Source organism: Engystomops pustulosus, chromosome 4, assembly GCF_040894005.1.
Source record: "Engystomops pustulosus chromosome 4, aEngPut4.maternal, whole genome shotgun sequence".
NCBI lineage: Eukaryota > Metazoa > Chordata > Amphibia > Anura > Leptodactylidae > Engystomops > Engystomops pustulosus.
The window spans coordinates 35,147,334-36,300,766 of NC_092414.1; the positions used below are offsets into that span (position 1 = coordinate 35,147,334).

General features: G+C 43.4%; 2 protein-coding genes, 5 long non-coding RNA genes and 1 pseudogene across 63 annotated transcripts; 4 read left to right on the top strand and 4 right to left on the bottom strand.

Annotated features, from left to right (window-relative positions):
• Positions 1–164,460: 164,460 nt before the first annotated feature.
• LOC140128929 (uncharacterized) lies at positions 164,461–167,613 on the bottom strand. The gene is made up of 2 exons (XR_011855195.1): positions 167,428–167,613; positions 164,461–165,148 (listed from the first exon to the last, which is right to left on the bottom strand). It is a non-coding gene; the product is annotated as an uncharacterized lncRNA (long non-coding RNA).
• A 186,094-nt stretch (positions 167,614–353,707) lies between these two features.
• Positions 353,708–547,550, top strand: LOC140126348 (uncharacterized). Of its 4 annotated transcripts, none has more exons than XR_011854806.1 (6): positions 353,708–353,799; positions 354,270–354,359; positions 371,237–371,291; positions 436,603–436,687; positions 491,082–491,184; positions 547,429–547,550. It is a non-coding gene; the product is annotated as an uncharacterized lncRNA (long non-coding RNA). The 4 variants fall into 4 exon arrangements; XR_011854804.1 differs by lacking the exon at positions 547,429–547,550 and adding an exon at positions 504,043–504,407; XR_011854805.1 differs by lacking the exon at positions 547,429–547,550 and adding an exon at positions 498,363–499,095.
• LOC140126346 (protocadherin gamma-C5-like) lies at positions 499,901–931,555 on the bottom strand. 50 transcript variants are annotated; one of them, XM_072145710.1, is made up of 4 exons: positions 929,057–931,555; positions 532,470–532,528; positions 503,487–503,575; positions 499,901–501,211 (listed from the first exon to the last, which is right to left on the bottom strand). In XM_072145710.1, exons 1-4 carry the CDS (start codon positions 931,433–931,435, stop codon positions 500,997–500,999), a joined length of 2,742 nt encoding a protein of 913 aa, XP_072001811.1. In that variant the 5' UTR covers positions 931,436–931,555; the 3' UTR covers positions 499,901–500,996. The 50 variants fall into 50 exon arrangements, with proteins under 50 accessions (XP_072001811.1, XP_072001813.1, XP_072001817.1 ...); XM_072145712.1 differs by lacking the exon at positions 929,057–931,555 and adding an exon at positions 922,322–924,761; XM_072145716.1 differs by lacking the exon at positions 929,057–931,555 and adding an exon at positions 912,280–914,758 and having other exon boundaries at positions 532,470–532,525.
• On the bottom strand, positions 665,304–668,357 carry LOC140126345 (protocadherin gamma-C5-like). The gene has a single exon (XM_072145661.1). It carries the CDS (start codon positions 668,191–668,193, stop codon positions 666,118–666,120), a length of 2,076 nt encoding a protein of 691 aa, XP_072001762.1. The 5' UTR covers positions 668,194–668,357; the 3' UTR covers positions 665,304–666,117.
• Positions 723,015–725,869, bottom strand: LOC140125837 (protocadherin gamma-C5 pseudogene; annotated as a pseudogene).
• On the top strand, positions 887,227–942,851 carry LOC140126349 (uncharacterized). Of its 5 annotated transcripts, XR_011854811.1 has the most exons (6): positions 887,227–887,325; positions 893,685–893,771; positions 901,217–901,303; positions 929,101–929,164; positions 937,666–937,708; positions 942,727–942,851. It is a non-coding gene; the product is annotated as an uncharacterized lncRNA (long non-coding RNA). The 5 variants fall into 5 exon arrangements; XR_011854809.1 differs by lacking the exon at positions 942,727–942,851 and having other exon boundaries at positions 937,666–937,955; XR_011854812.1 differs by lacking the exons at positions 937,666–937,708; positions 942,727–942,851 and adding an exon at positions 930,346–931,677.
• A 16,833-nt stretch (positions 942,852–959,684) lies between these two features.
• On the top strand, positions 959,685–1,084,091 carry LOC140128930 (uncharacterized). Its single transcript, XR_011855196.1, has 3 exons — positions 959,685–959,779; positions 961,881–962,016; positions 1,083,932–1,084,091. It is a non-coding gene; the product is annotated as an uncharacterized lncRNA (long non-coding RNA).
• Positions 1,084,092–1,134,859: 50,768 nt separating this feature from the next.
• Positions 1,134,860–1,144,199, top strand: LOC140128931 (uncharacterized). The gene is made up of 3 exons (XR_011855197.1): positions 1,134,860–1,134,986; positions 1,142,085–1,142,226; positions 1,143,880–1,144,199. It is a non-coding gene; the product is annotated as an uncharacterized lncRNA (long non-coding RNA).
• The last annotated feature ends 9,234 nt before the right edge of the window (positions 1,144,200–1,153,433 follow it).

The window sequence follows — 1,153,433 nt, forward strand, 5'->3', positions numbered from 1 at the left end:
AGTCAGAGACAGAGACGATCTGAGTCAGAGACGGACAGCGACAGTCAGAGTCATAGACCAGCAGAGACAAAGACAGTCAAAGTCGGTCAGAGACACAGACGATCAGAGTCGGTCAGAGACAGAGGCGGTCAGAGTCAGAGACGGTCAGAGTCGGTCAGAAACAGAGACGATCAGAGTCGGTCAGAGACAGTCAGTCGGTAAGAGACAGAGACAGTCTGGGTCGGTCAAAGACAGAGACAATCAGTCGGTCAGAGACAGTCAGAGTCGGTCAGAGAGAGATGGTCGGTCAGAGACGGTCAGAAACAGAGTCGGTCAGAGACAGAGACAGGTCAGAGACAGAGACGGTCAGAGACAGAGTCGGTCAGAGTCAGAGACGGTCAGAGACAGAGTTGGTCAGAGACAGAGACGATCTGAGATGGACAGAGACGGACAGCGAGAGTCAGATTCGTAGACCAACAGAGTCAGAGACAGTCAGTCGGTCAGAGACAGAAACGATCAGAGTCAGAGATGGACAGAGACGGACAGCGACAGTCAGAGTCATAGACCAACAGAGACAAAGACAGTCAAAGTCGGTCAGAAACAGAGTCAGTTAAAGTCGTTCAGAGACGATCAGAGTCGGTCAGAGACAGAGACGATCAGAGTCGGTCAGAGACAGAGACGATCAGAGACAGAGAAGAGACAGAGACAGAGTTGGTCAGAGACAAAGACGGTCAGAGACAGAAACGGTCAGAGTCAGAGACAGTCAGAGACAGAGTCGGTCAGAGTCAGAGTCGGTCAGAGACAGAGACGATCAGAGTCGGTCAGAGACAGAGACGATCAGAGACAGGGAAGAGACAGAGACAGAGTTGGTCAGAGACAAAGACGGTCAGAGACAGAGACGGTCAGAGTCAGAGACAGTCAGAGACAGAGTCGGTCAGAGTCAGAGTCGGTCAGAGACGATCAGAGTCGGTCAGAGACAGAGACGATCAGAGACAGGGAAGAGACAGAGACAGAGTTGGTCAGAGACAAAGACGGTCAGAGACAGAGACGGTCAGAGTCAGAGACAGTCAGAGACAGAGTCGGTCAGAGTCAGAGTCGGTCAGAGACGATCAGAGTCGGTCAGAGACAGAGACGATCAGAGTCAGAGATCGATAGAGACGGACAGCGACAGAGTCATAGACCAACAGAGACAAAGACAGTCAAAGTCGGTCAGAGACTGAGACGATCAGAGGCGGTCAGAGACAGAGACGATCAGAGGCGGTCAGAGACAGAGAAAGTCGGTCAGAGACAGAGACGATCAGAGACAGAGGCGGTCAGAGACAAAGGCGGTCATAGACAGAGATGGTTAGAGACAGAGACGGTCAGAGTCGGTCAGAGACAGAGACGATCGGAGTCGGACAGAGATGATCAGAGTCAGAGATAGATAGAGACGGTCAGAGACGGACAGCGACAGTCAGAGTCGGTAAAAGACAGAGTTGGTCAGAGACATAGTCGGTCAGAGTCGGTCAGAGACAGAGAGAGTCAAAGTAGGTCAGAGACAGAGACGATCAGAGTCAGGGACGGTCAGAGTCAGACAAGGTCAGAGACAGAGGCGGTCAGAGACAGAGGCGGTCAGAGACAGAGTCGGAAAGAGAAAGAGAGAGTCAGGGTCGGTCAAAGACAGAGACAGTCAGTCAGTCAAAGATGGTCAGAGAGATACGGTCGGTCAGAGACGGTCAGAGACAGAGTCGGGTCAGAGACAGAGACGGTCACAATCAGAGACGGTCAGAGGCAGAGACATTCAGAGTTGGTCAAAGACAGTGGCGATCGAAGACAGAGGCGGTCAGAGTCAAAGTCGGTCAGAGACAGAGACGATCAGAGTCGGACAGAGACAGAGGCGGTCAGAGACAGAGGCGGTCATAGACAGAGATGGTTAGAGACAGAGACGGTCAGAGTCAGAGATCAGAGTCGGTCAGAGACAGAGACAGTCAAAGTCGGTCATAGACAGAGGCGGTCATAGACAGAGATTGTTAGACACAGAGATGTTCAGAGTCGGTCAGAGACAGAGACGATCAGAGTCAGAGACGGACAGCGACAGTCAGAGTCATAGACCAGCAGAGACAAAGACAGTCAAAGTCGGTCAGAGACACAGACGATCAGAGTCGGTCAGAGACAGAGGCGGTCAGAGTCAGAGACGGTCAGAGTCGGTCAGAAACAGAGACGATCAGAGTTGTAAGAGACAGATACGATCAGAGTCAGTCAGAGACAGTCAGTCGGTAAGAGACAGAGACAGTCTGGGTCGGTCAAAGACAGAGACAATCAGTCGGTCAGAGACAGTCAGAGTCGGTCAGAGAGAGATGGTCGGTCAGAGACGGTCAGAAACAGAGTCGGTCAGAGACAGAGACAGGTCAGAGACAGAGACGGTCAGAGACAGAGTCGGTCAGAATCAGAGACGGTCAGAGACAGAGTTGGTCAAAGACAGTGGCGATCGAAGACAGAGGCGGTCAGAGTCAGAGTCGGTCAGAGACAGAGACGGTCAGAGTCAGAGATCAGAGTCGGTCAGAGACAGAGACAGTCAAAATCGGTCAGAGACAGAGGCGGTCATAGACAGAGATTGTTAGACACAGAGATGTTCAGAGTCGGTCAGAGACAGAGACGATCAGAGTCAGAGACGGACAGCGACAGTCACAGTCATAGACCAGCAGAGACAAAGACAGTCAAAGTCGGTCAGAGACACAGACGATCAGAGTCGGTCAGAGACAGAGGCGGTCAGAGTCAGAGACGGTCAGAGTCGGTCAGAAACAGAGACGATCAGAGTTGTAATTGACAGATACGATCAGAGTCGGTCAGAGACAGTCAGTCGGTAAGAGACAGAGACAGTCTGGGTCGGTCAAAGACAGAGACAATCAGTCGGTCAGAGACAGTCAGAGTCGGTCAGAGAGAGATGGTCGGTCAGAGACGGTCAGAAACAGAGTCGGTCAGAGACAGGTCAGAGACGGTCAGAGACAGAGTCGGTCAGAATCAGAGACGGTCAGAGACAGAGTTGGTCAGAGACAGAGACGATCTGAGATGGACAGAGACGGACAGCGAGAGTCAGATTCGTAGACCAACAGAGACAAAGACAGTCAAAGTTGGTCAGAGACAGAGACGATCAGAGTCGGTCAAAGACAGAGGCGATTGAAGACAGAGATGGTCAGAGACAGAGACGGTCACAGACAGAGACAGTCAGTCGGTCAGAGACGGTCAAAGTTGGTCAGAGAGAGATGATCGCTCCGAGACGGTCAGAGACAGAGATCGGTCAGAGACGGTCACAATCAGAGACAATCAGAGTTGGTCAAAGACAGAGGCGATCGAAGACAGAGGTGGTCAGAGACAGAGACGGTCACAGACAGAGACAGTCAGGGTCGGTCAAAGACAGAGACAGTCAGTCGGTCATAGACGGTCAGAGTCAGTCAGAGAGAGACGGTAGGTCAGAGACGGTCACAGACAGAGACGGGTCAGAGACAGAGACGGTCACAATGAGAGACGGTCAGAGACAGAGACTGTCAGAGACAGTGACTGTCAGAGACAGAGTTGGTCAGAGACAGAGTCGGTCAGAGTCTGAGACAGAGTCGGTCAGAGACAGAGACGATCAGAGTCGGTCAGAGACAGAGACAGTTAGTCGGTCAGAGGCATGTCAGAGCCGGGCAGAGAGAGACGGTCGGTCAGAGACAGAGACGGGTCAGAAACAGAGACGGTCACAATCAGAGTCGGTCAGAGTCAGAGACAGTCAGAGACAGAGTCGGTCAGAGTCAGAGACGGTCAGAGACAGAGTCAGTAAGAGACAGTCAGGGTCGGTCAAAAACAGAGACAGTCAGTCGGTCAGAGGCGGTCAGAGAGATACGGTCGGTCAGAGACGGTCAGAGACAGAGTCGGTCAGGGACAGAGACGGTCACAATCAGAGACGGTCAGAGGCAGAGACATTCACAGTTGGTCAAAGACAGAGGCGATCGAAGACAGAGGCGGTAAGAGACAGAGGCAGTCATAAACAGAGATGGTCAGAGACGGTCACAGACAGAGACAGTCAGGGTCGGTCAAAGACAGAGACAGTCAGTCAGAGAGAGACGGTAGGTCAGAGACGGTCACAGACAGAGACAGTCAGGGTCGGTCAAAGACAGAGACAGTCAGTCAGAGAGAGACGGTAGGTCAGAGACGGTCAGAGACAGAGACGGGTCAGAGACAGAGACGGGTCAGAGACAGAGACGGTCAGAGTCGGTCAGAGACAGAGACAGTTAGTCGGTCAGAGACGGTCAGTATCGGGCAGAGAGAGACGTCGGTCAGAGACAGAGACAGGTCAGAGACAGAGTCGGTCAGAGTCAGAGACAGTCAGAGACAGAGTCGGTCAGAGTCAAAGATGGTCAGAGACAGAGTCGGTAAGAGACAGAGACAGTCAGGGTCGGTCAAAGACAGAGACAGTCAGTCGGTCAGAGACGGTCAGAGATGGTCAGAGACAGAGAAGGGTCAGAGACAGAGACGGTCACAATCAGAGGCTATCAGAGGCAGAGACATTCAGAGTTGGTCAAAGACAGAGGCGATCGAAGACAGAGGCGGTCAGAGACAGAGGCGGTCGTAAACAGAGATGGTGAGAGTCAGAGACGGTCACAGACAGAGACAGTCAGGGTCGGTCAAAGACAGAGACAGTCAGTCTCAGTCAGAGAGAGACGGTAGGTCAAAGACGGTCAGAGACAGAGACGGGTCAGAGATAGAGACGGTCACAATCAGAGACGGTCAGAGACAGAGACGGTCAGAGACTGAGTTGGTCACAGACAGAGTCGGTCAGAGTCAGAGACGGTCAGAGACAGAGTCGGTCAGAGACAGAGTCGGTCAGAGACAGAGACGATCAGAGTCGGTCAGAGTCAGAGACAGTCAGAGACAGAGTCAGTCAGTCAGAGACGGTCAGAGACAGAGTCGGTAAGAGACAGAGACAGTCAGGGTCGGTCAAAGACAGAGACAGTCAGTCAGAGACGGTCAGAGAGATACGGTCGGTCAGAGACGGTCAGAGACAGAGACGGGTCAGAGACAGAGACGGTCACAATCAGAGACAGTCAGAGGCAGAGACATTCACAGTTGGTCAAAGACAGTGGCGATCGAAGACAGAGGCGGTCAGAGAGAGACGGTCACACTTCTGTGTCTCATACCTCCTCACAGTACCCCTTATCCCTCTGCTGTGCCTAATACCTCCTCAATGTACCCCTTATCACACTGCTGTGCCTCATACCTCCTCACTGTACCCCTTATCACACTGCTGTGCCTCATACCTCCTCACTATACCCCTTATTCCACTGCTGTGCCTCATACCTCCTCACTGTACCCCTTATCACACTGCTGTGCCTCATACCTCTGCACTGTACTCCTTATCCCTCTGCTGTGCCTCATACCTCTGCACTGTACTCCTTATCCCTCTGCTGTGCCTCATACCTCTGCACTGTACCCTTTAATACACTGCTGTGCCTCATACCTCCTCATTATACCCCTTATTCCACTGCTGTGCCTCATACCTCTGCACTGTACTCCTTATTCCTCTCCTGTGCCTCATACCTCTGCACTGTACCCTTTATCACACTGCTGTGCCTCATACCTTTTCACTGTACCCCTTATCCCTCTGCTGTGCCTCATACCTCCTCGCTGTACCCCTTATCCCTCTGCTGTGCCTCATACCTCCTCAGTGTACCCCTTATCCCTCTGCTGTGCCTCATACCTCCTCACTGTATCCCTTATCCCTCTGCTGTGCCTCATACCTCCTCACTGTACCCCTTATCCCTCTGCTGTGCCTCATACCTCCTCACTGTACCACTTATCACACGGCTCTGCCTCATACCCTATCACTGTACCCCTTATCCCTCTGCTGTGCCTCATACCTCTGCACTGTACCCTTTAATACACTGCTGTGCCTCATACCCCCTCATTATACCCCTTACTCCACTGCTGTGCCTCATACTTCCTCATTATACCCCTTATTCCACTGCTGTGCCTCATACCTCCTCACTGTACACTTTATCACACTGCTGTGTCTCATACCTTTTCACTGTACCCCTTATCCCTCTGCTGTGCCTCATACCTCCTCACTGTACCCCTTATCCCTCTGCTGTGCCTCATACCTCCTCACTGTACCACTTATCACACGGCTCTGCCTCATACCCTATCACTGTACCCCTTATCCCTCTGCTGTGCCTCATACCTCTGCACTGTAACCTTTAATACACTGCTGTGCCTCATACCCCCTCATTATACCCCTTACTCCACTGCTGTGCCTCATACTTCCTCATTATACCCCTTATTCCACTGCTGTGCCTCATACCTCCTCACTGTACACTTTATCACACTGCAGTGCCTCATACCTCCTCATTATACCCCTTTTCCCACCTATATGCCTCATACTTTCTAACTCTACTTCTTATACCATTTGCTGTGCCTCTACTTCCTCACACCACCCTTTATCCCACAGCTATGCCTCATACCTCCTCACTGTACCCTTTATCACACTGCTGTGCCTCATACCTCCTCACTGTACCCCTTATCACACTGCTGTGCCTCATACCTCCTCACTGTACCCCTTATCCCACTGCTGTGCCTCATACCTCCTAACAGCCCCCGAATCACACTGCTGCGCCTCAAACCTCCTAACAGCCCCCGAATCACACTGCTGTGCTTCAGACCTTCTCACTGTCCCCTTATTTTACTGCTGTACCTCATACCTCCTCACTTCCTCCTTTTCCCATTGCTGTACCTCATACCTCCTCACTGTACCCGTTATCAATCTGCTGTGCCTCATACCTCCTCACTGTACCCCTTATCACACTGCTGTGCCTCATACCTCCTCACTTCCTCCTTTTCCCATTGCTGTACCTCATACCTCCTCACTGTACCCCTTATCACACTGCTGTGCCTCATACCTCCTCACTGTACCCCTTATCACACTGCTGTGCCTCATACCTCCTTTTCCCATTGCTGTACCTCATACTTCCTCACTGTACCTCTTATCACACTGCTGTGCCTCATACCTCCTCACTGTACCCCTTATCACACTGCTGTGCCTCATACCTCCTCACTATACCCCTTATCCCACTGCTGTGCCTCATACCTCCTCACTGTACCCCTTATCACATTGCTGTGCCTCATACCTCCTCACTATACCCCTTATGCCACTGCTGTGCCTCATACCTCTGCACTGTACTCCTTATCCCTCTGCTGTGCCTCATACCTCTGCATTGTACCCTTTAATACACTGCTGTGCCTCATACCTCCTCATTAAACCCCTTATTCCACTGCTGTGCCTCATACCTCTGCACTGTACTCCTTATCCCACTGCTGTGCCTCATACCTCTGCACTGTACCCTTTATCACACTGCTGTGCCTCATACCTTTTCACTGTACCCCTTATCCCTCTGCTCTGCCTCATACCTCCTCACTGTACCCCTTATCACACTGCTCTGCCTCATACCTCCTCGCTGTACCCCTTATCCCTCTGCTGTGCCTCATACCTCCTCACTGTACCCCTTATCCCTCTGCTGTGCCTCATACCTCCTCACTTTACCCTTTAATACACTGCTGTGCCTCATACCTCCTCATTATACCCCTTATTCCACTGCTGTGCCTCATACCTCCTCACTGTACCCCTTATCACACTGCTGTGCCTCATACCCTATCACTATACCCCTTATCCCACTGCTGTGCCTCATACCTCTGCACTGTACCCTTTTAATACACTGTTGTGCCTCATACCTCCTCATTATACCCCTTATTCCACTGCTGTGCCTCATACCTCCTCACTGTACACTTTATCACACTGCTGTGTCTCATACCTTTTCACTGTACCCCTTATCCCTCTGCTGTGCCTCATACCTCCTCACTGTACACTTTATCACACTGCAGTGCCTCATACCTCCTCATTATACCCCTTTTCCCACCTATATGCCTCATACTTTCTAACTCTACTTCTTATACCATTTGCTGTGCCTCATACCTCCTTACTCTACCCTTATCCCACTGCTATGCCTCATACCTCCTCACTGTACCCTTTATCACACTGCTGTGCCTCATACCTCCTCACTGTACCCCTTATCACACTGCTGTGCCTCATACCTCCTCACTATACCCCTTATCCCACTGCTGTGCCTCATGCCTCTGCACTGTACCCTTTAATACACTGCTGTGCCTCATACCTCCTCATTATACCCCTTATTCCACTGCTGTGCCTCATACCTCCTCACTGTACACTTTATCACACTGCTGTGTCTCATACCTTTTCACTGTACCCCTTATCCCTCTGCTGTGCCTCATACCTCCTCACTGTACACTTTATCACACTGCAGTGCCTCATACCTCCTCATTATACCCCTTTTCCCACCTATGTGCCTCATACTTTCTAACTCTACTTCTTATACCATTTGCTGTGCCTCATACCTCCTTACTCTACCCTTATCCCACTGCTATGCCTCATACCTCCTCACTGTACCCTTTATCACACTGCTGTGCCTCATACCTCCTCACTGTACCCCTCATCCCACTGCTGTGCCTCATACCTCCTCAATGTACCCTTTATCACACTGCTGTGCCTCATACCTCCTCACTCTACCCCTTATCCCACTGCTGCGCCTCAAACCACCTAACAGCCCCCGAATCACACTGCTGTGCTTCAGACCTTCTCACTGTCTCACTTATTTTACTGCTGTACCTCATACCTCCTCACTTCCTCCTTTTCCCATTGCTGTACCTCATATCTCCTCACTGTACCCGTTATCAATCTCCTGTGCTTCACATCTCCTCACTTCCTCCTTTTCCCATTGCTGTACCTCATACCTCCTCACTGTACCCCTTATCCCATTGCTCTACCTCATACCTCCTCACTGTACCCCTTATCCCACCACTGTGCCTCACATCTCCCCTCTTTTATTATAGCCAATCATATTGCAGCTTTCATTTCCATCCCCTTATGCTAATTGAAAGCAGTGCTGTGATTGGTTGCTATGGTCGTCTATGACACATTCTACATTCCATTTCCAACGGCCGTTTCATCCAACTGTCTCCTGGATGGAGAAGGAGAAGACGAGCTCCAGCGGCCGCCACAATGAGGAGACTCCTGCCTGGACCCCCAAATATGTGCCGAAAACTCCCCAAAATCATAAAGGTCAGATTTGGGGTTTGAGGTTCAGTTCAGCATGAAAAGAAGAGAGGGGAGTGGCTAATAGCAGATGAGGCGCATCAGTGGGCGGATCTTAGAGAGTTATAGGAGTTATATAGGGGAGGAGGGAGCACAAAACATGGGTGTAGTTGGTACATACATCACCCAGGGGGAGATTGAGATCAGTGCCCGAGCCCCGTACCCTCTACATGCCATGGCCGAGCCTTGTGGATATCCAAAACCCGGTGTAGTAGGACACAATAACCCAGATTATACCCGAGTATACTCCGGGGTATAAAATATCCTACGCCAAACTATACCCCCTCCAGGCCAGAATCTACCCCTCTAACGTGGGTATAGTCTAGCCCAGGACACATTATACCTGGTGGGTAAACTCTATGCCAGGTGGTGTAAAATTCACCTGTATAAGATAAAGTTTACATAAAATTTATATCATGTTGATATCAACCGTGTTTACGTAAACAAGTTTGAATGTCATGTTTATATATAGACAATGTGATCGCAATAATTACACAGCGTTTGGTTAACCAGTTCCTTACTGTTGAGCATCTCCATATGCCATGCGGTTGAAGCCGACAGCACCTCCTAAGGGTGAAGACATACGTGGCGTTTTTAGGCCGCTTTTAGATTGTTAAAAACGCATGCGTTAAAAAAACGCATCCATTTTTTAAAAACGCATGCATTTTTGTCTGGTTTTAATTGTGCAAATTCGAAAAACCGGACAAAAACGCATGCGTTTTGAACGATCTGAAAACACACTTACTAAAAACAGCCCAAAAACGCCACGTGTGTCTTCACCCTAAGGCTGGTGCCACATGCACCGCTTTGTCTGCGTTTGAAAATGCAAACGCAGACAAAGCCTCGCCTACTGGTGCGGGCCGCGGCCCGATCGCATCAGCGTTTCTATGGAAACCCTGCGATTGGGAACAAGCCGCCAGTGTTTTGTGGTAGGCGAGGCTTTGTCTGCGTTTTCAAACGCACCAGCCTAACAGTGCTTGAAATGGGTGCCATCATTTTGGTTGCCCGTCGGAGGGCACCGTCGTCGGAGGGCACCGATCGGTTGCCATGACAGCTGGGAACCTGCTTAAGGCTTCCATATCTGTCATTCACCAATCTGTATTACAGTCAGAGACAGACATATATACTACTGCACATTCCCTTATACAAGGGTAATCCAAATAACAAAACAAACAAACAAAAGTTCACTTTTAGATGGGTGTAATATGTGCGCCATTGTATTAGCAGTAGGACGGCATAATGTGTATAAATAATGGAATAAAAACTATATTCAGGAATGTGCGTTTCTTGTGTTACATGCAACTTTTTGGACAAGTTCTGGGTCGTGTTGTTTAATACCATTAATTGAAGAAATGTACGAATTACATGACTTGTGTGACCAGATAGGAATAGCACTTTTCACACGTTCAGGTTTGTAGACGCAGTTTTTGATGTCCAATCCAGGAGTGGAGTAAATAAGGGGAGGAACAGCATCTCTATTATATGTTCTCATGCATAAGGGAGCACACCTGCTTACAAAACTGGATCAGAAAACCTCAATGTGAGAACACAGCCTAAGGCCGGCGCCACACGTAGCGCTTTGTCTGCGCTTGCAAACGCAAACGCAGACAAAGTCGCGCCCACCGGGGCGGGCCTCAGCCTGATCGCATCGGCGTTTCTACGAAAACGCCTGTGATCGGGAACGAGCCACCGGTGTTTTGCTTTAATTTAACGCAACCACCGGCGGCTCATTCCCGATCGCAGGCGTTTCCATAGAAACGCCGATGCGATTGGGCCGAGGCCCACCCCGGTGGGCGCGACTTTGTCTGTGTTTGCGTTTGCAAGCGCAGACAAAGCGCTACGTGTGGCGCCGGACTAAGGGTGATGACACACATAGCGCTTTCACTGCGTTTGAAAACGCAGACAAAGACACACGCATCGGAAACGAGCCACCGGTGTTGTACATTAAATTCAACACCGGCGGCTCATTCCCGATCGCAGGCGTTTCCATAGAAACGCCAATGTGATCGGGACACGGCCCGCCCCGGTGTGTGCGACTTTGTCAGCATTTGCGTTTTCAACCGCAGACAAAGCGCTACGGGTGAAGCCGCACATGGCGTTTTGAACCCGTTTTAGGTCCGTTTTTAAGAAGTTAAAAAATGCATGCGTTTTTTGAAAACACATCCGTTTTTGATAGGTTTTACCAATTATCCTAATTAAAACTGGTCTAAAACGGATGTGTTTTCAAAACGCACGGACTGCTTAAAAACGGACCAAAAACGGGTTCACCTTAAGGGTACATTCAGACAGGGGGGTGTATATGCAGCCGCAAACATGGGTGGCACGGTTCCGCGCCGTACACGGGGAAAAGATAGAGCATGCTGTTCGGCTGTGTTAATGTACCCTCATAGCGATGGTTCTGTGTATGGATATAAGATTGCAGTTGTATCGGTTTCTAAAGTAAAGGGAACTCACTAACTACTAGACCCCTCAGGTAGGTATGGGATGTTCTTTCTGGAATTCCCTCTTTTATGTCAAATCTCACCATTTACTGATAAAAAAAAATCTCCCCCCATTATATGACTCTTCTCATCCTGTTTTCACATGAGTCAAGTTTAGTGGATGCAGGTGGAGCGTCACTTCAGAAGCCCCTATCTTACTAGCCCCTAGAATCATGCTGTTGGTGTCATATTAAAGATAAGAATCCAATCTAAAACTTCTGTCACCAACAGAACTGGACATTTAGGCAGTCAGAAAATAGGCATAAACGTTATCTTTATCTGCAGATTACATACCCAACTATGTATTTAGTTGCCTGTATCTTTGGTCCTGTAGTTCACAAAGCCAGACGGGATCTGAAAGATGAGATCTTTATCTTTAATATAACACCAGTAGTTTCAAGGTGCTATAGAACAGAAGATAGGGCATCCAACAACCATGAAACTTGACTCATCTCATGTGAAAATGGGATGAGAGGAGTCATAGTTCTGTTTGGAGGAGATTTTTTTTTATAGGTAAACAGTTGAGATTTTATACAAAAGAGGGAATTCTAGAAAGGACACTTCATCCCCTACCTGAGGGAGACTTGTGATCTATTGGGATAAAACCTGATAACAGGTTCCCTTTAACTTATTAGAGCTCAATCCCCAATAAAATGGTGAAAAACGAAGTAATTCTTGTGTATATCACAAAGTTACTAGATGGTAACATAATAGCCCCCCCGTGTAGTGTATCTATAAGGGCCTTCGTATAGCCAGAACAACCATGAATAATAACCCATCAAGCCCCGCCCACATGTCTTATATCCACCATTACATCCCATGATGCCTCATGTCCTTGCAGCCATTTCTCCCTATTATTTCCTGTCTGGGCCGAGGTCATTTCTTACATTGTGTAAAACTTCTCTAATACTTTACAAGAGTAAATGTAAAACTGTCCCCAAGTCCTTATTATCAGTCTGATAATCACTGCGACTACAGGAAGGGATAGAAATAGGAAGAGCTTTCATAGGGTCACGTAAAGCTTGGTGTATGGCAGCTGTAATATGCCTGTGCTCTAATTCACAGAATATTCCTGGAGCCTGTGATGGAGCAAAGAATCTGCACCCGATAACGAATGTGAACACCGGTCGAGTGACTGTAACTATATTCTGGGGAGGAAGGGGTTTTGTTAGGGGAGCACCTCCGGCTTTGATAAGTTATTTAGACCAGATACTGCTTTTCAATCCGTCTCACCATCTTCCCGACTCTTCCCCCATCAGCAACGCATCAAATGGTCATGTGACATCTGGGTCCGGACAGATGTGACGTGGTTGTGTGAGGGTCCGGCTGAGAGTTTCTTGAATGTGCAGGTTGTAAGTGGGTCTGGCCAGAAGTTACCCAGTGGTGTTTGGGTCTGGCTGCGAATCTCCTGTCCTTTGAATCTGGGGTTTGTAAGTGGGTCCAGCCAGAAGGGACCCAGATGTGTGAGGGTCAGTCTGCAAGCCCCCTGTCCTTTGAATGTGCAGGTTGTAAGTAGGTCTGGCAATAACTGATCCGTTTGTGCGGGGGTCAGGCTGCGAGTCTCCTGTCCTTTGAATGTGCAGGTTGTAAGTGGGTCCGGCCAGAAGTGACCCAGTTGTGTGAGGGTAAGGTTGCGAGTCTCCTGTCCTTTGAATGTGCAGGTTCTAAGTGGATCCGGCCAGAAGTGACCCGATTGTGTGAGGGTCGGGCTGCGAGTCTCTTGTCCTTTGAATGTGCAGGTGGCAAGTGGATCCAGCCAGAAGTGACCCGATTATATGAGGGAAAGGCTGTGAGTCTCCTGTCCTTTGAATGTGCGGGTTGAAAGTGGCTCTGGCCAGAAGTGACCCGATTATATGAGGGTAAGGCTGCGAGTCCCCTGTCCTTCGAATGTGCGGGTTGAAAGTCGGTCCGGCCAGAAGTGACCCGATTATATAAGGGTAAGGCTCCGAGTCTCCTGTCCTTTCAATGAGCAAGTTCTAAGTGGGTCCGGCCAGAAGTGACCCGATTGTGTGATGGTAAGGCTGCAAGTCTCCTGTCCTTTGAATGTGCGGGTTGAAAGTGGGTCCGGCCAGAAGTGATCCGATTGTGTGAGGGTAAGGCTGAGGGTCTCCTGTCCTTTGAATGTGCAGGTTGTAAGTGGGTCCGGCCAGAAGTGACCCGATTGTGTGAGGGTAAGGCTGCAAGTCTCCTGTCCATTGAATGTGCGGGTTGTAAGTGGGTCCGGCCAGAAGTGACCCGATTTTGTGAGGGTAAGTCTGCAAGTCTCCTGTCCATTGAATGTGCGGGTTGTAAGTGGGTCCGACCAGAAGTGACCCGATTGTGGGAGGATAAGGATGTGAGTCTTCTGTCCTTTAAATGTGCAGGTTGTAAGTGGGTCCGGCCAGAAGTGATCCGAGTGTGTGAGGGTAAGGCTGCGGGTCTCCTGTCCATTAATTGTACGGATTGAAAGAGGGTCCAGCCAGAAGTGACCCGATTGTGTGAGGGTAAGGCTGCAAGTCTGCTGTCCTTTGAATGTGCAGGTTGTAAGTGGGTCCGGCCAGAAGTGACCCGATTGTGTGAGGGTAAGGCTGTAAGTCTCCTGTCCATTGAATGTGCGGGTTGTAAGTGGGTCCGGCCAGAAGTGACCCGATTGTTTGAGGATAAGGCTGCGAGTCTCTTGTACTTTGAATGTGCAGGTTGTAAGTGGGTCCGGCCAGAAGTGACCCGATTGTTTGAGGATAAGGCTGTGAGTCTCCTGTCCTTTGAGGGTGCAGGTTGTAAGTGGGTCCGGCCAGAAGTGACCCGATTGTGTGAGGGTAAGGCTGCGAGTCTCCTGTCATTTGCATGTGCAGGTTGTAAGTGGGTCCGGCCAGAAGTGACCCGATTGTGTGAGGGTAAGGCTGCGAGTCTCCTGTCCTTTGAATGTGCGGGTTGTAAGTGGGTCCGGCCAGAAGTGACCTAATTTTGTGAGGGTAAAGCTGCAAGTCTCCTGTCCTTTGAATGTGCGGGTTGAAAGTGGGTCCGGCCAGAAGTGACCCGATTGTGTGAGGGTAAGGCTGCGAGTCTCCTGTCCATTGAATGTGCAGGTTGTAAGTGGGTCCGGCCAGAAGTGACCCGATTGTGTGAGGGTAAGGCTGCAAGTCTCCTGTCCATTGAATGTGCGGGTTGTAAGTGGGTCCGGCCAGAAGTGACCCGATTTTGTGAGGGTAGGTCTGCAAGTCTACTGTCCATTGAATGTGCGGGTTGTAAGTGGGTCCGACCAGAAGTGACCCGATTGTGTGAGGGTAAGGATATGAGTCTCCTGTCCTTTAAATGTGCAGGTTGTAAGTGGGTCCAGCCAGAGGTGATCCGATTGTGTGAGGGTAAGGCTGCGGGTCTCCTGTCCATTAAATGTATGGATTGAAAGAGGGTCCGGCCAGAAGTGACCCAATTGTGTAAGGGTAAGGCTGCAAGTCTGCTGTCCTTTGAATGTGCAGGTTGTAAGTGAGTCCAGCCAGAAGTGACCCAATTGTGTGAGGGTAAGGCTGCAAGTCTCCTGTCCATTGAATGTGCGGGTTGTAAGTGGGTCCGGCCAGAAGTGACCCGATTGTTTGAGGATAAGGCTGCGAGTCTCTTGTACTTTGAATGTGCAGGTTGTAAGTGGGTCCGGCCAGAAGTGACCCGATTGTTTGAGGATAAGGCTGCGAGTCTCCTGTCCTTTGAATGTGCAGGTTGTATGTGGGTCCGGCCAGAAGTGACCCGATTGTGTTAGGGTAAGGCTGCGAGTCTCCTGTCATTTGAATGTGCGTGTTGTAAGTGGGTCCGGCCAAAAGTGACCCGATTGTGTGAGGGTAAGGCTGCAAGTCTCCTGTCCTTTGAATGTGCGGGTTGAAAGTGGGTCCGGCCAGAAGTGACCCGATTGTGTGAGGGTAAGGCTGCGAGTCTCCTGTTCATTGAATGTGCGGGTTGTAAGTGGGTCCGGCCAGAAGTGACCCGATTGTGTGAGGGTAAGGCTGCGAGTCTCCTGTCCATTGAATGTGCGGGTTGTAAGTGGGTCCGGCCAGAAGTGACCCGATTGTGTGAGGGTAAGGCTGCGAGTCTCCTGTCATTTGAATGTGCAGGTTGTAAATGGATCCGGCCAGAAGTGACCCGGTCTTGTGAGGGTCCGGCTGCGAATCTCCTGTCCTTTAAATGTGCAGGTTGTAAGTGGGTCCGGCCAGAAGTGACCCGATTGTGTGAGGGTAAGGCTGCAAGTCTCCTGTCCTTTGAATGTGCGGGTTGAAAGTGGGTCCAGCCAGAAGTGACCCGATTGTGTGAGGGTAAGGCTGCAAGTCTCCTGTCCTTTGAATGTGCGGGTTGAAAGTGGGTCCGGCCAGAAGTGACCCGATTGTGTGAGGGTAAGTCTGTGAGTCTCCTGTCCATTAAATGTGCGGGTTGTAAGTGGGTCCGGCCAGAAGTGACCCGATTGTGTGAGGGTAAGTCTGCAAGTCTCCTGTACTTTGAATGTGCAGATTGAAAGTGGGTCTGGCCAAAAGTGACCCGATTGTGTGAGGTAAGGATGTGAGTCTCCTGTCCATTAAATATGCGGGTTGTAAGTGGGTCCGGCCAGAAGTGACCCGATTGAGGGTAAGGCTGCGAGTCTCCTGTTCATTGAATGTGCGGGTTGTAAGTGGGTCCGGCCAGAACTGACCCGATTGTGTGAGGGTAAGGCTGCAAGTCTCCTGTCCTTTGAATGTGCGGGTTGAAAGTGTGTCCGGACAGAAGTGACCCAATTGTGTGAGGGTAAGGCTGCGAGTCTCTTGTCCTTTGAATGTGCAGGTTGTAAGGGGATCCGGCCAGAAATGACCCGATTGTGTGAGGGTAAGGCTGCGGGTCTCCTGTCCATTGAATGTGCGGGTTGTAAGTGGGTCCGGCCAGAAGTGACCCAGTTGTGTGAGGGTAAGACTGCGAGTCTCTTATCCTTTGAATGTGCAGGTTTTAAGTGGGTCCGGCCAGAAGGGACCTGATTGTGTGAGGGTAAGGCTGCAAGTCTCCTGTCCTTTGAATGTCCTTTGAAGTCTCCTGTCCTTTGAATGTGCGGGTTGAATGTGCGGGTTGAAAGTGGGTCTGGCCAGAAGTGACCCGATTGTGTGAGGGTAAGGCTGTGAGTCTCCTGTCCATTGAATGTGCGGGTTGTAAGTGAGTCCGGCCAGAAGTGACCCGATTGTGTGAGGGTAAGGCTGTGAGTCTCCTGTCCATTAAATGTGCGGGTTGTAAGTGGGTCCGGCCAGAAGTGACCCAGTTGTGTGAGGGTCATTTTTCGAGTCTCTTGTCGTTTGAATGTGCAGGTTGTAAGTGGGTTCGGCCAGAAGTGACCCGATTGTGTGAGGGTAAGGCTGTGAGTCTCCTGTCCATTAAATGTGCGGGTTGTAAGTGGATCCGGCCAGAAGTGACACGATTGTGTGAGGGTAAGGCTGCGAGTCTCCTGTCCTTTGAATGTGCGGGTTTTAAGTGGGTCCAGCCAGAAGTGACCCGATTGTGTGAGGGTAAGGCTGTGAGTCTCCTGTCCATTAAATGTGCGGGTTCTAAGTGGGTCCGGCCAGAAGTGACCCGATTGTGTGATGGTAAGGCTGCGAGTCTCCTGTCCTTTGAATATGCAGGTTCTAAGTGGGTCCGGCCAGAAGTGACCCGGTCTTGTGAGGGTCTGGCTGCGAATCTCCTGTCCTTTGAATGTGCGGGTTCTAAGTGGGTCTGGCCAGAAGTGACCCGATTGTGTGAGGGAAAGGCCGCGAGTCTCCTGTCCATTGAATGTGCGGGTTGAAAGTGGGTCCAGCCTGTCCTGTGAGTGTGCGGCCTGTAAGTGGATTAACTAGATTACTCTGTTCATGTTAAAGAGGTTACTAACCTATGAAAGGACAGGCCAGTGGTGACCAGGCCTTTATAGATCCAGTCTTTGGAATATTCAACCCCTTTAATGCCAAGTCTGTGAGTGAGGAGGGATAGAAGTTATTAGATTTCATACACAGGTTATATGTAAATGGAATGAATTTTGCCTAAGTCTTTATTTTATCCTTTTATTTGGTACTATTAGTAACAGTCCCCAGTCTCTCCTATAGGGGGCAGTGTGCTTTCTCTCTTTCAGCAGTGGAGATGAATAATGTTCGGCCTGCGAGGTCCAGAAGAGAAGATGCTACCAGGAGCATCCACCATGTTCTGCAGTACTGGACTTATATTGCAGCCTTGGTCCAGGGTTTTATAACTGATCGCCTTTTCCAGGGGTCAAGAAGGAATTTTTTCCTGAGGCAAAAATTGTCCAGGTTTTTCGCCTCCTTCTGGATCAACAGCTTTAGGTATAGGACGAGGGTTGTAAATAATAAACCAGGTTTAACCCTCCATGTTCTTTGTCCTGTTATTTTTCAGTGATACATAACTCTCAGGTCATTCTGTATAATTATTCCTAGGCTTGTAACCTGTGGCGACGGCCATATAACACCACACAGATATATGGGAGGGTATTATGGGCCAGGTCTATTATTCTGCCTGCGCCATTTTTCTGTCTGAATTTGCACTAGAAATAACATGCAAACTGGTTTTATACGTACTTAAAGGAAATCCACTATCAGCTCCACTGACTTTGCACATTCATTTTAGTGCAACAGTTAATGAAGAAACACAGGTGACCGGCACCAGCCCTGCAACAAAGAAACTCCAGAGTTTAAGTTCTGCTGTTGGCATCCACGCGTCAATACCGACACGCTAACACGCTTTCTCCTGGGGTGCACACTGAACACCACTAAATGTGTAAAAATAGGAAAGCAGAGTGGCAATCACCAGGATTAAAAGCGGTAAACTTTATAGCAGAACATATCCAGGAAAGGGTGGGGGGGGGGCTGGGGTTGGGTGCAACAGCAAGGCTGTCGTGGCGTGCATCCCCCCGGTACTGGATATGTTCTGCAATAAAGTTTACCGCTTTTAATCCTGGTGATTGCCACTCTGCTTTCCTATTTTTACACATCATTTTAGTGCAAACTGATGGCACAGGTATTTAAGAATTGTCTGCACCACATTTGTGTCACATGTGACCCTTTAGTGGCGCGGTTGCACTAGTCATCATGCAACATAAATTAGAGGGCGTTCTGGTGCGCAGTTGGACCCTACGCTGGATTTAACATAAAAAGTCTGACAGAAGAGTGTCGCACACCCTATGTTAAAGGTGCACCCAAAAAAAAAAATGGTGCAGAGGGCGACAGATTCATAAAGAACGTGCGCCACAATTCATGAATCTCGCGCCCCCTGCACACTACAATAGCAACTGCACATAGTACACACTGCACTGTTGTTAGTAAATGTGCCCCAGTGTGTATAATTCCAGGTCATGAGGGGACCTTATTTGGAAAATGCGTAGAGGTGACAGTATATAAGATGTTTGGGGGGCAATATGCAGAAATAAAACTATCTATATTCAGAGGGAACTTGTCTGCAGGTAGTTTCCCAGTAAACCAGTGCCATGTGCAGCATGTGATCCACTTTCCTTATATACAAGCGCTGTTGTAGCCTGGAAAAAAATGACATTTTAATCTGTGTGTTTAGGAGCACCACATGGTCAGGGAGACGCAAGCTAAATGCCAAAGCTAGGCTCAGTGCTCCCCTGCATTGTGATTGTCCTGTATTTCTCATGTGTTTTGTGCATGTGTTGTGCACCCTGGGATTCCTGCGGATGCACGGTTCACACTCTGCAAACCAAAATGTATCACATGCAGCGGCACCCGGCATCCAGTAGACACATCACAGGCCTTAATCATCAGGAAATCTGGACAGTTTTAAACACTTGTATTTCATGGTTGTTGATCCAGCAAACAGGACACTTATATCCAAATCGTTGAAAGATAAAACTTCATGCTTTATTTTGGGACCGTCGTTATGTTTCAATAATCTAACATGACAGCTTAAAAAGTACAAAATCAGCAACGCATTTCAAACGTACTCAAAAAAGTATAAATAAAAGAAGCTGTATGGTACCTACTCAATCACAATTATTTTCTTTTCGATAACAAATATTACCTACAAGTATCAGGAGTATCCATCGGAGCCAAGTTCTCACCATCCCTGTCAATTTGGTCATGGCGTGGTGGGAGGAGTTTACCATTTACACAGTAGATAATCCATTTGGGGGGGACATCTTCTGGTACGGCATACATTGATGACATACTGATAGTGTGGTCGGGAGGTGCCAGAATTTGTCTCCTACCTCAACAATAATTCTATAAATCTCAAATTTACATACACTGTGAATAGGGACAGCATGGTATATTTGGACTTGGTGTTACAAGCAGAGGAGGGGAAACCAATTAGAACCACAACACATAGAAAGAGTAGAGCAGGTAATACTATCCTCCACATGAGAAGTTCCCATCCCAAGCATACAATACAAGCCATACACAGAATTAATGAGAGCGAAAAGGAACTGCTCACAAGAAGGGGATTACAATAGGGAAGATATGCAAGTAACACAGAGACTGAGAGGTGTTACCCTAAATGGACGCTTAATCGAGCTAAGAAAATTGTTGATAGTAAGAACAGGGAGGACATGTTAATAACAAAACAACGGGATAAACCCCCCTGCCCCTGATTTGTGTTGCGTGAAAGCCGGTGCCGATACGCCAAAATCCGATCGCATGTGCCAAAAACCCCTGTTAAATGCGACGCAACACGGAAATCATCGGGAAACCCAACGAAAATGCGTTCCGTGGTCTTTTAGTAAATGAGCCCCATTAAGTTCTTCTTTAGAGAATACAATAGATATAAACCCTGTTGTAATCTTAAAGGATAGATAGTATCCAATAGGGTGTGTGTATACATACCTGGAGGCGACATCTTCACAATGGTGTAACTATTGCAGCAATCAACAACCATGAAATACAAGTACGATTTTTCTTCAGCCCAGACCAAAACATATATGCTATGGATCGGTGAGCAGACTTTTTATTCTCTTTTTGGGACTTACAGTTTTAAACACTACAGAAATGTGATGGGGGGGGGGGGGTGCTGAGCTTGACTTGTGTTCAGATCCAGCTCCCCTGACTATGTGATGCTCCTTAACCCCTTCCCGTCGCAGCACTTATTATTTTTCACTCCCCACCTTCAAAAATCTATAAGCTGTGTGACGGCTTGTTTTCTGCGTAACAAATTGCACTTCATAGTGATGGTATTTAATATTCCATGCCGTGTACTGGGAAGCGGAAAAAAAATTCCATATGCCGTGAAATTGTTATTTGCCTTGGACCGTTTGGACTTGGATTTTACGGTTTTCACTGTATGCCCCAAATGACATGTCTACTTTTTTCATTTGGTCAGTACAATTACGGGGGAAACCAAATTTGTATAGGTTTTATAATGTTTTCCTACATTTACAAAAATTCAAACCTCCTGTACACAAAAATATTTTTTTTGCCATATTCTGGCACTAATAACTTTTTTATACAGGCGATCCCCTACTTAAGAACACTCTAGTTACAAAAGGACCTCTGGATATTGGTAATTTATTGTACTTTAGCCCTAGGCTACAATAATCAGCTATAACAGTTATCACTGGTGTCTGTAATGAAGCTTTAGTGTTAATCCTGATTCTTATGACAACCCAACATTTTTAAAAACCAATAGTCACAGAGACCAAAAAAGTTCTGGCTGGAGTTACAATGATAAAATATAAAGTTCTGACTTACATACAAATTCAACTTAAGAACAAACCTACAGACCCTATCTTGTAAGTAACCCGGGGACTGGCTGTACTTTGGTGTATGGAGCTGTGGGTGGTGTCATTTTTTGCAACTTTTGATGACGTTTTCAATGCTACCATTTTTAGGACTGTACTAGCTTTTGATCAGTTTTTATACAATTTTTTTTATTTTTTAAAATGTCAAAAAGTGCTATTTTCGACTTTGGGCGCTATTTTCTGTTACGGGGGTTAAACGCAATGAAAATCCGTTATTATATTTTGAAAGATCTGGCATTTTCGGACGGGACGATACCTAATGTGTTTAGGATTTTTACTGTTTATTAATATTTTTTTTAATTCTAGGGAAAGGGGGTGATTTGAATTTTTAGGTTTTTTTTATAAATTTTTTGTTTACACTTTTTAAATTTATATTATTTTTCAGACTCCCTAGGGTACTTTAACTTTAGGTTGTCTGATCGATCCTATCATATACAGGCAGTCCCCGGGTTACATACAAGATAGGGTCTGTAGGTTTGTTCTTAAGTTGAATTTGTATGTAGATTTGTATGTACTTTATCATTGTAACCCTCAGCCAAATTTTTTTTTGGTTTCTGTGACAATTGGATTTTAAAAATTTTGGATTGTCATTAGAACCAGGATTAACAATAAAGCTTCATTGTAGACACCTGTGATAACTGTTACAGCTGTTTATTGTAGTCTAAGGCTAAAGTACAGTAAATTGCCAACACCCAGAGGTCCGTTTGTAACTAGGGGTCGTAATTAAGTCAGGTGTTCTTAAGTAGGAGACCGCCTGTACTGACATACTACAGTATGGCAGTATCTGGGGATTTTCCTCCTCATTCATTACCATGTGCTGATCGCACATGGTAATGAAAGGGTTAAAACGAGACAGCTTCGGGTCTTCGGAAGACCCAAGGCTGTCATGGCGACAGATTGCTGCTCCCCGATAATGTCACGGTATGAAAAAAGACTAAAGTAGCTGATAATGATGCTTAAATTCACTTGAAGTATGAGGACAGTATAAAGAGTGAATAAAATGTAACTTTTAATGTTGATAATTAAAATTATTGATAAAAAATAACAAGTGTTGAAAAAATGAGAGCACTCATGAGCAATTAGACTGTCTAAAAGGAATAGACCAAATGTCTAGTTCTATTATAGACTGAAGAGTCCTATAAAGATATGCCATATTTGTGTGTATTTCAATGTTCCACTGAGATGGTCTATGGTTGAAAAAATATATGTAGGAAGCAGCGTCTCCTGTTCACCCGTCTTGGTGTTTACCTGGATTTTGATGAGGAAACTGGATCCCGTGTCCCGTGGAAACCTTTCAGCGGGTAGTGCGTACACAGTGGGGGCGTTGTGTGGAGGCGAGTGTCCAACAGGATATGGTCAAACTGTCAAAGAAACGGGGGATTGGGTAAAAGTACTAACCCTATTAACCCCTGACCAGACAGATTGCTGTTAATCCCTAAGTATCCTAACCTCGGAGCCGCAGCCCTATATGGCTGCCACCCCGACTGGAACCTTTCCCTATAAACACTAGCCCTGTTAAAGACCTACAGAGTCCAGGGAAGGTATATTAAATTGCTTTACAGTAGTGATGTCAGGTAGAGCATGTCCCTACATGCCATGTTTCGCCCTGCTTAGGCTCATCAGGGGACATCTCAAACATACCATAGTCACCTAACAAAACAAACGAAAGTAATATGGAGCAAAAATTAGTATCTACTAAATGGGGCATTAGGGGAAATATCCAATAATCAATGTATCCCTTCCCTTTGTAATTGATGACCGAGGTTTAAGAAGGGGTTCATATCAGGCATATAAGTGACCTGTACGAGTGATTCCCTGTGTCGGGAGCTCGTGGTAAAGAGCTTCCGTCGGTTATGTGAACCAGTGGGTCCATAACTGTGGTTACCTGGTGAGGTCTTTATAAAGGAGTGCTTAATGGTGCTGCGCCGGAAGTACTCGCCCTCTCATTGAGTCCCAAAGGAGACATCGCGCGCTGAAAGTACCAGTGTCCCGGCATGCTTACTGCGCATGTCATACAGGGATCTCGTCTGTGAGCGAGATCTCGCGATAGTTTAATCGAGATGCGATAACTGATCACGCATGCGTGTAATGCATGACGGAGTGTAGTGGGCAGTGTCAGGTATATGTGGGGAGGTGTGTCTTTTGTTTAAAGATACGCCTAGAGGCTGCTTGTCTTTGATCAAGGGGCGTGTCTAGAATGTGTGGACACAGGCTCGATCGAAACAGTGTTGCTGCTAGAACTAGATGAAGCAGTGTAATAGCAATAGGGGGAGTAACTGGACAGGAATGTATCATCCCGCGTCTTGCACATAAATTTGCACATATAAAATGTGCGAATGGAATCCAAGTACCTGCCGTAAATAATAAACTTAAAGCTTATGTGTACTGGAACCATAAAAAGAGATTTGGGGCTGGTGACTTGACATTTCTCAAAGTGTGGTAGAGGCAACATAATGTAGGAATCTCTGCTTGTGCTTCCAAGATAGAAGACAAAAAACAAAACAAAAAAAAAAAAACATGGGGGTGATAACGTGAGGGACCAGGGTGAGCAGTGTCAGAGGAAACAGGCAAAGCTCAGTTGTTCATTTAACCCCTGTGGTGTTGTTGTCTTGAGCCTAAAAATCCATTTTGTTTCCCTCTGTCTCAAAATATGGTCCCAGTCACCTCCTCTTAGGGGGGGTTTTACAAGGTTAATACCAATGAAGGATAACCCTCTCATGTCACCGTTATGTTCGTTGTGTATGTGTTTTGCTAAGGTCTTGTCACGATTATTGCGAATGTCCCCAAGATGGCCCCCTACTCTCCTACGGAATTCCTGATACGTCTTGCCTACATATTGTTTCTGGCACACGCAAGTTGCCAGATAGATGACACCTTTGGAGCGGCAGTTGATAAAGTTTCTGATGGAATATGTTATTCCAGTAGCATGACTTGTGAAATCCTTCCTACTCAAAATAACATTACAGGCTACACAGCCACTGCATCTAAAACATCCCTGGGTTTTATTATCAAGCCAAGTGCCTGCCGCCTTTGGTCTAGTATAGTGACTATGTATGACACGGTCACGGATGTTTTGCCCTCTTCTATAGGTTATATTAGGGTAGTTTGCGATGACAGGCGACAAATCTGGGTCCATTTGTAAAATCGACCAATGTTTGGTAAGTATATCGCGTATTGTTGAGGCTGAGCCGTCGTAGGTACCGATAAGTCTAATCTGAGGTGTCTGGGGTTGTTTAGGTTTGGGGACTAACAGGGTTGTTCTATTCTGTTTCAGTGCCCTCTGATATGCTGTGCGCAGGACAGCGTCCGGGTAACCCCTCGTTCTGAAGCGTGTTCGCATATCTCTGGCCTGGATGATGAACTCTCTGGTTGAAGAACAATTCCTTCTGAGTCTCAAATATTGGCCGAAGGGGATACCCCTTTTGAGTGGAGGTGGGTGGTTGGACTCCCACCTTAGTAGGGAGTTAGTTGCTGTCGGTTTTCTGTATATTGTGGTACAGATCTCCCCTCTCTCATTTTTCTGGATAAGAATATCCAGAAATGGCAGCTGTGCACAACGTATCTCGTACGTAAAATGAAGACCTAGATTATTATGGTTGAGTTCCTCTACCAGGCCAGTAAATTGCTCTGGGGTACCCTCCCATAATATGAAAATATTGTCGATATAGCGGGCCCATAGGCCCACCATACCGATGTTCAGAGGGTTGGCTGATCCTTCACCAAAGAGGTACAGGTGCTCCCACCAGCCCAGGAACAAATTTGCGTATGCGGGCGCACAAGAGCTGCCCATTGCAGTGCCCCAGAGTTGGTGGTATAGCCTGCCGTCAAAGGTGAAGAAATTGTGGGTGAGTGAAAATTCAAAGATCTGCAGTACAAATTTACTATGGGCTTTAAATTGGTTCTCTCTAGAATTAAGGTAAAATTCGACTGCCTGCAAGCCAAGGGAAGACCTTAAAGGCATAGACTGGGATAATGCTCTCAAGGACAAAAGCCCCCCCCAAAAATGGGACTTTTTCTCATATATTCTGAAAAAGTCCTGTGAGAAACACATACCTTATGGGAAAAAGCATAAAAGGAACAAGAAAAACCCTATGTGGCTAACTAGTCTTGTAAGGAAAGCAATAAGCGAGAAAGATAAAGCGTTTAAGGTGCTAAAACGTGAAGGTAGCGATGAGGCATTACAGGATTATAGAGAGAAAAATAAATCCTGTAAAAAGCAGATAAAGGCCGCAAAAATAGAGACTGAGAGAAATATTGCCAGGGAGAGCAAAAATAATCCCAAATTATTTTTCAAGTATATAAATGATAAGAAACTAAAAACAGAGAGTGTGGGTCCCCTTAGAAATAACATGGGGGTCATGGTGGAAGGAGACGAGGAAAGGGCCAATCTACTGAATGTCGCCTTCTCAACTGTCTTTACCCAGGAAAATCCCCTGGTGGAAGAAACAATGAGGAATAATGTAAATTCTTTTTATAATGTCAACAGTTTAACCCAGGAAGAGGTACGGCGCCGCCTCGCAACCACTAAGATAGATAAATCACCGGGGCCAGATGGCATACACCCCCGGGTTCTGCATGAATTATGTACGGTGATAGACAGACCGTTATTTTTAATATTTGAAGATTCACTGAGGACTGGTTATGTTCCACAGGAATGGCGCATAGCAAATGTGGTACCAATATACAAAAAAGGATCAAATAGCGATCCTGGAAACTACAGACCCGTAAGTCTAACTGCTGTGGTGGGGAAAATATTTGAGGGGTTTATTAGAGATGCTATCCTGGAGTATCTCACTGTGCACAACCTTATAACCCAGCGTCAGCATGGGTTTATGAGAGATCGATCCTGTCAGACTAATCTGATTGGTTTCTACGAGGAGGTAAGTTCAAGACTGGATCTGGGGGACGCTGTGGATGTTGTATATCTGGACTTCTCAAAGGCATTTGACACCGTGCCACATAAAAGGTTGGTATATAAAATGAGACTGCTGGGAATAGGAGAAAATCTGTGTATCTGGGTAAGTAATTGGCTTAGTGATAGAAAACAGAGGGTGGTCATTAATGGCACATTCTCAGATTGGGTTGATGTTACCAGTGGAGTGCCACAGGGGTCAGTATTGGGGCCACTTCTTTTTAATATTTTTATTAATGACCTTGTAGTGGGTTTACACAGTCAAGTTTCAATATTTGCAGATGATACTAAGCTGTGTAAAGTAATAAATACTGAGGTCGATAGTTTAGCATTACAGAGGGATTTGTGGAAGCTTGAGGGATGGGCAGAGAAATGGTTGATGAGGTTTAATGTAGATAAATGTAAAGTTATGCACTTGGGCCATGGAAACAAAAAGTATAATTATGTTCTAAACGGTCAATTACTTAGTAAAACTGAAGCTGAAAAGGACTTGGGCGTATTGGTGGATGGTAAACTTAATTTTAGTGACCAGAGCCAGGCTGCTGCTGCTAAAGCAAATAAAATAATGGGATGTATCAAGAGAGGAATAGATTCTCATGATAAAGACATAGTTTTGCCCTTATACAAATCCCTGGTCAGACCACACATGGAATATTGTGTACAGTTTTGGGCACCAGTGTATAAAAAGGATATAATAGAGCTGGAACGGGTGCAGAGGAGAGCAACCAGGATTATTAGGGGAATGGGGGGATTAGAATACACTGACAGATTACAAAATTTGGGATTATTCAGTTTAGAAAAAAGACGACTGAGGGGAGACCTCATTACAATGTACAAATACCTGAACGGACAGTACAAGGATCTCTCCAAAGATCTTTTTATACCTCGGCCTGTGGCCAGGACAAGGGGGCATCCTCTACGCCTAGAGGAGAGGCGATTTTACCATCACCATAGACAAAGGTTCTTTACTGTAAGAGCAGTGCGACTGTGGAACTCTCTGCCGCAGGAGGTTGTTATGGCCGACTCTATGTACATGTTCAAGAGAGGCCTGGATGACTTTCTGGAGAGAAAAAATATCACGGGTTATGGGGATAAAACATTTATTTAATTCTTGAAGGTTGGACTTGATGGACTTGCGTCTCCTTCCAGCCTTATATACTATGATATACTATGATACTATGACGTGTGGGATAGAAGAATACAAAGCTTCTACGTTGATGCTTGCTAACCAGGTATTCGGGCCAATAGTAAGGCCCTCCAAGCGTTTTAACAAGTCTGTAGTGTCGCGGGTATAGGAAGGGAGGGAGGTTACGAAGGGGGCCAGCACTCTATCAATGTAAATCCCGAGGTTCTGACATAATGATTGGACCCCTGAAACTATGGGCTTTCCTTTTAATGGATTTGTACCCTTATGTAGTTAATGTCACGGGGAGCAACAATGCTTGCCAAGATGGGGGCGCCCATGCGCCACCATTTTTTTTTAAGCCGCCGGCAGCTTTGCCGCTTGCAAACAGCGGGTGTTACCTCTCCAATCACACTCCAGCTTACATAACAGACACATCATTGGATAATCACCCACCAGCTAACTGTTGCCTTGCCAGGTAGTATCTACAGCTGCAATTACACAATACTCAGATTCTAGAACCTTCCTAGAGAGGTGATCAATCTCCCTAATAGCTCCTGACCTGAAGGGGTGGGGGGGTATTCCCAACTACCAGCCTGCCTATACAGAAGAAGATACAGCACCAAGGCCTAGACTCATTTACTAGACACTACACAGGTATTATGCAGTAGTGGCTGGACACACATCAATGTCCCGCTACTGGACACATGGTCCCCAGTATAGCATTCATTGGCTCCTTCACAACACAGGTGGAATCATTTTATTATTTTTTTATGGGGCTAAGCTTTACAGAATATGGAAACTCCCAGGCGGACATGGGAGGGTAAGAAGACTAAAAGAACACATTCATACCCTGCTCTGGCTCCGGCATCATTCCAGAACTTGCGCTTTTGGATCCACTCATCCAAGGAGTGGCCTCCTCGGACCAGGGAACAAGACAGGAAATAAGTCTCCTGGAAAACAAAAGTGATGTAACTTCTTTACTGACTTTACTTATTTATTCCCTTACCTTTATTACTACTATTTAGGCCCAATAATGTACTTGAACTCTATGGGGTCTGTTTTCTCAGACAATATACTCCCTGACCACAACAGGAACCTGGGATAATAGGGGCTATGTTCACTGACCCCACTGTCCTTGTGTCACCCAATTATAAGACCCCCATCTACAGAGCCATCCACAGATCCCCAAAACACTTTGACAGTTTTTTTTGGAGTTTTTTAAATTTTTTCGCTGCACCGTGTGCACCATATTTCTGGTGTGTTGACCCCCCAATATAGCTTCTTTCCCGTCACTCCCTTTTTTGCTTTTGCTTACTTTTTTACTGCGCCAGATTTGTCACTGTGATGATGAATAATAATTTTGGCCACACAGACTATTTCCCAAAAGAGATGCCCCTTTTCCGAACGCCCATGGAAAAAAGGTCCAAAAGCGTTGATAAATGTGGTGCAGGGCATTTTAAGCATTTGAACAGATTAGAATGGAGTCTCCTGCTTGGAGTCAGTGGGGAAGATTTCTCATGTACTGGCATGTGATGGAAGCCCTGTGCCTCTGGATACATAAAGAGTCTTCGCCTCCTATCAGCCATTGTCTTAAAACAATGCAGGGATCCTTACAGCAAAGTAATGTCAGAACCTTGCCATGATCATGTGATGTCATACCAGTGCACAGCCCCTGTCCTGATCATGTGATGTCATACAAGTGCACAGCTCCTGTCCTGATCATGTGATGTCATACCAGTGCACGGCTCCTGTGCTGATCATGTGATGTCATACCAGTGCACGGCTCCTGTCCTGATCATGTGATGTCATACCAGTGCACGGCTCCTGTCCTGATCATGTGATGTCATACCAGTGCAGGGCCCCTGTCCTGATCATGTGATGTCATACCAGTGCAGGGCCCCTGTCCTGATCATGTGATGTCATACCAGTGCACGGCTCCTGTCCTAATCATATTATGTCATATCAGTGCACGGCTCCTGTCCCAATCATATGATGTTATACCAGTGCACGGCTCCTGTCCTGATCATGTGATGTCATACCAATGCACAGCTCCTGTCCTGATCATGTGATGTCATACCAGTGCACGGCTCCTAACAGTCACTGTGCAGTAATGCCAGAGCAGTGTCTTGATCATGTGATGTCATCCCAGGCTTTTTACAATCACAGCTCTGCCCTGTAATGAGCTGTGCCCCTGCAGTTTAAGTAGATCAATGGACCCCAGTCACACAACTTTACCCCCTCTACCAAAGCATGAGGTGTAATATTAATCTCCCCTTCTTTGCAGATGTAGACAATCATCACATTGCCTCTGCTTGTTTCAGGGTGCATTCACACGTGGCGTTTTGGATGAGTCGGGAAGCGTGAATTTTTCAATGTTACAATGCGCTTGGCTACCCTGGAAGCTGTTTTTTTTATTGTTGTAAGTGTAAGCAGTTGTGTAAAACATTTTCATAGCTGTTTAACCCCTTAAGGACGCAGCCATTTTGTAGCTTAAAGGAAACCTACCATTTCAAATGGTAGGTTTAAGCTGTAAACACCGAGCACCAGCTCAGGGTGAGCTGGTGCCGGTGCTTAGTTTCGTTAGTGTTAAAACCGTGGTATCGCGGTTTTAACACTTTTTAAACTTTATAGCATAAACTGCTTCGGCGGACGGTCGCGCGCAGCGCCGAAGCGGCTTCTGCTATAAAGTTTAAAAAGTGTTAAAACCGCGATACCGCGGTTTTAACACTAACGAAACTAAGCACCGGCACCAGCTCACCCTGAGCTGGTGCTCGGTGTTTACAGCTTAAACCTACCATTTGAAATGGTAGGTTTCCTTTAAGGCTCAGTCCCATTTTTTGGATTCTGACTTGCGTCGCTTTATATGGTTATAACTTTTGAACTCTGTTACTTATCAAAGTTATTTTAACCAGTTCGCGACCGCCCGCGGTGTATTAATGGCGGCGGTCGGGTCGCGCTGCATGGAGACCCGAGGCTATTTCGTTTTAACCACTTCATTACAATGTGCTGATAGCACATTGTAATGAATGAGGAGCAAAATCCCCATATACTGCCAATACCGTAGTTTGGCAGTATATGATAGGATCGATCAGACAACCTAGGGTTAAAATACCCTAGGGAGTCTGAAAAATAGTAAAAATAAAAAAAAGTTAAAAAAAAAAAAATTATAATAAAAAAACCTAAAATTTCAAATCACCCCCCTTTCCCTAGAACTGACATAAATATAAATAAACAGTAAAAATCATAAACACATTAGGTATCGACGCGTCCGAAAATGCCCGATCTATCAAAATATAATAACGGTTTTTCACTGCATTTAACCCCGGAACGGAAAATAGCGCCCGAAGTCAAAAATGGCACTTTTTTGCCATTTTGAAAAGTATATAAAAAGTGATCAAAAGGTCGTACAGTCCTACAAATGATATCATTGAAAATATTATCAAATTTCGCAAAAAGTGACACCACCCACAGCTCCGTACACCAAAGTATAAAAAAGTTTTTAGCGCCAGAAGTTGGCAAAATCAAAAAAATAATTTTTGTACAAGAGGTTTTAATTTTTGGAAATGTATGAAAACATTATAAAACCTATACAAATTTGGTATCCCCTTAATCGTACCGACCCAAAGAATAAATTAGACATGTCATTTGGGGCGCTCAGTGAAAGACGTAATATCAAAGCCCACAAGAAAATGGCGCAAATGCGGTTTTTCACCATTTTCACTGCATTTGGATTTTTTTTCCCGCTTCCGAGTACATGGCATGGAATATTTAATACCATCACTATGAAGAGCAATTTGTTATGCAGAAAACAAGCCGTCTCACAGCTCTTTACGTGTAAAAATAAAAAAGTTATAGATTTTTGAAGGTGGGGAGTGAAAAATGGACATGAAAAAACAGGAAAGGGCCCGGTTTTCCGTATTTTCTGAATTGATCAATTTGGGGATAAATACAGTTTTGAATGAAATTTTACATATTTAACATCAAAACCCCCTATATCAGTGATGGCAAACCTTTTAGAAACCTAGCGCCCAAACTACAACAAAGACCCGCTTTTATTTATCTCAAAGTGCCAACACAGGAATTTAATTTGTGATTTATACTCCCTTCTCTGTCACAATTTTCATTGATACCAGCACCTGAGGACACCAATAAAGCAGAAAATAGTCCCAGGTAGAGCTGTTACTTTAAAATACCTCTGTGCACAGCAAGTCCTGGGCTGTCTGGGACTGCAGGAAGATACCTGGAGTCATCTCTGGTGATGGACTGAGTGCCCACAGAAAGGGCTCCGAGTGCCACCTCTGGCACCAGTGCCATAGGTTAGCCATCACTGCCCTATATAATCAACCCATTTTCAAATCTGCACCCCTCAAACTATCAGAAACAGCTTTTAGGAAGATTGTTAACCCCTTGAGATCTTCATAGTAATCAAAATGGAAGTGAAATTTAGAATGGTCACATGCATAGGCTGACACTGCCTGTAAGATGATGTCACAGACACAATGGGGGACATTTACTATGGCGTTTCCTCCAGTTTTGTGGCGCTCTCACCACATGTTCTGCTCTCCTACCTATTTATTAGCTGTCGGGGACAGAAAAAATGACTTTTTCCGTCTGCTCCGACTCTTCTCCGAAAAGGGGCGTGGCTTTGGCGGAGTGGAAACTCAGACAGAATTAACCCCTTAAGGACGGAGGGTTTTTCGGCTAATTTCTCGCTCTCCAACTTCAAAAATCCATAACTTTTTCATTTTTACGTGTACAGACCTGTGTGAGGGCTTATTTTGTGCGTAACAAATTTTACTTTCCCGTAATGTTATTTATTTTAACATGCCGTGTACTGCGAAGCTGAAAAAAAATTCCAAATGTGGAAAAATTGAAAAAAAACCGCACATGCGTCACGTTCTTGTGGGCTCAGTTTTTACGACTTTCACTCTTCGCTCCAAATAACACGCCTACTTTATTCTTTGGTTCGGTGCGATCGCGGTGATACCAAATTTATACAGGTTTTATTGTGTTTTAATACATTTTCAAAAATTAAACGAATGTGTACAAAAAAGAAAAAAATTTTTTTGCCATCTTCTGACGCTAATAACTTTTTCATACTTTGGCGCACGGAAATGTGTGAGGGGTCATTTTTTGCGAAATGAGGCGACGTTTTCATTGCTACCATTTTGAGGTCTGTGCGACATTTTGATCATTTTTTATTTCATTTTTTATGTTATGTAAAAAGGTGTAAAAGTCGCATTTCGGACATTTGGGCGCCATTTCCCGCCTCGGAGGTCACCGCCCGCCGTAACCGTTTTTATATTTTGATAGATCGGGCATTTTGGGACGCGGCGATACCTAATATGTCTGTGATTTTTAGTGTTTGTTATGTTTTATATCCGTTCTAGGGAAAGGGGGGTGATTTGAACTTTTAATATTTTATTAATTTTTTTTATTTTTTAAACTTTTTTTTTTCTTTTTTTTTTCACTATTTTTTAGACCATCTAGGGTACATTAACCCTAGATGATCAGATACTACAGTATTGCAATATATGGCGTTTTTGCAGGTCTTACATTACAATGAGCCACTGGCTCATTGTAACGAACCTGCATAAACCATGTAGCCTCGTGTCAAGAGAAGACCCGAGGCTACCATGGTAACCGATCGCCGCCCCCCGATGACGTTCGGGGGCGTGGCGATCGAAAAAAAGATGGCGGCGCCCGCGCGACGCCGTCTTTTAAACGCCGCCCGCGACTTTGCGGGCGGCGTTTAGAGGGTTAATAGCCGCGATCGGTGCAAGCACCGACCGCGGTTATTAGCGGTGGGGGTTTTGTGCAAAATGCAAAAACCCCCACCTCTGTATGAAGAGGACTCAGCCCGTGAGCCCTCTTCATACATCCCTTATACCTCTGCGCCGTAGAGCTACGGCGCAGAGCGTGAAGGGGTTAATATGTGTCACAGCCATTTTTGGGCGCTGTAAACTGGCGGAAAGTAGACCAAAAGAAAACTGGTCTAGCAGGGACTGTTGGACACATTTCTGGTGCTTGGGACAGATTTTGGTCCCAGGGACAGAAAATGGGCTCGGGGACAGAAATGTCTCTGCACAGCTCTACAATATTAAATGTGTATCTTCTTTCCGAGAGCAGGTCGGTAACAAAGCCAATGCAGACACCGACACTCTAAGTAAATGTCCCCCATTGTTTCAGGCAGTGCCTACAGGCAGCTCTGGGGTCCTGGCCGGATCACGGGGGAAAGACCCTCCAAAGGCATGTTAAATGTCGCGGTCGGGCTTAACAGGTTAAACACCCGCGGACTGCTGACAACTGCTGCTTTGGTGCAGCTGGGAAGAGTGTATTACAGGCGGTCCCCTACTTAAGGACACCCGACTTACAGACAACCCATAGTTACAGACAGACCCCTCTGACCTCTGGTGAAGCTTTCTGAATGCTTTACTATACTCCCAGATTGCAATAATCAGCTATAAGGTGTCTGTTATGAAGCTTTATTGATAATCCTTGGTCCCATTACAGCAAAAAAATGTTTCAATTCAAATTGTCACTGAGGCCAAAAATTTTTTATCTGGATCTACAATTATAAAATATGCAGTTTCGACTTACATACAAATTCAATTTAAGAACAAACCTCCGGACCCGATCTTGTACGTAACCCGGGGACTGCCTGTATATATATATATATATATATTTTCTCACGTTGAAAAACAGGTTGGGTGGGTTTTGGGTGCACAAATGAGTAAAGGCCAAATACAGGGGGACATTATATGTAGGGAGCGGGGTTTTTCAGAAAAAGTGGTATTATAATATCCCCTTTTCTGTAGCCCCTTTCTTATAAAGACAGATTAAAGAAAACGGTGCAAAAAAGGAGGGGAGTTACAGAAACGGGGTACAACAGAAATGAGGGAGTTGCCTTAAAGACAAATTATAAAAAGAGTATATTAGAACAGGGACTGCAGGAAAAGGGGCATTGCATGGGTTGGAGTTAGGTAGGAGCCAATTACGGAGCACACCATTTTGTCAGGGGGAACCTGAAAGTACCTGGAATTTTTTTTTTTGGGTGCAGCTGGCCCAGGTTACAAAAAGGTTGGGAACCGCTGCATTATACAGACAGAAAGTAACCTTCTACAAGTCATAAAACAGTAACAGTAACTATATTATAGGGGTTGTCAGACTATTTTAAAAATTTTACAGGTTGGCTGTACCTATATATTTACAGGGACACAGCCCCTCCACTTTACCAACTTCCTGCAGCCTGGTATGCTTCCTGTCTCAACGTCTGATACAGTGTGGGAACAGGGGAGTGATGGATGAGGAAAAATAAAGGGATTTGCACCCACATTATGATGTATGTCCCAATGTGGCAATATGCAGCCATAAGACCCTCACTGTCCATACATAACCCTCATCCTTCACTACATACCCTCAGGCTCCTCTGTGTGACCCGCTGCTGCCCTTGGAGCCCGGGCTTCTTTGCATATCACCCCCTTTCCACACTTGCAGACGGCAGCCGCCCGCCCATATTACACACAGCTCCCAGAACCCTCCATTAGACCCTGGAGCAGATCCCTCCACACACATCAGAGAGCAGCCCTGCAACTTCTCCACACACATACAGGCGAGAAACACGTAGCCCCGCCCCCGCCTATATCACCCCAGTGACATCACGCCTCATCCTTCCAACTCCATTCTAGCAGCTACCATGCACCTACAGGCTCCGCCATTTTTTAGCCACTCATGCGATGCAGATGCCCCGCCCACGCGTTCTACTTTGTAATGTCAGTCAGTGCAGCCGTTACTGGAGGAGGAGCTACAGCCAGAGAGGGAGCGGCCTGCACCCGATCGTAAGGAGGAGGAGCTACGAACAAAAACCCAGATGGAAATCGCCCGACAACAGGCGATAGGTAGGCAGAGCGTCTATGCAGGCACTAGCTCCATCTAGTGGTCACTTTGTAGTAAGCATGGGATGCCCGAGCACCCGGGGTCCTGTATCAGTTATATTTCATGCTGTGACGTCTTTCTCCTCCTCCTGTTCTAATATCTGACAGATTCCTGTGTATGTTTTACTTATGTCATACTAGGAGTATCATATAGGGGGCGATGTAAACCTGCAGGTATAATGTAGTGTAGATAGAAGATGTGATGGAACCTTCCAATACAAATGTCAGCAGAAATCCATAGGCTGCTCAGTGTCTGGTTGCTAAGGGCAACACGACCCCACCCCCTTTTAGATAGTTTTGTCATTCTGGACCGCTTAAATAACAGCTTAAATAACCCACAGCCCATTGCAACCAATCACATAGCAGCTATCATGTTTGTGAATGAGGAATAGGAAATGAAAGCAGTCCTGTGATTGGTTGCTACTGCCAGCAGAGGCCCTTACAGTAACCCTCGCGCCCATGTCCATGTAAGACAGGTTAACACTGAGATGAAACCCCGGGAGGCGGCAGTGGTGTCATATGTGGGGGCTTATTATATCATATAACACAGGCTCTGGGCTCATTCTCAGCACATACATTACACAGGCACAAAGCATACCTCCCAACTTTTGGAGGAAAGCAAGAGACAACAAGCCCCTCCCCTTTTTCTAAACCACGCCCATTGTCCCACCCACAAGCATAATATAATATCGAACTTGACGGTCCCCACCGCCTCCTCCTCCTGTTCCCCAGCCTCCCCCTCCTATCCTCCAGCATCCTCCTGTCCTCCAGCATCCTCCTGTCCCCCAGCCTTCTCCTTCAGCATCCTCCTCCTGTCCCCGGCCTCCTTCTGTCCTCCAGCCTCCTCCTCCGGTCCCACAGTCCCCTCCAGAATCATCCGACCTACCCCTCCAGCATCCTCCTCCTGTCCTACAGCCTCCTTCTGTCCCCCAGCCTCCTCAAGCATCTTCCTGTCCCCCAGTCTCCTCCTCCAGCATCCTCCTCCTGTCCCTAGCCTCCACCTGTCTTCCAGCCTCCTCCTGTCCTGCAGCCTGCTCCTCCTGTCCCCCAGCCTCCTCCTCCTGTGCTCCAGCAGCCTCCTGTCCTCCAGCAGCCTCCAGGATCCTCCTGTCACCCAGCCTCCTCCTGTCCTCCAGCAACCTCCAGCATCCTCCTCCTGTCCTCCAGCAGCCTACTCCTCTATTCTCCTCCTGTAGCCTCCTGTTCTCCAGCCTCCTCCTGTCCTCCACCATGCTCCTGTCCTCCACCAGCCTCCAGCATATTCCTGTCTCCCAGCCTCCTCTTTTAGCCTCCAGCATATTCTTGTCCCCCAGCCTCCAGCCTCCTCCTGTCCTCCACCTTCCTCCAACCTTCTTCAGCGTCCTCCTGTCCTCCAGCAGATTCCTGTCTCCCAGCCTTCTCCTGTAGCCACCAGCCCCCCTGTCCTCCTCATGTGCCTCAGCCTCCCCTGTCCTCTATTCTCCTCCTGGCTCCTCTTCCTGTAGCTCCCTGTCCCCTGGTAGTAAACAAAAAACCTCTGTTTCTTACCTTACCTCGTTCCCACGCAGTCATTCAGTCTTCTCCCGGGCTCGAGTTCGACTGACTTGTGGAGGGGGTGGGGCCAGTCGGGGGTGGAGCTACCTCCTCACATGACTCGTGCAGACATAATGTGAGGAGGTAGTAGGGGCTGGTCCCACCTCTGCAGCTCTAATCTACCGCATCTGGAGGAGGCAGGACAAACTGGGAAAAGTGGGCGGAGCAGAGCCCAAAAAACGGGACTGTCCTGCTAAAACCGGGACGATTGGGAAGTATGACAAAGGCTGTAATGTGACTATAACATCTACCATCACCCTTTATTATCTGTAAGCTGCAGGCTGACGCTTATATCCATTTATTATGTGTGATATTTATTACTAGCTGTAGATCCCTGCTAGCCCAGCACAGTAAATAGCTGCACTTAGTTAAGTGGTTAACAAAAAATCCCTGTCCCTGTCACTCACTCTGTCTGTCACTCACTCTCCCTGTCTCTCTGTGACTCTCCCTGTCTGTCTCTCACTCACACTCACTGGCTGTATCTCTGTCACTCCCTCATGCTCCCTACCTGTCTCTCACTCTCCCGGCCTGTTTCTCTGTCACTCACTCTCCCCACCTGTCTCTCACTCTCAGGGCCACCACTAGGAATTTTGGGGCCTGTAATATTTTTGCTGTCCCCCCTACCCCAGCCAGTGTCCATTCCCACATTAATACATAATATTGTATACACAATTTTTTTTAGTTGACCAAAACATTTTTAAGCCATGACAAGCTAGACAGGACTACTGCATCTGCCCACTCACTATATAGATGGCCCCTGCACGTGCGCACTCACTATATAGATGGCCCCTGCACCTGCCCACTCACTATATAGATGGCCACTGCACCTGCCCACTCACTATATAGATGGACCCTGTACCTGCCCACTCACTATAAAAATGGCGCTTGCACGTACCCTTCCCAGTCCACAGTCCAGCTCTGGCTCCCCTAGCCCACAGACAGCTCACACTCACTGGCTGACTCTCTGTCACTCACTATCCCTGGCTGTCTACCTCACACATAAGCTGTATTATACTCATTGCCTATAGTAACTAATCAAAGCTAAGAGCTCATATTAATGACCTGTGGCAAAATAGAAGCTGAGCTGTGATTGGCACAGAAACACAGTTATTCGTGGTGCACAGTTTTCCCCTTATGGAGCTACTCACGGTATAAGACCGGTCCACACACTCTTAGTAAAAGTCCAAAGTAATAGAGAAAATAATTTCACTATGACCGGAGCTCCCAATATTATTCTTCTCATTCGTTATTCCATCTTTAAAGTGTAACCGTCATTTAAAAAAACTTTTGATATGTTGTAGGGCAGGTAATTTTAAGCCCTTTTGCAATTGGATTAGTTACCCAAATCCTGCTCCTTCCTCTTGTATTCTGCAGACTTCCCCTAGATGGCAGTGAGTGCTCAGATAGCTGTTACTATGGACATTCTGTCTTCAGATAGAAGCCAGACTATGGAAAAGGAGACATGCCCCCATCCCCCTCTCTGCACACAGCTGATCACCTCATGTCTCCCTGCACACAGCTGATTACCTCATGTCTCACTGCCCAGCACTCAGCCATGTGCAGGGAGAAGCCCTCACTAATGTATTGACCAAGCACCTACATTCTTATCTCTCCTCAGCTTTCCCTACACTTGTGTATAACACATAATCCACACTGACAGAAACTGCAGCCCCCCTCCCTCCATCACCTCATACAAGGAAGTGGCAGGAGACGATCTCCAAGTCTACAAGCTGTCCTGTCATGTGCTGTGCTGGAGTGTTACTTAGGTAGGTAGATAGACCGATAGACATGGATACATAGATAGATTTGATATAGATAGGATATAGATAGATATGAGATAGATAGGAGGGATAGATAAATAGGAGATAGATAGATAGATAGATAGATACTTGGAGAAAGTCCAAAGAAGCACATGTAAACGATGGTCGGGTGCACGCCTATTAGGGCCGGGCGTCAGGTCCTCAAAGGTATCCTTATAGAAAAAAGGCAGCACTCCAGAGTAAAAGTGAAAAAATGTAGATTCCTCTTTATTGCATATCCCAAAACAGCAGCAACGTTTCGGCTCGGTATGAGCCTTTCTCAAGGGCTTGAGAAAGGCTCACACCGAGCCAAAACGTTGCTGCTGTTTTGGGATATGCAATAAAGAGGAATCTACAATTTTTCACTTTTACTCTGGAGTCCTGCCTTTTTTTCTAGATAGATAGATAGCTCTGGTGTAATTGGTGTGCTTGTGATGAGGGGATTGTAGTTTTTTGAGAGCTGGAAACCCTGGTTGCTGTGGGCCAAAAAAGATACTAAATGAGGACCAAGAGGCAAAATATTTTGAGGAACGTACCAACAAAGTTAAAATTTTTTAAGTTCACTATACTTGAGCAACGCCCCGGAAGAAGCCTTGCCGGTGAAACCGGTCGGGCGGACAGGAAAGCTAGCGTCCCGTTATTTGACTTGTGATATGTGCATTTTTGATTGACTCTTGTGAGTATGATGAACTTAAATAAATGTTAACTTTGTTGGAACGTACCACACCATCTGCCTGCATATTTTCTTCCAGCTACAATATAATTAAAGGAGGATAATGAAAGTGCGATGGTGCTAGTCTGATGGTTGACATACTTTCAGCAGGAGAAACTGCGGATTAGTGCTGTTCATCGTTGGTTAAAGATGGAATAACGAGGGAGAAGAATAATATTGGGAGCTCCGGTCATAGTGAAATTATTTTCTCTATTTCTGTGAGCTGTGATTGGTTGCTTATTGTCACAGCAATAATATTACCTCACATATTGGGGCAGATTTATCAAGTGTCTGAAAGTCAGAATATTTCTAGTCGCCCATGGCAACCAATTGCAGCTCAGCTTTCATTTTACCAGTGCTCATGAATATTTCAAAGGAGAGCTGTGATTGGTTGCCATGGGCAACTAGAAATATTCTGACTTTCAGACACTTGATAAATCTGCCCCATTATGTCACATATTAGTTCGCATCTTACCTCACACCTGAGGGTGATGGAACACGTGGCGTTTTAAACGTGTTTTTGGCCCGTTTTTAAGCAGTCCGTCAAAAAACGCAATTATCTTTATTCAAACTGGTTAAAAAATGCATGTGGTTTTTGATGGACTGCTTAAAAACGGACCAAAAACGCGTTCGAAGCGGCACGTGTGCCATCACCCTAAGACTGCGTTCACACGTTGCATTTTGTTTGTGTTAACGCATTGGGTTTTCAAATTTATCACAACAGTTTAGAGGAGACTTACCTAATTACATTGCTGTCAACATTGTGTTTACAAAATGTAATTTAACAAAATATTAACACATATGCTAACACTATGTTAACACTTATATACTGTATATATATATGTATAGATGTTAACACTTTGTTAACATTTGTGCTAACATTGCATTAACATTGCATTAACACTTGCATTTTGTAAATGAATTGTTGACAACAATGTAATTAGGCAAATTTCCTCTTTTTCAATAACGAAAAAGCGAAAATTTTATAGCCTTCAAAAGGCGCCAATGAGGAAACTAAAATCCTGGCAGCTGCAGGGTGCTCCTTCCCTTCTGCACCTCGCTGTGCCCCCATAAAACAAGTCACAGCCACATGTGGGGGGTCTTTGTACTCAGGAGAAATTGCAGAACAAATTGTATGGTGGGTTTTCTCTTTTTATATTTTGGAAATGTGTAAATTTTAGTGCTAAATGAACGTATAAGGGAACAATATGACCATTCTAAATTTCACCTCCATTTTGATTCAATTACTATGAAGATCTCAAGGGGTTAACAATCTTCGTAAAAGCTGTTTCTGATAGGTTGAGGGGTGCAGATTTGAAAATGGGTAGATTATATAGGGGGATTTGATGCTAAATATGTAAAATTTCATTCAAAACTGCATTTATCCCCAAAATAGTCAATTCTGAAAATCCGGAAAAGCGATATTCTATTTGTAGGCCGCGTGACATCAAAATAAATTATCCAGACATTTCAGAAATTATGAAAATGTAAAGTAGACAAATGGGAAATGTTATTCAGCAACTTATTTAGGTGGTAAATCTATCTGCCTGAAAACGCAATGATTTAGAATTTCGAAAATGGCAAATTTTTCAAAAAATGTATCATATTTTCTTTTTTTTTGTAAATAAACGCAAAACTTATCAGCCAAAATTTACCACTAAAATGAAGTACAACATGTGGGGAAAAAACAATCTCAGAATCGTTTTGATAAGTAACAGTGTTCAAAAGTTATAACCATATAAAGCGAAGCAAGTCCAAATCCAAAAAATCGGGCTGAGCCTTAAGCTACAAAATGGCTGCGTCCTTAAGGGGTTAAAGGGGTTGACTGACTTTGCTGGTGGGCTCCAATTCACATTGTGGCCTCCCTCCTCCATCCACCTCATATTGTAGCCTCCATCCACCTCATATTGTAGCCTCCCTCCTCCATCCACCTCATATTGTAGGCTCCCTCCTCCATCCACCTCATATTGTAGGCTCCCTCCTCCATCCACCTCATATTGTGGCCACCCTCCTCCATCCACCTCATATTGTAGGCTCCCTCCTCCATCCAATTCATATTGTAGGCTCCCTCCTCCATCCACCTCACATTGTGGCCTCCCTCCTCTATCCACCTCATATTGTAGGCTCCCTCCTCCATCCACCTCATATTGTGGCCTCCCTCCTCCATTCACCTCATATTGTGGCCACCCTCCTCCATCCACCTCATATTGTAGGCTCCCTCCTCCATCCACCTCATATTGTAGGCTCCCTCCTCCATCCACCTCACATTGTGGCCTCCCTCCTCCATCCACCTCATATTGTAGCCTCCCTCCTCCATCCACCTCATATGGTAGGCTCCCTCCTCCATCCACCTCATATTGTGGCCTCCCTCCTCCATCCACCTCATATTGTGGCCACCCTCCTCCATCCACCTCATATTGTAGGCTCCCTCCTCCATCCACCTCATATTGTAGGCTCCCTCCTCCATCCACCTCACATTGTGGCCTCCCTCCTCCATCCACCTCATATTGTAGCCTCCCTCCTCCATCCACCTCATATTGTGGCCTCCCTCCTCCATCCACCTCATATTGTAGCCTCCCTCCTCCATTCACCTCATATTGTAGGCTCCCTCTTCCATCCACCTCATATTGTAGGCTCCCTCCTCCATCCACCTCATATTGTAGGCTCCCTCCTCCATCCACCTCATATTGTGGCCTCCCTCCTCCATCCACCTCATATTGTAGGCTCCCTCCTCCATCCACCTCATATTGTAGCCTCCCTCCTCCATCCACCTCATATTGTAGGCTCCCTCCTCCATCCACCTCATATTGTAGGCTCCCTCCTCCATCCACCTCATATTGTAGGCTCCCTCCTCCATCCACCTCATATTGTGGCCTCCCTCCTCCATCCACCTCATATTGTGGCCTCCCTCCTCCATCCACCTCATATTGTGGCCTCCCTCCTCCATCCACCTCATATTGTAGCCTCCCTCCTCCATCCACCTCATATTGTGGCCTCCCTCCTCCATCCACTTCATATTGTAGCCTCCCTCCTCCATCCACCTCATATTGTGGCCTCCCTCCTCCATCCACCTCATATTGTAGCCTCCCTCCTCCATCCACCTCATATTGTAGGCTCCCTCCTCCATCCACCTCATATTGTGGCCTCACTCCTCCATCCACCTCATATTGTAGGCTCCCTCCTCCATTCACCTCATATTGTAGCCTCCCTCAAGTGCAAACTGCACTAGGAGCAGTTTCCCTGAGGAGTGTGTGGGGTGCACCAGATTTATGAAAAGTTTTGAAGTTCTTCATGAATGTGGTGGACCCTGGTGCATTCCTCTTAAAACACGGTGATGCAAAAACTGCTAATTTCTCACCCAATGAACCACATTGGCCCACAAGGGCTGTGCACCAGATTTCTGTCGGACTTGCACAGGTATTTAAGAAGTGTCCGCGCCACATATGTCACGGCTGCACTATTCTGCATGTAACACAAATTTCTTCACTGAAGTGGGCATTCTGGTGCTCAGTCGGACCATGGGCCAATTTAAAAGGCAAAGCCTGACAGAAATGTGTCACACTCACTGGGGCTTATTTACTAAGGGTCGCGGATCACACTTTTGTTGGACTGTTCTGCGGTTTCGGGATTTGCGCAGCTTTGACAGATATCTTACAGGGGTTTGCGCTGGGATTGTGTCACATGCGTTCCAATTGTGGCGCAGCTGCACTGGCTTTCATGTGACAGAAATCGGGGCGCCGGACGATCCGACTGATTTGGACTGAGCGCGGGATTTAAAATTCAAATTGTGTCACAAGACAATGCACTTACATGCACCAGGAAGAAGAAGGTGAACTCTACGGACCTGAGTGGGGAAGCGACACATGCAGGATATCGGGCAGGCAATCTTAGTGAATCGGGGCAGAGGGCATTATCGTCGGCAACTTCAAGGAACGGGTAAGTAAATGTGCCCCATTGTGTTAAAGGTACACCAAAAAAAGTGGTTCTCTCTGTCGGGGCATTGAAGAGGGCACCAGATTCATAAAGAAAGGTCGCAAGTTTTCTTTCGGACTTTGCACAGGTATTTAATTGTGTTGCACGCGACCCTTTTGTGGCGCAGCTGCACTAATCATCATGCGACACAAGTTAGGGGACGTTCTGGTGCACAGTCTGTCTGTGCGCCAGATTTAACATGCAAACTCTGACAGAATTGTGTTGCATGTCCTATGTTAAAATGTGCCCCCCCTCCTCCAAAAAAAAGAGGTGCACTCTGTTGGGGCAGTGCAGAGGGCACCATTAATATGATGCCCCCTGCACTGTCCCAACAGAGTGCACCACTTTTTTCTGGTGCACCATTAACATGGGGCCTACAATACAGTTCTGCCGGATTTTGCATGTCAAATGTGGCACACGAAACGACTGAGCATTAGAATGCCAATTTCAGTGCAGAATTTTGTGTCTCCTTAACCCCTTAATATCCTGGCTCTTTTTCATTTTTGCGTTTTCATTATTCACTTTCCACCTTCAAAAATCTATAACTTTTTTAATTTTTCCATGTAAAGACCTGTGTATGGGCTTGTTTTCTGCGTAACAAATTGAACTTCATAGTGATGGTATTTTATATTCCACGCCGTGTACTGGGAAGCGGAAAAAAATTCTGAATACAGTGAAAATGATGAAAAAACGCATTTGCACCATTTTTTTTGTTCTTGGATTTTACAGCATTCACTGTGCACCCCAAATGACATATCTACTTCATTCTTTGGGTCATTACGATTATGGGGCATTTTCCACTTACGTTATTATATTTTGATAGATCGGACATCTTGGGACGTGGTGATATATAAGATGGTTAATTAGGCCTCACCTTACAAAAGTCAAGAGGGCTGTTGGGGCCCTGCATAAAATATCCCTAACAGATGTTTATGATTTTTTACTGTTTATTTATATTTATATCAGTTCGATTTTTCAGACCCCCTAGGTCAGTGGTGGTGAACCTATGACACGTGTCGCAACAGAGGGCACGCAGAGTCCTCTCTGTTGGCATGCGGACCATCTGCCCTGCCGTCTATATATAAATCATTAGAAAACACGGCAGGTAGGAAATGCTGCCGCTGGCAGAGAGCTCCAGTGATCTCTCTCACTGAAGGCTGCGTCTGATTTGCTCTGTGCTCAATAGTGCTGCCTAGAGACACAGCAGCAGGTCAGTGCCCGCCCCTCCAGTCCCTCCCCCTGCAGATCGGCAACACAAGGAGAGAGACAGAACCGCCCGAGTACAATTCATCAGCGCCTAGTACAGATAAGTGCAGCAGGAGGGAGCAGTCAGGAGCTGCTCTGTGTGTTTGTCACAGGCAGCTTTGGGACACTAAACAACTATAGGTCCTTATTGTTTAGTGTCCCAAATTACCCTGTATGACAGACATCTATGTGCACATATATACCATCCTTGGCCCAGATCTCTTGTTGCTGTGGCTGGGTGCACTACACTGTCCTCACTGACAGCATGGCACAGGTGCCCAGGCGCCCCTGGACCAATATATATATATATATATATATATATACATATATGGCCAGACATGTGTCATATGTGGTGATTTGATGGCAAATTCACCTGCCTGATTCCCTGTAACTTTGCTATTCCCTCCACCCCACAACACACACTGTGTCCTACAAACCCAAATTGGATTCAACAATCCTTCATATTGCCCCTTTATGGGGGTAGTGTTCCTCACTGTATGGAGGTAGTGTCCGTCACTCGATGGAGGTAGTGTTCCTCACTGTATGGAGGTAGTGTCCGTCACTGTATGGAGGAAGTGTCCGTCACTGTATGGAGGTAGTGTTCCTCACTGTATGGAGGTAGTATCCGTCACTGTATGGAGGTAGTGTTCCTCACTGTATGGAGGTAGTGTCCGTGACTGTATGGAGGTAGTGTCCGTGACTGTATGGAGGTAGTGTCCTTCACTGTATGGATGTAGTGTCCGTCATTGTATGGAGGTAGTGTTCCTCACTGTATTTACTCCTGCTTTGTGATATAATTGCTGATGTTGGTCTTTCTTTAGTGGTCTGTTTATTATCATTATGGTGGTATTTATCTTGTTGTACTGGTAATGTTCATCATGCGTCAGTATTATATGTCCCTTATAGAGCGGTATTGTCGGTAATTTTAGGCTAAATAGCCATGTTGGCACTCTGGGATTATTACATGAACTTTGGTTTGCAGTTTGGGCACTTGGTCTCTAAAAGGTTCGCCACCACTGGCCTGGGGGATGTACGCCTGGAGTCCCTGTGAGCAGCAGGCGGCATAGATGAATCATCTAGAGTTTGGAGGGTAGCATTAAAGGAGTTAGAGGCTTGCGGCGAGAGGGAACTGCCTAGTAGCAGAGAGCCATGTGACGGGGGTGGCTGGGAATAGAAAGGGGAGAGGGCAGGGGATTCAGGCTGTGAAGCAGGCTGCTTGTTATGAGAGTGGCCCTGGGGGCCTTCCAAAGTGGAAAGTGGGGGGTGGATGCACGGGGCCTATTGGAGATTCGAGGTCTACTGTGGGAGGGGGGAGTTGAGGCTTGGGGCCTAGCGGAGGCTTGAGGCCTACTGTGGGAGGGGGCAGTTGAGGCTTGGGGCCTAGCGGAGGCTGGAGACCTACTGTGGGAGGGGGGAGTTGAGGCTTGAGGCCTAGCGGGGCTTGAGGCCTGTGGGGGGGGGGGGAGTTGAGGCTTGGGGCCTAGCGGAGGCTGGAGGCCTATTGTGGGAGGGGGGAGTTAAGGCTTTGGGCCTAGTGGAGGCTCCATTCCTACTTTGGGAGGGGGTTTTGGAAGCTTGGGGCCTACTGGGCTGATAAGGGGGGGTTACGGGCAGGGGAGTATCGCGCATTACTGCGCTGCTTACTTTGGGGAGCGTCAGGTCCTGTCCCGCAATGCTCCTTCCGGTAAATGGGCCTTGTTACTGGACGCGACGCCGGGGATGCAGGCTTCTTCAGCGCTGGGCCATGCCGCCTGCTGGTGGACGGAGATCCCGGTCTGAGGAGGTCCGCTGTGCGTGTGCGGAGGCCTCCGGGGAGCACTGCAGAATGGGGTCTGATGCAGCCTCGCAATGCTGCAATAAGGCATCCATCCATGTAGACCCCTCAGCAGCCACTCTTTCATACACCTGGGCCTCCAGGGATTTTATCACGAGGGTAGGCAAAAGCGAGCATGAAGAAAGGGGGTCTAGACTTCTCGCCGCTCGGTCCTGATGGCAGAAGGAAAGAGGACCCCCCACGTGCCCCCAAAGCGTATATCACCTTATACCCTCCCCATAGTGACCACCAAAAGGGGGCCAATCGCATCCTTTGCCACTTTCAAATACAGAAGCCAATCCCCAACACAGTCTCCCGCCCCTTCTCTATATCATTTGGGGCTAGTGATTCTTAAAGGCTGGACTTGATGGACTTACTTCTTTTTCCAGCCTTATATACTCTGATACTATGTTTACCATTTCTTTTGCTTCAACAACCTGAAGAAACAAACCTGAGGGCAGATTTTTAAAAGCATCCAAAACTCAAGTAGGAGAGGTTTGGCCAAAATGCGAATGTGTTTCCCATAAAAGTCTGACAGCCTGCTCTGGGGTTGTTCCAGGAGTATGACAGCCTGCTCTAGGGGTGGCCCATGAGACTGATAGCCTGCTCTGGGTTTGGCCCGAGAGTCTGACAGCCTGCCCATGGAGTAGCCCAGGAGTCTTACAGACTGATATGGGGGTGAAACAGGAGTCTTAAAGTCTGGCCTAAAAGTCTGACATCCTGATCTGGGGTTGGCCCAGATGTCGGACAGGCTGCTCTGAAGGCAGCCCTTGAGTCTGACAGCCTGCTCTGGGGTTAGCCTAGGAGTCTTACAGCCTGCTCTGGGGTGACCGAGGAGTTTGACTTCCTGCTCTGGGGGTGGCCGAGGACTCTGACAGCCTGCTCCAGGGTTAGATAGCCTGCTTTGGGGTTTCCCCTGGAGTCTGACAGTGGGGGTGGCCCAGTAATCTGACATGCTCTGGGGGTACCCAGAAGTCTTCCAGCTTGCTCACTGGGGGTAGAGTCTTACAGGGTCATGGAGTAGCCCAGGAGTCTTACAGCCTACACTGGGGATAACACAGAAGTATTAAAGCCTGTTTAGGGAGTGGCTCATGAGTCTAACAGCCTGCTCTGGGGGTACCCAGGAGTATGACATCCTGATCTGGGGTTGGCCCAGATGTCTGACAAAATGCTCTGGGGATGGCCCTACAGTCTGACAGTCTGCGTTGGGGGGTATCCAGGAGTCTGACAGCCTACACTGGGGTTAGCCCAGGAGTCTTACAGTTTGCTCCAGGGTAACCCAGGAATCTTAACAAGGGTTAAGCCCTGGTAATGTTAATGGAAAACCAATTTAAATTTATTGTAAATTGATTAAAGTTCACCTTCCTTTTAAAAAAATAAAAAAGCGGCCTCCTCCATATATCCCTTCAGTCGTCCTTGTTACAAAAAAATATGAGCAAAGTGACATGACAATATACTGTACATTTTTATGTGATTTTTACTTTTAACACAAACAAACAAGTGGACATGCGGTACATTTTGCACAGTATAAGCCACTGCATAAGGAGATTCTTACAGACATTACATAACATCAATTTGCATTGCCAGCAGTCACAGTAAGACATTATGATATTAATCTCCAACATGAAATAGAAAATACAGTGAAGCAATACACATGCCCAAAAAGAAATTTCACAGCCACCCTCCAGCCACCCCACCCACCCACCAGATTTAGCTCCCAAAGGCAGGGCCTGTATGCCCCGAAATACATAAGACTAATTATCCTTCTACGTGGCTAACGACAATTGGTACTGCAGGCTTGCTCTAAGTTGGACCAATAGCCTTGATGGCAATCCTGGTATATCCATCCATTTCTCCATATTTTTTCAAATTTTTTAAGAGAATTTCTCTTCAAATACGAACCATATTCCAATCTAACGACATTATTTACTCTATCTACATATTCCCTAAAAGATGGGGGCCTGGGCTTGATCCAATGCGCAGCAATTAATTTTCTAACCTGGTATAGAGATCGTTGGATCCCTATTATATTAGAGGATGATAGATCATTCAAATCCAGAAGTCCCAATAGACAAGCATGAGGTGTTGCTGGAATGTTAGTTGAGAACACTCTATCCAACAAATCTAATGCTTCCTTCCATAGACTTCCAAGGTCTCCACACTCCCACATCATATGTAAAATGCCCGCTCCTTCAATCCTGCAACTAGGACAGGCCGAGTCTCCCCGGACCCCTATTTTAAATAAATAAAGTAATTGCAGTGACCTGTATGCCCTGTGTAGCATAAGAAGGTGAGACTTCCTGTAGGACTCACTCGGAAATAGAGCGGGCACTATTTCTAAACAGTCAGACCACTGTTCATCTGAGATAGGTCCGATGTCCCTTTCCCACTTAGCCCTACATTTAATTGGTATATTATCCATTGTTTTATTAAGCAGCACCGTGTTATAAAAAGAGATCAGACCCTTGGTTGTATTAGTCGTAATATAATAGGTGTCAAGCGATGCTGAGCATCGTAAGCATGTCGTAATTGCAGATATTGAAAAAAACAGGCTCTAGGAAGTTGATAGGAAGTACTGAGATCATGAAATGTCTTGCATACACCATCACTACATAAGTTCTCTATAGTGAGAATACCTTTTTCCTCCCAGGGAGTGAAGCCCTCTAAACGAAAGATCTCCGGGAGCGCCAGATTTCTCCATAGGGGACTATAGGGGGTGAATCTGGATATACCCATAATGTCCTTCACCTTGTTCCATACCTTCCTCATAAGAATTAAAGTGGGTTTTTTGTTATGTAATCCTCCACCAAAATTGGCCCCCAAAGCGTGCGCAGAGGTGGGGCTGCGTTAAGCCCTTCTTTCTTACCCCAACCCACAAAGTGTTGGACCTGTGACGCTAAGAAGTACAGCCAGGGATTGGGAATTGCTAACCCCCCCTCTGTTTTACCTCTTTGGAGTGTGTCCAGGCTGATACGCGCCTGCTTACCTTTCCAAATCAGTTTACGGAATAAGCCTTTTTTTTATGAAAGTAATGTTGCGCCACCCATACCAGGGAATTGTGTAAGACATATAGGAGTTGCGGTATCAAGACCATTTTAATAAAGTTGCCTCTTCCTACTAGGGACAAGGGCAACTTACATCACGTTACTATTTTAGTAAGCGAGCGAGAAAGTAGAGGTTCTAAGTTATCTTTGATATAGTCTTTTGGTCGACCAGTCACCACCACTCCCAGATACTTCATTTTGGCTGTCACTTGCAGAGGGCCTAAGGTTTGGGGGTTCCCTGGAATTGGGTCTAATGGAAGCACAACAGACTTATGCCAGTTAATGTTAACTCTGGAGTACCTTCCAAAGGTTCTGACGATTTGCATGGCTTCAGTTAGTGATCTATCCGTATCTCCCAAATATATAAGAAGGTCATTGGCGTGAAGGGAGACCCGTTCCTCTCTCTCTCCTCCCTTAAAGCCCCGCAAGTCTGCGGTGGATCTGAGTGCAGCTGCGAGTGGCTCTATTGCTAATGCAAATAGAAAAGGGGAGAGTGGACATCCCTGCCTCGTCCCCCTCTCTAACTGAATTGCATCTGAGACCAGGCCATTGACCTTTATTCTCGCCAATGGATTGGCATATAGCAATTGAACCCAACCAATATATTGAGGTCCAAATCCCAGTTATCGCAGTACAGCCCATAAAAACTCCCACTCCACACTGTCAAAGGCTTTGGCAGCGTCGAGTGAGAGGACCGCCCTGCCAGTTCTATCACCTCTCTCAGCCTGGATGTTCAGGTATAATCGTCTAATATTGACCGATGTAGACCTATCTGGCATAAATCCAGATTGATCTGGATGTATAAGGGAAGTAATTACCCCTAGAAGGCGATTAGCTAGGGCTTTGGCTAATACTTAAATATCCACCGAAAGCAGCGAAATCGGACGATGTGAATCTGGATTCTGTAGATCCTTTCCCGGTTTTGGCACAACGACCACTATCGCATCTCGCATTGATGGGGGGAGACTATTATGTAATTTCAATTCCTCCAGCACTTTCAGCAATCTTGGAAACATAGTCTCCTGGTGTTTTTTAAAGAATTCCCCAGGTAACCCATCTATCCCTGGAGCCTTTTCATTAGGAAAAGATGCAAGTGCCTCCTCCAGTTCCTTTAATGTTAATGGGGAGTCCATCTGCTTGTTCCTGTGTTAATCTAGGCATATCTATGTCCTCCAAATAATTCAATATTTCCGTTGTACTACAGCCAAGCTGAGATTTATAGAATTCTTTATATACATTATAGAAAACCCCCAGTATTTCTTTGTCTCCTGTGACTATGGAATTGTCCGGAGCTCGTATTTCCCTAAGCTGAGTGTGACCTTTTTGGGTATTAATAATATTTGCTAACAAATGGCCTACTGCCTCCCCCTGGACAAAATATTTTTGTTTAAGGAAAAATCTCTTGTCCTCTGCTACTTGCTACACTTGATCTTACACAAAAGGTTTTTAGAAATGCTGTTTGTAGCCGGAGTACACTCTGGTTATATTGCCTGGACAATCGGTAGCCTGAGGCTGCGGCCGCTGCCTCCACACGTCGTCCACATAGCTGCCTCCATACATCGTCCCCTTAGCAAACGAGCTGTGTCAGGCAGAATTTTCGGGTGTTTCACCAGATACGTAATGGAACTCGGCCCATCTATCGCCGCCATGCTGGAGACCTGAAGTTTCAATCATAGCGGTGCAATATGGATGCCCCTATACCGTCGCTCTTAATCATGGAACCATTTCCGAAAAAAAAAATAGAACCGCAATGCTATTCCATTATTCGTAGATAAAGTATTCAAACGACCCCGCCTGCTTTGAAATTGATAATTTTTTCAAAGTAAACGCTTCGGGCCCCCATGTCCATTTGGGGTGGGGAGTAGCCGAGAGGCAGGGGCTTGGACAGGCGAAAGCTCGCCTGGCAGCGGACCGCCATCTCCATCCCAAGATCTAACTAACATCGTTTTAACTGCAGCAACTTTGATCTACTACTATAACCTTTTACCTCTAAAATCTATCTTTTCACTCCTCTTTTTTCACCTCCTTACATTCACCTCGGGTGCCATAAACATCTCCATTGCCTCTACATGTCGTCTCCATAGCTGCCTCCACATGTCGTCCCCTTAGCAAACGAGTTGTGTCAGGCTCATTTTTCGTTTGTTGCACCTAAACGTTATGGAACTTGGTCACTCTGTCGCCAACATGTTGTGTTATCGACTAAATATACCGTCAACCTTTTGTTCACATAGGTAATCATTTCAGCGCTTCTTGCTCACCTACTTTGGTTCCTCTCTGCCGCCATAACCAGGCCAAATACTGATACGTACAGTGCTACACATTATCCTTGCCAAAAGGAATTTTTTAAATTGGTTTGAAGCCCGAGTCCATTTTTGGGTATGTCGCCATGCCACTCTCTAGCCTGCCGCTGCCTCCGCACGCCGTCCCCTATAGTGTGAGGTCGCGTTCACACGTTCCGCTAGCGCCGCGTTCATAACGCGAAGCTAGCGCACAGGGGGTGGAGTTTGGGGCGATCGCATATGCATTTCCAGAGAAACGCATGCGATCGGGTTATTAATCGCATGCGTTTCCCGGGAAACGCATATGCGATCGGCCCGAGACCCGCCCACTGTGCGCTAGCATCGCGTTATGAACACGACGATAGCGGAACGTGTGAACGCACCCTCAGGGTCAATTACTGGGTGTTTTAGATGCTATCTCGCCTCACTCGGTCACTCTGACTTCGCCATGCTGTTGCCCATAATTTTGGCATAATGGTGCAATTAGGCAGCCTCATAGGCCTCCATGCATGCTGCCCCTGCTGTTTCCTGTCCATTTCTGTGGTGTTTCCATCATTTCCATCATTTCCAGGTTTTTGGCCAAGCTTCTCTGTGCAGAGCCTTGGTCCCCTTGAAAAAAGCTCGAGTCTCCCATTGACTTCAGTGGGGTTCGTTATTCAAAACGAGCACTCGAGCATCGGAAAAAGTTTGACTCCAATAATGAGCACTCGAGCATTTTAGTTAGTACCACCCACATTGGTTTGCAATGCTTTATGGGATATTGGCCAAGATAAGAGTATGTACAGGTGCTCACAAGAGCGCACCTAATGTGAATACATACCAAGATGCATATGTGCACAGAAAGGTGCATGCAGACAAAACACACCTCTTATAAACGCATTATTGCAGATGTGTAAGGTCATTCTCGTACTGGAATATTAGCCAAAATAAAAGTATGCACAGGTGTTCACATGTAGACAAAAACGTACCTAATGTGAATGCATGCCAAGATGTAAATGTGCACAAAGATGCTTATATGCACAGGGCCATGTATATAGACAAAAAACACCTCATACAGGAACATTGGTACAGATGTTAGAGGTTATTATTATAGTGGTATGTTAACCAAGATGAAAATATGCTCACATCTTTACAAAAATACACCTAATGTGAATACATACTGTGAGACACTGAAGGGGTTAACTTTGGATGGGCAGTATGTTTCCCCTGGGTTTTCCTACTATGCAAGGCCTTAGTGCGGAGGTTGTGTTGTCCAGCACCTTATACACAGGTGGTGGGAGCAGCCTAATCAGGCTGCATAAAGCTGCTGAGCAGAGCTGAGAGCGTTGTCTCTGAAAGGAGGCTGGAGAGCACACAGCCCTGATGCCTGTGCTGGGAGCAGCAACATCCCTTATGTTTTAGTGGTGAGTTAGAGGAACTCTGTTTAGATAGCACCCAGACGAGTAGGATTTTGTTTGTTTTATGCCTGTATGTGAAGGCTGTTTTATTTAGTACCTGCTGCTGGAATAAACGCAGACGAGACCTGTTTTGGACTAAACTTTGGTGTCACTGTCTTGGACTGCATCACGAATCACCGCTACCACGGTCTCTACTGGGCCAAATCTCCCACATATGGTGCAGTTCAAAAGACATACACCTGAAAAGGCTCGCTACATCCTGCAACATTACGTGGCCTGGATAAAAGCAGCAGGCAAATTGCAGGATAAAGCCAAGATGGAGGACTTTATAAAAATACCTGCAAGAGGAGTCCAGAGCTAATCGGCAGCTGCAGCATGAGGAGTCCCAAGCTAATCGGCAGCTGCAGCAAGCCATGCTCCAGCAACAGGAGGAGAGGTCCCGCCAGCAGCAGGAAGAGTCCCGAGCCATGTTCCAGCTGATGATGAAAAGGTTTAGTGGCATTATGGCAGCACTGCAAACAAAGACTACTGAGGGGTCCCATACTGGGTACCCGGTTGTCCAGCATTCCGCAAGGGCTGCAGTACAAAAGGCTTTACAAAAAATGATGGCGACCGACGATGTGGAGGCGTATCTCACTGTGTTTGAGCGAGTAGCTGAGCGAGAGGAGTTACCAGCAGAGCAGTGGGCAGATGTCCTGGCACCGTTCCTGACAGGCGAATAGCAGAAGGCCTACTATGACTTGAAACAGAAGCCCGTGAGTACCCCCAGCGAAAGGCGGAGATTGTGGCTCGTCTTGGGGTCACCATACAAGTTCGATCAAGCCGGGTCCACCAGTGGGCATACTCAGAAAAAATACCCCCGCCCTCCCAAATGCATAACCTGATCCATCTTGCCCGGAAGTGGTTACAATCAGAGGACTGTACTCCAGCACAGATGGTTGAGAGAGTTGTTCTTGACAAGTTCACCAGTGCTGAGAAGACCCGAGAGAAGATCCTGCTAGGGAGCTGTTCCAGGTATTCCCCCGCACAGGCCTCCCCAAGGAAATCTTGACTGACCAGGGGACCCCATTCATGAAGGAGATGTGTAAATTACTGCAGGTTAAACAGCTCCGCACCTCTGTATATCATCCTCAGACAGATGGCCTAGTCGAGAGGTTCAACAAGACCTTGAAGAGTATGCTAAAGGTGGTGGTCAGCAAAGATGGGAAGGACTGGGATTGTTTGTTGCCTTATCTGATGTTTGCCATACGTGAAGTTCCCCAATCTTCCACGGGTTTCTCATCCTTTGAGCTGTTATATGGCCGTTCCCCACGTGGGCTTCTGGACGTAGCTAAGGAGACCTGGGAACAAGAAAGGACCCCCCACCATAGTCTGATTGAACACGTCTCCATTATGCAGGACCGCATAGCGGCGTTAATGCCCCTTGTAAAGGAGTACATGACAAGGGCACAAGAGGCCCAGTGTAGGGTCTACAATAGATAAGCCAGACTCAGGAACTTAAGAGCCAAGGTACAAGCAGTTGTAGACCCCCTCAGGGCAGCAGGGTTGACGGCAAACCCCCAAAAATGTGCACTCGGTCTGGAAGAGGCTTGTTACCTGGGGTACCGTATTGGGTGAGGTGTCATCAAACCCCAAGTAAACAAAGTGGAGGCAATAGAGCAGTGGCCTCGACCTCTGAGCAAGAAACAAGTGAGGGCTTTCCTAGGCATAGAGGGCTATTATCGCCGATTTATTCCCGATTTTGCGACAATAGCGGTACCCCTGACTGACCTGACCATGGGTAACGGGTCAGTGATGGTAAAGTGAAGTGAAGAAGCTAAGGGAGCGTTTCAGAGACTTAAAAGGGTTTTGTGCAAGGGACCGGTACTGACTGTACTAGACTGACGCTTCTGACGTGGGCTTAGGGGCTGTCCTGTCCCAAGTAGTGGAGGGTGAGGAACATCCTGTGACATTCCTGAGCCGCAAGCTCACACCCCCTGAGAAGAACTATAGTATAGTTGAGAGGGAGTGCTTGGCGATCAAATGGGCCCTTGAATCCCTGAGATATTACTTGATAGGGCAACAGTTTACACTAGTAGCTGATCACTCTCCCCTCACCTGGATGAGTCAGGCTAAAGAGAGGAACGCCAAGGTAAGCAGTTGGTGGTTCCTAATGTTACAAAATTTCAAGTTCACAGTAGAACACAGAGCATGGAAACTACATGGGAATGCCAATGCCCTGTCTCGTACCCACTGTCTGATGGCTAAAGGTGTTCGTCAAACAGAGGGGGAGGGTATTGTGAAACATAGAAGGGGTTAACTATGGATGGGCAGTATGTTTCCCCTGGGTTTTCCTACTATGCAAGGCCTTAGTGCGGAGGTTGTGTTGTCCAGCACCTTATACACAGGTGGTGGGAGCAGCCCAATCAGGCTGCATAAAGCTGCTGAGCAGGGCTGAGAGCGTTGTCTCTGAAAGGAGGCTGGAGAGCACAAATCCCTGATGTCTGTGCTGGGAGCAGCGACATCTTTTAAGTTTTAGTGGTGAGTTAGAGGAACTCTGTATAGTTAGCACCCAGATGGGTAGGATTTTGTTTATGCCTATATGTGAAGGCTGTTTTATTTTGTACCTGCTGCTGGAATAAATGCAGGCGAGACCTGTTTTGGAATAAACTTTGGTGTCACTGTCTTGGACTGCATAACGAATCACAGCTACCACAGTCTCTACTGGGCCAAATCTCCCACAGTACCAAGATACATATATGCACAAAAATGTGCATGCACACATAATTCATTGGTACAGATATGTAAGGTCATTCTTATAGTTCATGCCCAAAGGGAACCTTGTTCCCTTAACAAGGATCCAGTATGCTTCCCTTGTGCGTAACCTAAGTCCAATCTCCGCCTCATAAAGGACCCAAGACCTGTTCTATTGGGACTACACCAAGGCTAGACATGTTGCCCCAGTGAACTGTTTTAAAATGTTTAGATTGCCCGGATGAACCCTGACCGGAGGTGAGAGTTTTTAGTGAAGAGGCATCTGTACAATGTTCTGAGATGCAATTTTTAGTTTCCTTATCGTGCAACCAATATATTGTCGTTGGCAGGTAACACATGTGGCCATGTAAATTACATGGTCACTTTCACAATTGAGGTGTGTTCTAATAGGAAATGTTTTGGAAGTTACCATTGAAGTGAAACTTGTAGTTTTCACCTTATATTGCTAGAGGTTGCACCGTGGATGACCTCATTTGGAATTGCCTTTAATGGTGTGTAACCATGTTTCTGAGTGATTTTGAGATTTAAATAAATTAGGTGAAGGTGCATTTTGGAGACATAACGTATGTCCCTGTACTTATGATGGTAGGTGGTGCTAAAAGTGATGGGAGGAATACCTTTGTTAGTATGCCTGTTGGAACAAGACTTTTTGTGTAAGAATTGCTTTCTATCTGAGGACTTGAGTGAGGATATCGTTCGGTTGATACTGTGTTTATTGTACTCTCTCTCTCTTGGAGCATATTTTCCTGGCCCTTATCAATTCACCTTTGGGTAGGTTGTTAGTAACATAGGGGGGATGGTTGCTGCTTGCAAATAATAAAGTGTTACCCGAGGTAGATTTACGGTATAAATTGGTTTGTATGATGTGAGATGTCAGATCACCTGTAAGGGTTAAGTCCAGGAAAGAAATGGTGTGTTTAGACATGTTAAAGGTAAAGCTGAGGTTATAGATGTTATTATTTAGGTAGGTGACAAAATCCTGTATGTGTGTCAGGGAACCAGTCCATATTAATAGATAGTCATCTATATAACGCCCCAGCCATTTGATATTGGTTAGATATCGATTACTGTTACTATATACCATATGTGACTCAAACCAGGACATATATAGATTTGCTAACGTTGGTGAAAATTTAGAGCCCATAGGGAAGCCCTGCTTTTGAAAAAAGAATTTACGTTCAAACATAAAGAAATTGTTAGATAATAGAAATAATAAAACATCCAAACATAACCAATAAGTTCAGATGAAAAATTACTGTATATCCTGATCTTGGGTTTGGCTCATGAGTCTGACAGCTTCCTTTGAGGGTACACAGGAGTCTTACAGCCTGCACTGTGGGTAGCCCAGAAGTCTAACAGTCTGCTCTGGGGTTTGCCTAGAAGTCTGACAGTATATTCTGGGGGTTGCTCAGTAATCTGACATCCTGCTCTGGGGGCACCCAGGAGTCTTCCGGTTTGCATTGGGGCTCACAGGGTAGTCTTAAAGCCTGCTCTGAGGGAAGATGCCAGTGTCTTACAGCTCGCTTTTGGGTTGGCCCAGAAGCCTTACAGCTCTCACTGGGGATAGAGTCTTACGGCCTGCTCATGGAGTAGCCCAGGAGCCTTACAGCATGTTTTGGGAGTGGCCCATGAGTATGACAGCCTGCTCTAGGTCTGACCCAGGAGTTGGTCTACCTGCTCTAGGGGTGGCCCAGAAGTCTGACATTCTGATCTGGGGTTGGCCCAAATATCTGACAGCCTGCTCTGGGGTGGCCCAAGAGTCTGACAGCCTGCTCTAGGGTTAGCCCAGGAGTCTGACAGTCTTCTCTGGGGTTTGCTTAGGAGTCTGACAGTATGTTCTGGGGGTGGCCTAGGAATCTGACAGCCCGCTCTGGGGGTGGCCCAGGAGTCTGACAGCACACTCTGGGGGAGGCCCAGGAGGCTGACATCCTGATTTGGGTTGGCCCAAATGTCTGACAGCCAGCTCTGGGGTGGCCCAGGAGTCTGACAGTATGTTCTGGGGGTGGCCCAGGAATTTGACAGCCTGCTCTGGGGCTGGCCCAGAATTCTGACAGCCTGCTCTGAGGGTAGCCGAGGAATCTGACAGCGCACTCTGGGGGTTGAACAAGGGGTGTGAACTGGAGCAGCTTGTAGCACACTTTTACGCCAAATGGCATAAAATGGAATGGTTTTTATCATACAATAGAGTACATTGTGCCATCGAATAATACATTCCCTCCATAGTGCAATGCAAAACTAATACAAGGTGATTGGGTTAAACCCTGGTAATGTTTATGGAAAACCAATTTAAATTCATTGTAAATTGATTAAAGTTCACCTTTTAAAAAAAGCGGCCTCCTCCATATACCCCTACAGCCGTCCTAGCCATCACCAGATAGGTGAATATTCTACCATTTTAGTAGACATAACCTTTAATCAATTTAGCAAAAATTTGAGCAAAGTGACATGACAACATACCATGGAACTCTGCGAACTCAAGCATTTAACTCTGCAAACAATTACAATTTATACACTCACTTTGCGCTAATCTAAACCTGGGGGTGGCCAAGTTGTCCAACAGCCCCACTCTGGATGTGACCCAGGAGTCTTACAACTCCTACTAAGGGTTGCCCAAGAGACTTACAGCTTGAACTGTGGGTCGACCTGGAGTCTTACAGCCTTCTCTTGGGGTGACAAAGCAGTGTCACAGCCTGCTCTTGGGGATGACGCTGGTGTCTCACAGCTTGCTTTTGGGTTGTCACAGAAGCCTTACAGCTCCCACTATGGGTAGTCTGACTGCCTGCTCACGGAGTCACCAAGGAGGCTTACAGCCTGCTATGGAGGTGAAACAGGAGTCTTACAGCCTACTCTAGGGATAAAACAGGAGTTTTAAAGCTTGCTTTAGGGTTGGCCAAGAAGCCTTACTGCTCTCACTGGGGGAAGAGTCTTATAGCCTGCTCACGTAGCAGCCCTGGAGTCTTAGAGCCTACTTTGGGGATAAAACAGGAGTCTTAAAGCCTGTTTTGGGGGTGGCCCATGAGTATGACAGCCTGCTCTGGGTCTGACCCAGGAGTTGGTCTGCCTGCTCTAGGGGTGGCCCAGACGTTTGACATTCTGATCTGGGGTTGGCCCAAATATCTGACAGCCTGCTCTGGGGTGGCCCAAGAGTCTGACAGCCTGCTCTAGGGTAAGCCTGGGAGTCTCACAGTCTCTTCTCTGGGGTTTGCTTAGGAGTCTGACAGTATGTTCTGGGGGTGGCCTAGGAATCTGACAGCCCGCTCTGGAGGTAGCCCAGGAGTCTGACAGTATGTTCTGGGGGTGGCCCAGGAGTCTGACAGCCTGCTCTGAGGGTAGCCCAGGAATCTGACAGCCTGCTCTGAGGGTAGCCCAGGAATCTGACAGCCTGGTCTGGGGCTTGCCCAAATGTCTGAAAGCCAGCTCTGGGGTGACCCAGGAGTCTGACAGTATGTTCTAAGGGTGGCCCAGGAATCTGACAGGCTGCTCTGGGGCTGGCCCAGGAGTCTGACAGCCTGCTCTGAGGGTAGCCCAGGAATCTGACAGCCTGCTCTGAGGGTAGCCCAGGAATCTTACAGCCTGCTCTGGGGCTGGCCCAAATGTCCGACAGCCAGCTCTGGGGTGGCCCAGGAGTCTAACAGTATGTTCTGGGGGTGGCCCAGGAATTTGACAGCCTGCTCTGGGGCTGGCCCAGGAGTCTGACAGCCTGCTCTGAGGGTAGCCCAGGAATCTGACAGCCTGCTCTGAGGGTAACCCAGGAATCTGACAGCCTGCTCTGGGGCTGACCCAAATGTCTGACAGCCAGCTCTGGGGTGGCCCATGAGTCTAACAGTATGTTCTGGGGGTGGCCCAGGAATCTGACAGCCTGCTCTGGGGCTGGCCCAGGAGTCTGACAGCAAGCTCTGGGGTGGCCCAGGAATCTGACAGTATGTTCTGGGGTTGGCTCCGGAATCTAACAGGCTGCTCTGGGGCTGGCCCAGGAGTCTGACAGCCTGCTCTGAGGGTAGCCCAGGAATCTTACAGCCTGCTCTGGGGCTGGCCCAAATGTCTGACAGCCAGCTCTGGGGTGGCCCAGGAGTCTGACAGTATGTTCTGGGGGTGGCCCAGGAATCTGACAGCCTACTCTGGGGCTGGCCCAGGAGTCTGACAGCACACTCTGAAGGTAGCCCAGGAATCTGACAGCACACTCTGGGGGTGAACCAGGGGTGTGAACTGGAGCAGGTTGTAGCACTTTTACGCCAAATGGCATAAAATGGAATGGTTTTTATCATACAATAGAATACATTGTGCCATCGAATAATACATTCCCTCCATAGTGCAATGCAAAACTAATACAAGGTTATTGGGTTAAACCCTGGTAATGTTTATGGAAAACCAATTTAAATTCATTGTAAATTGATTAAAGTTCACCTTTTAAAAAAAGCGGCCTCCTCCATATACCCCTACAGCCGTCCTAGCCATCACCAGAATTGGTGAATATTCTACCATTTTAGTAGAAATAACCTTTAATCAATTTAACAAAAATTTGAGCAAAGTGACATTACAACATACCATGCAACTCTGCAAACTCAAGCATACAACTCTGCAAACTATTACAATTTATACACTCACTTTGCGCTAATCTAAACCTGGGGGTGGCCAAGTGGTCTCACAGCCCTACTGTGGATGTGATCCAGGAGTCTTAAAACTCCTACTAAGGGTTGCCCAAGAGACTTATATCTCGAACTGTGGGTCAGTCACCCTGGAATCTTACAGCCTTCTCTTGGGGTGACAAAGCAGTGTCACAGCCTGCTCTTGGGGATGACGCTGGTGTCTCACAGTTTGCTTTTGGGTTGCCACAGAAGCCTTACAGCTCCCACTATGGGTAGACTTACCGCCTGCTCACGGAGTCACCAAGGAGGCTTACAGCCTGTTATGGAGGTGAAACAGGAGTCTTACAGCCTACTCTAGGGATAAACCAGGAGTTTTAAAGCCTGTTTTGGGGGATGGCCCATGAGTATGACAGCCTGCTCTGGGTCTCGCCCAGGGGTTTGACTGCCTGCTCTAGGAGTGGCCCAGGAGTCTGTCATCCTAATCTGGGGTTGGCCCAGATGTCTGACAGCCTGCTCTGGGGTGGCCCAGGAGTCTGACAGTATGTTCTGGGGGTGGCCCAGGAATCTGACAGCCTGCTCTGGGGCTGGCCCAGGAGTCTGACAGCAAGCTCTGGGGTGGCCCAGGAGTCTGACAGTATGTTCTGGGGGTGGCTCAGGAATCTAACAGGCTGCTCTAGGGCTGGCCCAGGAGTCTGACAGCCTGCTCTGAGGGTAGCCCAGGAATCTGACAGTCTGCTCTGGGGCTAGGCCAAATGTCTGACAGCCAGCTCTGGGGTGGCCCAGGAGTCTGACAGTATGTTCTAGGGGTGGCCCAGGAATCTGACAGCCTGCTCTGGGGCTGGCCCAGGAGTCTGACAGCATACTCCGAGGGTAGCCCAGGAATCTGACAGCACACTCTGGGGGTGAACCAGGGGTGTGAACTGGAGCAGGTTGTAGCACACTTTTACGCTAAATGGCATAAAATGGAATGGTTTTTATCATACAATAGAGTACATTGTGCCATCGAATAATACATTCCCTCCATAGTGCAATGCAAAACTAATACAAGGTGATTGGGTTAAACCCTGGTAATGTTTATGGAAAACCAATTTAAATTCATTGTAAATTGATTAAAGTTCACCTTTTAAAAAAAGCGGCCTCCTCCATATACCCCTACAGCCGTCCTAGCCATCACCAGAATAGGTGAATATTCTACCATTTTAGTAGAAATAACCTTTAATCAATTTAGCAAAAATTTGAGCAAAGTGGCATGACAACATACCATGCAACTCTGCAAATTCAAGCATACAACTCTGCAAACTATTACAATTTATACACTCACTTTGCGCTAATCTAAACCTGGGGGTGGCCAAGTTGTCTCACAGCCCCACTGTGGATGTGACCCAGGAGTCTTAAAACTCCTACTAAGGGTTGCCCAAGAGACTTACATCTCGAACTGTGGGTCAGTCACCCTGGAGTCTTACAGCCTTCTTTTGGGGTGACAAAGCAGTGTCACAGCCTGCTCTTGGGGATGACGCTGGTGTCTCACAGCTTGCTTTTGGGTTGCCACAGAAGCCTTACAGCTCCCACTATGGGTAGTCTTACCGCCTGCTCACGGAGTCACCAAGGAGGCTTACAGCCTGCTATGGAGGTGAAACAGGAGTCTTACAGCCTACTCTAGGGATAAAACAGGAGTTTTAAAGCTTGCTTTAGGGTTGGCCAAGAAGCCTTACTGCTCTCACTGGGGGAAGAGTCTTATAGCCTGCTCACGTAGCAGCCCTGGAGTCTTAGAGCCTACTTTGGGGATAAAACAGGAGTCTTAAAGCCTGTTTTGGGGGTGGCCCATGAGTATGACAGCCTGCTCTGGGTCTGACCCAGGAGTTGGTCTGCCTGCTCTAGGGGTGGCCCAGACGTTTGACATTCTGATCTGGGGTTGGCCCAAATATCTGACAGCCTGCTCTGGGGTGGCCCAAGAGTCTGACAGCCTGCTCTAGGGTAAGCCTGGGAGTCTCACAGTCTCTTCTCTGGGGTTTGCTTAGGAGTCTGACAGTATGTTCTGGGGGTGGCCTAGGAATCTGACAGCCCGCTCTGGAGGTAGCCCAGGAGTCTGACAGTATGTTCTGGGGGTGGCCCAGGAGTCTGACAGCCTGCTCTGAGGGTAGCCCAGGAATCTGACAGCCTGCTCTGAGGGTAGCCCAGGAATCTGACAGCCTGGTCTGGGGCTTGCCCAAATGTCTGAAAGCCAGCTCTGGGGTGACCCAGGAGTCTGACAGTATGTTCTAAGGGTGGCCCAGGAATCTGACAGGCTGCTCTGGGGCTGGCCCAGGAGTCTGACAGCCTGCTCTGAGGGTAGCCCAGGAATCTGACAGCCTGCTCTGAGGGTAGCCCAGGAATCTTACAGCCTGCTCTGGGGCTGGCCCAAATGTCCGACAGCCAGCTCTGGGGTGGCCCAGGAGTCTAACAGTATGTTCTGGGGGTGGCCCAGGAATTTGACAGCCTGCTCTGGGGCTGGCCCAGGAGTCTGACAGCCTGCTCTGAGGGTAGCCCAGGAATCTGACAGCCTGCTCTGAGGGTAACCCAGGAATCTGACAGCCTGCTCTGGGGCTGACCCAAATGTCTGACAGCCAGCTCTGGGGTGGCCCATGAGTCTAACAGTATGTTCTGGGGGTGGCCCAGGAATCTGACAGCCTGCTCTGGGGCTGGCCCAGGAGTCTGACAGCAAGCTCTGGGGTGGCCCAGGAATCTGACAGTATGTTCTGGGGTTGGCTCCGGAATCTAACAGGCTGCTCTGGGGCTGGCCCAGGAGTCTGACAGCCTGCTCTGAGGGTAGCCCAGGAATCTTACAGCCTGCTCTGGGGCTGGCCCAAATGTCTGACAGCCAGCTCTGGGGTGGCCCAGGAGTCTGACAGTATGTTCTGGGGGTGGCCCAGGAATCTGACAGCCTACTCTGGGGCTGGCCCAGGAGTCTGACAGCACACTCTGAAGGTAGCCCAGGAATCTGACAGCACACTCTGGGGGTGAACCAGGGGTGTGAACTGGAGCAGGTTGTAGCACTTTTACGCCAAATGGCATAAAATGGAATGGTTTTTATCATACAATAGAATACATTGTGCCATCGAATAATACATTCCCTCCATAGTGCAATGCAAAACTAATACAAGGTTATTGGGTTAAACCCTGGTAATGTTTATGGAAAACCAATTTAAATTCATTGTAAATTGATTAAAGTTCACCTTTTAAAAAAAGCGGCCTCCTCCATATACCCCTACAGCCGTCCTAGCCATCACCAGAATTGGTGAATATTCTACCATTTTAGTAGAAATAACCTTTAATCAATTTAACAAAAATTTGAGCAAAGTGACATTACAACATACCATGCAACTCTGCAAACTCAAGCATACAACTCTGCAAACTATTACAATTTATACACTCACTTTGCGCTAATCTAAACCTGGGGGTGGCCAAGTGGTCTCACAGCCCTACTGTGGATGTGATCCAGGAGTCTTAAAACTCCTACTAAGGGTTGCCCAAGAGACTTATATCTCGAACTGTGGGTCAGTCACCCTGGAATCTTACAGCCTTCTCTTGGGGTGACAAAGCAGTGTCACAGCCTGCTCTTGGGGATGACGCTGGTGTCTCACAGTTTGCTTTTGGGTTGCCACAGAAGCCTTACAGCTCCCACTATGGGTAGACTTACCGCCTGCTCACGGAGTCACCAAGGAGGCTTACAGCCTGTTATGGAGGTGAAACAGGAGTCTTACAGCCTACTCTAGGGATAAACCAGGAGTTTTAAAGCCTGTTTTGGGGGATGGCCCATGAGTATGACAGCCTGCTCTGGGTCTCGCCCAGGGGTTTGACTGCCTGCTCTAGGAGTGGCCCAGGAGTCTGTCATCCTAATCTGGGGTTGGCCCAGATGTCTGACAGCCTGCTCTGGGGTGGCCCAGGAGTCTGACAGTATGTTCTGGGGGTGGCCCAGGAATCTGACAGCCTGCTCTGGGGCTGGCCCAGGAGTCTGACAGCAAGCTCTGGGGTGGCCCAGGAGTCTGACAGTATGTTCTGGGGGTGGCTCAGGAATCTAACAGGCTGCTCTAGGGCTGGCCCAGGAGTCTGACAGCCTGCTCTGAGGGTAGCCCAGGAATCTGACAGTCTGCTCTGGGGCTAGGCCAAATGTCTGACAGCCAGCTCTGGGGTGGCCCAGGAGTCTGACAGTATGTTCTAGGGGTGGCCCAGGAATCTGACAGCCTGCTCTGGGGCTGGCCCAGGAGTCTGACAGCATACTCCGAGGGTAGCCCAGGAATCTGACAGCACACTCTGGGGGTGAACCAGGGGTGTGAACTGGAGCAGGTTGTAGCACACTTTTACGCTAAATGGCATAAAATGGAATGGTTTTTATCATACAATAGAGTACATTGTGCCATCGAATAATACATTCCCTCCATAGTGCAATGCAAAACTAATACAAGGTGATTGGGTTAAACCCTGGTAATGTTTATGGAAAACCAATTTAAATTCATTGTAAATTGATTAAAGTTCACCTTTTAAAAAAAGCGGCCTCCTCCATATACCCCTACAGCCGTCCTAGCCATCACCAGAATAGGTGAATATTCTACCATTTTAGTAGAAATAACCTTTAATCAATTTAGCAAAAATTTGAGCAAAGTGGCATGACAACATACCATGCAACTCTGCAAATTCAAGCATACAACTCTGCAAACTATTACAATTTATACACTCACTTTGCGCTAATCTAAACCTGGGGGTGGCCAAGTTGTCTCACAGCCCCACTGTGGATGTGACCCAGGAGTCTTAAAACTCCTACTAAGGGTTGCCCAAGAGACTTACATCTCGAACTGTGGGTCAGTCACCCTGGAGTCTTACAGCCTTCTTTTGGGGTGACAAAGCAGTGTCACAGCCTGCTCTTGGGGATGACGCTGGTGTCTCACAGCTTGCTTTTGGGTTGCCACAGAAGCCTTACAGCTCCCACTATGGGTAGTCTTACCGCCTGCTCACGGAGTCACCAAGGAGGCTTTCAGCCTGCTATGGAGGTGAAACAGGAGTCTTACAGCCTACTCTAGGGATAAACCAGGAGTTTTAAAGCCTGTTTTGGGGGATGGCCCATGAGTATGACATATACCCCTACAGCCGTCCTAGCCATCACCAGAATAGGTGAATATTCTACCATTTTAGTAGAAATAACCTTTAATCAATTTAGCAAAAATTTGAGCAAAGTGACATGACAACATACCATGCAACTCTGCAAATTCAAGCATACAACTCTGCAAACTATTACAATTTATACACTCACTTTGCGCTAATCTAAACCTGGGGGTGGCCAAGTTGTCCAACAGCCCCACTCTGGATGTGACCCAGGAGTCTTACAACTCCTACTAAGGGTTGCCCAAGAGACTTACAGCTTGAACTGTGGGTCGACCTGGAGTCTTACAGCCTTCTCTTGGGGTGACAAAGCAGTGTCACAGCCTGCTCTTGGGGATGACGCTGGTGTCTCACAGCTTGCTTTTGGGTTGCCACAGAAGCCTTACAGCTCCCACTATGGGTAGTCTTACCGCCTGCTCACGGAGTCACCAAGGAGGCTTACAGCCTGCTATGGAGGTGAAACAGGAGTCTTACAGCCTACTCTAGGGATAAAACAGGAGTTTTAAAGCCTGTTTTGGGGGATGGCCCATGAGTATGACAGCCTGCTCTGGGTCTCGCCCAGGGGTTTGACTGCCTGCTCTAGGAGTGGCCCAGGGGTCTGTCATCCTAATCTGGGGTTGGCCCAGATGTCTGACAGCCTGCTCTGGGGCTGGCCCAGGAGTCTGACAGCAAGCTCTGGGGTGGCCCAGGAGTCTGACAGTATGTTCTGGGGGTGGCTCAGGAATCTAACAGGCTGCTCTGGGGCTGGCCCAGGAGTCTGACAGCAAGCTCTGGGGTGGCCCAGGAGTCTGACAGTATGTTCTGGGGGTGGCTCAGGAATCTAATAGGCTGCTCTAGGGCTGGCCCAGGAGTCTGACAGCCTGCTCTGAGGGTAGCCCAGGAATCTGACAGTCTGCTCTGGGGCTGGCCCAAATGTCTGACAGCCAGCTCTGGGGTGGCCCAGGAGTCTGACAGTATGTTCTGGGGGTGGCCCAGGAATCTGACAGCCTGCTCTGAGGCTGGCCCAGGAGTCTGACAGCCTACTCTGAGGGTAGCCCAGGAATCTGACAGCACACTCTGGGGGTGAACCAGGGGTGTGAACTGGAGCAGGTTGTAGCACACTTTTACGCTAAATGGCATAAAATGGAATGGTTTTTATCATACATTGTGCCATCGAATAATACATTCCCTCCATAGTGCAATGCAAAACTAATACAAGGTGATTGGGTTAAACCCTGGTAATGTTTATGGAAAACCAATTTAAATTCATTGTAAATTGATTAAAGTTCACCTTTTAAAAAAAGCGGCCTCCTCCATATACCCCTACAGCCGTCCTAGCCATCACCAGAATAGGTGAATATTCTACCATTTTAGTAGAAATAACCTTTAATCAATTTAGCAAAAATTTGAGCAAAGCGACATGACAACATACCATGCAACTCTGCAAACTCAAGCATACAACTCTGCAAAATATTACAATTTATACACTCACTTTGCGCTAATCTAAACCTGGGGGTGGCCAAGTTGTCTCACAGCCCCACTGTGGATGTGACCCAGGAGTCTTAAAACTCCTACTAAGGGTTGCCCAAGAGACTTACATCTCGAACTGTGGGTCAGTCACCCTGGAGTCTTACAGCCTTCTTTTGGGGTGACAAAGCAGTGTCACAGCCTGCTCTTGGGGATGACGCTGGTGTCTCACAGCTTGCTTTTGGGTTGCCACAGAAGCCTTACAGCTCCCACTATGGGTAGTCTTACCGCCTGCTCACGGAGTCACCAAGGAGGCTTACAGCCTGCTATGGAGGTGAAACAGGAGTCTTACAGCCTACTCTAGGGATAAAACAGGAGTTTTAAAGCCTGTTTTGGGGGATGGCCCATGAGTATGACAGCCTGCTCTGGGTCTCGCCCAGGGGTTTGACTGCCTGCTCTAGGAGTGGCCCAGGAGTCTGTCATCCTAATCTGGGGTTGGCCCAGATGTCTGACAGCCTGCTCTGGGGTGGCCCAGGAGTCTGACAGTATGTTCTGGGGGTGGCCCAGGAATCTGACAGCCTGCTCTGGGGCTGGCCCAGGAGTCTGACAGCAAGCTCTGGGGTGGCCCAGGAGTCTGACAGTATGTTCTGGAGGTGGCCCAGGAATCTGACAGCCTGCTCTGGGGATGGCCCAGGAGTCTGACAGCAAGCTCTAGGGTGGCCCAGGAGTCTGACAGTATGTTCTGGGGGTGGCTCAGGAATCTAACAGGCTGCTCTAGGGCTGGCCCAGGAGTCTGACAGCCTGCTCTGAGGGTAGCCCAGGAATCTGACAGTCTGCTCTGGGGGTGAACCAGGGGTGTGAACTGGAGCAGGTTGTAGCACACTTTTACGCTAAATGGCATAAAATGGAATGGTTTTTATCATACAATAGAGTACATTGTGCCATCCAATAATACATTCCCTCCATAGTGCAATGCAAAACTAATACAAGGTGATTGGGTTAAACCCTGGTAATGTTTATGGAAAACCAATTTAAATTCATTGTAAATTGATTAAAGTTCACCTTTTAAAAAAAGCGGCCTCCTCCATATACCCCTACAGCCGTCCTAGCCATCACCAGAATAGGTGAATATTCTACCATTTTAGTAGAAATAACCTTTAATCAATTTAGCAAAAATTTGAGCAAAGTGACATGACAACATACCATGCAACTCTGCAAACTCAAGCATACAACTCTGCAAACTATTACAATTTATACACTCACTTTGCGCTAATCTAAACCTGGGGGTGGCCAAGTTGTCTCACAGCCGCACTGTGGATGTGACCCAGGAGTCTTAAAACTCCTACTAAGGGTTGCCCACGAGACTTACATCTCGAACTGTGGGTCAGTCACCCTGGAGTCTTACAGCCTTCTTTTGGGGTGACAAAGCAGTGTCACTGCCTGCTCTTGGGGATGACGCTGGTGTCTCACAGCTTGCTTTTGGGTTGCCACAGAAGCCTTACAGCTCCCACTATGGGTAGTCTTACCGCCTGCTCACGGAGTCACCAAGGAGGCTTACAGCCTGCTATGGAGGTGAAACAGGAGTCTTACAGCCTACTCTAGGGATAAAACAGGAGTTTTAAAGCCTGTTTTGGGGGATGGCCCATGAGTATGACAGCCTGCTCTGGGTCTCGCCCAGGGGTTTGACTGCCTGCTCTAGGAGTGGCCCAGGAGTCTGTCATCCTAATCTGGGGTTGGCCCAGATGTCTGACAGCCTGCTCTAGGGTGGCCCAGGAGTCTGACAGTATGTTCTGGGGGTGGCCCAGGAATCTGACAGCCTGCTCTGGGGCTGGCCCAGGAGTCTGACAGCAAGCTCTGGGGTGGCCCAGGAGTCTGACAGTATGTTCTGGGGGTGGCCCAGGAATCTGACAGGCTGCTCTAGGGCTGGCCCAGGAGTCTGACAGCCTGCTCTGAGGGTAGCCCAAGAATCTGACAGTCTGCTCTGGGGCTGGCCCAAATGTCTGACAGCCAGCTCTGGGGTGGCCCAGGAGTCTGACAGTATGTTCTGGGGGTGGCCCAGGAATCTGACAGCCTGCTCTGAGGCTGGCCCAGGAGTCTGACAGCCTACTCCGAGGGTAGCCCAGGAATCTGACAGCACACTCTGGGGGTGAACCAGGGGTGTGAACTGGAGCAGGTTGTAGCACACTTTTACGCTAAATGGCATAAAATGGAATGGTTTTTATCATACAATAGAGTACATTGTGCCATCCAATAATACATTCCCTCCATAGTGCAATGCAAAACTAATACAAGGTGATTGGGTTAAACCCTGGTAATGTTTATGGAAAACCAATTTAAATTCATTGTAAATTGATTAAAGTTCACCTTTTAAAAAAAGCGGCCTCCTCCATATACCCCTACAGCCGTCCTAGCCATCACCAGAATAGGTGAATATTCTACCATTTTAGTAGAAATAACCTTTAATCAATTTAGCAAAAATTTGAGCAAAGTGACATGACAACATACCATGCAACTCTGCAAACTCAAGCATACAACTCTGCAAACTATTACAATTTATACACTCACTTTGCGCTAATCTAAACCTGGGGGTGGCCAAGTTGTCTCACAGCCCCACTGTGGATGTGACCCAGGAGTCTTAAAACTCCTACTAAGGGTTGCCCAAGAGACTTACATCTCGAACTGTGGGTCAGTCACCCTGGAGTCTTACAGCCTTCTTTTGGGGTGACAAAGCAGTGTCACAGCCTGCTCTTGGGGATGACGCTGGTGTCTCACAGCTTGCTTTTGGGTTGCCACAGAAGCCTTACAGCTCCCACTATGGGTAGTCTTACCGCCTGCTCACGGAGTCACCAAGGAGGCTTACAGCCTGCTATGGAGGTGAAACAGGAGTCTTACAGCCTACTCTAGGGATAAAACAGGAGTTTTAAAGCCTGTTTTGGGGGATGGCCCATGAGTATGACAGCCTGCTCTGGGTCTCGCCCAGGGGTTTGACTGCCTGCTCTAAGAGTGGCCCAGGAGTCTGTCATCCTAATCTGGGGTTGGCCCAGATGTCTGACAGCCTGCTCTAGGGTGGCCCAGGAGTCTGACAGTATGTTCTGGGGGTGGCCCAGGAATCTGACAGCCTGCTCTAGGGCTGGCCCAGGAGTCTGACAGCCTGCTCTGGGGTGGCCCAGGAGTCTGACAGTATGTTCTGGGGGTGGCCCAGGAATCTGACAGCCTGCTCTGGGGCTGGCCCAGGAGTCTGACAGCCTGCTCTGAGGGTAGCCCAGGAATCTGACAGTCTGCTCTGGGGCTGGCCCAAATGTCTGACAGCCAGCTCTGGGGTGGCCCAGGAGTCTGACAGTATGTTCTGGGGGTGGCCCAGGAATCTGACAGCCTGCTCTGGGGCTGGCCCAGGAGTCTGACAGCAAGCTCTGGGGTGGCCCAGGAGTCTGACAGTATGTTCTGGGGGTGGCTCAGGAATCTAACAGGCTGCTCTAGGGCTGGCCCAGGAGTCTGACAGCCTGCTCTGAGGGTAGCCCAGGAATCTGACATTCTGCTCTGGGGCTGGGCCAAATGTCTGACAGCCAGCTCTGGGGTAGCCCAGGAGTCCGACAGTATGTTCTGGGGGTGGCCCAGGAATCTGACAGCCTGCTCTGGGGCTGGCCCAGGAGTCTGACAGCCTACTCCGAGGGTAGCCCAGGAATCTGACAGCACACTCTGGGGGTGAACCAGGGGTGTGAACTGGAGCAGGTTGTAGCACACTTTTACGCTAAATGGCATAAAATGGAATGGTTTTTATCATACAATAGAGTACATTGTGCCATCCAATAATACATTCCCTCCATAGTGCAATGCAAAACTAATACAAGGTGATTGGGTTAAACCCTGGTAATGTTTATGGAAAACCAATTTAAATTCATTGTAAATTGATTAAAGTTCACCTTTTAAAAAAAGCGGCCTCCTCCATATACCCCTACAGCCGTCCTAGCCATCACCAGAATAGGTGAATATTCTACCATTTTAGTAGAAATGACCTTTAATCAATTTAGCAAAAATTTGAGCAAAGTGACATGACAACATACCATGCAACTCTGCAAACTCAAGCATACAACTCTGCAAACTATTACAATTTATACACTCACTTTGCGCTAATCTAAACCTGGGGGTGGCCAAGTTGTCTCACAGCCCCACTGTGGATGTGACCCAGGAGTCTTAAAACTCCTACTAAGGGTTGCCCAAGAGACTTACATCTCGAACTGTGGGTCAGTCACCCTGGAGTCTTACAGCCTTCTTTTGGGGTGACAAAGCAGTGTCACAGCCTGCTCTTGGGGATGACGCTGGTGTCTCACAGCTTGCTTTTGGGTTGCCACAGAAGCCTTACAGCTCCCACTATGGGTAGTCTTACCGCCTGCTCACGGAGTCACCAAGGAGGCTTACAGCCTGCTATGGAGGTGAAACAGGAGTCTTACAGCCTACTCTAGGGATAAAACAGGAGTTTTAAAGCCTGTTTTGGGGGATGGCCCATGAGTATGACAGCCTGCTCTGGGTCTCGCCCAGGGGTTTGACTGCCTGCTCTAAGAGTGGCCCAGGAGTCTGTCATCCTAATCTGGGGTTGGCCCAGATGTCTGACAGCCTGCTCTAGGGTGGCCCAGGAGTCTGACAGTATGTTCTGGGGGTGGCCCAGGAATCTGACAGCCTGCTCTAGGGCTGGCCCAGGAGTCTGACAGCCTGCTCTGGGGTGGCCCAGGAGTCTGACAGTATGTTCTGGGGGTGGCCCAGGAATCTGACAGCCTGCTCTGGGGCTGGCCCAGGAGTCTGACAGCCTGCTCTGAGGGTAGCCCAGGAATCTGACAGTCTGCTCTGGGGCTGGCCCAAATGTCTGACAGCCAGCTCTGGGGTGGCCCAGGAGTCTGACAGTATGTTCTGGGGGTGGCCCAGGAATCTGACAGCCTGCTCTGGGGCTGGCCCAGGAGTCTGACAGCAAGCTCTGGGGTGGCCCAGGAGTCTGACAGTATGTTCTGGGGGTGGCTCAGGAATCTAACAGGCTGCTCTAGGGCTGGCCCAGGAGTCTGACAGCCTGCTCTGAGGGTAGCCCAGGAATCTGACATTCTGCTCTGGGGCTGGGCCAAATGTCTGACAGCCAGCTCTGGGGTAGCCCAGGAGTCCGACAGTATGTTCTGGGGGTGGCCCAGGAATCTGACAGCCTGCTCTGGGGCTGGCCCAGGAGTCTGACAGCCTACTCCGAGGGTAGCCCAGGAATCTGACAGCACACTCTGGGGGTGAACCAGGGGTGTGAACTGGAGCAGGTTGTAGCACACTTTTACGCTAAATGGCATAAAATGGAATGGTTTTTATCATACAATAGAGTACATTGTGCCATCCAATAATACATTCCCTCCATAGTGCAATGCAAAACTAATACAAGGTGATTGGGTTAAACCCTGGTAATGTTTATGGAAAACCAATTTAAATTCATTGTAAATTGATTAAAGTTCACCTTTTAAAAAAAGCGGCCTCCTCCATATACCCCTACAGCCGTCCTAGCCATCACCAGAATAGGTGAATATTCTACCATTTTAGTAGAAATGACCTTTAATCAATTTAGCAAAAATTTGAGCAAAGTGACATGACAACATACCATGCAACTCTGCAAACTCAAGCATACAACTCTGCAAACTATTACAATTTATACACTCACTTTGCGCTAATCTAAACCTGGGGGTGGCCAAGTTGTCTCACAGCCCCACTGTGGATGTGACCCAGGAGTCTTAAAACTCCTACTAAGGGTTGCCCAAGAGACTTACATCTCCAACTGTGGGTCAGTCACCCTGGAGTCTTACAGCCTTCTTTTGGGGTGACAAAGCAGTGTCACAGCCTGCTCTTGGGGATGACGCTGGTGTCTCACAGCTTGCTTTTGGGTTGCCACAGAAGCCTTACAGCTCCCACTATGGGTAGTCTTACCGCCTGCTCACGGAGTCACCAAGGAGGCTTACAGCCTGCTATGGAGGTGAAACAGGAGTCTTACAGCCTACTCTAGGGATAAAACAGGAGTTTTAAAGCCTGTTTTGGGGGATGGCCCATGAGTATGACAGCCTGCTCTGGGTCTCGCCCAGGGGTTTAACTGCCTGCTCTAGGAGTGGCCCAGGAAGTCTGTCATCCTAATCTGGGGTTGGCCCAGATGTCTAACAGCCAGCTCTGGGGTGGCCCAGGAGTCTGACAGTATGTTCTGGGGGTGGCCCAGGAATCTGACAGCCTGCTCTGGGGCTGGCCCAGGAGTCTGACAGCCTACTCTGAGGGTAGCCCAGAAATCTGACAGCACACTCTGGGGGTGAACCAGGGGTGTGAACTGGAGCAGGTTGTAGCACACTTTTACGCTAAATGGCATAAAATGGAATGGTTTTTATCATACAATAGAGTACATTGTGCCATCCAATAATACATTCCCTCCATAGTGCAATGCAAAACTAATACAAGGTGATTGGGTTAAACCCTGGTAATGTTTATGGAAAACCAATTTAAATTCATTGTAAATTGATTAAAGTTCACCTTTTAAAAAAAGCGGCCTCCTCCATATACCCCTACAGCCGTCCTAGCCATCACCAGAATAGGTGAATATTCTACCATTTTAGTAGAAATAACCTTTAATCAATTTAGCAAAAATTTGAGCAAAGTGACATGACAACATACCATGCAACTCTGCAAACTCAAGCATACAACTCTGCAAACTATTACAATTTATACACTCACTTTGCGCTAATCTAAACCTGGGGGTGGCCAAGTTGTCTCACAGCCCCACTGTGGATGTGACCCAGGAGTCTTAAAACTCCTACTAAGGGTTGCCCAAGAGACTTACATCTCGAACTGTGGGTCAGTCACCCTGGAGTCTTACAGCCTTCTTTTGGGGTGACAAAGCAGTGTCACAGCCTGCTCTTGGGGATGACGCTGGTGTCTCACAGCTTGCTTTTGGGTTGCCACAGAAGCCTTACAGCTCCCACTATGGGTAGTCTTACCGCCTGCTCACGGAGTCACCAAGGAGGCTTACAGCCTGCTATGGAGGTGAAACAGGAGTCTTACAGCCTACTCTAGGGATAAAACAGGAGTTTTAAAGCCTGTTTTGGGGGATGGCCCATGAGTATGACAGCCTGCTCTGGGTCTCGCCCAGGGGTTTGACTGCCTGCTCTAAGAGTGGCCCAGGAGTCTGTCATCCTAATCTGGGGTTGGCCCAGATGTCTGACAGCCTGCTCTAGGGTGGCCCAGGAGTCTGACAGTATGTTCTGGGGGTGGCCCAGGAATCTGACAGCCTGCTCTAGGGCTGGCCCAGGAGTCTGACAGCCTGCTCTGGGGTGGCCCAGGAGTCTGACAGTATGTTCTGGGGGTGGCCCAGGAATCTGACAGCCTGCTCTGGGGCTGGCCCAGGAATCTGACAGCCTGCTCTGGGGCTGGCCCAGGAGTCTGACAGCCTGCTCTGAGGGTAGCCCAGGAATCTGACAGTCTGCTCTGGGGCTGGCCCAAATGTCTGACAGCCAGCTCTGGGGTGGCCCAGGAGTCTGACAGTATGTTCTGGGGGTGGCCCAGGAATCTGACAGCCTGCTCTGGGGCTGGCCCAGGAGTCTGACAGCAAGCTCTGGGGTGGCCCAGGAGTCTGACAGTATGTTCTGGGGGTGGCTCAGGAATCTAACAGGCTGCTCTAGGGCTGGCCCAGGAGTCTGACAGCCTGCTCTGAGGGTAGCCCAGGAATCTGACATTCTGCTCTGGGGCTGGGCCAAATGTCTGACAGCCAGCTCTGGGGTAGCCCAGGAGTCCGACAGTATGTTCTGGGGGTGGCCCAGGAATCTGACAGCCTGCTCTGGGGCTGGCCCAGGAGTCTGACAGCCTACTCCGAGGGTAGCCCAGGAATCTGACAGCACACTCTGGGGGTGAACCAGGGGTGTGAACTGGAGCAGGTTGTAGCACACTTTTACGCTAAATGGCATAAAATGGAATGGTTTTTATCATACAATAGAGTACATTGTGCCATCCAATAATACATTCCCTCCATAGTGCAATGCAAAACTAATACAAGGTGATTGGGTTAAACCCTGGTAATGTTTATGGAAAACCAATTTAAATTCATTGTAAATTGATTAAAGTTCACCTTTTAAAAAAAGCGGCCTCCTCCATATACCCCTACAGCCGTCCTAGCCATCACCAGAATAGGTGAATATTCTACCATTTTAGTAGAAATGACCTTTAATCAATTTAGCAAAAATTTGAGCAAAGTGACATGACAACATACCATGCAACTCTGCAAACTCAAGCATACAACTCTGCAAACTATTACAATTTATACACTCACTTTGCGCTAATCTAAACCTGGGGGTGGCCAAGTTGTCTCACAGCCCCACTGTGGATGTGACCCAGGAGTCTTAAAACTCCTACTAAGGGTTGCCCAAGAGACTTACATCTCGAACTGTGGGTCAGTCACCCTGGAGTCTTACAGCCTTCTTTTGGGGTGACAAAGCAGTGTCACAGCCTGCTCTTGGGGATGACGCTGGTGTCTCACAGCTTGCTTTTGGGTTGCCACAGAAGCCTTACAGCTCCCACTATGGGTAGTCTTACCGCCTGCTCACGGAGTCACCAAGGAGGCTTACAGCCTGCTATGGAGGTGAAACAGGAGTCTTACAGCCTACTCTAGGGATAAAACAGGAGTTTTAAAGCCTGTTTTGGGGGATGGCCCATGAGTATGACAGCCTGCTCTGGGTCTCGCCCAGGGGTTTGACTGCCTGCTCTAAGAGTGGCCCAGGAGTCTGTCATCCTAATCTGGGGTTGGCCCAGATGTCTGACAGCCTGCTCTAGGGTGGCCCAGGAGTCTGACAGTATGTTCTGGGGGTGGCCCAGGAATCTGACAGCCTGCTCTAGGGCTGGCCCAGGAGTCTGACAGCCTGCTCTGGGGTGGCCCAGGAGTCTGACAGTATGTTCTGGGGGTGGCCCAGGAATCTGACAGCCTGCTCTGGGGCTGGCCCAGGAGTCTGACAGCCTGCTCTGAGGGTAGCCCAGGAATCTGACAGTCTGCTCTGGGGCTGGCCCAAATGTCTGACAGCCAGCTCTGGGGTGGCCCAGGAGTCTGACAGTATGTTCTGGGGGTGGCCCAGGAATCTGACAGCCTGCTCTGGGGCTGGCCCAGGAGTCTGACAGCAAGCTCTGGGGTGGCCCAGGAGTCTGACAGTATGTTCTGGGGGTGGCTCAGGAATCTAACAGGCTGCTCTAGGGCTGGCCCAGGAGTCTGACAGCCTGCTCTGAGGGTAGCCCAGGAATCTGACATTCTGCTCTGGGGCTGGGCCAAATGTCTGACAGCCAGCTCTGGGGTAGCCCAGGAGTCCGACAGTATGTTCTGGGGGTGGCCCAGGAATCTGACAGCCTGCTCTGGGGCTGGCCCAGGAGTCTGACAGCCTACTCCGAGGGTAGCCCAGGAATCTGACAGCACACTCTGGGGGTGAACCAGGGGTGTGAACTGGAGCAGGTTGTAGCACACTTTTACGCTAAATGGCATAAAATGGAATGGTTTTTATCATACAATAGAGTACATTGTGCCATCCAATAATACATTCCCTCCATAGTGCAATGCAAAACTAATACAAGGTGATTGGGTTAAACCCTGGTAATGTTTATGGAAAACCAATTTAAATTCATTGTAAATTGATTAAAGTTCACCTTTTAAAAAAAGCGGCCTCCTCCATATACCCCTACAGCCGTCCTAGCCATCACCAGAATAGGTGAATATTCTACCATTTTAGTAGAAATGACCTTTAATCAATTTAGCAAAAATTTGAGCAAAGTGACATGACAACATACCATGCAACTCTGCAAACTCAAGCATACAACTCTGCAAACTATTACAATTTATACACTCACTTTGCGCTAATCTAAACCTGGGGGTGGCCAAGTTGTCTCACAGCCCCACTGTGGATGTGACCCAGGAGTCTTAAAACTCCTACTAAGGGTTGCCCAAGAGACTTACATCTCCAACTGTGGGTCAGTCACCCTGGAGTCTTACAGCCTTCTTTTGGGGTGACAAAGCAGTGTCACAGCCTGCTCTTGGGGATGACGCTGGTGTCTCACAGCTTGCTTTTGGGTTGCCACAGAAGCCTTACAGCTCCCACTATGGGTAGTCTTACCGCCTGCTCACGGAGTCACCAAGGAGGCTTACAGCCTGCTATGGAGGTGAAACAGGAGTCTTACAGCCTACTCTAGGGATAAAACAGGAGTTTTAAAGCCTGTTTTGGGGGATGGCCCATGAGTATGACAGCCTGCTCTGGGTCTCGCCCAGGGGTTTAACTGCCTGCTCTAGGAGTGGCCCAGGAAGTCTGTCATCCTAATCTGGGGTTGGCCCAGATGTCTAACAGCCAGCTCTGGGGTGGCCCAGGAGTCTGACAGTATGTTCTGGGGGTGGCCCAGGAATCTGACAGCCTGCTCTGGGGCTGGCCCAGGAGTCTGACAGCCTACTCTGAGGGTAGCCCAGAAATCTGACAGCACACTCTGGGGGTGAACCAGGGGTGTGAACTGGAGCAGGTTGTAGCACACTTTTACGCTAAATGGCATAAAATGGAATGGTTTTTATCATACAATAGAGTACATTGTGCCATCCAATAATACATTCCCTCCATAGTGCAATGCAAAACTAATACAAGGTGATTGGGTTAAACCCTGGTAATGTTTATGGAAAACCAATTTAAATTCATTGTAAATTGATTAAAGTTCACCTTTTAAAAAAAGCGGCCTCCTCCATATACCCCTACAGCCGTCCTAGCCATCACCAGAATAGGTGAATATTCTACCATTTTAGTAGAAATAACCTTTAATCAATTTAGCAAAAATTTGAGCAAAGTGACATGACAACATACCATGCAACTCTGCAAACTCAAGCATACAACTCTGCAAACTATTACAATTTATACACTCACTTTGCGCTAATCTAAACCTGGGGGTGGCCAAGTTGTCTCACAGCCCCACTGTGGATGTGACCCAGGAGTCTTAAAACTCCTACTAAGGGTTGCCCAAGAGACTTACATCTCGAACTGTGGGTCAGTCACCCTGGAGTCTTACAGCCTTCTTTTGGGGTGACAAAGCAGTGTCACAGCCTGCTCTTGGGGATGACGCTGGTGTCTCACAGCTTGCTTTTGGGTTGCCACAGAAGCCTTACAGCTCCCACTATGGGTAGTCTTACCGCCTGCTCACGGAGTCACCAAGGAGGCTTACAGCCTGCTATGGAGGTGAAACAGGAGTCTTACAGCCTACTCTAGGGATAAAACAGGAGTTTTAAAGCCTGTTTTGGGGGATGGCCCATGAGTATGACAGCCTGCTCTGGGTCTCGCCCAGGGGTTTGACTGCCTGCTCTAGGAGTGGCCCAGGAGTCTGTCATCCTAATCTGGGGTTGGCCCAGATGTCTGACAGCCTGCTCTGGGGTGACCCAGGAGTCTGACAGTATGTTCTGGGGGTGGCCCAGGAATCTGACAGCCTGCTCTGGGGCTGGCCCAGGAGTCTGACAGCAAGCTCTGGGGTGGCCCAGGAGTCTGACAGTATGTTCTGGAGGTGGCCCAGGAATCTGACAGCCTGCTCTGGGGATGGCCCAGGAGTCTGACAGCAAGCTCTAGGGTGGCCCAGGAGTCTGACAGTATGTTCTGGAGGTGGCCCAGGAATCTGACAGCCTGCTCTGGGGATGGCCCAGGAGTCTGACAGCAAGCTCTAGGGTGGCCCAGGAGTCTGACAATATGTTCTGGGGGTGGCTCAGGAATCTAACAGGCTGCTCTAGGGCTGGCCCAGGAGTCTGACAGCCTGCTCTGAGGGTAGCCCAGGAATCTGACAGTCTGCTCTGGGGCTGGCCCAAATGTCTGACAGCCAGCTCTGGGGTGGCCCAGGAGTCTGACAGTATGTTCTGGGGGTGGCCCAGGAATCTGACAGCCTGCCCTGGGGCTGGCCCAGGAGTCTGACAGCCTACTCTGAGGGTAGCCCAGGAATCTGACAGCACACTCTGGGGGTGAACCAGGGGTGTGAACTGGAGCAGGTTGTAGCACACTTTTACGCTAAATGGCATAAAATGGAATGGTTTTTTTTATCATACAATAGAGTACATTGTGCCATCCAATAATACATTCCCTCCATAGTGCAATGCAAAACTAATACAAGGTGATTGGGTTAAACCCTGGTAATGTTTATGGAAAACCAATTTAAATTCATTGTAAATTGATTAAAGTTCACCTTTTAAAAAAAGCGGCCTCCTCCATATACCCCTACAGCCGTCCTAGCCATCACCAGAATAGGTGAATATTCTACCATTTTAGTAGAAATAACCTTTAATCAATTTAGCAAAAATTTGAGCAAAGTGACATGACAACATACCATGCAACTCTGCAAACTATTACAATTTATACACTCACTTTGCGCTAATCTAAACCTGGGGGTGGCCAAGTTGTCTCACAGCCCCACTGTGGATGTGACCCAGGAGTCTTAAAACTCCTACTAAGGGTTGCCCAAGAGACTTACATCTCGAACTGTGGGTCAGTCACCCTGGAGTCTTACAGCCTTCTTTTGGGGTGACAAAGCAGTGTCACAGCCTGCTCTTGGGGATGACGCTGGTGTCTCACAGCTTGCTTTTGGGTTGCCACAGAAGCCTTACAGCTCCCACTATGGGTAGTCTTACCGCCTGCTCACGGAGTCACCAAGGAGGCTTACAGCCTGCTATGGAGGTGAAACAGGAGTCTTACAGCCTACTCTAGGGATAAAACAGGAGTTTTAAAGCCTGTTTTGGGGGATGGCCCATGAGTATGACAGCCTGCTCTGGGTCTCGCCCAGGGGTTTGACTGCCTGCTCTAGGAGTGGCCCAGGAGTCTGTCATCCTAATCTGGGGTTGGCCCAGATGTCTGACAGCCTGCTCTAGGGTGGCCCAGGAGTCTGACAGTATGTTCTGGGGGTGGCCCAGGAATCTGACAGCCTGCTCTGGGGCTGGCCCAGGAGTCTGACAGCCTGCTCTGGGGTGGCCCAGGAGTCTGACAGTATGTTCTGGGGGTGGCCCAGGAATCTGACAGCCTGCTCTGGGGATGGCCCAGGAGTCTGACAGCAAGCTCTGGGGTGGCCCAGGAGTCTGACAGTATGTTCTGGGGGTGGCTCAGGAATCTAACAGGCTGCTCTAGGGCTGGCCCAGGAGTCTGACAGTATGTTCTGGGGGTGGCCCAGGAATCTGACAGCCTGCTCTGGGGCTGGCCCAGGAGTCTGACAGCAAGCTCTGGGGTGGCCCAGGAGTCTGACAGTATGTTCTGGGGGTGGCTCAGGAATCTGACAGCCTGCTCTGGGGCTGGCCCAGGAGTCTGACAGCCTACTCCGAGGGTAGCCCAGGAATCTGACAGCACACTCTGGGGGTGAACCAGGGGTGTGAACTGGAGCAGGTTGTAGCACACTTTTACGCTAAATGGCATAAAATGGAATGTTTTTTTATCATACAATAGAGTACATTGTGCCATTGAATAATACATTCCCTCCATAGTGCAATGCAAAACTAATACAAGGTGATTGGGTTAAACCCTGGTAATGTTTATGGAAAACCAATTTAAATTCATTGTAAATTGATTAAAGTTCACCTTTTAAAAAAAGCGGCCTCCTCCATATACCCCTACAGCCGTCCTAGCCATCACCAGAATAGGTGAATATTCTACCATTTTAGTAGAAATAACCTTTAATCAATTTAGCAAAAATTTGAGCAAAGTGACATGACAACATACCATGCAACTCTGCAAACTCAAGCATACAACTCTGTAAACTATTACAATTTATACACTCACTTTGCGCTAATCTAAACCTGGGGGTGGCCAAGTTGTCTCACAGCCCCACTGTGGATGTGACCCAGGAGTCTTAAAACTCCTACTAAGGGTTGCCCAAGAGACTTACATCTCGAACTGTGGGTCAGTCACCCTGGAGTCTTACAGCCTTCTTTTGGGGTGACAAAGCAGTGTCACAGCCTGCTCTTGGGGATGACGCTGGTGTCTCACAGCTTGCTTTTGGGTTGCCACAGAAGCCTTACAGCTCCCACTATGGGTAGTCTTACCGCCTGCTCACGGAGTCACCAAGGAGGCTTACAGCCTGCTATGGAGGTGAAACAGGAGTCTTACAGCCTACTCTAGGGATAAAACAGGAGTTTTAAAGCCTGTTTTGGGGGATGGCCCATGAGTATGACAGCCTGCTCTGGGTCTTGCCCAGGGGTTTGACTGCCTGCTCTAGGAGTGGCCCAGGAGTCTGTCATCCTAATCTGGGGTTGGCCCAGATGTCTGACATCCTAATCTGGGGTTGGCCCAGATGTCTGACAGCCTGCTCTTGGGTGGCCCAGGAGTCTGACAGTATGTTCTGGGGGTGGCCCAGGAATCTGACAGCCTGCTCTGGGGCTGGCCCAGGAGTCTGACAGCAAGCTCTGGGGTGGCCCAGGAGTCTGACAGTATGTTCTGGGGGTGGCCCAGGAATCTGACAGCCTGCTCTGGGGATGGCCCAGGAGTCTGACAGCAAGCTCTGGGGTGGCCCAGGAGTCTGACAGTATGTTCTGGGGGTGGCTCAGGAATCTAACAGGCTGCTCTAGGGCTGGCCCAGGAGTCTGACAGCCTGCTCTGAGGGTAGCCCAGGAATCTGACAGTCTGCTCTGGGGCTGGCCCAAATGTCTGACAGCCAGCTCTGGGGTGGCCCAGGAGTCTGACAGTATGTTCTGGGGGTGGCCCAGGAATCTGACAGCCTGCTCTGGGGCTGGCCCAGGAGTCTGACAGCCTACTCTGAGGGTAGCCCAGGAATCTGACAGCACACTCTGGGGGTGAACCAGGGGTGTGAACTGGAGCAGGTTGTAGCACACTTTTACGCTAAATGGCATAAAATGGAATGGTTTTTTTTATCATACAATAGAGTACATTGTGCCATCCAATAATACATTCCCTCCATAGTGCAATGCAAAACTAATACAAGGTGATTGGGTTAAACCCTGGTAATGTTTATGGAAAACCAATTTAAATTCATTGTAAATTGATTAAAGTTCACCTTTTAAAAAAAGCGGCCTCCTCCATATACCCCTACAGCCGTCCTAGCCATCACCAGAATAGGTGAATATTCTACCATCTTAGTAGAAATAACCTTTAATCAATTTAGCAAAAATTTGAGCAAAGTGACATGACAACATACCATGCAACTCTGCAAACTCAAGCATACAACTCTGCAAACTATTACAATTTATACACTCACTTTGCGCTAATCTAAACCTGGGGGTGGCCAAGTTGTCTCACAGCCCCACTGTGGATGTGACCCAGGAGTCTTAAAACTCCTACTAAGGGTTGCCCAAGAGACTTACATCTCGAACTGTGGGTCAGTCACCCTGGAGTCTTACAGCCTTCTTTTGGGGTGACAAAGCAGTGTCACAGCCTGCTCTTGGGGATGACGCTGGTGTCTCACAGCTTGCTTTTGGGTTGCCACAGAAGCCTTACAGCTCCCACTATGGGTAGTCTTACCGCCTGCTCACGGAGTCACCAAGGAGGCTTACAGCCTGCTATGGAGGTGAAACAGGAGTCTTACAGCCTACTCTAGGGATAAAACAGGAGTTTTAAAGCCTGTTTTGGGGGATGGCCCATGAGTATGACAGCCTGCTCTGGGTCTCGCCCAGGGGTTTGACTGCCTGCTCTAGGAGTGGCCCAGGAGTCTGTCATCCTAATCTGGGGTTGGCCCAGATGTCTGACAGCCTGCTCTGGGGTGGCCCAGGAGTCTGACAGTATGTTCTGGGGGTGGCCCAGGAATCTGACAGCCTGCTCTGGGGCTGGCCCAGGAGTCTGACAGCAAGCTCTGGGGTGGCCCAGGAGTCTGACAGTATGTTCTGGAGGTGGCCCAGGAATCTGACAGCCTGCTCTGGGGATGGCCCAGGAGTCTGACAGCAAGCTCTAGGGTGGCCCAGGAGTCTGACAGTATGTTCTGGGGGTGGCTCAGGAATCTAACAGGCTGCTCTAGGGCTGGCCCAGGAGTCTGACAGCCTGCTCTGAGGGTAGCCCAGGAATCTGACAGTCTGCTCTGGGGCTGGCCCAAATGTCTGACAGCCAGCTCTGGGGTGGCCCAGGAGTCTGACAGTATGTTCTGGGGGTGGCCCAGAAATCTGACAGCCTGCTCTGGGGGTGGCCCAGGAATCTGACAGCCTGCTCTGGGGCTGGCCCAGGAGTCTGACAGCCTACTCTGAGGGTAGCCCAGGAATCTGACAGCACACTCTGGGGGTGAACCAGGGGTGTGAACTGGAGCAGGTTGTAGCACACTTTTACGCTAAATGGCATAAAATGGAATGCTTTTTATCATACAATAGAGTACATTGTGCCATCCAATAATACATTCCCTCCATAGTGCAATGCAAAACTAATACAAGGTGATTGGGTTAAACCCTGGTAATGTTTATGGAAAACCAATTTAAATTCATTGTAAATTGATTAAAGTTCACCTTTTAAAAAAAGCGGCCTCCTCCATATACCCCTACAGCCGTCCTAGCCATCACCAGAATAGGTGAATATTCTACCATTTTAGTAGAAATAACCTTTAATCAATTTAGCAAAAATTTGAGCAAAGTGACATGACAACATACCATGCAACTCTGCAAACTCAAGCATACAACTCTGCAAACTATTACAATTTATACACTCACTTTGCGCTAATCTAAACCTGGGGGTGGCCAAGTTGTCTCACAGCCCCACTGTGGATGTGACCCAGGAGTCTTAAAACTCCTACTAAGGGTTGCCCAAGAGACTTACATCTCGAACTGTGGGTCAGTCACCCTGGAGTCTTACAGCCTTCTTTTGGGGTGACAAAGCAGTGTCACAGCCTGCTCTTGGGGATGACGCTGGTGTCTCACAGCTTGCTTTTGGGTTGCCACAGAAGCCTTACAGCTCCCACTATGGGTAGTCTTACCGCCTGCTCACGGAGTCACCAAGGAGGCTTACAGCCTGCTATGGAGGTGAAACAGGAGTCTTACAGCCTACTCTAGGGATAAAACAGGAGTTTTAAAGCCTGTTTTGGGGGATGGCCCATGAGTATGACAGCCTGCTCTGGGTCTCGCCCAGGGGTTTGACTGCCTGCTCTAGGAGTGGCCCAGGAGTCTGTCATCCTAATCTGGGGTTGGCCCAGATGTCTGACAGCCTGCTCTAGGGTGGCCCAGGAGTCTGACAGTATGTTCTGGGGGTGGCCCAGGAATCTGACAGCCTGCTCTGGGGCTGGCCCAGGAGTCTGACAGCCTGCTCTGGGGTGGCCCAGGAGTCTGACAGTATGTTCTGGGGGTGGCCCAGGAATCTGACAGCCTGCACTCGGGCTGGCCCAGGAGTCTGACAGCCTGCTCTGGGGTGGCCCAGGAGTCTGACAGTATGTTCTGGGGGTGGCTCAGGAATCTAACAGGCTGCTCTAGGGCTGGCCCAGGAGTCTGACAGCCTGCTCTGAGGGTAGCCCAGGAATCTGACAGTCTGCTCTGGGGCCGTGGCTAAATGTCTGACAGCCAGCTCTGGGGTGGCCCAGGAGTCTGACAGTATGTTCTGGGGGTGGCCCTGGAATCTGACAGCCTGCTCTGGGGATGGCCCAGGAGTCTGACAGCAAGCTCTAGGGTGGCCCAGGAGTCTGACAGTATGTTCTGGGGGTGGCTCAGGAATCTAACAGGCTGCTCTAGGGCTGGCCCAGGAGTCTGACAGCCTGCTCTGAGGGTAGCCCAGGAATCTGACAGTCTGCTCTGGGGCTGGCCCAAATGTCTGACAGCCAGCTCTGGGGTGGCCCAGGAGTCTGACAGTATGTTCTGGGGGTGGCCCAGAAATCTGACAGCCTGCTCTGGGGGTGGCCCAGGAATCTGACAGCCTGCTCTGGGGCTGGCCCAGGAGTCTGACAGCCTACTCCGAGGGTAGCCCAGGAATCTGACAGCACACTCTGGGGGTGAACCAGGGGTGTGAACTGGAGCAGGTTGTAGCACACTTTTACGCTAAATGGCATAAAATGGAATGGTTTTTATCATACAATAGAGTACATTGTGCCATCCAATAATACATTCCCTCCATAGTGCAATGCAAAACTAATACAAGGTGATTGGGTTAAACCCTGGTAATGTTTATGGAAAACCAATTTAAATTCATTGTAAATTGATTAAAGTTCACCTTTTAAAAAAAGCGGCCTCCTCCATATACCCCTACAGCCGTCCTAGCCATCACCAGAATAGGTGAATATTCTACCATTTTAGTAGAAATAACCTTTAATCAATTTAGCAAAAATTTGAGCAAAGCGACATGACAACATACCATGCAACTCTGCAAACTCAAGCATACAACTCTGCAAAATATTACAATTTATACACTCACTTTGCGCTAATCTAAACCTGGGGGTGGCCAAGTTGTCTCACAGCCCCACTGTGGATGTGACCCAGGAGTCTTAAAACTCCTACTAAGGGTTGCCCAAGAGACTTACATCTCGAACTGTGGGTCAGTCACCCTGGAGTCTTACAGCCTTCTTTTGGGGTGACAAAGCAGTGTCACAGCCTGCTCTTGGGGATGACGCTGGTGTCTCACAGCTTGCTTTTGGGTTGCCACAGAAGCCTTACAGCTCCCACTGGGTAGTCTTACCGCCTGCTCACGGAGTCACCAAGGAGGCTTACAGCCTGCTATGGAGGTGAAACAGGAGTCTTACAGCCTACTCTAGGGATAAAACAGGAGTTTTAAAGCCTGTTTTGGGGGATGGCCCATGAGTATGACAGCCTGCTCTGGGTCTCGCCCAGGGGTTTGACTGCCTGCTCTAGGAGTGGCCCAGGAGTCTGTCATCCTAATCTGGGGTTGGCCCAGATGTCTGACAGCCTGCTCTAGGGTGGCCCAGGAGTCTGACAGTATGTTCTGGGGGTGGCCCAGGAATCTGACAGCCTGCTCTGGGGCTGGCCCAGGAGTCTGACAGCCTGCTCTGGGGTGGCCCAGGAGTCTGACAGTATGTTCTGGGGGTGGCCCAGGAATCTGACAGCCTGCTCTCGGGCTGGCCCAGGAGTCTGACAGCCTGCTCTGGAATGGCCCAGGAGTCTGACAGTATGTTCTGGGGGTGGCTCAGGAATCTAACAGGCTGCTCTAGGGCTGGCCCAGGAGTCTGACAGCCTGCTCTGAGGGTAGCCCAGGAATCTGACAGTCTGCTCTGGGGCCGTGGCCAAATGTCTGACAGCCTGCTCTGGGGTGGCCCAGGAGTCTGACAGTATGTTCTGGGGGTGGCCCAGGAATCTGACAGCCTGCTCTGGGGCTGGCCCAGGAGTCTGACAGCAAGCTCTGGGGTGGCCCAGGAGTCTGACAGTATGTTCTGGAGGTGGCCCAGGAATCTGACAGCCTGCTCTGGGGATGGCCCAGGAGTCTGACAGCAAGCTCTAGGGTGGCCCAGGAGTCTGACAGTATGTTCTGGGGGTGGCTCAGGAATCTAACAGGCTGCTCTAGGGCTGGCCCAGGAGTCTGACAGCCTGCTCTGAGGGTAGCCCAGGAATCTGACAGTCTGCTCTGGGGCTGGCCCAAATGTCTGACAGCCAGCTCTGGGGTGGCCCAGGAGTCTGACAGTATGTTCTGGGGGTGGCCCAGGAATCTGAGAGCCTGCTCTGGGGCTGGCCCAGGAGTCTGACAGCCTACTCTGAGGGTAGCCCAGGAATCTGACAGCACACTCTGGGGGTGAACCAGGGGTGTGAACTGGAGCAGGTTGTAGCACACTTTTACGCTAAATGGCATAAAATGGAATGGTTTTTATCATACAATAGAGTACATTGTGCCATCCAATAATACATTCCCTCCATAGTGCAATGCAAAACTAATACAAGGTGATTGGGTTAAACCCTGGTAATGTTTATGGAAAACCAATTTAAATTCATTGTAAATTGATTAAAGTTCACCTTTTAAAAAAAGCGGCCTCCTCCATATACCCCTACAGCCGTCCTAGCCATCACCAGAATAGGTGAATATTCTACCATCTTAGTAGAAATAACCTTTAATCAATTTAGCAAAAATTTGAGCAAAGTGACATGACAACATACCATGCAACTCTGCAAACTCAAGCATACAACTCTGCAAACTATTACAATTTATACACTCACTTTGCGCTAATCTAAACCTGGGGGTGGCCAAGTTGTCTCACAGCCCCACTGTGGATGTGACCCAGGAGTCTTAAAACTCCTACTAAGGGTTGCCCAAGAGACTTACATCTCGAACTGTGGGTCAGTCACCCTGGAGTCTTACAGCCTTCTTTTGGGGTGACAAAGCAGTGTCACAGCCTGCTCTTGGGGATGACGCTGGTGTCTCACAGCTTGCTTTTGGGTTGCCACAGAAGCCTTACAGCTCCCACTATGGGTAGTCTTACCGCCTGCTCACGGAGTCACCAAGGAGGCTTACAGCCTGCTATGGAGGTGAAACAGGAGTCTTACAGCCTACTCTAGGGATAAAACAGGAGTTTTAAAGCCTGTTTTGGGGGATGGCCCATGAGTATGACAGCCTGCTCTGGGTCTCGCCCAGGGGTTTGACTGCCTGCTCTAGGAGTGGCCCAGGAGTCTGTCATCCTAATCTGGGGTTGGCCCAGATGTCTGACAGCCTGCTCTGGGGTGGCCCAGGAGTCTGACAGTATGTTCTGGGGGTGGCCCAGGAATCTGACAGCCTGCTCTGGGGCTGGCCCAGGAGTCTGACAGCAAGCTCTGGGGTGGCCCAGGAGTCTGACAGTATGTTCTGGAGGTGGCCCAGGAATCTGACAGCCTGCTCTGGGGATGGCCCAGGAGTCTGACAGCAAGCTCTAGGGTGGCCCAGGAGTCTGACAGTATGTTCTGGGGGTGGCTCAGGAATCTAACAGGCTGCTCTAGGGCTGGCCCAGGAGTCTGACAGCCTGCTCTGAGGGTAGCCCAGGAATCTGACAGTCTGCTCTGGGGCTGGCCCAAATGTCTGACAGCCAGCTCTGGGGTGGCCCAGGAGTCTGACAGTATGTTCTGGGGGTGGCCCAGAAATCTGACAGCCTGCTCTGGGGGTGGCCCAGGAATCTGACAGCCTGCTCTGGGGCTGGCCCAGGAGTCTGACAGCCTACTCTGAGGGTAGCCCAGGAATCTGACAGCACACTCTGGGGGTGAACCAGGGGTGTGAACTGGAGCAGGTTGTAGCACACTTTTACGCTAAATGGCATAAAATGGAATGCTTTTTATCATACAATAGAGTACATTGTGCCATCCAATAATACATTCCCTCCATAGTGCAATGCAAAACTAATACAAGGTGATTGGGTTAAACCCTGGTAATGTTTATGGAAAACCAATTTAAATTCATTGTAAATTGATTAAAGTTCACCTTTTAAAAAAAGCGGCCTCCTCCATATACCCCTACAGCCGTCCTAGCCATCACCAGAATAGGTGAATATTCTACCATTTTAGTAGAAATAACCTTTAATCAATTTAGCAAAAATTTGAGCAAAGTGACATGACAACATACCATGCAACTCTGCAAACTCAAGCATACAACTCTGCAAACTATTACAATTTATACACTCACTTTGCGCTAATCTAAACCTGGGGGTGGCCAAGTTGTCTCACAGCCCCACTGTGGATGTGACCCAGGAGTCTTAAAACTCCTACTAAGGGTTGCCCAAGAGACTTACATCTCGAACTGTGGGTCAGTCACCCTGGAGTCTTACAGCCTTCTTTTGGGGTGACAAAGCAGTGTCACAGCCTGCTCTTGGGGATGACGCTGGTGTCTCACAGCTTGCTTTTGGGTTGCCACAGAAGCCTTACAGCTCCCACTATGGGTAGTCTTACCGCCTGCTCACGGAGTCACCAAGGAGGCTTACAGCCTGCTATGGAGGTGAAACAGGAGTCTTACAGCCTACTCTAGGGATAAAACAGGAGTTTTAAAGCCTGTTTTGGGGGATGGCCCATGAGTATGACAGCCTGCTCTGGGTCTCGCCCAGGGGTTTGACTGCCTGCTCTAGGAGTGGCCCAGGAGTCTGTCATCCTAATCTGGGGTTGGCCCAGATGTCTGACAGCCTGCTCTGGGGTGGCCCAGGAGTCTGACAGTATGTTCTGGGGGTGGCCCAGGAATCTGACAGCCTGCTCTGGGGCTGGCCCAGGAGTCTGACAGCAAGCTCTGGGGTGGCCCAGGAGTCTGACAGTATGTTCTGGAGGTGGCCCAGGAATCTGACAGCCTGCTCTGGGGATGGCCCAGGAGTCTGACAGCAAGCTCTAGGGTGGCCCAGGAGTCTGACAGTATGTTCTGGGGGTGGCTCAGGAATCTAACAGGCTGCTCTAGGGCTGGCCCAGGAGTCTGACAGCCTGCTCTGAGGGTAGCCCAGGAATCTGACAGTCTGCTCTGGGGCTGGCCCAAATGTCTGACAGCCAGCTCTGGGGTGGCCCAGGAGTCTGACAGTATGTTCTGGGGGTGGCCCAGAAATCTGACAGCCTGCTCTGGGGGTGGCCCAGGAATCTGACAGCCTGCTCTGGGGCTGGCCCAGGAGTCTGACAGCCTACTCTGAGGGTAGCCCAGGAATCTGACAGTACACTCTGGGGGTGAACCAGGGGTGTGAACTGGAGCAGGTTGTAGCACACTTTTACGCTAAATGGCATAAAATGGAATGCTTTTTATCATACAATAGAGTACATTGTGCCATCCAATAATACATTCCCTCCATAGTGCAATGCAAAACTAATACAAGGTGATTGGGTTAAACCCTGGTAATGTTTATGGAAAACCAATTTAAATTCATTGTAAATTGATTAAAGTTCACCTTTTAAAAAAAGCGGCCTCCTCCATATACCCCTACAGCCGTCCTAGCCATCACCAGAATAGGTGAATATTCTACCATTTTAGTAGAAATAACCTTTAATCAATTTAGCAAAAATTTGAGCAAAGTGACATGACAACATACCATGCAACTCTGCAAACTCAAGCATACAACTCTGCAAACTATTACAATTTATACACTCACTTTGCGCTAATCTAAACCTGGGGGTGGCCAAGTTGTCTCACAGCCCCACTGTGGATGTGACCCAGGAGTCTTAAAACTCCTACTAAGGGTTGCCCAAGAGACTTACATCTCGAACTGTGGGTCAGTCACCCTGGAGTCTTACAGCCTTCTTTTGGGGTGACAAAGCAGTGTCACAGCCTGCTCTTGGGGATGACGCTGGTGTCTCACAGCTTGCTTTTGGGTTGCCACAGAAGCCTTACAGCTCCCACTATGGGTAGTCTTACCGCCTGCTCACGGAGTCACCAAGGAGGCTTACAGCCTGCTATGGAGGTGAAACAGGAGTCTTACAGCCTACTCTAGGGATAAAACAGGAGTTTTAAAGCCTGTTTTGGGGGATGGCCCATGAGTATGACAGCCTGCTCTGGGTCTCGCCCAGGGGTTTGACTGCCTGCTCTAGGAGTGGCCCAGGAGTCTGTCATCCTAATCTGGGGTTGGCCCAGATGTCTGACAGCCTGCTCTAGGGTGGCCCAGGAGTCTGACAGTATGTTCTGGGGGTGGCCCAGGAATCTGACAGCCTGCTCTGGGGCTGGCCCAGGAGTCTGACAGCCTGCTCTGGGGTGGCCCAGGAGTCTGACAGTATGTTCTGGGGGTGGCCCAGGAATCTGACAGCCTGCACTCGGGCTGGCCCAGGAGTCTGACAGCCTGCTCTGGGGTGGCCCAGGAGTCTGACAGTATGTTCTGGGGGTGGCTCAGGAATCTAACAGGCTGCTCTAGGGCTGGCCCAGGAGTCTGACAGCCTGCTCTGAGGGTAGCCCAGGAATCTGACAGTCTGCTCTGGGGCCGTGGCTAAATGTCTGACAGCCAGCTCTGGGGTGGCCCAGGAGTCTGACAGTATGTTCTGGGGGTGGCCCTGGAATCTGACAGCCTGCTCTGGGGATGGCCCAGGAGTCTGACAGCAAGCTCTAGGGTGGCCCAGGAGTCTGACAGTATGTTCTGGGGGTGGCTCAGGAATCTAACAGGCTGCTCTAGGGCTGGCCCAGGAGTCTGACAGCCTGCTCTGAGGGTAGCCCAGGAATCTGACAGTCTGCTCTGGGGCTGGCCCAAATGTCTGACAGCCAGCTCTGGGGTGGCCCAGGAGTCTGACAGTATGTTCTGGGGGTGGCCCAGAAATCTGACAGCCTGCTCTGGGGGTGGCCCAGGAATCTGACAGCCTGCTCTGGGGCTGGCCCAGGAGTCTGACAGCCTACTCCGAGGGTAGCCCAGGAATCTGACAGCACACTCTGGGGGTGAACCAGGGGTGTGAACTGGAGCAGGTTGTAGCACACTTTTACGCTAAATGGCATAAAATGGAATGGTTTTTATCATACAATAGAGTACATTGTGCCATCCAATAATACATTCCCTCCATAGTGCAATGCAAAACTAATACAAGGTGATTGGGTTAAACCCTGGTAATGTTTATGGAAAACCAATTTAAATTCATTGTAAATTGATTAAAGTTCACCTTTTAAAAAAAGCGGCCTCCTCCATATACCCCTACAGCCGTCCTAGCCATCACCAGAATAGGTGAATATTCTACCATTTTAGTAGAAATAACCTTTAATCAATTTAGCAAAAATTTGAGCAAAGCGACATGACAACATACCATGCAACTCTGCAAACTCAAGCATACAACTCTGCAAAATATTACAATTTATACACTCACTTTGCGCTAATCTAAACCTGGGGGTGGCCAAGTTGTCTCACAGCCCCACTGTGGATGTGACCCAGGAGTCTTAAAACTCCTACTAAGGGTTGCCCAAGAGACTTACATCTCGAACTGTGGGTCAGTCACCCTGGAGTCTTACAGCCTTCTTTTGGGGTGACAAAGCAGTGTCACAGCCTGCTCTTGGGGATGACGCTGGTGTCTCACAGCTTGCTTTTGGGTTGCCACAGAAGCCTTACAGCTCCCACTGGGTAGTCTTACCGCCTGCTCACGGAGTCACCAAGGAGGCTTACAGCCTGCTATGGAGGTGAAACAGGAGTCTTACAGCCTACTCTAGGGATAAAACAGGAGTTTTAAAGCCTGTTTTGGGGGATGGCCCATGAGTATGACAGCCTGCTCTGGGTCTCGCCCAGGGGTTTGACTGCCTGCTCTAGGAGTGGCCCAGGAGTCTGTCATCCTAATCTGGGGTTGGCCCAGATGTCTGACAGCCTGCTCTAGGGTGGCCCAGGAGTCTGACAGTATGTTCTGGGGGTGGCCCAGGAATCTGACAGCCTGCTCTGGGGCTGGCCCAGGAGTCTGACAGCCTGCTCTGGGGTGGCCCAGGAGTCTGACAGTATGTTCTGGGGGTGGCCCAGGAATCTGACAGCCTGCTCTCGGGCTGGCCCAGGAGTCTGACAGCCTGCTCTGGAATGGCCCAGGAGTCTGACAGTATGTTCTGGGGGTGGCTCAGGAATCTAACAGGCTGCTCTAGGGCTGGCCCAGGAGTCTGACAGCCTGCTCTGAGGGTAGCCCAGGAATCTGACAGTCTGCTCTGGGGCCGTGGCCAAATGTCTGACAGCCTGCTCTGGGGTGGCCCAGGAGTCTGACAGTATGTTCTGGGGGTGGCCCAGGAATCTGACAGCCTGCTCTGGGGCTGGCCCAGGAGTCTGACAGCAAGCTCTGGGGTGGCCCAGGAGTCTGACAGTATGTTCTGGAGGTGGCCCAGGAATCTGACAGCCTGCTCTGGGGATGGCCCAGGAGTCTGACAGCAAGCTCTAGGGTGGCCCAGGAGTCTGACAGTATGTTCTGGGGGTGGCTCAGGAATCTAACAGGCTGCTCTAGGGCTGGCCCAGGAGTCTGACAGCCTGCTCTGAGGGTAGCCCAGGAATCTGACAGTCTGCTCTGGGGCTGGCCCAAATGTCTGACAGCCAGCTCTGGGGTGGCCCAGGAGTCTGACAGTATGTTCTGGGGGTGGCCCAGGAATCTGAGAGCCTGCTCTGGGGCTGGCCCAGGAGTCTGACAGCCTACTCTGAGGGTAGCCCAGGAATCTGACAGCACACTCTGGGGGTGAACCAGGGGTGTGAACTGGAGCAGGTTGTAGCACACTTTTACGCTAAATGGCATAAAATGGAATGGTTTTTATCATACAATAGAGTACATTGTGCCATCCAATAATACATTCCCTCCATAGTGCAATGCAAAACTAATACAAGGTGATTGGGTTAAACCCTGGTAATGTTTATGGAAAACCAATTTAAATTCATTGTAAATTGATTAAAGTTCACCTTTTAAAAAAAGCGGCCTCCTCCATATACCCCTACAGCCGTCCTAGCCATCACCAGAATAGGTGAATATTCTACCATTTTAGTAGAAATAACCTTTAATCAATTTAGCAAAAATTTGAGCAAAGTGACATGACAACATACCATGCAACTCTGCAAACTCAAGCATACAACTCTGCAAACTATTACAATTTATACACTCACTTTGCGCTAATCTAAACCTGGGGGTGGCCAAGTTGTCTCACAGCCGCACTGTGGATGTGACCCAGGAGTCTTAAAACTCCTACTAAGGGTTGCCCAAGAGACTTACATCTCGAACTGTGGGTCAGTCACCCTGGAGTCTTACAGCCTTCTTTTGGGGTGACAAAGCAGTGTCACAGCCTGCTCTTGGGGATGACGCTGGTGTCTCACAGCTTGCTTTTGGGTTGCCACAGAAGCCTTACAGCTCCCACTATGGGTAGTCTTACCGCCTGCTCACGGAGTCACCAAGGAGGCTTACAGCCTGCTATGGAGGTGAAACAGGAGTCTTACAGCCTACTCTAGGGATAAAACAGGAGTTTTAAAGCCTGTTTTGGGGGATGGCCCATGAGTATGACAGCCTGCTCTGGGTCTCGCCCAGGGGTTTGACTGCCTGCTCTAGGAGTGGCCCAGGAGTCTGTCATCCTAATCTGGGGTTGGCCCAGATGTCTGACAGCCTGCTCTGGGGTGGCCCAGGAGTCTGACAGTATGTTCTGGGGGTGGCCCAGGAATCTGACAGCCTGCTCTGGGGCTGGCCCAGGAGTCTGACAGCAAGCTCTGGGGTGGCCCAGGAGTCTGACAGTATGTTCTGGAGGTGGCCCAGGAATCTGACAGCCTGCTCTGGGGATGGCCCAGGAGTCTGACAGCAAGCTCTAGGGTGGCCCAGGAGTCTGACAGTATGTTCTGGAGGTGGCCCAGGAATCTGACAGCCTGCTCTGGGGATGGCCCAGGAGTCTGACAGCAAGCTCTAGGGTGGCCCAGGAGTCTGACAATATGTTCTGGGGGTGGCTCAGGAATCTAACAGGCTGCTCTAGGGCTGGCCCAGGAGTCTGACAGCCTGCTCTGAGGGTAGCCCAGGAATCTGACAGTCTGCTCTGGGGCTGGCCCAAATGTCTGACAGCCAGCTCTGGGGTGGCCCAGGAGTCTGACAGTATGTTCTGGGGGTGGCCCAGGAATCTGACAGCCTGCTCTGGGGCTGGCCCAGGAGTCTGACAGCCTACTCTGAGGGTAGCCCAGGAATCTGACAGCACACTCTGGGGGTGAACCAGGGGTGTGAACTGGAGCAGGTTGTAGCACACTTTTACGCTAAATGGCATAAAATGGAATGGTTTTTTTTATCATACAATAGAGTACATTGTGCCATCCAATAATACATTCCCTCCATAGTGCAATGCAAAACTAATACAAGGTGATTGGGTTAAACCCTGGTAATGTTTATGGAAAACCAATTTAAATTCATTGTAAATTGATTAAAGTTCACCTTTTAAAAAAAGCGGCCTCCTCCATATACCCCTACAGCCGTCCTAGCCATCACCAGAATAGGTGAATATTCTACCATTTTAGTAGAAATAACCTTTAATCAATTTAGCAAAAATTTGAGCAAAGTGACATGACAACATACCATGCAACTCTGCAAACTCAAGCATACAACTCTGCAAACTATTACAATTTATACACTCACTTTGCGCTAATCTAAACCTGGGGGTGGCCAAGTTGTCTCACAGCCCCACTGTGGATGTGACCCAGGAGTCTTAAAACTCCTACTAAGGGTTGCCCAAGAGACTTACATCTCGAACTGTGGGTCAGTCACCCTGGAGTCTTACAGCCTTCTTTTGGGGTGACAAAGCAGTGTCACAGCCTGCTCTTGGGGATGACGCTGGTGTCTCACAGCTTGCTTTTGGGTTGCCACAGAAGCCTTACAGCTCCCACTATGGGTAGTCTTACCGCCTGCTCACGGAGTCACCAAGGAGGCTTACAGCCTGCTATGGAGGTGAAACAGGAGTCTTACAGCCTACTCTAGGGATAAAACAGGAGTTTTAAAGCCTGTTTTGGGGGATGGCCCATGAGTATGACAGCCTGCTCTGGGTCTCGCCCAGGGGTTTGACTGCCTGCTCTAGGAGTGGCCCAGGAGTCTGTCATCCTAATCTGGGGTTGGCCCAGATGTCTGACAGCCTGCTCTAGGGTGGCCCAGGAGTCTGACAGTATGTTCTGGGGGTGGCCCAGGAATCTGACAGCCTGCTCTGGGGCTGGCCCAGGAGTCTGACAGCCTGCTCTGGGGTGGCCCAGGAGTCTGACAGTATGTTCTGGGGGTGGCCCAGGAATCTGACAGCCTGCTCTGGGGATGGCCCAGGAGTCTGACAGCAAGCTCTGGGGTGGCCCAGGAGTCTGACAGTATGTTCTGGGGGTGGCTCAGGAATCTAACAGGCTGCTCTAGGGCTGGCCCAGGAGTCTGACAGTATGTTCTGGGGGTGGCCCAGGAATCTGACAGCCTGCTCTGGGGCTGGCCCAGGAGTCTGACAGCAAGCTCTGGGGTGGCCCAGGAGTCTGACAGTATGTTCTGGGGGTGGCTCAGGAATCTGACAGCCTGCTCTGGGGCTGGCCCAGGAGTCTGACAGCCTACTCCGAGGGTAGCCCAGGAATCTGACAGCACACTCTGGGGGTGAACCAGGGGTGTGAACTGGAGCAGGTTGTAGCACACTTTTACGCTAAATGGCATAAAATGGAATGTTTTTTTATCATACAATAGAGTACATTGTGCCATTGAATAATACATTCCCTCCATAGTGCAATGCAAAACTAATACAAGGTGATTGGGTTAAACCCTGGTAATGTTTATGGAAAACCAATTTAAATTCATTGTAAATTGATTAAAGTTCACCTTTTAAAAAAAGCGGCCTCCTCCATATACCCCTACAGCCGTCCTAGCCATCACCAGAATAGGTGAATATTCTACCATTTTAGTAGAAATAACCTTTAATCAATTTAGCAAAAATTTGAGCAAAGTGACATGACAACATACCATGCAACTCTGCAAACTCAAGCATACAACTCTGTAAACTATTACAATTTATACACTCACTTTGCGCTAATCTAAACCTGGGGGTGGCCAAGTTGTCTCACAGCCCCACTGTGGATGTGACCCAGGAGTCTTAAAACTCCTACTAAGGGTTGCCCAAGAGACTTACATCTCGAACTGTGGGTCAGTCACCCTGGAGTCTTACAGCCTTCTTTTGGGGTGACAAAGCAGTGTCACAGCCTGCTCTTGGGGATGACGCTGGTGTCTCACAGCTTGCTTTTGGGTTGCCACAGAAGCCTTACAGCTCCCACTATGGGTAGTCTTACCGCCTGCTCACGGAGTCACCAAGGAGGCTTACAGCCTGCTATGGAGGTGAAACAGGAGTCTTACAGCCTACTCTAGGGATAAAACAGGAGTTTTAAAGCCTGTTTTGGGGGATGGCCCATGAGTATGACAGCCTGCTCTGGGTCTTGCCCAGGGGTTTGACTGCCTGCTCTAGGAGTGGCCCAGGAGTCTGTCATCCTAATCTGGGGTTGGCCCAGATGTCTGACATCCTAATCTGGGGTTGGCCCAGATGTCTGACAGCCTGCTCTGGGGTGGCCCAGGAGTCTGACAGTATGTTCTGGGGGTGGCCCAGGAATCTGACAGCCTGCTCTGGGGCTGGCCCAGGAGTCTGACAGCAAGCTCTGGGGTGGCCCAGGAGTCTGACAGTATGTTCTGGGGGTGGCCCAGGAATCTGACAGCCTGCTCTGGGGATGGCCCAGGAGTCTGACAGCAAGCTCTGGGGTGGCCCAGGAGTCTGACAGTATGTTCTGGGGGTGGCTCAGGAATCTAACAGGCTGCTCTAGGGCTGGCCCAGGAGTCTGACAGCCTGCTCTGAGGGTAGCCCAGGAATCTGACAGTCTGCTCTGGGGCTGGCCCAAATGTCTGACAGCCAGCTCTGGGGTGGCCCAGGAGTCTGACAGTATGTTCTGGGGGTGGCCCAGGAATCTGACAGCCTGCTCTGGGGCTGGCCCAGGAGTCTGACAGCCTACTCTGAGGGTAACCCAGGAATCTGACAGCACACTCTGGGGGTGAACCAGGGGTGTGAACTGGAGCAGGTTGTAGCACACTTTTACGCTAAATGGCATAAAATGGAATGGTTTTTTTTATCATACAATAGAGTACATTGTGCCATCCAATAATACATTCCCTCCATAGTGCAATGCAAAACTAATACAAGGTGATTGGGTTAAACCCTGGTAATGTTTATGGAAAACCAATTTAAATTCATTGTAAATTGATTAAAGTTCACCTTTTAAAAAAAGCGGCCTCCTCCATATACCCCTACAGCCGTCCTAGCCATCACCAGAATAGGTGAATATTCTACCATCTTAGTAGAAATAACCTTTAATCAATTTAGCAAAAATTTGAGCAAAGTGACATGACAACATACCATGCAACTCTGCAAACTCAAGCATACAACTCTGCAAACTATTACAATTTATACACTCACTTTGCGCTAATCTAAACCTGGGGGTGGCCAAGTTGTCTCACAGCCCCACTGTGGATGTGACCCAGGAGTCTTAAAACTCCTACTAAGGGTTGCCCAAGAGACTTACATCTCGAACTGTGGGTCAGTCACCCTGGAGTCTTACAGCCTTCTTTTGGGGTGACAAAGCAGTGTCACAGCCTGCTCTTGGGGATGACGCTGGTGTCTCACAGCTTGCTTTTGGGTTGCCACAGAAGCCTTACAGCTCCCACTATGGGTAGTCTTACCGCCTGCTCACGGAGTCACCAAGGAGGCTTACAGCCTGCTATGGAGGTGAAACAGGAGTCTTACAGCCTACTCTAGGGATAAAACAGGAGTTTTAAAGCCTGTTTTGGGGGATGGCCCATGAGTATGACAGCCTGCTCTGGGTCTCGCCCAGGGGTTTGACTGCCTGCTCTAGGAGTGGCCCAGGAGTCTGTCATCCTAATCTGGGGTTGGCCCAGATGTCTGACAGCCTGCTCTAGGGTGGCCCAGGAGTCTGACAGTATGTTCTGGGGGTGGCCCAGGAATCTGACAGCCTGCTCTGGGGCTGGCCCAGGAGTCTGACAGCCTGCTCTGGGGTGGCCCAGGAGTCTGACAGTATGTTCTGGGGGTGGCCCAGGAATCTGACAGCCTGCTCTGGGGATGGCCCAGGAGTCTGACAGCAAGCTCTGGGGTGGCCCAGGAGTCTGACAGTATGTTCTGGGGGTGGCTCAGGAATCTAACAGGCTGCTCTAGGGCTGGCCCAGGAGTCTGACAGTATGTTCTGGGGGTGGCCCAGCAATCTGACAGCCTGCTCTGGGGCTGGCCCAGGAGTCTGACAGCAAGCTCTGGGGTGGCCCAGGAGTCTGACAGTATGTTCTGGGGGTGGCTCAGGAATCTGACAGCCTGCTCTGGGGCTGGCCCAGGAGTCTGACAGCCTACTCCGAGGGTAGCCCAGGAATCTGACAGCACACTCTGGGGGTGAACCAGGGGTGTGAACTGGAGCAGGTTGTAGCACACTTTTACGCTAAATGGCATAAAATGGAATGTTTTTTTATCATACAATAGAGTACATTGTGCCATTGAACAATACATTCCCTCCATAGTGCAATGCAAAACTAATACAAGGTGATTGGGTTAAACCCTGGTAATGTTTATGGAAAACCAATTTAAATTCATTGTAAATTGATTAAAGTTCACCTTTTAAAAAAAGCGGCCTCCTCCATATACCCCTACAGCCGTCCTAGCCATCACCAGAATAGGTGAATATTCTACCATTTTAGTAGAAATAACCTTTAATCAATTTAGCAAAAATTTGAGCAAAGTGACATGACAACATACCATGCAACTCTGCAAACTCAAGCATACAACTCTGTAAACTATTACAATTTATACACTCACTTTGCGCTAATCTAAACCTGGGGGTGGCCAAGTTGTCTCACAGCCCCACTGTGGATGTGACCCAGGAGTCTTAAAACTCCTACTAAGGGTTGCCCAAGAGACTTACATCTCGAACTGTGGGTCAGTCACCCTGGAGTCTTACAGCCTTCTTTTGGGGTGACAAAGCAGTGTCACAGCCTGCTCTTGGGGATGACGCTGGTGTCTCACAGCTTGCTTTTGGGTTGCCACAGAAGCCTTACAGCTCCCACTATGGGTAGTCTTACCGCCTGCTCACGGAGTCACCAAGGAGGCTTACAGCCTGCTATGGAGGTGAAACAGGAGTCTTACAGCCTACTCTAGGGATAAAACAGGAGTTTTAAAGCCTGTTTTGGGGGATGGCCCATGAGTATGACAGCCTGCTCTGGGTCTTGCCCAGGGGTTTGACTGCCTGCTCTAGGAGTGGCCCAGGAGTCTGTCATCCTAATCTGGGGTTGGCCCAGATGTCTGACATCCTAATCTGGGGTTGGCCCAGGAGTCTGACAGTATGTTCTGGGGGTGGCCCAGGAATCTGACAGCCTGCTCTGGGGCTGGCCCAGGAGTCTGACAGCAAGCTCTGGGGTGGCCCAGGAGTCTGACAGTATGTTCTGGGGGGGGCCCAGGAATCTGACAGCCTGCTCTGGGGATGGCCCAGGAGTCTGACAGCAAGCTCTGGGGTGGCCCAGGAGTCTGACAGTATGTTCTGGGGGTGGCTCAGGAATCTAACAGGCTGCTCTAGGGCTGGCCCAGGAGTCTGACAGCCTGCTCTGAGGGTAGCCCAGGAATCTGACAGTCTGCTCTGGGGCTGGCCCAAATGTCTGACAGCCAGCTCTGGGGTGGCCCAGGAGTCTGACAGTATGTTCTGGGGGTGGCCCAGGAATCTGACAGCCTGCTCTGGGGCTGGCCCAGGAGTCTGACAGCCTACTCTGAGGGTAGCCCAGGAATCTGACAGCACACTCTGGGGGTGAACCAGGGGTGTGAACTGGAGCAGGTTGTAGCACACTTTTACGCTAAATGGCATAAAATGGAATGGTTTTTTTTATCATACAATAGAGTACATTGTGCCATCCAATAATACATTCCCTCCATAGTGCAATGCAAAACTAATACAAGGTGATTGGGTTAAACCCTGGTAATGTTTATGGAAAACCAATTTAAATTCATTGTAAATTGATTAAAGTTCACCTTTTAAAAAAAGCGGCCTCCTCCATATACCCCTACAGCCGTCCTAGCCATCACCAGAATAGGTGAATATTCTACCATCTTAATAGAAATAACCTTTAATCAATTTAGCAAAAATTTGAGCAAAGTGACATGACAACATACCATGCAACTCTGCAAACTCAAGCATACAACTCTGCAAACTATTACAATTTATACACTCACTTTGCGCTAATCTAAACCTGGGGGTGGCCAAGTTGTCTCACAGCCCCACTGTGGATGTGACCCAGGAGTCTTAAAACTCCTACTAAGGGTTGCCCAAGAGACTTACATCTCGAACTGTGGGTCAGTCACCCTGGAGTCTTAGAGCCTTCTTTTGGGGTGACAAAGCAGTGTCACAGCCTGCTCTTGGGGATGACGCTGGTGTCTCACAGCTTGCTTTTGGGTTGCCACAGAAGCCTTACAGCTCCCACTATGGGTAGTCTTACCGCCTGCTCACGGAGTCACCAAGGAGGCTTACAGCCTGCTATGGAGGTGAAACAGGAGTCTTACAGCCTACTCTAGGGATAAAACAGGAGTTTTAAAGCCTGTTTTGGGGGATGGCCCATGAGTATGACAGCCTGCTCTGGGTCTCGCCCAGGGGTTTGACTGCCTGCTCTAGGAGTGGCCCAGGAGTCTGTCATCCTAATCTGGGGTTGGCCCAGATGTCTGACATCCTAATCTGGGGTTGGCCCAGATGTCTGACAGCCTGCTCTGGGGTGGCCCAGGAGTCTGACAGTATGTTCTGGGGGTGGCCCAGGAATCTGACAGCCTGCTCTGGGGCTGGCCCAGGAGTCTGACAGCAAGCTCTGGGGTGGCCCAGGAGTCTGACAGTATGTTCTGGGGGGGGCCCAGGAATCTGACAGCCTGCTCTGGGGATGGCCCAGGAGTCTGACAGCAAGCTCTGGGGTGGCCCAGGAGTCTGACAGTATGTTCTGGGGGTGGCTCAGGAATCTAACAGGCTGCTCTAGGGCTGGCCCAGGAGTCTGACAGCCTGCTCTGAGGGTAGCCCAGGAATCTGACAGTCTGCTCTGGGGCTGGCCCAAATGTCTGACAGCCAGCTCTGGGGTGGCCCAGGAGTCTGACAGTATGTTCTGGGGGTGGCCCAGGAATCTGACAGCCTGCCCTGGGGCTGGCCCAGGAGTCTGACAGCCTACTCTGAGGGTAGCCCAGGAATCTGACAGCACACTCTGGGGGTGAACCAGGGGTGTGAACTGGAGCAGGTTGTAGCACACTTTTACGCTAAATGGCATAAAATGGAATGGTTTTTTTTATCATACAATAGAGTACATTGTGCCATCCAATAATACATTCCCTCCATAGTGCAATGCAAAACTAATACAAGGTGATTGGGTTAAACCCTGGTAATGTTTATGGAAAACCAATTTAAATTCATTGTAAATTGATTAAAGTTCACCTTTTAAAAAAAGCGGCCTCCTCCATATACCCCTACAGCCGTCCTAGCCATCACCAGAATAGGTGAATATTCTACCATCTTAGTAGAAATAACCTTTAATCAATTTAGCAAAAATTTGAGCAAAGTGACATGACAACATACCATGCAACTCTGCAAACTCAAGCATACAACTCTGCAAACTATTACAATTTATACACTCACTTTGCGCTAATCTAAACCTGGGGGTGGCCAAGTTGTCTCACAGCCCCACTGTGGATGTGACCCAGGAGTCTTAAAACTCCTACTAAGGGTTGCCCAAGAGACTTACATCTCGAACTGTGGGTCAGTCACCCTGGAGTCTTACAGCCTTCTTTTGGGGTGACAAAGCAGTGTCACAGCCTGCTCTTGGGGATGACGCTGGTGTCTCACAGCTTGCTTTTGGGTTGCCACAGAAGCCTTACAGCTCCCACTATGGGTAGTCTTACCGCCTGCTCACGGAGTCACCAAGGAGGCTTACAGCCTGCTATGGAGGTGAAACAGGAGTCTTACAGCCTACTCTAGGGATAAAACAGGAGTTTTAAAGCCTGTTTTGGGGGATGGCCCATGAGTATGACAGCCTGCTCTGGGTCTCGCCCAGGGGTTTGACTGCCTGCTCTAGGAGTGGCCCAGGAGTCTGTCATCCTAATCTGGGGTTGGCCCAGATGTCTGACAGCCTGCTCTAGGGTGGCCCAGGAGTCTGACAGTATGTTCTGGGGGTGGCCCAGGAATCTGACAGCCTGCTCTGGGGCTGGCCCAGGAGTCTGACAGCCTGCTCTGGGGTGGCCCAGGAGTCTGACAGTATGTTCTGGGGGCGGCCCAGGAATCTGACAGCCTGCTCTGGGGATGGCCCAGGAGTCTGACAGCAAGCTCTGGGGTGGCCCAGGAGTCTGACAGTATGTTCTGGGGGTGGCTCAGGAATCTAACAGGCTGCTTTAGGGCTGGCCCAGGAGTCTGACAGTATGTTCTGGGGGTGGCCCAGGAATCTGACAGCCTGCTCTGGGGCTGGCCCAGGAGTCTGACAGCAAGCTCTGGGGTGGCCCAGGAGTCTGACAGTATGTTCTGGGGGTGGCTCAGGAATCTGACAGCCTGCTCTGGGGCTGGCCCAGGAGTCTGACAGCCTACTCCGAGGGTAGCCCAGGAATCTGACAGCACACTCTGGGGGTGAACCAGGGGTGTGAACTGGAGCAGGTTGTAGCACACTTTTACGCTAAATGGCATAAAATGGAATGTTTTTTATCATACAATAGAGTACATTGTGCCATTGAATAATACATTCCCTCCACAGTGCAATGCAAAACTAATACAAGGTGATTGGGTTAAACCCTGGTAATGTTTATGGAAAACCAATTTAAATTCATTGTAAATTGATTAAAGTTCACCTTTTAAAAAAAGCGGCCTCCTCCATATACCCCTACAGCCGTCCTAGCCATCACCAGAATAGGTGAATATTCTACCATTTTAGTAGAAATAACCTTTAATCAATTTAGCAAAAATTTGAGCAAAGTGACATGACAACATACCATGCAACTCTGCAAACTCAAGCATACAACTCTGCAAAATATTACAATTTATACACTCACTTTGCGCTAATCTAAACCTGGGGGTGGCCAAGTTGTCTCACAGCCCCACTGTGGATGTGACCCAGGAGTCTTAAAACTCCTACTAAGGGTTGCCCAAGAGACTTACATCTCGAACTGTGGGTCAGTCACCCTGGAGTCTTACAGCCTTCTTTTGGGGTGACAAAGCAGTGTCACAGCCTGCTCTTGGGGATGACGCTGGTGTCTCACAGCTTGCTTTTGGGTTGCCACAGAAGCCTTACAGCTCCCACTATGGGTAGTCTTACCGCCTGCTCACGGAGTCACCAAGGAGGCTTACAGCCTGCTATGGAGGTGAAACAGGAGTCTTACAGCCTACTCTAGGGATAAAACAGGAGTTTTAAAGCCTGTTTTGGGGGATGGCCCATGAGTATGACAGCCTGCTCTGGGTCTCGCCCAGGGGTTTGACTGCCTGCTCTAGGAGTGGCCCAGGAGTCTGTCATCCTAATCTGGGGTTGGCCCAGATGTCTGACAGCCTGCTCTGGGGTGGCCCAGGAGTCTGACAGTATGTTCTGGGGGTGGCCCAGGAATCTGACAGCCTGCTCTGGGGCTGGCCCAGGAGTCTGACAGCAAGCTCTGGGGTGGCCCAGGAGTCTGACAGTATGTTCTGGAGGTGGCCCAGGAATCTGACAGCCTGCTCTGGGGATGGCCCAGGAGTCTGACAGCAAGCTCTAGGGTGGCCCAGGAGTCTGACAGTATGTTCTGGGGGTGGCTCAGGAATCTAACAGGCTGCTCTAGGGCTGGCCCAGGAGTCTGACAGCCTGCTCTGAGGGTAGCCCAGGAATCTGACAGTCTGCTCTGGGGCTGGCCCAAATGTCTGACAGCCAGCTCTTGGGTGGCCCAGGAGTCTGACAGTATGTTCTGGGGGTGGCCCAGAAATCTGACAGCCTGCTCTGGGGGTGGCCCAGGAATCTGACAGCCTGCTCTGGGGCTGGCCCAGGAGTCTGACAGCCTACTCTGAGGGTAGCCCAGGAATCTGACAGCACACTCTGGGGGTGAACCAGGGGTGTGAACTGGAGCAGGTTGTAGCACACTTTTATGCTAAATGGCATAAAATGGAATGCTTTTTATCATACAATAGAGTACATTGTGCCATCCAATAATACATTCCCTCCATAGTGCAATGCAAAACTAATACAAGGTGATTGGGTTAAACCCTGGTAATGTTTATGGAAAACCAATTTAAATTCATTGTAAATTGATTAAAGTTCACCTTTTAAAAAAAGCGGCCTCCTCCATATACCCCTACAGCCGTCCTAGCCATCACCAGAATAGGTGAATATTCTACCATTTTAGTAGAAATAACCTTTAATCAATTTAGCAAAAATTTGAGCAAAGTGACATGACAACATACCATGCAACTCTGCAAACTCAAGCATACAACTCTGCAAACTATTACAATTTATACACTCACTTTGCGCTAATCTAAACCTGGGGGTGGCCAAGTTGTCTCACAGCCCCACTGTGGATGTGACCCAGGAGTCTTAAAACTCCTACTAAGGGTTGCCCAAGAGACTTACATCTCGAACTGTGGGTCAGTCACCCTGGAGTCTTACAGCCTTCTTTTGGGGTGACAAAGCAGTGTCACAGCCTGCTCTTGGGGATGACGCTGGTGTCTCACAGCTTGCTTTTGGGTTGCCACAGAAGCCTTACAGCTCCCACTATGGGTAGTCTTACCGCCTGCTCACGGAGTCACCAAGGAGGCTTACAGCCTGCTATGGAGGTGAAACAGGAGTCTTACAGCCTACTCTAGGGATAAAACAGGAGTTTTAAAGCCTGTTTTGGGGGATGGCCCATGAGTATGACAGCCTGCTCTGGGTCTCGCCCAGGGGTTTGACTGCCTGCTCTAGGAGTGGCCCAGGAGTCTGTCATCCTAATCTGGGGTTGGCCCAGATGTCTGACAGCCTGCTCTAGGGTGGCCCAGGAGTCTGACAGTATGTTCTGGGGGTGGCCCAGGAATCTGACAGCCTGCTCTGGGGCTGGCCCAGGAGTCTGACAGCCTGCTCTGGGGTGGCCCAGGAGTCTGACAGTATGTTCTGGGGGTGGCCCAGGAATCTGACAGCCTGCACTCGGGCTGGCCCAGGAGTCTGACAGCCTGCTCTGGGGTGGCCCAGGAGTCTGACAGTATGTTCTGGGGGTGGCTCAGGAATCTAACAGGCTGCTCTAGGGCTGGCCCAGGAGTCTGACAGCCTGCTCTGAGGGTAGCCCAGGAATCTGACAGTCTGCTCTGGGGCCGTGGCTAAATGTCTGACAGCCAGCTCTGGGGTGGCCCAGGAGTCTGACAGTATGTTCTGGGGGTGGCCCTGGAATCTGACAGCCTGCTCTGGGGATGGCCCAGGAGTCTGACAGCAAGCTCTAGGGTGGCCCAGGAGTCTGACAGTATGTTCTGGGGGTGGCTCAGGAATCTAACAGGCTGCTCTAGGGCTGGCCCAGGAGTCTGACAGCCTGCTCTGAGGGTAGCCCAGGAATCTGACAGTCTGCTCTGGGGCTGGCCCAAATGTCTGACAGCCAGCTCTGGGGTGGCCCAGGAGTCTGACAGTATGTTCTGGGGGTGGCCCAGAAATCTGACAGCCTGCTCTGGGGGTGGCCCAGGAATCTGACAGCCTGCTCTGGGGCTGGCCCAGGAGTCTGACAGCCTACTCCGAGGGTAGCCCAGGAATCTGACAGCACACTCTGGGGGTGAACCAGGGGTGTGAACTGGAGCAGGTTGTAGCACACTTTTACGCTAAATGGCATAAAATGGAATGGTTTTTATCATACAATAGAGTACATTGTGCCATCCAATAATACATTCCCTCCATAGTGCAATGCAAAACTAATACAAGGTGATTGGGTTAAACCCTGGTAATGTTTATGGAAAACCAATTTAAATTCATTGTAAATTGATTAAAGTTCACCTTTTAAAAAAAGCGGCCTCCTCCATATACCCCTACAGCCGTCCTAGCCATCACCAGAATAGGTGAATATTCTACCATTTTAGTAGAAATAACCTTTAATCAATTTAGCAAAAATTTGAGCAAAGCGACATGACAACATACCATGCCAACTCTGCAAACTCAAGCATACAACTCTGCAAAATATTACAATTTATACACTCACTTTGCGCTAATCTAAACCTGGGGGTGGCCAAGTTGTCTCACAGCCCCACTGTGGATGTGACCCAGGAGTCTTAAAACTCCTACTAAGGGTTGCCCAAGAGACTTACATCTCGAACTGTGGGTCAGTCACCCTGGAGTCTTACAGCCTTCTTTTGGGGTGACAAAGCAGTGTCACAGCCTGCTCTTGGGGATGACGCTGGTGTCTCACAGCTTGCTTTTGGGTTGCCACAGAAGCCTTACAGCTCCCACTATGGGTAGTCTTACCGCCTGCTCACGGAGTCACCAAGGAGGCTTACAGCCTGCTATGGAGGTGAAACAGGAGTCTTACAGCCTACTCTAGGGATAAAACAGGAGTTTTAAAGCCTGTTTTGGGGGATGGCCCATGAGTATGACAGCCTGCTCTGGGTCTCGCCCAGGGGTTTGACTGCCTGCTCTAGGAGTGGCCCAGGAGTCTGTCATCCTAATCTGGGGTTGGCCCAGATGTCTGACAGCCTGCTCTAGGGTGGCCCAGGAGTCTGACAGTATGTTCTGGGGGTGGCCCAGGAATCTGACAGCCTGCTCTGGGGCTGGCCCAGGAGTCTGACAGCCTGCTCTGGGGTGGCCCAGGAGTCTGACAGTATGTTCTGGGGGTGGCCCAGGAATCTGACAGCCTGCTCTCGGGCTGGCCCAGGAGTCTGACAGCCTGCTCTGGAATGGCCCAGGAGTCTGACAGTATGTTCTGGGGTGGCTCAGGAATCTAACAGGCTGCTCTAGGGCTGGCCCAGGAGTCTGACAGCCTGCTCTGAGGGTAGCCCAGGAATCTGACAGTCTGCTCTGGGGCCGTGGCCAAATGTCTGACAGCCTGCTCTGGGGTGGCCCAGGAGTCTGACAGTATGTTCTGGGGGTGGCCCAGGAATCTGACAGCCTGCTCTGGGGCTGGCCCAGGAGTCTGACAGCAAGCTCTGGGGTGGCCCAGGAGTCTGACAGTATGTTCTGGAGGTGGCCCAGGAATCTGACAGCCTGCTCTGGGGATGGCCCAGGAGTCTGACAGCAAGCTCTAGGGTGGCCCAGGAGTCTGACAGTATGTTCTGGGGGTGGCTCAGGAATCTAACAGGCTGCTCTAGGGCTGGCCCAGGAGTCTGACAGCCTGCTCTGAGGGTAGCCCAGGAATCTGACAGTCTGCTCTGGGGCTGGCCCAAATGTCTGACAGCCAGCTCTGGGGTGGCCCAGGAGTCTGACAGTATGTTCTGGGGGTGGCCCAGGAATCTGAGAGCCTGCTCTGGGGCTGGCCCAGGAGTCTGACAGCCTACTCTGAGGGTAGCCCAGGAATCTGACAGCACACTCTGGGGGTGAACCAGGGGTGTGAACTGGAGCAGGTTGTAGCACACTTTTACGCTAAATGGCATAAAATGGAATGGTTTTTATCATACAATAGAGTACATTGTGCCATCCAATAATACATTCCCTCCATAGTGCAATGCAAAACTAATACAAGGTGATTGGGTTAAACCCTGGTAATGTTTATGGAAAACCAATTTAAATTCATTGTAAATTGATTAAAGTTCACCTTTTAAAAAAAGCGGCCTCCTCCATATACCCCTACAGCCGTCCTAGCCATCACCAGAATAGGTGAATATTCTACCATTTTAGTAGAAATAACCTTTAATCAATTTAGCAAAAATTTGAGCAAAGTGACATGACAACATACCATGCAACTCTGCAAACTCAAGCATACAACTCTGCAAACTATTACAATTTATACACTCACTTTGCGCTAATCTAAACCTGGGGGTGGCCAAGTTGTCTCACAGCCGCACTGTGGATGTGACCCAGGAGTCTTAAAACTCCTACTAAGGGTTGCCCAAGAGACTTACATCTCGAACTGTGGGTCAGTCACCCTGGAGTCTTACAGCCTTCTTTTGGGGTGACAAAGCAGTGTCACAGCCTGCTCTTGGGGATGACGCTGGTGTCTCACAGCTTGCTTTTGGGTTGCCACAGAAGCCTTACAGCTCCCACTATGGGTAGTCTTACCGCCTGCTCACGGAGTCACCAAGGAGGCTTACAGCCTGCTATGGAGGTGAAACAGGAGTCTTACAGCCTACTCTAGGGATAAAACAGGAGTTTTAAAGCCTGTTTTGGGGGATGGCCCATGAGTATGACAGCCTGCTCTGGGTCTCGCCCAGGGGTTTGACTGCCTGCTCTAGGAGTGGCCCAGGAGTCTGTCATCCTAATCTGGGGTTGGCCCAGATGTCTGACAGCCTGCTCTAGGGTGGCCCAGGAGTCTGACAGTATGTTCTGGGGGTGGCCCAGGAATCTGACAGCCTGCTCTGGGGCTGGCCCAGGAGTCTGACAGCAAGCTCTGGGGTGGCCCAGGAGTCTGACAGTATGTTCTGGGGGTGGCCCAGGAATCTGACAGGCTGCTCTAGGGCTGGCCCAGGAGTCTGACAGCCTGCTCTAAGGGTAGCCCAAGAATCTGACAGTCTGCTCTGGGGCTGGCCCAAATGTCTGACAGCCAGCTCTGGGGTGGCCCAGGAGTCTGACAGTATGTTCTGGGGGTGGCCCAGGAATCTGACAGCCTGCTCTGAGGCTGGCCCAGGAGTCTGACAGCCTACTCCGAGGGTAGCCCAGGAATCTGACAGCACACTCTGGGGGTGAACCAGGGGTGTGAACTGGAGCAGGTTGTAGCACACTTTTACGCTAAATGGCATAAAATGGAAGGGTTTTTATCATACAATAGAGTACATTGTGCCATCGAATAATACATTCCCTCCATAGTGCAATGCAAAACTAATACAAGGTGATTGGGTTAAACCCTGGTAATGTTTATGGAAAACCAATTTAAATTCATTGTAAATTGATTAAAGTTCACCTTTTAAAAAAAGCGGCCTCCTCCATATACCCCTACAGCCGTCCTAGCCATCACCAGAATAGGTGAATATTCTACCATTTTAGTAGAAATAACCTTTAATCAATTTAGCAAAAATTTGAGCAAAGTGACATGACAACATACCATGCAACTCTGCAAACTCAAGCATACAACTCTGTAAACTATTACAATTTATACACTCACTTTGCGCTAATCTAAACCTGGGGGTGGCCAAGTTGTCTCACAGCCCCACTGTGGATGTGACCCAGGAGTCTTAAAACTCCTACTAAGGGTTGCCCAAGAGACTTACATCTCGAACTGTGGGTCAGTCACCCTGGAGTCTTACAGCCTTCTTTTGGGGTGACAAAGCAGTGTCACAGCCTGCTCTTGGGGATGACGCTGGTGTCTCACAGCTTGCTTTTGGGTTGCCACAGAAGCCTTACAGCTCCCACTATGGGTAGTCTTACCGCCTGCTCACGGAGTCACCAAGGAGGCTTACAGCCTGCTATGGAGGTGAAACAGGAGTCTTACAGCCTACTCTAGGGATAAAACAGGAGTTTTAAAGCCTGTTTTGGGGGATGGCCCATGAGTATGACAGCCTGCTCTGGGTCTCGCCCAGGGGTTTGACTGCCTGCTCTAGGAGTGGCCCAGGAGTCTGTCATCCTAATCTGGGGTTGGCCCAGATGTCTGACAGCCTGCTCTGGGGTGGCCCAGGAGTCTGACAGTATGTTCTGGGGGTGGCCCAGGAATCTGACAGCCTGCTCTGGGGCTGGCCCAGGAGTCTGACAGCAAGCTCTGGGGTGGCCCAGGAGTCTGACAGTATGTTCTGGAGGTGGCCCAGGAATCTGACAGCCTGCTCTGGGGATGGCCCGGGAGTCTGACAGCAAGCTCTAGGGTGGCCCAGGAGTCTGACAGTATGTTCTGGGGGTGGCTCAGGAATCTAACAGGCTGCTCTAGGGCTGGCCCAGGAGTCTGACAGCCTGCTCTGAGGGTAGCCCAGGAATCTGACAGTCTGCTCTGGGGCTGGCCCAAATGTCTGACAGCCAGCTCTGGGGTGGCCCAGGAGTCTGACAGTATGTTCTGGGGGTGGCCCAGGAATCTGACAGCCTGCTCTGGGGCTGGCCCAGGAGTCTGACAGCAAGCTCTGGGGTGGCCCAGGAGTCTAACAGTATGTTCTGGGGGTGGCCCAGGAATCTGACAGGCTGCTCTAGGGCTGGCCCAGGAGTCTGACAGCCTGCTCTGAGGGTAGCCCAAGAATCTGACAGTCTGCTCTGGGGCTGGCCCAAATGTCTGACAGCCAGCTCTGGGGTGGCCCAGGAGTCTGACAGTATGTTCTGGGGGTGGCCCAGGAATCTGACAGCCTGCTCTGAGGCTGGCCCAGGAGTCTGACAGCCTACTCCGAGGGTAGCCCAGGAATCTGACAGCACACTCTGGGGGTGAACCAGGGGTGTGAACTGGAGCAGGTTGTAGCACACTTTTACGCTAAATGGCATAAAATGGAATGTTTTTTATCATACAATAGAGTACATTGTGCCATCCAATAATACATTCCCTCCATAGTGCAATGCAAAACTAATACAAGGTGATTGGGTTAAACCCTGGTAATGTTTATGGAAAACCAATTTAAATTCATTGTAAATTGATTAAAGTTCACCTTTTAAAAAAAGCGGCCTCCTCCATATACCCCTACAGCCGTCCTAGCCATCACCAGAATAGGTGAATATTCTACCATTTTAGTAGAAATAACCTTTGCTCAAATTTTTGCTAAATTGATTAAAGTGACATGACAACATACCATGCAACTCTGCAAACTCAAGCATACAACTCTGCAAACTATTACAATTTATACACTCACTTTGCGCTAATCTAAACCTGGGGGTGGCCAAGTTGTCTCACAGCCCCACTGTGGATGTGACCCAGGAGTCTTAAAACTCCTACTAAGGGTTGCCCAAGAGACTTACATCTCGAACTGTGGGTCAGTCACCCTGGAGTCTTACAGCCTTCTTTTGGGGTGACAAAGCAGTGTCACAGCCTGCTCTTGGGGATGACGCTGGTGTCTCACAGCTTGCTTTTGGGTTGCCACAGAAGCCTTACAGCTCCCACTATGGGTAGTCTTACCGCCTGCTCACGGAGTCACCAAGGAGGCTTACAGCCTGCTATGGAGGTGAAACAGGAGTCTTACAGCCTACTCTAGGGATAAAACAGGAGTTTTAAAGCCTGTTTTGGGGGATGGCCCATGAGTATGACAGCCTGCTCTGGGTCTCGCCCAGGGGTTTGACTGCCTGCTCTAGGAGTGGCCCAGGAGTCTGTCATCCTAATCTGGGGTTGGCCCAGATGTCTGACAGCCTGCTCTAGGGTGGCCCAGGAGTCTGACAGTATGTTCTGGGGGTGGCCCAGGAATCTGACAGCCTGCTCTGGGGCTGGCCCAGGAGTCTGACAGCAAGCTCTGGGGTGGCCCAGGAGTCTGACAGTATGTTCTGGGGGTGGCCCAGGAATCTGACAGCCTGCTCTCGGGCTGGCCCAGGAGTCTGACAGCCTGCTCTGGGGTGGCCCAGGAGTCTGACAGTATGTTCTGGGGGTGGCTCAGGAATCTAACAGGCTGCTCTAGGGCTGGCCCAGGAGTCTGACAGCCTGCTCTGAGGGTAGCCCAGGAATCTGACAGTCTGCTCTGGGGCCGTGGCCAAATGTCTGACAGCCAGCTCTGGGGTGGCCCAGGAGTCTGACAGTATGTTCTGGGGGTGGCCCTGGAATCTGACAGCCTGCTCTGGGGCTGGCCCAGGAGTCTGACAGCCTACTCCGAGGGTAGCCCAGGAATCTGACAGCACACTCTGGGGGTGAACCAGGGGTGTGAACTGGAGCAGGTTGTAGCACACTTTTACGCTAAATGGCATAAAATGGAATGGTTTTTTTTATCATACAATAGAGTACATTGTGCCATCCAATAATACATTCCCTCCATAGTGCAATGCAAAACTAATACAAGGTGATTGGGTTAAACCCTGGTAATGTTTATGGAAAACCAATTTAAATTCATTGTAAATTGATTAAAGTTCACCTTTTAAAAAAAGCGGCCTCCTCCATATACCCCTACAGCCGTCCTAGCCATCACCAGAATAGGTGAATATTCTACCATCTTAGTAGAAATAACCTTTAATCAATTTAGCAAAAATTTGAGCAAAGTGACATGACAACATACCATGCAACTCTGCAAACTCAAGCATACAACTCTGCAAACTATTACAATTTATACACTCACTTTGCGCTAATCTAAACCTGGGGGTGGCCAAGTTGTCTCACAGCCCCACTGTGGATGTGACCCAGGAGTCTTAAAACTCCTACTAAGGGTTGCCCAAGAGACTTACATCTCGAACTGTGGGTCAGTCACCCTGGAGTCTTACAGCCTTCTTTTGGGGTGACAAAGCAGTGTCACAGCCTGCTCTTGGGGATGACGCTGGTGTCTCACAGCTTGCTTTTGGGTTGCCACAGAAGCCTTACAGCTCCCACTATGGGTAGTCTTACCGCCTGCTCACGGAGTCACCAAGGAGGCTTACAGCCTGCTATGGAGGTGAAACAGGAGTCTTACAGCCTACTCTAGGGATAAAACAGGAGTTTTAAAGCCTGTTTTGGGGGATGGCCCATGAGTATGACAACCTGCTCTGGGTCTCGCCCAGGGGTTTGACTGCCTGCTCTAGGAGTGGCCCAGGAGTCTGTCATCCTAATCTGGGGTTGGCCCAGATGTCTGACAGCCTGCTCTAGGGTGGCCCAGGAGTCTGACAGTATGTTCTGGGGGTGGCCCAGGAATCTGACAGCCTGCTCTGGGGCTGGCCCAGGAGTCTGACAGCCTGCTCTGGGGTGGCCCAGGAGTCTGACAGTATGTTCTGGGGGCGGCCCAGGAATCTGACAGCCTGCTCTGGGGATGGCCCAGGAGTCTGACAGCAAGCTCTGGGGTGGCCCAGGAGTCTGACAGTATGTTCTGGGGGTGGCTCAGGAATCTAACAGGCTGCTTTAGGGCTGGCCCAGGAGTCTGACAGTATGTTCTGGGGGTGGCCCAGGAATCTGACAGCCTGCTCTGGGGCTGGCCCAGGAGTCTGACAGCAAGCTCTGGGGTGGCCCAGGAGTCTGACAGTATGTTCTGGGGGTGGCTCAGGAATCTGACAGCCTGCTCTGGGGCTGGCCCAGGAGTCTGACAGCCTACTCCGAGGGTAGCCCAGGAATCTGACAGCACACTCTGGGGGTGAACCAGGGGTGTGAACTGGAGCAGGTTGTAGCACACTTTTACGCTAAATGGCATAAAATGGAATGTTTTTTATCATACAATAGAGTACATTGTGCCATTGAATAATACATTCCCTCCACAGTGCAATGCAAAACTAATACAAGGTGATTGGGTTAAACCCTGGTAATGTTTATGGAAAACCAATTTAAATTCATTGTAAATTGATTAAAGTTCACCTTTTAAAAAAAGCGGCCTCCTCCATATACCCCTACAGCCGTCCTAGCCATCACCAGAATAGGTGAATATTCTACCATTTTAGTAGAAATAACCTTTAATCAATTTAGCAAAAATTTGAGCAAAGTGACATGACAACATACCATGCAACTCTGCAAACTCAAGCATACAACTCTGCAAAATATTACAATTTATACACTCACTTTGCGCTAATCTAAACCTGGGGGTGGCCAAGTTGTCTCACAGCCCCACTGTGGATGTGACCCAGGAGTCTTAAAACTCCTACTAAGGGTTGCCCAAGAGACTTACATCTCGAACTGTGGGTCAGTCACCCTGGAGTCTTACAGCCTTCTTTTGGGGTGACAAAGCAGTGTCACAGCCTGCTCTTGGGGATGACGCTGGTGTCTCACAGCTTGCTTTTGGGTTGCCACAGAAGCCTTACAGCTCCCACTATGGGTAGTCTTACCGCCTGCTCACGGAGTCACCAAGGAGGCTTACAGCCTGCTATGGAGGTGAAACAGGAGTCTTACAGCCTACTCTAGGGATAAAACAGGAGTTTTAAAGCCTGTTTTGGGGGATGGCCCATGAGTATGACAGCCTGCTCTGGGTCTCGCCCAGGGGTTTGACTGCCTGCTCTAGGAGTGGCCCAGGAGTCTGTCATCCTAATCTGGGGTTGGCCCAGATGTCTGACAGCCTGCTCTGGGGTGGCCCAGGAGTCTGACAGTATGTTCTGGGGGTGGCCCAGGAATCTGACAGCCTGCTCTGGGGCTGGCCCAGGAGTCTGACAGCAAGCTCTGGGGTGGCCCAGGAGTCTGACAGTATGTTCTGGAGGTGGCCCAGGAATCTGACAGCCTGCTCTGGGGATGGCCCAGGAGTCTGACAGCAAGCTCTAGGGTGGCCCAGGAGTCTGACAGTATGTTCTGGGGGTGGCTCAGGAATCTAACAGGCTGCTCTAGGGCTGGCCCAGGAGTCTGACAGCCTGCTCTGAGGGTAGCCCAGGAATCTGACAGTCTGCTCTGGGGCTGGCCCAAATGTCTGACAGCCAGCTCTTGGGTGGCCCAGGAGTCTGACAGTATGTTCTGGGGGTGGCCCAGAAATCTGACAGCCTGCTCTGGGGGTGGCCCAGGAATCTGACAGCCTGCTCTGGGGCTGGCCCAGGAGTCTGACAGCCTACTCTGAGGGTAGCCCAGGAATCTGACAGCACACTCTGGGGGTGAACCAGGGGTGTGAACTGGAGCAGGTTGTAGCACACTTTTATGCTAAATGGCATAAAATGGAATGCTTTTTATCATACAATAGAGTACATTGTGCCATCCAATAATACATTCCCTCCATAGTGCAATGCAAAACTAATACAAGGTGATTGGGTTAAACCCTGGTAATGTTTATGGAAAACCAATTTAAATTCATTGTAAATTGATTAAAGTTCACCTTTTAAAAAAAGCGGCCTCCTCCATATACCCCTACAGCCGTCCTAGCCATCACCAGAATAGGTGAATATTCTACCATTTTAGTAGAAATAACCTTTAATCAATTTAGCAAAAATTTGAGCAAAGTGACATGACAACATACCATGCAACTCTGCAAACTCAAGCATACAACTCTGCAAACTATTACAATTTATACACTCACTTTGCGCTAATCTAAACCTGGGGGTGGCCAAGTTGTCTCACAGCCCCACTGTGGATGTGACCCAGGAGTCTTAAAACTCCTACTAAGGGTTGCCCAAGAGACTTACATCTCGAACTGTGGGTCAGTCACCCTGGAGTCTTACAGCCTTCTTTTGGGGTGACAAAGCAGTGTCACAGCCTGCTCTTGGGGATGACGCTGGTGTCTCACAGCTTGCTTTTGGGTTGCCACAGAAGCCTTACAGCTCCCACTATGGGTAGTCTTACCGCCTGCTCACGGAGTCACCAAGGAGGCTTACAGCCTGCTATGGAGGTGAAACAGGAGTCTTACAGCCTACTCTAGGGATAAAACAGGAGTTTTAAAGCCTGTTTTGGGGGATGGCCCATGAGTATGACAGCCTGCTCTGGGTCTCGCCCAGGGGTTTGACTGCCTGCTCTAGGAGTGGCCCAGGAGTCTGTCATCCTAATCTGGGGTTGGCCCAGATGTCTGACAGCCTGCTCTAGGGTGGCCCAGGAGTCTGACAGTATGTTCTGGGGGTGGCCCAGGAATCTGACAGCCTGCTCTGGGGCTGGCCCAGGAGTCTGACAGCCTGCTCTGGGGTGGCCCAGGAGTCTGACAGTATGTTCTGGGGGTGGCCCAGGAATCTGACAGCCTGCACTCGGGCTGGCCCAGGAGTCTGACAGCCTGCTCTGGGGTGGCCCAGGAGTCTGACAGTATGTTCTGGGGGTGGCTCAGGAATCTAACAGGCTGCTCTAGGGCTGGCCCAGGAGTCTGACAGCCTGCTCTGAGGGTAGCCCAGGAATCTGACAGTCTGCTCTGGGGCCGTGGCTAAATGTCTGACAGCCAGCTCTGGGGTGGCCCAGGAGTCTGACAGTATGTTCTGGGGGTGGCCCTGGAATCTGACAGCCTGCTCTGGGGATGGCCCAGGAGTCTGACAGCAAGCTCTAGGGTGGCCCAGGAGTCTGACAGTATGTTCTGGGGGTGGCTCAGGAATCTAACAGGCTGCTCTAGGGCTGGCCCAGGAGTCTGACAGCCTGCTCTGAGGGTAGCCCAGGAATCTGACAGTCTGCTCTGGGGCTGGCCCAAATGTCTGACAGCCAGCTCTGGGGTGGCCCAGGAGTCTGACAGTATGTTCTGGGGGTGGCCCAGAAATCTGACAGCCTGCTCTGGGGGTGGCCCAGGAATCTGACAGCCTGCTCTGGGGCTGGCCCAGGAGTCTGACAGCCTACTCCGAGGGTAGCCCAGGAATCTGACAGCACACTCTGGGGGTGAACCAGGGGTGTGAACTGGAGCAGGTTGTAGCACACTTTTACGCTAAATGGCATAAAATGGAATGGTTTTTATCATACAATAGAGTACATTGTGCCATCCAATAATACATTCCCTCCATAGTGCAATGCAAAACTAATACAAGGTGATTGGGTTAAACCCTGGTAATGTTTATGGAAAACCAATTTAAATTCATTGTAAATTGATTAAAGTTCACCTTTTAAAAAAAGCGGCCTCCTCCATATACCCCTACAGCCGTCCTAGCCATCACCAGAATAGGTGAATATTCTACCATTTTAGTAGAAATAACCTTTAATCAATTTAGCAAAAATTTGAGCAAAGCGACATGACAACATACCATGCAACTCTGCAAACTCAAGCATACAACTCTGCAAAATATTACAATTTATACACTCACTTTGCGCTAATCTAAACCTGGGGGTGGCCAAGTTGTCTCACAGCCCCACTGTGGATGTGACCCAGGAGTCTTAAAACTCCTACTAAGGGTTGCCCAAGAGACTTACATCTCGAACTGTGGGTCAGTCACCCTGGAGTCTTACAGCCTTCTTTTGGGGTGACAAAGCAGTGTCACAGCCTGCTCTTGGGGATGACGCTGGTGTCTCACAGCTTGCTTTTGGGTTGCCACAGAAGCCTTACAGCTCCCACTATGGGTAGTCTTACCGCCTGCTCACGGAGTCACCAAGGAGGCTTACAGCCTGCTATGGAGGTGAAACAGGAGTCTTACAGCCTACTCTAGGGATAAAACAGGAGTTTTAAAGCCTGTTTTGGGGGATGGCCCATGAGTATGACAGCCTGCTCTGGGTCTCGCCCAGGGGTTTGACTGCCTGCTCTAGGAGTGGCCCAGGAGTCTGTCATCCTAATCTGGGGTTGGCCCAGATGTCTGACAGCCTGCTCTAGGGTGGCCCAGGAGTCTGACAGTATGTTCTGGGCGTGGCCCAGGAATCTGACAGCCTGCTCTGGGGCTGGCCCAGGAGTCTGACAGCCTGCTCTGGGGTGGCCCAGGAGTCTGACAGTATGTTCTGGGGGTGGCCCAGGAATCTGACAGCCTGCTCTCGGGCTGGCCCAGGAGTCTGACAGCCTGCTCTGGAATGGCCCAGGAGTCTGACAGTATGTTCTGGGGGTGGCTCAGGAATCTAACAGGCTGCTCTAGGGCTGGCCCAGGAGTCTGACAGCCTGCTCTGAGGGTAGCCCAGGAATCTGACAGTCTGCTCTGGGGCCGTGGCCAAATGTCTGACAGCCTGCTCTGGGGTGGCCCAGGAGTCTGACAGTATGTTCTGGGGGTGGCCCAGGAATCTGACAGCCTGCTCTGGGGCTGGCCCAGGAGTCTGACAGCAAGCTCTGGGGTGGCCCAGGAGTCTGACAGTATGTTCTGGAGGTGGCCCAGGAATCTGACAGCCTGCTCTGGGGATGGCCCAGGAGTCTGACAGCAAGCTCTAGGGTGGCCCAGGAGTCTGACAGTATGTTCTGGGGGTGGCTCAGGAATCTAACAGGCTGCTCTAGGGCTGGCCCAGGAGTCTGACAGCCTGCTCTGAGGGTAGCCCAGGAATCTGACAGTCTGCTCTGGGGCTGGCCCAAATGTCTGACAGCCAGCTCTGGGGTGGCCCAGGAGTCTGACAGTATGTTCTGGGGGTGGCCCAGGAATCTGAGAGCCTGCTCTGGGGCTGGCCCAGGAGTCTGACAGCCTACTCTGAGGGTAGCCCAGGAATCTGACAGCACACTCTGGGGGTGAACCAGGGGTGTGAACTGGAGCAGGTTGTAGCACACTTTTACGCTAAATGGCATAAAATGGAATGGTTTTTATCATACAATAGAGTACATTGTGCCATCCAATAATACATTCCCTCCATAGTGCAATGCAAAACTAATACAAGGTGATTGGGTTAAACCCTGGTAATGTTTATGGAAAACCAATTTAAATTCATTGTAAATTGATTAAAGTTCACCTTTTAAAAAAAGCGGCCTCCTCCATATACCCCTACAGCCGTCCTAGCCATCACCAGAATAGGTGAATATTCTACCATTTTAGTAGAAATAACCTTTAATCAATTTAGCAAAAATTTGAGCAAAGTGACATGACAACATACCATGCAACTCTGCAAACTCAAGCATACAACTCTGCAAACTATTACAATTTATACACTCACTTTGCGCTAATCTAAACCTGGGGGTGGCCAAGTTGTCTCACAGCCGCACTGTGGATGTGACCCAGGAGTCTTAAAACTCCTACTAAGGGTTGCCCAAGAGACTTACATCTCGAACTGTGGGTCAGTCACCCTGGAGTCTTACAGCCTTCTTTTGGGGTGACAAAGCAGTGTCACAGCCTGCTCTTGGGGATGACGCTGGTGTCTCACAGCTTGCTTTTGGGTTGCCACAGAAGCCTTACAGCTCCCACTATGGGTAGTCTTACCGCCTGCTCACGGAGTCACCAAGGAGGCTTACAGCCTGCTATGGAGGTGAAACAGGAGTCTTACAGCCTACTCTAGGGATAAAACAGGAGTTTTAAAGCCTGTTTTGGGGGATGGCCCATGAGTATGACAGCCTGCTCTGGGTCTCGCCCAGGGGTTTGACTGCCTGCTCTAGGAGTGGCCCAGGAGTCTGTCATCCTAATCTGGGGTTGGCCCAGATGTCTGACAGCCTGCTCTAGGGTGGCCCAGGAGTCTGACAGTATGTTCTGGGGGTGGCCCAGGAATCTGACAGCCTGCTCTGGGGCTGGCCCAGGAGTCTGACAGCAAGCTCTGGGGTGGCCCAGGAGTCTGACAGTATGTTCTGGGGGTGGCCCAGGAATCTGACAGGCTGCTCTAGGGCTGGCCCAGGAGTCTGACAGCCTGCTCTAAGGGTAGCCCAAGAATCTGACAGTCTGCTCTGGGGCTGGCCCAAATGTCTGACAGCCAGCTCTGGGGTGGCCCAGGAGTCTGACAGTATGTTCTGGGGGTGGCCCAGGAATCTGACAGCCTGCTCTGAGGCTGGCCCAGGAGTCTGACAGCCTACTCCGAGGGTAGCCCAGGAATCTGACAGCACACTCTGGGGGTGAACCAGGGGTGTGAACTGGAGCAGGTTGTAGCACACTTTTACGCTAAATGGCATAAAATGGAAGGGTTTTTATCATACAATAGAGTACATTGTGCCATCGAATAATACATTCCCTCCATAGTGCAATGCAAAACTAATACAAGGTGATTGGGTTAAACCCTGGTAATGTTTATGGAAAACCAATTTAAATTCATTGTAAATTGATTAAAGTTCACCTTTTAAAAAAAGCGGCCTCCTCCATATACCCCTACAGCCGTCCTAGCCATCACCAGAATAGGTGAATATTCTACCATTTTAGTAGAAATAACCTTTAATCAATTTAGCAAAAATTTGAGCAAAGTGACATGACAACATACCATGCAACTCTGCAAACTCAAGCATACAACTCTGTAAACTATTACAATTTATACACTCACTTTGCGCTAATCTAAACCTGGGGGTGGCCAAGTTGTCTCACAGCCCCACTGTGGATGTGACCCAGGAGTCTTAAAACTCCTACTAAGGGTTGCCCAAGAGACTTACATCTCGAACTGTGGGTCAGTCACCCTGGAGTCTTACAGCCTTCTTTTGGGGTGACAAAGCAGTGTCACAGCCTGCTCTTGGGGATGACGCTGGTGTCTCACAGCTTGCTTTTGGGTTGCCACAGAAGCCTTACAGCTCCCACTATGGGTAGTCTTACCGCCTGCTCACGGAGTCACCAAGGAGGCTTACAGCCTGCTATGGAGGTGAAACAGGAGTCTTACAGCCTACTCTAGGGATAAAACAGGAGTTTTAAAGCCTGTTTTGGGGGATGGCCCATGAGTATGACAGCCTGCTCTGGGTCTCGCCCAGGGGTTTGACTGCCTGCTCTAGGAGTGGCCCAGGAGTCTGTCATCCTAATCTGGGGTTGGCCCAGATGTCTGACAGCCTGCTCTGGGGTGGCCCAGGAGTCTGACAGTATGTTCTGGGGGTGGCCCAGGAATCTGACAGCCTGCTCTGGGGCTGGCCCAGGAGTCTGACAGCAAGCTCTGGGGTGGCCCAGGAGTCTGACAGTATGTTCTGGAGGTGGCCCAGGAATCTGACAGCCTGCTCTGGGGATGGCCCGGGAGTCTGACAGCAAGCTCTAGGGTGGCCCAGGAGTCTGACAGTATGTTCTGGGGGTGGCTCAGGAATCTAACAGGCTGCTCTAGGGCTGGCCCAGGAGTCTGACAGCCTGCTCTGAGGGTAGCCCAGGAATCTGACAGTCTGCTCTGGGGCTGGCCCAAATGTCTGACAGCCAGCTCTGGGGTGGCCCAGGAGTCTGACAGTATGTTCTGGGGGTGGCCCAGGAATCTGACAGCCTGCTCTGGGGCTGGCCCAGGAGTCTGACAGCAAGCTCTGGGGTGGCCCAGGAGTCTGACAGTATGTTCTGGGGGTGGCCCAGGAATCTGACAGGCTGCTCTAGGGCTGGCCCAGGAGTCTGACAGCCTGCTCTGAGGGTAGCCCAAGAATCTGACAGTCTGCTCTGGGGCTGGCCCAAATGTCTGACAGCCAGCTCTGGGGTGGCCCAGGAGTCTGACAGTATGTTCTGGGGGTGGCCCAGGAATCTGACAGCCTGCTCTGAGGCTGGCCCAGGAGTCTGACAGCCTACTCCGAGGGTAGCCCAGGAATCTGACAGCACACTCTGGGGGTGAACCAGGGGTGTGAACTGGAGCAGGTTGTAGCACACTTTTACGCTAAATGGCATAAAATGGAATGTTTTTTATCATACAATAGAGTACATTGTGCCATCCAATAATACATTCCCTCCATAGTGCAATGCAAAACTAATACAAGGTGATTGGGTTAAACCCTGGTAATGTTTATGGAAAACCAATTTAAATTCATTGTAAATTGATTAAAGTTCACCTTTTAAAAAAAGCGGCCTCCTCCATATACCCCTACAGCCGTCCTAGCCATCACCAGAATAGGTGAATATTCTACCATTTTAGTAGAAATAACCTTTGCTCAAATTTTTGCTAAATTGATTAAAGTGACATGACAACATACCATGCAACTCTGCAAACTCAAGCATACAACTCTGCAAACTATTACAATTTATACACTCACTTTGCGCTAATCTAAACCTGGGGGTGGCCAAGTTGTCTCACAGCCCCACTGTGGATGTGACCCAGGAGTCTTAAAACTCCTACTAAGGGTTGCCCAAGAGACTTACATCTCGAACTGTGGGTCAGTCACCCTGGAGTCTTACAGCCTTCTTTTGGGGTGACAAAGCAGTGTCACAGCCTGCTCTTGGGGATGACGCTGGTGTCTCACAGCTTGCTTTTGGGTTGCCACAGAAGCCTTACAGCTCCCACTATGGGTAGTCTTACCGCCTGCTCACGGAGTCACCAAGGAGGCTTACAGCCTGCTATGGAGGTGAAACAGGAGTCTTACAGCCTACTCTAGGGATAAAACAGGAGTTTTAAAGCCTGTTTTGGGGGATGGCCCATGAGTATGACAGCCTGCTCTGGGTCTCGCCCAGGGGTTTGACTGCCTGCTCTAGGAGTGGCCCAGGAGTCTGTCATCCTAATCTGGGGTTGGCCCAGATGTCTGACAGCCTGCTCTAGGGTGGCCCAGGAGTCTGACAGTATGTTCTGGGGGTGGCCCAGGAATCTGACAGCCTGCTCTGGGGCTGGCCCAGGAGTCTGACAGCAAGCTCTGGGGTGGCCCAGGAGTCTGACAGTATGTTCTGGGGGTGGCCCAGGAATCTGACAGCCTGCTCTCGGGCTGGCCCAGGAGTCTGACAGCCTGCTCTGGGGTGGCCCAGGAGTCTGACAGTATGTTCTGGGGGTGGCTCAGGAATCTAACAGGCTGCTCTAGGGCTGGCCCAGGAGTCTGACAGCCTGCTCTGAGGGTAGCCCAGGAATCTGACAGTCTGCTCTGGGGCCGTGGCCAAATGTCTGACAGCCAGCTCTGGGGTGGCCCAGGAGTCTGACAGTATGTTCTGGGGGTGGCCCTGGAATCTGACAGCCTGCTCTGGGGCTGGCCCAGGAGTCTGACAGCCTACTCCGAGGGTAGCCCAGGAATCTGACAGCACACTCTGGGGGTGAACCAGGGGTGTGAACTGGAGCAGGTTGTAGCACACTTTTACGCTAAATGGCATAAAATGGAATGGTTTTTATCATACAATAGAGTACATTGTGCCATCCAATAATACATTCCCTCCATAGTGCAATGCAAAACTAATACAAGGTGATTGGGTTAAACCCTGGTAATGTTTATGGAAAACCAATTTAAATTCATTGTAAATTGATTAAAGTTCACCTTTTAAAAAAAGCGGCCTCCTCCATATACCCCTACAGCCGTCCTAGCCATCACCAGAATAGGTGAATATTCTACCATTTTAGTAGAAATAACCTTTAATCAATTTAGCAAAAATTTGAGCAAAGTGACATGACAACATACCATGCAACTCTGCAAACTCAAGCATACAACTCTGCAAACTATTACAATTTATACACTCACTTTGCGCTAATCTAAACCTGGGGGTGGCCAAGTTGTCTCACAGCCCCACTGTGGATGTGACCCAGGAGTCTTAAAACTCCTACTAAGGGTTGCCCAAGAGACTTACATCTCGAACTGTGGGTCAGTCACCCTGGAGTCTTACAGCCTTCTTTTGGGGTGACAAAGCAGTGTCACAGCCTGCTCTTGGGGATGACGCTGGTGTCTCACAGCTTGCTTTTGGGTTGCCACAGAAGCCTTACAGCTCCCACTATGGGTAGTCTTACCGCCTGCTCACGGAGTCACCAAGGAGGCTTACAGCCTGCTATGGAGGTGAAACAGGAGTCTTACAGCCTACTCTAGGGATAAAACAGGAGTTTTAAAGCCTGTTTTGGGGGATGGCCCATGAGTATGACAGCCTGCTCTGGGTCTCGCCCAGGGGTTTGACTGCCTGCTCTAGGAGTGGCCCAGGAGTCTGTCATCCTAATCTGGGGTTGGCCCAAATGTCTGACAGCCTGCTCTGGGGTGGCCCAGGAGTCTGACAGTATGTTCTGGGGGTGGCCCAGGAATCTGACAGCCTGCTCTGGGGCTGGCCCAGGAGTCTGACAGCAAGCTCTGGGGTGGCCCAGGAGTCTGACAGTATGTTCTGGAGGTGGCCCAGGAATCTGACAGCCTGCTCTGGGGATGGCCCAGGAGTCTGACAGCAAGCTCTAGGGTGGCCCAGGAGTCTGACAGTATGTTCTGGGGGTGGCTCAGGAATCTAACAGGCTGCTCTAGGGCTGGCCCAGGAGTCTGACAGCCTGCTCTGAGGGTAGCCCAGGAATCTGACAGTCTGCTCTGGGGCTGGCCCAAATGTCTGACAGCCAGCTCTGGGGTGGCCCAGGAGTCTGACAGTATGTTCTGGGGGTGGCCCAGGAATCTGACAGCCTGCTCTGGGGCTGGCCCAGGAGTCTGACAGCCTACTCTGAGGGTAGCCCAGGAATCTGACAGCACACTCTGGGGGTGAACCAGGGGTGTGAACTGGAGCAGGTTGTAGCACACTTTTACGCTAAATGGCATAAAATGGAATGGTTTTTATCATACAATAGAGTACATTGTGCCATCCAATAATACATTCCCTCCATAGTGCAATGCAAAACTAATACAAGGTGATTGGGTTAAACCCTGGTAATGTTTATGGAAAACCAATTTAAATTCATTGTAAATTGATTAAAGTTCACCTTTTAAAAAAAGCGGCCTCCTCCATATACCCCTACAGCCGTCCTAGCCATCACCAGAATAGGTGAATATTTTACCATTTTAGTAGAAATAACCTTTAATCAATTTAGCAAAAATTTGAGCAAAGTGACATGACAACATACCATGCAACTCTGCAAACTCAAGCATACAACTCTGCAAACTATTACAATTTATACACTCACTTTGCGCTAATCTAAACCTGGGGGTGGCCAAGTTGTCTCACAGCCCCACTGTGGATGTGACCCAGGAGTCTTAAAACTCCTACTAAGGGTTGCCCAAGAGACTTACATCTCGAACTGTGGGTCAGTCACCCTGGAGTCTTACAGCCTTCTTTTGGGGTGACAAAGCAGTGTCACAGCCTGCTCTTGGGGATGACGCTGGTGTCTCACAGCTTGCTTTTGGGTTGCCACAGAAGCCTTACAGCTCCCACTATGGGTAGTCTTACCGCCTGCTCACGGAGTCACCAAGGAGGCTTACAGCCTGCTATGGAGGTGAAACAGGAGTCTTACAGCCTACTCTAGGGATAAAACAGGGGTTTTAAAGCCTGTTTTGGGGGATGGCCCATGAGTATGACAGCCTGCTCTGGGTCTCGCCCAGGGGTTTGACTGCCTGCTCTAGGAGTGGCCCAGGAGTCTGTCATCCTAATCTGGGGTTGGCCCAGATGTCTGACAGCCTGCTCTAGGGTGGCCCAGGAGTCTGACAGTATGTTCTGGGGGTGGCCCAGGAATCTGACAGCCTGCTCTGGGGCTGGCCCAGGAGTCTGACAGCAAGCTCTGGGGTGGCCCAGGAGTCTGACAGTATGTTCTGGGGGTGGCCCAGGAATCTGACAGGCTGCTCTAGGGCTGGCCCAGGAGTCTGACAGCCTGCTCTGAGGGTAGCCCAAGAATCTGACAGTCTGCTCTGGGGCTGGCCCAAATGTCTGACAGCCAGCTCTGGGGTGGCCCAGGAGTCTGACAGTATGTTCTGGGGGTGGCCCAGGAATCTGACAGCCTGCTCTGAGGCTGGCCCAGGAGTCTGACAGCCTACTCCGAGGGTAGCCCAGGAATCTGACAGCACACTCTGGGGGTGAACCAGGGGTGTGAACTGGAGCAGGTTGTAGCACACTTTTACGCTAAATGGCATAAAATGGAATGGTTTTTATCATACAATAGAGTACATTGTGCCATCCAATAATACATTCCCTCTATAGTGCAATGCAAAACTAATACAAGGTGATTGGGTTAAACCCTGGTAATGTTTATGGAAAACCAATTTAAATTCATTGTAAATTGATTAAAGTTCACCTTTTAAAAAAAGCGGCCTCCTCCATATACCCCTACAGCCGTCCTAGCCATCACCAGAATAGGTGAATATTCTACCATTTTAGTAGAAATAACCTTTAATCAATTTAGCAAAAATTTGAGCAAAGTGACATGACAACATACCATGCAACTCTGCAAACTCAAGCATACAACTCTGCAAACTATTACAATTTATACACTCACTTTGCGCTAATCTAAACCTGGGGATGGCCAAGTTGTCTCACAGCCCCACTGTGGATGTGACCCAGGAGTCTTAAAACTCCTACTAAGGGTTGCCCAAGAGACTTACATCTCGAACTGTGGGTCAGTCACCCTGGAGTCTTACAGCCTTCTTTTGGGGTGACAAAGCAGTGTCACAGCCTGCTCTTGGGGATGACGCTGGTGTCTCACAGCTTGCTTTTGGGTTGCCACAGAAGCCTTACAGCTCCCACTATGGGTAGTCTTACCGCCTGCTCACGGAGTCACCAAGGAGGCTTACAGCCTGCTATGGAGGTGAAACAGGAGTCTTACAGCCTACTCTAGGGATAAAACAGGAGTTTTAAAGCCTGTTTTGGGGGATGGCCCATGAGTATGACAGCCTGCTCTGGGTCTCGCCCAGGGGTTTGACTGCCTGCTCTAGGAGTGGCCCAGGTGTCTGTCATCCTAATCTGGGGTTGGCCCAGATGTCTGACATCCTGCTCTGGGGTGGCCCAGGAGTCTGACAGTATGTTCTGGGGGTGGCCCAGGAATCTGACAGCCTGCTCTGGGGCTGGCCCAGGAGTCTGACAGCAAGCTCTGGGGTGGCCCAGGAGTCTGACAGTATGTTCTGGAGGTGGCCCAGGAATCTGACAGCCTGCTCTGGGGATGGCCCAGGAGTCTGACAGCAAGCTCTAGGGTGGCCCAGGAGTCTGACAGTATGTTCTGGGGGTGGCTCAGGAATCTAACAGGCTGCTCTAGGGCTGGCCCAGGAGTCTGACAGCCTGCTCTGAGGGTAGCCCAGGAATCTGACAGTCTGCTCTGGGGCTGGCCCAAATGTCTGACAGCCAGCTCTGGGGTGGCCCAGGAGTCTGACAGTATGTTCTGGGGGTGGCCCAGGAATCTGACAGCCTGCTCTGAGGCTGGCCCAGGAGTCTGACAGCCTACTCCGAGGGTAGCCCAGGAATCTGACAGCACACTCTGGGGGTGAACCAGGGGTGTGAACTGGAGCAGGTTGTAGCACACTTTTACGCTAAATGGCATAAAATGGAATGGTTTTTATCATACAATAGAGTACATTGTGCCATCCAATAATACATTCCCTCTATAGTGCAATGCAAAACTAATACAAGGTGATTGGGTTAAACCCTGGTAATGTTTATGGAAAACCAATTTAAATTCATTGTAAATTGATTAAAGTTCACCTTTTAAAAAAAGCGGCCTCCTCCATATACCCCTTCAGCCGTCCTAGCCATCACCAGAATAGGTGAATATTCTACCATTTTAGTAGAAATAACCTTTAATCAATTTAGCAAAAATTTGAGCAAAGTGACATGACAACATACCATGCAACTCTGCAAACTCAAGCATACAACTCTGTAAACTATTACAATTTATACACTCACTTTGCGCTAATCTAAACCTGGGGGTGGCCAAGTTGTCTCACAACCCCACTGTGGATGTGACCCAGGAGTCTTAAAACTCCTACTAAGGGTTGCCCAAGAGACTTACATCTCGAACTGTGGGTCAGTCACCCTGGAGTCTTACAGCCTTCTTTTGGGGTGACAAAGCAGTGTCACAGCCTGCTCTTGGGGATGACGCTGGTGTCTCACAGCTTGCTTTTGGGTTGCCACAGAAGCCTTACAGCTCCCACTATGGGTAGTCTTACCGCCTGCTCACGGAGTCACCAAGGAGGCTTACAGCCTGCTATGGAGGTGAAACAGGAGTCTTACAGCCTACTCTAGGGATAAAACAGGAGTTTTAAAGCCTGTTTTGGGGGATGGCCCATGAGTATGACAGCCTGCTCTGGGTCTCGCCCAGGGGTTTGACTGCCTGCTCTAGGAGTGGCCCAGGAGTCTGTCATCCTAATCTGGGGTTGGCCCAGATGTCTGACAGCCTGCTCTAGGGTGGCCCAGGAGTCTGACAGTATGTTCTGGGGGTGGCCCAGGAATCTGACAGCCTGCTCTGGGGCTGGCCCAGGAGTCTGACAGCCTGCTCTGGGGTGGCCCAGGAGTCTGACAGTATGTTCTTGGGGTGGCCCAGGAATCTGACAGCCTGCTCTCGGGCTGGCCCAGGAGTCTGACAGCCTGCTCTGGGGTGGCCCAGGAGTCTGACAGTATGTTCTGGGGGTGGCTCAGGAATCTAACAGGCTGCTCTAGGGCTGGCTCAGGAGTCTGACAGCCTGCTCTGAGGGTAGCCCAGGAATCTGACAGTCTGCTCTGGGGCCGTGGCCAAATGTCTGACAGCCAGCTCTGGGGTGGCCCAGGAGTCTGACAGTATGTTCTGGGGGTGGCCCTGGAATCTGACAGCCTGCTCTGGGGCTGGCCCAGGAGTCTGACAGCCTACTCCGAGGGTAGCCCAGGAATCTGACAGCACACTCTGGGGGTGAACCAGGGGTGTGAACTGGAGCAGGTTGTAGCACACTTTTACGCTAAATGGCATAAAATGGAATGGTTTTTATCATACAATAGAGTACATTGTGCCATCCAATAATACATTCCCTCCATAGTGCAATGCAAAACTAATACAAGGTGATTGGGTTAAACCCTGGTAATGTTTATGGAAAACCAATTTAAATTCATTGTAAATTGATTAAAGTTCACCTTTTAAAAAAAGCGGCCTCCTCCATATACCCCTACAGCCGTCCTAGCCATCACCAGAATAGGTGAATATTCTACCATTTTAGTAGAAATAACCTTTAATCAATTTAGCAAAAATTTGAGCAAAGTGACATGACAACATACCATGCAACTCTGCAAACTCAAGCATACAACTCTGCAAACTCAAGCATACAACTCTGCAAACTATTACAATTTATACACTCACTTTGCGCTAATCTAAACCTGGGGGTGGCCAAGTTGTCTCACAGCCCCACTGTGGATGTGACCCAGGAGTCTTAAAACTCCTACTAAGGGTTGCCCAAGAGACTTACATCTCGAACTGTGGTTCAGTCACCCTGGAGTCTTACAGCCTTCTTTTGGGGTGACAAAGCAGTGTCACAGCCTGCTCTTGGGGATGACGCTGGTGTCTCACAGCTTGCTTTTGGGTTGCCACAGAAGCCTTACAGCTCCCACTATGGGTAGTCTTACCGCCTGCTCACGGAGTCACCAAGGAGGCTTACAGCCTGCTATGGAGGTGAAACAGGAGTCTTACAGCCTACTCTAGGGATAAAACAGGAGTTTTAAAGCCTGTTTTGGGGGATGGCCCATGAGTATGACAGCCTGCTCCGGGTCTCGCCCAGGGGTTTGACTGCCTGCTCTAGGAGTGGCCCAGGAGTCTGTCATCCTAATCTGGGGTTGGCCCAAATGTCTGACAGCCTGCTCTGGGGTGGCCCAGGAGTCTGACAGTATGTTCTGGGGGTGGCCCAGGAATCTGACAGCCTGCTCTGGGGCTGGCCCAGGAGTCTGACAGCAAGCTCTGGGGTGGCCCAGGAGTCTGACAGTATGTTCTGGAGGTGGCCCAGGAATCTGACAGCCTGCTCTGGGGATGGCCCAGGAGTCTGACAGCAAGCTCTAGGGTGGCCCAGGAGTCTGACAGTATGTTCTGGGGGTGGCTCAGGAATCTAACAGGCTGCTCTAGGGCTGGCCCAGGAGTCTGACAGCCTGCTCTGAGGGTAGCCCAGGAATCTGACAGTCTGCTCTGGGGCTGGCCCAAATGTCTGACAGCCAGCTCTGGGGTGGCCCAGGAGTCTGACAGTATGTTCTGGGGGTGGCCCAGGAATCTGACAGCCTGCTCTGGGGCTGGCCCAGGAGTCTGACAGCCTACTCCGAGGGTAGCCCAGGAATCTGACAGCACACTCTGGGGGTGGACCAGGGGTGTGAACTGGAGCAGGTTGTAGCACACTTTTACGCTAAATGGCATAAAATGGAATGGTTTTTATCATACAATAGAGTACATTGTGCCATCCAATAATACATTCCCTCCATAGTGCAATGCAAAACTAATACAAGGTGATTGGGTTAAACCCTGGTAATGTTTATGGAAAACCAATTTAAATTCATTGTAAATTGATTAAAGTTCACCTTTTAAAAAAAGCGGCCTCCTCCATATACCCCTACAGCCGTCCTAGCCATCACCAGAATAGGTGAATATTCTACCAATTTAGTAGAAATAACCTTTAATCAATTTAGCAAAAATTTGAGCAAAGTGACATGACAACATACCATGCAACTCTGCAAACTCAAGCATACAACTCTGCAAACTATTACAATTTATACACTCACTTTGCGCTAATCTAAACCTGGGGGTGGCCAAGTTGTCTCACAGCCCCACTGTGGATGTGACCCAGGAGTCTTAAAACTCCTACTAAGGGTTGCCCAAGAGACTTACATCTCGAACTGTGGGTCAGTCACCCTGGAGTCTTACAGCCTTCTTTTGGGGTGACAAAGCAGTGTCACAGCCTGCTCTTGGGGATGACGCTGGTGTCTCACAGCTTGCTTTTGGGTTGCCACAGAAGCCTTACAGCTCCCACTATGGGTAGTCTTACCGCCTGCTCACGGAGTCACCAAGGAGGCTTACAGCCTGCTATGGAGGTGAAACAGGAGTCTTACAGCCTACTCTAGGGATAAAACAGGAGTTTTAAAGCCTGTTTTGGGGGATGGCCCATGAGTATGACAGCCTGCTCTGGGTCTCGCCCAGGGGTTTGACTGCCTGCTCTAGGAGTGGCCCAGGAGTCTGTCATCCTAATCTGGGGTTGGCCCAGATGTCTGACAGCCTGCTCTGGGGTGGCCCAGGAGTCTGACAGTATGTTCTGGGGGTGGCCCATGAATCTGACAGCCTGCTCTGGGTCTCGCCCAGGGGTTTGACTGCCTGCTCTAGGAGTGGCCCAGGAGTCTGTCATCCTAATCTGGGGTTGGCCCAGATGTCTGACAGCCTGCTCTGGGGTGGCCCAGGAGTCTGACAGTATGTTCTGGGGGTGGCCCAGGAATTTGACAGCCTGCTCTGGGGCTGGCCCAGGAGTCTGGCAGCAAGCTCTGGGGTGGCCCAGGAGTCTGACAGTATGTTCTGGGGGTGGCTCAGGAATCTAACAGGCTGCTCTGGGGTGGCCCAGGAGTCTGACAGTATGTTCTGGGGGTGGCCCAGGAATCTGACAGCCTGCTCTGGGGCTGGCCCAGGAGTCTGACAGCAAGCTCTGGGGTGGCCCAGGAGTCTGACAGTATGTTCTGGGGGTGGCTCAGGAATCTAACAGGCTGCTCTGGGGCTGGCCCAGGAGTCTGACAGCCTGCTCTGAGGGTAGCCCAAGAATCTGACAGCCTGCTCTGGGCTTGGCCCAAATGTCTGACAGCCAGCTCTGGGGTGGCCCAGGAGTCTGACAGTATGTTCTGGGGGTGGCCCAGGAATCTGACAGCCTGCTCTGGGGCTGGCCCAGGAGTCTGACAGCCTACTCTGATGAGGGTGAACCAGGGGTGTAAACTGGAGCAGGTTGTAGCACACTTTTACGCCAAATGGCATAAAATGGAATGATTTTTATCATACAATAGAGTACATTGTGCCATCGAATAATACATTCCCTCCATAGTGCAATGCAAAACTAATACAAGGTGATTGGGTTAAACCCTGGTAATGTTTATGGAAAACCTATTTAAATTCATTGTAAATTGATTAAAGTTCACCTTTTAAAAAAAGCGGCCTCCTCCATATACCCCTACAGCCGTCCTAGCCATCACCAGAATAGGTGAATAGTCTACCATTTTAGTAGAAATAACCTTTAATCAATTTAGCAAAAATTTGAGCAAAGTGACATGTTAACATACCATGCAACTCTGCAAACTATTACAATTTATACACTCACTTTGCACTAATCTAATCCTGGGGGTGGCCAAGTTGTCTCACAGCCCCACTGTGGATGTGACCCAGGAGTCTTAAAACTCCTACTAAGGGTTGCCCAAGAGACTTACATCTCGAACTGTGGGTCAGTCACCCTGGAGTCTTACAGCCTTCTCTTGGGGTGACAAAGCAGTGTCACAGCCTGCTTTTGGGGATGACGCTGGTGTCTCACAGCTTGCTTTTGGGTTGGCACAGAAGCCTTACAGCTCCCACTATGGGTAGTCTTACCGCCTGCTCACGGAGTCACCAAGGAGGCTTACGGCCTGCTATGGAGGTGAAACAGGAGTCTTACAGCCTACTTTAGGGATAAAACAGGAGTTTCAAAGCCTGTTTTGGGGGATGGCCCATGAGTATGACAGCCTGCTCTGGGTCTCGCCCAGGGGTTTGACTGCCTGCTCTAGGAGTGGCCCAGGAGTCTGTCATCCTAATCTGGGGTTGGCCCAGATGTCTGACAGCCTGCTCTGGGGTGGCCCAGGAGTCTGACAGTATGTTCTGGGGGTGGCCCATGAATCTGACAGCCTGCTCTGGGGCTGGCCCAGGAGTCTGACAGCAAGCTCTGGGGTGGCCCAGGAGTCTGACAGTATGTTCTGGGGTTGGCCCAGGAATCTGACAGCCTGCTCTGGGGCTGGCCCAGGAGTCTGGCAGCAAGCTCTGGGGTGGCCCAGGAGTCTGACAGTATGTTCTGGGGGTGGCCAAGGAATCTGACAGCCTGCTCTGGGGATGGCCCAGGAGTCTGACAGCAAGCTCTGGGGTGGCCCAGGAGTCTGACAGTATGTTCTGGGGGTGGCCAACGAGTCTGACAGCCTGCTCTGAGGGTAGCCCAGGAATCTGACAGCCTGCTCTGGGGCTGGCCCAAATATCTGACATCCAGCTCTGGGGTGACCCAGGAGTCTGACAGTATGTTCTGGGGGTTGCTCAGGAATCTGACAGCCTGCTGTGGGGCTGCCCCAGGAGTCTGACAGCCTGCTCTGAGGGTAGCCCAGAAATCTGACAGCCTGCTCTGGGGCTGGCCCACATGTCTGACAGCCAGCTCTGAGGGTAGCCCAGGAATCTGACAGTATGTTCTTGGGGTGGCCCAGGAATCTGACAGCCTGCTTTGGGGTGGCCCAGGAGTCTGACAGTATGTTCCGAGGGTGGCCCAGGAATATGACAGGCTGCTCTGGGGCTGGCTCAGGGGTCTGACAGCCTGCTCTGACGGTAGCCCAGGAATCTGACAGCCTGCTCTGGGGTTGGCCCAAATGTCTGACAGCCAGCTCTGGGGTGACCCAGGAGTCTGACAGTATGTTCTGGGGGTGGCCCAGGAATCTGACAGCCTGCTCCGGGGCTGGCCCTGCAGCCTGACAGCCTGCTCTGGGGCTGGCCCAGGTGTCTGACAGCCTGCTCTGAGGGTAGCCCAGGAATCTGACAGCCTTCTCTGGGGTTGGCGCAAATATCTGACAGCCTGCTCTGCGATGGCCCAGGAGTCCGACAGTATGTTTTGGGGGACAGTCTGCTCTGGGACTGGCCCAGAGGTCTGACAGCCTGCTCTGGGGCTGGCACAAATATCTGACAGCCTGCTCTGGGGTGGCCCAGGAATCTGACAGCCCGCTCTGGGGGTGGCCCAGGAGTCTGACAGCCTGCTCTGAGGTGGCCCAGGAGTCTGGCAGGCTGCTCTGAGGATAGCACAGGACTCTGACAACACACAGTGGGGGTGGACCAGGGGTGTGGACTGGAGCAGGTTGTAGCACACTTTTACGTCAAATGGCATAAAATGGCATGGTTTTTTATCATACAATAGAGCACATTGTGCCAGCGAATAATACATTCCCTCCATAGTGTTATGCAAAACTAATATAAGGTGATTGGGTTAAACCCTGGTAATGTTTATGGAAAACCAATTTAAATTCATTGTAAATTGATTAAAGTTCACCTTTTAAAAAAACAAAAAAGCGGCCTCCTCCATATACCCTTGCAGCCGTCCTAGCTGTCACCAGAATAGGCGAATATTCTACCATTTTAGTAGAAATAACCTTAAATCAATTTAGCAAAAATTTGAGCAAACTGACATGACAACATACCATGTAACTCTGCAAATTCAACTGGTCAAACACTTTTTTCTTTACATTATAAACACTATTACAATTTATACACTCACTATGCACTAATCTAAACCTGGGGTTAGCCAAGTTGTCTCACTGCCCCTCTCTGGATGTGACCCAGGAGTCTTACAACTCCTACTAAGGGTTGCCCAAGTGTCTGACACCGGCTCTGGGGTGGCGCAGGAGTCTGACAGAGATGTCTTACAGCTCGCTTTTGGGTTGGCCCAGAAGGCTTACTGCTTTCACTGGGCGAAGAGTCTTAGAGCCTGCTCACAGAGTTGCCTTGTAGTCTTAGAGCCTGCCGTGGGGGAGAAACAGGAGTCGTTCAGTCTGCTCTGGGGTGTTTGCAGAAGTCTCACAGTTTTCTCTGGGGATGGCCTAAAAGTCTGACTGCCTACACTTGGGGTGACAGGAGAGTCTTACAACCTAATCTTGGGGTGATAGAGCTGTCTTACAGCTTGCTCTGCGGAATGACGCAGGTGTCTTACAGCTTGCTCTGGGGTGACCAACATACTCTAGCTCACATATGGGCCAACCTATCATTAATGTGGCCCAATTGCAAAAAGTGAAGCTGATCAAGTATTAGAATTAAGCCGCTTTCTGGTGCAAATTATTCTAAAACTGTGATATCAATGTCAGAGGAGGCATCCAAATAATAAAAGTTCTAAACAGTTGCTGTGGCCATGGTCTGCATTTTTCTTTGCATACAATTTATACAGGGAAGTGGTCTAAAATGTATGTCAACATCTGCCCTCCCCCTCCAAGATAAGGGCCTAAGCACTTACCTTCTTTCCTGTGCTTTCATCATCCATGACATCTGGGCAGGTCTTGAGGTCTCCTAGAGTTCAGTTCTTGAAGTCTAATGGGGTTCAGGAGACCAGGTCTCCACATCCTTCTCCTAGCTCTTCCACCTGCAGAATGACTTAAGTGCCTGTGGTGCATCGGTATTTACACCCTGGAAGGTGGGCGGGGCTTCTACTGATTGGCTAGATCAGGGTTAGATGCGTCTATCATAGATGCGTTAGGTGCGTCTATGACATCATACACAATGGGGAACATTTACTAAGGGTCTGTTGGATGCATTTCCTTCGGGTTTCCCAACTATTTCTGATTTGAGCTGAATTGCCCCACACACGCGATCGGATTGTGGCGCATTGGCACCGGCTTTCATGCGACACAAATCGGGGGGCGTGGCCGTCGGAAAACCCGACTAATTCGGCAAACCGCGGAATGTAAAACTCAAATTGTGTCGCACAAATCAGCACTCAAATACAGCGGGAAGAAGAAGGTGAACTGCGGCGGACCTCAGCGGGGAAGCAACACATGCAGGAAATTGGACGCACAATCTTAGTGAATCACCGCAGCTCCGAATCCTCGTTGGACATTCCGGATCGGGGATCGCAACGGGATGGGTAAGTAAATGTGCCCCATTGTGACTACATAATAGCCAGTGTTCCATCCAAAGATGTTGCATGGCCATGTTTACGACACTACAGTTACCATGGCAACCATGGGCTACATGCAAAAACTGAGTAGTTTTCGTAGAACTAGGATAGGTGTACAACTAGGATAGGTTGTTTTTAATAGGTGTCTATTAAAGTTTTTATTGTCCTTATTACAGGACATTTAGTATTTATGAGTTATTTCCAGGAAAAAAGGAAACCCCTATAAATCCAATGAAATGGCAGCTGGTAGCAGAAACAATACTCCTATCCTGTACAGGCAGTCCCTGGTTTACGTACAAGATAGGTTCTGTAGGATTGTTCTTAAGTTGAATTTGTATGTAGACAAATGTTTTTTGGTCTCTGTGACAATTGGATTTTAAAAATGTTGGATTGTCATAACCAGGATTAACAATAAAGCTTAATTGCTTAATCTATCCAATAAACTCTTCCCCCAAAAGCACGGAAAATAGTTGCAGAAACAAGGCAGCACTCCAAAAATTGTGAAAAAAACAAAGTATTTTATTCCATCTCTGGCAACATTTAAGCTGTGAAGCACCTTGACAAAGGTTGGTTCACAGCTGAAACCTTGCCTGAGATGGAATAAAACACTTTGTTTTTTCACAATTTCTGGAGTGCTGCAGTGTTTCTGCAACTATTTTCCGTACTCTCAGTATATATAGTAGCTAGCATAGACAAGAATTAGAATTAAGCCTTTTCTGGAGGAAATTATACTAAAACTGTAATTACAGGAGGTAAGCAGGGGTCAGGAGAGGAACCATAATAATAAAAGTTCTAAGCATTTGCTGTGGCCAAAGTTTACATCTTTTTTTCATACAATTTATACCAGAAAGTGGTCTTAATTGTATGACAACCCCTTTTCTCCAATGCCACTTTCTGGCGCAAATTATACTAATTATATAATTACACTAAAACTGTGATAAAAGTGTCAGGAGTTGTGACAAATTATTAAAAGTTGTAAGTTTTGGCTGTGCACCAAAGTTTGCATCTTTTTCATGCAATTTAGACCACAAAAGTGGTCTAGAATGTATTTTTCCTGCTCAAGTTACAAATAGGCCCAAATCATAAAGCCATAAGTGCCCCTTGCTGATTATGTCAACTCTCCTCTGCCAAAAGCTGGCTTGGGCAAGAATTAGAATTACGCCACTTTCTAGTGCAAAATATACTAAAACTGAGAAAAGTGGTAGAAGAGGCGCCATAATAATAAAGTCGTAAGCTTTGGCCAAAGTTTGCTTTTTTTTCATACAATTAATACAAGGAAGTGCTCTAAAATCTCTTAACCGCCTAAAAGATAAGGGCCTGTGCACTTAACTTTTATCCTGTGCTTTCATCATCCATGACATCTGGGCAGATCTTAAGTTCTCCTGGGATTCAGGTCTTGAAGTCTTATGGGGTTCAGAAGACCAGGTCTCCACGTCCTTCTCCTAGCTGTGCCACCTGCAGAATGACTTAAGTGCCTGTGTTGCACCGGTATTTATACCCTGGAAGGTGGGCGGGGCTTCTCCTGATTGGTTAGATCAGGGTTTGGCTGCAACACCTTGCTCCTGATTGGTCAGTTTCTTGTGCATCTATGACATCATACACATTGTGAATACATAATAGCCAGTGTTCTATCCCAAGATCTTGCTCAGCCATGTTTACTGGACTGCAGTTACCATGGCAACCATGTAAAAACTAGTTTTAGTAGAATTAGGAAAGGTTGTTTTAAAAAGAAGTTATCTAATAACGTTTTTAGTGTCCTTATTACAGAACATTTAGCATTTATGAATTATATCCAGGAGAAAAAGGCAACCCCTATAAATCCAATGTAATGGCAACTGGTAGCATTACTATTACTCCTATCCTGTAAATATAGTATAGGTATATAATAGTACTACTACCCATATCCTTTATATTTAGAATGGGGATATCACAGTACTTCTCCTCCTATCTTGTATATATAATATGGAGATATCACAGTACTCCTCCTCCTATCTTGTATATATAGTATGGGAATATCACAGTATTGCTCCTCCTATCTTGTATATATAGTATGGAGATATCATAGCACTGCTCCTCCTATCTTGTGTATATATGGGGATATCACAGTACTACTCCTCCTATCTTGTATATATAGTATGGAGATATCAAAGTACTACTCCTCCTATCTTGTATATATTATGGAGATATCACAGTACTACTCCTCCTATCTTGTATATATAGTATGGGCATATCACAGTATTGCTCCTCTTATCTTGTATATATAGTATGGAGATATCACAGTACTGCTCCTCCTATCTTGTATATAAAGTATGGAGATATCACAGTACTCCTCCTCCTATCTTGTATATATAGTATGGAGATATCACAGTACTGCTTCTCCTATCTTGTATACATAGTATGGAGATATCATAGCACTGCTCCTCCTATCTTGTGTATATAGTATGGGGATATCACAGTACTACTCCTCCTATCTTGTATATATAGTATGGGATATCACATTACTGCTCCTCCTATCTTGTATATATAGTAATGAGATATCACAGTACTGCTACTCCTATTTTGTATATATAATATGGAGATATCACAGTACTGCTACTCCTATCTTGTATATACAGTATGGGGATATCACAGTACTGCTCCTCCTATCTTTTATATATAGTATGGGGATATTACAGGACTCCTCCTCCTATCTTGTATATATAGTATGGAGATATCACCGTACTGCTCCTCCTATCTTGTATATATAGTATGGAGATATCACAGTACTGCTCCTTCTATCTTGTATATATAGTATGGAGATATCACAGTGCTGCTCCTTTTATCTTGTATATATAGCATATGGATATCAGAGCACTTCTCCTATCCTGTATATATAGTATGGTGTTATCTTACTACTAGAGATGAGCGAGTATACTCATCCGAGCTTGATGCTCGTTCCAGTATTAGCATACTCGAAACGGCTCGTTGCTCGGACGAGTATTTTGCCCAGCTCGAGAAATGCAAATTGTCTTCTGATAAGTTGGCAGATGTATGGACACATTGCAGATGTTTCCGTACATCTGCTAACTTATCCGTAGACACACGTGCCGAACGGTGTTCTTCACAATAGTATGTGAAGAACAATATGTGTGAAGAACACATTGCTGATGTATGGAAACTTCTGCAATGTGTTCTTCACACATATTTTTCTTAACATACTATTGCGTAGAACACTGTTCTGCACTCGTGTCTTCTGGTAAGTTATCAGATGTACGGAAACATCAGCAATGTGTTCTTCAGTGAAGAACACATTGCAGATGTTTCCATACATCTGCTAGTTTATCAAAAGACAGTATTTCTCAATAAAATGACACTGAAAAATGCTTGAGTCTCCCATTGACTTCAATGTGGCTCGTTATTCGAAACGAGCACTCGGGCATCGGCAAAAGTTCATCTAGAATAATGAGCACTCGAGCATTTTAGTGCTTGTTCATCTCTACTTACTACCATTATTTATATCCTATGTACACTCACTGGCCACTTTATTAGGTACACCATGCTAGTAACGGGTTGGACCCCCTTTTGCCTTCAGAACTGCCTCAATTCTTCGTGGCATAGATTCAACAAGGTGCTGGAAGCATTCCTCAGAGATTTTGGTCCATATTGACATGATGGCATCACACAGTTGCCGCAGAATTGTCGGCTGCACATCCATGATGCGAATCTCTCGTTCCACCACATCCCAAAGATGCCCTATTGGATTGAGATCTGGTGACTGTGGAGGCCATTTGAGTACAGTGAACTCATTGTCATGTTCAAGAAACCAGTCTGAGATGATTCCAGCTTTATGACATGGCGCATTATCCTGCTGAAAGTAGCCATCAGATGTTGGGTACATTGTGGTCATAAAGGGATGGACATGGTCAGCAACAATACTCAGGTAGGCTGTGGCGTTGCAACGATGCTCACTTGGTACCAAGGGGCCCAAAGAGTGCCAAGAAAATATTCCCCACACCATGACACCACCAGCCTGAACCGTTGATACAAGGCAGGATGGATCCATGCTTTCATGTTGTTGGCGCCAAATTCTGACCCTACCATCCGAATGTCGCAGCAGAAATCGAGACTCATCAGACCAGGCAACGTTTTTCCAATCTTCTACTGTCCAATTTCGATGAGCTTGTGCAAATTGTAGCCTCAGTTTCCTGTTCTTAGCTGAAAGGAGTGGCACCCGGTGTGGTCTTCTGCTGCTGTAGCCCATTTGCCTCAAAGTTCGACGTACTGTGCGTTAAGAGATGCTCTTCTGCCTACCTTGGTTGTAACGGGTGGCGATTTGAGTCACTGTTGCCTTTCTATCAGCTCGTACCATTCTCCTCTGACCTCTGGCATCAACAAGGCATTTCCGCCCACAGAACTGCCGCTCACTGGATGTTTTTTCTTTTTCAGACCATTCTCTGTAAACCCTAGAGATGGTTGTGTGTGAAAATCCCAGTAGATCAGCAGTTTCTGAAATTCTCAGACCAGCCCTTCTGGCACAAACAACCATGCCACGTTCAAAGGCACTCAAATCACCTTTCTTCCCCATACTGATGCTCGGTTTGAACTGCAGGAGATTGTCTTGACCATGTCTACTTGCCTAAATGCACTGAGTTGCCGCCATGTGATTGGCTGATTAGAAATTAAGTGTTAACGAGCAGTTGGACAGGTGTACCTAATAAAGTGGCCGGTGAGTGTATATAGTACTAGCAGTAGTGGATTATAATATTTGGAGTTTGGGTGGCAACCCAGGGTACAAACCTTTTAGGGGCCCGAGGCCGCCTAAACCACCTATTAAATTTGATACAGAGAAAGAGCTTCACTCATGAAATCTTTGTATATCTGTTCCTTCTCTCAATACACATATAAACAAAAGAGCTATTTTAGGATCTTTGAGGGTGCGGTCACACGTCGCGTTTAACGCATGCGTTTAAAAACGCATTGCAATAGCTGGAGAGTGATTTGCCTAATTAAACAGCTGCTAACACCTGTGTTTACAAAACACAACCGTTAACGCATTGTTAACGCATGCGTTAACATCGCGGTTAACGCATGCGGTTGTTAACGCATTGTTAACGTATGCGTTAACATCGCGGTTAACGCATGCGTTTTGTAAACACAAGTGTTAAGAGGTGTTTCATTAGGCAAATCACTCTTCAGCTATTCCAATGCGTTTTTAAACGCATGCGTTAAACGCGACGTGTGACCGCACCCTGAATCTCTTCTACAGGTCCTTAGGGTGCTTTCACACATCGCAATCAGCTTTGAGGTAGTTTAGGTGACTTTTTGTCAATTGAACAGGTGAAAGACATGAACTGAATGAGTGAATTTGATTTTGAAGGGGAAACCTGCTCCACATATGTCATTCACTCGTTCAGTTCATGTCTTTCACCTGTTCAATTGACAAAACTGCACCTAAAACCACCTCAAAGTTTTAACTGCAACGTGTGAACGCACCCTTAAACCACAGATCGAAAGCTGGCAGAAGGGACCCATTCTCCATTACCCACAAAGCTTGATTCTAGCACCAAATGTAGAAACTGAATTCCAGACATGTATGGGTTATAATATTAATTAATCCCAGTACTGGGATATCACAGTACTACTCCTCCTATGCTGTATACTGTATATAGCATGGTGATATCACAGGACTACTACTCCTGTCCTATATACACTGCTCAAAAAGGAAAAACTTAAATAACACAATATAAGTCCACTAAGGAAGCAACACTGATTGACATTCAATTTCACAGGCAATTAGCAAGACACACACAATTAAGGAGTGGTTCTGCAGGTGAGGACCACAGGCTACTTCTCAGTACCAATATTTGCTGGGTGATGTTTTTGTCAATTTTGAAAGTTGGTGGTGCCTTCACACTCGTGGTAGCAGGAGATGGACTCTACAAACCACACAAGAGGCTCAGGTAGTGCAGCTCATTCAGGATGGCACATCAATGGGAGCTGTGGCAAGAAGGTTTGCTTTGTCTGTTTGGTAGTGACCAGAGGTTGGAAGCATTACCAGGAGATAGGCCAGTACACTAGGAGACGGGATGGGGTCATAGGAGGGCAACAACCTAGCAGCAGGACTGCTACCTCCCCCTGTGCAAGGAGGAACAGGGGGAGCACTGCCAGAGCCCTGCAATAGGACCTCTGCCAGACCACAAACGTGCATGTGTCTGCACAAACAGTTAGTAAACGACTCCATCAGGATGGAATGATGGCCCAACATCCACAAATGGGGGTTGTGCCCCCAGCCCAACACCATGCAGGATGCTTGGCATTTGCCAGAGAACATCAGGATTGACAAATTCGCCACTGGCGCACTGTGCTCTTCACTCTCCATGTGCTCGCCAGAGGTAGCCTGACTGCCATTAGGTATTGAGATGAGATCCTCAGACTCCTTGTGAGACCATATGCTGGTGCGGATGGCCCTGAATGCAGGATAATGCTAAACCTCATGTGGCTGGAGTTTTTCAGCAGTTCCTGCAAGATGAAGGCATTAAATCGACGGCCGCTCATTCCCCAGACCTGAATCCGATTGAGCACAACTGGGACATCATGTCTCACTCCATCCACCAATGTCATGTTGCTCCACAGACTGTCCAGAAGTTGACAGATGCTTTAGTCCAGGTCTGGTAGGAGATCCCTCAGGAGACCATCCGCAACCTCAACAGGAGCTTGCTGAAGCATTGTAGGAGGTCATTCAGACACGTGGAGGCCACACACAATACTGAGCTTTATTTTGACTTGTTTTAAGGACATTAGATCGAAGTTAGATCAGCGTGTAGTGTGTTTTTGACACTTGTGATTTTGTTGTCAGCACATTCAACTTTGTACAGAAAAAGAATTCAATGAGAATATTTCATTCATTCAGATATAGGATGTGTTACTTGAGTGTTCCCTTTTTTGAGCAGTATATTTAGTATGGAAATTTCATGCTACTTTCTATCCTGTATTCATAGTACTGGTATATCACAGTACTACTACTCCTATGCTGTATGTATAGTATGGGCAAAGTGATCTTTGTATATAGCTTAGAACAGCTTAACTAGAGATCAGAGCTATTTAGTAGTAATTGCATTGCCCTTAAACAGGGGCGGACTGGCCATTGTACCCACCGGGAATTTTCCCGGTTGGCCGGTCGGTCCTGGGCCGGTCCGCACTCCCTACAACATTTGATTTAATTTATAGTACCTGCATCGTACGATCGTGCGATGCAGGTACTATTAATTAGTGCACAGACGCAGCGCAGCACCGCTGCTTCTGCGTCTGTGTATACATTCAGCTACACAGGTCGTGCAATTGACTTCATTGCGCGACCTGTGTAGTGTGGAGGAGGCTGACACTTACCAGCTGTCAGCTGTCGCTGGCCTCCATGAAGCTCCGCGGCTTGGTGTAAGAGGCGCGGAGCAGTGACGTCACTATCCCGCGCCTCTACACCAAGCCACCGAAGACCGAGGGAAGACGGGAAGAAACCTGCTTCAAAGAGGTGAGTATTATGGTTTTTTTTTTTTAATTATAGCATGGGGGGCATTATTGTATATAGGGGGCTGGCAGGGGGAATTAATTATATGGCAGGGGGGCATTATTCTATATCTGGGGCTGGCAGGGGGCATTAATTATATGTCTGATGCGGGCAGGGGGCAGTATTATATGTCTGGGGCAGGCAGGGGGCATTAATTATGTGGCGGGGGGCATTATTGTATATCTGGGGCTGACAGGGGGCATTAACTATATGTCTGGGGCGGGGGGCATTATTCTATATCTAGGGCTGGCAGGGGGCATTAATTATATGGCGGGGGCATTAATTATTATTTGGGGCTGACATGGGGCATTTATTATATGGCAGGGGGCATTATTGTATATCTGGGGCTCGCAGGGGGCATTAATTATATGTCTGAGGCGGGCAGGGGGCATTATTGTATATCTGGGGCTGGCAGGGGGCATTAATTATACGTCTGGGGTAGGGGTGGGGGGATTATTCTATATCTGGGTCTGGCACGGGGCATTAATTACATGTCTGGAGCGGGGGGCATTAATTATATGTCTGGGGCGGGCAGGGGGCATTAATTATATGTGTGGGGCGGGCAGGGGGGCATTAGTTATACGTCTGGGGCAGGAAGGGGGAATAAGTTCTATGTCTGGGATAGGTTGGGGGCATAAATTCTATGTCTGGGGTAGGGGTGTTACATTATGGGGCACTATTTGTATGGTACTAATATTTCAGGGGGCTCTATTACAGTATTTGGGGCACAGTATAGGTGGTAGCAGAAAGCCCCTTCCACACTGGCGTTTTTCACGCGCGAGTTCTGCGCGTGCATTTGACGTGCAGAACTTGCATTGCACTCTGTCCCATTGTATTCAATGGGTCTTTCTTCATTAGCGTTGTTTTTCACACTCGTGCTTGCATTCGTTTTCACGCGCGTCAAAATCGCAGCATGCTCTACTTTTGCGAGTCACGCACGTTTTTCACGCCCCATTCAAGTCTATGGAGATGCATCAAGAACGCATTGCACTCGCAATCATTACAAGTGCAATGCGAGTGCAATGCGTTTTAAACGTAAGGGTTGCTAGGTGACCAGAATAACAGTATTTCCCCTGCTCGCGAACGATCATTTAATTAAAAAAACACAATGAAGAACAGTGAAGAATAGAATAAAAACAGTGAACACAGTGAACACAGGATCATTTAAGAGAAAAACACAGTGCAGAACACAGTGCAGAATAGATTACAGATGTTCGGCACATCTGCTTACTTGTCGGGAGATACGCGCGGAACGGTGCGCCCAAAATAGCATGTGAAGAACAATATATATGTGTGAAGAACACATTGCAGATGTATTTAAACATCTGCAATTTGTTCTTCACACACATATATATTGTTCTTCACATGCTATTTTGGGCGCACCATTCCGCGCGTATCTCCCGACAATTAAGCAGATGTGCCGAACATCTGTAATCTATTCTGCACTGTGTTCTGCACTGTGTTTTTCTCTTAAATGATCCTGTGTTCACTGTGTTCACTGTTTTTATTCTATTCTTCACTGTTCTTCACATCTGCTAACTTGTAGGGAGATAATATACACGGGGAACAGTGAAGAATAGATCGCAGATGTTTGCAACTTATCAGAAGACATTATTTTTCAATTAAATAACACATTTTAATCCCAAACCATGGTCCCTTTGAAAAATGCTTGAGTCTCCCATTGACTCGCGTGTGAAAAATGCGCCGAAAACGCAAAAAAACGCTAACAACACGCGCGTGAAAAACGCAAAAACGCTAATTACTCCAAGGAAAAATGGAACAAAAACGCAGCCAAAAACGTCAGTTTTTCACGCATTGCACCCTGACGTGAAACGCAACGCTAGTGTGGAAGGGGCCGAAGAAGGGACAATGGGAAAGTGCAGAACATAAGACGTCTGTGTGGTAAACTCTGCAGGAAAGCTGTGTACCTGGAGGAAGAGACAAGGTGATGGTGGAACTAATGGAGAAGAGGAACGAGAACAATCCGAGGAGACGTCACCTGATGTCACTGGATGCAATAGGTATGTATCTCATGTGTTTTCTGTAGCTGTATATGATACATACTGATTTTTTTCATGTTCGCTTCTGTTTATATATGTAGCATTATCATAGTTATATTCCTGTACATAGGGGGCAGTATTATAGTAGTTATATTCTTGTACATAGGGGGCAGTATTATAGTAGTTATATTCTTGTACATAGGGGGAAGTATTATAGTAGTTATATTCTTGTACATAGAGGGCAGTATTATAGCAGTTATATTCTTGTACACAGGGGGCAGTATTATAGTAGTTATATTCTTGTACATAGGGCGCAGTATTATAGTAGTTATATTCTTGTACATAGGGGGCAGTATTATAGTAGTTATATTCTTGTACATAGGGGCAGTATTATAGTAGTTATATTCTTGTACACAGAGGGCAGTATTATAGTAGTTATATTCCTGTACATAGGAGGCAGTATTATAGTAGTTATAGTCTTGTACATAGGAGGCAGTATTATAGTAGTTATATTCTTGTACATAGGAGGCAGTATTATAGTAGTTGTATTCTTGTACATAGGGGGCAGTATTATAGTAGTTATATTCTTGTACATAGGGGGCAGTATTATAGTAGTTATATTCTTGTACATAGGGGGCAGTATTATAGTAGTTATATTCTTGTACATAGGGGCAGTATTATAGTAGTTATATTCTCGTACATAGGGGGCAGTATTATAGTAGTTATGTTCCTGTACATAGGGGGCAGTATTATAGTAGTTATATTCTTGTACATAGAGGGCAGTATTATAGTGGTTATATTCTTGTACATAGGGGGCAGTATTATAGTAGTTATATTCTTGTACATAGGGGACAGTATTATAGTAGTTATATTCTTGTACATAGGGGGCAGTATTATAGTAGTTATATTCTTGTACATAGGGGCAGTATTATAGTAGTTATATTCTTGTACATAGGGGGAAGTATTATAGTAGTTATATTCTTGTACATAGGGGGCAGTATTATAGTAGTTATATTCTTGTACATAGGGGGCAGTATTATAGTAGTTATATTCTTGTACATAGAGGGCAGTATTATAGTGGTTATATTCTTGTACATAGGGGGCAGTATTATAGTAGTTATATTCTTGTACATAGGGGACAGTATTATAGTAGTTATATTCTTGTACATAGGGGGCAGTATTATAGTAGTTATATTCTTGTACATAGGGGGCAGTATTATAGTAGTTATATTCTTGTACATAGGGGCAGTATTATAGTAGTTATATTCTCGTACATAGGGGGCAGTATTATAGTAGTTATGTTCCTGCACATAGGGGGCAGTATTATAGTAGTTATATTCTTGTACATAGAGGGCAGTATTATAGTGGTTATATTCTTGTACATAGGGGGCAGCATTATAGTGGTTATATTCTTGTACATAGGGGGCAGCATTATAGTAGTTATATTCTTGTACATAGGGGGCAGTATTATAGTAGTTATATTCTTGTACATAGGGGCAGTATTATAGTAGTTATATTCTCGTACATAGGGGGCAGTATTATAGTAGTTATATTCTTGTACATAGCGGGCAGTATTATTGTAGTTATATTCTTGTACATAGGAGAAGTATTATTGTAGTTATATTCTTGTACATAGGGGGCAGCATTATAGTAGTTATAGTCTTGTACATAGGGGGCATTATTATAGTAGTTATATTCTTGTACATAGGAGCAGTATTATAGTAGTTATATTCTTGTACATAGGGAGCAGTATTATAGCAGTTATATTCTTGTACATAGGGAGCAGTATTATAGTAGTTATATTCCTGTACATAGGGGGCAGTATTATAGTAGTTATATTCCTGTACATAGGGGGCAGTATTATAGTAGTTATATTCTTGTACATAGGGGGCAGTATTATAGTAGTTGGTTTGTATATAGGAGAAGGTATTGTAGTAGTTTTATTTTGTATATAGAAGGCAGGATTGAATGTGTTATTCTAAATGTGTTATTGTAGCATTATTCTTGTACATAGGAGGCAGTATCAATATATTATTTCTCTGAATTGTACATGTATGGCACAGGGGAAAGCTATTTAAGGCTTATCTGGTCATGTGTTTGCATCATTTACTAATCGACAGGTCACATTCTTTGCACATTAGATTCACTTACTAGCAAAAGATGTTATTGTTTTGCATTAAGGCCATCTACCAACAATTTGTCTATTATAACCCCACCCACTTTGTCTGACCACACCCAATTGTTTTGACTCCGCCCGTTAAATGGGGCCACTTTTATAGTTTTTTTCCAGGGCCATTTTAAATTCCCAGTCCGCCCCTGCCCTTGAGACAGACTGAATAGCAGTATACCCTGCTGCACTCCACGGGGAATGTTTATCACTGGAGCAGTCCATAGCCTGCAAGGCGAATTGTCAATAGTATTGACCACTTTGTGATACAGTGATCCACCATTACATTACTAGTTGATCACTAGTATCTTGATGGTCCCGTAATGGTGACATCAGCCAGAAAATCAACTTTGAAGTGAGATGTGAATTAGTTGTATAAAGTCAAGGAGGCTGAGAATGTAGCTCTCCCTCAGAAAGCCACCTTCACTGTAATTAATAGTCCTGCATCCAGAAACATCACTAGGCAGATCTCCTGAAGTCCGGTGCATTATGTTAATCACATGGGAGGATGTGGGGAGAGCTTAACTTCCATGTTAAACTCTCCGCCTCCTTGACTTTATACCAGTTTACATCTAATTTCAAAGTTGATTTTCTGCATGATGGAACCAGCTGAGCCATGAAAAAAAAAGATCTGGAAGGTGTTAAAGAGGACCTGTCACCCCCCCCCCCCCAAAAGATCCCCACCAAATATGTCCCCCATAATCTTCTCCCCATGCCATTTTTTAAACAAATTTATGTTGGGAAAGTTGGTTTTAATCGATCCGACCTTTTACCAAATAAGAGGTCGGACCCTCGTATCCTGTCCGCTGCAGTCGGACTTATTCATGAGGGGGCCTGCCGACACTCCCCCTCCACGCCCCTGTCAGCGGGGACCTGTAAGAATAGCTGGCAGCAGCGCATATTTTGGACGGACGTCTTAAAAAAGAACCAAAAATGGCTTCAAAACGCGACGTGTGGCATTCCCCTTATAGTTCTCGTTAACCTTTACCGCAAACATTACCTAGACAACAAGCATGTCTCCCACTCCTTGACAATGAATATGTCACGGGTGCCCCTGCGATCCATACGCATGCGGTTTTTGACGGGCTGCTTAAAAATGGGCCAAAAATGCGTTCAAAACGACACGTATGCCATCATTTTTGAAAACCACATCCGTTTTTTGAAAATGAATCCGTTTTTGACAGGTTTTACCAATTATCTTAATTAAAAGTGGTCAAAAAGAATGCGTTTTCAAAAAACGTTTTTCAAAAACACATGCGTTTTTGGACGGACTGCTTAAAATCGGACCAAAAACGGATTCAAAACGCCATGTGTGGCATCACCCTTAGAGAAAGCTTCCTGGCTTTCCCAGTCCTTGTTTCTGCCTGAATTCCTGTTGTTGACCTCGGACCTGACCTGTGCATCTCTGCCGCCTGCCCTGACTACGTGCCTGACCTGCAGCCTGGACTGTGATTCTGTACTTCTACCTTGGCTGCCACCACGGGCTAGTCGTACCTGTTGAACAACCTGGTGGTAACACGCCACAGCAAAACCGTCCCGTTTTGCGGCAGGCTCTTGTAAAGACGAAGTGCCACTTAGATTCCAGTCCCAGGTGTCGGCTAGTACCATCTCCCGCAGTGGTCCAGGGGGTCCACTGACCCCAAACCCTGACAAAACGCAACCTCCTTCCCTTACAAACAGTATACACCATAAATACATCTGAATGTCAGAAGGAAGTTTATTTGGAGCAACCCAGGTTACATAATTGTAATGCAAGCCAAGGCCGGTAACATGGGGTTGTGTATCCATCAACCTGTTAATAAGAGTGAAATATATAGTAGTCAGATATGGGGTCTGGTCAGGGATGGACTGACGTAGTGGAGGACCTAAGGCCCCTTCCACACTAGCGTTGCATTTCACGTCAGGGTGCAATGTGTGAAAAACTGACGTTTTTGGCTGCGTTTTTGTTCCATATTTCCTAGGAGTCATTAGCGTTTTTGCGTTTTTCATGCGCGTGTTGTTCGCGTTTTTTTGCGTTTTCGGTGCGTTTTTCACGCACGTTTTTTAAGTCAATGGGACTTTTTCAAAGGGACCATGGTTCGGGAATAAAATGTTTAATTTAATTGAAAAAGAATGTCTTCTGATAAGTTAGCAGATGTATGCAAACATCTTTTCTTCACTAACCTGTCGCGTATATTATCTCCCGACAAGTTAGCAGATGTGAAGAACAGTGAAGAATAGAATAAAAACAGTGAACACAGGATCATTTAAGTGAAAAACACAGTAAAGAACACAGTGAAGAATAGATTACAGATGTTCAGCACATCTGCTTACTTGTCGGGAGATATGCGCGGAACGGTGCAAACAAAATAGTATGTGAAGAACAATATATATGTGTGAAGAAGTATATGTATGGAAACATCTGCAATGTGTTCTTTACACACATATATATTGTTATACATTGTCATTTACGGATAAAAAAACTCCCCCAAAGTCTGGCAAATATGACTCTTCTCATCCTGTTTTCACATAAGATGAGTCAAGTTTAGTGGATGCAGGTGGAGCGTCACTTCAGAAGCCCCTATCTTACTAGCATTATTTAGGCAGATAGAAAATAGGCATAAACTTTATCTTTATCTGCAGCTTACATACCCAACTATGTATTTAGTTGCCTGTATCTTTGGTTCTGTAGTTCACAAAGCCCTAAGCCTGATGTGATCTGAAAGATGAGATCGTTATCTTTAATATAACACCAGTAATTTCAAGGTGCTATAGAACAGAAGATGTGAAAATGGGATGAGAGGAGTCATAGTTCTGTTTGGAGGAGATTTTTTTTATAGGTAAACAGGTGAGATTTTATACAAAAGAGGGAATTCTAGAAAGGACACTTCATCCCCTACCTGAGGAGACTTGTAATCTATTGGGATAAAACCTGGTGACAGGTTCCCTTTAACTTATTAGAGCTCAATCCTCAATAAAATGTAGAAAAACTCCAAGTAATTCTTGTGTATATCACAAAGTCACTGGATGGTAACATAATAGCCCCCAGGTGTAGTGTATCTATAAGGGCCCGCGTTGGGCCAGAACAACCATGAATAATAACCCATCACTGCACCCGGTGACTACAGGAGGGGTAGGGATAGTAAGAGCTTTCATAGAGTCATGTAAAGCTCGGTGTATGGCGGCTGTAATATTCCTGTGCTCTAATTCACAGAATATTCCTGGAGCCTGCGATGGAGCAAAGAATCTGCACCCGATAACGAATGTGAACACCGGTCGAGTGACTGTAATTATATTCTGGGGGGAAGGGGTTTTGTTAGGGGAGCACCTCCAGCTTTGATACTGCTTTTCCATCCGTCTCACAATATTCTCCGACTCTTCCCCCATCAGCAACGCACCAGATGGTCATGTGACATCTGGGATGCATGTACAAGATGTTACTTGCCCATGACTGCGTCTCACCAGTGCACCCGCGCAAGCCAAGCTCCACTACACGAAACATGTCTGAGGGGGAGCGCAGCTCAGTCTGTACATCTTATACACATGTGCGACATATTGTAAGACCAGAGAGTGACGTAGCGGAAGGGTGAAGCCTCGGAGAAGCCAGTAGGCATTTCATACTGACAGTTAAAAGAAATCTACTAATAGTTAAAAGAAGTTTGACGTATACCCCCTCTGGCAGGATCCACTCTTCTATTAGCTCCATATGCTCTTGTTTTTATAAGTGCATAAGTAGACAAAAGAAGAGCGGATCCTGCCAAAGGAGCTATACGTCAAATAATATATATGTATAGGAAATTAATTACAATGCACATAAGAAGGAACTTATATCAGAAACTACCAGTCTATTATCCGCAGTAATAAAACAGAACCTGCTACATCCATGTGTGGACTCTTATTACTACGGATAATATATTTGGACTAGTAATAGTAATAGTGAGTTCTTACTTATGTGCATTGTAATTCATTTTGCATTTATTGAGAAAGGAAACCAATATAAGGAGGTGATGCATCTATACCCTCTGCCTGTGGCCTGTATATTACCTCTTATGACATTTTGTACTAATTAGAATTATATTTTCATGTGGATAAAGCAAGGCATATGCCTGCAGTGTGTATTGTAAGACCTACAAGACATTGCTGTACTTAGGGGAGGTGGAAAGACATGACAGATTCCTTTCAAGAAACTGGTCCTTAGTTAGTACAAAACCAGCCAATAGCAAACAGAGTGGGGCAGATTTATCAAGCTGTCTGAAAGTCAGAATATTTCTAGTTGCCCATGGCAACCAATCACAGCTCAGCTTTCATTTTACCAGTGCTCATGAATATTTTAAAGGGGAGCTGTGATTGGTTGATAAATCTGCCCCAGTATGTGTATCTGATACTGAGCAGATAGCCTGTGAGTGGGTCTGGCCAGAAGTGACCCGGATGTGTAAGGGTCAGGCTGCAAATCTCTTGTCCTCTGAATGTGCAGGTTGTAAGTGGGTCCGGCCAGAAGTGACCCGGTTGTGTAAGGGTCAGGCTGCAAATCTCCAATCCTTTGAATCTGTGGGTTGTAAGTGGGTACCACAAGAAGGGACCCGGTTGTGTGAGGGTCAGGCTGCGAGTCTCCTGTCCTCTAAATGTGCAGGTTGTAAGTGGGTCCAGCCATAAGTGACCCGGTTGTGTGAGGGTCAGGTTGCAAGTCTCCTGTCCATTAAATGTGCAGGTTCTAAGTGGGTTAGGCAAGAAGTGACCCAGTTGTGTAAGGGTAAGGCTGCAAGTCTCCTGTCCTTTGAATGTGCGGGTTGTATGTGGGTCTAGCCAGAAGTGACCCAGTTGTGTAAGGGTAAGGCCGCAAGTCTCTTGTCCTTTGAAGGTGCGGGTTGAAAGTGGGTCCGGCCAGAAGTGTCCCGAATCTATGAGGCAAAGGCTGCGGGTCTCCTGTCCATTGAATGTGCAGGTTGTAAGTGGGTCCGGCCAGAAGTGACCCAGTTGTGTGAGGGTCAGGTTGCAAGTCTCTTGTCGTTTGAATGTGCGGGTTGTAGGTGGGTCCGGCCAGAAGTGACCCAGTTGTGTGAGGGTAAAGCTGCGAGTCTCCTGTCCTTTGAATGTGCAGGTTGTAAGTGGGTCCGGCCAGAAGTGACCCAGTTGTGTGAGGGTCAGATTGCGAGTCTCTTTTCGTTTGATTGTGCAGGTTGTAAGTGGGTCCGGCCAGAAGTGACCCGATTGTGTGAGGGTAAGGCTGCGAGTCTTCTGTCCTTTGAATGTGCGGGTTGAAAGTGGGTCCGGCCAGAAGTGACCCGATTGTATGAGGGTAAGGCTGCCAGTCTCCTGTCCTTTGAATGTGCAGGTTGTAAGTGGGTCCCGCCAGAAGTGACCCAGTTGTGTGAGGGTAAGGCTGCGAGTCTCCTGTCCTTTGAATGTGCAGGTTGTAAGTGGGTCTGGCCAGAAGTGACCCAGTTGTGTGAGGGTAAGGCTGCAAGTCTTCTGTACTTTGAATGTGGGGGTTGAAAGTGGGTCCGGACAGAAGTGACCCGATTGTATGAGGGTAAGGCTGCCAGTCTCCTGTCCTTTGAATGTGGGGGTTGAAAGTGGGTCCCGCCAGAAGTGACCCAGTTGTGTGAGGGTAAGGCTGCGAGTCTCCTGTCCTTTGAATGTGCAGGTTCTAAGTGGGTCCCGCCAGAAGTGACCCAGTTGTGGGAGGGACAGGTTGCGAATCTCCTGTCCTTTGAATTTGCAGGTTGTAAGTGGGTCCGGCCAGAAGTGACCCAGTTGTGTGAGGGTAAGGTTGTGAGTCTCTTGTCCTTTGAATTTGCAGGTTGTAAGTGGGTCCGGCTAGAAGTGACCCAGTTGTGTGAGGGTAAGGCTGCGAGTTTTCAGTCCTTTGAATGTGGGGGTTGAAAGTGGGTCCGGACAGAAGTGACCCGATTGTATGAGGGTAAGGCTGCGAGTCTCCTGTCATATGAATGTGCAGATTTTAAGTGGGTCCGGCCAGAAGTGACCCAGTTGTATGAGGGTTAGGTTGCAAGTCTCCTGTCCTTTGAATGTGCGGGTTGAAAGTGGGTCCGGCCAGAAGTGACCCAGTTGTGTGAGGGTAAGGCTGCGGGTCTCCTGTCCTTTGAATTTGCAGGTTGTAAGTGGGTCCGGACAGAAGTGACCCGATTGTATGAGGGTAAGGCTGCGAGTCTCCTGTCATATGAATGTGCAGATTTTAAGTGGGTCCGGCCAGAAGTGACCCGATTGTGTGAGGGTTAGGTTGCGAGTCTCCTGTCCTTTGAATGTGCGGGTTGAAAGTGGGTCCGACCAGAAGTGACCCGATTGTGTGAGGGTCAGGTTGCAAGTCTCCTGTCCATTGAATGTGCAGGTTGTAAGTGGGTCTGGCCAGAAGTGACCCAGTTGTGTGAGGGACAGGTTGTGAGTCTCTTTTCATTTGATTGTGCGGGTTGTAAGAGGGTCCGGCCAGAAGTGACCCAGTTGTGTGAGGATAAGGTTGCGAGTCTCTTGTCCTTTGAATTTGCAGGTTGTAAGTGGGTCCGGCCAGAAGTGACCCAGTTGTGTGAGGGTAAGGCTGCGAGTCTTCTGTCCTTTGAATGTGTGGGTTGAAAGTGGGTCTGGACAGAAGTGACCCGATTGTATGAGGGTAAGGCAGCGAGTCGCCTGTCCTATGAATGTGCAGATTTTAAGTGGGTCCGGCCAGAAGTGACCCAGTTGTGTGAGGGTTAGGTTGCAAGTCTCCTGTCCTTTTAATGTGCGGGTTGAAAGTGGGTCCGGCCAGAAGTGACCCGATTGTGTGAGGGTCAGGTTGCAAGTCTCCTGTCCTTTGAATGTGCAGGTTCTAAGTGGGTCAGGCAAGAAGTGACCCAGTTGTGTGAGGATAAGGCTGCGAGTCTCCTGTCCTTTGAATGTGTGGGTTGTAAGTGGGTCCGGTCAGAAGTGACCCGATTGTGTGATGGTAAGGCTGCGAGTCTCTTGTCCTTTGAATGTGCGGGTTGAAAGTGGGTCCGGCCAGAAGTGACCCGATTGTGTGATGGTAAGGCTGCAAGTCTCCTGTCCTTTGAATGTGTTGGTTGTAAGTGGGTCCGGCCAGAAGTGACCCGATTGTGTGATGGTAAGGCTGCAAGTCTCCTGTCCTTTGAATGTGCGGGTTGTAAGTGGGTCCCGCCAGGAGGGATCCGATTGTGTGAGGGTCGGGCTGTGAGTCTCTTGTCCTTTGAATGTGCAGGTTGTAAGTGGGTCTGGACAGACGTGATGTGGTTGTGTGAGGGTCAGGCTGAGAGTCTCCTGTCCTTTGAATGTGTGGGTTGTAAGTGGGTCCGGCCAGATGTGACGTGGTTGTGTGAGGGTAAGGCTTCGAGTATCTTGTCCTTTGAATGTGCAGGTTGTAAGTGGGTCTGGCCAGAAGTTACCCGGTGGTGTTTGGGTCTGGCTGCGAATCTCCTGTCCTTTGAATGTGGGGTTTGTAAGTGGGTCTGGCCAGAAGGGACCCAGATATGTGAGGGTCAGTCTGCAAGTCCCCTGTCCTTTGAATGTGCAGGTTGTAAGTGGGTCCGGCCATAACTGATCCATTTGTGCGGGGGTCAGGCTGCAATTCTCATGTCCTTTGAATATGCGGGTTGAAAGTGGGTTCGCCTAGAAGTGATCCGATTGTGTGAGGGTAAGGCTGAAAGTCTCTTGTCATTTAAATGTGCGGTTTGAAAGTGGTTCTGGCCAGAAGTGACCCGATTGTGTGAGGGTAAGGCTGCGAGTCTACTGTCCTTTGAATGTGCGTGTTCAGAGTGGGTCCACCCAGAAGTGACCCGATTGCATGTTGGTAAGGCTGCGGGTCTCCTGTCCTTTGAATATTCAGGTTGTAAGTGGGTCCGGCCAGAAGTGACCCAGTTGTGTGAGGGTAAGGCTGCGAGTCTCTTGTCCTTTGCATGTGCAGGTTGTAAGTGGGTCTGGCCAGAAATGACCCGGTCGTGTGAGGGTCTGGCTGCGAGTCTCTTGTCCTTTGAATGTGCAGGTTGTAAGTGGGTCTGGCCAGAAGTGACCCGGTTGTGTGAGGGTCAGATTGTGGGTCACCTGTCCTGTGAGTGTGATGTCTGTAAGTGGATTGACTAGATTACTCGGTTCATGTTCCAGAAATTACTAAACTATGAAAGGACAGGCTAGTGGTGACCAGGCTTTTATAGATCCAGTCTGTGTGATACTCAACCCCTTTAATGCCAAGTCTGTGAGTTGGGAGGGATAGAAGTTATTCTGAGACTAGAATTAGATATCATACACGGGTCTTATAATTATATGTAAGTGGAATATATTTTGCCCTAAGTCTTTATTTTATCTTTTTATTTGCTACTATTATTAACAGTCCCCAGTCTCTCCCATAGGGGGCAGTGTGTGTTCTCTCTTTCAGCAGTGGAGATGAATAACGTTCGGCCTGCGAGGTCCTGAAGAGAAGATGCTACCGGGAGCACCCCCCCCCCCCCACCATGTTCTGCAGTACTGGAATTATATTGTGGTCTTGGTCCAGGGTTTTAGAACTTTTCCAGGGGTCAAGAAGGAATTTTTTCCTGAGGCAAAAAGTGTCCATGTTTTTCGCCTTCTTCTGGATCAATAGCTTTAGGTATAGGAAGAGGGTTGTATATAATAAACCATGTTTAACCCTTCATGTTCTTTGTCCTGTTATTTTTCAGTGATCCATAACTCTCAGGTCATTCTGTATATTCGTTCCTAGGCTTGTAACCCGTGGCGACGGCCATATAACACCACACAGATATATGGGAGGGTATTATGGGCCAGGTCTATTATTCTGCCTGCACCAGTTTTCTGAATTTTCACTAGAAATAACATGCAAACTGATTTTATACGTACTTAAAGGAAATCAACAATCAGTTCCACTGACGGTATTTGTGTTGCACTTACGTGTTCCTTTCTTTATGCAATGAACTGATTTTAGTGAGTAAAGAAAAATTAAAAGAAAAATGTGCACCTAAAGGGTTATGTTATTGCTTAGTGGGAGTTTGTTACACAAAAAAAGTTGGTGCACAATTCCCGAGCAGCGCAGAGAGTGCCAGATAAATGAAGACAGTGCGCCAATATTCAATATTCTGCTGCCCCGTGCACATTAGTGAGACAGCACTACTTGCAGATTGTACTACTTTTGATAAATCTGGCCCTATGTGCTGTGGCATAACTATTGTCGATTGGGACCCAATCAAAAATTCCTAACAGGGTCCCCACCTCAGGTTCCATCAGAATTTTTGACATTACAGACAGATTTATGGCATGAAAGCCCCTAGAATTGACTCCAGTACCCTACTGCCCCCCATTGTCAATTGTAGCAAAGCTGAGTGTTTTGGTGATGAAACATGCCTGCCACCAGGGCCACCATCAAGGGGGGTCTAGTGGAACTTTGCTCAAAAGTTCATAGGGGCAGGCAGTGTGTATAATTTATGAGAGGTTCCTGAAAGTAAAATAAGGGGGGGGGGCAATTAATGATGATGTCCAGTATATAAAATTCATCAGGGATCAGCGGGTCACATTTACTAAGGGTCGTGCAACAGTTTTCTGTCGGACTTTGCACATTCATTTTAGCTCAACAGTTAATGAAGAAACACAGGAGACTGGCACCAGCCCTGCAACAAAGAAACTCCAGAGTTTAAGTTCTGCTATTGGCATCCACGCGTCAATACCGACACGCTAACACGCTTTCTCCTGGGGTGCACACTGAATAGGCACGGTAAATGTGTAAAAATAGGAAAGCAGAGTGGCACTCACTAGGATTAAAAGCGGTAAACTTTATTGCAGGAACATATCCTGGACAGGGGGGATGCACGCCGCGGCTCATTTTAGTGCAAACTGATGGCACAGGTATTTAAGAATTGTCTGCACCACATATGTGCAGAAATGAAAAACGAAAAAGCATGTGTCAAGTCGCTACTTGACACATGGTTTTTCGTTTTTAATTTCTGCATGTGTGTAGCCCTTGACTGGGTTCAATTATTTTGTTAAGATCCCAATTCTGTTTATATGCACCACATTTGTGTCACACGTGACCCTTTAGTGGCGCGACTGCACTATTCATCATGCAACGTAAATTAGGGGGCGTTCCAGTGCGCAGTTGGATCATACACCGGATTTAACATAAAAAGTCCGACAGAAGAGTCGCACACCCCATGTTAAAGGTGCACCAAAAAAAAAAAATGGTGCACATTACAATAGCAACTGCACATAGTACACACTGCACTATTGTTAGTAAATGTGCCCTAGTGTGTAAAATTCCAGGGGGCCCAGTACTGAAAATTCACGAGGGGATCTAATTTGGAAAAACCGTAGAGGTGACAGTATATAAGATGTTTGGGGGGCAATATGCAGAAATAAAACATTTTAATCGGTGTGTTAAGGAGCACCACATTGTCAGGGGGGGCGCAAGCTAAATGCCAGATTAGGTTCAGTGCTCCCCTCCATTATAAATGACTTCTCTACTTTCAGATTGTCCGGTATTTCTCATGTGTTTTGTGCATGTGTTGTGCACCCTGGGATTCCTGCGGATGCACGGTTCACACTCTGCAAACCAAAATGTATCACAAACCGGCATCCAGTAGACACGTCACAGGCCTAAATCATCAGGAAATCTGGACAGTTTTAAACACTTGTATTTCACAGTTGTTGATCCAGCAAACAGGACACTTATACCCAAATCGTTGACAGATAAAACCTTATGCTTTATTTCGGGACCGTGGTCATGTTACAATAATCCAATGTAACAGCTTAAAAAGTACAAAATCAGCAACGCGTTTCAAACGTACTCAAAAAAGTATATATAAAAGAAGTTGTATGGTACCTACTCAATCACAATTATTTTCTTTTCAATAACAAATATTACCTACAAGTATCGGGAGTATCCATGGGAGCCAATTTCTCACCATCCCTGTCAATTTGGTCATGGCGTGGTGGGAGGAGTTTACCATTTACACAGTAGATAATCCATTTGGGGGGGGACATCTTCTGGTACGGCATACATTGATGACATACTGATAGTGTGGTCGGGAGGTGCCGGAATTTGTCTCCTACCTCAACAATAATTCTATAAATCTCAAATTTACATACACTGTGAATAGGGACAGCATTGTTTATTTGGACTTGGTGTTACAAGCAGAGGAGGGGAAACCAATTAGAATCACAACACATAGAAAGAGTAGAGCAGGTAATACTATCCTCCACATGAGAAGTTCCCATCCCAAGCATACAATACAAGCCATACACAAAATTAATGAGAGCGAAAAGGAACTGCTCACAAGAAGGGGATTACAATAGGGAAGATATGCAAGTAACACAGAGACTAAGTGAGAGGTGTTACCCTAAATGGACACTTAATCGAGCTAAGAAAATTGTTGATAGTAAGAACAGGGAGGACATGTTAATAACAAAACAACAACCCCCCCCCCCCGCCAATATGTGTCGCGTGAAAGCCGGTGCCAATGCTCCAAAAATTCGATCGCGTGTGCCAAAAACCCCTGTTAAATGCGACGCAACACAGAAATCGTCGGGAAACCCAACGAAAATGCGGTCCGCAGACTTTTAGTAAATGAGCCCCATTCATTTCTTCTTTAGAGAATACAATAGATATAAACCCTGTTGTAATCTTAAAGGATAGATAGTATCCAATAGGGTGTGTGTATACATACCTGGAGGCGACATTTTCACAATGGTGTAACTACTGCAGCAATCAACAACCATGAAATACAAGTACGATTTTTCTTCAGCCCAGGAGGGATATTCAGCACGGACCAAAGCCTGCATGCTATGGATCGGTGAGCAGACTTTTTATTCTCTTTTTGTGACTTACAGTTTTAAACACTACAGAAATGTGATGGGGGGGAGGGAGGGGTGCTGAGCTTGACTTGTGTTCAGATCCATTTCCCCTGACTATGTGATGCTCCCTAACCTCTTCCCGTCGCAGCACTTATCATTTTTCACTCCCCACCTTCAAAAATCTATAAGCTGTGTGACGGCTTGTTTTCTGCATAACAAATTGCACTTCATAGTGATGGTATTTAATATTCCATGCCGTGTACTGGGAAGCAAAAAAAATTCCAAATGCCGTGAAATAGTTATTTGCGCCATTTTCTTGTGGACTTGGATTTTACGGTTTTCACTGTATGCCCCAAATGACATGTCTACTTTATTAATTTGTTCGGTACAATTACGGGGGATACCAAATTTGTATAGGTTTTATAATGTTTTCCTACATTTACAAAAATTCAAACCTCCTGTACACAAATTTTTTTTTTGCCATATTCTGGCGCTAATAACTTTTTTATACAGTAATTTGGTGTATGGAGCTGTGGGTGGTGTCATTTTTTGCAACTTTTGATGATGTTTTCAATGCTTCCATTTTTAGCTTTTGATCAGTTTTTATACAATTTTTTATATTTTTTAAAATGTAAAAAAAGTGCTATTTTCGACTTTAGGCGCTATTTTCCGTTACGGGGGTTAAACGCAATGAAAAACCGTTATTATATTTTGAAAGATCTGAAATAAGACACTTGTCTATCAAGTTCAACCAAGGAAGGGAAGGGATTGGACGAGGAAGGGATTTAGGGGGAAACAATTCTATATAACATAACCATTGATGTTATTTAGGTGTAAAAAGGCATCTAGACCCTTCTTGAAGCTCTCTGCTGTCCCTGCTGTGACCAGCGCCTGAGGCAGGCTATTCCACAGATTGACAGTTCTCATAGTAAAAAAGCCCTGTCGCCTCTGGTGATTACACCTTGATTTCTCCAGAAGGAGACAGTGCCCTCTCGTCTTTTGATTTGATCTGAAACAATTTACCAACATATTTTTTGTATGGACCATTCATATATTTAAATAAATGAATCCTGTCCCCTCGTAGTCGTCTCTTTTCTAGACTAAATAAATCAAGTTGTTTTAATCTTTACTCATAACTGAGACCTTCCATACCCCTTATCATTTTTGTGGCTCTACGTTGAACCCTCTCCAGCTCCAGGGCATCCTTTTTTTTTTTTAAACAATTTTTATTTGGTTTTGCATTTTTCACACAAACAGAATTGACCATACAACAAAAGTGAGGGTATATCGCCCTCTTCAATGACATAACAGAATAAAACAAATTGACATTACAACATGGTGCTGTGTTTTACATGTTAGGGGTACCCGAAGTTCAAATGACAGAGTGGAACATCAAGAGTGGGATACATTTTATAAGACATTCAAGTACATATCAAGTTTTATGGTACTCTTAATGGACCCAAGGTGCCCTTCAGATTTTCCAGAAGGTACCACTGAGTGAGAGTGAAAGGTTGCATTAGCATTGTGATTTCCCTTTCATTCAAATAAGCAACAACCCATTTCCTCCATTTACCAAAGAAATGTTTAGTCTTTGTTTTTTTCCCCCTCTCCATCTCCAACCTTTCTATATACAATTGGTGCTTCATTTGTTATAATCTGTCGTATGGACGGAAGCTCAGGTTCCAGCCACATTCTCAATATACTTCTAACGGTCATAAGAGTGATGACGTGAAAGAGCTGGGGGATAAATAAGGGCTGCTGCGGGGAGTTATCCTCTGATTCCTCAAAATAATGAAAAAGGTACAATATTGGTTCTAATGGTATCATCCACCTCCATACTTTATGACACATCTCCTGGATTTGTTTCCATAACTGTTGTACATGTGTACATGACCATAGCCCATGAAACAGGTCAGTGGCATCTTCTTGACATTTAGGACAGGCCGTTTTCCTGTCTGGTTTTGCTGGAGAGGGAGGGAGATTAAAGGCATATATTGCCCTATGAAGTATGCGAAAATGTGTGTCCCTCCATGTTTCACTCAGAACTACTTTCCTGTTTGCCAGCCTTTCACTAGTTTCTCCCCTATACAGGGCATCCTTTTTATGGACCGGTGCACAGAACTGGACAGCATATTCCAGGTGAGGCCGAACCAATGCCTTGTACAGGGGTAATATTACATCCCTATCCCGAGATTCCAGACCACTTTTGATACATGACAAGATCCTACCGGCTTTAGAGGCAGCTGATTGACATTGCATGCTGTTACTCAATTTATGATCTACTAGTACCCCCAGGTCCTTCTCTACAAGGGACTCTCACAGATTTACTCCCCCAAGGACATATTTTGCCTTTGGATTATTGGCCCCCAGGTGCATAACCTTACATTTATCCACATTGAAGCTCATTTGCCAAGTGGATGACCAAACATTCAGTTTGTCCAAGTCACCCTGCAGCCTATGAACATCCACCATAGACTGTATTACACTACACAGCTCTGTCATCTGCAAAAATAGACACAGTGCTATTAATTTCTACCTCTATATCATTAATAAATATATTAAATAGTAGTGGGCCAAGCACAGAACCCTGGGGTACACCACTCATAACTGGTGACCATTCCGAATAGGAATCACAGGATCATGTGATGTCATACCAGTGCACGGCTCCTGTCCTGCTCATGTGATGTCATACCAGTGCACGGCTCCTGTCCTGATCATGTGATGTCATACCAGTGCACGGCTCCTGTCCTGATCATGTGATGTCATACCAGGCTCTTTACAATCACAGCTCTGCCCTGTAATGAGCTGTGCCCCTGCAGTTTAAGTAGATCAATGGACCCCAGTCACACAACTTAACCCCCTCTACCAAAGCATGAGGTGTAATATTAATCTCCCCTTCTTTGCAGATGTAGACAATCATCACATTGCCTCTGCTTGTTTCAGGGTGCATTCACATGTGGCGTTTTGGATGAATCGGGAAGCGTGAATTTTTCAATGTTACAATGCGCTTGGCTACCCTGGAAGCTGTTTTTTTTAATTGCTTTAAGTGTAAGCAGTTGTGTAAAACATTTTCATAGCTGATTAACCCCTTAAGGACGCAGCCATTTTGTAGCTTAAGGCTCAGTCCCATTTTTTGGATTCTGACTTGCGTCGCTTTATATGGTTATAACTTTTGAACTCTGTTACTTATCAAAGTTATTCTAAGATTGTTTTTTCCCCACATGTTGTACTTCATTTTAGTGGTAAATTTTGGCTGATTAGTTTTGCGTTTATTTACCAAAAAAAGGAAAAAAATGAATTTTTTTGAAAATTTGCCATTTTCAAAATCATTGCGTTTTCGGACAGATAGATTTACAACCTAAATAAGTTGCTGAATAACATTTCCCATGTCTACTTTACATTTTCATAATTTTTGCAATGTCTGGGTAATTTATTTTGATGTCATGCGGCTTACAAATCGAATAGCGATTTTCCGTATTTTCAGAATTGACCAATTTGGGGACAAATAGTTTTGAATGAAATTTTACATATTTAACATCGAAACCCCCTATGTAATCAACCCATTTTCAAATCTACACCCCTCAAACTATCAGAAACCGCTTTTAGGAAGATTGTTAACTCTTTGAGATCTTCATAGTAATTACATCAAAATGGAGGTGAAATTTAGAATGGTCAAATTGTGTCGGTTATACGTTCATTTAGCCCTAAAATTTACACATTTCCAAAATATAAAGAGAAATTTCATCATACAGTTTGTTGTACAGAGACCCCCCACATGTGGCCGTGACTTGTTTTATGGGCGCACAGCGAGGCGCAGAAGGGAAGGAGGGACCTGCAGCTGCCAGGATTTTAGTTTCCTCATTGGCCCCTTTTGTAGGCTATAAAATTTTTGGTTTTTCTTTATTGGGGCCATGTGAAAGCAAATTTTTTTGCGGGAGGAGATGCTTTTTCCAATTTTACCATTTTGGTAAAATATCGCCGATTTTTGAAAATTTAGGAATATCTTATTGACGGCAGGAGTAGAGAAGCATCAATTCTGTACTAGATTTTTACTTTATTTTGGTGCTCACCGTATAGCCTAATAATCATGTTATCTTTATTCTATGGATCGATACGATTACGGGGATACCATACATGAATATGTTTTCTTACATTTTACTAAATTTGACAAATAAAACCTAATGTGGGGGGGTGGGTGTTGGGGGAACTATCATTTTTGCATTGCCGTCTTCCAAGTGGCATAACATTGTTACTTTTTTGGCTACAGAGCTAGTTGATGGCTTGTTTTTTTGCGGGACATGTTGCACTTTGCACCAGTATCATGTCAGAGTACATAGGTTTTTTTGATCACTTTTTATTGCATTTTTAGTGGGATTCAATAGGTAAAAAATCATAATTTTTGGTGGGTTTTTAACAGGTTTTTTTAAACGGCGTTCATCGTGCGGATTCAAGAATTATTTACTTTTATTCTACGGGTTGTTACGGACGCGGTGGTACTATATATGTGGGGTTTGTGACTTTTAGCGTTATATGTCTCTTTATATGTTAGCATATGTGGGCATTTTGACTCATTTATTACTTTATTTTTTATTGAACTTTTTTTAAACTTTTGACTATTTCCACCATGGGACATGAACAAGCAATCATCTGATTGCTTGTTTACCATAATACTCTGCAATACTAATGTATTGCAGGGTATTAGCAGTGTAAGCCTACGCACATGGATAGGTTGACACTGTGCCTGTAAAATTACGCCACAGACGCAATGTTTCAGGCAGTGCCTACAAGCAGCTCTGGGGTCCTGGCAGATCATGGCGATCACGGGGGGAAAGACCCCCCAAAGGCATGTTAAATGTCACGGTTGGGCTGCTGACAACTGCTGCTTTGGTGCAGCTGGGAAGAGTATATATATATATATTTTTTTTTTTTTCTCACGTTGAAAAACAGGTTGGGTGGGTTTTGGGTGCACAAATGAGTAAAGGCCAAATACAGGGGGACATTATATGTGGGGAGCGGGTTTTTTTTTTTTTTTTTAGAAAAAGTGGTATTATAATGTCCCCTTTTCTGTAGCCCCTTTCTTATAAAGACAGATTAAAGAAAACGGTGCAAAAAAGGTGGGGAGTTACAGAAACGGGGTGCAACAGACATGAGGGAGTTTCCTTAAAGACAAATTATAAAAAGAGTATCTTAGAATAGGGGCTGCAGGAAAAGGGGCATTGCATGGGTTGGAATTAGGTAGGAGCCAATTACGGAGCACACAAGTTTGTCAAGGGGAACCTTAAAGTACCTGGAAATTTTTTTTTGGGTGCAGCTGGCCCAGGTTACAAAAAGGTTCAGAACCGCTGCATTATACAGACAGAAAGTAACCTTCTACAAGTCATAAAACAATTTGACAGTGTAACTATATTAAAGGGGTTGTCAGACTATTTTAAAAATTTTACAGGTTGGCTGTACCTATATATTTACAGGGGCACGGCCCCTCCACTTCCTGCAGCCTGGTATGCTTCCTGTCTCAACGTCTGATACAGTGTTGGAACAGGGGAGTGATGGATGAGGAAAAATAAAGGGATTTATTTTTATAGCACTTCTCAGCCCACGTGCAAAGTGAAATAGTCAGACAGCCCCTTTAAGGATAATCTTTGCAAAAAAAAAAAACCTTGGAAAAAATTGAACAGTCCTTCAGCTTTGGTTCTGTGGTTTCTTTATTTTCTATATTATTACACATGAAATTAATCATGAGAAAAGTGATTTAAGAAGTTTTTAATTTTATTATTTTATAAAACATTGCCTGGACATAGGAGACATAAAATGGTTTTACGCAACATAGGAATATCTACCCAATAGCAGCAGAGCATCCTCCTGCCTGTAGATCCCAGCCTCTGTTTGCAGCGGTGACGTCATAATGATGACACGTGCCTGGCGCGCTCTACTCCTGGCCTCAGAGGTGTCTGGCAGAGAGGAATATAAGGCTACAGCGGACATGACATCCCTGCTGCAGCCCCTGTTTGCAAACAAAGACCCGAAGGTACATGCACGAGTAGAATCCAGGGGAGGTAAATCGGACAGGTGGGGGTGTGACTTCTGGGGTCTCCACTGATCACAAGAATGTAGATCTAATTGATGGAGCAGTAGGGCGAGCACAGCGCTTGGGTATTTCCGGCAGTCGCCTGAAGATCTATGACAGGGCCAGAGATAACCAGGTGACCTGGCGCACTCAGGCAATTAACAGAGCACCGGGCGAAACTAGACCTGCTGCTCCATTCATCCATGAGAACAGAAAACCAGTTATTAGCGGGGGTCCCAGCATTTGATCCCCACCAATCAGATTACTACCCTCTATCCTTTCAAGCAGGTTTTGTTCTCAAATCCCAGTCCATGTTGCTGTGATCTTCTCCGATGACAAATGCTCCATTCAGGACCCAATACAGAATAGAATCTAAAGGGATCAAAAAAGAAAACATACAATATTACCACACACAGTCATACTAGCAGATTGTAAAACGAGAAAGAAGAGACATTGTGTGGGGGAAGCGAGGGGAGGTGGTCATAATGGGGAGTCACAAGGTGAAGGGGGAGGCGAGGGAGGTGAAGGGGCCACAATTCGATTAGTGGGGGATTATAAGTAGGGAACAATTGCTAAATAAAAGGGGTCGTTATATGCAAGAAGTCAACAATATAGGGTTTTACGAGTTGATGGGCCATAGAAAAGAGGTGTGTAGGGGGGGTGGATGTGTGTATGTGTGTGTGTAGGGGGGTGTGTGTTATAGTAAGTAGGGTTTTATATGTTGGGGCTAAAATGAAAGACAGTATAATCTGCTGGTGGGCCAAGAAGGGAAATTACACTTTGTGTGAATACTACCAGACTGCACCCCCACACATACAGCATGTACCCCCATGTTATAGACTACACCCCACACAGACAGCATGTACCCCCATGTTATACACTGCACCCCCACACATACAGCATGTACCCCCATGTTATAGACTACACCCCCCACACACAGCATGTATATAGACTACACCCCCCACACACAGCATGTACCCCCCATGTTATAGATTGCACCCCCAAACACACATACAGGATGTACCCCACATTTTACACCCCCCACATGGCAAATACCCCCATGTTATAGACTGCAACCCCACACACATACAGCATGTACCCCCCATGTTATAGACTGCACCCCCACACACATACAGCATGTACCCCCCATGTTATAGACTGCACCCCCACACACACAGCATGTACCCCCATGTTATAGACTGCACCCCCACACACACAGCATGTACCCCCATGTTATAGACTGCACCCCCACACACACAGCATGTACCCCCATGTTATAGACTGCACCCCCACACACACAGCATGTACCCCCATGTTATAGACTGCACCCCCACACACACAGCATGTACCCCCATGTTATAGACTGCACCCCCACACACACAGCATGTACCCCCATGTTATAGACTGCACCCCCACACACACAGCATGTACCCCCATGTTATAGACTGCACCCCCACACACACAGCATGTACCCCCATGTTATAGACTGCACCCCCACACACACAGCATGTACCCCCCCATGTTATAGACTACACCCCCCACACACAGCATGTACCCCCATGTTATAGATTGCACCCCCAAACACACATACAGGATGTACCCCACATTTTACACCCCCCACATGGCATATACCCCCATGTTATAGAATGCACCGCCACACACATACAGCATGTACCCCCCATGTTATAGACTGCACCCACACACATACAGCATGTACCCCCATGTTATAGACTGCACCCACACACATACAGCATGTACCCCCATTTTATAGACTGCATCCCCATGTTATAGACTGCACCCCACGCACACACAGCACAGACCCCCCCCCCCCATTAGACTGCACTCAAAACATATACAGCATGGACCCCAATGTTATAAACTGGACCCCAATGTTATAAACTGCACCCCACACACACACAGCACCCCCCTCATGTTATAGACTGCACCCCCCCCCCCCATGTTATAGACCGCACCCCCTGATGTGGCAGACTTCACCCGAATTAATGATGAATGTCCCAATTTGGCAACATGCAGCCATTAGAACCCTTACAGTCCATATATGACCCTCACCACGCACACATACAGTCTGTACCCCCATATTATAGACTGCACCCCCCCCCCCACACACACACAGTATGTACTCCCCATGTTAGACTGCATGCCACGCACACACAGCACAAACCCCCCCTCACACACAGCATGTACCCATGTTATAGACTGCACCCTCCTACACACACAACATGCACCCCCCCACAAACATACAGTATGTACCCCCCCCATGTTAGATTGCACCCCCCCACACACAGCATGTACCCCCGTGTTATAGACTGCACCCCCCCACAGCATGCACCCCGTGTTATAGACTGCACCCCCCACAGCATGCACCCCGTGTTATAGACTGCACCCCCCCACACACACATACCCCCATGTTATATACTGCACCCCCCACACACAGCATGTACCCCCCGCAACCCGTTATAGACTGCACCCCCCCCACACAAATACAGCATGTACCCCCCCCCCCCGATGTTATAGGCTGCACCCCCTAATGCGGCAGACTGCACCCACATTATGATGTATGTCCCAATGAGGCAATATGCAGCCATAAGACCCTCAATGTTCATACATAATCCTCATCCTTCACTACATACCCCCAGGCTCCTCTGTGTGACCCGCTGCTGCCCTTGGAGCCCGTGCTTCTTTGCATATCACCCCCTTTCCACACTTGCAGACTGCAGCCGCCCGCACATATTACACACAGCTCCCAGAACCCTCCATTAGACCCTGGAGCAGATCCCTCCACACACATCAGAGAGCAGACCTACAACTTCTCCACACACATACAGGCGGGAAACACGTAGCCCCGCCCCCGCCTATATCACCTCGGTCACATGATCTGGAGTGACATGTGACCAGTGACATCACGCCTCATCCTTCCAACTCCATTCTAGCAGCTACCATGCACCTACAGGCTCCGCCATTTTCTAGCCACTCACGTGACCGCATGCAGATGCCCCTCCTACGCGCTCTACTTTGTAATGTCAGACAGTGCAGCCGTTACTGGAGGAGGAACTACAGCCAGAGAGGGAGCGGCATGCACCTGATCGTAAGGAGGAGGGGCTACGAACAAAAACCCAGATGGAAATCGCCCGACAACAGGCGATAAGTAGGCAGAGCGTCTTTGCAGGCACTGGCTCCATCTAGTGGTCACTTTGTAGTAAGCATGGGATGCCCGAGCACCCGGGGTCCTGTATCAGTTATATTTCATGCTGTTACGTCTTTCTCCTCCTCCCTGTTCTAATATCTGACAGATTCCTGTGTATGTTTTACTTATGTCATACTAGGAGTATCATATAGGGGGTAATGTAAACCTGTCATACTAGGAGTATCATATAGGGCAGTGATGGCGAACCTTTTAGAGACCGAGTCCGAGTGCCCAAACTGCAACCCAAAACCTAATTACTTATCGCAAAGTGCCAGTACGGCAATTTAACCAGAAAACTGACGGTTTAGTTTAGAATCAATTTACACAGCACTGTCTGGGCTCGGATTACAGCAGTCCTATACACACTGAAACGCCACTTTTACACCATTTTACATCACATAAAAGAGTAATAAAAAGTTATCAAAAGGTCACGCAGTCCTCAAAATGGTAGCAATGAAAACAACGGCTCATTAAGCAAAAAAATCACCCCTCCCCAGCTCCGTGCACTAAAGTTATTAGCGTCACAAGATGGCGAAACTATTTTCTTTTTTGTACACTGTTTTAATTATAGAAAAAGCATTAAAACACAATAAAACCTACAAATCTGGTATCACTGTGATAGGACCGAACCAAAGAATAAAGGACACAAATGATTTGGAGCGCACAGCGAAAGTATTAAAATCTACAGCTTCCCAGTACACGACATGGAATAATAAATGAGAAGTAAAATATGTTACGCAAAAAATAAGCCCTCACACAGCTATAAATATATAAATGCACATATGCATATAAATTTATAATATAATATGCATATACATAAATACATACATAGAAATACACATGTTACTTACTCTTGCTCAGGTGTCTGTTGTTCCAAGGGGAGGGGGGGATGCAGCATCTGGAGTTCGGGGCAGTGTGGTTATGAGGCATGAGTTCCAGGGGAGGGGGTGATGGGGGGCAGAGTGACCGGAGTTGAGCGGGGGGGGGGGGAGTGAAAGCGGACGGAGTTCTTGCGGGGGGGGGGGGGGGGCGGCTGCGATAGCGGGCAGAACAGGCTGGGGTTCGGGCGCGGGGGGGGGGGGGGCGGCTTGTGGTAGCGGGCGCAGTTTGTGCCATGAGTGTCGGGCCGGTTGCGGGCGGAGTTTTATGGGAGGTGCGGGAGCTGGCAGGAAATCAGCCTTCCTCCTGATCTATTATGCCCGTGGATGCGCTGAATTAAAAAAATAAATAAATAAACTCACCTCAGACTCGGCGTTCCTCCGGCTGATCACTGCAGCGCACACGGAGTAAGGTTCCCCAGCGCTGGCAGCGTAATGACATCATTTCGCTGCCAGCGCTGGGACGCTTACCGTCCTGTGCGCTGCTGTGATAAGAGTGCCCTGCTCTGTCATGGCTGTTAGCAGTATCGGAGCGCAGCTCCGATACTGCTAACAGCCATGACAACCAGGTGTGGACAGTGGTTGTCCGCACCTGGCAGTGGTTGGGAGGATGGGGCGCGTGCCAGCCGTGAGGGCTCTGCGTGCCCTCTCTGGCACGCGTGCCATAGGTTCGCCACCGCTGATATAGGGGGTAATGTAAACCTGCAGGTATAATGTAGTGTAGATAGAAGATGTGATGGAACCTTCCAATACAAATGTCAGCAGAAATCCATAGGCTGCTCGGTGTCTGGTTGCTAAGGGCAACACGACCCGCCCCCTTTTAGATAGTTTTATATAATTATGGACCATTAGGTGAAAGATTTATGAGACAGCTTAAATAACCCACAGCCCATTGCAACCAATCACAGAGCAGCTATCTGCTATCTGAGCAGCTATCTGTTTGTGAATGAGGAATAAGAAATGAAAGCAGTCCTGTGATTGGCTGCTACATCCAGCAGAGGTTTTGGACAGCTTTATATTTCCCGCCAGGGTCTCTGTTTTGGCAGTTGTCGCCCTTACAGTAACCCCCGCTCCCATGTCCATGTAAGGCTATATTCACACTGCCGTTGCCCGCCCGTACTGTAGCGGGCAACGGCAGTGCACGGGAGAGGAGGAGGAGGTGAGCGCAGCTCACCCCCGCCCCTCTCCCATAGGAAGTAATGGCGCACGGCGGCGTACTACGGGTAAAGATAGGACAGGTCCTATCTTTTTCCCGGGTACGGAGCGGTACGGTGCCGCACGTGTGCAGCACCGTATCGCTCCCGTAGGGCGCCGTGCGCCCATTGCCGTCTATGGAGGACGTATATCGGCCGTATATACGTCCTCCATACGTTAGTGTGAATGCAGCCTAAGACAGGTAAACACTGAGGAGAAACCCCGGGAGGCGGCAGTGGTGTCACTTTGTGGGGGCTTATTATATCATATAAACACAGGCTCTGGCTCATTCTTAGCACATACATTACACAGGCACAAAGCATACCTCCCAACTTTTGGAGGAAAGAAAAAGAGACAAAAGCCCCTCCCCTTTTTCTAAACCACGCCCATCGTCCCACCCATAAGCATAGTCGAATATCGAACTTGACGGTCCCCACATAGTACTATGCCACTTACTTTGGCCACCCCCCCCCCCCCCTCCATGTACCGGTTTAATACCCCTAATGCAAATCTGCAACATATAAAACCCCTCTTTAATTTTATCCTCCCTTTACATTTGGTTTTCACTTTTATTTATCTCCCCAAACTTACATATAATACTATCTGTACCCCTACTCCTCCTCACATGGTGTGGTCCCTGTTCTCTACCCTCCACATAATGTAGCTGTCCTCCATCTTCCTCCAGTAGCTCCTGTCCTCCAGCCTCCCCATGTTCTCCAGCCTCCTCCTGTGGCCCCCTGTCCTCTATCCTCCTCCTGCAGCCCCCTGTCCTTCAGCCTCCTCATGTAGCCTCCTGTCCTCCATCTTCCTTCTGTAGCCTCCTGTCCTCCATCTTCCTTCCATCTTCCTAGTCTCCTCCTCCTGTCCTCCAGCATTGTCGTGTAGCCTCCTGTCCTCCAGCCTCCTCCTGTCCCCCAGCCTCCTCCTCCTCCTGTCCTTCTTCCTCCTCCTCCTAGTATAATATCGACCTTGATGGTCCCCACAGAGTACAATACCGCTTACTTTGGCCACCCCCCATAGACCCGTTTAATACCCCCTAATGCAAATCTGCAACATATAAAACCCAATAATAATTTTATCCTCCCTTTACATTTGCTTTTCCACTTTTTTTTATCTCCCCAAACTTACACATAATACTATCTGTACTCAGGGGCGGACTGGGAATTTAAAATGGCCCCGGAAAAAAATATAAAAGTGGCCCCATCTTATGGGCGGAGTCAAAACAAGTGGGTGTGGTCAGATAATATGGGTGGAGTTATAACAGACAAATTGTTGGTAGATGGCCTTAATGCAAAACAAGAACATCTTTTGCTAGTAAGTGAATCTAATGTGCAAGGAATGTGACCTGTCGATGAGTAAATTATGCCTTAATTACCCTTCCCCTGTGCCATACATGTAGAATTCAGAGAAAGAATATATTAATACTGCCTTCTATGTACAGGAATAATGCTACAATAACACATTTAGAATAACACATTCAATCCTGCCTTCTATATACAAAATAAAACTACTACAATACCTTCTCCCATGTACAAGCCAACTACTATAATACTGCCTCCTATGTACAGGAATATAACTACTATAATACTGCCTCCTATGTACAAGAATATAACCACTATAATACTGCCCCCTATGTACAGGAATATAACTACTATAATACTGCCCCCTATGTACAAGAATATAACTACTATAATGCTGCCCCCTATGTACAAGAATATAACTACTTTAATACTGCCCCATATGTACAAGAATATAAGTACTATAATACTACATATATACACAGAAGCAAGCATGAAAAAAATCAGTATTTATCATATACAGCTACAGAAAACACATGTGATCCTCACCTATTGCATCCAGTGACATCAAGTGACGTCTCCTCGGATTGTTCTCGTTCCTCATCTTCTCCATTAGTTCCAACATCTCCTTGTCTCTTCCTCCAGGTACACAGCTTTCCTGCAGAGTTTACCACACAGACGTCTTATGTTCTGCACTTTCCCATTGTCCCTTAACTGACCCTTCTTCTGCTACCACCAATACTGTGCCCCAAATACTGTAATAGAGCCCCCTACAATATTAGTACCACACAAATAGTGCCCCATAATGTAACTGTAATGGGAAGGAAAATTTATTTCTTCTTTCTCTCCTTTAACCCCCCCCCCCCACGACCCACCCCAGTATTGATAGAGCTCCTACTATGACCCAGACATATAACTAATGCCCCCTGCCAGCCCTAGATATAGAATAATGCCTCCCCCCGCCTCAGATTGTTAAAAACGCATGCGTTTTTGACCAGTTTGAATTAAGATAATTGGTCAAACCTGTCAAAAACGCATGCGTTTTTTACGATCTGAAAACGCACTAACCAAAAACGGCCTAAAAACGCCACGTGTGTCTTCACCCAAAGGCTGTAATGTGACTATAACATCTACCATCACCCTTTATTATCTGTAAGCTGCAGGCTGACGCTAATATCCATTTATTATGTGTGATGTTTATTACTAGCTGTAGATCCCTGCTAGCCCAGCACAGTAAATAGCTGCACTTAGTTAAGTGGTTAATAAAAAATCCCTGTCACTCACTCACTCTGTTTGTCACTAACTCTCTCTGTCTCTCTGTGACTCCCCCTGTCTGTCTCTCACTCACACTCACTGGCTGTATCACCTGTAATATTTTTGCTGTCCCCCCTACCCCAGCCAGCGCCAATTCCCACATTAATACATAATATTGTATACACAATTTTTGACCAAAACATTTTTAAGCCATGACAAGCTAGACAGGACCCTACTCTACTGCATATGCCTACTCATTATATAGATGGCCCCTGCACCTGCCCACTCACTATATAGATGGCCCCTGCATCTGCCCACTCACTATATAGATGGCCCCTGCACCTGCCCTTTCACTATATAGATGGCCCCTGCAAGTGCCCACTCAGTATATAGATTACCCCTCCTAGTCCATAGACTGCTCTCCTCCAGTCCACAGACAGCTCCCCCAGTCCAAAGATAGCCCCCATCCAGTCCATATCCAGATCCCCAAGTCCATAGACAGCCAGCTCCAGCTCCCCCAGCCCACAGACAGCTCACGCTCACTGGCTGTCTCTCTGTCACTCACTCTCCCTGTCTGTCTACCTCACATATAAGCTGTATTATACTCATTGCCTATAGTAACTAATCAAAGCTCAGAGCTCATTTTAATGACCTGTGGCAAAATAGAAGCTGAGCTGTGATTGGTTGCTTTTTGTCACAGCAATAATATTACCTCACATATTACATCACATATTAGTTCACATCTAACCTCACACCTGAGGGTGATGGCACACATGGCGTTTTAAACGTGTTTTTGGCTGTTTTTAAGCAGTCCGTCAAAAAATGCAGGCGTTAAAAAACGCATGCAGTTTTTGAAAACGCATCTTTTTTTGACAGGTTTGACCAATTATCTTAATTGAAACTGGTCCAAAACGGATGCGTTTTCAAAAAAAAGCATGCGTTTGTTTACGGACTGCTTAAAGGAAACCTACCACTTGTAGTGGCAGGTTTCTGATGGAAATACCGGGCACCAGCTCAGGGTGAGCTGGTGCCGGAGCTTATTTTCGTTAGTGTTTTAAACCGCGGTATCGCGGTTTAAAACACTTTTTAAACTTTATAGCCGGCGCAGGCAGGTACGCGCTCGGCGCTTACCATGCGCGCGGCTCTCCTTCACTTCCTATGTAGCCGCGCGCACGGTAAGCGTCTTATGTTCTGCACTTTCCCATTGTCCCTTAACTGTCCCTTCTTCTGCTACCACCAATACTGTGCCCCAAATACTGTAATAGAGCCCCCTACAATATTAGTACCACACAAATAGTGCCCCATAATGTAACTGTAATGGGAAGGATAATTTATTTCTTCTTTCTCTCCTTTACCCCCCCCCCACGACCCACCCCAGTATTGATAGAACTCCTACTATGACCCAGACATATAACTAGTGCCCCCTGCCAGCCCTAGATATAGAATAATGCCTCCCCCCGTCCCAGACATATAATTAATTCCCCCTGCCCGCCCCAGATATATAATTAATCCCCCCCCCCCCCGCCCCAGACATATAATTAATACACACAGCCAGCCCCATATATACAATAATGTCCCCCCATGTCCCAGACATATAATTTATGCACACTGCCAGCCTCATTTATACAATAATCCCCCCCACCCCAGACATATAATTTATGCCCACTGCCAGACCCATATATACAATAATACCCCCCCAGACATATAATTTATGCCCACTGCCAGCCCCATATATTCAATAATACCCCCCCCGACATATAATTTATGCCCACTGCCAGACCCATATATACAATAATACCTCCCCGACATATAATTTATGCCCCCTGCCAGCCCCATATATACAATAATACCCCCCTCCACATATAATTTATGCCCACTGCCATTCCCAAATATAGAATAATGCAGCCCCCCCCCCCCAGACATATAAATAATGCCCCCCGTTCTGTAATTAAAAAAAAAACATCATACTCACCCCTTTGGTGCAGTTTCTTCCCGTCTTCCTCAGTCTTCGGTGGCTTGGTGTAGAGGCGCGGGATAGTGACGTCACTGCTCCGCGCCTCTTACACCGAGCCGCGGAGCTACACGGAGGCAGGCGACAGCTGACAGCTGGTGAGTGTCAGCCTCGTCCACGCTACACAGGTCGCGCAATGACGTCGATTGCACGACCTGTGTAGCTGGGTGTATACACAGACGCAGAAGCAGCGGTGCTGCGCTGCGACTGTGTACTAATCAATAGTAACTGCATCGTACGATCGTACGATGCAGGTACTATAGATTATGTGAAAAGTTTTAGGGAGTGCGGACCGGCCCCGCACCAGCTCCGGACCGGCCCCAGACTGGCCCTGGTCCCTGTTCTCTTTACTCCTTATACTGTGGCCTCCTGTTCTCTAACCTCCTTCTGTAGCTCCTGTCCTCCAGTTTCCTCCTGCAGCTCCTGTCCTCCAGTTTCCTCCTGCAGCTCCTGTCCTCCAGTTTCCTCCTGCAGCTCCTGTCCTCCAGTTTCCTCCTGCAGCTCCTTTCCTCCAGTTTTCTCCTGCAGCTCCTGTCCTCCAGCCTCCTCCTCTATCCTCCTCCTGTAGCCTCCTCCGGTCCTCCATCCTCATCCTGTAGCCTTCTCCTGCAGCTCCTGTCCTCCAGGCTCCTCCTGTAGCTCCTGTTCTCTATCCTCCTCCTGTAGCTTCCTCCAAAATCCTCCTGCCCTCCAGCCTCCTTCTCCTGTCCCACAGTCTCCTCCAGAACCCTCCTGTCCTCCGACCTCCTCCTCCAGCATCCTCCTCTTGTCCCCAGCCTTCTCCTCCTGTCCTCCAGCATCCTTCTTCCCCCAGCCTCCTTCAGCATCCTCCTATCCTCCAGTATCCTCCTTCTGTCCCCCAGCCTCCTCCAGCATCCTCCTGTCCTCCAGCCTCCTCCACCTGTCTTCCAGCCTCCTCCTGTCCCGCAGCCTCCTCCTCCAATCCCCCAGCCTCCCCCTCCTGTCCTCCAGCAGCCTCCTGTCCTCCAGGATCCTCCTGTCACCCAGCCTCCTCCTGTCCTCCAGCAGCCTCCTCCTCTATCCTCCTCCTGTAGCCTCCTGTCATCCAGCCTCCTGTCCCCCAGCATCCTTTTCCTGTCCTCCAGCCTCCTTCTGTCCTCCAGCATCCTCCTGTACTCCAGCCTCCTCCTCCTGTCCCCCTGCCTCCTCCTTCAGCATCCTCCTCCTGTCCCCAGCCTCCTCCTGTCCTTCAGCCTCCTCCTTCTGTCCCACAGTCCTCTCCAGAATCCTCCGACCTACCCCTCCAGCATCCTCCTCCTGTCCTACAGCCTTCTTCTGTCCCCCAGCCTCCTCAAGCATCCTCCTGTCCTCCAGCCTCCTCCTCCATCATCTTCTTCTTGTGCCTAGCCTCCACCTGTCTTCCAGCCTCCTCCTGTCCTGCAGCCTGCTCCTCCTGTTCCCCAGCCTCCCCCTCCTGTCCTCCAGCATCCTCCTGTCCTCCAGCAGCCTCCAGCCTCCTCCTGTCCTCCAGCAGCCTCCAGCTTCCTCCTCCTGTCCTGCAGCAGCCTCCTCCTCTATGCTCCTCCTGTAGCCTCCTGTCATCCAGCCTCCTGTCCCCCAGCAGCCTCCTCCTGTCCTCCAGCAACCTCCAGCATCCTCCTCCTGTCGTCCAGCATCCTCCTCCTGTCCTCCAGCAGCCTTTTCCTCTATTCTCCTCCTGTAGCCTTCTGTCCTCCAGCCTCCTCCTGTCCTCCAGCAGCCTCCAGCCTCCTTCTGTCCTCCACCCTCCTTCAGTGTCCTCCAGCAGCCTCCAGCATATTCCTTTCTCCCAGCCTCCTCCTGTAGCCATCAGCCCTCCCTGTCCTCCTCATGTGCCCCAGCCTCCCCTGTCCTCTATTCTCCTCCTGGCTCCTCTTCCTGTAGCTTCCTGTCCCCTGTTAGTAAACAAAAAACCTCTGTTTCTTACCTTACCTCGTTCCCACACAGTCATTCAGTCATCTCCCGGGCTCCAGTTCGACTGACTTGTGGAGGGGGTGGGGCCAGTCGGGGGTGGAGCTACCTCCTCACATGTCTCGTGCAGACATAATGTGAGGAGGTAAAAGGGGCTGGTCCCGCCTCTGCAGCTCTAATCTACCGCATCTGGAGGAGGCAAGACAAACTGGGAAAAGTGGGTGGAGCAGAGCCCAAAAACGGGACTGTCCCGCTAAAACCGGGACGATTGGAAAGTATGACTTAGGGTGAAGACACAAGTGGCGTTTTTAGGCCGTTTTTGGGCCGTTTTTAGTTAGTACGTTTTCAGATTGTTAAAAACGCATGCGTTTTTGACCAGTTTGAATTAAGATAATTGGTCAAACCTGTCAAAAACGCATGCGTTTTTTACGATCTGAAAACGCACTAACTAAAAACGGCCCAAAAACGGCCTAAAAACGCCACGTGTGTCTTCACCCAAAGGCTGTAATGTGACTATAACATCTACCATCACCCTTTATTATCTGTAAGCTGCAGGCTGACGCTAATATCCATTTATTATGTGTGATGTTTATTACTAGCTGTAGATCCCTGCTAGCCCAGCACAGTAAATAGCTGCACTTAGTTAAGTGGTTAATAAAAAATCCCTGTCACTCACTCACTCTGTTTGTCACTAACTCTCTCTGTCTCTCTGTGACTCCCCCTGTCTGTCTCTCACTCACACTCACTGGCTGTATCACCTGTAATATTTTTGCTGTCCCCCCTACCCCAGCCAGCGCCAATTCCCACATTAATACATAATATTGTATACACAATTTTTGACCAAAACATTTTTAAGCCATGACAAGCTAGACAGGACCCTACTCTACTGCATATGCCTACTCATTATATAGATGGCCCCTGCACCTGCCCACTCACTATATAGATGGCCCCTGCATCTGCCCACTCACTATATAGATGGCCCCTGCACCTGCCCACTCACTATATAGATGGCCCCTGCATCTGCCCACTCACTATATAGATGGCCCCTGCACCTGCCCTTTCACTATATAGATGGCCCCTGCAAGTGCCCACTCAGTATATAGATTACCCCTCCTAGTCCATAGACTGCTCTCCTCCAGTCCACAGACAGCTCCCCCAGTCCAAAGATAGCCCCCATCCAGTCCATATCCAGATCCCCAAGTCCATAGACAGCCAGCTCCGGCTCCCCCAGCCCACAGACAGCTCACACTCACTGGCTGTCTCTCTGTCACTCACTCTCCCTGTCTGTCTACCTCACATATAAGCTGTATTATACTCATTGGGGGACATTTATTATGGTGTTTCCGCCAGTTTTGTGGCGCTCTCACCACATGTTCTGCTCTCAGACCTATTTATTAGCTGTCGGGGACAGAAAAAATGACTTTTTCCGTCTGCTCCGACTCTTCTCCGAAAAGGGGCGTGGCTTTGGCGGAGTGGAAACTCAGACAGAATTAATATGTGTCACAGCCATTTTTGGGCGCTGTAAACTGGCGTTAAGTAGACCAAAAGAAAACTGGTCTAGCAGGGACTGTTGGACATATTTCTGGTGCTCGGGACAGATTTTGGTCCCAGGGACAGAAAATTGTCTCGGGGACAGAAATGTCTCTGCACAGCTCTACAATATTAAATGTGTATCTTCTTTCCGAGAGCAGGTCGGTAACAAAGCCAATGCAGACACCGACACTTTAAGTAAATGTCCCTCATTGCCTATAGTAACTAATCAAAGCTCAGAGCTCATTTTAATGACCTGTGGCAAAATAGAAGCTGAGCTGTGATTGGTTGCTTTTTGTCACAGCAATAATATTACCTCACATATTACATCACATATTAGTTCACATCTAACCTCACACCTGAGGGTGATGGCACACATGGCGTTTTAAACGTGTTTTTGGCCGTTTTTAAGTAGTCCGTCAAAAAATGCAGGCGTTAAAAAACGCATGCAGTTTTTGAAAACGCATCTTTTTTTGACAGGTTTGACCAATTATCTTAATTGAAACTGGTCCAAAACGGATGCGTTTTCAAAAAAAAGCATGCGTTTTTTTATGGACTGCTTAAAGGAAACCTACCACTTGTAGTGGCAGGTTTCTGATGGAAATACCGGGCACCAGCTCAGGGTGAGCTGGTGCCGGAGCTTATTTTCGTTAGTGTTTTAAACTTTATAGCCGGCGCAGGCAGGTACGCGCTCGGCGCTTACCGTGCGCGCGGCTCTCATTCACTTCCTATGTAGCCGCGCGCACGGTAAGCGCTGAGCGCGTACCTGCCTGCGCCGGCTATAAAGTTTAAAAACTGTTTTAAACCGCGATACCGCGGTAGGTATGGTAGGTATTAGATGTAAACACCGGGCATCAGCTCAGGCTGAGCTGGTGCTGGAGCTTACCTTAGCTAGTGTTTTAAACTGCTATATCGCGGTTTAAACACATTTTGTTTTACAACCCCGAGGTAGCTTCGGCGCTGTGCACGGCCATGCGCACGCACGCCTCCATAGGAAGTGCCGGAGGCGTCACGCGCGCACGGCCGCGCGCAGTGCCGAAACTACCTCGGGGCTGTAAATCAAAATGTGTTTAAACCGCGATATAGCACCCTGAGCTGTCTCACCCTGAGCTGGTGCCCGGTGTTTACATCTAAGGCCGGCGCCACACAGGGCGCTTTGTCTGCGCTTGCAAACGCAAACGCAGACAAAGTCGCGCCCACCGGGGCGGGCCTCGGCTCGATCGTATTGGCGTTTCTATGGAAACGGCTGCGATCGGGAACGAGCCGCCGGTGTTTCGCGTTAATTTAACGCGAAACACCGGCGGCTCGTTCCCGATCGCAGACGTTTCCATAGAAACGCCGATGCGATCGGGCCGAGGCCCGCCCCGGTGGCCGCGACTTTGTCTGCGTTTGCAAGCGCAGACAAAGCGCCCTGTGTGGCGCCGGCCTAATACCTACCATCAGAAGTGGTAGGTTTCCTTTAAACGCCACATGTGCCATCACCCTAAGACTGCGTTCACACACTGCATTTTGTTTGTGTTAATGCATGGGTTTTCAACTTTATCACAACAGTTGAGGAGACTTGCCTAATTACATTGCTGTCAATATTGTGTTTACAAAATGTATGTTAACAAGATACTAACAAATATGCTAACACTTTGTTAACACATATATATATATATATATACAGTATATATATGTATATATATATATATATATATATATATTAACACGTTTTTAACATTTGTGCATTAAAGCTTGCATTTTGTAAATGCATTGTTGACAACAATATAATTAGGCAAATCTCCTCTTTTCAGCTGTTGTGATGCGTTTGAAATGCATGCGTTGATGCAAACAAAACGCAATGGGGCACATTTACTTACCCGGTCCAGTCGCGATCCAGCGGCGGGTTCTCCGACGCTGATTCGGGTTCTGCTGGGATTCACTAAGGTCCGTGCGCCGATATTCACCAGGTGTTGCTGCTGTGCCGAGGTCCGCTGGAGTTCACCTGCTTTTTTCTGGTGTATGTGAGTGCTTGATCTTACGACACAAATGGCTTTTTAAATTCTGCGGTTTTTCCGAATCCTTCGGGTTGTCCGGTGGCCACGCCCACGATTTCTGTCGCGCGAAAGTCGGCGCGATTGCGCCAAAAATCGATTGCGTGCGCCACAATTCCGTGAAATACAGCGCAAAGAGGAAATATTCGGGAAAAACCCGACGGATTCGCGGCTGCGGACCCTTAGTAAATGTGCCCCAATGTGTGAACACAGCCCAAGCTGTTTTATACTCATTGCTTATAGTAAACTATCAAAGCTCAGAGCTAATATTAAGGATCTGTGGCAGAACAGCAACCAATCGCGGCTCAGCCTCCAGCTGCCACAGCAGCAACAGCAGACAGCCTCATTCATAAGCTGTATTGTATTCATTGCCAATAGTAACCAATAACAGCTCATATCAATGACATGTGGCAGAATAGAACCTGAGCTGTGATTGATTGCCCCGTTAACGTGTGTTACCACTGCGTAAACACAATGGGGGTCATTTACTAAGGGCCCGATTCGCGTTTTCCCGACGTGTTACCCGAATATTTCCGATTTGCGCCGATTGTACCTGAATTGCCCTGGGTTTTTGGCGCACGCGATCGAATTGTGGCGCATCGGCGCCGGCATGCGCGCGACAGAAATCGGGGGGCGTGGCCGAACGAAAAGCCGACATGTTTGGAAAAACCGCCGCATTTTAAAAAAAAATTGTGTCGCGAAAATTTCACTCACCTTCATCCTGGATAGGCCGGTGTATTTCGAGGCATACCTGCGGACTTCAGCGCAGCAGCGCCACCTGGTGGACGGCGGAGGAACTGCTTTGATGAATCCCGGCCGGACCCGAATCCAGTGCAGAGAACGCGCCGCTGGATCGCGAACGGACCGGGTAAGTAAATCTGCCCCAATGTTTGACAGCAATGTAACTAGGCAAATCTCCTCTTCTCAACTGTTGTGATGTTTTTCAAACTCATATGTTAACACAAACAAAATGCAACGTGTGAACGCAGTCTTAGGTGTGAGGTAATATGTGAAGTAATATGTGAGGTAATAGATAACCACCATATACAGAAGCCATTGTCTGCTCTGGCAATAAAAAAAAATCAAACACAGCTCAGCTTTTATTTTGTCACAGGTCATTAATATAAGCTCTGAGCTTTTATTGGTTATTATAGTCAATGATTATAATACAGATTAAATGTGAAGTAGTAGTGAGTGAGAGAGAGACAGGCGGGGAGAGTGAGACATGCAGGGAGAGTGAGTGACTGACAGACACACAGCCAGTGAGTGTGAGTGAGAGAGAGACGGGGAGAGTAACTGAGAGACAAAGGGGGAGAGTGAGTGACTGAGTGAGTGAGAGACAGGCAAGGGCATGAGTGAGTGACAGAGAGACAGCCAGTGAGTGTGAGTGAGAGACAGACAGGGAGAGTCACTGAGAGACAGGGAGAGTGAGTGACAGACAGGCAGAGATATATGCATGGATAGAAATATTATTTTTTTGTTAACCAATTCTATTTTGTTATAGCAGTTATTTACGGGATCTACAACTAGTATATAAATATTCTCCATAAATATATATATACTATGTGTTGCCATTAGTAACCACTTCCATGGGAGTGTATATGATTGGTAAATGCCCTGCACATCAGTGAGGATGTCACTTCCGCTCCTCCTCTGCTCCAGACTCGGATCTGCTCTGGGTCTTGATGGAAGCTGATATACAATATATAACTAGCGTGGCCCAAAGGAACAACAGGGAGTGACCTTATTGATGTACAAGCCCTAAAATTGGCGCAAACCTGCAGTAATTGTGTAGACAAATTAGATTGTGTACTACCCTGTTTCCCCGAAAATAAGACAGTGTCTTATATTAATTTTTGCTCCTAATGAGGCACTAGGTCTTATTTTCAGGGCATGTCTTATTTTTCCATTAACAAGAATTTACATTTATCATTGAACAAAAAATCAACTTCTCTAACATTCTTATAACTCTCCAAACTCATGCTGTATTTCTTGTGACTCCATTTCTATTAGAATCATTGCCCCCAGTCTCTCATGTTTAGTAAAAGCACTTTCCATAAATGACCCTTCTTATCCTGGTAGTTGCTAGTATCACATTTGCAGCACAACAGTCAGGGCCGATTCTAGCATTTTTGCTGCCTGAGGCGAATATTAAAATGCTGCCCCCCCCCCTCCCGCTCCCTGTTAAGTAAATGCGGAAAACTTTACTAACAATTAACAACCCTACAGACAGCTCCCTGACACTGTGTGACTGACTACAGGATCTGAGAGGCATTAGTGGCATCTAGTACCTTATAGATGACAATCTCTTCCATCAGGAGAACTTTATTCCGGGTTCTCCAATCCATGACGTATCACTGCTGAATTCACGGCCAGATATCTTCAGCATCTCCACCCGGCGTCCCTAAAATTACCACAGTCACTTACAGTATGAAGTATATACCCCTCACAACACAACTGACCGCACTCTCCACACATATAAAACATCCCTTCATTATCCCTGCTCTCATATATTTAAAGGCCTCGTTATTTACCACCCAATTAAATTATATAAAGCTCCCATATACAGATCCCCTACAGCTTAAAATCTTGCCCCACATACACAGCCCCCCAGCTTAGTAATATACTGTATCCCATATACATCCTCCAGCTTAGTAATATACTGTATCCCATATACATCCCCCCCAGCTTAGTAATATACTGTATCCCATATACAGCCCCCCCCAGCTTAGTAATATACTGTATCCCATATACAGCCCCCCCAGCTTAGTAATATACTGTATCCCATATACAGCCCCCCCCAGCTTAGTAATATACTGTATCCCATATACAGCCCCCCCCAGCTTAGTAATATACTGTATCCCATATACAGCCCCCAGCTTAGTAATATACTGTATCCCATATACATCCCCCCAGCTTAGTAATATACTGTATCCCATATACATCCCCCCAGCTTAGTAATATACTGTATCCCATATACATCCCCCCAGCTTAGTAATATACTGTATCCCATATACATCCCCTCAGCTTAGTAATATACTGTATCCCATATACATCCCCTCAGCTTAGTAATATACTGTATCCCATATACATCCCCCAGCTTAGTAATATACTGTATCCCATATACAGCCCCCAGCTTAGTAATATACTGTATCCCATATACAGCCCCCCAGCTTAGTAATATACTGTATCCCATATACATCCCCCCAGCTTAGTAATATACTGTATCCCATATACAGCCCCGCAGCTTAGTAATATACTGTATCCCATATACAGCCCCCAGCTTAGTAATATACTGTATCCCATATACATCCCCCCAGCTTAGTAATATACTGTATCCCATATACATCCCCCAGCTTAGTAATATACTGTATCCCATATACAGCCCCCAGCTTAGTAATATACTGTATCCCATATACATCCCCCCAGCTTAGTAATATACTGTATCGCATATACAGCCCCGCAGCTTAGTAATATACTGTATCCCATATACAGCCCCCAAGCTTAGTAATATACTGTATCCCATATACATCCCCCCAGCTTAGTAATATACTGTATCCCATATACAGCCCCCCAGCTTAGTAATATACTGTATCCCATATACAGCCCCCCAGCTTAGTAATATACTGTATCCTATATACAGCGCTCCAGCTTAGTAATATACTGTATCCCATATACATCCCCCAGCTTAGTAATATACTGTACCCCATATACATCCCCCAGCTTAGTAATATACTGTATCCCATATACATCCCCCAGCTTAGTAATATACTGTATCCCATATACATCCCCCAGCTTAGTAATATACTGTATCCCATATACATCCCCCCAGCTTAGCAATATACTGTATCCCATATACCCATATATCCCATATACAGCCCCCAGCTTAGTGATATATAATATATAGCATCCCCCCAGTATAAAATAATTATAACCCCACATCCCCAAATAAAATATAGCATCCCCTCCCCCTAGTATAAAATAATTATGGCCCCATATGATATCTATAGCGTCCCCCCCTCCCCCAGTATTAAACGTTTTCTAGCCCTATATAGCGCCCCCCCCCCCAGTATTAATTATTAGCTACATTTTATTAAAGTACTTGAAAAATAATAAAATCATACTCACCTGCAGGCAGCTGCTCCCTCGGCGCGGCTCCGGTCTTCACGCGGCCTTCACTCCGGTCTTCCTGTGAGCCGCGGCTCCGCAGTGACACAGGCGCATGACGTCATGACGCCTGTGTCACTGCTTAGGACGGAGCGCGCAGCTGCCGGAAAGGTGCTGCGTCGCTCCGCATATAAATCGCGCCTGTGTCTTAAAGAGACAGGCGCGATTTATTTAGCTGGTGGGCGATTCGGGCGTTAATGGACGCCCGAATCGCCCACTTTAGAGCGGCAAATTTCGCCGCCCTTTACAGGGACCCGCATCTGCCGCCTGAGGCGAGATTTTCATCTCGCCTCATGGCAGATGCGGCCCTGACAACAGTCAGTGATTTTATACCATGAATTCTTTCCCATGTCACAACCTTGTGCAGCATCTAAAATATTTACTAATACTAATGTACGGTGTGGGGGTGGGGTGGGGGGGCTGCTGCAATGGCGGCCGCTGGGTCTTATTTTCAGGGGAGGCCTTATATGTCTAAGCCTGAACAAAATTTTACTAGGTCTTATTTTCTGGGGGATGTCTTATTTTAGGGGAAACAGGGTAGGTTTTGCCTTTTGATTGTTTTCTATTGTGATTTTAGATGAGCTCATCTTTTTAATTTTGGTTTCTAAATTATGTATTTATGATTAATGGTGCATTTGGTTACTCTGATAATTATACACTTGTCATTCTCATTATGGCCTTGGTATCAAAAGTGTATTTGGATATTTGCTGGTTTTTGGTTTTATTTGGTCTTGCATTATAGGAGTTTATTTCTTATCCTTACCATATACAATAGTTTGTCTCTTGGTTAAGATATTTTAATGTTGATATGTTGTATGCTTATATATGGAATTGTAGGACACAGTTAAGTAAGTGCCAAAGAATCTATTGCATTTTTAGACATAAGTATTCCTGCTTGGCATCCAGGTAATCTCTTGAGCACACTTTTACTGCTTAAAGGGAACCCGTCACCACTATTTTCACAAATACAGGTAGTGGCAGGTTCCTATAGAGTTCTAGTAACTATCTGACCTCCTGCTTGTAGCTAAAAGTAGTTTTCCTCAGATCCCCATAAAATCAGAGTTATAATCTTGCCTGGTATCTATGCAGCTTTGGAGCGAGTCCACGGGGGCGTGGCCTAATGTCAAGTGACCAGGGTAACATCATCAAAGGTCCTTGAGCTACTTAATATGAAAACTGTACCCCATGTACATATCAGACCACATAAAACAATCACATCAGCCTCCATGGACTTCTACTCCTCTGCATGCAGGCTGCTGTGATTTCATGTGATAAAATATGCTGTGATTTCATGACATATATGCTTAGTGTACAGTTCCTAATGCTACAAAAGCTATAGGACCCGCGATGATGTCACCCTGGTCACATGACATTAAAGCAGCATACAGAGATAGGGATGGGGAGGAGCTGCTGGATTCAGCCTGAGGAGGCCACACCCACCTGGACTCCATGTAACCATGCTTAGTTACCAGATAAAACTATAAAGTTGAATATATGGGAATCTCAGGGGAAGATTTTTTAGCTACAAGCAGAGTGTCAGATTGTTACTAGAAATCTATAGGAACCTGTCACTACCTGTATTTGTGAAAATAGTGGTGACGGGTTCCCTTTAAGTTGGGTCAGGGTGTGAGATTTAGGTGCTTCCATTGTATCTACATAACAGCGCAATTTCTTGTTGAGCACAATGGTTCACCCCTCATCCATTGCCCCACCCCTAAACACAGTATAATACTCACCTTAAAGGGGTTGGCTGACTTTGCTGGTGGGCTCCAATTCACATTGTGGCCTCCCTCCTCCATCCACCTCATATTGTAGCCTCCATCCACCTCATATTGTAGCCTCCCTCCTCCATCCACCTCATATTGTAGGCTCCCTCCTCCATCCACCTCATATTGTAGGCTCCCTCCTCCATCCACCTCATATTGTAGGCTCCCTCCTCCATCCACCTCACATTGTGGCCTCCCTCCTCCATCCACCTCATATTGTAGCCTCCCTCCTCCATCCACCTGATATTGAAGCCTCCCTCCTCCATCCACCTCATATTGTGGCCTCCCTCCTCCTTCCACCTCATATTGTAGGCTCCCTCCTCCATCCACCTCATATTGTAGCCTCCCTCCTCCATCTACCTCATATTGTGGCCTCCCTCCTCCATCCACCTCATATTGTAGGCTCCCTCCTCCATCCACCTCATCTTGTAGGCTCCCTCCTCCATCTTCCTCATATTGTAGGCTCCCTCCTCCATCCACCTCAAATTGTAGGCTCCCTCCTCCATCCACCTCATATTGTAGCCTCCCTCCTCCATTCACCTCATATTGTAGGCTCCCTCCTCCATCCACCTCATATTGTAGGCTCCCTCCTCCATCCACCTCATATTGTAGGCTCCCTCCTCCATCCACCTCATATTGTAGCCTCCCTCCTCCATCCACCTTATATTGTAGCCTCCCTCCTCCATCCACCTCATATTGTAGGCTCCCTCCTCCATCAACCTCATATTGTAGGCTCCCTCTTCCATCCACCTCATATTGTAGGCTCCCTCCTTCATCCACCTCATATTGTAGGCTCCCTCCTTCATCCACCTCATATTGTAGCCTCCCTCCTCCATCCACCTCATATTGTAGGCACCCTCCTCCATCCACCTCATATTGTGGCCTCCCTCCTCCATCCACCTCATATTGTGGCCTCCCTCCTCCATCCACCTCATATTGTGGCCTCCCTCCTCCATCCACCTCATATTGTAGGCACCCTCCTCCATCCACCTCATATTGTGGCCTCCCTCCTCCATCCACCTCATATTGTGGCCTCCCTCCTCCATCCACCTCATATTGAAGGCTCCCTCCTCCATCCACCTCATATTGTAGGCTCCCTCCTCCATCCACCTCATATTGTGGCCTCCCTCCTCCATCCACCTCATATTGTAGGCTCCCTCCTCCATCCACCTCATATTGTGGCCTCCCTCCTCCATCCACCTCATATTGTGGCCTCCCTCCTCCATCCACCTCATATTGAAGGCTCCCTCCTCCATCCACCTCATATTGTAGGCTCCCTCCTCCATCCACCTCATATTGTGGCCTCCCTCCTCCATCCACCTCATATTGTAGGCTCCCTCCTCCATTCACCTCATATTGTAGCCTCCCTCAAGTGCAAACTGCACTAGGAGCAGTTTCCCTGAGGAGTGTGTGGGGTGCACCAGATTTATGAAAAGTTTTTAAGTTCTTCCCGAATGTGGTGGACCCTGGTGCATTCCTCTTAAAACACGGTGATGCAAAAACTGCAAATTTCTCACCCAATGAACCACATTGGCCCACAAGGGCTGTGCACCAGATTTCTGTCGGACAGGTATTTAAGAAGTGTCCGCGCCACATATGTCACGGCTGCACTATTCTGCATGTAACACAAATTTCTTCACTGAAGTGGGCATTCTGGTGCTCAGTCGGACCATGGGCCAATTTAAAAGGCAAAGCCTGACAGAAATGTGTCACACTCACTGGGGCTTATTTACTAAGGGTCGCGGATCACACTTTTGTTGGACTGTTCTGCGGTTTCAGGATTTGCGCAGCTTTGACAGGTATCTAACAGGGGTTTGCGCTGGGATTGTGTCACATGCGTTCCAATTGTGGCGCAGCTGCACTGGCTTTCATGTGACAGAAATCGGGGCGCCGGACGATCCGACTGATTTGGACTGAGCGCGAGATTTAAGATTCAAATTGTGTCACAAGACAATGCACTTACATGCACCAGGAATAAGAAGGTGACCTCTACGGACCTGAGTGGGGAAGCGACACATGCAGGATATTGGGCACGCAATCTTAGTGAATCGGGGCAGAGGGCATTATCGTCGGACAACTTCAAGGAACGGGTAAGTAAATGTGCCCCACTGTGTTAAAGGTACACCAAAAAAAGTGGTTCTCTCTGTCGGGGCAGTGAAGAGGGCACCAGATTCATAAAGAACGGTCGCCAGTTTTCTTTCGGACTTTGCACAGGTATTTAATAAGTGTCTGCACCACAATTGTGTTGCACGCGACCCTTTTGTGGCGCAGTTGCACTAATCATCATGCGACACAAGTTAGGGGACGTTCTGGTGCACAGTCTGTCTGTGTGCCAGATTTAACATGCAAACTCAGACAGAATTGTGTTGCATGTCCTATGTTAAAATTTGCCCCCCCCCAAAAAAAAGAGCTGCACTCTGTTGGGGCAGTGCAGAGGGCACCATTAATGTGATGCCCCCTGCACTGTCCCAACAGAGTGCACCACTTTTTTCTGGTGCACCATTAACATGGGGCCTACGATACAGTTCTGCCGGATTTTGCATGTCAAATGTGGCACACGAAACGACTGAGCATTAGAATGCCAATTTCAGTGCAGAATTTTGTGTCGCATCGGTATAGTGTTTCCTTAACCCCTTAATATCCTGGCTCTTTTTCGTTTTTGCGTTTTCATTATTCACTTTCCACCTTCAAAAATCTATAACTTTTTTTATTTTTCCATGTAAAGACCTGTGTATGGGCTTGTTTTCTGCATAACAAATTGAACTTCATAGTGATGGTATTTTATATTCCACGCCGTGTGCTGGGAAGCGGGAAAAAATTCTGAATGCAGTAAAAATGATGAAAAAACGCATTTGCACCATTTTTTTTGTTCTTGGATTTTACAGCTTTCACTGTGCACCCCAAATGACATATCTACTTCATTCTTTGGGTCATTACGATTACGGGGGATTTTCCACTTACGTTATTATATTTTGATAGATCGGACATCTTGGGACGTGGTGATATATAAGATGGTTAATTAGGCCTCACCTTACAAAAGTCAAGAGGGCTGTTGGGGCCCCGCATAAAATATCCCTAACAGATGTTTATGATTTTTTACTGTTTATTTATATTTATATCAGTTCGATTTTTCAGACCCGCTAGGTCAGTGGTGGTGAACCTATGACACGTGTCGCAACAGAGGGCACGCAGAGTCCTCTCTGTTGGCATGCGGACCATCTGCCCTGCCGTCTATATATAAATCATTAGAAAACACGGCAGGTAGGAAATGCTGCCGCTGGCAGAGAGCTCCAGTGATCTCTCTCACTGAAGGCTGCGTCTGATCTGCTCCGTGCTCACCAGTGCTGCCTAACCCCTTAAGGACGCAGGTTTTTTTCGGCTCATTTCTCACTCTTCAACTTCAAAAATCCATAACTTTTACATTTTTACGTGTACAGAGCTGTGTGAGGGCTTATTTTGTGCGTAACAAATTTTACTTTCCCGTGACGTTATTTATTTTAACATGCCGTGTACTGCGAAGCTGAAAAAAAAATTCCAAATGTGGAATTTGTGGGCTCCGTTTTTACGACTTTCACTCTTCGCTCCAAATAACACGCCTAATTTATTATTTGGTTCGGTGCGATCGCGGTGATACCAAATTTATATAGGTTTTATTGTGTTTTAATACATTTTCAAAAATTAAACGAATGTGTACAAAAAAGAAAAAAAGATGTTGCCATCTTCTGACGCTAATATCTTTTTTATACTTTTGCTCACGGAGATGTGTGAGGGGCCATTTTTTGCGTAATGAGGCAACGTTTTCATTGCTACCATTTTGAGGTCTGTGCGACAATTTGATCATTTTTTATTTCATTTTTTATGTTATGTAAAAAGGTGTAAAAGTCGCATTTCGGACATTTGGGCGCCATTTCCCGCCTCGGAGGTCACCGCCGCCCGTAACCGTTTTTATATTTTGATAGATCGGGCATTTTTTGGACGCGGCGATACCTAATATGTTTGTGATTTTTACTGTTTATTATGTTTTATATCCGTTCTAGGGAAAGGGGGGTGATTTGAACTTTTAATATTTTATTAATTTTTTTTATTTTTTAAACTTTTTTTTTTCTTTTTTTTTTCACTATTTTTTAGACCATCTAGGGTACATTAATCCTAGATGGTCAGATCGCTCCTACCATATACTGCAATACTACAGTATTGCAATATATGGCATTTTTGCAGGTCATACATTACAATGAGCCACATTACAACGAACCTGCATAAGCCATGTAGCCTCGTGTCAAAAGAAGACCCGAGGCTACCATGGTAACCGATCGCCGCCCCCCGATGACGTTCGGGGGCGCAGCGATGGGAAAAAAGATGGCGGCGCCCGAGCGCCGCCGTCTTTTAAACGCCGCCGGCGACTTTGCCGGCGGCGTTGAGAGGGTTAATAGCCGCGATCGGTGCAAGCACCGACCGCGGTTATCAGCGGTGGGGGTTTTGTGCAAAATGCAAAAACCCCCACCTCTGTATGAAGAGGACTCAGCCCGTGAGCCCTCTTCATACATCCCTTATACCTCTGCGCCGTAGAGCTACGGCGCAGAGCGTTAAGGGGATAAAGACACAGCAGCAGGTCAGTGCCCGCCCCTCCAGTCCCTCCCCCTCCCCCTGCAGACCGGGAACAGAGAGAGAGGAGAGAGACAGAACCGCCCGAGTATAATTCATCAGTGCCTAGTACAGATAAGTGCAGCAGGAGGGAGCAGGCTGGAGCTGCTCTGTGTGTTTGTCACAGGCAGCTTTGGGACACTAAACAACTATAGGTCCTTATTGTTTAGTGTCCCAAATTACCCTGTATGACAGACATCTATGTGCACATATATACCACCCTTGGCCCAGATCTCTTGTTGCTGTGGCTGGGTGCACTACACTGTCCTCACCGACAGCATGGCACAGGTGCCCAGGCGCCCCTGGACCAATATATATATATATATATATATATATATATATATATATATATATATATATATGTAACTTTGCTATTCCCTCCACCCCACAACACACACTGTGTCCTACAAACCCAAATTGGATTCAACAATCCTTCATATTGCCCCTTTATGGGGGTAGTGTTCCTCACTGTATGGGGGTAGTGTCCGTCAATGTATGGAGGTAGTGTCCGTCACTGTATGGAGGTAGTGTCCGTCACTCTATGGAGGTAGTGTTTGTCACTGTATGGAGGTAGTGTCCGTCACTGTATGGAGGTAGTGTCTGTCACTGTATGGAGGTAGTGTCCGTCACTGTATGGAGGTAGTGTTCCTCACTGTATGGAGGTAGTGTCCGTCACTGTATGGAGGTAGTATCCGTCACTGTATGGAGGTAGTATCCGTCACTGTATGGAGGTAGTGTTCCTCACTGTATGGAGGTAATGTCCGTGACTGTATGGAGGTAGTGTCCTTCACTGTATGGAGGTAGTGTCCGTCACTGTATAGAGGTAGTGTTCCTCACTGTATTTTCTCCTGCTTTGTGATATAATTGCTGATGTTGGTCTTTCTTTAGTGGTCTGTTTATTATCATTATGGTGGTATTTATCTTGTTGTACTGGTAATGGTCATCATGCGTCAGTATTATATGTCCCTTATAGAGCGGTATTGTCGATAATTTTAGGCTAAATAGCCATGTTGGCACTCTGGGATTATTACATGAACTTTGGTTTGCAGTTTGGGCACTTGGTTTCTAAAAGGTTCGCCACCACTGGCCTAGGGGATGTACGCCTGGAGTCCCTGTGAGCAGCAGGTGGCATAGATGAAACATCTAGAGTTTGGAGGGTAGCATTAAAGGAGTTAGAGCAGTGGTTCTCAACCTTTCTAATGCTGGGACCCCGCAATACAGTTCCTCATGTTGTGGTGACCCCAAACCATGCAACTCGCAGTAAAAACACAATAAAATTGCAGCTCCGATGACTTTAGGTGACCCCCGGTTTTGGTCGTTAGAGGCTTGCGGCGAGAGGGAACTGCTTAGTAACAGAGAGCCATGTTACGGGGGTGGCTGGGAATAGAAAGGGGATAGGGCAGGGGAATCAGGCCGTGAAGCAGGCTGCTTGTTATGAGAGTGGCCCTGGGGGTCTTCCAAAGTGGATAGTGGGGGGTGGAGGCACGGGGCCTATTGGAGGCTCGAGGTCTACTGTGGGAGGGGGGAGTTGAGGCTTGGGGCCTAGCGGAGGCTTGAGGCCTACTGTGGGAGGGGGCAGTTGAGGCTTGGGGCCTAGCGGTGGCTGGAGACCTACTGTGGGAGGGGGGAGTTGAGGCTTGAGGCCTAGCGGGGCTTGAGGCCTACTGTGTGGGGGGGGGGAGTTGAGGCTTGGGGCCTAGCAGAGGCTGGAGGCCTATTGTGGGAGGGGGGAGTTAAGGCTTTGGGCCTAGTGGAGGCTCCATGCCTACTTTGGGAGGGGGTGGTGGAAGCTTGGGGCCTACTGGGCTGATAAGGGGGGGTTACGGGCAGGGGAGTATCGCGCATTACTGCGCCGCTTACTTTGGGGAGCGTCTGGTCCTGTCCCGCGATGCTCCTTCTGGTAAATGGGCCTTGTTACTGGACGCGACGCCGGGGATGCAGGCTTCTTCTGCGCCGGGCCATGCCGCCTGCTGGTGGATGGAGTTCCCGGGCTGAGGAGGTCCGCTGTGCGTGTGCGGAGGCCTCCGGGGAGCACTGCAGAATGGGGTCTGATGCAGCCTCGCAATGCTGCAATAAGGCATCCATCCATGTAGACCCCTCAGCAGCCACTCTTTCATATACCTGGGCCTCGAGGGATGTCATCACGAGGGTAGGCAAAAGCGAGCATGAAGAAGGGGGTCTAGACTTCTCGCCGCTCGGTCCTGATGGCAGAAGGAAAGAGGACTCTCCCACGTGCCCCCAAAGCATATATCACCTTATACCCTCCCCATAGTGACGACCAAAAGGGGGCCAATCGCATCCTTTGCCACTTTCAAATTCAGAAGCCAATCCCCCCACAGTCTCCCGCCCCTTCTCTATATCATTTGGGGCTAGTGATTCTTAAAGGCTGGACTTGATGGACTTACTTCTTTTTCCAGCCTTATATACTCTGATACTATGTATCGTGGCCATTTCTTTTGCTTCAACAACCTGAAGAAACAAACCTGAGGGCAGATTTTTAAAAGAATCCAAAACTCAAGTAGGAGAGGGTTTGGCCAAAATGCGAATGTGTTTCCCATAAAAGTCTGACAGCCTGCTCTGGGGGTGTTCCAGGAGTATGACAGCCTGCTCTGGAAGTGGCCCAGAAGACTGACAGCCTGCTCTAGGGGTGGCCCATGAGACTGATAGCCTGCTCTGGGTTTGGCCCGAGAGTCTCACAGCCTGCCCATGGAGTAGCCCAGGAGTCTTACAGACTGATATGGGGGTGAAACAGGAGTCTTAAAGTCTGGCCTAAAAGTCTGACAGCCTACTCTGGGGTGGCTCAGGAGTCTGACATCCTGATCTGGGGTTGGCCCAGATGTCGGACAGGCTGCTCTGAAGGCAGCCCATGAGTCTGACAGCCTGCTCTGGGGTTAGCCTAGGAGTCTTACAGCCTGCTCTGGGGTAGGCCCAGGAGTTTGACTGCCTGCTCTGTGGGTGACCGAGGAGTTTGACTTCCTGCTCTGGGGGTGGCCGAGGACTCTGACAGCCTGCTCCAGGGTTAGACAGCCTGCTTTGGGGTTTCCCCTGGAGTCTGACAGTGGGGGTGGCCCAGTAATCTGACATGCTCTGGGGGTACCCAGAAGTCTTCCAGCTTGCTCACTGGGGGTAGAGTCTTACAGGGTCATGGAGCAGCCTAGGAGTCTTACAGCCTATACTGGTGATAACACAGAAGTATTAAAGCCTGTTTAGGGAGTAGCTCATGAGTCTAACAGCCTGCTCTGGGGGTACCCAGGAGTATGACATCCTGATCTGGGGTTGTCCCAGATGTCTGACAGAATGCTCTGAGGATGGCCCTACAGTCTGACAGTCTGCTTTAGGGGGTATCCAGGAGTCTGACAGTTTGCTCCAGGGTAACCCAGGAATCTGATAGTATGTTCTAGGGTGGCCCAGTAATATGAGATTCTGCTCTGGGGGTACCCAGGAGTCTTCCAGCCTGCTCTGGGGGTCACAGGGCAGTCTTAAAGCCTGCTATTGGGGTGACTGAGCAGTCTAACAGCCTGCTCTGATGGATGACGCTGGTGTCTGATAGAGGTGTCTTTCTGCTTGCTTTTGGGTTGGCCCAGAAGACTTACTGCTCTGGGGATAACACAAAAGTCTTAAAGCCTGTTTTGGGGTTGGCTCAAGAGTATGACAGTCTTCTCTGGGGTAGGCCCAGGAAATTGACTGCCTGCTCTGTGGGTGACCGAGGAGTTTGACTTCCTGCTCTGGGGTTAGCCCAGGAGTCTGACAGCCTGCTTTGGGTTTTCCCCTGGAGTCTGACAGTGGGGGTGGCCCAGTAATCTGACATGCTCTGGGGGTACCCAGAAGTCTTCCAGCTTGCTCACTGGGGGTAGAGTCTTACAGGGTCATGGAGTAGCCCAGGAGTCTTACAGCCTACACTGGGGATAACATAGAAGTATTAAAGCCTGTTTAGGGAGTGGCTCATGAGTCTAACAGCCTGCTCTGGGGGTACCCAGGAGTATGACATCATGCTCTGGGGATGGCCCTACAGTCTGACAGTCTGCTTTGGGGGATATCCAGGAGTCTGACAGCCTACACTGGGGTTAGCCCAGGAGTCTGACAATTTGCTCCAGGGTAACCGAGGAATCTGATAGTATGTTCTAGGGTGGCCCAGTAATATGATATTCTGCTCTGGGGGTACCCAGTGGTCTTTCAGCCTGCTCTGGGGGTCACAGGGCAGTCTTAAAGCCTGCTATTGGGGATGACACTGGTGTCTGATAGAGGTGTCTTACTGCTTGCTTTTGGGTTGGCCCAGAAGACTTACTGCTCAGGGGATAACACAGAAGTCTTAAAGCCTGCTCTGGGGGTGGCCCAGGAGCCTGACAGCCTGATCTGGGGATGGCCCAGGAATCTGATAGAACACACTGTAGGTGCACCGGGGGTGTGAACTGGTGCAGGTTGTAGCACAGTTTTATGCCAAATGGCGTAAAATGGCATGGTTTTTATCATACACTGTAGCACATTGTGCCAGCGAATAATATATTCCCTCCATAGTGCAATTCAAAACAAAATACAAGGGTTAAGCCCTGGTAATGTTAATGGAAAACCAATTTAAATTCATTGTAAATTGATTAAAGTTCACCTTCCTTTTAAAAAAATAAAAAAGCGGCCTCCTCCATATATCCCTCCAGTCGTCCTTGTTATCACCAGGATAAGTGAATATACTACCATTTTAGTAGAAATAACCTTTAATCAATTTACAAAAAAATATGAGCAAAGTGACATGACAATATACTGTACATTTTTATTTGATTTTTACTTTTAACACAAACAAACAAGTGGACATGCGGTACATTTTGCACAGTATAAGCCACTGCATCAGGAGATTCTTACAGACTTTACATAACATCAATTTGCATTGCCAGCAGTCACAGTAAGACATTATGATATTAATCTCCAACATGAAATAGAAAATACAGTGAAGCAATACACATGCCCAAAAAGAAATTTAACAGCCACCCTCCAGCCACCCCACCCACCCACCAGATTTAGCTCCCAAAGGCAGGGCCTGTATGCCCCGAAATACATAAGACTAATTATTCTTCTACGTGGCTAACGACAATTGGTACTGCAGGCTTGCTCTAAGTTGGACCAATGGCCTTAATGGCAATCCTGGTATATCCATTCATTTCCCCCATATTTTTTCTAATTTTTTAAGAGAATTTCTCTTCAAATACGAACCATATTCCAATCTAATGACATTATTTACTCTATCTACATATTCCCTAAAAGATGGGGGCCTGGGCTTGATCCAATGCGCAGCAATTAATTTTCTAACAATCCAAAAGATGAACAAATCCAGCACTCCAAGTTTCAGGTAGACTGATAAAAAATCTGTAAAGGTTTATTTAATCCATTTGTAAAAAAGACAAAAAAGACATACGGTCCGGAGACCCAAAAAGACCTACGCGTTTCGAATGATTATATTACATTCTTAGTCATGGACCACGCGTTCCGCCTGTCTGGGCAGGCTTCCTCAGGGGTAATGTGCAGAAAGGAAGTTCAGGGAATATATAGGGTACTCACCCCCAGAGTCTAACACTCAGCAGCTGTGTCCAGTGAGTGCCTGCGTGTGGCGTGCGTTTCAGCTGGCCGGATGTGACGCAATGCGTTCCACCCGGTCAGTAAGATGTCACTTCCGGGGTTTGCGATCCACGATATTTAGGCGCTGCTGCGACAAATTAGGCGCTGCTGCGCCACAAAATCAACACATTCACACAGATACAAAGTGCATGCGCATAGGCGGTATAGCAATAAGTGAACAAGCGCCGAAAGCATTATAAGCCCCGCAATACCCTAGGGCTGGAAAAAAATGCTGGAAAAAAGTACGGTTTAAATTGTTTTGTATGATGTGAGATGTCAGGTCACCTGTAAGGGTTAAGTCCAGGAAAGAAATGGTGTGTTTAGACATGTTAAAGGTAAAGCTGAGGTTATAGGTGTTATTATTTAGGTAGGTGACAAAATCCTGTATGTGTGTCAGGGAACCAGTCCATATTAATAGATAATCATCTATATAACGCCCCAGCTATTTGATATTGGTTAGATATCGATTACTGTTACTATATACCATATGTGACTCAAACCAGGACATATATAGATTCGCTAATGTTGGTGAAAATTTAGAGCCCATAGGGAAGCCCTGCTTTTGAAAAAAGAATTTACGTTGAAACATAAAGAAATTGTTAGATAATAGAAATAATAAAACATCCAAAACATAACCAATAAGTTCAGATGAAAAATTACTGTATATCCTGATCTGGGGTTGGCGCATGAGTCTGACAGCTTACTCTGAGGGTACACAGGAGTCTGACAGCCTGCGCTGTGGGTAGCCCAGGAGTCTAACAGTCTGCTCAGGGGTTTGCCTAGAAGTCTGACAATATATTCTGGGGGATGCTCAGTAATCTGACATCCTGCTCTGGGGGCACCCAGGAGTCTTCCGGCTTGCATTGGGGCTCACAGGGTAGTCTTAAAGCCTGCTATTGGGGTGACTGAGCAGTCTTACAGCCTGCTCTGAGGGAAGATACCGGTGTCTTACAGCTCGTTTTTGGGTTGGCCCAGAAGCCTTACAGCTCTCATTGGGGAAAGAGTCTTACGGCCTGCTCAGGGAGTAGCCCAGGAGCCTTACAGCCTGCATTGGGGGTGAAACAGGAGTCTTAAAGCCTACTCTGGGAATAAAACAGGAGTCTTAAATCCTGTTTTGGGTGTGCCCCATGAGTATGACAGCCTGCTCTGGGTTGGACCCAGGAGTTAGACTACCAGCTCTAGGGGTGGCTCAGGAGGCTGACATCCTGATCTGGGTTGGCCCAAATGTCTGACAGCAAGCTCTGGGGTGGCCCATGAGTCTGACAGTATGTTCTGGGGGTGGCCTAGGAATCTGACAGCCTGCTCTGGGGCTGGCCCAGGAGTCTGACAGCCTGCTCTGAGGGTACCTCAGGAATCTGACCGCAAACTGTGGAAGTTGATCCAGAGGTGTGAACTGGAGCAGGTTCTAGCACACTTTTACGCCAAATGGAATAAAATGGAATGGTTTTTATCATACAGTAGAGTACATTGTGCCATAATACATTCCCTCCATAGTGCAATGCAAAATTAATACAAGGTGATTGGGTTAAACCCTGGTAATGTTTATGGAAAACCATTTTGAATTCATTGTAAATTGATTAAAGTTCACCTTTTAAAAAAAGGGCCCTCCTCCATATACCCCTACAGCCGTCCTAGCCATCACCAGAATAGGTGAATATTCTACCATTTTAGTTGAAATAACCTTTAATCAATTTAGCAAAAATTTTAGCAAAGTGACATGACAACATACCATGCAACTCTGCAAACTCAAGCATACAACTCTGCAAACAATTACAATTTATACACTCTCTTTGCGCTAATCTAAACCTGGGGGTGGCCAAGTTGTCTCACAGCCCCACTCTGGATTTGACCCAGGAGTCTTACAACTCCTACTAAGGGTTTCCCAAGAGACTTACAGCTGGAACTGGGGGTCACCCTGGAGTCTTACAGCCTTCTCTTGGGGTGACAAAGTAGTGTCACAGCCTGCTCTTGGGGATGACGCTGGTGTCTCACAGCTTGCTTTTGGGTTGGCACAGAAGCCTTACAGCTCCCACTATGGGTAGTCTTACTGCCTGCTCACGGAGTCACCAAGGAGGCTTACAGCCTGCTATGGAGGTGAAATAGGAGCCCTACAGCCTACTCTAGGGATAAAACAGGAGTTTAAAGCCTGTTTTGGGGGATGGCCCATGAGTATGACAGTCTGCTCTGGGTCTCGCCCAGGGGTTTGACTGCCTGCTCTAGGAGTGGCCCAGGAGTCTGTCATCCTGATCTGGGGTTGGCCCAGATGTCTGACAGCCTGCTCTGGGGTTAGCCAGGTGTCTGACAGCCTGCTCTGGGGTTAGCCAAGGAGTGTGACAGTCTGTTCTGTATTTTGCCCAGGAGTCTAAAAGACTCTTCTAGGGGTGGCCCAGGAGTCTTGACACCTGTTCTGGGGTGGCGCCGGAGTCTGACAGAGATGTCTTACAGCTTGCTTTTGGGTTGGCCAAGAAGCCTTACTGCTCTCACTGCGGGAACAGTCTTACAGCCTGCTCACGTAGTAGCCCTGGAGTCTTAAATCCTGCTGTGGGGGAGAAACAGGAGTCTTACAGCCTACTTTGGGGGATAAAACAGGAGTCTTAAAGCCTGTTTTGGGGGTGGCCCATGAGTATGACAGCCTGCTCTGGGTCTGACCCAGGAGTTGGTCTGCCTGCTCTAGGGGTGGCCCAGAAGTCTGACATTCTTATCTGGGGTTGGCCCAAATATCTGACAGCCTGCTCTGGGGTGGCCCAAGAGTCTGACAGCCTGCTCTAGGGTTAGCCCAGGAGTCTGAGAGTCTTCTCTGGGGTTTGCTTAGGAGTCTGACAGTATGTTCTGGGGGTGGCCTAGGAATCTGACAGCCCGCTCTGGGGGTGGCCCAGAAGTCTGACAGCCTGCTCTGGGGGTGGCCCAGGAGGCTGACAGTATGTTCTGGGGCTGGCCCAGGAATCTGACAGCCTGCTTTGGGGCTGGTCCAGAAGTCTGACAGCCTGTTTTGGGGCTGGCCCAGGAGTCTGACAGCCTGCTCTGAGGGTAGCCCAGGAATCTGAAAGCCTGCTCTGGGGGTGGCCCAAATGTCTGACAGCCAGCACTGGGGTGGCCCAGGAGTCTGACAGTATGTTCTGGGGGTGGCCCAGGAATCTGACAGCCTACTTTAGGGCTGGCCCAGGAGTCTGACAGCCTTCTCTGAGGGTAGCCCAGGAATCTGACAGCACACTCTGCGGGTGGACCAGGGGTGTGAACTGAAGCAGGTTGTAGCACACTCTTACGCCAAATGGCATAAAATGGAATGGTTTTTATCATACAATAGAGTACATTGTGCCATCGCATAACACATTCCCTCCATAGTGCAATGCAAAACTAATAAAAGGTGATTGGGTTAAACCCTGGTGATGTTTATGGAAAACCTATTTAAATTCATTGTAAATTGATTAAAGTTCACCTTTTAAAAAAAGCGGCCTCCTCCATATACTCCTACAGCCGTCCTAGCCATCACCAGAATAAGTGAATATTCTACCATTTTAGTAGAAATAACCTTTAATCAATTTAGCAAAAATTTGAGCAAAGTGACATGACAACATACCATGCAACTCTGCAAACTCAAGCATACAACTCTGCAAACAATTACAATTTATACACTCACTTTGCGCTAATCTAAACCTGGGGGTGGCCAAGTTGTCTCACAGCCCCACTCTGGATGTGACCCAGGAGTCTTACAACTCCTACTAAGGGTTGCCCAAGAGACTTACAGCTCGAACTGGGGGTCACCCTGGAGTCTTACAGCCTTCTCTTGGGGTGACAAAGTAGTGTCACAGCCTGCTCTTGGGGATGACGCTGGTGTCTCACAGCTTGCTTTTGGGTTGGCACGGAAGCCTTACAGCTCCCACTATGGGTAGTCTTACTTCCTGCTCGCGGAGTCACCAAGGAGGCTTACAGCCTGCTATGGAGGTGAAACAGGAGTCTTACAGCCTACTCTAGGGATAAAACAGGAGTTTTAAAACCTGTTTTGGGGGATGGCCCATGAGTATGACAGCCTGCTCTGGGTTTCGCCCAGGGGTTTGACTGCCTGCTCTAGGAGTGGCCCAGGAGTCTGTCATCCTGATCTGGGGTTGGCCCAGATGTCTGACAGCCTGATCTGGGGTTAGCCAAGGAGTGTGACAGTCTGCTCTGTGTTTTGCCCAGGAGTCTAAAAGACTCCTCTAGGGGTGGCCCAGGAGTCTTGACACCTGTTCTGGGGTGGCGCCGGAGTCTGACAGAGATGTCTTACAGCTTGCTTTTGGGTTGGCCAAGAAGCCTTACTGCTCTCACTGGGGGAAGAGTCTTACAGCCTGCTCACGTAGCAGCCCTGGAATCTTAAATCCTGCTGTGAGGGAGAAACAGGAGTCTTACATCCTACTTTGGGGGATAAAACAGGAGTCTTAAAGCCTGTTTTGGGGGTGGCCCATGAGTATGACAGCCTGCTCTGGGTCTGACCCAGGAGTTGGTCTGCCTGCTCTAGGGGTGGCCCAGAAGTCTAACATTCTGATCTGGGGTTGGTCCAAATATCTGACAGCCTGCTCTGGGTTTCGCCCAGGGGTTTGACTGCCTGCTGTAGGAGTGGCCCAGGAGTCTGTCATCCTGATCTGGGGTTGGCCCAGATGTCTGACAGCCTGATCTGGGGTTAGCCAAGGAGTGTGACAGTCTGCTCTGTGTTTTGCCCAGGAGTCTAAAAGACTCCTCTAGGGGTGGCCCAGGAGTCTTGACACCTGTTCTGGGGTGGCGCCGGAGTCTGACAGAGATGTCTTACAGCTTGCTTTTGGGTTGGCCAAGAAGCCTTACTGCTCTCACTGGGGGAAGAGTCTTACAGCCTGCTCACGTAGCAGCCCTGGAATCTTAAATCCTGCTGTGGGGGAGAAACAGGAGTCTTACATCCTACTTTGGGGGATAAAACAGGAGTCTTAAAGCCTGTTTTGGGGGTGGCCCATGAGTATGACAGCCTGCTCTGGGTCTGACCCAGGAGTTGGTCTGCCTGCTCTAGGGGTGGCCCAGAAGTCTGACATTCTGATCTGGGGTTGGCCCAAATATCTGACAGCCTGCTCTGGGGTGGCCCAAGAGTCTGACAGCCTGCTCTAGGGTTAGCCCAGGAGTCTGAGAGTCTTCTCTGGGGTTTGCTTAGGAGTCTGACAGTATGTTCTGGGGGTGGCCTAGGAATCTGACAGCCCGCTCTGGGGGTGGCCCAGAAGTCTGACAGCCTGCTCTGGGGGTGGCCCAGGAGGCTGACAGTATGTTCTGGGGGTGGCCCAGGAATCTGACAGCCTGCTCTGGGGCTGGTCCAGAAGTCTGACAGACGGCTCTGGGGCTGACCCAGGAGTCTGACAGCCTGCTCTGAGGGTAGCCCAGGAATCTGACAGCCTGCTCTGGGGGTGGCCCAAATGTCTGACAGCCTGCTCTGGGGTGGCCCAGGAGTCTGACAGTATGTTCTGGGGGTGGCCCAGGAATCTGACAGCCTACTTTGGGGCTGGCCCAGGAGTCTGACAGCCAGCTCTGGGGTGGCCCAGGAGTCTGACAGTATGTTCTGGGGGTGGCCCAGGAATCTGACAGCCTACTTTGGGGCTGGCCCAGGAGTCTGACAGCCTTCTCTGAGGGTAGCCCAGGAATCTGACAGCACACTCTGGGGATGGACCAGGGGTGTGAACTGGAGCAGGTTGTAGCACACTTTTACGCCAAATGGCATAAAATGGAATGGTTTTTATCATACAATAGAGTACATTGTGCCATCGCATAACACATTCCCTCCATAGTGCAATGCAAAACTAATACAAGGTGATTGGGTTAAACCCTGGTAATGTTTATGGAAAACCTATTTAAATTCATTGCAAATTGATTAAAGTTCACCTTTTAAAAAAAGCGGCCTCCTCCATATACCCCTACAGCCGTCCTAGCCATCACCAGAATAGGTGAATATTCTAGCATTTTAGTAGAAATAACCTTTAACAATTTAACAAAAATTTGAGCAAAGTGATATGACAACATACCATGCAACTCTGCAAACTCAAGCATACAACTCTGCAAACAATTACAATTTATACACTCACTTTGCGCTAATCTAAACCTGGGGGTGGCCAAGTTGTCTCACAGCCCCACTCTGGATGTGACCCAGGAGTCTTACAACTCCTACTAAGGTTTGCCCAAGAGACTTACAGCTGGAACTAGGGGTCAGCCTGGAGTCTTACAGCCTTCTCTTGGGGTGACAAAGTAGTGTCACAGCCTGCTCTTGGGGATGACGCTGGTGTCCCACAGCTTGCTTTTGGGTTGGCACAGAAGCCTTACAGCTCCCACTATGGGTAGTCTTACTGCCTGCTCACGGAGTCACCAAGGAGGCTTACAGCCTGCAATGGAGGTGAAACAGGAGTCTTACAGCCTACTCTAGGGATAAAACAGGAGTTTTAAAACCTGTTTTGGGGGATGGCCCATGAGTTTGACAGCCTGCTCTGGGTCTCGCCCAAGGGTTTGACTTCCTGTTTTAGGAGTGGCCCAGGAGTCTGTCATCCTGATCTGGGGTTGGCCCAGATGTCTGACAGCCTGATCTGGGGTTAGCCAAGGAGTGTGACAGTCTGCTCTGTGTTTTGCCCAGGAGTCTAAAAGACTCCTCTAAGGGTGGCCCAGGAGTATTGACACCTGTTCTGGGGTGGCGCCGGAGTCTGACAGAGATGTCTTACAGCTTGCTTTTGGGTTGGCCAAGAAGCCTTACTGCTCTCACTGGGGGAAGAGTCTTACAGCCTGCTCACGTAGCAGCCCTGGAGTCTTAGATCCAGCTGTGGGGGAGAAACAGGAGTCTTACAGCCTACTTTGGGGGATAAAACAGGAGTCTTAAAGCCTGTTTTGGGGGTGGCCCATGAGTATGACAGCCCGCTCTGGGGGTGGCCCAGAAGTCTGACAGCCTGCTCTAGGGGTGGCCCAGGAGGCTGACAGTATGTTCTGGGGGTGGCCCAGGAATCTGACAGCCTACTTTGGGGCTGGCCCAGGAGTCTGACAGCCTTCTCTGAGGGTAGCCCAGGAATCTGACAGCACACTCTGGGGGTGGACCAGGGGTGTGAACTGGAGCAGGTTGTAGCACACTTTTACGCCAAATGGCATAAAATGGAATGGTTTTTATCATACAATAGAGTACATTGTGCCATCGCATAACACATTCCCTCCATAGTGCAATGCAAAACTAATACAAGGTGATTGGGTTAAACCCTGGTAATGTTTATGGAAAACCTATTTAAATTCATTGTAAATTGATTACCGTTCACCTTTTAAAAAAAGCGGCCTCCTCCATATACCCCTACAGCCGTCCTAGCCATCACCAGAATAAGTGAATATTCTACCATTTTAGTAGAAATAACCTTTAATCAATTTAGCAAAAATTTGAGCAAAGTGACATGACAACATACCATGCAACTCTGCAAACTCAAGCATACAACTCTGCAAACAATTACAATTTATACACTCACTTTGCGCTAATCTAAACCTGGGGGTGGCCAAGTTGTCTCACAGCCCCACTCTGGATGTGACCCAGGAGTCTTACAACTCCTACTAAGGGTTTCCCAAGAGACTTACAGCTGGAACTGGGGGTTAGCCTGGAGTCTTACAGCCTTCTCTTGGGGTGACAAAGTAGTGTCACGGCCTGCTCTTGGGGATGACGCTGGTGTCTCACAGCTTGCTTTTGGGTTGGCACGGAAGCCTTACAGCTTCCACTATGGGTAGTCTTACTGCCTGCTCACAGAGTCACCAAGGAGGCTTACAGCCTGCTATGGAGGTGAAACAGGAGTCTTACAGCCTACTCTAGGGATAAAACAGGAGTTTTAAAACCTGTTTTGGGGGATGGCCCATGAGTATGACAGCCTGCTCTGGGTCTCGCCCAGGGGTTTGACTGCCTGCTCTAGGAGTGGCCCAGGAGTCTGTCATCCTGATCTGGGGTTGGCCCAGATGTCTGACAGCCTGATCTGGGGTTAGCCAAGGAGTGTGACAGTCTGCTCTGTGTTTTGCCCAGGAGTCTAAAAGACTCCTCTAGGGGTGGCCCAGGAGTCTTGACACCTGTTCTGGGGTGGCGCCGGAGCCTGACAGAGATGTCTTACAGCTTGCTTTTGGGTTGGCCAAGAAGCCTTACTGCTCTCACTGGGGGAAGGGTCTTACAGCCTGCTCACGTAGCAGCCCTGGAGTCTTAGATCCTGCTGTGGGGGAGAAACAGGAGTCTTACAGCCTACTTTGGGGGATAAAACAGGAGTCTTAAAGCCTGTTTTGGGGGTGGCCCATGAGTATGACAGCCCGCTCTGGGTCTGACCCAGGAGTTGGTCTGCCATTTCTAGGGGTGGCCCAGAAGTCTGACATTCTGATCTGGGGTTGGCCCAAATATCTGACAGCCTGCTCTGGGGTGGCCCAAGAGTCTGACAGCCTGCTCTAGGGTTAGCCCAGGAGTCTGAGAGTCTTCTCTGGGGTTTGCTTAGGAGTCCGACAGTATGTCTGGGGGTGGCCTAGGAATCTGACAGCCCGCTCTGGGGGTGGCCCAGAAGTCTGACAGCCTGCTCTGGGGGTGGCCCAGGAGGCTGACAGTATGTTCTGGGGGTGGCCCAGGAATCTGACAGCCTGCTCTGGGGCTGGTCCAGAAGTCTGACAGCCGGCTCTGGGGCTGGCCCAGGAGTCTGACAGCCTGCTCTGAGGGTAGCCCAGGAATCTGAAAGCCTGCTCTGGGGGTGGCTCAAATGTCTGACAGCCTGCTTTGGGGAGGCCCAGGAGTCTGACAGTATGTTCTGGGGGTGGCCCAGGAATCTGACAGCCTACTTTGGGGCTGGCCCAGGAGTCTGACAGCCTTCTCTGAGGGTAGCCCAGGAATGTGACAGCACACTCTGGGGGTGGACCAGGGGTGTGAACTGGAGCAGGTTGTAGCACACTTTTACGCCAAATGGCATAAAATGGAATGGTTTTTATCATACAATAGAGTACATTGTGCCATCGCATAACACATTCCCTCCATAGTGCAATGCAAAACTAATACAAGGTGATTGGGTTAAACCCTGGTAATGTTTATGGAAAACCTATTTAAATTCATTGTAAATTGATTAACGTTCACCTTTTAAAAAAAGCGGCCTCCTCCATATACCCCTACAGCCGTCCTAGCCATCACCAGAATAAGTGAATATTCTACCATTTTAGTAGAAATAACCTTTAATCAATTTAGCAAAAATTTGAGCAAAGTGACATGACAACATACCATGCAACTCTGCAAACTCAAGCATACACCTCTGCAAACAATTACAATTTATACACTCACTTTGCGCTAATCTAAACCTGGGGGTGGCCAAGTTGTCTCACAGCCCCACTCTGGATGTGACCCAGGAGTCTTACAACTCCTACTAAGGGTTTCCCAAGAGACTTACAGCTGGAACTGGGGGTTAGCCTGGAGTCTTACAGCCTTCTCTTGGGGTGACAAAGTAGTGTCACGGCCTGCTCTTGGGGATGACGCTGGTGTCTCACAGCTTGCTTTTGGGTTGGCACGGAAGCCTTACAGCTTCCACTATGGGTAGTCTTACTGCCTGCTCACGGAGTCACCAAGGAGGCTTACAGCCTGCTATGGAGGTGAAACAGGAGTCTTACAGCCTACTCTAGGGATAAAACAGGAGTTTTAAAACCTGTTTTGGGGGATGGCCCATGAGTGTGACAGCCTGCTCTGGGTCTCGCCCAGGGGTTTGACTGCCTGCTGTAGGAGTGGCCCAGGAGTCTGTCATCCTGATCTGGGGTTGGCCCAGATGTCTGACAGCCTGATCTGGGGTTAGCCAAGGAGTGTGACAGTCTGCTTGTGTTTTGCCCAGGAGTCTAAAAGACTCCTCTAGGGGTGGCCCAGGAGTCTTGACACCTGTTCTGGGGTGGCGCCGGAGCCTGACAGAGATGTCTTACAGCTTGCTTTTGGGTTGGCCAAGAAGCCTTACTGCTCTCACTGGGGGAAGAGTCTTACAGCCTGCTCACGTAGCAGCCCTGTAGTCTTAGATCCTGCTGTGGGGGAGAAACAGGAGTCTTACAGCCTACTTTGGGGGATAAAACAGGAGTCTTAAAGCCTGTTTTGGGGGTGGCCCAGGAGTATGACAGCCTGCTCTGGGTCTGACCCAGGAGTTGGTCTGCCTGTTCTAGGGGTGGCCCAGAAGTCTGACATTCTGATCTGGGGTTGGCCCAAATATCTGACAGCCTGCTCTGGGGGTGGCCCAGGAATCTGACAGCCTGCTCTAGGGTTAGCCCAGGAGTCTGACAGCCAGCTCTGGGGTGGCCCAGGAGTCTGACAGTATGTTCTGGGGGTGGCCCAGGAATCTGACAGCCTACTTTGGGGCTGGCCCAGGAGTCTGACAGCCTTCTCTGAGGGTAGCCCAGGAATGTGACAGCACACTCTGGGGGTGGACCAGGGGTGTGAACTGGAGCAGGTTGTAGCACACTTTTACGCCAAATGGCATAAAATGGAATGGTTTTTATCATACAATAGAGTACATTGTGCCATCGCATAACACATTCCCTCCATAGTGCAATGCAAAACTAATACAAGGTGATTGGGTTAAACCCTGGTAATGTTTATGGAAAACCTATTTAAATTCATTGCAAATTGATTAAAGTTCACCTTTTAAAAAAAGCGGGCTCCTCCATATACCCCTACAGCCGTCCTAGCCATCACCAGAATAGGTGAATATTCTAGCATTTTAGTAGAAATAACCTTTAATCAATTTAACAAAAATTTGAGCAAAGTGACATGACAACATACCATGCAACTCTGCAAACTCAAGCATACAACTCTGCAAACAATTACAATTTATACACTCACTTTGCGCTAATCTAAACCTGGGGGTGGCCAAGTTGTCTCACAGCCCCACTCTGGATGTGACCCAGGAGTCTTACAACTCCTACTAAGGGTTGCCCAAGAGACTTACAGCTGGAACTGGGGGTCACCCTGGAGTCTTACAGCCTTCTCTTGGGGTGACAAAGTAGTGTCACAGCCTGCTCTTGGGGATGACGCTGGTGTCTCACAGCTTGCTTTTGGGTTGGCACGGAAGCCTTCCAGCTCCCACTATGGGTAGTCTTACTGCCTGCTCACGGAGTCACCAAGGAGGCTTACAGCCTGCTATGGAGGTGAAACAGGAGTCTTACAGCCTACTCTAGGGATAAAACAGGAGTTTTAAAACCTGTTTTGGGGGATGGCCCATGAGTATGACAGCCTGCTCTTGGTCTCGCCCAGGGGTTTGACTGCCTGCTGTAGGAGTGGCCCAGGAGTCTGTCATCCTGAACTGGGGTTGGCCCAGATGTCTGACAGCCTGATCTGGGGTTAGCCAAGGAGTGTGACAGTCTGCTTGTGTTTTTCAGGAGTCTAAAAGACTCCTCTAGGGGTGGCCCAGGAGTCTTGACACCTGTTCTGGGGTGGCGCCGGAGCCTGACAGATATGTCTTACAGCTTGCTTTTGGGTTGGCCAAGAAGCCTTACTGCTCTCACTGGGGGAAGAGTCTTACAGCCTGCTCACGTAGCAGCCCTGTAGTCTTAGATCCTGCTGTGGGGGAGAAACAGGAGTCTTACAGCCTACTTTGGGGGATAAAACAGGAGTCTTAAAGCCTGTTTTGGGGGTGGCCCATGAGTATGACAGCCTGCTCTGGGGGTGGCCCAGGAGGTTGACAGTATGTTCTGGGGGTGGCCCAGGAATCTGACAGCCTGCTCTGGGCTGGTCCAGAAGTCTGACAGCCTGCTCTGGGGCTGGCCCAGGAGTCTGACAGCCTGCTCTGAGGGTAGCCCAGGAATCTGAAAGCCTGCTCTGGGGGTGGCCCAAATGTCTGACAGCCAGCTCTGGGGTGGCCTAGGAGTCTGACAGTATGTTCTGGGCGTGGCCCATGAATCTGACAGCCTACTTTGGGGCTGGCCCAGGAGTTTGACAGCCTTCTCTGAGGGTAGCCCAGGAATCTGAAAGCCTGCTCTGGGGGTGGCCCAAATGTCTGACAGCCAGCTCTGGGGTGGCCTAGGAGTCTGACAGTATGTTCTGGGGGTGGCCCATGAATCTGACAGCCTACTTTGGGGCTGGCCCAGGAGTCTGACAGCCTTCTCTGAGGGTAGCCCAGGAATCTGAAAGCCTGCTCTGGGGGTGGCCCAAATGTCTGACAGCCAGCTCTGGGGTGGCCCAGGAGTCTGACAGTATGTTCTGGGGGTGGCCCAGGAATCTGACAGCCTACTTTGGGGCTGGCCCAGGAGTCTGACAGCCTTCTCTGAGGGTAGCCCAGGAATCTGAAAGCCTGCTCTGGGGGTGGCCCAAATGTCTGACAGCCAGCTCTGGGGTGGCCCAGGAGTCTGACAGTATGTTCTGGGGGTGGCCCAGGAATCTGACAGCCTACTTTGGGGCTGGCCCAGGAGTCTGACAGCCTTCTCTGAGGGTAGCCCAGGAATCTGACAGCACACTCTGGGGGTGGACCAGGGGTGTGAACTGGAGCAGGTTGTAGCACACTTTTACGCCAAATGGCATAAAATGGAATGGTTTTTATCATACAATAGAGTACATTGTGCCATCGCATAACACATTCCCTCCATAGTGCAATGCAAAACTAATACAAGGTGATTGGGTTAAACCCTGGTAATGTTTATGGAAAACCTATTTAAATTCATTGTAAATTGATTAACGTTCACCTTTTTAAAAAAGCGGCCTCCTCCATATACCCCTACAGCCCTCCTAGCCATCACCAGAATAAGTGAATATTCTACCATTTTAGTAGAAATAACCTTTAATCAATTTAGCAAAAATTTGAGCAAAGTGACATGACAACATACCATGCAACTCTGCAAACTCAAGCATACAACTCTGCAAACAATTACAATTTATACACTCACTTTGCGCTAATCTAAACCTGGGGGTGGCCAAGTTGTCTCACAGCCCCACTCTGGATGTGACCCAGGAGTCTTACAACTCCTACTAAGGGTTGCCCAAGAGACTTACAGCTGGAACTGGGGGTCAGCCTGGAGTCTTACAGCCTTCTCTTGGGGTGACAAAGTAGTGTCACAGCCTGCTCTTGGGGATGATGCTGGTGTCTCACAGCTTGCTTTTGGGTTGGCACGGAAGCCTTACAGCTCCCACTATGGGTAGTCTTACTGCCTACTCACGGAGTCACCAAGGAGGCTTACAGCCTGCTATGGAGGTGAAACAGGAGTCTTACAGCCTACTCTAGGGAGAAAACAAGAGTTTTAAAACCTGTTTTGGGGGATGGCCCATGAGTATGACAGCCTGCTCTGGGTCTCGCCCAGGGGTTTGACTGCCTGCTCTAGGAGTGGCCCAGGAGTCTGTCATCCTGATCTGGGGTTGGCCCAGATGTCTGACAGCCTGATCTGGGGTTAGCCAAGGAGTGTGACAGTCTGCTCTGTGTTTTGCCCAGGAGTCTAAAAGACTCCTCTAGGGGTGGCCCAGGAGTCTTGACACCTGTTCTGGGGTGGCGCCGGAGCCTGACAGAGATGTCTTACAGCTTGCTTTTGGGTTGGCCAAGAAGCCTTACTGCTCTCACTGGGGGAAGAGTCTTACAGCCTGCTCACGTAGCAGCCCTGTAGTCTTAGATCCTGCTGTGGGGGAGAAACAGGAGTCTTACAGCCTACTTTTGGGGATAAAACAGGAGTCTTAAAGCCTGTTTTGGGGGTGGCCCATGAGTATGACAGCCTGCTCTGGGTCTGACCCAGGAGTTGGTCTGCCTGCTCTAGGGGTGGCCCAGAAGTCTGACATTGTGATCTGGGGTTGGCCCAAATATCTGACAGCCTGCTCTGGGGTGGCCCAAGAGTCTGACAGCCTGCTCTAGGGTTAGCCCAGGAGTCTGAGAGTCTTCTCTGGGGTTTGCTTAGGAGTCTGACAGTATGTTCTGGGGGTGGCCTAGGAATCTGACAGCCCGCTCTGGGGGTGGCCCAGGAGTCTGACAGCCTGCTCTGGGGGTGGCCCAAATGTCTGACAGCCTGCTCTGGGGCTGGCCCAGGAGTCTGACAGCCTGCTCTGAGGGTAGCCCAGGAATCTGAAAGCCTGCTCTGGGGGTGGCCCAAATGTCTGGCAGCCAGCTCTGGGGTGGCCCAGGAGTCTGACAGTATGTTCTGGGGGTGGCCCAGGAATCTGACAGCCTGCTCTGGGGGTGGCCCAGAAGTCTGACAGCCTGCTCTGGGGGTGGCCCAGGAGGCTGACAGTATGTTCTGGGGGTGGCCCAGGAATCTGACAGCCTGCTCTGGGGCTGGTCCAGAAGTCTGACAGCCGGCTCTGGGGCTGGCCCAGGAGTCTGACAGCCTGCTCTGAGGGTAGCCCAGGAATCTGAAAGCCTGCTCTGGGGGTGGCTCAAATGTCTGACAGCCGGCTTTGGGGAGGCCCAGGAGTCTGACAGTATGTTCTGGGGGTGGCCCAGGAATCTGACAGCCTGCTCTGGGGGTGGCCCAAATGTCTGACAGCCTGCTCTGGGGCTGGCCCAGGAGTCTGACAGCCTGCTCTGAGGGTAGCCCAGGAATCTGACAGCCTGCTCTGGGGGTGGCCCAAATGTCTGACAGCCTACTCTGGGGGTGGCCCAAATGTCTGACAGCCTGCTCTGGGGTTGCCCAGAAGTCTGACAGTATGTTCTGGGGGTGGACCAGGAATCTGACAGCCTACTTTGGGGCTGACCCAGGAGTCTGACAGCCTTCTCTGAGGGTAGCCCAGGAATCTGAAAGCCTGCTCTGGGGGTGGCCCAAATGTCTGACAGCCAGCTCTGGGGTGGCCCAGGAGTCTGACAGTATGTTCTGGGGGTGGCCCAGGAATCTGACAGCCTACTTTGGGGCTGGCCCAGGAGTCTGACAGCCTTCTCTGAGGGTAGCCCAGGAATCTGAAAGCCTGCTCTGGGGGTGGCCCAAATGTCTGACAGCCAGCTCTGGGGTGGCCCAGGAGTCTGACAGTATGTTCTGGGGGTGGCCCAGGAATCTGACAGCCTACTTTGGGGCTGGCCCAGGAGTCTGACAGCCTTCTCTGAGGGTAGCCCAGGAATCTGACAGCACACTCTGGGGGTGGACCAGGGGTGTGAACTGGAGCAGGTTGTAGCACACTTTTACGCCAAATGGCATAAAATGGAATGGTTTTTATCATACAATAGAGTACATTGTGCCATCGCATAACACATTCCCTCCATAGTGCAATGCAAAACTAATACAAGGTGATTGGGTTAAACCCTGGTAATGTTTATGGAAAACCTATTTAAATTCATTGTAAATTGATTAACTTTCACCTTTTTAAAAAAGCGGCCTCCTCCATATACCCCTACAGCCGTCCTAGCCATCACCAGAATAAGTGAATATTCTACCATTTTAGTAGAAATAACCTTTAATCAATTTAGCAAAAATTTGAGCAAAGTGACATGACAACATACCATGCAACTCTGCAAACTCAAGCATACAACTCTGCAAACAATTACAATTTATACACTCACTTTGCGCTAATCTAAACCTGGGGGTGGCCAAGTTGTCTCACAGCCCCACTCTGGATGTGACCCAGGAGTCTTACAACTCCTACTAAGGGTTGCCCAAGAGACTTACAGCTGGAACTGGGGGTCAGCCTGGAGTCTTACAGCCTTCTCTTGGGGTGACAAAGTAGTGTCACAGCCTGCTCTTGGGGATGACGCTGGTGTCTCACAGCTTGCTTTTGGGTTGGCACGGAAGCCTTACAGCTCCCACTATGGGTAGTCTTACTGCCTGCTCACGGAGTCACCAAGGAGGCTTACAGCCTGCTATGGAGGTGAAACAGGAGTCTTACAGCCTACTCTAGGGATAAAACAGGAGTTTTAAAACCTGTTTTGGGGGATGGTCCATGAGTATGACAGCCTGCTCTGGGTCTCGCCCAGGGGTTTGACTGCCTGCTCTAGGAGTGGCCCAGGAGTCTGTCATCCTGATCTGGGGTTGGCCCAGATGTCTGACAGCCTGATCTGGGGTTAGCCAAGGAGTGTGACAGTCTGCTCTGTGTTTTGCCCAGGAGTCTAAAAGACTCCTCTAGGGGTGGCCCAGGAGTCTTGACACCTGTTCTGGGGTGGCGCCGGAGTCTGACAGAGATGTCTTACAGCTTGCTTTTGCGTTGGCCAAGAAGCCTTACTGCTCTCACTAGGGGAAGAGTCTTACAGCCTGCTCACGTAACAGCCCTGGAGTCTTAGATCCTGCTGTGGGGGAGAAACAGGAGTCTTACAGCCTACTTTGGTGGATAAAACAGGAGTCTTAAAGCCTGTTTTGGGGGTGGCCCATGAGTATGACAGCCTGCTCTGGGTCTGACCCAGGAGTTGGTCTGCCTGCTCTAGGGGTGGCCCAGAAGTCTGACATTCTGATCTGGGGTTGGCCCAAATATCTGACAGCCTGCTCTGGGGTGGCCCAAGAGTCTGACAGCCTGCTCTAGGGTTAGCCCAGGAGTTTGAGAGTCTTCTCTGGGGTTTGCTTAGGAGTCTGACAGTTTGTTCTGGGGGTGGCCTAGGAATCTGACAGCCCGCTCTGGGGGTGGCCCAGAACTCGGACAGCCTGCTCTGGGGGTGGCCCAGGAGGCTGACAGTATGTTCTGGGGGTGGCCCAGGAATCTGACAGCCTGCTCTGGGGCTGGTCCCGAAGTCTGACAGCCTGCTCTGGGGCTTGCCCAGGAGTCTGACAGCCTGCTCTGAGGGTAGCCCAGGAATCTGAAAGCCTGCTCTGGGGGTGGCCCAAATGTCTGACTGCCAGCTCTGGGGTGGCCCAGGAGTCTGACAGTATGTTCTGGGGGTGGCCCAGGAATCTGACAGCCTACTTTGGGGCTGGCCCAGGAGTCTGACAGCCTTCTCTGAGGGTAGCCCAGGAATCTGACAGCACACTCTGGGGGTGGACCAGGGGTGTGAACTGGAGCAGGTTGTAGCACACTTTTACGCCAAATGGCATAAAATGGAATGGTTTTTATCATACAATAGAGTACATTGTGCCATCGCATAACACATTCCCTCCATAGTGCAATGCAAAACTAGTACAAGGTGATTGGGTTAAACCCTGGTAATGTTTATGGAAAACCTATTTAAATTCATTGTAAATTGATTAAAGTTCACCTTTTAAAAAAAGCGGCCTCCTCCATATACCCCTACAGCCGTCCTAGCCATCACCAGAATAAGTGAATATTCTACCATTTTAGTAGAAATAACCTTTAATTAATCAATTTACCAAAAATTTGAGCAAAGTGACATGACAACATACCATGCAACTCTGCAAACTCAAGCATACAACTCTGCAAACAATTACAATTTATACACTCACTTTGCGCTAATCTAAACCTGGGGGTGGCCAAGTTGTCTCACAGCCCCACTCTGGATGTGCCCCACGAGTCTTACAACTCCTACTAAGGGTTGCCCAAGAGACTTACAGCTGGAACTGGGGGTCACCCTGGAGTCTTACAGCCTTCTCTTGGGGTGACAAAGTAGTGTCACAGCCTGCTCTTGGGGATGACGCTGGTGTCTCACAGCTTGCTTTTGGGTTGGCACGGAAGCCTTACAGCTCCCACTATGGGTAGTCTTACTGCCTGCTCACGGAGTCACCAAGGAGGCTTACAGCCTGCTATGGAGGTGAAACAGGAGTCTTACAGCCTACTCTAGGGATAAAACAGGAGTTTTAAAACCTGTTTTGGGGGATGGCCCATGAGTATGACAGCCTGCTCTGGGTCTCGCCCAGGGGTTTGACTGCCTGCTCTAGGAGTGGCCCAGGAGTCTGTCATCCTGATCTGGGGTTGGCCCAGATGTCTGACAGCCTGATCTGGGGTTAGCCAAGGAGTGTGACAGTCTGCTCTGTGTTTTGCCCAGGAGTCTAAAAGATTCCTCTAGGGGTGGCCCAGGAGTCTTGACACCTGTTCTGGGGTGGTGCCGGAGTCTGACAGAGATGTCTTACAGCTTGCTTTTGGGTTGGCCAAGAAGCCTTACTGCTCTCACTGGGGGAAGAATCTTACAGCCTGCTCACGTAGCAGCCCTGGAGTCTTAGATCCTGCTGTGGGGGAGAAACAGGAGTCTTACAGCCTACTTTGGGGGATAAAACAGGAGTCTTAAAGCCTTTTTTGGGGGTGGCCCATGAGTATGACAGCCTGCTCTGGGTCTGACCCAGGAGTTGGTCTGCCTGCTCTAGGGGTGGCCCAGAAGTCTGACATTGTGATCTGGGGTTGGCCCAAATATCTGACAGCCTGCTCTGGGGTGGCCCAAGAGTCTGACAGCCTGCTCTAGGGTTAGCCCAGGAGTCTGAGAGTCTTCTCTGGGGTTTGCTTAGGAGTCTGACAGTATGTTCTGGGGGTGGCCTAGGAATCTGACAGCCCGCTCTGGGGGTGGCCCAGAAGTCTGACAGCCTGCTCTGGGGGTGGCCCAGGAGGCGGACAGTATGTTCTGGGGGTGGCCCAGGAATCTGACAGCCTGCTCTGGGGCTGGTCCAGAAGTCTGACAGCCTGCTCTGGGGCTGGCCCAGGAGTCTGACAGCCTGCTCTGAGGGTAGCCCAGGAATCTGAAAGCCTGCTCTGGGGGTGGCCCAAATGTCTGACAGCCAGCTCTGGGGTGGCCCAGGAGTCTGACAGTATGTTCTGGGGGTGGCCCAGGAATCTGACAGCCTACTTTGGGGCTGGCCCAGGAGTCTGACAGCCTTCTCTGAGGGTAGCCCAGGAATCTGACAGCACACTCTGGGGGTGGACCAGGGGTGTGAACTGAAGCAGGTTGTAGCACACTTTTACGCCAAATGGCATAAAATGGAATGGTTTTTATCATACAATAGAGTACATTGTGCCATCGCATAACACATTCCCTCCATAGTGCAATGCAAAACTAATACAAGGTGATTGGGTTAAACCCTGGTAATGTTTATGGAAAACCTATTTAAATTCATTGTAAATTGATTAAAGTTCACCTTTTAAAAAAAGCGGCCTCCTCCATATACCCCTACAGCCGTCCTAGCCATCACCAGAATAAGTGAATATTCTACCATTTTAGTAGAAATAACCTTTAATCAATTTAGCAAAAATTTGAGCAAAGTGACATGACAACATAGCATGCAACTCTGCAAACTCAAGCATACAACTCTGAAAACAATTACAATTTATACACTCACTTTGCGCTAATCTAAACCTGGGGGTGGCCAAGTTGTCTCACAGCCCCACTCTGGATGTGACCCAGGAGTCTTACAACTCCTACTAAGGGTTGCCCAAGAGACTTACAGCTGGAACTGGGGGTCACCCTGGAGTCTTACAGCCTTCTCTTGGGGTGACAAAGTAGTGTCACAGCCTGCTCTTGGGGATGACGCTGGTGTCTCACAGCTTGCTTTTGGGTTGGCACGGAAGCCTTACAGCTCCCTCTATGGGTAGTCTTACTGCCTGCTCACGGAGTCACCAAGGAGGCTTACAGCCTGCTATGGAGGTGAAACAGGAGTCTTACAGCCTACTCTAGGGATAAAACAGGAGTTTTAAAACCTGTTTTGGGGGATGGCCCATGAGTATGACAGCCTGCTCTGGGTCTCGCCCAGGGGTTTGACTGCCTGCTCTAGGAGTGGCCCAGGAGTCTGTCATCCTGATCTGGGGTTGGCCCAGATGTCTGACAGCCTGATCTGGGGTTAGCCAAGGAGTGTGACAGTCTGCTCTGTGTTTTGCCCAGGAGTCTAAAAGACTCCTCTAGGGGTGGCCCAGGAGTCTTGACACCTGTTCTGGGGTGGCGCCGGAGTCTGACAGAGATGTCTTACAGCTTGCTTTTGCGTTGGCCAAGAAGCCTTACTGCTCTCACTGGGGAAAGAGTGTTACAGCCTGCTCACGTAGCAGCCCTGGAGTCTTAGATCCTGCTGTGGGGGAGAAACAGGAGTCTTACAGCCTACTTTGGGGGATAAAACAGGAGTCTTAAAGCCTGTTTTGGGGGTGGCCCATGAGTATGACAGCCTGCTCTGGGTCTGACCCAGGAGTTGGTCTGCCTGCTCTAGGGGTGGCCCAGAAGTCTGACATTCTGATCTGGGGTTGGCCCAAATATCTGACAGCCTGCTCTGGGGTGGCCCAAGAGTCTGACAGCCTGCTCTAGGGTTAGCCCAGGAGTCTGAGAGTCTTCTCTGGGGTTTGCTTAGGAGTCTGACAGTATGTTCTGGGGGTGGCCTAGGAATCTGACAGCCCGCTCTGGGGGTGGCCCAGAAGTCGGACAGCCTGCTCTGGGGGTGGCCCAGGAGGCTGACAGTATGTTCTGGGGGTGGCCCAGGAATCTGACAGCCTGCTCTGGGGCTGGTCCAGAAGTCTGACAGCCTGCTCTGGGGCTGGCCCAGGAGTCTGACAGCCTGCTCTGAGGGTAGCCCAGGAATCTGAAAGCCTGCTCTGGGGGTGGCCCAAATGTCTGACAGCCAGCTCTGGGGTGGCCCAGGAGTCTGACAGTATGTTCTGGGGGTGGCCCAGGAATCTGACAGCCTACTTTGGGGCTGGCCCAGGAGTCTGACAGCCTTCTCTGAGGGTAGCCCAGGAATCTGACAGCACACTCTGGGGGTGGACCAGGGGTGTGTACTGGAGCAGGTTGTAGCACACTTTTACGCCAAATGGCATAAAATGGAATGGTTTTTATCATACAATAGAGTACATTGTGCCATCGCATAACACATTCCCTCCATAGTGCAATGCAAAACTAATACAAGGTGATTGGGTTAAACCCTGGTAATGTTTATGGAAAACCTATTTAAATTCATTGTAAATTGATTAAAGTTCACCTTTTAAAAAAAGCGGCCTCCTCCATATACCCCTACAGCCGTCCTAGCCATCACCAGAATAAGTGAATATTCTACCATTTTAGTAGAAATAACCTTTAATCAATTTAGCAAAAATTTGAGCAAAGTGACATGACAACATAGCATGCAACTCTGCAAACTCAAGCATACAACTCTGCAAACAATTACAATTTATACACTCACTTTGCGCTAATCTAAACCTGGGGGTGGCCAAGTTGTCTCACAGCCCCACTCTGGATGTGACCCAGGAGTCTTACAACTCCTACTAAGGGTTGCCCAAGAGACTTACAGCTGGAACTGGGGGTCACCCTGGAGTCTTACAGCCTTCTCTTGGGGTGACAAAGTAGTGTCACAGCCTGCTCTTGGGGATGACGCTGGTGTCTCACAGCTTGCTTTTGGGTTGGCACGGAAGCCTTACAGCTCCCACTATGGGTAGTCTTACTGCCTGCTCACGGAGTCACCAAGGAGGCTTACAGCCTGCAATGGAGGTGAAACAGGAGTCTTACAGCCTACTCTAGCGATAAAACAGGAGTTTTAAAACCTGTTTTGGGGGAGGCCCATGAGTTTGACAGCCTGCTCTGGGTCTCGCCCAGGGGTTTGACTGCCTGTTTTAGGAGTGGCCCAGGAGTCTGTCATCCTGATCTGGGGTTGGCCCAGATGTCTGACAGCCTGATCTGGGGTTAGTCAAGGAGTGTGACAGTCTGCTCTGTGTTTTGCCCAGGAGTCTAAAAGACTCCTCTAGGGGTGGCCCAGGAGTCCTGACACCTGTTCTGGGGTTGCGCCGGAGTCTGACCGAGATGTCTTACAGATTGCTTTTGGGTTGGCCAAGAAGCCTTACTGCTCTCACTGGGGGAAGAGTCTTACAGCCTGCTCACGTAGCAGCCCTGGAGTCTTAGATCCTGCTGTGGGGGAGAAACAGGAGTCTTACAGCCTACTTTGGGGGATAAAACAGGAGTCTTAAAGCCTGTTTTGGGGGTGGCCCATGAGTATGACAGCCTGCTCTGGGTCTGACCCAGGAGTTGGTCTGCCTGCTCTAGGGGTGGCCAGAAGTCTGACATTGTGATCTGGGGTTGGCCCAAATATCTGACAGCCTGCTCTGGGGTGGCCCAAGAGTCTGACAGCCTGCTCTAGGGTTAGCCCAGGAGTCTGAGAGTCTTCTCTGGGGTTTGCTTAGGAGTCTGACAGTATGTTCTGGGGGTGGCCTAGGAATCTGACAGCCCGCTCTGGGGGTGGCCCAGAAGTCGGACAGCCTGCTCTGGGGGTGGCCCAGGAGGCTGACAGTATGTTCTGGGGCTGGCCCAGGAATCTGACAGCCTGCTCTGGGGCTGGTCCAGAAGTCTGACAGCCTGCTCTGGGGCTGGCCCAGGAGTCTGACAGCCTGCTCTGAGGGTAGCCCAGGAATCTGAAAGCCTGCTCTGGGGGTGGCCCAAATGTCTGACAGCCAGCTCTGGGGTGGCCCAGGAGTCTGACAGTATGTTCTGGGGGTGGCCCAGGAATCTGACAGCCTACTTTGGGGCTGGCCCAGGAGTCTGACAGCCTTCTCTGAGGGTAGCCCAGGAATCTGACAGCACACTCTGGGGGTGGACCAGGGGTGTGAACTGGAGCAGGTTGTAGCACACTTTTACGCCAAATGGCATAAAATGGAATGGTTTTTATCATACAATAGAGTACATTGTGTCATCGCATAACACATTCCCTCCATAGTGCAATGCAAAACTAATACAAGGTGATTGGGTTAAACCCTGGTAATGTTTATGGAAAACCTATTTAAATTAATTGTAAATTGATTAAAGTTCACCTTTTAAAAAAATCGGCCTCCTCCATATACCCCTACAGCCGTCCTAGCCATCACCAGAATAAGTGAATATTCTACCATTTTAGTAGAAATAACCTTTAATCAATTTAGCAAAAATTTGAGCAAAGTGACATGACAACATAGCATGCAACTCTGCAAACTCAAGCATACAACTCTGCAAACAATTACAATTTATACACTCACTTTGCGCTAATCTAAACCTGGGGGTGGCCAAGTTGTCTCACAGCCCCACTCTGGATGTGACCCAGGAGTCTTACAACTCCTACTAAGGGTTGCCCAAGAGACTTACAGCTGGAACTGGGGGTCACCCTGGAGTCTTACAGCCTTCTCTTGGGGTGACAAAGTAGTGTCACAGCCTGCTCTTGGGGATGACGCTGGTGTCTCACAGCTTGCTTTTGGGTTGGCACGGAAGCCTTACAGCTCCCTCTATGGGTAGTCTTACTGCCTGCTCACGGAGTCACCAAGGAGGCTTACAGCCTGCAATGGAGGTGAAACAGGAGTCTTACAGCCTACTCTAGCGATAAAACAGGAGTTTTAAAACCTGTTTTGGGGGAGGCCCATGAGTTTGACAGCCTGCTCTGGGTCTCGCCCAGGGGTTTGACTGCCTGTTTTAGGAGTGGCCCAGGAGTCTGTCATCCTGATCTGGGGTTGGCCCAGATGTCTGACAGCCTGATCTGGGGTTAGTCAAGGAGTGTGACAGTCTGCTCTGTGTTTTGCCCAGGAGTCTAAAAGACTCCTCTAGGGGTGGCCCAGGAGTCCTGACACCTGTTCTGGGGTTGCGCCGGAGTCTGACCGAGATGTCTTACAGATTGCTTTTGGGTTGGCCAAGAAGCCTTACTGCTCTCACTGGGGGAAGAGTCTTACAGCCTGCTCACGTAGCAGCCCTGGAGTCTTAGATCCTGCTGTGGGGGAGAAACAGGAGTCTTACAGCCTACTTTGGGGGATAAAACAGGAGTCTTAAAGCCTGTTTTGGGGGTTGGCCCATGAGTATGACAGCCTGCTCTGGGTCTGACCCAGGAGTTGGTCTGCCTGCTCTAGGGGTGGCCCAGAAGTCTGACATTCTGATCTGGGGTTGGCCCAAATATCTGACAGCCTGCTCTGGGGTGGCCCAAGAGTCTGACAGCCTGCTCAAGGGTTAGCCCAGGAGTCTGAGAGTCTTCTCTGGGGTTTGCTCAGGAGTCTGACAGTATGTTCTGGGGGTGGCCTAGGAATCTGACAGCCCGCTCTGGGGGTGGCCCAGAAGTCGGACAGCCTGCTCTGGGGGTGGCCCAGGAGGCTGACAGTATGTTCTGGGGGTGGCCCAGGAATCTGACAGCCTGCTCTGAGGGTAGCCCAGGAATCTGAAAGCCTGCTCTGGGGGTGGCCCAAATGTCTGGCAGCCAGCTCTGGGGTGGCCCAGGAGTCTGACAGTATGTTCTGGGGGTGGCCCAGGAATCTGACAGCCTACTTTGGGGCTCTCCCAGGAGTCTGACAGCCTTCTCTGAGGGTAGCCCAGGAATCTGACAGCACACTCTGGGGGTGGACCAGGGGTGTGAACTGGAGCAGGTTGTAGAACACTTTTACGCCAAATGGCATAAAATGGAATGGTTTTTATCATACAATAGAGTACATTGTGCCATCGCATAACACATTCCCTCCACAGTGCAATGCAAAACTAATACAAGGTGATTGGGTTAAACCCTGGTAATGTTTATGGAAAACCTATTTAAATTCATTGCAAATTGATTAAAGTTCACCTTTTAAAAAAAGCGGCCTCCTCCATATACCCCTACAGCCGTCCTAGCCATCACCAGAATAGGTGAATATTCTACCATTTTAGTAGAAATAACCTTTAATCAATTTAGCAAAAATTTGAGCAAAGTGACATGACAACATACCATGCAACTCTGCAAACTCAAGCATACAACTCTGCAAACAATTACAATTTATACACTCACTTTGCGCTAATCTAAACCTGGGGGTGGCCAAGTTGTCTCACAGCCCCACTCTGGATGTGACCCAGGAGTCTTACAACTCCTACTAAGGGTTGCCCAAGAGACTTACAGCTTGAACTGGGGGTCACCCTGGAGTCTTACAGCCTTCTCTTGGGGTGACAAAGCATTGTCACAGCCTGCTCTTGGGGATGACGCTGGTGTCTCACAGCTTGCTTTTGGGTTGGCACAGAAGCCTTACAGCTCCCACTATGGGTAGTCTTACTGCCTGCTCACGGAGTCACCAAGGAGGCTTACAGCCTGCAATGGAGGTAAAACAGGAGTCTTACAGCCTACTCTAGCGATAAAACAGGAGTTTTAAAACCTGTTTTGGGGGAGGCCCATGAGTTTGACAGCCTGCTCTGGGTCTCGCCCAGGGGTTTGACTGCCTGTTTTAGGAGTGGCCCAGGAGTCTGTCATCCTGATCTGGGGTTGGCCCAGATGTCTGACAGCCTGATCTGGGGTTAGTCAAGGAGTGTGACAGTCTGCTCTGTGTTTTGCCCAGGAGTCTAAAAGACTCCTCTAGGGGTGGCCCAGGAGTCCTGACACCTGTTCTGGGGTTGCGCCGGAGTCTGACGAGATGTCTTACAGATTGCTTTTGGGTTGGCCAAGAAGCCTTACTGCTCTCACTGGGGGAAGAGTCTTACAGCCTGCTCACGTAGCAGCCCTGGAGTCTTAGATCCTGCTGTGGGGGAGAAACAGGAGTCTTACAGCCTACTTTGGGGGATAAAACAGGAGTCTTAAAGCCTGTTTTGGGGGTGGCCCATGAGTATGACAGCCTGCTCTTGGTCTGACCCAGGAGTTGGTCTGCCTGCTCTAGGGGTGGCCCAGAAGTCTGACATTCTGATCTGGGGTTGGCCCAAATATCTGACAGCCTGCTCTGGGGTGACCCAAGAGTCTGACAGCCTGCTCTAGGGTTAGCCCAGGAGTCTGAGAGTCTTCTCTGGGGTTTGCTTAGGAGTCTGACAGTATGTTCTGGGGGTGGCCTAGGAATCTGACAGCCCGCTCTGGGGGTGGCCCAGAAGTCGGACAGCCTGCTCTGGGGGTGGCCCAGGAGGCTGACAGTATGTTCTGGGGGTGGCCCAGGAATCTGACAGCCTGCTCTGGGGCTGGTCCAGAAGTCTGACAGCCTGCTCTGGGGCTGGCCCAGGAGTCTGACAGCCTGCTCTGAGGGTAGCCCAGGAATCTGAAAGCCTGCTCTGGGGGTGGCCCAAATGTCTGACAGCCAGCTCTGGGGTGGCCCAGGAGTCTGACAGTATGTTCTGGGGGTGGCCCAGGAATCTGACAGCCTACTTTGGGGCTGGCCCAGGAGTCTGACAGCCTTCTCTGAGGGTAGCCCAGGAATCTGACAGCACACTCTGGGGGTGGACCAGGGGTGTGAACTGGAGCAGGTTGTAGCACACTTTTACGCCAAATGGCATAAAATGGAATGGTTTTTATCATACAATAGAGTACATTGTGTCATCGCATAACACATTCCCTCCATAGTGCAATGCAAAACTAATACAAGGTGATTGGGTTAAACCCTGGTAATGTTTATGGAAAACCTATTTAAATTCATTGTAAATTGATTAAAGTTCACCTTTTAAAAAATCGGCCTCCTCCATATACCCCTACAGCCGTCCTAGCCATCACCAGAATAAGTGAATATTCTACCATTTTAGTAGAAATAACCTTTAATCAATTTAGCAAAAATTTGAGCAAAGTGACATGACAACATACCATGCAACTCTGCAAACTCAAGCATACAACTCTGCAAACAATTACAATTTATACACTCACTTTGCGCTAATCTAAACCTGGGGGTGGCCAAGTTGTCTCACAGCCCCACTCTGGATGTGACCCAGGAGTCTTACAACTCCTACTAAGGGTTGCCCAAGAGACTTACAGCTGGAACTGGGGGTCACCCTGGAGTCTTACAGCCTTCTCTTGGGGTGACAAAGTAGTGTCACAGCCTGCTCTTGGGGATGACGCTGGTGTCTCACAGCTTGCTTTTGGGTTGGCACGGAAGCCTTACAGCTCCCTCTATGGGTAGTCTTACTGCCTGCTCACGGAGTCACCAAGGAGGCTTACAGCCTGCTATGGAGGTGAAACAGGAGTCTTACAGCCTACTCTAGGGATAAAACAGGAGTTTTAAAACCTGTTTTGGGGGATGGCCCATGAGTATGACAGCCTGCTCTGGGTCTCGCCCAGGGGTTTGACTGCCTGCTCTAGGAGTGGCCCAGGAGTCTGTCATCCTGATCTGGGGTTGGCCCAGATGTCTGACAGCCTGATCTGGGGTTAGCCAAGGAGTGTGACAGTCTGCTCTGTGTTTTGCCCAGGAGTCTAAAAGACTCCTCTAGGGGTGGCCCAGGAGTCTTGACACCTGTTCTGGGGTGGCGCCGGAGTCTGACAGAGATGTCTTACAGCTTGCTTTTGCGTTGGCCAAGAAGCCTTACTGCTCTCACTGGGGAAAGAGTCTTACAGCCTGCTCACGTAGCAGCCCTGGAGTCTTAGATCCTGCTGTGGGGGAGAAACAGGAGTCTTACAGCCTACTTTGGGGGATAAAACAGGAGTCTTAAAGCCTGTTTTGGGGGTTGGCCCATGAGTATGACAGCCTGCTCTGGGTCTGACCCAGGAGTTGGTCTGCCTGCTCTAGGGGTGGCCCAGAAGTCTGACATTCTGATCTGGGGTTGGCCCAAATATCTGACAGCCTGCTCTGGGGTGGCCCAAGAGTCTGACAGCCTGCTCTAGGGTTAGCCCAGGAGTCTGAGAGTCTTCTCTGGGGTTTGCTTAGGAGTCTGACAGTATGTTCTGGGGGTGGCCTAGGAATCTGACAGCCCGCTCTGGGGGTGGCCCAGAAGTCGGACAGCCTGCTCTGGGGGTGGCCCAGGAGGCTGACAGTATGTTCTGGGGGTGGCCCAGGAATCTGACAGCCTGCTCTGAGGGTAGCCCAGGAATCTGAAAGCCTGCTCTGGGGGTGGCCCAAATGTCTGGCAGCCAGCTCTGGGGTGGCCCAGGAGTCTGACAGTATGTTCTGGGGGTGGCCCAGGAATCTGACAGCCTACTTTGGGGCTCTCCCAGGAGTCTGACAGCCTTCTCTGAGGGTAGCCCAGGAATCTGACAGCACACTCTGGGGGTGGACCAGGGGTGTGAACTGGAGCAGGTTGTAGAACACTTTTACGCCAAATGGCATAAAATGGAATGGTTTTTATCATACAATAGAGTACATTGTGCCATCGCATAACACATTCCCTCCACAGTGCAATGCAAAACTAATACAAGGTGATTGGGTTAAACCCTGGTAATGTTTATGGAAAACCTATTTAAATTCATTGCAAATTGATTAAAGTTCACCTTTTAAAAAAAGCGGCCTCCTCCATATACCCCTACAGCCGTCCTAGCCATCACCAGAATAGGTGAATATTCTACCATTTTAGTAGAAATAACCTTTAATCAATTTAGCAAAAATTTTAGCAAAGTGACATGACAACATACCATGCAACTCTGCAAACTCAAGCATACAACTCTGCAAACAATTACAATTTATACACTCACTTTGCGCTAATCTAAACCTGGGGGTGGCCAAGTTGTCTCACAGCCCCACTCTGGATGTGACCCAGGAGTCTTACAACTCCTACTAAGGGTTGCCCAAGAGACTTACAGCTGGAACTGGGGGTCACCCTGGAGTCTTACAGCCTTCTCTTGGGGTGACAAAGTAGTGTCACAGCCTGCTCTTGGGGATGACGCTGGTGTCTCACAGCTTGCTTTTGGGTTGGCACGGAAGCCTTACAGCTCCCTCTATGGGTAGTCTTACTGCCTGCTCACGGAGTCACCAAGGAGGCTTACAGCCTGCTATGGAGGTGAAACAGGAGTCTTACAGCCTACTCTAGGGATAAAACAGGAGTTTTAAAACCTGTTTTGGGGGATGGCCCATGAGTATGACAGCCTGCTCTGGGTCTCGCCCAGGGGTTTGACTGCCTGCTCTAGGAGTGGCCCAGGAGTCTGTCATCCTGATCTGGGGTTGGCCCAGATGTCTGACAGCCTGATCTGGGGTTAGCCAAGGAGTGTGACAGTCTGCTCTGTGTTTTGCCCAGGAGTCTAAAAGACTCCTCTAGGGGTGGCCCAGGAGTCTTGACACCTGTTCTGGGGTGGCGCCGGAGTCTGACAGAGATGTCTTACAGCTTGCTTTTGCGTTGGCCAAGAAGCCTTACTGCTCTCACTGGGGAAAGAGTCTTACAGCCTGCTCACGTAGCAGCCCTGGAGTCTTAGATCCTGCTGTGGGGGAGAAACAGGAGTCTTACAGCCTACTTTGGGGGATAAAACAGGAGTCTTAAAGCCTGTTTTGGGGGTTGGCCCATGAGTATGACAGCCTGCTCTGGGTCTGACCCAGGAGTTGGTCTGCCTGCTCTAGGGGTGGCCCAGAAGTCTGACATTCTGATCTGGGGTTGGCCCAAATATCTGACAGCCTGCTCTGGGGTGGCCCAAGAGTCTGACAGCCTGCTCTAGGGTTAGCCCAGGAGTCTGAGAGTCTTCTCTGGGGTTTGCTTAGGAGTCTGACAGTATGTTCTGGGGGTGGCCTAGGAATCTGACAGCCCGCTCTGGGGGTGGCCCAGAAGTCGGACAGCCTGCTCTGGGGGTGGCCCAGGAGGCTGACAGTATGTTCTGGGGGTGGCCCAGGAATCTGACAGCCTGCTCTTGGGCTGGTCCAGAAGTCTGACAGCCTGCTCTGGGGCTGGCCCAGGAGTCTGACAGCCTGCTCTGAGGGTAGCCCAGGAATCTGAAAGCCTGCTCTGGGGGTGGCCCAAATGTCTGACAGCCTGCTCTGGGGGTGGCCCAAATGTCTGACAGCCAGCTCTGGGGTGGCCCAGGAGTCTGACAGTATGTTCTGGGGGTGGCCCAGGAATCTGACAGCCTACTTTGGGGCTGGCCCAGGAGTCTGACAGCCTTCTCTGAGGGTAGCCCAGGAATCTGACAGCACACTCTGGGGGTGGACCAGGGGTGTGTACTGGAGCAGGTTGTAGCACACTTTTACGCCAAATGGCATAAAATGGAATGGTTTTTATCATACAATAGAGTACATTGTGCCATCGCATAACACATTCCCTCCATAGTGCAATGCAAAACTAATACAAGGTGATTGGGTTAAACCCTGGTAATGTTTATGGAAAACCTATTTAAATTCATTGTAAATTGATTAAAGTTCACCTTTTAAAAAAAGCGGCCTCCTCCATATACCCCTACAGCCGTCCTAGCCATCACCAGAATAAGTGAATATTCTACCATTTTAGTAGAAATAACCTTTAATCAATTTAGCAAAAATTTGAGCAAAGTGACATGACAACATAGCATGCAACTCTGCAAACTCAAGCATACAACTCTGCAAACAATTACAATTTATACACTCACTTTGCGCTAATCTAAACCTGGGGGTGGCCAAGTTGTCTCACAGCCCCACTCTGGATGTGACCCAGGAGTCTTACAACTCCTACTAAGGGTTGCCCAAGAGACTTAAAGCTGGAACTGGGGGTCACCCTGGAGTCTTACAGCCTTCTCTTGGGGTGACAAAGTAGTGTCACAGCCTGCTCTTGGGGATGACGCTGGTGTCTCACAGCTTGCTTTTGGGTTGGCACGGAAGCCTTACAGCTCCCACTATGGGTAGTCTTACTGCCTGCTCACGGAGTCACCAAGGAGGCTTACAGCCTGCTATGGAGGTGAAACAGGAGTCTTACAGCCTACTCTAGGGATAAAACAGGAGTTTTAAAACCTGTTTTGGGGGATGGCCCATGAGTATGACAGCCTGCTCTGGGTCTCGCCCAGGGGTTTGACTGCCTGCTCTAGGAGTGGCCCAGGAGTCTGTCATCCTGATCTGGGGTTGGCCCAGATGTCTGACAGCCTGCTCTGGGGTTAGCCAAGGAGTGTGACAGTCTGCTCTGTGTTTTGCCCAGGAGTCTAAAAGACTCCTCTAGGGGTGGCCCAGGAGTCTTGACACCTGTTCTGGGGTGGCGCCGGAGTCTTACAGAGATGTCTTACAGCTTGCTTTTGCGTTGGCCAAGAAGCCTTACTGCTCTCACTGGGGGAAGAGTCTTACAGCCTGCTCACGTAGCAGCCCTGGAGTCTTAGATCCTGTTGTGGGGGAGAAACAGGAGTCTTACAGCCTACTTTGGGGGATAAAACAGGAGTCTTAAAGCCTGTTTTGGGGGTGGCCCATGAGTATGACAGCCTGCTCTGGGTCTGACCCAGGAGTTGGTCTGCCTGCTCTAGGGGTGGCCCAGAAGTCTGACATTCTGATCTGGGGTTGGCCCAAATATCTGACAGCCTGCTCTGGGGTGGCCCAAGAGTCTGACAGCCTGCTCAAGGGTTAGCCCAGGAGTCTGAGAGTCTTCTCTGGGGTTTGCTTAGGAGTCTGACAGTATGTTCTGGGGGTGGCCTAGGAATCTGACAGCCCGCTCTGGGGGTGGCCCAGAAGTCGGACAGCCTGCTCTGGGGGTGGCCCAGGAGGCTGACAGTATGTTCTGGGGGTGGCCCAGGAATCTGACAGCCTGCTCTGAGGGTAGCCCAGGAATCTGAAAGCCTGCTCTGGGGGTGGCCCAAATGTCTGGCAGCCAGCTCTGGGGTGGCCCAGGAGTCTGACAGTATGTTCTGGGGGTGGCCCAGGAATCTGACAACCTACTTTGGGGCTCTCCCAGGAGTCTGACAGCCTTCTCTGAGGGTAGCCCAGGAATCTGACAGCACACTCTGGGGGTGGACCAGGGGTGTGAACTGGAGCAGGTTGTAGAACACTTTTACGCCAAATGGCATAAAATGGAATGGTTTTTATCATACAATAGAGTACATTGTGCCATCGCATAACACATTCCCTCCACAGTGCAATGCAAAACTAATACAAGGTGATTGGGTTAAACCCTGGTAATGTTTATGGAAAACCTATTTAAATTCATTGCAAATTGATTAAAGTTCACCTTTTAAAAAAAGCGGCCTCCTCCATATACCCCTACAGCCGTCCTAGCCATCACCAGAATAGGTGAATATTCTACCATTTTAGTAGAAATAACCTTTAATCAATTTAGCAAAAATTTGAGCAAAGTGACATGACAACATACCATGCAACTCTGCAAACTCAAGCATACAACTCTGCAAACAATTACAATTTATACACTCACTTTGCGCTAATCTAAACCTGGGGGTGGCCAAGTTGTCTCACAGCCCCACTCTGGATGTGACCCAGGAGTCTTACAACTCCTACTAAGGGTTGCCCAAGAGACTTACAGCTTGAACTGGGGGTCACCCTGGAGTCTTACAGCCTTCTCTTGGGGTGACAAAGCATTGTCACAGCCTGCTCTTGGGGATGACGCTGGTGTCTCACAGCTTGCTTTTGGGTTGGCACAGAAGCCTTACAGCTCCCACTATGGGTAGTCTTACTGCCTGCTCACGGAGTCACCAAGGAGGCTTACAGCCTGCAATGGAGGTAAAACAGGAGTCTTACAGCCTACTCTAGCGATAAAACAGGAGTTTTAAAACCTGTTTTGGGGGAGGCCCATGAGTTTGACAGCCTGCTCTGGGTCTCGCCCAGGGGTTTGACTGCCTGTTTTAGGAGTGGCCCAGGAGTCTGTCATCCTGATCTGGGGTTGGCCCAGATGTCTGACAGCCTGATCTGGGGTTAGTCAAGGAGTGTGACAGTCTGCTCTGTGTTTTGCCCAGGAGTCTAAAAGACTCCTCTAGGGGTGGCCCAGGAGTCCTGACACCTGTTCTGGGGTTGCGCCGGAGTCTGACCGAGATGTCTTACAGATTGCTTTTGGGTTGGCCAAGAAGCCTTACTGCTCTCACTGGGGGAAGAGTCTTACAGCCTGCTCACGTAGCAGCCCTGGAGTCTTAGATCCTGCTGTGGGGGAGAAACAGGAGTCTTACAGCCTACTTTGGGGGATAAAACAGGAGTCTTAAAGCCTGTTTTGGGGGTGGCCCATGAGTATGACAGCCTGCTCTTGGTCTGACCCAGGAGTTGGTCTGCCTGCTCTAGGGGTGGCCCAGAAGTCTGACATTCTGATCTGGGGTTGGCCCAAATATCTGACAGCCTGCTCTGGGGTGACCCAAGAGTCTGACAGCCTGCTCTAGGGTTAGCCCAGGAGTCTGAGAGTCTTCTCTGGGGTTTGCTTAGGAGTCTGACAGTATGTTCTGGGGGTGGCCTAGGAATCTGACAGCCCGCTCTGGGGGTGGCCCAGAAGTCGGACAGCCTGCTCTGGGGGTGGCCCAGGAGGCTGACAGTATGTTCTGGGGGTGGCCCAGGAATCTGACAGCCTGCTCTGGGGCTGGTCCAGAAGTCTGACAGCCTGCTCTGGGGCTGGCCCAGGAGTCTGACAGCCTGCTCTGAGGGTAGCCCAGGAATCTGAAAGCCTGCTCTGGGGGTGGCCCAAATGTCTGACAGCCAGCTCTGGGGTGGCCCAGGAGTCTGACAGTATGTTCTGGGGGTGGCCCAGGAATCTGACAGCCTACTTTGGGGCTGGCCCAGGAGTCTGACAGTCTTCTCTGAGGGTAGCCCAGGAATCTGACAGCACACTCTGGGGGTGGACCAGGGGTGTGAACTGGAGCAGGTTGTAGCACACTTTTACGCCAAATGGCATAAAATGGAATGGTTTTTATCATACAATAGAGTACATTGTGCCATCGCATAACACATTCCCTCCATAATGCAATGCAAAACTAATACAAGGTGATTGGGTTAAACCCTGGTAATGTTTATGGAAAACCTATTTAAATTCATTGTAAATTGATTAAAGTTCACCTTTTAAAAAAAGCGGCCTCCTCCATATACCCCTACAGCCGTCCTAGCCATCACCAGAATAAGTGAATATTCTACCATTTTAGTAGAAATAACCTTTAATCAATTTACCAAAAATTTGAGCAAAGTGACATGACAACATACCATGCAACTCTGCAAACAATTACAATTTATACACTCACTTTGCGCTAATCTAAACCTGGGGGTGGCCAAGTTGTCTCACAGCCCCACTCTGGATGTGACCCAGGAGTCTTACAACTCCTACTAAGGGTTGCCCAAGAGACTTACAGCTGGAACTGGGGGTCACCCTGGAGTCTTACAGCCTTCTCTTGGGGTGACAAAGTAGTGTCACAGCCTGCTCTTGGGGATGACGCTGGTGTCTCACAGCTTGCTTTTGGGTTGGCACGGAAGCCTTACAGCTCCCTCTATGGGTAGTCTTACTGCCTGCTCACGGAGTCACCAAGGAGGCTTACAGCCTGCTATGGAGGTGAAACAGGAGTCTTACAGCCTACTCTAGGGATAAAACAGGAGTTTTAAAACCTGTTTTGGGGGATGGCCCATGAGTATGACAGCCTGCTCTGGGTCTCGCCCAGGGGTTTGACTGCCTGCTCTAGGAGTGGCCCAGGAGTCTGTCATCCTGATCTGGGGTTGGCCCAGATGTCTGACAGCCTGATCTGGGGTTAGCCAAGGAGTGTGACAGTCTGCTCTGTGTTTTGCCCAGGAGTCTAAAAGACTCCTCTAGGGGTGGCCCAGGAGTCTTGACACCTGTTCTGGGGTGGCGCCGGAGTCTGACAGAGATGTCTTACAGCTTGCTTTTGGGTTGGCCAAGAAGCCTTACTGCTCTCACTGGGGGAAGAGTCTTACAGCCTGCTCACCTAGCAGCCCTGTAGTCTTAGATCCTGCTGTGGGGGAGAAACAGGAGTCTTACAGCCTACTTTGGGGGATAAAACAGGAGTCTTAAAGCCTGTTTTGGGGGTGGCCCATGAGTATGACAGCCTGCTCTGGGTCTGACCCAGGAGTTGGTCTGCCTGCTCTAGGGGTGGCCCAGAAGTCTGACATTGTGATCTGGGGTTGGCCCAAATATCTGACAGCCTGCTCTGGGGTGGCCCAAGAGTCTGACAGCCTGCTCTAGGGTTAGCCCAGGGGTCTGAGAGTCTTCTCTGGGGTTTGCTTAGGAGTCTGACAGTATGTTCTGGGGGTGGCCTAGGAATCTGACAGCCCGCTCTGGGGCTGGCCCAGGAGTCTGACAGCCTGCTCCGGGGGTGGCCCAAATGTCTGACAGCCTGCTCTGGGGCTGGCCTAGGAGTCTGACAGCCTGCTCTGAGGGTAGCCCAGGAATCTGAAAGCCTGCTCTGGGGGTGGCCCAAATGTCTGACAGCCAGCTCTGGGGTGGCCCAGGAGTCTGACAGTATGTGCTGGGGATGGCCCAGGAATCTGACAGCCTACTTTGGGGCTGGCCCAGGAGTCTGACAGCCTTCTCTGAGGGTAGCCCAGGAATCTGACAGCACACTCTGGGGGTGGACCAGGGGTGTGAACTGAAACAGGTTGTAGCACACTTTTACGCCAAATGGCATAAAATGGAATGGTTTTTATCATACAATAGAGTACATTGTGCCATCGCATAACACATTCCCTCCATAGTGCAATGCAAAACTAATACAAGGTGATTGGGTTAAACCCTGGTAATGTTTATGGAAAACCTATTTAAATTCATTGTAAATTGATTAAAGTTCACCTTTTAAAAAAAGCGGCCTCCTCCATATACCCCTACAGCCGTCCTAGCCATCACCAGAATAAGTGAATATTCTACCATTTTAGTAGAAATAACCTTTAATCAATTTACCAAAAATTTGAGCAAAGTGACATGACAACATACCATGCAACTCTGCAAACTCAAGCATACAACTCTGCAAACAATTACAATTTATACACTCACTTTGCGCTAATCTAAACCTGGGGGTGGCCAAGTTGTCTCACAGGCCCACTCTGGATGTGACCCAGGAGTCTTACAACTCCTACTAAGAGTTGCCCAAGAGACTTACAACTCGAACTAGGGGTCACCCTGGAGTCTTACAGCCTTCTCTTGGGTTGACAAAGTAGTGTCACAGCCTGCTCTTGGGGATGACGCTGGTGTCTCACAGCTTGCTTTTGGGTTGGCACGGAAGCCTTACAGCTTCCACTATGGGTAGTCTTACTGCCTGCTCACGGAGTCACCAAGGAGGCTTACAGCCTGCTATGGAGGTGAAACAGGAGTCTTACAGCCTACTCTAGGGATAAAACAGGAGTTTTAAAACCTGTTTTGGGGGATGGTCCATGAGTATGACAGCCTGCTCTGGGTCTCGCCCAGGGGTTTGACTGCCTGCTCTAGGAGTGGCCCAGGAGTCTGTCATCCTGATCTGGGGTTGGCCCAGATGTCTGACAGCCTGATCTGGGGTTAGCCAAGGAGTGTGACAGTCTGCTCTGTGTTTTGCCCAGGAGTCTAAAAGACTCCTCTAGGGGTGGCCCAGGAGTCTTGACACCTGTTCTGGGGTGGCGCCGGAGTCTGACAGAGATGTCTTACAGCTTGCTTTTGGGTTGGCCAAGAAGCCTTACTGCTCTCACTGGGGGAAGAGTCTTACAGCCTGCTCACGTAGCAGCCCTGGAGTCTTAGATCCTGCTGTGGGGGAGAAACAGGAGTCTTACAGCCTACTTTGGGTGAAAAAACAGGAGTCTTAAAGCCTGTTTTGGGGGTGGCCCATGAGTATGACAGCCCGCTCTGGGTCTGACCCAGGAGTTGGTCTGCCTGCTCTAGGGGTGGCCCAGAAGTCTGACATTGTGATCTGGGGTTGGCCCAAATATCTGACAGCCTGCTCTGGGGTGGCCCAAGAGTCTGACAGCCTGCTCTAGGGTTAGCCCAGGAGTCTGAGAGTCTTCTCTGGGGTTTGCTTAGGAGTCTGACAGTATGTTCTGGGGGTGGCCTAGGAATCTGACAGCCCACTCTGGGGGTGGCCCAGAAGTCGGACAGCCTGCTCTGGGGGTGGCCCAGGAGGCTGACAGTATGTTCTGGGGGTGGCCCAGGAATCTGACAGCCTGCTCTGGGGCTGGTCCAGAAGTCTGACAGCCGGCTCTGGGGCTGGCCCAGGAGTCTGACAGCCTGCTCTGAGGGTAGCCCAGGAATCTGAAAGCCTGCTCTGGGGGTGGCTCAAATGTCTGACAGTCTGCTTTGGGGAGGCCCAGGAGTCTGACAGTATGTTCTGGGGGTGGCCCAGGAATCTGACAGCCTGCTCTGGGGGTGGCCCAAATGTCTGACAGCCAGCTCTGGGGTGGCCCAGGAGTCTGACAGTATGTTCTGGGGGTGGCCCAGGAATCTGACAGCCTGCTCTGGGGCTGGCCCAGGAGTCTGACAGCCTGCTCTGAGGGTAGCCCAGGAATCTGACAGCCTGCTCTGGGGGTGGCCCAAATGTCTGACAGCCTACTCTGGGGGTGGCCCAAATGTCTGACAGCCTGCTCTGGGGTGGCCCAGGAGTCTGACAGTATGTTCTGGGGGTGGCCCAGGAATCTGACAGCCTACTTTGGGGCTGGCCCAGGAGTCTGACAGCCTTCTCTGAGGGTAGCCCAGGAATCTTAAAGCCTGCTCTGGGGGTGCCCCAAATGTCTGACAGCCAGCTCTGGGGTGGCCCAGGAGTCTGACAGTATGTTCTGGGGGTGGCCCAGGAATCTGACAGCCTACTTTGGGGCTGGCCCAGGAGTCTGACAGCCTTCTCTGAGGGTAGCCCAGGAATCTGAAAGCCTGCTCTAGGGGTGGCCCAGAAGTCTGACATTCTGATCTGGGGTTGGCCCAAATATCTGACAGCCTGCTCTGGGGTGGCCCAAGAGTCTGACAGCCTGCTCTAGGGTTAGCCCAGGAGTCTGAGAGTCTTCTCTGGGGTTTGCTTAGGAGTCTGACAGTTTGTTCTGGGGGTGGCCTAGGAATCTGACAGCCCGCTCTGGGGGTGGCCCAGAAGTCGGACAGCCTGCTCTGGGGGTGGCCCAGAAGTCGGACAGCCTGCTCTGGGGGTGGCCCAGGAGGCTGACAGTATGTTCTGGGGGTGGCCCAGGAATCTGACAGCCTGCTCTGGGGCTGGTCCAGAAGTCTGACAGCCTGCTCTGGGGCTGGCCCAGGAGTCTGAAAGCCTGCTCTGGGGGTGGCCCAAATGTCTGACAGCCAGCTCTGGGGTGGCCCAGGAGTCTGACAGTATGTTCTGGGGGTGGCCCAGGAATCTGACAGCCTACTTTGGGGCTGGCCCAGGAGCCTGACAGCCTTCTCTGAGGGTAGCCCAGGAATCTGACAGCACACTCTGGGGGTGGACCAGGGGTGTGAACTGGAGCAGGTTGTAGCACACTTTTACGCCAAATGGCATAAAATGGAATGGTTTTTATCATACAATAGAGTACATTGTGCCATCGCATAACACATTCCCTCCATAGTGCAATGCAAAACTAATACAAGGTGATTGGGTTAAACCCTGGTAATGTTTATGGAAAACCTATTTAAATTCATTGTAAATTGATTAAAGTTCACCTTTTAAAAAAAGCGGCCTCCTCCATATACCCCTACAGCCGTCCTAGCCATCACCAGAATAAGTGAATATTCTACCATTTTAGTAGAAATAACCTTTAATCAATTTAGCAAAAATTTGAGCAAAGTGACATGACAACATACCATGCAACTCTGCAAACTCAAGCATACAACTCTGCAAACAATTACAATTTATACACTCACTTTGCGCTAATCTAAACCTGGGGGTGGCCAAGTTGTCTCACAGCCCCACTCTGGATGTGACCCAGGAGTCTTACAACTCCTACTAAGGGTTGCCCAAGAGACTAACAGCTGGAACTGGGGGTCACCCTGGAGTCTTACAGCCTTCTCTTGGGGTGACAAAGTAGTGTCACAGCCTGCTCTTGGGGATGACGCTGGTGTCTCACAGCTTGCTTTTGGGTTGGCACGGAAGCCTTACAGCTCCCACTATGGGTAGTCTTACTGCCTGCTCACGGAGTCACCAAGGAGGCTTACAGCCTGCTATGGAGGTGAAACAGGAGTCTTACAGCCTACTCTAGGGATAAAACAGGAGTTTTAAAACCTGTTTTGGGGGATGGCCCATGAGTATGACAGCCTGCTCTGGGTCTCGCCCAGGGGTTTGACTGCCTGCTCTAGGAGTGGCCCAGGAGTCTTCAACCAAAAAACAAAAAAGCTCTGTAGCGTGTGACTCCTAGTGTGTACACCGGTCTACAAATGAGGGCTCTCATAACCCATTAACCAAGCATTTAGAGACATATGACCGGAGTCAGCAATATAAATCAATTTTTCTTTATATCCAAATGTGAAAAGACATAAAACACCAGTACATCACCATATCTTCGGCAAACAGTGTCAATTGTCCATAAAATTGTAGCACGCTAGGAGATCATGGCTTTTCACTGAACATGTCTGAGGAAGGAGGACACACCTCCGAAACGTCACACTAGACCATACGGGCGTCGGTTGCTCAGTGCAAAGCCATGATCTCCTAGCGTGCTACAATTTTATGGACAATTGACACTGTTTGCCGAAGATATGGTGATGTACTGGTGTTTTATGTCTTTTCACATTTGGATATAAAGAAAAATTGATTTATATTGCTGACTCCGGTCATATGTCTCTAAATGCGTGGCCCAGGAGTCTGTCATCCTGATCTGGGGTTGGCCCAGATGTCTGACAGCCTGATCTGGGGTTAGCCAAGGAGTGTGACAGTCTGCTCTGTGTTTTGCCCAGGAGTCTAAAAGACTCCTCTAGGGGTGGCCCAGGAGTCTTGACACCTGTTCTGGGGTGGCGCCGGAGTCTGACAGAGATGTCTTACAGCTTGCTTTTGGGTTGGCCAAGAAGCCTTACTGCTCTCACTGGGGGAAGAGTCTTACAGCCTGCTCACGTAGCAGCCCTGGAGTCTTAGATCCTGCTGTGGGGGAGAAACAGGAGTCTTACAGCCTACTTTGGGGGATAAAACAGGAGTCTTAAAGCCTGTTTTGGGGGTGGCCCATGAGTATGACAGCCTGCTCTGGGTCTGACCCAGGAGTTGGTCTGCCTGCTCTAGGGGTGGCCCAGAAGTCTGACATTGTGATCTGGGGTTGGCCCAAATATCTGACAGCCTGCTCTGGGGTGGCCCAAGAGTCTGACAGCCTGCTCTAGGGTTAGCCCAGGAGTCTGAGAGTCTTCTCTGGGGTTTGCTTAGGAGTCTGACAGTATGTTCTGGGGGTGGCCTAGGAATCTGACAGCCCGCTCTGGGGGTGGCCCAGAAGTCTGACAGCCTGCTCTGGGGGTGGCCCAGGAGGCTGACAGTATGTTCTGGGGGTGGCCCAGGAATCTGACAGCCTGCTCTGGGGCTGGTCCAGAAGTCTGACAGCCTGCTCTGGGGCTGGCCCAGGAGTCTGACAGCCTGCTCTGAGGGTAGCCCAGGAATCTGAAAGCCTGCTCTGGGGGTGGCCCAAATGTCTGACAGCCAGCTCTGGGGTGGCCCAGGAGTCTGACAGTATGTTCTGGGGGTGGCCCAGGAATCTGACAGCCTACTTTGGGGCTGGCCCAGGAGTCTGACAGCCTTCTCTGAGGGTAGCCCAGGAATCTGACAGCACACTCTGGGGGTGGACCAGGGGTGTGAACTGAAACAGGTTGTAGCACACTTTTACGCCAAATGGCATAAAATGGAATGGTTTTTATCATACAATAGAGTACATTGTGCCATCGCATAACACATTCCCTCCATAGTGCAATGCAAAACTAATACAAGGTGATTGGGTTAAACCCTGGTAATGTTTATGGAAAACCTATTTAAATTCATTGTAAATTGATTAAAGTTCACCTTTTAAAAAAAGCGGCCTCCTCCATATACCCCTACAGCCGTCCTAGCCATCACCAGAATAAGTGAATATTCTACCATTTTAGTAGAAATAACCTTTAATCAATTTACCAAAAATTTGAGCAAAGTGACATGACAACATACCATGCAACTCTGCAAACTCAAGCATACAACTCTGCAAACAATTACAATTTATACACTCACTTTGCGCTAATGTAAACCTGGGGGTGGCCAAGTTGTCTCACAGCCCCACTCTGGATGTGACCCAGGAGTCTTACAACTCCTACTAAGGGTTGCCCAAGAGATTTACAACTCGAACTGGGGGTCACCCTGGAGTCTTACAGCCTTCTCTTGGGGTGACAAAGTAGTGTCACAGCCTGCTCTTGGGGATGACGCTGGTGTCTCACAGCTTGCTTTTGGGTTGGCACGGAAGCCTTACAGCTCCCACTATGGGTAGTCTTACTGCCTGCTCACGGAGTCACCAAGGAGGCTTACAGCCTGCTATGGAGGTGAAACAGGAGTCTTACAGCCTACTCTAGGGATAAAACAGGAGTTTTAAAACCTGTTTTGGGGGATGGCCCATGAGTATGACAGCCTGCTCTGGGTCTCGCCCAGGGGTTTGACTGCCTGCTCTAGGAGTGGCCCAGGAGTCTGTCATCCTGATCTGGGGTTGGCCCAGATGTCTGACAGCCTGATCTGAGGTTAGCCAAGGAGTGCGACAGTCTGCTCTGTGTTTTGCCCAGGAGTCTAAAAGACTCCTCTAGGGGTGGCCCAGGAGTCTTGACACCTGTTCTGGGGTGGCGTCGGAGTCTGACAGAGATGTCTTACAGCTTGCTTTTGCGTTGGCCAAGAAGCCTTACTGCTCTCACTGGGGGAAGAGTCTTACAGCCTGCTCACGTAGCAGCCCTGGAGTCTTAGATCCTGCTGTGGGGGAGAAACAGGAGTCTTACAGCCTACTTTGGGGGATAAAACAGGAGTCTTAAAGCCTGTTTTGGGGGTGGCCCATGAGTATGACAGCCTGCTCTGGGTCTGACCCAGGAGTTGGTCTGCCTGCTCTAGGGGTGGCCCAGAAGTCTGACATTGTGATCTGGGGTTGGCCCAAATATCTGACAGCCTGCTCTGGGGTGGCCCAAGAATCTGACAGCCTGCTCTAGGGTTAGCCCAGGAGTCTGAGAGTCTTCTCTGGGGTTTGCTTAGGAGTCTGACAGTATGTTCTGGGGGTGGCCTAGGAATCTGACAGCCTGCTCTGGGGGTGGCCCAGAAGTCTGACAGCCTGCTCTGGGGGTGGCCCAGGAGGCTGACAGTATGCTCTGGGGGTGGCCCAGGAATCTGACAGCCTGCTCTGGGGCTGGTCCAGAAGTCTGACAGCCTGCTCTGGGGCTGGCCCAGGAGTCTGACAGCCTGCTCTGAGGGTAGCCCAGGAATCTGAAAGCCTGCTCTGGGGGTGGCCCAAATGTCTGACAGCCAGCTCTGGGGTGGCCCAGGAGTCTGACAGTATGTTCTGGGGGTGGCCCAGGAATCTGACAGCCTACTTTGGGGCTGGCCCAGGAGTCTGACAGCCTTCTCTGAGGGTAGCCCAGGAATCTGACAGCACACTCTGGGGGTGGACCAGGGGTGTGAACTGAAACAGGTTGTAGCACACTTTTACGCCAAATGGCATAAAATGGAATGGTTTTTATCATACAATAGAGTACATTGTGCCATCGCATAACACATTCCCTCCATAGTGCAATGCAAAACTAATACAAGGTGATTGGGTTAAACCCTGGTAATGTTTATGGAAAACCTATTTAAATTCATTGTAAATTGATTAAAGTTCACCTTTTAAAAAAAGCGGCCTCCTCCATATACCCCTACAGCCGTCCTAGCCATCACCAGAATAAGTGAATATTCTACCATTTTAGTAGAAATAACCTTTAATCAATTTACCAAAAATTTGAGCAAAGTGACATGACAACATACCATGCAACTCTGCAAACTCAAGCATACAACTCTGCAAACAATTACAATTTATACACTCACTTTGCGCTAATCTAAACCTGGGGGTGGCCAAGTTGTCTCACAGCCCCACTCTGGATGTGACCCAGGAGTCTTACAACTCCTACTAAGGGTTGCCCAAGAGACTTACAGCTGGAACTGGGGGTCAGCCTGGAGTCTTACAGCCTTCTCTTGGGGTGACAAAGTAGTGTCACAGCCTGCTCTTGGGGATGACGCTGGTGTCTCACAGCTTGCTTTTGGGTTGGCACGGAAGCCTTACAGCTCCCACTATGGGTAGTCTTACTGCCTGCTCACGGAGTCACCAAGGAGGCTTACAGCCTGCTATGGAGGTGAAACAGGAGTCTTAAAACCTACTCTAGGGATAAAACAGGAGTTTTAAAACCTGTTTTGGGGGATGGCCCATGAGTATGACAGCCTGCTCTGGGTCTCGCCCAGGGGTTTGACTGCCTGCTCTAGGAGTGGCCCAGGAGTCTGTCATCCTGATCTGGGGTTGGCCCAGATGTCTGACAGCCTGATCTGGGGTTAGCCAAGGAGTGTGACAGTCTGCTCTGTGTTTTGCCCAGGAGTCTAAAAGACTCCTCTAGGGGTGGCCCAGGAGTCTTGACACCTGTTCTGGGGTGGCGCCGGAGTCTGACAGAGATGTCTTACAGCTTGCTTTTGGGTTGGCCAAGAAGCCTTACTGCTCTCACTGGGGGAAGAGTCTTACAGCCTGCTCACGTAGCAGCCCTGGAGTCTTAGATCCTGCTGTGGGGGAGAAACAGGAGTCTTACAGCCTACTTTGGGGGATAAAACAGGAGTCTTAAAGCCTGTTTTGGGGGTGGCCCATGAGTATGACAGCCTGCTCTGGGTCTGACCCAGGAGTTGGTCTGCCTGCTCTAGGGGTGGCCCAGAAGTCTGACATTGTGATCTGGGGTTGGCCCAAATATCTGACAGCCTGCTCTGGGGTGGCCCAAGAGTCTGACAGCCTGCTCTAGGGTTAGCCCAGGAGTCTGAGAGTCTTCTCTGGGGTTTGCTTAGGAGTCTGACAGTATGTTCTGGGGGTGGCCTAGGAATCTGACAGCCCGCTCTGGGGGTGGCCCAGAAGTCTGACAGCCTGCTCTGGGGGTGGCCCAGGAGGCTGACAGTATGTTCTGGGGGTGGCCCAGGAATCTGACAGCCTGCTCTGGGGCTGGTCCAGAAGTCTGACAGCCTGCTCTGGGGCTGGCCCAGGAGTCTGACAGCCTGCTCTGAGGGTAGCCCAGGAATCTGAAAGCCTGCTCTGGGGCTGGCCCAGGAGTCTGACAGCCTGCTCTGAGGGTAGCCCAGGAATCTGAAAGCCTGCTCTGGGGGTGGCCCAAATGTCTGACAGCCAGCTCTGGGGTGGCCCAGGAGTCTGACAGTATGTTCTGGGGGTGGCCCAGGAATCTGACAGCCTACTTTGGGGCTGGCCCAGGAGTCTGACAGCCTTCTCTGAGGGTAGCCCAGGAATCTGACAGCACACTCTGGGGGTGGACCAGGGGTGTGAACTGAAACAGGTTGTAGCACACTTTTACGCCAAATGGCATAAAATGGAATGGTTTTTATCATACAATAGAGTACATTGTGCCATCGCATAACACATTCCCTCCACAGTGCAATGCAAAACTAATACAAGGTGATTGGGTTAAACCCTGGTAATGTTTATGGAAAACCTATTTAAATTCATTGCAAATTGATTAAAGTTCACCTTTTAAAAAAAGCGGCCTCCTCCATATACCCCTACAGCCGTCCTAGCCATCACCAGAATAGGTGAATATTCTACCATTTTAGTAGAAATAACCTTTAATCAATTTAGCAAAAATTTGAGCAAAGTGACATGACAACATACCATGCAACTCTGCAAACTCAAGCATACAACTCTGCAAACAATTACAATTTATACACTCACTTTGCGCTAATCTAAACCTGGGGGTGGCCAAGTTGTCTCACAGCCCCACTCTGGATGTGACCCAGGAGTCTTACAACTCCTACTAAGGGTTGCCCAAGAGACTTACAGCTTGAACTGGGGGTCACCCTGGAGTCTTACAGCCTTCTCTTGGGGTGACAAAGCATTGTCACAGCCTGCTCTTGGGGATGACGCTGGTGTCTCACAGCTTGCTTTTGGGTTGGCACAGAAGCCTTACAGCTCCCACTATGGGTAGTCTTACTGCCTGCTCACGGAGTCACCAAGGAGGCTTACAGCCTGCAATGGAGGTAAAACAGGAGTCTTACAGCCTACTCTAGCGATAAAACAGGAGTTTTAAAACCTGTTTTGGGGGAGGCCCATGAGTTTGACAGCCTGCTCTGGGTCTCGCCCAGGGGTTTGACTGCCTGTTTTAGGAGTGGCCCAGGAGTCTGTCATCCTGATCTGGGGTTGGCCCAGATGTCTGACAGCCTGATCTGGGGTTAGTCAAGGAGTGTGACAGTCTGCTCTGTGTTTTGCCCAGGAGTCTAAAAGACTCCTCTAGGGGTGGCCCAGGAGTCCTGACACCTGTTCTGGGGTTGCGCCGGAGTCTGACCGAGATGTCTTACAGATTGCTTTTGGGTTGGCCAAGAAGCCTTACTGCTCTCACTGGGGGAAGAGTCTTACAGCCTGCTCACGTAGCAGCCCTGGAGTCTTAGATCCTGCTGTGGGGGAGAAACAGGAGTCTTACAGCCTACTTTGGGGGATAAAACAGGAGTCTTAAAGCCTGTTTTGGGGGTGGCCCATGAGTATGACAGCCTGCTCTTGGTCTGACCCAGGAGTTGGTCTGCCTGCTCTAGGGGTGGCCCAGAAGTCTGACATTCTGATCTGGGGTTGGCCCAAATATCTGACAGCCTGCTCTGGGGTGACCCAAGAGTCTGACAGCCTGCTCTAGGGTTAGCCCAGGAGTCTGAGAGTCTTCTCTGGGGTTTGCTTAGGAGTCTGACAGTATGTTCTGGGGGTGGCCTAGGAATCTGACAGCCCGCTCTGGGGGTGGCCCAGAAGTCGGACAGCCTGCTCTGGGGGTGGCCCAGGAGGCTGACAGTATGTTCTGGGGGTGGCCCAGGAATCTGACAGCCTGCTCTGGGGCTGGTCCAGAAGTCTGACAGCCTGCTCTGGGGCTGGCCCAGGAGTCTGACAGCCTGCTCTGAGGGTAGCCCAGGAATCTGAAAGCCTGCTCTGGGGGTGGCCCAAATGTCTGACAGCCAGCTCTGGGGTGGCCCAGGAGTCTGACAGTATGTTCTGGGGGTGGCCCAGGAATCTGACAGCCTACTTTGGGGCTGGCCCAGGAGTCTGACAGTCTTCTCTGAGGGTAGCCCAGGAATCTGACAGCACACTCTGGGGGTGGACCAGGGGTGTGAACTGGAGCAGGTTGTAGCACACTTTTACGCCAAATGGCATAAAATGGAATGGTTTTTATCATACAATAGAGTACATTGTGCCATCGCATAACACATTCCCTCCATAATGCAATGCAAAACTAATACAAGGTGATTGGGTTAAACCCTGGTAATGTTTATGGAAAACCTATTTAAATTCATTGTAAATTGATTAAAGTTCACCTTTTAAAAAAAGCGGCCTCCTCCATATACCCCTACAGCCGTCCTAGCCATCACCAGAATAAGTGAATATTCTACCATTTTAGTAGAAATAACCTTTAATCAATTTACCAAAAATTTGAGCAAAGTGACATGACAACATACCATGCAACTCTGCAAACAATTACAATTTATACACTCACTTTGCGCTAATCTAAACCTGGGGGTGGCCAAGTTGTCTCACAGCCCCACTCTGGATGTGACCCAGGAGTCTTACAACTCCTACTAAGGGTTGCCCAAGAGACTTACAGCTGGAACTGGGGGTCACCCTGGAGTCTTACAGCCTTCTCTTGGGGTGACAAAGTAGTGTCACAGCCTGCTCTTGGGGATGACGCTGGTGTCTCACAGCTTGCTTTTGGGTTGGCACGGAAGCCTTACAGCTCCCTCTATGGGTAGTCTTACTGCCTGCTCACGGAGTCACCAAGGAGGCTTACAGCCTGCTATGGAGGTGAAACAGGAGTCTTACAGCCTACTCTAGGGATAAAACAGGAGTTTTAAAACCTGTTTTGGGGGATGGCCCATGAGTATGACAGCCTGCTCTGGGTCTCGCCCAGGGGTTTGACTGCCTGCTCTAGGAGTGGCCCAGGAGTCTGTCATCCTGATCTGGGGTTGGCCCAGATGTCTGACAGCCTGATCTGGGGTTAGCCAAGGAGTGTGACAGTCTGCTCTGTGTTTTGCCCAGGAGTCTAAAAGACTCCTCTAGGGGTGGCCCAGGAGTCTTGACACCTGTTCTGGGGTGGCGCCGGAGCCTGACAGAGATGTCTTACAGCTTGCTTTTGGGTTGGCCAAGAAGCCTTACTGCTCTCACTGGGGGAAGAGTCTTACAGCCTGCTCACCTAGCAGCCCTGTAGTCTTAGATCCTGCTGTGGGGGAGAAACAGGAGTCTTACAGCCTACTTTGGGGGATAAAACAGGAGTCTTAAAGCCTGTTTTGGGGGTGGCCCATGAGTATGACAGCCTGCTCTGGGTCTGACCCAGGAGTTGGTCTGCCTGCTCTAGGGGTGGCCCAGAAGTCTGACATTGTGATCTGGGGTTGGCCCAAATATCTGACAGCCTGCTCTGGGGTGGCCCAAGAGTCTGACAGCCTGCTCTAGGGTTAGCCCAGGGGTCTGAGAGTCTTCTCTGGGGTTTGCTTAGGAGTCTGACAGTATGTTCTGGGGGTGGCCTAGGAATCTGACAGCCCGCTCTGGGGCTGGCCCAGGAGTCTGACAGCCTGCTCCGGGGGTGGCCCAAATGTCTGACAGCCTGCTCTGGGGCTGGCCTAGGAGTCTGACAGCCTGCTCTGAGGGTAGCCCAGGAATCTGAAAGCCTGCTCTGGGGGTGGCCCAAATGTCTTACAGCCAGCTCTGGGGTGGCCCAGGAGTCTGACAGTATGTTCTGGGGATGGCCCAGGAATCTGACAGCCTACTTTGGGGCTGGCCCAGGAGTCTGACAGCCTTCTCTGAGGGTAGCCCAGGAATCTGACAGCACACTCTGGGGGTGGACCAGGGGTGTGAACTGAAACAGGTTGTAGCACACTTTTACGCCAAATGGCATAAAATGGAATGGTTTTTATCATACAATAGAGTACATTGTGCCATCGCATAACACATTCCCTCCATAGTGCAATGCAAAACTAATACAAGGTGATTGGGTTAAACCCTGGTAATGTTTATGGAAAACCTATTTAAATTCATTGTAAATTGATTAAAGTTCACCTTTTAAAAAAAGCGGCCTCCTCCATATACCCCTACAGCCGTCCTAGCCATCACCAGAATAAGTGAATATTCTACCATTTTAGTAGAAATAACCTTTAATCAATTTACCAAAAATTTGAGCAAAGTGACATGACAACATACCATGCAACTCTGCAAACTCAAGCATACAACTCTGCAAACAATTACAATTTATACACTCACTTTGCGCTAATCTAAACCTGGGGGTGGCCAAGTTGTCTCACAGGCCCACTCTGGATGTGACCCAGGAGTCTTACAACTCCTACTAAGAGTTGCCCAAGAGACTTACAACTCGAACTAGGGGTCACCCTGGAGTCTTACAGCCTTCTCTTGGGTTGACAAAGTAGTGTCACAGCCTGCTCTTGGGGATGACGCTGGTGTCTCACAGCTTGCTTTTGGGTTGGCACGGAAGCCTTACAGCTTCCACTATGGGTAGTCTTACTGCCTGCTCACGGAGTCACCAAGGAGGCTTACAGCCTGCTATGGAGGTGAAACAGGAGTCTTACAGCCTACTCTAGGGATAAAACAGGAGTTTTAAAACCTGTTTTGGGGGATGGTCCATGAGTATGACAGCCTGCTCTGGGTCTCACCCAGGGGTTTGACTGCCTGCTCTAGGAGTGGCCCAGGAGTCTGTCATCCTGATCTGGGGTTGGCCCAGATGTCTGACAGCCTGATTTGGGGTTAGCCAAGGAGTGTGACAGTCTGCTCTGTGTTTTGCCCAGGAGTCTAAAAGACTCCTCTAGGGGTGGCCCAGGAGTCTTGACACCTGTTCTGGGGTGGCGCCGGAGTCTGACAGAGATGTCTTACAGCTTGCTTTTGGGTTGGCCAAGAAGCCTTACTGCTCTCACTGGGGGAAGAGTCTTACAGCCTGCTCACGTAGCAGCCCTGGAGTCTTAGATCCTGCTGTGGGGGAGAAACAGGAGTCTTACAGCCTACTTTGGGTGAAAAAACAGGAGTCTTAAAGCCTGTTTTGGGGGTGGCCCATGAGTATGACAGCCCGCTCTGGGTCTGACCCAGGAGTTGGTCTGCCTGCTCTAGGGGTGGCCCAGAAGTCTGACATTGTGATCTGGGGTTGGCCCAAATATCTGACAGCCTGCTCTGGGGTGGCCCAAGAGTCTGACAGCCTGCTCTAGGGTTAGCCCAGGAGTCTGAGAGTCTTCTCTGGGGTTTGCTTAGGAGTCTGACAGTATGTTCTGGGGGTGGCCTAGGAATCTGACAGCCCACTCTGGGGGTGGCCCAGAAGTCGGACAGCCTGCTCTGGGGGTGGCCCAGGAGGCTGACAGTATGTTCTGGGGGTGGCCCAGGAATCTGACAGCCTGCTCTGGGGCTGGTCCAGAAGTCTGACAGCCGGCTCTGGGGCTGGCCCAGGAGTCTGACAGCCTGCTCTGAGGGTAGCCCAGGAATCTGAAAGCCTGCTCTGGGGGTGGCTCAAATGTCTGACAGTCTGCTTTGGGGAGGCCCAGGAGTCTGACAGTATGTTCTGGGGGTGGCCCAGGAATCTGACAGCCTGCTCTGGGGGTGGCCCAAATGTCTGACAGCCAGCTCTGGGGTGGCCCAGGAGTCTGACAGTATGTTCTGGGGGTGGCCCAGGAATCTGACAGCCTGCTCTGGGGCTGGCCCAGGAGTCTGACAGCCTGCTCTGAGGGTAGCCCAGGAATCTGACAGCCTGCTCTGGGGGTGGCCCAAATGTCTGACAGCCTACTCTGGGGGTGGCCCAAATGTCTGACAGCCTGCTCTGGGGTGGCCCAGGAGTCTGACAGTATGTTCTGGGGGTGGCCCAGGAATCTGACAGCCTACTTTGGGGCTGGCCCAGGAGTCTGACAGCCTTCTCTGAGGGTAGCCCAGGAATCTTAAAGCCTGCTCTGGGGGTGCCCCAAATGTCTGACAGCCAGCTCTGGGGTGGCCCAGGAGTCTGACAGTATGTTCTGGGGGTGGCCCAGGAATCTGACAGCCTACTTTGGGGCTGGCCCAGGAGTCTGACAGCCTTCTCTGAGGGTAGCCCAGGAATCTGAAAGCCTGCTCTAGGGGTGGCCCAGAAGTCTGACATTCTGATCTGGGGTTGGCCCAAATATCTGACAGCCTGCTCTGGGGTGGCCCAAGAGTCTGACAGCCTGCTCTAGGGTTAGCCCAGGAGTCTGAGAGTCTTCTCTGGGGTTTGCTTAGGAGTCTGACAGTTTGTTCTGGGGGTGGCCTAGGAATCTGACAGCCCGCTCTGGGGGTGGCCCAGAAGTCGGACAGCCTGCTCTGGGGGTGGCCCAGAAGTCGGACAGCCTGCTCTGGGGGTGGCCCAGGAGGCTGACAGTATGTTCTGGGGGTGGCCCAGGAATCTGACAGCCTGCTCTGGGGCTGGTCCAGAAGTCTGACAGCCTGCTCTGGGGCTGGCCCAGGAGTCTGAAAGCCTGCTCTGGGGGTGGCCCAAATGTCTGACAGCCAGCTCTGGGGTGGCCCAGGAGTCTGACAGTATGTTCTGGGGGTGGCCCAGGAATCTGACAGCCTACTTTGGGGCTGGCCCAGGAGCCTGACAGCCTTCTCTGAGGGTAGCCCAGGAATTTGACAGCACACTCTGGGGGTGGACCAGGGGTGTGAACTGGAGCAGGTTGTAGCACACTTTTACGCCAAATGGCATAAAATGGAATGGTTTTTATCATACAATAGAGTACATTGTGCCATCGCATAACACATTCCCTCCATAGTGCAATGCAAAACTAATACAAGGTGATTGGGTTAAACCCTGGTAATGTTTATGGAAAACCTATTTAAATTCATTGTAAATTGATTAAAGTTCACCTTTTAAAAAAAGCGGCCTCCTCCATATACCCCTACAGCCGTCCTAGCCATCACCAGAATAAGTGAATATTCTACCATTTTAGTAGAAATAACCTTTAATCAATTTAGCAAAAATTTGAGCAAAGTGACATGACAACATACCATGCAACTCTGCAAACTCAAGCATACAACTCTGCAAACAATTACAATTTATACACTCACTTTGCGCTAATCTAAACCTGGGGGTGGCCAAGTTGTCTCACAGCCCCACTCTGGATGTGACCCAGGAGTCTTACAACTCCTACTAAGGGTTGCCCAAGAGACTAACAGCTGGAACTGGGGGTCACCCTGGAGTCTTACAGCCTTCTCTTGGGGTGACAAAGTAGTGTCACATCCTGCTCTTGGGGATGACGCTGGTGTCTCACAGCTTGCTTTTGGGTTGGCACGGAAGCCTTACAGCTCCCACTATGGGTAGTCTTACTGCCTGCTCACGGAGTCACCAAGGAGGCTTACAGCCTGCTATGGAGGTGAAACAGGAGTCTTACAGCCTACTCTAGGGATAAAACAGGAGTTTTAAAACCTGTTTTGGGGGATGGCCCATGAGTATGACAGCCTGCTCTGGGTCTCGCCCAGGGGTTTGACTGCCTGCTCTAGGAGTGGCCCAGGAGTCTTCAACCAAAAAACAAAAAAGCTCTGTAGCGTGTGACTCCTAGTGTGTACACCGGTCTACAAATGAGGGCTCTCATAACCCATTAACCAAGCATTTAGAGACATATGACCGGAGTCAGCAATATAAATCAATTTTTCTTTATATCCAAATGTGAAAAGACATAAAACACCAGTACATCACCATATCTTCGGCAAACAGTGTCAATTGTCCATAAAATTGTAGCACGCTAGGAGATCATGGCTTTTCACTGAACATGTCTGAGGAAGGAGGACACACCTCCGAAACGTCACACTAGACCATACGGGCGTCGGTTGCTCAGTGCAAAGCCATGATCTCCTAGCGTGCTACAATTTTATGGACAATTGACACTGTTTGCCGAAGATATGGTGATGTACTGGTGTTTTATGTCTTTTCACATTTGGATATAAAGAAAAATTGATTTATATTGCTGACTCCGGTCATATGTCTCTAAATGCGTGGCCCAGGAGTCTGTCATCCTGATCTGGGGTTGGCCCAGATGTCTGACAGCCTGATCTGGGGTTAGCCAAGGAGTGTGACAGTCTGCTCTGTGTTTTGCCCAGGAGTCTAAAAGACTCCTCTAGGGGTGGCCCAGGAGTCTTGACACCTGTTCTGGGGTGGCGCCGGAGTCTGACAGAGATGTCTTACAGCTTGCTTTTGGGTTGGCCAAGAAGCCTTACTGCTCTCACTGGGGGAAGAGTCTTACAGCCTGCTCACGTAGCAGCCCTGGAGTCTTAGATCCTGCTGTGGGGGAGAAACAGGAGTCTTACAGCCTACTTTGGGGGATAAAACAGGAGTCTTAAAGCCTGTTTTGGGGGTGGCCCATGAGTATGACAGCCTGCTCTGGGTCTGACCCAGGAGTTGGTCTGCCTGCTCTAGGGGTGGCCCAGAAGTCTGACATTGTGATCTGGGGTTGGCCCAAATATCTGACAGCCTGCTCTGGGGTGGCCCAAGAGTCTGACAGCCTGCTCTAGGGTTAGCCCAGGAGTCTGAGAGTCTTCTCTGGGGTTTGCTTAGGAGTCTGACAGTATGTTCTGGGGGTGGCCTAGGAATCTGACAGCCCGCTCTGGGGGTGGCCCAGAAGTCTGACAGCCTGCTCTGGGGGTGGCCCAGGAGGCTGACAGTATGTTCTGGGGGTGGCCCAGGAATCTGACAGCCTGCTCTGGGGCTGGTCCAGAAGTCTGACAGCCTGCTCTGGGGCTGGCCCAGGAGTCTGACAGCCTGCTCTGAGGGTAGCCCAGGAATCTGAAAGCCTGCTCTGGGGGTGGCCCAAATGTCTGACAGCCAGCTCTGGGGTGGCCCAGGAGTCTGACAGTATGTTCTGGGGGTGGCCCAGGAATCTGACAGCCTACTTTGGGGCTGGCCCAGGAGTCTGACAGCCTTCTCTGAGGGTAGCCCAGGAATCTGACAGCACACTCTGGGGGTGGACCAGGGGTGTGAACTGAAACAGGTTGTAGCACACTTTTACGCCAAATGGCATAAAATGGAATGGTTTTTATCATACAATAGAGTACATTGTGCCATCACATAACACATTCCCTCCATAGTGCAATGCAAAACTAATACAAGGTGATTGGGTTAAACCCTGGTAATGTTTATGGAAAACCTATTTAAATTCATTGTAAATTGATTAAAGTTCACCTTTTAAAAAAAGCGGCCTCCTCCATATACCCCTACAGCCGTCCTAGCCATCACCAGAATAAGTGAATATTCTACCATTTTAGTAGAAATAACCTTTAATCAATTTAGCAAAAATTTGAGCAAAGTGACATGACAACATACCATGCAACTCTGCAAACTCAAGCATACAACTCTGCAAACAATTACAATTTATACACTCACTTTGCGCTAATCTAAACCTGGGGGTGGCCAAGTTGTCTCACAGCCCCACTCTGGATGTGACCCAGGAGTCTTACAACTCCTACTAAGGGTTGCCCAAGAGATTTACAACTCGAACTGGGGGTCACCCTGGAGTCTTACAGCCTTCTCTTGGGGTGACAAAGTAGTGTCACAGCCTGCTCTTGGGGATGACGCTGGTGTCTCACAGCTTGCTTTTGGGTTGGCACGGAAGCCTTACAGCTCCCACTATGGGTAGTCTTACTGCCTGCTCACGGAGTCACCAAGGAGGCTTACAGCCTGCTATGGAGGTGAAACAGGAGTCTTAAAACCTACTCTAGGGATAAAACAGGAGTTTTAAAACCTGTTTTGGGGGATGGCCCATGAGTATGACAGCCTGCTCTGGGTCTCGCCCAGGGGTTTGACTGCCTGCTCTAGGAGTGGCCCAGGAGTCTGTCATCCTGATCTGGGGTTGGCCCAGATGTCTGACAGCCTGATCTGGGGTTAGCCAAGGAGTGTGACAGTCTGCTCTGTGTTTTGCCCAGGAGTCTAAAAGACTCCTCTAGGGGTGGCCCAGGAGTCTTGACAACTGTTCTGGGGTGGCGCCGGAGTCTGACAGAGATGTCTTACAGCTTGCTTTTGGGTTGGCCAAGAAGCCTTACTGCTCTCACTGGGGGAAGAGTCTTACAGCCTGCTCACGTAGCAGCCCTGGAGTCTTAGATCCTGCTGTGGGGGAGAAACAGGAGTCTTACAGCCTACTTTGGGGGATAAAACAGGAGTCTTAAAGCCTGTTTTGGGGGTGGCCCATGAGTATGACAGCCTGCTCTGGGTCTGACCCAGGAGTTGGTCTGCCTGCTCTAGGGGTGGCCCAGAAGTCTGACATTGTGATCTGGGGTTGGCCCAAATATCTGACAGCCTGCTCTGGGGTGGCCCAAGAGTCTGACAGCCTGCTCTAGGGTTAGCCCAGGAGTCTGAGAGTCTTCTCTGGGGTTTGCTTAGGAGTCTGACAGTATGTTCTGGGGGTGGCCTAGGAATCTGACAGCCCGCTCTGGGGGTGGCCCAGAAGTCTGACAGCCTGCTCTGGGGGTGGCCCAGGAGGATGACAGTATGTTCTGGGGGTGGCCCAGGAATCTGACAGCCTGCTCTGGGGCTGGTCCAGAAGTCTGACAGCCTGCTCTGGGGCTGGCCCAGGAGTCTGACAGCCTGCTCTGAGGGTAGCCCAGGAATCTGAAAGCCTGCTCTGGGGGTGGCCCAAATGTCTGACAGCCAGCTCTGGGGTGGCCCAGGAGTCTGACAGTATGTTCTGGGGGTGGCCCAGGAATCTGACAGCCTACTTTGGGGCTGGCCCAGGAGTCTGACAGCCTTCTCTGAGGGTAGCCCAGGAATCTGACAGCACACTCTGGGGGTGGACCAGGGGTGTGAACTGAAACAGGTTGTAGCACACTTTTACGCCAAATGGCATAAAATGGAATGGTTTTTATCATACAATAGAGTACATTGTGCCATCGCATAACACATTCCCTCCATAGTGCAATGCAAAACTAATACAAGGTGATTGGGTTAAACCCTGGTAATGTTTATGGAAAACCTATTTAAATTCATTGTAAATTGATTAAAGTTCACCTTTTAAAAAAAGCGGCCTCCTCCATATACCCCTACAGCCGTCCTAGCCATCACCAGAATAAGTGAATATTCTACCATTTTAGTAGAAATAACCTTTAATCAATTTACCAAAAATTTGAGCAAAGTGACATGACAACATACCATGCAACTCTGCAAACTCAAGCATACAACTCTGCAAACAATTACAATTTATACACTCACTTTGCGCTAATCTAAACCTGGGGGTGGCCAAGTTGTCTCACAGCCCCACTCTGGATGTGACCCAGGAGTCTTACAACTCCTACTAAGGGTTGCCCAAGAGATTTACAACTCGAACTGGGGGTCACCCTGGAGTCTTACAGCCTTCTCTTGGGGTGACAAAGTAGTGTCACAGCCTGCTCTTGGGGATGACGCTGGTGTCTCACAGCTTGCTTTTGGGTTGGCACGGAAGCCTTACAGCTCCCACTATGGGTAGTCTTACTGCCTGCTCACGGAGTCACCAAGGAGGCTTACAGCCTGCTATGGAGGTGAAACAGGAGTCTTACAGCCTACTCTAGGGATAAAACAGGAGTTTTAAAACCTGTTTTGGGGGATGGCCCATGAGTATGACAGCCTGCTCTGGGTCTCGCCCAGGGGTTTGACTGCCTGCTCTAGGAGTGGCCCAGGAGTCTGTCATCCTGATCTGGGGTTGGCCCAGATGTCTGACAGCCTGATCTGAGGTTAGCCAAGGAGTGCGACAGTCTGCTCTGTGTTTTGCCCAGGAGTCTAAAAGACTCCTCTAGGGGTGGCCCAGGAGTCTTGACACCTGTTCTGGGGTGGCGTCGGAGTCTGACAGAGATGTCTTACAGCTTGCTTTTGCGTTGGCCAAGAAGCCTTACTGCTCTCACTGGGGGAAGAGTCTTACAGCCTGCTCACGTAGCAGCCCTGGAGTCTTAGATCCTGCTGTGGGGGAGAAACAGGAGTCTTACAGCCTACTTTGGGGGATAAAACAGGAGTCTTAAAGCCTGTTTTGGGGGTGGCCCATGAGTATGACAGCCTGCTCTGGGTCTGACCCAGGAGTTGGTCTGCCTGCTCTAGGGGTGGCCCAGAAGTCTGACATTGTGATCTGGGGTTGGCCCAAATATCTGACAGCCTGCTCTGGGGTGGCCCAAGAATCTGACAGCCTGCTCTAGGGTTAGCCCAGGAGTCTGAGAGTCTTCTCTGGGGTTTGCTTAGGAGTCTGACAGTATGTTCTGGGGGTGGCCTAGGAATCTGACAGCCTGCTCTGGGGGTGGCCCAGAAGTCTGACAGCCTGCTCTGGGGGTGGCCCAGGAGGCTGACAGTATGCTCTGGGGGTGGCCCAGGAATCTGACAGCCTGCTCTGGGGCTGGTCCAGAAGTCTGACAGCCTGCTCTGGGGCTGGCCCAGGAGTCTGACAGCCTGCTCTGAGGGTAGCCCAGGAATCTGAAAGCCTGCTCTGGGGGTGGCCCAAATGTCTGACAGCCAGCTCTGGGGTGGCCCAGGAGTCTGACAGTATGTTCTGGGGGTGGCCCAGGAATCTGACAGCCTACTTTGGGGCTGGCCCAGGAGTCTGACAGCCTTCTCTGAGGGTAGCCCAGGAATCTGACAGCACACTCTGGGGGTGGACCAGGGGTGTGAACTGAAACAGGTTGTAGCACACTTTTACGCCAAATGGCATAAAATGGAATGGTTTTTATCATACAATAGAGTACATTGTGCCATCGCATAACACATTCCCTCCATAGTGCAATGCAAAACTAATACAAGGTGATTGGGTTAAACCCTGGTAATGTTTATGGAAAACCTATTTAAATTCATTGTAAATTGATTAAAGTTCACCTTTTAAAAAAAGCGGCCTCCTCCATATACCCCTACAGCCGTCCTAGCCATCACCAGAATAAGTGAATATTCTACCATTTTAGTAGAAATAACCTTTAATCAATTTACCAAAAATTTGAGCAAAGTGACATGACAACATACCATGCAACTCTGCAAACTCAAGCATACAACTCTGCAAACAATTACAATTTATACACTCACTTTGCGCTAATCTAAACCTGGGGGTGGCCAAGTTGTCTCACAGCCCCACTCTGGATGTGACCCAGGAGTCTTACAACTCCTACTAAGGGTTGCCCAAGAGACTTACAGCTGGAACTGGGGGTCAGCCTGGAGTCTTACAGCCTTCTCTTGGGGTGACAAAGTAGTGTCACAGCCTGCTCTTGGGGATGACGCTGGTGTCTCACAGCTTGCTTTTGGGTTGGCACGGAAGCCTTACAGCTCCCACTATGGGTAGTCTTACTGCCTGCTCACGGAGTCACCAAGGAGGCTTACAGCCTGCTATGGAGGTGAAACAGGAGTCTTAAAACCTACTCTAGGGATAAAACAGGAGTTTTAAAACCTGTTTTGGGGGATGGCCCATGAGTATGACAGCCTGCTCTGGGTCTCGCCCAGGGGTTTGACTGCCTGCTCTAGGAGTGGCCCAGGAGTCTGTCATCCTGATCTGGGGTTGGCCCAGATGTCTGACAGCCTGATCTGGGGTTAGCCAAGGAGTGTGACAGTCTGCTCTGTGTTTTGCCCAGGAGTCTAAAAGACTCCTCTAGGGGTGGCCCAGGAGTCTTGACACCTGTTCTGGGGTGGCGCCGGAGTCTGACAGAGATGTCTTACAGCTTGCTTTTGGGTTGGCCAAGAAGCCTTACTGCTCTCACTGGGGGAAGAGTCTTACAGCCTGCTCACGTAGCAGCCCTGGAGTCTTAGATCCTGCTGTGGGGGAGAAACAGGAGTCTTACAGCCTACTTTGGGGGATAAAACAGGAGTCTTAAAGCCTGTTTTGGGGGTGGCCCATGAGTATGACAGCCTGCTCTGGGTCTGACCCAGGAGTTGGTCTGCCTGCTCTAGGGGTGGCCCAGAAGTCTGACATTGTGATCTGGGGTTGGCCCAAATATCTGACAGCCTGCTCTGGGGTGGCCCAAGAGTCTGACAGCCTGCTCTAGGGTTAGCCCAGGAGTCTGAGAGTCTTCTCTGGGGTTTGCTTAGGAGTCTGACAGTATGTTCTGGGGGTGGCCTAGGAATCTGACAGCCCGCTCTGGGGGTGGCCCAGAAGTCTGACAGCCTGCTCTGGGGGTGGCCCAGGAGGCTGACAGTATGTTCTGGGGGTGGCCCAGGAATCTGACAGCCTGCTCTGGGGCTGGTCCAGAAGTCTGACAGCCTGCTCTGGGGCTGGCCCAGGAGTCTGACAGCCTGCTCTGAGGGTAGCCCAGGAATCTGAAAGCCTGCTCTGGGGCTGGCCCAGGAGTCTGACAGCCTGCTCTGAGGGTAGCCCAGGAATCTGAAAGCCTGCTCTGGGGGTGGCCCAAATGTCTGACAGCCAGCTCTGGGGTGGCCCAGGAGTCTGACAGTATGTTCTGGGGGTGGCCCAGGAATCTGACAGCCTACTTTGGGGCTGGCCCAGGAGTCTGACAGCCTTCTCTGAGGGTAGCCCAGGAATCTGACAGCACACTCTGGGGGTGGACCAGGGGTGTGAACTGAAACAGGTTGTAGCACACTTTTACGCCAAATGGCATAAAATGGAATGGTTTTTATCATACAATAGAGTACATTGTGCCATCGCATAACACATTCCCTCCATAGTGCAATGCAAAACTAATACAAGGTGATTGGGTTAAACCCTGGTAATGTTTATGGAAAACCTATTTAAATTCATTGTAAATTGATTAAAGTTCACCTTTTAAAAAAAGCGGCCTCCTCCATATACCCCTACAGCCGTCCTAGCCATCACCAGAATAAGTGAATATTCTACCATTTTAGTAGAAATAACCTTTAATCAATTTACCAAAAATTTGAGCAAAGTGACATGACAACATACCATGCAACTCTGCAAACTCAAGCATACAACTCTGCAAACAATTACAATTTATACACTCACTTTGCGCTAATCTAAACCTGGGGGTGGCCAAGTTGTCTCACAGCCCCACTCTGGATGTGACCCAGGAGTCTTACAACTCCTACTAAGGGTTGCCCAAGAGACTTACAGCTGGAACTGGGGGTCAGCCTGGAGTCTTACAGCCTTCTCTTGGGGTGACAAAGTAGTGTCACAGCCTGCTCTTGGGGATGACGCTGGTGTCTCACAGCTTGCTTTTGGGTTGGCACGGAAGCCTTACAGCTCCCACTATGGGTAGTCTTACTGCCTGCTCACGGAGTCACCAAGGAGGCTTACAGCCTGCTATGGAGGTGAAACAGGAGTCTTAAAACCTACTCTAGGGATAAAACAGGAGTTTTAAAACCTGTTTTGGGGGATGGCCCATGAGTATGACAGCCTGCTCTGGGTCTCGCCCAGGGGTTTGACTGCCTGCTCTAGGAGTGGCCCAGGAGTCTGTCATCCTGATCTGGGGTTGGCCCAGATGTCTGACAGCCTGATCTGGGGTTAGCCAAGGAGTGTGACAGTCTGCTCTGTGTTTTGCCCAGGAGTCTAAAAGACTCCTCTAGGGGTGGCCCAGGAGTCTTGACACCTGTTCTGGGGTGGCGCCGGAGTCTGACAGAGATGTCTTACAGCTTGCTTTTGGGTTGGCCAAGAAGCCTTACTGCTCTCACTGGGGGAAGAGTCTTACAGCCTGCTCACGTAGCAGCCCTGGAGTCTTAGATCCTGCTGTGGGGGAGAAACAGGAGTCTTACAGCCTACTTTGGGGGATAAAACAGGAGTCTTAAAGCCTGTTTTGGGGGTGGCCCATGAGTATGACAGCCTGCTCTGGGTCTGACCCAGGAGTTGGTCTGCCTGCTCTAGGGGTGGCCCAGAAGTCTGACATTGTGATCTGGGGTTGGCCCAAATATCTGACAGCCTGCTCTGGGGTGGCCCAAGAGTCTGACAGCCTGCTCTAGGGTTAGCCCAGGAGTCTGAGAGTCTTCTCTGGGGTTTGCTTAGGAGTCTGACAGTATGTTCTGGGGGTGGCCTAGGAATCTGACAGCCCGCTCTGGGGGTGGCCCAGAAGTCTGACAGCCTGCTCTGGGGGTGGCCCAGGAGGCTGACAGTATGTTCTGGGGGTGGCCCAGGAATCTGACAGCCTGCTCTGGGGCTGGTCCAGAAGTCTGACAGCCTGCTCTGGGGCTGGCCCAGGAGTCTGACAGCCTGCTCTGAGGGTAGCCCAGGAATCTGAAAGCCTGCTCTGGGGGTGGCCCAAATGTCTGACAGCCAGCTCTGGGGTGGCCCAGGAGTCTGACAGTATGTTCTGGGGGTGGCCCAGGAATCTGACAGCCTACTTTGGGGCTGGCCCAGGAGTCTGACAGCCTTCTCTGAGGGTAGCCCAGGAATCTGACAGCACACTCTGGGGGTGGACCAGGGGTGTGAACTGAAACAGGTTGTAGCACACTTTTACGCCAAATGGCATAAAATGGAATGGTTTTTATCATACAATAGAGTACATTGTGCCATCGCATAACACATTCCCTCCATAGTGCAATGCAAAACTAATACAAGGTGATTGGGTTAAACCCTGTTAATGTTTATGGAAAACCTATTTAAATTCATTGTAAATTGATTAAAGTTCACCTTTTAAAAAAAGCGGCCTCCTCCATATACCCCTACAGCCGTCCTAGCCATCACCAGAATAAGTGAATATTCTACCATTTTAGTAGAAATAACCTTTAATCAATTTACCAAAAATTTGAGCAAAGTGACATGACAACATACCATGCAACTCTGCAAACTCAAGCATACAACTCTGCAAACAATTACAATTTATACACTCACTTTGCGCTAATCTAAACCTGGGGGTGGCCAAGTTGTCTCACAGCCCCACTCTGGATGTGACCCAGGAGTCTTACAACTCCTACTAAGGGTTGCCCAAGAGACTTACAGCTGGAACTGGGGGTCAGCCTGGAGTCTTACAGCCTTCTCTTGGGGTGACAAAGTAGTGTCACAGCCTGCTCTTGGGGATGACGCTGGTGTCTCACAGCTTGCTTTTGGGTTGGCACGGAAGCCTTACAGCTCCCACTATGGGTAGTCTTACTGCCTGCTCACGGAGTCACCAAGGAGGCTTACAGCCTGCTATGGAGGTGAAACAGGAGTCTTAAAACCTACTCTAGGGATAAAACAGGAGTTTTAAAACCTGTTTTGGGGGATGGCCCATGAGTATGACAGCCTGCTCTGGGTCTCGCCCAGGGGTTTGACTGCCTGCTCTAGGAGTGGCCCAGGAGTCTGTCATCCTGATCTGGGGTTGGCCCAGATGTCTGACAGCCTGATCTGGGGTTAGCCAAGGAGTGTGACAGTCTGCTCTGTGTTTTGCCCAGGAGTCTAAAAGACTCCTCTAGGGGTGGCCCAGGAGTCTTGACACCTGTTCTGGGGTGGCGCCGGAGTCTGACAGAGATGTCTTACAGCTTGCTTTTGGGTTGGCCAAGAAGCCTTACTGCTCTCACTGGGGGAAGAGTCTTACAGCCTGCTCACGTAGCAGCCCTGGAGTCTTAGATCCTGCTGTGGGGGAGAAACAGGAGTCTTACAGCCTACTTTGGGGGATAAAACAGGAGTCTTAAAGCCTGTTTTGGGGGTGGCCCATGAGTATGACAGCCTGCTCTGGGTCTGACCCAGGAGTTGGTCTGCCTGCTCTAGGGGTGGCCCAGAAGTCTGACATTGTGATCTGGGGTTGGCCCAAATATCTGACAGCCTGCTCTGGGGTGGCCCAAGAGTCTGACAGCCTGCTCTAGGGTTAGCCCAGGAGTCTGAGAGTCTTCTCTGGGGTTTGCTTAGGAGTCTGACAGTATGTTCTGGGGGTGGCCTAGGAATCTGACAGCCCGCTCTGAGGGTGGCCCAGAAGTCTGACAGCCTGCTCTGGGGGTGGCCCAGGAGGCTGACAGTATGTTCTGGGGGTGGCCCAGGAATCTGACAGCCTGCTCTGGGGCTGGTCCAGAAGTCTGACAGCCTGCTCTGGGGCTGGCCCAGGAGTCTGACAGCCTGCTCTGAGGGTAGCCCAGGAATCTGAAAGCCTGCTCTGGGGGTGGCCCAAATGTCTGACAGCCAGCTCTGGGGTGGCCCAGGAGTCTGACAGTATGTTCTGGGGGTGGCCCAGGAATCTGACAGCCTACTTTGGGGCTGGCCCAGGAGTCTGACAGCCTTCTCTGAGGGTAGCCCAGGAATCTGACAGCACACTCTGGGGGTGGACCAGGGGTGTGAACTGAAACAGGTTGTAGCACACTTTTACGCCAAATGGCATAAAATGGAATGGTTTTTATCATACAATAGAGTACATTGTGCCATCGCATAACACATTCCCTCCATAGTGCAATGCAAAACTAATACAAGGTGATTGGGTTAAACCCTGTTAATGTTTATGGAAAACCTATTTAAATTCATTGTAAATTGATTAAAGTTCACCTTTTAAAAAAAGCGGCCTCCTCCATATACCCCTACAGCCGTCCTAGCCATCACCAGAATAAGTGAATATTCTACCATTTTAGTAGAAATAACCTTTAATCAATTTACCAAAAATTTGAGCAAAGTGACATGACAACATACCATGCAACTCTGCAAACTCAAGCATACAACTCTGCAAACAATTACAATTTATACACTCACTTTGCGCTAATCTAAACCTGGGGGTGGCCAAGTTGTCTCACAGCCCCACTCTGGATGTGACCCAGGAGTCTTACAACTCCTACTAAGGGTTGCCCAAGAGACTTACAGCTGGAACTGGGGGTCAGCCTGGAGTCTTACAGCCTTCTCTTGGGGTGACAAAGTAGTGTCACAGCCTGCTCTTGGGGATGACGCTGGTGTCTCACAGCTTGCTTTTGGGTTGGCACGGAAGCCTTACAGCTCCCACTATGGGTAGTCTTACTGCCTGCTCACGGAGTCACCAAGGAGGCTTACAGCCTGCTATGGAGGTGAAACAGGAGTCTTAAAACCTACTCTAGGAATAAAACAGGAGTTTTAAAACCTGTTTTGGGGTATGGCCCATGAGTATGACAGCCTGCTCTGGGTCTCGCCCAGGGGTTTGACTGCCTGCTCTAGGAGTGGCCCAGGAGTCTGTCATCCTGATCTGGGGTTGGCCCAGATGTCTGACAGCCTGATCTGGGGTTAGCCAAGGAGTGTGACAGTCTGCTCTGTGTTTTGCCCAGGAGTCTAAAAGACTCCTCTAGGGGTGGCCCAGGAGTCTTGACACCTGTTCTGGGGTGGCGCCGGAGTCTGACAGAGATGTCTTACAGCTTGCTTTTGGGTTGGCCAAGAAGCCTTACTGCTCTCACTGGGGGAAGAGTCTTACAGCCTGCTCACGTAGCAGCCCTGGAGTCTTAGATCCTGCTGTGGGGGAGAAACAGGAGTCTTACAGCCTACTTTGGGGGATAAAACAGGAGTCTTAAAGCCTGTTTTGGGGGTGGCCCATGAGTATGACAGCCTGCTCTGGGTCTGACCCAGGAGTTGGTCTGCCTGCTCTAGGGGTGGCCCAGAAGTCTGACATTGTGATCTGGGGTTGGCCCAAATATCTGACAGCCTGCTCTGGGGTGGCCCAAGAGTCTGACAGCCTGCTCTAGGGTTAGCCCAGGAGTCTGAGAGTCTTCTCTGGGGTTTGCTTAGGAGTCTGACAGTATGTTCTGGGGGTGGCCTAGGAATCTGACAGCCCGCTCTGGGGGTGGCCCAGAAGTCTGACAGCCTGCTCTGGGGGTGGCCCAGGAGGCTGACAGTATGTTCTGGGGGTGGCCCAGGAATCTGACAGCCTGCTCTGGGGCTGGTCCAGAAGTCTGACAGCCTGCTCTGGGGCTGGCCCAGGAGTCTGACAGCCTGCTCTGAGGGTAGCCCAGGAATCTGAAAGCCTGCTCTGGGGGTGGCCCAAATGTCTGACAGCCAGCTCTGGGGTGGCCCAGGAGTCTGACAGTATGTTCTGGGGGTGGCCCAGGAATCTGACAGCCTACTTTGGGGCTGGCCCAGGAGTCTGACAGCCTTCTCTGAGGGTAGCCCAGGAATCTGACAGCACACTCTGGGGGTGGACCAGGGGTGTGAACTGAAACAGGTTGTAGCACACTTTTACGCCAAATGGCATAAAATGGAATGGTTTTTATCATACAATAGAGTACATTGTGCCATCGCATAACACATTCCCTCCATAGTGCAATGCAAAACTAATACAAGGTGATTGGGTTAAACCCTGGTAATGTTTATGGAAAACCTATTTAAATTCATTGTAAATTGATTAAAGTTCACCTTTTAAAAAAAGCGGCCTCCTCCATATACCCCTACAGCCGTCCTAGCCATCACCAGAATAAGTGAATATTCTACCATTTTAGTAGAAATAACCTTTAATCAATTTACCAAAAATTTGAGCAAAGTGACATGACAACATACCATGCAACTCTGCAAACTCAAGCATACAACTCTGCAAACAATTACAATTTATACACTCACTTTGCGCTAATCTAAACCTGGGGGTGGCCAAGTTGTCTCACAGCCCCACTCTGGATGTGACCCAGGAGTCTTACAACTCCTACTAAGGGTTGCCCAAGAGACTTACAGCTGGAACTGGGGGTCAGCCTGGAGTCTTACAGCCTTCTCTTGGGGTGACAAAGTAGTGTCACAGCCTGCTCTTGGGGATGACGCTGGTGTCTCACAGCTTGCTTTTGGGTTGGCACGGAAGCCTTACAGCTCCCACTATGGGTAGTCTTACTGCCTGCTCACGGAGTCACCAAGGAGGCTTACAGCCTGCTATGGAGGTGAAACAGGAGTCTTAAAACCTACTCTAGGGATAAAACAGGAGTTTTAAAACCTGTTTTGGGGGATGGCCCATGAGTATGACAGCCTGCTCTGGGTCTCGCCCAGGGGTTTGACTGCCTGCTCTAGGAGTGGCCCAGGAGTCTGTCATCCTGATCTGGGGTTGGCCCAGATGTCTGACAGCCTGATCTGGGGTTAGCCAAGGAGTGTGACAGTCTGCTCTGTGTTTTGCCCAGGAGTCTAAAAGACTCCTCTAGGGGTGGCCCAGGAGTCTTGACACCTGTTCTGGGGTGGCGCCGGAGTCTGACAGAGATGTCTTACAGCTTGCTTTTGGGTTGGCCAAGAAGCCTTACTGCTCTCACTGGGGGAAGAGTCTTACAGCCTGCTCACGTAGCAGCCCTGGAGTCTTAGATCCTGCTGTGGGGGAGAAACAGGAGTCTTACAGCCTACTTTGGGGGATAAAACAGGAGTCTTAAAGCCTGTTTTGGGGGTGGCCCATGAGTATGACAGCCTGCTCTGGGTCTGACCCAGGAGTTGGTCTGCCTGCTCTAGGGGTGGCCCAGAAGTCTGACATTGTGATCTGGGGTTGGCCCAAATATCTGACAGCCTGCTCTGGGGTGGCCCAAGAGTCTGACAGCCTGCTCTAGGGTTAGCCCAGGAGTCTGAGAGTCTTCTCTGGGGTTTGCTTAGGAGTCTGACAGTATGTTCTGGGGGTGGCCTAGGAATCTGACAGCCCGCTCTGGGGGTGGCCCAGAAGTCTGACAGCCTGCTCTGGGGGTGGCCCAGGAGGCTGACAGTATGTTCTGGGGGTGGCCCAGGAATCTGACAGCCTGCTCTGGGGCTGGTCCAGAAGTCTGACAGCCTGCTCTGGGGCTGGCCCAGGAGTCTGACAGCCTGCTCTGAGGGTAGCCCAGGAATCTGAAAGCCTGCTCTGGGGCTGGCCCAGGAGTCTGACAGCCTGCTCTGAGGGTAGCCCAGGAATCTGAAAGCCTGCTCTGGGGGTGGCCCAAATGTCTGACAGCCAGCTCTGGGGTGGCCCAGGAGTCTGACAGTATGTTCTGGGGGTGGCCCAGGAATCTGACAGCCTACTTTGGGGCTGGCCCAGGAGTCTGACAGCCTTCTCTGAGGGTAGCCCAGGAATCTGACAGCACACTCTGGGGGTGGACCAGGGGTGTGAACTGAAACAGGTTGTAGCACACTTTTACGCCAAATGGCATAAAATGGAATGGTTTTTATCATACAATAGAGTACATTGTGCCATCGCATAACACATTCCCTCCACAGTGCAATGCAAAACTAATACAAGGTGATTGGGTTAAACCCTGGTAATGTTTATGGAAAACCTATTTAAATTCATTGCAAATTGATTAAAGTTCACCTTTTAAAAAAAGCGGCCTCCTCCATATACCCCTACAGCCGTCCTAGCCATCACCAGAATAGGTGAATATTCTACCATTTTAGTAGAAATAACCTTTAATCAATTTAGCAAAAATTTGAGCAAAGTGACATGACAACATACCATGCAACTCTGCAAACTCAAGCATACAACTCTGCAAACAATTACAATTTATACACTCACTTTGCGCTAATCTAAACCTGGGGGTGGCCAAGTTGTCTCACAGCCCCACTCTGGATGTGACCCAGGAGTCTTACAACTCCTACTAAGGGTTGCCCAAGAGACTTACAGCTTGAACTGGGGGTCACCCTGGAGTCTTACAGCCTTCTCTTGGGGTGACAAAGCATTGTCACAGCCTGCTCTTGGGGATGACGCTGGTGTCTCACAGCTTGCTTTTGGGTTGGCACAGAAGCCTTACAGCTCCCACTATGGGTAGTCTTACTGCCTGCTCACGGAGTCACCAAGGAGGCTTACAGCCTGCAATGGAGGTAAAACAGGAGTCTTACAGCCTACTCTAGCGATAAAACAGGAGTTTTAAAACCTGTTTTGGGGGAGGCCCATGAGTTTGACAGCCTGCTCTGGGTCTCGCCCAGGGGTTTGACTGCCTGTTTTAGGAGTGGCCCAGGAGTCTGTCATCCTGATCTGGGGTTGGCCCAGATGTCTGACAGCCTGATCTGGGGTTAGTCAAGGAGTGTGACAGTCTGCTCTGTGTTTTGCCCAGGAGTCTAAAAGACTCCTCTAGGGGTGGCCCAGGAGTCCTGACACCTGTTCTGGGGTTGCGCCGGAGTCTGACCGAGATGTCTTACAGATTGCTTTTGGGTTGGCCAAGAAGCCTTACTGCTCTCACTGGGGGAAGAGTCTTACAGCCTGCTCACGTAGCAGCCCTGGAGTCTTAGATCCTGCTGTGGGGGAGAAACAGGAGTCTTACAGCCTACTTTGGGGGATAAAACAGGAGTCTTAAAGCCTGTTTTGGGGGTGGCCCATGAGTATGACAGCCTGCTCTTGGTCTGACCCAGGAGTTGGTCTGCCTGCTCTAGGGGTGGCCCAGAAGTCTGACATTCTGATCTGGGGTTGGCCCAAATATCTGACAGCCTGCTCTGGGGTGACCCAAGAGTCTGACAGCCTGCTCTAGGGTTAGCCCAGGAGTCTGAGAGTCTTCTCTGGGGTTTGCTTAGGAGTCTGACAGTATGTTCTGGGGGTGGCCTAGGAATCTGACAGCCCGCTCTGGGGGTGGCCCAGAAGTCGGACAGCCTGCTCTGGGGGTGGCCCAGGAGGCTGACAGTATGTTCTGGGGGTGGCCCAGGAATCTGACAGCCTGCTCTGGGGCTGGTCCAGAAGTCTGACAGCCTGCTCTGGGGCTGGCCCAGGAGTCTGACAGCCTGCTCTGAGGGTAGCCCAGGAATCTGAAAGCCTGCTCTGGGGGTGGCCCAAATGTCTGACAGCCAGCTCTGGGGTGGCCCAGGAGTCTGACAGTATGTTCTGGGGGTGGCCCAGGAATCTGACAGCCTACTTTGGGGCTGGCCCAGGAGTCTGACAGTCTTCTCTGAGGGTAGCCCAGGAATCTGACAGCACACTCTGGGGGTGGACCAGGGGTGTGAACTGGAGCAGGTTGTAGCACACTTTTACGCCAAATGGCATAAAATGGAATGGTTTTTATCATACAATAGAGTACATTGTGCCATCGCATAACACATTCCCTCCATAATGCAATGCAAAACTAATACAAGGTGATTGGGTTAAACCCTGGTAATGTTTATGGAAAACCTATTTAAATTCATTGTAAATTGATTAAAGTTCACCTTTTAAAAAAAGCGGCCTCCTCCATATACCCCTACAGCCGTCCTAGCCATCACCAGAATAAGTGAATATTCTACCATTTTAGTAGAAATAACCTTTAATCAATTTACCAAAAATTTGAGCAAAGTGACATGACAACATACCATGCAACTCTGCAAACAATTACAATTTATACACTCACTTTGCGCTAATCTAAACCTGGGGGTGGCCAAGTTGTCTCACAGCCCCACTCTGGATGTGACCCAGGAGTCTTACAACTCCTACTAAGGGTTGCCCAAGAGACTTACAGCTGGAACTGGGGGTCACCCTGGAGTCTTACAGCCTTCTCTTGGGGTGACAAAGTAGTGTCACAGCCTGCTCTTGGGGATGACGCTGGTGTCTCACAGCTTGCTTTTGGGTTGGCACGGAAGCCTTACAGCTCCCTCTATGGGTAGTCTTACTGCCTGCTCACGGAGTCACCAAGGAGGCTTACAGCCTGCTATGGAGGTGAAACAGGAGTCTTACAGCCTACTCTAGGGATAAAACAGGAGTTTTAAAACCTGTTTTGGGGGATGGCCCATGAGTATGACAGCCTGCTCTGGGTCTCGCCCAGGGGTTTGACTGCCTGCTCTAGGAGTGGCCCAGGAGTCTGTCATCCTGATCTGGGGTTGGCCCAGATGTCTGACAGCCTGATCTGGGGTTAGCCAAGGAGTGTGACAGTCTGCTCTGTGTTTTGCCCAGGAGTCTAAAAGACTCCTCTAGGGGTGGCCCAGGAGTCTTGACACCTGTTCTGGGGTGGCGCCGGAGCCTGACAGAGATGTCTTACAGCTTGCTTTTGGGTTGGCCAAGAAGCCTTACTGCTCTCACTGGGGGAAGAGTCTTACAGCCTGCTCACCTAGCAGCCCTGTAGTCTTAGATCCTGCTGTGGGGGAGAAACAGGAGTCTTACAGCCTACTTTGGGGGATAAAACAGGAGTCTTAAAGCCTGTTTTGGGGGTGGCCCATGAGTATGACAGCCTGCTCTGGGTCTGACCCAGGAGTTGGTCTGCCTGCTCTAGGGGTGGCCCAGAAGTCTGACATTGTGATCTGGGGTTGGCCCAAATATCTGACAGCCTGCTCTGGGGTGGCCCAAGAGTCTGACAGCCTGCTCTAGGGTTAGCCCAGGGGTCTGAGAGTCTTCTCTGGGGTTTGCTTAGGAGTCTGACAGTATGTTCTGGGGGTGGCCTAGGAATCTGACAGCCCGCTCTGGGGCTGGCCCAGGAGTCTGACAGCCTGCTCCGGGGGTGGCCCAAATGTCTGACAGCCTGCTCTGGGGCTGGCCTAGGAGTCTGACAGCCTGCTCTGAGGGTAGCCCAGGAATCTGAAAGCCTGCTCTGGGGGTGGCCCAAATGTCTTACAGCCAGCTCTGGGGTGGCCCAGGAGTCTGACAGTATGTTCTGGGGATGGCCCAGGAATCTGACAGCCTACTTTGGGGCTGGCCCAGGAGTCTGACAGCCTTCTCTGAGGGTAGCCCAGGAATCTGACAGCACACTCTGGGGGTGGACCAGGGGTGTGAACTGAAACAGGTTGTAGCACACTTTTACGCCAAATGGCATAAAATGGAATGGTTTTTATCATACAATAGAGTACATTGTGCCATCGCATAACACATTCCCTCCATAGTGCAATGCAAAACTAATACAAGGTGATTGGGTTAAACCCTGGTAATGTTTATGGAAAACCTATTTAAATTCATTGTAAATTGATTAAAGTTCACCTTTTAAAAAAAGCGGCCTCCTCCATATACCCCTACAGCCGTCCTAGCCATCACCAGAATAAGTGAATATTCTACCATTTTAGTAGAAATAACCTTTAATCAATTTACCAAAAATTTGAGCAAAGTGACATGACAACATACCATGCAACTCTGCAAACTCAAGCATACAACTCTGCAAACAATTACAATTTATACACTCACTTTGCGCTAATCTAAACCTGGGGGTGGCCAAGTTGTCTCACAGGCCCACTCTGGATGTGACCCAGGAGTCTTACAACTCCTACTAAGAGTTGCCCAAGAGACTTACAACTCGAACTAGGGGTCACCCTGGAGTCTTACAGCCTTCTCTTGGGTTGACAAAGTAGTGTCACAGCCTGCTCTTGGGGATGACGCTGGTGTCTCACAGCTTGCTTTTGGGTTGGCACGGAAGCCTTACAGCTTCCACTATGGGTAGTCTTACTGCCTGCTCACGGAGTCACCAAGGAGGCTTACAGCCTGCTATGGAGGTGAAACAGGAGTCTTACAGCCTACTCTAGGGATAAAACAGGAGTTTTAAAACCTGTTTTGGGGGATGGTCCATGAGTATGACAGCCTGCTCTGGGTCTCACCCAGGGGTTTGACTGCCTGCTCTAGGAGTGGCCCAGGAGTCTGTCATCCTGATCTGGGGTTGGCCCAGATGTCTGACAGCCTGATTTGGGGTTAGCCAAGGAGTGTGACAGTCTGCTCTGTGTTTTGCCCAGGAGTCTAAAAGACTCCTCTAGGGGTGGCCCAGGAGTCTTGACACCTGTTCTGGGGTGGCGCCGGAGTCTGACAGAGATGTCTTACAGCTTGCTTTTGGGTTGGCCAAGAAGCCTTACTGCTCTCACTGGGGGAAGAGTCTTACAGCCTGCTCACGTAGCAGCCCTGGAGTCTTAGATCCTGCTGTGGGGGAGAAACAGGAGTCTTACAGCCTACTTTGGGTGAAAAAACAGGAGTCTTAAAGCCTGTTTTGGGGGTGGCCCATGAGTATGACAGCCCGCTCTGGGTCTGACCCAGGAGTTGGTCTGCCTGCTCTAGGGGTGGCCCAGAAGTCTGACATTGTGATCTGGGGTTGGCCCAAATATCTGACAGCCTGCTCTGGGGTGGCCCAAGAGTCTGACAGCCTGCTCTAGGGTTAGCCCAGGAGTCTGAGAGTCTTCTCTGGGGTTTGCTTAGGAGTCTGACAGTATGTTCTGGGGGTGGCCTAGGAATCTGACAGCCCACTCTGGGGGTGGCCCAGAAGTCGGACAGCCTGCTCTGGGGGTGGCCCAGGAGGCTGACAGTATGTTCTGGGGGTGGCCCAGGAATCTGACAGCCTGCTCTGGGGCTGGTCCAGAAGTCTGACAGCCGGCTCTGGGGCTGGCCCAGGAGTCTGACAGCCTGCTCTGAGGGTAGCCCAGGAATCTGAAAGCCTGCTCTGGGGGTGGCTCAAATGTCTGACAGTCTGCTTTGGGGAGGCCCAGGAGTCTGACAGTATGTTCTGGGGGTGGCCCAGGAATCTGACAGCCTGCTCTGGGGGTGGCCCAAATGTCTGACAGCCAGCTCTGGGGTGGCCCAGGAGTCTGACAGTATGTTCTGGGGGTGGCCCAGGAATCTGACAGCCTGCTCTGGGGCTGGCCCAGGAGTCTGACAGCCTGCTCTGAGGGTAGCCCAGGAATCTGACAGCCTGCTCTGGGGGTGGCCCAAATGTCTGACAGCCTACTCTGGGGGTGGCCCAAATGTCTGACAGCCTGCTCTGGGGTGGCCCAGGAGTCTGACAGTATGTTCTGGGGGTGGCCCAGGAATCTGACAGCCTACTTTGGGGCTGGCCCAGGAGTCTGACAGCCTTCTCTGAGGGTAGCCCAGGAATCTTAAAGCCTGCTCTGGGGGTGCCCCAAATGTCTGACAGCCAGCTCTGGGGTGGCCCAGGAGTCTGACAGTATGTTCTGGGGGTGGCCCAGGAATCTGACAGCCTACTTTGGGGCTGGCCCAGGAGTCTGACAGCCTTCTCTGAGGGTAGCCCAGGAATCTGAAAGCCTGCTCTAGGGGTGGCCCAGAAGTCTGACATTCTGATCTGGGGTTGGCCCAAATATCTGACAGCCTGCTCTGGGGTGGCCCAAGAGTCTGACAGCCTGCTCTAGGGTTAGCCCAGGAGTCTGAGAGTCTTCTCTGGGGTTTGCTTAGGAGTCTGACAGTTTGTTCTGGGGGTGGCCTAGGAATCTGACAGCCCGCTCTGGGGGTGGCCCAGAAGTCGGACAGCCTGCTCTGGGGGTGGCCCAGAAGTCGGACAGCCTGCTCTGGGGGTGGCCCAGGAGGCTGACAGTATGTTCTGGGGGTGGCCCAGGAATCTGACAGCCTGCTCTGGGGCTGGTCCAGAAGTCTGACAGCCTGCTCTGGGGCTGGCCCAGGAGTCTGAAAGCCTGCTCTGGGGGTGGCCCAAATGTCTGACAGCCAGCTCTGGGGTGGCCCAGGAGTCTGACAGTATGTTCTGGGGGTGGCCCAGGAATCTGACAGCCTACTTTGGGGCTGGCCCAGGAGCCTGACAGCCTTCTCTGAGGGTAGCCCAGGAATCTGACAGCACACTCTGGGGGTGGACCAGGGGTGTGAACTGGAGCAGGTTGTAGCACACTTTTACGCCAAATGGCATAAAATGGAATGGTTTTTATCATACAATAGAGTACATTGTGCCATCGCATAACACATTCCCTCCATAGTGCAATGCAAAACTAATACAAGGTGATTGGGTTAAACCCTGGTAATGTTTATGGAAAACCTATTTAAATTCATTGTAAATTGATTAAAGTTCACCTTTTAAAAAAAGCGGCCTCCTCCATATACCCCTACAGCCGTCCTAGCCATCACCAGAATAAGTGAATATTCTACCATTTTAGTAGAAATAACCTTTAATCAATTTAGCAAAAATTTGAGCAAAGTGACATGACAACATACCATGCAACTCTGCAAACTCAAGCATACAACTCTGCAAACAATTACAATTTATACACTCACTTTGCGCTAATCTAAACCTGGGGGTGGCCAAGTTGTCTCACAGCCCCACTCTGGATGTGACCCAGGAGTCTTACAACTCCTACTAAGGGTTGCCCAAGAGACTAACAGCTGGAACTGGGGGTCACCCTGGAGTCTTACAGCCTTCTCTTGGGGTGACAAAGTAGTGTCACAGCCTGCTCTTGGGGATGACGCTGGTGTCTCACAGCTTGCTTTTGGGTTGGCACGGAAGCCTTACAGCTCCCACTATGGGTAGTCTTACTGCCTGCTCACGGAGTCACCAAGGAGGCTTACAGCCTGCTATGGAGGTGAAACAGGAGTCTTAAAACCTACTCTAGGGATAAAACAGGAGTTTTAAAACCTGTTTTGGGGGATGGCCCATGAGTATGACAGCCTGCTCTGGGTCTCGCCCAGGGGTTTGACTGCCTGCTCTAGGAGTGGCCCAGGAGTCTGTCATCCTGATCTGGGGTTGGCCCAGATGTCTGACAGCCTGATCTGGGGTTAGCCAAGGAGTGTGACAGTCTGCTCTGTGTTTTGCCCAGGAGTCTAAAAGACTCCTCTAGGGGTGGCCCAGGAGTCTTGACAACTGTTCTGGGGTGGCGCCGGAGTCTGACAGAGATGTCTTACAGCTTGCTTTTGGGTTGGCCAAGAAGCCTTACTGCTCTCACTGGGGGAAGAGTCTTACAGCCTGCTCACGTAGCAGCCCTGGAGTCTTAGATCCTGCTGTGGGGGAGAAACAGGAGTCTTACAGCCTACTTTGGGGGATAAAACAGGAGTCTTAAAGCCTGTTTTGGGGGTGGCCCATGAGTATGACAGCCTGCTCTGGGTCTGACCCAGGAGTTGGTCTGCCTGCTCTAGGGGTGGCCCAGAAGTCTGACATTGTGATCTGGGGTTGGCCCAAATATCTGACAGCCTGCTCTGGGGTGGCCCAAGAGTCTGACAGCCTGCTCTAGGGTTAGCCCAGGAGTCTGAGAGTCTTCTCTGGGGTTTGCTTAGGAGTCTGACAGTATGTTCTGGGGGTGGCCTAGGAATCTGACAGCCCGCTCTGGGGGTGGCCCAGAAGTCTGACAGCCTGCTCTGGGGGTGGCCCAGGAGGATGACAGTATGTTCTGGGGGTGGCCCAGGAATCTGACAGCCTGCTCTGGGGCTGGTCCAGAAGTCTGACAGCCTGCTCTGGGGCTGGCCCAGGAGTCTGACAGCCTGCTCTGAGGGTAGCCCAGGAATCTGAAAGCCTGCTCTGGGGGTGGCCCAAATGTCTGACAGCCAGCTCTGGGGTGGCCCAGGAGTCTGACAGTATGTTCTGGGGGTGGCCCAGGAATCTGACAGCCTACTTTGGGGCTGGCCCAGGAGTCTGACAGCCTTCTCTGAGGGTAGCCCAGGAATCTGACAGCACACTCTGGGGGTGGACCAGGGGTGTGAACTGAAACAGGTTGTAGCACACTTTTACGCCAAATGGCATAAAATGGAATGGTTTTTATCATACAATAGAGTACATTGTGCCATCGCATAACACATTCCCTCCATAGTGCAATGCAAAACTAATACAAGGTGATTGGGTTAAACCCTGGTAATGTTTATGGAAAACCTATTTAAATTCATTGTAAATTGATTAAAGTTCACCTTTTAAAAAAAGCGGCCTCCTCCATATACCCCTACAGCCGTCCTAGCCATCACCAGAATAAGTGAATATTCTACCATTTTAGTAGAAATAACCTTTAATCAATTTACCAAAAATTTGAGTAAAGTGACATGACAACATACCATGCAACTCTGCAAACTCAAGCATACAACTCTGCAAACAATTACAATTTATACACTCACTTTGCGCTAATCTAAACCTGGGGGTGGCCAAGTTGTCTCACAGCCCCACTCTGGATGTGACCCAGGAGTCTTACAACTCCTACTAAGGGTTGCCCAAGAGATTTACAACTCGAACTGGGGGTCACCCTGGAGTCTTACAGCCTTCTCTTGGGGTGACAAAGTAGTGTCACAGCCTGCTCTTGGGGATGACGCTGGTGTCTCACAGCTTGCTTTTGGGTTGGCACGGAAGCCTTACAGCTCCCACTATGGGTAGTCTTACTGCCTGCTCACGGAGTCACCAAGGAGGCTTACAGCCTGCTATGGAGGTGAAACAGGAGTCTTACAGCCTACTCTAGGGATAAAACAGGAGTTTTAAAACCTGTTTTGGGGGATGGCCCATGAGTATGACAGCCTGCTCTGGGTCTCGCCCAGGGGTTTGACTGCCTGCTCTAGGAGTGGCCCAGGAGTCTGTCATCCTGATCTGGGGTTGGCCCAGATGTCTGACAGCCTGATCTGAGGTTAGCCAAGGAGTGCGACAGTCTGCTCTGTGTTTTGCCCAGGAGTCTAAAAGACTCCTCTAGGGGTGGCCCAGGAGTCTTGACACCTGTTCTGGGGTGGCGTCGGAGTCTGACAGAGATGTCTTACAGCTTGCTTTTGCGTTGGCCAAGAAGCCTTACTGCTCTCACTGGGGGAAGAGTCTTACAGCCTGCTCACGTAGCAGCCCTGGAGTCTTAGATCCTGCTGTGGGGGAGAAACAGGAGTCTTACAGCCTACTTTGGGGGATAAAACAGGAGTCTTAAAGCCTGTTTTGGGGGTGGCCCATGAGTATGACAGCCTGCTCTGGGTCTGACCCAGGAGTTGGTCTGCCTGCTCTAGGGGTGGCCCAGAAGTCTGACATTGTGATCTGGGGTTGGCCCAAATATCTGACAGCCTGCTCTGGGGTGGCCCAAGAATCTGACAGCCTGCTCTAGGGTTAGCCCAGGAGTCTGAGAGTCTTCTCTGGGGTTTGCTTAGGAGTCTGACAGTATGTTCTGGGGGTGGCCTAGGAATCTGACAGCCTGCTCTGGGGGTGGCCCAGAAGTCTGACAGCCTGCTCTGGGGGTGGCCCAGGAGGCTGACAGTATGCTCTGGGGGTGGCCCAGGAATCTGACAGCCTGCTCTGGGGCTGGTCCAGAAGTCTGACAGCCTGCTCTGGGGCTGGCCCAGGAGTCTGACAGCCTGCTCTGAGGGTAGCCCAGGAATCTGAAAGCCTGCTCTGGGGGTGGCCCAAATGTCTGACAGCCAGCTCTGGGGTGGCCCAGGAGTCTGACAGTATGTTCTGGGGGTGGCCCAGGAATCTGACAGCCTACTTTGGGGCTGGCCCAGGAGTCTGACAGCCTTCTCTGAGGGTAGCCCAGGAATCTGACAGCACACTCTGGGGGTGGACCAGGGGTGTGAACTGAAACAGGTTGTAGCACACTTTTACGCCAAATGGCATAAAATGGAATGGTTTTTATCATACAATAGAGTACATTGTGCCATCGCATAACACATTCCCTCCATAGTGCAATGCAAAACTAATACAAGGTGATTGGGTTAAACCCTGGTAATGTTTATGGAAAACCTATTTAAATTCATTGTAAATTGATTAAAGTTCACCTTTTAAAAAAAGCGGCCTCCTCCATATACCCCTACAGCCGTCCTAGCCATCACCAGAATAAGTGAATATTCTACCATTTTAGTAGAAATAACCTTTAATCAATTTACCAAAAATTTGAGCAAAGTGACATGACAACATACCATGCAACTCTGCAAACTCAAGCATACAACTCTGCAAACAATTACAATTTATACACTCACTTTGCGCTAATCTAAACCTGGGGGTGGCCAAGTTGTCTCACAGCCCCACTCTGGATGTGACCCAGGAGTCTTACAACTCCTACTAAGGGTTGCCCAAGAGACTTACAGCTGGAACTGGGGGTCAGCCTGGAGTCTTACAGCCTTCTCTTGGGGTGACAAAGTAGTGTCACAGCCTGCTCTTGGGGATGACGCTGGTGTCTCACAGCTTGCTTTTGGGTTGGCACGGAAGCCTTACAGCTCCCACTATGGGTAGTCTTACTGCCTGCTCACGGAGTCACCAAGGAGGCTTACAGCCTGCTATGGAGGTGAAACAGGAGTCTTAAAACCTACTCTAGGGATAAAACAGGAGTTTTAAAACCTGTTTTGGGGGATGGCCCATGAGTATGACAGCCTGCTCTGGGTCTCGCCCAGGGGTTTGACTGCCTGCTCTAGGAGTGGCCCAGGAGTCTGTCATCCTGATCTGGGGTTGGCCCAGATGTCTGACAGCCTGATCTGGGGTTAGCCAAGGAGTGTGACAGTCTGCTCTGTGTTTTGCCCAGGAGTCTAAAAGACTCCTCTAGGGGTGGCCCAGGAGTCTTGACACCTGTTCTGGGGTGGCGCCGGAGTCTGACAGAGATGTCTTACAGCTTGCTTTTGGGTTGGCCAAGAAGCCTTACTGCTCTCACTGGGGGAAGAGTCTTACAGCCTGCTCACGTAGCAGCCCTGGAGTCTTAGATCCTGCTGTGGGGGAGAAACAGGAGTCTTACAGCCTACTTTGGGGGATAAAACAGGAGTCTTAAAGCCTGTTTTGGGGGTGGCCCATGAGTATGACAGCCTGCTCTGGGTCTGACCCAGGAGTTGGTCTGCCTGCTCTAGGGGTGGCCCAGAAGTCTGACATTGTGATCTGGGGTTGGCCCAAATATCTGACAGCCTGCTCTGGGGTGGCCCAAGAGTCTGACAGCCTGCTCTAGGGTTAGCCCAGGAGTCTGAGAGTCTTCTCTGGGGTTTGCTTAGGAGTCTGACAGTATGTTCTGGGGGTGGCCTAGGAATCTGACAGCCCGCTCTGGGGGTGGCCCAGAAGTCTGACAGCCTGCTCTGGGGGTGGCCCAGGAGGCTGACAGTATGTTCTGGGGGTGGCCCAGGAATCTGACAGCCTGCTCTGGGGCTGGTCCAGAAGTCTGACAGCCTGCTCTGGGGCTGGCCCAGGAGTCTGACAGCCTGCTCTGAGGGTAGCCCAGGAATCTGAAAGCCTGCTCTGGGGGTGGCCCAAATGTCTGACAGCCAGCTCTGGGGTGGCCCAGGAGTCTGACAGTATGTTCTGGGGGTGGCCCAGGAATCTGACAGCCTACTTTGGGGCTGGCCCAGGAGTCTGACAGCCTTCTCTGAGGGTAGCCCAGGAATCTGACAGCACACTCTGGGGGTGGACCAGGGGTGTGAACTGAAACAGGTTGTAGCACACTTTTACGCCAAATGGCATAAAATGGAATGGTTTTTATCATACAATAGAGTACATTGTGCCATCGCATAACACATTCCCTCCATAGTGCAATGCAAAACTAATACAAGGTGATTGGGTTAAACCCTGTTAATGTTTATGGAAAACCTATTTAAATTCATTGTAAATTGATTAAAGTTCACCTTTTAAAAAAAGCGGCCTCCTCCATATACCCCTACAGCCGTCCTAGCCATCACCAGAATAAGTGAATATTCTACCATTTTAGTAGAAATAACCTTTAATCAATTTACCAAAAATTTGAGCAAAGTGACATGACAACATACCATGCAACTCTGCAAACTCAAGCATACAACTCTGCAAACAATTACAATTTATACACTCACTTTGCGCTAATCTAAACCTGGGGGTGGCCAAGTTGTCTCACAGCCCCACTCTGGATGTGACCCAGGAGTCTTACAACTCCTACTAAGGGTTGCCCAAGAGACTTACAGCTGGAACTGGGGGTCAGCCTGGAGTCTTACAGCCTTCTCTTGGGGTGACAAAGTAGTGTCACAGCCTGCTCTTGGGGATGACGCTGGTGTCTCACAGCTTGCTTTTGGGTTGGCACGGAAGCCTTACAGCTCCCACTATGGGTAGTCTTACTGCCTGCTCACGGAGTCACCAAGGAGGCTTACAGCCTGCTATGGAGGTGAAACAGGAGTCTTAAAACCTACTCTAGGGATAAAACAGGAGTTTTAAAACCTGTTTTGGGGGATGGCCCATGAGTATGACAGCCTGCTCTGGGTCTCGCCCAGGGGTTTGACTGCCTGCTCTAGGAGTGGCCCAGGAGTCTGTCATCCTGATCTGGGGTTGGCCCAGATGTCTGACAGCCTGATCTGGGGTTAGCCAAGGAGTGTGACAGTCTGCTCTGTGTTTTGCCCAGGAGTCTAAAAGACTCCTCTAGGGGTGGCCCAGGAGTCTTGACACCTGTTCTGGGGTGGCGCCGGAGTCTGACAGAGATGTCTTACAGCTTGCTTTTGGGTTGGCCAAGAAGCCTTACTGCTCTCACTGGGGGAAGAGTCTTACAGCCTGCTCACGTAGCAGCCCTGGAGTCTTAGATCCTGCTGTGGGGGAGAAACAGGAGTCTTACAGCCTACTTTGGGGGATAAAACAGGAGTCTTAAAGCCTGTTTTGGGGGTGGCCCATGAGTATGACAGCCTGCTCTGGGTCTGACCCAGGAGTTGGTCTGCCTGCTCTAGGGGTGGCCCAGAAGTCTGACATTGTGATCTGGGGTTGGCCCAAATATCTGACAGCCTGCTCTGGGGTGGCCCAAGAGTCTGACAGCCTGCTCTAGGGTTAGCCCAGGAGTCTGAGAGTCTTCTCTGGGGTTTGCTTAGGAGTCTGACAGTATGTTCTGGGGGTGGCCTAGGAATCTGACAGCCCGCTCTGGGGGTGGCCCAGAAGTCTGACAGCCTGCTCTGGGGGTGGCCCAGGAGGCTGACAGTATGTTCTGGGGGTGGCCCAGGAATCTGACAGCCTGCTCTGGGGCTGGTCCAGAAGTCTGACAGCCTGCTCTGGGGCTGGCCCAGGAGTCTGACAGCCTGCTCTGAGGGTAGCCCAGGAATCTGAAAGCCTGCTCTGGGGGTGGCCCAAATGTCTGACAGCCAGCTCTGGGGTGGCCCAGGAGTCTGACAGTATGTTCTGGGGGTGGCCCAGGAATCTGACAGCCTACTTTGGGGCTGGCCCAGGAGTCTGACAGCCTTCTCTGAGGGTAGCCCAGGAATCTGACAGCACACTCTGGGGGTGGACCAGGGGTGTGAACTGAAACAGGTTGTAGCACACTTTTACGCCAAATGGCATAAAATGGAATGGTTTTTATCATACAATAGAGTACATTGTGCCATCGCATAACACATTCCCTCCATAGTGCAATGCAAAACTAATACAAGGTGATTGGGTTAAACCCTGGTAATGTTTATGGAAAACCTATTTAAATTCATTGTAAATTGATTAAAGTTCACCTTTTAAAAAAAGCGGCCTCCTCCATATACCCCTACAGCCGTCCTAGCCATCACCAGAATAAGTGAATATTCTACCATTTTAGTAGAAATAACCTTTAATCAATTTACCAAAAATTTGAGCAAAGTGACATGACAACATACCATGCAACTCTGCAAACTCAAGCATACAACTCTGCAAACAATTACAATTTATACACTCACTTTGCGCTAATCTAAACCTGGGGGTGGCCAAGTTGTCTCACAGCCCCACTCTGGATGTGACCCAGGAGTCTTACAACTCCTACTAAGGGTTGCCCAAGAGACTTACAGCTGGAACTGGGGGTCAGCCTGGAGTCTTACAGCCTTCTCTTGGGGTGACAAAGTAGTGTCACAGCCTGCTCTTGGGGATGACGCTGGTGTCTCACAGCTTGCTTTTGGGTTGGCACGGAAGCCTTACAGCTCCCACTATGGGTAGTCTTACTGCCTGCTCACGGAGTCACCAAGGAGGCTTACAGCCTGCTATGGAGGTGAAACAGGAGTCTTAAAACCTACTCTAGGGATAAAACAGGAGTTTTAAAACCTGTTTTGGGGGATGGCCCATGAGTATGACAGCCTGCTCTGGGTCTCGCCCAGGGGTTTGACTGCCTGCTCTAGGAGTGGCCCAGGAGTCTGTCATCCTGATCTGGGGTTGGCCCAGATGTCTGACAGCCTGATCTGGGGTTAGCCAAGGAGTGTGACAGTCTGCTCTGTGTTTTGCCCAGGAGTCTAAAAGACTCCTCTAGGGGTGGCCCAGGAGTCTTGACACCTGTTCTGGGGTGGCGCCGGAGTCTGACAGAGATGTCTTACAGCTTGCTTTTGGGTTGGCCAAGAAGCCTTACTGCTCTCACTGGGGGAAGAGTCTTACAGCCTGCTCACGTAGCAGCCCTGGAGTCTTAGATCCTGCTGTGGGGGAGAAACAGGAGTCTTACAGCCTACTTTGGGGGATAAAACAGGAGTCTTAAAGCCTGTTTTGGGGGTGGCCCATGAGTATGACAGCCTGCTCTGGGTCTGACCCAGGAGTTGGTCTGCCTGCTCTAGGGGTGGCCCAGAAGTCTGACATTGTGATCTGGGGTTGGCCCAAATATCTGACAGCCTGCTCTGGGGTGGCCCAAGAGTCTGACAGCCTGCTCTAGGGTTAGCCCAGGAGTCTGAGAGTCTTCTCTGGGGTTTGCTTAGGAGTCTGACAGTATGTTCTGGGGGTGGCCTAGGAATCTGACAGCCCGCTCTGGGGGTGGCCCAGAAGTCTGACAGCCTGCTCTGGGGGTGGCCCAGGAGGCTGACAGTATGTTCTGGGGGTGGCCCAGGAATCTGACCGCCTGCTCTGGGGCTGGTCCAGAAGTCTGACAGCCTGCACTGGGGCTGGCCCAGGAGTCTGACAGCCTGCTCTGAGGGTAGCCCAGGAATCTGAAAGCCTGCTCTGGGGGTGGCCCAAATGTCTGACAGCCAGCTCTGGGGTGGCCCAGGAGTCTGACAGTATGTTCTGGGGGTGGCCCAGGAATCTGACAGCCTACTTTGGGGCTGGCCCAGGAGTCTGACAGCCTTCTCTGAGGGTAGCCCAGGAATCTGACAGCACACTCTGGGGGTGGACCAGGGGTGTGAACTGAAACAGGTTGTAGCACACTTTTACGCCAAATGGCATAAAATGGAATGGTTTTTATCATACAATAGAGTACATTGTGCCATCGCATAACACATTCCCTCCATAGTGCAATGCAAAACTAATACAAGGTGATTGGGTTAAACCCTGTTAATGTTTATGGAAAACCTATTTAAATTCATTGTAAATTGATTAAAGTTCACCTTTTAAAAAAAGCGGCCTCCTCCATATACCCCTACAGCCGTCCTAGCCATCACCAGAATAAGTGAATATTCTACCATTTTAGTAGAAATAACCTTTAATCAATTTACCAAAAATTTGAGCAAAGTGACATGACAACATACCATGCAACTCTGCAAACTCAAGCATACAACTCTGCAAACAATTACAATTTATACACTCACTTTGCGCTAATCTAAACCTGGGGGTGGCCAAGTTGTCTCACAGCCCCACTCTGGATGTGACCCAGGAGTCTTACAACTCCTACTAAGGGTTGCCCAAGAGATTTACAACTCGAACTGGGGGTCACCCTGGAGTCTTACAGCCTTCTCTTGGGGTGACAAAGTAGTGTCACAGCCTGCTCTTGGGGATGACGCTGGTGTCTCACAGCTTGCTTTTGGGTTGGCACGGAAGCCTTACAGCTCCCACTATGGGTAGTCTTACTGCCTGCTCACGGAGTCACCAAGGAGGCTTACAGCCTGCTATGGAGGTGAAACAGGAGTCTTAAAACCTACTCTAGGGATAAAACAGGAGTTTTAAAACCTGTTTTGGGGGATGGCCCATGAGTATGACAGTCTGCTCTGGGTCTCGCCCAGGGGTTTGACTGCCTGCTCTAGGAGTGGCCCAGGAGTCTGTCATCCTGATCTGGGGTTGGCCCAGATGTCTGACAGCCTGATCTGGGGTTAGCCAAGGAGTGTGACAGTCTGCTCTGTGTTTTGCCCAGGAGTCTAAAAGACTCCTCTAGGGGTGGCCCAGGAGTCTTGACACCTGTTCTGGGGTGGTGCCGGAGTCTGACAGAGATGTCTTACAGTTTGCTTTTGGGTTGGCCAAGAAGCCTTACTGCTCTCACTGGGGGAAGAGTCTTACAGCCTGCTCACGTAGCAGCCCTGGAGTCTTAGATCCTGCTGTGGGGGAGAAACAGGAGTCTTACAGCCTACTTTGGGGGATAAAACAGGAGTCTTAAAGCCTGTTTTGGGGGTGGCCCATGAGTATGACAGCCTGCTCTGGGTCTGACCCAGGAGTTGGTCTGCCTGCTCTAGGGGTGGCCCAGAAGTCTGACATTGTGATCTGGGGTTGGCCCAAATATCTGACAGCCTGCTCTGGGGTGGCCCAAGAGTCTGACAGCCTGCTCTAGGGTTAGCCCAGGAGTCTGAGAGTCTTCTCTGGGGTTTGCTTAGGAGTCTGACAGTATGTTCTGGGGGTGGCCTAGGAATCTGACAGCCCGCTCTGGGGGTGGCCCAGAAGTCTGACAGCCTGCTCTGGGGGTGGCCCAGGAGGCTGACAGTATGTTCTGGGGGTGGCCCAGGAATCTGACAGCCTGCTCTGGGGCTGGTCCAGAAGTCTGACAGCCTGCTCTGGGGCTGGCCCAGGAGTCTGACAGCCTGCTCTGAGGGTAGCCCAGGAATCTGAAAGCCTGCTCTGGGGCTGGCCCAGGAGTCTGACAGCCTGCTCTGAGGGTAGCCCAGGAATCTGAAAGCCTGCTCTGGGGGTGGCCCAAATGTCTGACAGCCAGCTCTGGGGTGGCCCAGGAGTCTGACAGTATGTTCTGGGGGTGGCCCAGGAATCTGACAGCCTACTTTGGGGCTGGCCCAGGAGTCTGACAGCCTTCTCTGAGGGTAGCCCAGGAATCTGACAGCACACTCTGGGGGTGGACCAGGGGTGTGAACTGAAACAGGTTGTAGCACACTTTTACGCCAAATGGCATAAAATGGAATGGTTTTTATCATACAATAGAGTACATTGTGCCATCGCATAACACATTCCCTCCATAGTGCAATGCAAAACTAATACAAGGTGATTGGGTTAAATCCTGGTAATGTTTATGGAAAACCTATTTAAATTCATTGTAAACTGATTAAAGTTCACCTTTTAAAAAAAGCGGCCTCCTCCATATACCCCTACAGCCGTCCTAGCCATCACCAGAATAAGTGAATATTCTACCATTTTAGTAGAAATAACCTTTAATCAATTTACCAAAAATTTGAGCAAAGTGACATGACAACATACCATGCAACTCTGCAAACTCAAGCATACAACTCTGCAAACAATTACAATTTATACACTCACTTTGCGCTAATCTAAACCTGGGGGTGGCCAAGTTGTCTCACAGCCCCACTCTGGATGTGACCCAGGAGTCTTACAACTCCTACTAAGGGTTGCCCAAGAGACTTACAGCTGGAACTGGGGGTCAGCCTGGAGTCTTACAGCCTTCTCTTGGGGTGACAAAGTAGTGTCACAGCCTGCTCTTGGGGATGACGCTGGTGTCTCACAGCTTGCTTTTGGGTTGGCACGGAAGCCTTACAGCTCCCACTATGGGTAGTCTTACTGCCTGCTCACGGAGTCACCAAGGAGGCTTACAGCTTGCTATGGAGGTGAAACAGGAGTCTTAAAACCTACTCTAGGGATAAAACAGGAGTTTTAAAACCTGTTTTGGGGGATGGCCCATGAGTATGACAGCCTGCTCTGGGTCTCGCCCAGGGGTTTGACTGCCTGCTCTAGGAATGGCCCAGGAGTCTGTCATCCTGATCTGGGGTTGGCCCAGATGTCTGACAGCCTGATCTGGGGTTAGCCAAGGAGTGTGACAGTCTGCTCTGTGTTTTGCCCAGGAGTCTAAAAGACTCCTCTAGGGGTGGCCCAGGAGTCTTGACACCTGTTCTGGGGTGGCGCCGGAGTCTGACAGAGATGTCTTACAGCTTGCTTTTGGGTTGGCCAAGAAGCCTTACTGCTCTCACTGGGGGAAGAGTCTTACAGCCTGCTCACGTAGCAGCCCTGGAGTCTTAGATCCTGCTGTGGGGGAGAAACAGGAGTCTTACAGCCTACTTTGGGGGATAAAACAGGAGTCTTAAAGCCTGTTTTGGGGGTGGCCCATGAGTATGACAGCCTGCTCTGGGTCTGACCCAGGAGTTGGTCTGCCTGCTCTAGGGGTGGCCCAGAAGTCTGACATTGTGATCTGGGGTTGGCCCAAATATCTGACAGCCTGCTCTGGGGTGGCCCAAGAGTCTGACAGCCTGCTCTAGGGTTAGCCCAGGAGTCTGAGAGTCTTCTCTGGGGTTTGCTTAGGAGTCTGACAGTATGTTCTGGGGGTGGCCTAGGAATCTGACAGCCCGCTCTGGGGGTGGCCCAGAAGTCTGACAGCCTGCTCTGGGGGTGGCCCAGGAGGCTGACAGTATGTTCTGGGGGTGGCCCAGGAATCTGACAGCCTGCTCTGGGGCTGGTCCAGAAGTCTGACAGCCTGCTCTGGGGCTGGCCCAGGAGTCTGACAGCCTGCTCTGAGGGTAGCCCAGGAATCTGAAAGCCTGCTCTGGGGGTGGCCCAAATGTCTGACAGCCAGCTCTGGGGTGGCCCAGGAGTCTGACAGTATGTTCTGGGGGTGGCCCAGGAATCTGACAGCCTACTTTGGGGCTGGCCCAGGAGTCTGACAGCCTTCTCTGAGGGTAGCCCAGGAATCTGACAGCACACTCTGGGGGTGGACCAGGGGTGTGAACTGAAACAGGTTGTAGCACACTTTTACGCCAAATGGCATAAAATGGAATGGTTTTTATCATACAATAGAGTACATTGTGCCATCGCATAACACATTCCCTCCATAGTGCAATGCAAAACTAATACAAGGTGATTGGGTTAAACCCTGTTAATGTTTATGGAAAACCTATTTAAATTCATTGTAAATTGATTAAAGTTCACCTTTTAAAAAAAGCGGCCTCCTCCATATACCCCTACAGCCGTCCTAGCCATCACCAGAATAAGTGAATATTCTACCATTTTAGTAGAAATAACCTTTAATCAATTTACCAAAAATTTGAGCAAAGTGACATGACAACATACCATGCAACTCTGCAAACTCAAGCATACAACTCTGCAAACAATTACAATTTATACACTCACTTTGCGCTAATCTAAACCTGGGGGTGGCCAAGTTGTCTCACAGCCCCACTCTGGATGTGACCCAGGAGTCTTACAACTCCTACTAAGGGTTGCCCAAGAGATTTACAACTCGAACTGGGGGTCACCCTGGAGTCTTACAGCCTTCTCTTGGGGTGACAAAGTAGTGTCACAGCCTGCTCTTGGGGATGACGCTGGTGTCTCACAGCTTGCTTTTGGGTTGGCACGGAAGCCTTACAGCTCCCACTATGGGTAGTCTTACTGCCTGCTCACGGAGTCACCAAGGAGGCTTACAGCCTGCTATGGAGGTGAAACAGGAGTCTTACAGCCTACTCTAGGGATAAAACAGGAGTTTTAAAACCTGTTTTGGGGGATGGCCCATGAGTATGACAGCCTGCTCTGGGTCTCGCCCAGGGGTTTGACTGCCTGCTCTAGGAGTGGCCCAGGAGTCTGTCATCCTGATCTGGGGTTGGCCCAGATGTCTGACAGCCTGATCTGGGGTTAGCCAAGGAGTGTGACAGTCTGCTCTGTGTTTTGCCCAGGAGTCTAAAAGACTCCTCTAGGGGTGGCCCAGGAGTCTTGACACCTGTTCTGGGGTGGTGCCGGAGTCTGACAGAGATGTCTTACAGCTTGCTTTTGGGTTGGCCAAGAAGCCTTACTGCTCTCACTGGGGGAAGAGTCTTACAGCCTGCTCACGTAGCAGCCCTGGAGTCTTAGATCCTGCTGTGGGGGAGAAACAGGAGTCTTACAGCCTACTTTGGGGGATAAAACAGGAGTCTTAAAGCCTGTTTTGGGGGTGGCCCATGAGTATGACAGCCTGCTCTGGGTCTGACCCAGGAGTTGGTCTGCCTGCTCTAGGGGTGGCCCAGAAGTCTGACATTGTGATCTGGGGTTGGCCCAAATATCTGACAGCCTGCTCTAGGGTTAGCCCAGGAGTCTGAGAGTCTTCTCTGGGGTTTGCTTAGGAGTCTGACAGTATGTTCTGGGGGTGGCCTAGGAATCTGACAGCCCGCTCTGGGGGTGGCCCAGAAGTCTGACAGCCTGCTCTGGGGGTGGCCCAGGAGGATGACTGTATGTTCTGGGGGTGGCCCAGGAATCTGACAGCCTGCTCTGGGGCTGGTCCAGAAGTCTGACAGCCTGCTCTGGGGCTGGTCCAGAAGTCTGACAGCCTGCTCTGGGGCTGGCCCAGGAGTCTGACAGCCTGCTCTGAGGGTAGCCCAGGAATCTGAAAGCCTGCTCTGGGGGTGGCCCAAATGTCTGACAGCCAGCTCTGGGGTGGCCCAGGAGTCTGACAGTATGTTCTGGGGGTGGCCCAGGAATCTGACAGCCTACTTTGGGGCTGGCCCAGGAGTCTGACAGCCTTCTCTGAGGGTAGCCCAGGAATCTGACAGCACACTCTGGGGGTGGACCAGGGGTGTGAACTGAAACAGGTTGTAGCACACTTTTACGCCAAATGGCATAAAATGGAATGGTTTTTATCATACAATAGAGTACATTGTGCCATCGCATAACACATTCCCTCCATAGTGCAATGCAAAACTAATACAAGGTGATTGGGTTAAACCCTGGTAATGTTTATGGAAAACCTATTTAAATTCATTGTAAATTGATTAAAGTTCACCTTTTAAAAAAAGCGGCCTCCTCCATATACCCCTACAGCCGTCCTAGCCATCACCAGAATAAGTGAATATTCTACCATTTTAGTAGAAATAACCTTTAATCAATTTAGCAAAAATTTGAGCAAAGTGACATGACAACATAGCATGCAACTCTGCAAACTCAAGCATACAACTCTGCAAACAATTACAATTTATACACTCACTTTGCGCTAATCTAAACCTGGGGGTGGCCAAGTTGTCTCACAGCCCCACTCTGGATGTGACCCAGGAGTCTTACAACTCCTACTAAGGGTTGCCCAAGAGATTTACAACTCGAACTGGGGGTCACCCTGGAGTCTTACAGCCTTCTCTTGGGGTGACAAAGTAGTGTCACAGCCTGCTCTTGGGGATGACGCTGGTGTCTCACAGCTTGCTTTTGGGTTGGCACGGAAGCCTTACAGCTCCCACTATGGGTAGTCTTACTGCCTGCTCACGGAGTCACCAAGGAGGCTTACAGCCTGCTATGGAGGTGAAACAGGAGTCTTACAGCCTACTCTAGGGATAAAACAGGAGTTTTAAAACCTGTTTTGGGGGATGGCCCATGAGTATGACAGCCTGCTCTGGGTCTCGCCCAGGGGTTTGACTGCCTGCTCTAGGAGTGGCCCAGGAGTCTGTCATCCTGATCTGGGGTTGGCCCAGATGTCTGACAGCCTGATCTGGGGTTAGCCAAGGAGTGCGACAGTCTGCTCTGTGTTTTGCCCAGGAGTCTAAAAGACTCCTCTAGGGGTGGCCCAGGAGTCTTGACACCTGTTCTGGGGTGGCGCCGGAGTCTGACAGAGATGTCTTACAGCTTGCTTTTGCGTTGGCCAAGAAGCCTTACTGCTCTCACTGGGGGAAGAGTCTTACAGCCTGCTCACGTAGCAGCCCTGGAGTCTTAGATCCTGCTGTGGGGGAGAAACAGGAGTCTTACAGCCTACTTTGGGGGATAAAACAGGAGTCTTAAAGCCTGTTTTGGGGGTGGCCCATGAGTATGACAGCCTGCTCTGGGTCTGACCCAGGAGTTGGTCTGCCTGCTCTAGGGGTGGCCCAGAAGTCTGACATTGTGATCTGGGGTTGGCCCAAATATCTGACAGCCTGCTCTGGGGTGGCCCAAGAGTCTGACAGCCTGCTCTAGGGTTAGCCCAGGAGTCTGAGGGTCTTCTCTGGGGTTTGCTTAGGAGTCTGACAGTATGTTCTGGGGGTGGCCTAGGAATCTGACAGCCCGCTCTGGGGGTGGCCTAGGAATCTGACAGCCCGCTCTGGGGGTGGCCCAGAAGTCTGACAGCCTGCTCTGGGGGTGGCCCAGGAGGCTGACAGTATGTTCTGGGGGTGGCCCAGGAATCTGACAGCCTGCTCTGGGGCTGGTCCAGAAGTCTGACAGCCTGCTCTGGGGCTGGCCCAGGAGTCTGACAGCCTGCTCTGAGGGTAGCCCAGGAATCTGAAAGCCTGCTCTGGGGGTGGCCCAAATGTCTGACAGCCAGCTCTGGGGTGGCCCAGGAGTCTGACAGTATGTTCTGGGGGTGGCCCAGGAATCTGACAGCCTACTTTGGGGCTGGCCCAGGAGTCTGACAGCCTTCTCTGAGGGTAGCCCAGGAATCTGACAGCACACTCTGGGGGTGGACCAGGGGTGTGAACTGAAACAGGTTGTAGCACACTTTTACGCCAAATGGCATAAAATGGAATGGTTTTTATCATACAATAGAGTACATTGTGCCATCGCATTACACATTCCCTCCATAGTGCAATGCAAAACTAATACAAGGTGATTGGGTTAAACCCTGGTAATGTTTATGGAAAACCTATTTAAATTCATTGTAAATTGATTAAAGTTCACCTTTTAAAAAAAGTGGCCTCCTCCATATACCCCTACAGCCGTCCTAGCCATCACCAGAATAAGTGAATATTCTACCATTTTAGTAGAAATAACCTTTAATCAATTTAGCAAAAATTTTAGCAAAGTGACATGACAACATACCATGCAACTCTGCAAACTCAAGCATACCACTCTGCAAACAATTACAATTTATACACTCACTTTGCGCTAATCTAAACCTGGGGGTGGCCAAGTTGTCTCACAGCCCCACTCTGGATGTGACCCAGGAGTCTTACAACTCCTACTAAGGGTTGCCCAAGAGACTTACAGCTGGAACTGGGGGTCACCCTGGAGTCTTACAGCCTTCTCTTGGGGTGACAAAGTAGTGTCACAGCCTGCTCTTGGGGATGACGCTGGTGTCTCACAGCTTGCTTTTGGGTTGGCACGGAAGCCTTACAGCTCCCTCTATGGGTAGTCTTACTGCCTGCTCACGGAGTCACCAAGGAGGCTTACAGCCTGCTATGGAGGTGAAACAGGACCCTTACAGCCTACTCTAGGGATAAAACAGGAGTTTTAAAACCTGTTTTGGGGGATGGCCCATGAGTATGACAGCCTGCTCTGGGTCTCGCCCAGGGGTTTGACTGCCTGCTCTAGGAGTGGCCCAGGAGTCTGTCATCCTGATCTGGGGTTGGCCCAGATGTCTGACAGCCTGCTCTGGGGTTAGCCAAGGAGTGTGACAGTCTGCTCTGTGTTTTGCCCAGGAGTCTAAAAGACTCCTCTAGGGGTGGCCCAGGAGTCTTGACACCTGTTCTGGGGTGGCGCCAGAGTCTGACAGAGATGTCTTACAGCTTGCTTTTGCGTTGGCCAAGAAGCCTTACTGCTCTCACTGGGGGAAGAGTCTTACAGCCTGCTCACGTAGCAGCCCTGGAGTCTTAGATCCTACTGTGGGGGAGAAACAGGAGTCTTACAGCCTACTTTGGGGGATAAAACAGAAGTCTTAAAGCCTGTTTTGAAGGTGGCCCATGAGTATGACAGCCTGCTCTGGGTCTGACCCAGGAGTTGGTCTGCCTGCTCTAGGGGTGGCCCAGAAGTCTGACATTCTGATCTGGGGTTGGCCCAAATATCTGACAGCCTGCTCTGGGGTGGCCCAAGAGTCTGACAGCCTGCTCTAGGGTTAGCCCAGGAGTCTGAGAGTCTTCTCTGGGGTTTGCTTAGGAGTCTGACAGTATGTTCTGGGGGTGGCCTAGGAATCTGACAGCCCGCTCTGGGGGTGGCCCAGAAGTCTGACAGCCTGCTCTGGGGGTGGCCCAGGAGGCTGACAGTATCTTCTGGGGCTGGCCCAGGAATCTGACAGCCTGCTCTGGGGCTGGTCCAGAAGTCTGACAGCCTGCTCTGGGGCTGGCCCAGGAGTCTGACAGCCTGCTCTGAGGGTAGCCCAGGAATCTGACAGCCAGCTCTGGGGTGGCCCAGGAGTCTGACAGTATGTTCTGGGGTGGCCCAGGAATCTGATAGCCTACTTTGGGGCTGGCCCAGGAGTCTGACAGCCTTCTCTGAGGGTAGCCCAGGAATCTGACAGCACACTCTGGGGGTGGACCAGGGGTGTGAACTGGAGCAGGTTGTAGCACACTTTTACGCCAAATGGCATAAAATGGAATGGTTTTTATCATACAATAGAGTACATTGTGCCATCGCATAACACATTCCCTCCATAGTGTAATGCAAAACTAATACAAGGTGATTGGGTTAAACCCTGGTAATGTTTATGGAAAACCTATTTAAATTCATTGTAAATTGATCAAAGTTCACCTTTTAAAAAAAGCGGCCTCCTCCATATACCCCTACAGCCGTCCTAGCCATCACCAGAATAAGTGAATATTCTACCATTTTAGTAGAAATAACCTTTAATCAATTTAGCAAAAATTTGAGCAAAGTGACATGACAACATACCATGCAACTCTGCAAACTCAAGCATACAACTCTGCAAACAATTACAATTTATACACTCACTTTGCGCTAATCTAAACCTGGGGGTGGCCAAGTTGTCTCACAGCCCCACTCTGGATGTGACCCAGGAGTCTTACAACTCCTACTAAGGGTTGCCCAAGAGACTTACAGCTGGAACTGGGGGTCACCCTGGAGTCTTACAGCCTTCTCTTGGGGTGACAAAGTAGTGTCACAGCCTGCTCTTGGGGATGACGCTGGTGTCTCACAGCTTGCTTTTGGGTTGGCACGGAAGCCTTACAGCTCCCTCTATGGGTAGTCTTACTGCCTGCTCACGGAGTCACCAAGGAGGCTTACAGCCTGCTATGGAGGTGAAACAGGAGTCTTACAGCCTACTCTAGGGATAAAACAGGAGTTTTAAAACCTGTTTTGGGGGATGGCCCATGAGTATGACAGCCTGCTCTGGGTCTCGCCCAGGGGTTTGACTGCCTGCTCTAGGAGTGGCCCAGGAGTCTGTCATCCTGATCTGGGGTTGGCCCAGATGTCTGACAGCCTGCTCTGGGGTTAGCCAAGGAGTGTGACAGTCTGCTCTGTGTTTTGCCCAGGAGTCTAAAAGACTCCTCTAGGGGTGGCCCAGGAGTCTTGACACCTGTTCTGGGGTGGCGCCGGAGTCTGACAGAGATGTCTTACAGCTTGCTTTTGCGTTGGCCAAGAAGCCTTACTGCTCTCACTGGGGGAAGAGTCTTACAGCCTGCTCACGTAGCAGCCCTGGAGTCTTAGATCCTGCTGTGGGGGAGAAACAGGAGTCTTACAGCCTACTTTGGGGGATAAAACAGGAGTCTTAAAGCCTGTTTTGGGGGTGGCCCATGAGTATGACAGCCTGCTCTGGGTCTGACCCAGGAGTTGGTCTGCCTGCTCTAGGGGTGGCCCAGAAGTCTGACATTCTGATCTGGGGTTGGCCCAAATATCTGACAGCCTGCTCTGGGGTGGCCCAAGAGTCTGACAGCCTGCTCTAGGGTTAGCCCAGGAGTCTGAGAGTCTTCTCTGGGGTTTGCTTAGGAGTCTGACAGTATGTTCTAGGGGTGGCCTAGGAATCTGACAGCCCGCTCTGGGGGTGGCCCAGAAGTCTGACAGCCTGCTCTGGGGGTGGCCCAGGAGGCTGACAGTATGTTCTGGGGGTGGCCCAGGAATCTGACAGCCTGCTCTGAGGGTAGCCCAGGAATCTGAAAGCCTGCTCTGGGGGTGGCCCAAATGTCTGGCAGCCAGCTCTGGGGTGGCCCAGGAGTCTGACAGTATGTTCTGGGGGTGGCCCAGAAATCTGACAGCCTACTTTGGGGCTCTCCCAGGAGTCTGACAGCCTTCTCTGAGGGTAGCCCAGGAATCTGACAGCACACTCTGGGGGGGGACCAGGGGTGTGAACTGGAGCAGGTTGTAGAACACTTTTACGCCAAATGGCATAAAATGGAATGGTTTTTATCATACAATAGAGTACATTGTGCCATCGCATAACACATTCCCTCCACAGTGCAATGCAAAACTAATACAAGGTGATTGGGTTAAACCCTGGTAATGTTTATGGAAAACCTATTTAAATTCATTGCAAATTGATTAAAGTTCACCTTTTAAAAAAAGCGGCCTCCTCCATATACCCCTACAGCCGTCCTAGCCATCACCAGAATAGGTGAATATTCTACCATTTTAGTAGAAATAACCTTTAATCAATTTAGCAAAAATTTGAGCAAAGTGACATGACAACATACCATGCAACTCTGCAAACTCAAGCATACAACTCTGCAAACAATTACAATTTATACACTCACTTTGCGCTAATCTAAACCTGGGGGTGGCCAAGTTGTCTCACAGCCCCACTCTGGATGTGACCCAGGAGTCTTACAACTCCTACTAAGGGTTGCCCAAGAGACTTACAGCTTGAACTGGGGGTCACCCTGGAGTCTTACAGCCTTCTCTTGGGGTGACAAAGCATTGTCACAGCCTGCTCTTGGGGATGACGCTGGTGTCTCACAGCTTGCTTTTGGGTTGGCACAGAAGCCTTACAGCTCCCACTATGGGTAGTCTTACTGCCTGCTCACGGAGTCACCAAGGAGGCTTACAGCCTGCAATGGAGGTGAAACAGGAGTCTTACAGCCTACTCTAGCGATAAAACAGGAGTTTTAAAACCTGTTTTGGGGGAGGCCCATGAGTTTGACAGCCTGCTCTGGGTCTCGCCCAGGGGTTTGACTGCCTGTTTTAGGAGTGGCCCAGGAGTCTGTCATCCTGATCTGGGGTTGGCCCAGATGTCTGACAGCCTGATCTGGGGTTAGTCAAGGAGTGTGACAGTCTGCTCTGTGTTTTGCCCAGGAGTCTAAAAGACTCCTCTAGGGGTGGCCCAGGAGTCCTGACACCTGTTCTGGGGTTGCGCCGGAGTCTGACCGAGATGTCTTACAGCTTGCTTTTGGGTTGGCCAAGAAGCCTTACTGCTCTCACTGGGGGAAGAGTCTTACAGCCTGCTCACGTAGCAGCCCTGGAGTCTTAGATCCTGCTGTGGGGGAGAAACAGGAGTCTTACAGCCTACTTTGGGGGATAAAACAGGAGTCTTAAAGCCTGTTTTGGGGGTGGCCCATGAGTATGACAGCCTGCTCTGGGTCTGACCCAGGAGTTGGTCTGCCTGCTCTAGAAGTGGCCCAGAAGTCTGACATTGTGATCTGGGGTTGGCCCAAATATCTGACAGCCTGCTCTGGGGTGGCCCAAGAGTCTGACAGCCTGCTCTAGGGTTAGCCCAGGAGTCTGAGAGTCTTCTCTGGGGTTTGCTTAGGAGTCTGACAGTATGTTCTGGGGGTGGCCTAGGAATCTGACAGCCCGCTCTGGGGGTGGCCCAGAAGTCGGACAGCCTGCTCTGGGGGTGGCCCAGGAGGCTGACAGTATGTTCTGGGGGTGGCCCAGGAATCTGACAGCCTGCTCTGGGGCTGGTCCAGAAGTCTGACAGCCTGCTCTGGGGCTGGCCCAGGAGTCTGACAGCCTTCTCTGAGGGTAGCCCAGGAATCTGACAGCACACTCTGGGGGTGGACCAGGGGTGTGTACTGGAGCAGGTTGTAGCACACTTTTACGCCAAATGGCATAAAATGGAATGGTTTTTATCATACAATAGAGTACATTGTGCCATCGCATAACACATTCCCTCCATAGTGCAATGCAAAACTAATACAAGGTGATTGGGTTAAACCCTGGTAATGTTTATGGAAAACCTATTTAAATTCATTGTAAATTGATTAAAGTTCACCTTTTAAAAAAAGCGGCCTCCTCCATATACCCCTACAGCCGTCCTAGCCATCACCAGAATAAGTGAATATTCTACCATTTTAGTAGAAATAACCTTTAATCAATTTAGCAAAAATTTGAGCAAAGTGACATGACAACATACCATGCAACTCTGCAAACTCAAGCATACCACTCTGCAAACAATTACAATTTATACACTCACTTTGCGCTAATCTAAACCTGGGGGTGGCCAAGTTGTCTCACAGCCCCACTCTGGATGTGACCCAGGAGTCTTACAACTCCTACTAAGGGTTGCCCAAGAGACTTACAGCTGGAACTGGGGGTCACCCTGGAGTCTTACAGCCTTCTCTTGGGGTGACAAAGTAGTGTCACAGCCTGCTCTTGGGGATGACGCTGGTGTCTCACAGCTTGCTTTTGGGTTGGCACGGAAGCCTTACAGCTCCCACTATGGGTAGTCTTACTGCCTGCTCACGGAGTCACCAAGGAGGCTTACAGCCTGCTATGGAGGTGAAACAGGAGTCTTACAGCCTACTCTAGGGATAAAACAGGAGTTTTAAAACCTGTTTTGGGGGATGGCCCATGAGTATGACAGCCTGCTCTGGGTCTCGCCCAGGGGTTTGACTGCCTGCTCTAGGAGTGGCCCAGGAGTCTGTCATCCTGATCTGGGGTTGGCCCAGATGTCTGACAGCCTGCTCTGGGGTTAGCCAAGGAGTGTGACAGTCTGCTCTGTGTTTTGCCCAGGAGTCTAAAAGACTCCTCTAGGGGTGGCCCAGGAGTCTTGACACCTGTTCTGGGGTGGCGTCGGAGTCTGACAGAGATGTCTTACAGCTTGCTTTTGGGTTGGCCAAGAAGCCTTACTGCTCTCACTGGGGGAAGAGTCTTACAGCCTGCTCACGTAGCAGCCCTGGAATCTTAGATCCTGCTGTGGGGGAGAAACAGGAGTCTTACAGCCTACTTTGGGGGATAAAACAGGAGTCTTAAAGCCTGTTTTGGGGGTGGCCCATGAGTATGACAGCCTGCTCTGGGTCTGACCAAGGAGTTGGTCTGCCTGCTCTAGGGGTGGCCCAGAAGTCTGACATTCTGATCTGGGGTTGGCCCAAATATCTGACAGCCTGCTCTGGGGTGGCCCAAGAGTCTGACAGCCTGCTCTAGGGTTAGCCCAGGAGTCTGAGAGTCTTCTCTGGGGTTTGCTTAGGAGTCTGACAGTATGTTCTGGGGGTGGCCTAGGAATCTGACAGCCCGCTCTGGGGGTGACCCAGAAGTCGGACAGCCTGCTCTGGGGGTGGCCCAGGAGGCTGACAGTATGTTCTGGGGGTGGCCCAGGAATCTGAAAGCCTGCTCTGGGGGTGGCCCAAATGTCTGACAGCCAGCTCTGGGGTGGCCCAGGAGTCTGACAGTATGTTCTGGGGGTGGCCCAGGAATCTGACAGCCTACTTTGGGGCTGGCCCAGGAGTCTGACAGTCTTCTCTGAGGGTAGCCCAGGAATCTGACAGCACACTCTGGGGGTGGACCAGGGGTGTGAACTGGAGCAGGTTGTAGCACACTTTTACGCCAAATGGCATAAAATGGAATGGTTTTTATCATACAATAGAGTACATTGTGCCATCGCATAACACATTCCCTCCATAATGCAATGCAAAACTAATACAAGGTGATTGGGTTAAACCCTGGTAATGTTTATGGAAAACCTATTTAAATTCATTGTAAATTGATTAAAGTTCACCTTTTTAAAAAAGCGGCCTCCTCCATATACCCCTACAGCCGTCCTAGCCATCACCAGAATAAGTGAATATTCTACCATTTTAGTAGAAATAACCTTTAATCAATTTAGCAAAAATTTGAGCAAAGTGACATGACAACATACCATGCAACTCTGCAAACAATTACAATTTATACACTCACTTTGCGCTAATCTAAACCTGGGGGTGGCCAAGTTGTCTCACAGCCCCACTCTGGATGTGACCCAGGAGTCTTACAACTCCTACTAAGGGTTGCCCAAGAGACTTACAGCTGGAACTGGGGGTCACCCTGGAGTCTTACAGCCTTCTCTTGGGGTGACAAAGTAGTGTCACAGCCTGCTCTTGGGGATGACGCTGGTGTCTCACAGCTTGCTTTTGGGTTGGCACGGAAGCCTTACAGCTCCCACTATGGGTAGTCTTACTGCCTGCTCACGGAGTCACCAAGGAGGCTTACAGCCTGCTATGGAGGTGAAACAGGAGTCTTACAGCCTACTCTAGGGATAAAACAGGAGTTTTAAAACCTGTTTTGGGGGATGGCCCATGAGTATGACAGCCTGCTCTGGGTCTCGCCCAGGGGTTTGACTGCCTGCTCTAGGAGTGGCCCAGGAGTCTGTCATCCTGATCTGGGGTTGGCCCAGATGTCTGACAGCCTGCTCTGGGGTTAGCCAAGGAGTGTGACAGTCTGCTCTGTGTTTTGCCCAGGAGTCTAAAAGACTCCTCTAGGGGTGGCCCAGGAGTCTTGACACCTGTTCTGGGGTGGCGTCGGAGTCTGACAGAGATGTCTTACAGCTTGCTTTTGGGTTGGCCAAGAAGCCTTACTGCTCTCACTGGGGGAAGAGTCTTACAGCCTGCTCACGTAGCAGCCCTGGAATCTTAGATCCTGCTGTGGGGGAGAAACAGGAGTCTTACAGCCTACTTTGGGGGATAAAACAGGAGTCTTAAAGCCTGTTTTGGGGGTGGCCCATGAGTATGACAGCCTGCTCTGGGTCTGACCCAGGAGTTGGTCTGCCTGCTCTAGGGGTGGCCCAGAAGTCTGACATTCTGATCTGGGGTTGGCCCAAATATCTGACAGCCTGCTCTGGGGTGGCCCAAGAGTCTGACAGCCTGCTCTAGGGTTAGCCCAGGAGTCTGAGAGTCTTCTCTGGGGTTTGCTTAGGAGTCTGACAGTATGTTCTGGGGGTGGCCTAGGAATCTGACAGCCCGCTCTGGGGGTGACCCAGAAGTCGGACAGCCTGCTCTGGGGGTGGCCCAGGAGGCTGACAGTATGTTCTGGGGGTGGCCCAGGAATCTGAAAGCCTGCTCTGGGGGTGGCCCAAATGTCTGACAGCCAGCTCTGGGGTGGCCCAGGAGTCTGACAGTATGTTCTGGGGGTGGCCCAGGAATCTGACAGCCTACTTTGGGGCTGGCCCAGGAGTCTGACAGTCTTCTCTGAGGGTAGCCCAGGAATCTGACAGCACACTCTGGGGGTGGACCAGGGGTGTGAACTGGAGCAGGTTGTAGCACACTTTTACGCCAAATGGCATAAAATGGAATGGTTTTTATCATACAATAGAGTACATTGTGCCATCGCATAACACATTCCCTCCATAATGCAATGCAAAACTAATACAAGGTGATTGGGTTAAACCCTGGTAATGTTTATGGAAAACCTATTTAAATTCATTGTAAATTGATTAAAGTTCACCTTTTAAAAAAAGCGGCCTCCTCCATATACCCCTACAGCCGTCCTAGCCATCACCAGAATAAGTGAATATTCTACCATTTTAGTAGAAATAACCTTTAATCAATTTACCAAAAATTTGAGCAAAGTGACATGACAACATACCATGCAACTCTGCAAACAATTACAATTTATACACTCACTTTGCGCTAATCTAAACCTGGGGGTGGCCAAGTTGTCTCACAGCCCCACTCTGGATGTGACCCAGGAGTCTTACAACTCCTACTAAGGGTTGCCCAAGAGACTTACAGCTGGAACTGGGGGTCACCCTGGAGTCTTACAGCCTTCTCTTGGGGTGACAAAGTAGTGTCACAGCCTGCTCTTGGGGATGACGCTGGTGTCTCACAGCTTGCTTTTGGGTTGGCACGGAAGCCTTACAGCTCCCACTATGGGTAGTCTTACTGCCTGCTCACGGAGTCACCAAGGAGGCTTACAGCCTGCTATGGAGGTGAAACAGGAGTCTTACAGCCTACTCTAGGGATAAAACAGGAGTTTTAAAACCTGTTTTGGGGGATGGCCCATGAGTATGACAGCCTGCTCTGGGTCTCGCCCAGGGGTTTGACTGCCTGCTCTAGGAGTGGCCCAGGAGTCTGTCATCCTGATCTGGGGTTGGCCCAGATGTCTGACAGCCTGATCTGGGGTTAGCCAAGGAGTGTGACAGTCTGCTCTGTGTTTTGCCCAGGAGTCTAAAAGACTCATCTAGGGGTGGCCCAGGAGTCTTGACACCTGTTCTGGGGTGGCGCCGGAGTCTGACAGAGATGTCTTACAGCTTGCTTTTGGGTTGGCCAAGAAGCCTTACTGCTCTCACTGGGGGAAGAGTCTTACAGCCTGCTCACGTAGCAGCCCTGGAGTCTTAGATCCTGCTGTGGGGGAGAAACAGGAGTCTTACAGCCTACTTTGGGGGATAAAACAGGAGTCTTAAAGCCTGTTTTGGGGGTGGCCCATGAGTATGACAGCCTGCTCTGGGTCTGACCCAGGAGTTGGTCTGTCTGCTCTAGGGGTGGCCCAGAAGTCTGACATTGTGATCTGGGGTTGGCCCAAATATCTGACAGCCTGCTCTGGGGTGGCCCAAGAGTCTGACAGCCTGCTCTAGGGTTAGCCCAGGAGTCTGAGAGTCTTCTCTGGGGTTTGCTTAGGAGTCTGACAGTATGTTCTGGGGGTGGCCTAGGAATCTGACAGCCCGCTCTGGGGGTGGCCCAGAAGTCGGACAGCCTGCTCTAGGGGTGGCCCAGGAGGCTGACAGTATGTTCTGGGGGTGGCCCAGGAATCTGACAGCCTGCTCTGGGGCTGGTCCAGAAGTCTGACAGCCTGCTCTGGGGCTGGCCCAGGAGTCTGACAGCCTGCTCTGAGGGTAGCCCAGGAATCTGAAAGCCTGCTCTGGGGGTGGCCCAAATGTCTGACAGCCAGCTCTGGGGTGGCCCAGGAGTCTGACAGTATGTTCTGGGGGTGGCCCAGGAATCTGACAGCCTACTTTGGGGCTGGCCCAGGAGTCTGACAGCCTTCTCTGAGGGTAGCCCAGGAATCTGACAGCACACTCTGGGGGTGGACCAGGGGTGTGAACTGGAGCAGGTTGTAGCACACTTTTACGCCAAATGGCATAAAATGGAATGGTTTTTATCATACAATAGAGTACATTGTGCCATCGCATAACACATTCCCTCCATAATGCAATGCAAAACTAATACAAGGTGATTGGGTTAAACCCTGGTAATGTTTATGGAAAACCTATTTAAATTCATTGCAAATTGATTAAAGTTCACCTTTTAAAAAAAGCGGCCTCCTCCATATACCCCTACAGCCATCCTAGCCATCACCAGAATAGGTGAATATTCTACCATTTTAGTAGAAATAACCTTTAATCAATTTAGCAAAAATTTGAGCAAAGTGACATGACAACATAGCATGCAACTCTGCAAACTCAAGCATACAACTCTGCAAACAATTACAATTTATACACTCACTTTGCGCTAATCTAAACCTGGGGGTGGCCAAGTTGTCTCACAGCCCCACTCTGGATGTGACCCAGGAGTCTTACAACTCCTACTAAGGGTTGCCCAAGAGACTTACAGCTGGAACTGGGGGTCACCCTGGAGTCTTACAGCCTTCTCTTGGGGTGACAAAGCATTGTCACAGCCTGCTCTTGGGGATGACGCTGGTTTCTCACAGCTTGCTTTTGGGTTGGCACAGAAGCCTTACAGCTCCCACTATGGGTAGTCTTACTGCCTGCTCACGGAGTCACCAAGGAGGCTTACAGCCTGCAATGGAGGTGAAACAGGAGTCTTACAGCCTACTCTAGCGATAAAACAGGAGTTTTAAAACCTGTTTTGGGGGAGGCCCATGAGTTTGACAGCCTGCTCTGGGTCTCGCCCAGGGGTTTGACTGCCTGTTTTAGGAGTGGCCCAGGAGTCTGTCATCCTGATCTGGGGTTGGCCCAGATGTCTGACAGCCTGATCTGGGGTTAGTCAAGGAGTGTGACAGTCTGCTCTGTGTTTTGCCCAGGAGTCTAAAAGACTCCTCTAGGGGTGGCCCAGGAGTCCTGACACCTGTTCTGGGGTTGCGCCGGAGTCTGACCGAGATGTCTTACAGATTGCTTTTGGGTTGGCCAAGAAGCCTTACTGCTCTCACTGGGGGAAGAGTCTTACAGCCTGCTCACGTAGCAGCCCTGGAGTCTTAGATCCTGCTGTGGGGGAGAAACAGGAGTCTTACAGCCTACTTTGGGGGATAAAACAGGAGTCTTAAAGCCTGTTTTGGGGGTGGCCCATGAGTATGACAGCGTGCTCTGGGTCTGACCCAGGAGTTGGTCTGCCTGCTCTAGGGGTGGCCCAGAAGTCTGACATTCTGATCTGGGGTTGGCCCAAATATCTGACAGCCTGCTCTGGGGTGGCCCAAGAGTCTGACAGCCTGCTCTAGGGTTAGCCCAGGAGTCTGAGAGTCTTCTCTGGGGTTTGCTTAGGAGTCTGACAGTATGTTCTGGGGGTGGCCTAGGAATCTGACAGCCTGCTCTGGGGGTGGCCCAGAAGTCTGACAGCCTGCTCTGAGGGTAGCCCAGGAATCTGAAAGCCTGCTCTGGGGGTGGCCCAAATGTCTGACAGCCAGCTCTGGGGTGGCCCAGGAGTCTGACAGTATGTTCTGGGGGTGGCCCAGGAATCTGACAGCCTACTTTGGGGCTGGCCCAGGAGTCTGACAGTCTTCTCTGAGGGTAGCCCAGGAATCTGACAGCACACTCTGGGGGTGGACCAGGGGTGTGAACTGGAGCAGGTTGTAGCACACTTTTACGCCAAATGGCATAAAATGGAATGGTTTTTATCATACAATAGAGTACATTGTGCCATCGCATAACACATTCCCTCCATAATGCAATGCAAAACTAATACAAGGTGATTGGGTTACACCCTGGTAATGTTTATGGAAAACCTATTTAAATTCATTGTAAATTGATTAAAGTTCACCTTTTAAAAAAAGCGGCCTCCTCCATATACCCCTACAGCCGTCCTAGCCATCACCAGAATAAGTGAATATTCTACCATTTTAGTAGAAATAACCTTTAATCAATTTAGCAAAAATTTGAGCAAAGTGACATGACAACATACCATGCAACTCTGCAAACAATTACAATTTATACACTCACTTTGCGCTAATCTAAACCTGGGGGTGGCCAAGTTGTCTCACAGCCCCACTCTGGATGTGACCCAGGAGTCTTACAACTCCTACTAAGGGTTGCCCAAGAGACTTACAGCTGGAACTGGGGGTCACCCTGGAGTCTTACAGCCTTCTCTTGGGGTGACAAAGTAGTGTCACAGCCTGCTCTTGGGGATGACGCTGGTGTCTCACAGCTTGCTTTTGGGTTGGCACGGAAGCCTTACAGCTCCCACTATGGGTAGTCTTACTGCCTGCTCACGGAGTCACCAAGGAGGCTTACAGCCTGCTATGGAGGTGAAACAGGAGTCTTACAGCCTACTCTAGGGATAAAACAGGAGTTTTAAAACCTGTTTTGGGGGATGGCCCATGAGTATGACAGCCTGCTCTGGGTCTCGCCCAGGGGTTTGACTGCCTGCTCTAGGAGTGGCCCAGGAGTCTGTCATCCTGATCTGGGGTTGGCCCAGATGTCTGACAGCCTGCTCTGGGGTTAGCCAAGGAGTGTGACAGTCTGCTCTGTGTTTTGCCCAGGAGTCTAAAAGACTCCTCTAGGGGTGGCCCAGGAGTCTTGACACCTGTTCTGGGGTGGCGCTGGAGTCTGACAGAGATGTCTTACAGCTTGCTTTTGGGTTGGCCAAGAAGCCTTACTGCTCTCACTGGAGAAAGAGTCTTACAGCCTGCTCACGTAGCAGCCCTGGAGTCTTAGATCCTGCTGTGAGGGACAAACAGGAGTCTTACAGCCTACTTTGGGGGATAAAACAGGAGTCTTAAAGCCTGTTTTGGGGGTTGGCCCATGAGTATGACAGCCTGCTCTGGGTCTGACCTAGGAGTTGGTCTGCCTGCTCTAGGGGTGGCCCAGAAGTCTGACATTCTGATCTGGGGTTGGCCCAAATATCTGACAGCCTGCTCTGAGGTGGCCCAAGAGTCTGACAGCCTGCTCTAGGGTTAGCCCAGGAGTCTGAGAGTCTTCTTTGGGGTTTGCTTAGGAGTCTGACAGTATGTTCTGGGGGTGGCCTAGGAATCTGACAGCCCGCTCTGGGGGTGGCCCAGAAGTCGGACAGCCTGCTCTGGGGGTGGCCCAGGAGGCTGACAGTATGTTCTGGGGGTGGCCCAGGAATCTGACAGCCTGCTCTGGGGCTGGTCCAGAAGTCTGACAGCCTGCTCTGGGGCTGGCCCAGGAGTCTGACAGCCTGCTCTGAGGGTAGCCCAGGAATCTGAAAGCCTGCTCTGGGGGTGGCCCAAATGTCTGACAGCCAGCTCTGGGGTGGCCCAGGAGTCTGACAGTATGTTCTGGGGTGGCCCAGGAATCTGACAGCCTACTTTGGGGCTGGCCCAGGAGTCTGACAGCCTTCTCTGAGGGTAGCCCAGGAATCTGACAGCACACTCTGGGGGTGGACCAGGGGTGTGAACTGGAGCAGGTTGTAGCACACTTTTACGCCAAATGGCATAAAATGGAATGGTTTTTATCATACAATAGAGTACATTGTGTCATCGCATAACACATTCCCTCCATAGTGCAATGCAAAACTAATACAAGGTGATTGGGTTAAACCCTGGTAATGTTTATGGAAAACCTATTTACAGCTTGCTTTTGGGTTGGCCCATAAGCCTTACTGCTCTCACTGGGGGAAGAGTCTTACAGCCTGCTCACGTAGTAGCCCTGGAGTCTTACAGCCTACTTTGGGGATAAAACAGGAGTCTTAAAGCCTGTTTTGGGGGTGGCCCATGAGTATGACAGCCTGCTCTGGGTATGACCCAGGAGTTGGTCTGCCTGCTTTAGAGGTGTCCCAGGAGTCTGACAGTATGTTCTGGGGGACAGCCTGCTTTGGGCCTGGCCCAGAAGTCTGACAGCCTGCTCTGGGGCTGGCCCAAATATCTGACAGCTTGCTCTGGGGTGGCCCAAGAGTCTGACAGCCTGCTCCAGGGTTAGCCCAGGAGTCTGACAGTCTTCTCTGGGGTTTGCCCAGGAGGCTGACAGTATGTTCTGGTGGTGGCCTAGGAATCTGACAGCCCGCTCTGGGGGTGGCCCAGGAGTCTGACAGCCTGCTCTGGGGTGGCCCAGGAGTCTGGCAGCCTGCTCCAGGGTTAGCCCAGGAGTCTGACAGTCTTCTCTGGGGTTTGCCCAGGAGGCTGACAGTATGTTCTGGTGGTGGCCTAGGAATCTGACAGCCCGCTCTGGGGGTGGCCCAGGAGTCTGACAGCCTGCTCTGGGGTGGCCCAGGAGTCTGGCAGCCTGCTCTGAGGGTAACCCAGGAATCTGACAACACACACTGGGGGTGGACCAGGGGTGCGAACTGGAGCAGGTTGTTGCACACTTTTACGCCAAATGACATAAAATGGCATGGTTTTTATCATACAATAGAGCACATTGTGCCAGTGAATAATACATTCCCTCCATAGTGCTATGCAAAACTAATATAAGGTGATTGGGTTAAACCCTGGTTATGTTTATGGAAAACCAATTTAAATTCATTGTAAATTGATTAAAGTTCACCTTTTAAAAAAACAAAAAAGCGGCCTCCTCCATATACCCCTGCAGCCGTCCTAGCTGTCACCAGAATAAGTGAATATTCTACCATTTTAGTAGAAATAACCTTAAATCAATTTAGCAAAAATTTGAGCAAAGTGACATGACAACATACCGTGCAACTCTGCAAACTCAACTAGTCAAACACTTTTTTCTTTACATTATAAACACTATTACAATTTATACACTCACTATGCACTAATCTAAACCTGGGGGTGGCCAAGTTGTCTAACATCCCCGCTCACTCACTTTGCGCTAATCTAAACCTGGGGTTGGCCAAGTTGTCTCACTGCCCCACGCTGGATGTGACCCAGGAGCCTTACAACTCCTACTAAGGGTTGGCCAAGAGTCTGACACCGGCTCTGCGGTGGTGCAGGAGTCTGACAGAAATGTCTTACAGCTCACTTTTGGGTTGGCCCTGAAGCCTTACTACTTTCACTGGGGTAAGAGTCTTAGAGCCTGCTCACAGAGTTGCCTTAGATTCTTAGAGCCTGCCGTGGGGGAGAAACAGGAGTCGTACAGCCTGATCTGGGGTTTTTGCAGAAGTCTCACAGTTTTCTCAGGGGAAGGCCTAAAAGTCTGACTGCCTACACTTGGGGTGACAGGAGAGTCTTACAACCTAATCTTGGGGTGATAGAGCTGTCTTACAGCTTGCTCTGCGGAATGACGCAGGTGTCTTACAGCTTGCTCTGGGGTGACCAACATACTCTAGCTCACATATGGGCCAACCTATCATTAATGTGGCCCAATTGCAAAAAGTGAAGCTGGTCAAGTATTAGAATTAAGCCCCTTTCTGGTGCAAATTATTCTAAAACTGTGATATCAATGTCAGAGGAGGCATCCAAATAATAAAAGTTCTAAACTGTTGCTGTGGCCATGGTTTGCATTTTTCTTTGCATACAATTTATACAGAGAAGTGGTCTAAAATGTATGTCAACATCTGCCCTCCCCCTCCAAGATAAGGGCCTAAGCACTTGCCTTCTTTTCTGGTGCTTTCATCATCCATGACATCTGGGCAGGTCTTGAGGTCTCCTGGAGTTCAGTTCTTGAAGTCTAATGGGGTTCAGGGGACCAGGTCTCCACATCCTTCTCCTAGCTCTTCCACCTGCAGAATGAATTAAGTGCCTGTGGTGCATCGGTATTTACACCCTGGAAGGTGGGCGGGGCTTCTCCTGATTGGCTAGATCAGGGTTAGATGCGTCTATGATAGATGCGTTAGGTGCGTCTATGACATCATACACAATGGGGAACATTTACTAAGGGTCTGTTGGATGCATTTCCTTCGGGTTTCCCAACTATTTCTGATTTGCGCTGAATTGCCCCAGGTTTTTGGCGCACGCGATCGGATTGTGGCGCATTGGCACCGGCTTTCATGCGACACAAATCAGGGGGCGTGGCCATCGGAAAACCCGACTAATTCGGACAAAACGCGGAATGTAAAATTCAAATTGTGTTGCACAAATCAGCACTCAAATACAGCGGGAAGAAGAAGGTGAACTGCGGCGGACCTCAGCGGGGAAGCAACACATGCAGGAAATTGGACGCACAATCTTAGTGAATCACCGCAGCTCCGAATCCTCGTCGGACATTCCAGATCGGGGATCGCAACGGGATGGGTAAGTAAATGTGCCCCATTATGGCTACATAATAGCCAGTGTTCTATCCCAAGAGGTTGCATGGCCATGTTTACTACACTGCAGTTACCATGGCAACTATGGGCTACATGCAAAAACTGAGTAGTTTTTGTTGAACTGGGATAGGTGTACAACTAGGATAGGTTGTTTTTAGTAGGTGTCTATTAAAGTTTTTAGTGTCCTTATTACAGGACATTTAGTATTTATGAGTTATTTCCAGGAAAAAAGGAAACCCCTATAAATCCAATGAAATGGCAGCTGGTAGCAGAAACGATACTCCTATCCTGTACAGGCAGTCCCTGGGTTACGTACAAGATAGGTTCTGTAGGATTGTTCTTAAGTTGAATTTGTATGTAAGTCGGAACTGTATATTTTATAATTGTAGATTTAGACAAATGTTTTTTGGTCTCTGTGACAATTGGATTTTAAAAATGTTGGATTGTCATAACCAGGATTAACAATAAAGCTTAATTGCTTAATCTATCCAATAAACTCTTCCCACAAGAGCATGGAAAATAGTTGCAGAAACAAGGCAGCACTCCAAAAATTGTGAAAAAAACTAAGTATTTTATTCCATCTCTGGCAACATTTAAGCTGTGAACCACCTTGACAAAGGTTGGTTCACAGCTGAAACCTTGCCAGAGATGGAATAAAAGCTAGCATCAACAAGAATTAGAATTAAGCCTTTTCTGGAGGAAATTATACTAAAACTGTAATTACAGGAGGTAAGCAGGTGTCAGGAGAGAAAACATAATAATAAAAGTTCTAAGCATTTGCTGTGGCCAAAGTTTACATCTTTTTTTCATACAATTTATACCAGAAAGTGGTCTTAATTGTATGACAACCCCTTTTCTCCAATGCCGCTTTCTGGCGCAAATTATACTAATTATATAATTACACTAAAACTATGATAAAAGTGTCAGGAGCTGTGACAAATTATTAAAAGTTGTAAGTTTTGGCTGTGCACCAAAGTTTGCATCTTTTTTCATGCAATTTAGACCACAAAAGTGGTCTAGAATGTATTTTTCCTGCTCAAGTTACAAATAGGCCCAAATCATAAAGCCATAAGTGCCCCTTGCTGATTATGTCAACTCTCTTCCGCCAAAAGCTGGCTTGGGCAAGAATTAGAATTACGCCACTTTCTGGTGCAAAATATACTAAAACGGAGAAAAGTGTTAGAAGTCGTAAGCTTTGGGCAAAGTTTGATTTTTTTTCATACAAGGAAGAGGTCTAAAATCTCTTAACAACCGCCCTCCCCTTAAAAGATAAGGGCCTGTTCACTTAACTTTTATCCTGTGCTTTCATCATCCATGCCATCTGGGCAGGTCTTAAGTTCTCCTGGGATTCAGGTCTTGAAGTTTTATGGGGTTCAGGAGACCAGGTCTCCATATCCTTCTCCTAGCTCTGCCACCTGCAGAATGACTTAAGGGCCTGTGGTGCACCGGTATTTATACCCTGGAAGGTGGGCGGGGCTTCTCCTGATTGGTTAGATTAGGGTTTGGCTGCAACATCTTGCTCCTGATTGGTCAGTTTTTTGTGCATCTATGACATCATACACATTGTGACTACATCATAGCCAGTGTTCTATCCCAAGATGTTGCTCGGCCATGTTTACTGGACTGCAGTTACCATGGCAACCATGCAAAAACTAAGCAGTTTTAGTAGAATTTTTAGTAGAACGTCTTAGTGTCCTTATTACAGAACATTTAGCATTTATGAATTATTTCCAGGAGAAAAAGGCAACCCCTATAAATCCAATGTAATGGCAACTGGTAGCAGTACTACTACTCCTATCCTTTAAATATAGTATAGGTATACAATAGTACTACTACCCATATCCTTTATATTTAGAATGGGGATATCACAGTACTACTCCTCCTATCTTGTATATATAGTATGGGGATATCACAGTACTGCTCCTCCTATCTTGTATATATAGTATGGAGATATCACAGTACTACTCCTCCTATCTTGTATATATAGTATGGAGATATCACAGTACTGCTCCTCCTATCTTGTGTATATATAGTATGGGGATATCACAGTACTGCTCCTCCTATCTTGTATATTTAGTATGGAAATATCACAGTACTGCTCCTCCTATATTGTATATATAGTATGGGGATATCACAGTACTGCTTCTCCTATCTTGTATGTATAGTATGGGCATATCACAGTCCTACTCCTTCTATCTTGTATATATAGTATGGAGATATCACAGTACTGCTCCTCCTATCTTGTATATATATTATGGCGATATCACAGTACTGCTCCTCCTATCTTGTATATATAGTATGAGAACATCACAGTACTGCTCCTCCTATTTTGTATATATATATTATGGAGATATCACAGTACTGCTCCTCCTATCTTGTATATATATTATGGAGATATCACAGTACTACTCCCCCTATCTTTTATATATATTATGGAGATATCACAGTACTACTCCTCCTGTGTTGTATATTAAGTATGGAGATATCACAGTACTGCTCCTCCTATCTTGTATATATAGTATGGGGATATCACAGTACTGCTCCTCCTATCTTGTATATTCAGTATGGAGATATCACAGTACTACTCCTCCTATGTTATATATTAAGTATGGAGATATCACAGTACTACTCCTCCTATCTTGTATATATATTATGGAAATATCACAGTACTACTGCTCCTATCTTGTATATATAGTATGGGGATATCACAGTACTGCTTCTCCTATCTTGTATATATAGTATGGCCATATCACAGTACTACTCCTTCTATCTTGTATATATAGTATGGAGATATCACAGTACTGCTCCTCCTATCTTGTATATGTAGTATGGAGATATCACAGTACTACTCCCCCTATCTTTTATATATATATATTATGGAGATATCACAGTACTACTCCTCCTATGTTGTATATTAAGTATGGAGATATCACAGTACTGCTCCTCCTATCTTGTATATATAGTATGGGGATATCACAGTACTACTCCTCCTATCTTGTATATTAAGTATGGAGATATCACAGTACTGTTCCTCCTATCTTGTATATATAGTATGGGGATATCACAGTACTGCTTCTCCTATTTTGTATATATAGTATGGGGATATCACAGTACTGTTCCTCCTATCTTGTATATATAGTATGGGGATATCACAGTACTGCTTCTCCTATGTTGTATATATAGTATGGAGATATCACAGTACTGCTCCTCCTATCTTGTATATATAGTATGGGGATATCACGACTACTCCTCCTATCTTGTATATATAGTATGGAGATATCAAAGTACTGCTCCTCCTATCATGTATATATTGTATGGGGAAATCACAGTTCTACTCATCCTTTATTGTATATATAGTATGGGAATATCACAGTACTGCTCCTCCTATATTGTATATATAGTATGGGGATATCACAGAACTGCTCATCCTATCTTGTATATATATAGTATGGGGATATCACTGTACTACTCCTCCTATCTTGTATATTTAGTATGGAGATATCACAGTACTGCTCCTCCTATCTTGTATATATATTATGGAAATATCACAGTACTTCTCCTCCTATCTTGTATATTTAGTATGGAGATATCACAGGACTACTGCTCCTATCTTGTATATATAGTATGCAGATATCACAGTACTGCTTCTCTTATCTTGTATATATAGTATGGGGATATCACAGTACTACTCCTCCTATCTTGCATTTATAGTATGGGGATATCACGACTACTCCTCCTATCTTGTATATATAGTATGGAGATATCACAGTACTGCTCCTCCTATCATGTATATATTGTATGGGGATATCACAGTACTGCTCCTCCTATCTTGTATATATAGTATGGGAATATCACAGTACTGCTCCTCCTATATTGTGTATATATATATATATATATATATATATATATATATATATATATATATAGTATGGGGAAATCACAGTACTACACCTCCTATCTTGTATATTTAGTATGGAGATATCACAGTACTGCTCCTCCTATCATGTATATATAGTATGGGAATATCACAGTACTGCTCCTCCTATCTTGTATATATAGAATGGGGATATTACAATACTGCTCCTCCTATCTTGTATATATAGGATGGAGATATCACAGTACTGCTCCTCCTATCTTGTATATTTAGTATGGAAATATCAAAGTACTACGCATCCTATCTTATATATATTGTATGGAAATATCACAGTACTGCTTCTCTTATCTTGTATATATAGTATGAAGATATCACAGTACTACTCCTCCTATCTTGTATATTTAGTATGGAGATATCACAGGACTACTCCTCCTATCTTGTATATATAGTATGGAGATATCACAGTACTGCTCCTCCTATCATGTATATATAGTATGGGGTTATCACAGTACTACTCATCCTTTCTTGTATATATAGTATGGGAATATCACAGTACTGCTCCTCCTATCTTGTATATATATAGAATAGGGATATCACAGTAGTGCTCCTCCTATCTTGTATATATATTATGGAAATATCACAGTACTTCTCCTCCTATCTTGTATATTTAGTATGGAGATATCACAGGACTACTGCTCCTATCTTGTATATATAGTATAGAGATATCACAGTACTGCTTCTCTTATCTTGTATATATATATAGTATGTGGATATCACAGTACTACTCCTCCTATCTTGCATTTATAGTATGGGGATATCACGACTACTCCTCCTATCTTGTATATATAGTATGGAGATATCACAGTACTGTTCCTCCTATCTTGTATATATAAAGTATGGGGATATCACAATACTACTCCTCCTATCTTGTATATATAGTATGGAGATATCACAGTACTGCTCCTCCTATCTTGTATATATGAAGTATGGAGATATCACAGTACTACTCATCCTATCTTGTATATATAGTATGGAGATATCACAGTACTGCTCCTTTTATCTTGTATATTTAGTAAGGAGATATCACAGTACTGCTCCTCCTATCTTGTATATATATTATGGCGATATCACAGTACTGCTCCTCCTATCTTGTATATATAGTATGAGAACATCACAGTACTGCTCCTCCTATTTTGTATATATATATTATGGAGATATCATAGTACTACTCCCCCTATCTTTTATATATATTATGGAGATATCACAGTACTACTCCTCCTATGTTGTATATTAAGTATGGAGATATCACAGTACTGCTCCTCCTATGTTGTATATATAGTATGGGGATATCACACAGTACTGCTCCTCCTATCTTGTATATTCAGTATGGAGATATTACAGTACTACTCCTCCTATGTTGTATATTAAGTATGGAGATAACACAGTACTGTTCCTCCTATCTTGTATATATAGTATGGGGATATCACAGTACTGCTTCTCCTATTTTGTATATATAGTATGGGGATATCACAGTATTGTTCCTCCTATCTTGTATATATAGTATGGGGATATCACAGTACTGCTTCTCCTATGTTGTATATATAGTATGGAGATATCACAGTACTGCTCCTCCTATCTTGTATATATAGTATGGGGATTTCACGACTACTCCTCCTATCTGGTATATATAGCATGGAGATATCACAGTACTGCTCCTCCTATCATGTATATATTGTATGGGGAAATCACAGTACTACTCATCCTTTATTGTATATATAGTATGGGAATATCACAGTACTGCTCCTCCTATATTGTATATATAGTATGGGGATATCACAGAACTGCTCATCCTATCTTGTATATTTAGTATGGAGATATCACACTACTACTCCTCCTATCTTGTATATTTAGTATGGAGATATCACAGTAGTGCTCCTCCTATCTTGTATATATATTATGGAAATATTACAGTACTTCTCCTCCTATCTTGTATATTTAGTATGGAGATATCACAGGACTACTGCTCCTATCTTGTATATATAGTATGCAGATATCACAGTACTGCTTCTCTTATCTTGTATATATAGTATGGGGATATCACAGTACTACTCCTCCTATCTTGCATTTATAGTATGGGGATATCACGACTACTCCTCCTATCTTGTATATATAGTATGGAGATATCACAGTACTGCTCCTCCTATCATGTATATATTGTATGGGGATATCACAGTACTGCTCCTCCTATCTTGTATATATAGTATGGGAATTTCAAAGTTCTGCTCCTCCTATATTGTATATATATATATATATATATATATATATATATATATATATATATAGTATGGGGAAATCACAGTACTACACCTCCTATCTTGTATATTTAGTATGGAGATATCACAGGACTACTCCTCCTATCTTGTATATATAGTATGGAGATATCACAGTACTGCTCCTCCTATCGTGTATATATAGTATGGGGTTATCACAGTACTACTCATCCTTTCTTGTATATATAGTATGGGAATATCACAGTACTGCTCCTCCTATCTTGTATATATAGAATGGGGATATCACAATACTGCTCCTCCTATCTTGTATACATAGGATGGAGATATCACAGTACTGCTTCTCCTATCTTGTATATTTAGTATAGAGATATCACAGGACTACTCCTCCTATCTTGTATATATAGTATGGAGATATCACAGTACTGCTCCTCCTATCATGTATATATAGTTTGGGGTTATCACAGTACTACTCATTTTTTCTTGTATATATAGTATGGGGATATCACAGTAGTGCTCCTCCTATCTTGTATATATATTATGGAAATATCACAGTACTTCTCCTCCTATCTTGTATATTTAGTATGGAGATATCACAGGACTACTGCTCCTATCTTGTATATATAGTATGGAGATTTCACAGTACTGCTTCTCTTATCTTGTATATATAGTATGTGGATATCACAGTACTACTCCACCTATCTTGCATTTATAGTATGGGGATATCACGACTACTCCTCCTATCTTGTATATATAGTATGGAGATATCACAGTACTGCTCCTCCTATCATGTATATATTGTATGGGGATATCACAGTACTGCTCCTCCTATCTTGTATATATAGCATGGGAATATCACAGTACTGCTCCTCCTATATTGTATATATATATAGTATGGGGATATCACAGTAGTGCTCCTCCTATCTTGTATATATATTATGGAAATATCACAGTACTTCTCCTCCTATCTTGTATATTTAGTATGGAGAAATCACAGGACTACTGCTCCTATCTTGTATATATAGTATGGAGATTTCACAGTACTGCTTCTCTTATCTTGTATATATAGTATGTGGATATCACAGTACTACTCCACCTATCTTGCATTTATAGTATGGGGATATCACGACTACTCCTCCTATCTTGTATATTTAGTATGGAGATATCACAGGACTACTCCTCCTATCTTGTATATATAGTATGGAGATATCACAGTACTCCTCCTATCTTGTATATTTAGTATGGAGATATCACAGGACTACTCCTCCTATCTTGTATATATAGTATGGAGATATCACAGTACTGCTCCTCCTATCATGTATATATAGTATGGGATTATCACAGTACTACTCATCCTTTCTTGTATATATAGTATGGGGATATCACAGTACTGCTCCTCCTATGTTGTATATATATTATGGAGATATCACAGTACTGCTTCTCCTATCTTGTATATATAGTATGGAGATATCACAATACTACTCCTCCTATTTTGTATATATATTATGGAAATATCACAGTACCACTCCTCCTATCTTGTATATATAGTATGGGGATATCACAGTACTGCTCCTCCTATCTTGTTTATATAGTATGGGGATATTGCTGTACTGCTCCTCCTATCTTGTATATTTAGTATGGAGGTATCACAGTACTGCTCCTCCTATCATGTATATATAGTATGGGGTTATCACAGTACTACTCATCCTTTCTTGTATACATAGTATGGGAATATCACCGTACTGCTCCTCCTATCTTGTATATATAGAATGGGGATATCACAGTACTGCTCCTCCTATCTTGTATATATAGCATGGAGATATCACAGTACTGCTCCTCCTATCTTGTATATATAATATGAAGATATCACAGTACTGCTCCTCCTATCATGTATATATAGTATGGGGTTATCACAGTACTACTCATCCTTTCTTGTATATATAGTATGGGAATATCACAGTGCTGCTCCTCCTATATTGTATATATAGTATGGGGATATCACAGAACTGCTCCTCCTATCTTGTATATATATATAGTATGGGGATATCACAGTACTGCTCCTCCTATATTGTATATATATTATGGAGATATCACAGTACTGCTCTTCCTATCTTGTATATATAGTATGGAGATATCACAGTACTGCTCCTCCCCTTTTGTATATATAAATTATGGAGATATCACAGTACTGCTCCTTCTATTTTGTATTTATTATATGGAGAAATCACAGTACTGCTCCTCCTATCTTGTATATATAGCATGGATATATCACAGTACTGCTTCTCCTATCTCGTATATATTGTATGGAGATATCACAGTACTGCTCCTCCTATCATGTATATATTGTATGGGGATATCACAGTACTGCTCCTCCTATCTTGTATATATAGTATGGGAATATCACAGTACTGCTCCTCCTATATTGTATATATATATAGTATGGGGATATCACAGTACTACACCTCCTATCTTGTATATTTAGTATGAAGATATCACAGGACTACTCCTCCTATCTTGTATATATAGTATGGAGATATCACAGTACTGCTCCTCCTATCATGTATATATAGTATGGGGTTATCACAGTACTACTCATCCTTTCTTGTATATATAGTATGGGAATATCACAGTACTGCTCCTCCTATATTGTAAATATAGTATGGGGATATCACAGAACTGTTCCTCCTATCTTGTATATATATATATATAATATGGGGATATCACAGTACTGCTCCTCCTATGTTGTATATATATTATGGAGATATCACAGTACTGCTTCTCCTATCTTGTATATATATTATGGAAATATCACAGTGCTACTCCTCCTATCTTGTATATATAGTATGGGGATATCACAGTACTGCTCCTCCTATCTTGTTTATGTAGTATGGGGATATTGCTGTACTGCTCCTCCTATCTTGTATATTTAGTATGGAGGTATCACAGTACTGCTCCTCCTATCATGTATATATAGTATGGGGTTATCACAGTACTACTCATCCTTTCTTTTATACATAGTATGGGAATATCACCGTACTGCTCCTCCTATCTTGTATATATAGAATGGGGATATCACAGTACTGCTCCTCCTATCTTGTATATATAGCATGGAGATATCACAGTACTGCTCCTCCTATCTTGTATATATAGTATGGAGATATCACAGTACTCCTCCTCCTATATTGTATATATATTATGGAGATATCACAGTACTGCTCTTCCTATCTTGTATATATAGTATGGAGATATCACAGTACTGCTCCTCCACTTTTGTATATATAAATTATGGAGATATCACAGTACTGCTCCTTCTATTTTGTATTTATTATATGGAGAAATCACAGTACTGCTCCTCCTATCTTGTATATATAGTATGGATATATCACAGTACTGCTTCTCCTATCTCGTATATATTGTATGGAGATATCACAGTACTGCTCCTCCTATCATGTATATATTGTATGGGGATATCACAGTACTGCTCCTCCTATCTTGTATATATAGTATGGGAATATCACAGTACTGCTCCTCCTATATTGTATATATATATAGTATGGGGATATCACAGTACTACACCTCCTATCTTGTATATTTAGTATGGAGATATCACAGGACTACTCCTCCTATCTTGTATATATAGTATGGAGATATCACAGTACTGCTCCTCCTATCATGTATATATAGTATGGGGTTATCACAGTACTACTCATCCTTTCTTGTATATATAGTATGGGAATATCACAGTACTGCTCCTCCTATATTGTATATATAGTATGGGGATATCACAGAACTGTTCCTCCTATCTTGTATATATATATATAATATGGGGATATCACAGTACTGCTCCTCCTATGTTGTATATCTATTATGGAGATATCACAGTACTGCTTCTCCTATCTTGTATATATATTATGGAAATATCACAGTACTACTCCTCCTATCTTGTATATATAGTATGGTGATATCACAGTACTGCTCCTCCTATCTTGTTTATGTAGTATGGGGATATTGCTGTACTGCTCCTCCTATCTTGTATATTTAGTATGGAGGTATCACAGTACTGCTCCTCCTATCATGTATATATAGTATGGGGTTATCACAGTACTACTCATCCTTTCTTGTATACATAGTATGGGAATATCACCGTACTGCTCCTCCTATCTTGTATATATAGAATGGGGATATCACAGTACTGCTCCTCCTATCTTGTATATATAGCATGGAGATATCACAGTACTGCTCCTCCTATCTTGTATATATAATATGAAGATATCACAGTACTGCTCCTCCTATCATGTATATATAGTATGGGGTTATCACAGTACTACTCATCCTTTCTTGTATATATAGTATGGGAATATCACAGTGCTGCTCCTCCTATATTGTATATATAGTATGGGGATATCACAGAACTGCTCCTCCTATCTTGTATATATATATAGTATGGGGATATCACAGTACTGCTCCTCCTATGTTGTATATATATTATGTAGATATCACAGTACTGCTTCTCCTATCTTGTATATATAGTATGGAGATATCACAGTACTCCTCCTCCTATATTGTATATATATTATGGAGATATCACAGTACTGCTCTTCCTATCTTGTATATATAGTATGGAGATATCACAGTACTGCTCCTCCCCTTTTGTATATATAAATTATGGAGATATCACAGTACTGCTCCTTCTATTTTGTATTTATTATATGGAGAAATCACAGTACTGCTCCTCCTATCTTGTATATATAGTATGGATATATCACAGTACTGCTTCTCCTATCTCGTATATATTGTATGGAGATATCACAGTACTGCTCCTCCTATCATTTATATATTGTATGGGGATATCACAGTACTGCTCCTCCTATCTTGTATATATAGTATGGGAATATCACAGTACTGCTCCTCCTATATTGTATATATAGTATGGGGATATCACAGTACTACACCTCCTATCTTGTATATTTAGTGTGGAGATATCACAGGACTACTCCTCCTATCTTGTATATATAGTATGGAGATATCACAGTACTGCTCCTCCTATCATGTATATATAGTATGGGGTTATCACAGTACTACTCATCCTTTCTTGTATATATAGTATGGGAATATCACAGTACTGCTCCTCCTATATTGTATATATAGTATGGGGATATCACAGAACTGTTCCTCCTATCTTGTATATATATATATATAATATGGGGATATCACAGTACTGCTCCTCCTATGTTGTATATATATTATGGAGATATCACAGTACTGCTTCTCCTATCTTGTATATATAGTATGGAGATATAACAGTACTACTCCTCCTATCTTGTATATATATTATGGAAATATCACAGTACTACTCCTCCTATCTTGTATATATAGTATGGGGATATCACAGTACTGCTTCTCCTATCTTGTTTATATAGTAAGGTGATATTGCTGTACTGCTCCTCCTATCTTGTATATTTAGTATGGAGGTATCACAGTACTGCTCCTCCTATCATGTATATATGGTATGGGGTTATCACAGTACTACTCATCCTTTCTTGTATATATAGTATGGGAATATCACCGTACTGCTCCTCCTATCTTGTATATATAGAATGGGGATATCACAGTACTGCTCCTCCTATCTTGTAGATATAGCATGGAGATATCACAGTACTGCTCCTCCTATGTTGTATATTTAGTATGGAGATATCACAGTACTGCTCCTCCTATCTTGTATATATAGTATGGAGATATCACAGTACTGCTCCTCTTATCATGTATATATAGTATGGGGTTATCACAGTACTACTCATCCTTTCTTGTATATATAGTATGGGAATATCACAGTGCTGCTCCTCCTATATTGTATATATAGTATGGGGATATCACAGAACTGCTCCTCCTATCTTGTATATATATATATAGTATGGGGATATCACAGTACTCCTCCTCCTATCTTGTATATATATTATGGAGATATCACAGTACTGCTCTTCCTATCTTGTATGTATAGTATGGAGATATCACAGTACTGCTCCTCCTCTTTTGTATATATAAATTATGGAGATATCACAGTACTGCTCCTTCTATTTTGTATTTATTATATGGAGAAATCACAGTACTGCTCCTCCTATCTTGTATATATTGTACGGAGATATCACAGTACTGCTCCTCCTATCTTGTATATATAGTATGGAGATATCACAGTATTGCTCCTCTTATCTTGTATATATAGTATGGAGATATCACAATACTGCTACTCCTATCTTGTATATATTGTATGGAGATATCACAGTACAGCTCCTTCTATTTTGTATTTATTATATGGAGATATCACAGTACTGCTCCTCCTATCTTGTACTACTCCTCCTATCTTGTATATAAAGTATAGGGATATCACAGTACTGCTATTCCTATCTTGTATATATAGTATGGAGATATCACAGTACTGCTTCTCCCATCTTGTATATATTGTATGGCGATATCACAGTACTGCTCCTCCTATCTTGTATATATAGTATGGAGATATCACAGTACTGCTCCTCCTATCATGTATATATAGTATGGGGTTATCACAGTACTACTCATCCTTTCTTGTATATATAGTATGGGAATATCACAGTACTGCTCCTCCTATATTGTATATATATATAGTATGGGGATATCACAGTACTACACCTCCTATCTTGTATATTTAGTATGAAGATATCACAGGACTACTCCTCCTATCTTGTATATATAGTATGGAGATATCACAGTACTGCTCCTCCTATCATGTATATATAGTATGGGGTTATCACAGTACTACTCATCCTTTCTTGTATATATAGTATGGGAATATCACAGTACTGCTCCTCCTATATTGTAAATATAGTATGGGGATATCACAGAACTGTTCCTCCTATCTTGTATATATATATATATAATATGGGGATATCACAGTACTGCTCCTCCTATGTTGTATATATATTATGGAGATATCACAGTACTGCTTCTCCTATCTTGTATATATATTATGGAAATATCACAGTGCTACTCCTCCTATCTTGTATATATAGTATGGGGATATCACAGTACTGCTCCTCCTATCTTGTTTATGTAGTATGGGGATATTGCTGTACTGCTCCTCCTATCTTGTATATTTAGTATGGAGGTATCACAGTACTGCTCCTCCTATCATGTATATATAGTATGGGGTTATCACAGTACTACTCATCCTTTCTTTTATACATAGTATGGGAATATCACCGTACTGCTCCTCCTATCTTGTATATATAGAATGGGGATATCACAGTACTGCTCCTCCTATCTTGTATATATAGCATGGAGATATCACAGTACTGCTCCTCCTATCTTGTATATATAGTATGGAGATATCACAGTACTCCTCCTCCTATATTGTATATATATTATGGAGATATCACAGTACTGCTCTTCCTATCTTGTATATATAGTATGGAGATATCACAGTACTGCTCCTCCACTTTTGTATATATAAATTATGGAGATATCACAGTACTGCTCCTTCTATTTTGTATTTATTATATGGAGAAATCACAGTACTGCTCCTCCTATCTTGTATATATAGTATGGATATATCACAGTACTGCTTCTCCTATCTCGTATATATTGTATGGAGATATCACAGTACTGCTCCTCCTATCATGTATATATTGTATGGGGATATCACAGTACTGCTCCTCCTATCTTGTATATATAGTATGGGAATATCACAGTACTGCTCCTCCTATATTGTATATATATATAGTATGGGGATATCACAGTACTACACCTCCTATCTTGTATATTTAGTATGGAGATATCACAGGACTACTCCTCCTATCTTGTATATATAGTATGGAGATATCACAGTACTGCTCCTCCTATCATGTATATATAGTATGGGGTTATCACAGTACTACTCATCCTTTCTTGTATATATAGTATGGGAATATCACAGTACTGCTCCTCCTATATTGTATATATAGTATGGGGATATCACAGAACTGTTCCTCCTATCTTGTATATATATATATAATATGGGGATATCACAGTACTGCTCCTCCTATGTTGTATATCTATTATGGAGATATCACAGTACTGCTTCTCCTATCTTGTATATATATTATGGAAATATCACAGTACTACTCCTCCTATCTTGTATATATAGTATGGTGATATCACAGTACTGCTCCTCCTATCTTGTTTATGTAGTATGGGGATATTGCTGTACTGCTCCTCCTATCTTGTATATTTAGTATGGAGGTATCACAGTACTGCTCCTCCTATCATGTATATATAGTATGGGGTTATCACAGTACTACTCATCCTTTCTTGTATACATAGTATGGGAATATCACCGTACTGCTCCTCCTATCTTGTATATATAGAATGGGGATATCACAGTACTGCTCCTCCTATCTTGTATATATAGCATGGAGATATCACAGTACTGCTCCTCCTATCTTGTATATATAATATGAAGATATCACAGTACTGCTCCTCCTATCATGTATATATAGTATGGGGTTATCACAGTACTACTCATCCTTTCTTGTATATATAGTATGGGAATATCACAGTGCTGCTCCTCCTATATTGTATATATAGTATGGGGATATCACAGAACTGCTCCTCCTATCTTGTATATATATATAGTATGGGGATATCACAGTACTGCTCCTCCTATGTTGTATATATATTATGTAGATATCACAGTACTGCTTCTCCTATCTTGTATATATAGTATGGAGATATCACAGTACTCCTCCTCCTATATTGTATATATATTATGGAGATATCACAGTACTGCTCTTCCTATCTTGTATATATAGTATGGAGATATCACAGTACTGCTCCTCCCCTTTTGTATATATAAATTATGGAGATATCACAGTACTGCTCCTTCTATTTTGTATTTATTATATGGAGAAATCACAGTACTGCTCCTCCTATCTTGTATATATAGTATGGATATATCACAGTACTGCTTCTCCTATCTCGTATATATTGTATGGAGATATCACAGTACTGCTCCTCCTATCATTTATATATTGTATGGGGATATCACAGTACTGCTCCTCCTATCTTGTATATATAGTATGGGAATATCACAGTACTGCTCCTCCTATATTGTATATATAGTATGGGGATATCACAGTACTACACCTCCTATCTTGTATATTTAGTGTGGAGATATCACAGGACTACTCCTCCTATCTTGTATATATAGTATGGAGATATCACAGTACTGCTCCTCCTATCATGTATATATAGTATGGGGTTATCACAGTACTACTCATCCTTTCTTGTATATATAGTATGGGAATATCACAGTACTGCTCCTCCTATATTGTATATATAGTATGGGGATATCACAGAACTGTTCCTCCTATCTTGTATATATATATATATAATATGGGGATATCACAGTACTGCTCCTCCTATGTTGTATATATATTATGGAGATATCACAGTACTGCTTCTCCTATCTTGTATATATAGTATGGAGATATAACAGTACTACTCCTCCTATCTTGTATATATATTATGGAAATATCACAGTACTACTCCTCCTATCTTGTATATATAGTATGGGGATATCACAGTACTGCTTCTCCTATCTTGTTTATATAGTAAGGTGATATTGCTGTACTGCTCCTCCTATCTTGTATATTTAGTATGGAGGTATCACAGTACTGCTCCTCCTATCATGTATATATGGTATGGGGTTATCACAGTACTACTCATCCTTTCTTGTATATATAGTATGGGAATATCACCGTACTGCTCCTCCTATCTTGTATATATAGAATGGGGATATCACAGTACTGCTCCTCCTATCTTGTAGATATAGCATGGAGATATCACAGTACTGCTCCTCCTATGTTGTATATTTAGTATGGAGATATCACAGTACTGCTCCTCCTATCTTGTATATATAGTATGGAGATATCACAGTACTGCTCCTCTTATCATGTATATATAGTATGGGGTTATCACAGTACTACTCATCCTTTCTTGTATATATAGTATGGGAATATCACAGTGCTGCTCCTCCTATATTGTATATATAGTATGGGGATATCACAGAACTGCTCCTCCTATCTTGTATATATATATATAGTATGGGGATATCACAGTACTCCTCCTCCTATCTTGTATATATATTATGGAGATATCACAGTACTGCTCTTCCTATCTTGTATGTATAGTATGGAGATATCACAGTACTGCTCCTCCTCTTTTGTATATATAAATTATGGAGATATCACAGTACTGCTCCTTCTATTTTGTATTTATTATATGGAGAAATCACAGTACTGCTCCTCCTATCTTGTATATATTGTACGGAGATATCACAGTACTGCTCCTCCTATCTTGTATATATAGTATGGAGATATCACAGTATTGCTCCTCTTATCTTGTATATATAGTATGGAGATATCACAATACTGCTACTCCTATCTTGTATATATTGTATGGAGATATCACAGTACAGCTCCTTCTATTTTGTATTTATTATATGGAGATATCACAGTACTGCTCCTCCTATCTTGTACTACTCCTCCTATCTTGTATATAAAGTATAGGGATATCACAGTACTGCTATTCCTATCTTGTATATATAGTATGGAGATATCACAGTACTGCTTCTCCCATCTTGTATATATTGTATGGCGATATCACAGTACTGCTCCTCCTATCTTGTATATATAGTATGGAGATATCACAGTACTGCTCCTCCTATCATGTATATATAGTATGGGGTTATCACAGTACTACTCATCCTTTCTTGTATATATAGTATGGGAATATCACAATACTGCTCCTCCTATCTTGTATATGTAGAATGGGGATATCACAGTACTGCTCCTCCTGTCTTGTATATATAGTATGGAAATATCACAGTACTGCTTCTCTTATCTTGTATATATATTATGAAGATATCACAGTACTACTCCTCCTATCTTGCATATATAGTATGGGATATCACAGGACTACTCCTCCTGTCTTGTATCTATAGTATGGAGATATCACAGTACTGCTTCTCCTATCATGTATATATAGTATGGAGATATAACAGTAGTGCTTCTCCTATCATGTATATATTGTATGGAGATATCACAGTACTGCTCTTCCTATCTTGTATATATAATATGGGCATATCACAGTACTGCTCCTCCTATTTTTTATATATATTATGGCGATATCGCAGTACTGCTCCTCCTATTTTGTATATATATTATGGAGATATCACAGTACTGCTCCTCCTCTTTTGTATATATATATATATATTATGGAGATATCACAGTACTCCTCTTATCTTGTATATATAGTATGGAGATATCACAGTACTGCTCCTCCTATCTTGTATATATTGTATGGAGATATCACAGTACTGCTCCTCCTATCTTGTATATACAGTATGGGGATATCACAGTACTGCTCCTTCTATTTTGTATTTATTATATGGAGAAATCACAGTACTGCTCCTCCTATCTTGTATATATAGTATGGATATATCACAGTACTGCTTCTCCTATCTTGTATATATTGTATGGAGATATCACAGTACTGCTCCTCCTGTCTTGTATATATAGTATGGAGATATCAAAGTACTTCTCCTCCTATCTTGTATATATGGTATGGAGATATCACAGTACTGCTCCTCCTATCTTGTATATATAGTATGGGCAGGGGCGCACCTGCCATGAGGCGAGTTGAGAATCTCGCCTCAGGCGGCGCGCCACCTGCTGGACGGGGGGCGGCATTGTGCGCCCGGCCGTCCATGCTACCACCCGCCAGTCTGCCTATGCTGCCGCTGGAACCCCCACCCGTGCTGCCGCCAACCGGACCTTGCTGCCGCCCGCCGGCCTGTCCTGCCGTCCACCTGACCACCATCCCAGGCTGACCCCCCCCCCCCCCGCTCTCTCCCTCCTCTGCTCTGTTCCGCGCCGCTCACCCCCTCTCCTCCACTCTGCTCCGTTCCGCTCCCTCTGTCCCATTCATATCCGCTCTCCCCCTCCTCTGCTCCGCCCCCCCTCTCCTCCACTCTGCTCCGCTCCCTCTGTCCCGTTCATATCCGCTCTCCCCCTCCTCTGCTCGGCTCCCCCTTCTCCTCCACTCTGCTCCGCTCCCGGCCTCCTCCGCTCCGCTCCCCCCCTCCTCCGCTCGGCTCCCCCTTCTCCTCCACTCTGCTCCGCTCCTTCTGTCCCTTTCATCTCCGCTTCCTCCACTATGCTCCGCTCCGTCCTCCTCCACTCAGTCCTCCCCCTCTCCTCCACTCTGCTCCGCTCCCGGCCTCCTCCGCTCGGCCCCCCCTTCTCCTCCACTCTGCTCCGCTCCCGGCCTCCTCCGCTCGGCCCCCCCTTCTCCTCCACTCTGCTCCGCTCCCGGCCTCCTCCGCTCCGCTCCCCCCCTCCTCCGCTCGGCCCCCCCTTCTCCTCCACTCTGCTCCGCTCCAGGCCTCCTCCGCTCGGCCCCCCCTTCTCCTCCACTCTGCTCCGCTCCCGGCCTCCTCCGCTCGCCCCCCCCCCCTTCTCCTCCACTCTGCTCCGCTCCCGGCCTCATGGCGTACATGGCGATATGCTGTATGCATTATATACCACATGGCAATATTCTGTATTCATTTTATACTACATGGCGATATGCTGTATGCATTATATAGTACATGGCGATATTCTGTATGCATGTTATACTACATGGCGATATGCTGTATGCATTTTATACCACATGGCGATATGCTGTATACATTTTATACTACATGGCGATATTCTGTATGCATTATATAGTACATGGCGATATTCTATATGCATTTTATACCACATGGCGATATGCTGTATACATTTTATACTACATGGTGGTACACTGTATGTATTTTGCACTACATGGCGATACGCTGTATGCATTTTATACTACATGGCAATATTCTGTATGTATTTTTTACTACATGCCGTATACGCTGAATGCATTTTACACTACATAGCAATATGATGTATGTATTTTATACTACATGGGGGGGATGCTGTATGCATTTTATACTACATGGGGGGACGCTGTATGTATTTTATACCACATGGCAATATTCTGTATGCATTTAATACTACATGGCGGTATGCTGTATGCATTTTATACTACATGGTGGTATGCTGTATGCATTTTATACTACATGGTGGTATGCTGTATGCATTTTATACTACATGGCGGCATGCTGTATGCATTAAATACTACAGGGCGGTACTCTGTATGCATTTTTGCATTGCTTTATTTTCACACCAAACCAATATGATGGATCTGGTCCTGACACTCCCTGAAATATTACATATATGGGCGGGGGGGGGGGGGCGTCTCTCTATGGCTCGCCTCAGGCAGCAGACAGGCTTGGTACACCCCTGAGTATGGGGATATCACAGTACTGCTATTCCTATCTTGTATATATTGTATAGGGATATCACAGTACTGCTATTCCTATCTTGTATATATAGTATGGAGATATCACAGTAATGCTCCTCCTATCTTGTATATATAGTATGGAGATATCACAGTACTACTCCTCCTATCTTGTATATGTAGTATGGAGATATCAAAGTACTGCTCCTCTTATCTTGTATATATAGTATGAAGATATCACAGTACTGTTTCTCCTATCTTGTATATATTGTATGGAGATATCACAGTACAGCTCCTTCTATTTTGTATTTATTATATGGAGATATTACAGTACTGCTCCTCCTATCTTGTATATAATATGGAGATATCACAGCACTGCTTCTCCTATCTTGTATATATTGTATGGAGATATCACAGTACTGCTCCTCCTATCTTGTATATATAGTATGGAGATACACAGTTCTACTCCTCCTATCTTGTATATATAGTATAGGGATATCACAGTACTGCTATTCCTATCTTGTATATATAGTATGGAGATATCACAGTACTGCTCCTCCTATCTTGTATATATAGTATGGAGATATCACAGTACTGCTTCTCCCATCTTGTATATATTGTATGGCGATAACACAGTACTGCTCCTCCTATCATGTATATATAGTATGCGGTTATCACAGTACTACTCATCCACTCATCCTTTCTTGTATATATAGTATGGGAATATCACAGAGTGCTCCTCCTATCTTGTATATATATATTATGGAGATATCACAGTACTACTCATCCTATCTTGTATATATAGTATGGAGATATCACAGTACTGCTTCTCTTATCTTGTATATATAGTATGGAGATATCGCAGTACTGCTCCTCCTATCTTGTATATATAGTATGGAGATATCACAGTACTGCTTCTCCCATCTTGTATATATTGTATGGCGATATCACAGTACTGCTCCTCCTATCTTGTATATATAGTATGGAGATATCACAGTACTGCTCTTCCTCTTTTGTATATATATTATGAAGATATCACAGTACTCCTCTTATCTTGTATATATAGTATGGAGATATCACAGTACTGCTCCTCCTATCTTGTGTATAAAGTATGGAGATATCACAGTACTGCTTCTCCCATCTTGTATATATAGTATGGAGATATCACAGTACTGCTTCTCCTATCTTGTGTATAAAGTATGGAGATATCACAGTACTGCTTCTCCCATCTTGTATATATAGTATGGGGATATCACAGTACTGCTCCTCCTATCTTGTATATATAGCATGGAGATATCACAGGACTACTCCTCCTATCTTGTATATATAGTATGGAGATATCACAGTACTGCTCCTCCTATCATGTATATATTGTATGGGGATATCACAGTACTGCTCCTCCTATCTTGTTTATATAGTATGGGGATATCGCAGTACTGCTCCTCCTATCTTGTATATTTAGTATGGAGATATCACAGTACTGCTCCTTCTATCTTGTATATATAGTATGGAGATATCACAGTACTCCTCCTCCTATCTTGTATATATAGTATGGAGGTATCACAGTACTGCTCCTCCTATCATGTATATATAGTATGGGGTTATCACAGTTCTACTCATCCTATCTTGTATATATAGTATGGGAATATCACAGTACTGCTCCTCCTATCTTGTATATATAGAATGTGGATATCACAGTACTGCTCCTCCTATCTTGTATATATAGTATGGAGATATCACAGTACTGCTCCTCCTATGTTGTATATATAGTATGGAGATATCACAGTACTGCTCCTCCTATCTTGTATATATAGTATGGAGATATCACAGTATTGCTTCTCTTATCTTGTATATATAGTATGGAGATATCACAGTACTGCTCCTCCTATGTTGTATATATAGTATGGAGATATCACAGTACTGCTCCTCCTATCTTGTTTATATAGTATGGAGATATCACAGTACTGCTTCTCTTATCTTGTATATATAGTATGGAGATATCACAGTACTACTCCTCCTATCTTGCATGTATAGTATGGGGATATCACAGGACTCCTCCTCCTATCTTGTATATATAGTATATAGATATCACAGTACTGCTCCTCCTATCTTGTATATATAGTATGGAGATATCACAGTACTGCTCCTCCTCTTTTGTATATATATAGTATGGAGATATCACAGTACTGCTCCTCCTATCTTGTATATATAGTATGGAGATATCACAGTACTGCTTCTCTTATCTTGTATATATAGTATGGGGATATCACAGTACTACTCCTCCTATCTTGCATATATAGTATGGGGCTATCACAGGACTACTCCTTCTATCTTGTATATATAGTATGGAGATATCACAGTACTGCTCCTCCTCTTTTGTATATATATAGTATGGAGATATCACAGTACTGCTCCTCCTATCTTGTATATATAGTATGGAGATATCACAGTACTGCTCCTCCTCTTTTGTATATATATAGTATGGAGATATCACAGTACTGCTCCTCCTATCTTGTATATATAGTATGGAGATATCACAGTACTGCTCCTCCTATCTTATATATATAGTATGGAGATATCACAGTACTCCTTTCATCTTGTATATATAGTATGGAGATATCACAGTACTGCTCCTCCTATCTTGTATATATTGTATGGAGATATCACAGTACTGCTCCTCCTATCTTGTATATATAGTATGGAGATATCACAGTACTGCTCTTTCTATTTTGTATTTATTATATGGAGAAATCTCAGTACTGCTCCTCCTATCTTGTATATATAGTATGGATATATCACAGTACTGCTTCTCAAATCTTGTATATATTGTATGGAGATATCACAGTACTGCTCCTCCTATCTTGTATATATAGTATGGAGATATCACAGTACTTCTCCTCCTATCTTGTATATATAGTATGGCGATATCACAGTACTGCTATTCCTATCTTGTATATATAGTATAGGGATATCACAGTACTGAAATCCTATCTTGTATATATAGTATGGAGATATCACAGTAATGCTCCTCCTATCTTGTATATATAGTATGGAGATATCACAGTACTGCTCCTCCTATCTTGTATATATAGTATGGAGATATCACAGTACTGCTCCTCCTATCTTGTATATATAGGATGGAGATATCACAGTACTGCTCCTCCTCTTTTGTATATATATTATGGAGATATCACAGTACTCCTCTTATCTTGTATATATAGTATGGAGATATCACAGTACTGCTCCTCCTATCTTGTATATATTGTACGGAGATATCACAGTACTGCTCTTCCTATCTTGTATATATAGTATGGAGATATCACAGTACTGCTCCTCTTATCTTGTATATATAGTATGGAGATATCACAGTACTGCTTCTTCTATATTGTATATATTGTATGGAGATATCACAGTACAGCTCCTTCTATTTTGTATTTATTATATGGAGATATCACAGTACTGCTCCTCCTATCTTGTATATATAGTATGGAGATATCACAGTACTGCTTCTCCTATCTTGTATATATTGTATGGAGATATCACAGTACTGCTCCTCCTATCTTGTATATATAGTATGGGGATATCACAGTACTGCTCCTCCTATCTTGTATATATATTGTATGGGGATATCACAGTACTGCTCCTCGTATCTTGTATATATAGTATGGAGATACACAGTACTACTCCTCGTATCTTGTATATATAGTATAGGGATATCACAGTACTGCTATTCCTATCTTGTATATATAGTAAGGAGATATCACAGTACTGCTCTTCCTATCTTGTATATATAGTATGGAGATATCACAGTACTGCTTCTCCCATCTTGTATATATTGTATGGCGATATCACAGTACTGCTCCTCCCATCTTGTATATATAGTATGGAGATATCACAGAACTGCTCCTTCTATTTTGTATTTATTATATGGAAAAATCTCAGTACTGCTCCTCCTATCTTGTATATATAGTATGGATGTATCACAGTACTGCTTCTCTTATCTTGTATATATTGTATGGAGATATCACAGTACTGCTCCTCCTATCTTGTATATATAGTATGGAGATATCACAGTACTTCTCCTCCTCTTGTGTATTTATAGAATGGAGATATCACAGTACTGCTCCTCCTATCTTGTATATATAGTATTGGGATATCACAGTACTGCTATTCCTATCTTGTATATATAGTATGGAGATATCACAGTAATGCTCCTCCTATCTTGTATATATAGTATGGAGATATCACAGTACTGCTATTCCTATCTTGTATATATAGTATGGAGATATCACAGTACTGCTCCTCCTATCTTGTATATATAGGATGGAGATATCACAGTACTGCTCCTCCTCTTTTGTATATATATATTATGGAGATATCACAGTACTACTCTTATCTTGTATATATAGTATGGAGATATCACAGTACTGCTCCTCCTATCTTGTATATATAGGATGGAGATATCACAGTACTGCTCCTCCTCTTTTGTATATATATATATTATGGAGATATCACAGTACTCCTCTTATCTTGTATATATAGTATGGAGATATCACAGTACTGCTCCTCCTATCTTGTATATATTGTACGGAGATATCACAGTACTACTCCTCCTATCTTGTATATATAGTATGTAGATATCACAGTACTGCTCCTCTTATCTTGTATATATAGTATGGAGATATCACAGTACTGCTTCTCCTATCTTGTATATATTGTATGGAAATATCACAGTACAGCTCCTTCTATTTTGTATTTATTATATGGAGATATCACAGTACTGCTCCTCCTATCTTGTATATATAGTATGGAGATATCACAGTACTGCTCCTCCTATCTTGTATATATAGTATGGGGATATCACAGTACTGCTCCTCCTATCTTGTATATATATAGTATGGGGATATCACAGTACTGCTCCTCCTATCTTGTATATATAGTATGGAGATACACAGTACAACTCCTCCTATCTTGTATATATAGTATAGGGATATCACAGTACTGCTATTCCTATCTTGTATATATAGTATACAGATATCACAGTACTGCTCCTCCTATCTTGTATTTATAGTATGGAGATATTACAGTACTGCTTCTCCCATCTTGTATATATTTTATGGCGATACCACAGTACTGCTTCTCCTATCTTGTATATATAGTATGGAGATACACAGTACTACTCCTCCTATCTTGTATATATAGTATAGGGATATCACAGTACTGCTATTCCTATCTTGTATATATAGTATGGAGATATCACAGTACTGCTCCTCCTATCTTGTATATATTGTACGGAGATATCACAGTACTGCTCCTCCTATCTTGTATATATAGAATGTAGATATCACAGTACTGCTCCTCTTATCTTGTATATATAGTATGGAGATATCACAGTACTGCTTCTCCTATCTTGTATATATTGTATGGAAATATCACAGTACAGCTCCTTCTATTTTGTATTTATTATATGGAGATATCACAGTACTGCTCCTCCTATCTTGTATATATAGTATGGAGATATCACAGTACTGCTTCTCCTATCTTGTATATATTGTATGGAGATATCACAGTACTGCTCCTCCTATCTTGTATATATTGTATGGCGATATCACAGTACTGCTCCTCCTATCTTGTATATATAGTATGGAGATATCACAGTACTGCTCCTCCTGTTTTGTATATATATTATGAAGATATCACAGTACTCCTCTTATCTTGTATATATAGTATAGAGATATCACAGTACTACTCCTCCTATCTTGTGTATATAGTATGGAGATATCACAGTACTGCTCCTCCTATCTTGTATATATAGGATGGAGATATCGCAGTACTACTCCTCCTATCTTGCATATATAGTATGGAGATATCACAGTACTGCTCCTCCTATAATGTATATATTGTATGGGGATATCACAGTACTACTCATCTTTTCCTGTATATATAGTATGGGAATATCACAGTACTGCTTCTCCTATATTGTATATATAGTATGGGGATATCACAGAACTACTCCTCCTATCTTGTATATACACTCACCGGGAACTTTATTAGGTACACCATGCTAGTTACAGGTTGGACCCCCTTTTGCCTTCAGAACTGCCTCAATTCTTCGTGGCATAGATTCAACAAGGTGCTGGAAGCATTCCTCAGAGATTTTGGTCCATATTTACATGATGGCATCACACAGTTGCCGCAGATTTGTCGGCTGCACATCCATGATGCGAATCTCCCGTTCCACCACATCCCAAAGATGCTCTATTGGATTGAGATCTGGTGACTGTGGAGGCCATTTGAGTCCAGTGACCTCATTGTCATGTTCAAGAAACCAGTCTGATATGATTCCAGCTTTATGACATGGCGCATTATCCTGCTGAAAGTAGCCATCAGATGTTGGGTACATTGTGGTCATAAAGGGATGGACATGGTCAGCAACAATACTCAGGTAGGCTGTGCAACGCTCAATTGCTTAATTGGTACCAAGGGGCCCAAAGAGTGCCAAGAAAATATTCCCCACACCATGACACCACCACCACCAGCCTGAACCGTTGATACAAGGCAGGATGGATCCATGCTTTCATGTTGTTGACGCCAAATTCTGACCCTACCATCCGAATGTCGCAGCAGAAATCGAGACTCATCAGACCAGGAAACGTTTTTCCACTCTTCTACTGTACAATTTCGATGAGCTTGTGCAAATTGTAGCCTCAGTTTCCTGTTCTTAGCTGAAAGGAGTGGCACCCGGTGTGGTCTTCTGCTGCTCTAGCCCATCTGCCTCAAAGTTCGACGTACCGTGCGTTCAGAGATGCTCTTCTGCCTACCTTGGTTGTAACGGGTGGCGATTTGAGTCACTGTTGCCTTTCTATCAGCTCGAACCAGTCTGCCCATTCTCCTCTGACCTCTGGCATCAACAAGGCATTTCCGCCCACAGAACTGCCACTCACTGGATGTTTTTTCTTTTTCAGACCATTCTCTGTAAACCCTAGAGAAGGTTGTGCGTGAAAATCCCAGTAGATCAGCAGTTTCTGAAATACTGAGACCAGCCCTTCTGGCACCAACAACCATGCCACGTTCAAAGGCATCAAATCATCTTTCTTCCCCATACTGATGCATGGTTTAAACTGCAGGAGATTGTCTTGACCATGTCTACATGCCTAAATGCACTGAGTTGCCGCCATGTGATTGGCTGATTAGAAATAAAGTGTTAACAAGATGTTGGACAGGTGTACCTAATAAAGTGGCCGGTGAGTGTATATATAGTATGGGGATATCACAGTACTACTCCTCCTATCTTGTATATATATTATGGAAATATCACAGTACTACTCCTCCTATCTTGTATATATAGTATGGGGATATCACAGTACTGCTCCTCCTATCTTGTATATATAGTATGGGGATATCGCAGTACTGCTCCTCCTATCTTGTATATTTAGTATGGAGATATCACAGTACTACTCCTCCTATCTTGTATATATAGTATGGAGATATCACAGTACTGCTCCTCCTATCATGTATATATAGTATGGGGTTATCACAGTACTACTCATCCTTTCTTGTATATATAGTATGGGAATATCACAGTACTGCTCCTCCTATCTTGTATATATAGAATGGGGATATCACAGTACTGCTCCTCCTATCTTGTATATATAGTATGGAGATATCACAGTACTGCTCCTCCTATCTTGTATATGTAGTATGGAGATATCACAGTACTGCTTCTCCTATCTTGTATATATAGTTTGGAGATATCACAGTACTGCTTCTCCCATCTTGTATATATTGTATGGCGATATCACAGTACTGCTCCTCCTATCTTGTATATATAGTATGGCGATATCACAGTACTGCTTCTCCCATCTTGTATATATTGTATGGCGATATCACAGTACTGCTCCTCCTATCTTGTATATATAGTATGGAGATATCACAGTACTGCTCCTTCTATTTTGTATTTATTATATGGAGAAATCTCAGTACTGCTCCTCCTATCTTGTATATATATAGTATAGGGATATCACAGTACTGCTATTCCTATCTTGTATATATAGTATGGAGATATCACAGTACTGCTCCTCCTATCTTGTATATATAGTATGGAGATATCAAAGTACTGCTTCTCCCATCTTGAATATATTGTATGGCGATATCACAGTACTGCTCCTCCTATCTTGTATATATAGTATGGAGATATCACAGTACGGCTCCTTCTATTTTGTATTTATTATATGGAGAAATCTCAGTACTGCTCCTCCTATCTTGTATATATAGTATGGATATATCACAGTACTGCTTCTCCTATCTTGTATATATTGTATGCAGATATCACAGTACTGCTCCTCCTATCTTGTATATATAGTATGGAGATATCACAGTACTTCTCCTCCTATCGTGTATATATAGTATGGAGATATCACAGTAATGCTCCTCCTATCTTGTATATATAGTATGGAGATATCACAGTACTGCTCCTCCTATCTTGTATATATAGTATGGAGATATCACAGTACTGCTCCTCCTATCTTGTATATATATTATGGAGATATCACAGTACTGCTCCTCCTCTTTTGTATATATATTATGGAGATATCACAGTACTCCTCTTATCTTGTATATATAGTATGGAGATATCACAGTACTGCTCCTCCTATCTTGTATATATTGTACGGAGATATCACAGTACTGCTCCTCCTATCTTGTATATATAGGATGGAGATATCACAGTACTGCTCCTCCTCTTTTGTATATATATTATGGAGATATCACAGTACTCCTCTTATCTTGTATATATAGTATGGAGATATCATAGTACTGCTCCTCCTATCTTGTATATATTGTACGGAGATATCACAGTACTGCTCCTCCTATCTTGTATATATAGTATGGAGATATCACAGTACTGCTACTCTTATCTTGTATATATAGTATGGAGATATCACAGTACTGCTCCTCCTATCTTGTATATATTGTATGGAGATATCACAGTACAGCTCCTTCTATTTTGTATTTATTATATGGAGATATCACAGTACTGCTCCTCCTATCTTGTATATATAGTTTGGAGATATCAGAGTACTGCTTCTCCTATCTTGTATTTATTGTATGGAGATATCACAGTACTGCTCCTCCTATCTTATATATACAGTATGGGGAGATCACAGTACTGCTCCTCCTATCTTGTATATATATAGTATGGGGATATCACAGTACTGCTCCTCGTATCTTGTATATATAGTATGGAGATACACAGTACTACTCCTCCTATCTTGTATATATAGTATGGAGATATCACATTACTGCTTCTCCCATCTTGTATATATTGTATGGCGATATCACAGTACTGCTCCTCCTATCTTGTATATATAATATGGCGATATCACAGTACTGCTTCTCCCATCTTGTATATATTGTATGGCGATATCACAGTACTGCTCCTCCTATCTTGTATATATTGTATGCAGATATCACAGTACTGCTCCTCCTATCTTGTATATATAGTATGGAGATATCACAGTACTTCTCCTCCTATCGTGTATATATAGTATGGAGATATCACAGTACTGCTCCTCCTATCTTGTATATATAGTATGGGGATATCACAGTACTGCTATTCCTATCTTGTATATATAGTATGGAGATATCACGGTAATGCTCCTCCTATCTTGTATATATAGTATGGAGATATCACAGTACTGCTCCTCCTATCTTGTATATATAGTATGGAGATATCACAGTACTGCCCCTCCTATCTTGTATATATAGGATAGAGATATCACAGTACTGCCCCTCCTATCTTGTATATATAGGATGGAGATATCACAGTAATGCTCCTCCTATCTTGTATATATAGTATGGAGATATCACAGTACTGCTCCTCCTATCTTGTATATATAGTATGGAGATATCACAGTACTGCTCCTCCTATCTTGTATATATATTATGGAGATATCACAGTACTGCTCCTCCTCTTTTGTATATATATTATGGAGATATCACAGTACTCCTCTTATCTTGTATATATAGTATGGAGATATCACAGTACTGCTCCTCCTATCTTGTATATATTGTACGGAGATATCACAGTACTGCTCCTCCTATCTTGTATATATAGGATGGAGATATCACAGTACTGCTCCTCCTCTTTTGTATATATATTATGGAGATATCACAGTACTCCTCTTATCTTGTATATATAGTATGGAGATATCACAGTACTGCTCCTCCTATCTTGTATATATTGTACGGAGATATCACAGTACTGCTCCTCCTATCTTGTATATATAGTATGGAGATATCACAGTACTGCTACTCTTATCTTGTATATATAGTATGGAGATATCACAGTACTGCTTCTCCTATCTTGTATATATTGTATGGAGATATCACAGTACAGCTCCTTCTATTTTGTATTTATTATATGGAGATATCACAGTACTGCTCCTCCTATCTTGTATATATAGTTTGGAGATATCAGAGTACTGCTTCTCCTATCTTGTATTTATTGTATGGAGATATCACAGTACTGCTCCTCCTATCTTATATATACAGTATGGGGAGATCACAGTACTGCTCCTCCTATCTTGTATATATATAGTATGGGGATATCACAGTACTGCTCCTCGTATCTTGTATATATAGTATGGAGATACACAGTACTACTCCTCCTATCTTGTATATATAGTATGGAGATATCACATTACTGCTTCTCCCATCTTGTATATATTGTATGGCGATATCACAGTACTGCTCCTCCTATCTTGTATATATAATATGGCGATATCACAGTACTGCTTCTCCCATCTTGTATATATTGTATGGCGATATCACAGTACTGCTCCTCCTATCTTGTATATATTGTATGCAGATATCACAGTACTGCTCCTCCTATCTTGTATATATAGTATGGAGATATCACAGTACTTCTCCTCCTATCGTGTATATATAGTATGGAGATATCACAGTACTGCTCCTCCTATCTTGTATATATAGTATGGGGATATCACAGTACTGCTATTCCTATCTTGTATATATAGTATGGAGATATCACGGTAATGCTCCTCCTATCTTGTATATATAGTATGGAGATATCACAGTACTGCTCCTCCTATCTTGTATATATAGTATGGAGATATCACAGTACTGCCCCTCCTATCTTGTATATATAGGATAGAGATATCACAGTACTGCCCCTCCTATCTTGTATATATAGGATGGAGATATCACAGTACTGCTCCTCCTCTTTTGTACATATATTATGGAGATATCACAGTACTCCTCTTATCTTGTATATATAGTATGGAGATATCACAGTACTGCTCCTCCTATCTTGTATATATAGTATGGAGATATCACAGTACTGCTCCTCTTATCTTCTATACATAGTATGGAGATATCACAGTACTGCTTCTCCTATCTTGTATATATTGTATGGAGATATCACAGTACAGCTCCTTCTATTTTGTATTTATTATATGGAGAAATCTCAGTACTGCTCCTCCTATCTTGTATATATATACTATAGGGATATCACAGTACTGCTATTCCTATCTTGTATATATAGTATGGAGATATCACAGTACTGCTTCTCCCATCTTGTATATATTGTATGGCGATATCACAGTACTGCTCCTCCTATCTTGTATATATAGTATGGAGATATCACAGTACTGCTCCTTCTATTTTGTATTTATTATATGGAGAAATCTCAGTACTGCTCCTCCTATCTTGTATATATAGTATGGATATATCACAGTACTGCTTCTCCTATCTTGTATATATTGTATGAAGATATCACAGTACTGCTCCTCCTATATTGTATATATAGTTTGGAGATATCACAGTACTTCTCCTCCTATCGTGTATATATAGTATGGAGATATCACAGTACTGCTCCTCCTTTCTTGTATATATAGTATGGGGATATCACAGTACTGCTATTCCTATCTTGTATATATAGTATAGGGATATCACAGTACTGCTATTCCTATCTTGTATATATAGTATGGAGATATCACAGTACTGCTTCTCCCATCTTGTATATATTGTATGGCGATATCACAGTACTGCTCCTCCTATCTTGTATATATAGTATGGAGATATCACAGTACTGCTCCTTCTATTTTGTATTTATTATATGAAGAAATCTCAGTACTGCTCCTCCTATCTTGTATATATAGTATGGATATATCACAGTACTGCTTCTCCTATCTTCTATATATTGTATGAAGATATCACAGTACTGCTCCTCAAATCTTGTATATATAGTATGGAGATATCACAGTACTTCTCCTCCTATCGTGTATATATAGTATAGAGATATCACAGTACTGCTCCTCCTATCTTGTATATATAGTATGGAGATATCACAGTACTGCTCTTCCTATCTTGTATATATCGGATGGAGATATCACAGTACTGCTCCTCCTCTTTTGTATATATATTATGGAGATATCACAGTACTCCTCTTATCTTGTATATATAGTATGGAGATATCACAGTACTGCTTCTCCTATCTTGTATATATTGTACGGAGATATCACAGTACTGCTCCTCCTATCTTGTATATATAGTATGGAGATATCACAGTACTGCTCCTCTTATCTTCTATATATAGTATGGAGATATCACAGTACTGCTTCTCATATCTTGTATATATTGTATGGAGATATCACAGTACAGCTCCTTCTATTTTGTATTTATTATATGGAGATATCACAGTACTGCTCCTCCTATCTTGTGTATATATATAGTATGGGGATATCACAGTACTGCTCCTCCTATCTTGTATATATAGTATGGAGATACACAGTACTACTCCTCCTATCTTGTATATATAGTATGGAGATATCACAGTACTGCTTCTCCCATCTTGTATATATTGTATGGCGATATCACAGTACTGCTCCTACTATCTTGTTTATATAGTATGGAGATATCACAGTACTGCTCTTCCTCTTTTGTGTATATATTATAAAGATATCACAGTACTCCTCTTATCTTGTATATATAGTATGGAGATATCACAGTACTGCTCCTCCTATCTTGTGTATATAGTATGGAAATATCACAGTACTGCTCCTCCTATCTTGTATATATAGGATGGAGATATCGCAGTACTACTCCTCCTATCTTGTATATATAGTATGGGGATATCACAGTACTGCTCCTCCTATCTTGTATATATAGTATGGAGATATCACAGTACAGCTCCTTATATTTTGTATTTATTATATGGAGATATCACAGTACTGCTCCTCCTATCTTGTATATATATAGTATGGGGATATCACAGTACTGCTCCTCCTATCTTGTATATATAGTATGGAGATACACAGTACTACTCCTCCTATCTTGTATATATAGTATGGAGATATCACAGTACTGCTTCTCCTATCTTGTTTATATAGTATGGAGATATCACAGTACTGCTTCTCCCATCTTGTATATATTGTATGGCGATATCACAGTACTGCTCCTACTATCTTGTTTATATAGTATGGAGATATCACAGTACTGCTCTTCCTCTTTTGTGTATATATTATAAAGATATCACAGTACTCCTCTTATCTTGTATATATAGTATGGAGATATCACAGTACTGTTCCTCCTATCTTGTGTATATAGTATGGAAATATCACAGTACTGCTCCTCCTATCTTGTATATATAGGATGGAGATATCGCAGTACTACTCCTCCTATCTTGTATATATAGTATGGGGATATCACAGTACTGCTCCTCCTATCTTGTATATATAGTATGGGGATATTGCAGTACTGCTTCTCTTATCATGTATATATAGTATGGGGATATCACAGTACTAATCCTCCTATCTTGCATATATAGTATGGGGATATCACAGGACTACTCCTCCTATCTTGTATATATAGTATGGAGATATCACAGTACTGCTCCTCCTATCTTGTATATATAGTATGGAGATATCACAGTACTGCTCCTCCTCTTTTGTATATATACATTATGGAAATATCACAGTACTCCTCTTATCTTGTATATATAGTATGGAGATATCACAGTACTGCTCCTCCTATCTTGTATATATTGTATGGAGATATCACAGTACTGCTCCTCCTATCTTGTATATATAGTATGGAGATATCACAGTACTGCTCCTCCTATCTTGTATATATAGTATGGATATATCACAGTACTGCTTCTCATATCTTGTATATATTGTATGGAGATATCACAGTACTGCTCCTCCTATCTTGTATATATAGTATGGAGATATCACAGTACTTCTACTCCTATCTTGTATATATAGTATGGAGATATCACAGTACTGCTTCTCCTATCTTGTATATATAGTATGGGGATATCACAGTACTGCTATTCCTATCTTGTATATATAGTATAGGGATATCACAGTACTGATATTCCTATCTTGTAAATATAGTATGGAGATATCACAGTAATGCTCCTCCTATCTTGTATATATAGTATGGAGATATCACAGTACTGCTCCTCTTTTTTTGTATACATAGTATGGAGATATCACAGTACTGCTCCTCCTATCTTGTATATATAGTATGGAGATATCACAGTACTGCTCCTCTTATCTTGTATATATTCTTTGGAGATATCACAGTACTGCTTCTCCTATCTTGTATATATTATATGGAGATATCACAGTACAGCTCCTTCTATTTTGTATTTATTATATGGAGATATCACAGTACTGCTCCTCCTATCTTGTATATATAGTATGGAGATATCACAGTACTGCTTCTCCTATCTTGTATATATTGTATGGAGATATCACAGTACTGCTCCTCCTATCTTGTATATATAGTATGGGGATATCACAGTACTGCTCCTCCTATCTTGTATATATATAGTATGGGGATATCACAGTACTGCTCCTCGTATCTTGTATATATAGTATGGAGATACACAGTACTACTCCTCCTATCTTGTATATATAGTATAGGGATATTACAGTACTGCTATTCCTATCTTGTATATATAGTATGGAGATATTACAGTACTGCTCCTCCTATCTTGTATATATAGTATGGAGATATCACAGTACTGCTTCTCCCATCTTGTATATATTGTATGGCGATATCACAGTACTGCTCCTCCTATCTTGTATATATAGTATGGAGAGATCACAGTACTGCTCCTCCTCTTTTGTATATATATTATGTAGATATCACAGTACTCCTCTTATCTTGTATATATAGTATGGAGATATCACAGTACTGCTCCTCCTATCTTGTATATATAGTATGGAGATATCACAGTACTACTCCTTCTCTCTTGAATGTATAGTATAGGGATATCACAGTAGTGCTATTCCTATCTTGTATATATAGTATGGAGATATCACAGTACTGTTCCTCCTATCTTGTATACATAGTATGGCGATATCACAGTACTGCTCCTCCTATCTTGTATATATAGTATGGAGAGATCACAGTACTGCTCCTCCTCTTTTGTATATATATTATGGAGATATCACAGTACTCCTCTTATCTTGTATATATAGTATGGATATATCACAGTACTGCTCCTCCTATCTTGTATATATAGTATGGAGATATCACAGTACTACTCCTTCTATCTTGTATGTATAGTATAGGGATATCACAGTACTGCTATTCCTATCTTGTATATATAGTATGGAGATATCACAGTACTGCTCCTCCTATCTTGTATATATAGAATGGAGATATCACAGTACTGCTCCTCCTCTTTTGTGTATATATTATGGATATATCACAGTACTGCTATTCCTATCTTGTATATATAGTATGAGAACATCACAGTACTGCTCCTCCTCTTTTGTATATATATTATGGATATATCACAGTACTGCTATTCCTATCTTGTATATATAGTATGGAGATATCACAGTACTACTCCTCCTATCTTGTATATATAGTATGTAGATATCACAGTACTGCTTCTCCTATCTTGTATATATTGTATGGACATATCACAGTACTGCTCCTCCTATCTTGTATATATAGTATGGGGATATCACAGTACTGCTCCTCCTATCTTGTATATATATAGTATGGAGATATCACAGTACTGCTCCTCGTATCTTGTATATATAGTATGGAGATACACAGTACTACTCCTCCTATCTTGTCAATATAGTATAGGGATATCACAGTACTGCTATTCCTATCTTGTATATATAGTATGGAGATATCACAGTACTGCTCCTCCTATCTTGTATATATAGTATGGAGAGATCACAGTACTGCTTCTCCCATCTTGTATATATTGTATGGCGATATCACAGTACTGCTCCTCCTCTTTTGTATATATATTTTGGAGATATCACAGTACTCCTCTTATCTTGTATATATAGTATGGATATATCACAGTACTGCTTCTCCTATCTTGTATATATTGTATGAAGATATCACAGTACTGCTCCTCCTATATTGTATATATAGTTTGGAGATATCACAGTACTTCTCCTCCTATCGTGTATATATAGCATGGAGATATCACAGTACTGCTCCTCCTTTCTTGTATATATAGTATGGGGATATCACAATACTGCTATTCCTATCTTGTATATATAGTATGGAGATATCACAGTACTGCTTCTCCCATCTTGTATATATTGTATGGCGATATCACAGTACTGCTCCTCCTATCTTGTATATATAGTATGGAGATATCACAGTACTGCTCCTTCTATTTTGTATTTATTATATGGAGAAATCTCAGTACTGCTCCTCCTATCTTGTATATATAGTATGGATATATCACAGTACTGCTTCTCCTATCTTCTATATATTGTATGAAGATATCACAGTACTGCTCCTCAAATCTTGTATATATAGTATGGAGATATCACAGTACTTCCCCTCCTATCGTGTATATATAGTATAGAGATATCACAGTACTGCTCCTCCTATCTTGTATATATAGTATGGAGATATCACAGTACTGCTCTTCCTATCTTGTATATATAGGATGGAGATATCACAGTACTGCTCCTCCTCTTTTGTATATATATTATGGAGATATCACAGTACTCCTCTTATCTTGTATATATAGTATGGAGATATCACAGTACTGCTTCTCCTATCTTGTATATATTGTACGGAGATATCACAGTACTGCTCCTCCTATCTTGTATATATAGTATGGAGATATCACAGTACTGCTCCTCTTATCTTCTATATATAGTATGGAGATATCACAGTACTGCTTCTCATATCTTGTATATATTGTATGAAGATATCACAGTACAGCTCCTTCTATTTTGTATTTATTATATGGAGATATCACAGTACTGCTCCTCCTATCTTGTATATATATAGTATGGGGATATCACAGTACTGCTCCTCCTATCTTGTATATATAGTATGGAGATACACAGTACTACTCCTCCTATCTTGTATATATAGTATGGAGATATCACAGTACTGCTTCTCCCATCTTGTATATATTGTATGGCGATATCACAGTACTGCTCCTACTATCTTGTTTATATAGTATGGAGATATCACAGTACTGCTCTTCCTCTTTTGTGTATATATTATAAAGATATCACAGTACTCCTCTTATCTTGTATATATAGTATGGAGATATCACAGTACTGCTCCTCCTATCTTGTGTATATAGTATGGAAATATCACAGTACTGCTCCTCCTATCTTGTATATATAGGATGGAGATATCGCAGTACTACTCCTCCTATCTTGTATATATAGTATGGGGATATCACAGTACTGCTCCTCCTATCTTGTATATATAGTATGGAGATATCACAGTACAGCTCCTTCTATTTTGTATTTATTATATGGAGATATCACAGTACTGCTCCTCCTATCTTGTATATATATAGTATGGGGATATCACAGTACTGCTCCTCCTATCTTGTATATATAGTATGGAGATACACAGTACTACTCCTCCTATCTTGTATATATAGTATGGAGATATCACAGTACTGCTTCTCCTATCTTGTTTATATAGTATGGAGATATCACAGTACTGCTTCTCCCATCTTGTATATATTGTATGGCGATATCACAGTACTGCTCCTACTATCTTGTTTATATAGTATGGAGATATCACAGTACTGCTCTTCCTCTTTTGTGTATATATTATAAAGATATCACAGTACTCCTCTTATCTTGTATATATAGTATGGAGATATCACAGTACTGCTCCTCCTATCTTGTGTATATAGTATGGAAATATCACAGTACTGCTCCTCCTATCTTGTATATATAGGATGGAGATATCGCAGTACTACTCCTCCTATCTTGTATATATAGTATGGGGATATCACAGTACTGCTCCTCCTATCTTGTATATATAGTATGGGGATATTGCAGTACTGCTTCTCTTATCATGTATATATAGTATGGGGATATCACAGTACTAATCCTCCTATCTTGCATATATAGTATGGGGATATCACAGGACTACTCCTCCTATCTTGTATATATAGTATGGAGATATCACAGTACTGCTCCTCCTATCTTGTATATATAGTATGGAGATATCACAGTACTGCTCCTCCTCTTTTGTATATATACATTATGGAAATATCACAGTACTCCTCTTATCTTGTATATATAGTATGGAGATATCACAGTACTGCTCCTCCTATCTTGTATATATTGTATGGAGATATCACAGTACTGATCCTCCTATCTTGTATATATAGTATGGAGATATCACAGTACTGCTCCTCCTATCTTGTATATATAGTATGGATATATCACAGTACTGCTTCTCATATCTTGTATATATTGTATGGAGATATCACAGTACTGCTCCTCCTATCTTGTATATATAGTATGGAGATATCACAGTACTTCTACTCCTATCTTGTATATATAGTATGGAGATATCACAGTACTGCTCCTCCTATCTTGTATATATAGTATGGGGATATCACAGTACTGCTATTCCTATCTTGTATATATAGTATAGGGATATCACAGTACTGATATTCCTATCTTGTAAATATAGTATGGAGATATCACAGTAATGCTCCTCCTATCTTGTATATATAGTATGGAGATATCACAGTACTGCTCCTCTTTTTTTGTATACATAGTATGGAGATATCACAGTACTGCTCCTCCTATCTTGTATATATAGTATGGAGATATCACAGTACTGCTCCTCTTATCTTGTATATATTCTTTGGAGATATCACAGTACTGCTTCTCCTATCTTGTATATATTATATGGAGATATCACAGTACAGCTCCTTCTATTTTGTATTTATTATATGGAGATATCACAGTACTGCTCCTCCTATCTTGTATATATAGTATGGAGATATCACAGTACTGCTTCTCCTATCTTGTATATATTGTATGGAGATATCACAGTACTGCTCCTCCTATCTTGTATATATAGTATGGGGATATCACAGTACTGCTCCTCCTATCTTGTATATATATAGTATGGGGATATCACAGTACTGCTCCTCGTATCTTGTATATATAGTATGGAGATACACAGTACTACTCCTCCTATCTTGTATATATAGTATAGGGATATCACAGTACTGCTATTCCTATCTTGTATATATAGTATGGAGATATTACAGTACTGCTCCTCCTATCTTGTATATATAGTATGGAGATATCACAGTACTGCTTCTCCCATCTTGTATATATTGTATGGCGATATCACAGTACTGCTCCTCCTATCTTGTATATATAGTATGGAGAGATCACAGTACTGCTCCTCCTCTTTTGTATATATATTATGTAGATATCACAGCACTCCTCTTATCTTGTATATATAGTATGGAGATATCACAGTACTGCTCCTCCTATCTTGTATATATAGTATGGAGATATCACAGTACTACTCCTTCTCTCTTGAATGTATAGTATAGGGATATCACAGTAGTGCTATTCCTATCTTGTATATATAGTATGGAGATATCACAGTACTGTTCCTCCTATCTTGTATACATAGTATGGCGATATCACAGTACTGCTCCTCCTATCTTGTATATATAGTATGGAGAGATCACAGTACTGCTCCTCCTCTTTTGTATATATATTATGGAGATATCACAGTACTCCTCTTATCTTGTATATATAGTATGGATATATCACAGTACTGCTCCTCCTATCTTGTATATATAGTATGGAGATATCACAGTACTACTCCTTCTATCTTGTATGTATAGTATAGGGATATCACAGTACTGCTATTCCTATCTTGTATATATAGTATGGAGATATCACAGTACTGCTCCTCCTATCTTGTATATATAGAATGGAGATATCACAGTACTGCTCCTCCTCTTTTGTATATATATTATGGATATATCACAGTACTGCTATTCCTATCTTGTATATATAGTATGAGAACATCACAGTACTGCTCCTCCTCTTTTGTATATATATTATGGATATATCACAGTACTGCTATTCCTATCTTGTATATATTGTATGGAGATATCACAGTACTTCTCCTCCTATCTTGTATATATAGTATGGAGATATCACAGTACTACTCCTCCTATCTTGTATATATAGTATGTAGATATCACAGTACTGCTTCTCCTATCTTGTATATATTGTATGGACATATCACAGTACTGCTCCTCCTATCTTGTATATATTGTATGGACATATCACAGTACTGCTCCTCCTATCTTGTATATATATAGTATGGAGATATCACAGTACTGCTCCTCGTATCTTGTATATATAGGATGGAGATACACAGTACTACTCCTCCTATCTTGTCTATATAGTATAGGGATATCACAGTACTGCTATTCCTATCTTGTATATATAGTATGGAGATATCACAGTACTGCTCCTCCTATCTTGTATATATAGTATGGAGAGATCACAGTACTGCTTCTCCCATCTTGTATATATTGTATGGCGATATCACAGTACTGCTCCTCCTCTTTTGTATATATATTTTGGAGATATCACAGTACTCCTCTTATCTTGTATATATAGTATGGAGATATCACAGTACTGCTCCTCCTATCTTGTATATATAGTATGGAGATATCACAGTACTACTCCTTCTATCTTGTATGTATAGTGTAGGGATATAACAGTACTGCTATTCCTATCTTGTATATATAGTATGGAGATATCACAGTACTGCTCCTCCTATCTTGTATATATAGTATGGCGATATCACAGTACTGCTCCTCCTATCTTGTATATATAGTATGGAGAGATCACAGTACTGCTCCTCCTCTTTTGTATATGTATTATGGAGATATCACAGTACTCCTCTTATCTTGTATAAATAGTATGGAGATATCACAGTACTGCTCCTCCTATCTTGTATATATAGTATGGAGATATCACAGTACTACTCCTTCTATCTTGTATGTATAGTATAGGGATATCACAGTACTGCTATTCCTATCTTGTATATATAGTATGGAGATATCACAGTACTGCTCCTCCTATCTTGTGTATATAGTATGAAGATATCACAGTACTGCTCCTCCTATCTTGTATATATAGGATGGAGAGATCACAGTACTGCTCCTCCTCTTTTGTATATGTATTATGGAGATATCACAGTACTCCTCTTATCTTGTATATATAGTATGGAGATATCACAGTACTGCTCCTCCTATCTTGTATATATAGTATGGAGATATCACAGTACTACTCCTTCTATCTTGTATGTATAGTATAGGGATATCACAGTACTGCTATTCCTATCTTGTATATATAGTATGGAGATATCACAGTACTGCTCCTCCTATCTTGTATATATAGTATGGAGATATCACAGTACTGCTCCTCCTCTTTTGTATATATATTATCGATATATCACAGTACTGCTCCTCCTATCTTGTATATATAGTATGGAGATATCACAGTACTACTCCTCCTATCTTGTATATATAGTATGTAGATATCACAGTACTGCTTCTCCTATCTTGTATATATTGTATGGAGATATCACAGTACTGCTCCTCCTATCTTGTATTTATAGTATGGAGATATCACAGTACTGCTTCTCCTATCTTGTATATATAGTATGGGGATATCACAGTACTCCTCCTATCTTGTATATATAATATGAAGATATCACACTACTGCTCCTCCTATCTTGTATATATATATATATATATATATATATATATAGTATGGAGATATCACAGTACTGCTCCTCCTCTTTTCTATATATATTATGGAGATATCACAGTACTCCTCTTATCTTGTATATATAGTATGGAGATATCACAGTACTGCTCCTCCTATCTTGTATATATAGTATGGAGATATCACAGTACTGCTCCTCCTATCTTGTATATATTGTATGGAGATATCACAGTACTGCTCCTCCTATCTTGTGTATATAGTATGGAGATATCACAGTACTTCTCCTCCTATCTTGTGTATATAGAATGGAGATATCACAGTACTTCTCCTCCTATCTTGTATATATAGTATGGAGATATCACAGTACTGCTCCACCTATCTTGTATATATACTATGGAGATATCACAGTACTACTCTTCCTATCTTGTATATATAGTATGTAGATATCACAGTACTGCTTCTCCTATCTTGTATATATTGTATGGAGATATCACAGTACTGCTCCTCCTATCTTGTATTTATAGTATGGAGATATCACAGTACTGCTTCTCCTATCTTGTATATATAGTATGGGGATATCACAGTACTCCTCCTATCTTGTATATATAGTATGAAGATATCACACTACTGCTCCTCCTATCTTGTATATATATATATATATAGTATGGAGATATCACAGTACTGCTCCTCCTCTTTTCTATATATATTATGGAGATATCACAGTACTCCTCTTATCTTGTATATATAGTATGGAGATATCACAGTACTGCTCCTCCTATCTTGTATATATAGTATGGAGATATCACAGTACTGCTCCTCCTATCTTGTATATATTGTATGGAGATATCACAGTACTGCTCCTCCTATCTTGTGTATATAGTATGGAGATATCACAGTACTTCTCCTCCTATCTTGTGTATATAGTATGGAGATATCACAGTACTTCTCCTCCTATCTTGTATATATAGTATGGAGATATCACAGTACTGCTCCACCTATCTTGTATATATAGTATGGAGATATCACAGTACTACTCTTCCTATCTTGTATATATTGTATGTAGATATCACAGTACTGCTTCTCCTATCTTGTATATATTGTATGGAGATATCACAGTACTGCTCCTCCTATCTTGTATTTATAGTATGGAGATACCACAGTACTGCTCCTCCTATCTTGTATATATTGTATGGGGATATCACAGTACTGCTCCTCCTATCTTGTATATATAGTATGGAGATATCACAGTACTACTCCTTCTATCTTGTATGTATAGTATAGGGATATAACAGTACTGCTATTCCTATCTTGTATATATAGTATGGAGATATCACAGTACTGCTCCTCCTATCTTGTATATATAGTATGGCGATATAACAGTACTGCTCCTCCTATCTTGTATATATAGTATGGAGAGATCACAGTACTGCTCCTCCTCTTTTGTATATGTATTATGGAGATATCACAGTACTCCTCTTATCTTGTATATATAGTATGGAGATATCACAGTACTGCTCCTCCTATCTTGTATATATAGGATGTAGATATCACAGTTCTGCTCCTCCTCTTTTGTATATATATTATGGAGATATCATAGTACTCCTCTTATCTTGTATATATTGTATGGAGATATCACAGTACTGCTCCTCCTATCTTGTGTATATAGTATGGAGATATCACAGTACTGCTCCTCCTATCTTGTATATATAGGATGTAGATATCACAGTTCTGCTCCTCCTCTTTTGTATATATATTATGGAGATATCATAGTACTCCTCTTATCTTGTATATATTGTATGGAGATATCACAGTACTGCTCCTCCTATCTTGTGTATATAGTATGGAGATATCACAGTACTGCTCCTCCTATCTTGTATATATTGTATGGAGATATCACAGTACTGCTCCTCCTATCTTGTGTATATAGTATGGAGATATCACAGTACTTCTCCTCCTATCTTGTGTATATAGTATGGAGATATCACAGTACTTCTCCTCCTATCTTGTATATATAGTATGGAGATATCACAGTACTGCTCCTCCTATCTTGTATATATAGTATGGAGATATCACAGTACTGCTCCTCCTCTTTTGTATATATATTATGGATATATCACAGTACTGCTCCTCCTATCTTGTATATATAGTATGGAGATATCACAGTACTACTCTTCCTATCTTGTATATATAGTATGTAGATATCACAGTACTGCTTCTCCTATCTTGTATATATTGTATGGAGATATCACAGTACTGCTCCTCCTATCTTGTATTTATAGTATGGAGATACCACAGTACTGCTCCTCCTATCTTGTATATATTGTATGAGGATATCACAGTACTCCTCCTATCTTGTATATATAGTATGGAGATATCACACTACTGCTCCTCCTATCTTGTATATATATATAGTATGGGGATATCACAGTACTGCTCCTCCTATCTTGTATATTTAGTATGAAGATATCACAGTTCTGCTCCTTCTATTTTGTATATAAAATATGGATATATCACAGTACTGCTACTCCTATCTTGTATATATAGTATGGAGATATCACAGTACTGCTCCTCCTATCTTGTATATATATAGTATGGATATATCACAGTACTGCTCCTCCTATCTTGTATATATAGGATGGAGATATCACAGTTCTGCTCCTCCTCTTTTGTATATATATTATGGAGATATCATAGTACTCCTCTTATCTTGTATATATAGTATGCAGATATCACAGTACTGCTCCTCCTATCTTGTATATATAGTATGGAGATATCACAGTACTGCTCCTCTTATCTTGTATATGTTGTATGGAGATATCACAGTACTGCTCCTCCTATCTTTTATATATAGTATGGAGATATCACAGTACTGCTCCTTCTATCTTGTATATATAGTATGGAGATATCACAGTACTGCTCCTCCTATCTTGTATATATAGTATGGGGATGTCACAGTACTGCTACTCCTATCTTGTATATACACTCACTGGCCACTTTATTAGGTACACCTGTCCAACTGCTCGTTAACACTTAATTTCTAATTAGCCAATTACATGGCGGCAACTCAGTGCATTTCGGCATGTAGACATGGTCAATACAATCTCCTTCAGTTCAAACCGAGCATCAGTATGTGGAAGAAAGGTGATTTGAGTGCCTTTGAACGTGGCATGGTTGTGGGTGCCAGAAGGGCTGGTCTGAGTATTTCAGAAACTGCTGATCTACTGGGATTTTCACGCACAACCATCTCTAGGGTTTACAGAGAATGGTCCGAAAAAGAAAAAAACATCCAGTTAGCGGCAGTTCTGTGGGCGGAAATGCCTTTTGATGCCAGAGGTCAGAGGAGAATGGGCAGACTGGTTCGAGCTGATAGAAAGGCAACAGTGACTCAAATCGCCACCCGTTACAACCAAGGTAGGCAGAAGAGCAACTCTGAACGCACAGTACGTCAAACTTTGAGGCAGATGAGTTACAGCAGCAGAAGACCACACCGGGTGCCACTCCTTTCAGCTAAGAACAGGAAACTGAGGCTACAATTTGCACAAGCCCATCGAAATTGGACAGTAGAAGATTGGAAAAACGTTGCCTGGTCTGATGAGTCTCGATTTCTGCTGCGACATTCGGATGGTAGGGTCAGAATTTGGCGTCAACAACATGAAAGCATGGATCCATCCTGCCTTGTATCAACGGTTCAGGCTGGTGGTGGTGGTGTCATGGTGTGGGGAATATTTTCTTGGCACTCTTTGGGCCCCTTGGTACCAATTGAGCATCGTTGCAACGCCACAGCCTACCTGAGTATTGTTGCTGACCATGTCCATCCCTTTATGACCACAATGTACCCAACATCTGATGGATACTTTCAGCAGGATAATGCGCCATATCATAAAGCTGGAATCATCTCAGACTGGTTTCTTGAACATGACAATGAGGTCACTGGACTCAAATGGCCTCCACAGTCACCAGATCTCAATCCAATAGAGCATCTTTGGGATGTGGTGGAACGGGAGATTCGCATCATGGATGTGCAGCCGACAAATCTGCGGCAACTGTGTGATGCCATCATGTCAATATGGACCAAAATCTCTGAGGAATGCTTCCAGCACCTTGTTGAATCTATGCCACGAAGAATTGAGGCAGTTCTGAAGGCAAAAGGGGGTCCAACCCGTTACTAGCATGGTGTACCTAATAAAGTGGCCGGTGAGTGTATAGTAGGGGGAAATCACATTTCTACTCTGCCTATCTTGTATATATAGTATGGAGATATCACAGTACTGCTCCTCCTATCTTGTGTATATATTATGGAGATATCACAGTACTGCTCCTTCTATTTTGTATATAAAATATGGAGATATCACAGTACTGCTCCTCCTATCTTGTATATATAGTATGGGGATATCACAGTACTGCTCCTCCTATCTTGTATATATATTATGGAGATATCACAGTACTGCTCCTCCTATCTTGTATATATAGTATGGAGATATTACAGTATTATTCTGGCACCAAATGTAGAAACTGAATTCCAGACTTGTAGGGGCTATAATATTCATTAATCCCAGTACTGGGATATCACAGTACTACTCCTCCTATCCTGCATACTGTATATAGCAGTGGTGGTGAACCTATGGCACGGGTGCCAGAGATGGCACTCGGAGCACTCACTGTGGGCACCCAGACCATCACCCTAGCACATAGTTTGCCAGGTCTCAAAACCTCCTCCTGCAGTCCCTGTCCAACCAGGATGTGCTGTGATCAGTGCTATTTTAAAGCTACACATCCTTAGTTGCCTGGAACTACAGGTGGAGCAAGGAGCTGCATACAGGAATGCATTATTATTGGAGCTCCTGCTCTGGGCCCCGCAATTCTTCCTGTTCAGGGGCCCTTGAAAGGAAGCTACAATGTTAATCAGAATTTCATAGTATCATAGTATCATAGTATATAAGGCTGGAAGGAGACGCAAGTCCATCAAGTCCAACCTTCAAGAATTAAATAAATGTTTTATCCCCATAACCCGTGATATTTTTTCTCTCCAGAAAGTCATCCAGGCCTCTCTTGAACATGTACATAGAGTCGGCCATAACAACCTCCTGCGGCAGAGAGTTCCATAGTCTCACTGCTCTTACAGTAAAGAACCTTTGTCTATGGTGATGGTAGAATCGCCTCTCCTCTAGGCGTAGGGGATGCCCCCTTGTCCTGGTCACAGGCCTAGGTATAAAAAGATCTTTGGAGAGATCCTTGTACTGTCCGTTCAGGTATTTGTACATTGTAATGAGGTCTCCCGTCAGTCGTCTTTTTTCTAAACTGAATAATCCCAAATTTTGTAATCTGTCATTGTATTCTAGTCCCCCCATTCCCCTAATAATCCTGGTTGCTCTCCTCTGCACCCGTTCCAGCTCTACTATATCCTTTTTATACACTGGTGCCCAAAACTGTACACAATATTCCATGTGTGGTCTGACCAGGGATTTGTATAAGGGCAGAACTATGTCTTTATCATGAGAATCTATTCCTCTCTTGATACATCCCATTATTTTATTTGCTTTAGCAGCAGCCGCCTGGCTCTGGTCACTAAAATTAAGTTTACCATCTACCAATACGCCCAAGTCCTTTTCAGCTTCAGTTTTACTAAGTAATTGACCGTTTAGAACATAATTATACTTTTTGTTTCCATGGCCCAAGTGCATAACTTTACATTTATCTACATTAAACCTCATCAACCATTTCTCTGCCCATCCCTCAAGCTTCCACAAATCCCTCTGTAATGCTAAAATATCGACCTCAGTATTTATTACTTTACACAGCTTAGTATCATCTGCAAATATTGAAACTTGACTGTGTAAACCCACTACAAGGTCATTAATAAAAATATTAAAAAGAAGTGGCCCCAATACTGACCCCTGTGGCACTCCACTGGTAACATAAACCCAATCTGAGAATGTGCCATTAATGACCACCCTCTGTTTTCTATCACTAAGCCAATTACTTACCCAGATACACAGATTTTCTCCTATTCCCAGCAGTCTCATTTCATATACCAACCTTTTATGTGGCATGGTGTCAAATGCCTTTGAAAAGTCCAGATATACAACATCCACAGCGTCCCCCAGATCCAGTCTTGAACTTACCTCCTCGTAGAAACCAATCAGATTAGTCTGACAGGACCGATCTCTCATAAACCCATATACTCCAGGATAGCATCTCTAATAAACCCCTCAAATATTTTCCCCACCACAGCAGTTAGACTTACGGGTCTGTAGTTTCCAGGATCGCTATTTGATCCTTTTTTGTATATTGGTACCACATTTGCTATGCGCCATTCCTGTGGAACATAACCAGTCCTCAGTGAATCTTCAAATATTAAAAATAACGGTCTGTCTATCACCGTACATAATTCATGCAGAACCCGGGGGTGTATGCCATCTGGCCCAGGTGATTTATCTATCTTAGTGGTTGCGAGGCGGCGCCGTACCTCTTCCTGGGTTAAACTGTTGACATTATAAAAAGAATTTACATTATTCCTCATTGTGTCTTCCACCAGGGGATTTTCCTGGGTAAAGACAGTTGAGAAGGCGACATTCAGTAGATTGGCCCTTTCCTCATCTCCTTCCACCATGACCCCCATGTTATTTCTAAGGGGACCCACACTCTCTGTTTTTAATTTCTTATCATTTATATACTTGAAAAATAATTTGGGATTATTTTTGCTCTCCCTGGCAATATTTCTCTCAGTCTCTATTTTTGCGGCCTTTATCTGCTTTTTACAGGATTTATTTTTCTTTCTATAATCCTGTAATGCCTCATCGCTACCTTCACGTTTTAGCACCTTAAACGCTTTATCTTTCTCGCTTATTGCTTTCCTTACAAGACTAGTTAGCCACATAGGCTTTTTCTTGTTCCTTTTATGCTTTTTCCCATAAGGTATGTGTTTCTCACAGGACTTTTTCAGAATATATGAGAAAAAGTCCCATTTTTGGGGGGGGGGCTTTTGTCTTTGAGAGCATTATCCCAGTCTATGCCTTTAAGGTCTTCCCTTAGTTGATGAAAATTTGCCCTCCTGAAGTTTAGAGTGTTGGTTGCCCCTTCACTAACGTGCTTAGTAAAGCGTAATACAAAATCAATGATATTATGATCACTATTCCCCAGGTTCCCCCCAACCTGTAGTTTTGATACCCTATCAGGTCTGTTGGTAAGGATAAGGTCCAGCAGTGCCCCCCCTCTTGTTGGCTCCAGGACTAGTTGCGACAGGTAATTGTCTTTTGTTGTTGACAAGAACCTGCTACCTTTGAAGGACCTGCAGGTTTCTGCCCCCCAGTCAATATCTGGGTAATTGAAGTCCCCCATGATAAGTACTTCACCATGCTTTGAAGCCGCATCCATTTCACTTATCAGCATTTCCTCTGCTGCCTCCATTATATTTGGAGCCTTATTACAAACCCCTAGTAATATTTTATTATTCTTTTTCCATCCTCTTATCTCCACCCCTAGGGACTCCATATTTGCGTTACTGATGTCATCTCGCAAGACGGGCTTGAGGCAAGAATTCACATATAAACAAACCCCTCCCCCTTTTTTATTTATACGATCCTTTCTAAAAAGACTATAACCATCTATAGTAACAGCCCAGTCATAGCTACTGTCCAGCCATGTCTCGCTGATACCCACTGTATCATATTTTCGTTCCAACATCAAGAGTTCCAGTTCCTCCATTTTGTTTGTGAGGCTTCTGGCATTTGCGTACATACACTTTATATGGTTTTCCCTGTCCGTATTCCTTTTGTCCTTATTCCCCAATCTCATTCCAGCCCCCCTTCCTCCCCCATGGACTATGACTCTTCCCAGCTCTCTATGTACACCGTCTATTTGCCCTGCACAAGTGTAGTTGCCCTCCCCCAGGTCTCTAGTTTAAACACTCCTCCAACCTTCTAGCCATTTTTTCTCCTAAAATTTGTTCTATTTTGTTCAACTGTATTGGTGTCCTTAAGACACAGATACAATTAAAAGGTGCCATGTTGGCACTTTACATTTAAATAAGTGGGTTTGGTTGTAATTTGGGGACTCGGTCTCTAAAAGGTCCGCCATCACTGGTATATAGTATGGTGATATCACAGGACTACTACTCCTGTCCTCTATACAACTCAAAATAAAGGAAAAACTTATAAAACACAATATAAGTCCTGTGAAATCAAACTGTCCAATCAGGAAGCAACACTGATTGACATTTCACAGGAAATTAGCAAGACACACTCAATGAAGGAGTGGTTCTGCAGGTGAGGACCACAGACCACTTCTCAGTACCAATGCTTGCTGGCTGATGTTTTTGTCAATTTTGAAAGTTGGTGGTGCCTTCACACTCGTGGTAGCATGAGACGGACTCTACAAACCACACAAGAGGCTCAGGTAGTGCAGCTCATCCAGGATGGCACATCAATGTGAGCTGTGGCAAGAAGGTTTGCTTTGTTTGGTAGTGACCAGAGGCTGGAAGCATTACCAGGAGATAGGCCAGTACACTAGGAGACGGGATGGGGTCATAGGAGGACAACAACCTAGCAGCAGGACTGCTACCTCCGCCTGTGCAAGGAGGAACAGGGGGTGCATTGCCAGAGCCCTGCAATAGGACCTCCGCCAGGCCACAAACCTGCATGTGTCTGCACAAACAGTAAACGACTCCATCAGGATGGAATGATGGCCCAACGTCCACAAATGGGGGTTGTGCCCCCAGCCCAACACCATGCAGGATGCTTGGCATTTGCCAGAGAACATCAGGATTGACAAATTCGCCACTGGCGCACTGTGCTCTTCACCCTCCATGTGCTCGCCAGGGGGTGAGACCATATGCTTGTGCGACCATATGCTGGTGCGGATGGCCCTGAATGCAGGATAATGCTAAACCTCATGTGGCTGGAGTTTTTCAGCAGTTACTGCAAGATGAAGGCATTCAATCGATGGACTGGGCCGCTCATTCCCCAGACCTGAATCCGATTGAGCACATCTGGGACATCATGTCTCACTCCATCCACCAATGTCATGTTGCTCCACAGACTGTCCAGAAGTTGACAGATGCTTTAGTCCAGGTCTGGTAGGAGATCACTCAGGAGACCATCCGCAACCTCAACAGGAGCTTGCCGAGGCATTGTAGGAGGTCATTCAGGCACGTGGAGGCCACACACTATACTGAGCCTTATTTTGACTTGTTTTAAGGACATTAGATCACAGTTAGATCAGATTTTGTTGTCAGCACATTCAATGAGAATATTTAATTCACTCAGATATAGGATGTGTTACTTGAGTGTTCCCTTTTTTTGAGCAGTATATATAATATGGAAGTTTCATACTACTTTCTATCCTGTATTTATAGCACTGGTATATCACAGTACTACTACTCCTATGCTGTATGTATAGTATGGGCAAAGTGATCTTTATATATAGCTTAGAACAGCTTAACTAGAGATCAGAGCTATTTAGGAGTAGTAGCATTGCCCTTGAGACAGACTGAATAGCAGTATTCCCTGCTGCACTCCTTGGGGAATGTTTATTACTGGAGAAGTCCATAGCCTGCAAGGCGATTTGTCAGATAGTATTGACCACTTTGTGATACAGTGATCCACTATTACAATACTAGTGGATAACTAGTATTCTTGATGGTCCCGTATAGGTGACATCATGCAGAAAATCAGCTTTGAAGTGAGATGTGAATTAGTTGTATAAAGTCAAGAAGGCTGAGAATGTAGCTCTTCCGCAGAAAGCCACCTTCACTGTAATTAATAGTCCTGCATCCAGAAACATCACTAGGCAGATCTCCTGAAGTCCGGTGCATTATGTTAATCACATGGGAGGATGTGGGGAGAGCTTAACTTCCATGTTAAACTCTCCGCCTCCTTGACTTTATACCAGTTTACATCTCATTTCAAAGTTGATTTTCTGCATGATGGAACCAAGCTGAGCCATGAAAAAAAAAGATCTGGGAGGTGTTAAAGAGGACCTGTCACCCCCCAAAAAGATCCCCACCAAATATTTCCCCCATAATCTTCTCCCCAGCCCCTTTTTATTTATGCCATTTTTTAAACAAATTTATGTTGGGAAAGTTGGTTTTAATCGATCCGACCTCTTACCAAATAGAAGTTCGTATCCTCGTATCCTGTCCACTGCAGTCGGACTTATTCATGAGGGGGCCTGCCGACACTCCCCCTCCACGCCCCTGTCAGCGGGGACCTGTAAGAATAGCTGGCAGCAGTGCATATTTTGGACGGACTGCTTAAAAACGGCTTCAAAACGCGACGTGTGGCATCACCCTTATAGTTCTGGTTAACCTTTACCGCAAACATTACCTAGACAACAAGCATGTCTCCCACTCCTTGGCAATGAATGTGTCACGGGTGCCCCTGCGATCCATGCGCATGCGGTTTTTGACGGGCTGCTTAAAAACGAGCCAAAAATGCGTTCAAAACGACACGTGTGTCATCATTTTTGAAAACCACATGCGTTTTTTGCAAATGAAACCGTTTTTGACAGGTTTTACCAATTATCTTAATTAAAACTGGTCAAAAACTAATGCGTTTTCAAAAAACTTTTTTCAAAAACACATGCGTTTTTGGACGGACTGCTTAAAAACGGACCAAAAAACGGATTCAAAACGCCATGTGTGGCATCACCCTTAGAGAAAGCTTCCTGGCTTTCCCATTCCTTGTTTCTGCCTTAATTCCTGTTGTTGACCTCGGACCTGACCTTTGCATCTCTGCCGCCTGCCCTGACTACGTGCCTGACCTGCAGCCTGGACTGTGATTCTGTACTTCTACCTTGGCTGCCACCGCGGGCTAGTCGTACCTGTTGAACAACCTGGTGGTAACACGCCACAGCAAGACCGTCCGTTTTGCGCAGGCTCTTGTAAAGACGAAGTGCCACTTAGATTCCAGTCCCAGGTGTCGGCTAGTACCATCTCCCGCGGTGGTCCAGAGGGTCCACTGACCCCAAACCCTGACAGAACGCAACCTCCTTCCCTTACAAACAGTATACAACATAAATACATCTGAATGTCAGAAGGAAGTTTATTTGGAGCAACCCAGGTTACATAATTGTAATGCAAGCCAAGGCCGGTAACATGGGGTTGTGTATCCATCAACCTGTTAATAAGAGTGAAATATATAGTAGTCAGATATGGTGTCTGGTCAGGGATGGACTGACGTAGTGGAGGACCTAAGAATCTCTTATTGACTGCACTGTATGATAGCTGTATGATAGCTGCAGTGGAGATGGTAAAGGACCTTTGATGAGGTCAATACCATGTGACTCCTGCAGGAGGAGAAACACAGGAGGACCTGGGCTAGAGATTGCTGCCATGTGTGATGCTGAGGTATGGGAAGTCATACTGAGGCAGTGGAAGGAAAATGTAGGGGTGCAGTGTAACATGTGTATAAGTTGGGGGTTCAGGGGGTGTGGGGTGCAGTGAGACATATGTATTGTGTGGGTACAGGGGAGAATGTGGGGTTGCAGTTTGACATGGATCTCGGGGGGAATATTTGGGGTGCGTCCATGCAGGGTAACATAGATGTAATGTGGGGTGCAGCGTGGCACGGCTATTATGCGGGGGTGCAGCGTGCATGCTCTCTTTTCTATTGGATACTGGGGCAGCGCTGTGGCTACTTGGGGGGGGGGGGCAAGCGCTGTGGTTACTTGGTGGGGCAAGCGCTGTGGCTACTTGGGGACAAGACTATATCCACTGTAGGAGCATAACTGTTATCTCTAAGAGAATAACAGAACATTATTACATTTGTCATAAGAAGGTGGAGGTGATGATAACTTTTTGTGTATCTTAATCTCTAGAGCAGAGATCTGGCTGCTAGAAGCTGGCGTATCCTCCAGGTAGAAGGATAGAGACAGTAAAGAGAATTCCTCCGACTATAGACGTCATGTGTAAGTGCTGGCATTACACATTTTCTCACAATTATCTACTCAATACACAATACTGAGCTGGGTTGTGTTTCATATATATATATATATACTCATATACATTCACACACATGGCCTTTATTATTAAAGGGGTTGCCCAGGCTTGTATACTTTTCTTTACCAGTGAAATGGAGAGGTTGTAAAAACAAGAAAGCAGTTGTACTTACCCGCTGTGGCGCTCCGGTCCAGCGCCCTGTATGTATACTGAGATGCAGCAGTGATGTCACAACCACATGGCACTTCCCCTTCAGCCTTTGTAAGTGTTACACTGACCACAGCCAGGACATGCAGCGCTCCCGCTCTGGTTGTGATGTCACTGCTGTACCTCTATACATACAGACTGGGAGTGATGGGGGCACAGTGCTTGACGGCTGCACCAGAGGGGGGTAGGTACAACTGCATTCTTGTTATTACACCCCAAAACCCCTTTAATTATGAAGGACACTGTATATGTTAGTGGGTTAGTGGGGCTAGGTATAGTTGGCTTAGGGTTAGTGGCCACATTTATATGCAGAGGAAAAGAAGGAAGTTCACTCCGGCACCAAGGAATGTCCAATTCCAATTTCTTTTATTCACAAAATTCCAATGTTACAAGATAAAAACATCCATTATAGCAACACCTTGTATCTTTTGTGGGACAGGCCTACGCCTTTTGGATGTGATGTACACCCTTAGGCTACATTCACACTACAGTATGGGGGACGTATATACGGCCGACGTATATACGGCCGATATACGTCCCCCATACACTTCTATGGGCTCAAGGCCCTGTACGGGAGCAGTACGGTGCAGCACACGGGCGGCACCGTACCGCTCCGTGGCCCAGGGAAAGATAGGACATGTCCTATCTTTCCCCGTATTACGGCGCCGTGCGCCATTAATTCCTATGGAGAGGGGCGGGGGTGAGCTGCCCTCACCTCCTCTCCCCGCGCTGCCGTGTGCCCGCCGTGCTACGGTGCGGCGGGCTCACGGCAGTGTGAATTTAGCCTTAGTCAGGGCCGATTCTAGCATATTTGCTGCCTGAGGCGAATATTAAAATGCTGCCCCCCCCCCTGCTCCCTGTTAAGTAAATGCTGAAAACTTTACTTACAATTAACATCCTCACAGGCAGCTCCCTGACACTGTGTGACTGACTACAGGATCTGAGAGGCATTAGTGGCATCTAGTACCTTATAGATGACAATCTCTTCCATCAGGAGGACTTTATTCCAGGTTCTCCAATCCATGAAGTATCACAGGTGAATTCGCGGCCGGATATCTTCAGATCCATGCAGCGCATCTCCACCCAGTATATCCAGTATAAAGTCTCCTGGATAACAACATTGTGCTCCTAAAAGACATATACCCCTCACAACACAACTGACCACATGATCCACCCATATAAAACATCCCTTCATTATATATATATATATATATATATATATATATATGTCTACTGGAATTATAGCATGTACAGCAGCAATCAATATACAACACCCCCAATTTATTAATACAGATCCCCCCAACATTTGTTTTACATGATGCAAAGTAGTCTGTATCCTATAACTAATATATCCCACCCTGTTATTATGTTACATGTGACAGTATAAACAGTATCCGGCCCCATATAAATATACACAACCCCCCCCCCCCAGGAAAATAAGAATGTGGCCCCATATAAATATATACAGCCCCCCCAGAATAAACAGAATCTGGCCCCATATAAATATATACAGCCCCCCAGAATAAACAGAATATGGCCCCCCATATAAATATATACAGCCCCCCTAGAATAAACACAATCTGGCCCCCATATAAATATATACAGCCCCCCTAGAATAAATAGAATCTGGCCCCCCATATAAATATATACAGCCCCCCCCCCCCATGAAAAATGGGATCTGGCCCCTTATAAATGTACACAACCTCCCTAGTAAAAAAAAGAAAATCTGGCCTCATATAAGTATACATAGAAGACCCCCCCCCCCTACCCCGTTACAGCAGAAATCGCCCCCTAATATATGTATGGCCACATTTGATTAATTGATTGGACAGTAAAAATAATAAAGCTTATACTTCCCCCTCGCGGCAGGGTGCTCCCATGGCGCGCGGCACCCGTCTCCCCGCGGCTCTTCTGGCAGCCGCGGCTCCGCTGAGTGACACAGGCGGCGTGACGTCATCATCTGGCGCCTGTGTCACTGCATTGTACGGAGTGACGCCAGCAGCCGGAAAGGCGCTGTGTCGCTCCACATGTAAATCGCACCTGTTTCTTAAAGAGACAGGTGCGATTTATCTGGAGAGCAATTCGGGCACCGACGTGCGCCCAAATCGCCCACATTGGAGTGGCAAGGCTTTTAAAGAGGCCCGCATTCTGCCGCCCGAGGCGAGATTTTCATCTCGCTTCATGGCAGATGCGGCCCTGCCCTTAGTCATGGCACTAGGTTCCTGATGGTTGGGTTCGCACACTGCATTTGAATTACATTTAGGAACACAATTTGCGGAGGAGTTTCCCGATCTCATATGTACAATGCACATTACTAATCGCAAGAATTTACTGTGATCGCAGATGTAATCTGGAAAATCTCCTCCGCACTGTGCTGGAATTGCCTTCTGAAAGAGCGTGAACACAGTCAGAGGCCACATTCTGATGATGTGTTTGCAATTGAAATTCTTTGGGTAGAACACATGAAACACATCTGTGTTCTGCAAGTAGTAACATGTGTTTTGTCTTTTAACATGACTCATGGCAACCTATCAGAGCTCAGATTTAATTTCATAAGCTGCTGTGGGAAAATGAAACCTGATCTCTGATTGGTTGCCATGAGCAACTAGAAGTTCTGCTTTCAGATTTTCCTGATAAATTTGCCACAACGTGTTTAATACCGTACAACTGTATCTGCATGTTTTACACTTCCATTAGTATTCTGGTATTCTTTCTAGTAAAAACATAGGGTGGGCCCCAAAAATGATTTCTTCTGGTGGGTCCAGGGTACACCAGTCTGGGTCTGGTCTACACAGGAGTCTGCAGACTTTTATTATCCTGCTGAGTATTCAGGAGGATGTATCAGACATGGTCACAGAACAAGAATACAGATCTCACATCAAGTCCAAGATGTTTGTTTCAGTAAATACTTGTTTCTTCCATGAAGTAGCAATTCTAAATCACCTTTACTTTTTGGTAATGCTTCTGTTAGTCCATTTCTGCTGTCACAGACCTATGCTCAATATACAGACTGGAGGGCATGCAACAGAACACCTTATGTAAACCACCTGTAAGGGCACTTAAATTGATAAACCATAACACAAATATCAATAAACTTTAACTATATAAGTAACTTCCAAAATATGACAGACACTTTTTGCTGGGTGGAAAATTAGGTCACAGCTTTATTTATTTATTTATATATTAACCCGTGATTTCCAAAATCAGGCACTTGGGATAGAATCACACATTTTTTAGCTCTGGAAGCTGTATGCCAGCTGGACTCCCAGCTGCCAAGTCGGCCAACCGAGCAACCACCATCTCAAATCTTCCACCATTCCGCCTGCTGTGTGACAGCTTGAGTGTCGCCTCAAAGAGGGAGTTAACCTTGCGTTATCAGCCATATAAACCCCTACGTCCTGTAGGAGGTGAAGATGTCATGAGGTAAGCAACAGGGGAGGAGTGAGAACACTATTAAAGGTCAATAGTAACCCAGCTTTTACCCCTTTGCATCTAATAACATCAGCCCCCAGTCTAGGGGTACCTTCCTTGAACACTAAGGTGTACCACACACTCTGAAAGGGTCCAATCATTACTAAGAACACGAGAAAGAGAATGGAAAATAGACTGTGGCTGTAGCTCCATGTATGTCTGTATACTACGGCTGTAGCCCCTCGTGTGACTGTGTACTGTGGCTGTAGCTCCATCTATGGCTGTGTAATGTGGCTGTAGCTCAATCTATGGCTGTGTACTGTGGTTGTAGCTCCATGTATATCTGTATACTATGGCTGTAGCCCCTCGTATGACTTTGTACTGTGGCTTTAGCTCCATGTATGGCTGTGTACTGTGGCTGTAGCTCCATGTATGGCTGTGTACTGTGGCTGTAGCTCCATGTATGTCTGTATACTACAGCTGTAGCCCCTCGTATGGCTGTGTAGTGTGGTTGTAGCTCCATGTATGGCTGTGTATGGCGGCTGTAGCTCCATGTATGGCTGTGTACTGTGGCTGTAGCTCCATGTATGGCTGTGAATTGTGGCTGTAGCTCCATGTACGGCTGTGAACTGTGTCTGTAGCTCCATGTATGGCTGTGTACTGTGGCTGTAGCTCCATGTATGGAGTACATGTACTGTGGCTGTAGCTCCTGTGTCTGTAGCTTCATGTATGGCTGTGAACTGTGTCTGTAGCTCCATGTATGGCTGTGAACTGTGTCTGTAGCTCCATGTATGGCTGTGTACTGCGGCTGTAGCTCCATGTATGGCTGTGCACTGCTGGTGTTGCTCCATGAATGGGTGTGTAATACCCCTTAACTCCATGTAAAACTGTGTAGTATTGCTGTATATCCATGAATGACAGTGAACTATGTCTGTAGCTCTCATTATGGCTTCTTACTGCGGCTGTAGCTCCATATATGGCTGTGTTCTGTGGCTGTAGCTCCATGTATGTCTGTATAGTACGGCTGTAGCCCGTCGTATGACGGTGTACTGTGGTTGTATCTCCATCTATGGCTGTGTACTGTGGCTGTACCTCCATCTATGACTGTGTACTGTGGCTGTAGCTCCATGTATGTCTGTATACTATGGCTGTAGCCCCTCGTATGACTTTGTACTGTGGCTTTAGCTGCATGTATGGCTGTGTACTGTGGCTGTAGCTCCATGTGTGTCTGTATACTACGGCTGTAGCCCCTCGTATGGGTGTGTACTGCAGATGTTGCTCCATGTATGTCTGTGTACGGCGGCTGTAGCTCCATGTATGGCTGTGTTCTGTGACTGTAGCTCCATGTACGTCTGTATACTACTGCTGTAGCCCCTCATATGATTCTGTACTGTGGCTGCAGCCCCTCATATGACTCTGTACTGTGGCTGTAGCCCCTCATATGACTATGTACTGTGGCTGTAGCCCCTCATATGACTCTGTACTGTGGCTGTAGCCCCTCATATGGCTGTGTACTGCAGCTGTAGCTCCATGTATGGCTATGTACTGAAGCTGCTGCTCCATGTATGGCTGTGTACTGCCGCTGTTGCTCCATGTATGGCTGTGAACTGTGGCTGTAGCTCCATGTATGGCTGTGTACTGCCGCTGTAGCTCCATGTATGGCTGTGTACTGCCACTGTAGCTCCATGAATGGCTGGGTACTACAGCTGTAGCTCCATGAATGGCTGTGTAATACCCCTTAACTCCATGTAAAACTGTGTAGTATTGCTGTATATCCATGAATGACAGTGAACTATGTCTGTAGCTCTCATTATGGCTTCTTACTGCGGCTGTAGCTCCATATATGGCTGTGTTCTGTGGCTGTAGCTCCATGTATGTCTGTATAGTACGGCTGTAGCCCGTCGTATGACGGTGTACTGTGGCTGTATCTCCATCTATGGCTGTGTACTGTGGCTGTACCTCCATCTATGACTGTGTACTGTGGCTGTAGCTCCATGTATGTCTGTATACTATGGCTGTAGCCCCTCGTATGACTTTGTACTGTGGCTTTAGCTGCATGTATGGCTGTGTACTGTGGCTGTAGCTCCATGTGTGTCTGTATACTACGGCTGTAGCCCCTCGTATGGGTGTGTACTGCAGATGTTGCTCCATGTATGTCTGTGTACGGCGGCTGTAGCTCCATGTATGGCTGTGTTCTGTGGCTGTAGTTCCATGTACTTCTGTATACTACTGTTGTAGCCCCTCATATGATTCTGTACTGTGGCTGCAGCCCCTCATATGACTCTGTACTGTGGCTGTAGCCCCTCATATGACTCTGTACTGTGGCTGTAGCCCCTCATATGACTCTGTACTGTGGCTGTAGCCCCTCATATGGCTGTGTACTGCAGCTGTAGCTCCATGTATGGCTATGTACTGAAGCTGCTGCTCCATGTATGGCTGTGTACTGCCGCTGTTGCTCCATGTATGGCTGTGAACTGTGGCTGTAGCTCCATGTAAGGCTGTGTACTGCCGCTGTAGCTCCATGAATGGCTGTGTAATACCCCTTAACTCCATGTAAAACTGTGTAGTATTGCTGTATATCCATGAATGACAGTGAACTATGTCTGTAGCTCTCATTATGGCTTCTTACTGCGGCTGTAGCTCCATGTATGGCTGTGTTCTGTGGCTGTAGCTCCATGTGTGGCTTTTTGATTTATAGTAACAGGACACCTATAGCAGCCACTGTAGTAACTGGGCCCCCATAGCCGTCAATATAGTAACTGGGCCCCTAAGGCAGTCAATATTGTATCTCTGCATCCATGGTTGCCAATTCAGTAACAGGGCCCCCATAGCATTCAATATAGTATGAAGGACCACATAGCATGCAATACAGTAACACTGCATTCATAGCTGCCATTGTAGTAAAAGGGCCCCCATAGCAACCACTAATAGTAACAGGGTCCCCATAGCAACCACTAATAGTAACAGGGTCCCCATAGCAATCACTAATAGTAACAGGGCCCCCATAGCAGCCACTACAGTAACAGGGTCCCTATAGCAGCCACTACAGTAACGGGGGTCCCATAGCAGCCACTATAGTAACAGGGTCCTCAATGCTGCCACTATAGTAACAGGGCCACTATAGCATTCACTATAGTAACAGGGCCCCCATAGAAGCCACTATAGTAACAGGACTGCTATAGCAGCCACTATGGTAACAAGGTACTGATAACAGCCACCATGGTAACAGGGCCCCCATAGCGGTCACTATAGTAACAGGGCCCACAACAGCGGTCACTATTGTAACAGGGCCTACAGCAGCGGTCACTGTAGTAACAGGGTCCGCACAGCGGTCACTATAGTAACAGGGCCCACAACAGCGGTCACTATAGTAACAGGGCCTACAACAGCGGTCACTATAGTAACAGGGCCCACAACAGCGGTCACTATAGTAACAGGGCCCACAACAGCGGTCACTATAGTAACAGGGCCCACAACAGCGGTCACTATAGTAACAGGGCCCACAACAGCGGTCACTATAATAACAGGGCCCACAACAGCGGTCACTATAGTAACAGGGCCCGCAACAGCGGTCACTATAGTAACAGGGCCCGCAACAGCGGTCACTATAGTAACAGGGCCCGCAACAGCGGTCACTATAGTAACAGGGCCCGCAACAGCGGTCACTATAGTAACAGGGCCCGCAACAGCGGTCACTATAGTAACAGGGCCCACAACAGCGGTCACTATAGTAACATGGCTGACTTATGCCTCTATGGCTTAATAGTAGTCAAGGTGTTCTTAGTTATAGTAGATGTAGTGATGGCTAATGGTATTATTCAATATTCAGTGTACAAGCTGCCTATTGGGAATAAGTCCCCCAACACTCCCCCTGGTGTGGAGGAGGCTGGGAAAGCGCACATCCTCAAGATAATAATAATAAAAAAAAAACATTTTCTAACTGTTATTAACCCCTACGGGACTCAGCCTCTTTTGGCCTTAAGGACGCGGCCCCATTCTTCAAATCTGATCTGTGTCACTATAAGTGGTTATAGTTTTGGAACGCTATGAGATATCCAGGGGATTTTGAGATTGTTTTCTCGTGACACATTGTACTTCAAATTAGTTTAAAAATTTGGATGATATCTTTTGTGTTTAGTTATGAAAAAAAACAAAATTTGGCAAAAATTTGGAAAAATTCTTTATTTTCAACGTTCTAAATTCTCTACTTTTCATGCAGATAGTCATAGCTCCCAAATAAATTCATAACTTACATTTCCCAAATGTCTGCTTTATGTTGGCATGGTTTTTTAAGATTCCACATATTTTACTAGAATGTTATGAGGCTCAGAATTTAGGTATCATTTTTCACATTTTTTGTAAAATCACCAAAACCTGTATTTAGATGGACCTGCTCAACTTCTAATTGACACTGAGAGGCCTAAATAATAGTGAGACTCGTAAATTACCCCATTGTGGAAACTACACACCTCAACGTATGAAAAACCACCTTTAAGAAGTTTGTTAACGCTTTACGTGTTTTATAGGGGTTAAAACAAAATGGAGGTGCAGTCTGCAAATTGTAATATTTTTTCACAATACACCCATTTTGGGTGGAAAATTAAACATTTACAATGGATTAAATGAATAGAGGCTCCACAAAGTTTGTAACCCAATCTCTCCCGAGTACACGGATACTCTATATGTGGTGGTAACCTGCTGTATGGGCGCACGGCCGGGCATAGAAGGGAAGGAGGCGCCATCCAGAGCAGATTTGCTATGTCACATTGTACAGGCTATAATTTTTTTCTTTTTTTTAATGTGGACCTATAGGGGCTTATTTCTTTTGCCACATGAGATGCACTTTTCTGGTACGTAATTTGGGGGAATCTATAGGCTAATTGGTGAGATTTTATTAACTCTTTGTTGGTGGAGGAAATGAAAATCATCACTTTTCAGGAAGATTTTTTATGGGGTTTTTTTTTTGGCTGTTTACCATACCATAAAAATAGTATATTATTTTTATTCTACGGGTCGCCACGATTACAAAAAGACCTCATTTATATAGATTTTTTATTTTTTTCCCATTTTTACTGCATAAAAAGTAATTTGGCAAAAATGTTGTTAATTTTAGCATCACCGTCTTTCATATGCATAACTTTTTTATTTTTCGCCTCACAAATCTGTTTAAGGGCTTATTTTTTGCGAGAAGGATTGTTCTTTTTAGTGGTCTTATTTTAGAGTGCATAACATTTTTAAATCCCTTTTTAGAGCATTTTTATAGGGTATTAATTGAAAATGATCTTTTTTTCTGGAGCTTTTTTTTGTTTTGTTTTTTACGGGGTTCACTTTGCGGATCTAATAACGATTCTGTTTTATTATGCAGATTGTTACGGATGCAGGGATACCAAATATGTGGGGGTTTTGTGTATTTTATTCAATTGTACTGAATAAAAACCAATTTGGAGAAAATCTTGAGTGCATAACATTTTTTAAATAACTTTTTAGAGCATTTTTATAGGGTATTAATTGAAAATGATCTTTTTTCTGGAGCTTTTTTTTGTTTTTTTTTCTACGGCGTGTACCGTGCGGGTCCAGTAACGATTTTGTTTTATTATACAGATTGTTACGGACGCGGCAATACCAAATATGCGGGGTTTTTTGTGTTTTTGTGTTTTTTATACAAGTGTTTTTATGGAAAAGTGACATTTTAGGGGCTTATATTTTTATGTATTTATTTTTTATTTATTATAATGTGTAGTGTTTTTGCATATTTTTACTTATAGATACTTGAACTTGAACCAGTGATGCTCTGATCACTGGTTTAAGTTCAATACACTGCTCTACAATACTATTTTATTGTAGAGCAGTGTAAACTGTCTGAGCAAGCTTGCGCATGCTCAGACAGTTTACAGTCAGACCCGGAAAGGGTCTGTCTGCCATGGAGACCGGGCAGCTCCGGGGCACATGCCAGTCCTCGGAGCTGCCCAGAAGTGGATCGGATCCCCCGGTAAGCGGCACGGGGGATCCGATCCACAGCGCAAACACCCTTACACGCCGCGGTCATGTTTGCTGAACTTTGTCCTGGGGTGACAACCTGAGTGCCCACAGAAATGGCTCTGATAATCTCTAGATAATCCCCTCTCATAGTTTATTCTAATGTATAGGCAAGTGACATCAAATGATGCAAGAATGGCATTCTCAGGCATACTCACACCTTGAAAATCTGGTATCTTTAATATAGGATCTAACTGATGTGACATATCCGCATAAGATTCTATCAATCAAAATAGCAGCAGGTGACAGGACAGAACTTCTTCCCGGAGGTGACTCCATTCTCTTATCTATTTTTGGTAAACAGTTGAGAACTGGAGTCACAGGATTCTAACTGATGATGGATCTCAGGCTGTAATAGCACCATTCAGTTCAGTAATTGCAAGCAAGTGTTTGTTGCCTCCTTTTTTTAGTCGTATTTCTCCATTGGGCAAAAACAGTTGATTATCTGATTTCTTTGTTATAGACAATTTTTTTTCTTTTAGATGTCTTCTGTTTTTGTGTGCTATCCTCGTCTTGCTGCAAATTAAAGATTTTGAACATGATTGAAATATTGCATCCCACGTCACTTGTTGTCCATATAAATTTGTATCGGCATTTGCATTGTATCAGCATTTGCTAAGGTTGTGGGTTTTTTTTTTTTTGCCTCAGCATTTTTTGTCTGTTTGAACCATTTTAAGTTTGTTGTATCACCAAGGCCATAACAAGTTTAGAGCACACTTACAAAGAAGTCTGTATGAGGTTGTTTTTCTCTGTTATTCCAGGAAATAAGTCAATAGTTGTGTCCCTTTTTCGACTTTCCTGTCATTGCTCATGTGTCAATAAATGCCCCAATGTCAGGGAGGAAAGAAACATCCACTTGGCGATGCATTTGAATAAGGTGTGACTGGTGCATCGTGGGGTCCACTATCAAGGGGGACCTCTTTTGGGCTTTCAGAGCAGCCTGAATGCTCTAATATAGTAGACTTCTTCTTGCTCTCAATATTTTTGTTGTGTCTTGTTTGGCATAAAGAAGATTTTGACAGGTTTTTATTTGGCTTTTCCATACGATTTGAGGGGAACCTGTCAAGAGAAACCCTTTTTGAGCCTCCTCCATGTTCCCACAGACAATAAATATCTTATCTTGCTGTTTTTATATTACTTCTGGAAAACAACTTATAACCACAAATGGCAGAAGTTTTATAAAAACTGTTTGGGGATAAGCCATTTATTGTCTCTAGGAACATGGAGGAGGCTCAAAAAGGATGCCTGTTGACAGGTTCCTTATAATTATTAGCACAAAAGACCCCTTTCACAATTGCGAGTGCGATACCCTGAACTCGCATCACACTCGCAGCATGTGCTGCCTGGATTATCCGGCCCGAATGCTACAAACCGGAACTGAAATGACATGCTGGTTCAGTGCTGGCTTGCAGCATGCGGGATAGACGTTCCAGGCAGCACATGATACAAGTGTGAAAGGGGTCTTACTTCTTCTGGCAGCTGCTGGATGGTGGAGCGGACAGGTAACAGCAATTTGGATATAAGCCAGTGTTCACATTGGTATACAGAAAACCAACACAAGTCAGAAAAACGGCTTCAGGATGGAAGATACAAAACACTGAGGGACAAACAACAGATATAAACAGACAAGTGGAGGCAGACAAAATTGTGTCAAAACCAAGATGACGGCTAAGGTACAGAATTATATAGCAATAGAATGGACGGTAGGCCAAGCAGAGGTCAAGTACACAGGATAGCACACAACAAGATAGCAAGAGCACAAGGTAGCAGAGATCAAACTGAGTAGCCAGCACCCACTGAAGGAACTGGGCAAAATATAAAGAGAGTAATGGACTCTCCCCCAGCACTGACTGGTTCAGCTGTCCTTCACTCAAACCACAGCTGCAGACAAAACGAGCTCAAACTCACACCCAGCTTTCCCAAGGAAAGATCCTGAGGAGGAGCTGTAAATCACAGGAAGCTCTGGGTGTGGTTATTTGCACAAAAGCCTGAAACCTGATCCCAAACAGAGGAATTTGCAAGTTCTTACAGGGGGTTATTGGAAAGCATATTAACAAGGGGGGCTACTGCTGGACAGTATCTTAATAAGGGCTCCTGCTGCTGGACAGTGTAATAGATATATATGGTATATGAGTATGCTGCTATATGCATATATATATAAGTAGCATATACGTGTAGTCTAAATTGTAATATACAGGACAGGGGTGGCAGCGAGGATTTAGGCATTTGATACAAAGTTTACACCGCGGTACAAATGGGTGTTGTTACGTACCTAGAAGTGAATACAGGCGGTCCCCTACTTAAGAACACCTGACTTACAGACCACCCCTAGTTACAAACGGACCTCTGGATTTTGGTAATTTACTGTACTTTAGCCCTAGTCTACAATAAACAGCTATAACAGTTATCAAAGGTGTCTGCAATAAATATTAATATCATTGTTAATACTGGTTCTTATGACAACCCAACATTTTTAAAATCCAATTGTCACAGAGGCCAAAACATTTTTAACTGGGGTTACAATAATAAAGTATACAGTTCCGACTTACATACAAATTCAACTTAAGAACAAACCTGCAGAATCCTGTACGTAACCCGGGGACTGTCTGTAATGGTAAGATAAAGAACAACCATATTAGATGTAGGTATCGAATACTTTCCTGCTCAAAACCTCTTTGTGAGGACCTCTACAAATAATGGGATCTCTTGTTTGCCAGTTGTCTGGTGTACAAGCCCTGAAATAATTACACACTGCCAGGAATTGATATTATTTACCCCTTCACACCGCCTTCATGGCAAGTGAGCTTAGAGGGGCGTGAATTGGGGCACAGCCAGCGGCAGAGTGGGTTTGCACTGGTTGTTTCTGTTCTGCGCCAGTGCACTTGCTATAGCTTGTCTCTGTTCAAATCTAAGCTACACAGGCTACATTCGGAGGCTGGAGTCTCTTGGGGCATTTATCACATAATAAATGTCCCCCATGTTACCTAAATGTATGAAAGATGTGAAATTATTATGTCGTATATTGAATGAGGACTTATAAGCAGTAGATGGAATAACAAATGCAAGATTCCCGTCCTGTGTAACATGTGGGCTAGGGCAACACGCGGGTCCATTTCCATGGGTTGAACACGTTTGTGCAATTTGGATGCTCTACTGACTATAAGATAAAGGAAAAGTACAGGCAGTCCCCGGGTTACGTACAAGATATGGTCTGGAGGTTTGTTCTTAAGTTGAATTTGTATGTAAGTCGAAACTGTATACTTTATAATTGTAGAGCCAGACAAAAAAAACTTGGCCCTAGTGAAAATTGGAGTTTAAACATTTTTTGCTGTAATGGAACAAGGATTATCAATAAATCTTCATTACAGAAACTCTACAGCTGATTATTGCAGTCTGGGACTATAGTAAAGCATTCAGAAAGCTTCACCAGAGGTCAGAGGGGTCTGTCTGTAACTATGGGTTGTCTGTAAGTCGAGTGTCCTTAAGTAGGGGACCGCCTGTACAGGTATCTACTATCATGTGGTGTTTAGATTTCAAACATATGTAAGGATTTGGCGCCATCTTGGGATCAATTTGTAATACTGCAGTTGTTTGTGAACAGTGAGAGGGGAGTAACAAATCTTTGTGAAAATGATGATATAACCTTTTCAGTAATATAAAGTTCCAAGTTCACACTAAAGATCTTCTGCTATGTCAACTGTGTGAGCATTTAGGTCTAATAGAAATAAGGATAATAAGGACTACAAAGAACATATGTAACCCAGATTTCACATAAAGGTGTACAGGTACCAATGTCATAAGAACTGTCCTATACCATAAGTGTCCTAAATATGTTGCAGATTAAGCAGCAGTAGTAAGACTAAAGTATTGTATTAATGATCTTATGAATAAATGACCGTTGGTGAATTTTGAACAGACTGTGTTGGAGTTCTGGTGTATCATTTGCCTTAGTTTTCTGTTGTTGGGATATTTATTAAGAAAGAGCATCCTATATTATTGTCAGGGTATGTTACTTCCAAATTACAGTAGCCTTCAGCTGGTTCCCTATGGATCAACAAACAGTGAAGAAAAGAAAGACCGACTCCTAATTTTAAAACCGTGTAAGACTCACTCAAATTCTCTAGCTATGTTAATACTGATTGTACAACCCGATTACAATTTTTGCTTCTCTATAAATAGCCTAAGGCCGGCGCCACACGTGGCGCTTTGTCTGCGCTTGCAAACACAGACAAAGTCGCGCCCACCGGGGAGGGCCTCGGCCTGATCGCATCGGCGTTTCTATGGAAACACCTGCGATCGGGAACGAGCCGCCGGTGTTTCGCGTTAAATTAACGCAAAACACAGGCGGCTCGTTCCCGATCGCAGGTGTTTCCATAGAAACGCCGATGCGATCAGGCCGAGGCCCGCCCCAGTGGGCGCGACTTTGTCTGCGTTTGCAAGCGCAGACAAAGCGCTACGTGGTGATGCCACACGGGAAGATACTTCCCGACCCGAGTCAAAAGCCTCTCACTCAGCCAAACCAGTTCCCTACCAGTAGCCCTAGATATAGCACAGTGAGTAGCTGTAATCCTATATACAGCACAGTGAGTTGCTGTAGCCCTAGATACAGCACAGTGAGTTGCTGTAGCCCTAGATACAGCACAGTGAGTAGCTGTAGCCCTATATACAGCACAGTGAGTATCTGTAGCCCTAGATACAGCACAGTGAGTATCTGTAGCCCTAGATACAGCACAGTGAGTAGCTGTACACTATATTCAGCACAGTGTGTAGCTGTAGCCCTATATACAGCACAGTGAGTAGCTGTAGCCCTATATACAGCACAGCGAGTTGCTGTACCCTATATTCAGCACAGTGTGTAGCTGTAGCCCTATATACAGCACAGTGAGTAGCTGTAGCCCTATATACAGCACAGTGAGTAGCTGTAGCCCTAGATACAGCACAGTGAGTAGTTGTGCCCCTATATACAGCACAATGAGTAGCTGCAGCCCTATATACAGCACAGTGAGTAGCTGTACCCTATATTCAGCACAGTGTGTAGCTGTAGCCCTATATACAGCACAGTGAGTAGCTGTAGCCCTATATTCAGCACAGTGAGTAGCTGTACCCTATATACAGCACAGTGAGTAGCTGTAGCCCTATATACAGCACAGTGAGTAGCTGTACCCTATATTCAGCACAGTGAGTAGCTGTACCCTATATTCAGCACAGTGAGTAGCTGTACCCTATATTCAGCACAGTGAGTAGCTGTACCCTATATTCAGCACAGTGAGTAGCTGTACCCTATATTCAGCACAGTGTGTAGCTGTAGCCCTATATACAGCACAGTGAGTTGCTGTAGCCCTAGATACAGCACAGTGAGTAGCTGTAGCCCTAGATACAGCACAGTGAGTAGCTGTAGCCCTATATACAGCACAGTGAGTAGTTGTGCCCCTATATACAGCACAGTGAGTAGTTGTGCCCCTATATACAGCACAGTGAGTAGCTGTACCCTATATTCAGCACAGTGAGTAGCTGTACCCTATATTCAGCACCGTGAGTAGCTGTACCCTATATTCAGCACAGTGAGTAGCTGTACCCTATATTCAGCACAGTGTGTAGCTGTAGCCCTATATACAGCACAGTGAGTTGCTGTAGCCCTAGATACAGCACAGTGAGTAGCTGTAGCCCTATATACAGCACAGTGAGTAGCTGTAGCCCTATATACAGCACAGTGAGTAGCTGTAGCCCTATATACAGCACAGTGAGTAGTTGTGCCCCTATATACAGCACAGTGAGTAGCCCTATATACAGGCCACTGACTGCTTACAAGATTGTAGACACCTGTGATAATAATTAGTAAACACACCTTGATTTTACATGTCCTTTTGCTCACATTTTTTTCAGGGGTAACATAATTTCTGTCCAGGCCTGTAATTTTATAAAAATTCTGTTGAAGCATGGTTGAAAAGCTTAAAGTTTAAATTACTTTTACTTTTGTCAGATTAAAGTTATTTCTGTGACCATTATGGGTTTTTCTTTCATGAAACTAGGGACGGCCAACAATTTTGTCCACGTGTGTCTATATCTCTATCGCTATCAATTTTACTTCACACATGACCTGTCTTATACTTATTGGCAATAGTAACTGTCACGGGTGCTCCTTCGACCCACGTCCTAGGTCCCAGACGCACTCGTGCCCCTCTCCGCTGCCCCGAACCCTGTCGGATCACTCACCTCGCCTCGATCCAGCACTGACTCCCGCGGTAGGGCATGCGCGCTGGCTTCCTGAGACTTAGAGGGCCAGTGCGTTGAAAATTGGCGCTGGGCCAAATTCCAGTCCCTTCCTGTCTCCCCTGCCAGATCTTGGTGCCTTGTGCCCTAGAGAAAGCTGTGTTCCATGCCCTTTGCTGTTACTGTGATTTCCGTTGTGACCCTGGCTCCGTTCCTGACTACGCTGCTCCGCTGCCTGCATTGATCGATTGCTACGTCCCCGAATCTGATCCCGTACTGTTCGTGCTGACCTCCTGCCTTTCCCTGACTCCAATTTTGCTCAATGTTTTTGTATCAGTCTTGGATGCCACCACGGACAAAGTCATGCCTGTGGAACGACCTGATGGTACCACGCTGCAGCAAGTCCAACCTGCTTTCCGGTGAGCTCTGGTAAAAACCGGGTACCACTTAGATTCTGGTCCCAGGTGTCGGCTTACGTCATTGTCCGCGGTGGTCCAGTGGGTCCACTACCCCAGAAGTCTGACAGTAACCAATATAGCAACCAAATAGCAGAGCTCATATTAATGACCTGTGGTGAAATAGAAGCTGAGCTGTGATTGGTTGCTAACTACCACAACAGCAGTTGCAGACAATGGCTCCTGTATATGGTGGTTAATAAGTGAATTTTTTAAAGTGCATAGTGAAAACTTCCACTCAAAACCAAGTCTTACCTGAGTCACAGAGAGAGGCTGTGCAAAATTTGGTGATTGTAAACCTGACAGATAGTGGATATGCATATACACACACACATACACTCAGCTTTATATATTAGATATTGGTAGGAATAGCGTGGTTAATAGGTTGTCATATAGGAGTGGAAATTAGTAAGTCTACAAAAGTGGTGGCGACAAGGGTTTTTAGTATATTTAGTACATAACTAAAGTTCTTCAGATTTGGTACTATTAGGTTTTTCTCACTGTGTCTTTATTATTGTTGCTATTAGATGACTGAAAGCCTGTCAAGGATGGAGTAAAAACATGAAGCGCTGCTGACTAAAGGTATGTTGGACTTCTGGAAATGTCTGGCAATAGGACGTGTAAGGAGCAGAAGCAATGTGCACTATCATCTTCATTCAGCTGCCGGTCCTGCCTCATCCTTCTTCTAAGGCCCAGAACTAAATTATCCAGGGGTTATCCAGGGACTGGCATTGGGACTTGGCCTGTTGGTAGGGGAACACTACTCTACACCATGCTGTCATTACTTGCCACGAACTGCAACGATTCTATCGGATCCTCTTTCTTAACTTCATGTTGTTGGAATTCCCCGTTATCATATTCATTTCCATTGACACAATAAGTGGCACCACATTTCTACAAATTGAAACATTTATTTGTACTTTATTTTTCTCAGTAACATGTTACCACATGAGCAAACACAAAGCAATAATGGGTGAAGCAGACCGTGGTGCAGCCATAGGTGTAGCATAGTTATATGGACACTACAAAGAAGAATGCCTACATTCCCCCCTCAGAACAATATCAACTACCTTAATTTTTGGCAGTATAAGTATTGCATGTACCCCCAATGTTCTCTGCATTGTAAATCAGAGAAACTGGCCACAAAAGGAGCAGGATGCAAAATGAGTCTGACTAAGCGGGAACCCTTTAAGTAGTAGTTGCAAGCCAACTTGCAACCAGACAGGAGACCATGTATCTCTGCATGATACACAAGCTGCCAGATATACCCCCTTCCCCTGTCAGGAGATCATTAAAGGGAACCTCTCACTAGATTTTACCCCATTAAAGTACAAGCCCCTTTAGGTAGGATATAAAGTGTAAAAATGTATTTTCTATAAATCCCTCTTTTTTGTGAAATCTCATCCATTTACCTCTTCTTACTTCCGGGATCTTTATACTACTAGCACTGGATATATACTGCAGGGCTGGCTATATACTGGGGGTGGGCTGGTTATATACTGACTATATACTGTTCCATAATCATTTATCACTGGGGGACATGTATCTTAGTTAGTTTTCTTGGTATAATTGAGACTTTTGGTAGATCTTTTTTGAGCCTTTGCAAAAAACGCATTGCAAACGTCATGTGTGACCACATGCTGAAATAAAACTGAAAATTAAAACTTATATAAACACTTGCAATTAGGCAAAACAAATAACTGATACAAGCTGAATTTATAAGTACAGTAACTAATTTCCATACACGGTGAATGCAAAAATGTATAAAATAAACAAGAAAGCCCCATGATCAAAATTTTAAACATTAAAAGCATTTGATCTACTTACAATTTACATGTTAAAACGGGGTCCAAGGAAGAAAAAATAATGCCCTTGTGTGGCAAGTACCTCAGCAACTTCGATAGTGCCTACAACCCTTCCTCTGCACCTGCCCTGGACCACATGCAAATTTGCGTCTGAAAGTCACCAAATATGCAGGAAACAAATAATACATAAGGCAAATGTTGCACGGAACATCTGCAAAACAAATGTGCACAAGGTGCAGGCAAAGGTGTACTTGAGAAAAAACAGCAAAATTAAAGAAAATTAAAAGAGCAGTAATAAAGATACATGTCCCCCATTGTGTATTATAGAGGTATCTGCCATACACAGAGCTGAGTCAGTATATCTAAGTTCTTTAAAATCGTACAGTTTTGTCTTCTTTTTTGAGAGGGATAAGCAGAGGCAAAACATATATCGTGGAATTTTTACCACCTCTGCTGGTGCTGCATAATGCTGCCCATATGTATGGATGGGCAGCCACTCTCAGATGTGATGACAACTTTTGTTGGGTGCTCAAGTTGTACTGAATCCAGAAGACGTTTTTGTATCTGGGCCCCGGTGAGGGAGGGACCACATAGGCTCCTCTGTACAAAAGCATATACTTCTAATATTAATAATGGGGGAGGTAAGATTAGTTTCCCATTGGGAACCAGTAGCTTTAAGTATCAACTCCGTTCTTCCCCATAGAGGTCTATGGATACTGTTCAGTACAGTTTTAGGCTACATTCACACTGCTGTATGGGGGGCGTTTATATGCCGTATAGACGTCCCCGCAGACGGCAATGAGTGCACGCGCCGTACGGGAGCGGTACGGTGCAGCACACGTCCGGCACCATACCGTTCCATAGCCTGGAGAAAGATAGGACATGTCCTATTTTTCCCCGGAATACAGCGCCGTGCGCCATATATCACGTGGAGAGGGGCAGGAGTGAGCAGACGCCAACGTGTGAGTACGGTGGGCACACATTAGTGTAAATATAGCCTTATCATAATCTCCCTATACTAAAATTTTCTTTCTTCTCCATAATGCTTGTCTTAGGACTCCATGATTATTGGGGGTCCCATATATGTCCTATATAATATTCTCTCCATAATACTACAGATTGTTGTGTACTGGCTCTAGTTTGTTATCTAAAGTCAGAGGCTGAGGATGACAGACCAATTTCTCAGAAGTAACTGATATTAGCCCAGGTTTTCCGCCATTGCTATACGCAGCGCCACTATGGCTACACAGGATGTAGAGCCGCGCACGCTCAATATAAAATACCAGTGGATACAAGATGCTAAATGAATGTAAAACGCAACAATATTTCTTCTATTTCTCATTTCATATACAAATGTAAAATATAAGCCAATATCATGGTATTTCACAGTCTCTTTAAACAGAGATTTTATACTATTGAAAGATGTTTTAGTTTCTGAATTTTTGGTAACTTATTCCAAAAATATACAAGAAATTTACTGATATTTTTTTGTTGCGAGAAAAAATGTAATTTTATTATTTTTAATTTTTTTAGACATTTTTTAGGCATTTTTCTATCTCCTCCTGCAGTTACACCTTCCATACACCAGATGTGTGCCATTGAGCTAAGAATGATTTTCGGCACTGCAGTGAGGTCAGCACATTGTAATTGGTGGAGGCTGGCAGCTGACTTCCTATCTCCATGGTAACTGCTCGGCCTACTTCCACCGTAGTGCTCCCCCTCCTCCTCCCTGGTCCCCACCTTATCATGACGACCTAGTCTGTAGGAGGAAAAAGGAAAACAGACGCCATGTTTGCTGCAGGAAAAAAAAAAGGCGTGAATGGCAGATGCTGATGCTAAACATAGAATAAGTGTTATAGTCAGACATGTGTGACGGGTCAATGCACCTGAAAGAGACAGGGAATTTCTATAAAGAAGACAATTACATGACGTCATCTGTTTTATTATCTAATAATCCCCTGCAATCTGTGTCTGTCACGGTAATCCATTGTCTCTGCATCCTGCATTATTACATCCTTCCAGGATTTTCCTGCCATGAATAATACTGTCACAAGCTAGGACTGCAGACATTGAATAATGACGGCTACAAAATCTGCTGTTGTGGAACTACAGCTCCCATCATTCATTGCTACAGCCTGCTGAAACCTGTAGTTCTACAGCAGCAGCCACTTGTTTTACATCCCCAATAGGAATGACACATAAAAGGAGCAGCATTAATACAAAGACTGTAGATTTGTGGAACTACAGCTCCCATCATTCATTGCTAAAGCTTGCTGAAACCTGTAGTTCTACAACAGTGCTACTTGTTTTACATCATTTGCATTAATATGAAGATCTGCAAACTATGGATTTGTGGGACTACAAGTTACATGATTCTCTGTATGACAGGCTGTAGACCTGTAGTTCTGTCTTTAATGCTATATACACACATAAACATATATACCCCATGATCTGTACAGTGCTGCAGTATATGATGGCGCTACAGAAATAAAGATTTATTTTGCATATATTTACATAAATGTAAGCTCTATTTCATTACTGTCCCAAAGAAAACGAAAATAGTCTAAGTAAACTTTCTCTGTCTATGTATCTGTAATTATCCGTCTGCTGTATCTATAATATGTAGGTATGGGACAGGAAAGGAGCAGCATAGATACAGAGAACTGCAGACTATAGTTGTGTGGAACTACAAGTTACATAATTTATGACATATTTGTCTTGCTGAGACCAAAAGTTTAACTTTATTGTTAAATGGAGTGTTTCTATCTATCTATTTATCTATGAATATTGGTGTAGGCAAGATTTTATTACTTCACCCAATAAAACTAAGTGGGTCCCAGGTGTTGTTTTACTGCCTCTAGACCAGTGATGGCGAACCTATGGCACTGGTGCCAGAGGTGGCACTCAGAGCCCTTTCTGTTTGCACCCAGGCCATCACCAGAGATGACTCCAGGTATATTCCTGCAGTCCCAGACATCCCAGGACTTGCTGTGCACAGAGGTATTTTAAAGTGACAGCTGTACCTGGGACTATTTTCTGCTTTATTAGTGTCCTCAGAGTGCTGGTATCAATGAAAACTGTGACAGAGAAGGGAGCATAAATCACAAATTCAATTTCTGTGTTGGCACTTTGCGATAAATAAGCGGGTCTTTGTTGTAGTTTGGGCACTCAGTCTCTAAAAGGTTCGCCATCATTGCTCTAGACCCTCTGCACATTTTTCCCAGCTGTAAAACCACTATAACAGTCCCATTAGCACAGGGGTAACTTCAAATATACGTAGTAGTATACAAGTGTATACAGCTACAGTATACAGCTACATACAAGTGTCACATTTGGTGGTTGGTGTACTCTGTATTCATATTAAAAAAACCTGCAGCAATTCTTCTGTTACAAAGTCGGGTATTAATCAATTTGGACACAGGGTCTGTGTTTTGTGGCACAAAAATTGTGCTATAATTTTCAATGGGATGTAAGATTGTGGTGGAAGGAGTTAATGTTTTGGCGCAGGAGCGAAAAGGTTTAGAACTGTCTCCACATTCATATAAGTGATATAGAACTCTGTACACAAGCTTTTTGCAGCTCTAAGTGTGTGCCAAAAAAACTTGTCTGTATAATAGAAGCGCAAAGCGAAAAGTGTAAGATTCCCAAGCAGCACCCAAATTGTGCGCCCCCCAAAAAAAGACAAATTTATGATTGTCGGAAAACCACAGATGTTGTGGCTCCGAAACTTAATAAATATGGCATTTGGGTTTCCTCCGGGTCCTCCGGTTTCCTCCCACACTCCAAAACATACAGGTGGGTTAATTAGATTGTGAGCCCGATGGGGACAGGGACTGATTTGGCAAGGAAAAAAAAACACTAGTTTTCTATCTGAAAGTCAATACTGGATGCCCCTTAAAACTTGGGGGCCCAAAACCAATTCAAGGCAACAATGTGGTATTTAAAGACATTGCATCAATCTGACTTGTTCAATCCAAACATATCAGGATTGGATTTATTAAATAAGTTTTATTAACTCGCATGCGTTAAACATTTTTAACCGGGTTGGACTCAATAGGTCAGAGCTCTTCCATCTATCTATCTATCTATCTATCTATCTATCTATCTATCTATCTATCTATCTATCTATCTATCTATCTATCTATCTATCTAATATAAGAATCCCCCTATTGAGGGAGGTTTAAAAGAGCTCCATAGTTCAGGCAATGAACTCATAAAGAAAAGGGTTAACTACACTGAAACGTCGCCTCTTTGGGAATAAACTTTACCCAAATTTTCACTACTTTGGATTTGGAGTGCTGCCTCATTTTGTGTTGGATATCTATATCTATCTATCTATCTATCATCTATCTATCATCTATCTATCTATCTATCTATCTATCTATCTATCTATCTATCTATCGATGCAGGTTGTTCTGTCAGTTACTGACGTTAGTGAAATGAATCACAAGGGAGAAGCAGATCCAGGACTGAACATGTTTGAGGGAACCTCCCTGTGGTTTTGTTCTAACTGTAGATCTTTGTTCGCATTAATAGAACCAGTTTAATAAAACAATAGGCTTTTGTATATGATATATCCCACAGCGAAACAGATGTTTATTTAATATGTGCTTACTGTGTGCTATGTAGAATGAATCAGGAAAAATTATACTCTCTGGGAGGGTAAGGAGGAGGGCAGTGTGAGAAACTGTAAATTACTATGGAATATGATGCCATTTAGTGTCCAAGAAAAGCTGGGTTAAGGTTTGAAAACTGTGACTGCAATGACTAGAGACCTCTCTGTTAGTTGCGCCAATGTACAGTAACCAAGGAACGATGAACATGATGTGGATAGAATCTACTAAAAGCAAAAATACTTTTGTAATTGATGTCTCTTTATTAGAATAGGCCTCCTTTGCTATATTCTTTTTTTTGTAAAATGTTTAGTGACAAACTCTGGTAGAAGGCCCCCTTGTGGTGCAAATTGGTGTTACAGAATGCCAACCTGATTGGTCTAATAATGATTATCTTAGTGCTAGTTCACACTTGCATCAGGGCTTTTCTGTTTAGTAAGTATGGGCGCCACATTATTGTTTTTGGGCGGCACTTGGGAATCTGACACCTTTTCTACACATCTAGTTTTCCGACACGTTTTTGGGCGCAATTTTCGGGTCACAATTAGCGCTGCAGAAAGCCTGTCTACGGAGTTCTATTTCACCTTCATGAATGTGGAGACATTTCCCTTTTGTGTCCTGTGCCACTTCATTAACCACTTGCGCCACAGTCTAACGAAAAATAGTGAAAAATATAGCACAAATCATGCACAAAAAAAAAGATTTTTGCTCCAAAATTGATAAATGCCCCAAAAAGTGTTGAAGAAACACTTTACCACAATCCAACCCAGGGCCCCTTGCTGGTTGTAGCTATGGTAACTCTTCCCCTGTATGTACATACTGTATGACACTTATATAGGAACCTTAGCATGGTAAGATCCGGAGACCTGCACTCAACATGGGGCACAGCCAAAAGCACAGCACATGGGCCTTGTGTCACGGGGGCCTAAAGGCTCCTGTGTTACCTATTAACAAAAGAAGAAGTATGAGCTACTGAAGAAAAGAATCACCTGCAAGTCCTGGGTAGTGGTTAAAGGGAACCTGTGATCAGGAGCCCTTTTTCTGGCGCCCCCATTTCCCTGTAGAAAATTGTAAGCACGTTGCCATACTGATTTTATAATAAAACTGCCTTTTTCTGATATAAAAAAGTAAGATGAGTGTTTAACTTTCTCTCTGCAGAGCAGTGTCCCATGTCCTGTGGGAGTGTCCAGTGAGAAGTGGTTTCCCCCCACCCTTGGAAACTGCTCCGTCAAGTGTCTGTTTCCAACAGGAGAGATATGGGTGCTTCTTTTATTTGAAATAGACGCATGACGGAGTGGTTACCCGAGGGTGGGGGAACCGCTTCTCACTGGCGACTCCCATGGGACACGGGATACAGCTCCGCCCAGAGAAAAGTAAACTTTCATCTGACTTTCTGTTTAACGGAAAAGGCCACTTTTATTACCAAAAAACACTTTTGCAATGTGCACACTATTTTCTATGGTGACATGAAAAAGGGCTCCTGATGACAGGTTCCCTTTAAGACCAATGCACTTGTCACAGCAATTGTTGTAATAGGCATTGAACTACTATATAATTACTGGGTGCTTTTTCTGGAAGAAATCGGTCATGTTTTTCTACACTAAAGGTGCAGCACCTATAAACCCTGTTCCACTTCTGAATTTGTGAGCAGTTCAGGCCTTTATACCTATTAGTCTTTTATTAGTATTTTATCAACAGAATATAGCTGGGAAAGAACAATAAGTTACGATTCTCCCAGAAAACCGAACATCTCCTGTGCTTTGGAGATTAAGCTGCTTTTAGGAGGGAAATAAGGAAGGCTTTGTATAGCAGAAAGTTGTGAAATTGTAGCTAGTTCTGAAGCGAGCAGATCAAAGGGAGACGTGGATCACTTAATTTAGGCATGTGTGTTTAATACACTTACCAGTTAAACCATCAATCCATTCACAGCATTTCTGGGAAGATTTCCTCCTTTTGCAGCTGTTTGTAACATTAAACAGCGGTGAACATAAAGGAAGGGGCCCAAGTGAGCTAAAGGGACCATTCCATGGATGTGCTCATTATATGTATAGTATATAAACCACTACTTCTACTTCATAAATTATGATTTATTGTGGAAAATATATATATTTTGCAATAATACATAACACAAGTTTGCAGTTGAGCCACCTTGTGGTTATAAGAAAAACTGCATGCATTTTTGAAATTGTTCATATTTGTTCCCCATACAAGTCAATGCTACCTAAACCAAATATCTGAACAAACAAAATATAAGTGCAATGTGACTTTTGCAGTAAGGATTACATTGAATGTGGTACATTTTTACATCTGTTACATAAAAGTAGATTTCCAGGTTGTCATGAATGCAGATGTGCGGCTTGTGGGGCAGTAAAGCTACTTCTGATCTTCTCTTTAATAGGACTAGTCAGCCGAAACTTTAGTCTTGAATGAGCGGAGTAATCTTGCAGTCATATAGACTCCTGGAGAGCTGTGTTCCTGTGGCTGGATTAGAGCATGATAAATCACAGTGAGGGATGTCTAAGAAGTCAGGCAATTTATACTACATAATAAAGGATACCAGGAAGTGTTAATTTTCTTCACCCCCTGTGTTCTGGCACTTAAAAGAGACAAAGCTTTTACTGTGATAGGATGGAACTACTTTAAAGGAGTCATGAGTAGCAGACATCCCTTGTCATATGCTTTGTAATGGCATTTTTGGTTAATAGGAGTGGGGAAGGGTTGGGGGTCAACCATACTGAGGAAAGCTTTGTCCTAACCATAAATTTCTTTCACACAATGGGGCACATTTACTTACAAATTTGGACAGTTCACTAAAAGTGCTATTTCCGTGTATAATGTTGGGTGCGGCAATTCACAAAGATTGTGCGCCAGACACCATCTTTTTTGTGGTGCACCTTTAACATAGGGTGTGCGACACAATTTGAAAGTTAAATACGGCGCTCGGTTTGAATCAGTCGGACTGTTCAATGGCACGGCATGGAAGCCAGCGCAGATGCGCCACAAAAGGGTCGCGTGCGACACGAGTGCAGCGCAGACACTTCTTAAATACTTGTGCAAGCCGAAGAACGTGCACAGTCCGACAACAATGTGGCGCAAAGCCCTTAGTAATTGTGCACCAATGCCTTCCAAAATTCAGATATTTGCTGCAACACAGAATCAATAGTAGGACATGACTTATATGTGTAACGCTTAACAAAGTAAAATGTATAATTATTTTAGTAAGAAACCAAAGACTTGAATGAAGCCATTCTCCAAAAGGTGCTGTTCTTCAGAGCTCAGTATACAAAGCAGAGACAATAGGGGAAATTTGTCAGAACTTTTACACCAGTTTTTTTGGTGAAAGAATCACAATTACTTTTTAAAGCACCAGAAATTGATGATTTCCTCTTTTTGTATTAATTAACTACATGACTGTGGGTAGGTAGTGTGTACAGCTATTCAAATGTACAGTTACCTGCTCAAGTTATATGTCAATTTTTATATGGAATCCCCATTCTCATGATCAATGGGGGTCCCAAGATATCCATTAACAAGTCGTATTATAAGGTATCATATGGCTTCCTCTGTTGTTAACAGTGCAGACTCTGTGCACACAATGGGGGACATTTGTTAATAGTGTCACAGGGTCCTTTTCTTTTTGGCACACAAACTGTGTGATAAGTTGGACTGGGGTGCAAGATTGTGGCGCAAGGGCTTAATAAATTGACGCAAGATCAAAAAGGGTCAGAAATGACTCAACATTTATGCCACTGAAATAGAACTTGGTAGACTTGCTTTTTGTGGGTCTAAGGCCCCTTCCACACTTGCGTTGCAGATCACGTCAGAGTTTGATCAGGGTGCGATCAGAGTTTGGTCAGCGAAATACGCACATTTTGCATCAGAGTGCAATCAGTTTTCAGTCAGAGTTTGTTCAGTGTCTCAGTTTTTCACGCGCGTTTTCAATGCAATTTCAATGCGTTTTTCATGCGCAGGTAATGTGCGTGAAAGGACTCAGGACTGAGCTCTATCTTTTCTATGGCAATTGCTGCGTGAAAAACACATTGCACTTGCATGTGTCTCAGAGTGCAATGCGTTTTTGATGCCTCTCCATAGACTTGTATGGTGCGTTTTTCACGCGCGTGACTTGCAAAAGTAGGTTGGGTTAGGCCGCGGTCACACATACCCCTAGGCGTCCGTTCATAACGAGACGGTAGCGCACAGGGGGAGGTCCTCGGCCCCGCATGTGCGTTCGGGCCGAGGACCTCCCCCTGTGCGCTAGCCTCGCGTTATGAACGGATGCCTAGCGCTACGTGTGACCGCGGCCTCAGAGTGCAATGCAAGTTCTGTGCGTCAAAAGCATGCATTTTTTCACGCACTTTTTTTTTAACGCGCGTTTAAATCTCAGCATGCTCTACTTTTGCAAGTCACGCGCGTGAAAAGCGCACCATACAAGTCTATGGAGATGCATCAAAAACGCATTGCACTCTGAGACACATGCAAGTGCAATGCAAGAGCAATGCGTTTTTCACGCATCAATTGCCATAGAAAAGATAGAGCTCAGCCCTGAGTCCTTTCAGCACGTGAAAAACGCATTGAAATTGCATTGAAAACTGAGACACTAAACAAACTCTGACTGAAAACTGATTGCACTCTGATGCAAAATGTGCGTTTTTCACTGACCAGACCCTGATCGCACCCTGATCAAACTCTGACGTGATCTGCAACGCAAGTGTGGAAGGGGCCTAAGTGTGCGACACAAATTGCATTCAAAAAAGTGTTGGGATCCTAGAAGCGCAGGAAAAGTGTTGGTATCAAGCTGCACCCAAATTGAGCAACCCCCAAAATAAAAGTGCCCTAAATGTTGCCATGTGTATGAAGTCTTAATCCATTTCCATTGACATTATGTGTATTATTCCTTTTTATCCAGAGTTTGTATTTAAAAAATTCTAATGCTGTTCTTGTGCCTCTACTATTGTCCCCTGCAGTAGGAGTGCCCAAGTATCTTATTAGCCTTCGGTCTCGGGAGGTTTTGCTGCCTCGCACCTGTTGCTTAGCTGAAAGCTTATAAACTGTCAGCAGTTGTTACCTGCAACATAAAACACACTGGATTATGAAAAGAGAGAAAATCCTTTCTTGTACTTTGATGATTTGGTTATACAAATATGTAAAATATAGCAGAAAACATTAACCTCCAAAGTTCATGTTTTTTTTTACCTTTTTTATCCAGATAAATTTTGTGTTTTGCCTTTTCTCCTATAATTTCTTTGATATGTTTCTCTAGTTTTACAAAACATTACGGGGGGGAATATAATACATTGTGGCGCAAAGAGGTTTTTTGTATTGGGTTGCAAGAACTTAATTTTTTTGGCACGCCAAAAAAATGAGCATCAGAAATTCAGGAAGGGGTTTAGAAGTTGATAGACATCATTTTTTTTGTCTTAATGTGCACAAAAATTAGCATGCTAATAGGGAAACTGGAAGTGCAGCAAAAGTGTAGGGAAACAAAAGCTGCAACAAAAAGGTGTTTCGGACTGAGGTTTATGTGCGACATGATAAATATCTCACGAGGTGCAGCTTTAAAAAGGAGGGATGCTCACAGCAAAAAACAAGAGTAAACAACATTGAACATTGAATTTTTTTTTGTATCATATTTTTATTCCAGAATTTTTCATAACACAAGTAAAGTAATATATCACTCTTTAGTCACTCTGGGCACAGACATAGCCATGTTTTTATCTATATTTGTAAGGTTGCTTTCACACAGCCGTTGTGGGGACGTATATATGGCTGTAAGTTTGCGGCCGGATATACATCCCCATAGACAGCTATTGCGCCCGGAGGCAGTACGGTGCGCGCAGCCGGCCGAACATATGTGTGTGAAAGGAGCCTAAGTCTATCTGTGTCTAGCATTGATAGTCATATCATGACAACTGGGCGTTACCATTTCTACAACTGTCAGCAATGATTGGACAATGGCAGTGTACAGGGTAACACCCACTTACATGTAAAGTAGGAATAACAGAGGAAGGGTATAACACTTAGGCTACATTCACACGACAGTGTGCCCGCCATACACGCCGGCACACATCACCCCCGCCCCTCTACATATCGATGTATGGTGCACAGAGCCATATTAAGGGGAAAGATAGGACATGTCCTATCTTCTCCCCAGGTACAGAACGGTATGGTGCCAAATGCATGCTGCACTGTACCGCTCCAGTATGTTGCCCTGTGCCCATTGCTGTCTATATATCCGACGTACGTTGGACATATATATGTCTCACATTCAGCCGTGTGAATGTAGCCTAAATTAGAAGAAATGTACTAAAATCGACTAGTAAAGAGAGGTGATAAATCCTCTTCACATTTATACCAATGTTATATTTTATCCCATACCAATCCGTAGAAAGTACAGATTTATTAGTCTAGTTCCCTGCAAATGAACTTTCAGGAGTGGAAATAGGATAAAATTAGTTAATATTATAGTCATATCTCCCAAAGGCAGAAAATGATGCAAGAAGTTTGCTCATATGATAGTTACACAGGAAGTGTACGAGTCATGGAGATTACATAATACTCCGAGACCACATAGTGTAGCCTTAGGTTATATGACTCTCATGCTTCAGTATTGTTAGACATGTTTGTACATAAAATAGTATAGAAAATGCAAGGCCAGTGCCACATGACAAACCTTTAGCCATGTAATTAGATGCAACCATACAAGCAATAATAGTACTATCTCTGGAGACAACCCATTAAAGTCATGTGGGAGCGCTGCCTGCTGAGCCAGACCTCATGCGGATCATCTGGAGTACACACATTTACTACACAGTGCATAGCAGGTCATTGTACCAATAGATTTCTGATTTTATTGCTGTGGAGCCATAATTCTTTACATTTTCTCACTGTACATATTTTGAGGGGCATTCATTATTATTGGCGCTAGTTTTTGGGTTTTTTTGGCGCCAGATTTATATAAAATAGGCATGAGGGGGCTGATTGGTATGATAAACTATGGAATATTTTAGGGAACAAGAGACTGTTGGTTTCGGGATTTTTTATGCCGCCAAGTGAGCTCACTGCAAATGGGTCCACTGAGGCTGTGTCGCCCGGTGGCTTACTGAAACCTGGAGCCGACCCAGAGAATAATGATCCATGTTTCTTATAGATATAGCTGTGTCTCATCTGAACCACACTGCTATACGGTGAACAAAATTATTAATAATAATCAGGATATATCCCTTCATGCACTTCATGGTTTCCTTGATAGACCAGCAGCTAGCGTGTGCTGAGTGTGGTTAAGTCTATCATCTTACAATAACACCTATTTTAGGTTCCTACTTACAGTATAAGGTGACATTATATTATATATTCATATACATACATTACTGCAAATCACATTTATTAAAAAAAGCTTTCTGCTGTGTTTTTTTGTAATAAAGATAGGACTGTATGCCATGCCCTAGTCGTCCACCAGATGTCTCTATACAGTACAGTTGTGTATGAAGAATACTGTACCAGCCTGCAGATGGCATGGATTTCCTCTTGGAGATAAGTATTATACAATGCAAGGTTATGCCGTAATTTTGCTGATCATTAAATCATGTGGTTGCTATGTACAGTAGTACTTTCAGAATTACCGTTTTATTTATTTTTAAATTTTTTATACTATTTCATAAATACTGACTAGCCTGATATCTATTCTGCAGTGCCATATGGTCTGTGCATACTGTGAATATCATGTCTGCAGAAGACACCCTCAATATAAAAGGATATTCTCATGGTTATTCTGCAACACATGGACTTGGAGAGTTGAAGGTTAAGAATGTCATTTTTGTTCCCAGCATATAACAATTTCCTCATGAGGCCTATAGAGATGTGAACATTTTTCCAGATTTTCTCCGCAGTGTAATGTGCAACAGCTGTGCCAAACATCGTTGCCTTCCCCTAAACCAACGTAAACCCTCATTCTATATCCTCATGGGCTAAAACGACAAATTACACGCTATATTACTAAGCGCCACATACATAACAACAGGAAACGAAGCAGAGAGACACCATTACCAAGGGCAAATGTACAATAAAGAGTAGCCAGGTCTATGCCTGCCTATTGGATGTCTACAGTATCTACTTTTTATACCATCATTTTATAGAGAGAGATAACTTTGTACTGATTTTGGACACTTATCTGAATAACATATTACACAGATGTTGCCTTTATGTATTATTTAAAGTTTATATTGTGTCACTGCTGTAAAAGAAACTTGAAACGTAACCTGCTACCAGGTTTTACCCCATTGAACTATTGTCCCTCTCAGGTAGGGTGTAAAATGTCTTTTCTAGTACTCCCTGCCTTATGTGAAATTTCACCCGATTAGCTATAATAAATCCTCTCCAAAGGCATGTGAAAATGAGCAGAGAAGGGCCATATTTGCCAGAGATTAGTGAATTTTAGAGGCTGCAAGGGGATGGACGGTTCAGATGCTCCTATCTTAGGTTTTATAGTAGCTAGAAACATGCTTATGGTGCCAAATTTAAAAATAAGAGTTTCATAGCTTCAGTCTAGTGGTTCAGTAACGGGAGGAACAGGCAGTTGGAAATCTCCAGTTCTGTAGATCACAAAAGCACAAACCTGATGTGACATGGAGGATGGGATTCTTATCTTTAATATAACACCAAAAATGTATTTAGGTTCTATAGAACCAGGGAGATCTGAAGTGACACTCTGTTTGCAGTCTCTAGACTCATCTCAGGCAAAATGTGACTCTTCTGTGCTCATTTTCACACAAGTTTGGAGGAGATTGATTTTGTAGGTTAATAGGTGAAATTTCACATAAAAGTAGGAATTTTAGAAAGAACACTAGCCCTGAGGGGGCTAGTAGTATAATGGTGTAAAATCTGGTGACAGGTTCCATTAAAAATAAAAATAGCACAACCATGAGGGAAATCTGATGGACATTTAAAAGTCAATGGGATATTTAAGGTTTTCAATGAGATCCATTTCATTTTCAGTACTTAGTATTCATGTGTAGACAAAGCCAGAGACAATGCTGTATATTGTGATCATTTCGATGGGATTTTTTCCATAACCATTTTAAACCTACGTGTTAGTCACTGTATAAATACAAGAGGGAAAAATGAGAACTATGTGCCTCTCACAGCAAAGCCTTGTAGTTTACAAGCTTCTGAGAGAGCCAAGACATCTGAAGTATCCTGAAGGAACGAAGCCCATGAAAAATGTTTTCTTTGGAAAACGCACATGTTGTTTTTTCCATTCTTGTCTCCCAACAGTGGAGTGTTAAAGGTCTTCAGGTCAGGCACTCTGGGACTGCGGTCATTCATTATGTACTCTTCCTCTGTAGAGTTTACAGAAAAAGAGAACAGATAAGTACCAGGCTTTAAGAAGAAAAATGTAAGAGGTTGGTTTAGAAATGAGAACTGAGACTGCTTCATAAATCCCACATTTAAAGAATTGAGACTCCAACCAAGGAGATCCTAAAGAGCCAAGACATAGTCACCTAGCCAAAAATGCAGGTCTCCCCCCACTTCACATACAACATCTGACTCTAATCAGCCTGTATTCCCAAAATCCTTTGCTGTAATGGACAATTCAGTATTAGACAAGGATTTGTAGTGGATCCAGGCTCCTTTACGACTTTTGCTCCAGATCAGTGACATTGTTCGGCCTGTTATTGATGGCCATGTGACTGTGAGCTATAGAAGTCTTTCACATGACATTTGTGTGTTCCACCATTCACAGGAGTGGTCAGCCAAAGGAACAATAGGGCACATAACAATGCATCTATAAAAATAACAAAAACATAGTAGGCTTTTTATATGTATGTAGTACTATATATACAATGTCTGCCACAGTCTGGGACTCCCATGTGTAGTACAGATCATCAGTACTGATGGCACGCTACCTCTTTGGACTATTCTTATATATTAAAATGGACCCTAAAAAGGAACAGATAACACTATCCCATTAAAAGAAGTCTTGGATCAAAATCAAGGAAGATACTGTATATCTGGGGTACTTACTCATAGCTGAGTAACTGTGGTAATCTACTTATATGTGTTGTCCATGGCCTCCTTCCTTCTAAAATCAACTTTTATAATTATGTTAATGAGTCTGAGTGTGCACTTCATGCTGTAATCTCAGGGGGGAGGGTGAGACATCGTAACAGTCTGTAAGGCCAGATCACAGAGGGGCTAGGGTCGTTTTGGGCATCTCCCTATCATATGAATTAAATCAGCAATTAGAAAGTTACACCTAGAACAACAGGCATCTTCGCCTAGTCTAAAATGGTTTAACAATTTTGGAGTATAATGTACAGAATGGATTAAAAATAATTGAGAATTAACAGATGATTTATTACAGGAAATCTTATCAATCATATTCAATGCATTACTCCATTCTTCTAGAGACAAATCCTCCAGGGCTGCTTTCCATTTAAGATGGCCAGGCTATCAGCATCACCACCCCTCAAAAACCCAACGCTCCCTAAGTCCTAACACCAGAGTCCACTAATTCAAATAATGGATGACTTTCCGACCTAAACACATCCTCCTACTGGGCAGCCTCATAAGCCGATTGAATCTAATCATAATATCACCAACCTCTGGAATCAAGCCCATGTTCCAAACTTAATTCCTCATAAGACTTTAGTCCATTAACCCCAAATGCATGTTCCCAATTAATAATATCCCTCTGACATCACAAATACACATTCTCTGTAGATCCAAGGGACCACTTACCCAAAAAGGGGTCTCACTACAAACTCCATTAACACCAATTAATATTTTTACTTTATCCCATACTCCCTGAAACATAACACTAGTGGGATACCTTTTAACCCTGTGATTATAAGAAAGCAACACTATTATATTTGTGCAAATAAGTGTACCCTGCCATAAGATATAACATATAAGAGGCACATTCAAATCCATCAAATACTGTATTTAAGCCGCTAAAAAATATCTTGTCATAGTTCATACTGTACATTATACTGTAGGTTTGGGACACCAGACAATGCAGCGGGCCTGTTCTAGATGAGCAGCACAATAGGTTTTAAACAAAATCTTGAGTAAAAAAAGTGTCAGACCGCTGATATAAACAGATCGCACTGAAGATATTTCCATAGTCTAGAAGAATGCAACTTGTTATTCACAAGGCCAGTGATTTCCTGCTTGTCCTCCTGATTAGGGCCATCTGCTGACTCCGGCCTTTGTCCAGGAAAACAGATCCCCCTCATTCATCCGTGTAAATATCCTATTTCCTCACAGCACCAAGTTATATTACTGAATGACTTCACAGGCGGAAGAAGCTACAGGGGGGTCAATGAAAGAGTTTAAACAGCTCTTAGGTATAAAACAGCCTAAAAGTATTTTACATTTCTTAATAATAGAACAAAAAATATAACTAATGTTTAAAGATTGTACAAGACTACACACAGCAGATGCAAATACTAAACCTATCAATCTTATTAGGACGTGGTATATGCATGGTGCTCATATAGAGGGTGTAGTATATGATAGATATAAATCTGTATAATACGGAAATGACGAAGAATGAAACTGTTAATTTTTTCCTGAGCCTCTGATCCACTAATGTGGACATGATTGGCTCCCAATTTCATACGGCTCACAAATTTCATATGATAGTAGTAGACTTTGGAATGTATCAACTACAAGGAAACCTATGAAAAGACCAACCTTTAAGGAAGACCACCTCCTTATAGAGACCTGATTCCCTCTCTTCGCTTATTTAGGAGACCACATTTCCTGCAACTTCTGTCAGTGGTCTTAAAGATACATAGGATAGACAAGAATGTATACCATGTTGCAATATCATATTGAATTAATAATAATCTTTATTTATATAGCGCCATCAAATTCTGTAGTGCTTTACAAATCATAATATCGATTTGGTTAAAGGTTAAAGGAAATCTACCACCAGGATCAAGGTTTGTAAACCCAGCACACTGACATACTGTTGTGTGCCCTCTCTGTCAGGATCTGCTCCTCTTTTGGCTTCTTAAGCCCTTGTTTTTATGAAAAAAAGGTGGTAAAACCTTTAAATATGCAAATGAGCCTAACGGTTGACATCTATTGAACCTGGAACCGCTCAGCCTCATTTGCATAATTTTTAAAACTTTTTTTCATAAAAACAAGGGCTTAAGAAACTAACATAAGAAAAGGTTCTCAAAGAGGGGACACACACCAGTATGTCAGTGTGCTTGGTTTACCTATCCTTAATCCTAGAGGTAGATGTCCTGATAGAAGTCCAAATTCATGCTTGGGTAAAGGTGGACACATAAGTAATCGTATGGTGGGGCAGATGTGGGTCCCATGGAGCTTTGTTTTGCTCCATCCGTAGAAAGGTCTGTGCAGCTTGCAATCACCTCTATGACAAGTGCCTCCCTGGTCTAGGATGTAAGTGCCAGGAAGTTTATATTACTGCACTGGTGACGTACTGTACCTCATCATCTATTATACGCTTCTACTTCAAAGTAAGAATTGCGCCGAACCCTTTTAATGTTTAACAGTCCCATTAATGGGGCTCACAGTGACACCTCCTTTCCATTTCACTTATACACTTGTAATAATCGTAAGAAAGTAATTAACCCAGAATTGTGAAGTTTTTCTGATATACTTGACCCCCCACCGCCTGTGCCCATCCATCACATGCCACCTATTTAATGCTTTTAAGAGGATGTAGACCACACAGCTGCGGATGTATAGGATCTGGTTTGGGGTGGTATGTGATCCTAGCTGCTGAGACTGTGCTGCTCCTTAGAATAGCTCACATCGCCTGGAAAAAATCAGACTGATTCTACATCAATCACCGTGACAATATGTTTTGTATTAATGTTGTAATGGACCGTATATGCGCTCGACTCTCTTTACTCGGCACATGACCCTAAGAATGTTCCTAACTTCTGCAGCCAAAATTATGTTTGGCATTACTGTAGCATGACTAATGTAAAATATAGTGGATTCACATTTCAAGGCTGTTACAGACAGTGTTTTTTTTATTACAATCCAAAGACAGGGGCCACATTTTGGTATGTGCTATAAGCACTTCCTCAGTCCTGATTGTTATATACAGGCAGTCCCCGGGTTACATACAAGATAGGTTCTTTAGGTTTGTTTTTAAGTTGAATTTGTATGTAAGTCGGAACCATATATTTTATAATTGTAACCCCAGACAGATTTTTTTTGGTCTCTGTGACATTTGGATTTTAAAAATGTTAGATTGTCATCTAACAATAGGACTAACAATAAAGCTTCATTACAGACACCTTTAATAACTGTTATAGCTGTTCATTATAGCCTAAGGCGAAAGTACAGCAAATTACCAATTACCAGAGGTACGTTTGTAACTAGGGGTTGTATGTAAGTCGGGTGTTCTTAAGTAGGGGATCGCATGTATTGGGAAAAATTGATCAATAGCCACTACACTATTTTTATATCAGCAAGATCTGGTCTTAAAATGTAATTTGCTCACTATATTTTGAACCATTATATATAAAATCCTATAAAATCTGGGTCACAAGCAGTATCTACCTTTGCCCACCAGATGGTGCCATTGGCAATGCCTAGAATTTTCAGGCTTTAAACCTGTGACAGATGTTCTAATGTGCTTTTATAGATTTAGGTTTCATCGTAGCCGTTTCCTAGACAACAAGGAATCACAGGATGCCTATAAATGTAGCATTAACCCTTAACAACCCTCCGTCAGGAAAGGAAGGAATAGTCTCAGCTAGCAATTCCCTTTTCCCGTTTCCTCCTTTCTGTATGTGATGACAGATTCAGCTGTAGCTTCCTGTCATTCTGGGCTCCTCTGTTTGGAGGAAAACATATGAGCAATATTAGCATTTGGCAATAGCAGGATCTGTTTTTGTCTTAATATGGACAGAAAGGAAGGATAATAGAATAGCAACAGCTGCTGTAGTGCGGGAATACGGGGGTTACTGTGCTATGAAATCTTCTTACTGCTGGGTTTTTCACGCCTATTTACGAGTCTCCTGTTGCGGCAGAGACTATGGGGGTGGGGACTGTTTTCAGCTATCAACCTGGAATCTCATTCCGGCTAAAGGTTCCATCTTTAATTCCTTGTTGTGCGGAATAAGAGCGCAGGGTTATATTGTACGGCTGTTTAACACACAAAATGGGACTTAATCCATTTGGCAGGCACAAGAATCTGCACTTTATTCTAGTCCTTTATTGTCAGTTCCGAGAGGCTGGTAGAGCGTGCCAGCGCTCAGTGGGTGATAGATTGTTGCAGCATTAAAGTGGGTCATCACGGCCCCTTCCAACACTAAAAAAAAAATCCTTACCTTTAAATTTTTTATTTGAAGTTACCATTTCCTGCACACAGCCCTTCACATCAGACACAGCGGACAATGCTGGGCTTTATCGCTCCATTTCTGATCAATAACACATGAGCCGCGTGATAATTCGATTAAACACAGGAAAAGCTTTATCCTGTCGGTGGAGCTGCGGACACTGCATCCCAGGAAGCTGCGATTTCAATATTTTAACATATTCAGAAAATAGAATAAAAAAATGTATCAGGATGATGCAGCAACAAAGGAAACATCTGGCTTTTATTTAGCTCTTGCGTCCTATTGATTCCAGATTTGTGTTTGGTCTCTTTTGTTTGTACAAATAGTAAGATTTAAAGCAGAGCTTTGAGGAATTATACTGTACATAGCTCTTATAATCTCTAACAAAATGGGCGCATGATGCCCTTGATACAAAACAAGGGGGCACATATACTTACCCGGTCCCTGCGCGACGAGGATGAAGTCTGCTGCGATTCATGAAGATCGTGCGCCCGATATCCTGCATGTAATGCTTCCCCGATCAGGGGAAGTGCTTGGCTTGCGACACAATTTTGAAGTTAAATCAACGGTTTGTCCCTATCCACTGCATAGAGTCCAACTGAGGGTGAAGGTTATGACTTATACTTACATATATTCCAATGTACTAAATGGCTGCAGTATTATTGGTACCACACATCTACTATAGCATTTATGGGCAAAAATGCCCAGGTAGTAGGCATAGTAGCTGCAGTGGGCTCTCACAAATGCAAGGGCCAGTCACCACCAACATTTGCATGTATCTGATAAAATAAATCTAGCCAAATTCAAAGTCTTGCCAAGAGGACCCACGGATATAGTCATAATCATATGGTCATTATAGCATACAGACATAGGGGGGGGACTATGGCCTCCTGATTAGATATAAGCGAGCATACTCGTTCGAGCTTGATGCTCGTTCGAGTATTGGCGTACTAGAAACGGCTCGTTGCTCGGACGAGTATTTTGCCGGCTCGAGAACGAGTTTTCACTTAACGAAACACAGTGAACACAGGATCATTTAAGGATCATTAAGGATTATTTAAGTGAAGAACACAGTGAACTACACATTGCAGATGTTTCCGTACATCTGCTAACTTATCAGAAGACATTAGTGCAGAACGGTGTTCTTCATAATAGTATGTGAAGAACAATATGTGTGAAGAACACATTGCAGATGTTTCCATACATCTGCTAAGTTAGCAGCTGCTATTGAGCAGCAAATGGTTATCTTGAATGGTTGCAGATTACAGCAAGTATGAGGTGCAGGGTAGAAACACCCCTCGCTGACCACTTGGAGTGAAGGTGGTATAGTATAGGGCAAAATAATGCCAGGACGAGCCCCGATAAATGTACCCATTGTATCTATATGTGACATCATATACATATGTATTATGTCTGGTTAACGGGTTTAAGGAAATCTCACTGCGGAGGAAGTTTCAGCACACAGCAGGAGAAGGAAAGGGATCCTTGCACACAGTAACAGCCTGTGAATCCATCAGAGGCGTAATTTTCCATGGTTTTTCTTATCACATCCTGGAAAACTTTGCATATTTTCCCAGAATCCCCCTAGTGGAGCATCCATGGCTATAAGACTCCACACGCCTACATGGTGACCGTAACTGGCAGTCTCCATAAGGAGAACTCTTACCTTCCGACTCTAGTCACAAGCCTCTCACCGAGCTAAACCAGTTCCCTGCGCTGTACTGAGGAGACCCAAGCAGCTGGAAACATTGCTGTCTACAGTTGTGAGTCTGTTCCTTCTGAAATAGATATATTGGTTTGGTTTTAACCCCGCATCATGTCATAAGGCCTCTTATAGGTAATGCTTGATGTCAAGAGAACTGCCTTACAAAGTAACTAAAAGAGGTGTGGTATTCCTTATCCCATCTTGGAAAACTGCATATTTTCCACTGGATCTGGGACAGTTGGGAGGTAAGAGGTATTATAATGCAAATAATGGTGTTAGTAAAAATTTCAGCAGTGGGCATCTCATACGCAGATAAAGAGAACATCTACGGTTATGTATTGTATGGTGACGTAGAGACAGGGATGTAAAAGGGTTCTGTACAGTTACAGATTTGTCCTTCCTCATTGTGGCAGGAGATGTCAAGATACAGGTGTCACATGATGGCCAACTATTTTATACAATGGTGATTTAGGCTCAAAGTCACATTCTATATGTTATATGCTACAGTTGGTACGGAGCGTATTCAGACCCCTTTTAAATGTTTCCTCTTTGTTTCATTGCAGCCAATTGTAAGTTATATTTTTTTGCTCATTAATGTACTCTGCTCCCCATCTTGACAGAAAAAAACTGAAATGTAGATATTTTTGCTAATTTATTAAACAAGAAAAACAGAAATATCACATTATCCTAAATATTCAGACCCTTTGCTCAGTATTGAGTAGAAGCACCTTCACAGGTGCAGCCATGAGTCTTCTTGGGAATGATGCTACAGGTTTTTCACACCTGAATTTGGGGATCCTCTGTATCTTCCTTGCAGGTCCTATCCAGTTCCCTCATGTTGGATTGTGAATGTTGGTGGAAGCCATTTTCAAGTCTCTCCAGAGATGCTCAATTGGGTTTAGGTCAGAACTGTGGCTGGGCAAGTCAAGAATGGCCACAGAGTTGTTCTGAAGCCGCTGCTTTGTTATTTTAGGTGTGTGCTGAGGTCCAGAGCACTCTGGAAGAGGTTTGCATCCAGGACATATCTGTACTTGGCCACATATCATGATGCTGCTACCACCATGTGTCGCTTTGGGGATTGTATTTGGCAGGTGGTAAGCAGTGCCTGGTTTTCTCCATACATACTGCTTAGACTTAACACTAAAAAGTTCACTCTTCATCTCATCAGAGCAGAGAATCTTATTTTCTCATTGCCTGGTTTTCATATGTCTTGCACTAAGAAGAAGCCTCTGTAGGTAGACTCTTCCATAAACCCACAACTGGTGGAGGCTGCAGTGATTTTATGAAACTTTCTCCCTTCTCCTTACTGCATCTCTGGAGCTTGTCCACAGTGATATTTGGATTCTTTTTTTTACCTCTATCATCAAGACTCTTCTCCCATGATTGCGGAAGAGTTGTAGTCATCCTAAACTTCTTCCATTTAAGGACTACGGAGGTCACTGTGCTCTTAGTAAACTTGAGTGCTGCAGAAATTGTTTTGTAACCTTGGCCAGATTTGTGTTTTGCCACAATTCTGTCACTGAGCTCCTTGGAGAGTTCCTAAGACCTCATGATTCTTATGTGGTATGACATGCTGTCATGGGTGCTCCTGCAACCCACGTCTCGGGTTGTAGCTGCACCTGTATCCCTCCATGCAGTGGCACCCCAACCCAGCAGCCATTCTTACCTATCCATGCTCCAGTAACTGCTTGGGCGCGTGTACACCGGCTTTGTGAGATTAAAGGGCCAATGTGTCAATAATTGCTGCCCCTGATATATTACCTGCCTCAATAAATTGCCTGCCTCTTTCTTTGAGCCCTTCCGGATCTTCGCGCCTTGATGCCTAAGAGAAAGCTTGTTTTGAGACTTTTGCAATTATCTGTTATGACCTCTACTTCCGTTCTTGATATTGATTTCCTGCCTCCTGTCTTGATCTTCTGCTACGTCCCCGACTCCAATCCGGTGCTGCTTGTCTTAACCTCCAGCCTGACTATGACTCTGATTCTGCGTGCCATTTTTGTATCTTGCTTTGGCCACTACCGCGGGCAAAGTCGAGCCTGTGGAGCAACCTGGTGGTATCCTGTCGCAGCAAGTCCAACACGCTTTGTGGTGGGCTCTGGTGCATACCGGGTGCCACTTAGCCTCCGTTCCCAGGTGTCAGCTTATGTGTCATCGATTGTTCAGTGGGTCCACCACCACCAACCCTGACACATGCACTGTGAGCTGTGAGGTCTTATATAGACAGGTGTATATAGACAGGTATTTAATGAAGTCCAATCAGTTTAATTAAACACAGCTGGACTCCAATGAAGGAGTAGAAGCATCTCAAGTAGGATCAGAAGGAAATGAACAGCATGTGAATTAAATATGAGTGTCACAGTGAAGGGTCTGAATACTTATGAAAATGTTTTTCTTGTTTAATAAATGAGCAAAAATATCTACATTTCTGTATTTTTTTTTGTCAAGAGTGTACATTAATAAGCACAAAAAACAACTGCTTTGATCTTACAAATTGGCTGCAATGAAACAAAGAGTGGAAGGGGTCCGATTTTCTGTACCCACTGTAAATAATAGTTATTTAATACAAATAAGAAACTATTTTACTGTGAAAAATATAAATCAAAATAGAATAATATAGAGAGGTCTGGTTACTGCAAAAATGCAGTGTGGCAGAAGTGGTAAAAGGAAAAATGTTTTGGTTAGGCAGCACACTGTGCATACAAGTAGTATAGAGCCGCAGTAGCTTTCTGCACTTAAGAATGGCCTCCTATACACCATGAAGTAGCTGTAGGGCACTGTATGCCTATGTATGGTCTAACAAGGCCTTGTGATACAACCTCATGAAGGACTAGATTTCCTCATATGACTCTACTGTCCAGTCACATTTGTAAGTCAATATAACAAAAAGCAGCACAACATGGTTTTGAAGGAAGTAACCTTAACCTCTTAACGACCTGGCCCATTTTTGCTTTTTCATTTCCATTTGTCACTCCCCCAACAATTACATAGTGATGGTATTTTAATATTCCATGCTGTGTTCTGGGAAGTGGGAAAAAAATTCCAAATGTAGTGAAAAGGGTGAAAAAATGCATTTTTGCCATTTTCTTGTGCGCTTAGATTTTACGTCTTTCACTGTGTGCCCCATGACATGTCTACTTTATTCTTTTGGTTGGTGTGATCATGGGGATAACAAATTTGTAGAAAAAAGAAAACGAAAGGGAAATATCCGCTCACTCACGTTGTTGCAAACAGCGTGTTGAAGATCACATTCTCCTCTGCAGCCCCCGGTGCAAGGAATCAATCAGTCCTGCCGGCCGACCGGAACATGTTTGAAAAGTAGGGAAGTATTCCAGCACTCAAAAAATCTTCTAAAATGATAGCATTTTATTCTTTACATTAATAATTAATATTAATTATATTACATTAATATTTTGAGGGATTTTGCCATCCATCTGGCGCTAATAACTTTTTTATACTTTGGTGTACGGAGCTGTGGGTGGTTTCATTTTTTTAGACTTTTGATTACGTTTCGAATGCTACCAACAACCTTTTGATCACTTTTTATAGATTTTTTTTATATTTTTCAAAAGTGGCAAAAGTGCTATTTTCAACTTTAGGTGCTTCTTTCCATTACGAGGTTAAACGCAGTGAAAAAAAACATTATATTTTGATAGATTGGGCATTTTAAGATGCAGCGATCCATAATGTGTTTATGATTTTCACTGTTTATTTATATTTATATCAGTTCTAGGGACACTCGGTGAAAAAACGTCATTATATTTTGATAGATCGGGCATTTTAAGATGTAGAGATTCCTAATGTGTTTAGGATTTTCAGTTCTAGTGAAAACGGGGTGATTTAAATTTTTTCTATTTATATATATATTTTTTAAAATTTTTACTTTTACTAGTTTTCAGACCCCTAAGGGTACTTAAACCCTAGGTTGTCTGATTGATCCTACCATATACTGCCATACTACAATATGGTGATTTTACAACTCATTCATTACAATGTGAATACCGCACATTGTAATGAAATCGTTAAAACGAGACAGCCTCGAGTCTTCAGAAGTTCGCCAATGCACAGCCATCCTTTTGAAGCAGCCAGCAGCTTTGCCGGCAACGATCCGCAGGATAACAGAGATCACGGGTGTTACCGGTAAATCTTTGCTGCAATATGCAGCAAAGAATAAGGCCCCTTCCACACTTGCGTTTTTCACGCGCGTATTCTGCACGTGCTTTTGACACGCAGAACTTGCATTGCACTCTGACCCATTGTAATCAATGGGCTTTTTCAGACGTGCATTTTTTTTCACGCACACACGCAGGTTTTTTTTAACACGCGTTTAAATCTCGACATGCTCTACTTTTGCAAGTCACGCGCGTGAAGAACGCACCATACAAGTCTATGGAGATGCATCAAAAACGCATTGCACTCTGAGACACATGCAAGTGCAATGCAAGTGCAATGTGTTTTTCACGCATCAATTGCCATAGAAAGATAGAGCTCAGTACTGAGTCCTTTTCACGCGCGTTATCTGCGCGTGAAAAACGCATTGAAATTGATTGAAAATGCTTGTGAAAAACTGAGACACTGAACAAATTCTGACTGAAAACTGATTGAACTCTGATGCAAAATGTCAGTTTTTCACTGACCAAATCCTGATCGCACCCTGATCAAACTCTGACGTGTTCTGCAACGCAAGTGTGGAAGGGGCTTTACTGGCTATGGAGATGGCTCAGCCCGTACGCCCTCTCCCTGCACCCGCACCAGATGCATGCTGTACTACGGCACACGTTGGGAAGGGGTTAAATACAGTGCTTCAATGAAGAATCTTTAAAAGCATGTCAAACTAATATACAAAAAAGTTGATTACCGAAGCAGCGCGGACTGTGCTCTCCATGCTTGAGATCTCCTCTACATCCACTTAGTTATCCAGGAGTGATAAGCTGGTTTCTCACCTACTGTTTTCCTGACAAAATGATTTTGTTCTCAATAAAAACTGTTCATTACACTTCCAACAGTAAATAAAGTTGGAAAAAGACGCATCAAGTCCAACCTTTAAGAATGAAACAAATGTTTTTTCCCCGTAACCTGTGATATTTTGTCTCTCCAGAAAGGCATCCAGGCCTCTCTTGAACATATACATAGAGTCCGCCATAACAACCTCCTGCGGCAGAGAGTTCCACAGTCTCACTGCTCTTACAGTAAAGAATCCCTGTCTATGACGATGGCACTACTGCCTCTCCTCTAGGTGTAGAGGATGCCCCCTGTCCTGGTAACAGGCCTAGGTATAAAAAGATCTTTGAAGAGATATCTGTACTGACCATTCAGGAATTTGTCCATTATACCGAAGTATTCCCTCTGTCTTATTTTTTAATAACCCCATTAATCTATAATTATATTCTAGCCCCCCAACTCCCTTAAAAATCTTTGTTGTTCCCCTCTGCAACTGTTCCAGTTCTACAATGTCCTTTTTATACAATACATGGCATGTTTTTACTGCTGATCTTGCTTCAGATTACAGCTTGCATTATTCAACTACACTCACCGGACACTTTATTAGGTGCACCATGCTAGTAACGGGTTGGACCCCCTTTTGCCTTCAGAACTGCCTCAATTCTTCGTGGCATAGATTCAACAAGGTACTGGAAGCTTTCCTCAGAGATTTTGGTCCATATTGATATGAGGGCATCACACAGTTGCCGCAGATTTGTCGGCTGCACATCCATGATGCGAATCTCCCGTTCCACCACATCCCAAATATGCTCTATTGGATTGAGATCTGGTGACTGTGGAGGCCATTTGAGTACAGTGAACTCATTGTCATGTTCAAGAAACCAGTCTGAGATGATTCCAGCTTTATGACATGGCGCATTATCCTGCTGAAAGTAGCCATAAGATGTTGGGTACATTGTGGTCATAAAGGGATGGACATGGTCAGCAACAATACTCAGGTAGGCTGTGGCGTTGCAACGATGCTCAATTGGTACCAAGGGGCCCAAAGAGTGCCAAGAAAATATTCCCCACACCATGACACCACCACCACCAGCCTGAACCGTTGATACAAGGCAGGATGGATCCATGCTTTCATGTTGTTGACGCCAAAATCTGACCCTACCATCCGAATTTCGCAGCAGAAATCAAGACTCATCAGACCAGGCAACGTTTTTCCAATCTTCTACTGTCCAATTTCGATGAGCTTGTGCAAATTGTAGCCTCAGTTTCCTGTTCTTAGCTGAAAGGAGTGGCACCCGGTGTGGTCTTCTGCTGCTGTAGCCCATCTGCCTCAAAGTTCGACATACTGTACGTTCAGAGATGCTCTTCTGCCTACCTTGGTTGTAACGGGTGGCGATTTGAGTCACTGTTGCCTTTCTATCAGCTCGAACCAGTCTGCCCATTCTCCTCTGACCTCTGGCATCAACAAGGCATTTCCGCCCACAGAACTGCCGCTCACTGGATCTTTTTCCTTTTTCGGACCATTCTCTGTAAACCCTAGAGATGGTTGTGCGTGAAAATCCCAGTAGATCAGCAGTTTCTGAAATACTCAGACCAGCGCATCTGGCGTCAACAACCATGCCACGCTCAAAGGCACTCAAATCACCTTTCTTCCCCATACTGATGCTCGGTTTGAACTGCAGGAGATTGTCTTGACCATGTCTACATGCCTAAATGCACTGAGGTGCCGCCATGTGATTGGCTGATTAGAAATTAAGTGTTAACGAGCAGTTGGACAGGTGTACCTAATAAAGTGGCCGGTGAGTGTATATCATCTTTTATTAATCTAAATAATTAATCTAAACAGCTGTGGACATTACTGAGGATGATGAAGTACTGCAGATGGACCAGGAGGAGGTGGGAGGTACTATTGTTCAAGGCAAAGGGGGAGCACTGCCAAGATTCCCCAAGGTGCCAGTTGCCATTGGACCACCCACCCATATGCTCTGATGGGCTCTGCAGCCATCTTGCAAGCTGCTTTGATCAGTTTACAGGCGGGCAACCATGCTGAATAAGAGACTGCCCCTGCTAGTCCAGTGCTGCCGGAGAACCATGTTCTAAAGCTGCGGACTGAGGACTTCCCTCTGCTAGATAAAGGTACTGACTTGGACACCTTTTTGCTGGCTTTTGAAAACAATTGTCAACAGTACCATGTGCACCACCTTACCCCTTGTCCAGCAAGACCATCCTGACTTATGAGGATATCAAGCAGGCTCTGGTCCTTCAGTACAAACTGACCCCTGAGTCCTAACGGAAAAAGCTCCAGAGTTTGCAGCGGGGGTCTGCTGACAGCTGGACTGACCACATGAGGTCCCTCCTCAGAGCAGTGGACCAATGGACCTAAGGACTGGGACTTACCACCTTCCTGTAGCTGAAGGAGCAAATCGCCACTTGGCAGTTTTTCTTTAATTGGCCAGATGATTTACAGTAGCACATTCATGACCGGAAGCCAAAGGAGGCTTTGGAAACAGCTGGCCTGGCAGATGAGTACAGCAACATTCGGACTATGGAGGCCAGGGGGTAAGACAAACCTTTTACCCCTGTCCCTGAACCCAAGGGCACCTGCCCATGCTCCCCTCTCCACATCAGTCATCTGTGTAAACAGCCAGGACCCCTCAAAGCCATGTGTCCACAGCGCCACAAGGGCCCGGTACCTTCCCTGAAACCATGCCATGTGACTGAAAGACACTGGGGCTGAGCTGCTCCTCATATGGCCTGAACTGGTGTCTCCACAGGATTTGATACCCGGGAAAACCCTCACAGTGTCCGGAATTGGAGGAACTTAACTGGCACTGCCCATTGCCAAGGTGTATTTGGACTGGGAAGCGGGCGGCTATTGTCACAGTATGTGACCCCAGAATCCACAAGGACTGATCCCTCAGCCAGCAATATGCAGCCTACCACTGTAACTGATATTGAGATTGATCATTATGAGAGTGATGTTGGTAGTCTCTTCTATGTCCAGCCAGGAGTTTCAGGCAGCGTAAGAAGCTGTCGCCAGCTTGAAAACTCTTAAGGAGCAAGCTCTTAAGTCCTGAAAGTCCTTCGTACTTGGACCCTGAGCGTGTGGTCTAAGACCAAGGACAGCTGTGCCGGGTGATGGTCTGGAAGTATGCACCGGAGGCGTGGCCCAGGGACCGACAATTAGAGGTACCCTATCCGTTCTGGTCTGAGTTGTTGCGGATAGCTCATGAGATTCCGATGGCCAGCACCTAGGGATTATTATAACAGACTAGCCCTGAATTTCTACTGGCCAAAAATGGGGGCTGATGTGGCTGCCTACTGCCATTCATGCAAAACCTGTTGAAGGATGGGGAAGGCTGGGCTGTGCCTCTAAAGCCCCTCTGGTGCCTCTGCCGATAATTGATGAACCTTTCAGGAGGGTAACTAGAAATCTTCTCCTGGGTGGGTTTTCTCCAGGAAATGCTTACTGGCAGAGGAACCAAGTTCATGTCAATATTGATGGAATCCCTCTGTAAATAAATAGAGGTGCAACATCTGGTGGACAGCCCGTGCAATCTACAGATCAATGGCACTCTAAAACAAATGCTTTGGATGTTACCTGATGCCCTCCCACACCTGTTATTTGCCTACTGGGAGGCTACACAGGTCTCCCCCTTTCAGCTCCTGTATGGGCGACGGTTATGGGGACCTCTGGCTGTGGTGAAAGAGGCCTGGGAAGCAGAATTAACCACCCCTGAAGTGTCGGTTGCGCTGTCATGTCATCCGCTTCTGTGACAGAATGACGGCTTTAACGCAGCTGGTACATGACAATATGGTGCAGGCCCAGGTGGTATGACCAGAATGCCAATGAGAGGACATACCAGGAGGGTCAAAAGGTGTGGGTTCTGGACCGTGTACCACAAAACTACCTGGGAAGGCCCATACCTCGTGCATACCTCCTGGTCACCCTGGACCCAGCTGAAGGAAGGCGGAAAGCCTACCATGTAGACATGATGAAGGCACATCATGAGTGGGAGGCATGCGCCCTCCCAGTAGGTAATCTGACAGAGGAAGGGGAGGCAGAGATTCTCCGTAGTGTGCTTGCCCAGGTCTGGGCAGGTGGAACCCTTGCTGATGTGGAGGTAAGGCATTCACTCTTGGTGGAACAGAGATCCCAGCTGTGGACCACTGTACACCCCTTTCTGGAGTTATTTAGCAACCAACTGGGAAGAACCGAGTTGGCAGTCCATCATGTGGACACCAGGGATCATCCCCAATCCAGCATTCAGTTTATGGTCTCTGCGGAGGTGCAGCAGCACATGCGGCTGGAGATTGACGAAATGCTGAAGCTGGGGGTCATTCAGGCGTCTAACAGCATGTGGGGCTCCCCTGTAGTCCTCGTTCCAAAGAAATTCCCGGATCACTCGGTTCTGTGTGGACTACAGAGGGCTCAATGCTGTCACGGTCACTGATGCGTACCCAATGCCACACATCCATGACCTGCTCGACCAGTTGGCCAGGGCAAAGTACCTGACCATCATGGATCTGAGCCGGGGTTACTGGCAGATTCTCCTGACTCATGAGGTACAAGAACACTCTGCCACTCTTCACCGTAAGGCTTGTTGGCATGAAGATTGCCCCTGCCATATTCCAGCGGATGGTCAACACCCTGCTTAAGGAACTGGAAGGAAATGCAGTCGCCAATCATGGACAACATTGCGGTCTTCAGTTCCACATGGCAAGATCACCTAGAGCAGTGATGGCGGACCTTTTCAAGACCGGGTGCCCAAACTATAGCCAAAATCCACGTATTTACTGTGAAGTGCCAACATGGCATTTGAAGTAGTAACTACCTGCTACCTGTTTTTCCACATCTTTCAATTGTATTGCCCTTTTCTCTCTGTAGAGGAAGAATGGTTGATCCAGCAGGAGGACCTCCAAAGATATTGCAGTTCTTTCACCACTTCTCACTTTTCCTGCAGTTCCAAACAGCCAATCAAGTGTCGCTGTAAAATACCGTTAAAAGCAGCATTTCTTAAGTTTGATCCTATTTGGTGAACTCTGTCCTTGGGCGATGGCCCGAGTGCCCACAGAATTGGCTCTGAGTGCCACCTCTCGCACCCATGCCATAGCTTTGCCACCACTAACCTAGAGCACCTGATGCAGGTGGGACACCGAGTAGGTGGGGGAGTGCTGAAGCCAGAGCCAGGGAAAGGGGATGCCATTGCGTCCTGGCTCAACCCCAAAGCAACAGGGGATGTCCTTCCTGGGCATGGCCAGGGCACTATAGGAGATTCATGCAACACTATAGTTGAATGGCTGAGCCCCTGACAGACCTCACCAAGAAGAACTTGCCCTCCACAGTCAATTGGTCAAACAAATACGAGAAGTTTTTCCGAGCGCTGAAGACTGCTCTGTCTACCTTCCCAGTGCTACAAGCAGCTACAAGCCGGTGAACCGACGCAAGCGAGTTTGTGCCATACTCAGCCAGATCTAACGGACCATGAACACCCCGTTATGTACCTGAGGTGGTCTATTCCACAATGGAGAAGCAATGCCTGGCAATTGTTTGGGCCCTGCAGCGTCTGCAGTCCTACTTGTACGAAGACGGATCCCAATTCCCTCAGCTGGGGAAATCCTTACTGACAGAGGAACCCAGTTCATGTCGATATTGATGGAGTCCCTCTGTAAACAAACACAAGTACCAGTGGTATGGGCCAGCCCATACCACTCACAGACCAATGGCCTGTGCGAACAGTTCAGTGGCACTTTGAAACAAATGCTTCGGATGTTGGCAGATGCCCACTGGAGTGACTGGGAGTGGTACCTCCCACACCTGCTATTTGCAGGTTCCACAGGCCTCAACCAGGTTCTCCCCAGGAGGTGGCCTATTCTACCATGGAGAAGGAATGCCTGGCAATTGTTTTGGCCCTGTAGCGTCTGCAGCCCTACTTGTATGGGCGCCATTTCATGGTGGAGATCGGATCACAATCCCCTCAGCTTGTTACACACGGTATCCGGTACCATCGGGAGGCTGTTACACTGGAACCTTGCTCTCCAACAGTACAACTTTGCCATTCCTCACGAGTCGTGAACACAGTAATGCAGATGGTTTATCCAGGCAAGGGGAGATAGCTGATGGGCGTGCGGGTGAACACAGAAGGGTATTGCCCCCTTGTGCCCCCTATAGGAGGGAGGTGTGATGAACAAGGGGATTCACATGCCAGATTTTGTCCTGTTCATCAAGCCATCTGTGAATTCCCCATCAATATCCCTTACTTCCCCCCTAGAATTTTCTTGGAAACTTTCAAAGGCTACAAAGGGGTCAAAGCAACTCTGGTTCTGGGGGTGTTAGCTATTAACTAACACCTTTTGCAGCCACAGAGACTCCGAAAGGCTTGAGCAGGTTTCCCCCCCCCCCCCATTTTTAAACAAGAGAAATGGGGGACATGTATCACAGTTTTTTCTTTCTTTGGTGAATTTTTGAGACCTTTAGCAGCTCTTTTTTGTGCCTTATGTATGATCATGTCTTTTTACTTGTGATACTTGTTCAGTTTTGCCTGTCCTGGCAGGCGCAAATTTTGGCTTCTTTTTGAAATTTTTGTTGCAAATGTCTCAAATGTCTGTACTGTTTGTCTGGTGTTTCCTTAAGGCAAATAAATATAAAATTTAGCCTGTGTTGCTATTTTATCTCAATCCACAAACCCCCACGTACATGTCTCGGTTATATACATGCTACCGGGGTTGGTTCCTCATCTTATATAATCCAGGACCGAGCATATATTAAAGGACACTTACCATCAGGATGAAGGATTGTAATCCCAGCACACTAACATACTGGTGTGTGTCCCCTCTGGCAGGATCTGCTCTTCTTTTAGCTTCATATGCCCTTGTTTTTACAAAAACAAGGCTTTAAAATATATGCAATTGAGCCTTAGGGGCTCCAGGCTCCATTAACATCTATGGAGCCTGGAGCCCCTAAGGCTCATTTGCATAATTTTGAATGCCTTTTTTGTAAAAATAAGGACATAAAAAGCCAATAGAAGAGCAGATCTTGTGAGATACATCAAGCACCAGCATCCTTGATCTTAATGGTAGATTTCCTTTAAAGGAGAACTGGTGGCAGCTTACTTGGGTTGATAAGGTTCTGTTTTACTGAGGCCAGTGAAAGGGGTTTTATAACCATTCAGGGTTGTGATTTATTGTTGTGCCAAATCCAGAGGTTGTGTGGACAAATCTATATCACTTTCTGCCCATGTGTTCTGGGAGTGTCTATACAAGAATAATTGATTGACCTTGTGTAACCTTCAGGGGTCTTAAACGTCACGGTTTCCTTCACAAATAATGAGGGAGGCAGTTTGACATTTTATTAATCAGGGAAGCTTGCTGTACATGTTATTGGTCAGAGGAGGCTGCTGGACATTTTATTAATGGTCCAGGACCCACTGAAGTTTTATTATGCCACATGTTTTTATTGTTAGCCATCTCCTGCTGCAGTCGCTTCTTTTGAGCCTTATTCTCTGGGGCAAGTATGTTTGGAAACCCTATGTATTCAACATAAAGGCCCCAAGGCACATCCATTTCATAATTTTCTTTTAAAGATGATGTTTGGTATATTGCTATAAGCCACATAGACAGTTTTTAGACAGTTTACATGTTTGGGTGAGGTACATTGTGCATTTTCTCTAGAAAAATCTGTGTCAATATCCATCTTCCATTCATTTGAGTTAATTATATTTTTAAGCCGTTTCTGGTATCTTTAAAATAGTAGATGGCTGCAAATCAGCAAAATTTTTACTCATTGGATTCTTGAGGCCTAGTTTAACCACTTCAAACAAACCTATACATTATCCCTTCTCCACTTATCTTTGTGAATGTCACAATGGAGTCAGAGAGGTAACATTCCAACTTTGCAAAATTCCAACATATCCATCAGATGCAAGAAATGGAAATTTGTCTCTCTACAAAAAATGTTCTACTTCTCTGTAGTGCAGTGGTGGTCTTCTGCTTTACACCATTTGATCTGACACTTGGCATCTAGCTTGGACTGAGCCACAGGAGAATTCATCTATATATTTATTTAACCTTATCTCTTAACCATTGGACCATTTTACAAGTCAGCGTCCCTCCTTTATGCACATAGAATGCAAACTCTGGTGAGCAGGGTCCTCATTCCTATTGCTTCATCCGCCTATGTCATTACTCTTATTTTATTTGTGTACCGTATTTTTCGGACTATAAGGCGCACCGGATTATAAGGCGCACCTTCAATGAATGCCTGCTAAAACGTCTAGGTTCATATATAAAGCGCACTTGATTATAAGGATAACGGACCAGCAGGTGGCAGACCTGTGCACAGCTCAGGGCAGCTGTTGTCTGTAAGTGCGGACTATAAGGCGCACCTTTGGTTTCTGAGAGAATCAAAGGATTTTTTGTGCACCTTATAGTCTGAAAAATACGGTATGTACCCCATAATTTGTAAAACGCTGCAGAATATGATGGCGCTGTATAAATAAAGATTTATTAATTATGTAGCTGTACAGTGGTAGGCCCTAAGAAAAAATTCATCTGGTAGGCCAACACTCTTTAGCATAGAGTAAGGCTTGCACACAGCTGCCATGAAGACTCCATGCCAGGAAGCTTCCGGTTCAGTTTCTGTGCGGATGTTAATGCTGGAGCTCTGCAGATATCGAGTTAGCAAAGCGCTGGTAATCTTTATGCACTTTGTGACTTAACACGCAGTGAAGCTGCTCAGTAACAATTAACAGTCTTCTACATCACGGTGTAGATCATAAACTGAGATTTCAAGTATAAATTCTGTTGTCTCTGATACAGGCTGCTCTATGTGATGACATTTTTTTTATCTGTGCAAACGTTATAAAGATAAAAAGAACCTGAAAACCAAAAAATTATTGGTTGATTAAAATGTTCTGTGAAATGACGTGAGCTGAATGCTTATCTCAGGTTTTTATCCCAAGGTCCCTTTACTGTACAACAGCTTTCTGTTTGGTAGAACAAAAGACACATTTTATCATGCGACACCATCCAGCGTATCGGAAAATAAACACAGGAAATTGATCTGCACTGCAGCAAATCCACTGCTGAAGGTCAGCAAGAAATTCCCATAACTCACTCCCACTGCTGTGGATCTGGCCCCCTTCCCATCCACAATCATCTCGCTGCGTGCAGCTTACTTGATGATAAGAATAATGCATAGCAGGGACACGCTGTACTCTGTGGAAAGGACTGTTATTTCTTCATAATTAGGAAGAGAAACACTTGTGAACAGCCTGACCTACAGCAATAATGTATAGCTCCGAACAACCCTGCATGCTTCCTCCATCACTGCTATGAGGAGGCTCACAATGATGACCGCACAGTAAGACAGATGGATAGACAGATATTTACAATACAGATATATAAGAGATAGACATAGCTAAGACACAGATATGCCATAGATAGATATAGAAATAAATTGGATCAACCTCTTACAGGTTTTGAGGCAATGTGATTGGTACAATTTGTCAAAAATTGGTTAAATTGATTACACTATCTCACAATTTAACAAATAAACTTAAAGGCTGGCTATATAGTCCTCCACCAATTCCTGCTCACCTGGTTTGACTCACTGAAAGAGCAGATTAAAATAAACGCTACTCTGTACACATAGTTTCATAGTACTATATGTAAGGTTGGGAAAAGACACAGGTCCAATCTGTAATGTAGCCAAAAGAGGTGATGTCTTCCTTATAATATGCTAGAAAACATATTAGCATATTTCCCAGAATCCCCCATTGGAGTGTCAATTGCTGTATGTCTCCGTACACCTGCAAGGCAGCCCTAATTGGCAAAGTCTCTGCATGTCTCTCTTACTTGATTGGCAAAAGGTCCAACTTATAATTCCTACAGTGTTGATCCAGAGGAAGGGAAAAAAACAACAAGTCTGAAATGAGAAAAAATTACTTTCAATAATAATATAAATTTCAGATTAACTCCTTGAATAAACATCAAATTAATAAAATTATCTAACTCCAAAATCAGGGGTATACCGTACAACCTTTATCGGTCTGAGCACCTAATTTTCATACCACTCAACTAGTAACCAATATATAGCACAAATACTGTACAATAACTAATAGAATCCAGAGAAGACAAAAATAATAATAATGGAAATCGTCTTAGATAATAATACAGAACCCCCTAGAGCAGGTACTAATACTACTGGTGACCCCCTAGCAGGTATATAACATTGGAAACCCCAAAGTACGCTATAAGGACCCATGCAAACAAATATATGGGGGGGGGGCGTATATACAGCTGAAGATTTACGGGCGCATAAACGTCCCTCATAGTTGTCTATGGCGCTCGGGCTCCGTACGGTGAGCACAACATGTGCTCACCGTACCATGCCGTGGCCACAAAAAAGATAGTGTGTGCTCTATCTTTGGACGTAAGAATCGCTGTGCACCATTAGTCTCTATGGAGAGGGGAGGGCCGAGCGGGCACACGTATGTGTGCATGTACCCTAAAACTGGAGCACCCCCCACCAGAGCTTACTTTAATACACGAGACTCCCTACAATAAATCAGTCAGGAACACATGGAGTCATAACTTGGGGGACAAAGTTCTAGCTGTTTTCTTCCCCTCTCCTTCCATAGGTCTCTAGCAGCAATTTACAGGAGGGAGGCTCTAGCAGTGCAGCAAAGCCACAGAACTGCTCAAGCAACCAACGGGGGCTCTGATAGACCCTGGTATTGTGCCCTGCAGCCCCCCAATTATTCCTTATTATCTGCTGCAGGTCACAACTCAAGGCAGTGTGTGCCTGATCTAGAATATAGCATCTTTCTCAGCCGCAACTACATTATTTGGATAGTGTACTGTTTAAGCTTCGAGGTAGAGGACACGGTTCTTGCACTAAAAATCACTTACAACATGATCAACTGGGACCCCCAATGACTGGATATTGTGCTTTAAGGAAAGCACAAATGCATTTTCTGACACCCCCTCAAAATAATTCTACAAAAGCAAGATCAATCATCTGCAGAAAATGTGACAACTTTTAGTACTTTTCTTGGAAAGTCTTCTGATAAATGTGTACAATTCATAATTGCTTTGTGTAGCGTTGCCTCAGGAAAGACTGATATGTGCCAAATCTTTTCATGGAACAAAGGCCAAAACTCCAACTGGGTCACTCAAAGACCTCTATGTTCTTCACTTTTAATTGATCTTGTGCTTATCTTGAAATATGCTTTAAATTACCACTTAGTGGAGCACACTTCTTCTTAGTCTGAGCTTTTCTTGGCAGGAGGGAGGCAGTTTTGTCATTATTTAGGATCTAATATACATAAGGATACATATACCTTCCGTTTAAATACAACAAAAATTAACTGTGTAAAGACACATGGAAGCTAAATGTATATTGAAAGTACACTAAAGCTAAATTTATATCACAAGAGTTAAAAATACTAAATACTTTTCATATGCCGCAAATTTGCGTCCGGATAAACGCCCCCACAACGTCCATGTGAAAGTAGCCTTCTAACAAGACAATGACCCTAAGCAGAGGCTTCAGAACAACTCTGTGACCATTCCTGATTGGTCCAGCTACAGCCCTGACCGAAACACAATTGAGCATCTCTGGAGAGACTTGAAAATGGCTTCCACCAATGTTCACCATCCAACCGGAGGGAACTGGACGGGATCTGCAAGGAAGAGGCAGAGGATCCCCAAATCCAGATGTAAAAAACTTGTTGCATCTTCCCAAGAAGACTCCTGGCTGCACTTGCTCCAAAGGTGCTTCTACTCAATACTTAGAAATTTTACATGTTTTTCTTTATATATTTAAATAGAAAAGTTAAATGTATCTTTACACAGTTTTACCATATTTTTCAAAAGATGCTCATGCAATTGATAAATATTTTGCAGAGGAGACCAAGTTGTACAATATGTACCCTGGGTTTCTTTTATTAGGCTACATTCACACTAACGTATGCCCGCTGGGCCATAGCATGGCGGTCATACGTTCGCCACGATGGAGAGGAGGAGTGGTGACCCCTCCCCTTTGCATTGTGATGCATAGCGCAGGGCGCCGTAACGCAGGGAAAGATAGGACATGTCATGATCTTTTCTCCATGCATGCAGCGGTACGGTGCTGCACTGTACCACTCCGTGCGCCCATTGCCGGCTTATGGCGAACGTATATACGCTCCCCAACGGTCATGTGAATGTAGCCTTTTTTCTGTGACTGCTGTACAAACTTTTGACCAAAGAAGGCTCTAGATCATATATTGTAATATAGTAGTTTATTATTCTGTGTCCCTTTGGTTTGTCAGTCTAATCTGCTATTCAGAAAAAAGAAGACTAATTTGGTTAATAGCAGTAGTAAATGATCACTTAGAAGTGTAACAATAAACTTTGTCTTGGGAACAGGAAAACCTAGGACTTGCAGCAATGCACCAATGTAAGTAGATGACTACACACAGATGGATCCTCTCTACGTTATGATGAGTGTATTTTAATGTAAACTGCGATGTGCAAAAACGGTAAAACAGCAAAAAATTAGTAGTTACAAAGTTCATTGCATAAGGCCACATTACAAGATGTTTCATGTTTTTTTATTTTTCAATCTGCCGGCTTGTCTAGCAGGACAAGGAATCGGATGGAGTGAGAAGCCAAGCTGCTCCCATGGCCTAAAGGGAGCTCAGCATACGCATGGCTAGATGTGTATTCATACAGGTCCCCTATTCCCCTCACCAGAGGAGCACTGTGATAGTGATTGGGTCAGTGACTATTTGGGTCACTAAGCTGTTTTGCACTCGTCAGCTTCTAATGATTAAATTCGATTTTTATGACTGATTTCCTCCTGCGTGACTGTGACTCTATGTGTAGGATGAAGTAGGAGATTGTTGCTTGTGTGTGGTTGATGGCAGTAATATGAGTACTGGGAATGTATCCAAGTTTACCCCACGTTGTGTTCTTTGCTTTTCTTCACTTTTCCTTTTGAAAATAAATGTAAACTGTGATTCAATTATTATATAGAATGCAATATCTAAACACATCACCAAACACCACAGAAAAGCTAGTAATGAAACACAGACTTACAGTATAGGTCAAAGTAGCTGCAAATAAGAAAAAAAAACTGTACAAACTCTACATATTCTGTATATATAGCGTTTGTTTTATTTTAGCCATATATAAATCATTTAAAAAGTGGGATACAACAAGGACTTTAAAAGAGTGGGGCAATCATAGGGTTCTAATCCATTTATTCTGCAAAAATCAGTGATAAGTTGAGGACCTGGAAGATGGTGGTTTAACAGTGTCAATGACCTTGACAGGTACATTGGAAAAAGTTATAAGGTGAGCAAGAGGGGTTGTCAGGTAGTTTGAGCCTGGACATCTAAATCTAAATGCCATTTATGGGCATTTATCGATTTGGTCGCCGCGTGGCGCTGGAACCATGCTATATTTTTCAGTGGGATGTAAGTTTGTAGCTCAAGGGTTTAATGAATTGGTGTACAGACTAAAAGGTTTAGAACTCCCTAGACTTGCTTTTAGCTGTTTGAATTTTGCGCAACAAAACGAGTCGGAGAAATAGAAGCGCTAGAAAAATGTTGGAGCGCCACACTTTTGCACACAAAAAACTGTGTGTTGGAAAACATTGTATTGTGGCTCGATGCTTCAGATGCAGAAAGGCGGGGAACACCGCAAGTTTTCCATTTATAAGGTGTTAATAAATGACCCCAATGGCGTTTTGCCTGCCACAGGTCTATCCTTGTACTGGGGTCAGCAAGTAAGAGTTCTCCTTATTGAGATTTTTCCCATTAGCGTCACCTTGTAGGTGTGCAAATACTACCCTACACCCAGTATATAGCCAGCAAGCACATGCCCCCCGTTATATACCCAGTGCCTGCCCCCTAGTACATAGCCAGTAGCCCCCTCCCCCAAGTATATAGCCAGCAGCCCCCTTGTAAATAGCCAGTGCCTGCCCCCTAGTATATAGCCAGTGACTGCCTTCAAGTATATAGCCAGCAGTCCCCTGCCCAGTCTAAAAAAAAGAAAACTACTCACCTCCGATGCCCCCCGCAGGTCCTCTTCTGTCTCCCGCTCTGGCTCTGTCTTTGCGACCCGCACGGTGCATTGGATATATCATAAATGCTTGCTGACATCATAGTGTGTGTCGATGGCAGTGCATACTCTATAATGTCAGCAAACGGCTGACGTCATGGTGTGTGCGACGCAGTGCGGGGGGACCTGAAGATGGAGCTGAAGACAGAAGAGAACCTGCAGGAGGCGTAAGAAAGGTAAGTAGAGAGGGTTTTTGAGCACATTTTTTGTGCTGAAAAACAGGCTTATTCTTGAGTATACACGGTACATTTTCCAGGATGGGACAAGGAAAACGGTGCCTCATTCTGCTACCTTGAAATGCAGCCCCCTCAACCTCAACATGACTTTCAGGAAACCTAACAAAGTGATGTGGGATTAAAGCCAAACAGGTATATCTATTCCAGAAGGTACAGATTTCCATAGATAGACAGCACTGTTTTTTGCAGCCAGATCTTGTGCAGTGAGCTCTGCAGATTTTTGTGGCAGATAACTTTTAAAAAAGCATTAGCAGAGCGAGTGTATGAGCTTGGCGGTGAGTGTGCATTGATCTGAAGTGTGTGCAGTGTCTTAAGTGTGACTTACGTTTAAGGGAAGGAGTACTTTTTGGATCCAGCAACAAATAGATAAGTGCATCTACATTTTTTATTTCCTGATATTCATTGTGTGATTTTTATTGCAACCAAGTAGATCTGAAGGTATTTTACTTGCATAATCTGTATATTGTGTGGGGGGTATAGGGAGGCATTCACCTTGCTTATCTAGACAGTATAGTCACAGGTGCTGCCTAATTAATAGTGGGGTGTGGCTATCTAATTAGCAGCCTTTATATACTTCTGTGGTCAGTTTGTTTGGTGGTTTGCAGCCAGATCTTGTGCAGTGAGCTCTGCAGATTTTTGTGGCAGATAACTTTTAAAAAAGCATTAGCAGAGCGAGTGTATGAGCTTGGCGGCGAGTGTGCATTGATCTGAAGTGTGTGCACTGTCTTAAGTGTGACTTACGTTTAAGGGACTTAAGTTTGAGGGGCTTTAGCAGGTAACTTCTGTGTTCTGTGTTACTCTGACTGTAAATTCTTCTTTCTGTGCATAATTCTATTGTAATCCCCATTAGAATAATGGACTCCATAAGTGGCATTGCTACACGGTGTACATCCTGTGCCATGTATGCTTTCCTTGAACAGCCGTTCGAGGGGGAATACTGCTGTGTGGGGTGTGTGAAAATTGCTCATCTGGAAGCCCAGATTCTGGATCTAAATGAGCAAGTTTCAAGGCTACGGGCAATTGATAATATGGAACGAAGTTTGCTGCTCCTGGAGCACAAACTCTCTGGGGAAGATGGTTGTGGGGAGAGAAGTATGGAGGTGCAGAGTGAGGGGGCAGCTAGTTGGGTAACATGTATAAGGCGGGGTAGAGGGAAGAGTTGTAGAGAGTCTAGTCCTGATCTGGTGCACCCCAATAAGTTTGCCAGGCTGGCGGATGAGGGGGATATCAGCTCTGGGGTAGCAATGCTGCAGAAAGATGTGGCTGCTAGCAACCAGGGGAATGTGTGCTCCAGTAAGAAGGGTAATGGGAGCACAGGCAAGGTCAGACAGGTGCTGGTAGTGGGAGATTCCATTATTAGGGGAACACACAGGGCAATCTGTCACAAAGACCGTGCATACCGAACAGTGTGTTGTTTGCCGGGTGCTCGGGTTCGGCATGTTGCGGATCGGGTTGATGGATTACTGGGAGGGGCTGGTGAGGAACCAGCGGTCATGGTCCACATTGGCACTAATGACAAAGTAACAGGTAGGTGGAAGGTCCTTAAAAATGATTTCAGAGATTTAGGCCATAAGCTCAGGGCAAGGACCTCAAAGGTAATTTTCTCCGAAATACTGCCTGAACCACGTGCCACACCAGAAAGGCAGCGGGAGATCAAGGAGGTAAATAAGTGGCTCAAAAGTTGGTGTAGGAAGGAGGGGTTTGGGTTCATGGAGAACTGGGCTGATTTTTCTGTGGGCTACAGGCTCTACAGTAGGGATGGGCTGCACCTCAATGGGGAGGGGGCTGCTGTTTTAGGGGAAAAAATGGCTAGAAGGTTGGAGGAGTGTTTAAACTAGAGACCTGGGGGGAGGGCAACTACACTTGTGCAGGGCAACTAGACGGTGTACATAGAGAGCTGGGAAGAGCCATAGTCCATGGGGGAGGAAGGGGAGCTGGAATGAGATTGGGAAATAAGGACAAAAGGAATATGGACAGGGAAAACCATATAAAGTGTATGTACACAAATGCCAGAAGCCTCACAAACAAAATGGAGGAACTGGAACTCTTGATGTTGGAACGGAAATATGATATAGTGGGTATCAGCGAGACATGGCTGGACAGTAGCTATGACTGGGCTGTTACTATAGATGGTTATAGTCTTTTTAGAAAGGATCGTATAAATAAAAAAGGGGGAGGGGTTTGTTTATATGTGAATTCTTGCCTCAAGCCCGTCTTGCGAGATGACATCAGTAACGCAAATGTGGAGTCCCTATGGGTGGAGATAAGGGGAGGGAAAAAGAATAATAAAATATTACTAGGGGTTTGTTATAAGGCTCCAAATATAGTGGAGGCAGCAGAGGAAATGCTGATAAGTGAAATGGATGCGGCTTCAAAGCATGGGGAAGTACTTATCATGGGGGACTTCAATTACCGAGATATTGACTGGGGGGCAGAAACCTGCAGGTCCTTCAAAGGTAGCAGGTTCTTGTCAACAACAAAAGACAATTACCTGTCGCAACTAGTCCTGGAGCCAACAAGAGGGGGGGCACTGCTGGACCTTATCCTTACCAACAGACCTGATAGGGTATCAAAACTACAGGTTGGGGGGAACCTGGGGAATAGTGATCATAATATCATTGATTTTGTATTACGCTTTACTAAGCATGTTAGTGAAGGGGCAACCAACACTCTAAACTTCAGGAGGGCAAATTTTTATCAACTAAGGGAAGACCTTAAAGGCATAGACTGGGATAATGTTCTCAAAGACAAAAGCCCCCCCCAAAAATGGGACTTTTTCTCATATATTCTGAAAAAGTCCTGTGAGAAACACATACCTTATGGGAAAAAGCATAAAAGGAACAAGAAAAAGCCTATGTGGCTAACTAGTCTTGTAAGGAAAGCAATAAGCGAGAAAGATAAAGCGTTTAAGGTGCTAAAACGTGAAGGTAGCGATGAGGCATTACAGGATTATAGAGAGAAAAATAAATCCTGTAAAAAGCAGATAAAGGCCGCAAAAATAGAGACTGAGAGAAATATTGCCAGGGAGAGCAAAAATAATCCCAAATTATTTTTCAAGTATATAAATGATAAGAAACTAAAAACAGAGAGTGTGGGTCCCCTTAGAAATAACATGGGGGTCATGGTGGAAGGAGATGAGGAAAGGGCCAATCTACTGAATGTCGCCTTCTCAACTGTCTTTACCCAGGAAAATCCCCTGGTGGAAGACACAATGAGGAATAATGTAAATTCTTTTTATAATGTCAACAGTTTAACCCAGGAAGAGGTACGGCGCCGCCTCGCAACCACTAAGATAGATAAATCACCTGGGCCAGATGGCATACACCCCCGGGTTCTGCATGAATTATGTACGGTGATAGACAGACCGTTATTTTTAATATTTGAAGATTCACTGAGGACTGGTTATGTTCCACAGGAATGGCGCATAGCAAATGTGGTACCAATATACAAAAAAGGATCAAATAGCGATCCTGGAAACTACAGACCCGTAAGTCTAACTGCTGTGGTGGGGAAAATATTTGAGGGGTTTATTAGAGATGCTATCCTGGAGTATCTCACTGTGCACAACCTTATAACCCAGCGTCAGCATGGGTTTATGAGAGATCGGTCCTGTCAGACTAATCTGATTGGTTTCTACGAGGAGGTAAGTTCAAGACTGGATCTGGGGGACGCTGTGGATGTTGTATATCTGGACTTTTCAAAGGCATTTGACACCGTGCCACATAAAAGGTTGGTATATAAAATGAGACTGCTGGGAATAGGAGAAAATCTGTGTATCTGGGTAAGTAATTGGCTTAGTGATAGAAAACAGAGGGTGGTCATTAATGGCACATTCTCAGATTGGGTTGATGTTACCAGTGGAGTGCCACAGGGGTCAGTATTGGGGCCACTTCTTTTTAATATTTTTATTAATGACCTTGTAGTGGGTTTACACAGTCAAGTTTCAATATTTGCAGATGATACTAAGCTGTGTAAAGTAATAAATACTGAGGTCGATAGTTTAGCATTACAGAGGGATTTGTGGAAGCTTGAGGGATGGGCAGAGAAATGGTTGATGAGGTTTAATGTAGATAAATGTAAAGTTATGCACTTGGGCCATGGAAACAAAAAGTATAATTATGTTCTAAACGGTCAATTACTTAGTAAAACTGAAGCTGAAAAGGACTTGGGTGTATTGGTGGATGGTAAACTTAATTTTAGTGACCAGAGCCAGACGGCTGCTGCTAAAGCAAATAAAATAATGGGATGTATCAAGAGAGGAATAGATTCTCATGATAAAGACATAGTTCTGCCCTTATACAAATCCCTGGTCAGACCACACATGGAATATTGTGTACAGTTTTGGGCACCAGTATATAAAAAGGATATAGTAGAGCTGGAACGGGTGCAGAGGAGAGCAACCAGGATTATTAGGGGAATGGGGGGACTAGAATACAATGACAGATTACAAAATTTGGGATTATTCAGTTTAGAAAAAAGACGACTGAGGGGAGACCTCATTACAATGTACAAATACCTGAACGGACAGTACAAGGATCTCTCCAAAGATCTTTTTATACCTAGGCCTGTGACCAGGACAAGGGGGCATCCTCTACGCCTAGAGGAGAGGCGATTCTACCATCACCATAGACAAAGGTTCTTTACTGTAAGAGCAGTGAGACTATGGAACTCTCTGCCGCAGGAGGTTGTTATGGCCGACTCTATGTACATGTTCAAGAGAGGCCTGGATGACTTTCTGGAGAGAAAAAATATCACGGGTTATGGGGATAAAACATTTATTTAATTCTTGAAGGTTGGACTTGATGGACTTGCGTCTCCTTCCAGCCTTATATACTATGATACTATGAACATGGTTGTATCCCTTCAGCACAGTGTAGGGAACTTGTTAAACTGAGTGCAATTCTTTTGACTAGGGTTGGGAAGTAAGAGTTCCCTTATGGAGAGTTTGCCATATAAGGCTGCAGTCAAGATTTACAGCAATTTATGTTCCACTAGGGGATTCTGGGAAATTCACAACTACATTTTACATACATGGATGATTCTCTTCAGTACGGAACTGGTGTAGGGAACGTATTATTATTGGGGTTGTATGATTTGTTATTGTATTGTTTTTTCTTTTCTTTCTATTTGTGTTTTTTGGAGCATATTTGTACACTGTTATAGAAAGTGGGAAAAGATTTTGAAGTAGAATAAAAATGATCTAATTAAATAAAAGGGTCTGACTGATAGATAGATAGATAGATAAGTAGATAGATATATAGATCATCAGTCATACTCCTCTCCTCAGGCCCTACACCATGCATTATTCAATGAATTTGCTTCGATTGGAGTCAATGAGCAAATTACCCAAAAATTTCTTTTCAAAATATTTCATAATCCTAGTGTTTCCAATTATTTCCAATTATTAAGAACACCCACGTGTATGGTCAAGAAAAATGGGCAGCAGGCCCTTCAGCATTACTATAGTGTCCAATGGAAAACCAATCTTTTTTTATTCTTTTCCATAATTTTCATTGAAAAAAACAAAATAATTCTTTATTCAATATACAAATGTTATGAAGTTACATTTACATGTCAACTATAATTACATCTTTCTCTATTACATGGTATAATAGGTTTTTGTTAGCTGTATAATGTTTATGGGTTAGTAGCATGCAAACAAGTTAACATGCAGGCATGACCGCTGGTATTCAGACTAATTCAGGCAATAACTCCATGAGAACTGGTCCGAGGAGTTGTCGTGTGACTCTAATTTAGAACTAAACAAAAAAGTTTAACATGTCTAGAACAAAAATTAGCGGTCTTTGCTTTGTTGCTACTTGTAGACCGGGTCAATCAGTCCTTAAAATACTGGGCCTTCTACCAGGTAATAACTCTTCACTGGTTCCAGAACTTCAGACATTGCAATGCTTTTTCTTTCAAGGGAACTTGAATACTAGCACGTCATATAAGGTATAAAATGTCCTTTCTATAATTCCATATTTTATTTGAAATGTTGCCCTTTTACCTATAAAAAAAGTCTTTAGCCGCACTCATTCATACTGTAAATGAAGGGGCTGATGGGGCTAGTAGTTTAATGTGGTAAATGTTGGTGATACTGCAGATACCATAGACCATGGTATATAGCAGTAACAGTATCGGACGCACAATCTTGCGGCACAGTTCATTATTGTCGAACAATGCACTTTGTCGAACAATTGTCGAACAATGCAGCGGCCTCGTAAGCAAATGAGCCCCATTAAGTGGGCCGAGGGGCTAAGTGGAAAGCTTCTGATTCTTCATCTAATCCCCTCATTTGTGCCTTTTATGTCAGATAAATGTGTTTACGCGCTACTTTATTTGCTTTTTTGAAAATCGCAGCTGGGAAAAGAATAAAATGTACACTAATTATACCGTACAAGGGATGTTGTATCAACTATAGCCGCTCTGACTCATCTACTGTATGGGAGCACAAAATCAGCAGATTAGATGCAGAATTAGATGGGATTGAAGGTTCAACACATCACTATATATGCGTTTGTGATTCATTGAAATGTGTATTTAGCACTTTAATTTACAATTCTGCACTTCATGCATTATACTATACACTTGCATCACAGCAGAAAATCTTTACTAATTGACATGTGACCCTAAAATACCTATCCATCTATTCTCACTGCCATCATCTGCTTCACCTCCTACATTGCTTCAAGTTTCTGCTTACTTCAACATCAAATAGCATCGCTACCCACTGACATCATCCATTGCCAGCAGAACCCACTACCACCCGCACGATGAGCTGTCATCATTACAAGGTTACATAACATGTCATTATGAAGCTTCACTGTTGAGATAACTATGAGATAACTGTGAATCATTGCTGTCAATAAAAAGTATTAAAGAGAACGCAGGAGTCTGAAACAATATTATTAGCATGTGTATATATATAATATATATATAAAATATCAAGATAGGGACATATAAGTCCCTAAGGTGTCATGTAAGAAGTCCTGCCCTTGAGTTATCCGGGTCTATTGCAGAATGACACGTACCAACTTATAATTACATGTGACAAGGAAGTTACTATGAGGAATGAGCAAGACACAGACCCTTAATGTTGTATACCAGTGATGGCAAACATATAGCACCCATGAAGGTGGCACTTGAACCCCTCTCTGTGGGCTCCATCCAACACAAAGTTTACCAGACAGACCTCAATGTGCCCTCCTGCAACACATCACAGGCTGCAGTGGAATAGTGGAAATTTGCAGACAGGTTTGGATTATAATTAAAGCTATTGAAGCTTGTACTTTCGGCCTTGTGATTCTTCATGTTTGGGGAGGGAAGCAACAATGAAGATCCTCCCGTCTTTCTTCAAACAGTATTGGGGTCCTCAGGATGCTTATAACATTGAAAACGTGACACAGCAGGGACATAAGTTACTTCTTAAATTGCAGTAATGGCTCCCTGCGATAAACAAGTGGCTTTTGGGTAGCACTTTGGAAACGCTCGGGGGCATGCATCATTTGTGGCGCAGGTCCGTTATTTTGGCGCCCAAATTGTGTGGAAAGTTAGCTGGGATTTTAGATTTGGCCGCAAGGGCATAATGAACTGGTGCACGACTGAAAAGTTCTGAATTGACTCCACATTCATGAAGGTGGAAAAGAACTTGAAAGAATTATCTGTGCATAAAAAATTGTGCCCAAAAAAGTGTCAGGAACCTAGAAGCACAGAAAAACTTTTGGTATTACTAAGGTGCGCCCAAATTGAGTGACCAAAAAAAGACCAATATTGTGGCACTGACACTTCATAAATATGGTACACAAGGCGCTGCAAGAAAAAAAAACACCAAAAAAAATCCAATGCATACAAACACATGTTTATTTACTTGACATCTACCTTACCTTCAGCCATGTCTTTTGGGCCCCATGCACATGTCCGCATCATTGCTGCCATTGACATGCATAGCATGCGGGTACGGTGCGGGAAGCACATTTTTGTCTCACCGCACCTGAGGCAGGAAGCCATGCCGCAAAACATAGAGTAGGTCCCAGGGTCGTACGGGTACATAGGGCCCACTGGTGAAATTGATTCTGGTGGCCGACCCTACTACTTCATAAAAATACGACCTATAATGCAGAGTCCAGGAATTTGTAGGCACTGGACAGAGAGACATAATATAAAATTCGGCTTTCCCCTTCCCTTTCCACTAGTGCACAACTATTGGTTTATAAACTGAGGCTGCAATGATGACATAATGTCAGGGCAATAATATTAGGGATGTAATAAGTACTACCCCTGGTTTCCCAGGCGTTCTACTGGTGGGATGAGCTTTAAGTGATAGCAGCAACATTCCATTTACAAAATGTTGACAATATTTATAAGAACATATGACAATAACAGGACCCCCTTTTGCGTTCATAAGTGCAGTGATTTGGCCCCTTTAATAAATTAATTTACCTATTTAATGTCCCCTCTAAGTATTTTTACTATTTACTATTTTTTACTAAGAATTATGTTTACTATAATGCCCTTTTTTTCTTTCTTATATTCAGTGCCATTTTATCAATTATAGTATACAAAATGTCTTAATATATTTCTATACATTTCCCTCCAAATTATTATGTGCATATATGATATATGGGTATAAAAAAAACCTTGGGTGGCAGGATGAGGTGGGTTAAAAAAAAAAAAAAAGTACTTACCTCCCTGTGCCCTTCCGGCGTCCAGTGTTGTAATCTCTCTGGTCCATGCCCCATGTAAACAAACAGAGGTATAAAAGCCGCGCTACATTCAGGTTCCGAACGGACAAGGTGGCTTGACAGGCCCTCCGTCGGTGAGAAGCTGAGCGCAGGCTTCCATGCCTCTGTTTGTTTACATGGGGCGTGGACCAGAGAGATCACAGTGCTGCAGGCCAAGAGGATGCTGCAAGGCAAGTACAATTTTTTTTTTTTTTTTAACCTGCCCCATTGTGGCCACCCAAGCTTTTTTTTTTTTTTACCCTTGGGCAACCCCTTTACATTTATACAATACCTTATATTGATTCATTTACACAGGTGCCTCACGTTATTTTTTTAAATTATTTTTATATATGGCCTTCCAAATTATTAAGGGTCTCTTGTCAAAAACAATTACCCCAATAAACCAGTGCATTATGCAACTTGTAATCCACTTTCCTCTTTATCCACCTTTATTGTGCTGTTCAGGCATAGAAATATTGAATATTTAATCCGTAAATATTAGTCCATGATAAAGTCAGGGAGGCGGGGAGTTCAAAAAATTTACATCTCTATTTTAAAACTGTCCAGATTTTCTAATGATTTGTGCATGTGATGTGTATGCCGGATATTGGGTGCTGTTGTGTGTGACATATTCTGGTTGCAGTATTTGTACATTTCATGCACCAGAATCCAGTGTACATAATATGGGGCCGAGCCCTCTTCATACAGAGATGGGCATATTGCAGCTAACACCCGCGGTCAGTGCTAGCAGCGATCGCAGGTGTTAACCCCTTGATTGCAGCCGGCAAAGACACCGGCAGCATTTATAAGACGGCAACGCATGGGCGCTGCCATCATTGTTGAGATTGTCACCCCCCTGATGTCATTGAGGAACCGTGATTGGTTGTCATGACAGTCTCAGGTTTACGTCAGACCTGAGGCTGCATAGTTTCTGAAGATTTGTTACAATGAGCCAGTGGCTCATTGTAATGAATCCTATGTGAAAACACCATATAATGCAATATAGTAGTATCGCAGTATATGGTAGGAACGATCAGACCTTCTGGGTTTAAAGTACCCTAGAGGGTCTAAGAAATATAAAAAAAATAATAAAATATTAGAAATTCAAATCACCCCAATATCCCTTGAACTGATATTAAACTAATTAAACAATAAAAATCACAAACACGTCCCAAATTGCCCGATGTATCAAAATATAAAAACAGTTATTGCCGGTAGTGAAGCCCAAAATGGAAAATAGCGTGCAAATGTCCTACACTACTTTTGGACAGAGCCTAACTTGCTAATCGGTGAGGGTCTCAGTGATGGGATTCCATCAATGTACCCCAGTCGGACCCCTCGCTGCTCCCCGAGATGAGCGGAGTAGCAGGACATGCTCCTATGGAGCTGACAGAGATTGGCGAGTAAGGCAGACCTACCTCAACAGGTTTATTCTTGATGGTAGGTTTCCTTTAAAGTCATTCAGAAATATACTGCTCAGTATCTTCTACAGATGTAGTTGTCAGTCACTGACATTGTCAGTACATTGTGAATCAAAACTAGGCGTCTACATTCAGGGCTGTTGGAAAATGTGCAGAATATATCTACATATACAATATTCAAAGCTACTTGCTTTCAATAGTTTATCCTTTCCACTTTTAAACCATCATCTAGCGAACCAATTACTGACCATTTTGAGTTACTACCCCTTTATGACAGGTCATACTTGTTGCATGCACTGCAGATCAGCTGCTGAGATTTAAGGGGTTTTCAAACTTTAGCATATGTTTTGTGAAAAAGTTATTTTTTGAATAACAAAAAGTTATACTTGTCATTATCAATTCCACAAAGCAAATTGTCTAACATTTCAGCTGTATCAAGGTTGGGAATTTCAAAGGTTGTTTATTCTACAGAAATAGCTTTTCTACTCCCAGCATGAAGTCTACATGTGTATTTTATCTATTTACTTATGTCTACAGACTGGTCATTTCTCTTCATATGTTTTATTCCAAGTTGATTTTTATTCTTTTTTTATTTTCCTTGTGATGGAGTTTTTCATTTCCAGAATACAAACTCAATCTATTTTCTTCAGTTATATTTGATTATTTTGTAAATTGAATTTCATCTGAATTAGGTATCTGATATAGGTTTTATTTTTCCCAAACAAATCATTTCTTTTAGTGAAACCTCAAGGAGGCCTCATCGTCTTTTGTTCTATAAGAAAAATGCAGTTCATTTCCCGGTAAAGCATTCCTAATAAAATTAAGTCACTGGAAGGATTGCTGCAGTATTGTGTAAGCCCAGGCATACAGGATGGGGTCCTATGAATCAGAGAAGGGTGTGGCCCGATGCCGCTGATGCCAGCGTTACAGTATAATCAGGGCCAGTGTCAGCACTGGGAATAACCAGGCAAGTGCCGGGGCCCAGAGGAGGGGCCCACCTATGGCTGTACATAAGGAATCCATGGGGTAAAGCAGGGCTGTATCTAATGAATCCATAAGATGTGAGGGGGGCTTTATATAAAGTACCCATGAGGGTCTGCATATAAATTAACCAGGAGGGGGCTGATTGGTATGATAAACTAGGGAATATTTTAGGAAACAGGAGACTGTTTAAGTTGCAGAATTTTTAATGCCGCCATGTGAGTTCACTGCAAAGAGGCCTACTGAGGCTCTGTCGCCCAGGGGCCTAGTGAAACCTGGAGCCGACCATGTGTATAATGGTACTTATTAAGACTATCATGCAAGGAAAGTGGATATTTTAATGGTTATCACTGCAGTTCGCTTTATCTTCTTTCTCCTACATTAGAACCTGCTTCATATTAGTATTGTTATCGTATTGTCATTATGTGTAGGTGATAAATGTAATATTTCTCCTACATTTGCTATACACATAATACAGGCCTCAGCTGAACTATAGTTATTGATATCTGGAAGAATCTGAATGGGTCAGAAACAGCTCCATATCTCTCCATTGGCTTTAGCTCTTTAAGTTAATGAGCAAAGCTAAAATATCACACTGGACCTATGGTCAGGCATGGTGCTGTTAATGGAAGAAAGATGCCATGCTTTAAAAAATTCTGGAATATAAAGCATTTCTACACAAATGTGCATTGGCTCATAGATTTAGACCTGACTGAGTTACTCTCCTGCCTTTGGAGTATTTGTTATTGCAATTTCATTCCTATCCAGCACAGCGCTATGGTGGATCTGGTGGTTTTACTAGATATAAATTGACTCTTTATCTAATTGTAGACCACCCCTCTTAATATCTATTGTTGAAATAAAATGTATATGTTTATGGTAGGTACTTGGCTGTTTCCAACAGAAATTTAGATAGTAAATACTGTGCCTGAGTTACTTGACCACAGCACCAAGGTCCTCCCCACTTTGGTCATGCATGTTGTGGTAATAATAGAGATTCTACCCTGAGAGCCCCAAAGTATTCTGAATGACTAATGCTCAAGTATTGTGCATAGTAGAGAGCCAGCCTTCTGCCAGATATTCCTTGGACTGCACAATGCGCCTGCTGCTAAATGTTATTACAGATGGAGAATTTTTATTCCAAAACACAACACAACCTGACCCTGAGTAGGCTCCGCTAACATGGCGTGATGTGAATCATCCTCTTCATGACAGCATATGGTAGATTTGTTCAAAAAATATTTATTATCTTTTATCTGTCATTGGGAAATAATTGGAATGTAGGACACTACATGTGTAACAACCATGCACCATTACCATACATACATACAGATATATATCCTGAACAATTCAACTGTTAGACATAACAGGTATCTTCACATATGCAGTGACAATATTCTTGCATTAGTATATAATATGCCATTAATGTACTGTGTTTTTAATTTGTGTTTGTTTTATTTATTTTTACCATGAAGACTTAGTAATATTTGCTATCTTATACATGGCGACCATCACTTAAGATGGGGCTTAGTGCTAGTCTGCAGAGGCTAGCACAAACCCCAAAATAATTACCCCGGCACCCACTGTCAACAGAGGTTTCGAAAAGACCCACCTGGGCTGATGTTCTGGCCCTGGGGTGACAGCAGGCTGGTTTTGCTAGGCCAGGAAGGGCTGATAACAGAGGCTCTTCCTTCTCTGGTACTGCTAGGCTGCTGGTTGTATCTGGCTGGAGAAGGAATATGTGGGGGGGGGGGGGCAGTGATCAGTGTAGAAGGTCTGTTCCTGCGGGTACCCGGCTCTTCCCGACACCCCTGGTGGTGGTGGGTGCTGGGGTAATTACTCAGGGGTTGGTGCTAGCTTCTTCAGGCTACCACTAAGCCCCAGTCTTTGTAATTTTTGCTGTCTATAAGATAGCGAGAAGTCTAGAAGATGGTAAAAATAAATAAGTCACACACAAATTTAAAAATATTTTATTGAAATAAAAACTCCCCTGTTTTTTATTTTTATTAAATGTAGCAAAATCCTCTAGTTGAAAAATAATCCAAATGGTCCAGAAACCTGTGAAAAAAAAATAGAAAACATTAATGTGCATACTAAAAATATGTGAAACTCATGCACTTGGTGTTTTGCATTGTTTACACTGGGTGCTCCTTACTGATCACATGTGTTTCAACAGAAGCACAAAACAGAATAGGACAAGCCTTCTCCTGTTATGTTACTCTCAAGAGAACTTAAAGGGGTGCCCTGTCCACAGGATAAGGCCTAACTTGCTGATCAGTGGTGGTCTCAGTGGTGGGACTCACTGTGATAGATGAGTGCGGCACTTGGCATCAGGTATGACTAGCTGCTCCTGTCATCTCAGGTCCAATAGGGTTACAACAACAGACCTCTGTCTGTTGTTATAACCCCATTGGACCCGAGGTGACAGCAGCAGCCAGTGGCGCCTGGTGCCATGTGCTGCACTAGTCTTTGACATTCATCCGTGAGGGTCCCACCAGGGAGACTGCCACTGATCAGCAAGTTATGCCCTATCCTGTGAATAGGGCCTAACTTGCGATTACCAGACCACCCCATAACACTGGTGCTCTACGCACTACTCTCACGATACAATTATTTATCGTGAGAGGGTACATATTTACGGATGTATTTATCACACCAAATTATTTCAAACAAGCTTAATGATTCTCCAATTGTGCTCTGCGCTCTTTGGATAATTTTGTTTATCTTCTACCCTTTCCCTTTATGACGCCTCCCCAGAAAACAGAAGAGAAGAAAATTATAACTATATAATAAAACTATACTATAACTATATATATTTTTTATAATACCATATATATCCCTGTATTCTTTGATATAAGAGGTGTAACGGTCACACAGATAACAGAGCTAAAAGTCCTGAGGGGGGAGTCTATTGACCAGTGGACCCTCTGGTTTGTACTGTTTCCTGGATACTCTTTACCTTGGCTGCCACTGCGGGCCTCATACCATCTCCCGCGGTGGCAGCCACGCTGGCACAGACTGGAGACACCGCTGGACTGGAACCCTGGAGGGCACACTGGAACACGGAGGTGTCTGGGAACGCTGGAGACACACAGGAACACGGAGGCATCTGGGAACGCTGGAGACAAACAGGAACAGGGAGGTGTCTGGGAACGCTAGAGACAGGAACAAAGGAAAGCGTCTGGGAACGCAAATGGGCTTTCTCTTTCACAGGAACGGCTTAGGGAAGCCTGGTATGGAAACCATAGGAGATCCTAGTAGAAGATCCTGCGGGGAGTGAAGGGAGGTGCCGGATTATAAGGGCGAGGCCAGATTAGTGAACTCCAATCTGGAGGACGCTGGCCCTTTAAGTCTTAAAGAGGCCTAGAGGGAGAAGACAGCATGCGGCCTGGACGGGACCGAGGCAGCATCAGGAGCCAGGAGAGGTAAGTACGTGCTGAGGGGCGGAAACACAGCGGAGCACGGGTGTACCCCTGATCCGCTACATGGATCGCGGGAGAACCCATGACAAGAGGTTAGAAATTCAACAGGTAGTCTCTTGGGATAAAGCAACATGTCAAATATATAGGTAAAATTTTCCTCTTCTTTTTGCAAACATATTGTAGGCTCCTTGAAAGGTTCACTTGTGGTAGTTTGATATAACAGAGCTTTCATATTTTTCCATCCTTTCTACTACCATTTTACATATGACATGAATAGAAAGAAGAATAGTATTGACTGTTATGCCCTTATGTGGTACTTTTTAGGGTTTACTATTCCCTGACAAAGAGAAATTAACAAATGTATATTTTGGGTAAAACTCTAAGGGAATTCTCTTTTATACTGTAGATCTTTTATTAAAATATATAATATAAAACATAACAAAAACAGAAAACATAAAACAAACATAATGTACAATATGTACAAAATATTTACAGCAACTCACCTGCTGGTCCAGCCTCATTCACACCTAGCCAACATAAGATATCATTAACATAAATAAACATAAACACACCCTCCACACTTTAATAACAGACCACCCCACACAAATAACACATCCTACATCCAAAAACATTTTTTTTTAAATTAAACAAAATGTACCCTACACTAAACTGAATCCCATGCCCACTCCCTCCCTCAGACACTGGTCTAATGTCCAAAGTTTGCATTAAGAAGTCCAGACTAGTGTCCAATCCAGTGTCCAATATCAGTTCCAAACTCCCACCACCATCATCCCCCTCCCAACCTAACACTATATCCCAGACCACACTATATACAATATATAGATACTGTAATAGCCCCATACTGTTTCATGGACTGCATCTGGTGTTTTGAACATAAACAGTGTTGATGTACAATACCATTTATAGCCTATAAACATTAAGTGGCATTATTTCTGCCAATAAGCAAACTCAGGTTTTCCAGTTCTAGAGGTTACTTTCACAAACCTTGTGGTCTTTTTGCCATGCTGATATCCCAGTATTTATTCACAGCATAACCAGACTGAAATAATGCAAATTAAAAAAAATCCCTTAAGGTTGTCTACATAGCGTTTGTCTATTGTCCTAACAATGGAAAGCTTTCCTTTATTAACTTAAAGTACATTACAATGGAGCAGATGGCTTCAAACATCTGGGTATTCAGTGACATCCATTCAGAGATGTGAATCATGGGCCACACCCATATCAATAGTCATACATGCCGTACTAAATCTCTACATTATCAGCAACCTTGTGTAGTTGCAGTAAGTCTTATTGATGACTCGATAAACTCAGACTAGTCACAAGCATTTGCATACTTCATTTTTATTCTCTTAAGGTTGTAGAATCGGATGCAGAGCTAACTGCTCAACAAAGATAGTGATTGTCCGGGTCACTGGAAGGATTGTCCTAGACAGTTCATCAAAGCGGATAAAGAAGTCTTTAGCAGCAATAACAGAGACGTTTTTGTGCCCATTATGTGTTCCTACAATGCACCAGTATTGCTGGTGTAATTCAGCACATTTGAGTATAGTCACTGGCTTGAGCCAATGATTCATAGGGCTCGGATGTGGTATGATGAATCAACCCTTTAAATCACAGTGACCATCTGCACTTAGACCATAGTCAAACACATAAATATTCAGGAGACAGTTTCTACACAGAGCCATTTATATACATCTGTAGACAACTAAATTACAGTGAAATGACAGCAGTTTCTGTTAAAAGTCGTTTTCTTAAGAAAATCCAAAGTTACATTAGGGGAATGAAGAATTAGATATATACAGTCCAAATAATTAACATAAAAGACTGGAACGTATTCAAAGGCAAATGGTCAAGTTGTAAGACAATTCTGTTTATCCCGTCCACTGAGCCCCTGGCCTAACTTCTCTGAAGTAATGCTCAGATATCTGGCATAAACATAGGAGGTAGAGAACACCTAATTTCTCTATACGCAGACGATATAATCCTGACACTTCTAGCCCTGAGAGGTCTCCAGACTCCGCTTTGACAGCAATATCTTGTTTTGCTTCGCTGTCTCATTATTAGCTTATCTATAGACATTCCCAAGTTTGAGGAGGTAATGGCTTCTTTACACCAAACATGTCAAATTGAACAAATATGGTCCTTCAAAAACCACACACATCCAATATATAAGAAAACCTGGGAGCGTTGGCTGGAAATGCACCCCAACAGATATTGCCCCTCATGATCACCACCTTAAAACATCACAATAAGTTCTGGATCATGAGAAACGCAAAAGGGTTACCTTCGGAAAGTACTAGGCTAATATGGTTACTAAAACACATATCAGCAGTCAGCCTGGTGACTGTGTTTTAGTCACCGGGCATCCAACCCAGTGACTCGACTGCTGATATGTGTCACCGGGTTGGATGCCCCTATTTCCCCATCCCTCCCCCCGCAATTGCTTTGCTAAAGCAGTAGAGATACACTGTATGGAATGCCAAGCGGCAGTGCTGAGGAGAAATTGGCCTTGTTGGTAGCCCAGATATTCTTTCTAACACTTTCCCCTTTGAGACAATAGCAGCACTGGGTCATTACAGGTTTACAGGTATACATGCTAAGTACTAAACACTCAGCTCTCTAACCTAGAGATGATTGAACCTCCAATAAAATCCACTGTGTAATTTGCTATTATAGGATTCTAGAAATTGTATAGTTTTGATAATTCCTGATAATGCACTCCATGTATGTAGATATATCTGTACTGCTATATCATTACTTGCTCTTCTGTATATATGTGCATTGTTAAGTTTTACCTTAAAGACAAAATTTCAATAAGAATCTAACGAGTCAAAAAATTCTGAAAAAAATTTCTTCTCCTTTATTTTCCATATTTAATGACATGTTTTTTTTGTATGTTCTTAACATACTTTTGGTACTTACCAATCTAACCACTCCAGCACTTGAACAAAAAAGATACATGATATAAAGAGATAGATGCTAACCTTTGAGTACCTACAATGCATAAAGTGGAAAGATAAAGAAGTCATTTATGTTACTTTTATGCCGTTAACCTATTTAATTGTTTAAGCTTGAGTAGGAATATTTCTGTAGCTGGTGAAGGGACTGTTATGAAAATTTGCCAGTGGGATACCCAGAATATGGGGAGCCCCAATTCAAGAAATCAAATAGAGTCTCCTATAACCAATTTATGGGCTTATGCTAGACTGTATATAATGTCCTGATATATTTTTTCCTTTTTATGCTCCATCCATAATATTAATGTTGATTCCTAAACCGTTTTTGTTCTATGAATCTACTTCCTCTGAAAAGCAAAGTGAAGCACAAGTTCCCATAACCAAGTAGCAAAAAATAGGGTCATTATCTGAAAACCTTTTTCTGGCAGCACATTCATATAAATATAATATAAATCCATTGTTTTATTTTAAAGTTTTTACAAAATATGTTATTGATGATCAATCATTAGGATAAATCATCAATATAAGATTGGTGGGGTCTCTGAGTTTCCCATTGATCTTCTGTTCATAGTTGCCTCTAGCACTGGATGCAAGGGGCTTCATAACTACTGTGTGATTGCTGTCTTAATATTTAAAACTCAGGTTTCAAATCAGGTAAATGTAGCTGAGCTACAGTACCCTGCATGGACCGCTAAATTCATGGAGCCTTCTGCTTCTGTCCGCTGTGTAATTTCAATGTTCTACCACTTACAGAGGTCCTAATAGGCACTCATACAAATGCAGCACTATTCCGATTCCTAAAACTTGGAATAAGCATCACAATAAAAATTATATTGTGTGTATGTGTATCTACCCTCCTGATAATTCAAATTGAGGTTACCCTCACTTCCAATGATAACTTATGTTCTCTCATTCAGGAATTTTGTTGCAAATCCAGTGATATTGCTGCAAGTAAATACACTGAACACTGCATTCGGGATATATGTAGTGACTAGCCTTCCAGGTTTATTAACATGGAGGGACGTGCAGCCTGTAATAAGAAGTAGAAACCAGCACTGAGATAGTTACATCAAGTGTATAGTCAGTGCTGTGTGAGGACTGGGAGTTAACAGGTACTTGATGTCCAAGTGTTCAGAGAGTCTTTGACAAGGCACGGGGTGCAGAGAGAGATGAGAGAGACTCCAGAATTACAGACTGGAATGGAGGGACTGATAGGGAGCAAGGAACATATTGTACCTCACTATTCTGTGTAGCAGATTTCTGCATCTACATCACTTAACATAGTCAGCTCTGCTACTTCCCCTCCACTACACACAAAGAGCACTCTCAAATGACCTCCCTATCCTCCCTCCTGTGTGAGCATAGAATCAAAGGAGAAATCAGCACATCCAGGAGACACAGCTAGTACAGAGCCAGGCTAAACTGAGGAGGGCAGCAAAGAAACTGGTGCACATAGTTAAACAAAGTAATAGGCAAAGTTGTTTTACATCCCAAGAGTCATTAATTTGTTAATACAAAATGTCAGAGTTGCTCTTCAAATACTTTACTGATTTCCCATAATCCAAAGCTCTTCTTAAATGATCCCATATGTACCTGACTTACATTGGGAATTAAGATTCTGACCAGGTGTCAATTAGGAAATGTGAAATGTATCGTACCACTTGACAGAAAATTAAATAACCTTTTATGAATGCTTTGATAAACTTCGTTACTTCTAAAAAAAAGTAAAATTTTACAGTCTAGTGGACAATAAAAAAGCTCTACAGTAATTCTGAATCTGAAAGAAACTGGTTTATTTTAGGTAATTGAGAAGGGCCTATGATTTGTACAACGTAATGCCCTTTTGTTGCTATCAGTACATATACTAGGGGAATGGGGTCTTGCACACCCAAAAAAATAGGCCCCTCATCCAAAGAATCCATAAAATCCTCATGGTCTAACTGCTTGCATTCTTGTTCTAGCATCATGCTGTGAATCCTAGATTTATAACCTTGTAATTTCATTGGTGCTCCTTTTTGAATAGACCCTTGCTAGAATCTGTTCTGTGTCTCTATTGTTAGATGTTTCACCACCAGTGTCATTGACTTCTGTTCTCCTTCATGGTTCGAAAATCTCTACAATAAGACTTTTTTCCCGGAGCTAATTTGAGACATAATTACATAGAAGTTTGGAGAGCTGGAGAAGGGAGGTTGGTTCACAAATCCACCCACGTGAGGTTGCTGCGGGCTTGGAACAGCAGCTTTCTTTCAGAGAATTTCACAAGTCTTCTGTTAACAGCTCAGTTGTGCTGAATGACATCAGCTCTTTCTGGATATTTATATAATAATGTTCCAGCGCAGCCCGGAGCACAGGAAGTCCCTGCTGAGTCAATGATCGCAGAACATCAGAACACTGTCACATAGTCAGGGACAATGGATCCATCTTGGTGAAGGTCAAAGAGGTCAAGTTTCCTTCATATGACTGTACAACAGAAACCTCCATTCTTATGTATCTGACTAGGAGCACCAGAAGAATAGCAAGGCAACAGACAATATCGAAATACTTGAGAATGTACTTCTCCTGCCAGTGCCCAGCATTCGTCTTGGCATCCTACTTCTCTCATTTAGAGCACTCACTAGCTGTTCTTTATTTCATTACCTTCCCACGCTCTTCACAAAGGGGCACAACACTAACCGCCCAGCTACTGAATTTAGGATAGATCATTCATGTAAATAAGGAATAGTGATTTTATAAGCCTATAATTTTACTTCGTATCTTTTATATAGCCAACTTTACCTCTGAATGTGGTCACTTAGGAAACTTTTAACAATTTACTATGAAAGAGGTGAAGGACTTTTAAGAGGGGCCATGGTCTTGTGAAGCTTCCACTGACTAAACATCAAATCACCATCATAAAATACTAAAAATTTTAATACATGAAGACGCTTCTCCTTATCAACCCTGTAACACTATTTAGGGCAAACTCTCTATTAATTAAAGACGTTCTCCAGTCACAACAAGTTATTTAATATCCTTAGGATAGTGGCTAAGTTACTGATCGGTGGGGTCTCAGTGGATGGACCCCCATGGATCACAAGATCTGTTGAACCCTTAATGAGCAGAGCGGCCTGTCGTACTGAGCCCTACTGCTCTATTAATCCCTATGCACTGATAAGAGTCCCCGGATTTATAATTTTCCACCACACCTTTCTCCTGGTTTCACTAATAGTTAACCCCACTTAACCCGAGTCTCTCCACACTCTCATTGACACCCTGTCAGATTTCAGAGATCAAACCAGACAGGACTATAGTCTCTCATAAAATCGTTCTGTGGACCAGAGCTCTGCTATGCTATAATATTGTATGCAGTAAGCTGCTGTATTTATTCTGTATTCTGGTATCTTTGACCCTTTGCTTCGATTCTTTGATTATCTAGCGATTTTGATTCCATTGTCCTCTTCAATCTGAACTGTATTTGGTGACCATCCCTCTCTGTGTGATTTGTCACCATGTTGTATGGTTTCTTTTTTAGACTGTCTTGGTTGAAACTTTTTTTGTCTCAGCTAAGACAAAAAGGTCTCGAAAAGAGTATATGAACCAGTCAACATAATGATAAATCCCCCCATACTCTTTTATATGGTATCATAGAACTATGCCTGCTGTAATATCATGGTAGGAACCCGTATGATGTAGAAGGAACCCACACTGGATCACTGGACTGCAGGCTCAGAGACAACTTTATTCCATGCTTCTCCTTGCTCTGTCTGTAACAACTGCCCCAAACCAGACTGTTCCTCCTCCTCACTACATCACTGTTGCTGCGCAGAACAAGCAAAACACATTGGGGAATCGCGCGGGGGATTGTGTCGCACTCGATCGTTTTGTGTCGCAATCACACCGACTTTCACACGACACATATCAGGGGGCGGGCCGTCGGGCGATCCAACAAATCGGACTACACGTGGGATTTAACATTTAAATTTGTGTCGCAAGCCATGCACTTGCATGCACCAGGAAGAAGAAGGTGAACTCCGGCGGACCTCAGCGGGGAAGCGACACATGCAGGAAATTGGGCGCTCAATCTTCGTGAATCGCGGCAGAGTTCATCCTCGTCGGGCAGTCCGGATCAGGGATCGCGCAGGGACCGGTAAATGTGCCCCATTGTCAGTAAACATATTAGCAGAACACATATAACAACATCACACCCGCCTTCTTTCAAGTGCCTACGTGTTTTTCTGATTAAATTTTCTGCACCCCATTTCATTTAAAGATTGTGCCCATTTTTTTTCTTATAAATTGTCTGGACAATCAGTTTAGGCTAACGCTTCCTGGTGACACAATGGTTATGGTAAAATCACAACTTCTCTATGATAGATAACAACCCAATTTTCCATTGGAATATAATATCAGCAGTAATTGATTCAGAGGGGTGAGAACATCACAAAGCAGATCATAGTCCTCATACCCATGGGATCGGAGTACAATTATATTTCCATGTGCATTCAGTTTCCTGGGTCAAATCTGTGAAATCCATTTCCTTGAGAAAGTTCTTAAACACATAGTAAATAGGCTGGAGAACATCCCTACACTTTGTACAGGAAATAACAGGATCCTATATATTTATTTAAATGGTAAAGATTTTGATGAAAGCAAATCAAGAAAACTGTCCCACTCAAATGATAGATAAACAAATAATGGGACTATGTGTGAGTTTTTCTGTTTATATCGTAAAAATTGTTTAGCCATTTTTGAGGCTGATGTAACCATAAAGTAGTATCTATACATACAGATAGACGCAATGCACAAATATGTTGTGTTTGTTAGATTGCTATGTATAAATTATCTTTTATATATAAGTTCATGCTGTGCAAAACCACACTTTCCGTAAGACAGAGAGCTATATTTTACCTTGAAACACTTCCACATTTTAGGAAATAGTTTTAGAATAAGTCAGACACAGAAAGAATCTCCCCTCCCTCCTTAGGTTGTTGTTGCAAACAGTGATAAGCTTTTTAGTGTAGCTGGACAGCGAGGAAAAAGCTATATAATCAGAATTGGACTGACTCCCAGAGTGCCCAAGGATTCTCCACCAGGCCGAGAGCAACCCAATGGGGCTCATTCACTAAGGGTCGCGTTTTACTTTCGTCGGACTGTGTGCCTTTATCGGAGATTGCGCGGCTTGGACAAGTATTTAACAGGTGTATGCGCTGGCTTCCATGCAACACAAATTGGGGGAGGGGGGGGCGGCCGTCGGACGATCCGACTGATTCGGATTGAGAGCGGGATTTAACTTTCAAATTGTGTCGCAAGACAATGCACTTACATGCACCAGGAAGAAGAAGGTGAACTGTGACATCACTGTGTGTATTATCCCTGTACTGTGACATCACTGTGTGTATTATCCCTTTACTGTGACATCACTGTGTATATTATCCCTGTACTGTGACATCACTGTGTGTATTATCCCTGTACTGTGACATCACTGTGTGTATTATCCCTGTTTTGTGACATCACTGTGTGTATTATCCCTTTACTGTGACATCACTGTGTATATTATCCCTGTACTGTGACATCACTGTGTGTATTATCCCTGTTTTGTGACATCACTGTGTGTATTATCCCTGTAGTGTGACATCACTGTGTGTATTATCCCTGTACTGTGACATCACTGTGTGTATTATCCCTGTACTGTGACATCACTGTGTGTATTATCTCTGGACTGTGACATCACTGTGTGTATTATCTCTGGACTGTGACATCACTGTGTGTATTATCCCTGTACTGTGACATCACTGTGTGTATTATCTCTGGACTGTGACATCACTGTGTGTATTATCTCTGGACTGTGACATCACTGTGTGTATTATCCCTGTTTAGTGACATCACACTGGGATTTACCTCAGTACTGTGATTTCACTATGTGTATCATCTTTGCACTGTGACACCACTATGATCATTGTCTCTGTGCTGTGACATCACTGTGCGTATAATCCTTTTAATGTGACATCACTGCAATAATTATCTCTATACTGTGACATGACAGTGTGTATTATCCCTGTATTGTGACATCACTGTATGTATTATCCTTGTACTGTGACATCACTGTGAGCATTATCCCTGTACTGTGACATCACTGTGTGTATTATCCCTGTATTGTGACATCACTGTGTGTATTATCCTTGTACTGTGACATCCCTGTATGTATTGTTGCTGTACTGTGACATCACGGTATGTATTATCTCTGTTCTTTGATATCATTGTGTGTATTATCTCTGACCTGCAGACTGCATGTGCTCGGCACACTCCCCTCTCCATAGGGAGCCGGGCGGTGCTCACCGCACTATAACCGGCTGCCATAGACCTCTATGGCCACAAATTTTGCAGCCAGATCACAGCCCCAATATGAGTCATGTGGATGAAGTCTTTAAAGAAGGGCAATGTGACAATTATCAGTGAATGCCTTATAGAATTCTCATTGAAATGTGTGTTCTCTCCTGCCTTCTCTATCACCTTGCTAGATTTTGGGTTGCAGCTCTGCAGCCATACATCATTTTCATTGCAATATCTTGACATCTCAATCTTCCCTCCAGCAGCATCAATTATTTAAGTGCTCTTCCTCCTCCAGGCTTTTAACTCTCTCTCTCCATCTCTTGCAGATAAAGAAATAATGGGTTTTAAAGCCAGAGGTGACTTCTGCCATCAGAGGTGCCGCTCCTGCCATCTCCTGCAGGGAAGACATTAGTGAGTCAGCCATTACCTCCCCGGTGACACAGTTTGCTTCTGTACAAGCTGTCTATTATCACCGTACTGGGAAAATGCTGTCGCCTCAGTATATTAGAGCTGGTGATATTGTACACATCACTTCAGTGTTTACTCCCTGTCCAGTAAATGCACATTCATGACAACATGTCTATTATGCTGTAGTAGTATTCTATAGTAGTATACAGTGGTAAAGTTACCTTTGTATAGCAGTCATTGCTATGGCAGGGTAATGCAATTTGTGGCTCACTGGTTACAGTCTATTTTGCTTGACATTAGTTCTATCAACTATAAAATAATAAAAATAATGTTTAATAGTCATACTAATCAGACTCTAACTTAATGTAGGTTCCCAGCAGGGGTTAACTACAGGGGTAGCAGCCATAGCAGCTGCTCTGGGTCACAGTATCTGGAGTAATGGAGAGTATATGCAGTGAGTATGTGTGCTGTGCATATACTGTTTGTGGGTGTGTATATGTTAGATGTGTGTATATGGTATTGTATGTATGTGTGTATTTGCTGTATGGCTATGAATATGTGATGTGTATATGCATTATGTCTGTGTATATGATGTATGTCTGTATTTGAACGCATGTGTGTGTATGCTGCATGAATATATATTGTGTATGTACTGTGTGTGATTTTGACTCCCAAGTAAATCACAAATACCGTATGTATATTTTTTAAGGGCAAGTAGGGCCCCATTCAGAATTCTGCTATGGGGCCCAGTCTCTTCTAGTTACGCCACTGGATCCCAGAGACATAGCAGAAGACAACCTAATTTGAAGGCAATAAGGGTCTATTTCCAAGGGGATGAGGAAGGGTGGGCCCCAGTCCAACACTGACTGCAAGCAGTGGTGAGGAAATTAAAAGCATATAAGATAACCTCTTTTCTAACAGACTCCTCTGATCTTTGTAAATATCCATATACCCAAATTAGTATCACAAGAATAAAAACACAAACAGGTATGGACAGAAGTCGTTCACTTGATTAATGGGAATTGCATGAAATAGAATTGGATGTAGAATCCATATGATAACATTATGAAATTATTGGAGTGAGTCTCCAGGACACATTTACTCAATACAGCAAGTGACCTGTGTAACGTTATGTAGTTAGTAAATGCTTTTTCACGGTATACACAGATATACAGATTATAGCTATGATGAGATCAGGGGACACTATCAGCATTGACGTCCAATTCGGGTCAACAGCATAAAAAAGTCATAGGTTAAGCAGAGTGAACCTAGTGTCTCTACTGCAGGTTATAGAAAGACGCCACCCCACACGCACTGTCAAAGAGTTATATATTGTGCTTAGTGGAAAGAATTAATTGGGTTACCCACAGATTACAAAATCCAGGAGATATCAGGAGAGACCTTGGTCTAAAATGCCCCTTTCCTACAGCTGCCCCCTTTTCTGTGCCCCCTCCCCAGAGAGTGCCCCCCTTTTCTGTTGTCTGTCTTTAAAAGAAGGGGGCTACAGAAAAGACGAATCTATCCCCTTGTCTTCAACCTTTTCACAAAAAATATACATAACATATATACCCACATACAGGCAAAAGCACCTAATTTTACCCCCCCCCCCCCCAAAAAAAAAAAATAAATAAAAATAAAATAAAATTGTAAAATGTCTGTAAAAAGAAATGTCTACTGCAGAGCCCTCATTTAAAGAAATGTCCACAGCAGAGCCCCAAGGCGGCTAAGCAAGTTTCTCAAGTGGCCTCATGGGTGTTGCACCCCTGCATACAAGGCTTGATAAGGTGTGATTTCTGGCACACGCAATGGCAATTATCACTACCTGGAACCTGTGCAAATTTCGATGCCTGTTCATAGAGAAACCTTTGGTATCAAAACGCTTATTTTGCGTGGGAATAGGAGTCACTCTCGTGTGACCAATGGTGAAAATGGTAAATAGTTATTTCAGAAAAATCTCTTTAAGTATTGATTTGTAAAGCACTGCAGAATTTGATGGCACTGTATAAATAAAGATTATTATTATCATTAACTCATCTCGGATCTCCGCTGACTTTAGAAGTCAGTGGGTGAAGGTTCCGAGTTTCAAGCAACGTCTTTTTAGCAGTTTTCTACTGGTGCCGTGCTAGCCGCAGGAGCAAGACAGGGTCTCCGGTTGTCAGAGAGACCCTAGGGAGAAGGGAGATGCAGTTCATTATCGCTTCTCCCTTCTCCGCTCCTCACAGCATCGCGCTGAAGGAGACCGATGCACGGAGGAGCAGAGCCGGCACTGCCTCCGGCTTGGTTGTTTTCGAACAAGAGTCGTCTCTTAAAGCCGGCTCGTTCACAAACCACACATCACTAACATGGCTAGAAGAAGAGGTGTATGTGTGTGTAAGTTTCTGTGTATAGTAGTGCCCAGTCAGTGCTCCTATGGATGTGTGTGTGCATAGCAGTACCTAGTGTATGTAGCAGTGCCCAGTGTGTATAGCCATGTCCAGTGTTTGTAGCATTGGCCAGTGTATAGCCGTGCCCAGTGTGTGTATCCGAACTGTGTGTGTAAATGTATGAATGTAGCAGTGCTGTGTGTGTGAATAGATGGATGTAGCAAAGCTGTGTGTATAAATGTATAGATGTAGCATAGCTATGTGTGTAAATATTCTGTGCTGGTGTGCGACCAATAGGAATATTTTAGGGATATATTTTTCCATTTTTGAAAGACTAAATCTGGGGTGCATCTTATAGTAAGGTGCGTCTTATAGTCTGAAAAACACGGTAGTTAAAATCTGTAGAAGTGTTTCATGAAGTACAAATTTAGAAAGCCTGCAATTAATGATGACGTGTCTGCTTTCTGGCCCTATTATAAGTGAACTATGAGTCATATACTGAGGGTGTATTGTAGTGAATGTAATCTTGGAACTGGGAAAGAACAATAGATTATATTCTTATCTTCTTTCTTAGTATTTTTATTAGGTCATCATTTATGTAATTTCTCATAGCTCTAATATATCACTATTGAAAGACCAAAATCTGCTTCTGAATCACTTCATACACCGTCCTCCATGGTTACAAATTATAAGAAGAAACTTTCTTTGTGCTTGCTCCTTCTGCACCCTTACTCCCTTGGCAGACAAAGGAACCTCAATGTAGGTCCTCGCTTCTTTTGGAGGAAGTAGAAACCTCTGCAGGGTATCTATAGCAACCAGTTCTCACTGGCATATAAATGGAATATTATTACAAGAGGATAAAAGACATGGAAGAATTCACCCTGGTCCGGCACTGGATGTCTCGTTCTGTAGGAGACGGCTTGTTTTCGCTTCTGTCCACAGAACACAGTCTGTAGAATTATATGGAGCCTGGAATGTTTTGTCCCATTACTATCACGTAATATTTTGCATCATAAAACCGGGATGTATCGTGAATGTCTATATATCCCCAGAGTTCTAGGATATGGTTTCCTCGCACTAGAACCTTAAAAGGAGGTAAAACATAGATTCTACAATACAATCTGTTATAGTATCTCATGGAAGTGAGCTATTCAGACCAACTAACCTTCTCGATCTCTCCAGACTTTATTTTGAATACTGTCATTGTAGAGGGGGTTAAAATATGTAGTGTATTATACATAGAATACATAGGAGCACATTTATCACAACTTGTACACCTGATAACAAGCGCGCTAGCTTGGATTTTTGTGCAGGCGCCGTAAATTCCGACCTCCACTCTCTGCACACCAGGTGGGTGTGAAGGGGGTGGTGCCTAGCCGAGCTGTGGAACAAAACAGGGTGTTGCTGCCCCGTACCACCGTACTGTCTATAGCCTGCATCTACAGCCCCCCAGTGATAACTATATACAGTCCCACAGTAATCACTATATACAGTCCCACAGCATTTACTATATACAGCCCCCTATAACTATATACACCCCCCCATAATAACTATATACACCCCCATAATAACTATATACAGCCCCCTATAATAACTATATACACCTGCCATAATAACTATATACAGCCCCCTATAACTTTATAAAGTCTCCTATTTTACAATTTAAAAACCTGAACATTTTTATATATCGAGCAGGGTTTGTTTTAGTGGGGACATCAATTACCAACATACTGTTTTATGCCACCTCAGACTTATTTTACAGAGAAACCCGCTCTGTAGTTTATCTTTTTTTCAGATTTCAGGAATGAGAACAACAGGTTGTTAGTGAGTTCTCATTAGTATTTGCATTACATGACTCCAGTGGTGTTGAGTATTTAGAATTCGGCTCCGGAGAGGCTCTCCAGGGACTGCAGCAGGTCACATTGGAATGTCTTAGTAAGGCTCAGATATAACATCTACAGTATAACTGTGAAGTCTACATTACAGACCGTGTTAGGTTTATAGCAAACATTTTATGTCAGCTGGCCGACAGTATGAAAAAACAAAAGATATTAGAGAAGCCAAAAACATTGATGTACATATGATGGGTTATAGCAGAGCAGCTAACTATCTGGGCCCAGAACATTGGGGCACATTTACTTACCCGGCCCATTCGCGATCCAGCGGCGCGTTCTCTGCACAGGATTCGGGTCCGGCTGGGATTTAAGATGGTAGTTCCTCCGCCGTCCACCAGGTGGCGCTGCAGCGCCGAAAATAATCTTAACGCCCCGGAATGCACCATCCCATAGAAGGTGAAGGTGAGCGCTCCCCAAGCGACACATTTCGGTTTTTAAATGCGGCGGTTTTTCCGAATACGTCGGGTTTTCGTCCGGCCACGCCCCCCCGATTTCTGTCGCGCGCATGCCGGCCCCGATGCGCCACAATCCGATCGCGTGCGCCAAAAACCCGGGGCAATTCATGTACAAGCGGCGCAAATCGGAAATATTCGGGTAACACGTCGGGAAAACGCGAATCGGGCCCTTAGTAAATGACCCCCATTGACTTTATTGGTAGCAGGACACATTTTCATTTTAAATAGTTTTTTTTTCCTAAGGGTGCAACTAAACAGAGCGACCAGGACGTGGCTGTGATGTAGTGACCATAATTTATAGCAAAATAATTATTTAGTAACAGTTTCATGTACAGTTAATGTCAAACTTTAACTAAATAATAAGTTATAATAAGTTATTTAGATAGTACATCTCAGTGATGTCACGGCTGTGTCCTGGTCGCTTTATGTAGTTGCACCTTTGGTGATCAAGTTAATGATCAAGTGGAAACAATTGCCACTATCTAACAAAAAATAAATATATATATATATATATATATATATATATATATATACACTTTATTAAGTAATCATGTGTTACCTCTTCCCAGTACCTCAATGCTTTGACTAAGATGCTGCTTGGACCCCCTTTTGCTGTGCCATCCCCTAATGATTTACAGAGTAAACTTCAGATTCGGGTCCACTTGGCTTAGCTTTAACAACCATTAAAGGAGTATTCCCATGAAAGCGAATTAATGTTATTGTTTGTATTATAAAAAGTTATACATCTTTCCATTTTACTTTCTGTATAAATTCCTCACGGTTTTCTAGATCTCTGCTTGCTGTCCTTCTATAGGAAGCATCGCTGTTTACTTGCAGTGGACAGAAATCTGACCACAGCCGTGCACCTGTGTGACCATGGTCAGATTTCTGTCCACTGGAAGTAAACATAGAAGCTTTCTATAGAAGGACAGCAAGCAGAGATCTAGAAAACTGTGAGAAATTGATACATAAGAGTATATTGGAAAAATATTGAACTTTTTATCATAAAAACAACAACATTCATTTGCTGAAATGGGAATATCCCTTTAACCATGATAGGAAAAAGACATAAACTGGTGTTTCTTTGGCCCACCTCCCATCAGCCCCTTAGAAGCAGATCTTAGTAGCCTCTGAGTTGGGTTATCTAGTCCTAGCCCTAGCCCAGAGGATCCTCTGGTGCTTTGATGAGAATATCCAACACTGGTGATATTTTTAAAAGAAATGATAAAATATAATAAAAACCAAAAAAACTCATTATGTATAATAATAACCAATTTTGTCTGGAATTCTTGGGGAATGGAGGAATGAGTCTCTTCTGCTTTCAATCTGCAGTTACAGGACCTTTTGAGGACATTCAAGGGTCCTAAAATAACTCCTCTGTACATATGTATTGAGAGCAGGAACAGATGTACAAGGATTTTTAAATGCTACAGAATTTGATGGCGCTTTATAAATAAAGATTATTATTAGTGATCCAATGAAAGAATAGGAATGAAGGCCCTTTTTAAATTGAACTCCACTTCTTATATTTATTACCCATGGCCTCCTTCCTTCTAAAATCAACATTCATTTTGCTAATGAGGTGTTCTGGTGGTTGATTCCCCTGGTAATGTGAAATAAACAGAAGCAAATACTGTATATTAAAAGAAAAGTCCAATAAACAGTGTAATGACTCATGTGTAAAAGACAAATAAGCTGTATTGTTAAAATTTAATAAAAATAATAGAGATGAGCGAACATACTCGTCCGAGCTTGATGCTCGTTCGAGCATTAGCGTACTCGAAACTGCTCGTTGCTCGGACGAATACTTCGCCCGCTCGAGAAAATGGCATCTCCCGCCGTTTTGCTTTTTGGCGGCCAGAAACAGAGCCAATCACAAGCCAGGAGACTCTGCACTCCACCCAGCATGATGTGGTACCCTTACACGTCGATAGCAGTGGTTGGCTGGCCAGATCAGGTGACCCTGGAACAGACTAACCCCTGCCCGCGCTGCTCGGATCATTCTGTGTCTGGATGCCGCTAGGGAGAGAGCTGCTGCTGGTCAGGGAAAGCGTTAGGGTGTTCTATTAGAAGAGTGTTAGGCAGGAGTGATTCTACAAGAACCCAACAGCCCTTCTTAGGGCTACAATAACGTTATACTTTTTTTTTTTTTTATTTGCTTGTGGCTGGGCTTGCTAGCACTAGTAGTGCAGCTAGTACCATATTGTGAGGAATTTGCAGGGGGACTTGCTACCGTTGTGTTTATTAGGGGTTTGATTAGAATTAGGCAGAGTCTGCTGATTTATTTTTATTTTTTTACCTTTATTTCATTTTATAGCTCAAACTCATCTTGCAAAGCAGTGTGCTTTCAGTGTCGGCTACAAAATAGCCATAGGAGAACCCCAACGGCTTACTTAGGCCTACAATAGCGTTATATTTTCCTTTTTTTGGTTTGCTTGTGGCTGGGCTTGCTGGCATTAGTAGAGCAGCTAGTACCATATTGTGAGGAATTTGCTGGGAGACCTGCGACCGTTGTGTTTAGCTCTTAGTGACATGCATATCCACCTCAAACACCGAAGTGGGACAATTTATTAGGGGTTTGATTAGAATTAGGCAGAGTCTGCTGATTTATTTATTTTTTTTACCTTTATTTCATTTTATAGCTCAAACTCATCAGGCACAGCACAAAATCCAGTTGTATGCTGTCAGTGTAGGTTAGAAACTAGCCATAGCAATAGGATAGCATCGTTTTGTTAAAAAAAAAAATAAAAAAAAAAAAAAAAATAAACACAAAAAAAAAAAAAATTAAAAGTTTACACTTTAATTTGGAAAATGTTTAACCCGAGGGCTAGGGGTAGAGGACGAGGGCGTGGACGTGGGCGTCCAACTACTGCAGGGGTCAGAGGCCGTGGTCCTGGGCGGGGTGAGACACCACCTGCTGATGAGGGAGCAGGGGAACGCCGCAGAGCTACACTCCCTAGGTTCATCATGTCTCAAGTTACTGGGACTCGTGGTAGAGCACTGTTGAGGCCAGAACAGTGCGAAGAGGTGATGTCGTGGATTGCGGACAATGCTTCTAGCCATTTGTCCACCAGTCAGTCTTCCACGCAGTCCACCCATGTCACCGAAATCAGCACTCCTCCGGCTCCTCCACCTCAGCCTCCTTCCCCCCAGTCTGCCCCCTCCCAGGAAAATTTGGTATTTGAACCGGCATACTCTGAGGAACTGTTTTCTGGACCCTTCCCACAGTCACAAACCACTTGTCCGGTTGCTGCTGAGCAATTTTCCGATGCCCAGGTTTTCCACCAGTCGCAGTCTGTGGGTGATGATGACATTATTGACGTAGTGGAAGAAGTGTGTAAAGAGGTGTCGGACGATGAGGAGACACGGTTGTCAGACAGTGGTGAAGTTGTTGTCAGGGCAGGAAGTCCGAGGGGGGAGCAGACTGAGGGATCGGAGGATGATGAGGTGACAGACCCAAGCTGGGTTGATAGGCCGGGTGAACACAGTGCTTCTGAGACGGAGGCGAGTCCTATAGCAGAACAGGCTGGAAGAGGCAGTGGTGGGGCCAGACGGAGAGGCAGGGCCAGAGCTGGTGCATCAGCGCCAAATGTTGCCCGTAGTCAAGCTCCCGTGGCGAAGGCTAGATTTTCAGAAGTCTGGAGGTTCTTTAAAGAAACACCGGATGACCGACGGACTGTGGTGTGCAACCTTTGCCAAACCAGGATCAGCAGGGGTTCCACCACTACTAGCTTAACTACCACCAGTATGCGCAGGCATCTGAATGCTAAACACCCCACTCAATGGCACCAAACCCGTTCACCTTCGGCCGGGCACACCACTGCTCCTTCCCCTGTGTCATCTGCTAGTCAGCCCCCTGCCCAGGACCACGGCCCAAACACCTCCCGTGCGAAAACCCCATCTTCGCCTCCACGATCCTCCACAGCATCCACCAGCGTTCAGCTCTCCATACCCCAGACGCTGGAGTGCAAAAGGAAGTATAGCGCAACCCACCCACACGCCCAAGCCCTCAACGTCCACATCTCCAAGTTGCTTAGCCTGGAGATGCTGCCCTATAGGCTGGTAGAGACCGAGGCCTTTCGAAACCTCATGGCGGCGGCCGCCCCTCGGTATTCGGTCCCCAGCCGCCACTACTTTTCCCGATGTGCCGTCCCAGCCCTGCACAAGCACGTGTCAGAGAACATCATCCGTGCCCTGACCAACGCCGTTTCTGACAAGGTCCACCTGACCACGGACACGTGGACGAGTGCTGCCGGGCAGGGCCACTATATATCGCTGACGGCACATTGGGTTAACTTGGTGGAGGCTGGGACCGAGTCTGACCCTGGGGCTGCTCATATACTGCCAACTCAGAGGATTGCGGGGCCTACCTCGGTCCAGGTCTCAAAGGCCTACTATGCCTCCTCCTCCTCCCACCCCTCCTCCACCTCCTCCTCCGAATTACGATCCGTGGGCATGGCGCCATCAGTCGGTAGCTCAAGGCACAGCAGCAGTGCCGTCGCTAAGCGACAGCAGGCGGTGCTCAAACTGCTGAGCCTAGGCGATAAAAGGCACACCGCCCAAGAGCTATTACAGGGCATCACGGTGCAGACTGATCTGTGGCTGGCACCGCTGAACCTGAAGCCAGGCATGGTTGTGTGTGACAACGGCCGTAACCTGGTGGCAGCTCTGCAACTCGGCAGACTGACACATGTGCCATGCCTGGCCCATGTGTTAAATCTCATAGTTCAGCGTTTCCTCAAGACATACCCCAATCTGTCTGATTTGCTCACAAAGGTGCGCCACATCTGTGCGCATTTCAGGAAGTCCAGCACAGATGCTGCCACTCTCAGGGCAGCGCAGCGCCGCCTCCAACTGCCCGCTCACCGACTGTTGTGCGAAGTGCCCACGAGGTGGAATTCAACATTAACCATGTTATCCAGAGTTTACCAGCAGCGCAGAGCGATTGTAGACTGCCAGATGTCAACTTCCACCAGAACTGGTAGTCAGGTCAGTCAGCTTCCTCAAGTCTACAATGAGGAGTGGACGTGGATGTCTGATATCTGTCAGGTGCTGAGTAACTTTGAGGAGTCAACACAGATGGTCAGTGGCGATGCCGCCATCATCAGCCTCACCATCCCGCTGCTTGGCCTGTTGAAAAACTCTCTGGTCAGCATGAAGTCGGAAGCTTTGCGCTCGTCACAAGAGACGGGGGAAGAAGATTCCCTTGTTGATAGCCAAAGCACCCTTAGGTCTGTTTCTCAGCGCATATCGGAGGAGGTGGAGGAGGAAGAGGAGGAGAATGTTGGCGAGACAGAAGAGGGGACCATTGTTCAGTCCTTCACTGTTCAGCGTGTATGGGCAGAAGAAGAGGAGTTGGAGGAGTTGGAGGAGGAGGAAATGGGCAGTCAGGCCAGTGAGGGGAGTGAATTTTTGCGCGTTGGGGCTCTGGCGCATATGGCAGATTTCATGCTAGGCTGCCTATCCCGTGACCCTTGCGTTCAAAGAATTTATTCCAGCACCGATTACTGGGTATTCACTCTCCTGGACCCACGGTACAAGCAAAATCTTTCCACTCTCATCCCTGGAGAGGAAAGGAGTGTGAGAATGCATGAATACCAGCAGGCCCTGGTGCACAAGCTGAAACAGTATTTCCCTTCTGACAGCGCTAGCGGCAGAGGGCGTACTTCTGCGGGACAAGTAGCGAGGGAGAGTAGGCGAGCAGGCAGCTTGTCCAGCACTTGCAGGGATACGCTTTACAAGGCCTTTGCCAGTTTTATGTCACCCCAGCAAGACACTGTCACCTGTCCCCAGTCTCGGCAGAGTAGGGCTGATCTTTACAGAAAGATGGTGAGGGAGTACGTAGCTGACCATACCATCGTCCTAAATGATCACACAGCTCCCTACAACTACTGAGTTTCAAAGCAGGACATGTGGCACGAACTGGCGCTGTACGCCTTGGAGGTTCTTGCCTGCCCTGCCGCTAGCGTGTTGTCCGAGCGGGTTTTCAGTGCAGCTGGTGGCATCATCACCGATAAGCGTACACGCCTGTCGACTGACAGCGCTGACAGGCTGACGCTTATCAAGATGAATAAAGCCTGGATTTCTCCGGATTTTCATTCTCCAACAGGTGAAAGAAGCTCAACCTGAATAATGTATGCACTCCTCCTCCTCATTGTCCTCCTTCTCCTCCTCTTTGTACACTAAAGCATAGGAAACTGGCTATTTTTTGCCAGGGCCAACTGGCTCTAGATATAGTACTCTATGTATTTAATTTTTCTGGAGGGCCACCTACCCGGTCCTCTGTTTTAAGCAATTTTTGGGAGTGCCACATACAGGCACTAAATCTATTTAATTTTTCTGGAGGACCACCTACCTGCTCCTCTGGTTTGAAAACTTTTTTGGACTGCCACATACAGGCACTCAATTTATTTAATTTTTCTGGAGGACCACCTACCTGCTCCTCTGGTTTGAAAACTTTTTTGGACTGCCACATACAGGCACTCAATTTATTTAATTTTTCTGGAGGACCACCTACCTGCTCCTCTGGTTTGAAAACTTTTTTTGGACTGCCACATACAGGCACTCAATTTATTTAATTTTTCTGGAGGACCACCTACCTGCTCCTCTGGTTTGAAAACTTTTTTGGACTGCCACATACAGGCACTATCCAAATTAAATTGTCTCCATAGCAGCCTCCACATGTCGTCTTTTTAGCTGGCTCCACACGTTGTCTCCATTGCTACCTCCACACGTCATCGCCATAGCTGCCTCCAAAAGTCGTCCATATAGCTGCCTCCATACATGGTCTCCTTATCAAACGAGCTGTGTCGGGCAGAATTTTGGGTTGTTTTCATGGCTTCCACATCAAACTTGTTAACTTTGTCGCCACCCTGCTGTGTAATCCACAAAATATACTGACAAACTTTTATCATTTACCAATATTATTTCAGCGCTTCTTGCGCATCTGTTTACATTCCCCTCACCCGCCATATCCTAAACTTATAAGAACGCTACTACACTTGATCTTATACAAAAGGTTCTTAGAAGTGCTGTTTGGGGAGTAGCCTAGAGACAGGGGCTTGGATTGGCGAAAGCTCGCCTGGCTGCGGAGCGCCAGCTCCATCTCAAGATCCAACTAACATAGTTTTAACTGTAGCACCTTTAATCTACTACTAGTTCACTGCCTCCATACATCGTCCCCTTATCAAATGAGCTGTGTCAGGCAGAATTTTCAGGTGTTTCACCAGATACATAGTGGAACGCGGCCCATCTGTCGCCGCCATGCTGGAGACCTGAAGTTGCAATCATAGCAGCGCAATATGGATGCCCCATACTGTCGCTCTTAATCATGGGACCATTTCCGTAAAAACAATTAAAAATAGAACCACTATGCTATTCCATTATTCCTAGGTGAAATATTCAAACGACCCGGCCTGCTTTGAAAATTATAATTTAAACACTTCTGGCCCCCAGGCCCATTTTGGGTGGGGAGGAGCCGAGAGACAGGGGCTTGGACAGGCGAAAGCTCGCCTGGCAGTGGTCCGCCAGCTCCATCCCAAGATTAGGCAGCCTCAGAGGCATCCATGCATGCTGCCCCTGCTGTTTCCTGTCCATTTTGCCTTCACGATCCTCCACAGCGTCCACCAATGTCTCATTTCAACTCTCTATACCCCAGACGCTGGAGCACGAGAGCATATGCAGCACATCATCCCCTTATCAAACGAGCTGTGTCAGGCAGAATTTTCAGGTGTTTCACCAGATACATAGTGGAACTCGGCCCATCTGTCGCCGCCATGCTGGAGACCTGAAGTTGCAATCATAGCAGCGCAATATGAATGCCCCATACTGTCGCTCTTAATCATGGAAGTCGTCTCCATAGCTGCCTCCACAGGTCGTCCCCTTATCAAAAGAGCTGTGTCAGGCTCATTTTTCAGGTGTTTCACCAGATACATTATGGAACTTGGTCACTATGTCGCCACCATGCTGTGTTATCGACTAAATATACCGTCAACCTTTTGTTCACATAGGAAATCATTTCACCTCCTTTGGTCCTTTTAGTCCTTTAGTCCTTTTAGGGTATGTCGCCATGACACTCTCTAGCCTGCCACTGCTGCCGCTGCCTCTGCATGCCGTCCCCTATAGTGTCAGGGTCAATTATTGGATGTTTTAGATGCTATCTAGCCTCATTCGGTCACTCTGTCATGGCCATGCTGTTGCCCATAATTTTGGCATAATGGTGAGATTAAGCAGCCTCAGAGGCATCCATGCATGCTGCCCCTGCTGTTTCCTGTCCATTTCCGTGGTGTTTCCATCCTTTTCTGAGGTTCTCAGGTGTTTGGCCAAGCTTCCCTGTGCAGAGCCTTGGTCCCCTTGAAAAATGCTCGAGTCTCCCATTGACTTCAATGGGGCTCGGTATTCGAGACGAGCACTCGAGCATCGGGAAAAGTTTGTCTCGAATAACGAGTACCCGAGCATTTTAGTGCTTGCTCATCTCTAAAAAATAATAATAAAAAAAAAAGTCCAATACAGCTCCCCCTGGAGATCCTATCTGTCAGTTCAATCACATTTCAGGTCTGTGCCATGGAATAGGCTGTCCAGACACCAAAGTAACAAACACTGAAGAAAAATTCAGTTCCGGCACTGGAAAAATCTTCTTAGGTTACATATAAAGAGTTAAAAAAACTACCGAAATGTGTCAGCTTGTCTGCATGTATATAGTCACTCTTTGAATATAACCTAATAAAACATTGAAGATTCTTTTTAGTCCAGTGCTCGAACTCCTTCAGTTTTTCTCCAATGTGAAATAAAGTTTTATAAAGTAGTGGCAGTCAGAATGCCGACAAAGGCATTTTTAAAATCAGCATAGCGTAGGTTATTTGGAACCTGTCACCAAATAAAAATGACAGTCCTGGTGACAGGTTTGTTTTAAGGTGTTAGTTTAGGCTTTCTGAAGTCTTCAATGCATATGTATAGATGGGGAAAAAAATTCACAATGAGAGCTACTATTTAATGACTGCAATCAATGATATTAAAATTTTGGGAAGATTTTGCCTTTTCTTTTGTACTAGTAGGACTAAAGGAAAGTCTGTACTGGGAGCGAGTGTTACATAGATGACAAGTGACAACCCCTAAGGGAGATATAATGACTGCTTATGGTGGTTGTCGCTTTTGAATGGCTTGTCATTATAGTTGGAGAGGCAGTATCCAATATGACAACAAAAAGGAGCAAAATTTGTAATAAGAAGCCAAAAGATTTGCCTGTGAGGTTTTTTTTTACCTTAGGTTATTTATTAAAAAAAGGTGGGACAGGCTGTAATATGTATTGGGAAAGGAAGGGTTATATACCACTAAGTTCTACAATACCCTGATCAAATTTGCATCATAAAAAATGTTAAACCCACTTTCTAAAATCCTCTGGTTAGTTTAGTACAAATGTCAGTCCCGCTCAATGTATGCTGTCATCCAATATTTCTACAGCTTGAACATATTAGGAAGGTTGTACAGCACACAACATATATAATAACATTTCAATCAAAGACTTGGACTTTTTTTCTTCAATATATAGTCTACACGTTTGTCTTACTGAATAAGTCTATATTTGGTAAAATCTCTGCAAAAACCTAATAAAAAAGACTCCTTAAAGGACATCTAGGACATCAGGATGAAGGACCAAGCACATTTACATGCTGGTGTGTGCAACCTCTTGCAAGATCCACTTTTCTTTTTAGCTTCTTACACTTTGGTTTGTACAAAAAAGGCTCCATAGGTGTTAATGGAGCCTGCAGTCCCCCAGGCTCATTTACATAATGTTTGCATATTCATAATAATAATTCCTTTATCTATATAGTGCACACAGATTACACAGCACTACACTAGTTTTTGCCAAATCGGTCCCTGTCCCTAATGGGTTTCACAATCTAATCAACCTACCAGTATGTTTTGGAGTGTGGGAGGAAACCGGCAGACCCAGAGGAAACCCACGCAAACACAACAAACTCTTTGATTTGAGTTACTTGCATTACTCTGTCTCTTAGTTCCCGATTGACAAGTTTTAGTGTTGCAGAACTGCTTCTTTGTGGCGCATTGCATTAGAACTATGTTACATTATGTGAGCAGGGTGACATAATGTAAGGGCCTGTTACATTTGCAAAGTCTGATCACATGAAATCAAAGCAGCCTCCATGGAGGATGGGGAGGAGTAGTAGTCCACAGAGGCATGCTGCAATCATGCCATGATACTGCCATGTGATCAGATGTATGCATGGTGTACAGTTTGCTAATGTTAGAAGGTTAAAGGACCAGTGATGATATCAAACTGGTCACATGACATCCTGAGAAGAAGGATGGGGAGGTGTAGTTAGGAGGGGATGGCCGAGCAGGGCACGCCCCCTCTGATGCCAGGTAATATCAGATGATAAGTTGATTTATGGGAATGTAAGGGAAACTAAAAGAAGGGTGTTATTTAATAGGGCTCTTTAGGAATCTGTTACTAGCTGTATTTGTGAAAATGCGGTGACAGGTCCCCTTTAACCAAATTTGTGCTAGGAGTGCACACATTAGTAGGATTGGTAGAATGTAGAACTCACATATTGTTTATTACATTTTCAAGCGTATCATTGATTATAGTAAGGTCTCTGCACAGACCGCACATACCATATTACAGTATTTGAAATCTGATTCTGAGTTACAGTAGAATGTTCAGACTTTATGAGAAACATCTGTGAGTGTGATGTCCTCTAAACTTATTACACATGCCAAAACGATCCGAATGGAAAAAGGCGGGAAAAAGAAAATTGAAAAATAACAGATGCAAAACAATGGAAATAGTAATCTTGCCAACATCATTTTCCTATTTGTCTGTGTTGGGATTCTTAGAAGGTAATTTCTTTGGGATGGGATTATATGACAATATATGTGTAGCCACTAATTTATAGATGGAGACACTTGGCTGGAGAGGTCAAAGCGCATCTTGATCCTCTACAATTTGCATACCAACCTCATCTGGGTGTGGGGAATCTTCACCTGCTTCAGGTCTAGTATTAGGTCTGAGATTAGGATAATGTTCATCGACATTCAACAGAATAATCCCAGAGAGTTTGTGCCAGAAACTAAATAAAATGGGGGTCGGCACTAGTCTAATTCAAAGGATTTTCAACTACTTGATACTAAGACCACAGAAGGTGCAGATTGGAAATATTGGGGGACATTTATCGTGCGCTAGCGTGTGATTGCCCCGCCGCTGCACAGTCGCTGCGGGATACATCAAGGGGCAGGCAGGACAATCGGCGGCTTAAAAGCCGGCGCGGGGACAGTAAATCCATTGCATAGTACACCAATCGGACAGCCTAGTACATTCAGTGACAGGTTTCTGCAAATCAAATGCAGAACAAATATATTTAAAAACTCATTTCTACCCAGGGTAATTGGGTTAGTTAACCTGGGCCAGTAATTGATGCTACAAATACCCAAGGCATGTAATTCTTATCACTACCTTTTATTTATCTTGTGTTTTTTTTATTTCTTTACTCTTTTTATGTCTGTGTATTGTATGTATGCCATCATGATTTATTGTGTGTATCTGTATTACAAATCTTGCCTCATGGTGATGTGCTGCACCAGCTAAGGTGGGTATTATGAGGTTCTGCAGCCAATGAGATATGTATAATGAGGTTCTGCAGCAGCTGAGGTATGTGTTATAAGGTTCTGCAGCAGTTGAGGTATGTATTATGAGGTTCTGCAACAGATGAGATGTATATAATGAGGTTCTGCAGCTGCTGAGGTGTGTATAATGAGGTTTTTCAGCAGCTGAAGTGTGTATAATGAGGTTTTTCAGCAGATGAGATGTGTATAATGAGGTTCTGCAGCAGTTGAGGTGTGTATTACTAGGGTCTATGTAAGCTGTCAACATAACTGTGGTGGGGGACACATTTTGAGGTTGAGAATAGGAAACTAATGTGCCTGGGGAAGGGGGGGGGCACTAAATTTGCCAGTTGTCGACCCCAAAATTCCTAATGGCAGCCCTGAATACACTACAATGTCCAGCTGGATGATTGGCATTTTATGATCCTCCTAAAAAAGATTGGTCTTTATTTTTAATGTAAGAGGTTCCCTTAAGCCCCTCAATGTTGCGCTACACAGTGAACCCTCTATTGTTGTTTTCTTTTCAGTGTGAATTGGGTTAACATGCCTCTATCTGTATTATACAAGCTGGTTGATGCACACACTAGTCAGTTCACATTTTCCATTTCATGAGCTTGATTTTTTGATTATGCTTAAGCATTTTAGTAGATCCATAAAAAGTTAATTTCCTGTTAAATGTTTAATACTCATTTCTTCTAATTGTAGTCAGCCTCAGAAAAGTTTTCGTTTTACAGATACAATTTTACAAGCGTTACCTGATTAAAAAAAACCTAATTACATCCATGAAAAACACTAGGGCACATTTACTTACCCAGACCTGTTGCGATCCCCGCTGTGCGTTGTCCGATGATCATGTGCTCCGGCGCGACTCACAAAGACCATGCGCCTGATTTCCTGAATGTGTCACTTCCCCGCTCAGGTCCGCCGGAGTTCACATCTTCTTCCCGGTGAATGTAAGTGCTTGATCTTGCCACACAATTTTAAAGTTAAATCCCGTGCTCAGTCTGAATCCGTCGGATTCTCCGACAAGACAACCCTCCCCCAATTTCTGTTGCATGAAATTCTGCGCGATTTCGCCAAAATCCGATCGCGTGTGACACAATCCCCTTCCGAATAACTGGCACAGTGGTGCAAATCCCGAAAATCCTTGGATGAGATGTTCTTTACAAATGCTTTTTTTTACATTTTAGGGCACTTTAGTTAAATGGGCGGACAGTAAGCAATCTGACATATCTTATATACTCGAGTATAAGCCTAGTTTTTCAGCACAAAAATGTGCTGAAAAACCCAAACTCGGCTTATACTCGAGTCAAAAAAATAAATATATCTAAACTCACCTTTCCGGTGACCCCTGTATATCTTCTGTGCGATCTGTCTGGCAGCGGCGGCAGGCTATATACACTGGGGCAGGGTCTGGCAGGCTATATACACTGGGGCAGGGTCTGGGAGGCTATATACACGGGGGCAGGGTGAGGCAGGCTATATACACTGGGGCAGGGTCTGGCAGGCTATAAACACTGGGGCAGGGTCTGGCAGGCTATATACACTGGGGCAGGGTCTGGCAGGCTATATACACGGGGGCAGGGTCTGGCAGGCTATATACACTGGGGCAGGGTGAGGCAGGCTATATACACTGGGGTAGGGTCTGGCAGGCTATAAACACTGGGGCAGGGTCTGGCAGGCTATATACACTGGGGCAGGAGCTGGCTGGCTATATACACTGGGGCAGAGCCTGGCTGGCTATATACTGGGGAGGCTGTGACCAATGCATTTCCCACCCTCGGCTTATACTCGAGTCAATAGGTTTTCCCAGTATTTTGTGGTAAAATTAGTGGCCTCGGCTTATACTCGGGTCGGCTTATACTCGAGTATATACGGTATATTCACTATCCTGGCATTAAGGCATACACAGAATCAAATGTAATAGGGAAGATTTCTATCAATAGAGCACAAATAATTTTTGGGGAAAAGCTCATCATCTTAACACCTTCATTGAAAAAATATGAATGCATCATTAATAAAAATCTGTGAATATAAAAAACTACACAGTTTATACAGTATGAGAGTTTATTTAGTGCATTTTTAATTTACGGTATCTTCCATTTGTGGGCCCTGCAACATATTAAAAAATCTGATATTTTATAATGGATAAGGCAAACAACCTTCATTTGGACAGACAAGACCTCAAATCCTTTTCATGATTCAACAGTAAAAGATGGAACGTCTCTGTTACAGACACCTAATAGGATTCGTCTGTTGTTCCTTTTTTGCTTCTTGGAAACTCAGATCTGTCTTTTGACATAAAATTTCAATAAAACATTTGACCTAAAGATCAAAAATATGTTCTTTGTATAGCTGGGCATCTGGAGTGTGTATGACTTAAAAGGGATTCTGTGGTTTTATCACGTGCAAACATTACTTGAAAAGGTTGTCAGAGCCTTAATACGAAAAATTAGACGACCAGAAGACTCAAAACCGCTCATACGTACTAAATTACACATGGGGAAGTGCAACCTAATATACTACTGGAAACAGATTTTGGGTGGAATGTCCGATACTGTACCACCTGATATCATTGCAGCATCCAAGCTGTGGGAGCCACGTGATAAGGTCACAGCACAGGAATATTTTGTACTGACTGATAACATCACTGTGTTTAGAGATTAGTTGTGCAGATGCTGATATGAAAATTAAGTGATGACTAAAGAACATCCTGTACACGTTAGGTTTCCATGATGGAAAATTAGATGCCAAGTTAAGTCATGTTGATGGCCATGGGGAGGGGGTAAAGAATAAAATAGTAGTACCTACAGAAAAAGATCTGTGCTAAGTATAAGGAGATATTTCTTCCTCGCTTACTTGACATGTACAGGCGATCCTCTACTTAAAAACACCCGACTTACAGACGACCCCTAGTTACAAACGGTCCTCTGGATGTTGGTAATTCACTGTACTTTAGTCCCAGGCTACAATAAACAGCTATAACAGTTATCAGAGGTGTCTGTAATTAAGCTAACGTATATTGTTAATCCTCGTTCTTAAGACAGTCCAACATTTTTAAAATCTAATTTTCACAGAGATCAAAAAGAATTGCCTGGAGTTACAATTATAAAATATACTGTTCCGATTATATACAAATTCAACTGAAGAACAAACCTACAGAATCCTGTATGTAACCCGGGGACTGCCTGTATTCCTCATCTGTCCTTCCCTTTTTTGTTAGTTGTGCATTACTGTAAAACTGAGAGGCTAGCACTGGTCCATCTGGTATATTGCTATACTTCTTAAAACATTGTATCATAAAGTGAATATCTTCTAAGTGTTTATGTATTCCTATTTGGGGCCTAAAACCTACTTCTAAATGAAGCCCAAGTGGTCTTAAGCTTCAAACCTGGCAAAGACCCTACAGATTGTGGCTCCTATAGCCCCGTAGCATTATTGAACAGTGATTACAAAATACTCACTAGGATTTAAGGGACTAGACTGATAATATTGAATTATTCTATCATAAGTGGCTTCATGTCTGGGAAATCAACCTCTGATAATATACGCCAGGTACAGGTGGTAGCACAGATAGATCAGGCGATGAGGGTGGACTTGGACTTTGCATCCCTAGATACAGCTAGGGCTTTTTATTCATTTGAATGGAAATTCCTTAGACATTGGGGCAAATTTACTTACCCGGTCCTGTTGCGATCCAGCGGCGCGTTCTCCGTCGAGGATTCAGGTCTTCCGGCGATTCACTAAGATAGTGCACCCAATGTCCACCAGGCCGGAGTTCACCATCCTATTCTCGGTGCAGGTAAGCACGTGTCAAGCGACACATTTTTTCCAACGGCCACGCCCCCCCATTCAGTTGCATGCATGCTGGTGCCGATGGGCCACAGTCCGATCACATGCGCCAAAACCCGAGGCAATTGGGTGCAAGCCGGTAATTTTCGGGAAACCCAACAAAAAAGAGCGATTTGGGCCCTTAGTAAATGACCCCCATTGTCTGTGGACATTTTGCTTTGGACCGGAATTCTGAACATGGATAAATAACGTATATATTCTTCCCCAACCAGCAAATTTCTTGTTAATGGAGAACTGTCCCCTCTACCGGGGCACCCAAGAATAATGCCCGCTCTCTCCCTTGTTATTTGCAATTGCAATAAAGGCACTAGCCATAAAACTGTCAGGATATTGATTATGTGGAGATCACTATTGGAACTAGAGAGGATCATTTTGGACTATACACTGATGACATGATTTTGTTTTGTCTGATGTCTCTACTTCCCTACTGTTTCTCTTAAATAATAAGTTTGATACATAATTAGGTCTGTTAGTTAATTGGTCCATATGTGTGTTTATGCCCCAAAACCTTGTAATGGGACCACTACTGTAGAAAACATTACCCCTCTCAGAAGGATCAATTTAGTCAAACTCATTATTCTGCCTAAATGTCTCCAGTTCCAAAGAAATGTTTCAAAGAACTACACTCTCACAGGAGTGTGAGGCAGGTATGGTGCTGCCTGACTTTTAATATTAGTACATTATTATTATTAGGCAACTCAGGTACATAAGTCATTGAGTACTATGTCAGAGGCTTCCTAACGCTGACCACCATATCCAGCACCATCTTGGCCAGTATTAGATCCCCCTGACTTTGCTCCACCTCTTCTACTGTTACATAAACTGGCCAGACAATGTGGCAGGTGGGCTACAATTAAGTTTACTGATATTATTGCAGAGACCCCACTGTAGAATAACCCTTCTTTACGACACCTGCAGGTATTAGAGGGTTCGACTATGTGGAGCAAAAAGTGACTTTCTATTTTACTGCCACTTCCAATAACCCTCTCTCTCTCGGTATGCCTTTTGGGCCTAATTTCTGAAGAAGGTTGGCCTCTTTGCTTAAATATATTCCAACGGGAAATATTATTTATGGCTTGCCAAAAACCTGGGATAGGGGGCTCGGGACGGAGTGCAGCTGTCCATCCTCGGAAACCACATTCAGCTAGGGACCAGCAGTCCGGGGACATTGTGATATAGCATGTGGGACCTGAAGGAAAGCAGCGGAGCGGCGCTTTGTAACTCACTCGGGGGTCTGCATTGTTGGAACCAAATTGTTTATTAACATTAAAAGTTGCAACGTGTTTCAGCTCCGGACCGGAGCTTTCATGAAGCATAAAATACTACAGCAAATAACAGTGTTATAAGTGTGACTTAGTATGTTGGTACATATCGAGCATTTGTGACTTTTTAAAGTATTTTTTTAACCATCCATTTGTATAGATATATCTTTTAACTTATGTTAGTGTATCTAGAGTGTTTTTAATAATGTATGTTTTTTGATATCATGTCAGCGATTTCGGAATTCCATTTAAACTTTGACCCCCGGTAACTCACGTGATTGCTTTCACGTATTTCCGGGTCTCCTTTGACTGAGTTTTTATAACACAGCTATTTGCTGTAGTATTTTATGCCTGATAAAAGCTCTGGTCCGGAGCTGAAACGTGTCATAACTTTTAATGTTAATAAACAATTTGGCTCCAACGATCCGGACCCCCGAGTGAGTTACACTTTCCTACTTTCCTTCGGGTCCCACATGCTATCGCCCTAAGGTAGTACTCCCCTAATGCACCAACTCTAAGCATGTGAAAACGCCATGTCAATCAAATATTGCCATGCAAAAAACTAGAATAAAACACAGGAAATGGACACATTTGAGGGGATTTGGGGTATGTGGTGCGACTTACATGATGCCAACTACTCAATACAGTGATTTAGACATGCAATGAGCAATCAGCGCTCTGCCCCCTTAGGCCTCTTCCACACTAGCGTTGCGTTTCACGTCAGGGTGCAATGCGTGAAAAACTGACGTTTTTGGCTGCGTTTTTGTTCCATTTTTCCTTGGAGTAATTAGCGTTTTTGCGGAGATACTCGCGGAACGGCGCGAACAAAATAGCATGTGAAGAACAATATATATGTGTGTGAAGAACACATTGCAGATGTTTAAATACATCTGCAATGTGTTCTTCACACATATATATTGTTCTTCACATGCTATTTTGGGCGCACCGTTCCGTGCGCATCTCCCGACAAGTAAGCAGATGTGCCGAACATCTGTAATCTATTCTGCACTGTGTTCTGCACTGTGTTTTTCTCTTAAATGATCCTGTGTTCACTGTGTTCACTGTGTTCAATGTTTTTATTCTATTCTTCACTGTTCTTCATTGTGTTTTTTAAATTAAATGCTCGATCGCGAGCAGGGGATATAATGTTATTCTGGTCACCTAGCAACCCTTACGTTTAAAACGCATTGCACTCGCATTGCACTTGCAATGATTGCGAGTGCAATGCGTTCTTGATGCATCTCCATAGACTTGAATGGGGCGTGAAAAACGCGCGGGACACGCAAAAGTAGAGCATGCTGCGATTTTGACGCGCGTGAAAACGAACGCAAGCACGCGCGTTAAAACCAACGCTAATGAACAAAAGACCCATTGAATACAATGGGACAGAGTGCAATGCAAGTTCTGCGCGTCAAATGCACGCGCAGAACTCGCGCGTGAAAAACGCCAGTGTGGAAGGGGCTTTACTCTCCCTATTCGAGCTGTTCCAGCACCACATATAATGCTCTTCCTCGGGGTAAACTGGAGGAGACTTTACCTCTGTTATTATTTATATTTCACTTCTTGGGAGTGAGCTGGGGGAAAATAATCTAAAGAGGAGCTAATAATGCCTGATTAATTAGCCACTTGATGCAATGTATTGACATGTTATTGTTATGTACATATTGTGTTGTTTTCTGGATTATGTTAATGCTACACTAAATAATGGCCTCTAAGGGGTCGATATTACCTACACTGGATACGGTGAGGGAAAAAGAAATTGGAAAACAAATGGCAAGGGCACAAACCATGATCAGAAAGAGATAACAGCACAGTAGTGAGTCAGAATACACTTAAATGTTGGGTTACAGAGTGATGATGCTGGTGTTTGTCAGCAGTAAGCGCTAAGAGGTAGGAACCAACTGACACTGAGACACAGACAATTGGGAGATTAAATGCTAACTACTGGATATACTCGAATTTTTGTGCTGAAAAAAGCCAAAGAAATTTTATACTCAAGTATATAAAAAAACAGTTGGCACTTACCCTCCGGCGCTGTCCCCCAGCATCCTCTTCACCCCGCAGCAGGTCTTCAGGTTCCCAGGCCAGGCAGGCAGATACACTGGGATCGGTGACACTGCCACGTCTTAGGTTTTCTGCCGGCAGATCACATAGAAGTGCATCTGCTGGCCCGGCTGCGAACCCGAAAAACTGCTGGGGGAGGAGACTAACTTTTTTTATCAGGTACTCTTTTGTGGATGTAACATTAAGGTGGCACTCTGCTGTAGATGTAACTTCAAGGGGTCTCTGTGCTGTGCACATAACATTAAGGGAGCTCTGTGCTGTGGACATTTATCGATGAGGGGAAACTACTGGACATTTTATTATAGAGTAGCGGCTGCATTTCCCACCCTCGGCTTATACTTGAGTCAGTTGATTTTCCCAGTTTTTTGTGGTAAAATTAAGTGCCTTGGTTGATACTCGGGTCAGCTTATACTGGAGTATACACGGTAAATGAGCTGAACAGAATGATTCAAACTTAAACCCTTTACCATCCTGCAACCAGCAATTATCCCCATGTGATAGGTTAGGACCTACAATGGAAATTACTAAACTTATGGCAGTCTGAACATTCCTTATTGAAGGAAGCACATGGCAGTCATAACTTCTTTTTTTACAAAATGTGGGCTAGATCAAGTGTTTCTTCTATTAAGCCAGCACAAACGTTTCTCTATATTTTTGTTGGCAACCCCTTTTTAAAAGGTGTTTTACTGGCCCATGAACAATTAATAGTATTGGGCTGTAAAACCAACTAATTATTAGTTTGTGGAATACCTACTCAACGTATGCCACAATACTAACAATATTACACAGGCGCCTAAGACAATAAAGATTGCCTTATGAGGTCGTAAACAGCTTTAAAATCTGTACCAATAACTTCATCAAATATTTTTCAAGTGTGATTCTAGCTATAAACATTCTTTGTTCCACAGTTAAATATTGAACTCGAAACATTTTTAAAACACTCATGGAGAACACATTGCATCCTGTTAGTCATGTCGTATGTCTAACCATGCATAGCTTCCATATCCTATAGGACCATGAAATAAGTCTATTCGGCACATTCTTGGAAATCATCCATACTTCTCTTCTTTGTGAGTCTGCAGTCTAATAGTTACAATATGTTCTATATAATCTTTGATATTGAAAAATTAGCTACATGTGGCAATGAAATCCTGTTTAGTTAAAGTTTCCATGTGAAAACAATAGAATGGTTCATGGTTTTCCACTGCCTGCTTGACCCTCACCGAGGGTTTACTTATTAAAATACAATTTGTATAATTTTTCTTGCTAGCAATTTTCCTTCTAAAAAGCTTTTGTAACCCAAGTTATTCCAAAGTTACCCTAAGCAACACTTTAACTGAACATTGCTGAACATACGTATACAATATAACCTGCCTCTTCTTTACCTGCTTTGCATCGCGTGATAAAAATAATATAATAATAACAATTCTTTATTTATAAGGTGCACACATATTATGCAGCGCTGCACAGAGTTTGCCAGATCAGTTCCCGCCCCAATGGGGCTCACAATCTAATCAACCTACCAGTATGTTTTGGAGCGTGTCAGGAAACTGGAGGTCTCGGAGGAAACCCATGCAAACACGGATAGAACATAAAAACTCTTTGCAAATGTTGACCCTGTGCCTTAAACCCAGGACCCCGGCACTGTAAGGCTGTAGTGCTAATGGTTATAACATGTAATCTAACTTAGATCTCATTGTCCCTGACTATAATAGGCTGTAAGTGCTGATCATAAACAGCTACAGTCCTTTAGGTACTTCCACTGGCTAAAGAGTAACCAGAGAAGGATGCAATCATGTTGGTGATCAGGGCCGACAGCCTATGTTAGGCAAGTAAACTTTTGTTGAGGTGAAAGAGGGACCAAAGGTAATGTGCAATGCCTCAATTTTTTGCTTTAAGTACCGCCTTTTGCTTTGCCTCCACCCCAAACACTATAATTCCCCCTTAGTTCCCCCCATCAGCTCCTCATTAGTTTTAGGTGATCCTGAAAGCCTGGGTTAGCTGATATACCTCCAGGCCATAGTTGTTTTGCTCGGGTCTAGTGAGTCATCGACCACCAACTCCTCCATTCTGCGTATAAAAGGGAGCTCTTGTATCCACTCCACTGTAGTAGGTGGGTGGCGGCTCTTCCAGTGTCGAGAGATCACCATCCTCGCTGCTGTAAGGAATTGGCGAAAGAGGTCCTTTTTAATGGAGGAGATGGAACCTCAAGAGAAGGGCGAATCTGTGGGCTGAATTGTAGAGTCTTACCAGATACCCTGCTATAGGTGTCAAACACCATTCACCCAAAGACCTGTATCAGCGAGCAATTCCATCAGACATGCAGAATGCATCCCACCTCCGCACCTCCTGAAAATTTCTGAGACACCTGGACCTTGTGAAGTGTGATGGGGTATCTGTACCATCATGATAAAATCGCCACCCAGAGTTAATCTACCGTTACAGCAGGACAGAGCCAAAATCTGGGATAGTGCAAACACTTCTTAAATACTGTACATGTGCATGGAGTTTGCATGTTCTTTTTAGAGCAAAGTCAAACAGAAAGTCCCTGAAAATTCTCATTTTTTTGTACCCTAATTACCCCAAAGCTCTGTGATTAGGAAATTGGGTGTGAGTTAACGTGGCTCTGGTAATTGTAGGTACTGATGTATTTTTTATGGGGACCTGATTAACAGGTCATCCTATAAGGTACCTTTTCTATGCTGACAGCCACAGAGGATGCAAGATCTACACTGCAAATGGGACATTAAAAAAATAAATAAAAAACTAATAGAGTGTATGGAAACGTTAAAAAAATGTAGTTTTAAATCCTAAAACATGTCACTGCTTCCATAATGACCAATATTTATCCGAGCAAGTGTTATAATAAGTGCTAAAAATGTTATTTCTATCACATGTTGCCTCCAGAATATTCAATAAAATATCACCTGAATGTCATATGTCCTTCAAGATGGATAAACAAGCCATCAACTACTTCTATTGATAGAAGAAAATATGTTTTGTACATATTTTACATACAATTACATGACAATTTACATAATCCCTTTGTCACACTTCACGCTGGACACAGATTATTTTACATTCATGAGGTTTTACAAGGGAAGGTTTATTTCTAGTCTCCAGATGGTCGAATCAGCCTAAAGAAATCTCATTAAATTTATTGTTAGGAAGGAAATTAATTATTAATAATAAAAGTTGCTTCTCATCGCTGGATACATTTAGCAATTAACCCCTTAACGCTGAAGCCACTTTTCACCTTCCTGACACGGCCCATTTTTTAAAATCTGACATGTGTCTATTTAAGTGGTTATAACTTTGGAACGCTTTAACATATCCAGTTGATTTTGAGATTGTTTTTTCGTGACACATTGTACTTCATGTTGGTCGAGAAATTTAATCAATATGTTTAGTATTTATTTATGAAATAAATGGAAATTTGCCAAAAATTTTTTAAAAAACAATGTTTTCAAAATTCAAAATTTTCTACTTTTTGGAAAGTTAGTCATATCACTAAAATAACTTGATAACCAACATTTTCCATATGTCTGCTTTAACTTGGCATTATTTTTCAAACATCTTTTCCTTTTTTTAGGATGCTAGGAGGCTTATAACTTTAGGTGCAATTTTTCAGATTTTCACGAAAATCATCAAAACCTACTTTTGGAGGGTCAGTTTAGTTAGAAGTGACTTTATAAGGCCTACATGACAGAAACCCCCCACAAATGACACCATTTTAGAAACTACACCCCTCAAAATATTCATAACAACCTTTGGGAATTTTGTTAACCCTTTGAGCGTTTCATAAGGGTGAAAGATAAATGAAAGTGAAATTACAGAAATGTAATTTTATCTTACAATAGATTCATTGAACACTAAAATTTGCACCTTCACAATGGGTTAAAAAGGAAAATGCATTTTACCATGTTTAGGGCAATTCCTCCTGAGCATGCCAATGCCCATTTTGTCACTGTACCCTGCTGTACGGGCACAGGGGGGCACTTGGAATGGAAAGAGCGTTGTTTCGTTTTTGCAGGGCAAATATGGCTGAAAAAGTTTTCATGTGTCAGGATGAATTTGGAGAGCCCTAATGGTACCAAAACAGAGGAAAGCCCCAACATGAGACACCATTCTGGAAAGTACACCCCTTGGAGAGTTTAGCAACGTGTAATTTGTGTATTTGCCCAAACAGGTGTTTGATTCAATTAGGCCCCAAAAGGGAAAAAAGGTGAAAATATTCTCAAAAAAGTCACTTTTACCCCAAATTTTTGTAAGCCACAAGGGATAAAAGATGAAACAACTCCCATAAATGTGTAAAACTATTTCTCCTAAGCACAGAACTGCACCACTTTTGCATATAAAGTGTTGTATGGGTACACAGTAGGGCTCAAAAGGGAAGGAGGGGCTTTGGCCTTTTAGAAGCCAGATTTGACAATCATCCATTACATGTGTCAGGATGCATTTGGAGAGCCCTAGTGGTACCAAAAATGAGGGGAACCCCAACAAATGTCACCATTTTGGAAAGTGCACCCTTTGGAGAATTTAGCAAGGTGTAATATGTGTATTTTCCCCCACAGGTGTTTGCTTCAATTAGGTCCCTAAAAGGAAAAAGATGAACATTTTCCCAAAAAAGTCACTTTTACGGCTAATTTTTGTATCCCATAAGGCATTAAAGATAAAATAACCCCAAAAAATGTGTACTAGCATTTCTCCCGAGTATAAAATTGCCCCACACATGCAAATAAAATGTTGTATGGGTACGCAGTGAAGCTCAGAAGGGAAAGAGGGGCGTTGGCCTTTTAGAAGCCAAATTTGACAAACATCCTTTACATGTGTCAAGATGCATTTAGAGAGCCGTAGTGGTACCAAAACAGAGGGGAACCCCAACAAGTGTCACCATTTTGGAAAGCACACCCCTTAGAGAATTTAGTAAGGTGTAATATGAGTATTTGTCCATATAGGTGTTTGATTTAATTAGGGCTTAAATAGGACAAAGGTGAACATTTTCTTATAAAGGTCATTGTACCCCTAATTTTTTATAGCCACAAGGGATAAAAAAAATGTAATAACCCCTTAAAATGTGTAAACCTATTTCTCTCGAGTGTAGAAGTACCTCACATGTGTATATAAAATGTTGTATGGGCGCACAGTAAAAGGGAAGGGGAATGTTTGCCTTTTAGAAGCCAAATTTGACAGAAATGTTTGACATGCATTTGGAGAACCCTAGTGGTATAAAACAGATAAGAATCCGAAAAGTGACCCTAATTTTTGAACACACACCCCTTAGAGAATTTTGTAATGTGTAATATATGTATTTGACCCTACAGGTGAATGATGCAATTAGGCCCTAAACATTAAAAAGGTGAAAATTTTCCTATAAATGTCACTTTACTCCTAATTTTTGTAAGCCACAAGGGATAATATATTAAATAACCCCGAAAAAGGTGTAAAACTATTTCTCCCGAGTGTAGAAGTACCCCACATGTGCATATAAAATGCTTTATGGGCGCACAGTAGAGGAAAAGAGGGATGTTTGTCTTTTAGAGGCCAAATTTGCAAGAAATCCTTCACATGTGTCAGGATACATTTGGAGAGCCGTAGTGGTACCAAAACAGAGGAAAACCCGAAAAGTGACCCTAATTGTTGAATGTACACCCCTTGGGGAATTTAGCAAGGTGTAATATGTGGTGTAGTGTAATACACGTCGTGAAATGAGCATTTGAACATACAGGTGGTTTCCAAATACGATGTGCGATGGAGTCCAAGATGGAAATAGCAATTATTTCTGGAACGTTCAGTGCCAGTTATGTGGCGCCCCTTATGAAATAATGGAGGGGTATAGGGAGCAACGTGACCTACCAGTTGTTAAATTATTCATTTTACTGAATTCACAACAGGTTGGGCGTGAATTGTGAATGTGTTGCGTATAAGTAGGTAGAATAGACCAGGGGACCATCTAAACTTTTGTCACACTTGGAGTTGTCGCAGGTCTCTTAGTAGTATATAGTGTCCATCCTTAGTATATAGTGTCCATCCTTAGTATATAGTGTCCATCCTTAGTATATAGTGTCCATCCTAACTCCTCTTTTGGAACAAACTCTTTTCTGAGTCTGCAACACTTGAGAAAGGAAAAGGTTCGCAGCACATCCAGCAAAATAAAAGCACTTTATTCTTCATTCTTTAAAAGATACATCGTGGGGTGTGAGTAGGCACAAGAGACCTACGCGTTTCAGCTTATCTAAGCCTTACTCATGGTATGATAAAACATGATGACAACAAACATTAAATGCTCTACAAACACCTGATAATCAGGATACGTGTATCCGGTTGGTGTGGGAACAGAAACAGGTAAGACACATCATGGAGTGATCCATAGGGATCGGGAGCAGGTAAGATGCATCGTGGAGTGATCTGTAGAGATCAGAGATCGGGAACAGAGGAAAATAGTTCTAAAAACGGGTCATGCAAATGTAGGGGCATTATACACAATATTAGAGATCAGACAAAGGTGCAGCACAAAAGGAAACATCAGAAAACAAATATTGAGTAAGTATTGAGGCATATGCACGATATAATGGTAAACATAAATGTTTACCATTGTTTACCACTGTAAACATAAATGTTGAAATATATGTATTCTTATTTGAGGAGCATCTCGATATTAATATATATATGAAAGGTCGTTTTTGGAGTTCATGCCATCAGGATATCTGCATCCTAGGGCCAAGATCCAGTATGCCTCCCGTTTTTTCTCCAATCCCCCCCTCTGGAGGGACAGAAAACCCGTTCAAGTCCTAAAAAACGGAGGGAGGAGAAATCTTTATTGTGACGCTCAATAAAATGTTTGGCAGCACCTGAGGCATTAACATCCCCATTTCTAATGTTGGTAATATGTTGGCTGATTCTAGTTTTCAACTTTTGGACAGTGCAGCCAACATATATCTCTATACATTCAGTGCAGCGAATGGAGTAAATGACATGATGTGTGTCACAATTCATAAAGGCATTAATTCTCTGCATTTTCCCTTGACCAATAGGAAAGTCAAGAGTTTTATTTAAAGCATATGTGCACACATTGCACCTAGCTCCTCCGCATTTATAAAACCCTCTAACCGATAGCCAAGTTTTTTCAGTGGATTTAGTTTTTATCATGCTAGGGGACAAAATGTTGGCCAGTGTCTGCCCTCTTTTTGCTACACATCTATGTCCATCCTGCATAATTTTGTGTAAGATAGTGTCTTGATTTAAAATAGGAATGTACTTTTGTATTATTCTTTTAACTGCATTATATTGGGGGCTGTAAGCAGTACTAAAAGTAGGTATATTGTGTTTAATGCCATTGGCATGTCTCCTTTTATGCATGTTTCCTTTTAACAGTTCCTTTCTGTTAACTTTGTCTGCTTTATGTTGGGCTTCTATCAAAATTTGTTTGGGATAGCCCCTTTTGGAGAGTTTCTGTTCAATTGCAGTGGCCTGTATTTTGTATTCCTCCTCGTTGGAGCAAATTCTCCTGGCACGCAAAAATTCACCATATGGAATGGCTTGTATGGTATGAATGGGGTGGCAGCTAGTAGCCGCTAATATGGAGTTGCCTGCCAATGGTTTAGAGAACATGGTGGTGGTAACATGTTCGTCAGTGGGTGATGCGGATAGAAGAATATCAAGAAAATGTATTTTATAGGATGGTTTTTCGTGGGTGAATCTCAAATTGATGTTATTCGTGTTGATATATGTAACAAAATCATGTATCCTTTTTGTGTCACCCTGCCACACTAGAATGATGTCATCCACATAACGTCCATAGTAGACAATGTCACTGAAAAAAGGGTTAAAAGTTGAAAAAATGAAGTGTTCCTCCCACAATGCTACAAACAGAATAGCCAAAGATGGCGAGAATTTAGACCCCATAGGGGCTCCACATGTCTGTAGAAAATACTCATTATTAAACATGAAAAAATTATTTTTCAATAGGTAATCGATGGCTGTGATTAGAAACAGTTGTAAATTTGGTTCATAAGCACTGTATTTACCTAAATGGTACTGTATGGCAGTGATCGCCTCCTGATGGGGGATACAAGAATACAAATTGACAACGTCACATGTTGTAAAGCTATAGCGACTATGCCATTTAAAATCTTGGAACATGTTAAGAACATCAGATCCATCCCTGAGAAAACCAGGTGTGCGAAGGACCAGCGGTTGAAGGTATGCATCAACCCATGCACTAAGCCTCTCATTGAGGGATCCAATGCCCGAGATAATAGGTCGAAGGGGGGGCGGGAAAATATTTTTATGGGTCTTAGGTAGACCGTGAAAAATGGGCATGCATGGATTCTCGATGACCAAGTACCTGGCCACTTTGTCACTAATCACTCCAAGCCCCAATCCCTCCACAATAACTTGGTCCAGTGTACTCTTGACCATATTGGTGGGATTATTGCTTAAACGGCGGTACGTATTATGATCATACAGAATCTGATGAGATAGTTTGATGTATAATCCTGTATCAAACACGACCACCATACCTCCCTTATCCGATTTACGTACGACTATATGGTCGTTTCTCCTTAAATCTTGAATTGCTTTAAATTGTTTAGGGGTCAGGTTGGTGTTGTCGTGACCAGGATTAGACATGGTGTTCCTATTAAGCTCATGCAATTCCATCTCCACCAAACTTTGGAATTGGTCTAGCACTGTAGTTCTGGATTTCAAAGGGTAAAAATTGACGTTAGACATAGCTACTTTAACGTTTTCACTTTGCGCAAGAATTGTATCATTATTGCAATCTAAATCTTGTAATACTAACAATGCATTTTGTTCTGCAAAAGTGAGACCTGTAAATTCATTGACATGTGATTCTATATCATGAGAAATACCAGTGGATAGCAAATTGTCCTCGACAAAAAAATGTCTTTTGACTGTAATGGTTCGTACGAACCTATTCACGTCCAATAACGTTTGAAAAAAATCAAAATTCTTAGACGGGACAAAATTTAACCCCTTGGACAGGACCTCTTTTTCACTACTGGACAGGATTGTCCAGTAGTGAAAAAATCTTATTCCACGAGGTTTAAGAATATATAAGATGCCCACCACTGTCTTTAATGAAGAGTTCCAGAATAAATGGAATGCCATCCTTACAAATTGCTCAACGCAGTTGATGTCTCTTATTGTCTCATATGAGGAAGAAAAACTGGACACTATTAGGAAAGAAATCGAGGATTTGGAGACAAAAATGTCAGTTTTCTCAGAGGACACTGAATTCCTACAGCTTAAAACAAAGATACAAAATGAGCTTGATGCTGTGGAAAAGGACATTATGACTACGAAACGTAACAAATATGAAAGAGATACAGAAGATTTCGCAAAAAACCAGGTATACGACTGGAAGAATTTCAGAAACAAAAGTAACAATCAATATAAATCAATTTTAAAGAAAAGAAGATCATATTCAAGAGGGGCGGAGTCATCTGAAAATGAGAAAAAAGTCAATTTTACTTCGTCAGACGGAGATACTTCGGATGCCCGTGAAGATGTAGATTCTAGGAAAAATCCATCGGCTACTAAAAAGAAATACACGAAAAACAAACCACCTCAAAATGTGTCAAAAAACGGGGCAAACGAAACCGACGAGGATTGCGGAGGAGAGAAACGGTATACAACCAGGAAGTCGAAGAAATGAATAATGATGACCACACTCCAAGTTTGGACAATGTTTTAATTTTGTCACCTACAATCCTGTCCAGTAGTGAAAAAGAGGTCCTGTCCAAGGGGTTAAATTTTGTCCCGTCTAAGAATTTTGATTTTTTTCAAACGTTATTGGACGTGAATAGGTTCGTACGAACCATTACAGTCAAAAGACATTTTTTTGTCGAGGACAATTTGCTATCCACTGGTATTTCTCATGATATAGAATCACATGTCAATGAATTTACAGGTCTCACTTTTGCAGAACAAAATGCATTGTTAGTATTACAAGATTTAGATTGCAATAATGATACAATTCTTGCGCAAAGTGAAAACGTTAAAGTAGCTATGTCTAACGTCAATTTTTACCCTTTGAAATCCAGAACTACAGTGCTAGACCAATTCCAAAGTTTGGTGGAGATGGAATTGCATGAGCTTAATAGGAACACCATGTCTAATCCTGGTCACGACAACACCAACCTGACCCCTAAACAATTTAAAGCAATTCAAGATTTAAGGAGAAACGACCATATAGTCGTACGTAAATCGGATAAGGGAGGTATGGTGGTCGTGTTTGATACAGGATTATACATCAAACTATCTCATCAGATTCTGTATGATCATAATACGTACCGCCGTTTAAGCAATAATCCCACCAATATGGTCAAGAGTACACTGGACCAAGTTATTGTGGAGGGATTGGGGCTTGGAGTGATTAGTGACAAAGTGGCCAGATACTTGGTCATCGAGAATCCATGCATGCCCATTTTTCCCATAAAAATATTTTCCCGCCCCCCCTTCGACCTATTATCTCGGGCATTGGATCCCTCAATGAGAGGCTTAGTGCATGGGTTGATGCATACCTTCAACCGCTGGTCCTTCGCACACCTGGTTTTCTCAGGGATGGATCTGATGTTCTTAACATGTTCCAAGATTTTAAATGGCATAGTCGCTATAGCTTTACAACATGTGACGTTGTCAATTTGTATTCTTGTATCCCCCATCAGGAGGCGATCACTGCCATACAGTACCATTTAGGTAAATACAGTGCTTATGAACCAAATTTACAACTGTTTCTAATCACAGCCATCGATTACCTATTGAAAAATAATTTTTTCATGTTTAATAATGAGTATTTTCTACAGACATGTGGAGCCCCTATGGGGTCTAAATTCTCGCCATCTTTGGCTATTCTGTTTGTAGCATGGTGGGAGGAACACTTCATTTTTTCAACTTTTAACCCTTTTTTCAGTGACATTGTCTACTATGAACGTTATGTGGATGACATCATTCTAGTGTGGCAGGGTGACACAAAAAGGATACATGATTTTGTTACATATATCAACACGAATAACATCAATTTGAGATTCACCCACGAAAAACCATCCTATAAAATACATTTTCTTGATATTCTTCTATCCGCATCACCCACTGACGAACATGTTACCACCACCATGTTCTCTAAACCATTGGCAGGCAACTCCATATTAGCGGCTACTAGCTGCCACCCCATTCATACCATACAAGTCATTCCATATGGTGATTTTTTGCGTGCCAGGAGAATTTGCTCCAACGAGGAGGAATACAAAATACAGGCCACTGCAATTGAACAGAAACTCTCCAAAAGGGGCTATCCCAAACAAATTTTGATAGAAGCCCAACATAAAGCAGACAAAGTTAACAGAAAGGAACTGTTAAAAGGAAACATGCATAAAAGGAGACATGCCAATGGCATTAAACACAATATACCTACTTTTAGTACTGCTTACAGCCCCCAATATAATGCAGTTAAAAGAATAATACAAAAGTACATTCCTATTTTAAATCAAGACACTATCTTACACAAAATTATGCAGGATGGACATAGATGTGTAGCAAAAAGAGGGCAGACACTGGCCAACATTTTGTCCCCTAGCATGATAAAAACTAAATCCACAGAAAAAACATGGCTATCGGTTAGAGGGTTTTATAAATGCGGAGGTGCTAGGTGCAATGTGTGCACATATGCTTTAAATAAAACTCTTGACTTTCCTATTGGTCAAGGGAAAATGCAGAGAATTAATGCCTTTATGAATTGTGACACACATCATGTCATTTACTCCATTCGCTGCACTGAATGTATAGAGATATATGTTGGCTGCACTGTCCAAAAGTTGAAAACTAGAATCAGCCAACATATTACCAACATTAGAAATGGGGATGTTAATGCCTCAGGTGCTGCCAAACATTTTATTGAGCGTCACAATAAAGATTTCTCCTCCCTCCGTTTTTTAGGACTTGAACGGGTTTTCTGTCCCTCCAGAGGGGGGGGATTGGAGAAAATTGCTTTTAAAACGGGAGGCATACTGGATCTTGGCCCTAGGATGCAGATATCCTGATGGCATGAACTCCAAAAACGACCTTTCATATATATATTAATATCGAGATGCTCCTCAAATAAGAATACATATATTTCAACATTTATGTTTACAGTGGTAAACAATGGTAAACATTTATGTTTACCATTATATCGTGCATATGCCTCAATACTTACTCAATATTTGTTTTCTGATGTTTCCTTTTGTGCTGCACCTTTGTCTGATCTCTAATATTGTGTGCCCCTACATTTGCATGACCCGTTTTTAGAACTATTTTCCTCTGTTCCCGATCTCTGATCTCTACAGATCACTCCACGATGCATCTTACCTGCTCCCGATCCCTATGGATCACTCCATGATGTGTCTTACCTGTTTCTGTTCCCACACCAACCGGATACACGTATCCTGATTATCAGGTGTTTGTAGAGCATTTAATGTTTGTTGTCATCATGTTTTATCATACCATGAGTAAGGCTTAGATAAGCTGAAACGCGTAGGTCTCTTGTGCCTACTCACACCCCACGATGTATCTTTTAAAGAATGAAGAATAAAGTGCTTTTATTTTGCTGGATGTGCTGCGAACCTTTTCCTTTCTCAAGTGTTGCAAGCTCAGGCCAGAGCCTCGCGTGCACTCCAAACATCTGATCTCCACCACCTGGGACAACAGGGTATGTGAAACCTCTACCTATTCGGTTTTTTCTCTTTTATCTTTTTTTTTTTTTCTTCCTTTAGAAGCAGCAGAATTTACCGTGAAAATGCTGCCCTGACAAAACACAGGAACATCTAAACCAGAGGTACTGGGCCCCGTCCTTCTTGTCCCAATATTAGTTTCCTAATATCTTCCTCTTGAAAACGGAGAAATGATACGGCAGGGCATGCACATTGGAACAGCACATAAGAGTTGTACAGCGTAATCTGTACAATGTGCACGGCCAGCGCTTTTGTACCATATCTTCGTTTTTCGTAGGGAAATTATCGCCAAGTGTTGCTCTTATTCACCCTAGCAATGCCCATTGTGACGAATACTGCTGCTTTTAGCTGGACCAAATCGACCAGCCAATAGCGGCAAACATGGACAGAGGGGGGCAACAAAACCCCTCTGAACCACAAGGTAAAATCGGTGGCTGTCAGGAACAGCCACCACCCTGCCCCGATCACCGTGTCTACAGACATGGTGATCGGTATTACTGACGTCATAAGTAAATTCGCTGCTATTGGCTCGTCTGAATTGATGAGCCAATAGCAGCGATAATAAACTGGGGGTGTGTGGGGGGGACGTAACCCTTCTGGTCCATGGGGCAGGATGGATGGCTGTCAGGAACAGCCGCAGTCTTACCCCGATCACTGTGTCTGACCGGTGTTGGCAAGTCACTACCCGCCGCACCGTTCTATTACAACGCGCGTTGGGAATAGGCTATACAATCTTTATTTTTTAAGCAATTTAGACAAATAAGGGCTTATTTTTTGCGAGACGCGATGCACTGTAAAAAAAAACTTTATTTTAGAGGGTGTTTAGCTTATCAAAGCAATTTTATTAACTTTTTTCGTGTGGAGGAAAATAAAATCATCAATTCTTATTTTGGATTTTTAGCATTTTTTAGGGGGATGTTCGCTGTAGCATAACAATAATATATTATCTTTATTCTACGGATCACTACGATTACGGTGATACCTCATTTATATAGTTTTATTTTTATTTGTCCAATTTTATTGAAGGAAAACTAGAATAGAAAAAATTGCATTTGTTTTAGTATTGCCATCTTTATAGTGGCATAACTATAGTATTTTTTGGTTGACGGAGCTGGTTGTGAGCTTATTTTTTGCGTGACAAGTTGTTCTTTTCAGTGGTATCATTTTGGCGCTTGTAACTTTTTCGGATCACTTTTTAGAACATTTTTTGTAAAGCAATTTGATAAAAAGTTTTAATTTTTGGCAAGTTTTTGGGTTTTTTTTTTTACCACGTTCACCTAGAGGGTCCAATTATGATTAGGATTTATTGTACAGATTGTTACGGACGCGGCGATACCAAATAAGTGGGGTTTTTTTGTGATTTAGTGTATTTTATACTTTATTACTTGTGTAAAGGGAAATGTGGTGTTTGGGGGGACTTTCACTTTCTTTTATTATTTATTTTTATTTTAAAAAACCTTTATTTATTGTTTTAACTTTTTTTTACAGTTAATGACATCTAAGCTTGAACAAGTGATCTTCTGATCACTTGTTCAAGCTATTTTACAGGTTACACAGTGCAATACAGATGTATTGCACTGTGTAATGCCCAGTGTCTTACAGCCGGGTCCTGCCAGAAGGCAGGACCCGGCTTCCGGATGAAGATCTCGCAGCCCCGGGCACCGGCAGTCCCGGGGCTGCGATCGGAGCAGCGGACCCCCCCGGTAAGCGCCGCGGGGGGGTCCGATTCCCCTCACATTACATTTAAATGCCTCAGCGCGACCGCGGCGTGTTAGGGGTTAACACCCGCGATCGGAGAAATCTCCGATCGCGGGTGTTAGAGGCAGGTGTCGGCTATAATATATAGCCGACACCCGCAGCTTCTGGCGCCGGCTCCGTTCAGGAGCCGGCGCCAGAAGCTTGATGTAATAATACTGCATTTTGCGGGAACGCACCTCCCGCCATGCAGTACTATTACGTCAAATGTCGGGAAGGGGTTAAGGATGAGACCACAGCACTTACTTCACATTCTCTAGTCTGCGGCACAATAAAAATGTATTGCCTCTAACCACTGCACCTCACCTGCCCACTATATCCACTGCATGACCGCCATCATTTTTGGGTACAAAGACAGAATGAAATTTGCTCTCTTTGTCTTGGTGTTCTCCATCTTAAAGTTTTTATATTTTTGGAATGTACATTTTGGGAAGTTTTCTGCTGGGACAAGTGATCAGTGTCCGGCATTAAATGATTTCTACCATCCGACTCATGATTTATGATACATTGGGGCTCATTTACTAAGGGCCCCGCGGGCAGCACTTTCGTCGGACATCCCCAACGATTTCCATTTTGCGCCACTGGGACAGGGATTTAAAAGGGGTTTTAGGCGCACGCGTTTGGATTTTGCCGCAATCTTCAGCCAGCTTTCATGCGACAAATCAGGAGGCGGGCCAACGGATGATCCGACGGATTCGGACAAACCGCAGGATTTAACTTCAAAATTGTGTTGCAAGCCAAGCACTTACATGCACCGTGAGGAAGATGGTGAATTCCGGCGGACCTCAGCGGGGAAGCGACAGATGCAGGAAATTGGGCGCGCGATCTAAGTGAATCACGGCAGAGTGCATTCCGGACGGACAATGCACTTTCGGGAACTCCGAAGGACCGGGTAAGTAATGTGCCCCATTGTTGACAGAATCCACTTTGCACCCTAATGAAGTATGTAACTGAGTATGTAGTAATAGTCATAGAACAATAGTGGGAATGAACATCAATCTTCTACTTGGATGTTTTGGACTAATACAGGTGCCTATTGCATGTGACACTTTGTCTTGGGTAATAAAATTGCATTATGCACTTTTACGTCATCTTTATAGGTGCAGATTGTTCATAGGAATGCCTATTGGAGTTATGATATATTCATTAGATGTGGATACCTGCTTGGAGTAATGTGGATTCTCGGGTTGGATATGAGTGCACCTTTTTTGTGAATCATATTGGTTGTCTACCTACAATTGTTCAGGTTTTCAACATCTGTAGTAAAGGTGGCTTTAGCTTCACTGTTCCCTTAGTGATAGGTTGATGCTTTACCTCCATTGGAAGCCGGAAAGTTAAGTCCGCCTAGCAGTGGGTGTGGCTTTGATTGCTGTCTCACTGGGACTATTGCCTCCACCCACTCGCCCTCCTGGTCATGTGACAATGTCATGTGATATCCTGGGGGAGTGGCGCTTGGTTATGATGTGGAGGCTGTGGTCACATGATGGACTGATGTTCAGTGCGGATTGGGTGGATTGAGCACTATAAATATGGGCGGGCTGGGGGCGGGCCATGGATACAATCTAATGCCAGGGGCATGCTTGCACCATGTGGCCAAGTGTTGATAAGTTTGTTTGAAACTAAATCTGTAGACCTACTTTAACCCATGAAGAAATCATGTCTGAGTGAAATACGCATAGGGTTATGAAGTATTAGGGATTTAGGGTCTAGATGTAGTGACACTACAAGCCAGGGATCTGAATGGGGATGAGAATCCCTAGATGTAATAAATAATGAGATACTAGCACAAACCCTTAGTTACTGATTTGCCCTGAGGCTTATGTGAAAATTAAGGGACCAGTGAACAATGCACCTTAGTGACAAATACGTCTACACTAGCCCTACTCTTTAACTGTTGTGTTTGTGTGTGTGTTTTTATCCTAGTGAGCTCATTTTAATAATTAAAGATTAAATAAAAGCTAAGTTTTAGCGTTATCATAAAATGCCTATAACGTTTACAATGAATTTAATAGTTTTGTATGGTCTCCTTTTCCTAAAAAAATGTTTTAAAAATATGCTAATGAGCTGCAAGTTCTCTGGGAGAGGTCACCAAAGCCCTTCAAGGCTCCAGCTGCACAGGCAATATCATCCCCCCCCCCTCCCGGAGCACTAACTACACCCTGCTCCACCACCGATGCATCCGCTCGACCTCCAACAGCCTACGTCACTAGCAGTCTTCATTCAATTCCCAGGGTATGTGTGATATGTAACATCCTGAAAAACATATATTTTTTTAGAAAAAGGAAACCATAAAAACTATTGCAGATTCTGCATCCCCACCCCTCTGGTGACATAGGATACATCAAGAGGCTTAGGATTTCCAATGTATACGGCAGGGCTTGTTCACATCAGTGCAGAATGGTTGCAGTAAGTGCCTAGGCTCCCCCTCCGAGCATGCCCCCTTCACACCTCGAAATGCCCCGTTGGCATGGAGATGGCATAAAGGGTAATAATCACAATTGCTGGGGGATCAATCTGGATCGATCCTAATATCAAGACTTGATCCATTTAAAGATGCTATCCCACCAAAGCTACAGTTTCCTATATGACCCATTATGGTAATATTTTTTTTTCTGTTTGTACTGTACATCTATCTTTCACATTGAGATTGCTCAACAGCAGTATGAATTTGTTTTCTCAGACACTTTTTCTATACTTCTTCAGACTATGGAGATCTCATAGAAAGGTTTCTGTCACACAGTTACTGTACAAACTCCCTTACTGTATACTTATGCTATTCTGTATATAGATGTAAAGGCAAAACAGTGCATTCCCAGGTAGCAAAGTTCTGAGGCATCATGGGAATGATGGCAAAGCAGTCATAGAAAAAGGTAAGCATAGGGAAAATCTAAACAGTAAAAATCTATATTGAATATTTTAAGAAGAGGAGTGGCTATGCTTAAGAAGTGAGTGCAGTATTTATTTAAAGCCTAGCTGTAAAGTTATAATGATGTTTCCAAATTATTATATGTGATTCCCCCTTTGAAAACAAATAGAGTCTACTTTGTGCTGCTCACCCTTTTTTTTCCAAAGTTGTGGTATTTTCTCTTCTGAAAGTGTTTGACTAAAATCGCGGAGACTAATCTCTGTCTGTCTATGCCCACAAGCTGAGGCCTGTTAGATTGCCCACAGATCCCATGATCCCCTTGTGTTCTCTCTCAAAGTAATTTAGCATTAAATCCATTTAGTGTCCCGCAAGTAAATCCACTGCACAGTGCACATTCAGGATGTATATGGTGACGAGCCTGGCAGCTTCAATTACATGGAGGAGCAGGGAACATGTAATAAGTGGTAGAAGTCATAAGTAAACCAGTTACATGCAGTCTATAGCCTGTGCTGTGTCACCAATAAGAGTTAATAGCTTAACTGCACAGAGCGGATACTGCCGTTGACAAGGTGGAGGAAGGGTTGCAGCAGGAGGAGAGGAGAGAGATAGAGAAAGTTCTGTAGAATCATAGACTGGGATGGAGGGACTAATAGGGAACGGGGGATTTTGTACCTCACTATTCTGTTATTCAGTATTCAGCTATTGCAGCACTTAGATAATGTGAGGGGTAAAGCAAAGAATCTGATGGATTTTGGTAACAATACAATAGGAAAATTGGTTTCCCATCCCAAGAGCTATTGATTTCGGGAAAATAAAAAACCTTTACAGTTACAATTTAACCTGTTAACGCTCAGCGTCCGATATATCGGACACTGAGCTCAATGACTTAGCGCTCAGCGTCCGATATATCGGACGCTGAGCCCATGCCGGTTCAGCTCAAGATCTGAGCTGAACCGGCATCGGGAAACACGGGGTGCCGGCTGTGACTGATAGCTGGCACCCCAGTGTAACACCCACGATCGGAGTCGACTCCGATCGCGGGTGCTTAACCCGTTAAATGCCGCGGTCAGTGCGACCGCGGCATCTAACATGCATCTGGGGGGTCATTCCCCCACGATCGGCCCCCCCGAACCGTTTTCGGGGGGCGCCGATCGTTGCTATAGCAACTCTGGGGTCCGATCTGGACCCCAGAGTTACCTGCAAGAATTGCCGGTAAGATGGCGTCTGTGACGTCATCTTACTGGCACAGTGCCAGCCTATGCAAGTGTATAGGCTGACACTGATAATACTCTGCAATACATGAGTATTGCAGAATATTATCATGAACAAGCAATCAGAGGATTTCTTGTTCATGTCCCATGGTATAAAAGTGAAAAAGTAAAAAAAAAAAATGTTATTCAATAAAAAAATTAAGTAATAAATCACTAAAAATGCCCAAAACCCCCAAAACATATAAAGAGACATATAACTAAAAAAAAAGTCTAAATCATAACACAAACCCCACATATATAGTATCACCGCGTCCGTAACAACCCGTAGAATAAAAGTAAATCATTATTGAACCCCCACGATAAACGCCGTAAAAAAAAACTGCTATAAACCTTCCAAAAATTATGATTTTTAGCTATTCAATCCCACAAAAAATGCTATAAAATGTGATCAAAAAACCATGTGTACTCCGACATGATACTGGTGCAAAGTACAACATGTCCCGCAAAAAATAAGCCATCAACCAGCTCCGTAGCCAAAAAAGTAACAATGTTATGCCACTTGGAAGACGGCAATACATAAATGATAGATTTTTCCCCACATTAGGGTTTTGTTTGACAAATTTAGTAAAACGTAAGAAAATATATTCATGTCTGGTATCCCCGTAATCTTATCGACCCATAGAATAAAGATAACATGATTATTAGTCTATACAGTGAACACCAAAAAAATAAAAGTAAAAAATCCAGTACAGAATTGATGCTTTTCTACTCCTGCCCTCAAAAAAAGTTCCTAAATTTTCAACAATAGGTGACACTAACCCCAAAATAGTAACAATGGAAAAAGCATCTCATCGCGCAAAAAAAATGGCATCACATGGCCCAAATAACGAAAAAGCGAAAATTTTATAGCCTTCAAAAGGGGCCAATGAGGAAACTAAAATCCTGGAGGCTGCAGGGTGCTCCTTCCCTTCTGCGTCTCGCTGTGCGCCCATAAAACAAGTAATGGCCACATGTGGGTGGTCTTTGTACTCAGGAGAAATTGCAGAACAAATTGTATGGTGGGTTTTCTCTTTTTATATTTTGGAAATGTGTAAATTTTAGTGCTAAATGAACGTATAAGGGAACAATTTGACCATTCTAAATTTCACCTCCATTTTGATTCAAATACTATGAAGATCTCAAGGGGTTAACAATCTTCGTAAAAGCGGTTTCTGATAGCTTGAGGGGTGCAGATTTGAAAATGGGTTGGTTATATAGGGGGTTTTGATGCTAAATATGTAAAATTTCATTCAAAACTGTATTTATCCCCAAAATAGTCAATTCTGAAAATCCGGAAAAGCGATATTCTTTTTGCAAGCCGCGTGACATCAAAATAAATTATCCAGACATTTCAGAAATTATGAAAATGTAAAGTAGACAAATGGGAAATGTTATTCAGCAACTTATTTAGGTGGTAAATCTATCTGCCTGAAAACGCAACGATTTTGAATTTTGAAAATGGCAAATTTTTCTAAAAATTTATCATATTTTCTTTTTTTTTGTAAATAAACGCAAAACTTATCAGCCAAAATTTACCACTAAAATGAAGTACAACATGTGGGGAAAAAACAATCTCAGAATCGTTTTGATAAGTAACAGTGTTCAAAAGTTATAACCATATAAAGCGACGCAGGTCAGAATCCAAAAAATCGGGCTGAGCCTTAAGCTACAAAATGGCTGCGTCCTTAAGGGGTTAAAAAAAAGTGCTCAGTGTAATATACAGTCACATGGTGGGATGTGTGATGTGCTTCCATTGGCGTGCTTCTTTAAAGGATGTGTTCATGTAAAGTTAAAAACAAAGGTGTTATCTGATAATGTAATAATAAAACTGCCTATCCGGTGTCCCCTACATCTTATTAAGCAATCAAATAAATATATTAAGGAACAGGGGGATAATTGCTGTTATAATATATTTGTAGTATATCCCATATGAAAGTTTTTGCTTGTTTTCTGTGCCTCCTAAAATACCCACAGACTCATCTCTTATCTATGTTACATAATGCTCTGATATAGAGTAACTAGATTATACTTACATCAACAGCGGTGATATCTTGACAAGTACAAGGTAATGAAAGGTGTCCCATATTTAGTTAGAAGATGAACACTTTATTTTAGCATTCTCTTACTCATAAGTTTGCTCATTCATATGTGTGGGAGGAAACAGGTTTAGTTTAAACCTAAGAAATAATATATTCTCTACAATTAGATTGAATTCATTTTATCTTTATTCAATCATTTCTAAATATCATTTGTTTTGTGATGGGAAGTCTTGAATAAGAAACTCATATTTTAAGAGGACCTATTACCAAAGATAACACCCTCACATATTACCCATTTTTAAAATATAATCTAACAATTATGGCCCTGGTAAAGTATATGTAAATCAGCTCATACTAGTCAAATGGGCAGTGACCATTTTTATTTTCAATGGGGTTTGTTTTGTGTCCTATGAAAATACAAAGTTATCTCCACCTTGGATAATACAATTCACTTATTCACATATACCAGTATTTGATGCCAGGGTGGGTGGTGAACACCAATTCGATAGGGGCACAATAAAATCAGGTGTTTGGCATGGTTTAAACTGTAATAGTTATACGGAAGCCCATCCAGCTTTTATTGATTTGCTAAATGAATTTTTGGGTTTTAACCACAAAATGTGTCCTTTAAGTGTAGGGTCGGGATGTAAGAGTTCTCCTTATGGAGACTGCCAATTAAGGTCGCCGTGTAGGTGTGTGGAAACTTATAGCCATGGACACTCCACTAGGGGATTCTGGGAAAATATGCGAAAAAGTTTTTGAAGATGGGATAGCTACCTTTTAGCTACCTTGTAAGGCAGCTCCCTTGACACCAAACATGACCTACAAGAGGTCTTGTGACATGATGTGAGATTAAAATCAAACCAGTATATCTATTCCGGAAAGAACAACGGTTTTCCTTATCCCATCCTAGAAATGTTTGTTCCCAGAATCCCCTAGTGGAGTATCCATGGCTATAAGTCTCCACACGCCAACATGACAGACTTAACGGGTGTTCTCCGTAATGAGAACTCTTACTTCCTAACTCTACTCACAAGCCTCTCACTCATCAGTTCTCTTAAAGAGACTTCAAGAGGGTCTTGAAGAGACCCAACCAGGTCAAAACAGTGCTGTCTTCAGTTAGAAATCTGTTCCTTCTGGAATATATATATATATATATATATATCTCTTTCGCTTTGGTTTTAATCCTGCATTATATCACAAGGCTTCTTGTAGGTCATTCTTGATGCAAGAGAGCAGCCTTAGAAGGTGGATAAAATAGGTGTGTTTTTTATCCCATCCTGGAAAATATTTTTGCATATTTTCCTTTAAGTATAATCAGATCTTGGAATTCATTGGCAGATTGGGGCTCCTTGAGATATAGAGGAAATCAGAGGATCTGGAGCCAATGTAATAACACTTATATATCAAATTTAATTGAAATGTAATTCAATGTTATCATTGCACACACAAGAATATAAAATAAGGATAATGCATTTTTGTATGTGAATTAACCAAGTGCAAATAGATCCTAGATCATGAATGGTTCTAAATTGGGGTTGTCTTCTGCTAGACCTTTAAGACCTTGCTTTATTATGGTAACACCAGATTAGCCTATGACTACTGTAAATATTCTAGCAATATTTACAACATAATAAGTTATTTTCACGTCTTCTATTGGAATGTTAAACAATTATTTTCCCGGCCACCTTAAGTGTTTTTCTCAAGCCTCTCAGCTCCTTGCGTGCCTAATGCATCCATCGGGAGCTTTAGATATGAATTAAACATCATATAACTTTCAGCAGTCACATTCTTAATGTATTCAACTGAATATCTGAGCAGTAACATAGGGTTGCAATTAACTTGAGAGGAAACAAATGTCTACTGTTACTTTGAAGGACGCTTATTATTGATAATTTGGGAGTGTTACTTCTGGCTAAATACTTAAGTTAAAATTTTATGCCAAAATTATTTAAAATGCTGACTATGGAGCTCAAGAAGAGTAAAATTACATTGAGATTTATTGAGAAAAAATAACCAGAATGTTATTAAGGTATAAACATACAATGTGAACAGTTTACATAAAGCATGTATATTCCAAATTATGCTCAAGTGGTGTATGCTGTGCGCCAAATATGTTATTTTTTTTTAGATACTTTTTATGCCACACATAAAAAAATTCTAAAATATGTGCATGTGAATAAAAGAAATCATAAACTCTAATCTCTGGCTGTGCCATTATTATGGTGTAAAGTATTGTCGTGGCACATGCCATATAGTTGGTTAGTAAAGGAAGAGAGAAGAGTACCTAATTTTTTTGCAAAATATGTTACATGGATTAACCCTTGCTACTGTTATCATTTGGTACGTTCCTGTCCACATTTTAGTTATATATATAGTACTGTGATATTTGTTATATGATGGTTGAATCTGTAATTCAACATATCTGCAACACTGAAATTGCAATGCAGTGCCATGATGCCTGTGGAGGCCCAATGACCTCTACACATGCAGTGCAGCAATCTAGTTTGGACTGAGACCCGGAAACCTTAGTTTCATCCACATATTAGTTTTTAACAGACATGTACTATCCATGTTCTCCACAGACAGCAGAGGATAATACTATAATCTAGGTATGTGTGCTCACTTATCTGAAAAACAGAATAACCCTTTTTCTTTAAAAAAAAAATTACTTTTGCATAGTTTTTATCTAAAAACAAAAAAGACGGTTTTCTGTGAGATTCACTGGCCTATATTAATATTCAAAATAAACAGAAAAATAAAATCAAATCTGCACAAGCAGCTGTTGAATGGGGGAAAAATCTTCTTTAGAGCTTTATTGAATACATGTTAAAAAAGTGACATCACAAGAAAAAAGGGGAGAGATGCTGGTGACGCGTTTCGGACAATAGCGATTAATAGTCCTTAATCATATAGGTATGATTAGCAGTCCTTAGTCGTATAGGTATGATTAGCAGTCCTTAGTCGTATAGGTATGATTAGCAGTCCTTAGTCGTATAGGTATGATTAGCGGTCCTTAGTCGTATAGGTATGATTAGCAGTCCTTAGTCGTATAGGTATGATTAGCAGTCCTTAGTCGTATAGGTATGATTAGCAGTCCTTAATCGTATAGATATGATTAGCAGTCCTTAGTCGTATAGGTATGATTAGCAGTCCTTAGTCGTATAGGTATGATTAGCAGTCCTTAGTCGTATAGGTATGATTAGCAGTCCTTAGTCGTATAGGTATGATTAGCAGTCCTTAATCGTATAGATATGATTAGCAGTCCTTAGTCGTATAGGTATGATTAGCAGTCCTTAGTCGTATAGATATGATTAGCAGTCCTTAGTCGTATAGGTATGATTACCAGTCCTTAGTCGTATAGGTATGATTACCAGTCCTTAGTCGTATAGATATGATTAGCAGTCCTTAGTCGTATAGATATGATTAGCAGTCCTTAGTCGTATAGCTGTGATTAGCAGTCCATAGTCGTATAGGTATGATTAGCAGTCCATAGTCGTATAGGTATGATTAGCAGTCTTTAGTCGTATAGATATGATTAGCAGTCCTTAGTCGTATAGGTATGATTAGCAGTCCTTAGTCGTATTGGTATGATTAGCGGTCCTTAGTCGTATAGGTATGATTAGCAGTTCTTAATCGTATAGATATGATTAGCGGTCCTTAGTCGTATAGATATGATTAGCAGTCCTTAGTCGTATTGGTATGATTAGCAGTCTTTAGTCGTATAGATATGATTAGCAGTCCTTAGTCGTATAGCTTTGATTAGCAGTCTTCAGTCGTATAGGTATGATTAGCAGTCCTTAGTCGTATAGGTATGATTAGCAGTCCTTAGTCGTATAGGTATGATTAGCAGTCTTTAGTCGTATAGGTATGATTAGCAGTCCCTAGTCTTATAGGTATGATTAGCAGTCCTTAGTCGTATAGGTATGATTAGCAGTCCTTAGTCGTATAGGTATGATTAGCAGTCCTTAGTCCCATAGGTATGATTACCAGTCCTTAGTCGTATAGGTATGATTAGCAGTCCTTAGTCCCATAGGTATGATTACCAGTCCTTAGTCGTATAGGTATGATTACCAGTCCTTAGTCGTATAGGTATGATTACCAGTCCTTAGTCCTATAGGTATGATTAGCAGTCCTTAGTCGTATAGGTATGATTACCAGTCCTTAGTCGTATAGGTATGATTACCAGTCCTTAGTCGTATAGGTATGATTAGCAGTCCTTAGTCATATACGTATAGGTCATATAGGACAGCTCCCTATCCAGCCTCATCCTTACATGTTATACTGCAGGTTACTGCAGCTCAGTCCCATTTACTTGTTGATTGGACAAGATTTTGGTAAAATGTATTCCTGAATTTTTTGGGGGTTGTGCCACCTATTTCTAGGCTTAGAGACTTCCTATTTTAATTATAATGGAAATCTTCTGGCTTTACTGTAGTTTCCCTTTGCTACTGACTACTTGATAATTCCAGAGGAAACCCCCATCCTGTCACCGCAGGGTATATTGCCCATCTAGATGAAACCTAAGCTGTCCTTGAAATGGCTACCCTACTGAAATGTGTCTAGTTTTAACCTACAGCATATATTACATTGTACTAATTGAAAACATATTTTATCTTGAGATAAATCCTGGTCACTTGCCAGTCTCTCAAAGGTTGTTAGCATCACGCTGATGGAAATTCGGGGGAATTAAAGGTTATTATTAAAAAATGTGGGAGTGCGGCTGCATTATACATCAATTTGGTGGATTAACATGAAACATCAAGAACGGTCATAGACACAAGTAACACAAGTCTGCAGATCAGACTATATCAACGTTAGCGTTATAACAGCCCTTCATATATTTTATAGCCAAATGTTAAACTTTTTCTGTAGTATTCTTGGCAGGGGATGTAGCACTTTGTGTATGATATGGCAAGTATGAACTATGTGTTCTGGAAAATACAAGTTCCCAGTGGTCCTTCGCAGGCATGTTTAATACAGATGGAGCTGAGTTTCTGTTTCCAAAAGGAAATGGTTCTGCTTCTCATGTGAAATATTAAACACATTTCATAAAGTTTCAAGTATTCAGGAAGGGTTAACCATTTTGTGCCTGCAGAAATAAATAACAGAGCACAGACTGACAGTGACAGATGAAGCATGCAAGAATTTGTATAGGAACTTTCTATCCATGCCTTGCGCTATATTTATCAATAACTTTTGCCACTTTTTACAATTTGTCTGTTAAGAAGACTTGGCTTAAAAGACAAAGGCAGGTGTAAAGTATGCATTATCAACCACTGTGCACCTGGTGCATTTTAAAGGATATCTACTACCAGGATGAAGGATTGTAAACCAAGCAAACTGACATACTGGAGTGTGTCCCCTCTAGCAGGATCTCCTCTTCTTTAAGCTTTTTATGCCCTGGTTTTTACAAAAAAAGGCTTTAGAATTATGCAAATGAGCCTGATAGGCTTTATGCTCCATAGGTGTTAATGGAGACGGGAGCCCTTCACGATCATTTGCATAATTTTTAAAGCCTTTTTTCCTTAAAGACAAGGGTATAAGAAGTTTAAAGGAAATCTACCATTTTAAAATGGTCATTCTGACCTAAACATACCGTTACACAGCGCTAGGTAAGCCACTGCTGGAGGTGGTCGTGATAAGGCACGGAAATCTGCAGTTTCGATGAAATATCGATTTATCAATAGGCATATGACCCCATTCAGCACTCCAGGGCCACTGTCACAGGGCGCCTGTCCCGATCATAACAATGCACGCGCCTTGCCTGCTTGAAACTTCACTCCTACCTCCCTCGATCCCGAGAGCTGGTGACGCCATCGAGCTTTTGGAAGCACTGGCGCATACGCACTGTATCTTTATTTTGCATGGACGTGCATAATGAAGATACATTGCGCATGTGCCAATGCTCCCGAGAGATCGTGACGTCACCGGCTTTCGGGAGCGAGGGGGGAGAAGTTTCAAGCATGCAAGGCGCAATCATTGTTATGATTGTGCCCGCACATCAAGTGCCTGGTGTCGGTGGCCCTGGAGCGCTGAATGGGGTCATATGCCTATTGATAAATCGATTTTTCTTTGAGACTGCAGATTTCCGTGCCTTATCACGACCACCTCCAGCATCGGCTTACCTAGCGCTGTGTAACAGTATGTTTAGGTCACAATGACTATTTTAAAATGGTAGATTTCCTTTAAAGAAGAGCAGATCCTGCCATAGGGGACACACACCAGTATGTCAGTGTGCATGGTTTACAATCCTTCATCCTGGTAGTAGATGTCCTTTAAGGGTAATCAGTCATCAAGATTAACCTACTGGAACTAACTGCTATGCTAAATGCCCATATAATAATAATAATAATTATTATTATTATTATTATTATTATTATTATTATTATTATTATTGAGCTTCCCTTTTCCATGCCAAAACTTCACTTTAGTAAATTAGACTTTAGTGCTTTCACAGAGCTCTTTAGGTCTGCAGCTCCACATCATATTGGACCAAAAAGTGACTTTACTGAAATAAGAAAAGCCGCTAGGTGGTGGCAATGTAGCAGAAGGAACCTCAGCATAATATTGCATATAGTGGAGTGCTGGCATGAAAGGAGCAGCTGGATATTAAGAAAACAAAGAAATATGTGTCATTTGTCGTCAAAGCTCTACGTAACATAGCAGTTAGAATGGGTAGGACAATCTTTGTGTAGACGGTCTAGTCTAAGTTTCACTATCGAGCTATTGGACAGTATTAGTGATTCTAAATCACAGAAAAGGAAGTTTATGCTACACACTCTGCAGAAAATAAAGGAGTCTTATATCATAAAGAAAACTAAAATATCAATGCTCCTGTCTTCAATACTCCTGATAATTTGCAGGTAGAAACGAGGCTTTGTTTTTAAAGTTTGTAAAGTGTTTTTACTTATAAAATAAATATTCCACATGGTCTTTTTCAGACTGTATTCACATTTTTTTTATCAGGAATTAGGTTATTTTTTTTCTTTGGTAAAGTTGAGGTAATCAGATCCTGCCCACTAGGACATGATAAGGAAAATTTGCTAAGGTTGTTACTCATTCATCAAAAATACAAATTTGGAAGCAGAAAATAAAGTGGTTCATGGTACAGAACAAATTGTGAACTTTAATCTGACCTCATAGAAGAACCATCAATCTCACCTGGAATGGCTATTAAATCCCTCATATTTCATGTTTCAGGCTTTGCACCTAAAGGGAATCTGCCATCGATTTTTACCTTACAAAGTTGCAGATAGTGTAAGCTAGTAGTCTGTGTACCCATACCTACCTTACAAGTTGGCTAAAAGAGGCGTTGTTTTTTATTATTCCATCCTGAGAAATTTATTTTCTGGGATTTCTAGAATCTCCTAGTGAAACGTCAATGCCTATAAGCCTCTACTCGTCTACAAGGTGTCCTTAATTGGCAAAGTCTCAGTAAGGAGAACTCTTACTTCCCAGCCCTAGTCAAAAGCCTCTCACTCAGCCAAACCAGCTCCCTTCACTGTACTGAAGAGATGAAACCACATTGAAACATACATGTCTACAGTTGAGAACTGGATATGCTGGTTTGGTTTAGTCCCACATTAGGCTTCCTAAAAGTCATGCTTGATGTTAAGGGAGCTGCTTTACGAGGTAGCTAATAGAGGTGCATTTTTTCTTATTCCATCCTGGAAAACTTATTTGCATATTTACCATATATACTCAAGTATAAGTCTAGTTTTTCAGCACAAAAAAATGTGCTGAAAACCCAAACTCGGCTTATACTCTAGTAAAAAAAATATAGGTTTTACCAGGTTTTTGTGGTAAAATTAGGGCCCTCAGCTTATGCTTGGGTCGGCTTATACTCGAGTATATACGGTACTTATAACAGCAGGATTATGAAAAACTGATTTATGTTCTAGGACTGTAGCTTTGTCTTTTGGGGACCTTTTCCCATGCTCTTGAGCTTTTAACACTTAATCACTTAGTCCTCCTCTGGGCTCTGAGTAAAAGCTGTGCAGAAGGATACTGGTTTGAATTCAGCAGTCACTATGAGCAGAGAGGGCCGACGGAGCGGTTCAAGAGTAAATTAGTATAATTCTATAATATGATTTATTTTCTCATTTATACAGCTAAAACACAAAAGATTGAACATCCCACTCTTCAAGGCTACTTCCTCTGTGGCTGCTGACAGTTTCTCTTTAAAGCTTTAACAAAGGGCCTCATCTGTCGTATATTATAAAGCAGGAGCTCTAAACGCCTGAATGGCCAGTTACAATGTGCTGTGCAAAATTTATAGACCGTATATCATTAAAAACACATAAAGGAAGTTGAAATGCAATTTAATATTGGAACAAAGTACTGAGTGTAGATAGAAATCTCCACACTACCAAAGGCAAGAAAAAACAAACAAAAAAAAGTACACTTATTTGCACAAATCACTTTTTGTTGCTGATTTTTGATGCAGTGAAATTTTAATAACACGATAATGTTGCATGATCTAAGAATGGGCAACATCAAAGGCTCAATCAAAGAGAAAGTGTTCCATAGCAGTAGATCTTTTGATGGTGTGCCAGGACTGCAGATGGTAATACATTAAAGCCGTCACCGTCGCCGGCAGAGTTCTCCTAAATTTTATTCATGAAACATAGGACAAACACATACATGCATATAGGATGAAATATAATCATACAGTATATGTTATAATTAGGTCAGAACTGACAAAAGTAAAGACTCAAGTACATTAGACATAGTAGAAAGAAGTCATATTTTTGGTCATTGTAAAGAACGGCACAGAGGACGCATTGCAATCTGGAACAGGTCTAAATTATGAAAACTTTAAAAAAAAAATAGAATAAAGTTACAAGAATTGTAGAATTGGTTGAAATCATAGCTTGGTTTTCAACAGGGATCAGTAGTCAATTTTGTGTAGATGAGATGTAACTATGTCATTATGTGACTTGTATACTATAATATACTCTTCAAGTCATGTGACCAATGACACCAGAGAACCCTTGTCCAGACGGACCCCTCTGCCCACTGTGACCTCTGGTGAAGCTCTCTGGATGTTACTATAGTCCCAGACTGCTATGATCAGCTGCAAGGTGTCTGTAATGAACCTTTATTGATAATCCCATTACAGCAAAAAATTTTGAAACTCCAATTGTCACTGTAAAAAAAAAAATTATTTGGACCTACAATTATAAAATATACAGTTCCGACTTACAAACAAATTCAACTTAAGTACAAATCAATGGAACCTATGTTGTACGTAACTCAGGGACCGCCTGTACAGTAGTTTTTCTTATCATTGGAAGAAGTCATTGTGCATGTGTAAGGGTGAGTTCTCCGAACCTCAGGAGAAGTCCTACTTCTGTGTTGAGAGACACCACTGATAGGGTGGGGGGAGGCTGTGAGAGTGCATGTGTACCTTACAGAGCTCTCTTCTATCTGCTGGAAGCTCTACTAAAAGTTTATTTTCTTCTGTTATGTTTTCTTAGGGCCATTCAAGTACTGTTGGTAACTTTCTAACAAATAGTTAATCTCAATACAGTCAAGAGATGTAGACTTCACACTGCTGAAATAAAGATGTACAAATATGTCTCTTTAAAGGGGTTTACTACTTTTTAATAAATCTCTTCTATCAGGCATGGCGGACTCTATGTACATGTTTAAGTGAAGCCTGGATGCCTTTCTGGAGGCCTACAATATCATAAGTTATGGGGAAAAACAATTGTTTAATTCTTAAAGGTTGGACTTAAAGGGGTTATCCAGTTATACAAATTTACTTATGGACGGGCTGGGGCGGGCTATTTAGAAATAACAAACCTGTACTCACCTCCTCCAGCGCCGCTGATGCCCTGCGCCATGGTCCGTTTGACACATGCCCTGTTTGTTTGGGCTCCTCCCATCCGTCCCTATTTCACAGCATTGTAAGTGCTGGGAGATGGTGTCGGATGGGAGCTCCCTTTGCGCCCCTGTATACAAACTGGTGCACAGATGAAACGGGCCGACATCAGCGGCGCCTGAGGAGCTAAGTACACGTTTATTATTTTTAAATAGCCTGCCCCAGCCCGGCCATAAGTTTTAACCCTTTAATGGATTTTCCCAGCCTAATATACCCTGAATGTATATATACCTGTGTTGTTGCCTCTTTTAAAATCTGCAGCCTTAATCTATTCTTTTTTAATTACACCTGCCTTCTCTGCCTCTGCTCCAAGCTGTTCTCATGGCGTCGACCTCTGTGTCTCTCTCTTCACAGTCCGTTCACACTGACATAGAAGGAAAGGAGCAGATTAACTCATAACTCTACTGCTACAGAGATGTAAATAAAGAAGCATGGAGAGTCTGCACACAGTACAAAGGTAAAAAGAAGCACTGCTTAAAGAGATATTCCTACTTCGACAATTTAATGTTTTTATGATGAAAAATAATACAGTATTAATTAATAATCTGTATTAATTCCTCATGCTTTTCTACATCTCTGCTTGCGTTCATTGTATAGAAAGCTTCTATGTTTACTTCCAGTGGACAGAAATCTGACCATGGTCATACAGGTGCACGGCTCGTTAGTTTCACAGAGAGTAATCTAGAAAACTCAGAGTAAATTGCTACAAAAATTATATTGGAAATTTGTAAAACTTTTCATTATTCAAACAATGTCAATAACTTGTTGAAATGGGAATACCCCTTTAATCTCCTCATGAGCATTCAGGTATTATCTATAAGGCAGTAATGGCACAGGGGCAAGTTATGTAAAAAAAGTGGCAACTCCTTTAATACTTATGGAAATCCTTTGTTTTCCTAATGATATACGGAATATATCACTTGTTCATCACCAAATCTTCTAGGTCACAAGGGATTGCTTATTTGCCTGTAAGTGACTAGATCCATCTACAGTTCCTCTGCAGTTATGTGGCCATTTGCTGCCACTATGCTTGGAATTTGTGTGTAATTTATTAGGCGGTTAAAATATCAGCTTCTATTCCCCTTTGGTGGCATTCAATATTCATTTGTTTTGAAGGGAGTTGACTCCTGGTTATAGGTGTTATAATGGAAACTTGTCAGTATTAAAGGGAACATGTCACCACATTTTTCACAAATACAACTGGCGACAGGTTCCCATAGAGCCCTATTAAGTAAATGCCACACTTCTTTTATCTAAAAATTGTTTCCCTCTGATCCCAATATTGTATATTGCTTTACAGATAGCCACATTTAGAGCGAGTTGAGGGGGTGTAACCTTCTGGGGCTAAATCCAGCAGCTCCTCCCCATGCCTTCTCAGTATCAGCAATTAAAGTCATGTGACCCAGGTGATATCAACTAAGGACCTTTAGCCTCATAACATTTGCAAACTGTATACCATGCATGTAATTGATTACATGAAATCACAACATGTCTCCTTGGAGGATGCAGGGGAGTAGAAGTCCATGGAGACATGCTGTGATTTCATGTGATTAGATACAAACATGAGATATAAATTGCAATTGTTAGGGGTTAACGGACCTTAGATAATGTCACCCTGGTCACACGACATTACTTACTGATGTTAACAAGACATGGGGAGAAGCTGCTGGATTCAGCCCCAGGAGGCCACACTCCTGGCTATATGCAAGGCAAGGTTATATAGTTGATTTTATGGGGATGTGGGTAAACAATTTTAAGCTAAATGAAGGGTGGCATTTAGTTAATAGGACACTATGGGAACCTGTCACTGTACAGCGGCTGGGCTGTATTTGTGAAAAATATGGTGACAGGTTCCCTTTAAGTTTTACATATATATATATTTTAATGTTTTTTGTTTTCTTGTTTTTTGGCTATTTAGAATTTTCTACATTTTGGATTTTAACGGCTTAGCCTTAGGCATTGTTTCTTTTCCTCTCCCTGTTTTTTTTCTCTTCCTCTTCTGCATGTATCTTAGGTAATTTTCCTTTAAATATCGCCATCATTCATCAAGTGAGAAAATTGCAATGCATTACACGTTCTCCTGTCTATTGTAAACATCCGCATAGTGGTATCCCACAATGCTTTGCTTCGTTACACCCCAGATTATTCCTGACAGCAGGCTTGTTTTGTTTAAACCTTATGGCAAATCATCATCAATGAAATGTTCATAAGCAACTAGAGGGATAAGGAAGATGAATCTAAGAACCCGCTGCACAATGACCTCCTTGTCTCCACATCTCCTCATCATATCTGACAGCTCGGTTTGCTAATGACTGATATGCTTTTCCCTTCCAAATTCTGCATTGCTGTATTCCCCTGATAAAGAACTAAACCTATAGACGTCAAGCGTCATGAATGTAGAGACCGGCTCATGTTTTAATGGATTTGTGGATTTGTTCTGGGGGTTTATCCACCATGACAGTGATGGAATGTAAGAATAGATTAATGAGCGCAGATCATGTGGCCGCGTCGCTCTGCTACATAATGACTGGAGCGGTCACCGCTAATACTGTGTGGCTTATGCTTCTCCCATCTCATCGCTTCTGCCTTTGGCAACATAATTCACCGCTCACATTCCCCTCCCTCTCCTCTTCCTATTCAAACCTTTTTATAGGATTTTTTTTTTCTCCTTCTCTCGGTACGGCTTGTTTTTTTCCAGAGAATTTGTTTTACGCTCGTCTGTGACATTGCATAATAGCGATCGAAGGCGAGCGGCTGGGCCAGGAGCTGGAATTAGCGCTCTGCGGGGAGGCACAATAGTCATAGGAATATTCTGTCATTCTGGAGAATCAAAGGCACGTTCACAGTATATCGGGAGATGTTGCTGAGGATAACGTAGACAGAGGTGGAGTTACTGTTGCTCAAATTTGACTATAGCGTAGTCACTGATGATTGCTTGTCATACGTATAATTAATCCGTTCCTGGCCATACGACCTGTGTAGGGAATATGCGCAGTAGGCAGCTGTCCTCCATTTCTCTCTGTTTTGTGTACATACCCTAAGTCCTCTAAGTCCGCGGCACGCTCCCCCTCCCTACGCCAGCGCTGTTGCTAGCCAGATTTCTAATTTCATAAGCGTGGCTGCAGCTGCTGTTCTCCGGCCAGACGGCTCTCTGTATAATAAAATCAAATTAGCTCCCGAGCATTTGCCTACAAGGGATCGATCGTGATTGTGGAAACAAAGAGACACATTTCATGTCAACTATGGAGGCTCATGCTAACGACAAGAGGATTTATGGCCGTACATCCAAAATATAATTTAAGGGGAAATTTCTGAAACAATTTTATTTTGTGCCTTCACATGAAGATATTGTAAACTGATAGATATAGCATATCTAAGGATCCATGTTCTACCAATAGGATTAGATAGATCTTGTCCTTGTTTCCATTGTTGATTACTTTGCTTTTCAACCTTCTGTCTGTTTCTTGTTAAAATCTCTTCGGCATGACTATGTCTGTACATGCCATTATCTTCCCGCTTGCTCTCTGCAGCTTTTTCTATTCTCACCTCCCCCCTTTTTTTGGCAGCGTGTTCTCAGCTCTGAGCCGCACAGCTCCCTTGATGCTAAATGTGCTATACTGCAAATTAGCTGATGGATTTGCCGTGAGAACAAATATTCAGGATTATTATAACACTTTGCCTTAAAGGAATTCTACATGTCTAAGGATATTGTTTATTTTAACATGGTACTAAATACCAGTTTGCAATAAACAAACACCCTGAGCAAAATGCAACCTAGCCTTCACTCAATGATGGCCCTGCGTTTGTTTACAGTCCATGCAAGTGAATATTCTGTATCTGGGTTTGTGAATTCTAATGTTGTGGGTCAAGAGCTCAGAGACATCAGTTCACTGGATTCACAGTATGTAAAGAAATGTATTGATGCAATATTAAATTTAAAAATAGGGATACATATTTAACAAAATATGTGATTGATGTATTAGATCATATTCAGACATGACCCAATTGGGGCAGGTTTGGGCATGCACTTACAAAATATACCTGTTCCAACCTACATACAAATTCAACTTAAGAACAAACCTTGGGAATGCTGCTCCCTTATCATATCACACATGGAAATGTACAAATTCGTGGCAATTTGAAATCCTTAGCATACTTATTTCAGAGTGAAAAACACATCAATTTCCACTCCTGCAATATTAAGAGTGTAAAAAGGATCTTTAAAGGAAATCTCTTAAAGGAAAAATTTGTTTTATGCATTATGAACCAAACATACCTTGAGAATGCTGTAGGTACACTGATGCAGAAACATATCTTATTTAATCCCTGAACTGAGTGATTTTGATAAAAAAATAAATAAAATTATGACAATGAGGCTCTGTCGCTCCTGTGACTGCCCAGGCGCTTCTGCTAACGCTAGTTATGCACTGCTCCAGCCTTGTCCTGCCCAGCATAAGCCAAGAATACATCATCACTGTGTTGTCCCTTTAGAGGTAATCAATCGCTGCACCATACCCTAGCTGCTGTGTATGAGTCATCCAGCTTAGGTTGATTAGTCCTGTCTGGATAGTTCAGGCTGCTAATGTGTATGTGGAATTATTGGGTCTATCTAAGGCAGCCAGGGCACCCAGCTTTCCCAATGTCCTGAATATTCTAATTGTTTTTTGAGCAAACCCATTCAGTTCAGGGATTAGACAAGATAGGTTTCTGCTTAAGTATCGCTACAGCATGCTCAAAGTATGTTTGGCTCACAATGCATAAATACAAATGGTAGATTTCCTTTAAATTGCACTTTAGAATGCTGGTGGGTCAGTGGAGTGAAGATTTAGCAAGTATTCAGTGTAGAGCACTTCATTGGAATTTTGATCCCCTGATCCTTTGAGTTGAATATCTATAAATCTTAAATTAAAGGGGTATTCTCATCTGGGCATTTACATTCCACTTAATTCATCTGCCATATATATACATTTCTTCAATTGCATGTAATTAAAATTGCCTGTGTACACATAATTTCCCATATAGGTTGTCCTTTAGAAAAAAAATACATTTCCTTGGATACGATCACCCCTGCACCCTGGCAGCGGTGGCCAGACATACATTATTGACCACCTGCATTCAGCGTCCACTACCAGAAGACAGCAATAACTCCCGGACATTTCATATGCAAAAACTATTTTTTCTTTGTACAATCACTCCAGCAGAGGTGGTTGTATCCAAGGACAATGATGACGTTTATAAGGTACAACATGGCTACATTTATAGGAAATTATCTTCACACAAGTGCATTTTTTAAAAATAACATCTGATTAAAGAAATGTATGTTCATGGCAGATGAATTAAATGAAATGTGAATGCCAAGAGGAGGATACTCCTCATGTGTAAAGTATAGTATAGTGGGCACAACCCCTTTAAAAGCTATTTCCCAAAATAAGTAATATCTGATACTGGAGGTGTGGGTGCTCCATTTCCAGTCTTGTGGCTGCTCCAAATGCAAAGATGGACGATTTCCTTTTGATAAGTTTCAAATGGTTAAAGGGTGGGACAAGTATACAATGCCTATTGTATTGTTGTATTATAAATGGCTGCATTTATAGTGGTATATTCACATAAAGTCATCATTATAAAATAACCAGTATTATAAGCATCTATACATATATCTATACAGAGGGAAGCAGATGTTAGAAACCCGTGGAAAGTCTCGATGTATAGGTGGGGGGCAGAAATATTTATCGTGTTGACAGTTTTCTGGTAGACTTCTTCATAAATATTTCATTCAGCTTTCTGTATTGAATGCAGACTCTATTATCCCTAGAGCTTTCAAGGTATAACCTGATGGATAATTGTTTAGAATGATAATGTTTCATCCTTATTGTATTTCACGCGTAGAGGAAATAGGATCATCTGTTATATCACTTACCGGCTGCTTGGTTAGTCCATTGTCTGGAAAACGATCACAGATTGCAGACATGAGTCTAATGTTCATGCAAAAAAACACAAAAGTTCAATTATAAAAAAAAAAAAAGTACCCGAATATCCCCTGAGGCTTTTAAGATTAATCTTCCTGGCTTGCAAAATCTTGGAAATCACCTGCCCCTGCCAGTCACTGTGAACATGCAGGGAAGGGTATGATGGGAAATGGGGGCAGCACTTGAAGACTTTGATTAAGATACAGGTTACATGCCACAGCTGAAATGTTGCTACTCCATAGGTGAATAAATTCACTTTCTTCATCTACTTTTGTAGTGCTGTCTTTGTTTTTTAAAACTTCTAGATGCCAAATACCTATGATTTATTCTTATCTGTTGAAAATCAGAAAATGTAACATAATTTAAGAAACTGCACCTCATGGATTATCGCCAGTCTCTGCTGCCATCCACAATGGCAATCCACTGATTGGTTAAGAGGATTTCTTGTGATTTGTAAATGATCAGAAAGTAAGGACTGGAAGGGGAATGGGCTAGCTCCAGAATGGGATCGGTGAGGCATGCGTGACCATGACTTTATTAAAAAAAAAATTAACAGCATTTGTCTAATAACAAAAAAATAGTCCTGGGTTCAAGTCCCATCCAGATCGACATCTGCAAAGAGTGTGTATGTTCTCTCTGTGTTTGCGTGGGTTTTCTCCGGGTTCTCCCATTTCCTCCCACACTCCAAAACATACTGGTAGGTTGATTAGATTGTGAGCCCCATGGGGACAGGGACTGATTTGGTAATCTGTGTGCGCTATATAAACAAAGGAATTATTATTAATTCAGACTTTACATATTATGTTACTTTATTGCATTCAAGCCCAAAATGTTGTTCTATCCCATATTCTTTTCAATAAGGCTAGGTGCTTCTTGAGGTCCATGCTATGACTGCTATATGTAGTTTTGGTCAGTTCCTGTGGTCTAAGATCATGAAATTGTGTGTCTTCTTCATTTGTGTGCTCATAGATGCTGACTTTACACACTCTGATGGTCTGATAGTGAATGGAGTAACATATATATTAATTATGAAATACTGGTCCCCTATACAGATTAAGAGCTAAAATGATTGGTTATGCTCCAATTGCTGTGATATCCATAGGTCAAAAAAGTAAAGGTCCTGTGTGCCCCTATTTGAGTGAGTTGGTGGGTGTATAAGTGAGCCCCTACTCTATTTATCTCTATGGGCCTGGGAACAAGGGGCCAAATACAGTGCTTACTATCTCTAATAATGCCTTAAAATTTAATACAGCAGCAGGCATGGATGGAAACAGAGTTACTCGGTGGAGAACTTAGTAGTCAGACCTGCAGTATTGCAAACTTAGTCGCCATCAGTGGGGGGATTAGTTTAATATACGGTGTGAGCCCCTTTAACGACGAAAGCCAAAAAGAAGCTCTATGCTTCCTGGAGACCCTTTTTCCCAGTTTCGTCTACAATCTATTCATAATTATTGATCTATGAATCTTGAAATCTGAACCAATGTCTTGCAAGATAACAACAGGTGGCACTGAATTTTGCCATTTGCGTTATATGGTTGCCCATTGTCTTGTATCTAGTCACCCATTCAGCATGTGTCTTCATGGTAATTGTAGTCCAAGATATGAATGGTATTTTAATAAAGAAGTAAAATAGTCAAAAAAGAATGTTTCTCCCCCCTTTTCTCTCTAGAAGCGGCTACGGTGCCATCAGCAGGAGACGCAAAATAATTAAGGAAATATGGGTCAACTCTAACAAGCTTAACCAGACGGCAATCTCTCTAAGAATATAAGACTTCTTATCCTTACTTTGTGTAATACAATGCAAGCTGCAGAGGCAGCCGCGTAATTAAAACCCCCACACGCCGACAAGTTGAAGAAAACATTTTATTTATTTTTTTTTTCCCAAAGAAAGAAAGCAATATAAAAAACAGAGTATAAAACTTGCATGTAATACAGTGACATGGGTCTATATGGATACAGGGAGGGGAATAAGCATATATATATTTTCATATAATATGTAGGTATAATTCATTATTAGACACATTAAAAGGGACAGATGCATTTCAACTCATGTACATTGATATCACAAACCACACAGAAAGATAGGAGAATATTAAAATACTGCTGTCCACAAGTTAGCTACTGGGATGAGATAAGCACTGAATTGTTACACGACAATAGCATCTCTACAATGACATAACCTTCTGTTTCTTCAATAGAAAGGTAAAAAGAGCAAAAATGTATCTACCGCTAAAAGACTCACATGACTGCATTAGTTAATAGTATTACAAGCAGCGGGAATGATTACTATTACAAGAGATTAGGGGGAGGGTCATGAATAATTGTATTTGTTCCCAAAAAATTCTAGCTTTATACTGAGTTACATAGGTCGATGTTGATGTAAGTAGACTTAGCGATGAAGATCCTAGCCAGAAAAAAAAAAAAAAAAATTCTCTTCTGCTGAATTACTATTGGTTTAGAGGAGAAACTTGATCGTCATCAGTGGTCCAAAAATTAGGACTTATCAAAGTACATTAGTTCTTATAGGTTCTTTTGGCATTCGAGGCCGATGTTATTGGAGCCTTTTAGGTACACATTATTCATAATAACTATTGTTCACATGTTGTAAAAGTCTTTGTTATCGTATAAATCAGACTTATTCATTGGATTTTGAGTTGGGATTGAGATTGTCAATCACTTTGGGTTTGATTTAACCAAATATTAGGATTCTGCAGGGGATTACATCCAGGCCATGGGTGGTTATAGAGAATGGCCTCATATCCACTATCCCTAATGTAGGAAAATATTACACAAGTGTTTTATTGTAAAAATAGGGTTTCTCCTCCAATAATCCTTTTTAACTGTACACGATGAGAAACAAATGCTGAAGTTTTTTTTAAATTTTTAGGTCACCATCATTCCTTTCTTTGAGTTGTTTCTAGATACTGTTTAGCACTGTAGTTACTTCATGATGGTTGACTTCAGCCTCAGAAATGTATAATCTTTATATCATAGGTAAAAAAATTAAGGAAAATGTAATTTATGTACAAGTTAGAATTTTAATATTCTTGGCAAATATATGTCATAATCTCCTCCCCCGGTAAATCTACTGTTTTTAACCCTAGACTTTTCAGCCTGTACTTGACAGGTTTACTTTTACCATTCTATATAAAGAATGAAATACCCCCATGCTGGTTACATGCAACAAATTCCCTATGTCTGGTGGAGTTGCAGACAATTTTGTGAAAATTAGACATGCATTTTTTTTTTTGTGCAGAAGTGTAAGAAGTCGATCTTGTCACCCCGGAGGAGTGAAACAAAACGCGATTTTTCATTAGTGTTCCATGTACATTAAATTATGTGAATGTTCTTAATCCATATTTGGGGGAAACAAAAATCTCCAACATAGTCTTCTCATAGAAAATAAACAAAAACATCAATAAGTACAGTATTAAAATAAGTACTGCACAAGACCAATGACACTCTTTATAAGTAGTAGTTTTACGATCACTACATATATATAGAATTTTTTTACATACTTCAGGAAAAAAAAGTTGTGTAATTTTTTTTTATTTTTTTATGCCACACTATTTTATGAACTCAAACAATCTCCATGAAAACTTGACCCTTTAAGTAACATCAGTAGTATTTAGTCTTTGCCCCATACTTTGGTACATTCTTACTCCTCGTACATTCCCCAGTCATATTCTCATGAATAGTGTTGAGCCCACAATATGGCTGCCTCCATTGGGTTTATGTAATTACTATCCAGTTTTTAGACTCAATTTTTTGCTTAATTCAGGTCACTTGTTTCTGCTTACCCAAGTTTTGATGTCATTCAGTTCTCTTACTTATAGATTACTGCCGATAGTTAGTCAAGCAAAATAGAAATGGGTAAAAAGCCAAAATTTGCCCTGGAATACCTGAATGTTTATAAATTATAAATAACTACTTTGCTGGAATTATATACAATGGAAGAAGTTCCACAAGGTGTCTGTGTGGAAGCAAATCAAATCGAAACAGCTTGTAAAAAGAGTGCATATCATCATGAAATTATCTTGCACTGATACAAAATTTTTGTTAATATTGACAGGGCACTTGTCTCCGAGGCCTAGAATAATTCTCATTATCAGAGCTGGAGACAGAATTATCCACCGCTTTAGGGGACATCCCTGCATCCAGCTCTAATAATGACACATTTTAGCCATTGATTTTCTTACGTGTCCAAGATGACATTCAACTTCACCCTAATTTTTTTTTTACATTGGGAAGTGTTCAAAAAATTCTGCCCTGTTGGTGTAAGCAAATTCTTTAATGAAGTCGATTACTTCTTGTCCTTCTTGCCAGATTTCTTCTTGTTGCCTCCGCCTTTTCCATCACGTTTTCCTCCAGCGTTAGTTGGTGTTAGAGTGCTTCCTGGTATGTAGACGTTCTGTCTGTAGTCAGGAACATGCTGCAGGGTGAACTGCGGTCCGTAGCGAGCACTGAGGCCCATGGTGCCTGTTCCTCCTCCGAGGCCTGAAGTTCCCTCAGCAGCCTCTGCAGGATAGAATCAAAAGTATAAGTGTAAATTTTCTATTACATCACTTTTTTCCATTTATTTTGTGCAGAATATTTGTTCACATGAATGGCAGCTTTTAGGAAAAAGATTACATCAGAATTAATATGTAGGTATGAAGGTACGTTGTTTTTTTTAGGGGATTTTTTTTCCACTGCCTATTTCAATGGCACCTTCGTTCTCTTAGATTTGAAAGGAGGATTTGTGTCTATCCATTTCTGAATACATGTTGTATATGGGTTGTCCATAGAACAATATTAATTTTAAGGGGGCTTCCTAGAATTGCTATTGATGTAGATAATTGGGGTCGGACAACCTTACTGATCAGCTATTCAGTATAACAAAGTGCCAAAATTATTTCTCACTGTGTTTCCCAACTCCTAATAAAACTTGGAGCCACGGCTATAGTTACAACTTCTGCACTACAGAGGGATAGAGCCTCCTTTTTATAGCTCGGTGGGCTCCGTTTTTGCATCACCAAACAGCTGATCAGCATGAGGTTGGGTGTTCACCCACCAGAATCAACTAGTGATTGTCTATTTTCAGGATAGGTCATCTATAGTAATGACTAAAATGCTTGGTGAATTGTCATTACACGTAAAATAGTTAGTTAAATAACATACTAGTTAGCTCTACTACATATGAAGGTGATTGTAAAAGCAGTTTTGTTTCTTTAACAAACAGTATCTATGGTGTGTCTTAGCTGATGGGCCCGGTGCAAAGTCTGTGCCAGGCCCCCTGACTATAATGTATGGTTTATAATCCTAGTCTTCTCATATTGAAAACTGACACCTTATGGGCCCCCTAAACCTCTTAGGCCCGGTTGAGATCGCAGCCCCTGCATTGCTTCTTCTATTGCAGCCCCCAGTCTTTATTCATACAATGTTTATCCCTATTAACCTGATTCTGGATCATGACCTCAATGGAGGAATCAGAGTCCTGGAATTTTGAATGTTTTGCTGAAACCAGACATGACCATAAATGCTACAAGTATGTACTAAAAACCGTACCATCATTTTAAATGAAATCTGCTCAAGGTTCAAGATTTTTAAGACTAGAGATGTCAAGGTTATTTTATTTTCATATTAGATGAGAAATGTAGAATAGTTGTAATGGATCCTGACTCTCCTATATAATATAGTGATATATACATAGGGGGTTCACTGCAGTAATCAAAATCATTCCCTATTATGATGCCAGTTTTTGGCCTCTAGGTCTAAAGGGCGTTGTGTTTTATTTCTGCCTCTTTTTTAACCCTCTAGGACTGACTCTACAGCCATTGTATGATAGCAGTATGGCTCCAATGCAAAAATTCTCGCTAACCATTATAAATATGTATGTAAGGTACCGCTATAGGTTTAGCCCCCTCTCTTATAGTGCCCTTTCCCTACCTATAGGGTACATGCACTCTTTATAAAACTAAATCTAAACCAGACTAAAGTGAAACCTAATTATGGGGCACATTCTTATGATCTTAGTTACATTTGAGAACCTAAATATTTAACAATAGTATAGGTTTTTGAAGCTTATAATATACATTTTATGCTACTTGTACAATCACTTGGCAAATTCTGGGAATAATCTTGTCAATGAGAAAAACATCTTCACTCTCAGTGCCAACTAACAGATGGCAATTTTACCATCCAATGTAAGCAGTGCTGTCACACTATGCAGAATCAGTCTGTTCCTGGGTTTTATTACAGATTTTATTCCTGATTTGTAACTACAGCAAACACTTCCACTAATATTTCTTCTGTCTTTATACTGTGTTTCAGGGATACATAATACATTTTTGTTGTAGGCCACAGCAGCCTAGATGTGACCATTCGGTGTCTCACATTCTAATATGCCTTCTGGGAACTGGGTAAAATATATGTGCCTGTGTCTTATATAGCCAACTATCTTGCCAAGGGGCACACTACCCAAAAGTAGCCTTTAAGAGTAATTAATAGAGCAGTCGGGGAACTATTTTTACACACTACATAAACATTGTAAAACATAACATAGAAATTACAGTGAATGTTTCACCTCCTATTTTCCGCCCCTTGATATCATTTTTACCCTCAAGAAATGGCTTTCATTCCGTTCCTCTCACTAAGCTTTGTGTTTAGAAGATGTTTTATATTAATGATGTGTTGAGAGATGCGGATACTGAGAAACAACCTATTAATAACAATAAAATATGATGACATAATCTACAATGACATATCACGGAGTCAGCATTGATTAAATACACCACCAATGAAGAAGACTGACCATTAGCAGATGCCAGAATCATCGCCTGAAGTCTCTCGGTTTCGAACTGGTTGTTTGGCCACACTCCAGCTTCCTCTGTGGGCTGTGCTCTAAAGAGACCACAATGACACGACATGATGACTATTATATATTAGAGGTAATAAAAGCAAAGCACAACAAACAACCTGTAATTTAGAAGATTGCACAACAAAAGAAACATCTGTTCTTTAGTTACTATGAAGCAAACTGAAACAGGGGGTTCATTTTGGAAGCTGTTTAGTATTTGTCAGCAAAACATGTGCATTATGTGTATTAAGATGTTTTTAAAATAAACAATAAAAGTCAATTTAAATTACTGATTTTAAATAAACTGGGCAGGGAAAAAAAGCAAAACTGGTGAACCTAGAATGTTCCAATTTGGAATGTGACTCCAAGGGCGTTATTTATCTTCATTTTACTTCCTCTTTTTTGAGACTTTTTTGGCACATTGCAATTTTTGGGGGCTTTCTGAAAGGTGCACTAAAGTCCTCCGGACATTTGTTTAATGTCAGTAAGACACATTTATCTTCTATTCCAGATGACTCCCCCAGAAGAAGCCCATCGTGCGAAACACGTGTCGGGGTTGTGTACACGTTCAGGGTCTGTATGTTTTACTGGTGATTCCCTCTTTCGTTTTCCCTATTGACACTTGCTGGTATTTTACCCTACCATGGGCTTTACTGCTGCAGAATTTATGCCAGTATGGGTGTAATCTCCCGCTTGTGTATTTTATCTTGTGGGTGTGCTAGGGATTACCGTTGTATATTATCACACCTGATTCTGTGTGTACTGTTTTTCTCTGTTTGTTGGTCCTGTTTTAAACTGACGTCTTTTTTACCCCTTTGTGGGAACTTGACAATCTTGTATGTATAGCACTCAATAAAGTATTTGCACATTTATTCATCAGTGCTATCTGTAGTGTCTTTAGCACTTAGTGTCTTTCTATTCCAGATGTGCCAAATGTCCAAAATTTGTGACTTTAATTGGCGCATAAAAACTCCAGACGAAACCATACTTAAAAAGGACCTGTCACCTCTAAAAACGTCACTAGGAAAGTAAGCAGCTCCTAGTGCTAAAATAGACGCAGCAGTGTTACACTGCTAGCGTTATCGGAAACCTGATGTGCAGGAGGACTCTGATGTATCACTCTAGCATTATATCACTGTTCATCCAGTTTACGTGTCCACTAGACAAGGGGACGTATCTATATTCATTGTAGACTGACATACACTCCCTAATTTAGCGTCTCTAGTGTCCCTGAGTGATAGTATGATTCAGTCCTCGGACAGCAATGTCACTAACCTCCTGCTCCCTCTCAGCCGTCCTGTGTCCTAGTTCCTCTAGATTCCTGCCTGCACCCTTACGTCCTATGTGCTAGGCTGGCCCTTACACTATGGCTGGTTCTTCCTAGTATATTTCGTGCATCCAGGCTTATGCTAATCTAACACTAATACTAATCTGATTGCCAAGTCCAATGAGCCCCAAAAAATCATGACCCTACGCGTTTACTTTCTGCCTGGATTTCACAGGGGTCACATTGGCTGTAAAAGGTGCTATGTTTTAGCTATTATTACGATATATCATTTGGGGCAAAGTGCTGTGCGCATCTGGCAATGATATCAGCCGATACAAACTACTATATCTACCCCATTAAAGGGGTTTTTCAACAAACTAAAGTTAGGCCCTACCCACGGGATAGGACTTGCTGATCAGTGGGGGTTTCAGTGCTGAGACCCCCAGAGATCGAGAGAACAGACAAATGGAGCAGGCGGCCGCCCATGACTGCTCTGCTCCATTAATCTCTATGGAACTCACGGAAATTGGTGAGCGCCGATACCTAAGCAACAGAGAGCCCATAAAATTTAGAAATGGAGTAGTGGGAGATCAATCAGATAAGTGCTGCTTTTTTTTTTTTTTTTTTTTTTTTTTTCAAAAGAAATTAAATAAAAAACGACCCAGTCTGAGGTAATTCAATTTACTTTCCCTTGTTAGAAGACCACTTTTTTTACTGTACATAAAAAAATTTTAATTCTGAAAATGATAACTGTTGAGTCTATAAATAAGGGATTAATGGTTCAAAGAAATAAAGCAACTCTTATAGAGAAATGTGTAAAAACGCTCCTATATATAAAGGTATATACATACCATTTAGCAAAATACAGGCTATTGATCTCATTTTAACTGATAAATAATGAATGACTGAAAAATGTGGGTCCTAAGACAAAAGGGAAAAGATGTAGGGTCTAGAGATGAGCGAACATGCTCGTCCGAGCTTGATGCTCGGTCGAGCATTAGGGTACTCGAAACTGCTCGTTACTCGGACGAATACTTCGCCCGCTCGAGAAAATGGCAGCTCCCGCCGTTTTGCTTTTTGGCGGCCAGAAACAGAGCCAATCACAAGCCAGGAGACTCTGCACTCCACCCAGCATGACGTGGTACCCTTACACGTCGATAGCAGTGGTTGGCTGGCCAGATCAGGTGACCCTGGGATAGACTAGCCGCTGGCCGCGCTGCTCGGATCATTCTGTCTCTGGATGCCGCTAGGGAGAGAGCTGCTGCTGGTCAGGGAAAGCGTTAGGGTGTTCTATTAGCTTACTGTTAGGCAGGAGTGATTCTCAAAGAACCCAACAGCCCTTCTTAGGGCTACAATAACGTTCTACTTTTTTTATTTTAATTTGCATCTTTTACCATTTTGTGAGGAATTAGCAGGGGGACTTGCTACCGTTGTGTTTAGCTCTTAGTGGCACACATATCCATAGCAAAGACCGAAGTGGGAAAATTCAGTAGGGGTTGGATTTCTATTAGGCAATAACTCAGTGTCATCTCATCTGGCATAGTAGTGTGCTTCCTTTGATACTTGGCTAGAAAATAGCCATAGGAGAATACAAACAGCTTCTTGAAGCCTACAGTAGCGTTCTATATATTTGATTTCTGGTTGATCTGCTGGTGGCTTTAGTTTCTGCAGTGCATGTACTTGCCAATTCTGAGCAATTTGTAGTGAGACTTGCGACCGCTGTGTTCTGCGCTTAGTGGCGCACATATCCATAGCAAAGGCTGAAGTGGGAAAATTCAGTAGGGGTTGGATTTCTATTAGGCACTAACTCAGTGTCATCTCATCTGGCATAGTAGTGTGCTTCCTTTGATACTTGGCTAGAAAATAGCCATAGGAGAATACAAACAGCTTCTTGAAGCCTACAGTAGCGTTCTATATATTTGATTTCTGGTTGATCTGCTGGTGGCTTTAGTTTCTGCAGTGCATGTACTTGCCAATTCTGAGCAATTTGTAGTGAGACTTGCGACCGCTGTGTTCTGCGCTTAGTGGCGCACATATCCATAGCAAAGGCTGAAGTGGCAAAATTCAGTAGGGGTTGGATTTCTATTAGGCAATAACTCAGTGTCATCTCATCTGGCATAGTAGTGTGCTTCCTTTGATACTTGGCTAGAAAATAGCCATAGGAGAATACAAACAGCTTCTTGAAGCCTACAGTAGCGTTCTATATATTTGATTTCTGGTTGATCTGCTGGTGGCTTTAGTTTCTGCAGTGCATGTACTTGCCAATTCTGAGCAATTTGTAGTGAGACTTGCGACCGCTGTGTTCTGCGCTTAGTGGCGCACATATCCATAGCAAAGGCTGAAGTGGGAAAATTCAGTAGGGGTTGGATTTCTATTAGGCACTAACTCAGTGTCATCTCATCTGGCATAGTAGTGTGCTTCCTTTGATACTTGGCTAGAAAATAGCCATAGGAGAATACAAACAGCTTCTTGAAGCCTACAGTAGCGTTCTATATATTTGATTTCTGGTTGATCTGCTGGTGGCTTTAGTTTCTGCAGTGCATGTACTTGCCAATTCTGAGCAATTTGTAGTGAGACTTGCGACCGCTGTGTTCTGCGCTTAGTGGCGCACATATCCATAGCAAAGGCTGAAGTGGCAAAATTCAGTAGGGGTTGGATTTCTATTAGGCAATAACTCAGTGTCATCTCATCTGGCATAGTAGTGTGCTTCCTTTGATACTTGGCTAGAAAATAGCCATAGGAGAATACAAACAGCTTCTTGAAGCCTACAGTAGCGTTCTATATATTTGATTTCTGGTTGATCTGCTGGTGGCTTTAGTTTCTGCAGTGCATGTACTTGCCAATTCTGAGCAATTTGTAGTGAGACTTGCGACCGCTGTGTTCTGCGCTTAGTGGCGCACATATCCATAGCAAAGGCTGAAGTGGGAAAATTCAGTAGGGGTTGGATTTCTATTAGGCACTAACTCAGTGTCATCTCATCTGGCATAGTAGTGTGCTTCCTTTGATACTTGGCTAGAAAATAGCCATAGGAGAATACAAACAGCTTCTTGAAGCCTACAGTAGCGTTCTATATATTTGATTTCTGGTTGATCTGCTGGTGGCTTTAGTTTCTGCAGTGCATGTACTTGCCAATTCTGAGCAATTTGTAGTGAGACTTGCGACCGCTGTGTTCTGCGCTTAGTGGCGCACATATCCATAGCAAAGGCTGAAGTGGCAAAATTCAGTAGGGGTTGGATTTCTATTAGGCAATAACTCAGTGTCATCTCATCTGGCATAGTAGTGTGCTTCCTTTGATACTTGGCTAGAAAATAGCCATAGGAGAATACAAACAGCTTCTTGAAGCCTACAGTAGCGTTCTATATATTTGATTTCTGGTTGATCTGCTGGTGGCTTTAGTTTCTGCAGTGCATGTACTTGCCAATTCTGAGCAATTTGTAGTGAGACTTGCGACCGCTGTGTTCTGCGCTTAGTGGCGCACATATCCATAGCAAAGGCTGAAGTGGGAAAATTCAGTAGGGGTTGGATTTCTATTAGGCACTAACTCAGTGTCATCTCATCTGGCATAGTAGTGTGCTTCCTTTGATACTTGGCTAGAAAATAGCCATAGGAGAATACAAACAGCTTCTTGAAGCCTACAGTAGCGTTCTATATATTTGATTTCTGGTTGATCTGCTGGTGGCTTTAGTTTCTGCAGTGCATGTACTTGCCAATTCTGAGCAATTTGTAGTGAGACTTGCGACCGCTGTGTTCTGCGCTTAGTGGCGCACATATCCATAGCAAAGGCTGAAGTGGCAAAATTCAGTAGGGGTTGGATTTCTATTAGGCAATAACTCAGTGTCATCTCATCTGGCATAGTAGTGTGCTTCCTTTGATACTTGGCTAGAAAATAGCCATAGGAGAATACAAACAGCTTCTTGAAGCCTACAGTAGCGTTCTATATATTTGATTTCTGGTTGATCTGCTGGTGGCTTTAGTTTCTGCAGTGCATGTACTTGCCAATTCTGAGCAATTTGTAGTGAGACTTGCGACCGCTGTGTTCTGCGCTTAGTGGCGCACATATCCATAGCAAAGGCTGAAGTGGGAAAATTCAGTAGGGGTTGGATTTCTATTAGGCACTAACTCAGTGTCATCTCATCTGGCATAGTAGTGTGCTTCCTTTGATACTTGGCTAGAAAATAGCCATAGGAGAATACAAACAGCTTCTTGAAGCCTACAGTAGCGTTCTATATATTTGATTTCTGGTTGATCTGCTGGTGGCTTTAGTTTCTGCAGTGCATGTACTTGCCAATTCTGAGCAATTTGTAGTGAGACTTGCGACCGCTGTGTTCTGCGCTTAGTGGCGCACATATCCATAGCAAAGGCTGAAGTGGCAAAATTCAGTAGGGGTTGGATTTCTATTAGGCAATAACTCAGTGTCATCTCATCTGGCATAGTAGTGTGCTTCCTTTGATACTTGGCTAGAAAATAGCCATAGGAGAATACAAACAGCTTCTTGAAGCCTACAGTAGCGTTCTATATATTTGATTTCTGGTTGATCTGCTGGTGGCTTTAGTTTCTGCAGTGCATGTACTTGCCAATTCTGAGCAATTTGTAGTGAGACTTGCGACCGCTGTGTTCTGCGCTTAGTGGCACACATATCCATAGCAAAGGCTGAAGTGGCAAAATTCAGTAGGGGTTGGATTTCTATTAGGCAATAACTCAGTGTCATCTCATCTGGCATAGTAGTGTGCTTCCTTTGATACTTGGCTAGAAAATAGCCATAGGAGAATACAAACAGCTTCTTGAAGCCTACAGTAGCGTTCTATATATTTGATTTCTGGTTGATCTGCTGGTGGCTTTAGTTTCTGCAGTGCATGTACTTGCCAATTCTGAGCAATTTGTAGTGAGACTTGCGACCGCTGTGTTCTGCGCTTAGTGGCGCACATATCCATAGCAAAGGCTGAAGTGGGAAAATTCAGTAGGGGTTGGATTTCTATTAGGCACTAACTCAGTGTCATCTCATCTGGCATAGTAGTGTGCTTCCTTTGATACTTGGCTAGAAAATAGCCATAGGAGAATACAAACAGCTTCTTGAAGCCTACAGTAGCGTTCTATATATTTGATTTCTGGTTGATCTGCTGGTGGCTTTAGTTTCTGCAGTGCATGTACTTGCCAATTCTGAGCAATTTGTAGTGAGACTTGCGACCGCTGTGTTCTGCGCTTAGTGGCGCACATATCCATAGCAAAGGCTGAAGTGGGAAAATTCAGTAGGGGTTGGATTTCTATTAGGCACTAACTCAGTGTCATCTCATCTGGCATAGTAGTGTGCTTCCTTTGATACTTGGCTAGAAAATAGCCATAGCAATAGGATAGGATTGTTTGGTTCTAAAAACTCAAAAAAAAACAAAAAACACAAAAAAAAACAAAAAACACAAAAAAACACAAAAAAAACAAAAAAAAGTAAAAAAAAAAAAAAAGTTATAACTCTCATTTTAAAAATGTTTAACCCCAGGGCTAGGGGTAGAGGACGAGGGCGGGGACGTGGGCGTCCAACTACTGCAGGGGTCAGAGGCCGTGGTCCTGGGCGGGGTGAGACACCACCTGCTGATGAGGGAGCAGGGGAACGCCGCAGAGCTACACTCCCTAGGTTCATGTCTGAAGTTACTGGGACTCGTGGTAGAGCACTGTTGAGGCCAGAACAGTGCGAACAGGTGATGTCGTGGATTGCTGACAATGCTTCGAGCAATTTGTCCACCACCAGTCAGTCTTCCACGCAGTCCACCCATGTCACCGAAATCCCCACTCCTCCAGCTCCTGCACCTCAGCCTCCTCCCCCCCAGTCTGCCCCCTCCCAGGAAAATTTGCCATTTGAACCGGCATACTCTGAGGAACTGTTTTCTGGACCCTTCCCACAGTCACAAACCACTTGTCCGGTTGCTGCTGAGCAATTTTCCGATGCCCAGGTTTTCCACCAGTCACAGTCTGTGGGTGATGATGACCTTCTTGACGTAGTGGAAGTGTGTAAAGAGGTGTCCGACGATGAGGAGACACGGTTGTCAGACAGTGGGGAAGTTGTTGTCAGGGCAGGAAGTCCGAGGGGGGAGCAGACTGAGGGATCGGAGGATGATGAGGTGACAGACCCAAGCTGGGTTGAGAGGCCGGGTGAACACAGTGCTTCTGAGACGGAGGAGAGTCCTCGACCTGAACAGGTTGGAAGAGGCAGTGGTGGGGCCAGACGGAGAGGCAGGGCCAGAGCTGGTGCATCAGCGCCACTGTCAACTAGTGAAGCTCCCGTGGTGAGGGCTCTTGCGGCGAGGGCTAGATCTTCAGAAGTGTGGAGGTTCTTTAAGGAAACACCGGATGACCGACGGACTGTGGTGTGCAACATTTGCCAAACCAGGCTCAGCAGGGGTTCCACCACTACTAGCTTAACTACCACCAGTATGCGCAGGCATATGAATGCTAAGCACCCCACTCAGTGGCAACAAGCCCGTTCACCTCCGGCCGTGCACACCACTGCTCCTTCCCCTGTGTCAGCTGCTAGTCAGCCCCCTGCCCAGGACCCTGGCCCAAAAACCCCATCGTCGCCTCCACGATCCTCCACAGCATCCACCAGCGTTCAGCTCTCCATACCCCAGACGCTGGAGCGGAAACGCAAATATAGTGCAACCCACCCGCACGCCCAAGCCCTTAATGTGCACATCTCCAGATTGCTTAGCCTGGAGATGCTGCCCTATAGGCTAGTAGAGACCGAGGCCTTTCGCAACCTCATGGCGGCGGCCGCCCCTCGGTATTCGGTCCCCAGCCGCCACTACTTTTCCCGATGTGCCGTCCCAGCCCTGCACCAGCACGTGTCAGACAACATCATCCGTGCCCTGACCAACGCCGTTTCTGACAAGGTCCACCTGACCACGGACACGTGGACGAGTGCTGCCGGGCAGGGCCACTATATATCGCTGACGGCACATTGGGTTAACTTGGTGGAGGCTGGGACCGAGACTGACCCTGGGGCTGCTCATATACTGCCGACGCCGAGGATTGCGGGGCCTACCTCGGTCCAGGTGTTTCAGGCCTACTATGCCTCCTCCTCCTCCCACCCCTCCTCCACCTCCTCCTCCGAACTACCATCCGTGGGCACGGCGCCATCAGTCGGTAGCTCTAGGCACAGCAGCAGTGCCGTCGCTAAGCGACAGCAGGCGGTGCTCAAACTGCTGAGCCTAGGCGACAAAAGGCACACCGCCCAAGAGCTATTACAGGGCATCACGGCGCAGACTGATCTGTGGCTGGCACCGCTGAACCTCAAGCCGGGAATGGTTGTGTGTGACAACGGCCGTAACCTGGTGGCGGCTCTGCAACTCGGCAGACTGACACATGTGCCATGCCTGGCCCATGTGTTAAATCTGATAGTGCAGCGTTTCCTCAAGACATACCCCAATCTGTCTGATTTGTTTACGAAGGTGCGCCGCATCTGTGCGCATTTCAGGAAGTCCAGCCCAGATGCTGCCACTCTCAGGGCAGCGCAGCGCCGCCTCCAACTGCCCGCTCACCGACTGTTGTGCGACGTGCCCACGAGGTGGAATTCAACACTGACCATGTTATCCAGAGTTTACCAGCAGCGCAGAGCGATTGTGGACTGCCAGATGTCAACTTCCACCAGAACTGGTAGTCAGGTCAGTCAGCTTCCTCAAGTCTACAATGAGGAGTGGACGTGGATGTCTGATATCTGTCAGGTGCTGAGTAACTTTGAGGAGTCAACACAGATGGTCAGTGGCGATGCCGCCATCATCAGCCTCACCATCCCGCTGCTTGGCCTGTTGAAAAACTCTCTGGTCAGCATGAAGTCGGAAGCTTTGCGCTCGTCACAAGAGACGGGGGAAGAATATTCCCTTGTTGATAGCCAAAGCACCCTGAGGTCTGTTTCTCAGCGCATATCGGAGGAGGTGGAGGTGGAGGAGGATGAGGAGGAAGAGGAGGAGAATGTTGGCGAGACACAAGAGGGGACCATTGTTGAGTCCTTCACTGTTCAGCGTGTATGGGCAGAAGAAGAGGAGTTGGAGGAGGAGGAAATGGACAGTCAGGCCAGTGAGGGGAGTGAATTCTTACGCGTTGGTACTCTGGCGCATATGGCAGATTTCATGCTAGGCTGCCTATCCCGTGACCCTCGCGTTCAAAGAATTTATTCCAGCACCGATTACTGGGTGTTCACTCTCCTGGACCCACGGTACAAGCAAAATCTTGCCACTCTCATCCCTGCAGAGGAAAGGAGTGTGAGAATGCATGAATACCAGCAGGCCCTGGTGCACAAGCTGAAACAGTATTTCCCTTCTGACAGCGCTAGCGGCAGAGTGCGTAGTTCTGCGGGACAAGTAGCGAGGGAGAGTAGGCGAGCAGGCAGCTTGTCCAGCACTGGCAAGGGTACGCTTTACAAGGCTTTTGCCAGCTTTATGTCACCCCAGCAAGACACTGTCACCTGTCCCCAGTCTCGGCAGAGTAGGGCTGATCTTTACAGAAAGATGGTGAGGGAGTACGTAGCTGACCATACCATCGTCCTAAATGATCACACAGCTCCCTACAACTACTGGGTTTCAAAGCTGGACATGTGGCACGAACTGGCGCTGTACGCCTTGGAGGTTCTTGCCTGCCCTGCCGCTAGCGTCTTGTCCGAGCGGGTTTTCAGTGCAGCTGGTGGCATCATCACCGATAAGCGTACACGCCTGTCGACTGACAGCGCTGACAGGCTGACGCTTATTAAAATGAATAAAGGCTGGATTTCTCAGAATTTCCAATCTCCACCAGGTGAAGGAAGCTCAACCTGAATAATTGATCCACTCCTCCTCCTCCTCCTCATTTTCCTCCTTCTCCTCCTCTTTGTACAGTAAAGCAGAGGAAAATGGCTATTTTTTGACAGGGCCCACTGGCTCTTGCTATACTTCATGCATTTAATTTTTCTGGAGGGCCACCTACCCGGTCCTCTGTTTGAAACAATTTTTGTGAGTGCCACATACAGGCACTCAATCTATTCCATTTTTCTGGAGGGCCACCTACCCGGTCCTCTGGTTTGAACAATTTTTGGGACTGCCACATACAGGCACTCAATCTATTCCATTTTACTGGAGGGCCACCTACCTGCTCCTCTGGTTTGAAGAATTTTTGGGACTGCCACATACAGGCACTCAATCTATTCCATTTTACTGGAGGGCCACCTACCTGCTCCTCTGGTTTGAAGAATTTTTGGGACTGCCACATACAGGCACTCAATCTATTCCATTTTACTGGAGGGCCACCTACCTGCTCCTCTGGTTTGAACAATTTTTGGGACTGCCACATACAGGCACTCAATCTATTCCATTTTACTGGAGGGCCACCTACCTGCTCCTCTGGTTTGAAGAATTTTTGGGACTGCCACATACAGGCACTCAATCTATTCCATTTTACTGGAGGGCCACCTACCTGCTCCTCTGGTTTGAAAAATGTTTGGGACTGCCACATACAGGCACTATCCAAATTAAATTGTCTCCATAGCAGCCTCCACACGTTGTCTCCATTGCTACCTCCAAAAGTCGTCCATATAGCTGCCTCCATACATCGTCCCTTTATCAAACGAGGTGTGTCAGGCAGAAATTTGGGTTGTTTTCATGGATTCCACATCAAAGTTGTTAACTTTGTCGCCACCCTGCTGTGTTATCCACAAAATATACTGGCAAACTTTTACCATTTAGGGATATTATTTCAGCGCTTCTTGCGCATCTGTTTACATTCCCCTCACCCGGCATATCCTAAACTTATAAGAACGCTACTACACTTGATCTTATACAAAAGGTTCTTAGAAGTGCTGTTTGGGGAGTAGCCTAGAGACAGGGGCTTGGATTGGCGAAAGCTCGCCTGGCAGCGGAACGCCAGCTCCATGCGCATCATGCGCTTCTTGCGCATCTGTTTACATTCCCCTAACCCGCCATATCCCAAACTTATAAGAACGCTACTACACTTAACTTGGTGCAGGCTGGGACCGAGTCTGACCCTGGGGCTGGTCATATACTGCCGACGCAGAGAATTGCGGGGCCTACCTCGGTCCAGGTCTCAAAGGCCTACTATACCTCCTCCCACCCCTCCTCCACCTCCTCCTCCTCCGAATTACCATCCGTGGGCATGGCGCCATCAGTCGGTAGCTCTAGGCACAGCAGCAGTGCCGTCGCTAAGCGACAGCAGGCGGTGCTGAAACTGCTGAGCCTAGGCGATAAAAGGCACACCGCCCAAGAGCTATTACAGGGCATTCCACATCAAAGTTGTTAACTTTGTCGCCACCCTGCTGTGTAATCCACAAAATATACTTGCAAACTTTTACCATTTAGGGATATTATTTCAGCGCTTCTTGCGCATCTGTTTACATTCCCCTCACCCGCCATATCCTAAACTTATAAGAACGCTACTACACTTGATCTTATACAAAAGTGCTGTTTGGGGAGTAGCCTAGAGACAGGGGCTTGGATTTGCGAAAGCTCGCCTGGCAGCGGAGCGCCAGCTCCATGCGCATCATGCGCTTCTTGCGCATCTGTTTACATTCCCCTCACCCGGCATATCCTAAACTTATAAGAACGCTACTACACTTGATCTTATACAAAAGTGCTGTTTGGGGAGTAGCCTAGAGACAGGGGCTTGGATTGGCGAAAGCTCGTCTGGCAGCGGAGCGCCAGCTCCATGCCAAGATCCAACTAACATAGTTTTAACTGCAGCACCTTTAATCTACTACTAGTTCACTGCCTCCATACATGGTCCCCTTATCAAACGAGCTGTGTCAGGCAGAATTTTGGGTTGTTTTCATGGCTTCCATGTTAACTTTGTCGCCACCCTGCTGTGTAATCCACAAAATATACTGGCAAACTTTTATCATGTACCGATATTATTTGAGCACTTCTTGCTCACCTCCTTTGGTTCCTCTCTGCCACCCATTGGTTTGAAGCCTGAGTCCATTTAGGGTATGTCGCCATGACACTCTCTAGCCTGCTGCCGCTGCCTCTGCATGCCGTCCCCTATAGTGTCAGGGTCAATTATTGCATGTTTTAGATACTATCTAGCTTCATTCTGTCACTCTGTCATGGCCATGCTGTTGCCCATAATTTTGGCATAATGGTGCGTTTAAGCAGCCTCAGAGGCATCCATGCATGCTGCCCCTGCTGTTTCCTGTCCATTTCCGTGGTGTTTCCATCCTTTTCTGAGGTTCCCAGGTGTTTGGCCAAGCTTCCCTGTGCAGAGCCTTGGTCCCCTTGAAAAATGCTCGAGTCTCCCATTGACTTCAATGGGGTTCGTTATTCGAGACGAGCACTCGAGCATCGGGAAAAGTTCGTCTCGAATAACGAGTACCCGAGCATTTTAGTGTTCGCTCATCTCTAGTAGGGTCCTATTGCATTGACCCTGTTGTTCTGACTCTACAACTTGTTAACAAATACCGTATTCATCTGGCGGAAAAAAATAAATGTGTAACGCTTCCCATAAACCATAAATGTAAGGAATCAATAAAGTAGCTACACATAGATGTAACAAATGGGTCCTTTATAACTTTTAGGCCTAAGGCAATAGGGCAGAGGTGTCAGTGGGAACTGAGCTAAATCCATCTGAATGGAAGCAAAACTATTCTTATCTTGACGGTTTTCTTTGTAAAGAGTTAAAGGGGTAAGAGGGTATTCTCCCTACAGACATTTATGGCATATCCACAAATTCATATCCACTGCATCCTGGTCAGCAGTATGAATGGGGAAGGGGACCCCTATTCTAGAGATAAGTGTGGTTTTCAGAGGAGGACCCTCATCTATCAAAAGATCATGACTCTTTCAATGGAGTGGTCTTAGAGATACTTTAAAATACATCCAGATACCCAGCATACAATATATACTCTTCACTGTCAACCAGCCGAGGCTGACCACTGGAGACATAACCTCTCATTGATAGCAGCTCTTGAAAAAAGCAACAATGGCTCCAGATGACCCAAAATACAGGACTTGTGATTTGCAGTTTTGTCCTTGTATTGATGAGTCATCTCAAACTTTTCCTTGCGCATGTGCACTAAGCTGGTCACCCCCTGAGTCATATCATTTAGGGAAAGCAACAGGAATACAGGCTCTTGGTCTGCATCAAGTCAGTGGGGAACATTTAGCAAGGGTTGTATGCCAGTTTTCAGGCATACGAGCCCCAAAATAATTGAAAAGGGTAGTGAACCGCTGGGCATTGCAATTACATTCCTCATTACGGTGGCGGTGTGGCTGGCATCGGAGTGGCGGCAGGATTCTTGCCCTGCACCTGCATACTAGCTTTTGCCTGCGACCGTTCAAAACCGAATGGTCGCTGGTATTAGCGCAAATCTATGCCAGACTATGCAAGGGTTGAAATAAAACAGTCTGACCGGAGCTCCTTGTGTGTCCTTTTATATATCCTTTGATAAATCGACGATTTCACTCCTTTCCCAACTATGTTCCAAATTCTTCAGTACACTTCCACACAAACGGTATTTGGATGGGAATAGATCGCTATTCAGACAGTTTTAAGCTGCGTTTTCTTGCATCCTGTAGCCAAATAGTGTACAGCTAAAAATAGAATAAAATCATGCGCATATAAAATCCACCATGTGGACGCCAGACTCGCTAGTTCGCCCGACCCAGGGTTTCGCTACCACGGCTTCTTCCGGGGCGTTGCTGGCTAGTAACCTCTCAATCTTTTTATACCTTACACATAGCACAATTACTGTCTTCCATTCTATTACAAAATAGATACATCGGACCATTTAGCAACTATTTTGTATACATACAATATTAATATATAAAAAACTAACAAGAATATCTGTTGTTACACAGCTTTATCCAATCTAGTATACCTCAAGACTTCACACCCTCTTCCCCATATTGTAGACACACCCCCCATGTTTAATGTTTTACCCCTACCTTCTCACACATAACAAGCAGTGCGTGAGCAGGAGTAACTTAGTCCCTGTTCACACTACTACAAAAACAAGAATTTAGTTCATTATTGGCCAATCAATTCGAAAGATTAACATCTTGAAAGGTAAATTTATCTTCAATGAAGGCTATATGTTTCCATCCCTTATATTGAAAAAAAAAATAAAAAAAATAACTCACTTTATATAGAAATCATAAATATGTCAATACCCACAATTGATCCAATGTTAAAGGGGTTATCCGGGTTTAAATTTTTTTTTATGGCCGGGCTGGGGAGGGCTATTTAAACATAATAAACATGTACTTACCTCCTCCGGTGCTGCCGATGTCCCGCGCCGCGGCCCGTCTTCTCCGTGCGCCGGTTTCAGTAACAGTGCGCACAGGGAGCTTCCGGCCGGCCGGATGCTCCCATGCGCACCATCTCCCAGCGCTTACAACGCTGAGAGATAGGGACGGATGGGAGGAGCCGTCCACAACGCGGACCGGAAGCTCCCTGTGCGCGGCTTCCGTGCCCCTGTTTGTTTACAGGGGCACGGAACGAAGTGACCGTGGCGCGGGACATCGGCGGCGCCGGAGGAGGTAAGTACATGTTTATTATGTTTAACTATCCCTCCCCAGCCCGGCCATAAAAAAAAAATTAAACCCAGATAACCCCTTTAACAAAAATCATACCTATTATATTTATATCGAACTAGAGGGATATTCTTCCATATCCATATGTACACTGAAGTAGTGTTATTGCATATCTATATGTTCCATAAAGGAATATGAGTATCCTCCATGTCCATATTGACTTATCCTATTTATGTAGTGTTCATCTGATGGTTAGTAATCCATAATGGTTGGTACCCACTATTTTTCTAGATCTCCTTCAAAAAACATTTCAACTCAAAATCTATATTTAAACCACCCGGTGTTAAAGTCCCTAAATTATATATCCAGTGTCCCTCCCTTCGACTTAATTTTACGTTTATTTGTTCTCCCCGCCAATGTGTTTTTACCTTTTCTACTGCCATAAATCGCAGACCACTAGGGTCTGAATTGTGTACCCTTTTAAAGTGTGCAGAAACGCTATGACTCATGACCCCTTTTTTGATATTTCGGCAATGTTCGGCAATTCTTGTTTTAATCTTTCGGCCTGTTCTCCCTACATATCCCAAATTCCAGGGACACATTAAGATATAAATTACATTCATTGTGTCACAATTCATATCCATATTCAATTTAATTTTGTGCCCATTTACCTCCGTGCAGATTCTATTTTTAATTTTTACTTGTTTCGTTTCTTTGCATGCCTTACATATTTTACAATGTGCAAACTTATTAACTCTATCACAACCACATCTAGGATTGTCATCCATTGGGGGTCATGAGTCATAGCGTTTCTGCACACTTTAAAAGGGTACACAATTCAGACCCTAGTGGTCTGCGATTTATGGCAGTAGAAAAGGTAAAAACACATTGGCGGGGAGAACAAATAAACGTAAAATTAAGTCGAAGGGAGGGACACTGGATATATAATTTAGGGACTTTAACACCGGGTGGTTTAAATATAAATTTTGAGTTGAAATGTTTTTTGAAGGAGATCTAGAAAAATAGTGGGTACCAACCATTATGGATTACTAATAGAGATGAGCGAACACTAAAATGCTCGGGTACTCGTTATTCGAGACGAACTTTTCCCGATGCTCGAGTGCTCGTCTCGAATAACGAACCCCATTGAAGTCAATGGGAGACTCGAGCATTTTTCAAGGGGACCAAGGCTCTGCACAGGGAAGCTTGGCCAAACACCTGGGAACCTCAGAAAAGGATGGAAACACCACGGAAATGGACAGGAAACAGCAGGGGCAGCATGCATGGATGCCTCTGAGGCTGCCTAATCGCACCATTATGCCAAAATTATGGGCAACAGCATGGCCATGACAGAGTGACAGAATGAAGCTAGATAGCATCTAAAACATCCAATAATTGACCCTGACACTATAGGGGACGGCATGCAGAGGCAGCGGCAGCAGGCTAGAGAGTGTCATGGCGACATACCCTAAATGGACTCAGGCTTCAAACCAATGGGTGGCAGAGAGGAACCAAAGGAGGTGAGCAAGAAGCGCTCAAATAATATCGGTACATGATAAAAGTTTGCCAGTATATTTTGTGGATTACACAGCAGGGTGGCGACAAAGTTAACATGGAAGCCATGAAAACAACCCAAAATTCTGCCTGACACAGCTCGTTTGATAAGGGGACCATGTATGGAGGCAGTGAACTAGTAGTAGATTAAAGGTGCTGCAGTTAAAACTATGTTAGTTGGATCTTGGCATGGAGCTGGCGCTCCGCTGCCAGGCGAGCTTTCGCCAATCCAAGCCCCTGTCTATAGGCTACTCCCCAAACAGCACTTCTAAGAACCTTTTGTATAAGATCAAGTGTAGTAGCGTTCTTATAAGTTTAGGATATGGCGGGTGAGGGGAATGTAAACAGATGCGCAAGAAGCGCTGAAATAATATCCCTAAATGGTAAAAGTTTGCAAGTATATTTTGTGGATTACACAGCAGGGTGGCGACAAAGTTAACAACTTTGATGTGGAATGCCCTGTAATAGCTCTTGGGCGGTGTGCCTTTTATCGCCTAGGCTCAGCAGTTTCAGCACCGCCTGCTGTCGCTTAGCGACGGCACTGCTGCTGTGCCTAGAGCTACCGACTGATGGCGCCATGCCCACGGATGGTAATTCGGAGGAGGAGGAGGTGGAGGAGAGGTGGGAGGAGGTATAGTAGGCCTTTGAGACCTGGACCGAGGTAGGCCCCGCAATTCTCTGCGTCGGCAGTATATGACCAGCCCCAGGGTCAGACTCGGTCCCAGCCTGCACCAAGTTAAGTGTAGTAGCGTTCTTATAAGTTTGGGATATGGCGGGTGAGGGGAATGTAAACAGATGCGCAAGAAGCGCATGATGCGCATGGAGCTGGCGTTCCGCTGCCAGGCGAGCTTTCGCCAATCCAAGCCCCTGTCTCTAGGCTACTCCCCAAACAGCACTTCTAAGAACCTTTTGTATAAGATCAAGTGTAGTAGCGTTCTTATAAGTTTAGGATTAGAGATGAGCGAACACTAAAATGCTCGGGTACTCGTTATTCGAGACGAACTTTTCCCGATGCTCGAGTGCTCGTCTCGAATAACGAACCCCATTGAAGTCAATGGGAGACTCGAGCATTTTTCAAGGGGACCAAGGCTCTGCACAGGGAAGCTTGGCCAAACACCTGGGAACCTCAGAAAAGGATGGAAACACCACGGAAATGGACAGGAAACAGCAGGGGCAGCATGCATGGATGCCTCTGAGGCTGCTTAAACGCACCATTATGCCAAAATTATGGGCAACAGCATGGCCATGACAGAGTGACAGAATGAAGCTAGATAGCATCTAAAACATGCAATAATTGACCCTGACACTATAGGGGACGGCATGCAGAGGCAGCGGCAGCAGGCTAGAGAGTGTCATGGCGACATACCCTAAATGGACTCAGGCTTCAAACCAATGGGTGGCAGAGAGGAACCAAAGGAGGTGAGCAAGAAGTGCTCAAATAATATCGGTACATGATAAAAGTTTGCCAGTATATTTTGTGGATTACACAGCAGGGTGGCGACAAAGTTAACATGGAAGCCATGAAAACAACCCAAAATTCTGCCTGACACAGCTCGTTTGATAAGGGGACCATGTATGGAGGCAGTGAACTAGTAGTAGATTAAAGGTGCTGCAGTTAAAACTATGTTAGTTGGATCTTGGCATGGAGCTGGCGCTCCGCTGCCAGGCGAGCTTTCGCCAATCCAAGCCCCTGTCTCTAGGCTACTCCCCAAACAGCACTTTTGTATAAGATCAAGTGTAGTAGCGTTCTTATAAGTTTAGGATATGCCGGGTGAGGGGAATGTAAACAGATACGCAAGAAGCGCATGATGCGCATGGAGCTGGCGCTCCGCTGCCAGGCGAGCTTTCGCCAATCCAAGCCCCTGTCTCTAGGCTACTCCCCAAACAGCACTTTTGTATAAGATCAAGTGTAGTAGCGTTCTTATAAGTTTAGGATATGCCGGGTGAGGGGAATGTAAACAGATGCGCAAGAAGCGCATGATGCGCATGGAGCTGGCGCTCCGCTGCCAGGCGAGCTTTCGCAAATCCAAGCCCCTGTCTCTAGGCTACTCCCCAAACAGCACTTTTGTATAAGATCAAGTGTAGTAGCGTTCTTATAAGTTTAGGATATGCCGGGTGAGGGGAATGTAAACAGATGCGCAAGAAGCGCATGATGCGCATGGAGCTGGCGCTCCGCTGCCAGGCGAGCTTTCGCAAATCCAAGCCCCTGTCTCTAGGCTACTCCCCAAACAGCACTTTTGTATAAGATCAAGTGTAGTAGCGTTCTTATAAGTTTAGGATATGGCGGGTGAGGGGAATGTAAACAGATGCGCAAGAAGCGCTGAAATAATATCCCTAAATGGTAAAAGTTTGCAAGTATATTTTGTGGATTACACAGCAGGGTGGCGACAAAGTTAACAACTTTGATGTGGAATCCATGAAAACAACCCAAATTTCTGCCTGACACACCTCGTTTGATAAAGGGACGATGTATGGAGGCAGCTATATGGACGACTTTTGGAGGTAGCAATGGAGACAACGTGTGGAGGCTGCTATGGAGACAATTTAATTTGGATAGTGCCTGTATGTGGCAGTCCCAAACATTTTTCAAACCAGAGGAGCAGGTAGGTGGCCCTCCAGTAAAATGGGATAGATTGAGTGCCTGTATGTGGCAGTCCCAAAAATTGTTCAAACCAGAGGAGCAGGTAGGTGGCCCTCCAGTAAAATGGAATAGATTGAGTGCCTGTATGTGGCAGTCCCAAAAATTGTTCAAACCAGAGGAGCAGGTAGGTGGCCCTGCAGTAAAATGGAATAGATTGAGTGCCTGTATGTGGCAGTCCCAAAAATGTTTCAAACCAGAGGAGCAGGTAGGTGGCCCTCCAGTAAAATGGGATAGATTGAGTGCCTGTATGTGGCAGTCCCAAAAATGTTTCAAACCAGAGGAGCAGGTAGGTGGCCCTCCAGTAAAATGGAATAGATTGAGTGCCTGTATGTGGCAGTCCCAAAAATTGTTCAAACCAGAGGAGCAGGTAGGTGGCCCTGCAGTAAAATGGAATAGATTGAGTGCCTGTATGTGGCAGTCCCAAAAATTCTTCAAACCAGAGGAGCAGGTAGGTGGCCCTCCAGTAAAATGGAATAGATTGAGTGCCTGTATGTGGCAGTCCCAAAAATTCTTCAAACCAGAGGAGCAGGTAGGTGGCCCTGCAGTAAAATGGAATAGATTGAGTGCCTGTATGTGGCAGTCCCAAAAATGTTTCAAACCAGAGGAGCAGGTAGGTGGCCCTCCAGTAAAATGGAATAGATTGAGTGCCTGTATGTGGCAGTCCCAAAAATTCTTCAAACCAGAGGAGCAGGTAGGTGGCCCTCCAGTAAAATGGAATAGATTGAGTGCCTGTATGTGGCAGTCCCAAAAATTGTTCAAACCAGAGGACCGGGTAGGTGGCCCTCCAGAAAAATGGAATAGATTGAGTGCCTGTATGTGGCACTCACAAAAATTGTTTCAAACAGAGGACCGGGTAGGTGGCCCTCCAGAAAAATTAAATGCATGAAGTATAGCAAGAGCCAGTGGGCCCTGTCAAAAAATAGCCATTTTCCTCTGCTTTACTGTACAAAGAGGAGGAGAAGGAGGAAAATGAGGAGGAGGAGGAGGAGTGGATCAATTATTCAGGTTGAGCTTCCTTCACCTGGTGGAGATTGGAAATTCTGAGAAATCCAGCCTTTATTCATTTTAATAAGCGTCAGCCTGTCAGCGCTGTCAGTCGACAGGCGTGTACGCTTATCGGTGATGATGCCACCAGCTGCACTGAAAACCCGCTCGGACAAGACGCTAGCGGCAGGGCAGGCAAGAACCTCCAAGGCGTACAGCGCCAGTTCGTGCCACATGTCCAGCTTTGAAACCCAGTAGTTGTAGGGAGCTGTGTGATCATTTAGGACGATGGTATGGTCAGCTACGTACTCCCTCACCATCTTTCTGTAAAGATCAGCCCTACTCTGCCGAGACTGGGGACAGGTGACAGTGTCTTGCTGGGGTGACATAAAGCTGGCAAAAGCCTTGTAAAGCGTACCCTTGCCAGTGCTGGACAAGCTGCCTGCTCGCCTACTCTCCCTCGCTACTTGTCCCGCAGAACTACGCACTCTGCCGCTAGCGCTGTCAGAAGGGAAATACTGTTTCAGCTTGTGCACCAGGGCCTGCTGGTATTCATGCATTCTCACACTCCTTTCCTCTGCAGGGATGAGAGTGGCAAGATTTTGCTTGTACCGTGGGTCCAGGAGAGTGAACACCCAGTAATCGGTGCTGGAATAAATTCTTTGAACGCGAGGGTCACGGGATAGGCAGCCTAGCATGAAATCTGCCATATGCGCCAGAGTACCAACGCGTAAGAATTCACTCCCCTCACTGGCCTGACTGTCCATTTCCTCCTCCTCCAACTCCTCCAACTCCTCTTCTTCTGCCCATACACGCTGAACAGTGAAGGACTCAACAATGGTCCCCTCTTGTGTCTCGCCAACATTCTCCTCCTCTTCCTCCTCATCCTCCTCCACCTCCACCTCCTCCGATATGCGCTGAGAAACAGACCTCAGGGTGCTTTGGCTATCAACAAGGGAATATTCTTCCCCCGTCTCTTGTGACGAGCGCAAAGCTTCCGACTTCATGCTGACCAGAGAGTTTTTCAACAGGCCAAGCAGCGGGATGGTGAGGCTGATGATGGCGGCATCGCCACTGACCATCTGTGTTGACTCCTCAAAGTTACTCAGCACCTGACAGATATCAGACATCCACGTCCACTCCTCATTGTAGACTTGAGGAAGCTGACTGACCTGACTACCAGTTCTGGTGGAAGTTGACATCTGGCAGTCTACAATCGCTCTGCGCTGCTGGTAAACTCTGGATAACATGGTCAGTGTTGAATTCCACCTCGTGGGCACGTCGCACAACAGTCGGTGAGCGGGCAGTTGGAGGCGGCGCTGCGCTGCCCTGAGAGTGGCAGCATCTGGGCTGGACTTCCTGAAATGCGCACAGATGCGGCGCACCTTCGTGAGCAAATCAGACAGATTGGGGTATGTCTTGAGGAAACGCTGCACTATCAGATTTAACACATGGGCCAGGCATGGCACATGTGTCAGTCTGCCGAGTTGCAGAGCCGCCACCAGGTTACGGCCGTTGTCACACACAACCATTCCCGGCTTGAGGTTCAGCGGTGCCAGCCACAGATCAGTCTGCGCCGTGATGCCCTGTAATAGCTCTTGGGCGGTGTGCCTTTTGTCGCCTAGGCTCAGCAGTTTGAGCACCGCCTGCTGTCGCTTAGCGACGGCACTGCTGCTGTGCCTAGAGCTACCGACTGATGGCGCCGTGCCCACGGATGGTAGTTCGGAGGAGGAGGTGGAGGAGGGGTGGGAGGAGGAGGAGGCATAGTAGGCCTGAAACACCTGGACCGAGGTAGGCCCCGCAATCCTCGGCGTCGGCAGTATATGAGCAGCCCCAGGGTCAGTCTCGGTCCCAGCCTCCACCAAGTTAACCCAATGTGCCGTCAGCGATATATAGTGGCCCTGCCCGGCAGCACTCGTCCACGTGTCCGTGGTCAGGTGGACCTTGTCAGAAACGGCGTTGGTCAGGGCACGGATGATGTTGTCTGACACGTGCTGGTGCAGGGCTGGGACGGCACATCGGGAAAAGTAGTGGCGGCTGGGGACCGAATACCGAGGGGCGGCCGCCGCCATGAGGTTGCGAAAGGCCTCGGTCTCTACTAGCCTATAGGGCAGCATCTCCAGGCTAAGCAATCTGGAGATGTGCACATTAAGGGCTTGGGCGTGCGGGTGGGTTGCACTATATTTGCGTTTCCGCTCCAGCGTCTGGGGTATGGAGAGCTGAACGCTGGTGGATGCTGTGGAGGATCGTGGAGGCGACGATGGGGTTTTTGGGCCAGGGTCCTGGGCAGGGGGCTGACTAGCAGCTGACACAGGGGAAGGAGCAGTGGTGTGCACGGCCGGAGGTGAACGGGCTTGTTGCCACTGAGTGGGGTGCTTAGCATTCATATGCCTGCGCATACTGGTGGTAGTTAAGCTAGTAGTGGTGGAACCCCTGCTGAGCCTGGTTTGGCAAATGTTGCACACCACAGTCCGTCGGTCATCCGGTGTTTCCTTAAAGAACCTCCACACTTCTGAAGATCTAGCCCTCGCCGCAAGAGCCCTCACCACGGGAGCTTCACTAGTTGACAGTGGCGCTGATGCACCAGCTCTGGCCCTGCCTCTCCGTCTGGCCCCACCACTGCCTCTTCCAACCTGTTCAGGTCGAGGACTCTCCTCCGTCTCAGAAGCACTGTGTTCACCCGGCCTCTCAACCCAGCTTGGGTCTGTCACCTCATCATCCTCCGATCCCTCAGTCTGCTCCCCCCTCGGACTTCCTGCCCTGACAACAACTTCCCCACTGTCTGACAACCGTGTCTCCTCATCGTCGGACACCTCTTTACACACTTCCACTACGTCAAGAAGGTCATCATCACCCACAGACTGTGACTGGTGGAAAACCTGGGCATCGGAAAATTGCTCAGCAGCAACCGGACAAGTGGTTTGTGACTGTGGGAAGGGTCCAGAAAACAGTTCCTCAGAGTATGCCGGTTCAAATGCCAAATTTTCCTGGGAGGGGGCAGACTGGGGGGGAGGAGGCTGAGGTGCAGGAGCTGGAGGAGTGGGGATTTCGGTGACATGGGTGGACTGCGTGGAAGACTGACTGGTGGTGGACAAATTGCTCGAAGCATTGTCAGCAATCCACGACATCACCTGTTCGCACTGTTCTGGCCTCAACAGTGCTCTACCACGAGTCCCAGTAACTTCAGACATGAACCTAGGGAGTGTAGCTCTGCGGCGTTCCCCTGCTCCCTCATCAGCAGGTGGTGTCTCACCCCGCCCAGGACCACGGCCTCTGACCCCTGCAGTAGTTGGACGCCCACGTCCCCGCCCTCGTCCTCTACCCCTAGCCCTCGGGTTAAACATTTTTAAAATGAGAGTTATAACTTTTTTTTTTTTTTTACTTCTTTTTTTTTTTTTTGTGTTTTTTTGTGTTTTTTTTTTTTTTTTGTGTTTTTTGTTTTTTTTTGAGTTTTTAAAACCAAACAATCCTATCCTATTGCTATGGCTATTTTCTAGCCAAGTATCAAAGGAAGCACACTACTATGCCAGATGAGATGACACTGAGTTATTGCCTAATAGAAATCCAACCCCTACTGAATTTTGCCACTTCGGCCTTTGCTATGGATATGTGCGCCACTAAGCGCAGAACACAGCGGTCGCAAGTCTCACTACAAATTGCTCAGAATTGGCAAGTACATGCACTGCAGAAACTACAGCCACCAGCAGATCAACCAGAAATCAAATATATAGAACGCTACTGTAGGCTTCAAGAAGCTGTTTGTATTCTCCTATGGCTATTTTCTAGCCAAGTATCAAAGGAAGCACACTACTATGCCAGATGAGATGACACTGAGTTATTGCCTAATAGAAATCCAACCCCTACTGAATTTTGCCACTTCGGCCTTTGCTATGGATATGTGCGCCACTAAGCGCAGAACACAGCGGTCGCAAGTCTCACTACAAATTGCTCAGAATTGGCAAGTACATGCACTGCAGAAACTACAGCCACCAGCAGATCAACCAGAAATCAAATATATAGAACGCTACTGTAGGCTTCAAGAAGCTGTTTGTATTCTCCTATGGCTATTTTCTAGCCAAGTATCAAAGGAAGCACACTACTATGCCAGATGAGATGACACTGAGTTATTGCCTAATAGAAATCCAACCCCTACTGAATTTTGCCACTTCGGCCTTTGCTATGGATATGTGCGCCACTAAGCGCAGAACACAGCGGTCGCAAGTCTCACTACAAATTGCTCAGAATTGGCAAGTACATGCACTGCAGAAACTACAGCCACCAGCAGATCAACCAGAAATCAAATATATAGAACGCTACTGTAGGCTTCAAGAAGCTGTTTGTATTCTCCTATGGCTATTTTCTAGCCAAGTATCAAAGGAAGCACACTACTATGCCAGATGAGATGACACTGAGTTATTGCCTAATAGAAATCCAACCCCTACTGAATTTTGCCACTTCGGCCTTTGCTATGGATATGTGCGCCACTAAGCGCAGAACACAGCGGTCGCAAGTCTCACTACAAATTGCTCAGAATTGGCAAGTACATGCACTGCAGAAACTACAGCCACCAGCAGATCAACCAGAAATCAAATATATAGAACGCTACTGTAGGCTTCAAGAAGCTGTTTGTATTCTCCTATGGCTATTTTCTAGCCAAGTATCAAAGGAAGCACACTACTATGCCAGATGAGATGACACTGAGTTATTGCCTAATAGAAATCCAACCCCTACTGAATTTTGCCACTTCGGCCTTTGCTATGGATATGTGCGCCACTAAGCGCAGAACACAGCGGTCGCAAGTCTCACTACAAATTGCTCAGAATTGGCAAGTACATGCACTGCAGAAACTACAGCCACCAGCAGATCAACCAGAAATCAAATATATAGAACGCTACTGTAGGCTTCAAGAAGCTGTTTGTATTCTCCTATGGCTATTTTCTAGCCAAGTATCAAAGGAAGCACACTACTATGCCAGATGAGATGACACTGAGTTATTGCCTAATAGAAATCCAACCCCTACTGAATTTTGCCACTTCGGCCTTTGCTATGGATATGTGCGCCACTAAGCGCAGAACACAGCGGTCGCAAGTCTCACTACAAATTGCTCAGAATTGGCAAGTACATGCACTGCAGAAACTACAGCCACCAGCAGATCAACCAGAAATCAAATATATAGAACGCTACTGTAGGCTTCAAGAAGCTGTTTGTATTCTCCTATGGCTATTTTCTAGCCAAGTATCAAAGGAAGCACACTACTATGCCAGATGAGATGACACTGAGTTATTGCCTAATAGAAATCCAACCCCTACTGAATTTTGCCACTTCGGCCTTTGCTATGGATATGTGCGCCACTAAGCGCAGAACACAGCGGTCGCAAGTCTCACTACAAATTGCTCAGAATTGGCAAGTACATGCACTGCAGAAACTACAGCCACCAGCAGATCAACCAGAAATCAAATATATAGAACGCTACTGTAGGCTTCAAGAAGCTGTTTGTATTCTCCTATGGCTATTTTCTAGCCAAGTATCAAAGGAAGCACACTACTATGCCAGATGAGATGACACTGAGTTATTGCCTAATAGAAATCCAACCCCTACTGAATTTTGCCACTTCGGCCTTTGCTATGGATATGTGCGCCACTAAGCGCAGAACACAGCGGTCGCAAGTCTCACTACAAATTGCTCAGAATTGGCAAGTACATGCACTGCAGAAACTACAGCCACCAGCAGATCAACCAGAAATCAAATATATAGAACGCTACTGTAGGCTTCAAGAAGCTGTTTGTATTCTCCTATGGCTATTTTCTAGCCAAGTATCAAAGGAAGCACACTACTATGCCAGATGAGATGACACTGAGTTATTGCCTAATAGAAATCCAACCCCTACTGAATTTTCCCACTTCGGTCTTTGCTATGGATATGTGTGCCACTAAGAGCTAAACACAACGGTAGCAAGTCCCCCTGCTAATTCCTCACAAAATGGTAAAAGATGCAAATTAAAATAAAAAAAGTAGAACGTTATTGTAGCCCTAAGAAGGGCTGTTGGGTTCTTTGAGAATCACTCCTGCCTAACAGTAAGCTAATAGAACACCCTAACGCTTTCCCTGACCAGCAGCAGCTCTCTCCCTAGCGGCATCCAGAGACAGAATGATCCGAGCAGCGCGGCCAGCGGCTAGTCTATCCCAGGGTCACCTGATCTGGCCAGCCAACCACTGCTATCGACGTGTAAGGGTACCACGTCATGCTGGGTGGAGTGCAGAGTCTCCTGGCTTGTGATTGGCTCTGTTTCTGGCCGCCAAAAAGCAAAACGGCGGGAGCTGCCATTTTCTCGAGCGGGCGAAGTATTCGTCCGAGTAACGAGCAGTTTCGAGTACCCTAATGCTCGACCGAGCATCAAGCTCGGACGAGCATGTTCGCTCATCTCTAATTACTAACCATTAGATGAACACTACATAAATAGGATAAGTTAATATGGACATGGAGGATACTCATATTCCTTTATGGAACATATAGATATGTAATAACACTACTTCAGTGTACATATGGATATGGAAGAATATCCCTCTAGTTCGATATAAATATAATAGGTATGATTTTTGTTAACATTGGATCAATTGTGGGTATTGACATATTTATGATTTCTATATAAAGTGAGTTATTTTTAATTTATTTTTTTTTTTCAATATAAGGGATGGAAACATATACCCTTCATTGAAGATAAATTTACCTTTCAAGATGTTAATCTTTCGAATTGATTGGCCAATAATGAACTAAATTCTTGTTTTTGTAGTAGTTTGAACAGGGACTAAGTTACTCCTGCTCACGCACTGCTTGTTTGAGAAGGTAGGGGTTAAACATTAAACATGGGGGTGTGTCTACAATATGGGGAAGAGGGTGTGAAGTCTTGAGGTATACTAGATTGGATAAAGCTGTGTAACAACAGATATTTTATTTTCCTCCTGGTAGAACATTCTTGTTAGTTTTTTATATATTAATATTGTATGTATACAAAATAGTTGCTAAATGGTCCGATGTATCTATTTTATAATAGAATGGAAGACAGTAATTGTGCTATGTGTAAGGTATAAAAAGATTGAGAGGTTACTAGCCAGCAACGCCCCGGAAGAAGCCGTGGTAGCGAAACCCTGGGTCGGGCGAACTAGCGAGTCTGGCGTCCACATGGTGGATTTTATATGCGCATGATTTTATTCTATTTTTAGCTGTACACTATTTGGCTACAGGATGCAAGAAAACGCAGCTTAAAACTGTCTGAATAGCGATCTATTCCCATCCAAATACCGTTTGTGTGGAAGTGTACTGAAGAATTTGGAACATAGTTGGGAAAGGAGTGAAATCGTCGATTTATCAAAGGATATATAAGAGGACACACAATGAGCTCCGGTCAGACAGTTTTATTTTTACTAATTGCCAGATGTGGGATCCATCTGTGACTGTTTGGCAGCTCCTATAGGGGATAGTGTGCATCACAAAAACACTTTTTCTTTTATGCAAGGGTTGAATTGTACACGGCATATCCTGGCCATTGGATACATCAGAAAGCCAGAGCCATACACTGCCAGCATATAATAAATCCATACATACAGAATACATGCCATTAAGTAGATCAATCCAAGCATCAAAAATGTGTATCATTACACTACAGGAACCTAAATTAGCGCCAAGTAGACAAGTAGATGCTGAAGCCTCCAGGTGTTACCTGTGCTTACAATGACCTACATATAAAGCTTACTAAACATTACTCATTTATTCTAGTTCTGCCTATAAATATTGGCCCCTACAACCAAAACATTTACTATAAACATGTCTTATTTAGGGCTCATTCAGAGAGGCTCATTTTTGACATCAGTATGCTATCCGTTTAGCATACTGACCCATTGATTTCCATTGTTTTGGCAGATTGCATGCTGAACCATTTTTTTCACAACTTTTTTCCTGACGTGCAGAGCACGGACGTACATAGAAGCTAATGGACATCTCAACTGCTGCTAGGCAACCAATTTGGCAGGGCAGAGAATACATAAGTAAATCATTTGTTATTTTTTTTGCGGATGTGACGTAACTGATGTGAGAAAAACATGCAAATACAATACGGACCGCACAAAGATACCAAACATCCGCGTTTTTCCGCACACACAATTGACATGTCGGTCTGAAAGAGCCATAAACATGAATTCAATTTTGAATATTGTGACATTGTGACATTGAGTACAAACTTGAATTCTAGTAGCAATTCATAATGCAGCCATAGGCGTCCACAAATATAGCCAGCCGTAATCTGAACGCAGTGTTACTTCCGTGCCACTGTTTATTGACATGGGACACGGACCAGAGAGCTGGCAGCACGGGACGCCAGGAGGGAACGCAGAGGTAAGCAAATGTTAATTTTTTTTTAACCAGCCCCCTCCCGGCCACCAATAGGGTTTTTTATGCTGTCGAACAACCCCATTAATCCCCTCATGTCTTAACACAACATCACATGGGCAGCTAGAGACAATACAATTTCAGTCTTTATTATTCTAGATAATCTATGAGACTATGAGAAAAATTCAGAGGCTGACATGAGACATCTTCCCATTAGCACAGTAATTAATGCGAGAAGGGTCAACATCAGCTATCGGACCATGAGCGTTAAGTCACTGCGCTCAGTGTCCGATATATTGGATGCAGAGCGCTAACAGGTTATATAGCGCCATCAAATTCCATAGCGCTTTACAACTATGGGAAAAAATTGTGTAATTTTAATTCACTGTGTAGAAGTATTATTTTATTTGCTTTTGTAAAATTACAATTCTCTTACTGCCCCTTGCAAATCAGAATGTTACAGTAGGTGGTTCTGTAGAAGATATTGGATTAGGCTGCAGCATCTGGACAATTTACATTGTATGCATTTACTGTACAAGTGACTTTCATCACATGTAAATATACCACAAATACTTTCTATATATCTACACCCACACACAAGAAGATGTACTCACCCGCTTGGTCCGGGTCTCTGAGCCTGGGAGAAGCGCCAGTCAGCATTAGGTTGTGCCTGCTGGAAGAAAAACAGAAAAGTGCTTGTAATTGCTACAAACTAACATTGTAAGGAGATAGCAGAATAAGACATACACATTTTCATTTCATCTTCACTTGTCGCCTAGTCTGAAGGAAAGAAAAATATTATTGTTAGGAAAACAATAGCACATTCTGTACAGCAGTGTTTCCTTGAGGTGCCATAAACATGAGAATACAATGTTACAATTCACCATGAAAAAGTTCCAAACAAAAAAGAATATTTCCACAAAAATATTTTCTTGCAAGAGATAGTAGAACATACAATGAATAAATATTGCAGCATAAATCAGTATAAAACATATCTCAGTATAAAACAATATCTCAGAAATAAACCTAGTGTTCCCATCAACAGTGTGATCTGAAGAGGTTTCCTGGAATTAGATATTGCTGGTCTACTATCAGGATAGGCCATGAATATTTAAAGAACATCTACCACCAGGATGAAGGATTGTACACCCAGCACACTGACCTACTGGTGTTTGCCCTACTCATCTTTTAGCTTTGTTTGACATTGTTTTGACAAAAAAAGGTTTTAAAAAGTATGCAAATGAACCTGAGGGACCCTAGGTTCCATATGTGTCAATGGCAACTGGAGCTCTCAGGCAATAAAACCTTTATTTCTTAAAAACAATGTCCTAAGAAGCTAAAAGAATAGTAGTTCCTGCCAGAGGGGGCAAACACCACTATGTCAGTGTGCTGGATGTACAATCCTTCATCCTGGTGGCAGATGTTCTTTAATATGACCACCCTCATCCTCCACCAATTGCAGAGGTGCTCCAACATGCAATAGGTTCCTATCAAAAAAATGTTTTAGTGGTTAGGCTTGTATTGCAGCTCAGTCTAAGGCATTTTAAAAAGACCAAGCTACAGAAAGGGTGTAATATTGGGCACCTATAGAATACCGGAAAAAAAAAACTGGTGTTATACACATCCTTACATGCATTAAACGATGATAAGATGTAAGATCTTAATGACATGGCTTAATATACATAAGGGTCTATGAATTATATATATATATATATATATATATATATATATATACACCGTACATATAAAAAATTTACTGTGCACGATTCCTGGTTTACCAAGAAAAGCTCACATTTGGCTTATGCATTAGACTAGTTTCCTGGTTTCCTGGCAGTCATGCCAACTTTTTACATGTGTTCCACTTAGAAATGACTTCTTTCTTAAGGTAAAGGGGGTCCTGAGAGAATTGTAGTAAGATGCCTATGAGGAATACCCTCATTAAAAATAAACATGCAATGATGGCAGTCTCCCAGCTGGACAGACACCAGCTGAGATCCCGTGCAGGGATATACATTTCCTGTTATAGGAGCGTACAATGTGAGTATGGCATAAGCTACAGCAAGGCTTTCATACAGTAACTAGCAATAATAGCAATACTCAGCAATCTGCAAATATTACAAAAAAATTTGAATATGTTCATAATGATTACATAAGACTTTTACCCGTTTGGAATTCAGAAGGAAATATTCAATGTTCTGAATTACAAAAGAAGACTTTTAGTGTTCTGGATTAAAAAACAAAACGTAAAGGCCTATAGAAGACTTTTGGTTTTCTAGATAATGTAAAAAATATATTCACAGAATAATTGTTATCGTCTAGATCACAGTAGAAGATTTTTAAGATTTCTATAAGAGATTTTAGCTGTCAACCAGGGTGCAAAACCAACAAAAAGCACAGAATAGTACTGTTTGTGTATTAAGGGTTTATTCTTTACTAGTCTATGGGGCACATGTATCATAGTTTTTCGGCTGCCACTTTTCAAGTTTCCTGAAGTTGGCCTACTTAATCATTAGAATGTATCTTAGGTTTTTCCCTTTGTGATAAAGGTGATAAGTTGACTGTTTTGTCTCACTTTTGCAACTTTTTGTGGTGTACAACTTGTTACTCCCAAATAGAAGCTCCCAAAAATAAGCCTGGGTCTAGCATGCTCTGTTTTGGGACTTATGAGTTGCCAGAATGGGACAATTTCAGAGCCCAAAAGTCTCACAAGTTGAACAAACATCTGATCCGTCACACTGCATTAAATCCTTGAGGCAGCTAACTTTGGTAAACTGCTTGATTCTGCACCTAAAAAGTCTCAAACTGCGAAAAGTCACAACAAAAAGTCACACACACAGAAAAGGAAGCAATAGGAAAGATACATGTCCCCCTATGTGTATAGAATATGTTCATGATGACTGGTAGTAATCCCCTCCCAGAACTCCATTAGTGACTTCTCCATGACCTTCTCCAGGCACTTCATGGACCTCAGCTGGTCCAATTTTTGGCTCATTAATAAAATCTGGTAAATGGATTTTGACTCACATCCAGAAAAAACAACAGCACCATATGGGTAATGACCACCTTGTATTTATAATACAATACTATGGAGAAATCTCATGCCTAATTTATAGTAAAAGGAAACCATAAGCTTCATGTTGTTTCGAGGCCGGTTACAACAAAACAAAAGAACTTTGGAGAAGACAAAGACATCATTTCACATCTGGAAGTAATGGCTTACTGCAGTGCTACTTCCTCTAATCAATAATTTGAGGCTTTGAGGCTACATTTTAATAGTCAGCGCCATGGTTCTCTTACACCTTGGGGTCAGTAGGTGTTGGTCAGAAGCCACCATACGTACCTTTAAATTGCAAACATCTGTCCAGATACAAAGTAATGGACATTTCTTCTTCTCATTCAAACAAATCCCATCCTTGCCTTTTTATAACCTTATATAAATCACCACAACCACTTTTATCCCTGATGACTAACAAAAGACGAGTTAAATCAAATAGGTTCTGTGTTCACAGATTGCATATCCCATAGATGTAGTTTAAAGTGAGACTTCAGAGACTTTGGAAAATTTGCTTAATCAATTACACGCGGCGGTGGAAAAACAAATGATATCACATCATCAGTAACTCAGTCGTGTTATGCTAGGTCTGTATAAATAACCATTTGATGAATTAGGGACTGACAGATCTCTATGGGCCAAGGAAGAGGTAATGTAGAGGGTAGGATTTAAAGAGTCACAGAAAGTGATCCATTACTTATGTTCTTGGTAGACATGATTTGCAGTGCACACTCCACCCAGTGTGGTATTTCTTAATTTCACAGTTTTAAAATTACCTTCATGTTTGCATTAGGCTCTCATGAGACACCTACATCAGTGGGTGTCTTGGCACCGCGGCCAACACTAGTGAGAGATTTAAAGAAGACTACAGTTTACATGCACAAAGACCATAGATCAGTTCGGATTTAGTGGACACTATGGGGCAGATTTATCAAGCAGTCTGCAAGTCAGAATATTTCTAGTTGCCCATGGCAACCAATCACAGCTTCCCTTTAAAATATTCATGAGCACTGGTAAAATGAAAGCTGAGCTGTGATTGGTTGCCATGGGCAACTAGAAATATTCTGACTTTCAGACACTTGATAAATCTGCCCCTATATTTTATTCAAAGTTATAGCTGAGGAACTAGTTGCCAGTCGTATGTAATTTTTAACAATGGTTTTCAATGGCAATTGCAATTTATGAGGTCATGTATACAAGCATTGTTTGGAGATGTGATCTAGCTGTTTTGTTTGTAGTTGTATGTAGCCATGTATTTCTATGACCACGTGCCCATGGCCAAGTTTCGCATGATGTTCTGCGCTAGTTGTTCCAAGATGCAAATCTCAGGGCATGGACTACCCTTGCCTGAGTCTTCTTGTATTGCCATTGGTGCATGATGAGAGTTCATACACTGATGACACGTAAACTGCAAAAAAACGGACTACAAGCCTGTCGTTTGTGTGCTGAGACCATACAACATACAATTCAAGCATTGCCCTTTTTCCTAAATGTTTCCTTTCCTTGGCTGCAATGCTAAGAAATCAGTTTGTAAACTTATATGCAACTCATCTGATGTGGGTCCAATTTCACTACTTGAGTCTAATGAAGCCCTGCATATTACTTACATTGCTCTGCCTCGTAGTTCCTGATTGACAAGTCTCAGTGTGACAGAACTGCTGCTATGTGGAACACTGCGATAGAGCTCTGTTACATCATTTCCTCAAGCTTGAGCTCACATCACAGCTACGAGGGCCACATACAGAAAAATAGGGGGGATTTATCGTATGCCGGCGCTCATGCAACATGGCGTATGATAAGGGCCATGTTCCTTTCTGCTGTGAGATATATCAAGAGGGTTAGACCTCCTGATGTGCCCATCGGGCTGCTGCACCACTGGGCAAAACGGTACACAGGAACGGGGCACCGTGGGGCACTGTGAAAGAGCACAGGAACGGGGCAGTAACTCCCTCTGCCAGCCAATTCCGCTGGGGGCCATGTCCCTCTACGCACCCTCCATACCCTCATGACGTGCAGGTGGCGTAGTTGCAAAGTAATCACAATCTCTTGCTCTACTCAAGAAATTGTTATTATTTCGGTGCCTCTGTTCCTGAAAACTGGAACAGAACCACGGATAAATGTCCAATGATGATCCAAGACATAGGCTAAAGAACACATGTATATAATGAGTAGTATAACTGAATGTAATCCATTGTGTGTACTATACAATACAGGTCACAGGGATATGAACGCTGCCCAAAACTCAGCCACTTACAATAGATACTTTTTTCTCTTTGTTTGTTTGCACACAGCATTCAGTGGATGTTACAGAAATGTGAATGTTGGACAAAGGACAAAGGACTTCAATTCAATGTCTCCAGTTCATTACATTGAACACTTAATTTCCTATAACTCCTATAAGTATAAAAGTATAATATATGTGATTGCTGATTAAGCCTGTGCCCACAGAACTGTCAGGAATGAAACAAAACTAACATCATAAAAGATGTGTTAGATATAGTTAGTGCCTACAGAAACAGCCGTCTCATTTACACATCAATACAATCCTCGCCGGTTACTGTAGAAACCTGAGGTGGCACAGGGCACCGAGGAAAGGCCTAAGAGACCCTGGCATAAAGCTTTCTTCCTGCGCTCATCAAAAATAAATGTACAATCACGGAAAGACTTTTCTAGAACAACCTTGCCCTAGATTGTTATAGCTCATTTTTACTGAACTACTTAATAGAAATGAGAATTATCCACTGCAAATGGTTCAATGTAGCAGAGTGGAGGCTGTTATTGAGGTGGATAATACACACCAAGATATAATAATAATTATAATAATAATAATATATCTCCAATTATTTATGTATACAAACGTGAATAGGTTAGTAATATGACAGATAAGGTAACGTCAATGGGGGTGCACTTTATTTACCCTATACTGGTGTTTCAGCTCTCCTTCACAAAACCTTTCTCATATATATTTTTAGCGGATTGAAACTGGCACAAGCGTTAGCGGAATTGACCATCAAAGTCCATCATGATAAACCAGGGACACTTAAACGTAGATCCAGGCACCGTGTCTCTTCTTACATTTGTTATCAATGGCCTTTTAAAATCAACTTTTCAAATTTTGCTAATAAGCCAAAGGACTTTTCAGGGGTGTGACCAAAGCCCCTCCATGATGTAGCTTCACAGGCTTTGCTGGAGCACTTACCCCTTCCACTGTGTGAGATTACATCAGGCAGAGGGAGGGAGAAAGTGCTGAGGGAGCAGAGTGGAGGGAAGACCGTATAACAGCCTGTGAAGCCGCAGCATGAATGGCCTCTGGTACCTCCCCGCAGAGCCCTTCAGGCTCATTAACATCATTTTACACATTGATTTTAGAAGGAAGGAGGCCATAGATAACAAATATAAATATATTAGCTTTAAAGGAACCACTTCTGTTTACATCAAAGCATTTGTTAATTCTGGCTCAGCAGAAATATTATCTGGTTCATTTGGGCCTTTACAAACACCCATTTGTTGTGGATCTTTCCTTTTGCTATTCTGGTTTGGATTCAACTCACTTTCTCTCTTTAAAATATATATATTTATATATGTTATATTTATTTGTCTATCTATGTATGTTATATCTGTCTAAATCTATCTTCTTTAACTTTCTAGCACTCTCTCTCTCTCTCTCTCTCTCTCTCTCTCTCTCTATATATATATATATATATATATATATATATATATATATATATATCAGCCTATATTACATCTATCTGTAACGTATATTTATCCACATTTAGAAAAGGAAACTAATAACCCTCCAAATGGATGTCTATGAATGACAAGTCTACATATATTGATGATATACTTCAGTTTTACTGTATATTTCTTAGTAATAAGAATTTAGTGCTGAGGAGTAAGCTGACCCATACATTATTGGCCACAAGCTTTTACAACACTGATTTATTGATTGACTTTGCTTCTTCAAAGGCAAACTGCATTATTTATCACTAGGTTAGGCGGACATTATTCATATCCCTGACACTGACAAATGACTGAACTGATAAATGACAGACATGACATCAGTCTATCCATATTAGTGATTAGAGTAAATGCACTAGTGGGTAAAATAGTGGTAAAATAGAATGTCTCCCTTTAATGAAAATTAGAATATACAGATTCTCTATAGAAATTAAAGGGATGTTATAGAGAAATGTCCTCTTCCTGCTAGAGCGGAGATACTGTCATATATTACACAGCACTTCATTCATTGCTTCAGTTCTGAAAAGTTTTGGAAATCCCTAGAATAGAATATTTGTAATGAATTATACCAGCAGTTTTTGCTTGATTTAGCCCTATAAGATGTATACTTTCAATTTTAAAACCCATTATGAAGTCATGGATTAAAGGGGTCGTTTCTGACAGTCAACCACCCAGCTACACATTGTAAAGAAATGTAGCATTACATGGTGACCATCGAGATACATTATTTCCCTAAAGCGTTAGCTGATGATAATTAGTGGTTTTCCACTTCTTTAAATCTCTCCTACTGTCTATACCTCCTAATATGACATGTGGAAATACAATATAGGGCACATGCCCATTTAATATGTAATGGGACCTATGGAGTTAAATGCTAGCAGATTTCACAGTCTATTAGTAAAGTCTGCTGAGAAGATTGGGCTGTATCTCCCCTCCTCCACCATTCATCCCCATTAAAACAAATGGCTACACATCCATATAACAATGGAACAAATGACCAGAGGATTCCCATAATTAACAGATGGAGATGATACATGACGTAGGGAGTAAACCATGTTGAAATCCACAATCTGGAGGATTCTAATTGCAGAACAAATCCACATTTCACAATCCCCGCCGGGTTCCTTTTTTCTAAATTCTCCATTACGCAATCAAATCTATAAAATACACAATTCCTAACAAAAAGCAGCCCGAGCTATTATCTTTATAAGCCGAATGTGCACAAAGCTCAGCTTCAACAAAGAAAGGATGTGGAAATGGATAGATACATATATCAACTCCTAAAATGTTCCTAATAGGATTGCTATGAAAGTCAGCCAAAGTTTAGGGTCACTGGAAGAGGATGCAATATCTTTCAAGCCATTGCTTAATAGTCCAGGAATGCAACCAGAACAAAGAAATATACTGTCGAGCATCTTGTTGTGTGGTTGTTTTTCTGTAGAAGGAACTGGTGCACTTCACAAATTAAAAGAACTTTATGGGGCTCATTAACTAAGGGTCCACGGAGCGCACCCTTAGTTGGTTTTCCTGATGATTTCCGTGTTGCGCGGCATTTAACAGGGGTTTTTGGCACCTGTGATCAGATTTTGGCGCATCGGCGTTGGCTTTCACATGGCACAAATTGGGGGGCGGGCCGTCGGGATTTAACATTGCAAATTATGTCGTAAGACATGCACTCGCATACATTGGAAGGTAGAAGGTGAACTCAGCGGGGAAGCGACAGATGCAGGATCTTGGGCGCATAATGTTTTTGAATCGTGGTAGACTTCATCTTCGTCGGACCCCTATGTGTTAACACTGAAGCAACATCTCAAGACATCAGCCAGGAAGGTGAAGCTTGTATAAAGATTGGTCTTCCAAATGACCCCAAACTACTGCCAAACTGGTTACAAAGTGACTTATGGATAAGTCTATGTTTTGGAATGACCATGACAAAGCCCTGATCTCAATCATATTAAGAATTTATGGGCAAAGCTGCAAACGCGGGTACAAGCAAAGTGACCTACATACATGACTCAGTTACACCAGTTCTGTCAGGTGGAATGGGCCCATAGTCTTACCAACTATTGTGAGAAGCTCGTAGATGGATATCCAAAATGTTTGAGCCAAGTCATACAGATTAAGGCTAATGGTACCAAATACTAACCAAATATATATGTTAACGTTCGATTTTTGCAGAAAGTAATACAGTGCTGTAACAAATTCTCTTTCATTATTTTGGCATTTGGAAAATATAAATAATTTTGGTAAACTTAATTGACCTAAACGCTAAAGGTTTACTCTAGTTCTTGTCAGATAGTGGAAAAAACATGCATATGTGTCATATGCAGTAAGTAGACTATGAGATCAAAAACTCTCTTCAAATTTAGATCACCCATTTCTTGAGGTTCTAAAAATTAGACTGAATGAGGATCAACAGTCATGGTAATATATGGTATAATACCATATATATATATATATATATATATATATATATATATATATATATATATGTACATAGTAATATTACTACAGAGCATAGAAGGCATCTCCACCGCTTGCAGGGAATGGTAGCATCTACCAGAACAGTAATTCTAGATGTTTAATGTTCTATTAATGCCGTGTCAGATGAGTCTTCTTACTACTGTCCTTCAGGTATCGCTGGGTGAATTCACTACATGGTTAACAAAGCTTTAAAATGATCATCCACACCATTGATTTTTGTTCCTGATGAGTCATTGAAAACAAATATAGCTCCTCTGCGGGCGATTCACTCAGATCAAGACTTTGATGCTACCAACAGAGGCAGATGTCTATATATACTCTTGATACACTGTAAAGAAACAGCAGAGAACCATTACAGGCGGTCCCCTACTTAAGAACACTCGACTTACATACGACCTCTAGTTACAACCTCTGGATATTGGTAATTTATTGTACTTTAGTCCTAGGCTACAATAAACAGCTGTAACAGTTATCACAGGTGTCTGTAATGAAGCTCTATTGTTAATCTTGATTCTTATGACAACCCAACATTTTTAAAATCCAATTGTCACAGAGACTAAAACAGTTCTGGCTGGGATTACAATGATAAACTATACAGTTCCGACTTACATACAAATTCAAATAAGAACAAACTTACAGACCCTATCTTGTATGTAACCCGGGGACTACCTGTACATAAAAGTATAACATGCATGCAACATCTACTGCTGAAAACCACTGCAGCCAATCAGATGTCTGCATTCATCTACCCATTATATTTTAGGCAGTAATCCCATTCTATAATTGGTTGCTAGTATTATTTCTTGAAAATAACCTACAATGGTCACAGTTATTGGGATTCTTTGATAGAATATAGCTGCAATTTATTTTTCTTTAAAGTTGATGACACTATACACATAGAACAATAAATAAGAACACAAAATATATAATACTATACACATATAACACTAAATACAAAAATCATTTTGCAATAAGATTTCTTATTAGGAATTCATAGTGCACGTCCTTATTGATCTATTAGTCAGCACAGAGAACATCTTACTGGAGGACTCCATGTAATACTCTATTTGGCCTGTGGGGGTGCTAGAGAAAAAGTAGTACACCTGCTACCAGGTTCCACCACAGATCAAATCTGATCTTTGTAATCAGCTTTTCCTCAAAGCCATCTCGCCAAGGAACAATCCAAACCTGACGGACCCTTTAACTGTGAAAGTGCCTGAAACTGATATTTATGTGCACAAGAGGACATGTAAATATAAATGTGTTTAGCTATGAAAGTGGCCGGGCAAGACTAAACATGAACAAGTCACCACATGTGAAACACAAGATCCGAAATAGACCAACCCTCTGGAAACTTGCCAGTGAGATTTGTACATGCTCAGGGAAGGAGACTATTAGGTATCACAAACAATACTCTAGTATAAAACTGAACATTTTAATAATCTCTAACACGTTCAACTGATTTCCTGATTTTTATCTTATCATATCCCATGTTCTACTACATTCACATCCGAAGATTAATAAAAATTTATTTTGGGTAACACTCGGAATTCTTAACCAATTAAAATTCTGCCTAAAATCATAAACTCTTAGAGTTTAGCAATGGTAACCACTAAATGTGATAACAGGAAGATGCAGAATTTAACCTTCTGTATAAATACAGGTGGTCCCTACTTACAGACGACCCATGGTTACAAACGGACCTCTGGGTGTTGGTAATTTACTGTACTTTAGCCTTACACTACAATAAAGAGCTATAATAGTTATTGAAGGTATCTGTAATGAAGCTTTATTGTTAATCCCGGTTCTAATGACAATTCAATAATCTATACAGTGTCGACTTACATACAAATTCAACTTAAGAACAAACCTACAGAACCTATCCTCTACGTAACCCCCTTGAGGAAGCGATGGCGCAACGTACTTCAGGGTGCTGTGGTGGTGGTCTGGGGCTTGATAACTGCTTGTAAGGTACTAGGTATCATGTAACACCCGGTTGGGTAAAATTATTACTTGTACTTATTGCACAGCCCTATGTTGTATTTAACCTGGACGTCTACAGTGATGGTACATGTATATTATGGATTGACTACCACCATCTTTGTCTGTTTTTGTGGATTTTAACGTGTGTTTTAATGTTTTTTTGATTGCCTTGGTGTGTACAAATAAAGATTTGCAATATTTTATTGATACTGGTAATATGATTTATGAGCTATACCTTTTTGGTCCTATATACTATTGTTGGTACTCATCTTTTGGTTAGTATTGGGATTGTATACAGTGGAAGTGGGTGTTGCTGTTGGTATTTACTATCTTGTACGTAACCCGGGGTCTGCCTGTATAACAGTTTGCTATTTTACCAACTTTGGGGATTTTATGACATGCCCTATGTTCCTATAAACAGTTTAGTAGGGATCTCAGGAGCAACTGAGACCACATTGCACCTGTCACTGGAGAATGACCACAACCTTTATAAAACCAACTAGTCCTAGTTTCTAATTTCAGCAAAAAATAACCTAAAAATCACAGACACAGAATAGGGATATTTCAGGGCACGGTGCCATATGCTGCAATCTCCTGGACTAATGACAGAAGTGCTCCAACCTAATTTCTAGATGGGCTCAGAATAGCTGTTCATTAAGAACACAGACACCAGGGACTGTACTGACAATGCGGAGATCATTGTCCCTATTTATAGCACGCACCTGCGTTCAGTCCGGCATGTCAATACTGCAATAAAATAGGGCGCACACATCGGATATCTTCCAAGCTCACACACTGCCCATATAAAGCGATGATGTATATCACTGCAATCAGACTTATTAGTGTTACATCTCGTATTATTGATCTAAAGTCTCTTAAGCATCATCATTGACTAGAATAATCTATATAACCAAGCATACTTGATACTAGAGATGGCCTTACACATACATTTCTCATGGACTTGCTGAGAATGTAATGTATATTATGGTCTCCCAACTCCCCTGATGAAATGCCGTAAGATAAGAACACCCTGAAAACAAATGCATTTGCTGTTGAGCCGTGCATGGGGTTACAGGAGGAATAACAGGTTGGGAATTTGTAATGTGTATGGTCAGCCTAATATAGTAATAGTTTCTGCAGGATTATGTATATGGATTAGAAGATAGAACAATAGTAGAGTAATTATATACTGTTCTGAATATCACAATGCATAGCTATGGCTGCATTCACATATGCCTTGCCATGTTGTCAGTTTTCCTCCGATGCTGTGCACAAATCCAGGGGGACATTGGAACCAGAAAGAATCCCATAATTTTTTTATGTGACAATTTCTGCCATCTCCAATTGTTTCGACATTTCGATTTCATGTATTTCTTTGCCATTTGCTGTTGTACTCTATGGGCCACATTTATCAAAACAGTGGGGCACATTCACTTCCCCGTCCGGAGGAGTTCCCAAAAAAAAGGACCAAAGGGGGTGCATTACATACAACGACACAAAAGAGAGGATCCCTATCACCCTGCTTGAGACCTAAAATACAGTTTAGGCCTTCACAGAATCATTTGTCCATAGTGTCCTCCAAAATAGGCTTCTCACTCGGCTCCCCATGCAGTTTTTAAGTAAAGCTACAGACCTGTACAGACCTGGGATAATGCCAACTCTTCTAGAAATCCAGGTGTTCTCCTTCTTTTCCAGGAGTTTCTGGGACATTCTAGTGGAGTTGGCAAATATTTGTAAACCGTACAGGTTATAGCCGCAAGCGGTTACTGACATATACACAAAGTCAAATTAAAGGGATTTTCCAAGGTCTCAATTCATAAAAAAATCCCTTGCACTGTGACCACAATGCTAAGCTAAAAACCTAGACTGGATGTCAACATAGCAAGATCCTGACAGCCATGATGGTTTATCACAGGATAAGCAGCACAGTCCAATCAAAGCTTTTTATACCTATTTGTCTAAAAAAAAATCACCATTGTGTATTGAGGTTTTCTAATTTTTTGACTATTTGATTTTTTGGGGTTAAGAGGAAAAATGCACAGTTACAACTTTCCAGAAACTTGTCCTCCCTTTTATTTACAGGACACCAAGATCAGAATGACTATCATTGTCTGGAAGGTTGTGCTGTTTACTTAAGCGTGCAACTAAGAAGTCATTTGTATCTGGACCCGATCCAAGAAGATTTGCATCAGGATGGTAATGAGGCTGGTTTACTTATCAGTAAACCAGCCTCATTACCATCCTGATGCAAATCTTCTTGGATCGGGTCCAGATACATGGTGAATCGGGTCCAGATACATGGTGAATGGTGAGCGAGGCTGCGGTATATCCCTGCCATGTCCCATCTGTGTTATAGATGCGTATCATTGCTTACACAGAGGTCTAACTTGGTCACACATAATTCCAGATACACAACACATATGTATGTATACAACACACAACCCTGAAGCTACTGCACATAGTTCATCGACCGACCCCCTACAGAGAAAACCTCTACATCCAGGAAAAGCTCCGGAAATCATCACGATACTTTCCCTGACGCCAAAGAACATAAGCATCAGAACAGATGTATACATTTCTTTTAGATGTGGAGTTCATCAAGGGGTGTGATATCTTTACTGTTGTAATATATATGTAAAAACCTGTACATCATCCTGGCATCATTATAGCAATTTGAAGGAGTGCAGAAGTTCAAGAGTCTTAGTGGGGAGATAAGTTGTATCTTTCCCATATAAGAAGACTAGTACTATAAACAATTAGTAGTGGATTATAATATAGGTGGTTTGGGCGGCATCCCAGGGCCCAAGCCTTCTAGGGGGCCAATGGCAACCCAAACTAATCACCAAATTTTATACCGAGAAGGACCATCACCCATTAAATTCTCATACATCTGTTCCTGGCTATAATATTTATAATATATTCATAAAGATGCACTATGCATGGAGCTGTATGCATCGTGCATTAGCTGTAGCGTAGTATTCCACCAGCAGAATTGCACTCTGCACATCGCTGGGGTGCCAGATGTCATATGCCCTTCAATCACGTATCAATAATCAATCCTATGAATGGGTCTTAGGTGTGGGCCGCAAAACCCTTTGAAAGTTAGAGGGGTACATGTAGGTTTATCCATGTGTGCCTGTAAGCTATTTCCTACGCAGTTGTCTAAATGGTACAAGTCTTAACTTTCACACCAGGAATCGGATGATAACTCAAGGAAAACTTCAGAAAACTCAATCATGGCAAACTGTGAAAGGAAATGGTCTTAGGCGTAAAAAAACAGTCGCTCAAAAGCACGTGGGCCAAGAAAACATAGAAGAGAAAGGCAAAAATTGTATCCATGTGCCCCATAGAGTCAATGCAGTCACAGAGGTGCAGATTGTGATTGGAAGTGACCTGCTTGAATGGGATGTCACAGCCTAGAGCAAAGATAACTGTAGGAATCCACTGGAAATGGTGTGGGGGACTAATTTATTTTAATAATACCTCTAATTTACCTTAAAGAATAAACAAAATGAGGACAACCCCTTTAATACCAATAATCAAGCGCTGATCTATCACTTTTGCCCACGGTCATACAAACAATCTGTACACATTCTCTGGGACATAGTTTACTAGAGATAAATGGACTTATCCAAGGTCAGCATTTTGTTCCCGTAGTGTCCTATCAGGAAAGGAGGTAGATAAGCACCAGGAAATCTTAAAAAAAAACAATTTAGTATAGGCTGCGCAGAGACTTATCCAGCACAATAGCAATTCCCATACCTTATTGTCATATATATATATATATATATGGTTACATATTTGGGTATAGAATGAATTAGCATCACACTGTAAATAACCTATCCACAGACAATTACCAGAATGAAAACCTAATGATATCATTTACATCCAGACCAACCACTGTTTTATGGCGCATCCTTCCGTTTCAGCTCTGATCATTTGCTTCTCCAATTATAAGTGTAACACATTATCACAGCAGTGAATTACATGTGATTGTCTACTGATGAATTCCATAGTGTTCACTTACATAATGATCCCCCTTTAGGTTTAGCTACACATAGATATGTGCTATTCTACAGTATATAACAAAGTTGTACAACATGTTTAGAGGGGATGTCTTTTTAAATAAATCTGTGTTTCAAGACCCCATTTAGGAAGAGTGGTGAACCTTGGCCATGATTTCCACATTGACACAACTCTTTATTAATCTGGTCATCATCCAATGTTAGTTATGCCGACCTAATATGTTTAACATACCGTACTTAGAATTTGGAATTTGGCTGAATGCTTTTCCGGCTTAATATTTTTTCTTCCAGGACTGGAAATGTCGGAATGAAAATTGAAATGGAAAAATGGAGATTGGAAAACTCAACCCCAGTGGCGTAACTTGAAGTTGATGGGCCCCAGTGCAGGGTCTGTGCCAGACCCTTGACTGTAATGTATGGTTTATAGTGCTAGTTTTCTCATATGGGAAAGTGGCCCCTTATAGGCCCCTTAAGCCTCTAGGGCTCAGTTGCGACAGCACCCACTACACCCCATCAAGTTACTCCCCTTCTCAAACCTTTCTCACCTCTGACATTTGTTTTCATGCCAGTTATAGAAAATTGCCATACATATTAGATGGTTGGCCAATGACGCTAAAATTGAAGCCTCTTCAACATTAATATGTATGGCCAGCTAGCATTTCATTCCATTCATTCTTTTACATGCAAGATTTGTACATATAATTTTCTAATTATTCTAGGACTATGAAAAGTGGAACATGTTTTTTTTCTTGGAGAGGCTTTCCAATCCATGTATGCCCCACATGCGGATCCTACCTCCAGTGGACATGTCATGAATAAGATGGGAATATCCCTTTAAACTTTGGCATATTCATATGGCTCCACTTACTAAAGCACAAGTCATCAGTATAAAATTTGGTGAAGCTCCAACAGCAAACTGCTCAATCTGATATTCAGACAGGAGTATATAGGATACAGAACCAGAACTACTCCTAGCTTCTTACTGCTTACTCAGTATTGTTTTAGATTTACTGTATGTTTCTCCTACAGTTGTATAATACATCAATAGGAAATAATGGACACAATGATTATACAATTGGTTATTGTATAGAAAACAATAATATCTCACCTGGTCTGGACCATTTACAGGAGGGAATAAAACCTCAGTTTCACCAACCAAGCTTTTCAGCTGTGGAAAATTTAATGGCTTCATGAAGGTGAAATCATTTTTATCAGACATGGTAGAATAACAGGACTTGGGACATTGTCCCTGGGGATCCATAGGACCCATTCTAACTTCCATATATTTCAGAGTACCATCCGGGTTCAGACGAAGAGTTGGATACTGCCCTGTATAATGGGTTGGTGTGGATGTATCTCTACAGCAAAATCCACCACCACCATGATCTTTTTTCAGACATTTTATGAGCAGTATTGTAAAAGTGACGAATGACACACAGCTTATAGCCACAAGAGAAATGATTAAATACATGGTCATTTCCGACTTGTTTGGTGTGCTCTGGAATAAATCCTTGGACTTCATATTTTCTTGGACCATACCATCATCTAATGTGACAATGATTGTGACCGTGGCAGACAGAGGTGGTTCTCCATGGTCTTTGACTAAAATCAATAAACTCTGCTCAGGATTTTCATTTTCCAGAAAACTACGGGCTGTTCTGATCTCCCCGTTTTGTGAAGAAATAGAAAATAAAGATGAGTCGGTAGCTTTAGCAATTTCATACGATAACCATGCATTGTGGCCAGAATCTAGATCCATGGCAGTGACTTTTGTAACAAAATATCCACCAGGAGATGACTTGGGAATCTTCTGTTGGACAGTGAATTCATCAGTATGTTCCGGGTAGAATATTCTGGGAGCATTGTCATTTGTATCCAAAATAAAGATGAAAACTGTTCCATTGGAGAACTGTTTTGGAGATCCGGAATCTTCAACTTTTACATGGACCTGCAAAACCTGGACTTGTTCAAAGTCGAATGAACGTTGTGCATATAGACCACCAGTTTTTGTATTGATGTATACAAAAGAAGATATTGAAGAAGATCCTTCAACTTGACTGTCAATGAGTGAATAAACTAAGTTTGAGTTCTCACCTTCATCTGGATCAGAGGCAGATACTTCCACGAGAAGTTGTCCAGGTGTGTTGTTTTCCTGTATGCCAGCAGAATACATAGCTTGTGAGAATGTAGGTTTGTTATCATTGATGTCTGAAATTTTCAATGTGATTGTTTGCTGCGTCCTTAGTGGAGGAGAACCCATATCACTGGCTATCAGATCAATTACATATTGAGATACAGTTTCTCTGTCTAGAACATCATTGGTCACCAAGGAGTAATGGTCATGTGAATAAGTAAACTTAAAAGGTAAATTAGAAGGCAACTCCAATGTCACTTGCCCATTTGGACCAGAATCTTGATCTTTCACTCTGAAAAGGCCAACAACAGTTCCCACTGCTGTATCTTCAGGAACATCTGTCATTAAGGAGGTCACAAGGATCTCAGGAGCATTATCATTGACATCATCAATTTCTACTTGGACAATACAATTACCTTCCATTGCAGGTACTCCTCTGTCTTTAGCTCTAACCGGCAACTCAAAAGAACTTGTTTCCTCATGATCGATAGGTCCAATGATAGAAATAACACCAGTCTTTGGGTTTAAGGCAAACATTTTTTTAACAAAATCAGGCATGTGGTCTTCAAAGGAATATTCTATTTCACTGTTGACTCCTTCATCGAGATCAGTGGCATTAAGTTTTAACAACACGGTATTAGGAGGAGAATTTTCCTGTACATTAATTTTATATAATCCTTTATCAAATGTTGGTGCGTTGTCATTTAAATCCATAACAATGATGTTTATTTGGGAGGTTCCTGATCGAGGGGGATCACCGCCATCGACAGCTGTGAGGATCAGATGATGTTGATCTACTTCTTCTCTGTCTAAAACTTTCTCTAATACTAGTTCAGGAATGAGAGTTCCATCACTACGTTTCTTTACAGACAGCGAGAAATAAGGGCTTGAGTCCAGTCTATATTGTTTAATTCCATTGGAGCCTACATCTAAGTCGTGCGCACTTTCCAAGGCAAATCTGGCTCCGGGACTTGACAATAGTTCTGTAATTTTTATAGTCCTTTCAGCATTCGAAAATATAGGAGCGTTATCATTGATATCCACAATTTCCACCATGACACGATGCAGTTGTAGAGGATTCTCTATCACTACCTCCACCGGTAGTAAGCAGCTTGTGCTGGCTCCACATAGGCTCTCCCTGTCTATCTTCTCATTTACAATCAAAGCTCCATCTTCCCAGTTCACAGCAAAATGTTTTCTGCTTCCCTCCGTCCCCATCCTAAGTCTACGCTTAGACAAATCTGTGATTTTCAGTCCCAGATCCTTAGCTACATTTCCAACTACTGTCCCTGGGTCAGACTCCTCCACAACGGAGTAGCGAAGCTGCCCGGAGACCCAGCCCCAGCTACAAAGGAAAAAGAAGCACTTTACTTGCCATTTCCAAGTCTCTGCTGAGTTGTGAATGTCCATAACTTAAACCTTTCCTCCAAGCAGTGTAACTGCAGGCACAAAATCCACATGTAATCCCTGGAATGAAGTCACTCCATAGTGTAAACTGTAGCTCCAAACCATAGAAGAGTTGTATCCAACTGAGGAAATACATCCACGGGCGGGATTCTTGTCACAGCCCGAGCTCTCCCTTCTGTGTTGGTGGAGGAAGGTCTCACAAAACCAGAGGGGAGAGAGAGGATGACAGCACAATGTCTGTTATGTGCAGCAGCGGAGGATCAGATGTCAACTCTGCCCTCTACTGGTCAACACTATCAATTGGTATACAAGGATAATTTCACTTGGTGCTTAATACTGTACATGCTCGCATTTATACAACATACATTCCAGTAGATGTTGTATGCAATATATTTTGAATTATCAAAACATTTAAAAGTTAAAGACTGTTAAAAATATCTGTATGGTAATAATAAATAATACAAACAAATAGAACATATACTGTATATATTTATAATATGCATTGATGTGTGATTTTACACAAAAAGGAACACAGATATAAAAAAGCCTTTGAGTAATTAATTGTAACTTTGACCTTTATGACTTAATTCCCCACAAAATAGACTTTCAACACCGAATGGCAATACATACTGAGGTCACGTTAAGGTATATTATATCATCAGGTTATAATGTTAGATGGGAAACGACTTAATAAAATGTACCCGATAAGACTATAGATACAATATAAATGACACATATGGTCTGGGTTATATATCATCTACTGAATCCTTGGTATCATACATGCTTTAGGCTATTTAGACACATTAATGAAACTGAAAGCACACTATTCCTTTTTTATCTCTGACTTTGGTTAGGTCTGAGAACTCTGTAAACCACATGACTTATGGTCTGTTACAATATCACAACTACCCCTGGCTTGTCAGAGTTTTTTAAGGTGTTTTTCTACAATAACATGTCAAGGCTGTAGGTCTGGCTTCTTAAATCCCTGGAGAACAGCTGTTATCCCTGGGGACTTCTACATCAGCCCTGCAGCGGCCACTACTGGTGAAATGTAGCATTGCATACTGGCTATATGAATGAATGTCATGCCAGGTTACATGAGCTACCGGGCCTGAGTGACCGATGTTATGTACTGAAAGATCATATAAAAAGCTACATTACAAGCCCTTTACCACTTTACTGCAACTTTTATATGCTTTGAAATTAGAAATAATATTAAAAACTGATTCATGACTTAGCACTGACTTTACACTATTCACAAGTCTCATTACACTAGGGTCATTAATTCAATAATGGTAGAATAAAACCTCTGTGAATGTGTAGGCCACCATATAAAAAGATACAATAGAATGGGTCATCAGATTCAGTTTGGGTGCTTGTGAAAGCATGGTCCTGGATGTTCTACTGATTAGTAGGGAGAAGTGGGGTGGTAGTGGGGGTAACAATTGATAACAAGGTTTCTTTGTATTCTGATTAGAGATTGCTCCTTTCATTCTATATGGGACATCTTCAGATATTAGCCTACTGCACCCCTTTAAAGGAACTTTACCATTTGTTTTCATACATTGTGAACCAAACATACTCTGAGAATGCTGTAGCGACACTGGTCCAGAAACATATCTTGTTTCATCTCTGATCCAAGTGATTTTGCTCAAAAAACAATTATAAAATTCAGGGCCTAGGGAAAGCTGGGTTGCATGCTGCTTGCCATTCATAAACACATTACATGGAGCTTCCTGAACTGTCCACGGGACTAATCAACCGGAGCTGGATGACTCATACACAGCAGCTGGGGGATGGTGCAGCGATTTATTACTTCTGTCTGACAGGGACAACACAGTGTTTACATTATTCTCTGCAGCAGTAAGAGGAGAAGATCCGAACCAGCCACAGGAGGCGACAGAGCCTCTTTATCATAATTGTATAATTGTTTTTTCAGCAAAACCACTCAGTTCAGGGATTAAACAAGATATGTTTCTGCATCAGTGTAGCTACAGCAGTCTCAAAGTATGTTTGATTCACGATGCATAAAAACAAAAGGTAGATTTCCTTTAACATTAAAGTAATTCTGTAATATAGGAAGATGGATGGAAACATATTGTAATGTTATGGTTGCACAACACAGAAATGCATTAAAATCTCAATTACTTTGCTGTTGCTACAATACACAGTAAATTGCTAGTAATTCCACAATAGAAAATCCTTAGCATATCCACAATGCGTGAATATAAACTACATGAATCAGGATTGAGCAGTGATGAAGATCAGACCACCTAATGTACAAGTGTGGGAAGGTATCAGTTACCTCTCCATCTATTACAGCTATACAGTATGACCTTTGACATGGGGGAAGGTTACTGTCATTTTATTGTTATTGTGTAAGGGGTTGGATTTCATTCTCCTTCTTCAGAGTTGTGGCATGTTCTTTCTGCCAAGTGTTGCCATTAAGTGATCAGGTTACCAGGACATCTTATTATCTGCACACACTTCTGACCACACAACATGAATGTCTCTCTCGTCTCATTGCCATGATTTTATATGAGTTTTATCTATACAAAAGTTATAGCAGCCCATAACAGCACAAGATCAATCTGACCCACCACAGGCCCAGAAAATCCTCTATTGGACCCTTGTTCTAACATTACAATAGGCCTCGGAGGACCAGAATTAGACTGGCTACTATTTCCTAGGTGTCAATGTTAGGTAACCCCTCTTATTTCTCTAGTGAACCCAAGAAACCCAATCTGACATTGGATTTATAGCATTGTATTGCAGGGCTTTGTTACTTTGGTAGGATATCAAGTTAGGTCCTTTCTTCCATTACTACCAAAACAGATTAGAGTTTATCCAAAGTGAAAATCCATGTAATTGCTGATGATCGTTTTGTCATAGAAAGACTTTTCATATACACCTATTTAAGAATAATACACATTCTCCCACAATAATGTAAGCTGTGAGCAGAGACTATGCAAGTATGGTAGAGTTCTACAGATATTCCACATCGTAAGGAAAGATACAAACAAAATTGTTTTAGATGTATTTACATGGTCAATTGTTCACATTATTTTATCACCATGTGCGATAGTCATTATATCGAGTATCAGGTATTTATTGGCCTGTTAATCATTTATTGTTACAAAGACGGTGGTCCCTAAGATGATTATGGTCCTCAAACATTATAAAAAAAGTGTAAAAAAAACCAGCACAATACTTGGTATTTGGTAACAAACTATCCTTCTGTAATCTATCCAAAAGACCAACAACAAATTTTCCACAAAATCAGTTCCTCCATGTGTTATGCATACTGGCCATCCTCTTTGAGATGACCATCCCTATAGAACACCCCAATATATAATTTTGGGTGGTTGTTTGTAATTCAATCTTAGAACCACTTTTAAACATTTTAAATGCATCAAAACTGAATTATAGGAATATGAGGATTTGCAAAAAAAAAAATAAAAATAAAATAATAAAGTAAAAACTGCCAAAAAGTGCAAAAATGTAACAATTATTACCAATATGGACAAATTAAGAGTTTCCTCAAATTGTATATAAAAGATAATCACACTACTACACATAATATGTCTCAACTTTGTATAATAGATTGTAAGTAAATTACTGGTTATCTCACCTGATTAGATTCATTGAACCCGAAATTACCAGAGACCATCTCAGTCTCATTGACTATAGATCTTAGCGTGGGAAAATTAAGAGGTGTCAAACATGTGAAATCCAGTTTATCAGCTGTAGGAAAGCAGGGTTGGTAGCATTGGCTTTGGGGGTTGGGGGGCTGCATCCTAACCTCCATATACTTTAAGGTCCCATCTGTGTTCAAGTGAAGTGTTGGCTTATATTGTTCTGTGTTATATTTAGGTTGAGGTCTTGTTCCACAGCACATGTAGCCACCATAACTAGATTCTTTCCTTAGACATCTCACTATCAATATGATAAATGTAACTAGAGAAACTAGACTAATGGCCGCCAAGGAAATGATTAAGTATAGGGTCATGTTATCTTTGCTAGGGGAAGTTGAAAGAAATGTTTGAGACTTGTGCTCCTGTAGAGTTTTGTCTTCAAAAGTTAGAATAATAGTGACTGAGGAGGACAAACATGGTTCACCATGATCTTTAACCAAAATAACAAGTTTTTGTTCCAACTGATCGGTCTCCTGGAATGGTCGAGAACTTCTAATTTCTCCCGTATGGGGAGATATTTGAAACAAATATCGATCTGTAGCATCTTGTATGTTATAAAGTAGCCATGCATTACGACCTGAATCAGAATCCAAAGCAGATACTTTTGTAACCCATACTCCAGAAGACGTAAATTTTGGTATCTTTTGATGAGAGGTAAAATCCCTGGCATATTCAGGATACAATATCTTAGGAACATTATCATTTTTATCCTGAACAAAGATAAAAACATTAGTGGTTGAAGAGAGTCTCGGAGAACCTAAATCTTCTACCTTCACTGTTACATGAAGCACCTGGGTCATCTCATAATCAAAGGAACGTTGGGCATAGATATTTCCATTGTCACCGTTTATGTAGATGAAAGTTGATACAGGAGATCCTTCGATTTCTGTGTCCACAAGTGAGTAAACCAGATCTGAGTTTAACCCCTCATCTAGATCAACAGCAGAAACTCTGCAGAGTAAACTACTAGGGTCATTGTTTTCTGCTATGAAAGCATTAAAATACTTTTGTGTAAAGGCTGGAGAATTATCATTGATATCTGAGACATTCAAATTGATCGATACATGGCTTTTTAGTTGAGGAAAACCAAGATCTGAAGCAATTAACTTGAGGGTATACCGAGAAACTTTTTCTCTATCAAGAAGTTCATTTGTTATGATTGAATATCGGTTATTAAATTGCTTGATTTTAAAGGGCAGGTTAGGTGTTAATTCCAGATTGACCTCACCATTTTTTCCAGAATCTTTATCTTTTACACTTAAAAATCCAACTGCTGTTCCAACCGCTGCATTTTCAGGCACTGACTCCACCAGAGATGTTAGAGAGATCTCCGGAGGGTTATCATTAATATCTTCTATTTCAATAATCACAAGACAACGGCTTTCCATTTCTGGATTCCCTTTGTCCTTTGCTCTGATAGATATCTCATAGAAATCAGCTTCTTCATAATCAACCACACCCTTGACAGAGATTTCTCCTGTTTCTTGGTTTAGGTCAAATAATTGTTTTATGGAGTCCAATGTATGAAAGTCAAAAAAATATTCAATTTTTCCATTGAGACCTTCATCTAAATCTGTGGCGTTCAGTCTTAATATAGATGTTTTGGGGGTTGTGTTTTCTGGTAAGGTCACCTTATATGTAGAATGATCAAAAACTGGAGCATTATCATTGCTGTCAAGAACAATAACAGTAATTTCAGAAGTCCCAGATTTAGGAGGCTTTCCGCCATCGACAGCAGTGAGGAGAAGTTTATGACTTGCTTGTTCTTCTCTGTCTAAGTTCTTCTCTATAACCAACTCTGGAAACATAGTCCCATCCTTTCTTTTCTTTACAGACAAGGTAAAATATGGACTAGAACTGAGCAGATATTGAGATACTCCATACGTGCCTGTATCTAGATCTTGAGCACTTTCTAGGGGAAATCTGGTGCTAGGACTTGCTAGAGCTTCTGAAATTCTAATGGTTTGGACATTTGTGGAGAATTTTGGAGAATTATCATTAATATCAAGTACTTCTATTTCCAAACCAAAAAGCTCCAGAGGTTGCTCAGTTATTACTTCTAGAGTCAAGAAGCATCTCACCCCAGACCCACACAAGGTCTCTCTGTCCAGTCTCTCTTTAATTATCAAGTCTCCATTGCCCTGGTTCACAGAAAAATATCTAGAGGTCTTCTCAGAACCCAATCTCACCCGTCTTGCAGAAATATCTGCAATGTTCAGCTTGAGATCCTGAGCTACATTTCCTACTAATGTCTCAGGATCTGACTCTTCCGTAATGGAATAATGAAGCTGCCCAGAGACCCAGCCCCAGCTACAAAGAAAGAGGAGAGACAGTACTTGCCATTTCCAAAGCTTTGAGATGTCCATAACGTAAATCCTAAATCACCACAGATTATAAACCATTGTATAGTCCAAAAACAGCAATTGTTTTGAGATTTTGATCGAAGCAAAAACAAAATAGTAGATCCATATTTCTAAAATACATCCGCAAGGTTTTATCCGCGCGGCAGCCACAACGTCTGTGTTGCTGATATGCTGGAGAGGCGATTCACTGAGACAGGGGGAGGAGTTTATGAGATGGGCAATCCTTTTGTTGCAAATAACATGAGTGGTTGGTTATAATGCCCTCTGCTGGTCAAGTGCAATTATTGCAAGTGTTAGAACTCCTAGTTTTAAAATTCATATTCAGTGTTAATTGCTATGTTATTTAATTATGTTATTTCATTATCTATTAAACAAATATATATATATTTACACGAAGTAATTATATATAATTATATAAAGTAACAGACAACATGCTTTTCAGTTCATTTGAGAGAAATATGCAAAGATGTTGCAAGTAAAACCATTGTCTCTTAGCTACAATGTAAGTCATGTAACAAGTAGTGATGACTGGACCTTTTTAATTTAAAAAAAGCTGCCCGCTACCCAGATCCAGTCCCCAACCAGTGACTACAGCGATCTCTGCTGGCACCAATTGCAAATGTTAACTATTTAAATGATGCTGGCAAAGTCGCCAGTGGCAATCACATATCACATTCATAACCACAACTGCACCATGACGTCATAAGGGAGCAACGATCCTCCCTAAAATGGCAGCGCCACTGGCAGGGAAGTGCTGTCGCACACGGCTGGGTGTACTTAAACATACTTTTGAAGAGTTAACGCCCCAGATTGGTGCTAATGGTGGTGGGTTGAGGTCTTTTCAGTTTGCGACCACTCAACACTAGTAACAAGTCATTCTTAATGTTTATGCGGGCTGCCTTATACTGCAAGGCATTTTCCTTATCCCAACCTGAAAAAAGTATTTGCGTATTTCCCAAAATCCCCCACTGTAGGATGAATAGCTTAAGTCACCGTATGTTTTTATTGGCAAAGTCTCCTTAAGGCGCTTTCTTACTTCACGGACCCAGTTAATTTGATAAAAGAAACCCTAAACCGTACATCATCACATATTTGTGCCAGTCGCGTAGAGGCCCTGAAATAATCGGAAATGCTAGCTTAGCGTAGAATAGACGCTGCACAGCCACCTGCCCCGATACATCAAGAGGCTTTTGCACTGTGAAAATGCAGCGGCGGGCCTGTCATGATAAATATGCCCCAATGTCTTCAATTTGGCCTCAAGACAATTTAGGTGAACAACTCTTTAAACATTGTACTATCCAACAGACATCTATGATTACTGTAGGAAAATACAGTAATTTCATCCATGACTACTGTTTTTGTGTAACCTAAAAGAAGTGGTTATCGTGTTTGGGCCTACGTTTTAGATTTGGACTTTCTTTTCTCTTTCAACATCCAAATATGATGTACGGTTTAATGTTTCATTTATCAAATGAACTGCTAGCATATCCGATTTATTTCAGGACCTGCGTTGTTTTTCACATCCGTGGTTCAGTGATTCTCACGGATGCCTAACTGAGCCATTGATTTCTATGGATGCTTTCACATTGTCTTTTTTCTGTGGTCTGTGGAAAAAAAAAATTAAACCTGACTGTTGTTTTTCACTGATGCAGATCCCGGAAAGTAATAGAAGTCTATAAGTTTGCAGAAATTTACAAAAACTGATGGGAAAAGGGTGTTATGTATACAAAGCAATGTTAAACCTTTAGGTTTTTTTTGCGGACGTGGAATCAAAACAGAAGCAAAATGGAGACAAACCGCAACAGATGTGCAACAGACGCATGGCACAGACCAGAATGAGAAACCACTTTTACTGTTGGCTATACATACATACATTTTTCTTCAATATTTATTCATTCATTCATTCATTCATTTAACATGTACTATCTATTTCTACATAAAAGTTCCCCCCATCCTATGCTGAGCTCTCATTAGTGAATGTCCCGAAAAACCTGTGTAATCTCTATTCTTAGAAACTGTAATTAGCCCATATTTGTCCTCCGATAATTTGTATGATTCAAATCATACATGGTTGTATATTATCTAGAATTATAACTCTTACTGGAAACACAATCTGTGTCTACAACATAATGATGTGACTGTCTATATAACTTTGTTAAATGAACTGTCTCGTGAAAAACCAGCAAATAAAACTCTGACTAATGAGGCCTCCAGGGTTTGTAAAGCTGTCAGGAATCCATTACCAGAATAAAACTACTAAAGTAGTGAAGCTTGTTGACGTTTGCCTATATATATATACATCCCAATTGTAGGTGTTCTGTAACTATTTGTCTTCTATAAATCAACCAGTTATTGGACTATGATTATTCCAATGTCCATTGTATGCATCTGGCTGTAAATGTGGAATTCTTTCTGTGCTAGAGGAGACAGAGCTGCTCTTGTTTGCTTCCCCTTCCCTGTTGCATAGAGCTTCTATGTCAGTGGTGGCGAACCTATGGCACGGGTGCCAGAGGCGGCACTCAGAGCCCTTTCTGTGGGCACCTGGGCCATCACCCCCAGCACACCGGACAGGACTCAAAGAATCTTCCTGCAGTACCAAGCAACTTAAAAGATGCTGCTTTCAGTCATATATTTAAGTGATACGTACTTTGATACCTGGGTATGTAGGAAGAGGGAGAATGAGTAGACAGGGCCAAATTATCTTTGGAAGACCTTCTGCTGGCCCCACAATTCTCTGTGTACAGAGGGACACTGGAAAGAAGCTAAAATGATGTAAATTTTCCATCTTGTCCTCAGGAGGCCAATATGATCGAACGTTGTTGAAGATCAGGGAGCAATAAGTTACTTCTTTAATTTTTGGTTGGCACCTCGCCATCATTGTTCTATGTGATCTGATATCTCAGATTCTGTTTCTCTTGCTAGCAAGATGGAATTTAGTAGAGATTTTATTGTAAATGGCAGATAAGAAGGGAAGGAGGATGATAAAAGGCAAAATAATTGGAAGAATAAGCACTTTGCTTCTTTATATATTAGATGATTACAGTATCTTATTTTTACTTGTAATATTACTGCTATATTCACATTTCATTCCCTCTGTTGTAAAAATATGTCAGGAGAATTCTAAATGTATCCTAACAACGGAGGACTACAGCATATTCCAATTTATGCTGATACAGTGGGATACGTCCTCAGGTATGTTTCCTCCCCTGCTGAAAGCAAAAGGAGGAAAGAACATAGGAAACAGTCATAGATTTATTGTTGCTGTTGTCCCAGATGTTTCCCAAGTTACATAACTTATTTAGAAAGTTAGAATACCTGGGGAAACACTCACATTATATGATCAGCGGAGGCCAGGGATGGAGGCCATACAGTTGCAGCTTTCTTGGCATACATGTTAAACGTGTCCAGAAGACACAATGTGAACGCAGCCTAAAATATCTAAGGCTTCTTGAAACTTTAGAGACCATTTAATTGTCAACATTGTGCCAAGCAGCATCTCATTCATATGATCATAGGGGAGAATTTATCATACGCCGTCGTTTGTGTAATTGTGCAAGAGAAATCGAGATTGTTTCAATGCGTTTACGCCAGAAAAATTGCGCAGAAAAAGTACTAATAAATGTCCCCCATAATTTCCATCTTTACTGTAAGATTAAACCATTTACCTAGGAACAGTTTTTTTTCTCCTGGAAATAAGATTACAGAAACTGCCAAGATACACAATAATTTACCTAAAAACACTGAGCACACAATTGGTACTATATCAACTCTGACATGAACCAATTTGCTAAAGAAAAGAAAATAATAACCACGTTTAGTAGTTGAATCATTCCATCCCCATCATAACCTATGAACTATATGCATGAAGTGTTTATAACTAATTGTAACATACAATATTGTGATAACATCCACAATGAATTCCCCATGCTATAATGCCCCCATCATGAATTACCCCATTTAATTACAAAACTGTGCCAGCAGTACTTAGTAGTCACTGCTATGGTATATTTATTTCCTCTTTCCCACACACAGGAATTGGCAAGGAACTGGGCAAGGGCAATGCAAGAAAAATCTCCAGCTCTGCATTTATCTTTTCACTGTTAGCAAGTTATAATTCTTGATACATCACATCATTGAAACTTTATGATTCCAAATTCGAGCAAATATTTCAGTACTAAGTTGGAACATGTAAAAATTAAAATTTTCACTAAATCACTAAAATACAATAATAAAAAATTCTGCAGTAAAAAAGGATAAAAAAGTTAAGATCAGATTATGTATATATGCTTCTTTGTCTTTGTCAAAATAAAAAATATTTTGAGAAAAACTATAGGAATTAGGATATCCTCTCACCTGATTGCTGCCATTTACCAAGGTATTAGAAGATGAAGGATTAGCGTCACTAACCAAATCCTTCAACTGAGGAAAATCAAGAGGTTTCATAAAGGTGAAATCATTTTCTGTTGCTGAAGGAAAACAGGGATAACACGGTCCCTGAGCTTCTGGTGGAACCATTCGAACCTCCATATACTTTAATGTTCCATCATTGTTCAAGAAAAGAGTTGGTTGATATTGATCCACACAGTGGTCAGAATGTGATTTGCTTGGTTGACAAGCCCCGCAGCAGCTGCTGCCATCCTCCCGTTTCAGACATTTCCAAATCAAAATGAAAAATGTAACAAGTGAAACCAAACTAATGGCAACCAAGGAAATGATAAGATACAGTGTGACATCAGTAGTTGGCTTGAAATTTGTATGAAGATCTGGAGATTTAGGACTGTCAATCACCACACTGTCTAATATGTTCACAAGCAAGGTAACCGTAGTTGACAGAGAAGGTTCTCCATGATCGCTGACTAAAATCACAAGTTTTTGCTCTAAAATATCTACATCTTCCAGTCCTTGAAGAGTTCTTATTTCTCCTGTGGCTTCAGAAATTTGAAACAATCTAGAATTTGTGGAATCAATAATCCTATAATGTAGCCAAGCATTACGACCTGAATCTATATCCACTGCAGACACCTTTGTCACCAGATATCCAGCTCCTGACGATTTTGGTAACTTCTGCTGAGGAATATGCTCTCCTGAATAACCTGGATATAACACAGTTGGGTGGTTGTCATTTGTATCCAGAACAAAGATAAAAACAAAAGCCTCGGAAAATAATCTCGGAGATCCAGAATCTTCAACTCTCACTGTAATTTTTAAGACTTGAGTTTGCTCATAGTCAAAGGAACGTTGTGCAAAGATCTTACCACTTTCTGAGTTTATGTACACAAGAGATGATATGGATAACCCATCTATCTGTCCATCAAATATAGAGTATGCTAGTTTTGAATTAACCCCTTCATCTGAATCTGAGGCATACACTGTACATAATAAACTCCCAGCCTCATTGTTCTCCTGAATGAAAGCATTGTAAATTGATTGCTGAAATACTGGAAGATTATCATTGACATCTGATATGTTTAGGGTTATTTTTGTTTGCGTGTGCAATGGAGGAGATCCTAGATCAGAAGCCGTTACGATGATCTCATATTGAGCCTGTTTTTCTCTATCTAGTTGGCCATCAGTTACCAGAGAGAAACGGTTATTAAGATAATGGAATCTAAATGGAAGGTTTGGGGAGGTTTCTAGTTGTATTTCTCCATTCCTACCAGAGTCCTTGTCTTTGACAATCAAAAATCCAATAAGAGTACCCAAGGCGGCATCTTCAGGGACAGCATTGGAGGCAGAAGTAAATAGGATCTCAGGTGGGTTATCATTTTCATCCTGTATTTCCACTTGAACAATACAGCGCCCTTCTAGCTCTGGTGTTCCTTTGTCTACTGCTCTGATAGATAACTCCCAGTATTGACTCTCTTCATAGTCCACAAGCCCCTTAACAAAAATCTCACCAGTTTGCATGTCTATATCATACAAAGCTTTAGCTGATTCTGATGTATGATCATCAAAAGAATATTCAATCTCTGAGTTTGCCCCTTCATCCAGATCTGTAGCATTCATCTTTATGATGACTGTTTTCAGTGGAGCATTTTCCAGTAAACGGATCCTATATACAGATTCCGTAAACACGGGGGCATTATCATTTATATCTATAACAATTACAGTTATCGTGGTAGACCCCGATCTCTGCGGTTCTCCTCCGTCTATAGCAGTGAGAATTAGCTTATGTTCTTTTTTCTCTTCCCTGTCTAATATCTTTTCCAGTATCAATTCGGGCATCAGAGTTCCATCTTTACGGGTCTTTACAGACAAAGAAAAGAAAGGGTTTGCATTGAGCCTATACTGGGTAACACTATTCACACCAATATCTGCATCCTGTGCAATCTCTAGTGGAAATCGGACCCCAGGAATAGTCACCAACTCTGTGATCCTCAGAATACGGTGCACATTGGAGAAAGATGGAGAATTATCATTTATATCCATAATTTCTATTTCTACATGATAAATCTGCACAGGGTTTTCAGTTCTAGCCTCCAGATGCAGGAGACAGCTATGGCTAGACCCACAAAGGCTTTCTCTATCAATCCTCTTACTCACGGTCAGGGCTCCACTCCCTGGATCCACATGAAAATATCTGCTCTTGCTTTCAGGTCCCAACAATAATCTGTGTTTATTGTCTGAGATTCCCAGATCCTGCATTATATTCCCCACAAACGTCCCCGGCTCCAGCTCTTCATAGAGAGAATAGCGCAGCTGTCCAGAGACCCAGCCCCAGCTACAACACAGAACGAGAAACGCCACTTGCCATTTCCAAGCCTTCATTGAGCTGTGGATGCTCATCACTTAAATCTTTTTCTTCTTATAATAAGAAATGGAGGTCCTTTTATAATCCCATGAGGTTCTAGACTGGTCTTAAATCCTTTCAGAAAGAGAACCGTCATCCAGGGCATTTAAAAATATCCACGGAGATCCCAACAAAGCAGCAGCTCGGCTTTGTGTGCTGGTGCAAAGACGGAGGTTGATTCACTGAGCCAGGAGGAGGGCAGAGCTTCGACAGCAAGAGAAGCACAAAGAAAGATCAGAGGACAGGTGTGCCCTCTTCTGGCCAACAGAAGGAACTACTTCTATGACGGCAACTAGGTGAACAATGTTAACAATGAAAAAATTGATAAAGTACAACAAAAAAAGATTAAAAAAAGGAATAAAATAGAATTTGAATTAATGATTTCCTGCATTCTCTATTCTGTAATTGGGAAATAATTGATAAAATGTAATAAAATATTTAACTAATTAAATCTGATCGCAACAGTAAATAACTAAAGTGTTCAGCAAAAAAAAAAGTAAATGTGATATTTTTCCTGAGTAACCACAGTGATTCTCGAATAAAAAATTCAGGCACCGACCAGGGTTCATTCTGGCTGTTCATCTCTTTAAGTGGTGTGGACAATAGTCAACAATACATCTTATTAGCCTTAAAGGACATCGACCATCAGGATAAAGGATTGTACTGCTGTGTTCCCACTCTGGCAGGATCTATTCTTCTCTTCGCTTCTTATGCCCTGATTTTTTTTTTTAAAGGCTTTTAAAATTATGCAAATGAGCCTGGAAATAATTTGCATCATTTTTATTAAAAACAAGGGAATAGGAATCTTAAAGAAGAACAGATTCTGCCAGAAGGGGTACACAGCTGCATGTAAGTGTGCTTGGATTACAAACCTTGAACCTAGTGGTAGATGTCCAGGGCCGGCGCCAGCACTGGGCGTACCTGGGCAAGTGCCGTGTCCCAGAGTTGCTGGGTGGGTGGGGGGTGTTTGCCATGGGGGCAAGGGGGGCTTATATAAAATACTCATGAGAGGGCTGTGTGGTATGATAAACTAGGGAATATAAGGGAACAGGACACTGTTTTAGTTTCTGAATTTTTAACTTCCTACTTGAGTTCAAAGGGGCCTACTGAGACTCAGGGACCATATCAAACATGGAGCTGACCCTGTAGATGGCCTTTAAAGAGGGAGGTGGTTACTTCTTAAAGATCTGCAACACTTCATTAAAGTAGCTATTGAGTCATTCTTTTTCATTGCCTACCACAAAGAGAAAATAATTAAACAATCAGACCATGACACTAATAATAAATATACCCATCCTGCAAAATAACAGGCCAACAGGTCAATGGAAAAATAAAGCAATGCAGCACGACATAATTTGCAGAACATCATTGTTTTCTGAAGGCTCGGTTCTTTAAACAGGCACTTTCCTGTATGTATTCCAGAACATCTATTCGGAAAGCTTTTTGTTGAACCATTTAATTGCACAAAAAAAAATCATAAATAAATGGACAACAGGGTGTAACCATTTAAAATAGTATCCCTATACACTTTGATGTGTTCAATCAGGGCTGACACATCACTTTGACAAGAGGTACAAAGTTAACACCCAGTTGTACATTAATTTATAAATGTTCGGAAGGAATAAAAGAGGAATGTAGAATTCTATAGAAAGATGCTTCAGACTTTTATAGGATTATTATTATGATATAAGTTTTGCAGGACTATTATGAACATGTTGACTGTACAGTATACCAAAATAATCAGAGATATTTTGTCTGTGCTGCACCCCATCCTAAATCACTGAGCAATATCCGCTAATAGAATATCTAAACATCATGTATAAATTGGTAAATCACAGAAATACTGTACATAAAGAAACAAAAGCTGTGGAACATAAAGTAATAGCACTGCTGGTATGTGTTAATGAATGTGTACAATCTATACCACCATACATTGTAGTCCAGATAGGAAGCCAACAAAACCCAATTCAGGATCATTATATTTTGGGATGAATACTGAAAGAAGATATTAAACCATGTGTAACGATTCTGCCATACTTCAGGTTGACGTGTAGATGAAGAAGTGTCTGAGACACATTTGTGGCGCACGCTGCACTATACCAGGTGTGGCACAAATTTATGCACTGAAATGGGCGTTCCGGTGCTCAGTCGAACCGTGCGCCACATTTATCATGCAAAGTCCGACATAATTGTGTCACACGCCCGTGTTAAAGGTTCACCCAAGAAAGAAAAATGATGCACTCTGTCGCCAGATTCATGAAGAACGTGCACTAGAAATCCTGAATCTGGCACCCTCTGCACTATACACAGGCACATGTATACACAGGCAAATGTATGTGTGCTATGTGTACTGTATATGTACTAAAATACGGGATATACCGTATAAGCTGAGTTTTTCAGCACAATTTATGTACTGAAAAAGCCCTACTCGGCGTATACTCGAGTTAATATAAAAAGCACACCTAATACAGCATGTGTGAGGGAGCCGGGCAGCTATGTCAGCACGGTGTTGGAAGCTAAATCACCCGGGATATATCGATGGCTGAGAGGCAGAGCGGGGGAGGAAGGGGCAAGCTGCTGAGAACAAGAACTGAGCTCAAGCACGGGTACAAGGTTGAGCCTGCAAACAGGGGAGATACAGCACCTTTTGCCAGCCTGGGAAGGAGGACATAGGGAGCATCAAGCAGACAGAAGGTCGCAGGTCAGGTCAGCAGTGAGACTGCAGTGTAAATACAGGGGTTCTGTGTTGGCAGAGGGGAAGAATCTACACTACTTGCAGTGTGAAAGAATAGTCCGAGCTACAGCAGCTGTGTGTGTGCAGCCATAAGATGATTACAGGAGCTGATTCTGCAGGTACCTGAAGTGTGTTTTAGCTGCATTTACAACATTGCTTACTATTATAAAATCTTGTAACAATTAGATACACGTCTCCTTGCTGAGCAACTAGACTGCTCACTATCTTCAGGACATAATAAACTGACTGTACACAAGTAGAACAAGTGTGGTCCTGACACTATCTGTCCGTCTGTGCTCCTAACATATGTGCATACAAGGACTGTTACATCTGCACATTAAAGGGAACCCGTCACCATTTTCACTAATTGACAGGTTGCAGAAGCTTATTACACCTGCAGTGCACATCTGCCTTTTCTAAGCATTTGCATTACAATATAATTGTGTGTTATAACTTACCTTGTACCCTGACAAAATCCTGGGGTAGTCACAGGGGCTGGACTTTGGTTTGGACGCATTTCTAAAAACAACATGTGACTTGCCTGTGTTACTTCCTCCTCAGAGCTTCCTCCTCAGAGCTCCTCCTCAGAGCTCCTCCTCCTGCTCCTTCTCAGAGGTCACAGCCTGGTGAGCTGACATCAGTGGGAGAAGGAGGAGCTGTACAGGAGCACAAAGATGGAGGCAGCCTGCAGCTCAGACAAGTCACATGTTGTTTTTTGAAATGCATCCAAACCAAAGCCCAACCCCTGTGACTACCCCAGGTTTTGTCAGGGTGCAAGAGTAAGTTATAACGCACAATTATTTTGTAATGCAAATGCTTACAGAAGGCAGAGAGGCATCTTTGCACTGCAGGTGTCATGGGCTTTTACAACCTGTCTTAAGTGAAAATGAGGTCCCTGGTGACAGGTTCCCTTTAAGATCTAAACAAATTGAACTGAGGCTTAAAGTGGTGTAGTAAACCTACATGGAAGGATATATATACGCTGTTCATAGGATTCTGCTTTTAATGTATTGTGAGCAATTTAATATTACTACTATCTCTCCCTTTGAACGGCTCATTACATCAGCTTATACGCAAGTTATTAAGTTTTCCCATTTTTTGGGGGTAATATTAGGTGCCTCGGCTTATATTCGGGTCTGCTTATACTCGAGTATATATGGTACATCTAAACATCATTTACTAGATATAAAGAGGAAAGCTGTGCTTCCAGTACCATATTTTATAATGGAGCTTCCTATAAGTCAAGAGTTATAAGACTTTTGAGAAGCCATGTAAGTAGGGAAGAGTGGACCCAAACAGCAAAGTTTGGGTTCATACCAACCTTTGCTGGTTTGGGTCCCCTGGACCAGACCTGGACTTCTTTAGAGGTTTGGGTTTGGGTCCTGCAGAAATCCCCCAAATTCGTTGGTGATATTTAAATTGATCTGGTGCATGTGCGAGCATTTTGGGGAGAATCGTCGCTCCCCAATGACATCATGGGAGTACTCATCCTCCCCAAAATGATGGTGCATAGGTGTTGCATTGATTTACATAACATTTAAACAGTTAACACCCACGATGGGTGCAGGCACTGTGTGTAACTGGGGCTGATGTCCTTATCCAGTATCGTTTAACAGGCCCGAACAGGATTTTTAAGTTCAGGTCTGACCGAACTTGGATTAATTTAGTGAGAGTACGTACATGTAGTCAGGGGGGATTTTTGTAAGTTTGCATTGCCTAATAGGGAACTTACATACAAAAGGTGGTCACTGGAGGCAGCGTTTTCTTTTTTTATCATCCAGGGAAAATTATTTGCCTATTCCTATTGTCTCTCCCAGGAAACATTTTCCCTCTCTGCAAAAACTGCAGAAAAAGCATTTACTCTTTAACAGGTCATAAAATACAATCAGTCTTCAAGTGCAAATCACATCAGGCATTACAATGTCTCTACTTCATCTACGAGCGACTAGGAAACAACATAAAGTAGAGGAGTTCTCCCTGGTATAATTACCCAGAGCTTACACTGGATAATTATAGTATGAGGAGTGAAAACACGGAGCAGCCGCCTCCAGCAGGGAAGGGTTATTATGATTTTTACACTGCCTGCTGGTAAATGGAAGCAATCCTGGATTTATAACGTAGTCCTATGTCACGTATACTGAGCATCACCGATCCAGTAATACAAGATCTGCCTAGCCCCTCTGTGGGTAACCACACTAAAACAATGCTGCGAGTCATAAACAACCATCACGTACATTACACACACATACTGTACATAAGAGGAGGTTTGCATACCTAAATTTGTATATAAATGTAATTTTGTCTCAGTGACAATTGGATCAATAAAACTTGATTACAGACTCCTTACAGCTGATCATTGCAGTCTGGGAGTAAAGTAAAGCATTCAGAGAGCTTTACCATAGGTAACAGTAGGCAGTGAGGTCCGTCTGTAACTAGGGGTCGTCTGTAAGTCGGTTATCCTTAAGTAGGGGACCGCCTGTATAAGGCATGAAGAAAATAATAGATTCATGGGAGGATATATCATTGCAATTGTGTTAAAATGTCTCAAACTTTATCTTGACTACTAAACTTAAGTCACTGGATTATCATGTAAATCCAGATGGGGTGGACAGATTTAAGTTTGCCTGTTTGAAAACTCACAAATTTAGGCCCAAAATCAGTCCGATCCCCGAGAGCCCCAGATAAAAGTTTGGAAGTTATTTGTTAAATGGTAAAATCACTCCAGACATTAACACCTTGTGGCAGATTTATCAAGCTGTATCAAAGTCAGAATATTTCTAGTTGCCTATGGCAACCAATCACAGCTCCCCTTTAAAATATTCATGAGCACTGGTAAAATGAAAGTTGAGCTGTGATTGGTCTGCCACGGGCAACTAGAAATATTCTGCCCCCTTGTGTTGCACACTTATCAAGCTGCCTAAGCCCCTATTAGAAATCTGACGTGCAAATGACATGTAAAGAACTGCTAAGTCACTCTAAAAAACTGGAGTAAGATATCTGAGATCATACTTCACGTCACTGTTAATATAACTGAGATTCACATACTGTATACTGTAGCTTAGAAAGCAAAGAAACAAACACAATGATGGATGTTGTAGAACTGTACATAAAGTCATCACTCAAGTCAAATTCTTACATTACTTATTAGAGGTAAAGAATTACATGAAATTTGTGAGTGTTTACTGAACAGTATCTCATCTCACCTGACTTACTTCAGCCAAACTCCTAACAGTAGAAGATTCTGCTCCATTGACCTTCTGCTGAGGGACATCTAAAGATTTCCTAAATGTCAAGTCATTTTCGGTGTAAGGTGGTAAGCAAGCTGTGTAACAAGGTTCCTGGTGATCTGGTGGAGCCATCCGCACCTCCATGTATTTTAAGGTTCCATCTGTGTTCAGGTAAAGGGTTGGTTTGTACTGGTCTATATAATGACTAGAATGGGATCTGGATGTGAAGCAGGAGCCACAATCGCTGCCATAAGTGTCTTTTCTAAGGCATCGTACAATCAATATAGTAAAAGTTACAAGAGAAACCACACTGATCGCCACAAGAGAAATAATAAGATACAAAGTCATGTCTGCAGTGGGCTTCACAGTGGTCAAAAAGTCCTGAGGTCTGGGATTAGACTGCACAGCATTCTCCATAATATTCACAAGCAAAGTGACTGTGGAAGTCAGAGAAGGTTCCCCATGGTCCCTGACTACAACCACCAGTCTCTGCTCCGTGTTATCTGTCTCATGTAAACCTCGTAGAGTCCTGACCTCTCCTGTGTATTCAGAGATGTGGAATAAAGCAGGACTGGCAGACTGAAGCAGACTATAGAGGAGCCAGGCATTGTGCCCCGAATCTACATCCACTGCAGACACCTTACTGACTAGATACCCCGCAGCAGCAGATCTGGGAATGGTCTCCTGAGCCGTGGTCTCCCCTGTATTCTCTGGGTATAAGATAGTGGGAGAGTTGTCATTGGTATCCAGAATAAATATGAAGACAGACACATTGGAGGATAATTTTGGAGATCCAGAATCTTCCACTCTCGCTGTGATGTGCAGAACCTGGAATTGTTCATAGTCAAAAGACCTTTGTGCATAAATGTTCCCGGTTTCGGAGTTAATGTAGACAAATGAAGAGACAGGAGAACCATGGATGTGGCTCTCAGCGATGGAGTAGATGAGGTTTGCATTAGCTCCCTCATCCGGATCTCCAGCAGATACTGTACATAACAGTCTGCCCGCCTCATTGTTCTCTGCTATGAAGGCATTGTAGACATTGTGTAGAAATGCTGGAGGATTATCATTAACATCCGAGATATTAAGGCTGATTGTAATGTGGCTGCTGAGAGATGGAGACCCCAGATCAGAGGCCGTCAGTGTAATAGTATATTGTGAGAGCTTCTCCCTGTCCAGAGGTCCACTAGTGACCAGAGCATAACGCTGAGACATGGGCTGGCATGTAAAGGGTAAACCTGGGGACACTTCTAGTCTAATCTCTCCGTTCTTACCAGAATCTTTATCCTTTACTGTAATAAGCCCAACAACCGTGCCTAAGGGGGCGTCTTCTGGAACTGCATTATTTTTAGATATAAAACTAATTTCAGGTTTGTTATCGTTTACATCTTCTATTTCCACCTGGACAACACATCGTCCTTCTAATTGAGGAGAACCTTTATCAACGGCTCGGACAGAGAGCTCATAAAATTTGGCATCTTCATAATCCACAGTTCCTTTTATGAATATTTCTCCAGTTTGAGGATTTAAATCAAATATCTGCTTTTCTGACTCTAAGGTATGATGGTTAAAAGAATATAATATTTCTCCATTGGGTCCCTCATCTAGATCTGTAGCATTTAGTCTTATCAACACTGTTTTCAGAGGAGCATTTTCTGACAACTTCACTTTATATCTTGACTGATGAAACACGGGAGCATTATCATTAATATCTAGAACAATGACTGTTATCTGTGTGGATCCGGATCTTGCTGGTTCTCCCCCATCTATAGCAGTGAGGATCAACTTGTGCTCTGCGATCTCTTCTCTATCCAGAGATTTTTGTAAAACTAGTTCAGGAATTAGAGTCCCATCCTTACGGGTTGTAACAGACAATGAAAAATATGTATTTGTATTTAGATTATATTGCCTAATATCGTTAACACCGACATCTGCATCCTTTGCAATCTGTAGCTGGAATTGTACACCAGGATTTGTGAATATTTCTGTAATCTTTAGAATCTGATTAGTGCTGGTAAAAATAGGTGAATTATCATTAATATCCAAAACCTCTATCTCCAGGCTGTGCAGCTCCAGAGGATTCTCAGCCACAACCTCTAAATGCAGCAAACAGCTCAGGCTGGATCCACACAGACGCTCCCTATCAATCCTCTCATATACAACCAGAGCTCCATTCTTCTGCTCTATAGAGAACAATCTGCTGCTTCCTTCTGACCCCAAACTCAGTCTCCTTCTATTAATATCAGCCAGATTTACCCCCAGATCCTGAGCCACATTCCCCACCACAGTCCCTGGATGAGACTCCTCCGCAATAGAATAACGAAGCTGCCCAGAGACCCAGCCCCAGCTACAAAGGAGAAGGGAGAAAGCTACTTGCCATTTCCAAGCCCATAGAAACCTTTGATTGTCCATATCTCAAATCCTTCTGATGAAAATGTATAAAATACACATCCTTTTTATAATCCAAGATAGATTGTTGCTTCAAGAACAAAAAATTCCAGGAAAATATGTTCCTTTTGTTGCCTCAGAGAAATCCATAGCGTTTACATCTGAGCAGCAGCTCTTCTTTGTGTGAGAAGAAAGATGGGAGGGTGAATCACTGAGCCAGGGGGAGGAGAGCGTAGAGCTGACATGAGCAGATCCACTAATGTTACCAAATACTGGATAGGAGGGCTGGGGCTCCCTCTTCTGGAAAAACTTGATTATTGCACTTAAAATTTACGTATTTTCTGATTACGTTATAGTATTTAAATGTTTTACTAATCAGGTTTATTAAATGAACTATAAAGTTAGATGATGTTACAAGGTAAAGAAATCTATATATTATATTGGTAATAATGCCACATTGACTTCAAAATCCAGTGCGTCTAATGAAATAATCTAAGATGAGTTGAGAAGGGATGCCAAACATCACACATGTAAATTTATTGGCATATAGATGTACAGTAGTTCCTCATAGAATACATTTATCATGGTGGGACTTTTTAAACACATATTTACTATGATCTGCATTGCTATAACTTATATTATGAATTTAATCCTAAGACTTCTGTCCTAAGATGTTGCTACATTTTCCACGTGCTTGATTTTCTGATGAAAAAAGAGAAACTGGATAACAATGGAGTGCTGCTGCTCCTTCCACTACTGCTCCATTTTCCACATCACTTGTTTGATATTTAAATAATTTTTTGTCTATATATAAAGATTGATCACTGCATCTTTCATTTTTTCACTAATGTACTGAGACTCATATGAAAAAATGTAAATGGTTCATTAAGATGGCAATTAATCTCAACTGTACGGTACCAAACATCAACACACTCAGGTTGCCAAGAATTTAGTTATTCTTGTACAGGCCAATGGAATGCAAAAAATAATCTAAGAGGCTTTTCATTTTCATATGTCTAAAATATTTTGTCTATAATTTTTGCTGATTTTACCAAAAAATGGAAAAGATAAGCTTGGCAACCCTGAATCTTTACAATGGTTACAATAGTAGTGATTTATCCAAGATTAGTAGAAGAAAAATGTAATAACCTTTTGTCCTACTGAGCTGCAAATAGCAAAGTTAAATAACATCTATGCAAAAGTTATGAGAAAGAAATAATATTATAGCTGATACCAGCGATGCTGAAAACACAACCACACCTGAAATACTATTCTGCTTAGACACAGAAGGGGATATTTATCAGGGCTTCTATGTCAGAAAACTGTTGCAGAAGCACTGAAATAATCGCAATTCCTAGTGAACCTCCAGCAATTGTGATTATTTCTCCTTTGCTCCCTGTTCATGTCAAAGGGGAGTGAATGGAAGTGAAGCCCGAGGGGGAGTGCGCCACTGCGGGTTCCTGACGCACATCTTTGCATCCACTGCAGCAGGCAAACTTTTACCGGCACAAGTTTATCTGCCCCACATGTTTCTATGCCAAATAGGTCTTGGCGTAGAAATAAAATCTGCGCAATTCGGCAGGCAGATACATAAAGAAGGAGGAGCCTCAATATTCACTGGTGCACGAGTGCTGGCGTATAATATATACTCCCCAGAGTTTTCTTATAATAAACCTGATATACAGTTTCTAGAGTGTGTGTGTCGCACAGTCATCAGACTTGATTCTCCTCCAAAACAGCTGCACATTTATGTTACTCCAATAGAAGTAATAACCTTATAAAGAAGCTGTCAGCACCTGCTTGAATCAGGATGTTAAAAAGTTGGGCCTTGTTATATCATACTGAAAAAGTTCTCTCATTTTGTATAGACACACTGTTATTGCCAGGAGCGTAACTTGAGGGGGTGCAGAGGGTGTGGTGGCAACTGGGCCCAAGAGGTTTAGGGGGCCCTTATGGTGTAACTTTCCCATATGAGAAGACTATTACTATAAACCATACATTATAGTCGGGGGCCTGGCACAGACTTTGCACTGGGGCCCATCAACTTCAAGTTACGCCACTGGTTATTGCCATAGTGCAAAGAAATAATACTGTAATTCAGTTTGCCAACCTAGTAATACTTACATTAAGGGCCCTCCAAAAAAAATATAATTTGATTGGACAGAAGAGCATCCACCCTAAGCCTACAGCAGCTAATACAGGTGTAGGCTTCAGTAAATTGTAGGTTGGATCTACTTTATAAGCCTGAAACAGCTGGACATCAGTCTGATAGGTTGTTAACACATAAAAGGAAAGTACAGGCGGTCCCCTACTTAAGAACACCCGACTTAAATACGAAACCTAGTTACAGACAGACCTCTGGTAATTGGTAATTTACTGTACTTTAGCCTTAGATTACAATAAACAGCTATAACAGTTATCACATGTGTCTGTAATGAAGCTTTATTATTAATCCTGGTTCTTATGAAAATCCAACATTTTTAAAATCCAATTGTCACAGAGACCAAAAACTTTGTCTGGACTTAAAATTATAAAATATACTGTTCCGACTTACATACAAATTCAACTTAAGAAAAAAACTACAGAATCTTGTACATAACCCAGGGACTGCCTGTATTAACAAAACTAAAACATTATAAATTTGACACCCAAATTAAGACAAAAATATTATTATAGTGTAAAGTACAGCTTGAGGGGTTGTCTCATTGCAATATTAATGCCTGATTGTGACCGTTTCTCCATAAACTAGAGCTGGCAAGCGGCAGCTCTTGCTCCTGGACACCTGCTATATCCATATAATACATCACAAGACAGTTGAATGACAGCATCAATTATAATATCTGTCTATGCAGCTGCACAAGACACCAGTAGCCATGATCATTTCCAATGCCCAAAAAATCAGTTTCGCAGGAGTTACAGAGGCAGGGGGCATCAAATAGCTGAGCACAATAAAATGGCTATAGAAGATGAAATCACTGTAATGAAAACATTCGGGTAACTCATTTTTTATAAAATCACTAGTTACATGGTAAACCAGTATAAAACAGCAATAATTGGTTTTCTTATAAAGAGTTAACTGGGAAATCTTATACATGTTGGAAAAGTTACAAACCTGCCCCAATACTTTGTGGTTGTGGTATATAATTTTAGGATAACAGACCAACGACACAGTGCACTTGCTTGGTGGAAAAGAATATTATGGCTTCTTTTGGCATTGTAACAATAACAGATACTCAGTTATGTATTTGAAACACAAAGAAACCAAAGAACCATTGTACAACAATGTTGGTTTAATCTGAATTGTTTCCGGAAATCCCACTATTACTTTACTAAACGCCTTGTAATAAAAGGGAAGTTTTATGAATTGCTTTTTACATAATCTTTCAAAAACAATACTATCATTTAAATTATTTTGCCAACTTTTGACTAACAAATAGCAAAAACATATTTCTTACAATATTGTACGGCATTATCTCACCTGGTTTACTTCATTGAACCAGTCTGAATTAGATAATGGTGCTACCTCTTTGTCCCCTTCAGTAACTGGTTTTGTTAACGTCAGATCTGAAATGTTTGTTGGGGGGAAACAAGCTGAATAACAGGGAGCAGTAATTTCTGGTGGAGCCATCCGCACCTCCATGTACTTTAATGTCCCATCTGTGTTCAGGTAAAGGGTTGGTTTGTACTGATCCATATAGGTTGTAGAAAGTGATCTGTCAGTAAAGCAGAATCCACACCCAGAATCATAATTCTTCCTAAGGCACCGCACAAGTAATATAGTAAATGTGACCAGGAAAACTGCACTGATGGCCACAAGGGAGACAATCAGATAGAGAGTCAGGTCTGGAGTAGATTTGGCATTTGTGAGAAAGTCTTGAGATTTTGGATTTTCCAGAACCACAGTGTCTAATATATTGACAATGATAGTGGTTGTAGTAGTCAGAGAAGGTTCCCCATGGTCCCTGACTACAATCACCAGTCTCTGCTCCGTGTTATCTGTCTCATGTAAACCTCGCAGAGTCCTGACCTCTCCTGTGTATTCAGAGACGTGGAATAAAGCAGGACTGGCAGACTGAAGCAGACTATAGAGGAGCCAGGCATTGTGCCCCGAATCTACATCCACTGCAGACACCTTACTGACTAGATACCCCGCAGCAGCAGATCTGGGAATGGTCTCCTGAGCCGTGGTCTCCCCTGTATTCTCTGGGTATAAGATAGTGGGAGAGTTGTCATTGGTATCCAGAATAAATATGAAGACAGACACATTGGAGGATAATTTTGGAGATCCAGAATCTTCCACTCTCGCTGTGATGTGCAGAACCTGGAATTGTTCATAGTCAAAAGACCTTTGGGCATAAATGTTCCCAGTTTCGGAGTTAATGTAGACAAATGAAGAGACGGGAGAACCATGGATGTGGCTCTCAGCGATGGAGTAGATGAGGTTTGCATTAGCTCCCTCATCCGGATCTCCAGCAGATACTGTACATAACAGTCTGCCCACCTCATTGTTCTCTGCTATGAAGGCATTGTAGACATTGTGTAGAAATGCTGGAGGATTATCATTAACATCAGAGATATTAAGGCTGATTGTAATGTGGCTGCTGAGAGATGGAGACCCCAGATCAGAGGCCGTCAGTGTAATAGTATATTGTGAGAGCTTCTCCCTGTCCAGAGGTCCACTAGTGACCAGAGCATAACGCTGAGACATGGGCTGGCATGTAAAGGGTAAACCTGGGGACACATCTAGTCTAATCTCTCCATTCTTACCAGAATCCTTATCTCTGACTGTGATGAATCCAACCACAGTTCCTATGGGGGAATTTTCTGGAACTACATTTTTTTTGGAGTTAAAGCTGATTTCTGGTGTATTATCATTAACATCTTCTACTTCCACCTTTACTACACATCTCCCTTCTAATTTTGGTGACCCTTTGTCTATTGCCTTGACAAATAATTCATAGGATTTTGACATTTCATAATCTACTTCTTTTTTTAAATATATTTCACCAGTTTGTGAATTTATTTCAAATATTGTCTTTGTAGAATCCAGTGTTAATTGATCAAATGAATATAAAATATCACCGTTAGCACCATCATCCAAGTCTGTGGCATTTAATTTTATGATGGTTGCTTTCAATGGGCTATTTTCTGGAATGCTTATTTTATAATTTGGCTGATCAAACACGGGGGCATTGTCATTGATATCTAATACAATGACTGTTATGTGTGTGGATCCGGATCTGGCCGGTTCTCCCCCATCTATAGCCGTGAGGATCAGCTTGTGCTCTGCTATATCCTCCCTGTCTAGAGTCTTTTCCAATACTAATTCAGCAATGAGGGTCCCATCATTGCGCTTTGCTATGGATAATGAAAAAAAAGGATTTGGTGTCAATTTATACTGACTAACACCATTTATACCCACATCCTGGTCCTGTGCTGTTGGTAAAGAAAAATGAACCCCAGGAATTGACACCAGCTCTGTAATCTTAATAATTTGATCTATAGTAGTAAAAATTGGTGAATTATCATTAATATCCAAAACCTCTATCTCCAGGCTGTGCAGCTCCAGAGGATTCTCAGCCACAACCTCTAAATGCAGCAAACAGCTCAGGCTGGATCCACACAGACGCTCCCTATCAATCCTCTCATATACAACCAGAGCTCCATTCTTCTGCTCTATAGAGAACAATCTGCTGCTTCCTTCTGACCCCAAACTCAGTCTCCTTCTATTAATATCAGGCAGATTCACCCCCAGATCCTGAGCCACATTCCCCACCACAGTCCCTGGATGAGACTCCTCCGCAATAGAATAACGCAGCTGCCCAGAGACCCAGCCCCAGCTACAAAGGAGAAGGGAGAAAGCTACTTGCCATTTCCAAGCCTTTACAAAGCTCTGATTGTCCATATCTTAAATCCTTCTTCTAAAATGTGTAGCAAATAATCATCATCCCATCAATCCAGGTATGAAAAGAGCAAAAATATAAATCCTATGGAAGGGGAAATCCTGGTTTTCCTGCATTGAAATCAGCCACAGCGATCTCATCGGAGCAGCAGCTCTTCTTTGTGTGAGAAAAAAAGATGGGAGGGTGAATCACTGAGCCAGGGGGAGGAGAGCGCAGAGCTGACATGAGCAGATCTCCTAACAGGAATCTGGATGACGTGTCTGCCCTCTTCTGGCAATTCATGATAACTACATAATCTGTGGTACAGTAGTGTATTGCAATGGACCTTAACCCGATTAAATAATTTTTTCTAGCTTTTTGTAAAGTTTAGGAAACCATGAAGACAAGTTATAATTTTTCTTCATATGCCATAAATTGTTGTAAATTGAAGAAAATGTTATTTGATATTGAGAGGATAAGGATGGGGTTTAAATGCCAAAATTAGAACCAGAAAATAAATAACAACACTAATTACAAAATATATAATCCTCTATCCCATACTTTATCCCATCCCATCTATCCTATACTTTAAATGCAATAGAAATTATCGGCCAGATCTAAAGCATTAAAAGTCAGCTAAGTGCTTTAATATAATAATAATCTTTATTTATATAGCGCCATCAAATTCCGTAGCGCTTTACAAATCATAGGGGACATATACAACTATATTACATTACAAAGAACAAACAGTCATATGGAACAATAGGATTGAGGGCCCTGCTCACAAGAGCTTACAGTGATTGAATTGGTTTTTAGTAGTGACTTCACGTTATGGATATCATTAAGGCAGGGAGTAGTAACTGATGAGGGATGTCACTCGCTCTACCTGACCAGTCCAGTTACAAAAACTAAACTGTGTTCACATCTTACTCACTCCATGTCATAACTGGAGCTTTGCAATCCCTGATATTTTATGTGAACCTTGATTGATGACTGTATTTTCTAACTTATTTGTAACAAAATATAAACCATGGAAATATCCATAGTATTAACTTAACAGGAAATAAATTAATATGTACAACTGTGTCAGATCTTAATCCTAACAACTATGGGTGATCCATATTAATAATACTAACATTTACCTATTATACCTATTTATCCTTCCTTCCTTAAATTTTTGGTTTAATACTACATTAACTTTCTAGAAATGCCACAAGCTGTGATAAAGGATGGCAGTCTATATAGCTCTTCTTACAACATCTTCATAAAAGATGGGTCTCCAGCAATGTTAAAGATGCTTTGCTGTACAGTATATATTATTGTATTATTTTACTGTACATTTTTATCAATAAAAGTTTGAAATACAAGAGATAAAGAGTAGAAAAGTGTAATTACACAAATCTTGGTTCTCAGTACATTCATCAATGTCCAGCAAATATAAGAGGATACAGTTCGTTTTCTAAGAAACACTATTGCAATGGGCAAAGGACATCACATACAAGTACTGTATATACAGCATGAGGGTAGAGCCCAACAATCAAATTATTATTTTAGAAGGGAGAGGGCAATGTCCAATGGTTCCCCATTATGGTTGGGTTGTTGTATATTCTTGTAGTAAAGAAATAGACACAGTATTTAAGTAAAATAATTCACTTATATTTAGCCTAATAACAACAGGAGTACAGACAGTCTCTGACTTAAAGGGTATCTACTACCAGGATGAAGGATTGTATGGAAATGAGCCTAAGGGCCTTCAGATTACATTAAAACCTATGGAGCCTGGAGCCCCTCAGACTCATTTGCATAACTCATTCATCCTGGTGGTAGATGCGCTTTAAGAACAACTTTCTTACAGACGACTCCTCTTTGCTCACAGTGACCTCTGGAGAAGCTCTCTGGATGCTGATAATTTCCTATATTTTAGCACCAAGCTGCAATGGTCAACACATAAGTTATTAACGGTGTTTGCAATGAAGCAAATAATTGTTAATCTTTGTTCCCGAAACAGCAAAATATTACAAAAAATTCAGCTGTCACAGAGGCAAAAAAATACTTTGTCTGGAGTTAGACTTAAGACATATATCTGTTCTGACTTACATACAAAGTAAATTCAAGAACAAACCAACAGAACCTTGTTTATAACCTGGAGACTGCCTGTAATAGGTTTACTGCAACTGTTCTTCGCATTAATATATATTATATATAAGGTGCCTCAGCTTCAGGATTGATATATACTGTTAAACTCTATAAACAAAGCCTGTGTAGCGGTACACAGAGACCCCACTGGTCTACATTATATAATTATATAGTCACTGTTGGACTTGGCCAACTAGAAACATTTTTCTAAAGGCTCATTATCTATAAACTCCTGGTAAGTAGACCTAAGTATTCTCCAAATTAGGTTATCTTCTGGTAGTCAGGAGTCCAGTATTAGGTTCAACTTGGAGTCCACTGGAGGATTCTCTGCTGCTTTTGTAGGTCAGTCTGAGACTGTATATAGTTATTATTTACATTTTTGATGCAGTAGTAGGATTAAGAAAGCTATGTATGGCTGGGGATGGGGCTATAAAAACAATAAACATCTTATACTTACCTCTCTCCTCATTCCCATTGTTTTGTGGTGCTGGGCCTCTTTTTGTTATCAAAGGCTGATGTTGCCATCCTGACCACTGCTGCCCTGCTGCTACAGCCTGAAACTAATGCTGTAGCACAGTGATTTTCAACTTTTTTTGAGCCGCGGCACACTTTTTATACTTAGAAAATCCTGGGTCACACCACCAACCAAAATAGCACAAAATGACACTAAAACAGTCATGTTATACATATTAAACACAAAAGGGATATCCTGGCAGGAATGGTGGAAAGACACACACGAAGCTCTTCCTCAACAGTTCTCAGTTTCTCCCTGTTTTTAGTATATGGTGCTGATTATTATGTGGCTCATATACTGCAAAATAAAGGGGTACAATGAGAAGTACTATGGCCATGAGGCCAGAGTACAAGTGCCAGCTCGTATACTCAGCATATGAGTTGGTACTTGTAGTATCCCAGCCTCATGACTATAGTATTTTACATTTTACATTTCTCATTGTTATATGCAGTATACTGCTGGAGTACTAAAAGTAGCAGCTCATATGCTGAGTATTCTGCCAACAGTTCATATAATCAGGCAAAAGCTCATATAGTTAGCATTATTGGTGGGCATTACCTTGGCATTATTGGTGGGCAAATGCGAGAGTCTCTCTGCTCTCAGGATGATGCGCCGGCCTCGGTGACGTCATTTTGTCGCACGAAGTTCAAAGCTTGTGCATGTGTTATTGTACACGTCTCCTACATTGTAAGAAGCTGTGGCTGCGCATCGCTGCCGTTGCCGGGAAACAAAACACAGGGGGCACCATAGTTTGGGGAACTTTCCCCGCGGCACACCCGACCATGTGTCGCGGCACACTAGTGTGCCACGGCACACTGGTTGAAAATCACTGCTGTAGCAGATTAAGAGGAAGTTACCTTATTTAAAATTACACTGGCCAGGGGTGGACTAAAATTGACATAGGCCCTGAGCTTTATGAATATTATACCCGCTACATGTCCAGAATTCACTTCCTACGTATGATACTAGAATCAAGTTACTTGGGAAATGAGAATGCATCCTTTCTGGCTGCGTTCAATCTGCGGTTTTAGGACCTTTTGGCCTTCAGATATACATATGTATTGAGAGCAGGAACACATGTTAAAGTATTTCATTGTTTGAAGGTCCTTCTCAGGATAAATTTTGGTGGGAGGTCTCGGTGGCCACGGGCTTCCCAAACCACCTATAATATAATCCATTACTGATGTAGGCACAGTTTTCCTTTCTTAAGCTAGAAAACTTATCTGCATATACTTTACCAAGGGTCCCCAGTGGACAATATATTGATAAAGCATTTGCCAAAACATTGCACAGATTTTATGCCACATAAAATGAGAGGCATGTGGTGGAATGGTAAAGACGCTTAGATTTATATAATTATATGATACAGTATGTGATAGTATATATCATTAATTGACAAAAAAGGTTACTGTTCTGTCGATTACCCCTAAATCTATGGACACCAAAGAAGAGAGCCAACACGTGATCTAGATCCTTCCACAACATATTTTCCCTATAATTCGAAGTCATACACTGAGTATTTCAGGAAAAATGAAATATGAACAACAGATGATATAAATATGTGCATAAAAGATATATACTAATACATACTGCAGTTTAGGTTCTGTATGAATTAAACGATAATGAAACAATCTTCTTAATATGTTCCTTAATATCTAATCCTGTTTTAACTAAAAAAACATAAATGGAGAAAAAGCTGTTCACAAATATAGGCGTAAACAGATATATAGATATATCCATAAGCCTAGTACAGGTCCTGGGTAGGTATGATGTGCAGCCTTTTTAATAGCATTAAGGATTGCAGTAAGTAACAATACAGAAGGATTAGACATAATATGTATGTCTTGATCTATGTCTAGATCTGACAGTTATAAAATAATAATCTATTCATACGGAAGATCCATATCTAGAATACGTAACCTACAGAACAACGAAAATAACAAAGCATTAAATATTGCAGGAACAGTATCAAAGAGAAAGTTTTATACTAAACCACCATAATAGAAATGTGATGAAATAAAAAAGCAAAACACTGTTATATTGTATCCTCACCTGATTAGGCTCTTTACAACATTCTGAGGAGTCTGTGGAAGGATGAGGTTCCAGAAATGGTTCTGTTAATTGAGGGATATTTTGGGTTTTGCTGAGTGTAAAACCTGGAATATCTGCTACAGGGGGAAAACAAGGCGGATAACAAGACCCTGGAGCTTCCGGTGGCGCCATCCGCACCTCCATGTACTTTAATGTCCCATCTGTGTTCAGGTAAAGGGTTGGTTTGTACTGATCCATATAAGTTGTGGAAAGTGATCTGTCAGTAAAGCAGAATCCACACCCAGAATCATAATTCTTCCTAAGGCACCGCACAAGTAATATAGTAAATGTGACCAGGAAAACTGCACTGATGGCCACAAGGGAGACAATCAGATAGAGAGTCAGGTCTGGAGTAGATTTGGCATTTGTGAGAAAGTCTTGAGATTTAGGATTTTCCAGAACCACAGTGTCTAATATATTGACAATGATAGTGGTTGTAGTAGTCAGGGAAGGTTCCCCATGATCCCTGACTACAACCACCAGTCTCTGCTCCGTGTTATCTGTCTCATGTAAACCTCGCAGAGTCCTGACCTCTCCTGTGTATTCAGAGATGTGGAATAAAGCAGGACTGGCAGACTGAAGCAGACTATAGAGGAGCCAGGCATTGTGCCCCGAATCTACATCCACTGCAGACACCTTACTGACTAGATACCCCGCAGCAGCAGATCTGGGAATGGTCTCCTGAGCCGTGGCCTCCCCTGTATTCTCTGGGTATAAGATAGTGGGAGAGTTGTCATTGGTATCCAGAATAAATATGAAGACAGACACATTGGAGGATAATTTTGGAGATCCAGAATCTTCCACCCTCGCTGTGATGTGCAGAACCTGGAATTGTTCATAGTCAAAAGACCTTTGTGCATAAATGTTCCCAGTTTCTGAGTTTATGTAGACAAATGAAGAGACGGGAGAACCATGGATGTGGCTTTCAGCGATGGAGTAGATGAGGTTTGCATTAGCTCCCTCATCCGGATCTCCAGCAGATACTGTACATAACAGTCTGCCCGCCTCATTGTTCTCTGCTATGAAGGCATTGTAGACATTGTGTAGAAATGCTGGAGGATTATCATTAACATCAGAGATATTAAGGCTGATTGTAATGTGGCTGCTGAGAAATGGAGACCCCAGATCAGAGGCCGTCAGTGTAATAGTATATTGTGAGAGCCTCTCCCTGTCCAGAGGTCCACTAGTGACCAGAGCATAACGCTGAGACATGGGCTGGCATGTAAAGGGTAAACCTGGGGACACATCTAGTCTAATCTCTCCATTCTTACCAGAATCTTTATCTCTGACTGTGATGAATCCAACCACAGTTCCTATGGGGGAATTTTCTGGAACTACATTGTTTTTGGAGTTAAAGATGATTTCTGGTGTGTTATCATTAACATCTTCTACTTCTACTTTAACTACACATCTCCCTTCTAGTTTTGGAGATCCTTTGTCTGTTGCCTTGACATATAATTCATAAGATTTTGAGATTTCATAATCCACATCTTCATTGAGATATATTTCACCAGTATTTGAATTTATATGAAATACTTTAGCTACAGAATCTAAAGTATGGTGATCAAATGAATACAGTATTTCACCATTTGCACCTTCATCCAAGTCTGTGGCATTTACTTTTATTATAGTTGTGTTTAATGCAATATTTTCTGGAATACTGATCTTATATCGTGCCTGATCAAACACGGGGGCATTGTCATTGATATCTAATACAAGGACTGTTATCTGTGTGGATCCGGATCTGGCCGGTTCTCCCCCATCTATAGCAGTGAGGATCAGCTTGTGCTCTGCTATATCCTCCCTGTCTAGAGTCTTTTCCAATACTAATTCAGCAATGAGGGTCCCGTCATTGCGATTATTTACAGATAATGAAAAATATGGATTTGGAGTAAATTTATACTGACTAACACCATTTATACCTACATCCTGGTCCTGTGCTGTTGGTAGAGGGAAATGAACCCCAGGATTTGATAGAAGCTCTATAATTCTTATCATATGGTTGTTAGTTTTAAAAACTGGTGAATTATCATTAATATCCAAAACCTCTATCTCCAGGCTGTGCAGCTCCAGAGGATTCTCAGCCACAACCTCTAAATGCAGCAAACAGCTCATGCTGGATCCACACAGACGCTCCCTATCAATCCTCTCATATACAACCAGAGCTCCATTCTTCTGCTCTATAGAGAACAATCTGCTGCTTCCTTCTGACCCCAAACTCAGTCTCCTTCTATTAATATCAGCCAGATTCACCCCCAGATCCTGAGCCACATTCCCCACCACAGTCCCTGGATGAGACTCCTCCGCAATAGAATAACGCAGCTGCCCAGAGACCCAGCCCCAGCTACAAAGGAGAAGGGAGAAAGCTACTTGCCATTTCCAAGCCTTTACAAAGCTCTGATTGTCCATATCTTAAATCCTTCTTCTAAAATGTGTAGCAAATAATCATCATCCCATCAATCCAGGTATGAAAAGCGCAAAAATATAAATCCTATGGAAGGGGAAATCCTGGTTTTCCTGCATTGAAATCATCCACAGCGATCTCATCGGAGCAGCAGCTCTTCTTTGTGTGAGAAGAAAGATGGGAGGGTGAATCACTGAGCCAGGGGGAGGAGAGCGCAGAGCTGACATGAGCAGATCTCCTAACAGGAATCTGGATGACGTGTCTGCCCTCTTCTGGTCAATATTAATAAATACAACTAATATGCTTGTCGTGAAAAAACAACATTTTTCATCCTTTATGATGAATCCTTTTGTTTTTCCAATAATGTTGCCAGTAAGTACATTAATTAAGTTAAGTAAATACATTAATAAAGTAAAACCAGGTACCCTGTTTCCCCTAAAATAAGACATCCCCCTAAAGTAAGACCTAGTACAATTTTGTTCAGAATTAGAAATATAAGGCCTCCCCTGAAAATAAGACCTAGCTGCTGCCATTGCAGCAGCTCCCCCCATGCCACACATTAGTATTAGGAAATCTTTTTGATGCTGCAGAAGGTTGTGACGTGGGGAAGAATTCATGAAATTAAATTACTGGCTGTTGTGCTGCAAATGTGATACCAGGAGCTACCAGGATAAGAAGGGTCATTTATAGAAAGTGTTTTTACTAAACATGAGAGATTGGGGCCAATGATTCTAATAGAAATGGAGTCACAAGAAATACAGCATGAAATTCAGAGTTTGGAGAGTTATAAGGATGTTAGAAAAGTTGATCTTTTGTTCAACGATAAATGTAAATTCTTGTTCATGGAAAAATAAGAGATTGCCTGAAAATAAGACCTAGTGCCTCTTTAGGAGCAAAAATTAATATAAGACACTGTCTTATTTTCAAGGAAACAGGGTAATATCAGAAATAGTAGGATTGGTCCTATAAATCAGAGAATTTATATGTTTGTTTGAAAACTTCAAAAGTAAATGAGTAAAAAATATGGATTCAGAAAAATGTTATATTTGGTGATAATTTTACATAAGTGAATGTGAAAAACAGGACGTGGGAGAGAATATTGAAAATGGAGAAATAATCAATGAGTATGATCTTTCTTATGTAAGTAAACCTACGTGTCAGAAATTTTGGATCAGGTTCACTGTTTAGATGTTTATAAGTTAGAGTCCAGCGTCCTACAGTGCATGTAAATGGTATGATAGTATTGTACTAGATAGTAGGAAACATCTACATTTGTGTTAGAAAATTTTAATGACTTTGTCAATAATCCATATACAATAGTATCACACAGATCCATGTTTTAGAAGGATTTGGTTCTTGGTAAGCAACCATATAGGAAAAGGCAATGTGATAGATATTTGAGAAAAACTTAATATTTCTGGGTCCCAGTACAACAAAGGTCACAGGAGCGATTTTACAACAACCCATGAATTAGTTTAAATTTCTTTCAGTTACCAAATATAAGAGTTATCTACATAGGAAATACAGCGACCCAATATACTAGGTATCAGAAGCAAATTATTGACACCGAACTCCTTGGATTGGTCAGTCCATCCAGGGTCAGGGCCATACTGTACATTAAGCTATGGCAATATGGAGCATTTATGCTGCTACTATCTTTTATGTATTTTGATTTCTTCGACTTTAAACTTGAGATTTTGATTCCCTTATTTCACTAAATCCATGTATAGAATAACCTTTTTATGCAGAAAGCCATGATGACTATATATATATATATATATATATATATGTTGGATATGCCCCTTAGCTAGGTAGACCTTGAGCCCGTAAATGATCAGTGCATGGCAAAGGCCCATTACTGTATAAACATGTATTCCTGTCTATCAGAGCCATATATTCAAGGCAAGAGACTACTAGTAGTATAATAACAAACCTCCATGGACAAGAACAGTCAAAGACAAGCCTAAAAAGCAAACTACAACCAAAAAAAGGTAGAATTGGCTACAGCTCTGGTATCAGTTAATTGGTGGTAATATTTGCATAATGGATTTTACAGATGGGCCCTGGGCACCCCAATATTATAGGCTGAATTGCAGGAAATGCCCTAAAGATGTTTTCACTTTTTATAACTAAGAATTTTCACGAAAACAATCAAATTAAGAAAACATTCAATAGAACATTGAGAGATTAGAATACAATCCTCAGCAATTCTTCATTTTAAAATTCTTCATTGAGCTAATGTGTGGCTATATATACATATATTTGCAAAACCGAAAATGGCAGTGTTCCACGTTTCAGTTGAAAACTCTGTGTACTAGTTTATTCACAGGTGACCATCACAGCACAACGTTTTGGCTCCTGTAGGTTGGAGCCTTTCTTAAGCAAATACAAAGTGCACACAGGATGATATATATGACACATATGATATATGATATGTAAATAATAATATCATAGGATAATACCATGCTTAAATCATATAACATATAGTTATATGCACAGGGTGAGTAATATACGTAGTTCAGTGTAAACACCCTATAGGCTCACCAATACTGGGTCCAGAAGCAGTTAAATCATAAATCTATAAGAAACTAAAGAATTACTAGTTTCTCTGCACATGTTAATGGCATTTCTGGTGCTCCTCATGCCTGATACACAGGAGCACTCTGCACTGATTAAGAGAATATGTCTCGTTGTACTATATGATGCAGAGTCCTGGCAGGGCTTGCAGGAAGAGACAGACTTAAATAGTTTTCTCGGAAATGGCCAGAGCCAATTAACGCCGCACTGGCCCTTTAAATCTTCAGAAGCCGGCGCGCGCACCCTAGGAGCCGGGAACGATCACGCGGCTGAGGAGGACAGAGCAGGAGCCGGTAGCGGTAAGATATGTGGACAACACACTACCGGGGGGAGAGGAGAACGGGTGTACATGCACCTTGTGCATGCTTTCCTTATAAAATATAAAATAATATTCATTTGTGAATGATGAACTATGAATTATATTGAAAACTAATAATAAATTAGCAAAATTGATCAACATTATGTTTGATTGGTCCGTTCATTACTTTAAATTATTTCTTCCAGTTTATCTTTGCATACAATATGGAAGCCAAAGGTTGATGTCCAGAAGATACTATAAAGTCAATATTAATTAAATAATTGATAAAAATAAAGTAAAGTTCTTTCCCATTTTGTGAGTCCCTATAGTCAACATACAGATATTCAATTTAACAGCATCATATAAGACATAAAAACCACACAGCATATGCCCATCCAGTAGTTATCGTAAGCACCATGTCCACGTGTACAAGCCTACAATATGTACAGTAGAAACAGATTGTTACAATGTGCATTCTATCCAACTACATGCAAGGTTACTAAATGAACTTCTGACTTCATATACTGTACATGCCAGATGCACATTTACTCTATTAGACATATGGAGAATGCTGAGCAAAACTTAAACACAATCTTATTCACACCACAACTAATAAATTAAGAAAGCTAAATTACATGTTTATGATGGATTTTCTGACCTTCCATACACACTAAAGAAATACTTGAGACATTAACCAGCAGCATCTCACCTGGTTTTCTTCATTTAACCAACTGGAATCAGAAGAAGGATTTGTATGTTCAACTACACCAGACACATGGGGATTATTTAGTGATTTAGTCAAAGTAAAATTTGGAATATCCGTAGAAGGAGGAAAACAAGGCGGATAACAAGACCCTGGAGCCTCCGGTGGAGCCATCCGCACCTCCATGTACTTTAATGTCCCATCTGTGTTCAGGTAAAGGGTTGGTTTGTACTGATCCATATAGGTTGTAGAAAGTGATCTGTCAGTAAAGCAGAATCCACACCCAGAATCATAATTCTTCCTAAGGCACCGCACAAGTAATATAGTAAATGTGACCAGGAAAACTGCACTGATGGCCACGAGGGAGACAATCAGATAGAGAGTCAGGTCCGGAGTAGATTTGGCATTTGTAAGAAAGTCTTGAGATTTAGGATTTTCCAGAACCACAGTGTCTAGTATGTTGACAATGATAGTGGTTGTAGTAGTCAGAGAAGGTTCCCCATGGTCCCTGACTACAACCACCAGTCTCTGCTCCGTGTTATCTGTCTCATGTAAACCTCGCAGAGTCCTGACCTCTCCTGTGTATTCAGAGATGTGGAATAAAGCAGGACTGGCAGACTGAAGCAGACTATAGAGGAGCCAGGCATTGTGGCCCGAATCTACATCCACTGCAGACACCTTACTGACTAGATACCCCGCAGCAGCAGATCTGGGAATGGTCTCCTGAGCCGTGGTCTCCCCTGTATTCTCTGGGTATAAGATAGTGGGAGAGTTGTCATTGGCATCCAGAATAAATATGAAAATAGACACATTGGAGGATAACTTTGGAGATCCAGAATCTTCCACTCTCGCTGTGATGTGCAGAACCTGGAATTGTTCATAGTCAAAAGACCTTTGGGCATAAATGTTCCCGATTTCGGAGTTAATGTAGACAAATGAAGAGATGGGAGAACCATGGATGTGGCTCTCAGCGATGGAGTAGATGAGGTTTGCATTAGCTCCCTCATCCGGATCTCCAGCAGATACTGTACATAACAGTCTGCCCGCCTCATTGTTCTCTGCTATGAAGGCATTGTAGACATTGTGTAGAAATGCTGGAGGATTATCATTAACATCAGAGATATTAAGGCTGATTGTAATGTGGCTGCTGAGAGATGGAGACCCCAGATCAGAGGCCGTCAGTGTAATAGTATATTGTGAGAGCTTCTCCCTGTCCAGAGGTCCACTAGTGACCAGAGCATAACGCTGAGACATGGGCTGGCATGTAAAGGGTAAACCTGGGGACACATCTAGTCTAATCTCTCCATTCTTACCAGAATCTTTATCTCTGACCGTGATGAATCCAACCACAGTTCCTATGGGGGCATTCTCAGGGACCTCATTAGTTTTAGAGGTGAAAATAATTTCTGGTGTATTATCATTAATATCTTTCACCTCAATCTGGATTACACAATGTCCTTCTAATCTAGGTGACCCTTTGTCTGTTGCTTTAATATATAATTCATAAAATTTAGACTCTTCAAAATCTAAGCTATCTATAGTCACTATGTCACCAGTATTTGCATTCAGCTTAAATAATTTCTTTGCAGAATTTAATGTATGGTGATCAAAGGAATATGAGATTTCACCATTAGCCCCATCATCTAGATCTGTAGCATTTAGCGACATCACAAGTGAGTTCACTGGGATATTTTCTGAGACACTGATCTTATAATTTGATTGATCAAACATGGGGGCATTGTCATTAATATCTAATACAATCACAGTTATCTGTGTGGACCCTGATTTAGGAGGGTCGCCCCCATCTAGAGCCGTAAGGATCAGCTTATGTTCAGCTTTTTCCTCCCTGTCTAAGCTTTTTTCTAATACTAACTCAGCAATGAGGGTCCCATCCATGCGATTCTTTATAAGGAGGGAAAAATATGGATTTGGCTTTAGCTGGTACTGATTAATACCATTTTTACCATAATCTAAATCTATTGCTGTTTCTAATTGAAATCTTACACCTGGATTAGAAAACACTTCAGTAACATTTATTATTTGATTTTCACTTAAAAATGTTGGTGAATTATCATTAATATCCAAAACCTCTATCTCCAGGCTGTGCAGCTCTAGAGGATTCTCAGCCACAACCTCTAAATGCAGCAAACAGCTCAGGCTGGATCCACACAGACGCTCCCTATCAATCCTCTCATATACAACCAGAGCTCCATTCTTCTGCTCTATAGAGAACAATCTGCTGCTTCCTTCTGACCCCAAACTCAGTCTCCTTCTATTAATATCAGGCAGATTCACCCCCAGATCCTGAGCCACATTCCCCACCACAGTCCCTGGATGAGACTCCTCCGCAATAGAATAACGCAGCTGCCCAGAGACCCAGCCCCAGCTACAAAGGAGAAGGGAGAAAGCTACTTGCCATTTCCAAGCCTTTACAAAGCTCTGATTGTCCATATCTTAAATCCTTCTTCTAAAATGTGTAGCAAATAATCATCATCCCATCAATCCAGGTATGAAAAGAGCAAAAATATAAATCCTATAGAAGTGGAAATCCTGGTTTTCCTGCATTGAAATCATCCACAGCGATCTCATCGGAGAAGCAGCTCTTCTTTGTGTGAGAAGAAAGATGGGAGGGTGAATCACTGAGCCAGGGGGAGGAGAGCGCAGAGCTGACATGAGCAGATCTCCTAACAGGAATCTGGATGACGTGTCTGCCCTCTTCTGGTAATACATGATAACTACAGCTGATCTTAATCTATTTACTCTTTAAAAAGAGTTCAGTCATATTTAGGATATTCTTGCAATCTGTGTTTTTTCATTTTTAAACATATAACCATGCCTTCTGATTTGTTGTCAATGTTTCTTAAAGATTAACTTTCTTCTGACCATAATATGAAGTTTAAGCTTAGAACACAAAGTGTTATCTTTATTTTTCTTCCTGTTTTTCTGTCTTGTTTGACACATTTTTGGCGCATTGCAATTTTTGTGCCTTTTCAGGGACATTTTGAAATGTCCATCGGACATTTGTTTTTCATCAGTAAGACACATTTATGTTCTATTCCAGATAAATGTCTAAAATTTGCGTAATTTTTTGGCGCTAAAAACTACAGACTACACCTTACTTAAGGAAAACTTAGAAAATGGAAAGAAGTTTCTTGCAACATTTGTGCAACATTTTTGCAATATTTGTAACAACTGTCTCAAAAAGAGATCTTAAAAAAATCCCCCTTTTAACACAAGGAAAAAGTGAGATAAATTATCAAACAAGCAGACGGAAAAATAATCCAAACTAGCCAAAACAAACCGAGTTAAGAAAAATGACCTCCAAAGACAACTATATAGATTCCTATGCAATTTATTTGTCTGAAAAACAGGGAGTTGTGGGCAATTTTCTAGGACTAAATTGTCAAAATAAGATTTAATATGTTGGCATTGCTTTTTTTTTTAGCCCCTTTACACATTATGACGTAGATGTGGGTCATGTCACTATGTTTATATATAGACGTGGCTAAATGTTCTTCATACGTACTCTTCACATTCTGGCATTAGTTGTTTTCTTTTGGCGCCCGATCTTACTGGTGATTTGCATTCTGATGTTTTATTGGGGCCAACAGCCTCAATGTAGAAGTACAAATGAGTGTCAGAATTGTAAAACCACATTTGTTAGGGGTTAGGAGACTTGCTTTTTGTTGTTCTAATTATGCCCCAAAAAACGTGCCATTTTTTTCCTGGAAACTAGAAGTGCAGGAATAGTGATGACAATCAATGGAGTGACAAAAAAAATGGAGTGAGTATCATATAAGAAGCTAAATTGTGGTACCGACATATAGGAAATATGGCGCACAAGATGGAACAAACAAAAATAAACCTCCACCACAAACTGGTAAAAAGCAAATAATAAATGCCCCCCAATGTGATTATGCAAAATTATATATCCTCTTAGTGACCTGACTGGATAATGCTTACTTCACCTAATGTCTTATTATCAGTTTGTTAAATTCATTCTTCTTCTGTTACTTATTCTCAAACTGATAAGAAATAAAGCATTAAAAAGTAAAAAAGAATGCATATCAACATTTTCTTTTACTTATTTAAACCAAAATGTCAAAAATCACACAAAATCACGGGGCGGCCATTTTCTCCTTTTCTCTGCTCTCGTAACAGCATTTAGCGATATTCTTCACAGCAGCCTCATAGCCATAGATTGTAATAGTCAGGAGCTGACTCAATGAGGTCTATGTGTACAAGCTCTGTGTAGGGAGGGGCTGTAGATAAGCTGTTATTTTACCTATTGATGTAAGTATAGCGTTTTCTATAGAGGCAAGAGTGCTTGGGTTTTCTGACGTTTTTGCGCTGCTGAGACAGGTATTTAACTGGGGTTTGTATCGCATGCGATCAGATTGTGGTGCAGCTGCGCAGGCTTTCATGCGACAGAAATTGGGGGAGGGGGGTGTGCCGTCGGACGATCTGATTGATTCGGACTGAGTGCGGGATTTAACATTCAAATTGTGTCGCAAGGTCAAGCACTTAAATGCACCAGGAAGAAGATGGTGAACTCTGTCGGACCTGAATAAGATCAATTATATAAAAGAAATCCCATGATGCTGCTGTCAGCTCCAGTAATACAATGTGTATTAATAATAGCAGTAATTATATACATGTAACGTCCGTGCCTGAACGTTGCTCTATCCGCAGTTGGCGGAATACATGGCGTTTATTTGTGTGTGTGAACTGTGGCTTATTCTTGTGTTTGGATTAACTGAGCCACACCCTGCTCCTTGCATTTCTGTCCTGCCCAGCAAGGGTTACTAGCCTGGTGGACAGTTCCTCCAGTGTGCTGCTGGGGGCGTGTCCGGGATCGGCTTTATATTCCTGCCTGCTCCCATCATACCTTGCTGATTACTTTGAGTCTTGTCTTCCCTGTGTTTCTAGTTCAGTTTACCTGTCTCCGTTTGTCTGCCTGTATCTGTACCTGACCTGTATATTACCTGCTTTATCTTGACCTGACTTGTATATAACCTGTTTTATCCTGATCTGACCTGTGTATATCCCGCCTGTACCTATATCTGGATCTGACCTGTGATTATCTGCCTGAAGACTTGTCTTTATCTGTTATTTTGTCCCTGTCTCAGTCCTGTGTTTGTATTCTTTGCACCAGTGTGAACACTGGTCTATTCCTGTTACCTGTCTGTCTTGTGTTGGTTTCTGTGCGCCAGTGTGAACACTGGTCTATACCTGTATTCCCGTTACCTGTCCGCTCCACCATCCAGCAGCTGCCAGACGAAGAAAGTGTCCCCTGTCATGTTGTAGGGTCACTCAGGGACCGTCAGTTAGGTTCCTGATAGTGGGGTCGCCCTTATCAGGGCGGATCCTCTGCTTTAGGCAGGGCCTTAGCCCGCAGGGACGTCGCAGGGTGAGTTCGCCACCACTTACCCAGTCTGACAGCTAGCGCCAAGCCTGGTTGTGGTTGCGCGGTTTGCTGGATGGGTGCTGACAATACATTTCTCTAATTATATTCCTTTCCCAAAACTGTGTAGATGATAGCATGTTAGATGGAATGTGGTTGACTATGTCACCAATTGATTTCCATATGAAGACTTATGGAGGTACAGAATGGGAGCATAGTATTCCATTGCTAGCTTATTGTAAAGTAGTAAAGTCCATAATATAACCCAGTGTCATCTCTGCACATCCTTAATATGTTGATAGCATTGAAAAGAGAAATCAACTGGAATTATTACTTTTTCATGAAGCTGCCCTAATAACCAACTTATGATATACAGGAGATAGTTCCAGATATACTACTTTAATATGCTTTTAACTGGCAAAATCATATGCATAGATACCAAGTCTGCATAAGCCATAGATACGTTATAAAGCTAGCTATAGCAACAAACACAATATAGATTGTCTTATAAGATAGGATCTAAATGCCATCTATACAGCAGATACAGAAAGTATCTAGACCCCTTTAAATGTTTAACTCTTTGTTTTATTGCAGTCAATTGGTAAGATCGAAAAAGTTATTTTTTTGCTCATTAATGTACACTCTGCACCACATCTTGAAAGAAAAATATCAGAAATGTAGATATTTTTGCTAATTTATTAAACAAGTAAAACTGAAATATAACATGGTGATAAGTATTCAAACCATTTGCTGTGACACTAATATATTAACCATTTCATTGGACTTGATTAGGAAAAGCACACACCTCTCTATTTAAGAGCTCACAGCTCACAGTGCATGTCAGAGCACATGAGATTTAAGGAACTGCCCAAGACACTCAGAGACAGAATTGTGACAAATCACAGATCACGCCAAGGTTACAAAATAATTTCTGCAGCAATCAAGGTTCCTAAGAGCGCAGTGGCCTCCATAATCCTTAAATGGAAGACATTTGGGATGACCACAACTCTTTCTTGATCTGGCCATCCAGTAGAAATAAGCAATCATGGGAGAAGAGACTTGGTGAAAGAGGTAAAGAAGAGGCCTGAGTACTTTCCGTACCCACTGTAAATAATGAAATCAAGTGCCATCATCTTCTAACCTCTAGCAGATGTCCTGCATATACTATATGACTGTCGACACCAAGCTAATAATCATATATAACCACTCTTGTACTACAAGTCTTCCCCTATATGAAGAACCATCACTTGTGAGTTTAATACTTGTGACCTAGGATCTTTTTGTATGTATTTCTCCATAAAGCAGGAATAATCCCAGACAATCTGTTTAAAAAAAGCAGTTCAAAATAATTTTGACTTACATAAAATATATAGAACAAAGGACATCACTGTGTATCCAACCCTAACTAGATATATTATAATATGTAGAGCTTTCACATTTAAGATTCGTGTAAGCGTGTTCTGGATTCCTCACTGTACGTAAAACTATCTATCTCATTATTTTTGAAGTAAGACCTTAATTTTTGTAAATTTCTGAAATTTGAACAAAATTCTGAAACTAGGTCATAAAAGTAAAGCTGGTGGCAGAGAGTTGGTAAAGATTCAAAATTACAGAAAACCATCCACAAGATGTAGTTCTATATAAAAGTCACATAACGAATATGATTTGATATAAAAATGAAAACACTGTTATATTGTATCCTCACCTGATTAGGCTCTTTACACCATTCTGAGGAGTCTGTGGGAGGGTGAGGTTCCAGAAATGGTTCAGTTAATTGAGGAATATTTTGGGTTTTGCTGAGTGTAAAACCTGGAATATCTGCTACAGGGGTAAAACAAGGCGGATAACAAGACCCTGGAGCCTCCGGTGGCGCCATCCGCACCTCCATGTACTTTAATGTCCCATCTGTGTTCAGGTAAAGGGTTGGTTTGTACTGATCCATATAGGTTGTAGAAAGTGATCTGTCAGTAAAGCAGAATCCACACCCAGAATCATAATTCTTCCTAAGGCACCGCACAAGTAATATAGTAAATGTGACCAGGAAAACTGCACTGATGGCCACAAGGGAGACAATCAGATAGAGAGTCAGGTCTGGAGTAGATTTGGCATTTGAGAGAAAGTCTTGAGATTTGGGATTTTCCAGAACCATAGTGTCTAATATATTGACAATGATAGTGGTTGTAGTAGTCAGAGAAGGTTCCCCATGGTCCCTGACTACAACCACCAGTCTCTGCTCCGTGTTATCTGTCTCATGTAAACCTCGCAGAGTCCTGACCTCTCCTGTGTATTCAGAGATGTGGAATAAAGCAGGACTGGCAGACTGAAGCAGACTATAGAGGAGCCAGGCATTGTGCCCCGAATCTACATCCACTGCAGACACCTTACTGACTAGATACCCCGCAGCAGCAGATCTGGGAATGGTCTCCTGAGCCGTGGTCTCCCCTGTATTCTCTGGGTATAAGATAGTGGGAGAGTTGTCATTGGTATCCAGAATAAATATGAAGACAGACACATTGGAGGATAATTTTGGAGATCCAGAATCTTCCACTCTCGCTGTGATGTGCAGAACCTGGAATTGTTCATAGTCAAAAGACCTTTGTGCATAAATGTTCCCGGTTTCGGAGTTAATGTAGACAAATGAAGAGACGGGAGAACCATGGATGTGGCTCTCAGCGATGGAGTAGATGAGGTTTGCATTAGCTCCCTCATCCGGATCTCCAGCAGATACTGTACATAACAGTCTGCCCGCCTCATTGTTCTCTGCTATGAAGGCATTGTAGACATTGTGTAGAAATGCTGGAGGATTATCATTAACATCAGAGATATTAAGGCTGATTGTAATGTGGCTGCTGAGAGATGGAGACCCCAGATCAGAGGCCGTCAGTGTAATAGTATATTGTGAGAGCTTCTCCCTGTCCAGAGGTCCACTAGTGACCAGAGCATAACGCTGAGACATGGGCTGGCATGTAAAGGGTAAACCTGGGAACACTACAAGCTTTGTTTCTCCATTCTTTCCTGAATCTCTGTCTCTTACGGTGATAAAACCTACCACAGTTCCTATGGGGGCATTCTCAGATATTTCATTATTTTTGGATAGAAAAATAATTTCAGGAATATTATCATTCATGTCTTCTATTTCAATCTGGACTCGACATCTTCCCTCAAGTTTTGGAGTTCCTTTATCTATTGTTTTTATTAATAATTCATAAATGGTAGAAGCTTCAAAATCCACTGGTGCTTTCATATGAATTTCACCGGTAACTGGATTTATATCAAATGTTTGTTTTGCAGATTGTGTGGAACGTTGATCTATAGAATATGTAAACTCGCTATTTATACCCTCATCCGAATCTGTAGCATTGAGCTTTATTATCATTGTATTTAAAGGCACATTCTCTGGAACACTGATCTTATATCGTGCCTGATCAAACACGGGGGCATTATCATTGATATCTAATACAAGGACTGTTATCTGTGTGGATCCGGATCTGGCCGGTTCTCCCCCATCTATAGCAGTGAGAATCAGCTTGTGTTCTGATTTCTCTTCTCTGTCTAGAATTTTTTCCAGGACTAATTCTGCAATGAGAGTCCCAGAATCTTCTGTTACAGATAATGAAAAATATGGGTTGGGGTTTATCCAATAATGGCTGACACCATTAATACCTACATCAAGATCCTGTGCATTCTCTAAAGGAAATTGTTCACCTTGAAGTGTCACTAATTCTGTTATCCTTATCACCTGATGGGTATTTGAAAATATTGGTGAATTATCATTAATATCCAAAACCTCTATCTCCAGGCTGTGCAGCTCCAGAGGATTCTCAGCCACAACCTCTAAATGCAGCAAACAGCTCAGGCTGGATCCACACAGACGCTCCCTATCAATCCTCTCATATACAACCAGAGCTCCATTCTTCTGCTCTATAGAGAACAATCTGCTGCTTCCTTCTGACCCCAAACTCAGTCTCCTTCTATTAATATCAGCCAGATTCACCCCCAGATCCTGAGCCACATTCCCCACCACAGTCCCTGGATGAGACTCCTCCGCAATAGAATAACGCAGCTGCCCAGAGACCCAGCCCCAGCTACAAAGGAGAAGGGAGAAAGCTACTTGCCATTTCCAAGCCTTTACAAAGCTCTGATTGTCCATATCTTAAATCCTTCTTCTAAAATGTGTAGCAAATAATCATCATCCCATCAATCCAGGTATGAAAAGAGCAAAAATATAAATCCTATGGAAGTGGAAATCCTGGTTTTCCTGCATTGAAATCATCCACAGCGATCTCATCGGAGCAGCAGCTCTTCTTTGTGTGAGAAGAAAGATGGGAGGGTGAATCACTGAGCCAGGGGGAGGAGAGCGCAGAGCTGACATGAGCAGATCTCCTAACAGGAATCTGGATGACGTGTCTGCCCTCTGCTGGCCAAAAATGATAACTACAATATTGAATTAAATAATATAAGGGAATGCTGTATTCATACAAAAAGAAGAAGAAAAAGGCAGAACTTTATATAGCTAAGTAAACCAATGAGTTTGATTTATTATTATATTAAGACTTAAGATTGGATGATAAAAATAAAATATTCAATGTTAATAAATGTTTTCTTCTTTATAAAAATGGTTTTGAAATATGCAAATTTAAAGATACTTCAGTTTAAGTTTTATTCTGAGTATTGGATTGTATGAAGATGATTAGATGCCTGACAGATATACAGTAGTAATTAGTGATTACAAGCTTCCTTACAAATGTCCAAAAGCAGCAGTGGAGTAGCAAAGTTTTGGAGTGCCCATGTATACGCCATTATATGAATAGTAGGTAGGTAGGTAGGTTCTTATCTAAAGTAACATGTGTAAAGGTTTCACATACCACAGTTTATTGAATGGTACAGTTTTATGCAAAAAGAGATGTTATACAGACGGTAATATTGATAGCTGTAAAGCATGTGGCAGTAACTAGATTCGATTCTTTAATGATAAAAATGATAAGCTCTCATAGGTTGTAAGCTCTTGAGAGCAGGGCCCTAACACCTATTGTATCATATGGTTTTTGCTCTGTAATGTCTTATTTTATTTGTATATGTCTCCCATAATCTTTAAAGTGCTACAGAATATGATGGTGCTATGTAAAAATTTATTAGCATTATATATTTAGCCCCTGCTGGGAGCACAATATGTAGGACAGACAATGCAGTTAAGGGGAGGCATGAGATAAGCCCAGCAGTCACCAGCACTCATCCTCTAGTAGTGGACTGGACTACATTTCCCAGAACTACCTGCTTCTTTATGCCCCGGCCACTTAGAGGAGGAGCTGCACAGGAAAGGATTGATTAGCTGAGATTGTGGGTCTAGGCTCAGGAAGGACATAGTGGGACTACATGTCCAAAGGAAAGAGAGACTTGGAGAGCATGCCAGCCTTAGAGCTCAGCCCCTGCAGGGAGGAAGAACTGCTAGAGAAGATGTACCTCTGCAGAACAGCATAACTCCCATGAGGTTTTTATGTCTATCACCCTATCACTATCCAGGGATCTGTGTGCTGCAGCAACTAGTTGATTCCTGGAGTAGAGTCATCTGGGATGTAAGGAGTTAATCGCAAAATCATTGTCCAGGCCCAGCACATGCAGTATACTCTTTACTACTACTAAGGATTTATTAGATTGCATCGGTATTATACCATAGCACTATTTATGTTTTTTTTATCATATTTGTGTTTGTTGCTCTTGGCTCACCCTTGGCTTACTGCCCTTAAAATAAATCAGCCAAGTTTTTTTTACCTTTACCTCTTGCGCACGTAGAGTGGTGGTTCCCAAACCAACCATGAGCAGTAAGGAAAAACCCATGTTCCTACAGAGCACCCAGCAAGATTTGGGTGCAGGCACTGTTTCACAAACTGCATGATATAAAGGCATAAACTGAATTTAACTGCTTAACTATAGGAAATGTGATATTTACTGTCAGGGCCTGTGAATTTACCAGCACTGGTGCATTCCTGCAGCCATTTACAGACATGAAACAATTCTCTCATTTGAACAACTTCTTCTAGCTTCGGACATTATCAATAAGGAAAGTTATTGGTAGCTATATAATGCACATTAGACATATTTCATTCAGTTCTTAAGCAAATGAATCATGGTTACCCCTTCTGTGACATGCATATATACTAACTTTTCTAATCTGGGGAAACTGTTATGAAAATGTTAATTTTCTTTTATCAAATAATGTTTCATAATCAAAAAAGATGATCATGTAATATATTCAAATGTCTGCCTATCCTATGTTTAAATTGTAAAGGTAAAAATCCTTTGGCGTGTCTTACCAATGCACATACATCTCAGATGTCAGCTGAATGTTTGCTTTGCATGCAGCTCTCTATTCTGAATATACATGTATAAACTTAGTTTGGCTTAGCAAGTGTTCCCAATAGGAACAGTGGAGAAATCCAATGTCAGACATCTGGTTTAGCCAACGTACACCACTAATGCATGCTGCGATCAATGAGAAAAATAGATGTTCCAGCAAATTTAGAGCTAAACTTTATGTGGATAATTGTTCTAATAACGATATGTTGCATGTATGTTCTATGATTCCTATAATCAGTATTGGGTTTGGATGATCCATTGGGCCCAAGCCGTCTAGGGGGCCCATTGCCACCCAAACCACCCACCAAAGACATCTGTTCCTGCTCTCAATATACACGTACATAAGAGTCCAAGAAGCTGATTCTAGTACCATATGTAGGAATTGAATTCCAGAATTGCAGGGGTTATCATACTCACATAGCCCAAGGCCCAAAGAAGCCTTAATCCACCCGTGCCTATATCAATAGTAAGGCTCAGACCAGTGATCTAGGGGATCACATGCACAGAACATGAATGGAAGAGTTCAAAGTCCATATGACTCATTTATGAGGACCTATATGATCTCCGCATATTGCCATACATTCTCTGTACTAATAGTTCTGGAGATATTCTCCCCTACAAGCAATGGAAGCTTTTCTGATAATCAATTTATCTGATAAAAAAGCCACCAACAACCTACACATTAAGGCATCTTCTGCTAGATGCCTAGGGTCCATTTTTGCATTAGAGGTTGGGATCTCTGATGGCCAGTACCACCCTCATGGTATTACAACATCTGAAAAAGCCTTCAACAATTTGTTAATTTCTATATGAAATGTAAACTACATATAACTACCGAGACAAAGTATGACCTTGTGCATACAAATCTTCTTGCATTTATAGCACATAGATTATGCTCAGACCTAGGTTTTGTCATATGGGATGTCATTCTTAAAAATAACAAAATTATGGCATAGATTTATAAGCACAATGATATAGATCTTATCAACAATTAGAGTTCATACTTTGGCCAATAAGATAAACAGTATCAAAACGGAATTACTGAATCTGTGAACGTAGTGAACCATTAAATATGATAAAACTCTAATTCTCAGCACCTGATAAAGATATTTTACAGATTATACCAATTGTTTCCCTATAAAGAGTTATATAAAATAAGACAGAAATCTTATTAAAGCTATTAAAAGCTATGAAAACTAAAACACTGTAAATTACAACAATTCAAGAAACCAAAGTATGGACTATGTCTGATGGAATCAATTGCCATTATATACATTTTTTTTAGAAATTTGTGCTTAAAAATAATCAAAATATCCAGTAATATGTACAGAATATACACTATAAAATGTCAACATATACAAAGAGAGCTCACCTGATTAGATTCATGACACAAGCTGGAATCAGGCTCCCTAACCATATCATTTAGTTGAGTCTTAGTTGATAATGTAGAATGAGGAATATCTGCTACAGGGGTAAAACAAGGCGGATAACAAGACCCTGGAGCTTCCGGTGGAGCCATCCGCACCTCCATGTACTTTAATGTCCCATCTGTGTTCAGGTAAAGGGTAGGTTTGTACTGATCCATATAGGTTGTAGAAAGTGATCTGTCAGTAAAGCAGAATCCACACCCAGAATCATAATTCTTCCTAAGGCACCGCACAAGTAATATAGTAAATGTGACCAGGAAAACTGCACTGATGGCCACAAGGGAGACAATCAGATAGAGAGTCAGGTCTGGAGTAGATTTGGCATTTGAGAGAAAGTCTTGAGATTTAGGATTTTCCAGAACCACAGTGTCTAATATATTGACAATGATAGTGGTTGTAGAAGTCAGAGAAGGTTCCCCATGGTCCCTGACTACAACCACCAGTCTCTGCTCCGTGTTATCTGTCTCATGTAAACCTCGCAGAGTCCTGACCTCTCCTGTGTATTCAGAGATGTGGAATAAAGCAGGACTGGCAGACTGAAGCAGACTATAGAGGAGCCAGGCATTGTGCCCCGAATCTACATCCACTGCAGACACCTTACTGACTAGATACCCCGCAGCAGCAGATCTGGGAATGGTCTCCTGAGCCGTGGTCTCCCCTGTATTCTCTGGGTATAAGATAGTGGGAGAGTTGTCATTGGTATCCAGAATAAATATGAAGACCGACACATTGGAGGATAATTTTGGAGATCCAGAATCTTCCACTCTCGCTGTGATGTGCAGAACCTGGAATTGTTCATAGTCTAAAGACCTTTGTGCATAAATGTTCCCGGTTTCGGAGTTAATGTAGACAAATGAAGAGACGGGAGAACCATGGATGTGGCTTTCAGCGATGGAGTAGATGAGGTTTGCATTAGCTCCCTCATCCGGATCTCCAGCAGATACTGTACATAACAGTCTGCCCGCCTCATTGTTCTCTGCTATGAAGGCATTGTAGACATTGTGTAGAAATGCTGGAGGATTATCATTAACATCAGAGATATTAAGGCTGATTGTAATGTGGCTGCTGAGAGATGGAGACCCCAGATCAGAGGCCGTCAGTGTAATAGTATATTGTGAGAGCTTCTCCCTGTCCAGAGGTCCACTAGTGACCAGAGCATAACGCTGAGACATGGGCTGGCATGTAAAGGGTAAACCTGGGGACACATCTAGTCTAATCTCTCCATTCTTACCAGAATCTTTGTCTCTGACTGTGATGAATCCAACCACTGTTCCTATGGGGGCATCCTCTGGTATCTCATTAGTTTTGGATATAAAAATAATTTCAGGAATATTATCATTTGCATCTTCTATTTCAATATGGACACGACATCTACCTTCAAAATTAGGGGATCCTTTATCTATAGCTTTTATCAATAATTCATAAATGGTAGAAGCTTCAAAATCCACTGACCCTTTAACAAATAGTTCACCAGTAACCGGATTTAAGTCAAATATTTCTTTTGCAGATAGTGACGTACGTTGATCTATGGAATATGTGAACTCACTATTTATACCCACATCTGAATCTGTAGCATTGAGCTTTATTATTAATGTATTTATAGGCACATTCTCTGGTATGCTTATCTTATATCGTGCCTGATCAAACACGGGGGCATTGTCATTGATATCTAATACAATGACTGTTATCTGTGTGGATCCGGATCTTGCCGGTTCTCCCCCATCTATAGCAGTGAGAATCAGTTTGTGCTCTGCTATATCCTCCCTGTCTAGAATTTTTTCCAACACTAATTCTGCAATGAGAGTTCCAGAATCTTTTGTTACATATAAAGAAAAATATGGATTGGGGTTTAGTCTATACTGGCTGACACCATTAATACCTACATCAAGATCCTGTGCATTCTCTAAAGGAAATTGTACCCCAGGACTCGTCACTAGTTCAGTAATTTTTACAATCTGATTTATTGTAGAAAAAAATGGTGAATTATCATTAATATCCAAAACCTCTATCTCCAGGCTGTGCAGCTCCAGAGGATTCTCAGCCACAACCTCTAAATGCAGCAAACAGCTCAGGCTGGATCCACACAGACGCTCCCTATCAATCCTCTCATATACAACCAGAGCTCCATTCTTCTGCTCTATAGAGAACAATCTGCTGCTTCCTTCTGACCCCAAACTCAGTCTCCTTCTATTAATATCAGGCAGATTCACCCCCAGATCCTGAGCCACATTCCCCACCACAGTCCCTGGATGAGACTCCTCCGCAATAGAATAACGCAGCTGCCCAGAGACCCAGCCCCAGCTACAAAGGAGAAGGGAGAAAGCTACTTGCCATTTCCAAGCCTTTACAAAGCTCTGATTGTCCATATCTTAAATCCTTCTTCTAAAATGTGTAGCAAATAATCATCATCCCATCAATCCAGGTATGAAAAGAGCAAATATATAAATCCTATGGAAGGGGAAATCCTGGTTTTCCTGCATTGAAATCATCCAGAGCGATCTCATCGGAGCAGCAGCTCCGATGTGAGAAGAAAGATGGGAGGGTGAATCACTGAGCCAGGGGGAGGAGAGCGCAGAGCTGACATGAGCAGATCTCCTAACAGGAATCTGGATGACGTGTCTGCCCTCTGCTGGCCAAAAATGATAACTACAATATTGAATTAAATAATATAAGGGAATGCTGTATTCATACAAAAAGAAGAAAAAGGCAGAACTTTTTATAGCTAAGTAAACCAACGAGTTTGATTTATTATTATATTAAGACTTAAGATTGGATGATAAAAATAAAATATTCAATGTTAATAAATGTTTTCTTCTTTATAAAAATGGTTTTGAAATATGCTAATTTAAAGATACTTCAGTTTAAGTTTTATTCTGAGTATTGGATTGTATGAAGATGATTAGATGCCTGACAGATATACAGTAGTAATTAGTGATTACAAGCTTCCTTACAAATGTCCAAAAGCAGCAGTGGAGTAGCAAAGTTTTGGAGTGCCCATGTATACGCCATTATATGAATAGTAGGTAGGTAGGTAGGTTCTTATCTAAAGTAACATGTGTAAAGGTTTCACATACCACAGTTTATTGAATGGTACAGTTTTATGCAAAAAGAGATGTTATACAGACGGTAATATTGATAGCTGTAAAGCATGTGGCAGTAACTAGATTCGATTCTTTAATGATAAAAATGATAAGCTCTCATAGGTTGTAAGCTCTTGAGAGCAGGGCCCTAACACCTATTGTATCATATGGTTTTTGCTCTGTAATGTCTTATTTTATTTGTATATGTCTCCCATAATCTTTAAAGTGCTACAGAATATGATGGTGCTATGTAAAAATTTATTAGCATTATATATTTAGCCCCTGCTGGGAGCACAATATGTAGGACAGACAATGCAGTTAAGGGGAGGCATGAGATAAGCCCAGCAGTCACCAGCACTCATCCTCTAGTAGTGGACTGGACTACATTTCCCAGAACTACCTGCTTCTTTATGCCCCGGCCACTTAGAGGAGGAGCTGCACAGGAAAGGATTGATTAGCTGAGATTGTGGGTCTAGGCTCAGGAAGGACATAGTGGGACTACATGTCCAAAGGAAAGAGAGACTTGGAGAGCATGCCAGCCTTAGAGCTCAGCCCCTGCAGGGAGGAAGAACTGCTAGAGAAGATGTACCTCTGCAGAACAGCATAACTCCCATGAGGTTTTTATGTCTATCACCCTATCACTATCCAGGGATCTGTGTGCTGCAGCAACTAGTTGATTCCTGGAGTAGAGTCATCTGGGATGTAAGGAGTTAATCGCAAAATCATTGTCCAGGCCCAGCACATGCAGTATACTCTTTACTACTACTAAGGATTTATTAGATTGCATCGGTATTATACCATAGCACTATTTATGTTTTTTTTATCATATTTGTGTTTGTTGCTCTTGGCTCACCCTTGGCTTACTGCCCTTAAAATAAATCAGCCAAGTTTTTTTTACCTTTACCTCTTGCGCACGTAGAGTGGTGGTTCCCAAACCAACCATGAGCAGTAAGGAAAAACCCATGTTCCTACAGAGCACCCAGCAAGATTTGGGTGCAGGCACTGTTTCACAAACTGCATGATATAAAGGCATAAACTGAATTTAACTGCTTAACTATAGGAAATGTGATATTTACTGTCAGGGCCTGTGAATTTACCAGCACTGGTGCATTCCTGCAGCCATTTACAGACATGAAACAATTCTCTCATTTGAACAACTTCTTCTAGCTTCGGACATTATCAATAAGGAAAGTTATTGGTAGCTATATAATGCACATTAGACATATTTCATTCAGTTCTTAAGCAAATGAATCATGGTTACCCCTTCTGTGACATGCATATATACTAACTTTTCTAATCTGGGGAAACTGTTATGAAAATGTTAATTTTCTTTTATCAAATAATGTTTCATAATCAAAAAAGATGATCATGTAATATATTCAAATGTCTGCCTATCCTATGTTTAAATTGTAAAGGTAAAAATCCTTTGGCGTGTCTTACCAATGCACATACATCTCAGATGTCAGCTGAATGTTTGCTTTGCATGCAGCTCTCTATTCTGAATATACATGTATAAACTTAGTTTGGCTTAGCAAGTGTTCCCAATAGGAACAGTGGAGAAATCCAATGTCAGACATCTGGTTTAGCCAACGTACACCACTAATGCATGCTGCGATCAATGAGAAAAATAGATGTTCCAGCAAATTTAGAGCTAAACTTTATGTGGATAATTGTTCTAATAACGATATGTTGCATGTATGTTCTATGATTCCTATAATCAGTATTGGGTTTGGATGATCCATTGGGCCCAAGCCGTCTAGGGGGCCCATTGCCACCCAAACCACCCACCAAAGACATCTGTTCCTGCTCTCAATATACACGTACATAAGAGTCCAAGAAGCTGATTCTAGTACCATATGTAGGAATTGAATTCCAGAATTGCAGGGGTTATCATACTCACACAGCCCAAGGCCCAAAGAAGCCTTAATCCACCCGTGCCTATATCAATAGTAAGGCTCAGACCAGTGATCTAGGGGATCACATACACAGAACATGAATGGAAGAGTTCAAAGTCCATATGACTCATTTATGAGGACCTATATGATCTCCGCATATTGCCATACATTCTCTGTACTAATAGTTCTGGAGATATTCTCCCCTACAAGCAATGGAAGCTTTTCTGATAATCAATTTATCTGATAAAAAAGCCACCAACAACCTACACATTAAGGCATCTTCTGCTAGATGCCTAGGGTCCATTTTTGCATTAGAGGTTGGGATCTCTGATGGCCAGTACCACCCTCATGGTATTACAACATCTGAAAAAGCCTTCAACAATTTGTTAATTTCTATATGAAATGTAAACTACATATAACTACCGAGACAAAGTATGACCTTGTGCATACAAATCTTCTTGCATTTATAGCGCATAGATTATGCTCAGACCTAGGTTTTGTCATATGGGATGTCATTCTTAAAAATAACAAAATTATGGCATAAATTTATAAGCCCAATGATATAGATCTTATCAACAATTAGAGTTCATACTTTGGCCAATAAGATAAACAGTATCAAAACGGAATTACTGAATCTGTGAACGTAGTGAACCATTAAATATGATAAATCTCTAATTCTCAGCACTTAATAGAGATATTTTACAGATTATATCAACTGTTTCCCTATAAAGAGTTATATAAAATAAGACAGAAATCTTATTAAAGCTATTAAAAGCTATGAAAACTAAACACTGTAAATTACAACAATTCAAGAAACCAAAGTATGGACTATGTCTGATGGAATCAATTGCCATTATATACATTTTTTTTAGAAATTTGTGCTTAAAAATAATCAAAATATCCAGTAATATGTACAGAATATACACTATAAAATGTCAACATATACAAAGAGAGCTCACCTGATTAGATTCATGACACAAGCTGGAATCAGGCTCCCTAACCATATCATTTAGTTGAGTCTTAGTTGATAATGTAGAATGAGGAATATCTGCTACAGGGGTAAAACAAGGCGGATAACAAGACCCTGGAGCCTCCGGTGGAGCCATCCGCACCTCCATGTACTTTAATGTCCCATCTGTGTTCAGGTAAAGGGTTGGTTTGTACTGATCCATATAGGTTGTAGAAAGTGATCTGTCAGTAAAGCAGAATCCACACCCAGAATCATAATTCTTCCTAAGGCACCGCACAAGTAATATAGTAAATGTGACCAGGAAAACTGCACTGATGGCCACAAGGGAGACAATCAGATAGAGAGTCAGGTCCGGAGTAGATTTGGCATTTGTGAGAAAGTCTTTAGATTTTGGATTTTCCAGAACCACAGTGTCTAATATATTGACAATGATAGTGGTTGTAGTAGTCAGAGAAGGTTCCCCATGGTCCCTGACTACAATCACCAGTCTCTGCTCCGTGTTATCTGTCTCATGTAAACCTCGCAGAGTCCTGACCTCTCCTGTGTATTCAGAGATGTGGAATAAAGCAGGACTGGCAGACTGAAGCAGACTATAGAGGAGCCAGGCATTGTGTCCCGAATCTACATCCACTGCAGACACCTTACTGACTAGATACCCCGCAGCAGCAGATCTGGGAATGGTCTCCTGAGCCGTGGCCTCCCCTGTATTCTCTGGGTATAAGATAGAGGGAGAGTTGTCATTGGTATCCAGAATAAATATGAAGACAGACACATTGGAGTATAATTTTGGAGATCCAGAATCTTCCACTCTCGCTGTGATGTGTAGAACCTGAAATTGTTCATAGTCAAAAGACCTTTGTGCATAAATGTTCCCAGTTTCGGAGTTAATGTAGACAAATGAAGAGATGGGAGAACCATGGATGTGGCTCTCAGCGATGGAGTAGATGAGGTTTGCATTAGCTCCCTCATCCGGATCTCCAGCAGATACTGTACATAACAGTCTGCCCGCCTCATTGTTCTCTGCTATGAAGGCATTGTAGACATTGTGTAGAAATGCTGGAGGATTATCATTAACATCAGAGATATTAAGGCTGATTGTAATGTGGCTGCTGAGAGATGGAGACCCCAGATCAGAGGCCGTCAGTGTAATAGTATATTGTGAGAGCTTCTCCCTGTCCAGAGGTCCACTAGTGACCAGAGCATAACGCTGAGACATGGGCTGGCATGTAAAGGGTAAACCTGGGGACACATCTAGTCTAATCTCTCCATTCTTACCAGAATCTTTATCTCTGACCGTGATGAATCCAACCACAGTTCCTATGGGGACATTCTCAGGAACCTCATTAGTTTTAGATGTAAAACTAATTTCTGGATTGTTATCATTTACATCTTCTATTTCCACCTGGACAACACTTCTACCTTCTAGTTTGGGTGATCCTTTATCCACTGCTTTGATAAACAGTTCAAACACATTGTCGCCTTCATAATCCACAAATGCCTTATTTAATATTTCTCCAGTTATTGGGTTTAGATCAAATATTTGCTTTGCAGTTTCCAAAGTCCGATGGTCAAAGGAAAATGTGAAGTCACTGTTCACACCTTCATCTAGATCTGTAGCATTGACTTTTATTATGGTTGTTTTAAGTGGTATATTTTCTGGGACACTGACCTTATACAAAGGCTGATCAAACACGGGGGCATTGTCATTGATATCTAATACAAGGACTGTTATCTGTGTAGATCCGGATCTGGCCGGTTCTCCCCCATCTATAGCGGTGAGGATCAGTTTTTGCTCTGCTATATCCTCCCTGTCTAGAGTCTTTTCTAATACTAATTCAGCAATGAGAGTACCATCTTTCCGAGCTTTGACAGACAATGAAAAATATGGATTTGTGTTTAATACATATTTATTGACTCTGTTGATGCCTACATCTAAATCCTGAGCATTCTCTAAAGGAAATTGTTCACCAGGACTTGTTACTAATTCAGTGATTCTAATAATTTGATTAGCACTTGGAAAATCTGGTGAATTATCATTAATATCCAAAACCTCTATCTCCAGGCTGTGCAGCTCCAGAGGATTCTCAGCCACAACCTCTAAATGCAGCAAACAGCTCAGGCTGGATCCACACAGACGCTCCCTATCAATCCTCTCATATACAACCAGAGCTCCATTCTTCTGCTCTATAGAGAACAATCTGCTGCTTCCTTCTGACCCCAAACTCAGTCTCCTTCTATTAATATCAGCCAGATTCACCCCCAGATCCTGAGCCACATTCCCCACCACAGTCCCTGGATGAGACTCCTCCGCAATAGAATAACGCAGCTGCCCAGAGACCCAGCCCCAGCTACAAAGGAGAAGGGAGAAAGCTACTTGCCATTTCCAAGCCTTTACAAAGCTCTGATTGTCCATATCTTAAATCCTTCTTCTAAAATGTGCAGCAAATAATCATCATCCCATCAATCCAGGTAAGAAAAGAGCAAAAATATAAATCCTAGGGAAGGAGAAATCCTGGTTTTCCAGCATTGAAATCATCCACAGCGATCTCATCGGAGCAGCAGCTCTTCTTTGTGTGAGAAGAAAGATGGGAGGGTGAATCACTGAGCCAGGGGGAGGAGAGCGCAGAGCTGACATGAGCAGATCTCCTAACAAAAATTTGGATGACGTGTCTGCCCTCTGCTGGTTAAAAATTTTACTACACCCATGTTCTAATTTAAAGCAAATGTAGAACACATATTTATAACACAAATTAATATGTGACTTTTTTTTTTTTTTTTACTTTTCTCTGCTTTTAATTTGATGCTTCTTGATATCATATTCTTACAATCTGACTTATTTTAAGGAATATTCTGTTGCAATGAAACATACTACATCCATAACTATGTTTTATGAGCAAACAATATAGAAGAAAACGACTACATCTTTCTATGGAAAGCCAAGCACTAAACAACATACAGCATAAATAAATATTCAGCAAACTTTTACCAGTATTCAAAAATAAAAAAAAATATTATTATGTGCTGTTAGTAAAGAACAGGTATAACATTGCAAAACCATAGGCAAAAATAAACATGACGATGATACTTAATAATCTTAAGACTTATTTTATTTCTATTGTCTTTTCAAATGATTATGATCTAAGTAAATTAATCTCTGAATGTTACATTACTTGGTCTATCATTAAGTTTGTTTAACAAGAAACTCATAGTTACCATTACCCACAAATATCAGCTCATTAATAGTTTGTATTCCTAATGACTCCCTAATTCTTAATAAAGGGGTTTCCCCACCAAACAAGTTAGGCCCTATCCACAGGATAGGGCCTAACTTGCTAATCGTGGGGGTCTCAGTGATGAGAACCCCACAGATCACAAGAACAGGAGTCTGATGTGGCCCCAGGTACCTCCGTCGGACCACTTGTCACTCCCTGAGATCAATGGACCAAACAGTAGTGCATGTACATTCTGCTCCATTCATCTCTATGGAGCTGGTGGAGATTGCAGGGATCTCGGGGAGCAACTAGTGGTCCAACAGAGGTACCTGGAACCCCATTGTACCCCCTGTTCTTGTGATCTCTGGGGGTCTCATCAGGAGCTTGGTCATTAATACAAAACCTTAGCAGGGTAAGTACAAGACCCTAATAGGGTCATCCATCTAGTACTGAACCTGGTAAAATTTGCCATTCGCCTCCAGGACTGGCAGATGATATGACCCCAAGGCAGAAGGATTTGGGACTTCCTGTAACATGCCCTGTCCTTCTGCCTTCTAGCAGATGGAAGGTCCATGCAGTCATCACTGTATGCACACCCCCTCTGTCATAACCCCTCCCATATCAGTGGTTGTAAGGGCACGCCAAAAACATCTGCATGGATGCCAACAGGACATGGGATGTCACATTGTGCAAATAGAAACATCTAGTCATCAATCCTTTACACTTCAGAGGTCGAGGCAATGGATTTAATCAACAATCAATCAGGAATAACCAGCTAGTGGGGATTACCCTCCAGAGAGGAAAAGAGGTGATGCATTAGAAAACAATAAAATCAGTCTGGTAGATACATCAAAAGTTTAAGAAATACTATGAAAAGATATAATTGCAGTATTGTTAACTATAACCCCAATTGTATCCAGAAAATTCAAAGAAACTAAGAATTAAGAATTAGAATTATTTTTTTTCTTTGTTTACTCAGGTGTTTTAGATTGTACATACAACATTTCAGCATTGGGCTGTTAAGGCTTCCTTCCAACAATGCAAATACTGTAAATGTTTATATTTGGTTGAAATATAATTTAAAACGAGTCATCCCCCTTACTATTGCCTAATGTAGATGTATTATGTGCAGAGAGGCAGGTAAATACCAATGGGACAAGTGTTTTCTATAATGTCAATGATCTCATTCTCTATGGTGCTATGCATGGGGATTTAGGGTTTACTGATTGCTGTCGGACACTCGATATTACAAGTGGAACAAATGTAAAAATGTGCAAAAAATGAGGATAAAAGTATAAACATTGCACAATGTCTACCGTAAACATTATAAAATTCCCTGGTGAATGATGGATGCACCCAAGACATTGCAGAATATAGTCCTACTGTGAGGCTACATCACCTATGGCTTCTCATTGTACAACATATATAAAGGTGCTTTTCATTTTGACAGTTGCTTAGTTGAATCTGCTGTTCTATGGCATAAAATAGGTATCCAAAAATATTCCAGTGCAAAAATGAATAAAATGACACTTTTTTGGCTTTCATTGGGTCAATATAAATTTATGCTAGGATCTTATGTGTGTATAGGTTAAACATGCTGTACACCCTGTAAGGTCATGGCTACAAAAGTAGGTAAAAAAGGACTTTTATGACATTCTGGGCTGATGTGCACAACAATTTACAACATTTTGCATTTTTATACCAATTACTCAGGGCAAGTGGACAAAAGGTAATAATACAAGAGGTAAGTGAAAGAAGACAATGGAGAGAAAAATGGAATAAAAAGAAAAACTACAGTAAGTAATTCCTTTTAGTACATTTATCAAGAAAGAATAGAGTAATTATCTACACACTAATCAGATTAAAGCTTTTGTGACTACAGCATGCTTTATAAAAACATAAAAAAATTATATTTTTAAAAATATGAATTGCTTAATGATGATAAACACCAATAAGTAGCAGAGTAGCTGGTACTTTTTAATAAGAAAAAAAATATCCTTCCAAAAATATAGGCTATAATATTATACAAATACTGCAATCCAAAATTGCCTATAAATGTACCTTGTATACATAAGGGATAATATCGAAGGTCCATTGACCCAGCACAGAAGATATTCCAGGGTCCACTGTCAGACAACAACCTTATAACTATATTATGAGGTTACCACTGACTGAATGATCTGACAATTGAATGTAAAACTTAAATTCACAAAATGTAGATAATAAACTTAAGGATTCTCACCTGATTAACTCCATTAATCCAACTTGAATCAGCTATTGTAAGATCCCTGACAGCGTCAGCTGCCTCAGAGTTAGTAATGGGGTAAGATAATGTAGAATGAGAAATATCTGTTACAGGGGGAAAACAAGGCGGATAACAAGACCCTGGAGCCTCCGGTGGCGCCATCCGCACCTCCATGTACTTTAATGTCCCATCTGTGTTCAGGTAAAGGGTAGGTTTGTACTGATCCATATAGGTTGTAGAAAGTGATCTGTCAGTGAAGCAGAATCCACACCCAGAATCATAATTCTTCCTAAGGCACCGGACAAGTAATATAGTAAATGTGACCAGGAAAACTGCACTGATGGCCACAAGGGAGACAATCAGATAGAGAGTCAGGTCTGGAGTAGATTTGGCATTTGAGAGAAAGTCTTGAGATTTAGGATTTTCCAGAACCACAGTGTCTAATATATTGACAATGATAGTGGTTGTAGTAGTCAGAGAAGGTTCCCCATGGTCCCTGACTACAATCACCAGTCTCTGCTCCGTGTTATCTGTCTCATGTAAACCTCGCAGAGTCCTGACCTCTCCTGTGTATTCAGAGATGTGGAATAAAGCAGGACTGGCAGACTGAAGCAGACTATAGAGGAGCCAGGCATTGTGCCCCGAATCTACATCCACTGCAGACACCTTACTGACTAGATACCCCGCAGCAGCAGATCTGGGAATGGTCTCCTGAGCCGTGGCCTCCCCTGTATTCTCTGGGTATAAGATAGTGGGAGAGTTGTCATTGGTATCCAGAATAAATATGTAGACAGACACATTGGAGGATAATTTTGGAGATCCAGAATCTTCCACTCTCGCTGTGATGTGCAGAACCTGGAATTGTTCATAGTCAAAAGACCTTTGTGCATAAATGTTCCCGGTTTCGGAGTTAATGTAGACAAATGAAGAGACAGGAGAACCATGGATGTGGCTCTCAGCGATGGAGTAGATGAGGTTTGCATTAGCTCCCTCATCCGGATCTCCAGCAGATACTGTGCATAACAGTCTGCCCGCCTCATTGTTCTCTGCTATGAAGGCATTGTAGACATTGTGTAGAAATGCTGGAGGATTATCATTAACATCAGAGATATTAAGGCTGATTGTAATGTGGCTGCTGAGAGATGGAGACCCCAGATCAGAGGCCGTCAGTGTAATAGTATATTGTGAGAGCTTCTCCCTGTCCAGAGGTCCACTAGTGACCAGAGCATAACGCTGAGACATGGGCTGGCATGTAAAGGGTAAACCTGGAGATACATCTAGTCTAATCTCTCCATTCTTACCAGAATCTTTATCTCTGACTGTGATGAATCCAACCACAGTTCCTATGGGGGCATTCTCAGGAACCTCATTAGTTTTAGATGTAAAATTAATTTCTGGTGTATTATCATTAACATCTTTCACATCCACCTGAACAACACATCGTCCTTCCAGCTTTGGCGATCCTTTGTCTATTGCCTTAACAAATAATTCATATGATTTGGAAACCTCAAAATCTACAGATCCTTTTACAATAATTTCGCCTGTTTGTGCATTTATATCAAATACTTGTTTAGCAGATTCCAGGGTGTGGTGATCAAAGGAATAGAAAATGTCACCATTAGCCCCATCATCCAGATCAGTGGCATTGAGCTTGATAATGACAACATTTAAAGGTATATTTTCCTCCACTTCTGCCCTATAGCTTGGCTGCAGGAAAATAGGAGGATTGTCATTGATATCCAAAACTATAATTGTTATCTGTGTGGATCCGGATCTGGCCGGTTCTCCCCCATCTATAGCCGTGAGGATCAGCTTGTGCTCTGCTATTTCTTCTCTGTCTAGAATTTTTTCCAGGACTAATTCAGCAATGAGAGTCCCATCATTGCGTTTTTTTTCTAATAAAGAAAAATATGGATTTGGATTTAATCTGTACAGACTAACACTATTTTTACCTATATCCAAATCCTTAGCAGCTTCTAGAGGGAATTTTACTCCTGGACTTGTGATGAGTTCTGTAATTTTTATAATCTGATCTGAAACTGAGAAAATAGGTGAATTATCATTAATATCCAAAACCTCTATCTCCAGGCTGTGCAGCTCCAGAGGATTCTCAGCCACAACCTCTAAATGCAGCAAACAGCTCAGGCTGGATCCACACAGACGCTCCCTATCAATCCTCTCATATACAACCAGAGCTCCATTCTTCTGCTCTATAGAGAACAATCTGCTGCTTCCTTCTGACCCCAAACTCAGTCTCCTTCTATTAATATCAGCCAGATTTACCCCCAGATCCTGAGCCACATTCCCCACCACAGTCCCTGGATGAGACTCCTCCGCAATAGAATAACGCAGCTGCCCAGAGACCCAGCCCCAGCTACAAAGGAGAAGGGAGAAAGCTACTTGCCATTTCCAAGCCTTTACAAAGCTCTGATTGTCCATATCTTAAATCCTTCTTCTAAAATGTGTAGCAAATAATCATCATCCCATCAATCCAGGTATGAAAAGAGAAAAATATAAATCCTATGGAAGGGGAAATCCTGGTTTTCCTGCATTGAAATCATCCACAGCGATCTCATCTGAGCAGCAGCTCTTCTTTGTGTGAGAAGAAAGATGGGAGGGTGAATCACTGAGCCAGGGGGAGGAGAGCGCAGAGCTGACAAAGGGAGGTTGACTAGTGGAACTCTGAAATTCAGATGACGTGTCTGCCCTCTGCTGTTCAATTATTATCATTACATTTAAATTGTACTCACAAACACATACTATATATTGATACATGTAGATAAATATATATAAAGATAAAATGGCAGCATTCCAATGTAGTGAAAACCTCCACAGATATTTACACACATATATATATATATATATATATATATATATATATATAAATATATATATAGATAGATATTCTTTTGTTATAATTTAAGAAAAAAAAATCTAGCTAACTCAGAAATCTATCTGTAGTATTTTAAGACCAAAAGGGAAAATATTCTCATTATTTTCAAAGGATAGCAAAAAAGAAAAATTCCATCTGGCACCATGACTATAGAGCTTTTATCATCCAGAAAGCTCTGACAATAGATACAGAACTGCTTATATGAGGCTGTACTGTGCACTTTACACTGTACTTTACAAGTTTATAAATAATATAGTCAGTCAAGTAATATTTTCATCAATAAAGTTTTTCCACATTCATTTTATCTGGTTTCTTTTCAGTAGTGCAAATATAGTAGGAATTTGTGTGAGTTATTTTAGATATGGCTGGTCACATCTGTGCAGCTCTCCACTCAGTGGCGTAACTTGAGGGGGTGCAGTCGCAACAGGCCCCAAGAGGCTTAAGGGGCCCATAAGGTGTTGCATTCCCATATGAGAAGACTAGTACTATAAACCATACATTACAGTCGAGGGCCTGGCACAGACTTTAAACTTGGGTCCCATCAGTTTCAAATTATGTTATTGTCTCCACTGACTACAGGCGGGCCCCTGCTTAACAAAACCCGACTTACAGATGGTCCCTAGTCACAAATGGACCTCTGGATGTTGGTAATTTATTGTACTTTAGTCCCAGGCTACAAATATCAGCTGTAACAGTTATCAAAGTTGTCTACTGTTAAGCTTTATTGTTAATACTAGTTCTTATGACAATCTAACATTTTTAAAATTCAATTGTCACAGAGACCAAAAAAATTTTGGCTGGAATTTCAATTATAAAATATACAGTTCCGACTTACATACAAATTCAACTTAAGAAGAAGCTATCACATACGTTAGCCTGGGAAAAAGATCTTGCCTCCACATATTCAACCACCCAAAGGCAACAAACTCTAACATTAGTCGACAACACTTTCCGTAGTATTTCCCATATAGAGGCAATAATAAAAACCCACATGAGGTGGTACTTTACCCTTGCTAGACTAAACAAAATATTCCCTTCTACCCCTCTGGGATGCTGGCGCATTTGCGGACACAAGGGTACCTTATTACACACTCTATGGTCATGCCCTAAATCCAATGGCTGTGGAGCCAAACATTTGACTTAATCAGGAATCTTGGCATTGAAAATATAACCTTCTCTCCCGCAACTGCTTTGCTTTTAATGGACTTAAAGGAAACTCTACCTAAATATAGGACTACATCTGCCCATATACTACTCGCCACTAAAATGGTACTCACAAGACACTGGAATGAACCAGCATGTCCAGAGTTAGGTGAGGGGATCATCCAAGTCAACAGGATTTGTGGGTATGGAAAAGCTATAGCTATCCAAACAAACAAAATGAAAGCATTCCAACTACAATGGGATAAGTGGTTACAAAGCCCATATTATCAAGAATGACACAATATGCAAATATCTTTAGGCCTTGTCATCTGTTACTTGTCTAGAAACTGTTAACTTTTATTTAAAAGTTAATGTTTTATGTTAATAGTAAAGTAACCCTCAAGCCCCCTATGCTAAGGAGGTATATGCTGTTTAGGCTCTTGCAGTCTTACTGGCCTGAAGGGGATCCCAGTGGGACTGGAACAAATGAACAATAATACCTAGCAAGAAAATTGTGACTTGTAAACCCTTACTGTACTTTGATTGTTGTTCATTTGTTTATTATGAATGGTGACCCATTGGGTCGTAAACCTTGTATGTTATTATCTTTGTTATTATATGAAAACTTAATAAAATTCCCCCCCCCCTCAAAAAAAAAAATTCAACTTAGGAACAAACCTACAGAACATTTTATGTAACCTGGGGACTGCCTGTACTTCAATGTGTTCTTTGATTTGACTGCACCATCTCAGATCAGTTGTTAGAGAAAAATAATCCGTTAATATACTTATTAACATATTCTAAACACTGAATTGCAATCCTATAGTCAATAAAGAAGAAAGCACTAGTATACTAATTAAAAAATTCAAATACAATTTAGCAGATTAGGGGTATATTAGGGGTATATTCACACAAAGTATTTCACGCAAGGATGAACGCACACAATAATCCCTACACAAATGAGTTTAAAGCAATCTCCCATCGATTTCAGTAGGAGACTGCATTGGGTGGTTTTTCTCCTGCAGTTTTCTAAATATGGACAAAAATATGGAGATATGTCGCTTTTTCATGATTATTGAAACCAGACTGCTTTTAAACACCACAAAATATAAAAATCAGCTCATATACTAGCACCTCAAAACCTCAGCAGAATCCTAACGCTTCAACCTTTGCTTTCTTTGAAGGTTTAGGGGTATATTTTGGTGTTAAAAAATCTGCTCCAAAAAAATTAGGAGAGATTTATCTTTTTTTTCTTCTTAGTATGAAAAAGTCTCCTACTTTTGCACACTTGGGAACTTGCACATTTTTTGTGACTCTTCCTTATTTGTACTGCAATTCGTGGAACATGGGTCTAGGCAGGACTGTCTTAAATAATAATCTGTATTAATCTAAGAATTCCAGACTTTTAGCCTCATGTTGGCTTTATTGACTTTTCAAAAAGTCGCAAGATATGTGTAAAAGCTTGTCTTGTCTCAGGTGGTGTACTTTTCAGGAAGAAACAGGACAATCAAGTTTGTGACTTTCTTGTAGTAAAAAAAGGGGGACCCATCCTCCACATCAGACAACAATGTTGGAATAACAGGCACACATTCGATTTAACACAAGGCTAAGGCTACATTCACATGACCGAATAGGGGACGTATATATGGCCAATATCCTCCCCCCATAGACGGCAATGGGCGCACGGCGCCCTACAGGAGCGTTACTGTGCAGCACACGTGCGGCATCGTACCGCTACGTACCCGGGAAAAAGATAGGACTTGTCCTATCTTTTCCCATAATATGGCGCCGTGTATCCCTATGGAGAGGGATGCCCGCGCGCTGCCGTTGCCCGCTACAGTACGGTACGGCGGGCAACGACAGCGTGATTCCAACCTTAGACTAAAAAACAAGTCAAAAAAGGAAGTAGAGTGACAGGAAAACTAGAAAAAGAAAATATAAATCCCCACCAGATGTATTAACGTGTTTGTGCCAGTTTTGTCTGACTTTGCACTGAAAAGAACATACTAACTGCTTGCACATATATTTATGAAGTGTCTGCACCAGTTTTGTATTGCAGCTGGACTGTGTTTGACAGGACAGAAAAAATGTGAGCTAGTGCTTAGTTGGACAATTCGGCAGCAATTCTGTCAGAGCAGTATAAGGGGCGCTTGTGCTGTGAGATGCTGTGTGCTGACAATGTGCTTAAATTTTCATAGTACAGGGTCTATCTACACTTTTATTTAGTTTCTGAAGATTCTACTAGTATCTGACACACATAAAAATAGAATTTAGACAGATCAGAGATGGGAATGATGAGATCCATGAGATGGATATAAAATGCAATGACAGGGAATGGTCAGGAGGCAGAGAGCACTGCAGTGTGCAGACAAGAGAGACTCTTCTGACCACAGTCAGAAAATTTACAGTCAGATCAGGGGCAACGAAAACTGATTTGCTCCTCACGTTTTCATCTGTTTAGTTTTTTAAGTTTCAGCCTGTACATGACCTATATTTCCTAAAGCAATTTATAGAACACTAGTGTTAGGATCAGGATGTATTAAGAGGCATATTGTTTCCTATAACAAAGAAGAAAAATATGTGGCATTGTCTCACCTGGTTCTGGTCATGTCCAATGTTTGGGTCTGTGACTGTAGTTTCCCTGCATTTGTCAGTGAGCTGAGGAAAATCAGAAGGAGCTGGAAATGTAAAATCAGCCACATCCGCTGGAGGGAAACATCCAGGATAACACTGCAAAGGTGGATCTGGTGGAGCCATCCGCACCTCCATGTACTTTAATGTCCCATCTGTGTTCAGGTAAAGGGTTGGTTTGTACTGATCCATATAGGTTGTAGAAAGTGATCTGTCAGTAAAGCAGAATCCACACCCAGAATCATAATTCTTCCTAAGGCACCGCACAAGTAATATAGTAAATGTGACCAGGAAAACTGCACTGATGGCCACAAGGGAGACAATCAGGTAGAGGGTCAGGTCTGGAGTAGATTTGGCATTTGTGAGAAAGTCTTGAGATTTAGGATTTTCCAGAACCACAGTGTCTAATATATTGACAATGATAGTGGTTGTAGTAGTCAGAGAAGGTTCCCCATGGTCCCTGACTACAACCACCAGTCTCTGCTCCGTGTTATCTGTCTCATGTAAACCTCGCAGAGTCCTGACCTCTCCTGTGTATTCAGAGATGTGGAATAAAGCAGGACTGGCAGACTGAAGCAGACTATAGAGGAGCCAGGCATTGTGCCCCGAATCTACATCCACTGCAGACACCTTACTGACTAGATACCCCGCAGCAGCAGATCTGGGAATGGTCTCCTGAGCCGTGGTCTCCCCTGTATTCTCTGGGTATAAGATAGTGGGAGAGTTGTCATTGGTATCCAGAATAAATATGAAGACAGACACATTGGAGGATAATTTTGGAGATCCAGAATCTTCCACTCTCGCTGTGATGTGCAGAACCTGGAATTGTTCATAGTCAAAAGACCTTTGTGCATAAATGTTCCCAGTTTCGGAGTTAATGTAGACAAATGAAGAGACGGGAGAACCATGGATGTGGTTCTCAGCGATGGAGTAGATGAGGTTTGCATTAGCTCCCTCATCCGGATCTCCAGCAGATACTGTACATAACAGTCTGCCCGCCTCATTGTTCTCTGCTATGAAGGCATTGTAGACATTGTGTAGAAATGCTGGAGGATTATCATTAACATCAGAGATATTAAGGCTGATTGTAATGTGGCTGCTGAGAGATGGAGACCCCAGATCAGAGGCCGTCAGTGTAATAGTATATTGTGAGAGCTTCTCCCTGTCCAGAGGTCCACTAGTGACCAGAGCATAACGCTGAGACATGGGCTGGCATGTAAAGGGTAAACCTGGGGACACATCTAGTCTAATCTCTCCATTCTTACCAGAATCTTTATCTCTGACTGTGATAAATCCAACCACAGTTCCTATGGGGGCATTCTCAGGAACCTCATTAGTTTTAGATGTAAAACTAATTTCTGGTGTATTATCATTTACATCCTCTACTTCTACCTGTACAACACATCGTCCTTCCATTTCTGGAACACCTTTATCTACTGCCCTTATAGACAACTCATAATAATGTGATTCTTCATAGTCCACATCCATTTTAATGAATATTTCACCAGTCTGTGGATTTAAGTCAAATACATTCCTTGCTGCATCGAGAGTATGGCGATGAAAGGAATACTCGATCTCTCCATTGAGTCCGTCATCTGTATCTGTCGCATTCAGTTTTATGATAACAGTATTTAAAGGTAGATTTTCCAGGACCTTAATGTCATAAATGGATTGAGAAAATATTGGTGGGTTATCATTGATATCGTATATTGTGACTGTGATCTGTAAGGTCCCTGAACGAGGCTTTTCTCCCCCGTCCAGTGCAGTCAGCAGAAGCCTATGCTCCCTCTTATCCTCCCGGTCTAGAATCTTTTGCAGCACCAGTTCAGGAACAATCAATCCATTCTTATGATTAGAGACGGACAAAGCAAAATATGGATTGGAGTTTAGTTTATATTGGTTTATACTATAAATACCCACATCGGGGTCTTGTGCTGTTTCTAATGGAAATCGTGCACCAGGACTAGAAAGCTGTTCTATAATTTTTATTTCTTGCCTATCAATAGGAAATACTGGGGAATTATCATTAATGTCCAATATTGTGATTTCCAGATTAAACAGTTCTAGTGGATCATCTACCATGATCTCTACATGCAGCAAACAGCTCACAATAGCTCCACAAAGCTCTTCTCTATCGATTCTTTGTCTGACAAGGAGAAGCCTATTCTGATCAATAATAAAATACCTGCTTCCTGCATCTGTCCCTAAATGAAGCCTGCGCCGCTCTAAGTCCGCAAGATTTATCCCCAAATCCTGAGCCACATTCCCCACCAATGTCCCTGGTTCTGATTCCTCAGCAATAGAATAACGCTGCTGCCCAGTGACCCAGCCCCAGCTACAAAGGAGAAAGGAGCAGACTACTTGCCGTGCCCAAGCCTTTGATGATCTCTGATAGTCCATATCTTAAATCCTGGATGTGTAAATTCTGTATAAAATCCCTTTTTGTAGTTTCCATCAATGATAGGTAATGCAAGAAATCCTCGATTCATGGAATACACCCTTTATCTCGCATCCATAATGTCCTCTGGTCTGTCATTGTTGCAGCAGCTCTTCTTTGTGTGTGAGAGGAAAGAGGGGAGGGTGAATCACTGAGCCAGGGGGAGGAGAGTGCTGATGCAGAATGAATAGATATAGTGATGGAGCTAAAATTATTTTAGAAGACAAGTGTGCCCTCTGCTGGACAACTCTGTAAACTACAGATTGGAAATTTCATTCACATTCATAAGCATATACAAATACCTATACTACTGTATCTGCATGTGGCCATCCAATATAGGGGTTGCAAAGGAAATATATGTAAATTAAACACCTGAAACTATATGGCATGATAAGGAACAAAGCCTAACAAGCAAATTGAATCTTCCATCCATACAAGGGGTAAGTATTGCACATCCAGATCCCCCCTCGCCGGTGAACTCAATTAAGCCAGCGACTTCTCAAATGTGAAAGTCGCCGGCTGCGCTTATTTCTACGCCAAGTAAGAATTGGGACCTAAGCCTCTTGATGTATCCAGCTATGCCGGAGGGGTAGCAGGGCTATCATTCGCTGGTTTTAGAGTTCCAGCATATGATAAATACCTCCCACAGTCCTAGACAGAGGACATGAGACCAATCCACACAGAGTATTGATACATTTCATCCAATTGAAAGAGACCATATATGCCAGGTATCAAAGTACAATACATCATTAATGGAAACCTCAGATTTAAAAGGGGTTGTACACTTTAAGCAAATAATTGATATGGATTGTGTAAGGAAAAGTTAAACAATTTTACAAAATACTTTCTGCAGCAATTCCTCATGGTTTTCTAGATCTCTGCTTGCTGTCATTCTATAGAAAGCTTCTATGTTTACTTCCAGTGGATAGAAAAATGTCCATGGTCTTGTGATGGACCTGCAGGTGATTACTCTCTGTAATTATAACGACTTGTGCATCTGCCATAGGTTCGCCACCACTGGCCTAGACAGTCAAAAGGAATCATAATTGTAGTGTCTCATCTCCGTTTTTTCAACCTATTGGCCTATTGTTTTCAGACAAAAAGGAGTCATGATAAACCATTCCACTTTCCTACAGGAAATGCCCCCTTCTTGTTGCAGAAACACTTAATAAGTGAAGTGAAAACTACAAGTGCTGATATTTTTGAGAAATTTGCACCAAAATCCCTTAGAAAATAAGCCCCTATAAATTTTTGCTCTACTATGTAAAAAGCCAACCAAACATGAAAGGAGGAATATGAATATGAAAATCCTGTCATTGTAGAGCATGACAACCAATCACAGAACAGCTTTTATTTTACCAGAGCTCTGTAGGAAGAGAAAGTACTGATGTGATTGGTTGCTATGGGCACACAGAGTGGTTCATGAATTCAGGCCTATTTTTCCTGTTGGTGCCTGTGATCACTGAGAACATTCATAATATTAGAGCGTCCATAAAAAGGAGGCTACAGCTTGCAAGAGTAGATATATTTCAATAAGAAGATAACCAACAAAGATTCTGATATAGAACAGAATAGTATAGTAAATAAGTTAATAATATGATATACATAACATTAAGTGCTGATGAGGAAAGAACCACTTGTCTGACAAAGTAAAGTACATTCATTCACCCACATTAATGTCTACAACTGCACACTCCCATGAAGGGAGATTTATCATATCCCTGCATTTTGTGCGCCAACAAGCAACGAAACCCTGTCCTCCGCCACCACCAGATTTGTGCCATTAGTCTGAAGAAATTTGGCTTAAGCGGTTGCAGGCTATAGCAAGTGCACAGTACTCCGCCATTGAACCCTTCACCACCCTTCATACCCACTTTGGGAACAATGTGATTATTTCTGGGATTTCTCTATTTAATTAAAGGATATTAATAGGATACCAAATATTTTACATGTCTGTGAGTCAAAAATGTCTTGATAGGAATAAGTGTATACAGATTGGTTTCAGACGCAATATACTGTATAAATATATATATATATATATATATATATATATATATATATATATTGTGAGACACTGAAGGGGTTAACTGTGGATGGGCGGTATGTTTCCCCTAGGTTTTGCTTCTATGCAAGGCCTTAGTGCTGAGGTGGGTTTGTCCAGCACCTTGGACACAGGTGATGGGAACAGCCTAATTAGCCTGGATAAAATGACTCAGCAGAGTTGAGTGGGTTGTCTCTCTGTGGAAGGAGGCTGAGAGGACACAGCTCTGACCTGTGTGTCTGGAGCAGCCACGTGATCTTTGTTTAGTGTGAGCTAGTGGACTATTTGTATAGTTAGCACCCTGACGGGTAGGTTTTCTTTTGTTTATTCAAATACCTGAATGTAAAGGCTGGTTTTATTTTGCTGCAATAAACGCAGGCGAGACCTGTTTGGACTGTACCCTGGTGTCCCTGTCTTGAACTGCATCCCAGCACCCCGCTACCACGGTCTCTACTGGGCCAAATCCCCACATATGGTGCTTCGGATTGCGGGCAGTTCAAAAAGACACACACCTGAAAGGCTCGCTACATCCTGCAACATTGCATGGCCTGGGTGAAAGCAGCAGGCAAAGTGCAGGATAAAGCCAAGATGGAGGACTTTATTAAATACCTGCAAGAGGAGGCCAGAGCTAATCGGCAGCAGCAGCAGGCCATGCTCCAGCAGCAGGAGGAGAGGTCCCGCCAGCAGCAGGAGGAGGCCAGAGCTAATCGGCAGCAGCAGCAGGAAGAGTCCCTGGCTAATCGGCAGCTGCAGCAAGCCATGCTCCAGCAGCAGGAGGAGAGGTCCCGACAGCAGCAAGCCATGTTCCAGCAGCAGGAGGAGAGGTCCCGACAGCAGCAAGCCATGCTCCAGCAACAGCAGGCAGAGTCCCGAGCCATGCTCCAGCAACAGCAGGAGGAGTCCCGAGCCATGTTCCAGCTGATGATGGAGAAGTTTTCTGGCATTATGGCAGCACCGCAAGCGTCGACTACTGAGGGGTCCCATACTGGTCTACAAGGGTACCCGGTTGTCCAGCGTTCCGCACGGGCTGCAGTACAAAAGGCTTTACAAAAAATGGCGGCGACCGACGACGTGGAGGCGTATCTCACAGTGTTCGAGCGAGTAGCTGAGCGAGAGGAGTTACCGGCTGAGCAGTGGGCAGATGTCCTGGCACCGTTCCTGACCGGCGAGTCGCAGAAGGCTTACTACGACCTGAGTGAAACGGAGGCCCGTGAGTACCCCCAGCTAAAGGCGGAGATTCTGGCTCGTCTTGGGGTCACCGTTCAAGTTCGCTCCAGCCGGGTCCACCAGTGGGCTTACTCAGAAAAATTACCCCCACGCTCCCAAATGCATGACCTGATCCATCTTGTCCGGAAGTGGCTACAACCAGAGGACTGCACCCCCGCACAGATGGTAGAGAGAGTGGTCCTCGACAAATTCACCCGTTCTCTGCCCTCTCGGCTCCAGCGGTGGGTTGGACAGGCCGGTCCCACAAAAGCTGAGGAGCTTGTGTCCCTAGTAGAGAGGTATCGGGCTACGGAGGACCTGCTACTTACCTCTCCGACACGAAGCAGTGCCAGTGACAGGGTCACCAAACCAGCTGGTAAGACTGCTACTGCGGAAAAGGGGAGACATGTCAGGTTGGGAGGGGGTTCATTGGGGGGCGTGGAAACCCAGAAACCCAGTGAGGCTCGTGACAGAGGTCATGGCCGCATCCAGTGCTGGCGGTGCCATGAAATGGGCCATATTGCTGCCAACTGTCCACTGTCAGTGGAGCCAATGGACTGCAACCAGACCCGGCGAGTGTCACTGTTTGCCCGGCCAGTTCTGGCGGCTGAGTCAGTCACGGATGCAGAACCCCAAGTATGCATGGTCACAATCGGTGGTCACACAGTGGAAGCCTTGCTAGACTCAGGGAGTCTGGTCACCCTGGTGCGGGGAACTTTGGTTGATCCTGGACTATACAGTGGGCGGAGAGTGGGAGTGTTGTGTATACATGGGGACACTCGCGAATATCCCACTGCTGTCATCAACCTACATACCCCTTGTGGTACTGTTACCCATGAAGTGGGGGTGGTGGGGACCCTTTTTCATGAGGCTATTATCGGCAGAGACTTACCGGTGTTTTGGGACCTCTGGAGACGAAGACCCACCTCAGGTGCTGTTGCAGATAATGGACATCAGGTATGTCCGGCCTTGGCCCCTGAACCCTTTGAGGCCGATGTACACACACCAGCAGTAGGGGTGACCCCATGTGATGAATTCTCTCCCCTAGAGGTCCTAGCTGGTGAGGTCGAGGGCCACGAGGAGGTGGCCGACATGCTGGACCTTGAGATTTCCCGTGAAAATTTTGGGGCTGCACAGCTACAGGACCCTACCTTGGTTAAAGCACGGGAGAACGTTAAGGTGATAAATGGGGTACTCCAAATACCAGGGGCTGATAAAATATACCCCCGAATGGTGATTATTGGGGAACTGTTGTACAGGGTCGACCAGATACGGGGTGAGGAGGTTGAGCAACTTGTAGTACCCCAATCTCACCGTAGGCTGGTGCTAGAGTTGGCACACAAACATGTGCTGGGAGGGCACTTAGGTGCTGAGAAGACCCGAGAAAGGATCCTGCAGAGATTTTTCTGGCCCGGGGTGTGGGAGGAGGTAAACCGGTATTGTAGCTCCTGCCCTGAGTGTCAGCTTACTGCCCCGGTCTCCCACTTCAGGAGTCCTTTGGTCCCGCTACCGATCATAGAAGTGCCCTTTGAAAGGATTGCAATGGATCTGGTTGGCCCCATAGTCAAATCCTCCAGGGGGCACCAATACATCCTAGTTATCCTGGACTACGCTACGCGGTATCCCGAGGCGATTCCATTAAGGAACACCTCCTCCAAAAATATTGCTAGGGAGCTGTTCCAGGTGTTCTCACGCACAGGTCTCCCCAAGGAAATCTTGACTGACCAGGGTACCCCATTCATGTCTAGGGTAATGAAGGAGATGTGCAAGTTACTACAGGTAAAACAGCTTCGCACCTCTGTGTATCATCCCCAGACAGATGGCCTGGTCGAGAGGTTTAATAAGACCTTGAAGGGGATGCTTAAGAGGGTGGTCAGCAAAGATGGAAAGGACTGGGATTGTTTGTTGCCCTATTTGATGTTTGCCATACGTGAAGTTCCCCAGTCCTCCACGGGTTTCTCACCCTTTGAACTGTTATATGGCCGTTCCCCACGTGGGCTTTTGGATGTAGCCAAGGAGACCTGGGAGCAGGAGAGGACCCCCCACCGTAGTGTGATAGAACACGTCTCCCTTATGCAGGACCGCATAGCGGCGGTAATGCCCCTTGTAAAGGAGCACATGACAAGGGCACAAGAGGCCCAGTCTAGGGTCTACAATAGGTCAGCCAGACTCAGGACCTTTAACCCAGGCGACAGAGTGCTAGTTCTGGTGCCCACCGTGGAGAGCAAGTTCTTGGCCAAATGGCAAGGGCCATATGAGGTCATGGAGAGAGTGGGGAAGGTAACCTACAGGGTATCTCAGCCGGGGAGGAGGAAACCCGAACAGATATACCACGTGAACCTCCTAAAGCCATGGAGGGAAAGAGAGTCCCTGATGGCCATGGGAGTAGAGAAGGCGTCTGTCTCCAAGAAGGGGACACCGGAGGTAGGTGTACCAGATGCCAAGGTGCCTGAAGTACGGATCTCGGAGTCCCTCTCCAGGGCCCAGATTCAGGAAGCAAGGGAGTTTGTGCTCCGAAATATGGAGGTGTTCTCTAAGTTACCGGGACGTACTTCAGTCATCAAGCATGACATCATAACCGAACCCCACATCCGGGTACACCAAAAGCCATATCCGAAGAAGTCAGGCAGATGTTAGACCTGGGGGTTATCGAGGAGTCTAAAAGTGACTGGTCGAGTCCTATTGTGTTGATTCCCAAGCCTGATGGTTCCCTACGGTTCTGCAATGATTTTAGGAAGTTGAACGAGGTGTCCAAATTTGATTCCTATCCCATGCCCAGGGTTGACGAGTTGATAGAACGACTTGGACAGGCTAGGTTCTTCTCCACCCTTGACCTGACGAAAGGGTATTGGCAGGTACCCCTGACTGACAGGGCTAAAGAGAAGACCGCTTTTGTTACCCCTGATGGGCTTTTTCAGTACGTGGTACTCCCCTTTGGGCTACATGGGGCTCCCGCCACGTTCCAGAGGTTAATGGATCTCGTGCTAAAACCTCACCGGAGTTATGCCTCGGCCTACTTAGATGACATCATAGTCTATAGTAGCGACTGGGAGAGTCATCTAGCCAAAGTACAAGCAGTGGTAGACTCCCTGAGGGCAGCAGGGCTGACAGCGAACCCCCAAAAGTGTGCACTGGGTCTGGAAGAGGCCCGTTACCTGGGGTACCGTATTGGGCGAGGGGTCATCAAACCCCAAGTAAATAAAGTAGAGGCGATCCAGCAGTGGCCACGACCTTTGAGCAAGAAGCAAGTGAGGGCTTTTCTGGGCATAGTGGGCTATTATCGCCGATTTATCCCCGATTTTGCGACAATAGCGGCACCCCTGACTGACCTGACTAAGGGTAGCAGGGCGGTGATGGTAAAGTGGAGTGAAGAGGCTGAGGGGGCGTTTCAGCGACTTAAGACGGTTTTGTGTGAGGGACCGATACTGATCACCCCTAACTTCACCAAGACCTTTATTGTGCAGACTGACGCTTCTGACGTGGGCTTGGGGGCTGTCCTGTCCCAAGTAGTGGAGGGTGAGGAACATCCCGTGACATTCCTGAGCCGCAAGCTCACACCTCCTGAAAAGAACTATAGTATAGTTGAGAGGGAGTGCTTAGCGATCAAATGGGCTCTGGAATCCCTGAGGTATTATCTGGTAGGGCGGCAGTTTACACTGGTGACCGATCACTCTCCCCTAACCTGGATGAGTCAGGCCAAAGAGAGGAACGCCAGGGTCACAAGGTGGTTCCTAATGCTCCAGAATTTTAAATTCACGGTGGAACATCGAGCAGGAAAGCTGCATGGGAATGCCGATGCCCTATCCCGTACCCACTGTCTGATGGCCAAAAATGTTCGTCCCCACAGGGTCAAACAGAGGGGGAGGGTATGTGAGACACTGAAGGGGTTAACTGTGGATGGGCGGTATGTTTCCCCTAGGTTTTGCTTCTATGCAAGGCCTTAGTGCTGAGGTGGGTTTGTCCAGCACCTTGGACACAGGTGATGGGAACAGCCTAATTAGCCTGGATAAAATGACTCAGCAGAGTTGAGTGGGTTGTCTCTCTGTGGAAGGAGGCTGAGAGGACACAGCTCTGACCTGTGTGTCTGGAGCAGCCACGTGATCTTTGTTTAGTGTGAGCTAGTGGACTATTTGTATAGTTAGCACCCTGACGGGTAGGTTTTCTTTTGTTTATTCAAATACCTGAATGTAAAGGCTGGTTTTATTTTGCTGCAATAAACGCAGGCGAGACCTGTTTGGACTGTACCCTGGTGTCCCTGTCTTGAACTGCATCCCAGCACCCCGCTACCACGGTCTCTACTGGGCCAAATCCCCACAATATATATATATATGTATATACCAACAAAATAACTATAATACAATAGCTCAAATTATGGAAAAGAAAAAATGTGCAAGTAAATAATGAAATCTTTTTCTCATTTAAGATTTAACACATAAGAAAAATATCAATGCTATTATTTTATCATATAATGACTTACATTGTTTGGGTCATTCAGTGATTCCCCCTCAGATGAGGCTTCTTGACATAAATCAGTTAATTGAGGATAATGTAAAGGCTGCACAATACTGAAATCCTGTAGATCTGGAGCTGGAGGTAAATTAGTTTGGTAACTCTGCCCCTGGGATCCTGGAGGGACCATCCTGACCTCCATGTATTTTAAGGTCCCGTCTGTGTTCAGGTACAGAGTCGGCTGATACTGATCTGTGTACGGTTTGGATTGGGATCCACCAAGAAAACAGCAACTACTGCTGTAATCATAAGTGTCCTTCCTCAGACATCTCACCAATAATATCATGAAGGTGACAAGTGACACCAAGCTGATGGCCACCAGAGAGATGATTAAATACAGAGTCATATCTGATGGGGGCTTGGAATTTGTCAGGAGGTCACCAGATTTTGGTCTTTCCACTATCACCTCATCTGCTATACTGACAAGTACAGTCACTGTGGTGGATAATGGAGGATTCCCCTGATCACTGATAGAAATGACAAGTTGTTGCTCCATGTTCTCCATCTCCTGTAATCCTCGTACAGTTCTCACCTCTCCTGTGTGTTTAGACACTTGGAAGGATGAATAATTGATGGGGTCAATGAGAGTGAACACCAACCAGGCATTGTGACCAGAGTCCAGATCCACTGCTGACAGTTTGGTGACCAGATATCCAGCACTTGTAGACTTTGGGATCCTCTCTTGGACAATGAGGTCCTCAGAGTGTTCTGGATACAGCAGAGTGGGGGGATTGTCATTTGTATCCAGAATGAAGATAAAGACGGGAACAGTGGAAGATAACTGTGGAGATCCTGAGTCTTCTACCTTTATGGTGATTTGTAAAACCTGGATCTGCTCATAGTCAAAGGATCGCTGAGCGTATATATTCCCATCATTAGAATGAATGTAAACATAGGAGGACACAGAGGAGCCGTCAATCTGACTCTCAACTATGGAGTAAACCAGATCAGAATTCACCCCCTCATCTAGGTCAGTAGCAGATACTGTACATAGAAGAGTCCCGGGGTCACTGTTCTCCTTAATAAAAGCATTATAAGTAGACTGTGTGAAGAGCGGAGCATTATCATTAATATCTGACACACTGAGGGTGACGCTTGTCTTACTGTATAGAGGAGGAGACCCTAAATCAGAGGCTGTCAGCTCTATAGTGTATTGTGGGGTCTCCTCTCTATCCAGATTCCCATCGGTCACCAATGCATAGCGGTTTTTCATCTGTTGTATTCTAAAAGGCACATTTGGTGATAGATCCAGCATTATATCTCCATTCTTTCCAGAGTCCTTGTCCTTTACATGAATGAATCCAACAATTTCCCCTGTAGGTGCATTTTCTGGGATATTATTAGTCACTAAGGAAAATGTAATTTCTGGGGGATTATCATTGACATCTTCTACTTCCACATGGACTATGCAGCTTCCCTCTAATTGAGGAAATCCTTTGTCTTCTGATTTAATGGATAATTCATAAAAATTTGAATCTTCAAAATCTACCAGTCCATTGATATAAATCTCCCCATTTTGCTCATTTAAAGAAAATATTTTTTTTGCAGACTTGAATGTGTGATCATCAAATGAGAACTGTATCTCTCCATTTGCTCCGTCATCCTGATCTGTGGCGTTCAGTGTTAATATGACGGTTTTCAATGGGAGATTCTCCCTAATACTGATCTTATAGACCGACTGATTAAAGACTGGAGGATTATCATTAATATCTAATACAACTATTCTTATCCTGCAGCTCCCTGATCGGGCTGGTTCTCCTCCATCTATAGCTGTGAGGATCAGGTTATGCTCCTGTTTTTCTTCTCTATCTAAAACCTTTTCTAGTATCAGTTGAGGGATGAGTGTTCCGTCTTTGTGGGTTTTCACAGACAAAGAGAAATAAGGATTTGTATTCAGTGTATACTGACTGACTCCATTCACACCAACATCTGAATCCTCTGCAATCTCTAAGGCAAATCGAGCTCCAGGACTAGTAAACACCTCTGTGATTTTAATAATTCGCTCATCAGATGAGAATGTGGGAGAATTATCATTAATATCCAGAATCTCTATTTCTAGACTATAAAGCTGCACAGGATTCTCAGCCACAACCTCTAACTGCAGTAAACAGCGGGGACTAGATCCACACAGACGCTCCCTATCAATCCTCTCCTTCACAGACAACCCTCCATTTGCCTGATTTACAGTGAAATATTTTTGGTATTTGTCAGATCTCAGATGTATCCTGCGCTGAGAGAGATCTGCACGTTTTATCCCCAGATCCTGAGCTACATTTCCTACCAATGTCCCTGGATCAGACTCCTCAACAATAGAATAACGAAGCTGCCCAGAGACCCAGCCCCAGCTACAAAGGAGAAAGGAGCAGACTACTTGCCATTTCCAGCTCTGACAAAAGCCTCTGATGTCCATATCTTAAATGATTGTCTTGATATCTGATGTCATGTAGATCCTGTGTAATCCAAGCTACAAGGGGGTTATATTATCTGTCCATATTCCCAAAAAGATAATCCATATAAAGGAAACATCCAGAGCGATCTCATCTGCACGGCAGCTCTTCTTTGTGTGAGAGAAACGATGGGAGGGTGAATCACTGAGCCAGGGGGAGGAGAGCGCAGAGCCGATAGGTGCAGATTTACTTGCATTAATGTAGTTTTAGACTAGAGTACAAGACTGCCCTCTGCTGGATGTTAGTGAGAACTGCAAATGCTTGTCTGCTTAGATTCTATCTTTACTTTATATTACAAATACAATAACATCACAAAATATTTGGCAAAAATCCTCTATATAATGTGCTCAATATGTTCTGTTGGGTATGATTTTTAATTAAAATAATACAATAAATGATAAAATATTATTGGCAATCACATATTTTAATTATTTTGTTTTAATTACTTTTATACACTTTTGCTTTTGAGAAATTATATGGACTCAGTTGGTTAAATAAGAAGAAATTATTCTACTGCAACATGGAATTAAGTCACAATAGTAATATTATTGAATATTATATACAATTTAGATTTTACAGTGGGATCCATGAAGACGAGAAAATTTTAATCTTAATAAAATTGCTTAAAAACGGATGGATTTTGACTGTGCCTAGGTAGCATTTGGTTAGATGGATACTTTCAATAAAGGTAGTTTGTGTAATTTGTATTAAGAGTTATTTAAGGATAAAGTTATATTAGTATATGTGCACCTGTGCAAAGGGGGTAAAAAAACACATTGGAATATGTAAATTAAAAACACTGGAATGTTGCATCTATGGAAAATCTGTAATTTGTATCAAAATGTCAACCAAAAAAAAAAATGAAGTATCTACTTCTAATTCAGAACGCTTTAAGCGTTGCAAGAATTAAAAGCATAAAATCTTCAAGGTTTTAGAATGGGCACTGGGAACAGTAGTAACAAAATGGAATTATGCACGCATACCAGTAGTATTTAACCCTTTAAGGACCAGGTCTTTTTGCGTTTCCATTTTTTTACTGCCCACATTCCAAAAACCCAAAGTGTTTATTATTTTATTTTTCCATTTACATAAACATCCTGTAGAAGGACTCCTAACCAGCGGGACACATTGGTCCAGATATATCAAAAGTGGTGCAAAATGCCCTAGTGCAGTTTACCTCACTAATGTGCAGGTTGCAATAGATAATCCAATAGTGGCGCACAGTGTTCAATTATCTGGCACATTTAGCGCTGCTACAGAAAGTTGCACACAAATGCATCTTTTTCTTTTTGGTGCAGTTTCATTATACGTCGGCGGACTTCAGCACAGCAGCGACACCTGGTGGACGTCGGAGGAACTGGCTTAGTGAATCGCCGGAAGACCCGAATCCAACGCGCCGCGGGATCACGAATGGACCGGGTAAGTAAATCTGCCCCATTGTGCACAATTGTGTCGAGTCGCAGTAATAAATGTGTTACAAACTCTAAGAACTACCATGCCCCTTTAGGTGCAGAGGTTTTTACACTGGCGCAAACACTTCATAAATGCAATGAACAAGCTCTAAAGACGTTCTTTTATTTGCAAAAATAGACAAAAAATGGACGCAGGCACAATGATATATATGCCCCATTATGCTTCCTTGTGCCACCATTAAACATTCTGTGAAATGTTCCGGGAAAAACCGAGGAAAAAAATTGGTGAAACTGACAAAAAAAGCTTAAGTTCTGCCATTTTCTTATGGGATTTGTTTTTACTGCTCACTGCTTGGTCTTAATATCAAATCCCTTCTAATCTTTTGGTCAGTAGAGTTACAGAGTCAACACATTTATATTGATTTCCTATGTCATAATGCAAACATAATACATAATAATTTTATCAGATCCAATGAATTACATTTTTGAAATTATTATTTATTAGCTGACCTGCCAAGCTAACAAGATGTAAAAGAAAGTAATATGCAATAACAAGTTGGTGACAATCAGCGGGATGTCACATATCAGAGATAAATGACAATAAGGTTGTAGAAAGATTTCAGAGTTGTCACTTTGAGCATGTGACATGGATAATAGAAAGCTTTTTTACTTTATTTGAAAGTTTTATTAAATATCACTCATGATAATTTTGCTATTCTACTCAATATGCTCTATTTACAGCATACCGGATGTATATTTCCATGATGTAATCTTTAAGCAAACTAAATTGAATTTCAGTGACTAGACCTGGCAAACAAAACAAATTATTACACAATAAAAATTCTCAGGACTTGCTATAGAACAAATACTTTGATATATAAAAAGAATATTACAGAAACATAATGGCAACCTTTATCTCAAAACCCCCAAAATTGCTACATTTACATTACTTTCAAGCTGCATTTTAAAATGGACACCACAAAACTGTCAAGAGTAGACAAGAGGATAATAAATAATAAACCCTACACACTGCACATAACACAGATGGAGAAGAATAATGATTACATTAAAAAAATAGTTAACTAGGTATAACTTTCATGTACAATTGCTAGAAAAGTCTGATCAACTACCATACCCTTGGCAATATTCTTTAGTTTGAGAAAATCCATATGCTTCATAACATTTAAATCATGTTGTTCTGGGCTGGAGTTAAACTTATTTAGTAACTCTGCCACTGGAATTCTGGAGGAACCATCCAGCCCTCTGTGTATTCTAAGTATTCGTCATATTCAGATACATAGCCAGCTAATTCAAATCAATGTACAGTTTGGCCCCACAAAAATGCCCCCATAAGAATTACTGTTCAGACTGGCTACAATTTGTGTGTCAGCAAATCAACTACTATAATCAAAAACAGTAAGCCACAGTAGAAAATCATCTATGTTATTATATTTTAATATGATGACTTACATTGTTTGGGTCATTCAGTGATTCCCCCTCAGATGAGGCTTCTTGACATAAATCCTTTAGTTGAGGATAATGTAAAGGCTGCACAATACTGAAATCCTGTTGCTCTGGGTCTGGAGGTAAATTAGTTTGGTAACTCTGCCCCTGGGATCCTGGAGGGACCATCCTGACCTCCATGTATTTTAAGGTCCCGTCTGTGTTCAGGTACAGAGCCGGCTGATACTGATCCGTGTACGGTTTGGATTGGGATCCACCAAGAAAACAGCAACTACTGCTGTAATCATAAGTGTCCTTCCTCAGACATCTCACCAATAATATCATGAAGGTGACAAGTGACACCAAGCTGATGGCCACCAGGGAGATGATTAAATACAGAGTCATATCTGATGGGGGTTTGGAATTTGTCAGGAAGTCACCAGATTTTGGTCTTTCCACTATCACCTCATCTGCTATACTGACAAGTACAGTCACTGTGGTGGATAATGGAGGATTCCCCTGATCACTGATAGAAATGACAAGTTGTTGCTCCATGTTCTCCATCTCCTGTAATCCTCGTACAGTTCTCACCTCTCCTGTGTGTTTAGACACTTGGAAGGATGAATAATTGATGGGGTCAATGAGAGTAAACACCAACCAGGCATTGTGACCAGAGTCCAGATCCACTGCTGACAGTTTGGTGACCAGATATCCAGCACTTGTAGACTTTGGGATCCTCTCTTGGACAATGAGGTCCTCAGAGTGTTCTGGATACAGCAGAGTGGGGGGATTGTCATTTGTATCCAGAATGAAGATAAAGACGGGAACAGTGGAAGATAACTGTGGAGATCCGGAGTCTTCTACCTTTATGGTGATTTGTAAAACCTGGATCTGCTCATAGTCAAAGGATCGCTGAGCGTATATATTCCCATCATTAGAATGAATGTAAACATAGGAGGACACAGAGGAGCCGTCAATCTGACTCTCAACTATGGAGTAAACCAGATCAGAATTCACCCCCTCATCTAGGTCAGTAGCAGATACTGTACATAGAAGAGTCCCGGGGTCACTGTTCTCCTTAATAAAAGCATTATAAGTAGACTGTGTGAAGAGCGGAGCATTATCATTAATATCTGACACACTGAGGGTGACGCTTGTCTTACTGTATAGAGGAGGAGACCCTAAATCAGAGGCTGTCAGCTCTATAGTGTATTGTGGGGTCTCCTCTCTATCCAGATTCCCATCTGTCACCAATGCATAGCGGCTTTTCATCTGTTGTATTCTAAAAGGCACATTTGGTGATAAAACCAGCTTTATCTCTGCATTCTTTCCAGAGTCCTTGTCTTTTACATTCATAAATCCAACAATTTCTCCTACCGCTGCATTTTCTGGGATATAATTAATTACTGGGGAGAATGTAATTTCTGGGACATTATCATTGACATCTTCTACTTCCACCTGGACTATGCAGTTTCCTTCTAATTGAGGAAATCCTTTGTCTTCTGCTTTAATGGATAATTCATAAAAAGTAGAATCTTCAAAATCCACCAACCCATTAATATAAATCTCACCATTTTGCTCATTTAGAGAAAATATTTCTCTAGCAGATTCAGATGTGTGGCCATCAAAGGAAAACTGAATTTCACCATTTGCTCCGTCATCCTGATCTGTGGCGTTCAGTGTTAATATGACAGTTTTCAATGGGAGATTCTCCCTAATACTGATCTTATAGACCGACTGATTAAAGACTGGAGGATTATCATTAATATCTAATACAACTATTCTTATCCTGCAGCTCCCTGATCTGGCTGGTTCTCCTCCATCTATAGCTGTGAGGATCAGGTTATGCTCCTGTTTTTCTTCTCTATCTAAAACCTTTTCTAGTATCAGCTGAGGGATGAGTGTTCCATCCTTGCGACTCTTCACAGACAATGAGAAATAAGGATTTGTATTCAGTGTATACTGACTGACTCCGTTCACACCAACATCTAAATCTTTTGCAATTTCTAAGGCAAAACGGGCTCCAGGACTTGCAAATATTTCTGTAATCTGAATAATATGAGCATCAGATGAGAATGTGGGAGAATTATCATTAATATCCAGAATCTCTATTTCTAGACTATAAAGCTGCACAGGATTCTCAGCCACAACCTCTAACTGCAGTAAACAGCGGGGACTAAATCCACACAGACGCTCCCTATCAATCCTCTCCTTCACAGACAACCCTCCATTTGCCTGATTTACAGTGAAATATTTTTGGTATTTGTCAGATCTCAGATGTATCCTGCGCTGAGAGAGATCTGCACGTTTTATCCCCAGATCCTGAGCTACATTTCCTACCAATGTCCCTGGATCAGACTCCTCAACAATAGAATAACGAAGCTGCCCAGAGACCCAGCCCCAGCTACAAAGGAGAAAGGAGCAGACTACTTGCCATTTCCAGCTCTGACAAAAGCCTCTGATGTCCATATCTTAAATGATTGTCTTGATATCTGATGTCATGTAGATCCTGTGTAATCCAAGCTACATGAGGGTAATATCATCCCTCCATATTCCCAAAAAGATAATCCATATAAAGGAAACATCCAGAGCGATCTCATCCGCACGGCAGCTCTTCTTTGTGTGAGAGAAACGATGGGAGGGTGAATCACTGAGCCAGGGGGAGGAGAGCGCAGAGCTGAGACAAGCAGCTTCTCTAGTATTACTGCAATATGTGACTGGAGGACAAGACTGCCCTCTGCTGGATGCTAGTGAAAACTGCAATTTTTTTTTACTTAGGTTTCATTTGTACTTCATAGCATAAATGATATTTAGCAAAAATGTATACATTCAAATGTAACATTTTTAATAACTTAAGTAGTTTATTAACTAAACATTTATTATTATTTGTAATGTGAGACTACAGGCGGTCCCCTACTTAAGAACACTCGACTTATATACAACCCCCTAGTTGACCACTGGATATTGGTAATTTACTGTACTTTAGTCCTAGGCTACAGTAAACAGCTGTAACAGTTATCACAGGTGTCTACAATGAAGCTTTAGTGTTAATCCTGGTTCTTATGACAACCCAACATTTTTAAAATCCAATTGTCACAGATACCAAAAAAGTTCTGGCTGGGATTACAATGATAAAATATACAGTTCCGACTTACATCCAAATTCAACTTAAGAACAAACCTACAGACCCTAACTTGTATGTAACCCGGGGACTGCCTGTAATTAAAACAAATATTGTTGGCAATACCATATTTTATTGATTAAGTTATAATTACATTTTATACACTTTCTTTTGAGAAATGATATGAATAAGAAGAGATCATTCTGCTGCAGCATCTATTTAGTGACAATAGCAAAATCCAAAAGTATTGTATAAAATTTCGAATTACAGGGAGAACATTTTTAAATAAAATGCCTCACAAACTGATATATTAGCAAATTTAAATGGACTAGATTTTATATGGACCCAAGTAAATTCATGATATGGAAACTTTGTTTCTTAAGGAAAATATGTGATTGTTTTAAGACATGTCAACCACATTTCAAGTGCTTTAAGCTTTGCAGAAATACAAGGGATAAAATCTCCTAGATTCCAGAGCAGACACTGGGAACAGTAGTAGTAAAATGGGGTAACACTAACATGCCTGTAGTATGCAGGTAGTATTTAACCTCACAAAGATGAAGCCATTCTTCCTTTTTTCATTTCCAATTTTTTTGTACACATTCCAAAAGCACAAACTGTCTAGTATTTTATTTTTTCAGTTTGCATAAACAATCTGCTTGAGACCTTGGCGCTTTCTGGTGACACCATTTCATATTCTATGCAATGCTATGGGAAAAACATGGAGAAAAAGGTGAAACCACCAAAAAATCCCTTCCCTCTGCCTTTCTCCTTAGCTGCTGGTGTCCTGCTGTAGCTTGTACTGATATATTAACAGTATTCCTGTAACCCACAGGACAAGTACATGCAAAATCACAACATATTAAGAAGTCCACAAGGTTTCGTCCCATTCTGGAAGGCGCTGCCACACTCAAGGATAGAACCGGAATGTGGTATCCATAAAATGATTTTATTACAAAGTAAAACACTACGCGTTTCGGCTCCAGGCTGGAGCCTTCGTCAGGTGTATGTAATTGTCAAGGATAGAAACGGAATGTGGTATCAATAAAATGATTTTATTAAACACTAAAACACTATGCGTTTCGTCTCCAGGCTGGAGCCTCCGTCAGGTGTATGTAATTGTTCACCTGACGAAGGCCCCAGCCTGGAGCCGAAACGCATAGTGTTTTACTGTTTAATAAAATCATTTTATGGATACCACATTCCGTTTCTATCCTTGAGTGTGGCAGCGCTTTTCAGAACAAGACAAAACCTTGTGGATTTCCGATACAACGCCAGGTCCACCACCACTGACTGCACGGACCTTCTTCCACCTATGACATGCTATATTTTTCACTGGAGCAAGTGAGAATAATTTCATCACATATAACCACCTTAAAGACCTGTGGATCTCCACGCCAAAGCACCCAACGCCAGCCCCTTGTTTGTTAACATATTAAGAAGAGCATACTTGTCTATTGCATGCATGCAGAATCAATGTTGCACTGGGTTTCCCTTGAAAGTACGGTAGTAGGGTACAGCAGGTTTATACAGTATCTGTCAAGCGCGTCTAAAACAGAAAGATAGTAGTATATGAGCTTTTCTGTAGTATAGCTACTGAACAGTGCAAAACATAAAATATAGGTAGAGACGACAACAGTACAACAGTCTAACTACATGTAAGTTCAAACATACAAGCTGATTGGAAAAGCCTTTACATTGAAGATGAGAAGTGATGGCAGTATAATCCATCCTGCATCAGATGTTATAGTTTCAATTGTTGGGATTAGCATTGTGTAGCTGACACCCTGGTTAACACTTTGTAAAGGATTATACAATGTAATAAATTGGTGATAATCAGTAGAATATCACACATCACAGATAAGAGACAATAAGGTTGTTCAAAGATGAAAACGATGATGGTGACTATGATGAAAAAAGGCTAAGTTTTTTTATTGGAAAGAATTATTAACTGGCATGACAATTTTGTTATTCTACTGTATATGCTCCATTCATACCCAATGTATATTTCCCTGATTTAATATTCAATTTGATTTAAGTTAAAGATACACTGACATGTGACTGAACCTGGCAAACTATACATATTATAACACCATAAAAATTCGGAAGACCTGATATAGAACAAAGGACTGTGATATATAAAGAGAATAGTACAGAAACATAATAGCAACTTTTATCTCACAACCCCAGAAATTGTTACATTTACAATACTTTGAAACAATAATATAAAAATGAACAAAACAAAACTGTTCAGAAAACACAGAGAAAACATGAGGATAATCAACTACAAAACCTACACCCTGTTCATAATACAGATGAAGATGAATAATGACTATATAAAACAAAGAGATTACAAGGTATAACTTCCATTTACATTGCTAGAATTACTTGAGCTACTGCAGAGATATCCAGGATGACAAACCCAAAAACGTCATAAATTTTACATCATGTTATTCTGGGGCTAGGGGTAAATTAGTTTGGTAAATCTGCTACTGGGATCCCCGAGGAACCATCCTGACCTACATGTATTGTTAAATCTTGTTTGTATTCAGACACAGAACCGACTTGTACTGATCTGTGTTATGTTTGGAATGGGACCCACCAAGATAACATAGGGCAGTAAGACCAAATGACCTAATAAAATGCACTGTTCAGACTGGCTACAATATTTGTGTGCCAGCAAATGAAATACTATTACTAAAACTGTAGGAAAATAAAAAGGCTAAAAAATATCAATTCATTATTGTTTTAGGTTTCCCACAAAAAAAATAAAAATCTATGTTATTATAATATGATAACTTACATTGTTTGGGTCATTCAGTGATTCCCCCTCAGATGAGGCTTCTTGACATAAATCCTTTAGTTGAGGATAATGTAAAGGCTGCACAATACTGAAATCCTGTTGTTCTGGAGCTGGAGGTAAATTAGTTTGGTAACTCTGCCCCTGGGATCCTGGAGGGACCATCCTGACCTCCATGTATTTTAAGGTCCCGTCTGTGTTCAGGTACAGAGCCGGCTGATACTGATCCGTGTACGGTTTGGATTGGGATCCACCAAGAAAACAGCAACTACTGCTGTAATCATAAGTGTCCTTCCTCAGACATCTCACCAATAATATCATGAAGGTGACAAGTGACACCAAGCTGATGGCCACCAGGGAAATGATTAAATACAGAGTCATATCTGATGGGGGTTTGGAATTTGTCAGGAGATCACCAGATTTTGGTCTTTCCACTATCACCTCATCTGCTATACTGACAAGTACAGTCACTGTGGTGGATAATGGAGGATTCCCCTGATCACTGATAGAAATGACAAGTTGTTGCTCCATGTTCTCCATCTCCTGTAATCCCCGTACCGTTCTCACCTCTCCTGTGTGTTTAGACACTAGGAATGATGAATAATTGATGGGGTCAATGAGAGTAAACACCAACCAGGCATTGTGACCAGAGTCCAGATCCACTGCTGACAGTTTGGTGACCAGATATCCAGCACTTGTAGACTTTGGGATCCTCTCTTGGACAATGAGGTCCTCAGAGTGTTCTGGATACAGCAGAGTGGGGGGATTGTCATTTGTATCCAGAATGAAGATAAAGACGGGAACAGTGGAAGATAACTGTGGAGATCCGGAGTCTTCTACCTTTATGGTGATTTGTAAAACCTGGATCTGCTCATAGTCAAAGGATCGCTGAGCGTATATATTCCCATCATTAGAATGAATGTAAACATAGGAGGACACAGAGGAGCCGTCAATCTGACTCTCAACTATGGAGTAAACCAGATCAGAATTCACCCCCTCATCTAGGTCAGTAGCAGATACTGTACATAGAAGAGTCCCGGGGTCACTGTTCTCCTTAATGAAAGCATTATAAGTAGTCTGTGTGAAGAGCGGAGCATTATCATTAATATCTGACACCCTGAGGGTGACGCTTGTCTTACTGTATAGAGGAGGAGACCCTAAATCAGAGGCTGTCAGCTCTATAGTGTATTGTGGGGTCTCCTCTCTATCCAGATTCCCATCTGTCACCAATGCATAGCGGTTTTTCATCTGTTGTATTCTAAAAGGCACATTTGGTGATAGATCCAGCTTTATCTCTCCATTTTTTCCAGAGTCCTTGTCCTTTACATCAATAAATCCTACAACATCTCCCATTGGTGCATTTTCTGGGATATTTTTTGTCACCATTGAAAATTTAATTTCTGGAAGATTATCATTGATATCTTCTACTTCAACATGGACTATGCAGTTTCCCTCTAATTTTGGAAATCCTTTGTCTTCTGCTTTAATAGATAATTCATAAAAATTTAACTCTTCAAAATCCACCAGTCCTTTGACATAAATCTCCCCATTTTTCTCATTTAAAGCAAATAATCTTTTCGCTGAATCAAACGTGTGATCATCAAAAGAGAATTGTATTTCTCCATTTGCTCCGTCATCCTGATCTGTGGCGTTCAGTGTTAATATGACGGTTTTCAATGGGAGATTCTCCCTAATACTGATCTTATAAAGCGACTGATTAAAGACTGGAGGATTATCATTAATATCTAATACAACTATTCTTATCCTGCAGCTCCCTGATCTGGCTGGTTCTCCTCCATCTATAGCTGTGAGGATCAGGTTATGCTCCTGTTTTTCTTCTCTATCTAAAACCTTTTCTAGTATCAGCTGAGGGATGAGTGTTCCGTCTTTGTGGGTTTTCACAGACAATGAGAAATAGGGATTTGTATTCAGTGTATACTGACTGACTCCATTCACACCAACATCTAGATCCTTTGCAATCTCTAAGGCAAAACGAGCTCCAGGACTGGTTACTAATTCTGTAATCTCTATAATCCGTTCTTCAAATGAAAATGTGGGAGAATTATCATTAATATCCAGAATCTCTATTTCTAGACTATAAAGCTGCACAGGATTCTCAGCCACAACCTCTAACTGCAGTAAACAGCGGGGACTAGATCCACACAGACGCTCCCTATCAATCCTCTCCTTCACAGACAACCCTCCATTTGCCTGATTTACAGTGAAATATTTTTGGTATTTGTCAGATCTCAGATGTATCCTGCGCTGAGAGAGATCTACACGTTTTATCCCCAGATCCTGAGCTACATTTCCTACCAATGTCCCTGGATCAGACTCCTCAACAATAGAATAACGGAGCTGCCCAGAGACCCAGCCCCAGCTACAAAGGAGAAAGGAGCAGACTACTTGCCATTTCCAGCTCTGACAAAAGCCTCTGATGTCCATATCTTAAATGATTGTCTTGATATCTGATGTCATGTAGATCCTGTGTAATCCAAGCTACATGAGGGTTATATTATCTGTCCATATTCCCAAAAAGATAATCCATATAAAGGAAACATCCAGAGCGATCTCATCCGCACGGCAGCTCTTCTTTGTGTGAGAGAAACGATGGGAGGGTGAATCACTGAGCCAGGGGGAGGAGAGCGCAGAGCTGATACAAGCAGCTTCTCTAGTATTACTGCAATACATGACCGGTGGACAAGACTGCCCTCTACTGGCTAATAATGTGAACTATAGCAAATGAATGAAATAGAAAAGGAAAAGAGAAATGTCAACAGGATTTGGAGTTTTTATTTACAGTATGCCCTATGAACTGATATCAACCCTTTATTTTTAAAAATAAAGCTATTTAGTTGTAATTCTAATCTAAAGTAAGAGGACTTCAAAACATATGTGTGTAAATGGGTAATACACATTATGATATTTGTAGGTAAGGTATAATTATTGTTAAGAGTCCGTAACAGTAGGCTAAATAGGGAAGTTGCTCTTAGCCATATAGATACTAAATGATCCCTCGTATATATGTGACAGCACCGAACACTCCTCTTCACAGAAAAACTTTATAAAAGGCCTTGAAGGTTCCTATGTCTGTAACTTTGTGATCTATGTGTTTGCCTTTTCTATCCTGTATCCTCCTATCTACTGTATGGTGATATCACAGCGCTACGACTTCTATCCTGCATAGTCGTAGCACATAATAATGTGACTGCTAATATTCTTTATAAAGCCTGTGCTTTAATCAATACTATTTTTTGGGGTTGTTTCTATGGCTCCATCAGAAGACAGACATTAATACCTGCAGACTGACAGATATATGAAAGAAATTGCTTTTGTATTATCAAAGGATCAAATAGAGTGACCCCTCCATCAGCTTACTACTAAGTTAACTTACTATTACTTTCATCTATGAGGTAACTTGGGTTCTAGCAGTATATGGGAAATAACTACTATTCTAGTAATAAGAGATGCAACTTGGTCAATGGGGTTTGAAAGGACCTCTTTGTGTGATGTGAAGATTATACCTATTTTAATGAAAAATATATTTTAATCAAACCTTTAAACGGATCTATCTCATGAACATTTAACTGTGTGATTTAGCTACAAGTATATTTTTACCTGATCATAGCATTAATATTAATATTGGTAAAGAACAAAATTGTTAAAATCAAACTTTCTGGTCTTTAATGATCAGGCGTTTTTAGAGAATTTGTGGATGTCATGTTTTATGGGTAGCGCTCTTTTTTGTGTGCATGTTTGCAGTGTTTTATTTATGACACAAAGGCTTGTCAAAAATGAACAAATGTTAAATTCTCATTTTAAATTAGAATTGGGGCTTGTATTACAAAATATGGATAAAAGGCATTTCTTTGTAATGTATAGAGGTTTTTTAAATTTTCAAATTGACTCAAAATGAACAATATAATTTCATTTGCGATTGTGTGATTTTTTTTAACTTGTTTTTATTTATTTTTTCATAAACATACATATAATATTCCAACATAAAAATGTGTACATTGGGATTCTTGTCTTAGTCAAAGCAGGTTATTTTAATTTTATTTACAGTCCATCACCTTGAGTCCTGTTGCTAGATTTCTCTCTGCTTTAGTACAGGTTTAGTTTGCATATATATGTTCTGTATGTTAACCCCTTAACCCACTGCGCCGTAGCTCTATGGCGCAGAGGTACAGGAAATGTATGAAGTGGGCTCACGGGCTGAGTCCTCTTCATACAAAGGTGGGGGTTGTTGCATATTGCAGCAAACCCCCACCGCTAATAACCGCGGTCGGTGCTTTTATTAACCCCATCTTTATTACGATCGCCGCGCCCCGAACATCATCGGGGGGTGGCGATCGGTTGCCATGGTAGCCTCGGGTCTTCGTGGCTCATTGTAATGAATGAGCTGCAAAAATGCCATATATTGCAATACAGAAGTATTGCAGTATATGGTAGGAACAATCTGACCATCTAGGGTTAATGTACCCTAGATGGTCTAAGAATTAGTGAAAAAAAAAGAAAAAAAAAGTTTTAAAAATAAAAAAAATTAATAAAATATTAAAAATTCCCTAGAACTGATATAAAACATAATAAACAGTAAAAATCACAGACACATTATGTATCGCCGCGTCCCAAAATGCCCGATCTATCAAAATATAAAAACGGTTACGGCCGGTGGTGACCTCCGAGACGGGAAATGGCGCCCAAATGTCCGAAATGCGACTTTTACACCTTTTTACATCACATAAAAAATGGAATAAAAAATGAGCAAAATGTCGCACAGACCTCAAAATGGTAGCAATGCAAACGTCAGCTCATTTCGCAAAAAATGACACCTCACACAGCTCCGTGCGCCAAAGTATGAAAAAGTTATTAGCTTCAGAAGATGACAAAAAATTTTTTGTACACATTCGTTTAATTTTTGAAAATGTATTAAAACACAATAAAACCTGTATATATTTTGGTATCACCGCGATCGCACTGAATCAAAAAATAAAGTAGGTATGTTATTTGGAGCGAAGAGTGAAAGTCGTAAAAACTGAGCCCACAAGACCATGACGCAGGTGCGCTTTTTTAAAATTTTTCCACATTTGGAATTTTTTTTCAGCCTCGCAGTACACGACATGTTAAAATAAATAACATTACGGGAAAGTAAAATTTATTACACACAAAATAAGCCTGTACATGTAAAATTGAAAAAGTTATGGATTTTTGAAGGTGGAGAGCGAGAAATGAAAAAACCCTGCGTCCTTAAGGGGTTAAAGCTGGGATTAATTTGTTTTGACAAATAATATGTATTGTCTTGTGCAAACAGGGCAACTATGGAGATATTTTTCATAGTGTAGAGTTAGATGTATTAGGATTTGTTAATATGTATTTCTTCATATTTATTTCTATATAATGGGGCAGATTTACTTGCCCGGTCCGTTCGCGATCCAGCGGCGCTTTCTCTGCGGTGGATTCGGGTCCGGCTGGGATTCATCAAGGCAGTTCCTCCGACGTCCACCAGGTGGCGATGCTGCGCTGAAGTTCCATGAAATGCACTGAAGTTCACGATCCTATCCTGGATGAAGGTGAGTGCAAGCTCCGCGACACAATTTCCTTTTTTAAATGCGGCGTTTTTTCCGAATCCGCCGGGTTTTCGTTCGGCCACGCCCCCCAATTTCTGTCGCGTGCATGCCGGTGCCGATGCACCACAATCCGATCGTGTGCGCCAAAATCCCGGGCAATTCAGGTACAATCGGAAATATTTGGGTAACACGGCGGGAAAATGCGAATCGGGCCCTTAGTAAATAACCACCATTGTGTGTTTTTTTACACTTAATGGGGCACATTTACTAAGAACAGTGCAGTCTCTGCTTTGTGCAGTTTGCCTGTGTATAGTGCAAAGGGCACCAGTTTCCGGATTTCTGGCGTCCATTCTCCACTGCTCTTACACCCTTTTTTTTATGCACCTTTAACTTGTGGCGTGAAACACACTTCTGTGGGAATTCATGATAAATGTTGCGCGAACATGTAGAAACATGTAGAAACGGAAGTTGAGCTCCAGCACTCAATCGAATACAACATTTCTTTTTTATTATAATAAATAAAAGTCCGTAAAGCACTTACTATACAGCCTTTACACCGATACGTTTCGACTAAATGTAGTCTTAATCATGGTAATGAGCTAGAACATTTAGAAAGAAGCCAATCATTTAGAGGGTCCACAAAAATACTGTCAATTTTCTTAGAAATACCAAATCCACTCCTGAACACGGTATAAAGTACTAATCTTTCATGGGCACCCTGCCTGAACAATGATGAGCATTGTCAATCAGTTATTAGGGTACCACGGGGGTCTGACGCTTGACGATTATGGAATTCGCATCTTAATATATGCTCTTACTGAAACCATGTTAGGTGCAAAAAAACATGGATAGTAATGTGATAGAAACTATGTTACATGTCTATGAGTCAAAAAAATGAACAAATTGGTTACAAATATAATGTATATAGGCCAACAAAATAACTACAATACAATAGCTAAAATTGTAGAAAAGGAAAAAAGTCTAAGTACATAATTAAAATGTATTCTAATGCTAGGTTTACCAAAGAAGAAAAATATCAATTTTATTATATAATGACTTACATTGTTTGGATCATTCAGTGATTCCCCCTCAGATGAGGCTTCTTGGCATAAATCCGTTAATTGAGGATAATGTAAAGGCTGCACAATACTGAAATCCTGTTGCTCTGGGGCTGGAGGTAAATTAGTTTGGTAACTCTGCCCCTGGGGTCCTGGAGGGACCATCCTGACCTCCATGTATTTTAAGGTCCCGTCTGTGTTCAGGTACAGAGCCGGCTGATACTGATCTGTGTACGGTTTGGATTGGGATTCACCAAGAAAACAGCAACTACTGCTGTAATCATAAGTGTCCTTCCTCAGACATCTCACCAATAATATCATGAAGGTGACAAGTGACACCAAGCTGATGGCCACCAGGGAAATGATTAAATACAGAGTCATATCTGATGGGGGTTTGGAATATGTCAGGAGGTCACCAGATTTTGGTCTTTCCACTATCACCTCATCTGCTATACTGACAAGTACAGTCACTGTGGTGGATAATGGAGGATTCCCCTGATCACTGATAGAAATGACAAGTTGTTGCTCCATGTTCTCCATCTCCTGTAATCCTCGTACAGTTCTCACCTCTCCTGTGTGTTTAGACACTTGGAATGATGAATAATTGATGGGGTCAATGAGAGTAAACACCAACCAGGCATTGTGACCAGAGTCCAGATCCACTGCTGACAGTTTGGTGACCAGATATCCAGCACTTGTAGACTTTGGGATCCTCTCTTGGACAATGAGGTCCTCAGAGTGTTCTGGATACAGCAGGGTGGGGGGATTGTCATTTGTATCCAGAATGAAGATAAAGACGGGAACAGTGGAAGATAACTGTGGAGATCCTGAGTCTTCTACCTTTATGGTGATTTGTAAAACCTGGATCTGCTCATAGTCAAAGGATCTCTGAGCGTATATATTCCCATCATTAGAATGAATGTAAACATAGGAGGACACAGAGGAGCCGTCAATCTGACTCTCAACTATGGAGTAAACCAGATCAGAATTCACCCCCTCATCTAGGTCAGTAGCAGATACTGTACATAGAAGAGTCCCGGGGTCACTGTTCTCCTTAATGAAAGCATTATAAGTAGACTGTGTGAAGAGCGGAGCATTATCATTAATATCTGACACACTGAGGGTGACGCTTGTCTTACTGTATAGAGGAGGAGACCCTAAATCAGAGGCTGTCAGCTCTATAGTGTATTGTGGGGTCTCCTCTCTATCCAGATTCCCATCTGTCACCAATGCATAGCGGCTTTTCATCTGTTGTATTCTAAAAGGCACATTTGGTGATAGATCCAGCTTTATCTCTCCATTTTTTCCTGAATCATTGTCTCTTACATTTATAAATCCTACAACATCCCCAGATGGAGCATTTTCTGGAATATCACCAGCAATTAAATTAAATGTAATTTCTGGGGGATTATCATTCACATCTTCTATTTCTACTTGAACTATACAGTTTCCCCTTAATTTTGGAAATCCTTTATCTTCTGCTTTTATTGATAATTCAAATAAATTTTGATTTTCAAAATCCACCAACCCAACGATATAAATCTCCCCATTTTGTTCATTTAAAGAAAATATTTCTCTAGCAGATTCAGATGTGTGACCATCAAAAGAAAATTCTATTTCTCCATTTGCTCCGTCATCCTGATCTGTGGCGTTCAGTGTTAATATGACGGTTTTCAATGGGAGATTCTCCCTAATACTGATCTTATAGACCGACTGATTAAAGACTGGAGGATTATCATTAATATCTAATACAACTATTCTTATCCTGCAGCTCCCTGATCTGGCTGGTTCTCCTCCATCTATAGCTGTGAGGATCAGGTTATGCTCCTGTTTTTCTTCTCTATCTAAAACCTTTTCTAGTATCAGCTGAGGGGTGAGTGTTCCATCCTTACGATTCTTCACAGACAATGAGAAATAAGGATTTGTATTCAGTGTATACTGACTGACTCCATTCACACCAACATCGAAATCCTTTGCAATTTCTAAAGGATAATGAGCTCCGGGACCTGCAAAAATTTCTGTAATCTCTATAATATGAACATCAGATGAGAATGTGGGAGAATTATCATTAATATCCAGAATCTCTATTTCTAGACTATAAAGCTGCACAGGATTCTCAGCCACAACCTCTAACTGCAGTAAACAGCGGGGACTAGATCCACACAGACGCTCCCTATCAATCCTCTCCTTCACAGACAACCCTCCATTTGCCTGATTTACAGTGAAATATTTTTGGTATTTGTCAGATCTCAGATGTATCCTGCGCTGAGAGAGATCTGCACGTTTTATCCCCAGATCCTGAGCTACATTTCCTACCAATGTCCCTGGATCAGACTCCTCAACAATAGAATAACGGAGCTGCCCAGAGACCCAGCCCCAGCTACAAAGGAGAAAGGAGCAGACTACTTGCCATTTCCAGCTCTGACAAAAGCCTCTGATGTCCATATCTTAAATGATTGTCTTGATATCTGATTTCATGTAGATCCCGTGTAATCCAAGCTACATGAGGGTTATATTATCCGTCCATATTCCCAAAAAGATAATCCATATAAAGGAAACATCCAGAGAGATCTCATCCGCACGGCAGCTCTTCTTTGTGTGAGAGAAAAGATGGGAGGGTGAATCACTGAGCCAGGGGGAGGAGAGCGCAGAGCTGATACAAGCAGCTTCTCTAGTATTACTGCAATAAATGACTGGAGGACAACATTGCCCTCTACTGGCTAATATTGAGAATACATGGGAAAAAAATCGACAAAGGAGTCAAACTTTTCCTGTATGTAACCTGTATACAAATATACAAGATTTATGAGTATGAAAAATGAAGCATCACATACCAATCCATTTAGTGAAAAAAATGGTGGTAAGTTTAGTCCATATGTTTTATGTATTTGTATAAGAAATGCTAAAGCAGTGAAGCTTTAAACACAATTTTACCATCTTGTTAATATTTTATAACAATATAAAATAATGTTAGCAAAATATGTATTCAAAATGTTCACAAAAGAATATAGGTCTGTATTGGAATATACAGATAACAAATATATTCATAGTCAAGGTGACAACAATGATTTATTCTTATGAACCAAAAAGCTTCAATGGCAAGTATTGTACTGTATATGTTATCTAGGATAACAAACTCCGCGGAACATAGATACAAGAATTTCTTTTTTTATTATTGGCAATCAAATACCAAGACATTTAGCAAAACACATTGGGGCACATTTACTGATCCGGTTCCTCGGAGTTCTCCGAAAGTGCATTGTCCGACAACTATGCACTGTGCCGTAATTCACAAAGATTGTGCCCCCGATATCCTGCATGTGTCGCTTCCCTGCTCAGGTCTGACGGAGTTCACCTTCTTCTTCCCAATGTATGTACGTGCAAGTGCATATGTAAGTGCATTGGATGCGACACAATTTGAATCTGAAATCCTGCGCTCAGTCCGAATCAGTCGGATCGTCTGACGACCCGCCCCCTGATTTCGCATAAAGGCTGGCACTGCTGCGCCAAAATCCAATCGCGTGCAACACAATTCCCTGCTAAATCCCTGTCACAGCGGCGGAAATCCCGACAATGTTGAGAAGTCCGACGGAAAAGCGATCTGCGGACCTTTAGTAAAAAGCCCCATTAGCCCACATGATTTCTGGTGCACGTTCTGCCCGCTCTGCATGAATCTGTTGCTCTCTGCCCTGCTCCGACAGAGTGCACCTGTTTTTTTTTTTTGAGAACCTATAATATGGGGTGTGCAACAATTTTTTGTTGGACTTTGCATATTAAATGTCCAACATTTTAGTGCAGAATTTTCTGTCACATTAGGTAAAGTGCAGCGTACACCACAAAGTGTCGCATGTGCCACAAATGTGTCTCAGAAACTTCTTAAATACATGTGCCAGCAGTTTGCACATGAAAGAATGTGGAAAGTCAGTCAGAAAACTGGTTCAGGGGCTTTAGTAAATCTGGGCCAATGGCTATTCTAAATAAATGCAATTTAATATAAATTGTATAGCAAAGCAAAGTATGTGAGAGTAATAATAATACATTTAGAACACAATCAACTTAATGAAAATATAAAAAGTAATCTTTCAGTAAATAAATTGTATGATTTGATATATTGGGGCTCATTTACTAAGGGTCCGCGGAGCGCATTTTTGTTGGGTTTCCCGACAATTTCCGTTTTGCGCTGAATTGCCCAGGGTTTTTGGCGCATGCCGGCGGATTATGCATTGGCGCCGGCTTGCATGCGACACAAATAGGGGGAAGGGGCGTTGGACAACCCGACGGATTCGGACAACGCGCAGGATTTAACATTTAGAATTGTGGCGCAAGACACGCACTTACATGCACCAGGAAGAAGAAGGTGAACTCCGGCGGACCTCGGCGCAGAAGCGACGGATGCAGGAACTCAGGCGCACGATCTTTATGAATTGTGCCGGACTTCATCCTCGTTGGTCCATTCAAATCGGGATCGCGACAGGACCAGGTAAGTAAATTTGCCCCATTGTTCTTCACATGAGGGCATTGTTTGGGATATAGGCCCACATTTATTAAAGTGTTTGCACCCGTTTCCTGTCTGACTATGCACTAGAAAGAACGTGAAAACTGCTTGCACATGTGCCCAAGAAGACAGAAAAAAGGTGCACCAAAAGGGGTGCATTAGTATTTTGTCAGACCGTGCACCACACCGTGAACATAAGGCGCCAAACAAATGGTGTATACTACAAAAGCAGTGCAGGGGGCGCCAAATTCATGAAGACCGTGCACCACAATTCATGAATCTGGCGCCCCCTGCACACTACACAGGCAAAATGCACATAGTACAGACTGCACTGTTTTTGATAAATGTGGGCCATAATGTTTACAAGTATGGCCTTTATTCTCAACTCTACAACAACTCTATGTTGTCATATTCACTGGAAAAGTTCCTGTTTTTTGTAATCACCTTTCAGACAACACAAGTAGAAAATTAAAAGGGTTGTGCTACAAAGGCAGGATATGGAAAAGATGCTTGATTGTTTTAAATATGACCAGAATGACCCCAATACATAATGGCTGAACCAAAGTGCTTCATATCATATGAAGGGTAGTTCCATTAGCATAACCTACACTACAATGAAATCTATGAACACTCTGAACAGCTTACATCATGGCAGCCCTGAATGTCCAAACCATAAAACCGAACACCTATACTCCGTTCTGTATGGGTGTACATTGTAAAACTTTAAGAAGGTTTTTTATCCTTAGTCCGGAAATTTGTGCTGGTCTTTCATTTCTTTTGCTTTCTTATTTCTTTTGCTTTTTTGATTTATCTTAGGGGAACATATATTATTGCCATTTGAGTCTATTGGGGTCTTTTTGTGATTTCTTTTAAAAATAAGGTAGCACAAAAATTGTAAACTCTCCTGCAACCCCTTCAAATCTTTTTCCTACTCCTGTTAGGAAATGGACTTCAATTACACAACAATTAGCAACTTTGTACAGGGATTTCAAATGTGCACATTTGACTTGTAATGATACATCAGGTGCAACACTGAAAATCTATGTCTGTGCAAACTTTGCTGACGACTGGAAAAGTCGCAAATACAAGAGAAAAGAAATGACTAAGATAAATGACCTAAGACTTCCATTCTCCCAATACCAACAATAAGACCCAGCAAGCAGAAATTTTTATCTTGGCTTCAGAAATAATACACTTTGTGGGTTTAGGATCCAGCTACAGGAATTAGGCATCAATCTTTAAAGTTAAAAAAACTCCATGACTTTATTGGCGGACCTTGGTCACAAATACAAAAAACTTTTTCTGGCGTAACAGTTTAAAAATACATCAGCAACGCGTTTCAAACGCACTATGCGTCCTTCCTCATGGCTGTATGGTATACAAAAGACAACTCACGGACTAAGTACGATAGGAGGAAGTGGATTACGGTTGGATTATTTCCACCTGTTCATTAATACACCCTTTCCTCCCCGTGTGTTGTCACATGCTTAGAATTAAAACACAAACACATATACACTTTTAAATAAAAACAAACAAACACAGAAATAAACCGTGTTCCCTACTCGGTTGTATCACTGGAGATTCTAATGTTCGAGCACAAATATATTTGTATCAATTTATCTATGGACTATATATACATACGGCATTATAAATAAACAAAGAAGGGCGATAACACTGTTTCCATATGTGTATAAGATATAATATAACCCCAATGTATTTCAAGACACGGTTCCTTAACATACCATTGATATCGCAACCATGATGTTGTCTGTATGTGTGCACACGTCTCTAATGAGTCTTATATGTCCGTATATCAAGCACAAACACAGTACAATCCCAATGGTTAACGAGGCATAATTGTGTGATATACTATTAATACCGCAACCACGGCATCGATCTTATGTGTATACGTGTCTCTAGTGGGAATTATGTGTCCGTCTTGTATATCGTAGATGCCGCAGTCACGGCTTACTTCACAAGTGTGCATGCATTCCTAATAGGTATGATATGTCCGTCTTGTGTATCATGGATACCTGTCAGTTCTCATATGCTGTCAGCTGGAGGTAAGACCACATCGCGTGCGTGGTAACAATCTTGTGTCAAATTACCGATGTATATGAGAAAATAAATGGACTTAACTAGAAGTCCACAGATTGAACGTCTGCAAAAACAGTTGGAAGACAGAAAGTCCACTAACACAAGCGATATGTGAAGTCAAAAAAGTGGCATAATGAGCTATTTTGAGTAAATGTAATCCACTGCAGAATGCAATAAATATAGAGACACAGAAAAAAGTGCACCATAACTCATATCTTATGGGTCCCGTCATTGGCGAACTAAATGATGGACACAGTAAATATCCAACTCCCGTATTTTATATATCCGATAGACCACTATATCATGATTGCTAACCGGTGAGTTTTACGGTCAGAGTCCCAACCAGTAAGCCACAATAATAGATTAACATGATCAATAGTGAAACATCATTTCATTTTTAAAATTAAGTCCTGCGGGAAAGCTGGTGTTGAGATGGAATATCCAAAAAAATTCTCGGTCTCGCAATAATCTTTCTCTATCCCCACCTCTAGTATTCGTGTACACCTGTTCAATAGCATATACCTCTAAACTATTGGTGTTGCCATCATGTTTATCAAAGGCATGTCTTGCTACATTAGAGACAGCTTTAGTAGATTGACTTGGGTTTGATTCTATACATCTCATTCTTAAATACTTGATGTCATTCAAATGTTCTAAGAATCTCTTTTTAAGCTGCCTGATGGTGCTACCGACATACATTAAATTGCACATAGTACATCTGATCACATACACTATAAACGTACTGTTACAGTTAACATATCTCTTTATGTCAAATGTACGTGTGTTTTCAGTGTTTTCGAACGTCCGGGTAACCCTTGCATACCTGCAGGTTTTGCAAGGGTGACCTCCGCACTTAAAGAAACCGTTATGGTGCAACCAAGATCCCGAGTTGTTAGAGGACTTAAAATAGCTAGGTGAAATCCTATTTCCAATTGTGGTGGAACGCCTGGACACTATCTTGCACCCCTCACTCAATATATCACATAATTTTTCATCTTCCCACAGTACAGGTATACATTTTTGTATAAGTGATTTTATCTCTGTAAACTGGTCACTGTAATCTAGAACTAAATACGGCGCATTGCTGTTCTTGTTTTTATTTTTGGGGGATTTTCTGGTTAACATCTCATCTCTATTTTTGTGCCCCACAATTGCTTCTGCTCTATCGAGTAACCCCTTAGAATAACCCCTTTTCCTAAGTCTTTGCTTGATTTCGGAGGCTTCTTTTTTATAGTCCTCCGGGTGGGTACAGTTTCTTTTGGAACGCATCAATTCCCCTACAGGGATAGCCCTGATAGTATGTTTTGGATGGGAACTGTTGGCATGTAATATAGTGTTACCCGCTGTGCTCTTTCTATGAGTACTGGTCCTAACTTTTTCACCCTCCCGAGCCTGTAGCAACAGATCCAAAAAAACGACTTTGTCCTGACATAAAGAATAAGTGAATTTTAAATTAATCGAATTGTTGTTGATGTAGGAGACAAATTCTGGCACGGCAGGCACACCCCCCGACCACACAATCAATATGTCGTCGTACCAGAAGATGTCCCCCGCAAATGGATTGTTCACTGTGTAAATGGTGTTCTCCTCCCACCAAGCCATGACCAAATTGGCCAGGGATGGTGAGAACTTTGCCCCCATTGATACTCCAGATATCTGCAAATAATATTTATTATCAAATAAAAAATAGTTATGATTGAGGAGATACCACAATGCCTCTTTAATGAATGCCTGTCTGTCCCTATCGTACCCACTGTATTTGTTCAAATGGTGCGAAATGGCTTCCATTGCCACAAATTGCGGAATGGAAGTATATAAAGAAGTGACATCACATGTCAACCAAGCATAATTCGATATCCATGTGATGTCACTCATATTTCTCAACACATCTCCCGTGTCCTGCAGATATCCCGGTATCCTACGTACCAAAGGCTGTAATTGGGAGTCTAGCCATTCGCTCAGGGCCTCATTCACAGAACCTATTCCCGAGACTATCGGGCGCATAGGAGGGGGGACCATGCCGTTATGTACCTTAGGAAGTGCATGTAAAATAGGTGTCACTGGATTAGTTTTAATGAGATAGTCAGCCTGCTTCTCTGAGAAAATGCCTATACTTCTACCATCTTCTACTAGTAACCGAAGTTTTTTGATGAAACTATTCAAAGGATTACCAGGTAGGCATCTATAGGTGGCTGTGTCATTCAACATTTCACCAATTTGCACACTGTACATTGTTTTTGACATAACCACAATCGTACCCCCCTTGTCCGCCATTCGTATTACGATGTCTTGGTTGTTCTGTAGACTGTCAAGGGCGGACATCTGGATCTTGGTCAAATTACATTTGCGGTTGGTATTAGCATCATATAATTTTTTCAATTCCTTCTCCATAATTATTTGGAACCTGTCCATAGCCTCCACCCTAGAGTCTTTGGGGTAGAAGCTGGGATTCTTCAGATTCCAGGGCAATTCTTTAACTGTAAGTGTATTGTCCTCATCCAAATCCTGTAGGATCACAAGGGACAATTGATCCTGATAATTAAGACCTGAAAAATAATTAACTGGAGTATTAATATCAACTGGGGTTTCTGGGGCCTCCATTACAACATCCCCCAAAAAGTGTCTCTTGATCGTGAGACCCCTCACAAACTTATTAATGTCCTTTAATGTTGAAAAAAGATCAAATTTTTTGGTGGGAGTAAAATTGAGACCCAGAGATAGAACATCTATTTGGTCGGGGCTGAGTACAGTATCGGACAGGTTTAGTACATCCAAACCTGCATTCAAATCGTCTTCTTTTGGCTTCTGAGGTTCCTGTTCGGAGCTTCCTCCCCTCTTCTTTCTCTTTCCCCGCCGGGTCCATTTGTGTTTTGGCTTCTGGAGTTTTTTGAAGGATTTTTATAATATGAATTATTTTTGTTATTTTTAGATCCAGTAGACTCATTTTCAGATTGGTCCATATTCACATCCGAGGTTTCAGCCTCAGATGAACTGAAGCCCACTTTTTTTGGGCCATGTTTTTTCTTTTTATAAAGACGTTTTTTCAGAATAGATCTTGGGGTTGTACCAGCCGCTTCCCTTCTGCCCCATTCATAGACCTGATTGTTCGCATAGTCATATAGATCTCGTTGGAATTTTACTTTCTTGACCTCCATAATTTCATTCTCTAATCGATTAATATTTTCTTTGAATTTATCTGCTTGGATGGAGAATGCGTCTTCTTGTAATTTTGTTTTGAGCTCCTGAGTGATCACTTCAATATCTTTCTTGAGATCCGTTAGTTTTACAGTCTCATTCATTATTATTAAATCCATTAGTTTTAGTGAGCACTCCGAAAGAGCACACATACAGACAACATCATGGTCGCGATATCAATGGTATGTTAAGGAACCGTGTCTTGAAATACATTGGGGTTATATTATATCTTATACACATATGGAAACAGTGTTATCGCCCTTCTTTGTTTATTTATAATGCCGTATGTATATATAGTCCATAGATAAATTGATACAAATATATTTGTGCTCGAACATTAGAATCTCCAGTGATACAACCGAGTAGGGAACACGGTTTATTTCTGTGTTTGTTTGTTTTTATTTAAAAGTGTATATGTGTTTGTGTTTTAATTCTAAGCATGTGACAACACACGGGGAGGAAAGGGTGTATTAATGAACAGGTGGAAATAATCCAACCGTAATCCACTTCCTCCTATCGTACTTAGTCCGTGAGTTGTCTTTTGTATACCATACAGCCATGAGGAAGGACGCATAGTGCGTTTGAAACGCGTTGCTGATGTATTTTTAAACTGTTACGCCAGAAAAAGTTTTTTGTATTTGTGACCAAGGTCCGCCAATAAAGTCATGGAGTTTTTTAACTTTAAAGATTGATGCCTAATTCCTGTAGCTGGATCCTAAACCCACAAAGTGTGATACAACAATCTCCAGTCCAGGAGTGGATCTACAGCACGGAGGACATCTCTACATGCAAGATCCGGTGAGCAGACTGTGTGTTTTTTACTATTTTTAAAACACTTCAGAAATATTCCCTTTTTGCTATTTTATTATATTTTTAACTGAAACATGTGTGATACAACATTTATAATACAGCCATTATTACGGGTTGTTCTATTATGGAATCATTTGTATTGTTTTCATAGCACAAACTTAAACTCTTACTTTAAGTCATAAATAGGAGCCATTTATTAGCTCTGTACGTGGAAGAAATGCCAGATCCTGATAAAATAAAAAGAAAGTAATAAAAAAATTACCTCTTATGTACTCTGTCTTAACCATTCTAATATGATATTTAGTTTGTTTTTATTTCTCAATAGCTGATAGCTCGTATTCATAACTTGCCTGTACCCACCATTAATGACAGAGTGAATCCTAAGAAGAAACCTAATTTACATTATATAATACAGCACCATTATTACATGACTAATATTGTCATATTGGAGATGCCACTAAATGAAATTTCCCTGAGGGCGCAGAATCTACCAACATCTAGGAAATAGGCTTGTTAACTACTAAAAATCTGGGACCGACTACAGTCTGGACCCACCAGAGGACTCTGATCACTTATATAAATCTGGTTATATAAAATGAATCCAGTTAAAATATATAAACCGTTATAGTTATAACAACTTAACATAAAAGTACCTCAAAACAGGATATTAATAATATCATTGTGTAGAATTAAAGGTCTTAAGAAAACACAAAATATGAACTGTATACAATCAGCTGAATATTAATGCATTGGTTGTGAAGATTATATGTTTTAAATTTATTAGGTTAAAAAAAAGCAGTAAACTAAATCAACTAAGGTGTACTAGAACTCCCTAGACTTGATTTTAGCTTTTCAAATTTTAAACCAAAAACTAGAAAATTAGAATCTCTAATTCACAAGCGGTGCCACAAATTTTCACCCAATATTTTGGCGCCAATACTTCATAAATTACGCTGCTAGAGGTGCAGCAAGGGTAAAAGAAATTCCGCCAGTTTTCCTTTGAAAATCTGACACTGGGTCAAATTACATAACTGTACCGTTGATATCAATACGGGGACACGCTGTGCGAATGTGCACCCATGGAAATGTGTTATATCTTTAATTTAAAATGACAAATCTATTTGATCCCTGATGAGAGTTGTCAGGAAACGCGTAGGATCTTATCATCTTTAGGAGTGCTTGCTGAGGAGTTAGGGTTCTAGACAGCTTTTGAATTAGGTTAGCAGCTGATCTCAGTCCATTGTGGCTTCAGTCTAGCCGACTAGCTGACCCATCTCCTACATCATATCAGCCGACAGCCTCCATCATATTTCTTTCCCCTCCTGGTGCAGGGTGTATACCCCGCTTTGCATTTTGGTTGGGATTTGATATTTTTAAAAGGCTCTCTATCATCCACCAGCCTGTAACCCCTGCAATATTGTCTGACCCTGGTCTAGTCTGCTCTAGACTAGTGCCATGAACTGGGGCCAGTACGAATGTTTTTAACGTAGATTGAATTTGGTGTAGTACTACACATCCTCCACATTCGTTTGTTTATTTTTAAGTTATGAATTAAAATGTATATTTTAGTCAACATTGTTTAGTCGATACTCTCTAATCTCCCTTGTCAGTGATGTACTGAAATAGTTATACCTCAGCTTATAACAAGTTAATATACCATATAACTAGTTACTAATATCAAATATTGCAGTGAAAGCATATTGTATATGGTTCAACTATGTTCGGATTACTTACATTATTTGGGTCATTCAGTGATTCCCCCTCAGATGAGGCTTCTTGACATAAATCCTTTAGTTGAGGATAATGTAAAGGCTGCACAATACTGAAATCCTGTTGTTCTGGAGCTGGAGGTAAATTAGTTTGGTAACTCTGCCCCTGGGGTCCTGGAGGGACCATCCTGACCTCCATGTATTTTAAGGTCCCGTCTGTGTTCAGGTACAGAGCCGGCTGATACTGATCTGTGTACGGTTTGGATTGGGATCCACCAAGAAAACAGCAACTACTGCTGTAATCATAAGTGTCCTTCCTCAGACATCTCACCAATAATATCATGAAGGTGACAAGTGACACCAAGCTGATGGCCACCAGGGAAATGATTAAATACAGAGTCATATCTGATGGGGGTTTGGAATTTGTCAGGAGGTCACCAGATTTTGGTCTTTCCACTATCACCTCATCTGCTATACTGACAAGTACAGTCACTGTGGTGGATAATGGAGGATTCCCCTGATCACTGATAGAAATGACAAGTTGTTGCTCCATGTTCTCCATCTCCTGTAATCCTCGTACAGTTCTCACCTCTCCTGTGTGTTTAGACACTTGGAATGATGAATAATTGATGGGGTCAATGAGAGTAAACACCAACCAGGCATTGTGACCAGAGTCCAGATCCACTGCTGACAGTTTGGTGACCAGATATCCAGCACTTGTAGACTTTGGGATCCTCTCTTGGACAATGAGGTCCTCAGAGTGTTCTGGATACAGCAGAGTGGGGGGATTGTCATTTGTATCCAGAATGAAGATAAAGACGGGAACAGTGGAAGATAACTGTGGAGATCCTGAGTCTTCTACCTTTATGGTGATTTGTAAAACCTGGATCTGCTCATAGTCAAAGGATCGCTGAGCGTATATATTCCCATCATTAGCATGAATGTAAACATAGGAGGACACAGAGGAGCCGTCAATCTGACTCTCAACTATGGAGTAAACCAGATCAGAATTCACCCCCTCATCTAGGTCAGTAGCAGATACTGTACATAGAAGAGTCCCGGGGTCACTGTTCTCTTTAATGAAAGCATTATAAGTAGACTGTGTGAAGAGCGGAGCATTATCATTAATATCTGACACACTGAGGGTGACGCTTGTCTTACTGTATAGAGGAGGAGACCCTAAATCAGAGGCTGTCAGCTCTATAGTGTATTGTGGGGTCTCCTCTCTATCCAGATTCCCATCGGTCACCAATGCATAGCGGCTTTTCATCTGTTGTATTCTAAAAGGCACATTTGGTGATAGATCCAGCTTTATCTCTGCATTTTTTCCAGAATCCTTGTCTCTTACATCTATAAATCCTACAACATCCCCAGATGGAGCATTTTCTGGAACATCATTTACTACTAAATTAAATGTAATTTCTGGGGGATTATCATTGATATCTTCTATTTCCACTTGAACTATGCAGTTTCCCTTTAATTTTGGAAATCCTTTATCTTCTGCTTTTATTGATAATTCAAAGACATTTTGATTTTCAAAATTTACATCCCCAGTAATATAAATCTCTCCACTTTGTTCATGTAAAGAAAATATTTCTCTAGCAGATTCAGATGTATGATCATCAAAAGAAAATTGAATTTCCCCATTTGCTCCGTCATCCTGATCTGTGGCGTTCAGTGTTAATATGACGGTTTTCAATGGGAGATTCTCCCTAATACTGATCTTATAAAGCGACTGATTAAAGACTGGAGGATTATCATTAATATCTAATACAACTATTCTTATCCTGCAGCTCCCTGATCTGGCTGGTTCTCCTCCATCTATAGCTGTGAGGATCAGGTTATGCTCCTGTTTTTCTTCTCTATCTAAAACCTTTTCTAGTATCAGCTGAGGGATGAGTGTTCCATCCTTACGATTCTTCACAGACAATGAGAAATAAGGATTTGTATTCAGCGTATACTGACTGACTCCATTCACACCCAAATCCAAATCTTTTGCGATTTCCAAGGGATACTGAGCTCCAGGATATGCTACTAATTCTGATATCTCTATAATTCGCTCTTCAGATGAGAATGTGGGAGAATTATCATTAATATCCAGAATCTCTATTTCTAGACTATAAAGCTGCACAGGATTCTCAGCCACAACCTCTAACTGCAGTAAACAGCGGGGACTAGATCCACACAGACGCTCCCTATCAATCCTCTCCTTCACAGACAACCCTCCATTTGCCTGATTTACAGTGAAATATTTTTGGTATTTGTCAGATCTCAGATGTATCCTGCGCTGGGAGAGATCTGCACGTTTTATCCCCAGATCCTGAGCTACATTTCCTACCAATGTCCCTGGATCAGACTCCTCAACAATAGAATAACGAAGCTGCCCAGAGACCCAGCCCCAGCTACAAAGGAGAAAGGAGCAGACTACTTGCCATTTCCAGCTCTGACAAAAGCCTCTGATGTCCATATCTTAAATGATTGTCTTGATATTTGATGTCATGTAGATCCTGTGTAATCCAAGCTACATGAGGGTTATATTATCCATCCATATTCTCAAAAAGATAATCCATATAAAGGAAACATCCAGAGCGATCTCATCCGCACGGCAGCTCTTCTTTGTGTGAGAGAAACGATGGGAGGGTGAATCACTGAGCCAGGGGGAGGAGAGCGCAGAGCTGATACAAGCAGCTTCTCTAGTATTACTGCAATACATGACTGGTGGACAAGACTGCCCTCTGCTGGCTAATACTGAGAATGCTTTTGAGTCTAACAATATATATGTAAAATATAATATATATATATATATATATATATATATATATACACACACATACACACATATATATATATATAAAAGTATATATATATATATATATATATATATATATATATATATATGTATCTTATAAGTAAATAAGTAATACTAGAAATTGTATTGTAAATGAAGTTATATAACATTACCACCTTGTAAATATTTCATAAGAATTTAAATTTATATTAGCAAGAAATGTATTTGGGATTTAGCTTTTTTATTTATAATATATAAATTCAAAGAAAGAAACCATAAGATATATTTGATGTTGACAAAAAGGTTTCAGGTATGTATTGAATCATAGAGATAACAATTCTAATCATCGTTGACAACAATGATTTATTCTAATGAACCTAACAGCTTTATTAGCAAATACAGAATCCCTTTTTTTCTACTGGCAATCGAGACCTTTAGCAAGAGACATTGGCTATTCAAAACAAATACAATTCAATATAAATTATACAGAAAGAAATATTATAGTAAAGTATCTTAGAGTAAAAATAATAAATCTTACAAAAACCATTAACTAAAATGTAATAAATAATCTTTCGTTAATAAGATTGAATGATTTGATATATTGTTCTTCACATGAGGGCATTGTTAAGATAAAGTTTGTTTCAAGACATTGGGAGTCATTTATCTTTTCTCTGTGTTGTGTTGCTAGTTTTTATTTAGTTAGTCTTTTTTTACAGCTTTTTATGAAATGTCTCACAAATGTGGCATGAATGTCTCAAGTCACTTCTTTACATTTTCTAAGTTTTCCTTAAGTATTCGTTTGGTTGGAGTTTTTTGCGCCAAAAGTTGTTGCAAATTTTATACAATTTTAAAAGATAAATGTCATTTATGACATTTAGCACATTTGGAATAGCAGATAAATGTGTCTTTCTGGTGATACAGGTAGCATAAAGGTAGCAAAAAAGACAGAAAAATAAGAAAGTAAGATAAACGAGCCTCATTATGTTTATGTCTTTGGCGTTTACTTTCTGGTAGACTATCTATATAACAACTTTATGTTGGTCATATGCAGTGTTAAAGTTCCTTTCTTATGATTACTTTATCATAGTATCATAGTTATCAAGTTTAACCAAGGTAAGGGATTGGATAAGAAAGGAATTTAGGGGAACAATTCTATAGAACATAACCACCAATGTTATTTAGGTGTAAAAAGGCATCTAGACCATTTTTGAAGCTCTCTGCTGTCCCTGCTGTGACCAACGCCTGAGGCAGGCTATTCCACAGATTGACAGTTCTCACATTAAAAATGCCTCAGGTGATTAAACCTTGATTTCTCCAGAAGGAGACAGTGTCCCCTCATCTATTGATTTGATTTAATCTGAAACAACTTACCACCATATTTTTTGTATGGACAATTCATATATTTATATAAATTAATCAAGCCTTTATCATCAAAGCTTACTATACATGCTTACTATATAATGGTTTATAGATAGGTAGTAGTAGCTACAGGATTCTAACTTAAAATATTTAATAGAGCATAACACAAGCACAGAAATTTTAATCTTGGTGTTGAAGGGCTTGTGCCACAACAGACTTTAAGCCCCTAAGAACAAGATATGGGTTAAATGCTTGATGATCAAAGTCTGACCAGAGTGACTCCAATACGTAATGGTGGAATCAAAGTACTTCATATCATATGAAGGACAGTTCCTCAAGCATAACCTGCTCTTCCATGAAATATATGGTACATTCTGAACAGCTTACATGAGGGCAGTCCTTAAAGGGGTATTTCCACAAATACAAGATTCTTAAATGTACTCAGGATAACAAAATTACACATTTTCTAATTCACTAATGTAACAAAAATACAGCATTTCACAGATATAATTTCAACCTGTCTCTATCAGTGCTGGTATGCACAATTTTCGGTGCCTCTGGACCTGATCCTGGATCTTGTGAGTTTAGGGTCAGCAGACATATTGTTCTTCTGTCTGATATTGTACTGAGCAGCTCCCTGCCTCTAGCCCCACCCTTGCATTCCAGGACGATCCACATAGGGACTTCCTGCCGGAAAGCAAACACATCCTGAGGAGAGTAAAACTAGAAGCTTCAGGCAGATAAGATCTTTATCCAGGAGAGGGGATGAGGGAGGCATATAGCAGATCTTACAATTTGTAATAGCTGAGAAAGCAGGGCTGAGAGTGTCATTGTGTTTTATTTGCATCTCTTGGATCTCATCATCTCTTATCTCTGATCGGTCTCATCTAATTGTGCCAGAACCTAGTAGAATGTTCAGAAGCTCAATAAAGGTGGAGATAAACTCTGAACCATGATAATCTAAGCACATTGTCAGTACACAGCATCTCATAGCACAGAGGAATCATGAAGTGTCTGCTTAGAGAGTACACTGACCATCACTGAGTTATAAAAGCTAAAACATCAGTAAAATTGTAAAGTAAGGGAGTAAAAATGTATGTTTACATCTTTATTTTGTAAACATCACTAGGGTATTGACATTTTAGAGATTTCTTTCATGGGCTAACCCCTTTAATGTCCATACCATAAAACAGAACACATGTTGAGTAGACACACCTATGCTCCTTTCGGTACGGGTGTACATTATGAAACTTTAAGGGGGTCATTTATCTTTAGTCTGGAAATTTGCATTTGTCTTTTATTTCTTTAGCTTTTTGTTGTTTTGTTTGATTTATTTTAGAGGGTGATATATTTGCCATTTGAGTCTGTTGGGGGTTTTTCCGCAAACTTTGCTGGGCGACTGGAAAAGTAGCAAATATAAACTAAAGGACTAAGATAAATGACCTCCTAAGACTCCCATTCTACCAATACTAACTGTAAGACCCAGCAAGCTGAAATTATTATCTGGGCTTTAGTTACGTTCCCCTTTTTTTATTACTCTCATGTGTCTTATGATTTTTGGCTTCTTGGCATAAATCCGTTAATTGAGGATAATGTAAAGGCTGCACAATACTGAAATCCTGTTGCTCTGAGGCTGGAGGTAAATTAGTTTGGTAACTCTGCCCCTGGGATCCTGGAGGGACCATCCTGACCTCCATGTATTTTAAGGTCCCGTCTGTGTTCAGGTACAGAGCCGGCTGATACTGATCCGTGTACGGTTTGGATTGGGATCCACCAAGAAAACAGCAACTACTGCTGTAATCATAAGTGTCCTTCCTCAGACATCTCACCAATAATATCATGAAGGTGACAAGTGACACCAAGCTGATGGCCACCAGGGAAATGATTAATTACAGAGTCATATCTGATGGGGGTTTGGAATTTGTCAGGAAGTCACCAGATTTTGGTCTTTCCACTATCACCTCATCTGCTATACTGACAAGTACAGTCACTGTGGTGGATAATGGAGGATTCCCCTGATCACTGATAGAAATGACAAGTTGTTGCTCCATGTTCTCCATCTCCTGTAATCCTCGTACAGTTCTCACCTCTCCTGTGTGTTTAGACACTTGGAAGGATGAATAATTGATGGGGTCAATGAGAGTAAACACCAACCAGGCATTGTGACCAGAGTCCAGATCCACTGCTGACAGTTTGGTGACCAGATATCCAGCACTTGTAGACTTTGGGATCCTCTCTTGGACAATGAGGTCCTCAGAGTGTTCTGGATACAGCAGAGTGGGGGGATTGTCATTTGTATCCAGAATGAAGATAAAGACGGGAACAGTGGAAGATAACTGTGGAGATCCTGAGTCTTCTACCTTTATGGTGATTTGTAACACCTGGATCTGCTCATAGTCAAAGGATCGCTGAGCGTATATATTCCCATCATAAGAATGAATGTAAACATAGGAGGACACAGAGGAGCCGTCAATCTGACTCTCAACTATGGAGTAAACCAGATCAGAATTCACCCCCTCATCTAGGTCAGTAGCAGATACTGTACATAGAAGAGTCCCGGGGTCACTGTTCTCCTTAATGAAAGCATTATAAGTAGACTGTGTGAAGAGCGGAGCATTATCATTAATATCTGACACACTGAGGGTGACGCTTGTCTTACTGTATAGAGGAGGAGACCCTAAATCAGAGGCTGTCAGCTCTATAGTGTATTGTGGGGTCTCCTCTCTATCCAGATTCCCATCTGTCACCAATGCATAGCGGCTTTTCATTTGTTGTATTCTAAAAGGCACATTTGGTGATAAATCTAGCTTTATTTCCCCATTCTTTCCGGAATCCTTGTCGTTTACACTAATAAATCCCACAATTTCTCCTATTGGTGAATTTTCTGGGAAATTATTAGTCACTGGGGAAAATGTTATCTCTGGGGGATTATCATTGACATCTTCTATTTCTACATGAATTATACAGTTTCCAGCTAGTTTTGGAAGTCCTTTGTCTACTGCCTTGACAGATAATTCATAAAAATTTAACTCTTCAAAATCCACCAGTCCATTGATATAAATCTCCCCATTTTGCTCATTTAAAGCAAACATTTTTTTTGCAGATTTGAATGTGTGATCATTAAAATAAAACTGAATCTCTCCATTTGCTCCGTCATCCTGATCTGTGGCGTTCAGTGTTAATATGACGGTTTTCAATGGGAGATTCTCCCTAATACTGATCTTATAAAGCGACTGATTAAAGACTGGAGGATTATCATTAATATCTAATACAACTATTCTTATCCTGCAGCTCCCTGATCTGGCTGGTTCTCCTCCATCTATAGCTGTGAGGATCAGGTTATGCTCCTGTTTTTCTTCTCTATCTAAAACCTTTTCTAGTATCAGCTGAGGGATGAGTGTTCCATCTTTGTGGGTTTTCACAGACAATGAGAAATAAGGATTTGTATTCAGTGTATACTGACTGACTCCATTCACACCGACATCTAAATCCTCTGCAATCTCCAATGCAAACCAAGCTCCAGGACTTGTTACTAATTCTGTGATCTCTATAATTCGTTCATCAGATGAGAATGTGGGAGAATTATCATTAATATCCAGAATCTCTATTTCTAGACTATAAAGCTGCACAGGATTCTCAGCCACAACCTCTAACTGCAGTAAACAGCCGGGACTAGATCCACACAGACGCTCCCTATCAATCCTCTCCTTCACAGACAACCCTCCATTTGCCTGATTTACAGTGAAATATTTTTGGTATTTGTCAGATCTCAGATGTATCCTGCGCTGGGAGAGATCTGCACGTTTTATCCCCAGATCCTGAGCTACATTTCCTACCAATGTCCCTGGATCAGACTCCTCAACAATAGAATAACGAAGCTGCCCAGAGACCCAGCCCCAGCTACAAAGGAGAAAGGAGCAGACTACTTGCCATTTCCAGCTCTGACAAAAGCCTCTGATGTCCATATCTTAAATGATTGTCTTGATATCTGATGTCATGTAGATCCTGTGTAATCCAAGCTACATGAGGGTTATATTATCTGTCCATATTCCCAAAAAGATAATCCATATAAAGGAAACATCCAGAGCGATCTCATCCGCACGGCAGCTCTTCTTTGTGTGAGAGAAACGATGGGAGGATGAATCACTGAGCCAGGGGGAGGAGAGCGCAGAGCTGATACAAGCAGCTTCTCTAGTATTACTGCAATATGTGACTGCAGAATAAGACTGCCCTCTACTGGCTAATACTGAGAATTCTTTACATAAAAGACAAAGGTAGAAACTAGGAAATGTAGCTTCAGATATGTAAAGCACAAATTTATTTTGTATATTGCTTCTATTGTTTCATAACAAATGGACATTTTACAAAAACTGTAAGATTTAGGTTTTTCAATTTTATCAATATAGAGAAAGAACCCTTTTATGTCATACCCCCATCCCTTATCTCTAAAGCAGTGGGGTATAAGAAATATTCGATGCTGACATAAAGATTATAGCGATGTTTTAAAATATGTATTAGAAACCTAACATTGTTAACAAAATTAAAATGATTTATTCTCAATATCTTAAATGCTGCAAAGGCAGATGCCATATCAGACTGCCATGAAGATACATGCAGAAATCCCTTTCTTTCTATTTATAATCAAATACCAAGACATCTCGCAAGACATTTCTGCATTTGTTAATTGATTTATATAACTGGATAAATTATATAGTAAAGGAAGGAATCGGCAGGAAAAAAACATAAATTAGAAAAAATCATTAACTTAATCAAAAATATATAAAATTATTTTTCTGTAATACAAATTGAATTACTTGATTTATTTTACTTGATTTACTTTATTTTCTATATGAGGATATAGTTAATATAATGCTTTTTTAAAACTCCATATTTACTTGTTACACTATATCCAGGGTTTCATACTGTACTCTTGTTTGCCGCTTGTCATCCAGTAGGCTACACATACAACAACCCTATGTTTGTCATTTACACTGAAAAATATAACATTTTTGTGATCACTTTATCATCTATATATTTATTAGATTTCTATTCCAGGGTTAATAGATAGACAACAGTACAGTAGCTTCAGGATTGCATTATACAAGTACAGAAATTCTATTGACCGAGTTAAAAGGGAGGTTCCACAACAGGCAGGATTTTGGATATATGTCTGATTATTTAAGGTTTGACCAGAGTGACCCCCATAGCTAAGTATAAAGGGGGCCCCAAATTGCCACAGATTATATAATGGGCAGTTGCACATAGTTAACCTGCAGTTCCATAAGTTGTATTGGACATTCTGAACTACTTACCTGATGTAACCCTGAATGTCCATACTACTAAACAGAACATATGTTGAGTATATACAACTATGCTCCATATTGGGTACATCATGACATTTTTGCTTCGTAGTCTCCCAAAAGCTGGGGTGCCCAACTGCCAGACCCACAGGACTAAACCTTTTTAGCAATTATGTTAATGTATTCTTTTATTTTTAAATTGAAATATGTGTTGCATCATCTATAATACAACCATAAGACAAAATTATTCTATTTTGGAGTCATTACCCATAATTTTTTACATATAATATAAAAAAATATTCATTCAACCTTTGTCACCATATAAGAGCCACATATTATTAAGTACATGGAAGAAATTACAGTTCTTGTTAGAACATAAAACAACAAAATAGCACCTCCATATATACATTTTAAAAGCCTGCTTCATTCCAATATGTGGTTGAACTAGCAATAACTGACATCTATTTCTTGTCTATTCCCATGCAAAACATTTTATTACTGAATCCTAATCACGAACCTAATTTACACTATATAATATAATGCAATTGTTGTATTGTGACTTATATGGATATATATTAGAGTTGTTTCATATATTCAGGTATAGTTGTAACTACTCAAACTGTTTTAGATACAGAATACTGATATAATAATTATATGAATTAGAGATTATAAGAAAGCACTAAACATCAATTATATATACAGTAATATACAATAATGTATGCAATGCTCATAAAGGTTTATGTTTCAGTTTGAATCAGTAAAAAAAGGGAAAACACAAAAAAATTGGGTTCCAAATCCCCATTACATATATTGTATTTACAGTGTTGGGCATTCATCATTGCCTTTAAATCATACAAATGACAGAATTTTTTTTTTCCATTGCCGCACCTCTTGCAAATTAATTTATGAAGTGTCAGTGCCACAATTTTGGTCGTTTTCTGACACTCATGACTTAGTCTACTTCTGGGTGCAAAATTGTGGCACTGCTTGTAAATCCGCAACTTTGCCCCACTGTGTGTGTCTCATGAAACTGATGTATGTGTAGATTTATCTCATGTATATTATGAGTATGTCTAATGTTTGTCTTAAGCTTCTCATTGTCAGATGTGATGACGTTTGTGATATATATATATATATATATATATATATATATATATATATATATATATATATATATATATCGTGTGGGCGGTATTTGTCTAATGTGTCCATTATGTGTGATGTGTGCATCTGATGTGTATACATCTGTCATACACACTTTGTGTATAAATACCCTCATTTCTATGATTGTTCATATATTAAATAATGTCAGCCAGTGGTAAAGTTTTAGACTTGAATCCAAAATCTGCAACAAGATATAGCTACAAGGTCGTACCGTACCATGCTAAAAACTGCTATTAATGCATTGTTAATGTATGACCTCCTAGTTGGCTTGATCACACTAATGCAGCAATACATAAGTAAGAATACAACCTCTGACATATATTAAAATTCTCATAAAGATTTGCACCATCTAATCATATACATCAGGGACAAGTTATTATTATCTGCAGTATTTTAATATTGTAATATAAGTATGTTAAAGATTAGATGATATATCCATGTTAATTTTCATTTAGGATATGAAGCCTAAACTAGGGATTATTATTAAAATATAATATAACTTACATTGTTTAGTTCATTCAGTGATTCCCCCTCAGATGAGGCTTCTTGGCATAAATCCGTTAGTTGAGGATAATGTAGAGGCTGCACAATACTGAAATCCTGTTGCTCTGGAGCTGGGGGTAAATTAGTTTGGTAACTCTGCCCCTGGGATCCTGGAGGGACCATCCTGACCTCCATGTATTTTAAGGTCCCGTCTGTGTTCAGGTACAGAGCCGGCTGATACTGATCTGTGTACGGTTTGGATTGGGATCCACCAAGAAAACAGCAACTACTGCTGTAATCATAAGTGTCCTTCCTCAGACATCTCACCAATAATATCATGAAGGTGACAAGTGACACTAAGCTGATGGCCACCAGGGAGATGATTAAATACAGAGTCATATCTGATGGCGGTTTGGAATTTGTCAGGAGGTCACCGGATTTTGGTCTTTCCACTATCACCTCATCTGCTATACTGACAAGTACAGTCACTGTGGTGGATAATGGAGGATTCCCCTGATCACTGATAGAAATGACAAGTTGTTGCTCCATGTTCTCCATCTCCTGTGATCCTCGTACAGTTCTCACCTCTCCTGTGTGTTTAGACACTTGGAAGGATGAATAATTGATGGGGTCAATGAGAGTAAACACCAACCAGGCATTGTGACCAGAGTCCAGATCCACTGCTGACAGTTTGGTGACCAGATATCCAGCACTTGTAGACTTTGGGATCCTCTCTTGGACAATGAGGTCCTCAGAGTGTTCTGGATACAGCAGAGTGGGGGGATTGTCATTTGTATCCAGAATGAAGATAAAGACGGGAACAGTGGAAGATAACTGTGGAGATCCTGAGTCTTCTACCTTTATGGTGATTTGTAAAACCTGGATCTGCTCGTAGTCAAAGGATCGCTGAGCGTATATATTCCCATCATTAGAATGAATGTAAACATAGGAGGACACAGAGGAGCCGTCAATCTGACTCTCAACTATGGAGTAAACCAGATCAGAATTCACCCCCTCATCTAGGTCAGTAGCAGATACTGTACATAGAAGAGTCCCGGGGTCACTGTTCTCCTTAATGAAAGCATTATAAGTAGACTGTGTGAAGAGCGGAGCATTATCATTAATATCTGACACACTGAGGGTGACGCTTGTCTTACTGTATAGAGGAGGAGACCCTAAATCAGAGGCTGTCAGCTCTATAGTGTATTGTGGGGTCTCCTCTCTATCCAGATTCCCATCCGTCACCAATGCATAGCGGCTTTTCATCTGTTGTATTCTAAAAGGCACATTTGGTGATAAATCCAGCTTTATCTCTCCATTTTTTCCAGAATCCTTGTCTCTCACATTTATAAAACCTACAACATCTCCCATTGGTGAATTTTCTGGAATATTATTAGCAACTAGGTTAAATGTAATTTCTGGGATATTATCATTGACATCTTCTATTTCAACTTGAACTATACAGTTTCCTTCCAATTTGGGAAGCCCTTTGTCTACAGCCTTTATAGATAATTCATAAAAGTTCTGTTCTTCAAAATCCACAACATCATTGACATAAATCTCTCCACTTTTTTCATTTAAAGCAAATAATTTTCTTGCAAATTTGGATGTGTGATCATCAAAGGAATATTCAATTTCACCATTTATTCCATCATCCTTATCGGTTGCATTTAAGGTGAATATTATAGATCTTAAAGGAATATTCTCCCTAATACTTAATTTATAAATTGAATGATCAAACAGAGGAAGGTTATCATTAATATCTAATACAACTATTCTTATCCTGCAGCTCCCTGATCTGGCTGGTTCTCCTCCATCTATAGCTGTGAGGATCAGGTTATGCTCCTGTTTTTCTTCTCTATCTAAAACCTTTTCTAGTATCAGCTGAGGGATGAGTGTTCCATCCTTACGATTCTTCACAGACAAAGAGAAATAAGAATTTGTATTCAGTGTATACTGACTGACTCCATTCACACCAACATCGAAATCCTCTGCAATCTCTAAGGCAAAACGAGCTCCAGGACTTGTTACTAATTCTGTGATCTCTATTATTCGCTCATCAGATGAGAATGTGGGAGAATTATCATTAATATCCAGAATCTCTATTTCTAGACTATAAAGCTGCACAGGATTCTCAGCCACAACCTCTAACTGCAGTAAACAGCGGGGACTAGATCCACACAGACGCTCCCTATCAATCCTCTCCTTCACAGACAACCCCCCATTTGCCTGATTTACAGTGAAATATTTTTGGTATTTGTCAGATCTCAGATGTATCCTGCGCTGAGAGAGATCTACACGTTTTATCCCCAGATCCTGAGCTACATTTCCTACCAATGTCCCTGGATCAGACTCCTCAACAATAGAATAACGAAGCTGCCCAGAGACCCAGCCCCAGCTACAAAGGAGAAAGGAGCAGACTACTTGCCATTTCCAGCTCTGACAAAAGCCTCTGATGTCCATATCTTAAATGATTATCTTGATATCTGATGTCATGTAGATCCTGTGTAATCCAAGCTACATGAGGGTTATATTATCTGTCCATATTCCCAAAAAGATAATCCATATAAAGGAAACATCCAGAGCGATCTCATCCGCACGGAAGCTCTTCTTTGTGTGAGAGAAACGATGGGAGGGTGGATCACTGAGCCAGGGGGAGGAGAGCGCAGAGCTGATACAAGCAGCTTCTCTAGTGTTACTGCAATATGTGACTGAAGTACAAGACTGCCCTCTACTGGCTAATAATCTAAAGTACAGCAATTTAACGAGGCAATTGAAATAGAAATATAAGAATACTGTAATTTAGCGTCAATATATTAAAAATTTACATATCAATTTTGAATTCTTAGAATTATAAGTTATAGAACGTATTATACATATATGATTTTCAAAAGATAGTTTATAGATAGATAATATATAAACAGTACATATGTATATAGCTCAGGACATTTTTGTTACATCCTGGCATCATATGCTTTAAGATAGTGGTTAGAAAATTATTTCAGTTTTAATCGAGCCCAGCAAGTTCATAGACACTCACAGATGAAGTACAGTAAGTAGTAATGCCAATTTATGGAATAAACACATTGTAAACTAATGTGGATCTCAGCAATACAAAGGGTGAATGTAAACAATGTAGAATAAATGCAGGAGCATTAATTGTACAGGATGGGTGTATCTTGGAAAAGTGATGTAATGTGTGGAAGGGGCCTACAGTTTTGTCTTCTTCACCAAAGCTTCGAGATATTTATGCAGAAAGATGGGGAAAGTGGATTATTACAGTAATACTGCACATCTTTTACTCTGCCTACCAGATAATCTTCGGCGCGCAGCTCCTGGTAGCTGCGCACCCTTGTCCAGGCGTTCGGCTGCGCGGCTGCGGCTCAGGGGCCGGAACTACTGCGCATGCGCAGTAGCCGGGGGACTCGATGAGGGCGAGCAGCTACCAGGAGCTGCGCGCCGAAGATTTCCTGGTAGGCGGAGTAACGCGGCTACTGGGGCGTGGAGTAGCCGCGACTAGTAGCCTAATGTCCGGCTACTCCACGCCCCAGTAGCCGCATAAAAAAATTTGCATATAGATGTAATAAAGTTTTGTAAAAGGCACCCGGGACGTGAGGATTAGCCCAAAAAAGGGCTATCTTCACGTCCCATCCATCCACCTACCACCCCTTCTACCTTTATAGGTAGAATCGGGGTGGTAGGTTCCCTTTAAAAAAAACTGGTAAAAAAACCTCTGAGAGTTGGCAGTAGAGGGTAATGTAAGAAAAACACATTTCCCAATGAGAAGATGCTGTGGTTAAGGCTGCATTATGGAAATGAGCGACTGTTAGGGATTTTTTCTTATTTTACCCTCAACCTTTATCCTTAATTGTCGTGAGATAGTGACTGGGAAGGTCATCAAGGGGAAAAATATTTCTTATGTGTCTTAGGCACCAGGGAAATTGAAAAGCAGTGACTTTCCAATGCTGGGTTTTAGTAAAAGCCAGAATAAAGGGGCCATGATGCTGGATCGGCAAAAGAGCAGAAGGGATTCCCAATCCCTGGTCCATTTCAGGTTTTGTACATGTCTGTACAATCAGCTGTACATGCAGCATAAATCTGGCACAGCAAAGGACTAAATGTTTTCAATCTAGAGACTGGCAGAACCTGAGACACATTGTTAAATCCCCCACCCCATAGTGTTTTGAGTACTTCAGTAATCATATCTAAGTGTCATGGAATTGATATAATATGTCAGACTTTTAGCTTTTTATTTTTTTGTTGCCTAACTTTATAAATTAAGACCTAGAACAGTTTTTTAGCAAATGTCTAAATCTGGCTTTTATACCACAATTTTTTCTTCTTGCAGGGATCTGCTTGTCACTCATGTAAGCATAACTGCACGGATAACTAAAACTTCAAGGAATGTACCACATGGGCTCTGCATGTGGGGAGCCAAAGTTCCCATCACAGTTACTGTTGAAACTCATATTACACAGTAAAATGTATAAGATAACAGCTCCTCCTTCTTGAGTATATACTTTGACCATAGCTTTTTAGCTACATATATAAAAGATTATTTAGAGGAAAAATGAGCACTGTGACTTCTGAGCAGGCAGAAATGGTATATATGACTGCTTATGTAATACTGTGTTTACACATTATGGGATTGATATCATAGCACAGTGTATTATCAACTTTCCAAGAAAAAAGTAGAGTATGACCAGCACTCAAAAATTGCTAAAACTTCTTCTTTTATTTCATATCCATTAAAAAAGAGAGATTACATTGCACATCCCGGAGGACCTACGTGTTTCGAACATAAACATTTAGTTCTTAGTCATGGTCTGAGGAAATAGTACAAACACTCCATTTAAAAAGGCAGATAACAGGTGTATAGAGAGCTAGATAATTAGCGCATGTGCAAGGTCTCGGGATACATCCCATTCTAGCGCAAGAAAAACAATATAATATATCATATCAGAAAATGAGAAAGTTCTTATACATGTAGACAATATTCTATAGCTGGAGGTATTTCAAACAGAGAAAAAACATGCAGGAGCATACATGTATTTCAATACAGATACATAGGAATTGAAATGGTTACTGCCCCAAGGAGAGGAGGGGATAGGACCCAGAATCTTCGAAATCGAGAAATGCTGTGGATATTACAACTAAAATCGCATACCCAAGGGACTCAATTATTAAACGGTCACTATCAATGACAAGCTCATAGAATATATCATAGTTGTAGTAACAGCAGTGTTAAAAAATGACTTGCTTTTCACCAAAATTAGGTAAAATGTTGGCAAAATCTATTGAAAGGACTTACATTGTTTGGGTCATTCAGTGATTCCTCCTCAGATGAGGCTTCTTGACATAAATCCGTTAATTGAGGATAATGTAAAGGCTGCACAATACTGAAATCCTGTTGCTCTGGGGCTGAAGGTAAATTAGTTTGGTAACTCTGCCCCTGGGATCCTGGAGGGACCATCCTGACCTCCATGTATTTTAAGGTCCCGTCTGTGTTCAGGTACAGAGCCGGCTGATACTGATCTGTGTACGGTTTGGATTGGGATCCACCAAGAAAACAGCAACTACTGCTGTAATCATAAGTGTCCTTCCTCAGACATCTCACCAATAATATCATGAAGGTGACAAGTGACACTAAGCTGATGGCCACCAGGGAGATGATTAAATACAGAGTCATATCTGATGGGGGTTTGGAATTTGTCAGGAGGTCACCGGATTTTGGTCTTTCCACTATCACCTCATCTGCTATACTGACAAGTACAGTCACTGTGGTGGATAATGGAGGATTCCCCTGATCACTGATAGAAATGACAAGTTGTTGCTCCAGGTTCTCCATCTCCTGTAATCCTCGTACAGTTCTCACCTCTCCTGTGTGTTTAGACACTTGGAATGATGAATAATTGATGGGGTCAATGAGAGTGAACACCAACCAGGCATTGTGACCAGAGTCCAGATCCACTGCTGACAGTTTGGTGACCAGATATCCAGCACTTGTAGACTTTGGGATTCTCTCTTGGACAATGAGGTCCTCAGAGTGTTCTGGATACAGCAGAGTGGGGGGATTGTCATTTGTATCCAGAATGAAGATAAAGACGGGAACAGTGGAAGATAACTGTGGAGATCCGGAGTCTTCTACCTTTATAGTGATTTGTAAAACCTGGATCTGCTCATAGTCAAAGGATCGCTGAGCGTATATATTCCCATCATTAGAATGGATGTAAACATAGGAGGACACAGAGGAGCCGTCAATCTGACTCTCAACTATAGAGTAAACCAGATCAGAATTCACCCCCTCATCTAGGTCAGTAGCAGATACTGTACATAGAAGAGTCCCGGGGTCACTGTTCTCCTTAATAAAAGCATTATAAGTAGACTGTGTGAAGAGCGGAGCATTATCATTAATATCTGACACACTGAGGGTGACGCTTGTCTTACTGTATAGAGGAGGAGACCCTAAATCAGAGGCTGTCAGCTCTATAGTGTATTGTGGGGTCTCCTCTCTATCCAGATTCCCATCTGTCACCAATGCATAGCGGCTTTTCATCTGTTGTATTCTAAAAGGCACATTTGGTGATAAATCCAGCTTTATCTCTCCATTTTTACCAGAATCCTTGTCCCTCACAGTGAGGAATCCCATAATGTCTCCAGAAGGTATATTTTCTGGAATTTCATTAGTCACTGATATAAATATGATTTCCGGAGGATTATCATTTACATCCTCTATTTCTACTTGAACCATACAATCTCCCTGTAATTTGGGAAAGCCTTTGTCTTCTGCTTTAACAGATAATTCATAAAAACTTCTTTGTTCAAAATCCACATTGCCATTGATATAGATTTCACCATTTTGTTCATTAAGAGAAAATATTTTTCTAAACGATTCAGATGTGTGATCATCGAAGGAAAACTCTATTTCTCCATTTGTTCCGTCATCCTGATCTGTGGCGTTCAGTGTTAATATGACGGTTTTCAATGGGAGATTCTCCCTAATACTGATCTTATAAAGCGACTGATTAAAGACTGGAGGATTATCATTAATATCTAATACAACTATTCTTATCCTGCAGCTCCCTGATCTGGCTGGTTCTCCTCCATCTATAGCTGTGAGGATCAGGTTATGCTCCTGTTTTTCTTCTCTATCTAAAACCTTTTCTAGTATCAGCTGAGGGATGAGTGTTCCGTCTTTAAGATTCTTCACAGACAAAGAGAAATAGGGATTTGTATTCAGTGTATACTGACTGACTCCATTCACACCAACATCTAGATCCTTTGCAATCTGTAATGCAAAACGAGCTCCAGGACCTGCAAATATTTCTGTGATCTCAATAATATAATCATCAGATGAGAATGTGGGAGAATTATCATTAATATCCAGAATCTCTATTTCTAGACTATAAAGCTGCACAGGATTCTCAGCCACAACCTCTAACTGCAGTAAACAGCGGGGACTAGATCCACACAGACGCTCCCTATCAATCCTCTCCTTCACAGACAACCCTCCATTTGCCTGATTTACAGTGAAATATTTTTGGTATTTGTCAGATCTCAGATGTATCCTGCTCTGAGAGAGATCTGCACGTTTTATCCCCAGATCCTGAGCTACATTTCCTACCAATGTCCCTGGATCAGACTCCTCAACAATAGAATAACGGAGCTGCCCAGAGACCCAGCCCCAGCTACAAAGGAGAAAGGAGCAGACTACTTGCCATTTCCAGCTCTGACAAAAGCCTCTGATGTCCATATCTTAAATGAATGTCTTGATATCTGATGTCATGTAGATCCTGTGTAATCCAAGCTACATGAGGGTTATATTATCTGTCCATATTCCCAAAAAGATAATCCATATAAAGGAAACATCCAGAGCGATCTCATCCGCACGGCAGCTCTTCTTTGTGTGAGAGAAATGATGGGAGGGTGAATCACTGAGCCAGGGGGAGGAGAGCGCAGAGCTGAGACAAGCAGCTTCTATATTATTACTGCTATATGTGTTTGAAAGACAAGTCTGCCCTCTACTGGCCAATCAAGAGAAATTCAACAAATGTGTACTAGAAATATTAGAAGATTGCATTCTAACAAGCAAATATTTTAGTTTTCCAATATTATTTTGAATTACAGGCAGTCCCCAGGTTATGTACAAGAAAGGTTTCTAAGGTTTGTTTTTAAGTTGAATTTGTATGTCAGAAGTCAGAACTGTTTATTTTATTATTGTAGCTGCAGACAAATTTTTTATTTGTCCCTCTGACAATTGGATTTTTTAAATTTATAGCTGTAATGGGACCGAGGATTATCAGTAAATGAGCTTCACCAGAGGTCACAGGGGATAGAGGGGTCATCGTTAAGTTTTAAAGTTTTAATCTACCAAATATTCACCAAGCGTTCTAAGGAAAAGAATAATACTTTGAACTCTTAGAATTAGACATTATAGAACATTATATATTTTTTTTTTCCAAAAGATAGCTTATAGAAAGATACATATGTATATTGATTAGAACAATTTTGTTACATCCATCCTGTTGATATATGCTTTAAGATAGTGGATAGTGGTTAGAAATTTATTCTAGTTTTAACAGAGCCCAGCAAGTCCATACACACCCACACATAAATTACAGTAAGTAATAATGCTGGATTGTGGAAGAAACATATTTTAATACAAAAGATGATTGTAAACTTTCTAAAATAAATGCAGGAGCATAACTTGTAAGGATGAATACATCTTAGGCTACATTCATACGGAAGTATGCCTGCCGGACCATAGCCTGCAGGGCATATGTTCACCGCGATGGAGAGGAGGAGGGGTGACCCCTCCCCTCTCCACAGAGATACATGGCACATAGCACCGTAACACTGGGAAAGATTGGACATGCTCTATCTTTTCCCCATGTATAGAGTGGTATGGTGCCCCCATTGCCGGCCTATGGCTGATGTATATACGCTCCCTAAATGCATGGTGAATGTAGCCTATTATAGGTACTGTAATGTGTGGAAGGGCGCCTACAGTTTTGTCTTCTCCACCAAGCTTACAGATATTTATACAGGAAGAAGAGGAAATTAGATGAAGTGCTCTATGCCGTAATACTGCACATCCATTATTTAATACTAATGAAAAAAATCTTTCTTGTACTGACTAAGGCTACATTCACACGATGAATGGTACTGCAGGCATACATCAGCGCCGGGGAGAGGAGGAGGGGATGAGTGTCGCTCATCCCCACCCCTCTCCATAGTAATATATGGCGCACAGCGCCGTATTCTGGCAAAAAATTGAACATGTCCTATCTTTTTCCCGGCTACGGTACGGTTCCACATGTGTGCTGCACTGTAACCCTCCCGTAGGGCGCCGTGCATCCCTTGCCATGTATGGGTGATGTATATTTGCCATATATACGTCGGCTATCTATACGTCCCCCATACGTTTGTGTGAATGTAGCCTAAAACAAAGTTCCAAGCTGATAAACATGTATACTTAAAAATACACAGAAATTAAGTCAGTCTTTTTTGTGACACAACTGGGAATTTTGGCCATAACAACCTGCTGGTGCCAGAACCCTTTCACATTGCACTTTTCTTTGCCTACTAGAATGGGAATCACATTAATATTTGTTTCTAAGGCTAAAGCATGTTAAATGGGAGTTCTGGCTTAAAACAAGCAAAAAAACCTCCAATACTTCCAAGGCTGGGTTTTTAGAAAAAGGCGAATAAAGGGGCCCTGAAGCTGGATTGGAAAAACAGAGGTAAGGATTCCCAATCCTTAATCTATTTTAAGTTTAGGACCACATGTCTGTACAATCAACTGCACCTACAGCAGGTGTTTATAAAGGCGCAGACTGTGGGTCTTCATGTCTCATTGAGCTGATTGCTGAGTGCTGCGACCACAAAGTCTGGGCCTGTGAACATGGGTTTTAGTTTTTCAAGATATGGTAGGAAGTCTCCTGGTATAGTCAGGAATGAGCTCAGACAATCAGGTTTTGTGTTTTAGAACAGTTGTTAAGCAAAAGTCTAACTCTGACTTTTGGACCACAATTTTTACTTCTGGCAGGGATTTGCTTGTCACTCATGTAGGCATAAAAACTTCATGAACTACTAAAACTGCAAGGTTGTTCCACATATGCTCTGAATGTGGGGAGCCAAAGTTTCCATCACAGACATAATGCATAAGGCATAAGATAACAGTTCAGCCTCCTTGACTTTATACTATGACCATAGCTTTTCAGGATTTAAAAAAGATTACTTAGAGCAGAGCTAAGCACTTTGTCTTCCTGGAAGGAAAAGTGGATCAGACTATAACTGCTTATGTGATACGGTGCTGACACATCAAAGGACTGATATCATGGCATAGTGCATTTCCAATTTACAACCAACGCCAGAAGACATTAATTTCCAGAGACATTAAGGAAGAATTAAACATAAAATACACCAGATACCTAAAGTTCGGTATGTCTGTGGTTTAAAAACTTTTATTTTATGCTACTGAACTGATTAAAATATTTATATTATTTACATTTTACAAAAATATTTACAATCATGAAATCTTATTTGCTAATCTCTAATTGAAATATCTTAGTTCACTACTATAAATGAAATCACAACAGGCCCATATTGCTGAAAAAAATGAAACCTATTATCTCCTCTGATCATAAGGAACTGCTATAAAAACAGAAACATAACCAGAAGCATCAAAACTCTAAACAGCAAATTGTAGACATTACAACTAGTAGCAATTAGCATCACAAGGCATTAGAGAACAGATAAAACCGGCATATATACTGAAATCACACACAAAGATATCTAAGATGATGCTTTCCAGAAAAGATCTCCGTGATAACATGAGATACATTTAAAATTTTTACCTTACTGTTACAAAATCTGTAAAAAAAAGAGTCCAATTTCAATAAATTACTTTTTACCAAATTATGTAAAATATACATTATGAGGACTTACATTGTTTGGATCATTCAGTGATTCCCCCTCAGATGAGGCTTCTTGACATAAATCCTTTAGTTGAGGATAATGTAAAGGCTGCACAATACTGAAATCCTGTTGCTCTGGGGCTGGAGGTAAATTAGTTTGGTAACTCTGCCCCTGGGATCCTGGAGGGACCATCCTGACCTCCATGTATTTTAAGGTCCCGTCTGTGTTCAGGTACAGAGCCGGCTGATACTGATCTGTGTACCGTTTGGATTGGGATCCACCAAGAAAACAGCAACTACTGCTGTAATCATAAGTGTCCTTCCTCAGACATCTCACCAATAATATCATGAAGGTGACAAGTGACACTAAGCTGATGGCCACCAGGGAGATGATTAAATACAGAGTCATATCTGATGGGGGTTTGGAATTTGTCAGGAGGTCACCAGATTTTGGTCTTTCCACTATCACCTCATCTGCTATACTGACAAGTACAGTCACTGTGGTGGATAATGGAGGATTCCCCTGATCACTGATAGAAATGACAAGTTGTTGCTCCATGTTCTCCATCTCCTGTAATCCTCGTACAGTTCTCACCTCTCCTGTCTGTTTAGACACTTGGAAGGATGAATAATTGATGGGGTCAATGAGAGTAAACACCAACCAGGCATTGTGACCAGAGTCCAGATCCACTGCTGACAGTTTGGTGACCAGATATCCAGCACTTGTAGACTTTGGGATCCTCTCTTGGACAATGAGGTCCTCAGAGTGTTCTGGATACAGCAGAGTGGGGGGATTGTCATTTGTATCCAGAATGAAGATAAAGACGGGAACAGTGGAAGATAACTGTGGAGATCCTGAGTCTTCTACCTTTATGGTGATTTGTAACACCTGGATCTGCTCATAGTCAAAGGATCTCTGAGCGTATATATTCCCATCATTAGAATGGATGTAAACATAGGAGGACACAGAGGAGCCGTCAATCTGACTCTCAACTATGGAGTAAACCAGATCAGAATTCACCCCCTCATCTAGGTCAGTAGCAGATACTGTACATAGAAGAGTCCCGGGGTCGCTGTTCTCCTTAATAAAAGCATTATAAGTAGACTGTGTGAAGAGCGGAGCATTATCATTAATATCTGACACACTGAGGGTGACGCTTGTCTTACTGTATAGAGGAGGAGACCCTAAATCAGAGGCTGTCAGCTCTATAGTGTATTGTGGGGTCTCCTCTCTATCCAGATTCCCATCTGTCACCAATGCATAGCGGTTTTTCATCTGTTGTATTCTAAAAGGCACATTTGGTGATAAATCCAGTTTTATGTCTCCATTTTTCCCAGAATCCTTGTCGCTCACACTGATAAATCCTACAATGTCTCCAGAAGGTATATTTTCTGGAATTTCATTAGTCACTGATGTAAATGTGATTTCTGGAGGGTTATCATTAATATCCTCTATTTCTACTTGAATCATACAATCTCCCTGTAATTTGGGAAAGCCTTTGTCGTCTGCCTTAACAGATAATTCATAAAAACTTCTTTCTTCAAAATCCACATTGCCATTTATATAGATTTCACCATTTTGTTCATTAAGAGAAAATATTTTTTTGAAAGATTTTGATGTGTGATCATCAAAGGAAAACTGAATCTCTCCATTAGCTCCGTCATCCTGATCTGTGGCGTTCAATGTTAATATGACGGTTTTCAATGGGAGATTCTCCCTAATACTGATCTTATAAAGCGACTGATTAAAGACTGGAGGATTATCATTAATATCTAATACAACTATTCTTATCCTGCAGCTCCCTGATCTGGCTGGTTCTCCTCCATCTATAGCTGTGAGGATCAGGTTATGCTCCTGTTTTTCTTCTCTATCTAAAACCTTTTCTAGTATCAGCTGAGGGATGAGTGTTCCATCCTTGAGATTCTTCACAGACAAAGAGAAATAAGGATTTGTATTCAGTGTATACTGACTGACTCCATTCACACCAACATCTAAATCCTCTGCGATTTCTAAGGCAAAACGTGCTCCGGGTACTACAAAAATTTCTGTGATCTCTATTATTTGATTACCAGATGAGAATGTAGGAGAATTATCATTAATATCCAGAATCTCTATTTCTAGACTATAAAGCTGCACAGGATTCTCAGCCACAACCTCTAACTGCAGTAAACAACGGGGACTAGATCCACACAGACGCTCCCTATCAATCCTCTCCTTCACAGACAACCCTCCATTTGCCTGATTTACAGTGAAATATTTTTGGTATTTGTCTGATCTCAGATGTATCCTGCGCTGGGAGAGATCTGCACGTTTTATCCCCAGATCCTGAGCTACATTTCCTACCAATGTCCCTGGATCAGACTCCTCAACAATAGAATAACGGAGCTGCCCAGAGACCCAGCCCCAGCTACAAAGGAGAAAGGAGCAGACTACTTGCCATTTCCAGCTCTGACAAAGGCCTCTGATGTCCATATCTTAAATGATTATCTTGATATCTGATGTCATGTAGATCCTGTGTAATCCAAGCTACATGAGGGTTATATTATCTTTCCATATTCCCAAAAAGATAATCCATATAAAGGAAACATCCAGAGCGATCTCATCCGCACGGCAGCTCTTCTTTGTGTGAGAGAAACGATGGGAGGGTGAATCACTGAGCCAGGGGGAGGAGAGCGCAGAGCTGATACAAGCAGCTTCTCTAGTATTACTGCAATATGTGACTGGAGGACAAGACTGCCATCTACTGGCTAATACTGAGAAGTACAGAAAATTAATATAACCAAAAGCATAATAAAATGTTTAATAGATCATTTTTTTTACTACGTGTTAAAGAAATAAGCAATTTATACTGCAAATTTTTAAGTTATAGATGTTATCATATTAGTTTCATATATATTTATGTCACATAGATAGATAAATACATAAATGGTCAGTGAGATAGATAAATATACATTTATATAGTATTTATAAATATTGACAGATATGTTCAGAAATCTTTTTATTTTTTATTGTTTTTGAAAAAATATCTTTAATATCAGATTTTTATTCAGTGAAAGCATTACATTATCTTCCCATATCTAATTCTGCCACCCCTTTATGAGATGATATAAATGAACGTTCAATTTTTGAAAAATAAACTATGGGCCACATTTATCACTTTTGTGTGCCTAAGTGTAATAGTTGCGCCTAAATTCTGGCGCACTTGTTTTGCCAGAATTATCACAAGCTACAACCATCTGTGATAAGTTAATTTTCTGCCTCTTATTAATCACTTTACTCTAACACAGTTTAGGCGCAATTTTGGCGCAGTTTAGGCGTAATGTTAGATTCGGGCACTTACATGTGATCCTGCTTCAAGCTCCTCTCTGCTTCTCCCACAGCCTAGAATGAAGATAACACTCACAGCAGCACCCAGGGGTGTGACACCCTGCACCCAGTGACCTCCTCAGCAGTGGCTTCTCCTAGAGGGGATCCCCCAGTGCTGGTCTCCTGCTGCACCCCTGTAATTCTACACAGTTTCCCCCTCAGAAACACTGGTGATATTGTGCAAATTTGCGGCCGCATGTACATCCCCATAAACGGCAATAGCGGCACGGCGGGGATCCGGTGCCGTACATGTGTGGCACCAATCCGGGCCACACACCGCAAAAAGATGGAGCATGCTCTATCTTTTGGCGTTTGTGCGGCGGTGCGCCGCTATTCTCTATGGAGGGAGGAGGGGCCACCTCCTCCTCCTCTCCAGCACGGCGGGCATACCGCGTGTGAATGTACCCTTATCTGTTCTAGTGTCTGGCTGAGCTTTGCTACTAGAAATAAGCTGTTCTGCAAAGGGGCTCAGTGTCACTTTTCAGTTTACGCCACCTTCGGGCTGGAGTTTTTGCGCCTAAATGAAAAGTCGCCAGTGATGAATATCATTAGGCGCAGAAAAACATCTGGATTGGTAAGATAGATGAGGGAAAGCTGCTTATTTTTGCTGTGCGGCTAGTTTGGCGTTTAATTGCAAAAATGGCACAAAAACAGTGCGCCAGTATGAAAAGGCGCAAAAATAACAGAAAAAACGAGTGATACATGTGGCCCTATGACTTTACCTTCACTCAGCAATGGAATATAATAATAGTAAAAGGATAGAAAACAAATTATCAAAACATCATACATGTCAGGTTAAATTATGCTGTTATCATGGCATTTATAATAAAACATCAGATCATATTGTAAATTGTTGCAGTAGCCTTCCTAGTACATTAATTATTGACTAAATGAATTGATGCATATATATCTTGTATAGACACAATATTCAAGTAGAAGCTGAAACGTTGCGATGTGTTTGGTATAAATTCACTTGTTTTTTCAATGGAGGATCGCCATACCCTGTTGGCTTGGACCAGGATTAGGTATTTTTGTAATGCTGCTCTGGATTTAAGAATGTGCTGAAAAACACCACCTCGGGTTATACTCAAGTGTATAAAAAAAATTAATGCCCATACTCCCATCCGATGCTCCCCTCGGCACCTTGGCTCCTTGCGGCTCCTCTTCCACCGGATCTTCATCTGTAACTAAGTAGGCAGAAACGCATCCATGCGCTCTGCCCGCAGGCGCCCACTAAGACGTCAGCTGCCGCAACACTGCTGTATCATAGTGTGTGCTGGTGGCAGAGTGCATGGATGCCTCTCTGCCCGCTTAGTTACAGATGAAGAGCAGAGACACCATTTCTCCATGTTAATAAATTTATTTCACCAACAAATGAAAAAATAAAAAATAAACAATCTAAGCAAAAAAAAATATGCCATTATTTAAAAAAATAAAAATGACAATTTTGTGCTTTGTGCCTCCCAAAAATAAATGAAAGCAATCAAAAATATTCATATAAAAGAGTACACAAGCCATAATAACATTTTTGTGATTAAAAAATAAAGTTCTCCAAAGTTGTACTTCTCCAAATTTGATAACATAAAAATAAGCCTTTCCCAAATACAGGCGGTCCCCTACTTAAGACAACCCCTAGTTACAAGCGGACCTCTGGATGTTGGTAATTTGCTGTACTTTATCCCCAGGCTACAATAAACAGCTATAACAGTTATCAAAGATTTCTGTAATTAAGATTTATTGTTAATCCTGGTTCTTATGACAACCCAACATTTTTTAAATCCAATAGTCAAAGAGACCAAAAAATTTTTGCTTGGGGCTACAATTATAAAATATACAGTTCTGACATACATGCAAATTCAACTTAAGAACAAACCTGCAGAACCTATCTTGTACGTAACCCGGGGACTGCCTGTAATGTGTTTTTGGCACAATTAGTAAAATGTATTATATGTATTATATATTATAATATTTGATATTTAATTGAACATTTTAGAAAGTTGATTATAAGCTAAAGGCAACTGCACATCATTTTAAATTATAAAACAAGTGGCAGACTGTCTTTCTATTTTAATCCCAATACACAGTTAATAAATGTTTATATTATGATATAAGGCACCTTTGAAAAAGACAAAATATTCTATAAAAAAATGGTATTTGATTGAAAAATTATGTCTTCTGGATGGTAAGGATAATAAAATGAAAATAAATGCTGGGTACATAAGGGACAAACATTCTTAAAGTGTTGATCATCTCACTACTATCATGCTCCTCTCTCTATGAATCTGTTGCCCACTACAAACATTCGGTCCATATTATATACTGTATTATTATATGTTAATTATCCAAAAATGTAATAATCTTTTATTCTCCTAAATAACAAAGAGACAGACCCAAAATAGAAAATGCAAAGTTAGCGCCCCCTTGGTTAGTAAGAGCTGAGTATGAAGCAAGGCCGGATATGAGTTATCTCACTCAGTATTTTGTATTTGGGAACATGGCGTCTAATTCAGTCAATACAGATAAGATATCATATTATCAGATCATGTCCTGAAACTTTTATTATCAAATAGGCGGGCTGCTGTTAGAGGACTAGAAATGCAAACTTTATTTATGTCACCATCAGTTTGAAGCTATCACTTTGCCCAGATCTAGCTTCTTAATAGTGCAGTTTATAATCAGATATCATCATCATCATCATTCAACAAGGAAACCTGACATATATCCATAGTAACAATGATCTAGTTCAGAAAATAAATAGTCTTTTATAGATTTTAGTCCCAGCATTAACACATATTGTAGCTGGCGCCAATTGCATGTCATAAACTTGAATTTTTCTACATTACTATACCATTATTAATGTCTTAGCTGTCATCCAACAACGTTCTATTAGGTTTCATGTATCAATAATCTGTTTTGTAGGTTCTGTTTCTTGGCTTTGGGTTCTATTGTTAAACAAATTATTGAAATATACAACCATTTCTCCTGACTGTCACAGCTATATAGGTGGGCACCATATTATCTTATATACACCGATTATTGACCAAAACAAAATAAAATCATTACTTTGGTAAATATCATGAAAAGTACAGTATGAAAAAAATTGCTTACAAATATTTAATTCTATTCCACTGCAGCAAAGCATCATGTTATGCAGGTTATTAATTTGCTAAGCAGCATCACATTGTACATAAGTGATATAGCCAAGCCTGACATTGTTGATTCGATTGCTTTTAAGTATGATACCATAGCCCAGTATGTGGCAATATTTCAGTGAAATATGACTGTAAGAAAAAATATTATGACAAACTAATCTAAAGGGATCTAGAACCTTTTACATGAGACAACAAAAATAGTATATCAAAGTGGCTACATTGGCCATTGTGAAAGGATGCTCACTTCTATTACAGGTTTGGAACAGATATTAGTTAAAATTAGAATAACTTACATTGTTTGGGTCATTCAGTGATTCCCCCTCAGATGGGGCTTCTTGACATAAATCCTTTAATTGAGGATAATGTAAAGGCTGCACAATACTGAAATCCTGTTGCTCTGGGGCTGGAGGTAAATTAGTTTGGTAACTCTGCCCCTGGGATCCTGGAGGGACCATCCTGACCTCCATGTATTTTAAGGTCCCGTCTGTGTTCAGGTACAGAGCCGGCTGATACTGATCTGTGTACGGTTTGGATTGGGATCCACCAAGAAAACAGCAACTACTGCTGTAATCATAAGTGTCCTTCCTCAGACATCTCACCAATAATATCATGAAGGTGACAAGTGACACCAAGCTGATGGCCACCAGGGAGATGATTAAATACAGAGTCATATCTGATGGAGGTTTGGAATTTGCCAGGAGGTCACCAGATTTTGGTCTTTCCACTATCACCTCATCTGCTATACTGACAAGTACAGTCACTGTGGTGGATAATGGAGGATTCCCCTGATCACTGATAGAAATGACAAGTTGTTGCTCCATGTTCTCCATCTCCTGTAATCCCCGTACCGTTCTCACCTCTCCTGTGTGTTTAGACACTAGGAATGATGAATAATTGATGGGGTCAATGAGAGTAAACACCAACCAGGCATTGTGACCAGAGTCCAGATCCACTGCTGACAGTTTGGTGACCAGATATCCAGCACTTGTAGACTTTGGGATCCTCTCTTGGACAATGAGGTCCTCAGAGTGTTCTGGATACAGCAGAGTGGGGGGATTGTCATTTGTATCCAGAATGAAGATAAAGACGGGAACAGTGGAAGATAACTGTGGAGATCCTGAGTCTTCTACCTTTATGGTGATTTGTAAAACCTGGATCTGCTCATAGTCAAAGGATCGCTGAGCGTATATATTCCCATCATTAGAATGAATGTAAACATAGGAGGACACAGAGGAGCCGTCAATCTGACTCTCAACTATGGAGTAAACCAGATCAGAATTCACCCCCTCATCTAGGTCAGTAGCAGATACTGTACATAGAAGAGTCCCGGGGTCACTGTTCTCCTTAATGAAAGCATTATAAGTAGACTGTGTGAAGAGCGGAGCATTATCATTAATATCTGACACCCTGAGGGTGACGCTTGTCTTACTGTATAGAGGAGGAGACCCTAAATCAGAGGCTGTCAGCTCTATAGTGTATTGTGGGGTCTCCTCTCTATCCAGATTCCCATCTGTCACCAATGCATAGCGGTTTTTCATTTGTTGTATTCTAAAAGGCACATTTGGTGATAAATCTAGTTTTATTTCCCCATTCTTTCCTGAATCCTTGTCATTTATAGTTAGAAATCCAACAATATCCCCTATTGGTGCATTTTCTGGGATATTATTAGTCATTGGGGAAAATGCAATTTCTGGGGGATTATCATTGATATCTTCTACTTCCACATGAACTATACAGCTTCCCTCTAATTGAGGAAATCCTTTATCTTCAGCCTTAATGGACAATTCATAAAAATTTACTTCTTCAAAATCCACTAACCCATTAATGTATATCTCCCCATTTTGCTCATTTAAAGCAAATATTTTTTTTGCAGATTTGAACGTGTGATCATCAAAAGAGAATTGAATCTCTCCATTTGCTCCGTCATCCTGATCTGTGGCGTTCAGTGTTAATATGACGGTTTTCAATGGGAGATTCTCCCTAATACTGATCTTATAAAGCGACTGATTAAAGACTGGAGGATTATCATTAATATCTAATACAACTATTCTTATCCTGCAGCTCCCTGATCTGGCTGGTTCTCCTCCATCTATAGCTGTGAGGATCAGGTTATGCTCCTGTTTTTCTTCTCTATCTAAAACCTTTTCTAGTATCAGCTGAGGGATGAGTGTTCCGTCTTTGTGGGTTTTCACAGACAATGAGAAATAAGGATTTGTATTCAGCGTATACTGACTGACTCCATTCACACCAACATCTAGATCCTCTGCAATCTCTAAGGCAAAACGAACTCCAGGACTTGCTAATAATTCTGTGATTTTGATAATTCGTTCATCAGATGAGAATGTGGGAAAATTATCATTAATATCCAGAATCTCTATTTCTAGACTATAAAGCTGCACAGGATTCTCAGCCACAACCTCTAACTGCAGTAAACAGCGGGGACTAGATCCACACAGACGCTCCCTATCAATCCTCTCCTTCACAGACAACCCTCCATTTGCCTGATTTACAGTGAAATATTTTTGGTATTTGTCAGATCTCAGATGTATCCTGCGCTGAGAGAGATCTACACGTTTTTTCCCCAGATCCTGAGCTACATTTCCTACCAATGTCCCTGGATCAGACTCCTCAACAATAGAATAACGGAGCTGCCCAGAGACCCAGCCCCAGCTACAAAGGAGAAAGGAGCAGACTACTTGCCATTTCCAGCTCTGACAAAAGCCTCTGATGTCCATATCTTAAATGATTGTCTTGATATCTGATGTCATGTAGATCCTGTGTAATCCAAGCTACAAGGGGGTTATATTATCTGTCCATATTCCCAAAAAGATAATCCATATAAAGGAAACATCCAGAGCGATCTCATCTGCACGGCAGCTCTTCTTTGTGTGAGAGAAACGATGTGAGGGTGAATCACTGAGCCAGGGGGAGGAGAGCGCAATGCTGATACAAGCAGCTTCTCTAGTATTACTGCAATATGTGACTGCAGGATAAGACTGCCCTCTGCTGGCCAATTCGGTGAATGCAGCAGAAAATTAAGTCAATAGTAAAATCGAAGTATTGTCAGTATCTACCTGCTTTCTAACAATTTGTAATTTTGCAGTATGCTACAAAATATATCAGCCATGAAGTTAGAAATTGTGCTATTATATGTTTAAAGTATTTTTAAGCAAAAGTAATAATTCATAAATGTTTACCGATTTACAAACAATAATTTTGTATTAATTTGTAATTATTTCATACTGTGGTTTATGAATAAATAATCATATAGAATATCTGTCACTTACAAATATTACTTGCAAAAGATTTGATTCATATTGCCTTCATAACAAAAATATATTGCTATACTTCCCCCAAGGGGAAGCGAACAAGTTCCATGAAAATACTCAATTTAGACAGTAAGACGATAGAGACATATTTCATTACAAAGGTTATTTAACCTATTTATAAAAAAACTAAAATAAAACTGCCTGTTCTTGGGAACCTAATACCTGATCCTAATTATTGTTATAACTTATAAAATAAAGGCTGGACCATTGTCCAATCAATTTTACCCCTCGTCACCTCTTTTGCATTTTTTGTTTAATTGCAAGCTCTTGCAAGCTGGGCTCTTATTCCTGTTCTAGGCAATCCATTCAGCAACTATACAACTTATCATTATAGATATTCATCACAAGACTGTCTAACCAAACTATTGCTGTCTAAAGGCTCTTAATTTAATGTCAATATATAGCCTTGGTTGGATTCATATTTTGCTGAGGATCTTTCATCTCCTCCAGAAACTTAATTTTTTTTTTACCTTTAAAATGTGATACTTCACTAATTTCACTGCAGTTGAAATTATGTTTCTAGTCCCCAGTGCTTCTAATTTAAGGCAACTAAAATTCTATATATGCTCTTTATGGTCATCATTGGCAGTGTAAGGCTGTCTTTGTAGCTCAACCACCTTACAATATCAATTATAATATTGTTTACCAAAACTAATAAAACACATTATCCCACCTTGTTTTCTATGCCATGCTTTATAGTCAACTAACACAGGATGAAAATGCTTCATGCTTCACCCATGTTATACAGATATATAGCTCTCACTCACAAAATTATAAAAACCTATAAAACAAATAGATGTCCCCATAAAACATATAAAAAAATAGATGGCAATATAAAATAAAAATGATGAAAAACAGATGTTACAATTTTTCATAGAAAACAGGTTCTGGGAAGGGACAGGTGAAACAGACAGTGGGCCTTAATTCTAAACCCACTTCCCAGCTGACCCTTCCCACAATAGGTGGTGAGTAGACTACTAAAAATTGTTCCTTCCCTGCACCAAAGTGCAAAACACAGATATAAAGACAAGAATAACTAACATAGATAATTAGTCTCCTGATCTGCATCACAACCAGGAGGGCAAACACAGTACAAAATCACAAAAACAGTAGAGTAGTCTAATAAAGAGCCAATGCCAGGAAACCAGGAAATCACTGAACAATGTCTCAAGTAAGGTCTGGAGCTAGCTAAGAATCTCTATAACCATCTGTCTAAGAAGGATGGGCAGGAATCTTAGTGATCCCAGACCCTAGTCTTCATAGTGATTGGGCCAGAGTTTTGAAAGCCAATCATCACATGGAGCAGGTGACTAGTGTGAGGAGCTGTCGATCACAGCAGGTCAACGAGCTATGGAGCAAAGCTATTGGTACTTAACAGCATAGCCAGCTAAACCCATGTTCACACTGCTGAAGTGCAGAAAAGCACAAAGATTCACTTCTTGAGCAGCATTACCATGGACATAGAATGACACTTACACAGAAGATACAGTTTATTTAGTATAAGAATAATACTAATTGATTATAGACTTTCTCAATAGAAAATATAAGCATAAAGGGTTTTTCCAACTTATCTGGAAAACCTCTGGTGGCAAAGGGGGCAAATAAAAACAATTAAAGCTATTTACCCTGCTCCAGCTCCTTTTTTGGTGTCTAGAAGATGCTGATATTCACTGATTAGGCTGACAACTGCAGGGATGCATGTAAGGCAGGAAGGAGTAAATAAGGGAAGAAATCCAGCTTGATACAAGAAAATAAATTCATGGTTCGGTTGAGCTGCAAACACGAATACTCCTTTATTGTAGAATCATCATAAATACAAGACAATTGTGATGTGGATCCTCAGCCAATGCATTTTAGACAGTAATGAGTAAGAGCACATGTGTTGCTTGAAACTTTGTTGATTTTTTGCCCTAATATCCTGTGAGTATGCTTTGGATGCCACGTTATATCGTAGGAAACGCTTTCACCTCTATGATTGAGTCAGATCTGAATTTCTTTTCTACAATTATGTAAGGCAGCCCTGAGGTCCTTCATCGAACCCCAGGGATGCTGTGAAGAAGATAAGCACACCCAAATCCGGTGGGTGGGCGAACGCTATTACATACAGCCAGCCTCCTTCATAGATCACACAGGCTCAGAAGCAGAGGACGTTGGGGTACCACATGGTAAGGAAACAGAAGCTCACCATGACATTCCCCAAAATCATGGTGACTTAAGGAGTACATACAGTGGCAAAAAATTTATATTTTTAATACAGAAGCACAAATCTACTGAATTTCCAAAAGATAATTGCTTTCCTATAAACTGTGAAAGTTTGACATTGTATAGTTCTAAAAGTTAAATGGAAGCCCAAAAGCAGATTATAAAGACCAAGTAACAATCATAAAGTTTGTATTTTATACTACTTTGTTATCCAACATGGAGAAGATAAAATAGGGACCTCCTAAAACAGTCTTGGGAGCAAATATAAATTCTAAACTAAAGTACCGTAAGTTATTTACCAGCGATCATCAGCAAAATAAATTTACTCCAATAAAATCCTGAAAGCATTTTATAATTTATTTCTACATCCTAAGTTATATGATGAAATACACGAATACTTGAATCAAATTATCAATATATAATATATTTTCACTTCCATTTGGGATCTACAGACTAAACTAGGCAAAGCTAAAAAAATATAATATAACTTACATTGTTTGGATCATTCAGTGATTCCCCCTCGGATGAGGCTTCTTGACATAAATCCGTTAATTGAGGATAATGTAAAGGCTGCACAATACTGAAATCCTGTTGCTCTGGGGCTGGAGGTAAATTAGTTTGGTAACTCTGCCCCTGGGATCCTGGAGGCACCATCCTGACCTCCATGTATTTTAAGGTCCCGTCTGTGTTCAGGTACAGAGCCGGCTGATACTGATCTGTGTACGGTTTGGATTGGGATCCACCAAGAAAACAGCAACTACTGCTGTAATCATACGTGTCCTTCCTCAGACATCTCACCAATAATATCATGAAGGTGACAAGTGACACTAAGCTGATGGCCACCAGGGAGATGATTAAATACAGAGTCATATCTGATGGGGGTTTGGAATTTGTCAGGAGGTCACCAGATTTTGGTCTTTCCACTATCACCTCATCTGCTATACTGACAAGTACAGTCATTGTGGTGGATAATGGAGGATTCCCCTGATCACTGATTGAAATGACAAGTTGTTGCTCCAGGTTCTCCATCTCCTGTAATCCTCGTACAGTTCTCACCTCTCCTGTGTGTTTAGACACTTGGAAGGATGAATAAATGATGGGGTCAATGAGAGTAAACACCAACCAGGCATTGTGACCAGAGTCCAGATCCACTGCTGACAGTTTGGTGACCAGATATCCAGCACTTGTAGACTTTGGGATCCTCTCTTGGACAATGAGGTCCTCAGAGTGTTCTGGATACAGCAGAGTGGGGGGATTGTCATTTGCATCCAGAATGAAGATAAAGACGGGAACAATGGAAGATAACTGTGGAGATCCTGAGTCTTCTACCTTTATGGTGATTTGTAAAACCTGGATCTGCTCATAGTCAAAGGATCGCTGAGCGTATATATTCCCATCATTAGAATGAATGTAAACATAGGAGGACACAGAGGAGCCGTCAATCTGACTCTCAACTATGGAGTAAACCAGATCAGAATTCACCCCCTCATCTAGGTCAGTAGCAGATACTGTACATAGAAGAGTCCCGGGGTCACTGTTCTCCTTAATGAAAGCATTATAAGTAGACTGTGTGAAGAGCGGAGAATTATCATTAATATCTGACACCCTGAGGGTGACGCTTGTCTTACTGTATAGAGGAGGAGACCCTAAATCAGAGGCTGTCAGCTCTATAGTGTATTGTGGGGTCTCCTCTCTATCCAGATTCCCATCTGTCACCAATGCATAGCGGTTTTTCATCTGTTGTATTCTAAAAGGCACATTTGGTGATAAATCCAGCTTTATATCTCCATTTTTTCCAGAATCCTTGTCTTTCACATTGATAAATCCTACAACATCCCCAGACGGAGCATTTTCTAGAATATCACCAGCTACTAAATTAAATGTAATTTTAGGGGCATTATCATTGACATCTTCTACTTCAACTTGAACTATACAGTTTCCTTTCAATTGAGGAAATCCTTTGTCAATTCCATTAATATATAATTCATAAAAACTCTTTTCTTCAAAATCCACCAGTTCATTAATATAAATCTCACCATTTTGTTCATTTAGAGAAAATATTTCTCTAGCAGATTCAGATGTGTGATCATCAAAAAAAAACTGAACTTCTCCATTTGCTCCGTCATCCTGATCTGTGGCGTTCAGTGTTAATATGACGGTTTTCAATGGGAGATTCTCCCTAATACTGATCTTATAAACCGACTGATTAAAGACTGGAGGATTATCATTAATATCTAATACAACTATTCTTATCCTGCAGCTCCCTGATCTGGCTGGTTCTCCTCCATCTATAGCTGTGAGGATCAGGTTATGCTCCTGTTTTTCTTCTCTATCTAAAACCTTTTCTAGTATCAGCTGAGGGATGAGTGTTCCGTCCTTACGATTCTTCACAGACAATGAGAAATAAGGATTTGTATTCAGCGTATACTGACTGACTCCATTCACACCAACATCTGAATCCTTTGCAATATTTAGGGAAAATTGTGCACCTGGCGTTGCTAATAATTCTGTGATTTGTATAATTCGCTCATCAGATGAGAATGTGGGAGAATTATCATTAATATCCAGAATCTCTATTTCTAGACTATAAAGCTGCACAGGATTCTCAGCCACAACCTCTAACTGCAGTAAACAGCGGGGACTAGATCCACACAGACGCTCCCTATCAATCCTCTCCTTCACAGACAACCCTCCATTTGCCTGATTTACAGTGAAATATTTTTGGTATTTGTCAGATCTCAGATGTATCCTGCGCTGAGAGAGATCTGCACGTTTTATCCCCAGATCCTGAGCTACATTTCCTACCAATGTCCCTGGATCAGACTCCTCAACAATAGAATAACGGAGCTGCCCAGAGACCCAGCCCCAGCTACAAAGGAGAAAGGAGCAGACTACTTGCCATTTCCAGCTCTGACAAAAGCCTCTGATGTCCATATCTTAAATGATTGTTTTGATATCTGATGTCATGTAGATCCTGTGTAATCCAAGCTACATGAGGGTCATATTATCTGTCCATATTCCCAAAAAGATAATCCATATAAAGGAAACATCCAGAGCGATCTCATCCGCACGGCAGCTCTTCTTTGTGTGAGAGAAACGATGGGAGGGTGAATCACTGAGCCAGGGGGAGGAGAGCGCAGAGCTGATACAAGCAGCTTCTCTAGTATTACTGCAATATGTGACTGGTGGACAACACTGCCCTCTGCTGGCTAATAATGTGCACTATAGAAAACAAATAAAGCCAAAAGACAGACATTTGAAAGACTTCCCTCTAATAAATGATTTTTAGTGCTAATAGTTTATACTTATATGTGTTAAACTATACACATAGTTTTTCAAATTGTACAAAATCCAACAAGATACTTTACAAAGGTAATCAAATATGTTATGTTTGTATGTTTTTACAATATGAAATAAGTGAACTCCGCTTTGAAATATTTTAAGTTTGAAGAAAAATAAAAATATTTGAAAGATCCTGCATGCTCTCGGAGATCATTTTCAGTTTGTTATAGTGGTGCATTATGTGAATTAATAATTCAGATAAATGGAATGCCAAGTATGTATTTACAGTATATGTAGGGTTGTTTTATATCCAATATAAATAACTCTTACTTATCCAGGTAATGTTGTGGTACATATTCTCAAAAACGTTTGTGCTACGAATTCATTGTAATACAAATTAATTCAATTTTAATTAAACTTTTATTTTAAGCTTCTGTATTTGAACACTGAAGCATAAATAAAGTTTTATAAATGAATAAAGTCACTACAAAGTTTCCAACCCTTGTCAAGTCTTTATTAGGCTACTTCAGTGCCTATACTTGGGCGAAACATGATAGAACAAAGCTTTCCTTGTGCTGAGGGCTTTGGATTTCATTTAAGAAAACAAATGTTTGTATAACTTTTAACAACTTGATCCACAATTATATTATACACAGTGATACCATTTGCTACAAATGAGAACTTGATGTATACACAGACTTTTCTCCATCCATTGCATGTTGTCCTACAGACAAAGATTTACATCAGCGGGTTAATATTAAATGCGTAAACACCTGTTCTATATAAGGTGAAGGTTTTACAGTCTTCTTTATAATATTTAATGACTCTTTATAATATTTACTGTACATTGGTTCTGGATATAATTTTTCTACAAATCTGAAGTGTCTTTGTATTCCGTCCGGTAATCCATTTGTTGGTTATATACCTTTTTGTGTTCCAGTTGCTTTGGTCTTTAAATATAACAATAAAACAACTTGATATCAACAGTCTAGTTGATACTTAAATGACATGAGGCGTTCTACTTCAGTCTATAGTTATATAAGTGTCACACCACAACCTGTACAATGAAACTGCATGGAATGTACTCGCTTTCAGGAGAGAGAACAGAGAGAAATATTCCATCTTCTGTCACAAAGTTACAATAAAAAATATGCAGCCTCTCTGACTGTATACTTATGGACTTTTAGTTTATTCAGAAATAATCCCACTGTTCTCCTAGAAGGCTGTGTAGGCACTAGCTCTAGCTGCCCATGTGATGTTGTGATGGGCTGCACAGGATTGATAGTAATGCTTAAATGGAAAATAATGAAACAGTGAGATGGTATGTGACCATAAGCAGATAGAAGGATGAAATGCTGGGGAGTCATTGAAAATGTAATAGAGAAAAAGGTTAAGAAGTTTAATATAATGGAAAATGGAATTAAATCTATGACTTCTTGTTTGAGGCTGCTCTTGGTAATAATGGAGACTGAGTTCTGTTGAAGATCGGTTTAAACAAATAAATGCTACCAAAAGTAGCATTAACCCCTTACCAACACGCGCCGTAAAAATGCACGCTGCCTCCGGTGTGCGTCGGGTGCCGGGCCATGGAGAGGGCTCATGGGCTGAGCCCTCTCCATAGCCGGTAAGTCTTTGCTGCATATTGCGCCAAGTTAGTGCACAATGAAAGCCGTAAAATTTAACCCTACAAGAAAATGATGCAGATGCGTTTTTTTCACCATTTTTACTGCATTTGAAATTATTTTCCCACTTCCCAGTACACGACATGGAAAATTAAATACCGTCACGGTCAATTTATAACACAGAGAACAAGCCATCACACAACTTTTTGCGTTTAAAAAAAAAAAAGTTATAGTTATATTTTTGAAGGTGGGGAGTGAAAAATGGAAATAAAAAAACAAAAAAGTGCCTGGTCATTTAACGGGTTAAGCACCATATATATTTTTCTATGTATGCACACAGCTCTAAATCCTTTCCATGTTTTACCATTAACAAGTACAAATTATAAGATGTTTATATATAACATATGCTATGCTATATTCTTTATTATACAAACATCTTACCATTCCGAAAAAGATCCCACAAATGTCTTATGTAACAATAACTCGATTACCATTTAAGTTATTATTGTAAAAAGCCTTTATCGTTACATTTGATTCCCCTTTCGCCTCTGCTCTTGATATTATTATATAATAGGAAAGCAAAAACAGTACTGAGGTTTATTTATCAAATCTGAAAAACGAACATGGTGTTGTTTTACACCTATGAAGTGAAAATAAAACTTATAGCACATTGACTGCTTCAAAGAGGTGATTTAGTGGTTGCCAGTTGCTGGAGGGTGCAACCTTATGCAAAGAAGAGGTGATCAATATGTAAATCTTGGAACATCCCTCTAAGTCTACTACAATCCGAGACAATTGATGATTGTCTTCATATAGCATCAAAAAGCTCAAACCTTTATTTTCAATGTTACTTCTAAAATTTATGCAGACAGGTTGACATTAACTATGCCATGTGGAAAGGTATGAGCCAAAATCTTGTGCATTTAATTTTGGACTCCTTTTACAAACCATTATTAAGATCCACCATACATAAGGAGACATCATCTATAAAGTTGAAATACATATTTCAAGTATAAAACGTGGTACATATTAGATCCATGTAGAGTAGGATACATTGGGGGTCATTTACTAAGGGCCGGTTCGCGTTTTCCCGACGTGTTACCCGAATATTTCCGATTTGTACCTGAATTACCCCGGGATTTTGGCGCACGCGATAGGATTGTGGCGCATCGGCGCCGGCATGCGTGCGACGGAAATCGGGGGGCGTGGCCGAACGAAAACCTGACGGATTCGGAAAAAACGCCGCATTTAAGAACGGAAAATGTGTAGCTCGGGACGCACTTACCTTCACTCAGTCCAGCGCGGTCAGATGCTTTTCAGCGCAGCAGCGCCACCTGGTGGACGGCGGAGGAACTACCTTATTAAATCCCGTCCGGACCCGAATCCAGCGCAGAGAACGCGCCGCTGGATCGCGAATGGACCGGGTAAGTAAATCTGCCCCATTATGTCACATGTGGTCTACTCCGCATTAGCTATAGCTTGAACCAGTTCCTGGCAGAGGTTATAGTCCATTTCTATACCAGGTAGGACCTTGAGTAGAATTGTCCAGTTGGGTATTGGATAAACTAAGAGGCCAGAGCCATTATTTTCAGGTGCGATACAAAGGCATAATGTGCCAACACTTAATACATCTCCCCTAATTTCTAATATGATAAATAATAGTAAATGAGACGTTATTGCTAATATATTTTTAGACAACATATTTGTATCTTTATGTTAAAAAGACATTCAAGACATCAAATAATTCACCAAAGTTACAAAATCTGTGTACTGCGTTGCACACTCAAGTGACAGGACCTTTTATATTATTACATCATCATCTCTAGCAATTATTGTTAATAGTAAAATATAGTAGGAGTGATTATATTGTATCCATTCCTGTTCAGATCTAAAGATTAAAAGGTAATATGTTAACATAGTATAACTTACATTGTTTGGGTCATTCAGTGATTCCCCCTCAGATGAGGCTTCTTGACATAAATCCGTTAATTGAGGATAATGTAAAGGCTGCACAATACTGAAATCCTGTTGCTCTGGGGCTGGAGGTAAATTAGCTTGGTAACTCTGCCCCTGGGATCCTGGAGGGACCATCCTGACCTCCATGTATTTTAAGGTCCCGTCTGTGTTCAGGTACAGAGCCGGCTGATACTGATCTGTGTACGGTTTGGATTGGGATCCACCAAGAAAACAGCAACTACTGCTGTAATCATAAGTGTCCTTCCTCAGACATCTCACCAATAATATCATGAAGGTGACAAGTGACACCAAGCTGATGGCCACCAGGGAGATGATTAAATACAGAGTCATATCTTAAACAAAGGCAATCTATTTAGCACAGTACATAGTATAAATGAAGTATAAAAAATACAGGTGACAGAATTTGGCAATGTAAGGCTTTTTCTAAAAGGTATTAATACATAACTAAACTATTAAAATGTGGCATCTCTGCTATCCTGCTGAGCCAAGGAATAAAGGAGAGATTTAATGTCGACCATATATTGAAAGCCATAAAAATAAAGGCCATTAGAAAATGACCCAACTATGTAAATTCCACATTTGGAATTATTTTCCAGCTTCCCAATATATGGCACATAAATATTAATTATCACTGCTAGAAAGTGCCATTTGTTTTGCAGATACTGTAAATAATCCTGATAAAACTTTGTCAACAGGAAAACTAAAAAGATAATGCCAGTGAAAGGAGAAAAGTGAGAAACAGAAATGCAAAAATAGCTAAAGAACTTGGTCTTAAAGGGCTAATAAAGTATTAGGAATTATTGGAAGAATAACATGTTTGAAAGCAAAAATTAAGCTTAACCATTTAATTGCTTTTCATTTTAAATGCTTCAATGGATATGTCAGAATTTTCTTGCAGTGGCCTCCCCATCTTATCCCCTTATAGTCTGAAACACAATATTAAGTCCTTTTTGTACGCAGTTGTTTGCCCTAAAATGACATCTCACAAATCACATGACATTAGGGATGCAATTTCTATACAACGTATGTATCATTTTTCTATTACAACTATGTATCATAAAGGCGATAACTATTAATCATGGTTAAAGAATAGAAAACTATTCTCAAGAGTAATAATTTTCTCAGGTGCGAGTATAATTCTATCTAAGTAATTATGATACCAGAACCAATAAGTACAAATATAAAAAAGGCCTATCTAGAATATATATGGATGAATGACCTAGAGTGCTATTACTAGAACCAGAATTAAATTTGAAACATTCTTTGCTGTTTTAATTTCTGATTCTAGAAATTATACAGATTTTTTCTTTTCTTTTTTTTTTAATCAAAACATTTTTATTGATAATTTTGTGTTTTTTGAAACAGTAAGGTTACACGTAGACAGCACATACACTTATCCAATTACACCATAGGTACATAGTAACATAGACCAACCGGCCAGCTGTACATCTGGCATGACAGACGCAACATAACATATCAACCAACCCTCCCAGCCGGTCGCAGCCAGCTATCTTCCCTATCCCCCCCACCCCCCAGCCAGGTGTCTTCCCTGCTCTCTCTTTACAGCCATTATCATGTCGGCCTGGTTCTAAACCCATTGTTATCAAGCATTGGATTCCTAAATATTATTAGCTTCCTATGGGTTCCTGGTGTTTGCACTAGCTAGTAGATATGATAACCCCTGTCTGATAGATAATAATGCTCCAGGTGGAAGGCCTGGATATTTTTTATTTCCTGCATATGATAAAAGTTTTGGGACCATGATTTTATCTTAGTTGTTTGTTCATGCTCTCTACACCAGCTAAAAGATCTCCATAGAAATATGGAGAAATAACAGATTGCCTTCTATTAGAAAGGTCTTGGTAACGTTGTGCACAGTGGGAAGTCATTGGACAGGGAAGGGAAAGTGATCTACAGAACATGATCTATAGACATCTAATTTGCATAATTTTGAAGGACTTTTTTTCCGGAAAAACATTGGTATAAGAAGCTTAATGAAGAGCATATCCTGCCAGAGCCGGCACACGACAGTATTTCAGTGTGCTTGGTTTACAATCATGGATCCTGGTGGTAGTAGATTTCCTTTAAGAAGTGTCTGCACCATATTTGTGTTGCATGCTACTCATTTGTGTAGTGGCTGCACTATTCCCGATATGACACAAATTTCTGCACTAAAAGAGGTGTTCCAATACACAGCCCGACTGAGCGCTACATTTATCATGCAGAGTCCGACAAAAGTGTGTTGCAAGCCATTTGTTAAAGGTCCACCAAAAAAAGTTGTTGCACTTTGTCGGAGCAGTACAGAGGGGGCCAGATTCATGCTAAAGGTGCAACACAATACCTTAATCTAGCTCACCCTGTACACTACACAGGTTCACTGCACATAAAGCAGTTTGCACTGTTATGAGTAAATATGGCCCAATATGTTCATAATACAAACCTTTTAATAATATACAAAAACAATCATTTTCTGATGAGACATTCTTCTCAATCAAAACAATTAAAGATTTCTGTCATCATTAAGGGACTTCCCCATTTATGTCAACATGAAATAGAAACCAAGATTTGAACCTAAAACTTTTATTTATAATAATCATTTAATAATCCTTGAATTATATCTAGCCTACTGAATATATATGTATATATATATAAATATATATATACATATAGTTGTATAAGCAACATATCATTTTAAAACCTACTGTATATTATACTAATTCTGTCATTTAAAGACTCATTGCAAAAGCAATGGCAGGAACTATATCCCTACATCTTTATCATTAGACCCTTTCTCCTCCCTATAAACTCACCCTCGGAATCATATATTCATACACATCCATATAATTTTTAATAGTTAGTAATAAATCCAAAATATCTGAAAAATGTTACGTACAATTAAATTCCCAGGAATCAGCCAGTAAATACCCCTCTCTCTTGGTAGCAAGTGAATAATTCCAATAAAATAATCACATAAACAGAAACCAGTTTTGATATCATAACTAAGCAAAATATCTTATCACCACAATAATAATAGATTTAAATAGAATAAGCTAAATATTTTAGAAGCCTTAAATATAACAGCTCAGCCACAATGTGAATATCCTATAAAAGAGGTTATAAAACCATAACTTCAACTGAAAACAAACATAAAGGACATAATTAATAAATAGAGTCATTTGCACAGTAAAAGTGGCAGGGGGTTTTGTCAAGAAATTTACAACATCTTATTCTTGAAAAATATTATTCTTGGAAACTATGGATGGCGAACCTCCACCTCCTGAGTCTAATTCCATGGGCAATATCAGAATCCAATATCAAATAAAGTATAATGTTAAGAAGCATAGTCATGCCATGTGCCAGGGAGAGCATTGGGTAACCTCAAACAACAAGACCTATTGCAAATAAGGAAAGTAAACATGCACCAACTAGAAACAAGCCACTTATTTAATTAGAAAATAGCAATAAAATAAGAAAAAAAATATGTATTATATTAATTAAGTCTATTAATTCGCTTCCATTTCAGGTTTGGTATCCAAATTGACATGTTGTCAAATTATAATATGAGAACTTACATTGTTTGGATCATTCAGTGAATCCCCCTCAGATGAGGCTTCTTGACATAAATCCTTTAATTGAGGATAATGTAAAGGCTGCACAATACTGAAATCCTGTTGCTCTGGGGCTGGAGGTAAATTAGTTTGGTAACTCTGCCCCTGGGATCCTGGAGGGACCATCCTGACCTCCATGTATTTTAAGGTCCCGTCTGTGTTCAGGTACAGAGCCGGCTGATACTGATCCGTGTACGGTTTGGATTGAGATCCACCAAGAAGACAACAACTACTGCTGTAATCATAAGTGTCCTTCCTCAGACATCTCACCAATAATATCATGAAGGTGACAAGTGACACCAAGCTGATGGCCACCAGGGAGATGATTAAATACAGAGTCATATCTGATGGGGGTTTGGAATTTGTCAGGAGGTCACCAGATTTTGGTCTTTCCACTATCACCTCATCTGCTATACTGACAAGTACAGTCACTGTGGTGGATAATGGAGGATTCCCCTGATCACTGATAGAAATGACAAGTTGTTGCTCCATGTTCTCCATCTCCTGTAATCCTCGTACAGTTCTCACCTCTCCTGTGTGTTTAGACACTTGGAATGATGAATAATTGATGGGGTCAATGAGAGTAAACACCAACCAGGCATTGTGACCAGAGTCCAGATCCACTGCTGACAGTTTGGTGACCAGATATCCAGCACTTGTAGACTTTGGGATCCTCTCTTGGACAATGAGGTCCTCAGAGTGTTCTGGATACAGCAGAGTGGGGGGATTATCATTTGTATCCAGAATGAAGATAAAGACAGGAACAGTGGAAGATAACTGTGGAGATCCGGAGTCTTCTACCTTTATGGTGATTTGTAAAACCTGCATCTGCTCATAGTCAAAGGATCGCTGAGCGTATATATTCCCATCATTAGAATGAATGTAAACATAGGAGGACACAGAGGAGCCGTCAATCTGACTCTCAACTATGGAGTAACCCAGATCAGAATTCACCCCCTCATCTAGGTCAGTAGCAGATACTGTACATAGAAGAGTCCCGGGGTCACTGTTCTCCTTAATGAAAGCATTATAAGTAGACTGTGTGAAGAGTGGAGCATTATCATTAATATCTGACACACTGAGGGTGACGCTTGTCTTACTGTATAGAGGAGGAGACCCTAAATCAGAGGCTGTCAGCTCTATAGTGTATTGTGGGGTCTCCTCTCTATCCAGATTCCCATCGGTCACCAATGCATAGCGGCTTTTCATCTGTTGTATTCTAAAAGGCACATTTGGTGATAGATCCAGCTTTATCTCTCCATTTTTTCCAGAATCCTTGTCTCTTACATTTATAAATCCAACAATTTCCCCTAATGGTGCATTTTCTGCAATATCACTAGCTACTAAAGTAAATGTTATTTCTGGGGGATTATCATTGACATCTTCCACTTCAATGTGAACTATACAGTTTCCTTCTAATTTAGGAAATCCTTTGTCTTCTGATTTAATGGATAATTCATAAAAACTAGAACTTTCAAAATCCACCAGTCCATTGACATAAATCTCCCCATTTTGTCCATTTAGTGAAAATATTTCTCTGGCTGTTTCAGACGTGTGATCATCGAAAGAAAATTGTATCTCTCCATTTGCTCCGTCATCCTGATCTGTGGCGTTCAGGGTTAATATGACAGTTTTCAATGGGAGATTCTCCCTAATACTGATCTTATAGACCGACTGATTAAAGACTGGAGGATTATCATTAATATCTAATACAACTATTCTTATCCTGCAGCTCCCTGATCTGGCTGGTTCTCCTCCATCTATAGCTGTGAGGATCAGGTTATGCTCCTGTTTTTCTTCTCTATCTAAAACCTTTTCTAGTATCAGCTGAGGGATGAGTGTTCCATCCTTACGATTCTTCACAGACAAAGAGAAATAAGGATTTGCATTCAGTGTATACTGACTGACTCCATTCACACCAACATCTAGATCTTTTGCAATCTGTAAAGCAAAACGAGCTCCAGGAATGGCAAATATTTCTGTGATTTCTATTATTCGTTCATCAGATGAGAATGTGGGAGAATTATCATTAATATCCAGAATCTCTATTTCTAGACTATAAAGCTGCACAGGATTCTCAGCCACAACCTCTAACTGCAGTAAACAGCGGGGACTAGATCCACACAGACGCTCCCTATCAATCCTCTCCTTCACAGACAACCCTCCATTTGCCTGATTTACAGTGAAATATTTTTGATATTTGTCAGATCTCAGATGTATCCTGCGCTGAGAGAGATCTGCACGTTTTATCCCCAGATCCTGAGCTACATTTCCTACCAATGTCCCTGGATCAGACTCCTCAACAATAGAATAACGGAGCTGCCCAGAGACCCAGCCCCAGCTACAAAGGAGAAAGGAGCAGACTACTTGCCATTTCCAGCTCTGACAAAAGCCTCTGATGTCCATATCTTAAATGATTGTCTTGATATCTGATGTCATGTAGATCCTGTGTAATCCAAGCTACATGAGGGTTATATTATCTGTCCATATTCCTAAAAAGATAATCCATATAAAGGAAACATCCAGAGGGATCTCATCCGCACGGCAGCTCTTCTTTGTGTGAGAGAAACGATGGGAGGGTGAATCACTGAGCCAGGGGGAGGAGAGCGCAGAGCTGATATGAGAAGACAAGACTACCCTCTACTGGATGATAAGCAGAATGCAGCAAATAAGCAATAGGCAAAAGAAAAGGAAAAGTATGGGTAGTAAAAACCTTCATTTTAATAAGAAATCATTAATTTCTATGTAATCTAAAAGTATGAATATTATTTGCAAGCATATATACATGCTTTTTGTTAAAATAAAAATAAATGCATGAGTTTAAAGTTATAAAGTTATATTATACTAGTATTTATTATAACCACTGTAAGTATAGTTATTACATGCTAAGCTTTTCATTTTTAATGCTTGTGTCAAGAATGAGACCTCAAAATACAGCTCTTCACCTTTTCACCTCACCATGTACCCAAGTCAGGTGGGTAGTATAAAAATGTTTATACTGATGGTAGGGCTACAGGGACCATTTAGCTTACAATGAAAAATTAAGACTAGTCACCGGAAAGTACTTTACATTTAGATACAGTCAATAATTGTCGACAAATCATAGAGGAAGTATACAATGGCTGTGCTTCCACTGCAGGCATATACTGCAGGCTCATAGACCTGATTTAGAGGATATGACAGATACAGCAAATAACAGTAAACTTTTACCAATACAATGCTTAGTTTATTGTTTGTACTTTATCCTCCTGAACTTATAAAACACATAAAGTTATAAATGTTACTGGAATTTTCTTGCACTTACACTTTTAAGAATCTTTCTAAAGAGTAGTTTTTGTCACTTCCAAAAACAACTTATCCTTGCATTCTTTACTATGTGATTCTGATGATGTGGGATTTTTTTTCTCTAGTCTCTAGTTTTTGAGCAATTAGTGCTAATAATATGAGCATCCAAAATTCTGTTTAAAGGAAATCTACAATCAAAAACAAGCATCAAATAAAGTAGTGGCACTTACTTATAGATCCAGACGCTGGTAATCTTCTTATATTTGTTATCCAGGGCCTCCTTCCTTCTAAAATCCAGGTTTTAAATTTTGCTAATGAATGAGAAGGACATCTAGGGGTTTTACCAGATCCCCTTCATGCCCTAGTTTCTCAAGCCCACCGTCTTCAACCTTGTTCGCTCAGCACTTCCCCGTCCCTCTGCCTGATGTAATCTCACTGCAGCAGAGGAAGTATCAGCACATGGTAAGAGGGGGAAATGCTCCTAAAAAGTGTAACAGCCTATGAATCTGCGGGATGGAGGGGCTTTAGCTCATAATCGCTATTTTAAAAGCTGATCTTAGAAGGATGAAGTTCATGGATAACAAATTTGAAATTACCACACTAATAGTGTCTTTATCCATAAATGCCCCTGGTTAATTATGCTTGATTTGATGGTTGATTTCCTTCAAGTTTTTTAGCGTTTGGAGAGTGTCACAGTGATGTCTTTTTTTGCAGATTTTTTTTGCCAATTTGCATAGTAATTGGCAGTACAAATTAACGTATAGTTTACCTAAACTAATTGAGCTCCGTAATTAACAACAGTGTGGCTATAGCCCAAGATTTCAGCTGTTGTAGGTGGATGTGGTAAAAGGTCCTCTTAAATAACCAGTTTAGTAGTATACTGAAAAAAATTACTTTTTCTGAATGATAACATGCATCAAAATAGAGAGTAAAGTGAATGCTTATATTCACTTTATCTTCATCCTTTTATACACAATAGCCCACCAAATATACTATGTAGTGATGGTAATGGAAGAGGACCTTTGTATCTAGAGAAGCGCAAGAAATATCTCCAATTCTTCTTTTATACATACAATATACTATGACTTTATAGTTTAGAGCCATATACAGCACTGGTTAACATGACTTAAAGTGAGTTAATCCATTTAGTTATAAATAGACTAACAGTATGATATCAGTTTGCATCTGATCATGTTATTGTCGTGTAAGGTCTTATGTTGTTTGTATATGGACCCAGTGATCTGCACAGTGCTGCGGGATATAAGGATGAGATAAAGATTTATTGTTTATAAATACTATTTATATAATAAGATTGTATCAATAATGTCTATTAATAGCCAAAAAAGCATGACATTGAAAACATAATTGATAGGCCCAATATTAAAAAATTGTAATTGAAAACTATTTTCAAGGTTTATGATAAAGTCACATGACAGACACTTAAAACCGAAAATGATCTACTGTATTTTGAAAAAGATAATTTCTTGCCTAGATAGTTTTACTATATGACATTGTATGAATCCCAGAGGTGAATATTAACAACGTAAAGGTAAAACTAAAGACCTATCAACAATTGCGTGTTAAATACTTTGTCATAAAACATGGCAAACGACAGTGGTGTAACGAGAAGCTGATGGGCCTCAGTGCAAAGTCTGTGCCAGGACCCCGACTATAATGTATGGTTTATAGTAATAGTCTTCTCATATGGGAAAGTGACACCATAAGGGCCCCCTAAACCTCTTGGGCCCTGGTGCGACCGCACCCTCTGCACCCCCTCAAGTTATGCCCCTGGCAAACGGTTAATCTTTGACCTAATACAGCCAGACCTGACAGCAAATCAATCTCTGATCTAAAAAAGTTATGTTCCAGTTACAAAAAGCCATAAATATAAAAACAGTAAGCACTAAGACTATTTAAGTTTCAGCATACTCTCTTATGATAGCATAATATGATAACTTACATTGTTTGGGTCATTCAGTGAATCCCCCTCAGATGAGGCTTCTTGACATAAATCCGTTAATTGAGGATAATGTAAAGGCTGCACAATACTGAAATCCTGTTGCTCTGGGGCTGGAGGTAAATTAGTTTGGTAACTCTGCCCCTGGGATCCTGGAGGGACCATCCTGACCTCCATGTATTTTAAGGTCCCGTCTGTGTTCAGGTACAGAGCCGGCTGATACTGATCTGTGTACGGTTTGGATTGGGATCCACCAAGAAAACAGCAACTACTGCTGTAATCATAAGTGTCCTTCCTCAGACATCTCACCAATAATATCATGAAGGTGACAAGTGACACTAAGCTGATGGCCACCAGGGAAATGATTAAATACAGAGTCATATCTGATGGGGGTTTGGAATTTGTCAGGAGGTCACCAGATTTTGGTCTTTCCACTATCACCTCATCTGCTATACTGACAAGTACAGTCACTGTGGTGGATAATGGAGGATTCCCCTGATCACTGATAGAAATGACAAGTTGTTGCTCCAGGTTGTCCATCTCCTGTAATCCTCGTACAGTTCTCACCTCTCCTGTGTGTTTAAACACTTGGAAGGATGAATAATTGATGGGGTCAATGAGAGTAAACACCAACCAGGCATTGTGACCAGAGTCCAGATCCACTGCTGACAGTTTGGTGACCAGATATCCAGCACTTGTAGACTTTGGGATCCTCTCTTGGACAATGAGGTCCTCAGAGTGTTCTGGATACAGCAGAGTGGGGGGATTGTCATTTGTATCCAGAATGAAGATAAAGACGGGAACAGTGGAAGATAACTGTGGAGATCCTGAGTCTTCTACCTTTATGGTGATTTGTAAAACCTGGATCTGCTCATAGTCAAAGGATCGCTGAGCGTATATATTCCCATCATTAGAATGAATGTAAACATAGGAGGACACAGAGGAGCCGTCAATCTGACTCTCAACTATGGAGTAAACCAGATCACAATTCACCCCCTCATCTAGGTCAGTAGCAGATACTGTACATAGTAGAGTCCCGGGGTCACTGTTCTCCTTAATGAAAGCATTATAAGTAGACTGTGTGAAGAGCGGAGCATTATCATTAATATCTGACACACTGAGGGTGACGCTTGTCTTACTGTATAGAGGAGGAGACCCTAAATCAGAGGCTGTCAGCTCTATAGTGTATTGTGGGGTCTCCTCTCTATCCAGATTCCCATCTGTCACCAATGCATAGCGGCTTTTCATCTGTTGTATTCTAAAAGGCACATTTGGTGATAAATCCAGCTTTATCTCTCCATTTTTTCCTGAATCCTTGTCTCTCACACTAATAAATCCTACAACATCCCCAGATGGAGCATTTTCTGGAATATCACCAGCAACTAAAATAAATGTAATTTCTGGGGGATTATCATTAATATCATTTACTTCAATTTGAACTATACAGTTTCCCTTTAATTTAGGAAATCCTTTGTCTTTGCCAATAATATATAATTCATAAAAATTCTTTTCTTCAAAATCCACCAACCCATTAATATATATCTGCCCATTTTGTTCATTTAAAGGAAATATTTCTCTAGCAGTTTCAGATGTGTGGCCATCAAAAGAAAATTCTATTTCTGCATTTGCTCCGTCATCCTGATCTGTGGCCTTCAGTGTTAATATGACGGTTTTCAATGGGAGATTCTCCCTAATACTGATCTTATAGACCGACTGATTAAAGACTGGAGGATTATCATTAATATCTAATACAACTATTCTTATCCTGCAGCTCCCTGATCTGGCTGGTTCTCCTCCATCTATAGCTGTGAGGATCAGGTTATGCTCCTGTGTTTCTTCTCTATCTAAAACCTTTTCTAGTATCAGCTGAGGGATGAGTGTTCCATCCTTACGATTCTTCACAGACAATGAGAAATAAGGATTTGTATTCAGTGTATACTGACTGACTCCATTCACACCAACATCTAGATCCTGTGCTTTATCTAGGGAAAATTGGGAACCAGGACTTGTTACTAATTCTGTGATTTCTATTATTTGTTCATCAGATGAGAATGTGGGAGAATTATCATTAATATCCAGAATCTCTATTTCTAGACTATAAAGCTGCACAGGATTCTCAGCCACAACCTCTAACTGCAGTAAACAGCGGGGACTAGATCCACACAGACGCTCCCTATCAATCCTCTCCTGCACAGCCAACCCTCCATTTGCCTGATTTACAGTGAAATAATTTTGGTATTTGTCAGATCTCAGATGTATCCTGCGCTGAGAGAGATCTGCACGTTTTATCCCCAGATCCTGAGCTACATTTCCTACCAATGTCCCTGGATCAGACTCCTCAACAATAGAATAACGAAGCTGCCCGGAGACCCAGCCCCAGCTACAAAGGAGAAAGGAGCAGACTACTTGCCATTTCCAGCTCTGACAAAAGCCTCTGATGTCCATATCTTAAATGATTGTCTTGATATCTGATGTCATGTAGATCCTGTATAATCCAAGCTACATGAGGGTTATATTATCTGTCCATATTCCCAAAAAGATAATCCATATAAAGGAAACATCCAGAGCGATCTCATCCGCACGGCAGCTCTTCTTTGTGTGAGAGAAACGATGGGAGGGTGAATCACTGAGCCAGGGGGAGGAGAGCGCAGAGCTGAGACAAGCAGCTTCTCTAGTATTACTGCAATATGTGACTGGAAGACAACACTGCTCTCTACTGGCAAATAATGTGTAATAAAGAAAATTAGCAGTGCCAGGGCAAAAAATAGACATTTTTGCATATTTATTAAATGTATTTTTTTTTTATTTGAACTACAGTGCTATTCTTTATACCCAGCTATTTAAATAGCATCACGTAAAACTATTTAAAATTAATGTAATCTTTTATTTCCCACATAAACATTTAGTTTCCTTATCTGAAAATTTGAAAATAAATTGATACAGTGCAATAAAATACATACATGCTATATTATTGTTAATGTATAGGTTTAATAATTGTATTTTATTTTATATGCATAGTATTTATATTTGTAATATGTCTAAAATAATTATAGTTCGTGATAGGCTAGAAATTACATTGCGAGAAGCTTTCCTTATACTGAGGGCATCTGATTCCATGTTAGCATATAGTACGGTTCTTTGTAACCTTTCAATACTAATGAGAGACTATGCGATGAGAACTATTTTAAACTGTTTTCATTAACACTTTAGTAAACTTTTCTTTTAAATCATTGTATATTATCCAACTGACTGGAAGGAGAATTATAGCTTAAAGATGAAAAATCTGTAAAAATTGAAATGCTTGATCACCTTGATCACTCTGTAAATAGTGTAAGTCTTTCAAATTTCTATATAACATTTACAGTGCTGTAGTCCTTATTCAATATTATTTTTTTTTTCAAAATTTAATTTTGCATGTATTTCACATATTTTCATGTATTTGCAACAATGTGTTTGCTTTGTTCTCTCTCTCTGTCTCTCTCTGTCTCTCTCTGTCTCTCTCTCTCTCTATATATATATATATATACTAACTGTCTCATATCTTTTTTAACTTTAGTTTGAAATAACACTACTATGTAATGATACTGGAAGGGAAAATTAATTTCTAGCACAACTACTTATGAAGATCAGACAGGTTTTTGTAACACATCTTTTATAAAAATGGACAGATTCTCTAACTGGCTACTTATATTTTCCTTACTAACTTTGGAAATGTAGGGGAAAGGATATTGACACTGTCCTCCTTGATGGCAAGAAAGGTTCTCGTTCTAGCTGCCCATGTGACACTGTGATAGCAAGGATTGAAGTGAAAAGAATCTAAGTAGCAAGATGGTCTGGGGTCAAAAGTAGATAGAAAACAGAACTACTGGAAAGTTAGTAAAAATAAATTTAAGAAATAGATCAATAAAACAGATTATAGATTATCAGGTTGAAGTTGTTCATGTTGATGAAGTTTCTGATGCAGGACATTATTAACAAACACATTAAACCAAAATCTAAATACGTAAATCATAATAAGTCTACTCTATATAGCTAAATGCCCAAGGTTATAAAGCTTTTTTTATTTTTCACCATTAGCCTCTTGATTTATTTTGATGTAAATTGACATTGTCATTTTCTGAGGTATGTTTAATATGGAAAAGTCTCACAGGGAAAGCATCAGTTGTATTATACAGCAGAGAACTGATTCCCCTTCCCAGTAAACTGCATAGAATATTACATGATGCCACTAGGCAGTACAATTTGATCAGCAGACTTGTCCCACAGCCCCCAATATAGGTTTGTGAATTTAAAAACAAAAATGTTCTGCATTTTGGGAGGAAGGTTGCAAAGAAAGGAAATGCAAAAATGGAATACTGCAACAGGTTAACAAGCACAAATTGTGAAATGTCTTTATAGACCACCATTTAAGTTATCCTCATAAACGGCCTACGTTTTATACTTGATTATACCCCCTGCCCATGATATTGTTAGCTAATCCGAGAGCAAAAACAGTACCTTCACAATGACAAGTTACAGGTGAATGGGGTATACCAGAATTAGTTATAACTGATGAATGAACATAACATTGTAGACCTATGAAATAAAAACAGCACTTGTAGCACATCAACTACTTCAGACAGCTGATTGATGGTGTAGCCACTTATTTCACCCTTGTTAGAAATATTGAAGAGGTGAACAATATTTAAATCTTCACAATACCTCTACTTATACAACAATCTCTGAGATACCATGATTATTTATGGTGATATATATCACCATTTTCAACATTGGAGCACAAATGAAAGTAGACAATCCCAAAATCTTTAAGGCAAGGCTAATTTTTTGTGCCCATTTAAAGGGGTATTTCGATGTTATCTAGTTAGTGTCGCTCATTCGTGGCCGTACTCCATTTGACTTTATGGGAGCGCTGACAAGAGCTGAGATTATACACTTGGTGCCCATAGAGCTGAATGAAGAATGACCATGCTTGCACAGCACTTTCTCAATTTCACTCAGCATCAGGAAGGAGGTCAGTCAATTTCTGAGATACGTGCTTCTATCATGTATTTATGACGCGTCCTGTGGATATGTTATGAATTACAATAGGAATACACCTAGAAATATCATTAAGAGATTTTTGAATATTAAGAAATAAATTCATAATAAGATACACCTATCAACATCCCAGAAAATTTACATTTCTAGCAAAACAAACACATAGGTTGACCAAAAAAGATAAGATTATATGTATTGTTGTGATATAGTTATTGTCCAGCAAATTTGTACTTGATTTTTTAATAAAAGGTGTACTTTCTATTGTGGCACCCACTAGCAGCATCGCCTTTTACATTATTTCTATGGTAAGAAAACATCTTCATTAATGAAAGGCTATTATATGTTATAATATGTCATAACTGTTATAGAATTACTTCCCAAAAATATCATTTAACAAAAAAAATATTATAAAACTTACATTATTTGGATCATTCAGTGATTCCCCCTCAGATGAGGCTTCTTGACATAAATCCGTTAATTGAGGATAATGTAAAGGCTGCACAATACTGAAATCCTGTTGCTCTGGGGCTGGAGGTAAATTAGTTTGGTAACTCTGCCCCTGGGGTCCTGGAGGGACCATCCTGACCTCCATGTATTTTAAGGTCCCGTCTGTGTTCAGGTACAGAGCCGGCTGATACTGATCTGTGTACGGTTTGGATTGGGATCCACCAAGAAAACAGCAACTACTGCTGTAATCATAAGTGTCCTTCCTCAGACATCTCACCAATAATATCATGAAGGTGACAAGTGACACCAAGCTGATGGCCACCAGGGAGATGATTAAATACAGAGTCATATCTGATGGGGGTTTAGAATTTGTCAGGAGGTCACCAGATTTTGGTCTTTCCACTATCACCTCATCTGCTATACTGACAAGTACAGTCACTGTGGTGGATAATGGAGGATTCCCCTGATCACTGATAGAAATGACAAGTTGTTGCTCCATGTTCTCCATCTCCTGTAATCCTCGTACAGTTCTCACCTCTCCTGTGTGTTTAGACACTTGGAATGATGAATAATTGATGGGGTCAATGAGAGTAAACACCAACCAGGCATTGTGACCAGAGTCCAGATCCACTGCTGACAGTTTGGTGACCAGATATCCAGCACTTGTAGACTTTGGGATCCTCTCTTGGACAATGAGGTCCTCAGAGTGTTCTGGATACAGCAGAGTGGGGGGATTGTCATTTGTATCCAGAATGAAGATAAAGACGGGAACAGTGGAAGATAACTTTGGAGATCCTGAGTCTTCTACCTTTATGGTGATTTGTAAAACCTGGATCTGCTCATAGTCAAAGGATCGCTGAGCGTATATATTCCCATCATTAGAATGAATATAAACATAGGAGGACACAGAGGAGCCGTCAATCTGACTCTCAACTATGGAGTAAACCAGATCAGAATTCACCCCCTCATCTAGGTCAGTAGCAGATACTGTACATAGAAGAGTCCCGGGGTCACTGTTCTCCTTAATGAAAGCATTATAAGTAGACTGTGTGAAGAGCGGAGCATTATCATTAATATCTGACACACTGAGGGTGACGCTTGTCTTACTGTATAGAGGAGGAGACCCTAAATCAGAGGCTGTCAGCTCTATAGTGTATTGTGGGGTCTCCTCTCTATCCAGATTCCCATCTGTCACCAATGCATAGCGGCTTTTCATATGTTGTATTCTAAAAGGCACATTTGGTGATAAATCTAGTTTTATCTCACCATTTTTCCCAGAATCCTTGTCTCTTACATTTATAAATCCTACAACATCACCTGATGGGGCATTTTCTGGAACATTATGAACTGCTGCAGTAAATGTTATTTCTGGGAGATTATCATTAACATCTACTATCTCAATTTGAACTTTACAGTTTCCCTTTAATTTAGGAAATCCTTTGTCTTTGCCATTTATAAATAACTCAAAGAAGTTCTTTTCTTCATAATCCACCAACCCATCAATATAAATCTCACCATTTTGTTCATTTAGAGAAAAAATTTCTCTAACAGATTTGGATGTATGTCCATCAAAAGAAAATTCTATTTCTCCATTTGCTCCGTCATCCTGATCTGTGGCGTTCAGTGTTAATATGACGGTTTTCAATGGGAGATTCTCCCTAATACTGATCTTATAAAGCGACTGATTAAAGACTGGAGGATTATCATTAATATCTAATACAACTATTCTTATCCTGCAGCTCCCTGATCTGGCTGGTTCTCCTCCATCTATAGCTGTGAGGATCAGGTTATGCTCCTGTTTTTCTTCTCTATCTAAAACCTTTTCTAGTATCAGCTGAGGGATGAGTGTTCCGTCCTTAAGATTGTTCACAGACAATGAGAAATAAGGATTTGTATTCAGTGTATACTGACTGACTCCATTCACACCAACATCTAGATCCTGTGCTTTATCTAGGGAAAATTGGGAACCAGGACTTGTTACTAATTCTGTGACTTCTATTATTTGTTCATCAGATGAGAATGTGGGAGAATTATCATTAATATCCAGAATCTCTATTTCTAGACTATAAAGCTGCACAGGATTCTCAGCCACAACCTCTAACTGCAGTAAACAGCGGGGACTAGATCCACACAGACGCTCCCTATCAATCCTCTCCTTCACAGACAACCCTCCATTTGCCTGATTTACAGTGAAATATTTTTGGTATTTGTCAGATCTCAGATGTATCCTGCGCTGGGAGAGATCTGCACGTTTTATCCCCAGATCCTGAGCTACATTTCCTACCAATGTCCCTGGATCAGACTCCTCAACAATAGAATAACGGAGCTGCCCAGAGACCCAGCCCCAGCTACAAAGGAGAAAGGAGCAGACTACTTGCCATTTCCAGCTCTGACAAAAGCCTCTGATGTCCATATCTTAAATGATTGTCTTGATATCTGATGTCATGTAGATCCTGTGTAATCCAAGCTACATGAGGGTTATATTATCTGTCCATATTCCCAAAAAGATAATCCATATAAAGGAAACATCCAGAGCGATCTCATCCGCACGGCAGCTCTTCTTTGTGTGAGAGAAACGATGGGAGGGTGAATCACTGAGCCAGGGGGAGGAGAGCGCAGAGCTGATACAAGCAGCTTCTCTAGTATTACTGCAATATGTGACTGGAAGACAACACTGCCCTCTGCTGGCTAATACTGAGAATTCATTTCAGTAAAAGACAAAGGTAGAAAGCACCTAAACTAAAAAATACTATAGGAATTTTTAAAGACTTTTCTCTAGCACCAAATGTTGTATTCCTATTAAATTCAGTGCAATTCTGTAAGCTCATCAAATTATTGCATATATTAAGGAGTTTAAATGAACTAGTTTGCTTATTTCAATTATTTTGATTTATTGTATATTAGCTTATATATGGTATTTGTTTTATGATATATATATATGTGTGTGTGTTTGTGTGTGTCTTATAGGTATATTAGATGATATGAGTATAATTCTTATTATATCCTAATTAAATCATTTTATTTTGAGCTTCAAAATGCACCACAACATATTTGGTCTCAAATCTAGGTCACAGTCTATGAAAATCTATGGGAATGTATGTGTCTCACAGATGGACATCACAACTTCTTGTACAATGTGGTTTCTACAAGAGAACAGATATTTCTAGCACGGCTGCTGATGATGAAAATTAATAAAATCACCTTAATGATTGTATACTTTTTGTCTTTTACCTTAGTATGAAAACGTAGAGTTGAAGAATTTTTAGAGTGCAAAGCTTTTCTACTTGCTGATGGCAACCAATGAGAGCTCAGTTTGTATTTAAAAACTGCTGCAGGAAAATGAGAACTGAGCTCTGATTGGTTGCCATGCACAGCTTGAACAGTTTTGTTCTCAAACACTACTGATAAATCTCGCCCCATGTCTTTGTATGTCCAAGGTTCTGAAAGATTTCAATATTTCACCATAAACTTCTTGATGCATTCTGATTTACAGCTCCACCATAATTTGTCAAGGGGTGTTCAATCCTCTCCATACAGAGAATGTGTCAGCTGTTTTAAACAACAGATACCTGGTTTTAATTGAGGCGCTGACATTAAACATGGCAGGTAAGATGTTAGACACATTTTAAAAAAAGATACACAGCAGTTGCAATATAATTTGGGACAGTGGTGGCGAACCTATGGCACTGGTGCCAGAGGTGGCACTCAGAGCCCTTTCTGTGGGCACTCAGGCCATCATCCCAGGACAGAGTTCACCAAAAAGGACCAAATCCATTAAATCTTCCTGCAGTCCTAGGCAACTTATGAGATGCTGCGCTCGGCGCTATTTTACAGAGACACTTCATTGGCTGTTTGGAACTGCTTGAAAAGTAAGAAGGTGTTAAAAGAACTGCATTATCTTTGTGGTCCTCCTGCTGGACCCACCTTTGTTCCTAAACAGAGAGATCCTGGAGAGAAGCTACAATGATAGTCTGAATTTGCCACCTTCTTTCAATTGTATTGGTGGCCTCAAGTGGGCGATACAATTAAAAGAGGTGGAAGAACTAATAGCAATAAGTTACTGCTTAATATGGCACATTGGCACATCAGGGCAAATGAGTGGGTTTTGGTTGTAGTTTGGGCACTAGGTCTCTAAAAGGTTCGCCATCACTGATTTAGGAGCTCCCCATGATGTTCTTGGGAGTGCTGAACCGCTGTCATAATAGACTCTATAAGGCTCTTTGGCCTGTGTGTTCGACATAACCTATTGTAACCTATTACAGTCTGCAAGAAGCAAAATGTAACAGATTAACAATGTATAACAAATATACTGTAATACGGTGTATTTTATTAAAGAAAAGGGTTTGAGAACAAACCTTTCCTAGTTGCTCATCACAACCTAACATAGCTCAGCTTTCATTTTCTAACAGCAGTTTATAAAATGAAATCCGAGGTCTGTTATTAAAAAAAAGTTAGGCAGTTCTGTACATTGTAGCAATATGTTAATATGGAAAAATGTTTTATTCTTTGCAAGTTAAAAAGAAAATTGTAAAGACAAAATATATATAATACATTTGTTAAGTCATTGACTGTACTAACCTAACGATTCCCAAAGGGATTTGAAGTTTAGGCCACACATTGAAAGCCATAAAAAATCAGACCATCAAAAAGTTTTTGTTCATTCCATAGTATTGGGAATATTTCTACCTTCCCAGTATACTGCTCTGGAAATTAAATGGTGCAAATAGGAATAAAGGTTTCTCCAGCACAACACAAAATAATCACCATCATCATATTAAATGTTGTATATTATTACAATTGATACACATGTTACTGTTTTAAAATCCAAATGCAAAAACTGTTCCTTCACAATGTCAAGCTAAAGGTGAAGTGGTATACCGGGATTAGTTAGAATATCTGAAAAATAAGCATGGGATTTTTCACTTACAAGGTGAGAGCAGCATATTCACACTGGCCGTCAGATAAATATGTCGCAAGCGCGTTTAACTGAGTGCTCCAGAAAAAAAACAGGGGCACTCAGATGAAGTACTTTGGATGCCCGCAGGCTGTGCCAGATTCATGAAAATCGTGCTTCAGTCTTCATGAATCTTGCACATTCTGCAGGATAGTGAGGCAAACTATACTACGTGTAGTTTTCCCCACTATTAATACATATGGCCCAATAAGTGAAAACTTATGATGATCTAAATTTTGCATGGAAAAACTCAAGCTTTCTCTCTTTCAATACGACAGCTGAAATGCATTTAGACAGACCCAAATCTATTATGCCAAGATTAATATTTTTCTCATGTTTTGCAGATAAATCTTTGTACATCTCATTTATCGGCTTTGAACTAGTATTAGGATAAAGTAAAGGGTATAAGGTCAACCTTGAATATTCCCATTTCTAGATCACAATGTAAGCACAGTCAGCTAATGAGATTTATCTCATTTATGAAGTTGAAGTACTGTACACAATTCTGTTTCAAACGTAGCAAATTTTAGACAATTGTAAAGTTTCATAAATTATGTCTTTGGCGAACAGATTTTTTTGTTTCATGTGGAGAATTTTTCATTTTTTAAAAAAAGAATCTTATTGTAAGGCCTCTTGATCACAAAAGTGTGTGAATACGGCCTCAAACAACGATAGATATGTGCCTCTCACCCCCCCCCCATTCAATAAAAAGACATCAAGGAATTAAATCTGCTCTATGATTTGTGCCACGGTCGGTTTGCATGATCATGGTGTAGTGAGACACGATGGATACACCACACTGTGAACGATGCCTCACAGAAGGCTATGGGGCCTTGAGTTTGTATTGCGCTCACAGCCAGTGTAAAAATGGTTCAGTGCATGAGCCCAATGACTGTCTAACTTTAGAACAAAGACATGAATTGTAAAGCTTAACCAATATAATAAATATAATAATACAGCAATATATTATATGGTATTATAATATGATATTAATATAGTATATATCTCTCGTAGTAAAATAATAAATAAAAGATGATGTAGTTTACATGACTTGTGACTCATATTTTTGAAGTACATAATAACTGAAGACAAACATATAACAGCAACAAGGTACACAAACTGGAACAAGGATCATCATCAGTCCGACACAATAGCCAATAACAATCATCTTCATCTCCACTTTCAGTAAATAACTAATATTGTTTCTGGAGGGTATGTTAGAAAAGTTAAATAATTTTCCATTATACTTTCTGTATCAATTCCTCACCATTTTCTCATCTCTGCTTGGTGTCCTTCGAAAGAAAGCTGTTATGTTTACTCTCAGTAGGTAGAAATCTGTTCATGGTCTGTGATGAACATATACACTCACCAGCCACTTTATTAGGTACACCTGTCCAACTGCTCGTTAACACTTAATTTCTAATCAGCCAATCACATGGCAGCAACTCAGTGAATTTAGGCATGTAGACATGGTCAAGACAATCTCCTGCAGTTCAAACCAAGCATCAGTATGGGGAAGAAAGGTGATTTGAGTGCCTTTGAACGTGGCATGGTTGTTGGTGCCAGAAGGGCTGGTCTGAGTATTTCAGAAACTGCTGATCTACTGGGATTTTCATGCACAACCATCTCTAGGGTTTACAGAGAATGGTCCGAAAAAGAAAAAACATCCAGTGAGTGGCAGTTCTGTGGGCGGAAATGCCTTGTTGATGCCAGAGGTCAGAGGAGAATGGGCAGACTGGTTCTAGCTGATAGAAAGGCAACAGTGACTCAAATCACCACCCGTTACAACCAAGGTAGGCAGAAGAGCATCTCTGAACGCACAGTACGTTGAACTTTGAGGGCTACAGCAGCAGAAGACCACACCGGGTGCCACTCCTTTCAGCTAAGAACAGGAAAACTGAGGCTACAATTTGCACAAGCTGAGGCTACAATTTGCACAAGCTCATCGAAATTGGACAGTAGAAGATTGGAAAAACGTTGCCTGGTCTGATGAGTCTCGATTTCTGCTGCGACATTCGGATGGTAGGGTCAGAATTTGGCGTCAACAACATGGAAGCATGGATCCATCCTGCCTTGTATCAGCGGTTCAGGCTGGTGGTGGTGGTGTCATGGTGTGGGGAATATTTTCTTGGCACTCTTTGGGCCCCTTGGTACCAATTGAGCATCGTTGCAACGCCACGGCCTACCTGAGTATTGTTGCTGACCATGTCCATCCATTTATGACCACAATGTACCCAACATCTGATGGCTACTTTCAGCAGGATAATGCCCCATGTCATAAAGCTGCAATCACCTCAGACTGGTTTCTTGAACATGACAATGAGTTCACTGTACTCAAATGGCCTCCACAGTCACCAGATCTCAATCCAATAGAGCATCTTTGGGATGTGGTGGAACAGGAGATTCGCATCATGGATGTGCAGCCGACAAATCTGCGGCAACTGTGTGATGCCATCATGTCAATATGGACCAAAATCTCTGAGGAATGCTTCCAGCACCTTGTTGAATCTATGCCACAAAGAATTGAGGCAGTTCTGAAGGCAAAAGGGGGTCGAACCCGTTACTAGCATGGTGTACCTAATAAAGTGGCCGGTGAGTGTAGGTGCACGAGCTGTTAGTATCAGAAGGCTCTGCTAATATCAGCGTGTGTACCTGAGTGTCCCTCACAAGACAGCTTTCTATCCCCTGGAAGTAGTGTCCACTAACATATAAGTTTTCCATCGAAGAACAGCAAACAGAAATCTAGAAAATCGTAAGGAATTGATAGAGAAAGTTTAATGAACATGATTGGCTTTTGGGCAAGCTCCTGTAAATATTAAAAAAACATAGCTATAAAAGCATTGCTTCCAAGTTAAGTTTAATTTTGGATATGAAGCCTAAATTATGGATTATTAATAAAATAAAATATAACTTACATTGTTTGGGTCATTCAGTGATTCCCCCTCAGATGAGGCTTCTTGACATAAATCCTTTAATTGAGGATAATGTAAAGGCTGCACAATACTGAAATCCTGTTGCTCTGGGGCTGGAGGTAAATTAGTTTGGTAACTCTGCCCCTGGGGTCCTGGAGGGACCATCCTGACCTCCATGTATTTTAAAGTCCCGTCGGTGTTCAGGTACAGAGCCGGCTGATACTGATCTGTGTACGGTTTGGATTGGGATCCACTAAGAAAACAGCAACTACTGCTGTAATCATAAGTGTCCTTCCTCAGACATCTCACCAATAATATCATGAAGGTGACAAGTGACACCAAGCTGATGGCCACCAGGGAGATGATTAAATACAGAGTCATATCTGACGGGGGTTTGGAATTTGTCAGGAGGTCACCAGGTTTTGGTCTTTCCACTATCACCTCATCTGCTATACTGAGAAGTACAGTCACTGTGGTGGATAATGGAGGATTCCCCTGATCACTGATAGAAATGACAAGTTGTTGCTCCATGTTCTCCATCTCCTGTAATCCTCGTACAGTTCTCACCTCTCCTGTGTGTTTAGACACTTGGAATGATGAATAATTGATGGGGTCAATGAGAGAAAACACCAACCAGGCATTGTGACCAGAGTCCAGATCCACTGCTGACAGTTTGGTGACCAGATATCCAGCACTTGTAGACTTTGGGATCCTCTCTTGGACAATGAGGTCCTCAGAGTGTTCTGGATACAGCAGAGTGGGGGGATTGTCATTTGTATCCAGAATGAAGATAAAGACGGGAATAGTGGAACATAACTGTGGAGATCCGGAGTCTTCTACCTTTATGGTGATTTGTAAAACCTGGATCTGCTCATAGTCAAAGGATCGCTGAGCGTATATATTCCCATCATTAGAATGAATGTAAACATAGGAGGACACAGAGGAGCCGTCAATCTGACTCTCAACTATGGAGTAAACCAGATCAGAATTCACCCCCTCATCTAGGTCAGTAGCAGATACTGTACATAGAAGAGTCCCGGGGTCACTGTTCTCCTTAATGAAAGCATTATAAGTAGACTGTGTGAAGAGCGGAGCATTATCATTAATATCTGACACACTGAGGGTGACGCTTGTCTTACTGTATAGAGGAGGAGACCCTAAATCAGAGGCTGTCAGCTCTATAGTGTATTGTGGGGTCTCCTCTCTATCCAGATTCCCATCTGTCACCAATGCATAGCGGTTTTTCATCTGTTGTATTCTAAAAGGCACATTTGGTGATAGATCCAGCTTTATCTCTCCATTTTTGCCAGAATCCTTGTCTCTTACATTTATAAATCCTACAACATCACCTGAGGGAGCATTTTCTGGAACATCATTAACTGTTATAGTAAATGCTATTTCTGGGAGATTATCATTGACATCTTCTATCTCAATTTGAACTTTACAGTTTCCCTTTAATTTAGGAAATCCTTTGTCTTTGCCATTTATAAATAACTCATAGAAATTCTTTTCTTCAAAATCTACCAACCCATCAATATAAATCTCTCCATTTTGTTCATTTAGGGAAAATATTTCTCTAGCAGATTTGGATGTATGTCCATCAAAAGAAAATTCTATCTCTCCATTTGCTCCGTCATCCTGATCTGTGGCATTCAGTGTTAATATGACGGTTTTCAATGGGAGATTCTCCCTAATACTGATCTTATAGACCGACTGATTAAAGACTGGAGGATTATCATTAATATCTAATACAACTATTCTTATCCTGCAGCTCCCTGATCTGGCTGGTTCTCCTCCATCTATAGCTGTGAGGATCAGGTTATGCTCCTGTTTTTCTTCTCTATCTAAAACCTTTTCTACTATCAGCTGAGGGATGAGTGTTCCGTCCTTGCGACTCTTTACAGACAATGAGAAATAAGGATTTGTATTCAGTGTATACTGACTGACTCCATTCACACCAACATCTAAATCTTCTGCAATCTCAAGAGAAAATTGAGCTCCAGGATATGCTAATAATTCTGTGATCTCTATATTATGAGCATTGGATGAGAATGTGGGAGAATTATCATTAATATCCAGAATCTCTATTTCTAGACTATAAAGCTGCACAGGATTCTCAGCCACAACCTCTAACTGCAGTAAACAGCGGGGACTAGATCCACACAGACGCTCCCTATCAATCCTCTCCTTCACAGACAACCCTCCATTTGCCTGATTTACAGTGAAATATTTTTGGTATTTGTCAGATCTCAGATGTATCCTGCGCTGAGAGAGATCTGCACGTTTTATCCCCAGATCCTGAGCTACATTTCCTACCAATGTCCCTGGATCAGACTCCTCAACAATAGAATAACGGAGCTGCCCAGAGACCCAGCCCCAGCTACAAAGGAGAAAGGAGCAGACTACTTGCCATTTCCAGCTCTGACAAAAGCCTCTGATGTCCATATCTTAAATGATTGTCTTGATATCTGATGTCATGTAGATCCTGTGTAATCCAAGCTACATGAGGGTTATATTATCTGTCCATATTCCCAAAAAGATAATCCATATAAAGGAAACATCCAGAGCGATCTCATCCGCACGGCAGCTCTTCTTTGTGTGAGAGAAACGATGGGAGGGTGAATCACTGAGCCAGGGGGAGGAGAGCGCAGAGCTGATACAAGCAGCTTCGCTAGTATTACTGCAATACATGACTGCAGGATAAGACTGCCCTCTGCTGGCCAATAATGTAAATTTGAGGAAACTAGCAAAGACCAGATTAACCACAAATGTTTTTTTTGTAGCCTTAAATGTTTTTAAGGCTAGGTATATATTCCAGTGCGATACAGTACACCAAGCACTTATAAATATATTGAATCTTAAGTTTAGTTTGTATATTTTTTTTAAAACATAGTAACACCAAATAATCTTATTGGTATTGAATAATCTTCAATACAGAAATAGAAGTTTCTGAATCGTATCTGTAGTATATGTTTTAAATCCTTTACAAAAATTATGTTTTTTTTAAGGAGAAAAAGGAGTCACAAGTGACCAACTACCTTATAACAGTGTCAAAAACAAGAAAAGTAGAGAATGATATACTGTATATTTCAGATCATTTAAGAAAATATTAAAACAGCTCTTTCTCTTCCAGGTTATTGTTTGGTTCACATTTTCAAAACATTTTTACTTCTTCACGTTTAAGCAAAATATTTCCTACAACTTCCCCAATGTGTTGGAGAAACTGAGGCGGCAGAGGTTCCCTACTGCACATTCTATCGTCATGCCCAGTAATACAATCACTTTGGCAAGAAGCATATAGAATACTGTCCACCTTATTTAAAACAACCATACTGTTTTCCCCTGCTTTGGCCTTGCTTTTGATAGGAATGGTTAAACTCCCTCAACCCTATAGAGTGGTAACCACACACACCCTTATGGCCACTGAGCTTATAACTAGACATTGGAAAGAGATAAACTCCCCCAACATATATGAGGTAGTGAACCAAATGAACACCAACTGCATTTATGAAAAATACATACATCTCCAAGAAAACAGATACCACAAATTTAAAAAAGATTGTGACTTATGGATAGAGAGCCCTTACCACCAAGAGTAAATTTTGAGTTTTCTCAGGTCACTGTTGTTATTGTTACTGTTTTTGTGTTTATGACGGTTTACATGTTAACCTATGTCCAATATGCCTTTGAATGATATCCAATATAATATTTGATTGTATTATTAATGTCAGCTTTAACATACAGAACATATCTATGCAAATTTAACCTGTACCAAAGCAGAGAGAAATCTAGCAACAAGACTCAAGGTGATGGACTGTAAATAAAATTAAAATAACCTGCTTTCGCTAAAACAAGAATCCCAATGTACACATTTTTATGTTGGAATATTATATGCATGTTTATGAAAAAATAAATAAAAACAAGTTTAAAAAAAAAACAAAAAAACATTTTGAGCTTAGCTTTAGATATACAAAAATCTATCTAGTTATGGTCCAATAGCTCTCAAGTTGTTAAACAGATTCTCAAGTCACTTTTATTTTAAACGCAGAATTAACCAGAGAATAAGAGCTTGACAAAGTCGCAACTAAATTTCTGTAAACTAGTGTCAGGCCCTTATCTGATTACTGCTGTGTACTGGACATTTCTGCTGCTATACAGGAATAAATGACATCAGGTGTGTGTTATGGCATGTATACAGCTACCATGTGTACAACACATTAACATGAACAAAACTTTGTAGTAACTAAAAAAATCACCTAAAGTCAGTAGTAAGAGCATCTCACTCTAATTGTTATCTCCCAGAACACTGCTATTCCTGCCAGGGATGCTACTCTTTCTGTTAGATCATTATGAGAGTAAATTTGTTATTGTTTTGTTATGAAGGGTGAAACTACAGAACTTGTGAAGTAATGAAAAAAGAAACACTGATGCTCTGGGTATTGAAGACAAGAAAAATATGTGCCAACTGCCTCATTAGTATACGGATAAAACTGAGAATATCATAGTAATGGAATAATGGACATAAATAATAAAGGTATGTAGCAAATAACAGTGCTTTATTCTTTGAGACGCTAACAGCATCTTATAATGCTTGGTTGAGCTGGAAAACTCCCATGAAATATGATTGAAGAAATGAGATTTTACAACATGCATGACTACAATTTAAGCATAGTCAGAAATGGATTATATATTTCTGACTCTATATAACTTATTTTAGACTGTCTATAAGTCTACTTATTCGACAAATTAGACAGGATAAGTAAACCTGAGCCAATGTCTAATATGTGGAATAAGAATAGATGAAGTATACATGGAAGAATTTCTACACAACTGATTTTAATTTAAAATTAAATATTTAGTGAGACCAAATATAATAATAATAATAATCTTTGTTTATATAGCGCCATCAAATTCCGTAGCGCTTTACAAATCATAGGCTACATATACAAATATAATATCACATTACAGAGTACAAACAGTCATATGGAAATATAATGCTCGTAAATTATAAAATCAATAGTTTTTCATTGTTTAAAATAGCGTTTAGGTCAATTTTGCCCCATACCAGCCTCTTACATCCTAATGGAAAAACAGTTTACATCATTACTTGCATCAAGTATTGCCAACCAATTATGACAATAAAAAATGTGTATCTATTGTAGCTATACTTATTGTAAATGACATAATTTCAAGACTATTGACGAAGAAACCTAACTTACTTTGTTTGGATCATTGAGTGATTCCCCCTCAGATGAGGCTTCTTGACATAAATCCTTTAGTTGAGGATAATGTAAAGGCTGCACAATACTGAAATCCTGTTGCTCTGGAGCTGGAGGTAAATTAGCTTGGTAACTCTGCCCCTGGGATCCTGGAGGGACCATCCTGACCTCCATGTATTTTAAGGTCCCGTCTGTGTTCAGGTACAGAGCCGGCTGATACTGATCTGTGTACGGTTTGGATTGGGATCCACCAAGAAAACAGCAACTACTGCTGTAATCATAAGTGTCCTTCCTCAGACATCTCACCAATAATATCATGAAGGTGACAAGTGACACCAAGCTGATGGCCACCAGGGAGATGATTAAATACAGAGTCATATCTGATGGGGGTTTGGAATTTGTCAGGAGGTCACCAGGTTTTGGTCTTTCCACTATCACCTCATCTGCTATACTGAGAAGTACAGTCACTGTGGTGGATAATGGAGGATTCCCCTGATCACTGATAGAAATGACAAGTTGTTGCTCCATGTTCTCCATCTCCTGTAATCCTCGTACAGTTCTCACCTCTCCTGTGTGTTTAGACACTTGGAAGGATGAATAATTGATGGGGTCAATGAGAGTAAACACCAACCAGGCATTGTGACCAGAGTCCAGATCCACTGCAGACAGTTTGGTGACCAGATATCCAGCACTTGTAGACTTTGGGATCCTCTCTTGGACAATGAGGTCCTCAGAGTGTTCTGGATACAGCAGAGTGGGGGGATTGTCATTTGTATCCAGAATGAAGATAAAGACGGGAACAGTGGAAGATAACTGTGGAGATCCTGAGTCTTCTACCTTTATGGTGATTTGTAAAACCTGGAGCTGCTCATAGTCAAAGGATCGCTGAGCGTATATATTCCCATCATTAGAATGAATGTAAACATAGGAGGACACAGAGGAGCCGTCAATCTGACTCTCAACTATGGAGTAAACCAGATCAGAATTCACCCCCTCATCTAGGTCAGTAGCAGATACTGTACATAGAAGAGTCCCGGGGTCACTGTTCTCCTTAATGAAAGCATTATAAGTAGACTGTGTGAAGAGCGGAGCATTATCATTAATATCTGACACACTGAGGGTGACGCTTGTCTTACTGTATAGAGGAGGAGACCCTAAATCAGAGGCTGTCAGCTCTATAGTGTATTGTTGGGTCTCCTCTCTATCCAGATTCCCATCTGTCACCAATGCATAGCGGCTTTTCATCTGTTGTATTCTAAATGGCAAATTTGGTGATAGATCCAGCTTTATCTCTCCATTCTCCCCAGAATCCTTGTCTCTTACATTTATAAATCCTACAACATCCCCAGATGGAGCATTTTCTGGAATATCACCAGCTACTAAAGTGAATGTAATTTCTGGGGGATTATCATTTGCATCTTTTATTTCCACTTGAATTATACAGCTGCCCTTTAATTTAGGAAATCCTTTGTCTTTGCCATTTATAAATAACTCATAGAAATTCTTTTCTTCAAAATCCACCAACCCATTAACATAAATCTCCCCATTTTGTTCATTTAGAGAAAAAATTTCTCTGGAAAATTCAGACGTGTGACCATCAAAAGAAAATTCTATCTCTCCATTTGCTCCGTCATCCTGATCTGTGGCGTTCAGTGTTAATATGACGGTTTTCAATGGGAGATTCTCCCTAATACTGATCTTATAAACCGACTGATTAAAGACTGGAGGATTATCATTAATATCTAATACAACTATTCTTATCCTGCAGCTCCCTGATCTGGCTGGTTCTCCTCCATCTATAGCTGTGAGGATCAGGTTATGTTCCTGTTTTTCTTCTCTATCTAAAACCTTTTCTAGTATCAGCTGAGGGATGAGTGTTCCGTCCTTACGATTCTTCACAGACAATGAGAAATAAGGATTTGTATTCAGTGTATACTGACTGACTCCATTCACACCAACATCTAAATCCTTTGCAATATTTAGGGAAAATTGAGCCCCTGGACCTGCAAATATTTCTGTGATCTCAATGGTATCTGCATCAGATGAGAATGTGGGAGAATTATCATTAATATCCAGAATCTCTATTTCTAGACTATAAAGCTGCACAGGATTCTCAGCCACAACCTCTAACTGCAGTAAACAGCGGGGACTAGATCCACACAGACGCTCCCTATCAATCCTCTCCTGCACAGACAACCCTCCATTTGCCTGATTTACAGTGAAATATTTTTGGTATTTGTCAGATCTCAGATGTATCCTGCGCTGAGAGAGATCTGCACGTTTTATCCCCAGATCCTGAGCTACATTTCCTACCAATGTCCCTGGATCAGACTCCTCAACAATAGAATAACGGAGCTGCCCAGAGACCCAGCCCCAGCTACAAAGGAGAAAGGAGCAGACTACTTGCCATTTCCAGCTCTGACAAAAGCCTCTGATGTCCATATCTTAAATGATTGTCTTGATATCTGATGTCATGTAGATCCTGTATAATCCAAGCTACATGAGGGTTATATTATCTGTCCATATTCCCAAAAAGATAATCCATATAAAGGAAACATCCAGAGCGATCTCATCCGCACGGCAGCTCTTCTTTGTGTGAGAGAAACGATGGGAGGGTGAATCACTGAGCCAGGGGGAGGAGAGCGCAGAGCTGATACAAGCAGCTTCTCTAGTATTACTGCAATATGTGACTGGAGGACAAGACTGCCCTCTGCTGGCTAAAAAAGGAAACTAGAGAACTCAATCAGAGCCAAGCTTTGAACAGACATTTTTGAAAAATGTACAAATATATCAAACGTAATTCTGTGTTAAGAATATACTCAGTTCTATTCTTTAAACCTAGCTCTACAGACGCAGAAAATCAAGTAAGACTTTTTAAATGTAAAGCAAATGCAGCAAATAAAAAGCATTGAACACATCACCCGGTGTCGATAACAATCCATCTAGTCCAGGGGTAGGGAACCTACGGCTCGGGAGCCAGATGTGGCTCTTTTGTTGGCTGCATCTGGCTCTCACTCAGATCTTTAATAAATAGTGATGGCTGCTGTGTGTCTTAGACTGATCACTGGACACGGGCAGCAATATTACCGCCGCCTACGTCCTTTGTACGACCCAGGTGCCATCGTCTAAGTCTGGGTCAAAGAGAAGAGTGTGGGAGTGATGAGGAGCTGGCTGCAGGGCGCGCTGGTAAGTGAATAATCTTTTTTTTTTTTTTTTTTTTTTTGCTGTGGCTACCTATCTACTGGTCTGGGGTCGCAATGGGAGGTCAACCCTTGGGAAGAAAACACTGTGGAAAGCTTCCTCATAGGCATGAAGCACTAAGATCCGACGGGCAATACTGCGAGCCGCCGGGCTTTATAGTAACCCGGGAAGTGGGCAGCGGCGCACTAGCCCTTTAAATCTGCGAGTGCCGGTGCGCTGGCCAGCCGGGACGGGAGCCGGAAAGTGGTGAGCTCGGAAAGGGGAGGGGCACGAGACCTAGATCGCAGGGGCACCCGTAACACTGGGGTTACCTATCTACATAGGGACATGTGCATATGGTACGGCTCATACGGAATAACATTTTAAAATATGTGGCGTTCATGGCTCTCTCAGCCAAAAAGGTTCCTGACCCCTGATCTAGTCCATTCTAGCAAAGAAATCAAACCATAGATGTTTTGTATTTTAAGTTATGTGTAATAATGCCAAATGACGAATGGAAAATGTATTGATCACAAGAAGAAAGAAAGAGAGGTATAAAAAGTGATAGAAGGTCAATACCTCAACTGAAATCTATCTGTAACTAGAAATTAATCTGGCTACTTTGTGAAATATAAAATCACATGACTTTAAGTAGATGTTTCATTACCAAGGAACAACTGTAGTAGCCACACAGTCATCGTGCAAAAAAACCCCAGAAAGATTCATCAAATGTACACGAAAATCAGGGGGGCTACTAACAATGCACACCAGAATAACCAATTATATATTACAAAAAATTGACTTTGGTAATGGAAGCCCACAAGCAACAAAGATAATAAAATACCTAAAAGTAATCTAAAACATGGTAGTGGTCTGGTATGACTCATTTACCAAAAGGAGATTTCTAAAGGTATCTACACCCTGGATTCTGTATACAAATATACACAATTCAAAGATGTACAGGCGGTCCCCTACTAAAGAACACCTGACTTACAGCTGACCCCTAGTTACAAAAGGACCTCTGGATTTTGGTGATTTACTGTACTTTAGCCCTAGGCTACAATAAACAGCTATAACAGTTATCACAGGTGTCTGTAATGAAGCTTTATTGTGAATCCTGGTTCTTATGACAATCCAAAAGTTTTCAAATCCAATTGTCACAGAGATCAACAAAAAATTTCACTGGGGTTACAATTATAAAGTATACAGTTCCGACTTACATACAAATTCAACTTTAGAACAAACCTACACAACCTATCATGTACGTAACCCAGGGACCACCTGTATTGCGAATATTTGTATACAGCATTCTAGGTGTAGATACCTTTAGATGTACTCCTATTGGTTAGTGAGTTATACCAGACCTCTACCATATTTTTAAATTGCATATATGTATTTTAATATATTAAAATAGTAACATATTGGTGTAACATATTGTTTTTTTAGTCATTACCAAGGTGCCACACAAGAAACGGCAAAACCTGTGAGCTGTCTCAGGCAAGTTATAAGGAGGCAGCAGGAAAAGTTATAACACTGCAGGATTTCTGGAAACAAGTATGCATCTCATTAGAAGGACGCTGTCAGAGGTTCACAAAACAAATCCAAAAAAATATTTGTAGGGGAAAATAGAATTGGAAAATGTTTAGGGTGCCCCTTTACTTTGTATACAAAAATCTCTATACCTAGCTCATATATCCATTGCTGCCATGTGGATTAAGACTTTTGCTCCTTGTATCCAAGAATTTACCAAAAAAGTTAAAAATATCACCCAGTTAGAATAGGGAGTCAATTTATAGGGAAAGTGAAAAAATTGAAAAGTTGTGGGGATGGTGGATGGATAACCTAGGACTCCCGAGTAGAGCCCATGTGGACTTGTGTCTTTCTGTTGGCTCTGGTAAAGTAAAAGTACAGTTGACACAACATTTAGCAATTATAAGTATAATATAGATTTCAGTACTTTTACTGAAATCTATATTATACTTATAATTGCTAAATGTTGTGTCAACTGTTAACTGCTTGGTTTGAGAGCCTCTATCCTTACAGGTGCATGTGTATAGACTCACAATCTCATCCTCTAGCAAGGCTTTTCTGGACTCCTCTTTATCTACTAAGTTGGGGGGTTGTGGGAGTGGGGGGAGTTCCCTTGTAGTGCAAAGAATTTAAAGTCCTCTTGTCTCTTTTATCTAATTGTAAAATAAAATCGGAGAAAATCTCAATAAATATTTTCTGAATAAATAATAAGTGCTTTGGGGGGTCAAATTTACATAGGTATTATAGGTCGTTTTTTAGGATAAGATCAATAACTTTTTTAAAAAATATGCCGACGTTCAGATTTTTAACCTCTTCTAATCACTGCTGGTGCTTGTGGAGGTTACATAATATTGTAGACTTTCAAGGACATGGAACCAACATATAACTAAAGGAAGGTTTTATGAAAAAATGTATCAAGACGTTCCCTATAAAAATAAACCAGAATGCTGAAAATGAAAGACAATGGGGCTTATTTACTAAGGCTCGGAGGATGCATTTTCATTGTTTTTTCCGTCGTTTTCAGGATTTCTGCCACTGTCACACATATAGACATCAGAGCTTGTATAAAGAAACTGCAAAGTATATACCACACATGCTTTCTACAGGGGAACAAACATTTCTAGCACAGCTACTGGTATTAAACAGACACACTGTTATTATAAGAAAGAAAGCCACTCTGGCTGTATACTTATGATCTCTTAGCTAATTTAGAAAATCTAGAGAAGAGGATATTGACAATGTCCTTCTCGAAAGCTGGAATAGTATTGGCTCCAGCTGCCCATGTGATGCTTGGAGGGAAAGGAATCTAAATATCATGATGGTGTGTAATCAGTAGCAGGGAGAAAACTAAATTACTGGTAAGTCAGCAAAAATACACAAAACAAAAATTGCACCTGCACCTTTTCATGTTTTACCATTAACAAGTATGAATTATGATATTATAAAGATCACACCATAAAGAAACAATGACAATGTCAAGTTGTAGGTGAAGGGGTATGCTGGGAATTATTTATCAAATCTGTTGAATAAATATGGTTCATTCATCAGATTAGGTTTAAAGCCTATGAAGAGTAAAAACATTCACAGGTTCAAACAGCCGATCGGTCCGGCTGCCAACTGATGGACCCATGCCATGTGTAGAATGTGGACATATTTTTTTTTAATTCTATGGATGAAATTGTGATGCCTGTGAACAAATATTTAACATAAGTAAAACCAATAAATAGATGGTATAAATTAGATAAGAAAGTATAAAGATGTAGTATCTGTATTGTTGAGCATGTAACTAGGTTTAAGACTGTCAAACCTTGAAAATTATGTTCAATCTGATTTTTTAACATTTTTCAAGAATGGAGAAGAAAAACGATGAGATGAGGTGGTCACGAAATAAGGGAAGTGGTCACACAGGAATCTAAAACAGAACAATTATAGCGCACAACAATAGAGCGCAGAAAATGCTTCTATTCGTACTGCACACAAGTTTTAGAAATGCTTAACTTCCTTTTGGCTACCTATAGAGGCAGCACCATTTAAATAATTAGTGTTTTCTCAGACAAAAAGCATACCATCTTCATAAAAGTTACTATAAGTGTGAAAATCTCAAAACTACATTATAGTAGTCAAACCTAATAATATATCACAGAATTTCTCCTACATTTCAGAACACGTGCCTTAATAAATCGATATAGTGATAAAATATAATATAACTTACATTGTTTGGGTCATTCAGTGAATCCCCCTCAGATGAGGCTTCTTGACATAAATCCTTTAGTTGAGGATAATGTAAAGGCTGCACAATACTGAAATCCTGTTGTTCTGGAGCTGGAGGTAAATTAGTTTGGTAACTCTGCCCCTGGGGTCCTGGAGGGACCATCCTGACCTCCATGTATTTTAAGGTCCCGTCTGTGTTCAGGTACAGAGCTGGCTGATACTGATCTGTGTACGGTTTGGATTGGGATCCACCAAGAAAACAGCAACTACTGCTGTAATCATAAGTGTCCTTCCTCAGACATCTCACCAATAATATCATGAAGGTGACAAGTGACACCAAGCTGATGGCCACCAGGGAGATGATTAAATACAGAGTCATATCTGATGGGGGCTTGGAATTTGTCAGGAGGTCACCAGATTTTGGTCTTTCCACTATCACCTCATCTGCTATACTGACAAGTACAGTCACTGTGGTGGATAATGGAGGGTTCCCTTGATCACTGATAGAAATGACGAGTTGTTGCTCCATGTTCTCCATCTCCTGTAATCCTCGTACAGTTCTCACCTCTCCTGTGTGTTTAGACACTTGGAATGATGAATAATTGATGGGGTCAATGAGAGAAAACACCAACCAGGCATTGTGACCAGAGTCCAGATCCACTGCTGACAGTTTGGTGACCAGATATCCAGCACTTGTAGACTTTGGGATCCTCTCTTGGACAATGAGGTCCTCAGAGTGTTCTGGATACAGCAGAGTGGGGGGATTGTCATTTGTATCCAGAATGAAGATAAAGACGGGAACAGTGGAAGATAACTGTGGAGATCCTGAGTCTTCTACCTTTATGGTGATTTGTAAAACCTGGATCTGCTCATAGTCAAAGGATCTCTGAGTGTATATATTCCCATCATTAGAATGAATGTAAACATAGGAGGACACAGAGGAGCCGTCAATCTGACTCTCAACTATGGAGTAAACCAGATCAGAATTCACCCCCTCATCTAGGTCAGTAGCAGATACTGTACATAGAAGAGTTCTCCTTAATGAAAGCATTATAAGCAGTCTGTGTGAAGAGCGGAGCATTATCATTAATATCTGACACCCTGAGGGTGACGCTTGTCTTACTGTATAGAGGAGGAGACCCTAAATCAGAGGCTGTCAGCTCTATAGTGTATTGTGGGGTCTCCTCTCTATCCAGATTCCCATCTGTCACCAATGCATAGCGGTTTTTCATCTGTTGTATTCTAAAAGGCACATTTGGTGAAAACTCCAGGTTAATCTCACCATTTTTTCCAGAATCCTTGTCTCTTACATTAAGAAATATATGTATAAATATAACTGAAAACAAAGGTGGATTTTCCTTTATTCTGATTTTATAAAGCGACTGATTAAAGACTGGAGGATTATCATTAATATCTAATACAACTATTCTTATCCTGCAGCTCCCTGATCTGGCTGGTTCTCCTCCATCTATAGCTGTGAGGATCAGGTTATGCTCCTGTTTTTCTTCTCTATCTAAAACCTTTTCTAGTATCAGCTGAGGGATGAGTGTTCCATCCTTACGATTCTTCACAGACAAAGAGAAATAATGATTTGTATTCAGTGTATACTGACTGACCCCATTCACACCAACATCAGGATCTTCTGCAGTTTCTAAGGCAAACTGAGATCCAGGACTTGTAAAGATTTCTGTGATTTTAATGATTCGTTCATCAGATGAGAATGTGGGAGAATTATCATTAATATCCAGAATCTCTATTTCTAGACTATAAAGCTGCACAGGATTCTCAGCCACAACCTCTAACTGCAGCAAACAGCGGGGACTAGATCCACACAGACGCTCCCTATCAATCCTCTCCTTCACAATCAAAGCTCCATTCTCTCTGTTTAGGGTAAAATACTTGTCTTTTTCTGCCTCCAAATGTAACCTTCGATAAGAAATTTCCGAATGTTTTACCCCCAGATCCTGAGCTACATTCCCCACCACAGTCCTAGGTTCAGATTCCTATAGAATAACGCAGCTGCCCAGAGACCCAGCCCCAGCTACTAAGGAGAAAGAGATATGCTACTTGCCATTTCCAAGCCTTAGAGCTGCTTCTGTAGTCCATATCTCAATGTTATTCCTTGATATCTTTGATTGCATATATCATTTATAATCCCATTAGCTTGAGATGTGAACAGGCATCATTTGAAAGGAAAAATAAAGAGGTAGCATACAGAATCCACAAGGTTTTCATCGGAGCATCAGCTCCTCTTTGTTAGAGAAAGCAGAATGGGTGGATGTTTCACTGAGCCAGGGGGAGGAGAGCGCAGAGCGAATAACAGCAGTCTTCTTATTTTATTAGAAGACATGCCTGCCCTCTCCTGGCCACAGTGTTAACTTCATCTAGCAAATTAAATTTAACAAATGCAGTCATTTTATTTTTATCGACATACATTATTTTAATCCCTTGCAAAATACAATACTGTAAAAGCATGAGTGTAATATATTATTTAACAAACTGGTAGTTTAAAACAAAAAACAGTAATATCATAAGAATTATTTAGAAATACTAAAAGCAATATTAAAAAAAACACATTTCATTACTTTGGAAAGCAATAACTTTTTAAAGTGTACCTTAGTTTCAATCATATGTAACCCCTCAAAATCATCAATACATTGTATTGCTTTATCCCCTTGGTGACACTACCTGAAAAGGCTCTAGTGAGCATAACCTTTTTTTTGCATGTTTCCTTAAATTTGTTTGCAGTATTTTTTTCAGGACACATAGAGCTGGGTAAAAAGCTAATAAAAGTTTAAACACTTTTTTTTCTTTTTTTCTTTTGGGTTCAAAGTGTAAAAAAAGCCTCTTTTTGTAATTTATAGTACTTTTTTAAAAAATTTTCAAATTAAGTCAAAATGAATAATATTATTGAATTCCCTATTTTGTTTTGGTCCTAAACGAGTTAACAGAGGACGTTAAATTTCTTCATTGTATTTAGAAAAATTTGGGACATGTTTCCTTACACCTGCAATTGGCATATCATTGCTATCAGTGACATTGATCATCCCACAACATAGACAGTTACATGGAAGCATCAGAATTCTAGGGCCACCGCTTGCTACCAAATACTGACAATTGCCTTTTACTTGCAAGAAAACCTACTGAAGCCAAAAACATCAGCATGAAACATTCTGAACATATGCCAAAAAGGCCATCCGTTTGGCTTGTGTTCAGCTGTACACGATTGCATTGTCTGCTGTACTTCCATATACAAATAGACACTTTACAAATATATACCATATGTTACCCGTTTGAGTTTTGGTGGGAATCCATAACCAACATTGCTCACCGTATATACAGTGCTGTAAGTTATGCATTTTCTTTAGACACATCCTCAGCATCTTAAGCAAAGATAAAGGAGTGAACAACATTTTTACAGCTTTTGCCTGCTCTCTATGGTTGGCAAAACTAAGCTAATGATGTTCTACTCACAGCAATGATCCAAAGTCATGAACCTTAAGGAGAAAGAAACCCAGTAGCCAGTGTTAAATGACTCCAAAGTGCCACCAAAGGCAATCTCCACTTAGATCCAGATTTCTATTCCTTACAATGGGCACTCTTGGACCTTAAAGAGTATAGTAAGGCTAACATCAGATATTGGAATACAAACTGGTTGCTACAATAATAAGACAGTGTTAAATGTCAAAATGTAAATTTAGAAATCCAGTAGTGTACCTTAAAATAAAACACATGGACTATAGGATTCAGTCAACTAAAAGGTGCAAACATAATAAGACAAGGGAAAGCATATCTCATACATCATCATCATCATGCCAATAACAGTGCCACCTTATGTTGTCATCAAAAGTGTTTCCAAATATATACAATATGGTAGTACAATGTGAACATTGAAGTATTTTTTTTTGGTTTTGGTCAGCATTTTTCTAATTAGAAACCATAATGGAGTGTCAGATCCATCACATTTAAGGTACTAGCTGTGACTCATTTGCTTTTAATCAGGCTCTTTAGCTATGATGGTCACACTAAGTTTATACAATTTCAACATTTTCAACTTTGCAGCATAATAAGATGTTTATGAAAATCTGGATCTTGTTATCTCTAAAGTAATGTAAACTTTTTCGGTCTATAAATCTCTCCTGATTCTTACTGTCATTTGTGTTAAAAATCTTACTTTCTAGGCTTAGAGATCAATTTTAGTTACTTTCTCTTTATATATATTTAGGAAGCAGCTGGTATCTTTACACAACATCACTTGATCCTTTTGTCTTTCAGAGTGAAATATCCATTCCGCTCATTTATCATCCACTTGTTCCTTTGATTAAAAATATGACTATATTCCCTATATTCTAAAGTTAAATATTCTCTATAATTGAATATTGTAGAAATATAGTAGAAATTATGTTCTATAGGGCTTCACAATTCCATGGCTAACAAATATGTTTAAAGAACATCTATCACCAAGATCAAGGATTGTAAACCAAGCACACTGACATACTTGTGTGCGCCCCATCTATCAGGATCTGCTCTTTTTTAAGCTTCCTATGCCCTTGTTTTAAAGAAAAAAAGCTTTAAAAATGATGCAATTGACACCTATGGAGCCCAGAGACAATTAGGCTCATTTGTATAATCTTAAAAACCAGTGCATAATGAGCTAAAAAGAGCAAATCCAGCAAGAGGGGGTACACACCAGTATGTCAGTGTGCTCGGTTTACAATCCTTGTTCCTGGTGGAAGATTTCCTTTAATTCTTAAATTTTGTATGGTAAACATCCATAAAAGACTCATGCTTAGAGTATGATTCTCTAAGCCAGGGGGAGTGTGTGAAGTGAAAAAAAAGTAAGACATGTCCTAAGTGGGATACATACTCATATTTTTTTTTTGTGCAATAAACATAATTACAGTGAACAATTGTAAATAAATAAATTAAAGAGAACCCGTCATGCAAAATAACCCCCTAATCTTAACAGATTTTCATAAACTGCCATTAGGAAGCATTTCCTCTATCCCTTCATTGCCCCTCTACATGCCTGTAAACCTAAGCAATGAGGTTCTAAAGCAGCCAATCCCTGGCCTGTGGTTGCACGTGGCATTAATTGGTTAACTAGTGTGGTCATTGATGTTACAACATAGAAACAAGCTGAAACTGAAAGACTGGCCTGTTGAGAGACAGAACAGCTAAGTAATACCACTATTATTATTTATAAACCTCCCCCCATGTTGGGTCATTTTGTTTTGTATAATTTTAAATTTGCTTTGATGCAATGTTTCAGGATACTTAACTTACACTGGAACATAATTAAATCATCTTGCTGTCCCTATAATGCCTGGAACAGCAACTAATTGCATCTTTTCAGAATTTCACTCTAAAGTCATGTTGGTAATATCATATAATTAGTCAAGAAGTCATCTACAGGCGGTCCCCTACTTAAGGACACCCGACTTACAGACGACCCATAGTTACAGACGGACCCCTCTGCCCCCTGTGACCTCTGGTGAAGCTCTCTGGCTGCTTTACTATAGTCCCAGACTGCAATGATCAGCTGTAAGGTGTCTGTAATGAAGCTTTATTGATAATTCTTGGTCCAATTACACCAAAAATTTTGAAACTCCAATTGTCACTGGGGCAAAAGAAAAAAAATTGTGTAGAACTTCCATTATAAAATATACAGTTTCGACTTAAACATACAAATTCAACTTAAGAACAAACCTCCAGACCCTATCTTGTACGTAACCCGGGGACTGCCTGTACTGGTAGGAATATCATCATCTAATATAGAAGTATCATATCCTAATATAAAATAGATAGTAATGAAATCTACCACGTCATTAATGGCAAGTTGTCGGAGCTATCATGTCATTGTATCTTCTCGCTTAAAGCACAAAACCAGCCTGTGGCATGGAGTCACATAAGATATGAAACATGTCTTCAGGGTGTTTGGAGAAGTGCTAGTAGCAAACCTTATGAAGCGCTAATGGAGAAAACAGTTGACTTTGAAGTTTCATATAAATATGCATGTTCATATGCAAATTATTTTTTCTTAACATAAACAACATGGCTAGGATGAAAAATTTAGCATTAATGGACAAAAGAAAGACAAAATAAGCCACATATATTACGAGAACATTCTAGATAAACACTGTATATTTAATCATATAATTTATCATAAAAATATGTAACTGAGTTTCTGCAGATTTGTATTAATTTTTCAATCAAACTTCAGTAAAGGAATTATCATCAAGGTTCCTCACCTGAATCACATCGCTGAACTCACTGTTTATGGAGAAGGACTCCTCATCATTCAGAATATCCTTTAGCTGAGGAAAATCCAAAGGTCTTAAGAATGTGAAATCGGTTCTTTCTAATGCTGGTGAAATGCAGGTACTATAACACTGATTTGTAGGTCTAGTCAAGGTCTTAACCTCCATATATTTTAAGGTTCCATCTGAAGTCAGCTGTAGAGTTGGTTGGTGGTGACACTGGAATTCATTCCTTTCCGATCCACCAAAGCACTTGCAGATACTTTGGTCATTACTTGTCCTTAAACATCTTACTGTCAGAACAATGAATGTAATGACTGAGACTGTACTGACAGCAACAAGGGATATGATCAAGTATAATGTCATATCTGATGGTTCGGTGTAAGCAGTCTGATAGTCTTGTGACTTAGGAGTTTCATCATGAACCACCTCTTCAAAGGAAACATAGATTGTAGCTGTACTTGATAAGGCTGGATGGCCATTGTCTTTAACCAAAACCAAAATGGTGTACAAGCTTTCATCAGACTCAAGCAAACTGCGCATCATTCTGATTTCCCCTGTATGTGGAGCCACTTTAAACATAGAAGGATCAGATGACTCTAAGATGCTATAAGAAAGCCATGCATTATAACCTGAATCTGCATCTACAGCTGTTACTTTGGTGATTAAATACCCCGCAGATACCGGACGTGATATCCTTTGATGCTCAATAGCCTCTCTAGTCAAAACAGGGTATAGAATTTTTGGATGGTTATCATTTTGATCTAGTATAAATATATACAGTGTGGCATTCGTTTTCAATTTTGGAAACCCGGCATCTTCTACAAAAACTTTAACTTCTAGGAGTTGTATATGCTCATAATTGAAGGACCTCTGAGCATAAACTTTGCCACTATTTTCATTTATATATAGGTAGGAAGATACTGGAGAACCTGCAATGTAGGTTTCTGATACAGAAAACTTAAGTTTGGCATTTTCTCCTTCATCTGCATCAGTAGCAAATAAAGAGCAAAGTAAAATTCCAGGAACGTTATTCTCATATATGTAGGCATTGAAATAATGATGAGAAAAAACTGGAGGATTATCGTTGACATCTGAGATGTTGAGTACAATTGTTCTTTTTGTGTTCATTGGTGGCAAGCCTAAATCAGTGGCGACTAAGTATATGGTGTACTGGGGTTTCAATTCTCTATCTAAAACACCATCTGTGATTAAAGAATAGTGATTTTCAAATGATTTGAATTTAAAAGGAATTCCTGCTGGTAATTCTACATGTACTTCTCCATTCCTTCCAGAATCACGATCAATTATATTAAACAGTCCTACCACTGTGCCAGTAGGTGTATTTTCTGGAATTGAGTTTTCAAGGGAAGTCACATACACCTCAGGAGCATTATCATTGGAATCTTCAATTTCTACTTGAATGACACAGTGTCCTTCCATAACAGGAACACCTTTATCTCTTGCTCTTACATAAATTTCATAAAAACTAGAATCTTCAAAATCAATCCTACCTTGCACATGAATCTCTCCAGTATATGGATCAAGCTTAAACAATTTCCCCACTGAATTCATGCTGTGGTCTTCTAGAGAATACTCAATTTCACTGTTTGGACCCTCGTCCAAATCAGTAGCATTAAGTTTAATTAATAATGTGCCTGAAACAATATTTTCTAATAAACTAATCTTATAGACAGACTGATCAAATGTTGGAGGATTATCATTGTTGTCCAAGACCTGCACAGTTATTTTTGTTGTCCCTGATCTAACTGGATGGCCACCGTCTAACGCAGTCAGTATAAGCTTATGTTCAGCTATTTCCTCCCGATCTAAAGCACTTTCTAATACTAATTCTGGAAAAAGCTTTCCATCTTTTAATTGCTTGACATTCAGTGAAAAGTATTGGCTTGGGCTCATTTCATATGAATTGACAGCATTAGTGCCTACATCTTCATCAATGGCGTTCTCTAAAGGGAACCTTAACCCTGGCGCTGCAAGTTCAGCTATTTTTATTAATCTTTCATTATTGACAAAATGCGGCGAATTATCATTAATGTCCAAAACCTCAATAAACAAACGAAATAACTCTAAGGGCTTCTCTATAATTAGTTCCACAGGCAACATGCAGCTTGAGCTGAGACCACACAGGCTTTCTCGGTCTATCTTTTCATTCAGTAGCAGATCCCCAGTCTCTAGTCGAAATACAAAATATCTCCTGCTTTCTTCTGATCCCAGTCTCAGTCTCCGCTCAAAAATCTGTTCAGCATTCAGTCCCAGATCATGAGCCACATTTCCTACAAGTGTCCCAGGCTCAGATTCCTCCACAATAGTATAGTGTAACTGAGCACAGACCCTTCCCCAATATCCAATAAAGGAAACATATATTACTTGCCATATCCAAGCATTCCATTGCTTCTTAAAGTCCATTTTAATGAAAGTTCTCCTTGAGAATGATAGGTAGAAGATGCCAGGTAGTTAGATGAAATCCCAAATCATCCTCCAGTCTGGATTAATCCAATAATGCAAATTAAATCCTTACTAACTGATCCTTTTATCGAGGCGACTTTGCATAGCTTTGTTATTCCTACTGATCAAAGTGAGAGAGGGAGGGTGACTCACTGACGGGGGTGGAGAGAAGGAAGACAGCAAAAGCAGATATTATGTGTTAACTCTCTAGATTATTGGTTAAGAGTTACTCCCACTCTTCCAATGACTAAAACTGCTCTGGCATTACAATACGTACTAATATCATAGCATCAGTAAGTACAGAACAACTCGTATCTTCCAATCTCCATTTATGAACATAAGCCACAATCCTGCTGTAACACAGGCGAATGCAGAAATCCGCCGCCATCATACATTTATACACTATATTTTAAATATATATCCACAATATTTCCCCTACGGCAGATGGATCCTTGATACAGTTAACAAGATCGTCCCTACCATAAAAAGAAAATCGAGCGCTTGACATATTGTAATTATACATTTCTAACTCTACCATGGAGATATGCAAATCTTGGAAGAGATATTACTCCTTTGGAAAAAAAAATACTTAAGGCACATTTTACTGGACTGAAGACATGATAAAACTGTAATCTTCTTTAATGTGACAATGCAGAAAATAATCTATTTACACAGTTTTGTATAAACTAAAATGAATCCAAGACCGCTTTTGATCTTTTTCCAAGAACACGTGGGTACCAAATGCTCGAGCCCCGTCTGTTGCAATGTTGTTAAAAAAGGGACTGAGTAGGCAGCAATCTCAGATAATCCTACAGAATAACATACAAAATATTTCTGCTCCATCTGATATGATCATTTCAGATTTCTTCCAAGACTGACTACAAGTAACAAAACTTTAAAAAGCCAACAGTATTTTAAAGAAATTGTATAGAGTAAATACATGTCTTGGAAATGTTTTAAAGGGCAACATAATATCCAAATAAAGAAGCCCTAAGGAACTAATCATTTCAAAAGGTCTGGAGATCTGCCCCAACTACTTTCGAAGAAACGTGATTGTATCTCCTTAGGGTTTGTACTAAGGCTAAGAGGCTCTGGCCTCTTAGTTTATCCGGCACAAAACTGCATTACCAGATCAATTTTACGCAAGGCCCTGCCATCATGTTCTTCCACCCACAAGTCACATCGGACACAATAAGAGGCTCCACCAGATCAATTATATGCCATTCCGATTCTGGCATAGAATTGTGCTATAATCTGTGTTAGGAACTTGCAAAATCCATAGATAATGAGCTCCATGTTCCCCCCTGTCCACTTGGTGTGAAGTTGCCGTAAAGAGTGGAAAAGTCACAATTCCTAGTGCAAGGCTAGTGCGCCAGTACAGACCTTGATAAACCACTCAATAGAAAACAACTATCAAAAAGAGATATTAAAGTGCACTTGAATAAATTAGTAGTACAGTGCGCACATGAGAAATACCCCTTTTTTTCAAAATAATATAACTCGTAGTCTTCGTTATTGAGCAGCTTTCCTCTTTCTAGGCTACAAATGTGAATACCTCTCATGATAAGATATATTCCATAGACACTTGTATTTACTTCTACTTGATTTTTGGAAAATTGGTGACCATTATAGCACTGGTATAAACTCATCTCACTTTTCACATTTTGTTTCATTATTCTCTCTACATATTTCTTCAGGAATAGCCTACACTATAAACTATGTTAAAACACCTCAAGAGAAGACCATTAGATCATTAGGGAATCTATAATAATTATCAACAAATATAGAAGTTTTCTTTTCTACAATATGTTTTGCATCTATTTTGTACAAAAACAGTTTAGTCAAACTGCTTTTTTTTTTTTTTTTTTTTTTTTTAAAGCTGGTCATCCCTTGTCTATGAACATAGGGAGATGAGAAGATATGATACATCTGTATAGTGGTTTGAGGTCCAGAGAAATACCAGAAGGAAGCATTAACAGTACATAAACCACTAAAGGTAAATTCACATTGTGTTTTTCTGGACACGTTTAACATGTACAGCAGGAAATCCTCCAGAGTAAAAGCTGAACTAGTACATCCTTTTTTGCCTCCATCAGTAGACTTCACATCCAGCAGGACACAATGAATAAAAAAGTGTAGTAGACTATACTTTTCCATCCTCCTTCCTTCTGAAGAGAGTAGTTTATGCTCAGCAGACACCATTAGAAGCAACTGTATGGCATCCATCACCAGCCTCCGTTTAGGGTACACTGTCCTTGTTTCGCTGGTAATGTATATGTCCATATAAGAAAAGCTTCATAACTCAGGAGACACTCTTGACTTCGCAGCTGCAAATAAATGCCAGCTACCGATGTTCTCTCATTCTCCTGCTTTCAGAAGGAAGGGACTGAACAGAAAATATGACAAGTGGTACCAGCTACATTAGAAAAACATAACAATAGGGGAAATCTTTCCCTCCTCTAAAAGACTGCCTAAAGAATGTTTATTCTCAGCAGTAACACTGGACATACCATTGCTCTGTACACATTAGAATATAACTATTCAGCAGTCCCATATATGCATCAATGCGCAGACATATACTGTACATACGATGAGTTTCCTTACCCTGATTCAGACAAACCATTAATTTCCTTTACTCAGGCACATCATAGAGTGTCGATTGATGGGGTATACTACCCCTACCGTCACCCAACTATATAACTCCCGCCATTACAAGCGCAGTACCATGATTGTTCCTTCCCCTCTTGTGCCCCCCATCACTTCCCTGACTCGTTTCGTCTAGCACCGACTCCTCAGATGGGATTGTTGTGAGTAATTTACAAATGACATTGGGTGGTTAAATCAGGTTTAGCACTCACATGTTTTTGTCCACAATGGTGGAGGCGTGCACTCATTCTTCTGTGTAAACCTGGACGTTATTGATGTCCCTGGAATTTCTGCCCGGTTATAAAGAAAATGGAGCCATATAGATTTATACTGGGGTGAAGGTAGGGGTATTATAGTCTCAGTACCCCCCCCCCCCCACACAACATAGTGTGGTGTGCCTGAGTAAAGGAAATTAATGGTTCGTCTGAATCAGGGTAAGGCAACTCATCATGTAAAAATATGTCGCGTATTGAACCATATATGGGAGCACTGAATAGTTATATGGTATTATGTACAGAACAATGGTATGTCCGGTATAACTTCTGAGAATTAACATATGAAAATATTATTAAATGTTATGTTTTATTCATGTAGTTGGTACCACTTTTCATATTTGCTGTAATACAGATTGGAAAGTGCAGGTGAAGTTGAGCTATAATCATAAGTGACAATAAGTTGGACTGTGTACTCATTTAGACTAATATGGAGAAATAAATATATAGTATAGAATATAGTACAAAAGTATTACTTTTATTATCTTATAATTCTTTATAAATTGTATATTTCCTTTTTGTCAGTTATAAAGCTCTTTCTACAACCTTTCAAAGTAACCACATTGTTACTGCATTTTGTATCATAAAATCCTATAGTTTGGTTAATATGATGAGCAAGTGACATTGATTTTAAATGATGTATAGGAATATTACATTGCTTTTCATTTACAATATAAAAAAGTCTACACTTGAAAGGGACAAATCTGTAAAATGGTGGAATGGAAGGTTATGAAGTTAACCAAGCAGCAGGAAATAGTACAGCTTATAAAACAACCATTACTCGCCCTACGTTTCTATGCCAAAGTTCCTGCGATCCCTGCAGTTTTTTTCTTTATTCCCTATAGCTAAGACATTCTGTACATCCATTCCATCCACTTTAGTAGTGAAAAAGTAACATATAGCACAGGACCACTTAGGTCAGTGTCCCCAGCAGCCATGGGATGCAAGGCATCTCATAGCTGACAAAGCTACAGGACATTGACAGTGGAGCAAAGATTGATATAAAAGGTGAGTAATAAATATATATATAAAAAACATGTCTTATCGTTTGGTTTTGTTGCTTTTACTCCCACACAACCCCCTTAAAGAGTCATCATTTGTCTTACGGCAGCATGCGGGGTTCGCTACAGTACTTAGATGACAGTATGCATGTTATCAAACGTCATATAATTGTCTTACCTGTGCTGAACTAACTGACGGAGGATTGTTCATCAATGTGTCATCAGTGTCTATGAGATTGTCTGTGGGGACGTTCTGCACTGGCTTCAGATAAGCAATTTCATTCTGCTTGGAGTCCAGAGTCACACACACATCATATGAGAATGGGAAAGGTAAACTTGTATCACTGATCTCAGAGGGACATCCCAGGGTGAACTGAGGATACACATTCCTACTATATGCTCCAAGAGTAGTTGGGTAGTGTGTTTTTCTGCACTTTAAAATTATTATGACTATCACAGTCACAACAAATAACAGTGAAATAAAAGCAATGGAAACTAACAGGTAAAATGTTAGATTAGATGAAGAGTCAGAGTTACTTGGTTGACGTCTTATCTCAGGTGAAATTTCTTGAAAGTTCTCGGCTACGACCAAAGTTAATGTAACAGTAGATGATAATGAGGGAACTCCGTTATCCTTCACTAGAACCACAACTTTTTGTCTCAAAGAATCTAGGTCTTGAAATTCGCGTCCAATCCTGATTTCCCCAGTGTATTGGCCAATAGTGAATAATGTTGGATCAGGAACTTGTAGTAAGTGATAGGAGAGCCAGGCATTGTGTCCAGAGTCAGCGTCCACTGCAATCACTTTGGTGACTAGATAACCTTTCTCAGCAGAGTGAGGAATAAACTCAAATAATGCCGATCCCTCGGTGTCTGGTGATGGGTAGAGAATCTTAGGAGCATTATCATTCTTATCAATGATACATATCCTCACTGTGACATTACTGCTTAGAGGAGGAGATCCACTGTCTTTAGCCATCACCTGGAACTGGAATTCCCACAACTGTTCATAGTCAAAGGATCTCTGGGCATAGAGAACCCCAGTCATTGAGTTTATGGAAACATATGAAGAAACTGGAATATTCTCAATATCACTCTGTATAATGGAGTATGTTATCTGTGCATTTTCCTTATCATCTAGGTCTGTTGCATGGATAGTATATAAGGAGGAACCTGGTTGATTATACTCTGGGACATAAATATTATAAATTGTCTTATCAAAGAGAGGGGCATTGTCATTCACATCTGAAACACTGACATGAATAATTTTCCTAGCTGACATTGTGGGCGACCCATGATCTACCGCCATAAAAGTTACATTATAGTCAGATTTTGCTTCTCTATCTAGCTGACTTGCAGTTACAAGTTTGTAATAGTTGTGCGATGATGGAATTAACATAAGTTCTGGTATTTCTGTTATTTCACAAGTAACTTCTCCATTCTGTTCTGAGTCCAGATCATTAACGTTGATTAATGCAATGAGTGTTCCAGGTGCAGAATCCTCAGGGATTGATGTCATTGGTGATGCAAGAATAATTTCAGGTTTGTTGTCATTGACATCACTTATCTGTATCAATACAGTGCAATGGGAAACAAGCCCACCACCATCTTTAGCCTCCACTGTCATTTCATAACTTTTAGTTACTTCATAATCCAGTTCTCCAGTTGTTGTAATCTCTCCGTTATGAGGGTCTAGGGCAAATTTTTCCACAGCGTTTTTAGGAATGTGACTGAATGAATAGGTAATTTGTGCATTGGTGCCCTCATCTTCATCTGTAGCATTGACATGAAGAACATCAGAACTAACAGATATATTTTCAGAAATTGTGACTCGGTAAGTATCCTGACTAAACTTGGGAAAATTATCATTACTATCCAGAACGACAATTCTAATCAAGGCAGTTCCACTTTTTATAGGAGTTCCTCCATCAAGTGCAGTTAAGGTCAGCTCATACATGCTTTGTTTCTCCCGATCCACCGATTTTTCGAGAACAAGTTCCGGATATTTTATTCCTTCTGCATTTATTCTTTCCCCTAATTTAAAATGCTGGTTAGGACTTAAGGTGTAACCCTGGAGAGAATTTTTACCTAGATCAGGATCTCGTGCATTACCCAAAGCAACATGAGTACCTACAAAAGCTGCTTCACTAATTCCCACTTCAAAAACATTCTTCGAAAAACTTGGTGAGTTGTCATTGATGTCCTGAACATCAACATTGACATGAAACACATTCACAGGGTTTATAGCCAATATCTCCAGATGAAGAACACAGGTCTCTTCTTCCCCACAAATCACCTCTCTATCAATTCTCTCACTGACATAAAGATCTCCATTCTCCAAGCTGATATTGAAATAATGCTTCTTGATGTAGGAAGCAAATTGCAATTTCCTAATAGCTAATTCTTTAGTACTAAAACCCAAATCCTTAGCAATGTTTCCCACTACTGATCCCTGTCTCATTTCTTCTAATATTGAGTATTCAACTTGACCAGAAGAAGGTAAACACAGAAATGGAAGATAGAAAAAGATTACTTGCCATTCTATTGTCCTCCATTGAATAATCTGTGTCATTCTTGCCTCTATCTTGTATAAATATTCCTGATGTTTCTTTTTGATGAAAATTGCAAAGACAGAAGTGAGGTGGAGTAAGGTGTCGGTTTCCTTTCTGTCCTAGCTGTGCAGTGTCTTAGCAATGTACCTTCTTTGTGCAGCAGTATTATTTATTTTTCCCTTCTTGGTCAACAGTGCCACACTGAGTTCAATTTAGGGAACTGCTCGCAGAATGTAACTAAAGAGATGTTGGAAAATATCTAGTTATTTAAAGAGTAAAAAAATCTTATACTGTGAAAATGATCTATTTAAAAGAAAAAACTTCTTAAATTAAATAAAACTAAATTAAATGAACTCAAGGCATTTCAGTCTAGGACGTTTTAGCTGTCAGATATAGATAAGATTATGTTTAGTGATGCTCAAATCCCACAAACTTTACTCTGAATTCACTAGTGAAATCTCTGTTCTCACTAGTGCCATTTAAAAATAAACAAATGAATAAAAAAACAAAACCACAACATTCCCATCAATGACACAATGTTGCACCTGGATTAATGGCTCATTACATGAACTAACTGTTTATCTGGCTAGTACCCATGAAATCTGGCATACAAGCCCTGAAATAGTCACAAATATGGAGCCTATTTCCCGTCTTTCACCACCTCCATGCTAAGTGGGTGTGGAGGTCATGAAGGGGGTTTCACCTGTGGCGAAGTGGAACACAAGATAAAGACTGTCCCCGTTCAGGTGCAGGTTACGATGCAATTGTAGTCCAAGCCAGACCTGGTGTAGAACTGCCTCAGTGGCGCAGCCCGCCGGAGCCTCCTGATAAATCTGGCAGGTACCAGGAGTGGAGGGAATATCATATGCTGGAGCGCTTAGGAGATCCCTACTCTCCTAATCCATTGCGCCAATGACCCTTCCATTTGTCACAAAAGTTTTATTATCTTGGTTTATCCTAATGTATCACCTTGTTTATCTTGGTTTATCATTCCATATATATTGGGGTACATTAACTTACCCGTTGCGACACAATTTGAATATTAAATCCCACGCTCAGTCCGAATCAGCCAGATCGTCCTACAACAGCCCCCCGATTTTTGTCGCATGAAATCCAAGAAACACGCGTGACAAAATCCCCAGTTAAATACCTGTCACAGCGAAAATCTCTAAAATCTGACGTAAGTGCGAGCCACAGACCCTTAGTAAATAAGCCCCATTGTCTTCTTCTATTAGTTGTTCATTTGTAAACTTGTCTGAGCTTTTTGTGCTCCATATATATTTCTGGTTAGTCAAAAAAAAAGTATTTAACATCACTAAACTAACAAGGCACTGCTACTTTGTTGTCCAGCAGACTTACAAAGTTTATACATAAATGTTACAATTTAAGCTTGTCTTAGTCTAAATAAAAGCTCTAATAAAAATAATAATATACAGTTAACCATATTGATATTATATACTATTGTCATTCTCCTAAAAAAGCTCAATACAGTTTCCCAGGAATGCAAAAACTTCCCCCAATGACATCAAAAACCCTGTCACATCTGTGATCTGGCTTTGTAAGGTAAGAATAAGAGCTGAAAATCACCTATTCTGGCGATGTGGTCAGGGGACAGCTGTGGCGCTGTCCGCGATGTGAAGTCAACAGTGTACACGCCTTTACAGCCTAAAACTCCTGCTGTGGCATGCACATGGTTGTTGATGCCATGGGAGAAAGGGATTGCCGGAGGAGCTGACAACCCCATTAATGATACCAAGAGTAGATATGCAATTAGATGACCTCTCAGATATATCATAGTCCATAAATCAAGTTTTTAAGCATGTTTGTCAGGTCAAAGGGAGAGTGAGCACTAGTACTAACTCCCCACCTCCATACTATACCTGAAAATTGCCCTAGATGATGGTCCCCTACTGGGAGAGTTTCACCACACTAAATTATGTGTTGTAGAGGTAGAAGGAAAAGCCAAAAGTCAAGGTCTGCAAGTCATGAAGAACCAAGAGAGTTTTACATAAACAAGTTAGTAAATAAACTGGTATTTAGAGGAAACCTATTTAACAACTAGACTGTAACACAGTACAAAAGCAGGAACCAAAGGTTGGTCAGAAAATAAAGCAAACGGTAGATTACTCTTAACCAGGTCAATTAGAATAAACGCACAGTTGAGTCAACAGATAAATCCATGCACAAAAGGCTTTATAGCTGGCCAATGACACGGCTGAGAGATAGCTTAACAAAGCACTCAAAGTTTTAACTATTGAAATATGACCAATCAAATGGATGGTAAATTGTATAATTTTTTCCTATTTGCCCTATTTGCTTGGGTGATCAAATATTTGATTTATCATTTGATTTGCTTTATTCAAAGTTTTTTATAACGCTCGTGACTATTTCAGTATTATTGGTTTATACTAGCTGCTATACTTTAGTTGCAACCATGTTTTTGTAAGTTTGATCTAGTAGTTTGATTCCTTTTTTCAATATTTCTACTACAATGGTGACTATATTCTGACATTATATCACTTACCTGTGTTACTGTATTTTCTGGTAGCTTGTCTGATTGATCCTTTGCAACAGCTGAATCATCAGTGTCTATGAGGTTGTCTGTGGGGATGTTCTGCACTGGTTTCAGATAAGCAATTTCATTCTGCTTTGAGTCCAGAGTCACACACACATCATATGAGAATGGGAAAGGTAAACTTGTATCACTGATCTCAGAGGGACATCCCAGGGTGAACTGAGGGTATACATTGTGGCTAAAATTTCCAAATGTTGTTGGAATGTTTGTTTTCCTCAATTTTGAGATCACTATAATCACTACGCTTACAATGAACAAGAGAGAAATCAGAGCAATTGAAACAACTAGGTAGAATGTTGTACTAGATGATAAATTGGAATTAATAGGTTGATGTTTTATCTCTGGTATAACTTGTTGAAAATTTTCTGCCACAACTAAGCTCAAAGTAACTGTAGATGACAGAGATGGCACTCCGTTATCTTTGACTAGAACCACAACTTTTTGCCTCAAAGATTCCGTGTCTGGGAGATCTCTGCTGATCCTGATTTCACCACTGCGCTGGCCAATGGTAAATAAAAATGGTTCTTGAACCTGCACCAAATGATAGGAGAGCCAGGCATTGTGTCCAGAGTCAGCGTCCACTGCAATCACTTTGGTGACTAGATAACCTTTCTCAGCAGAGTGAGGAATAAACTCAAATAATGCCGATCCCTCAGTGTCTGGTGATGGGTAGAGAATCTTAGGAGCGTTATCATTCTTATCAATGATACATATCCTGACTGTGACATTACTGCTTAGAGGAGGAGATCCACTGTCTTTAGCCATCACCTGGAACTGGAATTCCTGCAACTGTTCATAGTCAAAGGATCTCTGGGCATAGAGAACCCCAGTCATTGAGTTTATGGAAAAATAAGAGGACACCGGGATATCATCTATGGTATTACTAAGAACAGAGTATGAAATTTTTGCATTTTCACTAATATCATTATCCGAAGCATGGATCCGATATATAGAAGTCCCTTGCAGGTTGTTTTCTTGCAAATAGACAACATAATTCTCCATATCAAAGAAAGGGGAATTGTCATTCACATCAGAAATATTCAGATGAATGGTCTTATTGGTAGATAGTTGTGGAAATCCATGATCCGTAGCTATAATGGTTATATTATAGCCAGAAATTTTCTCTCTATCAACATAAGTTGTCGTTACCAATTTAAAATAATTTCCAGAGGTGGATATTAATTGAAATTGTACATTTTCAGAAAGTTCACAAGTAACTTCACCATTTTCTTTGCTATCTAGGTCATGGACATTGACAAGTGTAATAATTGTCCCCGGTGGAGAATCCTCTGGGATTGTTGTGACTAGAGATGTGACTGTTATTTCTGGTGCATTGTCATTTATGTCAATTACATCAATATAGATCTTACAGTGGGCAGCAAGGTTACCCCCATCTTTAGCTTCCACAGTCAACTCATATCTTTCTGTGACCTCATAGTCTATTTCTGAAGTTACTGTGATGCTTCCACTTACAGAATCTATTCTAAACGTGGAATAGATACTTTCAGGAATGTCTCGAAAAAAATATGTTACATTCGCATTTGAGCCTTCATCTTCATCAACAGCATTTAACTGAAGAACCAGAAATCCGCTGGGGACATTTTCATTTAAACTTATTTCATAAAAGTCTTTGCTAAATTTTGGGAAATTATCATTAACATCTTGGATGATGATTCTTATGAGGGAAGTACCAGTTTTTGGAGGGGTACCCCCATCTAATGCTGTTAAGATTAGACTGTAAATACTCTGCTGCTCTCTATCTAGTGGTTTCTCTAAAATCAGTTCAGGATGTTTAATTCCATCTTTTGTCACTTTGATTCCCAATGAGAAGTATTCATTTTCATTGATCTTGTAGTCCTGTATAGAATTTATCCCAATATCAGGATCCTGTGCTACTCCCAATGCCAGACGTATGCCAGGTAGAGCTGACTCACTGATTGCAGTGTCAAAGATATTTTCAGAGAAACTTGGAGGATTATCATTTACATCCTCAATCTGTATTTTAATTGTATATAAATGTAAAGGATTTTCAATCACGGCTTCAAAGCTAATAAGACAATTTAGTTTTGTCCCACAGAGAATCTCCCTGTCTATCTGTTCAGCTACATACAATTCTCCATTCTCTAAGTTAATATTAAAATATTGAGTATTTCCCCTTGAAAATATATGAAAATTTCTTAATTGTAATTCCTTTGTTTTCAATCCTAGATCATTTGCTACGTTTCCTACTATTGACCCCTGCTTTAGTTCCTCGAGTATTGAGTAATGAAGCTGAGCCCTGATATGTCCTTGTAAAAGAGAGAGAAGAAATATAGCTACTTGCCATCTCATTGTCCATTTTCCATGATAGTCTATCTTCTTATCCATGTCAGAAGATATATTTCTTATTTGTAGTTTCTTTTAGTATATTCCACGAGCAGAACATAACATGCACAAATGTATCAGCAGGATAAATCCAGTTGCAAAGGATATATAGAAATGTGTTTTCTGCCACACGTTTTGACAATGAAACTATAGCAGGTACTGAGGGCTCTGAGAGCTGATTTCCAATACACAGTCAAACACTGGCACTTAGAGTCCACCTAAGGTACTGCAGCAACACTGTTTCTGCTTTATTATTTTAGAAAGTGCAACCAGATAGACTGTTTTCATAATATAAATAGAAAAAAAGGCGCAGTGGTTTGCTTTATGTAACTCTAATCATATGTATGTTCTTTGGGGGAAATAAATGCTAGACATATGAATCCATTTAGCTTAGCTTTAACACACATTTTTAACAATTCAGTTAAAAGGTTGTAGCTTTAATAATCAGCTCATACCTCAGGTGGTTGACTCCCAATACTGTGGACAAACAAGTCAGCACCAAGGGCGTAACTAACGTGATAGCAGCCATAGCAGCAGCTATGGGCCCACAGTGTCAAGGGGTCCCATCATTAAAAAAACTTTACGGATCCAGCTTTCTTACACAATAAAACCACCTTTATTGGTCAATAACATAACAGTGCTAGAAACGGGTTGATTTTGACCTACACACCTGTATTTTACCTGTAGATGCCATGAAGCCGGTTTTATTTAGCAAAAAGCTTTATCCGTTAAGTTTTTTGATTAGAAGTGTTGCCCAGCAGAGAGGAGGATTTATGCATGAAAAGGCATAGCCGTGGATCTAGGTGAGCTGGAGGTTTCCTTTTAATCATTGCCCATGTCATTCAACCTGAAACCCTCTCATTTCCACCATGGGGAGAAAGCTCGTATTATACGTAAACATTGGTCTATTTTATCTCATGACCCTTTGGATATCCCTGTATCCCTGCATTTAAGAATCCAACCTTACTTTCATACAGACAGAGTACAAATCTTGGGGATCAGGTGGTAAGGGCTCATTTAGGTTATAAAAAACAGACAAAAAAGGTTGCTTTTCATGCCTTTCGTGTGTAGATTGTTCATATATGATAAAAGGCAGCTCCTTTGTACATAAAGGGGTTATCTATAATATCAGACATCAGATGACCTTCAATAGTGACTGTGTGATATATATCTACTGTCTTGCCCTTGTCAATTATTATACATTGGGAAAACAATACGGGACTTAAAAACACAACTGAATCAACGTAGTTACACCATACATAAGGGTATTAAGGATTTACCAGTATCCAAACACTTTAAGGAAATTGGCCATTCTGAGGGATTATTAAAATTCAGAATTATAGACCCCCTCCACAGAGAGGTGGTGATCGAGAATTCGTAAGAAAAAAGAGTTGCAATGGATGCACAAATTGGGCAGTTTGAAACCTTTTGGATTCATTATAGATTTCAAATTAAATGTTATTTGCAATATTGGCAGTTGTAGCAGTTTCCCTATACTTAGCTTGCATAGCCGACTCTCTTTCCGAAGTTTAAGTGAAATATTTTTAGTATTTTTAAGGATATTGCTTAATAATTTATTTTTTCTGTTTTAGAACTTGTCAAGTATACAAATAAAGTTTGTGAGAACTGCATCTGGAATGGGATAGTCCTATCCATGTACATATTCTTTGTAAATTTAAAATAAAGAATCTTTTTCTAATTTTAGCATGCTCTCACTGTTACAAGGATTTGTGTATGTTCATGATTTCTCAGTCCTTAAGTAAATTTTGTTTTACACAGCTCTGCGCTGTGTAAGGTTGGTTTCCCTTTTCCAATATGGGACTTAGTGTAGCTGAAGATCTTTATATAATTGTAATATAAATGTAATATCTATATGATAATTATTATTACTATTATTCTTCTTATTATAACTTTTTGCTAAACTCAGTACACTTATAGTAAAAAAAAACGTAAGCAGAAGCAAAAAGTGGATTCACAAATCTACATCATACATACTAATTATGTTCTAATTGTTTATGCTTTTATGGGGTGACATGTATCTTTTATGGGGCGAATGGCTGCTCTTTTCATCTCGGCCTATGACTGGGGTACAACAGACCCCCCCATTCTCATAATCTGTGCGGGTACCATCTCTGAGACCCCACCGATCAGCAAGTTAGCACCTAACTTGTATGTCGTTGGATAACTCGTTTAATCCCTTCATTTTTTAAAATAGTTTTACATCTTAAAGGGGTTTTCCAAAGAAGACTAACTTGCTGATCAGTGGGGGTGTAAGTGCTGAGACGGACTCCTCACCGCTCCTCAGGCTAATGGAGCAGACGGCCGCGCATGACTGTTCTGCTCCATTAATCTATGGAGCTGACAGAAATTGCCGAGCGCCACGCTCGGCGATCTCCGTCGGCTAAATAGAGGTTAATGTAGCAGAATGATCTGTAGAGGTTTCAGCACTAAGACCCCCACTGATCAGCAAGTTAGGCCTTATCCCGTGGATAGGGCCTATTTTGTCTTCATAGGAAAATCCTTTTAAGTTTTTATTCAATTATTTTTTATAAAGATGTAGCAGGAATAAACTTAACAAGTTAAATAAACAGTTGCAACAGTTACTTCACTTTTCAGCAGTTTTAAATTGTAATAAGATACTATTTAATAAGTTATCAATTTCATGTAAATTACTTTGTGGAGTTCTGAGCCACATTTGATGTTTAACAGCAGTGGTCACTAAATGTTTTTATCCAGGAACTAGTTTGTCTTTCCAGAGACAGGGAATGGAAGTGGGGTACAGGTAAAAGAATGATGAAGCAAAAGGTGTGGTGGAGATGCCAGGCTACAGTTTTCATCCCACTGCCCATCAGTACAGTTTACAGAAGTGTGGACAGTGGGAAATGTGAACTTGCAACCTCTACACCTTCAGCACAAAATTACATTAACATTGTTATAACATGAGTTATATTGTCCGGTAGTTTTCAATAGTTTCGCTGCCACATTTCTCACCAGGAAACTATTTTGTTAATACACTACTACTACACTGTCTACTTTAAATGAAGAGCTTGCCAGAAAAAAAAAAAAACAATTTTACATTGACCATAATACTGCATCCACAACAGATTTTTCACTTCTCAACTTAAAGGGGTATTCTCGTCTGGGCATTTACATTCTGTTTCATTAATCTGCCATATATAAACATTTTTTCAATAAGATGTTATTAAAAAAAATGTTCCTAAGTGAAGATAATTTCTCATAAATGTAGTGATTTTGCCCCTTAGAAACGAGATAGCTTCCTCGGATACGGCCACCTCTGCTGGAGGGATTGCACTGAGAAACAAAAGGTTTTTATATATAAAATGTCCGGGAGTTACTGCATGTTCCACAGCCATCCTGTGGTAATGATCGCTGAAGCCAGGTGGTCAGGCAGGGCTCAATAGCGCATGTCTGGCCACTGCTGCCAAAATCTGAGGTGGTCGTATCTGAGGAAGCTATCTCGTTTCTAAGGGACAAAACTACTACATTTATGAGAAATTATCTTCACACGGAAACATTTTTTTAATGACATCCAATTGAAGAAATGTTTACAAATGGCAAATGAATTAAATTAATTGTAAATGTCCAGATGGGAATACCCCTTTAATTTGAAAACAATTAAAAAGTTCAATACCTCATAAAACCAGTTCAAAAAAACATAATGACCAGAACCCCTGAAGACTGCAATTCATAAAACAATCAATTCTGGCTAAAGAAAGACATATATAGGATAGTAGAGGATTATCTGTCCCTGAATGGGAACTGAAATAGGAGTTGCATCCAGTTAGAGTTACTGATCTCAAATTCAGGAAAAAGTGCAGTGCAATTGAGTAACTTAGGCCCCTTCTACACTTGTGAGAGTTTAGAACTCAGCATGTCAGTTTAGTTCCGGTTTGCAGCGTTCGGGCCGTGCGATCCAGGCAGCACGTGTTGCGAGTGTGATGCGAGTTCATTGCATCACACTCGCGAGTGTAGAAGGGCACTTAGCCTTCTTCTTTAACACAATCTCTAATTGGAAATACACACATACACTGTCCAGTGCTTAAAAAAGTATAAGCTGCATGGTACATGAGCCACAAATGAAGGAGCCCCATGTGTTTGAACTGATTCACAAAGCAGGGTCTTTACACAGTAGAGTGGTCGGCCACTGAAGAGAAGTTGGAGAAGCTGGGTCTAAGGAGAAAGTTAGTTTAGCAGAAATTGCACTCTGATGTTGCTACACTGTGAGGCTTTTCATTCAAGTAGCTCAATACTTTTAATACTCAATCTGAAATTATATAAATTTAGTAAGCTATTTCACTTACCAGTAGGACAGTATTTTCTGACAGCCTGTCCAATTGATCCTTTGCAACAGCTGAATCATCTGTGTCTATGAGATTGTCTGTGGGTACGTTCTGTACCGGTTTCAGATAAGCAATTTCATTCTGCTTTGAGTCCAGAGTCACACACACATCATATGAGAATGGGAAAGGTAAACTTGTATCACTGATCTCAGAAGGACATCCCAGGGTGAACTGAGGATACACATTGTGGCTGAAAGCTCCAAAGGTTGGTGGAAGGTTAGTTTTTCTGAATTTTGATATCACTATAATCACTACACTTACAATGAACAAGATAGAAATCAGAGCAATTGAAACAACTAGGTAGAATGTTGTATTAGATGATAAATCGGAATTAATAGGTTGATGTTTTATCTCTGGTATAAGTTGTTGAAAATTTTCTGCCACGACTAAACTCAAAGTAACTGTAGATGACAGAGATGGGACTCCATTATCTTTGACTAGGACCACAACTTTTCGTCTCAAAGATTCTGCGTCTGGAATATCTTGTCCAATCCTGATTTCTCCAGTATATTGGTCGATGGTGAATAATGTTGGATCAGGAACTTGCAGTAAGTGATAGGAGAGCCAGGCATTGTGTCCAGAGTCAGCGTCCACTGCAATCACTTTGGTGACTAGATAACCTTTTTCAGCAGAGTGAGGAATAAACTCAAATAATGCCGATCCCTCAGTGTCTGGTGATGGGTAGAGAATCTTAGGAGCATTATCATTCTTATCAATGATACATATCCTCACTGTGACATTACTGCTTAGAGGAGGAGATGCACTGTCTTTAGCCATCACCTGGAACTGGAATTCCCGCAACTGTTCATAGTCAAAGGATCTCTGGGCATAGAGAACCCCAGTCATTGAGTTTATGGAAAAATAAGAGGACACTGGGATATCATCTATGGTATTACTAAGCACAGAGTATGAAATTTTAGCATTTTCATTAATATCGTTATCCGAAGCATGGATCCGATATATAGAAGTCCCTTGTGGGTTGTTTTCTTGCACATAGACAACATAATTTTGTACATCAAAGAAAGGTGAATTGTCATTGACATCAGAAATATTCAGATGAATGGTCTTATTGGTGGATAGCTGAGGAGATCCATGATCCATAGCTGTAATGGTTATGTTATAATCAGAAATTTTCTCTCTATCAACAAAAGTTGTTGTTACCAATTTATAATAATTTCCAGAGGTGGATATTAATTGAAATGGTATATTTTCAGAAAGTCCACAGGTCACTTCAGCATTCTCTTTGCTGTCTAGGTCATGGACATTGACAAGTGTAATAATTGTCCCTGGTGGAGAATCCTCTGGAATTGTTGTGACTAGAGATGTGACTGTTACATCCGGTGCATTGTCATTTATGTCAATTACATCAATATAGATCTTGCAGTGGGCAGCAAGGTTACCCCCATCTATAGCTTCCACAGTCAACTCATATTTTTCTGTGCTTTCATAGTCAATATTTCCAGTAACTGTAATAGTTCCATTCATTGGATCTAAACTAAAAATTCTATGGATTTTTTCAAGAACATCACTAAATGAATATCTAATTTGTGCATTGGAACCTTCATCTTCATCTACGGCATTCAGTTGGAGAACCAGAAATCCAATGGGAACATTTTCATTTATACTAATTTCATAGATGTCTTTACTGAATTTAGGGAAGTTATCATTAACATCCTGAACTACAATCTTTATTAGGGCAGTCCCGGTTTTAGGAGGAGTTCCACCGTCTGAAGCAGTTAGAATTAAGTCATAAGTACTTTGCTTTTCTCTGTCTAGTGCTTTCTCTAAGATAAGTTCCGGGTGTTTTATTCCATCTTTTGTCACTTTGATTCCCAATGAAAAGTATTCATTTCCATTGATCTTATATTCCTGTACAGAATTTATTCCAATATCAGGATCCTGTGCTACTCCCAATGCCAGACGTACACCGGGTAAAGCTGACTCACTAACAGCAGTATTAAAAATGCTTTTTGTGAAACTTGGAGGATTATCATTTACATCTTCAATCTGTACTTTAATTGTATATAAATGTAAAGGATTTTCAATCACGGCTTCAAAGCTAATAAGACAATTTTGTTTTGTCCCACAGAGAATCTCCCTGTCTATTTTCTCTGCTATATACAATTCTCCATTCTCTAAGTTAATATTAAAGTACCGAATATTTTCTCTTGAAAATATATGAATATTTCTCAATTGTAATTCATTTGATTTCAGTTCTAGGTCATTTGCTATGTTTCCTACTATAGATCCCTGCTTTAGTTCCTCGAGTATTGAGTAATGAAGCTGAGCATTAATAAGTCCTAATATAAGAGAGAGAAGAAATATAGCTACTTGCCATTTCATTGTTCCTTTTCCAGGATAGTCAATCTTCTTATCCATGTCAGAAAATAATTTTGTAATTTCTTGTATTATATCTCCAATGTAAAAATAGGAACAGCCACAATTGTAACAACAGTATAAACCCAGCTGAGAAGGATGAATTGAAATCCCTTATTTTGTTTTCTCCTGCAGATATCAGAGAGCTGATTTCTAATACACAGTCAAACACTGGCACTCAGAGTCAACTTCAGGTATTGCATCAATACTGTTTCTGATTCATTTAGATAGATGAACAGGTCCCTGACTACAGCGACAGAATTGAACATTGCTTGTTAACAAGATCAAGGGAACTTATGACAGTGTTTAGGCAAATTAGGTAGATGAGGCACTCTACTAGGAAGGCACATTCACATATGCAAAGGTTTCCTTCTGCTATTATTATATAGCCTAATGATAATAATATTGATTTGGGAGATTTTTTTCTAGAATATTGTACACCCTTATCCCTACATCCTGGATTAATGTTCTGTATCAGGTTTCTAGCTATATATATGAAACATAAATTAAAAAAATTTTAAAAATATTATAGTAATTTATTATTGGGAGCAGTGTCCTTTAACCGGTTAAGGACTGGGCCCTTTCCCGTTTTTTCATTTCCATTTTTCACTCCCCACCTTCAAAAATCTATAACTTTTTCATTTTTACACGTAAAAAGCTATGTGACGGCTCGTTTTTTGCGTAACAAATTGCACTTCATAGTGATTGCATTGAATATTCCATGCCATGTACTGGGAAGAAGGAAAAAAATTCCAAATGCAGTGAAAATGGTGAAAAAACGCATTTATGTCATATTCTTGTGGGCTTGGATATTACGGATTTCACTTCACGCCACAAATGACGCATCAAATTTATTCTTTGGGTCAGTACGATTACAGGGATACCAAATTTGTATAGGTTTTATAATGTTTTCATACATTTACAAAAATCAAAACCTCATGAACAAAAATTTTTTTTTTACTTATAACTTCGTTGTATGGGGTTGAGGGTGGGATCATCTTTTGCGACTTTTGATGATGTTTTCAATGATATTATTTTTAGGACTGTCTGACCTTTTGATCACTTTTTATAGAATTTTAAAAATTTTTTTAAATGGCAAAAAAGTGCCAGTTTTGACTTTGGACGCGATGTGTTTATGATTTTTACTGTTTATTTATATTTATATCAGTTCTAGGGAAAGGAGGGTTATTTGAATTTTTAGGTTTTGTTATTATAATTTTTTTTTTTTAACTTTTTTTTTATTTTTATTTTTACTATTTTTCAGACTCCCTAGGGTACTTTAACCCTAGGTTGTCTGATCGATCCTACCATATGGGGATTTTACTCCTCATACATTGCAATGTGCTGATAGCACATTGTAATGAATGGGTTAACCCGAAGTAGCTTCGGGTCTTCGTGAGACCCGAAGCTACCATGGCGACGGATCGCCACTCCCCGATGACATCACGGGATGCGCCGCCACCTGTTTGAAGCCGCCGTCAGCTTTGCCGGCGGCGATCAGCAAGAAAACACCCGCGATCGGTGCCGGCACCGATCGCGGGTGTTACCGGTAAGCCTTTGCTGCAATATGCAGCAGAGACTTACCGGCTATGGAGAGGGCTCGGCCCGCGAACCGGTTAACCATGTAAAGATACATTTTATATGCATTATATATGTTACACCTGTGTCTTCTTTGCAGTTCATACTGTAAGGCTGAGAAGACACTGAATTCTATCTGGTTCTTTAAAGTTGGCAGTCTACAGAGGGCTCTATATCTGGACTTCTGGTTGAATACAACTCACACAGCTCTCTGAAAACTTTGTTCTGAACCAGCAAGGGTTAATTATCTCATTCCCAGAGCTCTGCCACTCTTACCTGAAGCAGACTCCCTACTCTATAAATTCCTAGTGTTCTCTATCCTGATTGCTGATTTTCTTACTAGTTCTCATGCCCGTGCTTGACTTTCTATGTGACTGTACTTCTGTTTTTTCAATATTTGACTTACATTCTTGACTATACTTCTGTGTATACGATTCTGTACTTAACATGCTATCTCAGTTGTTTCCTGGACTGTCAACCTCCCCTTTGTGTTATTTGTTTGGAGGGAGCGTCATAGTGGTTGTCTTGTACCACCTAAGAAATAAAGTGGAAAGTGGCATAGTGTCAGGGGGAAGGTGGGCGCTGGAGTTTTTGAGTTTACTGTCGTTTTTGTAGTCCCTACTAACCTACTAAAATGTAAGCTTTTAAATACACTGGAATATACTGGTATACTGGAAATTTTAGTTTTTTATGTTTTAGATTTTGGACGTTTTAATTATAGAGTAGTTCATCAAATAATTCCTAAGTGTGGTATTACAGTTATAAAATAAACAAGGTTAAAGAGAAAACAGAAATATATCCAGTAGGTTCAACTAACAGATACAAATTAGAGTTTGAAATCTGTAACTTAGCATCAAGATAATTTCTCTCCATGTTTCTCTCCTAACTTTATATTTCTTTTCAGATATGTCTTCTGCTGTTAACACCGAGTTTAAGTCCCCATGCTACTGTTTACAGAAAAGTCATTCCCGTCTTACCATTCATGTAAGGTTTAGTAATAAAAGACTTTAGAATATGAGAAAGTGAGACTGGACCACCAGAGAAAACTAAAACTTGGAAGTTTACAAAAAAGAACCTCTCAACAGACTAGTTAAATATATGTGTTCCCAGATCCTTGTTATTGAATGTTTAGCAGAGTATGGCAATATATACTTTATTGTATTTCTATATAGATAGATAACATAATTTGCAGAATTTAAACATGTGAGTTGGATATAGAACTTAAATGCTTTTGTGATGATTTAAGACTTACACCAAGATGTACACCAATAAGGAAAGTATAGCAATAAAATAAAGGTGTTATGAAGAAACTAATTAAATAAAATTAAAATAAAACAATGTTTACAGTAATTATGCCATTACAATATGTTGCCATAAAGCTTCCAAGCATGCTACAGGGGAATAGTTTGGATGGATTGGAAGGACAAACAAAGACAAAGAGCCTTAATGCTAAAACACAACTGTCCTTTCCTAATTGCCCAGCCTTCCTTAAGTGGAAGTCAACAAATAGTCGACGTTCCCTTACTGTGGCACAGAGCAAACATGGAGACAAGTAAAGGAAAGGACAAGGAAAGGACAATACAAAACACCAAGGAGAAGTCAATAGGATGTGTGTCCAAACCAAGAGAACAAATGTAGTAAAAGATCAATAATCAAAAAACACGCAAAGGATCAAAGAATCCAAAATACAGACGTCAATATTGCTTCCATTAAGATCAACATAAAACTGTAGCAAACAAGGTTGAACTAGTCATCAAACCTTTCGTGAAATGTGCCAGTTCACATAAAATGGGTGTTGTGGTAAACAATTGAGGATCCTAGGAAATTAGTGTTTACACTAGTAAGGACAGAAAGGAGTCCAAAGAGGCACAGATGTTACAGTAATTTGGCTCAACATAAAGTTCAAATTCGGATACATTTCTCCACAGCTGACCCACAATTCATCTGCGGCTACTTAAAGTACAACTATTTGTAAATGGCTCTAAAAAACCATTGTAGTTCAAAATTTATAATGATGTTATAAAAATATGGTAGATCATACTGAACTACAATATTTCAGTACTGCCTGATCCACATAATTTTGCCCCTTTAAAAAGGTACTATGTGCAAACATTAAAGGGTTATTGCGGGAATAGGAACGTCTGATACAAAAACCCATGATGCTATAAATAAATGAATGTAACAAAACTCAACGTCATTAGTCACAAAATGGAGCTTAAATAGTTTAATTTTATGATTCACAAAATGTTATGGCCTCTCTAAATTATGCAGTTTTCACCAAGATGGCCACCACTGGAAACGATGAGATATAAAAACAACATTCCAAAAAGAACTCATACTATGCTTAGCATACTACTTTTAAATGTATATTATTTCCTATTATATATTTCCAATACAGGCAGTCCCCGGGTTACATACAAGATAGGGTCTGGAGGTTTGTTCTTAAGTTGAATTTGTATGTAAGTCGAAACTGTATATTTTATAATTGAAGTTCTAGACAATTTTTTTTCTTTTGTCCCAGTGACAATTGGAGTTTCAAAATTTTTGCTATAATTGGACCAAGGATTATCAATGAAGCTTCATTACAGACACCTTACAGCTAATCATTGCAGTCTGAAACTATAATAAGGCATCCAGAGAGCTTCACCAGAGGTCACAGTGGGCAGAGGGGTCCGTCTGTAACTATGGGTCGTCTGTAAGGCGGGTGTCCTTAAGTAGGGGACCGCCTGTAAATTGAAATATTAGATTGCAGTCTCCCTTTTATGATGAAAGATAAGATAAAGATATGTCTTCATTCACAGACTACAGACACTTTCACCACTAACACTGATCAATTCTCTATTATGCTAAAGTGTAAGGACAAATCCTTCTTTAAGCTAATGCAGACAAATCCTTTTTTTAAGCTATTGTAGACAAATCCATGGAGATCTGAAAATCTAAAAAACAAAGGGACTTGCTGACTTGTGTAAAGAGTCCACCATGATCAATGAAAATTTTATTGCAATACGGTGATCAGTTTATCTATACAATTTTACATGAAATTGCTTCTATCCATAAATCACATAGACACTTTCATAGCAAAACTCTGCCTTCAATTATATCAATGACTACACCTGACAAAGACTATAGTCTCTTAAAAGGGTTGTCTAGATTATGAGTATTTTTATTGTAAAATATAGCACCCATCTGGTACAAGTGTAAATTTAGCATTACTCTATTGCAAACAGTAGGTTAGTCTATTGAATTTCATTAGGTTACATTGACACGAACATATGGGGGACATACGTATATATATGGCCGATATATGTCCCCCATACATCGCAATGGGAACACGGCGCCCAACGGGAGTAGTACGGTGCAGCATGAGCGGCACTCTCCTCCTCTCCCCCGGCACTGCTGTTGCCCGCCATACCATAGCAACGACATTGTGAATGTAGCCTTAGTCTGCTGCATACAGTAATAATAATAATAATAATAATAATAGTATTAATTCCTTTATTCATATAGTGCACACAGAATATGTAGTGCTACACAGAGCTTGCCAGATCAGTAGCTGTATGAAATTGATAATGCCTTACAAAGTTCTCCTTTTTTTGATTTCTTAGTATCATACACATAGTAAAAATGTACCACAAAAAATGAGTCTTCTTACCAGTAAAACAGAAGTAGTTGTAGGACCATCTTTTGTTACTGAATCCTCAGTATCTATGAGATTGTCTGTGGGGACGTTCTGCACTGGTTTCAGATAAGCAATTTCGTTCTGCTTGGAGTCCAGAGTCACACACACATCATATGAGAATGGGAAAGGTAAACTTGTATCACTGATCTCAGAGGGACATCCCAGGGTGAACTGAGGATACACATGTCCACCAATATTTCCCATATTTCCAAAAGAAGCTGAGGTGGTCGTTTTTCTGCATTTATAAACTGTTATAACAATAACAGTCACAATAAATATAATAGAAATCAAAGCTATAGAAACAATTAAATAGAATGTTGTATTAACTGGAGACTCTTTATAATTAGGTTGACGTTTAATTTCTGGTACAACTTGTTGAAAGTTTTCTGCTACAACTAAATTCAAAGATACAGTGGACGATAAAGAAGGTGATCCATTATCCTTAACCAAGACTACAATTTTATGCCTTAAAGAATCCAAATCTGGAAGGTCTCGTCCAATCCTGATTTCACCATTTTGTTGACCAATGGTAAATAATGTTGGGTCAGGAACTTGTAGTAAGTGATAGGAGAGCCAGGCATTGTGTCCAGAGTCAGCGTCCACTGCAATCACTTTGGTGACTAGATAACCTTTCTCAGCAGAGTGAGGAATAAACTCAAATAATGCTGATCCCTCAGTGTCTGGTGATGGGTAGAGAATCTTAGGAGCATTATCATTCTTATCAATGATACATATCCTCACTGTGACATTACTGCTTAGAGGAGGAGATCCACTGTCTTTAGCCATCACCTGGAACTGGAATTCCCGCAACTGTTCATAGTCAAAGGATCTCTGGGCATAGAGAACCCCAGTCATTGAGTTTATGGAAACAAATGATGAAACAGGTATGTCTTCAATATTATTATTTAGAATGTAGTAGGTTATTTTACTATTATCATTTAGATCAAGGTCAGAAGAGTAAAGATTATGTATCGACAGCCCAGCTTGATTATTTTCAGGAATATAAACAATGTAACTTTGTTTTTCAAAAATTGGAGGATTGTCATTGACATCTGAAATCAGCACTTGAATGGTCTTTTCCGAAGACAATTGAGGATTCCCGTTATCAACTGCAGTAATTGTTATTTTGTACTCAGAAGTCGTCTCTCTATCCATATAGGAAGTTGTTTCCAGTTTGTAATAGTTTGGGGAGGATGATACTAAGTGAAATGGAATTTTTCCAGAAATATGACAGAAAACTGCCCCATTTTCTCCTGTGTCTAAATCATGAACACTAATTAAAGCTACAACCATACCAGGTGGGGTATCTTCTGGGATTTCTGGAGTAAAAGATGTTACTTTAATTTGGGGTGGGTTATCATTGATGTCAATAATCTGTATTGACACCTTACAATGAGCAGCAAGACCACCACCATCTTTGGCTTCCACTGTAAACTTGTATTCCTCTGTCATTTCAAAATCTAAATTTCCAATAACAGTGATGTTCCCACTTACAGGGTCCACAGCAAACATCTGATGTACAGTTTCTGGAACATTTCTAAATGAATATGTTATTAATGCATTCGAGCCTTCATCATCATCAATGGCCTGGAGATGAAGAATCAGGGATCCTATTGGAGAATTCTCATATAAGTTTATAAGATATGTTTCCTTACTAAACTTTGGAAAGTTATCATTCACATCATGAACGGAAATGGTTATGAAGGAGCTTCCGGTTTTAGGAGGTTGTCCCCCATCTACAGCTGTCAAAATTAATTGGTGAAGATTTTTCTTCTCTCTGTCTAGACCCTTTTCTAGAATAAGTTCTGGATATTTTATGCCATCTGTCACCTTTTCTTCTAAGATGAAGTATTCATTGTCACTGATTTGATATTTTTGGATAGAATTAGTTCCCAAGTCATTATCTTGTGCATGTTCCAAAGTAAGTCGTACTCCAGGCAGGGCAGACTCACTTATAACTATGTCAAAATGGTTTTTCAGAAAATTAGGCGGATTGTCATTTACATCTTCAATTTCCACCTTCACAGTATATAACTGTAAAGGTTTTTCAATCACAGCTTCAAAGCTTATCACGCAAGGTTGTTTCATACCACAAGTAGATTCTCTGTCTATTTTTTCTGCGACACTTATGTCACCAGTCGCTAAATTGACATTGAAATATTGAATTTTACCTCTGAAGACAACATGAAATTTTCTGAGAGACAAATCCTTAGAATTTATGCCCAAATCTTTTGCTATATTTCCTATGACATATCCCTGCTTCATTTCTTCAGGTATGGAATAATGGAGCTGAGCTGCAATCTCTGTCAATGTAATGAAAATGAAGTAAAGGAATACCTGCCTTATCATTGTCCTTCTGGTGGAATTATTTATCCTCCTTTCCATAGACCTTGTCTTTTTTATTTTCTTTGATGCAGATAGAGTTGAAAAATAATATTTGTATTGTAAAAATTATCCTAATATTCCCAAAATGCAAGCTGAATGTGCAAGTCAAATCCTGCGTTGTATGATGTTCTGTAGATCTATGCTGTGTCTCTATACTGATGAGCTCTAGATTTTGAAGAAAAAGTATCTTGTATGGTCCTACAGTGGCGCTCTGAGGCTGCATGTGGAACAGCAACTCTGATTTCTAGAGTAAAACTGTATGTAAAGCATATACAGTATCTATGGTAAACATTCAAAAATATGCATCCTAAATGCAGCTTAGTTTATACTTTTTAAAATCTATTTTTCATATTCTATTTTTACACAAAATATTTCCATTTATATGTTAAATTATATAAGACAGAACTTGTACCTATGTTGTAATCCTTAAAATTACAATTTTGTAACAGAAAAGCATCCTAAGTTTATTTTCACGTATTTTATGTATCTGTACTGTTGTTAAAGGAAATGTTGAAAATGCATTGTATTAAAGTAGAAGTTTCATACATACCTGCACCACAACACAGTACATATAAAAGCAGTGCTAATAAAATAGCCAAATATAATTCGAATTATTAGATTATAATTCCGGTTTCTAATAACCACCTGGCACATCCACCCGTTCCCAATTTGCCGGTGTATCGCGGTCCCCATGGAGATCTATGGCAGTGGCTCAGGGTTGGGTGAGCACATTTACTAACAACAGTGCAAACTGCACTAAATGCAGTTTTCCTGTGTATAGTACAAAGGACGCCAGATTCAGTACACCACTGTTTTTTGGTGCACGGTTAACATGGGGCGTGCAAGACATTTCTGTCGACTGCATGATAAATCCGGCGCACGGTCCGACTGAGCACCGGAACACCCCCTAATTTGTGTTGCATGATGCCTAGTGCAGCTACACCAAAAAAGGGTCAAGTGCAACACAAAGGTGGCGGACACTTCTCAAATACCTGTGTAAGTAGTTTGCACTAAAAAGAACGTGTAAAGTCAGCCAGAAAACTGATGCACGGCCCTTAGTTAATGTGACCCACAGTCTTTCTATGGAGAGGGGAATTAAGCTTAAAAAAATGGTTGAACAGTTCCCAAAATGGTATCAATGAAAATGTCAGAATGTAACACACACAAATTATACCTTACACAGCTGCATACACCAGCGTATAAAAAGTTAGGCTATAAGAAGAAATGGGGTTTTTTTTGCAAAGTTTTTCATTTTTATATTTTATATTTTTATAAGGTATAACTCATGAGCAAATAATATAAATTTAATAGCTCTGTGATGGTACTGGCCCAAAGAATGGAAAGGATATGTCTATTGGATTCGTACAATGAAAGCCATATAAACAGAGTCTGCAAGAATGTGGCTCAGCTGCTGTTTTTGTCCACCACATGTGGAATTTTTTGCTAACTTAGCAAATCTATACATATAATATATGAAATAATAACTCTAGGAAGGACTATTGGCCCAGAATAATAATATAGTCTAACAATTAATAAGATTTTTCTGACCAACCATTACACTATCTATTAAATGAAAAATATGAATAAATGAAATGTATACCCTGCATGAAATTGGGAACCTCTCATTGAAGCATGCCAAATAAATGTGTCAAGAGTAAAATATTGAAAAAACACTACTTCCAAGTTCAGTTTGATTGAAGGAGGGTAAAATAACATCAGTACTGCCCCAGAAACTCATTTAGACTTAAAGTACATCAATGCCAGACAGAACAAATAGTAGCTTATTCTATATTTTGGTAGTGTCCATTTGTTGTTTTTCTTATTCTTATTAGTTGCACTATGGTTCCAAAATCAACTTTTATACCTCCTCTCATTTCCTTTCATAAAGTCAAGGAGGTGGAGGAATTCAACAATGCAGTCAAGTTCTCTCCACATCTTTATTGCCGCTTAGCTTCCTAACACCGCTCCTCAGCAACTGGACACTGTTCACATACAGTTTTTGGCGTTTATGTGGTAATGGTGAAGTGACAGGTTGGATCTAAAGACCCCATCTTAAGAAACATGTGTTAGGGATTTCAGCATCTCAGTGTATTCAAGTCAGGGTAGAGTCCACTTAGGCTTTAATTTGGGTCTCTCTATCACTGTATAGCTTAGCTTTTCTGTATTTATCTATTTTCTATACCGTTAGCTATATCACTTAGCTTTTGATGCTTATTTTTAAGAAAATGACAATGATACAAGTTACTAGAGTGAGGATACAGTATGAGGTTCCATGTGCGATTTTAATATTTCTTATATACTTGGATATTTGTTACATAAGTAATATATATTTTATCTATTGTAGCTCCAGATTTGATTACTTTTGCTGACTCATTTATATTTTGGAATCCTCTTTCTTTTTGTATATGTTATTGTACATATATATGTGTGTGATTGGTCTGTGTGATTTATTGTTTGCTTTTAATAGGATCAACAATTAACCCCTTCTCGACATGTGACATAATAGTACGTCACATGTCGGGTCCCGGTACATGGAGAGGGCTTGCCATCTTTCTGTGGTTTGCCGCTCCCCGTGACGTCATCAGAGAGCGGCGATCCGTCGCCATGGTAGCTTCGGGTCTCACGAACTTCGGGTTAACCCATTCATTACAATGTGCTGTCAGCACATTGTAATGTATGAGTAATGAAATCCCCATATACTGCCATACTGTAGTATGGCAGTTTATGGTAGGATCGATCAGACAACCTAGGGTTAAAGTACCCTAGGGAGTCTTAAAAATAGTAAAAATAAAAATTAAAAAAAAGTTAAAAATTATAATAAAAAAACCTAAAAATTCAAATCACCCCCCTAGAATTGATATAAATATAAATAAACAGTAAAAATCATAAACACATTAGGTATCGCCGCGTTCGAAAATGACCGGTCTATCAAAATATGATAACGGTTTTTCACTGCGTTTAACCCCGTAACGGAAAATCGCGCCCAAAGTCGAAAATGGCACTTTTTTGCCATTTCAAAAAAAATTACAAATTCTATACAAAGTAATCAAAAGGTCGTACAGTCCTAAAAATGATAACATTGTAAACGTAATCAAAATTCACAAAAAATGACACCACCCTCAGCTCCGTACACCAAAGTATGAAAAAGTTATTAGCAGAAGATGGCAAAATCCCCCAAAAAAATTTTGTACAGGAGGTTTTAATTTTTTTAAATGTATGAAAACATTATAAAACCTATACAAATTTGGTATCCCCGTAATCGAACCGACCCAAAGAATAAAGTAGACATGTCATTTGGGGCGCACAGTGAAATCCGTAAAATCCAAGCCCACAAGAATACGGCACAAATGCGTTTTTTTTACCAATTTCACTGCATTTGGAATTTTTTTCCCGCTTCCCAGTACAAGGCATGGAATATTAAATAACACCATTTTGAAGTGTAATTTGTTACGCAGAAAATAAGTCATCACACAGCTCTGTACATGGAAAAATAAAAAAGTTACAGATTTTTGAATGTGGGGAGTGAAAAATGAAAACGCAAAATCGAAAAAGGGCCGCGGCGGTAAGGGGTTAAAGCAGAATATTTTAATGAGTTGGATGTGTAAACTTCCTTTATTCTCTGTCAACCTCTAACAAACAGACACAAAAAATTTTCAAAACTTGCTGATACCAAAAGGACAAATTTGACATGCTTTATGCAGCACTGCATAATCTGTGTGTGCAATATAAATAAAGAATTATTATTATTATTATTATTATTAATACAAAAATAGTAAAAAATCTAGAAGGCAGCAAGGTTCAAAATGGCAAGGTAAGAGTAGTCAAGGTTTAGGCAAATGGTCACAATCACAGCACAGTATCTCTAAATATCACAAAGAGCAAGAAAATCATAGTCAATAACTCAGGCAGGTATAATACGCAGGAAGGTATACTAATGGAGTGACCAGATACCATGTGAAAAGCCTATTGGATCAGCCCACCATCACTTCAATAGGACCGGAGGGGATAGGACACATTTCAGGTCATTTATCACATTTTCCTTTTGTTTTGCTGTGATTTGCGCCTTTTTACTTATAATTAGTAATTCATACCAATGGTTTTCTAACACATGGTCAGGACTGGAATATTTTTGCACAAATATTTGTGGCCTTTGAGTTGCAAATCAATTTTAAATCAGGAGCAAAAAACTGGAAGCAGGAGAAATGCAGAGACAAATTAGGCACTACAAGGCGAACTCTGGCTAACTGCTTGAAAAAGGTGCACAAATACCCTAATGCTCCAAAAAATGTATTGCTAAAACATTAATTGATAATATGTTCAGTTTTTAATTAGAAAAGCTAGGGCAAAAAGCATTAACACAATTCGGCACAAACAAAGAAACAGAGAGAGCTATTATTAAGATTGCGATAGCAATGATTAATCATTATTGTTAAGTACCTGATGAATATGGTTGGGAGGAAAGTCAGAGTCTGCAGAATCATTCACTGCTGCTGTATCATTAGTGTCTATGAGATTGTCTGTGGGGACGTTCTGCACTGGTTTCAGATAAGCAATTTCGTTCTGCTTGGAGTCCAGAGTCACACACACATCATATGAGAATGGGAAAGGTAAACTTGTATCACTGATCTCAGAGGGACATCCCAGGGTGAACTGAGGATACACGTTCCTACTATAAGCTCCAAGAGTAGTTGGGGTGCTGGACTTTCTACATTTGAAGATGATTGTGATGATAACAGTTATAATGAATAAACAAGAAATCAGTCCTATAGATACAACCAGATAGAAAGTTACATGAGAAGTTTTATCTGAATTAGTCGGTTGTCTTTTTATCTCTGGTACAACTTGTTGGAAAGTCTCTGCCACAACTAAATTCAATGTAACCGTAGATGACAGAGATGGGACTCCATTATCCTTCACCAGAACCACAAGTTTTTGTCTTAAGTTCTCCACATCTTGAAGATCTCTCACAATCTTTATTTCCCCAGTATGTTGTCCAATTCCAAATAATGTTGGATCAGGAACTTGCAGTAAGTGATAGGAGAGCCAGGCATTGTGTCCAGAGTCAGCGTCCACAGCAATCACTTTGGTGACTAGATAACCTTTCTCAGCAGAGTGAGGAATAAACTCAAATAATGCCGATCCCTCAGTGTCTGGTGATGGGTAGAGAATCTTAGGAGCATTATCATTCTTATCAATGATACATATCCTCACTGTGACATTACTGCTTAGAGGAGGAGATCCACTGTCTTTAGCCATCACCTGGAACTGGAATTTCCGCAACTGTTCATAGTCAAAGGATCTCTGGGCATAGAGAACCCCAGTCATTGAGTTTATGGAAACATATGATGACACTGGGATATTATCTATGTTACTGCTCACAATGCTATAAGTAATTTTTCCATTTTCCCCTTCATCAAGATCTGAAGCAAGAATATTCTGTACAGAAGTCCCGGGCTGATTATTCTCCATAATGTAGACAATGTAGTTTGTTTTCTCAAAAACTGGAGCGTTGTCATTCACATCTGAAACAGTCAACTGAATGGATTTATTGGTAGACAGTGGAGGAGATCCATTATCCATACACTGAATTGTCACGTTATATAGAGATTTCCATTCTCGGTCCATGATGACTGCAGTTACAAGTTTATAGTAGTTGCTGGATGATGGTAATAGCTGGAAATCTCTTACTTTTGAGATCTGACATGTGATTTCTCCATTTACCCCAGAATCTAAGTCACGGACATTAATAATTGCTATGACTGTACCAGAAGGAGAATCTTCTGGAATTTTTGTGGTAAGAGTGGTGACTGTTATGTCCGGAGCATTATCATTCATATCAATCACTTGTATGGACACCTTACAGTGTGTGACAAGACCTCCACCATCTTTAGCTTCAACAGTCATTTCATAGTTATCAGATGCTTCATAGTCTAAAGTCCCAATTATCTTTATGTCACCTTTTAGAGAATCTATAGAAAATATCTCATTTGCATTTTCAGGAATATGGCTAAAGGAATAAGATATTAATCCATTTGTACCTTCATCCTTATCAGTTGCATTTAAGTGAACTACAAGAGAACCAATGGGCACATTTTCTGGTATTTTAAAATAATTTTTCACTTGAGTGAAAGTTGGAAAGTTGTCATTAACATCTTGCACAGTGATCTTTACTATGGCAGTGCCGGTTTTAGGAGGTTTACCCCCATCAGAGGCAGTTAAAATTATATCATAGAAACTCTGCATTTCCCTGTCTAAGGATTTTTCAAGTATAATTTCAGGGTACTCAAATCCATCCTTGGAGTGTTGTTCACGAAGTTTAAAGTAATCATTATTACTAAGAGAATAACTTTGTATAGAATTGGTGCCTATGTCTGGATCTTCTGCATTTCCTAATGGGAAAGATACTCCAGGAAGAGAGGACTCACTGATTCCTATTTCAAAATTGTTCTTAGAAAACTTTGGTGAATTGTCATTCACATCCTGGATTTCTATAGAGATTGTATAAAATTGTAAAGGATTTTCAATCACGGCTTCTAGGTTTATGAAGCAGCTCAGTTTAGCCCCACATAAAGCTTCTCTGTCGATTCTATCAGTTACAACCAAATCTCCATTTTCCAATTGAATGCTAAAATATTGCTTTGTATCATGAGAGACAATCTGGAATTTCCTAAACGCAAGATCCTTAACATTTAATCCAAGATCCTTTGCCACATTCCCAACGACAGATCCTTTTTTCAATTCTTCAGGTATTGAATATTGTAACTGGCCAGAGACATTATTAAAGTAAAATATCGATAAGGAGAAAAATACTTGCCATATCACTGTCCTATGTGTCCCTGTGGATCCTTTGTGATGTTTCATTCTTAGGATGTAAATTCTCCTTTCAGAAAATTCTGACAAAAATAAAATTGTAAGATTCCAAAGGCTTCTATTTCTAAGTATGTAACAATAAAAGTGTAAAGTCTTCCTAAAAAAAACAACGGATTCTCGAAAACAAGATTGGAAGAAAGCAATCTTCAGGATGCATTGAGGAGTGAATGCAGGATTTTCTAGAGATCTGAGCAGCTGAATTACTTTCCTCTTTCAGCTACAAAATAAAATACTACAGGCTAATGGCGCCACTCAGAGTCCGAAGTGAGGTACTGCAAGTAACTGTCTCAAATCATTTATTGTAAACTGTATAAATATTGTTTACAAAAAAATAAGTACAATTTCAAGTTTTTATTATAAAAAAAAAATTATATTTTTATCATTATTAACTCTTATCATAACTGCAGGTAACCTGATTGTGTAATTGTAGTTAATATTATTAACTTTATAACAAAATCACATGAACATGACATTACTGTTAAAATATTGTTAAAGTATTTTTGCTTAAAATAGTATAAGAAAGTATCAAACATGTTCTGTTTGAGTCATTAAAGTAAAAAAAATTGCTTGCAACCATTTTTTGATTGGTAGGTACATCGGCCCGAACACTGCACCGTGGGAGTGAACTCAGCATGTCAGTTCACTCCCGGTTTGCAGCGTTCGGGCCATGCGTTTCCGGCAGCTTGCGTTGCGAGTGTGATGCGAGTTCATCGCATCACACTCGCAAGTGTGGAACGGGCCTAAGAGTGTAAGGGACTCAACTTCCCTGCAGTGCATCCACCTGTCTGGTCTCCTCAAACACCAGCTGAATTTCTATATCCTTGTGCTTCTATGTTACATATGATGTACAGTAGCAGAAAAGCAGCTGTACCATCTCTGCCTGCTGGGAGGACATTATAATAATTATTCTCACTATATTCATTGAAAAAAGCAAGCACATCAAGGAGATCATCTCTATAATGATAACTGTTTCCTCCAAAACCTGTGTGGAACTGATCCAACATTTAAATTAACTGAGAAGGCTACATAGATATGGTACCAGAACATAAATTACTACTGTATATAGATGCAGGAACAAAACCAAGCCTACTACTTAGGTATAGCATTGCAACACACTTCATAGATATGATACCAGAACCAAGATTGACACATAGATGCACAACCAGAACCATGATTAGCACATACCGTATTTTGCGGCTTATAAGCCGCACCGGACTATAAGGCGCACTAATTACATATATAAGGCGCATCGGACTATAAGGCGCGGGGTCCGGGGGCGTGGCGGAGGTCCGGGGGCGTGGCGGAGACCCGACGGGACGCGACGCGACGGGACACGACGCTGAGACGCGACGCCGAGACGCGATGGGGAAGGTGAGCGGGGAAGGTGCAGGGAAGGTGGAGGAGGGCAGCGGACCATACTTACATAGGTCCCCGCTACCGGAGACCGCAGATCTCCAGCGGGAACTGCAGACCACGCGGCAGAAGTTGTTCATGCCGCGTGGTCTGCAGTTCCCGCTGGAGATCTCCGGTCTCCGGTAGCGGGGACCTATGTAAGTATGGTCCGCTGCCCTGTGCCCAGCGCCATACATAGGGCGCACCGGACTATAAGGCGCACTTAGGATTTTTACGGAAATCCAAGGCTTTTAAGTGCGCCTTATAGTCCGGAAAATACAGTAGATACAGAGCAGGATCAGGATAACTATATGAAAACAGGATTAAAACCAAAATTACAACACAGGTATGGGTCAAAATTTGCTGTACATAGGAGCTGCTGCACCTCACAGATAATGGAAATATTATGGCATATTTATCAGGGCCTCTGTGCCACGTCAGTGGTGTAGAGGCCATAAAATAATCGCAAATGCTAGCTTATTGCGATTATTTGCCCCAACCTGCCACCTTCACCCAAGTGAAGGGTCATAAAGGGGGATCACAGTCGGCCAAGCGAAGGGCGCAACTAACCAAGAGTGGGTCGAGGCGGGGCATTACTGTCCCGCGCCTGCACACTTGCTGCTGTCGGTGACTTTTGACATCTGAAAAGTTGCCGGCTGCATTTATTTCTACACCAGGCAGGGCCTGGCGTAGATTAAAGGCTGCACAACAACCTTCATGATACATCAAGCACGAGCACCAGTGTATGATAGATATGCTCCATTGACTTTATGTGTTACTAAATTTTGATAAGAGACAATATCAACTAATGTTCATGTTTAACCCTCTCCTATCCAGAACTAAGAACACACTTGCTATCTTATCACCTTTTATTTCGTAATTGTTTTTTTCCGAAAATTGAGTGATGTGATGAACATCCGAAACTCTTTGCCTAATGTGGCTACATATTAACACTGCAACCCAGAACATGTCCATAAAGCTTTATGTAACACTAAAAGCACATGTTCCTGATTGAAGTTTTTATATCACACCATCCTCCATTATTTACACCGATGTTATGACGTTCTCACTCAAATTGTTATGAACCGCGGTTGGTTCTGTTATTGAGTGGCTAATACAATGGCGCACATCTAAACAAGACTTTTGCTATCTCATTAGCTTGGTTTATGGATATATAGTTATTTATTTGGGTTACCATTTCATAATGGAGCATATAATGATAGATCTGTGTGAAGCTCAGTTCAATTTTGTTCCAAAAATAGTTTGGCATTCCCTGTGGATTTAACGTTCACTTTTCTGCATATTTTGATGTATGATGATCTCACATCTTGCTGTTTTAGGAAAGTATATTTTCTTTATATAAGTATTCTGGATTTGTACATATTTTAGAGGAAATTTTCATGCAATGTTTGCATTTTATTGATGTTTTCTGCAAAGTTGCAGGAAGGTGGTAGTGTATATGAATTAAAATGTTATTCTTGATTACATAGTGATTTCTGGAAAAAAAATAGATTTGGACAGAATAGGAACTTTTAATTTTGTGCGTTATATAGTTTTAAACACTTTTGTGGATAGCAACCAAATATGTAATGGCATTTTTGGGAGTATAAATTCTTGATATTGTGTATTGAGGTCTATATAAATCTGGTTACTTTGCGTTATTGTTTTTAAGTCCCTATTTGTACGTAAACCTCCACTTTAATGTGAGTTTTATGTAAAAACATACGTTATCAAGGCATTTTCAATGTACTTTTTGCTTAATAATTTGTGTTTGTCACGAAGTTACATGAGGACGGCCCGGGCTGTCAACTGTTAATTAAGGCAAATGCATTGCCTAGTTGTCTGCTTTATAAAATATACAGGATTTACAGGTTCCTTTCTCTTTAATTTGTTTTATTGCTATATTTTGCAGGTTGTGACTGTCTTAAAATTTCTAGCTGAAAACCAGATATTTAGTTTTTTCAATATTAGTGATATTATGATAATTTATTCATGTGAACATATCAATATGAGAAATTTGTGAACTCTACACATGTCCATCTATTACATTTAGGAGATGTGAAGGTAAATATTTTCTGTTTGGAGCACATTTATTGCCAAAGTAAAATTATAAGTATTTTTTTATAAAGTGTTTCAGTTTGAATCAAAATTGCATGAAAGCGCATATGTTTATAAAATATTTACTGCCATTTTGAAAATGGGGCAAGTGTCTTTTTTGTGGACATCAGTATAGGGGAATGTGACTTACCTCATCACAATACCATCACAGTAGCCAATATAGTCACATGGCCCCAATAGTAGCCAAGATTATAACATTTCCCTAACTGTAGCCAATATAGTAACAATGGTCATAGTAGGGCCAATAAAGTCTTGCATTTGATCATAGTGGGGAAGAAGGGAGAACATGGCAGGCTCTGTTGTAAGCACAGGCATAGCAAAATGGAGCCAATATAGTCACAGTGAACCCACAATAGCATATATAGTCACAGGGCCCTAACAGTAGCCAATATATTAACAGTGCCTCCACAGTAGCCAATAATATAAAAATGTTCCCACTGTCGCCAATACAGTAACTGTGTCCCCCACAAAAGCTAACAATAATATTGGTCATGCTGTAGTCTGTTTATTGACAATGGCCCCAACAGTAGCCAATGTAGTAAAAATGGTCATTCTGCAGTCAATATAGTAACAGTAGCCAATAGTCACAGTGGTCCTGATAGTCCATAGTTAGTGATTTTAGTGGAGATAAGGAAAAAACAAAATCTCTAGGCTCTGTTGTGGACATTGGAATAGGGGGATGTGGCCAATGTAATTACAGGTCCCCCACAGCAGACAACATAGTCACAGGGCCCCTAACAGTAGCCAATATAGTAACATTGCCCCCGCTGTAGCTAATATAGTAACTGTGCCCCCCACAGTAGTCAATATGGTAACAATGATTATACCATAGTGAATACAGTAACAGTGCCCCCACAGTTGCCCATAGTCTGTCATTTCAGTGTGGACAAATGGAAAACAAAATGACCAGGCTCTGTCAGGGGCATAGGGTAATAGCATGTAAACGGTGAAAGATTCTGGATGCAGTTGCTATGTTGGTAAATAAACATGTGATACAGCTGCCTGTAAAGTATAGGTTTAGGAGTTAGCTAATGGAACTTGACTATAGCTGTAGTGTATTCCTGTGGAGCAGAATAAAGCAGATAGTAGTTACCTAATCAGTATTGCTCTACTAGAACTAGTTTAAGCTGCAAATGGGGGCCCCCCTGAGCTGCCTGATTGCCCTTTTTTACAATCTGGCCCTGATGGCACGTGACGACTAAAGCAAAGAAAGCAAACTGTGTTATTGATCGACAACAGGGCAGTGCTGGAGATAAAGGTTGTTTCATTAGAAAATAATTCTTATGTTTATCAATGCTACTTTTCTTCAACTAACTTTTAAACTCAAAATTACCTTTAATGATTATTAACTGAAATTAGGAGTAATAAACATTATAAAATAGTCAGAATGCAGTACATAATGTACATCTAATAATCCACAAAATAATTTACTTATTTCAATGACAACAAAATTAGAGTTTTCTACAATGCCTTCTTAGCCAGTTGTTTAGTGAAGGCATGTATGCAGCCCAATCTATGTCTGTTTTGCGCTTTTGTGCCCCATATTGTATATAATGGGGTGGAGAACGGCATAAAAATTTTTAACCATGCAATTCTATTTCACGAATCGTAAACAGTTTCTCAAAGTCGGAAAATTTAGATTAATGATTGTGCTTGATACCGTTTTTATCCATGATGTACATTTTTTGTTTAATAAAGCTAAACAAAAAATATTTATAAAAGAAAAACCGTTAGTATATAAATTCTAAATACCTGATTAATGTTGGGAGGTAAGTCATTATTTGTAGAATCAATAGCTGCTGCTGCATCATCAGTGTCTATGAGATTGTCTGTGGGGACGTTCTGCACTGGCTTCAGATAAGCAATTTCATTCTGCTTGGAGTCCAGAGTCACACACACATCATATGAGAATGGGAAAGGTAAACTTGTATCACTGATCTCAGAGGGACATCCCAGGGTGAACTGAGGATACACGTTCCTACTATATGCTCCAAGAGTAGTTGGGGTGCTGGACTTTCTACATTTGAAGATGATTGTGATGATAACAGTTATAATGAATAAACAAGAAATCAGTCCTATGGATACGACCAGATAGAAAGTTACATGAGAAGTTTTATCTGAATTCGTTGGTTGTCGTTTTATCTCTGGAACAACTTGTTGGAAATTCTCTGCCACAACTATATTCAATGTAACTGTAGATGACAGAGATGGGACTCCATTATCCTTTACCAAAACCACAAGTTTTTGCCTTAAATTCTCCACATCTTGAAGTTCCCTTATAATCTTTATTTCCCCAGTATGTTGTCCAATTCCAAATAATGTTGGATCAGGAACTTGTAGTAAGTGATAGGAGAGCCAGGCATTGTGTCCAGAGTCAGCGTCCACTGCAATCACTTTGGTGACTAGATAACCTTTCTCAGCAGAGTGTGGAATAAACTCAAATAATGCCGATCCCTCAGTGTCTGGTGATGGGTAGAGAATCTTAGGAGCATTATCATTCTTATCAATGATACATATCCTCACTGTGACATTACTGCTTAGAGGAGGAGATCCACTGTCTTTAGCCATCACCTGGAACTGGAATTCTCGCAACTGTTCATAGTCAAAGGATCTCTGGGCATAGAGAACCCCAGTCATTGAGTTTATGGAAACATATGATGACACTGGGATATTATCTATGTTACTGCTCACAATGCTATAAGTAATTTTTCCATTATCCCATTCATCAAAATCTGAAGCAAGAATATTCTGTACAGAAGTCCCGGGCTGATTATTCTCCATAATGTAGACAATGTAGTTTATTTTCTCAAATACTGGAGCGTTGTCATTCACATCTGAAATAGTCAACTGAATGGATTTATTGGTAGACAGTGGAGGAGATCCATTATCCATACACTGAAGAGTAACATTATATAGAGATTTCCTTTCTCGGTCCATGATGACTGCAGTCACAAGTTTATAGTAGTTGCTGGATGATGGTAATAGCTGAAAATCTCCTATGTCTATAATCTGACAAATAACTTCACCATTTATTCCTGAATCTAAGTCACGGACATTAATAATTGCTATGACGGTACCAGGAGGAGAATCTTCTGTAATTGTTGTGGTAAGAGTGGTGACTGTTATATCAGGAGCATTATCATTCATATCAATCACTTGTATGGACACCTTACAATGTGTAACATAGCCACCTCCATCTTTAGCTTCAATAGTCATTTCATAGCTATCAGATGCTTCATAGTCTAAAGTCCCTATTATCTTTATGTCACCTTTTAGAGAATCTATAGAAAATATCTCATTTGCATTTTCAGGAATATGGCTAAAGGAATAAGATATTAATCCATTTGTACCTTCATCCTTATCAGTTGCATTTAAGTGAACTACAAGAGAACCAATGGGCATATTTTCTGGTATTTTAAAATGATTTATCACCTGATTGAAAGTTGGAAAGTTGTCATTAACATCTTGCACAGTGATCTTTACTATGGCAGTGCCGGTTTTAGGAGGTTTACCCCCATCAGATGCTATTAAAATGATATCATAGAAACTCTGTGTTTCTCTGTCTAAGGATTTTTCAAGAATAATTTCTGGGTATTTAAATCCATCCTTGGTGTGTTGTTCACGAAGTCTAAAGTAATCATTATTACTAAGAGAATAACTTTGTATCGAATTTGTGCCTATGTCTTGATCCTGTGCATTTCCCAAAGGGAAAAAGACTCCTGGAGCAGAGGACTCACTGATACTTATTTCAATATTGTTTTTAGAAAATTTTGGTGAATTGTCATTTACATCCTGGATTTCAATGGAGATTGTATAAAAATTTAAAGGCTTTTCAATCACAGCTTCTAGGTTTATGAAGCAGCTCAGTTTAGCCCCACATAAAGCTTCTCTGTCGATTCTATCTGTTACAATCAAATCTCCATTTTCCAAATGCATGCCCAAATATTGCTTTGTATCATGAGAAACAATCTGGAATTTTCTAATCACAAGATCCATAACATTTAATCCAAGGTCCTTTGCCACATTCCCAACAACAGATCCTTTTTTCAGTTCTTCAGGTATTGAATATTGTAACTGGCCAGAGACATTCTTAAAGTAAAATATCGATAAGGAGAAAAATACTTGCCATATCACTGTCCTATGTGTCCCTGTGGATCCTTTGTGCTGTTTCATTCTTAGAATGTAAATTCTGCTTTCAGAAAATTCTGACAAAAATTCAGTTATAAGTTTCCAAAGGCTCCTATTGGTCAGCAGGTATCAATAAAACACGGTTCAATTTTTACTGAAAAAAACATTTAAAATTCCAAAGGATTCTTAAAAACAAGGTTAGAAGACAGCAAACTGCAGGATGTAGTGAGGAGTCAGATCAGGATTTTCTAGAGATCTGTGCTGCACGGCTGCATTACCTTTATCATTCAGCTCGAAATAAAATAGTACAGTCTAATGGCGCCACTCAGAGTCTAAACTCAGGTACTGCAAGTAACTGGCGCAATTCAGTGTCTGTTTTAATCCAAATATTATATACAATAATAGTAATCTTTATTTTATTATTATCATTTATTGTTAACATTCCTTCAGTTATTGTATTTAATGAATTCAAGTCTCAGACTTTTTATGTGTAATCATTATTTATAACTAGTTGTAATTATCTTTATGAACTTTATAACAAAGAACAAAATATGAAACTGTACTATTAGTGCAGTTAAATATTGCTACATTCTTTTTTTATTACACAAACTCAAAAGAGATGGCATACTTTTTATTCAAATAGTATTTTGTTCCATAAAGAGAGAGTTTCAACTATTTTCTGTTTGACCATAACAACATGTTTTTCCATCCTTGCACTCCTTATCGGATTGCTATGAACATATAAGAGTGTGAATGCCTCTATTTTTCCTAAAGTTCAGCTTCAAGGTCTTCTCTCTAAAGGCACCTTCTTGATTGTCAGATTTTTTTCTGCCCCTGTGCTGTCGTCTAAGTTAACTATGATGCAGCACCAGAGTATTGTAAATGCAGCTAGCGACCTAACATTTCTGTCTGCTAGGAGGAGAGTATGATATTCCTTCTCACTGTATTCACATATAAAAATGGAGCATATGTGTTTATCCTTATGTTTTCTCTCTATTATCATAACTGTGTATTTTGTAATTCTCAATAGGTGTGGTAGGAATTATCCAGTTACAGAGAACCAGTGTACTACAGACAGAGGCATTTGTTCAGATACAGAAAGCGAGGCACTTCTGAGCACATGACATAATTGACAAGATGAGTGTCAAGAATCTTTCCACGAACAGCACAACCACAACCAGGCCTGGTGCAAGCTGTCTAAGACTGGGTAAGTGGTCGCGAACTGACCCTGAAACGTCCCTGCATACTAGAGCCCTGCCTACAGCAGATAAACTATAATGCTAAGGTTGAACCCACTATCAGAAACCTACTAATGGACCCTGAGACACCCTGCTAGGTGAAAAGGAAAACTTCCTTAGTCTAGAAGCTGCTGGATGGTAGAGTAGACACCAGAGTACAAAAAGGGTAGACAAAATAATGAGGGACAAACAACAGAAAATATACTGACAAGCTAAGTCAGACCAAATCCAAGATTGCAGTGCACAAAATAATATATTGAGAAAAGGGTCGAATTAACGTAACAGAGGTGGGATACACAGAATAGCAATTCAAAGCACTAGCAATAGACAAGAGTAAAAGGATTGTAATAACCAGCAACCTGAAAAAGAGTATGAAATATAAATTGTAGCAAAGGTAATATTATTATTAGTCACTGCACCTATGAGTTATCTGCTCCTATTGGGCCCTTAGTTGCTTTAGGTAAGCTGTAATAAGGCTTTCCATTGGTCACAGTATTTTATGTAAAATGCACCATTGACATCTTTATTATTTAATAAAGATGTTCCTAGACCATCAGTTTAATATTTTCTTTTATTGATTAGTTTGTGAGGTAAATATCATGGTGGTGCATGTTCTCTCCAGCTGGACTTATGCAAACTAGCTAGCACTTTTGGTGAGACACAATACTGCATGCTACCCATCACAAAACCTTTAGAAAAACCTACAAAGTATAACCAAGGACCAACAATTCAAAAGACTGCTGTCTCCACATGTTGTTTCTAAGTTGGTTGAAAAAAGAAACTCACATTACACTATGGGGAAAAAACGGTTAAGATAAAGAAACTGATATAGAAGTGTCAAAACAAGACTAGAGTTTGACTAGACACTCTTATGCTGCACCAGATTTATCACTGTGTTTGATGCTGGATGATAAATTTACCATAGTTTAGTCACACGCCTCCTGAGGAAGCAATAGGCTAAACGTGCGTCGGGGCGAGGGGCAGACAACAGCCATAGCAAGAAGGTAATAATCTGTATACCATTTACTATAGAAAGAGATGTTCTTTGTCTGATGCACTATTAAAAATGTGACACCGGCTTGCAACAGAGAGGGGCTGCTAAAGTCTCCCCTATTATCTTGGGATCATTTTAATTTTTGTACAAACGAGTTAATGTCTGTATTTGTTTTAATATATATGAAATAAAAAGTAAAAATGTTTTTAAACACATCACTTTTGAGTTCCCCTTCTTGTAGGGTATTTAAATTTACCATAGTTGTCTGGTTGTACTTTTCACCTGCTATTAAGTGGCTAAACTTAGACCTGAATACCCAAAATTCGGATGTATTTGCATAATTCTTGGCACATAAACTTATTCCTTTAGATCTCTGCCCCTTTGCAAAAGCCACACCACTTTGATGAACAAGTCCTAAAAGCATCTAGCAACTGTGTAAAACCTCTAATAAATGTGGCACATGGATCTGAGATCAATATATCTTCCCCATTGTGTCTAAGGTGGTTATTGTGTTGTACAGATTTGATAGAGAACCTTATAATAAAGGCTCTGTAACTAGTTATAATTATTCATTTTCAGATGAAATAGCTTAAAATATTTACATAAAAATGCAATAGACAATGTTCTTATAAGGTCTTTTCTAAAAATAATATTTCTTCCATCATGCAGACCAGGTACTTAAGGACATTTATCACCAAATGAAGGATTGTAAACCGAGTACACCAACATACTGCAGTGTGTGTGCCCCCTCTGGCAGGATCTTCCCTTCTTTTAGCTTCTTATGCACCGTTTTTTTTTTTTTTTAAAGGGCTTTTACAATTATGCAAATGAGCCTGAGGGGCTCCAGGTTACATGGAAGTTAATTGAGTCTGAAGCCCCTCAGGCTCATTATAAATAATTAATTATAATTTTTCAAGCCCTTTTTTCAAAACCATAGCATAAGAAGCTAAAATAACAGTGGAACCTGACAGAGGGGGGGGGGGGGGCATACCAGTATGTCTGTATGTTTGGTTTACAATCCGTGATCTGGTGATAGATATCCTTTAAATTAGAATAGGCTCTATTGTAGGGCTTCTAGAACAGAATCCACTTTGGAACATACTCCAGTCTCTAAACACAAAACTATTTGAAGTCCTTTAAAGAAAGGGGGATCTCTTTAGATTGGGGGGTCTGTAAGTTACAGTACATGGTAAGATGATTCTTTCATTTTGGTATAAAATATTATATGTAAATTTGCATTGTAACAGTTATATAAATTATAACTATACAATGCAGGGGGTACATAACATTATGGCATGTGATGACTAAAACAAAGAAACCAAACTGTGGTTTTGATTAAAAGTGCCGGAGATAAAGGTTGTTTAGCTAGAAGATACAAAATTCTGCTCCCCTTCAACTCCACTGTTTGTCGAAGAAGCAGCAGGGAGACAAGATTCGGAGGGACTCTAGTGACACACACGGAGCCATTCCACTTAATTTAAATAATACACTTTCTAAGTAAAGTAGCACAGTTCTTAATAGTTTTAACCCACTGTTGGTTAATAGTTCATAATGTATTGATAGATTCACCTTAAAGACCACAAGAATTAATGGTGATATAAAAATAAAATAAATAAAATTTTACATTTGATATAAATTCTCAATACCTGATCAATGTTGGGAGGTAAGTCATTACTTGTAGAACCATTTGCTGCTGTTGTATCTTCAGTGTCTATGAGATTGTCTGTGGGGACGTTCTGCGCTGGCTTCAGATAAGCAATTTCATTCTGCTTGGAGTCCAGAGTCACACACACATCATATGAGAATGGGAAAGGTAAACTTGTATCACTGATCTCAGAGGGACATCCCAGGGTGAACTGAGGATACACATTCCTACTATATGCTCCAAGAGTAGTTGGGGTGCTGGACTTTCTACATTTGAAGATAATTGTTATGATAACAGTTATGATGAATAAACAGGAAATCAGACCTATGGATACAACCAGATAGAAAGTTACATGAGAAGTTTTATCTGAATTAGTCGGTTGTCTTTTTATCTCTGGTACAACTTGTTGGAAATTCTCTGCCACAACTATATTCAGTGTAACTGTAGATGACAGAGATGGGACTCCATTATCCTTCACCAGAACCACAAGTTTTTGTCTTAAATTCTCCACATCTTGAAGATCCCTTATATTCTTTATTTCTCCAGTATATTGTCCAATTCCAAATAATGTTGGATCAGGAACTTGCAGTAAGTGATAGGAGAGCCAGGCATTGTGTCCAGAGTCAGCGTCCACTGCAATCACTTTGGTGACTAGATAACCTTTCTCAGCAGAGTGAGGAATAAACTCAAATAATGCCGATCCCTCGGTGTCTGGTGATGGGTAGAGAATCTTAGGAGCATTATCATTCTTATCAATGATACATATCCTCACTGTGACATTACTGCTAAGAGGAGGAGATCCACTGTCTTTAGCCATCACCTGGAACTGGAATTCCCGCAACTGTTCATAGTCAAAGGATCTCTGGGCATAGAGAACCCCAGTCATTGAGTTTATGGAAACATATGATGACACTGGGATATTATCTATGTTACTGCTTACAATGCTGTAAGTAATTTTTCCATTATGCCCTTCATCAGTATCTGAAGCAAGAATATTCTGTACAGAAGTCCCGGGCTGATTATTCTCCATAATGTACACAATATAGTTCATCTTCTCAAAAACTGGAGCGTTGTCATTCACATCTGAAATAGTCAGCTGAATGGATTTATTGGTAGATAGTGGGGGAGATCCATTATCCATACATTGAACTGTTACATTATATAAAGATTTCCTTTCTCGGTCCATGATGACTGCAGTTACAAGTTTATAGTAGTTACTGGATGATGGTAATAGCTGAAAATCCTTTTGGTCTAAGATGTGACAAATTATTTCTCCATTTATACCCGAATCCAAATCATGGACATTAATTATTGCTATGACTGTTCCAGGAGGAGAATCTTCTGGAATTGTTGTGGCAAGAGTGGTGACTGTTATATCTGGAGCATTATCATTCACATCAATCACTTGTATGGACACCTTACAATGTGAAACATGACCTCCATAATCTTTTGCTTTAACAGTCATTTCATAGTCAGCTGATGTTTCATAGTCTAAAGTCCCAATTATCTTTATGTCACCTTTCACAGAATCTATAGAGAATATTTGATTTGCAATTTTAGAAATTTGGCTAAAAGAATAAGATATCAATCCATTAGTACCTTCATCTTCATCAGTTGCATTTAACTGCACCACTAGCGATCCAATAGGAGAATTCTCAGGTAATCTTATCTGATATGTGTCTTTCATAAATGCTGGAAAGTTGTCATTAACATCTTGTACAGTGATCCTTATTATGGCAGTGCCGGTTTTGGAAGGTTTACCCCCGTCAGAGGCAGTTAAAGTTAAGTCATAAAAACTCAGCTTTTCTCTGTCTAATAGTTTTTCCAGTATAATTTCTGGATATTTGATCCCATCCTTACTAGTTCTTTCTCCAATATTAAAGTATTCATTACTAGTGAGGGTATAACGCTGTATAGAATTTGTGCCTATGTCCGGATCTTCAGCATTGTCTAATGGAAAATGTACTACAGGTAGAACAGACTCACTGATACTTATATTGTAATATTTGTTAGAAAATGTAGGTGCATTATCATTCACATCCTGGATTTCTATAGTGATTGTGTAAAATGTCAATGGATTTTCAGTCACAGCTTCTAGGTTTATAAAGCAGCTCAGTTTTGCCCCACATAAAGCTTCTCTGTCGATTCTCTCTGATACAATTAAATCTCCATTGTTCAGATGAATGTTGAAATACTGCTTTGTAGCATGAGAAACAATCTGGAATTTTCTAAACACAAGATCCTTAACATTCAACCCAAGGTCTTTTGCCACATTCCCAACTACAGATCCCTTTTTCAGTTCTTCTGGTATTGAGTATTGTAATTGCCCTGAAATATTCTTTATATAAAAAGAAGAGAAACAGAATAATACTTGCCATATCATTGTCCATTGTATTCCCATGTATCCTGTGTGTTGATTCATTGCTAGAAATATTAATTCCTCTTTAAACGATTCATAAGGAAGCAGAATTATAAGATCTTAAATGATTCTTGAAAAGAAGCATGTACTAAAGAGTGAATGCAATGATTTCTGTGCTGTAAGGCTGCAGTTAGTCCTCTCCCTCAGCTCAGAAATAAAATACAACAGTCTAATGGCGCCACTCAGAGTCCAAACTGAGGTGCTGCAGGTTACCTGTCAAAATCAGCTTCTGTTATTTATCAATATAGTATAGTAGTTATAATCAAATAGTAAACAATATTCAGTGTATGCTAATCATTATTCATAACTGCAAGTGATTTGCTTTAAGTATTTTAGTGTCAGACCCGGTAAGTATTTGGTATGTAATATGTTATGTATGTGGCATGGATGTAGTATGTATGTTCTAAAAACAATAATAATAAAAAGTGCCATCAGATATTTATTTCAAAATAGTTGAATAGTTAAATTTGAATTTGAATAAAGTAGAAGAAATTGGTATAAAATGGTAACCTACTGTTTTAAGTAAGCATTATAGATGCCGTGTTTTTAGACATGAAGTTTGTACTATAATCGGCAAAGCAAGGATGACAAGTGTGTGCATGTAGCTTTTTTCGTGTTTCATCAAAATTAGATATTTATAGATCTAACACTACATATTACATGACTGGCTTAAAGGACACCTGTCATCAGGTGTCTGTCACTAATTGTGTCACCACCTATTGGAGCAGCTCACAAGGATTCCACCCCAGGCTTCATCTAGTCAATGCATACATTAATCATTGTTATATAATCTTTTCTTTATTATGTAAATGAGGCTAGTCACATGGTCAGAGGCAGTGATGTCACCCCTGTTACCCCTCCCCTCTCCTCCCCTGCTCATGTCTGTGTGTCATGTATAGTACAGCATTGTTAGTGTCTGTGCTTTACCTGCTGTGTTCTATCATACACATGTGTGAGACCCAGACATCAGCTTCAGAAGTATATGACATGCTCTGCTGTACACATGTGTGAGACACAGACATCAGCTACACAAGTATCTGACATGTTCTGCCATACACATGTGAGAAACCCAGACATCAGCTTCACAAGTATCTGAAATGTTATGCTATACACATATGAAAGACACAGACATCAGTTACACAAGTGCCTGATATGTTCTCTCATACACATATGAAAGACACAGACATCAGCTACACAAGTACCTGACATGTTTTGCTATACACATGTAAGAGACACAGACATCAGCTACACAAGTGCCTGACGTGTTCTGTTATACACATGTGAGAGAAAAAGACATCAGCTACACAAGTACCTTCCATGCTGTGTTCTCCTATACATATGCATGACACAGACATCAGCTACACAAGTGCCTGACATTTTCTGCTATACATATGTGTGAGACACAGACATCAGTTACACAAGTACCTGACATATTCTGCTATACACATATGATAGACACAGACATCAGATACACAAGTACCTGACATGTTCTGCTATACACATGTGTGAGACACAGACATCCGCTACACAAGTATATGACATGTTCTGCTATACATATTTGTGAGACACAGACATCAGCTACACAAGTACCTGACATGTTCTGCTATAAACATGTGTGAGACACAGACATCCGCTACACAAGTATATGACATGTTCTGCTATACATATTTGTGAGACACAGACATCAGCTACACAAGTACCTGACATGTTCTGCTATACACATGGCTGCATCCAGTGTTGCATACTCACACAGGCTGCAAGGGGTGTGGCCTCCAGCACCAGAAAGCACATGGAAGAGCCAGCACCAGCATTATTATATAGACTGTCAGTCAAGCACTGGGGGTGTGGCTGTGCCTCCCACTCATGAATAAGCTGATACAGCTGAATATGACAATGATTCATTGGACATCTCACAGGTCATTTGCATACAGCTTTAGTACCTAATTGCTTAATTTTAAAGGCATGTAGAGGGACAATAAAGGGATAGGGGCAATGCTTTCTAATGGCAGTTTATGAATATATATTAAGTTTTGGAGGTTAATTTGCCTGACGGATTCTCTTTAACCCAATTTGATAGCTCAGTCTGTAATATCAATATTAAAGAGATCACATATTGCCAATTGTGCATGGCCATTTAAAAACATAGCAGAAGGTAAGTATTATGCTGACTCTTGTGACTTCTAGCAAAATGTATAAAGGAAGAATCGGTGCACTTTGTGAGACATACCACATATATAAAGACAAATGTTTGTACAAAACAACTTTACATTACTAGCGTCTAATATATAACTGCTAATAACAGCTAGGATCAACAGTTCTAAAAAGGCTGTCCTGTTGCATATAACAGTAACCATAGTATTACAGTATCTTCTACTTTGTACACTGTTATTCTCCAGAGATTGTGTTATGCTATATGCATATTGAAGAGACCTGCATAATCTTAAAAGCTTGCAATTGTCATCAACCTTCTTAGTTATTCAACATCTTAGTTAGTCTGACTTTAGTTAGTCAATAGAACAAATTTTCACACAGGATTCATTTTTATCCATAAAACCTACCCAACAGACACCCCTGATTTCTTTTTGAACATCTACTAATAAATCACCTTTAATTTTTCTTTAGTTATTTAAAACTAAGGCTACAAAAACTGTAAAAATGGCAATTGGTTTACACTCAGACAAAGAAGTTGAAAATGATGATTTTTTTAAGATGAAGCCATAATCAACTTAACTAAAAAAAAGTTCCAACTAAAACTAAATTTATAATAACCAAAGGGAAAAAAAACTGAGGGTGCTAGGTGTAAATAATTTGGGGGTTTATTGGATACATTTCATTTTGGTTGGCTCTGGATATAATTCAGGAATGCTGGATATAATTTATTTAAGGGATCCTAATGAGCTTCCCAAAATTTCTGTCCCTGCCTGCCTGGCGTGCTAAACTTCAGGAGGAAACTGGGTGATGGTCTCTACCCTGGTTATATACACAGAATAGAAAAAAAAAGATAAAGAGAAGAATAATGAGGTCAGACAATCCATGTCAAAATCAAGATGAAGGTGAGGTACAAAATCGTAAGTGAAATATTCAAAAGGTAGAAGCAAGGGTCAGAATCAGGGCATGTCGGGGTCATGTTAACTGTGCCGCTTTATGCCAAAAAGATCTTTGTCAATCCATTTAACAACACAAGTAATACATGAACTGTTAAAGCACAGGGGTAAATTACTTTATGTGTCAGAATCTTCATGTCCGCAATTATGCGTCTGAAAATCAATCCTGCAACTATGCAGAAGAACATCAAGGCAAATCAGTTCCAGCAACAACAAGAAGTAAAGCCCATTATCCTGACATATATCTAATTTATAGATAATGAAGACGAGACAGATGAGACTTTTGTGGCCTTGTACAGTTATATTTACACTATACTGCAATTGGCCCCCTGGATACATAGGATGCAGAGACCTCTCAATTGTTATTGATTTATGTTACTATCATTGTATATGTGGCTAGATAAGGAAGACAATTAAGAACCACTTTATGGTTTTTAGTTAGTCAATAGGATATTGATTCAATGTCCAGAAACACATCTGCATTAAGGATATACTTGGGTATAATGAGGTGGGGAGCATGGCTAGCAGGGGGGAAAAAATGTGAATGCATGGACCCAATGGGGCAGATTTATCAAGCTGTCTGAAAGTCAGAATATTTCTAGTTGCCCATGGCAACCAATCACAGCTCTCCTTTGAAATATTCATGAGCACTGGTAAAATGAAAACTGAGCTGCAATTGGTTGCCATGGGCGACTAGAAATATTCTGACTTTCAGACACTTGATAAATCTGCCCCAATGTATTTACTATCGTCACTGCCAAAAATGGGTGGAGGCTATAGTTAAAATCTTTATCAGGACAGACCTGGTGTTTACAGTTCTGAACTAGCGGAGATCCCATCTGGCTGGAGCCTCTTAGTAGGCCCGAGATGTTGTGTGCCAGCAGACGGGGTATTTAAAACACCAATCTTAATAAATTGCCCCTATAATGTCACATTCTATGATTAAGCTTGACAGAATGTCATTCCACATACTTATTCTTTAATACAGTACCTCTGTAAATGGATGTGAGTTTTTAACTTAGCATATGAGTAATCATACACTTCATCTGTAATGATTTGGAAGTTTAAAAATGAAAGTTATGTTTTATATCCTATGGTTTTTGTTTAGTATAAGGGCCTCCTTTATCTGATAAATATTAAGCATAGTAAGAAGGCTCTTTGATGTAAATTGTGCTTTAGTTTGGAAAAACTGTGTTGGTGACCTCACCGTTGCCAATTATGTTTTAAAAAGTTTGTGAAAAGAGAGTAAAAGCTTAACAGAGAACAATTTAAAATACTTATTACTACAACAACAATTGTTTGACTTTTTATCTAAATACCTGATTAATGTTGGGAGGTAAGTCATTATTCAAAGATTCATTTGCAGCTGTTGTATCATCAGTGTCTATGAGATTGTCTGTGGGGACGTTCTGCACTGGCTTCAGATAAGCAATTTCATTCTGCTTGGAGTCCAGAGTCACACACACATCATATGAGAATGGGAAAGGTAAACTTGTATCACTGATCTCAGAAGGACATCCCAGGGTGAACTGAGGATACACATTCCTACTATAAGCTCCAAGAGTAGTTGGGGTGCTGGATTTTCTACATTTGAAGATGATTGTGATGATAACAGTTATGATGAATAAACAGGAAATCAGTCCTATGGATACAACCAGATAGAAAGTTACATGAGAAGTTTTATCTGAATTAGTCGGTTGTCTTTTTATCTCTGGAACAACTTGTTGGAAATTCTCTGCCACAACTAAATTCAGTGTAACTGTAGATGACAGAGATGGGACTCCATTATCCTTCACCAGAACCACAAGTTTTTGCCTTAAGTTCTCCACATCTTGAAGATCCCTTATAATCTTTATTTCCCCAGTATGTTGTCCAATTCCAAATAATGTTGGATCAGGAACTTGCAGTAAGTGATAGGAGAGCCAGGCATTGTGTCCAGAGTCAGCGTCCACTGCAATCACTTTGGTGACTACATAACCTTTCTCAGCAGAGTGAGGAATAAACTCAAATAATGCCGATCCCTCAGTGTCTGGTGATGGGTAGAGAATCTTAGGAGCATTATCATTCTTATCAATGATACATATCCTCACTGTGACATTACTGCTTAGAGGAGGAGATCCACTGTCTTTAGCCATCACCTGGAACTGGAATTCCCGCAACTGTTCATAGTCAAAGGATCTCTGGGCATAGAGAACCCCAGTCATTGAGTTTATGGAAACATATGATGACACTGGGATATTATCTATATTACTGCTCAAAATGCTGTAAGTAATTTTTCCATTTTCCCCTTCATCAAGATCTGAAGCAAGAATATTCTGCACAGAAGTCCCAGGCTGATTATTTTCTATTATGTAGACAATGTAGTTCATCTTCTCAAAAACTGGAGCGTTGTCATTCACATCTGAAACAGTCAACTGAATGGATTTATTTGTAGACAGTGGGGGAGATCCATTATCCATGCATTGAATAGCTATATGATATAGAGAATTCTTTTCTCTGTCCATGATGACTGAAGTTACAAGTTTATAGTAGTTGCTGGCTGATGGTAATAGCTGAAAATCCTTTTGTTCTGTGATATGACAAATAACTTCTCCATTTATTCCAGAATCTAAATCACGGATATTTATTATTGCTATGACAGTACCAGGTGGAGAATCTTCTGAAATTGTTGTGGCAAGAGTGGTGACTGTTATATCCGGAGCATTATCATTCATATCAATCACTTGTATGGACACCTTACAGTGTGTAACATAGCCACCTCCATCTTTAGCTTCAACGGTCATTTCATAGCTACTTGATGTTTCATAGTCTAAAGTTTCTTTTATCCTTATGTCACCTTTTATTGAATCTATAGAAAATATTTGATTTGCATTTTTAGGGATATGGCTAAAAGAATAAGAAATCAATCCATTTGTACCTTCATCTTCATCAGTTGCATTTAACTGGATCACTAGAGAACCAATCAGAGAATTCTCAGGTAATCTTATCTGATATGTATCTTTCATAAATGCTGGAAAGTTGTCATTAACATCTTGCACAGTGATCTTTATTATGGCAGTGCCAGTTTTAGGAGGTTTACCCCCATCAGAGGCAGTTAAAATTAACTCAAATAAACTCTGCTTTTCTCTGTCCAGAGACTTCTCGAGCACAATTTCTGGATATTTGATCCCATCTTTAGTCGTCCTTTCTCCAATATTAAAGTATTCACTACTAGTAAGAGAATAACTTTGTATAGAATTGGTTCCCTGATCTGGATCTTCTGCATTTCCTAAGGGAAAATGTACTCCAGGCAGTGCAGATTCAGTAATTCCTATTTCAAAATATTTTTTTGAAAATGTAGGTGCATTATCATTCACATCCAGGATTTCTATGGAAATTGTGAAAAACGTTAATGGATTTTCAATCACAGCTTGAAGGGTCAAGTCACAGCTGACTTTATCCCCACATAAAGCTTCTCTGTCAATTCTGTCTGAAACAATTAAATCTCCATTTTCTATGTGAATGCTGAAATATTGCTTTGTGTCATAAGAAACAATCTGGAATTTTCTAAATACAAGATCTTTAACATTCAATCCAAGGTCTTTTGCCACATTCCCAACTACAGATCCCTTTTTCAGTTCTTCAGGTATTGAGTATTGTAATTGGCCTAAGTTATTCCTGATAAACAATGACACAAAACAAAAGAATACTTGCCATATCCTTGTCCATTGTTTTCTTCTGTGGTTTGTGGTATCCTTCATTATCAGAAGCAAAGTTCCTGTCTCTAAATCCTTTCTACAGAATTGTAAGATTCCAAAGGACTTTTGAGAAGCAGGTAAGAGTAACCAAACTGCAGGGTGAACCAAAGACAAAATGCAGGATTTTCTAGAGCTCTGTGCTGTGAGGCTGCATTAGTTTCCTTATTAAGCTACAAAATAAAATACTACAGTCTAATGGCGGCACTCAGAGTCCAAACTGAGGTACTGCAAGTACCTGACTCAACTCATGTTCTGTTATTAACAAAATAAACATTTCTTATTTATATTATTTTTTATAGTTATTTAAAGTTAAAGTTAATCTCCTCACATTTACAGTTTGATGCTCGAGTTGTTCTAACCACAATCAGTTCTCCATAAAGCCTCATTATTTTAACCCCAATAAGTAAAATGATTTTAATGAAATCACAGAATTGATTGTGTTTGGATTTTTGTGTTGCAAAAAAAAATTAAAACACATCTTATTGCAAGCACATTCGTTGTCAGCGTAACATTGACTGCATCTGAAACTTTATAAATCAACCATTTTCTACGAGCTGGTAATTGAATTTAAAACCAATTTCCAGATGTTTAATATTGAGCCCCTAGTCACATCATAGGTCATTATATATGATCAATGGGAACTGACATTCTCTGACTAACTTGCTTTGCAATAATACAGAGACCAGAGCTAGAAAAGGTTATTTTTCACAAACCTACTGACTAAAAAATCGGACACCGCAAGAGTGTCCTGACAAAACTCTTTTCCGTAGATGCTTATATTTGTGGTTGCACTTGAAGAACTCCTTCACTCGAACTCCTTCACCCTTGAATAATCTACACTGTGGAGTTGCCTATATTTTCTACCTAGTGGAATTGGGCGATTTACACGATTGGAACATTTAAGTGTATGAACAATCCACATAGAGGTGTGAACATAGGAGTGTTCTTTGTCTGCCACTACCCTGGATTAGGAATTGTTTCCTACCTTTCTTGTTTGATTTTCCACCTGTGCAGCGAGTGAAGGAGTTCTTCTAGAAAAGGTTATTGTAGTTCTTTGTTAAAGGGATATTCCCACAAAGACAAGATTCTTATGTATACTCAGGATAACAAAAGAATACATTCTCTATTTCACTGTTACAAACAAAAATACAGCATTTGCAGATATAATTCCAACCTGTCTCTAGAAGTCCTAGTGTTTACAATTTTGGTTGTCCCCGGATCCAACAGTAAATCTTCTGACTATGGTCGGACTCTTCTAGAATCAATCTAGTTATTTTTTATGCTGTGGTATACTGTTAAAACTCAGAAAACTGCATGATGATTATTATAATAGTCCTAGATATATGTCCCTTTTTTATAATAATTATAAATATAATAATAAATTTATAATACATTATAAATAATAAATAAAGTATTTACTTTGAAAAGAGTTTGCAATGCACTACCACTACCACAATTGACAAAAAGCTGTCCATACCTGATGGCTTTACAAACCCTAGCTGTAAGGGACAAATAGGAGACTTTTCTTCCCGTGTCTAGAGCAAAACGCAAAGACAAGACAAGAAGATACAAGCAAATAAGATGAATCAGCAGGGCTAAGTTGGGACCAAGAGCACAAACACAGTACAATATCACAAGAGCAGAGCTTTGTCAAAACACAAGCCTAGAGTCAGAATGCATGGAGAAAGTGAATAAAAGAAACATCTGGAGCTTGCTCAAATACCTCTACAGCAAGCACCCTCACAAGAGTGGATATCAGCACTCTCACCCCAAATAGTGATTAAGGAAGATCTGGACAAAACAAGGAGGAAGGGGGTGATATGACTAGAGAGAGATCAAGTTGATAAAATTGGGTTAACTATAGATGAACCAGAGCCAGAACCACCAACATTTATCTCAAGTGTCTGAGAGAAGAACGGTTCAACCCATCAGAGTTCTGATTGGTTTCCATGGACAACTAGAACAGTATTACCTAAGAAACTTCTGATAAATCTTACAGATAAGCTCATCCTCAGCCTCTGGCAGCTTTCACACTGATGTGTGCCTGGTGGCACTCTGGTGGAGCGCTGCCCAACCCTCTGCTCTCTATAAGAAACAGTTCCACATGGGCGCTCTGACAACTGAAGATAGATCCTACTCTACCCTATTTTGCTGCAATGGCACGGTATGGTGAGTACATCTTGCGCTAATCATACAGCGTCTGGGCGTCTATGGGGACATATATCCAGCTGCAAACTTGAGGCCGGATATACAGCCCCATGACGGTAATCTGAATGCAGCCTTACTCCACAGACAGAGGATGATGGCGACACAGATTTGTCACAGACATGTCCAACATTGTATGATTTTAACAAGTAGTGATGTAGAGTAGTTACACTGTTAGAGGTTGAAGTTGGAAAACACTTCATTTTCTTATGAACTTTGTTTTTACATCACTGAGATAAAAATAACATGTTCATTATTTATTCTTTGTGTCAGTATTATCATGTACTGAGAAAGCATATTTTTATAATTATGTTTTTACACTTTTAAAAATTAATATGAAAAATAAGTAATACATATTGTTTATATCACCACAATCTAAAAGCCTTAATCCATTTTTCGCTTGGAGCTTTAATTTTCGTTGATACCTTTTTTGCATTTGGGTGAACTTGGTGAAATAGCAAAAAGCATTAAAGACTTGGATGCCGTATGTCTGTATTGAAATAATGTTTTATGTTTTTCAAAACCAAGCCTACTAAAGAATAACATTTTTCCTTGGTCTACTTTATTAAATATTATTATAATTTGCACTGGACATTAGATTTCCATATAGAACGACAGGACCATAATCTGTTGACGTTTTACATTGAGAAAATTAGCTGTATGTACACTTTTATTTCTAATTCAATTTCATAAAATTGATGTAATCATTTAATGAAAAAAATAATATTTCTATGTATAAAATAGCATAGTTTTTGTTTTAGGATCACTGATTCTTTAAAAAGAAAAAAGCATAAAAGACAAAAAAGGCCAATTAAGCATGTCTTAAAAATAAAAAACTCTTCTCCCACCCTTGTGCAAACATATGCTGACCCTGTACTGCAACCAAATCTCTATTAGCTCTTATCTGCATGAGGGGAGGGGAAGGAGAAAGTTAAGTTGTAAGAGCAGTGTGCAGATAATGATGATGACTCCATGACTCAATGCAGTTTGTTAGGAGCCAGATAACTTTTATCAAGTTTTAAAAGTGACTGAATGCAGTAATGTTAATCATAAAAGCACATAGGGAATGATTATTAAACAGACTACAGAAACCTGCCATTAGGTGAAAATTTGATTTGATAGATCCTCACTTATAGAAAAAAATAAGGAGGAGTTTACTTCATCTACTGAGTCAAGAATCTGGCATAATATTAGCATAAATGCTAGTTAACAGTAAACAAAAGCTGTTTCAGTGCAGTAATATAATTAAACATATAATGAATAGTTGCTAGTCAAGTTTATGTATGAGATTACCATCATTCTATAGATAGTCGTCTTGGTTGCCTCAAGTTCAAAGCTGTAGTGAATAGGGAGATATAAAGCGTTAAATTCAAAAGATCAAAACAATGTTACCCTTTTGCTCATTTCAAACTCTACCTAAGGTTAATTGTCGTTTAGTGGGATAAAAGAAGCTGATAAGATCCATTAAAATTGATTAACTTAAAAGACTAAATATCATTAGGCAAATATTATATATACATTTTTTCTTAACACGTTATTAAATTGTTGCTAGATACCTGGTCAGTGTTGTTGGCAGGCAAGTTTGCAGAATCATTTACTACTGCTGTATCTTCGGTGTCTATGAGATTGTCTGTGGGGACGTTCTGCACTGGTTTCAGATAAGCAATTTCATTCTGCTTTGAGTCCAGAGTCACACACACATCATATGAGAATGGGAAAGGTAAACTTGTATCACTGATCTCAGAGGGACATCCCAGGGTGAACTGAGGATACACGTTCCTACTATATGCTCCAAGAGTAGTTGGGGTGCTGGACTTTCTACACTTGACGATGATTGTGATGATAACAGTTATGATGAATAAACAAGAAATCAGACCTATGGATACGACCAGATAGAAAGTTACATGAGAAGTTTTATCTGAATTAGTCGGTTGTCTTTTTATCTCTGGTACAACTTGTTGGAAATTCTCTGCCACAACTATATTCAGTGTAACTGTAGATGACAGAGATGGGACTCCATTATCCTTCACCAGAACCACAAGTTTTTGCCTTAAATTCTCCACATCTTGAAGATCTCTTATAATCTTTATTTCCCCAGTATGTTGTCCAATTCCAAATAATGTTGGATCAGGAACTTGTAGTAAGTGATAGGAGAGCCAGGCATTGTGTCCAGAGTCAGCATCCACTGCAATCACTTTGGTGACTAGATAACCTTTCTCAGCAGAGTGAGGAATAAACTCAAATAATGCCGATCCCTCAGTGTCTGGTGATGGGTAGAGAATCTTAGGAGCATTATCATTCTTATCAATGATACATATCCTCACTGTGACATTACTGCTTAGAGGAGGAGATCCACTGTCTTTAGCCATCACCTGGAACTGGAATTCCCGTAACTGTTCATAGTCAAAGGATCTCTGGGCATAGAGAACCCCAGTCATTGAGTTTATGGAAACATATGATGACACTGGAATATTATCTATGTTACTGCTTACAATGCTATAAGTAATTTTCCCATTTTCGTCTTCATCAATATCTGATGCAAGAATATTCTGTACAGAAGTCCCAGGCTGATTATTCTCCATAATGTAGACAATGTAGTTCTTCTTTTCAAAAACTGGAGCATTGTCATTCACATCTGAAATAGTCAACTGAATGGATTTATCAGTAGACAGTGGGGGAGATCCATTATCCATACACTGAACTGTTACATTGTATATAGATTTTCTTTCTCGGTCCATGATGACTGCAGTTACAAGTTTATAGTAGTTGCTGGATGATGGTAATAGCTGAAAATCCTTTATATCTGAGATCTGACAAGCAACTTCTCCATTTATCCCAGAATCAAGGTCATGAACATTAATAATTGCAATGACAGTACCAGGAGGAGAATCTTCTGGAATTATTGCGGCAAGAGTGGTGACTGTTATATCCGGAGCATTATCATTCACATCAATCACTTGTATGAACACCTTACAGTGTGTAACATAGCCACCTCCATCTTTAGCTTCTACTGTTATTTCATAGTTATCTGAAGTTTCGTAGTCTAAACTTCCAATTATTGATATTTCCCCTTTTGTTGATTCTATGGAAAATAATTGATCTGCATTGTTAGATATGCGGCTAAATGAATATGAGATGAATCCATTTGTACCTTCATCTTCATCAGTTGCATTTAACTGGATCACTAGAGAACCAATCAGAGAATTCTCAGGTAATCTTATGTGATATGTATCTTTCATAAATTCTGGAATGTTGTCATTAAAATCTTGCACAGTGATCCTTATTATGGCAGTGCCAGTTTTAGAAGGTTTACCCCCATCAGAGGCAGTTAAAATGAACTCATGGAAACTCTTCTTTTCTCTATCTAAAGATTGCTCCAGTATAATTTCTGGATATTTGATCCCTTCCTTACTGCTTTTTACATCAAGAGTAAACCATTCATTACTACTAAGAGAATAACTTTGTATGGAATTTGTCCCGAGATCTGGATCTTCTGCATTGCCTAATGGAAAATGTATTCCAGGTAGAGCAGATTCACTGATGCTTATATTGTAATATTTCTTGGAAAATACTGGTGCATTATCATTAATATCCTGGATTTCTATGGAGATTGTGTAAAAGTTCAAAGGATTTTCAATCACAGCTTCTAGGTTGATAAAACAGCTCAGTTTTGCCCCACATAATGATTCTCTATCAATTTTTTCCGATGCAATTAAATCTCCATTTTCTAAGTTTACACTGAAGTATTGCTTTGTCACACGAGAAACAATCTGAAATTTTCTAATCACAAGTTCTTTAACATTGATTTCAAGATCTTTTGCCACATTCCCAACTACAGATCCCTTTTTTAGTTCTTCCGGTATTGAGTATTGTAATTGCCCTGACATATTCTTGATATAAAATGAATAGAAACAGAATAATACTTGCCATATCATTGTCCATTGTGTCCTGGAGTATATTGTGTGATGTTTCATTGTTAAAAATGAAATGTCTTCTATGAATAAATCCGAAGTGATGTGATTTAATAATTCCAAAAGATTCTTAAAAGAGGAGATGAGAATAAAGCAACCTGCAGGGTGAACTGAAGGCAGAATGCAGGATTTTCTAGAGATCTGTGTTGTCTGGCTGCAATACTTTCCTCATTCAGCTACAAAATAAAATACCACAGTCTAATGGCGGCACTCAGAGTCCAAACTGAGGTACTGCAAGTAACTGGCTCAAAGAATAGTTTTTATAATAGTTGTTTTTATTATTATTTTCATCATGATTACCAGCAATTGCTCTAATACATATAAACAGTCTGTTTGAAGTATTACATTTTCAGATCTCTATAATAACTGTAATATCAATAGTTTTATATTTATTATGTAAAATTATTATTTATAGTACTTTATTTTATTTTCCTAAACTTTAATTAGGAACTCCTTAATTAATTTTAAAATAATAATTTTACAAATAATAATCAACTTAAATTGTAAAAGAAATTGGTAGAAAATAAAATTATTAAAATTAATATTTTATACTAATATGATACCACAAAGATAAATAAAACTATTCTCTTTAGAGTAGAATTGATGTTTACTAGATAAAACAGTCAGGACTGAGTTTAACCATAGGAATAGTATACTGTATTTACTTCTTACCAAGACAAGGGTATCATAGTATCATAGTATAAAAGGCTGGAAAAAGACACAAGTCCATCAAGTCCAACCTTTAAGAATTAAATAAATGTTTTATCCCCATAACCCGTGATATTTCTTAACATGCCCTACAATGTAAAGTACTTTATATATCTGTTGTTTATGAAATAAATTAATATAATATTATACAGATAATCTGTAATAATTTCTTATGATCTCATTTATTAAAAAAAAACTTCTACTACATGGTAGAACGCACAGGCCAATCCATTTATGGTACCCCCGTCTCTTACAGTCATTTCCTAATGGTGTGTCCTGGTCGCTTACGAAGAGGAAATTAGGCCTTTGTTATTCATACAAAAGCAGATTCATCAGAAGTGTTTGAGATAAAATTGTTTTAGTTGCCCATCGGAGCTCTACTTTCATTTTATAAACAGCTGTGAGAAAATGAAAGTTGATCTCTGAACCAATCAGATGAACACATATGAAAAAGTTGCAATTCTGGTGCAAACGTGGTTAAAAAGTTCCAAATAAACTCCAGTTCTGATCAGACATAGAGAAACTTTGGAAGGGGTTACAGCAGTGTTTGCGGTTTTTGTGCAACTTTTAAATAAAAAGTCTATATTGCTTGACACTGTCAGACAAGGGAGGAGAGTTTTGTTTTTAATGAACTAAAAGCTACTTTTGGGAGAGGCTACTTTTGTCTAACAACATACTGATTGAAGCATGATGAGGTGTGTCTAAAAACCACTTCTAATGAAACCAGGGTAATTTTTGTAAAACATTTTTCTGTTAAGAGCAGCAAGTTATGAAATATTTAACAGATGGTCACATGAATCAGAAATTTTAAAGCAAGTCACGTTATTTTCAACAGTAAAGGTTATAGTGCACTTTAGGTCCATCAGATTTCACCCACAAGGCAAATACACCTAGCTTTTTGTAACTAGTGTATACCCCACCATGATATGATTATTTTTGTATCCATTCCCCTTTACCATGCTAATTGCAAGTGCAATGATCAGACCCTCTCTAGCAAAGCCCTGCCTTTACTCACCTAGTGGAAAAGTGATATATAAGAAACAAATGTAACCAAATTGCTATTTTTTTTGGAAAATAGAGCTATGTTAATTTTATCATTGATCATTTGATACCCCTACAACATAGGGAAGATATTTACATTTAATTCAGAAACCTTGCAATCTGCATATTCTATTCAATACACAAATGTTTCCAGTCTTAATTTGGTAAAAACACTTAAAATGAAGCAAATTCAATATATAACATCACAACATGCTAAGGAATTCTCAACAGGTTCACCAAACTAAAACGTACCAATTTACCAGACAAATCTGAGCTGCCAACTGCAACACAGTGGATACTAATCCAAAATATGACTTACTTATGAGAGATCAGATAGACAAGTAAGTGCATTATCTTTTCGACTATGTGGATTATATTTACAGTATACACTTAATTTTAACACAAAAAACTGGGAAAACCTTTTGACTCGAGTATAAGCCGAGGGTGGAAAATGCATTGGTCACAGCCTCCCAGTATATAGCCTGCCAGCCCCAGTAGTATATAGCCAGCAAGCCCCCTGTAGTATATAACCTGCCAGCCCCTGTAATATATAGCTTACCAGCCCCCTGTAGTATAAAGTCTGGCAACCCCCTGTAGTATATAGCCTGCCAGACCCTGTAGTATGTAGCCTGACATCCCCCTGTAGTATATAGCCTGCCAGCCCCCTGTAGTATATAGCCTGCAAGCCCTCTGTAGTTTATAGACTGTCAGACCCTGCAGTATATAGCCTGCCAGACCCTAGTATATAGCCTGCCAGCCCCCTGTAGTATATAGCCTGCCAGCCCCATAGTATATAGCCTGCCTGCCCCCCTGTAGTAAAAAAACCCCACTGTACTCATCTTTCCAACGTCCCCTTTAGGTCCTCTTCTGCTTCCAATGCTCTGGTGGGTCCTTCGGTCCTCTTCGGGTGTTTCTGCTCCTCTTCGGCTCCTCTTTGGGACGTTCCACTCATCTTCAAGTCTTCCCGCTTGACTGGCACACAGAATGACGTCAGGCACTTGGCAACATCATTGTTTGTGAGCCGCTGGCATTGTGAGAGGACCCAAAAAGGAGCAGAATGGCGAAGGAGCCGAAGAACAAGAAGTGGATCCAAAGGACTCGAGGAGGGACATCGGAAGCAGAAGAGGACCTACAGGGGATGTCAGAGAGGTGGTAATTTTTTATAGACTCGAGTATAGACCGAGTTTGGGTTTTTCAGCACAAATTTTGTGATGAAAAACTCGGCTTATACTCAAGTATATACGGTAGCTCCATGACATAATTTGTAAATGAATGACATGCCAAAGCTCATATCAAAATAGGGATCAAACTAAAAGGAGCATATTTGTTTCCAACAGTTTAGTACTCAAGAGGTTTCATAACCCAAAAATGTTCCATCCAAAATACATTGTTTGAAAAACAAGACCTTACAATATACACTCTTTGAAAAACAACACTATTTATTTTAGTCTGATGCACCTTTTTTGGTTGTATTTTAGTGCCTTTTTTAACGCAAATGGGTACTTGCACAATTTTTTGTGCCTTTTTACAGGAGTTTGCTGTGTAGAAGTAACCTGTTTGCGTTTAATTTGTCTTTGTATTTCTCCAGCTTCCAGATGTTTGTGCCTTATTTAACATTGATTTGAAACTGTATGAGCAGAAATAATTGCACAATAACACGGCAGTCTAGAGCATGCTTAGAAAAATCAATGGTATGATTTGCGCAACAAAATTGCGCCTTTTCTGAAATTTGTGCCAAAATACTTGTCTGTCTGTCCTAAATAACAACCAATCATTAACCCCTTAAGGACGCAGCCATTTTGCAGGTTAAGGCTCAGCCCGATTTTTTGGATTCTGACCTGCGTCGCTTTATATGGTTAGAACTTTTGAACACTGTTACTTATCAAAGCGATTCTGAGATTGTTTTTTCCCCACATGTTGTACTTCATTTTAGTGGTAAATTTTGGCTGATAAGTTTTGCGTTTATTTACAAAAAAAAAGAAAATCTGATACATTTTTTGAAAAATTTGCCATTTTCGAAATTCAAAATCATTGCGTTTCCAGGCAGATAGATTTACCACCTAAATAAGTTGCTGAATAACATTTCCCATTTGTCTACTTTACATTTTCATAATTTTTGATATGTCTGGATAATTTATTTTGATGTCACGCGGCTTACAAAAAGAATATCGCTTTTCCGGATTTTCAGAATTGACTATTTTGGGGATAAATACAGTTTTGAATGAAATTTTACATATTTAGCATCAAAACCCCCGTATATAACCAACCCATTTTCAAATCTGCACCCCTCAAGCTATCAGAAACAGCTTTTACGAAGATTGTTAACCCCTTGAGATCTTCATAGTAATTGAATCAAAATGGAGGTGAAATTTAGAATGATCAAATTGTTCCCTTATACGTTCATTTAGCACTAAAATTTACACATTTCCAAAATATAAAAAGAGAAAACCCACCATACAATTTGTTCTGCAATTTCTCCTGAGTACAAAGACCCCCCACATGTGGCCGTTACTTGTTTTATGGGCGCACAGCGAGACGCAGAAGGGAAGGAGCGCCCTGCAGCTGCCAGGATTTTAGTTTCCTCATTGGCCCCTTTTGAAGGCTATAAAATTTTCGCTTTTGCGTTATTGGGGCCATGTGACGGCATTTTTTTTTGCGCGATGAGATGCTTTTTCCATTGTTACCATTTTGGGGTTGGTATCACCTATTGTTGAAAATTTAGGAACTTTTTTTGAGGGCAGGAGTAGAAAAGCATCAATTATGTACTGGATTTTTTACTCTTTTTTTTTTGGTGTTCACCGTATAGACTAATAATCCTGTTATCTTTATTCTATGGGTCGATACGATTACGGGGATACCAGACTTGAATATATTTTCTTACGTTTTACTAAATTTGTCAAACAAAACCCTAATGTGGGGAAAAATCTATCATTTATGTATTGCCGTATTCCAAGTGGCATAACATTGTTACTTTTTTGGCTACGGAGCTGGTTGATGGCTTGTTTTTTGCGGGACATGTTGTACTTTGCACCAGTATCATGTCGGAGTACACATGGTTTTTTGATCGCATTTTATAGCATTTTTTGTGGGATTGAATAGCTAAAAATCATAATTTTTGGAAGGTTTATAGCAGTTTTTTTTTACGGCGTTTATCGTGGGGGTTCAATAATGATTTACTTTTATTCTACGGGTTGTTATGGACGCGGTGATACTATATATGTGGGGTTTGTGTTATGATTTAGACTTTTTTTTTAGTTATATGTCTCTTTATATGTTTTGGGGGTTTTGGGCATTTTTAGTGATTTATTACTTTATTTTTTATTGAATAACATTTTTTTTTTACTTTTTCACTTTTATACCATGGTACATGAACAAGAAATCCTCTGATTGCTTGTTCATGATAATATTCTGCAATACTGATGTATTGCAGAGTATTATCAGTGTCAGCCTATACACTTGCATAGGCTGGCACTGTGCCAGTAAGATGACGTCACAGACGCCATCTTACTGGCAATTCTTGCAGGTAACTCTGGGGTCCAGATCGGACCCCAGAGTTACTATAGCAACGATCGGCGCACCCCGAAAACGGTTCGGGGGGGGGGCGATCGTGGGGGAAAGACCCCCCAGATACATGTTAGATGCCGCGGTCGCGCTGACCGCGGCATTTAACGGGTTAAGCACCCGCGATCGGAGACAACTCCGATCGCGGGTGTTACACTGGGGTGCCGGCTATCAGTCACAGCCGGCACCCCGTCTTTCCCGATGCCGGTTCGGCTCAGATCTTGAGCCAAACCGGCATCAGCTCAGCGTCCGATATATCGGACGCTGAGCGCTAAGTCACTGAGCTCAGCGTCCGATATATCGGACGCTGAGCGGGAAGAGGTTAATCAAAGCACACAAATTGTGCTTAATACATGTAAATTGGAGGCTGGGATAGGAAAAACAGGAGCATACAGTTTTCTCCACTCTGCCTCCTGTTTCCCACATTGCTCTGGTACTTCACTTTTTTGGGCCTATGTCTAGCTGGCAGTTCCTGGGTGTCACTTTAGCCAATGACAAGCCTTCTTAGAAAACAAAGACATCACTTTGGTTTTCCAGAAAACTTCACTTTTTTTGTTGTTAACTGGTCCTAGGATGCATGTTAACAGCCAAAGGGAGACTCTTGAACCTGTGGTACTTCTGGCCAGGTGCAGAACAAGGGCAAATATTGGCAGAACAAGGGCATTCTGGGAACCACAGGCTAGGTGCGATGTGTCTGAGTTCTTATTTCTTCTCAGACCAGCCCTAGCCACCTGATGGTTTTCAAGATACCTTGAATACCGCTTTTTTTTATATTCTGTGTAAGAAAGCTCCTCTAAAAAAAAAGCTTATTATTATATCCAATACAGGCAGAAGGACATTAACATTGTGATAAAGAGGTAAAAGGAGTTACGATATAGAATCATTTGGATTTCTTTCTAATGGGCCATTTTTTTCATTGTAAACACATGGTTCTGATATATAGGAAAGTTGTGACATATATGATATACTGAATTACAAATAATAGAGGAAGGATTTGGTTAAACATAAAATAATGTAAAATCTACTTTCAATGCAGAACAATATTTAAAAAAAAAAAAAAAGTAAAGGAAATATACATTTTAAATTAATATTCAAATACCTGATCAATATTGTGGGTAGGGAAGTCTATGTTTGTAGAATCGTTTGCTGCTGTTGTATTTTCGGTGTCTATGAGATTGTCTGTGGGGACGTTCTGCACTGGTTTCAGATAAGCAATTTCATTCTGCTTGGAGTCCAGAGTCACACACACATCATATGAGAATGGGAAAGGTAAACTTGTATCACTGATCTCAGAGGGACATCCCAGGGTGAACTGAGGATACACATTCCTACTATATGCTCCAAGAGTAGTTGGGGTGCTGGATTTTCTACATTTGAAGATAATTGTGATGATAACAGTTATGATGAATAAACAAGAAATCAGTCCTATGGAAACAACCAGATAGAAAGTTACATGAGAAGTTTTATCTGAATTAGTTGGTTGTCTTTTTATCTCTGGTACAACTTGTTGGAAATTTTCTGCTACAACTAAATTCAGGGTGACTGTAGATGACAGAGATGGGACTCCATTATCCTTCACCAGAACCACAAGTTTTTGCCTTAAGTTCTCCGCATCTAAAAGATCTCTCATAATCTTTATTTCCCCAGTATGTTGTCCAATTCCAAATAATGTTGGATCAGGAACTTGCAGTAAGTGATAGGAGAGCCAGGCATTGTGTCCAGAGTCAGCGTCCACTGCAATCACTTTGGTGACTAGATAACCTTTCTCAGCAGAGTGAGGAATAAACTCAAATAATGCCGATCCCTCAGTGTCTGGTGATGGGTAGAGAATCTTAGGAGCATTATCATTCTTATCAATGATACATATCCTCACTGTGACATTACTGCTTAGAGGAGGAGATCCACTGTCTTTAGCCATCACCTGGAACTGGAATTCCCGCAACTGTTCATAGTCAAAGGATCTCTGGGCATAGAGAACCCCAGTCATTGAGTTTATGGAAACATATGAAGACACTGGGATATTATCTATATTGCTGTTCACAATGTTGTAAGTAATTTTTCCATTATCCCCTTTATCAAGATCTGAAGCAAGAATATTCTGTACAGAAGTCCCAGGCTGATTATTCTCCATAATGTAGACAATGTAGTTTATTCTATCAAAAACTGGAGCGTTGTCATTCACATCTGAAATAGCCAATTGAAGTGATTTTTTGGTAGACAGTGGAGGAGATCCATTATCCATACATTGAAGAGTAACATTATATAGAGATTTCCTTTCTTGGTCCATGATGACTGCAGTTACAAGTTTATAGTAGTTGCTGGATGATGGTAATAGCTTAAAATCCTTTATATCTGAGATCTGACAAAGAACTTCTCCATTTATCCCAGAATCCAAATCTTGCACATTAATAATTGCTATGACAGTACCAGGAAGAGAATCTTCTGGAATTGTTGCGGCAAGAGTGGTGACTGTTATATCTGGAGCATTATCATTCACATCAATCACTTGTATGGACACCTTACAGTGTGTGACAAGACCTCCACCATCTTTAGCTTCAACAGTCATTTCATAGCTATCAGATGCTTCATAGTCCAAAGTCCCAATTATCTTTATGTCACCTTTTAGAGAATCTATAGAAAATACTTGATCTGCATTTTCAGGAATGTGATTAAAGGAATATGTCAATAAGCCATTTATACCTTCATCTTTATCAGTTGCATTTAATTGAACAATCAGTGAACCAACAGGTGCATTTTCAGGTATTTTAAAGTGATTTATATTTTCAGCAAATGTTGGAAAGTTGTCATTAACATCTTGCACAGTAATCTTTATTATGGCAGTACCAGTTTTAGACGGTTTACCTCCATCCGAAGCAGTTAAAATTAATTCATAGGAACTTTGTTTTTCTCTATCCAATGTTTTTTCCAGTATAATTTCTTGGTTTTTAAGACCATCGGTAGCGGTTTGTTCCTTTAATCTAAAGTATTCATTATTACTAAGAGAATAACTTTGGATAGAATTGGTGCCCTGATCTGGATCTTGTGCATTTCCTAGTGGGAAATGTACTCCTGGAACGGAGGACTCACTGATTCCTATTTCAAAATATTTTTTAGAAAATATAGGTGCATTATCATTCACATCCTGGATCTCTACAGAGATTGTATAAAAATCCAATGGATTTTCAATCACAGCTTCTAGGTTTAATAAGCAGTTAGGTTTAGCCCCACATAAAGCTTCTCTGTCAATTCTCTCTGATACAATCAAATCTCCATTTTCTAAATGAATGCTAAAATATTGCTTTGTAGCATGAGAAACAATTTGGAATTTTCTAAGCACAAGTTCCTTGACATTTAAGCCAAGATCTTTTGCGACATTCCCAACAACAGATCCCTTTTTCAGCTCTTCAGGTATTGAGTATTGTAATTGACATGAAACAGGCCGGAAAGAGAATGATACAACACAAAGTAATACTTGCCAAATTGTCCATTGTAGGCCCAGAAATCTTGTCTGTTTTGCCATTGTTAGCAGTATATTCATTTACAAGAAAATAAGACAGAACGCAAAGACTCCGGTGATTCTTGAGAGGCAGATAAGGAGTCTGTAAATCAGAGGATGCACTGAGGAGTGAATGCAGGATTTTAAAGAGATCTGTTCTGTGTGGCTGTAATTCTTTCCTCATTCAGGTACAATATAAAATACTACAGTCTAATGGCGGCACTCAGAGTCCAAACTGAGGTACTGCAAGTAACTTGGTTTGGTGACATCTAATTTTCTGTTTTATGCTTCATGTTGGTAAAATTTTGCACCATTAATACTCAAATCGCAACTAAAGTTTTGGCAACATTGCATATATTAGTAGCGCAGATAGCTATAGCAGATAGTACTGCAGATAACTTTGCAATTTATTTTACAAAAGAAATCTGTTCCTGTGCCATTAGACTTTTGCCTTTCTTCTTATTTAACCCCTCAAAGATTTGGCAATTTTATACCTTCCTGACACATCACAGGAAGATCACAATTTTTTTTTTTGAGGAACTAGCTTAGATTTCAAGTGACTTTGAAAAGTCTATATACCGTATATGTACATGTATACACTGAGTTTTTCAGCAGAAAAAATGTGCTGACAAAACACAACTCGGCTTTTATAACAAGTGTAAAAATGTGTAACAAAAATAAACTTGAATACTTACCTTCCTTTGCCCCCTGCGGCTTCTCTCTTGTCTTCATTTGTAACAGCATGGGCGGAAAAGCGTTCATGTGCTCTACCCATGCACACAGTTTGACATTATCAGTGGCAACACTGTTATAGTGTGTGCGTGGGCAGAACACATGGACTTTTCTCTCTCCATTCTGTTAAACATGAAGACAAGAGAGAAGAGGAGCTGCAGTGAGGATCTGTAGGTAAGTATGAAATTAAGTTTATTTTTTTTATATGAGGGGCTGCTTTAGTCTATTTCATTACTGGGGGCACTGCTGCAAGGCATTTCATGACTGGATCAGGCTAAATGGGACATTTAACCCCTTACAGACATTGGACGTAGTACTACATCATGGGCGGCAAGGACTTGCCGCATTGTGACATAGTGCTACGTCCAGCTTCTGGCACCGGATGCTGAATGGCACTGGTGCCAGAAGTTGTGGGTGTCGGCTGTATATTATAGCCGACATCTGCCACTAACATCCACGATCGGAGTTTCCTCCGATCGTCGCCGTTAACCCCTGAGGTCACTGGATGGGTCTGTGGCTCCAATCACACCCCCGAGGTCTGCCAGTGCCCCGGGGCTGCGTGATGCTGTCCTGGAGCCGGGTCCCTGCCTCCTGAAATGTTCAGTGCGTTATTAACACAGTGTAATACAACTGTATTACAATAGGAATGAGTGCTTGAACAATCAATCAGAGCATCGCTTGTTCAAGCCAACCTGTAAAGGTTAAAAAAAAAGTTAAAAACACTTAAATTTTTTTTTATTAAAAAATATTTTGCCCCCTGAACACCAACATTCCCTTTACATACCTAATAAAGTACAAAAAACACAAAATCATGAAAAAAACCTCACATATTTGGTATCGCCGCATCCGTGACAATCCGTACAATAAATCAGTACATTATTGGACCCACTTGGTGAACGCTGTAAAAACAAAACCTGAAAAACTTGCCAAAAATGTACATTTTTCATAAAATCCATTCACAAAAATGTTCCAAAAAGTGATCCAAAAAAGTTACATGCGCCAAAATGGTACCACTGAAAAGGACTCTAAACCTGCTCCGTCAACAAAAAATATAAAACTTACCTTATATACTCGAGTATAAGCCTAGTTTTTCAGCACAAAAAAATTTGCTGAAAAACCCAAACTCGGCTTATACTCGAGTCAAAAAAATAAATATATCTAAACTCACTTTTCCGGCAACCCCTGTATATCTTCTGTACGATCTGTCCGTCAGCGGCGGCAGGCTATATACACTGGGGCAGGGTCTGGCAGGCTATATACACTGGGGCAGGGTCTGGCAGGCTATATACTGGGGAGGCTGTGACCAATGCATTTCCCACCCTTGGCTTATACTCGAGTCAATAGGTTTTCTCAGTATTTTGTGGTAAAATTAGGGGCCTCGGCTTATACTCGGGTCGGCTTATACTCGAGTATATACGGTATGTCTCTGAAAACATGGCAATATGAAAATAAGTGAGATTTTCTCTATTACTCTATGGGTTTTCTTCAGTAAAATTGTAAAAATATATTTAAAAAAACTATATAATTGAGGTATCACCGTAATCGTAGTGATCTATAGAATAAGATAATATGTTAGTTTTATGGTGCGGTGTATGGCCCCCAAAAAATACAAGAAGAAAGGAAACCAGAATTTATGATTTTCTTTGCCTACATACATTTAAGACTTCATAAAATTTCGTCAATAAGCCAATAACTAATTAAAATGAAGTATTTGTAAAGTGCATCTTATGTTGCAGAAAATAAGCCCTTATTTGTCCAAATTGCCCAGAAAATAAAGATTGTATAGCTGTTATAAAGGGACGATGCATAAACTGCTCGGAATGGTGTATCTTCCCTTCAATGCCCTGGCGTGTGCCCATACAACAGGTTACCACCACATATTTGCACAGCAATAAACTGGGTATCAAAGTTTGTGGAGCATTTTGGTATTTTATCCACTGAAAATGTGTACAATTTTTTTAAAAACACATTCATTTAGCCAAAAAGATGAAAATTTAAAAATTTAACACATTTTTTTATCCCCTGTAAAACAATTAAAGGGTTAACAAACTTCAGTTTCTATAATGGGGTAATTTATAGGGTTTTACTTTTATTTAGTCCTCTTAAAGTGACTTGAAACCTGAGCAGGTCCCTCAGTAGCGTGATTGTGTGGTTTTTATGAAAATGTGAAAAATCGCACCTAAAGTTCAAAGCCCCATAACATCTTACAAAAATCAGAGGATGCAAAACAAACCATGTCAGCATAAACCAAACATTTGGATAATTTTAGTTATCAAGTTGTTTTGATGTTATAGGTATGTATGGAAAAATTAGAATGTATTGAATATCGAAATTTTTTTTTTTATAAATAAACATGAAAAATACCGACAACATTTTTCAACTAACATGAAGTACAAGGTGTCACGAGAAAACAATTTCAAAATTACATGGATATGTTAAAGCGTTCCAAAGTTATAACCACTTATAGTGACACAGGGCAAATTTGAAAAAATGGCCCGTGTCAGGAAGGTGAAAAGTGGCTTCAGCCAGGGGCGTAACTACAGTGGTAGCAGCCATAGCAGTCGCTATGGGGCCCACAGTGTCAAGGGGGCCCCGTCATCCAACCTGACAATAAAGAATAAAGAATATGCACCATTATATTTATGCTGTATGTTTGTATTAGGCAATGTATGTGTTTATATGTGATGTGTATGTGTGTAAGAGTCTATAAATGTGTGTTTATGAACTGTATATTTACATATATAGGTATATAAATGTAATATGCAAAATTTAAAACGGAAAGGGGGGCCCCATTCAGATGTTTGCTATGAGGCCCTGTCTGTCCTAGTTACACACCTGGCTTCGGCATTAAGGGGTTAATCACTAAGGGGGCTGCTGCAGAGAATTTCATTATTGAGGGTTTACATGGGGCATTTCTTTACTGGGAGAGGCTGCTGCAGGGCATTTTCATTACTGGGGTGCTGCGTGGGGCATTTCATTACTGGGTGATGATTACTCTGGTAGGCTGGGAGTATTTCCCACCCTAGGCTTATACCTGAGCCAATAAGCTACCCCAGTATCTTGTGGTAAAATGATGTGCTTACATTGGCTACATTTGAGCATATAATAATAGTGATATATAGTAATAATATAGTAATGTAAAAAGTGTAGCTCAATGGTTAAATATAAATGAATGTGAAATTTGGAAAATATAATTCTCTTTGATGAATGGTTTTATGTTGCCCTACAACTCTTACATTCACAAGTGGTTAAATGAAAAAGACACTGCACAGCTAGTTACACATTTTTTCCTCAATATGACAACCCCCCACATTTGTCTATATGCATAATAACCATTTTCAAGACCGAGGTCTTTTGATGCCTGAATACCCATAGCAAAAATAGAAAAATTTGTTTAAGTTCTGAAGTTTTTCTTTAATAATTTAAAACTATTTCTTTTAGCAAAAAAACATTATAGCCAAGCTCCTATCTTTACAATTATACCAAACATGTAGCTTTTGCCACTATACAAAGTAGCCATAACGCCTGGAAACTTGGATTATGAGCATAATTCATTTAAAGGAACATGTTTGTAATCCCAATGCCTCAAATATCAAAGCAAATAATTTTAATGCAGATGATTGATTCCACATCTCAAAAATATTTAGTCATGTGCAGTACAACATATAAACCATTTATTTCTTCTTCAATATTTTGTTGTACAATTTTGGAGAAAGGGATGCACAGTACAGTAGAGGGTGGGGAGGGCTCACAGTGCTTGCATCGTAAAATGTTGCTTGTAAATTAAGTTACATTTATAAAAGCTTGTGCTCCTTAAATTTGGTGTAGATGCCCTGAAAAGGGCACAAGTCCTGTCACGAGTCCAGAAGTTGCATCTATTTCTACCCTTACATCACCTCTACATTAATGGATGTGAACAGCAGTAGAGTGGCTTACTTACCCCACACCTGTGCGCAAACTATAGCATGCGCTATGCATGGATATGGCATAGAGCAGCTGCCCACAGGGATTTATTAGGAGACCAGAGCCTCCTGGGAAAACATGATACGCTGGAACACTAAATGTGCCATATGATGCATACTTTAAATGTGGGAAAAATATTTTAATTCTTGTTACCTGATTAGTACAGTTGGGAGGCAAATCCGAATTGCTTACTGCTGCTGTATCATCCGTGTCTATGAGATTGTCTGTGGGGACGTTCTGCACTGGTTTCAGATAAGCAATTTCATTCTGCTTGGAGTCCAGAGTCACACACACATCATATGAGAATGGGAAAGGTAAACTTGTATCACTGATCTCCGAGGGACATCCCAGGGTGAACTGAGGATACACATTCCTACTGTATGCTCCAAGAGTAGTTGGGGTGCTGGACTTTCTACATTTGAAGATGATTGTAGATGACAGAGATGGGACTCCATTATCCCTCACCAGAACCACAAGTTTTTGCTTTAAGTTCTCCTCTTCTTGAAGATCTCTTATAATCTTTATTTCCCCAGTATATTGACCTATGGTAATTAATGTTGGATCAGGAACTTGTAGTAAGTGATAGGAGAGCCAGGCATTGTGTCCAGAGTCAGCATCCACTGCAATCACTTTGGTGACTAGATAACCTTTCTCAGCAGAGTGTGGAATAAACTCAAATAATGCCGATCCCTCAGTGTCTGGTGATGGGTAGAGAATCTTAGGAGCATTATCATTCTTATCAATGATACATATCCTCACTGTGACATTACTGCTTAGAGGAGGAGATCCACTGTCTTTAGCCCTCACCTGGAACTGGAATTCCCGCAACTGTTCATAGTCAAAGGATCTCTGGGCATAGAGAACCCCAGTCATTGAGTTTATGGAAACATATGATGACACTGGGATATTATCTATGTTACTGCTCACAATGCTGTAAGTAATTTTTCCATTATCCCCTTCATCAATATCTGAAGCAAGAATATTCTGTACAGAAGTCCCAGGCTGATTATTTTCTATTATATAGACGATATACATCGTCTTCTCAAAAACAGGAGCGTTGTCATTCACATCAGAAATAGTCAACTGAATGGATTTATTGGTAGACAGTGGGGGAGATCCATTATCCATACATTGAACTGTAATATTATATATAGCATTTCTTTCTCTGTCCATGATGACTGCAGTTACAAGTTTATAGTAGTTGCTGGATGAAGGTAATAGATGGAAATCCTTTAAGTCTGAGATCTGACAAACAAGTTCTCCATTTATTCCAGAATCCAAATCACGGACATTTATTATGGCTATAACCGTACCAGGAAGAGAATCTTCTGGAATTGTTCCTTTAGAAGTGGTGAGTGTTATATCTGGAGCATTATCATTTACATCAATCACTTGTATGGACACCTTACAATGTGTGACAAGACCTCCACCATCTTTAGCTTCAACTGTTATTTCATGGCTATCCAATACTTCATAGTCCAAAGTCCCAATTATCTTTATTTGACCTTTTGTTGGATCCATAGAAAATATTTCATTTGCATTTTTAGAGTTATGGCTAAAGGAATAAGATATCAATGCATTTGTTCCTTCATCTTCATCAGTTGCATTTAACTGGATCACTAGAGAACCAATAGGAGGATTCTCAGGTAATCTTATCTGAAATGTGTCTTTGGCAAAGACTGGAAAGTTGTCATTAACATCTTGCACAGTGATCCTTATTATGGCAGTGCCGGTTTTAGGAGGTTTACCCCCATCAGAGGCAGTTAAAATTAATTTGTAAGAACTCTGCTTTTCTCGATCTAGAGTCTTTTCTAGTATAATTTCTGCATACTTTATTCCATTTTTCATTGTTCTTTCACCAAGACTAAAGTGGTCGCTTTCACTAAGGGAATAACTTTGTATAGAGTTTGTGCCTATGTCTGGATCTTCTGCATTTCCTAACGGAAAATGTACCCCAGAAACAGAGGACTCACTGATAACAATTTCAAAATTTTCTTTAGAAAATGTTGGTGCATTATCATTCACATCCTGGATTTCTATAGAGATTGTATAAAAATGTAAAGGATTTTCAATCACAGCTTCCAGGTTTATAAAGCAGCTCAGTTTAGCCCCACATAATGTTTCCCTGTCAATTCTCTCTGATACAATCAAATCTCCATTTTCCAAATTGGCTCTTAAGTATTCCTTGGTATCATGAGAAACAATTTGAAATGTTCTGGCAACAAGTTCCTTTACATTTAATCCAAGATCTTTTGCCACATTCCCAACTACAGATTTCATTTTCATCTCTTCAGGTATTGAGTATTGTAACTGCCCTGAGACATCACTTAGGCAAAATGAAAAGAAACAAAATAATACTTGCCATTTCACTGTCCTTTGTATCCACCTATACCCCGATTTATCATTCATTGTTTCTTGTTGTAGGTTCTTCTTTTAAAAATTCTTAAGATAATAGTAATAATGTACAATTCCAAAGGTTTCTTGAGAAACAGAAAAGAAGCAGATTCCAGGAAGCACTGAAGAAAGAATGAGCTCTGTCCTGTGCAGCTGCTGTACTTTCCTTATTCAGCTACAATATAAAATACTACAGTCTAATGGCGGCACTCAGAGTCCAAACTGAGGTACTGCAAATAACTGGATCAACTCAATGTCTCTTATCAATAAAATAAACTTTTCTTAATTATATTATTTTTTTAATATTTATTTTTAGTTAAAGTTATTTATAGTTAAAGTTAATCTCCAGTTTGATTCTCAAGTTGTTCTAACTACAATCAGTTCTTCATAAAGCCTCAATATTCGTCATGTAACCTTACAGAATTGATTGTGTTTGGATCTCTATGCTGCAAAAAGAAAATGTAAGACAAAACGTATTGCAAGCGCCTATTCACATCATAGGTCAATATATATGAGTGATGGGAATTGCCATCCACCGACCAAATTCCTTTGCAATAATACAGAGACCTGAGCTAGAAAAGGTTACTGAATTTCTTTGTTAAAGGGGTATTCCCATGAAGACAAGATTCTTATGTACACTGAGGATAATAAAATAACACAATTCACTGTTGTTAACAAATACAGCATTTCACATATATAATTCCAACCTGTCTCTATCAGTCCTAGTGTTTTTAAATTTTGGTTGATTCAACCTTAAATCTTTTGATTATCGTTGGATTCTTCTCATGAATAGCTTCTCTTGTCTGGACATTGCAATGCTCCCTGGCTCCAGCCCCTCCCCCTTCATTGCAAGACCAGCTCAGTTACATTACAGACATAGGCACTTCCTGTGGGCAAGCAGCATCATGCAGAGTTTATTCTATAAACTACAGACAAAGTGTTTATCCCAGGGGAGGGGAGGCATAGAAGAGCTGACTGTGGGTGTTACAGGTTAGATAGCAGAGCTGGAGTGTGTCATTGTGTGTTATATCCATCACATGACTCTTATCTCTCATCTCTCTTTTTCTATGTATTAGATAATAGTAGAATGTTCAGCTAAACCTGATAGATAAACCTGTACTCTGGTAATCTAAGCACATTGCCTGCACAATATAAAATCTGGTGTCTGGAAAAAATACACAACCACATAACTTAATGGGTCAAAATGGCCACAGCTTTATTTTAATCACTGGAATAAAACAAACAGAGGAGGAGGCAGGTGACATGCTAGTGGTGGAACTCGCCAATACCCCAATCCACAGCTGCCTGGCATACGTACCCGGTCAGACAGCAATAAAGGGGGCAACACGATCTGGCTTGCCATTCTAGCAGATCCAGTACACTTTACGGGCACCAATGACCCTAGTGAAGATCATCCATTGTGTGCTTCACCAAAGTGCCTGCCCCTGGCTCCTTTTGCCATTACCAGACCCTTTAGGCTGCCACTTCCAAAGCTCAGCCTGTTCACCAACATGAGGTTTTACATCCTCTATAAGTTAAATTAGTCCACCTAGCCTGCATATTCCACCTGACTCCTCCGCCGCCACAAAGAGGCCATTTGGCACCTTAAATGGAAATGACCGCCACCAAGCCACAAAATCCTATCAATAGGAATGAAGTGGGGAAATTAAGAAAGTGTTGAGAAAGCTACCAACACAACCAAACTGTCCATTGTGGGACTCCAAACTTGTACAAGTTTGTACTCCAAACTTGTCTACTAAACTGTGTCCAACAATATAGTAAAGCAGGATACCGTATAAGTATGATGTGGAATAATTGCCTGCGGAGCTTAATATATTTTCACCAGAATAAGTACTAATCACCAAAAGCATCTATTTACAACTCCCTCCTCCTCACCTTAAAGAAATATCTCTTACTGTATCTCCAATAAGTTTTCTGTTTCTGCATGCAGGCCTATGTATTACATTGCAAAACATGCATTGCCCTTATTCTAAACCACAAGAAATACTGTACCTGGTATCTAGAGAACAATGCTGAGCCGCTAAGCCCACTAGCCATACTTTAATAAATGTACCATTACTAATGCCAGAACAGACATGAATAACAAAGATAAAGAAGAAGAAACTTTACTTCAGTAACCAAGCAACTGTATAGTTAAAAGGGGGGACAACCACTATATGCGGCATAGCTTATACCCTGCCACCCGCAACTTTTCCAAGATGCTGTGTGTGTCTTCTTCACTCTTTGTGAGCTGAGCCATAATCCTCTAATACACATAGTCATCTGAAGCCGAATAACAATCCAACTGAAAATTTATTTTGTAGTTCATATTGCAGCAGTGCCATCTTGACTCCACCTGTTCCTTTATAAGCTGCATTGTGCATATCGAAGATAGGACCACTGGCTTCAACTCTAGCAACAAACAGTGGAATAACCCAGGTATAAAACCATCATATAACTCTTATACATACTCTTATACATACTCTACATATATCGGCCTTCCCAGGTATTACCCTTAGAGAAGGCACACATTGTGATACCTTAATATTAAAATTAATAATTATTTGTGTATTACATTTTTATTTATTTATTTTATATTTAATTATCTTGTTAATGACTAATGAATTGTGGAGTACTTGACATAAATCCCAAATATATAGCTTGCTAAAGATGCATCAGGTATTCCACGTCCATAAAGCAGGATAAGGTACGTTCAGCGTGCAGGTCAAATCTGGCTCCACCAACTGCAAACCTCCTGGCAGGTGGTAAAAAAACAGGTGTGACCGGAAAACCAAGACCATCTTCCCAAGGACTTTGCCCTCAGTGAAGTGCATATTTGTTTCCACATATATACAAAGCTTGCTCTGTGTGCTAACACTCTAGTATTCCACTAGATGTAGCTAACCAAAACCATCTTCTCAGGGACCACCCCTTAAAGAAGAGAATATAAGTCTCAACATATATACAAAGCATTCACCGTGAGCAAGCCAACCCTCTGGTGATACACCAGCCGCAAACCTTCCAGCTAGCAACGTAACTAGGTGTGGCTAACCAAAACATCTTATCAGGGACCGCTCCTTAGAGAAGTGCATATATAATATTTCTCCACATATAATCTATATCCGTAGGATCCATTTATCTTACAGAATTAGGTGCAGAAACACTGACCATGTGTCTGGTTAATTTTCCAGCTATTTCCTGGGGATAAATGTAATATAACATTACAATGCTCCATTATAGGCTGAGGCAGCATGTAATCCCCTCAGTATTGTACCATCTACCACTCATGTATTATAAAGTATATGAGTGCACAGAAGGTATACATGAACAGTCCATTATATGTAAGACAAAATAATATAATAAACAACTTGGTGCCATAACTACCATGAAGCAGTGAGATGAAAGTCACTTACACTGCACCAGGCACATAAGGATCTGAATGCAGCATGTAGTTATTGTAAGGGATGCGCTGCTGTAGAATCTATATATAAGTAATATGGAGGTTCTATTCAGATCATTAAAATCCCTATAACCAGCCACTGTACAGGTCAATGCTGGACCATATAGACCACGAATATGGGGGAACCGCACCTATCATGGTCAGTAAATATCTGTAAGGTGTAGGCCACCTAAATTATAGAGACCTGGATGACAGTAGAAGAGACTAGTAATAGCGCAGCCTCCATCTGTGATCCTGTACATGTGCTTTCTATGGCAGCTTCTCTCTCCCTAGTGTATAATACATTTGACCTCCACATAACATGCAGAGTAATGGAGGTTATCTGCCAGTAGTCCCTATCTACCTTATCCAAGGACAGGCCTCCTGAAAAAGCTGTGGATTAGTATACCTTAGTAATACATAAAGCGTGTGTACATGTGACATGAAGGTAAAAATGTTCCTGTGTAACATTGTACAGTATACATGAGGTAATTACCCTCATGCAAATAAGTGATATTTGCAAAGTGTGGTATCCACACCCTCATATAAATCAGCCATATATACAGTGTATGAGGTAAGTACACCCTCATATAAATCAGCGATATGTACAGTGTGTGAGGTAAGTACACCCTAATGTAAACCAGTGATATGCACAGTTTGTAGGGTAACTAAACCCTCAGATAAATCAGTGATATGTACAATGTGTGAGGTAACTACACCCTCTTGTAAATCAGTGATATGTACAATGTGTAAAGTACGTACTCCCTCATGTAAATCAGTGATATGTACAGTGTGTAAAGCAAGTAATCCTTCATTTCAATCAGTGATATATACAGTGTGAGGTAACTACACCCTCTTGAAAATCAGTGATATATACAGTATGAGGTAACTACATCCTCTTGTAAATCGGTGATATATATAGTGTGTAAGGTAAGTACTTAGCTTACACACTAAGCAGTGCTTAAAGCAATAATCTCACATATCAGCCATATATGTAGTATGTGAGCTGACACGGAGCATATACATGGATAATTATCTTACCATATACAGTGCTGCTCCCATATACATAAATATCTGTCTCTACCAATCATGGAGCAGGTATATAACATGTGAGGAGAAGGAAAATGAGGACCCTTGGACTCCCTTCATGTATACATTAAACTAGTAAATAAAGCTCCCATGTAGCATAAAACAGCCACATCTATAGTGTGTGAGGTATAATCTTACACATATCACAGCTATAGCTGCAGGGTATAAGATAGCTGGGAGCAGACTCCTGAGGACACATGGCTGAGGAGACATGGTTACTTCTTACATCCATGTGCACATTACATCAGGTAATACTGCTCCCCTGCAAAATTAACCAGTCATATCTACAGTGTGTGAGGCTGCAGCCATAGCTGCAGGATATAAGATAGCTGGCAGCTGTGGATACATGGCTGATGAAAAATTGCAACTTCTCACATACATTTAGCCATGTGTAAAATGGTTGGGAGCAGGTACATGAGGAGACATGGAGACACGATCTCCTGTGGTAATTATTAATTCCTGAGGTAAAAATCCTCTCATATAGGATGTGGAAGCTGAGTCTACCCTGGTACATGATGTGTGAGGTGTATGTGGTGACAGCAGAGTGATATAACATGGTAACCCCAGTGTTATACTTGCTGAGTCTGTCAGACATGTTTTTTACTGTTCTTCTAGGAAGAGAAAGAGAGGTACAGGACAGGAAATAATATTTACTCCTGAGCCCTGGCCTTCTTACATTACTACACTATACACCACCGACTCTGTTCTTTTAAAAAGGACCACCATCTTACCTCAATACTAGTATGTGAAATTCAGGCATTATAGGTACCCCCTTACCACCGTCATGTTCCCCCTTCACTTATGGCCTCGGAGTTGCATTCCCTGTAAGCTCACATTTTATGCATATGTATTTACATATAGGGAAGAGCAATGTTCTAATGATTTAAGCACCAAAGGATCTGCTACCACCACAACGATCCCAGATATATCAGGAAATGAATGCATCTTTATTAGAGATGAGCGAACATGCTCGTCCGAGCTTGATGCTCGGTCGAGCATTAGGGTACTCGAAACTGCTCGTTGCTCGGACGAATACTTCGCCCGCTCGAGAAAATGGCAGCTCCCGCCGTTTTGCTTTTTGGCGGCCAGAAACAGAGCCAATCACAAGCCAGGAGACTCTGCACTCCACCCAGCATGACGTGGTACCCTTACACGTCGATAGCAGTGGTTGGCTGGCCAGATCAGGTGACCCTGGGATAGACTAGCCGCTGCCCGCGCTGCTCGGATCATTCTGTGTCTGGATGCCGCTAGGGAGAGAGCTGCTGCTGGTCAGGGAAAGCGTTAGGGTGTTCTATTAGCTTACTGTTAGGCAGGAGTGATTCTCAAAGAACCCAACAGCCCTTCTTAGGGCTACAATAACGTTCTACTTTTTTTATTTTAATTTGCATCTAGTACCATTTTGTGAGGAATTAGCAGGGGGACTTGCTACCGTTGTGTTTAGCTCTTAGTGGCACACATATCCATAGCAAAGTCCGAAGTGGGAAAATTTAGTAGGGGTTGGATTTCAATTAGGCACTAACTCAGTGTCATCTCATCTGGCATAGTAGTGTGCTTTGATACTTGGCTAGAAAATAGCCATAGGAGAATACAAAGAGCTTACTTACGCATACAGTAGCGTTCTATATATTTGATTTCTGGTTGATCTGCTGGTGGCTGTACTTTCTGCAGTGCATGTACTAGCCAATTCTGAGCAATTTGTAGTGAGACTTGCGACCGCTGTGTTCTGCGCTTAGTGACGCACATATCCATAGCAAAGACCGAAGTGGGAAAATTTAGTAGGGGTTGGATTTCAATTAGGCACTAACTCAGTGTCATCTCATCTGGCATAGTAGTGTGCTTTGATACTTGGCTAGAAAATAGCCATAGGAGAATACAAAGAGCTTACTTACGCATACAGTAGCGTTCTATATATTTGATTTCTGGTTGATCTGCTGGTGGCTGTACTTTCTGCAGTGCATGTACTAGCCAATTCTGAGCAATTTGTAGTGAGACTTGCGACCGCTGTGTTCTGCGCTTAGTGACGCACATATCCATAGCAAAGACCGAAGTGGGAAAATTTAGTAGGGGTTGGATTTCAATTAGGCACTAACTCAGTGTCATCTCATCTGGCATAGTAGTGTGCTTTGATACTTGGCTAGAAAATAGCCATAGGAGAATACAAAGAGCTTACTTACGCATACAGTAGCGTTCTATATATTTGATTTCTGGTTGATCTGCTGGTGGCTGTACTTTCTGCAGTGCATGTACTAGCCAATTCTGAGCAATTTGTAGTGAGACTTGCGACCGCTGTGTTCTGCGCTTAGTGACGCACATATCCATAGCAAAGACCGAAGTGGGAAAATTTAGTAGGGGTTGGATTTCAATTAGGCACTAACTCAGTGTCATCTCATCTGGCATAGTAGTGTGCTTTGATACTTGGCTAGAAAATAGCCATAGGAGAATACAAAGAGCTTACTTACGCATACAGTAGCGTTCTATATATTTGATTTCTGGTTGATCTGCTGGTGGCTGTACTTTCTGCAGTGCATGTACTAGCCAATTCTGAGCAATTTGTAGTGAGACTTGCGACCGCTGTGTTCTGCGCTTAGTGACGCACATATCCATAGCAAAGACCGAAGTGGGAAAATTTAGTAGGGGTTGGATTTCAATTAGGCACTAACTCAGTGTCATCTCATCTGGCATAGTAGTGTGCTTTGATACTTGGCTAGAAAATAGCCATAGGAGAATACAAAGAGCTTACTTACGCATACAGTAGCGTTCTATATATTTGATTTCTGGTTGATCTGCTGGTGGCTGTACTTTCTGCAGTGCATGTACTAGCCAATTCTGAGCAATTTGTAGTGAGACTTGCGACCGCTGTGTTCTGCGCTTAGTGACGCACATATCCATAGCAAAGACCGAAGTGGGAAAATTTAGTAGGGGTTGGATTTCAATTAGGCACTAACTCAGTGTCATCTCATCTGGCATAGTAGTGTGCTTTGATACTTGGCTAGAAAATAGCCATAGGAGAATACAAAGAGCTTACTTACGCATACAGTAGCGTTCTATATATTTGATTTCTGGTTGATCTGCTGGTGGCTGTACTTTCTGCAGTGCATGTACTAGCCAATTCTGAGCAATTTGTAGTGAGACTTGCGACCGCTGTGTTCTGCGCTTAGTGACGCACATATCCATAGCAAAGACCGAAGTGGGAAAATTTAGTAGGGGTTGGATTTCAATTAGGCACTAACTCAGTGTCATCTCATCTGGCATAGTAGTGTGCTTTGATACTTGGCTAGAAAATAGCCATAGCAATAGGATAGCATTGTTTGGTTTTAAAAACTCAAAAAAAAACAAAAAACACAAAAAAAAAAAAAAAACACAAAAAAAACCAAAAAAAAGTAAAAAAAAAAATAAAGTTATAACTCTCATTTTAAAAATGTTTAACCCGAGGGCTAGGGGTAGAGGACGAGGGCGGGGACGTGGGCGTCCAACTACTGCAGGGGTCAGAGGCCGTGGTCCTGGGCGGGGTGAGACACCACCTGCTGATGAGGGAGCAGGGGAACGCCGCAGAGCTACACTCCCTAGGTTCATGTCTGAAGTTACTGGGACTCGTGGTAGAGCACTGTTGAGGCCAGAACAGTGCGAACAGGTGATGTCGTGGATTGCTGACAATGCTTCGAGCAATTTGTCCACCACCAGTCAGTCTTCCACGCAGTCCACCCATGTCACCGAAATCGCCACTCCTCCAGCTCCTGCACCTCAGCCTCCTCCCCCCCAGTCTGCCCCCTCCCAGGAAAATTTGGCATTTGAACCGGCATACTCTGAGGAACTGTTTTCTGGACCCTTCCCACAGTCACAAACCACTTGTCCGGTTGCTGCTGAGCAATTTTCCGATGCCCAGGTTTTCCAACAGTCACAGTCTGTGGGTGATGATGACCTTCTTGACGTAGTGGAAGTGTGTAAAGAGGTGTCCGACGATGAGGAGACACGGTTGTCAGACAGTGGGGAAGTTGTTGTCAGGGCAGGAAGTCCGAGGGGGGAGCAGACTGAGGGATCGGAGGATGATGAGGTGACAGACCCAAGCTGGGTTGAGAGGCCGGGTGAACACAGTGCTTCTGAGACGGAGGAGAGTCCTCGACCAGAACAGGTTGGAAGAGGCAGTGGTGGGGCCAGACGGAGAGGCAGGGCCAGAGCTGGTGCATCAGCGCCAAATGTGTCAACTAGTGAAGCTCCCATGGCGAGGGCTCCTGCGGCGAGGGCTAGATCTTCAGAAGTCTGGAGGTTCTTTAAGGAAACACCGGATGACCGACGGACTGTGGTGTGCAACATTTGCCAAACCAGGCTCAGCAGGGGTTCCACCACTACTAGCTTAACTACCACCAGTATGCGCAGGCATATGAATGCTAAACACCCCACTCAGTGGCAACAAGCCCGTTCACCTCCGGCCGTGCACACCACTGCTCCTTCCCCTGTGTCAGCTGCTAGTCAGCCCCCTGCCCAGGACCCTGCCACAAAAACCCCATCGTCGCCTCCACGATCCTCCACAGCATCCACCAGCGTTCAGCTCTCCATACCCCAGACGCTGGAGCGGAAACGCAAATATAGTGCAACCCACCCGCACGCCCAAGCCCTTAATGTGCACATCTCCAGATTGCTTAGCCTGGAGATGCTGCCCTATAGGCTAGTAGAGACCGAGGCCTTTCGCAACCTCATGGCGGCGGCCGCCCCTCGGTATTCGGTCCCCAGCCGCCACTACTTTTCCCGATGTGCCGTCCCAGCCCTGCACCAGCACGTGTCAGACAACATCATCCGTGCCCTGACCAACGCCGTTTCTGACAAGGTCCACCTGACCACGGACACGTGGACGAGTGCTGCCGGGCAGGGCCACTATATATCGCTGACGGCACATTGGGTTAACTTGGTGGAGGCTGGGACCGAGTCTGACACTGGGGCTGCTCATATACTGCCGACGCCGAGGATTGCGGGGCCTACCTCGGTCCAGGTGTTTCAGGCCTACTATGCCTCCTCCTCCTCCCACCCCTCCTCCACCTCCTCCTCCGAACTACCATCCGTGGGCACGGCGCCATCAGTCGGTAGCTCTAGGCACAGCAGCAGTGCCGTCGCTAAGCGACAGCAGGCGGTGCTCAAACTGCTGAGCCTAGGCGACAAAAGGCACACCGCCCAAGAGCTATTACAGGGCATCACGGCGCAGACTGATCTGTGGCTGGCACCGCTGAACCTCAAGCCGGGAATGGTTGTGTGTGACAACGGCCGTAACCTGGTGGCGGCTCTGCAACTCGGCAGACTGACACATGTGCCATGCCTGGCCCATGTGTTAAATCTGATAGTTCAGCGTTTCCTCAAGACATACCCCAATCTGTCTGATTTGCTCACGAAGGTGCGCCGCATCTGTGCGCATTTCAGGAAGTCCAGCCCAGATGCTGCCACTCTCAGGGCAGCGCAGCGCCACCTCCAACTGCCCGCTCACCGACTGTTGTGCGACGTGCCCACGAGGTGGAATTCAACACTGACCATGTTATCCAGAGTTTACCAGCAGCGCAGAGCGATTGTAGACTGCCAGATGTCAACTTCCACCAGAACTGGTAGTCAGGTCAGTCAGCTTCCTCAAGTCTACAATGAGGAGTGGACGTGGATGTCTGATATCTGTCAGGTGCTGAGTAACTTTGAGGAGTCAACACAGATGGTCAGTGGCGATGCCGCCATCATCAGCCTCACCATCCCGCTGCTTGGCCTGTTGAAAAACTCTCTGGTCAGCATGAAGTCGGAAGCTTTGCGCTCGTCACAAGAGACAGGGGAAGAATATTCCCTTGTTGATAGCCAAAGCACCCTCAGGTCTGTTTCTCAGCGCATATCGGAGGAGGTGGAGGTGGAGGAGGATGAGGAGGAAGAGGAGGAGAATGTTGGTGAGACACAAGAGGGGACCATTGTTGAGTCCTTTACTGTTCAGCGTGTATGGGCAGAAGAAGAGGAGTTGGAGGAGTTGGAGGAGGAGGAAATGGACAGTCAGGCCAGTGAGGGGAGTGAATTCTTACGCGTTGGTACTCTGGCGCATATGGCAGATTACTGGGTGTTCACTCTCCTGGACCCACGGTACAAGCAAAATCTTTCCACTCTCATCCCTGCAGAGGAAAGGAGTGTGAGAATGCATGAATACCAGCAGGCCCTGGTGCACAAGCTGAAACAGTATTTCCCTTCTGACAGCGCTAGCGGCAGAGTGCGTAGTTCTGCGGGACAAGTAGCAAGGGAGAGTAGGCGAGCAGGCAGCTTGTCCAGCACTGGCAAGGGTACGCTTTACAAGGCTTTTGCCAGCTTTATGTCACCCCAGCAAGACACTGTCACCTGTCCCCAGTCTCGGCAGAGTAGGGCTGATCTTTACAGAAAGATGGTGAGGGAGTACGTAGCTGACCATACCATCGTCCTAAATGATCACACAGCTCCCTACAACTACTGGGTTTCAAAGCTGGACATGTGGCACGAACTGGCGCTGTACGCCTTGGAGGTTCTTGCCTGCCCTGCCGCTAGCGTCTTGTCCGAGCGGGTTTTCAGTGCAGCTGGTGGCATCATCACCGATAAGCGTACACGCCTGTCGACTGACAGCGCTGACAGGCTGACGCTTATTAAAATGAATAAAGGCTGGATTTCTCAGAATTTCCAATCTCCACCAGGTGAAGGAAGCTCAACCTGAATAATTGATCCACTCCTCCTCCTCCTCATTTTCCTCCTTCTCCTCCTCTTTGTACAGTAAAGCAGAGGAAAATGGCTATTTTTTGACAGGGCCCACTGGCTCTTGCTATAGTACTTCATGCATTTAATTTTTCTGGAGGGCCACCTACCCGGTCCTCTGTTTGAAACAATTTTTGTGAGTGCCACATACAGGCACTCAATCTATTCCATTTTACTGCAGGGCCACCTACCTGCTCCTCTGGTTTGAAACATTTTTGGGACTGCCACATACAGGCACTCAATCTATTCCATTTTACTGGAGGGCCACCTACCTGCTCCTCTGGTTTGAAAAATTTTTGGGACTGCCACATACAGGCACTCAATCTATTCCATTTTACTGCAGGGCCACCTACCTGCTCCTCTGGTTTGAAACATTTTTGGGACTGCCACATACAGGCACTCAATCTATTCCATTTTACTGGAGGGCCACCTACCTGCTCCTCTGGTTTGAAAAATGTTTGGGACTGCCACATACAGGCACTATCCAAATTAAATTGTCTCCATAGCAGCCTCCACACGTTGTCTCCATTGCTACCTCCAAAAGTCGTCCATATAGCTGCCTCCATACATCGTCCCTTTATCAAACGAGGTGTGTCAGGCAGAAATTTGGGTTGTTTTCATGGATTCCACATCAAAGTTGTTAACTTTGTCGCCACCCTGCTGTGTTATCCACAAAATATACTGGCAAACTTTTACCATTTAGGGATATTATTTCAGCGCTTCTTGCGCATCTGTTTACATTCCCCTCACCCGGCATATCCTAAACTTATAAGAACGCTACTACACTTGATCTTATACAAAAGGTTCTTAGAAGTGCTGTTTGGGGAGTAGCCTAGAGACAGGGGCTTGAATTGGCGAAAGCTCGCCTGGCAGCGGAGCGCCAGCTCCATGCGCATCATGCGCTTCTTGCGCATCTGTTTACATTCCCCTCACCCGGCATATCCTAAACTTATAAGAACGCTACTACACTTGATCTTATACAAAAGGTTCTTAGAAGTGCTGTTTGGGGAGTAGCCTAGAGACAGGGGCTTGAATTGGCGAAAGCTCGCCTGGCAGCGGAGCGCCAGCTCCATGCGCATCATGCGCTTCTTGCGCATCTGTTTACATTCCCCTCACCCGGCATATCCTAAACTTATAAGAACGCTACTACACTTGATCTTATACAAAAGGTTCTTAGAAGTGCTGTTTGGGGAGTAGCCTAGAGACAGGGGCTTGAATTGGCGAAAGCTCGCCTGGCAGCGGAGCGCCAGCTCCATGCGCATCATGCGCTTCTTGCGCATCTGTTTACATTCCCCTCACCCGCCATATCCCAAACTTATAAGAACGCTACTACACTTAACTTGGTGCAGGCTGGGACCGAGTCTGACCCTGGGGCTGGTCATATACTGCCGACGCAGAGAATTGCGGGGCCTACCTCGGTCCAGGTCTCAAAGGCCTACTATACCTCCTCCCACCCCTCCTCCACCTCCTCCTCCTCCGAATTACCATCCGTGGGCATGGCGCCATCAGTCGGTAGCTCTAGGCACAGCAGCAGTGCCGTCGCTAAGCGACAGCAGGCGGTGCTGAAACTGCTGAGCCTAGGCGATAAAAGGCACACCGCCCAAGAGCTATTACAGGGCATTCCACATCAAAGTTGTTAACTTTGTCGCCACCCTGCTGTGTAATCCACAAAATATACTTGCAAACTTTTACCATTTAGGGATATTATTTCAGCGCTTCTTGCGCATCTGTTTACATTCCCCTCACCCGCCATATCCTAAACTTATAAGAACGCTACTACACTTGATCTTATACAAAAGGTTCTTAGAAGTGCTGTTAGAGTAGCCTAGAGACAGGGGCTTGGATTGGCAAAAGCTCGCCTGGCTGCAGAGCGCCAGCTCCATCCCAAGATCCAACTAACATAGTTGCAGCACCTTTAATCTACTACTAGTTCACTGCCTCCATAATAATAATAATAATAATCTTTATTTATATAGCGTCATCATATTCTGTAGCGCTTTACAAATCATAGGAAACAAATACAAATGTAATGTAACAGAGCACAACATTTGTATGGAACAACAGGAGTGAGGTCCCTGCTCGCCAGAGCTTACGGTTTATGAAGATGATGGGGTAACACGAGGTAAAAGAATATTTAATGGTCAAGCCATTCTTCTTAGGGAATAGAAAAAAATATAATAAATGGAATTGCTGTCGCTTGAACCACTCAGCCGTCATCTTATATACCAGGTCCAGGGTGAATGGGACTGCAGAGAAGTCTGGTGCCTGTTGGTTGCTGGATAACAGATGGGAGGACGACACAGGACGGGTTAGTAGAAGAGTTAAAACTTCATGCAGTTAATGAGTGTTATAGGCTTGCCTAAAGAAATGGGTTTTAAGAGCACGTTTGAAACTTTGGAGGTTAGGTATTAGTCTGATAGTCCAGGGCAGAGCATTCCATAGAATTGGTGCAGCTCTAGAGAAGTCTTGGAGACGCGAGTGGGAGGTCCGCACTAGGGTAGAGGTTAATCTAAGATCACTGGCGGATCTAAGAGCACGGGTTGGGCGATAGACTGAGATAAGAGAGGAGAGGTAGGGGGGTGCAGCATTATACAGAGCTTTATGGATGAGGGTTATTATTATTTTAAACTGTATTCGAAAGGAGACTGGCAGCCAGTGCAGCGACTGGCATGAACTGTAAGCATACATGGTCCCCTTATCAAACGAGCTGTGTCAGGCAGAATTTTGGGTTGTTTTCATGGCTTCCATGTTAACTTTGTCGCCACCCTGCTGTGTAATCCACAAAATATACTGGCAAACTTTTATCATGTACCGATATTATTTGAGCGCTTCTTGCTCACCTCCTTTGGTTCCTCTCTGACACCCATTGGTTTGAAGCCTGAGTCCAATTAGGGTATGTCGCCATGCCACTCTCTAGCCTGCTGCCGCTGCCTCTGCCTCTGCATGCCGTCCCCTATAGTGTCAGGGTCAATTATTGGATGTTTTACATGCTATCTAGCTTCATTCTGTCACTCTGTCATGGCCATGCTGTTGCCCATAATTTCGGCATAATGGTGCGATTAAGCAGCCTCAGAGGCATCCATGCATGCTGCCCCTGCTGTTTCCTGTCCATTTCCGTGGTGTTTCCATCCTTTTCTGAGGTTCCCAGGTGTTTGGCCAAGCTTCCCTGTGCAGAGCCTTGGTCCCCTTGAAAAATGCTCGAGTCTCCCATTGACTTCAATGGGGTTCGTTATTCGAGACGAGCACTCGAGCATCGGGAAAAGTTCGTCTCGAATAACGAGTACCCGAGCATTTTAGTGTTCGCTCATCTCTAATCTTTATGTGTCTATCAAATGACCCATGAATGGAAATTGTGCTGCAAGAATAAACAACATTACTGTATATCTGCACTTCTAGTTCCATTATCTGTGTTGCTTCTGGTGCAAGAGTTGGAATTTAAAAATTTGGGGGAGTCCCTTCATAATTTCTTAATCCTAGTTTTCACAATTGAATTTAATTAGCTTTATTTATATGACTATACTATGACAAACTATAGGGTATAAAGTACATTTAAAAAAAGTCAGCACACAACCTTTGCTCGAAGGACACATTGATAGGATATAAAATGGCCTTTGTTGGGGTAATCTTTCCCACACACGCACAGCCCACGGGGCACAAGCACAGTACTTACTGGTTATAAAAAGCAAAGCAGGAAAAAAAAAATCAATAAAATAAAGAAAAACGGACCTCTAAAATTAGACTGTTAAACAGATCCCTGGATGAGAACCAATGAAATCCTTGATCAGCTCTGTAAATTGTTTTGCCTCTCCTGAGTCTGACATAGAAAGGATGCTAGAATGTCCATTTGAATAACACCCTAATTCAGTTCCCCTTGTCATGTAAGAGGGGCACGGCCACACCTGTAACAAAGTGTGCATTTAGGGAACACGTTTCCTACATGTAACATATGTAACACCCGAGGGGTCGCCCAAAGAGAAGATAAGCCTAGCACTGAACACCATGAAGAAATGTTGATCAAACTATCCAATACTTTTTTGGTTGGCTTCCTGACACTTGACATAGCAGAAGATAGACCCTGAGAAATTCCACAGAGAAATTGAAATCTCTGGATTATGAATGAAGACCTTGTCTTCTGTAGACATCAGAATTTTGTACTCTATTTTAGCAAATTCTCAGTTTTTTTCCTTTATTAAATAATTAAATACATAAAGCCCATCATAAATCCATACAGGATTGTTTTGAAAAAGTGTAACTTTTACATTTTTTTTTCCAAATGAAAACATGAAATACATATTATTGTAAATTGTATGGATATGACAAACTATGCAAAAGATTGGTTGCAACAATATGGTAATGTAGCATCAAGATGGTAATTGTAAACAAACAAATAGAAATGACCTGACCTACAAAAGTTTGGGTTTGGCAGAGTTTGACTGGACCTGAACTTAAAAATCCTGTTCCAGAACCTGTACAGGAACCATGCCCCCAGTAACACCTGTCATCGGTGTTGGAAACCATAATGGCCGTTAACATGCGGGGAAGGGTGTGATTTAGACTTTGCCAATGGCTTTTAAACAGTTGCAGCCCACGATATCAGCTGTTTTTTTAAGCAGGACATGGACTTGGCTGTTTGGGTCTGCTTATGCGTACATACAATTTTAAAATAATTTCAAAGTAGAAAATAATAATTTAGTATAATATTAAAATACCTGTTCTGTATTCTTGACTGGCAAACCAGTAACTTCAGGACCATTGACTGGAGTTAAGACATCCGTGTCTATGAGATTGTCTGTGGGGACGTTCTGCACTGGTTTCAGATAAGCAATTTCATTCTGCTTGGAGTCCAGAGTCACACACACATCATATGAGAATGGGAAAGGTAAACTTGTATCACTGATCTCAGAGGGACATCCCAGGGTGAACTGAGGATACACATTCCTACTATATGCTCCAAGAGTAGTTGGGGTGCTGGACTTTCTACATTTGAAGATGACTGTGATGATAACAGTTATGATAAATAAACAGGAAATCAGACCTATGGATATGACCAGATAGAAAGTTACATTTGATGTTTTATCTGAATTAGTCGGTTGTCTTTTTATCTCTGGTACAACTTGTTGAAATGTTTCTGCCACAACTAAATTTAATGCAACTGTAGATGACAGAGATGGGACTCCATTATCCTTCACCAAGACAACAATTTTTTGCCTTAAATTCTCCACATCTTGAAGATCTCTTATAATCTTTATTTCCCCAGTATGTTGACCAATGATGAATAATGTTGGATCAGGAACTTGTAGTAAGTGATAGGAGAGCCAGGCATTGTGTCCAGAGTCAGCGTCCACTGCAATCACTTTGGTGACTAGATAACCTTTCTCAGCAGAGTGAGGAATAAACTCAAATAATGCCGATCCCTCAGTGTCTGGTGATGGGTAGAGAATCTTAGGAGCATTATCATTCTTATCAATGATACATATCCTCACTGTGACATTACTGCTTAGAGGAGGAGATCCACTGTCTTTAGCCATCACCTGGAACTGGAATTCCCGCAACTGTTCATAGTCAAAGGATCTCTGGGCATAGAGAACCCCAGTCATTGAGTTTATGGAAACATATGATGACACTGGGATATTATCTATGTTACTGCTCACAATGCTGTAAGTAATTTTTCCATTTTCCCCTTCATCAAGATCTGAAGCAAGAATATTCTGTACAGAAGTCCCAGGCTGATTATTCTCCATAATGTAGACAATGTAGTTCATCTTCTCAAAAACTGGAGCATTGTCATTCACATCTGAAATAGTCAACTGAATGGATTTATTGGTAGACAGTGGAGGAGATCCATTATCCATACATTGAACTGAGACATTATATAGAGATTTCTTTTCTCGGTCCATGATGACTGCAGTTACAAGTTTATAGTAGTTGCTGGATGATGGTAATAGCTGAAAATCCTTTTGGTCTGAGATATGACAGAGAACTTCTCCATTTATTCCAGAATCCAAATCATGGACATTAATTACTGCTATGACAGTTCCAGGAGGAGAATCCTCTAGAATTGTTGTGGCAAGAGTGGTGACTGTTATATCTGGAGCATTATCATTCACATCAATCACTTGTATGGACACCTTACAATGTGTGACAAGACCTCCACCATCTTTAGCTTCAACAGTCATTTCATAGCTATCAGATGTTTCATAGTCTAAAGCTGCGATTGTATAGATGTCACCTTTCATTGAATCAATAGAAAATATTTGGTCTGAATTTTTTGTAATATGGCTAAAGAAATAAGATATTATGCCATATGTCCCTTCATCTTTATCAGTTGCATTTAAATGTACCACTAAGAATCCAATAGGCACATTCTCAGGGAGACTTACACGATATCTGTCCTGATTAAATACTGGAAAATTATCATTTATATCTAGAACAGTGATCTTTATGGTGGCAGTGCCTGTTTTAGAAGGTTTGCCTCCATCAGAAGCAGTTAGGGTCAACTCATACAAACTTTGTTTTTCTCTATCCAAAGACTTTTTTAGTACAAGTTCTAAGATTCTATTTCCATCATCGGAATTTTTTTCAACAAGGCTGAAGCATTCATTATCACTGAGACTATAACTCTGAATTGAATTGGTGCCTGAATCCGGATCTTCTGCATTTCCCAATAGGAAATTGACTCCAGGCAGAACAGACTCACTGATTCCAATTTCAAAATGTGTTTTAGAAAATGTAGGTGCATTATCATTCACATCCTGAATTTCTACGGAGATTGTGTAAAAAGTCAATGGATTTTCAATCACAGCTTCAAGGTTTAAAACACAAGTCAGTTTAGCCTCACATAGAAGTTCCCTGTCTATCCTCTCTGATACAATCAAATCTCCATTTTCTAAGTGAATGCTGAAATATTGCTTTGTAGCATGAGAAACGATCTGGAATTTTCTAAACACAAGATCCTTATAGTTTAATCCAAGGTCTTTTGCCACATTTCCAACTACAGATCCTCTTTTCAGTTCTTCAGGTATTGAGTATTGTAACTGCCCTGAAATATTCTTGATATTAAATGAAAATAAACAGAGTAATACTTGCCATTTCACCATCCATTGTGTCCCCCTGAATCCTGTGTTAAATTGCATTGTTAATATTTAAGTTCTTCTTTTCCAAATTCAGCATTAAAAAGAATGATCACATTCAAAAAGTATAGAAGCAAACCGAATCAGACGATACACAATATGCAGGATTTTCTAGAGATCTGTGCTGTAAGACAGCATAAGGTCTTTTATTCAGCTACAAACTAAAATACTACAGTCTTATGGCGGCACTCAGAGTCCAAACTGAGGTACTGCAAGTAATGGAAGAAAAATATTTAACAATTTCTGTTTTATTTAGAAATGTTTGTAGTAAGCTGACAATTCAGATTTATGATAAATTATATACATAAATACTGTTTGTAAGTCTATGTTTACTGCTTATGTATATCTCTCTTTATGTATATATAGTCCAAAGGAAATTTGAGGAAGGCTCGGGTTTGTAATAGCCAAAACGTCGTCAGCTATGGCCTTTTCATTCAGGTGCACCGTTTTTGCGCCATTTTTGCGATTAAACGCCAAACTAGCCGCGCAGCAAAAATAAGCAGCTTTCCCTCATCTATCTTACCAATCCAGATGTTTTGCTGCGCCTAATGATATTCATCACTTGCAACGTTTTCATTTAGGCGCAAAAACGGGCGCAAAAACACTACAGCCCGAAGGTGGCATTATCTGAGAAGAAAGCATTGAGCCCCTTTGCAGAAGAGCTCCTTTCTAGCAGCAATGCTCAGCCAGACACTAGAACATAAAATAGATACATTAGATACACTGCAGACAGGAGCTGCAGACTCTATTTACAGTTCATCACCTTCAATTTACAAAATATTCTGCAAAACGCTGAGCTCAAAGCAAGAGAAGAGAACTTTGCACAAGTTTGCAGAAGCTTGCAGAAGTTTGCAGATACTACAAACAAGTGTCCCCCATGTAATTCTGCACAGTGTCTGAGGGGGATACTGTGCAGAATTACAGGGGTGCAGCAGGAGACCAGCACTGGGGGTTCCCCTCAGGAGAAGCCACTGCTGAGGAGGTCACTGGGTGCTGGGTGTCACACACCTGGGTACTGCTGTGAGTGTTATCTTCATGCTGGGCTGTGGGAGAAGCAGAGAGGAGCTTGTAGCAGGATCACATGTAAGTGCCCGAATCTAACATTGCGCCTAAACTGCGCCAAAATTGCTGTGTTAACTGTGTTAAAGTAAAGTGATTAATAAGAGGCAGAAAATATACTTATCACAGATGGTTGTAACTTGTGATAATTCTGGCAAAACAGTGCGCCAGAATTTAGGCGCAACTACTACACTTAGGCGCACAAAAGTGATAAATGTGGCCCTATGTTAGAAATGTTTTTTAATTGAAAGAATTTAACTTCTTTGTGGCAGTATTCAATTTTCCATGCCTTGCACTGGGAAGCTGGGAAAAATATTTAACTTCAGTGAACTTAGTAGTAGACATGCTGGAGCTCTCTCAATAGTGTAACATGAGTCAGGTATCTGTATTATTGTACCAGGGATTTGGTTTGTTCTCTTATGCACATATATCTAAACACAATGGAGGTATTCAGTACGTTTTTATCACCCGTCTTAAAATCCACCCAGAAAGCTATGATAATCTCCACAAGGCCAGACATGCTTAGACTGGGTCTGACCAGGACTACTATAGACTCTGCTGGTTTTCCAGCAAAAGCAATGGGCTGGGGCTCACATCCATGCCTGCCCACTGCCGACTCCCTGACATGTCCAAAGTGGCAGAGAAGAGGAGGTTAGCATGTCTTTTCTGCCAGAAAACTTTGGATGAAGCCAAAGTAAAATAACCACAATATCATGCACATAGGTTAGCGCCTGGTATAAACAGACATCCAACAGTTCCTAGACATCTCAATGGGGGTCATTTATCTTTAGTCTGGACCTCGTGTGTATTTTTTTGTCTTGTCCGAGTTTTGGACTTGTTTGATTTTCCTTAGAGAGGGTAATATCAGGCTGGGTCTGTTTTGTTTTGCACACAAAAGCCACACAAAAGTTGCTAATTTTTCTTCTAAACTTTCAACCAAGCCTGCTTATACTGGAGTTTATTTATGTGAAAATGTTGACAGTTTACTACAATTTGCACCTAAAGTGCAACTTTTTAACCGGTTAAGGACCGGGCCCTTTCCTGTTTTTTCATGTCCATTTTTCACTCCCCACCTTCAAAAATCTATAACTTTTTTATTTTTACACGTAAAGAGCTGTGTGATGGCTTGTTTTCTGCGTAACAAATTGCACTTTATAGTGATGGTATTAAATATTCCATGCCATGTACTCGGAAGCGGGAAAAAAATTCCAAATGCAATGAAAATGGTGAAAAAATCCATTAGCGCCATTTTCTTGTGGGCTTGGATATTACGTCTTTCACTGAGCGCCCCAACTGACATGTCTACTTTATTCTTTGGGTCGGTACGATTAAGCGGATACCAAATTTGTATAGATTTTATAATGTTTTCATACATTTACAAAAATTAAAACCTCCTGTACAAAAATTATTTTTTTGATTTTGCCAACTTCTGGCGCTAATAACTTTTTTATACTTTGGTGTATGGAGCTGTGGGTGATGTAATTTTTTGCGAAATTTGATAATATTTTCAATGATATCATTTTTAGGACTGTACGACCTTTTGATCACTTTTTATAGATTTTTTTATATTTTTCAAAGTGGCAAAAAAGTGCCATTTTCGACTTTGGGCACTATTTTCCGTTATGGGGTTAAACACATTGAAAAATCGCTATCATATTTTGATAGATCGGGCATTTTCGGACGCGTCGATACCTGATGTGTTTATGATTTTTACTGTTTATTTATATTTATGTCAGTTCTAGGGAAAGGTGGGTGATTTGAAATTTTAGGTTTTTTTATTATAATTTTTTTTTAAACTTTTTTTTATTTTTATTTATACTATTTTTCAGACTCCCTAGTGTACTTTAACCCTAGGTTGTCTGATGGATCCTATCATATACTGCCATACTACAGTATGGCAGTATATGGGGATTTTCCTCGTCATTCATTACAATGTGCTATCAGCACATTGTAATGAAGGGGTTAAAACGAAATAGCCTCGGGTCTTCGGAAGACCCGAGGCTACCATGGAGACGGATCGCCGCCCCCCAATGACGTCACGGGGAGCGGCGATCCCAGGTAAGATGGCGGTGCCCATGCGCCGCTGTCTTTTTGAGGCTGCCAGCAGCTTTGCCGGCAGCCGTCGCTGTGAAAACACCCGCAATCGGTGCTAGCACCGATCGCGGGTGTTACCGGTAAGCCTTTGCTGCAATATGCAGCAAAGACTTACCGGCTATGGAGAGGGCTCAGCCCGTGAGCCCTCTCCATGCACCGGGACCCGACCGCCACCGTGAATACACGGCGGGCGGTCGCGAACTGGTTAATACATCCACATCTGGATTGTAAAGTTATATCAGGCATGTAGCAAACTTTGCTAGGCGAATGGAAAAGTCACAAATATTGGCGCAAACATGCAATTGTGCCAAAAAAGTTGCAAATATCAGAATATATGGCCCATGTTTCTTGGTTTAAATTAATGGTCATCGTTGTACTCCAAGGCAGAGTGATTGTGGCGAATGTTGGATTGTAGTGCACACCAGTAAATTTTTTTCATTAGGCCCACCACTGTACAGCTACATGAAAATATCATATTGCATTAATTTGCAATTTTACTATTAATACTAAAATATTGGAAGGGTATACATTTCCAATATTCCATAAGTATTGCCATCTAAGGGCTCTTTCACATTAGCTTTGATGTTCAGCTTCAGGTGCGCATCCGTTCTGTTTTGTCTCCGTTGTGTCTCCATTTTGTCTCCATTTCCGCAAAAAAAAAAGGTTTACTATTGCTTTGAAAACATCACACCTGGTTTTTCAACCTCATCGGTGAAAAGAATACAGAAGTTGCATTTTTTTTGCAGACCCATAGACTTCTATTGCCTTCCATGATCCTCATCAGTGAAAAAAATAGGACATGTTTCATAGTTTTTTCCATGGACAATGGATCAGTGAAAATACAAGCCAATGTGAAAGCACCCATAGAAATAAATGGCTTAGTGAAGCATCCGTAGAAATCACTGTACTGCGGACATGAAAAACAATGCCGATGTGAAAGAAGAATGTAGGACTAAAGGTTATATTAGAAGGGCACATGTTATTTATCCTAGAGTTATCATACCTCATTAACCATTTAAGCCAGTTATATTAAATACTGCTATATCCACATAAGAGCTACCTAAGGCTTCACTGTTTCAGGGACAAGATTACAAAGTAAAAGATCACCCAATTTATCAGCACTAGGAACTGCTTACTAAAGTAAGCAGCTCCTAGTGCTTGATCAAACGCCGTAGTGTTAGAGTGACAGCGTTACCGGAAACCTCCGGTAACGCTATCAAACACTGCGGCGGGGTACAGTGTAATTGTCGGACAGCTCGCAAAGCTGTCCGACGTATTCATGAGGGGGCGGCGCTCCTTATTCCTATATGCAGGCGTTGGCCCTATAAGATTATTTATTTTCCTTTTTAGAGTGTGAGCAGTGGCTCCACTCAGCCTAGATCAGGCTGTCTACACACTAGGTTTGTGTCTGGCGTTGGCGCCAAATTCTGCGTGCGTGCGCCTAAAAATAGCCGTGTTGGCCCACCCACTGACCTCCTGCAGGCCGATCATGTGACCTTGCAGTGATCACGTGGGGTCGTGGGCAGAGTCAGTAACCAAGGGAGCGACAGACTAAGCGTCATCACTCCTCCATCGTCACTGACAGTGTTCCCTCCCCCCAGCGTTTCTCAGATCAAATCTATTGTTGCTATTGGGTTGGCGGGAATAAGGGAACACTTCTTCTCTAACAGCCCAACCATGTCTATAACCTGCAGTAGAACGTTCAAGGGGCAATTTTTTACACATTTGTCCCTCGGCTGGGCTGTTAAAGGATCCACAAATGGCCATACTTTGGATAATGGCTAAATCATTTTTTACTTCTTAATGTGGTTATGGCGGAGCATTATATGCTTAAACAAATATACACACACAACAAGGTTATTAGAGGTACTACTTATCTTATGGTGATGGAGGGTTCTATGACAAAATGGCGAAATGACATGGGTCACAATGCCAAGAATGTGAAAAAGTTATTATTTTACAAAAAAGAAGTAAAGTTCAACAGTTCATTGAGGCCTTTGGGGGCGACCGTATCTAGAAGAAAAATCCATTTCGTCTCCCGTTGTAAAATGAATCTGTCCCAGTCAACCCCCCTCACTGGTTTCTGAACTGCTTCAATGCCATGAAATTTATTTTTGCTTACATCCCCATTGTGAACCTGATTAACGTGACGGGCCAGAGGTGTATCTCTTTTATGTGCAATGTCCCCTAACCGCGCACCTACTCTCCTTCTCAGCTCGCAGATGGTCTTCCCAACATATTCAATCTTACAATCGCATACAGCTCGATACACCACCCCTTGTGTTTTACAGTTAATGAACTGTTTAATTTTATAGGTGGTACCCGTCACTGTAGATGTAAAGGAGTCGCATCTTAGCATCTGGGGGCAGGCGACGCAACCACTACACTTAAAGTTGCCAGTAATTCTGGTTGATCCACCAAGCCATGTGTTGTTTTGACTTTGAGTGAAGTGACTATGGACCAGCCTATCCTTTAGTGATCGCCCTTTTCTATAAGTTACCATTGCATATGGGCTCACTACTTTGATAGCGTTACCGGAGGTTTCCGGTAACGCTATCACTCTAACACTGCGGCGTTTGATCAAGCACTAGGAGCTGCTTACTTTAGTAAAAATTTAGGTGACAGGTCTTTAAATGGAAATGATTCTGTAATGTGTATGGAGTCTTATTATATTGTAACTTTATGTAATTGTTACTGAAGACAAATTACGTAAATAACGATGATCGACGTATCAATCTATATATCTTACAATATAGTACATCGTTATATTCTCTATTATAATAAAATATTAGATATTCCCCAATCAACTTTGTTACACAGAAAAAGATCAAAAAATCTGAATAGTTTTTCAATAACCATAAAATATGAATAAATAAGTTAAATAACAGCGAAACTTTTTTCTGATTCCAATATCCTTAATTCTAAGCATAAAATGAAAAAGATATCCAAATACCTGTTCAGAATTGTTCTGAGGCATGCTGGTGTTTGCAGAATTGTTCTCTATTGCTAGGTCATCAGTATCTATGAGATTGTCTGTGGGGACGTTCTGCACTGGCTTCAGATAAGCAATTTCATTCTGCTTGGAGTCCAGAGTCACACACACATCATATGAGAATGGGAAAGGTAAACTTGTATCACTGATCTCAGAGGGACATCCCAGGGTGAACTGAGGATACACATTCCTACTATATGCTCCAAGAGTAGTTGGGGTGCTGGACTTCCTACACTTGAAGATGACTGTTATTATAACAGTTATGATGAATAAACAGGAAATCAGTCCTATAGATACAACTAGATAGAAAGTTACATTTGATGTTTTATCTGAATTAGTCGGTTGTCTTCTTATTTCTGGGAAAACTTCTTGAAAAGTCTCTGCAACAACTAAATTCATAATTACTGTAGATGACAGAGATGGGACTCCATTATCCTTCACCAGAACCACAAGTTTTTGCTTTAAACCTTCTGCGTCTTGAAGATCTCTTTCAATCCTGATTTCCCCAGTATGTTGACCAATTCCAAATAATGTTGGATCAGGAACTTGCAGTAAGTGATAGGAGAGCCAGGCATTGTGTCCAGAGTCAGCGTCCACTGCAATCACTTTGGTGACTAGATAACCTTTCTCAGCAGAGTGAGGAATAAACTCAAATAATGCCGATCCCTCAGTGTCTGGTGATGGGTAGAGAATCTTAGGAGCGTTATCATTCTTATCAATGATACATATCCTCACTGTGACATTACTGCTTAGAGGAGGAGATCCACTGTCTTTAGCCATCACCTGGAACTGGAATTCCCGCAACTGTTCATAGTCAAAGGATCTTTGGGCATAGAGAACCCCAGTCATTGAGTTTATGGAAACATATGATGACACTGGGATATTATCTATGTTACTGCTTACAATGTTGTAAGTAATTTTTCCATTATCCCCTTCATCAAGATCTGATGCAAGAATATTCTGTACAGAAGTCCCAGGCTGATTATTCTCCATAATGTAGACAATGTAGTTCATCTTTTCAAAAACTGGAGCGTTGTCATTCACATCTGAAACAGTCAACTGAATGGTTTTATTATTGGACAGTGGAGGAGATCCATTATCCATACACTGAACTGAGACATTATATAGAGATTTCTTTTCTCGGTCCATGATGACTGCAGTTACAAGTTTATAGTAGTTTCTGGATGATGGTAATAGCTGGAAACCCTTAAGGTCTGAGATATGACATATAACTTCTCCATTTAATCCAGAATCCAAATCACGTACTTTAATTATTGCTATGACAGTACCAAGAGGAGAATCTTCCAAAATTGTTGTGGACAGAGTAGTAACTGTTATATCCGGAACATTATCATTCACATCAATCACTTGTATGGACACCTTACAATGTGTGACAAGACCTCCACCATCTTTAGCTTCAACAGTCATTTCAAAGCTATCAGATGCTTCATAGTCTAGAGCTGCGATTGTCCTGATGTCACCTTTTGATGAATCTACAGAAAATATTTGACCAGCATTTTTTGTAATATGGCTAAAAGAATAAGATATTAAGCCATATATTCCATCATCAATATCAGTTGCATTTAATTGTAACACTAAGAAGCCAATAGGAGCATCCTCATGGAGACTTACATGATATCTGTCCTGAATAAATTTTGGAAAATTATCATTAACATCAAAAACTGTGACTTTAATTTTGGCTGTTCCACTTTTTGAAAGTTTACCTCCATCAGAAGCAGTTAAGATTAACTCATACAAACTTTGTTTTTCTCTATCCAAAGACTTTTTTAGTACAAGTTCTGGGATTCTTATTCCATCATCTGTGATTTTGTCTCCAAGACTGAAGTACTCGTCATCACTAAGAGAATAACTTTGTACTGAATTTGTGCCTAAATCTGGATCTTCTGCATATCCTAGCAGAAAACTTGCTCCGGGTAGAACAGACTCACTAATGCTTATGTCAAAATATTTCTTAGAAAATACAGGCAAATTATCATTCACATCCTGGATTTCAATAGTGATGGTGTAAAAATTTAAAGGATTTTCTATTAATGCTTCAAGTGGTAAGTCACAACTGAGTTTAACTCCACATAAAGCTTCTCTGTCAATTCTATCTGATACAATTAAATCTCCATTCTCCAGATGAATGCTGAAATACTGCTTTGTATCATGAGAAACAATCTGGAATTTTCTAGTTGCAAGTTCCTTCGCATTTAACCCAAGATCTTTTGCCACATTCCCAACTACAGATCCCTTTTTCAGCTCTTCGGATATTGAGTATTGTAACTGGCCGGTTATATCTTTGAAATAGAATGATATAAAAATGAATACTTGCCAGATCACTGTCCAACGTGCCTCTCTGTATCTTGTGTGATGTGCCATTGTTTAAAATATAAAATATTAGAGAATTTTCCGGTTTCAAAGGATCATTGAGAATCAGACAGTAAAGCAGGATGCACTGAAGAGTAAATGCAGGATTTTTTGGAGATCTGTGCTGTGAGGCTGCATTGGTTCCTTTATTCAACTAGTTTAAAATACTACAGTCTGATGGCGACACTCAGAGTTTAAACGGAGGTACTGCAAGTAACCTTCATTTTACACTAAAATAACATTTATTTACACATTTGTTGTATAACCATAATTAATTTGTATGTTTTACTCTTTCCATATATATATATAAAAAACCTTAACAACACTAAGAAATAAGTTGTCTACTACTTCAACATCTAACATAGTTAACCAAATTTGAATAACATACTACTTCGAACTTACTACAAATTATATGCCGGACATGTAATACGTATATACTGTAATTTCTGTTCCAAACTTTACTTAGTTTTGTAAAAATTACTACTGCTGTGCCATTTCAAAGCTTCTTTCCAATAAACCACAGAACAAAACAGGACTAAATCTCATTATAGATTTATAAATGTGACCTTAAGGGATACTACAAGCCAAACTAAAGAATACATGTACTTCTTCATGGTAACCGATGTATCATGCCTTGTTTACCAGTTTTTTTGTGCTCAGGGCATGAAAAACCCATGGCACATACCAAGGAATTTGCTAATTTTGCTCTGTGCAATCCTTTTAAAAAAGTAGCCATGGCATGGTATGTACCAATTTACCATAACCTGCAAAGAAAAACTGGTACAGGTTTTAGCCAAAATCTTGAACAGGCCAGACCTGAGCTGTAATGCAAAAAATTAATGAACCGTATAAACTTGAGTATAAGCCAACTCGAGTATAAGCCGAGGTAACTAATTTTAGAACAAAAAACTGGGAAAACCTATTGACTCGAGTATAAGCCAAGGGTGGGAAGTGCATTGGTCACAGGTTCCACCCAGTTTACAGCCAGCCAGCCCCCTGACCACCATTATATATGCAGTCAGCCCATGCCCCCCGGTATGTAGCCAGTCAGCTCATGTCCTCCAGTACATAGCTAGTCAGCATATGTCCCCAGTATATAGCCAGCCCATTCTCCAAGTATATAGCCTTCCAGCACATGCCCCCGGTATATAGCCAGCCAGCATATGCTTGCAGGTCTTCTTCTTCTTCATTGCTGTTGGCGGCCGGTCACTGGTCCTTGAGCGATGGCCGGGCGTATACAATAACATTGTCCGCCTGCTGACATCATATAGTGTGCGCCACCCTCATGCAGGGACCTGCCGCTGCCAACGCACACATATTAATTAATTCTTGACATGCCATAAATGATAAAATATCAAATCTTACACATATAAAAATATACTACTGCTGTAAGAAAATATATAAATATCAATAATGACCGAGTAAACTTTCATCATCTTTAGCCTATTCATAGTATCACATCACATAATAATATGTATTGAATATACACTATCTGTATTCATATGCAATAGCTGAATCACATCTATAGCATATACTTGCACATTTGCAGAGCAGGATATCGGTGAAGGTAAAATTTGAGCAGCGGCTCTGAAGGTATGTTGTTGGCATAGTGCTGTTCTTATATAGCTACATGAAAGTATGGGAGGGAGGGTGTACTGCTAACAGATGTGGTCCATTTACAATTCCTAAACTATAGAGGTCATAGTTGTGACTGGGCCCTTATGTCAGAGAGCTCACAAGCAGCAGTACAGCATGTTGATCTCCTTTGATGTCTCACATTTTAAGCATTTCAAAGGGAACCTGTCGCCAAAGTGCTATTTTAATCAGGGGACCGGTTGCTATAGATAAAGTGCTCTATATGCCAAATATGTTTTTAAAAAGTGTCTGTGCTATATGGTGTTTAGAATAAACTATGTGAAACTTTACCTGGCTACCAGACAGATGCCTCAGCTGAGTCCCAGGGGAGAACATTTCAAATGACAACTTCCATCTGCTCTATAATATATTCACTGCTCTCATGGTCACTCCTGGCTCCTGCCCCTCCCATATCCTCTCCTTGCAGATCCTGGAGGGATAGATTGTCTGCAGTGAGCTGACATATCCACAGGGGGAGGGAAAGGCTGAAGCCAAGATAGCAGTAAAGATATCACAGAGCAGACAGAGGTTATCATTAAGAATTTTCCTCTCTGGGACTCATCTGAGACATCTGGTAGGGTGCGAGGTAAAGTTTCACGTACTTTATTTCAAACATTTTATAACACAGATATTTAAAAATATATATATTTGCCATATACAGTACTTTGTCTATAGGAACCTGTCCACTAATACAAATAGCACTCTGGTGACAGGTCCCCTTTAATTCTTCAACCTTATTCTGTGCACTGAGAGTTATAACACAAGCTGCCATATGTGTTGCGAAGCAACAGCAGGTCTATATATAGGCAAGAAATTGAGGTTACATAGAAATACGAAGATTCAAGGGTTACAATTTGTATCTTTTACTGCATTCACATTGCATTCCGAGGAGACATCCATGCAGAGTAATCACTGATCATCTGTCTAGTGCTGATATACATACAATCTTATAGAGGAGTCCTAATACATAAAGGGAGCTACTGTATATAAGCTGAAAAGATGAAATGCACTGGTAGAAAAGTTGCAAGGGTAAAGATTTGCTCTATGGCCCTGACTGTCTATATCTAGCTTCAAAGATGATGTGTTGTCATTCTTGCTTCTAATACGATTATGACTACACTTTCTTTTGGACATTCTAACCCTCCCAAAAAGTACAATTTATAACAGGATACTGACTATTTATCTAGAAAATGCATACATATTGGAAAAAGAACAAATGTTAACCATTTAATCGAATAAATGATTAAAAATGAATACCTGATTAATACTGCTGGTGGTTATATCCGAATCATTTAGGGCGGCCAAGTCATCAGTATCTATGAGATTGTCTGTGGGGACGTTCTGCACTGGCTTCAGATAAGCAATTTCATTCTGCTTGGAGTCCAGAGTCACACACACATCATATGAGAATGGGAAAGGTAAACTTGTATCACTGATCTCCGAGGGACATCCCAGGGTGAACTGAGGATACACATTCCTACTGTATGCTCCAAGAGTAGTTGGGGTGCTAGAGTTTCGACATTTTAAGATGACTGTTATTATAACAGTTATGATAAATAAACAAGAAATCAGTCCTATGGATACAACTAGATAGAAAGTTACATGAGAAGTTTTATCTGAATTAGTCGGTCGTCTTTTTATCTCTGGTACAACTTGTTGGAAATTCTCTGCCACAACTAAATTCAGTGTAACTGTAGATGACAGAGATGGGACTCCATTATCCTTCACCAGAACCACAAGTTTTTGTCTTAAGTTCTCCACATCTTGAAGATCTCTCATAATCTTTATTTCCCCAGTATGTTGTCCAATTCCAAATAATGTAGGATCAGGAACCTGTAGTAAGTGATAGGAGAGCCAGGCATTGTGTCCAGAGTCAGCGTCCACTGCAATCACTTTAGTGACTAGATAACCTTTCTCAGCAGAGTGAGGAATAAACTCAAATAATGTCGATCCCTCAGTGTCTGGTGATGGGTAGAGAATCTTAGGAGCATTATCATTCTTATCAATGATACATATCCTCACTGTGACATTACTGCTTAGAGGAGGAGATCCACTGTCTTTAGCCATCACCTGGAACTGGAATTCCCGCAACTGTTCATAGTCAAATGATCTCTGGGCATAGAGAACCCCAGTCATTGAGTTTATGGAAATATATGATGACACTGGGATATTATCTATGTTGCTATTTAGAATGCTATACAAGACTTTTCCATTTTCGTCAGAGTCACGATCTGAAGCATGAAGTTTCTGAATTGAAATGCCTGGTTGACTATGTTCGTCAATGTAGATGACATAGTTTGTTTTATCAAATATGGGAATATTGTCGTTCACATCTGAGACAGTCAATTCAATGGCTTTACTGCTGGATAGTGGGGGTGTTCCAGTATCCACACACTTGATTGTAATGTTATAAAGGGAATTCTTTTCTCTATCCATATTACTTGCTGTCACTAATTTATAGTAGTTGTTGGATGATGGTATTAGTTGAAAGTCCAGGGTATCTGAGATATGGCAATGAACCTCACTATTTATTCCTGAATCTTTGTCATGAATATTTATTATTGCTATAACAGTTCCTGGAGGGGAATCTTCTAGAATAGTTGTAGAGAGAGTAGTTATTATTATTTCTGGGGTATTATCATTCACATCTACTACTTGAATATGAACCTTGCAATGTGTGACATGACTCCCTCCATCTTTAGCTTCCACAGTCAAGTCATAAGCATCTGATGCCTCATAGTCTAAAGTTCCTATAATTTTTATTTCCCCATTTAAGGGATCAATAGCAAATATTTCATGAGCCTGTTCAGGTATATGGCTGAATGAATAAGTTATTAAAGCGTTAGAACCCTCATCCTCATCAGTTGCATTTAATCGAACTACCAGAAAACCTTTGGGAACATTCTCAGGTAATTTTATATTATAAATGTCCTGAGTGAATATAGGAAAATTATCATTGTCATCTTGTACAATAATCTTAATTATGGCAGTGCCAGATTTAGGAGGTTTCCCCCCATCAAAAGCGGTTAGTGTCAATTCATAAAAACTTTGCTTTTCTCTGTCCAGAGTCTTTTCTAGAATAATTTCTGGATACTTAAGTCCATCTTTAGTGATTTTTTCTCCAAGAGTAAATAGTTCATTGCCGCTTAGTGTATAACTTTGTATAGAGTTGACACCCAAGTCTGGGTCTTGTGCATTTCCTAAAGCAAAACGTGCACCAGGTGAAGTGAGTTCACTTATCTCTACATCAAAATATTTCTTGGCGAATATTGGCGCATTATCATTGATATCCTGGATTTCAAGAGTAACTGTGTAAAACATCAATGGATTTTCTATCACAGCTTCTAGGTTTATAAAGCAACTCAGTTTAGCTCCACATAAAGTCTCTCTATCAATTCTTTCTGAAACGAGCAAATCTCCGTTTTCCACATTTATACTGAAATATTGCTTAGTAGCATGAGAAACTATTTGGAATTTTCTTAATGCTAATTCTCTAATATTCAATCCAAGGTCTTCTGCCACATTTCCAACTACAGCTCCCTTTTTCATTTCTTCGGGTATTGTGTAATGCATCTGGCCTGAGATATTCCCAAACCCAAATGAAACAAAACAAAATAATACTTGCCATATCACTGTCCATTGAGTCCCTCTGTACCTTGTGTTATGTTGCATGGCAAAATTATCCTTTTTATGGAAATCTTCAAGAGTAAATTTTATAGAAAATTGCAGAATCCTTATGAAATCCAGACAAAATGAGTAATACAAGATGCTAGTAGCAGTGTGATGACACTAAAGATCTCTGTAGATCTTCACTGTTCAACTGCTCCAATTCTCTACATGCTACAGCTAGAAATAAAATACTACAGTCTTAGGGTGACACTCAGAGTTCAAATTGAAGTACTGCAAGTAACTTAAGTATTACGTGTTTCTGGATTAATCTTTTAAATCTTTATTTTGACCTATAAAAACTAATCTTATTTTTAACAAACATTGCTTTTTAAAAAATTAACCCTTTTCAAGTTTACTGTCTTTTATATGTAATCATATGGCTAATATGTATATTATTACATTAAATTTCTTTATTCAGGAAGCATAAGCCCAGTGCACTGTACTTTTTATGTTTCTTGTTAAGTTCACATTTTAGGCCTCTATAGATATCTTTAAATTTAAAGGTCCTATTAGGAAAGCAATTACAAAAACCAATATGGTTTTTGAATTGGTGACCAATATAATGAATAACACAATTTAATCATCTGGCTGCTGACACAATATGAGTCAGGGTTATTTAAAATCTAAGACCTTTTAATCTTTCTGGCAAGCCCAGAGCTCCAGTGAATAACAAAGACTTAAAGTATGACTCTGATTTCAATGGGATTCTCCTTTTTGAAAAAGCAAACATGGTATTGACCGGCCTAAGTAAAGTCCAAGTTTTGGTTAAATGAAGAAGCACTAAAACACATGTTCTAACCTAACTAACCAGCATAATTGCTAACTAGCATAACTACTGTTGTATCGGGATAGACATGTAAAATGTTTATTATATACAATTACATGTATACTTCCTTTTTTTATTCCAATAAAATATTTCTTTAAAAAAAAAAGAAAAGCAAACATAACCATATCGTGTCGCTTGCTCTTTTCTTTCTCTTTTCTCAAATCTGACCGCCCACTGACTATAGACTTATAGACTATAAATGGGTCTCCAATCGGCAGCGACATCTTCTGACATTGCTACAGTTTTCCTCTTCTCCCGCATCAGTCACGGGAGCAGGACAGGCTCTACCGGTGTCAGAGACAGCCAGAGGCCCTAAGGAGAAGGGAGATGCAGTTTATTACCACACCTTCCTTCTCCGATCCTAACAGCATCACACTGAAGTAGTGCAATGCATTGAGCAGGAGAGTCAGCACTGTCACCATTGCTTTAGACCCGGCAATCACATGATCTCTGGGTCTGTAGGGGTGAATTAGAGCTGCTGGGTCTGATTAGACCCAGTCCAGCTCTGATCTTCCCCCACAGGGGATTGTTTCCCCCTGTAACTGGGGCTCTTATAGATAATTAAGTTACAGGTGAAAACAAGAAAGTATAGAAAAAAAAAAAAAAAAACAATCAGCATACACTAGGGAATTTTAAGTTAATTTGAAAACTTTAAAAAATGTACTATATATTGCAAAGACAAAATATTTTTCTCCCATCTTTGTAACTTTAACCACCACAAAAATTAAAAATGGAAAAAAAGGTCCCTTAACGTTTTCATTGTTTTAAAAAAATGTTGCAAAAACTTACAATATTGCACAAAAAAAAGTTATGGCTCTTAAACAAATAAGTATGAAAACATATTAAAAATGCTTTGATCATTAAAGCTTTTTAAAGCCTGGTCAAGAAGGGGTTAAAAGAGTTATGACTTTTTTTTCTCTTTGAAATCTGTGTGCCAGAAACCTTTAACATCAGTAAAGTTGGAAACAACTAAACTATTCCTTTCTTTGCCTTAAAGCAGTTATAAGCTCCCCTGAATTCCCATGATGTTTTGTGTTCTCTCATGAAGTAACCCCATTGAGAAGTAACAGATATATTTAACAAATTATGTGAGATTCCTAAATCCACTAAGCTTAGCATAGTATGTACATACAGGAGCTATCCAGTGACTAGCCTGGCAGATTTCATCAAATGGAGGAACATGGGATAAGTAGTAGAATCCAACTGTGAAAAATTTACCTAAAGTGTTGAGAGATTACTGTGGGTTAACAGCTTTCCTGCTATGTTGCTAGTGCCAGAGAGCCGTGAGAAGGGATGAAGAGCCTTTGATACAGCTTAAGGTTCAGAGACTGACACAGAAAGTTGCACTGATTCACAGGGTTTAATAGGAAACAAGAAAGATCTTGTACCTTACTATCCTTTGCATGAAACCTCTGCACTCACAAAGTTGCAGACACAAGGCTTTCTTTATAGCTAACACAGAGCAACATCACATAAACTCCCCCTCCTCTCCAGCAGTTAGACTCCATCCAATTTCTTGTGTAAAAACTGTTGTATAGACGTAAGCAACAGAACCAAGGGAGATAGCTACTGCAGTGAGAGGCTAAACTGAGGAGAATAGAAAATAAACTGATGTACATAGATAAGGAATGTAATAAGCAAAGTTGTCCTACATCATAAAACCTATTAATCTGTGAGAAAAAAAGCACTTTAAGTTACAACCTGGCACACGGTATACTAAACAAGTGGGGCCAAGGTCATTCTTAAACCACACAATCATCCATTTTTTAAAAAAAAATTGTTAAGATGCTTACAAATGACAAAGACATTGCAATTTTGGGAGTATTAATAACATTTTTCTGCCATACATGATCTAATATTTTTATTCATTCATTTCATAAATAATTCTTTACAAAGTTGTTCCTCCATTTGTAATTTACATAGTAAGCTACCTCTTTAGATATATTACTTCTTCCTTGTACATTTACTATCTCCTTAGTTAATAAAGTAATACATAAATATTTATGATAAAATTAGATTCATACCTGTGTTATGATTCCAGATGGCACAATGGTTTGTGAATTTTTATTTGCTGATACAGAATCATCTGTTTCAATAAGATTGTCTGTGGGGACGTTCTCAACTGGTTTCAGATAAGCAATTTCATTCTGCTTGGAGTCCAGAGTCACACACACATCATATGAGAATGGGAAAGGTAAACTTGTATCACTGATCTCAGAAGGACATCCCAGGGTGAACTGGGGATACACATTTCTACTATAAGCTCCGTAGGTTGCCGGATTATCCGATTTTCTGCATTTTAAGACTATGGTAATTAACACAGTTGCAATGAATAGAATTGAAATAAAAGCAATGGAAACCACCAGATAGAATGTTGTATTGGAAGAAGTATTTGATATATTTGGTTGACGTTTAATCTCTGGTACAATTTGCTGAAAATTTTCTGCGACAACTAAACTCAGTGCAACAGTACATGATAAAGATGGGACCCCATTATCCTTCACCAGAATGACAAGTTTTTGTCTCAAAGTATCTGTATCTTCAATATCACGCGCAAGTTTAACTTCTCCACTGTAATGGTCAATAATGAATAATGTTGGATCAGGAACTTGTAGTAAGTGATAGGAGAGCCAGGCATTGTGTCCAGAGTCAGCGTCCACTGCAATCACTTTTGTGACTAGATAACCTTTCTCAGCAGAGTGAGGAATAAACTCAAATAATGCTGATCCCTCAGTGTCTGGTGATGGGTAGAGAATCTTAGGAGCATTATCATTCTTATCAATGATACATATCCTCACTGTGACATTACTGCTTAGAGGAGGAGATCCACTGTCTTTAGCCATCACCTGGAACTGGAATTCCCGCAACTGTTCATAGTCAAAGGATCTCTGGGCATAGATGACTCCACTTATAGAATTAATAGAAATATATGATGACACAGGAATCTCTTCTACATTGCTATTCAGAATGCTATAACTTATTTTCCCATTTTCATCACAGTCCAGATCTGTAGCGCGGACGCTCTGGATTGATGTACCTGGTTGATTATTTTCTCCAATATACACAATGTAGTTCATCTTCTCAAACACTGGAGAATTATCATTCACATCAGAGATATTTAGCAGAAAGGTTTTATTAGTAGAGAGCGGAGGAGATCCATTATCCATACACTGTATTGTAACATTGTAGGAGGGATTTCTTTCTCGGTCCATACTTGATGCTGTTACTAGTTTATAATAACTACTAGAGGATGGAATAAGCTGAAAAGCCAATGTGTCAGAAATGTGACAAACAACTTCACTATTTATCCCAGAGTCCAAGTCATTGACATTTAGTAATGCTATGATAGTACCTGGTGGCGAATCCTCTGGGATAGATCCTAAGAGAGATGTGATGGTTATATCTGGAGCATTGTCATTCACATCAACCACTTGTATTGAAACCTTACAATGTGTCACATGACCTCCACCATCTTTAGCTTCTACAGTCATTTCATAAGTATCTGACACTTCATAGTCCAAACCTCCTGCTACTTTGATGTCCCCATGTAATGAATCAATAGTAAATAGTTGTTGTGCACTCTCAGAAATATGACTAAAAGAATAAGTTATTTGGGCATTAGAACCTTCGTCTTCATCCGTTGCGTTTAACTGAATGACAATGGAGCCAATAGCTGCGTTTTCATGTAATCTGATATGATATGTGTCCTGGGTGAATAGAGGCAGGTTGTCATTAAAATCTTGGACAACAATCTTTACTGTAGCAGTGCTTGATTTCTGTGGGTTCCCTCCATCCAGAGCTGTTAGTATTAGCTCAAAGAAACTTTGCTTCTCTCTATCCAGGGATTTTTTAAGTATAATTTCCGGATATTTAATCCCATCTGTTGTAGTTTTTTCTCCAAGGCCAAAGTTTTCATTGCCGCTCAGTGTATAACTCTGTATAGAGTTGGTGCCTAAATCTGGGTCTTGTGCATTTCCTAAAGCAAAGTGTGCACCAGGTAAGGTGAGTTCACTGATTTCTAAATCAAACTCTTTCTTTGAAAATATCGGAGCGTTATCATTTACATCCTGGATTTCCGTAGTGATTGTGTAAAAATTCAGAGGATTTTCAATCACGGCCTCCAGGTTTATAAAGCAGTTTGGTTTATTTCCACAAATCTTTTCTCTATCAATCCTGTCTGATACAATGAAGTACCCATTTTCTACATTAATATTGAAATATAGTTTTTTAGCCTTAGAAATAAGTTGAAATTTTCTATTTGATAAGTCATCTATATTTAGGCCAAGATCTTTGGCCAAATTTCCAATTATAGTCCCTCTTTTCATTTCTTCTATTACTGAGTATTGTAATTGGCCATATATACCATTGAAAAGGAAGACAAGAAAGCAAAATACCTGCAAATAATGCTCCCTTTGGTTTCTTCTTTGTTTTTCTGTAGCAGTCATTGCCAGAAAGCTGTGATTCTGTTTATCAACTATATATAAAAGCCTTTACTATAATCCATAAGGTGGTAAAAGTTGAAATGGACAATCACTTCTAAAGATCTTTAGTCCAGTCTGCACTGTGATCTGTGGAAATGTTGCTGTGTATCCCTGTATCCGGTCTGGTGAGACGACAGTACATCAAACTGACTAAATTATCTTTCTAGTTTAAGTAAAAAATTAAAACACAGTCTTATAGTGCCACACAGTGTTCAAAAACAAGAACTGCAACTATTCTGCAAATAGATTTGTAAGTTACTTTTCTATAATTTTTAAATATATTTCATATCACTACAAGTAAAACACACAAGGAAACATAAGGGGCACTGTTATAAGTTCTATCTGTTTTAATAAGGTTTAGTAATCCTATACTTACAGTATAATGCAATGTATAACTGTGGTTATGCATATATATTTGTTACTTTCTTAAAATAATAAAAATAAAGACACAAAAAAAATATATTTAAATTAATATAAATGTTTAGTGGTAATTGAATACCCCAACATAGACAATGGCTAAAATATATACAGTTTTAATTAAATAATGAAATAATTAAATTATAATACATAGAGCAAATAAAGAATAAGTTTAGTTTTTATTTCTGAAATGTTATTTTAAGAGTAGGTTGTAGCATGAAATAAAATAAGGGCACCTTACAATGTTTATTAGACATTGATTTTGGTTTCTAGGGTTATGTCTGTATTTGTATTGGAAATGTAATACATTAAAATTTTCTCACATTTTTAATTTCACCCATTCAAAATCATGTTTAAAATTTGAATAGAAAATTCAATTAAACATAAAACTTTCCAGCAAATGAAAAAAGTAGATATTATTTATTGCAGATATACTTATACATATCATACCACTTTATCTTATTTCTGCTTGTTTTGGCTAGTTTTGCCTTTCATATTTCCTTCTGCTACTTTGGTAATTTATCATTCAACCATTTTACAGTTTCCTCCCACACTCCAAAACATACTGGCAGGTTGATTAGATTGTTAGCCCCATTGGGGACAAGTATATGGCAAGCACAGTGCTGAGCTGCGTAATCTGTGTGCGCTATATAAAAAAAGGAACTAGTATTATTATTTACTAGTGTTGCTGCCCCCACATCAATAACAATATACAGCCTACTCAGTAATAACTATATACAGCCCCCAGGTAATCACTATACACAGCTCCCAGTATGCACTAAATACAGCCCCAAGTGATCACTGTATACAGCCCCCCAGTAATTACTATTTACAACCCCACAGTAATTACTGCATACAGCCCCCCATAATCACTGTATATAGCCCCCAGTAGTCATTGTATGCAGCCCCCAGTAATAAATATATTCAGCCTACAGCAATAAATGTATTCAGCCCCCCATATTCTCTGCATAGAACCCCCCAGCAATCACTATATACAGCCCCCCCAGTATACAGCTCCTGGTAATCACTGTATTCAGCTCCCAGTAATCACTATATACAGCCCCAAGCAAGCACTGTATACAGCCCCCTATAATCACTAACTATATATACTCCCTCTATTATAACTATATACACCCCCCATAATAACTATATACAGCCCCCCTATGATAACAAACTATACTCACCTTCCTCTGTTCCCTGATTCGTGCGGACCTCATCTTCCGTCACGCTGTCGCAATCTTGGTATACCTCTGATTGTCTATGGCAAAGCAGGGAACTTATTGTTCCCTCGCTCTGCCATAGGCTGAAGTCAGGGCATGCCAGATGTGTGCCGTTTACGACCCGGGGAGCCCAGATTCAAACATACTATGGGTGATTCGGGCGGTCACGTGACTGCCCGAATAGCCCACATTGATGGGGGCCCCAGTGCGCAGCCCTGATCTAGATACACACTCCTTCAGGTACCATACTACTTATAGCTAACTGCTAGAACATAGACACTCAGGGGGGAGATTTATCATGAGTTTCTGAGGTAAAACTGTTCAAGTTGCTCATAGAGCATCAGAGCTCGGCTTTCATTTTATAAACAGGTGTGGGAAAATGAAAGCTGAGCTCTGATTATTTTCCATGAGCAACTAGAACAGTTCTGCTCTAAGAGACTTATGATAAATCTCCCCCATACAGTGTAACACAGCTTAGTCGTAATTTACCTCTACAAAGGTATAGGGACATATAGAGCCACAAGAAATAACTTATAAAAGGACAGTAAATGGACATACACAAGGAAAAACTTGTTAAATGACATGCAAAATAGGCACAATGCTTAAAGGTTACAAAAACGGTGAAATAAACAGACATAATAAAAGCAAACAGTAAAATAAAAAGGGATAAAATAAAGAAAAACAGACCTCTAATGAATTGGGTTGGCATAGAGATCCTCCGAGGAGAAAACAATGAAAAAACTGTACTAGCCACCTAGTCCCCTTGGTCATGTGAGAGGGGCGTGGCTACACCTAGATTTTGGGGACATATTTCCTAATTATTTCATATCGTATCCATAGGGCTCTCCTAAGAAGAAGATATACATAGCACATTCCCAAGCAAGAATTTACAAATCTAGTAATGACAAACACCATGAAGAAATGTTGAGCCAACTGCCTAATACTTATTTTTTGGCTTTCTGAATTCGAAATCCATGGTACTTGACAGCCTAGAAATATTGGACAATGTTGATCAGAGGTTAATTGACAAGGGGTTGCGATGGTGCGGGGACAGGAAAGCCCCATGCCTGACCACTGCCCTGCCACACACTCGTCGGTCACACCCACTTCCTTCCCTCGATGCCCTCTTGGCATGGAGGTGGCGGAAAGGGGAAAATTATTACAAGTGCTAGTGATGCACTTGCATTTGAGATTATTTCAAGACTTATATGTCATTTTTGTGGCATAGAAGTCCTGATAAATACTATGGTGACACAGTCTACATCAATTAATATTTTCTATTCATTAGACAGAGGCCACACAGAGGGGGTAGAGGAAAACATTTAGCCTAGTAGCTAGGTGTAAAATAGTTTTTAAACAAAGGTGGTTTCCTCTCCACATTTAGCTGTGGATGTATCATAACATATAACTCATAATGGTCACCAATGCCATGTAAAGCTGCGGCAGAGCAGTGACCAATAAGTTACTGCTGAAATTGCAATGTTGGAAGTGTGCAATGAATACATGGGTTTTGGGCTGCTGTTTAGGCACTCCGTGTCTTCACTATCACAGTGATAGGAAAACAGGACAAGGTGAAAGTGCACACCAGTGACCATGCCAACATTTTATACAAGAGGATGTCCTAAAAGCCCTAATATTGCTCTTTTGGAGTATATCATTTTTTTTTACGAGATTTTTTTTTTTTTTATAATCGATGTAAACATAAAGGCACTATGTTGTGGAGCATACAATATTAATAAACTTTTACAACTTTTTGAAAATACAAAGGAAGACAAATAAAAGAAAATGTTATCAATGTTTTTGTGCCTGGCATAATGGCAGCCTTGATAGGAGATGCATGTGCAACTGTGGTGGTCCCTACCGAATACAAATATTTGGTAGGGAAAATAAGAATATAAAAGTATGATACCTTCCCCTACTCCTTTCTACTATTGCATTTCCTTCTACTCTTGGAGTATACAGTTTTAGTTGCAGCAGGTGCCAACTCCACAAGCTTGTGGGCCTAAAAAATATGCAGATTACAGAATATTCTCAATAATCACCTGCCTAGATTTCAGATTAGAATTAAACAGTAGATTAAAACACATGTATGAGTATTTTTGCCTAATTTTTGCTGCCTTAAACATGGGTGCTAAGACTGAGGGCACACATTTTAGTTATTCTTGAAAACATGCCATCTTATTATCTATTTGGCAGTGAATGTATAGATATTTTAAATAATGTTTCAATAAAGATTTGGGGAATTTACACCCTCAATTCCTCCATAATTCTAGAAGCATTTGTAATACCCTCCTTCAAAAATATCATCCACAAGCCAACAGTAGTTGCCATTCCCAACTCTTGGAATGTGTCCAGAAGATAAACGGGATCACTCCTCTGATGGTTTAACGAAAAGTCATTTTTAATGGTAATGTAAGGGATAGAAATCCATTCTAGGAGCCTGACCATGGTGGAACCATTCAGTTGCATGTAAATGAGAGGTAGATGGCAATGAAACCTCTCCAATACAAACTGCATAATAGAATAATAAGAGTAGTTATCATATCTGTAACCCGAGGAAGAATTCCTTTCTAAAATTCATATTTCCTCTGCAAGCAAAAACTAGAAATATGAACTGCTGTAATGTTGTAGAGAAAGTGTTGAAGTTATTCATAGTAGTAATGATTAATACATAATTTAACATTTAAATAACGGCAGTAGTGTTCATTAAATATAATACTTCATACCTGGTTAGAATTGCTGGAATTCAGATCATTCTTGGAAGCCTCAATAGCAACAATTGACTCGTCAGTGTCTATGAGATTGTCTGTGGGGACGTTCTGCACTGGTTTCAGATAAGCAATTTCATTCTGCTTTGAGTCCAGAGTCACACACACATCATATGAGAATGGGAAAGGTAGACTTGTATCACTGATCTCAGAGGGACATCCCAGGGTGAACTGCGGATATACATTCCTACTATATGATCCATAGGCTGTAGGTACATTAGATTTCCTGCATTTTAAGACTATGGTGGTTAGCACTGTGAAAATAAACAAAATGGAAATGAATGCGATAGAAACCACCAGGTAAAATGTTGCATTAGAAGAAGAATTTGATTTATTAGGTTGCCTTCTTATCTCTGGAACAATCTGTTGAAAGTTTTCTGCCACAACCAAATTCACTGAAACAGTACATGACAAAGATGGGACACCATTGTCATGTACCAGGACCACAATCTGTTGTCTTAAGATATCCGTATCTTTAATGTCTCGGCTGGTTTTAATTTCCCCAGTATGTTGGCCAATAGTGAAAAATGTTGGATCAGGAACTTGTAGTAAGTGATAGGAGAGCCAGGCATTGTGTCCAGAGTCAGCGTCCACCGCAATCACTTTGGTGACTAGATAACCTTTCTCAGCAGAGTGAGGAATAAACTCAAATAATGCCGATCCCTCAGTGTCTGGTGATGGGTAGAGAATCTTAGGAGCATTATCATTCTTATCAATGATACATATCCTCACTGTGACATTACTGCTTAGAGGAGGAGATCCACTGTCTTTAGCCATCACCTGGAACTGGAATTCCCGCAACTGTTCATAGTCAAAGGATCTCTGGGCATAGATGACTCCACTTATAGAATTAATAGAAATATATGATGACACAGGGATCTCTTCTACATTGCTATTGAGAATGCTATAACTTATTTTCCCATTTTCATCACAGTCCAGATCTGTAGCGCAGACGCTCTGGATTGATGTACCTGGTTGATTATTTTCTCCAATATACACAATGTAGTTCATCTTCTCAAACACTGGAGAATTATCATTCACATCAGAGATATTGAGCTGAAAGGTTTTGTTAGTAGAGAGCGGAGGAGATCCAATATCCATACACTGTATTGTAACATTGTAGGAGGGATTTCTTTCTCGGTCCATACTTGATGCTGTTACTAGCTTATAGTAACTACTAGAGGATGGAATAAGCTGAAAAGCCAACGTGTCAGATATATGACAAGCAACTTCACTATTTATCCCAGAGTCCAAATCACGGACATTCAATAATGCTATGACAGTACCTGGTGGTGAATCCTCTGGAATTGATGTTGAGAGAGTTGTGATAGTTATATCTGGAGCATTGTCATTCACATCAACCACTTGTATTGAAACCTTACAATGTGCAACATGACCTCCGCCATCTTTAGCTTCTACAGTTATTACATAGGCATCTATGGCTTCATAGTTTAGCTTTCCAATTACTTTGATGTCCCCATGTAATGAATCAATAGTAAATAGTTGTCGTGCACTCTCAGAAATATGACTAAAAGAATAAGTTATTTGGGCATTAGAACCTTCGTCTTCATCAGTTGCGTTTAACTGAATGACAATGGAGCCAATAGCTGCATTTTCATGTAATCTGATATGATATGTGTCCTGGGTGAATAGAGGCAGGTTGTCATTAAAATCTTGGACAACGATCTTTACTGTAGCAGTGCTTGATTTCTGTGGGTTCCCTCCATCCAGAGCTGTTAGTGTAAGCTCATAGAAACTTTGCTTCTCTCTATCCAGGGATTTTTTAAGTATAATTTCCGGATATTTAATTCCATCTGTTGTAGTTTTTTCTCCAAGGCCAAAGTTTTCATTGCCGCTCAGTGTATAACTCTGTATAGAGTTGGTGCCTAAATCAGGGTCTTGTGCATTTCCTAAAGCAAAGTGTGTGCCAGGTAATGTAACTTCACTGATTTCTAAATCAAACTCTTTCTTTGAAAATATCGGAGCGTTATCATTTACATCCTGGATTTCAATGGTGATTGTGTAAAAATTCAGAGGATTTTCAATCACGGCCTCCAGGTTTATAAAGCAGTTTGGTTTAATCTCACATAGTTTTTCTCTATCAATCCTGTCTGATACAATGAAGTCTCCATTTTCCAAATTAACATCACAATATTGTTTATTTGTCTGTGAGACAAGTTTGAATCTTCGATTTGATAAGTCGTCTATATTTAGCCCAAGATCTTTTGCCACATTCCCAATTACATATCCCCTCTTCATTTCTTCAAGTACTGAATATTGTAACTGGCCATAGATATCATGGATAAAAAAGAGAATTAAGTAAAATACCTGATAAAGCAGCTTCAATCGATTTGTTCTGTGTCTTGATGTAAGATTCATTGTTAGAAGGATTTGTTATATAAGCTGCTTCTGCTTCAAGAAGAGAGGTATTATTGTTATGATGCTAAATTCTTTCCAATGATGAGTTCTGATTGCAATGTGTTCACTAGAAATATTGCAGTGTTCCTATGTATCCTGTATTGTGAGATTACAGTGACAATTCATAGATTTTTTTCAAGTTGGAGTAAAAGATTATTACACAGTCTAATAGTGCCACTTAGTGTCCACATTTAGGAATTGCAGGGTTTCTGGAATAGGCAGATTTTAAGGCAATGTTTTCTTTACATTTTAAGAATATTCAAATTTAAATGTAGATGGATTAATAAAATTAAAGCCCTATAGATTCAATATTCAATTACTAAAAGTTCACCAATTCTGCTTATGTCCACCAACAAAAGAAAACTTATGTACTTATGTTATATAGTGGATTGCATTGTTCTAGTTTAAATATAACATATATACCTATATATACATATATATATATATATATATATATATATAGAATAAGAAAAATGGCAGCACTCCGAGATTCAATGTGGTCAAAAACGTACTATTTTATTCCAGCATGTGCCATGCAACGTTTCAGCTCCCAAAGCCTGGAGCCTTTTTCAAGCCTCCAGGCTCCAGGCTTTGGGAGCTGAAACGTTGCATGGCACATGCTGGAATAAAATAGTACGTTTTTGACCACATTGAATCTCGGAGTGCTGCCATTTTTCTTATTCTATACGTTGGATGAACTGTGATCCCGGTTCTGGGAGCGTGCACCTGAGTAATATTTTTCTTTTTTGAGTGCTGCTATATTTTCTTTTTTACTATTTATATATATATATATATATATATATATATATATATATATATACACTTAATAAAGTCAGTATGTAATAAAGAGTTTACGTTCATTACATACATTTCATTTTCTGGAATATAAGCAACATTTTCATTTATTATTTTTATAATTGTTCTATTTTTAGTGCTTATTTTATTTTTTATAAAAGACATCTATGCAGGTCACAGAATATTTATATACTTATACACTCACCGGCCACTTTATTAGGTACACCTGTCCAACTGCTCGTTAACACTTAATTTCTAATCAGCCAATCACATGGCAGCAACTCAGTGCATTTAGGCATGTAGACATGGTCAAGACAATCTCCTGCAGTTCAAACCAAGCATCAGTATGGGGAAGAAAGGTGATTTGAGTGCCTTTGAACGTGGCATGGTTGTTGGTGCCAGAAGGGCTGGTCTGAGTATTTCAGAAACTGCTGATCTACTGGGATTTTCACGCACAACCATCTCTAAGGTTTACAGAGAATGGTCCGAAAAAGAAAAAACATCCAGTGAGCGGCAGTTCTGTGGGCAGAAATGCCTTGTTGATGGCAGAGGTCAGAGGAGAATGGGCAGACTGGTTCGAGCTGATAGAAAGGCAACAGTGACTCAAATCGCCACCCGTTACAACCAAGGTAGGCAGAAGAGCATCTCTGAACGCACAGTACGTCGAACTTTGAGGCAGATGGGCTACAGCAGCAGAAGACCACACCGGGTGCCACTCCTTTCAGCTAAGAAAGGTTACAATTTGCACAAGCTCATCGAAATTGGACAGTAGAAGATTGGAAAAACGTTGCCTGGTCTGATGAGTCTCAATTTCTGCTGCAACATTCGGATGGTAGGGTCAGAATTGGGCGTCAACAACATGAAAGTATGGATCCATCCTGCCTTTTATCAACGGTTCAGGCTGGTGGCGTTGGTGTCATGTTGTGGGGAATATTTTCTTGGCACTCTTTGGGCCCCTTGGTACCAATTGAGCATCGTTGCAACGCCACAGCCTACCTGAGTATTGTTGCTGACCATGTCCATCCCTTTATGACCACAATGTACCCAACATCTGATGGCTACTTTCAGCAGGATAATGCACCATGTCATAAAGCAGGAATCATCTCAGACTGGTTTCTTGAACATGACAATGAGTTCACTGTACTCAAATGGCCTCCACAGTCACCAGATCTCAATCCAATAGAGCATCTTTGGGATGTGGTGGAACGGGAGATTCGCATCATGTATGTGCAGCCCACAAATCTGAGGCAACTGTGTGATGCCATCATGTCAATATGGACCAAAATCTCTGAGGAATGCTTCCAACACCTTGTTGAATCTATGCCACGAAGAATTGAGGCAGTTCTGAAGGCAAAAGGGGGTCCAACCCGTTACTAGCATGGTGTACCTAATAAAGTGGCCGGTGAGTGTATATGTTTTCAAATATCATATAGTAACTAATCATAAAAACATATAAAGCTCCAACTACACTGTCAATAAGTAGAATATATCCTTTCTAGAAAACTAGGTAGAACTGTAAGTCTAGGTGTACAGGTACCTTGAATACCTGGGGTACAGTTATGCCTGGATGAATGTAAAGGCTCAGATGTCTGGGAGCCTACTCTAAGTTGTATTTTACAAGGATTGCCGCCATTTAAGACGCTAAAAAGTCTTGAAAGAGGGAATTCTATTTCCTGTACCTTCGTCAACTGTGACAAATTACCAGTGATAGTTACAGTACCTGGGAGCCTGAAAAAGTCACCCAGGACTGCCATGAATCAAGTAGGATATGCCAGAAGCAATGAAAATCCATAATACTTTGTTGTACTGAGATTACAAATACATCATATAGGTGATCAGGAGATAAAAATGGGATGTCCTATAGTGGGACTAAAAAAAAGTGAGTAAAATAAATGTAAACAATTACGGTAAAACAAATAAAAAATTTACAGATCACACTGAAATAACATTACACTCTTGTCTCATTTTTTGGCAAACACTGCAACCATAACTAAACAAGGCAACATTAATAAAATGTTAATAAAACAGTACAAACACATGTCGAGAAAAAGCAAAATGTATTAAAAATATTTCCATTAAATAACCTCTCAAAAAATTTAAATTAAGAAAATAATTTCTTAATTAAGAAAAAAAAACTCATTAAAAAAATCTTGCCATCAAAAAACTGCAATATACAAAGAGTGACCAAACTGTAAAAAGTAATGTCCTTAAGAATTTAGCTATAGTAAAATGAACTATTCTAACCCCTTTTCCCACTATGGCCCACAAGTGCACGTAGTGAAGTTTGCCTTGCTATCGTGCCATCGTGCGTGCAGCTATCGTTCCTTTCAAAATACAATCAAAATGCATTGTGTAAATGTGGCCTAAGAATATAGAAGTAATATTTCAATGTAGCTGTAGGTGGGTCCCGAGAATTAATTTCACTGGTGGGCCCTAGACTCCCAGTTTGACCCTGGTAAAAATAAACACAAATTACCCCATTTTAGAAAATACACCTTTTATAACAATTTTTGAAGAGGTGCAATGAGCATTTTAACACCACACTTTTTTTTTTCGTGGAACTTAAATAACTTCGGATCAGATTAGTGAAGAATATTTTTTTTTTTAAAACAATATTCCTTTGCTCCCAAAATGTTTATTTTTACAAGGGGTTAAAGAAGAAACTACACCTAGTGGTTCGCTACTCTATTTTTCCTAAATACGGAAATACTTCATATTTACAAGGCATTGGTTCGGCCTCACCTGGAATATGCTGTCCAGTTCTGGGTACCGGTTCATTAAAAGGATGCCCTGGAGCTGGAGAGGGTTCAACAAAGAGCCACAAAAATGATAAGGGCTATGGAGGGTCTTAGACGAGGGGGCACTGTCTCCGTCTGGAAATATCAAGGTTTAATCACCAGAGGTGACAGGGCTTTTTTACTATGAGAACTGTCAATCTGTGGAATAGCCTGCCTCAGGCGCTGGTCATAGCAGGGACAGCAGAGAGCTTCAAAAAGGGTCTAGATGATTTTTTACAACTAAATAACATTGATGGTTATGTTACAAAGAATTGTTTCCCATAAATCTCTTCCTCATCCAAATTCTTCCCTTCCTTGGTTGAACTTGATGGACTAGGTGTCTTTTTTCAACTGTATAAACTATGATAAACTATTATACTATGTGGTCACAAACTGCTATAGGAGCACATAGAGGGGTTAAGAAAGGATAGATTGTCTTTTGGCTTTGTAAGGCTTTTCCAAATCCATTCCATTCTGACTGCTGATGTATGGTGGTTTTAGGCAAGGGAATATGATTGGTAACCAATCATAAATGGCTTTTTACAAGAACCCTAGAAAAAAATAAGGTAATTCAGAGGCAGTGGGGAGGAGTCCTAATCACAGATCGGTTCACAATAACGATTCATAACAGTTAGCAAAATTTCATCAATGAAGTAGCAACCAAAGACCTGTTTCAAAGATTCCTCACATTAGGAAGGTTGAGATCCACTACCATAAAGGATGTTACAATTTTGGGGGGTTTTCATAGGTGCATCATACAAGCTAGAACATTTTTCTTTTTTGGGTATATTATAAGATAAAAGCTTACTTTCTGTGGGATGAGATTAACTTTACAATGATACCATTTTGGGGTGGTGATTTCTCATTGATTTCTCATTGATTCCTCCCTTACTTGGCGGATGCAAAAAAAATAAATTATGGAATTGATATTTATCATTGTTTGTTCCTGCTGTTCACTGTGTAGCAAAGATAAGATGTTAGTTTTATTCTATGGGTTAGTACAATTACATCAATATCTGATTCATATAGCTATTTTACATTTGAGGTTTTTTATGAATAAAAATTCATTTGGCACTAGCTTACATGGAGTAAGAAACGGTTCTGCCCCAGTCATCGGAATGGTTAGTATTCAGTTTATTTATTTTTTTATATACCCAATATAAGCTGAGTGGGGAATTTTCAGCACAAAAATTCTGCTAAGAAACTCGGCTTATAACTCGAGTATATAAAGTTTTTAGTAAAAAAATGTTATTTGTGCGATCCATTGAAAGAGACAACTTTAAAAAAGAAAAAAAATGCTAGAATTGCTAGTTTTTATACTCCCCATTAAAGTGTCGATGAAAGTGATTCATTAGTTTTTTGTATCCCAAATATGATATCATTCACAACTGATCCAGAAATAAATATTTGCTCCTACTATATCACTTTTACAGTTGTAAACTTTATAAATAAAGTTATGGGTATCATGACGACATTTAAAAAGTATAAAATAAAACACTTGGCACTCAAAGTCAAAAATAGGTTGGGCCTCCATGAGGAGAAAGTAAATAAACAAGATTTAAAGGTATTGTCTGAGATTTTTAGAAATGTTATCTATGGTTATACATACAAACCACTTATGCTCATCTCTGCCAGAGCAGCCACGATTCTGCCTGCCACTGCTGGGCCTCTGTTGATATACAGAGGTCCTTAGTACCATACTGCTGGTAATTGATTGTAAGATTAAAGCAATTGTGTGGCAGAGATCTGGCTGTGAAGGAAACTGACAGTGGAGAAAAGGAGCACTAGAGGAGGTGAGTATAATTGGTTTATTGTTTTACGTCCACTTTCATTTTAACAAATCAATGTTTAAGGTAAACATGGATTTAAGTTAATATCAGTTATAACATAACAAATATATTTAGGTAAAGAAAGTAAATATATCTAAAGCCATCCGTTTCCTAGTCGCCTTCTCCTTTCTTCATTTTATAGAATAGAATAGAATAGAATAGAATGCTTTATTGTCCCCACAGGGGAAATTGACTTTGTCACAACGACAACAACAACACCTCCATTCATGATCACAATTATACATATACAAACAAGTAAAATACAACATACATATACAAATAGATAATAAAAATTATTTTAAAAAACAGTAAAAAGTAAAAAAAAGAAAAAACACCATGGTTACGGATATTAATTACGTGCCCATGTTCACTAATGCAATTGCCCTAGGTATAAAGGAGTTTTTAAAACGATTCGTTCTACATTTCATATGCAGAAACCGATCACTAAATGTACTACGTTGACCCATCAGTGTGTTATGTAACGGGCTTTTCACATTACATACAATGGACTTAAATTTGGAGAGCATACGTGCACACAAGATTGACTCCCAATCCTCTGTCTTAGTGCCAACAATTGAGTTCACCTTCCTAACCAATTTCTTAAATTTGTTTAAGTCAGTCGTACGAGCATTGTTTCCCCAACATACCACCGCATAGAATAAAACACTTCCAATTACAGACTGGTAAAAGGACAGCAACATCCTACGGTCCACATCAAAAGACCTGAGCGATCTTAAAAAGTACAGTCTCCCAGACGCCTTTTTATACAATTTCTCTGAATTTATATGCCACAATAACTTATCATCCAGATAGACGCCCAGATACTTGTAGTTGGTGACACGTTCTACTGCGACACCCCTAATCTTCGTAGGCTCAAGATCAGTATCACGTTCTTTTCGGAAACTGATTACCATTTCCTTGGTCTTAGATAGATTCAATTCCAAGCCATTTGAGTCGCACCACTCCGAGAACAAGTCAATGGTCGACCAATATTCAGACAAATCTCCCTCTTTTATGCACCCTATTATCGCAGTGTCATCCGAATACTTCTGCAAGAAACACTGACTTCTATTTTTTTGAAAGTCTGCAGTGTAGATGGTGAATAGAAACGGGGCAAGAACAGTCCCCTGTGGGGCTCCAATGTTACTCACAACCACATCCGACACCGTGTTTCCAATTTTCACCTTCTGCGGTCTTAATATCAGATAATTAAAGATCCACTGAATTAGGCCAGAACCAACCCCCATTTTACCCAATTTCTGACATAGACGTTTCGGGATAATCCTATTAAAAGCACTCCCAAAGTCGAAGAACATTATTCTGATCTCAGACCCCGGCTCGTCCAGATGCATGTATACTCTGTGGAGCAAAGAAAGAATCGCATCCTCCACACCCAGACGTGGTTGGTATGCGAATTGTAGAGGGTCAAGATACAGTCCAACTACTTCAGCAAGATGTCTCAAAATAAAACGCTCAAAAACCTTCATAATTATCGGAGTTAACGCTATCGGGCGGTAGTCATTTGGTTCTCTCGGAGCCCTGACCTTTTGTACCGGAATAATACACGACGTCTTCCATAACGTAGGAACCACAGCAGCTGAAATACTACGATTAAACAGTTCACAGAAAACAGGGCCAAGTTCCCCAGAGCACATTTGAAGGATCTTCGCGCTTACGCAGTCCGGCCCTGACGACTTTCTAACCTTTAATTTCTTTAGTTCACATATTACATCCTCTGCCAAAATTGAGAAACCAACATTATTATTGGCCATACTTCCCAATCTAACATCCTCCTCGTCAGTGTCCCCATCACAATCGGTACATGGGTTCCCTTCCCCTGTACTAAACTGATTAAAAAAGGAGTTCAAGGCATTCGCATTATCTCTATCCCCTGAAAAACCACCCATCTTTGCTTGCATCCCTGTTATTAGTTTCATACCCTTCCAGACCTCACTGACCTGGTTGGCAGCCAATTTGCCTTCCAGTTTCTCTTTATATCTATTTTTACATTCATGAATCATAGTTTTAACCTGCTTCAGTGAGTCCCTATACAGGTCCCCATCCTTTACCTGGAATGCTTTATGTTGCTTTATAGTGCTGAATTAGCTGTAGAGATCCAACAGTCACATGATTGCAAGGTCTGCAGGGGTTAATCAGACCAAGTACAGCTCTCATCTGACATCAGCCTCCACAGGGGATTATTTTCCCTGTAACTGGGGCTTTTATAGATGTCCAGTTACAGGGGAAAACTTGAAAGAAAAAAAAAAGGAATAAAAATTAAAAAAGTGAATGTGTTCCCCAGGGGTCTTTTATGACCACAGAGGAAATTTAAAAAGTTAAAAAAAAAAGGATTACATATCTATAAACAAATATAAATAAATACACATTTAATAATTCCCAATAAATTGTAAAAAATCCCCAGTACACTATAAAGACATCAACTATACATATTTATACATATTTTAAAATGACTGTTACATGGTAGTGAATTCATTTATAATAGTTATTTAGTTATAACTTAAACTTATTACAAAAAATGAAAAAAAAAATACTTTTGATCGGTTAACTTTTGACAAGCCCTATGTGTTACAAAATATACCACACAAAAAAAGTTGTAGTACTTAAACCCACAAAAATTTGCCAACAAATGCACAGTGATTAATGCCGCTTGAGGCATTGTCATTAAGGGGTTAATATCTTATTAATATATTAGCGCACTAAACTAACTATATTATAGACTAAGCAAATCGAATGTTGTACTTTATTTTGATGTAAATTTAATTAAAAAAATCATAATATTTAATTTTTTTTGTTTCACATATTTATTTTGATTTATGTTGTGTTCACTTTTTACACTTTCAATATCAACATACTTTATCAAATGTCAAATGAAATAAATATGAAAAGATTTTTATTAACATTTTATAAAATTGACCAAACAATCCTCAATGATTAGTAGGGTGAATCTAAAAATATACTATACTTTACAAAATGCTGTAGATAAACAATCTTAACACACAAGCCAAAATATTAATGGTCCATTACTTTTTCACAAACTTTGCAACTACACAAGTTATATGTCCAAACAGATTTACTCATTCTCTCTCCTCTTCTTTCGACTTACCCTTCTAATTTTCTAACAAAATTGACAGAAGCTTGCAGAGATATCAAGTTTCCACAGAACCTGAAATATCTTTCAAATTCTTTAATTTTATAAATCAAGTCTATCCAAGTGGAGGGATGAAATCAGTCAAAACAGCTCAGTCTTTACCAACCAGCACAGAGAGGACTATAAACTAGAGTTAGAGAGAGAGGGCTCTAGAAGATTACAAGTCATAAAATGTTCGGAATTAGTATCTCAACCTAATTAAGATTTGTATATACCGTATTTTCCGGACTATAAGGCGCACTTAAAAGCCTTGGATTTCCGTGGAAATCCAAAGTGCGCCTTATAGTCCGGTGCGCCCTATCTATGGCACAGGGCACAGGACAGCGGACCATACTTACATAGGTCCCCGCTACCGGAGACCGGAGATCTCCAGCGGGAACTGCAGACCACGCGGCATGAACAACTTCTGCCGCGTGGTCTGCAGTTCCCGCTGGAGATCTGCTGTCTCCGGTAGCGGGGACCTATGTAAGTATGGTCCGCTGCCATCCTCCAGCTCCCCCTCACCTTCCCCGCTCACCTTCCCCGCGTTCCCCGTCGCGTCTCGGCGTCGCGTCCCGTCGGGTCTCCGCCACGCCCCCGGACCTCCGCCACACCCCCGGACCCCGCGCCTTATAGTCTGATGCGCCTTATATATGGAATTATTACATATATAAGGCGCATCGGACTAATGCGCCTTATAGTCCGGTGCGCCTTATAAGGCGAAAAATACGGTACAGTATAATCACTGCTTATCAACATAAAATACTTAATATAAAATAAAATATATAAAAAAATAAAATACTTTACAGCTTTTTTTTCTAATTTGATAACATCTATATAATTTGTATAAGATCGACCTACATTTAATGCTCAGTCACAAAATGTATACAATTTATACACATGTAATAAATTATTGTATTATAAAGGAAGAACATGTAGAGTAAACTTTGAATCTTTAATGAGAACATTTGATTGTATTCTAATCTCTCAGCATTCCACCACTTACATCTACTGCAAGGTTATGACTCTTAGCATGCCCTTAAAACCAAAGGCCACATGTCAGAAACTACTGTTTTAGTTGTTCATAACAATTTTAAACTAATTTTGTTTTTAACTAGCAAAAACTTTAGACTCTTTCACACTGGTAGCATTTGCTTAAGCTACTAGAGGAAAAGAAATAATACAACCTTATCCTAATAATGAATATCAATATATATGGTTTTAGTAAATAATACTCCTTCATACCTGGGCAATATTCCTAGGATCCAAATCATTGATGGAAGAATCATTGACAGCTGTTGATTCATCAGTGTCAATGAGATTTTCGGTAGGGACATTCTGCACTGGCTTCAGATACGCAATTTCATTTTGCTTTGAGTCCAGAGTCACACACACATCATATGAGAATGGGAAAGGTAAACTTGTATCACTGATCTCAGAGGGACATCCCAGGGTGAACTGAGGATACACATTCCTACTATAAGCTCCATAGGTTGTTGGATTGTTAGATCTTCTACATTTCAAGACTATGGTTACCAGCACAGTGCCAATGAAGAGAATTGAAATAAGAGCAATGGAAACCACCAGGTAGAATGTAACATTGGATGAAGTGTTTGATGTATTGGGTTGTCGTTTTATCTCTGGGACAGCCTGTTGAAAGTTTTCAGCCATGACTAAGTGAACTGAAACAGTACATGATAAAGATGGGACCCCATTATCCTTCACTAGAACCACAATCTTTTGTCTTAAGATATCTGTGTCATGCAGATCTCTTCCAATCCTAATTTCTCCAGTAAACTGTCCAATGGTGAATAATGTTGGATCAGGAACTTGCAGTAAGTGATAGGAGAGCCAGGCATTGTGTCCAGAGTCAGCGTCCACCGCAATCACTTTGGTGACTAGATAACCTTTCTCAGCAGAGTGAGGAATAAACTCAAATAATGCCGATCCCTCAGTGTCTGGTGATGGGTAGAGAATCTTAGGAGCGTTATCATTCTTATCAATGATACATATCCTCACTGTGACATTACTGCTTAGAGGAGGAGATCCACTGTCTTTAGCCATCACCTGGAACTGGAATTCCCGCAACTGTTCATAGTCAAAGGATCTCTGGGCATAGATGACTCCACTTATAGAATTAATAGAAATATATGATGACACAGGAATCTCTTCTACATTGCTATTCAGAATGCTATAACTTATTTTCCCATTTTCATCACAGTCCAGATCTGTAGCGCGGACGCTCTGGATTGATGTACCTGGTTGATTATTTTCTCCAATATACACAATGTAGTTCATCTTCTCAAACACTGGAGAATTGTCATTCACATCAGAGATATTGAGCTGAAAGGTTTTGTTAGTAGAGAGCGGAGGAGATCCATTATCCATACACTGTATTGTAACATTGTAGGAGGGATTTCTTTCTCGGTCCATACTTGATGCTGTTACTAGCTTATAGTAACTACTAGAGGATGGAATAAGCTGAAAAGCCAATGTGTCAGATATATGACAAGCAACTTCACTATTTATCCCAGAGTCTAAGTCAAGGACATTTAGTAAAGCTATGATAGTACCTGGTGCTGAATCCTCTGGGATTGATCCTAAGAGAGATGTGATGGTTATATCTGGAGCATTGTCATTCACATCAACCACTTGTATAAATACTTTGCAATGTGTCACATGACCTCCGCCATCTTTAGCCACTACAGTCATTTCATAGGTATCTGACACTTCATAGTCCAAACCTCCTGCTACTTGGATGTCCCCATGTAATGAATCAATAGTAAATAGTTGTCGTGCACTGTCAGAAATATGACTAAAAGAATACGTTATTTTGGCATTGGGGCCTTCGTCTTCATCTGTTGCGTTTAACTGAATGACAATGGAGCCAATAGCTGCATTTTCATGTAATCTGATGTGATATGTGTCCTGGGTGAATAGAGGCAGGTTGTCATTAAAATCTTGGACAACGATCTTTACTGTAGAAGTGCTTGATTTCTGTGGGTTCCCTCCATCCAGAGCTGTTAGTATTAGCTCATAGAAACTTTGCTTCTCTCTATCCAGGGATTTTTTAAGTATAATTTCCGGATATTTAATTCCATCTGTTGTAGATTTTTCTCCAAGGCCAAAGTTTTCATTGCCGCTCAGTGTATAACTCTGTATAGAGTTGGTGCCTAAATCAGGGTCTTGTGCATTTCCTAAAGCAAAGTGTGTTCCAGGTAATGTAACTTCACTGATTTCTACATCAAAGTAGTTGTCTGAAAATATCGGAGCGTTATCATTCACATCCTGGATCTCTATAGAGATTGTGTAAAAATTCAGAGGATTCTCAATCACTGCCTCCAGGTTGATAATGCAGTTTGGTTTAATCCCACATAGAGTTTCTCTGTCAATTCTCTCTGATACAAATAATTCCCCATTTTCCAAATTAACATTGAAATACCTATTTTTTGCTTTTGAAATTAGTTGAAATTTCCTATTTGCTAAATCATCTGCTAACAATCCAAGATCTTTGGCCACATTTCCAATAACGGATCCCCTCTTCACTTCTTCTATTACTGAATATTGTAACTGTCCATAAGTATCATTTATAAGGAAGAAAATAAAGCTGAATACCTGGTATATCCATTGTTTTCTTCTATTCCTTGCTGTATCCTTCATAGTCAGATTGCTATGATCTTACGATCTTCTTCAATGTGATCCACAAGAAATATTCTCTTTCACAGTGGTAATTCTTATGGAGAAGTCTGCATTGTGTCCTCTCTGAATATATTCTAGTGTTTCCTTATATTCTATACTGTGAGATTTTCTGCTGGGTTTTGAAGGAATTCATTCTCAGTCTTATAGTGCCACCCTGTGTTCACAACTCAGAACTGCAACCTATCTTATGTGAGCACATTATTGAGATACAATAATTAAATACCTTATTTAAATTATAATGTTTATATCATTTCAATAATTTCATTATTGTAATAGATTTGGGTATTGATGCATTTAAACATATATTTAAACCTACCTTGCAAAATATAATTTAAATTGTACCACTTCAATGTTAGCATTGTATGTTTAACACATTTTTGAAAAATTATGCTAATGACAAATTAAATTATGGCATTTCTTTTTGTCCAATGTAAACTAATATATGTCAGGTGTAATGTATGGATATCAAACTCCAGCATTAAAAAATATTCCTGAACTTTACTTCCACAAGACAATGATAAAGCACACTCCATATGACTATCCAGTTTGTCAAATTACTAATAGATTGTTAAAAAAGGGTTAAATTTTTTTTGAAAAATAATCCAGATTCTTGCAGATTTTATACTTCAATATTTATCAGTTAACATTGTTTTAAGTTATCAACTATTGTTCCTTGCAAAACAGAATGGTAAGGCACATGTTGTGGCCTAAATAGGATAATAACAAAGGGGGACATGTGAAATGAATACATTAACAAGTAAACCATTTAAAGTAAGCAATTCTTCAAAATAGAAATTCAATTGATTTAATATGTTGCTTATTAGACTTGTGACTAGTTAACATTTTTGATTTTGTTATGCTTTAGCATTGAGCTTATTCAGTTTTTTTTTTAACAAAACGTAGCATTTTTAAAGATAATATATATTTTTAAGTAATTTTTAAAAAAAAACTGCTGATATAATTATGGGCAGCAATGGTCTGAAGTTGTGTAGAAGATGTCCATGTCGCCTAACGAAATGATAAAAAAAAAAACATCTGTAATTTGTTTACAAAAGTAAAACAAAATAGCTATTGTTTATTCCTTAATTCCTAACAAAATATGCAAGCTTCACACCTGAATGCCTGCTTTAAATATTTAAATGACTAACATAGGAATGTGGTTAATAAGGCTAAATAAATATCTATATTTAGTACAAGCAATTATGCAATGTTGCTTCAAAAGAAGGAAAAAAAAAAACCAAAAAGCTAATTTTCCTTATATAAAACTTAAAACAGAATGTACCTTAAGCAAGGACCCGTTTCCAGAATACTTACAACTACAACTTTTTATAGTATCCAAAAAGAAAGGTACTCAGGCCCCTCTGGAACTTGTTCAGTGTATAAACTATCACAAAATCTTGCGGCAGAAAATTTGTATAGCTTCATTACGCTTACAGTGAACAATCTCTGTCTATGGTGGAATCATCTTTTTCACAAATTTCTACCTAGAATTTTATTTAAATTTTTTTTAATACATTCTTCCTTTTCTTAAAAAATATTTTACGTTTCCTTACAAACTTTTTAAAAAGCTGTTGTCAAGACAGGGAAAAAGGTCAAGTCCTGCGCTTCCTATGCCGTCTGTCCTGGTATGATTGCCAACATTGCGCTAACTCTCAAGTGACAACTGGAAAATGGACCTAACCCTGGGTAAGTGCACAGAACAGTCAAATAAACAAACAGAGACAAACAAGAGCAAAGTCAGGCGAAGTCCAGGTGAAACCAAGATGGCACCGAGGTACAAAATAGTGAGGAAGATAGAATTGTCTAAGCAAGGGTAAGAAAACACAACAAAAGCAGAATAGAGTATATAGAACAAAAGAGTCAGGAAAAAAATCTACCTAGTACTGAATAGAGTAAGCAGTGGGCTAAAGCAGCAACTGATTGGATCAGCCGTCGGTCACCCCTACTGCACCTGTGACCACCCCCAGCTCGTAGATGTAGTAAGATGAATACAACTGGGTGTGGCTTAACAATGAGAAGTTTTAGCTGCAGGAGTATTGGCAGCTGGGCTTTCATATGATGATCCTTTTGGCCTACACAATCCCTAGTACTGAACACAATGACTTTTTTTACCATGCATTTCTTGCGAATTGTATTTCCTTTCCTTACATATATCACACAATTTCATCACACCTCTCCTTCCTATTATGTAGGACAAGCAAAACTACTAGCTTCTGCAAGATAAAAATACTACTTTTTTTTTTTACAAATAATAAATTTGCCACACTCCATCTACTTGTTTTTAGACAGATATTAAACCTTTTGCTATGCATGTTAAATAATAGGGACAACATATATTCAATTAATCTATTTGAAGACATGAGCACATTATGTGGTGATGATACAGTATGCTGTGCAGTATTCAGTAGGAATTACACCTACAGGTATTTCTAATTTAAATATTACACTCCTAATTTACAGTTAGGGGGACACAATACTCAAAAATGACATACAAAAGTGTTCCATATTACCAGTAAAAAACCTCACAAATTTCTCAAGACACATGAAAGTAAAACGTAGAGACTAACTTTTTCCCAAACAGACATGAATAGGAAACAGTAAGATTTGTGATTTACATCACTGAAGCATAATTTACAATAAATTCTGACACATGGTATCTTCTGCACTCTAAGATTTGCAAAAACCCTAAAGAGAGCTTTGACATGTCTAAATAATGGATGTCATTGGGATAGGTCCCAAAGGGTTCTCTTTGTAGCATTCATAAATAAAACTAATATAAGATGTTATATGCAAAGCTCCTGCACAAATCAAGTTATAGGGCCTAACTTGCTGATCAGTGGGGGTCTCAGTGATCACAGATCACAGAAACGTGGGGTCCGATGGGGTCGCATGTACCTCAGACGGACTCCCTTATCGCTCCCGGAGATTAATGGAGCAGATGGCTGCACATGACCGTTCTGCTCCATTCATCTCTATGGAGCTGACAGAAATTGTGCTGTGCTCCATAGCTCCATCAGCTCCACAGAGATTAATGGAGCAGAGCGGTTATGTGCGGCTGTCTGCTCCAGTAATCTCTGGGAAGAATGAGGGGTCCAACTGAGGTACGTGGGACCCTATCGGACCCCTCGTTTTTGTGATCTGTGGTGGTCTCATAACTGAGACCCCCACTGATCAGCAAGTTAGGCCCTATCCTGTGGATAGGGCCTAAATTTGATTTGTGGGAAAACCCCTTTAAGTAAGTGTGCAATAGTAGAAGACTTGCAAGTTACAGTGAAACAAAAATAATACCAGCTTATACAAATAACGCAAACATTACTCATAGGTATGATTTAAGGAAATAATATTTCAAACCTTTGTAATATTGCTTGGATTCAGATCATTGCTGGAAGAACCATTGATAGCTGTAGATTCATCAGTGTCAATGAGATTTTCCGTAGGGACGTTCTGCACTGGCTTCAGATACGCAATTTCATTCTGCTTGGAGTCCAGAGTCACACACACATCATATGAGAATGGGAAAGGTAAACTTGTATCACTGATCTCAGAGGGACATCCCAGGGTGAACTGAGGATACACATTCCTACTCAATACATCAAAGGATGTTGTGCTATGAGTTTTTCTGCACTTATATATGACTGTTATCAGCACTGTCATAATAAATAATAAGGAGATGAAGGCAATAGCTATTACAAGGTAGAATGTTGTATTAGATGTAACAGGTGAGTTATTGGGTTGACGCTTTATCTCTGGTACAACTTGTTGAAAATTATCTGCCACAACCAAGTTCAAAGTAACTGTAGATGACAGAGATGGGACTCCATTATCCTTCACCAAAACCACAAGTTTTTGTCTCAAAGATTCCATGTCTGGAAGATCTCGTCCAATCCTGATTTCTCCAGTATATTGGCCAATGATGAATAATGTTGGATCAGGAACTTGTAGTAAGTGATAGGAGAGCCAGGCATTGTGTCCAGAGTCAGCGTCCACTGCAATCACTTTGGTGACTAGATAACCTTTCTCAGCAGAGTGAGGAATAAACTCAAATAATGCCGATCCCTCAGTGTCTGGTGATGGGTAGAGAATCTTAGGAGCATTATCATTCTTATCAATGATACATATCCTCACTGTGACATTACTGCTTAGAGGAGGAGATCCACTGTCTTTAGCCATCACCTGGAACTGGAATTCCTGCAACTGTTCATAGTCAAAGGATCTCTGGGCATAGAGAATCCCAGTCATTGAGTTTATGGAAACATATGATGACACTGGGATATTATCTATGTTGCTGCTCACAATGCTGTAAGTAATTTTTCCATTATCACCTTCATCAAGATCTGAAGCAAGAATATTCTGTACAGAAGTCCCAGGCTGATTATTCTCCATAATGTACACAATGTAGTTCATCTTCTCAAAAACTGGAGCATTGTCATTCACATCTGAAATAGTCAGCTGAATGGATTTATTGGTAGACATTGGAGGAGATCCATTATCCATACATTGAAGAGTAACATTGTATATTGGATGTTTTTCTCGATCCATACTAACTGCAGTAACAAGTTTATAGTAACTACTCGAGGATGGAGTTAGCTGAAATGCAAACATGTCTGAAATATGACAGGCAACATCACTATTTACTCCAGAATCCAAGTCACGGACATTAATTATTGCTATGACGGTTCCTAGAGGGGAATCCTCTGGAATTAAGGCTGATGTAGAGGTGACTGTTATTTCAGGTGAATTATCATTGACATCAAGAACCTCTATTGACACCTTACAATGTGTCACTAGTCCTCCACCATCTTTAGCCTCCACCGTCATTTCATACGTTTCTATTGTTTCATAATCCAAAGTTCCTATTATTTTTATATCTCCAGTAAATAGATCTAGATTAAATAATTCTTTAGCTTCTTCAGGAATATGACTAAATGAATAAGAAACTTGCCCATTAGAGCCTTCATCTTTATCAGTTGCATTTAAGTGGATCACTAGAAAATCCTTTGGTGCGTTCTCATGTATTCTTATTGTATAAGTATCTTGGGTGAAGGTTGGGAAGTTGTCATTAACATCTTGCACAGTGATCTGTATTACGGCAGTGCCGGATTTAGGAGGATTACCCCCATCAGATGCAGTTAAAATTAGCTCATAAAAACTTTGCTTTTCTCTGTCTAAAGGTTTTTCCAGTATAATTTCTGGATATTGAATACCGTCCTTAGAAGTTCTTTCTCCAAGCCTGAAGTATTCATTACCAGGAAGAGAATAACTTTGGATAGAATTGGTGCCCTGATCTGGATCTTGTGCATTTCCTAGTGGGAAATGTACTCCAGGAACAGAGGACTCACTGATTCCTATTTCAAAATATTTCTTGGAAAACATAGGTGCATTATCATTCACATCCTGGATTTCTATGGAGATTGTATAAAAATTTAAAGGATTTTCAATCACAGCTTCTAGATTAATAAAACAGATTGGTTTAGCCCCACATAATGTTTCCCTGTCAATTCTATCTGATACAATTAAATCTCCATTTTCTAAATTTACTGCAAAATATTGTTTCTTTGTTTGAGAAACAGTTTGCATTTTCCTCAATTGCAGTTCCTTAACATTTATTCCAAGATCTTTAGCCACATTCCCAACTATAGACCCCCTCTTCAATTCTTCATATATTGAGTATTGTAGCTGGCCCATAATCTGATGGAAGCAAACATGCAGTAAAAACAATACTTGCCAAGCCACAGACCTAAGGATGATTTTTTCTCCTTTGAATTTCTTCATTGTAAAGCCAAGTTGCCTATGGTGCTTGTCTTCTTGTTGAACTCCTCAAACAGATATAACATGTAAAATGTACAAGGTTTTTTATCGGAAGATGATCCAGGTAACTCTCAAGACCAGAGAATGAAATCTAGCAACAACGCAGGATTTCCATAGATCTTTCACTTTAAGATCAGGGTTGGTTTTCTTATTCACATACAATAAAAACATTTATGGTCTTATAGTGACATCTAGAGTTTAAAACTAAGTATTGCAGTCTTCTTAAATTCAATTCTATGTACATGCAGTCCCCAGGTTACAAACAAGATAGGGTCTGTAGGTTTGTTCTTAAGTTGAATTTGTATGTAAGTCGGAACTGTATATTTTATCATTGTAATCCCAGCCAGAACTTTTTTGGTCTCTGTGACAATTGGATTTTAAAAATGTTGGGTTGTCATAAGAATCAATATTAACACTAAAGCTTCATTACAGACACCTGTGATAACTGTTATAGCTGTTTATTGTAGCCTAGGACTAAAGTACAATAAATTACCAATTTCCAGAGGTCCGTTTGTAACTAGGGGTCGTATGTAAGTCGAGTGTTCTTAAGTAGGGGAATCCATTGTTAAATCCATTAGAGGTCTGATGTAAGTATTTAAACTACATTTTTTTATACTTATAAACTTTTACAAATGTCTATGAATATTCAGTGATTTTTATTCTAGTACAAATGTAAATAAAATCCTATAAATCTTTATGTGATATCCTGTACCCAAAATACTCATTATTTAACTATTTGTCCAATTTCAAGTGATAATACTATATAAATATATTGGTAAATTTTCCAAGTTTTTCCAGTGTTTAATTGGTCTAGCATGTATTTCTGTATTTCATGTATTTAAATAATTCTTCTTTCTCCACTAATACAGTAAAGGTTTTTGTCTGTCAATATCAAAGTATTTATCGTTGATACCTATCATATCAATTTTACTCCCTTAGCTCACTTTTCACGTGTTGTTGTTAAAATATTAATTTACCGTATTTTTCGGCCTATAAAATTTTTCGCACCAAAAATCCTTTAATTTTCTCAGAAATCAAAGGTGCGCCTATAAGCCAGTGCGCCTTATATATGAACTTATACAGAAATGTACTACAGACAAGATGTACTGTACATTTACCAGTGTTTAATAGCTCCATCCCCAGAAATTTCCTGCACCTTCCCACACAGTATACAGGGTCCCTAGCTCCTGAAGTGCTCCCACCCTGCCCTTCCCTAGCACGGAGAGACCGGAGCTACCATAGTGCCGACCACGAGGCAATCATCATCATCAGTAAACAATATACTGTAAACATCATATACAGTAAATAATAAAATTCTATACTTTCTTATTTCTAAGTACTATGTGGTTTTAATTATATCTTATATAACAGATAATAGATGGTACCAGTTCTAACATGGCACCTTGGAAGTTTGGACACCATGTTCATTGGAACATGTTGGGGGGATTGCTTGGAGTTTTATTAGTAAATAAGAGCTCCTGTGGGCTCAACTACATTAGCATCAGCTACATGTACCCCAAGCATTATTGTGCACTTTCTGATCACAGAGATTATGAATAAGTGATATCTGGTGCCAGGCCCGGCGCCAGCACCCGGCTAACCCGGGCAAGTGCCGGGGCCCCGGGGTACTGGAGGGGCCCACGGATCTCCCCGGGTCAGCAGGACATCTGCCCCGCTGCCCGGGAGATTCCTTTCCTCTCTCATTGCGATCTGTGTCCTCCAGACACAGATCGCGATGAGAGCATTTGCACTCACTGCTTTCCCACAGGCTGAAGGCTGAAGGACCTTTGATGATGTCATGGTCACATGACATGCCGGGGAAAGCAGTAACAACACGGAGAGAGCTGCATCAGGTGAGGGGGAGACATGACAGGGGCCAGGGAGGGGGTCAGTGTGTATACAGGAGGGGGTCAGTGTGTATACAGGAGGGGGGCAGTGTGTATACAGGAGGGGGTCAGTGTGTATACAGGAGGGGGGCAGTGTGTATACAGGAGGGGGGGCAGTTTGTATACAGGAGGGGACAGTGTGTATACAGGAGGAGGGGGGCAGTGTGTATACAGGAGGGGGGGGCAGTGTGTATACAGGAGGGGGGGCAGTGTGTATACAGGAGGGGGGGGCAGTGTGTATACAGGAGGGGGGCAGTGTGTATACAGGAGGAGGGGGGCAGTGTGTATACAGGAGGGGGGGGCAGTGTGTATACAGGAGGGGGGTAGTGTGTATACAGGAGGAGGGGGGCAGTGTGTATACAGGAGGAGGGGGGCAGTGTGTATACAGGAGGGGGTCAGTGTGTATACAGGAGGGGGGTAGTGTGTATACAGGAGGGGGGGGGTCAGTGTGTATACAGGAGGGGGGCAGTGTGTATACAGGAGGGGGTCAGTGTGTATACAGGAGGGGGCAGTGTGTATACAGGAGGGGGTCAGTGTGTATACAGGAGGGGGGCAGTGTGTATACAGGAGGGGGTCAGTGTGTATACAGGAGGGGGGCAGTGTGTATACAGGAGGGGGGGCAGTTTGTATACAGGAGGGGACAGTGTGTATACAGGAGGAGGGGGGCAGTGTGTATACAGGAGGGGGGGGGCAGTGTGTATACAGGAGGGGGGGCAGTGTGTATACAGGAGGGGGGGGCAGTGTGTATACAGGAGGGGGGCAGTGTGTATACAGGAGGAGGGGGGCAGTGTGTATACAGGAGGGGGGGGCAGTGTGTATACAGGAGGGGGGTAGTGTGTATACAGGAGGAGGGGGGCAGTGTGTATACAGGAGGAGGGGGGCAGTGTGTATACAGGAGGGGGTCAGTGTGTATACAGGAGGGGGGTAGTGTGTATACAGGAGGGGGGGGGTCAGTGTGTATACAGGAGGGGGGCAGTGTGTATACAGGAGGGGGTCAGTGTGTATACAGGAGGGGGCAGTGTGTATACAGGAGGGGACAGTGTGTATATAGGAGGGGGGGCAGTGTGTATACAGGAGGGGGGGCAGTGTGTATACAGGAGGGGGTCAGTGTGTATACAGGAGGGGGGCAGTGTGTATACAGGAGGGGGTCAGTGTGTATACAGGAGGGGGGCAGTGTGTATACAGGAGGGGGTCAGTGTGTATACAGGAGGGGGGCAGTGTGTATACAGGAGGGGAGGCAGTGTGTATACAGGAGGAGGGGGGGGTCAGTGTGTATACAGGAGGGGGTCAGTGTGTATACAGGAGGGGGTCAGTGTGTATACAGGAGGGGGGCAGTGTGTATACAGGAGGGGGTCAGTGTGTATACAGGAGGGGGTCAGTGTGTATACAGGAGGGGAGGCAGTGTGTATACAGGAGGAGGGGGGGCAGTGTGTATACAGGAGGAGGGGGGGCAGTGTGTATACAGGAGGGGGGCAGTGTGTATACAGGAGGAGGGGGGCAGTGTGTATACAGGAGGGGGGCAGTGTGTATACAGGAGGGGGGGGCAGTGTGTATACAGGAGGGGGGCAGTGTGTATACAGGAGGGGGGGGCAGTGTGTATACAGGAGGGGGGGGGCAGTGTGTATACAGGAGGGGGGCAGTGTGTATACAGGAGGGGGGGCAGTGTGTATACAGGAGGAGGGGGGCAGTGTGTATACAGGAGGGGGGCAGTGTGTATACAGGAGGGGGGGGCAGTGTGTATACAGGAGGGGGGGGGCAGTGTGTATACAGGAGGGGGGCAGTGTGTATACAGGAGGGGGGGCAGTGTGTATACAGGAGGAGGGGGGCAGTGTGTATACAGGAGGGGGGCAGTGTGTATACAGGAGGGGGGGCAGTGTGTATACATGAGGGGGGGCAGTGTGTATACAGGAGGAGGGGGGTCAGTGTGTATACAGGAGGGGGGGCAGTGTGTATACAGGAGGGGGGGGCAGTGTGTATACAGGAGGGGGGCAGTGTGTATACAGGAGGAGGGGGGGCAGTGTGTATACAGGAGGGGGGCAGTGTGTATACAAGAGGAGGGGGGCAGTGTGTATACAGGAGGGGGCAGTGTATATACAGGAGGGGGGCAGTGTGTATACAGGAGGAGGAGGGGCAGTGTGTATACAGGAGGGGGACAGTGTATATACAGGAGGGGGTCAGTGTGTATACAGGAGGGGGGGCAGTGTGTATACAGGAGAGGGGGGCAGTGTGTATACGAGAGGGGGGGGCAGTGTGTATACGAGAGGGGGTCAGTGTGTATACAGGAGGAGGAGGGGGGCAGTGTGTATACAGGGGGAGGGGGGTCAGTGTGTATACAGGAGGGGGGGCAGTGTGTATACAGGAGGGGGGGCAGTGTGTATACAGGAGGGGGGGCAGTGTGTATACAGGAGGGGGGGGCAGTGTGTATACAAGAGGGGGTCAGTGTGTATACAGGAGGAGGAGGGGGGCAGTGTGTATACAGGAGGAGGAGGGGCAGTGTGTATACAGGAGGAGGAGGAGGGGGGCAGTGTGTATACAGGAGGGGGGGCAGTTTGTATACAGGAGGGGACAGTGTGTATACAGGAGGGGGCAGTGTGTATACAGGAGGGGACAGTGTGTATATAGGAGGGGGGGCAGTGTGTATACAGGAGGGGGGGGCAGTGTGTATACAGGAGGGGGTCAGTGTGTATACAGGAAGGGGGGCAGTGTGTATACAGGAGGGGGGGCAGTGTGTATACAGGGGGAGGGGAGGAATGTGTACACGGGGATGGGGGGGGGGGCAGTGTGACTACTGGAGGGCGGCCCATAAAGGGGCCCACTAGGGCTCTGTCGCCCAGGGGCCCACTAAAACCTGGAGCCGGCCCTGTCTGGTGCAAACAGACTGTGAAATTTTGGGCATCATGTCTAATAATGCTTAGGCCTCGTCACGTCTGCGCCTGCTGTCTCCTCTGTGCTGGTAGGATGAGGGTGAAGACACACGTGGCATTTTTAGGCCATTTTTGGGCCATTTTTAGTTTTCAGAGCATAAAAAACGCATCCGTTTTTAAAAAACGCATGCGTTTTTTGAAACCGCATGCATTTTTGTCCGTTTTTAATTGCGCAAACTTGGAAAACCAGACACAAATTCATGCGTTTTTTAAAAAAGCATGCGTTTTTAACAATCTGAAAACACACTAACTAAAAATGTCCCAAAACGGCCTAATAACGCCACGTGTGTCTTCACCCTTAGGAGACACTGAGTTTTTCGGCATCCTGCAGTCTGAACTAGGTTCTATGGCCTCACTGATTCTGTCTTGCAAGAGTTAACACTGTGGATCTGTAATTGCTTGCTCCTTCCACCTGTGGCAGGGCTGAGTTTCCAGTTTAGCCTTGACTCCTTGCTGGACAAACTGCTATCTTGCTGTGTTCGCTAGAATTTCTTCCAGTTATTGGCTTCCGTTAAGGGGGGACCCAATAAGTAAGTAGGGACAGATTGGGGGTCTCGGTGTCAGGGCTCACTGTCCTTGTTTGTGTCCTGCCATTATATCGTGACCAGCCCAAAAATGATATTCTTACTGGGCCAGTATTATGGAGGCTATTAGCAACCAGATACATGGCTTAGTTCAGATGGTACAGAACCTTGCTGAACGGGTTCAGTTGCAGGAACAGCGCCCCCTGCTACCTTAGGGTGTGTTCACACGTTGCGCTTTGGTTGCGTTGAGATGAGGTGATTTGCCTAATGTAACTGTACACAGTAATGTAACTGTTAATGTTTCCGTTTACAAAACGCATAGACAACACGATGTTAACGCATGCGCTAACAATGCGTTAACGCATGTGTTTTGTTAACACATGCGTTAACATTGCATTAACAAATGTAAACAGTAATGTAATTAGGTAAATCACCACTCCTCAGCTGTTGTAATGCGTTTCAAATGCAATGAAAACGCAGGACAAAACGCAATGTGTGAATGCGCCCTCAGGTTTGTCATTGTGTGAACCTAAAGTCAAGCTGCCTGATCTCTTTAGTGGTGGTAGGAAGCTTTATTTCTCCTTCAGGAGAGTGGGCATTTTCATTAGCCTCTGATACACCTGAAGTGACCTCTGTGGATCTTTTCTTTTCAGCCTTAGGATCTCTATATGAGGAACCTAAGAGGCTTAATCCTAGATAGGCTCGTTGGGCTTAGTTTTTCACTACTTTTGACTTTATTATAACATATCGTCCTGGGTCTAACAACACTAAGGTTGATGCTCTATCTCGTAGTTTCCAGATGGTTCCAGAAAAGATCCTGTCACCTGATGTTGTAATTTCTGTCATTGACCAGGATTTAGCCGCTGTCATTGCTGATGCCCAGGATTCTGCTCCTGATATTGTACCTGTAGGGAAACTTTTTGTTCCCCCTAACTTATGACTCCACGTTCTTGAAGAGATACATTGCTCTGTCCTGGCCGGTCACCCAGGTATTGCTGGAACAAAGTATCTGCTGTCCAGGTCCTTCTGCTGGCTGTCATGGTCCCGTGATGTCAAGGGTTTCATGGCTGCTTGTGAAGTCTTAGTCAAGAAGGACTTCTACATCCTCTCCCTCTGCCTAGAAAACCCTGGACTCGCATATCTATAATATAATAAATATCTATGGATTTTATAACTGATTTGCCTGATTCCCAGGTAAAAACTGTTAGCTGGGTGGTATGTGATAGGTTCTCTAAAATGTGTCACTCGATTCCTTTGAAGAAGCTTCTTAGTGCTAAGATATTAGCCACCCTGTTTATCAATCATATACTTCGTCTTCATCGGATCCCAGAGAATATTGTGTCTGATTGAGGTGTTTAGTGTGTATCCAAATTCGGGAGGGAGTTCTGTGGTCGTCTAGGTGTCTAAAATATTTGTGTGAAAGGTGCCTTAATATGTATTCTCTAGAGAAATTTAATAAAGTGTTAGTAAATAGCCCAGTGCAGAGTTCTGTTATCATGTTGGATGATTTATCTTGAATAGAAACAGTGGAGCTGTACTTTAGACCCGTTATAATAGTTGGTCAAGTTTACTTCAGTATTTTCTGGCGCTTAGACTCAATTTTCTGACACCGTGGTCAAGGCAAGCTACCTTTTCCAAAGGCCACAGACAAGACAAGTCACAATAGTCCCTAGAAATACTCTAAAACCCATAAAGGGGTTGTTCGTGCCGGGAGGGGGATGATGAAGAAAAATAAACATTTACATATCTCCGTGCTCCCTCCCGTCATCCCGTGCTGCCATTTCTACAGTATGTGCCCCATGTAAACAAACAGGGGCACGGAAGCTGCACTGCTCTCAACTTCCGCCCGGCCGAGGTGGCTGGCCACACCCCCCTCTTCCGCATTATAAATAAATTGTTGGGAATAGGGAAGTGTGGGTAAGGCTGGCCGAAACCTGAGCGCAGTGAAGCTACTGTGCCCTTGTTTGTTTACATGGTGCATGTAACGGAGAGAGATGGCAGTGCGGGATGCCGGGAGGGACCACAAAGTTAAGTAAATGTTTCTTATTTTTATGCATCCCCCTCCCAGCCACCAATTTTTTATTTTTAACATCTCGGACAACCACTATAATAAATGTGTTGCACAGCATTTAAGGTGCAAGTTGCTTCGGAATTCTGACGTAGACAGATTGATAAATCTCCTCCAATATCTATTTTCCCAAGAGCCCTATTCATATTTGAGCTCTTGATTATTGTTGGTATTTCTCCTAATTGTTAGTATACTAGTAAAACCAATAATAGTTACATTACCAATTAAATAAGAGGTGGGTAATCGGAATTTATTTGCTATTGGGCAATTAAAAATGTTGACCTCTATATTAAAATGTGGTTCTTCATCTCTCTCAATATGATTTTGCTTTAATATTCCTAAGTATAAAAACTAAAACAACACATTATATACAAATCACAATCCCGAGGAATAAGAGTGTGTTTAAAACAGAAAATATAAACTTCTAATAAAATGTTGTTCTAAAAAATGATACAAAATTGTCTATATCCTAACTACAGTTCTGCCAATAATTATGATTTAAACATAAAAAAATAATTGCAAATAAAACAATAAAATTAAAAATGGATCCTATAAACATCAGTCTTTTCCATACAACATGCACAGACAATAAATAAATCATCTGGAATGAGATTGAATAATACACCTGATTTGGCCAGTAAAGCATACTTTTTACTTACAGAATTTATAGTTACTAATGTTTATCATTTACCCTTTAAGAACCACATATGGACAATAAAGTACTATCCACAGGCAGCATGTTATGTCACAGGGAAAGCTAAGCCCAGGTGATTTGGGGTCCATACAGTGTCTCTTACCTATACAAACAGTGCTAAAGACTATTTTTGAGTGGACACGAACTGCAAATTTAGGGTTTCGGGTTCGTACCAAACTTTGTTTGTTCGGGTCCCACCGACTCGCATGCTGAAGGCAATGCCAATTTGAGGAGGATCAATGCTCCTCGATGACATCACCAATCACGGGTGTAACTGGTGGGAACCCAGACAGATTTTTAAAATTTGAGTTTGGCTGAACCCCAATTTTAATGGTCGCTCTACACCACTAAAAACAGTACTTCAATGATGAGGTGCCTGGTACAGTTTTTGCATTATGCCTACTTTTATAAAAGTATTTAATTTGCAGATTTAGTACCTGCAGATACATGTTTTTAACCTTTCCCTCACATTTTCCATAAAATGTAAACATTTAAATAAAACTTATATTATTAATAAAATAATAAATATAAGTTTTATTTAAATGTTTACATTTTTAAAAATCCTTTCAGCGGATTTCATTGTTTAAAATATCTTTAGGAAAAATTATAACAGACGGTGATAATTGAATGTGAAACTATAGTACTGCTTTGATACAGGCATCTATTTTCCATGAAGTATGTCCACACATGCAGTATTTTTGTAGAGCACTGCAGGCTTCTGGAAGGCTCCAGGATTTCCATATTAAAAATTGATACCAAGTAAGCTCAATGATGGAGGAAGTAGGTAAAAGACATAAGGAGCCCCACAATGTGTCAGCAACAGAGAACAAGTGCCAATAAACAAGTCAACTGGCCTTGTTATGAATAGGCATGTGCCTAGGATGTTGGTAGCGACAAAATTTGGGAGTTTGGGAGCACTAGAAGCAGAGAGAAGCATAAAAGTAAGAAAGTAATCAAGCACTTGTGGAAAGTGTCACAGTCTATTACCACATGAATAGTCAGTACAGTATTGTGATAGAAAGCATTAAGATGGGTTTCCATTAGAAATTTATAGATTCTGTAATCGAAAAGATACAGCAAAAGTATTGGTCATTTGCAGGTCCAACAACTGAGACCGTCACCATTATCTGGAAAATGAAGGAAGTTCTATAGACCATCATTCACCAGTGTCTGGGTACCACACCTCCCATATGCTTTTGCAGTGACTTCATACTTGTCGCTTGTACATCACAATCTCTAGTTCACCCTCTAGCAAATGTGAGAAGGGGCAATAAAATATGATGATACAGATACAATAGAATACAATAATACCAGAAGATTGAAACACTTCCATAATATTGCAGATGTCCGTTCTTAACCGTCTTTATAACTTGGGTAAAAGTAAAGATACAAGGTAGTCTGCTTTGAAAAAAAAAGTAGGATTCCTTTTCAAAGCTGTTGGAACGGAATATCGAATCAAAAAAAGGCAAGGATAAAAATTTTATAGGCTACATTTTTCAGCACAATTTTTGCCCAAGCAAAGGCTATGACATGGCCTCTGCTTGGCCAGGAACCAGAAGACTTGCTGTGAGGAGAAGAGGTAGCCGGTGTTAAAAGTAAGCACAACATTTAATATTTTTAAGGAGGCTCTGCTAGACATGTCATCAATTGGGGGCTGCTGTGGATATTTCATTATTGAGGCAACACTGTTGGACATTTATTAATTGGGGGCTGCTGTGGATGTTTCATTAATGATGGGTTCTGCTGGCCATTTCATTAATGAGAGAAGACTATTGGACATTTTTAACAGCGAGAGGATATTGGACATTTTATTAAAGAATAGTGGGTAAATTTGTTCACCCTAGTCAATAAGTTTTCCCATTTTTTTGTAATAATATTAGGTGCTTCGGCTTATACTGTACTCGAGTTGGCTTATACTTGAGTACATTAAATAACTAAACTTCAATATGTTATTGTGCAAATAAGGTTCTTAAAATACTAATTAAGACGTACAACACTAATTTCACAATTAATCAAAATACTTCAAACAAATCCTTCCTACCTGTACAACGCTGCTTTCAGAAAAGTTGGCGTTTGTTGAATCTGCTCCAACAACTGTATCATCCGTGTCTATGAGATTGTCTGTGGGGACGTTCTGCACTGGTTTCAGATAAGCAATTTCATTCTGCTTGGAGTCCAGAGTCACACACACATCATATGAGAATGGGAAAGGTAGACTTGTATCACTGATCTCAGAGGGACATCCCAGGGTGAACTGAGGATACACATTCCTACTCAATACATCAAAGGATGTTGTGCTATGAGTTTTTCTACACTTATATATGACCGTTATCAGCACTGTCATAATAAATAATAAGGAGATGAAGGCAATAGCTATTACAAGGTAGAATGTTGTATTAGATGAAATTGGTGAGTTATTGGGTTGACGTTTTATCTCTGGTACAACTTGCTGAAAAGTCTCTGCCACAACCAGGTTTAATGTAACTGTAGATGAGAGAGATGGGACTCCATTATCCTTCACCAGAACCACAAGTTTTTGTCTCAAAGATTCCATGTCTGGAAGATCTCGTCCAATCCTGATTTCTCCAGTATATTGGTCAATGGTGAATAATGATGGATCAGGAACTTGCAGTAAGTGATAGGAGAGCCAGGCATTGTGTCCAGAGTCAGCGTCCACTGCAATCACTTTGGTGACTAGATAACCTTTCTCAGCAGAGTGAGGAATAAACTCAAATAATGCCGATCCCTCAGTGTCTGGTGATGGGTAGAGAATCTTAGGAGCATTATCATTCTTATCAATGATACATATCCTCACTGTGACATTACTGCTTAGAGGAGGAGATCCAGTGTCTTTAGCCATCACCTGGAACTGGAATTCCCGCAACTGTTCATAGTCAAAGGATCTCTGGGCATAGAGAACCCCAGTCATTGAGTTTATGGAAACATATGAAGACACTGGAATGTCATCAATATTTTTACTAATAATAGAATATGTGATCCTAGCATTCTCATTCTCATCCAGGTCAGATGCTTGGATACTCTGGATTGATATTCCTGCTGGGGTTTGCTCTGGAATGTAGGAAATATAAAGGGTTTTTCCAAAAACTGGTGGATTGTCATTGACATCTGAGACAGTGATATGGAGAGTTTTCTCAGTTATCATTGGAGGAGAACCTTCATCTTCTGCTATTACGGTGATGTTATATGCTGAGGTTTCTTCTCTATCAAGTGGTCCTGCTGTCACAAGCTTGTAATAATTATTGGTAGATGGAACTAATTTCAGGGCCTTTATATCTGTTATATGACAGTTCACTTCTCCATATTTCCCAGAATCCAAATCCTTCACGTTAATTAAAGCCACAAGAGTCCCCGGTGCAGAGTCCTCAGGAATTGGTGTAGACAGTGATGCAATTGTTATATCAGGGGCATTGTCGTTGACATCCACGATTTGTATAGAGACAATGCATTTGGCAACTAGGCCTCCACCATCAGAAGCTTTAACTGTGATCTCATAAGCTTGTGTGGTTTCATAGTCCAGTTTTCCTATTGTCTTAATGACTCCTGTCTGAGGATTAATAGAAAATATTTGTCTTGTATTTTCAGGAATTTGACCAAAGGAATATGAGATTTCAGCATTGGATCCTTCATCTTTATCACTGGCATTTATATTTAGCACATCATATCCAATTGGTAGGTTTTCTTCTATATTAACTTTATACACTTTTTGACTGAATACTGGATAATTGTCATTGGCGTCCTGTACATCAATCCTGATAAAGGCAGTTGCAGTCCTGATGGGTTTTCCTCCATCAAACGCAGTTAACATCAGTTCATATTTTTGTTGCTTTTCACGATCTAAAGACTGGACCAAAGTGAGTTCTGGATATTGAATTCCAATCTCTGGTTTCTCCACCAATGAGAAGTATGGGTTGGGACTTAGGCTATAACTCTGTATAGAATTGCTGCCTGAATCTGGATCTCTTGCATGCTCCAGAACATATTGTGCTCCAGGCAAAGCAGATTCGCTTATTTTTATATGTAATATTTCATTAGAAAAACTTGGTGGGTTATCATTTACATCTTGTATTTCAATTTTAACTGAATAAATATTAACTGGATTTTCTGCCAAAATTTCAAGTCCCAGAAAGCAGCTAAGTTCTGACCCACAAATTTCCTCCCTGTCTATCCTGTCACTGACATATAAATTGCCATTATCTGTGCTGATATTGAAGTAGTTTTTGTTATTATTAGAAACAATTCTTAACTTTCTTATTTTGAGGTTGCTGCTGTCCAATCCTAAATCTTCTGCAACATTCCCAACCACAGAATTGAGCTTCAGCTCCTCTAGAATTGAGTAGTAGAACTGATTAGAATCAGCGATAGAAAATAAGTAAAAGTAGAAAAATATTACTTGCCATGCCATGTCCAGTGTTTGGTAGTGGACTAAATCCTTGCAGCAAAGTAGAGCTGATAACTGAAGATTACAATCCACAATACATGGAAGACACACTGAAATAATGTCTTGCTTCTTCACCAGATCCCCAGTGTATGTGTGTTTTAAATGAATCTTTAGCACCACTTGCTGTTTAGAGAACCTGTTTGTATCCTTAGGCAACAGCACCATCATGAGGATTTATGTATCAACTACAAGTAGGAAATATGTTTCAACTAAAAGTGTTCAAAACATTTTTTGTGTTTATTTGTAATAAGTTAGCAATTTGTTTGAAAATATTTGACAGGTTTATTTTTGAAGAATAGTGGTAAAGATTGTCAAAATTTATTAAGAAACCTTTATCTTGCTTAGTACCTTGAAATCTTAAATTGGAAAGAATATGTAAGGATTACTTAGCATTAAAGTACATATATAAAACAATTTTTACTTTGTGAAGCCCTGTGTCAATCATCTAGCATAATAGCATTATTTTTTAATGTATAAAAAAATATTTTTTTTTATTTTGCCAGAAAAGCAAAAGAATTAGAGATTTAAGAGAACATAAAAGGTTGAAGGCAGACAAGGATTACATTAACTATACAGACAATGCTTGTATTATTTACTATTAATTATTATCGTACAATAAATGCAGTGTATAATAATCATATTTAAACTCGCTATTCATTTACCAATCCTGTCTACTGGAAGTTTGTTCCAAGAATGTACTAAACTTCAAGTATAACAATATATTCTGACAGTAGTTCCATTTAAAGGGGTCATTGTTCAAAAGAAATTTCTCAATTCTTAATCCACTTGTGATCCTAACACGATAGCGATAATGTCAGGACCAGTGGTGGTGGACCCACTGAACCACCGCAAGCAATGAAATAAGCCGACACCTGGGAGCAGAGTCTAAGTGGCACCCGGTATTCACCAGAGATCACCACAAAGCGGGTTGGACTTGTTGCGGTGGGATACCACCAGGTCACTCCGCAGGCACAACTTGCTTGCGGTACTGGCTAAGGCGAGGCACAGGGGTGGCAGACAAAGTCAAAGTCAGGCGGGAGGTCAGGACGGGCAGCCCAGGATAGCAGTAGGGGACATAACAGATGGTCAAGCCAGGCAGCAGAGAATCAAGGACAGGAAATGAAGCAGAGGTCACAACAGATCGATCACAAGTCTCTCAATAACAATACTTTCTCTAAAGCAACTGGGCACAAAGATCTGGCAGGAGTCCTAGGAAGAGGTAGGCTATATAGCAGGGCAGTGGCCGGCCAGTGCCAATTAGAAGCATGCTTACACTTTAAGTTTCACAGAGCCGACGTGCCCGCCATACCACAGGCACCGTTGCTGGAGCATGGATGGGTGGGTATGCCTACAGCCTACGCAAAGATATACCATAACCGCAGGTCCAAAACAAGGGTTGCAGGAGCACAGATAACTGTGCAATTTTAATTGGTTTTGCTGCTTTTGCTTCTATACAAGCACCAGCAAACTCAGTGTAAGATTTAGATCTGTGGGAGTGGACTAGTTGAGCTGTCACATGGTGCAGAGCAGACACAATTCTTCTTGCTGCAGCGCTTGTGCACACTTCCTGCTCTTGAGTGCTGAGGTTTCCTAGATTATCATGGTACAGGATCTAGCACTAACACTTTCATTCAGTCTTCTATATCTATCTTCTAATAATATCTGACATATAGAAAAAGAGAAACATAAATACAGAAAAATAGGTGTCCCCCCAGCCTGGATAACAAGCTCAAATGGCAACCTAAAGGCTTTACAAAGGCTTTATCAGGGTCAAAATCCTCATTTACTGCTTCTTACATGTGTTCTATTTAATATCCCATGGAAGAAAAATTAAAGGCAGGAGGACTGCAAAGTATAGGGGACTAGCAAGATAAGGGGCAGGAGAGGGTTTTGTGCCACCAAGTCACCACATGGCACAGTCCACGTCGGCACCATAAATCACTGGTACCAAACCAACTAACATCTGCACAATCCTCTCCTGAAAAGCTCTGTTATGCTGTGTACCCATGTTCACCAACAGCATCAGCATCTCATGAAATATTTTGTGCTTCTAAGACATTGAGACAAAAACACTTCAGCACAGTCCCCTCCTGAAAAAACATTTGACAGACTTGAGCAGACTTGCACATATACAGTAAGGCACACTGGGCAGTAGGAAATTACCTTATCAGTGGTGGGAACCAGGCAGGATGACTGGCACATACAAGAAGTCCATGGGAAGACACATGGGGCATGTCCTGGCATATATTTTGATATGCACAGGGCACACATATACAGGCCAGGAGGAGATGGAGGATAGAGCTGTACCCTACCAGATTTCAGACAATCAGTGCCAGCGTGTGCCATGTCAGTGGCAGCAGATGCCTTTTGATCCCAACCTGCTTCACTCCTATGGGGTTACACAACCTCTGTATGGTCCCCCATCAGCTCCCCCTTCTCCAGAGCCCCTCCTTACCTTCCACATCCTCCATGTTATCTCCCCTCTATTTGTCTCTTCGATGCACTCTCCAGCTGCCTCAGCACTGAGGAGGCTGCCCGGCACCCAGGAAACAAGACCGTAATTGGCTGCACCATGCACTGAGCGCACAACAGTGCTGCTGTCAGAGCGCAGTCACATGTTCAGCTCGCCAATATATTGTGCTCCTGCTCTGGACACAGGAAGCAGAGCGGGGTGAGACTGGGGGCAGAACTGGAAAACACTGGGGGCAGAGCAGGCTGTAGCTGCACAATGTGATGACAGAGTGGGGGACAGGAAACAACACATGCTCCATTACAGGAGAAGTGCTTTTATTTGTGGGAATCCGACCAGAGAGAAAGACCTGTGCAACCATAGTCAGGACTGAGTTTATGGTTGTATCCAGTGAAAACCAAAACACATAGCATCAGGACTGATAAACACAGGTTAGAATTATATCCGTTAAATGCTGTATTTTTGTTAATGGCATCGAATTACAGAATATGTTATTTTGTCATTGTGAGTCTTTTAAGAAATTTGCCTCAGTGGGAATACTCCTTTAACCAATTTCAAATGATAAACCTTAGTTGTTAAGTTTTTTTTATTCTTAACACCTATTAATACAGTCATAGGGGCATATTTATCAGGACGTCAGCGCCACACCAGTGCAAGCATTTGCAACTATTTTGCCCTCTCTGCCACCTTCACGCCATTGGGGTGAGAAGAGGCGTGAAGGGAGGGCAAAAAGTCGCCGGCTGTTTATTTCTACGCCAAGCCCTGCCTGCTTCACAGCCTCTTGATGTATGCCGCTGCGAATATGCAGCAATGGGGCGCACGAGTGCCAGCGTATGATAAATGCCCCCCATAGTCTTATTAAAATAAGTTTTCAAGTGCTTTTCAAACATCAAATCCCTCATAACCCACAAATTTCGATATTGAGGACTTATGTTTAAACCCCTTAAATGGCCCACAATTACTAATAACAGTGCAGTCTGCACTATATGCAGTTTGCCTGTGTAGTGTGCTGAGGGCAATGCCAATTCTTCATGAATCTGTTGCCCTCTGCACTGGTCCGACAGATTGGACCATTTATTTTTGGTATCTCGTGCGCCAAAAATGTGTCAGACACTTCTTAAATTCGTCTTTATATGTTCTTTCATGTGAAAACTGTTTAAAGTACAACATAAAACTGCCACAGGGGCTTTAGTAAATCTGGGCCAATATCTTTAAAACAAACAGCACAGTACAATTACTGACATTCGTTTTCTGTCCCATACTAAAATCTAAATTTAGAAACATACACAGAGCCGGGTCCGGGTGCTTGGAAATAGTATTAGAAATAGAGGTGTCCACTGGATGAAGGTTGGGGAGAGAATTGAAGAGTATGGAAACTTCTTTATTTTTAAAAGGTGCCAGGTGATGCTATAATTCAGCATTTTTGTACCTTTAATCATCTCAGTAATGATGAGTACAGGGCGGACAGAAGATGTTTCATATAAGCCATCGGTGCACAGCAGTGTAGCAAAAGCACCCTTCCCCCTAGTACAGTAGGGCCGGGTGACAGCTAGTGAGAATAAGCCATTTCCCTGGCCATAGTTATGACTTAGTATGTGGTAGAAGCCAAGGGCAACCAAAACAGTAAACAGAAGGACTGGTAGAAACAGGTTAGAATCATATGTTTGAAATACGTCAAATTATAGAAAATCTTTTCTTGACATTCTGAGCAAATGTTTTTTTTCTTTGTTGGAATTTCCTTTTAACTGCACCTGCATGAAAGACGCCTGTGCACACACTCAATCAAACTGCAAAATCTTAAGCACGTCCATAACCAAAAATCTGTCTAAGAAAACCAGCGGCAATATTGTAGACCTGATAAGTCTTGGGTGGTTTACAGGACAATACGCAAGCAGCTTGGTGAGAAGGCAACAACTGTTGGCACAATTCTTCGAAATTAGAGAAAAACACTACATGAGTATTAATCTTACTCAGTCTGGAGCTTGATGCGTGATCTTGTCTTGTGGGGTTTGGACAAGTCTGACAAAGTTCAGGAATCAGCCCAGAACTAAACAGGAGGGCTTGGTCAATGACCTGAAGACAGCAGGGACCACAGCTTTAAAGATTACCATTATTAACACACTCCAGGCCTGTTTGAAGTTCTTCAGAATAGGCATTAGAGAAAGTTATGTGTACAGATTAAACCCAAATAGAAATTTCTGGTATCAACTTCACTTGCCATGTTTGGAGGAAAAAGATATGAGTACAACCTCAACCATGAAATATTACTTTTGGGTTGCCATTCTGCAAAGGGAATAGGACTACTGTATGGTATTAAAGAGAGGATGGGGCCATATATCATAAGATCACTGAATTTGGGATAACAATGACCAGAAGTGCATGAGCTGTCTCTAGTCAGAGTACATATTAACGTACAAGTCACATTTACATATATGACACATTATTCAGAGGTTAAATCCAAGACCTGTTATTTAATACAGCAATACTATGCTACCTGGAAGAAAAATAGTAGTACAGCTTTTAACACTATAGTTACATTACATAGACAAACAAAATACAATTGTTTTCATATATAAAATTCATACTTATTTGTTATGGTCAATCTGTCTATAAAGGAAGTGAGTAGGTTTAAAAAGGGAAACAAACTATACCTTACCTGTGTAGCTTGTTCATCTGAGTTATTTTTATCAGCGGATGTAGGCTCATCAGTACCTATGAGGTTGTCTGTGGGGACGTTCTGCACTGGTTTCAGATAAGCAATTTCATTCTGCTTGGAGTCCAGAGTCACACACACATCATATGAGAATGGGAAAGGTAAACTTGTATCACTGATCTCAGAGGGACATCCCAGGGTGAACTGAGGATACACATTCCTACTATATGCTTCAAAGGATGTTGGACTATATGATTTTCTGCACTTATAAATGACTGTGATCAACACTGTCACAATAAAAAACAAGGAAATAAGAGCAATAGCTATTACAAGGTAGAATGTTGTATTAGATGTAACAGGTGAGTTATTGGGTTGACGTTTTATTTCTGGTACAACTTGCTGAAAAGTCTCTGCCACAACCAGGTTCAAAGTAACTGTAGATGACAGAGATGGGGCTCCATTATCCTTTACCAGAACCACAAGTTTTTGTCTCAAAGATTCCATGTCTGGAAGATCTCGCCCAATCCTGATTTCCCCAGTATATTGGCCAATAGTGAATAATGTTGGATCAGGAACTTGCAGTAAGTGATAGGAGAGCCAGGCATTGTGTCCAGAGTCAGCGTCCACTGCAATCACTTTGGTGACTAGATAACCTTTCTCAGCAGAGTGAGGAATAAACTCAAATAATGCCGATCCCTCGGTGTCTGGTGATGGGTAGAGAATCTTAGGAGCATTATCATTCTTATCAATGATACATATCCTCACTGTGACATTACTGCTTAGAGGAGGAGATCCACTGTCTTTAGCCATCACCTGGAACTGGAATTCCCGCAACTGTTCATAGTCAAAGGATCTCTGGGCATAGAGAACCCCAGTCATTGAGTTTATGGAAACATATGATGTGACTGGAATGTCATCAATATTTTTACTAATAATAAAATATGTGATCCTAGCATTTTCATTCTCATCCAGGTCAGATGCTTGGATACTCTGTATTGATGTTCCAGCTGGGGTTTGCTCTGGAATGTAGGAAATATAAAGGGGTTTTTCAAAAACTGGTGAATTGTCATTTACATCTGAGACAGTGATATGAAGGGTTTTCTCAGTAATCATTGGAGGAGAACCTTCATCGTCTGCTATTACTGTGATGTTATATGCTGAGGTTTCTTCTCTATCAAGTGGACCTGCAGTCACAAGCTTGTAATAATTATTGGACGATGGAACTAATTTCATGGCCCTTATATCTGTTACATGACAGTTCACTTCTCCATATTTTCCGGAATCCAAATCCTTTCCATGAATTAAAGCCACAAGTGTCCCTGGTGCAGAGTCCTCAGGAATTGGTATAGACAGTGATGCGATTGTTATCTCAGGCGCATTGTCATTGACATCCTCAATTTGTATTAATACAGAACATTTTGCAACTAGGCCTCCACCATCAGCAGCTTCTACAGTCATCTCATAGATCTGTGTTGTCTCATAGTCCAGTTTTCCTATTGTTTTAATGACTCCTGTCTGAGGATTAATAGAAAATATCTCCCTTGCACTTTCAGGAATATGACTAAATGAATATGAGATTTCTGCATTGGATCCTTCATCTTTATCACTGGCATTCAAATGCAAAGCTACGTATCCAACTGGTAGGTTTTCTTCTAAATTAATTTTATACATTTTTTTACTAAATACTGGATAATTGTCATTGGCATCCTGTACTTCAATCCTGATAATAGCAGTTGCGGTCTTTATAGGTTTTCCTCCATCAGAAGCAGTTAAAATGAATTCATATTTTTGTTGCTTTTCACGATCTAAAGACTGGACCAAAGTGATCTCAGGATAATCCATTCCAATCTCAGGTTTCTCCACCAAGGAGAAGTATGGGTTGGAGCTAAGGCTGTAACTTTGTAAAGAATTGGTGCCTATATCTGGATCTCTTGCATGCTCCAGAACGAACAGTGCTCCAGGCAATGTGGATTCACTAATTTTTATATTAACTATTTCATTGGAAAAACTTGGTGGGTTATCATTTATATCCTGTATTTCAATTTTTACTGAATAAATATTTACAGGATTTTCAGCTAAAATTTCAAGATCTAGGAAGCAGCTCAGTTCTGACCCACAAATCTCCTCCCTGTCTATCCTGTCACTGACATATAAATTGCCATTATCTGAGCTGATATTGAAATAATTTCTATTGTGATGAGAAACAATTCTTAATTTCCTGATTTTGAAGTTGCTATTGTCCAATTCTAAATTATTTCTAATATTCCCTATTAGAGAATTTAGCTTCAGCTCCTCTAAAATTGAGTAGTGAAATTGAGTAGAAGTAGCCATTGACAATGAAACAATGTAGAAAAATAGTACTTGCCAAGCCATGTCCTGTTTATAATAAAATCCTGAAATCTTGCAGCTGGTCCCCTAGAATGCAAATAGAGGTGGGTACTGAAGAATATTATCCAAACACAATATGAGGGAGAGATACAGGCTTGCTTCTTGATCAGACCTGTTATGCCTCTGTATTGAAAAATAGCACCAGCACCACTTGCTGTTTAGAATTTTTGCGAAAAGTTAGACAACAGCACCATCATGAGGATACTTTACTGTAATACAGTACATTTTCTCTGTAAAAAATATTTTTATTCTGTTGAAGCAGGTTTGTATTTGGGTGAGTTTAAATTTGTAAGTAAGTTTTTAAAAAATATTTCATGTTTGTTTCTAAGGTCCTTTTATATTTCTTTGATTTATTTTTAATAATTCTTTATTTTTTTCTTTACAAAAAGACATGACATAGACATATACTTAATTGACTAAACAAATGACATCTTTATAATTACTACATAAAAGGTTTGTAGCGCATGTAACATACAGGCATATATCTCACCAAAATTATTAAACAAGTATTTTAAAAAATTTAAGCACTCCTTATAAGGAAAGGAACCCTTCTTAGATTGTTTAAACAGTTAAAATCCCAATTTACCTCAACCCTCCACCCCTCCATTACCCTTCCCATTATTTTTCCACTTTTTAGTTATGTTATATTGTGCACATTCAATTCTCCAATATTTTTCAATACTTAAATCTATTTCTACTGCCATAGTGTATCCTCTCATATCTCTTCACTCTATTTTCTAGGCCCAGTGTGTTATGTTTGGAGAATTTATCTGCATCCAATTCCTAGCAATAACTATCTTGGCTAGGAGAGAGAGTCTACAAATAGTTACCGTATTTTTCGGACTATAAGGCTCATCGGAGTATAAGGCGCACCATCAGTAAATGCCTGCTAAAACATCTAGGTTCATATATAAGGCACACCTTAATATAAGGATGAATGACCAGCAGGTGGCAGATCTGTGCACTGTTCAAGGCAGCTGTTGTCTATAAGTACGGTTCATATATAAGGCGCACTGGACTATAAGGAGCACCTTTGAATTCTGAGAAAATCAAAGGATTTTTTGTGCGCCTTATAGTCCAAAAAATATGGTAATAGTTATTTGTATATTCGTCATACTCTGGTATTCTTCCCTGTTGAAATCATTAAGAATAAGAGAATTTACCAAAAATCAAGAGAGCTTCAATTTCACAATGAATCTCCTCCTAAAAAAAACTTTTCCTAAAACAACTTCAACTTATATGCAAAAAGTCAGCATCGATATCTCCACATCTCGGGGAAAACAGAATCATCAATTAAACCCCTTCTTGACATGGATAGGGGGTATAGTATAATGTCTGAATAAAACTGTATTGTATCAATACTTGATTTATTTTCAAAGATGAAGAATTGATATTACAATCTCACACCTCCCAGTGTCTCAGAGTTAAATTCATTGCCTATATGTTTTCTATATTCAAAATCTTATATAATTTTGAAGTTGTAGGTTTAACCTTTAATCTGATTATATGGTTTATGGTGATATGATATACAATGACACATATTTTAGTATACTATAACATAAAGAAATGTAGCAAACAGGAACATAACTTGAGGGGTGCAGAGGTTGCAGTTGAAACTGACCTCAAGAGGCTTATGAGAAGACCATATGTGACTAGTATTATAAACCATACAGTGTAGTCGGGACCTGGCACAGACTTTGCACTGCGGCCCATTAAGTTACACCATTGGTTGCAAATCCATTTAGTGAAACAAACCATCTGTTAAGTAGGTCTCACTGGTTTCGGACGCCGTCTTGACTTAAGAAATCCCACAATAAGGGACTGTCCGCCATTTTTGATACAGTGGCCATGTTCCCTGACCACTGTCAATTTAATGTCATGATTTAAACTTCATTTTATGTAACCTATTTGCTCACCTGCCAACTAATTCCCTTTGACATTTAATGAGAAGCCGGTCTGTCGTTGATGCTACATTATATTATGATTCTGGAGTCCGCTTATCATCTTCTTCTCAGCAAATTAGTATAAACAATATCTGTGTACAAGGTCTCTGAGAACTGAGCACAATTAATTTTTTCCCAGAATGTGCTGATGACCAATAGCTTTGCAGTATACTATTCTCGCCTTTTTGGTGACTCTTCAGTCTGTGATATTATTCATTTGAGAGATTAAACGGAAGAGAAGATCTTTACATACACTAAGAGACTGACGTGTCTTGGTTTTACGTTCAAGTTCCTGGTACCAGGACAACCATGAAAGAGTTAATTCGAAAGTCACTATACAACATGAAGTAAGGACTGTTTGAAGTCCTAGATAGAAATCTCTAACACCATCACTATTTCTATTAACTAAAAATGTTGCAATGATTCTTATTGCAGTTAAATCTTTGTCTAGTAAAATGCATTTTATTTATATTATTTTCAAACACTTTAAAATGTATCACCAATTTCTAAAATGACTGGGAACTATTTTATTGTTATTGTGACAATTATACATGATAGATGAGTTTAAATGCACATTTAAAGAATTAAAGTCACAGATGAAAATATAAAGGACAGATTTACTAAAATTGTAAACCTTTTTACATTGTAAAATGTTAAGAGCTCCTTTAATGGCTCCTCATATTCAAAAATGCAATGTTAAGACAACTCTGCAATTTAGACACTGATACTAAATTTCATTATTCTTATTTGCTTAATTTACTTTTACAACAGCTGCAATGAAAAAGCACAGAATTAAAAAGTGCTAATTATCAAATACAGATGTAATTTTTGAAATATAAGAAATAAATAGAAAATAAAAACATTGCAATATACAGTGTATCTGTGCAACCCTTTGCTACTACTGATTGGAATACATTTTTATATTTTCTGAAGTCACTGATACAGGTGAAAATGGTTAATTTGTCTGATTATTTTTCCTGTCTTCTAAATCATCTTTGTTTCTCACACTTACACAGACAGCTAATAGATAAGGAGAAGTTAAAAAATAGAACAAATAAGTATTTATCTTTTATTAGAAAGTTTACTTCTGCACTGTTTTCTGAAATTAAAATTCAAATGACTGAGGCTGTGACCACAGGTCACATTTGTACTGTGTTTTCGAACGCAATGCAAAAACCCAGGGGCAGGGCTTATGCAATCTGACGAGCTCCACCCCTGGAAACACAATACAGACGTTATGTGTCGCCCGTCAATGAAAACATTTTCCTTTATAAATTTCTATGTTTCCAATAAAAAAAAAAAATATATAAAACAACGCTTTTTAGTCAGTCAACTTCTTTATACCTATATGGGAAGCCGACAACAAACTTTCATGTTAGCACCTTCTGAAATGTAAATATTTCTACAAAACCATCCTGTGCAGGGATAAACTGTCAACATACCTACCCTGTGCAGGGATAAACGGGTAACAAAACCACCCTGGGCAGGGATAAACTGGCAAAATGTGTCAACAACACAATGAATGAATTTAGGAATGGCCTTATTTATTTTCCTTTTTCATGTTTGTAGAGGATTTATATGTAAAACCCAAAGAAAACTTTAATAAATAAAAATAAAGTTCCATTGACTCCCTACTTTTTATTAACATAAATTTGGTAGGTTAGCCATAGGTGACACATAGATAGCAATAAATCTATCCAGTCAGACTATGCAGGGTTTGTTTGTGGTTTGTTACCTGGCTATATATATAAGGTGCAATTTCCAGTACTAACTTCAGAAAACCATCCAATGTACATAAGGGCATCCTAACTCCGTTAGGATAGATAAAGTTTTCTATCCCGATTTTGAGTACTTGATTGGTTTGTGTACTGGGAAGTCAGTGGCATTTAACTGAAAGTTCACAACATACATTGCTTTTATAACAACACAATAGTCCCTCCCGCCACTTTGCATATACCTAGAGGCTCCAGCCTCCTGATGTATCCTATGACTGGCGAGCAGTAGGGCAGTTCTATCCTATGTGCTATAACCTGTAACAGTTTCTGCATTTGGCGTGGAGGTGGCGTAAGGGGGGGAATTGTTTTAACCCCTTCCCGACATTTGACGTAATAGTACTGCATCGCGGGAGGTGCGTTCCCGCAAAATGCAGTACTATTACGTCAAGCTTCTGGCCCCGGCTCCTGAACGGAGCCGGGGCCAGAAGCTGCGGGTGTCGGCTATATGTTATAGCTGACACCCGCCTCTAACACCCGCGATCGGAGATTTCTCCGATCGCGGGTGTTAACCCCTAACACGCCGCGGTCGCGCTGACCGCGGCGTGTCAGAGGCATTTAAAGTATTTTAAATGCGAATCGGACCCCCCCGCGGCGCTTACCAGGGGGGTCCGCTCCTCCGATCGCAGCCCCGGGACTGCCGGTGCCCGGGGCTGCGCGATCCTCCTCTCGGTGCCGGGTCCGTGCCTCCTGGCAGGACACGGCTGTAAGACACTGGGCATGCGCAGCATGCTCAGTGTCTTACATTACACAGTGCAACACATCTGTATTGCACTGTGTAACCTGTAAAAAAGCTTGAACAAGTGATCAGAAGATCACTTGTTCAAGCTTAGGTGTCATTAACTGTAAAAAAAGGAAAAATAAATAAATAAAGGTTTTTTACAGTAAAAATAAATAATAAAAGAAAGTGAAAGTCCCCCCAAACACCACATTTCCCTTTACACAAGTAATAAAGTATAAAAAACACTAAATCACGAAAAAACCCCACTTATTTGGTATCGCCGCGTCCGTAACAATCTGTACAATAAATCCTAATCATAATTGGACCCGCTCGGTGAACGTGGTAAAAAAAAAAAAACCCAAAAACTTGCCAAAAATTAAAACTTTTTATCAAATTGCTTTACAAAAAATGTTCTAAAAAGTGATCCGAAAAAGTTACAAGCACCAAAATGATACCGATAAAAAGAGAAACTTGTCACACAAAAAATAAGCTTACAACCAGCTCCGTAAACCAAAAAATACTAAAATTATGCCACTATAAAAATGGCAATACTAAAACAAATGCAATTTTTTCTATTCTAGTTTTCCTTCAATAAAATTGGACAAATATAAATAAAACTATATAAATGAGGTATCACCGTAATCGTAGTGATCCGTAGAATAAAGATAATATATTATTGTTATGCTACAGTGAACAACCCCCCAAAAAAATGCTAAAAATCCAAAACAAGAATTGATGATTTTATTTTCCTCCACACGTAAAAAGTTAATAAAATTGCTTCAATAAGCTAAAAACCCACTAAAATGAAGTTTTTTTTACAGTGCATCTCGTCTCGCAAAAAATAAGCCCTTATTTGTCTAAATTGCTTAAAAAATAAATAAAGATTGTATAGCCTATTCCCAACGAGCGTTGTTATAGAACGGTGCGGCGGGTAGTGACTTTCCAACACCGGTCAGGGTAAGACGGCGGCTGTTCACTGATCGGGGTAAGACGGCGGCTGTTCCTGACAGCCATCCATCCTGCCCCATGGACCAGAAGGGTTACGTCCCCCCCACATGATCGCTGCTACTGGCTCATCAATTCAGACAAGCCAATAGCAGCAAATTTACTTATGACGTCAGTAATACCGATCACCATGTCTGTAGACACGGTGATCGGGGCAGGGTGGCGGCTGTTCCTGACAGCCACCAATTTTGCCTTGCGGTCCAGAGGGGTTTTGTTGCCCCCCTCTGTCCATGTTTGCCGCTATTTGCTGGTCGATATGGTCCAGCCAAAAGCAGCAATATTCATCACAATGGGCATCGCTAGGGTGAATAAGAGCAACACTTGGCGATAATTTCCCTACGAAAAACCAAGATATGGTACAAAAGTGCTGGCCATGCACATTGTACAGATTACGCTGTACAACTCTTACGAGCTGTTCCAATGTGCAGGTCCTGCCGTATCATTTCAAGAGGAAGATATTAGGAAACTAATATTGGGACAAGAAGGACGGGGCCCCAGTACCTCTGGTTTAGATGTTCCTGTGTTTTGCCAGGACAGCATTTTCCCGGTGAATTCTGCTGCTTCTAATGGTAGGACTCAATAAAGAGTCTGTTCCAAAAGAGAAGTTAGGATGGACACTACATACTAAGGATGGACACTACATACTACTAAGAGACCTGCGACAACTCCAGAGTGACAAAAGTTTAGTTGGTCCCCTGGTATATTCTACCTCCTTATACACTAGACATTCACAATTCACGCCCAACCTATTGTGAATTAATTTCGGTAAAATGAATAATTGTAACAACTGTTATGTCCCGTTGCTCCCTATACCCCTCCATTATTTCATAAGGGGCGCCACATAACGGGCACTGAACTTTCCAGAAATAATTGCAATTTCCATCTCGGACTCCATTGCACATCGTATTTGGAAACCACCTGTATGTTCAAAATGCTCATTTCACCACGTGTATTACACTACACCACATATTACACCTTGCTATATTCCCCAAGGGGTGTACATTCAACAATTAGGGTCACTTTTCGGGTTTTCCTCTGTTTTGGTACCACTACGTCTCTCCAAATGTATCCTGACACATGTGAAGGATTTCTTACAAATTTGGCCTCTAAAAGACAAACATCCCTCTTTTCCTCTACTGTGCGCCCATAAAGCATTTTATATGCACATGTGGGGTACTTCTACACTCGGGAGAAATAGTTTTACACCTTTTTTGGGGTTATTTAATATATTATCCCTTGTGGCTTACATAAATTAGGGGTAAAGTGACATTTATAGGAAAATTTTCACCTTTTTAATGATTCGGGCCTAATTGGATCATTCACCTGTAGGGGCAAATACATACATTACACATTGCAAAATTCTCTAAGGGGTGTGCATTCAAAAATTAGGGTCACTTTTCGGATTCTTCTCTGTTTTATACCACTAGGGCTCTCCAAATACATGTCAAACATTTCTGTCAAATTTGGCTTCTAAAAGGCAAACATTCCCCTTTCCTTTTACTGTGCGCCCATACAACATTTTATATACACATGTGGGGTACTTCTACACTCGAGAGAAATAGGTTCACACATTTTGAGGGGTTATTACATTTTTTTATCCCTTGTGGCTATATAAAATTAGGAGTAAAATGACCTTTATAAGAAAATGTTCACCTTTTATCTATTTAAGTCCTAATTAAATCAAACACCTTTACGGACAAATACACATATTACACCTTGCTAAATTCTCTAAGGGGTGTGCTTTCCAAAATGGTGATACTTGTTGGGGTTCCCCTCTGTTTTGGTACCACTACGGCTCTCTAAATGCATCCTGACATATGTAAAGGATGTCTGTCAAATTTGGCTTCTAAAAGGCCAACGCCCCCCTTTCCCTTCTGAGCTTCACTGCATACCAATACAACATTTTATTTGCATGTGTGGGGCAATTTTATACTCGGGAGAAATGCTAGTACACATTTTTTGGGGTTGTTTCATCTTTAATGCCTTATGGGATACAAAAATTAGCCGTAAAAGTGACTTTTTTGGGAAAATGTTCACCTTTTTCCTTTTAGGGACCTAATTGAAGCAAACACCTGTAGGGGTAAATACACATATTACACCTTTCTGAATTCTCCAAAGGGTGCACTTTCCAAAATGGTGACACTTGTTGGGGTTCCCCTCTGTTTTGGTACCACTAGGGCTCTCCAAATGCATCCTGACACATGTAAATGATGATTGTCAAATCTGGCTTCTAAAAGGCCAAAGCCCCTCTTTCCCTTCTGAGCCCTACTTTACACCCATACAACACTTTATATGCAAAAGTGGTGCAGTTCTGTGCTTAGGAGAAATAGTTTTACACATTTATGTGGTTGTTTCATCTTTTATCCCTTGTGGCTTACAAAAATTTGGGGTAAAAGTGACTTTTTTGAGAAAATTTTCACCTTTTTTCCCTTTTGGGGCCTAATTGAATCAAACACCTGTTGGGGAAAATACACAAGTTACACGTTGCTAAACTCTCCAAGGTGTGTACTTTCCAAAATGGTGTCTCATGTTGGGGCTTTCCTCTGTTTTGGTACCACTATGGCTCTCCAAATGCATCCTGACACATGTAAACTTTTTCAGCCATATTTACCCTGCAAAAACGAAACAACGCTCTTTCCATTCCAAGTGCCCCCCTGTGCCCGTACAGCAGGGAACAGTGACAAAATGGGTATTGGCATGCTCAGGAGGAATTGCCCTAAACATTGTAAAATGCATTTTCCTTTTTAACCCATTGTGAAGGTGCAAATTTTAGTGTTCAATGAATCTATAGTAAGATAAAATTACATTTCTCTAATTTCACTTTCATTTATCTTTCACGCTCATGAAATGCTCAAAGGGTTAACAAAATTCCCAAAGGTTGTTTTGAATATTTTGAGGGGTGTAGTTTCTAAAATGGTGTCATTTGTGGGGGGTTTCTGTCATGTGGGCCTTATAAAGTCACTTCTAACTAAATTGACCCTCCAAAAGTAGGTTTTGATGATTTTCGTGAAAATCTGAAAAATTGCACCTAAAGTTATAAGCCTCCTAACATCCAAAATAAAGGAAAAGATGTTTGAAAAATGATGCTAAGTTAAAGCAGACATATGGAAAATGTTAGTTATCAAGTTATTTTAGTGATATGCCCAACTTTCCAAAAAGTAGAAAATTTTGAATTTGGAAAACATTGTTTTTTTCAAAATTTTTGCCAAATTTCCATTTATTTCATAAATAAATACTAAATATATTTATTAAATTTCTCAACCAGCATGAAGTACAATGTGTCACGAAAAAACAATCTCAAAATCAACTGGATATGTTAAAGCGTTCCAAAGTTATAACCACTTAAATAGACACATGTCAGATTTAAAAAAATGGTCCGTGTCAGGAAGGTGAAAAGTGGCTTCAGCGTTAAGGGGTTAATACCTGGTTGGGGGCCAAGGAGGAGCTTAATAAAGCCTAACACTGATTGGCTGAGGATGAGTGTTAAATTTCACTTAGGTCAAGCACAGAAAACACCTTCTGTGTTTACCATCCGTTCCTGTTGATCTGCATGTAAGGTATTAATTTATATTGCAAAAAAAAATGCAGCAAGTATTATTTTTGCCATTAAAAATAATAGAATTAAGTGAGACTCCATGAACTTGGTGTGAACTGGGACTAAGTTGTTAGTTTTTAACTGTACCATTTCAGTAGTTATGTAACTTACTAATGAACTTTGATTAAATCTTTCTGGGTGGTAAAAGTATACAATATTTTTGGACAGTTTTTCGATAGTTTCATTTCAATTTATTGTGTGGCAATAATAATTTGTGCAGATCATGACAATCTCAACAATATAACAATAATAATATATGTCTTTAGGTTTTATATTTAACCTGCATTGCACAATAAAAATAATTTATTACAAAATAGAATATCAATTATTCATTTTTTAAAACAGATAATTAAATATTTATGGTTTGCATTATTTATGTAAAAAACTAATTTTGGATAGACCACCTTCTGACTTATAAAAAGTAACCTTCCCACATCCTCCCAGGTGCAGATGTGGTGAGGGTTTACTGTGCACGCGCGAGGTTTGCTGCGTGGTGAGCCAAGGTCAGAGAGGGGGGGTTAGGAATAAAATATTAACAAGCGGGGTCAGTGCCTAGAATTAAGCTAATTAACCAATGAACATTAGATTTGAAAAGAACCATTAGCTCGGGACTTGGCCAGAATTTCTTGGCAGGTAAGCCAGGTATCAGTGGATATTTCAGGAATGGAGTGGAGCAGAGATTTGAAACTAACAGTTATGTAATGTGGTAGGCTATGCCTATTGCAGCCTGTCACCAGTGAAATTGTGCCTTCTGGTGACAGGTTCCCTTTAAGCTTTACATAATCTACAGTCCTATTGATGTCTTCTGTCTGCATAATGGAAGACCGGACACGTCAACAGGAGAAAGTCTCAAGACTGGTCAAGACTTCTGAACAAGGGGCACAAAATGCAAAAGGAAATAGGGTGTTTTCAAAATGGACAACCCAAGTAACAAATGAACAGTGAAATCACATACTGTAGTTTTGACACATTGGGGTCATTTATCAGAGGCTTTTCTCTTTTGCTTATACTATATTTGTAATCTTTTTAGGCATATTTGCATAATTTTAGTGCCGCAATTTGTGACTTTTAAACATTTATAACACATCCAAAACCAATAAATAGAAAAAAAGATGCATACAAGTGTCCTGACAGAGAAAAATTAACCTCAAGAAAATAAAATAATGTATTATTGAAAAACCATGTACATTACCTGTGAGACTTGTTCAGGGGAAATATTTTCACCAACAATAGCAGAATCATCAGTGTCTATGAGGTTGTCTGTCGGGACGTTCTGCACTGGTTTCAGATAAGCAATTTCATTCTGCTTGGAGTCCAGAGTCACACACACATCATATGAGAATGGGAAAGGTAAACTTGTATCACTGATCTCAGAGGGACATCCCAGGGTGAACTGAGGATACACATTTCTATTAAATGCATCAAAGGATGTTGGACTATATGATTTTCTGCACTTATAAATGACTGTGATCAACACTGTAACAATAAATACCAGGGAGATGAAGGCAATAGCTATCACAAGGTAGAATGTTGTGTTAGATGAAATTGGTGAGTTATTGGGTTGGTGTTTTATCTCTGGTACAACTTGTTGAAAATTATCTGCCACAACCAGGTTTAAAGTAACTGTAGATGAAAGAGACGGGACCCCATTATCCTTCACCAGAACCACAAGTTTTTGTCTCAAAGATTCCATGTCTGGAAGATCTCGTCCAATCCTGATTTCTCCAGTATATTGACCTATGGTAATTAATGTTGTATCAGGAACTTGTAGTAAGTGATAGGAGAGCCAGGCATTGTGTCCAGAGTCAGCGTCCACAGCAATCACTTTGGTGACTAGATAACCTTTCTCAGCAGAGTGAGGAATAAACTCAAATAATGCCGATCCCTCAGTGTCTGGTGATGGGTAGAGAATCTTAGGAGCATTATCATTCTTATCAATGATACATATCCTCACTGTGACATTACTGCTTAGAGGAGGAGATCCACTGTCTTTAGCCATCACCTGGAACTGGAATTCCCTCAACTGTTCATAGTCAAAGGATCTTTGGGCATAGAGAACCCCAGTCATTGAGTTTATGGAAACATATGATGTGACCGGAATGTCATCAATATTCTTATTTATAATAGAATATGTGATCATAGAATTCTCGTTCTCATCCAGGTCAGATGCTTGGATACTCTGGATGGATGTTCCTGCTGGGGTGTTTTCTGGAATGTAGGCAATAAAAAGGTTTTTTCCAAAAACTGGTGGGTTGTCATTGACATCTGAAACAGTTATGTGAAGAGTTTTCTTAGTGATCATTGGAGGAGAACCTTCATCTTCTGCTATTACTGTGATGTTATAGGCTGAGGTTTCTTCTCTATCGAGTGGACCTGCAGTCACGAGCTTGTAATAATTATTGGAAGATGGAATTAATTTTAGTGTCTTTATATCTGTTATATGACAGTTCACTTCTCCATATTTTCCAGAATCCAAATCCTTCACATGAATTAAAGCCACAAGGGTCCCTGGTGCAGAATCCTCAGGAATTGGTGTAGACAGTGATGCAATTGTTATATCAGGGGCATTGTCATTCACATCTTCAACTTGTATTAATACAGAACTTTGTGCAACTAGGCCTCCACCATCAATCGCTTCCACAGTCATTTCAAAAGTCTGTGTTAGTTCAAAGTTCAGTTCACCTTTTGTTTGGATGATCCCGGTTTGAGAATCCATGGAAAATACTTGCTGAGCATTGTCAGGAATATGACTAAAAGAATATGAGATTTCTGCATTGGATCCTTCATCTTTATCACTGGCATTCAAATGTAAAACTATATATCCAACTGGTATGTTTTCTTCTATGCTCACTTTATATTGCTTTTGATTGAACACGGGATAATTGTCATTGATATCCTGAACCAAAATCTGGACTTCTGCAGTTCCAGATCTTAAAGGTTTTCCCCCATCAAAAGCAGTTAATGTCAATTCATATTTTTGCTGTTTCTCACGATCTACTGGCTTCACCAATATCAATTCTGGATATTCTTTTTCAGCTTCAGATTTTTCTACCAATGCAAAATATGGATTGGGAGTAACACTATAACTTTGTAAGGAATTAGTTCCTAAATCCGGATCTCGCACATTACCAAGAACAAATTGTGCACCAGGTATTGAAGACTCGCTTATTCTCACAGTAAAACTCTCCTTAGAAAAACTTGGGGAGTTATCATTTATATCTTGTATTTCAATTTTTAAAGGAAAAACAATTACTGGATTTTCGGCCAAAATTTCAAGGTCCAGAAAGCAGTTCTGATCTGACCCACAGATCTCCTCCCTGTCTATCCGATTACTGACATATAAATTGCCATTTTCTGTGCTTATGTTGAAATAATTTCTGTTGTGATGAGAAACGAGTCTTAGTTTTCTCATTTTCAGGTTGCTGCTGTTTAATTTTAAATCATCAGCAACATTTCCTATTACAGAATTGAGCTTCATTTCCTCTAGAATAGAATAGTGGAATTGAGTAGCAGCAGCCATTATAACCCCAAAGTAGAGAAATAGTACTTGCCATGCCATGTCCAGTATGTAGGAAAAGTCTCAATCCTTGTAGCTGTTCCCTTAGTATCAAAAAATATTTAAAAAATTAAATCCAAATCACAATATAAGGAAGAAATCCTGGAAAGAGTCCTTAGCTCCTTGTTTAGATCTGCAATGACTATGTAATAAGAAATAGACCACTAGCTCCACTTGCTGTTCAGAGAGATTTCATCAAAAAGTTAGGCAGCAGCACCATCATGAGGATTTATTTAGGTATTACAACCTGTGTTCAAGTACCACTTTTCATTTAAAAAAAAGTAATTATAAAAGCTTTAAACCTTCTAAAATTCACAATTATTTTTCATGTAATACAGTATTTTTAAATGTTAAATAAAATTATTGCTTACCTTATTTATATGTAGTAGTGTTTAGTGTATTTTGGTAAAAAGTTATTGGATCTCATTTGTTATTATTGATGATTTCTAAATTTTAAATTAGTCAAATATGTAAAAAATTATATGTGACAAAATAAATACTGGAGAAATAAAAGAAAAATGACATGTGAAGCTTAACTGAAATTAGAGAACTTATAGGTATATAATGGAAAAACATGCATATCATGGTTATTGTTGTTTCAATTGTTGCTAAATGTTTTTTCTTTAATATTGGTTTATAGTGATTTATAATCACAATTTAATTCCTTTCTAGAAGTGATTTTATATGTACTTGAATCCTAACATTAATTTAAGGATTATACCTTTTTTTTATATATCAGCAGCAGAAAGGTTTAAAATATTACACATTTTGGACACAGTATTGTTCTACTGTGTACTTGTTCTTTAGTTATTTTTAACTGAGCATTGGGAAATAGAAAGTTTTTAATTTACAGAAGTTCATTGAAGGCTTTTAACAGATACAATTCCATTGCTCAACTTTTTAATGTCCAAAAAGTGCAAAATTACAAATATAAAATAACAATAAACAGATAATTTTTAATTAATAAATTATGTTTATTTTCTAATTTCAACAATGTGACTTCATTAGAATAAAATATATTAAATACACAATCCAAATGAAAAAATGTATATAAAAAAAGATATTGTGAGTTTTATTTTAGATACATAGGACTGCTTTATGATGGCTTTTATTTTAGTTATTTGCAGTGCATGGCATAAAAACAGACTGCAAGACTGACCAGGGTGGGAAAATTTCAGTCAATCTGAACTAGTGTAAGTCATAGCTCCAAATGATGCACCAGAATTATTCAAAGGTTTTAATCTCTTAAGATTAGCATGCTCAAAGCACTGGTCTAAATATATTTCTTTTCCATTTCAGTGTTTACATTCTAAAAAAATTTCATTAGATTTCATTAAAATCATTAAGCCTCCATACGCTTAGATATACTATGTCATGCAAGTTAAAGTGTAACCGTCATTCAAAAAAAGCTAAAAAACATAATTTTGCTCCAAGTGTCCCTGGGAATCATTCCTGAAAGTATTTTGCCTCTCGGTCCTCATTTAGTAACTTTTTTGTCCCATAGCAACCATGCTTTCCAGCTCTCAAAAAACTACAATCAGCAAGGAGGGGCGGGACCTACCTCCTGTCACCTCATCACAATGCTGACCAATGACACCATATCTATCTACCTATCTATCTATACCTTCAGAACAGCAAATGATGGGACAGCTTAAAGACATGCAGATTCTCTCCTGCCATTTCCTACTGTGGAGTGTGAGGTGATGGGGGAGGGGGGTTGTGATTGCTCTTCATCTTATGTCTGTGTAGAATGTTTGTTTAAATAGAAGTGTAGGGAAAGCTGAAGGAGAGATAAGTGTAGGTGTTTGGTCACTACATTAGTTAGTGTTCCTGGCAGCAAATGACTGATAGCTGTAGCACTGAGCTGTGAGGTAAGCAGCTGATTGCAGGGAGAGGAGAGATAAGGGGTATGTCTCTACCTCCATAGTCAGCTCCTCAGTGAAGATGGAATGTGCCTAGCAACAGCCATATGAGGAGTCACTAACAACAGGGGGAAGGCTGAAGAATACAAAAGGAAGGAGCAAGATTTGGATAACTAAAGTCCACGAATATTCAAACTGTTTCTTTGTTTCCAATTCCCAATGCAGGAAGGGGGGGGGGGTGACCATATGTCTTTTGAGATCAGCACAGACCAGTCTTCAGGTCAGAGTTTATCAAGCTGTAAATACTCCAGGATGTTTAAAATGCTACCTGGACACTTCAAAAGATGCCAATTGTTCTATAGTTCAACAATTCCCTGGTCAGACCACACATGGAATATTGTGTACAGTTTTGGGCACCAGTGTATAAAAAGGATATAGTAGAGCTGGAACGGGTGCAGAGGAGAGCAACCAAGATTATTAGGGGAATGGGGGGATTAGAATACAATGACAGATTACAAAATTTGGGATTATTCAGTTTAGAAAAAAGACGACTGAGGGGAGACCTCATTACAATGTACAAATACCTGAACGGACAGTACAAGGATCACTCCAAAGATCTTTTTATACCTAGGCCTGTGACCAAGAAAAGAGGGCATCCTCTACGCCAAGTGGAGAGACGATTTTACCATCAACATAGACATAGGTTCTTTACTGTAAGAGCAGTGAGACTATGGAACACTCTGCCGCAGGAGGTTGTTATGGCGAACTCTATGTACATGTTCAAGAGAGGCCTGGATGGAGAGGCCTTTCTGGAGAGAAAAAATATCACGGGTAGAGATGAGCGAGTATACTCGTCCGAGCTTGATGCTCGTTCGAGTATTAAGGTACTCGAAACGGCTCGTTGCTCGGATGAGTATTTCCCCTGCTCGAGATCGAGCATTTATTAAAAAAACACAGTGAAGAACAATGAAGAATAGAATAAAAACAGTGAACACAGGATCATTTAAGTGAAAAACACAGTGAAGAATACAGTGAAGGATAGATTACAGATGTTCGGCACATCTTCTTACTTGTCGGAAGATACGCGCGGAACAAAATAGTATGTGAAGAACAATATATATGTGTGAAGAACACATTGAAGAACACGGGGAGCAGCACAGAGACACCGGGGAGCAGCACCATGGAAACATCGGGGGAGCAGCACCATGGAGACATCGGGGGAACGGGCAGAACGGAGACATCGGGGCTGGGGCAGCATGGAGACATCGGGGGAACGGGCAGAACGGAGACATCGGGGGAACGGGCAGAACGGAGACATCGGGGGAACGGGCAGAACGGAGACATCGGGGGAACGGGCAGAACGGAGACATCGGGGGAACGGGCAGAACGGAGACATCGGGGCTGGGGCAGCGCGGATACATCGGGGCTGGGGCAGCACGGAGACACTCGGGGAGGGGCAGCACGGAGACACAAGTAAGCAGATGTGCCGAACATCTGCAATCTATTCTTCACTGTGTTTTTCACAGCGTTTTTCACTTAGTGATCCTGTGTTCACTGTTTTTATTCTATTCTTCACTGCTCTTCACATCTGCTAACTTGTTGGGAGATAATATACGCGCAGAACAGTGAAGAATAGATTGCAGATGTTTGCATACATCTGCTAACTTAGAAGACATTCTTTTTCAATTAAATAACACATTTTATTCCCGAACCATGGTCCCTTTGAAAAATGCTCGAGTCTCCCATTGACTTCAATGGGGTTCGTTATTCGAGATGAGCACTCGAGCATCAGGAAAAGTTTGTCTCGAATAACGAGCACTCTAGCATTTTAGTGCTCGCTCATCTCTAATCACGGGTTATGGGGATAAAACATTTATTTAATTCTTAAAGGTTGGACTTCATGGACTTGTGTCTTTTTCCAGCCTTATATACTATGATACTATGAATTATACACACTTGATATTAATTTTTCCATGACATTAATGTAGGAATATAACACAGGATCAATCCCTGATGACAGGTGATGGAACACATTTTCTTTTGCCTACATTTTTCAGTACCAAAACTACAACAAGTCACACAGCTTATACACACAACCTAGCACTTTATTAGCTTTCTAGAAACTACCTGTTTCCTATTGACCGTTTTCTATGACCCTGGCAATAGATCTCACCTGTAGAAAAAGTGTCCAAAGTCCTGTCCAATTGACTAATTTTGTTTGCAAAATAGTTGAAAATTGCCTGCCTACTATCAAACCAAATGTATATCATATAAAAAGTAATATAAAATGATCACAGTTATGTAAGTTATAGATAAAGATACAGTTTATAATTGGATCTGTTAAATGCCTGCGGCTCATGCAGGCTTGATGAAAACGGGGTTGGAGATTTGTGGATAGGATAGCCAGAAGTCTCTCCAAGTCTCCCATGGTTGTAATTGAACAAACTGAATTAGAACATGGCAATGTCTAATTCAGATAACACAAATTCACAATAAACTGCAATAAATAAAAATTAAAAGAAGTGATCCAAAATGTTGTACAGTCTGCAAAATGATAGCAATGAGAACATCAGCTTATCCTGCAAATCCTGCATCTGAATGTTGTGATAAAGCTAAATTTTACTTGAAAATGTATTCAAATGTAGTAAAACCGATTAACATTTCAATCTTTGTGATAATATATTACCCAAAGAATAAGGAGATGTGTAATTTGGACCTTAAATTAAAAGTGTTAGGAACAAAGCCTACAAAAATATGGAGCAAATGTTTTTTTTGCAGTACACTGTTATATTAACCACTTATCACCGACTCTTGTTTTCAGCTTAAAGATGAGACTCGATTTTTTGTATTTAGTTGTACGATTTTTCCAATTTTCATGAAAATCGCCAAAACTCACATTTTGAGGGACAACTCCACTTTCAAGTGACTTTAAAAGGCCTAAATAATAGTAAACCCCCCAAAACTACCCCACTATAGAAACTACAGCCCAAAACATATGTAAAACAACTTCTATTAAGTCTATTAACCCTTTAAGTGTTTCACATGGGTTAAAACAAAATGGAAGTGCGATTTAGAAACTTAAAATTTTTTGGGAAAATGCATTCATTTAGGCCAAAAATTACACTTTCATAATGAATACAATGATGCAATGCTCTGCAAAGTCTGATGCCTAATTTCTTCTGAGTGTAACGGTACTCCATATGTGGTGGTAAACTGCAGTATGGGCAGACGGCCGGGCATAAAATGAAAGCAGCGCTATTTAGAGCAGATGTGTATTGTCACAATGTACAGGCTATAAAATGTAAATTTTTTTGGTAATGTGAACATATGAGGGCTCGTTATTTGTGATGTGAGATACAATGTATAGATAATTCTATGTACCGTATATACTCGTGTATAAGCCGAGTTTTTCAGCACAAAAAATGCGCTGAAAAATGTCCCCTCGGCTTATACACAAGTCACAGGTCACTTAAAAAATACTTTAAAAGAAATAAACTTATACACTCACCCTCCGGTGGCCCCGATGTGCAGCGCTGCTCTCCCGATGTCCGCACGGGTCCTCTTCTGGCTTCCGCGCCCATTTTCTATCTTCTGTACATCGCGCTGGGCGCCGCCATTGCTCACTCCCGAGCGGCGCCTAGTATGACGTCAGCAGCCCAGGAGAGAGAAATGGCGTCGCCCAGCGCGATGTACAGAAGATAGAAGACGGGCGCGGAAGCCAGAAGAGGACCCGCGCGGACATCGGGGGAGCAGCGCTGCACATCGGGGCCACCGGAGGGTGAGTATATAAGTTTGCTTTTTTAATGCTGGGGTGTGCTATATACTACTGGGGGCTGGCTTGGCTGTGCTGTATACTACTGGGAGCTGGCTGGGCTGTGCGGTATACTACTGGGGGCTGGCTGGGCAGTGCTGTATACTCCTGGGGGCTGGCTGGGCTGTGCTGTATACTACTGGGGGCTGGCTGGGCTGTGCTGTATACTACTGGGGGCTGGCTGGGCTGTGCTGTATACTACTGGGGGCAGGCTGGGCAGTGCTGTATACTACTGGGGGCAGGCTGGGCAGTGCTGTATACTACTGGGGGCAGGCTGGGCAGTGCTGTATACTACTGGCGGCAGGCTGTATACTATAGGGGGCTGGCGAGCAGGAAAAAAAAAGGTGCTAAAAATCCAAAACGAAAATTGATAATTTTGTTTGTATCCCCCTTGAAATAGTTAATAAAATCTCATTTATAAGCTATAGATCTTATTAATGAGATTTTATATTTTATTAACTATTTCAAGGGGGATACAAACAAAATTATCAATTTTCATTTTGGATTTTTAGCACCTTTTTTTTTCCTGCTCGCCATAACATAAAAATAATATTTTATCTATATTGCCCAGTGATACCTCATTTATATAGTTTTCCTAATCTTTGCCCAATTTTACTGAGCAAAACCAATATTGGTGAAATTTTTTTTTACTATGGACGACTTTTCAGGGGCATAACTTCTGTATTTTTGTTGACAGGTCTGGTTGGGGGCTTATTGACTGGTCTGGTCGTTTCATATTGGGGCACGTAACCTTTTTTGAACATTTTTTGTGAGGGTATTTGAATAAAAATTGAATATTACAGGAAGTTTTTCATGTCTTAAGTTGTTCACTGAGTGGGTTCAATATTGTTTTAGATTTATTGTACATATATCACCACGGCTGTATCAAATATGTACTTTTTTGTGTTTTATAAACTTTATTTGGATTTATATGTAATTGGACTTATTAGGAGAATTTTACTTTAATTATTATAAAATGATTTTTACTTTTTGTTTTACATTTTTTAAGTTTTCCAGACTTGGGCTTGAACAAGTGAATGCTTATTCAAGCCCTTACACTGCAATACACTTGTACTTCAGTGTACAAAGTAAGTAACTGTGCATTACTTACAGCCGGGTCCTGTCCAGAGGTGGAACTTGGCGTGAAAAGGAGCCGGTAGCCTCGGTGCACATGCCACACCCCTCGAATGCCGCAGGATGGATCAAATCCCCTGATAAGCTCCAACCCATGGGGGACACACTTACACACCACGGTCAGGCTTGATCATGGTGTGCAAGGGGTTAAACACCCAGGATCTGAATTTTTCCGATCCCGGGTGCAAGTGCCGGGTCTGGACTGTGATGTCATAGCCTGACACTGGCACTTGCAGCACCCGATGTCCCAAAATCATCTTCTGACGCGCGAACGTAAAAAGGTGGCACATCCGAAGAAGTACTCTTAATGACCGCGGTAGGATAGGATGGTCATTAAACGGTTAATCTTCGTAGATGAACAAATTACTAAAATTTAAAAAACGAAAAGGAAATTGGCAGCAGGAAGTTAAATCTTTCTGGGGTAATGCAATTACTTTTTAAAATACAATTTTGTGTAATTGACCGGATGGCAGTAGAATCTTAGGGTTATTATTGGTCTGAACATAATTATGCTCTACATTCATAATGTGAGTTATATTTGCTATAATTAAAGTCACAGCTCTGATGCACAAACCCAAGTACAGTTTTTATGCAACTTTAAAGGTATTGAGCTTTGCAGGCGCAAAGTAAAATAATAAAAAGTCACTTCCTATTCCCTGTTGCTGTTGTACCCAGTGTCTGCTGACAACCACACAGGACTAAGAGAGGCCCATTTGCATCAGAAACAAAGATAAGGGATCAATGACTGGTTCCAGCTGTCAAACCATTTCACCAACCATATCAAGAAGCTAAAAACACACACTTGCTGCACAATTGCAAATATGAGTGATTAATAAGAACCCAAATTGTAAAACATACTAAAACATCTTACCTGTGCACCTTGTTCAGTGGAAATATTTTCACCAACAGCAGAATCATTGGTGTCTATCAGATTTTCGATAGGGACGTTCTGCACTGGTTTCAAGTAAGCAATTTCATTCTGCTTTGAGTCCAGAGTCACACACACATCATATGAGAATGGGAAAGGTAAACTTGTATCACTGATCTCAGAAGGACATCCCAGGGTGAATTGAGGATACACATTTCTGCTATATGTTCCAAAAGATGGTGGTATACTAGACTTTCGACACTTGGAAATAGCTGTAATTAATACTGTTATAATAAACAACATGGAAATCAGACCTATAGCTATAACCAGGTAGAAGGTGGCATTAGAAGGATCATCTAATTTACTAGGATGGTTCTTTATCTCTGGTAAGACCTGTTGAAAGTTATCTGCTACAACCATTGTTATTGTGGCTGTAGCTGACAAAGATGGGGATCCATTATCTTTTACCAGAACTACAATATTTTGCCTCAAAGATTCCATGTCAGGAAGATCTCGTCCAATCCTGATTTCTCCAGTGTATTGGCCAATAGAAAATAATGTTGGATCAGGAACTTGCAGTAAGTGATAGGAGAGCCAGGCATTGTGTCCAGAGTCAGCGTCCACTGCAATCACTTTGGTGACTAGATAACCTTTCTCAGCAGAGTGAGGAATAAACTCAAATAATGCCGATCCCTCAGTGTCTGGTGATGGGTAGAGAATCTTAGGAGCGTTATCATTCTTATCAATGATACATATCCTCACTGTGACATTACTGCTTAGAGGAGGAGATCCACTGTCTTTAGCCATCACCTGGAACTGGAATTCCCGCAACTGTTCATAGTCAAAGGATCTCTGGGCATAGAGAACCCCAGTCATTGAATTTATGGAAACATATGATGTCACAGGAATATTATCTATATTCGTGTTCAGAATGGAATAAGTTATCTGAGAATTCTCATTATCATCTGGGTCTGATGCATGGACAGTCTGCAAAGAAGTCCCTACTGGCGTATGCTCAGGGATATAAGTAATGTAAAGGGATTTATCAAACAGTGGGGTATTATCATTTATGTCTAATATGGTTATAAATATAGTTTTCTTAGAAACTATTTGAGGGTTTCCTCCATCCTCAGCGATAATTGTGATATTATATGTAGAATTTTTCTCTCTATCCAAGGGAGTTGCAGTCACAAGTTTGTAGTAATTGTTAGATGTTGGTGTCAATGTAAATGCAGCCGTTTCTGAGATTTGACATGTAACTTCACCATTTTGATTTGAATCTATATCCTTAATGTGGATTAATGCCACAAGTGTCCCAGGTTCAGAATCCTCTGGAATAGGTGTAGCCAGTGAAGCGAGCGTTATCTCAGGTGCATTATCATTGACATCCATTATTTGGATTATTATGGTACATTTGGCTGCAAGGCCTCCACCATCAGCAGCTTCCACGGTCATTTCATAATTTCTTGTGGTTTCGTAATCCAGTTCCCCTTTGGTTTTAATAATACCTGCATCAGGATCCATACTGAATAAATTTTTGGCCTTTTCAGACATATGGCTAAAAGAATATGTAACTTCTGCATTGGATCCTTCATCTTTGTCGGTAGCGTTAAGTTGAAGAACAAGCAAACCAACTTGTGAATCTTCATTTAAATTAATTTTATAAGTGTCCTGACTAAATACTGGATAGTTATCATTGACATCTTGTACTTCAATAGTTATATACGCAGTCCCCGATCTCAGAGGTTTTCCTCCATCAGACGCCGTCAGAATTAATGTATATTTCTGCTGCTTTTCACGGTCCAGACTTTGCTCCAAGATCAACTCTGGATGTTTTCTTCCTTTACTGTCAGTTTTTTCTCTTAAAGAGAAATGTAAATTTGGGCTCAAACTATAACTCTGTAAGGAATTAGTCCCAATATCTGGATCAAGCGCATTTCCCAATATAAAACGTGCACCTGATGAAGCAGACTCACTTATTCCTAATTCAAATATGCTCTTAAAAAATGTTGGTGAATTATCATTTATATCTTGGATTTCGACCTTCACAGGATAAACATTCACAGGGTTTTCAGCCAGAATCTCCAGGTCTATAAAGCAGCTTTGCTCTGCTCCACACAGCTCTTCCCTATCTATCCTGTCACTGACATATAAGTTGCCATTGTCTAAGCTCACATTGAAATAATTCCGGTTGTTATGAGAAACAATCCTCAATCTTCTGATTTCTAACTCATTAGTATTTATTCCCAAATCCTTTACCAAATTCCCAACAATAGCATTTATCTTCATCTCTTCTAGTATTGAATAGTGAAGTGGATTAGAAACAGCCACAGAACATAAGGTAAAACATAGAAATATTACTTGCCATCCCATGTTGTCTGTAGAAGAAAGGTTTTTGCTTTAAAATCCTAGTTCAGTAGAGGAAAAGAGGAGGGGATCAAAATATCACTGTCCTTGGCTAAGATCTTCTGCTTATAAGGATTTTAAGCATCACCAAATTCATATAATATTCAGTGTGTCTGCTATCTTATCCAATACTGACATCATGAGGAAAAATATGTGAACTACAACACTATTCTCACAATTTAAAATATGTTGTATATATATTTTATATACACTATTTTTAGTTAGAAACCATAACTACACAGCTTTGAAATATATCTATCTATCTATATATATATATATATATATATATATATATATATATATATATATATACAGTATGTGTGTGTTATAGAGTTTTTACAATGCTCCATATCATAAATATAAAGCATTTTATTTGTTGTTATTGTGGATTTGCAATGAAAATTTAAGCTGTGTTTTATGTTTTTCTAATGTGCTAGGTTTTTATAAAGTGATATCACAAAGCTACATGCCCTAGAGTTTTAAAGGATGTAATGACAGTACAACATTTTGTGACACATCTCCACCATCAGGTGTTGTCATTCACAGGGTTGGCTAATGCCAGAGAGTCTTGCAATTTTAACATAACGCCCGCCCACCAATGCAAGATGATTCTGTTACGCTAAATTCTTGTCTCTTAACCCTGTCACTCACTCAATCTTTACCAGAAAACTGTGTAACTGGTAACTGTGGAGACCAGATCATCTGGCGTAGCACGCCATCACTCTCCTTCTTGGTCAAATAGCCCTTACACTGCCTGGAGGTGTGTTTGGGGTCATTCTCCTGTTGAAAAATAAATGATAGTCCAACTAAGACGTGGTTGGAACCAAAGATCTCAAACCACAGATTTCCACTGGTCTAATGTCCATTCCTTGTGTTCTTTAGTGCAAACAGGGGCGGACTGGCCATAAGACCCACCGGGAGAAATCCTGGTGGGCCGATTGGTTTAGGGCCGGTCCTGGAGTGGGGGGCCGGTGAAAAAATAAAAACACATGAAACTCACCTCTCCGACGCCCCGACGCTGCGCCCCTGCTTGATCCAGTCCGGCCGCGGTGACAGCTCCGTACGTGCCGGCGTCGCACAGACCATGACGTCAGACGCTTGCCGACGTCATGGTCTGTGCGACGCCGGCCCGTACGGAGCTGTCACCGCGGCCGGACTGGATCAAGCAGGGGCGCAGCGTCGGGGCGTCGGAGAGGTGAGTTTCATGTGTTTTTATTTTTATGTACTGGGTTGGGCAGGCTGTATACCGGGGGCTGCTGTATAAAGGGGTGAGCGACTGGCAGTATACACTGGGGCAGGGGCTGGCAGCTGTATACACCGGGGCAGGGGCTGGCAGCTGTATACACTGGGGCAGGGGCTGTCTGGCTGTATACACCGGGGCAGGGGCTGTCTGGCTGTATACACCGGGGCAGGGGCTGTCTGGCTGTATACACCGGGTCAGGGGCTGTCTGGCTGTATACACCGGGTCAGGGGCTGTCTGGCTGTATACACCGGGGCAGGGGCTGTCTGGCTGTATACACCGGGTCAGGGGCTGTCTGGCTGTATACACCGGGTCAGGGGCTGTCTGGCTGTATACACCGGGTCAGGGGCTGTCTGGCTGTATACACCGGGGCAGGGGCTGGCCGGCTGTATACACCGGGGCAGGGGCTGTCTGGCTGTATACACCGGGGCAGGGGCTGGCCGGCTGTATACACCGGGGCAGGGGCTGGCCGGCTGTATACACCGGGGCAGGGGCTGGCCGGCTGTATACACCGGGGCAGGGGCTGGCCGGCTGTATACACCGGGGCAGGGGCTGGCCGGCTGTATACACCGGGGCAGGGGCTGGCCGGCTGTATACACCGGGGCAGGGGCTGGCCGGCTGTATACACCGGGGCAGGGGCTGGCCGGCTGTATACACCGGGGCAGGGGCTGGCCGGCTGTATACACCGGGGCAGGGGCTGGCCGGCTGTATACACCGGGGCAGGGGCTGGCCGGCTATATATGGCAGGGGGCAGTATTATAGTAGTTATATTCTTGTACATAGGGGGCAGTATTATAGTAGTTATATTCCAGTACATAGGGGGCAGTATTATAGTAGTTATATTCCTGTACATAGGGGGCAGTATTATAGTAGTTATATTCCTGTACATAGGGGGCAGTATTATAGTAGTTATACTCTTGTACATGGGGAGCAGTATTATAGTAGTTATATTCTTGTACATAGGGGGCAGTATTATAGTAGTTATACTCTTGTACATAGGGGGCAGTATTATAGTAGTTATATTCTTGTACATAGGGGGCAGTATTATAGTAGTTATATTCTTGTACATAGGGGGCAGTATTATAGTAGTTATATTCTTGTACATAGGGGGCAGTATTATAGTAGTTATATTCCTGTACATAGGGGGCAGTATTATAGTAGTTATACTCTTGTACATAGGGAGCAGTATTATAGTAGTTATATTCTTGTACATAGGGGGCAGTATTATAGTAGTTATACTCTTGTACATAGGGGGCAGTATTATAGTAGTTATATTCTTGTACATAGGGGGCAGTATTATAGTAGTTATATTCTTGTACATAGGGGGCAGTATTATAGTAGTTATATTCTTGTACATAGGCCGCAGTATTATAGTAGTTATATTCCTGTACATAGGGGCAGTATTATAGTAGTTATATTCCTCTTCATAGGGGGCAGTATTATAGTAGTTATATTCTTGTTCATAGGGGGCAGTATTATAGTAGTTATATTCCTGTACATAGGGGGCAGTATTATAGTAGTTATATTCCTGTACATAGGGGGCAGTACTATGGTAGTTACATTCTTGTTTATCAGAGAAGGTATTGTAGTATGTTTTTAGTGTACATATATGGCAGTATTAAGTTGTGTGCTTTTAAAATAGAAGTGTTATTCCTCTATAAAGGAGGCAGTATGAGTCTCTTTCTCTGTGGTGTACATGTTGATTTAGACCATCTATACAGTTTTTATCGAGTTTAGTAACTCCACCCACATCACAAGGCCAAGCCTACTTGTTTTGACCCCGCCCACAGAATGGGGCCACTTTTACAGTTTTTTCCAGGGCCACTTTAAATTCCCAGTCCGCCCCTGAGTGCAAACAAGTCTCTTCTGCTTGTGGCCTGTCCTTAGCAGTGGTTTTCTAGCAGCTATTTTACCATGAAGGCTGCTGCACACAGTCTCCTCTTACCATTTGTTGTGGAGATGTGTCTACTGCTAGAACTCTGTGCAGCAGTGACCTGATCTCTAATCTGAGCTGCTGTTAACCTGCGATTTCTGAGGCTGGTGACTCGGATGAACTTATGCTCCACAGCATAGGTAACTCTTGGCCTTCCTTTCCTGGGGTGGTCCTCATGTGCACCAGTTTCTTTGTAGCGCTTGATGGTTTTTGCAACTGCACTTTCAAAGTTTTCCAAATTTTTTCGGACTGACTGATCTTCATTTCTTAAAGTAATGACGGCCACTCGTTTTTCTTTACTTAGCTGCTTTTTTTCTAGCCATAATACAAATTCTAACAGTCTGTTCAGTAGGACTATTCAGCTGTGCATCCACCTGACTTCTGCACAACACAACTGATGGCCCCAACCCCATTTAGAAGGCAAGAAATCACACTTATTTAACCTGACAGGGCACATCTGTGATGAGAAAACCTTTTCTGGTGACTACCTCTTGAAGCTCATAAAGAGAATGCCAAGCGTGTGCAAAGCAGTAATCAAAGCAAGAGTTGATTACATTATAAGAGATTTAAAAGACACATTTTCAGTTGTTAACACTTTTTGTCAAACATATTATACCATTTGTTAATTCATAGTTTTGATGCCTTCAGTGTTAATCTACAATTTTTATACTTAAAAAAGTACAAAAAAATCTTTGAATGAGAAAGTGTGTCCACACTTTTGGCCTGTAATGTATGTTTTGTCCCCTCTTTCCCACAAATAAATATAGATACTGGAGAAAGCAAATCTATAAAAGACTATTTTTTAAAATATCAGTGCAGATACAGTGGCCTAGTCAATGTGATACAGCTATAGCTGATATAACAAGCCATTTGCTGTTTAGTTTGTAGTTCTACAATAGAACTTGTTAAACACTTCTACAGTACTTTTGGTGTAGAAAACATTACATAATAGACACTTGATCCATATTTTACCTTTGCCTAATAAAACGATGTACAATAGAAGAACTTTTTATAACAAAAGTGGTGGTCGTTTACGAGACTTTACATATTTTAATTCTTAGGACCAACCAATATTTTACATTTTGTGTTAAAGATAAGTATAAAATTAGAAACTAGCAAAAGTGATTAGTTGCTTAATTCCATAATATAAATGCTTTACCTGAACATTGTTGGTTGTTGATGAATTTCCATTAACTGAATCAGTTCCAGGAGCTGTATCATCAGTGTCTATAAGATTGTCTGTGGGGACGTTCTGCACTGGTTTCAGGTAAGCAATTTCATTCTGCTTGGAGTCCAGAGTCACACACACATCATATGAGAATGGGAAAGGTAAACTTGTATCACTGATCTCAGAGGGACATCCCAGGGTGAACTGAGGATACACGTTTCTATTAAATGCATCAAAGGATCTTGTGCTATTAGTTTTTCTGCATTTATATATGACTGTTATCAGCACTGTCATAATAAATACCAGGGAGATGAAGGCAATAGCTATTACAAGGTAGAATGTTGTATTAGATGTAACAGGTGAGTTATTGGGTTGGCGTTTTATCTCTGGTATAATTTGTTGAAAATTATCTGCTACAACCAAATTCAAAGTAACTGTAGATGACAGACATGGGACCCCATTATCCTTCACCAGAACAACAAGCATTTGTCTCAAAGATTCCATGTCCGGAAGATCACGCCCAATCCTGATTTCCCCAGTATATTGGCCAATGGTGAATAATGTTGGATCAGCAACTTGTAGTAAGTGATAGGAGAGCCAGGCATTGTGTCCAGAGTCAGCATCCACTGCAATCACTTTAGTGACTAGATAACCTTTCTCAGCAGAGTGAGGAATAAACTCAAATAATGCTGATTCCTCAGTGTCTGGTGATGGGTAGAGAATCTTAGGAGCGTTATCATTCTTATCAATTATACATATCCTGACTGTGACATTACTGCTTAGAGGAGGAGATCCACTGTCTTTAGCCATCACCTGGAACTGGAATTCCCGCAACTGTTCATAGTCAAAGGATCTCTGGGCATAGAGAATCCCAGTCATGGAGTTTATGGAAACATATGATGTGACCGGAATGTCATCAATATTTTTATTTATGATAGAATATGTGATCCTAGCATTCTCATTCTCATCCAGGTCAGATGCTTGGATACTTTGTATTGATGTTCCTGCTGGGGTGTTTTCTGGAAGGTAGGAAATAAAAAGGGGTTTTCCAAAAACTGGAGGATTGTCATTGACATCTAAGACGGTGATATGAAGCATTTTCTCAGTAATCATTGGAGGAGAACCTTCATCTTCTGCTATTACTGTGATGTTATATACTGAGGTTTCTTCTCTATCAAGTGGACCTGCAGTCACAAGCTTGTAATAATTATTGGATGATGGAACTAATTTCAGGGCCTTTATATGTGTTGTATAACAGTTCACTTCTCCATATTTCCCAGAATCCAAATCTTTCACATGAATTAAAGCCACAAGGGTCCCTGGTGCAGAATCCTCAGGAATTGGTGTTGACAGTGATGCGATTGTTATCTCAGGCGCATTGTCATTCACATCAGCAATTTGTATTAAGACAGAAGTTTGTGCAACTAGGCCTCCACCATCAACAGCTTCCACAGTCATCTCATAAGTCTGTGTTGTTTCATAGTCCAATTTATCTTTTGTACGGATGACCCCAGTCTGGGAATCCATAGTAAAAACTTTCTGAGCATTTTCAGGTATGTGACTAAATAAATATGAGATCTCTGCATTGGATCCTTCATCTTTATCACTAGCGTTTAGATGAATAACTTCATGGCCAACACGTAAGTTTTCATCTATTCTTACTTCATAATGATTATTACTGAACACTGGATAATTGTCATTAGCATCCTGAACCAAAATCTGGACTACTGCAGTTCCAGATCTTAATGGTTTTCCTCCATCAAAAGCAGTCAAAGTCAATTCATATTTTTGTTGTTTCTCACGATCTACTGCCTGCACTAATGTAAGTTCAAGATATCCCCTTTCTGGTTTAAATTTTTCTACCAATGAAAAATATGGATTGGGACTTAAATTATAGCTTTGTAGAGAGTTAGATCCTAAATCCGGATCTCGTGCATTACCAAGAACAAAATGTGCTCCAGGCAATGTAGATTCACTTATTCTGACTGCAAAACTTTCCTTAGAAAAACTTGGGGAGTTATCATTTATATCTTGTATTTCGATTTGTAAAGGTAAAACAACTATGGGATTTTCTGCCAATATTTCAAGATTCAGAAAGCAGCTCAGCTCTGACCCACAGATCTCCTCCCTGTCTACCCGATCACTGACATATAAATTCCCATTTTCTGGGCTAATGTTGAAATAATTTCTGTTGTGATGAGAAACAAGTCTTAGTTTTCTCATTTTCAGGTTGCTGCTGTTTAATTTTAAATCATCTGCCACATTCCCTATTACAGAATTGAGCTTCATCTCCTCTAGAATAGAATAGTGGAATTGAGTAGCAGTAGCCAGAATAAGCCCAAAGTAGAGAAATAGTACTTGCCATGCCATGTCCAGTATGTAGGAAAAGTCTCAATCCTTGGAGCTGTTCTTTTAGTATCCAAAAAAAGCTTGGGAATGAATTTTAATCCAAATCAAATCGGATGATATCCAGGAAAGAGTCCTAGCTTCTTGCTTAAATCTGCAATGTATGTGAATAAGGAACAGGACCAATAGCTCCACATGCTGTTCAGATTGCGTGTCTGAAAAGTTAGGCAGCAGCACCATCATGAGGATTTGTTTAGGTACTACAAAAAAAACTCTATAAAATATTTAGCAAAATTATACTAAACAATATATTGAATAACCATTTCATGTTTGCAGTTAACAATGCAAAAATGTTTATAATTTCATGTATTAGTCTTATTTATATATTGATCTTAATATTCATTATTGCTAATTGAAAAACATATATATATACACATGGAAACGTAATATAAAATATGTGAAACTTTTCATTAACCACAACAAAATCTAAATTATTTTATGCCTGTATTATATGGAATGATCTTGCTTACAATTGCTTATATATAGGCTATATAACTTGATTATACAGTAATTAATTGCAAAAATCAAAAAATTAATTATTAGAAGATTTGTTTTTTTGTTTACAAAATTTACTTTTATAATAGTTAACAAAATGTGATACTGTATTTTATACTGAAAAGTTTTAAACTTTCCAAAACAATAAAATAAATATATAATTATTTTTTAATTGCAATTTTTTTAAATTGTAGTAGTTGTTAAGCGTTATGTTATATAAATTTAGTTTAGCTAAAATACTCTTCCACAACAGTACTGTCATAACATCACATCTTTGATTTAACTTTTGTTGTGTATTTTAATTATTATAGCTATCCCTTGATATTGAAACTACTTGTATTAAATATATAAAATATTAAAATCCTGAGCTATTAAAATATAGTATTTCCAAACATTTCTTTAATTATATTTTAACTTTTTGCATTGATTTAATTTTTTTAACTGCAAATTCTTTTGTAGGTCAAGTTGTGCTGTTGTCTGTGTTCAATAGTGATGCTTTTTAACTTTAATGACATTTTATTACTTTTTTATGGGTTGTAAGTAAAAAAAAACACACACTGGCGTTTCATTTTTAAGATTTAATTTCACTAACGCAATAAATAAAAAATTTAATTTTCCATTGTGTCTAAAGGGATAACATTTAAATAATTTTTTTTTGGCTTGTTTGAAACAATAACTTCTTTTTGCATTGCCATCCACATAGCAGTTTTTCCATCAATTGAGTATGCCAAAGGCTTGTCTTTTTATGTTATTTCCTCTGATATTCTGGGGTGTCTGCAACTTTCAATCACTTTATATTTAATTTTTTTGCAGTTTGCAGACACTGTGATCAGAAAATAAAAATGTTTCCATTGTTTTTCGCGCTTGTTTTTAAAAAAAGATATGTGATTAAAGGGATAAATAATGGGTTAGATTTATAGTCTGTTACAAATCCAATGCTATCAAATCATTTTCTTAACATAATCTAAAAAGTAAAGACAAATAATTTAGGGAGGGGGACGGGTGAACATTTATATCTCTTTAAATATTCTTAAACATTTTGTCCCAGGAGAGGACTAGAATGAGCAATACCCGACTGCATATGTAATGCACTGTTTATCATATACTGCAATATAATATGTTTGTCAGCATAAACCCTCTCACAGGGCCGAATCATTGGGCCTCTATCTGAAAAGCACCAGGCCAGCCAAAACAAATCCCTTTACCCCTTGTTGATACTTCTGGCTGGTTCAGCTGGTTTTACACAGAACACAGATTTTGTGGTCCCATACAATTTTGTAGCCACCACTTTTAGCCATGTAATGACCTTGAAATTTTGCATGGTCTTTGTGTAATCGTCTTTGTGTAAACTGCGCCTGCTAGCAGCTAGCATAGTTTTGGCCACCAGCTGGTGATGTGTCCGATAGCAAAAGAGGGGAAAGCATCTATCATACAGCAACGTACAGCCTGTGTATGATCAATCTCCCCCATTGTATCCATTTGTGTGCTTTATAAAAATGTGTTCTAATTAGATGTTGTCTTATACCAATGTTATCAAACATAAGGCTGTGTCTTATCCGGCCCCTATCCCTGCTCCTATGCGGCACCAATCGTATTACATCAACATATCACGTCTGACGGAGTCAGAGCCATATACAGTCACTGCACAGAGAAGAAGTTAAGCAGACTGCTGCTGCTTTGGGTACATACATCATGGGCAGGGGATTCTACAAAAAGAGGACCAGTATATGTAAATGGGCTAGAGAATAGAGGATATTATAATGGCCCAATTCGGTGTCTGTGACTATACTGTGAGGGCACTATGACTATTAGCTACTGTGTGGGAACATTGGGGCAGATTTACTAAGGCCTTTGCGCCAGTTTTCTGTCAGACTTTGCACATTCTTTCTAGTGCAAACAACTTGCACAGGTATTTAAGAAGCGTCTCAGACCCTTTTGTGTCGCACACAATCATTTTGTGGCGCAGCTGCACTAGGTATCATGTGAAACAAATTGGGGGCATTCCAGAGCTCAGCATGACCGTAAACCAGATTGCAAAAGTATGTTACATGCCCTATGTTAAAGGTGCACCACAAAAAAGTTGGTAAATTCTACCGGGCCAGTGCAGGGAAGCAACGGATTCATGATTTCTGGCGCACATTGTTAACCCCTTAGTGCTCTGTGCCGTAGCTGTACTGTGCTGAGTCCTGCGAATAGCGCTCAGCGGAGTACAGCTACTGTGCAGAGACAATGCTGGTTCAGCTCTGCACAGGAGCCGGCTAACACCCACGGTCGGAGTGGGCTCAGATCGCGGGTGTTCAACCTGTTAAATGCCGTGGTCAGGGCGACCGCGGCATTTAACATGCCTTCCGAAGGTCATTCCCCCATGATCAGCACCCCTCGCCATTTTTGGGGGTGCCGATCGTTGCTATGAAGAGATGCCTGAAAGCGGTGCCTTTAAGATGGCGTCTGTGATGTCATCTTAAAGGTACAGTGTCATCCTATGCATGTGCATAGGCTGACACTGCTAATACCCTGCAATACATAAGTATTGCAGGGTATTATCATGAACAAGCAATCAGATGATTGCTTGTTCAAGTCCCATGGTGGATCAAGTAAAAAAGTGAAAAAAAATTGTTTTTCAATAAAAAATAAGTTTATAAATCACTAAAACCGTGTTCAAAAGTTATCACCATATAAAGCGACAAAAGTCAGAATACAAAAAATGGCACTGAGCGTTAAGCTACAAAATGGCTGTGTGCTTAAGTCGTTAATAAATCTGGCACACACCTCATTACACAAAGGCTTTTAGTGCAGTTTTAACCTCTATCAGTAAATGTTCCCCTATTGTGACTATTTCATATTATCATAAATAGGGTTTGAAAAATATGTCAGTCCATCAAGTCCTGGCATCTCTGGGTATTAAACAATATGTTTAGCGTCACATGGTGTGACACCCAGTCTTATACCATGCCTGATGAAGAGCACACGGGTAGGAAGAAAAAGGGGGACAAATTTATATTAAGATATCCCTTAAATGTTGTAAACCACAGCCCATGAGTTTATAGCATTTTTTTTTGTTTGTTTGCGTTTTTGAAGCTCCTATTTATTTATTACAGAAGGTGCAAGCAGGCCTTGTGATAGAACAGAGAATAAATGACGGATAAAAAAAAAGTTATATTAAGCAGTTCTTTGTCTTCCATTAGAATCCTGAATGATAATTATGCCAACTTTAAAATAACCAAACATAAGCCTGAACACATTTAACATAGCAAAAAAATCCCTTATGATAAATAAGCACAAAAAGAAGAAGAAAGGAGCCATCACTGTGATAAATGACCCCATTGTATCAAATATTTTTCTAAATAATATAAAGGAAGCATACTATAGACATTTCCAAAGTGATCAAGAAAAAAATGTTTCCTTACCTCGGCAACTTCTTCAGTGGAAATATTTTCACTAACAGAAATATCAGTGTCTATAAGATTTTCTGTGGGGACATTCTGCACTGGTTTCAGATAAGCAATTTCATTCTGCTTGGGGTCCAGAGTCACACACACATCATATGAGAATGGGAAAGGTAAACTTGTATCACTGATCTCAGAGGGACATCCCAGGGTGAACTGAGGATACACATTTCTGCTATATGTTCCAAAAGATGGTGGTATACTAGACTTACGGCACTTAAAGATAACGGAAATTAATACGGTTATAATAAACAACATGGAAATCAGACCTATAGCTATAACCAGATAGAAGGTGGCATTAGAGGAAACGTCTAATTTGCTGGGATGGCGCTTTATCTCTGGTAAAATCTGTTGAAAATTATCTGCCATGACCATAGTTATCATGACTGTAGATGATAGAGATGGGGATCCATTATCTTTTACCAGAACTACAATATTTTGCCTCAAAGATTCCATGTCTGGAAGATCTTGTCCAATCCTGATTTCTCCAGTATATTGGCCAATGGTAAATAATGTTGGATCAGGAACTTGCAGTAAGTGATAGGAGAGCCAGGCATTGTGTCCAGAGTCAGCGTCCACTGCAATCACTTTGGTGACTAGATAACCTTTCTCAGCAGAGTGAGGAATAAACTCAAATAATGCCGATCCCTCAGTGTCTGGTGATGGGTAGAGAATCTTAGGAGCGTTATCATTCTTATCAATGATACATATCCTCACTGTGACATTACTGCTTAGAGGAGGAGATCCACTGTCTTTAGCCATCACCTGGAACTGGAATTCCCGCAACTGTTCATAGTCAAAGGATCTCTGGGCATAGAGAACCCCAGTCATTGAGTTCATGGAAACATATGATGTGACTGGAATATTATCTATATTTGTATTGAGAATGGAGTAAGTTATTTGAGAATTCTCATTATTATCCAGGTCTGATGCATGGACAGTGTGAAATGAACTGCCTGCTGGCATATGCTCTGGTATATAAGCAACATAAATGGATTTGTCAAAAAGTGGAGAATTATCATTTATGTCATTTATGGTTATACATATAGTTTTCTTGGTAACTATTTGAGGGTTGCCTCCGTCCTCAGCCATAATTGTGATATTATAAGTTGGATTCTTCTCTCTATCCAAGGGAGTTGCAGTCACAAGTTTGTAGTAATTGTTAGATGTTGGTGTCAATGTAAACGCAACTGATTCTGAGATTTGACATGTAACTTCACCATTTTGCCCAGAATCTAAATCCTTAATATGGATTAATGCCACAAGTGTCCCGGGTGCAGAATCCTCTGGAATAGGTGTAGCCAGTGAAGCGAGTGTTATCTCAGGTGCATTATCATTGACATCCATTATTTGGATTTTTAAAGTACATTTGGCTGCAAGGCCTCCACCATCAGCAGCTTCCACGGTCATTTCATAATTTCTTGTGGTTTCATAATCCAGTACCCCTTTGGTTTTTATAATACCTGTATCAGGATCCATACTGAATACATTACTGGCCTTTTCAGACATATGGCTAAAAGAATATGTAACTTCTGCATTGGATCCTTCATCTTTGTCGGTAGCGTTAAGTTGAAGAACAAGCGTACCAACTGGGGAATCTTCTTTCAAAGTGATTTTGTAAGTGTCCTGACTAAATACTGGATAGTTATCATTAGCATCTTGTACTTCGATAGTTATATACGCAGTCCCCGATCTCAGAGGTTTTCCTCCATCAGACGCCGTCAGAATTAATGTATATTTCTGTTGCTTTTCACGGTCTAGATTGTGCTCCAAGATCAACTCTGGATGTTTTGCTCCTTCACTATAATTTTTTTCTCGCAGAGAAAAATTTAAATTTGGGCTCAAAATATAACTCTGTAAGGAATTAGTCCCAATATCAGGATCATGTGCATTTCCAAGGATAAAACGTGCACCTGATGAAGCAGACTCACTTATTCCTAACTCAAATATGTTCTTAAAAAATGTTGGTGAATTATCATTGATATCTTGGATTTCGACCTTCACAGGATAAACATTCACAGGGTTTTCAGCCAGAATCTCCAGGTCTATAAAGCAGCTTTGCTCTGCTCCACACAGCTCTTCCCTATCTATCCTGTCACTGACATATAAGTTGCCATTGTCTAAGCTCACATTGAAATAATTCCTGTTGTTATGAGAAACAATCCTCAATCTTCTGATTTCTAACTCATTAGTATTTATTCCCAAATCCTTTACCAAATTCCCAACAATAGCATTTATCTTCATCTCTTCTAGTATTGAATAGTGAAGTGGATTACAAACAGCCACAGAACATAAGGTAAAACATAGAAATATTACTTGCCATCCCATGTTGTCTGTAGAAGAAAATTCTATTCTTCAAAATCCAAGGAGAAATGTATTGCATGAACCTAATCAAAGGAAGTAAATCATCCAAACAGAAAGAGGAGCTGATGTAGAGATGTTCCTATCCTTCAACAATATCTTCAGTGTATGAGGATTGTAACTATCACTAGATTCACACACAGAATATTCAGCTTGTTCACCATCTTATCCAACGCTGCCATCATGAGGTAAAATATAGGAATTGCAACACTATTCCCCCAATACTAAATTTACAAAAAGTTTTGAATGATAAAACCTATTACATAACCTGCTTAACAAATATATTTTTTATTTTATAAACATATATATCTTAATTGTATGTATATTTATGTATATATTGTATCTTTATATATGTGTATATATATGTGTATATATATATGTATGTATGTATATATATATACACATACCTACAGTATATATAGTACAGCCAAATAGGAATTTAATAAATGTGATATTGTATGCTGTAAGATGTTAGTTTTGTCCTCTTCTTTGGTATTATACTGTGATGCCATAAGGTTTACAGTAATTTAGTAACTGGTATTCTTTAAATATTAATATAACTATACTATTTTAATATTATCTATGTTTTGCCTTTAGTAGCTTTTTGATGAATCTTTTAAAAGCAATGTTTTAATAAATGTAATTCATGTAACACAGAACTTGTAATTTGTAACAAATTATCCAGTTGATTTCTTGTAAAATGCTTTATGTACAGTAAAAAATGGCTAACAGGTTCTTTCTACCTTGTATTATAAACAAGACTTATAAAATCATAGTACACATTGTGACTCACTCCTCCCCTTCCTCATGCAGTGAGCTTCTTTGTGATCTGATTACTCAGTGAGCTTCTGTCCATCCTCCTACTAAAATATCAGAGGAAGAAGCAGATATGGAGGGGGAAGATGGTTTTCTTCAATTATCAAAATCAAATAACCTATTCTTAAATATATGTTTTATGTTTAATGTACAAGGATTATTTTTAATTATGTTTCAAAAATGTTTCCTACATGATAAAAAAATTTTAATATATTCTTGCACTTGTACAAGAAAATTGTTTGTGGGCACAGGACCTAAAACTGACACTTGGAGTTTTCTTTACAGAGACAAACTACTTTATATCATGAACATGATCTCACGGGGGTCACAGGTGCTCCGGCGACCCATATCGCAAGACGCGGGCTCACCCGTGCCCCTCCATGTTCGCAAGCCCTCACGCTGCTCACTTCTCATCGCTCCTGATTCCCGTCAATGGTCCATGTGCTCGTGTCCTCATCTCCTAGGGCGTAACGCTGGCCATTTCCCAGAAGGCTAGTTAAATCTGCCTCTCCCATAACACCCTGCCGGATCTTTGAGTCTATGCCATAGAGCAAGCTCTCCCTGAGTATTCCTGCGTTCCTGGTTGTTCCTGTTCCTACTTTCCTGTGTGTTACTGCTCCTGAGTTCCTGTGCTCCTGTGCTCCTGTTCTCCTGTGTGTTCCTGGTCTCTAGTTCCCGTGTCCCTCCATTCCTGCTCCCGTGCTCCTGTGTGTTCTTGCATTCTTGTTCCCCTGCTCCTCTATGTTCTAGTCCGTTCCTATGTTCCCGTTGATGACCCCGAATTGGACTTGACTTTGCATCTCTGCCACCTGCCCTGAACCTTACCACAAGACTGTTTCCTGCAAAGGTACCTTGACCTTGGCTGCCACCGTGGGCTAATCGCACCTGTGGAACGACCTGGTGGTATCCTGCCGCAGCAAGAATATCCCGCTTTGCGGCGGGCTCTGGTGAATACCAGGCACCACAAAGATTCCAGTCCTAGGTGTCAGCTAGCACCACCTCCCTCGGTGATCCATAGGATCCACAGATTCCGTGCCCCGACACATGACAGGCAGCATTACAATAGAAAATCAAACCAACCATCATACAACACTAATGACAACTGGTCATTTTAGAAAACTCTCCACAGACATCAAAGCAAAGATTGGAAAAAGTTGTCCATAATCACATACACTCTCTTTAATGTGTTACTTACACATTTGCTAAAATTATAACTTCATATCATTTAAATGTTTTTTTTTGTGCTAAATGTCATTAATAATTTGGCATTTATAGTTTTTAGACATTAAACAAAAGATAAGTTAATCATCTTACCTTATTCTTAGAAGGAATTTAAAATTAATTACTTCATACCTGAACATTGCTGCTTGTTGAATCAGTTCCAGGTGCTCTATCCTCAGTGTCGATAAGATTGTCTGTGGGGACGTTCTGCACTGGTTTCAGATAAGCAATTTCATTCTGCTTGGAGTCCAGAGTCACACACACATCATATGAGAATGGGAAAGGTAAACTTGTATCACTGATCTCAGAGGGACATCCCAGGGTGAACTGAGGATACACGTTTCTACTAAATGCATCAAAGGATGTTGGACTATATGATTTTCTGCACTTATAAATGACTGTGATCAACACAGTAACAATAAATAATAGAGAGATAAGAGCAATAGCTATTATAAGGTAGAATGTAGCATTAGATGTAACAGGTGAGTTATGGGGTTGGCGTTTTATCTCTGGTACAACTTGTTGAAAATTATCTGCCACGACCACGTTCAAAGTAACTGTAGATGAGAGAGACGGGACCCCATTATCCCTCACCAGAACCACAAGTTTTTGTCTCAAAGATTCAGTGTCTGGAAGATCTCGTCCAATCCTGATTTCCCCAGTATATTGGCCAATGGTGAATAATGTTGGATCAGGAACGTGTAGTAAGTGATAGGAGAGCCAGGCATTGTGTCCAGAGTCAGCGTCCACTGCAATCACTTTGGTGACTAGATAACCTTTCTCAGCAGAGTGAGGAATAAACTCAAATAATGCTGATCCCTCAGTGTCTGGTGATGGGTAGAGAATCTTAGGAGCGTTATCATTCTTATCAATGATACATATCCTCACTGTGACATTACTGCTTAGAGGAGGAGATCCACTGTCTTTAGCCATCACCTGGAACTGGAATTCCCGCAACTGTTCATAGTCAAAGGATCTATGGGCATAGAGAATCCCAGTCATTGAGTTTATGGAAACATATGATGTGACCGGAATGTCATCAATATTCTTATTTATAATAGAATATGTGATCCTAGCATTCTCATTCTCATCCAGGTCAGATGCTTGGATACTCTGGATTGATATTCCTGCTGGGGTTTGCTCTGGAATGTAGGAAATATAAAGGGTTTTTCCAAAAACTGGTGAATTGTCATTGACATCTGAGACAGTGATATGAAGAGTTTTCTCAGTTATCATTGGAGGAGAACCTTCATCTTCTGCTATTACGGTGATGTTATATGCTGAGGTTTCTTCTCTATTAAGTGGACCTGCAGTCACAAGCTTGTAATAATTACTGGAGGATGAAACTAACTTCAGTGCTTTTATATCTCTTATGTAACAATTCACGTCTCCATATTTCCCAGAATCCAAATCCTTCACATGAAGTAAAGCCACAAGAGTCCCCGGTGCAGAGTCCTCAGGAATTGGTGTAGACAGTGATGCGATAGTTATTTCAGGAGAATTGTCATTCATATCCATAATCTGTATTGATACAGAACACTTTGCAACTAGGCCTCCACCATCAGTGGCTTCTACAGTCATCTCATAACTCTGTGTTGTTTCAAAATCTAGTTTTCCTTTAGTTTTAATAATTCCATTCTTTGAGTCAATGGTGAACACCTGCTGAGCATTTTCTGAAATATGACTGAATGAATAGGAGATTTCTGCATATGATCCTTCATCTTTATCACTGGCATTTAGATGTAAAACTTTATAACCAGTTGGTAGGTTTTCTTCTAAATTGACCTCATACATTTTTTGACCAAACACTGGATAATTATCATTTACATCCTGGACAATAATCTTTACACTGGCAGTTCCAGATCTCATTGGTTTGCCACCATCATAAGCAGTTAAAATGAATTCATATTTTTCTTGCTTTTCTCGATCTAGAGGTTGCACCAATATTAGTTCTGGATATTCCTTCTGTGAGTCAGATTTTTCCTTCAATGCAAAATGAGAGTTGGGACTTATCTCATAACTCTGCAAGGAATTGGTGCCTAAATCTGGATCTCTTGCATTCTCAAGAGCAAATTGTGCTCCAGGCAAAGCAGATTCACTTATTCCAATATTAAAAACATCTTTATAAAAACTTGGTGTATTATCATTTATATCTTGGATTTCAACTTTAGTAGAATAAACATTTACTGGATTTTCAGCCAATATCTCAAGATTCAGGAAGCACCTCTTCTCAGACCCACAGATCTCCTCTCTGTCTATCCTGTCACTGACATATAAATTACCATTATCTGTGCTGATATTGAAATAATTTCTGTTGTGAGGAGATACAATTCTTAGTTTTCTCATTTTGAGGTTGCTGCTATTCAATCCTAAGTCTTCTGCAACATTTCCAACAACAGAATTGAGCTTCAGCTCCTCTAGAATTGAGTAGTAGAACTGATTGGAAGCAGCTATGGCTATGAAACCAAAGTAGCAAAATATTACTTGCCATGCCATGTCCAAGATGTCAGAAGAGTGGAATCCTTGCAGCTGTTCCCTTTATATCCAACCAAAGATAAGAATTGAATGTTAATATCCAAAGCTTAATTCATGGGACAAATATAGATATACCCCTTGCTTCTTGTTCAGATCTGAATTTTTATGTTTTACACAACAATCACTAGCTCCACACAGTGTTCAGACTGTTTCTCTGTAATGTTATTCAACACTGCCATCATGTGGATAAAAGTAAGCACTGCAATGTTTGTTTTACTTCACTATCATTTGTTGTTTTTTTTAATAAAATTAATTTTAAAATGTATTTTTATTTAAATTCCATTTTATGTTAAAAAATGTCATTTTCAAATTTTAAAAAAATACTACTAATAATATCATAAATATTTTTTGTTTTTGCTAACATCCTTTACTTTTTTACAGATGCCTATATATCCTAAATAATCCAGTTATTACCACAACAAGTACAATTGAGAGTTATTGGAAACAAAATATTAAGCCTTTCCACTAGAAGATCATACATATCAAGTTGTATATTTAAAGTGTGGCTTTTTAAAATTTTAATTATAGTTTTTATAATTTACTTTTTTTTAAATTTACTTTTGTACCTTATCTTTTTAACATTTTATATAAATATTTAGTTAACATTCTACAAATTTTTGCATCCAGGTTTGCCATAAAATAATATAATACGTGTCGGTGATAGTAACGGCACACATTTTATAGCATACAAATATATTTGCTTAATATTATTTTCAAAGATTTGTAAATTACTTTTACCATTTGTAATTGTAATTTTTTAAACAATATACAATATAAATGTTTAAAGATACTTTCAAATATACTCTTACTATGATCTGCCTTAAATTTTTATTTAAAATGACACAAGTACATTTTCTATAGATGAATATGTTTAATAAAAAAACACAGAGAAAAGTTAAATGTTACAACTCTGCTTTCTTGCAAATCAGAATCTTTATAGCCACAAGGACAGGCTAATTTATCCACTTGAACTTACAAATGCAACAGTGTGTAAAGCCACACATGCCACATATTGCACAATGTCACGTTATGAAATACAACACATTAAATCAAAAGTTTAAGAATTAAAAAAAACACAATTGTCATCGGTATGAAATACTTATTAGGTGTCACCCACAAAGACTCACATTGCAAATAGTCTTATGGTAACCCCCAGTAAAATTCGAAAAAACTAATTACAACTTTCAATAACCCAATAAAACTACACAATCTTGATTTTATAAATACAGTCCAATTAAGCCATCAGGCACAACAACCCATAAACACACCATAGGTTGGCATAATATATCAGTGAGCTTTTGCATTTATGAGGTCCTTAAGATAATTTTTATATTATATTTTTTTAGTGTTGTGGGGTTTTGGCCCAGTAGAGACCGTGGTAGCGGGGTGCTGTGATGCAGTTCACGACAGTGACACCAAAGTACAGTCCAAAACAGGTCTAGCCTGTGTTTATTTCAGCAGGAAAAATAAAACAGCCTTTACATTCAGGCATCAAAAACAAAATAATATCCTACCCGTCAGGGTGCTAACTAAACAATGGTTCTCTGACTCACCACTAACAAAAACACTTGGCTGCTCCAGGCACAGAGGTCAAGGCTGCATGCTCTCCTGCCTCCTTCCAGAGAGACAACACTTCCAGCTCTGCTCAGCGGCTTTATGCAAAACTGATTAGGCTGCTCCCATCACCTGTGTCCAAGGTGCTGGACAACACAACCTCCGCACTAAGGCCTTGCATAATAGCAAAACCTAGGGGAAACATACCGCCCATCCACAGTTAACCCCTTCAGTGTCTCACATACCCTCCCCCTCTGTTTGACCCTGTGGGGGCGAACACTTTTGGCCATCAGACAGTGGGTACGAGACAGGGCATCGGCATTCCCATGCAGCTTTCCTGCTCGATGTTCCACCGTGAATTTGAAATTCTGCAACATTAGGAACCACCTTGTGACCCTGGCGTTCCTCTCTTTGGCCTGACTCATCCAGGTGAGGGGAGAGTGATCGGTCACTAGTGTAAACTGTCGCCCTATCAAGTAATACCTCAGGGATTCCAGAGCCCATTTTATCGCCAAGCACTCCCTCTCAACTATACTATAGTTCTTCTCAGGGGGTGTGAGCTTGCGGCTCAGGAATGTCACGGGATGTTCCTCACCCTCCACTACTTGGGACAGTACAGCCCCTAAGCCCACGTCAGAAGCGTCAGTCTGCACAATAAAGGTCTTGGTGAAGTTAGGGGTGATCAGTACCGGTCCCTCGCACAAAACCATCTTAAGTCGCTGAAACGCCCCCTCAGCTTCTTCACTCCACTTTACCATCACCACCCTGCTACCCTTGGTCAGGTCAGTCAGGGGTGCCGCTATGGTAGCAAAATCGGGGATAAATCGGCGATAATAGCCCACTATGCCTAGGAAAGCCCTCACTTGCTTCTTGCTCATAGGTCGTGGCCACTGCTGGATCGCCTCTACTTTATTTACTTGGGGTTTGATGACACCTCGCCCAATACGGTATCCCAGGTAACGGGCCTCTTCCAGACCCAGTGCACATTTTTGGGGGTTCGCTGTCAACCCTGCTGCCCTCAGGGAGTCTACCACTGCTTGCACCTTGGCCAGGTGACTCTCCCAATCGGTACTATAAACTATGATGTCATCCAGGTAGGCCGAGGCATATCTCCGGTGAGGTTTTAGCACGAGATCCATTAACCTCTGGAATGTGGCGGGAGCCCCATGTAGCCCAAAGGGAAGTACCACGTACTGAAAAAGCCCATCAGGAGTAACAAAAGCGGTCTTCTCTTTGGCCCTGTCAGTAAGGGGTACCTGCCAATACCCTTTCGTCAGGTCAAGGGTGGAGAAGAACCTAGCCTGTCCAAGTCGTTCTATCAACTCGTCAACCCTAGGCATGGGATAAGAATCAAATTTGGACACCTCGTTCAACTTCCTAAAATCATTGCAGAACCGTAGGGAACCATCAGGTTTGGGAATCAACACAATAGGACTCGACCAGTCACTTTTAGACTCCTCGATAACCCCCAGGTCTAACATCTGCCTGACTTCTTCGGATATGGCAAGCCGACGTGCTTCAGGGACCCGGTAGGGTTTTTGGTGTACCCGGATGTGGGGTTCGGTTATGATGTCATGCTTGATGACTGAAGTACGTCCCGGTAACTTAGAGAACACATCCACATTTCGGAGCACAAACTCCTTCGCTTCCTGAATCTGGGCCCTGGAGAGGGACTCTGAGATCCGTACTTCAGGCACCTTGCCATCGGGTACACCTACCTCCGGTGTCCCCTTCTTGGGGACAGACGCTTTTTCTACTCCCACGGCCATCAGGGACTCTCTTTCCCTCCATGGCTTTAGGAGGTTCACGTGGTATATCTGTTCGGGTTTCCTCCTCCCCGGCTGAGATACCTTGTTGGTTACCTCCCCCACTTTCTCCATGACCTCATATGGTCCTTGCCATTTTGCCAAGAACTTGCTCTCAACGGTGGGAACCAGAACTAGCACTCTGTCGCCTGGGTTAAAGGTCCTGAGTCTGGCTGACCTATTGTAGACCCTAGACTGGGCCTCTTGTGCCCTTGTCATGTGCTCCTTTACAAGGGGCATTACCGCTGATATGCGGTCTTGCATAAGGGAGACATGTTCTATCACACTACGGTGGGGGGTCCTCTCCTGTTCCCAGGTCTCCTTGGCTACATCCAAAAGACCACGTGGGGAACGGCCATATAACAGCTCAAAGGGTGAGAAACCCGTGGAGGACTGGGGAACTTCACGTATGGCAAACATCAAATAGGGCAACAAACGATCCCAGTCCTTCCCATCTTTGCTGACCACCCTCTTTAGCATCCCCTTCAAGGTCTTATTAAACCTCTCGACCAGGCCATCTGTCTGAGGATGATACACAGAGGTGCGGAGCTGTTTTACCTGCAGTAACTTACACATCTCCTTCATTACCCTAGACATGAATGGGGTACCCTGGTCAGTCAAGATTTCCTTGGGGAGGCCTGTGCGTGAGAACACCTGGAACAGCTCCCTAGCAATATTTTTGGAGGAGGTGTTCCTTAATGGTATCGCCTCGGGATACCGCGTAGCGTAGTCCAGGATAACTAGGATGTATTGGTGCCCCCTTGAGGATTTGACTAAGGGGCCAACCAGATCCATTGCAATCCGTTCAAATGGCACCTCTATGATTGGTAGCGGGACCAAAGGACTCCTGAAGTGGGAGACCGGGGCAGTAAGTTGACACTCAGGGCAGGAGCTACAATACCGGTTTACCTCCTCCCACACCCCGGGCCAGAAAAATCGCTGCAGGATCCTCTCTCGGGTCTTCTCAGCACCTAAATGCCCTCCCAGCACATGTTTGTGTGCCAACTCTAGCACCAGCCTACGGTGAGATTGGGGTACTACAAGTTGCTCAACCTCCTCACCCCGTATCTGGTCGACCCTGTACAACAGTTCCCCAACAATCACCATTCGGGGGTATATTTTGTCAGCCCCTGGTATTTGGAGTACCCCATTTATTACCTTAACATTCTCCCATGCTTTAAACAAGGTAGGGTCCTGGAGCTGTGCAGCCCCAAAATTTTCATGGGAAATCTCTCAAAGTCCGGCATGTCGGCCACCTCCTCGTGGCCCTCGACCTCACCAGCTAGGACCTCTAGGGGAGAGAATTCATCACATGGGGTCACCCCTACTGCTGGTGTGGGTACATCGGCCTCAAAGGATTCAGGGGCCAAGGCCGGACATACCTGATGTCTATTATCTGCAACAGCACCTGAGGTGGGTCTTCGTCTCCAGAGATCCCAAAACACCGGTAAGTCTCTGCCGATAATAGCTTCATGAAACAGGGTCCCCACCACCCCCACTTCATGGGCAATAGTACCACAAGGGGTATGTAGGTTGATGACAGCAGTGGGATATTCGCGAGTGTCCCCATGTATACACAACACTCCCACTCTCCGCCCACTGTATAGTCCAGGATCAACCAAAGTTCCCCGCACCAGGGTGACCAGACTCCCTGAGTCTAGCAAGGCTTCCACTGTGTGACCACCGATTATGACCATGCACACTTGGGGTTCTGCATCCGTGACTGACTCGGCCGCCAGAACCAGCCGGGCAAACAGTGACAATCGCCGGGTCTGGTTGCAGTCCATTGGCTCCACTGACAGTGGACAGTTGGCAGCAATATGGCCCATTTCATGGCACCGCCAGCACTGGATACGGCCATGACCTCTGTCACGAGCCTCACTGGGTTTCTGGGTATCCACGCCCCCCCATGAACCCCCTCCCAACCTGACATGTCTCTCCTTTTCCTCGGTAGCAGTCACCAGCTGGTTGGTGACCCTGGCACTGCTTCATGTGGGAGAGGTAAGTAGAAGGTCCTCCGTAGCCCGATACCTCTCTACTAGGGACACAAGCTCCTCAACTTTTGTGGGACCGGCCTGTCCAACCCACCGCTGGAGCCGAGAGGGCAGAGAACGGGTGAACTTGTCGAGGACCACTCTCTCCACCATCTGTGCTGGGGTGCAGTCCTCTGGTTGTAGCCACTTCCGGACAAGATGGATTAGGTCATGCATTTGGGAGCGTGGGGGTAGTTTTTCTGAGTAAGCCCACTGGTGGACCCGGCTGGAGCGAACTTGAACGGTGACCCCAAGACGAGCTAGAATCTCCGCCTTTAGCTGGGGGTACTTACGGGCCTCCGTTTTGCTCAGGTCGTAGTAAGCCTTCTGCGACTCGCCGGTCAGGAACAGTGCCAGGACATCTGCCCACTGCTCAGCCGGTAACTCCTCTCGCTCAGCTACTCGCTCGAACACAGTGAGATACGCCTCCACGTCGTCGGTCGTCGCCATTTTTTGTAAAGCCTTTTGTACTGCAGCCCGTGCGGAACGCTGGACAACCGGGTACCCTTGCAAACCAGTATGGGACCCCTCAGTAGTCGTCGCTTGCGGTGCTGCCATAATGCCAGAAAGCTTCTCCATCATCAGCTGGAACATGGCTCGGGACTCTTCCTGCTGCTGGCGGGACCTCTCCTCCTGCAGCTGGCGGGACCTCTCCTCCTGCAGCTGGAACATGGCTTGCTGCTGGCGGGACCTCTCCTCCTGCTGCTGGAGCATGGCTTGCTGCAGCTGCCGATTAGCCTGGGACTCTTCCTGCTGCTGCTGCCGATTAGCTCTGGCCTCCTCTTGCAGGTATTTAATAAAGTCCTCCATCTTGGCTGTATCCTGCAATTTGCCTGCTGTTTTCACCCAGGCCATGCAATGTTGCAGGATGTATCAAGCCTTTCAGGTGTATGTCTTTTTGAACTGCCCGCAATCCGAAGCACCATATGTGGGGTTTTGGCCCAGTAGAGACCGTGGTAGCGGGGTGCTGTGATGCAGTTCACGACAGTGACACCAAAGTACAGTCCAAAACAGGTCTAGCCTGTGTTTATTTCAGCAGGAAAAATAAAACAGCCTTTACATTCAGGCATCAAAAACAAAATAATATCCTACCCGTCAGGGTGCTAACTAAACAATGGTTCTCTGACTCACCACTAACAAAAACACTTGGCTGCTCCAGGCACAGAGGTCAAGGCTGCGTGCTCTCCAGCCTCCTTCCAGAGAGACAACACTTCCAGCTCTGCTCAGCGGCTTTATGCAAAACTGATTAGGCTGCTCACATCACCTGTGTCCAAGGTGCTGGACAACACAACCTCAGCACTAAGGCCTTGCATAATAGCAAAACCTAGGGGAAACATACCGCCCATCCACAGTTAACCCCTTCAGTGTCTCACAGTGTATTATGTACAACAACTTTAATTTGAGATTGAAATTTACATATTAAGTTTCTTTTTTTTTGGGCTTTGAAAACTAAGCATTAATAAATTACAATTCCCTAAAACAGTGACCCATGTTTAAAATGTTTGTCAAATAACAAATTCTGTGAAGAAAATTAGGGTGAATATGATTTCTTAAGAGTTACTGTAGTGGAATACAGAAAACATCTAGTGCAGATCTTCTTGAAAAAGAGTATTAGAAAAATTTTCACAACACTCTGCCCAACACAACATCAATTATTATTTAAATGATAGTTACACTTTGAGTCTTCAATATCAAAACACTTTTAAATACTGTCACAGTGCTCCCGCAATCCATGTCATGGATCGCGGGCACACCGATGCCCCTCTCCGTAGCGCTGCCCTTGCTCTCTCTCCTGACTTACCTTTCCACGCTCCCACTCCTGTCTGGCCTAGGCCCCGAGGGCGTGCCCACTCCCTAGGGTGCACCTGGCGGTACTCGGAGATTTAAAGGGCCAGCGCACAGGTGATTGGCGCCGGCCTCTTCCGGGTCTGCTATATAATCCGGTGGCTCACATCATTCCCAGCCGGATCTTCAAGCCATATCCTGTGAAGAGAAAGCTCCTCTGTGTTTCCAGTGTTCCCGCTCCTGTGTTCCTGTGCTCCTGTTCCTGTGTTCCAGTCAGTTCCTACATTCCTGTTCCGTTATCCTATTCCTGTTTTCCAGTCTGTTCCTGCATTGCAGTTCCATATTCCTACACCCGCAATCCTGCGTGAGTTCCAGTATTCCATCCTGTGCTGTTCTCCTGCTGTCACCGCAGTCTCAGACTGTGTCCTACATTTCTACCTTCTACCACCGCGGGTTAGTCGCACCTGTGGAATGACCTGGTGACACCCCGCTGCAGCAAGACCATCCCGCTTGTATCGGCTTGTGTCATTGTGTCAAAATATTACTTGCCATTCCATTGTCCTACGTCATTTTCTGTAGTCAGTTGCTCTGCATGATGATGTTGAAATGACGTGGCTTTTGTGAACTGAACCCCCCAGTTTGCATTGTTGTGAATAGTGTCACCCTGGGTATTTATGAGCTGAGCTTAGTCAGGCTGCAGCTATTCCTTCCTCCTTTGTCCTTTGGTACACATGCCCCCTGCACATATAATTCATACCCCTTTCCTGTTCACAAGAACAGACAATGAAGAACAGATTTATAAAAAGAAAATATTAATAAAAAAGTTTTTATAAAACTCAATTAAAAGAGTATACAATACCTATTAAATGTTAAAAAAAGGTTTATCTTCAGTGTTTATGAGATTGTCTGTGGGGACATTCTGTACTGGTTTCAGAAAAGCAATTTCATTCTGCTTTGAGTCCAGAGTCACACACACATCATATGAGAATGGGAAAGGTAAACTTGCATCACTGATCTCAGAGGGACATCCCAGGGTGAACTGAGGACACGCATTTCTGCTATATGCTTCAAAGGATGTTCATATATTAGGTTTTTGGGATCTATAGAAAGCTATGATCACCACTGTCACAATAAATAGACCAGAAATAAAGGCAATAGCTATAATAAGGTAAAAGGAAGCATGAAATGTCTCAGAATTCTTAGGTTGCTACTTTATTCCTGATGGAATGTCTGGAAGATCTCTTGCAATCCTGATTTCTCCAGTATATTGACCAATGGTAAATAATGTTGGATCAGGAACTTGCAGTAAGTGATAGGAGAGCCAGGCATTGTGTCCAGAGTCAGCGTCCACTGCAATCACTTTAGTGACTAGATAACCTTTCTCAGCAGAGTGAGGAATAAACTCAAATAATGCCGATCCCTCAGTGTCTGGTGATGGGTAGAGAATCTTAGGAGCATTATCATTCTTATCAATGATACATATCCTCACTGTGACATTACTGCTTAGAGGAGGAGATCCACTGTCTTTAGCCATCACCTGGAACTGGAATTCCCGCAAATGTTCATAGTCAAAGGTTCTCTGGGCAAGTCCCAACACATGACAAAAACTGGTGCATTGTCATTTATGTCTAAGACAGCTACATAGATTGTTTTTTTTGTAACCATTGGAGGAGAGCGTTCATCTTCTGCAATTATTCTGATGTTATATGATTATGTTCCCAGATCAAGTGGATCTGCAGTTACAAGATTGTAATAGTTCTGAGATGATGGAGCTAATTTCAGTGCTCAAGTATCACTTACATGACAGTTTACTTCTCCATCTTTCCATGAATCCAAATCCTTTACATTAATTAAAGCTACAAGTGTCCCAGGTGCAGAGTCCTCAGGAATTGGTGTAGACAGTGATGCCATGGTTATCTCAGGAGCATTGTCATTCACATCTACAATGTCAAGCAAAAAATTGCACTGATCAACCAGACCTCCTCCATCTTTAGCTTCTACTGTCATCTCATAACTCCTGCTTGTCGCATAGTCCAGTTCTCCAGTGGTTGTAATAACTCCAGTGTGAGAATGCATAGTAAAGACTTGACCAGCATTTTTATGAATACGACTGAATGGGTAAATGATATCTGCATGGGATCCTTCATCTTTGTCAGTGGCATTCAGGTGAAGAAAAAAAAACAATAGGAATATTTTCATAAAACTGCTTTTATATATTTTTTGTGAAAATATGTGATATTTGTCATTAACATCTTGTACCTCAACCTTAATAACAGCAGTTCCAGTTTTTGCTGGTTTTCCTCCATCATACGCAGTTAGAAGCAGCTCATATATTTGTTGTTTTTCGTGATCTAGAGGCTGCTCTAAGACCAGTTCTGGATAACCAGCTGCTCCTTTGTCATATTTTTTAACTAACGAGAAATGTGGATTTGGGGTTAAATTATAACACTTTAATGAATTGGTAAGCAAGTCTGGATCATGCGCATTCCCCAGGATAAAACGGACTCCTGGTAAAGCAGATTCACTTACTCCTATCTCAAAAACATCCTTGGAAAAACTTGGAGAGTTGTCATTTATATCTTGGATTTCAATTTTCACAGGATAAACATTTACAGGGTTTTCAGCCTGAATCTCAATGTCTATAAAGCAGCTGTTCTCTGCTCCACACAGCTCTTCCCTGTCTATCCTGTCACTGACATATAAATTGCCATTTTCTATATTAACATTAAAATAATTCATTTTGTCATTAGAAACATTCCTTAATTTTCATAATTCCAATTCATTAGCAATTCAATCCCAAATCCTTTATAATATTTCCCACCACAGCATTGTTCTTCATCTCTTCTAGAATTGAGTAATGAAGCTCAGTAGATTCAACATCCAGAAACAAATTGAATTAAAAAAGTAATACTTGCCAGGCCATGTCCCTTGTATAACGGTGATGAGTACTATGTTTCTCTTGGATTCACAGATAACTGAAATCTTTTGTTTAAGATCCCATATGTTATAAATGTAACCGGGGTAGAGTTTAGACATTCCTTCTTTCTGACTGAGTTCTGTTATATCATATGAAGAAGCAGTAGCAGCTACTTCTTGTATATAATCACCTTGTGTGGCACTTGTATACAACACTACCACCTTGAGGCAATTTTAGGGTATTACAACCGTGTTTATTTCCAACTGTAACTGTTATCAGTTAACTGTAATAAATGAAATGAAAACTTTTACAGTACATTTTAAATAGTAACTTCGTGGTAGAAAAAAAGAGAAAAGTTGGCACTCACCACCTTTAGTAAAATTCTTCACTTTTATTAATCCATTTTAAAATTCGGCGTACACAACAGGGGAGGGTAGCGAGGTGGATGCCTTCTTTCACCAGGGACAAATCATTTCGCGCTCTTAGTTAGCGCTTCATCTTGCCTGCCTCTCCGTGCGTCCTCATCTGCTTTATAGGTGAGGGCGCTAGGAGACTCCGCTGCCTGTGCAGCCACACCTACAATCTAAAGGTAACACATTGGCTAAAAACAATCTGGGGTGGGGAGGTCGGTTTTAATCCCGCCCCAATTAAAAGGCAATAGCGAGCATGGAGCTAAGTAGGAGAATAGAAGCGAACCTGAAGGAAGACTGGGGACTACTTATCAGACCAATCAGGTAAGCATACTAGTGGGGGCAGGGTTTGTACGAAACTCGGCCAATCAGAAGGACCGCGCTGGTGGGGGCGTGGTCAATGCGAAGGCGCATGCTAATCAGCTGTACCGGCAAGTACTGCGTGTATGCAGGCGGACAGCCCTAATGCGCCGCCGCCTACATTTCTGTCAAGCAGGAGGGGTAGGTGGGAGGGAAACAAGAGGACGCTATTCATGTGCGTTCGCTGTTGCTATGGCGATGTCAGCTAACAGACGAGAGAGGAAGAAGAAAAGAAAAGGGGAAAAACGAGGAGCAAAAAGGAAGGCAATGAAGATACATCGTAACATTATCAGGGTAAGGTATTTTGAATCTAGGATGTAAACATTAAGAGATGGCATTAACTCCTATACAGTGATTAAACATTATGACCATTCAGTTGGTACTCATATACAGAGGAGAGATGACATGTTTGCTAATACAGTAAATTGACATGCTGATCTAAGGGGTCACATGCATTATAGAAAACCCCCCATATTGTTTCTGTCATTAAGCCCAAGTGCGCCCATTGCCTCTGTTCGTATAATCCATTGGGCTTCTTTTTTGAGTAGTAGCCTGTGTCTATCACCTCCGTGCATAGGTATTGGTACCTGCTCGATGTCTGCAAAAGTGAGTATATTCGTATCTCCATTATGAATTTTATTAATATGTTCTATTAAGCGGGGGGCACCTTTGCCGGTAGTCACCGAGTGTTTATGTTCTCTAAAACGTGTGAACATGGCCCTAATCGTATTTCCTATGTAGAAATGCCCGCAAGGGCAGAATATCACATAGACAATGAAACATGAACGGCATGTGATAAACTGCCTGACTTTATGTTCCCAACCACCTATTTTTAGGATTCTGCCTCTCATCATTTGGGTACAGTGATTGCAGTTTCCGCATCTATGATTACCCGGCGGAGCAGCCTTTCTTACGAATCATCTCCCCGGGACGTGGTAGGGAGCCTACTACGAACTAGATGATCTTTCAATGTTTTACTCTTGTGGAAGGTAATTAAAGGGCCGTTCTCGGCAATATCTTTTAGCAAGGGGTCTGATTTTATCATAAACCAGTTCTTATTGATCGCTTTTTTAATTTGTGATGCTAGGGGGTTAAACTCGAAGGAGAAAGTAAATCTTTCTTTCTTATCCCTTTTCTTGGGTTTTTTGAGTAGTTGCCCTGGTGCCATTTTAAAGGCCCTTTCTTTAGCTTTTTTGAGGAGGGATAGTGGATAACCTCTTTTGTAAAGGCGGTCGGTTAGTTCTTCCGCTTGTAGCAAGAATAAGTCATCATGATTATTAATTTGTCGGAGGCGTATAAACTGCCCGTAGGGAATAGCCTTTTTTACGTTATCCGGGTGAAACTGGTGTAGTGTAGGTATGAATTTGTGGAGGTAGGTTTCCTGTATACTGTGGTGATGATTGAACCTTCCACATTGCTAACCTCTACATCAAGGAACTCTATACTTTTAGTATCTAGTTTGTGGGTGAAAAGCATGTTCATGGTGTTATGATTGAGATATGTCATAAATTCTGAGAAGGCTTCTTCTGTACCGGACCAAACCAAAAAAATGTTGTCCATATAGCGATGATAAGTAAGTATATATTGAAGAAAAGGGTTGGTGGGAGCAAAGACACATTTATCTTCAAAATAGCCTAAAAAAATATTTGCATATGTACATGCCGCTGGGGTCCCCATCGCAGTACCGATGAGTTGTTTAACCCCTTAAGGACGCAGGGTTTTTTGGCTCATTTCTCACTCTCCAACTTCAAAAATCCATAACTTTTTCATTTTTACGTGTACAGACCTGTGTGAGGGCTTATTTTGTGCGTAACAAATTTTACTTTCCCGTAATGTTATTTATTTTAACATGCCGTGTACTGCGAAGCTGAAAAAAAATTCCAAATGTGGAAAAATTAAAAAAAAAAAACGTCACGTTCTTGTGGGCTCAGTTTTTACAACTTTCACTCTTCACTCCAAATAACATGGCTACTTTATTCTTTGGTTCGGTGCGATCGCGGTGATACCAAATTTATATAGGTTTTATTGTGTTTTAATACATTTTCAAAAATTAAACGAATGTGTACAAAAAAGAAAAAAAAAATGTTGCCATCTTCTGACGCTAATAACTTTTTCATACTTTGGCGCACGGAGATTTTTGGGGGGTCATTTTTTGCAAAATGAGGCGACGTTTTCATTGCTACCATTTTGACGCCTGTGCGACATTTTGATAATTTTTTATTTCATTTTTTATGTTATATAAAAAGGTGTAAAAGTCGCATTTTGGACATTTGGGCGCCATTTTCCTCCTTGGAGGTCACCGCCGCCCGTAACCGTTTTTATATTTTGATAGATTGGGCATTTTGGGACGCGGCGATACCTAATATGTTTGTGATTTTTACTGTTTATTATGTTTTATATCCGTTCTAGGGAAAGGGGGGTGATTTGAATTTTTTATATTTTATTAATTTTTTTTATTTTTTAAACTTTTTTTTTTCTTTTTTCACTATTTTTTAGACCATCTAGGGTACATTAACCCTAGATAGTCAGATCGCTCCTACCATATACTGCAATACTTCTGTATTGCAATATATGGCATTTTTGCAGCTCATTCATTACAATGAGCCACAGGCAACAATATGCAACAACCCCCACCTCTGTATGAAGAGGACTCAGCCCGTGAGCCCTCTTCATACATCCCTTATACCTCTGCGCCATAGAGCTACGGCGCAGAGCGTTAAGGGGTTAAACCAGGTGTCCATGAATTTAAAGGTGTTGTTTGTTAATATAAAGAGCATAGCTTCACAAATAAAGGATATAACATCTGGGTCTTTACCCGCTTTCTCTAGTACCTTTTTGATCGCCATTATTCCTACTTCATGGGGGATCCTGGTGTATAAACTCTCGACATCAATTGTGGCGAGGAGTATCTTATCAGGCCATGTATTATCTCTTATGGACAGGAGAAAGTCATTAGTGTCTTTTAGGTATGCAGGGATTTTTGATAAAAATGGGCATAGCAACCAATCGATATATTGCGACAAAGGCTCGGTGACCGAACCCACTCCGGCGACAATAGGTCGTCCGGGGGGGGGGGGGGTCGTCAGAGACTTATGTATTTTAGGTAAAAAGTACCATCCCGGTTTTTGAGGATGCTTAGGGAAAAGCCTCTCTGCTGTGCGGCACGAAATGGTGCCTATAGTGACATGGTCTCTAAGGAGGGTGGCCAGTTTGGTCTTAATTTTCTCTGTAGGGTCGGCTAATAGCTGTTCATAATTTGTAGTATTTTTTAATTGTCGTTCAGCTTCCTTTATGTATTGTTCCCGAGTCATGATGACTGTATTACCCCCTTTGTCTGCTCTTTTTATAATGAGCTCCTTATTCCCTTTTAGCCAATCTAGTACAGTTTTTTCCTCTTTTGAGATATTATCCCTATCCGTTTTATAAATAAGAGCTTTAACATCCCGTAGCACTCGCTGCTGGAAAATATCCAGGGAGCTTCCGGGTGCCACAGGGGGGTTAAAGGTGGAGGGATTTCCTCCTTTAAAGTGGTCGAATTCAAAGGTAAATGGTTCTTCGTGCTCAGTGAGGGCTAATAGACATTCTGCCTCTTCGGAGTTTGGGGGGTTATGAACAAAAAAACCCAGGGGCCCTATATTAACGGGAATCTCTAATTTTTCTATAGCCTCTTCTTTATACGAAACAACCCAAAAGAGAGTCGAAAAGACCATCAAAGATAAAATTAATGATATCTTTTATTATAAATACAATGCACAATATGCAGAAAGTGAAATCACATAGGGAAAGAAATAAGGGGAAGTACCACGAAAACCATAAGTGTCCTGCAAACACCCCAGACCTATAGGTAAATGATAATGTAAAGACCAAAGGGTCTAATATATAATGAATAATGCAGACGGGAACATAAGTAAAAGGATAATTCCTTGGTAGGATCCTATGTGAAGTGGGGGACCGGAGGTACCATCCGGCTCCCACAGTACACAAAATCAATTTCGGTCCTTACCCGTAAGCATGGTGCTAGGTACAATGGGGGTCCTCAGGAGACCAATAGGTTACACCCCGACGCGCGTTTCGCTGATGCTTCGTCAGGAGGTGAAGTGTGTGTGTAGCGCCTCCTGTTTTATATTTACCATCGGACGTCCGGCTTGAAGACGCGCTCGTCACGTGACGCGACCGCCACGTGGGGACGCGCACCGAAACACGTCACCACGACACGCCCACCCGAATCACATGATCGGAGGGGAGTTGCCATGGGAACGCGCCCGAAGCGCGCACCACCACGCGCACGGCCGCGGCGCACGCGCACAAGAACGTCAACCGGACATCGTAGGCAAACACAGCCAGGTAGGTGCTAGAAGGGTACAATACAAAAGGATAGAAAAATATATGAACAAGGTGTATATTAAAATCAATTGATAGCGCCTACAACCCACATAGTAGTATATAGAGGATCCCAAGTCATGACCGAACTATGGGTATCGCCAAGATATATTAATTAAAAAAGACACATTGCAAATCCTGCATACAAGATAGTTCTTACTGTGTGATGTTTAGATAAAGTGCTATACAATGGACAGTCCATAGTTGATATACATGGAAAAGTGCATAAGTGCCATACATTACAAAGTGTCAACATAAGAAATATCAATATAAACTATATTTCATATTCTATACATATAAAAATCTGTATGATATATAAATAAAGTGCTTGTAATGGACCATCCATAATTGACAAACATAAAAAAGTGCATAGTGCCATACTGTACAATATTAAGAAATATGGACTATATTCCATATTTTATACATATAAACATCTGTATTAGACATACAAGAAATGACAATTAGTGTCATTTCTTTATACGACCCTTGATTTGAGAACCATTTCTTTAAATTCATCTTTCTAACCCCTTTAAACACATCGACTTCAAAATTGACCTGGTCAAAATTTTGAACCAGGCCAAAGTTAAGGCCCTTGGATAACACAGAAATACATTCCTTGCTCAAATTATAATCGGTAAGGTTAACAACTAGTGTCTCTTGTTCTTCAGTTTCCTCTGTTATCGTCTCCAGGACACCTGTTTTCTTTTGCGGCCTATTTCTCCTCTTCCGGCCTCTCCTGGTTGGTTTCCTAACGGGATTTCATCCCGTCTGGTAGCCTCACTCCTTTCTGTTTGGTTATTAAAGTTATTGGGTTCTTCTGAGGCACTGGATTCAGAGTATGTGTTCCAGTATTCCTTTTGTTTCTTCTTCTCGAAGCGCTTCCTGACCCTTTTCTGGCGACGGGGATTCCAGTCGAAAACTCTTCCAGTATCGTAGTCATACTTGTCTCTGATGTACTTATCCCATTTACGGTCTATTATATATGAAAAAGGTAGGTGCCACCACCGAAACGTTGCTGCTATGGAATAAACTTCACCCTTGAACTTTGATTGCTACCACGGAGTGCTGCCTATTTTTTGTATGTATATATATATATATATATATAAGTAGTAGAAAAATGGAAGAACTCCGAGACTTCAATCTGTGCAAAGCATACTGGTTTTTTCACACATCTGGTCTTCAAGGTCTGAAAAAGCCTCCAGGTCTGAGGAGCCGAAACGTAGTGTTTGGACACATGTGTGAATAAACCAGTACGCTTTGCTCACCTTGAAGTCTCGGAGTGCTGCCATTTTTCTATTACTTTCATTTGGATGGTCCCTGGTCTAGGCCCTGAGATGTCCACCTGAGCTGTGTTTACTCTGTTTTTGAGTGCTGCGACATCTCTGGTTCATTATATATATATATATAATATATTATGCACACAAAGAGTTTGAGCGTTAGTACTATTATATCCCCGCAGTATATTTACAGGATAGTAGTAGTATTCTGATATCCCCAAACTATGAATAAAGGATGGGAGGAGTAGTGTAATGTATATGATAGGATATTGCTATTTATAGGATAAGAGTAGTAGTACTGTGATATCCCTATAATATAGATACAAGATAAAAGAAGTAATACTGATATTTCCATACTATATTTATAGGACACGTGGTAGACCAGTTACTACCCCATTGGAAAATGGGCTTCCTTTTTTTCTGGAAATAGTTCATAAATGGTAAATGACAACTTACATCCTAGTTCTACTAAAACTGCTCAGTTTTTGCATGTTGGTCATGGTTGCCATGGTAACTGCAGTCTAGTAAACATGGCCAAGGAACATCTTGGGATAGAACACTTGCTATTATGATGTCACAATGGGTGTGATGTCATAGACCCACCAGAAACCGACCAATCAAAAGCAAGGTGTTGCAGTCACACCCATCTAATCTAACCAATCAGGAGAAGCTATTGTTACTGGCCAATCAGAAGTAAGATTCTACAGCTCTGCCAAGCTAGACCGACCAATCAGGAGCAATCTTCTGAAGTCCCGCCCACCTTCCAGGGTATAAATACCGGCGAGCGACAGGCACTCAGGTCATTCTGCAGGTGGCAGAGCTAGGAGAAGGACGTGGAAACCTGGTCACCTGTACCACAGGAGACCCCAAGACCTTCCCAAAAGGCATAGATGAATAAAGAACAGGAATGAAGGTAAGTGCTCAGGCCCTTATCTTGGTGGGGGATGGCAATTGTCATAGATTTTACACAATTTCCTTGTATACATTGTAGTAGTAGTATGATAGTACTATAATATCCAAGTACTCAGGTCAGATTAAGACTGCCATGGGCCTTGGGCTGTATGAGTATTCTAACTCCTACAAGTCTTAAATTCACTACATTCTGGAATTCACCTACACATGGTGCTAGAATTAAGCTTTGCAGGAATGGAGAATGTGTCCCTTTTGCCTGCTACAATCTGCCGTTTCAGTACCTTTAGAGGACCTTCAAAGGTCCTGAAATGGCTCTTGCGTACATGTGTATTGAGAGCTGGAACATGTATATATGATGGTTTCATGAGTAAAGATCATTCTCAGTATCAAATTTAATTGGTGGTCAGGGTGGCCTAGGCCCCCAGGAGGCTTGGGACCCGAGCCACCACTCAAACTGCCTATATTATAATCAACAACTGCCAGTACTATTTATAATATGATATCACCATACAGTATATACAGGATATGAGTAGTGGTATTAGCCCCCATACTATATATAAAGTATAAGACTAATAGTACTGTGATATTCCCATGATATAGAAAGGATCGGAGTAGTAGTCCTGTGACATCCCCATACTATGTATACAGGATAGGAGAAGTGCTGTGATATCTCCATCCTATATATACAGGATAGAAGGAGCAGTACTGTGATATCTCCATACTATATATACAAGATAGGAGTAGTAGTCCTATGATATCCCCATACTATGTATACAGGATAGGAGAAGTGCTGTGATATCTCCATGCTATATATACAAGATAGAAGGAGCAGTACTGTGATATCTCCATACTATATATACATGATAGGAGTAGTAGTCCTGTGATATCCCCATACTATGTATACAGGATAGGAAAAGTGCTGTGATATCTCCATCCTATATATACAAGATAGAAGGAGCAGTACTGTGATATCTCCATACTATATATACAAGATAGGAGTAGTAGTCCTGTGACATCCCCATACTATGTATACAGTATAAGAGAAGTGCTATGATATCCATACACTATATATTCAGAATAAGAGAAGCAATACTGTACTCTGGGCAGATTAACATTGCTATGGGCCCTGGGCTGTATGAATATTATAGCCTCTAGTGGTTTCAAGACCTTTAGAGGACCTTCAAAGGTCCTGAAATGGCTCTTGTATACTTGTGTGTTGTGAGCAGGAACATATATATATTTACAAGGATTTCATGAGTGAAGGTCTGCCTTGGTATCAAATTTAATTGATGGTTTAGCAGGCCGTGGGCTTCCATAAGGTTTAGGCCCCTTGGCTACCATCCAAACTGCCTATTTTACAATCCACTAATGCTAGTACTGTATATACAGGATATGATAGGATACAATAACACCATAGTATATAAACACAATAGGAGTAGTAGTCCTGTGATATTCCCAAACTATATCTAAAGGATGGGAGTAGTAGTGTGATATCTCCATACCATAAATACAGGAGGAGTAGTAGTACTGTGATATATCCCAGTACTATATATACAGGCTAGAAAGTAGTAGTAGAAATTAGTATGCTATTTCCATAATATATATTCAGGCTAGGAATACTAGCACTATGATATCACTAAATATACAGAATAGGAGGAGTAGAACTGTCACCAGCTACCACCACATTAGATTTATAGGGGTTCATTTTTTCCTGGAAATAAGTTATAAATGGTAAATGTTATGTCATACTGACACTAAAATCTTTATTTGACAACTTATAATAAAAACAACTTATCCTAGTTCTACTAAAACTCCTTAGTTTTTGAATGTAAGCCATGGCCGCCATAGTAACTGCAGTTCAGTAAACATAGCCAAGCAACATCTTGGGATAGAACACTGGCTATTATGTAGTCACAAAGTGTATGATGTCATAGACGCACCTGAAACTGACTAATCAGGTGTTGCAGCCACAGCCATGTGATCTAACCAGGAGAAGCCAATCGGCACTCTATCAATGGCCAACATGGAGGAAGATTCTACAGCTCTGCCAAGCTGAACTGTTCAATCAGGAGCAATATTCTGAAGTACTGCTTACCTTTCAGGGTATGAATATCGGCGCATTCGAGTCATTCTTTAGGTGGCAGAGCTAGGAGAAGGACGTGGAGACCTGGTCTCCTGGATCACAAGAGACCTCAAGACCTGGACTGAACTCCTAGATGATGAAAGAACAGGAAGCAGGTAAGTGCTCAGGCCCTTATCTTGGCGGGGAGGGCAGTTGTTGTCATACATTTTAGACAATTTCCTTGTATAAATTGTAGTAGTAGTATGATATCTATCTATATATACAGGATAGGAGTAGATGAAATTGTGATATATATACTATATACTATACTATATATATATATATATATATATATATATATATATATATACACTATATATATACACTATATATGAAGGATAGGAATAGTAGTAGTACTGTGATGTCCCAGTACTCAGAGCGGATTAAGACTGCAACAGGCCCTGAGCTGTGTAAATATTATAGCCTCTACAAGTATTAAATTCACTTCCTACATTTGGTGCTAGAATCGAGCTTTGTGGAGAAAGTAAGATTTGTCCATTCTGTGGGCTACAATCTGCGGGACCTGTGCCACCAACTAAACTGCCTATATAATAATTGACTACTGGCTGTACTACTTTTACAGGATATAGATAGTAGTAGTGGTATCTGTATAGATAGATAGATAGATAGTATATTGTATTATAATAGTAATAGCACTTTGATATTCCCATGATATATATATACAGGATCCTAGTAGTAGTCCTATGACTATATCCCTATACTACACAGTATATAAAGGATGGGACAAGGGCTGTGATATCCATGTACTACATATTCAGAATAAGAGAAGCAGTTCTGTGATATCCATAAAGGAGTAGGATAGGAGTAATAGTACTGTGATAATCACAAACTATGTTTATACAGGATCTGAGTATTATTTCTACTAAAATGGTAGAATATTCACCTATTTTGGTGATAGCTAGAACTGCTGTAGAAGTATATGGGGGAGGCTGTATGTTTTGTTTTTTAAAAGGTGAATTTTAATTACTTACCAATTAATTTTAACTGGTTTTCCATAAGCATTAACACGGCTTAACCAAATCACTGTGTGTATGGTTTTGCATTGTAGTATGGAGGGAATTCATCATACACTGGCACATTACCCCACATTTGACAAAAACAATGCAAACTGCACTATGCACCGTTTGCCTGTCAAGTCTGCAAGATGTGCCAGATTCATGGATGTGGTGCACATTTCTTACAAATCTGGCGCACCCTGCACTGCTCCCACAGGGTTGTACCAACTTTTTTTTGGTGCACCTTTAACATAGAGAGAGCAACACTCTGTAAAAAATGTCCCACAGACCAATTGTGCAACCCAACGTTTTAGTGCAGAAATTTGTGCTGGGCAAGCCGTGACACATAGTCGTATGCCACACATGTGGCACAGACACTTCTTGAATACATGTGCAAGCATTGAATAGTAAATATAGTGCAATGTGCGCTAATTTATAATGAAAATCCCGTCCTACTCCAAGCCAAAAAAAAATTTTAGACTATCGGCACTGGCATACTACTTTATGCAAGGCCCTGACCGACACCTAGTTTCCGCTATCAAACTCCAGGGCTACTGCCAGAGCACGCAGTAAGATTCCTGGTCAAACAAATTAGTGGGACTAACTTGTATGTCAACGGAGAACCCCTTTAATTGGTTTACCATGCTAATGGTTTACCATTTTTTAACATTACAAAGCTTAACCCAACATTATCATCACCAGCTTTTTGTATGATAAAAACCCCACTATTACTCCTCGCCAAAAATATCAGGGATACACTTGAATTATCCAGAGGGTAGCAGCGACGGCATAAAACTATATGCAGAGCCCTGCCTGGTATAAAATTGCACTAAAACTTGCGGCAGTTCATAACCCTGGTCGAACACCAGTTTGCGCTTTCAGAGAACCATAGGCAACGCTGAGAGCAGGCTAGGTCTGTCACTACAGAAAGGAATGGAGCAGCCAGTGCATATGTGACTGGCACTTCTCCTCATCACAGGTTTCGACGTTCTCAGTTTTCGTGTTCCATACGAGACCATTAATGATCATGAAGTTAGACCCTATACTTTGGATAGGGTCTAACTTGTATGTACCTGGAGAAATCCTTTAATTGGTTTTCCATAAGCAATAAAAAACATAATCAATGACCTTGTAACTGGTTCTGTATTGCACTATGGAATAAATTTATCATACTCTGGCACATTTAATAAGGGGCCCCGTGGACCGAACTTTCGTTGGACATCCCGATGATTTTTGATTTTCGCCATTAAGACATGGATTTAAAAGGGGTTTTAGGCATATGTGATTGAATTTTGGCACCACAAATTGGGGGAAGGGCCATCGGACGATCCGACGGATTCGGACAAACCGCAGGATTTAACTTCAAAATTGATGCAGGTGCTAAATCCTGCATCAGTTCATATAGCTGTTCCAGCCCTAGTGTGCACTGTCAGACTACTTGGCTGCTCCCAGAACTGGCTGTCAGACTCCAGGGCCACCACCACAGTAGGCTGTTAGACTCCTGGGCCACCCCTACAGTCAGCTATCGGTACCACTGGTCACTCTGAGCGCAGGCTATCTCTGTCAGCGTCATAGAACTAGATGGAGCAGCCAGTGCATGCGGGACTGGCTGCTCTCCTCTTCACGGTTACGACGTGCTCCGTTTTCGTGTTCCATATTGAGTCCCCTCACTGAGATGTTTAACGATCAAGAAGTCACCCCCAGTCCTCTGGATATGTGCTAACTTGTATGTCACTGGAGAACGCCTTTACTTTGTTTTCCGTTAACCTTTCAAAGTGTAACCAAATGACTTTGTATCTGGTTCTGTATTGTACTATGGGAGGATTTTATCATACTCTGGCACATTGTGCGCTATTGTATGATGAAAACACTGGCATCGGATATATCAGTATACCAGATATATCAGAAGGGTCCAGCCTCTTTAATTATTTAACATTTGGCGGCATTGGAGTACATCTTTATGAAATACCCTACCTGACTTAAAGTTGTGCTAAAACCTGCGCCTGTGCGGACCCCTGGAACACCATCGGGGCCGGATGGAAGACTTCTGCGTCACCCCCAGATCGGCCTGTAAGGCTCTGAGGCCTACCACAGTGCGAGCTGTTAGACCATTGGGCTACCCCAAAAGCAGGCTGGAAGACACCTGTGTCAGCCCCTGAGCAAGCTATAAGACTGCTGTTTCATATCCCATTTCCAGCTGTAAGTCTCCTGGTTTAACCAACAGTTCGAGCTGTAAGTCACCAAGGTCCAACCCAGTATGAGCTGTAAGACTCCTGGGTCACCTCAAGAGTAGGGCTAAAAGACACCTTGCCCACCCCCAGTACGAGCTGTAAGACTCCAGGGCTACCACCAGAGCAGGGCTGTAAGACACCAAGGCCACCCCCAGGTTCAGCATAGCGCAGGTTGAGTGTAGAAATCATAATAGTGTTTAGAATGTAAAGTAGAAAGTCTTTGACCAGTTCAGTTAGCAGAATTGCAAGGTATATGGTCCTGTTACTTTGGCCACATTTTTGGTAAATTGATTAAAGGTTATTTCTACTAAAATGGTAGAATATTCATCTATTTTGGTGATGGTTAGGACGGCTGTAGGGGTTTATGGAGGAGGCCGTACTTTTTGTTTTTTAATAGGTGAACTTTAATCAATTTCCATTTCATTGTAATGAGTTTCCTTGAAATATCTACAGGGCTTTACTCAATCACCTCGTATATGGTTTGCATTGTACTATGGAGGGAATTTATCATACGCTAGCATCATGCTCTGTTGTATGATGAAAACCCCAAACCTCCTCCTCCCAAAAACATCAGGAGGGTTCCTCTTAATTTACCCAGAGGCTAGTGGCACTGGCATACATCTCTATGCAGGGCCTTTGCTGGTGTAGAATTGCGCTAAAACCTGCATCAGTTCATAACGCTGTTCCAGCCCTAGTGTGCGCTGTCAGAATACTTGGCTACTCCCAGAGCTGGCTGTCAGACTCCAGGGCCACCACCATAGAAGGCTGTTAGACTCCCGGGCCACCCCTACAGTCAGCTATCGGTACCACTGGTCACTCTGAGAGCAGGCTATCTCTGTCAGCTTCATAGAACTAGATGGAGCAGCCAGTGCATGCGGGACTGGCTGCTCTCCTCTTCACGGTTACGACGTGCTCCGTTTTCGTGTTCCATATTGAGTCCCCTCACTGAGATGTTTAACGATCAAGAAGTCACCCGCAGTTCTTTGGATAGGTGCTAACTTGTATGTCACTGGAGAACCCCTTTACTTGGTTTTCCGTTAACCTTACAAAGTGTAAAAAAATGACTTTGTATCTGGTTCTGTATTGTACTATGGGAGGATTTTATCATACTCTGGCACATTGTGCGCTATTGTATGATGAAAACGCTGGCATCGGATATATCAGCATGCCAGATATATCAGAAGGGTCCAGCCTCTTTAATTATTTAACATTTGGCGGCATTGGCGTACATCTTTATGAAATACCCTACCTGACTTAGTTGTGCTAAAACCTGCGCCTGTGCGGACCCCTGGAACACCATCGGGGCTGGATGGAAGACTTCTGCATCACCCCCAGATCGGCCTGTAAGGCTCTGAGGCCTACCACAGTGCGAGCTGTTAGACCATTGGGCTACCCCAAAATCAGGCTGGAAGACACCTGTGTCAGCCCCTGAGCAAGCTGTAAGACTGCTGTTTCATATCCCATTTCCAGCTGTAAGTCTCCTTGTTTCACCAACAGTTCGAGCTGTAAGTCACCCAGGTCCACCCCAGTATGAGCTGTAAAACTCCTGGGTCACCTCAAGAGTAGGGCTACAAGACAACTTGCCCACCCCCAGTACGAGTTGTAAGACTCCTGGGCTACCTCCAGAGCAGGGCTTTAAGACACCAAGGCCACCCCCAGGTTCAGCATAGTGCAGGTTGAGTGTAGAAATCATAATAGTGTTTAGAATGTAAAGTAGAAAGTTTTTGACCAGTTCAGTTAGCAGAATTGCAAGGTATATGGTCCTGTTACTTTGGCCACCTTTTTGGTAAATTGATTAAAGGTTATTTCTACTAAAATGGTAGAATATTCATCTATTTTGGTGATGGTTAGGACGGCTGTAGGGGTTTATGGAGGAGGCCGTATTTTTTGTTTTTTAATAGGTGAACTTTAATCAATTTCCAATTCATTGTAATGAGTTTCCTTGAAATATCTAAAGGGCTTTACTCAATCACCTCATTTATGGTTTGCATTGTACTATGGAGGGAATTTATCATACGCTAGCATCATGCTCTGTTGTATGATGAAAACCCCAAACCTCCTCCTCCCAAAAACATCAGGAGGGTTCCTCTTAATTTACCCAGAGGCTAGTGGCGCTGGCATACATCTCTATGCAGGGCCTTTGCCAACGTAGAATTGCGCTAAAACCTGCATCAGTTCATAACGCTGTTCCAACCCTAGTGTGCGCTGTCAGACTACTTGGCTACTCCCAGAGCTGGCTGTCAGACTCCAGGGCCACCACCATAGTAGGATGTTAGACTCCCGGGCCACCCCTACAGTCAGCTATTGGTACCACTGGTCACTCTGAGAGCAGGCTATCTCTGTCAGCTTCATAGAACTAGATGGAGCAGCCAGTGCATGCGGGACTGGCTACTCTCCTCTTCACGGTTACGACGTGCTCCGTTTTCATGTTCCATATTGAGTCCCCTCACTGAGATTTTTAGCGATCAAGAAGTCACCCCCAGTCCTTTGGATAGGTGCTAACTTGTATGTCACTGCAGAACCTCTTTACTTGGTTTTCCTTTAACCTTACAAAGTGTAACCAAATGACTTTGTATCTGGTTCTGTATTGTACTATGGGAGGATTTTATCATACTCTGGCACATTGTGCGCTATTGTATGATGAAAACACTGGCATTGGATATATCAGCATGCCAGATATATCAGAAGGGTCCAGCCTCTTTAATTATTTAACATTTGGCGGCATTGGCGTACATCTTTATGAAATACCCTACCTGACTTAGTTGTGCTAAAACCTGCGCCTGTGCGGACCCCTGGAACACCATCGGGGCTGGATGGAAGACTTCTGCATCACCCCCAGATCGGCCTGTAAGGCTCTGAGGCCTACCACAGTGCGAGCTGTTAGACCATTGGGCTACCCCAAAATCAGGCTGGAAGACACCTGTGTCAGCCCCTAAGCAAGCTGTAAGACTGCTGTTTCATATCCCATTTCCAGCTGTAAGTCTCCTGGTTTCACCAACAGTTCAAGCTGTAAGTCACCCAGGTCCACCCCAGTATGAGCTGTAAGACTCCTGGGTCACCTCAAGAGTAGGGCTACAAGACAACTTGCCCACCCCCAGTACGAGCTGTAAGACTCCTGGGCTACCTCCAGAGCAGGGCTGTAAGACACCAAGGCCACCCCCAGGTTCAGCATAGTGCAGGTTGAGTGTAGAAATCATAATAGTGTTTAGAATGTAAAGTAGAAAGTCTTTGACCAGTTCAGTTAGCAGAATTGCAAGGTATATGGTCCTGATACTTTGGCCACCTTTTTGGTAAATTGATTAAAGGTTATTTCTACTAAAATGGTAGAATATTCATCTATTTTGGTGATGGTTAGGACGGCCGTAGGGGTTTATGGAGGAGGCCGTACTTTTTGTTTTTTAATAGGTGAACTTTAATCAATTTCCAATTCATTGTAATGAGTTTCCTTGAGATATCTACAGGGCTTTACTCAATCACCTCGTATATGGTTTGCATTGTACTATGGAGGGAATTTATCATACGCTAGCATCATGCTCTGTTGTATGATGAAAACCCCAAACCTCCTCCTCCCAAAAACATCAGGAGGGTTCCTCTTAATTTACCCAGAGGCTAGTGGCGCTGGCATACATCTCTATGCAGGGCCTTTGCTGGTGTAGAATTGCGCTAAAACCTGCATCAGTTCATAACGCTGTTCCAGCCCTAGTGTGCGCTGTCAGACTACTTGGCTACTCCCAGAGCTGGCTGTCAGACTCCAGGGCCACCACCATAGTAGGAAGTTAGACTCCCGGGCCACCCCTACAGTCAGCTATTGGTACCACTGGTCACTCTGAGAGCAGGCTATCTCTGTCAGCTTCATAGAACTAGATGGAGCAGCCAGTGCATGCGGGACTGGCTACTCTCCTCTTCACGGTTACGACCTGCTCCGTTTTCGTGTTCCATATTGAGTCCCCTCACTGAGATGTTTAATGATCAAGAAGTCACCCCCAGTCCTTTGGATAGGTGCTAACTTGTATGTCACTGGAGAACCCCTTTACTTGGTTTTCCGTTAACCTTACAAAGTGTAACCAAATGACTTTGTATCTGGTTCTGTATTGTACTATGGGAGGATTTTATCATACTCTGGCACATTGTGCGCTATTGTATGATGAAAACGCTGGCATCGGATATATCAGCATGCCAGATATATCAGAAGGGTCCAGCCTCTTTAATTATTTAACATTTGGTGGCATTGGCGTACATCTTTATGAAATACCCTACCTGACTTAAAGTTGTGCTAAAACCTGTGCCTGTGCGGACCCCTGGAACACCATCGGTGCCGGATGGAAGACTTCTGCGTCACCCCCAGATCGGCCGGTAAGGCTCTGAGGCCTACCACAGTGCGAGCTGTTAGACCATTGGGCTACCCCAAAAGCAGGCTGGAAGACACCTGTGTCAGCCCCTGAGCAAGCTGTAAGACTGCTGTTTCATATCCCATTTCCAGCTGTAAGTCTCCTGGTTTCACCAACAGTTCGAGCTGTAAGTCACCCAGGTCCACCCCAGTATGAGCTGTAAGACTCCTGGGTCACCTCAAGAGTAGGGCTACAAGACACCTTGCCCACCCCCAGTACGAGCTGTAAGACTCCTGGGCTACCTCCAGAGCAGGGCTGTAAGACACCAAGGCCACCCCCAGGTTCAGCATAGCGCAGGTTGAGTGTAGAAATCATATTAGTGTTTAGAATGTAAAGTAGAAAGTCTTTGACCAGTTCAGTTAGCAGAATTGCAAGCTATATGGTCCTGTTACTTTGGCCACCTTTTTGGTAAATTGATTAAAGGTTATTTCTACTAAAATGGTAGAATATTCATCTATTTTGGTGATGGTTAGGACGGCTGTAGGGGTTTATGGAGGAGGCCGTACTTTTTGTTTTTTAATAGGTGAACTTTAATCAATTTCCAATTCATTGTAATGAGTTTCCTTGAAATATCTACAGGGCTTTACTCAATCACCTCGTATATGGTTTGCATTGTACTATGGAGGGAATTTATCATACGCAAGCATCATGCTCTGCTGTATGATGAAAACCCCAAACCTCCTCCTCCCAAAAACATCAGGAGGGTTCCTCTTAATTTACCCAGAGGCTAGTGGTGCTGGCATACATCTCTATGCAGGGCCTTTGCTGGCGTAGAATTGCGCTAAAACCTGCATCCGTTCATAACGCTGTTCCAGCCCTAGTGTGCGCTGTCAGACTACTTGGCTACTCCCAGAGCTGGCTGTCAGACTCCAGGGCCACCACCATAGTAGGAAGTTAGACTCCCGGGCCACCTCTACAGTCAGCTATTGGTACCACTGGTCACTCTGAGAGCAGGCTATCTCTGTCAGCTTCATAGAACTAGATGGAGCAGCCAGTGCATGCGGGACTGGCTACTCTCCTCTTCACGGTTACGACGTGCTCCGTTTTCGTGTTCCATATTGAGTCCCCTTTCTGAGATGTTTAACGATCAAGAAGTCACCCCCAGTCCTTTGGATAGGTGCTAACTTGTATGTCACTGGAGAACCCCTTTACTTGGTTTTCCGTTAACCTTACAAAGTGTAACCAAATGACTTTGTATCTGGTTCTGTATTGTACTATGGGAGGATTTTATCATACTCTGGCACATTGTGCGCTATTTTATGATGAAAACGCTGGCATCGGATATATCAGCATGCCAGATATATCAGAAGGGTCCAGCCTCTTTATTTAACATTTGGCGGCATTGGCGTACATCTTTATGAAATACCCTACCTGACTTAAAGTTGTGCTAAAACCTGCGCCTGTGCGGACCCCTGGAACACCATCGGGGCCGGATGGAAGACTTCTGCGTCACCCCCAGATCGGCCTGTAAGGCTCTGAGGCCTACCACAGTGCGAGCTGTTAGACCATTGGGCTACCCCAAAAGCAGGCTGGAAGACACCTGTGTCAGCCCCTGAGCAAGCTGTAAGACTGCTGTTTCATATCCCATTTCCAGCTGTAAGTCTCCTGGTTTTACCAACAGTTCGAGCTGTAAGTCACCCAGGTCCACCCCAGTATGAGCTGTAAGACTCCTGGGTCACCTCAAGAGTAGGGCTACAAGACACCTTGCCCACCCCCAGTACGAGCTGTAAGACTCCTGGGCTACCTCCAGAGCAGGGCTGTAAGACACCAAGGCCACCCCCAGGTTCAGCATAGCGCAGGTTGAGTGTAGAAATCATATTAGTGTTTAGAATGTAAAGTAGAAAGTCTTTGACCAGTTCAGTTAGCAGAATTGCAAGCTATATGGTCCTGTTACTTTGGCCACCTTTTTGGTAAATTGATTAAAGGTTATTTCTACTAAAATGGTAGAATATTCATCTATTTTGGTGATGGTTAGGACGGCTGTAGGGGTTTATGGAGGAGGCCGTACTTTTTGTTTTTTAATAGGTGAACTTTAATCAATTTCCAATTCATTGTAATGAGTTTCCTTGAAATATCTACAGGGCTTTACTCAATCACCTCGTATATGGTTTGCATTGTACTATGGAGGGAATTTATCATACGCTAGCATCATGCTCTGCTGTATGATGAAAACCCCAAACCTCCTCCTCCCAAAAACATCAGGAGGGTTCCTCTTAATTTACCCAGAGGCTAGTGGTGCTGGCATACATCTCTATGCAGGGCCTTTGCTGGCGTAGAATTGCGCTAAAACCTGCATCCGTTCATAACGCTGTTCCAGCCCTAGTGTGCGCTGTCAGACTACTTGGCTACTCCCAGAGCTGGCTGTCAGACTCCAGGGCCACCACCATAGTAGGAAGTTAGACTCCTGGGCCACCTCTACAGTCAGCTATTGGTACCACTGGTCACTCTGAGAGCAGGCTATCTCTGTCAGCTTCATAGAACTAGATGGAGCAGCCAGTGCATGTGGGACTGGCTACTCTCCTCTTCACGGTTACGACCTGCTCCGTTTTCGTGTTCCATATTGAGTCCCCTCACTGAGATGTTTAATGATCAAGAAGTCACCCCCAGTCCTTTGGATAGGTGCTAACTTGTATGTCACTGGAGAACCCCTTTACTTGGTTTTCCGTTAACCTTACAAAGTGTAACCAAATGACTTTGTATCTGGTTCTGTATTGTACTATGGGAGGATTTTATCATACTCTGGCACATTGTGCGCTATTGTATGATGAAAACGCTGGCATCGGATATATCAGCATGCCAGATATATCAGAAGGGTCCAGCCTCTTTATTTAACATTTGGCGGCATTGGCGTACATCTTTATGAAATACCCTACCTGACTTAAAGTTGTGCTAAAACCTGCGCCTGTGCGGACCCCTGGAACACCATCGGTGCCGGATGGAAGACTTCTGCGTCACCCCCAGATCGGCCTGTAAGGCTCTGAGGCCTACCACAGTGCGAGCTGTTAGACCATTGGGCTACCCCAAAAGCAGGCTAGAAGACACCTGTGTCAGCCCCTGAGCAAGCTGTAAGACTGCTGTTTCATATCCCATTTCCAGCTGTAAGTCTCCTGGTTTCACCAACAGTTCGAGCTGTAAGTCACCCAGGTCCACCCCAGTATGAGCTGTAAGACTCCTGGGTCACCTCAAGAGTAGGGCTACAAGACACCTTGCCCACCCCCAGTACGAGCTGTAAGACTCCTGGGCTACCTCCAGAGCAGGGCTGTAAGACACCAAGGCCACCCCCAGGTTCAGCATAGCGCAGGTTGAGTGTAGAAATCATATTAGTGTTTAGAATGTAAAGTAGAAAGTCTTTGACCAGTTCAGTTAGCAGAATTGCAAGCTATATGGTCCTGTTACTTTGGCCACCTTTTTGGTAAATTGATTAAAGGTTATTTCTACTAAAATGGTAGAATATTCATCTATTTTGGTGATGGTTAGGACGGCTGTAGGGGTTTATGGAGGAGGCCGTACTTTTTGTTTTTTAATAGGTGAACTTTAATCAATTTCCAATTCATTGTAATGAGTTTCCTTGAAATATCTACAGGGCTTTACTCAATCACCTCGTATATGGTTTGCATTGTACTATGGAGGGAATTTATCATACGCTAGCATCATGCTCTGTTGTATGATGAAAACCCCAAACCTCCTCCTCCCAAAAACATCAGGAGGGTTCCTCTTAATTTACCCAGAGGCTAGTGGCGCTGGCATACATCTCTATGCAGGGCCTTTGCTGGCGTAGAATTGCGCTAAAACCTGCATCAGTTCATAACGCTGTTCCAGCCCTAGTGTGCGCTGTCAGACTACTTGGCTACTCCCAGAGCTGGCTGTCAGACTCCAGGGCCACCACCATAGTAGGAAGTTAGACTCCCGGGCCACCTCTACAGTCAGCTATTGGTACCACTGGTCACTCTGAGAGCAGGCTATCTCTGTCAGCTTCATAGAACTAGATGGAGCAGCCAGTGCATGCGGGACTGGCTACTCTCCTCTTCACGGTTACGACGTGCTCCGTTTTCGTGTTCCATATTGAGTCCCCTTTCTGAGATGTTTAACGATCAAGAAGTCACCCCCAGTCCTTTGGATAGGTGCTAACTTGTATGTCACTGGAAAACCCCTTTACTTGGTTTTCCGTTAACCTTACAAAGTGTAACCAAATGACTTTGTATCTGGTTCTGTATTGTACTATGGGAGGATTTTATCATACTCTGGCACATTGTGCGCTATTGTATGATGAAAACGCTGGCATCGGATATATCAGCATGCCAGATATATCAGAAGGGTCCAGCCTCTTTATTTAACATTTGGCGGCATTGGCGTACATCTTTATGAAATACCTTACCTGACTTAAAGTTGTGCTAAAACCTGCGCCTGTGCGGACCCCTGGAACACCATCGGGGCCGGATGGAAGACTTCTGCGTCACCCCCAGATCGGCCTGTAAGGCTCTGAGGCCTACCACAGTGCGAGCTGTTAGACCATTGGGCTACCCCAAAAGCAGGCTGGAAGACACCTGTGTCAGCCCCTGAGCAAGCTGTAAGACTGCTGTTTCATATCCCATTTCCAGCTGTAAGTCTCCTGGTTTCACCAACAGTTCGAGCTGTAAGTCACCCAGGTCCACCCCAGTATGAGCTGTAAGACTCCTGGGTCACCTCAAGAGTAGGGCTACAAGACACCTTGCCCACCCCCAGTACGAGCTGTAAGACTCCTGGGCTACCTCCAGAGCAGGGCTGTAAGACACCAAGGCCACCCCCAGGTTCAGCATAGCGCAGGTTGAGTGTAGAAATCATATTAGTGTTTAGAATGTAAAGTAGAAAGTCTTTGACCAGTTCAGTTAGCAGAATTGCAAGCTATATGGTCCTGTTACTTTGGCCACCTTTTTGGTAAATTGATTAAAGGTTATTTCTACTAAAATGGTAGAATATTCATCTATTTTGGTGATGGTTAGGACGGCTGTAGGGGTTTATGGAGGAGGCCGTACTTTTTGTTTTTTAATAGGTGAACTTTAATCAATTTCCAATTCATTGTAATGAGTTTCCTTGAAATATCTACAGGGCTTTACTCAATCACCTCGTATATGGTTTGCATTGTACTATGGAGGGAATTTATCATACGCTAGCATCATGCTCTGTTGTATGATGAAAACCCCAAACCTCCTCCTCCCAAAAACATCAGGAGGGTTCCTCTTAATTTACCCAGAGGCTAGTGGCGCTGGCATACATCTCTATGCAGGGCCTTTGCTGGCGTAGAATTGCGCTAAAACCTGCATCAGTTCATAACGCTGTTCCAGCCCTAGTGTGCGCTGTCAGACTACTTGGCTACTCCCAGAGCTGGCTGTCAGACTCCAGGGCCACCACCATAGTAGGAAGTTAGACTCCCGGGCCACCTCTACAGTCAGCTATTGGTACCACTGGTCACTCTGAGAGCAGGCTATCTCTGTCAGCTTCATAGAACTAGATGGAGCAGCCAGTGCATGCGGGACTGGCTACTCTCCTCTTCACGGTTACGACGTGCTCCGTTTTCGTGTTCCATATTGAGTCCCCTTTCTGAGATGTTTAACGATCAAGAAGTCACCCCCAGTCCTTTGGATAGGTGCTAACTTGTATGTCACTGGAAAACCCCTTTACTTGGTTTTCCGTTAACCTTACAAAGTGTAACCAAATGACTTTGTATCTGGTTCTGTATTGTACTATGGGAGGATTTTATCATACTCTGGCACATTGTGCGCTATTGTATGATGAAAACGCTGGCATCGGATATATCAGCATGCCAGATATATCAGAAGGGTCCAGCCTCTTTATTTAACATTTGGCGGCATTGGCGTACATCTTTATGAAATACCTTACCTGACTTAAAGTTGTGCTAAAACCTGCGCCTGTGCGGACCCCTGGAACACCATCGGGGCCGGATGGAAGACTTCTGCGTCACCCCCAGATCGGCCTGTAAGGCTCTGAGGCCTACCACAGTGCGAGCTGTTAGACCATTGGGCTACCCCAAAAGCAGGCTGGAAGACACCTGTGTCAGCCCCTGAGCAAGCTGTAAGACTGCTGTTTCATATCCCATTTCCAGCTGTAAGTCTCCTGGTTTCACCAACAGTTCGAGCTGTAAGTCACCCAGGTCCACCCCAGTATGAGCTGTAAGACTCCTGGGTCACCTCAAGAGTAGGGCTACAAGACACCTTGCCCACCCCCAGTACGAGCTGTAAGACTCCTGGGCTACCTCCAGAGCAGGGCTGTAAGACACCAAGGCCACCCCCAGGTTCAGCATAGCGCAGGTTGAGTGTAGAAATCATATTAGTGTTTAGAATGTAAAGTAGAAAGTCTTTGACCAGTTCAGTTAGCAGAATTGCAAGCTATATGGTCCTGTTACTTTGGCCACCTTTTTGGTAAATTGATTAAAGGTTATTTCTACTAAAATGGTAGAATATTCATCTATTTTGGTGATGGTTAGGACGGCTGTAGGGGTTTATGGAGGAGGCCGTACTTTTTGTTTTTTAATAGGTGAACTTTAATCAATTTCCAATTCATTGTAATGAGTTTCCTTGAAATATCTACAGGGCTTTACTCAATCACCTCGTATATGGTTTGCATTGTACTATGGAGGGAATTTATCATACGCTAGCATCATGCTCTGCTGTATGATGAAAACCCCAAACCTCCTCCTCCCAAAAACATCAGGAGGGTTCCTCTTAATTTACCCAGAGGCTAGTGGTGCTGGCATACATCTCTATGCAGGGCCTTTGCTGGCGTAGAATTGCGCTAAAACCTGCATCCGTTCATAACGCTGTTCCAGCCCTAGTGTGCGCTGTCAGACTACTTGGCTACTCCCAGAGATGGCTGTCAGACTCCAGGGCCACCACCATAGTAGGAAGTTAGACTCCCGGGCCACCTCTACAGTCAGCTATTGGTACCACTGGTCACTCTGAGAGCAGGCTATCTCTGTCAGCTTCATAGAACTAGATGGAGCAGCCAGTGCATGCGGGACTGGCTACTCTCCTCTTCACGGTTACGACGTGCTCCGTTTTCGTGTTCCATATTGAGTCCCCTCACTGAGATGTTTAACGATCAAGAAGTCACCCCCAGTCCTTTGGATAGGTGCTAACTTGTATGTCACTGGAGAACCCCTTTACTTGGTTTTCCGTTAACCTTACAAATTGTAACCAAATGACTTTGTATCTGGTTCTGTATTGTACTATGGGAGGATTTTATCATACTCTGGCACATTGTGCGCTATTGTATGATGAAAACGCTGGCATCGGATATATCAGCATGCCAGATATATCAGAAGGGTCCAGCCTCTTTAATTATTTAACATTTGGCGGCATTGGCGTACATCTTTATGAAATACCCTACCTGACTTAAAGTTGTGCTAAAACCTGCGCCTGTGCGGACCCCTGGAACACCATCGGGGCCGGATGGAAGACTTCTGCGTCACCCCCAGATCGGCCTGTATGGCTCTGAGGCCTACCACAGTGCGAGCTGTTAGACCAATGGGCTACCCCAAAAGCAGGCTGGAAGACACCTGTGTCAGCCCCTGAGCAAGCTGTAAGACTGCTGTTTCATATCCCATTTCCAGCTGTAAGTCTCCTGGTTTCACCAACAGTTCGAGCTGTAAGTCACCCAGGTCCACCCCAGTATGAGCTGTAAGACTCCTGGGTCACCTCAAGAGTAGGGCTACAAGACACCTTGCCCACCCCCAGTACGAGCTGTAAGACTCCTGGGCTACCTCCAGAGCAGGGCTGTAAGACACCAAGGCCACCCCCAGGTTCAGCATAGCGCAGGTTGAGTGTAGAAATCATATTAGTGTTTAGAATGTAAAGTAGAAAGTCTTTGACCAGTTCAGTTAGCAGAATTGCAAGCTATATGGTCCTGTTACTTTGGCCACCTTTTTGGTAAATTGATTAAAGGTTATTTCTACTAAAATGGTAGAATATTCATCTATTTTGGTGATGGTTAGGACGGCTGTAGGGGTTTATGGAGGAGGCCGTACTTTTTGTTTTTTAATAGGTGAACTTTAATCAATTTCCAATTCATTGTAATGAGTTTCCTTGAAATATCTACAGGGCTTTACTCAATCACCTCGTATATGGTTTGCATTGTACTATGGAGGGAATTTATCATACGCTAGCATCATGCTCTGCTGTATGATGAAAACCCCAAACCTCCTCCTCCCAAAAACATCAGGAGGGTTCCTCTTAATTTACCCAGAGGCTAGTGGTGCTGGCATACATCTCTATGCAGGGCCTTTGCTGGCGTAGAATTGCGCTAAAACCTGCATCCGTTCATAACGCTGTTCCAGCCCTAGTGTGCGCTGTCAGACTACTTGGCTACTCCCAGAGATGGCTGTCAGACTCCAGGGCCACCACCATAGTAGGAAGTTAGACTCCCGGGCCACCTCTACAGTCAGCTATTGGTACCACTGGTCACTCTGAGAGCAGGCTATCTCTGTCAGCTTCATAGAACTAGATGGAGCAGCCAGTGCATGCGGGACTGGCTACTCTCCTCTTCACGGTTACGACGTGCTCCGTTTTCGTGTTCCATATTGAGTCCCCTTTCTGAGATGTTTAACGATCAAGAAGTCACCCCCAGTCCTTTGGATAGGTGCTAACTTGTATGTCACTGGAGAACCCCTTTACTTGGTTTTCCGTTAACCTTACAAAGTGTAACCAAATGACTTTGTATCTGGTTCTGTATTGTACTATGGGAGGATTTTATCATACTCTGGCACATTGTGCGCTATTGTATGATGAAAACGCTGGCATCGGATATATCAGCATGCCAGATATATCAGAAGGGTCCAGCCTCTTTATTTAACATTTGGCGGCATTGGCGTACATCTTTATGAAATACCCTACCTGACTTAAAGTTGTGCTAAAACCTGCGCCTGTGCGGACCCCTGGAACACCATCGGGGCCGGATGGAAGACTTCTGCGTCACCCCCAGATCGGCCTGTAAGGCTCTGAGGCCTACCACAGTGCGAGCTGTTAGACCATTGGGCTACCCCAAAAGCAGGCTGGAAGACACCTGTGTCAGCCCCTGAGCAAGCTGTAAGACTGCTGTTTCATATCCCATTTCCAGCTGTAAGTCTCCTGGTTTCACCAACAGTTCGAGCTGTAAGTCACCCAGGTCCACCCCAGTATGAGCTGTAAGACTCCTGGGTCACCTCAAGAGTAGGGCTACAAGACACCTTGCCCACCCCCAGTACGAGCTGTAAGACTCCTGGGCTACCTCCAGAGCAGGGCTGTAAGACACCAAGGCCACCCCCAGGTTCAGCATAGCGCAGGTTGAGTGTAGAAATCATATTAGTGTTTAGAATGTAAAGTAGAAAGTCTTTGACCAGTTCAGTTAGCAGAATTGCAAGCTATATGGTCCTGTTACTTTGGCCACCTTTTTGGTAAATTGATTAAAGGTTATTTCTACTAAAATGGTAGAATATTCATCTATTTTGGTGATGGTTAGGACGGCTGTAGGGGTTTATGGAGGAGGCCGTACTTTTTGTTTTTTAATAGGTGAACTTTAATCAATTTCCAATTCATTGTAATGAGTTTCCTTGAAATATCTACAGGGCTTTACTCAATCACCTCGTATATGGTTTGCATTGTACTATGGAGGGAATTTATCATACGCTAGCATCATGCTCTGCTGTATGATGAAAACCCCAAACCTCCTCCTCCCAAAAACATCAGGAGGGTTCCTCTTAATTTACCCAGAGGCTAGTGGTGCTGGCATACATCTCTATGCAGGGCCTTTGCTGGCGTAGAATTGCGCTAAAACCTGCATCCGTTCATAACGCTGTTCCAGCCCTAGTGTGCGCTGTCAGACTACTTGGCTACTCCCAGAGATGGCTGTCAGACTCCAGGGCCACCACCATAGTAGGAAGTTAGACTCCCGGGCCACCTCTACAGTCAGCTATTGGTACCACTGGTCACTCTGAGAGCAGGCTATCTCTGTCAGCTTCATAGAACTAGATGGAGCAGCCAGTGCATGCGGGACTGGCTACTCTCCTCTTCACGGTTACGACGTGCTCCGTTTTCGTGTTCCATATTGAGTCCCCTCACTGAGATGTTTAACGATCAAGAAGTCACCCCCAGTCCTTTGGATAGGTGCTAACTTGTATGTCACTGGAGAACCCCTTTACTTGGTTTTCCGTTAACCTTACAAATTGTAACCAAATGACTTTGTATCTGGTTCTGTATTGTACTATGGGAGGATTTTATCATACTCTGGCACATTGTGCGCTATTGTATGATGAAAACGCTGGCATCGGATATATCAGCATGCCAGATATATCAGAAGGGTCCAGCCTCTTTAATTATTTAACATTTGGCGGCATTGGAGTACATCTTTATGAAATACCCTACCTGACTTAAAGTTGTGCTAAAACCTGCGCCTGTGCGGACCCCTGGAACACCATCGGGGCCGGATGGAAGACTTCTGCGTCACCCCCAGATCGGCCTGTATGGCTCTGAGGCCTACCACAGTGCGAGCTGTTAGACCAATGGGCTACCCCAAAAGCAGGCTGGAAGACACCTGTGTCAGCCCCTGAGCAAGCTGTAAGACTGCTGTTTCATATCCCATTTCCAGCTGTAAGTCTCCTGGTTTCACCAACAGTTCGAGCTGTAAGTCACCCAGGTCCACCCCAGTATGAGCTGTAAGACTCCTGGGTCACCTCAAGAGTAGGGCTACAAGACACCTTGCCCACCCCCAGTACGAGCTGTAAGACTCCTGGGCTACCTCCAGAGCAGGGCTGTAAGACACCAAGGCCACCCCCAGGTTCAGCATAGCGCAGGTTGAGTGTAGAAATCATATTAGTGTTTAGAATGTAAAGTAGAAAGTCTTTGACCAGTTCAGTTAGCAGAATTGCAAGCTATATGGTCCTGTTACTTTGGCCACCTTTTTGGTAAATTGATTAAAGGTTATTTCTACTAAAATGGTAGAATATTCATCTATTTTGGTGATGGTTAGGACGGCTGTAGGGGTTTATGGAGGAGGCCGTACTTTTTGTTTTTTAATAGGTGAACTTTAATCAATTTCCAATTCATTGTAATGAGTTTCCTTGAAATATCTACAGGGCTTTACTCAATCACCTCGTATATGGTTTGCATTGTACTATGGAGGGAATTTATCATACGCTAGCATCATGCTCTGCTGTATGATGAAAACCCCAAACCTCCTCCTCCCAAAAACATCAGGAGGGTTCCTCTTAATTTACCCAGAGGCTAGTGGTGCTGGCATACATCTCTATGCAGGGCCTTTGCTGGCGTAGAATTGCGCTAAAACCTGCATCCGTTCATAACGCTGTTCCAGCCCTAGTGTGCGCTGTCAGACTACTTGGCTACTCCCAGAGATGGCTGTCAGACTCCAGGGCCACCACCATAGTAGGAAGTTAGACTCCCGGGCCACCTCTACAGTCAGCTATTGGTACCACTGGTCACTCTGAGAGCAGGCTATCTCTGTCAGCTTCATAGAACTAGATGGAGCAGCCAGTGCATGCGGGACTGGCTACTCTCCTCTTCACGGTTACGACGTGCTCCGTTTTCGTGTTCCATATTGAGTCCCCTTTCTGAGATGTTTAACGATCAAGAAGTCACCCCCAGTCCTTTGGATAGGTGCTAACTTGTATGTCACTGGAGAACCCCTTTACTTGGTTTTCCGTTAACCTTACAAAGTGTAACCAAATGACTTTGTATCTGGTTCTGTATTGTACTATGGGAGGATTTTATCATACTCTGGCACATTGTGCGCTATTGTATGATGAAAACGCTGGCATCGGATATATCAGCATGCCAGATATATCAGAAGGGTCCAGCCTCTTTATTTAACATTTGGCGGCATTGGCGTACATCTTTATGAAATACCCTACCTGACTTAAAGTTGTGCTAAAACCTGCGCCTGTGCGGACCCCTGGAACACCATCGGGGCCGGATGGAAGACTTCTGCGTCACCCCCAGATCGGCCTGTAAGGCTCTGAGGCCTACCACAGTGCGAGCTGTTAGACCATTGGGCTACCCCAAAAGCAGGCTGGAAGACACCTGTGTCAGCCCCTGAGCAAGCTGTAAGACTGCTGTTTCATATCCCATTTCCAGCTGTAAGTCTCCTGGTTTCACCAACAGTTCGAGCTGTAAGTCACCCAGGTCCACCCCAGTATGAGCTGTAAGACTCCTGGGTCACCTCAAGAGTAGGGCTACAAGACACCTTGCCCACCCCCAGTACGAGCTGTAAGACTCCTGGGCTACCTCCAGAGCAGGGCTGTAAGACACCAAGGCCACCCCCAGGTTCAGCATAGCGCAGGTTGAGTGTAGAAATCATATTAGTGTTTAGAATGTAAAGTAGAAAGTCTTTGACCAGTTCAGTTAGCAGAATTGCAAGCTATATGGTCCTGTTACTTTGGCCACCTTTTTGGTAAATTGATTAAAGGTTATTTCTACTAAAATGGTAGAATATTCATCTATTTTGGTGATGGTTAGGACGGCTGTAGGGGTTTATGGAGGAGGACGTACTTTTTGTTTTTTAATAGGTGAACTTTAATCAATTTCCAATTCATTGTAATGAGTTTCCTTGAAATATCTACAGGGCTTTACTCAATCACCTCGTATATGGTTTGCATTGTACTATGGAGGGAATTTATCATACGCTAGCATCATGCTCTGTTGTATGATGAAAACCCCAAACCTCCTCCTCCCAAAAACATCAGGAGGGTTCCTCTTAATTTACCCAGAGGCTAGTGGCGCTGGCATACATCTCTATGCAGGGCCTTTGCTGGCGTAGAATTGCGCTAAAACCTGCATCAGTTCATAACGCTGTTCCAGCCCTAGTGTGTGCTGTCAGACTACTTGGCTACTCCCAGAGCTGGCTGTCAGACTCCAGGGCCACCACCATAGTAGGAAGTTAGACTCCCGGGCCACCCCTACAGTCAGCTATTGGTACCACTGGTCACTCTGAGAGCAGGCTATCTCTGTCAGCTTCATAGAACTAGATGGAGCAGCCAGTGCATGCGGGACTGGCTACTCTCCTCTTCACGGTTACGACCTGCTCCGTTTTCGTGTTCCATATTGAGTCCCCTCACTGAGATGTTTAATGATCAAGAAGTCACCCCCAGTCCTTTGGATAGGTGCTAACTTGTATGTCACTGGAGAACCCCTTTACTTGGTTTTCCGTTAACCTTACAAAGTGTAACCAAATGACTTTGTATCTGGTTCTGTATTGTACTATGGGAGGATTTTATCATACTCTGGCACATTGTGCGCTATTGTATGATGAAAACGCTGGCATCGGATATATCAGCATGCCAGATATATCAGAAGGGTCCAGCCTCTTTAATTATTTAACATTTGGCGGCATTGGCGTACATCTTTATGAAATACCCTACCTGACTTAAAGTTGTGCTAAAACCTGCGCCTGTGCGGACCCCTGGAACACCATCGGTGCCGGATGGAAGACTTCTGCGTCACCCCCAGATCGGCCTGTAAGGCTCTGAGGCCTACCACAGTGCGAGCTGTTAGACCATTGGGCTACCCCAAAAGCAGGCTGGAAGACACCTGTGTCAGCCCCTGAGCAAGCTGTAAGACTGCTGTTTCATATCCCATTTCCAGCTGTAAGTCTCCTGGTTTCACCAACAGTTCGAGCTGTAAGTCACCCAGGTCCACCCCAGTATGAGCTGTAAGACTCCTGGGTCACCTCAAGAGTAGGGCTACAAGACACCTTGCCCACCCCCAGTACGAGCTGTAAGACTCCTGGGCTACCTCCAGAGCAGGGCTGTAAGACACCAAGGCCGCCCCCAGGTTCAGCATAGCGCAGGTTGAGTGTAGAAATCATATTAGTGTTTAGAATGTAAAGTAGAAAGTCTTTGACCAGTTCAGTTAGCAGAATTGCAAGCTATATGGTCCTGTTACTTTGGCCACCTTTTTGGTAAATTGATTAAAGGTTATTTCTACTAAAATGGTAGAATATTCATCTATTTTGGTGATGGTTAGGACGGCTGTAGGGGTTTATGGAGGAGGCCGTACTTTTTGTTTTTTAATAGGTGAACTTTAATCAATTTCCAATTCATTGTAATGAGTTTCCTTGAAATATCTACAGGGCTTTACTCAATCACCTCGTATATGGTTTGCATTGTACTATGGAGGGAATTTATCATACGCTAGCATCATGCTCTGTTTTATGATGAAAACCCCAAACCTCCTCCTCCCAAAAACATCAGGAGGGTTCCTCTTAATTTACCCAGAGGCTAGTGGCGCTGGCATACATCTCTATGCAGGGCCTTTGCTGGCGTAGAATTGCGCTAAAACCTGCATCAGTTCATAACGCTGTTCCAGCCCTAGTGTGCGCTGTCAGACTACTTGGCTACTCCCAGAGCTGGCTGTCAGACTCCAGGGCCACCACCATAGTAGGAAGTTAGACTCCCGGGCCACCCCTACAGTCAGCTATTGGTACCACTGGTCACTCAGAGAGCAGGCTATCTCTGTCAGCTTCATAGAACTAGATGGAGCAGCCAGTGCATGCGGGACTGGCTACTCTCCTCTTCACGGTTACGACGTGCTCCGTTTTCGTGTTCCATATTGAGTCCCCTCACTGAGATGTTTAACGATCAAGAAGTCACCCCCAGTCCTTTGGATAGGTGCTAACTTGTATGTCACTGGAGAACCCCTTTACTTGGTTTTCCGTTAACCTTACAAAGTGTAACCAAATGACTTTGTATCTGGTTCTGTATTGTACTATGGGAGGATTTTATCATACTCTGGCACATTGTGCGCTATTGTATGATGAAAACGCTGGCATCGGATATATCAGCATGCCAGATATATCAGAAGGGTCCAGCCTCTTTAATTATTTAACATTTGGCGGCATTGGCGTACATCTTTATGAAATACCCTACCTGACTTAAAGTTGTGCTAAAACCTGCGCCTGTGCGGACCCCTGGAACACCATCGGGGCCGGATGGAAGACTTCTGCGTCACCCCCAGATCGGCCTGTAAGGCTCTGAGGCCTACCACAGTGCGAGCTGTTAGACCATTGGGCTACCCCAAAAGCAGGCTGGAAGACACCTGTGTCAGCCCCTGAGCAAGCTGTAAGACTGCTGTTTCATATCCCATTTCCAGCTGTAAGTCTCCTGGTTTCACCAACAGTTCGAGCTGTAAGTCACCCAGGTCCACCCCAGTATGAGCTGTAAGACTCCTGGGTCACCTCAAGAGTAGGGCTACAAGACACCTTGCCCACCCCCATTACGAGCTGTAAGACTCCTGGGCTACCTCCAGAGCAGGGCTGTAAGACACCAAGGCCACCCCTAGGTTCAGCATAGCGCAGGTTGAGTGTAGAAATCATATTAGTGTTTAGAATGTAAAGTAGAAAGTCTTTGACCAGTTCAGTTAGCAGAATTGCAAGCTATATGGTCCTGTTACTTTGGCCACCTTTTTGGTAAATTGATTAAAGGTTATTTCTACTAAAATGGTAGAATATTCATCTATTTTGGTGATGGTTAGGACGGCTGTAGGGGTTTATGGAGGAGGCCGTACTTTTTGTTTTTTAATAGGTGAACTTTAATCAATTTCCAATTCATTGTAATGAGTTTCCTTGAAATATCTACAGGGCTTTACTCAATCACCTCGTATATGGTTTGCATTGTACTATGGAGGGAGTTTATCATACGCTAGTATCATGCTCTGTTGTATGATGAAAACCCCAAACCTCCTCCTCCCAAAAACATCAGGAGGGTTCCTCTTAATTTACCCAGAGGGTAGTGGCGCTGGCATACATCTCTATGCAGGGCCTTTGCTGGCGTAGAATTGCGCTAAAACCTGCATCAGTTCATAACGCTGTTCCAGCCCTAGTGTGCGCTGTCAGACTACTTGGCTACTCCCAGAGCTGGCTGTCAGACTCCAGGGCCACCACCATAGTAGGAAGTTAGACTCCCAGGCCACCCCTACAGTCAGCTATTGGTACCACTGGTCACTCTGAGAGCAGGCTATCTCTGTCAGCTTCATAGAACTAGATGGAGCAGCCAGTGCATGCGGGACTGGCTACTCTCCTCTTCACGGTTACGACGTGCTCTGTTTTCGTGTTCCATATTGAGTCCCCTCACTGAGATGTTTAACGATCAAGAAGTCACCCCCAGTCCTTTGGATAGGTGCTAACTTGTATGTCACTGGAGAACCCCTTTACTTGGTTTTCCCGTAAACCTTACAAAGTGTAACCAAATGACTTTGTATCTGGTTCTGTATTGTACTATGGGAGGATTTTATCATACTCTGGCACATTGTGCGCTATTGTATGATGAAAACGCTGGCATCGGATATATCAGCATGCCAGATATATCAGAAGGGTCCAGCCTCTTTATTTAACATTTGGCGGCATTGGCGTACATCTTTATGAAATACCCTACCTGACTTAAAGTTGTGCTAAAACCTGCGCCTGTGCGGACCCCTGGAACACCATCGGGGCCAGATGGAAGACTTCTGCGTCACCCCCAGATCGGCCTGTAAGGCTCTGAGGCCTACCACAGTGCAAACTGTTAGACCATTGGGCTACCCCAAAAGCAGGCTGGAAGACACCTGTGTCAGCCCCTGAGCAAGCTGTAAGACTGCTGTTTCATATCCCATTTCCAGCTGTAAGTCTCCTGGTTTCACCAACAGTTCGAGCTGTAAGTCACCCAGGTCCACCCCAGTATGAGCTGTAAGACTCCTGGGTCACCTCAAGAGTAGGGCTACAAGAAACCTTGCCCACCCCCAGTATGAGCTGTAAGACTCCTGGGCTACCTACAGAGCAGGGCTGTAAGACACCAAGGCCACCCCCAGGTTCAGCATAGCGCAGGTTGAGTGTAGAAATCATATTAGTGTTTAGAATGTAAAGTAGAAAGTCTTTGACGAGTTCAGTTAGCAGAATTGCAAGCTATATGGTCCTGTTACTTTGGCCACCTTTTTGGTAAATTGATTAAAGGTTATTTCTACTAAAATGGTAGAATATTCATCTATTTTGGTGATGGTTAGGACGGCTGTAGGGGTTTATGGAGGAGGCCGTACTTTTTGTTTTTTAATAGGTGAACTTTAATCAATTTCCAATTCATTGTAATGAGTTTCCTTGAAATATCTACAGGGCTTTACTCAATCACCTCGTATATGGTTTGCATTGTACTATGGAGGGAATTTATCATACGCTAGCATCATGCTCTGTTGTATGATGAAAACCCCAAACCTCCTCCTCCCAAAAACATCAGGAGGGTTCCTCTTAATTTACCCAGAGGCTAGTGGCGCTGGCATACATCTCTATGCAGGGCCTTTGCTGGCGTAGAATTGCGCTAAAACCTGCATCAGTTCATAACGCTGTTCCAGCCCTAGTGTGCGCTGTCAGACTACTTGGCTACTCCCAGAGCTGGCTGTCAGACTCCAGGGCCACCACCATAGTAGGAAGTTAGACTCCCGGGCCACCCCTACAGTCAGCTATTGGTACCACTGGTCACTCAGAGAGCAGGCTATCTCTGTCAGCTTCATAGAACTAGATGGAGCAGCCAGTGCATGCGGGACTGGCTACTCTCCTCTTCACGGTTACGACATGCTCTGTTTTCGTGTTCCATATTGAGTCCCCTCACTGAGATGTTTAACGATCAAGAAGTCACCCCCAGTCCTTTGGATAGGTGCTAACTTGTATGTCACTGGAGAACCCCTTTACTTGGTTTTCCGTTAACCTTACAAAGTGTAACCAAATGACTTTGTATCTGGTTCTGTATTGTACTATGGGAGGATTTTATCATACTCTGGCACATTGTGCGCTATTGTATGATGAAAACGCTGGCATCGGATATATCAGCATGCCAGATATATCAGAAGGGTCCAGCATCTTTATTTAACATTTGGCGGCATTGGCGTACATCTTTATGAAATACCCTACCTGACTTAAAGTTGTGCTAAAACCTGCGCCTGTGCGGACCCCTGGAACACCATCGGGGCCGGATGGAAGACTTCTGCGTCACCCCCAGATCGGCCTGTAAGGCTCTGAGGCCTACCACAGTGCGAGCTGTTAGACCATTGGGCTACCCCAAAAGCAGGCTGGAAGACACCTGTGTCAGCCCCTGAGCAAGCTGTAAGACTGCTGTTTCATATCCCATTTCCAGCTGTAAGTCTCCTGGTTTCACCAACAGTTTGAGCTGTAAGTCACCCAGGTCCACCCCAGTATGAGCTGTAAGACTCCTGGGTCACCTCAAGAGTAGGGCTACAAGACACCTTGCCCACCCCCAGTACGAGCTGTAAGACTCCTGGGCTACCTCCAGAGCAGGGCTGTAAGACACCAAGGCCACCCCCAGGTTCAGCATAGCGCAGGTTGAGTGTAGAAATCATATTAGTGTTTAGAATGTAAAGTAGAAAGTCTTTGACCAGTTCAGTTAGCAGAATTGCAAGCTATATGGTCCTGTTACTTTGGCCACCTTTTTGGTAAATTGATTAAAGGTTATTTCTACTAAAATGGTAGAATATTCATCTATTTTGGTGATGGTTAGGACGGCTGTAGGGGTTTATGGAGGAGGACGTACTTTTTGTTTTTTAATAGGTGAACTTTAATCAATTTCCAATTCATTGTAATGAGTTTCCTTGAAATATCTACAGGGCTTTACTCAATCACCTCGTATATGGTTTGCATTGTACTATGGAGGGAATTTATCATACGCTAGCATCATGCTCTGTTGTATGATGAAAACCCCAAACCTCCTCCTCCCAAAAACATCAGGAGGGTTCCTCTTAATTTACCCAAAGGCTAGTGGCGCTGGCATACATCTCTATGCAGGGCCTTTGCTGGCGTAGAATTGCGCTAAAACCTGCATCAGTTCATAACGCTGTTCTAGCCCTTGTGTGTGCTGTCAGACTACTTGGCTACTCCCAAAACTGGCTGTCAGACTCCAGGGCCACCACCATAGTAGGAAGTTAGACTCCCGGGCCACCCCTACAGTCAGCTATTGGTACCACTGGTCACTCTGAGAGCAGGCTATCTCTGTCAGCTTCATAGAACTAGATGGAGCAGCCAGTGCATGCGGGACTGGCTACTCTCCTCTTCACGGTTACGACCTGCTCCGTTTTCGTGTTCCATATTGAGTCCCCTCACTGAGATGTTTAATGATCAAGAAGTCACCCCCAGTCCTTTGGATAGGTGCTAACTTGTATGTCACTGGAGAACCCCTTTACTTGGTTTTCCGTTAACCTTACAAAGTGTAACCAAATGACTTTGTATCTGGTTCTGTATTGTACTATGGGAGGATTTTATCATACTCTGGCACATTGTGCGCTATTGTATGATGAAAACGCTGGCATCGGATATATCAGCATGCCAGATATATCAGAAGGGTCCAGCCTCTTTAATTATTTAACATTTGGCGGCATTGGCGTACATCTTTATGAAATACCCTACCTGACTTAAAGTTGTGCTAAAACCTGCGCCTGTGCGGACCCCTGGAACACCATCGGTGCCGGATGGAAGACTTCTGCGTCACCCCCAGATCGGCCTGTAAGGCTCTGAGGCCTACCACAGTGCGAGCTGTTAGACCATTGGGCTACCCCAAAAGCAGGCTGGAAGACACCTGTGTCAGCCCCTGAGCAAGCTGTAAGACTGCTGTTTCATATCCCATTTCCAGCTGTAAGTCTCCTGGTTTCACCAACAGTTCGAGCTGTAAGTCACCCAGGTCCACCCCAGTATGAGCTGTAAGACTCCTGGGTCACCTCAAGAGTAGGGCTACAAGACACCTTGCCCACCCCAATTACGAGCTGTAAGACTCCTGGGCTACCTCCAGAGCAGGGCTGTAAGACACCAAGGCCACCCCCAGGTTCAGCATAGCGCAGGTTGAGTGTAGAAATCATATTAGTGTTTAGAATGTAAAGTAGAAAGTCTTTGACCAGTTCAGTTAGCAGAATTGCAAGCTATATGGTCCTGTTACTTTGGCCACCTTTTTGGTAAATTGATTAAAGGTTATTTCTACTAAAATGGTAGAATATTCATCTATTTTGGTGATGGTTAGGACGGCTGTAGGGGTTTATGGAGGAGGCCGTACTTTTTGTTTTTTAATAGGTGAACTTTAATCAATTTCCAATTCATTGTAATGAGTTTCCTTGAAATATCTACAGGGCTTTACTCAATCACCTCGTATATGGTTTGCATTGTACTATGGAGGGAATTTATCATACGCTAGCATCATGCTCTGTTTTATGATGAAAACCCCAAACCTCCTCCTCCCAAAAACATCAGGAGGGTTCCTCTTAATTTACCCAGAGGCTAGTGGCGCTGGCATACATCTCTATGCAGGGCCTTTGCTGGCGTAGAATTGCGCTAAAACCTGCATCAGTTCATAACGCTGTTCCAGCCCTAGTGTGCGCTGTCAGACTACTTGGCTACTCCCAGAGCTGGCTGTCAGACTCCAGGGCCACCACCATAGTAGGAAGTTAGACTCCCGGGCCACCCCTACAGTCAGCTATTGGTACCACTGGTCACTCTGAGAGCAGGCTATCTCTGTCAGCTTCATAGAACTAGATGGAGCAGCCAGTGCATGCGGGACTGGCTACTCTCCTCTTCACGGTTACGACGTGCTCCGTTTTCGTGTTCCATATTGAGTCCCCTCACTGAGATGTTTAACGATCAAGAAGTCACCCCCAGTCCTTTGGATAGGTGCTAACTTGTATGTCACTGGAGAACCCCTTTACTTGGTTTTCCGTTAACCTTACAAAGTGTAACCAAATGACTTTGTATCTGGTTCTGTATTGTACTATGGGAGGATTTTATCATACTCTGGCACATTGTGCGCTATTGTATGATGAAAACGCTGGCATCGGATATATCAGCATGCCAGATATATCAGAAGGGTCCAGCCTCTTTAATTATTTAACATTTGGCGGCATTGGCGTACATCTTTATGAAATACCCTACCTGACTTAAAGTTGTGCTAAAACCTGCGCCTGTGCGGACCCCTGGAACACCATCGGGGCCGGATGGAAGACTTCTGCGTCACCCCCAGATCGGCCTGTAAGGCTCTGAGGCCTACCACAGTGCGAGCTGTTAGACCATTGGGCTACCCCAAAAGCAGGCTGGAAGACACCTGCGTCCGCCCCTGAGCAAGCTGTAAGACTGCTGTTTCATATCCCATTTCCAGCTGTAAGTCTCCTGGTTTCACCAACAGTTCGAGCTGTAAGTCACCCAGGTCCACCCCAGTATGAGCTGTAAGACTCCTGGGTCACCTCAAGAGTAGGGCTACAAGACACCTTGCCCACCCCAATTACGAGCTGTAAGACTCCTGGGCTACCTCCAGAGCAGGGCTGTAAGACACCAAGGCCACCCCCAGGTTCAGCATAGCGCAGGTTGAGTGTAGAAATCATATTAGTGTTTAGAATGTAAAGTAGAAAGTCTTTGACCAGTTCAGTTAGCAGAATTGCAAGCTATATGGTCCTGTTACTTTGGCCACCTTTTTGGTAAATTGATTAAAGGTTATTTCTACTAAAATGGTAGAATATTCATCTATTTTGGTGATGGTTAGGACGGCTGTAGGGGTTTATGGAGGAGGCCGTACTTTTTGTTTTTTAATAGGTGAACTTTAATCAATTTCCAATTCATTGTAATGAGTTTCCTTGAAATATCTACAGGGCTTTACTCAATCACCTCGTATATGGTTTGCATTGTACTATGGAGGGAATTTATCATACGCTAGCATCATGCTCTGTTTTATGATGAAAACCCCAAACCTCCTCCTCCCAAAAACATCAGGAGGGTTCCTCTTAATTTACCCAGAGGCTAGTGGCGCTGGCATACATCTCTATGCAGGGCCTTTGCTGGCGTAGAATTGCGCTAAAACCTGCATCAGTTCATAACGCTGTTCCAGCCCTAGTGTGCGCTGTCAGACTACTTGGCTACTCCCAGAGCTGGCTGTCAGACTCCAGGGCCACCACCATAGTAGGAAGTTAGACTCCCGGGCCACCCCTACAGTCAGCTATTGGTACCACTGGTCACTCTGAGAGCAGGCTATCTCTGTCAGCTTCATAGAACTAGATGGAGCAGCCAGTGCATGCGGGACTGGCTACTCTCCTCTTCACGGTTACGACGTGCTCCGTTTTCGTGTTCCATATTGAGTCCCCTCACTGAGATGTTTAACGATCAAGAAGTCACCCCCAGTCCTTTGGATAGGTGCTAACTTGTATGTCACTGGAGAACCCCTTTACTTGGTTTTCCGTTAACCTTACAAAGTGTAACCAAATGACTTTGTATCTGGTTCTGTATTGTACTATGGGAGGATTTTATCATACTCTGGCACATTGTGCGCTATTGTATGATGAAAACGCTGGCATTGGATATATCAGCATGCCAGATATATCAGAAGGGTCCAGCCTCTTTAATTATTTAACATTTGGCGGCATTGGCGTACATCTTTATGAAATACCCTACCTGACTTAAAGTTGTGCTAAAACCTGCGCCTGTGCGGACCCCTGGAACACCATCGGGGCCGGATGGAAGACTTCTGCGTCACCCCCAGATCGGCCTGTAAGGCTCTGAGGCCTACCACAGTGCGAGCTGTTAGACCATTGGGCTACCCCAAAAGCAGGCTGGAAGACACCTGTGTCAGCCCCTGAGCAAGCTGTAAGACTGCTGTTTCATATCCCATTTCCAGCTGTAAGTCTCCTGGTTTCACCAACAGTTCGAGCTGTAAGTCACCCAGGTCCACCCCAGTATGAGCTGTAAGACTCCTGGGTCACCTCAAGAGTAGGGCTACAAGACACCTTGCCCACCCCCATTACGAGCTGTAAGACTCCTGGGCTACCTCCAGAGCAGGGCTGTAAGACACCAAGGCCACCCCTAGGTTCAGCATAGCGCAGGTTGAGTGTAGAAATCATATTAGTGTTTAGAATGTAAAGTAGAAAGTCTTTGACCAGTTCAGTTAGCAGAATTGCAAGCTATATGGTCCTGTTACTTTGGCCACCTTTTTGGTAAATTGATTAAAGGTTATTTCTACTAAAATGGTAGAATATTCATCTATTTTGGTGATGGTTAGGATGGCTGTAGGGGTTTATGGAGGAGGCCGTACTTTTTGTTTTTTAATAGGTGAACTTTAATCAATTTCCAATTCATTGTAATGAGTTTCCTTGAAATATCTACAGGGCTTTACTCAATCACCTCGTATATGGTTTGCATTGTACTATGGAGGGAATTTATCATACGCTAGCATCATGCTCTGTTGTATGATGAAAACCCCAAACCTCCTCCTCCCAAAAACATCAGGAGGGTTCCTCTTAATTTACCCAGAGGCTAGTGGCGCTGGCATACATCTCTATGCAGGGCCTTTGCTGGCGTAGAATTGCGCTAAAACCTGCATCAGTTCATAACGCTGTTCCAGCCCTAGTGTGCGCTGTCAGACTACTTGGCTACTCCCAGAGCTGGCTGTCAGACTCCAGGGCCACCACCATAGTAGGAAGTTAGACTCCCAGGCCACCCCTACAGTCAGCTATTGGTACCACTGGTCACTCTGAGAGCAGGCTATCTCTGTCAGCTTCATAGAACTAGATGGAGCAGCCAGTGCATGCGGGACTGGCTACTCTCCTCTTCACGGTTACGACGTGCTCTGTTTTCGTGTTCCATATTGAGTCCCCTCACTGAGATGTTTAACGATCAAGAAGTCACCCCCAGTCCTTTGGATAGGTGCTAACTTGTATGTCACTGGAGAACCCCTTTACTTGGTTTTCCCGTTAACCTTACAAAGTGTAACCAAATGACTTTGTATCTGGTTCTGTATTGTACTATGGGAGGATTTTATCATACTCTGGCACATTGTGCGCTATTGTATGATGAAAACGCTGGCATCGGATATATCAGCATGCCAGATATATCAGAAGGGTCCAGCCTCTTTATTTAACATTTGGCGGCATTGGCGTACATCTTTATGAAATACCCTACCTGACTTAAAGTTGTGCTAAAACCTGCGCCTGTGCGGACCCCTGGAACACCATCGGGGCCAGATGGAAGACTTCTGCGTCACCCCCAGATCGGCCTGTAAGGCTCTGAGGCCTACCACAGTGCAAACTGTTAGACCATTGGGCTACCCCAAAAGCAGGCTGTAAGACACCTGTGTCAGCCCCTGAGCAAGCTGTAAGACTGCTGTTTCATATCCCATTTCCAGCTGTAAGTCTCCTGGTTTCACCAACAGTTCGAGCTGTAAGTCACCCAGGTCCACCCCAGTATGAGCTGTAAGACTCCTGGGTCACCTCAAGAGTAGGGCTACAAGACACCTTGCCCACCCCCAGTATGAGCTGTAAGACTCCTGGGCTACCTCCAGAGCAGGGCTGTAAGACACCAAGGCCACCCCCAGGTTCAGCATAGCGCAGGTTGAGTGTAGAAATCATATTAGTGTTTAGAATGTAAAGTAGAAAGTCTTTGACCAGTTCAGTTAGCAGAATTGCAAGCTATATGGTCCTGTTACTTTGGCCACCTTTTTGGTAAATTGATTAAAGGTTATTTCTACTAAAATGGTAGAATATTCATCTATTTTGGTGATGGTTAGGACGGCTGTAGGGGTTTATGGAGGAGGCCGTACTTTTTGTTTTTTAATAGGTGAACTTTAATCAATTTCCAATTCATTGTAATGAGTTTCCTTGAAATATCTACAGGGCTTTACTCAATCACCTCGTATATGGTTTGCATTGTACTATGGAGGGAATTTATCATACGCTAGCATCATGCTCTGTTGTATGATGAAAACCCCAAACCTCCTCCTCCCAAAAACATCAGGAGGGTTCCTCTTAATTTACCCAGAGGCTAGTGGCGCTGGCATACATCTCTATGCAGGGCCTTTGCTGGCGTAGAATTGCGCTAAAACCTGCATCAGTTCATAACGCTGTTCCAGCCCTAGTGTGCGCTGTCAGACTACTTGGCTACTCCCAGAGCTGGCTGTCAGACTCCAGGGCCACCACCATAGTAGGAAGTTAGACTCCCGGGCCACCCCTACAGTCAGCTATTGGTACCACTGGTCACTCAGAGAGCAGGCTATCTCTGTCAGCTTCATAGAACTAGATGGAGCAGCCAGTGCATGCGGGACTGGCTACTCTCCTCTTCACGGTTACGACGTGCTCCGTTTTCGTGTTCCATATTGAGTCCCCTCACTGAGATGTTTAACGATCAAGAAGTCACCCCCAGTCCTTTGGATAGGTGCTAACTTGTATGTCACTGGAGAACCCCTTTACTTGGTTTTCCGTTAACCTTACAAAGTGTAACCAAATGACTTTGTATCTGGTTCTGTATTGTACTATGGGAGGATTTTATCATACTCTGGCACATTGTGCGCTATTGTATGATGAAAACGCTGGCATCGGATATATCAGCATGCCAGATATATCAGAAGGGTCCAGCCTCTTTAATTATTTAACATTTGGCGGCATTGGCGTACATCTTTATGAAATACCCTACCTGACTTAAAGTTGTGCTAAAACCTGCGCCTGTGCGGACCCCTGGAACACCATCGGGGCCGGATGGAAGACTTCTGCGTCACCCCCAGATCGGCCTGTAAGGCTCTGAGGCCTACCACAGTGCGAGCTGTTAGACCATTGGGCTACCCCAAAAGCAGGCTGGAAGACACCTGTGTCAGCCCCTGAGCAAGCTGTAAGACTGCTGTTTCATATCCCATTTCCAGCTGTAAGTCTCCTGGTTTCACCAACAGTTCGAGCTGTAAGTCACCCAGGTCCACCCCAGTATGAGCTGTAAGACTCCTGGGTCACCTCAAGAGTAGGGCTACAAGACACCTTGCCCACCCCCATTACGAGCTGTAAGACTCCTGGGCTACCTCCAGAGCAGGGCTGTAAGACACCAAGGCCACCCCTAGGTTCAGCATAGCGCAGGTTGAGTGTAGAAATCATATTAGTGTTTAGAATGTAAAGTAGAAAGTCTTTGACCAGTTCAGTTAGCAGAATTGCAAGCTATATGGTCCTGTTACTTTGGCCACCTTTTTGGTAAATTGATTAAAGGTTATTTCTACTAAAATGGTAGAATATTCATCTATTTTGGTGATGGTTAGGACGGCTGTAGGGGTTTATGGAGGAGGCCGTACTTTTTGTTTTTTAATAGTTGAACTTTAATCAATTTCCAATTCATTGTAATGAGTTTCCTTGAAATATCTACAGGGCTTTACTCAATCACCTCGTATATGGTTTGCATTGTACTATGGAGGGAATTTATCATACGCTAGCATCATGCTCTGTTGTATGATGAAAACCCCAAACCTCCTCCTCCCAAAAACATCAGGAGGGTTCCTCTTAATTTACCCAGAGGCTAGTGGCGCTGGCATACATCTCTATGCAGGGCCTTTGCTGGCGTAGAATTGCGCTAAAACCTGCATCAGTTCATAACGCTGTTCCAGCCCTAGTGTTCGCTGTCAGACTACTTGGCTACTCCCAGAGCTGGCTGTCAGACTCCAGGGCCACCACCATAGTAGGAAGTTAGACTCCCGGGCCACCCCTACAGTCAGCTATTGGTACCACTGGTCACTCAGAGAGCAGGCTATCTCTGTCAGCTTCATAGAACTAGATGGAGCAGCCAGTGCATGCGGGACTGGCTACTCTCCTCTTCACGGTTACGACATGCTCTGTTTTCGTGTTCCATATTGAGTCCCCTCACTGAGATGTTTAACGATCAAGAAGTCACCCCCAGTCCTTTGGATAGGTGCTAACTTGTATGTCACTGGAGAACCCCTTTACTTGGTTTTCCGTTAACCTTACAAAGTGTAACCAAATGACTTTGTATCTGGTTCTGTATTGTACTATGGGAGGATTTTATCATACTCTGGCACATTGTGCGCTATTGTATGATGAAAACGCTGGCATCGGATATATCAGCATGCCAGATATATCAGAAGGGTCCAGCCTCTTTAATTATTTAACATTTGGCGGCATTGGCGTACATCTTTATGAAATACCCTACCTGACTTAAAGTTGTGCTAAAACCTGCGCCTGTGCGGACCCCTGGAACACCATCGGGGCCGGATGGAAGACTTCTGCGTCACCCCCAGATCGGCCTGTAAGGCTCTGAGGCCTACCACAGTGCGAGCTGTTAGACCATTGGGCTACCCCAAAAGCAGGCTGGAAGACACCTGCGTCAGCCCCTGAGCAAGCTGTAAGACTGCTGTTTCATATCCCATTTCCAGCTGTAAGTCTCCTGGTTTCACCAACAGTTCGAGCTGTAAGTCACCCAGGTCCACCCCAGTATGAGCTGTAAGACTCCTGGGTCACCTCAAGAGCAGGGCTGTAAGACACCAAGGCCACCCCCAGGTTCAGCATAGCGCAGGTTGAGTGTAGAAATCATATTAGTGTTTAGAATGTAAAGTAGAAAGTCTTTGACCAGTTCAGTTAGCAGAATTGCAAGCTATATGGTCCTGTTACTTTGGCCACCTTTTTGGTAAATTGATTAAAGGTTATTTCTACTAAAATGGTAGAATATTCATCTATTTTGGTGATGGTTAGGACGGCTGTAGGGGTTTATGGAGGAGGCCGTACTTTTTGTTTTTTAATAGGTGAACTTTAATCAATTTCCAATTCATTGTAATGAGTTTCCTTGAAATATCTACAGGGCTTTACTCAATCACCTTGTATATGGTTTGCATTGTACTATGGAGGGAATTTATCATACGCTAGCATCATGCTCTGCTGTATGATGAAAACTCCAAACCTCCTCCTCCCAAAAACATCAGGAGGGTTCCTCTTAATTTACCCAGAGGCTAGTGGTGCTGGCATACATCTCTATGCAGGGCCTTTGCTGGCGTAGAATTGCGCTAAAACCTGCATCCGTTCATAACGCTGTTCCAGCCCTAGTGTGCGCTGTCAGACTACTTGGCTACTCCCAGAGCTGGCTATCAGACTCCAGGGCCACCACCATAGTAGGAAGTTAGACTCCCGGGCCACCTCTACAGTCAGCTATTGGTACCACTGGTCACTCTGAGAGCAGGCTATCTCTGTCAGCTTCATAGAACTAAATGGAGCAGCCAGTGCATGCGGGACTGGCTACTCTCCTCTTCACGGTTACGACGTGCTCCGTTTTCGTGTTCCATATTGAGTCCCCTTTCTGAGATGTTTAACGATCAAGAAGTCACCCCCAGTCCTTTGGATAGGTGCTAACTTGTATGTCACTGGAGAACCCCTTTACTTGGTTTTCCGTTAACCTTACAAAGTGTAACCAAATGACTTTGTATCTGGTTCTGTATTGTACTATGGGAGGATTTTATCATACTCTGGCACATTGTGCGCTATTGTATGATGAAAACGCTGGCATCGGATATATCAGCATGCCAGATATATCAGAAGGGTCCAGCCTCTTTATTTAACATTTGGCGGCATTGGCGTACATCTTTATGAAATACCCTACCTGACTTAAAGTTGTGCTAAAACCTGCGCCTGTGCGGACCCCTGGAACACCATCGGGGCCGGATGGAAGACTTCTGCGTCACCCCCAGATCGGCCTGTAAGGCTCTGAGGCCTACCACAGTGCGAGCTGTTAGACCATTGGGCTACCCCAAAAGCAGGCTGGAAGACACCTGTGTCAGCCCCTGAGCAAGCTGTAAGACTGCTGTTTCATATCCCATTTCCAGCTGTAAGTCTCCTGGTTTCACCAACAGTTCGAGCTGTAAGTCACCCAGGTCCACCCCAGTATGAGCTGTAAGACTCCTGGGTCACCTCAAGAGTAGGGCTACAAGACACCTTGCCCACCCCCAGTACGAGCTGTAAGACTCCTGGGCTACCTCCAGAGCAGGGCTGTAAGACACCAAGGCCACCCCCAGGTTCAGCATAGCGCAGGTTGAGTGTAGAAATCATATTAGTGTTTAGAATGTAAAGTAGAAAGTCTTTGACCAGTTCAGTTAGCAGAATTGCAAGCTATATGGTCCTGTTACTTTGGCCACCTTTTTGGTAAATTGATTAAAGGTTATTTCTACTAAAATGGTAGAATATTCATCTATTTTGGTGATGGTTAGGACGGCTGTAGGGGTTTATGGAGGAGGACGTACTTTTTGTTTTTTAATAGGTGAACTTTAATCAATTTCCAATTCATTGTAATGAGTTTCCTTGAAATATCTACAGGGCTTTACTCAATCACCTCGTATATGGTTTGCATTGTACTATGGAGGGAATTTATCATACGCTAGCATCATGCTCTGTTGTATGATGAAAACCCCAAACCTCCTCCTCCCAAAAACATCAGGAGGGTTCCTCTTAATTTACCCAGAGGCTAGTGGCGCTGGCATACATCTCAATGCAGGGCCTTTGCTGGCGTAGAATTGCGCTAAAACCTGCATCAGTTCATAACGCTGTTCTAGCCCTTGTGTGTGCTGTCAGACTACTTGGCTACTCCCAAAACTGGCTGTCAGACTCCAGGGCCACCACCATAGTAGGAAGTTAGACTCCCGGGCCACCCCTACAGTCAGCTATTGGTACCACTGGTCACTCTGAGAGCAGGCTATCTCTGTCAGCTTCATAGAACTAGATGGAGCAGCCAGTGCATGCGGGACTGGCTACTCTCCTCTTCACGGTTACGACCTGCTCCGTTTTCGTGTTCCATATTGAGTCCCCTCACTGAGATGTTTAATGATCAAGAAGTCACCCCCAGTCCTTTGGATAGGTGCTAACTTGTATGTCACTGGAGAACCCCTTTACTTGGTTTTCCGTTAACCTTACAAAGTGTAACCAAATGACTTTGTATCTGGTTCTGTATTGTACTATGGGAGGATTTTATCATACTCTGGCACATTGTGCGCTATTGTATGATGAAAACGCTGGCATCGGATATATCAGCATGCCAGATATATCAGAAGGGTCCAGCCTCTTTAATTATTTAACATTTGGCGGCATTGGCGTACATCTTTATGAAATACCCTACCTGACTTAAAGTTGTGCTAAAACCTGCGCCTGTGCGGACCCCTGGAACACCATCGGTGCCGGATGGAAGACTTCTGCGTCACCCCCAGATCGGCCTGTAAGGCTCTGAGGCCTACCACAGTGCGAGCTGTTAGACCATTGGGCTACCCCAAAAGCAGGCTGGAAGACACCTGTGTCAGCCCCTGAGCAAGCTGTAAGACTGCTGTTTCATATCCCATTTCCAGCTGTAAGTCTCCTGGTTTCACCAACAGTTCGAGCTGTAAGTCACCCAGGTCCACCCCAGTATGAGCTGTAAGACTCCTGGGTCACCTCAAGAGTAGGGCTACAAGACACCTTGCCCACCCCCAGTACGAGCTGTAAGACTCCTGGGCTACCTCCAGAGCAGGGCTGTAAGACACCAAGGCCGCCCCCAGGTTCAGCATAGCGCAGGTTGAGTGTAGAAATCATATTAGTGTTTAGAATGTAAAGTAGAAAGTCTTTGACCAGTTCAGTTAGCAGAATTGCAAGCTATATGGTCCTGTTACTTTGGCCACCTTTTTGGTAAATTGATTAAAGGTTATTTCTACTAAAATGGTAGAATATTCATCTATTTTGGTGATGGTTAGGACGGCTGTAGGGGTTTATGGAGGAGGCCGTACTTTTTGTTTTTTAATAGGTGAACTTTAATCAATTTCCAATTCATTGTAATGAGTTTCCTTGAAATATCTACAGGGCTTTACTCAATCACCTCGTATATAGTTTGCATTGTACTATGGAGGGAATTTATCATACGCTAGCATCATGCTCTGTTGTATGATGAAAACCCCAAACTTCCTCCTCCCAAAAACATCAGGAGGGTTCCTCTTAATTTACCCAGAGGCTAGTGGCGCTGGCATACATCTCTATGCAGGGCCTTTGCTGGCGTAGAATTGCGCTAAAACCTGCATCAGTTCATAACGCTGTTCCAGCCCTAGTATGCGCTGTCAGACTACTTGGCTACTCCCAGAGCTGGCTGTCAGACTCCAGGGCCACCACCATAGTAGGAAGTTAGACTCCCGGGCCACCCCTACAGTCAGCTATTGGTACCACTGGTCACTCTGAGAGCAGGCTATCTCTGTCAGCTTCATAGAACTAGATGGAGCAGCCAGTGCATGCGGGACTGGCTACTCTCCTCTTCACGGTTACGACATGCTCTGTTTTCGTGTTCCATATTGAGTCCCCTCACTGAGATGTTTAACGATCAAGAAGTCACCCCCAGTCCTTTGGATAGGTGCTAACTTGTATGTCACTGGAGAACCCCTTTACTTGGTTTTCCGTTAACCTTACAAATTGTAACCAAATGACTTTGTATCTGGTTCTGTATTGTACTATGGGAGGATTTTATCATACTCTGGCACATTGTGCGCTATTGTATGATGAAAACGCTGGCATCGGATATATCAGCATGCCAGATATATCAGAAGGGTCCAGCCTCTTTAATTATTTAACATTTGGCGGCATTGGCGTACATCTTTATGAAATACCCTACCTGACTTAAAGTTGTGCTAAAACCTGCGCCTGTGCGGACCCCTGGAACACCATCGGGGCCGGATGGAAGACTTCTGCGTCACCCCCAGATCGGCCTGTAAGGCTCTGAGGCCTACCACAGTGCGAGCTGTTAGACCATTGGGCTACCCCAAAAGCAGGCTGGAAGACACCTGCGTCCGCCCCTGAGCAAGCTGTAAGACTGCTGTTTCATATCCCATTTCCAGCTGTAAGTCTCCTGGTTTCACCAACAGTTCGAGCTGTAAGTCACCCAGGTCCACCCCAGTATGAGCTGTAAGACTCCTGGGTCACCTCAAGAGTAGGGCTACAAGACACCTTGCCCACCCCAATTACGAGCTGTAAGACTCCTGGGCTACCTCCAGAGCAGGGCTGTAAGACACCAAGGCCACCCCCAGGTTCAGCATAGCGCAGGTTGAGTGTAGAAATCATATTAGTGTTTAGAATGTAAAGTAGAAAGTCTTTGACCAGTTCAGTTAGCAGAATTGCAAGCTATATGGTCCTGTTACTTTGGCCACCTTTTTGGTAAATTGATTAAAGGTTATTTCTACTAAAATGGTAGAATATTCATCTATTTTGGTGATGGTTAGGACGGCTGTAGGGGTTTATGGAGGAGGCCGTACTTTTTGTTTTTTAATAGGTGAACTTTAATCAATTTCCAATTCATTGTAATGAGTTTCCTTGAAATATCTACAGGGCTTTACTCAATCACCTTGTATATGGTTTGCATTGTACTATGGAGGGAATTTATCATACGCTAGCATCATGCTCTGCTGTATGATGAAAACTCCAAACCTCCTCCTCCCAAAAACATCAGGAGGGTTCCTCTTAATTTACCCAGAGGCTAGTGGTGCTGGCATACATCTCTATGCAGGGCCTTTGCTGGCGTAGAATTGCGCTAAAACCTGCATCCGTTCATAACGCTGTTCCAGCCCTAGTGTGCGCTGTCAGACTACTTGGCTACTCCCAGAGCTGGCTATCAGACTCCAGGGCCACCACCATAGTAGGAAGTTAGACTCCCGGGCCACCTCTACAGTCAGCTATTGGTACCACTGGTCACTCTGAGAGCAGGCTATCTCTGTCAGCTTCATAGAACTAAATGGAGCAGCCAGTGCATGCGGGACTGGCTACTCTCCTCTTCACGGTTACGACGTGCTCCGTTTTCGTGTTCCATATTGAGTCCCCTTTCTGAGATGTTTAACGATCAAGAAGTCACCCCCAGTCCTTTGGATAGGTGCTAACTTGTATGTCACTGGAGAACCCCTTTACTTGGTTTTCCGTTAACCTTACAAAGTGTAACCAAATGACTTTGTATCTGGTTCTGTATTGTACTATGGGAGGATTTTATCATACTCTGGCACATTGTGCGCTATTGTATGATGAAAACGCTGGCATCGGATATATCAGCATGCCAGATTTATCAGAAGGGTCCAGCCTCTTTAATTAACATTTGGCGGCATTGGCGTACATCTTTATGAAATACCCTACCTGACTTAAAGTTGTGCTAAAACCTGCGCCTGTGCGGACCCCTGGAACACCATCGGGGCCAGATGGAAGACTTCTGCGTCACCCCCAGATCGGCCTGTAAGGCTCTGAGGCCTACCACAGTGCAAACTGTTAGACCATTGGGCTACCCCAAAAGCAGGCTGGAAGACACCTGTGTCAGCCCCTGAGCAAGCTGTAAGACTGCTGTTTCATATCCCATTTCCAGCTGTAAGTCTCCTGGTTTCACCAACAGTTCGAGCTGTAAGTCACCCAGGTCCACCCCAGTATGAGCTGTAAGACTCCTGGGTCACCTCAAGAGTAGGGCTACAAGACACCTTGCCCACCCCCAGTATGAGCTGTAAGACTCCTGGGCTACCTCCAGAGCAGGGCTGTAAGACACCAAGGCCACCCCCAGGTTCAGCATAGCGCAGGTTGAGTGTAGAAATCATATTAGTGTTTAGAATGTAAAGTAGAAAGTCTTTGACCAGTTCAGTTAGCAGAATTGCAAGCTATATGGTCCTGTTACTTTGGCCACCTTTTTGGTAAATTGATTAAAGGTTATTTCTACTAAAATGGTAGAATATTCATCTATTTTGGTGATGGTTAGGACGGCTGTAGGGGTTTATGGAGGAGGCCGTACTTTTTGTTTTTTAATAGGTGAACTTTAATCAATTTCCAATTCATTGTAATGAGTTTCCTTGAAATATATACAGGGCTTTACTCAATCACCTCGTATATGGTTTGCATTGTACTATGGAGGGAATTTATCATACGCTAGCATCATGCTCTGTTGTATGATGAAAACCCCAAACCTCCTCCTCCCAAAAACATCAGGAGGGTTCCTCTTAATTTACCCAGAGGCTAGTGGCGCTGGCATACATCTCTATGCAGGGCCTTTGCTGGCGTAGAATTGCGCTAAAACCTGCATCAGTTCATAACGCTGTTCCAGCCCTAGTGTGCGCTGTCAGACTACTTGGCTACTCCCAGAGCTGGCTGTCAGACTCCAGGGCCACCACCATAGTAGGAAGTTAGACTCCCGGGCCACCCCTACAGTCAGCTATTGGTACCACTGGTCACTCAGAGAGCAGGCTATCTCTGTCAGCTTCATAGAACTAGATGGAGCAGCCAGTGCATGCGGGACTGGCTACTCTCCTCTTCACGGTTACGACGTGCTCCGTTTTCGTGTTCCATATTGAGTCCCCTCACTGAGATGTTTAACGATCAAGAAGTCACCCCCAGTCCTTTGGATAGGTGCTAACTTGTATGTCACTGGAGAACCCCTTTACTTGGTTTTCCGTTAACCTTACAAAGTGTAACCAAATGACTTTGTATCTGGTTCTGTATTGTACTATGGGAGGATTTTATCATACTCTGGCACATTGTGCGCTATTGTATGATGAAAACGCTGGCATCGGATATATCAGCATGCCAGATATATCAGAAGGGTCCAGCCTCTTTAATTATTTAACATTTGGCGGCATTGGCGTACATCTTTATGAAATACCCTACCTGACTTAAAGTTGTGCTAAAACCTGCGCCTGTGCGGACCCCTGGAACACCATCGGGGCCGGATGGAAGACTTCTGCGTCACCCCCAGATCGGCCTGTAAGGCTCTGAGGCCTACCACAGTGCTAGCTGTTAGACCATTGGGCTACCCCAAAAGCAGGCTGGAAGACACCTGCGTCAGCCCCTGAGCAAGCTGTAAGACTGCTGTTTCATATCCCATTTCCAGCTGTAAGTCTCCTGGTTTCACCAACAGTTCGAGCTGTAAGTCACCCAGGTCCACCCCAGTATGAGCTGTAAGACTCCTGGGTCACCTCAAGAGTAGGGCTACAAGACACCTTGCCCACCCCAATTACGAGCTGTAAGACTCCTGGGCTACCTCCAGAGCAGGGCTGTAAGACACCAAGGCCACCCCCAGGTTCAGCATAGCGCAGGTTGAGTGTAGAAATCATATTAGTGTTTAGAATGTAAAGTAGAAAGTCTTTGACCAGTTCAGTTAGCAGAATTGCAAGCTATATGGTCCTGTTACTTTGGCCACCTTTTTGGTAAATTGATTAAAGGTTATTTCTACTAAAATGGTAGAATATTCATCTATTTTGGTGATGGTTAGGACGGCTGTAGGGGTTTATGGAGGAGGCCGTACTTTTTGTTTTTTAATAGGTGAACTTTAATCAATTTCCAATTCATTGTAATGAGTTTCCTTGAAATATCTACAGGGCTTTACTCAATCACCTTGTATATGGTTTGCATTGTACTATGGAGGGAATTTATCATACGCTAGCATCATGCTCTGCTGTATGATGAAAACTCCAAACCTCCTCCTCCCAAAAACATCAGGAGGGTTCCTCTTAATTTACCCAGAGGCTAGTGGTGCTGGCATACATCTCTATGCAGGGCCTTTGCTGGCGTAGAATTGCGCTAAAACCTGCATCCGTTCATAACGCTGTTCCAGCCCTAGTGTGCGCTGTCAGACTACTTGGCTACTCCCAGAGCTGGCTATCAGACTCCAGGGCCACCACCATAGTAGGAAGTTAGACTCCCGGGCCACCTCTACAGTCAGCTATTGGTACCACTGGTCACTCTGAGAGCAGGCTATCTCTGTCAGCTTCATAGAACTAAATGGAGCAGCCAGTGCATGCGGGACTGGCTACTCTCCTCTTCACGGTTACGACGTGCTCCGTTTTCGTGTTCCATATTGAGTCCCCTTTCTGAGATGTTTAACGATCAAGAAGTCACCCCCAGTCCTTTGGATAGGTGCTAACTTGTATGTCACTGGAGAACCCCTTTACTTGGTTTTCCGTTAACCTTACAAAGTGTAACCAAATGACTTTGTATCTGGTTCTGTATTGTACTATGGGAGGATTTTATCATACTCTGGCACATTGTGCGCTATTGTATGATGAAAACGCTGGCATCGGATATATCAGCATGCCAGATATATCAGAAGGGTCCAGCCTCTTTATTTAACATTTGGCGGCATTGGCGTACATCTTTATGAAATACCCTACCTGACTTAAAGTTGTGCTAAAACCTGCGCCTGTGCGGACCCCTGGAACACCATCGGGGCCAGATGGAAGACTTCTGCGTCACCCCCAGATCGGCCTGTAAGGCTCTGAGGCCTACCACAGTGCGAGCTGTTAGACCATTGGGCTACCCCAAAAGCAGGCTGGAAGACACCTGTGTCAGCCCCTGAGCAAGCTGTAAGACTGCTGTTTCATATCCCATTTCCAGCTGTAAGTCTCCTGGTTTCACCAACAGTTTGAGCTGTAAGTCACCCAGGTCCACCCCAGTATGAGCTGTAAGACTCCTGGGTCACCTCAAGAGTAGGGCTACAAGACACCTTGCCCACCCCCAGTACGAGCTGTAAGACTCCTGGGCTACCTCCAGAGCAGGGCTGTAAGACACCAAGGCCACCCCCAGGTTCAGCATAGCGCAGGTTGAGTGTAGAAATCATATTAGTGTTTAGAATGTAAAGTAGAAAGTCTTTGACCAGTTCAGTTAGCAGAATTGCAAGCTATATGGTCCTGTTACTTTGGCCACCTTTTTGGTAAATTGATTAAAGGTTATTTCTACTAAAATGGTAGAATATTCATCTATTTTGGTGATGGTTAGGACGGCTGTAGGGGTTTATGGAGGAGGACGTACTTTTTGTTTTTTAATAGGTGAACTTTAATCAATTTCCAATTCATTGTAATGAGTTTCCTTGAAATATCTACAGGGCTTTACTCAATCACCTCGTATATGGTTTGCATTGTACTATGGAGGGAATTTATCATACGCTAGCATCATGCTCTGTTGTATGATGAAAACCCCAAACCTCCTCCTCCCAAAAACATCAGGAGGGTTCCTCTTAATTTACCCAGAGGCTAGTGGCGCTGGCATACATCTCTATGCAGGGCCTTTGCTGGCGTAGAATTGCGCTAAAACCTGCATCAGTTCATAACGCTGTTCTAGCCCTTGTGTGTGCTGTCAGACTACTTGGCTACTCCCAAAACTGGCTGTCAGACTCCAGGGCCACCACCATAGTAGGAAGTTAGACTCCCGGGCCACCCCTACAGTCAGCTATTGGTACCACTGGTCACTCTGAGAGCAGGCTATCTCTGTCAGCTTCATAGAACTAGATGGAGCAGCCAGTGCATGCGGGACTGGCTACTCTCCTCTTCACGGTTACGACCTGCTCCGTTTTCGTGTTCCATATTGAGTCCCCTCACTGAGATGTTTAATGATCAAGAAGTCACCCCCAGTCCTTTGGATAGGTGCTAACTTGTATGTCACTGGAGAACCCCTTTACTTGGTTTTCCGTTAACCTTACAAAGTGTAACCAAATGACTTTGTATCTGGTTCTGTATTGTACTATGGGAGGATTTTATCATACTCTGGCACATTGTGCGCTATTGTATGATGAAAACGCTGGCATCGGATATATCAGCATGCCAGATATATCAGAAGGGTCCAGCCTCTTTAATTATTTAACATTTGGCGGCATTGGCGTACATCTTTATGAAATACCCTACCTGACTTAAAGTTGTGCTAAAACCTGCGCCTGTGCGGACCCCTGGAACACCATCGGTGCCGGATGGAAGACTTCTGCGTCACCCCCAGATCGGCCTGTAAGGCTCTGAGGCCTACCACAGTGCGAGCTTTTAGACCATTGGGCTACCCCAAAAGCAGGCTGGAAGACACCTGTGTCAGCCCCTGAGCAAGCTGTAAGACTGCTGTTTCATATCCCATTTCCAGCTGTAAGTCTCCTGGTTTCACCAACAGTTCGAGCTGTAAGTCACCCAGGTCCACCCCAGTATGAGCTGTAAGACTCCTGGGTCACCTCAAGAGTAGGGCTACAAGACACCTTGCCCACCCCCAGTACGAGCTGTAAGACTCCTGGGCTACCTCCAGAGCAGGGCTGTAAGACACCAAGGCCGCCCCCAGGTTCAGCATAGCGCAGGTTGAGTGTAGAAATCATATTAGTGTTTAGAATGTAAAGTAGAAAGTCTTTGACCAGTTCAGTTAGCAGAATTGCAAGCTATATGGTCCTGTTACTTTGGCCACCTTTTTGGTAAATTGATTAAAGGTTATTTCTACTAAAATGGTAGAATATTCATCTATTTTGGTGATGGTTAGGACGGCTGTAGGGGTTTATGGAGGAGGCCGTACTTTTTGTTTTTTAATAGGTGAACTTTAATCAATTTCCAATTCATTGTAATGAGTTTCCTTGAAATATCTACAGGGCTTTACTCAATCACCTCGTATATAGTTTGCATTGTACTATGGAGGGAATTTATCATACGCTAGCATCATGCTCTGTTGTATGATGAAAACCCCAAACTTCCTCCTCCCAAAAACATCAGGAGGGTTCCTCTTAATTTACCCAGAGGCTAGTGGCGCTGGCATACATCTCTATGCAGGGCCTTTGCTGGCGTAGAATTGCGCTAAAACCTGCATCAGTTCATAACGCTGTTCCAGCCCTAGTATGCGCTGTCAGACTACTTGGCTACTCCCAGAGCTGGCTGTCAGACTCCAGGGCCACCACCATAGTAGGAAGTTAGACTCCCGGGCCACCCCTACAGTCAGCTATTGGTACCACTGGTCACTCTGAGAGCAGGCTATCTCTGTCAGCTTCATAGAACTAGATGGAGCAGCCAGTGCATGCGGGACTGGCTACTCTCCTCTTCACGGTTACGACATGCTCTGTTTTCGTGTTCCATATTGAGTCCCCTCACTGAGATGTTTAACGATCAAGAAGTCACCCCCAGTCCTTTGGATAGGTGCTAACTTGTATGTCACTGGAGAACCCCTTTACTTGGTTTTCCCGTTAACCTTACAAAGTGTAACCAAATGACTTTGTATCTGGTTCTGTATTGTACTATGGGAGGATTTTATCATACTCTGGCACATTGTGCGCTATTGTATGATGAAAACGCTGGCATCGGATATATCAGCATGCCAGATATATCAGAAGGGTCCAGCCTCTTTAATTATTTAACATTTGGCGGCATTGGCGTACATCTTTATGAAATACCCTACCTGACTTAAAGTTGTGCTAAAACCTGCGCCTGTGCGGACCCCTGGAACACCATCAGGGCCGGATGGAAGACTTCTGCGTCACCCCCAGATCGGCCTGTAAGGCTCTGAGGCCTACCACAGTGCGAGCTGTTAGACCATTGGGCTACCCCAAAAGCAGGCTGGAAGACACCTGCGTCCGCCCCTGAGCAAGCTGTAAGACTGCTGTTTCATATCCCATTTCCAGCTGTAAGTCTCCTGGTTTCACCAACAGTTCGAGCTGTAAGTCACCCAGGTCCACCCCAGTATGAGCTGTAAGACTCCTGGGTCACCTCAAGAGTAGGGCTACAAGACACCTTGCCCACCCCAATTACGAGCTGTAAGACTCCTGGGCTACCTCCAGAGCAGGGCTGTAAGACACCAAGGCCACCCCCAGGTTCAGCATAGCGCAGGTTGAGTGTAGAAATCATATTAGTGTTTAGAATGTAAAGTAGAAAGTCTTTGACCAGTTCAGTTAGCAGAATTGCAAGCTATATGGTCCTGTTACTTTGGCCACCTTTTTGGTAAATTGATTAAAGGTTATTTCTACTAAAATGGTAGAATATTCATCTATTTTGGTGATGGTTAGGACGGCTGTAGGGGTTTATGGAGGAGGCCGTACTTTTTGTTTTTTAATAGGTGAACTTTAATCAATTTCCAATTCATTGTAATGAGTTTCCTTGAAATATCTACAGGGCTTTACTCAATCACCTCGTATATGGTTTGCATTGTACTATGGAGGGAATTTATCATACGCTAGCATCATGCTCTGTTTTATGATGAAAACCCCAAACCTCCTCCTCCCAAAAACATCAGGAGGGTTCCTCTTAATTTACCCAGAGGCTAGTGGCGCTGGCATACATCTCTATGCAGGGCCTTTGCTGGCGTAGAATTGCGCTAAAACCTGCATCAGTTCATAACGCTGTTCCAGCCCTAGTGTGCGCTGTCAGACTACTTGGCTACTCCCAGAGCTGGCTGTCAGACTCCAGGGCCACCACCATAGTAGGAAGTTAGACTCCCGGGCCACCCCTACAGTCAGCTATTGGTACCACTGGTCACTCTGAGAGCAGGCTATCTCTGTCAGCTTCATAGAACTAGATGGAGCAGCCAGTGCATGCGGGACTGGCTACTCTCCTCTTCACGGTTACGACATGCTCTGTTTTCGTGTTCCATATTGAGTCCCCTCACTGAGATGTTTAACGATCAAGAAGTCACCCCCAGTCCTTTGGATAGGTGCTAACTTGTATGTCACTGGAGAACCCCTTTACTTGGTTTTCCCGTTAACCTTACAAAGTGTAACCAAATGACTTTGTATCTGGTTCTGTATTGTACTATGGGAGGATTTTATCATACTCTGGCACATTGTGCGCTATTGTATGATGAAAACGCTGGCATCGGATATATCAGCATGCCAGATATATCAGAAGGGTCCAGCCTCTTTAATTATTTAACATTTGGCGGCATTGGCGTACATCTTTATGAAATACCCTACCTGACTTAAAGTTGTGCTAAAACCTGCGCCTGTGCGGACCCCTGGAACACCATCAGGGCCGGATGGAAGACTTCTGCGTCACCCCCAGATCGGCCTGTAAGGCTCTGAGGCCTACCACAGTGCGAGCTGTTAGACCATTGGGCTACCCCAAAAGCAGGCTGGAAGACACCTGCGTCCGCCCCTGAGCAAGCTGTAAGACTGCTGTTTCATATCCCATTTCCAGCTGTAAGTCTCCTGGTTTCACCAACAGTTCGAGCTGTAAGTCACCCAGGTCCACCCCAGTATGAGCTGTAAGACTCCTGGGTCACCTCAAGAGTAGGGCTACAAGACACCTTGCCCACCCCAATTACGAGCTGTAAGACTCCTGGGCTACCTCCAGAGCAGGGCTGTAAGACACCAAGGCCACCCCCAGGTTCAGCATAGCGCAGGTTGAGTGTAGAAATCATATTAGTGTTTAGAATGTAAAGTAGAAAGTCTTTGACCAGTTCAGTTAGCAGAATTGCAAGCTATATGGTCCTGTTACTTTGGCCACCTTTTTGGTAAATTGATTAAAGGTTATTTCTACTAAAATGGTAGAATATTCATCTATTTTGGTGATGGTTAGGACGGCTGTAGGGGTTTATGGAGGAGGCCGTACTTTTTGTTTTTTAATAGGTGAACTTTAATCAATTTCCAATTCATTGTAATGAGTTTCCTTGAAATATCTACAGGGCTTTACTCAATCACCTCGTATATGGTTTGCATTGTACTATGGAGGGAATTTATCATACGCTAGCATCATGCTCTGTTTTATGATGAAAACCCCAAACCTCCTCCTCCCAAAAACATCAGGAGGGTTCCTCTTAATTTACCCAGAGGCTAGTGGCGCTGGCATACATCTCTATGCAGGGCCTTTGCTGGCGTAGAATTGCGCTAAAACCTGCATCAGTTCATAACGCTGTTCCAGCCCTAGTGTGCGCTGTCAGACTACTTGGCTACTCCCAGAGCTGGCTGTCAGACTCCAGGGCCACCACCATAGTAGGAAGTTAGACTCCCGGGCCACCCCTACAGTCAGCTATTGGTACCACTGGTCACTCTGAGAGCAGGCTATCTCTGTCAGCTTCATAGAACTAGATGGAGCAGCCAGTGCATGCGGGACTGGCTACTCTCCTCTTCACGGTTACGACGTGCTCCGTTTTCGTGTTCCATATTGAGTCCCCTCACTGAGATGTTTAACGATCAAGAAGTCACCCCCAGTCCTTTGGATAGGTGCTAACTTGTATGTCACTGGAGAACCCCTTTACTTGGTTTTCCGTTAACCTTACAAAGTGTAACCAAATGACTTTGTATCTGGTTCTGTATTGTACTATGGGAGGATTTTATCATACTCTGGCACATTGTGCGCTATTGTATGATGAAAACGCTGGCATCGGATATATCAGCATGCCAGATATATCAGAAGGGTCCAGCCTCTTTAATTATTTAACATTTGGCGGCATTGGCGTACATCTTTATGAAATACCCTACCTGACTTAAAGTTGTGCTAAAACCTGCGCCTGTGCGGACCCCTGGAACACCATCAGGGCCGGATGGAAGACTTCTGCGTCACCCCCAGATCGGCCTGTAAGGCTCTGAGGCCTACCACAGTGCGAGCTGTTAGACCATTGGGCTACCCCAAAAGCAGGCTGGAAGACACCTGCGTCCGCCCCTGAGCAAGCTGTAAGACTGCTGTTTCATATCCCATTTCCAGCTGTAAGTCTCCTGGTTTCACCAACAGTTCGAGCTGTAAGTCACCCAGGTCCACCCCAGTATGAGCTGTAAGACTCCTGGGTCACCTCAAGAGTAGGGCTACAAGACACCTTGCCCACCCCAATTACGAGCTGTAAGACTCCTGGGCTACCTCCAGAGCAGGGCTGTAAGACACCAAGGCCACCCCCAGGTTCAGCATAGCGCAGGTTGAGTGTAGAAATCATATTAGTGTTTAGAATGTAAAGTAGAAAGTCTTTGACCAGTTCAGTTAGCAGAATTGCAAGCTATATGGTCCTGTTACTTTGGCCACCTTTTTGGTAAATTGATTAAAGGTTATTTCTACTAAAATGGTAGAATATTCATCTATTTTGGTGATGGTTAGGACGGCTGTAGGGGTTTATGGAGGAGGCCGTACTTTTTGTTTTTTAATAGGTGAACTTTAATCAATTTCCAATTCATTGTAATGAGTTTCCTTGAAATATCTACAGGGCTTTACTCAATCACCTCGTATATGGTTTGCATTGTACTATGGAGGGAATTTATCATACGCTAGCATCATGCTCTGTTTTATGATGAAAACCCCAAACCTCCTCCTCCCAAAAACATCAGGAGGGTTCCTCTTAATTTACCCAGAGGCTAGTGGCGCTGGCATACATCTCTATGCAGGGCCTTTGCTGGCGTAGAATTGCGCTAAAACCTGCATCAGTTCATAACGCTGTTCCAGCCCTAGTGTGCGCTGTCAGACTACTTGGCTACTCCCAGAGCTGGCTGTCAGACTCCAGGGCCACCACCATAGTAGGAAGTTAGACTCCCGGGCCACCCCTACAGTCAGCTATTGGTACCACTGGTCACTCTGAGAGCAGGCTATCTCTGTCAGCTTCATAGAACTAGATGGAGCAGCCAGTGCATGCGGGACTGGCTACTCTCCTCTTCACGGTTACGACATGCTCTGTTTTCGTGTTCCATATTGAGTCCCCTCACTGAGATGTTTAACGATCAAGAAGTCACCCCCAGTCCTTTGGATAGGTGCTAACTTGTATGTCACTGGAGAACCCCTTTACTTGGTTTTCCCGTTAACCTTACAAAGTGTAACCAAATGACTTTGTATCTGGTTCTGTATTGTACTATGGGAGGATTTTATCATACTCTGGCACATTGTGCGCTATTGTATGATGAAAACGCTGGCATCGGATATATCAGCATGCCAGATATATCAGAAGGGTCCAGCCTCTTTAATTATTTAACATTTGGCGGCATTGGCGTACATCTTTATGAAATACCCTACCTGACTTAAAGTTGTGCTAAAACCTGCGCCTGTGCGGACCCCTGGAACACCATCAGGGCCGGATGGAAGACTTCTGCGTCACCCCCAGATCGGCCTGTAAGGCTCTGAGGCCTACCACAGTGCGAGCTGTTAGACCATTGGGCTACCCCAAAAGCAGGCTGGAAGACACCTGCGTCCGCCCCTGAGCAAGCTGTAAGACTGCTGTTTCATATCCCATTTCCAGCTGTAAGTCTCCTGGTTTCACCAACAGTTCGAGCTGTAAGTCACCCAGGTCCACCCCAGTATGAGCTGTAAGACTCCTGGGTCACCTCAAGAGTAGGGCTACAAGACACCTTGCCCACCCCAATTACGAGCTGTAAGACTCCTGGGCTACCTCCAGAGCAGGGCTGTAAGACACCAAGGCCACCCCCAGGTTCAGCATAGCGCAGGTTGAGTGTAGAAATCATATTAGTGTTTAGAATGTAAAGTAGAAAGTCTTTGACCAGTTCAGTTAGCAGAATTGCAAGCTATATGGTCCTGTTACTTTGGCCACCTTTTTGGTAAATTGATTAAAGGTTATTTCTACTAAAATGGTAGAATATTCATCTATTTTGGTGATGGTTAGGACGGCTGTAGGGGTTTATGGAGGAGGCCGTACTTTTTGTTTTTTAATAGGTGAACTTTAATCAATTTCCAATTCATTGTAATGAGTTTCCTTGAAATATCTACAGGGCTTTACTCAATCACCTCGTATATGGTTTGCATTGTACTATGGAGGGAATTTATCATACGCTAGCATCATGCTCTGTTTTATGATGAAAACCCCAAACCTCCTCCTCCCAAAAACATCAGGAGGGTTCCTCTTAATTTACCCAGAGGCTAGTGGCGCTGGCATACATCTCTATGCAGGGCCTTTGCTGGCGTAGAATTGCGCTAAAACCTGCATCAGTTCATAACGCTGTTCCAGCCCTAGTGTGCGCTGTCAGACTACTTGGCTACTCCCAGAGCTGGCTGTCAGACTCCAGGGCCACCACCATAGTAGGAAGTTAGACTCCCGGGCCACCCCTACAGTCAGCTATTGGTACCACTGGTCACTCTGAGAGCAGGCTATCTCTGTCAGCTTCATAGAACTAGATGGAGCAGCCAGTGCATGCGGGACTGGCTACTCTCCTCTTCACGGTTACGACGTGCTCCGTTTTCGTGTTCCATATTGAGTCCCCTCACTGAGATGTTTAACGATCAAGAAGTCACCCCCAGTCCTTTGGATAGGTGCTAACTTGTATGTCACTGGAGAACCCCTTTACTTGGTTTTCCGTTAACCTTACAAAGTGTAACCAAATGACTTTGTATCTGGTTCTGTATTGTACTATGGGAGGATTTTATCATACTCTGGCACATTGTGCGCTATTGTATGATGAAAACGCTGGCATCGGATATATCAGCATGCCAGATATATCAGAAGGGTCCAGCCTCTTTAATTATTTAACATTTGGCGGCATTGGCGTACATCTTTATGAAATACCCTACCTGACTTAAAGTTGTGCTAAAACCTGCGCCTGTGCGGACCCCTGGAACACCATCGGGGCCGGATGGAAGACTTCTGCGTCACCCCCAGATCGGCCTGTAAGGCTCTGAGGCCTACCACAGTGCGAGCTGTTAGACCATTGGGCTACCCCAAAAGCAGGCTGGAAGACACCTGCGTCCGCCCCTGAGCAAGCTGTAAGACTGCTGTTTCATATCCCATTTCCAGCTGTAAGTCTCCTGGTTTCACCAACAGTTCGAGCTGTAAGTCACCCAGGTCCACCCCAGTATGAGCTGTAAGACTCCTGGGTCACCTCAAGAGTAGGGCTACAAGACACCTTGCCCACCCCAATTACGAGCTGTAAGACTCCTGGGCTACCTCCAGAGCAGGGCTGTAAGACACCAAGGCCACCCCCAGGTTCAGCATAGCGCAGGTTGAGTGTAGAAATCATATTAGTGTTTAGAATGTAAAGTAGAAAGTCTTTGACCAGTTCAGTTAGCAGAATTGCAAGCTATATGGTCCTGTTACTTTGGCCACCTTTTTGGTAAATTGATTAAAGGTTATTTCTACTAAAATGGTAGAATATTCATCTATTTTGGTGATGGTTAGGACGGCTGTAGGGGTTTATGGAGGAGGCCGTACTTTTTGTTTTTTAATAGGTGAACTTTAATCAATTTCCAATTCATTGTAATGAGTTTCCTTGAAATATCTACAGGGCTTTACTCAATCACCTCGTATATGGTTTGCATTGTACTATGGAGGGAATTTATCATACGCTAGCATCATGCTCTGTTTTATGATGAAAACCCCAAACCTCCTCCTCCCAAAAACATCAGGAGGGTTCCTCTTAATTTACCCAGAGGCTAGTGGCGCTGGCATACATCTCTATGCAGGGCCTTTGCTGGCGTAGAATTGCGCTAAAACCTGCATCAGTTCATAACGCTGTTCCAGCCCTAGTGTGCGCTGTCAGACTACTTGGCTACTCCCAGAGCTGGCTGTCAGACTCCAGGGCCACCACCATAGTAGGAAGTTAGACTCCCGGGCCACCCCTACAGTCAGCTATTGGTACCACTGGTCACTCTGAGAGCAGGCTATCTCTGTCAGCTTCATAGAACTAGATGGAGCAGCCAGTGCATGCGGGACTGGCTACTCTCCTCTTCACGGTTACGACGTGCTCTGTTTTCGTGTTCCATATTGAGTCCCCTCACTGAGATGTTTAACGATCAAGAAGTCACCCCCAGTCCTTTGGATAGGTGCTAACTTGTATGTCACTGGAGAACCCCTTTACTTGGTTTTCCCGTTAACCTTACAAAGTGTAACCAAATGACTTTGTATCTGGTTCTGTATTGTACTATGGGAGGATTTTATCATACTCTGGCACATTGTGCGCTATTGTATGATGAAAACGCTGGCATCGGATATATCAGCATGCCAGATATATCAGAAGGGTCCAGCCTCTTTAATTATTTAACATTTGGCGGCATTGGCGTACATCTTTATGAAATACCCTACCTGACTTAAAGTTGTGCTAAAACCTGCGCCTGTGCGGACCCCTGGAACACCATCGGGGCCGGATGGAAGACTTCTGCGTCACCCCCAGATCGGCCTGTAAGGCTCTGAGGCCTACCACAGTGCGAGCTGTTAGACCATTGGGCTACCCCAAAAGCAGGCTGGAAGACACCTGTGTCAGCCCCTGAGCAAGCTGTAAGACTGCTGTTTCATATCCCATTTCCAGCTGTAAGTCTCCTGGTTTCACCAACAGTTCGAGCTGTAAGTCACCCAGGTCCACCCCAGTATGAGCTGTAAGACTCCTGGGTCACCTCAAGAGTAGGGCTACAAGACACCTTGCCCACCCCCATTACGAGCTGTAAGACTCCTGGGCTACCTCCAGAGCAGGGCTGTAAGACACCAAGGCCACCCCTAGGTTCAGCATAGCGCAGGTTGAGTGTAGAAATCATATTAGTGTTTAGAATGTAAAGTAGAAAGTCTTTGACCAGTTCAGTTAGCAGAATTGCAAGCTATATGGTCCTGTTACTTTGGCCACCTTTTTGGTAAATTGATTAAAGGTTATTTCTACTAAAATGGTAGAATATTCATCTATTTTGGTGATGGTTAGGACGGCTGTAGGGGTTTATGGAGGAGGCCGTACTTTTTGTTTTTTAATAGTTGAACTTTAATCAATTTCCAATTCATTGTAATGAGTTTCCTTGAAATATCTACAGGGCTTTACTCAATCACCTCGTATATGGTTTGCATTGTACTATGGAGGGAATTTATCATACGCTAGCATCATGCTCTGTTGTATGATGAAAACCCCAAACCTCCTCCTCCCAAAAACATCAGGAGGGTTCCTCTTAATTTACCCAGAGGCTAGTGGCGCTGGCATACATCTCTATGCAGGGCCTTTGCTGGCGTAGAATTGCGCTAAAACCTGCATCAGTTCATAACGCTGTTCCAGCCCTAGTGTGCGCTGTCAGACTACTTGGCTACTCCCAGAGCTGGCTGTCAGACTCCAGGGCCACCACCATAGTAGGAAGTTAGACTCCCGGGCCACCCCTACAGTCAGCTATTGGTACCACTGGTCACTCAGAGAGCAGGCTATCTCTGTCAGCTTCATAGAACTAGATGGAGCAGCCAGTGCATGCGGGACTGGCTACTCTCCTCTTCACGGTTACGACATGCTCTGTTTTCGTGTTCCATATTGAGTCCCCTCACTGAGATGTTTAACGATCAAGAAGTCACCCCCAGTCCTTTGGATAGGTGCTAACTTGTATGTCACTGGAGAACCCCTTTACTTGGTTTTCCGTTAACCTTACAAAGTGTAACCAAATGACTTTGTATCTGGTTCTGTATTGTACTATGGGAGGATTTTATCATACTCTGGCACATTGTGCGCTATTGTATGATGAAAACGCTGGCATCGGATATATCAGCATGCCAGATATATCAGAAGGGTCCAGCCTCTTTAATTATTTAACATTTGGCGGCATTGGCGTACATCTTTATGAAATACCCTACCTGACTTAAAGTTGTGCTAAAACCTGCGCCTGTGCGGACCCCTGGAACACCATCGGGGCCGGATGGAAGACTTCTGCGTCACCCCCAGATCGGCCTGTAAGGCTCTGAGGCCTACCACAGTGCGAGCTGTTAGACCATTGGGCTACCCCAAAAGCAGGCTGGAAGACACCTGCGTCAGCCCCTGAGCAAGCTGTAAGACTGCTGTTTCATATCCCATTTCCAGCTGTAAGTCTCCTGGTTTCACCAACAGTTCGAGCTGTAAGTCACCCAGGTCCACCCCAGTATGAGCTGTAAGACTCCTGGGTCACCTCAAGAGTAGGGCTACAAGACACCTTGCCCACCCCAATTACGAGCTGTAAGACTCCTGGGCTACCTCCAGAGCAGGGCTGTAAGACACCAAGGCCACCCCCAGGTTCAGCATAGCGCAGGTTGAGTGTAGAAATCATATTAGTGTTTAGAATGTAAAGTAGAAAGTCTTTGACCAGTTCAGTTAGCAGAATTGCAAGCTATATGGTCCTGTTACTTTGGCCACCTTTTTGGTAAATTGATTAAAGGTTATTTCTACTAAAATGGTAGAATATTCATCTATTTTGGTGATGGTTAGGACGGCTGTAGGGGTTTATGGAGGAGGCCGTACTTTTTGTTTTTTAATAGGTGAACTTTAATCAATTTCCAATTCATTGTAATGAGTTTCCTTGAAATATCTACAGGGCTTTACTCAATCACCTTGTATATGGTTTGCATTGTACTATGGAGGGAATTTATCATACGCTAGCATCATGCTCTGCTGTATGATGAAAACTCCAAACCTCCTCCTCCCAAAAACATCAGGAGGGTTCCTCTTAATTTACCCAGAGGCTAGTGGTGCTGGCATACATCTCTATGCAGGGCCTTTGCTGGCGTAGAATTGCGCTAAAACCTGCATCCGTTCATAACGCTGTTCCAGCCCTAGTGTGCGCTGTCAGACTACTTGGCTACTCCCAGAGCTGGCTATCAGACTCCAGGGCCACCACCATAGTAGGAAGTTAGACTCCCGGGCCACCTCTACAGTCAGCTATTGGTACCACTGGTCACTCTGAGAGCAGGCTATCTCTGTCAGCTTCATAGAACTAAATGGAGCAGCCAGTGCATGCGGGACTGGCTACTCTCCTCTTCACGGTTACGACGTGCTCCGTTTTCGTGTTCCATATTGAGTCCCCTTTCTGAGATGTTTAACGATCAAGAAGTCACCCCCAGTCCTTTGGATAGGTGCTAACTTGTATGTCACTGGAGAACCCCTTTACTTGGTTTTCCGTTAACCTTACAAAGTGTAACCAAATGACTTTGTATCTGGTTCTGTATTGTACTATGGGAGGATTTTATCATACTCTGGCACATTGTGCGCTATTGTATGATGAAAACGCTGGCATCGGATATATCAGCATGCCAGATATATCAGAAGGGTCCAGCCTCTTTATTTAACATTTGGCGGCATTGGCGTACATCTTTATGAAATACCCTACCTGACTTAAAGTTGTGCTAAAACCTGCGCCTGTGCGGACCCCTGGAACACCATCGGGGCCGGATGGAAGACTTCTGCGTCACCCCCAGATCGGCCTGTAAGGCTCTGAGGCCTACCACAGTGCGAGCTGTTAGACCATTGGGCTACCCCAAAAGCAGGCTGGAAGACACCTGTGTCAGCCCCTGAGCAAGCTGTAAGACTGCTGTTTCATATCCCATTTCCAGCTGTAAGTCTCCTGGTTTCACCAACAGTTCGAGCTGTAAGTCACCCAGGTCCACCCCAGTATGAGCTGTAAGACTCCTGGGTCACCTCAAGAGTAGGGCTACAAGACACCTTGCCCACCCCCAGTACGAGCTGTAAGACTCCTGGGCTACCTCCAGAGCAGGGCTGTAAGACACCAAGGCCACCCCCAGGTTCAGCATAGCGCAGGTTGAGTGTAGAAATCATATTAGTGTTTAGAATGTAAAGTAGAAAGTCTTTGACCAGTTCAGTTAGCAGAATTGCAAGCTATATGGTCCTGTTACTTTGGCCACCTTTTTGGTAAATTGATTAAAGGTTATTTCTACTAAAATGGTAGAATATTCATCTATTTTGGTGATGGTTAGGACGGCTGTAGGGGTTTATGGAGGAGGACGTACTTTTTGTTTTTTAATAGGTGAACTTTAATCAATTTCCAATTCATTGTAATGAGTTTCCTTGAAATATCTACAGGGCTTTACTCAATCACCTCGTATATGGTTTGCATTGTACTATGGAGGGAATTTATCATACGCTAGCATCATGCTCTGTTGTATGATGAAAACCCCAAACCTCCTCCTCCCAAAAACATCAGGAGGGTTCCTCTTAATTTACCCAGAGGCTAGTGGCGCTGGCATACATCTCTATGCAGGGCCTTTGCTGGCGTAGAATTGCGCTAAAACCTGCATCAGTTCATAACGCTGTTCTAGCCCTTGTGTGTGCTGTCAGACTACTTGGCTACTCCCAAAACTGGCTGTCAGACTCCAGGGCCACCACCATAGTAGGAAGTTAGACTCCCGGGCCACCCCTACAGTCAGCTATTGGTACCACTGGTCACTCTGAGAGCAGGCTATCTCTGTCAGCTTCATAGAACTAGATGGAGCAGCCAGTGCATGCGGGACTGGCTACTCTCCTCTTCACGGTTACGACCTGCTCCGTTTTCGTGTTCCATATTGAGTCCCCTCACTGAGATGTTTAATGATCAAGAAGTCACCCCCAGTCCTTTGGATAGGTGCTAACTTGTATGTCACTGGAGAACCCCTTTACTTGGTTTTCCGTTAACCTTACAAAGTGTAACCAAATGACTTTGTATCTGGTTCTGTATTGTACTATGGGAGGATTTTATCATACTCTGGCACATTGTGCGCTATTGTATGATGAAAACGCTGGCATCGGATATATCAGCATGCCAGATATATCAGAAGGGTCCAGCCTCTTTAATTATTTAACATTTGGCGGCATTGGCGTACATCTTTATGAAATACCCTACCTGACTTAAAGTTGTGCTAAAACCTGCGCCTGTGCGGACCCCTGGAACACCATCGGTGCCGGATGGAAGACTTCTGCGTCACCCCCAGATCGGCCTGTAAGGCTCTGAGGCCTACCACAGTGCGAGCTGTTAGACCATTGGGCTACCCCAAAAGCAGGCTGGAAGACACCTGTGTCAGCCCCTGAGCAAGCTGTAAGACTGCTGTTTCATATCCCATTTCCAGCTGTAAGTCTCCTGGTTTCACCAACAGTTCGAGCTGTAAGTCACCCAGGTCCACCCCAGTATGAGCTGTAAGACTCCTGGGTCACCTCAAGAGTAGGGCTACAAGACACCTTGCCCACCCCCAGTACGAGCTGTAAGACTCCTGGGCTACCTCCAGAGCAGGGCTGTAAGACACCAAGGCCGCCCCCAGGTTCAGCATAGCGCAGGTTGAGTGTAGAAATCATATTAGTGTTTAGAATGTAAAGTAGAAAGTCTTTGACCAGTTCAGTTAGCAGAATTGCAAGCTATATGGTCCTGTTACTTTGGCCACCTTTTTGGTAAATTGATTAAAGGTTATTTCTACTAAAATGGTAGAATATTCATCTATTTTGGTGATGGTTAGGACGGCTGTAGGGGTTTATGGAGGAGGCCGTACTTTTTGTTTTTTAATAGGTGAACTTTAATCAATTTCCAATTCATTGTAATGAGTTTCCTTGAAATATCTACAGGGCTTTACTCAATCACCTCGTATATGGTTTGCATTGTACTATGGAGGGAATTTATCATACGCTAGCATCATGCTCTGTTGTATGATGAAAACCCCAAACCTCCTCCTCCCAAAAACATCAGGAGGGTTCCTCTTAATTTACCCAGAGGCTAGTGGCGCTGGCATACATCTCTATGCAGGGCCTTTGCTGGCGTAGAATTGCGCTAAAACCTGCATCAGTTCATAACGCTGTTCCAGCCCTAGTGTGCGCTGTCAGACTACTTGGCTACTCCCAGAGCTGGCTGTCAGACTCCAGGGCCACCACCATAGTAGGAAGTTAGACTCCCGGGCCACCCCTACAGTCAGCTATTGGTACCACTGGTCACTCTGAGAGCAGGCTATCTCTGTCAGCTTCATAGAACTAGATGGAGCAGCCAGTGCATGCGGGACTGGCTACTCTCCTCTTCACGGTTACGACATGCTCTGTTTTCGTGTTCCATATTGAGTCCCCTCACTGAGATGTTTAACGATCAAGAAGTCACCCCCAGTCCTTTGGATAGGTGCTAACTTGTATGTCACTGGAGAACCCCTTTACTTGGTTTTCCGTTAACCTTACAAATTGTAACCAAATGACTTTGTATCTGGTTCTGTATTGTACTATGGGAGGATTTTATCATACTCTGGCACATTGTGCGCTATTGTATGATGAAAACGCTGGCATCGGATATATCAGCATGCCAGATATATCAGAAGGGTCCAGCCTCTTTAATTATTTAACATTTGGCGGCATTGGCGTACATCTTTATGAAATACCCTACCTGACTTAAAGTTGTGCTAAAACCTGCGCCTGTGCGGACCCCTGGAACACCATCGGGGCCGGATGGAAGACTTCTGCGTCACCCCCAGATCGGCCTGTAAGGCTCTGAGGCCTACCACAGTGCGAGCTGTTAGACCATTGGGCTACCCCAAAAGCAGGCTGGAAGACACCTGCGTCAGCCCCTGAGCAAGCTGTAAGACTGCTGTTTCATATCCCATTTCCAGCTGTAAGTCTCCTGGTTTCACCAACAGTTCGAGCTGTAAGTCACCCAGGTCCACCCCAGTATGAGCTGTAAGACTCCTGGGTCACCTCAAGAGTAGGGCTACAAGACACCTTGCCCACCCCAATTACGAGCTGTAAGACTCCTGGGCTACCTCCAGAGCAGGGCTGTAAGACACCAAGGCCACCCCCAGGTTCAGCATAGCGCAGGTTGAGTGTAGAAATCATATTAGTGTTTAGAATGTAAAGTAGAAAGTCTTTGACCAGTTCAGTTAGCAGAATTGCAAGCTATATGGTCCTGTTACTTTGGCCACCTTTTTGGTAAATTGATTAAAGGTTATTTCTACTAAAATGGTAGAATATTCATCTATTTTGGTGATGGTTAGGACGGCTGTAGGGGTTTATGGAGGAGGCCGTACTTTTTGTTTTTTAATAGGTGAACTTTAATCAATTTCCAATTCATTGTAATGAGTTTCCTTGAAATATCTACAGGGCTTTACTCAATCACCTTGTATATGGTTTGCATTGTACTATGGAGGGAATTTATCATACGCTAGCATCATGCTCTGCTGTATGATGAAAACTCCAAACCTCCTCCTCCCAAAAACATCAGGAGGGTTCCTCTTAATTTACCCAGAGGCTAGTGGTGCTGGCATACATCTCTATGCAGGGCCTTTGCTGGCGTAGAATTGCGCTAAAACCTGCATCCGTTCATAACGCTGTTCCAGCCCTAGTGTGCGCTGTCAGACTACTTGGCTACTCCCAGAGCTGGCTATCAGACTCCAGGGCCACCACCATAGTAGGAAGTTAGACTCCCGGGCCACCTCTACAGTCAGCTATTGGTACCACTGGTCACTCTGAGAGCAGGCTATCTCTGTCAGCTTCATAGAACTAAATGGAGCAGCCAGTGCATGCGGGACTGGCTACTCTCCTCTTCACGGTTACGACGTGCTCCGTTTTCGTGTTCCATATTGAGTCCCCTTTCTGAGATGTTTAACGATCAAGAAGTCACCCCCAGTCCTTTGGATAGGTGCTAACTTGTATGTCACTGGAGAACCCCTTTACTTGGTTTTCCGTTAACCTTACAAAGTGTAACCAAATGACTTTGTATCTGGTTCTGTATTGTACTATGGGAGGATTTTATCATACTCTGGCACATTGTGCGCTATTGTATGATGAAAACGCTGGCATCGGATATATCAGCATGCCAGATATATCAGAAGGGTCCAGCCTCTTTATTTAACATTTGGCGGCATTGGCGTACATCTTTATGAAATACCCTACCTGACTTAAAGTTGTGCTAAAACCTGCGCCTGTGCGGACCCCTGGAACACCATCGGGGCCGGATGGAAGACTTCTGCGTCACCCCCAGATCGGCCTGTAAGGCTCTGAGGCCTACCACAGTGCGAGCTGTTAGACCATTGGGCTACCCCAAAAGCAGGCTGGAAGACACCTGTGTCAGCCCCTGAGCAAGCTGTAAGACTGCTGTTTCATATCCCATTTCCAGCTGTAAGTCTCCTGGTTTCACCAACAGTTCGAGCTGTAAGTCACCCAGGTCCACCCCAGTATGAGCTGTAAGACTCCTGGGTCACCTCAAGAGTAGGGCTACAAGACACCTTGCCCACCCCCAGTATGAGCTGTAAGACTCCTGGGCTACCTCCAGAGCAGGGCTGTAAGACACCAAGGCCACCCCCAGGTTCAGCATAGCGCAGGTTGAGTGTAGAAATCATATTAGTGTTTAGAATGTAAAGTAGAAAGTCTTTGACCAGTTCAGTTAGCAGAATTGCAAGCTATATGGTCCTGTTACTTTGGCCACCTTTTTGGTAAATTGATTAAAGGTTATTTCTACTAAAATGGTAGAATATTCATCTATTTTGGTGATGGTTAGGACGGCTGTAGGGGTTTATGGAGGAGGACGTACTTTTTGTTTTTTAATAGGTGAACTTTAATCAATTTCCAATTCATTGTAATGAGTTTCCTTGAAATATCTACAGGGCTTTACTCAATCACCTCGTATATGGTTTGCATTGTACTATGGAGGGAATTTATCATACGCTAGCATCATGCTCTGTTGTATGATGAAAACCCCAAACCTCCTCCTCCCAAAAACATCAGGAGGGTTCCTCTTAATTTACCCAGAGGCTAGTGGCGCTGGCATACATCTCTATGCAGGGCCTTTGCTGGCGTAGAATTGCGCTAAAACCTGCATCAGTTCATAACGCTGTTCTAGCCCTTGTGTGTGCTGTCAGACTACTTGGCTACTCCCAAAACTGGCTGTCAGACTCCAGGGCCACCACCATAGTAGGAAGTTAGACTCCCGGGCCACCCCTACAGTCAGCTATTGGTACCACTGGTCACTCTGAGAGCAGGCTATCTCTGTCAGCTTCATAGAACTAGATGGAGCAGCCAGTGCATGCGGGACTGGCTACTCTCCTCTTCACGGTTACGACCTGCTCCGTTTTCGTGTTCCATATTGAGTCCCCTCACTGAGATGTTTAATGATCAAGAAGTCACCCCCAGTCCTTTGGATAGGTGCTAACTTGTATGTCACTGGAGAACCCCTTTACTTGGTTTTCCGTTAACCTTACAAAGTGTAACCAAATGACTTTGTATCTGGTTCTGTATTGTACTATGGGAGGATTTTATCATACTCTGGCACATTGTGCGCTATTGTATGATGAAAACGCTGGCATCGGATATATCAGCATGCCAGATATATCAGAAGGGTCCAGCCTCTTTAATTATTTAACATTTGGCGGCATTGGCGTACATCTTTATGAAATACCCTACCTGACTTAAAGTTGTGCTAAAACCTGCGCCTGTGCGGACCCCTGGAACACCATCGGTGCCGGATGGAAGACTTCTGCGTCACCCCCAGATCGGCCTGTAAGGCTCTGAGGCCTACCACAGTGCGAGCTGTTAGACCATTGGGCTACCCCAAAAGCAGGCTGGAAGACACCTGTGTCAGCCCCTGAGCAAGCTGTAAGACTGCTGTTTCATATCCCATTTCCAGCTGTAAGTCTCCTGGTTTCACCAACAGTTCGAGCTGTAAGTCACCCAGGTCCACCCCAGTATGAGCTGTAAGACTCCTGGGTCACCTCAAGAGTAGGGCTACAAGACACCTTGCCCACCCCAATTACGAGCTGTAAGACTCCTGGGCTACCTCCAGAGCAGGGCTGTAAGACACCAAGGCCACCCCCAGGTTCAGCATAGCGCAGGTTGAGTGTAGAAATCATATTAGTGTTTAGAATGTAAAGTAGAAAGTCTTTGACCAGTTCAGTTAGCAAAATTGCAAGCTATATGGTCCTGTTACTTTGGCCACCTTTTTGGTAAATTGATTAAAGGTTATTTCTACTAAAATGGTAGAATATTCATCTATTTTGGTGATGGTTAGGACGGCTGTAGGGGTTTATGGAGGAGGCCGTACTTTTTGTTTTTTAATAGGTGAACTTTAATCAATTTCCAATTCATTGTAATGAGTTTCCTTGAAATATCTACAGGGCTTTACTCAATCACCTTGTATATGGTTTGCATTGTACTATGGAGGGAATTTATCATACGCTAGCATCATGCTCTGCTGTATGATGAAAACTCCAAACCTCCTCCTCCCAAAAACATCAGGAGGGTTCCTCTTAATTTACCCAGAGGCTAGTGGTGCTGGCATACATCTCTATGCAGGGCCTTTGCTGGCGTAGAATTGCGCTAAATCCTGCATCCGTTCATAACGCTGTTCCAGCCCTAGTGTGCGCTGTCAGACTACTTGGCTACTCCCAGAGCTGGCTATCAGACTCCAGGGCCACCACCATAGTAGGAAGTTAGACTCCCGGGCCACCTCTACAGTCAGCTATTGGTACCACTGGTCACTCTGAGAGCAGGCTATCTCTGTCAGCTTCATAGAACTAAATGGAGCAGCCAGTGCATGCGGGACTGGCTACTCTCCTCTTCACGGTTACGACGTGCTCCGTTTTCGTGTTCCATATTGAGTCCCCTTTCTGAGATGTTTAACGATCAAGAAGTCACCCCCAGTCCTTTGGATAGGTGCTAACTTGTATGTCACTGGAGAACCCCTTTACTTGGTTTTCCGTTAACCTTACAAAGTGTAACCAAATGACTTTGTATCTGGTTCTGTATTGTACTATGGGAGGATTTTATCATACTCTGGCACATTGTGCGCTATTGTATGATGAAAACGCTGGCATCGGATATATCAGCATGCCAGATATATCAGAAGGGTCCAGCCTCTTTATTTAACATTTGGCGGCATTGGCGTACATCTTTATGAAATACCCTACCTGACTTAAAGTTGTGCTAAAACCTGCGCCTGTGCGGACCCCTGGAACACCATCGGGGCCGGATGGAAGACTTCTGCGTCACCCCCAGATCGGCCTGTAAGGCTCTGAGGCCTACCACAGTGCGAGCTGTTAGACCATTGGGCTACCCCAAAAGCAGGCTGGAAGACACCTGCGTCAGCCCCTGAGCAAGCTGTAAGACTGCTGTTTCATATCCCATTTCCAGCTGTAAGTCTCCTGGTTTCACCAACAGTTCGAGCTGTAAGTCACCCAGGTCCACCCCAGTATGAGCTGTAAGACTCCTGGGTCACCTCAAGAGTAGGGCTACAAGACACCTTGCCCACCCCCAGTACGAGCTGTAAGACTCCTGGGCTACCTCCAGAGCAGGGCTGTAAGACACCAAGGCCACCCCCAGGTTCAGCATAGCGCAGGTTGAGTGTAGAAATCATATTAGTGTTTAGAATGTAAAGTAGAAAGTCTTTGACCAGTTCAGTTAGCAGAATTGCAAGCTATATGGTCCTGTTACTTTGGCCACCTTTTTGGTAAATTGATTAAAGGTTATTTCTACTAAAATGGTAGAATATTCATCTATTTTGGTGATGGTTAGGACGGCTGTAGGGGTTTATGGAGGAGGACGTACTTTTTGTTTTTTAATAGGTGAACTTTAATCAATTTCCAATTCATTGTAATGAGTTTCCTTGAAATATCTACAGGGCTTTACTCAATCACCTCGTATATGGTTTGCATTGTACTATGGAGGGAATTTATCATACGCTAGCATCATGCTCTGTTGTATGATGAAAACCCCAAACCTCCTCCTCCCAAAAACATCAGGAGGGTTCCTCTTAATTTACCCAGAGGCTAGTGGCGCTGGCATACATCTCTATGCAGGGCCTTTGCTGGCGTAGAATTGCGCTAAAACCTGCATCAGTTCATAACGCTGTTCTAGCCCTTGTGTGTGCTGTCAGACTACTTGGCTACTCCCAAAACTGGCTGTCAGACTCCAGGGCCACCACCATAGTAGGAAGTTAGACTCCCGGGCCACCCCTACAGTCAGCTATTGGTACCACTGGTCACTCTGAGAGCAGGCTATCTCTGTCAGCTTCATAGAACTAGATGGAGCAGCCAGTGCATGCGGGACTGGCTACTCTCCTCTTCACGGTTACGACCTGCTCCGTTTTCGTGTTCCATATTGAGTCCCCTCACTGAGATGTTTAATGATCAAGAAGTCACCCCCAGTCCTTTGGATAGGTGCTAACTTGTATGTCACTGGAGAACCCCTTTACTTGGTTTTCCGTTAACCTTACAAAGTGTAACCAAATGACTTTGTATCTGGTTCTGTATTGTACTATGGGAGGATTTTATCATACTCTGGCACATTGTGCGCTATTGTATGATGAAAACGCTGGCATCGGATATATCAGCATGCCAGATATATCAGAAGGGTCCAGCCTCTTTAATTATTTAACATTTGGCGGCATTGGCGTACATCTTTATGAAATACCCTACCTGACTTAAAGTTGTGCTAAAACCTGCGCCTGTGCGGACCCCTGGAACACCATCGGTGCCGGATGGAAGACTTCTGCGTCACCCCCAGATCGGCCTGTAAGGCTCTGAGGCCTACCACAGTGCGAGCTGTTAGACCATTGGGCTACCCCAAAAGCAGGCTGGAAGACACCTGTGTCAGCCCCTGAGCAAGCTGTAAGACTGCTGTTTCATATCCCATTTCCAGCTGTAAGTCTCCTGGTTTCACCAACAGTTCGAGCTGTAAGTCACCCAGGTCCACCCCAGTATGAGCTGTAAGACTCCTGGGTCACCTCAAGAGTAGGGCTACAAGACACCTTGCCCACCCCCAGTACGAGCTGTAAGACTCCTGGGCTACCTCCAGAGCAGGGCTGTAAGACACCAAGGCCGCCCCCAGGTTCAGCATAGCGCAGGTTGAGTGTAGAAATCATATTAGTGTTTAGAATGTAAAGTAGAAAGTCTTTGACCAGTTCAGTTAGCAGAATTGCAAGCTATATGGTCCTGTTACTTTGGCCACCTTTTTGGTAAATTGATTAAAGGTTATTTCTACTAAAATGGTAGAATATTCATCTATTTTGGTGATGGTTAGGACGGCTGTAGGGGTTTATGGAGGAGGCCGTACTTTTTGTTTTTTAATAGGTGAACTTTAATCAATTTCCAATTCATTGTAATGAGTTTCCTTGAAATATCTACAGGGCTTTACTCAATCACCTCGTATATAGTTTGCATTGTACTATGGAGGGAATTTATCATACGCTAGCATCATGCTCTGTTGTATGATGAAAACCCCAAACTTCCTCCTCCCAAAAACATCAGGAGGGTTCCTCTTAATTTACCCAGAGGCTAGTGGCGCTGGCATACATCTCTATGCAGGGCCTTTGCTGGCGTAGAATTGCGCTAAAACCTGCATCAGTTCATAACGCTGTTCCAGCCCTAGTATGCGCTGTCAGACTACTTGGCTACTCCCAGAGCTGGCTGTCAGACTCCAGGGCCACCACCATAGTAGGAAGTTAGACTCCCGGGCCACCCCTACAGTCAGCTATTGGTACCACTGGTCACTCTGAGAGCAGGCTATCTCTGTCAGCTTCATAGAACTAGATGGAGCAGCCAGTGCATGCGGGACTGGCTACTCTCCTCTTCACGGTTACGACATGCTCTGTTTTCGTGTTCCATATTGAGTCCCCTCACTGAGATGTTTAACGATCAAGAAGTCACCCCCAGTCCTTTGGATAGGTGCTAACTTGTATGTCACTGGAGAACCCCTTTACTTGGTTTTCCCGTTAACCTTACAAAGTGTAACCAAATGACTTTGTATCTGGTTCTGTATTGTACTATGGGAGGATTTTATCATACTCTGGCACATTGTGCGCTATTGTATGATGAAAACGCTGGCATCGGATATATCAGCATGCCAGATATATCAGAAGGGTCCAGCCTCTTTAATTATTTAACATTTGGCGGCATTGGCGTACATCTTTATGAAATACCCTACCTGACTTAAAGTTGTGCTAAAACCTGCGCCTGTGCGGACCCCTGGAACACCATCAGGGCCGGATGGAAGACTTCTGCGTCACCCCCAGATCGGCCTGTAAGGCTCTGAGGCCTACCACAGTGCGAGCTGTTAGACCATTGGGCTACCCCAAAAGCAGGCTGGAAGACACCTGCGTCCGCCCCTGAGCAAGCTGTAAGACTGCTGTTTCATATCCCATTTCCAGCTGTAAGTCTCCTGGTTTCACCAACAGTTCGAGCTGTAAGTCACCCAGGTCCACCCCAGTATGAGCTGTAAGACTCCTGGGTCACCTCAAGAGTAGGGCTACAAGACACCTTGCCCACCCCAATTACGAGCTGTAAGACTCCTGGGCTACCTCCAGAGCAGGGCTGTAAGACACCAAGGCCACCCCCAGGTTCAGCATAGCGCAGGTTGAGTGTAGAAATCATATTAGTGTTTAGAATGTAAAGTAGAAAGTCTTTGACCAGTTCAGTTAGCAAAATTGCAAGCTATATGGTCCTGTTACTTTGGCCACCTTTTTGGTAAATTGATTAAAGGTTATTTCTACTAAAATGGTAGAATATTCATCTATTTTGGTGATGGTTAGGACGGCTGTAGGGGTATTTATGGAGGAGGCCGTACTTTTTGTTTTTTAATAGGTGAACTTTAATCAATTTCCAATTCATTGTAATGAGTTTCCTTGAAATATCTACAGGGCTTTACTCAATCACCTCGTATATGGTTTGCATTGTACTATGGAGGGAATTTATCATACGCTAGCATCATGCTCTGTTTTATGATGAAAACCCCAAACCTCCTCCTCCCAAAAACATCAGGAGGGTTCCTCTTAATTTACCCAGAGGCTAGTGGCGCTGGCATACATCTCTATGCAGGGCCTTTGCTGGCGTAGAATTGCGCTAAAACCTGCATCAGTTCATAACGCTGTTCCAGCCCTAGTGTGCGCTGTCAGACTACTTGGCTACTCCCAGAGCTGGCTGTCAGACTCCAGGGCCACCACCATAGTAGGAAGTTAGACTCCCGGGCCACCCCTACAGTCAGCTATTGGTACCACTGGTCACTCTGAGAGCAGGCTATCTCTGTCAGCTTCATAGAACTAGATGGAGCAGCCAGTGCATGCGGGACTGGCTACTCTCCTCTTCACGGTTACGACATGCTCTGTTTTCGTGTTCCATATTGAGTCCCCTCACTGAGATGTGTAACGATCAAGAAGTCACCCCCAGTCCTTTGGATAGGTGCTAACTTGTATGTCACTGGAGAACCCCTTTACTTGGTTTTCCCGTTAACCTTACAAAGTGTAACCAAATGACTTTGTATCTGGTTCTGTATTGTACTATGGGAGGATTTTATCATACTCTGGCACATTGTGCGCTATTGTATGATGAAAACGCTGGCATCGGATATATCAGCATGCCAGATATATCAGAAGGGTCCAGCCTCTTTAATTATTTAACATTTGGCGGCATTGGCGTACATCTTTATGAAATACCCTACCTGACTTAAAGTTGTGCTAAAACCTGCGCCTGTGCGGACCCCTGGAACACCATCAGGGCCGGATGGAAGACTTCTGCGTCACCCCCAGATCGGCCTGTAAGGCTCTGAGGCCTACCACAGTGCGAGCTGTTAGACCATTGGGCTACCCCAAAAGCAGGCTGGAAGACACCTGCGTCCGCCCCTGAGCAAGCTGTAAGACTGCTGTTTCATATCCCATTTCCAGCTGTAAGTCTCCTGGTTTCACCAACAGTTCGAGCTGTAAGTCACCCAGGTCCACCCCAGTATGAGCTGTAAGACTCCTGGGTCACCTCAAGAGTAGGGCTACAAGACACCTTGCCCACCCCAATTACGAGCTGTAAGACTCCTGGGCTACCTCCAGAGCAGGGCTGTAAGACACCAAGGCCACCCCCAGGTTCAGCATAGCGCAGGTTGAGTGTAGAAATCATATTAGTGTTTAGAATGTAAAGTAGAAAGTCTTTGACCAGTTCAGTTAGCAGAATTGCAAGCTATATGGTCCTGTTACTTTGGCCACCTTTTTGGTAAATTGATTAAAGGTTATTTCTACTAAAATGGTAGAATATTCATCTATTTTGGTGATGGTTAGGACGGCTGTAGGGGTTTATGGAGGAGGCCGTACTTTTTGTTTTTTAATAGGTGAACTTTAATCAATTTCCAATTCATTGTAATGAGTTTCCTTGAAATATCTACAGGGCTTTACTCAATCACCTCGTATATGGTTTGCATTGTACTATGGAGGGAATTTATCATACGCTAGCATCATGCTCTGTTTTATGATGAAAACCCCAAACCTCCTCCTCCCAAAAACATCAGGAGGGTTCCTCTTAATTTACCCAGAGGCTAGTGGCGCTGGCATACATCTCTATGCAGGGCCTTTGCTGGCGTAGAATTGCGCTAAAACCTGCATCAGTTCATAACGCTGTTCCAGCCCAAGTGTGCGCTGTCAGACTACTTGGCTACTCCCAGAGCTGGCTGTCAGACTCCAGGGCCACCACCATAGTAGGAAGTTAGACTCCCGGGCCACCCCTACAGTCAGCTATTGGTACCACTGGTCACTCTGAGAGCAGGCTATCTCTGTCAGCTTCATAGAACTAGATGGAGCAGCCAGTGCATGCGGGACTGGCTACTCTCCTCTTCACGGTTACGACGTGCTCCGTTTTCGTGTTCCATATTGAGTCCCCTCACTGAGATGTTTAACGATCAAGAAGTCACCCCCAGTCCTTTGGATAGGTGCTAACTTGTATGTCACTGGAGAACCCCTTTACTTGGTTTTCCGTTAACCTTACAAAGTGTAACCAAATGACTTTGTATCTGGTTCTGTATTGTACTATGGGAGGATTTTATCATACTCTGGCACATTGTGCGCTATTGTATGATGAAAACGCTGGCATCGGATATATCAGCATGCCAGATATATCAGAAGGGTCCAGCCTCTTTAATTATTTAACATTTGGCGGCATTGGCGTACATCTTTATGAAATACCCTACCTGACTTAAAGTTGTGCTAAAACCTGCGCCTGTGCGGACCCCTGGAACACCATCGGGGCCGGATGGAAGACTTCTGCGTCACCCCCAGATCGGCCTGTAAGGCTCTGAGGCCTACCACAGTGCGAGCTGTTAGACCATTGGGCTACCCCAAAAGCAGGCTGGAAGACACATGTGTCAGCCCCTGAGCAAGCTGTAAGACTGCTGTTTCATATCCCATTTCCAGCTGTAAGTCTCCTGGTTTCACCAACAGTTCGAGCTGTAAGTCACCCAGGTCCACCCCAGTATGAGCTGTAAGACTCCTGGGTCACCTCAAGAGTAGGGCTACAAGACACCTTGCCCACCCCCAGTACGAGCTGTAAGACTCCTGGGCTACCTCCAGAGCAGGGCTGTAAGACACCAAGGCCACCCCTAGGTTCAGCATAGCGCAGGTTGAGTGTAGAAATCATATTAGTGTTTAGAATGTAAAGTAGAAAGTCTTTGACCAGTTCAGTTAGCAGAATTGCAAGCTATATGGTCCTGTTACTTTGGCCACCTTTTTGGTAAATTGATTAAAGGTTATTTCTACTAAAATGGTAGAATATTCATCTATTTTGGTGATGGTTAGGACGGCTGTAGGGGTTTATGGAGGAGGCCGTACTTTTTGTTTTTTAATAGTTGAACTTTAATCAATTTCCAATTCATTGTAATGAGTTTCCTTGAAATATCTACAGGGCTTTACTCAATCACCTCGTATATGGTTTGCATTGTACTATGGAGGGAATTTATCATACGCTAGCATCATGCTCTGTTGTATGATGAAAACCCCAAACCTCCTCCTCCCAAAAACATCAGGAGGGTTCCTCTTAATTTACCCAGAGGCTAGTGGCGCTGGCATACATCTCTATGCAGGGCCTTTGCTGGCGTAGAATTGCGCTAAAACCTGCATCAGTTCATAACGCTGTTCCAGCCCTAGTGTGCGCTGTCAGACTACTTGGCTACTCCCAGAGCTGGCTGTCAGACTCCAGGGCCACCACCATAGTAGGAAGTTAGACTCCCGGGCCACCCCTACAGTCAGCTATTGGTACCACTGGTCACTCAGAGAGCAGGCTATCTCTGTCAGCTTCATAGAACTAGATGGAGCAGCCAGTGCATGCGGGACTGGCTACTCTCCTCTTCACGGTTACGACATGCTCTGTTTTCGTGTTCCATATTGAGTCCCCTCACTGAGATGTTTAACGATCAAGAAGTCACCCCCAGTCCTTTGGATAGGTGCTAACTTGTATGTCACTGGAGAACCCCTTTACTTGGTTTTCCGTTAACCTTACAAAGTGTAACCAAATGACTTTGTATCTGGTTCTGTATTGTACTATGGGAGGATTTTATCATACTCTGGCACATTGTGCGCTATTGTATGATGAAAACGCTGGCATCGGATATATCAGCATGCCAGATATATCAGAAGGGTCCAGCCTCTTTAATTATTTAACATTTGGCGGCATTGGCGTACATCTTTATGAAATACCCTACCTGACTTAAAGTTGTGCTAAAACCTGCGCCTGTGCGGACCCCTGGAACACCATCGGGGCCGGATGGAAGACTTCTGCGTCACCCCCAGATCGGCCTGTAAGGCTCTGAGGCCTACCACAGTGCGAGCTGTTAGACCATTGGGCTACCCCAAAAGCAGGCTGGAAGACACCTGCGTCAGCCCCTGAGCAAGCTGTAAGACTGCTGTTTCATATCCCATTTCCAGCTGTAAGTCTCCTGGTTTCACCAACAGTTCGAGCTGTAAGTCACCCAGGTCCACCCCAGTATGAGCTGTAAGACTCCTGGGTCACCTCAAGAGTAGGGCTACAAGACACCTTGCCCACCCCAATTACGAGCTGTAAGACTCCTGGGCTACCTCCAGAGCAGGGCTGTAAGACACCAAGGCCACCCCCAGGTTCAGCATAGCGCAGGTTGAGTGTAGAAATCATATTAGTGTTTAGAATGTAAAGTAGAAAGTCTTTGACCAGTTCAGTTAGCAGAATTGCAAGCTATATGGTCCTGTTACTTTGGCCACCTTTTTGGTAAATTGATTAAAGGTTATTTCTACTAAAATGGTAGAATATTCATCTATTTTGGTGATGGTTAGGACGGCTGTAGGGGTTTATGGAGGAGGCCGTACTTTTTGTTTTTTAATAGGTGAACTTTAATCAATTTCCAATTCATTGTAATGAGTTTCCTTGAAATATCTACAGGGCTTTACTCAATCACCTTGTATATGGTTTGCATTGTACTATGGAGGGAATTTATCATACGCTAGCATCATGCTCTGCTGTATGATGAAAACTCCAAACCTCCTCCTCCCAAAAACATCAGGAGGGTTCCTCTTAATTTACCCAGAGGCTAGTGGTGCTGGCATACATCTCTATGCAGGGCCTTTGCTGGCGTAGAATTGCGCTAAAACCTGCATCCGTTCATAACGCTGTTCCAGCCCTAGTGTGCGCTGTCAGACTACTTGGCTACTCCCAGAGCTGGCTATCAGACTCCAGGGCCACCACCATAGTAGGAAGTTAGACTCCCGGGCCACCTCTACAGTCAGCTATTGGTACCACTGGTCACTCTGAGAGCAGGCTATCTCTGTCAGCTTCATAGAACTAAATGGAGCAGCCAGTGCATGCGGGACTGGCTACTCTCCTCTTCACGGTTACGACGTGCTCCGTTTTCGTGTTCCATATTGAGTCCCCTTTCTGAGATGTTTAACGATCAAGAAGTCACCCCCAGTCCTTTGGATAGGTGCTAACTTGTATGTCACTGGAGAACCCCTTTACTTGGTTTTCCGTTAACCTTACAAAGTGTAACCAAATGACTTTGTATCTGGTTCTGTATTGTACTATGGGAGGATTTTATCATACTCTGGCACATTGTGCGCTATTGTATGATGAAAACGCTGGCATCGGATATATCAGCATGCCAGATATATCAGAAGGGTCCAGCCTCTTTATTTAACATTTGGCGGCATTGGCGTACATCTTTATGAAATACCCTACCTGACTTAAAGTTGTGCTAAAACCTGCGCCTGTGCGGACCCCTGGAACACCATCGGGGCCGGATGGAAGACTTCTGCGTCACCCCCAGATCGGCCTGTAAGGCTCTGAGGCCTACCACAGTGCGAGCTGTTAGACCATTGGGCTACCCCAAAAGCAGGCTGGAAGACACCTGTGTCAGCCCCTGAGCAAGCTGTAAGACTGCTGTTTCATATCCCATTTCCAGCTGTAAGTCTCCTGGTTTCACCAACAGTTCGAGCTGTAAGTCACCCAGGTCCACCCCAGTATGAGCTGTAAGACTCCTGGGTCACCTCAAGAGTAGGGCTACAAGACACCTTGCCCACCCCCAGTACGAGCTGTAAGACTCCTGGGCTACCTCCAGAGCAGGGCTGTAAGACACCAAGGCCACCCCCAGGTTCAGCATAGCGCAGGTTGAGTGTAGAAATCATATTAGTGTTTAGAATGTAAAGTAGAAAGTCTTTGACCAGTTCAGTTAGCAGAATTGCAAGCTATATGGTCCTGTTACTTTGGCCACCTTTTTGGTAAATTGATTAAAGGTTATTTCTACTAAAATGGTAGAATATTCATCTATTTTGGTGATGGTTAGGACGGCTGTAGGGGTTTATGGAGGAGGACGTACTTTTTGTTTTTTAATAGGTGAACTTTAATCAATTTCCAATTCATTGTAATGAGTTTCCTTGAAATATCTACAGGGCTTTACTCAATCACCTCGTATATGGTTTGCATTGTACTATGGAGGGAATTTATCATACGCTAGCATCATGCTCTGTTGTATGATGAAAACCCCAAACCTCCTCCTCAGGGGTGCACCTAGCCTTTCTGCTGCCTGAGGCGAACTATAGAAAAACGCCCCCCCCCCCCATACATGTAAAATATCAAGGAGTGTCAGGACCAGACCCAATGTGAAAAATGTGAAAATAAAGCAATGCAAAATACATAACTATATAATACACACAGTGAGCTACTACAAAGAACAATATACATAAAACAATCCGCCATATAATATAAAATCAATACAGCATGCCTCCATATACCATATAATACATACACCATGCCGCCATATACCATATAATACATACAGTGTGCCCCTATATACCATATAATACATACAGCGTGCCGCCATATACCATATAATACATACAGCGTGCAGCCATATACCATATAATACATACAGCGTGCAGCCATATACCATATAATACATACAGCGTGCCTCCATATACCATATAATACATACAGCGTGCCCCCATATACCATATAATACATACAGCGTGCAGCCATATACCATATAATACATACAGCGTGCCTCCATATACCATATAATACATACAGCGTGCCCCCATATACCATATAATACATACAGCGTGCAGCCATATACCATATAATACATACAGCGTGCTGCCATATACCATATAATACATACAGCGTGCCTCCATATAGTATATTTTAAATGGTGGCACGCTGAATGTACACACATACATACATATATATATACACATATACAGCAAATATACAGACATATATATATATATATATTTACATATATACATATACATACAAATACACACAGACAAATCTATACATACACACACATATACATACATAGAAGTTACCTTTACTTTTTTTTCTTCTTTTTTCTTTGGCCTTGTCCTCTGGTGGAAGTGGGGGTGTTGCCGGGGATGTCGTAACGGGGGGGGGGGGGGGACAGGCGGTTGCCTGGGACGTCGGAGCCAGGGGGGGGGGGGGTGGTAGTGACGGACCGAGGGGGGGTCGAAAACGGAGCGTGAAGGGGGGGGGGACAGAGCGGACAGGCTGGGGCGGGGAGCGGTACTTGTGCCGGGCCGGTGGATGAAATAGGCGGGCTGCGGGGGTTGGAAGTGACAGCGGGCGCGCAAGGGGGAAATTTCTGTTGGCGCGCAGGTACAGCCGCGCACGTGTTGAATAGATGGGCGGGCTGTGGGGGGAAGTGACGGCCCGCGCGCCGGTACATGTGCCGGCCGCGGGCGGGTGCATGTGATGGGTGGCGGATTGTGCGGGGGGCAGGGGGGCGGTTTGGGTCGGGGAGATGTAGCGCCCGCAACACATTCCGGGAGGCGGGAGCCCGACGCCGCCCCCTAGTGTAGCAGGAAGCGCGCCGCCTGAGGCGAGAATCTCAACTCGCCTCATTGCAGGTGCGCCCCTGCTCCTCCTCCCAAAAACATCAGGAGGGTTCCTCTTAATTTACCCAGAGGCTAGTGGCGCTGGCATACATCTCTATGCAGGGCCTTTGCTGGCGTAGAATTGCGCTAAAACCTGCATCAGTTCATAACGCTGTTCTAGCCCTTGTGTGTGCTGTCAGACTACTTGGCTACTCCCAAAACTGGCTGTCAGACTCCAGGGCCACCACCATAGTAGGAAGTTAGACTCCCGGGCCACCCCTACAGTCAGCTATTGGTACCACTGGTCACTCTGAGAGCAGGCTATCTCTGTCAGCTTCATAGAACTAGATGGAGCAGCCAGTGCATGCGGGACTGGCTACTCTCCTCTTCACGGTTACGACCTGCTCCGTTTTCGTGTTCCATATTGAGTCCCCTCACTGAGATGTTTAATGATCAAGAAGTCACCCCCAGTCCTTTGGATAGGTGCTAACTTGTATGTCACTGGAGAACCCCTTTACTTGGTTTTCCGTTAACCTTACAAAGTGTAACCAAATGACTTTGTATCTGGTTCTGTATTGTACTATGGGAGGATTTTATCATACTCTGGCACATTGTGCGCTATTGTATGATGAAAACGCTGGCATCGGATATATCAGCATGCCAGATATATCAGAAGGGTCCAGCCTCTTTAATTATTTAACATTTGGCGGCATTGGCGTACATCTTTATGAAATACCCTACCTGACTTAAAGTTGTGCTAAAACCTGCGCCTGTGCGGACCCCTGGAACACCATCGGTGCCGGATGGAAGACTTCTGCGTCACCCCCAGATCGGCCTGTAAGGCTCTGAGGCCTACCACAGTGCGAGCTGTTAGACCATTGGGCTACCCCAAAAGCAGGCTGGAAGACACCTGTGTCAGCCCCTGAGCAAGCTGTAAGACTGCTGTTTCATATCCCATTTCCAGCTGTAAGTCTCCTGGTTTCACCAACAGTTCGAGCTGTAAGTCACCCAGGTCCACCCCAGTATGAGCTGTAAGACTCCTGGGTCACCTCAAGAGTAGGGCTACAAGACACCTTGCCCACCCCCAGTACGAGCTGTAAGACTCCTGGGCTACCTCCAGAGCAGGGCTGTAAGACACCAAGGCCGCCCCCAGGTTCAGCATAGCGCAGGTTGAGTGTAGAAATCATATTAGTGTTTAGAATGTAAAGTAGAAAGTCTTTGACCAGTTCAGTTAGCAGAATTGCAAGCTATATGGTCCTGTTACTTTGGCCACCTTTTTGGTAAATTGATTAAAGGTTATTTCTACTAAAATGGTAGAATATTCATCTATTTTGGTGATGGTTAGGACGGCTGTAGGGGTTTATGGAGGAGGCCGTACTTTTTGTTTTTTAATAGGTGAACTTTAATCAATTTCCAATTCATTGTAATGAGTTTCCTTGAAATATCTACAGGGCTTTACTCAATCACCTCGTATATAGTTTGCATTGTACTATGGAGGGAATTTATCATACGCTAGCATCATGCTCTGTTGTATGATGAAAACCCCAAACTTCCTCCTCCCAAAAACATCAGGAGGGTTCCTCTTAATTTACCCAGAGGCTAGTGGCGCTGGCATACATCTCTATGCAGGGCCTTTGCTGGCGTAGAATTGCGCTAAAACCTGCATCAGTTCATAACGCTGTTCCAGCCCTAGTATGCGCTGTCAGACTACTTGGCTACTCCCAGAGCTGGCTGTCAGACTCCAGGGCCACCACCATAGTAGGAAGTTAGACTCCCGGGCCACCCCTACAGTCAGCTATTGGTACCACTGGTCACTCTGAGAGCAGGCTATCTCTGTCAGCTTCATAGAACTAGATGGAGCAGCCAGTGCATGCGGGACTGGCTACTCTCCTCTTCACGGTTACGACATGCTCTGTTTTCGTGTTCCATATTGAGTCCCCTCACTGAGATGTTTAACGATCAAGAAGTCACCCCCAGTCCTTTGGATAGGTGCTAACTTGTATGTCACTGGAGAACCCCTTTACTTGGTTTTCCGTTAACCTTACAAATTGTAACCAAATGACTTTGTATCTGGTTCTGTATTGTACTATGGGAGGATTTTATCATACTCTGGCACATTGTGCGCTATTGTATGATGAAAACGCTGGCATCGGATATATCAGCATGCCAGATATATCAGAAGGGTCCAGCCTCTTTAATTATTTAACATTTGGCGGCATTGGCGTACATCTTTATGAAATACCCTACCTGACTTAAAGTTGTGCTAAAACCTGCGCCTGTGCGGACCCCTGGAACACCATCAGGGCCGGATGGAAGACTTCTGCGTCACCCCCAGATCGGCCTGTAAGGCTCTGAGGCCTACCACAGTGCGAGCTGTTAGACCATTGGGCTACCCCAAAAGCAGGCTGGAAGACACCTGCGTCCGCCCCTGAGCAAGCTGTAAGACTGCTGTTTCATATCCCATTTCCAGCTGTAAGTCTCCTGGTTTCACCAACAGTTCGAGCTGTAAGTCACCCAGGTCCACCCCAGTATGAGCTGTAAGACTCCTGGGTCACCTCAAGAGTAGGGCTACAAGACACCTTGCCCACCCCAATTACGAGCTGTAAGACTCCTGGGCTACCTCCAGAGCAGGGCTGTAAGACACCAAGGCCACCCCCAGGTTCAGCATAGCGCAGGTTGAGTGTAGAAATCATATTAGTGTTTAGAATGTAAAGTAGAAAGTCTTTGACCAGTTCAGTTAGCAAAATTGCAAGCTATATGGTCCTGTTACTTTGGCCACCTTTTTGGTAAATTGATTAAAGGTTATTTCTACTAAAATGGTAGAATATTCATCTATTTTGGTGATGGTTAGGACGGCTGTAGGGGTTTATGGAGGAGGCCGTACTTTTTGTTTTTTAATAGGTGAACTTTAATCAATTTCCAATTCATTGTAATGAGTTTCCTTGAAATATCTACAGGGCTTTACTCAATCACCTTGTATATGGTTTGCATTGTACTATGGAGGGAATTTATCATACGCTAGCATCATGCTCTGCTGTATGATGAAAACTCCAAACCTCCTCCTCCCAAAAACATCAGGAGGGTTCCTCTTAATTTACCCAGAGGCTAGTGGTGCTGGCATACATCTCTATGCAGGGCCTTTGCTGGCGTAGAATTGCGCTAAAACCTGCATCCGTTCATAACGCTGTTCCAGCCCTAGTGTGCGCTGTCAGACTACTTGGCTACTTCCAGAGCTGGCTATCAGACTCCAGGGCCACCACCATAGTAGGAAGTTAGACTCCCGGGCCACCTCTACAGTCAGCTATTGGTACCACTGGTCACTCTGAGAGCAGGCTATCTCTGTCAGCTTCATAGAACTAAATGGAGCAGCCAGTGCATGCGGGACTGGCTACTCTCCTCTTCACGGTTACGACGTGCTCCGTTTTCGTGTTCCATATTGAGTCCCCTTTCTGAGATGTTTAACGATCAAGAAGTCACCCCCAGTCCTTTGGATAGGTGCTAACTTGTATGTCACTGGAGAACCCCTTTACTTGGTTTTCCGTTAACCTTACAAAGTGTAACCAAATGACTTTGTATCTGGTTCTGTATTGTACTATGGGAGGATTTTATCATACTCTGGCACATTGTGCGCTATTGTATGATGAAAACGCTGGCATCGGATATATCAGCATGCCAGATATATCAGAAGGGTCCAGCCTCTTTATTTAACATTTGGCGGCATTGGCGTACATCTTTATGAAATACCCTACCTGACTTAAAGTTGTGCTAAAACCTGCGCCTGTGCGGACCCCTGGAACACCATCGGGGCCGGATGGAAGACTTCTGCGTCACCCCCAGATCGGCCTGTAAGGCTCTGAGGCCTACCACAGTGCGAGCTGTTAGACCATTGGGCTACCCCAAAAGCAGGCTGGAAGACACCTGTGTCAGCCCCTGAGCAAGCTGTAAGACTGCTGTTTCATATCCCATTTCCAGCTGTAAGTCTCCTGGTTTCACCAACAGTTCGAGCTGTAAGTCACCCAGGTCCACCCCAGTATGAGCTGTAAGACTCCTGGGTCACCTCAAGAGTAGGGCTACAAGACACCTTGCCCACCCCCAGTACGAGCTGTAAGACTCCTGGGCTACCTCCAGAGCAGGGCTGTAAGACACCAAGGCCACCCCCAGGTTCAGCATAGCGCAGGTTGAGTGTAGAAATCATATTAGTGTTTAGAATGTAAAGTAGAAAGTCTTTGACCAGTTCAGTTAGCAGAATTGCAAGCTATATGGTCCTGTTACTTTGGCCACCTTTTTGGTAAATTGATTAAAGGTTATTTCTACTAAAATGGTAGAATATTCATCTATTTTGGTGATGGTTAGGACGGCTGTAGGGGTTTATGGAGGAGGACGTACTTTTTGTTTTTTAATAGGTGAACTTTAATCAATTTCCAATTCATTGTAATGAGTTTCCTTGAAATATCTACAGGGCTTTACTCAATCACCTCGTATATGGTTTGCATTGTACTATGGAGGGAATTTATCATACGCTAGCATCATGCTCTGTTGTATGATGAAAACCCCAAACCTCCTCCTCCCAAAAACATCAGGAGGGTTCCTCTTAATTTACCCAGAGGCTAGTGGCGCTGGAATACATCTCTATGCAGGGCCTTTGCTGGCGTAGAATTGCGCTAAAACCTGCATCAGTTCATAACGCTGTTCTAGCCCTTGTGTGTGCTGTCAGACTACTTGGCTACTCCCAAAACTGGCTGTCAGACTCCAGGGCCACCACCATAGTAGGAAGTTAGACTCCCGGGCCACCCCTACAGTCAGCTATTGGTACCACTGGTCACTCTGAGAGCAGGCTATCTCTGTCAGCTTCATAGAACTAGATGGAGCAGCCAGTGCATGCGGGACTGGCTACTCTCCTCTTCACGGTTACGACCTGCTCCGTTTTCGTGTTCCATATTGAGTCCCCTCACTGAGATGTTTAATGATCAAGAAGTCACCCCCAGTCCTTTGGATAGGTGCTAACTTGTATGTCACTGGAGAACCCCTTTACTTGGTTTTCCGTTAACCTTACAAAGTGTAACCAAATGACTTTGTATCTGGTTCTGTATTGTACTATGGGAGGATTTTATCATACTCTGGCACATTGTGCGCTATTGTATGATGAAAACGCTGGCATCGGATATATCAGCATGCCAGATATATCAGAAGGGTCCAGCCTCTTTAATTATTTAACATTTGGCGGCATTGGCGTACATCTTTATGAAATACCCTACCTGACTTAAAGTTGTGCTAAAACCTGCGCCTGTGCGGACCCCTGGAACACCATCGGTGCCGGATGGAAGACTTCTGCGTCACCCCCAGATCGGCCTGTAAGGCTCTGAGGCCTACCACAGTGCGAGCTGTTAGACCATTGGGCTACCCCAAAAGCAGGCTGGAAGACACCTGTGTCAGCCCCTGAGCAAGCTGTAAGACTGCTGTTTCATATCCCATTTCCAGCTGTAAGTCTCCTGGTTTCACCAACAGTTCGAGCTGTAAGTCACCCAGGTCCACCCCAGTATGAGCTGTAAGACTCCTGGGTCACCTCAAGAGTAGGGCTACAAGACACCTTGCCCACCCCCAGTACGAGCTGTAAGACTCCTGGGCTACCTCCAGAGCAGGGCTGTAAGACACCAAGGCCGCCCCCAGGTTCAGCATAGCGCAGGTTGAGTGTAGAAATCATATTAGTGTTTAGAATGTAAAGTAGAAAGTCTTTGACCAGTTCAGTTAGCAGAATTGCAAGCTATATGGTCCTGTTACTTTGGCCACCTTTTTGGTAAATTGATTAAAGGTTATTTCTACTAAAATGGTAGAATATTCATCTATTTTGGTGATGGTTAGGACGGCTGTAGGGGTTTATGGAGGAGGCCGTACTTTTTGTTTTTTAATAGGTGAACTTTAATCAATTTCCAATTCATTGTAATGAGTTTCCTTGAAATATCTACAGGGCTTTACTCAATCACCTCGTATATAGTTTGCATTGTACTATGGAGGGAATTTATCATACGCTAGCATCATGCTCTGTTGTATGATGAAAACCCCAAACTTCCTCCTCCCAAAAACATCAGGAGGGTTCCTCTTAATTTACCCAGAGGCTAGTGGCGCTGGCATACATCTCTATGCAGGGCCTTTGCTGGCGTAGAATTGCGCTAAAACCTGCATCAGTTCATAACGCTGTTCCAGCCCTAGTATGCGCTGTCAGACTACTTGGCTACTCCCAGAGCTGGCTGTCAGACTCCAGGGCCACCACCATAGTAGGAAGTTAGACTCCCGGGCCACCCCTACAGTCAGCTATTGGTACCACTGGTCACTCTGAGAGCAGGCTATCTCTGTCAGCTTCATAGAACTAGATGGAGCAGCCAGTGCATGCGGGACTGGCTACTCTCCTCTTCACGGTTACGACATGCTCTGTTTTCGTGTTCCATATTGAGTCCCCTCACTGAGATGTTTAACGATCAAGAAGTCACCCCCAGTCCTTTGGATAGGTGCTAACTTGTATGTCACTGGAGAACCCCTTTACTTGGTTTTCCCGTTAACCTTACAAAGTGTAACCAAATGACTTTGTATCTGGTTCTGTATTGTACTATGGGAGGATTTTATCATACTCTGGCACATTGTGCGCTATTGTATGATGAAAACGCTGGCATCGGATATATCAGCATGCCAGATATATCAGAAGGGTCCAGCCTCTTTAATTATTTAACATTTGGCGGCATTGGCGTACATCTTTATGAAATACCCTACCTGACTTAAAGTTGTGCTAAAACCTGCGCCTGTGCGGACCCCTGGAACACCATCAGGGCCAAATGGAAGACTTCTGCGTCACCCCCAGATCGGCCTGTAAGGCTCTGAGGCCTACCACAGTGCGAGCTGTTAGACCATTGGGCTACCCCAAAAGCAGGCTGGAAGACACCTGCGTCCGCCCCTGAGCAAGCTGTAAGACTGCTGTTTCATATCCCATTTCCAGCTGTAAGTCTCCTGGTTTCACCAACAGTTCGAGCTGTAAGTCACCCAGGTCCACCCCAGTATGAGCTGTAAGACTCCTGGGTCACCTCAAGAGTAGGGCTACAAGACACCTTGCCCACCCCAATTACGAGCTGTAAGACTCCTGGGCTACCTCCAGAGCAGGGCTGTAAGACACCAAGGCCACCCCCAGGTTCAGCATAGCGCAGGTTGAGTGTAGAAATCATATTAGTGTTTAGAATGTAAAGTAGAAAGTCTTTGACCAGTTCAGTTAGCAAAATTGCAAGCTATATGGTCCTGTTACTTTGGCCACCTTTTTGGTAAATTGATTAAAGGTTATTTCTACTAAAATGGTAGAATATTCATCTATTTTGGTGATGGTTAGGACGGCTGTAGGGGTATTTATGGAGGAGGCCGTACTTTTTGTTTTTTAATAGGTGAACTTTAATCAATTTCCAATTCATTGTAATGAGTTTCCTTGAAATATCTACAGGGCTTTACTCAATCACCTCGTATATGGTTTGCATTGTACTATGGAGGGAATTTATCATACGCTAGCATCATGCTCTGTTTTATGATGAAAACCCCAAACCTCCTCCTCCCAAAAACATCAGGAGGGTTCCTCTTAATTTACCCAGAGGCTAGTGGCGCTGGCATACATCTCTATGCAGGGCCTTTGCTGGCGTAGAATTGCGCTAAAACCTGCATCAGTTCATAACGCTGTTCCAGCCCTAGTGTGCGCTGTCAGACTACTTGGCTACTCCCAGAGCTGGCTGTCAGACTCCAGGGCCACCACCATAGTAGGAAGTTAGACTCCCGGGCCACCCCTACAGTCAGCTATTGGTACCACTGGTCACTCTGAGAGCAGGCTATCTCTGTCAGCTTCATAGAACTAGATGGAGCAGCCAGTGCATGCGGGACTGGCTACTCTCCTCTTCACGGTTACGACATGCTCTGTTTTCGTGTTCCATATTGAGTCCCCTCACTGAGATGTGTAACGATCAAGAAGTCACCCCCAGTCCTTTGGATAGGTGCTAACTTGTATGTCACTGGAGAACCCCTTTACTTGGTTTTCCCGTTAACCTTACAAAGTGTAACCAAATGACTTTGTATCTGGTTCTGTATTGTACTATGGGAGGATTTTATCATACTCTGGCACATTGTGCGCTATTGTATGATGAAAACGCTGGCATCGGATATATCAGCATGCCAGATATATCAGAAGGGTCCAGCCTCTTTAATTATTTAACATTTGGCGGCATTGGCGTACATCTTTATGAAATACCCTACCTGACTTAAAGTTGTGCTAAAACCTGCGCCTGTGCGGACCCCTGGAACACCATCAGGGCCGGATGGAAGACTTCTGCGTCACCCCCAGATCGGCCTGTAAGGCTCTGAGGCCTACCACAGTGCGAGCTGTTAGACCATTGGGCTACCCCAAAAGCAGGCTGGAAGACACCTGCGTCCGCCCCTGAGCAAGCTGTAAGACTGCTGTTTCATATCCCATTTCCAGCTGTAAGTCTCCTGGTTTCACCAACAGTTCGAGCTGTAAGTCACCCAGGTCCACCCCAGTATGAGCTGTAAGACTCCTGGGTCACCTCAAGAGTAGGGCTACAAGACACCTTGCCCACCCCAATTACGAGCTGTAAGACTCCTGGGCTACCTCCAGAGCAGGGCTGTAAGACACCAAGGCCACCCCCAGGTTCAGCATAGCGCAGGTTGAGTGTAGAAATCATATTAGTGTTTAGAATGTAAAGTAGAAAGTCTTTGACCAGTTCAGTTAGCAGAATTGCAAGCTATATGGTCCTGTTACTTTGGCCACCTTTTTGGTAAATTGATTAAAGGTTATTTCTACTAAAATGGTAGAATATTCATCTATTTTGGTGATGGTTAGGACGGCTGTAGGGGTTTATGGAGGAGGCCGTACTTTTTGTTTTTTAATAGGTGAACTTTAATCAATTTCCAATTCATTGTAATGAGTTTCCTTGAAATATCTACAGGGCTTTACTCAATCACCTCGTATATGGTTTGCATTGTACTATGGAGGGAATTTATCATACGCTAGCATCATGCTCTGTTTTATGATGAAAACCCCAAACCTCCTCCTCCCAAAAACATCAGGAGGGTTCCTCTTAATTTACCCAGAGGCTAGTGGCGCTGGCATACATCTCTATGCAGGGCCTTTGCTGGCGTAGAATTGCGCTAAAACCTGCATCAGTTCATAACGCTGTTCCAGCCCTAGTGTGCGCTGTCAGACTACTTGGCTACTCCCAGAGCTGGCTGTCAGACTCCAGGGCCACCACCATAGTAGGAAGTTAGACTCCCGGGCCACCCCTACAGTCAGCTATTGGTACCACTGGTCACTCTGAGAGCAGGCTATCTCTGTCAGCTTCATAGAACTAGATGGAGCAGCCAGTGCATGCGGGACTGGCTACTCTCCTCTTCACGGTTACGACGTGCTCCGTTTTCGTGTTCCATATTGAGTCCCCTCACTGAGATGTTTAACGATCAAGAAGTCACCCCCAGTCCTTTGGATAGGTGCTAACTTGTATGTCACTGGAGAACCCCTTTACTTGGTTTTCCGTTAACCTTACAAAGTGTAACCAAATGACTTTGTATCTGGTTCTGTATTGTACTATGGGAGGATTTTATCATACTCTGGCACATTGTGCGCTATTGTATGATGAAAACGCTGGCATCGGATATATCAGCATGCCAGATATATCAGAAGGGTCCAGCCTCTTTAATTATTTAACATTTGGTGGCATTGGCGTACATCTTTATGAAATACCCTACCTGACTTAAAGTTGTGCTAAAACCTGCGCCTGTGCGGACCCCTGGAACACCATCGGGGCCGGATGGAAGACTTCTGCGTCACCCCCAGATCGGCCTGTAAGGCTCTGAGGCCTACCACAGTGCGAGCTGTTAGACCATTGGGCTACCCCAAAAGCAGGCTGGAAGACACCTGCGTCCGCCCCTGAGCAAGCTGTAAGACTGCTGTTTCATATCCCATTTCCAGCTGTAAGTCTCCTGGTTTCACCAACAGTTCGAGCTGTAAGTCACCCAGGTCCACCCCAGTATGAGCTGTAAGACTCCTGGGTCACCTCAAGAGTAGGGCTACAAGACACCTTGCCCACCCCAATTACGAGCTGTAAGACTCCTGGGCTACCTCCAGAGCAGGGCTGTAAGACACCAAGGCCACCCCCAGGTTCAGCATAGCGCAGGTTGAGTGTAGAAATCATATTAGTGTTTAGAATGTAAAGTAGAAAGTCTTTGACCAGTTCAGTTAGCAGAATTGCAAGCTATATGGTCCTGTTACTTTGGCCACCTTTTTGGTAAATTGATTAAAGGTTATTTCTACTAAAATGGTAGAATATTCATCTATTTTGGTGATGGTTAGGACGGCTGTAGGGGTTTATGGAGGAGGCCGTACTTTTTGTTTTTTAATAGGTGAACTTTAATCAATTTCCAATTCATTGTAATGAGTTTCCTTGAAATATCTACAGGGCTTTACTCAATCACCTCGTATATGGTTTGCATTGTACTATGGAGGGAATTTATCATACGCTAGCATCATGCTCTGTTTTATGATGAAAACCCCAAACCTCCTCCTCCCAAAAACATCAGGAGGGTTCCTCTTAATTTACCCAGAGGCTAGTGGCGCTGGCATACATCTCTATGCAGGGCCTTTGCTGGCGTAGAATTGCGCTAAAACCTGCATCAGTTCATAACGCTGTTCCAGCCCTAGTGTGCGCTGTCAGACTACTTGGCTACTCCCAGAGCTGGCTGTCAGACTCCAGGGCCACCACCATAGTAGGAAGTTAGACTCCCGGGCCACCCCTACAGTCAGCTATTGGTACCACTGGTCACTCTGAGAGCAGGCTATCTCTGTCAGCTTCATAGAACTAGATGGAGCAGCCAGTGCATGCGGGACTGGCTACTCTCCTCTTCACGGTTACGACGTGCTCCGTTTTCGTGTTCCATATTGAGTCCCCTCACTGAGATGTTTAACGATCAAGAAGTCACCCCCAGTCCTTTGGATAGGTGCTAACTTGTATGTCACTGGAGAACCCCTTTACTTGGTTTTCCGTTAACCTTACAAAGTGTAACCAAATGACTTTGTATCTGGTTCTGTATTGTACTATGGGAGGATTTTATCATACTCTGGCACATTGTGCGCTATTGTATGATGAAAACGCTGGCATCGGATATATCAGCATGCCAGATATATCAGAAGGGTCCAGCCTCTTTAATTAACATTTGGCGGCATTGGCGTACATCTTTATGAAATACCCTACCTGACTTAAAGTTGTGCTAAAACCTGCGCCTGTGCGGACCCCTGGAACACCATCGGGGCCAGATGGAAGACTTCTGCGTCACCCCCAGATCGGCCTGTAAGGCTCTGAGGCCTACCACAGTGCGAGCTGTTAGACCATTGGGCTACCCCAAAAGCAGGCTGGAAGACACCTGTGTCAGCCCCTGAGCAAGCTGTAAGACTGCTGTTTCATATCCCATTTCCAGCTGTAAGTCTCCTGGTTTCACCAACAGTTCGAGCTGTAAGTCACCCAGGTCCACCCCAGTATGAGCTGTAAGACTCCTGGGTCACCTCAAGAGTAGGGCTACAAGACACCTTGCCCACCCCCATTACGAGCTGTAAGACTCCTGGGCTACCTCCAGAGCAGGGCTGTAAGACACCAAGGCCACCCCTAGGTTCAGCATAGCGCAGGTTGAGTGTAGAAATCATATTAGTGTTTAGAATGTAAAGTAGAAAGTCTTTGACCAGTTCAGTTAGCAGAATTGCAAGCTATATGGTCCTGTTACTTTGGCCACCTTTTTGGTAAATTGATTAAAGGTTATTTCTACTAAAATGGTAGAATATTCATCTATTTTGGTGATGGTTAGGACGGCTGTAGGGGTTTATGGAGGAGGCCGTACTTTTTGTTTTTTAATAGGTGAACTTTAATCAATTTCCAATTCATTGTAATGAGTTTCCTTGAAATATCTACAGGGCTTTACTCAATCACCTCGTATATGGTTTGCATTGTACTATGGAGGGAATTTATCATACGCTAGCATCATGCTCTGTTGTATGATGAAAACCCCAAACCTCCTCCTCCCAAAAACATCAGGAGGGTTCCTCTTAATTTACCCAGAGGCTAGTGGCGCTGGCATACATCTCTATGCAGGGCCTTTGCTGGCGTAGAATTGCGCTAAAACCTGCATCAGTTCATAACGCTGTTCCAGCCCTAGTGTGCGCTGTCAGACTACTTGGCTACTCCCAGAGCTGGCTGTCAGACTCCAGGGCCACCACCATAGTAGGAAGTTAGACTCCCAGGCCACCCCTACAGTCAGCTATTGGTACCACTGGTCACTCTGAGAGCAGGCTATCTCTGTCAGCTTCATAGAACTAGATGGAGCAGCCAGTGCATGCGGGACTGGCTACTCTCCTCTTCACGGTTACGACGTGCTCTGTTTTCGTGTTCCATATTGAGTCCCCTCACTGAGATGTTTAACGATCAAGAAGTCACCCCCAGTCCTTTGGATAGGTGCTAACTTGTATGTCACTGGAGAACCCCTTTACTTGGTTTTCCCGTTAACCTTACAAAGTGTAACCAAATGACTTTGTATCTGGTTCTGTATTGTACTATGGGAGGATTTTATCATACTCTGGCACATTGTGCGCTATTGTATGATGAAAACGCTGGCATCGGATATATCAGCATGCCAGATATATCAGAAGGGTCCAGCCTCTTTATTTAACATTTGGCGGCATTGGCGTACATCTTTATGAAATACCCTACCTGACTTAAAGTTGTGCTAAAACCTGCGCCTGTGCGGACCCCTGGAACACCATCGGGGCCAGATGGAAGACTTCTGCGTCACCCCCAGATCGGCCTGTAAGGCTCTGAGGCCTACCACAGTGCAAACTGTTAGACCATTGGGCTACCCCAAAAGCAGGCTGGAAGACACCTGTGTCAGCCCCTGAGCAAGCTGTAAGACTGCTGTTTCATATCCCATTTCCAGCTGTAAGTCTCCTGGTTTCACCAACAGTTCGAGCTGTAAGTCACCCAGGTCCACCCCAGTATGAGCTGTAAGACTCCTGGGTCACCTCAAGAGTAGGGCTACAAGACACCTTGCCCACCCCCAGTATGAGCTGTAAGACTCCTGGGCTACCTCCAGAGCAGGGCTGTAAGACACCAAGGCCACCCCCAGGTTCAGCATAGCGCAGGTTGAGTGTAGAAATCATATTAGTGTTTAGAATGTAAAGTAGAAAGTCTTTGACCAGTTCAGTTAGCAGAATTGCAAGCTATATGGTCCTGTTACTTTGGCCACCTTTTTGGTAAATTGATTAAAGGTTATTTCTACTAAAATGGTAGAATATTCATCTATTTTGGTGATGGTTAGGACGGCTGTAGGGGTTTATGGAGGAGGCCGTACTTTTTGTTTTTTAATAGGTGAACTTTAATCAATTTCCAATTCATTGTAATGAGTTTCCTTGAAATATCTACAGGGCTTTACTCAATCACCTCGTATATGGTTTGCATTGTACTATGGAGGGAATTTATCATACGCTAGCATCATGCTCTGTTGTATGATGAAAACCCCAAACCTCCTCCTCCCAAAAACATCAGGAGGGTTCCTCTTAATTTACCCAGAGGCTAGTGGCGCTGGCATACATCTCTATGCAGGGCCTTTGCTGGCGTAGAATTGCGCTAAAACCTGCATCAGTTCATAACGCTGTTCCAGCCCTAGTGTGCGCTGTCAGACTACTTGGCTACTCCCAGAGCTGGCTGTCAGACTCCAGGGCCACCACCATAGTAGGAAGTTAGACTCCCGGGCCACCCCTACAGTCAGCTATTGGTACCACTGGTCACTCAGAGAGCAGGCTATCTCTGTCAGCTTCATAGAACTAGATGGAGCAGCCAGTGCATGCGGGACTGGCTACTCTCCTCTTCACGGTTACGACATGCTCTGTTTTCGTGTTCCATATTGAGTCCCCTCACTGAGATGTTTAACGATCAAGAAGTCACCCCCAGTCCTTTGGATAGGTGCTAACTTGTATGTCACTGGAGAACCCCTTTACTTGGTTTTCCGTTAACCTTACAAAGTGTAACCAAATGACTTTGTATCTGGTTCTGTATTGTACTATGGGAGGATTTTATCATACTCTGGCACATTGTGCGCTATTGTATGATGAAAACGCTGGCATCGGATATATCAGCATGCCAGATATATCAGAAGGGTCCAGCCTCTTTAATTATTTAACATTTGGCGGCATTGGCGTACATCTTTATGAAATACCCTACCTGACTTAAAGTTGTGCTAAAACCTGCGCCTGTGCGGACCCCTGGAACACCATCGGGGCCGGATGGAAGACTTCTGCGTCACCCCCAGATCGGCCTGTAAGGCTCTGAGGCCTACCACAGTGCGAGCTGTTAGACCATTGGGCTACCCCAAAAGCAGGCTGGAAGACACCTGCGTCAGCCCCTGAGCAAGCTGTAAGACTGCTGTTTCATATCCCATTTCCAGCTGTAAGTCTCCTGGTTTCACCAACAGTTCGAGCTGTAAGTCACCCAGGTCCACCCCAGTATGAGCTGTAAGACTCCTGGGTCACCTCAAGAGTAGGGCTACAAGACACCTTGCCCACCCCAATTACGAGCTGTAAGACTCCTGGGCTACCTCCAGAGCAGGGCTGTAAGACACCAAGGCCACCCCCAGGTTCAGCATAGCGCAGGTTGAGTGTAGAAATCATATTAGTGTTTAGAATGTAAAGTAGAAAGTCTTTGACCAGTTCAGTTAGCAGAATTGCAAGCTATATGGTCCTGTTACTTTGGCCACCTTTTTGGTAAATTGATTAAAGGTTATTTCTACTAAAATGGTAGAATATTCATCTATTTTGGTGATGGTTAGGACGGCTGTAGGGGTTTATGGAGGAGGCCGTACTTTTTGTTTTTTAATAGGTGAACTTTAATCAATTTCCAATTCATTGTAATGAGTTTCCTTGAAATATCTACAGGGCTTTACTCAATCACCTTGTATATGGTTTGCATTGTACTATGGAGGGAATTTATCATACGCTAGCATCATGCTCTGCTGTATGATGAAAACTCCAAACCTCCTCCTCCCAAAAACATCAGGAGGGTTCCTCTTAATTTACCCAGAGGCTAGTGGTGCTGGCATACATCTCTATGCAGGGCCTTTGCTGGCGTAGAATTGCGCTAAAACCTGCATCCGTTCATAACGCTGTTCCAGCCCTAGTGTGCGCTGTCAGACTACTTGGCTACTCCCAGAGCTGGCTATCAGACTCCAGGGCCACCACCATAGTAGGAAGTTAGACTCCCGGGCCACCTCTACAGTCAGCTATTGGTACCACTGGTCACTCTGAGAGCAGGCTATCTCTGTCAGCTTCATAGAACTAAATGGAGCAGCCAGTGCATGCGGGACTGGCTACTCTCCTCTTCACGGTTACGACGTGCTCCGTTTTCGTGTTCCATATTGAGTCCCCTTTCTGAGATGTTTAACGATCAAGAAGTCACCCCCAGTCCTTTGGATAGGTGCTAACTTGTATGTCACTGGAGAACCCCTTTACTTGGTTTTCCGTTAACCTTACAAAGTGTAACCAAATGACTTTGTATCTGGTTCTGTATTGTACTATGGGAGGATTTTATCATACTCTGGCACATTGTGCGCTATTGTATGATGAAAACGCTGGCATCGGATATATCAGCATGCCAGATATATCAGAAGGGTCCAGCCTCTTTATTTAACATTTGGCGGCATTGGCGTACATCTTTATGAAATACCCTACCTGACTTAAAGTTGTGCTAAAACCTGCGCCTGTGCGGACCCCTGGAACACCATCGGGGCCGGATGGAAGACTTCTGCGTCACCCCCAGATCGGCCTGTAAGGCTCTGAGGCCTACCACAGTGCGAGCTGTTAGACCATTGGGCTACCCCAAAAGCAGGCTGGAAGACACCTGTGTCAGCCCCTGAGCAAGCTGTAAGACTGCTGTTTCATATCCCATTTCCAGCTGTAAGTCTCCTGGTTTCACCAACAGTTCGAGCTGTAAGTCACCCAGGTCCACCCCAGTATGAGCTGTAAGACTCCTGGGTCACCTCAAGAGTAGGGCTACAAGACACCTTGCCCACCCCCAGTACGAGCTGTAAGACTCCTGGGCTACCTCCAGAGCAGGGCTGTAAGACACCAAGGCCACCCCCAGGTTCAGCATAGCGCAGGTTGAGTGTAGAAATCATATTAGTGTTTAGAATGTAAAGTAGAAAGTCTTTGACCAGTTCAGTTAGCAGAATTGCAAGCTATATGGTCCTGTTACTTTGGCCACCTTTTTGGTAAATTGATTAAAGGTTATTTCTACTAAAATGGTAGAATATTCATCTATTTTGGTGATGGTTAGGACGGCTGTAGGGGTTTATGGAGGAGGACGTACTTTTTGTTTTTTAATAGGTGAACTTTAATCAATTTCCAATTCATTGTAATGAGTTTCCTTGAAATATCTACAGGGCTTTACTCAATCACCTCGTATATAGTTTGCATTGTACTATGGAGGGAATTTATCATACGCTAGCATCATGCTCTGTTGTATGATGAAAACCCCAAACTTCCTCCTCCCAAAAACATCAGGAGGGTTCCTCTTAATTTACCCAGAGGCTAGTGGCGCTGGCATACATCTCTATGCAGGGCCTTTGCTGGCGTAGAATTGCGCTAAAACCTGCATCAGTTCATAACGCTGTTCCAGCCCTAGTATGCGCTGTCAGACTACTTGGCTACTCCCAGAGCTGGCTGTCAGACTCCAGGGCCACCACCATAGTAGGAAGTTAGACTCCCGGGCCACCCCTACAGTCAGCTATTGGTACCACTGGTCACTCTGAGAGCAGGCTATCTCTGTCAGCTTCATAGAACTAGATGGAGCAGCCAGTGCATGCGGGACTGGCTACTCTCCTCTTCACGGTTACGACATGCTCTGTTTTCGTGTTCCATATTGAGTCCCCTCACTGAGATGTTTAACGATCAAGAAGTCACCCCCAGTCCTTTGGATAGGTGCTAACTTGTATGTCACTGGAGAACCCCTTTACTTGGTTTTCCCGTTAACCTTACAAAGTGTAACCAAATGACTTTGTATCTGGTTCTGTATTGTACTATGGGAGGATTTTATCATACTCTGGCACATTGTGCGCTATTGTATGATGAAAACGCTGGCATCGGATATATCAGCATGCCAGATATATCAGAAGGGTCCAGCCTCTTTAATTATTTAACATTTGGCGGCATTGGCGTACATCTTTATGAAATACCCTACCTGACTTAAAGTTGTGCTAAAACCTGCGCCTGTGCGGACCCCTGGAACACCATCAGGGCCGGATGGAAGACTTCTGCGTCACCCCCAGATCGGCCTGTAAGGCTCTGAGGCCTACCACAGTGCGAGCTGTTAGACCATTGGGCTACCCCAAAAGCAGGCTGGAAGACACCTGCGTCCGCCCCTGAGCAAGCTGTAAGACTGCTGTTTCATATCCCATTTCCAGCTGTAAGTCTCCTGGTTTCACCAACAGTTCGAGCTGTAAGTCACCCAGGTCCACCCCAGTATGAGCTGTAAGACTCCTGGGTCACCTCAAGAGTAGGGCTACAAGACACCTTGCCCACCCCAATTACGAGCTGTAAGACTCCTGGGCTACCTCCAGAGCAGGGCTGTAAGACACCAAGGCCACCCCCAGGTTCAGCATAGCGCAGGTTGAGTGTAGAAATCATATTAGTGTTTAGAATGTAAAGTAGAAAGTCTTTGACCAGTTCAGTTAGCAGAATTGCAAGCTATATGGTCCTGTTACTTTGGCCACCTTTTTGGTAAATTGATTAAAGGTTATTTCTACTAAAATGGTAGAATATTCATCTATTTTGGTGATGGTTAGGACGGCTGTAGGGGTTTATGGAGGAGGCCGTACTTTTTGTTTTTTAATAGGTGAACTTTAATCAATTTCCAATTCATTGTAATGAGTTTCCTTGAAATATCTACAGGGCTTTACTCAATCACCTCGTATATGGTTTGCATTGTACTATGGAGGGAATTTATCATACGCTAGCATCATGCTCTGTTTTATGATGAAAACCCCAAACCTCCTCCTCCCAAAAACATCAGGAGGGTTCCTCTTAATTTACCCAGAGGCTAGTGGCGCTGGCATACATCTCTATGCAGGGCCTTTGCTGGCGTAGAATTGCGCTAAAACCTGCATCAGTTCATAACGCTGTTCCAGCCCTAGTGTGCGCTGTCAGACTACTTGGCTACTCCCAGAGCTGGCTGTCAGACTCCAGGGCCACCACCATAGTAGGAAGTTAGACTCCCGGGCCACCCCTACAGTCAGCTATTGGTACCACTGGTCACTCTGAGAGCAGGCTATCTCTGTCAGCTTCATAGAACTAGATGGAGCAGCCAGTGCATGCGGGACTGGCTACTCTCCTCTTCACGGTTACGACGTGCTCCGTTTTCGTGTTCCATATTGAGTCCCCTCACTGAGATGTTTAACGATCAAGAAGTCACCCCCAGTCCTTTGGATAGGTGCTAACTTGTATGTCACTGGAGAACCCCTTTACTTGGTTTTCCGTTAACCTTACAAAGTGTAACCAAATGACTTTGTATCTGGTTCTGTATTGTACTATGGGAGGATTTTATCATACTCTGGCACATTGTGCGCTATTGTATGATGAAAACGCTGGCATCGGATATATCAGCATGCCAGATATATCAGAAGGGTCCAGCCTCTTTAATTATTTAACATTTGGCGGCATTGGCGTACATCTTTATGAAATACCCTACCTGACTTAAAGTTGTGCTAAAACCTGCGCCTGTGCGGACCCCTGGAACACCATCGGGGCCGGATGGAAGACTTCTGCGTCACCCCCAGATCGGCCTGTAAGGCTCTGAGGCCTACCACAGTGCGAGCTGTTAGACCATTGGGCTACCCCAAAAGCAGGCTGGAAGACACCTGTGTCAGCCCCTGAGCAAGCTGTAAGACTGCTGTTTCATATCCCATTTCCAGCTGTAAGTCTCCTGGTTTCACCAACAGTTCGAGCTGTAAGTCACCCAGGTCCACCCCAGTATGAGCTGTAAGACTCCTGGGTCACCTCAAGAGTAGGGCTACAAGACACCTTGCCCACCCCCATTACGAGCTGTAAGACTCCTGGGCTACCTCCAGAGCAGGGCTGTAAGACACCAAGGCCACCCCTAGGTTCAGCATAGCGCAGGTTGAGTGTAGAAATCATATTAGTGTTTAGAATGTAAAGTAGAAAGTCTTTGACCAGTTCAGTTAGCAGAATTGCAAGCTATATGGTCCTGTTACTTTGGCCACCTTTTTGGTAAATTGATTAAAGGTTATTTCTACTAAAATGGTAGAATATTCATCTATTTTGGTGATGGTTAGGATGGCTGTAGGGGTTTATGGAGGAGGCCGTACTTTTTGTTTTCTAATAGGTGAACTTTAATCAATTTCCAATTCATTGTAATGAGTTTCCTTGAAATATCTACAGGGCTTTACTCAATCACCTCGTATATGGTTTGCATTGTACTATGGAGGGAATTTATCATACGCTAGCATCATGCTCTGTTGTATGATGAAAACCCCAAACCTCCTCCTCCCAAAAACATCAGGAGGGTTCCTCTTAATTTACCCAGAGGCTAGTGGCGCTGGCATACATCTCTATGCAGGGCCTTTGCTGGCGTAGAATTGCGCTAAAACCTGCATCAGTTCATAACGCTGTTCCAGCCCTAGTGTGCGCTGTCAGACTACTTGGCTACTCCCAGAGCTGGCTGTCAGACTCCAGGGCCACCACCATAGTAGGAAGTTAGACTCCCAGGCCACCCCTACAGTCAGCTATTGGTACCACTGGTCACTCTGAGAGCAGGCTATCTCTGTCAGCTTCATAGAACTAGATGGAGCAGCCAGTGCATGCGGGACTGGCTACTCTCCTCTTCACGGTTACGACGTGCTCTGTTTTCGTGTTCCATATTGAGTCCCCTCACTGAGATGTTTAACGATCAAGAAGTCACCCCCAGTCCTTTGGATAGGTGCTAACTTGTATGTCACTGGAGAACCCCTTTACTTGGTTTTCCCGTTAACCTTACAAAGTGTAACCAAATGACTTTGTATCTGGTTCTGTATTGTACTATGGGAGGATTTTATCATACTCTGGCACATTGTGCGCTATTGTATGATGAAAACGCTGGCATCGGATATATCAGCATGCCAGATATATCAGAAGGGTCCAGCCTCTTTATTTAACATTTGGCGGCATTGGCGTACATCTTTATGAAATACCCTACCTGACTTAAAGTTGTGCTAAAACCTGCGCCTGTGCGGACCCCTGGAACACCATCGGGGCCAGATGGAAGACTTCTGCGTCACCCCCAGATCGGCCTGTAAGGCTCTGAGGCCTACCACAGTGCAAACTGTTAGACCATTGGGCTACCCCAAAAGCAGGCTGGAAGACACCTGTGTCAGCCCCTGAGCAAGCTGTAAGACTGCTGTTTCATATCCCATTTCCAGCTGTAAGTCTCCTGGTTTCACCAACAGTTCGAGCTGTAAGTCACCCAGGTCCACCCCAGTATGAGCTGTAAGACTCCTGGGTCACCTCAAGAGTAGGGCTACAAGACACCTTGCCCACCCCCAGTATGAGCTGTAAGACTCCTGGGCTACCTCCAGAGCAGGGCTGTAAGACACCAAGGCCACCCCCAGGTTCAGCATAGCGCAGGTTGAGTGTAGAAATCATATTAGTGTTTAGAATGTAAAGTAGAAAGTCTTTGACCAGTTCAGTTAGCAGAATTGCAAGCTATATGGTCCTGTTACTTTGGCCACCTTTTTGGTAAATTGATTAAAGGTTATTTCTACTAAAATGGTAGAATATTCATCTATTTTGGTGATGGTTAGGACGGCTGTAGGGGTTTATGGAGGAGGCCGTACTTTTTGTTTTTTAATAGGTGAACTTTAATCAATTTCCAATTCATTGTAATGAGTTTCCTTGAAATATCTACAGGGCTTTACTCAATCACCTCGTATATGGTTTGCATTGTACTATGGAGGGAATTTATCATACGCTAGCATCATGCTCTGTTGTATGATGAAAACCCCAAACCTCCTCCTCCCAAAAACATCAGGAGGGTTCCTCTTAATTTACCCAGAGGCTAGTGGCGCTGGCATACATCTCTATGCAGGGCCTTTGCTGGCGTAGAATTGCGCTAAAACCTGCATCAGTTCATAACGCTGTTCCAGCCCTAGTGTGCGCTGTCAGACTACTTGGCTACTCCCAGAGCTGGCTGTCAGACTCCAGGGCCACCACCATAGTAGGAAGTTAGACTCCCGGGCCACCCCTACAGTCAGCTATTGGTACCACTGGTCACTCAGAGAGCAGGCTATCTCTGTCAGCTTCATAGAACTAGATGGAGCAGCCAGTGCATGCGGGACTGGCTACTCTCCTCTTCACGGTTACGACATGCTCTGTTTTCGTGTTCCATATTGAGTCCCCTCACTGAGATGTTTAACGATCAAGAAGTCACCCCCAGTCCTTTGGATAGGTGCTAACTTGTATGTCACTGGAGAACCCCTTTACTTGGTTTTCCGTTAACCTTACAAAGTGTAACCAAATGACTTTGTATCTGGTTCTGTATTGTACTATGGGAGGATTTTATCATACTCTGGCACATTGTGCGCTATTGTATGATGAAAACGCTGGCATCGGATATATCAGCATGCCAGATATATCAGAAGGGTCCAGCCTCTTTAATTATTTAACATTTGGCGGCATTGGCGTACATCTTTATGAAATACCTTACCTGACTTAAAGTTGTGCTAAAACCTGCGCCTGTGCGGACCCCTGGAACACCATCGGGGCCGGATGGAAGACTTCTGCGTCACCCCCAGATCGGCCTGTAAGGCTCTGAGGCCTACCACAGTGCGAGCTGTTAGACCATTGGGCTACCCCAAAAGCAGGCTGGAAGACACCTGCGTCAGCCCCTGAGCAAGCTGTAAGACTGCTGTTTCATATCCCATTTCCAGCTGTAAGTCTCCTGGTTTCACCAACAGTTCGAGCTGTAAGTCACCCAGGTCCACCCCAGTATGAGCTGTAAGACTCCTGGGTCACCTCAAGAGTAGGGCTACAAGACACCTTGCCCACCCCAATTACGAGCTGTAAGACTCCTGGGCTACCTCCAGAGCAGGGCTGTAAGACACCAAGGCCACCCCCAGGTTCAGCATAGCGCAGGTTGAGTGTAGAAATCATATTAGTGTTTAGAATGTAAAGTAGAAAGTCTTTGACCAGTTCAGTTAGCAGAATTGCAAGCTATATGGTCCTGTTACTTTGGCCACCTTTTTGGTAAATTGATTAAAGGTTATTTCTACTAAAATGGTAGAATATTCATCTATTTTGGTGATGGTTAGGACGGCTGTAGGGGTTTATGGAGGAGGCCGTACTTTTTGTTTTTTAATAGGTGAACTTTAATCAATTTCCAATTCATTGTAATGAGTTTCCTTGAAATATCTACAGGGCTTTACTCAATCACCTCGTATATGGTTTGCATTGTACTATGGAGGGAATTTATCATACGCTAGCATCATGCTCTGTTGTATGATGAAAACCCCAAACCTCCTCCTCCCAAAAACATCAGGAGGGTTCCTCTTAATTTACCCAGAGGCTAGTGGCGCTGGCATACATCTCTATGCAGGGCCTTTGCTGGCGTAGAATTGCGCTAAAACCTGCATCAGTTCATAACGCTGTTCCAGCCCTAGTGTGCGCTGTCAGACTACTTGGCTACTCCCAGAGCTGGCTGTCAGACTCCAGGGCCACCACCATAGTAGGAAGTTAGACTCCCGGGCCACCCCTACAGTCAGCTATTGGTACCACTGGTCACTCTGAGAGCAGGCTATCTCTGTCAGCTTCATAGAACTAGATGGAGCAGCCAGTGCATGCGGGACTGGCTACTCTCCTCTTCACGGTTACGACGTGCTCCGTTTTCGTGTTCCATATTGAGTCCCCTCACTGAGATGTTTAACGATCAAGAAGTCACCCCCAGTCCTTTGGATAGGTGCTAACTTGTATGTCACTGGAGAACCCCTTTACTTGGTTTTCCGTTAACCTTACAAAGTGTAACCAAATGACTTTGTATCTGGTTCTGTATTGTACTATGGGAGGATTTTATCATACTCTGGCACATTGTGCGCTATTGTATGATGAAAACGCTGGCATCGGATATATCAGCATGCCAGATATATCAGAAGGGTCCAGCCTCTTTATTTAACATTTGGCGGCATTGGCGTACATCTTTATGAAATACCCTACCTGACTTAAAGTTGTGCTAAAACCTGCGCCTGTGCGGACCCCTGGAACACCATCGGGGCCGGATGGAAGACTTCTGCGTCACCCCCAGATCGGCCTGTAAGGCTCTGAGGCCTACCATAGTGCAAACTGTTAGACCATTGGGCTACCCCAAAAGCAGGCTGGAAGACACCTGTGTCAGCCCCTGAGCAAGCTGTAAGACTGCTGTTTCATATCCCATTTCCAGCTGTAAGTCTCCTGGTTTCACCAACAGTTCGAGCTGTAAGTCACCCAGGTCCACCCCAGTATGAGCTGTAAGACTCCTGGGTCACCTCAAGAGTAGGGCTACAAGACACCTTGCCCACCCCCAGTACGAGCTGTAAGACTCCTGGGCTACCTCCAGAGCAGGGCTGTAAGACACCAAGGCCACCCCCAGGTTCAGCATAGCGCAGGTTGAGTGTAGAAATCATATTAGTGTTTAGAATGTAAAGTAGAAAGTCTTTGACCAGTTCAGTTAGCAGAATTGCAAGCTATATGGTCCTGTTACTTTGGCCACCTTTTTGGTAAATTGATTAAAGGTTATTTCTACTAAAATGGTAGAATATTCATCTATTTTGGTGATGGTTAGGACGGCTGTAGGGGTTTATGGAGGAGGACGTACTTTTTGTTTTTTAATAGGTGAACTTTAATCAATTTCCAATTCATTGTAATGAGTTTCCTTGAAATATCTACAGGGCTTTACTCAATCACCTCGTATATGGTTTGCATTGTACTATGGAGGGAATTTATCATACGCTAGCATCATGCTCTGCTGTATGATGAAAACCCCAAACCTCCTCCTCCCAAAAACATCAGGAGGGTTCCTCTTAATTTACCCAGAGGCTAGTGGTGCTGGCATACATCTCTATGCAGGGCCTTTGCTGGCGTAGAATTGCGCTAAAACCTGCATCCGTTCATAACGCTGTTCCAGCCCTAGTGTGCGCTGTCAGACTACTTGGCTACTCCCAGAGCTGGCTGTCAGACTCCAGGGCCACCACCATAGTAGGAAGTTAGACTCCCGGGCCACCTCTACAGTCAGCTATTGGTACCACTGGTCACTCTGAGAGCAGGCTATCTCTGTCAGCTTCATAGAACTAGATGGAGCAGCCAGTGCATGCGGGACTGGCTACTCTCCTCTTCACGGTTACGACGTGCTCCGTTTTCGTGTTCCATATTGAGTCCCCTTTCTGAGATGTTTAACGATCAAGAAGTCACCCCCAGTCCTTTGGATAGGTGCTAACTTGTATGTCACTGGAGAACCCCTTTACTTGGTTTTCCGTTAACCTTACAAAGTGTAACCAAATGACTTTGTATCTGGTTCTGTATTGTACTATGGGAGGATTTTATCATACTCTGGCACATTGTGCGCTATTGTATGATGAAAACGCTGGCATCGGATATATCAGCATGCCAGATATATCTGAAGGGTCCAGCCTCTTTATTTAACATTTGGCGGCATTGGCGTACATCTTTATGAAATACCCTACCTGACTTAAAGTTGTGCTAAAACCTGCGCCTGTGCGGACCCCTGGAACACCATCGGGGCCGGATGGAAGACTTCTGCGTCACCCCCAGATCGGCCTGTAAGGCTCTGAGGCCTACCACAGTGCAAGCTGTTAGACCATTGGGCTACCCCAAAAGCAGGCTGGAAGACACCTGTGTCAGCCCCTGAGCAAGCTGTAAGACTGCTGTTTTTTTTATATCCCATTTCCAGCTGTAAGTCTCCTGGTTTCACCAACAGTTCGAGCTGTAAGTCACCCAGGTCCACCCCAGTATGAGCTGTAAGACTCCTGGGTCACCTCAAGAGTAGGGCTACAAGACACCTTGCCCACCCCCAGTACGAGCTGTAAGACTCCTGGGCTACCTCCAGAGCGGGGCTGTAAGACACCAAGGCCACCCCCAGGTTCAGCATAGCGCAGGTTGAGTGTAGAAATCATATTAGTGTTTAGAATGTAAAGTAGAAAGTCTTTGACCAGTTCAGTTAGCAGAATTGCAAGCTATATGGTCCTGTTACTTTGGCCACCTTTTTGGTAAATTGATTAAAGGTTATTTCTACTAAAATGGTAGAATATTCATCTATTTTGGTGATGGTTAGGACGGCTGTAGGGGTTTATGGAGGAGGCCGTACTTTTTGTTTTTTAATAGGTGAACTTTAATCAATTTCCAATTCATTGTAATGAGTTTCCTTGAAATATCTACAGGGCTTTACTCAATCACCTCGTATATGGTTTGCATTGTACTATGGAGGGAATTTATCATACGCTAGCATCATGCTCTGTTGTATGATGAAAACCCCAAACCTCCTCCTCCCAAAAACATCAGGAGGGTTCCTCTTAATTTACCCAGAGGCTAGTGGCGCTGGCATACATCTCTATGCAGGGCCTTTGCTGGCGTAGAATTGCGCTAAAACCTGCATCAGTTCATAACGCTGTTCCAGCCCTAGTGTGCGCTGTCAGACTACTTGGCTACTCCCAGAGCTGGCTGTCAGACTCCAGGGCCACCACCATAGTAGGAAGTTAGACTCCCGGGCCACCCCTACAGTCAGCTATTGGTACCACTGGTCACTCTGAGAGCAGGATATCTCTGTCAGCTTCATAGAACTAGATGGAGCAGCCAGTGCATGCGGGACTGGCTACTCTCCTCTTCACGGTTACGACGTGCTCCGTTTTCGTGTTCCATATTGAGTCCCCTCACTGAGATGTTTAACGATCAAGAAGTCACCCCCAGTCCTTTGGATAGGTGCTAACTTGTATGTCACTGGAGAACCCCTTTACTTGGTTTTCCGTTAACCTTACAAAGTGTAACCAAATGACTTTGTATCTGGTTCTGTATTGTACTATGGGAGGATTTTATCATACTCTGGCACATTGTGCGCTATTGTATGATGAAAACGCTGGCATCGGATATATCAGCATGCCAGATGTATCAGAAGGGTCCAGCCTCTTTATTTAACATTTGGCGGCATTGGCGTACATCTTTATGAAATACCCTACCTGACTTAAAGTTGTGCTAAAACCTGCGCCTGTGCGGACCCCTGGAACACCATCGGGGCCGGATGGAAGACTTCTGCGTCACCCCCAGATCGGCCTGTAAGGCTCTGAGGCCTACCACAGTGCAAGCTGTTAGACCATTGGGCTACCCCAAAAGCAGCCTGGAAGACACCTGTGTCAGCCCCTGAGCAAGCTGTAAGACTGCTGTTTCATATCCCATTTCCAGCTGTAAGTCTCCTGGTTTTACCAACAGTTCGAGCTGTAAGTCACCCAGGTCCACCCCAGTATGAGCTGTAAGACTCCTGGGTCACCTCAAGAGTAGGGCTACAAGACACCTTGCCCACCCCCAGTACGAGCTGTAAGACTCCTGGGCTACCTCCAGAGCAGGGCTGTAAGACACCAAGGCCACCCCCAGGTTCAGCATAGCGCAGGTTGAGTGTAGAAATCATATTAGTGTTTAGAATGTAAAGTAGAAAGTCTTTGACCAGTTCAGTTAGCAGAATTGCAAGCTATATGGTCCTGTTACTTTGGCCACCTTTTTGGTAAATTGATTGAAGGTTATTTCTACTAAAATGGTAGAATATTCATCTATTTTGGTGATGGTTAGGACGGCTGTAGGGGTTTATGGAGGAGGCCGTACTTTTTGTTTTTTAATAGGTGAACTTTAATCAATTTCCAATTCATTGTAATGAGTTTCCTTGAAATATCTACAGGGCTTTACTCAATCACCTCGTATATGGTTTGCATTGTACTATGGAGGGAATTTATCATACGCTAGCATCATGCTCTGTTGTATGATGAAAACCCCAAACCTCCTCCTCCCAAAAACATCAGGAGGGTTCCTCTTAATTTACCCAGAGGCTAGTGGCGCTGGCATACATCTCTATGCAGGGCCTTTGCTGGCGTAGAATTGCGCTAAAACCTGCATCAGTTCATAACGCTGTTCCAGCCCTAGTGTGCGCTGTCAGACTACTTGGCTACTCCCAGAGCTGGCTGTCAGACTCCAGGGCCACCACCATAGTAGGAAGTTAGACTCCCGGGCCACCCCTACAGTCAGCTATTGGTACCACTGGTCACTCAGAGAGCAGGCTATCTCTGTCAGCTTCATAGAACTAGATGGAGCAGCCAGTGCATGCGGGACTGGCTACTCTCCTCTTCACGGTTACGACATGCTCTGTTTTCGTGTTCCATATTGAGTCCCCTCACTGAGATGTTTAACGATCAAGAAGTCACCCCCAGTCCTTTGGATAGGTGCTAACTTGTATGTCACTGGAGAACCCCTTTACTTGGTTTTCCGTTAACCTTACAAAGTGTAACCAAATGACTTTGTATCTGGTTCTGTATTGTACTATGGGAGGATTTTATCATACTCTGGCACATTGTGCGCTATTGTATGATGAAAACGCTGGCATCGGATATATCAGCATGCCAGATGTATCAGAAGGGTCCAGCCTCTTTATTTAACATTTGGCGGCATTGGCGTACATCTTTATGAAATACCCTACCTGACTTAAAGTTGTGCTAAAACCTGCGCCTGTGCGGACCCCTGGAACACCATCGGGGCCGGATGGAAGACTTCTGCGTCACCCCCAGATCGGCCTGTAAGGCTCTGAGGCCTACCACAGTGCAAGCTGTTAGACCATTGGGCTACCCCAAAAGCAGCCTGGAAGACACCTGTGTCAGCCCCTGAGCAAGCTGTAAGACTGCTGTTTCATATCCCATTTCCAGCTGTAAGTCTCCTGGTTTTACCAACAGTTCGAGCTGTAAGTCACCCAGGTCCACCCCAGTATGAGCTGTAAGACTCCTGGGTCACCTCAAGAGTAGGGCTACAAGACACCTTGCCCACCCCCAGTACGAGCTGTAAGACTCCTGGGCTACCTCCAGAGCAGGGCTGTAAGACACCAAGGCCACCCCCAGGTTCAGCATAGCGCAGGTTGAGTGTAGAAATCATATTAGTGTTTAGAATGTAAAGTAGAAAGTCTTTGACCAGTTCAGTTAGCAGAATTGCAAGCTATATGGTCCTGTTACTTTGGCCACCTTTTTGGTAAATTGATTGAAGGTTATTTCTACTAAAATGGTAGAATATTCATCTATTTTGGTGATGGTTAGGACGGCTGTAGGGGTTTATGGAGGAGGCCGTACTTTTTGTTTTTTAATAGGTGAACTTTAATCAATTTCCAATTCATTGTAATGAGTTTCCTTGAAATATCTACAGGGCTTTACTCAATCACCTCGTATATGGTTTGCATTGTACTATGGAGGGAATTTATCATACGCTAGCATCATGCTCTGTTGTATGATGAAAACCCCAAGCTTCCTCCTCCCAAAAACATCAGGAGGGTTCCTCTTAATTTACCCAGAGGCTAGTGGCGCTGGCATACATCTCTATGCAGGGCCTTTGCTGGCGTAGAATTGCGCTAAAACCTGCATCAGTTCATAACGCTGTTCCAGCCCTAGTGTGCGCTGTCAGACTACTTGGCTATTCCCAGAGCTGGCTGTCAGACTCCAGGGCCACCACCATAGTAGGAAGTTAGACTCCCGGGCCACCCCTACAGTCAGCTATTGGTACCACTGGTCACTCTGAGAGCAGGCTATCTCTGTCAGCTTCATAGAACTAGATGGAGCAGCCAGTGCATGCGGGACTGGCTACTCTCCTCTTCACGGTTACGACGTGCTCCGTTTTCGTGTTCCATATTGAGTCCCCTCACTGAGATGTTTAACGATCAAGAAGTCACCCGCAGTCCTTTGGATAGGTGCTAACTTGTATGTCACTGGAGAACCCCTTTACTTGGTTTTCCGTTAACCTTACAAAGTGTAACCAAATGACTTTGTATCTGGTTCTGTATTGTACTATGGGAGGATTTTATCATACTCTGGCACATTGTGCGCTATTGTATGATGAAAACGCTGGCATCGGATATATCAGCATGCCAGATATATCAGAAGGGTCCAGCCTCTTTAATTATTTAACATTTGGCGGCATTGGCGTACATCTTTATGAAATACCCTACCTGACTTAAAGTTGTGCTAAAACCTGCGCCTGTGCGGACCCCTGGAACACCATTGGTGCCGGATGGAAGACTTCTGCGTCACCCCCAGATCGGCCTGTAAGGCTCTGAGGTCTACCACAGTGCGAGCTGTTAGACCATTGGGCTACCCCAAAAGCAGTCTGGAAGACACCTGTGTCAGCCCCTGAGCAAGCTGTAAGACTGCTGTTTCATATCCCATTTCCAGCTGTAAGTCTCCTGGTTTCACCAACAGTTCGAGCTGTAAGTCACCCAGGTCCACCCCAGTATGAGCTGTAAGACTCCTGGGTCACCTCAAGAGTAGGGCTACAAGACACCTTGCCCACCCCCAGTATGAGCTGTAAGACTCCTGGGCTACCTCCAGAGCAGGGCTGTAAGACACCAAGGCCACCCCCAGGTTCAGCATAGCGCAGGTTGAGTGTAGAAATCATATTAGTGTTTAGAATGTAAAGTAGAAAGTCTTTGACCAGTTCAGTTAGCAGAATTGCAAGCTATATGGTCCTGTTACTTTGGCCACCTTTTTGGTAAATTGATTAAAGGTTATTTCTACTAAAATGGTAGAATATTCATCTATTTTGGTGATGGTTAGGACGGCTGTAGGGGTTTATGGAGGAGGCCGTACTTTTTGTTTTTTAATAGGTGAACTTTAATCAATTTCCAATTCATTGTAATGAGTTTCCTTGAAATATCTACAGGGCTTTACTCAATCACCTCGTATATGGTTTGCATTGTACTATGGAGGGAATTTATCATACGCTAGCATCATGCTCTGTTGTATGATGAAAACCCCAAACCTCCTCCTCCCAAAAACATCAGGAGGGTTCCTCTTAATTTACCCAGAGGCTAGTGGCGCTGGCATACATCTCTATGCAGGGCCTTTGCTGGCGTAGAATTGCGCTAAAACCTGCATCAGTTCATAACGCTGTTCCAGCCCTAGTGTGCGCTGTCAGACTACTTGGCTACTCCCAGAGCTGGCTGTCAGACTCCAGGGCCACCACCATAGTAGGAAGTTAGACTCCCGGGCCACCCCTACAGTCAGCTATTGGTACCACTGGTCACTCTGAGAGCAGGCTATCTCTGTCAGCTTCATAGAACTAAATGGAGCAGCCAGTGCATGCGGGACTGGCTACTCTCCTCTTCACGGTTACGACGTGCTCCGTTTTCGTGTTCCATATTGAGTCCCCTCACTGAGATGTTTAACGATCAAGAAGTCACCCCCAGTCCTTTGGATAGGTGCTAACTTGTATGTCACTGGAGAACCCCTTTACTTGGTTTTCCGTTAACCTTACAAAGTGTAACCAAATGACTTTGTATCTGGTTCTGTATTGTACTATGGGAGGATTTTATCATACTCTGGCACATTGTGCGCTATTGTATGATGAAAACGCTGGCATCGGATATATCAGCATGCCAGATATATCAGAAGGGTCCAGCCTCTTTATTTAACATTTGGCGGCATTGGCGTACATCTTTATGAAATACCCTACCTGACTTAAAATTGTGCTAAAACCTGCGCCTGTGCGGACCCCTGGAACACCATCGGGGCCGGATGGAAGACTTCTGCGTCACCCCCAGATCGGCCTGTAAGGCTCTGAGGCCTACCACAGTGCAAGCTGTTAGACTATTGGGCTACCCCAAAAGCAGGCTGGAAGACACCTGTGTCAGCCCCTGAGCAAGCTGTAAGACTGCTGTTTCATATCCCATTTCCAGCTGTAAGTCTCCTGGTTTTACCAACAGTTCGAGCTGTAAGTCACCCAGGTCCACCCCAGTATGAGCTGTAAGACTCCTGGGTCACCTCAAGAGTAGGGCTGTAAGACACCAAGGCCACCCCCAGGTTCAGCATAGCGCAGGTTGAGTGTAGAAATCATATTAGTGTTTAGAATGTAAAGTAGAAAGTCTTTGACCAGTTCAGTTAGCAGAGTTGCAAGCTATATGGTCCTGTTACTTTGGCCACCTTTTTGGTAAATTGATTAAAGGTTATTTCTACTAAAATGGTAGAATATTCATCTATTTTGGTGATGGTTAGGACGGCTGTAGGGGTTTATGGAGGAGGCCGTACTTTTTGTTTTTTAATAGGTGAACTTTAATCAATTTCCAATTCATTGTAATGAGTTTCCTTGAAATATCTACAGGGCTTTACTCAATCACCTCGTATATGGTTTGCATTGTACTATGGAGGGAATTTATCATACGCTAGCATCATGCTCTGTTGTATGATGAAAACCCCAAACCTCCTCCTCCCAAAAACATCAGGAGGGTTCCTCTTAATTTACCCAGAGGCTAGTGGCGCTGGCATACATCTCTATGCAGGGCCTTTGCTGGCGTAGAATTGCGCTAAAACCTGCATCAGTTCATAACGCTGTTCCAGCCCTAGTGTGCGCTGTCAGACTACTTGGCTACTCCCAGAGCTGGCTGTCAGACTCCAGGGCCACCACCATAGTAGGAAGTTAGACTCCCGGGCCACCCCTACAGTCAGCTATTGGTACCACTGGTCACTCTGAGAGCAGGCTATCTCTGTCAGCTTCATAGAACTAGATGGAGCAGCCAGTGCATGCGGGACTGGCTACTCTCCTCTTCACAGTTACGACCTGCTCCGTTTTCGTGTTCCATATTGAGTCCCCTCACTAAGATGTTTAATGATCAAGAAGTCACCCCCAGTCCTTTGGATAGGTGCTAACTTGTATGTCACTGGAGAACCCCTTTACTTGGTTTTCCGTTAACCTTACAAAGTGTAACCAAATGACTTTGTATCTGGTTCTGTATTGTACTATGGGAGGATTTTATCATACTCTGGCACATTGTGCGCTATTGTATGATGAAAACGCTGGCATCGGATATATCAGCATGCCAGATATATCAGAAGGGTCCAGCCTCTTTATTTAACATTTGGCGGCATTGGCGTACATCTTTATGAAATACCCTACCTGACTTAAAGTTGTGCTAAAACCTGCGCCTGTGCGGACCCCTGGAACACCATCGGGGCCGGATGGAAGACTTCTGCGTCACCCCCAGATCGGCCTGTAAGGCTCTGAGGCCTACCACAGTGCGAGCTGTTAGACCATTGGGCTACCCCAAAAGCAGGCTGGAAGACACCTGTGTCAGCCCCTGAGCAAGCTGTAAGACTGCTGTTTCATATCCCATTTCCAGCTGTAAGTCTCCTGGTTTCACCAACAGTTCGAGCTGTAAGTCACCCAGGTCCACCCCAGTATGAGCTGTAAGACTCCTGGGTCACCTCAAGAGTAGGGCTACAAGACACCTTGCCCACCCCCAGTACGAGCTGTAAGACTCCTGGGCTACCTCCAGAGCAGGGCTGTAAGACACCAAGGCCACCCCCAGGTTCAGCATAGCGCAGGTTGAGTGTAGAAATCATATTAGTGTTTAGAATGTAAAGTAGAAAGTCTTTGACCAGTTCAGTTAGCAGAATTGCAAGCTATATGGTCCTGTTACTTTGGCCACCTTTTTGGTAAATTGATTAAAGGTTATTTCTACTAAAATGGTAGAATATTCATCTATTTTGGTGATGGTTAGGACGGCTGTAGGGGTTTATGGAGGAGGCCGTACTTTTTGTTTTTTAATAGGTGAACTTTAATCAATTTCCAATTCATTGTAATGAGTTTCCTTGAAATATCTACAGGGCTTTACTCAATCACCTCGTATATGGTTTGCATTGTACTATGGAGGGAATTTATCATACGCTAGCATCCTGCTCTGTTGTATGATGAAAACCCCAAACTTCCTCCTCCCAAAAACATCAGGAGGGTTCCTCTTAATTTACCCAGAGGCTAGTGGCGCTGGCATACATCTCTATGCAGGGCCTTTGCTGGCGTAGAATTGCGCTAAAACCTGCATCAGTTCATAACGCTGTTCCAGCCCTAGTGTGCGCTGTCAGACTACTTGGCTACTCCCAGAGCTGGCTGTCAGACTCCAGGGCCACCACCATAGTAGGAAGTTAGACTCCCGGGCCACCCCTACAGTCAGCTATTGGTACCACTGGTCACTCTGAGAGCAGGCTATCTCTGTCAGCTTCATAGAACTAGATGGAGCAGCCAGTGCATGCGGGACTGGCTACTCTCCTCTTCACGGTTACGACGTGCTCCGTTTTCGTGTTCCATATTGAGTCCCCTCACTGAGATGTTTAATGATCAAGAAGTCACCCCCAGTCCTTTGGATAGGTGCTAACTTGTATGTCACTGGAGAACCCCTTTACTTGGTTTTCCGTTAACCTTACAAAGTGTAACCAAATGACTTTGTATCTGGTTCTGTATTGTACTATGGGAGGATTTTATCATACTCTGGCACATTGTGCGCTATTGTATGATGAAAACGCTGGCATCGGATATATCAGCATGCCAGATATATCAGAAGGGTCCAGCCTCTTTAATTATGTAACATTTGGTGGCATTGGCGTACATCTTTATGAAATACCCTACCTGACTTAAAGTTGTGCTAAAACCTGTGCCTGTGCGGACCCCTGGAACACCATCGGTGCCGGATGGAAGACTTCTGCGTCACCCCCAGATCGGCCTGTAAGGCTCTGAGGCCTACCACAGTGCGAGCTGTTAGACCATTGGGCTACCCCAAAAGCAGGCTGGAAGACACCTGTGTCAGCCCCTGAGCAAGCTGTAAGACTGCTGTTTCATATCCCATTTCCAGCTGTAAGTCTCCTGGTTTCACCAACAGTTCGAGCTGTAAGTCACCCAGGTCCACCCCAGTATGAGCTGTAAGACTCCTGGGTCACCTCAAGAGTAGGGCTACAAGACACCTTGCCCAACCCCAGTACGAGCTGTAAGACTCCTGGGCTACCTCCAGAGCAGGGCTGTAAGACACCAAGGCCACCCCCAGGTCCAGCATAGCGCAGGTTGAGTGTAGAAATCATATTAGTGTTTAGAATGTAAAGTAGAAAGTCTTTGACCAGTTCAGTTAGCAGAATTGCAAGCTATATGGTCCTGTTACTTTGGCCACCTTTTTGGTAAATTGATTAAAGGTTATTTCTACTAAAATGGTAGAATATTCATCTATTTTGGTGATGGTTAGGACGGCTGTAGGGGTTTATGGAGGAGGCCGTACTTTTTGTTTTTTAATAGGTGAACTTTAATCAATTTCCAATTCATTGTAATGAGTTTCCTTGAAATATCTACAGGGCTTTACTCAATCACCTCGTATATGGTTTGCATTGTACTATGGAGGGAATTTATCATACGCTAGCATCATGCTCTGCTGTATGATGAAAACCCCAAACCTCCTCCTCCCAAAAACATCAGGAGGGTTCCTCTTAATTTACCCAGAGGCTAGTGGTGCTGGCATACATCTCTATGCAGGGCCTTTGCTGGCGTAGAATTGCGCTAAAACCTGCATCCGTTCATAACGCTGTTCCAGCCCTAGTGTGCGCTGTCAGACTACTTGGCTACTCCCAGAGCTGGCTGTCAGACTCCAGGGCCACCACCATAGTAGGAAGTTAGACTCCCGGGCCACCCCTACAGTCAGCTATTGGTACCACTGGTCACTCTGAGAGCAGGATATCTCTGTCAGCTTCATAGAACTAGATGGAGCAGCCAGTGCATGCGGGACTGGCTACTCTCCTCTTCACGGTTACGACGTGCTCCGTTTTCGTGTTCCATATTGAGTCCCCTCACTGAGATGTTTAACGATCAAGAAGTCACCCCCAGTCCTTTGGATAGGTGCTAACTTGTATGTCACTGGAGAACCCCTTTACTTGGTTTTCCGTTAACCTTACAAAGTGTAACCAAATGACTTTGTATCTGGTTGTGTATTGTACTATGGGAGGATTTTATCATACTCTGGCACATTGTGCGCTATTGTATGATGAAAACGCTGGCATCGGATATATCAGCATGCCAGATGTATCAGAAGGGTCCAGCCTCTTTATTTAACATTTGGCGGCATTGGCGTACATCTTTATGAAATACCCTACCTGACTTAAAGTTGTGCTAAAACCTGCGCCTGTGCGGACCCCTGGAACACCATCGGTGCCGGATGGAAGACTTCTGCGTCACCCCCAGATCGGCCTGTAAGGCTCTGAGGCCTACCACAGTGCAAGCTGTTAGACCATTGGGCTACCCCAAAAGCATGCTGGAAGACACCTGTGTCAGCCCCTGAGCAAGCTGTAAGACTGCTGTTTCATATCCCATTTCCAGCTGTAAGTCTCCTGGTTTTACCAACAGATCGAGCTGTAAGTCACCCAGGTCCACCCCAGTATGAGCTGTAAGACTCCTGGGTCACCTCAAGAGTAGGGCTACAAGACACCTTGCCCACCCCCAGTACGAGCTGTAAGACTCCTGGGCTACCTCCAGAGCAGGGCTGTAAGACACCAAGGCCACCCCCAGGTTCAGCATAGCGCAGGTTGAGTGTAGAAATCATATTAGTGTTTAGAATGTAAAGTAGAAAGTCTTTGACCAGTTCAGTTAGCAGAATTGCAAGCTATATGGTCCTGTTACTTTGGCCACCTTTTTGGTAAATTGATTGAAGGTTATTTCTACTAAAATGGTAGAATATTCATCTATTTTGGTGATGGTTAGGACGGCTGAAGGGGTTTATGGAGGAGGCCGTACTTTTTGTTTTTTAATAGGTGAACTTTAATCAATTTCCAATTCATTGTAATGAGTTTCCTTGAAATATCTACAGGGCTTTACTCAATCACCTCGTATATGGTTTGCATTGTACTATGGAGGGAATTTATCATACGCTAGCATCATGCTCTGTTGTATGATGAAAACCCCAAACCTCCTCCTCCCAAAAACATCAGGAGGGTTCCTCTTAATTTACCCAGAGGCTAGTGGCGCTGGCATACATCTCTATGCAGGGCCTTTGCTGGCGTAGAATTGCGCTAACACCTGCATCAGTTCATAACGCTGTTCCAGCCCTAGGGTGCGCTGTCAGACTATTTGGCTATTCCCAGAGCTTGCTGTCAGACTCCAGGGCCACCACCATAGTAGGAAGTTAGACTCCCGGGCCACCCCTACAGTCAGCTATTGGTACCACTGGTCACTCTGAGAGCAGGATATCTCTGTCAGCTTCATAGAACTAGATGGAGCAGCCAGTGCATGCGGGACTGGCTACTCTCCTCTTCACGGTTACGACGTGCTCCGTTTTCGTGTTCCATATTGAGTCCCCTCACTGAGATGTTTTAACGATCAAGAAGTCACCCCCAGTCCTTTGGATAGGTGCTAACTTGTATGTCACTGGAGAACCCTTTTACTTGGTTTTCCGTTAACCTTACAAAGTGTAACCAAATGACTTTGTATCTGGTTCTGTATTGTACTATGGGAGGATTTTATCATACTCTGGCACATTGTGCGCTATTGTATGATGAAAACGCTGGCATCGGATATATCAGCATGCCAGATATATCAGAAGGGTCCAGCCTCTTTAATTATTTAACATTTGGCGGCATTGGCGTACATCTTTATGAAATACCCTACCTGACTTAAAGTTGTGCTAAAACCTGCGCCTGTGCGGACCCCTGGAACACCATCGGTGCCGGATGGAAGACTTCTGCGTCACCCCCAGATCGGCCTGTAAGGCTCTGAGGCCTACCACAGTGCGAGCTGTTAGACCATTGGGCTACCCCTAAAGCAGTCTGGAAGACACCTGTGTCAGCCCCTGAGCAAGCTGTAAGACTGCTGTTTCATATCCCATTTCCAGCTGTAAGTCTCCTGGTTTCACCAACAGTTCGAGCTGTAAGTCACCCAGGTCCACCCCAGTATGAGCTGTAAGACTCCTGGGTCACCTCAAGAGTAGGGCTACAAGACACCTTGCCCACCCCCAGTACGAGCTGTAAGACTCCTGGGCTACCTCCAGAGCAGGGCTGTAAGACACCAAGGCCACCCCCAGGTTCAGCATAGCGCAGGTTGAGTGTAGAAATCATATTAGTGTTTAGAATGTAAAGTAGAAAGTCTTTGACCAGTTCAGTTAGCAGAATTGCAAGCTATATGGTCCTGTTACTTTGGCCACCTTTTTGGTAAATTAATTAAAGGTTATTTCTACTAAAATGGTAGAATATTCATCTATTTTGGTGATGGTTAGGACGGCTGTAGGGGTTTATGGAGGAGGCCGTACTTTTTGTTTTTTAATAGGTGAACTTTAATCAATTTCCAATTCATTGTAATGAGTTTCCTTGAAATATCTACAGGGCTTTACTCAATCACCTCGTATATGGTTTGCATTGTACTATGGAGGGAATTTATCATACGCTAGCATCATGCTCTGTTGTATGATGAAAACCCCAAACCTCCTCCTCCCAAAAACATCAGGAGGGTTCCTCTTAATTTACCCAGAGGCTAGTGGCGCTGGCATACATCTCTATGCAGGGCCTTTGCTGGCGTAGAATTGCGCTAAAACCTGCATCAGTTCATAACGCTGTTCCAGCCCTAGTGTGCGCTGTCAGACTACTTGGCTACTCCCAGAGCTGGCTGTCAGACTCCAGGGCCACCACCATAGTAGGAAGTTAGACTCCCGGGCCACGCCTACAGTCAGCTATTGGTACCACTGGTCACTCTGAGAGCAGGCTATCTCTGTCAGCTTCATAGAACTAAATGGAGCAGCCAGTGAATGCGGGACTGGCTACTCTCCTCTTCACGGTTACGACGTGCTCCTTTTTCGTGTTCCATATTGAGTCCCCTCACTGAGATGTTTAACGATCAAGAAGTCACCCCCAGTCCTTTGGATAGGTGCTAACTTGTATGTCACTGGAGAACCCCTTTACTTGGTTTTCCGTTAACCTTACAAAGTGTAACCAAATGACTTTGTATCTGGTTCTGTATTGTACTAGGGAAGGATTTTATCATACTCTGGCACATTGTGCGCTATTGTATGATGAAAACGCTGGCATCGGATATATCAGCATGCCAGATATATCAGAAGGGTCCAGCCTCTTTAATTATTTAACATTTGGCGGCATTGGCGTACATCTTTATGAAATACCCTACCTGACTTAAAGTTGTGCTAAAACCTGCGCCTGTGCGGACCCCCGGAACACCATCGGGGCCGGATGGAAGACTTCTGCGTCACCCCCAGATCGGCCTGTAAGGCTCTGAGGCCTACCACAGTGCGAGCTGTTAGACCATTGGGCTACCCCAAAAGCAGGCTGGAAGACACCTGTGTCAGCCCCTGAGCAAGCTGTAAGACTGCTGTTTCATATCCCATTTCCAGCTGTAAGTCTCCTGGTTTCACCAACAGTTCGAGCTGTAAGTCACCCAGGTCCACCCCAGTATGAGCTGTAAGACTCCTGGGTCACCTCAAGAGTAGGGCTACAAGACACCTTGCCCACCCCCATTACGAGCTGTAAGACTCCTGGGCTACCTCCAGAGCAGGGCTGTAAGACACCAAGGCCACCCCCAGGTTCAGCATAGCGCAGGTTGAGTGTAGAAATCATATTAGTGTTTAGAATGTAAAGTAGAAAGTCTTTGACCAGTTCAGTTAGCAGAATTGCAAGCTATATGGTCCTGTTACTTTGGCCACCTTTTTGGTAAATTGATTAAAGGTTATTTCTACTAAAATGGTAGAATATTCATCTATTTTGGTGATGGTTAGGACGGCTGTAGGGGTTTATGGAGGAGGCCGTACTTTTTGTTTTTTAATAGGTGAACTTTAATCAATTTCCAATTCATTGTAATGAGTTTCCTTGAAATATCTACAGGGCTTTACTCAATCACCTCGTATATGGTTTGCATTGTACTATGGAGGGAATTTATCATACGCTAGCATCATGCTCTGTTGTATGATGAAAACCCCAAACCTCCTCCTCCCAAAAACATCAGGAGGGTTCCTCTTAATTTACCCAGAGGCTAGTGGCGCTGGCATACATCTCTATGCAGGGCCTTTGCTGGCGTAGAATTGCGCTAAAACCTGCATCAGTTCATAACGCTGTTCCAGCCCTAGTGTGCGCTGTCAGACTACTTGGCTACTCCCAGAGCTGGCTGTCAGACTCCAGGGCCACCACCATAGTAGGAAGTTAGACTCCCGGGCCACCCCTACAGTCAGCTATTGGTACCACTGGTCACTCTGAGAGCAGGCTATCTCTGTCAGCTTCATAGAACTAGATGGAGCAGCCAGTGCATGCGGGACTGGCTACTCTCCTCTTCACGGTTACGACATGCTCTGTTTTCGTGTTCCATATTGAGTCCCCTCACTGAGATGTTTAACGATCAAGAAGTCACCCCCAGTCCTTTGGATAGGTGCTAACTTGTATGTCACTGGAGAACCCCTTTACTTGGTTTTCCCGTTAACCTTACAAAGTGTAACCAAATGACTTTGTATCTGGTTCTGTATTGTACTATGGGAGGATTTTATCATACTCTGGCACATTGTGCGCTATTGTATGATGAAAACGCTGGCATCGGATATATCAGCATGCCAGATATATCAGAAGGGTCCAGCCTCTTTATTTAACATTTGGCGGCATTGGCGTACATCTTTATGAAATACCCTACCTGACTTAAAGTTGTGCTAAAACCTGCGCCTGTGCGGACCCCTGGAACACCATCGGGGCCGGATGGAAGACTTCTGCGTCACCCCCAGATCGGCCTGTAAGGCTCTGAGGCCTACCACAGTGCAAACTGTTAGACCATTGGGCTACCCCAAAAGCAGGCTGGAAGACACCTGTGTCAGCCCCTGAGCAAGCTGTAAGACTGCTGTTTCATATCCCATTTCCAGCTGTAAGTCTCCTGGTTTCACCAACAGTTCGAGCTGTAAGTCACCCAGGTCCACCCCAGTATGAGCTGTAAGACTCCTGGGTCACCTCAAGAGTAGGGCTACAAGACAACTTGCCCACCCCCAGTATGAGCTGTAAGACTCCTGGGCTACCTCCAGAGCAGGGCTGTAAGACACCAAGGCCACCCCCAGGTTCAGCATAGCGCAGGTTGAGTGTAGAAATCATATTAGTGTTTAGAATGTAAAGTAGAAAGTCTTTGACCAGTTCAGTTAGCAGAATTGCAAGCTATATGGTCCTGTTACTTTGGCCACCTTTTTGGTAAATTGATTAAAGGTTATTTCTACTAAAATGGTAGAATATTCATCTATTTTGGTGATGGTTAGGACGGCTGTAGGGGTTTATGGAGGAGGCCGTACTTTTTGTTTTTTAATAGGTGAACTTTAATCAATTTCCAATTCATTGTAATGAGTTTCCTTGAAATATCTACAGGGCTTTACTCAATCACCTCGTATATGGTTTGCATTGTACTATGGAGGGAATTTATCATACGCTAGCATCATGCTCTGTTGTATGATGAAAACCCCAAACCTCCTCCTCCCAAAAACATCAGGAGGGTTCCTCTTAATTTACCCAGAGGCTAGTGGCGCTGGCATACATCTCTATGCAGGGCCTTTGCTGGCGTAGAATTGCGCTAAAACCTGCATCAGTTCATAACGCTGTTCCAGCCCTAGTGTGCGCTGTCAGACTACTTGGCTACTCCCAGAGCTGGCTGTCAGACTCCAGGGCCACCACCATAGTAGGAAGTTAGACTCCCGGGCCACCCCTACAGTCAGCTATTGGTACCACTGGTCACTCTGAGAGCAGGCTATCTCTGTCAGCTTCATAGAACTAGATGGAGCAGCCAGTGCATGCGGGACTGGCTACTCTCCTCTTCACGGTTACGACGTGCTCCGTTTTCGTGTTCCATATTGAGTCCCCTCACTGAGATGTTTAACGATCAAGAAGTCACCCCCAGTCCTTTGGATAGGTGCTAACTTGTATGTCACTGGAGAACCCCTTTACTTGGTTTTCCGTTAACCTTACAAAGTGTAACCAAATGACTTTGTATCTGGTTCTGTATTGTACTAGGGAAGGATTTTATCATACTCTGGCACATTGTGCGCTATTGTATGATGAAAACGCTGGCATCGGATATATCAGCATGCCAGATATATCAGAAGGGTCCAGCCTCTTTAATTATTTAACATTTGGCGGCATTGGCGTACATCTTTATGAAATACCCTACCTGACTTAAAGTTGTGCTAAAACCTGCTCCTGTGCGGACCCCTGGAACACCATCGGGGCCGGATGGAAGACTTCTGCGTCACTCCCAGATCGGCCTGTAAGGCTCTGAGGCCTACCACAGTGCAAGCTGTTGGACCATTGGGCTACCCCAAAAGCAGGCTGGAAGACACCTGTGTCAGCCCCTGAGCAAGCTGTAAGACTGCTGTTTCATATCCCATTTCCAGCTGTAAGTCTCCTGGTTTCACCAACAGTTCGAGCTGTAAGTCACCCAGGTCCACCCCAGTATGAGCTGTAAGACTCCTGGGTCACCTCAAGAGTAGGGCTACAAGACACCTTGCCCACCCCCAGTACGAGCTGTAAGACTCCTGGGCTACCTCCAGAGCAGGGCTGTAAGACACCAAGGCCACCCCCAGGTTCAGCATAGCGCAGGTTGAGTGTAGAAATCATATTAGTGTTTAGAATGTAAAGTAGAAAGTCTTTGACCAGTTCAGTTAGCAGAATTGCAAGCTATATGGTCCTGTTACTTTGGCCACCTTTTTGGTAAATTGATTAAAGGTTATTTCTACTAAAATGGTAGAATATTCATCTATTTTGGTGATGGTTAGGACGGCTGTAGGGGTTTATGGAGGAGGCCGTACTTTTTGTTTTTTAATAGGTGAACTTTAATCAATTTCCAATTCATTGTAATGAGTTTCCTTGAAATATCTACAGGGCTTTACTCAATCACCTCGTATATGGTTTGCATTGTACTATGGAGGGAATTTATCATACGCTAGCATCATGCTCTGTTGTATGATGAAAACCCCAAACCTCCTCCTCCCAAAAACATCAGGAGGGTTCCTCTTAATTTACCCAGAGGCTAGTGGCGCTGGCATACATCTCTATGCAGGGCCTTTGCTGGCGTAGAATTGCGCTAAAACCTGCATCAGTTCATAACGCTGTTCCAGCCCTAGTGTGCGCTGTCAGACTACTTGGCTACTCCCAGAGCTGGCTGTCAGACTCCAGGGCCACCACCATAGTAGGAAGTTAGACTCCCGGGCCACCCCTACAGTCAGCTATTGGTACCACTGGTCACTCTGAGAGCAGGCTATCTCTGTCAGCTTCATAGAACTAGATGGAGCAGCCAGTGCATGCGGGACTGGCTACTCTCCTCTTCACGGTTACGACGTGCTCCGTTTTCGTGTTCCATATTGAGTCCCCTCACTGAGATGTTTAACGATCAAGAAGTCACCCCCAGTCCTTTGGATAGGTGCTAACTTGTATGTCACTGGAGAACCCCTTTACTTGGTTTTCCCGTTAACCTTACAAAGTGTAACCAAATGACTTTGTATCTGGTTCTGTATTGTACTATGGGAGGATTTTATCATACTCTGGCACATTGTGCGCTATTGTATGATGAAAACGCTGGCATCGGATATATCAGCATGCCAGATATATCAGAAGGGTCCAGCCTCTTTAAATATTTAACATTTGGCGGCATTGGCGTACATCTTTATGAAATACCCTACCTGACTTAAAGTTGTGCTAAAACCTGCGCCTGTGCGGACCCCTGGAACACCATCGGGGCCGGATGGAAGACTTCTGCGTCACCCCCAGATCGGCCTGTAAGGCTCTGAGGCCTACCACAGTGCGAGCTGTTAGACCATTGGGCTACCCCAAAAGCAGGCTGGAAGACACCTGTGTCAGCCCCTGAGCAAGCTGTAAGACTGCTGTTTCATATCCCATTTCCAGCTGTAAGTCTCCTGGTTTCACCAACAGTTCGAGCTGTAAGTCACCCAGGTCCACCCCAGTATGAGCTGTAAGACTCCTGGGTCACCTCAAGAGTAGGGCTACAAGACACCTTGCCCACCCCCATTACGAGCTGTAAGACTCCTGGGCTACCTCCAGAGCAGGGCTGTAAGACACCAAGGCCACCCCCAGGTTCAGCATAGCGCAGGTTGAGTGTAGAAATCATATTAGTGTTTAGAATGTAAAGTAGAAAGTCTTTGACCAGTTCAGTTAGCAGAATTGCAAGCTATATGGTCCTGTTACTTTGGCCACCTTTTTGGTAAATTGATTAAAGGTTATTTCTACTAAAATGGTAGAATATTCATCTATTTTGGTGATGGTTAGGACGGCTGTAGGGGTTTATGGAGGAGGCCGTACTTTTTGTTTTTTAATAGGTGAACTTTAATCAATTTCCAATTCATTGTAATGAGTTTCCTTGAAATATCTACAGGGCTTTACTCAATCACCTCGTATATGGTTTGCATTGTACTATGGAGGGAATTTATCATACGCTAGCATCATGCTCTGTTGTATGATGAAAACCCCTAACCTCCTCCTCCCAAAAACATCAGGAGGGTTCCTCTTAATTTACCCAGAGGCTAGTGGCGCTGGCATACATCTCTATGCAGGGCCTTTGCTGGCGTAGAATTGCGCTAAAACCTGCATCAGTTCATAACGCTGTTCCAGCCCTAGTGTGCGCTGTCAGACTACTTGGCTACTCCCAGAGCTGGCTGTCAGACTCCAGGGCCACCACCATAGTAGGAAGTTAGACTCCCGGGCCACCCCTACAGTCAGCTATTGGTACCACTGGTCACTCTGAGAGCAGGCTATCTCTGTCAGCTTCATAGAACTAGATGGAGCAGCCAGTGCATGCGGGACTGGCTACTCTCCTCTTCACGGTTACGACGTGCTCTGTTTTCGTGTTCCATATTGAGTCCCCTCACTGAGATGTTTAACGATCAAGAAGTCACCCCCAGTCCTTTGGATAGGTGCTAACTTGTATGTCACTGGAGAACCCCTTTACTTGGTTTTCCCGTTAACCTTACAAAGTGTAACCAAATGACTTTGTATCTGGTTCTGTATTGTACTATGGGAGGATTTTATCATACTCTGGCACATTGTGCGCTATTGTATGATGAAAACGCTGGCATCGGATATATCAGCATGCCAGATATATCAGAAGGGTCTAGCCTCTTTAATTATTTAACATTTGGCGGCATTGGCGTACATCTTTATGAAATACCCTACCTGACTTAAAGTTGTGCTAAAACCTGCGCCTGTGCGGACCCCTGGAACACCATCGGGGCCGGATGGAAGACTTCTGCGTCACCCCCAGATCGGCCTGTAAGGCTCTGAGGCCTACCACAGTGCGAGCTGTTAGACTATTGGGCTACCCCAAAAGCAGGCTGGAAGACACCTGTGTCAGCCCCTAAACAAGCTGTAAGACTGCTGTTTCATATCCCATTTCCAGCTGTAAGTCTCCTGGTTTCACCAACAGTTCGAGCTGTAAGTCACCCAGGTCCACCCCAGTATGAGCTGTAAGACTCCTGGGTCACCTCAAGAGTAGGGCTACAAGACACCTTGCCCACCCCCATTACGAGCTGTAAGACTCCTGGGCTACCTCCAGAGCAGGGCTGTAAGACACCAAGGCCACCCCCAGGTTCAGCATAGCGCAGGTTGAGTGTAGAAATCATATTAGTGTTTAGAATGTAAAGTAGAAAGTCTTTGACCAGTTCAGTTAGCAGAATTGCAAGCTATATGGTCCTGTTACTTTGGCCACCTTTTTGGTAAATTGATTAAAGGTTATTTCTACTAAAATGGTAGAATATTCATCTATTTTGGTGATGGTTAGGACGGCTGTAGGGGTTTATGGAGGAGGCCGTACTTTTTGTTTTTTAATAGGTGAACTTTAATCAATTTCCAATTCATTGTAATGAGTTTCCTTGAAATATCTACAGGGCTTTACTCAATCACCTCGTATATGGTTTGCATTGTACTATGGAGGGAATTTATCATACGCTAGCATCATGCTCTGTTGTATGATGAAAACCCCAAACCTCCTCCTCCCAAAAACATCAGGAGGGTTCCTCTTAATTTACCCAAAGGCTAGTGGCGCTGGCATACATCTCTATGCAGGGCCTTTGCTGGCGTAGAATTGCGCTAAAACCTGCATCAGTTCATAACGCTGTTCCAGCCCTAGTGTGCGCTGCCAGACTACTTGGCTACTCCCAGAGCTGGCTGTCAGACTCCAGGGCCACCACCATAGTAGGAAGTTAGACTCCCGGGCCACCCCTACAGTCAGCTATTGGTACCACTGGTCACTCTGAGAGCAGGCTATCTCTGTCAGCTTCATAGAACTAGATGGAGCAGCCAGTGCATGCGGGACTGGCTACTCTCCTCTTCACGGTTACGACATGCTCTGTTTTCGTGTTCCATATTGAGTCCCCTCACTGAGATGTTTAACGATCAAGAAGTCACCCCCAGTCCTTTGGATAGGTGCTAACTTGTATGTCACTGGAGAACCCCTTTACTTGGTTTTCCCGTTAACCTTACAAAGTGTAACCAAATGACTTTGTATCTGGTTCTGTATTGTACTATGGGAGGATTTTATCATACTCTGGCACATTGTGCGCTATTGTATGATGAAAACGCTGGCATCGGATATATCAGAAGGGTCCAGCCTCTTTAATTATTTAACATTTGGCGGCATTGGCATACATCTTTATGAAATACCCTACCTGACTTAAAGTTGTGCTAAAACCTGCGCCTGTGCGGACCCCTGGAACACCATCGGGGCCGGATGGAAGACTTCTGCGTCACCCCCAGATCGGCCTGTAAGGCTCTGAGGCCTAGACTCCCGGGCCACCCCTACAGTCAGCTATTGGTACCACTGGTCACTCTGAGAGCAGGCTATCTCTGTCACTTTCAAAGAACTAGATGGAGCAGCCAGTGCATGCCGGTCACCTTAAGAGTAGGGCTACAAGACACCTTGCCCACCCCCAGTACAAGCTGTAAGACCCCTGGGTAACCTCTAGAGATGGGCAAATCGATTCTAAAGATTCTAACTTTAGTTAGAATTTCAGAGAAAATTTGATTCGTCACAAAGCCACAGTTTTCGCTGATATGCTGGAACGAATTTTTTTTTTTTTCCCTCTTTTTTCCAGGTGGATGGGCGTCAGAACAACATGTTACAGAGATCTCTGAGAAGGAGAAAGGAACACCCCCGATGACATCTGCAGACCTGTAAGCCAATCAGGCTTATGTGATGTCACACAGCCCTTTAAAACCCAGCCATTTTACATCTCTCACTTCACACTTTATGTGCTGCCTTTAGCGTGCAGTTGCTGCTACTGTTCTGTGTAGTAATGATTCTTGCTGCAATTCATGGTTGTTCTTTAAGGGGGATCTGTATACCCCAAATAGCATTTCTATTTAGTGATAAAATCGAATAGGAAGAAATCTGTTTGACTTTCATGCATCTGCAGTAGCGATTTCTTTATGCAGCTGCTGTAGTGATATGTGGACCTCTCACTGGGGGTCAGTTGGGGGGTATCTGTATAACGCACATTGCCATACCTTTTTGGGCCTATAGTTTACAGCCAGATTTACGTGTCAAATCTACATAGTTTATAAACCATTATGTCAGACAGAAAGCTGGCAGGTGGAGCAGGCAGAGGTGGCAGCACAGTAAGGGGACGTCGCAGCAAGGGTGACTCTGTGAGGCCAGAACTGCCGTTGTCATCTAGCGGCAGTCTGTTGATCAACAACCCAAAGGTTGTTGAATGGTTGACTAGGTCATTCAATTCCTCAAATATAACATTTGACAACCCCAGCCAAGAGTCTGTGGGTTCCTCAAATACAACAATTAGTTGGCATGGCCCAGGAGCAGGTCAGAGGCCCTCACCTGTCCTCAACCAGCCTCTGTCATGTTCCTTTCCCGCAGCCAGAGAGCTACTAGGTGGAATGGGCTCAGCACCACTATTCAGCGAGGACGATGTGTTTGAGGACAGTCAGCAGCTGCTTGGCAGTGAAGAGGTGGGGCAGAATTCCGCTGCTTCCTGAAGTAGGCAGGCTGTGCATACTGACACCAGTGAGGAGAGTAGCAGTGACCGGGAAACGCAAATTGACAATGATGTTTCTGATCGCACTTGGGAGCTAGGTGTAGCAGGGGATTCATCATCGTCAGGCAAAGAGAGTGTCAGCTTGCGCGTCAAGCAGCGGAGCAGGCAGCAAGTTGCTACTGTGGCCGCGAGTCAGCAGGGTGGCAGCAGTGTGAGAACTGGAGTTAAACATCCGCTGGGTACAAATCCCGACTCGCAGGTCCAAGTAAGCAGTGGCACAGGGGCTCAGCGAGGCAGCGGCGGTAGTAGTCGCTCAGTGCAGAGTAAAATTACCACCTCGGCGGTGTGGCAATTTTTTGTAAAGATACCAGAGGAGCCGAGCGTGGGTATATGTCGTATCTGCGGGCAGAAAGTGAAGCGTGGCCAGGGAGCTAACCTTGGCACCATGGCTCTGCGCCAACACATGCAGCATCACCATCCAATGGCCTGGGAGAAACGGGTGTCAGATGTGGTCTATCCTGCAGGCGAAGCAACAGCAGCAGCAGCACCTAGTGGCACACATGCTGTTTCAGCAAGTCAAGGCTCCAGCACCTCTGCCGGTGGAGCTGTTTGTCTTTGACATCATCTCCAGGTCCAGATGCTCCTGCTTCTCGCTACGCATGGTGCCAGCAGTCGTTGAGCGAGGTGATTACAAAGAGACAACTCTATGCATCCAGCCATCCTAAGGTGCAGAAGCTGACCGTGCTCTTGTCGGTTGTTGTTGTTGTTGGTACTGCAGTCTGTCCTGGACTCTGCACCCTTCAGAGAACTAATGGCTTGTGCTTAACCCAGGTGGAATTTTTTTTTCCAAAAAGGCACTGCCAGCCCTTCACCATTATGTAGAACAGAAGGTGGGCCAATCCTTGAGCTTATCAGTTTCTTCCAAGTTGCAGCGCGGACATGTGGAGCTGTAACTATGGTCAGGGCCAGTACATGTCCTTTACAGCCCACTGGGTGAATGTGCTTCCCTCCCTGCCACACCAACAACTTACACAAGAGATGGCGCTTTCTCCTCCACGATGTCAAACTGCTGCTCCTGCACCAGTGTCCGCCTCCTCCTTCTCCACCACCACCTCAGCCTCCTCAAGTGCTGCTTCATCATACCACATCTGCAGGGCACAGCAGTGTCACACAGTTTGTTCGCCCAGGCAAACCAGGTGTAGAAGTCACACAGGGGAGGAACTGCTCCGTGTCATGCAACATGAAATCAATGTGTGGCTTTCTCAGCAACAACTAAAAATCTGAACCATTATGACAGACAATGGAAGAAACATGGTGTCCGCGCTGCACCGAAGAGCGATGGTCCATGCGCCCTGCATGGCAAACGTGTTCAATCTGGTAGTCAACAAGTTCCTGAAGTCATCCACCCATCTGCAAGCTATTCTAAAAATGTCCAGAACACTATGCACGCACTTCAGCCATTCTTACAAAGCCAGGCACACCCTCCTTGAGTTGCAGCGTCAGAACGGCCTACCCCAACATAGTCTGATATGCGATGTTTCTACCCATTGGAATTCCAGCCTCCATATGTTACACCGCCTGTATGAAATGAGAAACGTCATTAATAATTTTTTGTTGATGCAAGCGGACCGAAGTACTCCCCTGTGTAACTTTGATGTCAGCCACTGGCAGCTCATGCGTGACACCTGCCGTTTGCTCATGCCCTTTGAAGAGGCCAAGTTATTTGTCAGTCGCCAGGACTGCGGGATGAATAACATCATTCCACTGCTTCATGTTCTGGAACTCATGCTGCAAAATCTGTCTGGTCAGGGCACTAGAGAAGTGGAGACTACATCTCATGGCCACATGAGTCCGGTGGGGGCTGAACTGGTGGAGGAGGAGGACTTTGGAGCACAAGCAGAGTCTGGTGAAATCAGTGTTTTGTTCACTCAGGTGAGTGGAAGTGAAAGAGAGGAGGAGCAGGAGCATCCGAAGGAGGTAGAAATCGAGGCAGATGACCCAGAAGCACCGTGGCAGTATACTCTGGAGATAGAGACCGGGAGTCCCTCAGAGTCACTTGCACAGATGGCCCAAAGCATGCTACATTGCCTGACTAGTGAAAGCCGAATAGTCAACATCCGCCATAGGGATGACTTTTGGCTCTCCACCCTCTTGGACCCTCGCTGTCGGGCAAAAATGGGTGACTTTTTTCCAGCTGCTGAGAGGAAGAAACAACTGGCATACTATAGAGAAATACTGTGCACAGATTTGGGCGCTGCCTATGTGCGACATTGTCCATCCTCTGTCAGGTCTGACCAGGGGATTCCTGGCAGTCATCGCTCGTGTACTACTGCCACGGCTGCTGTGGGGTGCTGGGGGGGGGGGGTAGGAGTAGTAGCAGTTCCATCAGCACCACCTTAAATCTGGATTCCTTATTGAGCAACTTCCTTCACCCGCCTAGTGAGGAGGGTAGGCGCCACCAGCAGGAGCAGCAGGACATGGAGCAGATCCTGCACCAGCCGGTGGTGGCCTTGCTTGGACAGCACTTTACCACCTCAGGTAGAGGATCCCATGGACTACTGGGCAGCCGAACTTGATTTGTGGCCGCAACTTGCGGAAATTGCAGTAGAGAAGCTATCCTGCCCGGCCAGTAGTGTGGCATCAGAGCGGGTGTTCAGTGCGGTGGGGGCCATCGTTACCCCAAGGAGAACCCGCTTGTCCACCCGTAATGTGGAGAGACTGACCTTTGTCAAGATGAATTAGGCTTGGATCGGCCAGGATTTCAACTCACCAATGCCTAATGCATCAGATTAGATCAGCCATGACGCCTCCTTCAAATGTTGAGAAATGATTTTGGGTTCTAACTACCTGCCTCATTCTGATGCTGTCACCCACTTGATGCCACACATCTGCTGCCAGTTAAACCATCTGCCTCCTACCATCTTTACCAGGGACTGGAATTATTTGCCACCTCCACACTATATCATGGTGCCACCCTGCATGCTCCTGCTGCTTCTGCTGAAGCCACCTCCACACTATATCATTGTGCCACCCTGTGGGCTCCTGCTGCTGCTGCTTCTGATGCAACCTTCAGACTATATCATTGTGCCACTCTGCAGGCTCCTGCTGCTGCAGCTACTGATGCCACCTTCACACTATATCATTGTGCCACCCTGCGTGCTCCTGCTGCTGATGCCACCTCCACACTATGTCATTGTGCCACCCTGCAGGCTCCTGCTGCTTCTGCTGACACCACCTCCACACTATATCATTGTGCCACCCTGCGGGATCTTGCTGCTGCTGCTTCTGATGCCACCTACACACTATATCATTGTGCCACTCTGCAGGCTCCAGCTGCTTCTGCTACTGATGCCACCTCCAGACTCTATAATTGTGCGGCTCTGTGGGCTCCTGCTGCTGCTGCTACTGGTGCCACCTCCACACTATATCATTGTGCCACTCTGTGGCCTTCCACGTTGCCACCACCTCCACACCTCTGACCTCATGCTGCTGATGCCACCTTTGGAGTTTTATTTTGTCAAAGGCCTGATATTTTCAGAAAAACTGTAATGTATAATGGATGTGGTGTCTCCAATCTGCTGCTACTGATGCCACCTCCACACTATATCATTGGACCAATCTGTGGCTTTCCCTCTTGCTGCCACCATGTTGCTGCCACCTGTGGGCTCCTGCTGCTGCCGCCACCTCCACACTCTTATCATTGTGCCACTTTGTGGCCTTCTGTTGCTGCTGCTGATGCTGTTGCTGGCGCCACCTCCACACTCTGTCATTGGACCACTCTGTGGCTTTCCATGTTGCTGCCACCTGTGGCCTCCTATTGCTGCTGCTGATGCTGCTGCCGCCACCCCCACACTCTTGTCATTGTGCCACTTTGTGGCCTACTATGTTTCCGCCAACTCCATAATTTGTCATTGTGCCACTCTGCAGACTATTCATGCTGCTGCCAACTGACCGCTGTCTGCCTGGAATACCCTGTGATTTCCATAATGCTGTTTTCACCCTCCTCCACTCTATGAAGTTGCCAGAGTTTGGTTTTCACCTTCATTTCATCTGCCAGAAGGATGAAAAGCTTCAGGATTGATGGCCAAAAGCAGGAGTGGATGCAGAACACACAGGACATGCAAGTATCCTATTTGCTGCTCATCTCTGGATCTGGATCTCCTGTTTGGTTTTTTGCTTTAGCAATAATGATGGATTATTATTTACAGAACATTGCCTAAGGCAAAGAATTTATACACATATTCGAGTGTCATTAAAATGTAATTTTATTATTATCTAAGTAAAAAGTACACCTAAATTATTGGAAGCAAATAAACTCCTTTTAAAAACCCAATGACGTGTGGACAGTAGAGATGAGCGAGCACTAAAATGCTCGGGTACTCGTTATTCGAGACAAACTTTTCCCGATGCTCGAGTGCTCGTCTCGAATAATGAGCCCCATTGAAGTCAATGGGAGACTCGAGCATTTTTCAAGGGGACCAAGGCTCTGCACAGGGAAGCTTGGCCAAACACCTGGGAACCTCAGAAAAGGATGGAAACACCACGGAAATGGACAGGAAACAGCAGGGGCAGCATGCATGGATGCCTCTGAGGCTGCTTAATCGGACCATTAAGCCAAAATTATGGGCAACAGCATGGCCATGACAGAGTGACCGAATGAGGCTAGATAGCATCTAAAACATGCAATAATTGATCCTGACACTATAGGGGACGGCATGCAGAGGCAGCGGCAGCAGTGGCAGGCTAGAGAGTGTCATGGCGACATACCCTAAATGGACTCAGGCTTCACCAAAGGAGGTGAGCAAGAAGCGCTGAAATGATTTCCTATGTGAACAAAAGGTTGACGGTATATTTAGTCGATAACTCAGCATGGTGGCGACATAGTGAACAAGTTCCATAACGTATCTGGTGAAACACCCGAAAAATGAGCCTGACACAGCTCTTTTGATAAGGGGACGACATGTGGAGGCAGCCATGGAGAAGACTTCCATGAATAAAAGGGACAGTATGGGGCATTCATATTGCGCTGCTATGATTGCAACTTCAGGTCTCCAGCATGGCGGCGACAGATGGGCCGAGTTCCACTATGTATCTGGGGAAACACCTGAAAATTCTGCCTGACACAGCTCGTTTGATAAGGGGACCATGTATGGAGGCAGTGAAGTAGTAGTAGATTAAAGGTGCTGTAGTTAAAACTATGTTAGTTGGATCTTGGGATGGAGCTGGCACTCCGCTGCCAGGCGAGCTTTCGCCAATCCAAGCCCCTGTCTCCTGGCTACTCCCCAAACAGCACTTCTAAGAACCTTTTGTATAAGATCAAGTGTAGTAGTGTTCTTATAAGTTTTGGTTATGGCGGGTGAGGGGAATGTAAACAGATGCGCAAGAAGCGCTGAAATAATATTGGTAAATGATAAAAGTTTGCCAGTATATTTTGTGGATTACACAGCAGGGTGGCGACAAAGTTAACAAGTTTGATGTGGAAGCCATGAAAACAATCCAAAATTCTGCCTGACACAGCTCGTTTGATAAGGGGACCATGTATGGAGGCAGCTATATGGACGACTTTTGGAGGCAGCTATGGCGATGACGTGTGGAGGTAGCAATGGAGACAACATGTGGAGGCAGCTAAAAAGACGACGTGTGGAGGCTGCTATGGAGACAATTTAATTTGGATAGTGCCTGTATGTGGCAGTCCAAAAAAGTTTTCAAACCAGAGGAGCAGGTAGGTGGTCCTCCAGAAAAATTAAATACATAGAGTACTATAACTAAAGCCAGTTGGCCCTGGCAAAAAATAGCCAGTTTCCTCTGCTTTAGTGTACAAAGAGGAGGAGAAGGAGGACAATGAGGAGGAGGAGTGCATACATTATTCAGGTTGAGCTTATTTCACCTGGTGGAGAATGGAAATCCTGAGAAATCCAGGCTTTATTCATCTTGATAAGCGTCAGCCTGTCAGCACTGTCAGTCGACAGGCGTGTACGCTTATCGGTGATGATTCCTCCAGCTGCACTGAAAACCCGCTCGGACAACACGCTAGCGGCAGGGCAGGCAAGAACCTCCAAGGCGTACAGCGCCAGTTCGTGCCACCTGTCCAGCTTTGAAACCCAGTAGTTGTAGGGAGCTGTGTGATCATTTAGGACGATGGTATGGTCAGCTACGTACTCCCTCACCATTTCTGTAAAGATCAGCCCTACTCTGCCGAGACTGGGGACAGGTGACAATGTCTTGCTGGGGTGACATAAAACTGGCAAAGGCCTTGTAAAGTGTACCCCTGCCAGTGCTGGACAAGCTGCCTGCTCGCCGACTCTCTCTCGCTACTTGTGCCGCACAAGTACGCCCTCTGCCGCTAGCGCTGTCAGAAGGGAAATACTGTTTCAGCTTGTGCACCAGGGCCTGCTGGTATTCATGCATTCTCACACTCCTTTCCTCTCCAGGGATGAGAGTGGAAAGATTTTGCTTGTACCGTGGGTCCAGGAGAGTGAATACCCAGTAATCGGTGCTGGAGTAAATTCTTTGAACGCGAGGGTTACAGGATAGGCAGCCTAGCATGAAATCTGCCATATGCGCCAGATTCCCAACGCGCAAGAATTCACTCCCCTCACTGGCCTGACTGTCCATTTCCTCCTCCTCCAACTCCTCCAACTCCTCTTCTTCTGCCCATACATGCTGAACAGTGAAGGACTGAACAATGGTCCCCTCTTCTGTCTCACCAACATTCTCCTCCTCTTCCTCCTCATCCTCCTCCACCTCCTCCTCCACTCGCTGAGAAACAGACCTGAGGGTTCTTTGGCTATCAACAAGGGAATCTTCTTCCCCCCCGTCTCTTGTGACGAGCGCAAAGCTTCCGACTTCATGCTGACCAGAGAGTTTTTCAACAGGCCAAGCAGCGGGATGGTGAGGCTGATGATGGCGGCATCGCCACTGACCATCTGTGTTGACTCCTCAAAGTTACTTAGCACCTGACAAATATTAGACATCCATGTCCACTCCTCATTGTAGACTTGAGGAAGCTGACATACCTGACTACCAGTTCTGGTGGAAGTTGACATCTGGCCGTCTACAATCGTTGTGCACTGCTGGCAAACTCTGGATAACATGGTTAATGTTGAATTCCACCTCGTGGGCACGTCCCACAACAGTCGGTGAACGGGCAGTTGGAGGCGGCGCTGCGCTGCCCTGAGGGTGGCAGCATCTTTGCTGGACTTCCTGAAATGCGCACAGATGCGGCGCACCTTCGTGAGCAAATCAGACAGATTGGGGTATGTCTTGAGGAAATGCTAAACTATGAGATTTAACACATGGGCCAGGCATGGCACATGTGTCAGTCTGCCGAGTTGCAGAGCCTCCACCAGGTTACGGCCGTTGTCACATACAACCATGCCTGTCTTCAGGTTCAGCGGTGCCAGCCACAGATCAGTCTACGCCGTGATGCCCTGTAATAGCTCTTGGGCGGTGTGCCTTTTATCGCCTAGGCTCAGCAGTTTGGGCACTGCTGCTGTGCCTAGAGCTACCGACTGATGGCGCCATGCCCACGGATGGTAATTCGGAGGAGGAGGAGGCATAGTAGGCCTTTGAGACCTGGACCGAGGTAGGCCCCACAATCCTCGGCGTCGGCAGTATATGACCAGCCCCAGGGTCAGACTCGGACCCAGCCTCCACCAAGTTAACCCAATGTGCCGTCAGTGATATATAGTGGCCCTGCCCAGCAGAAGTGTCTGTGGTAAGGCGGACCTTGTCAGAAACGGCGTTGGTCAGGGCACGGATGATGTTGTCTGACACGTGGTTGTGCAGGGCTGGGATGGCACATCGGGAAAAGTAGTGGCGATTGGGGACCGAATACCGAGGGGCGGCCGCCGCCATGAGGTTTCGAAAGGCCTCGGTCTCTACCAGCCTATAGGGCAGCATCTCCAGGCTAAGCAGTTTGGAGACGTGGACGTTGAGGGCTTGGGCGTGTGGGTGGGTTGCACTATACTTCCTTTTGCGCTCCAGCGTCTGGGGTATGGAGAGCTGAACGCTGGTGGATGCTGTGGAGGATCGTGGAGGCGAAGATGGGGTTTTCGCACGGGAGGTGTTAGGGCCGGGGTCCTGGGCAGAGGGCTGACTAGCAGATGACACAGGGGAAGGAGCAGTGGTGTGCCCGGCCGGAGGTGAACGGGCTTGGTGCCATTGAGTGGGGTGTTTAGCATTCATATGCCTGCGCATACTGGTGGTAGTTAAGCTAGTAGTGGTGGAACCCCTGCTGATCCTGGTTTGGCACAGGTTGCACACCACAGTCCGTCAGTCATCTGGTGTTTCTTTGAAGAACCTCCATACTTCTGAAAATCTAGCTCTCGCCACGGGAGCTTGACTACGTGAAACATTTGGCGCTGATGCACCAGCTCTGGCCCTGCCTCACCGTCTGGCCCCACCACTGCCTCTATCAACCTGTTCTGGTATAGGACTCGCCTCCGTCTCAGAAGCACTGTGTTCACCCGGCCTATCAACCCAGCTTGGGTCTGTCACCTCATCATCCTCCGATCCCTCAGTCTGCTCCCCCCCGGACTTCCTGCCCTGACAACAACTTCACCACTGTCTGACAACCGTGTCTCCTCATCGTCCGACACCTCTTTACACACTTCTTCCACTACGTCAATAATGTCATCATCACCCACAGACTGCGACCGGTGGAAAACCTGGGCATCGGAAAATAGCTCAGCAGCAACAGGACAAGTGGTTTGTGACTGTGGGAAGGGTCCAGAAAACAGTTCCTCAGAGTATGCCGGTTCAAATGCAAAATTTTGGTGCGAGGGGGCAGACTGGGGGGGAAGGAGGCTGAGGTCGAGGAGCTGGAGGAGTGCTGATTTCGGTGACATGGGTGGTTTGGGTGGAAGATTGACTGGTGGAAAAATGGCTAGAAGCATTGTCCGCAATCCATGACATCACCTCTTCGCACTATTCTGGCCTCAACAGTGCTCTACCACGAGTCCCAGTAACTTGAGACATGGTGAACCTAGGGAGTGTAGCTCTGCGGCGTTCCCCTGCTCCCTCATCAGCAGGTGGTGTCTCACCCCGCCCAGGATCACGGCCTCTGACCCCTGCAGTAGTTGGACGCCCACGTCCACACCCTCGTCCTCTACCCCTAGCCCTCGGGTTAAACATTTTCAAAATTAAAGTGTTAGCTTAATTTTTTTTTTTTTTGTGTTTTTTTTGTTTCTTTTTTTTAAAAACAAAACGATGCTATCCTATTGCTATGGCTAGTTTCTAACCTACACTGACAACACACAACTGGATTTTGTGCTGTGCCTGATGACTTTGAGTTATAAAAAGAAATAAACGTAAAAAAAAAAAAATCAGCAGACTGTGCCTAATTCAAATCAAACCCCAAATAAATTGTCCCACTTCGGTGTTTGAGGTGGAAATGTGTGTCACTAAGAGCTAAACACAACGGTCGCAAGTCTCCCACCAAATTCCTCACAATATGGTACTAGCTGCAATACTAGTGGCAGCAAGCCCAGCCACAAGCAAACCAAAAAAAAGGAAAATATAACGCTATTGTAGGCCTAAGTAAGCCGTTGGGGTTCTCCTATGGCTATTTTCTAGCCTACACTGAAAGCACACTGCTTTGCCAGATTACTTTGAGTTATAAAAAGAAATTAACCGTAAAAAAAAAATAAATCAGCAGACTGTGCCTAATTCAAATCAAACCCCTAATAAATTGTCCCACTTCGGTGTTTGAGGTGGATATGTGTGTCACTAAGAGCTAAACACAACGGTCGCAAGTCTCCCAGCAAATTCCTCACAATATGGTACTAGCTGCACTACTAGTGGCAGCAAGCCCAGCCACAAGCAAACCAAAAAAAATGAAATATATAACGTTATTGTAGCCCTAAGAAGAGCTGTTGGGTTCTTGTAGAATCACTCCTGCCTAACACTATTCTAATAGAACACCCTAACGCTATCCCTGCAGCAGCAGCAGCTCTCTCCCTAGCGGCATCCAGACAGAGAATGATCCGAGCAGTGCAGGCAGGGGCTACTCTATTCCAGGGTCACCTGATCAGGCCAGCCAACCACTGCTATCGACGTGTAAGGGTACCACGTCATGCTGGGTGGAGTGCAGAGTCTCCTGGCTTGTGATTGACTCAGGAGATGCCATTTTCTCGAGCTGGCGAAATACTCATCCGAGCAACGAGCAGTTTCGAGTACGCTAATGCTCGAACGAGCATCAAGCTCGGACGAGTATGTTCGCTCATCTCTAGTGGACAGTGTTATTGTGGCCATCAGGTAACATATCTACTAGTTGTTTGATTGTTATACATTCAATTCATTGTAGCACATTTTTCTTATATGCTGCTATGTTTCACTGATTGGACAGTTGGATACGTTGTAACATAAATGTCTATTGCTGACAGTAGGTGTCAGTATTGATTTACTGTTAGCTGAACCTGTGTATTCCTAAACTAGGATCTTTTACAGCTATCTCCAACTTCTCAATTCTCACATTAGCAGTCTATATTGTGGCGGCCACTTAGTTTTTTTAGCACTTTGTCCCTATTGATGGCTAGCTCCATCTACAGCTCAGAGCTGCCTATCTATTACTATTATTTAGCTCTGTTCCACACTACATTGATATTAAAATCAAGATCTATCAGATCTATCAAGATCTATCAAGATCTATCAGCCCCCCAACATGTTTCAGACTGCTTGGCTACTCCCAGATCTGGCTGTCAGACTCCAGGGCCACCACCATAGTAGACTGTTAGACTCCTGAGCCACCCCTACAGTCAGCTATCGGTACCACTGGTCACTCTGAGAGCAGGCTATCTCTGTCAGCGTCATAGAACTAGATGAAGCAGCCAGTGCATGCGGGACTGGCTGCTCTCCTCTTCACGGTTACGACGTGCTCCGTTTTCGTGTTCCGTATGAGTCCCATCACTGAGACCTTTAACGATCAAGAAGTCATCCCCAGTCCTCTGGATAGGTGCTAACTTGTATGTCACCGGAGAACCCCTTTACTTGGTTTTCTGTTAACATTACAAAGCGTAACCAAATGACTTTGTATCTGGTTCTGTATTGTACTATGGGAGGATTTTATCATGCCCTGGCTCATTGTGCGCTATTGTATGATGAAAACTCTGGCATCGGATATATCAGCATGCCAGATATATCAGAAGGGTCCAGCCTCTTTAAATATTTAGCATTTGGCGGCAATACTTTACCTGAATTCAGAAAATGGAAATATAACTCTTGATCTTTATTACATGTTGCAATGCTTCAGTTCAAACTGTTTTTAGTGCCAAACACTTGGCACAATGTAAAAGTTTTACCTAGCACATTATAATTATAAGTCCTTTGTACTATTGTAAATCGATGCCTAAAATTTTGTTACAGACTCACAATAATTCATATTCTGATTAGGTGAATTGGGTAATTACATGTACAAATGCTTCTATTCGTGAACCCAAAAATTGACACAGGCATTTCCTTAGTGCTGAATTTTGCTAAACCAATGTCTCCTTTGGTGAATACTTGCAAACATTTGAGAAGGTATATTAAAAGGGCTGTATGGGAGCATAATTATTTTATTGGTCGGTACTGGAAGACATTTCATTAGACTACAGGTAAGGACCAAGGTAGGTTTAACCCCTTAAGGACGCAGCCATTTTGTAGCTTAAGGCTCAGCCCGATTTTTTTGGATTCGGACTTGCGTCGCTTTATATGGTTATAACTTTTGAACACTGTTACTTATCAAAACGATTCTGAGGTTGTTTTTTCCCCACATGTTGTACTTCATTTTAGTGGTAAATTTTGGCAGATAAGTTTTGCGTTTATTTACAAAAAAAAGAAAATATGATAAATTTTTTGAAAAATTTGCCATTTTCGAAATTCTCAATCATTGCGTTTTCAGGCAGATAGATTTACCACCTAAATAAGTTGCTGAATAACATTTCCCATTTTTATACCATGGGACATGAAGAAGCAATCTTCTGATTGCTTCTTCATGATAATATTCTGCAATACTGATGTATTGCAGAATATTATCAGTGTCAGCCTATACACTTGCATAGGCTGGCACTGTGCCAGTAAGATGACGCCATCTTACTGGCAATTCTTGCAAGTAACTCTGGGGTCCAGATCGGACCCCAGAGTTACTATAGCAACGATCGGCGCCCCCCGAAAACGGTTCGGGGGGGCCGATCGTGGAGGAAAGACCCCCCAGTTGCAGGTTAGATGCCGCGGTCGCGCTGACCGCGGCATTTAACGGGTTAAGCACCCGCGATCGGAGACAACTCCGATCGCGGGTGTTACACTGGGGTGCCGGCTATTAGTTACAGCCGGCACCCCGTGTTTCCCGATGCCGGTTCGGCTCTGATCCAGAGCCGAGCCGGCATAAGCGCCGTGGCGGATATATCCGCCACTGAGCGCTAAGTCACTGCGCTCCGTGGCGGATATATCCGCCACGGAGCGTGAAGGGGTTAAAGGAAATCTAGCATCAAATTCAAGCATAAAAACTCAGCGTGCGCAAATGCTGGTGGAGTAAGGGGAGCATGAGACATGTAACAGCCTGTAAACCAGACCAGAGGCTAGGTTTGCCTCTTTGACTCAGTAGCATCATTTCTAAAGTAGATTTTAGAAGATTTCCTGAGGTCTATGAGTAAGTGTCTCTGGTTTAAGGACTAAGGTAGGTTTAAAGGAAATCTACCATCAAATTTAAGCATGAAAAACCAGTTACATTTTTTCATAGATCCAGGCACTGTGCACAAGTGCTGGGAGAGTAGGGGGGCATAAGACATGTAATGGCTTGTAAGCCAGAGCAGATGCAATGGTTGCATCTTAGACTCATTAGCATCAAGTAGATTTTAGAATATTTCCACAGTCATGGTGCCTGGATCTATGTGTAAGTGTCCCTGGTTTATTATGCAAAAATGTGATGGTAGATTTTAATGAGATTTGTAGCAGAAAAGTAAGTAGCTACAAAACATATAGCTTCTTCTTTTCAAATGCTCTATTTGATTATTTAGAACATTCACCATAACTACAGCCTGTTGGTCTCGAATTGCACATTACGCCAACCAATGCACACCTTAAAATGACTACAGAGCAGAGATAAAACCATACCAAATTAAAGCACCTAAACAATTACCAGATCATGAAACAAATACATTTACTGCAAAACAAGTAATATTCAACCAAACACGGGTTGAGAAAACCTTTATAAACACCACTGGCACACACCATACAAATTTGATATATGAGACCATTCTGTATAGAAAGTCAGGATTAAACCAGCACATATACATGTGTCGGGGTCATGATCGACAAATAACCGGTCCGGTTAGTCACCTCAAATTAGACAGAGCAAGTGTGCACATTTTTTAAGAAAGAATCTGATATAAGGTTATTCAGTCTCAGTCTCAAAACAAGCTCGTACTGCTCAGCACAACAAGACTAACTTTATTTCCGTGTTAGCAAACTTTATACAGAAGGGTAAAAAGGGTGTGGTTATATGTCCTGCAGCATCATATTGGGCAAGGATTAAGCATATGTGTCTAGCATCCGATGTGCTCTGATTGGTCAGTTCCAGTATCTGGGCAGATAATGTCCTGGGCGTTGTCAAAACCTTAAGTCTCAATATGAGTGATGAAGCCTTCTTGGAATTGGGCATGTTGATCTACTTCCAGGAATAGGGTGTTGGCTGTGTAGTATCAGTGGATGCCGGCGCCATCTTAAGTAAAATATCTGAGCATATTGCTGAGGAGGAAAAACTTTAGTATTTGCCAGCTATATAAAAGTATAAAAATATAAAACTATAAGCTCATATACAAATATTCCCCTTCATGTATAAAACTATAAAGCTCATGTATAGATATTCCCCTTCACAATCCCCCCTAAATACAAAATTTTTCCTCTAATGTACCTTTGAGGTTGTCCATGAGTGGGGATAAGTTGGGGTGGGGTTACTTCACAAACTTCGGGCAAGGCCTGCCCTTTCAGCAAGACCTCACCTCTCGCTTGCACTATGCTAACTTACACTCATGGAGTCCTCCCATCTTTCCCTAAATTAGCTCTCCCATGGATGGGGGTTGAGGCGGTCGTGGTTTTATTAGGGGCATATCAGTTAATTCTTCTTCTGTTCCCATCAGGGCCTCCATTTCTTGGGCCATCATAATATTTGACTTATTTTCTGCAATACGCCTGATCAAAGACTTGTAAACCGGGATGCAACAACAAAGAAGGAAAAGACAAAGGATAAACATTCCCAGCAGAACTATGCCTATTTGTTGGAAAAACTTTTTCCATCCTCCAGTCCAGTTCAGTAGCTAAGCAGCCCAGGAGGTATCTACTCCTGAATTCTTCTTCATCTCTAAGGCCAAATCTTTGAGGCTGTTCAGTGCTGCCATGGTTTTGCCATCAGCACCACTATTCTGGGGGATATAAGTGCAACACTCTTCTCCTATCATCCCACAGACTCCTCCTTTTTCAGCTAAAATCATATCAAGGGTCATTCTATTTTGGAGAGTCATTCGAGTATTAGGGCCTAATTCTAAGACTATACCTGTGAGGGCTTCAACGCTGTAATTTACAAATCTTTGTTCATTATAATAAATGTAATTGATCCAATCCACATTTTTGTTGATCTGAATTTGGGGAATGATAGAGGCAAATCCTGCAGCAATTTGGTCTTGGGCTTTGTATCTATTAGGGACCCCCCTTGGGACTCCTATAGAAACAATATACACCTCAGGGTCTTTCTTATATCCTTTAAGGGACTCAATGGCTCTTTTTGACCTTTCATCTTTTACTTTGGGGTCCCAAGGCAATATTTTGAAGGGGAGAACAAGTTTAACTAGGGTACATTGTCCTCTCCAGGAGGAGGGCAACCTACTTCTCAATCTACCATTACCACATAACCAGTAGCAGTCCATTAGAATACCGGTGTGATTGGTCAATAGGTCACAGTCTATAGTAGAGTTTTCTACACAAAATCAATCTGCAAATATCCCCAAAGAGATGCCTGATTGGTCATTATTGTTGAAACAAGTATAATTGGCCGGAAGTACATATATTTCTCCTGGGGGCCTTATTTTGGGTTCTCTGGTGACAAGGGGCTGATATTCGGGACACTTAGCATCTGCTCCTCCTTTTAGTAGAGTCATAAGGCACTCCACTAATGAATCATTCTGTGGTATAGGGAAAGGAGTGGTACTAAAGTGCGGATTGGCAGTAGCACAGGCCACACATCCTTCTGTCATGTTACTGGCTCTTACAGAGTACCTGACCCATTCTAGCCATAAATTTTTCCTGGGGGCAGTTCCTGTTTCAATTGAAAAGACATGCTCCCAGCTAAGGCCCGGTATAGGGATAACTTCCCCTACTACTTGCTGAAGAGATCCTTCGGCTGCCGTTGTGGGATGTGCATCTGGCTTAGCTACGGGGCATTCCTTCACATCACGTAGATATATGTGGCCTATTTTTGGGTTCTATATGACAACCTAGGACATATTTTCCCAGGTCCCCCACCTGCGGGTTTTCCAGATTCAAATACAGAGGCAAGCAGTTGGCTTTGCGGTTACAGTCAGGGGATTTTAATTGACCAGCACTTAGGGTCAGTCGGGAGAGTAAAGACCTCCCCTGTTTATCGCTCCTGTCTCTTCCCTTCCGGGGGGCGTACCCCCGGTCCTTTCCCGTGTTCCATCCCACATCGGACCAATAGCAACAATTCTCATTCCCAGGGCGGGTGACACATAAATAAAACTGACCCTTTACATAGGCGTCAAACCAATAATTAGTGGCAATTCCCCCACTCCTACAATCTACAACATCACAATAATCAAAGCTGTAAGTTTGAAATGCAGAGGTTGTATCAACCCAGAAAGTAGTTAATCCCTTGACACTGAGACATAGAGCAAGGACAGTTATGCAACCGGAAAGGATATGTTTCTTCATGGTGAGGCCGTGTCTCTTCTACAGTGAGAGGCGTGTGTCCAAGTAGTTTTCCCCTCAAGTTTAACCGCAGTGGGCGTGACAAGAACCACAGTGTATGGACCGTCAAACCTCGGGTCTAGACAGTTCTTCCGGATATGTTTCTTTACATACACCTTGTTACCTGGTTGGAAGTCGTAGACCATGTCACCTGTGGATTCAGGAATAGAATATGTGTGTTAGACAGTTATTTAGACAGACGGACAACAAACTTAACAACTTTATCCATCCCCTCAGCTAACTGCTGCTCCCTAACTTCTGACAACTTAGGAGGTGACCCAAACAGAATCTCATAGGGAGTGAGACCGTGTTTGGCTTGTGGGGTGTGTCTGACATGGTACAGGGCAATGGGCATAAGTTCTGCCCATTCCTTAGGGTTTTCTTCAAAGTCCCATTCATCCTTTCAACTTTCCTGGAACTTTGAGGATGATATGGCGTGTGGAGTCCTATGTTGGCTCCTAGCATCTGCCATAGTTCAGTGTAGATTTGCCCGGTGAAGGTTGGTCTTTGGTCACTTTCTATTACCTGAGGTACTCCAAATCTACAGGCAATTTCATTAATTAGTTTCTTGGCTGTAAGCTTGGCAGTCATGTTGAAAACTGGGTAAGCTTCTGGCCATCCTGAGAACATGTCCACAGCTACTATAGAATATTCATATCTTCCTGACTTGGGAAGCTGAATATGGTCAACTTGGATCCTTTGGAAAGGGTAGTCCAAAGGGTAGTTGTAGAGCTTCCATCAGGCTCTTGATGACGTCTGCATGCTTCACTGGGGTACCTGTGGCTGTGATGAAGCCTCTGTTCTTCCAGATGATTCCAAAATCATGGGCAATGCCATGGGCATACCTTGAGTCAGTTCTGATGTTCACAGTCTTCCCTTTGGCCAAAGTACAGGCTTCCTTGAGGGCTATCAGTTCGGCTTCTTGAGCTGACATGGAGGCTGGTATGGCTTCCGCTTTCACCACCTGTGTTTCCCTGGTTACCGCATAACCTGTGTGGTACCTTCCAGACTGATTCAAGGTCATGATGGGGTAATTCCTTGGTAGTTACCCCTGGAGGCGTTGAGGTGTCATCAAGAAGAACTTGTAAGCAGTCATGAGGATCTTCAACTTCTGGAGCAACTTCTGGGTCACCTGCTTCCCCCCTGGAATGTGGAAGGAGAGTGTCTGGATTGATGACTGAACAACATTTGAAGGTGATATGGGAAGGCAGAAGTAAAGAACACTGAAGTCTGAGGTGTCTCTGGTGGGCCAGATGTCTGGGTTGGGTCTGAGAAAGGACTGCCGCCAGATCATGAGAAGCTTGAATGATGAGGTCATGTCCCAGAACAATGTCAGCAGTCTTGTCTAGAAGTGCATGGGCGGCATGAACTGCTTTCAAACAAGTAGGTGATGTTCTGGCCACAGGGTCCAGACGGCAAGAGTAGTATCCAATAGGACGTTGTCTCCCAGCATGCTGCTGGGCCAGGACACCAGTTGCATGTCCTTCACTTTCAGAAACAAACAGGTTGAAAGGCTGGGTATAGCACCTTGTGGTCCTCCTGACTTTAAACAGTCATACAAGGGTTGCATAGGCCTGGATGCATCCGGAATCCATTGTCTGCAGTAGGTGATGAGTCCCAAGAAAGACTGGAGTTGGTCAATGGTGGAAGGAAATGGTAACTTGGCAATGGCCTATTTCCTGTCTTCTGTAAGGTGTCTGGCCCCTTGAGAGACACAATGTCCAAGGAAAATGACATTTGCATGACACCATTGAACTTTATCCTCAGAAACTTTGCAGCTGGCTGTAGATAGGAACAGTAGGAGAGACAATGACTCTTGTTCCAACAGTGGTTTGGAGTCAGCACAGAGGAGAAGATCATCCACATACTGTAGAAGAGTAACTTGAGAATGCTCAGCAATCCAGGGAGACAAGACAGTCTTCATAGCCTGAGTAAATTGGTTAGGGCTGTTCTGGGCACTTTGGGGGCACCTTGTCCAAGTGAGTTGGCTTCCACAGGAGGTAAAGGCAAACAGATAATGGCACTCTGGGTCTAGGGGTACACTGAAAAAGGCATTAGCAAGATCGATGGTGAAAACCCTTGCAGAGGGCGGGATATTGGCCAGCAAAGTGTTGGGGTTGGGTACCACTGGAGTTTCCAATACAGTAGCTGCATTGACTGCTCTGAGGTCCTGGACTAGCCTGTACTTGGGTGGAGACCCCTTGGGGGTCTTCTTCTGGACAGGAAATAATGGGGTGTTGCAGGAAGAGGTACAGTAGACCAAAACACCTTGTTTGACAAGGGCCTGAATCTGGGTGGAGAGGCCTTGTTCTTGAGCCATCTTCAGAGGATACTGAGGTATCCTCTGGGGCTGTGCCCCTTCTTTTAGATATACAATCACTGGAGAGACTGGTAGAAGTCCTACGTCATCAGGTCCAGTAGACCAGAGTGAGGAGGGGAGTTGGGCTGAGACCCGGTCCGGGACTCCATAGAGGGGATCAGGTTGATGAATTTGCTGAAGCATCAGAGGGAGAGCTCTTAGTACACATCTGTCCATGGTTCCCTCTTCTGACCTGGGGTCATGTAATTCAAGCTGAAGACCTTGGGGGGTATAATTAATAGAAGCTCTGAGACGTTGGAGAAGGTCTGCCCCTAGGAGGTTGATGGGGCAGGTATCTGACACCAGGAAGCGAGCCATGACATCAAGAAACGGTCCAACGGGGACAGGAACAGTGAGGGGAGACTCAGCAGTGGTGCCAGTAATGCCAATACAGGACAAAAAGTCATCATACAGTTCCACAGTACTTGGGAGGTTAGGTGAGGAGATAACCGAGGTGGCCGCCCCTGTGTCCACTAGAAACCTTGTGGGGTGTCCGTCCACTGGGAGGACAGTGGACCCACAAGCTGTTTTGGGGTAAAGCTTTTAAGCATTTGTAAAGCAGGGCACAGGTTGGCCTGAACTTCATAATTGGTGGGGAGATCCTGAATCCTGTGGTCTTGGTTCTTGGTACCTTTGGTCCTGGTACCTGGGTTCATCATGTGATCCTCTATAGTCATCAGGTCTGGGTCTATTCTGGGACCCTCTATAGTCATCAGATCTAGGTCCAATTTTGCGCGGTCTGTAGTCATCTTGGGGGCGTTGACTGGGTCTGAACCTGCAGTCTCTTTTGACATGGCCTTGTCTTCCACAATTCCAGCAGGTAGGGTGAGATCTCTGGTTGTTAAATCCAAAGGGTCCTTGCTGTTGTTGTTTCTGCCACAGATGAGGGGCTTGGGGTACTGGTGGCTGAGGGTAGTAGTTGACAGGCATAGGTGGTCCTGTAGGGGCTTGCTGTACCATAATAGGGGCAGGGACCGGTTCTTCATCTGAGTCACTGTTCATTGAGGTGGTGGTCATCAGCATCACTTTGTTTTTCTTCTGGTCTCTCTCCTTATGTTGAGCTTTCTGGAATCCTTTGATTATGGTTACAGCATCTTTGAATCCTGTTGATAGGATTTCTGGACGAGTGGCAAGAACATTGTCTCTAAGTTCATCTTGGAGGCCCTCCACTAAGGCCTTTACAAGCATGTGGGCTTGGATCTTATTATGGAGGGTGAATCCAAGATCCTCAAATTGTTGGGACAGTCTGGAGGAGTACCTGTCCACCGGTTCATCCTTTTCCTGTTGGACGTCCTGGATGGAACCTGCCTGGTCGGTGAGGCATTCCTGTGCCCAAGTCTTCATCTGGAAACAGAAGTCCAACCCTGACTGGTAACTATCATGGTCCGGTACTGCCGAAGCGTCCAGGTACTTCAGGATGACCTGCAGATAAGTGTCAGGAGTTTTAACAGTAACCATATTGTAGAGATCCCTCCAGGTGGCACCTTAGATCTGACGGTTCTGCTCCAACTTCCGCAGAAACTAGAGATATAGTCCAGTTGTGTGGGTGTGAAAGCCACGTACCTAATAGGTTCACTGGTGAGGGTCTTGCTCTTCAGGGGAGCTTCTGCCGTGACAGTAGTCATGTTTGGTTCAGGGAGTGTAGGAACACTGGGAGTGGCTGTGGTTTTCTTCATCTTGGACTGCAGGGTCTCCACTATGGATGGAGAATTGGTCCCTATAAGCACTTCTGTGAGGGTTATTGATGGTTATGTGATGATATATTCTTTGATAGTCCTGAGATGCACTTGAATGCACTCCATCAGAGGGTATCCGAATGGTCCTGAAGAGATGAGTGGCAGGGCTATGGTGCGGCGCGGCATGTAATGAGCAGATGCTTGGTAAGCAGCGCCCAGGGACCGTAAAATCACAGTTCTGAGAGCGGCAGCACACTCCTCAGTGCTGGCCCCATCCCACGTAGGGTTTACAGCATGTATTATAATATCACATGGGAAGGCCCCAAAGGCTGTGAGGGCAACACCCCCCACTGGGAGAGGGCCGGAGTTACTAATGATCAAATTGGAATTTTGCTGTATGCTTTGATCTCCTTCTCGGACTATCTGTCTGGCTAGTCCTCCATCATGCTTCAGGTGTTGATTATGCAGGGTGAAGCAGGGTTGACTATGGCTCACACCCTGAGTGTGGTAATGTCACCCATCCCCCCCGTGACTGTAACTTGCGGGTTCTGCAATGTGTCGAGACAGATCGTGTATATAGGGTTCCACTGTTTGGCGGTTTGCTGCACACACTGTTCCTCTTTCCCTCCCTGGGGTGCCCGTGGGGTAAGCAGTGGAGGCTGCTGGGACTTTGTGTGTGAAGGTCCGGTAGAGAGCCGGGCCTCGGACTTGGGAGGGTCAGCCGGGTCAGTTTCTCACTCATCTCCGCTGTCTGCCATAGCGGCACATCTATCTTGTAAGCGACTATAGAGTGGAGACTCTCACAAAATTTCAGGGGTTACTTGGACTTGAGGGGCCGGCTGATCCTGGTCGCGCTTTTTGTGAGCACGGGTGTCATGCTTGACTGGAAACAGGACTAGCACCTGTGAGGGGTGGATGGACTCTCTTCTGAAGCGTTTGGGCCTTAATAGTATGCTCCGGAAGAAGTGAGAAGCGGATACAGTGGCTGCACCGGGCCTCCGCAGGAGTACCAAGATGGCCGCTGCCGGAAGAGGGGCATGCCCCACTTCCACTGGATTTGGGGTTGTGACCATGTGGGCATGGAGCACCACACTGACAACATTTCTCCGCCCAATCCGGGTTTTGAACTCCGCATACGTCACATGTCCACCCTTCCGGACTTGAACCGGCGCCATTATAGGGCGGTGGCGCCCCAGAGGGAGCGGTGGCCATTGTAGATACATCTTTTTCATTACAATTCTTAATACTTTGTGATTCACATTTTACATATCCATAAATCATTTCTTCTCCTTCACTGCCACCTTCTCCTTTCACCTCCGACCAACCTTCTTCCTTCAACTTCTTCGCTACCCTAAAGTGGGCTTGCACTGACTCTAACAGCCCCTTGTCCTCTAAGGACCCTTTGCTACCATCTAAGATGGTCTTCCACAGTGTGGGCTGTAATCTACCTGACTTTGGCTGTTCTACAAACTTGTACAAGTCTTTTGCACACTTCACATACTTTTTACCTTCTCTCTGCTCCACTAACTGGGTTGCCGTCTGTGCTCCCGGGGGGAGGCTGTGTTCCTTTTTCATGAGATGTAACATTCTGTCTTACTAATAGAGTACTATGTTGACGTGGCCACTCGCTCAACACAGTGATCCCCGTTAAATCAAAATCCTTTCCACACGTGCGCCACATTGTTACTCTGTCCTAACCAATATATTTTTACTCACAGGCTCACACAGTGGTCTGGTCCCCAACCAGAATAACAGTATCCTCTACGGTACTCTATGCAGGTAACTCTCCTAGTGAGAAGTTCCTACTGGGTTATACCCCCCACCCAGTTGACCTTATTTCAGGCCCAGACACCCGTCATGGCGTATTTCTCTACTCTGACAGGGGTCGTCCACCGGGTGTTAGTGTGGGTCCCCGGGGGCTCAGAGGCTCAGGCCACGCCCCACAGTTGAGCGCCAAATTGTCGGGGTCGTAATCGACAAATAACCGGTCCGGTCAGTCACCTCAAATTAGACAGAGCAAGTGTGCACATTTTTTAAGAAAGAATCTGATATAAGGTTATTCAGTCTCATTCTCAAAACAAGCTCGTACTGCTCAGCACAGCAAGACTAACTTTATTTCCGTGTTAGCAAACTTTATACAGAAGGGTAAAAGGGCGTGGTTATATGTCATGCAGCATCATAATGGGCAAGGATTAAGCATATGTGTCTAGCATCCGATGTGCTCCGATTGGTCAGTTCCAGTATCTGGGCAGATAATCTCCTGGGCGTTGTCAAAACCTTAAGTCTCAATATGAGTGATGAAGCCTTCTTGGAATTGGGCATGTTGATCTACTTCCAGGAATAGGGTGTTGGCTGTGTAGTATCAGTGGATGCCGGCGCCATCTTAAGTAACATATCTGAGCATATTGCTGAGGAGGAAAAACTTTGGTATTTGCCAGCTACATAAAAGTATAAAAGTATACAAATATAAAACTATAAGCTTATATACAAATATTCCCCTTCATGTATAAAACTATAAAGCTCATGTATAGATATTCCCCTTCACACATGCAACTCATGTAAAGGAATGAGGCCGTATCAGCACTTGAGGCCGTATAACAGCACTTCTTAATTTTGAAGAAATTGTTATACAAAATCATTTTTGCCATTTCACCATATTCTCTTAGTAAAATACACTAAAATGCTCGGGTACTCGTTATTCGAGACGAACTTTTCCCGAGTGCTCGTCTCGAATAACGAGCCCCATTGAAGTCAATGGGAGACTCGAGCATTTTTCAAGGGGACCAAGGCTCTGCACAGGGAAGCTTGGCCAAACACCTGGGAACCTCAGAAAAGGATGGAAACACCACGGAAATGGACAGGAAACAGCAGGGGAAACATGCATGGATGCCTCTGAGGCTGCTTAATCGCACCATTATGCCAAAATTATGGGCAACAGCATGGCCATGACAGAGTGACCGAATGAGGCTAGATAGCATCTAAAACATGCAATAATTGACCCTGACACTATAGGGGACGGCATGCAGAGGCAGCGGCAGCAGTGGCAGGCTAGAGAGTGTCATGGTGACCTACCCTAAATGGACTCAGGTTTCACCAAAGGAGGTGAGCAAGAAGCGCTGAAATGATTTCCTATGTGAACAATATATTTAGTCGATAACACAGCATGGTGGCGACATAGTGACCAAGTTCCATAACGTATCTGGTGAAACACCCAAAAAATGAGCCTGACACAGCTCTTTTGATAAGGGGACGACATGTGGAGGCAGCCATGGAGACAATTTCCATGATTAAGAGCGACAGTATGGGGCATTCATATTGCGCTGCTATGATTGCAACTTCAGGTCTCCAGCATAACGGCAACAGATGGGCCGAGTTCCACTATGTATCTGGTGAAACACCTGAAAATTCTGCCTGACACAGCTCGTTTGATAAGGGGATGATGTGCTGCATATCCTCTCGTGCTCCAGCGTCTGGGGTATAGAGAGTTAAAAGTTGCGCATGGAGACATTGGTGGACGCTGTGGAGGATCGTGGAGGCAAAATGGACAGGAAACAGCAGGGGCAGCATGCATGGATGCCTCTGAGGCTGCCTAATCTTGGGATGGAGCTGGCAGTCCGCTGCCAGGCGAGCTTTCGCCTGTCAAAGCCCCTGTCTCTCGGCTCCTCCCCACCCAAAATGGGCCTGGGGGCAGAAGCGTTTACTTTGACAAAATTATAATTTTCAAAGCAGGCCGGGTCGTTTGAATATTTCACCTAGGAATAATGGAATAGCATAGTGGTTCTATTTTTAATAGTTTTTTCGGAAATGGTTCCATGATTAAGAGCGACAGTATGGGGCATCCATATTGCGCTGCTATGATTGCAACTTCAGGTCTCCAGCATGGTGGCGACAGATGGGCCGAGTTCCACTATGTATCTGGTGAACCACCTGAAAATTCTGCCTGACACAGCTCGTTTGTTAAGGGGACGATGTATGGAGGCAGTGAAGTAGTAGTAGATTAAAGGTGCTGTAGTTAAAACTATGTTAGTTGGATCTTGGGATGGAGCTGGTGCTCCGCTGCCAGGCTAGCTTTCGCCTATCCAAGCCCCTGTATCTAGGCTACTTCCCAAACAGCACTTCTAAAAACCTTTTGTATAAGATCAAGTGTAGTAGTGTTCTTATAAGTTTGGGTTATGGTGGGTGAGGGGAATGTAAACAGATGCGCAAGAAGCGCTGAAATAAAATTGGTAAATGATAAAAGTTTGCCAGTATATTTTGTGGATTACACAGCAGGGTGGCGACAAAGTTAACAAGTTTGATGTGGAAGCCATGAAAACAACCCAAAATTCTGCCTGACACAGCTCGTTTGATAAGGGGACCATATATGGAGGCAGCTATATGGACGACTTTTGGAGGCAGCTATGGCGATGACGTGTGGAGGTAGCAATGGAGACAACGTGTGGAGGCAGCTAAAAAGACGATGTGTGGAGGCTGCTATGGAGACAATTTAATTTGGATAGTGCCTGTATGTGGCAGTCCAAAAAAGTTTTCAAACCAGAGGAGCAGGTAGGTGGTCCTCCAGAAAAATTAAATAGATTGAGTGCCTGTATGTAGCAGTCCAAAAAAGTTTTCAAACCAGAGGAGTAGGTAGGTGGTCCTCCAGAAAAATTAAATAAATTGAGTGCCTGTATGTGGCAGTCCAAAAAAGTTTTCAAACCAGAGGAGCAGGTAGGTGGTCCTCCAGAAAAATTAAATAGATTGAGTGCCTGTATGTGGCACTCCCAGAAATTGTTTAAAACAGAGGACCGGGTAGGTGGCCCTCCAGAAAAATTAAATACATAGAGTACTATAGCTAGAGCCAGTTGGCCCTGGCAAAAAATAGCCAGTTTCCTCTGCTTTAGTGTACAAAGAGGAGGAGAAGGAGGACAATGAGGAGGAGGAGTGCATATATTATTCAGGTTGAGCTTCTTTCCCCTGGTGGAGAATGGAAATCCTGAGAAATCCAGGCTTTATTCATCTTGATAAGCGTCAGCCTGTCAGCGCTGTCAGCGCTGTCAGTCGACAGGCGTGTACGCTTATCGGTGATGATGCGGCAGGGCAGGCAAGAACCTCCCAGGCGTACAGCGCCAGTTCGTGCCACATGTCCAGCTTTGGAACCCAGTAGTTGTAGGGAAATGTGTGATCATTTAGGACGATGGTATGGTCCTCCCTCACCATCGTTCTGTAAAGATCAGCCCTACTCTGCCGAGACTGGAGACAGGTGACAGTGTCTTGCTGGGGTGACATAAAACTGGCAAAGGCCTTGTAAAGCGTATCCCTGCCAGTGCTGGACAAGCTGCCTGCTCGCCTACTCTCCCTCGCTACTTGTCCCGCAGAAGTATGCCCTCAGCTGCTAGCGCTGTCAGAAGGGAAATACTGTTTCAGCTTGTGCACCAGGGCCTGCTGGTATTCATGCATTCTCACACTCCTTTCCTCTCCAGGGATGAGAGTGGAAAGATTTTGCTTGTACCGTGGGTCCAGGAGAGTGAATACCCAGTAATCGGTGCTGGAATAGCGCTTTGAACGTGAGGGGTCAACGCGCAAGAATTCACTCCCCTCACTGGCCTGACTGTCCATTTCCTCCTCCTCCAACTCCTCTTCTTCTGCCCATACACGCTGAACAGTGAAGGACTGAACAATGGTCCCCTCTTCTGTCTCACCAACATTTTCCTCCTCTTCCTCCTCATCCTCCTCCACCTCCTCCGATATACGCTGAGAAACAGACCTAAGGGTGCTTTGGCTATCAACAAGGGAATCTTCTTCCCCCGTCTCTTGTGACGAGCGCAAAGCTTCTGACTTCATGCTGACCAGAGAGTTTTTCAACAGGCCAAGCAGCGGGATGGTGAGGCTGATGATGGCGGCATCGCCACTGACCATCTGTGTTGACTCCTCAAAGTTACTCAGCACCTGACAGATATCAGGCATCCATGTCCACTCCTCATTGTAGACTTGAGGAAGCTGACTGACCTGACTACCAGTTCTGGTGGAAGTTGACATCTGGCAGTCTACAATCGCTCTGCGCTGCTGGTAAACTCTGGATAACATGGTTAATGTTGAATTCCACCTCGTGGGCATGTCGCACAACAGTCGGTGAGCGGGCAGTTGGAGGCGGCGCTGCGCTGCCCTGAGAGTGGCAGCATCTGTGCTGGACTTCCTGAAATGCGCTCAGATGCAGCGCACCTTTGTGAGCAAATCAGACAGATTGGGGTATGTCTTGAGGAAACGCTGAACTATGAGATTTAACACATGGGCCAGGCATGGCACATGTGTCAATCTGCCGAGTTGCAGAGCTGCCACCAGGTTACGGCCATTGTCACACACAACCATGCCTGGCTTCAGGTTCAGCGGTGCCAGCCACAGATCAGTCTGCGCCGTGATGCCCTGTAATAGCTCTTGGGCGGTGTGCCTTTTATCGCCTTGGCTCAGCAGTTTGAGCACCGCCTGCTGTCACTTAGCGATGGCACTGCTGCTGTGCCTAGAGCTACCGACTGATGGTGCCATGCCCACGGATGGTAATTCGGAGGAGGAGGTGGAGGAGGCATAGTAGGCCTGAGAGACCTGGACCGAGGTAGGCCCCGCAATCCTCGGCGTCGGGAGTATACGACCAGCCCCAGAGTCAGACTCGGTCCCAGCCTCCACCAAGTTAACCCAATGTGCCGTCAGCAATACATATTGGCCCTGCCCGGCAGCACTCATCCACGTTTCCGTGGTCAGGTGGACCTTGTCAGAAACGGCGTTGGTCAGGGCACGGATGATGTTGTCTGACACATGCTTGTGCAGGGCTGGGACGGCACATCGGGAAAAGTAGTGGCGGCTGGGGACCAAATACCGAGGGGCGGTCGCCGCCATGAGGTTTCGAAAGGCCTCGGTCTCTACCAGCCTATAGGGCAGCATCTCCAGGCTAAGCAGTTTGGAGATGTGGACGTTGAGGGCTTGGGCGTGTGGGTGGGTTGCACTATACTTCCTTTTGCGCTCCAGCGTCTGGGGTATGGAGAGCTGAACGCTGGTGGATGCTGTGGAGGATCGTGGAGGCGAAGATGGGGTTTTCGCACGGGAGGTGTTTGGGCCGGGGTCCTGGGCAGAGGGCTGACTAGCAGATGACACAGGGGAAGGAGCAGTGGTGTGCCCGGCCGGAGGTGAATGGGCTTGGTGCCATTGAGTGGGGTGTTTAGCATTCATATGCCTGCGCATACTGGTGGTAGTTAAGCTAGTAGTGGTGGGACCCCTGCTGATCCTGGTTTGGCACAGGTTGCACACCACAGTCCGTCGGTCATCTGGTGTTTCTTTAAATATCCTCCAGACTTCTGAAAATCTAGCCCTCGCCACGGGAGCTTGACTAAATGAAACATTTGGCGCTGATGCACCAGCTCTGGCCCTGCCTCTCCGTCTGGCCCTGCCTCTCCGTCTGGCCCCACCACTGCCTCTTCCAACCTGTTCTGGTATAGGACTCGCCTCCGTCTCGGAAGCACTGTGTTCACCCGGCCTATCAACCCAGCTTGGGTCTGTCACCTCATCAAACTCCAATTCCTCAGTCAGCTGGAGGAGTGCTGATTTCGGTGACATGGGTGGACTGCGTGGAAGACTGACTGGTGGAAAAAATGGCTAGAAGCATTGTCCGCAATCCACTACATCACCTCATCGCACTGTTCTGGCCTCAACAGTGCTCTACCACGAGTCCCAGTAACTTGAGTCATGATGAACCTAGGGAGTGTAGCTCTGCCGCGTTCCCCTGCTCCCTCATCAGCAGGTGGTGTCTCACCCCGCCCAGGACCATGGCCTCTGACCCCTGCAGTAGTTGGACGCCCACATCCACGCCCTCGTCCTCTACCCCTAGCCCCCGGGTTAAACATTTTCAAAATTAAAGTGTAAATTTTAATTTTTTTTTTTTAAACAAAACGATGCTATTCTATTGCTATGGCTAGTTTCTAACCTACACTGACAGCACACAACTGGATTTTGTGCTGTGCCTGATGACTTTGAGTTATAAAAAGAAATTAACCGTAAAAAAAAAAAAAATCAGCAGACTGTGCCTAATTCAAATCAAACCCCTAATAAATTGTCCCACTTCGGTGTTTGAGGTGGATATGTGTGTCACTAAGAGCTAAACACAGCGGTCGCAAGTCTCCCTGCAAATTCCTCACAATATGGTACTAGCTGCACTACTAGTGACAGCAAGCCCAGCCACAAGCAAACCAAAAAAAAAGGAAAATATAACGTTATTGTAGCCCTAAGAAGGGCTGTTGGGTTCTTGTAGAATCACTCCTGCCTAACACTATTCTAATAGAACACCCTAACGCTTTCCCTGACCAGCAGCAGCTCTCTCCCTAGCGGCATCCACACAGAGAATGATCCGAGCAGTGCGGACAGGGGCTAGTCTATTCCAGGGTCACCTGATCAGGCCAGCCTACCACTGCTATCGACGTGTAAGGGTACCACGTCATGCTGGGTGGAGTGCAGAGTCTCCTGGCTTGTGATTGGCTCTGTTTCTGGCCGCCAAAAATCACAACGGTGGGAGATGCCATTTTCTCGAGCTGGCGAAATACTCGTCCGAGCAACGAGCAGTTTCGAGTACGCTAATGCTCAAACAAGCATCAAGCTCGGACGAGTATGTTCGCTCATCTATACAGAGAATGTTTAACATTAAATGTATTTGCAAAAAAAATGCAAATTGGACATTTCTGTGCTCAATATGTTGAGTTAAAATTTTGACAACCGACACACTCTCCAAAACACTCCAGATGCATGACCTAATAGATTGCATGTCATTAGCTGACAGTATAATTCATTGCACTACATAAGTAGTGTAGTTAATTATATAAGCGATCTAAAGGATCTCATGTCCTTTGTTGGAAAAAAGAAAATATATGTTAAAAATAGGTTCTATGTTAAAAAAAAATTCAGCCAAAAAAACCATCAATATACAAAAAACCCCAGCAGTAGAAAAAAAATATATAACGAACATTTTGGTATTTCAACCCCTGTACAATACCAGGCTAAACTATTATCATAAAAACCTCTTGCCCTTGACACAGCCCTATTTTTTTAATCTGATACTTGTCACTTTAGAAAATCCAAGTTTATTTGAGAATGTTTTTTCATTGGGGAATAATTACTAACAACAATGAAAAGTTTGCCTATGTAGTGTGTTGAGGGTGCCAGATTCAAGATTTCTGGCGCATGCTCTTCATGAATCTGGCACCCAATGCACCCCCCCCCCACCAAAATGCACTGCCCTGACAGGGTGCAACACTTTAACATGGGGCGTGCAAGATAATTCTGTGGGATTTGCATGTTAAATCTAAGGCACGGTCTGAGCTGCACCGCAAAACGGTTGCATGTTATGCAAGTGTGGTGATGACACTTCTGAAATACCTGTGCAAGTAGTTTGTACTAGAAAGAACATGCAAAGTCTGACATAAAACTGGTGCACAACCCCTAGTAAATGTTCCCCATTAAACCATTAGTAATTTTAAAGATTTAGGTAACATGTCTTGTGTTTGTATACACTGGCTGATGGTGCCGTCTGACCACAGCCATGAGCCTGCTACAGAAATAGTTTCAGAGTCTAGCAGGCTCATGGTTGGGATGGCACAACTAGGCAATTCTATATACAAACAGAAGCAGGCAGTGACTTGCAGCACTGGAGTTTAACAGGAGAGGGGGGGGGGGGATCATAACTTCACAGCCCAGCCCCAACTCTGACACCTTGCATCTGAAAAGCTTAGTTCCTGGATGACTAACCAATTGGACACCGTGGTAAAAGACGGCGGTTTCTGAGCAGCTGCAGAGCACACTACCTCTGACACCCATGGTCCAGGACACCAGGGCTGTCTGTGATGGTGATCTTTTAGGCCTGGCCAGAAGCATGTTAAATATTAATATAAGTAGTGTAGTGCATTACATAAGAGATAAAATTATCTCAAGTGAGTGTCTCTTTCTGGGACAAAGTAAAATATAAAGAAAAAAAAAGTTTCATTTAAATAATGTCTAAAAAGAAAATAAACACTGCACAAAAATCGCCCGTCTCTTTTACAAAAAAGTTAAATAATACACATATTGTACCTCTATGTTAGTTGCAACCCATGCTACCCAACTATAATGGTGTTTATCCCGTATGAAAAAAACTGAAAAAAAAAAATAAACTAAAAAGTATGCCCAAATGATCCATCACACAAAAAATTATATTACCGTATATACTCGAGTATAAGCCAACCCAAGTATAAGGAGAGGTACCTATTTTGGCACTGGGAAAAATTACTGACCCGAGTATAAGCTTAGGGTGAAAAGTGCAGCAACTACTCTTAAATAAAATGTCCAGTAGCAGCCTCTCCTCATCAATAGAATTTCCAGCAGAGCCCCACTTTAAAATAAAATGTCCATCAGAGCCCCCCATTAAAATAAAATGTCCATCGGAGCCCCCCATTAAAATAAAATGTCCATTGGAGCCTCCCTTTAAAATAAAATGTCCAGCAGAGCCCCCGTTAAAATAAAATGTCCTTCAAAGTCCCCATTTACAGGCATGTCCAGCAGAACCCCCCTTTAAATAGATGTCAAGTAGAGACCCCCCTTACAAATAAATGTCCAGCGGTGCCCCCTTTAGCTAAGATAAGAATTCCAATGTACTCATTTTTATGACTGAATTTTGTATGTATGTGTATGAAAAATAGATAAAAACAAAGTGAATTAAAGTGAATTATTTGGTTGTTCTCCTTCTTTACAATAGGGTAAAGACTATCTATGGTATCTCTCATTCACTGAAGGTTTCTGTTGATGTTTTAATTCAATGGGGCATATCATAGCCCTATCTATTCAGCATTTCAATTCATCAGGGGTTATATTATTTTGAGACACATATGAAAAGTGGGGTTGTATGCATTCTTTCTGTTCTGTATGTTGCTGCTTCATTGTTTATGATATTTTAATGCTATTATTTTATTTTTTTAATCACTCTTATGTTTTCTTTTAGTGCAATTCAATATGTTTTGGTGTTTTATTTTGTGAGGGATGTTGTGTTTTGCCCAGCACACTTACCCACAAACTTTTTTGGTGTATTAAGGAGAACAATAAGGCTAAGTTGTCGAATTATTTTTTTATTTATTACATATTATTATTTTGCAAAACTCACAAAGGAAAAAAGAGACTACATCCACTCAACATTTATCAAATCTAACAGAATAGTATATGTATAAGGACTGAGTACCATGGAGTTGGGAGAATCTCAAGCCAGAGATTCACAGGTGAAACTGCAAATATATTTTTTTTTTCAAGAATTGTCACCTTTTTTTCAAAATACATATTTTTTTTTTAAATCTCTTGTCATAATCTGTTAGTGATGACCAAGTTATTTACCTAACTACATTCATCAAATAGGGAAAAAATATTATTGGTCTAAGGCTACATTGACACGATACGTGTCCACCATACCGAAGCACAGTGGGCACACGTCGGAAAGAGGAGGAGGGGGTGAGCACTGCTGAACCCCACCCCCCTCCATGGCGATATATGGTGTACAACGTAATATTCCGAGGGAAAATAGGACATAGGGCACTCGCTGATTTAAAGGGCCAGTGCACCGCTGATTGGCACTGACCCCTTAAGGGATTCTTGAAAAGCTGTTTTCTCCCAGCAGCCCCCACTGGATCTTCTTGTCTATGAGAAAGCTTCCTTTGCATCATACCTATGTTCTGACCTCCTGTTGTAACCCTAGATCTGTCCTTGACCTTGCTCCTTTGCTGCAAGTCCTTACCTCTTGCTCAGTCCACGACCTTACATCATTCCCCTCTGCTTTGACCATCTGTTCCTGACCACGAGACTACCTTGTGATTCTGTACAGGACCTCGGCTTCCACCACACAGCAAGACCATCCTGCTTTGCGGCAGGCTCTGGTGAAGACCGGGTGCCACTTAGATTCCGGTCCCAGGTGTCGGCTTATGTCATTGTCCACAGTGGTCCAGGGCGTTCATTAACTCAGAAGCCTGACAACGACTTTGTAGTAATTATTAGATGTTGACAATAACTTAAAATCAACATTTTCTGATAATTTACTAGTGACTTTGCCATTTGCTCCAGAGTCTTAATTTTTTATATGAAATAAAGCCTCATTAGTTCCCAGGGCTGCATCCACAGGAATCGATAACAATGAGATTAATATTTCAGGAGCATTGTCATTGACATCCACAACTTGTATTAAAACAGCATATTGGGCCACTAAACCACTGCCATCTTTGGCTTCAAAGACAGCTCATATCTTCTTGTTTTCTCTTATACTGAATTTGAAAAACTTTTGCTGCAATACAGGGTAATTATCATTAAAATCCAGAGCTTCTATCTTGATTACAGCAGTCCCAGTTTTTACAGGACTTGCCCCATCAGTAGAAATTAAAATGAATCCATGTTTCTAGATGCTGCTCTAAAATCAGTTCCGCATATCCTGCTGCTCCTTCAATGTCAGATTTGTTTGCCGATTTTGGCTAAGAACATAATTCTGTATAGAATTACTACCGAGATCCGGATCTCTTTTATTATCAAGTAAAAATCGTGTTCCAGGGGAGACAGATTCACTTATGCCCATCTGAAATATGTCTCTAGAAATTGTCATTTATATCTTGAATTTTGAACTTGTGATCTTGATAAAAAATGTATAGGATGTTCAGTCAAGATTTCAATGTCCAGAAAGCAACTATATATTAAAATATTTTATGTTGCTATGAGCCACAATTATTAAATGTTTCACTATCTGATTTAATCCTAGATCGTTTGCAACACTCCCAACCAGATAATTAATATTTATTTCATCTAGAATGGTATACTGGAGCAAACTTGAGGCAGTAACAAAATCAACAGTAAAGAAAAATAATATTACTTGCCGTTCCATTGTCCTATCTCATTTTATGTAGTCAGTTGCTCTGAATGATGATGTTGAAATGACGTGGCACTTGTGAATTATAAAATGAACCCCCCAGTTTGCATTGTAATCCTGTGAATAGAGTCACTCTGGGTATTTATGAGCTGAGCTCAGTCAGGCTGCAGCTACCCCTTCCTCCTCTGTCCTTTGGTAAACATGCCCCCTGCACATATAATTCATACCCCTTTCTGTGTGTTCACAAGAACAGACAATGAAGAACAAATAAGAAAATATTTATAAAAAAACTTTTTATAAAACTCTTTTAAAAAGAGGATACAATACCTGTTGAATGTTAAAAGTAAGTACCTCTCCAGTGTCTATGAGATTTTCTGTGGGGACGTTCTGCACTGGTTTCAGATAAGCAATTTCATTCTGCTTTGAGTCCAGAGTCTCACACACATCATATGAGAATGGGAAAGGTAGACTTGTATCACTGATCTCAGAGGGACATCCCAGGGTGAACTGAGGATACACATTTCTACTATATGCTTTAAAGGATGTTGATATATTAGGTTTTCAGCATCTATAGAAAGCTATGATTACCACTGTCACTATAAAAAGACCAGAAAAAAAGGCAATAGCAATAATAAGGTATAAGGAAGCATGAAATGTCTCAGAATTCTTAGGTTGCTTTTTTATTTCTGGCACAACTTCCTGAAAGTTAATTAATTGTTACTGTAGATGACAGTGATGGGACTCCATTATCTTTGACTAGAACCACAACTTTTTGTGTCAAAGAATCCATGTCTGGAAGATCTCTTGCAATCCTGATTTCTCCAGAATATTGACCAATGCTTAATAATGTTGGATCAGGAACTTGTAGTAAGTGATAGGAGAGCCAGGCATTGTGTTCAGAGTCGGCGTCCACTGCAATCACTTTAGTGACTAGATAACCTTTCTCAGCAGAGTGAGGAATAAACTCAAATAATGCTGATCCCTCAGTGTCTGGTGATGGGTAGAGAATCTTAGGAGCGATATCATTCTTATCAATGATACATATCCTCACTGTGACATTACTGCTAAGAGGAGGAGATGCACTGTCTTTAGCCATCACCTGGAACTGGAATTCCCGCAACTGTTCATAGTCAAAGGATCTCTGGGCATAGAGAACCCCAGTCATTTAATTTATGGAAAAATATGAAGACACTGGAATATTCTCAATAAGACTGTTTATAGTGGAGTATATTATCTGTGCATTCTCCTTGTCATCTGGGTCAGATGCATGGACAGTGTGCAATGAAGTTCCAACTTTGCTATGCTCTGGAATGAAGGATATTTAAACCACTTCATCAAAAACAGGTGCATTGTCATTTATGTCTAAGACAGCTATATAGATTTTTTGTGACCATTGGAGGAGAGCCTTCATCTTCTGCAATAATTGTGATGTTATATGATGATCTGCAGTTACAAGGTTGTAATAGTTCTGAGATGATGGAACTAATTTTAGTGCCCAAGTAACACTTACATGACAGTTTACTTCTCCATATTTTCCAGAATCCAAATCCTTTACATTAATTAAAGCTACAAGTGTCCTAGGTGCAGAGTTCTCAGGAATTGGTGTAGACAGTGATGCCATGGTTATCTCAGCAGCATTGTCATTCACATCTACAATGTCAAACAAAACATTGTACTCATCAACCAGGCCTCCTCCAGCTTTAGCTTCTACTGTCATCTTATAACTCCTGCTTGTCTCATAGTCCAGTTCTCCAGTGGTGTGAGAATGCATAGCAAAGACTTAACCAGCATTTTTATGAATACGACTAAATGAGTAAATGATATCTGCATGGGACCCTTCATCTTTGTTAGTGGCATACAGGTAAAGAACCAATAGGAATATTTTCATATAAACTTCTTCTATATATTTTTGTGAAAATATGGGATATTTGTCATTACATCTTGTACCTCAATCTTCATAACAGCAGTTTCAGTTTTTGCTGGTTTTCCTCCATCATACACAGAAGCAGCTCATATCTTTGTTGGTTTTCACGATCTAGACGCTTCTTTAAAACCCGATCCGGATAATCAGCTGCTCCTTTGTCATATTTTTTAACTAACGAGAAATGCGGATTTGGGGTTAAATTATAACACTGTAAAGAATTGGTAAGCAAGTCTGGATCATGCGCATTCCCCAGGATAAAATGAACTAGAGGTAAAGCAGACTCACTTACTCCTATCTCAAAAACATGGAGAGTTGTCATTTATATCTTGGATTTCAATTGTCACAAGATAAACATTTACAGGGTTTTCAGCCCGAATCTCAATGTCGTCTATAAAGCAGCACCTCTCTGCTCCACACAGCTCTTCCCTGTCTATCCTGTCACTGACATATAAATTGCCATTTTCTATATTAATATTAAAATGATTTATCTTGTTATTAGAAACATTCCTTAATTTTCGTAATTCCAATTCATTGTTATTCAATCCCAAATCCTTTATAATATTTCCCACCACAGCATTGTTCTTCATCTGTTCTAGAATTGAGTAATGAAGCTCAGTAGATTCAACATCCAGAAAGAAATGGAATTAAAAAAGTAATACTTGCCAGGCCATGTCCCTTGTGTAACAGTGAGGAGTCCTATATTTCTCTCGGATTCACAGATAACTGAAATCTTTTGTTTAAGATCCCATATGTTATAAATGTAACCGGGGTAAAGTTTAGACATTCCTTCTTTCTGACTGAGTTCTGTAATATCATATGAAGAAGCAGTAGCTTCTTGTATATAATCACCTTGTGTGGCACTTGAATACAACACTACCACCTTGAGGCAATTTTAGGGTATTACAACCGTGTTAATTTCCAAAAATTTATAGAACTGTTAGCAGTTAACTGTAATAAATGAAATGAAAACTTTTACATTACATTTTACATAGTGTTAGTAACAAACATATATTTAAAAATATGGATTTCAGTATAAAGAATCAATATTTCATGTAAAACCAGATACATTGACTGTGAGGCTAATAGTTAATGTGTATAGCTGTGGAATATTATTGTGATTCAAGGCAAACATTTTTTATTTGAATTATGGCCACGTCATCCACTTACAATGAAACAATTGTATGCAATATAAATATACTATTTTACTATACACTTATATAAATTGGGTAGAGTAATTTGCAGTGTCAAAAAGTCTAAATAATAATAATAGGGGCTTATTTTGCTAAGGGTCCACGGACGCTCTTTCGTCAGACTTTTCAGGTTTTTCAAGGCTTTGAGAGATGTTTAACAGGGGATTGTGGCACATGCGATCTGATTGTGGCGCAGCTGCCCTGACTTTCATTTGACAGATATCGGGGGAAGGGCCGTCAGACGATCTGACTGATTCGGACTGAGCGCAGGATTTAACATTCTATTGTGTCTCAAGATCAAGCACATACATGTCCCGGGAAGAACAAGGTGAACTCCATCGGACCTGAGCAGGGAAGCAACACATGCAGGATAACGGGCGCACGATCTTAGTGTAACGCGGTAGAGTGTATAATCTCGGACAATGCACTTTCTGTGAACTCTTCCGGACAGGTAAGAAAATGTGACCCATAATTTTTATTTATGTAGCACCATCATAATCCATAGTACTTTAGTGTCAAAACAAAAAGCAGAGGCGATACGGACTCCACATGTGTGAAAATGATTAAAATTAGAATAGTTTATGTTCTATTGAAAATATGCTCGCCTATCCTGGTTGTACAGTCAGTGCAACATGTGGAACAGCTTTGGTTTTTGGGTGGTTTAGGCAGCAGTCCTAGACTTAGTGGCAGTACCTTTGCCACAAAAGACGGTGAACTTTAAAAATGGTGGTTTCCAGGATTGTTCACGGCGCCAATCATTTGAATTTCATCCTGTTCATAATTCAATTCCTTTATTATTAAGCTATGTAATACGTGTTTCGAGCCTGAGCTAGTCTCTTCCTCAGTTATGTGAAGCTGAGGAAGAGCCTAGCTCAAGCTCGAAACACGTATTACATAGCTTACTAATAAAGGTACTGACTTATGAACAAGATGAAATTCGAGCAATTGGCGCCATGAACAATCCTGGAAACCACTGTTTTTATAGTACTTTAGGGGACATAGTACTCATAGGGGACATAAACAAATAAAATACTTCATTACAAAAGTACAAACAGTCAAATGAACAATAGGAGTGAGGGTCCTACTCGCAAGAGCTTACAGCATATAAGGCTGAGGGGGTGACACAAGAGGTATAAGAGCTTGTGTAATGGTCCATTCATTCTTTATAAAGGGACAGAATAAAATAATTTAATAAATAAAAATGCTCAATTCAGCCATCAGCCGCCATCTTGTACACAAAGTCCAAGTCAGTGTGGAGGAGGATATAGGATTGTTAAGTAAAGAAAAAAAATAATATATTGACTTTACCCTTTATCGATTAAGTGCTGCAAACGTATTTTCTGAGCATTTTATTTATTAACAGCCCAACTGCTGAGCTCAGGATATTATGAGTGTGCAGAGGCTAGTAAGAAGGCAACAAACAGTAAGATGAGTAAGTTTTTATTTTTATTATTATTAATTTACCCATTCAGGGCTGATTTATATTGCATGCTTACATTGATGAATGTTGATTACTGGTGAAAGTTATACAATGTCTTATGGTAAGATATGCTACTAATTCATGCAAACACACACAATTTTAAGGGGCATATTCATCATACAGGTACACACTGTAAAATAGAGTTGGAACTATGGACTATAACAATCTGTGTCGTTTCTATCTGTTAACCAACTATATATTATTTATTTATTTATAGAGCACATTAACCCAAACGGGACTCAGCCTCTTTTGGCCTTAAGGACGTGGCCCCATTCTTCAAATCTGACCTGTGTCACTATAAGTGGTTATAGCTTTGGAACGCTATGAGATATCCAGGGGATTTTGAGATTGTTTTCTCGTGACACATTGTACTTCAAATTAGTTTAAAAATTTGGATGAAATCTTTTGCGTTTAGTTATGAAACAAAACAAAATGTGGCAAAAATTGGGAAAAATTCTTTATTTTCAACGTTCTAAATTCTCTACTTTTGATGCAGACAGTTATAGCACCCAAATAAATTCATAACTTACATTTCCCAAATGTCTGCTTTATGTTGGCATGGTTTTTTAAGATTCCACATATTTTACTAGAATGTTATGAGGCTCAGAATTTAGGTATCATTTTTCACATTTTTTGTAAAATCACCAAAACCTGTATTTAGATGGACCTGCTCAACTTCTAATTGACACTGAGAGGCCTAAATAATAGTGAGACTCGTAAAATTACCCCATTGTGGAAACTACACACCTCGATGTATGAAAAACCACTTTTAAGAAGTTTGTTAACCCTTTAAGTGTTTTATAGGGGTTAAAACAAAATGGAGGTGCAGTCTGCAAATTGTAATATTTTTTCACAATACACCCATTTTGGGTGGAAAATTAAACATTTACAATGGATTAAATGAATAAAGGCTCCACAAAGTTTGTTACCCAATCTCTCCCGAGTACAGTGATACCCCATATATGGTGGTAACCTGCTGTATGGGCGCACGGCCGGGCATAGAAGGGAAGGAGGCGCCATCCAGAGCAGATTTGCTATGTCACATTGTACAGGCTATAATTTTTTTCTTTTTTCTAATGTGGACCTATAGGGGCTTATTTCTTTTGCCACATGAGATGCACTTTTCTGGTACGTAATTTGGGGGAATCTATAGGCTAATTGGTGAGATTTTATTAACTCTTTTTTGGTGGAGGAAATGAAAATCATCACTTTTCAGGAAGATTTTTATGGGGTTTTTTTTGGCCGTTTACCATACCATAAAAATAGTATATTATTTTTATTCTATGGGTCGCCACGATTACAAAAAGACCTCATTGATATAGATTTTTTATTTTTTCCATTTTTACTGAATAAAAAGTAATTTGGCAAAAATGTTGTTAATTTTAGCATCACCGTCTTTCATATGCATAACTTTTTTATTTTTCGCCTCACAAATCTGTTTAATGGTTTATTTTTTGCGAGAAGGATTGTTCTTTTTAGTGGTCTTATTTTAGAGTGCATAACATTTTTTAAATCACTTTTTAGAGCATTTTTATAGGGTATTAATTGAAAATGATCTTTTTTCTGGAGCTTTTTTTTGGTTTTTTTTTTACGGGGTTCACTTTGCGGATCTAATAACGATTCTGTTTTTTTATGCAGATTGTTACGGATGCAGGGATACCAAATATGTGGGGGTTTTGTGTATTTTATTCAATTGTACTGAATAAAAACCAATTTGGAGAAAATCTTGTTCATTTTAGCATCACCATCTTTTTATATGCATAACTTTTTTATTTTTCGTCTGACAAATCTGGTTAAGGGCTTATTTTTTGCGAGAAGAGTTTTTCTTTTTAGTGGGCTTATTTTGGAGTGCATAACATTTTTTAAATTACTTTTTAGAGCATTTTTTAATAGGGTATTAATTAAAAATGATCTTTTTTTGGAACGTTTTTGCGTTTTTTTTTTCTACGGCGTGTATCGTGCGGTTCCAGTAACTATTCTGTTTTATTATACAGATTGTTACGGCAATACCAAATATGCGGGGTTTTTTTGTGTTTTTTATACTTTATTAAGTGTTTTTATAGGAAAGTGACATTTTAGGGGCTTATATTTTAATGCATTTATTTTTTATTTATTCTAATGTATTAACTTTAGTGTTTTTGACTTTTTTTTAATTATACATACTTGAACTTGAACCAGTGATGCTCTGATCACTGGTTCAAGTTCAATACACTGTTCTACAATACTATTTTATTGTAGAGGAGTGTAAACTGTCTGAGCAAGCTTGCGCATGCTCAGACAGTTTACAGTCAGACCCGGAAGGGGTCTGACTGCCAAGGAGACCGGGCAGCTCCGGGGCACATGCCAGTCCTCGGAGATTCCCAGAAGAGGATCGGATCCCCCGATAAGCGGCACGGGGGATCCGATCCACAGCGCAAACACCCTTACACGCCGTGGTCATGCTTGACCGCGGCGTGTAAGGGGTTAACACTCGGGATCGGAGCCGGCTCCGATCGCGGGTGTTAGCGCAGGCTGTCAGCTGTACTAGACAGCTGACAGCCGCTGCTTCTTGTACCGGCTCCGTTCGTGAGCGGGTGCCAGAAGCAGGACGTTATAGAATGTCCCCGTGCGCTAAGTCTCTAGCCCCGGGGACGTACTATAACGTCCTGGTGCGCCTAGGGGTTAATTCTATGATGACGTACATTCAATAAGGGGTTCAGAAGCAGAAGCAGAGATAGTCACAGTTTAACATCACCAGCTAAATTACTCATAATATTTTAAGTGCCACTAATGTAATTGTACTATACAATAGAGATGAGCGAACATACTCGTCCGAGCTTGATGCTCGTTCGAGCATTAGCGTACTCGAAACTGCTCGTTGCTCGGACGAATACTTCGCCCGCTCGAGAAAATGGCAGCTCCCGCCGTTTTGCTTTTTGGCGGCCAGAAACAGAGCCAATCACAAGCCAGGAGACTCTGCACTCCACCCAGCATGACGTGGTACCCTTACACGTCGATAGCAGTGGTTGGCTGGCCAGATCAGGTGACCCTGGGATAGACTAGCCGCTGCCCGCGCTGCTCGGATCATTCTGTGTCTGGATGCCGCAAGGGAGAGAGCTGCTGCTGGTCAGGGAAAGCGTTAGGGTGTTCTATTAGAATAGTGTTAGGCAGGAGTGATTCAACAAGAACCCAACAGCCCTTCTTAGGGCTACAATAACGTTATACTTTTTTTTTTTTTGTTTGCTTGTGGCTGGGCTTGCTGGCAGCTAGTACCATATTGTGAGGAATTTGCAGGGGGACTTGCTACCGTTGTGTTTAGCTCTTAGTGACACACATATCCACCTCAAACACCAAAGTGGGAAAATTTATTAGGGGTTTGATTTCAATTAGGCACAGTCTGGCAGTTTCTTTTTATTTTACGTTTATTTTTTCATAACTCAGCGTCATCTCATCAGTGTGCTTTCATACTTGGCTAGAAAATAGCCATAGGAGAATCCAAACGGCTTACTTACGCCTACAGTAGCGTTATATATATTTGATTTCTGGTTGATCTGCTGGTGGCTGTCCTTGCTGCAGTGCATCTACTAGCAAATTGTGAGCAATTTGTAGTGAGACTTGCGACCGCTGTGTTTTGCGCTTAGTGACGCACATATCCATCGCAAAGACCGAAGTGGGAAAATTTATTAGGGGTTGGATTTCAATTAGGCACAGTCTGCCATTTCCTTTTTTATTTTACGTTTATTTTTTTAATAACTCAGCGTCATCTCATCTGGCATAGTAGTGTGCTTTCATACTTGGCTAGAAAATAGCCATAGGAGAATCCAAACGGCTTACTTACGCTTACAATAGCGTTATATATATTTGATTTCTGGTTGATCTGCTGGTGGCTGTCCTTGCTGCAGTGCATCTACTAGCAAATTGTGAGCAATTTGTAGTGAGACTTGCGACCGCCGTGTTTTGCGCTTAGTGACGCACATATCAATCGCAAAGACCGAAGTGGGAAAATTTATTAGGGGTTGGATTTCAATTAGGCACAGTCTGCCATTTCCTTTTTTATTTTACGTTTATTTTTTTAATAACTCAGCGTCATCTCATCTGGCATAGCAGTGTGCTTTCATACTTGGCTAGAAAATAGCCATAGGAGAATCCAAACGGCTTACTTACGCCTACAGTAGCGTTATATATATTTGATTTCTGGTTGATCTGCTGGTGGCTGTCCTTGCTGCAGTGCATCTACTAGCAAATTGTGAGCAATTTGTAGTGAGACTTGCGACCGCCGTGTTTTGCGCTTAGTGACGCACATATCCATCGCAAAGACCGAAGTGGGAAAATTTATTAGGGGTTGGATTTCAATTAGGCACAGTCTGCCATTTCCTTTTTTATTTTACGTTTATTTTTTTAATAACTCAGCGTCATCTCATCTGGCATAGCAGTGTGCTTTCATACTTGGCTAGAAAATAGCCATAGGAGAATCCAAACGGCTTACTTACGCCTACAGTAGCGTTATATATATTTGATTTCTGGTTGATCTGCTGGTGGCTGTCCTTGCTGCAGTGCATCTACTAGCAAATTGTGAGCAATTTGTAGTGAGACTTGCGACCGCCGTGTTTTGCGCTTAGTGACGCACATATCCATCGCAAAGACCGAAGTGGGAAAATTTATTAGGGGTTGGATTTCAATTAGGCACAGTCTGCCATTTCCTTTTTTATTTTACGTTTATTTTTTTAATAACTCAGCGTCATCTCATCTGGCATAGCAGTGTGCTTTCATACTTGGCTAGAAAATAGCCATAGGAGAATCCAAACGGCTTACTTACGCCTACAGTAGCGTTATATATATTTGATTTCTGGTTGATCTGCTGGTGGCTGTCCTTGCTGCAGTGCATCTACTAGCAAATTGTGAGCAATTTGTAGTGAGACTTGCGACCGCAGTGTTTTGCGCTTAGTGACGCACATATCCATCGCAAAGACCGAAGTGGGAAAATTTATTAGGGGTTGGATTTCAATTAGGCACAGTCTGCCATTTCCTTTTTTATTTTACGTTTATTTTTTTAATAACTCAGCGTCATCTCATCTGGCATAGTAGTGTGCTTTCATACTTGGCTAGAAAATAGCCATAGCAATAGGATAGCATCGTTTGGTTTTAAAAACTAAAAAACACAAAAAAAAACAAAAAACACAAAAAAAAGTTAAAAAAAAATTAAAGTTATAACTCTCAAAATGTTTAACCCGAGGGCTAGGGGTAGAGGACGAGGGCGGGGACGTGGGCGTCCAACTACTGCAGGGGTCAGAGGCCGTGGTCCTGGGCTGGGTGAGACACCACCTGCTTATGAGGGAGCAGGGGAACGCCCCAGAGCTACACTCTCTAGGTTCATGTCTGAAGTTACTGGGACTCGTGGTAGGGCACTGTTGAGGCCAGAACAGTGCGAACAGGTGATGTCGTGGATTGCCGACAATGCTTCGAGCAATTTGTCCACCAGTCAGTCTTCCACGCAGTCCACCCATGTCACCGAAATCGCCACTCCTCCAGCTCCTGCACCTCAGCCTCCTCCCCCCCAGTCTGCCCCCTCCCAGGAAAATTTGGCATTTGAACCGGCATACTCTGAGGAACTGTTTTCTGGACCCTTCCCACACTCACAAACCACTTGTCCGGTTGCTGCTGAGCAATTTTCCGATGCCCAGGTTTTCCACCAGTCACAGTCTGTGGGTGATGATGACCTTCTTGACGTAGTGGAAGAAGTGTGTAAAGAGGTGTCCGACGATGAGGAGACACGGTTGTCAGACAGTGGGGAAGTTGTTGTCAGGGCAGGAAGTCCGAGGGGGGAGCAGACTGAGGGATCGGAGGATGATGAGGTGACAGACCCAAGCTGGGTTGATAGGCCGGGTGAACACAGTGCTTCTGAGACGGAGGAGAGTCCTCGACCAGAACAGGTTGGAAGAGGCAGTGGTGGGGCCAGACGGAGAGGCAGGGCCAGAGCTGGTGCATCAGCGCCAAATGTGTCAACTAGTGAAGCTCCCGTGGCGAGGGCTCCTGCGGCGAGGGCTAGATTTTCAGAAGTCTGGAGGTTCTTTAAGGAAACACCGGATGACCGACGGACTGTGGTGTGCAACATTTGCCAAACCAGGATCAGCAGGGGTTCCACCACTAATAGCTTAACTACCACCAGTATGCGCAGGCATATGAATGCTAAACACCCCACTCAGTGGCAACAAGCCCGTTCACCTCCGGCCGTGCACACCACTGCTCCTTCCCCTGTGTCAGCTGATAGTCAGCCCCCTGCCCAGGACCCTGCCACAAAAACCCCATCGTCGCCTCCACGATCCTCCACAGCATCCACCAGCGTTCAGCTCTCCATACCCCAGACGCTGGAGCGGAAACGCAAATATAGTGCAACCCACCCGCACGCCCAAGCCCTTAATGTCCACATCTCCAGATTGCTTAGCCTGGAGATGCTGCCCTATAGGCTAGTAGAGACCGAGGCCTTTCGCAACCTCATGGCGGCGGCCGCCCCTCGGTATTTGGTCCCCAGCCGCCACTACTTTTCCCGATGTGCCGTCCCAGCCCTGCACCAGCACGTGTCAGACAACATCATCCGTGCCCTGACCAACGCCGTTTCTGACAAGGTCCACCTGACCACGGACACGTGGACGAGTGCTGCCGGGCAGGGCCACTATATATCGCTGACGGCACATTGGGTTAACTTGGTGGAGGCTGGGACCGAGTCTGACCCTGCGGCTGGTCATATACTGCCGACGCCGAGGATTGCGGGGCCTACCTCGGTCCAGGTGTTTCAGGCCTACTATGCCTCCTCCTCCTCCCACCCCTCCTCCGAACTACCATCCGTGGGCATGGCGCCATCAGTCGGTAGCTCTAGGCACAGCAGCAGTGCCGTCGCTAAGCGACAGCAGGCGGTGCTCAAACTGCTGAGCCTAGGCGATAAAAGGCACACCGCCCAAGAACTATTACAGGGCATCACGGCGCAGACTGATCTGTGGCTGGCACCGCTGAACCTGAAGCCAGGCATGGTTGTGTGTGACAACGGCTGTAACCTGGTGGCGGCTCTGCAACTCGGCAGACTGACACATGTGCCATGCCTGGTCCATGTGTTAAATCTTATAGTTCAGCGTTTCCTCAAGACATACCCCAATCTGTCTGATTTGCTCACGAAGGTGCGCCGCATCTGTGCGCATTTCAGGAAGTCCAGCACAGATGCTGCCACTCTCAGGGCAGCGCAGCGCCGCCTCCAACTGCCCGCTCACCGACTGTTGTGCGACGTGCCCACGAGGTGGAATTCAACACTGACCATGTTATCCAGAGTTTACCAGCAGCGCCGAGCGATTGTAGACTGCCAGATGTCAACTTCCACCAGAACTGGTAGTCAGGTCAGTCAGCTTCCTCAAGTCTACAATGAGGAGTGGACGTGGATGTCTGATATCTGTCAGGTGCTGAGTAACTTTGAGGAGTCAACACAGATGGTCAGTGGCGATGCCGCCATCATCAGCCTCACCATCCCGCTGCTTGGCCTGTTGAAAAACTCTCTGATCAGCATGAAGTCGGAAGCTTTGCCCTCGTCACAAGAGACGGGGGAAGAAGATTCCCTTGTTGATAGCCAAAGCACCCTTAGGTCTGTTTCTCAGCGCATATCGGAGGAGGTGGAGGTGGAGGAGGATGAGGAGGAAGAGGAGGAGAATGTTGGCGAGACACAAGAGGGGACCATTGTTGAGTCCTTCACTGTTCAGCGTGTATGGGCAGAAGAAGAGGAGTTGGAGGAGGAGGAAATGGACAGTCAGGCCAGTGAGGGGAGTGAATTCTTACGCGTTGGTACTCTGGCGCATATGGCAGATTTCATGCTAGGCTGCCTATCCCGTGACCCTCGCGTTCAAAGAATTTATTCCAGCACCGATTACTGGGTGTTCACTCTCCTGGACCCACGGTACAAGCAAAATCTTTCCACTCTCATCCCTGGAGAGGAAAGGAGTGTGAGAATGCATGAATACCAGCAGGCCCTGGTGCACAAGCTGAAACAGTATTTCCCTTCTGACAGCGCTAGCGGCAGAGTGCGTAGTTCTGCGGGACAAGTAGCGAGGGAGAGTAGGCGAGCAGGCAGCTTGTCCAGCACTGGCAAGGGTACGCTTTACAAGGCTTTTGCCAGCTTTATGTCACCCCAGCAAGACACTGTCACCTGTCCCCAGTCTCGGCAGAGTAGGGCTGATCTTTACAGAAATATGGTGAGGGAGTACGTAGCTGACCATACCATCATCCTAAATGATCACACAGCTCCCTACAACTACTGGGTTTCAAAGCTGGACATGTGGCACGAACTGGCGCTGTACGCCTTGGAGGTTCTTGCCTGCCCTGCCGCTAGCGTCTTGTCCGAGCGGGTTTTCAGTGCAGCTGGTGGCATCATCACCGATAAGCGTACACGCCTGTCGACTGACAGCGCTGACAGGCTGACGCTTATTAAGATGAATAAAGCCTGGATTTCTCATAATTTCCAATCTCCACCAGGTGAAGGAAGCTCAACCTGAATAATTTATCCACTCCTCCTCCTCCTCATTTTCCTCCTTCTCCTCCTCTTTGTACAGTAACGCAGAGGAAACTGGCTATTTTTTGACAGGGCCCACTGGCTCTAGCTATAGTACTTTATGCATTTAATTTTTCTGGAGGGCCACCGACCCGGTCCTCTGTTTTAAACAATTTTTGGGAGTGCCACATACAGGCACTCAATCTATTCAATTTTTCTGGAGGGCCACCTACCTGCTCCTCTGGTTTGAAAACTTTTTTGGACTGCCACATACAGGCACTCAATCTATTTCATTTTTCTGGAGGGCCACCTACCTGCTCCTCTGGTTTGAAAACTTTTTTGGACTGCCACATACAGGCACTCAATCTATTTCATTTTTCTGGAGGGCCACCTACCTGCTCCTCTGGTTTGAAAACTTTTTTGGACTGCCACATACAGGCACTATCCAAATTAAATTGTCTCCATAGCAGCCTCCACACGTTGTCTCCATTGCTACCTCCAAAAGTCGTCCATATAGCTGCCTCCATACATCGTCCCCTTATCAAACGAGGTGTGTCAGGCAGAAATTTGGGTTGTTTTCATGGATTCCACATCAAAGTTGTTAACTTTGTCGCCACCCTGCTGTGTTATCCACAAAATATACTGGCAAACTTTTATCATTTACCAATATTATTTCAGCGCTTCTTGCGCATCTGTTTACATTCCCCTCACCCGCCATATCCTAAACTTATAAGAACGCTACTACACTTGATCTTATACAAAAGGTTCTTAGAAGTGCTGTTTGGGGAGTAGCCTAGAGACAAGGGGCTTGGATTGGCTAAAGCTCGCCTGGCAGCGGAGCGCCAGCTCCATGCGCATCATGCGCTTCTTGCGCATCTGTTTACATTCCCCTCACCCGCCATATCCCAATCTTATAAGAACGCTACTACACTTAACTTGGTGCAGGCTGGGACCGAGTCTGACCCTGGGGCTGGTCATATACTGCCGACGCAGAGAATTGCGGGGCCTACCTCGGTCCAGGTCTCAAAGGCCTAGTATACCTCCTCCTCCTCCCACCCCTCCTCCACCTCCTCCTCCTCCGAATTACCATCCGTGGCCATGGCGCCATCAGTCGGTAGCTCTAGGCACAGCAGCAGTGCCGTCGCTAAGCGACAGCAGGCGGTGCTCAAACTGCTGAGCCTAGGCGATAAAAGGCACACCGCCCAAGAGCTATTACAGGGCATTCCACATCAAACTTGTTAACTTTGTCGCCACCCTGCTGTGTAATCCACAAAATATACTGGCAAACTTTTATCATTTACCGATATTATTTCAGCGCTTCTTGCGCATCTGTTTACATTCCCCTCACCCGCCATATCCCAAACTTATAAGAACGCTACTACACTTGATCTTATACAAAAGGTTCTTAGAAGTGCTGTTTGGGGAGTAGCCTAGAGACAGGGGCTTGGATTGGCGAAAGCTCACCTGGCAGCGGAGCGCCAGCTCCATGCGCATCATGCGCTTCTTGCGCATCTGTTTACATTCCCCTCACCCGCCATATCCCAAACTTATAAGAACGCTGCTACACTTGATCTTATACAAAAGGTTCTTAGAAGTGCTGTTTGGGGAGTAGCCTAGAGACAGGGGCTTGGATTGGCGAAAGCTCGCCTGGCAGCGGAGCGCCAGTTCCATCTCAAGATCCAACTAACATAGTTTTAACTGCAGCACCTTTAATCTACTACTAGTTCACTGCCTCCATACATGGTCCCCTTATCAAACGAGCTGTGTCAGGCAGAATTTTGGGTTGTTTTCATGGCTTCCATGTTAACTTTGTCGCCACCCTGCTGTGTAATCCACAAAATATACTGGCAAACTTTTATCATGTACCGATATTATTTGAGCGCTTCTTGCTCACCTCCTTTGGTTCCTCTCTGCCACCCATTGGTTTGAAGCCTGAGTCCATTTAGGGTATGTCGCCATGCCACTCTCTAGCCTGCCGCTGCCTCTGCATGCCGTCCCCTATAGTGTCAGGGTCAATTATTGGATGTTTTACATGCTATCTAGCTTCATTCTGTCACTCTGTCATGGCCATGCTGTTGCCCATAATTTTGGCATAATGGTGCGATTAAGCAGCCTCAGAGGCATCCATGCATGCTGCCCCTGCTGTTTCCTGTCCATTTCCGTGGTGTTTCCATCCTTTTCTGAGGTTCCCAGGTGTTTGGCCAAGCTTCCCTGTGCAGAGCCTTGGTCCCCTTGAAAAATGCTCGAGTCTCCCATTGACTTCAATGAGGCTCGTTATTCGAGACGAGCACTCGAGCATCGGGAAAAGTTCGTCTCGAATAACGAGTACCCGAGCATTTTAGTGCTCGCTCATCTCTACTATACAACTCAATAAACAAAAATATACATTACACATGGCTTTTAGATTTTTAGAAACTGGATTAATGTTTTGCTTACATGTATTTTATCTGCAGTAAATAGGTCCAGAGTCACACACACATAATATGAGAATGGAAAAGGTAAACTTGTATTATCTCAGAAGGACATCCCAGGGTGAAGGGAGGATACACATTTGTACTGTATGTTCCGAAAGATGATATTCTATGAGTCTTTCTGCTCTTGACGGTTATCAATACTTATAGTATATGCCTCACTATCCTACTTTATTAGATGTATATACCGTGCCCCTCTCTATCAGATATATGCAAGTGCAACATCCCCCACCGTGGCCTAGCCCTTGAGGTGAGGCCTGGAGACAGCCGGGGCCCGCGGTACCGGAGTGGCTGGCGGTTGCGGCCTAAGCACGCTATTGTCACGGTGCTTGGTACGGGGGAACCGGAGGGCTGTCCTACAGCCTGGCAGGTCTCCAGCAGGGTGGTGTTGGCAAGAAAAGATGAGGGAGCGGCTGCTATAGCGGATCTCCCTGGGGCAACCCCTTAATGTCCCGAGTGTGAGTCTCTGGGTGATGGACAGGGTGCCGGTGATGAAGGCAGGGGTAGTAGCAGGGACCAGACGGAGGCAGAAGTTGAAGAAAACAACTTACAGTTCTTTATTGGAACCGCAGGAACATCAGCAACGTGCCTTTAACAAGATGGTGGAGTACTGGAGAGGTATTTGGAGGGAGCCACAGGATGTATTTCACCAGCCTGGATGTATAGGGCAGGCTGGGAGGCAGCTGTGTCCTAAGAGGAGGCTTCAGCTCGGTCCTGGATCTCTTCAGGTATCACCCTTGAAGGTAGGATGATACCCCTTTCCTCACTACACTAACTCTAGTCTTATCTTCCACTTCAGGCAGGGGCTAGGCTCTTCCTGCACTGGTCTGGTGTGCTAGAGACTCTGAGCTACTGCTCAGCTAACTACTCTCTGATTGCGTCCTGCAGACCCAGAGGGCCTGACTAGGACCGGTCTCTCTCCTGAGAGAGATTTCTCTCTAAGAACCCCCTAGAACATTCCTGGCCAGAGGTTTTATTACCTCCCTTTGGTCAGGTGGTGGCTGCTCCTCCAATTACCTCTCAGTTGACAGAGACAGGATGTAACACAGACATTGGATGATAGAAATTACATCACATATTAACATCTGCCTTGCCAGGCAGGATTAACCACTGCAATTTCCCCTTGATCCTATAAGGACCATGTAGTGTAATGTGGTGTTACCTACAGGTGGGACGTATTCGCAAGCACTACCTCGCCATTGCATCGGCGAGGGTGTTGCACAAGTATATGTCATGATGCATCTGTATACATATTAATGATCACACACTGTATAGCATTAAGGCATCAACCTTAGTGTGATGAAAACACTGCATAACCAGAGCCGGATGTACATTGGCGCTCCTGGAGCACTTGTGCCGGGCCCCGGGATCAGCCCTCCCTCTATGGGGCCCCGGCGTCTGGCGCTGTAGATCCGGCCCTGCACACAATGACAGGCTACAGGGGCCCCGCAGACATCAGCTAGTAAGTATCGGGCTGCTAAACGCTAATAGCAGCCCGATACTGACACACACACTGCATATGGTACTGTGCCTTTAAGGCACAAATACCATAGAGTGACAGAAAGTGCAGGTAGAGTGACCTCTGCCTGCACCTTCTGTCCTCCACAGACGGCCGATCTATGACTCATAGATCGCGCCGTGTGTGTCTCTCTGTGTCTCCACACTGCAGCAGGAGAGGAGCCACAGATCTTTCAGGCTGTCAGCGCTGCCTACGGGGAAAGGTGAGTGAACTTTTATTATTTTATTGTTATAAAGGGGCCCAGCAAAGAAGACAGAAGATAATTTATATATATTAAGGAGCAAATGTATAGTGGAGGGGGAAAGGGGGGGGGTTTGGAGGGGGGTATGTACTGTATATATAGAGGAGCCTCAGTATATGGGGAGGGGGTGTATTTTATATATATTGAGGAGCATATGTATAGGGGAGGGGAATGTCATTTATATATAGAGGAGCCACTGTATAGGGGAGGGAGGTGTCATTTGTATATAGAGGAGCCACTGTATAGGGGACAGGAGGAGGTGTCATTTATATATAGAGGAGCCTCAGTATATGGGGGGGGGGGTATTTTATATATATAGAGGAGCCACTGTATAGGGGAAGGAGGTGACATTTATATATAGAGGAGCCACTGTATAGGGGACGGGAGGAGGTGTCATTTATATATATAGAGGAGCCACTGTACAGGGGAGGGAAGTGTCATTTATATATAGAGGAGCCACTGTATAGGGGACAGGAGGAGGTGTCATTTATATATAGAGGAGCCTCAGTATATGGGGGGGTGTATTTTATATATATAGAGGAGCCACTGTATAGGGGAGGGAGGTGTCATTTATATATAGAGGAGCCACTGTATAGGGGACGGGAGGAGGTGTAATTTATATATAGAGGAGCCACTGTATAGGGGACGGGAGGAGGTGTAATTTATATATAGAGGAGTCACTGTATAGGGGACGGGAGGAGGTGTCATTTATATAGAGAGGATCCACTGTATAGGGGATGGGGAGGGAGGTGTCATTTATATATAGAGGAGTCACTGTATAGGGGATGGGGAGGGAGGTGTCTTTTATATATAGAGGAGCCACTGTATAGGGGACGGGAGGAGGTGTCATTTATATATAGAGGAGCCACTGTATAGGGGACGGGAGGAGGTGTCATTTATATATAGAGGAGCCACTGTATAGGGGATGGGAGGAGGTGTCATTTATATATAGAGGAGCCACTGTATAGGGGATGGGGAGGGAGGTGTCTTTTATATATAGAGGAGCCACTGTATAGGGGACGGGAGGAGGTGTCATTTATATATAGAGGAGTCACTGTATAGGGGATGGGAGGAGGTGTCATTTATATATAGAGGAGCCACTGTATAGGGGACGGGAGGAGGTGTCATTTATATATAGAGGAGCCACTGTATAGGGGACGGGAGGAGGTGTCATTTATATATAGAGGAGCCACTGTATAGGGGACGGGAGGAGGTGTCATTTATATATAGAGGAGCCACTGTATAGGGGACGGGAGGAGGTGTCATTTATATATAGAGGAGCCACTGTATAGGGGACGGGAGGAGGTGTCATTTATATATAGAGGAGTCACTGTATAGGGGACTGGAGGAGGTGTCATTTATAAATAGAGGAGCCACTGTATAGGGGACGGGAGGAGGTGTCATTTATATATAGAGGAGCCACTGTATAGGGGACGGGAGGAGGTGTCATTTATATATAGAGGAGTCACTGTATAGGGGACGGGAGGAGGTGTCATTTATATATAGAGGATCCACTGTATAGGGGATGGGGAGGGAGGTGTCTTTTATATATAGAGGAGCCACTGTATAGGGGACGGGAGGAGGTGTCATTTATATATAGAGGAGCCACTGTATAGGGGATGGGGAGGGAGGTGTCTTTTATATATAGAGGAGCCACTGTATAGGGGACATGAGGAGGTGTCATTTATATATAGAGGAGCCACTGTATAGGGGATGGGAGAAGGTGTCATTTATATATAGAGGAGTCACTGTATAGGGGACGGCAGAGGTCGCATTAACGCCTCACCACGCGTCATAGACGCGTGATGAGGCACCATTACTCCCCAAAATAATTGCCATGCGTAAAGTTACGCATGGCAATTATTCCCTGTAGCGCGCAGGCTGAGCGGCCCGGCGCGCGCTGCAAAAGAGGTAAGTGTCTATAGCGCAATCACAGCGCGCGCCGGGCCGCTCAGCGGAACACGTGACACAGTAATCTGTGTCATCAGCGCTCCGGAGCAAGAGCGCAGGCCCCGGGAGACCTGTGGACAGCGGGGCAGCTGCTCCCCTTCCTGCTCCATCTCCCTACCTGCCCGCAGCTGCCTGCGTCTATGTCGGGACTCCGGGTGAGTGTGTGCAGTGTTCTGTGTGTAGTGTAGTGTGCAGTGTTCTGTGTGTGCTGTGTGTAGTGTAGTGTGCAGTGTTCTGTGTGTGCTGTGTGTAGTGTAGTGTAGTGTAGTGTAGTGGAGTGGAGTGTGTGCTGAGTGTAGTGTAGTGGAGTGGAGTGTGTGCTGAGTGTAGTGTAGTGGAGTGTGTGCTGAGTGTAGTGGAGTGTGTGCTGAGTGTAGTGGAGTGTGTGCTGTGTGTAGTGTAGTGGGGTGTGTGCTGTGTGTAGTGTAGTGGGGTGTGTGCTGTGTGTAGTGTAGTGGAGTGTGTGCTGTGTGTAGTGTAGTGGAGTGTGTGCTGTGTGTAGTGTAGTGGAGTGTGTGCTGTGTGCAGTGTAGTGGAGTGTGTGCTGTGTGCAGTGTAGTGGAGTGTGTGCAGTGTAGTGGAGTGTGTGCTGTGTGTAGTGCAGTGTAGTGGAGTGTGTGCTGTGTGTAGTGCAGTGTAGTGGAGTGTGTGCTGTGTGTAGTGTAGTGGAGTGTGTGCTGTGTGTAGTGTAGTGGAGTGTGTGCTGTGTGTAGTGTAGTGGAGTGTGTGCTGTGTGTAGTGTAGTGGAGTGTGTGCTGTGTGTAGTGTAGTGGAGTGTGTGCTGTGTGTAGTGTAGTGGAGTGTGTGCTGTGTGTAGTGTAGTGGAGTGTGTGCTGTGTGTAGTGTAGTGGAGTGTGTGCTGTGTGTAGTGTAGTGGAGTGTGTGCTGTGTGTAGTGTAGTGGAGTGTGTGCTGTGTGTAGTGTAGTGGAGTGTGTGCTGTGTGTAGTGTAGTGGAGTGTGTGCTGTGTGTAGTGTAGTGGAGTGTGTGCTGTGTGTAGTGTAGTGGAGTGTGTGCTGTGTGTAGTGTAGTGGAGTGTGTGCTGTGTGTAGTGTAGTGGAGTGTGTGCTGTGTGTAGTGTAGTGGAGTGTGTGCTGTGTGTAGTGTAGTGGAGTGTGTGCTGTGTGCAGTGGAGTGGAGTGTGTGCTGTGTGTAGTGTAGTGGAGTGTGTGCTGTGTGTAGTGTAGTGGAGTGTGTGCTGTGTGTAGTGTAGTGTGTGCTGTGTGAGTGTAGTGGAGTGTGTGCTGTGTGAGTGTAGTGGAGTGTGTGCTGTGTGTAGTGTAGTGGAGTGTGTGCGCAGTGTGGAGTGGAGTGGAGTGTGTGCGCAGTGTGGAGTGGAGTGGAGTGTGTGCGCAGTGTGGAGTGGAGTGTGTGCGCAGTGTGGAGTGGAGTGGAGTGTGTGCGCAGTGTGGAGTGGAGTGGAGTGTGTGCGCAGTGTGGAGTGGAGTGGAGTGGAGTGTGTGCGCAGTGTGGAGTGGAGTGGAGTGTGTGCGCAGTGTGGAGTGGAGTGTGTGCGCAGTGTGGAGTGGAGTGTGTGCGCAGTGTGGAGTGGAGTGTGCGCGCAGTGTGGAGTGGAGTGTGCGCGCAGTGTGGAGTGGAGTGTGTGCGCAGTGTGGAGTGGAGTGTGCGCGCAGTGTGGAGTGGAGTGGAGTGTGTGCGCAGTGTGGAGTGGAGTGGAGTGTGTGCGCAGTGTGGAGTGGAGTGGAGTGTGTGCGCAGTGTGGAGTGGAGTGGAGTGTGTGCGCAGTGTGGAGTGGAGTGGAGTGTGTGCGCAGTGTGGAGTGGAGTGGAGTGTGTGCGCAGTGTGGAGTGGAGTGGAGTGTGTGCGCAGTGTGGAGTGGAGTGGAGTGTGTGCGCAGTGTGGAGTGGAGTGGAGTGTGTGCGCAGTGTGGAGTGGAGTGGAGTGTGTGCGCAGTGTGGAGTGGAGTGTGTGCGCAGTGTGGAGTGGAGTGGAGTGTGTGCGCAGTGTGGAGTGGAGTGGAGTGTGTGCGCAGTGTGGAGTGGAGTGGAGTGTGTGCGCAGTGTGGAGTGGAGTGGAGTGTGTGCGCAGTGTGGAGTGGAGTGGAGTGTGTGCGCAGTGTGGAGTGGAGTGGAGTGTGTGCGCAGTGTGGAGTGGTGTGGAGTGTGTGCGCAGTGTGGAGTGGAGTGGAGTGTGTGCGCAGTGTGGAGTGGAGTGGAGTGTGTGCGCAGTGTGGAGTGGAGTGGAGTGTGTGCGCAGTGTGGAGTGGAGTGGAGTGTGTGCGCAGTGTGGAGTGGAGTGGAGTGTGTGCGCAGTGTGGAGTGGAGTGTGTGCGCAGTGTGGAGTGGAGTGGAGTGTGTGCGCAGTGTGGAGTGGAGTGGAGTGTGTGCGCAGTGTGGAGTGGAGTGGAGTGTGTGCGCAGTGTGGAGTGGAGTGTGTGCGCAGTGTGGAGTGGAGTGGAGTGTGTGCGCAGTGTGGAGTGGAGTGGAGTGTGTGCGCAGTGTGGAGTGGAGTGGAGTGTGTGCGCAGTGTGGAGTGGAGTGGAGTGTGTGCGCAGTGTGGAGTGGAGTGGAGTGTGTGCGCAGTGTGGAGTGGAGTGGAGTGTGTGCGCAGTGTGGAGTGGAGTGGAGTGTGTGCGCAGTGTGGAGTGGAGTGGAGTGTGTGCGCAGTGTGGAGTGGAGTGGAGTGTGTGCGCAGTGTGGAGTGGAGTGGAGTGTGTGCGCAGTGTGGAGTGGAGTGGAGTGTGTGCGCAGTGTGGAGTGGAGTGGAGTGTGTGCGCAGTGTGGAGTGGAGTGTGTGCGCAGTGTGGAGTGGAGTGGAGTGTGTGCGCAGTGTGGAGTGGAGTGGAGTGTGTGCGCAGTGTGGAGTGGAGTGGAGTGTGTGCGCAGTGTGGAGTGGAGTGTGTGCGCAGTGTGGAGTGGAGTGTGTGCGCAGTGTGCAGTGGAGTGTGTGCGCAGTGTGCAGTGGAGTGTGCGCGCAGTGTGGAGTGGAGTGTGCGCGCAGTGTGGAGTGGAGTGTGCGCGCAGTGTGGAGTGGAGTGTGCGCGCAGTGTGGAGTGGAGTGTGCGCGCAGTGTGGAGTGGAGTGTGCGCGCAGTGTGGAGTGGAGTGTGCGCGCAGTGTGGAGTGGAGTGTGCGCGCAGTGTGGAGTGGAGTGTGCGCGCAGTGTGGAGTGGAGTGTGCGCGCAGTGTGGAGTGGAGTGTGCGCGCAGTGTGGAGTGGAGTGTGCGCGCAGAGTGGAGTGGAGTGTGCGCGCAGAGTGGAGTGGAGTGTGCGCGCAGTGTGGAGTGGAGTGTGCGCGCAGAGTGGAGTGGAGTGTGCGCGCAGTGTGGAGTGGAGTGTGCGCGCAGTGTGGAGTGGAGTGTGCGCGCAGTGTGGAGTGGAGTGTGCGCGCAGTGTGGAGTGGAGTGTGCGCGCAGTGTGGAGTGGAGTGTGCGCGCAGTGTGGAGTGGAGTGTGCGCGCAGAGTGGAGTGGAGTGTGCGCGCAGAGTCGAGTGGAGTGTGCGCGCAGTGTGGAGTGGAGTGTGCGCGCAGTGTGGAGTGGAGTGTGCGCGCAGTGTGGAGTGGAGTGTGCGCGCAGTGTGGAGTGGAGTGTGCGCGCAGTGTGGAGTGGAGTGGAGTGTGCGCGCAGTGTGGAGTGGAGTGTGCGCGCAGTGTGGAGTGGAGTGTGCGCGCAGTGTGGAGTGGAGTGTGCGCGCAGTGTGGAGTGGAGTGGAGTGTGCGCGCAGTGTGGAGTGGAGTGGAGTGTGCGCGCAGTGTGGAGTGGAGTGGAGTGTGCGCGCAGTGTGGAGTGGAGTGGAGTGTGCGCGCAGTGTGGAGTGGAGTGGAGTGTGCGCGCAGTGTGGAGTGGAGTGGAGTGTGCGCGCAGTGTGGAGTGGAGTGGAGTGTGCGCGCAGTGTGGAGTGGAGTGGAGTGGAGTGTGCGCGCAGTGTGGAGTGGAGTGTGCGCGCAGAGTGGAGTGGAGTGTGCGCGCAGTGTGGAGTGGAGTGTGCGCGCAGAGTGGAGTGGAGTGTGTGCGCAGTGTGCACGGCGTATTACCAAAATTTTCATACTCCTCCTCGGGTAAAAATACTCCTCAAAAATGGTGAGAGGAGTATTTTTACCCTTCTGGAAAAATGTTAGTGCGACCTCTGGGGGACGGGAGGAGGTGTCATTTATATATAGAGGATCCACTGTATAAGGGATGGGGAGGGAGGTGTCTTTTATATATAGAGGAGCCACTGTATAGTGGACGGGAGGAGGTGTCATTTATATATAGAGGAGCCACTGTATAGGGGACGGGGAGGGGGTGTCATTTATATATAGAGGAGCCACTGTATAGGGGACGGGAGGAGGTGTCATTTATATATAGAGTAGCCACTGTATAGGGGATGGGAGAAGGTGTCATTTATATATAGAGGAGCCACTGTATAGGGAACGGGGAGGGGGTGTCATTTATAAAGTATACAGAGGAGCCACTGTATAGGGGAGGGAGATGTCTTTTATATATAGAGGAGCCACTGTTTAGGGGAGGGGGTGTAATTTTTATATAGAGGAGCCACTGTATAGGGGAGGGGGGTGTCATTTATATATAGAGGAGCCACTGTACAGGGGACAGGGTGCAGTATATAGGGGGGTTTAATTAATGTATATAACCATTGTATAGAGGACAAGGGGTGTAATTCATATATAGAGGAAGTGTAGAGGGAACAGGTGGTGTAATTTATGTATAGATGCACTGCATAGAGGATGGGGGTTGTAATTCATATATAGAGGCACTGTAGAGAGGATGGGGGTGTAGTTCATGTATAGTGTACAGGGGAGTGTAATTCATGTATACTGACAGTGTATAGAGGACAGGGGGGTAATTTATGAATAGAGGCAAGGGGGGGTACTATTTCTGTATAGAGCCACTGTTTACTGGATGTGGGGACTGTATTTCGGGGCAAGAGGGGTGCTTTATAGAGGACCGTCTTTGTATAGGGGAGGTCACTTTATAGATGAAATGGGCCATTGTTTTGGGGGGGGATTTGTATAGTGGGGATTGCTGTATAGCAGGGGCAGCTTTTATATATTCATTCATAAATGGGGTTGCCATATATAGCTTTAGTAAGTAGGTGCTGTGTATATATATCCAGGTGCCATTATACTGTAAGTGATTGTGGTATCTTTAAGGGCACAGATGTGCTGCCAAGAGCTGAAGACATCTAGGGGCGAATCCATAACAACTGGAGGAGTTACACCAGATGAAGAATCCCAAACTACAGGGGGCGCTATAGAGGCTGTAATGAAGTTGTAATGACGAAGACAGTAAACGGTGAGTAATCAGATATAATTATATTCTAATATTTTTGTTTTTGTTTATCTGCAGAGCATTTCATTTTTAATTTGAATAATTTATTGTTTTTTTTTTTAATTGAGTTTGTGTTGGGCTATATTTAGACAATGTATGCCCGCCGTACAGTAGCACGGCGGGCATATATCGGCGCTGTGGAGAGAAGCACAGGGGATGAGCGCATATCACCCCCGCCCCTCTCTATAGGAATATACAGCGCACGGCGCCATATTACGTAGAAAGATATGACATGTCCTATCTTTATACGGGCTACGGAGCGGCACTGTACCGCTCCCGTACAGGGCCGTGACCCCATAGAAGTGTATGGGGGACATATATCGCCCGTATATACATTGGCCGTATATACATCCACTACATACATCCACTACATCCATACGTTGGTGTGAATGTAGCCTTAGGTGGTATTATTTTGCTGTGGTAATGCTGTGGTGGTATTATTCAGTCATGATGCAGTGGTAGTGGGGGTAATGAGCGGTACAGTGTGATCAGTTGTGGTGTGAGGGGTATATATGATATATGTGGAGGCACAGTGTGGTCAGTTATGGTGTGAGGGGTATATATGATATATGTGGGGGCACAGTGTGGTCAGTTGTGGTGTGAGGGGTATATATGATATATGTGGAGGCACAGTGTGGTCAGTTATGGTGTGAGGGGTATATATGATATATGTGGGGGGCACAGTGTGGACAGTTGTGGTGTGAGGGGTATATATGATATATGTGGAGGCACAGTGTGGTCAGTTATGGTGTGAGGGGTATATATGATATATTTGAGGGCACAGTGTGGTCAGTAGTAGTGTGAGGGGTGTATATGATATATGTGGGGCACAGTGTGGTCAGTAGTGGTGTGAGGGGTGTATATGATATATGTGGGGAACAGTGTGGTCAGTTGTGGTGTGAGGGGTATATATGATATATGTGAGGGCACAGTGTGGTCAGTTGTGGTGTGAGGGGTATATATGATATATATGGAGGGTACAATGTGGTCAGTTGTGGTGTGAGGGGTATATATGATATATGTGGAGGCACAGTGTGGTCAGTTATGGTGTGAGGGGTATATATGATATATTTGAGGGCACAGTGTGGTCAGTAGTAGTGTGAGGGGTGTATATGATATATGTGGGGCACAGTGTGGTCAGTAGTGGTGTGAGGGGTGTATATGATATATGTGGGGCACAGTCTGGTCAGTAGTGGTGTGAGGGGTATATATGATATATGTGAGGGCACAGTGTGGTCAGTTGTGGTGTGAGGGGTATATATGATATATATGGAGGGTACAATGTGGTCAGTTGTGGTGTGAGGGGTATATATGATATATGTGGAGGCACAGTGTGGTCAGTTATGGTGTGAGGGGGATATATGATATATGTGGGGGCACAGTGTGGTCAGTTGTGGTGTGAGGGGTATATATGATATATATGGGGGGTACAATGTGGTCAGTTGTGGTGTGAGGGGCATATATGATATATGTGGAGGCACAGTGTGGTCAGTTATGGTGTGAGGGGTATATGTGATATATGTTGTGGTACAGTGTGTACAGTTGTGGTATGAGGGGTATATATGATATATGTGTATATAGGATGATGCCAATCAGGTCTGTTTTATAAACCAGCAGAGATGAATTGTGGCTGGAAGAAGACTCCTGGAAGATCAGACAGGAAGGAAGAGACAACATTGGGGACGTCACCTGTAAGTCATTGGATGACACTGCAGCCTCTGTGCAGGACTGGTATATATGATCACTATATGCTGGTACATACTGGTCTGTGTGTAGGTTATCATATAGTATTGCAGTATTATTCAGTCATTATGTAGTGGTGATAATCAGGATGTAATGTTATTATCTGGGCTTGTACAGAGGTGTCATTAGTGATATTGTACCTTGCAGGGTGGTGTTTGTATTATAACAATATGGCGGTAAAGTTTTATCAATAAATGGAGTTTATATGTGCTAAATGATTGGTAATCCTGGTCTGTGTATAGAGTCTTGTGTTCATTATCAGGAAGTTGGTATTTTCTTTATGTTGTGGTAATGCTGTGGGTCACAGTTTAGACAGATCTTTTGGTGACAGTATTGAGGTATCATTATCTGGTAATAGTATAGCGCTGATATTGGAAACCGGATAACTATGTGGTATCTTTTTTTCACATATATTGTTGTGAAAGGGGGCCCCGCATTGGGTGCCGAGCTGGGGGGCCCCATCCTAAATTAAGTGCTCCATACCCCTGGGACCCTTAATCTGGCCCTGTGCATAACCCCTCCCCCTAGTATATTAATATCCAGCACACTGCAGTATTACTTGGACCTTTTTGTAAAAAAAAAAAGGCACCAATTTTTTTGGAGCACTGTAAGAATATTGTTCTCATTTGGAACAAAATCCAAAGTAAATTTAAACCTCTCTCCTCTTTTTTTTTTTTTTTTTTTTTTTTATAAAGGAGCGCCTTCCTCTCTAATGTTGCTGCCTTATTATATGCTTTTCTTACAAAGTCTACCAGTTAAACCATTGCTGTCAATCTGTCAACTCAGTTCACAGGTCTGCTTTTGAAAAGATTCTTGAAGCAGGGAATTCATGACTGTTAGCTTTCGACATCCACATGTATGAATGCGGTTCTGGATAATACTTAACTTAGAATTTTTAGATGTTCAGTTATCACCCCCAAATGTATTTGTAAACCAGATCAGGCCATGAAAACATTGGGGCACATTTACTAAGGGCTTTGTGCCAGTTTTATGACGGACTTTGCACTATGTTTTAGGTGTTATCTCCTTGCACAGGTTTTTAAGAGGCGTCGCGCCGCCCTCTTGTGGCGCAGCTGCGGTAGCCACCATGCAACAAAAATTAGGGGGCTTTCCGGCTATCTGTCTGACCGTGCACCAAATTCAACGGGCAAAGTCTATAGCACGCCCTATGTTAAAGGTGCAACAAAAACAAAATAGCATCCTGCTCACCCACAAAGCTCTTGGTTTCCCAGTGCACGGAGAAATAATCCAAAGTCCCTCGGTTCAACAGCATACAAAAGGAAAAAACTCCAGCACATCCATGGGAATCCGTATAAAATAGTAACTTTATTTTATCCACATAAAAATCCAGACATCACGATCATGTACACAGCAAAAAACTGACACATTTCGTCTTACCGGACCTAGTCATGGTTTGCATTTTTCAGGTTGTGCACCCAGCATTCTTATACCGTATGTGCAATCAACAGGCACCTGAATCAGTCTCACCTGAACTCTGATAATTGTGTGTGAATTGGCCAGAGAATGCTCAGTGCTCAACCTTCACAACTTAACACATAATTAAAAGTTAACTTATATAAAAACATCTTACAAAAAAACATTTTTTTTTCTCATTTGTTATTATCTGTATATGTTATATCACATCAGGAATCACCTAGAACAAGGGCTCATATATACAAAGCAGTGAAATATTTCAAAACACTTAATGCTAGGTCGCAGTTCACACTATGGGGCAGATGACATAAGCTGTATAGGATGACATATTCTATATATGTTATATCGTATCAGGATTCACTTAAACCAAGGGCATATGTATACAAATCTGTGAGAAATTTCAAAACACTGAATGCTAGGTCGTAGTTCACACTATAGGGCAGATGACATAAGCTATATAGAATGGCATATAATCTTTATGTGTTATATTGCATCAGGACTCGCCTAGGACAAGGGCTCATATATATAAATCAATGAAATATTTCAAAAACACTTAAAGCTAGGTCATTGTTCACACTATAGATCAGATAACAAGCTTAATAACATAAAATCTCGTGTCTCGTATCCAACAGAAACATCCAATAGGTCTCCCTATTCAATAGTTTGTTATTTAAATCACCTCCTCTCATTGGTTTCTGAACTTTTTCTATGCCCTTCCATACAAATGTAGAAACATCTTTATTGTGAGTGCTACAAAAGTGTTGGGATGCGGCTGATGCATGGACAGTGGGACTAGATACATCTGAAAGGTGACGTCTTATCCTGTTCTTTAGAGGACACATCGTGCAGCCCACATACTGTAATCTACATTTACTACACGCTATGAGGTATACAACATATGAGTTATTACAATTTATGTAGGTATTTATATCATAATTTATATTAGTTACAAAAGAGGAAAAACTGTTTCCTGTCTCTAAATGTGTGCATGTCCTACATATGGAGTGTCCACACTTGTGGTTACCAGAAAAGCAAAGCCAAGAATAATTGCTTCCTACGTCATTGTTCACACTACAAAACAAACTCGTTTTAAATATGTTAAAGGTGCACCACAAAAAAGTAAGTGAACTATGTTGTTAGGGGAAGACTTAGCCAATTTTAATCACAACAAATTTCTTTTATTGGACAGTTAGCTAACACAAAACACGACACAGGTTAAAAATAGAATAATAACAGGTGAATCACTTTGGATTGATGAGGATATCACATAAAAAATTCATAGGACAGGAATGGGGGGTATCGTTAACTGGTAATTTGTATGCAGTCATACCATGACGTGTCAAACACATGAATCAAGTGCAAAATTGCAAAATAAGTTACAAAGTGCTATAGTGCATATCTAATCAACACAATTTGGCAGATTTACTTACGCGGCCCATTCGCGATCCAGCGGGGCCTTCTCTGCGGTGGATTCGGGTCCGGCCGGGATTCACTAAGGCAGTTCCTCTGCCATCCACCAGGTGGCGCTGCTGCGCTGAAGAGCATCGGAACACACTGGAATACACCGAGGCCAGCTGAGTGAAGGTAAGTACAAGTTTCGCAACACATTTTCCGTTTTTAAATGCGGCGGTTTTTCCGAACACGTCGGGTTTTCATTCGGCCACGCCCCCGATTGCCAAAATCCCGGGGCAATACAGGGAAAATCGGCACAAGCCGGAAATATTCGTGTAACACGTTGGGAAAACGCAAATCGGGCCCTTAGTAAATGACCCCCATTGTGTCATAATATGTCCCCCGTCTACCATGAAAGGATTCCTCGATGCCCGTTTCGCCCTAGCCTTCGTCTGGGGGTTAAGTTCCTCTAGCTGCACTGGGATTTTATGTTCCTTCCCACCAATATCACCATTTCTTTCTCACCTGGAGCTAATTGTCAGTCATTTCGGACTGGTCTCACGGCGCGCGAGACCCGGGAGCAGTCTGCCTCCAGCCCGAGCGTGGCCCCACGCAACGTGACACGAAGCGTCACCATGGGGCGCATGACCAGGATAGGGATCACGGGACAAGAGGGGGAACCCCACCGCCAGGGGCGGACTGGCCATAAGACCCACCGGGCACCGGTGGGCCAACTCATTTGGGACCGGTCCCGGCCGGTCTGACACTGGTGGGGCCGGTGAAAAAAAACATGAACTCACAGACCGCGCTGAAGGCCATAGGAATGTGAGGCCAGGTGCAGCGCTGCAGGGACTTCCCCCTGCTGTGCTGCTGTTCTCTGATGCCTGTGGCACGTGACCCGCGTCATGATGTCCCCCGTGCAGGCCGGTATCTCTCCCAGCTAGGTTTGAAGGTCCCGAACACTGCTGTGAACAGTCAGCTCAGAGAGCACACAGGCACCACCCGCGATGGCACCATCCGCGATCCCCCCACCCCCAACATCGCCCCCAACCCGCGCGCGATCGGTCCCCCCCCCCCCCGCGCGATCGCCTCCCTCCCTGGATCTCAAGAAGCAGCCTCCTCTAAGTCCAGGATGAAGACAAGAGAACTTACAGGGTAAGTGCCTGTATAAATGGGATTGTATGACTATATGGGTCTAAGTGGCTGGTGTGTATGCTACATGGGTCTGCTTGGCTGATGTGTATGTTACATGGGGCTGCATGGCTGTTGTGGGCTGAGGTGTATGTTACATGGGACTGTATGTAGCAGTGTTGTATAGTAGGTTATAGTAGTTATATTCTTGTACATAGGGGGCAGTATTATAGTAGTTATATTCTTGTACATGGGGGCAGTATTATAGTAGTTATATTCTTGTACATGGGGGCAGTATTATAGTAGTTATATTCTAGTACATGGGGAGCATTATTATAGTAGCTCTATTCTTATATATATGGGGCAGTATAATAGTAGTTATATTCTTGTACATAGGGGGCAGTATTATAGTAGCTATATTCTTATATATAGGGGGCAGTGTTATAGTAGTTATATCCCTGTACATAGGGAGCAGTATTATAGTAGTTATATTCTTGTGCATAGGGGGCAATTTTTATTAGTATAAAACAAAAAAATACAAAAATACTTTTCCATCAAATAAATCAAAATCAGAAGTCATTCAGTACAAATCATACAAGAGCATAAGAGAGAAAAATTAGATCAACTTTAACTTTAGTCCATTTTGGCTACAAAAAGGAGGAAAAAACATAAGAAAACAAATACAATCACATTGTACAATCATATGTCAGTCTAGATGAATGTTCCTCCATAGACTCCTATTCTCCTCCTTTTTCTTGACCTCCAATGACCTGATCCACCTGAGCTCTGACATGATGAGGCGTATGGCTTTGTCATGATGGAAGGTCTCACCATATATGGACACCCTTGTCCTGATTTGCCAGTGATAATACTTTATGACCTGGATAACTATATACATGGTCTCCCGGTTCATGTTGCTTACATTAGATGTTATACCATAGAGGATTTCCAGGTACTGTAGGGACTGCAACAAGGGACTCCTAAGCTTGGTGGATATTTCACGCCAAATATTCCGACCACCCCAGCACTGAGAGATAAAATGGACCATAGTCTCCTCCTGCTGGCACCCAAGGGGACACATGCGGTCTGTTACACTCAGGAACTTTAGGTTCCCCCTAACAAAGAGCTTTCCTTGTAATGAGAGCCAGGCAATGTCACCGAACTTGGGGGGCAGCCTCCGACCATTCAGAAACTTTAGACTGTCCTTTAGGGTGGTAGTTGGACAATCTGGAAGTGCCAGCTGTAGAGAGTAGAATGTCCTACATAGGTAAGTTTTCAGCAGAGTAACCCTTTCTCTATAGGTCAGCCTCCAGTTCTTCCATCGCTGAACCTTACATTTCCGGCTTCCAACTTCTCTTCCCAATTTAGTTTGGCATTATCTTCCCTCCCGAATTTAACCCCAAGGATCTTAATATGGGTGGAGGCCTTGGCGAACTGTGGCAGATCAAAGCCAGGAGCAGCATCCAATGTCCAGAAAGCTTGACTTTTCTCTAGGTTGACCAGAGACCCGGAGGCCCCTGAGTAACTTCTGATGGCTGCAGACAACATCTCCACCTCACGAGGTTCCCCCTGCCAACCATTGATTAGAGGAAAGCTCTTCGCCTCTCTGTACAAAGTTCTTAGCCAATCTATAAATTGTCCCGGAATACCGTACTTTGATAAAGTGGCTCATAGATACTCATGATCAACCCTGTCAAAGGCTTTAGCCTGGTCCAGACCTACAACATATCTCCCACACCTCAGAGCTTTACATCTCTCAAACATCTCCCTTATCGAGATGACTGCTCCAGAGATGTTCCGCCCTTTTACCGTGCCGTACTGAGAGCCTGCCAACAGTGCCGGGGACAGACTAATCTAGAGAATAGAATTTTTGCCAGAATTTTCCTGTCGACATTCAAGAGGGCGATCGGCCTCCAGTTCTTGATGTCACTCGGCTCTTTCCCTTTAGACAGCAGGATTAACGATGAGACCCTCATGGATGGAGGCATCAGGTGATTTTCTAGACAATTTCTGTAAACATCCACAAGGATTGGAGCCAAGAGGTCTCTGAAATTCTTATAAAATTCTGCTGTTATACCATCTGGACCTGGTGCCTTCTTCAGATTTAACTTATCAATGGCCTCTTTTATCTCCTCCACCGTTATTTCTGCTGTCAAAGGAGAAAAGTCCAATTCTCTAGTATCAGGGCCTGGAGTTGCCTCCAAGAATTGGGTCACTTTTTCCTTATCCAAAGCTTTCTTCTGAAACAAGTCAGTATAGTACGATCTCACCACTCCCAGGATACCCTCCCGAGACTCTTGTAAGACACCCTGGGAGTCAGTGAGACCTGCGATCAGTTTTTTCTCCACACGCTCCCGGCAATTCTCAAACGGATCCGGTGCCCCTCGGATGCCATAGTCACGTTCGACCACCAGGGAGGTGTACCTACTGTACTGATACTGCCTTATCTCAGATTTCAGCCGGTCAATGCTTTGTTGGTCATCCCCACCCGCCGAATAGAGTGACTCCAATTCTTTACGCAGTCTCAGATACTGGCTGTACTTACTTCTCCCCTTCTTAATTGACAGTCTGTGTAAGAGGGACCGGATCTCCTCCTTGACGTCCTCCCACCAGTCCGCCATGTTGTCATAAAAATCCACTCTGTCCAGTTGATGCTGCAAAAAAGATGAAATGTATTCCTGCTAGAGTTATCATCTAGTAGACTACAATTAAGTCTCCATAGCCCTCTACCAGCCTCAGGATACTTTGTAGCACCCAAACAAAAATATAAGGCCAAGTGATCCGAATATGGGACATTCCTTTCCATTCTCTTACTGATGGCTTCAGTAGGACTCACCAGAGCTAGATCTATTCTACTTCTGCGTCCTGCACAGGTGTAAGTAAACTTAGGACTCCTACCACCTTGTTCAAAAACATCGGACAGGCCAGCCTGCTGAATTATGCTATTAAGGACCTTACAGTCCCTGGTAAGGGGCCTACTGTTCCTGTCCCTGGTGGTAGTGGTGGCAGTAAAGTCCCCAGCCATGATGACCGGAATAGACGTGAATAGATATGGCTTCACATCATTAAAAAGCTGAGTCCTTTCGGTCACTGTCTGTGGGCCATAGATGTTAATGAGCCGGAGTCTTCTACCTCTGATGGTGACCTCTAACAGCAGGCACCGTCCCATCGATACCTCGGTGAGTCTGTGGACGGTGACATCATGGGTGTTAAACAAAATCGAGACCCCGGCATAAGGCTCCACAGCCAGCGACCAAAAGGAAGGACCAGACTGCCAATCTCTCTCCGCCTCTCACATGAGACCCAAGGTGTTTAAACGGGTCTCCTGTAAGAAAAACACATCGGCATTGAGATATCTTAGATGTTCGTACACAACATGTCTGGTCCTTCTAGCCCTAACACTATTCACATTGCTGGTGACCACAGTAAGATGGAAGCCTGCCATCATGAGAAGAAACAAAAAGATCATCCCCATCATCATAAGTCAGAGTCAGAGTTATCTTCCTGACTACCGGCTTCCATATCCCATACAGACTGAGACTCGGCATGAAGGGGTCTCCTTTTTGTCGGAGGATCTCCCCCTGGATCATCGTCGTATTCCTCCATCATGCGCTTCAATTCTCTCTCTAATTCCTCATCTTCATCTGACTCTGATAGTACACTGTACCTGTTTGTTGTCACAGTAACGTCCGCCTGACTCTCAACTCTCATTTTAGAGGGTTTTTGAACAGTGGTCCATGCACTCTCGGGTTTGCGGGAGCTCTTGTCCTTCTTTCTCTTTTTAACAACATTATAATTATCCCCGGTGGTAGGTGCTGGTGCCGAGGCAGGGGATGGGACGGGCACTGGCTGCACTAATGGCTGTTCTACTACCTCCATGTCCCCCTCTGTGTTACCTGTCCCTGGATGGTCCGGGGCAGCACCACTAATATCTGGGGTCTCTGGCACAGTACACACTGACCCTGACAATAGGGCCTCCTCCTCCTGCTTCTCATCTGGCACATCTGCTCCTTCCATCAGGTCTTCATCAGGCAGGTCCCTACAGATGTTGTGCCAGGCATCAGAGCAGTCCCTATGGGGGTGACCAATCTGACCACAAAGGTTGCATCTGATGGTCTTGCAGTTGGCGCTCACATGGCCGAGGTCCCCGCACAGGGTGCACTTCACTGTGGTGCAGTTACTCGCCATGTGACCTGATCTCCCACACCTAAAGCATAACCTCGGCTGACCAACATAAAAGCACACACCCTTCTCTCTGCCGATAAAGAAGGAATTGGGGAGGTGATGGGTGATGTTCTGGTGTTGATGCAATTTAACAAGGACCCTCCACCCCCCGGTCCAGATTCCATCCTCATCCCTGGTCTTGGTCATGTCTGACATGAGGGTGCAATGTCTCTTGAGCCATATGATGATGTCCTGAGGGGGGACAGACTCGTTCCAGAACAGGATGGTGACAATCGCAGTATCTAGTTTGGAGATGGGAATAAAACTAAACTTGTTCCACTCCTCAGTATCTCTGTAGCGGGGTTTTTGAGCCCAGAACCGGTCCAGATTAGACATCAGCTTAAAACTTATATCATACCCCTGTCTATCAGGAAGATTTATTACGGCCAGGATGTCGGCTGGCTGGAAACCCATCTGGGTGCACAACATGTCCCTGACCACATGCCTCCTGTCAGGCAGATCCTCCTTAGCTCCCCTATGTCTAAACCTGACAACGTTCCTCCTCTTGAAGGCCTGGCCGGTATAGCTGGTATTAGAGGAGAAAAATGGGGAACCGCGACTCCAAGCTTTCCCTGATGACTGACCCCTGTCCTGCTGTGGGGGAAGTGTGGGCTGTGGACCATCAGTACTAGGGGGCTGCTGAAGCCCCGGAACATGGGGTTGCTGATCATCTGCACCATGGGGTTCTACTGTCTGTGGTATAACTAGAGGAGGGAACTCCTCAGATTTAGATTGTCCCGCACCCTCCATAACAACACCAGGGCTCTCGGTGTCACCAGCTGCCATAGAAAGCTCCATGGATGACTCCACATCTGGGACATTAACTCCCACAGAACCTTCAGCAATAACAGAACCTTCAGCAATAACAGATCCTTCAGCAATAACAGACCCTTCAGCAATAACAGACCCTTCAGCAATAACAGAACCTTCAGCAATAACAGACCCTTCAGCAATAACAAAATCATCAGCATTAACCCCTTGCATAGTACAGTCCCGAATGTCCTGCTCAAAAACACTCTGCACATCACAGTCCTGAGTAGGAACCCCCTGAGGTGCTACAGAATTACCTTCAGGTGTTAGTCCAGAGTCCTCCTGCTGTGCGCTGCCACCTGGGGCTTGTGGTGCCTGCACCGCCACTTCACTGCTGTCATCAGTTTTACTTGCAGCTGGGACTTGTAGTACCTCGTCAGGGACTGCTGGGACTTGTAGTGCCTTACTGGGGGCTGCTGGAGAACTTGGCTGCTGTT

Bases quoted from the DNA above. Each gene is read 5' to 3' on its own strand.
- LOC140126346 (XM_072145662.1), bottom strand. From the start codon at position 584,907: ATGGACAATCAGAGCTTTGTAAAGGCTTGGAAATGGCAAGTAGCTTTC. The intron at 503,576-532,469 runs GTGAGTACATCT...TGGTCTCTTTAG, and splicing joins CAGAGACCCGGACCAAGCGG to AGCACAGCCCACAGAGGAAG. The intron at 501,212-503,486 runs GTCAGTCTTCTT...TCTATCCTGCAG, and splicing joins GATTCTGGCATCTGCTAATG to AGGCTGCTGAGGGAACTTCA.
- LOC140126345 (XM_072145661.1), bottom strand. From the start codon at position 668,193: ATGGACATCAGAGGCTTTTGTCAGAGCTGGAAATGGCAAGTAGTCTGC.